This window comes from Balaenoptera physalus (genome assembly GCF_965194825.1).
Source record: "Balaenoptera physalus genome assembly, chromosome: 10".
NCBI classification, from domain to species: domain Eukaryota; kingdom Metazoa; phylum Chordata; class Mammalia; order Artiodactyla; family Balaenopteridae; genus Balaenoptera; species Balaenoptera physalus.
Genome location: NC_138889.1, coordinates 28,102,496 through 29,255,928, shown reverse-complemented (window position 1 = coordinate 29,255,928; position 1,153,433 = coordinate 28,102,496). Strand labels below are relative to the sequence as shown.

Sequence of the window (1,153,433 nt, the reverse complement as noted above, 5' to 3'; positions counted from 1 at the left end):
GCAGGGAATTGAAGGTGAGGCGAGGTTCCTGCACTCAGAAAAGCCCATTCACAACAGGGAAATCAGCGTGAGCAGGAAGGGACATTTGTGGGGTCAGAGGGAAATGCAACAAGTGGTCTGCGGAAGGCAGGACAAGTAAGAACTGTGTGCATGGTCTGTGCTGCTGCCCTGTGCACCCCAGCCTGAGTCGTGTGTCTCCTGGTGCAGAGGGGGGCTGGGTGCTGGGAAGTGGGCTTTGGAGAGCAGACCCAGGGAGGGGACAGCTGCTGGCTGTGAAGAGACAGCCTGAAGGAACAGGAGGAAGGAACTCCACAACCTGGAAAGTTTTCAGAAGAAGCCTGGGGCACTATAGAAACAAGGCACCATTGTTGATTGGTGTGCAAGGGATGGGGCCGCCATTGCAACCCCCTTCCCCACCCACTGGCCTCCTGCCTCCATGGGCACTGGGAGGGGCAGCCATCTGAGCAGGCCCACCCACCCCTCAAGTCAAGGCCTCCTCCACCCATGCAGGCTCTGGAGTCCTGAGTGCTATGCAGGCTCCAGGGTCCTGAGTGCTGCCACTGCCAAAGCCTCCTTTGACAGCATGCAGGAACCACATGCATTGTCCACGCCAAAGCCTCCTCTGGAATAAGCCCTGGGCACCCCAGCCTGAGACATGAAGCTGCCAATGCTGGCAGGGGCTGAGTGCTAAAGTGTGAGGTTAGGAGAGCGAATCCAGGGAGAGGACCACTGTTGGCTGCACAGAGACAACCTGAGGGGATGGGAATGAGGGGCTCCATGGCCATGAATGCCCCTAGAGGAAGTGTGGTCTGCCTTGGAAATGAGGCACCATTGTTGAGTGGTGCATAAGAGGTGGGGCCGCCATCCTGGACTCTCTCCTCACATGCCAGCCCCTGCCTCCACAGGCACTGGGAGGGACTCCCACCAGAGTGAGTACTCCCCAGTCTGTTACAACTTCCTGTTGGCCTCTGCCACTGCAGGCACTTCGCACCTGCCCCAGTTGTGGCTGCCTTATCCCTCCCTGGCCTGAGCAAGTAAGTGTGCCCCAATCAGCTACTGCTTTCGCCCACCTCTTGCTTGGGTGGGGAATAGATGTCTGAGGGTGACCCACATGCAGAGGTGGGGCCAGAACAAAAGCTGACCCCCAGAGGCTGTGTGACTAAGGAGGAGAAAAGGAAATCTCTCTGTGCAGTTGCACAAACCACAGATAAAATCCCCGTGATTGGCTTGGTAAACTCTGGGTCTGTGGAATATATGAACGGACAGCAAGTGCTCCCACAACTGAGACCAATCTAACTTTAGCAGCTGTGGTCTTTGGGGACAAGTACATGTGAGAATTGGGTGAGGTGAGAGTCTGAGCTGCCCCTACAGTGCCCACAGCAGGTTCAGAGACCTACCTAGAGGTGTAGGAGGGCCTCCTGGGGAGGCAGGGTTGGCTGTGGCTCACTTTGGGGGCAAGGACACTGACAGTGGAGGCCCCAGGAAAATATTATTATTTTTGTTTGTTTCATTTTGTTCTGCTGTTGTTTTATTTTTTATTTGTTCTTTTCTTTTTAAAAAATTTTTAATATGTTTTTTATTTTATTATTTTTTTGCTGTTTGGTGTTTTTGTCTTGTTTTTGTTTTTGTTCTTTGTTTTTATCTTTTTATTTTTTAGATTGTGTTTGTGTGTTTGTTTTATGTTTTCTTTGCTTTTTTTTGTTTGCTTTCTGTTTTGTTTTTGTTAGTTTCGTTTTTATTGTTTGTTTTTTAGTGCTTTGGTTCTCTTGTTTTTTGTTTTCTTTGTATTTTTTGTTTTAGTTTGGTTTTCCTTTTATCATTTATCTTGGGTTTTGTTTGTCTGCTTGTTTTCTTTTCCATTTTCTTGTTGTTGTTGCTGCTGTTTGTTTGTTTCATTTTTGTTACTTGCCTTGGGTTTTGTTTGATTGTTTTCTTTTCCTTTTTTTTTTTTTTGGCCACTCTGTGCAGCTTGTGGGATCTTGGTTCCCAGGCCAGGGATTGGGCCTTAGTCTCCAGGGTGGGAGTCCTAACCTGGCCCCAGGGAATATTAATCAGCTTGAGCTCCCCTGGAGGGCTCCCTCTCAACAACAAGACCTGGCTTCACCCAACTGCCTGCAGGCTCCAGTGCTGGACGCCTCATGCCAAACAATCAGCAACACAGGAACACAGCCCCACTCATCAGCAGACAGTCTGCCTAAATTCTTTCTAAGCTTACAGACACCCCAAAACACACTCCCTGATGAGGCCCTACCCATCAGAGAGACAAGACTCAGCTCCACCCACCAGTGGACAGGCACCAGTCCTTCCGTCCAGGAAGTATACACAAGCCCCTGGACCAGTATCATCCACCAGGGGGTAGACACCAAAAACAAGAGGAACTCTGACCTTGCAGCCTGTGAAAAGGACACCCCAAGCACAATAAGTTATACAAAATGGGATGACAGAGAAATATGTTGCAGATGAAGGAGCAAGGTAAAAACCCACAAGACCAAATAAATGAAGAGGAAATAGGCAATCTACCTGAAAAAGAATTCAGAGTAATGATAGTAGAGATGATACAAGATCTCAGAAATAGAATGGAGGCACAGATCAAGAAGGTACAAGAAATGATTAACAAGGACCTAGAAGAACTAAAGAACAAACGAACAGTGGTGAACGACACAATAAATGAAATTAAAAATACACTAGAAGGAATCAATAGCAGAATAACTGAGGCAGAAGAACGGATAAGTGAGCTGGAAGATAGAATGGTAGAAATCACTGCCATGGAGCAGAATAAAGAAAAAAGAATGAAAAGAAATAAGGACAGTCTCAGAGACATCTGGGACAACATTAAACACACCAACATCCAAATTATAGGGGTCCCAGAGGAAGAGAAAGAGAAAGTGTCTGAAAAAATAATGAAGAGTTTATAGTCAAAAACTTCCCTAAGATGGGAAAGGAAATAGTCACCTATGTCCAGGAAGCACAAAGGGTCCCATACAGGATAAACTCAAGGAGAAACACACCAAGATGCATATTAATCACAGTAACAAAAATTAAACACAAAGAAAAAATGTTAAAAGCAACAAGGGAAAAGCAATAATTAACATAGAAGGGAATCCCCATAAAGTTAACAGCTGATTTTTCAGCAGAAACTCTGCAGGTCATAAGGGAGTGGCAGGATATATTTAAAGTGATGAAAGGGAAAAGCCTACAACCAAGATTACTCTACACAGCAAGAATTTCATTCAGATTCGACAGAGAAATCAAAAGCTTTACAGACAAGAAAAATCTAAGAGAATTCAGCACCACCAAACCAGCTCTACAACAAATGCTAAAGAAACTTCTCTAGGCAAGAAACACAAGAGAAGGAAAACACCTACAATAACAAACCCCTGACAATTAAGAAAATGGTAATAGGAACAGGCATATCGATAATTATCTTAAGTGTAAACGGATTAAATGCTCCAACCAAAAGGCATAGACTGGCTGAATGAATACAAAAACAAGACCTGTATATATGCTGTCTACAAGAGACCCACTTCAGACCTAGGGACACATACAGACTGAAAGTGAGGGGATGGAAAAATATATTCCATGCAAATGGAAATCAAAAGAAAGCTGGAGTAGCAATAGTCATATCAGACAAAATAGACTTTAAAATAAAGACTGTTACAAGAGACAAAAAGGACACTACATAATGATCAAGGGATCAATCCAAGAAGAAGACATAGCAACTGTAAATAGACATGCACTCAACATAAGAGCACCTCAATAAACAGGGCAAATGCTAACAGCCATTAAAGGGGAAATCAACAGTAACACAACAATAGTGCAGACTTTAACACCCCACTTACACTAATGGGCAGGTCATCCAGACAGAAAATTAATAAAGAAGCACAAGTCTTAAATGACACATTAGACCAGATGGACTTAATTGATATTTATAGGACATTCCATCTGAAAGCAGCAGAATACTTTCTTCTCAATTGCACATGGAACATTCTCTAGGATACATCACATCTTGGGTCACAAATCAAGCCTCAGTAAACTTAAGAAAATTGAAATTGTATCAAGCATCTTTTCCAACCACAACACTATGAGATTAGAAATCAATTACAGGAAGAAAACTGTAAAAAAACACAAACACATGGCAGCTAAACAATATGTTACTAAATAACGAAGAGATCACTGAAGAAATCAAAGAGGAAATCAAAAAATACCTAGAAACAAATGACAATGAAAGCACAATGACCCAAAACCTATGGGATGCAGCAAAAGCATTTCCAACAGGGAAGTTTATAGCAATACAATCCTACCTCAAGAAATAAGAAAAATCTCAAATAAGCAACCTAATCTTACACCTAAAGCAACTAGAGAAAGAAGAGCAAACAAAACCCAAAGTTAGTAGAATGAAAGAAATCATAAATATCAGAGCAGAAAGAAATGAAATAGAAATGAAGAAAACAATAGCAAAGATCAATGAAATGAAAAGCTGGTTCTTTGAGAAGATAAAAAAAACTGATATACCTTTAGCCAGACTTGTCAAGATAAAAGGGAGAGGACTCAAATCAATAAAATTATAAATGAAAAAGAAGAAGTTACAACTGACACTGCAGAAATACAAAGGATCATAAGAGACTACTACAAGCAACTTATGCCAAAAAATGGACAACCTGGAAGAAATGGACAAATTCTTAGAAAGGCATAACCTTCCAAGGCTGAACCAGGAAGAAATAGAAAATATGAACAGACCAATCATAAGTAATGTGATTAAGAAATCTTCCAACATACAAGGTTTGTTTTTCTGCTATTAATGAAATTGTAATCTTGAAAACTAAACAAAGTCCAAGTATAAGAAAAGTAAGTTATATTCTTGCAAATCAGGGTCCATGATTATTTTTAAAAATGTATCTTCACACATGTCTGATGTTGGGTATCTAGTAAATGGGTTTTGGTTTTTCTTTTTCTGCAGGTGCTCAGAGGACTGTATGACACTAAATGAGAGAACTAGGTCAGGCTGCTTGTTCACAAGTGAATGCCAAGATTAAGGCAGAATTTGGCTTTTCTTTATCCTGAGGCTTTGGAATGAGATAGAGAAAACACTTTTATGCAATTTAGAAAACATGATGTAGGAAAAATTTTTCCCCCAGATATCAGTTGTATTTGCCTATCTTCAAGAAAACCTATTACACTAAAAACAAGACAAAATTTGATGATAATAGAAACAAAAAAAAGGAAGAGGTTCATTGTTTGAATTCTAAAATAATTTTAATTAGAAAGTCGTTCTTTTCTTTCCTTAATTTCTTGTTTATGGATCATTAACCACTTGACAAGAGAGATTGGGAGAAGATAAACTAAAACTAAAACATTACATACAGGGCTTCCCTGGTGGCTCAATGGTTAAGAATCTGCTGCCAATGAAGGGGACATGAGCTCAAGCCCTGATCTGGGAAGATCCCACATGCTGCAGAGCAACTAAACCCAGGCACAGCCACAACTACTGAGCCTGCACTCTAGGGGCCCACAATCCACAACTACTGAAGCCCACACGCCTAGAGCCCATGCTCCACAACAAGAGAAGCCACCACCATGAGGAGCCCACGCACCGCAATGAAGAGTAGCCCCCACTCACTGCAACTAGAGATAGCCCACGTACAGCAAAAATGACCCAACTCAGCTGAAAATAAATAAATAAATAAATTTTTTTAAAAAAACACTAAATACAAATAACTAATTGAAGTTCAATCATAAATGAGAGAGAGCCTCTTTCCTTTCTCTTCATTGAGAAAATATAATTCAGTTTACAAATTTATCCATTTAAATTCATCTGTTGGAAAATGGAAGGAAGGTGACATGTTAGTAATATCACACATTTCTTGTTTTGAGATTTCATCCAAAGGTGAAGGGCAATCTCTCTGCTATGATAGCTCAGGAATGTGGTACTGTTTCCCTAACTTGCCACATAACTATTGCTTTGTACCTATACCTCTGTTGGTATCAATATGGAAAGTATGTAGTTATACAGGGATCATCTTTTTTATAACCAAGGCTTTTTTTTTCATTGAATTTTAGTAATATTTCTACAGCCTGGAGCTTGTCAATGTCTTAAGTTTTACTTTTGTCTTCACCTCTGTGGTTCTTATCCCATGTCTTACATTGTTTTCTCTGTGCCAGCACTGTCCTGAGCAAGATGTAACTTGTGATAGAGTTCTGAGAACTCATTAAAATGTCATTCTGCCCTAAACAAAACATGACAGCTGCTATGCTCACTCACTCTTTCTTTTCCCTCTCCCACTGTCCCTCTACCCCAAACATTGGCTTTACTGAGCAGAAAGCACTTGAATCTGCACAGGGAACACAACTTCCTCTTCAAAGAGTTTAGTTAGAGACATAAGTGTGTATTGGAAGTGAGAGGAAAGAGCCTGAAGAAGGGAGAAGAAAGGATGGTATTGGTGGGAAAAAGACTCCAAGGAGATGAGGAAACAGGGAGAGGAATGATGAGGGAATGGGAGAACTGGTGTCTAAAGCACAGGTAAATAGGAGAAGGGGCAAATTTTCCTTCTGAGATGAGATAACCAGTTAAAAGTGTAGATGTTGATCTGGCCATTTTGAAATGGCCAGTTAGACATAGTGATATTTACAAACTTGGAAGACATTTTGAGAAATTCTCAAATATTGAAACTCATTTCTTGACAGGATGCTGAGTATTACCACCTACCTTTGAGTGAGAGCCTCCTCTGTGGTGGGCTCAGGATCACTGTACCTGCTGCTATTACTACACAACTGTTATTACTGCCATTTAAAGACAAGCAGAATGGAACTTGGAGCTTCTGCTTTGACATAATTATTGTACAGGTAACATCAAGCAAGTAAAATTATTTTAGCTCTTTTTTCTAGAGGTAAACATTGACGTTTACATGATTTTACTTCATGTGGAGAGTTAAGGAGTTTTAAGAAATTTTAAAGAGAGTTTGAAATCTCATTTGGCAAAGTGTAGCCAGTCAAATGTGACTCTTTTCAGTCCTAATTCTTCTTATTCAATGAAACGTCTCTGCAGAAGCTGAATAAGAAAATACATATGCTTCATTACATAGCTTGTCAGGCATGCAATGCTTATATGCACGTGGATTTGCACTGGAGAACTGTTGGAGCTGCCCACTGTTTTCAGGCTGGAAATGGAAGTAGGTCGCACTAGATTTACAAATCCAGCCACATAATAGATGTTGTGATTTCATCTGAGGCATGAAAAAATGTGTCTAGATTTTTTTCCTGGAGAAAAGCTGAAGCTACTGAATGGGAACTGCAAAAGCAGATAGATCCAAAAATCTAAACTGCTTGTCAAAGGCAAAACTCTGATGGCATTGAAGTTTATTTTGGGAAGTCTCTCACTTTGACTTTTTTGTTCTCCTTTTCCTTTTTGATCCCACCCCATTCCACCCCATCCTTACTTTACCTCTAGCATTTTTATACTGACAATTGCTGCTCCCTCATCTAATTTTTGCATTCTTAGAGACCATGACTGCAATAATTATATATTCTAGATAAAAGTTATATCACATAGTTTGACCAGAGATTTGCAAAAGTATTTATATGAAAGTCATATAAATTAGTTAATTATAAATACAGTTGTAAATAGATATAAATTCTGATTCAAAATTATATCTCTTCCTTATCCTTTCCCCACCCCTCCTGTCCTTCAGTCCACTAGTCTCACCTAAAATTGATTTGATAAAATAATATATTTTAAAGCAGTGGCCCCTAACCATTTTGGCACCAGGGACCAGTTTCGGGGAAGACAATTTTTCCACAGACGGGGGACAGGGGATTGTTCAGGTGGTAATGCGAGTGACGGGGAGCGATGGGGTAGCGGCAGATGAAGCTTTGCTCGCTCTCTGCCACTCACCTCCTGCTGTGCAGCCCGATTCCTAACAGGCGGGGGACTGGTACTGGTCCATGGCCTGTGGGTTGGGGACTCCTGCTTTAAAGTGTTGGTGGCTGATAATACCCATTGTGTATATTAGTGATTTTTGTGTGTGTGTCCAGGACCTCTTTCTTCTTTTGAGAATTTCACTTTCTTCCTTTTAGTTGAATCACTTTTCTACCTCATCTTCCACCCACAACTCATATGAGATAAATGAGACTTTTTATTTTTTAATGACTCCCCCTTCCTGACCACAGTGATTGGTTGAGGGATAAAAACCTAGTCTAAACTGGACAGTCAGGATCCTTCCCTAGGATTTTTTTTTTAAGTATCAGGGAGGTAACAGTCTCTTTCATCTCTGATTTTTGAGGGTAAAAGAATAGAAGCCTATAATTGCTAGTGTCCAGGTCTCCGATTGTAGAGATTTTGTTTAAGATAAGAAGCTGACACATTTTAGAGTTAGAGAAGATCCTATAGATGTCAAGTCTCTGCTTCCAGTTTTCTCCTGGGCCTAGCTCTACCCTTGCTTTTCCTGCACTTTACTCATGTTAGTGAAGAAATACCTACTTCTCTCCTCTGCTCTTTTCCTCCTCAGTTTTTTTCTTAAATAATAGTCATAGTTCTGACTAATATCATTCTATAATGAATTAATTCAATCTAGGAAATTTTTATTTTTCAAGAGGACATAATCACTAAAATTAATAAAGCACATTCGGTAACATTTCCGGCAGTATGGAAAATGGAGAGAAAGCAGTTTGAAGCAGAGGGTCCACTCTGATACCTCTCAACTTTCACCACACCAGTGCTAGTCTGTGCCACTCACCAAAAAAGGCTAGCTTTGCTAAGGATCTTTTAAGCACTTAGAGGTGGATAAACTGGTGACTCTATTTAGAATGAACAGCAATGTCCAGCTGCTTTCTGAGAAGACCTAGAAACTAGAAGGAGAGAAGGAAAGACTGCAGTAAGTTGCCCTGTGGGTCTGATCTCCCTAAAACTATGTCTAGGTTTTCATGCTGCAACTCCATGTGGCAGGAGCCTGGGGAAAATGTTTGTACTGTCATGGTGATATGACTGTGGGTCAGCTATGCCAGGGATTTCCTCAAAACCATGCAGCTTTTCAGTTGAGCAGTGCCTGGGTTAAATTTTCTTCTTTTTGCAAGAGGAACCTCAGCTGGTCTGTTGTACAGAAAGTTCTCAAGCTTGGGGCCAAGGTTTCTGAGAACCACAAAGCCACTTTTTGCCCTGAGTCTTTGAAGCTGACCTCTAGAAGAGGTTCTCAGTTTGGGTCCTTGAGTGAGTGGGAGACAGTTTATTGCTAACAGATCTACTTGGAGCTATGTTTAAAATTGTGAAGAGCGTTGGTGAGTATGCTCCTTGATCTTCCTGCCTGAAAGCACGAGTGTGGTTGGCTTTGAAATATCCTCATCGAAAGTCTATGTTAACAACAAGTGACAGCATAGAAATGACAGCAAGGCAAGTGACAGCATAGACAAATTCCCATTTGTCCATGGGAATGAGCGTGTGGAGCATAACAAAGAGTCACCAGGAAGCCCATGTGAAATTCTCTCTCCAAGAATGGTCATGGCCCTGGTGATGGTCTCTAGAAACAGTATAGTAAGCGATATATAAGGCATTCCGTGGGTGTAAAGTGATACAGTCCCAGTATCTAGCATGGTGTTCCTAAGAGAATAGTAATAGCAATGTAACTTTCATTGAGTACCTGTTATGTGCCAGGGGATCTTCTAACCATTTTACATGTATTACTTCATTTAATTCTCACGACAATCTTATCAAGTAGGCACTGTTATCACCTCCATTTTATGGATGGAGAAAATGAAGCACAGAGAATTGAACTGAATTGAAAAAGGTTAGCATGGTAGCTTATCTCCAAGGTGAATCTGCTAACGAACCATAACTTGTGTTGCCTCAAGTCTCTCCTGGCCACTTTGACTCACTTTAGACCAACAAAATATAGCACAAGTGATGTCACATGACTTCCAGGGCTAGTTAATATGTAGCTTTATAGATTCTACCCAGTTTTCTTGGAACACTTGCTGTTGGAATCTCTGTCTTGGAACAAAAGGATTCAATGGGAGGCCTACATGAATGTGCTCTGGTTAACAGCCCCAGCTGATCTACCAACCATAGGATCCCCTTTGGATGTTTAATCCAATTGAGCTTTCAGATGACTGTGGCCCCAGTCAACATCTGACTGCAAGGGCATTAGAGACCCTAAAAACCACCCAGCTAAATGCAGTCAACCCACAGAACCATGAAAGTTAATAATAAATTATTACTTTAAATCACAAAGTTTTAGCGTAGTTTATTAAACAATAGTAGATAACCGGAACATTCACACAGCAGGCAAATGGAAAACCTGGGACTGAAAACCAGGCAGCTTGTTTTTAGACTCCTTTTTCTCCACCAGTATTCTACACTGACCTTCCAATGCTTTTTGTTGTTAGGGTCCTGGTGATGATGATTACAGATGTGTTGTTCCCAAGCAGGCAAGCATGAAAAAGTATAAATATAGTGGATTTGTACAGTATATATATATATATATATATATATATATATATATATATATATATATATATATATATAAACACACACACACACAGTGGAGTGGATTATGCATGGGATTTTGAGTTAGGTGGACCTAGGTTTGAACCTTAGCTTTAGTTTTGTGACCTTGGACAAGTTACCATCAGGTGGGGACCAATGGTAGTGAAGGTCAAGTTCTCAAGTCAGTGCATTATAGTTGAAGTTACCTCTGAAATTTCTTCACATTCTTTCAGCACAAGCGCAAGTGTTTTTAAGTTTATACTCTTTATGTTTACATCTTTTCTCTTTGAGATACTATTAACATCTGAAGCAAATGATCATCGAGTGCGATGTCTGGAGCCATGGGCACTGTTAAAAATAAATATTTTGTTTTACATTTGACTGAACGTGTATGTATTTGATCATTTAATTTAAATGTTTAGAACAAGCCTCCATCCTACTTTTCTGTGCTTTGATTTCCTCATATAATATGGGAATTAAATTAAGTGCACAGGGTTTATGTGGTATTAAATTGCCTAATTCAGAGTATAGGATTCCTTGGATGCTCTCAAGACCTGCTTGGCTGCCCCACCACTTACTAGGCTCCTGTGGGGGCAAAATAGATTGGTGATACCGAAACAAATTTTTAAAAGGACTAAAGAGATCAATTTACTTTACTAAATCTTAAATCAAACTTTTCTTTTGTATCTCAGAGATTGAAATTTTTATTTTTGTCGTATTTCCCACTGTACAAAGGATGAATCAAGAACCTGGTATGATTATTGCATAATTTAAATCAACACTTATATACTAATCATATAGAAGTTATTGTATTTTCTGAGAGTCTGGTTGTAACAAGAGTGGTGGTGTTTTTCAGCTTTACACTTAGTGCTTCAATAATTAACCTGAAGAAAACTCTCTGATGGGAATCCCTGCAGATGCTCTCATGTGTGAACAAGCAGTGAAAAGAGGAGTTGGGAGAAGTATATCTATCTAGGGTCATGTTTCAAGATTGCTACATTTTTCAGAGGACTTGATTGCTAAATTCATCTCTATTATCTATGCTAATAACTTAAAATAACAATCATTCATTACCTCTCATGGCTTCTGTATCTCAGTAATTCAGATAAGGCACAAAGGGGATGACCTGCCTCTGCTTCACATGTCTGAGGACTTGGCTGGAATACTTGAAGGCAAAAGACTAGAATCTTCTGGAGTCTCAAGCATTCACAAGTCTGGCAGTAGATGCTGGACTGGGGTCCTAGCTAGAGCCGTGATTTTTGTCAGCAGGAATACCCACATGTGACCTTTCTATGTGGCTTCTGTTTCCTCAAAACATGGTGGCTGCATTCCAAGGGCAAGCAAGCATCAGAGAGAGAGAGAGAGAGAGAGAGAGAGAGAGGTGGAAGTCATATTGCTTTTTATAACCTAACCTTAGAAGTCAAGCAGCATCACTTCTGTCATGTTTGATTAGTCAAGGCAATTGCAAAGATTGGCCCAGATTCAACATGGGGTTGGGGGTGGTATAGACTCTACCTCTTAATGGAGGGGTATCAGTGTCACAATGTAAGAAGAGTATCTGGAATGGTGTGTGTGTGTATGTGTGTGTGTGTGTGTGTGTGTGTGTAGTTTTCTTTGGAAAATATAATCTCCCACCCCAAGTTTGAAGTAAGCATTTTTGCTAGGTCCCACAAAAGTACGCTCATGCCTCATTTGATTTCAGGATCTGTCCTGGAACACTGGGGCTGAATGGCTAAGAAGTTGTCTCCATGCACTGGTAAAACAAAAATCAGGGACAAATGGTGATCCGAGGACAGGAGCCAAGGTACTCAGAACTGCTGCTCAGCCTCGGGGTCCTGTGGTCCGACCAATGACACTAAAGTGATGGAAGCCACTGTGTCCCTCAAACGCTGAGATTTAGCAACAATAGGAATGTATGAAAGATAGTGTGCAACTCAAGGAAAGATAGTGCACAACTTCCTTGCACAAAGAAGAGAGCACTTCAGTGGCCAAGAAAGCTTTTTTTTTAAACATCTTTATTGGAGTATAATTGCTTTACAATGGTGTGTTATTTTCTGCTTTATAACAAAGTGAATCAAACACAATGCAGACTTAGAAGATGCCACCCTAGATCCCTCACAATACTTTCTATTTTACTTGATCTCCTACTATTTAAGGGACACAAGTGATACCCAAGAGGATCACAGCTTAAGAGAGGCTCTAAATTTGGCATATCTGAGAAGATAGGAATGAGACAAAGAACTCACTTACATGGAAGCCAAATGTGTGATAGAGCTGATACTCTGCTTCATTTTTACTTTCTGTTAGCAGTGCACATTCAGAAAATGTCTCACACTTTCTAACCACCCATGCGTGGAAACATTTTCTTAAAGTTTGTTATTAAACTCTTGTTTAAAAAGGAGAAAAGTCGTGACATTCATTTTTTTAATCACGTGGGATTTTCTATAAAGTTAGAGAAAAGGTAAAGTTGTTAGTTAGACAGACATGGGCTTGAATCCTAACTCTTTATATATTATCCGCATGATCTTGGGTAAATTTTTAAAACTCTCCACAAGATAAAGAACATGCAATAGCTGACTAATAGAAATGAAATAAGAATGGTGCCATAAATGGAGCACATAACTGAAAGCCAGCTGAATGTCGCGGAAGTCTCAAAGAAGATGCCAAAAATTATGGTGTGCATAAGCTATCCCCAATTGCCCTCCTCATGTTAATGCATCATCATGAGAAAGTCAAATGTAAACAAAGTATACCATAATCTGGGAAAGCAAAAGGTGGTGCAGGAAGCTCCTTCTAGGGGAAAGGAGGAGGGAGGAGTTTAGGAAGTGTTTGAATAGTAAACACCGTCACCAGTGTGCCACAATGAACGGTCAATAAAAGAAAAGTGTTGAGACTGAGCATTGTGCATTCCCATTGTGCTGGCTGGGGCTGAGCCAGTGTAAATATATTTAGTGTTTCACTGACCCATGTTGTCCTGCCTGCTCTAGATGTTGTATCAATTGGCTGGAGATTTTAGCAATTTTTAGCAGCCTGATCATCACCATTCACCATTCCTTGCTGCTGCCAGACAGGGTGTCCCCTGAGGTGGTGGGATGTTGAGAATACAACTGTTCTTGATGATGATGATAGTGTGAGCAGATTTGAATTTTGCTTCATAATTCCTGAGTGTGATGAATGTTACTTTATTTTCCTAAATTAAATTTATTCCTGCAAGCCATTAATTTCTTCATACATTTATGGTACTGAGAAAAATTACCCAAAATTTGGAAATGAGAAAGAAAAAAAATCAGCTCCTGACATTCATAAGGTAGCTTGTCATTCACAGCTTGACCATGTTCATCTTACAGAGTTTCAACTTCAGACAAGGTTACTCAGAGATAAATGAGATCAAGTTTACTCATAAAATGAGGCAAAACAAGGCCACTTTTTAAAAAACACAGACAAATACAAGGTCACTGAGCCATTCACAAAACACCAAATACTCTCTCCAGCTAATATGAATGTCTGCTGCTTCTTTACAAATCATAACTTTATTCTTGTTCTAGTTTCCCTCCCTGAAGATAAGACTTAATGAGATATCCAATCACTGCTTTCCGATAGCACCCAATCTATGGCAAACTCTGGCTTTCTTAGAACCCCTATCCCAAGTACTCAATCAAAACTTAAATCCTATAGTAGGTTCTTTCTCATATCCTTTTACTGATACACCCTCACAGTTCCCCATAGTGAGCATTCTTTCTTGTTGCAAGGAGTAAGAAGCCCAACTTGTTCAACTATAGGTGTATTCTTAATGGACTTTGGCTGAAGGGCTTTGATAGAATTGAGGCAAAAGATTATTATGTGAAGTTTTAATATCATGCAAAGAGCACTGTTAATGGGTCTTAAAAGATCCTTTGACTCTTCAATGGAATAAACTTTGTATAATTTATTAAATAATTCTATAAACTTAAGACAAGATAATTTTGATTTTTTTCCTTTTCTGTAGAGAAGATAACCAAAGGTCCTGGGTTTATTGCCCTGAAGGTTGTTAATCAGTTTTGTATTTTACACAGCATTCTAATTTCAGCATTCCTCTTTTTTTCTCCTACTGTATACATTTTAGTTTTTCAAATTCTCTTTGAATCAACTTTGTCATTCTTTTGGTACCCACATTAATGCTCATTGACTATTTGTATGAACATTATATTTTTAATATTTTGAGACTTATACTCTGATAGTTTAGACAATAAAATGGAATGCTGAAATATGGAATCTCAGGGGAAAAAATCCAAGATATTATTGTACCTTACTTATTAACATAGGCCTGTGGTGGAAGTGTGAAGTACAGCTGTGGAGTTGGGAAAGAAAAGGAAGTTGAGAGTGGTGATGAAGCAGAGGAGTTTAGTTTTGACTGGTTTAAGTTCTCCCTGATACAATTTAAACTCCCCCCTACCCCTGCCATGTCCCATATTCAGATTATGCCCAGCCCTTAGGTCCAGCACGAAGACTGGATGTCTTAGAGGCTATTACTAAATCATGCCTAGACTTTTCTTCTTTGCTCTGAATAATGTAGGAATTCATCAAATATGTATCCACATTTACACAACTGGGACAATGTGCTGAGGTTTTAAAAAATGATAACATAAATGATGTGACTCTCATAGTGATCTTTGACCAAAAGCAATAAAATCTCACCTGAGTTGAGAACAAGACAACTTGAAGCTTTATTCCCAAAGGATAGGGTACAATCCTGGTTTATTAGTATGTAGAAGAGCAGTGAATATAAAAGCACTGTGGTTTTCTAGCAGAAAGTATATGAGTACAAACACAGAAAGCAGAGCTATAAACAATGTAACTGCATTCTGAAAAGGTTTATTTAAGAAATGTTTTACACCTTAATATTGTATTGAAACTAGCAGTTCTATATCCAGACTAACAAATAGATAAAAGGCTTGTGGGAGATCAAATTTATGTTGACTGATTTTTCTTCCCCCTTACTTTCTTGTGAATGATTGTTTAAAGTGGGTATTCTTCCCCAGGGGTTTATCATCTTTGAATTTCAGAGCTGTACCTCTCATCCAGGAGCCTATATGGTACCTAGAACAAGGACCCAGGAGATTTAGCCCCTAGGTCTACCAAAACCAAGTTTTGTCTGTGAGAATTTTTTTCTTTCTTCTTTATTTTCTTCTGTTGAATGAAGAACTAAAACAGATGATCTCATTATAAATCAAGCTATCTTGCATCTTGTATAATTTGCCTGGGCCCTGGAGATAATACAAGCCAGCTGCAAATTGCACTGAGAGACATTATTATTTGCATTTTCATAGATTTAACAAATATTTTTGGACCTCACTAAGTGTTAGGCTTTGGTTTAGGTAATGGGAAAGCAATGATAACCAACACTGGCAATTTACTGCCCTCACAGAGATTAGTGGAGAAATTTTAAGAGGTAAATTCAATGAAGTGGTTCAGGGCATCAACTTGACTCTAGAGAGAGCTTCTCTAGGTTAATATACCAATTCGACCCCCTACTATTTTATGATCTGGGCAAATCTCTTCGTCTGTGAGTGTTTTAGTCCATTCAGGTCGTTATAACAGAATACCATAGACTAGATGACTTATAAACAGCAGAAATTTATTTCTTACTGTTCTGGAGGTTGGGAAGTCCAAGATCAAGGGACCAGAAGATTTGGTGTCTGGTGAGGACACTCTTCCTGGTTCATGAATGGTCATCTTCTTGCTGTGTCCTCAAGTGGTGGAAGGAAAAAGAGAGCTCTTTGAGGTTTCTTCTATAAGGGCATGAATCCCATTCATGAAGGTTTCACCCTCATGACCTGATCACCTCCCAAAGGCCTCACCTCCTAATACCATCACATTGGGGGCTAGGATTTCAACATATGAATTTTGGGGTGACACATATATTCAGTCCATAACAGTGTAAGTGAAGGGAGTGATCAGTGGATTGACTAGGGAGGGAGGGACAGGAATTGTGGGACATCTAACTCAGCCATGGAATTGGGGTTCAGGAGGGCTTTCTGTAAAAGGTGACAGCTAAGCTGAGACCTAAAATGACCAACAGGTAGCCAGGTTAAGTAGTAGGAAAGAGTGTGAACAGTCTGTATCAGACTCTGCTAGTTGTCTCTCAATATTTCTTTTCCCTTTCTTTTTCAATCATAGAAGTGTAGAATTTTAGCTAGGCACATGGCTAACCAAAACAGAAAACACGTTTCTCAGCCTCCCTTGTAGTTAGGTTTTGCATGCAATAATTTTCTGGCTAATGAAATATAAACACAAATGGTATGAGCTACTTCCAGGATGTATTCTTAAAGGAAAGGGATATGCACTTCTCATCCTAGTTTTCCTTTCCTTCTCAGTGCAATGCAGCTGTGATGACTGGCACTAGAGCTTACATGAGACCTTAGAGTAGACTTAGGCATGAAGGCCATGCATAGTAGAACAACAAATTTGATAGGACTCAGTATTGACACCTTGCAGCTGAGTTTCCACAACAGCCCTAGATGGGCTGAATATATGACCGAGAAATAAATTATCTTGTGTAAGTCATTGTCACTTGCAGCACAACCTAATTCTAACAAAATATAGGTAGAAAAGAAAAACATTTACAAAATCCGAAGGCGAACGAGAGCATGATGTCCTCCTAGAACTGAAAATATTTGAGAATGCCTGAAGTGTAAGGTGTAAGCAGTGCCAAAATGACTACAGATGTGATATAGGCAAGGTCCAGATTGAGAAGGCCTTGTCTGCCTTGATAAGGAGTTAAGACTTTATTCTGAGAATAAAAGGTATTATTGAAGAGTTTGAAGCAGGGAAATAACCTGACCATGGTTATAATTTTGAAGAATGACTTGACTACAGTATGGTAAATAGATGCAATTCAGAATGCCAAGAGAGCAGTTAGAAGGCTAATGCAATAATTCTAGGAAATGGTGCTGGTGGCCTGAGGTAGAGAATGGTGGAAGAGATGGAGAGAAATGACATGATTAGAGAACTAGAGCAGGGAAAGAATGGCCTTAATTCAGTTCCTCTCTCAACCTCTCGAGCTCTCTCCACCTCAAACAAGATACAACTTGCCCTTACTTATGGACCCCTAGTTCTATCTATCTCCTTCCAACTAGAGAGAGGTATTTATCTGCTTAAGGAAAATTTATGTCATTTTCCCCTCCCACCTCTTCTCTTCTGCCATGTAGAAGATTGGTTTAATTTGTTTATTCATTAATTTAACAGTCTGATTAGTTTCAGAGCAGTTTTCAGTTATTTAAAGATGGATCAAGATGGATTTTTAAGAGCAAGAACTAAAATTTGTCATAGTGTATTCCTTGGTTGTTTGTTCATTTGTTTATTTAACAAATAGTTGTGAGTATAACTAGTTTTATTTAAAGCACTTTGAACAGAACCAAATAAGGAGCAGGTCTAGGTAGCAATTGGCTGGCCATCAATTTATAAGGGATACTAAAATATCACTGCAAATGAAAGGTGATAAGGCACAGTATAAATGTTTATTCAGAACTTTTCTCAGGTGAGTATGGTATGTAGTTGGCAGTGATTCATTGTAAGCTACTTGGATGAAGTAGAATGAGACTTCTAAAAGTGCTCACTTGTGATAATTTTATGTGTCAACTTGACTGCTCCATTGGGTGCCCAGATATTTGGTCAAACATTATTCTGGGTGTTTCAGTGAGGTTGTTTTAGGATGAGATTAACCTTTTGATCAATAGACTGTTGCTTTGCAAACTGGCCTCCGTACATCCAGGGCAAGGAAAGACCAAAGAAAAAGGGAGACGACTCCAGGTTGGTAGGTAACAGTTTTAATAAGCAAGACAACTTCATATAATGCTTGTTTTTGGCAGATGCAAGATGAGTAGATTTGCACAATTGCCCACCAGAATCTTAAAACTTTATATAGAGGCCTTAATTCAGTTCAGTCACATATTCAGTGACTCAACAACGCTTTACTCTTTTGAGGCTCCATCCTTGGAACAGTTTCTGGTATGGGAAAAATGGATTGAACATACATTCCAAGGACAGGGGAGGGGATGAGGAGCCTTCTTTTGTCTGGGTCCCACTCACAGGTCAATGGCAGTCACACTCTGATGATCTCTTTCAACACTGGCTAAAGCAGATTGTCCTCCAAATCAGTTGAAGGCCTGTATAGAACAAACAGACTAACACTTCCCTGAATAAGAGTGAAATCTTTGTTGCTTGATTGCTTTCAAACTAGAACACTGGCCTTTTTTCCTGCCTTCAGACTCAAACTGAAGCATTGAGCCTTCCTGAATCTCAAGTCTGCTGGCCTTTGGATGGGAATTACGCCATTGGTTCTTCTGGTTCTCAGGCCTTTGGACTTGGATTGGAACTAAACCATCAGCTCTCCTGGGTCTCCAGGTTGCTGACTTACCTGCAGATCTTGGGACTTGCCTGCCTCCATAATCACACATATTAATTCCTTATAATAAACCCATATATCCATACTATATCCAAATAATATTTCTGTTACCTATATTTCTCTGTCTCTGAAGAAGTCTAATACAATGCTGAATTGGCCACAGATAATTGCTAAACTGTCTTCTAAGGATATAAGGAAGCAATTCTGTTTTGCTGGAATAGACCATGTAAGTTGGGGCCAGACTTGGATTGCTTGGTATAATAGAGGAGAATCTGAGCTTCTTTCTGCACTGGTATCAATGTGGATGCTTTAAACTTAAATTAGAGAAAGGCTTTCTCAAACTATCTTAAGCAATAAGGTAACTATGTCACATATCTAGAAGTCCAGAAGTAGGCTGAGGTTTAAGGTTGGTTGGTTTAGCAGCACAACTATGGCATCAAGAACCCAGGTTGTTTTCTGCTTCTTCAGCCTACCATCCATAGACCTGGGGTCATTGTGAGCACAGTTCCCATTGAAGTAATAATATGGTTCCAGTATTAAGAGTATAATAAAGCTGCATGCTTCCTTTTTCAGAGAGAGAGAGAGAGAGGAGGGAAACAAAGAATACCATAATGATGGAATGAGTCACTCCTTCCTTTGGACCAATTTAGATCATAAGCCTACCTCTGGACCGTTAATTTATGCTAGAGATATGCCATGAGCTGATTGCCTATGTCTGTGTTCTTGAAATAATCACTGACAAGGAGTTACCATGGTTGGCATAGAGCAGTAATTCTCATGGAAAAGACACTGTTCAGAGGAATTTGGAAATTTGTAGTGATATCTTTAGGTTGTTGTATGCTTGGGACATTTCGACATTTAGTGGGAAAATGGCAAAAGATAAATATTAAATACGTCCAGGGCAATTTCTCACAGTAAAAATTGTTTCATATCACAAGCAATTTCAAATGTCCTGAGACATTAAGTCTATTATAAATATAACTATTGGTAGTATTTTAATATGATGAATAATTTTTAGTAAAATTTATTGAAATAAGAAAGAATAGATTTTTATGGAGAGAAAAGATTAAATGAAGTAAATAACAGTTATGATGAAGTAACTTTTGGCAGACAAATACTTTTACTGAGAACAACCAAAACAGTCAAGGAAAATAAATAAAAATATGTGTTTGAAGGCATAAGAGAGTTGCTAAGGAAGTCAGAATTTAAAGACTTTATCCCAGAGATAAAGTGAGCTAATGTTCTCAATGCCACTTTTACACTTAAAGCATTTACTGATTCTTGGCTTGGGGACAAGAGGCTGGGAATTTGGGCAGAAATTGAAAGTCCCTTTTATCCCTGTTAAAAAGGATTTCTGGCTTTCCACTATGACCTTGGCTGGCGTTACTTGGGTTCATCATTTTCTTTCTTCAGTGATCAGCAATCCACCAATTCCATAGTGCTTAAAATTACCATATACCTGACATTCTAGAGAGATTGCACAAGCTAGTGTCGTATATCCCCTTCCATCTGAATCCCATCTCAATTCACTACAGATGACAGGCTCAGTAATTGTGATGCCATGGCATGATGGGCATCATCAAAACTCCACTTGTCAACAGCAGTAGAGTTCTGGTTGTCATCTGGCCTAAGTAATTCAATTCCTGAGGCTCTTTTTTGGAGCACGTATTACCATTTGTTTAAGATGTGGTTCCCTTATAAGTGGATCTTATTAAGCCATCCACCATTGTGAGTAGCTGGAGCTTAATCTCACAAAAAACTGTGAAAAAACGATACAACACACATTTCAGTATTATCTCACCAAAGGGAGAAGGGAGCTGGGGGTATTTGTACATCAGCTCCAAGTATTATTCATGGGGAGATGTTTCCGGAGGGTAATAATTTTCTATTGTTTCTGGACTGCCATCTATACACAGGCAGACCAGCCTTCTGCAGTTCCAGAAATGTCCCTTAGGCAGAGAGAGGTAGACTAGAGTGGTTAGAAATTGGCCAGACCACAGTAAAATTGCACATACAAGATGTGCAACACCTGGGGAGATCACAATTTAAAATTTGATCGAACAAAGTTCTATAGTTAAGACAGTCACTATTGTTTTCATACTAATTCCTCAGTGGTTAGGAATGCCAATACATTATCCTAATTAAGACATTTAACTATTTATTTATTCTTTCTTTTAAAATTGAAGTATAGTTAATATCCAATATTATATATGTTACAAGGGTACAATATAGTGATTCACAATTTTTAAAAGTTATACTCCATTTATAGTTATTATAAAATATTGGCTATATTCTCTGTGATGTACAATATATCCTTGTATCTTAACAAACACGACATTTAAAACAAATCAAGGAGAACAAGAAATGGGGACATCTGTAACTCCAAATCAGCAAAAAGGGTGAAAGGCAGAAGAAGGAATGGTAAGTAACTTGGAGCCAGGGAAGGAAGTCAAGTTCAGGCACACACAAGAGAGGATATTGAGAAACAGGCCAGTTCACTCAGCTGATCCCCAGAGTGTTTCAGTAATTGGACACAACAGGTGCCAAAAAAGTGAGAGACTAGAGGCAGAGGATTGAGTTAGGAGCCTGAAAAGATGGGGCTATTGGAAAGTTTGTATAAGGAGTTAGGATCATCACTCTGCACAGTAACTACCTTTTCTTGCCCCTTTAGCCAAGTTCTGGAACACCAGACTTGGAGCAGAACAGAGATGAAGTGTCCTCTGAAATTGAGATTTTGTAAAAGTCAGAAAAGGGAAATATGAGCCTCCAGCCTGTTTTCCCAGATAGTTCTGGAACATGAAAGATAAAGTCCAAAATAAACAATGGTAAAAAAACAGAGAATAGAGGAAACAAGAGAGAGGTTACAGCATCAGAGAAATGAGACTTTTAAAATATTAGTTAGAAAGATTTAGGGTGTTATAAGGTGGTCAAAAACAGTAAAGAACTCTTAGAAATTAAAAATATAACAAAAAGTAACATGTAAAATTTGAACAAATCTCCCAGAAACTAGATTAAGAAAGAGTCAAAGAATGAACAATAAGGAAGAAGAGTTAAGAAAGAGGATCAATTCAACATTAGACTAATAGGAATTACTTAAAGGAAAAAAGAGAGTAACACTAAAGAAGATATCAAACATGAGAAATTTCCCAGAAAATAAAATAAAAGGAATTAATAGAAGAGATGATAACAAAGCTAGAGGATTAGTCCAGGAGCTGTAGCATCAAAATGAAGGGTTCCAGGTCAGGATCAAGATGGTGGAGGATTAGGAAGCAGAGTTCACATCCCTCCACGGAAACATTGAAAATACATCTACAAGTGGAACAATTCAAAGAGAACAGCTATGGAGTGCTGACAGAAGATCTCAGATGTCTGAAAAGACACAAAAACCTCCACATAACTGGGTTGGACAAAAGGAAAAAAGAAAAAGAAGGAATCAGGATGGCACCTGCACCCCGGGGAGGGAGCTGTGAAGGAAGAAAGTTTCCTGCACATTGGGAAGGCTCCTCACCAGTGGAGAAATTAGACTCGACAGTGGAAGAGTTTGGAAGACTAAGAGGGGAGAGCAGCAACCTGTTTTTGGAAGTCAAAGCAGAGAGTAACCTGCACAGAGGGTCAGCACTGACACCCTGTGCTACCCAGACTGAGACACTCCTCTGTTGGTGAGGGTGGGTGTTGAGTGCTGAAGTTCAGACTCCGAAGCTCAGTCCCAGGAAGAGGACCAGGATTAGGTCAGAAACAGCCTGAAGAGGTCGGGCTGTGGCAACTGAGGTGTACTAGGACGAAGCCTGAGCCCGCCAGAGGCAAGCCACCATTATTGGGAGGCACACGAGGAGAAGGGTGGGACCATCATAAGAACTTATTTCCCTATGAGTGCTTCCAGGCAAGAGGACACCACAAACAGAAGCTCTGGGGGCAGGCGCAAGTCACTGCCATCATCTTGGGTTCCAGAAGTGGGCACTGGCTGCCTCTTCCAGACCCATGGGCACAGGCCAGGCCCCACCTCTGCTGGTCTAGAAGGGCGAGGACAGCTGATGACACTTAGAATTCTGCAAGCGGGTCACAGGACACATATCCACTGACCCATAAGGACACAGACAGCTCCAGTCACTAGTACGTCCACGAGTGGGTCGCAGGATCTGCCCCCACTGACCTGCAAGGGCACAGCTGCCCCCACTAGGAATTCTGCCAGCAGGCCACAGGACCCACCCCTGCTGATCTGGAAAGACACAGAGAGATCCAGTCACTAGGAATTCTGCCAGTGGGCCTCAGGACTGGCCCATGTTGTCCCAGGAGGGCACGGGTAGCTTCTATGACTGGGAAGTATGTCAGTGGGTACCAGAACCTGCCCTACTGCTCCCGGAGTGTGCAGATAGCTCTCGCTACTAGGAAATCTGCCAGTGAGTGCTAAAACCTGTTCCACTGTCCCAGGAGGGTGCGGGTAAGTAACTCACCTCACTAGGAAATCTATCAGCAGGTGCCAGGACTTGCCCCCACTGTCCTGGGAGTGCACAGAAACTTCTTGCTACTAGGAAATCTGCCAGTGGTGCCAGAATCCACTCCACTGTAATGGGAGGGCATGGATAGCTCTTCCCCCCTGGAAATCCACCCAAAGGAGGGGCTGAAACCACAGCTGAGCCCCAGGGGCTGTGTGACTAAGGAAGAAGAGCTGAAATCTCACCTCACAGCTGCACAAACTGCAGGGTTACACCTCCACTGACAGCTTCCTAAATTCAGTGCCTGTGAAATATCCAGAAGGACAACAAGGGCTCTTGTAGCTGGGACAGGTCTGGCTTTAGTAGTGGTGGGCTCTGTGGGCATGTACATGTGGGGGTTGGGCCAGGCCAGTATCTGAGCTGTCTTCATAGCTCCCACAGCAGATCCAGGTGCACAACTACTGCTCTCCTGGGACCTGAACTCAGTGGACTTTCACTGGTGGCTAGGTGATAAAAAAACCTGAGAGACACTAGGGTCAATTGCTGGCATACCCACAGTTAAGGTGGGACCAAGAGCAGGGCCCAAAAGAGTATACTTTGTGAGCCCACACAATGGGTAAAAGGGAGCACATTCACAGATGAACAGCTCCAAAGAAGGAATACTCAGTAGCTTCTTTCCCAGTGAGAATGCTCTAATCCTGCCTACCTTGCACCACAGATTAGACACAGATAAGAAACAGATATAGGGGCTTCTACTCCAACTACTAAGGAGCAGACCCTGCCTCTGACAAGGCAGTGACAAACACAGAGCAAAGGGGAGACCCTGTTCAATATCTAGGGCAGGCTCTGATCACCACAACACCTATCAAACCCTTTATCAAGGGGATAATGGAACAAGCCTCTGGACCAACCTCACTCACCAGTGGGCAGACACCAGAAACAAGAGGAACTATGATCCTGCAGCTGTGAAAAGGAAATCACAAACACAGTAAGTTTGACAAAATGAGATGACACAGGAAAATGTTGCAAATGAAGGAGCAAGACAAAAACCCACAAGAAAAACTAAATGAGGAGGAGACAGGCAATCTACCTGAAAAAGACTTCAGAATAATGATAGTAAAGATGACCCAAGATCTCAGATAAAGAACAGAGATACGGATTGAGAAGATACAAGAAAAGTTTAACAAAAGCCTAGAAGAACTAAAGAATAAATGGAGATAAACAAGATAAAAACTGAAATGAAAAATACTCTAGAGGGAATCAATAGCCAAATAACTGAGGCAAAAGAAAGGATTAGTGACCCAGAAGACAGAATGGTGGAAATCGCTGCCATAGAAGTGAATAAATAAAGAAGAATGAAATGAGGACAGTCTCAGAGACTTCTAAAACAACATTAAATGCACCAACATTCGAATTATAGGGGTCCCAGAAGAAGAAGAAAAGGAGAAAGGGCCTGAGAAAATATTTGAAGACATTATAGTCAAAAACTTCCCTAACATGGGAAAGGAAATAGTCAATCAAGTTCAGGAAGTGCAGAGAGTCCCATACAGGATAAACAGAAGGGGGAACATGCTGAGATACATATTAACCACACTAACAAAAATTAAATGCAAAGAAAAATATTAAAAGTAACAAGAGAAAAGCAACAAGTAACATACAAAGGAATCCCCATAAAGTTATCAGCTGATTTTTCAGCAGAAACTCTGCATGCCAGAAGGGAGTGGCAGGATATATTTAAAGTGATGAAAGGGAAAACCCTACAACCAAGACTACTGTACCCAGCAAGGCTCTCATTCAGATTCAACGGAGAAATCAAAAGATTTACAGATGAGCAAAAACTAAGAGAATTCAGCACCAACAAACCAGCTTTACAACAACTACAAGAACTTCTCTAGGCAAGAAACACAAGAGAAGAGAACAAAAGAGGAAGGGAAGAAAAAAGACGTACAAAAACAAACCCAAAACAATTAAGAAAATGGCAATAGGAATGTACATATCAATAATTACCTTAAATGTGAATGGACTAAATTCTCCAACCAAAAGACACAGACTGGCTGAATGGATACAAAAACAAGACCCAAATATATGCTGTCTACAAGAGACCCACTTCAGACCTAGGGACACATACAGACTGAAACTGTGGGGATGAAAAAAGATATTCCATGCAAATGGAAATCAAAAGAAAGCTAGAGTAGCAATACTCATATCAGACAAAATAGACTTTAAAATAAAGAGACAAGGAAGGACACTACATAATGATCAAGGGATCAATCCAAGAAGAAGTTATAACAATCGTAAATATTTATGCACCCAGCATAGGAGCACCGCAATACATAAGGCTCTGTTCTTTATCTGAGATCTTGGGTCATCTTTACTATCATTATTCTGAAGTCTTTTTCAGGTAGATTGCCTGTCTCCTCCTCATTTAGTTTTTCTTGTGGGTTTTTGTCTTGCTCCTTCATCTGCAACATTTTCCTTTGTCATCTCATTTTGTCAAACTTACTGTGTTTGTGATTTCCTTTTCACAGCTGCAGGATCATAGTTCCTCTTGTTTCTGGTGTCTGCCCACTGGTGAGTGAGGTTGGTCCAGAGGCTTGTTCCATTATCCCCTTGATAAAGGGTTTGATAGGTGTTGTGGTGATCAGAGCCTGCCCTAGATATTGAACAGGGTCTCCCCTTTGCTCTGTGTTTGTCACTGCCTTGTCAGAGGCAGGGTCTGCTCCTTAGTAGTTGGAGTAGAAGCCCCTATATCTGTTTCTTATCTGTGTCTAATCTGTGGTGCAAGGTAGGCAGGGTTAGAGCATTTCCACTGGGAAAGAAGCTACTGAGTATTCCTTCTTTGGAACTGTTCATCTGTGAATGTGCTCCCTTTTATCCATTGTGTGGGCTCACAACATCCATAAAAGGGAAAATCAACAGTAACACAAGAATAACAGGGGACAATAACACCCCAGTTACACCAATGAACAGATCATTCAAACAGAAAATCAATGTGGAAATCCAAGCTTTAAATGACACAATACACCAAATATATTTATAGGACATTCCATCCAAAAGCAGCAGAAAACATCTTTTGAATTGCACATCAAACATTTTCCATGATAAATCACATCTTGGGTCACAAACCAAGCCTCAGTAAATTTAAGAAAATTGAAATCATATCAAGCATCTTTTCTGACCACAACACTATGAGATTAGAAATCAATTACAGGAAAAATCTGTAAAAAACACAAGTACATGGAGGCTAAAATATATGTTACTAAATAACCACTGGATCACTGAAGACATCAAAGAGGAAATCCAAAAATACCTTAAAATATATGATAATGAAAACACAATGATCCAAAACCTGTGGGATGCAGCAAAAGCAGTTCTAACTGGGAAGTTTATAGCAATACAATCCAACCTCAAGAAATAAGAAAATGTCAAATAAACAACCAACTTTACACCTAAAGCAACTAGAGAAAGAAGAACAAACAAAACACAAATTTAGTAGAGGAAAAGAAATCATAAATATCAGAGCAGAAATAAATGAAAGAGATAAAAATAAGCAATAGCAAAGATCAATGAAACTAAAAGCTGGTTCTTTGAGAAGATAAAATTGATAAACCTTTAGCCAGACTCAAGAAAAAATTAGACATGAAAAAGTAGACATTGCAACTGTCACAGCAGAAAAACAAAGGATCATAAGACACTACTACAAGAAACTATATGCCAATAAAATGGACAACCTGGAAGAAATGGACAAATTCTTAGAAAGGTATAACCTTCCAAGAATAAACCAGGAAGAAATAGAAAATATGAACAGACGAATCACAAGTACTGAAATTGAAACTGTGATTAAAAATCTTCCAACAGAAAAAAGTCCAGGAGCAGATGGTTTCACAGGAGAATTCTATCAAATATTTAGAGAAGATCTAACACTTATCCTTCTCAAACTCTTCCAAAAATTTGCAGAGAAAGGAACACTCCCAAACTCATTCTACAAAGCCACCATCACCCTGAATACAAAAACGAAAGACACCACAAAAAAATAAATTTACAGGCCAATATCACTGATGAACATAGATGCAAAAATCCTCAACAAAATACCAGCAAACTGATCCAACAACACATTAAAAGGATCATGCACCATGATCAAGTGGGATTTATCCCAGGGATGTCAGGATTCTCCAACATATGCAAATCAATCCATGTGATACACCATATTAACAAATTGAAGTATAAAAGCCATATGATCATCTCAGTAGATGCAGAAAAACTTTTGACAAAATTCGACACTCATTTATGATAAAACTCTCCAGAAAGTGAGCATAGAGGGAACCTACCTCAACATAATAAAGGCCATATATGATAAACCCACAGCAAACGTCATTCTCAATTGTGAAAAACTGAAAGCATTTCCTCTAAGATCAGGAACAGGACAAGGATGTCCACTCTAGCCACTATTATCCAACATAGTTTTAGAAGTTCTAGCCACAGCAGTCAGAGAAGAAAAAGAAATAAAACGAATCCAAATTGGAAAAGAAGAAATAAAACTGTCACTCTTTGCAGATGACATGATACTATACATAGAAAATCCAAAAGATGCTCCCAGAAAACTACTAGAGTTCATTAATAAATTTGGTAAAGTTACAAAGGTAATACACAGAAATTTTCTTGCATTCCTAAACACTAACAATGAAAGATCAGAAAGAAGAAATTAAGGAAACAATCCACACAAGAAAACAATAAAATACCAAGGAATAAACTACCTGAGAAGGTAGTTTAAGCACAAAAGACCTGTGCTCAGAAAACTATAAGATACTGATGAAAGAAATCAGAGATGACACAAACAGATAGAGAGATATACCGTGCTCTTGGAATGGAAAAATTAATATTTTGAAAATGGCTATATCACACAAAGCAATCTACAGATTCAATGCAATTCCTATCAAATGGAAATGGCATTTATTCACAGAATTAGAACAAAAATTTTTCAATATTTATGGAAACACAAAAGACCTCAAATAGCCAAAGCAAACTTGAGAAAGAAAAATGGAGCTTGACGTATCAGGCTCCCTGATTTCAAACTATATTACAAAGCTACAGCAATCAAACAGTATTATACTGACATAAAAGCAGAAATATAGATCAATGGACCAGGTTAGAAAGCCCAGAGATAAACCCACACACCTAGGGTCACCTAAACTATGACAAAGGAGGCAAGAATATACAATGGAGAAAAGACAGGTCTCTTCAATAAGTGGTGCTTGGAAAACTGAACAGTTACATGTTAAAGAATGAAATTAGAACACTAATACCATACACAAAAAGAAAATCAAAGTGGATTAAAGACCTAAATGTAAGACTGGATACTATAAGACTCTTAGAGAAATACATAGGCAGAACACTCTTTGACATAAATTGCAGCAAGATCTTTTGTGATCCACCTCCTAGAGTAATGAAAATAAAAGCAAAAATAAACAAATGGGATCTAACTAAACATAAGAGCTCCTGCACAGCAACGGAAACCATAAACAAAAGTAAAAGACAACCCACAGAATGGAAGAAAATATTTGCAAATGATGCAATTGCCAAGGAATTAATCTCTAAAAGATACAAACAGCTCAAGTGGCTCAATATCAAAAAACAAAAAACAAATAACAAATAACCCAAACAAAAAATGAGCAGAAGATCTAAATAGGCATTTCTCCAAAGAGGACATACAGGTGGCCAAGCGGCACATGAAAAGATGCTCAACATCTCTAATAATTAGAAAAATGCAAATCAAAATTACCATGAGGTATCACCTCACACCAGTCAGAATGGCCATCATAAAAAAATCTACAAACAATAAATGCTGGAGAGGGTGTTGAGAAAAGGGAACCCTCTTGAACTGTTGGTGGGAATATAAATTGATACAGCCACTGTGGAGAACAGTATGGAGGCTCCTTAAAAAACTAAAAATAGAGCTACCATATAATCCAGCAATTCCACTCCTGGGCATGTATCTGGAGGAAAACATGGTTTGAAATGTTACATGCACCCCAATGTTCATTGCAGCACTGTTTATAATAGCTGAAGCATGGAAGCAACATAAATGTCCATTGACAGAAGAATGGATAAAGAAGACGTGGCACATATATACAATGGAATATTACTCAGCCATTAAAGAGCATGAAATAACACCATTTGCAGCAACATGGATGGACCTGGAGATTATCATACTAAGTGAAGTAAGTCAGACAGAGAAAAACAAATTTCATATGATATTGCTTATATGTGGAATCTAAAAATATGATACAAATGAACTTATTTACAAAACAGAAACAGACACACAGACTTACAGAATGAACTTACGGTTACCAGGGGGAAGGTTGGGGTGAAGGGATAGATTTGGAGTTTGGGATTGACATGTACACACTGCTGTATTTCAGAATGGCCATCATCAAAAAATCTACAAACAGTAAATGCTGGAGAGGATGTGGAGAAAAGGGAACCCTCATACACTGTTGGTGGGAATGTAAATTGATACACCCACTATGGAGAACAGTATGGAGACTCCTTAAAAAACTAAAAATAGAACTACCATATGACCCAGCAATCCCACTACTGGGCATATACCCTGAGAAAACCATAATTCAAAAAGAGTCATGTACCACAATGTTCATTGCAGCACTGTTTACAATAGCCAGGACATGGAAGCAACCTAAGTGTCCATCAACAGATGAATGGATAAAGAAGAAGTGACACATATACACAATAGAATATTACTCAGCCATAAAAATGAATGAAATTGAGTTATTTGTAGTGAGGTGGATGGACCTAGAGTCTGACATACAGAGTGAAGTAAGTCAGAAAGAGAAAAACAAATACTGTATGCTAACACATATATATGGAATCTAAAAAAAAAAAAAAAGGTTCTGATGAACCTAGGGGCAGGACAGGAATAAATATGCAGACGTAGAGAATGGACTTGAGGACATGGGGATGGAGGGAGGGTAAGCTGGGTCAAAGTAAGAGAGTAGCAATGACATATATACACTACCAAATGTAAAATAGCTAGGTAGTGGGAAACAGCCGCATAGCACAGGGAGATCAGCTCGGTGATTTGTGACCACCTAGAGGGGTGGGATAAGGATGGTGGGAGGGAGATGCAAGAGAGAGGGGATATGGGGATATATGTCTACATATAGCTGATTCACTTTGTTATACAGCAAAAACTAACACAACATTGTAAAAGAATTATACTCCCATAAAGATGTTAAAAATAAAATAAAATAAATAACCAAGAAGGACGTATTGTATAGCACAGGAAACTCTGCTCAATATTCTGTAACAACCTAAATTGGAAAATAATTTGAAAAAGGATAGATACATGTATAAGTGAATCACTTTGCTGTACACCTGAAACTAACATAACATTGTTAATCAAATGTACTCCAATATAAAATAAAAATTTTTTAAAAAGATAGAAAGACTAAGAATTAATAAAGATAGAATATCTAGAGATGATCTTCAGGAAACAATTTAAAAGGCTCTCAGATGTAGTCAATCAAGATGACAACACAGGAGTCTCCTGAAATTTTTTCCTCCCAAAGATACACTGATTGTGTATCTACACATGGAACAATTCCATCTGAAAGAAATCAAGAAGTTAGCTGAGAAAATCCTACAAATAGCAAGAATGAGAAAATAACCAGATCAAAACAAGTAGGCAAGACTGAATCATGAAGAAATAGAAAATCTGAATAGATCAATTAGTAGTAAGGAGATTGAATCAATTATCAAAAAGCTCCCAATTAACACAAATCCTGGACCAGATGGCTTCACTGGTGACTTCTACCTAACATTCATTGAAGAATTAATATGACTCCTTCTTAAACTCTTCCAAAAAATAGAAGAGAAAGTAATACTTTCAAACTCATTTTATGAGGCCAGCATTACCTTGATACTAAAGCCAGATAAGGCCACTACAAGAAAACAAAATTACAGATCAATATTCCTGATGAACATGGATGTAAAAATCCTTAAGAAAATATTAACAAACTGAATTCAACAATATATTAAAAGGATCAGACACCATGATTCAGTGGAATGATTGCCAGGGATGAAATGATGGCTCAGCACACGCAAATCAATCAATGTGATACACCACATTAACAAAAAGAGAAATAAACATCATATGATCATCTCAATAGATGCAGAAAAAGTATCGACAAAATTCAACATTCACTCATGATTAAAAAAAAAAAACTTCTTAAAAAAAGACTACATTCTCTTTAATTTAGCATGTGCTATATAAGAATTGTTTCAATTCTCTTCTTTGCTAAGGGGCATGTAAATACTTAAAAGAAAGCCATTTCCAATATGTTAGGATCTTGAGTTTCTGGCTAATGAACAAAGAACCAATAGCAGGAAACCATGATATTTTCTTGCCAGATTAAAAATAATTTTTTTCACAAATGGAAGCAAAATTTTTTGCCAAATATATTCTTCTTTTTTTTTTTTTTAAAGAATCTTATAGCAGAAAGAGCTGTCCCAGGTAGTACTGCCTAGCACATGGTAAGCACTCATAACAAGGTAGTTTTATTATTATCAATATTTTAAAATTCTAGTCCTGGGTGTCTTGCTGGACTAGCTAAGTGATCATAGAAAGCCTCTCAGTTCTTTGGACTTCAGACTGTTCACCTATAATGAGGATCTTATATAAAAATTGATCCTTAAGATCTCTTTAATGCTAAAATTTTGTGATTTAATAATGTTAAGACGCAGGGACTATGATTTCTACAGCATCAGTTTTCCAAAGATTATGTACTAATGGCATTAACTTGAACTTCTTGGTGTGATGAAAATAATATATTGCTTTTTCATCATCTGCAAGCAGAGAAAAAGAGCAGGTTATGAGTTAGAGTCAACTAGTCATAGTGGCAAAATACTCAGTTCTGCATTGTTTTTATAGTTTCTATGACCCTGGGTCCAGCTCTCTCTTCCAGTCATGGATAAGAAATACTGCCCATAAGTCCATGGATTCAAAGGATGGACCTTCTCTCCCTCAAGAGCAATTTATTTTGACACTAGTAAATGATAAGATCTTGTATTAAAATTTTGGTTTTAAGTTTCAAAGTACATATTTATTCCAGTGAATGCAAGAAGCCAAGTTTAATGACACTTTTCCTTTATTTATGAATTTAATAAACATTAATTAAACTTCTGCTCTGTTCTGGGTATTGCTGTGAATTCTCTGAAGAGACATAGTCTTATTCATCATCATCTCCACAGTACCTAGAATATATGGAATGCATGATAAGCAAGACATAGGAAAATCAAACACCTTTTTGAAGAATGTTCAAAAATATTTTATTAATTAATGTACATAGTATACCCCCAACTCAGCGTGTGTCTGGTTTACAAAAGCAAAAAGCCAATTTAAAAAGGAAGATATTCATTTGAGAATTTTAAATATGGCATTTCACACAACAGTGACAACTAGCATTCAATGAGCCCTTTCTCCATACCACTCCTGGCACTCTTTTTATTTTCAACACAGGTACTGTTATTGTTTCTACTTTATAAATTAGGGAACCAAAATATGTAAAGGTTAAGTTTGTCAAGACCACACAACTAGTTAGTGGTGGAGCCAGGACTTGAAGCTGGATCTGTTTTACTGCCTGCGACACCAGCTTGTGTCCTGTCTCCAAATTTCTCCTGGTCACAGTCCAATGCAGCTTAGCAGACTGTTCAGGTAAAACTGTTGAGGTCTTTAGTCCTCTGGTTCCACTCAGCATCTGGATGTTTATCCTCATAACACAATGACCTGCAAAGAGTGGCAGATCTTACAAGTGCCAACTATTACTAGAAACAAAGGGCAGCCTCTGGTACTCAAACATCTGTGTGTACAAAGATACGTGTCATCATCAGCCATGTCATCAGTTAATCAACAAATGTTGACTAGGTACTCATGCGCTGCTCACTATTTTGCTCTGTGCTGAGCTTCTGTAATCAGCAGAAACCCACTTCCTCTACAATGAATACTGCAAAAGTTTGTTTCCCCTTCACTTTGTAGTGGTAACCAGCACTGGCTAAAAGGATGCTCTCAGTTTTATGGAGACTTTTTCTAGCCCTCAGATCTATATGCACTTGATACAGAGAAAGGCAAAAGATTATACAGCAGAGCTACTTTGTCATTAAGGTTAATATCCAACGTATGCATACTCATATTTCTTTGCAATTCCCTGTCTATGTGATTTTTTCAAGACATTACTATTAAAAGCAACTTACCCACATACAAAAAACAAGACGTTCAAGCACTGCTCTTTTGTTGTATCCAGATGGTATCAGGTTTGCAAATGCAGTAAGCCAATAATAAATATTAGTGCTGAAATTTGTATAGTATTTTATGGTTTATAAAGTAAACCATGGAATCATTACAAACCCCCTATAAAGTATGGACCATCCCCATTTTTTAGAGATGAAGAAACAAAGGGTCAGAGGAGTTACATCATTAATTATTTATTCATTTACCAATATGTAGAATAGCACAGTGTCAGGATCACAGGATTTGTAATCAGATAGACCAAACTTTTAATTATATTTCTAGATATTTTACTAGCTATGTGATGCTGGCCAAGTTTCCAGGCCCTACTAAACGTCAGTTTTCTTATCTGTGCTTTGGGGTTAATCAAAGTATCTACTCATTGGGCTGTAGTGAGAATTAAATGAGATAATTCATGTAAAATATTAAGCACACTATTTGGAAAACAGCTGTTGCTCAATAAAATTGATGGCTGATATTGTTATATTACTATTATTGCTTTTTCACTTATGTGCTGGGCATTGTAATAGGTGCTGGTGGTATAATCGTACAAGGTGTAATCCAGTGCACTTGCATAAATATTCACAGCTAGTAGGTAGAAGAGACAACACATGTTTTCTGTTTCTTAATCCTTAAATCAATTTAATTTTAAATGCATTAATCTTTTTGTAATGAAGAAAAGTGAGAAATTCAAAGAAATATAAACAAAACTAGGTAAGAAAATGCTGGTGTCTCATGAGTTGTTCAAAGTGAGAATGTTATTCCTGGGTTCTGGACAGAATCCCTTTTCCTTAAAGTAGAGGTCATTCTAATTTCCAGCAAGCAAACCTGAGTGCAGTGGAGCTTGTTTTACTGTGGCCAGCTGATCCCTTTCTTGCAGAGTCATCACAGATTTAGAATTTTATTGGGCAGATGTTGAAAACCAGATTGAAAATTTTATAAATGATGTATGGCAAAGACTATTCACCTTGAATAAGAAATCTTGCTGCAAACTTTCTTGTTTAATAGGCTTATAGAGTAGTTATGGTTTCCATAGGAACAAGACTAAATCATTCCTTTAATACAATCCCGGAGGTCTCAGTAGACCTGCAAAGTATGCCATGAACTGTCAAAACATTGCTTCTCCTGACATACAGGGAGCAGCATTTGTTGTTCTGTCAAGCTGTCCTTGAGTGGCATGATGCATCGGAAGTTTCAGTTAAGATTCTTATTTTTACAAAGAAAATGGGTCTTCCTCAAATGTTTACTTCACTCTTTCACTGCAACGTTCACCAGGCTGATAACCCAGAGAGTTAAATTCAGACCTCTTTTGTACACTGTGCATGCAACTCCTAATAGAAGAGGTCAAATGCAAAATTTCCTGCTACAGTTTCTTCATCGTTGACTGTCATTTCATGGTAATTACACTTTGTTCTCAACCTACAAGCTAAGCTATGCAATTCAGTTTTCATTAGCTGGAAAGAGGCAGCAAACCCTGGGAATTTTAACCATCACACTGCCAGAAAGCACTTGGACTCAGGTAATTCATAATTATTTCATTGTAAACAAGGATAAGGCTATTGATTGATCCATGCTACAGGGAAGTGCTGACATATGTAGAGACATAATTTAAGGGATAAAAAAATTTTCAAACTTCAGTATTCTGTTTTTAAACCAAGGCAGAATGGATAATCCATTGGAAATGGTCAATTACTATGGACTGGCAATAATAAATTCTTAATGGTATGATTATAGTGGTAAGACCAGCTCTTAACAAAAGTGAATACATAAGACACGTAGAAAGATAATTATCTATAGAAAGCAGACATGTTAACAATATATAATTTTAGTATAATTTTCAAAAGTCTGTGTAGTAGCCAATGCTGGACTAGGTCAATGACCTGTGTGTGAATAATTATTACTGTTTATTACTATTTTTTTCTCTTTAACTTTGGCCACTTAGCTGCTCATTAGTGTCCAATTAAATCAGTGTGAAATTTTTTCCATTAAGAGAATTTTGGAAAAAAAAAAAACAGAGAGAATTTTGTAAAGACCAAACTAAATGGAAATCCAAAGGTGCAACGTCTGGTGAATACGGTGGATGAATCAGAACTTCCCAGACAAGCTGTAACAGTTTTTGCCTGCTCATCAAAGAAACATGAAGCCTTGCGTTATCCTGATGGACGATTACGCATTTTCTATTGACTAATTCTGGATGCTTTTTGTCGAGTGCTGCTTTCAGTTGGTCTAATTGGGAGCAGTACTTGTTGGAATTAATCGTTTGGTTTTCCGGCAGGAGCTCATAATAGAGGATTCCCTTCCAGTCCCACCATATACACAACATCACCTTCTTTGGATGAAGACTGGCATTTGGTATGGTTGGTGGTGGTTCATTTCACTTGCCCCCATGATCCCTTCCATTCCACATTATTGTATAGTATCCACTTTTCATCCATCACCATTTGTTTTAAAAATGGAATGTTTGCTGTGACTAAAACTTCCAAAACTATGTTGAATAATAGTGATGAGAGTGGGCAACCTTGTCTTGTTCCTGATCTTAGTGGAAATAGTTTCAGTTTTTCACCATTGAGGATGATCTTGGCTGTGTGTTTGTCATATATGGCCTTTATTATGTTGAGGTAAGTTCCCTCTATGCCTACTTTCTGGAGGGTTTTTATCATAAATGGGTGTTGAATTTGGTCGAAAGCTTTCTCTGTATCTATTGAGATGATCATATGGTTTTTCTCCTTCAAATTGTTAATATGGTGTATCAAATTGATTGATTTGCATATATTGAAGAATCCTTGCATTCCTGGGATAAATCCCATTTGATCATGGTGTATGATCCTTTTAATGTGCTGTTGGATTCTGTTTGCTATTATTTGGTTGAGGATTTTTGCATCTATGTTCATCAGTGATATTGGCCTGTAGTTTTCTTTCTTTGTGACATCTTTGTCTGGTTTCAGTATCAGAGTGATGGTGGCCTTTTAGAATGAGTTTGGGAGTGTTCCTCCCTCTGTTATATTTTGGAAGAGTTTGAGAAGGATAGGTGTTAGCTGTTCTGTAAATTTTTAATAGACTTCACCTGTGAAGCCATCTGGTCCTGGGCTTTTGTTTGTTGGAAGATTTTTAATCACTGTTTCAATTTCAGTGCTTGTGGTTGGTCTGTTCTTATTTTCTATTTCTTACTGGTTCAGTCTTGGAAGGCTGTGCATTTCTAAGAATGTGTCCATTTCTTCCAGGTTTTCCATTTTATTGGCATATAGTTGCTTGTAGTAATCTCTCATGATCCTTTGTATTTCTGCAGTGTCAGTTGTTACTTCCCCTGTTTCATTTCTAACTATTGATTTGAGTCTTCTCCCTTTTTTTCTTGATGAGTCTGGCTAATGATTTATCAATTTAGTCATAGCAATCAGAGAAGAAAAAGAAATAAAAGGAATCCAAATCAGAAAAGAAGTAAAGTTGTCACTGTTTGCAGATGACATGGTACTATACATAGAGAATGCACTAGATTTCTCAGCAGAAACTCTACAAGCCAGAAGGGAGTGGCATGATATACTTAAAGTGATGAAAGGGAAGAAACTACAACCAAGATTACTCTACACGGCAAGGATCTCATTCAGATTCGATGAAGAAATCAAAAGCTTTACAGACAAGCAAAAACTAAGAAAATCCAGCACCACCAAACCAGCTCTACAACAAATGCTAAAGGAACTTCTCTAAATGAGAAACACAAGAGAAGAAAAAGACCTACAAAAACAAACCCAAAACAATTTAGAAAATGGTCATAGGAACATACATATCAATAATTACCTTAAACGTGAATGGATTAAATGCTCCAACCAAAAGACAAAGGCTTGCTGAATGGATACAAAAACAAGACCCATTTATATGCTGTCTAAAAGAGACCCACTTCAGACCTAGGGACACATACAGACTGAAAGTGAAGGGATGGAAAAAGATATTCCATGCAAATGGAAATCAAAAGAAAGCTGGAGTAGCAATACTCATATCAGATAAAATAGACTTTAAAATAAAGAATGTTACAAGAGACAAGGAAGGACACTACATAATGATCAAGGGATCAATCCAGGAAGAAGATATAAAAATTATAAATATATATTCACCCAACATACGAACACCTCAATAAATAAGGCAACTGCTAACAGCTATAAAAGAGGAAATCAACAATAACACAATAATAGTGGGGGACTTTCACACCTCACTTACACCAATGGACAGATCATCCAAAATGAAAATAAATAAGGAAACAGAAGCTTTAAGTGACACAATAGACCAGATAGATTTAATTGATATTTATAGGACATTTGATCCAAAAACAGCAGATTACACTTTCTTCTCAAGTGCACACGGAACACTCTCCAGGATAGATCACATCTTGGGCCTCAAATCAAGCCACAGTAAATTTAAGAAGTTTAAAATCATATCAAGCATCTTTTCTGACCACAATGCTATGAGATTAGAAATGAATTACAGGGAAAAAAACACAAACACATGGAGGCTAAACAATACGTTATTAAAAAACCAAGAGATCACTGAAGAAATCAAAAAATACCTAGAGACAAATGACAATGAAAACATGATGATCCAAAACCTATGTGATGCAGCAAAAGCAGTTCTAAGAGGGAAGTTTATAGCAGTACAACCCTACCTCAACAAACAAGAAAAATCTCAAATAAACAATCTAACCTTCCACCTAAAGGAACTAGAGAAAGAAGAACAAACAAAACCCAAAGTTAGCAGAAGGAAAGAAGTCATAAAGATCAGAGCAGAAATAAATGAAATAGAAACAAAGAAAAGAATAGCAAAGATCAATAAAACTAAAAGCTGGTTCTTTGAGAAGATACACAAAATTGATAAACCATTAGCCAGCCTCATCAAGAAAAAGAGGGAGAGGACTCAAATCAATAAAATTAGAAATGAAAAAGGAGAAGTTACAACAGACACCACAGAAATACAAAGCATCCTAAGAGACTGCTACAAGCAACTATATGCCAATAAAATGGGCAACCTGGAAGAAATGGACACATTCTTAGAAAGGTATAACCTTCCAAAACTGAACCAGGAAGAAGTAGAAAATATGAACAGACCAATCACAAGTAATGAAATTGAAACTGTGATTAAATATCTTCCAACAAGCAGAAGTCCAGGACCAGATGGCTTCACAGGTGAATTCTATCAAACATTTAGAGAAGAGCTAACACCCATCCTTCTCAAACTCTTCCAAAAAATTGCAGAGGAAGAAAGACTCCCAAACTCATTCTATGAGGGCACCATCACCCTGATACCAAAACCAGACAAATATACTACATAAAAAGAAAATTACAGCGCAGTATCACCGATGAATATAGATGCAAATATCCTCAACAAAATACTAGCAAACAGAATCGAACAACACATTAAAAGGATCATACATCATCATCAAGTGGGGTTTATCCCAGGGATGCAAGGATTCTTCAATATACGTAAATGAATCAATGTGATACACCATATTAACAAATTGAAGAATAAAAACCATATGATCATCTCAAGAGATGCAGAAAAAGCTTTTGACAAAATTCAACACCCATTTATGATAAAAACTCTCCAGAAAGTGGGCATAGAGGGAACCTACCTCAAAATAATAAAGGCATTATATGACAAACCCACAGCCAACATCATTCTCAATGATGAAAAACTGAAAGCATTTCCTCTAAGATCAGAAACAAGACAAGGATGTCCACTCTCACCACTATTATTCAACAGAGTTTTGGAAGTCCTAGCCATGGCAATCAGAGAAGAAAAAGAAATAGAAGTAATACAAATTGGAAAAGAATAAATAAAAGTCTCACTGTTTGCAGATGACATGATACTATCCATAGGGAATCCTAAAGATACCACCAGAAAACTACTAGAGCTAATAAATGAATTTAGTAAAGTTGCAGGATACAAAATTAATACACAGAAATCTCTTGCATTACTATACACTAACAATGAAAGATCAGAAAGAGAAATTAAGGAAACAATCCCATTCACCATTGCAACAAAAGAATAAAATACCTAGGAATAAACCTTCCTAGGGAGACAAAAGACCTGTATGCAGAAAACTATAAGACACTGTTGAAAGATATTAAAGATGATACCAACAGATGGAGAGATATACCATGTTCTTGGATTGGAAGAATCAATATTGTGAAAATGACTATACTACCCAAAGCAATCTACAGATTCAATGCAATCCCTATCAAGTTACCAATGGTATTTTTTTATGGAACTAGAACAGAAATTGTTAAAATTTGTATGGAGACACAGAACACCCCGAATAGCCAATAGTCTTGAGGGAAAAAAACGGAGCTGGAGGAATCAGACTCCCTGACTTCAGACTCTACTACAAAGCTACAGTAATCAAGACAATATGGTACTGGCACAAAAACAGAAACATAGATCAATGGAACAAGATAGAAAGCCCCGAGGTAAACCCACACACCAATTGTCAACTAGTCTATGACAAAGGAGGCAAGGATATACAATGGAGAGAAGACAGTCTCTTCAACAAGTGGTGCTGGGAAAACTGGACAGCTACATGTAAAATAATAAAATTAGAACACTCCCTAACACCATACACAAAAATAAAGTCAAAATGGATTAGAGACCTAAATGTAAGATCAGACACTATAAAACTCTTAGAGGAAAACATAGGAAGGACACACTGTGACATAAATCACAGCAAGATCTTTTTTGATCCACCTCTTAGAGTAACGGAAATAAAACCAAAAATAAACAAATGAGACCTAATGAAACTTCAAAGCTTTTGCACAGCAAAGGAAACCATAAACAAGACCAAAAGACAACCCTCAGAATGGGAGAAAATATTTGCAAATGAATCAATGGAGAAGGGATTAATCTCCAAAATATATAAACAGCTCATGCAGCTCAATATTAAAAAAACAACAACCTAATCCAAAAATGGGCAGAAGACCTAAGTAGACTTTTCTCCAAAGAAGACATACAGATGGCCAAGAAGCATATGAAAAGCTGCTCAACATCACTAATTATTAGAGAAATGCAAATTAAAACTACAATGAGGTATCACCTCACACCAGTTAGAATGGGCATCATCAGAAAATGTACAAACAACAAATGCTGGAGAGGGTGTGGAGAAAAGGGAACCCTCTTGACCTGGTGGTGGGAATGTAAATTGATACAGCCACCATGGAGAACAGTATGAAGTTTCTTTAAAAAACTAAAAATGGAATTACCATATGATCCAGCAATTCCACTACTGGGCATATACCCAGAGAAAACCATAATTCAAAAAGACACATGTACCCCAATGTTCATTGCAGCACTATTTACAATAACCAGGTCATGGAAGCAACCTAAATGCCCATTGACAAACAGATGGATAAAGAAGATGTGGTACATATATACAATGGAATATTACTCAGCCATATAAAGGAAAGAAATTGGGTCATTTGTAGAGACGTGGATGGACCTAGAGGCTTTCATACAGAGTGAAGTAAGTCAGAAAGAGAAAAACAAATATAGTATATTAACACATATATGTGGAACCTAGGAAAATGGTACAGATGAACCTGTTTGCAAGGCAGAAATTGAGGCACAGATGTAGAGAACAAACGTTTGGACACCAAGAGGGGAAAGCAGCAGGGTGGTGGTGGTGGTGGTGTGATGAATTGGGTGATTGGGATTGACATGTATACACTGATGTGTATAAAATTGATGACTAATAAGGACCTGCTGTATCAGAAAATAAATAAAATTAAATTAAAAAAATTAAAAAAAAACTACAATGCGATATCATCTCACACCAGTCAGAATGGCCATCCTAAAAATATCTACAAAGAACAAATGCTGGAGAAGGTATGGAGAAAAGGGAACCCTCATACACTGTTGGTGGGAATGTAAATTGATACAGCCACTATGGAGAACAGTATGGAGGTTCCTTAGAAAACTAAAAATAGAACTACCCAATGACCCAGCAATCTCACTACTGGGCATATACCCTGAGAAAACCATAATTCAAGAAGAGTCATGTACCACAATGTTCATTGCAGCTCTATTTACAACAGCCAGGACATGGAAGCAACCTAAGTGTCCATCGACAGATGAATGGACAAAGAAGGTGTGGCACATATATACAATAGAATATTACTCAGCCAAAAAAAGAAACGAAATTGAGTTATTTGTAGTGAGGTGGATGGACCTAGAGTCTGACATACAGAGTGAAGTAAGTCAGAAAGAGAAAAACAAATACCGTATGCTAACACATATATATGGAATCTAAAAAAAAAAAGGTCATGAAGAACCTAGGGAAGTTCTTCAAGACGGGAATAACGACGCAGACCTACTAGAGAATGGAGTTGAGGACACGGGGCGGGGGAAGGGTAAGCTGGGACAAAGTGAGAGAGTGGTATTTTATATATGGATATATATATACACTACCAAATGTAAAATAGATAGCTAGTGGGAAGCAGTTGCATAGCACACAGGGAGATCAGCTCTGTGCTTTGTGACAAGCTAGAAGGGTGGGATAGGGAGGGTGGGAGGGAGGGAGACGCAAGAGGGAAGAGATATGGGGATATATGTATATGTATAACTGATTCACTTCGTTATAAAGCAGAAACTAACACACCATTGTAAAGCAATTGTACTCCAATAAAGATGTTTAAAAAATGGAATGTTTTTGTTACATTTAAGTAGAGAACTGCATGTGGAAACACAGTCAAGAAGGTTTTTTTCACTTAACTTATGTGGAACCCAAACATCAAGGTGATTAACATAACCACGCTGGTGCAAATGATTTTCAAAGCTTGATTTGGATATTTGAGTATGTTGGCTATCTCCCACGTGGTATACATTGATTGTTCTCAATTAATGTCCTCAATTTTATTGCTATCAACTTCAACCGGTCTACACGACTGTGGAGCACTGTTCAGCGAGAAATCTCAGCATGAAACTTCACAAACCACTTTTGACATGTTCGATCAGTCACAGCACCTTTTCCATACACTGCACAAATCTTTTCTTGCGTTTAAGTTGCATTTTTACCTTTCTTGAAATAATAAAGCATAATATGCCAAAAATGTTGCTTTCTTCTTCCATCTTCAATATTAAAATGGCTACACAAAAATTCATCAATTTTGATTTTTTTAAAAAATGCACACTGATATGACAGCTGTTACAATACAATCTAACAAAATTGTTTTAAATGAAGTTAAAGACAACTAAGCTCTACTAGAGCCATCTTATGGAAAACAACGAATGAACTTTTTGACAAACCCAATATATACATTGATGGCTAAATAATATTCCATTGATTGAATTATTTATTTAAGTAATTATTAAGTTCCTGTGCTAGTCCTGAGACATAGTGTTGAACACGGATAAAAGATCTCTAACTCATTTAACTATTCTCTTATCCATGGCTAATCAGATTGTTTCACCATCTTTAAACTGATTTTTGTTCCTGCCCAGAACACTGGATAACTGGCTGAGGAATTGGGAGGAGGATAACATTATTTTGGAAAACTCTTTTGATATTTAGGGTATTAATCAAAATCTCCAGAAAAGCCTTTGCTACCCTTCAGTACCTTAAAATAAAATCCGTTCTCTCTGCATCGATTTAACAATAATAATAACAATAGACACTTAATGAGTGCAGTCTAAATATGTTCCATATATATTTTTTAATCTTCACAGAAAACCTATGAAGTCCACAGAGTTATTGGTTGTATTATTATTTCCATTTTATAACTGAGGAAAATGAGGCACAGTGAGTTGCCTAAGATTACAAAGGAAATAAATAGAAAGACTAGAATTTGAGTCTGGCATCCTGACTTCAGAACCCTTACTCTAAACTACTTCTTGTTAACACTGAACTTAGTATATAACTGTATTCTTGAAACATTGTATGTGTTGTAATTATTTTTCATGTCTGACTCCTAAATATAAGTATGAGCTTCTGGAGGGCCTGGGCCATGTCATTAATTTTTATATGACTAGAAGAGTGACATGTTTGTAAGAGCTATTCAGTAAATTCTGAAGAATGAATAAATGAGTGCACGAATGAATGCTATCTTGGAAATGTAACATATCTCAAAAGGGGGTAAGGTTGTGCTGGGGAATAGGTATTAAGAAAATGCAGACTTATTTCCACAAGAGTAATACTTTTCTATGTGTATAAGGCATCACTATTCCAGGATCAGATGTGTGTTGACAGACATACATTTCCTCTCTGGTCTATAAAATGTGAAAAAAAATCTAGATGAAACTTCATTCAATCATCTGCACACTATGTGGATATCCATCATCTAGATATATGATTAGAGGCCTATATTTGGAAATATTCAAATGTTTGGTGTCATACAACCCAATTTTTACTGGATGAAGTTTTACTTTTCATCCTGAGATTTCCATTCACAATTAATACAATTTTTTAAACTTTTAGTCAGGGCTAATTGAGTGACAAGATCAATTTAGAAGTTAGAGCAAAAGCACCAGCTGTTGGATTGATATTGAATGTCTTTTCTTGTGGAATGGAGCCTCTATGCAAGTATGGCAGAGTGAATTTCTCAGTCTCAGCTGTTGTTACAGGCAGTTTTTTGCCGACCAGCTTGATCAGTGCTTCACAGTAGAGCTGGTAGAGGTTAAGATATTTGTGAGAGGATTTAGTTGTCATATAACTGGGGAGTACTATTGGCATTGCAGGGATCTGAGCCAGGGATGCTAGACAGGCTGCATTATATGAGGAGTTGGCAAAACAGAGATTTGCCCCATGTCCCATCTGATTTTTAAATATTAAAAAGATATTATTTTATTATAAATGGCTTTTCTTTTATTTACCTTTGAATGGTATTTGTAGATAGATTATCTTTGAATTTATGTTTAGAGAGTTAAGGGAGCTTTAGAGAATGTTTTAGAAGGGGAGCATTGGGTCTTAAAGAACCAAACCATACATCTTTAGAATAAAAGTGTTCTGGATTATCACAGGATTTCATTTTTCTTAGAAAGTGAAATTCCAGGTGAAATTTAGTAGGCTGAGATGTTTGGTAAATATCCAGAGAGAATTATTGAATTAATACTTGGGACATTTAGAGTCTAACACATTTCAAGTCTACACTTCCCCAAGTCTGTTGTTTTCTCTCCTCTTTCCCCAGTGAATATAAGATGTACCAGCATTTGCGGGTGGGGGTAGGTGGTGGTGGTGGTGGTGGATTTTTCTAAATGCAATTAGGAGGACACAGATTGTATAGCCTGGAAGTTTCCTTGCTTTATGTCTGACATTATCAGATCTTTTCTTGAGGAAGAAAAATCTGACAGAAGGATACTGGATAATTTCAGATAAGAAAAATTATACCTTCCAGACTGGGTCACTCTAGGTAAGTAAAGATAAATGAGATTTGTCATATTTCCTCATACTTACGGATCTTTTTTTCCCCCCTTCTGATCATACTTCCTGATTCTTAGGACTTTTTTCATCTCCTCTCCTGAAATCTTGGAGAAGAGGAATCTACACACAGGGATTATGTAGGTAAGAAAGTTGAAAATAACATTGATCTGGGACAACTCCCAGTCTTGGCCTCATCACCTTACTTTCTCAACTTGCCCTGGAGGGCAAATGCAAGCTTATTTCTTTGCTTTCTAGGCTAAACCCTCTTTGAAGCCTGAAAGTTTTATACTGTGTGAACATAAAATTTTATAGCCAGTGATTTCAGGATTCTAATTCTTATCCTATTGGAGTATTTTATTTAGAAACCATTTTCATTCTGAAAAAGTCAGCCTAAGCTTCAATTTACAGCCCCTCTACCTCTTTGCATTTCCCCAAAATCATCTCATATCTTTTGCGTGGAGGAAAACCTGGGTTGATAACTAGTTACATTCTAAGTTACTCCTCATTATGTAATAGTTTCAATAAGGTTGGTATATTTTAGAGTGTTATTATAACAAGAAGGCTGGGCATATCCTGCTTGCATCAGTGTTTAAATCCTGAACTACACTTCTACCTGCATGAGGACAGATTCTTAACTGATCTTGTTTTGATGTTTGGTTGATTCTTTTGTCCTCTCATGTTTACAAGAAGGTAAACATTGTAAAACAAACATGTTCCTGTGACTGTTTATAGTGGTGTTTGTTTCATTTTTGCAAATACAAAGGAAAAAGCAAAACAAAAATAAAATCAGCACTCTGGAGATGGGAGTGTGATGAGAATGAGTGGAAAGCCAGGCAGGAGAGGGCAGAGGGTTCTTGAAGAGGGTTGGGAATCTAGTGTTAAGTGAGGGTAAAGTTTCCAATGATCTTTTCTGTCATTTTTCTAAAGAATTCAAGGCCTCCCAATATTTCAAGATTTTAAACCTAGGTAATGGAGATTGATTTGAGCAGCCACATTCTTCTATCTCCTGATTTATCATTGGACTAAAATTCCATCAGAAGCAAAGATCTTGAATTTGTCTGTCGGGCCAAGGTGTTATTGACATGTAGTCTGGGAAATGAAACTCAATTATACATTAAAATCCATCAATTCTTTGAACAGATTAGCTGTCAACTAGCAAGACCTTGGGTAAAGAGTATTGGAAGAGGGAAAGAGGAAGAGCTCAGAAAAGGTCCATAGGTAAACTTTTCTGGGAAAAGCAGGTGGAACTTATAGACATTCCTGAGGACCCCCGGCTGTTGGAGGCAAGGGGTGGATTTGGAAAGCAGTAGGGGATGACTATCTAAAGGGTTGTGAAGGACTCAGTGGTGAGCTACTCCAACATGTGCACTGCCTGGCACAGTTTGTAGAGCATAGTAAGCTGACATCAGAGATTATTTTCTTTCCTTCTCTCACAGCTTCCTCTGAGATTTGGCCTCTCCTGCAGTCTCCGGAATAGCTTTCCAGGACTTGCACTGGCTGGAATAAGACGTCGTTTGTGTTCCTAACCCTGTATGTCTATACACCTTGAATGATCTCTTGTTTGTAAAATGTAATAGCCCCTTTCTAATGGAACAGCAAATCAGGAATACTCTGAGGGAGAAAGGAAGAAGGTGATTTCCTCACCAGTTTCTACTATACTTAAAAGTAATGTGCAGATAATTTAAAACTCCTGTGTGGAAGGGCTTATATGCCTTCTTTTGGAGACAGATAAGATTGCACATTTCATTTCATTTTGTGCAGGCATCCCAGTGGGGCTAGAGTTCCAATTACTAGTTAGTGAAATGATTCTATAGGGCCTGATGGAACCTGATTTTAGAGAAAGGAAATTGCTTCTCTTCTATTAACAGTTTTTAATAATCTAGCAATTGGGAAGACCTGAATTTCTCAAGTGCCTGACTGTTATACATTGAAGAAATGCCAGTCTTCTGTTCTTTTGATGTGGTGGTGATTCTACACAAAATGAGAGTCAGTGAGATAACTTGGAGCATGCTTATCAAAATAGAACAGAAAGTCATGTTTACCAGTAAAATAACAGAGAAGAAAAATTCCAGTTGGTTTGGTGCCATATTCAAGAAGAAAACTGGCATTCTCCCAACTCTCCCTGGATAACATTTTTTTTAACTTGTAAGAAATGGTATGAAAAAGTAACTTATCACACACAGAGAAATAGAAAAGGCAAGTAAAATACCACTTAACAAAACAACATACTACATCGGCTTATGTTAACTTAACCTGGTTCACGTTGGCAGGAGCCATCAGCTACACTTCTGCCACCTGTTATTGCTGTTTGACTTCAAACCCTGGCCAGTGGTAACATTATAAAACGAACAATAGCCAGACAATCTGGTCAGTTATATTTTTTTGAATACACAGAGAATTGCACAATCACTTGGGCTTGGAGAGGTGCTACTCATACTTGAAGGGCTCCTTTTTGCTGATCTAAGCTCCATAGGAGGCAAAACTTTTAACATTTTGGCTTCAGCCAGAGCAGCTCTCATTTTTTGTCTGTTTTATATATTAAGATCCTATAAAATATTTGGTTTGAAGGAAAAGTTTCTGCTCTTAAAACAAACATGTATCCCACTGATTTAGGAATGAACATATATTTTAAAATAACATGTAAGTTAATTTGTTTTCTGAAAATCAAACACTTAAATTCTGAAAGGAAGCTCATTATTTCAAGATAACTTCTTTATTTTATTCTTCTGAGAAGCAGAATACTTTTAAAACCTTATGATGATTGTTAATTGTTTTCCCTGAAAATCCAGGTCTTTCTTTATATGTTAAATTTGCCTAAAGGAGAATATGTCTGTAAAGATGCAAAAGAGTAATCATATCCAGCTTTCTTCCCTTTCCCCCTATCTCCACCTTTGTCTACAGCTTTATGCCTTTGCTTTGCTTCATGTTTTTCTGCTTTTTTGAAATGCTGACCTGACTCCTCTGTCTTTTCACACCCACCATTTCTGCAAGGTCCAGCTAGAAATCCACTTCTTAATTAATATCTGCCACAGATTGACAATTTGTTTTCTTCTTTTCTGTTATAGTATGTGTGCTTGAGCTCTTATTTGTGGCTTCTAGTATACTGTGTTGTTATTTATTACTCAACATCTACACCCACACAGAAAAGAGAGTGGAATTAGTTTCAGAGAGAAAGGAATTAGTCATCAGTGAGTACCTACTTAGCTCTCAGCAGTGTGTTTGATGCTTGCCTGTGTGTTATCTCATGGTGTAGTGGTTACATTCATGTACTCTGGAGTTAGAGGTTCTGAGTTTAAAACTAGCTCCTTGAAAACTATAATTCAAAAAGATACATGCACCCCAATGTTCATAGCAGCACTATTTACAATAACCAAGACATGGAAGCAACCTAAATGTCTATCGACAGATGAATGGATAAAGAAATGTAATATATATATATATTCCGTTTATGGAATACACACACACGCACACACACACACACAAACATACACACACACAATGGAATACTACTCAGCCATAAAAGGAATGAAATAATGCAATTTGCAGCAACATGGATGGATCTAGAGATCATCATACTCAGTGAAGTAAGTCATAAAGAGAAAGACATATATATCACTTATATGACAGAAATGAACTTATTTACAAAACAGAAACAGACTCACAGATATAGAAAACAAACTTATGGTTACCAAAGGGGAAAGAGGGTGGGAGAGGGATAAATTAGGAGTTCGGGATTAGCAAATACAAACTACTATGTATAAAATAGATTTTAAAAAAGGTCCTACTGTATAGCACAGGGAACTATATTCAATATCTTGTAATAAAACATAATAGAAAAGAATATGAAAATGAATATATATACAAATAACTGATTTGCTTTGCTGTACAGCAGAAACTAACACAACATTGTAAATCAACTGTACTTCAATAAAAAACTAGCTCATTTGCCTACCAGCTGTGTGGCTTTGGACAAGTTTCTCTATGTTTCAGTTATTATTTTATATGTAAATTGGAGCTAATAATAACCTTATTTTGTTGTTGTAAGGATTAAATTAGATTATACATGTAGAAGACTTAGAGTACCTGGCCTATTTCGAGTCCTCAATATATGTTAAATATTATTATTAGCCCAAAGAATCACCCTATGATGTAGACATTCTCTCTATCTTGCTGGTGAAAAAACCTGAGGCTGATAAGTTGCAGAGGCAAGGAATGTTGAATTATAAAGGGATAGTGGATCAGTGGTTTTCAAATATTTTTCTAATATTTTTAGTCATGTCCTTTTTTTGTCATATTAAAACTTTCCTATAAGTCCAATCAATAATAAAATAAGCCAAGGTGAAGTTTTTCTGGTTGGAGCTGGATGGAGGGATCACATTATCTCTGGGTTAGGTTACTTCCTTCATCCCTTGAGGCACCTCCTCAGGATCTTAGATGACTTCAAAATACAATCTTACTCTTTATTTTTTACTGTGAAGTAAATGGGGCTGAGAGAGGTGAAGTTATTTGTCCAAGATCATAGGTACAAACTCAAGAACTTTATTCTTTCCACTCTGCCATTCTGCTTCAAGGAGACATGTGGTCACCTCTTCTACTTTGCCTTGCCTAGATTCTTGTGACTATTTCTGACAATTGCCATAATGGAGAACAAAAGTTACCTCTCTCATATCCCAGTAAGAGAATACAAATGCAACCACACACATGTCAGAAGCTGAGTGCTTTGAATTGAGGCAGTGAATTACCAATGTAAAAGTTTTCAAAGGAGACAAAGTTTTGAAAGTCTTTCATTTGAATGATTATATGAAAAAAAAGAACAAAATGAATATTTGAATGAATTTTTTCCTTTTAAATGACATCATGCATTTCAAGAATTTTAAGCTTAAGCTGACAGAAATAATAAGGAAGGTGACTGAAGAATCTCAGCTCTTTAGTGGTCTAATGCTAAGGATTTTACTTCACATCAATTGGCTCTCCTTGGTGTCACTATTGTAGAAATTTGAGGGAGACAATATTTTTAAAAAATATATATTTATTTACTTGTTTGTGTCAGGCGGGCTCCTTAGTTGTGGTATGCATGTGGGATCTAGTTCCCTGAGCAGGGATCGAACCCAGGTCCCCTGCATCGGGAACCCAGAGTCTTCACCACTGTGCCACCAGGGAAGTCCCAGGAGACAATATTTTTAAGGGAAAATATAATATATGAAATAAAGCCCCAGGCTGTAAAACACTAGAAAGCAATTTAAGACAATTCAATAAATTGGGATTCATTCAATGAGATCAAGAAATGAAGATTTCATGTCCTACAAGGTCAGTATGGGAAGTCATATAAATGCGTAAAACCATAATGGCATATATTCAACAAACATATTAAAAAATCTACCAAGAGCCTAGCACTGTGGATTTAAAGATGAATAAAATAATGGTTCCTGTACCCAAAGAGCTCAGTCTCTGATAATACATGTGTTAATCCTCAACTTTTGTACACTGGATGTTAGGTGTAGATGTGTGGCTTGAGCTGACACTAAGGAGGCAGGTGCATGTTTTGAAGAGAGTGTGTTTGTGGACTTGCATGGTGTTGGTGGAGGAAAATGTGGAAATTTATGTGAGAAGAGCATAGGATCTTCAATCAGAGAACTGTGCTCCTCCCTTATTGATTGCCTGACTTTGGACAACATGCCTAGCACCTCTGAGCCTTAGTTTCCTTGCCTGTAAAATGGAACTAATGTTAATACCATTTTTATAAGTGACTGTGGATTCTAATTAGATTATGAATAAGAAAGTGCCTTATAAGCCATTTAAATCTAGACATCAGTTGAGACTTTTTCAACCTTGCTTCTCAATGGCTCTTCTAAGTGCTCCTCCAAGCAGTACTAATCACTCAGATCTGTAATGAAATGTCTTTGTGAATTTCTCCCCAAAGAATTTACTAGCATCAGCAATTTATATGGTCATGGGGAAGGGTCAGATCATGCCTTAATCAACCATTGTACTGTTTTTTTATCTCTGTCCTGGATTTCTTCCAGGACCTCCAACTCCTTTGCATTCTGTTATACAAATTAACTTTCCTCATTTTGGGAAGCATTGATGCCAAGCCAACACTAAGGTCCTGGAGGTTCAGCTTCCCTCCCAAGTGCTTTTCAGAATGTTTTTTCCAACAATATATCTTTCTTCCTCAGATAAAGTCAGCCTGTAACGCTATAAAGTATTAAAACACATTTTAGTGTTTTAGGCTACTACCATTTTTATTGTGGTAAAAAACACATAGCATGAAATTTACCATCTTTACCCCTTTCAACAGTACAGATTATAGTAATATTGAGTATATTCCCATTATTGTGAAACAGATCTCTAGAACTTTTCATCTTGTAGAACTGAAAATCTATATCCATTATGCTACAACTCTCCTTTTCCACAACCCTATTACAATGATTTAAAACAGAGGTCCCCAACCCCCAGGCCACAGACTGGTATTGGTCCGTGGCCTGTTAGGAACTGGGACACACAGCAGGAGGTGAGCAGTGGTCAAGCAAGGGAAGCTTCATCTGTATTTACAACCGCTCCCCATCGCTTGCATTACTGCCTGAGCTCCACCTCCTGTCAGATCAGTGGCAGCATTAGATTCTCATAGGTGAGCTAACCCTACTGTGAACTGCGCATGTGAGGGATCTAGATAACGCACTCCTTATGAGAATATAATGCCTGATGATCTGAGGTGGAGCTGAGGCGGTGACGTTAGCACTGGGGAGTGGCTGCAAATACAGATTATCATTAGCAGAGAGGTTTGACTGAACAGAGACCATAATAAATCAGTTCCTTGCAGACTCATATCGATACCCTATCAGTGAGTGGCAAGTGACAATTAAGCTGAATCTGGTGGCAGGCTTTATAGTGGCAAGTGAGTTGATATACTTCAGTTGTACAGCTGCTTCTGGTGGCAGGCTTTAAGTCAGAATCTGACACTTATTTTAGTCCACGTGTGGCCTGCCCATTATTTTATTTACCACTTCCATCCACACCTCTTTCCTGCACTTGTCTCAGTCACAATTTTGGTAAGCCCACAAGCTAACCCTGGCCAAAATGAGTGAAAAGACAAACGTCGCTGGAGAGCTTCTTTGAGAAGGGGAAGAGACCAAATGATGAGGCAGCAGGAGACTCTAAGACTGGCAACAAAAAGAAGCTGCATTTAAAAGAAAATACGAAGAGTCCTACTTAAATTACGGGTTCATTGCAACAGGTGATTCACATTCTCCAGGCCCGCTTGGTATTATATGTGGCAACCTGCTATCCAACAAAGCCATGAAACCTTCAAAAGTGCTTTGCCACATGGTGACAAAGCACCCTGCATTAAAAGACAAGGCTTTGGTGTTTTTCAAAATAAAAAAACGTGAACACGAAGAACAGAAGCAATTATTGAAGACCACCACTTCATTAAAAGTGTCTGCACTGAGAACATCATTCTTAGTGGCTAATCACATTGCTAAAGCTAAGAAGCCCTTTACTATTGGTGAAGAGTTGATCCTACCTGCTGCTAAGTACATTTGTCGTGAACTTTTAGGAAAGGCTACAGTTCAAAATGTGGCACGTGTTCCTCTTTTGGCTAGCACCATAGCTAGATGAATTGCTGAAATAGCAGAGGATACTGAGGCACAATTGTTAGAGAGGTTAATGAGTCACTGTGGTACACAACCAGGTTGATGAGTCTACTGATGTTGACAACAAGGCAACAATGCTTGTTTTTGTGTGATATATTTTTCAGGAAGATGTGCATGAGGATATGTTATGTGCACTTTTGTTGCCAACCAATGCCACATCTGCAGAACTATTCAAGTCTTTGAATGATTACATATCAGGAAAACTGAATTGGTCATTTTGTGTTGGTATATGCATGGATGGAGTGGCTACCATGATTGGACTGCTTTCTGGTTTCACTACTTGGGTCAAAGAAGTCTTTTCTGAATGTGAGTCTACGCACTGTGTCATCCATAGAGAAATGCTAGCTAGCCGAAAAATGTCACCTGAACTTAACAACGTTTTGCAGGATGTGATTAAAATTATCAACAACAATAGAGTACATGCCCTTAACTCACATCTGTTCACACAGCTCTGTGAGGAGACGGATGCAGAGCACACACGTCTTCTCTTATACACAGAAGTGAGATGGCCTTCTAAAGGTAGATCACTGGCCAGAGTTTTTGAGTTACTAGAGCTGCTCCAGATTTCTTTTAGAAAAACTGTCACCACTGGCAGCACATTTCAGTGACACAGAATAGGTCACAAAACTTGCTTACTTGTGTGACATAGTCAACCTGCTCAACGAACTCAATCTCTCACTTCAGGGGAGAACAACTGTGTCTCAGACAGCAGATAAGGTGGCTGCATTCAAAGTCAAACTGGAATATGGGGGCGATGAGTGAACATTGGGATTTTCAACATGTTTCAAACTTTAGCAGAGATTTTGAAAGAGATTGAGCCAGGGACTTTTTTCTCCCACCTGGTGCATGATCACTTATCTAAGCTTTCAAAAGAGTTTGAGCATTACTTCCCAACCACAAAAGACCCCGAACTGGGAAGGAATAGATCCAATACCTATTTGTGAATAAGCCAGCTGAATTGACTTTGTCTGTGCTAGAAGAGGATCAACTGCTTGAGATGGCAAATGACTGTGACCTTAAAAGTGTTTTTGAGACAACTTCAAATCTCCATACGTTGTGGATTAAAGTCAGGCGGAATATCCTGAGATTTCCGCAAAAGCACTGAAAAGCCTGCTTCCATTTCCAACATCCTATCTTTGTGAAGGAGGCTTTTCTGCAGTGACAGCAACCAAAACAAGATTACAGAGTAGATGGGACATAAGTAACACACTTCGGGTGTCACTCTCTCCCATCACCCCCACATAGGACCATCTAGTGCAGGAAAACAAGCTCATTATGGTGAGTTGTATAATTGTTTCATTATATATTACAATGTAATAATAATAGAAATAAAGTGCACAATAAAGGTAATATGCTTGAATCATCCTGAAACCATCATTTTAGAAGGTGATGATAATGATTTTATTATTACCTATAAATTTGAGATTTTTACTTCAAATATAAAGGGGCAAGTTTCTTTTTTTTTTCCATGATTTTATTTTTTCCATAATTTTATTAAAAAAAAATTTTAGGGGCTTCCCTGGTGGCGCAGTGGTTGAGAATCTGCCTGCCAATGCAGGGGACATGGGTTCGAGCCCTGGTCTGGCAAGATCCCACATGCCACGGAGCAACTAGGCCCGTGAGCCACAACTACTGAGCCTGCGCGTCTGGAGCCTGTGCTCCGCAACAAGAGAGGCCGCAATAGTGAGAGGCCCGCGCACCGCGATGAAGAGTGGCCCCCGCTTGCCACAACTAGAGAAAGCCCTCGCACAGAAACGAAGACCCAACCACAGCCAAAAATAAATTAATTAATTAAAAAAAATTTTTTTTTACTGGTGTATGCTTGATTTACAATGTTGTGTTAGTTTCTGCTGTACAGCAAAGTGAATCAGTTATACATATTTCCACTCTTTTTAAAATTCTTTCCCCATATAGATCATTTTTAAAAATTAATTTTTATTGTAGTATAGTTGATTTGCAATGTTGGGTTAGTTTCTACTGTAAAGCAAAGGGAATCAGTTACACATATACATATTTCCACTCTTTTTTAGATTCTTTTCCCATATAGGTCATTACAGTATTGACTAGAGTTCCTTGTGCTATACAGTAAGTCCTCATTAGTTACCTATATTATGTATTGTAGTGTGTATATACAATCAAAATCTTCCAATTTATCCCTCCCTCCCCTTTCCCACTGGTAACCATAGGTTTATTTTCTACATCTGTGACTCTATTTCTGTTTTGTAAATAACTTCATTTGTACGATTGTTTTTAGATTCCACATATAAGCAATATCATAGAAAATTTGTGTTTCTCCATCTGACTTACTTCACTCAGTATGACAATCTCTAGATCCATCCATGTTGCTGCAAATGGCATTATTTCATTCTTTGTATGGCTGAGTAATATACCATTTTATACATATACCACATCTTTTTTATCCACTACTCTGTCAATGGACATTTATGTTCCTTCCATTTCCTGGTTATTGTAAATAGTGCTGCTATGAACATTGGGGGTGCATGTATATTTTTGAATTATGGTTTTCTCTGGATATATGCCCAGCATTGGGATTGCTTGTTCATATGGTAGTTCTATTTTTAGTTTTCTAAGGAATCTCCATAGTGTTCTCCATAGTGGCTGTACCAATTTACATTCCTATCAACAGTGTAGGAGGGTTCCCTTTTCTCCACACCCTCTCCAACATTTATTATTTGTAGAATTTTTGATGGTGGCCATTCTGACTGGTGAGGTGATACGTCATTGTAGTTTTGATTTGCATTTCTCTAATAATTAGTGATGTTGAGCATCTTTTCATGTGCTTTTTGGCCATCTGTATGTCTTCTTTGGAGAAATGTCTACTTAGATCTTCTGCCCATTTTTTCATTGGGTTGTTTGTTCTTTTATATTGAGCTGCATGAGCTGTTTGTACGTTGTGGAGATGAATCCCTTGTTGGTCGCTTCATTTGCAAATATTTTCACCCATTCTGTGGTTGCCTTTTCATTTTGCTTATGGTTTCTTTTGCTGTGCAGAAGATTTTAAGTTTAATTAGGTTCCATTTGTTTATTTTTGTTTTTATTTCCATGACTTTAGGAAGTGGATCAAATAAGATTTTGCTGCTATTTATGTCAAAGCATGTTCTGCCCATGTTTTCCTCTAAGAGTTTTATAATATCTGACCTTATATTTAGGTCTTTAATCCTTTTTGATTTTCTTTTTGTGTATGGTGTTAGGGAGTGTTCTAATTTTGTTCTTTTACATGTAGCTGTCCAGTCTTCCCAGCATCACTTATTGAAGAGGCTGTCTTTTCTCCACTGTATATTCTTGCTTCCTTTGTCAAAGATAAGGTGACCATATGTGCATGGGTTTATCTCTGGACTTTCTATCCTTTTCCATTGATCTTTATTTCTATGTTTGTGCCAGTACCATACTGTTTTGATGATTGTAGCTTTGTAGTATAGTATGAAGTCAGAGAGCCTGATACCTCTAGCTCCATTATTTGGGGTCTTTTGTCTCTCTATACAACTTGTAAAATTTTTTGTTCTAATTATGTGAAAAATGCTATTGGTAATTTGATAGGGATTTCATTGAATGTGTAGATTACTTTGGGTAGTATAGTCATTTTGACAATATTGATTCCTCCACTCCAAGTGCATGGTATATCTCTCCATCTGTTTGTGTCACCTGATTATTTTCATCAGTATCTTATAGTTTTCTGAGTACAGGTCTTTTGCTTCCTTAGATAGCTGTATTCATATGTCTGTTATTATTTTTGTTGCAATGGTAAATGAGATTGTTTCCTTAATTTCTCTTTCCGATCTTTCATTGTTAGTGTGTAGGAATGCAAGAGATTTCTGTGTATTGATTTTGTATCCTGCAACTGTACCAAATTTACTAATGAGCTCTAGAAGTTTTCTGGTAGCATCTTAAGGATTTTCTATGTATTGTGTCATGTCATCTGCAAACTGTGACAGTTTTCCTTCTTCTTTTCCAATTTGGATTCGTTTTACTTCTTTTTCTTCTCTGATTGCTGTGGCTAGAACTTTCTAAACTTGTTGAACAAAAGTGGAGAGAGTGGACATCCTTGTCATGTTCCTGATCTTTGAGGAAATGTTTTGTTTTTCACTGTTGAGAATAATGTTTGCTGTGGTTTTGTCATATATGGCCTTTATTATGTTGAGTTAGGTTCCCTCTTTGCCCACTTTCTGGAGAGTTTTTATCAAAAATTAGTGTTGAGTTTTGTCAGACGGTTTTTCTGCATCTATTGAGATGATCATATGGCTTTTTATTCTTCAGTTGGTTAATGCAGTGTATCACATTGATTGATATGTGCATATTGAAGAATCCTTGCATCCCTGGGATAAATCACACTTGATCATGGTGTATGAGCCTTTTAATGTGTTGTTGGATTCTGTTTGCTAGTATTTTGTTGAGGATTTTTGTGTCTATGTTCATCAGTGATATTGGCCTGCAATTTCCTTTTTTGTGGTATCTTTGTCTGGTTTTGATATCAGGGTTATGATGGCCTCATAGAATGAGCTTGGGAGTGTTGCTTACCCTGCAATATTTTAGAAGAGTTTGAGAAGGACAGGTGCTAGATCTTCTCTAAATGTTTGATAGAATTTGCCTGTGAAGCCATCTGCTCCTGGACTTTTGTTTGTTGGAAGATTTTTAATTACAGTTTCAAGTTCAGTACTCGTGATTTGTCTGTTCATATTTTATATATCTTCCTGGTTCATTCTTGGAAGGTTTTACCTTTCTAAGAATTTGTCCACTTCTTCCAGGTTTTCCATTTTATTGGCATATAGTTGCTTTTAGTAGTCTCTTATGATCCTTTGTATTTCTGTTGTGTTAGTTGTAACATTTCCTTTTTCATTTCAAATTTTATTGAGTCCTCTTCTTTTTTTTTCTTGATGAGTCTGGCTAAAAGTTTATCAATTTTGTTTATCTTCTCAAAGAACCAGCCTTTAGTTTCATTGATCTTTGCTTTTGTTTTTGTTTCTTTGTTTGTTTGTTTGTTGCCTCTATTTTATATATTTCTGCTCTGATCTTTATGATTTCTTTCCTTCTAGTTAGTGTTGGTTTTGTTTTTTCTTCTTTCTTTAGTTGATTTAGATGTAACATTAGATTGTTTATTTGAGATTTTTCTTGTTTCTGAGGTAAGATTGTATTGTTATTAACTTCCCTCTTAGAACTGCTTTTGCTGTGTCCCATAGGTTTTGGATTGTTGTGCTTTCATTGTCATTTGTCTCTAGGTATTTTTTGATTTCCTCTTTGATTTCTTCAGTGATCCATTAGTTGTATAGTAACATATTGTTTAGCCTCCATATGTTTGTGCTTTTTTTACAATTTTTTTCTTGTAATTGATTTCTAATCCAAGCACAATGCTAGCATTGTCAGAATAGATGCTTGATATGATTTCAATTTTCTTAAATTTACCGAGGCTTGATTTGTGGCCCAAGATATGATCAATCCTGGAGAATGTTCCATGTGCTCTTGAGAAGAAAGTGTATTCTGCTACTTTTGCATGGAATGTACTATAAATGTCAAATAAGTCTATCTGGTCTAATGTGTCTTTTAAGGACTGTGCTATCTTATTGATATTCTTTCTGGATGATCTATCCGTTGGTGTAAGTGGGGTGTTAATGTCCTGACTATTGTTATGTTACTGTTGATTTCCCCTTTTATGGCTGTTAACATTTGCCCTGTATACTGAGATGTTCCTATGTTGGGTGCATGTAAATTTACAGTTGTCATATCTTCTTTTTGGATTGATCCCTTGATCATTATGTAGTGTCCTTCTTTGTCTTTTCTAACAGTCTTTATTTGTCTTATATGAGTATTGCTATTGCAGCTTTCTTTTGATTTTCATTTACATGGAATATCTTTTTCCATCCCCTCACTTTCATTCTGTATGTGGCCCCAGGTCTGAAGTGGGTCTCTTGTAGTCATCCTATATATGGGTCTTATTTTTCTATCCATTCAGCCAGTCTGTGTCTTTTGGTTGGAGCATTTAATCCATTTATATTTAAGGTAGTTATCGATATATCTGTTCCTATTGCCATTTTCTTAATTGTTTTGGGTTTGTTTTTGTAGTTGTTTTTTTCTTCTTTTCCTCATTTGTTTTCGTCTCTTGTGGTTTGATGACCATCTTTAGTGTTGTGTTTGGGTTGCTCTTTCTTTTTTTATGTGCATCTATCATAGTTTTTTGGTTTGCATTTCCATGAGGTTCTGGTATAGCAATCTATATCTGTACAATGTTGTTTTAAAGTGCTGGTTTCTTAATTTCAAATGCAAGTCTCATTTACTGCATTTGTGCTCTCCTCTTTTCACATTTGCTGGTTTTGATATTATATTTGTGTGTGAATGTTTTCCTACTTTTACTGTATGTTTGCCTTTACTGGTGAGCTTTCCAATTTATGATTTTCTTGTTTCTAGTTGTGGCCTCTTCCCACACACCCTCCCCCCTGCCCCCCACCTATTGAAGTTCCTTTAGGATTTGTTTCAAAGCTGGTTTGGTGGTGTTGAATTCTCTTAGCTTTTGCTTGTCTGTAAAGCCTTTGATATCTCTGTCTAATCTGAATGAGAGCCTTGCTTGGTAGAGTATTCTTGGTTGTAGGTTTTTCCCTTTCATCACTTTAAATATATTGTGCCACTCCCTTCTTTCCTGCAGAGTTTCTGCTGAAAAATTAGCTGATAACCTTATGGGGATTCCCTTGTATGTTATTTATTGCTGTTCCCTTTTAGTTTTTAATATATATTATTTGTATTTAATTATTGTTGGTTTGATTAATATGTGTCTTGTTGTATCCCACCTTGGGTTTGTCCTGCATTGGACTCTCTGTGCTTCTTGGACTTGATTAACTATTTCTTTTCCCATGTTAGGAAGTTTTCAACTATAATCTCATCAAATATTTCCTCAGGTGCTTTCTCTGTCTTTTCTTCTTCTGGGACCCCTATAATGTGCATGCCATGTTTAGTGCTGTCCCAGAAGTCTCTGAGACTGTCCTCATTTCTTTTCATTCTTTTTTCTTTATTCTGTCTGTGGCACTGATTTCCACAACTCTGTTTTCCAGCTCACTTATTTGTTCTTCTGCCTTAGTTATTGTGCTATTGATTCCTTCTAGTGTATTTTTCATTTCAGTTATTTTGTTTTTCATCTCTTTGTTTGTTCTTTAAATCTTCTATCTCTTTGTTAAACATTTCTTTTATCTTCTCGATCTGTGCCTCCATTCTTTTTCTGATATTTTGGATCATCTTTGCTCTCATTACTCTGAATTCTTTTCCATGTAGATTGCCTGCCTCCTCTTCATTTAGCTGGTCTTATAGGTTTTAATCTTGCTCCTTTGTCTGCAACATATTTTTTATCATCTTATTTTGTCAGACTTACTGTGTTTGCAGTTTCCTTTCCACAGGCTGCAGGATCATAGCTCCTCTTGTTTCTGGTGTCTGTCCCCTGGTGTGTGAGTTTGGCCCAGGGGCTTATGCAGGCTTCCTTGTGGGAGGGAACAGTGCCTGCCCTATGTTGGGTGGAGCTGAGTCTTGTCCCTCTGGGGGGCAGGTCCATGTCAAGGGGTGCATTTTGGGGTGGCTGTGAGCTTAGTAAGACTTTAGGCAGCCTGTCTGTTGATGGGTGTTGCTGTGTTCCTGTCTTGCTTCTTGTTTGGCCTGAGGAATTCAGGCACTGGAGCCTCAAGCTCTTGGAGGGGATGGGTCTTGTTGCCAAAATGGAGACATCCAGGAGAGCTCACACCAATTAATTTTCCCTGGGGTCTCTGCTACTTGTGTCCTTGCCCCCACATTTAGCTACAGCCAATCCCTGCCTCCCCAGGAGACACTCCAAGAACCTACATAGGTCCAGCCCAGGTTCCTATGGAAGTACTGCTTTGTGCTTTTGTCCCAGTGCATGTGAGACCTTGTGTGCAACCAGCAAGAGTGCAGTCTGTTTCCTTCAGCCCTGTGACTGAAGGAAACAGACTGCACTCTTGCTGGTTGCACACAAGATTGAACTCAAACCCACTAGCCTTCAAGGTTAAATGCCCTGGGGGTTCTTCCTCCTGATTCCAGACCCTCAGACTGCCTTGGGTGCTATTTTATGTGGGAATGCCCATTTGTAGCCTGCATGAGTTTAATATATATTATTTTTTGCTGCAATGGCTATTTTTAATATGGATGCTGCCACCTCTTTCCTCAGTGTATGTTGGCCATTATCTCCTTGATAGTGGGTTTGACTGGTGTTGTGGTGACAAGATCCTGCCCTGGATATTGAGCAGGGCCTCTCCTTTGCTCCATGGTTATCACTGCCCTGTCAGGGGCAGGGTCTGCTCCCTAGTTGTTGGAGTAGAGTTCCCCAGATCTATTTCTTAGCTGTGTTTCTGATCTTCCATGAGATGTAGGAGGTATTGGAGAACTTCCACTGGGAAAGAACCCACTGAGTATTCCTCCTCTGTAGCCGTTCACCTGTGAGTCTACTCTGTTGTGTCACCTATCCCCTGTTGTCTGAGTTCACAAAGTACACTGCTGTTGGCACTGCTCTCTGTCCCACCTGAACAGTGGGTATGCTAACAATTGGCCCTGCTGAGTCTTAGGAGTTGTTTTCACCAGGCCACCAGCACAGATCCACTGAAGTTAGGTCCCCAGACTGCAGAAGTCATGCACCTGGACTCACTGTGGAATGAGTGCTATGGATGCAGCCCAGACTCTGGTCTGACCCAGTCCCTGTGTGTATGTGCCCATGAAACCCACCGCTGCTAAACCCAGACCTGTTTTAGATGCAGGAGCACTCGTTGTCCATTTGGATGCTCCTCAGGCACTGAATTTATGAAACCATCAGCAGAAGTGTAAATCCGTGGTTCGTGCAGCCATGAGGAGAGATTTCAGCTCTTTTGCCTTACTCACATGCCCCTTGGGGCTCAGCTGTGATTTCTGCCCCACCTATGTGTGTGGGCCACCCACTGGCAGCTGCTCTTGAGGCTGCTGGAACATGTGAGCCCACCCAGGTAGGAGGCGGCCATGGAGGTGATCAGGCCAAGAAGCCCACCCAGGCAGGATGATGCTGGTGAGTCAATTGGGTTGTGCAAGCCCATCAGGTGGGAGGAGGTCAGGGTGGCGATCAGGGAGAGTGGGCTGCCCAGGAAGGTAGGGGGGTGAGGAGCCAGCGGTCAAGGGCATGTGAGCCTGCTCTGGTGGGAGCCCTCCCTACGCCCATGGAGGCAGGGGCCAGCACAAGTAGAGAAGCTGCAATGGTGGCCCCATCCTTTGCATGTCACTCAACAATGGCACTTCACTTTTATGGAGGTCTGGGCTTCCTCCATGAGCATTCCTGGTTGCAGAGCTCCTCACTCCCATCTCCTTAGGCTGTCTCCTCGCAGTTAATAGCATTCCCCTCCCTGGGTCTGCTTTCCAAAGCCCACATTCTAGCACCCAGCCCCCTTCCACAACAGTGGACAAACGTCTTGGGCTGGGGCACACAGGGCTGTGGAAAGAACCAACTGTGTAGTTCTCACTCTGTCCTGCCTGCCACAGACTGATTGCTGGGCTCTCCTCCAAGTCCCTGAAGCTCCCCTTCTGTCACAGCTGATCTCCCCACCAGTGAGTGGGCTTCCCGGATGTGGGAACCTCTCCTCTCCTTCAGCTCCCGCACATGGGCACAGGTCTCATCCCGTTTCCTCTTCTTTTCCTTTTCCCTTCTTCTTTGTTTCATTCTACCTGGTTATGTGGGGATTTTTCTTGTCCTTTTAGGTGTCTGAGGTCCTCTACTAGTGTTCAGCAGGTACTCTGTGAGAACTGTTCCATTTGTAGATGTATTCTTGATGTGTTTGGGGGAGAAATGAACTCCACATCCTCCTACCCCTCCACCAGCTTGACCTTGGCAATGTTTCTTTGAATTGGGACTCTCTGGTTTCATAGTGCCTATCTCAAAAGAGGTTTTAGTATGGCATATTATCACTTAAGTCATCTGCACTAATGAGAGAGATATTATAGATTTGTTTGTCGCTCTAGCCACATCCTGAAAAACTTTCTAAAATATCCCCTAAGTCCTCCCAACCAGGCCCAGGGTGACTTGAGGTCCAGTAATTGTTACCCCTCACACCTGCCCCAAATCCAGCTACTTGGACAGTGGGAGCTTCAGCAGATGTGTTAAATTGGCCCAGGTTAGGTTTTCACCTCTGTGCTTATTGATTGTGCTTTGTATTGTCAGGCCTGACTCTGATAACTAAATTCAGCTCTACAGTTCCTTCTGTTCCAGAGGGCCCATTAAAAATTCAAGATTGGTCACCTGAGGAACCAATTAATTAAATTTGGAGTTCCAAGTTTCTCAGGCTATTTACATGCAGTTTCATCTAAAGCAGAGTGGTTGTGAGCTTCTTCCAGCTGCCCGGATACAGACCTGGGAAAATAAGCTTTGGTAGAAAGGATGACAGGACATTGTGTATATTTGTAATGGTGAGTGGAAGAATATATTCATTGGGTATAATCAGGCACAATCACAAAGATAACATGTACAGAGATTTTCACTGAGACATTGCTTTTAACAGTCAAAGATTGGAAACAATTTAAATTTCCAATGATAGAGTATTGGTTACATAAATTATGGTAGTATTCATGCAACAAAATCATTAAAATACTTAAGTAAAAATTTAAAATGAAGGAGTAGATATATGTTTAAATACATATCAATATAAAATATATAATTGAGTTATTGATCATTCATTAACATAAATTGTTAATAAGAGGACATGTATAATACAACTTCATTTTTATAAAAATAAATGGGTTACAGAGACCTTCAAGATAGTGGAGGAGTAAGACGTGGAGATCACCTTACTCCACACAAATACATCAGAAATACATCTACATGTGGGACAACTCTTACAGAACACCTACTGAATGCTGGCAGAAGACCTCAGACTTCCCAAAAGGCAAGAAACTCCCCATGTACCTGGGTAGGGAAAAAGAAAAAAGAAAAAACAGAGACAAAAGAATAGAGAAGGGACCTGCACCATTGGGAGGGAGATGTGAAGGAGGAAAGGTTTCCACAGACTAGGAAGCCCCTTCACTGGTGGAGATGGGGGGTGGCGGGGGGGAAGATTTGGAGCCACAAAGGAGAGCACAGCAACAGGGGTGCAGAGGGCAAAGTGGAGAGATTCCTGCAGAGAGGATCAGTGCCAACCAGCACTCACCAGCCTGAGAGGCTTCTCTGCTAACCCACTGGGGCAGGCGGGGCTGGGAGCTGAGGATCCAGCTTCGGAGGTCAGCTGCCAGGGAGAGGACAGGGGTTGGCTGTGTGAACACAGCCTGAAGAGAGCTAGTGCACCACAGCTAGCTGGGAGGGAGTCCAGGAAAAAGTCTGGAACTGCCTAAGAGGCAAGAGACCATTGTTTTGGGGTGTGCAAGGAGAGGGGATTCAGAGCACCACCTAAACAAGTTCCAGAGATGGGCGTGAGCTGGGGCTATCAGCGCAGACCCTAGAGACGGGTGTGAAATGCTAAGGTTGCTGCTGCAGTCACCAAGAAGCCTGTGTGCAAGCACTATCCACACCTCCCTTCACGGGAACCTGTGCAGCCCGCCACTGCCTGGGTCCCGTGATCCAGGGACAACTTCCCTGGGAGAACACATGGTGTGCCTCAGGCTGTTGCAACATCACGCTAGCCTCTGCCGCTGCAGGCTGGCCCCACATTCCGTACCCCTCCCTCCCCCCAGCCTGAGTGAGCCAGAGCCCCCTAATCAGCTGCTACTTTAACCCTGTCCTGTCTGAGCGAAGAACAGACACCCTCAGGTGACCTACACGCAGAGCCGGGGCCGAATCCAAAGCTGAACCCCAGGACCTATGTGAACAAAGAAGAGAAAGGGAAATCTCACCCAGCAGCCTCAGGAGCAGCGTATTAAATCTCCACAATCAACTTGATGTATTCTGCATCTGAATAGACAATGAATCATCTCAAATGGAGGTAGTGGACTTTGGGAGCAAAGGTAGACTTGGGGTTTGCTTTCTGCATCTAATGTGTTTCTGGTTTTATGTTTATCTTAGTTTAGTATTTAGAGTCTATTATCACTGGTAGATTTGTTTATTGATTTGGTTGCTCCCTTCCTTTTTTTTAATATATAGATACATATATTTTTTTCCTTTTTCTCTTTTTGTGAGTGTGTATGTGTATGCTTCTTTGTGTGATTTTGTCTGTATAGCTTTGTTTTTACAATTTGTCCTGGGGTTCTCTGTGTCGTTATTTTTTTTTAGTATAGTTTTTAGCACTTGTTATCATTGGTGGATTTGCTTTTTGGTTTGATTGCTCTCTTCTTTCTTTCTCTTTTTTCCTTTTTCTTTTACTTTTTAATTTTTTAAAATTTATAAAAATTAAAAAAAATATTTTAATAACTTTATTTTATTTTATTTTTTCTATCTTTCCTTCTTTTTTTCTCCCATTTCTTCTGAGCCGTGTGGCTGACATGGTCTTGGTGCTCTGGCCAGGTGTCAGGCTTGTGCCTCTGAGGTGGGAGAGCGGAGTTCAGGACATTGGTCCACCAGAGACCTCCTGGCTTCACGTAATATCAAACAGCAAAACCTCTCCCAGAGATCTCCAGCTCCACTCAGCAACCAGCAAGCTACAGTGCTGGAAACCCTATGCCAAACAACTAGCAAGAGAGGAACACAAACCCACCCATTAGCAGAGAGGCTGCCTAAAATCATAATAATGTCACAGAAACCCCAAAACACACCACTGGATGTGGTTCTGTCCACCAGAAAGGCAAGATCCAGCCTCATTCACCAGAAAACAAACACCAGTTCCCTCCACCAGGAAGCCTACACAACCCACTGAACCAACATTAGCCTCTGGGGGCAGACACCGAAAACAATGGGAACTACGAACCTGCAGCCTGTGAAAAGGAGACCCCAAACACAGTAAGGTAAGCAAAGTGAGAAGACAGAAAAACACACAGATGAAGGAGCAAGGCAAAAACCCACCAGACCAAACAAATGAAGAGGAAATAGGCAGTCTACCTGAAAAAGGAGTCACAATAATGATAGTAAAAATGATCCAAAATCTCAAAAATAGAATGAAGAAAATACAAGAAAGGTTTAACAAGGACCTAGAAGACCTAAAGAGCAAACAAATAATGATGAACAACAGAATAAGTGAAATTAAAAAATCTCTAGAAGGAATCAATACCAGAATAACTGAGGCAAAAGAAGAGATAAGTGACCTGGAAGGTAAACTAGTGGAAATAACTACCACAGATTAGAATAAAGAAAAAGAATGAAAAGAGTTGAGAACAGTCTCAGAGACCTCTGAGACAACATTAAAGGCACCAACATTTGAATTACATGGGTATCAGAAGAAAAAGAGAAAAAGACAGGGACTGAGAAAATATTTGAAGAGATTATAGTTGAAAACTTCCTTAATATGGGAAAGGAAATAGTCAATCCAATCCAGGAAGCACAGAGAGTCCCATACATGTAAATCCAAGGAGAAACACACTAAGACACTTATTAATGAAACTATCAAAAATTAAATACAAAGAAAAAATATTAAAAGCAGCAAGGGAAAAACAACAAATAACATGCAAGGGAATCTCCATAAGGTTGACAGCTGACCTTTCAGCAGAAACTCTGCAAGCCAGAAGGGAGTGGCAGGGCATATTTAAAGTGATGAAAAGGAAGAACCTACAATCAAGATTACTCTACTCAGCAAGGATCTCATTCAGATTTGACAGAGAAATTAAAACCTTTACAGACAAGCAAAAGGTAAGAGAATTCAGCACCACCAAACCAGCTATACAACAAATGTTAAAGGAACTTCTCTAGGCAGGAAACACAAGAGAAGGAAAAGACCTAAATTAACAAACCAAAAACAATTAAGAAAATCGTAATTGGAACATACATATTGATAACTAACTTAAATGTAAATGGATTAAATGTTCCAACCAAAAGACATAGACTGGCTGAATGGATACAGAAGTAAGGCCCTTATATGATGTCTACAAGAGACCCACTTCAGACCTAGGGACACATACAGACTGAAAGTGAGGGGATGGAAAAGATATTCCATGAAAATGGAAGTCAAAAGAAAGCTGGAGTGACAATTCTCATATCAAAAAAAATAGACTTTAAAATAAAGACTATTACAAGAGACAAAGAAGGACACCACATAATGATCAAGGGATCAATCCAAGAAGAAGATATAACAATTGTAAATATTTATGCACCGAACACAGTAGCACATCAATACATAAGGCAAATGCTAACGGCCATAAAAGGGGAAATCAACAGTAACACAATCATAATAGGAGACTTTAACACCCTACTTTCACCAATGGACAGATCATCCAAAATGAAAATAAATAAGGAAACACAAACTTTAAATGATACATTAAACAAGATGGACTTAATTGATATATATAGTATATTCCATACAAAAACAACAGAATACACTTTCCTCTCAAGTGCTCATGGAATGTTCTCCAGGATAGATCATATCTTGGTTCACAAATCAAGCCTTGGTAAATCTCAGAAAATTTAAATCGTATCAAGTATCTTTTCTGACCACAACACTATGAAACTAGATATCAATTACAGGAAAAAAAAACTGTAAAAAATACAAACACATGGGGGCTAAACAATACACTGCTAAATAACCAAGAGATCACTGAGGAAATCAAAGAGGAAAGCAAAGAATACCTAGAAACAAATAACAATGGAAATACGACAACCCCAAACCTGTGGGATGCAGCAAAAGCAGTTTTAAGAGGGAAGTTTATAGCAATAAAATCCTACCTCAAGAAACAAGAAACATCTCAAATAAACAACCTAAACTTACAACTAAAGCAATTAGAAAAAGGAGAACAAAAAAACCCCCAAAGTTAGCAGAAGGAAAGAAATCATAAAGATCAGATCAAAAATAAATGAACAAGAAATGAAGGAAACAAAAGCAAAGATCAATAAAACTAAAAGCTGGTTCTTTGAGAAAATTAACAAAATTGATAAACCATTAGCCAGACTCATCAGCAAAGAAAGGGGAGAAAACCCAAATCAATAGAATTAGAAAAGAAAAACGAGCAGTAACAACTGACATTGCAGGAATACAAAGTATCATGGGATATTACTACAAGCAACTATATGCCAAAAAAATGGACAACCTGGAAGAAATGGACAAAGTCTTAGAAAGGCACACCCTTCCGAGAATGAACCAGGAAGAAATAGAAAATATAAACAGACCAATCACAAGCACTGAAATGGAGACTGTGATTAAAAATCTTCCAACAAACAAAAGCACAGGACCACGTGGCTTCACAGGCGAATTCTATCAAACATTTAGAGAAGAGCTAACACCTAGCCTTCTCAAACCTTCCCAAATATAGCAGAGGGAGGAATACTCCCAAACTCATTCTAAGAGGCCACCATCACCCTGATACCAAAACCAGACAAAGATGTCACAAAGAAAGAAAACTATAGGCCAATATCACTGATGAACATAGATGCAAAAATCCTCAACAAAACACTAGAAAACAGAATCCAACAGCACATTCAAAGGATCATACCTGATGATCAAGTGGGGTTTATCCCAGGAATGCAAGCTTTCTTCAATATACATAAATCACCATATTACAAATTGAAGGAGAAAAACCATATGATCATCTCAATAGATGAAGTAGAGAAAGCTTTTGACTAAATTCAACTCCCATTTATGATAATAGCCCTACAGAAAGTGGGCATAGAGCGAACTTACCTAAACATAATAAAGGACATATATGACAAACCCACAACCAACATCGTTCTCAAGGGTGAAAAACCGAAACCATTTCCGAAACCATTTCCTCTAAGATCAGGAATAAGACAAGGTTATCCATTCTCACCACTATTATTCAACATAGTTTTCGAAGTTTTAGCCACAGTAATCAGAGAAGAAAATGGAATGAAAGGAATCCAAATTGGAAAAGAAGAAGTAATGCTGTCACTGTTTGCAGATGACATGATACTATACATAGAGAATGTTAAAGATGCTACCAGTAAACTACTAGAACTAATCAATGAATTTGGTAAAGTAACAGGATACAAAATTTATGCACAAAAATCTCTTGGATTCCTATACATTAATGATGAAAAATCCGAAAGAGAAATGAAGGAAGCACTCCCATTTACCATTGCAACAAAAAGAATAAGATACCTAGGAATAAACCTACCTAAAGAGACAAAAGACCTGTATGCAGAAAACTATGACACTGATGAAAGGAATTAAAGATGATACAAGCAGATGGAGAGATATACCATGTTCTTGGATTGGAAGAATCAACATGGCGAAAATGACTATACTACCCAATGCAATCAACAGATTTAATGCAATCCCTATCAAACTACCAATGGAATTTTTCCAGAACTAGAACAAAAAATTTCACAATTTGTATGAAAACACAAAAGACCCTGAATAGCCAAAACAATCTTGAGAAAGAAAAACAGAGCTGGAGGAATCAGGCTCCCTGACTTCAGACTATAATACAAAGCTACAGTAATCAAGACAGTGTGATACTGGCACAAAAACAGAAATATAGATCAATGGAACAGGATAGAAAGCCCAGAGATAAACCCACACACATATGGTCACCTTATTTTTGATAAAGGAGGCAAGAATATACAATGGAGAAAAGACAGCCTCTTCAATAAGTGGTACTGTGAAAACTGGACAGCTACATGTAAAAGAACGAAATTAGAATACTCCCTAACACCATACACAAAAATAAACTCAAAATGGATTAAAGACCTAAATGTAAATCCAGACACTACAAAACAGAGGAAAACTTAGGCTGAACACTCTATGGCATAAATCACAGCAAGATCCTTTTTGACCCATCTCCTAGAGAAATGGAAATAAAAACAAAAATAAACAATGGGACCTAATGAAACTTAAAAGCTTTTGCACAGTAAAGGAAACCATAAACAAGACAAAAAGAGAACCCTCAGGATGGGAGAAAATATTTGCAAATGAAGCAACTGACACTGGATTAATCTTCAAAATTTACAAGCATCTCAATATCAAAATAACAAACAGCCCAATCCAAAAATGGACAGAAGATCTAAATAGACATTTCTCCAAAGAAGACATACAGATTGCCAACAAACACATGAAAGGATGCTCAACATCATTAATCATTAGAGAAATGCAAATGAAAACTACAATGAGGTATCACCTCACACCAGTAAGAATGGTCATCATCAAAAATCTACAAACATTAAATGCCGGAGAGGGTGTGGAGAAAAGGGAACACTCTTGCACTGTTGGTGGGAATGTAAATTGATACAGCAGCTATGGAATAGAGTATGGAGGTTTGTTAAAAACCTAAAAATAGAATTACCATTCGACCCATCAATCCCACTACTTGGCATATACCCTGAGAAAACCATAATTCAAAAAGAGTCATGTACCAAAATGTTCATTGCAGCTCTATTAACAATAGCCAGGACATGGAAGCAACCTAAGTGTCCATCATCGGATGAATGGACAAAGAAGATGTGGCACATATATACTATGGAATATTACTCAGCCATAAAAAGAAACGAAATGGAGTTATTTATAGTGAGGTGGATGGACCTAGAGTCTGTCATACAGAGTGAAGTAAGTCAGAAAGAGAAAAACAAATACCGTATGTTAACACATATATATGGAATCTAAAAAAAAAAAAAAAGTTTCTGTAGAACCTAGGGGCAGGACAGGAATAAAACTGCAGACATATAAAATGAACTTGAGGACACGGGGAGGGCGAAGGGTAAGCCGGGATGAAGTGAGAGTGGCATGGACATATATACAGTACCAAAAGTAAAATAGATAGCTAGTGGGAAGAAGCCACATAGTACAGGGAGATCAGCTCGGTTCTTTGTGACCACCTAGCAGGGTGGGATAGTGAGGTTGGGAGGTAGACGCAAGAGGGAGGATTTATGGGGATATAGGTATATGTATAGCTGATTCCCTTTTTATACAGCAGAAACTAACACACCATTGTAAAGCAATTATACTCCAATAAAGATGTTAAAAAATTTTAAATAAATAAATTGCTTTGTTTGCATAAGTTGTTAAAGGTAAGAGGTGAGAATTTTGTACTGCTGTGATCGTTTTATGGTCAGAGACGCAGGGATGCCAAGTTTCTGCCATGTTGATTAGATGTGTGTTTCTCAGGTATTGCCAACCAAGAAAGCGATACTCAAGCAACAATAGGAGATTTTATTGTTTGTTAACAACTGGATAAGCATCTAGTTCACCCTGGGAACTCTAGGTTAAAAGTTCATTGGAGAACATACTTAAATCCAGGGATCTTTAAGTGAGGCCTTCTGGATCAAAGATGACTAGGTCTGTAGTCCCTGTCCCAGCTTCTATTTAGTTATAGATACAAAGTAGATGGGACACACACACACACACACACAGACACAAGACATTTGCAGTCTTTGGTTTTCTTGTTACAGAGTCATAGAAAGAAGTGAATAGAGGGAGAGAGCTTGGGTCTTTAAGGCATAGTAATAAATTGGTCCATTGGTTAAATAGGGTTCTGTGGCCATTCTGAACTCTGGCTCATCAAATGACAAATTGTCCCTTCCTAGGAGATGTTTGAGTGGAGATATGTGTGGAGTTAGTAAGATGAAAAGAAGTGTAGATGTATTTTTATACCAGAACACTCATGTATAGAAGAAAGGCTGGAAGAATTTACACTAAAATGTCATAGTGCTTTTGTTCTGGGCAGAACAAAACTAATTAAGATTTTTATAAATTAATGATTGCTTTTACTTCCTGGATTACATAGATTTCTTGTGTAATAAAAAGTCATACATGAAACTTCTACTTTAATGTCATTTTAAATAAACACCCCTAGCTCTTCCAAACACTCATGTTCTAATCAGCAGGACATTTGGCTTCTAATCATCTAGGCATTTTGAAGAAATAAGCTCTTTTCTTTTTCAGCTTTAGGTTGTTCATTAGCTGGCCCATTTTTCAGATAAGGCATAAGTGAATTCTCACGAGATCTGATCAGAAACTTCACTGAATGTCCATAGCATTAGAAGACCTGAAAGTGCCTGAGATGTAAGCACATGCAAGAAAGATTAAAATTTGACTGGAAACTTCATGGAAGGACATTGGAGGTCTGAAAACCAATAATAATAAATGTGGTAATATAAATTACCACTGAAGTAGGGTTTGCTGTGTACCAGGGATTGCTAAAGCTTTACTTAACAAATTTGATCCCTACAACTTCATTAATTAGAAATTATTGTAATTTTCATTTTACAAATAAAGTCTCAAGGGGTCAAATGATTTGCCAAAGCTCACCCATATAATGACTGGCAGAGCTGGCATCTAAACCTAAGTAATCTAGCACCAGGGTCCAGATGTCAACCACTCTGCAGTATGTTTGTGGTTACAGGTGGCTTACCCTATTCCATGGCAAATTACTATTTGTTCGTCAGGCTAACTATGATCCCATTGATTCAGCTAGACATTTCCCAAATTTTATTCACCATGTCTGAAGCACTTGTCACACTAAATTCTAAAATTTTTTTTATAGTCTATTCCCGGTCTTAGACTGTGAGATCCTCAAAGATAGGGGTTATATCTTCTGGTTGTCTCCCTGTCAATTACTATATTGCCTGACTCATAGAAAGTGCTCAATTGATATTATGTGAATATTTAATTAGCTTGGTATGGTGGACACATCAGTTCCACAAATTGCAAAGTTCCATTTTCTCATAAGTAGGAGCTAAAAATATACCCAACAGATAGACTAGTTTCTTTCACTGTATAGGCAAAGTGTCCTCCTCAAGAACTGGCTCAGTAAGTTACCCATATGCATGGTCCTGAGCTTAGTTAGATGGAGAAATAATTAGGTATAACCTCTATTTTTAAAGGACTTATAGTCTAGGGAGCCAGATGTGAAAATTACCATCATATATTGTCTATAGAGGAAAGAACAGTTTTGTTCTGGGTTGAATATCATGCTTGGCATTTCTTGAGGACTAAAGAAAGAAATAAAAGAACATAGCTACAACGTTAAAAAAAATTAATTAAAAAATTATGCATCCATTGTTTTGCTTTTTTCTTTTAAGTTCACTGAATTTTACAAAAATAATTTTGTGATTACAACAATACTGATTATAGTTAGCATTTTTTGTCATTTTATTAATTTATTTTGTTCATTTTATTTAAGTGCATTATATATCTTTTTTTTTTTAAATCTGGTTTTTTTTTTTTTAATGCTATTCTTGTCTGCTTACATTCTTTTTATTTATGTATGTATGTATGTATGTATGTGTGGCTGTGTTGGGTCTTCGTTTCTGTGCGAGGGCTTTCTCTAGTTGTGGCAAGCGGGGGCCACTCTTCATCGCGGTGCGCGGGCCTCTCACTATCGCGGCCTCTCGTTGCCGAGCACAGGCTCCAGACGTGCAGGCTCAGTAATTGTGGCTCACGGGCCGAGTTGCTCCGCGGCATGTGGGATCTTCCCAGACCAGGGCTCGAACCCGCGTCCCCTGCACTGGCAGGCAGATTCTCAACCACTGCGCCACCAGGGAAGCCCGCATTATATATCTTGACTTTGTCTTCACAATAACACTCTGAAGCAGATATTATTATTATCCCCATGTTATAGATGTGACTCTAGATTTTTCCAAAGAACACAATTCAACTTATTTATTTTAATCATTTTAACTAACAAAATAATAAAATTTATTTCAGAATTTGGTGCAAAATATAGGATAAAATACCTCTGTTTCAAACACAACATAGTAACATACTACTACCAAGTAATTTACTCAATTTTGTTTTTTAGAGCCAAACAGTGTGATTTTGTTGCTAAGAACATGAGGAGTTCAGAAGGGGACATTTCTTGGAGTAGATGATTTCAGGTTAATCCTTGAAAGATTGAAAAAAAGACAAGTTTAATATTTCTTAAAAGACATTTGATTTTCAACTTTAAAAAGTCTATAATTTGTACTTATTTGTTTGTCATCACTGACTAGTTTGCAGATGGGCAGAGGATTCTGTGTAAAATGGCTGATTTCTGCATAAGCTGTAACATTTATTATTTCCCAGAGGTTGTCCTCCATCACTGAGAATCAGGATGTCAATTTCATATATAGGGGTCTCTCTCATGAATCTTCCCTAATTCTTGGTATTACATATCTAAACTTAAAGGCAAAACAGGTAGGAAATTTGTATGTAGTGACTGTCAGTAAGAGGAAGTTAAAAATGTGGAAACATATCAATGCTATTACAAGTGATTACTGGAAATTCTGAGGCAATGTGGTGGAATGCTCTCTTCTCAAGATTTCCCTTTAAAAATCCTTGAAGATATGCAAATATCTTTTGACAGCATTTGAAATGACTGATGAGTATTGTAGGCCAGCATTTGAGATAAGTTTCAACTAAATTAAAAATTTATCAGATTCAATTGAGAAGTTCTTCCCTAGATTATGCATGCTGACCCTTTTCATGAGAAGGTTTTCACTCATTTTCTCTAACTCAGGAACAAAAGGGGTATACACTAATCAGGCAGGTCATCCTCATATTGCACAGGAAATATTTTCTGAAACAGTAAAGGTCTTATACCATTGCCCCAGTATTCCACCTCCTACTCGAACCCAAACAAATAAATAATCACTTTCTACATCAATTTTATACTACAGCTTCCAGAACACAACATCAGGGGAGAGGAAGATGTGCATTAATTCCTTGCATCCTGGGATATATATTTTATTACTTAACACTGAGAGTTCAACAACAAAGGAGAATATTGCAGTAGAGCTGCAAGGGATAAACCCTTGTTATACACCGTAAATTGGATTAGGGATATACTTGTTATTATGTTTCTAAGTTTAGATCTGAGGTAAGTCACCTAAAGCCACAAATGCCCAATGAAAGGATGCTTGAGGACGTACAGTTTACTATGTCTGTCGGCAACATTAGAGTTGGACACACCCCAACTCAGTCAACTATGAGTATAAATAAATAAAGAAAAGCAAAATAATTAGGTCTACGAAATATTCTACAACACTAAGAAAAAGTGATGTTAACTTGAGGGCTCAAAGGGAGAGTACATCTCTAAAAATTATGATAAAAAAATAGAAGAACATCTAGATAATCTACTTAGTGTTCTCAATGAAAGTTTTGAAGGTATGACCTTTATGAAGCATGAGTAACTAACAATAGAAAGAAAATCGTCCAGGATATAGAACAACACGAAATGAAAGGTAGTTGTTATGAGGAAAAGAATGCAAGGATTTTCAATACATATGAGTAGAACCAAATTATCTGTTAGAAACAGAATTGACATTCTAGAAAATTTAATCACTGAGGTGAAGAAAAACTTTCAAACTTCATAGACTAAAGTAGAAAAAGAAATATAAAGAGATAGAAAACAAAGCAATAACAAAAGTTGATAAATGGAGAGTACACATTTTAAGTGATCCTAAATAAGATCAAGATATATAGATCACCAGTATTAATATACACTAAAATAGATATAGAGTTTCCAGTTGTCTATAAAGCATACGAGGTTACTGTTTTCTAGGTAATATTAATGGTAATACATCTATAACTAGCAATCATAGAAGATATTTTAAATTTCAAGAGCAATGAAAAAACTCCATGACTATCAAGGTGGAAAATAAAATCCAGTTTTTGTTCAAAAGAATATGAAGTAGGTTGACTTTATACTTTCAAAATACTACATGTCATTTAAAAAAATGAGGCAATGTAAACAAAGTGCCCAGTAGAGCTGCAATTCATGATCATATATTAAGGTAAGAGACAGATTTTTTTTTAATGCAGTCAAAGCTTTAGAAAATGCCAGTTCTGTAAAGTGCATGAAAAATAATTACTCAAAGGCATTCTTTGATTGAGAGGTTCTTTTAATTGAGAGATGAGCTATTTAAACCAAAAATTTTTTAAATCAAAAAGTGATTAGGTGAATCTGAAACAGTAAAATATAGAGGTCAGAATAAAAAATATTTTAAGTAGAGTGATGAAATAAAATCCAAATGTTTAAAAATTCTTAAGAAGAATAATTATAGGAATAAACAATATTATAATACTATCATGAAATTTGAACATCTGATTGCAGGCATTTTTGGTTCCAGTCACAATGAAGTGGCTGGTAGTAGATTTAACCTCCTGTACTAAGAACTATCAACTCGAAAATACATACGAAACATCATCTTCAGGCATTACACAGTAGACAGCATGGAGCTACAATCTTTGACAGAAAGGAAGTGATAAGGTAAGATCTACCTTTACTCGTGTTTTTTCTCAGGGAGTATTTTCCAAAATGTAGCAGTGAAGTAGAGCCCAAGCAAAGAACATTAGCCTCTCTGGGCAGAGGGATCAGACACTGGAGTCTGTGGTTTCTAAAGAAGGTTAATTCAAAGAACAGTGTACCAGAAAGGAAAAAGCTGCAAAAGAGACTATTCAGAAATTTTTGTAGGGGTTTATCTTGGGTTCTTGCCAAATGCTAAGTGGCTAATAGCCAAGACAAGACTATGCAGGGCTAGCAGAGAACAGCTGCTGGGGCAGAAGAGAACTCATACAGTGCTGAGGAGATATTGGTGATCTGATGCAGAGTATAGAGATCTTGGAGTACCTCCTGACCATATTTAAAAACTCAGAAGGGTCCTGCTTTAGGAGTAGATTTCACATTCTAGGAATAAGGGCTATTTTAGTTTTGAACTTAGTCCTAGATATCTAGGACTAAGTTCAAAAGTAAAATAGACCAACACTGACAAAACTTAAATATCTATAGTAATTTATAAATTTATATAAGTATCACCAGTAATTTATTGTCAGCCAGACAAGATATAGCCTTTATTGAAGGCAAATAACACACCCAAGAGTCTCTATAGTGTTTTATTTATAACGTCCATCATACAAATAAAAAATCACTAGATATGCAAAAAGAAGGAAACTGTGGCCCATAAACAAGTGAAAAATCAGACAGTATAAGAAAGTCCAGAGATGACTGAGATGTTGAAATTTGCAAACACTTTAAAATTACCATTATAGAAACATGATTTATATAAATATAATTTAGAAGAAATAATACATATAGTTGAAAAGATGTGGCATTTTAGCAGGGAAATGGAGACTCTAAAAATAATTAAATGGAAACTTTAGAACTAGAAAGTATAATATCTAGAGCAAGCACAAAACACAAAACAAAGTATCTGGGACATGTTTCACAATATCAAATGGTTTAATATATGTGTATTTAGAACCACATTAGGAGAGAAATGAGAGGATGTGGAAGAATAAGTGGATACAATTTTTCTGAAAGACCTCAACCCCCAAATGTATATTCAAAGCAGGATAAATACAAAGAAGGCCATACCCATCGTATTCTAGATAAACTGCTAAAAACCAAAGATAAAGAGAAATTATAAAAGCAGCCAGAAGAATAAAAGACACATTGTATTTAATAAGACAAGTAACTTCTCATTAAAAAACAAAAAGGAAGCTAGAAGAGCAACATGTGATTTTCATAATCTTAAGAGAAAAAAATATCACCTGGAATTCTACATTAAGTAAAAATGTCCATTAAAAGTGAAGACAAAATGCTTTAAAATTTCAGATAAACAAAAAACTGGGACAACTTGTTGCTATCAGAAACAAACCATAAGAAATAGGAAGGAAATTTTTTAGGCTGGAGAGAAATGATCCCAGAGGAAAGTAGAGCTCTAGGTATGGTAAATATGTGCCTTAAAATGTCCATTAAAAGATTATTGATTATTTAAAGTAGAAATAATGAAAATGTATGGTAAGATTTATACTATGTTTGGAGGTAAAATATGTATGGCAAAAGTGACACAAAGGGCAAGGAAAGCAAAAATGAATGTTATTATTAGAAGTTCTTATATTTTATGTGAAGTGGAATGACATTAATTCAATGTAGACTGTGATTGTGAAAGGTTAACAATTCATATTATAATCTTTAGAGCAATTATCAAGGAAATCACAAAGAAGTATAGATAAAAGGCCAATAAAATAGTAGCATACTAAAAGTACTCAATCAACCTACCAATAACAGTAATTACTTTAAATGTATCTGCACTAACACTCTAATTAAAAGACAGATATTGTCAGATTGTATATTAATAAAACAAATACAACTATATTCTGTTTATAAGAGATACCATCTTAAATAAAAGGACTCAGATAAAATGAACATGAAAAAATGAAAACTATGTATCATACAGATAATTTTAAGATAGGTAATGTGCCTTTATTATTTTCAGAAAAACAGATTTCAAGACAAAAATTATTATCAGACATAATGAGGGATTTTTCATAATAGTAATATATTGAGTTTTGTCTAAAATATATAAAATTTCAAACATCTGACTTTAAAAATGTAGCTTCAAAATTCATGAGGCATAAAATGACAAAACTAAAAGAATAGACAAATAAACAAAAATCATTGGATATTTAAAAACTCCTCTCCATAATTATCTGAACAAGCAGACAAAGGAAATTCTTAAGAACATAAATTTGGATACTATAAACCACCTTGACTTAATTGACCATTATGGAATATTATACAGTAGTCTCCCCTTATCTGCAATTTTGCTTTCTGTGGTTTCAGCTACATATGGTCAACCATGGTCTGAAAATATTAAATAGAAAATTTCAGAAGTAAACAATTTATAAGTTTTAGATTGCACACTGGTTTGAATAGTGTGATGAAATCTCAAGCCATCCCACCCTGTCCTGCCAAGGACGTGAATCCTCCCTTTGTCCAGTGTGTACTGCCCATTAGTCACTTAGTAGCCTTCCTGGTTATCAGATCGACTGTCACAGTGTCACCACAGTGCTTGTGTTCAAGACATTCTTGTTATTATTCTTAATAATTGTTCCAAAGCACAAGACGGGCTGGCAATTCAGATATGCTAAAGAGAAGCAATAAAGTACTTCTTTTAATGAGAAGGTAAAAGTTCTCGATTTAATAAGGAAATAACCAAAACTGTATGCCAAGTTGCTAAGATCTACAATAAGGACAAATCTTCTATCCATGAAATTGTGAAGAAGGAAAAAGAAATTCATGATAGTTTTGCTGTGACCTCTCAAAATACAAAAGTTACAGCCACAGTGCATGATAAGGGCTTAGTTAAGACGGAAAAGGCATTAAATATGTAGGTGGAAGACATGAACAGAAATTAGGGTTTGGTATTATCCAGTTTCAGGTATCCACTGGGGAGTCTTGGAATAGATACCCTTGAGCTGTATACCCAATAATTATACATTATACATTTTTTCCAGTACACATAGAATATTCACCAAAATATGGTTCATATGCTGGGGCATAAATAAACCTTAACAAGTGTCAAAGGATGAAAATTATACTGTGTAACAACAATGGTATTTTCTAGAAATCAATATTTTTTAAGGTGACTAGAAAACCTTCAAATATTTGGAAATTTAGCAACATACTTCTAAATGACCCATGAAAAATAGAAAATATTTTGACTGTAAACAATAATGTGGGTACATTTCTAATTTTGTGGGATGTAGCTAAATCTCTATCGGAAGGGAAATTTAGAGCTTTAATTGAACATATTACAAAGGAAAGAAAGATTTAAAATCAGTGGTGTAAGCTTTTACTTCAAGAAATTAGGAAAAAATAGCAATTAAATAGAAAGAGAAGAACGAATCAAAAGAAAGGGCAGAAATCAAACAATAGGGAAAGTTAACAAAGCCCAAAATTTCATTTTTAAAAAGACTTATAAAATTAAAAGAGAAAGAGAGGAAATACAAATCGGTAATGAAAACAAACATTGTTACAGATTCTACAGCCTTTATAAGGATACAAGTATTCTATGAACAACTTTCAAGCCAATAATTTCAACACTTTAAGAAATAGACACATTTCATAAAAGACACAGTTTTCCAAAAGTGGCACAACTACAAATATAAATTATGAACACTTATAAATCTGTTAAGGAAATTGAATTTCTAATTAAAAACCTTCTCTAATCCCAGATTACGTTAATGGTGAATTCTACCAAATATTTAATAAAAGTGTAATACCAATCACACAAAATCTTTCAAAGTAAAGAATGTGAATGAATGCTTCCCAATTCATTATATGGGATCAACACAATATTGCTTCAATAATCTGACAAGAAACCAAATTACAAAACCACTATCCTTTATGAATACAAATGCAAACACCTTTACAAAACGTATATATATGTACATTTATACTTATACTATTGATTCTCATTATGCATGATAATTATGTTCTATAAAGTCACTTCAAGCACTGAACTAGCTAAAATTCTGAGTTATTGCTCCCAGTGGACATACAGGTTTAGGTTGCTGTAGGTCACTGGTCACATTATTTTTATCAACCAATAAATACATAACTTTGTTTTATATGTTTTCTCATTAAAAACACACAAATAGTGTTTATATACACACAAATGGTGTTTTTAAAGAGAAGCACATGTATATCTGCACATAAATATATATACACAAATATATGTATATACATATACATATATTCATTAAAATTGAACTCAGAGCCAACAGCATTATAACTCATGCCTGAACAAAGCTTATCTAACAATTGTATTTCCTTTATAAGGCACATCACAGCCTTCTTAGCTATGGGTTTGTCATAAATGACCTTAATCATGTTGAGGCATGTTCCCTCTATACCCATTTTGTTGAGAGTTTTTACCATAAATGGATGTTGAATTTTTGTCAAAAGCTTTTTCTGCATCTATTGAGAATATTATATGATTTTTATTCTTCACTTTGTTAGTATGATGTATCATGTTAATTGATTTGTAGCTATTGAATCATCCTTGCATTCCTGGGATAAATCCCACTTGATCATGATGTATGATCCTTTTAATGTTTTGTTGGATTTGGTTTTCTTATATTTTGTTGAGGATTTTTGCATTTATGTTTATCAGGGATATTGGCCTGTAATTTGGTATCAGATTAATGTTGGCCTTATAGAATGAGTCTGGAAGCATTCCTTCTTCTTCAATATTTTGGAATAGTTTGAGATGGATAGTTGTTAACTCTCCTTTAAATGCTTGGTAGAATTCGCCTCTGAAACTGTCTGGTCTTGGACTTTTGTTTCTTTGGAGTTTTTTGATTACTAATTCAATTTTATTACTATTAATTGATCTGTTAAGATTTTCTGTTTCTTCCTGATTCAGTATTGGGAGATTGTACCTTTTTAGGGATTTATCCATTTCTTCTAGGTTTTCCAGTTTGTAGGTGTATAATTGTTCATAGTATTCTCTTATAATCCTTTCTATTCCTGTAGTGTCAGTTTCAACTTCTCCTTTTTCATTTCTAATTTTCTTGATTTGGGTTCTTTCCTTTTTTTTCTTGATGAATCTGGTTAAAGGTTGATCAATTTTGTTTATCTTTTCAAAGAACCAGCTCTTAGTTTCATTGATCTTTTCTATTTTTTTGGTCTGTATTTCATTTATTTCAACACTGATCTTTATTGTTTCCTTTTTCTACTAACTTTGGATTGTCTGTTCTCCTTTTTCTAGTTCTTTTAGGTGTAAAGTTAGATATTTATTTGAGATTTTTCTTGTTTCCTGAGGTAGGCCTGTATCATCTTAAACTTCCCTGTTAGAACTGCTTTTGCTGTCTCCTATAGATTTCAGAACATTTTGTTTCTATTTTCATTTGTCTTAAGGTATTTTTTATTTCCTATTGATTTCTTCAATAACCCATTTTTTGTTTAGTAGCATGTTGTTTAGAGTCTATCTGTGTTTTTCCCAGAATTTTTTGTAGTTGATTTCTAGTCTCATATTGTGGTCAGAAAGGATGCTTGATATGATTTCAAGCTTCTTAAATTTATTTAGACTCATGTGTGGCCTAACATGTGATCTACCCTAGAGAATGTTCCATATGTACTTGCAAAGAATGAAAAAGGATAGGTACATGTATATGTATAACTGAACCACTTTGCTGTACATCTGAAACTAAAAACATTGTTAATCAACTATACTCCAATATAAAATAAAAAGTTAAAAAAAATTTTAAATGTGGATGAAATGTTCTTTGTATATCTATTAAGTCTATCTAATCTAAGATGTAATTTAAGGCCATTGTTTCCCTATTGATTTTTTTTCTGGTTTATATATTTATTATTGTAAGTGGGATGTTAAAGTCTTCTACTATTATTGTATTACTGTCAGTTTCTCCCTTTATGTCTTTTACTATTTTCTACATGTATTTAGGTCCTTTTATGTTGGGTGCATATGTATTTACAATTGTTATATCTTCTTGTTGATTCGATCCCTTTATCATTATCTAATATAATGTTCATCTTTGTTTCTTGTTATAATTTTTGTTTTAAGGTCTAGTTTGTCTGATATAAGTATTGCTACCCTGTCTTTTTTCTGTTGTTTGTTTCCATTTGCATGAAATATCTCTTTCTATCCCCTAACTTTTAGGCTGTGTGTGTCTTTAACTCTGAAGTGAGTCTCTTATAGGCAGCATATAAATTGGTCTCTCTCTTTTTTTTTTTTTGAGCACTTAGTTCTTTTACATTTAATATAATTGTTGATAAGTATCTACTTATTGCCATTTTGTTAATTGTCTTCTGATTGCTTTTGTATTTCTTTGTTCCTTTCTTCTTCTCTTGCTCTCTTGTCTTCTGATTTTATTACTGTCTTCAGTGTAATGTTTGGATTCCTTTCCCTTTATTTTTTGTGTAATCTTTTATATAGTTTTTGATCTGTAGTTACTATGAAGTTCATATATAAAACATATATATATACACACACACATATATATATATATATATATATATATATATATATATATATATAAAGTTGGTAATCTCTTAAGGTAGAATGCATCCTAAAAGCCCTATATTTTTTACTTCTCCATCCCATATTTTATGTTTTTGACATCATATATTACATCTTTTTATTTTGTGTATCTCTTAACTGCTTACTGTACATATAGATGATTTTATCACTTTTGTCTTTTACTAGTTTTATAAGTGGTTGATCAAATACCTTTACTATAAGTTTGCCTTTACCAGTGAATTTTTAAAAATAATTTTAATATTTAGTTGTGGGCTTTTCTTTCCTACTTATGGAAGTTCCTGTAACATTTTTGTAAGGCTGGTTTAGTGCTGATGAACTCTTCATTTTGCTTGTCTGTAAATCTCTTTATCTCTTCTTCAATTCAGATGAGAACCTTGCTTGGTATTGTAATCTTGGTTGTGGGTTTTTTCAGCACTTTGAATATATTGTGCCACTCCCTTCTGACCTGCAAAGTTTCACTGAAAAGTCAGTTGATGGTCTTATGGGAATTCCCTTTACCTAACTAGGGGCTTTTCTCTTGCTGCTTTTAAGATTCACTCTTTATCATTAATTTTTGACATTTTAATTATATTATGTCCTGTTGTGAACTTCTTTGAGTTCATCTTGTTTGGATCTCTGTGCTTCCTGAACCTGATGTCTGTTTCTTCCCACAGGTTAGGGAAGTTTTCAGGTATTATTTCTTCAGATAAGTTCTCTGCCCCTTTCTCTGTCTCTTCTCCTTCTTGGACCCCTAGAATGCAAAAGTTAGTATGACTGATGTTGCTCCAGAAGTCCCATAAACTAACCTCATTTTAAAAAATCCTTTTTCTCCTTTTCCTTTCCAGCTTGGGTATTTTCCACTACTCTTTGTCTTTCAAGTTGCTGATCTGTTCTTCTGTATAATGTGATCTAACACAAATTCCTCCAGTATGTTTTTCATTTCGATTATTGTATTTTTCTGCTCTCTTTCATTCTTTTCTGTATTTTCTAACTCTTTGTTGAAGTTCTAACTGTGTTCATCCATTCTTCTTCAAAGTTCAGTGAGCATCTTTATGATCACTACCTTGAACTCTTTTGGGGGTGATTGCTTATCTCCATTTCATTTATTTCTTTTCCTGAGGTTTTGTCTTATTCCTTCATTTGGAGCATATTCCTCAGTTTCCTCATTTTGCTTAATTCTCTGTGTTTATTTCTATGTATTTTGTCAGTCCCTTATGTGACCTTATATAAGAGGTGTACTATAGGTCCAAGAGCATGCTCCCCTATAGCCACCAATGCTAGATGCTACAGAAGTGTCCACCTTTATGTTGTTGCAGGGACCACTATTATAGGTGTGCTGGTAGGTTGGGTTGGCCCCCACCCCAGCTGGGTGCAAGACAATGCCTTGTATGGAGCTGTGGGTTCTCTGATATGTGAGGCAGCCCCCTGGCATGGCTGTTTTCAAGACTATATAGTACATTTTAAAAGGATTGCCCCAAAATTACACAAACACAAAGAATAATATGTCACAGACAGCATGTGACCCAGAAAGTTTACAGTGTTTATTACTTTGTCTTTTATTTTTAAAAAGGGTACATCTTCCTGCTATAAACAATTGAAACCAACCAAAGCACGCTTTTAACAAAAGTCCCTTACTGAGGAAAGCACTCAGAAGTTAGAATCCAAACTGAGCTGAAGAACAATAGGAACAAAAACAAAAGAAGGCCTAGACAAGATTAAAGGAGGAAAACAGAGCCTGCAGGTCTTTGAAAATGTAAATACATATTTATTTTTCAACACTTTTGAAAAACAGCACAAGAGGAGAGATCTGGAACCAAGAATCTAATAAATTTATTCTGGACTACTCTCTCACATTAAGAATGTAGGAAATTTATCACACTTAAATATGAGATTAAGAAGTAGTACTTTTGTTACTATTTAAAAGCATAAAATTATTACAAGTAAAAAATGAAAGTGAGAAGCATAATAAAATTCTTAGAGACAGTGCTCATAAAAATAAATGAAAATTTGTTATTTAATGTTTCAAAATAAACTTCTTAAGAAACAATGAAAACTAAAAAGAGCAATAAGAACAAAATGATAATTAATAAAACTCAAGAATGAAATTGTTGGAGAAAGAAAAGATATGAAAATAGAGATGATACAACCAGAAAAGACCTAGAAATAAAAGTTTTTAAAAATTCCAAAATTAAGACTAATTAGAAGAAACAAAGGGTAAATATACACAATGCATAATGTCTAAAAAGCAATATAAGGTTAAAAAGGGGAATTTTTAAATAAATTAGAAATAAAGAAAGAGATTAAATGTGTTTGAGATGAAGTAATATATACAGAAGACAGGCAAAGATGATCCAAAACATAACTATAATCAAAACCCTCAGGCTTCCCTGGTGGTGCAGTGGTTGAGAATCTGCCTGCCAATGCAAGGGACATGGTTTCGAGCCCTGGTCTGGGAGGATCCCGCATGCCGCGGAGCAACTAGGCCCATGAGCCACAACTACTGAGCCTGTGTGACTGGAGCCTGTGCTCCCCAACAAGAGAGGTTGCGATAGTGAGAGGCCCACGCACCGTGATGAAGAGTGGCCCCCGCTTGCCTCAACTAGAGAAAGCCCTTGCACAGAAACAAAGACCCAACACAGCCAAAAATAAATAAATAAAAATTTTTTAAAAAGTAGATATGAAAGTTTATTTAAAAAAAAAAAAACAACCCAAGAAAACAGCCAAAGGAATGAAACAGAAAGAAAAATGTGTGTGTCCATGTATGTATGATTATAATAATAATTCAATAAAATTTTTCTTAAATAAAAGATTTTAAAAATTGGCAAAAGAAATAAGGGGAAAGCACACATACTCAAAATTAGAAATAGAACAAAATTAGAAACAAGAGTAAATTACAACCATTAGTAGGTGAAATTACAAAAACAATGAGACTATCTCATGTAAGTAAACTAAAAACAGAGAAATTGATACTTTTCTAAAAATATACAGCTGAACAAAATTAACCGTACTTAAGGTTAGTACATGAAATAAGCTAATTATCCTATAAGAAAATGATATAGTATTAACTTACTACACACACAAATATACCAGGCCAAATGTTTTCACAGAGAAATTCTAACAATCTTTAAAGAGCAAATAATCCCAATGCTTCATTAACTCTACCATAACATGGAAGATGAAGGAAATATTCCAAATTCATATACAAAGCAGGTATAATATTAATTCCAAAACCTGTCAGAGATTGTACCAAAAGACAACCAAGTACAGACCAATCTCACTTTTGAAAATCAATGCAAATATCTTGAATAAATATTAGCAAAGAGAATCAAAAGCATATTAAAAGATACTACACCATGGTCAAGTGGATTTTTCCAGGAATGCAAGGTTGATTCAATATTAAGAAATCCATTAATTATAATCCATAATATAAATGAAGCTCAGCAAAAAAGTCATAGATTATTGCTATAGATACAGAAAAGCCATCTAAGCAAAATAGGAAATGTTCCTTCCTTAACATGGTAAAATATATACCTTAACTCAAAAGCCTGAATTGCATTGGGGGAAATATTAGAGGGTTCCTTGATAAACTCAAAAGCAAGACAATAATATCCATTATCTACTACTTTACTTTTAACATTTTGTTGGAGTTATAATGCAAATAGATAAGAGAAAGTAATTAGAAATACAAGAACAGGAAAGAAGTGATAAAAATTATCTTCTTATACGTACACAATATGATATGTGATTGGACAGCTAAGAAGGATCAAAATAAAAATTACTCTAAACAATAGAAGACCCTTAAAAGCAGCAGGTTATACAATTAACATAGAAAAACCCATAGCTTTCATAAATATAGAGTTACTGAGGAAATATAAGGGAAGAGAAAACATCAAAGAAAATACAATACTTAGGCATAAACAAGATGGCCAAAATTTATTTGTGAGAACTATAAACACTACTGGAAGACAAGAAAAGCAGACTTGAACAAATTTAAAGACATACTATTTTCCTGGATAAAGCAATACAATGTCATAAAGTGGTCAACTCTCCCTAAATTTATTTAGAAATTTAATGTAATGTTTATAAAAATGATATCAGAGTTTTTAGTTTCTTACCTGGCAAATTGATTATGACATACACTTGGAAGAACAAACAAGTGAGAATATTCAGGAAATTAGTGAAAAAAAGAGGAGCAATTTGTGGACATAACTCTATTAAGTATTAATGCCTTCATAAATGAGACAGAATGTTATAGGTGTATTAATAGACAGGCTAATAGAACAGAATAGAAAAATCCAGAAATAGACTTAATTACATGCAAAACCATATGATAAAGCTGACACTTCAAATAATAGGGAATTATGGACATTGCAATGAATAGTGATATGATAACTGAATTGTCACATAGAGAAATATAAAATTTGATCTATTCCTCAGATTATAACCAGGATAACTTTTAAATTCCAGTGGATCAGGGATTTAAATGTAATACCTAAAACCATATAAGAATAACACGTGAATTATTCTATTAGCTAGAAGTAAGGAAAATATTCCTAAATAAGACATAAAATCCAGATACAATGTGAAAAAATTGATAAATTTGAAACCATAGAAGTAATTTTTAAATCCAAGCATGAAAAAAAAACACCATAAGCAAAATTTTTAACAGCCAATAAACTGGAGGATATATTTGCAAGTATGTAAAAACTAAGGATTAATATCCATAATGTATAAAAATGTCCTACAGATAGAGAAGAATATGGTGAACAGTCATATGGAAAATTGAGCTAGAATAAAGAACAAACAGTTCATAGAAGAAGAAATGCAAATGGTTCTTACTCATGAAAATATGATCAAATTGATCATAATAAGAAAAATGCAAACTAAGTTTCTCTGTGATTGCATTTCTCAACTATTAGATTGGAAAAATTCAGAAGTTTGACAACTTATTCTGATAGTGGGGCTTTGGGGAAATAGGTATTGTATAAATTGCAGGTGGTAATGTAAAACAGTAGAACCATTATGGAGTAAAGTTGATGATACATAGTAACATTATGTATGAATTTACCTTTGACCCAGCAATTCTACTTAAGATTCTATTCAAAGGGTCGTATACAAAGTTATATACAAAGGTATATAAACAAAGCTATCCATTGCAGGCGCTATTTATAATAGATAAAGTTTGGAAAGAACTGAAATATTTATCATAAGGTACAGTAAACTATAAAACATTCATATAATGGAACACTAAGCACCTAAAAAAGGGAAAGAGGAATTTCTTTATTTACTACTATGGAATGATATTTAGAATCATTTAAATAAAACAGAGGCTGAAAATATGTGTTGTGTCTGATTTAAGAAAGGTGACAAATACACACAAATACAGGGGCTTAAATTAAAAAATGGAAAGACAAACTGTAAAGTTTTAATAAATAGTTATGAATGAGAGAGGGCAGATTTGGGGGATGGAACCTAGATTTCTTTGATGAGAACATTTTTTAAGATCTTAGTTGAGGCCATGTAAGTGTTTTCTACAGTTAAAAAACAGTTAAATTTAAAAAGCAACTTTAATAATAAAAACAAAATGAAATAGAACTTAACTTTGTACTTCATTGGTGGCATAACGAAACAGAAAGGAGCTATCAAGTGTCTTTAGAACCCAGTAATTTGTACATTCTTAGAGGAATGTACTTCAACATAAAGAGAAATAAAAATGTCTAAATTTTTGTCAATAACTGTATTGATAACACAGGTTGTGTGTGGCTTGTATGACAAAGCAAATGTACAATTATGTTAGCATTGTGGTGAGCCAAGATTTTTGCTACTGTTGAAAATACATGCAGATTAATTGTTGATACAGTGAAGTAAAAACCTTGTTACTCTGTAATGAATTAGAAATGGAAGTGTAAATTTTGTATTATGATGTATTTTATCTTAAAAATATGTACCTTCTAGATTTTTCCAATATCAACAAGCTCACCAGCACCTGGGTTATTTTTTTTTAACATCTTTATTGGAGTATAATTGCTTTACAATGGTGTGTTAGTTTCTGCTTTATAACAAACTGAGTCAGTTATACATACACATATGATCTCATATCTCTTCCCTCTTGCATCTCCCTCCCTCCCACCCTCCCTATCCCACACCTCTAGGTGGTCACAAAGCACCGAGCTGATCTCCCTGTGCTATGCGGCTGCTTCCCACTAGCTATCTATTTTACGTTTCGTAGTGTATATTTGTCCATGACACTCTCTCACTTTGTCACAGCTTACCCTTCCCCCTCCCCATATCCTCAAGTCCATTCTCTAGTAGGTCTGTGTCTTTATTTCTGTCTTGCCACTAGGTTCTTCATGACCTTTTTTTTTTCCCATTAGATTCCATATATGTGTGTTAGCATACTGTATTTCTCTTTCTCTTTCTGACTTACTTCACTCTGTATGACACACTCTAACTCCATCCATCTCACAACAAATAACTCAATTTCGTTTCTTTTTATGGCGTGTAATATTCCATTGTATATATGTGCCACATCTTCTTTATCCATTCATCTGATGATGGACACTTAGGTTGCGTCCATGTCCTGGCTATTGTAAATAGAGCTGCAATGAACATTTTGGCACATGATTCTTTATGAATTATGGTTTTCTCAGGGTATATACCCAGTAGTGGGATTGCTGGGTCGTATGGTAGTTCTATTTTTAGTTTTTTAAGGAACCTCCATACTGTTCTCCATAGTGGCTGTATCAATTTACATTCCCACCAACAGTGCAAGAGGGTTCCCTTTTCTCCACACCATCTCCAGCATTTATTGTTTCTAGATTTTTTGATGATGGCCATTCTGATAGGTGTGAGATGATATCTCATTGTAGTTTTGACTTGCATTTCTCTAATGATTAATGATGTTGAGCATTCTTTCATGTGTTTGTTGGCAATCTATATATCTTCTTTGGAGAAATGTCTATTTAGGTCTTCTGCCCATTTTTGGATTGGGTTGTTCGTTTTATAGTTATTGAGCTGCATGAGCTGCTTGTAAATCTTGGAGATTAATCCTTTGTCAGTGGCTTCATTTGCAAATATTTTCTCCCATTCTGAGGGTTGTCTTTTGGTCTTGTTTATGGTTTCCTTTGCTGTGCAAAAGCTTTCAAGTTTCATTAGGTCCCATTTGTTTATTTTATTTATTTATTTATTTTTAATATGTTTTTTTTGTTGTTTTTGTTTTTATTTCCATTTCTCTAGGATCTGGGTCTAAAAGGATCTTGCTGTGATTTATGTCATAGCGTTCTGCCTATGTTTTCGTCTAAGAGTTTGATAGTGTCTGGCCTTACATTTAGGTCTTTAAACCATTTTGAGTTTATCTTTGTGTATGGTGTTAGGGAGTGTTCTAATTTCATACTTTTACATGTACCTGTCCAGTTTTCCCAGCACCACTTATTGAAGAGGCTGTCTTTTCTCCACTGTATATTCTTGCCTCCTTTATCAAAGATAAGGTGACCATATGTGCATGGGTTTATCTCTGGGCTTTCTATCCTGTTCCATTGATCTATATTTCTGTTTTTGTGCCAGTACCATACTGTGTTCATTACCGTAGCTTTGTAGTATAGTCTGAAGTCAGGGAGCCTGATTCCTCCAGCTCCATTTTTCATTCTCAAGATTGCTTTGGCTATTCGGGGTCTTTTGTGTTTCCATACAAATTGTGAAATTTTTTGTTCTACTTCTATGAAAAATGCCAGTGGTAATTTGATAGGCATTGTATTGAATCTGTAGATTGCTTTGGGTAGTAGAGTCATTTTCACAATGTTGATTCTTCCAATCCAAGAACATGGCATATCTCTCCAACTATTTGTATCATCTTTAATTTCTTTCATCAGTGTCTTATAATTTTCTGCATACAGGTCTTTTGTCTCCTTAGGTAGGTTTATTCCTAGATATTCTATTCTTTTGTTGCAATGGTAAATGGGAGTGTTTTCTTAATTTCACTTTCAGATTTTTCATCATTAGTGTATAGGAATGCAAGAGATTTCTGTGCATTAATTTTGTATCGTGCTACTTTACCAAATTCATTGATTAGCTCCAGTAGTTTTCTGGTAGCATCTTTAGGATTCTCTATGTATAGTAGCATGTCATCTGCAAACAGTGACAGCTTTACTTCTTCTTTTCTGATTTGGATTCTTTATTTCTTTTTCTTTTCTGATTGCTGTGGCTAAAAGTTCCAAAACTATGTTGAATGATAGTGGTGGGAATGGGCAACCTTGTCTTGTTCCTGATCTTAGTGGAAATGGTTTCAGTTTTTCACCATTGAGGACAATGTTGGCTGTGGGTTTGTCATATATGGCCTTTATTATGTTGAGGAAAGTTCCCTCTATGCCTACTTTCTGTAGGGCTTTTATCATAAATGGGTGTTGGATTTTGTCGAAAGCTTTCTCTGCATCTATTGAGATGATCATATGGTTTTTCTCCTTCAATTTGTTAATGTGGTGTATCACGTTGATTGATTTGTGTATATTGGAGAATCCTTGCATTCCTGGGATAAACCCCACTTGATCATCAGGTATGATCCTTTTAATGTGCTGTTGGATTCTGTTTGCTAGTATTCTGTTGAGGATTTTTGCATCTATGTTCATCAGTGTTATTGGCCTGTAGTTTTCTTTCTTTGTGACATCTTTGTCTGGTTTTGGTATCAGGGTGATGGTGGCCTCGTAGAATGAGTTTGGGAGTGTTCCTCCCTCTGCAATATTTTGGAAGAGTTTGAGAAGGATAGGTGTTAGCTCTTCTCTAAATGTTTGATAGGATTCACCTGTGAAGCCATCTGGTCCTGGGCTTTTTGTTGTTGGAAGATTTTTAATCACAGTTTCAATTTCAGTGCTTGTGATTGGTCTGTTCATATTTTCTATTTCTTCCTGATTCCGTCTTGGCAGGTTGTGCATTTCTAAGAATTTGTCCATTTCTTCCAGGTTGTCCATTTTATTGGCATAGAGTTGCTTGTAGTAATCTCTCACGATCATTTGTATTTCTGCAGTGTCAGTTGTTACTTCTCCTTTTTAATTTCTAATTCTATTGATTTGCGTCTTCTCCATTTTTTTCTTGATGAGTCTGGCTAATGGTTTATCAATTTTGTTTATCTTCTCAAAGAACTGGCTTTTAGTTTTATTGACCTTTCTTATCGTTTCCTTCATTTCTTTTTCATTTATTTCTGATCTGATCTTTATGATTTCTTTCCTTCTGCTAACTTTGGGGTTATTTTGTTCTTCTTTCTCTAATTGCTTTAGGTGCAAGGTTAGGTTGTTTATTTGAGATGTTTCCTGTTTCTTAAGGTAGAATTGTATTGCTATAAACTTCCCTCTTAGAACTGCTTTTGCTGCATCCCATAGGTTTTGGGTCGTAGTGTTTCCATTGTCATTTGTTTCTAGGTATTTTTTGATTTCCCCTTTGATTTCTCCAGTGATCTCTTGGTTATTAAGTAGTGTATTGTTTAGCCTCCATGTGTTTGTATTTTTTACAGATTTTTTCCTGTAATTGATATCTAGTCTCATAGGGTTGTTGTTGGAAAAGTTACTTGATATGATTTCAATTTTCTTAAATTTACCAAGGCTTGATTTGTGACCCAAGATATGATCTCTCCTGGAGAATGCTCCATGAGCACTTGAGAAGAATGTGTATTCTGTTGTTTTTGGATGGAATGTCCTATAAATAACAATTAAGGCCAACTTGTTTAATGTATCCTTTAAACCTTCTGTTTCCTTATTTATTTTCATTTTGGATGATCTGTCCATTGGTGAAAGTGGGATGTTAAAGTCCCCTACTATGATTCTGTTACTGTCGATTTCCCCTTTTAGGGCTGTTAGTATTTGCCTTATGTATTGAGGTGCTCCTATGTTGGGTGCATAAATATTTACAATTGTTATATCTTCTTCTTGGATCGATCCCTTGAGCATTATGTAGTGTCTTTCGTTGTCTCTTGTAATAATCTTTATTTTAAAGTCTATTTTGTCTGATATGAGAATTGCTACTACAGCTTTCTTTTGATTTCCACTTGCATGGAATATCTTTTTCCATCCCCTCACTTTCAGTCTGTATGTGTCACTAGGTCTGGAATGGGTCTCTTGTAGAGGGCATATATATGGGTCTTGTTTTTGTATCCATTCAGCCAGTCTATGGTTTTTGGTTGGAGCATTTAATCCATTTACTTTTACGGTAATTATCAATATGTATGTTCCTATTACTATTTTCTTAATTGTTTTGGGTTTGTTATTGTAGGTCTTTTCCTTTTCTTGTGTTTCTTGCCTAGAGAAGTTCCTTTAGCATTTGTTGTAAAGTTGGTTTGGTGGTGCTGAATTCTCTTACATTTTGCTTGTCTGTAAATATTTTAATTTCTCTATCAAATCTGAATGAGATCCTTGCTGGGTAGAGTAATCTTGGTTGTAGGTTTTTCTCCTTCATCACTTTAAATATGTCCTGCCACTGCCTTCTGGCTTGCAGATTTTCTGCTGAAAGATCAGCTGTTAACCTTATGGGGATTCCCTTGTGTGTTATTTGTTCTTTTTCCCTTGCTGCTTTTAATATGCTTCCTTTGTATTTAATTTTTGATAGTTTGATTAATATGTGTCTTGGTGTGTTTCTCCTTGGATTTATCCTGTACGGGACTCTCTGTGCTTCCTGGACATGATTAACTATTTCCTTTCCCATATTAGGGAAGTTTTCAACTATAATCTCTTCAAATATTTTCTCAGTCCCTTTCTTTTTCTCTTCTTCTTCTGGGACCCCTATAATTCGAATGTTGGTGTGTTTAATGTTGTCCCAGAGGTCTCTGAGACTGTCCTCAATTTTTTCCATTCTTTTTTCTTTATTCTGCTGTGCAGTAGTTATTTCCACTATTTTATCTTCCAGGTCACTTATCCGTTCTTCTGCCTCAGTTATTCTGCTATTGATCCCGTCTAGAGTATTTTTAATTTCATTTATTGTGTTGTTCATCATTGCTTGTCTACTCTTTATTTCTTCTAGGTTCTTGTTAAATGTTTCTTGCATTTTGTCTATTCTTTTTCCACGATTTTGGATCATCTTTACTATCATTATTCGGAACTCTTTTTCAGGTAGACTACCTATTTCCTCTTCATTTGTTAGGTCTGGTGTGTTTTGACCTTGCTCCTTCATCTGCTGTGTGTTTTTCTGTCTTCTCAGTTTGCTTATCTTACTGTGTTTGGGGTCTCCTTTTCGCAGGCTGCAGGTTCGTAGTTCCCGTTGTTTTTCGTGTCTGTCCCCAGTGGCTAAGGTTGGTTCAGTGGGTTGTGTAGGCTTCCTGGTGGAGGGGACTAGTGCCTGTGTTCTGGTGGATGAGGCTGGATCTTGTCTTTCTGGTGGGCAGGTCCACGTCTGGTGGTGTGTTTTGGGGTGTCTGTGGCCTTATTATGATTTTAGGCAGCCTCTCTGCTAATGGATGGGGCTGTGTTCCTGTCTTGCTAGTTGTTTGGCATAGGGTGTCCAGCACTGTAGCTTGCTGGTCTTTGAGTGAAGCTGGGTCTTGGTGTTGAGATGGAGATCTCTGGGAGATTTTCATCGTTTGGTATTACATGGAGCTGGGAGGTCTCTTGTGGACCAGTGTCCTGAAGTTGGCTCTCCCACATCAGAGGCACAGCACTGACTCCTGGCTGGAGCACCAATAGTCTTTCATCCACACGGAGCAGAATAAAAGGGAGAAAAAAATAGAAAGAAAGAAAGAAAGAAGATAAAATAAAATAAAGTAAAATAAATAAAGTTATTAAAATTAAAAAGTAAAAATAATTATTAAGAAAAAAAGTTTTTTAAGTGAAAAAAAAAACCCAAATATGGACAGGCAGAAACCCTAGGACAAATGGTAAAAGCAAAGCTATACAGACAGAATCACACACAGAAGCATACACATACACACTCATGAAGGGAGAAAAAGGGGGAAAAAATATATATCTTTGCTCCCAAAGTCCACCTCCTCAATTTGGGATGATTCGTTGTCTATTCAGGTATTCCACAGATGCAGGGTACATCAGGTTGATTGTGGAGATTTAATCCACTGCTCCTGAGGCTGCTGGGTGAAATTTCCCTTTCTCTTCTTTGTTCGCACAGCTCCTGGGGTTCAGCTTTGGATTTGGACCGGCCTCTGCACGTAGGTTGCCTGAAGCCATCTGTTTTTCTCTCAGACAGGACGGGGTTAAAGGAGCCGCTGATTCTGGGGCTGTAGCTCACTCAGGCCGGGGGGAGGGAGGGGTACGGATGCGGGGCAAGCGGCAGAGACCAGTGTGACATTGCAGCAGCCTGAGGAGTGCCGTGCGTTCTCCTGGGGAAGTTGTCCCTGGATCACGGGACCTTGGCAGTGGTGGGCTGCACAGGCTCCCGGGAGGGGAGGTATGGATAGTGACCTGTGCTTGCACACAGGCTTCTTGGTGGCTGCAGCAGCAGCCTCAGCATTTCACGCCCGTCTCTGGGATCCGCCCTGATAGCCGCAGCTCGCGCCCGTCTCTGGAGCTCCTTTAAGCGGCGCTCTTAATCCCCTCTCCTCACGCACCAGGAAACAAAGAGGGAAGAAAAAGTCTCTTGCCTCTTTGGCAGGTCCAGACTTTTTCCCGGACTCCCTCCCGGCTAGCTGTGGCGCACTAGCCCCATCAGGCTGTGTTCACGCAGCCAACCCCAGTCCTCTCCCTGCGATCCGACCAAAGCCCGAGCCTTAGTCCCCAGACCCCGCCCGCCCTGGCGGGCGAGCAGACAAGCCTCTCGGGCTGGTGAGTGCTGGTCAGCACTGTTCCTCTGTGCGGGAATCTCTCTGCTTTGCCCTCCGCACCCCCGTTGCTGCGCTCTCCTCTGTGGCTCCGAAGCTTCCCCCCTCCGCCACCCCCAGTCTCCGCCCATGAAGGGGCTTCCTAGTGTGTGGAAATCTTTCCTCCTTCACAGCTCCCTCCCACTGGTGCAGGTCCCATCCCTATTCTTTTGTCTCTGTTTTTTTCTTTTTTCTTTTGCCCTACCCAGGTACGTGGGGAGTTTCTTGCCTTTTGGGAGGTCTGAGGTCTTCTGCCAGCATTCAGTAGGTGTTCTGTAGGAGTTGTTCCACATATAGATGTATTTCTGATGTATTTGTGGGGAGGAAGGTGATCTCCGTGTCTTAGTCTTCTGCCATCTTGAAGCTTCTCTCCCTAAGGTAATTATTGATACATATGTATTTATTGCCACTTCAAACCTTGATTTCCAATTGATTCTTTGTTTCTTTCTTTTTCTTTTTCTTTTTGTGGTTTGATGATTTACTTTTATTTTAAGCTTTTATTCTCTTCTTTTAGCTTTTTGTGAATCTATTGTATGTTTTTGATTTGTGGTTGCCCTCTTTTTCAAATATGTTAGCCCTTCCTATATCTGCTTGCTTTAGAGTGATAGTCATATAAGGTCAAACACATTCTAAAAAAGAGAAAGCATCTGCATTTTCTTATGCTCCTTTCCAGCTTTTATTATTTTGATGTCCCTTTTTACATCTTCATGTTTATCCTTTTCTGTTCCTTGTGTTTATCATTGCTTTCACAAATAGTTTTGTTTTGTTCTGTTTTGTTTTGATCTGTATACTGGCTAATTTAAGTGATTTACTTTCCAATTATGATTTCCTCCTTCCTGTTTCTTCTTTCTTCTTTTCTATCTAAAGATGACCTTTCAATATTTCTTTTAGGATAGGTTTAGTATTACTGTATTCTTTTAGTTTTTGCTTGTCTGAGAAATCGTTTCTCCTATTCTAAATGATCATCTTTCTGGGTAGAGTATTCTAGGTTGCAGATTTTTCTCTTTCAAGACTTTGAATATATTTTGCCACTCTCTTCTTGCCTGCAGTGTTTCTGTATAGAAATCAGCTGATATCCTTATGGGGGCTCCCTTGTAAAGAGTTTTTTGGTTTATTCTTGCTGCCTTTAGGATTCTCTCTTTAACTTTTGCTACATTGATTATGTCTTGGTGTAGGTCTGTTTGGGTTCAACTTGTTTGGGACCCTCTGTGCTTCCTTTATCTGTATATCTGTTTCCTTCTTTATGTTTCAGAAATTTTCAGCCATAATTTCTTCAAATACATTTTCAATCCTCTTTTCCTTCTTCTTCTGGAATCCCTTTTATGCACAGATTGGCTCACTTTATGTTATCCCATAGGCCTCTTATATTGCTTTCATTTTTTTAAATTTGGCTTTCTGTCTGCTGTTCTGATTGGGTGATATACATTATTCTCTCTTCCAGATCACTTATTCATTATTCTGCATTATTCATTCTACTACTCATTGCCTTGAGCTCAGCTTTCATCTCAGCAAATGAATGTTCTAATTTTTCTTGGATCCTCCTTATAGTTTCTCTTTACAGTAATCTGTATTTCTGTCAATAGCCTTTCTTAATTCTTTCAGTTTTTTCTTTACTTCCTTTTTGAACTTGGTGTCTATTAGACTGAAGAGGTCTGTTTCATTGTTTGTTCCTTCAGGGGAATTTTCTTGGTGTTTTAACTGAAAACGGGTCCTCTGTTTCTTCATTTTGCTTGTATTTCTCTTAGTCTGTGAGTTTAGGAGATACAATTATCTACTATAATCTTGGAGAGTTATTTATATGTGGGAGGGTCCCTGTGTAGCTTATGTGGGTTTAATATTTTTTGGCATAAGGGCTGTTTTTGGTTTGGATGCTTGCCATCTCTTTCCTTAGCATGTGCTGGCAGTTATCCCCTTGATAGGGAGTGTGCAGTTGCACAGGTGCATGGCTTGCACAGACTCTCAGGAAGGTGGGGACAGCGGTTGGCTCCAGGCCTTGGTCCCTCTGCAGTGGCTGCAGCAGTTCATGCACCCATAGGGAGGTGGGGGCAGTGGTTGGCACGGGTTCACAGGGCCCTTGGCAGCAGCAGGGGGCTGAGCATGCTCCTGGGATAGTTGATCACAGGGCCCTCATTGGTGGTGGGCTATGTCAGAGGGTCCTGGAAAGGTGGGGGCAGGGACCTGCACCCACTCACAGGATCCTCAGTGGCAGCAGCGGTAGCAGTCAGCACCCACCTCTGGAGTCTAAGATGGCAGTCATGGAACATGCTGCCTCTGGAACTCTTGTAGGCAGTGCCCTGCCCCCTGTGAGCATCTGGAGGAAGATGCTCCTATGGCGGGCCCACCCCTCTCCTCATGTGAGCCCCAACAATGTTGCTTTGCCTCTCTGGTGTGCCCAGGTTTCTTTCTGGACTCCCTCAGTTGTGACACACTACACCCTAGCCCCCTCGAACTGTCTTCGTTCAGCCAACCCCAGTCCTCTCCCCAAGGTTTGACCTTGGAAGCCCTAGCCCTACTACTGAGCCCTGGCTTACCCCAGTGGGTGAGCAGACAAGTGTCTCAGGCTCAGGAGTGCCAGTCGGCACTGACCTTCTGTGCAGGTCTCTCTGTATTGCCCTCCACACACCTGTTGCTGTTATCCAAAACTCCCCCTCTGTCCCTGCCAGTGAGTAGAGTTTCCAGTGTGTGAAACATTTCCTCTTTCACAGCTCCCTCCCAGAGGTGCAGGTCCTGTCCCAATTCCTTTCTCTCTTTTTATTCTCTTTTCTTTTGCCCTACACCATTATGTGGAGATTTTCTTGCCCTTTTGGAAGTCTGAGATCTTCTGCAGCTTTCCGTAGATGTTCTGTGAGAGTTGTTCCACATGTAGATGTATTTTTGATGTATCTGTGGGGAGAAGATGAGCTCCACTTCCTACGCCTCTGCCATCTTGACCTGATCCCCTGTTTTTTTTCTTCTTTGATGTCTTCTGATTAAGAAGAATTTTCAGTTGGGCCCACCTGAACTCCTTTCTAGCTAACCTGCAATTGCCTTGACCTCTAGACTAGACGTTGCTTAACTGGATGGTATGTCATTTAAAATGTTTTGCTTACTGTCTTGCAAATTATTTGAAAATAAAACCAATTAAGCAAACAAACCTATGACCCCCTGCTATTGCTGTTAGAAAATACAACTGCTAAAGGAAGCACATGGATTCCCAGATATACCATTTGCACAGTTGCATTAAACAGTGTATTTCACTGCTGTAGCTGGGACAAGTCAGGCATGAGGAAGCTTGACTGTCAGGGATTCAGAGGTTATAGGCTGGCTGAGAAGCAGAAAAATGCTCCTCATATCAGGAGACTGTATGCAGCTGTAGTTAACACATGCCAGATAAGATATCACACTTTCAGAATCATTGGAGAGACATTTAACTCAGACCAAATTTCTGCTGTGTGAACTAGCTTTCCCCAATCTATGTGTCTGTGGTGAGAGCTGAATTTATAAAATGCCACAGTGGGGCTGGCAGGTTGAAAGCCATTGGGAATTGGAAAGAGAAGATGATATTGTCTGTGATAGTGAGAACTGAAACTTTCCTTCTCTTGAGTGTACAGGAAACCAGAACTTCAGTTGTTGGTATAGTCTGATTCCCATTCTAGCCTTTATATTAGAATTTGATGAATACTTTAGATACATTTTTTGTTAGACATCCAGATGACCAGTAGATATATGATGGTAATGTTTCACCACTATATATCATAAAACAGAAGTAGCTGGTAACCACAATAAAATTTTTAAAAAAGGAACAAGTGAGCCCAAGGGGATGGAAATTGTTATCAGTCAGTCCTGAGTTCTTCAGGTTTCACTCTTATTTTGAACTAGCCAGAGAGGGTAGAGTGCAGAGAACTGGCTCTGCTTTGAAAAGTCTGGCTGAGTACCTGTGGCAGGAAGAGATGTGATCCTCTCTGGGCCTATGGGCTTCTGTCGTGACAAAATATATGACGAGATCCCGTTTCTAGAGGCAAGAAGATATACAAGAGGCTCCAGGGTAGGTGGAGGGATGCTCATTCTTTTTGTCCATGTGGGTTGTGGTAGCAAGGTGGCAGATGATGGGAGGGAGTGGTAATGCTTGATCAGACTGTGCTTGTGTTGCTCTCTTAGTTCTCAGAATCAGATCACATCTCATTTTGTAAATTAAAACCATGATGACTGAATATGGAATGAGTCCAATCAACCAACTGGAATGTTCACAATCTCATTGAGAGTTAATTTTTTTCCCCTCAGCCAACTACTTTCAAATTATTAGGCTCCATTTCTGTACCTTGTTTTGCCTCCTATATTAGTTAAATTCCCAAAGACTTCTGGGACCATCTCTATTTCATTTGAAGCCTATATTATGATAAACATACTGTTTATTGAATGTTCAGCATATACTGAGTGTTGTGCTAGGTGTTTTCATTCATCCTCTAACTGAAGTCTTGTAAAGAACATATTGCCCTTCTAGAGATAAAGAAACTAAGGCTCAGAGAAGTTAAGAAAGTTGTCTGAAGGTCTACCCAGCCAATGAGGGGCAGAGCCAAGATTTTAACCCCAGATTCTCTGAATCCAAAGCCATTCTTTGACTTTTGCCATTTTCAGTATTGGAGGAGTTGTAATTGCTGGGGTCTTCCATGACCCCAATATGATTTAGACAAATATTTGCCAATGTTGAAAAGGATGAGAATAAATTTTATGAAAGATTATGTAACCCTCAAAGGATTCAGAGAGTAGGCAATGGCTTGAATTTTGCATCTTTGGCAGGGGAGACTCAGGGTAGCACTGGCTTAGTCCTCCTAGAAGTTTGGCCTCAGAGGACAATAGGGCAGTGACCATGGCCTACCTGGCGTACATTCTTTGACTTGAGTTCTGAAGCTATTTGGGGAAAGTTACTGCCAAACCTCCAACTCCTATATGCTCGGGAAGACATTTTATTCTCCTCCAAAACTTTTTTAAAACATGAGGTGAGTGGTCCTAAAGAGGGAGGTGCAACAATTATTTTTTTGAAAGGAATGAAGGTTTTAAACATCCACTGACAAAAATTTGCTCCACTAAGCAGCTGAAATAAATAAAACTCTCAGCTGATTTCTTTATAAATTGTCCAAGACAGTGCTGCCAACCTGTTCCTCCTCATCTAAAGGTCCAGACAAGCAGCTATGGTTCATTTCCTTAGCTCCCAGTCCTTCCTGGGAGAGATTATCAGACTTGGTCATGAAGGAGACAAGAGAAAGAGTCCTACTATCCCAAACCCTGTTTATAAAGTTCAGGTTTAGCCCTATACTCTCTGTCTTTTCTGCTACTTTGAGAATAAATTATCCTGCTGGCAATGTCTGATATGCTTTTTCCATTCATACAAATGGTCACAGGGCTTTGTTCCTGGTAAAGGTCCAGTTTCCTCCAATGATTAATCTCTCACACTTTTCTACTGCTATTTATCTAAATGCTTCCAAACACACTATTTCATTAAATCTTCACATTAACTCTATGGGTAGATATTATTATACTTAGATGATGAAATGAAGGCTCAAAGTCATAGAACTTGTAAGACACAGAGCTGGAATGCATACTCAGGGTGGTCTGACCCCAAAACCTATGCTTTTTTTAAAAAAAAATTTAAAATGTATTTTAGTATAGTTGAGTTACAATAGTATCTTAGTTTTAGGGGTACAACATAGTGATTCGATATTTTTATGGATTACACACCATAAAAGTTATAAAATATTGACTATATTCCATGTGCTGTATATTACATCCTGGGGCTTATTTTATTTAATAATTACTAGTGTGTACCTTTTAATCTCCTTTACCTATTGTACGTCTCCCTCCAACCCTCTTCCCTCTGGTAACCACTAGTTTGTTCTCTGTATCTATGAGTCTGTTTCTGTTTTGTTATATTTGTTCATTTGTTTTGTTTTATAGCTTCCACATAAAAATGAAAACATACAGTATTTGTCTTTCTCTAGCTAACTTAATACTATGTTTCTTAACCATTGCATGACACTGCCTTTACAGATATGGAAATGAGGGCTTGGAAAGGTGAGGCAGCCTGCTTGACACAGAACCAGTAATGGGACAAATATTTTATCATTACAACTCATTGCTTTTGGATCTTAAAAAAGTGGCATCATTTATTTATTTATTTATTTATTCATTCTTTTTAAAAATAAACTTTACGTCTTAGAAAAAAGTTTTAGATATACAGAAAAATGTTGGAGATGGTATGGAGTGTTCCCATATACTTCTTACGCAGTTTCCCCCATTATTAACATTTTACATTAGTAAGGCACATTTGTTATGATTGATGAACAAATATTGATGCATTATTAACTAATGTCTATGTTTTATTCAGATTTCCTTAGTTTTTATGTAATGTCCTTTTTTTCTAGTCTATGATTCCCATCCAAAATGCCACATTACCTTCAGTTGTCGTGTCTCTGTCTCTGTAGACTCTTCTTGGCTGTGGCAATTTCTCGGACTCTCCTTGGTTTTGATGACCTTGACAGTTTCAAGGAACCCTGGTGCCATTTTTATCATATCATATCATATCAAAGACACATACTATTAAAATAAATTACTGCTGTTGATATTGACTTTGATCACTTGGTTGAGGTAGTTTATGTCAGGTTTCTCCACAGTAAAGTAATTCTTTTTTCTCTCCTTTAATATTGTACTCTTTGGAAGGAAGTCACTGCTAAGCCCATGTTTAAGGAATGAGGAGTTAAGCTCTATTTCTTCAAGGGCAGAATATCTACATAAATAATTTCAATTTTTCTGCACAGGAGATTTTTCTCTTCTTCCCATTTATTTATTTATTCATTCATTTACTTATACAAGGATACATTTGTGGATATTTATTTATTTTTTACATTAAAGATTATTTAATCTACTACAGCAATAAGAAAGTAGGTTAGCAGTGCCCCATCTTGTTCTAGTTACGTAGTAACATTTTCTGTTTATTCTGAGGAGGTAGTGGTATATCTAAAGGGCATAGTCTCCCTGTGGGCTATTTATTGACTCATGTTGGTACTGGGAAATATCACTGTTCTCATTTACTATACTGATGAGGAAATATAGTGCAGCTATTATGACACCACTGGCCCAGTTCATTTCTCACTTGCTCCATCCCTCCTTATTGCCTGCACCTGGCCAAGTACCAAGGGAGCCCAGTAACTTCTCTATGACTTAGAGAACTGTGTCCATTCTTGACCTGAATAAGACAAACAGCTTACACCTCATGGTGCCCAACCTCAACTAGGTTGCTCTCATCCTTGCAACACAGTGAGTACCAGCAAGCCACACTCTTTCCTTTTAAGGCACAGAGGGAAGGGCCAAGTAATCTTTAATGCCCTGAAGCTCCTTCAAGAATGAGAAGGATATAGTATTTTTGTTTTTCCTTAAGCGCCTATTATGTTGTGTATGACCCATTTTGGCAAGAAGAGCCAAATATATCTGAGAAGGAAACTTCAGTGTCATTTGTGCAGATTTTCAAAGCGAAATGATTAAACCATAGGATTTGCAGTAGTCCAGCATGGGAGAAACCAATTAGTAAACCTTGGAAGCAAGAATGAAATCTTATCCACCATTATGTTGTCCATAATAATGATCTGTGTCACATACTGTCCTGAATGAAGTTCTCCTCAGCCTGCCATGACACTTGCCAGCGCAGGATGGAGTGTAACCTTACTTTCCCTCCTTTCCGTGGCTCTGGTAAAGAAAAATAGCTTACATGAAGAAACAGAGATCTGCTGCCTCTCATTTGGAAAAATTCTCATACACATCTAATTCTTATAAGGATAGTCTTGGCTTTCAAGTATTATCATTTGGGTAAGATCACCCTGCTGATTTGGAACCTCCCCAAGATTTCAAGGTTACCAACCATTTTTCCTTTCTTGTCTGGTGCTGCTCCAAGATTGAAATTGTTTTGTATCTCTATTTCAATGACGTAATCTACCTTTCTGAGACATATAAAGTGTAATCTAGTTTAGTGATACAGACAGTCTTGCAGATGCAGAAAGCTGCCAAATACTACTTGAGCTGTTGGTGAAAGGCTGACCTTCAAAGAGTGATATGGGGTTACCTCAGTCAACCTGCACATGGGAAGCAGAGGATTCTATCTGACAATACTGTCAGGCAATGTAGACTAATGGGGGGTGGAAACAATGACATAGAAATAAGAGAAATTTGAGGTGTAATCCTGCTCTATCCCTTATTAACCAAGTGACCTTGGGCAGTTACTTAACCTCTATGAATCTCTTTTTTGAAATACCAACTCTTATGTGATTTCTATAAGGATTAAATGAGACAAGATATATAAAGAGATTGGAGCTTAAGAGGGGATCCATAAAAATAGTGCTTATCATTCTCATCATCAAAATGTTGATGTTATATTCTTTATTATTACAACTCCAAGATTCTGAAATCCACATGGTACATACCAACTTCTCTCACTTTGGGCTTGGCTCCAATAAGAATTACTGCCCTTCACAAAGGAAAATGTTTCTTCTGACCCACCATCTCTACAGTATCACTTTGAGTTATTTTCCATTGTAGGTTAATTTGTTCAGAAGCACTATCTCTCTTTCTCTCCTGATTTTATGTTCAGGCCCTGGATGTGGTGTACTCTACGTACTCACAGTGGGTATCGTTACACAGAGATTGAAACCAGGATTGTGAACTCATAACTTTAAGCAGAGCTAAGTTATCAGAGCAGATCTTGGCACGTTCTGGCAGAATGTCTCTGAGTCTTCAGGTGGCTCACTTGCTCTCAATATTTTGGGGTGGTTCCTTTTCCTCTGTCACCCCATAGGCAAAAAATACACCCTTATTGATGTATAATCTCTGTTGGACAGAGATTAAAACTGCTTTCAGTTGTTACCTGATACATAACCACTGACACTCAAGGCTGGAGGAAACCTCACTAGTCTTTCAGTCTTCAAGGCTGGAGGAGACCTCACTAGTCTTTCAGTCTTAACAACCCTTATAAAAATTTGAGAACCACTTGTGGCACCTGGGGTATGTTTTTACTTTTCTGTTGGGTTGGACTAAAGGAATATAAGCGTCCACTTGCTGTTAAAATGTTTTTGACTTTCACCTAACACAGCATTTCTTAGCAACCTCTCCATGTTCCTGGCTGGGCTTTCATGTTATTACACTATTTATACCTTTTCTTTGACCTCCAGACTTCTCAAGAGAGTAGACACTCTGCTTGTTCACTCAATATTTCATTTACACTCTGCCTCTTGTCTCCACCACAATTCTGAAACTGCTCCTTGGAGGGCCACATTCTTGGTAGTCTCACAGTGGTCTATCAAATTACCTTTCCTCAATCCCATCTTCTTTCCTTCCTTCCTTCCTGTCTGACACTCTGCATCATCCATCACCCTTCTTTTTCTGCAACTGCTTCCGTGACTTTTAATATTTTATACTACTTGGATTCTCCTGCTACTTGTCAGATTATTCATCGATTAAGCTGATTTTTCTTTCTTCACCCACCTTAGAAATGTAGGCATTCCCGAATCCTATTCTTATCTGTATTCTTTCATCTTCCTGCCAACTCATTTTCTCACTCATCTCATCCATTCCATGGCTTCAAATACCACCTTCTTACCAATGGCTCCGAAATCTTTATCCAGATCTGTGGATTAGATCTCTCCCAATCTCTGTTCTCCCCATTCAGTTGCTTGCTGGACCTTTTCACCTGTGGATTTGTTGGTACATCAAAAACAATATATTTAAGTCTCAATTTATAATTCATCTCAAGTGTTTTCAAATTGTGGTTTCCAGATCCCTATGGCTCATGAAAAATCCTCAGATGCTAATTAGGGATGGGGTTAGTAGCTGTGAGAATGAGGGCCCCAGCCCTCCAATTCAGTTAACAGGAGCACCTTTGTTTTTGTTTTATATGTGGGACCTCCAAGTAAGATTTCATTTTTTCAATGATTGTGATGCTAAAAAAATATTTGGAATTTACTGAGTCACCCAAATTTGTTCAGAACTAGTGCCATCTACTCTTGACTTTTTAATTTCAGTTTTCATTATAGGAATTACAAATTCAAATACCTGCAGGGCCAAAATAGGAAATGTAAATCAGTGAAATTCCCTGAATCTAAGATAGAAGAGAGTAGTGGCAATTGTGGTATACTGACGATAACATACCACCTCTAACGGCCTTCAAATAAAAAAAGTTAACTCAGTATGTGAGTCATAAATCCATATCTGTAAGCTTAATCTTCTCAAGAGTTATAAATTTGCAATCTTTGGGTAGGAATATTATCCTAATTAACCAGGCTGGACACCTTGGAGTGATTTCTGTCCTTCCTTTTTCTTCTCTGATTAGTTTTCTTCCTTGTCATTTCAATCATGATTAAGTATAAGGCTTCTACCGTCTCATTTGTTCCCTCATGTCTCCTTTTTACCTGATTCTTATTGATCCTGGTTTAGACTCCTTGTCAGCTTGTTCATGGACTTTTTCTTTGCCCCTCCCTCTGAGCTCTTCTGCACACTTTATTCAAAATTTGTTCACATTGTCTATGATGAGAAAACAATGATCTCAGCTTGATTTTCAAGGCTATTCAACTTTCTGCCTTATTTTTGCATTTCCACAGAACCTAATTATAATCACCCTCTGATATTTACTACATTCTATATGTTCTACCTTCTGTATCTTCTATCTTATAGTTATTTGTATACGTCTCATTCATCCTACTAGACTGTGAACTTCTACTGTTTCATGTAATGTAGTTATGCATTTTTTAGTAACTATCATGTCAAACAAGTACTGTTTTAGGTGCTCTGGACATAATCTTTATCCTCAAATAGGTCACAGGTGGACCATGAAGACAGTCATTCAAACAAATAATCAAAACATTAAATAATGAAGACTTATACTAAAGATGTATACAAAATGCTATGGGAATACAGAAAGGGAAGTAATTAATTCTGAATAGGTTGGAGGGTGGATGAAGGATGAAGGAAGGTGACACATGCTGGACCTTGAAAGAGGTTCCCTTGGTATAGGATTTCACCAGGCTGTAACAAAAAGAAGGAAAAGTAATTGTAGGAATTCCAGATAGTTGAAATGGAATCTTAGAAATAATGTTTTATAGGCAAATGTGTAAGGTATTGGGGCTGTTTGTCTGAAGAACAGATAGTGTATTTGAAGAGGAAATGGATTCTTCCCTAGGTAATAATAGGACTAAAATATAGAATTTGCAGAGGGAAATTTTGGTTTCAGGATGTTAAAGATCTTTTTGCCTAACTAAAAACTCTGTTCTTGGGCATGGATTTGCCCAGTAGTGAACTCTCTTTCAGGAGGACACTGAATGAGCATCAGAAACTATAAACAGTGGATTTCAAAATGGAAAATTTAACCGTAAAATACTTTAAGCATAATTTTTAAGGGTGTTTCTCTATCAGCCACTGCAATTATTTTAGCCAAATTGATTAGAGCATTATTAGATTAATTAAATGTGTTGGTTTTATCTATACTGTTTAGCACAGAAAAGGTTCTCTGTAATTGTGGAATGGAATCCAAGTGGATGAATAAACTGTCTGTGATCATTAGACTGGTTTCTAAATAGAAGCTTTGTACAATATTTTCAATTACTTTGAAAAACTCTGCAGGGAATTGAGAAATGGGTACTTTTATCTCCTGCTGGTGGGAGTATAAATTGGTGCAACTTTTGTGAAGTGAGATTTGGCTTTATATAAAGCTTCAGCATACTTATATCTTTTGACTTTGTAATTCTATGTGCAGTAACTTCTCCTGAGGCAATTATTATAGACTGTCAAAATTTTATTTATAAAGATACTCATCACAGAAGTGCTAATATGAAAAATTGGAAACAATCTAAATGTCCATCAGTATGTAACTGACTAAATAAATTATGGTACATCTGTACAATGAAATATTTTTCAGTCACTAAAAATAACATTACACAGAACACTTAATGTGGGCAACATGTTCACAACCTATTGTTAACTTTGAAAAGCAAATTTCTCAAGTACTATAATTCTACTTTTATCCTATATATGCATTGATTTCTAAGTCATGTAATTAAGGAAGATTTAAATTTTTTCCTCTTACTTATTTGTGGTAAATGTTTGTCTACAATAAACATATAATACCTTGTAATAATTTTAAAGACTATTTTAAAAAACTTGTCTGCATTGCTGTTCCTGCTTCCTTGGAGTTAGAGCCACTACATCTACCATATGGAAGCTACAAAAGTGTGCAACCCAGAAACCAGGCTAAGCTGGAAGGGACAGAGAGGTCCTAAAGGTGAGTTCATATTCTTTGGTCAGGAGTACATCCTCTCTCTTTGGCAAAAGGGCTGTCTTCCTCTTTTGCACTCTATTGACCGTGGATTCATATTAGGAATTTTCCTTTCTTTTTAATTTCCCCCCAAATGACCTCTCATTTGCACTTCCTAAAGCCTTTCTGTGGTTTTCCTCTTCTACCTTCTCCCCTTCATTCAAGTTCTGATTCTCTCACTGCATCCAGCGAACTAGTGCTAGATGATACCTGTGGATGCACAGACCTTTAGGGTAGGTGCTTTCATGGAGTGAATGTAGAGAATAATTCATATACTTCCTTGGGTGGGGACTTGTACTTCTGCTGCTAAGTTCTTTTCTCCTTATTAGAAACAGCAGTCATACTCAATATAAACCACTCTATTTTAACATTAACTTAACACTATATTTAAGGAGAAGCATTTCTTTGTATTTGCCCTACCCAAAGACAGAAACTCTCAGTTGTGGGATCAAATCCATTTTATTTTATTTTTTTAAAATTTATTTTAAGTATGAACCACAAAATGGACAGTAGTACTATGCTGGGGCAGCAGCAAAGAACCTTGGAGCTTACAGGAAATGAGCTATATAGCAGAGCTATATGGCAACTTTTCCTATGTTTATTCAATAAAAACTTATGCAAGCACTTTTGGGCCATGGGCACAAGGAGATAGAGTAATAATGCATGTCCTTAATTAGAGCAAATAGACTTTTCCAGATAATTCAAGATCATTACCGTCTATGTTAAGTGCAATGGCAGAGGAATGCACATAGGTTGGAGGAGTGTAAGGAGGGACTCCTTGGGTTCTGGTGCTGGGAGTGAGGATATTGTCTGGGGATTAAGTAAAACCTAAACTGAGTCTTAAAGGATGAAACGTGGTAGGAAAAGACAAGGGAATGGGAGAGAAGATGTTCCAGACAAAAAGACAACATGAACAAAGGCATGAGGTATGAAAGTGCATGATATGTTCAGGAGATTAGAATGTGATGTCATACATGCTTAGGTAAGGAGATTAGGATGCAGAATTGGGCATAACCAGGCCTTGGAGGACCTTGTGTGTTTTATAAGCAAGTTTGGATTACCCTGTAGGCAGTGGGGAGCCATAATGGAGTTTTAAGCAGGAAAGCGATGTAAAGTCGTATTTGAGCTTGAGAAAGGTCATTAGGTTGAAATGGACTTGAATGGAAGGAAACTGGATTGAGGAGTCGGTTAAGAAGTAGTTGTTATAGCCAAAAGAAGGGATGCTAAATAAAAGCTTCAATGAAGACAAAGATGGTTAGCAGCTTGGAGAAATATTTAAGAGATAAAATTAACAGGATATATGTGTGTGAAAGCACTAAATTGGGAATCAAAGAAAAGATCCGGATTTCAGGGAATCTGAGTTGTGCATAACGAAAGTCATTTTTCTCTGGGTTCCAATTTTCTGTGAGCAGTCGTTCCATTGTCAAATTTGTGGGTTTGGTCTATTTGATTCAGCATTAGGATAGATTAATTGAAGGTGTTTTCTTATTAAAAGAATGCAAAGTAAACATTTTTCATTTGAATTTTTTTTCTTTTGTTTTTAAAAATGAGGGTTGGTGGAAATTTTTAAAAAGAAAAAGAATCTTTTTTATGAAAAGAGATATATTTCTCTTAATTGAATTAATGGCCTCTTTGGTATCAAAGCATTGGGGATTAATGAGCCAAATCAGTATTAACTTTGGATGTCAAGACTTAAATGTTGACAAGCAATCTGTCTGTTATTCACAGTGTAATTTGAATGCCTAAATAGGTAATACCAAGATAGTTAATTAGGCTAAGTGCTACCGGAAAAAGCTTTTCTTTGGAGTAATGCCAGGAAGGATGATTAGGATTTAGAAAAATTAATTTTGTATCCAGGAAAGGTGAAAGACATCCAACAATTCATTCAGTTGCTGTTAAAGACGTTTTGGCATCTGAGCTATAAAACAAAATGCTGTCTTTGTGTGACTTATGTTTTCCAAATGTTCCCTGGTGGATACTGCTAGACCCAGGGCTTGCCTGTCTTTCCACATGTTCTTTCAGTGGGAGGGAGGAGGGAATGTTGGGGAGAAGATTATGGATAAATGAGAAAAGACTGAGGAAGCTGTACTTATTTTAGAGACCTTTCAGAGGGGGGCACCCCTTAAATCGTAATGGTGCTCTACATCAGAGTATAATCATGTTCCTAAAATATATTCATCTTTCTCCTTTTTCCTTTTTCCTTTCTCTCGTCTCATCTCTCCTCTCTCTTCCTTCTTCTTAAACCTCTTTCCCCTCTCTTTTCATAAATCCAAATACTGTCTAATGAACTCAAGATGTCAAGCAGTGCAAAAATCAATTTATTGTACAATTATGCATAGTAAAGGGGCACAATCAACCATTTTTGGCTCAAGAGCCCAGTGTTCTTAGCTATGAGCCTTTCAGCAAGGTATTTATTTTTTTCCTTTTAATCCAGGAAATACTGACAACAGTCTTTCACTATTAAACCCAAATGTCTGTGTGATTATGTTTGTTATATATTAACTTTAAAAAGATATTGAAAAGTACACTAGGGAGTGTACTCACACATAGCTTCTCTTCTAACTGTGAAAGTAGACAACATTTACCTATTCATGTTCTCAGGATTTCAGATTCTCTAAGCAAATGCAATTAGAAAATGATACATCATTTTGTCAACAGGACCATATGTCTTTGACTTTAAAAAAAACCTGCAGCAGCATGATGGTGTCAGTGTTCAGTTTAAAAACATGTCTCCTATGGCTCTAAATGCCAATTAGTATGAGGTAGAAATAGGGGTCTAAATGTCAGCATCATTAATTGTCTCTAGCTGTTAATTAGAAAGTAGCTGCATCACAAGAAAAACTCAGAATGTCCTAAGTCTGTTAATGAATATTAAATAAACTTTCATGTCCCCATTTTGATTCAGCAATGGAACTGTCAGTAAAAAGACACAATAGTACCTATGAACAGATTTGATTATTATGTTCTCTTTGGATACAATTGGATATTTTTTTTCTGGATTCATTTTTATTCATTTATTTAAAATTTTTCTGCCTTTTTTTATTGAAGCATAGTTGATTTACATTATATTGGTTTCAGGTGTACAACATAGTGATTTAGTATTTTTATTTTTTTTATATTATTATATTCCATTTAAAGTTATTATAAAATAATAACTATATTTCCCTGTGTTGTACAATAGATCCTTGAAGTTTATTTATTTTATAGATAGTAGTTTGTAACTCTTAATAACCTATCCCTAATTTTCCCCTCCCCCCTTCCTTCTCCACTAGATTGTTCTCTGTATCTGTGGGTCTGTTTCTATTTTCTTATATTCACTTATATTCTTATATTCACTAGTTTGTTTTATATTTTAGGTTCCTCATATAAGTGGTAACATATAGTATTTGTCTTTCTCTGACTTATTTTACTAAGTGTAATATCCTCCAGGTCCCTCCATGTTGTTGCAAATGGCAGAATTTCATTCTTTTTGATGGCTGAATAATATTCCATTATATATCATATCTTCTTATCCATTTATCTGTTGACAGACACTACCATATTTTGGCTATTGCAGATAATGCTGCTGTGAACATTGTGGTGCATGTATCTTTTCAAATTAGTGTTTTCATTTTCTTTGGATATATACCCAGAAGTGGAATTGGGGATCATATCATAGTTCTATGTTTAGTTTTTTGAGGAACCTTCATACTGTTCTCAATAGTGGCTGCAAAATTTACATTCCCACCAACAGTGGAGGAGGGTTCTCTTTTTCCCATAACTTCAACAACATTTGTTATTTGAGAGCCATTCTGATGGGTGTGAAATAATATCTCAATGTGGTTTTGATTTGCATTTCTCTGATGATTAACGATGTTGAGCATCTTTTCATATGCTTGTTGGCCGTCTATATGTCTTTTTTGGAAAAATGTCTATTCAGGTCTTCTACCCATTTTTAATGGGTTGTTTGGTTTTTTGATATTGAGTTGTATAAGCTGTTTATATATGTTGGATATTAACCCATCATTGGTCATATAATTTGCAAATATTTTCTCACATTTTGTGGGTTTTATTTTGTGGATGGTTTCCTTTACTGTACAAATGCTTTTAGTTTAATTAGGTCCCATATTTTAATTTTTGCTTTTGTTTCCTTTGCCTTAGGAGACAGATACAAAACAATATGGCTATGATTTATGTCAAAAAGTGCTCTGCCTATGTTTTCTTCTAAGAATTTTATGGTTTCTGTTCTTACATTTGTGTCTTTAAACTATGTTGAGTTTATTTTTGTATATGGTGTGAAAAAATATTCTAATTTCATTATTTTACGTATATCTGTCCAATTTTTCTCAGCACCACTTTTTTTATGACAATTTTTTTTAATTTTATTTTTTATTGATGTATAGTTGAATTACAGTGTTGTGTTAATTACTGCTGTACAGGAAAGTGACTCAGTTATACATTTATATACTTTTTTTTCATATTCTTTTCCATTACGGCTTATCACAGGATATTGAATATAGTTCCCTGTGCTATACTGTAGGACCTTTTTGGTTTTTTTAAAATACATCCACTTTTTAAAAAATAAATGTATTTATTTATTTATTTATTTTTGGCTGCGTTGGGTTTTCTTTGCTGCACGTGGGCTTTCTCTAGTTGTGGTGAGCGGGGGCTGTTCTTTGTGGTGCGCAGGCTTCTCATTGTTGTGGCTTCTCTTGTTGCGGAGCACGGGCTCTAAGTGCATGGACTTCAGTAATTGTGGCATCGAGCTTAGTTGCTTTGTGGCATGTGGGTTCTTCCCGGACCAGAGCTCGAACCCGTGTCTCCTGAATTGGCAGGCATATTCTTAACCACTGCGCCACCAGGGAAGTCCCATGTAGGACCTTTTTTTTTTAACCATACTGTATATACACCAGTTTGCATCTGCTAATCCCAAACTCCCAATCCAACCCTCTCCCACCCTCTCCCCCTTGGCAACCACCAGTCTATGTCCCTGGTTCTGTTTATGTTCACAGATAGGCAGAACCCAGGCTCTTAATTAGTTTGTTATCCTGTTTCCTTGTTAAGAGAGGAAGGGTTTAAGGAAGGCACCGAGAGAGAAGCCAGTGAGCACTAGAAGTGCAAAAGAATGGGGCTATCAGAAAGCACACCTATCTCCTTCCCCCGTTGTGAGCCGAATTTTTAAACGACAGAGTATGTAAGAGTATGTGATGACACATCTCTGGATTAAATTATGTCTCCCTGGTAAAACATGCACAGATAAGTCTTTAGTTCAACCAGACTGAAAGGTGAGATCAGAGAAAAGCTGGAGTGTCAGATTTCTTCTAGAAGGTCCTTCCTGATTGTTACTAAGAGGGCTACTACAGTACTAGTTAGTTCATTAGTCATGGATTGAGTGTTAGAGGAGTGAAACAATGGGCAAGATGTAGCGTTGGCCCTTTAACAGTGGAGTGAGGGGGAAGACACACAGCAGATGTCTCATCCTGCACGTGACATGCTATGACGGGCATGTTCAGGGCGTTTAGTCAGTGTTTGTGGAAGAAGAGGGGGAGCTGTGGGGCAAAGAAGAGTCATCTAAAGAGGCAATCCCTAAGCTAAGTCTTAAAGGACTCGTGAAAAACTGGTGAGTCAGCTGGTGAAGGGCAATGATACTCAAGGCAGAGAGGACAGCGGAAGTCCAGAGCCATGAGTGTGAGAGGGGTGTGTTACAGAGCCACAGGCACAGGCTCTGGAGAATTAGTGCAGTGTCACCAGGCAGTGGCAAGTGCCCCTGAGGGAGGCAGAGAGGAGGAGGAAAGGAGGTCTTAACCATCCATGTGCGTGGAGCTGGTTTCCTCAGAAAATAGCTAAGAATGGAAAGGGCAAGTTCAGGTGGCATTTTAGACCACTGATGTCAGTATGGATGAAGAATTTTAAGAAGCCTGGAGATAATTATGCCCAACTCTTCTGAGGAACAGTGTTTTTTATTTTCAAGTGGGACTTTCACGCTGCCACCTCCTCTCCTGTCCCTACTGAAAGGATTATAGGCAGGCAGAAGGGAGAACCTGGCTTAAGTAAAGTTAATCGGGTTTCTTTACTGTACAGCTTCTCAGGGCTGCTGTAGGCTAATGTTCATTCTGGATTTTCACAGCAGGCATATGGTACACAGCCATCCTCAAATGTATTTGACTGGAGTCCTTTCTTAATAGAAGTGTCTAACAACTGGTTTGACCAAACAGCAATTTGGTAACTTCTAGACCAGCTAATAGCAAGAAGAAAGGGGTCTGAAATAAGGTATAGATGAAGGGAGGAAATAAGTTCTAATTTTATTTAGGAAATTACAAGCAAGACTTGATCTTGGGAAGTAAGGAAGAAGTAGGTGGCGGAGGCTGAACCCCCATCTGCGTGACTAAGATTGGTGGTGGTATCATTGAGTTTGGAAATAGGGGATAAAGAACTGAATTGGGGAAAAGACTTTAGTTCTGGACATGTTGAATTTTAAAGCACCTGTAGAATTCAGGAGACAAACTGGTAGATAACTGGACATGCATGTGAAGACATGGAAAGATAAAAATTAGAATGTCATCAACACATATCAGCAGCCATTAAAATCATGAAAATGGATGAGATTTCAGAGAATTGTGAGTACTGACAATGTTTAAGTAATAAGCAGAGAAAGAATTCTGGGAAGGAGAGAGGTGATAGAGTTTCAAGAAGGAGGAAGTAGATGACAGTGTCATCCTTCAGAGAATGTAAGTGTCCATTGGATTTGGGCAGTTAGGTCCCCAGTGACCTTTGAGCAGTTCAGTGAAGTGGTGGACTAGAAAGCCAGATTGCAGTAAATTGAGGGTCTAGGGCTGCCTGTGTGGGCCAGGAGGGGCTAGTGAAGACAGTGGGAATAGGCTACTCTGAAGGAGTTTGGATGAAAAGAGAAAATAATTAGTGAAAGAGAATTTTTTAGAGTGAGAAGGACTTATATTTTATATGTTGAAATAAAGGAACCTCTAAAGGAGATCCTGAAGATGTAGATAATAATTTAGAGAATTGGGGAAACATGGACATATGAATAAGTAAAAAATCCTTGCACAGTATATAAAAATCACTTGTATCCTCCGAGATAGATGGATACTGGTAAGTTTAGGAGGAAATAAATGTAAGAAGAGATAAAAGTTACATGAATTTATACTGATAGCCTCAGTTTTCTTTTTTTTTATTGCCTTTTTTGTTGTTGTTGTAAATGGATGACCACAACAAAAGCAACAATCATTGCAATTACCAAACACGAAACACACTCATACTATGTCATAATATTGACATTCAGTCCAGTAATCCTCCACTGCAACAGGTCCTTTACTTTGCAGTGAAAATTGATTAGTATATTTTTTGACTCTGAGTCCTTGTGGGATTTTTTTTTTATTCAAACAGAAAGTCAAAAAATTTTAATCATCCTCATCAGTTCACTCAGTCCCATGTAATTAACTTTTTTTATCTTGATCTTTTCTTAACACTTTTATGAATTCATCAGTTTTCCATTAGAATTCTGAAAACGCTTATTCATTCAGTTCAGCGGTATAGTCATTTACCAGAAACCTGTACTTGTCAGAGTCTTTTCCGTGAATTACTTGAAGATGAAATGCTTTTATAGGAACATTTTTGCAAAAGCATCAGAGTACACACAGAACTGTCTGTAAATGACAAAAGACTTAAAAATGACCACGTTTAAAGATTTGATGAAAGTTCATAATAATGCAATTGACAAGAAAATTTAGTTATTTCTGAGATATACATTTTAAAGTAATAAGAATTATGAAATAACATTATACCAGGACATATAAGATTTTTAGAAATTTCATGTAATGTCTGAAACATTTATATTAACATATTTCCATACAAATAACCCAAAGAAAGTTTAGTATTAGTTTTTTTTTTTTTATGCTGCAGGTTCTTATTAGTCATCAATTTTATACACATCAGTGTATACATGTCAATCCCAATCGCCCGTTTCAGCACACCACCATACCCACCCCACCGCAGTTTTCCCCCCTTGGGGTCCATACGTTTGTTCTCTACCTCTGTGTCTCAACTTCTGCCCTGCAAACCGGTTCATCTGTACCATTTTTCTAGGTTCCACATACATGTGTTAATATACGATATTTGTTTTTCTCTTTCTGACATACTTCACTCTGTATGACAGTCTCTAGGTCCATCCACATCTCAACAAATGAATAAATTTCACTCCTTTTTATGGCTGAGTAATATTCCATTGTATATATGTACCACTTCTTCTTTATCCATTTGTCTGTCGATGGACATTTAGGTTGTTTCCATGACGTGGCTATTGTAAATAGTGCTGCAATGAACATTGGGGTGCATGTGTCTTTTTGAATTATGGTTTTCTCTGGGTATATGCCCAGTAGTGGGATTGCTGGATCATATGGTAATTCCATTTTTAGTTTTTAAGGAACCTCCATACTGTTCTCCATAGTGGCTATATCAATTTACATTCCCACCAACAGTGCAAGAGGGTTCCCTTTTCTCCACACCCTCTCCAGCATTTGCTGTTTGTAGATTTTCTGATGATGCCCATTCTAGCTGGTGTGAGGTGATAGCTCATTGTAATTTTGACTTCCATTTCTCTAATAATTAGTGATGTTGAGCAGCTTTTCATGTGCTTCTTGGCCATCTGTATGTCTTCTTTGGAGAAATGTCTACTTAGGTCTTCTGCCCATTTTTGGATTGGGTTGTTTCTTTCTTTAATATTGAGCTGCATGAGGTGTTTATATATTTGGAGATTAATCCTTTGTCCATTGACTCGTTTGCAAATATTTTCTCCCATTCTGAGGGTTGTCTTTTCGTCTTGTTTATGGTTTCCCTTGCTGTACAAAAGCTTTGAAGTTTCATTAGGTCCCATTTGTTTATTTTTGTTTTTATTTCCATTACTCTAGGAGGTGGATCAAAAAAGATCTTGCTGTGATTTATGTCAAATAGTGTTCTTCCTATGTTTTCCTCTAAGAGTTTTATAGTGTCCGGTCTTACATTTAGGGATCTAATCCATTTTGAGTTTATTTTTGTGTATGGTGTTAGGGAGTATTCTAATTTTATTCTTTGACATGTAGCTGTCCAGTTTTCCCAGCACCACTTATTGAAGAGACTTTCATTTCTCCATTGTATATCTTTGCCTCCTTTGTCATAGATTAGTTGACCATCGGTGCGTGGGTTTACTTTGGGGCTTTCTATCTTGTTCCATTGGTCTATGTTTCTGTTTTTGTGCAAGTACCATATTGTCTTGATTATTGTAGCTTTGTAGTATAGTCTGAAGTCAGGGAGTCTGATTCCTCCAGCTCCCTTTTTTTCCCTCAAGACTGCTTTGGCTATTTGGGGTCTTTTGTGTCTCCATACAAATTTTAAGATGATTTGTTCTAGTTCCGTAAAAAATGCCATTGGTAACTTGATAGGGATTGCATTGAATCTGTAGATTGCTTTGGGTAGTAGAGTCATTTTCACAATGTTGATTCTTCCAATCCAAGAACATGGTATATCTCTCCATCTGTTGGTATCATCTTTAATTACTTTCATCAGTGTCTTACAGTTTTCTGCATACAGGTCTTTTGTCTCCCTAGGTAGGTTTATTCCTAGGTATTTTTTTCTTTTTGTCGCAATGGTAAATGGGAGTGTTTCCATAATTTCTCTTTCAGATATTTCATCATTATTTTATAGGAATGCAAGAGATTTCTGTGCATTACTTTTGTAGCCTGCTACTTTACCAAATTCACTGATTAGCTCTAGTAGTTTTCTGGTGGCAGTTTTAGGATTCTCTATGTATAGTATCATGTCATCTGCAAACAGTGACAGTTTTACTTCTTCTTTTCCAAATTGTATTCCTTTTATTTCTTTTTCTTCTCTGATTGCCATGGCTAGGACATCCAAAACTATGTTGAATAATAGTTGTGAGAGTGGGCATCCTGGTCTCGTTCCTGACCTTAGTGGAAATGGTTTCAGTTTTTCACCATTCAGGGTGATGTTTGCTGTGGGTTTGTCGTATATGGCCTTTATTATGTTGAGGTTGATTCCCTCTATGCCCACTTTCTGGAGAGTTTTTATCATAAATGGGTGCTGAATTTTCTCAAAAGCTTTTCCTGCATCTATTGAGATGATCATATGGTTTTTATTCTTCAATTTGTTAATATGGTGCATCACATTGATTGACAACAGTCTTTCAGTACTAAAACCAAATGTCTGTGTGATTATGTTTGGGAGCAAAGATATATTATTTTGTCCCTTTTTCTCTTTTTCTCAGTATGTGTATGCTTCTGTGTGTGATTTTGTCTGTATAGCTTTGCTTTCACTATTTGTCCTAGGGTTCTGTCCGTCCTTTTTTTTTAATTAAAAAAATATATTTTCCTTAATAATTATTTTTTAATTTTTACTTTAATAACTTTAATTTATTTTATTTTACTATTTATTTTATGCTCTTTCTTTCTTTCTATTTCTATTTTTTTCTCCCTTTTATTCTGAGCCATGTGGATGAAAGGCTCTTGGTGCTCCAGCCAGGAATCAGGGCTGTGCCTCTGAGGTGGGAGAGCCAACTTCAGGACACTGGTCCACAAGAGACCTCCCAGCTCCACGTAATACCAAACGATGAAAATCTCCCAGAGATCTCCATCTCAACACCAAGACCAAGCTTCACTCAACGACCAGCAAGCTACAGTGCTGGACACCTTATGCCAAACAACTAGCAAGACAGGAACACAGGCAAATCCATTAGCAGAGAGGCTGCCTAAAATCATAATAAGGTCACAGACACCCCAAAACACACCAACAGACGTGGACCTGCCCACCAGAAAGACAAGATCCAGCCTCATCCACCAGAACACAGGCACTAGTCCCCACCACTGGGAAGCCTACACAACCCACTGAACCAACCTTAGCCACGGGAGACAGACACCAAAAACAATGGGAACCATGAACCTGCAGTCTGTGAAAAGGAGACTCCAAAAAAAGAAAGTTAATCAAAACGAGAAGACAGAGAAACACACAGCAGATAAAGGAGCAAGGTAAAAACGCACCAGAACAAACAAATGAAGAGGAAATAGGCAGTCTACCTGAAAAATAATTCAGAATAATGATAGTAAAGATGATCCAAAATCTTGGAAATAGAATGCAGAAATTAACAGAAACGGTTAACATGGACCTAGAAGAACTAAGGAGCAAACAAACAATGATGAACAATACAATAAATAAAACCAAAAATTCTCTAGAAGGAATCAATAGCAGAATAACTGAGGCAGAAGAAGGGATAAGTGACCTGGAAGATAAAATAGTGAAAATAACTACTGCAGAGGAGAATAAAGAAAAAAGAATGAAAAGAATTGAGGACGGTCTCAGAGACCTCTGGGACAAAAATAAATGCACCAATATTCAAATTATAGCGGTCCGAGAAGAAGAAGAGAAAAAGAAAGGGACTGAGAAAATATTTGAAGAGATTATAGTTGAAAACTTCCCTAATATGGGAAAGGAAATAGTTAATCAAGTCCTGGAAGCACAGATAGTAACATACAGGATAAATCCAAGGAGAAACACGCCAAGACACATATTAATCAAACTATCGAAAATTAAATATAAAGAAAACATATTAAAAGCAGCAAGAGAAAAACAGCAAATAACACACAAGGGAATCCCCATAAAGTTAACAGCTGATCTTTCAGCAGAAAATCTACAAGCAAGAAGGGAGTGGCGGGACATATTTAAAGTGATGAAGGAGAAAAACCTACAACCAAGATTACTCTACCCAGCAAGGATCTCATTCAGATTTGATGGAGAAATTAAAACCCTTACAAACAAGCAAAAGGTAAGAGAATTCAGCACCACAAAACCAGCTTTACAACAAATGCTAAAGGAACTTCTCTAGGCAGGAAACGAAAGAGAAGGAAAAGACCTACAATAGCAAACCCAAAACAATTAAGAAAATGGGAATAGGAACATACATATCGATAATTATCTTAAATGTAAATGGAATGAATGCACCAACCGAAAGACATAGACTGGCTGAATGGATACAAAAACAAGACCCATACATATGCTGTTTACAAGAGACCCACTTCAGATCTAGGGACACATACAAACTGAAAGTGAGGAGATGGAAAAAGATATTCCATGCAAATGGAAATTAAAAGAAAGCTGGTGTAGCAATTCTTATATCAGAAAATATAGACTTTAAAACAAAGACTATTATAAGAGACAAAGAAGGACACTAAATAATGATCAAGGGATCAATCCAAGAAGACATAACAATTGTAAATATCTATGCACCCAACATAGGAGCACCTCAATACATAAGGCAAATGCTAACAGTCATAAAAGGGGATATCGACAATAACAAAATCATAGTAGGGGCATTTAACAATCCACTTTCGCCAATGGACAGATCCTCCAAAATAAAAATAAATAAGGAAACACAAGCTTTACATGATACATTAAACAAGGTGGTCTTAATTGATATTTATAAGACAATCCATCCAAAAACAACAGAATACACCTCCTTCTCAAGTTCTCATGGGACACTCTCTAGGATAAATCATATCTTGGGTCACAAATCAAACCATGGTAAATTTACGAAAATTGAAATTGTATCAAGTATCTTTTCCGACCACAACACTATGAGACTGGATACCAATTACAGGAAAAAAATCTGTAAAAAAAATACAAACACATGGAGGCTAAACAATACACTACTTAATAACCAAGAGTTCACTGAAGAAATCAAAGAGTAAATGAAAAAATTACCTAGAAACAAATGACAATAAAAACTTGATGACCCAAAACCTATGGGATGCAGCAAAGGCAGTGCTAAGAGAGAAGTTTATAGCAATACAAGCCTACATCAAGAAACAGGAAACATCTCGAATAAACAACCTAACCTTACACCTAAAGCAATTAGAGAAAGAAGAACACAAAACCCTAAAGTTAGCAGAAGGAAAGAAATCATAAAGATCAGATCAGAAATAAATGAAAAAGAAATGAAGGAAACGATAGCAAAGATCAAGAAAACTAAAAGCTGTTTCTTTGAGAAGATAAACAAAATTGATAAACCATTAGCCAGACTCATCAAGAAAAAAGGGAGAAGACTCAAATCAATAGAATTAGAAATGAAAAAGGAGAAGTAACAACTGACACTGCAGAAATACAAATGATCATGAGAGGTTACTACAAGCAACTCTATGCCAATAAAATAGACAACCTGGAAGAAATGGACACATTCTTAGAAATGCACAACCATCTGAGACTGAACCAGGAAGAAATAGAAAATACAAACAGACCAATCACAAACACTGAAACTGAAACTGTGATTAAAAATTTTCCAAGAGGGGCTTCCCTGGTGGCACAGCAGTTGAGAATCAGACTGCCAGTGCAGGGGACACGGGTTCGAGCCCTGGTCTGGGAAGATCCCACATGCCACGGAGCGGCTGTGCCCGTGAGCCACAACTACTGAGCCTGCACATCTGGAGCCTGTGCTCCGCAACAAGAGAGGCCGCAATGGTGAGAGGCCAGCGCACCGCGATGAAGAGTGGCCCCCGCTTGCTGCAACTAGAGAAAGCACTCACACAGAAACGAAGACCCAACACAGCCATAAATAAATAAAATAAATAAATAAATAAAATTAAAAAAAATTTTTCCAAGAAACAAAAGCCCTGGACCAGATGGCTTTACAGGCGAATTCTATCAAACATTTAGAGAAGAGATAACACCTATGCTTCTCAAACTCTTCCAAAATATTACAGAGGGAGGAACACTCCCCAACCCATTCTACGAGGCCACCAACACCCTGATACCAAAACCAGACAAAGATGTCACAAAGAAAGAAAACTACAGGTGAATATCACTGATGAACATAGATGCAAAAATCCTCAACAAAATACTAGCAAACAGAATCCACAGCACATTAAAAGGATCATACACCATGATCAAGTGGGGTTTATTCCAGGATTGCAAGGATTCTTCAATATACGCAAATCAATCAACGTGATACACCGTATTAACAAATTGAAGGAGAAAAACCATATGATCATCTCAATAGATGCAGAGAAAGCTTTCGGCAAAATTCAACACCGATTTATGATAAAAGCCCTGCAGAAAGCAGACAGAGAGGGAAGTTTCCTCAACAAAATAAAGGCCATATATGACAAACCCACAGCCAACATTGTCCTCAATGGTGAAAAACTGAAACCATTTCCACTAAGATCAGGAACAAGACAAGGTTGCCCACTCTCACCACTGTTATTCAACATAGTTTTGGAAGTTTTAGCCACAGCAATCAGAGAAGAAAAAGAAATAAAAGGAATCCAAATCGGAAAAGAAGAAGTAAATTTGTCACTATTTGCAGATGACATGATATGATACATAGAGAATCCTAAAGATGCTACCAGAAAACTACGAGAGCTAATCAATGAATTTGGTAAAGTAGCAGGATACAAAATTAATGCACAGAAATCTCTTGCATTCCTATACACTAATGATGAAAAATCTGAAAGTGAAATTAAGAAAACACTCCCGTTTACCATTGCAACAAAAAGAATAAAATATCTAGGAATAAACCTACCTAAGGATACAAAAGACCTGTATGCAGAAAATTATAAGACACTGATGAAAGAAAGTAAAGATGATACAAATAGATGGAGGGATATACCATGTTCTTGGATTGGAAGAATCAACATTGTGAAAATGACTCTACTACCCAAAGCAATCTACAGATTCAATGCAATCCCTATCAAGCTACCACTGGCATTTTTTCCCAGAACTAGAACAAAAAATTTCACAATTTGTATGGAGACACAAAAGACCCCGAACAGCCAAAACAATCTTGAGAATGAAAAATGGAGGTGGAGGAATCAGGCTCCTGGACTTCAGACTATACTACAAAGCTACAGTAATCAAGACAGTATGGTACTGGCACAAAAACAGAAACATAGATCAATGGAACAGGATAGAAAGCCCAGAGATAAAGCCATGCACATATGGTCACCTTATCTTTGATAAAGGAGGCAAGCATATACAGTGGAGAAAAGACAGCCTCTTCGATAAGTGGTGTTCGGAAAACTGGACAAGTACATGTAAAAGTATGAAATTAGAACACTCCCTAACACCATACACAAAGATAAACTCAAAATGGTTTAAAGACCTAAATGTAAGGCCAGACACTATCAAACTCTTAGAGGAAAACATAGGCAGAACACTGTATGACATAAATCACAGCAAGATCCTTTTTGACCCAGCTCCTAGAGAAATGGAAATAAAAACAAAAATAAACAAATGGGACCTAATGAAACTTGAAAGCTTTTGCACAGCAAAGGAAACCATAAACAAGACCAAAAGACAACCCTCAGAATGGGAGAAAATATTTGCAAATGAAGCCACTGACAAAGGATTAATCTCCAAAATTTACAAGCAGCTCATGCAGCTCAATAACTATAAAACGAACAACCCAATCCAAAAATGGGCAGAAGACCTAAATAGACATTTCTCCAAAGAAGATATATATATTGCCAACAAACACATGAAAGAATGCTCAACATCATTAATCATTAGAGAAATGCAAGTCAAAACTACAATGAGATATCATCTCACACCTATCAGAATGGCCATCATCAAAAAATCTAGAAACAATAAATGCTGGAGATGGTGTGGAGAAAAGGGAACCCTCTTGCACTGTTGGTGGGAATGTAAATTGATACAGCCACTATGGAGAACAGTATGGAGGTTCCTTAAAAAACTAAAAATAGAACTACCATACGACCCAGCAATCCCACTACTGGGCATATACCCTGAGAAAACCATAATTCAAAAAGAGTCATGTACCAAAATGTTCATTGCAGCTCTATTTACAATAGCCAGGACATGGACGCAACCTAAGTGTCCACCATTGGATGAATGGATAAAGAAGATGTGGCACATATATACTATGGAATATTACTCAGCCATAAAAAGAAACGAAATGGAGTTATTTTTAGTGAGGTGGATGGACCTAGAGTCTGTTATACAGAGTGAAGTAAGTCAGAAAGAGAAAAACAAATACAGTATGCTAACACATATATATGGAATCTAAGGGAAAAAAAAAAAGGTCATGAAGAACCTAGTGGCAAGACGGGAATAAAGACACAGACTTACTAGAGAATGGACTTGAGGATATGGGGAGGGGGAAGGGTAAGCTGTGACAAAGTGAGAGAGTGGCATGGACATATATACACTAGCAAATGTAAAATAGATAGCTAGTGGGAAGCAACCGCATAGCACAGGGAGATCAGCTCAGTGCTTTGTGACCACCTAGAGCGGTGAGATAGGGAGGGTGGGAGGGAGGGAGATGCAAGAGGGAAGAGATATGGGAACATATGTATATGTATAACTGATTCACTTTGTTATAAAGCAGAAACTAACACACCATTGTAAAGCAATTATACTCCAATAAAGATGTTAAAAAAATGAAATAATAGAAAATTAGAAATAATTTGGGCAACATTTTAGGTAGGAAAATGTAGGAAAACTTTTCCATGTTAATTCCTATGGTTCTAATCCGTATTATTCTAACAACATGGGTGTGTATATCTGTGTGTGATGGAGGATATGGCCTGTGGGTCGGTGGTATTTGTTAGGAACAGAATATACTTGTTACCATCCCTTATCCGAAATATCTCATAATACACTAATTAATATTTAAGAATTCATATGCTCCCCTGGGGGTAAAATTTTTTTAGTTATTCACAGCATACTTGCTTGGAGTGAGTAATTTGCCTAGCTGGAAGATGTGTGTGTTTGTGTGTGTGTGTGTGTGTGTTTGTGTTTGTGTGTGTGTTAGAACAGATATCGAAGCTTGTGTTCAGATCTTAAAACACTTCAGTGAGAGCAAATCTGGATGGAGCCCTAGGAAAGAGGTCTTGAAAATCATCATGAGATTAGCTGGTGGTGTTGGGGAATGCTGGTGAAGGGAGGTTCTAGCGTTTTGGATGTGGAGTAGAAGAAATGAAATTGAGATGTTTAATAAATATTTGTTGAAAATATAGTTTTTGTCAATAAATGAATGAGTACTTGGAGGTTCTCTGAGTCCAGAGGGTGATACTAAAAATTATCTGACACATTCTGCAGGATGTCTATGGGCACATATTTCAGAGACCACTGGTGATCAAAGTGTCTCTTTTGGGGAATAAGCAGAGCATTTTTAAAAGAAGCAGTTTTACCTCCTTTTTTACCCTCAGATCTACAGACACCATTTTACCTGTCCTCATGTCTTTTCCCTTAAGAGAATTTCTCTTTAATGTATTAAAACTTTTCTTCCTTTTTAACTTGTAAGTCAAAGAGATCAGAAGACCTAGACCTAGTAATTTTAATTTGACTTCCTTGCAGGCAGTAGAGAAGAAAGTAAGATGACTTTAAAACCACCTTTCTCCCGGTTTTGAAAAGTTGTTTCTTGTCTTCACTAAAGGCAATTTGGTGTTCTGAGGCTATAATACAGAAAAAAACTTTAATATTCATTCCTTTCTTGATGTGGAAATGAAAAAAAAGATACTTCTAATTAATATTTATCAACATAGACATTATTGTTGTTTTGTTCTCTTTCTCACCATGTATATATAATATTTTTATCCTTTGTTCTTACATTAGTTTAGGTTGAAGGGATAAATTCTTAGGGTTTATGCCTGAAGTAAGCAAAAGCTAGGGCTTAGTTAAACCTGAGGTTTATCTTAGAATATTGATGAGGTTGCATCTGGTTATGACACTTTATTTGAAATAATTTGCAGATTCTGCTATGGGTAAAAATGAAGTAGAAGACTTGAACTTGAATAGAACTCTGTAAAATTCTGAAAAGTCTACCATCGTTCTATTCAGAGCTGAATATTTATGCGTCCAGAATTTTATTGATTCCAGAATTGTGGCATTTTATTTCAGTCTTAGTAACTAACACAACTGCTTCTTAAATGAGGCAGGTTTCAGTTAAGTTTGAGGAAGTTTAAATGTGTTTTAAAAAGCATCTTGAAGAAACGGTGTGTTAGTTAGGGTTCTCCAGAGAAATAGGATGTGTATAGTATATTTACATATATAAAGAGATTTATTATAAGAATTAGCTCATGCAATTATGGAAACTGACATGTCCCAAATTCTGCAGTTGGCAAGCTGAAGGCTCAAGAGAGCTGAAGTGGGCAGGTTCAAGACACAGGAAGAGCTGATGTTTCATTTCAAGTCCAAAGTCGTGGAAAAACAGTTTCCCAGCTCAAAGACGGTCACGCAGGAGGAATTCCCTTTTATTTGGGAGATGGTCAGCCTTTTGTTCTATTCAGGCCTTCACGTGATTGGATGAGGCCCACATTAAGGAGGGCAATATGCTTTACTTAGTCCACCAATTTAAATGTTAAACTCATCCAAAAACATCCTCACAGAAATACTCAGAAGAATGTTTAACCAAATATCTAGGCACCCCATGGCCTCAGCCAAGTTGACACATAACATTAACCACCACAAGTCCACTCCTTGTCAACTTGTGACCCATACACATCTCCTTAAGCTATACTTAATCTCCAAATGAAGATGATAGCAAGGTCATGATTCTGCCTAACATGATACAACAATCCTGTGCCTGGGTGGAATGTTATGGACTGAATTCTTTGTCCCCCCCAAATTCATATGTTGAAGCCCTGATTCTCAGTGTGGCTGTATTTGGAGATGGGACTTCTAAGGAAGTAATTAAGGTTAAATGAGGTTGTAAGAGTGGGGCCCTGAACTGATAGGATTAGTGTCCCTATAAGAGACATTTGAGCATTATCTTGAGCTTTCTCTTGGCTTACATGAACCAAAAAAATGTCATGTGAGCACATAGTGAGAAGGCAGCCATCCACAAGCCAGGAATTGGCCCTCACCAGAAATTCAAGAGGCCAGAACATTGATTTTGGATTTCTGGCCTCCAGAACTATGAGAAAATAAATTTCCTTTGTTTAAGCCACTCAGTCTATGGTATTTTGTTCTGGCAGCCTAAGCAGACTAAGACAAAGGGAAACCAGTGGAAAGAGAAAATCTAATCTTCAGGCTTCTTGGTATCAAAAATATTTTTAAGAACACATTCATTGCAGGTTTCAAGACACATCATTAAATAATAATAGTCATTAAAGAATAGCAAAGAGGAATAGAGAAATCTTTTTTGAGCAAGTGTTCTTATCTGCACGTTGAACAAAATAGTAAATTATAAACATTCTTGTATAAATAAGTGAATCTTTTAAAATGAATATTGAGCATTTATAAAGAAAATAATTCACAGAAAAATTTTAAAAGTTGTATTCACATATATATTTCTCACATCAGTCAAAATAAGAATACAATGGAAACAACCTTGATTATCTATCAGAAAAGGGGAGTTATATAATTTATGCTTCATCTATCCATGGAACCTTATATGATAATCAGATATGATAGTTATGAATGCCAATTAGAAAAATGTTTATCATATATTTTATATGAAAAATATAAAATACATTCTGCTATAATTATACTCACATAAAATTGTACATGCATATCAAGACCACTCTATTTGTTTTGCAGTAATTTTATATTAGTAAGTGCTTTTACAATAATGCTTAAAAGAATTAATGTTTATTTAATAACAAAAGGTGCCTATATCTATCATGCTGTGCAGCCTAAACTTTATCATCTTCACATGGGTTATGGATTCCTTTGCCTTGATGAGCCAGATGGGATGCATACATCAGAGAGATCTAAGCTTGATATCTATTTGAGTCACATTAAATGTATGTTTGGTTAAATATTTTTCAACTTTCTGTAAATCATTCTTATTTAGTATTTTCTCTAAAGAGCACAGCTTTCATTTTTTCCTCTGCAGAAGCACAATTTATATAGAAGGGAAAGGAATGAGGATTAAAATGGTTAAAGTATCCAGGTGGGAGAAAACTTTGAAAACTTAAACTATATTTGGAATCATAAATCTTGTTGTTAAAGGGACAATAGTCAACTTCAGCATTAGATTCATGGCAAAAAATTCTCCCACACTATTTTTGCACACTCATGCACAGATTTTTAAGTGCTTCTAAATGGCTCAATATATTCTTGAAGTTTATAGAAGTTTATAATATTTAAATGGGCATTAAATTTCTTTTATGGCCATTCTAGTTTCTTCTTACATGCCATTTATGATTGCTTGGAGCCTGGCATAGGCATCAGGTCATCAGTGTCACAGAGATCTTTAAGATGAAGAATAGGGATATGTGTTCTGGTCTGACTGGACATGGTGCTTGGGTTGGAGGGTTATGGAGGACATGACTAGACAGGTAGTGCAAATCCAGATAGTGAATATGCAAAGTACACATTAACTTTACAGTCTTTACTATCTGTTTAGGTACCAAAAATATTCTGTATCTCTAAAAAGAAAGCCAGGAAGTCCCTGAAGGAAAAGGATGAGAATTTTTGTCCTTACTGCCAAGAATTTTCATATTCATACAACCTATTTTTCATTTTCATAGGTTTTTAACCTAACTATTTCTTTAGCAAAATTTCCTCTTCAGGTACATTTCTTTTTAGATATTCTGACTTTTTTCTATCAGAAATTAAGGGGTTAGGGAAGGAAACTCCTTGATATCGTGCCTCCTGGACTTTTCAGGCATCATTCTAGGCCTTTGGCACATCCATTCAATCGATCATTCAGAGCATTCAACAAAATCCTTTACTACCCAGTTGCTAGGCAGTAATCTAGGACTGGGGAGAATAGACAAAAATCCCCCTTTGTGGAGTGTACGTTTTCATGGATTATGTAGGTTATTTTATTTAATCCTCATAATAGGCCTATGAAGTCATTATTATTATTATTATCTACTTTTAATAAAGGGAAACCAAGGCTATGAGGGATTAAGTAGCTTCCAGCAAGGCCATGTAGTTGGAAAAGCCAGGATTCAATTCCCACTCTGCCTGATTCAGTGGTTAGAGGTCTTTTCTGCTCTTGGCTTGCACAAGTGTTTTCAGTGACTAAAAATGGTGAAGATCTGTATGGATGACTCCTCCAAAAGCAGGTTGTAGTGTAAAAAAAAATCAATGAGCTCATGCATTAATTCAACCAGTATTTAGTAAATTTCTATTATGTTTCAGACACTGTTCTAGAGCTGGGGACACAGTGCTGGGCATGACAGATAAGATCAGATTGAAGGGGGAATGCAAACAATAAACAAATAAACATATGTTTTGATATTGTATGACAAAATTATGTGATCTAATTTCAGGTACTGATGAAGGCTATAAAACTTAAGCAAGGTGTGGACAAAGGTTGTCACCTGCCGTATCAGTGAACAAAGGATGTTGTGGCCATTAAGCCATCAGTCAGTGCAGAAGTGCATTCTGAGGGGATTCAGGATGGAGAAAAGAGGATATTGGCCCTAGATAGTTAAGGTGCATATTAAAGGAATGATTTCAATGAGTCCAGACTCTTGCATCTTCCCATACATAGAAAAGTGCTAAATTCATTAACTTGAGATGTCTGTTTTTTCTTGAATTAACAATAATTTTTTGATGTTCTGACTACCTGGTTTTTGTTTATTTATTTGTTTTGTTTTGTTTGCAAAAACTCCTTTATATCCTGGCTCTTTCCTTACCTCTTTGGAAAAATCTCTCAGAGCTACCTGAGAGGATGTCTCTTGGGTTTGAGTTCTCATTATGTCTGCCAAATGAAAAATAACTCTCAACTTTAAAGTTGTGTTTTTTTTTTTTTTTTTTTTTTAGTCAACAAAGGTAAAGAGATGTTCACTGAGACAAGGATGGGGTTACTTTTATGTATAGCGAAGTCAGAAGGCTTCTCTACAAAGGACATATTTGGACGGAGACCTAGATGAATATGAAGTCAGGCTATAAAAATTCCTCAGGGAAAAGTGCACCAGGTAGAGGGATGAGGATCTGAGGTATAAACAAACTTTCAAATTTTAAGAACCAGCAAGGAGGTCAGAGTTGTTTGAGTGGAGTGAATGGGGATGCAGGGAGGACAGTAGAGGATAAAGTTAGAGAAGAAGGCAAGTAACACTTGTGTGACCTATGGATTAGGAGCTTGGGTTTATTCCAAGGGTAATGGGAAAACAAGATAGGGTTTTAAGCAGAAGAATTATGTTATTTTATTTATGGTTTTCAAAAGGAGTCTCTAACAAAGGAATTTTTCGTCATGAAACTCTGACCAGCCCTGACTGGATCCTTGCTAGATAATTGAAACTGCTGAACCCTTTCCCAAACTGCTTCCTAAAATAATTTGGGGGTATTAAATCTGAAAAGTTTTTTTGAGAGTTTAGAAGAAAGAAACAAGGCTAAAAGATTGAATAATAAGGCCTAAGAAGAAAGTTTAAAGACATAGATTTTTTTATCTAGCTTTACGGAGATATAATTGAGATATGACATTAGTGAGGTGGATGGAGTTAGAGTCTGTCATACAGAGTGAAGTAAGTCAGAAAGAGAAAAACAAATACAGTATGCTAACACATATATATGGAATCTAAGGAAAAAAAAAAAAAGGTCATGAAGAACCTAGTGGCAAGACGGGAATAAAGACACAGACCTACTAGAGAATGGACTTGAGGATATGGGGAGGAGGAAGGGTAAGATGTGACAAAGTGAGAGAGTGGCATGGACATATATACACTACCAAACGTAAAATAGATAGCCAGTGGGAAGCAGCCGCATAGCACAGGGAGATCAGCTTTGTGATTTGTGACCACCTGGTGGGGGGATAGGGATGGTGGGAGGGAGGGAGATGCAAGAGGGAAGAGATATGGGAACATATGTATATGTATAACTGATTCACTTTGTTATAAAGCAGAAACTAACACACCATTGTAAAGCAATTATACTCCAATAAAGATGTTAAAAATAAAAAAAGAGATATGACATTGTGTAAGTTTAAGGTGTACATATTGATTTGATACACTCACATATTGCAAAATTATTACCACCTTACTGTTTGCTAACACATTACATAATTACCTTTTTTGTGTGTGATGGGAACATTTAAAATCTACTCTCATAGCACCTTTCAAGTATGTGAGTATTGTTAAACTATAATCACCATACTGCATATTAGATCCCCAGGACTTATTCATCTTATAACTAGAAGTTTATACCCCTTGACAAACATCTCCTCATTTCCCCCACCTCCTAACATCTGTAACCACCATTCTACTCTGTTTCTCTGAGTTTGACTTTTAGATTCAATATATAAATGATAGTCATATAGAATTTGTTTTTCTCTGTCTGACTTATATCACTTAGTATAACACCCTCAAGTTTTATCCATGTTGTTGCAAATGGCAGAATCTCTTCTTTCTTGTGGCCGAATAATATTACAATGTGTGTGTATATATGTGTGTATATATATATGTATATATCACATCTTCTTTATACATTCATCCATTGATAGACACTTAGATTGTTTCCATAAATGTCCATGAATAATGCTGCAAAGACATTAGATTTTTATTTCCTAATAAAAATGGAAGGAGGTTTCTATAGGAGCATCTGGAGATAGGCATGGTAGGGCAGCCAGAGTGGAATCTATTTCTTTGCCTGCTATGCTTGGCCCCATGGTCAGACTTTGGTGATAAAACTCCATGCAGATGCTATAGAAGCTCGTTTAGCAAAGGAATCTGTGAAACATGGGGATATAAGCTGTACTTCAGCCATATGGGCAGTGTTAGTGCCTAGCTCTAGAGAACTTAATGAACACAGGTGTGAACACCTTGAGGGCGCTTTCCAGAGGGCTAAGGTATTGCCAGAGTCAGTAGCGGCAACAGATGCCAGAATTTTCAATAATAATTTATTGATGTGCTTTCATCTGAAGGCAGACAGGTGGCTGAGACCTGGAAACAATTAAGAATAAGTCAGATGTTTCCTCAATTCTACTTTGCTGTCAGCTGTAAGATGTGCCTCTTACTGAAAAACAACTCCTTTGCAGGGATGAGGGAGGGGCAAGGTAACACAGCTACAATAGATGTCCATATTAATTTTAAGAAACATCCTGATTCCAGAAACTTTAAAATGTTGGGGAAAATGTTTCTTAGAACCAAGGATATAAGGTATATAATATAGCATATATTATATGGTATACCAAATATAATGGTATATTTCACTAGTATCAACTCAACTGTATTACTTTTCAGAAAAAGCTTGGATGTCAAAGAGGCCTGGGTTTGTATTTTGGTTCTTTAACTGTTGTAAATTACTTAAAGCTTTATTTAGTTTACCTGCTCCTCACTTATTAAATGAGCATCATAAGAGATGATTTTTGTAAAGCACTTAGCATACTGAATGGCACAAGTAAGGGCTCTAAGATATTATGATTTATAATAAGAAATACGTATTTGTTTCTTTTTCTCATTTCTGGCATTGAGATCCTAAAGCCCTTAGAATTTCCTAAATGAAAAAATCAATAAAGGAAAATGGCTGAAGAGTAAGACATGGAGTTCAGCTTCCGCCCCACAAATAAATCAGAAATACATCTACATGTGGAACAACTCCTAAAGAACACCTACTGAAAGCTGGCAGAAGAACTCAGACCTCCCAAAAGCCATGTGGATGACACGGTCTTGGTGCTCCAGCAGGACATCAGGCCTGTGCCTCTGAGGTGGGAGAGCCAAGTTCAGGAGATTTGTCCACCAGACACCTCCCAGCTGCACATAATATCAAATGGGGAAAATCTCCCAGAGATCTCCATCTAAATCTCGAGACCCAGCTCCACTGAACTACCAGCAAGCTACAGTGCTGGACACCCTATGCCAACAACTAGCAAGACAGGAATACAACCCCATCCATTAGCAGAAAGGCTGCCTAAAATCATAATAAGGTCACAGACACCCCAAACACACCAACAGATGTGGACCTGCCCACCAGAAAGACAAGATCCAGCCTCATTCACCAGAACACAGGCATTAGTGCCCACCACCGGGAAGCCTACACAACCCACTGAACCAACCTTAGCCATGGGAGACAGACACCAAAAACAATGGGAACCATGAACCTGCAGTCTGTGAAAAGGAGACCCCAAAAAAAGAAAGTTAATCAAAACGAGAAGACAGAGAAACACACAGCAGATAAAGGAGCAAGGTAAAAACGCACCAGAACAAACAAATGAAGAGGAAATAGGCAGTCTACCTGAAAAATAATTCAGAATAATGATAGTAAAGATGATCCAAAATCTTGGAAATAGAATGCAGAAATTAACAGAAACGTTTAACATGGACCTAGAAGAACTAAGGAGCAAACAAACAATGATGAACAATACAATAAATAAAACCAAAAATTCTCTAGAAGGAATCAATAGCAGAATAACTGAGGCAGAAGAAGGGATAAGTGACCTGGAAGATAAAATAGTGAAAATAACTACTGCAGAGGAGAATAAAGAAAAAAGAATGAAAAGAATTGAGGACGGTCTCAGAGACCTCTGGGACAAAAATAAATGCACCAATATTCAAATTATAGCGGTCCGAGAAGAAGAAGAGAAAAAGAAAGGGACTGAGAAAATATTTGAAGAGATTATAGTTGAAAACTTCCCTAATATGGGAAAGGAAATAGTTAATCAAGTCCTGGAAGCACAGATAGTCCCATACAGGATAAATCCAAGGAGAAACACGCCAAGACACATATTAATCAAACTATCAAAAATTAAATATAAAGAAAACATATTAAAAGCAGCAAGAGAAAAACAGCAAATAACACACAAGGGAATCCCCATAAGGTTAACAGCTGATCTTTCAGCAGAAAATCTGCAAGCGAGAAGGGAGTGGCAGGACATATTTAAAGTGATGGAGAAAAACCTACAACCAAGATTACTCTACCCAGCAAGGATCTCATTCAGATTTGATGGAGAAATTAAAACCTTTACAGACAAGCAAAAGGTAAGAGAATTCAGCACCACCAAATCAGCTTTACAACAAATGCTAAAGGAACTTCTCTAGGCAGGAAACAAAAGAGAAGGAAAAGACCTACAATAGCAAACCCAAAACAATTAAGAAAATGGGAATAGGAACATACATATCGATAATTATCTTAAATGTAAATGGAATAAATGAACCAACCAAAAGGCATAGACAGGCTGAATGGATACAAAAACAAGACCCGTACATATCCTGTCTACAAGAGACCCACTTTAGACCTAGGGACACATACAAACTGAAAGTGAGGAGATGGAAAAAGATATTCCATGCAAATGAAAATTAAAAGAAAGCTGGTGTAGCAATTCTTATATCAGAAAATATAGAGAGAGGTAGGGGCAAGATGGCGGAAGAGTAAGACGCAGAGATCACCTTCCTTCCCACAGATACAGTAGAAATACATCTACACGTGGAACTGCTCCTACAGAACACCCACTGAACGCTGGCAGAAGATGTCAGACCTCCCAAAAGGCAAGAAAATCCCCAAGTACTTGGGTAGGGTAAAAGAAAAAAGAAATAACAGACAAAAGAATAGGGACGGGACCTGCGCCAGTGGGAGGGAGCCGTGAAGGAGGAAAGGTTTCCAGGCATTGGGAAGCCCCTTTGCGGTCAGAGACTGTGGGTGGCAGAGGGGCGAGCTTCGGAGCCACGTAGGAGAGCGCAGCCACAGGGGTGCGGAGGGCAAAGCGGAGAGATTCCCGCACGGAGGATCAGTGCTGAGTAGCACTCACCAGCCCGGGAGGCTTGTCTGCTCAGCCGCCGGGGCGGGGGGGCGGGCTGGGAGCTGAGGCTCGGGCTTTGGTGCTAGCCAGGAGGGAGTCCGGGAAAAAGTCTGCAGCTGCCGAAGAGGCAAGAGACTTCTTCTTGCCTCTTTGTTTCGTGGCGCGCAAAGAGAGGGGATTCAGAGCGCCGCCTAAACGAACTCCAGAGACGGGTGCGAGCCACAGTTATCAGCGCGGATCCCACAGCAACAGGGACGCAGAGGGAAAAACGGAGAGATTCCCGCACAGAGGCTCGACGCCGAGCAACACTCACCAGCCCGAGAGGCTTGTCTGCTCACCCGCCGGGGCGGGCGGGGGCTGGGAGCCGAGGTGCGGGCTTCGGTTGGATCGCAGGGAGAGGACTGGGGCTGGCGGCGTGAACACAGCCTGAAGGGGTTGGCGCACCGGCTAGCCGAGAGGGAGCCCGAGAGGAGGTCTGCAGCCGCCGAAGAGGCAAGAGACTTTTTCTTGCCTCTTTGTTTTGTGGCACACAAGGAGAGGGGATTCAGAGCGCCGCCTAGATGAACTCTAGAAACGGGCACGAGCCGCGGCTATCAGCGCAGACCCCAGAGGCGGGAGCGAGCCGCAGCTAACAGCGCGGACCCCAGAGACAGGCGCAAGCCACGGTTATCAGCGCGGACCCCGAAGACAGGCAGGAGACGCTAAGGCTGCTGCTGCCACCACCAAGAAGCCTCTGTGCGAGCACAGGTCACTCTCCACACCGCCCCTCCTGGGAGCCGGTGCAGATCGCCACTGCCAAGCTCCCATGATCCGGGGACAACTTCCCTGGGAGAACGCATGGTGTGCCTCAGGCTGCTGCAACGTCACGCCGGCCTCTGCCGCCGCAGGCAGGCTAGTCCCGCATCCGTACCCCTCCCGCCCCCCGGCCTGAGTGAGCCAGAGCCCCCAACGCAGCTGCTCCTTTAACTCCGTTCTGTCTGGGCAGGTAATGGAGGCCCTCAGGCGACCTACATGCAGAGGCGGGTCCAAATCCAAAGCTGAACCCTGGGAGCTGTACGAACAAAGAAGAGAAAGGGAAAACTCTCCCAGCAGCTTCAGAAGCAGCGGATTAAAGCTCCACAAACAACTTGATGTGCCTGCATCTGTTGAATACCTGAATAGACAACGAATCATCCCAAATTCAAGAGGTGGACTTTGGGAGCAGGATATATTAATTTTTCCCCTTTTCCTTTTTTTGTGAGTGTATATGTGTATGCTTCTGGGTGAGATTTTGTCTGTACAGCTTTGCTTTCACCATTATTCCTAGGGTTAGGTCCGTCCGTTTTTTTGTTTGTTTGTTTGCTTTTTATTTAAAAAATTTTTTTTCCTAATATATGTTTTCTTAATAATTTTTTCCTTATTTTCTATTTCTAGAAATTAAAAAAAATTTTAATAATTTTTTTCATATTTTTTATTTTAAAAAATTTAAAAAAATTTTTCTTAATAAATTTTTTCTTAATAATTTTTTCTTATTTTTTACTATAAAAAATTAATCTATTTTTTAAAATAAAAAAACTTTTTTCTGAATACATTTACTCAATAATTTTTTTCTTATTTTTTATAATAATAATTTTATTTTATTTTATTTTATCCTCTTTCTTTCTTTCTTTCTATTTTTTTCTCCCTTATATTCTGAGCTGTGTGGATGAAAGGCTCTTGGTGCTCCAGCCAGGCATCAGGGCTGTGCCTCTGAGGTGGGAGAGCCAACTTCAGGACACTGGTCCACAAGAGACCTCCCAGCTCCACGTAATACCAAATGGCGAAAATCCCTCAGAGATCTCCATCTCAACATCAAGACCCAGCTTCACTCAACGACCAGCAAGCTAAAGTGCTGGACACCCTATGCCAAACAACTAGCAAGGCAGGAACACAGCCCCATCCATTAGCAGAAAGGCTGCCTAAAATTATAAGGCCACAGACACCCCAAAATACACCACCAGAAGTGGACGTGCCCACCAGAAAGACAAGATCCAACCTTATCCACCAGAACACAGGCAATAGTCCCCTCCACCAGGAAGCCTACACAACCCACTGAACCAACCTTAGCCACTGGGGACAGATACCAAAAACAACGGGAACTACGAACCTGCAGCCTGTGAAAAGGAGACCCCAAACACAGTAAGATAAGCAAAATGAGAAGACAAAAAAACACACAGCAGGTAAAGGAGCAGGGTCAAAACACACCAGACCTAACAAATGAAGAGGAAATAGGCAGTCTACCTGAAAAAGAATTCAGAATAATGAGAGTAAGGATGATCCAAAATCTTGGAAATAGAATAGACAAAATGCAAGAAACATTTAACAAGGATGTAGAAGAACTAAAAAGAAACCAAGTAATGATGAAAAACACAATAAATGAAATTAAAAATACTCTAGACGGGATCAATAGCAGAATAACTGAGGCAGAAGAAAGGATAAGTGACCTGGAAGATAAAATAGTGGAAATAACTACTGCAGAGCAGAATAAAGAAAAAAGAATGAAAAGAACTGAGGACAGTCTCAGAGACATCTGGGACAACATTAAACACACCAACATTCAAATTATAGGGGTCCCAGAAGAAGAAGAGAAAAAGAAAGGGACTGAGAAAATATTTGAAGAGATTATAGTTGAAAACTTCCCTAATATGGCAAAGGAAATAGTTAATCAAGTCCTGGAAGCACAGAGAGTCCCATACTGGATAAACCCAAGGAGAAACATGCCAAGACACATATTAATCAAACTATCAAAAATTAAATATAAAGAAAACATATTAAAAGCAGCAACGGAAAAACAACAAATAACACACAAGGGAATCCCCATAAGGTTAACAGCTGATCTTTCAGCAGAAACTCTGCAAGCCAGAAGGGAGTGGCAGGATATACTTAAAGTCATGAAGGAGAAAAACCTACAACCAAGGTTACTCTACCCAACAAGGATCTCATTCCGATTTGATGGAGAAATTGAAACCTTTACAGACAAGCAAAAGCTGAGAGAGTTCAGCATCACCAAACCAGCTTTACAACGAATGCTAAAGGAACTTCTCTAGGCAAGAAACACAAGAGAAGGAAAACAACTACAATAACAAACTCAAAACATTTAAGAAAATGGGAATAGGAACATACATATCAATAATTACCTTAAATGTAAATGGATTAAATGCTCCCACCAAAAGACATAGACTGGCTGAATGGATACAAAAACAAGACCCATATATATGATGTCTACAAGAGACCCACTTCAGACCTAGAGACACATACAGACTGAAAGTGAGGGGATGGAAAAAGATATTCCATGCAAATGGAAATCAAAAGAAAGCTGGAGTAGCAATTCTCAAATCAGACAAAATAGACTTTAAAATAAAGACTATTACAAGAGACAAAGAAGGACACTATATAATGATCAACGGATCGATCCAAGAGGAAGGTATAACAATTGTAAATATTTATGCACCCAACATAGGAGCACCTCAATACATAAGGCAAATACTAACAGCCATAAAAGGGGAAATCGACAGCAACACAATCATAATAGGGGACTTTAACACCCCACTTTCACCAATGGACAGATCATCCAAAACGAAAATAAATAAGGAAACACAAGCTTTAAATGATACATTAAACAAGATGGACTTAATTGATATTTATAGGACATTCCACCCAAAAACAACAGAATACACATTTTCCTCAAGTGCTCATGGAACATTCTCCAGGATAGATCATATCTTGGGTCACAAATCAAGCCTTGGTAAATTTAAGAAAATTGATATCATATCAAGTATCTTTTCCGACCACAACGCTATGAGACTAGGTATCAATTACAGGAAAAGATCTGTAAAAAATACAAACACATGGAGGCTACACAATACACTACTTAATAACGAAGTGATCACTGAAGAAATCAAAGGGGAAATCAAAAAATACCTAGAAAAAATGACAATGGAGAAACGACGACCCAAAACCTATGGGATGCAGCAAAGGCAGTGCTAAGAGGGAAGTTTATAGCAATACAAGCCTACATCAAGAAACAGGAAACATCTCGAATAAACAACCTAACCTTACACCTAAAGCAATTAGAGAAAGAAGAGCAAGAAAACCCCAAAGTTAGCAGAAGGAAAGAAATCATAAAGATCAGATCAGAAATAAATGAAAAAGAAATGAAGGAAACAATAGCAAAAATCAATGAAACTAAAAGCTGGTTCTTAGAGAAGATAAACAAAATTGATAAACCATCAGCCAGACTCATCAAGAGAAAAAGGGAGAAGACTCAAATCAATAGAATTACAAATGAAAAAGGAGAAGTAACCACTGACACTGCAGAAATACAAACGATCATGAGAGATTAATACAAGCAACTCTATGCCAATAAAATGGACAACTTGGAAGAAATGGACAGATTCTTAGTAATGCACAACCTACTGAGCCTGAACCAGGAAGAAATAGAAAATATGAACAGACCAATCACAAGCACTGAAATTGAAACTGTGATTAAAAATATTCCAACAAACAAAATCCCAGGACCAGATGGCTTCACTGGCGAATTCTATCAAACATTTAGAGAAGAGCTAACACCTATCCTTCTCAAACTCTTCCAAAATATTGCAGAGGGAGGAACACTCCCAAACTCATTCTACGAGGCCGCCATCACCCTGATACCAAAACCAGACAAAGATGTCACAAAGAAAGAAAACTACAGGTGAATATCACTGATGAACATAGATGCAAAAATCCTCAACAAAATACTAGCAAACAGAATCCAACAGCACATTAAAAGGATCATACATCATGATCAAGTGGGGTTTATCCCAGGAATGCAAGGATTCTTCAATATACGCAAATCAATCAACGTGATACACCATATTAACAAATCGAAGGAGAAATACCATATGATCATCTCAATAAATGCAGAGAAAGCTTTCGACAAAATTCAACACCTATTTATGATAAAAGCCCTGCAGAAAGTAGGCATAGAGGGAACTTTCCTCAACATAATAAAGGCCATATATGACAAACCCACAGCCAACATTGTCCTCAATGGTGAAAACCTGAAACCATTTCCACTAAGATCAGGAACAAGACAAGGTTGCCCACTCTCACCACTATTATTCAACATAGTTTTGGAAGTGTTAGCCACAGCAATCAGAGAAGACAAAGAAATAAAAGGAATCCAAATCGGAAAAGAAGAAGTAAAGCTGTCACTGTTTGCAGATGACATGATACTATACATAGAGAATCCTAAAACGGCCACCAGAAAACTACTAGAGCTAATGAATGAATTTGGTAAAGTAGCAGGATACAAAATTAATGCACAGAAATCTCTTGCATTCCTATACACTAATGATGAAAAATCTGAAAGTGAAATTAAGAAAACACTCCCTTTTACCATTGCAACAAAAGAATAAAATACCTAGCAATAAACCTACCTGAGGAGACAAAAGACCTGTATGCAGAAAATTATAGGACACTGATGAAAGAAATTAAAGATGATACAAATAGATGGAGAGATATACCATGTTCTTGGATTGGAAGAATCAACATTGTGAAAATGACTCTACTACCCAAAGCAATCTACAGATTCAATGCAATCCCTATCAAACTACCACTGGCATTTTTCACAGAACTAGAACAAAAAATTTCACAATTTGTATGGAGACACAAAAGACCCCGAATAGCCAAAGCAATCTTGAGAACGAAAAATGGCGCTGGAGAAATCAGGCTCCCTGACTTCAGACTATATTACAAAGCTACAGTAATCAAGACAGTTTGGTACTGGCACAAAAACAGAAATATAGATCAATGGAACAGGATAGAAAGCCCAGAGATAAACCCACACACATATGGTCACCTTATCTTTGATAAAGGAGGGAAGCATACACAGTGGAGAAAAGACAGTCTCTTCAATAAGTGGTGCTGGGAAAATTGGACAGGTACATGTAAAAGTATGAAATTAGAACACTCCCTAACACCATACACAAAAATAAACTCAAAATGGATTAAAGACCTAAGTGTAAAGCCAGACACTATCAAACTCTTAGAGGAAAACATAGGCAGAACACTCTATGACATACATCATAGCAAGATCCTTTTTGACCCAGCTCCTAGAGAAATGGAAATAAAAACACAAATAAACAAATGGGACCTAATAAAACATAAAAGCTTTTGCGCAGCAAAGGAAACCATAAACAAGACCAGAAGACAACCCTCAGAATGGGAGAAAATATTTGCAAATGAAGCAACTGACAAAGGATTAATCTCCACGATTTACAAGCAGCTCATGCAACTCAATAACAAAAAAACAAACAACCCAATCCAAAAATGGGCAGAAGACCTAAATAAACATTTCTGCAAAGAAGATATACAGATGGCCAAGATACACATGAAAGAATGCTCAACATCCTTAATCATTAGAGAAATGCAAATCAAAACTACAATGAGGTATTATCTCACACCAGTCAAAATGGCCATCATCAAAAAATCTAGAAACAATAAATGCTGGAGAGGGTGTGGAGAATAGGGAACCCTCTTGCACTGTTGGTGGGAATGTAAATTGATACAACCACTATGGAGAACAGTATGGAGGTTCCTTAAAAAACTAAAAATAGAACTACCATACGACCCAGCAATCCCACTACTGGGCATATACCCTGAGAAAACCATAATTCAAAAAGAGTCATGTACCAAAATGTTCATTGCAGCTCTATTTACAATAGCCAGGACATGGAAGCAACCAAAGTGTCCATCATCAGATGAATGGATAAAGAAGATGTGGCACATATATACAATGGAATATTACTCAGCCATAAAAGGAAATGAAATGTAGGTATTTGTAATGAGGTGGATGGAGTTAGAGTCTGTCATACAGAGTGAAGTAAGTCAGAAAGAGAAAAACAAATACAGTATGCTAACACATATATATGGAATCTAAGGAAATAAAAAAAAAAAAAAGGTCATGAAGAACCTAGTGGCAAGATGGGAATAAAGACACAGACCTACTAAGGAATGGACTTGAGGATATGGGGAGGGGGAGGTGTGAGATGTGACAGGGTGAGAGAGTGTCATGGACATATATACACTACCAAATATAAAATAGATAGCTAGTGGGAAGCAGCCGCATAGCACAGGGAGATAAGCTCGGTGCTTTGTGACCACCTAGAGGGGTGGGATAGGGAGGGTGGGAGGGAGGGAGATGCAAGAGGGAAGAGCTATGGGAACATATGTATATGTATAACTGATTCACTTTGTTTTAAAGCAGAAACTAACACACCATTGTAAAGCAATTATACTTCAATAAAGATGTAAAAAAAAAAAAGAAAATATAGACTTTAAAACAAAGACTATTATAAGAGACAAAGAAGGACACTAAATAATGATCAAGGGATCAATCCAAGAAGATATAACAATTGTAAATATTTATGCACCCAACATAGGAGCACCTCAATACATAAGGCAAATGCTAACAGTCATAAAAGGGGATATCGACAATAACAAAATCATAGTAGGGGAATTTAACAACCCACTTTCACCAATGGACAGATCATCCAAAATAAAAATAAATAAGGAAACACAAGCTTTACATGATACATTAAACAAGGTGGTCTTAATTGATATTTATAAGACATTCCATCCAAAAACAACAGAATACACCTCCTTCTCAAGTGCTCGTGGAACATTCTCTAGGATAAATCATATCTTGGGTCACAAATCAAACCTTGGTAAATTTACGAAAATTAAAATTGTATCAAGTATCTTTTCCGAGCACAACACTATGAGACTGGATATCAATTACAGGACAATATCTGTAAAAAATACAAACACATGGAGGCTAAACAATACACTACTTAATAACCAAGAGTTCACTGAAGAAATCAAAGAGTAAATGAAAAAATTACCTAGAAACAAATGACAATAAAAACACGACGAACCAAAACCTATGGGATGGAGCAAAAGCAGTTCTAAGAGGGAAGTTTATAGCAATACAATCCTACCTTAAGAAAATAGAAACATCTCAAATAAACAATCTAACCTTACACCTAAAGCAATTAGAGAAAGAAGAACAACAAACCCAAAAGATACCTGAAAGAAAGAAATCATAAAGGTCAGATTAGAAATAAATGAAAAAGAAATGAAGGAAACAATATCAGAGATTAAAAAAACTAAAAGATGATTCTTTGAGAAGATAAACAAAATTGATAAACCGTTAGCCAGACTCATCAAGGAAAAAAGGGAAAAGACTCAAATCAATAGAATTAGAAGTGAAAAAGGAGAAGTAACAACTAACATTGCAGAAATACAACGGATCATTAGAGATTATTACAAGCAATTATATGCCAATAAAATGGGCAATCTGGAAGAAATGGACAAATTCTTAGAAATGCACAACCATCTGAGACTGAACCAGGAAGAAATAGAAAATAAAAACAGACCAATCATGAGCACTGAAATTGAAACTGTGATTAATAATCTTCCAACAGGATTTAACCCGGGAGTGCCGCTCGTGTGAGACGCAGGCGGGCGCCGGCGTGTGTGTAGCCCAGCAGCCTCCAACTGCCCAGTGGCCATGATAGGAATGGAAATGGCTTTTAAGAAGTAATGTAGGATTTTGAGGAGAAGATGGCGGAAGAGTAAGATGTGGAGATCACCTTCCTTCCCACAGATACAGTAGAAATACATCTACACGTGGAACTGCTCCTACAGAACACCCACTGAACGCTGGCAGAAAGCGTCAGACCTCCCAAAAGGCAAGAAACTCACCCCGTACTTGGGTAGGGCAAAAGAAAAAAGAAATAACAGAGACAAAAGAATAGGGGCTGCACCTGCACCAGTGGGAGGGAGCTGTGAAGGAGGAAAGATTTCCACACACTAGGAAGCCCCTTCGCGGGCAGAGACTGCGGGTGGCAGAGGGGCGAAGCTTTGGAGCTACGGAGGAGAGCGCAGCCACAGGGGTGCGGAGGGCAAAGCAGAGAGATTCCCGCATGGAGGATCAGTGCCAACCAGCACTCACCAGCCCGAGAGGCTTGTCTGCTCACCCGCCGGGGTGGGCGGGGCTGGGAGCTGAGGCTCGGGCTTCAGTCAGATCGCAGGGAGAGGACTGGGGTTGGCGGCGTGAACACAGCCTGAAGGGGTTAGCGCACCACAGCTGGCTGGGAGGGAGACCGGGAAAAAGTCTGCAGCTGCCGAAGAGGCAAGTGACTTTTTCTTGCCTCTTTGTTTCGCAGCGCGCAAGGAGAGGGGATTCAGAGCGCCGCCTAAACGAACTCCAGAGACTGGCGCGAGCCGCGGCTATCAGCGTGGACCCCAGAGACGGGCGTGAGATGCTGGGGCTGCTGCTGCCGCCACCAAAAATCCTGTGTGCGAGCACAGGTCACTCTCCACACCGCCCCTCCCGGGAGCCTGTGCAGCCCGCCACTGCCAGGGTTCCGTGATCCAGGGACAACTTCCCCGGGAGAACACACTGCGAGCCTCAGGCTGCTGCAACGTCACGCCGGCCTCTGACGCTGCAGGCTCGCCCCGCCTCCTCTGTACCCCTCCCTCCCCGTAGCCTGGGTGAGCCAGAGCCCCCGAAGCAGCTGCTCCTTTAACCCCGTCTTGTCTGGGCAGGGAACAGACGCCCTCAGGCGACCTACATGCAGAGGCGGGTCCAAATCCAAAGCTGATCTCCAGGAGCTGTGCGAACAGAGAAGAGAAGGGGAAATCTCTCCCAGCAGCCTCAGAAGCAGCGGATTAAAACTCCACAAACAACTTGATGTGCCTGCATCTGTTGAATACCTGAATAGACAACGAATCATCCCAAATTCAGGAGGTGGACTTTGGGAGCAGGATATATGAATTTTTCCCCTTTTCCTTTTTTTGTGAGTGTATATATATATGCTTCTGGGTGAGATTTTGTCTGTATAGCTTTGCTTTATAATAGCTTTATTTTACTTCAATATATTATAGCCTCTTTCTTTCTTTCTTTCTATTTTTTCTCCCTTTTACTCTGAGCCGTGTGGAAGAAAGGCTCTTGGTGCTCCAGCCAGGCATCAGGGCCGTACCTCTGAGGTGGGAGAGCCAACTTCAGGACACTGGTCCACAAGAGACCTCCCAGCTCCACGTAATACCAAACGTCAAAAATCTCTCAGAGATCTCCATCTCAACATCAAGACCCAGCATCACTCAATGACCAGCAAGCTACATTTCTGAACACCCTACGCCAAACAACTAGCAAGACAGGAACACAGCCCCATCCATTAGCAGAGAGGCTGCCTAAAATCATAATAAGGCCACAGACACCCCAAAATACACCACCAGATGTGGACGTGCCCACCAGAAAGACAAGATCCAGCCTCATCCACCAGAACTCAGGCACTAGTTCCCTCCACCAGGAAGCCTACACAACCCACTGAACCAACCTTAGCCACTGGGGACAGATACCAAAAACAACAGGAATTACGAACCTGCAGCCTGTGAAAAGGAAAACCCAAACACAGTAAGATAAGCAAAATGAGACGACAGAAAAACACACAGCAGATGAAGGAGCAGGGTCAAAACACACCAGACTTAACAAATGAAGAGGAAATAGGTAGTCTACCTGAAAAAGAATTCAGAATAATGATAGTAAGGATGATCCAAAATCTTGGAAATAGAATAGACAAAATGCAAGAAACATTTAACAAGGACGTAGAAGAACTAAAGAGGAACCAAGCAATGATGAAAACCACAATAAATGAAATTAAAAATACTCTAGATGGGATCAATAGAAGAATAACTGAGGCAGAAGAAAGGATAAGTGACCTGGAAGATAAAATGGTGGAAATAACTACTGCAGAGCAGGATAAAGAAAAAAGAATGAAAAGAACTGAGGACAGTCTCAGAGACATCTGGGACAACATTAAACGCACCAACATTCAAATTATGGGGTCCCAGAAGAAGAAGAGAAAAAGAAAGGGACTGAGAAAATATTTGAAGAGATTATAGTTGAAAACTTCCCTAATATGGCAAAGGAAATAGTTAATCAAGTCCTGGAAGCACAGAGAGTCCCATACTGGATAAACCCAAGGAGAAACATGCCAAGACACATATTAATCAAACTGTCAAAAATTAAATATAAGGAAAACATATTAAAGGCAGCAAGGGAAAAACAACAAATAACACACAAGGGAATCCCCATAAGGTTAATATCTGATCTTTCAGCAGAAACTCTGCAAGCCAGAAGGGAGTGGCAGGATATACTTAAAGTCATGAAGGAGAAAAACCTACAACCAAGGTTACTCTACCCAGCAAGGATCTCATTCCGATTTGATGGAGAAATTGAAACCTTTACAGACAAGCAAAAGCTGAGAGAGTTCAGCATCACCAAACCAGCTTTACAACGAATGCTAAAGGAACTTCTCTAGGCAAGAAACACAAGAGAAGGAAAACAACTACAATAACAAACCCAAAACATTTAAGAAAATGGGAATAGGAACATACATATCAATAATTACCTTAAATGTAAATGGATTAAATGCTCCCACCAAAAGACACAGACTGGCTGAATGGATACAAAAACAAGACCCATATATATGATGTCTACAAGAGACCCACTTCAGACCTAGAGACACATACAGACTGAAAGTGAGGGGATGGAAAAAGATATTCCATGCAAATGGAAATCAAAAGAAAGCTGGAGTAGCAATTCTCATATCAGACAAAATAGACTTTAAAATAAAGACTATTACAAGAGACAAAGAAGGACACTATATAATGATCAAGGGATCGATCCAAGAGGAAGGTATAACAATTGTAAATATTTATGCACCCAACATAGGAGCACCTCAATACATAAGGCAAATACTAACAGCCATAAAAGGGGAAATCGACAGCAACACAATCATAGTAGGGCACTTTAACACCCCACTTTCACCAATGGACAGATCATCCAAAACGAAAATAAATAAGGAAACACAAGCTTTAAATGATACATTAAACAAGATGGACTTAATTGATATTTATAGGACATTCCACCCAAAAACAACAGAATACACATTTTCCTCAAGTGCTCATGGAACATTCTCCAGGATAGATCATATCTTGGGTCACAAATCAAGCCTTGGTAAATTTAAGAAAATTGATATCATATCAAGTATCTTTTCTGACCACAACGCTATGAGACTAGGTATCAAGTACAGGAAAAGATCTGTAAAAAATACAAACACATGGAGGCTACACAATACACTACTTAATAACGAAGTGATCACTGAAGAAATCAAAGGGGAAATCAAAAAATACCTAGAAAAAATGACAATGCAGAAACGACGACCCAAAACCTATGGGATGCAGCAAAGGCAGTGCTAAGAGGGAAGTTTATAGCAATACAAGCCTACATCAAGAAACAGGAAACATCTCGAATAAACAACCTAACCTTACACCTAAAGCAATTAGAGAAAGAAGAGCAAGAAAACCCCAAAGTTAGCAGAAGGAAAGAAATCATAAAGATCAGATCAGAAATAAATGAAAAAGAAATGAAGGAAACAATAGCAAAAATCAATGAAACTAAAAGCTGGTTCTTAGAGAAGATAAACAAAATTGATAAACCATCAGCCAGACTCATCAAGAGAAAAAGGGAGAAGACTCAAATCAATAGAATTACAAATGAAAAAGGAGAAGTAACCACTGACACTGCAGAAATACAAACGATCATGAGAGATTAATACAAGCAACTCTATGCCAATAAAATGGACAACCTGGAAGAAATGGACAGATACTTAGAAATGCACAAACTGCCGAGACTGAACCAGGAAGAAATAGAAAATATGAACAGACCAATCACAAGCACTGAAATTGAAACTGTGATTAAAAACCTTCCAACAGGAGCTTCCCTGGTGGCGCAGTGGTTGCGAGTCTGCCTGTCAATGCAGGGGACACGGGTTCAAGCCCTTGTCTGGGAAGATCCCACATGCCACGGAGCGGCTGGGCCCATGAGCCACAATTACTGAGCCTGTGCATCTGGAGCCTGTGCTCCGCAACAAGAGAGGCTGCGATAATGAGAGCCCCACGCACTGCGATGAGGAGTGGCCCCCGCTTGCCGCAACTGGAGAAAGCCTTCGCACAGAATCGAAGACCCAACACAGCCAAAATCAATCAATTAATCAATAAATAAATACTTAAAAAAAAAAAAACCTTCCAACAAACAAAAGCCCAGGACCAGATGGCTTCAAAGGCGAATTCTATCAAACATTTAGAGAAGAGATAACACCTATCCTTCTCAAACTCTTCCAAAATATTGCAGAGGGAGGAACACTCCCAAACTCATTCTACGAGGTCACCATCACCCTGATACAAAAACCAGACAAAGATGTCACAAAGAAAGAAAACTACAGGTGAATATCACTGATGAACATAGATGCAAAAATCCTCAACAAAATACTAGCAAACAGAATCCAACAGCACATTAAAAGGATCATACACCATGATCAAGTGGGGTTTATCCCAGGAATGCAAGGATTCTTCAACATATGCAAATCAATCAACGTGATACACCATGTTAACAAATTGAAGGAGAAATACCATATGATCATCTCAATAGATGCAGAGAAAGCTTTCGACAAAATTCAACACCCATTTATGATAAAAGCCCTGCAGAAAGTAGGCATAGAGGGAACTTTCCTCAACATAATAAAGGCCATATATGACAAACCCACAGCCAACATTGTCCTCAATGGTGAAAAACTGAAACCATTTCCACTAAGATCAGGAACAAGACAAGGTTGCCCACTCTCACCACTATTATTCAACATAGTTTTGGAAGTGTTAGCCACAGCAATCAGAGAAGACAAAGAAATAAAAGGAATCCAAATCGGAAAAGAAGAAGTAAAGCTGTCACTGTTTGCAGATGACATGATACTATACATAGAGAATCCTAAAGATGCTACCAGAAAACTACGAGAGCTAATCAATGAATTTGGTAAAGTAGCAGGATACAAAATTAATGCACAGAAATCTCTTGCATTTCTATACACTAATGACGAAAAATCTGAAAGTGAAATTAAGAAAACACTCCCGTTTACCATTGCAGCAAAAAGAATAAAATATCTAGGAATAAACCTACCTAAGGAGACAAAAGACCTGTATGCAGAAAATTATAAGACACTGATGAAAGAAATTAAAGATGATACAAATAGATGGAGAGATATACCATGTTCTTGGATTGGAAGACTCAACATTGTGAAAATGACTCTACTACCCAAAGCAATCTACAGATTCAATGCAATCCCTATCAAACTACCACTGGCATTTTTCACAGAACTAGAACAAAAAATTTCACAATTTGTATGGAAACACAAAAGACCCCGAATAGCCAAAGCAATCTTGAGAACAAAAAATGGAGCTGGGGGAATCAGGCTCCCTGACTTCAGACTATATTACAAAGCTTCAGTAATCAAGACAGTTTCGTACTTGCACAAAAACAGAAATATAGATAAATGGAACAGGATAGAAAGCCCAGAGATAAACCCACACACATATGGTCACCTTATCTTTGATAAAGGAGGCAAGCATATACAGTGGAGAAAAGACAGCCTCTTCAATAAGTGGTGCTTGGAAAATTGGACAGATACGTGTAAAAGTATGAAATTAGAACACTCCCTGACACCATGCACAAAAATAAATCAAAATGGATTAAAGACCTAAGTGTAAGGGCAGACACTATCAAACTCTTAGAGGAAAACATAGGCAGAACACTTTATGACATACATCACAGCAAGATTCTTTTTGACCCAGCTCCCAGTGAAATGGAAATAAGAACACAAATAAACAAATGGGACCTAATGAAACTTAAAAGCTTTTGCACAGCAAAGGAAACCATAAACAAGACCAAAAGACAACCCTCAGAATGGGAGAAAATATTTGCAAATGAAGCAACTGACAAAGGATTAATCTCCAAGATTTACAAGCAGCTCATGCAGCTCAATAACAAAAAAAAGAACAACCCAATCCAAAAATGGGCAGAAGACCTAAATAGACATTTCTGCAAAGAAGATATACAGATGGCCTACAGACACATGAACGAATGCTCAACATCATTAATCATTAGAGAAATGCAAATCAAAACTACAATGAGATATCATCTCACACCGGTCAGAATGGCCATCATCAAAAAATCTAGAAACAATAAATGCTGGAGAGGGTGTGGAGGAAAGGGAACACTCTTGCACTGTTGGTGAGAATGTAAATTGATACAGCCACTATGGAGAACAGTATGGAGGTTCCTTAAAAAACTACAAATAGAACTACCATACGACCCAGCAATCCCACTACTGGGCATATACCCTGAGAAAACCATAGGTCAAAAAGAGTCATGTACCAAAATTTTCATTGCCGCTCTATTTACAATAGCCAGGACATGGAAGCAACCTAAATGTCCATCGACAGATGAATGGATAAAGAAGATGTGGCACATATATACAATGGAATATTACTCAGCCATAAAAAGAAATGAAATGGAGGTATTTGTAATGAGGTGGATGGAGTTAGAGTCTGTCATACAGAGTGAAGTAAGTCAGAAAGAGAAAAACAAATACAGTATGCTAACACATATATACGGAATCTAAGGGAAAAAAAAAAAAGGCCATGAATAACCTAGTGGCAAGACGGGAATAAAGACACAGACCTACTAGAGAATGGACTTGAGGATATGGGGAGGGGGTGGGGTGAGATGTGACAGGGTAAGAGAGTGTCATGGACATATATACACTACCAAATGTAAAATAAATAACTAGTGGGAAGCAGCCGCATAGCACAGGGAGATCAGCTCGGTGCTTTGTGACCACCTAGAGGGGTGAGATGGGGAGGGTGGGAGGGAGGGAGATGCAAGAGGGAAGAGAAATGGGAACATATTGTATATGTATAACTGATTCACTTTGTTATAAAGCAGAAGCTAACACACCATTGTAAGGCAATTATACTTCAATAAAGCTGTTTAAAAAAAAAAAAAAAGGAAAACAAATGTCTTACAACAAACAAAGGCCCAGGACCAGATGGCTTCACAGGCGAATTCTGTCAAACATTTAGAGAAAAGCTAACACCTATCCTTCTCAAACTCTTCCAAAATATAGCAGAGGGAGGAGCACTCCCAAACTCATTCTACGAGGCCACCATCACCCTGATACCAAAACCAGAGAAAGATGTCACAAAGAAGGAAAGCTACAGCCTAATATCACTGATGAACATAGATGCAAAAATCCTCAACAAATTTCTAACCAACAGAATCCAACAGCACATTAAAAGGATCATACACCATGATCAAGTGGGATTTATTTCAGGAATGCAAGGATTATTCAAAATACACAAATCAATAAATGTGACACACCATATTAACAAATTGAAGGAGAAAAACCATATGATCATCTCAATAGATGCAGAAAAAGCTTTTGACAAAATTCGACACCCATTTATGATAAAAACCCTCTAGAAAGTAGGCATAGAGGGAACTTTCCTCAACATAATAAAGGCCATATATGACAAACCCACAGCCAACATTGTCCTCAATGGTGAAAAACTGAAACCATTACCACGAAGATCAGGAACAAGACAAGGTTGCCCACTCTCACCACTATTTTTCATCATAGTTTTGGAAGTGTTAGTCACAGCAATCAGAGAAGAAAAAGAAATAAAAAGAATCCAAATCGGAAAAGAAGAAGTAAAGCTGTCACTGTTTGCAGATGACATGATACTACACCTAGGGAATCCTAAAGATGCTACCAGAATGCTATTAGAGCTAATCAATGAATTTGGTAAAGTAGCAGGATACAAAATTAATGCACAGAAATCTCTGCATTCCTATACACTAATGATGAAAAATCTGAAAGTGAAATTAAGAAAACACTCCCGTTTACCATTGCAACAAAAAGAATAAAGTACTTAGGAATAAACCTACCTAAGGAGACAAAGGCCTGTATGCAGAAAACTATAAGACACCAATGAAAGAAATTAAAGATGATGCAAACAGGTGGAGAGATATACAATGTTCTTGGATTGGAAGAATCAACATTGTGAAAATGATTATATTACACAAAGCAATCTACAGATTCAATGCAATCCCTATCAAACTATCACTGGCATTTTTCGCAGAACTATAACAAAAAATTTCACAATTTGTATGGAAACACAAAAGACCCTGAATAGCCAAAGCAATCTCGAGAAACAAAAATGGAACTGAAGGAATCAGACTCCCTGACTTCATACTAAACTACAAAGCTACCGTAATCAAGACAGTATGGTACTGGCACAAAAACAGAAATATAGATTAATGGAACAGGATAGAAAGCCCAGAGATAAACCGAAGCACATATGATCACCTTATTTTTGACAAAGGAGGCAAGAATTTATAGTGGAGAAAAGAAAGCCTCTTCAATAAGTGCTGCTGGGAAAACTGGACAGCTACATGTAAAAGAATGAAATTAGAACATGTCCTAACACCATACACAAAAATAAACTCAAAATGTATTAAAGACCTAAATGTAAGGCCAGACACTATCAAACTCTTAGAGGAAAACATAGGCAGAACACTGTATGACATAAATCACAGCAAGATCCTTTTTCACCCTCCGAGAGAACTGGAAATATGAACAAAAATATACAAATGGGACCTAATGAAACATAAAAGCTTTTGCACAGCAAAGGAAACCATAAACAAGATGAAAAGACAACCCTCAGAATGGGAGAAAATATTTGCCAATGAAGTAACTGAGAAAGGATTAATTTCCAAAATTTACAAGTCACTCATGCAGCTCAATCTCAAAAAAACAAACAACCCAATCCAAAAATGGGCAGAAACCTTAAACAGACATTTCTCCAAAGAAGATATACAGATTGCCAACAAACAAATTAAAGGATGCTCATCATCACTAATCATTAGAGAAATGCAACTCAAAACTACAAGGAGGTATCACCTCACACCATTCAGAATGGTCATCATCAAAAAGTCTGCAAACAATAAATGCTGGAGAGGGTGCAGAGAAAAGGAACACTCTTGCACTGTTGGTGGGAATGTAAATTGATACAGCCTCTATGGAGAATACTATGGAGATTCCTTAAAAAACTAAAAGTAGAACTAAGAACTACCATAAGACCCAGCAATCCCACTACTGGGCATATACCCTGAGAAAATGATAATTCAAAAGGAGACATGTACCACAATGTTCATTGCAGCTCTATTTACAATAGCCAAAACATGGAAGCAACCTAAGTGTCCATCGACAGATGAATGGATAAAGAAGATGTGGTACATATATACAATGGACTATTACTCAGCCATAAAAAGAAATGAAATGGATTTATTTGTAGTGAGGTGGGTGGACATAGAGTCTGTCATACAGAGTGAAGTTAGTCAGAAAGAGAAAAACAAATACCATATGCTAACACATATGTATGGAATCTTAAAAAAAAAAAACAAAGATTCTGAAGAACGTAGGAGCAGGACAGCAATAAAGATGAAGACCTAGAGAATGGACTTGAGGACATGGGGAGGGGGAAGGGTAAGCTGGGACGAAGTGAGAGAGTGGCATGGACTTGTAAATACTACCAAATGTAAAATAGATAGCTAGTGGGAAGCAGGCACATAGCACAGGGAGATCAGTTGGGTGCTTTTTGACCACCTAGAGGGGTTCGATAGGGAGTATGTGAGGGAGACGTAAGAGGGAGGAGATATGGGGATATATGTATATGTATAGCTGATTCACTTTGTTATAAAGCAGAAACTTACACACCATTGTAAAGCATTTATACTCCATAAAGATATTTAAAAAAATTAATTCATGTGGAACAATTCTTATATAAAACTAAATGGAGCAAACAAAAGCTGCAAGAAAGATTTTCACATAACCCAGTAGAATGGGAAACAAAAAGCATAGAATCAGGACCTCCACCCCTGCGAAGGATCTGAAAGGAAGAGAAGATCCACACAGTCTGACCCTTGCCCTGGGGAGTAAGCAGGTCAAGCCACAGTATAGTTGTCCTCATCCTATGTTCCTACGCAGAGGAGATAAGCCCCCTTGACTGCTGGGAGAAATGTTGGGACACATAGACGGGTTTAGTAGCCTAGACTCTACTCATGAAGAGTGCATAGGTACTGGCTTGCCAACAAAGAGTGGAAAGAGCTCTGCATTGGCAGCTGCCACTTTGCCATGCTCCCTGATAAAAGCAGGGCAAACACCTCAGCTCTGTTCATTACACACCACAGCTTGGTTCAGGATCTGGACCAGCAAGGCCCTGGGAAACGACTTGCTCTAGCTACACAAAGACAGTGTGGGTGCCTGGGTTGTGGTCCAGATGGGGCAGCAGTGGTCATTGTCAGTGTTTACTGAAGCCATGCCATTGGAACCACCCTGATCAGTGTGCCTTGTCCCAGCTCTCAGCGAACACTCAGGCCCCACCCACTCCACACCACAACTTGACACTTGATTTGGGGCAGACAGGTCCTGGAGGAAGACTCAATCTGGGGATGCAGAGGAGGCTTAGTGCCCTGGGGTGTGGTCCAGTTGGGGCAGTGGCAGTCAGTGTTAGTTATGGGGTATATGAATATGTAGAGCTGATTCACTTTGTTATAAAGCAGAAACTAACACACCATTGTAAAACAATTATACTCAATAAAGATGTTTTTAAAAAATCAATAAATGTGTCCTTTGTTATGTTAATGAGATGACTTTGGGGCCCCACGTAAGGAAGAGGGGTGGTTGCCAGGAGAACCAACTCTGTGATTAAAGGGCTGGAATTTTCAGTCCCACCCCTCTGACCTTGGGGGAGGGGAGAAGGGGTGGAGATTGAATCAACTGCCAATGGCCAATGATTTCATCAATCATACCTAAATAATGAGGTCTCCATAAAACCCCAAAAGGACAGGGTTTGGAAAGCCTCCAGGTTGGAGGTGCTGAGATGGTGAAATGCCTGGAAAGAGTATGGAAGCTCTGCACCCTTTCCCAATACCTTGCCCTGTGCATCTCTATCATCTGGCTGTTCCTGAATTATATCGTTTTGCAATAAACTGGTAATCTAGTAAGTAAAATATTGCTCTGAGTTCTGTGAGTTGCTCTAGCAAATTAATTGAACCCAAGGAAGGGGTCATTGGAACCTCTGATGTATAGCCAGTCAATCAGAAATATAGGTAACAACCTGAGCATGCGACTGGCATCTGAATTTAATCTTGTAGTGTTGAATCCCTGACCTCTGGAGTCTAATGCTAACTCTGGGTAGATAATGTCAGAATTGAGTTGAATTCTCAGGCACTCTGCTGATGTCCAAGAATTGTTTGTTGATGTGGTGAGAATTGGGTCCAGGAACCAAAAAGAGGGTCAAATTGATAGTTGTTATTATTATTTTGTTTTTGTGCAGTTGAAAATAAAATTTTACAAAATACCAAATCAAAATTTAAAAGGAGCATTAACAATTAGAAGAAAGATATCCAGGCTGAGGAAGGATCAGTTAACCAAATTGTACAATTAATTGCTGGAAAAATGGGAATAATTTACTGTGAACAAAGCAGGAAGCAGACTGGTAAAGAAAAAAAGCATACTTATTAGCTGGAAAGGTGAAGTTCTGTCATGTATATAAAATAGGGAATAGATTTATTGTGTGAAAACCTAGATTTTTAGAAGATAATCATTCTCATGCATTGGTGACCAGAAATTTTAAAATGTGCAAAACTTTCTACTTTCATACTCAGACCAAGCTCTGTTGACCTAGATCTGCTCACTATTTTGGGTTTTTGTTTGTTTGTTTGTTTTTTACCACGCATACTGCTTCTCATTGCTGTTGCTCATTTTCAACTTTGATCTCATGGACTTCCTTAGGTCAGTGCCTTAGAAATTTGAAACAGTCAAAATGTTAGTATGATTTGGTTCCTTGGTCATTTTAGTGGCTTTTTAAAAGCTTTTATTTTGTGTCTTTTATATAGTGATGGTATGGGAAGAGGCCGGGATGAAAAATTTGAACGGTGGCTGAGGCAGCCTTAGTTCTTATCCTGGTAATTACCATCAGCCTCTAGTACTACAAGCTCCTTATCTTAAGAAAGAAATGAATAAAGACAGTTGTTGTAACCTCACGTAAAAGGGCTGTTTTCATCTATGTTTTATAAGTTTGACTTCATGCTTGAATGGGTGACAGTGAAAGAACAAGGTCTAGAGCTCATAGTATGAGTATCTTGATGCCAAGATTACTGATGCATTTACTATGGCTCTCAAAGTAGTATTATCACTTGTGGTTGACTATGAACACCGAATCTTATTCTTCAAATGTAAACCATGGGCCTGGCAGAGCCTATAGATGCTCTATGCCAGAGTTCTTATTTAGTGTGTCTGCTTAATAAACCTGACCCAAATGTGACATTAATGAAGTGCTCCATGTGAACTGACAGAAGAGTACTTAGTTTCCTAATAGTCGTGTGTGATTGATTAACTAGTAAGTTGGTATGTAGGTGTTACATTCTTGGGAAGGGAACAGGTGCAAGTTTAAGGGTCTTCCAGAAAAAAAGGCAAGCACAAAAGCAAAGAAGATTTACCAACCTCATGCCTGGGACTGGGAAGCTTCATTGTAATCTGCTGCACTGCTCCTGTGTTTTCTGTCAAGTGAGTTTCATTGCTGTAGGCAAGTAGCCAGATCAATCTATTGGTGATGTTTGTTTCACTGTTGATCTGTCACATCTGCAAGAGTGTAAGGATGTATAATGTGGACAAGGAGCTGAGGGTAATTTTGTATGTGCCAGATGGGAGGGTGTGATATGGTCGCCCCTGACTTTGGCAGCAACTAGCTTAGAATGTTGTTCAGCTACAAAAGCATCTCTTCACTACTGTATACAATTAATTACATGACATCAGCTTACGGTTTGCTATAAATAGCCACTGATTTGTCTTCATTTACATTTTTGAGAACCTTTTTTTGGATATATACTCAGGAGTGGAATTGCTGGATCATAATGGTAGTTCTGTTTTTAGTTTTTTAAGGAACCTCTATACTGTTTTCCAAACTGCTCCACCAATTTACATTCCAACCAAAGTGTAGGAGTCTTCCCTTTTCTCCACACTTTCTCCAGCATTTATTATTTGTAGACTTTTTGATGATAGCCATTCTGGCTGGTGTGAGGTGCTATCTTGCTGTGGTTTTGATTGAATTTATCTGATGTAAGCAATGTAGAGCATTTTTTCATGTGCTGTTAGCCAACTATATGTCTTCTTCAGAAAAATATCTATTCAGGTCTTTTGCCCCTTTTTTGATTGGGTTGTTTGGTTACTTGGTATTGAGTTATATGAGTTATTTGGATATTTTGTATATTAACCCCTTGTCAGTTGCAGCATTTGTAAATATTTTCTCACATCTATAGGTTGTCTTTTTGTTTTGTCGATGTTTTCCTTGGCTGTGCAAAAGCTTTTAAATTTGAATAGGTCCCATTTGTTTATTTTTGCTTTTATTTATTTTGCCTTAGAAAACTGATCTAAAAAAATATTTCTACAATTTATGTCAAAGAGTGTTGTGCTTATGTTCTCTTCTAGGATATTTATGGTGTCACGTCTTAAATTTATATCTTTAAACCATTTTCAGTTTATTTTTGTATATGGTATGAGGAAATGTTCTGATTTTATTGTTTCACATGAAGCTGTCCAGCTTTCCCAGCACCACTTCTTGAAGGGACTGTCTTTTATCCATGATATATGCTTGCTTCCTTTGTTGTAGATTAATTGGCCATAGGTATGTGGGTTTATTTCTGGGCTCTGTATTCCATTCCATCGATTTATGTGTCTGTTTTTTGTGCTAATACCACCCTGTTTTGATTACTGTAGCTTGGTAGTATAGTCTGAAGTGCGGGAGGGTTGTTTCCAGCTTTGTTCTTTTTTCTCAGGATTGCTTTGGCAATTTGGGGTTTCATATAAATTTCAGGATTATTTGTTCTAGTTCTGTGAAAATTGTTCTGGGTATTTTGATAGGGATTGAATTAAATCTACAAATTGCTTTGTGTAGTTTGCCTATTTTAATAATATTGATTCTTCCAATCTAATCCAAGGGCATGGGATATCTTTCCATTTCTTTGAATCATCTTCAGTTTTCTTTATCAATGTTTTATAGTTTTCAGCATACAGGTCTTTCACCTCCTTGTTTAAGTTTATTCCTAGGTATTTTTTTTCTGTGTGTGATTTTAAATGGGATTTTTTTTTACTTTCCTTTCTGATATTTCATTATTAGTGTAGAAACACAACACATTTCTGTATATTAATCTTCTATCCTGTAACCTTGCTGAATTCATTTATTAGTTCTAATAGTTTGGGGGTGGAGATTTTAAGGTTCTCTATATAGCGTATTATGTCATCTGCAAAAAAGTGACAGTTTTACCTTTTCCCTTCCAGTTTGGATACCTTCTTTTTCTTGTGTGATTGCTGTGGCTAGGACTTTCAATACTACATTAAATAGAAGCAGTGAGAGTGGACATCCTTGTCTTGTTCCTAAATTTAGTGAGAAGGCTTTCAGCTTTTAAGTATTATGTTGGCTGTGGGTTTGTTGTAAATGGCCTTTACTATGGTGAGTTATGTTCTCTCTATACCAACTTTGATGAAAGTTTTTATCACGAATGGATGTTGAATTTTGTCAAATGCTTTTTTTGCATCTATTGAGATGATCATGTGTTTTTTGTCTTTCCTTTTGTTAATGTGGTGAATCATATTGATTGATTTGCATATGTTGAACCATCCTTGTGACTCTGGAATAAATTCAATTTGATCATGGTGTGTGATCTTTTTTATGCATTGTTGGATTCAGTTTGCTAGTATTTTGTTGATGATTTTTACATCTATACTCATCAAAGATATTGGCCTGTATTTTTCTTTTTTTGTAGTGTCTTTGTCTGATTTTAATATAAAGGTAATGGTGGCCTCATGGAGTGAATTTGGGAGTGTTACCTGCTTTTTGATTTTTTGGAATAGTTTGAGAAGGATGGGTATATATTCTTCTATATATGTTTGGAAGAATTCCTCTGTGAAGCTGTGTGGTCCTGAAATTTTGTCTGCAGGGAGTTTTTTAAATTACAGATTCAATTTCACTTTTAGTAATCAATCTGTTCAGATTGTCTGTTCCTCTTGACTCAGTCTTGGCAGACTGCATGTTTGTAGAAATTTTTCCATTTCTTATAAGTTGCCCAATTTGTTGGCATAGGACTGTTCATTGTATTCTCTTATAATTTTTTGTATATCTGTGGTATTAGTTGTTATTTCTCCTCTTTTGTTTCTATTTTGTTTGTTTGGGTCCTCTCTCATTTCTTCTTGGTGAGCCTGGCCAGATGTTTGTCAATTTTGCTTATCTTTTCAAAAAACCAACTCTTGGTTTCATTGATCTTTTCTATTTTTAAAAATCTCTACTTTATTTCCTCTCTGATATTTATTATTTCTTTCCTTCTGCTGACTTTGGGCTTTGTTTGTTCTTCAAATTCTTTTAGGTGGTAGGTTAGGTTGTTTGAGTTTTTCTTGTTTCTTGAGGAAGGCCTGTATTGCTATGAACTTCCCTCTTAGAACTCCTTTTTCTACATCCCATAGATTTTGTAAAGTAGTGTTTTCATTGATTTTTTTTTGAGATATTTTCTGATTTCCTCTGATTTCAACATTGGCCCAATGATTTTTTAGTAGCATGTTGTCTAATCTCCATGTGTTTGTTCTTTTCCCTTTTTTCTTTCTGTACAGTTTCATACAGTTGTGGTCAGGAGCAATGCTTGATATATTTTCTATCCTCTTAAATTGTTGAGGCTTGCTTTGTGAGCTAGTATATGGTCTATCCTGGAGAACATCCCATGCACACTTGAATAAAATGTGTATTCTGCTTTTTTTGGATGTAGTGTCTTTCAGATATCAAGTAAATCCAACTGGTCTATTGTGTCATTGGCTCTTGTGAATCTATTGTATGTTTTTGATTTGTGGTTACCATGTTGTTCATGCATGTTGGTCCATAATGATACTTGCTTTAAACTGATAGTCATTTAAATTCAAACACATTCTAAAAGATCTACTTTTTCTACTCCCCTCCCCCACCTTTTGCATTTTTGATGTCATATTTTACAACTTCGGGCTTATCCCTTTTCTGTTTAGTGTAATGATCTTTGCTTTTACAACTTTTTTTTTTAATCTATGTACTTGCTTATTTAAGTGATCTTCAATCTTTACTATATATTTGTCTTTCCTAGTGGGATTTTCCCTTTTCTATAGATTCTTATTTATTTTACATTTAGAGAAGACCTTTCAATATTTCTTTTAGGGTAAGGTTAGTATTGGTGAATTCTTTTAGTTTTTCTTGTCTGATAAATTCTCACCTTTTCTATTCTAAATGATAATATTGCTGGGTAGAGTATCCTAGGTTGTAGATTTTTCCCTTTCAGTACTTTGAATATATCATGCCACTTCCTTCTGGATTGCAAAGTTTCCACAGAGAAATCTTCTGATAGCCTTAGGGAGGATCTTAGTATATGACTCTTTGTTTTTCTCTTGCTGTCTTTAGAATTCTCTATCTTTAATTTTTGTTATTTTAATTATGATGTGTTTTGTTGTAGGTCTGTTTGGATTCATCTTATTTGAGACCTTCTGTTCTTCCTGTACCTAGATACAATAAGTCCCCTACATATGAACTTTCAAATTGTGAACTTTCAAAGAGGCCAACATGTGTTCCATCAATGTCAGGTGTAAGTGAAATTGCAGCTTGCCCTCCATTTTCTATTGCTGATGATCCTTCACCTCTACCATCTCCCACCTCCTCTCTCTCCTCCAATCAGTAACTCCTCTTGCCTGTTCACTTGATGCCAACCCCTGAATACCAGCTGTTGTACTGTACTAATGTACTTTTCAAGGTACTGTACTGTAAGATTAAAAATTTTTTTTTATTTTTTGTGTTTGTTTTTTATGTATTATTTGTGTGAAAACTATTGTAAACTTATTACAGTACAGTACTATATAGGCGATTGTGTTAGTTGGGTACCCAGGCTAACTTTGTTGGACTTATGAACAAGTTGGACTTACGAATGTGTTCTCAGAATGGAACTCGTTTGTATGTAGGGGGCTTATTGTATCTGTTTCTTTCTTTAGGTTTAGGAAGTTTTCTTCAAATACATTTTAGATCCCTCCTCTCTATTTTCTCATTCTGGAACACTTATTATGCCTAAGTTGGCACATTTTATATTATCCCATAGATCTCACATGTTGCCTTCATTTATTTTTTCATTTGTCTTTCTGGCTGCTGTTCTAATTGAGTGATTTCCATTATTCTATCTTCCAGATCACTTATTCCTTCTTCTGTCATTTAGTCTGCTATTTATTGGTTCTAGATTGGTTTATGTTTCAGCAATTGAATTGTCTATTTTTGGTCAGTTCATCTTTATAGTTTCTAGTTCATTGTTACAGTGATCTGCTTTTCTATCAATAACCTTTCTTGATTAAGTTAGTGTTTTTATTACCACCTTTTTGAACTCAGGGTCTGGTAGATTGGTGAGCTCTACTTCATTATTTGTTTTTTTAAGGGATATTTCTTGTTCTTTAAATTAGGAGTAGTCTCTCTGTCTTTTCATTTTACTTAATTTCTCTGTCTCTATGAATTTAGAAGAAACGGTTATCTTCTATGGTCTTAAAGGAGTGTTTTATGTCAGATCATCCCTGTGTAGACTCTGGGTGTCCAATGTCTTTGGTATGAGAATGGTTTTGATGTGATGGCCAGTCAAATCTTTCCTCAGGGTGTGCTGGGAGCTGTCACCTTGATAGGGGGTGTTGGAGGATCTAAACGTTGTGCAGGATGTGAGGCAGGACTTCTTTTCTGCTCAGTATCTGTTACCACACAATATCAGAAGCAGGATCTTCTCCCTAGTTGTTGCAGCAGAAGGCTTGAGGGTCAAGCTCAAGCAGGCTCTGTTCCTCTTGAGTGTGTGCCCTGCCCCAAAGTAGGAAAGTGCTGCAGAAAGTGAGGGGGTCTTATCTTCCCGCTTAAGGTGGGAAATGAGCTGCAGACTGGAGTGGTGAGCAGCCTTGCTGAGCGTCAGAAGAGTGACCTAATAGAGCCAATCTGCAAGGACTGGAAAGTGAATTACAACAGGAGAAAATCAGACTTCTATGCAGTGGATGCTTGATGCATTTTTAGAAGCTCAAGGCTTGGAAAAATACAATTATATATTCCACTAAAGATACCATTTGCAGAGGAGCTTCAAGATGTTGGAAGAGTAAGACATGAAGATCACCTTCCTTCCCACAAATACATCAGAAATACATCTACATGTGAAACAACTCCTACAGAACACCTACTGAACGCTGGCAGAAGAACTCAAACCTCCCAAAAAGCAAGAAACTCCACACGTACCTGGGTAGGGCAAAAGAAAAAAGAAAAAACAGAGACAAAAGAATAGGGATGGGACCTGTACCATTGGGAGGGAGCTGTGAAGGAGGACAGGTTTCCACACACTAGGAAGCCCCTTCGCAGATGGAGAATGCGGGTGGTGGAGGGGGAAACTTTGGAGCCATGGAGGAGAGCACAGCAACAGGGGTGTGGAGTGCAAAGTGGAGAGATTCCCACACAGAGTATCGGTGCCGACAAGCACTCACCAGCCCAAGAGGCTTGTCTGCTCACTTGCTGGGGTAGGCGGGGGCTGGGAGCTGAGGTTTGGGCTTCAGAGGTCAGACCCCAGGGAGAGGACTGGGGTTGGCTGTGTGAACACAGCCAGAAGGGGCTAGTGTGCCACAGCTAGCCGGGAGACAGTCCGAGAAAAAGTCTGGAGCTTTTACCAAATGTAAAATAGCTACTGGGAAGCAGCCGCATAGCACAGGGAGATCAGCTCGGTGCTTTGTGACACCCTAGAGGGGTGGGATAGGGAGGGTGGAGGGAGGGAGACTCAAGAGGGAGGAGATATGGGGACATATGTATATGTATAACTGATTCACTTTGTTATAAAGCAGAAACTAACACACCATTGTAAAGCAATTATACTCCAATAAAGATGTAAAAAGAAAAAAGAAAAAAAAATAAAGCAAGGCCCATGCACTCACAAAGGTCTGATGCACCACCTCTGTAGACGTCTGTGGCTCTGCTCAGATGCAGACCAAGGTTGCATCACCTTCTTTGCTGTGGTCCTCCCAGATCTAGTGCAAGGCTGTGGCATGTAGTGAGTGGAGCTGGAGTGCTTGCTAGACTGTGCAGGCATAGTGGCTGCAGGATCTAAAGTGGCCATGCTGCCACCAGAGATCTGGGCTGCCCCTGTGGCACTGATTAAGCTAGTGCTGACACTGGCTGTGACTGCCCCAACTGGACCACACCCCAGTCCACTAAGCCTCCTCTGCATCCTCAGGTTGAGTCTTCCTCCAGGACCTGTCTGCCCCAAATCAAGTGTGAAGTTGTGGTGTGGAGTGGGTGGGGCCTGAGTGTTTGCTGAGAGCTGGGACAAAGCACACTGATCAGGATAGTACCAATGGCATGGCTTCAGTAAACACTGACAATGGCCACTGCTGCCCCACCTGGACCACAACCCAGGCACCCACACTGTCTTTGTGTAGCTAGAGCAAGTCGTTTCCCAGGGCCTTGCTGGTCCAGATCCTGAACCAAGCTGTGGTGTGTAATGAACAGAGCTGAGGTGTTTGCCCTGCTTTTATCAGGGAGCATGGCAAAGTGGCAGCTGCCAATGCAGAGCTCTTTCCACTCTTTGTTGGCAAGCCAGTACCTATGCACTCTTCATGAGTAGAGTCTAGGCTACTAAACCCGTCTATGTGTCCCAACATTTCTCCCAGCAGTCAAGGGGGCTTATCTCCTCTGCGTAGGAACATAGGATGAGGACAACTATACTGTGGCTTGACCTGCTTACTCCCCAGGGCAAGGGTCAAACTGTGTGGATCTTCTCTTCCTTTCAGATCCTTCGCAGGGGTGGAGGTCCTGATTCTATGCTTTTTGTTTCCCATTCTACTGGGTTATGTGAAAATCTTTCTTGCAGCTTTTGTTTGCTCCATTTAGTTTTATATGAGAATTGTTCCACATGAATTTATTTTTTTAAACATCTTTATGGAGTATAATTGCTTTAAAATGGTGTGTAGTTACTGCTTTATAACATAGTGAATCAGCTATACATATACATATATCTCCATATCTCCTCCCTCTTGCGTCTCCCTCACATCCTCCCTATTCCACCCCTCTAGGTGGTCACAAAGCACCAAGGTGATCTCCCTGTGCTATGTGGCTGCTTCCCACTCGTTATCTGTTTTACATTTGGTTAGTGTATATATGTCCATGCCACTCTCTCACTTTGTCCTGGCTTACCCTTCCCCCTCCCCATGTCCTCAAGTCCCTTCGCTATGTCTGCGTCTTTATTCCTGTCCTGCCCATAGGTTTTTCAGAACCTTTTTTTTTTTTTTAGATTACATATATATGTGTTAGCATACAGTATTTGTTTTTCTCTTTCTCACTTACTTCACTCTGCATGACAGACTCAAGGTCGATCCACCTCACTACAAATAACTCAATTTCGTTTCTTTTTATGGCTGAGTAATATTCCATTGTATATATGTGCCACATCTTCTATATCCATTCATCTGTTGATGGACACTTCAGTTACTTCCATGTCTTGGCTAATGTAAATAGAGCTGCAATGAACATTGTGGTACATGACTCCTTTAGAATTATGGTTTTCTCAGGGTATATGCCCAGTAGTGGGATTGCTGTGTTGTATGGTAGTTCTATTTTTCAGATTTTTAAGGAACTTCCATACTGTTCTCCCTAGTGGCTGTATCAATTTACATTCCCACCAACAGTGTAAGAGGGTTCCCTCTTCTCCACACCCTCTCCAGCATTTACTGTTTGTAGATTTTTTGATGATGGCCATTCTGACTGGTGTGAGGTGATACCTCATTGTAGTTTTGAGTTGCATTTCTCTAATGACGAGTGATGATGAGCATCCTTTCATGTGTTCGTTGACAAGCTGTATATCTTCTTTGGAAAAATGTCTGTTTAGGTCTTCTGCTCATTTTTGAATTGGGTTGTTTTTTTTTTTGATATTGAGCTGCATGAACGGCTTGTAAATTTTGGAGATTAATCCTTTTTCAGTGGCTTCATTTGCAAATATTTTCTCCCATTCTGAGGGTTGTCTTTTTGTCTTGTTTATCTTTTCATTTTCTGTGCAAAAGCTTTTAAGTATCATGAGGTCACATTTGATTATTTTTGTTTTCTATTTCCATTTCTCTAGGAGATGGGTCAGAAAGGATCTTGCTCTTTTTTTTTAAATGAAAGCTTCTTTCTTTCTTTCTTTCTTTCTTTTTCTTTCTTTCTTTCTTTCTTTCTTTCTTTCTTTCTTTCTTTCTTTCTTTCTTTCTTTCTTTCTTTCTTTCTTTCTTTCTTTCTTTCTTTCTTTCTTTCTTTCTTTCTTTTTATGGCTATGTTGGGTCTTTGTTTCTGTGCGAGGGCTTTCTCTAGTTGCGGCAAGTGGGGGCTACTCCTCATCGTGGTGTGCGTGCCTCTCACTGTCGCGGCCTCTCCTGTTGTGGAGCACAGGCTCCAGACACGCAAGCTCAGTAACTGTGGCTCACGGGCTTAGTTGCTCCACGGCATGTGGGATCCTCCCAGACCAGGGCTCGAACCCATGTCCCCTGCATTCGCAGGCAGATTCTCAACCATTGCACTACCAGGGAAGCCCAGATCTTGCTCTTTTTGAATTATGGTTTCCTCAGAGTATATGCCCACTAGTGCGAATGCTGGGTTGTATGGTGATTCTATTTTTAGTTTTTTAAGGAACCTCCATACTGTTCTCCATAGTGGCTGTATCAATTTACATTCCCACCAACAGTGCAAGAGGGTTCCCTTTTCTCCACACCCTCTCCAGCATTTATTCTTTCTAGATTTTTTGATGATGAGCATTCTGACTGGTGTGAGATGATACCTCATTGTAGTTTTGATTTGCATTCCTCTAATGATTAATGATGTTGAGCATTCTTTCATGTGTTTGTTGGCAATCTGTATATCTTCTTCGGAGAAATGTCTATTTAGGTCTCCTGACCATTTTTGGATTGGGCTGTTTGTTTTTTTGTTATTGAGCTGCATGAGCTGCTTGTAAATTTTGGAGATTAACCCTTTGTCAGCTGCTTCATTTGCAAATATTTTCTACCATTCTGAGGGTTGTCATTTCGTCTTGTTTATGGTTTCCTTTGCTGTGTAAAAGCTTTGTAGTTTCATTAGGTCCCATTTGTTTATTTTTGTTTTTATTTCCATTTCTCTAGGAGCTGGGTCAAAAAGGATCTTGCTGTGATTTATGTCATAGAGTGTTCTGCCTATGTTTTCTTCTAAGAGTTTGATAGTGTCTGGTCATACTTTTAGGTCTTTAATCCATTTTGAGTTTATTTTTGTGTATGGTGTTAGGGAGTGTTCCAATTTCATACTTTTACATGTAACTCTCCACTTTTCCCAGCACCACTTATTGAAGAGGCTGTCTTTTCTCCACTGTATATTCTTGCCTCCTTTATCAAAGATAAAGTGACCATATGTGCGTGGGTTTATCTCTGGGCTTTCTATCCTGTTCCATTGATCTGTGTTTCTGTTTTTGTGCCAGTACCATACTGTCTTGATTACTGTAGCTTTGTAGTATAGTCTGAAGTCCAGGAGCCTGATTCCTCCAGCTCCATTTTTCGTTCTCAAGATTGCTTTGGCTATTCGGGGTCTTTTGTGCTTCCATACAAATTGTGAAATCTTTTGTTCTAGTTCTGTGAAAAATGCCAGTGGTAGTTTGATAGGGATTGCATTGAATCTGTAGATTGCTTTGGGTAGTAGAGTCATTTTCACAATGTTGATTCTTCCAATCCAAGAACATGGTATATCTCTCCATCTATTTGTATCATCTTTAATTTCTTTCATCAGTGTCTTATAATTTTCTGCATACAGGTCTTTTGTCTCCTTAGGTAGGTTTATTCCTAGATATTTTATTCTTTTTGTTGCAATGGTAAATGGGAGTGTTTTCTTAATTTCACTTTCAGATTTTCCATCATTAGTGTATAGGCATGCCAGAGATTTCAAAAAGTGTCATGTACCAAAATGTTCATTGCAACTCTATTTACAATAGCCAGGACATGGAAGCAACCTAAGTGTCCATCAACAGATGAATAGATAAAGAAGATGTGACACATATATACAATGGAATATTACTCAGCCCTAAAAAGAACCGAAATTGAGTTATTTGTAGTGAGGTGGATGGACCTAGAGTCTGTCATACAGAATGAAATAAGTCAGAAAGAGAAAAACAAATACCGTATGGTAACACATATAAATGGAATCTAAGAAAAAAAAAAAAAGGTCATGAAGAACCTAGGGGTAAGAAGGGTATAAAGACACAGACCTACTAGAGAATGGACTTGAGGATATGGGGAGGGGGAAGGGTAAGCTGTGACAAAGTGAGAGAGTGGCATGGACATATATACACTACCAAACGTAAAATAGATAGCTAGTGGGAAGCAGCCGCATAGCACAGGGAGATCAGCTCAGTGGTTTGTGACCACCTAGAGGGCTGGGATATGGAGTGTGGGTGGGAGGGAGACACAAGAGGGAAGAGATATGGGAATATATGTATATATATATATAGCTGATTCACTTTGTTATAAAGTAGAAACTAACACACCATTGTAAAGCAATTATACTCCAATAAAGATGTTAAAGTAATAAGAAAAGAAGAAGGATCTTGCTCTGATTTATGTCAAAGAGTGTTCTGCCTATGTTTTCCTCTAAGAGTTTGATAGTGTCTGGACTTATATTTAGCTCTATAATCCATTTTGAGTTTATTTTTGTGTATGGTGTTATGCAGTGTTCTAATTTCATTCTTTTACATGATGCTGTCCAGTTTTCCGAACACCACTTATTGAAGAGGCTGTCTTTTCTTCACTGTATATGCTTGCCTCCTTTATCAAACATACGGTGACCATATGTGCGTGGGTTTATCTCTGGGCTTTCTATCCTGTTCCATTTATCTATATTTCTGTTTTTGTGCCACTACCATACTGCCTTGATTACTGTAGCTTTGTAGTATAGTCTGAAGTCAGGGAGCCTGATTGCTCCAGCTCCTTTTTTCTTTCTCCATATTGCTTTGGCTATTCGAGGTATTTTGCGTTTCCATCCAAATTGTGAAATTTTTTGCTCCAACTCTGTGAAAAATGCCAGTGGTAGTTTGACAGGGATTGCATTGAATCTGTAGATTGCTTTGGGTAGTATAGTCAGTTTCACAGTGTCGATACTTCCAATCCAAGAACATGGTATATCTCTCCATCTATTTGTATCATCTTTAATTTCTTTCCTCAGTGTCTTATAATTTTCTGCATACAGGTCTTTTGTCTCTTTAGGTAGGTTTATTCCTAGATATTTTATTCTTTTTGTTGCAATGGTAAATGGGAGTGTCTTCTTAATTTCTATTTCAGATTTTTCATCATTAGTGTATAAGAATGCCAGATATTTCTGTGCATTAATTTTGTATCCTGCTACTTTACCAAATTCATTGATTAGCTCTAGTAGTTTTCTGGTGGCATCTTTAGGATTCTCTATGTATCGTATCATGTCATCTGCAAACAGTGACAGCTTTACTCCTTCTTTTCCGATTTGGATTCCTTTTCTTTCTTTTTCTTCTCTGATTGCTGTGGCTAAAACTTCCAAAACACTGTTGAATAAGAGTGGTGAGAGTGAACAACCTTGTCTTGTTCCTGATCATAGATGAAATAGTTTCAGTTTTTCAACATTGAGAACGAACTTGGCTGTGGGTTTGTCACATATAACCTTTATTATATTGAGGTAGGTTCCCTCTATGCCTACTTTCTGTAGGGTTCTTATCATGAGTGGGTGTTGAAGTTTGTCAAAAACTTTTTCTGCATACATTGAGGTGATCACATGGTTTTTCTTCTTCAATTTGTTAATATGGTTTATCACATTGATTGATTTGCATATATTGAAGAATCCTTGCATTCATGGGATAAACTCCACTTGATCATGGAGTATGATCCTTTTAATGTGCTGTTGGATTCTGTTTGCTAGTAGTCTGTTGAGGATTTTTGCATCTATGTTCATCAGTGATATTGGCCTGTAGCTTTCTTTCTTTGTGCCATCTTTGTCTGGTTTTGGTATCAGGGTGATGGTGGCCTCGTAGAATGAGTTTGCGACTGTTCCTCCCTCTGCTATATTTTGAAAGAGTTTGAGAAGGATAAGTGTTAGCTCTTCTCTCTATGTTTTTTATAGAATTCGCCTGTGAAGCCATTTGGTCCTGGGCTTTTGTTTTTTGGAAAATATTTAATCACGCTCTTAATTTCAGTACTTGTGATTGGTCTGTATATATTTTCTATTTCTTCATGCTTCAGTCTTGGAAGGTTGTGCTTTTCGAAGAATTTGTCCATTTCTTCCAGGTTGTCCATTATATCGGCATATAGTTGCTTGTTGTAATCTCTCATGATGCTTTGTGTTTCTGCAATGTCAGTTGTTACTTTTCCTTTTTCATTTCTAATTCTATTGATTTGAATCTTCTCCCCTTTTTTCTTGATGAGTGTGGCTCATGGTTTAACAAATTTTTTATCTTCCCAAAGAACCATCTTTTAGTTTTATTGATCTTTGTTATCATTTCCTTCATTTCTTTTTCATTTATTTCTGATCTGATCTTTATGATTTCTTGCCTTCAGCTAACTTTGGGGTTTTTTGTTCTTTTTTCTTTAATTGCTTTAGGTGTAAGATTAGGTTGTTTATTTGAGATGTTTCTTGTTTCTTGAGGTAGGATTTTATTGGTATAAAATTCCCTCTTAGAGCTGCTTTTTCTGCATCCCATAGGTGTTGGGTGGTCGTGTTTTCATTGTCATTTGTTTCTAGGTATTTTTTGATTTCCTCTTTTATTTCTTTAGTGATCCCTTGGTTATTTAGTAGTGTATTGTTTAACCTCCATATGTTTGTATTTTTTTCCTATAATTGATATCTAGTCTCATAGCATTGTGGTCGGAAAAGATACTTGATATGATTTCAATTTTCTTAAATTTTCAAAAACTTGATTTCTGACCCAAGATATGATCTATACTGGACAATGTTCCATGAGCACTTGAGAAGAAAGTGTATTCTGTTTTTTTGGATGGGATGTCCTATAAATGTCAATTAAGTCCATGTTATTTAATGTGCCATGTAAAGCTTGTGTTTCCTTATTTAATTTCATTTTGGATGATATGTCCATTGGTGATAGTGGGGTGTTAAAGTCCCCTACTATGATTGTGTTACTGTCAACTTCCCCTCTTACGGTTGTTAGCATTTGCCTTATGTATTGAGTTGATCCTATGTTGGGTGCATAAATATTTACAATTGTTATATCTTCTTCTTGGATTGATTCCTTGATCATTATGTAGTGTCCTTCTTTGTCTCTTGTAATAGTCTTTGTTTTAATGTCTATTTTTTCTGATATGAGAATTGTACTCCAGCTTTCCTTAGATTTCCATTTGCAAGGAACATCTTTTTCCAACCCCTCACTTTCAGTCTGTGTGTGTCCTTAGGTCTGAAGTGGGTGTCTTGTAGACATCATATATATGGGTCTTGTTTTGTATCCATTCAGCCAGTCTATGTATTTTCGTTGGACCATTTAATCCATTTACATTTAAGGTAGTTATCGATATGCATGTTCCTATTACCATTTTTTTAATTGTTTTGAGTTTGTTATTGTAGGTCTTTTCCTTCTCTTGTCTTTCCTGCTTAGAGAAGTTCCTTTAGCATTTGTTGTATAGCTGGTTTGGTGGTGTTGAATTCTTAGCTTTTCCTTGTCTGTAAGGGTTTTAATTTCTCCATCTAATTTGAATGAGATCCTTGCTGAGTAGAGTAATCTTGGTTGTAGGTTTTTCCCTTTCATCACTTTACATATGTCCTGCCACTCCCTTCTGGCTTGAAGAGTTTCTGCTGAAAGATCAGCTCTTAACCTTATGGGAATTCCCTTGTATGTTACTTGTTGTTTTTCCCTTGCTGTTTTTAATATTTTTTGTTTGTATTTAATTTTTGATAAGATTAATTTTATGTCTTCCTGTGTTTCTCTTTGTACTTTTCCTGTATGGGAGTCTATGTGCTTCTTGGACTTGATTGACTCTTTCCTTTCCCATATTAGGGAAGTTGTCAACTATAGTCTCTTCAAATATTTTCTCAGTCAGTTTCTTTTTCTTCTGGGACCCCTATAATTCGAATGTTGTTGCATTTAATGTTGTCCCAGAGGTCTCTGAGACTCTGCTCAATTGTTTTCATTCTTTTTTCTTTATTCTGCTCTTTGGAAGTTATTTCCACTATTTTATCTCCCATGACACTTATCCATTCTTCTGCCTCAGTTTTTCTGCTATTGATTCCTTCTAGAGAATTTTAAATTTCATTTACTGTGTTGTTCATCATTGTTTGTTCACTCTTTAGTTCTTCCAAGTCTTTGTTAAACGTTTATTGTATTTTTTCCATTCTATTTCCAAGATTTTGGATCGTCTTTACTACCATTACTCTGAATTCTTTTTCAAGTAGACTGCCTATTTCCTCTTCATTTGTTTGATCTGGTGGGTTTTTGCCTTGCTCCTTCATCTGCTGAGTATTTCTCTGCCTTCTCATTTTGCTTAATTCTCTGTGTTTTGGGTCTCCTTTTTGCAGGCTGCAGGTTCATAGTTCCTGTTGTTTTTGGTGTCTGCCCCCAGTGGCTAAGGTTGGTTTAGTGGGTTTGTAGGTTTCCTGGTGGAGGGGACTGGTGCCTGTTTTCTGGTGGATGAGGCTGGCTCTTGTCTTTCTGGTGGGCAGGATCGTGTCTGGTGCTGGGGTTTGGGTGTCTGTGACCTTATTATGATTTTAGGCAGCCTCTCTGCTAATGAGTGTTGTTGTGCTCCTGTCTTGCTAGTTGTTTGGCAAATGGTGTCCTGCACTGCAACTTGCTGGTTGTTGAGTGGAGCTGGGTCTTAGAGTTGAGATGGAGATGTCTCAGAGAGCCTTCACCATTTGATAGTACATAGAGCTGGGAGGTCTCTGATGGACCAACGTCCTGAACTCAGCTCTCCCACCTCTGAGGCACAGGCCTGACAACTGGCTGGAAGACGGAGACCCTGTCAGCCACACGGCTCAGAAGAAAAGGAAGGAAAAAGAAAGAAAGAAAGAAAAAAAATAAAATAATGTTATTAAATTAAAAATAAATTAAGGATAAAAAAAATTTTAATTAAAAAAAAAAAAGAAAGAAAGAAGAGAGCAACCAAATCAAAAAACAATTCCTCCAATGATAACAAGCACTAAAAACTATACAAGAAAAAAAAAACGGACACACAAAACCCTAGGACAAATGGTAAGAGCAAAGTTATACAGAGAAATTCACACAAAGAAGCATACACATAGACACTCACAAAAAGAGAAAAAGGAAAAAAATATATATCTATATATATAAAAAAAAGGAAGAGAGCAACGAAATCATTAAAGAAAACTACCAATGATAATAAACACTAAATACTAAACTAAGATAAACATAAGACCAGAAACAAATTAGATGCAGAAAGCAAACACCAAAGTCCACCACTTCAATTTTGGGATGATTTGTTGTCTATTCAGGTATCCCAGAGATGCAGGGTACAACAAGTTAATTGTTTAATCCACTGCTCCTAAGGCTGCTGGGAGAGATTTCCCTTTTTCTTCTTTGTTCCCACAGCTCCTGGGGTTCAGCTTTGGATTTAGCCCCGCTTCTGCATGTAGGTCCCCTGAAGGTGTCTGGTTTTCACTCAGACAGGACAGGGTTAAAGTAACAACTGATTAGGGTGCTCTGGCTCACACAGGCCGGGGGGAGGGAGGGGTATGGAATGCAGGGTGACCCTGCAGCGGCAGAGACCGGCATGAAGTTGCAACAGCGTGAGGCACAACGTGTGTTCTCTCGGGGAAGTTGTGCCTGGATCATGGTACACTGGCAGTGGTGGGCTGTACAGGCTCCCAGGAGGAGAGGTGTGGTAGTCACCTGTGCTTGCACACAGGGTTCCTGCTGGCTGCAGCAGCAACCTTAGCATTTCATGTCCATCTCAGGTGTCTGCGCTGATAGCCACAGCTCATGCCAGGCTCTGGAGCTCATTTAGGCGATGCTGTGAATCCCCTCTCCTCGTGCACCCCGAAACAATGCTCTCTTGCCTCTTAGGCAGTTCCAGACTTTCCCCCGGACTCCCTTCCGGCTAGCTGTGGTGCACTGGCCCCTTTCAGGCTGTGTTCACACAGCCAACCCCAGTCCTCTCCCTGGGATTCAACTTCCGAAGCCGGATCCTCAGCCCCCAGCCCCCACCTGCCCTGGCGAGTGAGCAGACAATCCTCTCAGGATGGTGAGGGCTGGTTGGCACAGATCTTCTGTGCGGGAATCTCTACTCTTTGCCCTCTGCACCCGTATTGCTGCGCTCTCCTCCATGGCTCCAAAGCTTCTCCCCCACCACACCCCTCTCTCTGCCAGTGAAGGGGCTTCCTAGCGTTTGGAAACTTTTCCTCCTTCACAGCTCCCTCCCACTGGTGCAGGTCCCGTCCCTATTCTTTGTCTGTGTTTTTTCTTTTGCCCTCCCCAGGTACGTGGGGAGTTCCTTGCCTTTTGGGAAGTCTGAGGTCTTCTGCCTGTGTTCAGTATGTGTTCTGTAAGAGCTGTTCCACGTGTACATGTATTTCTGATGTATTTGTGGGGAGGAAGGTGAGCTCCACGTCTTACTCCTCTGCCACCTTGAAGGTCTCTCCCGCATGTATTTTTAATGTGCTTTTGTGAGGAGGTGGGCGCCATATCCTCCTACTGCATCATCATGTTCTGATCTCTGGACACTTCTTAAAATATGGATATCTTAGTACATTTGTATGGGAACTTACTATCAGTTAGGAATAAAAATAAAATATCTGTGAAAATGTATGACTAAATATACTTTTATCTCAATGTGAAATTATTTCCCAACCTACAAAGGAATTGGATATGATATTTTAAGAGCTTCTTATATCACATCAAGGGAGCGTATGTCTCCTTCTCCCAAGTTTTTTCATTTATATTAGTTACATATCCTTCCTTTTAAAGTTAATTGGTAACATATGAAAGGGATTCTTGGACTGTTAGATATTATATCATCAATGCAGTAAATCAAGTACTGGGCAATATTACTTGAAGTGTGTTCATAATTCACATTTATCTTCAAAATTAAATTTGCAGGCCACCTGATAGAGTCCAAATAAAATTTTTTTGTGAATTACTAAGTATATAATTCAATCAAGTTCAGTTATGTGTCTAAGTAATTTTCATTTTGATAATTATATATGAGTAATCATTATATTCAGAATGATGCTATGGTTAACTATCTAAATTAGAAAGAAATTCTATTTTGGATTGCATAGAACAAGTTTCATTTAGCATTGAAAGATCAGGCTAAAGACACTTCTAAATGGCACTTCCAAAAACTACAGTGCTTTTATTGCCAAAGGACAGTAAAAATTTGCATTTTTCCACATAATTTTGAAGGTAAAAAATGGAAATCAAAGAAGTGAATTCCAACTTCATCTTTTAGCTGAATGTCACTGATCAGCATGAATCTTTGCTAAACGCATTCCATAATAGCTTTGTAAACTCTCATTTGTTCCAAAATTATAATGTTTGTAGAGCTGGTAGAACAACATCATTCTGTTCTTTTTGAAGGGCTTAACTTTCCCTATCTAGTTCCCCAAAATGCCTTTTGAGCTTCTTTGCTTTTGGTTTGCTGACCCAGAAGTTACATGAAGATTTCCTTTATTTAGCACAGGTCTTCTATGAAAACCGTATACTGACAGAAGTGGGTTTTTTTTCTTGGAATCTAAAGAAGTTCACAAACACCTTTGAGTGTCTTTATTGGTATAGCTAAGAAGTAGGAAACTGTTGACTCATTGGCCACATCTTTCCCTTAGCCCATTTTCCTTTGACCTAAACATTACTAGAGATAGTATCATTTATGCCTATAGTTTCAAAAACACAATAAGACGTTGAGAGACTTTGGACACAGTTTCCTAGACTACCACAAGATGGGGCTAAGTTATAGTAGACAGTTAACTTTGTGGCCTATCAGAGTAACTAGTTACCTAATTTTATTTTTGCTGTTGTTGCTGCTGTTATGAGAGGGGAAATGAGTTTGTAACAATGTAAAACTTACAGACTTTAACTAGCAACAGAAATATTTTTAAAACAACTGTTGGAGAAGTATTTTTATTCCCAAATAATCTTAATTTCAATGGATGTATATAATTTTTTCTTGCCAAATAGTGAGTCTGAGTTTTTGCATTTACTACATAGGTATTCTGAATTATTATACTGATTGATTATGTATCTGCATGTATAACATAAAATGATACTTTTAAAGAAACTTTCTATAGCATTTCTTAGGATAAAATACCTCTTCCTAGCCTTTGGTTTTTTCCCCATCCCTTCTCCTCCTTCTTCTCCTTCCCCCTCCTCCTCCTTCTTTTTCTGTCTCCTTTTCCATCTGTCACACATTTTCACCAGATGACTAACATGCTAAGTATGTTTTTACACTTCCTATACCTCCTCCCAACACTGTGAATGGTAAGGCTGGGATAGAATTGAGATAGAAACAATCTCAGATGGAACTGAAGGAATTTGCTGGGTTGGAAGGAGTGTATATCCAAATGATTTTGGATCTCATCTTATGTGCCAAATATTGATGAAAGTCAAATTATTTTGACAATGATTCATTAATCAACTATTCACTGAGCACTGACTATGATCTAGGTATTATACTCTATATTAAAATATTATCTATTAAGTATCATGTATAAATCAATTATAGGTATTAAGCATATATAAGTTAACAAGACAAACATGAGTTCTTTCCTAATCAAGTTTTTATAAATGCACAGATAATTTTTTAGTTTGACAAGTTCTGACAAATATAATTAAGTATGTACCTAATATCGAAGTCAAGATATAAGATATTTTAATCACCCCAGAGAGTCGCCTCTCACCCCTTTAGTCCAAGTCAATTTGCCTGAGCACCCCCTATCTCCATTCTGATTTCTATCACTATAGATTAGTTTTGCCTCTTCTTGAACATCATATAAATAGAATGTGCTTTCATGTATGTCTTGTTTCACTCAGCATAGCATTTTTGAAGTTTATCCATGTTGTTGAGTGTATCAATACTAAGATTTTTTATTGTGAGTAATATTTTATTGTATAAATATACCACAAATTACTCTTCCATTCTACGATTGATGATCACTTCAGTTGCTAACAGTATTTTATTATCATGAATAAAGATGTTATGAACATTCTTGTATACATTATTTGCAGACATAAGCCTTCGTTTCTTTTGGATATATACCTAAAAATAGAATTGTTGAATTCTAGTGAAGGTGTATTTTTAACTTTACAAGAAATTACCAAATAGTTTTCCAAAGTAGTTATACCATTTTATAATCTCAACGATAATATAGGAAGTTTCCAGTTGCTCCACATACTGGACAACATTTGGTATAGCCAGTCTTAATTTTAGCCATGCTAGTGGATATAAATGCTAGTACTTCATTGTGAAGATGTGCACCTAACTCAATTATTAACAACACTACCAATACCTTAGAGGGCATGGTGGGAAAATTTGGGAGGTCAAGAGTGAAAAGAGAAATCCTGGAGAGGAAAAACAAAGTACCATCTGCATGAGACTGTGTGGTGAGAGTGAGGGTGATCGGAGACTTTCATTTTGAGCAGTTAAGAAAGAGAGGTGCAAGTTATTAAAAATGTAGGTAGGAGCAAGGTGAGACCTCAGGTATGTGATGCATTTAGCTGTGTGAAGTCTAATTAATAGTTAGCTTAAACTTTACAAAATATTTACATGGTGGTGGAATGTTTGAACTATCATAGCCCAGAACCTCTTCTTGGCCTCATTCTTATGGTATCTTAAAATGATGATCATGCTCTGTTAGAGTAATCAAATCTATCTATAGAAGACATTTCAACCTGAAGTGTACCCTTATATTAAAAATACCCTTCATGCTTTGCCCTTACCCAGAATCACTTATAAATGAGATATTCCAGTTTGAAACCTCTTTTTAATTATAGCTGGATAAGGGGGCTTTCTCTAGATCTTCTCATAGTAGTATGAAAAAAATGCCTACTAAAAGGAGAACATAGATTTTATTGTTACCATAGATCATTAAAACATTTTAGTACACTTTTATTGGTCATAGATATGATGTATATTTAGATCTTGGCATTTAAAAAATCACTTATCGCTGTGGTTACATTTAATGATCTCAAATGTTAAATTCTGCATTTTAAAACTTGCCAACTAAGTTTTATTAAAAATGAACATTTTATTTTGGAATAATTTTAGATTTACAGAAAAGTTATGAAGATAATACAAAGATCCCATATACCCATCATCCAGATTCTCTTAAAGTTAACAAGTTAATTACCATGGTGTATTTGTTAAAACTAAGAAATTAACATTGGTATGTTACTACCAACTAAACTTCAGATTTTATTTGTATTTCACCAGTTTTTCCACTAATGTGTTTTTCTATTCCAGGAGCCAGTCCAGGATACCACACTGCATTTAGTTTTCATGTATCCTTAGTTTCCCGAGGTCTGTGTCAATTTCTTAGTCTTTTCTTGTTTTTCATGATCTTGATAGTATTGAAGATTCCTGGTCACATATTTTGTAGAACATCCCTCAATTTGGGTTGTCTGATGCTTTTCACATGATTAGACCGGGGTTATGGTTTTGGGGGACAGACACCACATAGGTAAAGTGCCCTTCTCTTCACATGATGTCAGAGATACATGATATCTACATGACATCACTGGTGATATTTGTATCTGTCAGATTTCTCCGTGTTGAGGTTACTATTTTTCCCTATTCATATTCCATTCTTTGGAACTGTGTCATTAAGTTCAGTCCATACTCAACACATGTGTGCCTGTGGTGGGGGTGGAGAAAGGATGGAAGTTAAAGATGGAGGGGGGAATATCTGCATACATTATTTGGAATTTTTTTGTAAGAAAGACATATCTTTTATTTATTTATTTATTTATTCAATAATTTATATCAGTATGAACTCATGAATATTTATTTTATACTTTGGGTTGTAGTTTAACAATACATTATTTATTCTTCAAATTCTTCCAGCTCTGACCATTGGAAACTCTTTTAGGTTGGCTCCAGTGTTCTTTTGACATACATACCCCTATTTGTTTATTTACTTTTCTTTTTAGTGCTTCTTTACTTCCTGGCACTAGAAGATCCTCTAAACTCATCTTGTATTTTCCCTGAACTAGCTCTAGAATTAACCATTTCTATAAGGATCTCTAGTTCCTTTATTGGAAACTTATATTTACAATATCAAGATCTGAGTACTGGGTGTGCTTATTGCTAGTGGGATGTCATTGCCTCTATGCTTTCTCTGAGGACAGAGCTAGGACATGTGTATTTACACTAAAAATATATAAACACTTATCTATCTATCTATCTATCTATCTATCTATCTATCTATCTATCTATCATCTCTCCTAAACATGAATTCATACAGATGTCTCTAAACAAGTACCACAGTGTTTACCCTAGACTTCTCCCTTGCTTATTTGTAATTAATTTCTCTGATAGTAAGAAACCTAGATCCAATTTACTTAGCATTTACTCTCTTATTTTTCAATCCTAGTAAACATATAAAGTAGCTTCAGAGTTGTTAACTGGTACTCCTATAAGAACTAAATTTACTAACTAGCATACTGTGCTTACGTACAATTTTTTGGGGGTTTTTTTTGTCTTTAGTCAAAGCACCATTTTCCTAAGTGACTTAAGGAAACTCCTTTTTTTCTCCTACCATTTTCAGTGAGGTTATGTCACACATTTATATTACAAATAAATTCATTATGCCAATCATCTTTTGTTTAAAAATACTTATTTTTTCTCTCTGTTGCTATGTGTTGTAAGTTGTAATGATATATTGGGACACTTTATATTTTCAAGAGATTTTCATAGCCAAAATACAGTTTTCATGGATAGAGAAGTGAGACATAAATTTGAGGACTGACTCATATTTTAAATTCTCTATGAAATTTAAGTTATATTATGGAACTTTTTTTCAAGGAGTAGAATGTTTTACAACGGCTTGGAAAATACCTTGGCATGAAATACAGAAGGAAATACTAACATTATGGAAGTCAAAAGATGTGATAGAAAATGTGCACCCTGTGCCAGATATTCCTCCCATAGTGCTTCTTCTGGTAGACATGGGTGCTAGGGGCTTGACAAATCATTGACAGAGCATCAGACTAATTTTTCAAGTGGCTGAATTATATATTGATGTTTATTTTTTCTAAACAAAATTCATTACTTTTAATCTCTCTTCCTCCTCCTTCAAGATTTTAATCTGAAAACTGTCTTTGTCACAGTTACTCTATTAGTATTTTTTCCACTAATTCTTCAGGCTATTCCTATGATTATTTGCTATCTCTTTTTTAAGCTTCCATATTTGACTATTTTTTCTTTGCTTAATAAATCCTGATACTCCCATCACTTAAAAAAACCCAGAGAATAAAGCTATAAACAAAATCTTACATATATATACCCAAAGCTATTTTCCACTTTCCTTCAACTATCAATCTAGCTAGTTAAACCAGACTATAGTCCCCTGATCTTGCTCCAGTACTTTTTGCTTTACTCCAGTGATGTTTACTAGTATTAATATTTTCAAGGCATTTATCTCTTTCCTCATTCTCTTTCATGGTTAAGTTTGGGTATCTGAAGGTGTTACTCTTTACCAAATTTTTGTTGTTGTTGCAGTTGTCTTAATGTCTCTTTCTATGCACCTGTCTATACTGTAGGGCTTTGTTATTTTTTTTTCCTCTTCTACAGATTCTTATTCTGCACATGTTCAAACTCTGCTGCTATTCTACAGTATTTGACTGGATACCCAGGAACTTTATTTTTTATTATCACAATTGATATTTATATTCTATATTTATATTATCTCCATATAAAATAGAGGTAAAATGTAAAATAATCAGTACTTGATATCTCCATTTCCTCCTTTTCATTTTGCTCAATTCATTGAAAACTAGTTTCTAAGTCTTTGCTGAAACTGCTCTAAGCTTTCCAAAGACTTCTTATTGCTAAATCCAGTGAATATTGTCCATTTAAAATAGTTTTTAGTAGACTATTCTGCCATGATTACCTATTTAGTCCTCCATTATTAAAATTCTTTGATATAAAAGTCTCCTACTTCTTCCTAGTCCTTGTCTGCCCTTTCTCTTTCTCCTCTGAGAGCTGTCCTTAGAATTTGGTGTCGCTCAAGTATTTTTGCCTGTTTTCATTTTCACTATATTTTCTCTGTGCATTGGTTTCCTATTACTGATATAACAAATTACCACAAACTTAGTGGCTTAAAACAACACAAATTTATTCTCTTACAGTTCTGGAGGTCAGAGTTCAAAATCAGTTTCACTGGAGTAAAGTCAAAGTGCCACAAGGGCTGGTTCCTTCTGGAGATTCTGAGAATACATTTCTTATCTTTTCCAGCTTCTAGTGGCAACCTGTATTCTTTGGCTTGTGGCCTCTTTATCCATCTTCAGAGTACATCACTCAAATCTATGATTCTGTTATCACTTCACCTCTTTCTCTAACTCTGGTTCCTCCTGCATTCTTCTTTTAAGGACCCTGTGATTACATTGGGTCTACCCAGATAATCCAAGATAATCTTCCCATCTCAAATTCCTTATCTTATTCACATCTACAAATTATTTTTTACCATATATGGTAACATATAAATTTCAGGGATTAAGGTGTAGAGATCTTTGATGGGGGGGTCATTGTTCAGCCTCATTATACTCTTGTTCTTCTCCTTTATTCTTACCGTTTTGATGAATACCTAAATGCTGATGATTTCCACATCTGCATCTCTTACCTAGCTTTCTCTCCTGTATTCAAGATCCATATATCTAACTTCTTGCTAGATATTTTCATCTGGATCTATTTCAATTTCAATTATAAGAAATAGACCTTATCATTTTCACCTGACCATTTCCTCTTCTTGTGTTCTCAGTGTCAGTTAGTCTCCAAAACTGAAACATGGGGCCATTCTTAAATCTCACTCCTCTCTCAGTTCCCATATTAAATCCATTACCAAGCCCTGCTAACTTAACTTGTATATACTTGTCTGAAGTGTCCCCTCTAATTAATCTTTATTCCAGCTATCAGTTTCCTCATTTGCAAAATGGGATGATATTGTATAATTCTTGTAAGCATTATTATGCCAGCTTTACAGATAAATAAATTGAAGCATAGGGAGATCAGGGCCTTGTGCAAAGTTACATGGAAGAGTTGGGATTTACACACAGCATCCAGCTGCTTCTACAGCTCTAGTTAAATCTCTCATACCTTTTTTTGGGTTACTCAAACAGCCTCCTAACTGTTTTCCTCTTTTAAGAGTTTTGACTCTTCAAGTTTGTTCTTTACATAGTCACGTGATCTTTCTAATATGCAAACATGACTCCTCCATGAAATATCTCTGTGATCTGGGACCTGTCTTGCTTTATTCTGCTGAGCCTTGCTTTAACTCCACACTTTAGGAATTCTGAACTCCTCGTGTTTCTTGGTGCATATCTGTTGTTTCTCAATTTTGTGCCTTTACTCTAGCTAATCCGCTGCCTAGAATACCTTGTCCTTAACTCCTCTGTCTTCAAAGTTCTATTTATTTTTAAAACTCAGCTTAGGCATCTTTACCTCCAGGAAGACATTTTAAAGCTTCCTTTTTTCTAAGTTTGTATTTGGTGTCTCTCTGTACCCCATGTGTATCTCTATTATTAAACTTACCATTTAAAAATCTATATCAGTTTGTGTGTTTGTTTCTCCCAAGGTATTTTTTTAAACTCTATTGCCGGTCCTTGAAGAAAAAGACTATGTTTTTTGCTCCTTTCTCTTCACAATACCTATTACTGTGCTTGCACAAAATACTACTGAATAAATGCTTTTTGGTTGAAGGAATGAATTAATGTATATATGTTTGTTCTATTATTTTTCTTAATAAAACTGGACATTCTTTTTGTTTTGGCATGAAGACATTATCTCTAAGTCTTTAAATAATAATCATAGCAGAGGTAATTACCATGTTGAAGAAAAGCAAACTAATTCCATCTGTGATATGGATTCTTGTTTTAATAAGCAATTGCTTTACACAAAATAACAAAAATAAAATAAATCATCAAATAACGTCTAATAGAAAGAAGAATGCTTTCATTACCCTTAAGAAAGCATTTTCTATTTTTTCCTCTTCAGTATAAATAAATGAAGGGATAAAGAAGAGAAAATGTAAAAAACCTTTATCTATACAATTTAAATTTCTCATAACTAATGATAGATGTGAAATCTTTCCTTGTTTGTATATGCATTCATTCAAGTTTGAAAGTACCAATAACTTGTTCCAAATTGTCAATTTACTCAACAGAAATATATCTATTTTGTATCTTAGGAACCAGGTACCAATAACTTGGGGGAAAAGATTTTTTTTTTTATTTGTGAAAAGAATGTATAGCTTTGTTTTAGAACATTGGAACTTGCCACAAGTTGATAGATTATCAATTTGGTATTGATTGCTGTATTCCAATGAATTTGAGTGACAGTCAAGTTTTGGCAATGTTCATGTTTACTTAATTCCCAAGTATATGAAAGATATCATAATCTATTTTATACATTTACCCTATTTTTTAGTGATTAATATTGGTCTTTAAAAAATCTAGTCAGATTGCCCAGAAATTATATTATGTCATTTGAATAATAGTAATAAGGTATTGGGTTTTTTGCTAATGGAAAACTGCCAACAAAAAGCAAACAGCAAAAAGCAGAGGTGTGCATTTTTGAAATAGGACATCAAAGAGAGCATGGAACAGCTGAGGAAAAAATTCTGTTAAAATAATTGGAAATCAAGAACACTGATAATCTATGACCTCATCAGCCTGCAGACAATTAATTTTATTATGGTTTGTTAAATAACCTCCTGAAAATACAAGCATCATGCAAACCAAGAGAAATGAAGGAGCAAACGAGAAGAACTATGGATTGAGAATAAGTTGAGTATTTTCCTTTGGTGACTTTAATGCTACTTTGATTTCAAAATAGTTTAGTTATCTTTTTAAAAAACATATTAGAACTATTTAATTGTTATATTTGAATGGGGCATTTGTATTTACATTCTTATCAAATTATTTGAAGTGTTTTTTGAGGTACTCTTAAAGTTGAAAATTGTGGCCACTACTTCATAAAAATGTACAGTGAGTATGGAAAATTTTGGAGATGATGATTTCAAAACCACTTTTCATTTGTTTTCTCATACACAATTAGTAAGCACTTTCAGTTGTGCTATCTCTAAACAAAGATCCCATTCGTTAAAATTTTCATTCTTCATGTTGTGTTCAGTTGGCAAACTTGTCTTGTATGCTTCAGTATCATTCCAACCTGTCCATTTCAAATACTGCATCCTCATTCCTGTTGAGCAGTCTTTGTTTTAGTATTGTATATATTTCTGACCACATGATATCTCCCCTGAATATCCTACAGCCATCTCTCTCTCTTTTTCTAATCTCCTCCTTGGCCTTAATATCTCCTGGACCTGGCTGACAATGTTTTCAAAGCGTATATTTGCTTTGGTCCACTAACTAACAAGAAGTTCCTGAAGGCCAATCTTCTCAATTTTCATGGATGAACTTTCTCTTTCAGTTGTTGGAAGTAAAGGTAGCAAATTAAAATATTTCTCTGGTAGAAAAAGGAAATGTATTAGATTGAATGTAAGAGCACAATATATTTGGTATGAGTCAGGGTGGGATGATTTTTCTTGACCAATCTGTTTTAGAATCTTCTTCACTGAGTCAACAAAGTGACTGTCTTAGGACACCAAATGAAGAATTTAGGGGTCTGTTTGTTAAGTACAAGACACACCACTGGTCCAAACACAGAGTGGCATTTATTGAATCTATTGGGAGTTCAATTTTAAAAAGTTTCTATAGAAGATATCTTTCTTCCTATCGGTTTAATGACTAATATGCTTTGAAAATTGGCCATTTTAGACAATAGGATGCTGAAATAGGGAGGTGATATATTTTACTGACTTGGATTATATTCTTGGAAAACATCATAAGCATATAATATATAGCAAGTGTGCCCCCAATTTGAATGATAGAGAAAATGGTTGTGTGTGTGTCTGTGTGTGTGTGTAGAGGAGGAAATCATGAAGAGGCCATACACCTTAGTGTTAATGGTATGGAACAGATTTCTTGGACAACTGAGGCAGTCTGTACTGCTGGTTTATGTTCTTGGGAATAATAGACTGTATTGATGAATTTTATCTAGGTAGATTTTCTTGACCTATATAACACTCTCTTCAAGTCACTTGCCAGGTCAAAAAGTTAAAATAATTTTTTTTCAATGCCTGCCAGAGAAAGTCCATTGTAAGGCCTTGTCCAATCTGGTCTTTATTTTCTTATTCTACGTCTCATGATTCCTCCGTATTTGTTCTCTGATCCAGTTTGTATGCCATAAACAGTATTTCCAAACACAAGTTACTCTCTCTCTCCTCCATGTCCAATTCATTCATATTCATCTATTCAAATTTTACCCATTCTTCAAAGGTCAATTCAAGTCCCATTCCCTTCATAAGAATTAGAGTTCACCTTTATTTTTCTTTTAAAATATTATAACTTGTTTTCCATATGGCATCTAATCTGTTTCTATATTGTATGGCCATTTAATTTTTGATGTTATTTAACTTTTCCTTAGGCTTATTAGAGTGTAAATTTTCCAAAAGTAGGAATAATACCTTTATAATATCTGCTGTGCTTGGTTTAATACTAAACTTTTAGTTACTCAAATATGTGTTGTAATGAATGGATATGGATGAATTAACTTAGCCATGGTGTTCATGTGTAATTGGATTAATGCAAATCTATTCTTACTACCCGAGAAAACAACTCAAATGATATTCTTTATGAATAATGAGCTAGACATTTTTTTTTCCCTCCCAAAGGATTGTCATTTTTAGGTACTGTCTTCTACAGTAGAACTATGGAATGAGATTTTGCCATGCTAGGAGCTCTACCTGTAATTAACTACGTGCCACTGGACCATGGACAGTTCCCTTAATCTTGGATGCCTTTGTTTCTCCATCAGCAAAATGCAATGAAGTGCCTTCTTTCCTTTGCTATACAGTAGAAGTTATAGGGAATAATGAACCTTACCTTTGTCTTTCCTGTTCTTTTCAAACAAAGAATAGTTATCAAGATTTCGGGGTCAGATTTTGTTTGTTTGGTTTTGGTTTTGGTTTTATTGGCCTCACCGTGCGGCTTGCGGGATCTTAGTTCCCCGAACAGAGATTGAACCTGTGGCCCCTGCAGTGGAAGCACCGAGTCCTAACCACTAGACCACCAGGGAATTCCCCAAGGTCAGTTTTTAAAAGAAACAAATATTTTAAAATCTTTAAAAATTTTGCATGAAATAATATTGATTTCTATACTCTCAGCAAATACAACTCTTGGTAAAAAGATTATATGTATAAGAAATATCAAAAGCAAATATTTTATGTGTCTTTTCAAATTATTTTGTTTCTTATTATGTATTCAAAGCTTAGTTGATAGATGATTAATGAGTTAAAACATTATACAGATTTAAATTATAGAATAACGTACTACACATAAATTACACTTTAGGTAGTATTCTGTACACAAATTTATTATAACAGAAAATGACATTAAAATGCATAATTTTCATTTTACATTTGCAAGCTCTTATTGTCTATTTACTCAGAGTCTGTAATAAAGATAAAAGACTTGAGAAATTTTCAATAGCTGAACAACCAAGTTGTAGTTTCCAAACTGTGCACTAAGACTGTGCCTGGGACAATGTAATGAATGCACAGGAGTGCAGAGGTATATTTTAAAATTTTGAGGGAAACAAAGCAAAATTTAACATCTTTTGAAAACTGAGAAAACTGTTAGCTTGAGGTAGTTTATGCTTTAACAGTTGATTGTGCTACATTGTTTCAGTCAATTCATACACTTGCAAAGCTAGGTTTATTGAAGTTCCTGTTCAGTGTGGAACAGGAAATGAGGTGGCAATGTTCAATCTCATCTCAAGGTTTGAGAAGCTGTATAGTGCCCAACTGCAAAATAATTAATTAAATAACTACAATTATTTAAGAATGAAATTTTAAAATTCACTTTATAGATAGATGTATTTTTAAATGCTACTAAGTTGTTAGGACATAAATCCTTATTAAATTGTTTGGGTACAACTACCTTATACACTGAATTGTTAAGTATTTCTTTTGGTTTAGGGTGCTGTTAAAAATTACTTAGAAAACCTAAAAACCAAGAAAATTTGGATATTCTCTGAGATAGAAGTGCCAAGACCTTATTGGATTGGGCAAAAATAGGTCCAGCTTATGTCTACATAACCTGGAGGGAAACATAGAATCACTTGTGGGGTCTTGGTGCAGAGGCTTTGGAATGACTGTCTACGCCGTTACATGCTGTTTATCTGGAAACAAGGATTCCTCTACTTAGGTGACCATAATAAGGCCCCACGTGAATTAGAAAAATGGAGCATTTTTATTTTAGTTCACTGTGGTGGTACAGATGCCTGTTCATTTTTGTATACCAAAAGAGGAATTAATGCTCATATTGTTCATTAAAAGGAGAACTGTCAGAAATGAGTAAACATGTTTTATTTTAAAATTTCATGTTTGGTGGAGAAATATTTTAGAATTATTTTAACACTAACTTTTTTTTAGGCTTGAACTAATCTATTAATTAGTGAGGTCAGTCATTTCAATATCCACTCTGAAATGCTTTCGAGAAATGATTGTCACATAAGTGAGTGTAAATTGTGATTTGTTTCTTAATCTTAAACAGAAAATTTTTTCCTATTAATTACTTTAAGGAATCTAAGTACATTGCCACTTAATCATTATCAGTAACATTTTACTAATGTTTATTTCATATCTAGTGACAAGGGCATAACATTTCATTCTTAATGCTAATGCTTTTAAGAATTCTAGTATTTATATTAAAATTGGATTAAAATAGATTCATTAATTTAAAATAATGATTACATAACAGATTGCATACTCATGACAAATTGAACATATTTAAGTAAATGTCTGTTAACATTAACCAGATTCTATAAAGATACTCATTGATAATTCATACTAATTATTGTTAGCTGTCAAGCTTAATAAGTTGCAGACAGGAAGATATGATTCCTTTCTATAATATAATAAAGCAGACAGAAGAATTAGGTTATGAAAAGACAGAGAGATGGTGAATATCTAACCAAATAAAATTGAGTTGAAATTTTTCTTTTTTATCCATTTAATTCTGTGGACCATGTTCATGGCAGTTTCATATAAGAAGAAGAATTTAGACAGTTAAAGAAGGTATTTGCAGAGCAATTGCATTCTCAGAAAGGATGTGATAGGGAGGGAAAAGAGGAACTGACCTTATAATATGTGAAGGGAAATTTTTCTAGGCACAAGACATATCTGGAAAGAAAATGAGTAACTCCACAAATAGAAAAAAAATTATAAAAACTTGGGGATTGATGATACTCTGAAGATTTTACTCAACCCTTTTAATTTAGAGATGAGGGGTCTGTAACCCAGAGTGGTTAAGCAACTTCCTTTTGGGTCATTTGGCTAGTTATTAGCAGGACAGCTACTAGAAAGTAGAGCTTCTGCACAGATCAGTGCTTTTCCATGACATTGTGTTCCAGGGAATAATTCCAATGTGTAATATTTATTTGTAATGCAATAAACCACTTACATTGTGATTTTAATTCATCAGATTTGTTTTTCTCTGTGTTTTTAGGACATTTGAGGTCAATTACAAGAGGAAGGCAGGAAACAGGGTTCAATGGAAATATATGGGCTTATGAGTCAGGACTGGAATTCTGACTAATATTTATCAGTTCCATGACCTTGAGGAAAATATTTAAACTCTGTGCAAAATTTTCATATTTGTAAAACTGGGAAAATACTTCTTATTGTGACATTGTAAAAATTAAATGAAGCAACAAGTAAAAAGACCCTGGTCCATAGTAGGTTCTCAACAAATGTTAATTCATCTTTACTTAAATAGATTTGGAAGGCAAAGGTTTGGAAATAATTTGAAAGGCAAAAGGTTTGGGTACAATGTGGAAAGAAGTATTTAGGAAAATTATTAAAAGGTACACAGAGGACCACAGTTGAAACACTTAGCACAAAATATTGCTCTTATTAGATATGTAAGGACAATTCTGTGATTTATAAAAATATGTAGAGAAAGACACAATAATCTTCCAATATAGTTTGCACTTAGTACCTGAAAAAGAATCCCAACTTAAATAAAGGATGTAGAGAGCTAATGATTCTGAAGACAAAATGGCTGGAGATTGTAGGAAACATTGACTTATAGGGTCTCTCCTCAGAGGAGGATAGATTTCTGCAGTGCATGATTGAGAGTGCAAAGCCATTTAAAGCCACTTAAGGAGGAGAGAGTTGTCTGTCTGAGGCACCAATAGACAATGATTACTTTCCCTTTTTCTTTCTTTCTTGGATATAGTGGCATCACAATGAGGCAGCCATCCCACTTATAACTCATAAGTATCTTTTTGGTACAAATCTACTAAGTGTTGCATTGACTTTATTTCCTCCCTTCCACCCTTCTTCTTGTTTTGAGCAAGAAGTACTTCTTGATGGTGTTATGATGAAATACAACCATAGGATGGTGGGTTGCACTGTCTTCCATGTATCTCTTTATATATGAACAAAGCAGATGGTTCTTCTCATTTTGATATTTTCCTTAATATTTAGTTTTACTTATAAAATTATGCAAGAATATGGCACATGATATCTCTGCCCTTATTTGTTCACAATCTTTCACTGAGAAAGTATGTTTCGACCTCTTATAAAAAAGAGATTATGAGAAAGTGGAAGAGGTAGACAGATCTCATTCAGGGAACATGTACATAGATAGGGTTAGCCTGCAGGTGTGGAGTGTATGTGTGTATGTAATTTTCTAAGTTAGGGATACAGAAAAATTGTCCTAGTTAAGAATTCACCAGCTACTATATTTCTTTGAAGAACTTGCTTTAATATTACATGTACAGTTCCTGTGAGTTACCAGATTTATGTAAAGATTGACTACAGGGAGTGAGTTCCTCTGTCTTCTGATATCAAGCAAGAACTCTGTTCCATGGAACACTTATGCAGATAGATGTTGCAGGTTTTCTTGCCCAAGACTTAGATGGATGAAAAGAAATTAGGAAAGCGTTTGAAGTTCTGAAGTGCAAAGAATTTGGGGAGTAAGGACTGATGGCAGTTCTTTTTTGAACTTGACAGAGGTGATTTTTCTTTACTTCTCTGGACAGAGTGAAAATCAAATTAAATGAGACAATGTAAGTGAAAGGAGTTTATAAAATAGCAAAGCTGTATATGAAGGTAAGATATACACAACAAATTTTTTATGATTAAAGGGGAAATAGTCACCATCTAAATTAAGATGAGGAATTTTCTTTCTTAAAGAGTCCTTCCCAATGCTTGATCAATCTGAAGGGAGTCCTCAAGTGCTCTCACTGACTTCACAAACAAAGGAAGTACATTCCTGCATTTTCCTTTTCCAATAGGAGACTGCACTTTAAGGAATTTATTGAAACACAATGTATCCAGCAGGACCAAATTTGTGGGCATGAGACTATGCAAGTTTTTTTTCCTAAAATCAGAGCACAAATCTTTCATTTTCAGTGGACTACTCTTTTCCTAGAGTATCTGGATTCCTTTTACTAGCTCTAAGGTTTTAAATTTTTTGTTTCATGGAGCATAGTTTATGCTCTCTTCTAAAGATGTTAATTCAAACATAGAACACAGCATTCTTTGTACTGAGAACTTTTGAACCTTGCTCCTGTACAGAAATACAAAGGAAACCCTTTAAAGTAATGCAGATGATATACTGTCTATATCTGGGCCTCCATTTACTTATAGTTTAAAAATCAGTGGGAAAATCATGATCAACTTATACAGAAAATTGTAAGACCACTTCATCTGGCTAGATCCTATAAAGAGTTTGATTCAAATCATTCACACAAAGCAAAAATGTCCCATAGGTTCAGAATTCTTTCTAGCAATAAACTGCCAGTGTAAACAGGAAGATCACTGGGCCTCTTGTAAATTTTGGAAACCAATGATACTCATTGCTTTGCACTCAGTCATTTTGATTTTGAGACAAGAGTTTGAATGATTAGTAAACATTTTGGTTTTAAGTTCAATGCAAAGGTTATTTGCCATTACCAAAAAAGAACTTTTGTGTTGAGTGTGTGCCGCAGTAGTTATTAAAAGGATGCGAAGGGCATAGGCTATTTAGTATCCTTAATAGAAGCTCTAAAATTGTATGACTCTAAAGAACTTGACAGTTATATCATTATTACTAAAGAAGAGAACTAAAAATTCCAATTTATTATGCTATGATTGATACTGCACAAAAAGAATACTAAACAGTTTTCCCAATGTTGGAATAATGTAATTTGCAAAAAAAAATTTTAGGAAAAAAAAAAAGGCCAGTGAAACCTTTTAGCAGAATTGATGACTATCCTTTCTGATAAAAAATATAATTTGTGTCTAATTTCCAGTGGAAACACATGTGTATAAAATTAAGTGAAGTAATGGGGAAATCAACAGTAGATACACCACAAAATCAAAATAATAACAACTACAAATATTAACTATTATTATTATTTTTAAAAAGAGGCCTGAATTTCCTCTGCTAAGAGGAGAAACTATGCAGTTAGCAATTTACGCAGCGGGCTGAGAAAGAATATATATGTGTATTTGAAGGGGTGTATGTGAGTGATAATATACACTTTTCATATCTTTAACACCTATTTCAAATCTGAGATTAAGGCATATCTCTGAAGCAATTTGAGTGCATTTTCCCAAAATGTAAATGGAATCTTCAAACAGCATTTATATTTATTTGGGTCCTCATAAACAATTGGGAAGATTTAGAGTTAAAAGCCAGTTGGGGTTGTGGTACAGCAAACGTTTTTTGCTTTGTCTGTTAAATTTAAAATAAATACAATCCAGAAACCTATCTCCCTTTACCTTTAAAAGAAAAACTGATTTTGCTTCTGTATCTCTGAGGAGCTAAAGCGCTGAACTTTTCTTTCCGGAGAAGGGGTGGGGAGCCTTCTCATCTGCTTTGCTGCAGGGGTATCACAGCCAGGGACCCTTATTTGCCTCCATCTCAGTGTCAGAACAAATCCGAGGCTTTCCTGGAGCTAAAGCAAGCGCGGTGGGGACAGGCGCTAAGAGCGGCTGTTGGTTTGCCAAGAGGCAAGCTTTGGAATGAAGCAGTTCCACCGCAAACTTGCGAGGCTGTTCTTGGGCTTTGAAAAGCCTTTCTTCCACTCCCGTTAGCTTTCCGAGCAGCGTTTGTAGCCTAGTGCAAACAGATCGTATATTTGGTGCAAAGAGCCGGGAGAATGAAGGACAGGGGATCACTCCCCGGGTCCTAGGTAGTGGAGTCTGCAGAGGAACTGTCTCTGGGTCTGCAACGCCTGCAAACGCGGCTGCAGGTGGCAAGCGGAGCTGTCCAGCACCAGTGCAGAGGCGGCGGGAGCCAGGACCCCGGCGCGCCCAGCCCGGCTTATGTTCAGCAACAGGGCTCTCCCCTGAAGAGACGCTGTCCTCATTCACTGCCTTCAGGCTCTGGGCTCGCTACGAGCCCACGCAGCCTCGACCGAGGCGGAGAACACTCGTCCTCACAAGCTGCTCCAGAAGGACGGGTTCCCACATGTTGACCCTTCCTTTCCCTTGTAAGCGACTCCTCCGGAATGGGCGGACTGGAATGCTCGGCCTTTCCCCTTGGCCTCAGAAATTCCTAAATAAACTCGGAGGGAAAGGTCAATTATGGACCCTAAACCCCCACTTCAACGCTCTGAGGCTTCCCCGAGGTGGCTCCAGAGGGAGGTCTTCCGTCCCCAGCCCCGCGCCCCTCTCCCTTCCAGCGCCCACCAGGGCCAGTCTGCGCCTCAGCTGCCTCTTCCGCGGACGAGGGGTGGGGCATTTGGGTCTGGGGCCCTTTGGTCTGATCCATGTCAACGTGCGCTCCTCGGAGGAGGAGGGGACGGTGGGAGCTGGGGTGGCGCTCAGAGGACGGCGACGAAGTGTCCTTGCTGCTCCTGAAACGTGGCGACAAGCCAGGCAGACTCCCAATGAGTATGATGGCGACACATGATGCTGGCAGAGAGAGAGACCACGGAGGAGGGGGTGCTTAAAGGGAGAAGGAAGTAGGCGGGCAGCAATGGGAGAGAGGCGGGAGGAGAACGGCGGGAGGAGCTAGGGGAAGGGGGGCGAGATAGGCGCGCAGGCGGCAGAAGCCTTTGCCTCCGCGACTGTGCGGGCCGCAGCCTCCCCGCCCTGCGGCCCCCGGTCACACACTCGCAGCCTCCCCGCGAGCGGCAGACCGGCCACAGCGATGCGCCGAGGCGGGCGCTGAGGTGGCGTCGCGCTAGCAGCAGCAGAGGCGACAGCCACCGCCAAACGCGGGCCCCAGGGTGCCGCGGCGCCCCAAGTTCCCGCCATGAGCAGTCGGCTCTGGAGGCTCCGCGGCTCCGGGGACTCACTCCCAGCCGAGCACGGCAGCAGCGCCCAGGGGCCCCAACGCTCCTAACGCCGCCGCCGCCGCCAGCCGCGTTCCCCCCGCCGCCGCTTCGGCCGCCGCAGAGCCGCCAGCAGCATGTCTCGAAGGAAGATTTCGTCGGAGTCCTTCAGCTCCCTGGGCTCCGACTACCTGGAGACCAGCCCCGAGGAGGAGGGGGAGTGCCCCTTGTCTAGGCTCTGCTGGAACGGCAGCCGGAGCCCGCCCGGGCCGCCCGAGCCCAGCGCGGCGGCCGCCGCCGCCCCGACCCCGGCAGCCGCCGGCGCCACTGCTGCCACGGCTGGGGCCAGGAGAGCGCAGCGCCGGAGGCGGGTCAACCTGGACTCTCTGGGCGAGAGCATCAGCCGCCTGACGGCGCCCTCGGTGAGCGGGGAGAGGAAGGAGGGCCGCTGCGCAGGAGAGAGGAAGGGGATCGGGCAAGTTGGCGCCACGCTAGCCCGGGTGTGTGCGAAGAGCCCCACCGCTGGGGGGCGGCCGGGCCTTGCTCCTCTCGGCCTACGGTTCCCAAAGGCCAGGGCAAGACCCGCACCTTGGGCTCTGGTGAAGGGGGCACTGGAGTACGGGAAAGGAGGAAGACTTCACTCCTCCGGGGTCTCCTGATTCAGAGGTCTGTCTGCCCACCTCCAGCCTTGAACCCTCCTTCGTCGCGGTCACCCTGACGGCCCTAGGTCCTCCTTCATGCCCACCTGTTTTCCTTCCCCCAAACTTTCCCAGGCACTGTGTTCCGCAGTTCCCATTTCCATGTTTTTCATCTCTGGTCTCCAGTGTCCCAAAGGAACTCCTACTCCCTTCCAGGAAACTCTTCCTCTCTTTTCCCACACTCTCTTGCTCTTAGCATGACCTTCTCTGACATCTTTGAATTCTGCAGGCTAACTGCATTCTATGTTGCATTCCTTTCTTCAGATCTTTGGGAACTGGTTGTCAGATACTTTTTTGAGTTGTCTTCTGATGAAGAAACCTCTTATCTCTTGTTTTCTCACTACCTCATATACTTTTTTTCTTAGTCACTAGGCATTTATTGGCTCAACCTTCTTCTGTGAGTAACCCTAGTGTCTGGTTTTCTAAATCTCTCTGATAGTTCTTGCACCCCTACCTCATCCTTCACTCTCTTTTCCCTGGATTCTTTAGTGCTTTCTCCCTCATTTTTTCATGGTTTCCTTTTATTAGGCCCTTCATAAATATCTGTTGAATGAATAAATGCCTTCCTAGCTCTCTCTAAACTTGTGCTCATTTAGGGGTGTCTGTTTCAGCAGTTCCAGGTGTACTCTAGACTCCCCCTGGTTCTAGGCATCTTTCCAGAGCACTTCTGCCTCATTCCTGCTCAGGCATTTCAGCTACTCTTGACTTTTACTCTTTGCAGTAATGCCAGACCTCTGTTTCTGTCTTTGACTGTATAAGCTCTGTTTTGAAGGAATTCACTCCATTGCACACAGAATCCTAGAGAGACTCAGTGTCAAACCACCATCCACCTTTTATTCTCACCTTGATTGGTTACAAAGACTTCAACTACTGACAGCACTTTTACCTATCCATCTCTGAGACTTTTACTTCTTTAAAGTTTCCAAAATGAATCGGAACATTGATCTTGTTTGCCTACTCTTGAGTCTCCCTTTTGAAAGTACTCTTATAGTTTATGGTAGGACGGACCTGAGAAAGAATGGGATCCAGAGAGACTGGGAACTTGTACCAGGCAATCCTACAAATATCCTGTGGCCATTGCATTAATAGAGTATGACCTTTTAGCAATGAAACTACTCTTCTGTCATCTTCCTTTTTTTGTGCATTTCCTCTTCAATTTACCTTTAGCCACTTCTTTCATTGATAACCTAGGAAACAAAACTCAGAATGGGTTAGCTACTGTTTGCTATTCTTAATGCAAATATTTACCAGGAAGCATAATCTTAGGAACTATTTGATGTTGCAAATTGTTGAACATAAGCCTTTATAAAAGGAGTCCAGTAATCCTGTGCATCTGTAGTTTTATGTCAGTACCCAAAGCAACGTTTGTGCAATATACTAATTCTTCAGTACAACAGATTCATATCTAATATGATGATTTTACTAAAGATAATTATTAGTTTTTTGTGGGAATTGTTTTTATAATCCTGGAGTTTTCTTTTTGCCTAAGAATCAGAATTTACAAATTTCTAAAAAGTTGTGGCACTGCCTCTAGCAATGCCACTTTAACATAAGACTATTCTCAGCAACTTATGTGAGAAGTAGATAAAATAAACTGAACTCAAGTATTTACTGCCAAAATAAGAGGTAGGAAATAGTTTCTGATTTTTACCTTTTATAAAGGTAAACTTTGAATGACTCTGACTCTTTGCTGGATAAAAAGCATGTAATCAGATAATGGTGTTCAGGATAAGAAGTTTGAAATTGAAAATAATTGCAATAATCAAAAATATGCAACAGCTGTATGTACTTTCCATGCTATAATTCTTTTCTATTTTGTTTCTTTTTTTAAATTTTATTTATTTATTTGGTTGCGCCAGGTCTTAGTTGCAGCAGGCAGCCTCCTTAGTTGCGGCTCCCCGGCTCCTTAGTTGTGGCATGCAAACTCTCAGTTGTGGCATGAATGTGGGATCTAGTTCCCTGACCAGGGATTGAACCCAGGCCCCCTACATTGGGAACACGGAGTCTCATCCACTGCACCACCAGGGAAATCCTCTTTTCTATTTTGAAAAAGGTCTTTCAGCTGTTATGCTGAAAACATACATGTGAATATAGTGTAAACAATTCCAACTTCATAAGGCATGTATAAACAAATTCTCATTGGCTAACCATCATGTCACCAATAGAATTGGTAACACAAAGAAAACAGAGAGTATGTTTCAAAGCAGCGGCTTATTTCTGTGTTCTCCACCCCCATTTTCTTTTGTTTGGCAAGCTAGAACACTGCTTCAAAAAGTTCCAGTAGATTCGTTCTGCTACATTGTCAGCATTCTAAACTTCTCTGAAACACTTATGTGCTATCTAATGTCCTTTCATTAGAGCTAAACAACTTAAAACAAACAAACAAAACCCCAAAAACCTCTGAGAACAGCCATTAACAGAGCATTCTTAGATGGAAATTTCTAGTTGTTTTGAGTGTTGCAAACCTACTTGCATTGCTGTGGAAGCTCCTGTGTTCTTAGTGCTCTCATCGTGGAATATTGTCTCAATCACTGGAGATTTATTTGTTTTTTATTCAGGATAAGTTGCAAGTAGGGAAATGGAAGTGAATTTAATAAATACTAGGATATTGCCAAGTAATTCAGCTAGTAATTTGATCAATGGAATATTCAAACTCCGTTTTTTGATATTTTAAGAGTTACTTTTAGGTGCATTGATGTTGGCTATAAAGATTATAATACTTTCATACTATTTTAATAATAAAAGTAAATTGAATTCATAAAATTGAAAAAATTCTGGAATTCAGGGTACCACGTTCTCATTCATTGTGCCTTGGACAACTAAATACTTGTATATCACTGCGCATATTACTTTTATTGTCTAAGATCCTACTCATCTGTAAGTTATTATTTTTAGGGTCCCTTCCTGTTCTGACAGTCTACGAAGACATATTGTATTGTCAAGCTTTCAATAAACTGTCACAATGGCATATGAAATAAAAAGCAAGGACATATTACTATGAGTTTTAAAACTGAGGAAAGTAAATTACTTTCTTAAGTAGGGGCATCAAAGTACTATTTATTCCACCTAGTTGTTAAAAAATATTTGAGGATCTGCAATGTGGCAAGTATTGTGCAAAGCACTGGTGATACAAATGCCAAACAAAACTTTCCCGTTTTTTGACCTCATGGAACTTCTTTAATTATAGACTTTATTCTAAGGAAACTGTATTGAGGTAAAATATAAGAACTCCAATTGTTGAAGAGATGTCTAGGGGAAGTTTTATTTATCATCCACTTTGGTTAGTTTTGTTCACTATGAATCTCTGAGGTGCAACCGTAAAAATAAAAATAACCCTAAAAACCTGGCTGAAGATGCATATATCACTTATTACATTGTTTATTTTGAAATAATTTACTTGGGAACACATATGGAAAAACAGTTGGAGATTTTACATCAAGGGTGAATTTAGGGTCTCATTTATTTCCATTTTATGTCTATAAATGAGAGTTGCTTAGACTCCTCTCATTTTGACATTGGTTTTGGGTTTGCTAATGTCAGCCTGTCAGTGGAGATATTCTAGGACACCAACCCAGGGGCAAGGCTTTCCTAGGTTTCTTGTCAGAGAACTACTAGCTGTTACAACATTACAGATGGCTTTGAAGACCTCAGAAGCTATAGAGAGCAGAATGGCAGGAAGAAAAGTAACAGAACTGGAAGGATGGCATATAAAGGAAGGAAAGCTACTTACATAGGGAATAGTCCAAGAAACAAAGAACAGTGAGGAAAGACAAAGGAAGGGAAGCTTGAATTCAAGTAGCAAAAATCCAAAAACTGTTTCATTATTTTTGGAAAAGAAATTATATTGATACATGCCTATGAAAAAGTGAAAGGACATAAAAAATACATATTTAGCCTCTCCTAGTATTAAATAAAATGAACTTTCTGATGTGTAAAACCTTAAATAAAACCTTAGAAATTGTGAGTGTAACTAACATGTAAATAATGAAAAATATATAAAATATAGTTTTGAGGTTAGATATTTGATAAATTTATGTGTTTTAATTGAAGTTTTAAAAATTTGGGGCTCAATATGGGTAATAAAGTTCTTAGCAATAGATTCATTAAAATTAGAAATCAAACAAAATGTATTCTAGTAGTTCAGTGTTTTCACTTTTGTAGAAATTAGATACTATAATCTGAAATCAGAATTTAATGGCCATCTATTGCTTTTTTCTAACTCATCCCTAGTCATCAGAAACAACACAGCAGAACTGAAAGAACAAAGATTTGAAGTTTGACAGAAAAATTGAATAACTCCCTGCTGAGCCCCTTGATATATGTAAGGCCCTGGGAAAGCCAACTCCTTCCTCCTCAGAGCCTTAGTTTTCTATTTTGTGAAGTAGGAATAATGACTACCTTATAATTTGTAGTGAAAGAGGAGCAATATTCCTTGTAAAATTTCTTGAACTCAGTAAATGATAGTTTCAAGTTGAGATCCATTAACTTCAATCAAATTTGAATGCCTTCAAATGATCTAAAATATTTCATTTTTTCTCAATAATTTACTTGCTAGTAACCTTATTAAAAGAGTTCATAGGTTAACTGATGTCATGTACCTAAAAAAAATTGATAAGGAGTTAATTTTGTTGGCATCATCCAGTCAATCCATTAAAAAAATTAAAACTGGACTCCCTTTTTGGCTCCCTGGCTATGCCTCATGTGTGTACACAAGTATACGTAATCATTGTAGATTCAAACATTTCTATCAAACTGCTATTATGTGGCAGTATGAGTACCACAACTATAAATTCTATAAAAATACTAGAACATATATATTTGGTAGAATATGGGTATTTCACAACAAATTACTTTTAAATTAGGAAAAAAATTAGGTGAAAGAGAAACTGCTTATTTCACTTGCCTGAGAATTTCAAGAGCTCCCCATCCATTGTGTTCAAACTAATCTGTACAAGTGTTCAAAGGTTTATGCTGTGAGATGCAAGAATTATCCAGCTAATGACTTCTGCATTTTGTGTATTGCACTCTATTCTTGCTTGGCTACAAGCTCAATTGTTAGCCCTTCATTTTAAAGATAAATTTTGACTATGGGAAATGACATCAGTGATTATTAGTCTGTAGGTAGAGGTGATGTGATTATATATTCCTTTTTAGTATATAATTTATCTACCTTGAAGTTTTCTGAGATGTGTGGGAAGAGTACCTGAGTGCTATTATGTGTTTTTCCCTTCTATATCATCATTGCTGTTTTCATTCACTTTTGTTTTATCTTGTTGCCTCTATCATAGGGAGCTGAAGGTAAAAGTTTACAAACTTACATGTTTTATTGAATATGATAGTAAAATAAGTGGGTGATCTCTAGATATAGACATTGGTAACTGTGAATTTCACACACATCTAGGAAGAAAAAAAATTAAGTGGCATAAGTAGGGAGAATGTTTACAAGGGCTGACTAGGTTTTCTTTTGCAGGCCCTTATTTGATGCATGAACCAGTGATTAGGTCAAAATTCAAAGTTCCTCTGTTTAATTTCTTACTCTAATCTTGATACTCTTATGTTTATCTTGTATTTAGCATGGTACCTGATACTCAGTGGATTTTCAATAAAATGCTCAGAATAAATGAATGGATGTTCTTATTTAATTATCCAATTATATTATTTCTTTTTTTGTTTGATTTTTTTTCTGTGTTATATTTGGTTCAAATAAAATATTTAGATTTCGTACCCAACCTGTAAGAGATACTTTCAAGTATGCAAACCTGTTTGAATTTTACTTACACCTGCCATCTGAAGCAAAACTTCAGAATGAAGTTGTGTTAAAAAGAGAGCAGATGGAAAAGTATTCTTCTACTGGAACTCCTTGAGTGGCCTATTTATATTTTAAGAGGTTAGGTAAATGTAACAACTCTCCTCCCATCTCCAGTATAAGTCTGCTTATATTTTCTGTCCAGTTCTCTCTCAGGTGAGAAATGTTTGTCTGCAAGTGGGCTACTGTCACCAAAAATGCACTGCTGGGAGATGGAATGAAAAAATCTTGCTCCTCAACTATCACTTCAGGACAGGATCTGAATATCTAGAATTATGAGCATCTCATAAAGTTGAAAATTCCAGCTTAGAGTAATTTAGGAAGTAGGGGAGCTGGAAGTCTCTTTGAAGGCTGGAGATTTGTTGCGGCTGTTGTGGGGAACTGAGAAAGAGTGAACATTCTTATAAATAGAACATTGAGAAATCACTTCCTGTACAGGCTTTATTTGAGGCATATTAAACAGTTCTTCATCTGAGCTAGTGGTTATCAAACTTCAGTGAACATAAGAAATACCTAAAGGAAATCATTAGAATGTAGGTTCCTAACATAGTTCACTGTGCTATACAGTAGGACCTTGTTATTTATCCATTCTATATATAGTAGTTTGCATCTGCTAACCCCAAACTCCCCCTCCATCCCTCCCTCTCCCTCCCTCCTCCTTGGTAACCACATGTCTGTTCTCTATGTCTGTGAGTCAGCTTCTGTTTTGTAGATAAGTTCCTTTGTGTCATATTTTAGATTCCACATATAAGTGATATCATATGGTATTTGTCTTTCTCTTTCTGACTTACTTCACTTAGTATGATAATCTCTAGGTCCATCCATGTTGCTGCAAATGACACTATTTCATTCCTTTTTATGGCTGAGTAGTATTTCATTGTATATATGTACCACATCTTCTTTATCTGTTCATCTGCTGATGGACAGTTAGATTGTTTCCATGTCCTGGCTATTGTGAATAGTGCTGCTGTGAACATAAGGGTGCATGTATCTTTTTGAATTATAGTTTTTTTTTTTTTTAATTATAGTTTTGTCTGGGTATATGCCTGGGAGTGGGAATGCTGGATCATATGGCAACTCTATTTTTAGTTTTTTGAAGAAACTCCATAGTGTTTTCCATAGTGGCTGCACCAACTTACATTCCTACCAACAGTGTAGGAAGGTTGCCTTTTCTCCACACCCTCTCCAGCATTTGTTATTTGTAGACATTTTTAATGATGGCCATTCTGACTGGTGTGAGGTGTTATCTCATTGGAGTTCTGATTTGCATTTCTCTAATAAATAGCGATGTTGAGCATCTTTTCATGTGCCTGTTGGTCATCTGTATGTCTTCTTTGGAGAAATGACTGTTTAGGTCTTCTGCCCATTTTTTGATTGGGTTATTTGTTTTTTTAGTTGTTGAGTTGTATGAGCTGTTATGCCTCCAGCTTTGTTTTTTTTTCCTCAGGATTGCTTTGACAATGCTGGGTCTTTTATGGTTCCATACAAATTTTAGGATTATTTGTTCTAGTTCTGTACAGAATGTCATGGGTAATTTGATAAGGATCACATTAAATCTGTAGATTGCTTTGGATAGTATGACCATTTTAATAATAGTAATTCTTCTAATCCAAGAGCATCCAAGAGCATATCTTTCCATTTCTTCGAATCATCTTCAGTTTCCTTTATTAATGTTTTATAGTTCTCAGCAAGTCTTTCACCTCCTTGATCAGGTTTATTCCTAAGTATATGATTTTTTGCATGCAAGTCTTAAAAAATATACATTTTTTTACATTCCTTTTCCAATATTTCATTGTTAGTGTAAAGGAATGCAGCCGATTTCTGTATGTTAATCTTGTATCCTGCTACCTTGCTGAATTCATTTGTCAGTTCTAGTAGTGTTTGTGTGGAGTCTTTATGGTTTTCTATATAGCGTATCATGTCATCTGCATATAATGACAATTTTACCTCTTCCCTTCAAATTTGGATACATTTTATTCCTTTTCCCTGTCTGATTGCTCTGTCTAGGACTTCCACTATGTTGAATAGAAGTGGTGAGAGTGTCATCCTTGTTTTGTTCCAGAATTTAGCAGGAAGGCTTCCAGCTTTTCAATGTTGAGTATTATTTTAGCTGTGGGTTTGTCATATGTGGTTTTATTATGCTGAGATATGTTCCCTCTGTACCCACTTTGGTGAGAGTTTTTATCATGAATAGATGTTGAATTTTATCAAATGCTTTTTCTGTATCTATTGAGATGGTCATGTGGTTTTTGTATTTTCTTTTGTTGATGTGGTATATCACATTAACTGATTTGTGTATGTTGAACCAACCTTGTGAACCTGGGATGAATCCAACTTGGTCGTGGTGTATGGTCGTTTATATGTCATTTGATTTGGGTTGCTAATATTTTTTGAGAATTTTTTCATCTATACTCATCAAAGATATTGGCCTGTAATTTTCTTTTTTGGTAGTGTCTTTGTCTGGTTTTGGTATCAGGGTGATGGTGGCTTCATAGAATGTCTTTGGGAGTGTTCCCTCCTCTTCAATGTTTTGGAAGAGTTTGAGAAGGATTGGTATAAGTTCTTCTTTGTGTGTTTCATAGAATTCACCTGTGAAGCCATCTGGTCCTGAACTTTTGTTTACAGGGAGTTTTTTAAATTATTATTATTACAGATTCTATTTCACGTCTAGTGATTGGTCTGTTCAAATTATCTATTTCTTCTTGATTCAATTTTGTTGGGCTGTATATTTCTAGAAACTTTTCCATTTCTTCTAGGTGTTCAAATTTGTTGGCATATAATTGTTCATAGTATTCTCTTATGGTTTTTTGTATTTCTGTGGTATTGTTTGTTATTTCTCCTTTTTCATTTCTTATTTTGTTTATTTGGGTCCTCTCTCTTTTCTTCTTGGTCAGTCTGGCCAGAGGTTTGTCATTTTTGTTTATACTTTCAAAGAACCAGGTCTTGGTTTTATTGATTTTTTCCTATTGTTTTTTTAATCTCCATTTTATTTATTTCCTCTCTGATCTTTATTATTTCCTTTCTTCTGCTGACTTTAGGCTTTGTTTGTTCTTTTTTTTTTGAATTCTTTAAGGTGGTAAGTTATGTTGTTTATTTGAGATTTTTCTTGTTTTTTGAGGAAGGACTGTATTGCTATGAACTTCCCTGTAAGAATTACTTTTGCTGCATCCCATAGATTTTTGTATGGTTGTGTTCAGAGGGTCTAGTTTAATAACTCTAGGAAGAGGCCTGGACTCTGTATTTTTTTTTTTTTTTTTTTTTAAATGTATACGGTATATGGAGGTCAACCATTCTATCTTGGTTTGTGTGTTTTTATTTATTTATTTATTTTTATTTTTTAATTAATTTATTTATTGCTGTGTTGGGTCTTCGTTTCTGTGCGAGGGCTTTCTCCAGTTGCGGCGTGCGGGGGCCACTCTTCATCGCGGTGCGCGGGCCTCTCACTATCGCGGCCTCTCTTGTGGCGGAGCACAGGCTCCAGACGCGCATGCTCAGTAGCTGTGGTTCACGGGCCTAGCCGCTCCGCAGCATGTGGGATCGTCCCGGACCGGGGCACGAACCCGTGTCCCCTGCATTGGCAGACGGATTCTCAACCACTGCGCCACCAGGGAAGCCCTGGACTCTGTATTTTAAACAAAAATCCAAGTGATTGCTAGGCCCACCAAAGTTGTGCTTAAAGGTTACTGAATTCCATACCTCCAGGATCATTGATCTAGGCTCAGTGAGCGCTGTAGACTCATTTTTTGGGTAGAATGATCCTGGAAGTGGCTCCTTTGGAATGATTGTATCCCAGGCAATTATTGTCTTAATAGGAACAGAATAGAGGAGGTGTCTTGGAGACACACTTTATTGCTGTATCCTTCGTGTTCAAAATAATTTTGTTAGCTCTGTGTTGGAAAATATTTGAGGTTTAACCATTTGTAGTTTTAATTATTTGTGGACTCTTCCCATTTTTCCTGAGGATTCTCCCCTAAGTTTATGTTTAGTAGGTCACAAGTCATTGCTGTATGTTTCCTGTGGCCTCTTTACTCAAAATAAAGAAACAGCTATTCAAAAATGTTGGGTCTGATAGAGAAGGGAGAAGAAGGGCTGTTGTGATGGTCAATCTGACATTATTATCCATATCTGTGTTTTTTAGAGCAAGATTGACATGACATTTCACAAATGTGCCGTCAAGTGGTTCATTTTGAAGCAATGACTTGTTCACGTGCCAATGAATTTTTTTTAAAAAGGTGAAGAGAGAAAGAAACATCTAGATGGAGAATTTTTTTGCCTAGAAAGGAAGCAATAGGAGGTTCAGATATCAGATTATAGAACCTCTTCTCAAACCCTACCAAAATATGACAAATATAACAATGGTTGCTAAACTCTACATCCTTAGCCAATTAGTCTTTCTCTCATTCAGTGGCTAAGGTGGGTAGGGGTCTAGTTGAAGTCTCCAAATAAATGGTGATCCAACATTAGAAGAAATTTGAATTTGCAGAGAACTCTAGAACCAACCTATTATGAGAGGAGGCTGTCTGTGTGGAAGTCCTGAGGTAGGTTACCTTAGTTGCAAGTCCTTGAATCCACTTGACTCCTTTTCCATTCACCGTACTATATTTGTGACGTGTGAGTCTGCTGTGCCCAGTGGAGAAACTTAAAATGTTCTAAAAAAATGCTTCCATTCCTTGCTGCTTTATACCTCTGCTTCTTCATGCATGGACCCTTCAACTTAATATTGGGAGAGCATGGCTTTTCTGATTAGTTTTGTGCACACACAAACACAGACACACACATATCCAGACACATCTGTCCTGTTTTCTGTTGCTGCATATCTTCTCTATAGAATACTAAGTTATTGCTCAGACCTGAATAATGGGACTTACTGTGTTGACAGGTGATTTTGGTTTATTCTGCCTCCTTAAGACAGAGATCTATGTATGCCCATGCCTAGCAGAAAGTCTGATTTATAAAGGCACTCAATAAATGTTTGTTAAGATAATGAATAAATGATTGCATAAATTCTTGTGTAGATTATGGTGTATCTGGTAATGCTCTGCAGGCTACAGTGATTTTGTGCTGTCATATTTTAGTTGATTATTGTAACTGTTTTGTTTGTAGATATTTTTCAGACACAAATAAGTATAAAGACAGTTAAAGCATTTGTTTTAGAATGCTTTAAGATTTTAAAAAAACTCCCTTATTGGGTATTTTATTGGAGCTTCACAATAATCGTTAGATTTTTTTCCAGTTATCTTTAACTTTGGTTATTATGATTATCAGATCATGCCCATAGAGATAGTATCTATTTGGGGGAGCATATGTGCTGCCACTTATAAATGTTTTTATACTATGCAGAGACAGTATCTCTACCATGCTTTTCTGTTCATTATTATTTCAGTGCATAAGAAACGTTGTGTTACCAAACATTGTATTAAAAATCTCTACAAACCAGCACATCCACATATCTATCCTTCAGATATCATTATAGACATAATGATGTTACTGGAGGGTTAGAGTCCTTGAGAAAAGTGGTAAAGTTAGAAATTATTGATTTAAGGAATGGGGGAGAACACTGAACAGGAACATGTTAATGTATCATTGGGTATTTTTTGAGGGTCCAGCTGAGGGTGACAATAATGAATTTGTAGTCTAAACTGAGAGGATTAGTATGACTTGGAACATATTACTGGCTGTTTTTTGAGGGCCCAGCTGAGGTTGGAGATGATGAATTTGTAGCCTAAACTGAGAGGATGAGTATGACTTGGAGAGGTATAAAATGGTGAAAGTATTTATTGTATATTAAAAGGCCTATATGTCAGATCGAGTTTGAGCTGTTAGGGGGCAATTTAATGGAGGAGGGTTAGGGTTATGTCTTGGGAAATAATGAGAGTGAATGTCAAATGGGGGCAGATTGTAATACTCAAAGGCATTTCTAGCCTTCCTGTATTGGACAGAGATCTGATGTTAAGCTTATTTAATATATATCTGCGTCCTGTTCTTTCACTATTCTTTCTCATAGAATAGATGATTGGTACCGCAGGTCCCCATCTACCAGACTGATGACTGGTAACTAGCTGGTCTTTGAGAAACTCAGATCTAGCTTCTTGATTACTATATACATTATGTTTTAAAAGTTAGAACTAATACTTGAAAAATAAGAACATTCAGTTACATCATTCAATGCATTATTTATGGGCCCTAGTTGTTACACAATAAAGTTTCCATGGCTCAGACTTGGTACATTGCTTCTTGAGTATGAGAGCCTATGGGATTTAGAGTAATGGGTGGCTACCAAAACATTTCCTAATGTATTGGAAAACATAGCAGATTGTTTTTTTTATCTGAAAAGGTAAAAATTAGTTCCAGTGAATCAGTCTAAATAAACAGTCTAAATAAAACATATGCAGTATCAATTTGTGAGTAGGTGAAGTTCAATAAAGTACCCTTAAGAGTTAAACAATTTTCATTTTGTTAATCAGTCTTTGATAGTCCCAAAGACTCTCCTGTGTGTTTCAGTGCCTCAATGTCATCATTATGAGTCAGTTATCACTGTGCTATAGATGTGTGGACATCCTGGTAACTGGAGTGATTGATTGATTGATTTTTTCATTATTTTTTCCTCCAGTTTTTTTGAGATATAATGGACATACAGCACTGTATAAGTTTAAGGTGTACAGCATAATGATTTAACTTATATACATCATGAAATTATTACCACAATAAGTTTAGTGAATATCCATCATCTCATATGGATACAAAATTAAAGAAATAGAAAAAAATAATTTTTCCTTGCGATGAGAACTCTTAGGATTTACTCTCTTAACAACTTTCATATGTAACACACAGCAGTGCTAATTATATTTATCACGTTGTACATTACATCCCTAGTACTTGTTTGTTTCATAGTGATTCGATATTTCTATACATTTCAAAATGATCATCATGATAAGGCTAGTTACCATGTAAGTGGAGTGTTTTAGATAATCAAATGCTTTACAATATGAAATTTCCTCTACATAGGAGCACTAAGGAACTAAATGGTCCTTGCAGTCTGAAAGAGTTAATATGCGTGCTCAGTTTCTCCTCTTCCACCAGGCAGTCTCAGGCAATGGGAGGCAAATTAGGCATGATTTGAAAAAAAAAGGTTTTTTTGTTTTTTTTTTTTAATACATTTGTTTATTTATTTATTTATTTTTGGCTGCGTTGGGTCTTCGTTTCTGTGCGAGGGCTTTCTCTAGTTGTGGCGAGCGGGGGCCACTCTTCATCGCGGTGCGCGGGCTTTTCACTATCCTGGCCCCTCCCGTTGCGGGGCACAGGCTCCAGACGCGCAGGCTCAGCAGTTGTGGCTCACGGGCCCAGTTGCTCCGCGGCATGTGGGATCTTCCCAGACCAAGGCTCGAACCCGTGTCCCCTGCATTGGCAGGCAGACTCTCAACCACTGCGCCACCAGGGAAGCCCTGTTTTGTTTTTTTTAACTTTTAGAGTTCTGTGTATAATTTGGTTAATGTGCTTGTCTTGTTTTTTCTTGAAAAATGCCTGTTAGTGTATGTGTGTGTGCAGGATGGGTGGGGAGAAGGGCACTGGTGGACAGAGGCTACAACGTAATTAATGCTGCCTTCTGTTTTTTGTTTTAATTTTACTTTGGGGAAATAACTTTTCTGGCTCTGTTTCCCATCTCTGAAATCATATGTAATAATACTAATTTCTCACCCAAGGGTAAATATGTAGTAAAATGTGAATAGTGAACTGAAGACAATGTGTCTGTTATTAATTGCTTCGTCATGCTGCTATGCTGATTGCTTGAGGACTAAGGCATTGGTTCAGATTCCTTCACTCTCTACATTCTGGGGAAAGAACAAGTTTTAGAGTCAGACACTAACCCTGGTCATTATATTGTGAATTCTTGGATAATTCTCTATAAGGCTCATTTTCTTATTTATAAAATGAAGGTAATAATTTATAGGATTATGAAGATTAAAAGTATAATGCGTACACAGTAATTGGAATACAGTAAATGATCAATTACTTTTGGTGGCTTTCATTAACTGCTTCTTATCAGCATCTTACTGACCTGCATATTGTAAATCACATCTCCTGGTAACTTGAGTTACCTCCAGCCACATCTTTTCTAAAACCTGTAGAAATTTCCTTCTTTATGGTTGTTGCTCAGCATTCTCCTGCTTTTTATGGGAAATATTTTTTAACTATCTTGGGTGCACATTTCAGAGTTATGAAATCTCCCAGAAATTCCCTCCCAGAAATCTTAAAAATAAATGTATTCTTACTGGTCACTTGTTTATTCACTCATTCCCTTACCCCTCACATTCATTCATTCAGACAGCATTTATTTAGCAAATGAGTACTTATTGATTCATTTAGAATGCACTCAATATGCATTAAACACACACAAGAAGTGGGGCATTCAGACAGAAATTTGATATGATCCATTTGGATTTAAAAAATGTAAAACTGGGCTTCCCTGGTGGCAGAGTGGTTGAGAGTCTGCCTGCCAATGCAGGGCACACGGGTTCGAGCCCTGGTCTGGGAAGATCCCACATGCCGCGGAGCGGCTAGGCCTGTGAGCCGCAATTACTGAGCCTGCGCATCTGGAGCCTGTGCTCCGCAGCAAGAGAGGCCGCGATAGTGAGAGGCCCGCGCACCGCGATGAAGAGTGGCCCCCACTTGCCGCAACTAGAGAAAGCCCTCGAACAGAAAGGAAGACACAACAAAGCCATAAATAAATAAATAAATAAATAAATAAATAAATAAAATTTAACAAAAAATGTAAAACTGCTCTTTAAAAATTACCAAATAATGTGCATGACAGCTATTTCTGCCCCTCTTTTTCATCCTATCCCAACCTTTCCTTATTTGGCATATGGACATATGGAGGACATATGGACAAAGGAAGGGTCTGTATGTAAAAGATCAGTTGAAACTGTAATGAAGATGATGATACTAGTAATAATAACTGATGATTCACCATGTGCTGGGCACTGTACTAAATGCTCTACACATTTTATTCTATTTTCATACTCACAACGGTAATGCAGGAGTGATGCCTTACTATGGTCTACAAATACCAAGAGACTACCTCTCTGACCTCACCTCATGAACTGTAATCTACACTTACGGTTCTATAGTACACTCCTTGAACATTCCAGGAAAGTATTATCTTGCCTCAGGACTTGTATTCTATACCCCTGTGTCAGAAATAACCCCTCAGTCCAGTTCTCCACATGATTGGCCTTTTCTTGGCTTTCAGATTTCAGCTCAGTGTCACCTCATCAGACAGTAGCTCTCCCCCACCAACCATTCTCTTTAACATCATTGTTTATTTTGACCAGCACTCACTATCAGAAGTTATCTTTTTATTTACTTACTCACTTATGTATTGTCTTCCCTCACTGTAATTTAAGCTGTGCAAGGGCAGGAACCTTGTCTGAGTTGTTCATAGTGGTCTTTGTAGTGCCTAGAATAGTCCTGGCTAAAGGCAGGTTCTCAGTACCTCTTTATTGACTGAATAAACGTCATTTTGATAGAAGTCTTAGTACCTAGAAAAGAAAGAGCATAGTTAAAAAAAAAACCTTACAGGGTAGAAGAAGAATTAACATGTGTTAGGCAACTACTGGGGATCCAGCATTAAGTGTTTTCATAATATGTATCGTTGAATTTTCAAAATAATCTTATGAGAGATTGAGAGAAGTTGAGTGACTTGCCTGTGATCACAGTTAATTACTTACTGATGGAGAATAAGAGTAGAATCTTGGTCTGTTTAGCTCCAAACTCTATTTCTTCCACCATATTTGTATATTTCACCCCTCTGAGTGTGGTGGACATTGTGATGTACTGCCTAGATGCCCCTACTTTAGTAATGATGGACTTACTTCCCTAGATGCTAGGAGTGCTGCTGACAGTGACCCTCAGCTGTCAGTCTCCTATATGTATTGCCTGGACTGAAAAGAGATGCTTTGCCCAATGTCATTCCCCATTCCAGTGACTAATCAGCATATGGATATGAAGACTTGCCCCTTTTGACCTAATTCAGCCAACTTTGAAGGTAGAACTCCACGTAGGGTCAGCGGTGGTCTCCACTGCGACAGCATCACAGTCCAACTTCTTCCTCTTTCATGGGTATTGATCCCCAGAGTACCCCTTAATAAGCTTTCTGCATTCTAATCTTCTCAGAGTCTGCTTCCCAGGGAACCCTGCCTACAATAGTGTGTTTGAGAATTGTGATGACAGTAATAAAAGTGCAAAAGTCAGCAATGGGAAGGTGATATTTGGAAGGAATATAATGATAACCCTGGATTTGGATTTTTTGAATTTAGGTGCAAATGGTTGGCTCTGGACTGTGAGTTCTTTGTGAGCTTGGTGTTATTGGATCACCAGCCTCAGCACAGTGCCTGTCACATTGAAGGCAGAAGACTCAATAAATAGACTATTAAAGATTTAGCATTGGAGTTTGGGTGAGAGTTCATGGAGGTAATAGCAAATATCTTGAAAATTGACAAGCTGTCTTATTGAAAGAGAGGAAAAATAAGAAGAGTAGAGAATTGAAAAGCAGTATAGAAAAGGGAAGCAGAAGAATGTAGGTGCTAGGATGCTTTTTTGTTTGTGTGGTGGGAGGTGACTGGAGAGCAGCTGGAAGCAAGTGTTGTAATGGTTGATATTTGAAAAATGATGTGAATTTAAGACTGGTACTTTCAAACCCAGTATGAATGAGGTTTCTGGTGGCCTTCAGAAGTGATGTCAGTCGTGCAACTGAGAAGGAAACCTGTTTAATGAGATTTAAAGAGAGAATATATGATGAGTAAACAAAGGATATCATGGGCATAAATTTGTCTTCCAAGACATTTGGCAATACAAGTAAAGAGAGGTAGTTGGCAGGACCTGTGAGGCCAAATCAAAGTTTATTAAAGAAATGGAAATTCATGTTTGAAGGTAACAGAGTAGTCAAAAAAGCTGTAGATGGATGAGATAAATAGGCTTTGGGAAAGGATAGCATTGATTTAGAGCCATTCTGTAGCTCCTTTGCCAAAAGTAAGGATACTTATTTCTCTGTACCTAAGGGGAATACAATATAGCATAGTAGGAGTACAGTGCAAAGACAGTTATCAGATTTTGGTTTTATTTATGCCTAATTTATCACAATCTTATCTTGATTTTATCACTATAACTCATTGGTCAGTAATTTTGTCAAATTTAAATTGCAGTTCTCTAGGTATACCTTAGCTGTGGCAGCTACACTGACCATGGGATGTCAAATGAGGTCTGAAATGTTAGTAATTCATTCTTCAGAAATTTTGTATTTAAACCATGAAGTGTACATTTTTGGGTATATTCCATTGTAAATCACTTTTTGAAAACTTCAGATTTACTCTTATTCTTCTAAAGATAAGACTTTGTAAATTGATTTATGCTTGTACTAGCTTGTTCTCTTTTAGTTTTAAAGGTAATTTGAGATACATATTTTATGTATAGAACCCATATTCTTACCATCTCTGTGTCTGATATGACTTTGTTTAGCATTGGACCTCTTTTTGACATTGATGAAAAAGTCACTAAAGGAAGGAATCTTGAGGTATTAGGAGCCAAATGAATAGGACTCTATTTTGTTATACTGAATATATTTTACACAGTTGAAAGGTGGTGTGGAAGGCAAAGTAAGGCCAAACAAGACATACGCAATCAAACGGCGCTTCTTGGCCCTCTCCCTTTTCTTTTCTGGGGGAATTTTACTCAATTTCAGCAAGCAAGGATTTTTTCTATTTTTATATACTTCCAAATCCCACGTCTACTAGTGCCTGGCATGTGGTAGCTGATTAGTAAGTATTTGTTAAATGATTAAATTTAGAGTGAATATAAAGATATTTATTCTAACTATACTATACAACTATACTAACTATACTACACAAATAAGAAAGAAGTAGGGTGATAAATACAAATGCATTTTAGAAAAATAAAATCAGTAACAGGAACAACAAAATAGACAAAACATATACAAATGTAAATAATTATTATATCCTATTATCCTTTATTCCTTCATCATATATTTACTATATACCCTCTATACATGCTTGACTTTATTGTGTCCTGAGCCAAAATATAAGATCTATGGAGCACAAAATGGCTCTAGTCATCTGCAGGGTTAAAAAATAAAAAGTATTTTATTGGATTTTTATCCAGTATTTTACTGGATTTTCCTTAAATACTCTTGTAATATGCTACACGAGTCAACTTACATTCTATATTAGGAAGTAGGAATAAATTTTTTCTACATGATCTAAATATATATATTTTTAAAAATTAACATTAGTTTATTAAACAGATATTTGTTGTTGGCCTTTTCTGTGCCAGGAATTTGAGATGTCTCAATTATAGAAAATACTTACAATCTGTGCTCCCCACTGCCCCCGTCTCCTCCCTTACCATTTTTTCTTGTCATTCTGTTGCAAACATTTCAGGGATAAAATTTAAGAAAGATTTTATCTTTCTTCCAACCTCTTTTTTGTATAAAGTTTTCCCAAGGGAAAGCAAGAACTTTTGGAAGAAAAATTCATATTACACCAACAGCAAATTTAGGGAGTACCTGTTGCTGCACTAGTGAGAAGCCTGTCATCTCAATTTAGTAAGTTTCTGTGGATCTCAACAAAAGAAAAATATATCTCTTTTAATGCCTGTTGACCAAATTCTCAGTGCAGGGTTACTCTGAGCTTGTCTTCCAATTTCATTTTTTCCTTGTGTGATTGGTTTAATTTGCATATGGGAGATAATTTGATTTTTGAATGTTGTCTTACAAATATTTGGTTTCTAACTTAAGGAATTTATTTGTTTTCAGAAAGGAAAGAATGCAGAGACCCTTACAAATTGTATTTTTATCATATATTTACAGATATAACCCTGAGTTTACTTTAATAGCATTTTTGAAATCTATATGTTTATCTGTCTATCGATCGATCGATCTGTCTATTATTGATTATATAGGTCAGAAAAGAAATGACTCTGTCTGATTCTGAATTTAAAAATTTAATTCAGTAGAAATCTGGAGTAGGTATACTTACTCTCTTTGTGTCTTTTTAAAAAAATTGCCACAGTAATGAAAATGTCTTTTGCCTCCTTAACAAAGAATCTGCCTCCAAAGGCATTTACTGTAAGCAGTGATAATGATGAGAAGATTATGTTGTAATGGAACAGACTGAGGGAAAGAATAAATTTTAGCTACATATTACTGTAATTCCATTTGAAACTTCAGGCAGATATGAGGAAGTTTCTAGTGTGGTTGCTGGTGAAGAATGATTTATTGTTTCCTCCTGATATAAAGATCAATAAACACTTTGTAGACATGACATCATTTGCAAGCTATAAAGCCTCCCTTTTTTTTCCCCTCTTATGTTAACTCATTGCCATTATAAACACATTTCAAAGAAAACCAATCTTTCCTTTTGTTCTGAATTAAGTTCTTTCTCCAAAAGCATGCTTGCAAAGTACAAACCTAACTTTCCTGCTGAAAGAGAATGGGTGAGATTCTTCCACAGCTTGCAAGGGGCTAACTGTGAGAATTGTGGTGTGTGAGGCTGCTGCCTGCTGGTTGTTTAATCACGTAAGCAGTTGTCTCCTTATTCAGCTGCATTCTTGGGATGGGAGTGGGGGAGGATGGAGGAAATAAAATACTACTTTAAGTTGTAAATGTAATTTTCCACCATTAACTTAGCATTCTTGACTACTGAGAAATATCTCAGTCTCAAATACATAGTTAACATAGATACCCAGTTATTTTGATTATAGCAATGGGATATATTAATCAATGGCATTAAGATGACTGTAATGAAATTAACAATTCCATTGGATATGTAGTTGGAAAAAGCATTTTACTACAAGTTACCCCAAGAGACATAATTTTTCAAAGAATACACTTTCATTTTTCAAAGAATACACTTGCAAATACAGGTCAATGAAAATGTTACAGTTATAAAACTATAAAATATGAATCTAAAAGTAAGATCAGAACAACAATTTTTAGCCATTAGATAAGGTATTCAGCCACTTTATGTGATCTATAAGTCAAATCAAGATATGCCTGTCTAGAAACATCTTAAAAACCTAAAGTAACAAAGTTTATTATTTTGCTCTTCCAGAGTAACTAGTAGAAACAAAAGCAAAGTCATATCAATGTCAAGCATATCACAGTTTCTGCCTTGGCATTTTATACTCGTGTAAACTCTGATATATTATGAATTAAGTTTGAGAAAAAATTGTAAATTATTTACTTTTGGTAGTCCTTATTCTCAATCTCTCTCTCCCCCCTCCCCATCTCTATCTCTATCTCTATCTCTTTCTCTATCTCTATCTCTATCTCTATCTCTCTTGATTCCTATAGCAAAACCCCTTGCCACAAAAATCTGCTATGAGTCTCTCCCACCAGACAAATTGGACTATGTGCATTTTACATACCTTATGTTAAATTATTAATTGAAAAGTACTTCTTTTTATTTTAAGCGCCTTTGCAGGAGTGAAAAGTAAGTTTTGGAGAGAGCCTTGAGGGGATGGATAGGATGGGGATAGCTCTCTTGGTGCTCCTAAAATCAAATTTGGTGTCTGGCTCCACAATGCTCTGACATATATTGACGACTATATGGAAATGTGTATGTCTGGGCACTTCTTACACAGCTGTATGAAGATCTCTGTAGACACAGTAAATTATTTAATATATTTGGTCTGTATGAATGATGTAGATATATTGGTGGACAAAAACAAAATAATAATATATAGCACCTTTGATTATGTGGCATTATACTTATTAATTTTATATCATAAACTATTTTCTGTTACTTTTAAGAACTATTACTGCTACTTCAGGGTTCATTTAAAAGAAGACCCATAGGACTAAATTGGGCTTATGTTGTCCTTATATTTTGTAATGCCTAGAGATTCCAGAGACTTGTTACTTAAATGAATAATTTATGGATTAATATGTATTATGCCAATTATTGATGCCCCTGCACTAAATTTGCCTTGGAAATTCCAATTAAGAGCCCTTATGCATGCAAGGAAATTAAAATGATTTTTTAAGACTGAAAAATAGTGAATGATATCTAATTAGTACCTTGTTCCTAAGCATCATATCATTAAAACTGTCTGTTGTTTGGTGTGAATATGTGTACATGATTTGTGTGGGTCAACATTTGATATTTGTATAGCTGAATGCCAGAGCAAGATATTTAAAACTCTTGTAGTATTCTAGAAAGAATTTGAGAAAAAAAATACTGTGCCAGAAACATTTCCCCTCTTCTGTAGGCAACTGTTCTTACATCATTTTACTCTCTGCCCCTTTTCCCCTAATCTTCTGTTAGGTAGTTAAGACAAACAAATGGCTAAGAAATACTACATAGATAAAAATTTGGTTCTAATGTGAGCAAGTTTAATGTTCTTTGCTGGAGGTCTTCTACAATGACCTCTATATCAATTCACATTATTATAACCAATTTTGTGATAAATGGCTTATTTTGATTAGTTAGTTTTTAGTGTGAGCAGATTTGAAGAGAATTTTGAAAAACCAGGAGCTTTCACCAGATATATTTTTTAACATCTAAAAACACGAAACATTAGTGACATCATTTTTTTCTTCTTGATTTTCCCCACTTCAGGACTATGAGAGAATGATGTGCTAACCTATACTTTCCATACAGAAAAACCACAAGAAATAAGTGATATCTATTTAAAGCTTACAAAGCATGTTTTATAATACTCATTTTGTCACCGTAATTCACTCAGGAAATGTATGAAGTAAGGAGGTCCAATTTAAAGATGGGGAAACCGAAGCTCAGAGGGGAACAGTAACTTGCCTAAAGTCAAGAAGCTTGTAACCACCTATTTTAGTGCCTGGTTTTCCTGTTTCAGGTCCTAAGCTCTTTTCACCATGATGTGACTTTCAACATGTCCATGAATTGTTCAATAAAGCAATTTAGCAATATACAATATTGTTCACATAGATTCCTTATTTCCTATTTTGCTTCCCATATGTTTCATACTTTGTGACTTGCAAATGGTGGCTGATAGCAATTTCCTGCTGGTTTTCTTGAACCTTACCTCCTGTCACCAACTGTTTAGTTCCTGACTGTGCTGTGAGTTCATATAATATAGACCTGTGTTAGAAATGACAAAGAGTTCTTTCTTCATCAGGGCTCTGTCTCTAGGCTGACCTAGTTTGCCTGTCCACTGTCATGTTTGTATGCTCCAGGCTCCCATGGGTGAGGCAGCTATGAACGGAGTGACAAAAGCTACCCTCACTGCCAACAGCTTAACTTATGCTGCAGAGTCTGGGGACAGCAAAGACATTACTAGTCATATGATTTCCGAATATGAAGGAAGTCATGATTATCATAGAAATAGTTATGTTCGTAAGGGTATACATTTCTCTTCACAGATCATATATAATTATGCTGTAATTAAATAATTTACTAGAAGGAATGAGGAAGCAATACAATAGATATTATACAATGGAGTGATACATAGGTTAAAAAATGTGCTCAGGTAGAGTTAAATGAAAAAAATAAGACTTTTGATGTCATGAAGAATTAGTATTCTTTGACTTGCATATTTTTTCTGGAAAGAAATGTGATTATTCTGTACCTCTAGCTTAGGAATGTAGTTCATCATAAACATTGATGACATGGCAGTCATTATTTGCCAAACATCTGCCTAGTAAGCAGATTTCATATCTGTTTGGATCATCAGGTTATAGTCAACACTAGATCTGATTATATTTAGACCCTTGTTGAGTTTTATCTTCCAGGAGAGGTTGAAGCAGTAGAGCTGAGCAGGACAATCCCTGGGTAGTATTTTGATGGTTTCGGCATATTTCAGCGTCTGAAACTTTTAAACTCCAAGGACTTGGGCTTCTCTGAGTCCTGAAATCAGACTCTTAGCCACTGACTGGCTAAACAAAATGTCCATGGCACTTTGGTTGGCGTCTGAATGACAGTTTACTTTTTTAAAGTGAGCAATAACTGTGAAATGAAGCTTAGTACTCAAAGTCTGCATGGTCAGCACTTTTCTTACCTATTCAGGCTACGTGAGGAGCCAAGTCATAACCAAAAGTTTGCTTTAATCCATGGAGAGCCAGAGCAAAATGAATTTCATGCCAAATTCTTTAATCCAGTTTAAGGGTCTATCTGGTTGTAGAGAAGGCCTTGACAATGAGACCTGATGATCCATATTCATTCATGAGACTCTCATTTTAGTTAAGATGGTTGAAGAATTTTCCTTACCTTAAGAATAATTTATCTCAATGTGATAGAGGACCAGTATGCCCTTGAACAGTATTAGAGGTAATGTTTCATAAACTATTCTCCTCCCTTCTCTTTCGTATGGGTTGCCCTCTCTAACTTCACCCACTTTCTATTGCTCAGTAGCCTACTTTGTCTGGAGCTATACCATGGCTGGTATTTGAAGGTAATTCCCATTCACCCATTTACAAACTATTGTTTAAGCTGGTGCATTTAGGGTTAACAAAACATTTCCCTGTTTTATGAGTTAGTTTTATAACTTAACTGTCAAACAGAAATATCACTTCCCTCATTTCCAGGCTCTTGTTGGGAAACACCTCACTGTAACTTCCAGGTACTGGAAACAATAGGGAATTCTTTGGAAATGCTCAAGTGGAGGCTGCAAAGATATTTTAAAAGGCTAGAAATTATTTCCTGACATGAAGGTCATTGCTAAACCTGACTTGAAATGGCACTAATTAGCTTGGCAGCATATAATTGGCATCTTTGGGCTATGAGGCATGCCTGGCAACAGTCCTAGGCATTAGACATAGTCAGTTTAGTTCAATTTAACAATTTTTTGACTAGTTCCTCATCAAGAGATTTTTGCATAGAATTAACATATAACACATATTTGTATACTACTTCATAGTTTTATTTCATTTGGTGCTTACACCAACCCTGAGAAACAGTTATGCTAGGAATTCCCCTATCTTATAATATAGGTAATAGAGGTTCAGAAAAATAAATGCTGTATCCAAAATTATACAGTCTAGGGCTTCCCTGGTGGCGCAGTGGTTAAGAATCTGCCTGCCAATGCAGGGGACACGGGTTCGAGCCCTGGTCTGGGAAGATCCCACATGCCACGGAGCAACTAAGCCCATGAGCCACAACTACTGAGCCTGCGCGTCTGGAGCCTGTGCTCCACAACGGGAGAGGCCGCGACAGTGAGAGGCCTGCGCACCGCGGTGAAGAGTGGCCCCCGCTCGCCGCAACTGGAGAAGGCCCTTGCACAGAAACGAAGACCCAACACAGCCAAAAATAAATAAATAAATAAATAACAAAATTATACAGTCTAGCTAAGACTTAATTATCCCTTTCAACTGTAACCTTTTCTGCCTTGGTAAATATAGAACATTGTATTTCAGTTTAGAGGAGCAGATTAAAAGCTTGGCTTTTGGAGGCAGTCAGATATAGATCAGACACTTAATAGACTTAGATACTTACTACCTAAGTGACTTCGGGCAAGTTTTTTTTTAACTTCTCTGGGTTCAATTTTCACATTTATAAAATTGGGGTAAGACTTCTTCCTCTCTTACAGGATTTTTGTGAGGATTAAATGAGTTGGGGCATGTAACGTGTTGGACCAATTGTTTGACACTTAGCACTCAACTTCTATTACAGTGTTGAATCCAGAAAGCTTGCTCTTATTTCACTTTGTAGACTGAGTCAGCCCTGTGCCATCTGTGAGGTCCTGTTTGGTTTAAGGGTTTAGGGCTGAAGTCATGTTTCTCCAAAGGTCTGCAATAAAGCAATATCAGTTTTCCTGAGATGTCTAGAAGCGGTACCATCTTGTCTCATAGTCAGGATTTTTATTCAGACAGCCAAGTTGGCCAAGATGGTGACCAGGAAAGCATGTTTCTCCTGAAGTTTCCCTATTAAGAAGTTAATGATCCTACCAGAACTATTTAAATAACAACATTTTCAAATTTGGGGAAACAATTTTCAACATCGTTTTCATATCTATTACAGAAAAAAATAAAAGGAAATAAGGGATTTCAGTTAGGTACATAGAATAACTTACTAATGGTCACCAAAGTGAGATAAATTACCAATGGAGGCAGCAGCCTTGTGGAAGAAATAGCATAGGAGACCTAAGTTCTTGTCTAGTTGATGTCTCTTTCCAGCATGTAGCTGAGGCAAAACACTTTAACCTCTCTGAATCTCAGCATTTTCATCTGTAAAATGTGGATAATTATATCTGAGACTTACAAGGTTGTTGTGAATATATAATGAGATGAAGGAAAGAAAGTAATTTGTAAACTGTGAAGTGTTATACAAACTGAAGGTGGTGTTATTATTTTCTGGTGTTCGTTGAAAACAGAAATTCTTAGATTACTTAAATGTGCTCTTGCCTGAGGTGGAGAAGAACTAATAAATATCCCTTTGAATCTGTTTCAGTTCAAAGAATATGTTTTCAGATTAAATCAGTATTGATGGTGTTAGGTCTTGTCAAATTGAAATTCAATGGCTCATTTGGAAGGGCATTAAAAAATAACAAAGGGGAAGATATTTGTAAAGCAAAGATATTTTGTATAGAAAGACTTCATTATCACATTGAGTATATGTTAAATATATTCAGTTTAAAATCAATAATTAAATGGTAATGAACACTGTGCTCTGCTAATTAGTACTTTTTTTTTTTTTTTTCACAGCAGACAACCGAGCATTGTTTTTGTGCACTTCTTTCTAATTGTATTTCAAGTTCTTTCCAAAACAAGGCCCTTAGATACCCCAGGCTCAATATGCCCCTGGGCCTGGTCCTCTGCTGTCTTGTATTCATGTGTGGGTACTCGTTTGTTCACCAACATTAAATCCCAGGATAGGTGTGATAAAACAGGACTCCCTCCTCCATGGCACAAGTCCTTTGCTGGTTTCAGAGGTGGATGGCGGTCTTTGCAGAAAACACACAGGAACTTTTTCTTGGAACTGAAGTGGGATGAAAAGTGCCTGCCCTGAACATCACCGTCTTTTCCCTGACCCTTCCCCTCCAGTTTCTGCAGATACAGCAGAAAATAATCTGGCTTGAAGATACTGGGTAACAATTCCATAAAACAAAAACACATGATTCCAATGCACTGTGCTTTCCGATATGCTGGGTTTAGTTCAGCTGCCGGATGAGCTGATTGATGCGTTCACCCCGATAGCCAGGTGAGCCCACTTCCTTGAGGAAGCCCACTCTATTCTTGGTAGCGTGATGGGCCACTGAGAGTTGGAAAGGGCGCAAGAACCCTGAGATCACCTGAAAATTCTTCCCCGGGAAGGCAATTTCGTGAATGAGGTCTTCCAAGCAAATGACACCAAACTTCCCCAGGTGCTCCTCAATCACTGTGTTGTCTGTCAAAGGGATGATTTTATTCTTGACCTTGGCTTGTCCACGTTTCAAGATGAGTTCCCGAACTGACTTCAAATTTGGAAATCCCCAGGTCACATAAGGTTCCACTATACGAAGCGTTTTTATGGTTTGAGGAGTTACTTGCATAAAGACACCACTGAAATCTTGTTCAGGCGAAGTCTTGCAATGGGTCCTCTGCACCAGTAAACTCACCCCATTAATCCTTTCGATGCATAAAACAAAGGCCAAGGAATGTTTATCCGGCACTTCCAAGCCGCGAGGTTTCACTTCTAGTCGTCTGAGTCGCACCCTGTCACGTAGCTGCCGCCAGGAATCATGTAGGAACCATTCTAGTCGCTTAAACTTGATCTCTTTTCCTTTCCTCTGCTCCTTCCTTTGCAAAAGCGCCTGCTTTGCCTGGGTGGCTTTCAGAGCTTGATAAGCCTTCCTCTTTTTCAGGAGATTTTCTGGAACCAAAGGGATCTTTTTTCTTGGCTCTTCCTGTGCCATCTTTCCAACTCTAGAATTTACTTCTAATAAGGCCAAGGTTATCAGTTTGAATCCCGTTGTGGGTCAATTAGCATAATGTCAGCCTTCACCCTAAGCTTTCATGAGGTCACTCAAATGTGTACCTATGTTCACAAGAAGAATAAAAGTGGAGATTGGACGAAATCGTGCAGATTTTCAACCAGTATGTATAGAACTATATATTATAATGTATCTCCAACTTTTTTTTTTTCTTTTCGCATACTTATCATTTTTGTTTTTTGTAGTTAATTGTCTGGACTACCAATTTTGTTTAGGAAATTACTGGTGTAGTTCATAGATGATATTCCAAGTTTCCTGAAAGGTGGTTTAATCTCTTGTACGTTCTAACCCTCTGTTTACAAGTGCTAACTTTGCAATGCTTTACTTCAAATGACCCTGAGAACTATGAACTTCTTATACGTGTTTTTTAGATGGGAAAATGGAGGCATTTTTTTCCCAAGGATTTTTACTCCCAGGTGAAGAGATTTTGGCTAATTTTATAAAAAGGTCAGTAGCACAGCTGGGCTTGAAATACAGAGGTCCTGACTCAAAGTTCTATATTTAATTTGCAGTGTTTTTTTTCCTTTTTGGCTTATATATAGTAAGTTTAGTCAAAGGCTGGGAAAATTCATATTATGCCTGGATCTTTAGCAAGACTGACAATTACTACAATTACATGTCTTTCAGAAGTACCTATGTTGGTTATTTGACGTGACTTAATTTGATCCATTGGTGTCTACAGGCCTACCCATAAAGATAAGGTATCTAACATTATAATTTTGATCACTTTAAGTGAAGAAATTTGGCATATCATATCCTTATAAGCAAAATGCTCTTATGTTACAAAGAAAGTAGAGATCTTTGGATTGTGATTTGGAGGATGATGAAAAGGTTCCTTGCTCCCTAATTTATCTCTCACTGACCCTCCTATTTACCAAAATACCACCTTTAGTGGTTCAGACCATCTTATATAAAGTAGGAAAGCCCAGTTATACCATCATTTACCTTAGTAAGGATTGAGGATCAAGTTTTTTAAGTAGGATTCCTCCTGAGTACCATCTGGGGTCAGGGTACTAAGAGGATTCCAAATTTTGATGAAGGAAGGAAAGAGAATATGCAATGATGATTTTTGGAGACCTATTCTGGGAGTTTAGATGATGGTGGTGGGGATTTGTCCTATCAGATGGAATGTAACTAAACTGGACTCTCAGAGGGTAGGGAAGAGGGTGAGGGAAAGCTAAGCATGGGAAAGTGAAAGTGTATCTAAGACAAGATATTCATGATTTTTACTTATGGTATTGTTTGTGTACATATGTTTAAAGAACATTAAGTGTGTTGTCAAGAACCAAACAATTAATTTGAATCCATGTGATTCTTCATTTTTATGCTGACATTAAAAAAATGCTTTCTTATTATGGAAGTTTCCTAGGGGAAAATACGCTCTTTTTGTAAAGGAGGGCTTCTAATCTCTCTAACTTTGATTCTTTTTTAGTCAAATGGTGATAATATCAATCTAACTATTTCATTGGATTGGTGCAAAGATCGATTGGGATAATATGCATTAAAAACATGAAATGTAAAGTGCTCAACCAAATACAGGGTGTTAAAATTTATGTGCAGTACAGGTTGGAGATTAAGTGCTTGGATTCTGGAACAGACTACCTGAGTTTCAACCCTGGCTTTGTCTCTTTTTACCTGTTTGACGTAGGACAACTTAAACTTTCTGTGTCTCAGTTTTCTAATCTGTAAAATAATAACCTACCTCATAATGTTAATGTGAAGATCAAAGGAGTTAATATACGTAATGGGCTTAAAGCAGTGCCTTGCATAGTTTAAATGCAACAATCGTATTAACTGTTGCATTGTTATGTATGTGTCAGTACAAAATTGAATACTGACATAAGTGCATGGGAGTGAACTACTTGGAAATGCTTCAAGAATATAGTTCTCTGTTTACCTAACAAATCATACTTAACTATGAGCTATTAGTGGAACTGTGTTGATTTAGCAGTTATGTGTGAACATCTTTCAGAAGCTTGCTTCTTTTGATATTTGAGTAAAGAAACTACTCTCATTAATGCTGACTTATTCAGGTAACTTTTATAGAGTATTGGTCTTGATCATCATGTTTATATCTTACATGAAAGGTTTTCAACCCTGACTAACATTAGAAGCAAATGGGTCCCCCAGTTGTATTGGAAAGTTTGGGGGTGGCACTCAGGCATTGGTATTTTTTTAAAAGCTCCCCAGGGGATTTTAATTTGTAGGTAGAGTTGAAAATCACTGGCCTAGAGCAATAGTAATTAAATATATATCCATATCATTTAGTTTCTGACATTGAAATATAATTTTTTCATACTTAAATAAATAAAATGACATGGCTATTTATGGATGTTTCTTTAAAGGCAGACCTATTGTTTCCATTAATTCTGTAGCTTATGGTTTTGTGTTATAAAGCAGAAATGAGAAGTTTATTTGTTTTTAAATTATCTGTGGATTTTTATTTGTTTGTTTTTGGCATGATGAAGGCTGTATACATTTGAAAAATATATAGGATCACAGAATAGTAAAGGTGAGAGGGACCCTCAAAGCATCTAGTAGAAAGATTGCACACTTTGAAGCCAGTCCTGGCTTGCAGTGACTGATTCACTTACGAGCTATATGATCTTGGGCTACTTACTTAATCAATCTGAGCCACGACTTCACCTCTGTAGAATTGAGATCTATGTGTACTTTGTACGATGACAACTGCATTTCATGTGATACACACACACACACACACACACACGCACGCACACATCTTGACTCCCTGACTCCTGCCTAAGCCCCATACCGTCTGGTGCAGATATCTAGAGCAGGGACTGTGTGGGAGCCTCTGCAGGGCTGTCTGAGCTTGAAGGGCAAGTTGCTGAGAACTGCTTCCTCCCACTACTCAGGGATCCTTTCTCTGGCTCTTTTTGGATTATTTCATGGCTGGCTGTTTGGATCCCATGACTTTTCATGAGTATAACATTTAGCCTGTGGGGGTCAGTCACTGCTAAGTAGAGTGAAGCTGTTAATGAGACTAGAGATGAAGATGGCTTCTTGTTGCCACATGATGGAAGCTTTGGGTACTGCCTCTTTGAGCCCTAGACAATACATGTTTGGGACACAGATGACTGCTTTCTCTTTCCAGCTGTCTTCCTGTCCATTGCTTCTTTGTGTTGAGTAGAGACAGTAGGAAGCCACTATCTCTTAGTTTCGGGGAAGGAGAGAAAAAATTAGACTTCTTTGATTTTCTTTTGTATGATAGGGACAGTGGATTTTGTCTCCTTCCCAACCCTTGTCTTTCAGATCCTGTAGCATATGGCTATAAACATATTAGATCATCCAGCTCTCCTGTTGCACATTCTTTATGTCATAAGAAGGAGGTTCATGGGTTGTTTCTAATTAGTTATAAAGCATAATGCCTGAAGTCTTCATCTTAGCTATGGTGCATCAATGTCCTTCCCATGTATAGGCCTGGATTTAGGTCTATTCTCAATCTTACTTCTGAGAATTCTGCTTTTGTCACCATCTCTCTGGACTGATCTGAAGGTTTCATTGGAAATATTTATAAATTCAGCTACCATTTTCCTATTTTTCCCTCAGCTGGAATAGGCACCATCTTCTCATTATTAGTATTAGTGGTAAGTCTATTGATTTTTTTAGCTGATGAGGATCTTGAAACATTACACTTGTGGGGTGGGTGTTCTAACATAAACTTTGTACTCCTCCACTAGATTTTGAGACTCTTGAGGGTAGGAACCCACTGAACATAGTCATAACTATCATTTATTATGCACCTACTATGTACTAGTGACTTCGATTTAATTATTTCAATTAATTCCCATAAAAATAATGTACACATAAGGAATCATTTCAGATAGCTTAAGTAAACTGCCCAAGGTCATCTAGTTCGTGAGTAAGAGTTGGATTTTGAACTCAGTTTGATCTTAAATTCTCCGTTCTAAATCATCTTTCCAAACTCCTTCTTAAAGAAAAGGATAGATACAGATAAGAGGAATGGGATTTTGGCCTGTTGAAGGTTGGATGGAACTGGTATGGAGTTGCATTCTTAAAGAAAAGGAGAGAAGATCTGCAGATCTTCAGAGCCCTTGCTTTTCCTACTACCCTACACTGACTTGCATCACTGGCATACATGGACATTTAGTAAACGGACCCTACAACCCTCAAGGCAGAAGTCACCCCTTCAGAAGGCTTTGGCCCACGTGCAGGTCTTCACTTTGTGCTTTTTATTCATGTCAGAGAGGCTCAGATTATGTGAAGATGTCTCAGAATCAGGCAAACTCTGAAGAAGATTGTAGTGAATCCGTGGTGATAGTCCATGGTGAGGAGTCAGGTCTGTATTGAAGTCAGCCTTGGCTTTCTGAAGATCAGGGGATACTCTGCAGTCAGCCTCTATGCTTACAGTTCAGACCACCAGAATGTGCCCACTGGATCTGGCAAGCAGTAGGAAGTATATAAACCTTTATGAAGTTGAAACTTTGTTGAATGTGCCCAGAGAACATTTTCCATTTAATGTATTTGGAAACTATAAATATCATTCCTGCTGGGGAGTAAAAGTAATTGCTTCAGAAAAGAAAAAAGTCAGTTCTTTAAATGGCTTAACTCCTTTCACAAACATTTGCTTTTTTTAATGACTGGGAAATTACTGGTACAGGAAAATAAAATGTCCTTTGGTACAAATGAGTTCATTCTGGTCTTAACTGACCCTATGCACTCTAGTTCCTGCTTTCTGTTCCATATTTTGTCACCAGAGGTTATTGGAAGGATAATCCCTCTGTGGATTTTCACTGCTTTTAGGGCATGTTGCCAAAGAGAAAGTTATCTTGGCTCAGAAACTGCCAAACCAGTTCAGAAGGCTCAGATCCCAGGGGTACTGAGCCAGTGACTGATAATGACTTGATTTAGGTTGGCCATGGGTTGGGTTTTTAAAGCACACTTTTCATGTGTGCTAGGTTTGCTGTGTCTGCTTCACCCTCTTCAGATTTTTCAACAGACTCATTGCTTCTTGGGTCAGGAATGATTTTCCTTTCCTAGGCATGCTATTCTACTTTGATTCTATTCTTATGAACAGAAACATCTATACCAGTTTGGGACCTCATGTTCATCTTTTTAACCTAGTATAAAGGAAAAACAGCTGTTGAAAGAAGTTGCCCTGTATCTCTTTCTTTGAACACTTGGAGGCTGATTTCTCCTAAAATTAATTTCTGAAATGGCTTTTTTAAAGTGAAGAATATATCTGAGCTCTTAGATTTGCTCAGTGAAGATGTTCTCCTAAATGGTAGTGTAGAATAGTTCTCAGTGGATGCCCTTGATTTAATTGAAGCTCAGTTTCCTCAAGCTTTAAAATAGCCATTTCCTACCAAGGAGGATGTTGAAACTATTAGGTAGGGAGATTTTTACATCTATCCTGGACATTTTTCATAGAGAGGTATACATGGAAGAGGTTCAAGTGAACCCTGACAACAATCTCTGTAGTCTCCTTTAAATTACATATCTTTAAGACAATCTTTTTGAAGGATTAGGGATGGGAAATAAACTGATATTTATTAACTGCTTCTTAGGTAGCAGCATTGTGCTAGATGCTTTCTGCAGATTACCTTTTTAGATTTATCTAGGTTTGTGTGGTTAATTAGTGGCAGCCCACAAGATTACCAAACTACCATGCTGCTCTCACATCTTGAAGGGTCTGTGTCAGAGTCATTATAACCCCCCAAAATTCATCCATGGCTATAATAGATCAATGTTTTGATACGCTTTTTTTTCCTGCTTGATTAGAAGTTGTTATTATTTAAAAAATTCACACCCTTGCCACTGAAAATTTGGTTCTTATTATAATTTGTTAATAAAATCTGTGTTTTAAGATCTTTGAGTCACTTTCATGCCTCCCTAGGTCTGAGACTCCAAGATGAGGCTCTGTTGCCTAAATAAGTCTAGAATAATTCTTGCTCTGGGATTAAGAAACTCTGTCTCTAGCTGTCATGGAGAGGAGAGGATTATAAAATTCAGTCATGAGCTGCTTAGGTATTTTCCGAAGATCCCATTTCTTTCCCCAAACACTGTGGCCCCTCTTGGACACTCTAGAACCCTTGCTTGAAATCTCTTGAGGAAGTCAGGCTTGACCTGGGCATTACTCATCTTATTTAGTACACCCCTCTCCACTGCCCCCAATGTCTAGGTTTATTGTAGGCAGCCAATGAGTATTTTGTTGAACTTAATAGCTAGTACAAAAGCATTGGGGAAAATATGGCTAGGAAATGCTATCATATTTGAAATTGGGAAATTCTGGGTAATTGCTGAGTGCCTCATATTATTAGTTCCTGTGGGGAAAATACATGGCAGAATTCATGATGGGTTTATATTGTAAAATGAAAACTCTTATGAGATGAATCAGAAGCTACATATCTGCTTATGATACTCAGAATGGGAATGACACTGATTTGCTGATAATGTATTATTATTATTATTATTATTATTATTATTATTATTATTATTATTATTATTATTATTCTGTAGCCCCAGATGATACAGCAAACTCTCAGGAGGACATTGCAGTATTATGAACACCAATTTACTGGGTAAGTAAAAATTGATTTTGGCTATTATTGGGGACAAATTAAAGATAATTACTACACAGAGAACAGACCTGTGGTTGCCAAGTGGCAGGGGATAGGGTTGGGGGAGGGATGGAGTGGGAGGTTGGGGTTAGCAGATGTAAGCTATTATATATAGAATGGATAAACAACAAGGTCCTACTGTATAGCACAGGGAACTATAGTCAATATCCTATGATAAACTATAATGGAAAAGAATATATATAAAAAGAATGTAGATATGTATAACTGAATCACTTTGCTGTACAGCAGAAATTAACACAACATTGTAAATCAACTATACTCCAATTTTAAAAAAGGAGTTACTCAAACATAGCTGTTGAACATGTGGGCAACCAAGTCAACCTTATTGCATAGTGATTATGATCTCAGTGTGAAGTGGGAGCTCATAGGAGCCCCATGGAGTGATTTCCTTTAGTTTATTTATGTTGAATCCTTTTAAGTAAAATCCCTTTTGCTAGTGCTTCCCTTTTTCTTCCTTCTTGTGCTCCCACCCTCTCATTCTCATCCACTGAATCTCATATTTTGCCTTAGTAATATCATAAGGTTTATTGGTACCAACCAAGAGGCTTTAAATGGGATTTTAGGATCCTTCAGTAAAGTTTAATCAAATTCACTACAAGCTTAACACAGTTCAGTGAGAAGTATTTGTTTAGTTAGAGTCACATGCTACATATTTCCTTTATTTATTCCCCATTTCCTGAAATGGTTGTGGTATGATGTAAAATAAGAAGATTTGAGGTCAAAAGACAGGCATTCAAGACCTCACCAGGACATAGCACTTTAAAGTAACTTTATCCCTTTTAAAGGGTGATGATGATGGTAACAACTAAATCAAGGATTATATGTCATTACTAAATGAGGTAATTTTAATGAAAGTATTTTGTAAACAGGAAGCTCCAAATAAGTGTAAGGTATATCCTTGATTGGCTACGGCAGAAAGCAGTTGGCAAATACAAAAGCCTAAATTCACTTTCTGATGCAGTCTAGCTATTTAAATTAAATGTACAATGTACTACAACTATTTATCTTTGTAGAAGTTTAAGAAGTTCTGAGGAGTCAAGTTTCAAACCCTGGTACCTCTTGAAATGTTATGGGGAATCATTTAACATTTATGGGTAATAGTCATTACCATGGAGATCAAGAACATATTTTTGGCTATTAGGATGTAGTGTGATTTTTTTTTTTTTTTTTTTATAAAACAAAAGGGAAGAAAACTTAGTGGAAAAATAATCTCAGTACCGAGTAGAATGCCATATACTTTAAGTGCTTGATGATTATGTTAACTGTCATTTCAAAAGGAATTGCTCTGAAACTTTGTCATATCAATCCTCAAGAGTACAGTACTAGAAAAAACATATTATTTAAACTCATGAGATGGTTTTTAATTTGAGGCTATTTGTAGTTTTAAATGGTTTATTTTAAGGGAGATAAATAATGTCAAGTTAATCTCTTCCCACATACTCTAAAATAAAACTTAATCACTCTCATTGGACTTGCTGCTTTCAAATATGGTGTTTGGATTAAACTAGTCAATGTATTTAGAACAATTCCTGGTATGTGGTAAGCACCACATGTTGTTTACTCATATTTATTATCATCATTATTTTTAAGATTTTAATGACAATACCAGTAATGAAATGCAAATTATTTCTGGAATTATGAATGCCCTCTCCGTTTTGAAATCAAATAATGACTGATGAAATAGTCTTATTTGTGAACTAAATTATGTCTTCATGGCAAGTCAGAGTGGGAATCTTATAAATATGATCAAAATAGATAACTAAACTGTATTACTATAATCAGCAGAAAATTATTTTTTCCATTAGTAGGATGGAGTTCACTTTCATCTAAATAACTGCCTCAACTCTCCTCTCAATCTCTGTAGACATAGCCTGTGGTATTTCTTTGTTCATTGCCTAAATGGTCTTTCCCTAGTTCTGTTTATTGCAGACACAGTATTTAAAAAACAGACAGGATATAGGACTTTCATATAAAGAGGTGTCTTCATGTCCTACTGGTTCTAAGACCTAGTAGCATATTTTTGCTTGGGTGTTGGCTACCTTCTGAGGACTTGAAGTACCTTTGCTCACTGTCTTTTTCTGTGCTCATGCTGATGAAGATAAAAAGGGCCATGGTTTCTCTGTCCAGTGTCCTCTTTGCCTTTTGGAGTCCATCTTTCTGCTTTCAATTTCTTTTTTCAATACTGAAAAAGGAGAGCATCTATGATCACTAACACTTGGATTAAAATGTATTCACTCATATGTGTTGTTCCTCTTAAGAAAACACAATTTTATCTCTAACTGTGAAAAGGAATGTGTTTCTTACAGTTAAAGGGATTTCAGACAATTGTGAGCAAGTGCTGGAAAGTTTATTTTACATGTTTCTGGGGAGGTGAGGGTGGGAAAGAGGTGCTTTTCCTAATCCCTGAAATTGACCTTTGCCTAAAGCTTGTCTTGAAGTAATTCAGCTTTTAGGTGTCTTGGGTTGGATGATGAATCAGAATGGGTAACAGAGAGTAGGAGCTAGCCTTTTTCTTTTTAATTTCATAATTCAGTCTCCAACAGCTAACCTTCCCATCTTCCCTTTCCTCTGTTTTGATACTCTGCCTTTGGATCTGCATTATTTATCAGAGCTCCAGGATTGTATAGTCTTGCTCCTTAATTAATTTTTATACCGGTAGCCCATAGAAACTCTCTGAGGCTTTTTTTAGTCTCCAAGACCTAGCCTTGAATGAAGTGAGCAGCTGTTCAAAGGATCAGACAGATGGAGGATTGGGAGGGAGTAGCCGATGGATCCTCTTGTTAGGAAGTAAGATAGCCTCTCTGTACTTCAGCAACTTTATCTTTAAACATTTATTCTGTTCCTTAACTTATCCATTCACTTGTTCATTTATTTATTCATAGAGATCATTCAAGTTGGGAAAATAAGTGCTTAAATAATTTATTCATGGGGTATGATAAATCTTCATCTCTTCATCTCCACTGTCACCATGATCTCTCAGATAGAGATTCCTATCTAGTTTTCTGGCTTCTACTCCTGTAGTTTCTGATCATGTATGTCTGGGTGAGGCTCAAGAATTGGCATTTCTAAGGAGTTCCCAGATACTGCTGATTCTACTGGGCCAGGGATCATGCTTTGAAATCCCTGTTTAAAACCATATAATAACTTACTGTGATAGAATAAAATCTGAGCTATTCCTGTGATCTGGCCTCTGCTTACCTCTCTGATTTCATCCTATTCCACTCCCCACTTTTCACTCCACTCCAGCCACTCCAGCCTTCTGTTGGTTTCTCAACTATACCAAAGCTTGCTTAGCCTCAAGGTTTTGCACATACTATTTCATATACCTGGAATGCTCTGTCCCCAGATGTTTGCATGGATTATTCTTTTATACAGTTAAGTCTTTGTTTAAATGTCATATCCTCAGGAAGGTATGACACCACCTAAAGTAATCCTCAGTCCCCTACCTTAATTTCCAACCGCAGTGATTTTCTACTACATTAGTCTCTATTATCTCTCTTCATAGTACTTATCATTAGCTTATATTATCTTGTTTATTTTCTTATCTGGTTATTTATCTTATTTACTCTTATATTATTGTGTCTTTGTAAATGCTTGGTACATAGGAGGAACTAACAGTTTTTTGTGGGGAGGGAGGAGTGTGAATAAATGAATACATTGTACCCTAGAGGTATGTACACAGAGGTATGTATATAGTGGATAAAAGAGTAAATTATGCCTCGGAAAGGGGTGTAAAATGAGTAATCTCTAGGGTCCATTATAGTTCTAAAATCTACAGTTCTAGTATCCAAAATCCTTCTTTTTATGGCATAAATTATACTCATTTATTTGCATAGTTTTCCATTTATGCTTAATATTCTGCTACAGTGTGTCAGATTGACTTTGTGGTAAATTTTGATTGCTGTGTAAACTCTGCATATGCAGTTTTCTTCCCTCAATCTAAAATGAGAAAAGAGGGCCCTGACTGTTCATCTTTAGGTTAGCCTTTCTTTAACTCAAGCTTCTAGGGAATGGGCTAGCGTTGGGGGCAGTGTGGGGTGGGAAGAATAGTGAGAAGCAAAAGTGGTAAGTAGGAGACAGGCAGTGTTTACCTTAGGAATCAAAAGGAACTCAGGATTGAGGAAAATCTGGTTTATGGTGACAATTTTTTCTGATGACATTCTTGTCATTATCTTGTGCCCTTCTCTCTGTGCAGCTTTACTGTGTAGTATAGAGCAAGGGACTGCGAAAATATGCTTTGGAAGTAGACATACCAGATTTACTAGATTTAAAGTCAGGTTGTGCCTTTGAATGATCATGGGCAGATTACTTAACCTCCCTGAGTCTCAATTTTCTCATTTTTAAACATGGGAATAATAGCACAGTACGGGTGATGTTTAAATGAAATATTAATGATAATAATGTGGTAAGTCATATAATCAGCTTGGTATACATAGGTAATAAGTATGTTTGTTGAATTATAATTACCACTATTGTATCTGACTCTTTTGCACCTTAATTTTTGTTGATTGTCTTTCCCTTTATCCTCTTGCTGTATCCTTTACCTGTCCTCCTTGAGCCTTTAAAACTCTGCAATCATTTGTTTAGCATCAGGAGTTAAATATGCCCAGCTCATGTTCTAGCTACAGCTTTCTTCTTACAGAGAATTTGGATTTTTTAAAATCTAAATTTCTTCCTCCAGAGTGCCTAGTCTAACTGCTCTCACTCATGTTTATACTACACCACTCCTACTGGTCTTTAGCTCACAAAAATGGATTGCTATGGTAGGGAAGATAAAGCAGAGATTTCTTTAAAACTATGATTGGAAAATAACATGATCATCTTTCTGAGATGTAATTTTAATTCATTATATATTTTAAACATCAAAGTATAGAAAAATAGGTATTCAGTATCATGCCATTCATTTTATACTTTTTGCCAGAATGAGCATCGTTGTGCTAATATCACAGGTAGGACTGCTGCCAACCTCATATTGGTCTGGGACACCATTTCCTATAGTCATCTAAAGGTATATTATTACTCCATTTATCACTGTGGGCTCTATGTTTGTTTTATACAGCCAACCTCTGTTCTCTTTTTATTTTGACAGTTGAATAAGGATTAAGCTAGAATAATTTCAATAGGACGTTAGAAGTGAAATTAGGAGTGGGTTAACCCTGCTTATTCTGGGAAACAAGCTTCAGTGATATTACTTATGTTGTCATGGTCAGATTTAGTGGCTGTAAATGATTTTATCTAAAAAATGATGTAGCTTTTTTTGGATATATTTACATATAATATCTATCTTACTGAATAAAAACAAGTTAGATAAAATCTAATATCTATTGATTGCTCTCTGTTTCTGAGGTAATATACTGGGTACTTCATATCTGTTATTTTATTTAATACTAACAATCTATTTCATAGGATCACTGTATTAAGCTCATTTTTACAGAAGAGGAGATTGAGACTGTGAGAAAAAATATTTTGTTTAGGGTCACTCTGATTAAAATGGTGGAGCTTGATTTAAAAATAAATATTTGTCTGTGTTTAATGACTGTGCTCACCATCCCACCTTTTATTGAGTGATTCCTGCATTCTAGAAATTGTAGTAAGCATTTTGCTTAACTGGTTTATTGGAGTCTAATCTTACAAACATGAAACCCTTTTACTTTTTTCTCCCCAGTCATTTCAAACATGCTAGGATGAGCCCTCTTTGATACTACATTGGGCAGATTGCACTGTTTTCCAAGTACTTTCAGGGAGTATAAAGTCCACTCCAGACCAATTCAAATCTTCAATCTCATATCCAATCTTATTCTCTGTCCCTCTCTGCCTGGGTTAGACCTTGGCCAGAGGAACTTGGAATGCAATGTAGAGGTGATATCATGTATTATTGACTCCTCTGCTTTAGGCCAATCCTTTCTGGTTCCTTTCTCTTCTGATGTGTTGTATCAGGCATGAATAAAATGAGAAATAGTAGAAGCCTCGTTTACTTCACTGGTGGTTGTAATAATCCTCTCTTGGCTGTGATGCCCGCAGCAAGGTGCATGTACAGGCTCTGCCTTTACTGCTTCAGATGCCTCAGCTCCTGGCTCTGTGAATTTCACTCCACAGTCTTGCTAGTGTAATCCCTGCTCCTGGCTGCAGCCTCTAGATCGGGAAAGCAATAGGATGGGACACCCCCAGCTCACCTTTCTTTAGTGATATCTCCATATCACTAAATATGAATTTTCCCAATGGAAACCCATAGTTTTTGCCTTGCCAAATGGTAGGACTGTAGGCCAGTTCCAATTTGGCTCTATTTATTTTCCCTGGAATCTTCTTCCATTCAGTTAGGTATAGAGGGATGATCAGGAATTCCACCAACTCAGCAGATATTCACTGAGGAATGAGATACCTAAACCTCAGTCTCTATCAGAGTAGATCCCTCTTTCACCAACTGGTCCTCTGTAGGGAATATTCCCTTTCTCTCATTTACTTGTGTTTGTGTGTGTGTGTGGATGGGGGGAGAGAACAACAGTACTCTCCTCCTAGGCCAATAACTCATTCTTCTGATTATTTTCTTTCATATTTTTCCTATTCCTTGGCTTATGTATGCTGGTGGTGATGTGACAGTGGCAGTGACTATTTAGTCACTTCTTAAGTTCTGAAGGTGATGTCTGGTCTTCTTGGCTACTCTTTTGAAACATGGGAGCGTTTGACCCCTATTTTCTGCAGCTTTGGTGCCTTAGCTCTAATTCAGAGGAAACTGGAAAAGTTTCAGTCAACACAGGCATTTTATCAACACAGGCATTTTATCTTTAAGTCCTTGTAAGAACTCTAGGAGGTATCTCCATTTCATGAGGGAGGAAAGTTAGACTAACAGAGATTAGATTACTTGCCCAAAGTCTCACAGACAGAAAAAGGTAAGACCATGATTCAAATTCTGTCAGACACCAATTGCTTTATTTGCTTATTTGTTATCCATGCTAATTTCTTGACTGTAATAGAAGTTAAGATGTTTTTACTTTCAACACAGTTAGTGCCAACGCACCAAATTAGCACTGTTAATTATTCTTTTTCTAGGTAAATTCATTATAGAAACAAATTACCGGTAGTTATGAAGCACTCAAATAAAGAAACATTAGCTATACAAACTGATGTATTTTCTGGTTCTCATCATTTATTTTTTTCACACATTGCTTTCTTGTTAATGATTGCTTCCAGTTCCAGGTCCACATTGCTTATTCTGATGTTAGTGATGGGTTATGCCAGAAATTATGTCTTAAAGCTTCAGTTGTTTGAAAATGTCATTATGCTAAGAGCATAAACACATGCTTTTGTGTATGTATATGAGTGCATTTGCAGAGTCTTTTAGAAATTTCTCCATATACTAATTTTGTTTTCTTCTTAGTTATAGGGATGTAGAAAAGAATTTCTACAATATTTCTAACAGATGCTCCTATGCAGACCATTCCAACAAAGAAGACATTGAAGATGTCTCAGGAATTCTTCAGTGTACTGCTAATGTACTCGGTATAGTAACTATATATTTATAAGGTTGAGAGAGAATGAGTAAGGGGAAGGGGGAAAAGTAAAAAAGAGTAAATGTTTCATTTTCTATGAAAGAGAGATTTGGAGACCATGGTGAATTGAGACCAAGACCTTGTCTTCAAGTGACTTAGTTTCAATACTTCTGATGATATTTAAATGGAAATTACATGCATGCCATTTACTTGGAGACTGGAAAACATTACATTCCAGGCAAACTTTTCTAAATATTCATATCTGAGTATTATTAGCTTCCTGTAATCCATATTTCTCTGGCTCTTACTGTCAGTTAAAATTAGGGATCTTCCTCTTTTCTCAAAGTCCATGCTTTATTATTATTATTATTATTATTATTTATTCTACTATTTCTGGAATGCCTGGTTGGGGCTGGAGGGTGGCTCACATGTACTCAGAGTGGACTCTACAACTCAAAGGCAGTGAGGTAGGTCATCTATGGAAGTCTCTGCGCCCTGTTTATAGGGGTCGTCTACCTTGAAAATACTAGTATTTCTGACAAAGGGCTGTTTTTAGATGTTCCCAATATGATAAGGGATACTGTTATAAACTGCACTGAATCATGCAGCTATAAAGTACCATAAATGAGATGTCCTATCTTATGATCTGAAGTTCTTGGTGTGTGAGAGGTACATTGTATTATACACAAAGTCGATACCATAGCAGGAATATTTTTTGCTCTAATGTCTTACATAGTTTTCTGGGAAAGATACCTCTTTCAATTTTTTTGGAATCTTCTTTTTGCCTTAGAACTCAGACAGAAATCCATGGAGTTCTGGGGAGTGGTGGGGGGGAAAAGAAAATCTTAGTGACTGACTCCATACAAAACTCAGAATCACCTCTCTCAGAATCAGATTTTGGAGACTAGGAAAAACTTGTTTCCCTTTCTTTCCCTTTAGGGTAAGTATTTTCCCCGGAGACATCTGAGTCCCTCCTACAAACAGATTCCAGGTGACCTCAATGCATGAGTTTACCAGATTTTTCTAAACATATCTGACTCCCAGAGGCAGACCTGGCTTTAACACTCAAGCTGGGACTCCAGCTAGACATTGACTACATTTTCTTCCTAGGTAACTTTTGTAAGCATAAAATATTATAATAAGAACATGGACCTTTTGTGAGGGGAGGCATATAGATGTAAGTGGTTTGTCCAAGACAATAATGGGCAGTGAAAAGATGTACTTACCTCAATCTCAGTACAACTCCATGGATGTCATACTACACAAGTCAACATTATTATTGGAGAAGATAAGGGGTGAGAGTAAAGGTGGGGTGGGGTTGGGCATTACCCAAGAACTGTTTATAGTTTTCTGATTTTGTATTTCTCAGGACTCTCTCATAAGTGATATCTATTTCTTTTGACACATTGTGATTTTTGAAAGGGTGAGGTGAGATGATGTTCCACTAAGAGGGATGTATCAGGATCTTGGCCAAGGGATTTTTAATATACTGAAAAACTTCTCTTTAATTACTAATTTTCTAAATGATTCCCTGCCCTTCCTTTCCTTTCCTTTCCTTATGCTGCCTACTTTGAGAATCGCTGAGTTAGAGGGAGTAAGAGGTGTACAAGATGATGAATATGTAAGAAGTACTAAAGACTTTTTCTGAACTGTGACTTGGAAATAAGTGTACACAATTCCTACAAGAAACTCTAGGTCAGACAATTTGATATAGTAAACACCAGGTGATACTGTTGGCCCAGCATAGCTTAGTTGATAGATTAAGTTAGTGAGTGAAAAGAACAGCAGGCAGTATGCTACCTGATGGTATTAGGGAAAGAGTAGTTTTTAAATAAGTACTTATAATTTAGAAGAGGACTGTATAACAGGGTTTAGATTTCCATAAATATTACATTTTTCTGGAAAACAGACATTAGGTCTAATTTTTTTCCCTGTAAGTAATGATGGGTTGTTCTCAAAATGTAAAAAGCACAATCTTGTAAATGACTGCCTCCTGTTCACAAGACGCTGGCATGTATCCAACAGGTGATTATGTGCCTAAGACGTAGCTGTTCTCTTAACTTATGTCCTATCATAATTCTTGAAATATAGACTGAGGACAAAGATGACAGCTTTACTAGTCATATTCAATGTAAGCTTTATTTTTATTTTTAACAAGTCACGGAAGTATGATTAATCTTGGTTTGCTTAGCTCTCACCTTTTACAAAGAATTACATTTAAAGTCTTCTGTGCAATCATTTATGCAAATGCAAAAATTGATTAACTCACTGAAAAGAAAAACACCATAAAGAAAGAGGACCTGTTCTGAGTTGGGGAGTTTAGCATGGAGAAATAGAGTTTCAACGAGTTTAAGAAAAATGTTGATGCCTGGAAGCCCTCTCTGTGGATGCCAGAGGGCAGTTTTCCAACTCTATGATTTATATTTACCAGCTTTGGGTGGTATGGTTAGAATACTAGTGGATTGGATTTGAGGGATACATATTTCTCTCACCTTCTTAACATATTACAAGGTTATAGTAAAGACTAGAATTGTGTTTGTTCACTCATCTGAATGTTATTTATATTTCACCTAGCATCAAAAAATATTTAAAGCCATAGGTCAGAAAATATGATCAGAGTAACAAATTTTTCTCCTTTCAAAATGACCATCTCTATCTACTTAGTAAAACTCTAGGTAGTTTGATCATTTACCAGCTCTTCAGGTTGAAGTTTGAGTTAAGTGGTTGGCATGGAATAAAAAGAGAAACCTGAAGAGAAGGAGAAAGCTTGTTGCAGAAGACCGGTCATGCTTCTGTCATGCATTTGTTCCATTGCCTCTTCCCTAGGACTCCCTGGAAACATGCACATTACAGAGTGGTTTATGCCCTCTGTAGTAATGGTAAAGAACTATTTCTAGACATCAAAATTTTTGTCATTGATTTTCTTTTGTTGGCTTAGAAACCAGTTGTTATATTGTCTCATTATTTACAAATTAGGGATATTAAGTACAGACTATTCCTTATTTTGGTGCTCTGGCATTCACTGTGATAATGCAGTACAGTACTCTAAGGAGGTTTTTAAACTCTGGAAAAAAGAATATACAAAGAGAGATAGTTGTGAACAATGCCCTCCCTGCTGGAGGCTTTTAGTGTTAAACGTACTGCTTTATTTAGTACATCTTTTGCATACCAAAATGATCTTCTAATTTTAGTTGTTTGAAAAATGTAAGCCTTTTCCAGGCATAATCTGCAAAGCTCACTTTTAGCTCCAATTAAGTAAAAAAATGTGTTTATAGTCTTATGAGGTACAGCATTGAGTATTTTCTTGGAAATTGTAACAGTTGATTGGTACAATGAAGCATCTATGCTAAAGCATTAAAGGGTGTATACTGTGTTTTCTGCTGAAGTGTTGCCACCTGATCCTATATCTTGGATTTAGGTAATGTTGGGGAAAGGAAGACAGAATTGAATAGGGAGACTTAAGGGAGAAGGATGATATATTGCTTAGCTCCCTTTGCGTAATACAATTTAAAATAAATGAGGATTATGAGGATTTCAGTTTTAACAGGTTTTGATACTGTTAAAGGGGTTGTGGGTGTTTCATCAAGAGCCATAAGGTATAGATGGTGTAGGATAAAGTCATTCCACAGTAGGACAGAAATCATATAGAAATGAGAGATCTAAGGTAATTCCTCTACTGATGAATTATAGCAAACAGAGGTTTACTATTTTAATAAGCGTCAGTTATTTACTAAGTATTAACAAAGCATAGTTTTACACTGCCTTGGCTAAAGTGCATTTTCTCTCAAAATAATTGGTGAAGGACATGAATTGTGAAAGAATATTCATTAAAGTTTTTTTCTGTTTTAAAGGTCTTCTGTTAAAGTGGGGCTTTATTGTCTCCAAAAAGTCAGCATGTAAAGTCAGTGTCAGAATAATGTTTTCATGAGATTATTTGTTGGGAAAGTGCTAGTGAGGAGAATGGAGTGGATGAACTTTGGTGCATATACCTCACAATAATTTTGTGGTAGACTCTGAAATACTGTGAAACCTGAGCTCCCTATAAAGTGCCACTGATTCCAGAATCATTAGCTGGTATGGAACTTTCTGTTGCCACTTGTTTTTATATAAGCAATAGTTTATTGCTTACATGTTGACTTGTATGTACTTTTCTGGTTTTATTGTGATTTTGAATGTGCACTTGACAACGTTTTAATTGGCCATAAAACTGTGAAGAGTTAGTTAGCCTTACTTTAGGGTTAATATTACATGAGGGTTTCTGTAGGATAACTCTAAAACGTGTAATTGTTTAGTGAATTAGAATATATTTAACATATTTAGAATATTGGAGAACTAGTTGGTGCAAAAATCACTTATCATTTTTATAGATGAATTAATATTGATAGCAATAAATAAATTCTGCCAATATAGTTCTTTTTTGGGGGGGACAAATGGTGTTTTATTTATTTTTTTATTGAAGTATAGTTGAGTTACAATGTTGTGTTCATTACTGCTGTGCAGCAAAGTGATTCAGTTATACATATACATATATTCTTTTTTTAATATTCTTTTCCATTATGGTTGTTTTTTTTTAAACACCTTTATTGGAGTATAATTGCTTTACAATGGTGTGTTAGTTTCTGCTTTATAACAAAGTGAATCAGTTATACATATGTTCCCATATCTCTTCCCTCTTGCATCTCCCTCCCTCCCACAATCCCTATCCCACCCCTCTAGGTGGTCACAAAGCACAGAGCTGATCTCCCTGTGCTATGTGATTGCTTCCCACTACCTATCTATTTTATGTTTTGTAGTGCATATTTGTCCATGACACTCTCTCACTTTGTCACATCTTACCCTTCCCCCTCCCCATATCCTAAAGTCCATTCTCTAGTAGGTCTGTGTCTTTATTCCCGTCTTGCCACTAGGTTTTTCATGACCTTTTTTTTTTCCCCCTTAGATTCCATATATATGTGTTAGCATACTGTATTTGTTTTTCTCTTTCTGACTTACTTCACTCTGTATGACAGACTCTAACTCCATCCTCCTCACTACAAATAACTCCATTTCACTTCTTTTTAAGGCTGAGTAATATTCCATTGTATATATGTGCCATATCTTCTTTATCCATTCATCCGATGATAGACATTTAGGTTGCTTCCATGTCCTGGCTATTGTAAATAGAGCTGCAATGAACATTTTGGTACATGACTCTTTTCGACCTATGGTTTTCTCAGGGTATATGCCCAGTAGTGGGATTGCTGGATCATATGGTAGTTCTATTTTTAGTTTTTTAAGGAACCTCCATACTATTCTCCATAGTGGCTGTATCAATTTACATTCCCACCAACAGTGGAAGAGTGTTCCCTTTTCTCCACACCCTCTCCAGCATTTATTGTTTCTAGATTTTTTGATGATGGCCATTCTGACCGGTGTGAGATGATATCTCATTGTAGTTTTGATTTGCATTTCTCTAATGATTAATGATGTTGAGCATTCTTTCATGTGTCTGTTGGCAATCTGTATATCTTCTTTGGAGAAATGTCTATTTAGGTCTTCTGACCATTTTTGGATTGGGTTTTTTGTTTTTTTGTTATTGAGCTGCATGAGCTGCTTGTAAATTTTGGAGATTAACCCTTTGTCAGCTGCTTCATTTGCAAATATTTTCTCCCATTTGGAGGGTTGTCATTTCGTCTTGTTTATGGTTTCCTTTGCTGTGTAAAAGCTTTGTAGTTTCATTAGGTCCCATTTGTTTATTTTTGTTTTTATTTCCATTTCTCTAGGAGCTGGGTCAAAAAGGATCTTGCTGTGATTTATGTCATAGAGTGTTCTGCCTATGTTTTCTTCTAAGAGTTTGATAGTGTCTGGTCGTACATTTAGGTCTTTAATCCATTTTGAGTTTATTTTTGTGTATGGTGTTAGGGAGTGTTCTAATTTCATACTTTTACATGTACCTGTCCAGTTTTCCCAGCACCACTTATTGAAGAGGCTGTCTTTTCTCCACTGTATACGCTTGCCTCCTTTATCAAAGATAAGGTGACCATATGTACGTGGGTTTATCTCTGGGCTTTCTATCTTGTTCCATTGATCTATGTTTCTGTTTTTGTGCCAGTACCATACTGTCTTGATTACTGTAGCTTTGTAGTATAGTCTGAAGTCAGGGAGCCTGATTCCTCTGCTTCATTTTTCGTTCTCAAGATTGCTTTGGCTATTCGGGGTCTTTTGTGTTTTCATACAAATTTTGAAATCTTTTGTTCTAGTTCTGTGAAAAATGCCAGTGGTAGTTTGATAGGGATTGCATTGAATCTGTAGATTGTTTTGGGTAGTAGAGTCATTTTCACAATGTTGATTCTTCCAATCCAAGAACATGGTATATCTCTCCATCTACTTGTATCATCTTTAATTTCTTTCATCAGTGTCTTATAATTTTCTGCATACAGGTCTTTTGTCTACTTAGGTAGGTTTATTCCTAGCTATTTTATTCTTTTTGTTGCAATGGTAAATAGGAGTGTTTTCTTAATTTCACTTTCAAATTTTTCATCATTAGTGTATAGAAATGCAAGAGATTTCTGTGCATTAATTTTGTATCCTGCTACTTTACCAAATTCATTGATTAGTTCTAGTAGTTTTCTGGTAGCATCTTTAGGATTCTCTGTGTATTGTATCATGTCATCTGCAAACAGTGACAGCTTTACTTCTTCTTTTCTGATTTGGATTCCTTTTATTTCTTTTTCTCCTCTGATTCCTGTGGCTAAAACTTCCAAAATTATGTTGAATAATAGTGGTGAGAATGGGCAACCTTGTCTTGTTCCTGATCTTAATGGAAATGGTTTCAGTTTTTCACAATTGAGGATGATGTTGGCTGTGGGTTTGTCATATATGGCCTTTATTATGTTGAGGAAAGATCGCTCTATGACTACTTTCTGCAGGGCTTTTATCATAAATCGGTTTTGAATTTTGTTGAAAGCTTTCTCTGCATCTATTGAGATGATCATATGGTTTTTCTCCTTCAATTTGTTAATATGGTGTATCACATTGATTGATTTGCGTATATTGAAGAATCCTTGCATTTCTGGAATAAACCCCACTTGATCATGGTGTATGATCCTTTTAATGTGCTGTTGGATTCTGTTTGCTAGTATTTTGTTGAGGATTTTTGCATCTATGTTCATCAGTGATATTGGCCTGTAGTTTTCTTTCTTTGTGACATCTTTGTCTGGTTTTGGTATCAGGGTGATGTTGGCCTCGTAGAATGAGTTTGGGAGTGTTCCTCCCTCTGCAATATTTTGGAAGAGTTTGAGAAGGATAGGTGTTAGCTCTTCTCTAAATGTTTGATAGAATTCACCTGTGAAGCCATCTGGTCCTGAGCTTTTGTTTATTGGAAGATTTTTAATCACAGTTTCAATTTCAGTGCTTGTGATTGGTGTATTCATATTTTCTATTTCTTCCTGGTTCAGTCTCGGCAGGTTGTGCATTTCTAAGAATGTGTCCATTTCTTCCAGGTTGTCCATTTTATTGGCATAGAGTTGCTTGTAGTAATCTCTCATGATCCTTTGTATTTCTGCAGTGTCAGTTGTTACTTCTCCTTTTTCATTTCTAATTCTATTGATTTGAGTCTTCTCCCTTTTTTTCTTGATAAGTCTGGCTAATGGTTTATCAATTTTGTTTATCTTCTCAAAGAACCAGCTTTTAGTTTTATTGATCTTTCCTATCATTTCCTTCATTTCTTTTTCATTTATTTCTGATCTGATCTTTATGATTTCTTTCCTTCTGCTAACTTTGGGGTTTTTTTTGTTCTTCTTTCTCTAATTGCTTTATGTGCAAGGTTAGGTTGTTTATTCGAGGTGTTTCCTGTTTCTTGAGGTAGGCTGTATTGCTATAAACTTCCCTCTTAGAACTGCTTTTGCTGCATCCCATTGGTTTTGGGTCGTCGTGTCTCCATTGTCATTTGTTTCTAGGTATTTTTTTATTTCCCCTTTGATTTCTTCAGTGATCACTTTGTTATTAAGTAGTGTATTGTGTAGCCTCCATGTGTTTGTAGTTTTTACAGATCTTTTCCTGTAATTGATATCTAGTCTCATAGCGTTGTGGTCGGAAAAGATACTTGATACGATTTCAATTTTCTTAAATTTACCAAGGCTTGATTTGTGACCCAAGATATGATCTATCCTGGAGCATGTTCCATGAGCACTTGAGAAAAATGTGTATTCTGTTGTTTTTGAATGGAATGTCCTATAAATATCGATTAAGTCCATCTTGTTTAATGTATCATTTAAAGCTTGTGTTTCCTTATTTATTTTCATTTTGGATGATCTGTCCATTGGTGAAAGTGGGGTATTAAAGTCCCCTACTATGAATATGTTACTGTCGATTTCCCCTTTTATGGCTGTTAGTATTTGCCGTATATATTGAGGTGCTCCTATGTTGGGTGCATAAATATTTACAGTTGTTATACCTTCCTCTTGGATCGATCCCTTGATCATTATATAGTGTCCTTCTTTGTCTCTTGTAATAGTCTTTATTTTAAAGTCTATTTTGTCTGATATGAGAATTGCTACTCTAGTGTTTTTTCATTTCCATTTGCATGGAATATCTTTTTTCCATACCCTCACTTTCAGTCTGTATGTGTCCCTAGGTCTGAAGTGGGTCTCTTGTAGACAGCATATATACGGGTCTTGTTTTGGTATCCATTCAGCCAGTCTGTGTCTTTTGGTGGGAGCATTTAATCCATTTACATTTAAGGTAATTATTGATATGTATGTTCCTATTCCCATTTTCTTAAATATTTTGGGTTTGTTATTGTAGATGTTTTCCTTCTCCTGAGTTTCTTGCCTAGAGAAGTTCCTTTAGCATTTGTTGTAGAGCTGGTTTGGTGGTGCTGAACTCTCTCAGCTTTTGCTTGTCTGTCAAGGTGTTAATTTCTCCATAAAATCTGAATGAGATCCTTGCTGGGTAGAGTAATCTTGGTTGTAGTTTTTTCTCCTTCATCACTTTAAATAGGTCCTGCCACTCCCTTCTGGCTTGCAGAGTTTCTCCTGAAAGATCAGCTGTTAACCTTATGGGGATTCCCTTGTGTGTTATTTGTTTTTTTTCCCTTGCTGCTTTTAATATATTTTCTTTGTATTTAATTTTTGATAGTTTGATTAATATGTGTCTTGGCGTGTTTCTCCTTGGATTTATATTGTATGGGACTCTTTGCTTCCAGGACTTGATTAACTATTTCCTTTGCCATATTAGGGAAGTTTTCAACTATAATCTCTTCAAATATTTTCTCAGTCCCTTTCTTTTTCTCTTCTTCTGGGACCCCTATAATTCGAATGTTGGTGCATTTAATGTTGTCCCAGAGGTCTCTGAGACTGTCCTCAGTTCTTTTCATTCTTTTTTCTTTATTCTGCTCTGCAGTAGTTATTTCCACTATTTTATCTTCCGGGTCACTTATCCGTTCTTCTGCCTCAGTTATTCTGCTATTGATCCCGTCTAGAGTATTTTTAATTTCATTCATTGTGTTTTTCATTGTTGCTTGGTTCCTCTTTTTAGTTCTTCTAGGTCCTTGTTAAATGTTTCTTGCATTTTGTGTATTGTCTTTCCAAGATTTTGTATCATCTTTACTATCATTATTCTGAATTCTTTTTCAGGTAGACTGCCTATCTTCTCTTCATTTGTTAGGTCTGGTGTGTTTTTACCTTGCTCCTTCATTTGCTGTGTGTTTTTCTATCTTCTCATTTTGCTTATCTTACTGTGTTTGGGGTCTCCTTTTCACAGGTTGCAGGTTCGTAAATCCCGTTGTTTTTGGTATCTGTCCCCAGTGGCCAAGGTTGGTTCAGTGGGTTGGGTAGACTTCCAAGTGGAGGGGACTAGTACCTATGTTCTGGTGGATGAGGCTGGATCTTGTCTTTCTGGTGGGCAGGTCCACATCTGGTGGTGTGTTTTGGGGTGTCTGTGGCCTTATTATGATTTTAAGCAGCCTCTCTGCTAATGGATGGGGCTGTGTTCCTGTCCTGCTAGTTGTTTGACATAGGGTGTCCAGCACTATAGTTTGTTGGTCATTGAGTGAAGCTGGGTCTTGGTGTTGAGATGGAGATCTCTGGGAGATTTTCATCGTTTGGTATTACATGTAGCTGGGAGGTCTCTTGTGGACCAGTGTCCTGAAGTTGGCTCTCCCACCTCAGAGGCACAGCCCTGATGCCTGTCTGGAGCACCAAGAGTCTTTCACCCACACGGCTCAGAATAAAAGGGAGAAAAAATAGCAAGAGGATAAAATAAAATAAAGTAAGATAAAATAAAATAAAGTTATTAAAATCAAAAATAATTATTAAGAAAAAAATGTTTAAAGTAAAGAAAAAAAAAAAAAACGGACGGACAGAACCCTAGGACAAATGGTGAAAGCCAAGTTATATAGACAAAATCTCACACAGAAGAATACACATACACACTCACAAAAAGAGGAAAAGGGCAATAAATAATATATCTTGCTCCCAAAGTCCACCTCCTCAATTTGGGATGATTTGTTGTCTATTCAGTTATTCCACAGATGCAGGTACATCAAGTTGTTTGTGGAGTTTTAATCCCCTGCTTCTGAGGCTGCTGGGAGAAATTTCCCTTTCTCTTCTTTGTTTGCACAGCTCCCGGTTTTAGCTTTGGATTTGGCCCCTCCTTTCCATGTAGGTTGCCTGAGGGCGTTTGTTCCTGCCCAGACAGGACAGGGTTAAAGTAGCAGCTGATTCGGGGGCTCTGGCTCACTCAGGCCTGGGGGGAGGGAGGAGTACAGAATGCGTGGTGAGCCTGTGGTGGTGGAGGCTGGCGTGACGTTGCACCAGCCTGAGGCACGCTGTGTGTCCTCCCGGGGAAGTTGTCCGTGCATCACGGGACCCTGGCAGTGGGGGGCTGCACATGCTTCCAGGAGGGGAGGTGTGGATAGTGACCTGTGCTTGCACACAATCTTCTTGGTGCCGGCAGCAGCAGCCTTAGCGTTTCATGCCCATCTCGGGTCTACGCTGATAGCCGCGGCTCACGCCAGTCTCTGGATCTTGTTTAGGCGGCGCTCTGAATCCCCTCTCCTCGAGCTCCAGGAAAGAAAGAGGCACGAAAAAGTCTCTTGCCTGCTGGGCAGCTCCAGACCTTTTCCTGGACTCCCTCCCACTCGCTGTGGTGCACTAACCCCTTCAGGCTGTGTTCACGCCACCAACCCCAGTCCTCTCCCTGCGATCCCACTGAAGCCGTAGCCTCAGCTCCCAGCGCCCTCCCACCCAGGCGTGTGAGCAGACAAGCCTCTTGGGCTGGTGAGTTCTGGTCGGCACTGATCCTCTGTGTGGGAATCTCTCCGCTTTGCCCTCCGCACCCCTGTTGCTGCGCTCTCCTCCGTGGCTCCGAAGCGTTCCCCCTCTGCCACCCACAGTCTCCGCCCACGAACGGGCTTCCTAGTGTATGGAAACCTTTCCTCCTTCACAGCTCCCTCCCACTGGTGCAGGTCCCATCCCTATTCTTTTGTCTCTGTTGTTTCTTTTTTTCTTTTGCCCTACCCATGTACGTGGGGGAGTTTCTTGCCTTTTGGGAGGTCTGACGTCTTCTGCCAGCGTTCAGTGGGTGTTCTATAGGGGCAGTTCCACGTGTAGATGTATTTCTGATGTATCTGTGGGGAGGAAGGTGATCTCCGTATCTTACTCTTCGGCCATCTTCTCCTCTCTCCTCCATTATGGTTTATCATAGAATATTGAACAGAGTTCAATATAGTTATTACTGTAACTTGGTAACTGATCAGTTTTCTCTTTCGTTAAAAGTAAATTAAAAGTAAATAAAAAGTAAAAAGTGTCAATATTTTAATGAGGTGAATTGGAGTTAGGGTGGCTGAAAGGGAACTGCTTTATTAACTGATTTAATAATGATATTATAATGTAGTAATTTAGAGCAAAGACTAGAGCCAGATTACTTAGTTATGAAAACATACTTACTCGCTGTATGAACTGGAATAAGTTACTTAATCTTTCCATACTAAATATTTCTCATTTGTAAAATGGGGATAATATAATTACATACCTCCTAGAGTTGTTAGGAAGATTAAATAAGTTAATTTATATACAGTACTTATAGCAGCCTGATAAATAACAAATGCTGAAGTGTTTGCTCGTATTATTGAATATTCACAAAATAATGTTTGCATCAGAACTGGGAGGTCAATATTCTCCCTTTTATAGTTGAGGAAACATATTTTGAGACATTAACTTGTTGCTAAGTTCCTTTGTCAGTGCTGACAAGCCACAAAAGCAGGATTTAAATCCAGGTCAGTCTGATTCCAAACCTTTCCCTGCTTCATGCTGCCTTCAAGGGTCATTGGACTAAGATTGACTTTACATCACACCTCCAATGCTAATTACACAAGTCTTTCTAGTTCTCTGAATTATGAAAGTTGTCATTGTATTGCATTTTACTTAGTTCATTACTACTTTAAAGTGTACTAGGGATACTTGTTTGCATAAGGATAGTATCAAAAAAGTTTGGTTATTTATCATTAGTATTAAGGAGAATGCAGTTTCCTTGTAATTTGAATCATTTACAGGTTAGATTTTTTTTTAGATTTCAGGTGTTGACAGTGCAAATTAAGGGTGACAGTGTTTGGCTCATGACACACACATGGTTTCATAGTGATGCTGTAGTAAACCCTATGCCAGTTCTGTTGGCCACAAGATTTCAAGCTGATTTGGTGACTTAATTTAATATGTTAGATGTCATTGGCCTAGCACAAACCTTGCAAAAGGCTGTATTTACAATGCCATTGATTTTTTTTTAATGGTTAAGCTTAGGAATATTGTCAGAGTATCTCATTTAAGAATTTAATAATTTAGGCATTATTAAATTTAGGAATTTAATAATTATAAAATTATTAAAATTATTAAATTTAGGAATTTAATAATTCCTAGTAGAGAATTGAGTAGTGATTCTATGTAAATTAAAAATAACTTCTGTTTTCTGCTCTTTGCTTGAATACTTTTTTCTGAAATGATTAGATGTAGTAGGTAGGCCTGAAAAGGAATGAGACCACTGAGTGTGAACACTGCCTCCAATATGTGTAAAATTATAAAACATTTAAATATAAGCTGATCCTTAAATTATGCAGACCAGTTTTAGAAGATACAAGTATATTGAGAAGAAATGTAGAGAGCTTTCTTTACTCCCCTAGATATTTTTTTCTCTTGGGAGCATTTTCTTCTGAATCTTATGACAAGCCTTTTCCCATTTATCCTGCTAAATTTCTCCGCACTAAGCTTCTCTTCTTTACTGAAAAAACATGACAGTCATTTTTCTTTCTTACTTTTTAGATCTTCTTTGTTTATATCTAATGTGTTATTGCCTTATCACTAGCAGCTTTCTGTCTTGGACCTCTTCCTTATGTGGGAGAGCAACCTCTCACATCCTAAATTCTTCAGATTGTCTGTTGTTCTCTTTTCTGAATTTTTTAGTAGGTAGGTTTTTACTTTTCTTTTCCCTTTAAGTTTTTAAGAAATAAACTTTTAATTTTAGTATAGTTTCAGATTTACAGAAAAGGTGTGAAGATAGTATAGAAGGTTCTCATACATTCCACACCTATTTCCCCTATTATTGACAGCTTACATTAATATGGTACTTTGGTCCCAATTAATGAACCAGTATTGTTACATTATTATTAAGTAAATTTCAAGCTTTATTTAGATATCTTTAGTTGTTACCTGTCCTTTTTCTGTTCCAGTATCCCACTCAGGATATATTACATTTAGTCGTTAGGTCTCCTTAGACTCCTCTTGGCTGTGACAGTTTTTCAGACTTTCCTTGTATTTGATGACCTTGATGGTTTTGAAGAGTACTAGTCAACTTGCTTTCAGTTGTCTGCTGTGTACTTTGACATATGTCCATCATTATTGTGTGTGTGTGTGTGTGTGTTTTGAGCACTTCCCTACTATCTTGTATTATAAGATGCTCCAGACCCATCTTGTATATTTTCTGCCTCTGTCATTTCTCAAAGTCATTTCTTAAAGGAGTCTCAAAGGAGTCCTGATTCCTTTTGTTGGAGAATGGTGTTGGAAACCAAAATCTGGGTACTTGGTGTACTTCTTGCTATTGGGGTGTTGCTGCTTCTAGGCTCTCTCAGTTGACAGAGCAAGGAAATATATATGTGTATATTAACTGCTATATATATATATGCCTGTCTATAAATATTTCTGTATTTCTATATTATGCTAAATATGAGTTCATACTGATGTCTTCAACTCTAACCCATTATCATGTGGATCATTCTAACCTTTCCCCCTTGCTTACTATAACCTCCTACTCCAGCAGTGAGAAACTTTGTTCTGTTTAGCCATTGATCTACATAATTGTTCAATTGCACTGTAGGAGTATAGTTGTTTCAGAATTGTTATTACATGCTCCTATGGGAAATGATTTTATCAACTAGAGTACAGTGTTTGTGTGCAATTTCAGAGTATGGATTTACGTATGAAGTTTTACAGACTCCACTCATTTCCAAGGTTATTTAGGTCAGCACCTTTCTACTCTACTACCTTCAGTGAAGTTTTTTTTTGCACTTGTAATAAAGTTTGTAATACAGTTATATTCTTTGTGTGACTTGATAGCTAATTCCTTTTTTCATTCCATTCTGGGATCTTACGTTCCACTTCTGGGATATACATATGTATATATATAAATATATTTATATACAAATATATATAAAAAATTTTTTTTTCTATATATATATTTAAAATTTGCATACTGTAAAGTTCACTTTTTGTGCTGTAAAACTCTATGGGCTTGATAAATGCATCGTGTCATGTATCCACCATTATAATATCCTATGAAATACTTTTACTGCCTTAAAATTCCTCTGTACTTCACCTTTTTAACCCTACCTGTTTCCCCCCAACAAATCCCTAGAAAATACTAATCTGTTTGCCACTCTATAGTTTTGCCTTTTCCAGAATGTTATATAAATGGAATTATAATAGCATGTAGCTTTTTCACATTTTTTCTGGGTTTTTTTGTTTGTTTGTTTTTTTGCTTAGCAGTGTGCATTTAGGTTTAGTACATATCTTTGTGCGGCTTGATAGCTCATTCCTTTTTTCTCTCTGAATAGTATTCCATCATAATAATGTACTACAGTTTGCTTATCCATTCACCTATTGAAAGACAGCTGGTTGCTTCTGTGTTTGGTGATTATGGATAAAACTGCTATAAACATACACCTGCAGGTTTTTATGTAGACATGTTTTTGAATCAGTTAGGTAAGTGCCTAGGAGTGTGATTGCTGCACTTTGTTTAGCTTTGTAAGAAACTACCAAAGTGTCTTGCAAAATGGCTGTTATCACTTATGCCTCATCCGCTCCAGAAACTGGTTTGTCAGATTGTTTTGATTTTAGCCATTCTAATAGATGTGCCTTTTCCCTTGAAGTTTTAATAAACAAAAACAGCACCTGCTATCTCCTTATAATTTCAACATATACAAACTACAGTTAAGAATTTTGTTTTTCTGTTTTGTCATTATGAGTGCTTTTCCAAGATTTTATGACTGATTTAGAAACTGTTTAAAAAATTATTTCTGGTATGATTAAAAATCATACCAGAAATTATCCATGGTGCTAACAGGCAGAATATTTCTCTTTGATTTGGTAAAAATAAGCCCCTGGAATGGAGTCAGCCACTGTTATATAGTAGAAAATGAAATATTTTATGTATTTAGGTGTAACTTCTAAGTGATATGACTTGTCATCCTATTTATTGAAGATGTTCAAAATATCAGTCTTTGCTAATATGCTTACGCTCCCCTCATCTTCAGGTTAATTTAGTTTGAATTCCTTTCAACACTATCAGTGGCTAGTGAGTCAAACTTGCTTAACAAAACCTTCTTTTTTTACTCAGTTCATTTTCATAAGCAGGTTTTGTAAGCCTCTTAAACAATCTCCCACTGCTCTTTTCTCAGGAAATAGTATAATTTCCACTTAATATCTGCAAAATTCCTAACATGGGAAAATTACCTGTGACTTAGAAGAAATGAAAGCACACTTAGGTCAGCCTTTTTGCATGGGCTTGTGGGGAAGGCAGGAAGACTATGAGGCTGTGATGTAAGAGTCTGCTGCAATACTTATTGACCTCTCTACTGCTTCTATTACAAAAGAGTAATTTTTAGTTTTTCTCTCAGTTAGCAAGAAGTTTATTCTTTCCTTACTATGGGAGAAAGATGATTGTGGGCGCATACCACTTCCTATGTGAAACTCATAGGTCATTTTTTTTACCATCTCTTGGAACAAATTCATAGTGATTTGGCATATGTACTTTTAAAATTTAAATACCATATGTTTGTGTTCACTCCTTTTGAATCTTTTAACTCAAATGAACACACCACCTTCTCTCCTCCCCTCTCTTTTCCCTTTTTATTTTATGCCTTTTATTCATTAATTTAATTATTTTTATCTTAGGTCTACTTTTTCTTTGTTTTTTGGCCCTTTATATTCTCTGATTTTATTGCTCTTTGCTACAAATCTCTAACTTTGACTGGGCTATAAATTTTAATAACTAGTTAATTATCTTGAAAATTAATGAAAATTTTAAGTAAGATTAGAGTTAAATTCAAATATCCTAGGTTCTATGCTAGATGAGTTTTCATTCTTATTAACCTTGAGTTTAGATGTTCAATCAATTTTAAATGTTTTGGCAGCATTTCTATCACCATTTATTTAAATTAATTTGATGAACGGAACTTTATGAGTCAGAATAAAGATGTTACTCAAATTAAGGCTTGTTATATGATGTATTCCCTTTATTATCTCACAGTCAATCTATTTTCAAAAACAAAAATATGAATCTTTTTATTTGCTTTTTATGAGCCTGTTCTGTTAAAGATTCTCATATGTTTTATTTTCCATTTGGGGAGCTATGATTATGTATTGTGGATGATTTTTATAGGTGTTTTGGAGTTCTCTTTCCCTATTTCTGTTACCCATAATGGTAGGTAGTTAAAGTGAGATAAGAGATTCATTTCAAATGTAGTATGATTGAGCCCAAACTTCCAATTCCTGGCCTATCCTGTTTTTCCACCAAGTCTGATCTTAACTTTACAATAAGAAATGGTAATTTTCCTTTGTGAAGAAAGGAGATGTAGGTTTGGAAATATTAGTCAGAATTTTTCCCTGTGATACATGTGAATTTTATTGTAGCATTTGTGGACAACTTCTATATTCTTATTCACCATTGTTGTGGTCCAGACTTGGTTGGAGTTGATTGTTGGGAGATAGAGAATGGTTGGAGAGATGAAGGATTGAGCTTCACTTCCCATGTAGAAAAGAGGAGTCAGAAGAACCAGCTGTGAGTCCCCACAGAAGAGATGAATCATTGATGGTATGAGGTAGAATGTTATTTGATGTAAGGGGAGTGTTGTTGATAGATGTGAAAAGAAACCAATGGAGCACATATAGCATCCAGTTGAAGAGAAAAACACGTGTGATATTCATAAGCAAGGATGCTGAAATAATTCCTGACTCGTACATACTGGTCAGGATTGAACATTTTCCAGAGCTAGATGAGGAAAAAAGGAAGAAAATCCAACTCTGAATATATGTATATTTATTTTAACATTTATGAATTTATGCTTTTGCCCTTCCTAGAGAGATATTTTTTGCATTATTACTTTGAATTCTAATCCCAGAAGTAATTGTCTCCACTCCAGACTCTAGAAGAGTAGATTCCACTAGTGATTGTACAGTAGGATCATCTGGAGAAATTTTTAAAAAGAGGCTTGTAGACACTATATTCAAATATTCTGATTCATCATATGTAGAATGGGGACTGAAAACTTGTATGTTAAAGATAATTTCCCCAGGGGGAATGACCGAGATCCTGAGCCCTCCTCCTTCCATGGGCATACCAAAATTACAACCACTTAATGAGCACTATTGATAAGAAAGACCAGAAGACTAGTAGAAAAGATCTTCTACAATTAAAGATGTAAAGAAGGAACCACAACATGATGGGCAGGAGGGGCTGAGATGCAGTATAGACAAGACCCATACCCCCTGGTGAGTGACCCACAAGTGGGAGGATAATTACAGTTGTAAAGTTTCTTCCCAAAGACTGAGGGGGTCCTGTACTGGGAAGACAAGTCCCAGAATGTTTGGCTTTGAAGACCAGCTGGGCTTACTTTCAGGAGACACACAAGGCTGTGGGAAATAGAGACTCCACTCTTAAATGGTGCACACAAAATCTCACATGCTCTGCGACCCAGGGCAGAAGCAGTTATTTGAAAGGAGCCTGGGTCAGACACACCTGCTGATCTTGGGGAGCCTCCTGAAGAGGTAAGAGGAAACTGGAGCTCACCCTGGGGACATATTGACGTCAGCCATTTTGGAGAGCTTATTCTACCATGAGGACACTGGTGCTGGCAAGTGCCATTTTGGAATCCTTCCTGTAGATTATTAGCACTGGGAACTAGCCTTGCCCACTAGCCTGTCAGTGCCAGTACTGGGACCCTCAAGTTAAGTAACTACCTTGACAGGAACTCAGCCCCAGACTCCCTGCACCCACAGCCACCCTGGGACCTGGCCCTGTCCACTAAAGGGCCCAAGACCTGCCCCTGCATACCAGTGCACTGACACTAACCCTAAAGTAATCAATCACCAGAGGGCGGACACCAGCTTTGGGCTCCATGGACCCTACAGTCAGCTGTGTCAGGAATCAGCCCCACCCATCAGCAGGCTGACACTATATCTTGGAAGACTGTCCCCATAACCACCCTTGCCAGATGTGGCTCAGCCCACCAATTGACCAGCACCAGCCCTGGGACCACCTGGGGCTCTGTGGCCAGTCACCTTATGACCCAGCCTCACCTGCCACTGGCCAGCAGCCTCTGTACAAGGCAGGGCCTGGAAAACAACCCAACTGGGGGCTAGCCATGCCTACCAGACTTGCCCATAGTAGTCAGCCTGCTACAACAGAAGGACCTATGCAGCCAACATAGGGGATACCCTAGAACCTATAGCTCTGGTGACCAGGAAGGAGTGCACTGCTGGAATGCGTAGGACTTCTCCTGCAAAAGGTCACTTCTTCAAGGTCAGGAAATGTAACAACCTACCAAATACACAGAAATAAGAACAGCAAGTTAGGCAAAATAAGGCAATAGAGGAGTATGTTCCAAATGAAAGAATAAGATAAAACCTCAGAAGAGGAACTAAGTGAAGTGAAGTAAGCAATCTACCTGATAAAGATTTCAAGGTAATGATTGTAAAGATGCTCAAAGAATTCTGGAGAAGATTGGATGAACAGAGTGAGAAGTTAGAAATTTATAACAAAGTTAGAAAATATAAAGAACCAAGCAGAGCTGCAGAATACAATAACTGAAATAAAAAATACACTAGAAGGAATCAAGAATAGATTAGATTAGATTAGATTAGATTAGATTAGATGATACAGAGGAACAGATCAGCAAGCTGGAAGACAGAGTAGTAGAAATCACTGAAGCTGAACAGAAAAAAGAAAAAAAGAATACAAAGAAATGAGGAAGTTTGAGAGATTTCTGGGACTACATCAGTAGTACTATTTGCATTATAGGGGTCCCATAAAGAGAAGAGAGAGGGAAAGGGTCAGATAACATATTTGAAGACACAATGGCTGAAAACTTCCCTAACCTGAGAAAGGAAAGATCCAGGCCCAGGAAGCACAGAGTGTCCCAAACTGGATCAACCCAAAAAGGGTTACAGCAAGTTAGGCAAAAAGAACATTTTAATTACAATGTGTCTTGGTGTATTCCAAAAAGGAACACACCAAGACACGTAATTAAAATGGCAAAAATTAAAGATAATGAGAGACTATTAAAAGCATCAAGGGAAAAGCAAAATGTTAGGTGTAAGGGAACTCTCATAAGGAAATCAACTGACTTTTCAACAGAAACTCTGCAGGCCAGAAAGGAGTAACTTGATATATTCAAAGGAATGAAAGAGAAACACCTCCAACCAAGAATACTCTACCTGTCAAGGCTTTCATTCAGATTTGATGGAGAGATCAAATGTTTTACAGATAAGCAAAAGCTAACATAATTCAGCACCATCAAATCAGCCTTACAAGAAATGTTAAAGGGACTTCTCTACAATAAAAAAGAAAAGGCCAGCTCTCCAGGCTGGGCTCTGGCTCTCATGTGCGCTCGGTGGCAGCCTCCCTCTCACTAGCCCGTGGGACCCAGCTGAGCGGAGCTGTGGGCGGCTCTGGCCTGAACATGAGCGCTGCTGTACAATGTGTCCCTGCCTCCGCTGCTACAGTTGATGTTGCTGCTGCCGCAGGCCTGGAGGAGTCAAGGTGCCAGGCGACCCCACCTGGGCCTCGCATTCTGTCACATGGGACAGTAAACACCTTAAGATCCTGAAGAAAAGGCACAAAATGTTCAAGAAATGTTTAGAAATAAATTGTGAGGGAAACCATGCCATCATCAGGACACTGGCTCTGGGATGTCAAACATCATCCTCTCCTGACTGAAAATGACAACTACGACTTTTCATCCTCCTCTAGTTCATCAGTGACAGCAGCGGCATGATATGCACCATCATGATGTGGCTTCTGATCATATATTTGGACTTCATGGTGATGTTAGTTTTGCTGCTGCCTTCCAGAGACTTCTGGTACTCTGTGGTCAATAGGGTCGTTTTTATCTGCCTGGTGATGCTTGCCCTGTCGTCTTACCTGAGGACCATGCTCACCAGCCCTGGGGCGTACCCAAAGGAAATGCTATTAAAGAATACATGGAGAGTTTGCAGCTGAAGCCTGCAAACTGAAGAGTTTGCAGAAGAAGTGATCTACGAGTACCCCAAGTGCTGCTGTATCAAGCCTGAGCACACCCACAACTGCAGTGTTTGCAAAAGATGTATTTGGAAAATGGATCTCCTTGCCATGGCTGAACAATTGTGTTGGAGAAAAGAATCAGATTTTTTTGTGCTCTTCACTATGTACTTCGTGCTGGCATTCATGCACACACTTGTCCTCTGAGGGCTGCAGTTCATCCCCTGCATCCAAGGCAGTGGACTGAATGCAGTGATTGTTCATCTCTAGTCACTGTAATTCTGTTGATCTTCCTGTGCCTTGAGGGTCTGCTGTTTTTCAGTTTCACTGCAGTGATGTTTGGCACTCAGATCCACTCCATATGCAATGATGAAACGGAGGTTGAGAGGCTGAAGAGTAAGAAGCCTGAGTGGAAGCAGAGGCTGCAGTGGGAAGAGATGAAGTCAGTCTTTGGGAGGCCCCCCCCTTGCTGATCTGGATGAACCCCTTCGTTGGCTTCCGATTCAGGCAACTGCAGATAATATCCAGAAAAAGGGGCCCAAGTTCTCTACATGAGGCCCTCTCATCATGCTGCAACTTGTTAATGGACTTTATTTATTTGGGGTCAGAAATGGTATCAACAGCTCATTTGTGACCAATAGGGCAAATGGAACCTACACAAACCAGGTGTTACAGCAAGCAGAATTTATATATTTATTGTCACAGATGGGGATTTCCCACACTAGTAACTGGGTGGCACTCTAACCAGTGTCACCGTCCAGTAACGAAGGGATGTGGCCATATGAAGAAGCCAAACGTTATTATCTTCCTGTACAGTTAGGAGTTTTGTTAACATACTTGGCATTTTCTAAGAAGTTGTGTGGGGTATTACAAGGGTTATTAAAATTCTGTGTGCCAAAAAAAAAACAACAAACAAACAAACAAACAAAAATTCTGTGTGCCAGAAAAAACAAACAGTCAAACAAACAAAAAAAAAGGAAAAGAAAAGGCCACAACTAGAAACATGAATATTACAAAAGGACAAATCTAATTGGTAAAGGCAAATATACATAAAAGTAGTAAATCAACCATGTATAAAGCTAGTAGGAAGCTTAAAAGACAAAAGGAGTAAAATAATCTATATCCACAATAAGTGGTTAAGGGATAAACAAAATGAAATGATGTAAAATATGCTGTCCAAAACAGTAAATGTGGTAGTGGAGAGTAAAAATGCAGGGTTGTTAAAATGGACTTAAGAGATCAACAAAATAGAATTATCTATCTATCTATCATCTATCTATCTATCTATCTATCTATCTATCTATCTATCTATCTATCTATCTATCATCTATCCCTATCTATCTATCTATCATCTATTTATCATCTATCATCTATCTATCTACCTATCATCTATCCCTATCTATCTGTCTTATCTGTCTATCTATCTACCTATCATCTATCCCTATCTATCTGTCTATCTGTCTGTCTATCTATCTATCTATCTATCTATCTATCTATCTATCTATCTATCTAATGTCTGTCTTTCTGTTTGTCTATCTATCTATCTCATGGTAACCACAAGCCAAAAATCTATAATAAATACACACAAAAAGGAGAAAGGAATCCAAACATAATATTAAAGATAGTCATCAAATCACAAGGGAAGTGAACAAAAGAAGAGGAAAGAAAGGAAAAATAACTATAAAAACAACCCCAAAACAATTAACCAAATGCAGTAACTACATACCTATCAATACTATTTCAAATGTAAATGGACTAAATGCTACAATTAAAAGAAAGAGTGGCTGAATGGATAAAAAACAAGACCCATCAATATGCTGCCTGTAAGAGACTCATTTCAGAGCTAAAGAACACACTGAATGCAAGGGTATAGCAAAATGTATTCCATGCAAATGAAAACAAATAATTAAAAATTTTGCATAGCAACACAAAAGACCCAGAATAGCCAAAACAAACTTGAGAAAGAAGAACAAAGCTACAGGTATCATACCCCCTGATTTCAAACTATACTACAAAGCTACAGTCATCAAAACAGTATGGTACTTGCACAAAACAGATACATAGATCAATGGAACATAATAGACAGCCCAGAAATGCACCCACACTTACATGAGCAATCAATTTATGACAAAGGAGGCAAAAATATACAATGAGAAAAAGACAGCCTCTTCAATAAATGGTGTTGGGAAAACTGGACAACTATGTTAAAAAAATCAAACTGGACTACTCTCTCATACTGTGCACAAAAGTCAACTCATAATGGAATAAAGACTAAAATTTAAGGCTTAAAAACATAAAACTTCTAGAAGAAAACATAGGCAGTATGTGCTTTGACATCAGTCTTAATATTTTTTTGGATATGTCTCCTCAGGCAAGGGAAACAAAAGCATAAATAAATAAATGGGGCTACATCAAACAAAAAGCATTTTCACAGCAAAGGAAACTGTCAACAAAACAAAAAAACCACGTACTGAATGGGAAAAGATCTTTGCAAATGATATATCTGATAAGGGGTTAAAATCCAAAATATGCAAGGAACTTATACAATTCAACATCAAACAAACAGACAAACTTATTAAAAATGGGCAGAGGATATATATAGGCATTTTTCCAAAGAAGACATATAAATGGTCAACTGGCACATGAAAAGAGGCTCAACGTCACTATCATCAGGGAAATGCAAATCCAAACAGCAATGAGATATCAGCTCACACCTGTCAAAATGGCTATTCTCAAATAGACAACAAATAACAATTGTTGGTGAGGATGTGGAGGAAAGGGAACCCTTGTTCTCTGTTGGTAGGAATGTAAACTCTTGTGGCCACTATGGAAAACAGTATGGAGAGTCCTCAAAAAATTAAAAACAGAACTACCGTATGATCCAGCAATTCTACTCCTGGGAATATATCCAAAGAAAAAAAAACAAACAGTACTTAAAAATATATATGCACCTCTATATTTATTGAAGTATTCTCCACGATAGCCAAGATATGGAAGCAACCTTAGTGTCCATCAATAGATGAATAAAGATGCAAGATACACACACACATACACACACACACACACACACACACACAAAAACACACAGTGGAATATTACTCAGCCATAAAGAAGAATGAAATCTTGCCATTTCCAATAACACGGATGGACCTAGGGGTATTATGCTAAGTGAAATGAGTCCGACAGAGAAAGATAAATAATGTATGATATCACTTATATGTGGAATCTGAAAAACAAAACAAACAAACATAAAATAAAAACAGAGTTATAGATACAGAGAATTAACAGATGGTTGCCAGAGATGGTGTGGGGAGGAAAGAAATAGATGAGGGAGATTGAGAGGTACAAATTTCTAGTTACAAAATAGATGTGTCATAGGTATGAAATATACAGTATGGGAAATATAGTTAATAACTATGTAATTCCTATGTATGGTGACATATCATAGCTAGATTTATTGCAATGATCATTTTGAAATGTATAGAAATATTGAATCACTATCTTGCATAACAGAAACTAACATAGTGTTGTAGGTCAATTATATTTCTAAATCAAACAAACTCATAGGAAAAAAAGATCAGATTTGTGGATCAGACCAGAGGCGGGGGTTTGTAGGAGAGTGAGTTGGATGAAGGTGGTAAAAAAGTACAAATTTCTAGTTATAAGATAAATAAGTACTAGGGATGTAATGTACAACATGATCATTGTAATTAACACTGCTATATGTTATACATGAAAGAATTCTCATCACAAGGAAAAATTTCTTTTCTCTGTATCTTTCCTTTTGTATCTATGTGAGATAATGGATGTTCACTAAACTTACTGTGATAATCATTTCATGATGTATGTAAGTCAAATTATTATGCTGTACACCTTAAGCTTATACAGTGCTGTGTGTCAATTATATCTCAATAAAACTGGAAGAAAAAAAAGCTCCCCTGATAGTTCTGAACAATTGTGTTGGAGAAAAGAATCAGATTTTTTTATGCTCTTCACTATGTACTTCTCTGCAGCCATTACTTGACACCTTAACTCCAAGGCTAACCCTGCTCTTCGGCAAGGATGCCTAGTAAGCTCTAGTTTAATTCTTAAAGAATTTAGTACCAAGTTATACTTTCTGGTACTAGAGGTTCTAGAATCTGGGTTTATCTCTCGGTCTTATTTCTGAGAGGGGGTTGCTTCCTTGTACACCACTCAGTTCTTTTCACTTATTCTGTTTCTTTTCAGGACTTTTAGTTCTGCTTCTGATCTCTAAACAGGAACTGGAGCCCTGCTTCCACTCATTGCCCTTTGCCTTCTGGCTGCAGGTTTAATGCCTCCTGCTAGATGCCATGTGCTCTAGTGATGCCTTCCCCCCCCCCCCCGCCCCCCATCTCTTTATCTCTTTGCCAAGTCTCCTTAATGCTGAGGACTGCTGGCTTAGACTGCCACAGTCTGTGCCACACATTTATGATATCATATTTTTTTCTGATTTTCTCCTGTCTTTGCATAAGTGGGCATACTAGTTCTGGGTCAGTCCCTCACTTTCTTCATCCTATGTCATTAACTTTGCACAGATGTATGGTAGGTTGTTCTTCAGCGAATGTCAGAAAGAGTGGGTCACACATAGTTTTAGTAAAATGCTGGCTTTAGTAACATTTTTCTCTCCACCACTACTTGTACCAGAAATCCCATTAATCACCAGAGGACAAATTTAGCCTAGGTGGGGAAATATAAATAGAGTGGGCCATAGAGTGAGTTTGCAGCTGCTCTGGGAAAGGGAAGTTTTTACTTGTCTGTGAGCTTTAATAAAACAAAGTCATTTTAGGGTCTTTCAAAGGAGAGATCAAGAGGGATTTCAGCCAGACATCAAGCATAGCGGTGACAAATGAGCCTAATTTTTGTGAGTTACTCCACTGAGTGATTAGTGCACAAAAAAATTTTAACTGAAAATGCCTCTGATTGCTATCTTTTTTTCTACTTTTTGTTCTGTTTTTCCTGATTCTTTGTACTTCCTACAACATTCTGACACCTCTTTCTCCTCTTCATTCACTTTTAGTATTTAGGACTGTTTTTCATTTACCTCTGTTCTTGTTTTCATACCCTTTCTTTTTCATTATTTGGATACTCAATCCTTCATATTAATAAAAAGGAAGATGCAAATCTGCCAAGCATTTAGAAGTTTGCTTCCTTTAATTTGTCATTAGTTTTCTACTTTTGTGCTATATTTAAGCTTAATTTTTTAGATGGCAAAATTAGCAATCAAGAGACTCTACCTTGTTGCAAATCTATAAACTTCCTTAGTTTGTTTTAAATGATCACCAGGGCTTTAGCTGAGCTAAAGTTTATTGTTGTACTAACTACAGGAAAAGGTTTATTAATCCAGTGATATGTGTATATAATAATATAGAAAATGTTTACCTCATTAAAGAAGCAATTTTCAAGTACTTTGTTCCATCAATACAAATATTTATTGAGTAGCTACTTTTTTCAGTTATTGTTCTAGGTGCTGGTGACTAGCAGGGAGAAAAACAGAAAGTGGAGAGGCAGACAACAACAAAAAAACCCCACAAATAACAAAAATGATAACTTCAGAGTGATGTGCTATGAAGAAAATTAAGGCAATGGAATGTAAAAGAGAGTGGGGAAGGGCTTAAATAATTAATACGTTAATGATAATCATTTTTAATTCATTTACACAATTCTAATAGGATTTATACATGACTGTAGTGTTTATGCTGATTCAGAGTTCCAGGAATGAACTTTTTCTTTTTAAACACCATTTATCCTAATATGGAGGAGGTTGATGTAAGTTCTGGTTTCCCTGCTGTTGTCTGAGTAGCAACTACCTCTAGAAGGAGCCAGTGATGCTGTGTCATAGTATTTTGGGCTGGAAAATGTCTCAGCTGGTGTTCACCATTCCACAAATATTTGTTGGGTACCCTCTGTGTACCCAGGACTGTGTTGGTTCTAGAGACTTGACAGTGAGTAAGGGAAAGGGATAATCCCAGGCATGATCTCTGCCCTCTTAACACTGTCAGTTTAGAAGCTCATGGAAAGGCCACGTGACAGGAAGAATAGAACTTCTGTACTTAGTGTACAGAATGGAATGCTGCTTGTATGTGGCCACTGGAAGACAGCCATCCCAAGAGAAGTGGGAGGCCCATGCTCAAACTGAGAAATTTGGGATTCAGTACTCTTCTAAGTGGTGAGAGGGAGGACCCTGTCAGGAAAAAAATTCAAATCAAATACATCTTTAAGCTTTCTCTCACTGTCATTCTCTCTCTGTCTGTTCTCACGTGCACGTACATACACACATCCACCTATATACATCACTACATCTGTAGACGCACATATATATGTGTACATGCATATATACATGTATATATATATATTACACAGTGCTTTACTTTTTATGAAAAATTTTCACATATGTTCTTTTGTTACTCGTTAAAGTCTATAGTTAACTATTGTTATCTGATTTTACAGATGAAGTAATTAAGGCCCAGATTTTAAGTGACTTTCCTAAGATCACTTAGCTAATAAATGATTGAGGTTAGATTTGAATGTAGCTTCTCCACCTTCAGAAAGGGAGCACAGTTCTTTTCACCATGTCCAATTTTTCTCTATTTCTGAAAATAAATGGAAATTGTAACACATCTTCCATTTAGAAGAAACATGCCTGTTTCTTAAAAAAAAGAAAAAACCACCCCCCTCCCCCACAAACCTCTGTGTGTGCATGTTTGTGTATGTATACGATTTTACTGCATACTGTTGTATAGTACTCTATATTACTTCAGATAACTCCTTGAATTAAAAGTTATTTTATAAATAACTTTTACCAATGATGATTCTGACTATAGAATTATTTTCCTGTTCCCAAATGGGAGATAGGAAAAAGATAAAGCAATGGTTTTGAGCTGATAAAAATGGGGAGACTCCAGCTTATACTTTCAAGATGTGCTTCCTATTGGTCTATATATCTTTCTCTTCGACTTGACTGTAGGTACCAAGTGGTTAGGTGCCGTGTTCAATCTTTTGTAACCACACCAACAAGGAAGAGTGGCTGGAAGGGTAGGTATCTGAGAAATATTGTTTGAAAGACAAAGAAAGACTGAGGAATTGTTCTAGAGGAGGGAAAACGAAAGACACAAGACAAACAAATGCAATATTTGTTGATCCTTTATTGGATCAACAAATATTGACCCTTTATTGGATCCTGGACTAGAAAAAAAAAGTAGCTGTAAAGAATATTATTGGGACAGTAAGGAAAACTTGCATTTGGACTGTGTTTTAGGTAATAGTATTGTACCAGTGTTAAATTTCCTCATCTTTATGATTTTACTGTGTTTTTGTAAGGGAGCATTCTTGTTCTAAGGAAATACACACTGAAGTATTTAGTAGTAAAGGGGCATGATGTCTGCTACTTACTCTTAAATGGTGTGTATGTGTGTGTGCCCATGAGAGAGAGAGAGCGCATAATAAAGCAAATGGGGTAAATTTTTAACAAATTGGTGAATCTTGGTAAAAGAATATGGAAGCTTTTGAACTAATCTTGCAACTTTCCTCTAAGTTTAAAATTATATCAAATTAAAACATTTCTAAAAACTATTGAATAAAATTATACTTAAAATAGATCATTGATCCAAAGGGACCTTCTATTTCTATTTGGTTTTAGCACCAATTTAAAAAAATCCAAAACTAAACTAAAATAACAAACATAAATGAGTTGAAGAGCTTTTGTAGTCTATTTTTATACTTAAGTATATTTTGCTGTTCCTAATATCATCAATGAAAACATCAAATTCTATGTAATCAGTGTCCAAATTGGAGCCCATCTATGGATATTATATTCCTCAAGTTTTGTGGCCTTATAACCTGACTTAGTGATAAAACTGCTGACTACTTCTACTGCTCAAGTTATCTATTTTATTTTTTGATACTACAGTGAGTGGCATCTATACTAGGACCTGTTCCTTTCTGCTTGTGATCCTCTTAATGTTATGACATTTTTGTCATAACAAAGATGTTATGACATCGTTGACATAATCTTTTCTATAGACTCTGATTTTCTTTTTTATTGCTTCCCTGACATTTTAAGTACCCAGAGTAAATTATTATTCACAGTCTGTCATCAGTCATTAGATAATATTGCAATGTGCTATAAAAGTGTTTCTATATTTAATAACAGTGCTTTCTGCATCTCTATATAACTGTTTGTACAATTAGTTAAATAGAATCTTCATCTGAAGCAAGATTTCACACCAAGTAGCTGTTTAGTTTTTTAAAGTGAGCTAATAGGAGTTTAAAGCAAACTATTTAGAAGATGATGGAAAACCCTGTGACTACAACTATATATGGTTAAAATTACTACCACGGCCCAGATTTTAAAATTAATAACAGGTCAGAGCATCCAGCACATACTAGATATTCACTTCCCCTCTTGTTGGAATAGGCAAAGTATTTTTTTAATGGTGTTCATTTTTGATACATATCTATTTGATTCTTTAAAACCTTAATTGTTATATAGAAATAATGGGATTTAAGTGCATTATACTCAAATTTCAAACTTATTGTGACCATAAGCAAACATATGAGGCACGTAGATGTCATCTCAGGTCTTACTTATGTCTAAGGTCTCCTTAACTTCCCTCCCCCCACCCCCTCAAGCCCTACACTCACTCACATACACACTTTCATGCTGTTATGAACCTCACAATCTTGATTTTGTGGTGACAAAATTTTTAATTAAATGATGGGATGAATCTAATTGCCAGTGGGAGGCAAACATCAAGTAACACTAGTATTCACAAACCAATGTCCCTGCTTTTACCTTAGTAGAAATGTTAGGCAAATCGGAGGGATTTGTGAGATAGAGCAAATCTTAGTATTGCCACATGGGAACTTGACTTCATGTGTCTTCATTCTTAGCTCATTTATATAAGTCCTTGGGTAGTTCTGATTTGTGAAACAGGGATATTAGTAGTAAGAGTTGCTGTAGTATAGGTTCTGCAGACAGTGGAGTTTAAATTTGGCTCACTGTTTAAAAAGAAGATTGCCTACATCATAATATTTGCACTTAGAGCAAGGTTAACATAGTCGCAAGGCTAAAAAAATCTCAAATGTGTATTTACCTTCTAGGTCACCAGGCCAACCATTTCACTGTTAGTTGGATAGACAAAACAAACTATGTTGACCTTTGACATTCTTCTGGAAGCTAGAAAGGAAATAGCAGCAATATTCTGGCAAGGCTTGGGAATGGCCTAAGAAGAGAAAAGTCAGCATGTTTTTTGACTTTTAATTTTGACTCTTTTCTGCAGTGTACTAAAGAAGTGCTTTGAAAAGAGTGTGGTGTTTATCACTGAGTGTGAATTCAAGATCTTACAACTTTGTAATATCTTTTTCCTGTCAAGTGCTGGATGTGGTTGACCTTTTGGATAATGTGTTTTTGTTTGCTTTCAGATGTTAAGAAAGATCTCCCATATAACCTTTGTTTTCTTTAGGACTTAAAGAGCGGTGGGGAAGTGATAAAAGTTTATGGGAAAAAGAAAAGCTCTAAATTCAGACATTTTTGTTTTATATCTCTTTTGGGTAAGTTAGACCCAGGCTTACCTATTAATATCTCTATAAAAATAAACTAAGCCTTTGGTGCAGTTTCCTTTCTCCTGCTTCTGTTTTTTAGTATTCTTTGCCTCTACTGTGATGTACTTTTTCCTCCCTCTCCTTCCTAAGAAGTGGATTCCTCTCCTCTTTGTCCCCTTGTCTTGCCTGTCCAGTGAGGGATGCTCTCTTTTGGGGATTCCGGGAGAGGCACTGTGAGTGACAGGACACATGTTGGAATGAGCAAGGTGTACTCACGAATAATTGAAGAGACAGCCTGATTTGAGAAATGATTCTTGTTGAGGCATTTTAAGAGACAAGAACTGGGGATAAATCTTATGATATGTCTATAGGATTGCCAGTGCATCTCACGAGATATACCATGCCCTCGTTCCTCATCTACCCCAAATTTAAAATGTGAATTTCCATTAATATCTTCCAGTCTCTGACACTTCTTTCCATGAATTTGTGGCATGTGTCCTGGTGCAATAACAAACTTTGCTTACTGTTTTCTGGTTGACTCTGAGTACCTTTACTAGTTATAACTGTATTTTATTCCTCCTTAACTCTTCCATCTTAGTCCCTCTGCTAGCTTCTGCATACCACATATGCTATTACTGTTACCAACACCATCACTTTTGCTTTGGAATGGGAACAATTTAAGAACTTAAAGCTAAGGGCTTCTCAGTATCCTGTCCATATTTTCTACATTACATACATTTTCTACATTTCTACATTAATGAGCTTTCTTGAATTTCAATTAAAACTTAAAGCAACCTGAATACTTATTTATTCATTCATACATACATGTATTCAACAAATATTTATTGTATACTGGGTGCTAGCATTGTGTAGATTCAGATTTACTCAGCCAAGTATGGTATAATTAGCTGCAGAAGTTAATTATAGACCATTCTGTTCTCTTTTTCTCTTTGGGCCTCTCAAGCATCCTATTCTGAGTCTTCGGTTAAAGAAACAATAATATATAAAATAATCTGTCCCAATTCCTTAGTATTCTGGTGTTATATTTTGCTATTGGACTTATGTTTGCAATGCTATGATCTATAAATCCTTAATATCGATAGACTGACAACCTTCATATCTTTATCTTAATAATAGCCCATACTTCAGATTTTTTTAAGAAATAGTTTAAAACAACAAGAAGAAACGTCAAAAATGGCTTGATCCCGTTCTCTGAATGCTCTTTATACTGACAAAATATTGGCAACAACCAATAGTCCAACTATAAGGAAATGGTCCATTAAAATGTGATAATCTGCTTACAAGAACCTTAAACAGCTGTTTCATTGAGAACTATGTGGAAAGATTATGCTACAGCATGGGAAAATGTTTATAATGTTATCATAGCTCTGTTTCCCCAGGAAACAGGCTCTGAGGTGGAGATCTGTTCTCAGGAATGCTACTGGATAGTGCTCTCAGGATCAATGACCCAACCAGGCAAACCACAGTAGGTTTCAAGGCCTGAGAATAGTCCTTTGTGGTTAATAGCTCCACTGTCTGAGTCATTCTTTTTCATGAAAAAAAGCCCGTGTTTGCAGCTTAGAAGTTTTATCAGACTATTGCCCTGTAAGGATGTGAAGAAAGTAGAATTAGAGAGAAGTTGAACTGCTATGCCTAGGTGCAGTCACAACAAATGTCTCAGCTGATCTCTCCAGAATTGCCCTCCACTGAGGCAAGGACGCCTTGCCTTTGTATTACAGCTCACCACCTCCCAAACTAACCTTTGGATTCAGGCTGCCCTGGGGCCTGAATCCTGCCATTGGGCCAGGCAGCTCTCTTCAGCTAAAAGCAGTTACCAGAGCAAGACTCATCCTAGAGCTGATAGCTTCACACACTCCCAGCATCCACTAGAGATGAAATATTACACAAAAAGAAAAAAATCACAAATGTTTTGTGTACATTATTATATTATGAATTCAACTGTAATATATGTGTCGGTATGTACAAAAATTGGGAAGGGACAGAAAAATGAACTGTATTACAAAATGCTGTATTAGAAAAGTGAAAGAGGCAGTCCAGTGGTTAGGACTCCGCACTTTCACTGTGGGGGGCATGGGTTCCATCCTGGTCGGGGAACTAAAATCCTGCATGCCATGCAGCGTGGCCAAAAAAAAAAGTGAAAGAATTCATAAGAACATAACTTTTTATCAAATAAGCCATGAAACCAAAAATATTGTAGTTTCCATTACAATATTGGAAGAACTCAGGTGTATGTTGTCTCCTCTCCCAATTTTAAAAGATTACCATTTTTGTTAATTATTGCATATCTCAGGCTTTCCCTTGTGTTCTATTTGTGAAATATCTTCAGGTGTGGTATGACAAGCATAGCTCAGTGTTCCTGTCAGATTCACTTTAAGATAGTAACACATGAACCGTTGCTCTGCTTCGGGTGCTAGCTTCAACCATTCCTAGGGTGACCTCACCTATGAGGCAAAAGAAGCAGTGGTTAGGGGTTCAGTCCCTATGTATGCCATTGATACTTTTTTTCACAGCTTTAAATTACTTTCTTACTCAGCCCAATATCTTATATGTGTGATCAAAAGGGAATTGGTTATGAAAAATGTGATTGGAGCGGGACAAATAAACCAGTTTGAAGTTGTAAAAAAATTCAGATTCCCATCAATTTTATTTATTTACAACAACACAACTTTTATTCCAAAAGTTAATCCTCTCTGTACAAATTGGATAGAGGCATAGCTTCCAAAACTGGGTTGGAGCGGTTGAGGAGGGTGGATCACAATTTAGTGATTGTAAAAAGCATAACAATTAAAGAGGCATTAGCAGTGATTAACAGCTCTGAGTAACCCTCTGAGGAGCCTTCCTTCTGGAAATTATGCTCTTCTTCTGCCACTTTTGTGGCCTCTGATTTAAACTGGGCCAGTTATCATCAGCAGAAACAGGAATCCATGCATTTGCATAGTAATTCTCTTCCTTAAATTCTTAACCAACATGTAAAAGACTGCTAAAAAGTGCAGGCATGAGAAATGATGAGAGTACATCTCTGTAGGGAGATTCCGAAGCCTGTGAGACAATGACACATTTTCACAATGTGGCAGATTGCATTTCAGAAGCAGGGGCCAAGTGTGGGTACAAGGCTGAGGCAGGTGCTCCTGCAGTTCCTCTTTTTAATTAGCTCATCTTTGTGTGTTCTTTGAATGTACCACACTGCTGTGGGGCTCTTGGCTTAGTGTCTTACACAGCAACATGTCAGGGTGCTGGGGAAGGAAGACTGGGAAATGGGATGAGCCCTTAGTCACCTGACAGGTGGGCAGCTTCTGATAGCAAGCATAGCACAGAGCCCTGATAGAACTGCCTGATTATACATGTGCTGCCCTGAGTCTATCCATTTCTTAGTTCTCACCTGTGGCTATTTGTTGGCAAAGGAACAAGAATTTGTCAAATAGTAAGCATTCACACCTATTAAATTAGCCTTTTAGCATAACTAGCCCACTTGTGTAAAAAGACCTGCCAGTGAATATTGAAGGGCATGAAAAACAGCAATGGAAAAACTATACATATGCACCCATACAAGCATCTATTGATATATCCAGTGTAAGTATTATATAATATATACATTGTATATGATATATATATATTATACAGACATGTGGTCAGTCATACACAGCCATATTTATTTGTTCATTCATTAATTGATTGATTCTTTTATCTATCCATTCAAAAAATTTACTACAAACAGGCACTGTGCCAGGGATTAGGATTACGATAGTGGTCTTCATTTAGTTTCTCAAAAGCTTCATTTTAGTTTCTCTTCCAGGACTTTCACATACATGTTCCTTTGGTCTGGAATGGCCTTTCTTTCCTCCTTCTTGGCTGCCTAGTTGACTTTTACTTATCTTTCATATGTAGATGAAAGATAAGTAAATAAGTAATAAAAAGTGATACATATCACTTTTTAAAGGAAGCTTTCTTTGACCCAGTAGATTACATTGGGTCCTTGTTATATGCTCTCATATCATTATACAATTTATCATTCTAGCACCTATCATCATATGGTTTCTATGTACAGTTGTTGGATTATGTGTACAACTACTGGATTAGACTATCTTTCACATAGCTCAATAAGGGTAAAACCCACATCTATTCTGATCACTATAGTTTCCCTAGTGCTCAGCACTGAGACTGATACAGAGCAGGTATTCTCATTTTTTAAAAATAATAATTGAATGAATGGTGAAGAGGATATAACCTTTGTTTTCAAAGAGATTAAGTCTGATTGAGGGGGTGGACAAGCCAGCAACTGTTGTGTGATAAATGCTAAGATGGGGGTATTCACAAAGTGCTTTGGAAACTGAAGAAGTAGAAGCATCCATCTTAGTCTTTGAGTGTCAAGGAAAGTATTCTGGAGGAATTTAGGTGTAAGGATCTGCAAGATGAGTGTAAGCAGATAACTACCTAAGTGGGGTAGGCAGGAGAACAGAATTCTATTAAAACACAAAACAGAACAAAACAAAGCACAAAAGTAGCATGGACAGAAACCTGTCAGAGAGACATTGTTGAGCATGTTCAGGAAACTTCAAGTGGGTCATAATGGCTTATACAGAGATGTGAAGTGAGGAAATTGGGAGAGATGAGGTTGGGTCTGTAAGTAAGGGCTGGATCAAGCCCTGTTGAGTTTGGACTTTATTCTGAGGGCAAAAGATAATCATTGGAGGGCTTTAAATAGAGAAATTATATGATAAGATTTATGATATTGAAAAGACGCATATAGAATGGATTGCAGAGAGATTAGAAACCAGAGTAATTAGGAAGCTGTTGAAATAATTCTAGGTGGTTGATAGTGGTGGTCTGAAACAAATTAGTTGTATTTAAGATAGAGAGGCTAGCAGAATGTCAGGGGAGACGCACCACACACACACTCACACACACACACACATGCACACACACATACTTATATTTTACTAAAATAAAATTGTATTCTATGTATTATTCTGACAGTTTTAGCTTAGCTTTTTATCATACAAAATCAAATATGTCTTTATGTCTTTTTGTATGTTTGTTTGCCAGTTTTGGTTAAGGCATACATATAGTCCCCTAGATTTTCTTCTAAAATATTTATTGTTTTGTCTCTTACATTTTAAACTTTTAATTGATCTTGAATTTGATTTGTGTGTGTGTGTGTTGTGAGATGGGATTTAATTTTATTGTTTTCCAGATGGCTAGTGCCATGTATTAAATAAACCATTCTTTCCCCATTGAATAAAAATACTATTTTGTGGTACATTAAAAATTATATACACAGATTTGATTCTGAATTCTCTATTCTGACCTAATAATCTCTTCGTTTGTCTCTATAGAAAACATTTTAATTACAGTGCATTTCATTTATTCCAATATCTGGTTCTTCCTCAGTAGTCTTCTTATTCATGAATTTTTGGGCTATTCTAAGAATTTATTCTTCCATATGAATCTTAAAATTACTGTATTAATAAGAAAACATGTTGAGACTATAATTAGAAATGCATTAAACTCATTAATTTGGGAAGAATTGATATTTTTATAATGTAAGGTCTTTGCATCTTGAAATTTGGAACATTTTTCCATTTGTTCAGTTTCTGTTTTCTGTGTTAAGATTTAATAGTTTTCTTAATATAAGTTCTATGCCTTTCTTATTAGTGTATTCCTATGATTTTATAATTTTCATTGCTACTTTGAATAGAATATTTCCCCATTTCTACTTCTTGATCCTTACTGCTAATATAGAGAAAAGATATTGATTCTTTCTATGTTTATTTTATATTCAGTTATTTACAATGTTTTCTTATTAATTCTAGTAGGTATTTTTTTTCTATAAAATAATGTTGTGTTTTGTGCACCAAAAAAAAAGCAAGAAAGAGCCTTGAAGTTAAAAGACTTTCTAGGTTTTCTAAGTGTACAATCTTCATTAGCAAAAAGAGATAATTTTATTGTTCCTTATATCTCATACCATCAGCTAGAACCTCCAAGATAATATTGAATAACAATGGTGATAACAAGCTTATTTGCCTAATTTCTGATTTTAGTTGAAATGTTCTTAGTATTTTACCATTTAGAATAAGCTTTGCTTCTGGTTTTTGAAAAGCAAAATTTATTATGTTTGAGCAGCTTCTCTATATCCCTGTTTTGCTGAAAATTTTTATTAAAACTGTTCAATTTCAGACTTTTCAGAATCTACTGATAAAACAATATTATTTTCTCATTTAATTTTGTAAACGTCATACTTTGATAGATTTTCAACTATTGAACTACTTTTTCTTTTCTGACATAAACAGTACTTGGTCATGAAGTATTACTCTTTTATAAATTGCTAGACTCCATTTGCTACTATTTTAGCAAATACTCATAAGAGAAAATGGTCTTAGTATATTGTATCAAGTTTTGGCATTAAAGTTATGTGGGCTTAATACGAAGAATTGAGTAGTTTTAATTGTTTTCTATGGCCTGGAAATATTTAAATCACTTTGGAATTATCAATTTTCTTAAAGGCTATCCAAAACCCATTTCTTCTTGGGTCAATTTTTGTCATTTATGTTTTGATGAAAAATTATCCATTTATATTACATTTACACATTTGTTGGCAGAACGTTGTATGGTCCTATTTTGATTCCTCTATTTCTCTTTAATATATACTATATCTTCTTTCTCACTCCTAATTTAGTTCTAATCTACTAATTTCAGCTTTTATAGTTTAATTTTAAACTTAATTTTCTTTATTGAAAGTTTTTATTTACTTATTTTTTTTGTTGCTGAAAGTATTTATGACATATATTTTTGTTTGAGTACAGTTTTTGTTGTGCCTCATAGGATTTTGAATGAATTAGTTTCCTTTTCATTGATTTCTGGAAGTTATAATTTCAATTTTTTCTTTTTAATACAAGGAAGGGTACTGTTTAACTTCCAAATAGATACAATTTTTGGTTACCTTTTTCTCACATATGTGTTTATTATTATTATTTTTTAACATCTTTATTGGAGTATAATTGCTTTACAATGATGTGTTAGTTTTTGCTTTATAAAAAAGTGAATCAGCTATACATATACATATAACCCCATATCTCCTCCCTCTTGTGTCTCCCTCCCAACCTCCCTATCCCACCCCTCTAGGTGGTCACAAAGCACTGAGCTGATCTCCCTGTGCTATGCAATTGCTTCCCACTAGCTATCGATTTTACATTTGGTAGTATATATAAGTCCATGCCACCCTCTCACTTCATCTCAGCTTACCCTTCTCCCTCCCCGTGTCCTCAAGTCCATTCTCTACGCCTGCGTCTTTATTCCTGTCCTGCCCCTAGGTTCTTCAGAACCTTTTTTTTTTAAGACTCCATATATATGTGTTAGCATATGGTATTTGTTTTTCTCTTTCTGACTTACTTCACTCTGTATGACAGACTCTAGGTTCATCCACCTCACTACAAATAACTCAATTTCGTTTATTTTTATGGCTAATATTCCATTGTACATATGTGCCACATCTTCTTTATCCATTCATCTGCCGATGGACATTTAGGTTGCTTCCATGTCCTGGCTATTGTAAATAGAGCTGCAGTGAACATTGTGGTACATGACTCTTTTTGAATTATGGTTTTCTCAGAGTATATGTCCAGGAGTGGGATTGCTGGGTCATATGGTATTTTTATTTTTAGCTTTTTAAGGAACTTCCATACTGTTCTCCATAGTGGCTGTATCAATTTACATTCCCACCAACAGTGCAAGAGGGTTCCCTTTTCTCCACACCCTCTCCAGCATTTATTGTTTGTAGATCTTTTGATGATGGCCATTCTGACTGGTGTGAGGAGATACCTAATTGTGGTTTTGATTTGCATTTCTCTAATGATTAGTGATGTTGAGCATCCTTTCATGTCTTTGTTGGATATCTGTATATCTTCTTTGGAGAAATGTCTATTTAGGTCTTCTGCCCATTTTTGGACTGGGTTGTTTTTTGATATTGAGCTGCATGAGCTGCTTGTAAATTTTGGAGACTAATCCTTTGTCAGTGGCTTCATTTGCAAATATTTTCTCCCATTCTGAGGGTTATCTTTTCGTCTTGTTTATGGTTTCCTTTTCTGTGCAAAACCTTTTAAGTTTCATTAGGTCCCATTTGTTTATTTTTGTTTTTATTTCCATTTCTCTAGGAGGTGGGTCAAAAAGGATCTTGCTGTGATTTATGTCATAGAGTGTTCTGCCTATGTTTTCCTCTAAGAGTTTTATTGTGTCTGGCTTTACATTTAGGTCTTTAATCCATTTTGAGTTTATTTTTGTGTATGGTGTTAGGGAGTGTTCTAATTTCATTCTTTTACATGTAGCTGTACTGTTATTATTATTATTATTTGTATTATTATTAGAAAATGTGATCTGCAAAATCTTTCCTTGAAAACATATTATGGGGCTTCCCTGGTGGTGCAGTGGTTGAGAATCTGCCTGCCAATGTAGGGGACACGGATTTGAGCCCTGTTCTGGGAAGATCCCACATGCCGCAGAGGAGCTAGGCCCGTGAGCCACAATTACTGAGCCTGTGCATCTGCAGCCTGTGCTCTGCAACAAGAGAGGCCGCGATAGTGAGAGGCCCGCGCACTGCGATGCAGAGCGGCCCCCACTTGCCGCAGCTAGAGAAAGCCCTCGCACGAAACGAAGACCCAACACAGCCATAAGTAAATAAATAAATAAATAAATAATTTGAAAAAAACCAAAAAAATGAAAAAAAAACATATTATGGAAATTTTGTGGCGAAGTACTTGAGCAATTTTTGTAATATCTTCATATACTATAAAGATGCATGCATGTGTATATACATACACACATGTGTACATTTATTGCTTTTGTTATTAAATTTTATTTAAATTTCATTTTTCTCTGAATTTTTTATTTTTATTGTTGTTGAGATTTATTTAATTTATGACTTTGCTTTTTTAATCTTTGATCTTTTGATTCTGAAAAAGGCACATTAAAATTTACTAATGACATTTTATTTTTATTACATTTTTCTTTTGTTGATTGTTTTGTTGTATTTATTTTTATTTAATTTCTCTATGACTTTGCTTTTTTTGTCTGTCAGATCCATCTGATTCTGAGAGAGATATATTAAAGTTTCTCACTATAATCCTACTATAGTTTCCTCTATAATTGTCTAGAGTTTTTTCATTAGAGTAAAATTAGATTTTTTATTAGCTTTTAAAATGTGTAACGGGTATATTGAAACATAATTCACATACCATACAATCACCCATTTAAAGTGCATACCTCAGTGTGTTTTTAGAATACTCGTAAAGTTGTGCAACTATCACTATGATCAATTTTAGAACATTTTTTATCACTCCATAAAGAAATCCCTTGCTCATTAGCCATCAATTTCTAATTACTAATACTTTGTATATTTAGTTACAATGTTGCAGTTTCATGTCTCTTAGGTCTTCTTTGTAAATTGTGATTTTTTTTGTATAATGTCTCTCTTTATCCTGATTAGCGCTTTTAACCTTAATTCCATCTTGTTTGATATTAATACTACTCCTTCCTTGCTCTTTTTCTTCTTGTAGTTTCCTGGAAATTTTTGCCTAACATTTATTTTCAAACTTTTTTAAAAAATCACCTTTTATAAGTTGTTTTATAGATATGCAATTCTTATATATGGGGTGAGAATTTCTGACATTTGATGGTATTTATTTGTTTACACTTAAGGAAATGCATAATTTACTGACTTTCTTTCTTCCATCTTGATTTATGATAATTATTCATTTTACATTGTTTTTTCTTTTTCTTATTTTTGCTATTTTGATCATGGTGAATATAAAATTTTTTTAACCTTTGTAGTTTGAAAGTTCTCTTCCGCTTTCCCATTTCATTATTGGTTAGCTTCCCTTTCTTGTTACTAAAATTATATCCATGTGTTTTTTCATTATTTTAAAACAAAATGTCACTTATTTCCTTACTAAGAATGTATTTTTTTCTCTAATTACCATATCCCATTTGGAAGAGACCTTTAGAGTGCTGTTAAAACATTTTCTCCTTTCCCCCTCCCCACTGTTTCTCCCTAGCCTCCTAACTCTTGGGTTTTGCTGAGATTGTTTAGTTCCAGATTTTCAATAAAATTTACCTTGCAGTTGTCAATAGTTTCCGTTTCTCTCTATTTCAGTAATTTTAATTTACATTTATATTACAAATTTGCAAAAGAAATCTGTCATTGACACATACACACACACACACACAACTGTGTGTGTGTGTGTTGCAAGGTTCATTTCTCCTTGATGTTTTTACTTTTCCCATTTTCTCTTACCAGGACTCCTCTGTTTCATTTGTTGTTTGGTTAAAGTGTTTTCTCAATTATTTTCCTCAGATGTTTCACTGAGTCATATTGTTTCTGAATCTGCCAGATATCTTGGCTGGGTAATGAATTCTTAGATTTAAATTCTCTCAGTATTCCACATATATTATTCCACCATCATCTAGCTTACAGAATTGCAAATAAGAAGAACATTTTTTTTTAAGTTGTTTGAAAATTATTTGTTCTTTCCTGCAACTTAAAAGATTTTATCTCTTGTATTTCAGGAATTTAACCAGATGTGCTTAGGTTTTTTTTCTTTTTTTAATTTTATTTATTTATTTATGGCTGTGTTGGGTCTTCGTTTCTATGCGAGGGCTTTCTCCAGTTGCAGCAAGCGGGGGCCACTCTTCATCGCGGTGCGCGGGCCTCTCACTATCGCGGCCTCTCTTGTTGCGGAGCACAGGCTCCAGACGCACAGGCTCAGTAATTGTGGCTCACAGGCCTAGTTGCTCTGCGGCATGTGGGATCCTCCCAGACCAGGGCTCGAACCCGTGTCCCCTACATTGGCAGGCAGATTCTCAACCACTGTGCCACCAGGGAAGCCCCTTAGGTTTTTGTATGTGTGTATGAGTGTGTGTTTTCTTACCAGTCTTGGCTGGAACTTGTGCCTTTTCTATCAGTTGATTCAAGATTTTCTACAGTTCAGGGAAATTTCTATTATTGTTTTAGTTATAGTCCTTCCTCCATTGGTTTCTTTTTCTCTTTCTAGATCACACTGTTTCTAGAGATCATACATTTCATGAGTTGTCCTACTAAATCTATTTATGGTCAACAGAAGGATCATAGACAAATATTTATAATACAAGGGGATATCTGGTATTTTATAAGAAAGGCACAAAGATGTGCTTTGCTATTTGAAATCAAGGAGTACCAACTGATACTGTTGGAGTGTACTTTTATGATGCTCTGCTTTTTAGATATAGTTTCTGGGTGAAAAAGTACTCCCAGTACTCAGGGTTTGGCATCATCTCCATTATGCCATGTTTCTAACTTAAAATTTTTGCCCTATGTTTACTTTATTATTTTATTTAATTTATTTTTTTGTCCTGTGTATATTTTAAAGCATACCTTAGCATAGTCTCAAAATTACAAACTGTAAACTTAACCATCACAAATATTTTTGTGCCTGAAGCACTTACTACACTTACAATAATAAATATTCCTTTGGGTATTCAAGAATTAATCTTAAATATGTTAGAGGGTTTCCTCTAATGCTATGCTTAGCAAATTCTTTGTTAGCTCAAAGATATTAAAACCCTGTTTTTAAAATCTGAATATGTGTCCTGCTATTTTTAATTATATAATAAAATTTTTAAAATATTAAGGAAAATTTAATTTAGTTCACCTACACTTAAACATAAATATATGACTTATGCTGTGTTCTTTTTTGGAGAGAGACAGGATGCCACAAATGCAATAAAAGGAGGAGAATTAAATGCCTCTAAAATGGTAGAAAATTGTAGTTTAACCCTTCATAGATTAAGAGCAAAATTGATAAGAATCTTTCTTTTTACTATTATCCCAACAGTTTTACATATTTAACTAAAGTACTCTAACGACAAACGTTTCATCTCACCTCACCAAGATTCAAATGAGACTGTATTGATAGCTCAGATTCAAAACAATTTCCCTTAAAATTACGATTTGGGCAGTGGGATTTCTTTTCAGCCTTTCTTCTTTGTTATTATTTAGACATATGTAATATTTACCCTTAAATCTCTGGAGGCAGAGACTAACTTTATTTATTTGTAGATTGGCATGACACTAGAATTATATTCTTATAAAAGTGTCATCTGGGTTTCAAACATAGTTGAGAAACATCTTATGGTCTTGCTAGATAAAATAATTTTTTCTTGACAAATACTGTATGCTGTCACTTATGTGTGGAATCTGAAACAGCCAAACTCATAGAGAGTAGAATGGTGGTTACCTGGGGCTGGGGGAAATAGGGAAATGTTCTAACTTCCAGTTAGAAGATGACTAAGTTCTGGAGATCTAATGCACTGCCTTGTGATTATAGTTAACAATTGTGCATTATACTTTGAAAGTTAAGAGCAGATTTTGAATGTTCTCACCACAAAAAAAGAAATGGTAATTATGTGAAGTGATGGAGGTGTAAACTAATGGTACGATGCTAATCATTTTGCAATATTTAAGTGTATCAAATTAACACATTGTGTACCTTAAACTTACACCATGTTATATCTCAATAAAGCTGGAAAAATAATTGTTTGTCTAAAAGGATAATTATTTACTTAAAATGTTGAAATCTTTTGAACTTGAGATACTGTTGTGATTGAGTTATATTACTTAGATATTAGGTTGATGAAACCTAAGTAATTAATCAAAAAATAATTATGGAGGTCCACAGTTCACAGAAGTGATAAGTTGGTAGGTATTCAGCTCCTTGGTTGAAGTTTAAGCAACTTGAAGAAATGCCTTCCGCTTTGATATTTTCCCATATTAGTGGAGACTGATACATTTGCTGGGTGATAAGGATGGCCTCTGGACCTTGGAAGACACAAATTTCCCTCTTTTATTAATAAATCTTCCCCCAGAGGATCCAGGACCCCAGTCAGTGCTATATCTTTCATGTCATACCTTTCTCTATTCACTCAGTTCCAATGAAGGCAACATTTCCCTTTCCAAGCATGGAGGCCAGATTTTTTTAAAAACAATTTTATAAAATAAGTAATTTTAGCCTTCCAATAATATTATTGATACAGCTGAAAATTAATATTCTGTTTCTTCATTTGTCCCACCCTCCTCAACCCATTATACTCAGTCTTTTGCCTCCACCTCCCCACTGAAATTGCTCTGTCAAAGGTCCCCAAAGTTCTGACCAATCCAATTTAAAGTTTTCTTCCTTGACCTCTGTGGCATTTGATAGCCATTGACTGCTCCTTGTAGCTCCTTTCTATTGACTTCAATTATGCATTAACTCACCCGACATCCAGCTATTATTTATTGAGCGCCCATAAATGTCAGTCAGAATGCTAGGCATTGATGATATTTCAATGGGCAAGACATGCATTCTTCACTCATGCAGATGTTTTACTCATTTAATACTGTGCACATTATCACACAGTATTTATTACACAAGATCTAGTTTTAGACAGACTTCACTTCGAGACCTGGCTCTGCTACCTACAATTGGGTGAACATGGGCAAATTTCTTAACATTCCTCACCTTTAAAATGGGTGCAATTAAAAATATCCACTTGATAGGAATTTTTAAAATGTTAAAGTAATATACGAAAATGTTTGACACACTGCTTGGCACTGATTTCTCCATTCTTACTGGAACTACCTAATTCAATCAGTATAACCTTATAGAGACACTGCAGCATCTCTTTGGCTGTTATCTTTGACTCTGGTCTTGTCACACTTAAGTCCAACTTCTACATTGCTGATTGATTAGCAGCTCATCCCACCACCCCTGCTCCACAGCCATTATACACTTACTACTTGCTCTTCCCTGACTCTGCTGGGCTCTTTCACCTCCCTGCTTTATTCATATTTCATTACTGTCCATCTGTTAGAGTGCTCCTTCCTTCCTTGTTGGCTTTTTGAATGCCTTCTTTTTCTTCAAATTATCTTTCAAACTTTATCTCCCTGAGGAGAAAGTCAGACATTCTTTTTCCCATACTGTCATAGCTCCTGTATGCCTCTGTTATAGCCCAATCATTTGTAATTTAATTATCTGTGGGGACCCATGAGAGAAAAGGATGTGTCTAGTTGTCTTGGTATCCTTTGATGTGACACAACTGTAGCTTTAAAAGCTTGATTCTAGATGAATGTTTAGTTTCTATGAATGAATACTTAGTCTCCATGTGCCAGGCATTATGCTAGTGATAGGTATGCAGACATATATGCCCTCAAGAGGTGCACAGTGTGAAGTTGGATAAGGGACAAAAGATTCATGTCATGAATGAACACACTATTTCATTTTCAGTTAAAGGATGAACTGAATGTCATGGATGTTAAAGGATGTCAGCTATTCATTTTTTTGAAGGGATGAATTAATAGTAATTTAAAATTCTTTTAATTTACCTGCTAATGAAAGCAGTTTTATTGTAAGTTTTGCCTCTTTAAGAAATGTATTTTTATATACCCAAATGTCAAGCTTCTTGTGATAAGAGCAGATGAGCATTGTTTCTATGTTTCAAGTGATTTACTGGAAGTAGGGGGTTTGCATCAATTATAAGTGGAACCTTGGGAGTGAGACTGAGCTAAACTACTTTCTCTGTGCTTTCTAAATTTTGAGATGTTTAAAGTGGAAGTCTTGGGTATTGATTCATAGCATATTTGCAAAAGTTGAAGTGATCATTCCCTAGTTCTAATTTTTCAAGCTCTAAGAATTTTTTTCTTTTCTTAGCTTGCACAGTTTAACAATTGTGAGACCAAAAATATTTATTAGTTAATTGAATACTGTGGTGTATATAGAATTGCCATGTATAGTATTTGCATATAATATTAAAAATAATTTAGTTTTTCTTTATTGATACAAGTCACTTTAGCACCCTGGTAGGCTTTAGCATTATCATTTGAGACTTAATAACCATTGTATCTTAGGTCCAGAAGTGCTTTTTAAAGCAGCAAGGATTTCTAGTTGATAGACTGCTGTACTCACAAGTAGTTTTAATTTTGTTGCCTCTGGTGAATTTACTTACTTGTTATTTTCTGGATGATTCTTTGGGATTATGACATTTGGAAATAGGACATAAGCTTACTGTATTATATCTGTGCTCTTAATAACTGTGAAGGCATTTTTAATGTTATGAAAAATGCGAGTTAGAAGAAATTCTCTTTTTCTCATCTATGCATAAAGACCCTAAGTCCCTTAAGACACAACTCTTCAAAGTATAGAAGCAATCCATGGAATATTTTCAGTGGCACGTGGAATTTTGTTGTTCAGCAAATATAGTCAGATTATAGGAATTTTTATTTATTCTGAATTTAGTTTTTAATAAGAATTTCATAATTAAAAATTAATAGCCACAAAGAATATTGCCATTGAAGGGGCATAAGTTTAATTTGTATGTATTAGAAATTTTTAGTTACAGTATAGTGATGGTGATGTAAGGATTTTGTATAGGAAGAACTTTTAGTGAAGGGCTTTTCAGACAGCTAGTAATTAAACCAGGAGAGAATCGTTTATAATCCAAGAGAATAGCAATTTAGGAGGAAGAGTTGATGAACACTATCAAACTAAAGGAAAAAGAAAACAAGTTAAGTAATAAAATGACAAAACAGGATATATTGGTTTAAATAATTACAAAAGCAGTTTTAATGGAGCAGTTGGAACAGGAGCCAAATTGCAGTGGATATCATCTATCTTGTTTTCTCTCTTTCACACCAGGGAACTAGTTAGAAAACTGCTATTATAATCAATTCTGGCTGGCATTATTGTTAGTGAATGCAACATATGTTGAAGTTCAATCTTGTAACATTACAATGTGAGATGAGTAGTGATGTTTTTATCCTAGTAGGTGACTTTCTCAGCTTCTCTTGAACATCAGATCTATGAAACTAAAATTAATGTGAAATGCTTCTTAATAACGGGACTGATTTTCACTTAAATTTTCTACTTCTCATTTCACATGGATTTTAAGAACTTCTTTGTCAAACTAACTTCTTAACTTGGCTTCCACAATATTTAGACTCTATGGTAAGCTCTCAAAAAATATTTGATGTGTTTGGACTCTATTTTAAAACAATATTATTGACTGTTTTATCCCCTCACTTCTGGATGGGGAGAACTCATAGGGAATAATAAAGTAGGAATAACAAACTAAGCCATAGGCAGCCTAGACTACTTTGCATTCTAACAGGACACTAACAAAGTGACCTGTCTTTTCCTGTCTGATTTTCAGGACCTCCTTATAAGATGAGATAGATAATGAAATAAAATGTGAATATGTAAACTACATGTACTGATTTCAGCCAAAGTCAAAGGAGAAGCACTAGGGTGACTCTACATAGAAGCTTTCTTTAGGATACAGACTCAACTCTTTTATCTGTGCTGTATTCTTCCTCAAGGGTGGATCTAACTAGATTACGTGTGATCCTGCTTCTAATTACTATATAATGCATTGTGTGTGTTTGTTTATTTATTTATTTATTATTATAACCATTATTATAAGGTAGATTTCCTTTTGCCATGGCATCTGGGAATAAGTATGAACCGAGAAAACTTAAAGACTTTTAACTCTGTCTGGTCAGATTCCTACTCTACTTTTGTCTGCTCTCATTTTTGTGAGTGAAAGAATGAATGCAAATCATTCCACAGTTTTAATTCCTTGTTTTGTCTCTCATTTTCTGGGGTCTAGCTTACCTGCATGATTTTCTCAGAGATTACTAATTTAAGCACTTCTGTTTATGCAAGATAACCTGATGCCTTTCTCTGCTCATGTACCATAGATTCCCTCTCTGGTTATATTTCCTACTTAACAAGTGAATTGTGATAAGTAAAATAGTAATATTGAATGGACATAATAAACAACTTTATAATAGCCTCTTAAAATTCTTTAACGATGAGGGAAATTGTTAAGGAAAATATATTATTCATGATAATTACAGCAAATGGAGTATAGTATTGAAAAGAAAACAGAACAGCTAGATTAGCAGCATTTAAAAACTTCATGCTCCAGGGTTTGAGGGGAGGGAGGAATGAATAGGTGGCACACAGAGGATTTTTAGGGCAGCAAAACTACTCTGTATGATACTATAATGGTGGGCACATGTTACTATACATTTGTCAAAACTCAAGTATATACAACACCAAGAGTGAACCCTAATGTAAACTATGAACTTTGGGTGATAATGTTATGTCGGTGTAGGTTCATTGATTGTAACAAATGTACCACTGTAGTGCACAATATCAGTAGTTGCCAGGGGGGAGGGGGTTGTGTGTGTGGGGGGGAAGGGGGTACTTGGAAAATATCTTTATATTCTGCTCAGTTTTGCTATGAATCTAAAATTGTACTAATAAAGTCTATTTAAAAACAACAACAAAAAATTTATGCTCATTAACATCTTAGAAGTACCCAGGAAATGAACTGAAATTTACTTTCTTTAACTCAAAATGAATGACTTAACCTATTTGGGAAATTTGTGTACCCAAGGGAAATACCTCTCTTGCTTCTCTCACTAGTTGCCTCTTCTGGTAAGCATTAAAAAAGCTGTGAATTCAATTATTTGTATTATACTTTATTAACATTTGCTTCCGTTTACCTCTAGGTTTGAAGTTTGAGGAAATTCAAGAAAGATTTGGTGAGGAGTTCTTTAATATATGCTTTGATGAGAATGAGAGAGTCCTTCGAGCTGTAGGTGGCACGTTGCAGGACTTTTTTAATGGCTTTGATGCTTTGTTGGAACACATTAGAACTTCTTTTGGAAAACAGGCCACTCTGGAGTCACCATCATTCCTATGCAAAGAGCTCCCTGAAGGTAATCTTATGCTCCACTACTTCCACCCTCACCACATCGTGGGGTTTGCAATGCTTGGAATGATTAAGGCTGCAGGAAAGAAAATCTATCAGCTGGATGTAGAAGTGGACCAGGTTGCAAATGAGAAACTGTGCTCTGATGGTTCAAACCCAGGCAATTGTAGTGGTCTTACTTTCCTTATCAAACAATGTGAAAATACTAATATCATGAAGAACCTTCCACAGGGAACCTCCCAGGTTCCTGCGGACCTCAGAATTAGCATCAACACCTTCTGCAGAGCCTTCCCTTTCCATTTGATGTTTGACCCCCACATGACAGTCCTTCAGCTGGGAGAAGGCCTAAGGAAGCAGCTCCGATGTGACACTCACAAAGTGCTCAGGTTTGAGGACTGCTTCGAGATTGTTTCTCCAAAGGTTAATGCCACCTTCGAAAGGGTTCTGCTGCGACTGTCCACGCCATTTGTGATTAGGACCAAGCCTGAGGCTTCTGGCACTGAGAATAAAGACAAGGTAAGTGGTTATGGACTTGATATGGGTGATGGAAACTAGGAGATTACATAATTATTTTAGTAAATTACATGATGGCAGTACTTGTCATTATTTAGGCAAGAGAGCCTAGAGTGTCATTTAGAAAATTACTGGTCCCTGGATATATGTAAAAAGATTTGGCCTTATTCCCAGCTATTTTGCATAGTGTCTGCCTCTTTCGTGAATTTATTTCATCATATAAAAAGAAGACATTTATTAATACTAGCTATAGTAATTACAAAACTGGTAAGACTCACTAAAAACCAGATACTGTAAACCCATGACTATTTCCACTGTTTGAAGTCAAACTATGAAAGAAATAGTAAGACTGATTTCAACATTGTGGGGATTGCTTGCCTTATTCTTAAATATTGCATAAATATAGGTAAAAAGCTAGCTACATTTTGAATATGTTATGTTCTAAATTTCATAATCTAGGAACATCTGGTCTACATCTTATTATTTTCTTAATATGCAGAATAATGTATCAAGTGACTATCTCAAGACTTCTCTTCTAATTAAATTTTAGTGTTGAAAAAGAGACATTTCTTTAGAACATGTTCACTTCTTGAGAGAAGACACTGGAATTAGTCTATCTTTTAAATTTAGGGAATATTAAAGCTATTGGTTTTGATTAATAGAAGTACAATGTTTGGCTAGGAGTGTTTGAAGCATTTTTGGCCTTAGAATTGAAGTTAATATTATTGAAAATGTGGCTGAAGTAGAATGTATTATTACCAATGTTGATTGCTTTATATATTTTGTAGATTTGACAACAATTAATTCAATTTAAAGTTACTGCTTCAGATTTTTCCCCCTATATTTCCTCTTGTATGTCTATTTAATTTGTATACCACAGTAAGAAATAGACATAGTGAAATGATGACTCAGATGTCAAGGCCCCCTGCCAGTTCCAATAATAAGGAACTGTGCTCATTGAGAAGATGCAGTAATAATTTAAACATGTTAGTGGCAGTTTAAAAATAAAACAATAGGCAGAATTTTCAGTTAGAATAGGGATGACAATCCTCTCATTCTCTGTGCATTTCTGCTTATTCACCTGGGTTTGCCAGAATGGGACATTTGGGAGGCTACAGTTAGCCCAAATAAAGTTATAGTCAATAAAGTTATGGCATGGAATCTTAACCAGATGAGTAATATTTTTGAATTATTATGTTCCAAATTCCAAATTTATTGTTTCCTAAAACATGGAAAGAAGAAAATCAGGGTTAAAAATTATGATCCTGTTGATAAATTTGGCCTTGATATTCATTATTTTTCCCATAATTGCTGGTCTTATTAATAACTCCATGTGTTATCTGAAGTTTCTAATTTTGTATTGGGCTTTGATAAGAAAGTTCTAATTTTCAATAATGTAAGATATTTATTCTTTAGTCTACAGTGAAGGCTTTCATCATAATTTAACTATTTTAGCTCTGCACTTAATACCAATGGACTACCACCCCTGCCATCAAAAAGAAAAACAACAAAAACAAGAGCTAATCATACAGCTGAATGATGGTAAATCATTTTCAGAGTGAACTGTAATGCTTTTGCTAAACCATGATCTTTGTCATTTTCTGTTGTCAGTTAGTGTTAATTATATAACTAGAGGTAGAACACTCTTGTAAGCAATTTGGTGAGGTAGCCATCATCCTAGTTTCAAAGAATTTACATCTCGATTCTGCAGTAATGACTTATAAAGACATAAGGGTTTCTTACCAGAAGCAAAAATATCAGTGAGAGGCATCTGATGCATTTTCAAAGAGAGGCAAAGGGGATCTGATTTTTCAACCATGAAAAGCTCATCCTATTATCAAGACTAAGTTAGAATAATTCTCTGACAAATTAGGCTGCCTACCTCGGAAAGTTATTTGTGAAGATAAAATGACACAATCCATGTAAAATTCTTATTATATCTTTGGCTTCAGTGTTAAGTGTTGAATAAATGTTCGTTATTGTTACTTCTACCACTATTATTATTATTATTGTTCCTTTCCCCTTGTAACATTCCTCCTATCCATTCTCTTCTCTTCTTGCCTTATGGAAGTTAGTACTGGAAATCAGTAGGTTGAATAATTTTAGAGAAATATCAACTCTACCTAACATCTTCACAAAATACGACTTGGGTTTGTCTTCTTAATAATGACTAGAAGACCATTTGTCACAAATCCTGTAGGGGTTTTGTTTGAATCTGCTTTTTTATTTATAGGCTATCATTGTTTTAAAACCCCTAGTCTCCTTTTCAGATTCACTAAAGTTTGGAATCAAGTTTTTATTACCTGTGCCTATTAATATATTTTATGTTCACTTGTTACAGCACTTTGTTGTGTCAGTGGCTTCCAAAATAAAATGGACTGGTTAGCTTAGGCAAAACCTGAAACAGCAATGGATTTGAGAATCAATAAATAATATGAATTCCTTTAACATTTTTTTTTCCTTAGTAACAATGCTTCAAAGAACATTGTGGAAGGAGTCCAGCATTTGAAATACATCATCCCTACGATACAGCAATGACATGCTATTCATCTTCGCTTTTGTTCTCAAGGTTAGAATTTAGGAAAGGCATAATAACAACAACACATTTCTTTTTCAATCCCCAGAAATATCATCACATTTGCCTTATTAATTAGAAGCTGCAAAACAAATATCAGGAGGTAATTTTAAAAGACTAAAGGAAGAATTAACCTCTGATTTTCTGTGGTCAAATCAGTTTCCAAAATGCTCCTTTATCTTTTCTAGACACGTGCCCATCATTTTTCTGACATGGTGATTGAAAAGTTTAAAATATATTTATTAATCTTACCAATCCATGATGACACTGTTGAGAGAAATTTCATCCAGTTGTTAAGAATACATTATTTGACTTCAACTTAAAATTAATTTGGGAAAATATGAGCATTCCTTCTCTGTTCAGATCATAATATTCTATTAGAGAATTTCAAATATTGAACAATATTTTAGTGATGGACAAAATGACACTAGGACTTTTTCTATAAATGAGCACTATAGAACATAGATGTACAATAACTTCGATCAAAATTATCTGGAGTTTTCTTTGCTCTTATAATTATAAATGAGATATTTAATTTTAATTTTTATGTTTATTTTTCTCTAGAATTTCTCCCTGACCATAAACTACCTTTTAAAGTAGGTTAGACAAATTGAGATTTTTTTTTTTTAATGGAAGTATAGTTGATTTACAGTATTATATTGGTTTTAGGTGTACAGCATCGTGATTCAGTATTTTTACGATTATATGCCATTAAAAGTTATTACAAGATAATGGCTATAATTCCCTGTGCTATAAAATATATCCTTGGTGCTTATCTATTTTTTACATAGTAGTTTTTATCTCTTAATCCTGTACCCCTAATTTGCCCCTCCCCTTTCCCTCTCCCATTTGGTAACCACTAGTTTCTTTTCCTTCTGTGTGAGTCTATTTTCATTTGCATATACATTTGTTTGTAGTATATTTAAGACTCCACATATAAGAGATATATAGTATTTGTCTTTCTTTGTCTGACTTATTTCACTAAGCATAATATTCTCTAGGTCCATCCACATTGCTGCAAATGGCAGAATTTTATTTTATTTTTAAATGGCTGAGTAATATTCCACTGTATATATCTTCTTTATCCATTCTTCTATTCATGGGCACTTGAGCTGCTTCCATATCTTAGCTATTGTAAATTGTGCTGCTATGGACATTGGGGTGCATGTATCTGTTCAAATTAGTGTTTTCATTTTTATATACCCAGGAGTGGAATTGTGGATCATATGATAATTCTATTTTTAGTTTTTTGAGCAACCTCCAGACTGTTTTCCATAGTGGTTGCACCAATTTACATTACCACCAATGGTTTACAATGGTTCCTTTTTCTCCACATCCTCTCCAAAATTTGTTATTTGTAGACTTTTTGATGATAGCCATTCTGATAGGTGTGAGGTGATATCTTGCTGTCGTTTTAATTTGCATTTCTCTAATAAGTAGTGACGTTGAGAATCTTTTCATGTCCCGTTGGCCATCTGTATGTCTTCTCAGAAAACATGTCTTTTCAGGTTTTCTGCCTATTTTTTCATTGGGCTGCTTGTTTTTTAGATACTGAGATGTATGAGCTGTCTATATATTTTAGATATTAACCCCTTGTTGGTCATATAATTTACAAATATTTCCTCTAATTCCGTAGGTCGTATTTTCATTTTGTTGATGGTTTCCTTTGCTGTGCAAAAAATTTTAAGTTTTATTAGGTCCCATTTGTTTATTTTTGCTTTTATTTCTTTGGTCTTAGGGAACAGATCCAGAAAAATATTGCTCGATTTATGTCAGTGTTCTGCCTATGTTTTCTTCTAGGAGTTTTATCGTTTCCAGTCTCACATTTAGGTCTTTAATTCATTTTTGGAGTTTATTTTTGTATATGGTATGAGGAAATGTTCTAATGTCATTGTTTTACATGTTTTTTCAACACCAACTTGTTGAAGAGTCTGTCTTTTCTCCATTGTATATTCTTACCTCCTTTGTCATGGATTAATTGACTGTCATAGTGTGGGTTTATTTCTGGGCTCTCTATTCTATTCAGTTGATCTATGTGTCTGTTTTTGTGCTAGTAGTATGCTGTTTTGACTACTGTAGCTTTGTAGTATAATCTGAAGTCTGGGAGGGTGATATCTCCAGGTCTGTTCTTTATTTCTCAAGATTGCCTTGGCAATTTGGGGTCTTTTTTGGTTCCACATGAATTTTAGAATCATTTGTTCTAATTCTGTGAAAATATCATAGGTATTTTGATAGGGATTATGTTAAATCTGTAGATTGCTTTGGGTAGTATGGCCATTTTAACAATATTAATTCTTCTAATCCAAGAGCATGGGATATCGTTGCACTTCTTTGTATCATCTTTAGTTTCCTTCATTAATGTTTTATAGTTTTCAGACTATAAGTTGTTCAGCTCCTTGGTTAAGTTTATTCCTAGCTATTTTATTCTTTTTGCTGCAATTTTAAGTGGGATTTTTTTTTTTTTTTTTTTTTTTTTTTTTTACTTTCTCTTTCTGATCTTTCCTTGTTAGTGTATATAATGCAACAGGTTTCGGTATGTTGCTCTTGTATCCTGTAACTTTTCTGAGTTTATTAGTTCTAATTGTTTTTAGGTGGAGTCTTAAGGGTGTTCTATGTAAAGAATCATATCATATGCACATAGGGACAGTTTTAATTTTTTACCTTCTAATTTGCATTCCTTTTATTTCTTTTCCTTGTCTGATTGTGTCACTAGGACTTCTGATACTGTGTTAAATAGAAGTGGTCAGAGTGAGCCTCCTTGTCTTTTTCCTGAATTGTTCCCATAGGTTTTGAAGTGTTGTGTTTCCATTGTCCTTTGTCTTGAGCTATCTTTTTACTTCCCCTTAGATTTCTTCATTGACCTAGTAGCTTTTTAGTTACATGTTGTTTAATCTCTACATGTTTGTGTTTTTCCCATGTTTCTTCCTGTAGTTGATTTCTAGTTTCATACCTTTATGGTCAGAAAAAATTACTTGATATAATTTCTATTCTTAAATTTGTTGAGACTGGTTTTGTGGCCTAGCTTGTGATCTATCCTGGAGAACATTCCATGTTCACTTGAAAAGAGTGTGTATTCTGCTGTTTTTGGATGTTATGTCCTGTAGTTATCAAGTCCAAATGGTCTAGTGTGTCATTTAAGAACACTTTTTCCTTATTGATTTTCCGTCTGGATGATCTGTCTATTGATATCAGTGGGGTGTTAAAGTCCCCTACTCTTATTGTATTATTGTCAATTTCTCCTTTTTATGCCTGTCAGTATTTGCTTTCTATATTTAGGTGTTCCTGTATTGGGTGCATATATGTTAATGAGTGTAATATCCTCTTTTTGCATCAATCCCATTATCATTATATAATGCACTTCTTTGTCTTTTATTATAGCCCTTGCTTTAAGTCTATTTTGTCTGCTATGAGTATTGCCATCCCTGCTGCCTTGTTATTTCCATTTACATGAAATAACTTTTTCCATCCTTTCACTTTCAGTTCAGTGTGTGTCTTTCACCCTGAAGTGTCTATTGTAGGCAGTATATTGAAGGGTCTTGTTTTCAATCCAGTCAGCCACCCTGTGTCTTTTGAATGGAGGTTTTAGTCCATTGATACATAAAGTAATTATTGATAGTATGTAATTATGGCTATTTTATTACTTGTTTTTTGGTTGTTTTTCTTCCTTGTTCATTTCTTCTGTTTGTTTCTTCCCTTGTGGTTTGATGATTTTTTTTAGCAACATGCTTGTGTTTCTTTTTGATTTTGGTGTATGTAACTGTAGGTTTTTAATTTGTTGTTATCATGGGATTCACATATATTGACCAATAATTATATTTACTTGTTTTAAACTGGTAGTCATTTAAGCTCAAACACATTTTTAAAAATCTACATTTTTTTATTCCCTTCCCCCAATTTTGTGTTTTTGATGTCACATTTTACACCTTCATGCTTATCCCTTAACTGCTTATTGTAGTTATAGTTGCTTTCACAATTTTTTGTCTTTTAATCTAAATACTGGCTTATTTAAGTGGTTGATCTTCAATTTGTACAGTATATTTGTCTTTCCTAGTGGGATTTTCCCTTTCCTATAGATTCTTTCTTTTCCATTTAGGGAATACCCTTCAACTTTTTTTTAGGGTAAGTTTAGTATTGATGAATTCTTTTAGTTTTTGCTTTTATATGAAGTTTTTTTTGTTTTTTTGTTGTTTTCAATTTCTCCTATTCTAAATGATAATCTTGATGGGTAGAGTATCCCAGGTTGCAGATTTTTCCCTTTCAGGACTTCGAATATATCCTGCTACACCTTATGGTCTGTAAAATTTCTGCAGAGAAATTAGCTGATACTTATGAGGGTTTCATTGTATATAATTCTTTGCTTTTCTCTTGCTGTCTTTGGAATTCTCTATCTTTAACTTTTGCTATTTTAATTATGATATGTCTTGGTGTAGGTCTCTTTGGGTTGAGCATGTTTGGAACTCTCTGTGATTCCTGTATCTGGATATCTGTTTCCTTCTTTAGATTTGGGAAGTTTTCAGCCATAATTTCTTCAAATACATTTTCAATCCCCTTCTCCCTCTTTTCCTTTTCTGGACACCTGTAATGTAAATTTTGGAATGCTTAGTGTTATTTTAAAGATCTCTTAAATTGATTTTTTTCCTTTTTGATTAGTTTTTCTCTCTGCTGTTCTCATTGGGTGATTTCTATTATTCTATTTTTCAGATCACTTATGTGTTCTTCTGTATCAATTAGTCTGCTATTCATTCTTGCAGTGTGTTTTTTATTTCAGCTATTGAATTATTCATTTCTGATTGGGTCTTTTTATATTTCCTAGTTCCTTGTTTAGAAAATTTCTTCTCCTTAATACAGTTAACATTTTTATTACCAATGTTTTGAATTTTTTATCGGTGAATTGTTTATTTCTGTTTCATTATTTATTTTTTCAATGGTTTTCTCTTGCTCTTTCAATTGAGAGTAGTTCTTCTGCCTTTTCATTTTAGTTAACTTTCTCTACTGCTATGAATTTAGTTGAAACAGTTACCTATTTCAGTCTTGAAGGGATTTTCTTATGTGGAATCATCTCTATGCAGACTATGTGTGCCCAAGGCCTTTGATGGGAGGGCTGGACTTGACATGGACAACAATTATGTCTTTCCTCAGTGTGTGCTGGTGGCTATCACTTTGACAGTGGATGGCGATCCAGGTAGAGGGGCTAGAGCCAGCACTGGGCATGAGGTGGGACTTCTTCTCTGTTCAGTGGCCATCACTGCCCTGTCAGAGGTGGGGGTCTGATCTCAAGTTCCTGGAGCAGAAGTCCTGAGGGTTGACCTTGAGCTGGCTCTGTTCCTTTTAAGTGTGTATTTTTTCCTTCTCTCTGCCCAGGGACTTTTGCCTCAGAGGAGCTGAAGTAGTAGGGTCCGGGGCCAGAGGTCTGATGCGCAGCATGTGTAGGTGTCTACAGCAGTACTGAGATGCAGCCTCTGCTGCAAGCCCCCTTTGTCACTCACAGGTGGTCATTGTCCTCTGCTTCCACCACCCCCATCCTGTGTGAAGCTTCTCTCCTGGGCTGATGGGTTCCTGGGTAGATTCCTGGTGTGTGTTGGAAGGTTAGCTGTGGTTGAGTGGAGGCCATCAGATACCTGGCCTGCTTCTGAGGTGCTGCTTGAGTAAGTGCCAAAATGGCCACCTCTGCCCCACCTGAGCTCCCCCTGGGACTGGGTTGCCTATATGTCCCATGGTCAAGTCTTCTCTGGTCCTTCCCACCCTAGATGCAGTGCCATGCCATGGCATGGAGTAAGCGGGGCTGGGTGTTCACTTGACTCATGCTGCGGCATGCTGAGAGGCAGTTGCAGGATCCCCAGCAGCTGCCAGAGCAGACCTGTCTATGACCTGCCTCTGGGGCTAGCCAGCATATGTTCACTTTTCAGGAGCAGAGTCCAGTCTTTTCCCTACCCTTCTATTTATTACAGTGGACCTCCAACTATACAAGGGGGTGTGTCTTCTCCACATAGGCCCCAGGACTGGAACGCCCAGTCTGTGGCTCTGCCTGCTCACTCCCCAGGGTACTCACCTGAGTGTCTGTTCAAGTAACTGCATTTTCCTCTGAGTCCCCTCTCAAGGGCACAGGTCCCAACCCAATTGCTATTCTTCCCTTCCTACCCAATTACATGTTTCTTGCTTACAGTCTTGGTTGAACAGGAGTCTTTCTGCTAGTTTCCAGTTAGTTTTCAGTGAGAATTGGTCCACATATATATTTACTTTTGATGTGTTTGTGGGGAGAAATGAACTCCACATCCTCTTACTCTGTCATCTTGATCTCACTGCTTCCAAATTGAGATTCTGATGCAGATATTACTGAGGTTCATGCTGGCTCTCTTTCTTGATTTTTTTAATGCCTGTAATATTAAAATTACTGTAGAGTAGTGTTATGTTACTATACAGTTACTGTATTCTGTACATTTAAAGGACAGGGTAGATGATTACATGGTCAATAATATATTCCTTACAGTAATCCTCATGTTTAAAGTGTACATTTTGCCATGTTTTTATTTTTGTTAGCAGGAAAGACTGCACCTCTGAACTTACAAAAGAAAGTGACCCTACTGTAGATCAGACATTATTTAGTTCTAGTGTAGGTTCTGATGAGTGGGAAATTAGCCCCTTTCGTTAAAACTTGTTCAGAATCTTTCTTTAATTGTTCCTTTTGTATTTAACTTAGAATCATTTTGTTTTAGCTGGTAGCTTTCAGATTCAGTAAATTAAAATCTGAAGAGCTATTTTGAGTGTGTTGTCTACCTCCCAATTTTTAATGGTGCTCTCTTTATTTATATTAACATTTTTATAAGTAAACAGTGCAATTATTTTTAGTAAATGTATATAATTGTGCAACTATCAAAACAATTCAGTTTTAGAACACTTTATCACCCCAAAGTATCCTGTGCCCATTTGCAGTCAATCCCTGCTCTAACTCCCAACCCCAGGCAACCACTGGTCTACTTTCATCTCTATAAGATATCATTTGGAATAAATGTAGTCATACAAATATGTAGTCTTTTTTTGGCTGGCATAATGTTTTTGAGGTTTATTCATGTCGTAGCATGTATGAGCAATTTGTTCCTCTTTGGTAATGAACAGTGTTCCATTGCATAGATATACAACACTTTGTTTACCCTCTTATTAGTTGACGGACACTGGATTGTTTTCACATTTTGGCTATTATGAACACTGTTGCAATGCATGCAAAAGTTTTTGTTCCATACATTTACATTCTCTTGGGACAATTCCTAGGAGAGTAATTACTATGTCATATGATAAGTATATGTTTAACTTTTTAAAGAAATTGCTACACTGTTTAACAAAGAGGCTGTGCCATTTCACATTTGAACAGCAATGTGTGGGGGTTTAAGTTTCTTCAAATCCTCACCAACTCTTCATATTGTCACTCTTTTTGATCATACCCATCCTAGGGGGTGCTGAGTGATGGGCGTTTAATGTACATTTCCCCAATGACTAATGATGTTAAGCATCTTTTCTTGTGCTTATTAGCTAGTGGTATTTTTTGTTGTTGTTGTATGTCTAGTCAAATATTTTGTTCATTTTTAATTGTGGTTTTTGTCTCCCTATTATTGAATTGTATTTTTTTTTGAGAGTGTACAATTTTATTTTATTTTATTTATTTTTTTGACATCTTTATTGGAGTATAACTGCGTTACATTGTTGTGTTGGTTGCTGCTGTATAACAAAATGAACCAGCTATACATATACATATATACCCATATCCCCTCCCTCTGACATCTCCCTCCCAGCCTCCCTATCCCACCCCCTAGGTGGTCACAAAGCACTGAGCTGATCTCCCTGTGCTATGCGGCTGCTTCCCACTAGCTATCTATTTTATATTTGGTAGTGTATATATGTCAATGCCACACTCTCACTTCATCTCAGCTTACCCTTCCCCCTCGCCATGTCCTCAAGTCCATTCTCTACATCTGCATCTTTATTCCTGTCCTGCCCCTAGGTTCATCAGAACCTGTTTTTTTTTTTTTTAGATTCCATATATATGTGTTAGCATATGTATTTATTTTTCACTTTCTGACTTACTTCACTCTGTATGACAGACTCTAGGTCCATCCCTCACTACAAATAACTCAATTTCATTTCTTTTTATGGCTAAGTAACATTCCATTGTATATATGTCTTCTTTATCTATTCATCTGTCGATGAACACTTAGGTTGCTTCCATGACCTAACTATTGTAAATTGTGCTACAATGAACATTGTGGTACATGACTCTTTTTGAATTATGGTTTTCTCAGGTTATATGCCCAGTAATGGGATTACTGGGTTGTGTGGTAGTTCTATTTTTCGTTGTTTAAGGAACCTCCATAGTGTTCTCCATAGTGGCTGTATCAATTTACATTCCCACTAACAGTGCAAGAGGGTTCCATTTTCTCCACACCCTCTCCAGCATTTATTGTTTGTAGATTTTTTGATGATGGCCGTTCTGACTGGTGTGAGGTGATACCTCATTGTAGTTTGATTTGCATTTCTCTGATGATTAGTGATGTTGAACTTCCTTTAATGTGTCTGTTGGCAATCTGTATATCTTCTTTGGAGAAATCTCTATTTAGGTCTTCTGCCCATTTTTGTATTGGCTTTTTTTTTTTTTGATATTGAGCTTCATGAGTTGCTTGTAAATTTTGGAGATGAATCCTTTGTCAGTTGCTTCATTTGCAAATATTTTCTCCCATTCTGAGGGTTGTCTTTTCATCTTGTCTATGGTTTCCTTTGCTGTGCAAAAGTTTTGGGTTTCATTAGGTCTCATTCATTTATTTTTGTTTTTATTTCCATTTCTCTAGGAGGTGGGTCAAAAAGGATCTTGCGGTGATTTATGTGAAACAGTGTTCTGCCTATGTTTTCCTCTAAGAGTCTGATAGTGTCTAGCCTTACATTTAGGTCTATAATCCATTTTGAGTTTATTTTTGTGTATGGTGTTAGGGAGTGTCCCAATTTCATTCTTTTGCATGTAGCCATACAGTTTTCACTGCACCACTTATTGAAGAGGCTGTCTTTTCTCCACTGTATATGCTTGCCTCCTTTATCAAAGATAAGGTGACCATATGTGCATGTGTTTAACTCTGGGCTTTCTATCCTGTTCAATTGATCTGTATTTTCTGTTTTTGTGCCAGTACCATACTGTCTTCATTATTGTAGCTTTGTAGTATAGTCTGACGTCAGGGAGCCTGATTCCTCCAACTCCATTTTTCTTTCTCAACATTGCTTTGACTATTCAGGGTCTTTTGTGTTTCCATACAAATTATGAAATTTTTTATTCTAGTTCTGTGAATAATACCATTGGTAGTTTGATAGGGATTGCATTGAATCTGTAGATTGCTTTGGGTAGTATAATCATTTTCACAATGTTGATTTTTGCAATCCAAGAACATGGTATATCTCTCTGTCTGTATCATCTTTAATTTTTTTCGTCAGTGTTTTATAGTTTTCTGCATACAGGTCTTTTGTCTCTTTAGGTAGTTTTATCCCTGGGTATTATATTATTTTTGTTGCAATGGTAAATGGAAGTGTTTCCTTATTTTTTCTTTCAGATTTTTCATCATTAAAGTATAAAAATGCAAGAGATTTCTGTGCATTAATTTTGTATGCTGCTACTTTTCCAAGTTCATTGATTAGCTCTAGTAGTTTTCTGGTAGCCTCTTTAGGAATCTGTATTGAAAGTGTCATGTTATCTGCAAAGAGTGACAGTTATACTTCTTCTTTTCTGATTTGGATTCCTTTTTTTTTCTGTTTATTCTCTGATTGCCATGGCTAAAACGTCCAAAACTATGTTGAATAATAGTGGTGAGAGTGGGCAATCTTGTCTTGTTCCTGATCTTAGTGGAAATGTTTTCAGTTTTTTACCATTGAGAACCATGTTGGCTGTGGGTTTGTCATATATGGCCTTTATAATGTTGAGGTACGTTCCCTCTATGCCTACTTTCTGGAGGGTTTTTATCGTGAATGGGTGTTTAATTTTGGCAAAAGCTTTTTCTTCATCTATTGAGCTTATAGTATGTTTTTTATCCTTCAATTTGTTAATATGGTGTATCCCATTGATTGATTTGCATATATTGAAGAATCCTTGCATTCCTGGGATAAACCCCACTTGATCATTGTGTATGATCCTTTTAATGTGCTGTTGGATTCTGTTTGCTAGTATTCTGTTGAGGATTTTTGCCTCTAGGTTCATCAGTGATATTGCCCTGTAGTTTTCTCTTTTTTGTGACATCTTTATCTGGTTTTGGTATCAGGGTGACGGTGGCCTCATAGGATAAGTTTGGGAGTGTTCCTCCTTGTGCTATATTTTGGAAGAGTTTGAGAAGGATAGGTGTTCAATCTTCTCTAAATGTTGATAGAATTCGCCTGTGAAGCCATCTGGTCCTGGGTTTTTGTTTGTTGGAAGATTTTTAATCACAGTCTCAATTTCAGTGCTTGTGATTGGTCTGTTTATATTTTCTACTTCTTCCTGATTCACTCTCGGAAGGTTGTGCTTTTCTAAGAATTTGTCCATTTCTTCCAGGTTGTCAATTTTATTGGCAAATAGTTGCTTGCAGTAATCTCTCACAACCCTTTGTATTTCTGCAGTGTAAGTTGTTACTTCTCCCTTTTCATTTCTACTACTGTTGATTTGAGTCTTTTCCCTTTTTTTCTTGATGAGTCTGGCAAATGGTTTATGAATTTTGTTTACCTTCTCAAAGAACCAGCTTTTAGTTTTATTGATCTTCGCTATTGTTTCCTTCATTTCTTTTTCATTTATTTCTGACCTGATCTTTATGATTTCTTTCCTTCTTCTAACTTTGGGATTTTTTGTTGTTCTTTCTCTAATGGCTTTACGTGTAAGGTTAGGTTGTTTATTTGAGATGTTTTCTGTTTCTAAAGGTAGGATTGTATTGCCATAAACTTCCGTCTTAGAACTGCTTTTGCTCCATCCCATAGGTTTTAGGTTGTCGTGTTTTCACTGTCATTTCTTTCTAGGTATTTTTTCATTTAGTCTTTGATTTCTTCAGTGATCTCTTGGTTATTTCATAGCATATTGTTTAGGCTCCATGTGTTTGTATTTTTTACAGATTTTTTTTCCTGTAATTGATATATAGTGTCATAGCGTTGTGGTCGGAAAAGATACTTGATACGATTTCAAGTTTCTTAAATTTACCAGGACATGATTTGTGATCCAAGATATGATTTATCCTGGATAATGTTACATGAGCACTTTAGAAGAAAGTGTATTCTGTTGTTTTTGGTTGGAATATCCTGTAAATATCAATTAAGTCCATTTTGTTTAATGTGTCATTTAAAGGTTGTGTTTTTGTATTTAGTTTCATTTTGGATGATCTGTCCATTGCTGAAAGTGGGTTGTTAAAGTCTCCTACTATGATTGTGTTACTGTCGATTTCCCCTTTATGGTTGTTAGCATTTGTCTTACGTATTGAGGGGCTCCTATGTTGGGTGCATAAGTATTTACAATTGTTATATCTTCTTCCTGCATTGATCCCTTGATCATTATGTACTGTCTTTCTTTGTCTCTTTTAATAGTCATTATTTTAAAGTCTATTTTGTCTGATATGAGAAATACTACTCCAGCTTTCTTTTGACTTCCATTTGCATGGACTATCTTTTTCCATCCCCTCACTTTCAATCTGTATGTGTCCCTAGGTCTGAATTGGGTCTCTTGTAGAAAGCATATATATGGGTCTTGTTTTTGTATCCATTCAGCCAGTCTATGTTTTTTGGTTGGAGCATTTAACCATTTACATTAAGGTAATTATCAATATGTATGTTCCTATTACCATTTTCTTAATTGTTCTGAGTTTTTTATTGTAGGTCTTTTCCTTCTCTTGTGTTTCCGGTGTAGAGAAGTTCCTTTAGTATTTGTTTTAAAGCTGGTTTGGTGGTGCTGAATTCCCTTAGCTTTTGCTTGTCTGTAAAGGTTTTAATTTCTCCGTCGAATCTGAATGAGATCCTTGCTGGGTAGAGTAATCTTGGTTGTAAGTTTTTCCCTTTCTTCACTTTAACTATGTCCTGCCACTCCCTTCTGGCTTGCAGAGTTTCTGCTGAAAGATCAGCTGTTAACCTTATGGGGATTCCCTTGTATGTTATTTGTTGCTTTTCCCTTGCTGCTTTTAATATTTTTTCTTTGTACTTAATTTTTGATTGTTTGATTAATATGTGTCTTGGCGTGTGTCTCCTTGGATCTGTCCCATCTGGGACTCTCTGTGTTTCCTGGACTTGACTATTTCCTTTCCCATATTAGGGACGTTTTCAACTGTAATCTCTTCAAATATTTTCTCAGCCCCTTTCTTTTTCTCTTCTTCTTCTGGGACCCCTATAATTAGAATGTTGGTGCATTTAATGTTGTCCCAGATGTCTCTGAGATTGTCCTCATTTCTTTTCATTCTTTTTTCTTTATTCTGCTCTGTGGTAGTTATTTCCACTATTTTATCTTCCAGATCATTTATCCGTTCTTCTTCCTCAGTTTTCTGCCATTGATTCCTTCTAGAAAATTTTAAATTTCGTATATTGTGTTGTTTGTCATTGTTTGTTTACTCTTTAGTTCTTCTCGGTCGTTGTTAAACATTTCTTGTATTTTCTTCATTCTATTTTTGAGATTTTGGATCATCTTTACTATCATTACTGTGAATTCTTTTTCAGGTAGACTGCCTATTTCCTCTTCATTTGTTTGGTCTCATGGGTTTTTACTTTGCTCCTTCATCTGCTGTGTATTTCTCTGTCTTCTCATTTTGCTTAACTTACTGTGTTTGGGGTCTCCTTTTCACAGGCTGCAGGTTTGCATTTTCCATTGTTTTTGGTGTCTGCCCCCAGTGGGTATGGTTGGTTCAGTGGGTTGTGTGGGCTTCCTGGGGGAGGAGAGTGGTGCCTGTGTTCTGGTGGATGAGGCTGCATCTTGTCTTTGTGTCTGGCAGGACCATGTCCAGTGGTGTGTTTTGGGGTGTCTGTGAACTTATTATGATTTTTAGGCAGCCTCTCTGCTAATGGGTGTGGTTGTGTTCCTGTCTTGCTAGTTGTTTGGCATGGGATGTCCAACACTGGAGCTTGTTTGTCCTTGAGTGAAGATGGGTCTTAATGTTGAGATGGAGATCTCTGGGAGAGCTCTCACCAATTGATGTTATGTGGGGCAGGTAGGTCCCTGGTGGTCCAAGGTGCTGAACTCGGCTCTCCCACCTCAGATGCTCTGGCCTGACACTGGCCAGAGCACCAAGACCATGTCAGCCACACGGCTTACATGTAAATGAGTTAAATTCTGCAATCCAAAGGCACAGGGTGGCCAGCCTTCTGCACTCTGCTCAGTCCTCCTGTCCTGGTTGATATGGAGAGACTGCTTTGGATCCAGGTCCAGCTGCATTTCCTAGCATCTAGAAGTAGCAGCTGTTGCCCCCATCCTCCCCTTTCCTGCTGCAACTCGTCAGGATCCTGGAGTGTCCGAGATTCCGCACCTCATGCTGCTCGCAGTGCTGATCCTGTCTGTATTGATTTTTATCATAAGAATTCACCGTAATTTATTTAATCATTCTCTTATTGATGGAGTGGAAGATATTTCCATTTTTATTATTTTTTTGGTGAATAACTTTTATACATGGATCCGTACCTACCTTTCTGTTTATTATCTTAGTAAACTTGGTGACTCAAGGGTATGGATATATTTAAGGTTCTTAATACATATTATTAATTTTATTTCAAAGAAGTCTTACCAATATACCTTCCCAATATCAGTAATAATTGTGCCAGAGGACCCAGCATTTGCACTCTTGAATATTATCCCAGAGAAACAAAGAATTATCCTCATACAAACACATATACAGGAATTTTAATAGAAAATTTATTCATCGTAGCTAAAAACTGGAAATAAGCTAGGTGTCCTTTAATGGGCAAAAGTTTAAACAACCTGTGGTCTATCCATATCATGGAATAAAAAGGATGACACTGTTTATAAGTGCAAAACTTGGATGAATCGTCAAAGAATTATGCTGAGTGAAAATGACAACCCCAAAAGATAAAATGCTGCATGATTCCATTTATATGAATTTTTGAAGTGAGACAAAAAAATGAATAGGTTAGTAGTTGCCTTGGTTTAAGGATAAGGGAGGGGCAAGCAGGGCCAAATATGGTTATAAAGGGGCCACACAAGGAATCCTTGTGAGGATGGAACTATTCTGCATCTTGACTGGTGGTGGATACACAAACCTATACATGTGATAAAATTGCATAGAACTAAATACACACATTGAATGCAAGTGTGGAGATCTTTAGTGCAAGATTGGTGGTGGATTGTATCAATGTCAGTATTTATTTTGTGATATTGTACTGTAATTTTGCAAGACGTTATCACTGGGGAAACTGTGTAAAGGACATTTGAGATCTCTATTATTTTTTAAAACTGAATATTAATCTACAATCATCTCAAAATAAAAAGTTTTATTAAAAATAATAATGTATGAAATTTATCATGTAGCTTTAGTACTTTCTATATAATAAAAGTTCTGTTCTTTGATGACTTTTCTGTAATGTAATTAGGAAATTGTCCCTTTCTTTCTACTATTACTAGCCAATAGTTATTCATTCAGTATACAGCTGAAACATTTCTTTGTTTCCCTGCCCCCGTATTCTTCTTTTATGTTTTAGTAATTTTTGCAGTGTAATATGTATAGCAATTACAAAAATATTTCTTTATCCTCTAGCCATTTTGTTTGGACATGATCAGACATCTTTCACTGATGTATCTCTACGGTACCTCTGACCTAAGCCTGATTTTTAAATTTTTGTTTTTGTTTTCTTCAAATATAGTGTAATTACCAAAGGACTTCTAGTTTGGTACTGGTTGTCTTAGTGCATAATGAACTGATTTATATGCTGGAGGTCAATAAGAAGTGCTGTTAAAAGTGTTCTCTTATCAAAAAAGATACTGATTTTACTTTTTTTAAAATTATGGGTGATTTTAATTTTCATCTTTATTGGCATTTATTTATTTTTTAACATCTTTATTGGAGTATAATTGCTTTACAATGGTGTGTTACTTTCTGCTTTATAACAAAGTTAATCAGCTATACATATAAATATATACCCATATCTATTCCCTCTTGTGCCTCCCTCCCTCCCACCCTCCCTATCCCACCCCTCTAGGTGGTCACAAAGCACTGAGCTGATCTCCCTGTGCTATGCAGCTACTTCCCACTAGCTATCTATTTTACAACTGGTAGTACATATAAGTCCATGCCACTCTCTCAGTTCTTCCCAGTTTACCCTTCCCCCTCCCCGTGTCCACAAGTCCATTCTCTAGTAGGTCTGCATCTTTATTCCCATCCTGCCCCTAGGTTCTTCATAAGCTTTTTCTTTTTTTTGTTTTTTGTTTTTTTTGATTCCATATATATGTGTTAGCATACTTTATTTGTTTTTCCCTTTCGGACTTACTTCACTCTGCATGACAGACTCTAGGTCCATCCACCTCACTACAAATAACTCAATTTCATTTCTTTTTATGGCTAATATTCCATTGCATATATGTGCCACACCTTCTTTGGAGAAATGTCTGTTTAGGTCTTCTGCCCATTTTTGGATTGGGTTGTTTGTTTTTTTGATATTGAGCTGTATGAGCTGCTTGTAAATTTTGGAGATTAATCCTTTGTCAGTTGCTTAATTTGCAAATATTTTCTCCCATTCTGAGGGTTGTCTTTTCGTCTTGTTTATGGTTTCCTTTGCTGTGCAAAACCTTTTAAGTTTCATTAGGTCCCATTTGTTTATTTTTGTTTTTATTTCCATTTCTCTAGGAGCTGGATCAAAAAGGATCTTGCTGTGATTTATGCCATAGAGTGTTCTGCCTATGTTTTCCTCTAAGGGTTTGATAGTGTCTGGCCTTACATTTAGGTCTTTAATCCATTTTGACTTTATTTTTATGTATGGTATTAGGGAGTGTTCTAATTTCATTCTTTTACATGTAGGTGTCCCGTATTCCCAGCACCACTTATTGAAGAGGCTGTCTTTTCTGCATTGTATATTCTTGCCTCCTTTATCAAAAATAAGGGGACCATATGTGCATGGGTTTCTCTCAGGGCTTTCTATCCTGTTCCATTGATCTATATTTCTTTTTCTGTGCCAGTACCATACTGTCTTGATTACTGTAGCCTTGTAATATAGTCTGAAGTCAGGAAGCCTGATTTCTCCAGCTTCATTTTTCTTTCTCAAGATTGCTTTGGCTATTCAGGGTCTTTTGTGTTTCCATACAAATTTTGAAATTTTTTGTTCTAGTTCTGTGAAAAATGCCAGTAGTAGTTTCATAGGGATTTTATTCAATCTTTAGATTGCTTTAGGTAGTACAGTCTTTTTCACAGTGTTGATTCTTCCAATCCAAGAACATGGTATATCTGTCCATCTGTTTGTATCATCTTTAATTTCTTTCATCAGTGTCTTACAGTTTTCTGCATACAGGTCTTTTGTCTCCTTAGGTAGGTTTATTCCTAGGTATTTTATACTTTTTCTTGCAAGGGTAAATGGGAGTTTTTCCTTAACTTCTCTTTCAGATTTTTCATCATTAGTGTATAGGAATGCAAGAGATTTCTGTGCATTAATTTTACATCCTGCTACATTACCATATTCATTGATTACCTCTAGTATTTTTCTTGTACCATGTTTAGGATTCTCTATGTATAATATCATGTCATCTGCAAACAGTGACAGCTTTACTTCTTCTTTTCTGATTTGGATTCCTTTTATTTCCTTTTCTTCTCTGATTGCTGTGGCTAAAACTTCCAAAACAATGTTAAATAATAGTGGTGAGAGTGGGCAACCTTGCCTTCTTCCTCATCTTAGTGGAAATGGTTTCAGTTTTTCCCCATTGAGAATGATGTTGGCTGTGGGTTTGCCATATATGGCCTTTATTATGTTGATGTAAGTTCCCTCTATGCCTACTTCTGGAGGGTTTTTATCATGAATTGGTGTTGAATTTCGTTGAAAGCTTTTTCTGCATGTATTGAGATGATCATATGGTGTTTTGTTTTGGTTTTTTTTTTTGAGTTTTATTTTATTTATTTTTTTATACAGCAGGTTCTTATTAGTCATCAATTTTTTACACATCAGTGTATACATGTCAATCCCAATTGCCCAACTCATCACACCCCCATCCCCACCCCCCCGCCACTTTCCCCCCTTGGTGTCCATATGTTTGTTCTCTACATCTGTGTCTCAATTTCTGCCCTGCACACTGGTTCATCTGTACGAGTTTTCTAGGTTCCACATGTATGCATTAATATACGATATTTGTTTTTCTTTTTCTGACTTACTTCACTCTGTTTGACAGACTCTAGATCCATTCACGTCTCAACAAATGACCCAATTTCATTCCTTTTTATGGCTTAGTAATATTCCATTGTATAGATCATATGGTTTTTATTCTTCAATTTGTTAATATGGTGTATCACATTGATTGGTTTGCATATTTTGAAGGATCCTTGCATTCCTGGCATAAACCCCACTTGATTGTGGTTTATGATCCTTAATGTGCTGTTGGACTCTGTTTGCTAGTATTTTGTTGACGATTTTTGCATCTATGTTCATCAGTGATATTGGCCTGTAGTTTTCTTTTTTTGTGACAACTTTGTCTGGTTTTGGTGTCAGGGTGATGGTGGCCTCGTAGAATGAGTTTGGGAGTGTTCCTTCCTCTGCTATATTTTGGAAGAGTTTGAGAAGGCTAGGTGTTACCTCTTCTCTAAATATTTGATAGAATTTGCCTGTGGAGCCATCTGGTCCTGGGCTTTTGTTTGTTGGAAAGTTATAATCACAGTTTCAATTTCAGTGCTCTTGACTGGTCTGTTTATATTTTCTATTTCTTCCTGGTTCAGTCTCAGAAGGTTGTGCTTTTCTATGAATTTGTCCATTTCTTCCAGTTTGTCCATTTTATGGCATATAGTTTCTTGTAGCAATGTCTCATGATGCCTTGTATGTCAGCAGTGTCAGTTGTTACTTCTCCTTTTTCATTTCTAATTGTATTGATTTGAGTCTTCTCCCTTTTTTTCTTGATGAGTCTGGCTAATGGTTTATCAATTTTGTTTATCTTCTCAAGGAAACAGCTTTTAGTTTTATTGATCTTTGCTATTGTTTCCTTCATTTCTTTTTCATTTATTTCTGATCTGATCTTTATGATTTCTTTCCTTCTGCTAACTTTGGGTTTTTTTATGTTCTTTTTTCTCTAATGCTTTAGGTGTAAGATAAGGTTGTTTATTTGAGATTTTTCTTGCTTCTTGAGGTAGGATTTTATTGCTATAAACTTCCCTCTTTGAACGTCTTTTGCTGCATCTCATAGGTTTTGGGTCATCATTTTTTTTTGTTTTTTTTTTAACATCTTTATTGGAGTATAATTGCTTTACAATGGTGTGTTAGTTTCTGCTTTATAACAAAGTGAATCAGTTATACATATATATATGTTCCCATATCTCTTCCCTCTTGCATCTCCCTCCCTCCCATCATCCCTATTCCACCCCTCTAGGTGGTCACAAAACACAGAGCTGATCTCCCTGTGCTATGCGGTTGCTTCACACTAGCTATCTATTTTACGTTTGGTAGTGTATATATATGTCCATGCCACTCTCTCACTTTGTCACATCTTACCCTTCCCCCTCCCCATATCCTCAAGTCCATTCTCTAGTAGGTCTGTGTTTATTCCCGTCTTACCATTATGTTCTTCATCACCATTTTTTTTCCCCTTAGATTCCATATATATGTGTTAGCATACTGTATTTGTTTTTCTCTTTCTGACTTACTTCACTCTGTATGACAGACTCTAACTCCGTCCACCTCACTACAAATAACTCCATTTCGTTTCTTTTTATGGCTGAGTAATAGTCCATTGTATATATGTGCCACATCTTCTTTATCCATTCATCTGATGAGGAACACTTAGGTTGCTTCCATGTCCTGGCTATTATAAATAGAGCTGCAATGAACATTTTGGTACATGACTCTTTTTGAATTATGGTTTCTTCAGGGTATATGCCCAGTAGTGGGATTGCTGGGTCGTATGGTAGTTCTATTTGTAGTTTTTTAAGGAACCTCCATACTGTTCTCCATAGTGGCTGTATCAATTTACATTCCCACCAACAGTGCAAGAGGGTTCCATTTTCTCCACACCCTCTCCAGCATTTATTCTTTCTAGAGTTTTTGATGATGGCCATTCTGACCGGTGTGAGATGATATCTCATTGTAGTTTTGATTTACATTTCTCTAATGATTAATGATGTTGAGCATTCTTTCATGTGTTTGTTGGCAATCTGTATATCTTCTTTGGAGAAATGTCTATTTTGGTCTTCTGCCCATTCTTGTATTGGGTTGTTTGTTTTTTTGATATTGATCTGCATGAGCTGCTTGTAAATTTTGGAGATGAATCCTTTGTCAGTGGCTTCATTTGCAAATATTTTCTCCCATTCTGAGGGTTGTCTTTTCGTCTTGTTTATGGTTTCCTTTGCTGTGCAAAACCTTTTAAGTTTCATTAGGTCCCATTTGTTTATTTTTGTTTTTATTTCCATTTCTCTAGGTGCTGGGTCAAAAAGGATCTTGCTGTGATTGATGTCATAGAGTGTTCTGCCTATGTTTTCCTCTAAGAGCTCAATAATGTCTGGCCTTACATTTAGGTCTTTAATCCATTTTGAGTTTACTTTTGTGTATGGTGTCAGGGAGTGTTTTAATTTCATACTTTTACATGTAGCTGTCCAGTTTTCCCAGCACCACTTATTGAAGAGGCTGTCTTTTCTCCACTGTATATGCTTGCCTCCTTTATCAAAGATAAGGTGACCATATGTACGTGGGTTTATCTCTGGGCTTTCTATCCTGTTCCATTGATCTATATTTCTGTTTTTGTGCCAGTACCATACTGTCTTGATTACTGTAGCTTTGTAGTATAGTCTGAAGTCAGGGAGCCTGATTCCTCCAGCTCCATTTTTCGTTCTCAAGATTGCTTTGGCTATTCGGGGTCTTTTCCTTTTGTGGTTTTAACTGAGCATTTTATATGGGATTCCATTATTCTTTCTTAGTGTATCATTTATATTTATTTTAAAACTTTTTTAGTGGTTGCTCTAGCGTCTACAATATCCTTTTACAACAAACCTAAGTCCACTTTCAAATAACACTATATTGCTTCAAGGTAGTATGAATACCTTATAATAACAAAGTATTCCTAATTCCTAATATTTTCTTCTCATCCCTTGTGTCATTACTATTATTTATTTCACCTATACATAAGTATACAAAATTGGATACATTTTTGCTGTTATTATTTTGAACAAAGTATTGTCTGATAGAGCAATTAAGAATAAGAAACTTAAAGTTTCTATTTTACCTTTACTTATTCCTTCTCCAAAGTTTGTGACCTATATTATTTGCCTTCTCTCTAAAGGATTTCTTTTAACGCTTCTTATAGGGCAGATCTACTAGCTACAAGTTCCCTTAGTTTTTGTCTGAGAGAAAGTCTCTATTTTTCCTTCACTTTTGAAGGATAATTTTGCAGGGCACGGAATCCTAGCTTAGTGGATTTTTTTCCTCTCAATGTTTTAAATATTTTTTTCTACTTTCTTCTTCCTTGCATGGTTTCTGAGAGAAGTCAGATATAATTTTTATCTTTGCTTCTTTATAGGTAAAAAGTTTTTGCTCCACTGGCCTCTTTCAGGATTTTTTCTTTAATCTTTGTTTTTCTATAGTTTGAATATGATGTGGCTAGGTGGTTTTTTTTTTTTTTTTTTTTTGGCATTTATCCTTTTGGTGTTTTCTAAGCTTACTGCATCTGTGGCTTGATATAAATTCTCAGTCATTATTGTTTCAATATTTCTTCTGTTCCTTTCTCTCTTTCTTCGCCTTCTGGTATTCCAATTTCATGTATTTTACATTGTTTGTAGTTCCCCCTCAGATCTTGGATAAAGCTGGACAAAGCTATTAATAAGGCCATCAAAGGCATTCTTCATTTATGTCACAGTGTTGTTGATCTAACACTTCTTTTTCATTCTTCCTTGGAATTTCTATCTCTTCTTACATTGACCATCTGGTCTTGCATGACATCTACTTTATCCATTAGCACTCTTAGCTTATTTATCATAGTTTTCTAAAATTCTTTGCTTGATGATTCCAAAATCCCTGCCATATCTGAATCTGGTTCTAATTCTTGCTTTGCATCTTCATACCATGCTTTTTGCCTTTTAGTATACCTTGTAATTTTTTCTTGAAAGCCAGACATGATATACTGGGTAAAAGGAACCACTGTAAATAGACCTTTAGTAATGTGATGGCAAGGTATATGAGAGAGGAAGCATTCTATCTTCTTATGATTATGTCTGTCTTTTAGTGAGCCTGTGCCTCTGGATTGTAAACTTCACAAGTCTCAGTTTCTGTCTCCCACACGTTCCCCTTAGTGGGGACAGGATAGTTCAAGTGCACCGGAATTGAATATTCTCTTTTTCCACCTTGAAGGATAGAGCTGTCTCAAGTTGGGTATTTTTCTTCCTCTCAGGTCACTTAGGCTGTGATAAAACCTCAGCTGGCTAGGCTAACGTAAAACAGTTTCTCCTGTGGGTCAGCCTTGTTAAGAAGAACAGAATGTTCTTGTGTATTTCAGAATGGTTCCTTTTCATCTTCCCAACTGAAAGCACCAGGGAATTTTCCCTTGATATTCACTGTGAGAACCTAGTAGAGCTTCAGGAGGTAAAACTCACAAAGGTGTGCCCCCTGCCCATGACTGGATCAGCCCTCCCCCCCCGCCATAGTTCTTAATCTCTCAGACTTGAATGCATTGAGTCTCTAGCAATTTGTCAAGTACAGTTCAGATTTTCCTACCCTGGCACTGGTTATTGTGGAGGTTTCTATCTATGAGTTTCTGCTCTGGTTTGTTGTCATTCTGTTGTATTTAGCTGTCTCTGGAATTTTGGTAACAGCAATTTGGCCCTGTGATGTCATGTCTCTTATGGATCTAAGAAGAGTTGTTGATTTTTCATTTTGTTCAGCATTTTGCTTGTTGTCAGGGAAGAGTGGCAACTTCCAAGTACCTTATATTCTGCACCAGAAACCTTAAGTCACCACCATATATTTTTAAAGTATATATCTCATGTTGTAATTTACAATTTTGTATTTCAGTATAGATGTCACTTACATTTGGCTTAGAGCTTAGGGATATTATGTGATACAAATAATAAAACAAAGAGAATTTGTTGGAATCTTTCTTCCCCCAGATATTGAAGAAGGTTTGTGTTTTTTTTTAAACACCAAACACTTTGTTTTTTATTCTGTGAGACTTTGTAAATTTTGAGTTCAGCCAAAAGGCTTTTAGCCAACATACGTATGTCATATGTGTGATGCTAGTTCCCTGGCTCTACAGAGAACATCAGCAATGATCTTTAAAGATTATGTATTTGGTTTTGGTTTGTATACTTGAGATGCCAAAAAGAGAAAAATCACCTTAAAGGTCCCCTTAAATATTTTTCCTGGTATTTTCTGGAAAGAAGCATTTGATAAGTGAGTATGCTTGGGAAAGCCCAATTCAAAAAAATTAAAAAAGAAAACAAGATTCTGTAATTTCAGTATTTAGTTGGCAATTCTGAAAGCAAGAAATGATTATAAAAGTTTAATTTAATGTAGCTAGGATGCTGACTGCAAATATATTAACAGCCCAGAGAGATAGAATTAGTATTGGGAAAATATCCCTAAATTTTTAGTTGTTATTTATTGTGTCACCATGGACAAGTCTATATGTTACCAGCAAACCATTGAAAAGTGAAAATAAATAACAATAAATAAGTAGGTGCCAGTCTCCTCAAATTGATCTATAGGTTCAATGCATCCCAATCAAAATCCAGCAACTTTTTGTAGAAGATGGTTCTAAAATTTTGTGAAAATGCAGAATGCCTGGAATAGCCAAGAGTGAAGAAAAAGAGCAAAGTTGGAGAACATGCCAGACTCAAGACATTATAAAGTGGCAGTAGTTTGTACAATCTGGCAAAGGCATTATAGATAAATAGATAAATAGATCAATGAAACAGAATTTAGAGTTCAGAAATAGCCCCAAAAATATATTGGATTCCTGATAAAGACACCAGAGCAATTTAATAAGTAGAAGAACTTTAAATAAAATGGTATTGCAGTGACTGGATATTTATGTGGGAAAAAAATGAATCTTGACATTCATCTCATATATAAACAAAAATTCAAGGTGGATCATAAACATAAATATAAAAGCTAAAATTGTAAAACTTCTAGAACACATCACAAAACATCTTTATAATGTTAAGGAAGGTAAAATTTTCTTAAATAGGGAACAGTAAGCACTAACAATAACAAAAATCAATTTAAATTGAATTCCATTAAAATTAAAATCTTTTCTCATCAAAGGGCAGAAAGTAAAAAGGACATCCATAGACAGGGAATAAATACATCTGACAAAGAACTTATATATAAAGAATTCATGTATCTCAGTAAAAAAAACAACTCAAAATATGGACAGGAGTCCTGCTGAAACATTTTTGCAAATGGACAAAAAGTATAGGAAAAAATACTTAGCATTGTCATCAGGGAAATGTAAATTAAAACCACAATGGCATACCAAGAATGAATCTTATTAGAAAGACTAACAATACTGAATGTCAGCAAGGATGAGGAGCAAACAGAACTGTCATACCTTGCTGGTGGAAATGTATTTGGTACAACAACTTTGCAAAATTGTTTGGTGATCACTAATAACGTTAAACGTACCTCTATCATATGACCTAACAATTTCATTACTGGGAATATACCCAAAGGAAATGAGTGCAAAGTTCATAAAAACATTTGCACAGGAATGTTTCTAGTAGCTTTGTTAGTAACTGCCCAAGCCTGGAAACCACCCAAATGTTCTTTAATTATAACATTCTCTTTTTATATTTTGTCCAACACTGCTATATGATGGAACTTCAGTGGTTTCTCTAGGCTTAAACTTAAATAACCATCTTGATCAGAAGTCCAGTGTTCTTCAAATGGTGTTTTATACAATGTTTATGCAGTACATAGAACTGTGAAGACTGCAGTTAACTGTTAGGTGGTGTTGCAGGTGACGTAGCTAGATAAAATGTTGTGTAAAAACTGATTGGATAGCATAGTATCCAAGTGGTGCTATTCTGTGCCCAGCAAGAAATAAAGTGCAGAATTGTGGGAGGTTAAGATCATGAACATCACTTATGGAGGAAATTAGAATCTTGAACTTCCTAAAGAGTGAGTAGTGGAGCCTTTTAAAGAACAGAAACTTTAGATGGAAAGAGTGAAGAAGAGTTAGCCAAAGAGCCAAAACCAGCATTCTTAAGAGCATCAGCAGAACCAGAAAAATTTGTATTACCAGTGTCCTCTTGGTATTGTTATTAAATAGAAAGATTGAGAAGCATGATAAAGGAGAAGTTATTGGGTTTAGCTAGGATAGGTTGCTAGCTATGCAGTCACAAATTCATTTAAGACTAGAGAAACATTTAGTGGGAAGTTGAGTTGTAATGCAGTAGATTTGGGGGGCATAGATGATGAATTCATAGATTTTGTCCATAAAGACAGGAAAAATACACAGTGGTAGATTTAATGGCAATGGAGGTCAGGTGACAATTTATTATTACTTAATCGGGATGATTACAAATAGAAGAGGCAGTCTGGGGCAGGTGAAATTAATGAATTAGGTGACAATGTGTAGAGTATACTATGCAATGGAAACAATAGTGGCACACAATTGGAGATGTATCCAATAGCAGTGAGGGTCTAAGAGATTAAGAGATTTTTATTTATGTAAGATATGCTTTTAGTATGAAAGTTTCTGCAAGCTTGTATTTTCTGGTAACTGCTTTTCTACTGGAAATTTTAAAATCTTCATTAAAGAACCTCTGAAGATAATAAATTGCATAATGGCAAAAATTAATATTCTTTGTCACACTGAAGAAACTTTCGTTGTAATACAGCCTTCTGTTTCTTTTGATGCTTTTCAGCAAATATGTAAAATCACATGTACAAGATGTCATTTACTGATACTGTGAAGTGACTGGAATTTTATTGGACAGCAGGAGCCAAGAAGTAACGATAGGTTTGCAGACATGTGAAGAGATTACAATTTTTTTTAAAATATTAGCACTTGCGTAAAATAAAATCATATGTTTCATCTTTGGTCTAAAATTTCTTCAGGTTTCAAAGGTCCTGTAATAAATGTGTTAGTACTGGATTTTTCCTTGTTGCAGAAGTGGGCTGTGAGACAGTAGAAATAGATTTTGAAATGCTTGAGACTTGAGAAGTTGGAGTTTGCCATATGGGTTGGATTTAGGCAGATCCAAGACTAGGAAGCCAAGATTCTATCTATACCTCTTTAGAAGTTTATGAGCATCTGTTATAACTAAGTAATTTATTTTCTGTCATTTGACTTTCTGACTGACTTGTCCTTCTTTTGGGGCCTTTTCATCTCTCTGGGTCTTTTTGAACACATGGAAACTCATCCTGGAGAAAACAAAAAATAAAGATACTAAAAATACTGTGTCTAACTGTCCATGAAATGTATAATGTAATTACCTTCTGAGAGGCAGGAGTTAAATTACATTTTATCCTGGGAATATTGTTAAATGACTTTAAATTATCGAAAAGAATGAGACAGAAAATGCAAACCCAGAAGTATGGCAATAAAAAGACATTCATGAAATACAGTTTTCATTTAATTTATATGTATTATGTGAAGAAGAGATACAGTGCATTGCACATAATTTCTTTTTATCTGATGGAAAGTTTTGGAGATTGTTTTAAAAATAGAGTACTGGATTAAAGTATAACCTTATAACTTGTACCTTTGAAGACAGCTTTTCTTACTGTTTTGAATAGCCATTTTGTACTATCTATAGCTTACCCTGTCCTTGATAAATCTTAAAGAATTGGTTGTTCTAAAGTAGGGAATGGGCCAGAGTTGGAGGATATATCATGATGCCAAATTGGAAAGGAAATCAATTGCTTTTCCAATGATCAATGAGAATATAACACCAAGGAAATGAACTTTCCTAACTATTCTTATGGAACAAGCAAGCAATTGCTGTAACCATTCTATCCAGCAACCAGAAATGATTAGATAATTACTAAATCATTATACTGATTGTGCTAAAAACACCCGTTGGCTATAGAAAAAGGTACAGCCCTTAAAAGAAATCAAAAGGCAAAGGAAATAAAAACAATTGTGCTACTTTGCTGACAGCATGTGATGATGAATTTCTCATTGAAAGCCTGTGAAAGAAAATAGGTTGCTCATTCAGAATCAGTTTTAGTTCTCAGCATCTTTAAAAGACTTTTTCAGACAACTTATGCTCAGGACACACTAGCTAGGGACAGGTGATTATTTATTTATTCATTTATCCCTTCAAAGAGAGGTCTTCTCAGGCAACTTTTAAAGTGATTTATCCAGAATCACTGTGGTAATAATCTTCAGAGACTGATAAAGAACTAGGTAGGACTCTGGCCCTACTGGACAAAGATAAAGATGACATTATGAATTGCAGCAGTTGACAATCTTTAGTGGAATAATGGTAATATAAGGCTGGAATTACTCCTGACTTGAGAGATCTAATTCTATGACTTTTACTCAATGTAGCTATCTTAGAATATCTTAGAGAGGAGAAATGTCCTACTTTAGTTTTGATACTTGCTACTTAACCTAAAAGTCCATATCTCTGTCACAGGCTACCTTTTCTTCTCCCCGTAACACCCAGCATTGTAAACAGATACTTAATTTGAACCAGGTGTAGTGGTTGGGTAGATGTGACACAACATATAGATGAGAATAATGAGGGAATTAATAGTGCAAATGAGAGTAATTGAAAAGATTGTCATGAGGTCCAAGCTGGATAAGAAAGGAAGAGAAGCAGGTGGGAAGTTGGTGGCTGGAGAAAAGCATGAAGTCAAGGGACTGGACACTTAAGTGTAGGTTTAGTGGTTGAGAGTCACTTGGTGAAATTTTATGGATAAGTAAGACAGCTTTCAGATTTTGAGATTTAAAATATCTTTGTCTCTGGATGATACTGTCTAAATTGATACCATGTAAGTGGAGAGAGGAAGGTCAATGAAATAAATGAAGTCAAGGAACTATGACAACAGGGTGCTCGATGAGTCATCTAGTTGAACTGTAGGTAATGCAGACTCCCAATAATTAATTGGTTAATCAATTACTGAATATCTGTACAGTGCATTAAGGATGAAAGAAATTAGAAAATATACTATCTATGTTCTCTAGGACTGTGGGTAACAGATTTTTAAACATTACAATATACTTGATGGTTATAATAGAGATATATGGTGCCTGCTCCTCAGTAGATACTTAGTTTTTGTTGAAAGAATAAATGCATGCACCAAGTCCTAAGGGAGCATAAAGGAACTAACTCAGCAAGAGCAACAGGAGAATGAATGTGGAAGAGTGTCAAGGAAGGACACCCAAAAGATATAAGATATAAGCTTACTTTGGAGGATAGTTAGCCATCAGCAGAGTACATTTGAGGGGCTGGGGTGAGGCATTTCAAGTAGAAGAGAAAGATCCTTATCTGTGCAAAGGTAGAGAGACAAGGTGAGGCTGGAGTACAGGATACATGTGGGAGAGGACTAAAGGAACTCTCTTAGGAAGGACCTGTATGTCTGGCTGTTATTTGGGTTTTGTCTTGAAGGAAATAGCCATCGGAGGATTTTAAGATGGGATGTCATAAGATCAGATTTAGAACTAGAATTTCTAATGACTATTTTATTGGCAATGTAGAGATTATATTGGAGAGGGTAATACTGTAGGCCTTTTGGGACATTCCACGTTTGAAGTGTCTGTTCTACTAAAACGTTAAATAGTCACAGTCTTTTGTTTTTGTTTTACATCAAATTAAGTGTGTATAAATGTATGTGTACATATATGTATAAATATTTGTATATATACATATGTGTGTTTATAAGTAGTTGTACATATAAATATAGATAACATCCCACACCATATATATATGTGTGTGTATAGATAGATAGATAGATAGATAGTCTGCAGATAAGATGAAGTTTGTCTTTGAGTAACGGAAGACTAAAAATAACAAAAGTTTATTTCTCCTTCATGTGAAATAAAGAGGTAGGCAGTCCAGAGTTGGCATTTGTGTGTGAGGAATTCAGACACCTTTTTTTTTTTTGTTTCATCTCCCCCAGCATCTAGGCTCTTCTTCATGGCCCAGGATTCTGCTTGAGTCCCAGCATCATATACACATTCCAACTAACAGGAAGGAGGAAAGGGGTGGAAGAAATAGATATCCTTTACTTTAAGAACGCTTTTACTCTAAGGATACATTCAACATGATATTTCAACTTACATCCCATTGACCACTATTTAGCTTAAGAGCCACACTTGGTTGTAGGAGAGGCTATAAAATATCTCTTCTGAATGGCATTATGCCCAGTTAACAAGAATGGCTTTTTCTTATGAGGGAGAAAGGGAAGAAGGATTACAGCATGAGAACTAGCAGGCCCTGCCACATAAAAGTGGTTAGTATTTTTCCCCCTCTAGTAATTCTGTCTAGAGAATAGGTGAGTGTGTGTATATGAAGTTGACATGCTCTTAGAAGTTCTTCTATTTGAAGAAACATACAATCAGCACACAATATGTGGGCAATAATATTTTATAAGTATTACCATTTTTCAAAATGTGTTTATGTAGTTGGCTCAGTGTATACTACATGTGATGATTGTAATAAGTTGCATTTGTATAGAGATTTACAATTTTTTACAAAGTACCTCCACTTTATATAATCTACATAGCATTTCTAATGTAAATAGGATGATGGTACTTCCCCATTTTGTTACTGGAAAAATGGAATTATGTGGTTTGATGTTGAAACGGGGACTAGTGTTTATTGACTCCTACTGTAGAGCTATTGATAGAAGGTAATAATGGCATGGATTTCTGAGAACAGAGGATAATTTGAAAATAATTGAAATTTTAGTTTAAATGAGTGTATAGTATTGGAAATGATAGTTCTGCCACTTGAAAACTTAGTATTCAAGAATCAACTTTTTCCTTTCACTTACCTAAACAGTAATATCATGGCCATGGTCAGAGCATCCCATTTTCCCATAGGTGTGACTGTTTCCATCTCCCAACAGAACACATCAATTATTTGGTGTTGCTTAGTTAGCAAAGTATGATAGATAAATTTACTTATTCCTCTGCAACTGCAGAATACAAACTTTGCCTACACATTAATTGCTTTCTGACATGTTCACTGTATAAAAAAGTCAGAGAATTCAGCTATCTTTGTTTTATTACAATATTACTTTGTAAAAAACAGTACCCTTGTAAATATTATCACCATAATTGCAAAATGAAGTAAACATTTTGAACAACTGACTCAAATAATGGTGTTTTGAGCTGATGCCATATATTGCTCAGAAGGACATAGTTTAATTTCTTCTCCAGGGGTCCTTCCAATTAATACAAAGTATTTTAATCTATTACCTGTGGCGTAACCTTTCTGAAGATATCTTTGTCTTAAAAATAACAAAGGAAAAAGAAAGCAGTTGAGTCACTGACTGAGCCAGGATTTGAGTCACCTCTTTTGAAAATACTGAATTTCTAGTTAAAAACCCGACGACATTGTTTAAATTTTAAACCCTCATTTGGTAAGAACCAATTGAGTACTAATCAAGGGCTAAGACAATATAATCTGTCATGAATTTATTTATTTCTTTTTAATAAGGTTATATATAGTTGTAACTAGCACTATAATTTTTCACCAACACTAATAATCTCCATGGACATTTTTCAGTCTTCGTCACACTTCTCTGTTTGGTAACATTAACTATTAAAAACTCTCTGTGCCTTGAGACATTTTCTTCCTTTGGTTTTTGTTACTATCTTGTCTTCTCTTTCCAGAGATGTTCCTGCTCCTTCTTAGTTTGCTTTGCATGCTTATCTCTGTCCACCTAGACATTGGATGTGACTTGTTCCTAGCATTTCCTCCCCTCCCCAACTCCCTTTCTTTTTCTCTTCTGTTTATCAGAGCAATTGTATATGCTATTCTCTCTGCTTGAAATATTCTTTCAAATCTTCACCTGGTTAGCTCCCATTAGTCTTTTAGTTCTAAATTTAATAATCATGTGTTCAGGAAAGACTTCCTTGAACTTTGATTAGTAAAATTGCCTATTATAGCTGTCATAGTATCATTAAGCTCTTCTAAGCACATAACAGTAAAATGTCCATGGAGACAGAACTCATGTTGTTTTACTCACAACTTAATCCCCAGGGTCTAGTACAATCTTTGTGATATACTAGGTGCACAATAAATACTTGTGAATGAATGAATAAGTGCATTTTCATGGATATACATAACACATTATGAAAATATCCTTAGTATAAATTATACATGTGGAAGTAAATGAAGTTGCCTTACTTGTTGGCTGAGTTGAGACTGAAAGATAGTCAAAAAGTGAAAGGTGAGAGAGATTGGCTAAGATGGCAGAGTAAAAAAACCCTGAGCTCACCTCTGCTCACAGGCACACCAAAATCAGAATTATTTGCAGAACAACCATAAGTGAAAAAGACTGGAACCCACCAGAAAAGATTTTCTACAACTAAAGATATACAGAAGGAACCACAACAAGATGGGTAGGTGGGGCAGAGTTGATATATAGTCAAGTCCCATACCCTCGGGCGGCAACCCACAAACTGGAGAATAATTTCAATTCAGAGGTTCTCCCACAAGAGTGAGAGGTCCAAGCCCCACATCAGACTCCCCAGCCTGGGGGTCCTGCCCTGGGAAGATGAGCCCCCAGAGCATTTGGCTTTGAAGGCCAGCAGGTCTTACTTTCAGGAGTCCCAGAAGGCTGTAGGGAATAGAGACTTCACTCCTAAAAGGTGCACAGAAAATCTCACATGCTCTGGGACCCGAGGCAGAAACAGTAATTTGAAAGGATTCTGGGTCAGACCTAACTGCTGATCTTGGAGAGTCTCCTGGAGAGACAAGAGGCAACTGCAGCTCACCCTGGGAACATAGACACTGGTGGCAGCCAATTTTTGGGAGCTTGTTCTACTACATGGACACTGGTGCTAGCAAGCACCATTTTGGAATCCTCCCTCTAGCATATTAGCCCTGTAACTAGCCCTGCCTTGGCTCAACAGCCTGTAGGCATCAGTGCTAGGACGCTTCATGCCAAGCAACTAACTGGGCATGGACACAGCTCCACCAACCAGCAGATAGGCTGCCTTAGGACCCCTGATCCCACAGCCACCCCTGGACACAGCCTTGCCCACCAGAAGGCCCAGGACCTGGCCCCAAACACCAGTGCACAAGCACTAGACCCAGGACCCCAAGGGCTCTCCAGACAGAAACCCAGGGACTCAGCTTCACCCATGAGTTGGCACGCACCAGCCCCAGAATCCTCTGGGCTCTGGCCCTGCCCGCAGGGAGCCTGTTCTAGCCTCAGGACTAGCCTACCCACCAGGGGGCAGACACCAGTGATAAGAACACACCCCTGCAGCCTGTGGACCCAGCCCACCTACTAGCAAACCAGATCCTGCCCTTGGACCAGCTGGGCCCAGGCCCCTCCCCCTAGCAGGTCGACACAAGCTTGAGAACATCCCAAACCCCACAACCAGCTGTGTCCAGAATCAGACACCAGCTCTGCAAGCAGACCCCAGGACCTGGGTCTGGCCACCAGTAGGCTGGCACTCACTCCAGAACCTGGTTTCAACTACCAGTGGGTGGGCAGCAGCCCTGGTGTCTCCTGGACGCTGACTGCCCACCAGTGAGCCAGCACTAGCTCTGAGGTTCCCCAGGGTTCAATAGTAAGTTGTCTTGTGACTCAGTCCTGCCAACCAAATTTCCAAGTTGGAAAGGAAGAAGTAGAACTGTCATTGCTTGTAGATGTTATGATACTATGCATAGAAAATCCTAAAGACGGCTCCAAAATCACTTGTAGAGCTCATTGATGAATTTGGTAAAGTTGCAGGGTACAAAATTAATACACAGAAATCTGTTGCATTTATATACACTAACAATGAACTATCAGAAAAAGTAAAAAAAAAAAAAAATCCCATTTACAATTGCATTAAAAAGAATAAAATACCTGAAAATAAACCTACCTAAGGAGGTAAAAGACCTGTACTCTGAAAACTATAAGACACTGATGAAAGAAATAGAAGACACAACAGATGGAAAGATATTCCATGTTCATGGACTGGAAGAATTAATATTGTTAAAATGACCATACTATCCAAGGCAATCTACAGATTCAGTGCAATTCCTATCAAAACACCAATGGCATTTTCACAAAATTAGAACAAATAATTTTAAAATTTGTATGGAAACACAGGAGACCCTGAATAGCCAAAACAATCTTGGGAAAAAAGAACAGAGCTGGAAGAAACATGCTTCCTGACCACACTGTACTGCAAAGCTACAGTAATCAAAATAGTATGGTACTGGCACAGAAACAGACACATAGACCAATGGAACAGAATAGAGAGCCTGGAAATAAACCCACATACTTATGGTCAATTAATCTAAAATAAGGAAGACAAGAATATACAATGGATAAAAGACAATCTCTTCAATAAGTAGTACTGGGAAAACTGGACAGCCACATGTAAAAGAATGAAATTAAAATATTTTCTAATACCATATACAAAAATAAACTCAGAATGTACTGAAGACCTAAATGTAAGAAAGCATAAAACCTCTAGATGAAAACATAGTCAGGGCACTCTTTGACATAAATTGTAGCAATATTTTTTTGGATCCGTCTCCTAAAGCAAAGAAAACAAATGGGACCTAATTAAACTTAAAATCTTTTGCACAGGAAAGAAAACCATTGACAAAATGAAAAGACAACCCACTGATTTGGAGAAAATATTTGCAAATGATATGATTGATAAGGGGTTAATATCCAAAATATATAAGCAACCCATACAGCTCAACAACAAAAAGACAAAAAGCCTGATTAAAAAATGGGCAGAATAACTGAATAGACATTTTTTCCAAAGAAGACATAAAGATGGCCAACACACACATGGAAAGATGCTCAACACTGCTTATCATCAGAGAAATGCAAATCAAAACTACAATGACATATGCCCTCACACCTGCCAGAATGGCTAGTATCAAAAAGAACACAAATAACAGATGTTGACAAGGATGTGGAGAAAAGGGAACCCTTATACACAGTTGGTGGAAGGTAAATTGGTGCAGCCTCTGTGGAAAACACTATGAAGGTTGCTCAAAAAACTAAAAATAGAACTACAATATGACCCAGCAATTCCATTCCTGGGTGTATAGCTGAAAAAAAAAAAAAAAGGAAACACTAATTCAAAAAGATTCATGTACCCAATGTTCATAGCAGCATTTTTTACAATTGCCAAGATACAGAAGCAACCTAAGTGTTTATCACCAGGTGAATGTATAAAGATGATGGGGTATATATAGACAATGGTATATTAATCAGCTATAAAAAAGAATGAATTTTGCCATTTGCAACAAAATATATGGACTTGGAGGGTATTATGCTAAGTGAAATAAATCAGGCAGAGAAAGACAAATACTGTATGATATCACTTATGTGTGGAATTAAAAAAAAAATAACACAAACTAGTGAATATAGCAAAAAAGAAACACACTCACAGGTACACAGAACAAACTAGTGGTTACCAGTGGGGAGAGGGAAGGAGGAGGGACAAATAAGGATAGGGGATTAAGAGGTACAAACTACTATGTATAAAATAAATAAGCTACAAGGACATACTATCAACAAGGTAATATAGCCAATTTTTTACAATAACTATAAGTGGAGTATAACTTTTAAAAATTGTGAATTACTATGTTGTACGCCTGAAACATACAGTATTTTACATCAACTTACCTGAGTTTAAAAAACGAATGATGAGTGTCAAATCATCAGGTTTCCAGGATGAAATGCGGGCTTTGTTCTAAGTGTTGTGGGACTTAAAAGATGTTATCACTGGCACAGAACAGAACAAATATAAATGGTTAGATACTGTCACTTTAATCCATTTCAGTAATAATATGCTTTCTCTGGGTAACAAAAATATTTAATATCAAAGGCAAATATCATTTTTCTTTATCCAAACAGGCTTGTATACACAGAAAAGATGACGTAGAGATATTGAAAAGTCTGCCACTTAACTAAATGATGACCCTCAAATATTCAGAATTCATATGTTTCTCTGATGAGAATCTGAATAACAATGCTGAACTGTGGGACTTATAGCACGGGTCAGTTTTATAGCTTGGGAGTCAGAAATGATAAAATCTTAGTGCCGCATCACTAGTCATCATGTAAGTCGATTGCATTCTTATGTTTTTTCAAAAAACGATCATATGGCGTTTTTTTCTCTACAGACAAAATTCATTCCTTTGGAGGTAAATTACAATGCATATTTTTGACACGTATAATTTTCTGTGAAATAATAGTGGGAAAATTGCAGATACTGTTAAATGAGAGTGAACATCCATGCTCAGCCCTACGTCCAGATAGTTTCCTTTGTAGATTAGATTTATAAAGTCCTGGGGGAATACTTTGTGTCTGTTTTGACTAGTTATTTTAAATCTTATAACACGTATTTTATTTTAACCTAGACATTGGGAAACAGTAATTTAGTGATTGTTCAAACACTTTTTTTTCTTTCTCCCCCCACCCCCAACTTAATTTGTTTTAAGTTTCTTGTTATAAATCATGTCTTTGTTAAATTCTTACAAGAGCATTTTGGAAACTAGAGCTATTAGGGAAAAGTCAAGTCACAGCTGGCAATCATCTGACAATTTATTCATGTAAAATTCCATTTTAAACAATGCAAGTTCTATCTCACTCACTATGTCTTCCTTTTTGCATCTCCACAAATTATGTAATAACCTTGAATAAATGCTTTGGCTACTTAGATTATGGTAATGCATCTGTAAACGTCCCACCTCCAGGTATTATGTACTGAAATGGAGTGTGAAAAGCTGAGTTAATTTTTATTTTCTTTTAGCCAAAGGAAAAAAAAAAAGAAAAATGATGAAATAAGAATGAAAGAAAGGAAGCAAGACAGGAAGAGAGGGAAGGAAGGAGGAAAGGAGGGGAAAAGAGTCAGAGAGAGAGAGAGACTGGCAAATTGTGCCTGGCAAAAATTTCCAGAAGGGAGAAAGTGACTTGTGCTAGAGGCCTTGCCATTGATAGATCTATGCAAAGTCTGGGATGTTATGCAGGAGCTTCTGACAGATGCCCTTCTAGTATGTTGTGATGATGTTTGTATCATTCCTTACTCATTTCCACATAAATTATATAACAATATATAACACACCCCCTTATTAGTGATTAGCATTTCAGAAATCCTGTAAAACAAAACATGTGTTTATGTAGAGAATATTTAAATCAATAGAATTGATATGTTTGAAATTATTCTGGAAAATTCTGTAGAATTGGTTGCAATTGCATTTACTTTAGAGCTTTCCTTGTTTATTTCTTTGTCTTATTTACTGTTGAAAAGTACTGTGGATTACCCCTGAGAAAAAGAAGAAGAATGTAGTCTGAGAGAGGAGACCTAAGGGGCTTCAGCCATATTGGCAACATTTTATTTCTTTAGATGAGAGATGGATTAAATGGGTATATGTAGTCTTATTCCTCTTTAGATGTAATGCATTTTAATAAGAATACTACATTATAAGGCAGACTGAATAGTCCTTAGTTTTGTGAATTTGAGCAACAAATTATATATTCATTCTGGATCTTAATGGACTTTAAGTGAAAAAACAAAAACAGTAAGTATTGTAATTTGTGAAATCAGAAACTGACTAAGGTATGGCCATCTTTTGTGGACTCCTCCAGTTTTATGACCAAATAATTAGATCATTTGTAATTCACTTATCCTTTGAATGTTTATGAAGTGTGTAATGCTTACATGCAGTTAACCCCATATGTAACTGTGCCTTACATGTATGTAAAGTTATTATGAGACTTCCAACATTTAAACAGGAGGTGCTTTTTATAGGATCAAGTGTAATTGGAAGTGAAAAGTATTAGTTGTCCATTGTCTGAACACGATACAAACCACTGTACAACTAGATTTATTTAAGGCAAATAGAATCATAGAAGCTTAAAGCTGGAAGAAACCTCAGAGGTGATCTAATTTGCCCCTTCAGTTATAAATGGGGAAATGATTACAGTCCACATAATCTTTAGTCACACAGCTGCTTAATGGAAGAGCTAGTACTAAAACTAAGATTTCAAAGCTTCCCTTACTATTTCCTTTCCACTGTATTGGCATTTCCCAAACTGTCATTTCCAGAATTGTTCATATGAGTTTAATCAAAACATACAAAACTAACAAACTAACAAACAACAATAATAAAACCAGGATCTTGTGGTAAAGCAACTTTTTGAAATTTTGCATGCTTATAATCCCCATGTGAATGCACTTTAGTGTAGCAAAGGCTCTGGGAGGTCCTACAGTAAAGGAATTTATAATTGTTTTATCTACTCTTTCCAAAATTTTTTGACAATTAAACCCCTATTGTATGAAACATTTAGTACATTTTGAGGAAGAATGTTTGAATAATGCTACACAATTTGTCTAATCTCTTTTAATCACCATACAGTCTAATTGAATACTAGATCAATTTTATTTTTTTATTTATTTTTTGTTTTGTTTTGTTTTGTTTGTTTGTTTTTTTATACTGCAGTTTCTTATTAGGCATCAATTTTACACACATCAGTGTATACATGTCAATCCCAATCGCCCAATTCAGCACACCACCATACCCACCCCACCGCAGTTTTCCCCCCTTGGTGTCCATATGTCCATTCTCTACATCTGTGTCTCAACTTCTGCCCTGCAAACCAGCTCATCTGTACCATTTTTCTAGGTTCCACATACATGTGTTAATATACGATATTTGTTTTTCTCTTTCTGACTTACTTCACTCTGTATGACAGTCTCTAGATCCATCCACGTCTCAACAAATGACTCAATTTCGTTCCTTTTATGGCTGAGTAATATTCCATTGTATATATGTACCACTTCTTCTTTATCCATTCGTCTGTTGATGGGCATTTAGGTTGCTTCCATGACCTGGCTATTGTAAATAGTGCTGCAATGAACATTTGGGTGCATGTGTCTTTTTGAATTACGGTTTTCTCTGGGTATATGCCCAGTAGTGGGATTGCTGGGTCATATGGTAAGTCTATTTTTAGTTTCTTAAGGAACCTCCATATTGTTCTCCATAGTGGCTGTATCAATTTACATTCCCACCAACAGTGCAAGAGGGTCCCCTTTTCTCCACACCCTCTCCAGCATTTGTTGTTTGTAGATTTTCTGATGATGCCCATTCTAACTGGTGTGAGGTGATACCTCATTGTAGTTTTGATTTGCATTTCTCTAATAATTAGTGATGTTGAGCACCTTTTCATGTGCTTCGTGGCCGTCTGTATGTCTTCTTGGGAGAAATGTCTATTTAGGTCTTCTGCCCATTTTTGGATTGGGGTGTTTGTTTCTTTTATATTGAGCTGAATGAGCTGTTTATATATTTTGGAGATTAATCCTTTGTCTGTTGATTCGTTTGCAAATATTTTCTCCCATTCTGAGGGTTGTCTTTTTGTCTTGTTTATGGTTTCCTTTGCTGTGCAAAAGCTTTGAAGTTTCGTTAGGTCCCATTTGTTTATTTTTGTTTTTATTTCCATTACTCTAGGAGGTGGATCAAAAAAGATCTTGCTGTGATTTATGTCAAAGAGTGTTCTTCCTATGTTTTCCTCTAAGAGTTTTATAGTGTTGAGTCTTACATTTAGGTCTCTAATCCATTTTGAGTTTATTTTTGTGTCTGGTGTTAGGGAGTATTCTAATTTCATTCTTTTACATGTAGCTGTCCAGTTTTCCCAGCACCACTTATTGAAGAGACTGTCTTTTCTCCATTGTATATCTTTGCCTCCTTTGTCATAGATTAGTTGGCCATAGGTGCGTGGGTTTATCTCTGGGCTTTCTATCCTGTTCCATTGATCTATATTTCTGTTTTTGTGCCAGTACCATATTGTCTTGATTACTGTAGCTTTGTAGTATAGTCTGAAGTCAGGGAGTCTGATTCCTCCAGCTCCGTTTTTTCCCCTCAAGACTGCTTTGGCTATTCGGGGTCTTTTGTGTCTCCATACAAATTTTAAGATGATTTGTTCTAGCTCCGTAAAAAATGCCATTGGTAATTTGATAGGGATTGCATTGAATCTGTAGATTGCTTTGGGTAGTATAGTCATTTTCACAATGTTGATTCTTCCAATCCAAGAACATGGTATATATCTCCATCTGTTGGTATCATCTTTAATAACTTTCATCAGTGTCTTATAGTTTTCTGCATACAGGTCTTTTGTCTCCCTAGGTAGGTTTATTCCTAGGTATTTTATTCTTTTTGTTGCAATGGTAAATGGGAGTGTTTCCATAATTTCTCTTTCAGATTTTTCATCATTAGTGTATAGGAATGCAAGAGATTTCTGTGCATTAATTTTGTGTCTTGCAACTTTACCATATTCATTAATTAGCTCTAGCAGTTTTCTGGTGGCAGTTTTAGGATTCTCTATGTATAGTATCATGTCATCCGCAAACAGTGACAGTTTTACTTCTTCTTTTCCAATTTGTATTCCTTATATTTCTTTTTCTTCTCTGATTGCCGTGGCTAGGACTTCCAGAACTATGTTGAATAATAGTGGTGAGAGTGGACATCCTTGTCTTGTTCCTGATCTTACAGGAAATGCTTTCAGTTTTTCACCATTGAGAATGATGTTTGCTGTGGGTTTGTCATATATGGCCTTTATTATGTTGAGGTAGGTTCCCTCTATGCCCACTTTCTGGAGAGTTTTTATCATAAATAGGTGTTGAATTTTGTCAAAAGCTTTTTCTGCATCTATTGAGATGATCACGTGGTTTTTCTTCTTCAATTTGTTAATATGGTGTATCACATTGATTGATTTGCGTATATTGAAGAATCCTTGCATCCCTGGGATAAATCCCACTTGATCGTGGTGTATGATCCTTTTAATGTGTTGTTGGATTCTGTTTGCTAGTATTTTGTTGAGGATTTTTGCATCTATATTCATCAGTGATATTGGTCTGTAATTTTCTTTTTTTGTAGTGTCTTTGTCTGGTTTTGGTATCAGGGTGATGGTGGCCCCATAGAATGAGTTTGGGAGTATTCCTTCCTCTGCAATTTTTTGGAGGAGTTTGAGAAGGATGGGTGTTGGCTCTTCCCTAAATGTTTCGTAGAATTCACCTGTGAAGCCATTGGCTCCTGGCCTTTTGTTTGTTGGAAGATTTTTAATCACAGTTTCAATTTCATTACTTGTGATTGGTCTGTTCATATTTTCTATTTCTTCCTGGTTCAGTCTTGGAAGGTTATACCTTTCTAAGAATTTGTCCATTCCTTCCAGGTTGTCCATTTTGTTGGCATAAAGTTGCTTGTAGTAGTCTCTTAGGATGCTTTGTATTTCTGTGGTGTCTGTTGTAACTTCTCCTTTTTCATTTCTGATTTTATTGATTTGAATCCTCTCCCTCTTTTTCTGGATGAGTCTGGCTAATGGCTTATCAATTTTGTTTATCTTCTCAAAGAACCAGCTTTTAGTTTTATTGATCTTTGCTATTGTTTTCTTTGTTTCTATTTCATTTATTTCTGCTCTGATCTTTATGCTTTCTTTCCTTCTACTAACTTTGGGTTTTGTTTGTTCTTCTTTCTCTAGTTTCTTTAGGTGTAAGGTTAGATTGTTTACTTGAGATTTTTCTTGTTTGTTGAGGTAGGCTTGTATAGCTATAAACTTCCCTCTTAGAACTGCTTTTGCTGCATCCCATAGGTTTTGGGTCGTCGTGTTTTCATTGTCATTTGTCTCTAGGTATTTTTTTTATTTCCTCTTTGATTTCTTCAGTGATCTCTTGGTTATTTAGTAATGTATTGTTTAGCCTCCATGTGTTTGTCTTTTTTACGTTTTTTTCCCTGTAATTGATTTCTAATCTCATAGTGTTGTGGTCAGAAAAGATGCTTGATATGATTTCAGTTTTCTTAAATTTACTGAGGCTTGACTTGTGACCCAAGATGTGATCTATCCTGGAGAATGTTCCGTGTGCACTTGAGAAGAACGTGTAATCTGTTGTTTTTGGATGGAATGTCCTATAAATATCAATTAAATCTATCTGGTCTATTGTGTCATTTAAAGCTTCTGTTTCTGTATTTATTTTCATTTTGGATGATCTGTCCATTGGTGTAAGTGAGGTGTTAAAGTCCCCCACTATTATTGTGTTACTGTCAATTTCCTCTTATATAGCTGTTAGCAGTTGCCTTATGTATTGAGGTGCTCCTATGTTGGGTGCATATATATTTATAATTGTTATATCTTCTTCTTGGATTGACCCCTTGATCATTATGTAGTGTCCTTCCTTGTCTCTTGTAACATTCTTTATTTTAAAGTCTATTTTATCTGATATGAGTATAGCTACTCCAGCTTTCTTTTGATTTCCATTTGCATGGAATATCTTTTTCCATCCCCTCACTTTCAGTCTGTATGTGTCCCTAGGTCTAAAGTGGGTCTCTTGTAGACAGCATATATATGGGTCTTGTTTTTGTATCCATTCAGCAAGCCTGTGTCTTTTGGTTGGAGCATTTAATCCATTCACGTTTAAGGTAATTATCGATATGTATGTTCCTATGACCATTTTCTTAATTGTTTTGTGTTTGTTTTTGTAGGTCCTTTTCTTCTCTTGTGTTTCCCACTTAGAGAAGTTCCTTTGGCATTTGTTGTAGAGCTGGTTTGGTGGTGCTGAATTTTCTTAGCTTTTGCTTGTCTGTACAGCTTTTGATTTCTCCATCAAATCTAAATGAGATCCTTGCCGGGTAGAGTAATCTTGGTTGTCGGTTCTGCCCTTTCATCACTTTAAGTATATCATGCCACTCCCTTCTGGCTTGTAGAGTTTCTGCTGAGAAATCAGCTGTTAACCTTATGGGAGTTCCCTTGTATGTTATTTGTTATTTTTCCCTTGCTGCTTTCAATAATTTTTCTTTTTCTTTAATTTTTGCCACTTTGATTACTATGTGTCTTGGCGTGTTTCTCCTTGGGTTTATCCTGTATGGGACTCTCTGCGCTTCCTGGAATTGGGTGGCTATTTCCTTTCCCATGTTAGGGAAGTGTTCGACTATAATCTCTTCAAATATTTTCTCTGGTCCTTTCTCTCTCTCTTCTTCTTCTGGGACCCCTATAATGCGAATGTTGTTGCGTTTAATGTTGTCCCAGAGGTCTCTTAGGCTGTCTTCATTTCTTTTCATTCTTTTTTCTTTAGTCTGTTCCGCAGCAGTGAATTCCACCATTCTGTCTTCCAGGTCACTTATCCGTTCTTCTGCCTTAGTTATTCTGCTATTGATTCCTTCTAGTGTAGTTTTCATTTCAGTTATTGTATTGGTCATCTCTGTTTGTTTGTTCTTTAATTCTTCTAGGTCTTTGTTAATCATTTCTTGCATCTCCTGGATCTTTGCCTCCATTCTTATTCTGAGGTCCTGGATCATCTTCACTATCATTATTCTGAATTCTTTTTCTGGAAGGTTGCCTATCTCCACTTCATTTAGTTGTTTTTCTGGGGTTTTTTCTTGTTCCTTCCTCTGGTATATAGCCCTCTGCCTTTTCATCTTGTCTATCTTTCTGTAACTGGTTTTTGGTCCACAGGCTGCAGGATTGTAGTTTTTCTTGCTTCTGCTGTCTGCCCTCTGGTGGTTGAGGCTATCTAAGGGGCTTAATGGGAGGCTCTGGTAGTGGGTAGAGCTGACTGTTGCTGTGGTGGTCAGAGCTCTGTAAAACTTTAATCCACTTGACTGTTGATGGGTGGGGCTGGGTTCCCTCCCTGTTGGTTGTTTTGCCTGAGGCAACCCAACACTGGAGCCTACCTGGGCTCTTTGGTGGGGTTAATGGCAGACTCTGGGAGGGCTCATGCCAAGAAGTACTTCCCAGAACCTCCGCTGCCAGTGTCCTTGTCCCCACGGTGAAACAGAGCCACCCCCTGCCTCTGCAGGAGACCCCCCAACACCAGCAGGTAGGTCTGGTTCAGTCTCCCCCAGGGTCACTTCTCCTTCCCTTGGGTCCCGATGCTCACACTACTTTGTGTGTGCCCTCCAAGAGTGGGGTCTTTGTTTCCCCCAGTCCTGTAGAAGTCCTGCAATCAATTCCCACTAGGCTTCAAAGTCTGATTCTGTAGGAATTCCTCCTCCCGTTGCCGGACCCCCAGGTTGGGAAGCCTGACGTGGGGCTCAGAACCTTCACTCCAGTGGGTGGACTTCTGTGGTATAAGTGTTTGCCAGTCTGTGAGTCTCCCACCCAGCAGTTATGGGATTTGATTTTACTCTGATTGCGCCCCTCCTACCATCTCACTGTGGCTTCTCCTCTGTCCTTGGACGTGGGGTATCCTCCTTGGTGAAGTCCAGTGTCTTCCTGTCGATGATTGTCCAGCAGCCAGTTGTGATTCTGGTGCTCTCGCAAGAGGGAGTGAGAGCACGTCCTTCTACTCCGCCATCTTGGTTAATCCCAGCTCTAGATCAATTTTAAAAATTAGGTTAATTGATATGGCAGCATACAGATCCACCTTAAAGACACAGTATCTTAATAAGGAGGTCAGTATTCCATGAGTGCTTTTAAAACTTTTCATTCATCAGTATCTTACAGTTTTCTGAGCACAAGTCTTTTGCCTCCTTAGGTAGGTTTATTCCTAAGTATTTTATTCTTTTTGATGTGACAATAAATGAGATTATCTCCTTAATTCCTCTTCCTAACTTTTTGTTGTTAGTTTATAGGAATGCAAGAGATTTCTGTATATTAACTTTGTATCCTGCAACTTTACCAAATTCATTGATGAGCTCTAGTAGTCTTCTGGTAGCATCTTTAGGATTTTCTATGTATAATATCATGTCATCTGCAAATACTGACAGTTGGAAGCAACCCAAATGTCCATCAATAGAGGAATGGATAAAGAAGATGTGGTACATATATACAATGGAATATTATTCAGCCATAAAAAAGAACAAAGTAATGCTATTTGCAGCAACATGGATGGACTTAGAGACTGTCATACTAAGTGAAGTAAGTCAGACAGAGAAAGACAAATATCATATGATATCACTTTTGTGTGGAATCTAAAAAAAATTGTACAATTGAACTTATTTACACAACAGAAACAGAGTAACAGATGTAGAAAACAAACTTATGGTTACTAAAGGGGAAATGTGTGGAGGGAGGAATAAGTTAGGAGGTTGGAATTAACATATACCCACTACTATATATATAAAATAGTTAATCAACAAAAACCTACTGTATAGCTCAGAGAATTCTCAATACTCTGTAATGAGCTATGTGGGAAAAGAATCTAAAAAAGAGAGGACATATGTATATGTATAACTGATACACTTTGCTGTACAGCAGAAACTAGTGCAACGTTGTAAATCAACTATACTCTAATAAAAATTTTAAAAATAAAAATAGTGTAATTTTGAAATAAAATTAAACTTTTCATTCATGGCTCAGTGAAGGGACTGAGGTGAGGGAATAATATTATCTCTAATAAAACAAACAAGGGAACAAGCTAATGAGAATGGTAGTTAGTAATGTTAATGTAAATATAGGCGTTAGGCTGTGGCAATGGAAAGAGAGAGAATAAAAAGAGAGAGAGAAGACGAATCAGAGCCATTTCAGAGTAACAGGTTGTGTAGCCCTATCTTTTTCTCTCTGGGGCAATACTCAAACCAAATAAAAGTACCAAAAAGTGTCATAAGGAAGATGATTTTTGTAAGGGAAGTAGAGGGAAGGAAGGACATTAAACATAGGCATGCTAAAGATAAGCGGGGCAGTATATCTCCATGAAAGTATTTTTGAATCCCCCGACAAAATTAAATCTTCCATGTCTAAATTCCTAAAACTTTTCATTCTCAACTCTGTAATTTTACTTAGCTTGCTCTGGATTTTCCTTTAGTTAGCCAAGTATATGTTTTACCACTCCCAAGATGTTGTTCTAGAGGAAAAGGACGGTGGTTATTCTTCTAAATTCCACAGGTACTGACAGATTACTTTGTATGAATCATACTCTCAGTGAATGTTTCCTGAATAAATACAAATATGACAAAACCATCAAGCATGCATTATACTCATTACTGCAGTTGAGTATGTGGAGCATTAGCTCTGATAGTCCCTTCTCTTAAGAGGTTTAGAGTTTATTCAAGATAACACACTAAAAAAGAAATGATACGCTTATATTAAACCCTTGATATAGGACATATCCATAACAAGGAAAGGTCAGAGAAGGCTTTGTAGAGAAAATAATATTGAAAATTATTATTTATTGAAGGTGGTATTGGAAGGTATATTGTTTCTGACTGCTATTTGTAACAAATTATCACAAACAGTGTCTTAAAACAACACAAAGTATTATCTTACATTTCTGGAGGTCATACGTCTGAAATGAGTCTTACAGAGCTAAAATTAAGGTATTGGCCTGGCTGCATTCCCTCTGTAGGGTTCAGGATAGAATCTGTTTTCTTGACTTTTCTAGCTCCTAGAGATTGCTTGTATTCCTTGGCTTGTGTCCTTTTACTGAATCTTCAATGTGTATCCCTACAACCTCTGCTTCCACCTTGGAACACTCCTGACTGCTTCATATAAGGAGTCTTCAATTATATTGGACCCAATTGGATAATCCAGATAACCTCCCCATTTTAAGATCCTTACCTTAATTATATCTGCAAAGTCCCTTTTGCCATGTAAGGTAACATGTTGAGAGGTTCTGGGGATTGGGACATGAAAAACTTTGTGGAGCCATTATTCTTTCTACTGTAGTGGGAAACCAGCATGAGCAAAGTTCTGGAAGAACCATAGATATAAGCATGGAGTGTATGGCTGAACAATAAAAAGATGAAAACAAAATGCAGAGTACATGTTAAGGAGTGTGGTGAATCAAATGGCTGGTAGGCAAGTATAAGTTACAAAGGGCATTAAAATTTAAGAGAGGAGATTTAGGATTTTTAAAAAAATTTTATTTAATATTGGAATATAGTTGATTTACAATGTAGTGTTAGTTTCAGGTGTACAATGAAGTGATTTAGTTATACATATACATATATCTATTCTTCTTCAGATTCTTTTCCCATATAGGTTATTACAGAGTATTGAGTAGAGTTGCCTGTGCTATACAGTAGGTCCTTGCTGATTAACTATTTTATATACAGTAGTGTGTATATGTTAACTCCAACCTTCTAATTTATTCCTCCCTCCCCACTTTACCCTTTGATAACCATAGGTTTGTTTTCTATCTCTGAGTCTGTTTCTGTTTTGTAAATAAGTCCCTTTGTGTCGTATTTTAGATTCCACATATAAGTGATATCATATGGTATTTGTCTTTCTCTTTCTGACTTACTTCACTTAGTTTGAGAATCTCTAGGTCCATCCACGTTGCTGCAGATGGCATTATTTCATTATTTTTTATGGCTGAGTAGGATTCCATTGTATATATCTACAGCATCTTCTTTATCCATGCCTCTGTCGATGAACATTTAGGTTGCTTCCATGTCTTGGCTGTTGTAAATAATGCTGCAATGAACATAGGGTGGTTTTCTCTGGATATATGCACAGGAGTGGGATTGCTGGATCATATGTTAGCTCTATTTTTAGTTTTTTAAGGAACCTCCATACTGTTCTCCATAGTGGCTGTATCAATTTACATTCCCACCAACAGTGTATGAGGTTTCCATTTCTCCACACCCTCTCCAGCATTTATTGTTTGTAGACTTTTTGAAGATGGCCATTCTGACTAGTGTGAGGTGATACCTCATTGTATTTTTGCTTTGCATTCTCTAATAATTAGCAATGTTGAGCATCTTTTCATGTGCTTTTTGGCCATCTGTATGTCTTCTTTGAAGAAATGTCTATGTAGATCTTTTGCTCATTTTTGATTGGGTTGTTTGTTTTTTTGATATTGAGTTGCATGAGCTGTTTGTATATTTTGGAGAATAATCCTTGTCAGTCACATTGCTGGCAAATTTTTTCTCCTATTCTGTAGGTTGACTGCTCATTTTGTTTATGGTTTCCTTTGCAGTGCAAAAGCTTTTAAATTTAATTAGGTTCCATTTGTTTTTGTTTTTGTGGTTTTTTTGCTTTTGTTTTTGGTTGTTTTTAGGCTTCAGGACCCAACGTGGCTTTTTAAAAAATTAATTATTATTGGAGTATAGTTGCTTTACTATGTTGTGTTAGTTTCTACTGTACAGCAAAATGAATCAGCCATGCATATATATGTATCCCCTCCCTTTTGGACTTCCAGGTCACCACAGTGCATTTATATTCATTACTGTAGGAGGTGGATCAAAAAAGATCTTGCTGCAATTTTTGTCAAAGGGTGTTCTGCCTATGATTTCCACTAGAAGTTTTATAGTATCCAGTCTTACATTTACCTTTAATCCATTTTGAGCTTGTTTTTGTGTATGGTGTTAGAAAATGTTCTAATTTCATTCTTTTACATGTGGCTGTCCAGTTTTCCCAGCACTGTTTATTGAAGAGACAGTCTTTTCTCCATTAATTTACCATAGGTGTATGGGTTTATTTCTGGGCTTTCTATCCTGTTCCATTCATCAGAAGTCTGTCTTTGTGCCAGTGTCATACTGTTTTGATTACTGTAGCTTTATAGTATAGTCTGAAATCAGGAAGAATGTTTTCTCCAGCTTTGTTTTACTTTCTCAACATTACTTGGGCTATTTGGTGTCTTTGTGTTTCTACACAAACTTTAGAATTTTTTTTGTTGTTGTTCTAGATCTGCAAAAAATGCCATTGGTAATTTGATAGCGATTACATTGAATTTGTAGATTACCTTGGGTAGTATAGTCATTTTGACAATATTGATTCTTCCAATCCAAGAACATGATATGTCTTTCCATTTGTTTGTGTCATCTTTGATTTCTTTCATCAGCATGTGGTAGTTTTCAGAGTACAGGTCTTTTGCCTCCTTACGTAGGTTTATTCCTAGGTATTTTCCTTTTGATGTGATGGTAAATGGGATTGTTTCCTTAACTTCTTTTTCTGCTCTTTCATTGTTAGTGTATAGGAATGCAACAGATTTATGTATATTAACTTTGTATCCTGTAACTTTACTGAATTCATTGTTGAGCTCTAGTAGTTTTCTGGTAACACTTTTAGGGTTTTCTATGTATAGTATCATGTTATTTGCAAACAGTGGCAGTTTTACTTCTTCTTTTCCAATTTGCATTCCTTTTATTTCTTTTTCTTCTGTGATTGTTGCGGGTAGGACTTCCAAAACTATGTTGAATAAAAGTGGCAAGAGTGGACATACCTGTCTTGTTCTTGATCTTAGAGGAAATGCTTTCAGCTTTTCACCATTGAATATGTTGTTAGTTGTTGGTTTTTCATATATAGCCTTTATTATGTTGAGGTATGTTCCCTCTCTGCACACTTTCTGGAGAGTTTTTATCATAAATTGGTGTTGGATTTTGTCAAAAGCTTTTTCTGCATCTATTGAGGTGATCATATGATTTTTATTCTTCAGTTTGTTGATGTGGTGTCTCACCATGATTGATTTGCTGATATTGAAAAAGGCTTGCATTCTTGGGATAATTCCTACTTGATTATGGTGTATGATCCGTTTTATGTATTGTTTGATTTGGCTTGCTAGTATTTTGTTGAGAATTTTTTGTCTATATTCATCAGTGATATTAGCCTATACTTTTCTTGTGGTATCTTTGTCTGGTTTTGGTATCAGGGTGATGGTGGCTTCATAGAATGAGTTTGAGAGTGTTGCTTCCTCTACAAGTTTTTGGAAAAGCTTCAGAAGGATAGGTGTTAATGCTTATCTAAATGTTTGAAGAACTCACCTGTGAAGCCATCTGGTCCTGGACTTTTGTTTTTGGGGAGTTTTTAAATCACAGTTTCAATTTCAGTGCTTGTGATTGGTCTGTTCATATTTTCTATTTCTTCCTATTTCAGTTTTAAGAAACTGTACCTTTCTAAGAATTTGTCCATTTCTTCCAGATTGTTCATTTTATTGGCATATAGTTGCTTGTAGTAGTTTTTTTTTTTATTATCCTTTGTATTTCTGTGGTGTCAGTTGTAACTTCTTTTTTATTTCTAATTTTATTGATTTAAGCCGTCTCCATTTTTTTCTTGTTGAGTCTGGCTAAGGTTTATCAATTTCGTTTATCTTTTCAGAGAACCAGCTTTTAATTTCATTGATCTTCTCTATTGTTTTCTTCATCTCTATTTCATTTATTTCTGCTCTGATCTTTATGATTTCTTTCCTTCTACTAAGTTTAGGTTTTGTTTGTTCTTTCTCTAGTTGCTCTAGGTGTAAGGTTAGATTGTTTATTTGTGATTTTTCTTGTTTCCTGAGATAAGATTGTTTTGCTATAAACTTCCCTCTTAGAACTGCTTTTGCTGTGTACCAGAGGTTTTGGATCACCGTACTTTCTTTTCATTTTCCTCTAGCTATTTTTTGATTTCTTCAGTGATCCATTGGTTGCTTAGTAGCATATTTAGCCTCCACATGTTTTTGCTTTTACATTTTTTTGTAGTTGATTTCCAGTCTCATAGCACTGTGGTTGGAAAAGATACTTCATATGATTTCAGTTTTCTTAAATTTACCAAGGCTTGCATTGTGGCCCAGCATGTGATCAATCCTGGAGAATGTTCCATGTGCACTACAGAAGGATGTGTATTTCTGCTGCTTTTGGATGGAATGCTCTATAAATATACATTAAGTTCATCTGGTCTAATGTGTCATTTAAGGCCTGTGTTTCCTGGTTGATTTTCTGTCTGGATGATCTGTTCATTGACAAAAGTGGTGTGTTAAAACCCCCTACTGTTATTGTGTTACTGTCAATTTCTCCTTGTATGGCTGTTAGTATTTGCCTTATATATTGAGATGCTCCTATGTTCGGTGCATATATATTTACAATTATTACATCTTCTTCTTTGATTGATCCCTTGATCATTATTTAGTGTCCTTCCAGTCTCTTGTAACTGTCTTCATTTTAAAGTCTATTTTGTCTGATATGTTTATTGCTGCTCTAGCTTTCTTTTGATTTCCATTTTCCATCCCCTTACTTTCAGTCTGTATGTGTCTCTAGATCTGAAGTGGTTTCTTGTAGATAGCATATATACAGGTGTTGTTTTTGTATCCAGTCAGCCAATCTATGTCTTTTGGTTGGAGCATTTAATCTGTTTATGTTTAAGGTAATTATTGATATGTTTCTTTTACTGCCATCTTTTTAATTGTTTTGTTTTGGTTTTTCTGTAGGTCTTTTTTCTTCCCTTCCCCTTTTGTTCTCTTCTCTTGCAATTTGACAACTAACTTTAGTCTTGTGTTTGCATTCCTTTTCCTTTTTTATGTATCTATTATAGATTTTCAGTTTTTGGTTACCATGAGGTTTTGATATAGCAGTCTGTATAGAAACACGATTGTTTTATGTTGCTGGTCTTAATTTACAATGCGTTTCCAATATCCTGAATTTGTACTCTCCTCTTCTCATGATTGCTAGGTTTGATATCATATTTGTATGCATATGATTTCCTACCTTTACTGTATCTTTGCCTTTACTAGTGAGCTTTCCCATTCATAATTTTCTTGTTTCTAGTTGTGGCCTTTTCTTTTCGTCCTAGAGAAATTCCTTTAGTATTTGTTGGAAAGCTGGTCTGGTGGAGCTGAATTCTTTTAGTTTTTGCTTGTCTGTAAAGCTTTTGATTTCTCTATCAAATCTGAATGAGAGCCTTGCTGGGTACAGTATTCTTGTAGGTTCTTCCCTTTCATCACTTTAAATATATCATGGCACTCCCTTCTGGCCTACAGATTTTGGGCTGAAAACTCCACTGATTATCTTATGTGGATTCCCTTATATCTTATTTGTTGCCTTTTCTTGTTGCTTTTAATATTTTTTTTGGCTTTAATTTTTGTCAGTTTGATTAATGTGTGTCTTGGCATGTTTCTCCTTGGGTTTATCCTGTATGGGACTCTTTGCATTTCCTGGACTTGGGTGACTGTTTCCTTTTCCATGTTAGGGAAATTTTCAGCTATCTCTCTTCAAATATTCTCTTCAAATATTTTCTCAGGCCCTTTCTCTCTCATGTCTCCTTCTGGGACCCCTATAATGTGAATGTTGGTGTGTTTAGTGTAGTCCCAGAAGTCTCTTAAACGTTCCTCATTTGTTTTCATTCTTTTTTCTCTATTCTGTTCCACAGCTTTGATTTCCACCATTCTGTCTTCCAGCTCTCTTATCCGTTCTTCTGTTTCATTTATTTTGCTCTTGACTCCTTCTAGTGAATTTTTCATTTCAATTACCATATTGTTCAACTCTGTCTGTTCTTTATATCATCTTGCTCTTTGTTAAACATTTCTTATATCCTCTTGGTCTATACCTCCATTCTTTTTCTGAGATCTTGGATCATCTTTACCTTCATTACTCTGAATTCCTTTTCAGGTCGATTGCCTATCTCCACTTCACTTAGTCGTTCTTCTGGGGTTTTATCTTGTTCCTTCGTCTGGAACATATTCATCTGCCATCTCATTTGTCTAACTTTTTGCGTTTGTGGTCCCACTCTCTGCCAGATTGTAGTTTCTTTTGCTTCTGGAGTCTGCCCCATGGTGGGTGAGGCTGGTCTAAGAGGCTTATGTAGGCTTCCTGATAGCAGGGACTGGTGTCTGCCCACTGGTGTGTGGAGCTGGGTTATGTCTCTTTTGTGGGCAGGGCCATGTCAAGGAGTATGTTTATAGGTGGTTGTGAGCTCAGGAAGACTTTAAGCAGCCTGTCTCCTGATGGGTGGATCCGTGTTCCCTCCCTCTTGGTTGTTTGGCCTGAGACACCCCAGCATGGGAGCCTACAGGCTATTTTGTTGGACCAAGTCTTGGTGTCAAAATGGTGGCCTCTAGGACAGTTTATGCCAATGAGTACTCCCCAGTACCTCCACCACCATGTCCTTGTCCCCACAGTGAACCACAGCCACCCCCTGCCTCCCCAGGAGACCCTCCAAGACAAGCGGGTAGGTCTGGCCCAGGCTTCTATGAAGTCAATGCTTTTCCTCCTGCGTCCCGGTGCACAAGAGACCTTGTGTGCACCCTTCAAGAGTGGAGTTTCTGTTTTCTGCAGTCCTGTGGAGTTCCTGCAATCAAACCCCACTGACCTTCAAAGCCAAGTACTCTGGGGGCTCCTCCTCACAATGTCAGGCCCCCAGACTGGGGAGACTGACTTGGGGCTCAGAACTCCACCAGGAGATTTAGGTTTAATGCAGTTAATGTCAGAAAACCATAACAAGTTATTGAGAAATGGGTAGTGTTGTGAAAATGGTATTTATAAGAAATAAGTTGGGTAGGGTTTGTAGGAGAGCCTGGTGGAGAGAATATTTGAGAGCACTGAGACTGGCAAATGCATGATTCAATTTGTTACATTGCATAGTTCTTTACATATATAGACACTTATACTTCCAAGATTATTTGTTTGATTAAAACCTTGAATTAGAGTGGCAATTATTAAATTTTTCACAAATCGGTAATTTTACATCTTATTTATATTTGACCATAGTCATGTTTATCTTTCATGGATTGTGGTAGTCTCTGAAGCAAGGCTTTAACTCAGTTGTCAGTACATGTTTTTTCCTTGCTTGCTCATCATCTTTCAATCTGTATTAAACTTATATTCCAGTGGCTGTTCTGAAGGGGCTCTACTTTTTCTCCATTGGAGAAATTTTCCTTTTTCCTGTGAAAATAACTTTATCTAAGGAATGATAAACTACCTTTTTGACATTGTTATAAATATTCCCTGTTAATTCTTATCTTTGTGATATTAATGAATTCTTCCTAGGTGGAAGGTACTCACTCATATCAGACTGACTATTGACTTTAAATGCATGTTAACTGGAGTTTTTTATTACTTTTACCTGGAAAGGGTCAATAGTTAATTGGATAAGAAAGAGTCACATTTCTATTTGTAATAGAATGTCTTCTGTGATTCTTTTTATTTTTTTGGATTGTCACAAGGCCATAGAGCCCTATTTTATTTATTTATTTATTTATTTATTTATTTATTTATTTATTTATAATTGAAGTATAGTTGTGTTACAATGTTTCAGGTGTACAGCAAAGTGATTCAGTTATAGATATATTAGTTGGATCTTCCCTCCCTTTGCCTATCCCTATGCAGTATATGACTATTCAAAACTACCCTGCTGTGAGGTTTTTGACAATAATAGGGATAGACAAAGGGAGGGAAGATCCAAATATTTTATTTTTGCATAGATAGTTAGACTACTATTTAATTAATGTCAGGCCTCTGTATGTTTGCTGATTTTATTTATTATTTATTTATTTATTTTTAATTTTTTTATTTTTGGCTGAGTTTGGTCTTCATTGCTGCTCACGGGCTTTCTCTAGTTGTGGAAAGTGGGGACTTCTCTTGCTGTGGAGCACGGGTTCTAAGTGCACGGGTTTCAGTAGTTGTGGCTCGTGGGTTCTAGAGCGCAGGCTCAGTAGTTCTGGCACACAGGCTTAGTCGCTCCGCGGCATGTGGGATCTTCCCAGACCAGGGGTCGAACCCATGTCCCCTGCATTGGCAGGCGGATTCTTAACCACTGTGCCACCAGGGAAGCCCCTGTTTGCTGATTTTATTCCTCAACACTTACACATACTATGTCTGTAGTAATTATTCCTGGACTACTCGGTTTCTGTATTCAATCGTATTTTATTTACAAAAACTACATTCTATTGGATTTAAAAAATCCCTTAAAGATTTTCCAACACAGCATTCTACTCAGTAGGGGAAAGTACTCTACAAAATTTATTCAGCAAATATTTTTTATTACCTGTTAATTAGCAGACATTGTGCTGGACATCATGGATAGGTAAGATCAAGACATCCCTTCCCTGTCCCTGGAAGCCCACAATCTAATGGGAGGGAAAGAAAAGTGAAGTGAACAGACTACTACAGTACCCTGTAATAAAGGATAAAATAGGTGTATACGTTCAAGATATAAGAACCCTAGAGTAGGATACTTAACACGTAGTGGAAGTTGGAAAAGTCATTTTGAGAAATAAAATTTGAGCCATGCTTTGAACATGAACAGTGAAGAGCATGCCAAGTAGAGGAGGCAATATGCAAAGACACAGACATGGAGAGATCACAGACAATTTAGAGAATTACGAATAGTTTGACATGATATGAAATTTCACCATCAGTAAAGACTGTACCAAGAAAGGCTTTTTTTATGTGTGTGTGCCATTCTGAGGAGTTGAGACTTAAACTGGTCATTCAGACAGCATGATCACATCCAGAGTTCACACAGCAGCCATTACACTTTTGAATAGTACTTATTGTCAGATATTTTTACCTATATATTTTGTTGAGATCTGCCTCTGATTTTTATACACTGGTCATTTTTTCAACTGCATTACTTTAAATTTAGTCTTATTACTCTTTTATATGACCATCTTTCAGATATTTAAAGGTGTCACCTCCTTACCTAAGCTTTATTCTCTAAACTTAAAATTCCAGTCATTTCACCTATTCATCATATTCTCCTTGGAACACTTCAGCCTCAAAATGTGGCTAATGCAATTAATAAGTAGCCTAACCTGTGTGTAGCTATGTTCTTACCTTTTTCTGGATTCTGTAAATAGGTCCATTAGTGCCACTTATGATTGTATTAGTATTTCTGAATTTTTGCCACTGTTAATTACATTACATTACTGGTATATATAAGCTTTAAAACCCATAGATTTACTACTGTTTTGAGTCTGCCCTATCTTGTGATTATGCAAGTGACTTTTTGAACCTATGAAGAAGATTTTACATATACCCTTGTTCAATCCAATTAATTTAAATTTAATTTTGTCTAGCATAATCATCTGTAGAGGTGCTTAAATCTTCATTCTTATTTTCTACATTATGAACCCCTTATGTTTTTGAATCTTGTGCAAGTTAGATAAATACACTTTTATATAAAGTTTTGATAAGAATATAGAATTTCAGAGCATGTATTACAGCATTCTGCAGGAAAGCACTGTAGATCACCCCATCAAAGTTGATAATATACAAAATTGTTGGGATTTATTTGGCTAATCAGTTCTGAATTCACCTAAACCAACTAATATCTCCCTATCTATTTGTTTAATTCATAATTACTATGTTAAATGCCTTTTAAAATCAGAGTATATTATGTCTTTGACGTTATCCGGACTGAAGCAAATGGAAATACTGTTAGTTTGCCATCCCTTTTTCTTAATGAACATTTGTTGAGTCCCAGAAATTTCAGTTTCATTTTCCATGTGAACATGACCTTATTTAGAAATAGGGTCTTTGCAGATGTAATCAAGTTAAAATGAGGTCATTAGGATGAGCCCCAGTCCAATATGACTGGTATCCTTATAAGAAGAGAAGAGGAGGGAAGGGCAAGATGGTGGCCCAGAAAGACCCTGAGTTCACCTCATCCCATGGACACACTGAATCTACACCTACATGTAGAGCAGTTCCACCTGAAAGATAACCCAGGACTGATTGAATAGCTACAGCACATAGAAGGACCACATAGAAACAAGTAGAAAAGATGGAGACATGCTATCCATGGGAATCACCCCCCTGCTCCGGTGCTGTGACCTGCAGTAGGCAGGGATATAACTGAGGGCCCCAAGCACAGACCCACCCAACCTGGGACACAGAAGAAAAAACAGCAGTTTACAGGGTACATAGACTGTATGGAAAAAAATTCATTTACTAACCCTAGAGTTTCTGCCAAATGAGCCGAAAAGTGCTGGAGCACTCTCTGGGGTCAGAGGTGCCAGCAAGCCTCTTTATTTGAGTCCTTCCAGGCCTCCTCCCAGACCATGCTGCTCCAGCTCCAGCCCCAGGCATCCTTCCAAGGCAGGTTTGAGTGCAACACTCACCAGGGACTGCCCTGAGCCTGGCCTGATCCAGCTTCAGCCACCCTGCCAAGACTGCCTTGAGCACAGTGCTCCCCAGGGACTCCCTTGGCCTGGAATGCTCCAGCTTCATCCCTCCAAGGAGGTCTCAGGCACATTTCTCCCAGGAACTTTCCCCAGCCCATGCCCGATTCAACCCCAACTTCCCTCCAAGGCAGCCTCAGGTGAGCACTCCCCAGGGACTGCCCCAGTCCTGGACCGAATTCAGTTTTAGTTACTCCACCAAGGCAGCCTCAGGCACAGTGCTCCCCAGGGACCATCCCTTGCCCAGACCAATCCAGCTTCAGCTGGCCTGCCGAAGCCAACAGGCATAAGCATTCTACACAGGGAATTTTTCCACAGAAGGCCACTCCTTTAGACCAGGAGAGGTGGCTGTTTCACCCAAGTCATAGAATCAAAAACCTAAAGTCGAGGAAAATGAGGAAAAGGGGGAATATGTTCAAAATGAAAGAACAAATTAAAACCCCAGAAAAAAATCATAATGAAAGAGAGGAAAGTAATTTACCTGATGAAGAGTTCAAAGAAATGGTCATAAAGATGCTCACCAAACTCGGGAAGTACACACCATGGACTGTGTATTTTAATTGACTAATTTGGCTCTTCACCTTACAAATGACAAAGACTAGGAGCTAGATGGGTGCTTAGGCTTTAGCAAACAAAGAGAGAAATTTCATTATTTCCACACGCCAAATAAAAGAAAAGGTACAGATGTGGTAACTCAACATAGCAAGACCAACTTGCAGAATAACATTGGGAATTGGTAATTTTCAGTAGTTCATCCACATTCTCTTGCACCTAACTAGGCATAGAAAATTTAATTCTTTCTCTAAATCCTTTTAAATTTATCAAAATTTATCTTTAGAAATTAAACAGTAACGGTGACTTCCACATTCTCTGAATCCCTGTATTGAAGTCATTAAATGACAAATGCACTTCCTTGGGAATTTTCTGTGATTGATTGAATTTTCTCTGATAGAAGCACCCATTCTCCCTTCCCTTCCTTCCTTCTTTCCTTCCTTCCTTCCTTCCTTCTTTCCTTCCTTCCTTCCTTCCTCCTTCCCTCCCTCCCTCCTTCCTCTGTCTCTCCTTCTCTCTTTCATTTTAGAGCTTGAGGTTGAATTAGGGATAATCCAATTCAACTTTTTAATTTGAGACAATTAAGGCCCAGATAGGTTTAACAGTGCCAGAGCCAGAACTAGATTTTCCTGATCCAGGTCTTTTTGCACCACACATATTACTTCCTTATAATATAATAAACAAATATTATAAGCCTTAACACATATGTACTGAGCATTTACTGTGTGTAAGGTACTTTAATCAATATTGTGGAGGAAACCAAGGTGAATGAGACAAAGGTTATTTCCTCAAGTATTTTGCATTCTACCAAGGGAAATAAGTTACATATATGTGATAATCGACTTAAGAGCTTAAAAAAAAATCCTGGGTAAAAAGGATTTAAGTCTAAGGTCATCTTTCACTTCCCCCCTGCTTTCATCTTATTACAGATCTCTTTAATTACAATTTTATCTTTGAGGCCCAGGCAGGGAGAGACTTTATCTTTGGATATAGTCAGGGTCAGACACATTCCCCTCAGTACCTGATTAGATGATCCACAAATGCCTCAAATTGGAAAATCCCTCTTCTCCTTAGTTTACAAAGTATAGCATTTTTCAAAAGAAGTCTTCTATAGGAATCTAAATAAAAGAGAGAAAATATAAAAGCATGAAAACAAAGAAATATTTATCCTGCCCAGTTTTCTTGTCCTGATATATCTTAAAGTTCAGCCAGAGATCTGTTTTATCAGGACAGTTTACAGAGCCCCTTCCATGCCTCCCTCCTCTTAAATCCAAACGCTCAGAAAAGAACCCAGAGAATTTCCTACCTTAATTCCCTCCTTATGGCCAAGGAAAGAATTGAAACCGAGTCTCTAGTCACTCTAGCAAAACTGTATAATAAAACATTAACTGTGTAAGGGAAGAAGCAATTATCTTTCTCTGTGTATTCTCTAAAATGCAAACAAAAGTCTTAAGACATTTCTTCACTCTTTGAGTAAGGTACTGCTTCCTTCAGTTTTCACAATAGGGAAAACTATTTTTTCATAGAGTTACACAAAATTCAAGAGCTTTTCAAAAGAAAGTGAGATGCTTCTGGCTAGGATGAAGAGGATGGCTAAATAAGGATAATAATTACAATAACAGTAATTACAATAATAATAATATCAGCTACCATTTAATGTCCTTGCTTGTACCAGAAACGAATCTATTGTCTTTATTTCCTATATTTTATTTAATCCTCATAACAATTACATGAAAGTAGTAGTATTTTACAGATGAGATGCTAATTAACTCGTCTGAGGTCAGTAAGTAATAGGTCTTTGATTTAAACACAGATCTTCTCTGACCTCAAAGCCCATACATACATACTCTTTCTACTGTTAACGATACCTCCCTTGAAAAAAGGCAGCATTCTAAATCTGTTAATGGGATGGATGGTGCAACTGATGCTCTGCTTGCTTTTTCAGTGCACTTAACAGCTCTCTGTGTACATTATTACAATAATTCATTTCCTTTTAGGAGGAAGAAAGGGGCCAACTACGTAATTTCTCACTTTTGGTATTGTGTTTTTAAGATAATCTTTTCTACAGTGCTTAATGAAGAGGGAAACCAAAAAACATACGAACACTTGTTTTTAGAAATTTTCCTCTTTTCACTATTAGTTTGTCAGAATTTTATTTTACAGAAAATTTGATATTAAAAATGCTTTACACTACAAATGATGATTTTTACTATATGCAAATTATACTTCAATTTTTAAAAGTGGAATAAAAGCTAATTTTTGATAATGATAAGCATTGTTATGGGAATAAAACAGGTGAATGAGACAGAGCAAAGAAAACTTTCTTTTTAACTTGAGTGAGTTCCCCATATTTGATTTTGAACATTTCATTTTTAAATAACTTTTTTTCAAGAAACAATTTTCAATTACCATATTTTAAGTGTGAACATACAATATATGAAAGAAAATCCCAATTTTATTTATTTATTTATTTATATTTATTTACTTTTTTAGATTTTTTTTAAAAATATAAATTTATTTATTTATTTATTTTTATTTTTGGCTGTGTTGGGTCTTCATTTCTGTGCGAGGGCTTTCTCTAATTGCGGCGAGCGGGGCCACTTTTCATCACGGTGTGCGGGCCTCTCACTATCGCGGCCTCTCTTGTCACGGAGCACAGGCTCCAGACGCGCAGGCTCAGTAGTTGTGGCTCACGGGCCCAGTTGCTCCGCGGCATGTGGGATCTTCCCAGACCAGGGCTCTAACCCATGTCCCCTGCATTGGCAGGCAGATTCTCAACCACTGCACCACCAGGGAAGCCCCGGAAATCCCAATTTTAAATGCTGTTCTTTCACGCACATCTCTGTCTTCAGAATTAGGTATGTGTTATCTTAAAACTGTGCTTACAACTTGCTGTGACAACTGGATGACGTAGCCCAAACTTGTTTCTGAAGTTTGGTGCTTTTGGCAGGGTAAATGTTTCAGGATTGAGAGCTGATGGGGATGGGGATATGGCTGACAAATGGCAAGTGTATGGGTAAGCAGGAAGTCCTACCAACAAAGAGAAACCTATCCACATCAATATGAAGGGGGGAGGGGAAGGTCACTAATTTATTATTGTATAAATACAACGGAGTACATGGATACAGTAATCCACAAAAACCAGGAAGTCATGGTAACATTTCACACAAGTTAAACAGGAAAGTAGAAAAAATACAATAATAGATAGGCTTCTAGATTAATTCTGGAGGTATATGTTTATGATTCAAGGAGTGATGAAGCCTGCAACCTTGGTGACATCTTTGCATAGTAAAACCAGAGACAGGGCTTGTCTAGTTCCTGGAGAGATCCATTTTCATTCCAATATGTTAGAGCAAATTCTTATTCTTCATTCTCCTTCTTTTCCTCCTTTCACCCTCTTCTTTCTCCTCTCCCTCCTACCCTTCTACTTTCCCTTCCTCCTACCCCTATACTTCTTCTTCCCTTCATCACCCCCCTTATTCTCCTCTTCCTCTTTCTCCTCCTATTTCTAAGTTTGTGTTTACAGTAGTAATGGCGGAGCCTTCCCTTTTTTATCTGTGACTCATTCCTTAGACTAGAGTCAAGCTGAAATAAGGATTAGCACGGGCATTTTAAAGCCGTTTTTGATGGAATTGTGCATCCAGTGTCATCCTTTTAATTTCGGGAGTTAATTCAACCATTATAACAGTAAGTGAAAGTATAGATATTAACACCTTCTTAAATGGAGTTGCAATATTTAACAAGCTCGAGTTTTCTGAATTCAGCTAAGTATGACAGAGGGCAAAAAGCTCTGAGAAGCCAAAATATAGGCCACGAAATGCACTTTATAGAGTCCATCAAGCTCTCTTTATACAGTCTCTTTATACATAATTCAATATATTTGGTTGTCTGGTTTCTCAATCCACAACAGATTAGATATAATATGCTAAAATGTACTATGGTGGGGAGAGCTGTTTCTAATAATAACTGTGACAGTAGAAAGCCTGAGGTGAAAGGAGCTATAAAGAGAAAAAAAAAAACGTTACAATTTGAAAGACAGGAACCCTAATGGTATGGACATAACATACGTATTTTATTTAGATAAAGTATTTCATGTATAAAGTGTTAGGTAAATAGTAGATACTTAATTCATGTTAGTTCTTTTCTTTTTTTTCACTGAAACAATCACTGTATTGCATTTTAGCACAAAATTCAGTGTTCATAATATTACCCTGAGTTTTGAGAAAAGTTTTATGATCAAGGCAGTCTGTATAAAATAGCAGAACAGTCTATGTGTAAATAATAAGCTCATTTTAACCCAAAATGTTAAAATTGAAATATATTTTGGTATTTAAAGATATAAACTTAAATAATTCATAGAATTCAGACATGTTGAATAGTAATAATAGCTACTTTTATTAAAAGATATTTACAGCCCTTTGCATGTATTACCACATGTTATTTAGTTATTTATGCTGAATCAGATGAAACTCTTATTTTCTCATCAGAGCTGGATTATATCACTCTCTACCTATTTTTATTATTAATATCATTATTTTTCATGATATTTTTCATGATATTTCATATCAATCTTATTTCACTTTTCAAAATGCAGGTCATTGAGGACAGGAATCTGATTAATAGCTGAATTTTTTTGATCATGTCTCTTGTAAAATAAATGCTTAGTAAACTTTATGGAATTAATAACTCATTAAATCCATTCTAAAATTTTACTGGCACTATGTCCTTTCTTGTAATTTATTTCTTAACAGGTTAGGGATAATATATGTATGAGATTCAGTAAAACAGATACATAAATTAAGCATGATGGCCAGCTCAAGTTAAATGTGAGACGATATCTATTATTATCTGTTGGTTATAAATTACTATTCTTTAGGGAAGTTTAAAAATTCATTCCCCCAAAAAGCCTTAAAATAAGACAATTCAGATTTTAAGCTATCAATTCAGAATAACTTTGGTTCACAATTAGGTGTATGACAATCTAATTTTAGATGTAAGCACATTCACAATTACTGCATTCTTACCTTTCATTTTAATATGAATTTGGTTAAATTTACATAATTTCAGTATTAGATCAAGTTATAATAACAGTAAACTACATTCCCTAAAAAATGGTGATGAGGCCACAGTTCATTTTACTTTAGATTTTTTAGATTTTATAACTTACTAATGTTTATATGTTGTCCAGGAATCCTCAACTATTAAGTAGTTGTTGTTCTAATAGATCATTTTTAAAATCAGCTTTATAGGGGGCTTCTCTGGTGGTGCAGTGGTTAGGAATCCGCCTGCCAATGCAGGGGACACGGGTTCGAGCCCTGGTCCATGAAAATCCCACATGCCGCAGAGCAACTAAGCCCATGAACCACAACTACTGAGCCTGCCCTCTACAGCCCATAAGCCACAACTAGTGAGCCCACGTGCCACAGCTGCTGAAGCCCGCATGCCTAAAGCCCATGCTCTGCAACGAGAGAGGCCACTACAATAATCCCACGCACCGCAACGAAGAGTAGTCCCCGCTCACCGCAGCCAGCATGCAGCAACGAAGACCCAACGCAGCCCAAAAATATATAAATAAAATAAATAAATAAATATTAAAATCAGCTTTTTGCAATTTCGATAGCAATTGCCTACTCAGATGACATGATAACTTGTTAAGTCCCTAAGTTACTTTAAAAAGCCTATTATCCACATAAGTTGGGCTGGGATTGTACCTATCTAAAAACTTGACCTCAAGAAATATGTGTGGGGGGTAGGGGCAGCATAATGATTTTGCTAGCTGTTTGATGCCAATGAAGCTTGTGTGAGGAATGGTACCATCTATCTGCATTTCATCTTTATCTATCTTATAAGTCCTAGTACTTTTGGTCTTTAGCGTTTAGGTGACCAGTCATCCTAGAAGTTTAGAACTCTGATTCTGAGTTCAGAAAGACCTCAGTTTAAATCCTGACTCTACCTCTTGTTGATATGCCCTTAGACAAGTTTCTTTATCTCCCTTAGTCTCAATTTTCTCATGTATAAAATAAAGATAACAGTGACAACTGTTTCATAGGATTGCCAAGAGGATTAAATGGAATAACTCACTTGGAAATATGCCTAGAACATACTAAATATGTGATAATTGTTACTATTATGGTACCCTAAGTCCTTTGCTATTGTATCCTGCCAAATCTTTTCAACTCTACAAATTGCTTCTCATTCAAAATGAGCTTTATCTACTTTTTGTTTCTTGCCAAATAAAATTATTCATTTCTTTAATATAAATGATAGAATTCAAGTAGCTCTTGGAAGGAAAGAAATTTAACTGTATTAAATTTTACTGAGGTGTGAGTCACTGGTAGCCATAACCCTTCAGTAATTTGTATTTTAAGAAGAGTTTTCTTATTTTCCTCAATCTAATTTCTAATGGTTGATGATGTAGACAAGGAGACACATTGAAGTAAAGGCTATAGACAATATAGGGAAAATGTGCTTTTGTGGCACAGTGCCATTCAGGTTGATTGGCATTGCTTATCTTGGCTTCAGCAACCAGAAGTTTAGCCTTTCTGTCATAGATTTTTTTCTTTCTTCTTCTTCTTAAAGCATGCATTCTCCAGAAACTATGAACTCTTTGGAAGAGACAATGAGACCTAAAATAGACGAAGGGCTAGGGAAAGGATGAGGTGGGTTGGAGGTTAGGAGAGTAGGATATGAGAAGAAGTGGTGGCTGATTTTATGTAGTTATGTGTAAATAGGGAACTAACTTTATTCTTAATGTTAGAGAAATCAATACATTAGTTCAGTTACTGCTAGGTTTAGACATATAGGTAGATATGTAAGACAGATAGGTAGCTAATTTAAGTAATTCTCTAGGTGGAAAATAGTCTATTTCAGGAGAAACACACCAGTTATTTGGAGATTGACTTTGTTTTCTTAACAGTGAAAGGGACTATGGGAATTAGTCTTCCCCATTCAGTTTAAGTGAAAAGAACGTTGAAGAGACAGATGATTTTCTCATGAAGATAATCCAGTTGGCAAGTAGGGATATTGGCAGAGCTCTGACTTCTACTTTTGGCAGTATATAGTTTAGAAGAAAGAATAATAGGAAATAAAAGGAGCTGGTAACACATTGCCACAGGTACTAATTTCAGGACAGTGTACACTGCATATGCCATGATACTTGCCCCAGGCACATAGATTAAAGTGACAGGCTTGCTTCTCAGACAATTAATGGAAATTTTATCTGTCTGCAGATAGAATTTTCCATAGTAGAGGCAAAAAATAATAAACATAGTAATATATAGTGGAATGGCATCTTCTGGCTACAGAAAGTTTTTACACCCATCATTTCACTTAATCTTCAAAATAATCCTTACAAATAGATAGAACAGATGGTTTTACCTCTAAATTACAGACTTGGAGAATGAGAATTTCAAAAGTCATATAGCTTCTTAATAGTAGAATCAAGAAAAAATGATGTCATTTCTGTGGTTCTTTCTATCATCATATTAGTTTTATAAAAAGACAGTAAAACAAAGCAATGCCCAGACTGCACTGAAGAATTCTATCAAACATTTAAAGAAAAATTAATACAAAACCTCACAAGCTATTCTGAAAAAAATGGAAGAGGGGAGGAAATTTCTGAAATGTTCTATGTTGTTATTGCCTTGATACCAAAACCAGACAAAGACAACACAAGAAAATAAAACCATAGACCAATATTCCTAATGAATATAGAGGCAGAATCCTTAACAAAATACTAGTAAATGGAATGTATCAGCATATAAAAATGGATATACACCATGACCAAGTAAAATTCATCTCAGGAATGCAAGGTTTGTTTAACATTTGAAACTCAGTCAATGTAATACATCTTATTAATGGAGTAAAAGACAAAAACCTCATGATCATTTTTATAAATGCAGAAAAAGCACTTGACAAGCCAACATCCATTCATGATAAAAATATTCAGTAAACTAGCAAGAGAAAGGCGACTTCTTCAACCTGCTAAAAGAAATCTTGCAACAACCCACAGCTAACATTATAACTAATGGTGAAAGATTGACATGCTTTCCCCCTAATTTCAGGAACAAGACAAACATGTCTGCTCTAGCTTTAGTTCAACATTGTACTGGAAGTACAGGACAATTATCTAAAAGAAAGATTCAAAAGGCATTTATATTAGAAAAGAAGAATCACTGCAGCACTATTTACAATAGCCAGGTCATGGAAGCAACCTAAATGCCCATCGACAGATGAATAGATAAAGAAGATGTGGTACATATATACAATGGAATATTACTCAGCCATAAAAAGGAATGAAATTGGGTCATTTATGTAGCCATGGATAGACCTAGAGACTGTCATACAGAGTGAAGTAAGTCAGAAAGAGAAGACCAAATATCATATATTAATGCATATATGTGGAACCTAGAAAAATGGTACAGATGAACCAGTTTGCAGGCCAGAAATAGAGACACAGATGTAGAGAACAAATGTATGGACACCAAGGGGGGAAAGTGGTGGGGGGGTGGTTAAGTGGTGGTGGGATGAATTGGGAGATTGGGATTGACATATATATACTAATATGTATAAAATAGATAACTAATAAGAACCTGCTGTATACAAAATAAATAAAACAAAATTCAAAAAAGGAAAAAAGAAAAGAAGAAGTATAACTACCTCTATCCTTGGATGATATGATTTTCTCTATAGAAAAATTCTAAGGGATCCACAAAATTATTTTATCTAATAAACAACTTTATCGAGGTTGCAAGATATAATATTACCATACAAAAATCAATTCCATTTCTATACATTATCAATGAACAATCAAAAAACGAAATTCGGAAAATAATTCCACTTACAATAGCATCAAAATAAGTAAAATACTTAGGAAAAAATATAACCAAAGAAGTGGAAGATTTGCACACAGAAAACTATAAAACATTGTTGACAGAAATTAAAGACTTAAATAATGAAAAGATGCCCACCTTCATAGATTGCAACACTTAATATTGTCAGATGGCAATACTATCCAAAATAATCTACAAATTCAAGACAATCCCTATCAAGATTTCAGCTGCTTTTTTTTTTTTGAAGAAATAGACAAGTTGATCTTAAAACTCATATGAAAATGCAAGGGATCCAAAGGGCCAAAACACTCTTGAAACGTGAAGGATTCACACTTCCTGATTTCAAAACTTATTACAAAGCTACAATAATCAGGACAGTATGCTTCTGGCATAAGGATAGACATATAGACCAATGAAATAAAATTGAGTCCAGAAATAATGCCTATATTTATCATCAATTGATTTTTTTCAAAGATACCAAGATAATTCAAGGGAAAGAATAGTCTTCAACATATAGTCCAAATATTATTGGAACAGCTGGACAACTGCATACAAGAGATTGAGTTTGGACCCCCATCTCACACCATGTATACAAATTAACTCAAAATGGATCTTGGACCTAAATGTAAGAGCCAAAACAATAAAACTCTTGAAGAAAACATGGTATTTTATTCCATGTATATGAAATATCCAGAAGAGGCAAATCTATGGAGACAAGAAGTCATTGCTGAGGGTTGAGGAGGAAGAGGGAGAGAGGGATAGGGGTTGACTGCTAATGAGTACAAGGGTTTTCTGAAGGATAATGAAATGTTCTAAAATTAGTTTGTGTTGATGATTTATACAACTTTTTGAAATCCATTGTAAAATTGAATGAATTGTACACTTTACATGGGTGAATATCTCATAAAACTGTTAAAAATAAAGACAATGGAGATGACCAAGATAGCTGAGTAGAAAGACCTTGAGCTCACCTCCTACCATAGGCATACCAAAATTGCAACTATTTACAAAACACCTATCTATGAGAATGACCTGTAGACTAGCAGAAAAGATTTTCCCCAACTAAATGATACAAAGAAGGAACCACAATGACAGGTAGGAGGGACAGAGATGTACCCTCCCCAGTGAAGTGGCCCACAAAAGGGAGGATAATAACAATTGCAGAGGAGCAAATGGTCTGAGCCCCACATCAGTCTCCCAAGCCTGGTGTCCTCTACCAGGAACACAAGCCCCAGAACAGCTTGCTTTGAAGGCCAGCGAGGCTTATGGACAGGAGAGCTGGAGGACTGTAGGAGACAGACTCTGCTCTTAAAGGGTGCATGAAAAATCTCACATGCTCTAAGACCCAATGCAGAGGCATTACTTTGAAAGGAGCCTGTGCCAGAACATTAGGTTATCTTGGAGAGGCAACTGGGACATAGACACTGGTGTCAGATATTTTAGGGAGCTCTTTTTACCACAAGGACACTGGTGCTGGAAAGTGACATTTTGGAGTCTTCACTCCAGCCTATTATCTCCAGGACCTGGCCACCCCCATTATTCCCGAGTAAACAGTCCCATAGGGCCAAGTAGCCAGTCCTGTGAGACATAGCCCCAACCACTCACAGGCCAGCACCAGCCCTGGGACTCTCTTGACTATGGAGCCAGCCACGGCAGGATCCGTCTATGCCCTCCAGGGGCCAGAAGCCTCCATACGAGGCAGGACCTGGCAGCCACCTGAGCCAGGGACCAGCCCTATGTACCAGCATACCCACAGTCAGCAGCCCCACCACAACAGAAGAGCCCACTCAGCCCACATAAGGGGCACTCTTAGATCATATAGCTCTGGTGACTAGAGGGGAGTGTGCTTCTGGGCTCCATAGGATGTCTCCTACATAGGGCAACTCTGCTAAAATCTAAACATAATCAAGCAACCTAATATATACAAATAAGCAGAGAGAATTAGGCAAAACGAGGTGATAAAGGGATATATTCTAAATGAAGGAACAAGATAAAACCCAGAAAAAGAACTAACTGAAGTGGAGATAAGCAATCTGCCTGATAAAGAGTTCAGGGTAATGATCATAAATATGCTCAATGAACTCAGCAGAAAAATGGGTGAAAACTGTGAAAAGTTTAGTAAAGATTTAGAAAATATAAAGAAGAACCAGAGTTGCAAAATACAATACCTGAAATAAAAAAATACGCTAGACGGAATCAAAGATAGATTAGATTATACAGAGAAACAGATAAGCAAACTGGAAGACAGAGTAGTAGAAATCGCCCAAGCTGAAAGAAAAAATATGAATTTTAAAACATTAAGACAGCTTGAGACCTCTGGGAAAACATAAAGTGTATAATATTTGCATTATAAGTGTTCCAGAGGGAAAAGAGAAAATGACAGAACACATATCCTGAAAAAGAAAACAGAAATCCAAGTGCAGAAGTCAAAGAGAGTCCCAAATAAAATCATGCAAAAGAGATCCACACCAAGAGACATTGTAAGTAAAATGGCAAATATTAAAGATAAAGACAGAATATTAAAAGCAGCAAGGAAAAAGCTACAAATTATGTACAAGAGAACTCTCATAAGAAACTTTGCAGACCAGAAGGAAATGGAATGATATATTTATAGGGATGAAAGCAAAATACCTACAGTCAAGCATACTCTACTTAGTAAGGCTATCATTCAGATTTGAAGGAGAGATAAAGAGTTTTACAGACAAGCAAAAGCTAAAAGTGCTCAGCAACACTAAGCTGGCTTTACAAGAAATGTTAAAGGGACTTCTCTAAGTAGAAAAGAAAAGACAATAACTTAAAGTATGAAAATTACAAAAGGAAAAGTCTCATTGGAAAAGGCAAATGTATACTAAAAGTAGCAAATCAACTACAAATCAAGCTAGTAGGAAGGTTAAAAGCCAAAAGTAGTAAAATCATTTCTATCCAAGATAAGTAGTTAAGGGATACACAAAACAAAAAGAAGTAAAATATGATGTCCAAAACAGTAAATTTAGGGGTGAGGGGAGTAAATATGCAGGGCTGGTAAAATGTGTTAGAACTCAAGAGATCAGTAAGGGTGGGGGGGACTTTCCAGAGGTCTCTCTTTCTCTCTATATAGCTATTTATAAGCCTCATGGTAGCCACAAACCAAAAATCTATGATAGAACCACTCACAGAATATAAAAGGAATACAAACATAAAACTAAAGGTAGTTATCAAATCACAAGGGAGGAGAGCAAATGAAAAAGGAAGGAACATAAAAGAACTACAAAAACAAGCCATAAACAATAAAAAGTGGCAATAAGTTTATACCTGTTAATAATTACCTTAAATGTAAATGGACTAAGTGCTACAATCAAAAGACACAGAGTGGTTCAATGTATAAAGAAAACAACACTTATCTATATGCTGCCAAGAGGAGACTCACTTCAGATTTAAAGACACACAGAGCCTGAAAGTGAGGGTATGAAGAAAGATATTCCATGCAAATGGAAATGAAAAGAATGCCAAGTTAGCAATACCTATATCAGAAAAAAAAAAGACTTTAAACAAGAGACAAGAAGGAAATTTCATAATCATCAAGGATCAATCCAAGAAGACATAAACATTATAAATATATATGTGGACCCAACATAGCAGTACTTAAATACATAAAGCAAGTATTAATAGACATAAAGAAACTGATAGTAACATAAAAGTAAAAGGGAACTTTAATAAGCCAAATACATCAATGGACAGATCATCCAGAAAGAAAATCAACAAGGAAACACCGGCCTTAAATTACATTTTAGGTCAGATGAACTTAACAGACATATATGGAACATTCCATCAAAAGCAACAGAATATACATTCTTTTTAAATGCACATGGAACATACTCCAGGGTACATCACATGCTAGGCCACAAAACAAGCCTCAACGAATTTATGGAGATTGAAATCAGACCAAGATTCTTTTCCAAATATAATGTTGTGAGATTGGAAGTCAACACAAGAAAAAAACCACAAACATGTGGAAGGTAAGCAATATACTGCTGAACAACTTATTAATCACTGAAGAAATCAGAAGAAATCAATACCTTGAGACAAATGAAAATGGAAACACAGTGTTTTGAAATGTTCAGGACCCAGCAAAAGTAGTTCTCAGAAGAGGTTTATAACAATACAAACCTACCTTATGAAACAAAACAAAAAATTGTGAAATGAACTATCCAACTTTATGTTTAAAGGATCTAGAAAAGAACAAACAAAACTAAAAGTTAGTAGTAGGAAAAAAATTATGAAAATCACAGGTGTAATAAATGAAATAGAGTCTGAAAACCAGTAAAACATACCAATAAAACTAAGACCTGGATTTTTGAAAAGATAAAAATTTTAAACTTTTAGCCAGACTCATCAAATAAAAAGGAGAGAGAAAGGGCCAAAATAAGTAAAATTATAAATGAAAGAGAAGAAGTTACAACCGACACCACAGAAATACAAAGTATCATAACAGATTACTACAAACTATATGCTAATAAAATGAACAACCTAGAAGAAATGGACAAATTCTTAGAAAAGTACAATCTCCCAAGACTGAAACAGTAAGAAATAGATAATATGAAAAGGCCAATTACAAGTAATGAAATTTAATCAAACCTTAAAAAAAAAAATCTCCCAACAAACAAAAGTTCAGGACCAGATGGCTTCACAGGTAAATTCTATAAAATATTTAAAGAAGAATCAAAAATTATCAAAGAATTCAAAAACTGAAGAATAAGGAACACATCTGAACTCATTCTATGAGGCAAATATCACCCTGATACCAAAACCAGAGAAAGACACCACAAAAAATAGAAAATTACAGACCAATATCGCAGCTGAAAATTGATGCAAAAATTGTCAACAAAATATCAGCAAGTCAAATGAAACAGAATATTAAAATGATCATACACCGTGAACAAGTGAGATACAAGGGTGGTTCAGAATCCAAAAATCAACCAATGTAATATACCACATTAACACAACAAAGGAGAAAAATTACATGGTCATCTCAATAGTTGTAGAAAAAGCTTTTGACAAAATTCAACATCAAAACTCTCAACAAAGTTGTATGGATGGAACATATCTCAACATAGTAAAGGCCATATATGACATACCTACACCCAATGTCATACTGAAGGGTAAAATGTTGAAAACATTTTCTCTAAGATCAGGAAGAAGACAAGGATGAATGCTCTCACCACTTTTATTCAACTCTGTATTGGCAGTTTAGCCACAGCAATCAGACAAGGAAAATAAAAGAAATTCAAATTTGAAAGCAAAATGTAAAACTGTCACTGTTTGCAGATATGATACTGTATATACAAAATCTTGACGATGTCACCAAGAAGCTATTAGACCAATAAATGAATTCAGTCAAGTTGCAGGATACAAAATTAATATGCAGAACTCGGTTGCATTTCTAAACACTAACAATATCAAAAGGGATAAAATACCTACGAATAAATCTAGCCAAGGAGGTAAAAGACTTGTACTCAGAAAACTATAAGACATTGATGAAAGAAACTGAGGAACACACAAACAAATGGAAATATATACCATGCTCAGCACTGGAAAAATCAATATTTTTAAAATAACCATACTACCCAAAACAATCTACAGATTCAATACAATCTCTATCAAAATTCCAATGACATTTTTCATAGAAGTACAACTAATAATTTTAAAATTTGTTTGAACCCACAGAAGACCCCAATTAATCAAAACACATTCTTGAGAAAGAATAACAAACCTAGAGGTGTCAAGCTCCCTGATTTCAAACAATACTACAAGGCTATAGTCATCAAAACAATATGGTACTGCCACAGAAACAAGTGCATAGGTTAGTGGGACAGAATAGATTAATGCCCAGACATAAACCCACACTTATATGATCAATTAATCTATAACAAACAAGGGAAGAATATACAATGGGGAAAACCAGCCTCTTCAATAAATAGTGTTGGGAATTTGGACAACTACATGCAAAAAAATCAAACTGAACTACTCTCGCACACAATATACAAAAATAAACTAAAAATGGATTAAAGACTCAAATGTTGAAACTGGCAACATCAAACTCCTATAAGAAAACATAGGAAGTGCACTGTTTGTCATCAGTCTTAGCAAAAAATTTTTTTGGATCTGTCTCCTAGGGCAAGAGAAACAAGCAAAAGTAAACAAATGGGACTACATCAAACCTTTTTTTTTTATTCAAACAGAAAGTCACAAAAATTATAATCATCTGCATCAGTTCACTCAGTCCCATGTAATTAATTTTTCTTCATCTTGATCTTTTGTTAGCACTTTTATGAATTCATCAGTTTTCCATTAGAGTTCTGAAAATGCTTATTCATTCAGTTCAGCAGTATAGTCAGTTACCAGAAACCTGTATTTGTCAGAGTCTTTTCCATGAATTCCTTGAAGATGAAACCCTTTTATAGGAACAGTTTTGTAAAAGCATCAGAGTACACCCAGAACTGTCTGTAAATGACAAAAGACTTAAAAATGACCACGGTTAAAGACTTTACATCAAACCTTTTTAATTTTTAGTTTTGCACAGCAAAGGAAACTATCCACAAAACAAAAGACAGTTCACTGAATAGGGCAAGAATAGTGGCAAACCATATCTCTGATAAGGAGTTAAGATCCAAAATATGTAAGAACTCATGTAATTTAATATTTAAAAAAGTGATTAAAAAATGGGAGGAAGACCTGAATATATATTTTTCCAGGAAGACATACAGATAGCCAACAGGCACATGAAAAGATGTTCAACATTAATACTCATAAAGGAAGTGTGAATCAAAATGACAATGAGATATTACCTCATACCTGTTAGAATGGCAGGGATGTGGAGAAAAAGGAAACTTCATGCCTTGTTGGTGGGAATGCCAGTTGTCATAGCTGCTATGGAAAGCAGAATGGGGTTCTTCAAAAATTAAAAACAGACTAACCATACAATCCAGCAATTCCAATTTTGGATATTTTCCAAGGTAAACAAAAACAGTAATTCAAAAATATATATGCACCTCTACATTCATTGCAGCATTCTTTATGACAACCAACATACAGAAGCAACCTAAGTGTTCATCAACAGATGAATGAATAAAGATCTGGTATATCTATATATCTCTATTTATCTATCTATTATCTATCTATCTATCTATCTATCTATCTAAATTACCCAGCCATAAAAAAGAATGAAATCTTGCCATTTATAACAACATGGGTTGACCTAGAGGGTATCATGCTAAGTGAAATAAATCAGAAAGAGGAGGACAAACACTGAATGATTTCACTCATATGTGGAGTCTAAAAAACAAAATGAATGAACAAACATAACAAAACAGAAACAGACCCATGGATACAGAGACCAAACTGTTGCCTTGGAGATAGGGTGGGAGGACAGACAAAATGAGCAAAGGGGATTAAGAGGTACAAACTTCCAGTTACAAAATGAATGAGTTATAGGGATGTAATGTGCAACATAGGAAGCTTAGTCAATAATATTATAATAATTTTGTATGCTAACAGATAATAACAAGACTTATTGTAGTGATTATTATTTAGTCTATAAAAATATTGAATAACTATGTTGTACAACTGAAACTATTATAATACTGTAAGTCAATTATACTTCTATAAAAATAAAAATAAAATAAAAACTATAGTCTCCTCATCTGTATACCAAGTCTTCCTGCTTATGACTTTTTCCTAAATTTTCTCCAATATTATGGCTACTTTAAGTTGATTACTAGTTCTGCTTTTACTGACATTGTCTATAGATTTGGTTTACATCAGGTTTCTCCAATGAGAGTCATTAATTGGGGGCACCTTTTCCTTTAATAAAAAAGAAAAAGTTATTCTAAACATAGCTGTACACATTTGATCAAAGATTTAAACTGGGAGGAGATTAATTCAAGATGGCAGAGTAGAAGGATGTGAGCTCACCCCTTCTTATGTAAATATCAAAATCACAACAACTGCTGAAAAAAATCAACAAAAAAAGCTGGAACCGACCAAAAAAGATACCCTACATCCAAAGGAAAATAGGAAGCCACAAAGAGATAGTAGGAGGAGGGCAATTGCGATAAAATCAAATCCCATATCCACCAGGTGGGAGACACACAAACTGGAAACAAATTATATCACAGAAGTTCTGCCACAGGAGGGAAATTCCTGAGACCCATGTTATACTTCCAGGCCTGGGGATCTGGAACTGGGAGAAGGAGCCCCCAGAGAATCTGAAAGTCAGCGGGGTTTGATTGCAGGAATTCTACAGAACTGGGGGAAGCAGAAACTCCAATCCTGGAGAGTGCACACAATGTCACAAGTGCACCAGGGGGGACCCAGGGGACAAAAAGCATGGACCTCATAAAAGACTGGGACAGATATACCTACTAGTATTAGAAGATCTCCTACAGAGGCAGGGGGAGGCTGTGTCTCATGGTGGTGAAAAAGCCACTGGAAGCAGCAGATTTGGGGAGTACTCATTAACATCACCCCGCCCAGAGGCCACAATTAACCCCACCCTACAGCCTGTAGGTTCCAGTGCTGGGATGCCTCAGACCAAGCAACCAACAGCATGGGAACACAGCCCCACCCATCAGCAGACAAGCTGCAAAAAGTCTTCCTGAGCACAGCCTTGCCCATCAGAGGAACAAGAACCAGCTCCACCCATCAGTAGTCTGGAACCAGCCCCTCCCATCAGAAGACCTGTACAAGCCTCTAAGACAGCCTTATCCACCAGAAGGCAGACAGCAGAAACAAGAAGAACTATAATCTTGCAGCCTGTGGAACAGAAACCACAATCACAGAAATTTACACAAAATGAGATGACAGAGGAATATGTCTCAGATGAAGGAAAAAGATAAAACCCCAGAAAACAACTAAGTGAAGTGGAGATAGTCAACCTATTGGAAAAAGAATTCAGAATAATGTTAGTGAAGATGATCCAAGATCTCAGTTAAAGAATGGAGGCAAGGATCTAGAAGATGCAAGAAATGTTTAACAAAGACCTAGAAGAACTAAAGAACAAACAAACAGAGATGAACAACAAAATAACTGAAATGAAAAATACATAAGGAGAAATTGATAGCAGAATAACTGAGGCAGAAGAACAGATAAGTGACCTGAAAGACAGAATGGTGGAAATCACTGCCATGGAACAGAATAAAAAAATATACTGAAACCAAATCAAGACAGTCTAATAGACCTCTGGGACAACATTAAACACATCAACATTCACAATGTAGGGGTCCCAGAAGGAAAAGAGAGGAGAAAAGACCTGAGAAAATATTTGAAGTGATAATATATGAAAACTTCCCTAACATGTGAAAGGAAACAGTCACCCAAGTCCAGGAAGCATAGAGAATCCCATGCAGGATAAATCCAATTAGAACATGCCAAGACACATATTAATCAAACTGGAAAAATTAAAGACAAAGAAAAAATACGAAAAGCAACAAGTAACATACAAAGGAACTCCCATAAGGTTATCAACTGGTTTCTCAGCAGGAACTCTGCAGGCCTAAAGGGAGTGGCACAATGTATTTAAAGTGATGAAAGGGAAGAACCTACATCCAAGACTATTCTAGCCAGCAAGGCACTCATTCAGATTTGATGGAGAAATCAAAGGCTTTACAGACAAGCAAAAGCTAAGAGATTTCAGCACCACCAGAACAGCTTTGTAACAAATGTTAAAGGAACTTCTCTGAGTGGAAAAGAAAAGGCCACAACTAGAAACAGGAAAATTACAAATGGAAAAGCTCACTGGTAAAGGAAAACATACAGTAAAGGTAGGAAACCATCCACACACAAATATGATATCAAAACCAGCAACTGTAAGAAGAGACCACAAATGCAGGATATTGGAAATGCATTGGAAATTAAAAAACCAGCAACTAAAAACATTCCTGTTTATATATACAGACTGCTATATCAAAACCTCATGGTAACTGCAAACTGAAAATCAACAATAGATACACACACAAAACAGAAAAAGGAATCCAAACACAACACTAACGTTAGTGACCAACTCACAGGAGAAGAGAACAAAAGAGGACAGGAAAAAAAACCCAACAAAAACAAATCTAAAACAATTAACCAAATGGCAATGAAAACATACATATCGATAATTGCCTTAAATGTCAATGGATTAATGCTCCAACCAAAAGACATAGACTGCCTGAATGGACACAAAAATAAGACCTGTGTATATAGTGTCTACAAGAGACACACTTCAGATCTACGGACACATACAGACTGAAAGTGAGGGGATGGAAAAAGCTATTCCATGCAAATGGAACTCAAAAGAAAGCTAGAATAGCAATATTCATGTCAGAAAAAAATAGACTTTAATATAAAGACTACTATAAGAAACAAGGAAGGACACAAGGGATCAATCCAAGAAGATAATATAACAATTGTAAATATATATATGCACCCAACATAGGAGCACCCCAATATATAAGGCAAATACTAACAGCCATACAAGGAGAAGTCGACAGTAACACAGTAATAGTGGGGAAAGTTAACACGCCACTTTCATCAGTGGACAGATCATCCAGACAGAAGATGAACAAGGAAACACAGGCCTTAAATGACACATTAGACCAGATGGACTTAATTAATATTTATAGGGCATTCCATCCAAAAGCAGCAGAATACAGATTCTTCTGAAGTGCACATGAAATATTCTCCAGGATTGACCACATGCTGGGCCACAAAATGAGCCTCAGTAAATTTAAGAAAATTGAAATCATATCAAGCATCTTTTCCTATCACAACACTATGAGATTAGAAATCAACTACAAGAAAAAACTAAAAAACACAAACACATGGAGGCTAAACAGTATGCTACTAAACAAACAATGTATCACAGAGAGACAAATGAAAATGAAAGCATGATGATCCAAAACCTATGGGACTCAGCAAAAGCAGTTCTAAGAGGGAATTTTATAGCAATACAATCTTACCTCAGGAAACAAGAAAAATCACAAATTAACAACCTAACCTTACACCTAAAGCAACTAGAGAAAGAATAAACAAAACCCGAAGTTAGCAGAAGGAAAGAAATAATAAAATCACAGCAGAAATAAATGAAGTAGATATGAAGAAAATAATAGAAAAGATCAATGAAACTAAAACCTGGTTCTTTGAAGAGGTAAACAAAATGGGCAAACCTTTAGCCAGACTCAACAAGAAAAAAAAGGAGAGGGTTCAAATCAATAAAATTAGAAATGAAAAAGGAGAAGTTACAATGGACACCACAGAAATACAAAGGCTCATATGAGACTACTACAAGCAACTATATGCTAAGAAAAAATGGAAACCCTGGAAGAAATGGACAAATTCTTAGAAAGGTACAATCTCTCAAAACTGAACCAGGAGGAAATAGAAAATATGAACAGACCAATAACAAGTACTGAAATTGAAACTGTGATTTTAAAACTTCCAGCAAACAAAAGTCCAGGACCAGATGGCTTCACATGAGAATTCTATCAAACATTCAGAGAAGAGTTACCACCTGTCCTTCTCAAACTATGCCAAAAACTTGCAGAAGAAGGAATACTCCCAAACTCATTCTTTGAGGCCACCATCACCCTGATATCAAAACCAGATAAAGATACCACAGGAAAAGTATAGGCTAATATCACTGATGAACATAGACAGAAAAATCCTCCACAAGATACTAGCAATCTGAATCCAACAATACATTAAAAGGATCATACACCATGATCAAGTGGTATTTATCCCAGGGATGAAAGGATTTCACAATATCTGCAAATTAATCAGTTTGATACATCAAATCAACAAATTGAAGATTAAAAACCATATGATCATTTCAATAGGTGAAGAAAAAAGCTTTTGACAAAATTCAACTCCCATTTATGATAAAAACTCTCCAGAAAGTGGGCATAGAGGGAACCTACCTCAACACAATAAAGGCCATATATGACAAACCCACAGCCAACATCATTCTCGATGGTGAAAAACTGAAAGCATTTCCTCTAAGATCAAGAAGACAGGTATGTCCACTCTCACCACTTTTATTCAACTTGGTCTTGGAAGTCCTAGCCACTACAATCATAGAAGAAAAAGAAATAAAAGGAATCCAAATTGGAAAAGAAGTATAACTGTCATTGTTTGCAGATAACATGACACTATACATAGAAAATCCTAAAGATGCTACCAGAAAACTAGTAGAGTTCATCAATGAATTTGATAAAGTTGTAGGATACAAAGATAATACACAGAAATCTATTGCATTTATATACACTAACAATGAAAGATGAGAAACAGAAATTTAAGAAACAATCCCATTAACATCACATCAACAATTATAAAATACCTAGGAATGTAGCTACCTAAGGAGATAAAAGACCTGTACTCTGAAAACTATAAGATGCTAATGAAAGAAATCGAAGATGACAGAAAGAATTGGAAAGATATACCATGTTCTTGAATTGAATCAATATTGTCAAAATGACTATATTATCCAAGGCAATCTACAGATTAAATGCAATCCCTATCAAATTACTAATGACATTTTTCATAGAACTAGAAGAAAAAAATCTTAAAACTTGTATGGAGACACAAAATACCCCAATTAGCCAAAGCAATCTTGAGAAAGAAAAATAGAGTGGGAGGATTCAGGCTCCCTGTCTTCCAATTATACTACAAAGCTACAGTCATCAAAGCAGTATGGTACGGGCACAAAAACAGAAATAGAGATCAATGGAACAGAATAGAAAGCCCAGAAATAAACCCACGCATCTATGGTCAATTAATCTACAACAAACGAGGCAAGACTTTAAAATGGAGGAAAAACAGCCTCTTCAATAAATGGTGCTGGGAAAACTGGACAGCTTCATTAAAAAAAAATGAAATTAGAACATTCCTTAACACTGCACACAAAAATAAACTCAAAATGGATTAAAGACCTAAATGTAAGACCAGATACTATAAAACTCTTAGAGGAAAATATAGGCAGAATACTCTCTGACATAAATTGAGGCAATATCTTTTTTGATCCATCTCCCAGAATAATGGAAGTAAAAACTAAAATAAACAAATGAGACCTAATTAAATTCAAATGCACAACAAAGGAAACCATAAACAAAATGAAAAGACAATGCACAGAATGAGAGAAAATATTTGCAAATGATGTGACCAACAACAGATTAGTTTCCAAAATTTTCAAGTTGTTCATGTTGCTCGATATCAAAAAAAAACAACAACAGAGTCAAAAAAAAGTGGGCAGAAGACCTAAAGAGACATTTTTCTAAAGAAGACCTGCAGATGCCCAAGAGGCATATGAAAAAATGCTCAGCATTGTTAATTATTAGAGAAATACAAATCAAAACGATGAGATACCACCTCACAGCAGTCAGAATGGCCATCATCAAAAAATCTGCAAACAATAAATACTGGAGAGAGAAAAGGGAACCCTCCTACACTGTTTGTGGGAATGTAAATTGGTACAGACACTATGGAGAACATTATGGAGGTTCCTTAAGAAAACTAAAAATAGAGCTATCATATGTTCCAGTAATCCCAATCCTGAACATATATTCAGGGAAAACCATAATTCAAAAGGATACATGCACCCCAATGTTCATTGCAGCACTATTTACAATAGCCAAGACATGGAAGCAACCTAAACGTCCATCAACAGATGAATGGATAAAGAAGATGGGGCACATATATACAATGGAATATTAGCCATTAAAAAGAATGAAATAATGTCATTTGCAGCAACATGGATGGACCTGGAGATATCATACTAAGTGAAGTAAGTCAGACAGGGAAAGAGAAATGTTGTATGATATCACTCACATGTGGAATCTAAAAAAAGAAAAAAGATACACATGAACTTATTTACAAAACAGAAACAGTCTCAGAGACAGAGAACGAACTTATGGTTACCAGGGGGAAGTGTGGGGGGGGGCGGAATAGATTGGGAGTTTGAGGTTTACATTCACACACTGCTATATTTAAAATAAAATGCCTTTCCATGAAAATAAGAAAAAGCTTTGAACTGCACTTTTGGAGCTGGGGAGAGGTATTACTTACATTCTGTGACCCATGTTTTTCTACTTTATTCCTCAGAATACACCCAGTTTAATTACCATAATAGCTATTTACTAACTTGCAAATGCAACAACTAAAACTATGAACCATTAATTGCTAACTCCTCTGAAACTCTGTAAAGGTCCTTTTTCTAGAGTTTATTTTTCAGTTAGCATATGTTGGTTTGTATAGACTGAACTATACATTTGTATATTTACATATTATATATATAATATATATTTAATGTATATATGTACATATATATCCTTTATATTCAACTAAATTTGTAAGTTACAAGTCTCTACAAAAGGGAACTTTTTAAAGTTTCTTGAAGGCTTAACACAATACCCTACATATATGATCTAATTAAAAAGTGTTTTAGCTGGATAGTTTATGTGCCAGCCTCTATGCCTGGAAAGAGGAGGCCTTGTGAGTGGCCTTTATTTATAATTCAGAAAATTATAGAAAGTTTTAACATTAGGGATTCTCTGTACCTTCTTATAAGTCTCATCTTTTAGTAGCATGTTTTTGTCCAGGAAATGGTAGTTCTTTGTAAAATACAATTGGCCTAGAAGACTTTGACTTCTTGGAATTCTAACTAGCTCAAAATATAATTTTCCTTCCATAAAATTTTATACTTTTTCCTTCCATATAAACAAATGTAATAGATAATTTATATTGTACATGTGTCCCATTTAAGCAGGGTGTATTATAGCAATAAGGTAGGATTTTCAATAAATGACCAAACATTCAAATAAGCATATTTTCATAGGAGTTCCTTGGTAGACAACACACTTTTTTTCCTCTAATGGTGATATGAAGGCATTTCCTAGGTTAGGGAAGTTTTCAGCTATTATGTCTTCAAATATGTTTTCTGCCCCTTTCTCTCTTCTCCTTCTGGGACCCCTATAATGTGAATTTTAGTACATTTGGTATTGTCTTAGAGGTTTCTTAAACTGTCCTCATTTTTAAAAATTCTTTTTTTCATTTTTCTATTTAACTTCAGTTATTTCTGTTACTCTTTTCTAGCTTACTGATCTGTTCCTCAGTATCATCTAATCTACTGTTGTTTTCTTCTAGTTTTTCTTTCTTTTTTTTTTAATTTCAATTATTGTATTCTTCATCTTTGGTTTTTCCTTACATTTTCTAACTTTTTGTTAAAAGTTTTCTCACTCAGTTATTCAGTCTTCTCCTGAGTTCTTTGAAAATCTTTATGTTTATTACCTTAAACTCTTTATAGGATAAGTCACTTATCTGTACTTCAGTTAGTTCTTCTGGGGTTTTATCTTGTTCCCTCATTTGGAACATATTTATCTGTTACCTCATTTTGACTAATTTGCTGTTTCATATCTATGTATTTGATAAGGTGGTTACATTTCCCAATCTTGGAGAAGTGGCCTTTTGTATATTTTCTATGCATTCTAGCAGCACAGTCTCCTCTAGTCACCAGGGCTATATGCTTTAGGAGTTCCCCTCTGTAGGCTACATGGGTCCTTCTGTTGTGGCAGGCTGACTACTGTGGGTGGTCTTGTAGGTGTTGCTGGCCTCTGCTCTGGTTGGTTGCCAGCTCCTGCCTTGTGCGGAGGGTGCCAGACACTGGTAGGAGGGGCCAGGTTACAAGGTGGCTGGCTGCATATCCCTGAGTGGTCCTGGGGACTGGGCTGGCCAGTGGTGGCTGAACCCAATTCTGAGGTGGGTGGTTGTGGGGCCTGGGGTCCCAAATCTATTATCAGACTGCTGGTGGGCATTTTGGTTCCTGACACAGGTTGCTGCAGGTTCTAGGTTGTCCCAAAGCTCATTGGTGAGTGGGGCTGAATCTTGAAGCCACTAGCTGAAACGTCCAAGGTGTCTCAGATCTGGTGTTGGCCTGCTGGCGGACTAGGCCATGGCCTGGAATGGGAGATGTATTCTAGAGCTGTTGTTGGCCTGCTTGTCAACAGGGCTAAGACCCAAGTGGTCCTGGGTGTAGTGCCAACTCACTAGTTTGTGGATCCATGTTTCTTGCTTTCTGGCTACAGGGCCCTGGGAGTGGCAGAGCTGGTGTCAGCTCACTTGTGGGTGGGGCTGGTTCATGATACAGCTGGCTGCTGGTTCTGTGGTTTCCTGAAGCTTGTGTCAGCCCACTGGTGTGTGAGGCTAGATCCCTGGGTGGCTGCCTGAGCTTTTCAAGATGTCCCAGACTTGGTATTGGTCTGCTAGTTGGTGGGGTCATGGCCCAAGTGTTCTCATGGCTGGTGCTAGTCTGCTGGTGGGTGGGCTGGAGCTCAGGGGATACTGGGCTGGTGCCAGCCCACTAGTGGATGAGGCCATGTTCTTAGGCTAGTGCTGGCTCCCTGGTGGAGGTAACTAGTCCTGCGGGTCTCTGGCTGCAGGGTCCTGTGTATCCTGGAGTTGGTGTGTTGGCCTGCTGTTGGGTAGGACCAGGGCCCTCAGGGTTCTTGGGCTGGTGCCTACCCACTGGTGTGTGGGCTCTCTGTCTGCAGGGCCCTGGTGTCCCAGACGTATTCCCAGTGCACTGGTGTACAGGGGCTGTGTCCTGGGTCCTCTGGTGGACAGGGCTGTGTCTCGAGAAAACTGTGGGCTCAGGGGGTCTTAACATAACTGGCCTGCTGTTCAGTGGTGTTGTTTCTCCATCAGCTAGTTGCTTGGCCTGAGGTGTCCCAGTACTGCAGCAGACATGCTGATGGGCAGCTGGGCTCCAGGGACAATAAGCTAGAGGTTTGATTCCAAAATGGTGCTTGCCAGCACCAGAGACTTTATGGTAAACAATGTCCCAAAACTGGCTTCTGCCAGTGTCTGTGTGCCCAGGGTGAGCTCCAGTTGCCTCCTGACTCTCTGGGACACTCTCTAACCCTCAGCAAGTGGATCTGATCCAGGCTTCTGTAAAATTACTGCTTCTACCCTAGGTCCCAGTGTGTGTGAGATTTTGTGTGTGCCCTTTAAGAGTGGAGCTTCTATTTCCCATGGTCCTCTGGCTCTCCTGAAAGTAGGTGCCACTCACCTTCAAAGCCAAACTTTCTGGGGACTTATCTTCCCAGTGTGAGACTCCTGGCCTGGGGAGCCCATTGTGGGACTCAGAAACCTTGCTCCTTAGGTAGAACCTAAGCATTTGTAATTATCCTCACATTTGTGGGTTGCCTACCTCCCATTTGTGGGTCAGGAAGAAGACAAAGAGGCCCACTCTTGCCACTTCTATTTAACATAGTATTGGGATTTCTAGCCACAGCAATCACACACGCACAAGAAATATAAGGTATCCAAATTGAAAGGGAAGAGGTAAAACTGTCACTATTTCAGATGATACGATACTTTATATAAAAGGCCTAAAGTCTCTGCCCCAAAATTGTTAGAACTAATAAATAAATTCCACAAAGTTGGAGGATACAAGATTAATGTACAGAAATCTGTTGATTTCTATACACTAATAATAATGATGTTAGAAAGAGAAAGTAAAAAAAATAATAATCCTATTTAAAATCACATAAAAAGACTTAGAAATAAACTTAACTAAGGAGGTGAAAAACCTACACTCTGAGAACTATGAACTATGATGAAAGAAACTGAAGATGGTACCCCAAACTGGAAAATGGGGTGTTAAAGTCCCCTACTATTATTGTGTTAGTGTCAATTTCTCCTTTTAGTCTATTAATGTTTGCCTTATATATTTATGTGCGGCATTTGGGTGCATTTATATTTACAATTGTTATATCTTCTTCTTGTATTGGTTCCCTTTTTTTTTTAAATACATCTTTATTGGAGTATAACTGCTTTACAATGTTATTATAGTTTCTGCTGTACAACAAAATGAATCAGCTATATGTATACATATATCCCCTCCAGCTTGAACCTCCCTCCCACCCTCCATATCCCACCCCTCTAGGTCATCACAAATCACTGAGCTGATCTCCCTGTTCTATGCAGCAGCTTCCCACTAGCTATCTATTTTACATTTGGTAGCGTATATATGTCAATGCTACTCAAACTACGTCCCAGCCTCGCCTTCCCCACCCCCGTGTCCTCAAGTCTGTTCTCTATGTCTGCATCTTTATACTTGCCCTACCACTAGGTTCATCAGTACTATTTTTCTAGATTCCACATATATGCATTAGCATACAATATTTGTTTTTCTTTTTCTGACTTACTTCACTCTGTATGACAGACTCTAGATCCATCCACCTCACTACAAAAAACTCAATTTCATTCCTTTTTAAGGCTGAGTAATATTCCATTGTATATATGTGCCACATCTTCTTTATTCATTCATCTGTCAATGGACATTTAGGTTGCTTCCATGTCCTGGTTATTATAAATAGTGCTGCAATGAACACTGTGGTACATGTGTCTTTTTGAATTGTGGTTTTCTCTGGGTATATGCCCAGTATTGGGATTGCTGGGTCATATGATAGTTCTATTTTTAGTTTCTTAAGGAATCTACATACTGTTCTCCACAGTGGTTGTATCAATTTACATTCCCACCAACAGTGCAGGAGGATTCCCTTTACTCCACACCCTCTCCAGCATTTATTATTCCTAGATTTTTTGAAGATAGCCATTCTGACCAAGTGTGAGGTGATACCTCATTGTGGTTTTGATTTGCATTTCTCTAATGATTAGTGATGTTGAGCATTGTTTCATGTGTTTGTTGGAAATCTGTATGTCTTCTTTGGAGAAATGTCTATTTCGGTCTTCTGACTATTTTTGGATTGGGTTGTTTGTTTTTTGATATTGAGCTGCATGAGCAGCTTGTATATTTTGGAGATTAATCCTTTGTCAGTTGCTTCATTTGCAAATATTGTCTCCCATTCTGAGGATCGTCTTTTCATCTTGTTTATGGTTTCCTTTGCTTTGCAAAAGCTTTTAAGTTTTATTAGGTCCCATTTGTTTATTTTTGTTTTTATTTCCATTCCTCTAGGAGGTGGGTCGAAAAGGATCTTGCTGTGATTTATGTCAAAGAGTGTTCTGCCTATGTTTTCCTCTAAGAGTTTTATAGCGCCTGGCTTTACATTTAAGTTTTTAATCCATTTCAATTTTATTTTTGTGTATGGTGTAAGATAGTATTCTAATTTCATTCTTTTACATGTAGCTGTCCATTTTTCCCAGCACCATTTATTGAAGAGACTGTTTTTTCTCCATTGTATATTCTTGAATCCTTTGTCATAAATTAGGTGACCATAAGTGCATGGGTTTACCTCTAGGCTTTCTATTCTGTCCCACTGATCTATATTTCTGTGTTTGTGCCAGTACCATACTGTCTTAATTACTGCAGGTTTGTAGTATAGTCTGAAGTCAGGGAGCCTGATTCCTTCAGCTCCTTTTTTCTTTCTCAAGATTGCTTTGGCTATTCGGGGTCTTTTGTGTTTCCATACAAATTTTAAATTTTTTGCCCTAATTCTGTGAAAAATGCCATTGGTAATTTGATAGGGATTGCATTGATTCTGTAGATTGCTTTGGGTAGTATAGTCATTTTCAAAATGTTGATTATTCCAATCCAAGAACATGGTATATCTCTCCATCTGTTTGTATTGTCTTTGCTTTCTTTCATCAGTGTCTTATACTTTTCTGCATACAGTTCTTTTTTTAGGTAGGTTTATTCCTAGGTATTTTATTCTTTATGTTGCAATGGTAAATGAGAATGTTTCCTTTATTTCTCTTTCTGATTTTTGTTGTTAGTGTATAGGAATGCAAGAGATTTCTGTGCATTAATTTTTTATCCTACCACTTTACCAAATTCATTGATGAGCTCTAGTAGTTTTCTGGTGGCATCTTTAGGATTTTCTATGTATAGTATCATGTCATCTGCAAAAAGTGACAGTATTACTTCTTTTCCAATTTGGATTCTTTTTATTTCTTTTTCTTCTCTGTTTGCCGTGGCTAAAACTTCGAAGACTATATTGAGTAACAGTGGTGAGAGTGGGCACCCTTGTCTTTTTCCTGATCTTAGAGAAAATGGTTTTAGTTTTTCACCATTGAGAATGATGTTGGCTGTGGGTTTGTCATATATGGCCTTTATTGTGTTGAGGTATATTCCCCCTTTGCCCACTTTCTGGAGAGTGTTTATCATAAATGTGTGTTGAATTTTGTCAAAAGCTTGTTCTGCATCTATTGAGATTATCATATGGTTTTTATCCTTCAATTTGTTAAAATGGTGTATCACATTGATTGATTTGCGTGTATTGAAGAATCCTTGCATTCCTAGGATAAACCTCACTTGATCATGGTGTATGATCCTTTTAATGTGCCATTGGATTCTGTTTGCTAGTATTTTATTGAGGGCTTTTGCATCTATGTTCATCAGTGATATTGGCCTGTATTTTTCTTTTTTTATTACATCATTGTCTGGTTTTGGTTTCAGGGTGATGGTGGCCTCGTAGAATGAGTTTGGGAGTGTTCCTCCCTCTGCTATATTTTTGAAGAGTTTGAGAAGAATAGGTGTTAGCTCTTCTCTAAATATTTCATAGAATTTGCCTGTGAAGCCATCTGGTCCTGGGCTTTTGTTTGTTGGAAGGTTTTAATCACAGTTTCAATTTCAGTGCTCTTGACTGGTCTGTTTATATTTTCTATTTCTTCCTGGTTCAATCTCAGAAGGTTGTGCTTTTCTAAGAATCTGTCCATTTCTTCCAGGTTGTCCATTTTATTGGCATATGGTTGCTTGTAGTAATGTCTCATGATCCTTTGTATTTCTGCAGTTTCAGTTGTTACTTCTCCTTTTTCATTTCCAATTCTGTTGATTTTAGTCTTCTCCCTTTTTTTCCTGATGAGTCTGGCTAATGGTTTATCCATTTGTTTATCTTCTCAAAAAACCAGCTTTTTCTTTTATTGATCTTTACTATTGTTTCCTTCATTTCTGTTTCATTTATTTCTGATCTGATCTTTATGATTTCTTCCCTTCTGCTGACTTTGGGCTTTTTTGTTCTTCTTTCTTTAATTGCTTTAGGTGTAAGGTTAGGTTGTTTATTTGAGATTTTTCTTGTTTCTTGAGGTAGGATTGTATTGCTATTAACTTCCCTTTTAGAATTACTTTTGCTGAATCCCATAGGTTTTGGGTCGTCATGTTTTCATTGTCATTCGTTTCTAGGTATTTTTTGATTTCCTCTTTAATTTCTTCAGTGATCTCTTGGTTATTTAGTAGTGTATTGTTTAACCTCCATGTGTTTGTATTTTTTACAGTTTTTTTCCCTGTAATTGATATCTAATCTCATACCGTTGTGGTCGGAAAGGAAGCTTGATACAATTTCAGTTTTCTGAATTTTACCAAAGCTTGATTTGTGATCCAAGATGTGATCTATCCTGGAGAATGTTCCTTGAGCACTTGAGAAAAAAAGTGTATTCTGTTGTTTTAGGATGGAATGTCCTATAAATATCAATTAAGTCCATCTGGTCTAATGTATCACTTAAAGCTTGTGTTCCCTTATTTATTTTCTGTTTGGATGATTTGTCCATTGGTGTAAGTAGGGTGTTAAAGTTGCCTAATATTATTGTGTTACTGTCAATTTCCCCTTTTATGGCTGTTAGCATTAGCCTTATGTATTGAGGTGCTCCTAAGTTGGGTGAATAAATATTTACAAATGTTATACTTTTTTTGGATGATCCCTTGATTATTATATAGTGTCCTTCATTGTCTTTTGTAATAGTCTTTATTTTAAAGTTTTTTTTGTCTGATATACGTGTTGCTACTTTGGCTTTCATTGGTTTCAATTTGCATGGAATGCCTTTTTCCACCCTCTCCCTTTCAGTCTGTATGTGTCCCTAGATCTGAAGTGACTCCCTTCTAGGCAGCATATATGCAGGTCTTTTTTTTTTTTTTTGTATCCATTCAGCCATTCTCTGTCTTTTGGTTGGAGCATTTAGTTGACTTACATTTAAGTTAACTATCAATATGTATGTTTTTATTGTCATTTTATTCATAGTTTTGGATTTGTTTTTGTAGGGGTTTTTTTTTTTCCCTTCTTTTGTTATATCCTCTTCTGATTTGATGACTGCCTTTACTGTCAAGTTTGGGTTCCTTTTTCTTTTTTGTGTGTATATGTATTCTACATTTTTTGTTTGCAGTTACAACGAGGTCTTTGTATAGCAGTCTATATATAAACATGATTGTTTTAATTTGCTTTCTCTCAACTTCAAATGCACTTTAAAAACCTTGCATTTTTACTGTCCTCCCCTCACAATTACTGTTTTTGATGACTTTGATGATTTAGGTGATTTTGAATTAGACTTTACAGATAATTGTTTTCTGTATCCCTTAACTACTTATTGTGGATATAAATGATTTTACTACTTTTTTCTTTTGCCCTTTCTACTAGTTTTATGTGGGGTGATTTCCTGTCTTTACTGTATATTTGCCTTTACCAGTGAGCTTTTTTCATCTCATCATTTTCTTCCTTCTATTTGTGGACTTTTCTTTTTCGCCTAGAAAATTTTGTTTTTCATTTGTTGTAAATGTGGTTTGCTGGTGCTGAACTCTTTCAATTTTTACTTGTCTGTAAAGTTATTGATTTCTCATCAAATCTGAATGAGAGCCTAGCTTGATAAAGTCTTCCTGGTTGTCGGTTTTTCCCTTTCCTCAGTTTAAATATATTATGTCACTCCCTTCTGGCCTGCCAAGTTTCTGCTGAAAAATCAGCTGATGGCATTATGGGAGTACCTTTTTATATTACTTATTTCTTTTACCTTGCTGATTTTAATATTCTCTTTCTTTATTTTTTATTATTTTAATTACAATTCGTGTTGGTGTCTTATTTGGATTCATCCTCTGTGAGACTCTTTGCACTTCCTGGACTTGGGTGACTGTTTCCTTTCCCAGGTTTTGGAAGTTTTCAGCTATTGTTTCTCAAATATGTTCTCAGTCCCTTTCTCTCTCTCTCCTCCTTCTGGGAGCCCTATAATGCCATGTTAGTGTGCTTGATGTTGTCCTAGAGGTCTTTTAAACTGTTCTCATTTCTTTTCATACTTTTTTTGTTTTTCTGGTCAGTGGCAGTGATTTTCACTACTTTTTCTTCCAGCTCACTGTTCTCTTCCTCTGTGTCATTTAGCCTAATTTTGATTCCTTCTAGTGTATTTTTCATTTCAGTTATCGTAATCTTCACCTTTGTTTGGGTCTTCTTTATATTTTCTAACTCTTTGTTAAAATCTTCTAACTTCTCACTCTGTGCATCGATTCTTCTCCCAAGTTCTTTGATCATCTTATGATCATTACTCTGAACTCTTTCTCAGGTAGATTGCCTATCTCCATTTTACTTAGTTGTTCTTCTGGGGTTTTATCTTGTTCCTTCATCTGAAACATGCTCCTCTGCTGCCTCACTTTTTTTCTAAGTTACTATTTGTATTTTTATGTATGTGATAGGTTAGTTGCCTTTCCCAACCTTTTAAACATGGCCTTCTGTAGGAGATGTCTTATATGTCCCAACAGTGCACTCTCCTGTTTTCACTAAGCTATATGCTCTAGGGATTTCCCTTAAGAGGGCTTTGTGGGTCTTTCTGTTGTGGTGGGCTATGTGGGGGGTCTGGTACTTTTTGTTGGCCCTCTAGCCTGGTGTTTGCCAGGTCCTGGATTGTGTGTATGCTGTTGGGTGCTGTTTAATGGGGTCTGGTCATGAGGTGGCTCACTGCAGAACCGTATGGGGTCCTAGGGCTGGTGCTAACTTCCTGGTGGGCTGAGTCAGGGTCCTGAAGATTCTGTGGTTGTTGCTTGCCCACTAGTAGGTGAAGCCAAGTCCTGGGGCTAGTGTCAGATTACTGGCAGGCAGAGCCAGTTCCTGGAGTCAGGAATCACAGAGCTCATTTTAGATCACTGGTGCTGGTGGGTGATGGTTCCTGACATAGTTTAGTATTGGGTCCAGGGTGTCCCAAAACTTACATTGGCCTATTAGTGCACTGGTCCCAGGGGAGTGTCTGGTCTGCTATGAGTGGGCTGGTTTCACAGGCTGTGGGATCATAGTTTTCTTGCAGCTGGTGTCTGCCCCCTGGTGGGTGAGACTGGTCTAGTGGCTAGTACAAGCTTCCTGGAAGGAAGTGCCAGTGCTTGCCCACTAGTGCGTGGAGATGTGTCTTGATCCTCTGGTGGGCAGCACCATATCTAGGGGCATGTCTAGAGGCAGCTATGGGCTCAGGAAATCTTTAGGAGCCTTTCTGCTGATGAGTGGGGCTGTGTCCCTGCCCAGTTAGTTGTTTGGGCTGAGGTGTCCCAGCAGTGTTGCCAACAGGGTTTTGGGTGGGGCCAGGTCTTGGCGTTAATGAGCCACATGGCACCCACCAGCAGTAGTGTTCATGTGGTAAAATGTTCCCAAATATGGCTGCCACAGTGTCTATGTCCCTCAGGTGAGCCACAGCCTCCCCCCAACTTCTCTGGGAGACTTGCCAAGACTAGAAGGTATATGTGGCCCAGGCTCTGATTAAATTATTGCTTTTGCCCAGAGTTCTGGTGTGCATGAGATTTTGATTGTTCCCTTTGAGAGTGAAGTCTCTATTTCCTTTGGGGCTCTCGAAATTAAGCCCCATTGGAATTCAAAGCCAAATGCTCTGGGGGCTCATCTTCCTGGTGCAAGACCCCTTGTCTGGGGGGCCTGTTGTGGGGCTCAGAACTCTCACTCCTGTGGGAGCACCTGTACAATATAATCATTCTCCAAGTTGTGGGTCGCCCACCTTGGGGTATAGGATTTGATTATATTTCAAGTTGACCCCTCCTACTCATCTCATTATGGTTCCTCCTTTATGTCTTTAGTTGTAGAAGATCTTTTCTGGCAGGTTGCAGTCTTTTTAATCGATGGTCATTCTGCAGATAGTAGTAATTTTGGTGTGCTCGTGAGAGGAGGTGTGCTCAGGGTCTTTCTACTCCACCATCTCAGACGCCTTCTGACTGGTGTCCTTATAAAGTTTGAAAATTTGGACACAGAGACTGACATGTACACAGGGAGAACACCATGTGAATATTATGCTGCCACAAGCCAGAAGCTAGGAGAGAGGTATCCATGGCCCCACCAAAACTTTGATCTTGGGCTTCTAGTTTCCAGAACTAAGGCAATAAATTTCTGTTGTTCGAAGCACTCATTCTGCATTAATTTATTACAATAGCCCTAGAAAACTAATACAGCCTGTAATTCATTGTAATTAAAGCTTAATTGTCTGTAGGGCAATAGTAGATGATAAGCTAAAGAGTTCTAAAACTACTTATAGCAACCACAAGCCAAGCAGTTTTGTTTAACATATACATGTTTATTATTTACCATTGACTATTCTGAGTACTTTGCAAATATTAATCAATAGGTATCCAAATAGCAATACTATTAGTAGGTTTATTTATTATTTCCATTTTAAAGGTGTAGAGTCACAGTTTGGTCATGCCATCTAATTCCCAAGAGTAGGAAAACATTCAAGCAAACATTACATGACAGTGCAGAGATTCTTGGGCCTGATATATAAGAATTTCCTAAGGGTTTCCCATAACACATGTACATATGTGCAGTTTTTAGAAGTCCCTTTTTGGTAAGAGTGAAAGATGTAGGAAAAGGACATACCTAAGGTGAGACCACCCATGTTCTAGTCCCATCTCTATGTTTCCTTAGCCATAGACCTGGGACATATCACTTAACTTTTTTCAGTCTCCATTCTTACACTTGCTCAAACTAACTGGGTTACTGTAAAATTAAATCAGAGGATATATTTAAAATTGAAAATAAACATCAAAAAAGGAATGAAGTCTTAATGCATAATTTGCCCTGAAGACTTTCAGTTTTTGAAGGAATATTCCCTCAATAACCCCAAATAAGTGTATTAATTTCTATACTGTTTGTGAACATTAACATATAAGAAACCATTTAAGTTATTTACAGTATACTTAAAAGGCTTTGACAACATCTTACTGGAATACAAGATACACATGCAATCTAGTTTCAGTAGGATAAAAAATTGATGTGAAGTTCTAATTCATGATGATTCATGTTAGATAAGCATAAAACCAACCAGTTCTTTAAGCAAAACGTTAGATTCACACTTATAGATTAAACTCTGTATTAATCTCAGGACTCTTCTTTAATTCACTGATAGCATAGAACTTTAAATGGGAATGATATTAATTAGAATGATAGTGAATATAATCGGGTTGGATAAGAAAGAATCATGGTTGATTCTTTTCACCTAAGTCCTAGCGTGAAGTAGGTGTAAGCCTAGAGCACATCTCAAGTGTGTGAAAAGAGATGGCTGAAAGTGATCTTTTACAGGATCTGGTATATTAGTCAAGGTTAATAATGCTAGCTGCTATAATAATCTTCAAATCCCAGTCCATTAACTATGTAAAAATTTATTTCTTGCTCACATCATAGATCTGGGGCAGGTTAGGTGTCTTTTGAGCAGCCCTGTTGCAAAAGAGACTTTGGAACCCAGGCTCCTTCTGATTTCATCATCTTTGACACGTGGCCTTCATGGTAGTAGACGAAAGAGTAGAGAGAGGACTGGAGAATCACAAGGGCTAGGTTCACATTCCAATGATCATAACTCAGTTGTGTGGCCTTGACCTGACTAGACCCTGGTCATTCCCCTTTCGTTCTCTGTTGTAATCATACTGGACCTTCTTAAGTGCCCCAAATGTGTCATGCCCTTCTTTCTCTCTGGGGCTTTAAGCTTTTCCTTCACTCATCTTGGAATACTTCCCTTGCCATATTCCAAGAACTATTACATTTTTCACTATAATAGACAGCCTGCAGGACATGTTGCTTCAGCTGAATGCTATTATCTTGACAAGGAATTCCTACACATTGTTCATTTCATGAGGAAGTTTACAAAGACAAATTCTGATAATGTGTGTCTGAGACATTTTGCCAATTCAAAGTCAACCTTCACTGTGATATTTTAATTATTGTAGCATTTTGTATGGTTTGTGAAACTTTTTTCTTAACTGACAGAACATACATCATTTAAGTAAATCTATTTGTAGACATGAAACTATAGATATGTTTATAGTGTTTCACTGTCACTGAAAATAATCCATAATCTATGCCTATGTAATATAACTTCTAAAACGTAATTTTTATTAATTTTCATTGGAGTATAGTTGCTTTACAAGTTGTGTTATTTTCTACTGTACAGCAAAGTGAATCAGCTATATATGTATATATCCCCTCTTTTTTCGATTTCCTTCCCATTTAGGTCACCACAGAGCATTGAGCATACAATGTATTATAATTTCTTCAACATAATTATATTATCATTTCCTATTTGTAATATCTCTCTAGCACCAGCCAAATCATCATTATCTTTTTTTTTCTTTTTTTTTTTTTTTCAGAAGACACCCATTCTTGGTCTCTCAGTGTTTTGTTTTGTTTGTTTGGTTGTTTGGTTGTTTTTTAAATTTATTTTTATTTATTTACTTTTGGCTGTATTGGGTCTTCGTTTCTGTGTGAGGGCTTTCTCTAGTTGCGGCAAGCGGGTGCCACTCTTCATCGCGGTGCAAGGGCCTCTCACTGTCGTGGCCTCTCTTGTTGTGGAGCACAGGCTCCAGACGCGCAGGCTCAGTAGTTGTGGCTCACGGGCCCAGTTGCTCCGTGGCATGTGGGGTCTTCCCAGACCGGGGCTCGAACCCGTGTCGCCTGCATTAGCAGGCAGATTCTCAACCACTGTGCCACCAGTGAAGCCCCCAATCATCATTATCTTATTTCATAGTGATTAATAACAACAGTAACAATAATAATAGAGAGAAATTATTGAATGAATGCATATGTGAGTATTAGGCTAGACTTTTTATATGTATTATCTCATTTAAACTTTGTCCTAATGCTATTCTATTAAAATTGTTGTTATTCCAATATTACGGAGGATGTTGCTAGAGCCCTGAGAGTACATGTGACCTGCCTATGGTGACTCAGCCAACAAGTGGTGAAACTAGGCTTTAAACTCAGATCATTTTTAGTTTCAAAACTAAACTGTGCAACTAAACTAGCAACTCACTCAACCCTCCCTGGTCTTAGCTTTCTCAATTACAGTAACTTTGATTGTGTGCATCTTACAATGTCAAGAAGACAAAATGCAGCAATGTGTGTGGAAACATTTTGAAAATTCTACATGATGTATAAACTAAGTGATAATTAAGAGATATTATTGAGTCACAAAGAGGATTTTTCAAGAAGACCTTTGGCAAACATTTCTGGGATATACCCAGAAACTCAAATACTCAAATTGGATAACAAAATAAACATAATTCCTCTCATAAAATGCAGTACTGTGCCAATGAAAATATGTAAGGGACCCCTTTATATCTTTAATGTTTCCACAGGTATGAAGGAAAGTCATTTATAAAGTTGTTAAAACTGTCTATAGCATTTGTTGAAACAGTTTTGTGATTCACCTTTGATTAATATATTTATAGGCAACTTGGTGGTCTTGTTCATGTCTTAGCTTTAAGTCATCACTGAACTTCACATTTCACTCTTTTTTTTTTTATTCAGAATATACTTTCTGACAGTGAACCATCTAAAATGTGGCTGTATATATCAAGAGGTCTGTTTCAAGACCTTGCCCTTTACCAACTTGTCTTGTGTTTCCATGCAATTTGTCTTTCCTTTCCATCCCTCATTTTCTTTACTTACACTTCATTTACACTTAGATTGTACAAGATGATATTTGAGACAATAATTCCTAAGTCTAGTGAATTTTCAGAATCACATGTAGTCCTTGTAAAAAAAAAACAATTTCTGAGCCCAGCAACAAGGGGTTCTGATTTAGGAGATTTTAGGTAGTTTCAGAATCCACAGTGAAGTCAACTAACAGTTATTGAAGGCTAATTTGTGCCAGATATTGTACTCAACATGGTATACAGACCTGTATGTATTTATTTCATTACAAGTGTTTGAGGTAAATACTATTATCATTTACATTATGATCTATTCTTAGTTTTTAACTGCCTGCTCCTTCCTTATAGTCTCTTGGTGCTTGTCTTTCTCTATAATTATATCCTTACTTGTAAATATGTAGCTGCTCTATATTCTGAACCTGACAATCCTATTACTCAGAGTTTTCTGTCATCTAAATCTTGTGTTCATTGTTTGTTTGCTTTTGTCCATTGCTCAAGCTTAATTGTATTGAGAGTCTTGTGAGCCTACGATGAGGAAGTTTTAGATGTCAGTTGACTGAGGACCAATCTAGTCTTCTCTGAGGATGGAGCTTCAGGTCAAGAATCTGACTAGGCTCCCTAATCTTACAAATGTCCCAAGTCTCATAATCCCAATAGCAGTGTGCTCTCCACATGGCTCTCAGTACAGCCTGGCTTCTCTCTGCCCCTCCCAGGGGTCCAGATCAAGGTTTCACTTTTTATTTGTTTGCTTTGTTTTGATTTGGTTGTTCCTTTTTCTAGTGTGCGTATGTGGGGGTGTACTTGGAAACCTCTCCTACCTCTTAAGAGATGGCTCATAAGTATGTTTTTTTTAAAAATCAGGATCTATTTGTTCTGCAGCCATTGGGTACCTCAGCCCTCCATAACCATATCATTTCTTTTTTAATATATATATATCATCTCCTCTGTTGGAATATAAGCTCCATGGAGACAGAGACCATAACTGTCTTAAGCTCAACTCTATCTTTAGTGCTGAATAAAGTTCCTACACATAATATTTTCTTAAACCTTCTATGTAACACTGTTAAAAGAAAAAACATCTGTGTGACCCAAATATTAAGTTGTTTCTTACCCCTAACAACTTAGAGATAATACCTTGACCAAGTGATGGATTGAATATGGGACCCACAACTTTTACTTCAGAGCTATGCTGTCCAGTAGATTAGCTGGTAGCCATGTGTGGTGATATACATTTTAATTTAAATTAATGAAAATCAAATCAGCCCACTAACCATATTTTCCATCATTACAGAAAGATCTATTGGAAATAATCCTCTATATAAAAATTTCAATCCTCTATATAAAAACTAGATTCTGCAGCTCTTCATATTCCTTTAACCATGGTATGTGCCCTAGACTAAACAAATATCCTATTATTCCATTAGAAAGTTCCTTCTGTACTCTAATATCCTTAATTCTGCTTATCCAACAGCCAGGATTCTCAGTATTGAACAGGGTTTTGTCAACTTGGGTCTAAGCACAAACTCGTTATTTCTTTTAAATATTTAACACAATCCAGTCAAAATGCAAAAACCTTATTTTTGTTACTAAACAATATATCAAATATCCACTCCTGATCTCCCATCATCCCCCTGATTATGTATGGGAGAACAGTTATTTTAATATAAGTGCACACACAACACATACATATAAATGGATAATTATATAACACATATATAATTGGATAATTGAAAGTTAGGTTTTTTTTCTTCTTTAAGACCTTATCAGAATATTCTCATGTTAAATTGGCTGGGCCAGAAAGGCCAATATTTTTTACACATCTAACTGGCTCTCTATTATAATACTATGAGGAGGCTTCACTAATCCTCATGTAATAATGTGTTAGTACTTTGTGCAAAATCATTTTTGTAATATTTCTTTAAAGAGAAAGTACAATTTCCTGTTTTTGCAGAATATTTTAGTGGTAGTTCAAAAATTTATTATAGCTTTTTGAAGTGTATTTTTATAAACTGGATATATAGAAATATAGCCAAAATCTTCCATGTGATGTGTGAGTGGCAGTGTGGTGACAAGGCACCCCAGAGTCTATTCCTTTAATGTGTGTGATTTACTGATTGTGTGAATGTGATTTAAAAAATGAAACCATTTGCACCCTTTGGGAAAAAAGACAGTCTATGTAGGTAAGTTATTAAAAACTTCATATCAATTTAATATTCCCCACATAGTGTGAAATTTAGTGCTTGTTAAATACGAAAAGAATGAGGACTCTAAAAGCAAAACATAAGAATTTCTCAACAGAATGACAAAAAATTTGCAGATATAACTTCTTTCAACTACAAAGCATAACCTATATCCTTTCAATATTATATGAATCCTGCCATGATTTAAAAAGAAAAATGACATCTAATCTTGGAATATTAAACCAACTTTGTCATGTGCTTTACTGGCTTATCTATCAAAACAGAGTTCAAATCCATTTTTAGAATGAATTTCTAAGTTGTAAAGAATAACAATGAAACTAAATACAAATGCATGGGAAATAAAATGATCACAGAAAGATTAAAATGTCTGAATGGTTATTTTTATTTATATATTTATTTTTGCAAAGAAAAACACCAGCAATGTTTTCATCAATAAACAGTATGACTTTTATTGTATCTCATCTCAACAAAGGAAACATTTCAATCTATAAATAATTAGCCTCAGATGTTAATATCCCTCCAGATACATACACACTTTACTATTGAATTTACTGTTCAATTTAGTAAAAAAGCAAAGATGCTCAGCCTAACTTATTGCATATTTAAAGAGCTTAGCACAGTACTGGTAGGTCATGGATATTAAATAAATATTTGTGAAATAGGTGAATAAATAAATAAATGTTTTAAATTTCTTTTTAACTATATTTAGTGTACTTGACTTAAGAATTTTAAAATTGTTTCTCTAAATAAGAATATTTAATGAAGGATTCATGTCAAAGAAAATAAATCATTTCAAAACTTTTTAAAGGTTGTAGCTACTATAAATACAGATTTTTTAGGTTGAAATTTTTAAAAATCAGCAGCCCTCTGGGTGAAATTGCTTTTGTTACTAAACACCTTATTTCTTTGATAAATATATTCTAAAAATCAAAACACAAACAACAATTGAATGATAAAAATAAATAAGCAAACAAGGAAAACAAAAACTCTTCTACTTTAGTAACTGAGCAATTTTTCTTTTTTTCTGTTAATTGCCTCCTTTCTTTTATTTATTTATTTATTTATTATTTATTTACTTTTTTTATTTTCTGCAATATATTTATTCCAATTTTTCTTTTTTACACTACAGTTTTCTGTTTTTTCATTTTTTTTTCACACACACACACTGTATTTTATTTTTACAAGAGATAAATAAACTGACACCAAGCATTGTAAATGGATGACCACAACAAAAGCAACAATGATTGCAATTACCAAGCACGAAACACACTCATACTATGTCATAATATTGACATTCAGTCCTCCACTGTAACAGCTCCTTTACTTTGCAGTGAAAATTGATTTGTATATTTTTTGCCTCTGAGTCCTTGTGGGATTTTTTTTTTTATTCAAACAGAAAGTCACGAAAACTATAATCATCCTCATCAGTTCACTCAGTCCCATGTAATTAATTTTTTTTATCTTGATCTTTTGTTAGCACTTTTATGAATTCATCAGTTTTCCATCTGAGTTCTGAAAATGCTTATTCATTCAGTTCAGTAGTATAGTCAGTTACCAGAAACCTGTACTTGTCAGAGTCTTTTCCATGAATTCCTTGAAGATGAAATGCTTTTATAGGAACATTTTTGCAAAAGCATCAAAGTACACCCAGAACTGTCTGTAAATGACAAAAGACTTAAAAATGACCACGGTTAAAGATTTAATGAAAGTTCATAACAATGCAATTGACAAGGAAGTTTAGTTATTTCTGAGATATACATTTTAAAGTAATAACTAGAATTATGACTTATAACATTATACCAGAACATATAAGATTTTCAGAAATTTCATGTTACGTCTGAAACATTTATATTAACATATTTCCATACAAATAACCCAAAGAAAGTTTTAGTTGTTTTTTTTGTTTGTTTGATTCTTTTTTTTTCTGCAGGTTCTTATTAGTCATCAATTTTAGATACATCAGTGTATACATGTCAATCCCAATCGCCCAATTCACCACACCACCATCCCCACCCCACCGTGGCTTTCCTCCCTCGGTGTCCATAAGTTTGTTCTCTACATCTGTGTCTCAACTTCTGCCCTGCAAACCGGTTCATCTATACCATTTTTCTAGGTTCCACATACGTGCGTTGATATACGATATTTGTTTTCCTCTTTCTGACCGACTTCACTCTGTATGACAGTCTCTAAGTCCATCCACGTCTCAACAAATGACTCAATTTCGTTCCTTTTTATGGCTAAGGAATGTTCCATTGTATATATGTACCACATCTTCTTTATCCATTCATCTGTCAATGGACATTTAGGTTGCTTCCATGACCTGGCTATTGTAAATAGTGCTGCAATGAACATTGGGGTGCATGTGTCTTTTTGAATTATTGTTTTCTCAGGGTATATGCCCAGTAGTGGGATTGCGGGATGATATGGTAATTCTATTTTTAGTTATTTAAGGAACCTCCATACTGTTTTCCATAGTGGCTGTATCAATTTACATTACCACCAACAGTGCAAGAGGGTTCCCTTTTCTCCACACCCTCTCCAGCATTTGTTGTTTGTAGATTTTCTGATGATGCCCATTCTAATTGGTGTGAGGTGATACCTCATAGTAGTTTTGATTTGCATTTCTCTAAAAATTAGTGATGTTGAGCAGGTTTTCAGGTGCTTCTTGGCCATCTATATGTCTTCTTTGGAGAAATGTCTAGATCTTCTGCCCATTTTTGGATTGGGTTGTTTGTTTCTTTAATATTGAGCTGCATGAGCTGTTTATATATTTTGGAGATTAATCCTTTGTCCGTTGATTCGTTTGCAAATATTTTCCCCCATTCTTAGGGTTTTCTTTCCGTCTTGTTGATGGTTTCCTTTGCTGTGCAAAAGCTTTTAAGTTTCATTAGGTCCCATTTGTTTATTTTTGTTTTTATTTCCATTACTCTAGGAGGTGGATCAAAAAAGATCTTGCTGTGATTTATGTCAAAGAGTGTTCTTCCTATGTTTTCCTCTAAGAGTTTTATAGTGTCCGGTCTTACATTTAGGTCTCAAAACCATTTTGAATTTATTTTTGTGTATTGTGCTAGGGAGTGTTCTAATTTCATTCTTTTACATGTAGCTGTCCAATTTTCCCAGCACCACTTATTGAAGAGACTGTCTATTTTTCATTGTATATCTTTGCCTCCTTTGTCATAGATTAGTTGACCATAGGTGCATGGGTTTATTTCTGTGCTATCTATCTTGTTCCATTGATCTATGTTTCAGTTTTTGTGCCAGTATGATATTGTCTTGATTACTGTAGCTCTGTAGTATAGTCTGAAGTCAGGAAGTCTGATTCCTCCAGCTCTGTTTTTTTTCCCACAAGACTGCTTTGGCTATTTGGGGCCTTTTGCGTCTCCATACAAATTTTAAGATGATTTGTTCTACTTCCATAAAAAATGCTATTGGTAATTTGATAGGGATTGCATTGAATCTGTAGATTGCTTTGGGTAGTATGGTAATTTTCACAGTATTGATACTTCCAATCCAAGAACATGGTATATCTCTCCACCTGCTGGTATCATCTTTAATTTCTTTCATCAGTGTCTTATAGTTTTCTGCATACAGGTCTTTTATCTCCCTAGGTAGGTTTATTCCTAGGTATTTTATTCTTTTTGTTGCAGTGGTAAATGGGAGTGTTTCCATAATTTCTCTTTCAGATTTTTCATCATTATTGTATAGGAATGCAAGAGATTTCTGTACATTAATTTTGTATCCTGCAACTTAACAAATTCATTGATTAGCTCTAGTAATTTTCTGGTGGCATCTTTAGGATTCTCTATGTATAGTATCATGTCATCTGAAAATGGTGACAGCTTTACTTCTTCTTTTCCGATTTGGATTCCTTTTATTTCTTTTTCTTCTCTGATTGCCGTGGCTAGGACTTCCAAAACTATGTTGAATAATAGTGGGAAGAGTGGACATCCTTGTCTCATTCCTGATCCTAGAGGAAATGCTTTCAGTTTTTCACCATTGAGAATGATGTTTGCTGTGGGTTTGTCATATATGGCCTTTATTATGTTGAGGTAGATTCCCTCTACGCCCACTTTCTGGAGAGTTTTTATCATAAATGGGTGTTGAATTTTGTCAAAAGCTTTTTCTGCATCTATTGAGATGATCATATGGTTTTTATTGTTCAATTTGTTAATATGGTATATCACATTGATTGATTTGCATATATAGAAGAATCCTTGCATCCCTGGGATAAATCCCATTTGATCATGGTGTATGGTCCTTTTAATGTGTTGTAGGATTCTGTTTGCTAGTATTTGGTTGAGGGTTTTTGCATCTATATTCATCAGTGGTATTGGTCTGTAATTTTCTTTTTTTGTAGTATCTTTGTCTGGTTTTGGTATCAGGGTGATGGTGGCCTCATAGAATGAGTTTGGGAGAGTTCCTTCCTCTGTAATTTTTTGGAAGAGTTTGAGAAGGATGGGTGTTAGCTCTTCTCTAAATGTTTGGTACAATTCACCTGTGAAGCCATCTGGTCCTGGACTTTTATTTGTTGGAAAATTTTTAATCACAGTTTCAATTTCATTACTTGTGATTGGTCTGTTCATATTTTCTGTTTCTTCCTGGTTCAGTCTTGAAACGTTATACCTTTCTAAGAATTTGCCCATTTCTTCCAGATTGTCCATTTTATTGGCATAGAGTTGCTTGTAGTAGTCTCTTAGGATGCTTTGTATTTCTGTGGTGTCTGTTGTAACTTCTCCTTTTTCATTTCTAATTTTATGGATTTGAGCCTCTCCCTCTTTTTCTTGATGGGTCTGGCTAATGGTTTATCAATTTTGTTTATCTTCTCAAAGAACCAGCTTTTAGTTTTATTGATCTCTGCTATTGTTTTCTTTGTTTCTATTTCATTTATTTATGCTCTGATCTTTATGATTTTTTTCCCTCTGCTACCTTTGGGTTTTGTTTGTTCTTCTTTTTCTAGTTCCTTTAGGTGTAAGGTTAGATTGTTTAGTTGAGATTTTTCTTGTTTCTTGAGGTAGGCTTTTATAGCTATAAACTTCGCTCTTGGAACTGCTTTTGCTGCATTCCATAGGTTTTCGATCATCGTGTTTTCATTGTCGTTTTTCTCTAGGTATTTTTTGATTTCCTCCTTGATTTCTTCAGTGATCTCTTGGTTTTTTAGTAACGTATTGTTTAGCCTCCATGTGTTTTTGTTTTTTACGGTTTTTTTTTCCCTGTAATTCATTTCTAATCTCATAGCGTTGTGGTCAGAAAAGATGCTTGATATGATTTCAATTATCTTAAATTTACTGAGGCTTGATTTGTGACCCAAGATGTGATCTATCCTGCAGAATGTTCCATGCGCACTTGAGAAGAAAATGTAATCTACTGTTTTTGGATGGAATGTCCTATAAATTTCAATTAAATCTATCTGGTCTATTGTGTCATTAAAAGCTTCTGTTTCCTTATTTATTTTCATTTTGGATGATCTGTCCATTGGTGTAAGTGAGGTGTTAAAGTCCCCCACTCTTACTGTGTTACTGTCGATTTCCTCTGTTATAGATGTTAGCAGTTGCCTTATGTATTGAGATGCTCCTATGTTGGTTGCATAAATATTTATAATTGTTATATCTTCTTCTTGGATTGATCCCTTGATCATTATGTAGTGTCATTCCTTGTCTCTTGTAACATTCTTTATTTTAAAGTCTATTATATCTGATATGAGTATAGCTACTCCAGCTTTCTTTTGATTTCCCTTTGCATGGAATATCTTTTTCCATCCCCTCACTTTCAGTCTGTATGTTTCCCTAGGTCTGAAGTGGGTCTCTTGTAGACAGCATATATACGGGTCTTTTTTTTCTTTTGTATCCATTCAGCGAGCTAGTGTTTTCGCTTGGAGCATTTAATCCATTCACGTTTAAGGTAATTATTTATATGTATGTTCCTATGACCATTTTCTTAATTGTTTTGGGTTTGTTTTTGTAGAACCTTTTCTTCTCTTGTGTTTCACAGTTAGAAAAGTTCCTTTAGCATTTGTTGTAGAGCTGGTTTGGTGGTGCTGAATTCTCTTAGCCTTTGCTTAGCTGTAAAGCTTTTGCTTTCTCCATTGAATCTGAATGAGATCCTTGCCGTGTAGCATAATCTTGGTTGTAGGTTCTTCCCTTTCATCACTTTAAGTATATCATGCCACTCCCTTGTGGCTTGTAGTGTTTCTGCTGAGAAATCAGCTGTTAACCTTATGGGAGTTCCCTTGTGTGTTATTTTTCGTTTTTCCCTTGCTGCTTTCAATAATTTTTCTTTTTCTTTACTTTTTGCCAATTTGATTACTATGTGTCTCGACGTGTTTCTCCTTGGGTTTATCCTGTATGGGACTCGCTGCGCTTCCTGGACTTGGGTGGCTATTTCCTTTCTCATGTTAGGAAAGTTTTCAACTATAATCTCTTCAAATATTTTCTCTGGTCCTTTCTCTCTCTCTTCTCCTTCTGGGACCCCTATAATGCAAATGTTGCATTTAATGTTGTCCCAGAAGTCTCTTAGGCTGTCTTCATTTCTTTTCATTCTTTTTTCTTTATTCTGTTCCACAGCAGTGAATTCCACCATTCTGTCTTCCAGGTCACTTATCCGTTCTTCTGCCTCAGTTATTCTGCTATTGATTCCTTCTAGTGTAGTTTTCATTTCTGTTATTGCATTGTTCATCTCTGTTTGTTTGTTGTTTAATTCTTCTAGGTCTTTGTTAAACATTTCTTGCATCTTCTTGATCTTTTCCTCCATTCTTATTCTGAGGTCCTGGATCATCTTCACTCTCATTATTCTGAATTCTTTTTCTGGAAGGTTGCCTATCTCCACTTCATTTAGTTGTTTTTCTGGGGTTTTATCTTGTTCCTTCACCTGGTATGTAGCCCTCTGCCTTTTCATCTTGTCTATCTTTCTGTGAATGTGGTTTTTGTTCCACATGCTGCAGGATTGTAGTTCTTCTTGCTTCTGCTATGTGCCCTCTGGTGGATGAGGCTATCTAAGAGGCTTGTGTAAGTTTCCTGATGGGAGGGACTGGTGGTGGGTAGAGTTGACTGTTGCTCTGGTGGGCAGAGCTCAGTAAAACTTTAATCCACTTGACTGTTGATGGGTGGGGCTGGGTTCCCTCACTGTTGGTTGTTTTGCCTGAGGCAACCCAACACAGGAGCTTACCTGCCTCTTTGGTGAGGCTAATGACAGACTCTGGGAGGGCTCATGCCAAGGAGTACTTCCCAGAGCTTCTGTTGCCAGTGTCCGTGTCCCCACGGTGAGCCATAGCCACCCCCCACCTCTGCAGGAGACCCTCCAGCACTAGCAGGTATGTCTGGTTCAGTATCCCCTGCAGTCACTGCTCCTTCCCCTGGGTCCCTCTGCACACACTACTTTGTGTGTGCCCTCCAAGAGTGGAGTCTCTGTTTCCCCCAGTCCTGTGGAAGTCCTGCAATCAATTCCCACTAGGCTTCAAAGTCTGATTCTCTAGGAATTCCTCCTCCCATTGCTGGACCCCCAGGTTGGGAAGCCTGACGTGGGGCTCAGAACCTTCACTCCAGTGGGTGGACTTCTGTGGTACAAGTGTTTTCCAGTCTGTGCGTCACCCACCCAGCAGTTATGGGATTTGATTTTTCTGTGATTGTGCCCCTCCTAGCATCTCATTGTGGCTTCTCCTTTGTCTCTGGATGTGGGGTATCTTTTTGGGTGAGTTCCAGTGTCTTCCTGTCGATGATTGTCCAGCAGCTAGTTTTGATTCTGGTGTTCTCGCAAGAGGGTGTGAGATCACGTCTTTCTGCTCCGCCATCTTGGTTCCTCCCCCAGCAATTTTTCATTTAGCATAATTCCCTATAAGTTTATCTATTATTTTGCCTATATCAATGTACAATTTCTTTATATTGCTGAATAGTAACTCATGTTTGGTTTAATCATTCACCCACTGAAATACGCTTGGATTGTTTCCAATATTTGGCTATTATGAATATGTCTTTATTTCTAGTTTTATTCCTTGTGGTCAGAGAACATATTCCATATAATTTGAATTTCAAAAATTTGTTGTGGTGTTTTTTTTCATGGCCTACAATATGGTCAGTCTTAGTGTATGTTACACAGGTTCTTTGAAAAATATGTATTCTTCTGCTGTTGGGTGGATCACCCTACATCTGTCAATTAGATCTTATTTGTTGATTTTGTTGTTCTGATCTGTATCAGTTTCCTGTGGCTACTGTAACAAATAACCACAAATTGGGTAGTGTAAAACAACAGAAATTTATTCTTTCACAGCCCTAGCAGTCAGAATCTAAAATCAAAGTGTGGATAGCTCCTTGCTCTTTCCACATGATCTGGAGGAGAATAGGTTTCTTGACCCTTCTAGCTTCTGGTGGCTACTGGCATGCCTTGGTATTTCTTGGTTTGTGATTGCGTCACTCCAGTCTTTGTTTCTGTTTTCACACTGTCTTCGTGTGTGTGTGTCATCTCCCTCTGCTTTTCTCTTATAAGTAGGACACTTGTAATGAGAATCGTTAGTGTTATAATTTTTGTTGCAATCATCACATGTGATTTAGACAGCTTATGAGAAGGATAATCTATTGTAATTACCAGTATTTTTAGTCTTTCCATTCTTGTTTCCCTTCCTGATGCTCCTTAGAACATTATTTCTCTTATTTCATTCAATTTTAAGATCTTTCTTTAGCTGTTCTGTTAGGACAAAGACTTTTAGCTTTCCTTCATTTGCAGATGTCTTTATTCCTCCTTCATTCTTGAAGAGTAGTTTCCCCACACATAGAATTCGCAATTGACACTTCTTTTCTTTCAATATCTAAAAAAATGCACACTTTCTTCTGACCTCCATAGTTTCAGATGAGAAATCAACTGCCATTCAAATTAGTGTTCCCTATAAGTAATGCATCTTTTCTCTGTGACTGTTTTCAAGATATTTTCTTTGAATTTAGTTTTCAAAATGTATAATGTGTCTTGAAATGGATTTCTTTGGTTTTATCCTACTAGAGATTCACATAGCTTGTTGATTCTGAGTGTTTATATCTTCGATCAGATTTGTGACACTTTCAGCCATTATTACTTCAAGTGCTTCTAGGACTCCCATGATATGAATGTTGGATTTTTTGTTATTGTGCTACAGGTCCCTGAAGCTCTGTTTATTTTTTTCAGTCTATTTTCCTTGTTCAGATTGAGTACATTCTATGGAACTATCCTCACTGATCCTATCCTCTGTCAGCTCCATTCTATTTTTTAGCCCATTCCCCTCTATTATGCTTACCAATTTATGAAATCTGATAGATTTAAAGACATTTTATTTTCATTCTGCCTTATGCTATTTTATTAAAACTTTAATATAATTTAGACTGCAATAAAACCTTAAGGGGATGTTTTAATTTAATGTAGTTTTCCACAAATTTGTCTCCTCTACATAAAAATACGTAGTTCCTATAATAGTTGTGCATATTGCTAAATCAATAAATGCAATCATGGTGAATATCTGAATTTATAATTATAATAAAGCAAAAACAATTCAAGAAAAATAATTTATATTATTTTCCAATTAGGCTAAACCTGCATTTATGACAGAGACACAAATGCTCCAGTGATATTTGCCCAATTATAAATAAGGAAAAAATTCACTGATGAAAAATATTCTAAAATTAAGTTATTTACTGTGTATATTGTGGTTTCTCTTTCATGAATTTTTTTTTCTGTAATGTAAGAAGTAAGCAATTATTTTATTCTCTCAGGCTCTGCTGATTCAGAGACTTCAAAAAATGAACTAATGCCATATATAAATCAAGAATATATTTATGTTTTGTTTTTTTGAGGTGGAGTATAACATATTGCATCCAGATTCTTTGTAAGTTAAAGAAAAACACTCTTTTTTATTACACATAGCAAATAATGTATAATATTGTTTATGCCTGTATACATATACTGATTTCATATTTAAAATAAAAAAAGGAGGTGAAAGTAAAGGTGGAGAAGAAAAAAGTCGATTTGTGATGGTAAATGTGGAGATTAATACATAGGGAAGAAAGAGAAAGAAAAAGAAAAAGGAAGTACCAGTGAGGAAGATGAAGGAAACCAGTGATGAGAAAGAAAGCCAGGCAAGCAGGAGAGATAAAGACTGAATGAAGATAGCATATTGGAAAAAAAAAAAAAGAGTAAGTCCAAAGAACAAAGAGGAGAAGGGAGAAGAAAGTAAGATGTAGAAGAAAAAGAAAATAATTAAAAAGAAATCTGAGAAAAAAAAGAGAAAGACCAGAGGGAGGTCTAAATCTATGAATATCAGAGGTTTGCTTTTACCTTAAATCATAAGAAAAAAAATTAAAGTACTAATTTTTAAACTATGAGGTTGTACATTATGTGTATCTTCTTTATTACACCTTTAATATTCTAACAAGTATATATCATTAACAAACCCCTCCCCCCAAAAAGCATATCAGGCATATATGTAATAATCTGGAAATAGTTTTCAGGACAATTACTTTCTTTGTATTCAAACTGTAGCCTGCCATCTTTTGAGAGCCCACCTTAAATTGGGAATTGAAGGGCCTTCTTCATTCTATTCTATGGGCTATATAGATTTGGCTCTCCCTTCCATACTGTGATAACTTTGAAAAGAGGAACCTTGTTTTATCTTTTTATGCTTATCATCCAGAGCTGTACTAGTAAATAGCAAACACTCAATAACACTTCAATGAATAAATGAGAGTATTATGTAAAAAATGCTGAAATACTGAACACTAGCAGAATCTTTATATAAAAAAGTGAACATTTCATTTCATTAAAAATATGACATGAAACAAGGATTCAATTTTATTTCCTTATGTAGACTAGATCTTGGTAAATGGTGCAGGGGGAACAAAGTAAAACATTTGCAGGCTTACAAATCCAAATCTCTTTAGTTTTACCCCATATTTGTTCTATGCCTCCAATTTCATCAACTAGCCTAACTACTTCATGCTATGAAGAACAAAAGAAAATAAATGTATTGAACACATTCCATGTAGTTGGGGAAAGTAACATAGATAAAACTGATACACAGTCTCAGGTGGTCTACTTATAGGCTGTTCTCTCCAGGTAATTACAGCTAGCTTCCTCTCCAGATGTGCTGAAATATCTTATCCTTACCCAAATAACTATATTTGCATAACCACATCCTAAGTCTTCCTTCCTTCCCTACTGATGCTTATCCCCTCTGAGTGTTCCTTGGGGAACCAAGCTAAAATAGCATAAACCAGTGTTCATGAAGTTTTTCATTATACATCAGTTCTCAAATTCTCCAGTCAAATAGTACAGAAAGGAGGGATAGATTTAAATTACTACATCTTCAGATTCTTTATCTTATTAACTGAATTCCTTCAATACTGTCCCAATCTGGAGGGCTATTTTTAGCTTATATTGAACATGCTAGTTGATTGTTATTTTCTGGTAATACTGGCTTAATGACATCTAGTTTAATTTTTTTATTTTTAAGAACAAATGAATTGTCAACTAATCTAGTCAGTGCAAAATCTAATATATTTTCATAGGACTATAGCTGGTGAAAAATGACTTACATAAGGCTAAACAATTATTTGTATTCATTTAGTCTCCTGGACTTATTTTCTGAGTATTATTTTAATGACAGTTAAAGGCAGCTATATTGACAGATGGATTTATCCTAATTCTACTATTACTAAGCAGGTTGAAAGTTTTTGAACTGGCTCATGAACCAGTTTCATGAGGTACCTGGGTGCAATTTCATTTTGAATGAAAATGTTTTCCTGTTTCGTTTCTCATTGATCTTCCTTCCTTTCCATTTGATCATTGTGTTAAGAAAGTGACCAAGTGGGAAACAATAACAAATGCTTCTATTTAGAATCATAACTTATATTGGCCATAAATCACATTTAAATTTGCCTATATGAATGCAGAAATTCAATAGAGCTTATTTCTTGTTCTTCCTCTCCATCAGACAATAAATTAATTTTTGTGAACCTACTATGTGAATAGTGCTGATCAAAATTCTGTGTTAATTTTGCAGGTGATGGAAGTTAAAGGACAAATGATCCATGTCTCAGAATCAAATTCTATTTTATTCTTGGGTTCTCCATGTGTGGACAAGTTGGATGAACTCATGGGACGAGGGCTGCATCTCTCGGACATCCCTATCCATGATGCTACCCGAGATGTAATTTTGGTTGGTGAGCAGGCAAAGGCCCAAGATGGCTTGAAGAAGAGGATGGATAAATTAAAAGCAACTTTAGAAAGAACTCACCAGGCCCTGGAAGAAGAGAAAAAAAAAACAGTGGATCTTCTATATTCTATTTTCCCTGGTGATGTAGCCCAGCAATTGTGGCAAGGGCAGCAAGTGCAAGCCAGAAAGTTTGATGATGTCACCATGCTCTTTTCAGACATTGTTGGCTTCACAGCCATATGTGCCCAGTGTACCCCCATGCAAGTAATCAGCATGCTGAATGAACTGTACACAAGATTTGACCACCAATGTGGATTTTTGGATATTTATAAGGTAAAGGGGTTTAGTTACTTATATATAAATACTTTTTAGTAGTAAATTGTCATCTTAATTAAATTACAAGCATACAATCTATTTCTCTTTTTAAACTTGATAGTAAATGGTGGATAATTTTAATTTAGAAATATCAATATTTATACAGAATACAAGCATTTCTGCTCTATGAGTAAACTTTCATTATGAGTTGATTTATACTATTGACATAGCTAACTGTGAATCATGATATTGCTCAGTAAGGAAAAATTCTATAGAACTAGTACTCTAAATTCATTATTATCAAAAATAAATAAATAAAGTTGCTGAAATCTAGGCAACTTTTAACCATACAATTAGTTTTTCCTAAAGAGTAGGATTACGATATAAAGTAAAAGTTTTATATTGACAGTTAAAAGGAAACAGCAATTTATGTTAAAACATGCATTGCATTGTGAGTTAGATCATGGTTAATTGGTAGTTTGCTCTTCACAGTCAATTAATTGAGGTCCCTGTAATTCTGAAAGAATACATGTAAATATTCTAGCTATTGTCCAAATAACCAATGGTTTTTAGTGTAAGCACCTTAATTTTCCAAGCTACTTAATGGAAGAGTTTTGAAAATGTATACAAGTCACCATTTGTTAGTCTAATTTGGCAAACCCCTTATTAATTTCTTATTAAAATTATAGCAATATTTTGAGTGATTCAGCTTCATTTCTACGTAATGAATAACTGTAACTTTACATAAAATTTCGCATGGATTGCAAAATGTCAGGGTGCATGGCTTTTTTTTTTAATATGGAGGACAGCAATTACTTTTAGTACAAACAAACTAGTGAATTTTAGATTTTTTTTTTCTTCTTTACTAATCATCTAGACTTCTACTTCTTTCGTAGTATGATCTGCACATAAGCAGATTCAGAAAGAATCTGTTTCACATTTTAGTTTCATATTATGATCCAGAGGGTGTGTTCATTAAGGTGTCTCTCCTTTATGGAAAGATATTCACTAGTTCCATTATGTATGATATACAACCAATGTTAAATATTTTAGAAAGCCTCTTCTGAGTGGTAAACACTCAGTGTGACATATGTATGAGGGATTTGCTTTGTTATACAAAATAAGAGTTTTTATAAATTATATTTAACTTCCTTATAGTTTATTTTTATGTAATTTATGGCAGAGGCAGCCAAATGTCTGATCCTAAACCAGAGACATGATGAGTCTATCACTGTCAATTCCAGAAGAGAGAGCAGATTGTCCTGAATTTCCAGCACTCTTTTTCCTTCAGATTTTGGGCACTATTTTTTTTTGGCCACCCTGCTTGCGGGATCATAGTTCCCTGACCAGGGATTGAACATGCATGACAGTGATAGCATGGTGTCTTAACCACTGGACCACCAGGGAATTCTCCAGACTTTGGGCACTATTGCACCAAGCTCTGCAACCACAATTGCTTCCTTCTAAATCATTGATTTGCAGTGTTAATTTCCTTCAGCTAAAGTAGTCATATGTTTTTGTGGCTCTAACGCTGTGCAACTAAATGAGCATGAAAAATAGATTCTTTTCTGGTAAAACATGGAAATCCCTGATTTAAATACAAGTATCAGTTTGGTATTGAGAAAAGAAGAAATGTGATATCTTCTGAGGGTACAAAAACAATTTCAAGTTTTAAAAATACAGTTCATTTCACAGACATCAAGTCTTCCTTTCCTGGAGATAAGCTAGGACACCTCACAGAAAAAGAAAATCTGTGGGAATATGCTGAATGACTTCAAATTTTCCTATATTTTATTAAACTGGTAAGGTTCATATAATTATAAATAATTATCAGCAAGTTTTAAATTACAGAATGGATCTACTCATTCTCAGGTACTCAAGACTCTGCTTTCCATCTTTCATATATATATTGAAAAGTAAACAAAACTGTTTGGTTCACAGATTCTCTTAAACTGAACTTTCTTACGAAATTTTAGCAATAAATTATAAGGTAAAATGATACCAGAGCCAGGTGTTTTTTTTTTAATTTGTTTTTTTAATTGAATGTATGATTCTTTAAATCCTATAGTGCTTTACAGTTTTCAAAAGTTTCATACATATGATTTTATACAGTACCACAGTAACCCCTTTTTTATCCCACCCCTATTTTGCCCCTTGTCCATTCACTCTCCCCATTGGTAACCACTAGTTTGTTCTCTATATCTATGGTGTCTGCTTCTTTTTTGTTTTATTCACTAGTTTGTTGTATTTTTTAGATTCCATATGTAAGTGATATCATACAGTATTTGTCTTTCTCTGTCTGACTTATTTCACTTAGCATAATGCTCTCTAAGTCCATCCATGTTGCTACAAATGGCAAAATTTCATTCTTTTTATGGCTGAGTAGTATCTATTGTCTACATATAACACATCTTTATCCATTCGTCTGTTGATGGACGCTTAGGTTGCTTCCATTCCTTGGCAATTGTAAATAATGTTGCTAGCAACTTTGGGGTGCAAGAATCTTTTTGAATTACTCTTTTTGTTTCTTTCTGATATACACCCAAGAGTGGAATTGCTGGATCATTTGGTAGTTCTGTATTTTGTTTTTTGAGCAACCTCAAAATTGGTTACTGCTGCACCAATTTACCTGCACAGTGGCTGCACCAATTTACCTTCCCATCAACAGTGTAAGAGGGTTCCCTTTTCTCCACATCCTTGCTAACATTTGTTATTTGTTTTCTTTTTGATGATAGCCATTCTGACCTGTGTGAGGTGATATCTTGTTGTGGTTTTGATTTGCATTTCTCTTATGATTAACAATATTGAGCATCTCTTCATGTGCCTGTTGGTCATCTGCATTTCCTCTTTGGAAAAATGTCTATTCAGTTCTTCTGCCCATTTTTAATCAGGTTGTTTGTGTTTTTGATGTTGAGTTTTATAAGCTGTTTATATGTGTTGGATTTTAACCCCTTATTGGTCATATCATTTGCAAATATCTTCTGTGTTCAGTAGATTGGCATGGAGGGAACATACCTTAACATGAAAAAGGCCATATATGAAAACCCAACAACTAACATCATACATCATACATCATACTCAATGGTGAAAAGATGAAAGCATTTCCTCTAAGATCAGGAGCAATACAAAGATGTCCACTCTCACCACTTTTATTCAACAAAGTTTTGGAAGTCCTAGCCATGACAATCATAAGAAGAAAAGAAAATAAAAGGAATCCAAATTGGAAAAGAAGAAGTAAAACTGTCACTGTTTGCAGATGTCATGATACTATAAATAAAAAACCTAAAGATGTCACCAGAAAACTACTAGAGCTCATCAATGAATTTGGTAAAGTTACAGAATACAAAGTTAATATACAGAAATCTGTAGAGAAATTAAAGAAACAGTTCCATTTACCATCACATCAAAAAGAATAAAATACTTAGGAATAAACCGACCTAAGGAGGTAAAAGGCCTGTACTCGGAAAACTATAAGACATGGATGAAAGAAATTGAAGATGACACAAACAGATGGAAAGATATACTGTGTTCTTGGATTGGAAGAATCAATATTGTTAAAAGGACCATACTACATCAGGCAATCTATAGATTTAATGCAATCCCTATCAAAACACCAATGACATTTTTTACAGAACTAGGACAAATAATTTTAAAATTTATGTGGAAACACAAAAGACCCCAAATAGCCAAAACAATCTTGAGAAAGAAAAATGGAGCTGGAGGAAACAACTCCATAGCTGACTTCAGACTATACTACAAAGCTACAGTCATCAGAACTATATGGTACTGGCACAAAAACAGACACATAGATCAGTGGAACATAATAGAGGGCCCCGAAGTAAATTCACACAGTTTTAGTCAATTAATCTGTGACAGAGGAAGCAAGGATATACAATGGAGAAAATACATTCTCTTCAATAAGTGGTGCTGGGAAAAATGGACAACTACTTGTAAAAGAATGAAATTAGAACATTCTCTAACACCATATACAAAAATTAACTCAAAATGGATTAAGGACCTAAATGTAATGCTGGATACTATAAAACTTCTAGAGGAAAACATAGGCAGAACATTCTTTGACAGAAATTTCAGCAATATTTTTGGGGATCTATCTCCTAGAGTAATTTTAACAAAAGCAAAAAATAAACAAATGGGATCTGATTAAACTTAAAATATTTTACACAGCAAAGGAAACCATCAACAGAGCCAGGTATTTTTAATGCATCTCCAATACTAGTGTGTATATGTATCTGGTATGATAGGTGTATACGGTGGCTTTGATGTTTACTCAGGCTTATGGAGGTTGAATCTGGGGGATCCAGACCAGGAAACACAATATGTGCTGAAGCCAGAGTAATGATATGGCCAGAGAGAGGGAAGGACAAATAAAGAGAATATTACCCTTGTTTAGGATAAAATGAAGTATCAATACATTATGAGAACTACATTAGGAGGTACATAATTTAGAAATTCTCAATCTGACCGGCCTAATTTAAGGTTTTTAATTATTGTAATCTTTCCAGATTATTTTCTAGAACATTTACACAGTGCTATTTTATACCAAGAACTATTTGCTAAAATTTTAATTGCTATTGAAAAAAATCCCAAAGGTGACAGAATTTTTTTAAGGATTATAAATCTGCTGATTTTATAAAATTTAAAAGTATTTTGTTGGATTTAAAGTATGTGTAGAATTTTTGGTGGAATAATTATACCACAGAGATAAATAAGGTATGGCTCACTTTTGTTTTATGTTAGAAAAGTGAAGGGAAACCAAGTAAAGCTGAATGTTAAGAAAAAAGAACTAGAGAACTAGAGAGAGTGCCTCACAGGAGGCATTCAAAGTCTGTTACATGCAGTAAGACTCCAGTCTCTAAATTTATTCGTTGCCCCTCTCTTGATCATCTTATTATCTTATTATGTTTTCCTATCATAAGGGAGATGATGCAGTGATGAATTATAATGCCAGAATTTAACTAAATTAGGCCATAATAAGAAGGTTCTGCTAAAATAATCAAGCTTCCTATAAAGTAGGAGGTTAAGGAAGATGGTGTATATTTTACTGTGCATATTGCAAGCATTGAGAAAATTAGTCTTTAAAAATGCTTGACTGCCAAGATGTTACAGGAATGCTAAATAAGAACAAAGTAAATTGAAGGAAGCATGGATTATAATTTTGATCTCATAATTAGAAAAGCAAATATTCAGCGAATAGTCAACATAATATATTATATAATATTTTGCTCCTCAGGTTTTATAGGGGGTAGAGAATAAACAAAATAAAGAACAAGTAACTCTAACTTTTTAAGCCAATTGTATATAGATAATAATAAATAATAACTAAATGTAGTGATAATAGTACTGGATGTTGAAGCAACATAATGTGAGTTTTGCCTCATTTTATATTTTTGTCTTTGCCAAGACCTCTAGTTTGAAATAAAGGAGAAGTAAAGAAGAGGATGAATCTTTCTCCATGCTCCTCTTATTGCACTCAGCCAAGGTTGCAGTTTCCCAGTGCTATCTTAAATACACTCCTTACAGCTCTCACCTTTTCACCTTTAACACTTTCTTAACTTCCCTTCCGTTTTATAAACTGTAAAGGTAAGATTAGCACCTGGTGTATAGTAGTAAATGGATGTGTTAGTTGTCATTATTATTTCTCAGATAGGTACATTTGGACATATGGGAGTGGGTATGTATTATGTGATTATTTTGTATGCTTTTGTATGTACATAACTAAAGTGTACTCAGTGCTTATTAGAAAAGAATAAAATATGATCTCATTTAATACCCCATGACTAACATGTGGACTTGTTACATTATCTCCATTTTCAGGTAAATAAACTAAATTTCAGAGAAGTTAAATAATCCAGATAATATTGCTATTGAATCAGAATTTGAACCGACACTTGTCTGATTCTAAAACCTACAATTTTCCCACAAGTTTAGGCTGTGGAAAAAGATCTAGACAAAGATCAAATAATTGCAAAAGTGAAAACTGTTTCAAAACTATTTTATGTGATCAGTAACTATAGTTGTACTGTCAAATGATAAGGAAAACACTATGACAACATAACCCAATTCCACTCCCATCTCTTGAGTCACAAATAGTTCAGAGTTCTGAGAAGCTGCATCTTTAAAAGTTAGGGACTCTCCCATTTGCCATACTCCCTTTTTGTCAGAAACTAGCTAGCATCTTCTCCCTTAATTTCTCTTATGGAGAAGTAGTATACCAAGGAAACAGTGGGATCAGTGATCCCAAGTGCAGGCAATAAGGGGTATAATTTTAAAAGAATGAAACTCAATAAAAGTTGATATGTTTTAAAATCACCTTGGCCAGGCAACTCTAAAGCATGTTAGTAATAAAATACTTTCCTCTCTTGGGGTGGGAGTAGAGAGGCATTCCCATCACAAACTCCAAACCTGGTTTACAAATGTTTGTAGAGTTAAACGCTGAGTATCAGTGTCAGGCTTGGGTTGGGAAGAAAGAGTAGAAAGACAGGCTGGGGCAACCAGGACATGCCTGGACCAGAATTTTGTTAGATCAGGGAATCTGACGTTGAGATCTAAAAACCAACAACACAAAGTTCACATTGGCAAGGGAATACAAGTATTGTAAATCCAGGTGGAAGAGCTGAGTCCAGCAAAGTAGGAAGGAACAGAAATCCAGGCTCACTCTTAGGGAATGCAAGACCTTGGGACTGGACACAAAGATTATGGGAACTGGATACCAGGTAACAAGTATGAAGATAGGCATCAGGACAAACTTTGATGGGAACTAACATCTTTTCCCTGGGCAGGAAAGACTTGGAGCCAGAGGATGCATACAACCTCCACTATAGAGTCAAAGGGAAACCAAATATGGCAACCTCAAAGGAATATAGAGATGTCTACTGAGCTTTTAAATTCTAAAACAGAAATTAAACCTACAGAGCAGCCAGAGTTATCAGGTTCATTCTATCCACTCTTGAAAATAAATTGACTGTATTTGGGGGCACTCTTGGCATGAATAAAATTTGAAAATTGTTGAACACCTTGAGTTCTGAAAATCTCAAAGACCAATGGAAGCACTTTGCTGACTTTATAAGCTCAAAACGTCCATAAATACAATATCAATAAAAGGCTAGAAAAGCCATTAAGATCATGTATCCACTTAATTTATATAAGTAGATGGTAAATATCCATGATGGAAAGGTTTATGTATAAGGTAATCAGAGTTCAGTTTTGAGTGAACTTGTTAATATCACAGGGAAATTGAGAATCAGACAAACTCTTTGGATTCAGACATCTTGGTGAAGACCACTTGGGCTTTGCACAACTGATATGCTAGCATTTTGTAAATTTGATAAGGACCTCTTTCAGACTTGAATCTCCATCTTTAACCTCCCTGACAAGAGCTGAAAGCAGATGTTTCTCATATAAAGTTACAAGGCTACAGAACACTATGCCTCAAGAAGTTTGATTTGTCTTGACATTTGATTAGTATGGAGTTACTAAAACCACTGTTCCTTGGACTTCAGCCAGGCTTCAGAAAACGAAGTAGAATGTCAAGAATATCCTTTCAGTGTGAATTGGGGATTTTGCAGAAAAAACCAAAATGAAATGCTTCCTTTCCCCCTCATTTTGCCTTATGATAAAATAGCACTTTAAAGTACTTAGGTATTTAGGTTATTCTTAGAATTTTATAAATATGTATATATTTCGCTCCATTTTCCAGCAATAAATACCAGTTCCACTTAGTAAAGAGTGACTGGTTCATTTTCCCCTAAGATTTACATATTTTCTGTTTCATTGATCAGTGCACACTTTTGAAATTGAAAACTACTAAAGATTTATACTAGTTCTTTTCAGTGGCTTCCATCAACGTCAATGCCATTTACTTTTGCAGCTATATTATTGGAAATAAGGTAACAGTGTCTTCTAGTAAGTCTAGAAAAGAGGAACTTCTGAAGTAAGATAATCAATTCATTTATTCACTCATTAAATAAACATTTTTGACTCACTCATTTGACAACAGGGCATGACTCTCATAGAAGCCTACAGAATGTTTTGGAATTAGTAATATATATATATTATGCAATATATATTATATCAGTAATATATATATAGGGGTATAGTTGCTTTACACTGTTGTGTTAGTTTCTGCTGTACAACAAAGTGAATCAGCTATATGTATACATATATCCCCTCCCTCTTGGACCTCCCTCCCACCGCATGCCCATCCCACCCATCTAGGTCCCCACAGAGCACCAAGCTGAGCTCCCTGTTTTATACAGCAGGTTCCCACTAGCTATCTATTTTACATGTAATAGTGCATATATGTCAATCCCGATCTCCCAATTCATCCCACCCCCCTCCCCCCCGTGTCCACACGTCCATTCTCTAAGTCTGCATCTCTATTCCTGCCTTGCAAATAGGTTCCTTAAAAAACTAAAAATAGAACTACCATATGACCCAGAAATCCCACTACTGGGCATATACCCTGAGAAAACCATAATTCAAAAATTTACATGCACCCCAATGTTCATTGCAGCATTATTTACAATAGCCAGGGCATGGAAGCAACCTAAATGTCCATCAACAGAGGAATGGATAAAGAAAATGTGGTACATGTATACAATGGAATATTACTCAGCCATTAAAAGGAAAAAAATTGGGTCATTTGTAGAAACGTGGATGGAAGTAACAAGTATCATACATTAATGCAAGAGAAAAACAAATATTGTATATTAATGCATAAATGTGGAATCTAGAAAAATGGTACAGATGAACCTATTTGCAGAGCAGGAATTGTATTTTTTTAGCACAATTTTAATGACTAGAAAACTAATTTATATTCTTTAGAAGGAAGGTGAAAGCCAAAGATAAGTGTTTTGTTCTGATAACTTTTCTACTGGCGGGATTATATTGTCAGTTTCAAAATACATAATGCCCTAAAAATAACTGACAATGGTTTTGTCTCATTTGTAGTTTTTCTTTTGTCAAGTGCTTAGGCTGGAGATAAGAGAGAAAAAGAGAGGAGACTGTATTCTTCTCCGCATCACTCTCATTCCATTTAGTTAAAATTGTGGAATCCCAGTGCTATCTTAAGTACACTATTTGGAGTTCTCATCTTTCTACCTTTAACCACTTATTTTATCTCTGTGCTTCAGTTGCACCACCTGTAAATAAAGAAAAAAATATCTATGTTCATAGTATTTTTTTAAAGTTTTTAAATTAAATGTATGTAAAAATGCTTATGACAGTGTCTAGTCCATTGTAGTAAATATAAATGTTAATTACTCTTTCTCAAATAGCTGATCTGAGCATATATGGTGAGTGGTTGTGTATTTCATATGTATATGCTTATATGTCCATGTATTTGTATGTACATAAATATGGTATTGCCAGTGCTTATTAGAAATAGATAAAATGCTTATTTCCTTAGGTTCATTTTTCCAGGTTATTAGAATTACATCTTATGCCAGAGAAATCTGTGAAGGCAGAGTAGGGAGAAAGGTAAAAAGAGGAGGCAAAAAAGATAGCTCCCTGAAATGCATTATTTATGTCATCTTCACTGGGTCCTCATGGAGCCTCATTCTTGAAGATGGATCCATATTTTGCCTTCATAGATCATTTTAATCTGAATAACCTGAGTTACAATATACAATTTATGAAGATAACAGTGTTTCTTAAAGTAATATTGGATTGTGCAAGATCTATGACCAACACTGTGAAGCTAAAGTTAAAATGTTTATTTTTTTACACTCTAATATGACATCCTTCTGTATTCAGAGAACATTTTCTTTTAGTGTTGTGGCAAATTCTGAAGACAGTTAGAAGGCTAAAGCAATTTGGATTGCCAAGCAGAAATCAAAATTGATGAATTTCTTGCTGAATTTAACAAAGTGTTTTGGGATGTTGTTTTTCATCTATATTGATTTTCAATTTTCTTTCTTTTATTTATAGGGCTTCTATTAAATATTTTACATAGTGGTTAATAATACCCAGTGTTTCAATTTAGAAATGAAGCTTGGTATAAAGTTTTTTAACCTTAACATTTCTGCATCATTTTATATTATTTTCTTTATAAATTTTTTTTTTTACTTTTTTCTTTTTTTTTAAGTTGAGGTATAGTTAATTTACAATATTATATAAGTTTCAAGTGTGTAACAGTGACATAATTTTTAAAGGTTATGCTCCATTTATAGTTATTCTAAAATATATTCCCTGTGCTGTACAATATATCCTTGTAGCTTATTTATTTTAAACATAGCAGTTTGTACCTCTCAATCCCCTATCCCTATCTTGTCCCTCCATCATTTCCTCTCCCCACTGGCAACCACTAGTTTGTTCTCTATATCTGTGAGTCTGCTTCTTTTTTTGTGATATTCAATAGTTTTTTGAACTTTTTAGATTCCACCTATAAGTAATTTCATACAGCATTTGCCTTTCTCTGACTGACTTATTTCACTAAGCATAATACCCTCCAAGTTTATCCATGTTGTTGCAAGTGGCAAAGTTTCATTCTTTTTTGTCCCTGAGTAGTAAGTAGTCCATTGTGAGATATACATATATATAAAACACGTATATATAATATATATAATCAATATCCATTCATTATCAATATCCATTCATCTGATTGTACACACTTAGGTTGCTTCTATGTATTGGTTATTGTAAATAGTGGTGCCATGAACATTAGGGTGCATATATATTTTCAAATTAATTTTTTTTTGCTTTCTTTGGCTATATACCTAGGAGTGGAATTACTGGATTTTGTGGTAGTTCTACTTTTAGTTTTTTGAGGAACTTCCATACTGTTTTCCACAGTGGCTGCAGCAATTTACATTCTTGCCAACAGTGTACCAGGTTTCCCTTTTCTCCAAAACCTCACTGACATTTGTTATTTGTGGTCTTTTTGATGATAGCCATTCTGGCAGGTGTGAGGTGATAACCTCATCGTGGTTTTTATTTGCCTTTCTTTGATGATTAGCAACGTTGAGCATCTTTTCATGTCCCTGTTGACGATTTGTATGTCTCCTTTGGAAAAATGTCTATTTGGGTCTTCTGACCATTTTTTAGTCGTTTTTTGTTTGTTTGTTTGTTTTGTCTTATTTTCTGCTGTTGAGTTGTATGAGCTGTTTATATATTTTGGATATTAACCCCTTATCATTATTTGCAGATATTTTCTCCCATTCCATAGGTTGTCTTTTCATTTTGTCAGTGGTTTCCTTTGCTGTGCAAAAGCTTTTTTTTCCTTTTTTTTTTTTTGCATGGGTTTACTCCTTTATTTTCTGAATATGAAGAATTACATTGATTGATTTTTGTAGTAGCTTTTTAAAGATATAATTCATGTACCACACAGTTCACCCATTAAAGTGTAGAATTCAAGGGCTATTAGGGTATCCACAGATGTCCAAAAAACAGCACAATCAATTTTAGAATATTTTCATCTCCCCAAGAAACGCACCCCTTAGGTATTGCCTCCCAATGCCCATCTGCCCCCCTGACCCAGGCAAACACTAATATACTTTCTGGATGAAAAATCTATGGATTTGCCAATTCTGGACATTTCATATAAATGGAATCACAGAATATGTGGTCCTTTGTATTTGGATTCTCTCATTTACCATAAAGCTTTTTTTTAGTTGTAGTAACATACACATAACATAAAATTTATCATTTTTACAATTTATAATGCACTTAGTGCATTGATATTGTTGTACAATCATTACCATTATCTTTAGAACTTTTTCATCATCTCAGACAGAAGCTCTGTACCCATTAAACAATAGTTCCCCATTACTCCCTCAAGCCCATGGTAACCACTATTCTACTTTCTCTCTATGAATTTACCTATTCTAGGTACATCATATAAGTAGAATCGTATAATTGTTGTCCTTCTGTCTGGCTTATTTCAATTACCATAATGTTTTCAAAGTTTATCTATGTTGTAGCATGTATCAGAATTTCTTTTTAAGACTGAGTAATATTCCATTGTATGTATATGCCAATTTTGTTTATCCATTCATTGGTTGATGGACACTTGGGTTGCTTCCACCTTTCAGTTATTGTGAATAATGCCACTATGAACATGGGTGTACAAATACCTGTTTAAGTCCCTGCTTTCAATTGTTTTGAGTATATATCTAGGAATGGAACTGCTGAATCATAAGTGATTCTATAAGTTTTGGGGGAACTGCCATAACGTTTTGCATAGCAGCTGCACCATTTTACACTCCCACAAGCAATGCACAAGCATTCCAGTTTCTCCACATTCTTGCCAACATTTGTTATTTTCTGTTTCATTGATAACAACCATCCTAATGGGTATGAAATGATATCTCATTGTAGTTTTGGTTTGAATTTCCCTAATGATAAATGATGTTGAGCATCTTTTCATATGCTTATACAAACCATTTCTTTGTTAGATACATATTTTGCAAATATTTTCACCAATCTATGGCTTGCCTTTTCATTTTTGAATTATGTCTTTTTTTGAGAAGTAGTTTTAAGTCTGTATTTTGTCTTTCAGTCTTGTCTATGGTTTTTATTTTATATTTTTTAATAGATATTTATTGGAGTATAATTGTGTCACAATACTGTGTTAGTTTCTGTTGTAAAACAAAGTGAATCAGCCATATGCATATATATGTCCCCATTCCCCTCCCTCCCTTCCTCCCTATCCCACCCCTCTAGGTCATCGCGAAGCACTGAGCTGATCTCCCTGTGCTACACTGCTGCTCCCCACTAGCTAACTGTTTTACATTTGGTAGTGTATAAATGTTGATGCTACTCTCACTTCGCCCCAGTTTCCCCCTCCCACCCTGTGTCCTCAAGTCCATTCTCTATGTCTACATCTTTATTCCTACCCTGCAACTAGGTTCATCAGTACCTTTTTTTTTTTTTTACATTCCACATATATACATTAGCATATGGTATTTGTTTTTCTCTTTCTGACTTATTTCACTCAGTATGACAGACTCTAGGTCCATCCACCTCAATACAAACAACTCAATTTCGTTTCTTTTTGTGGCTGAGTAATATTCCATTGTATATATGCGCCACATCTTCTTTATCCATTCACCTGTCGATGGACATTTAGGTTGGTTCCATGTCCTGGCTATTGTAAATAGTGCTGCAATGAACACTGTGGTGCACGTCTCTTTTTGAATTATGGTTTTCTAAGTGTATATGCCCAGTAGTGGGACTGCTGGGTCATATGGTAGTTCTATTTTTAGTTTTTTAAGAAACCTCCATAGCGGTTGTATCAATTTACATTCCCACCCACAGTGCAGGAGTGTTCCTTTTTCACTACACCCTTTCCAGCATTTATTGTTTCTAGATTTTTTTGATAATGGTCATTCTGACCTGTGTGAGGAGATACCTCACTGTGGTTTTGATTTGCATTTCTCTAATGATTAGTGATGTTGAGCATCTTTTCATGTGCCTCTTGGCCATCTGTGTGTCTTCTTTGGTGAAATGGCTACTTAGGCCTTCTGTCCATTTTTTACTGGATAGTTTGTTTTTTTGATATTGTGCTCCATGAGCTGTTTGTATATTTTGGAGATTAATTCTTTGTCTGTTGTTTCATTGGAAAATATTTTCTCCCATTCTGAGGGTTGTCTTTTTGTCTTGTTTATGGTTTCCTTTGCTGTGCAAAAGCTTTTAAGTTTAATTAAGTCCCATTTGTTTTTATTTCCATTACTCTAGGGAGTGGATCAAAAAAGATCTTGCTTGTTTTATGTCAAAGAGTGTTTTTCCTATGTTTTCCTCTAAGGGTTTTATAGTGTCTGGTCTTATATTTAAGTCTTTAATCCATTTGGAGTTTATTTTTGTGTATGGTGTTAGGGAGTGTTCTAATTTCATTCTTTAACATGTAGCTGTCCAGTTTTCCCAGCACCATGTATTGAAGAGGCTGTCTTTTCTCCATTGTATGTTCTTGCCTCCTTTGTCATAAATTAGATGCCCATATGTGTGTGGGGTTTTCTCTGTGCTTTCTATCCTGTACCATTGATATATATTCCTGTTTTTGTGCCAGTGCCATATTGTCTTGATTGCTGTAGCTTTGTGGTATAGTTTCATGTCAGGGAGCCTGATTCCTTCCAACTCCCTTTTTCTTTATCAAGATTGCTTTGGCTATTTGGGGTTTTTTTGTGTTTCCATACAAACTGTGAAATTTTTTGTTCTAGCTCTGTGAAAAATACCATTGGTCATTTGATACGGATTGCATTGAATCTGTAGATTGCTTTGGGTAGTATAGTCATTTTCACAATATTGATTCTTCCAATCCAAGAACATGGTATATTTTTCCATCTGTTTATGTCATCTTTATTTTCTTTCATCAGTGTTTTATAGTTTTCTGAGTACAAGTCTTTCACCTCCTTTGGCAGGTTTATTCTTAGGTATTTTATTCTTTATGTTGCTATGGTAAATGGAAGTGTTTCCTTAATTTCCCTTTCTGATTTTTCATTGTTGGTGTATAGGAATGCCAGAGATTTCTGTGCATTAATTTTGTATCCTGCAACCTTACCAAATTCTTTGATTAGTTCAAGCAGTTTTCCGGTGGCATCTTTAAGATTTTCTATGTATAGTACCATGTCATCTGCAAACAGTGAGTGTTTTACTTCTACTTCTCCAATTTGGATTCCTTTTATTTCTTTTTCTTCTCTGAATGCCATGGCTAGGGCATCCAAAACTATGTTGAATATGAGTGGTGGGAGTGGACATCCTTGTCTTGTTCCTGATTTTAGTGGAAATGCTTTCAATTTTTCACCATTGAGTATGATGCTTGCTTTGGGTTTGTCGTATATGGCCTTTATTATGAGTTAGGCTCCCTCTATGCCCATTTTCTGGAGAGTTTTTATCATAAATGGATGTTGAATTTTGTCAAAAGGTTTTTCTGCATCTATTGAGATGATCATATGGTTTTTATTCCTTAATTTGTTAATGTGGTGTATCACATTGATTGGTTTGTGTATACTGAAGAATCCTTGCATCCCTGGGATAAATTCCACTTGTTCATGGTGTATGATCCTTTTAATGTGTTGTTGGATTCTGTTTGCCAGTATTTTGTTCAGGATTTTTGCATCTATGTTCATCAGTGATATTGGTCTATAATTTTCTTTTCTTCTGATTTCTTTTTCTGGTTTTGGTATCAAGGTGATCATGGCTTTGTGGAATGAATTTGGGAGTGTTTCTTACTCTGCAATTTTTGGAGGAGTTTGAGAAGGATCAGTGTTAGCTCTGCTCTAAATGTTTGATAGAATTCTTCTGTGAAGCCATCTGGTCCTGGACTCTTTTTCGTTGGAATATTTTTGATTACAGTTTCAATTTCATTACTTGTGATAGGTCTGTTTATGTTTTCTAATTCTTCCTTGTTCAGTCTTGGAAATTTTTACCTTTCCAAGAATTTGTCCATTTCTTCCAGGTTGTCCATTTTATTGGCATATAGTTGTTTGTAGTAGTCTCTTAAATCCTTTGTATTTCTGTGGTGGCAGTTGTGATTTCTCCTTTTTCATGTCTAATTTTATTGAATTGTGTCCTCTCCCTTTTTTTCTTGATGAGTCTGGCTAATGGTTTATCAATTTTGTTTATGTTCTCAAAGAACCAGCTTTTAGTTTTATTGATCTTTGCTATTATTTTCTTCATTTCTATTTCTGCTCTGATCTTTATTTCTTTCTTTCTTTCTACTGACTTTGGGTTTTCTTTGTTCTTCTTTCTCTAGTTGTTTTAAGTGTAGGGTTAGATTGTTTATTTGAGATTTTTCTTGCTTCTTGAGGTGCGATTGAATTGCTACAAACTTCCCTCTTAGAACTTCTTTTGCTGTGTCCCATAGGTTTAGGGTCATAGTGTTTTCGTTGTCATTTGTCTATGTATTTTTTAATTTCTTCTTTTATTTCTTCAGGGGTCTCTTGGTTATTTAATAGCGCACTGTTTAGCCTCCATGTATTTGTGTTTTTTTCAGTTTTTTTCCCCTGTAATTGATTTCCAATATCATAGTGTTTTGGTCAGAAATGATGCTAGATACTATTTCAATTCTCTTAAATTTTCTGAGGCTTGATCTGTGACCCAAGATGTGATCTATCCTGGAGAATGTTCCACGTACACTTGAGAAGAAAGTATATTCTGCCACTTTTGGGTGGAATGTTCTATAAATATCAATTAAATCTATCTGGTCTATTGTGTCATATAAAGCTTGTGTTTCCTAATTTATTTTCTGTTTGGATGATCTGTCCATTGGTGAAAGTGGGGTGTTAATGTCCCCTACTATTATTGTGTTACTGTCAATTTCTCCTTTCATGGTTGTTAGCATTTGCCTTATGTATTGAGGTGCTCCTGTGTTGGGTGCATAAACATTTATAATTGTTATATCTTCTTCTTGGATTGATCCTTTGATCATTATGTAGTGTACCTCCTTATCTCTAGTAACAGTCTTTATTTTAAAGTCTATTTTATCTAATATGAGTATTGCTACTTCAGCTTTCTTTTTATTTCCATTTGCATGGAATTTCTTTTTCCATCCCTTCACTTTCAGTTTGCATGTGTCCCTAGGTCTGAAGTGGGTCTCTTGTAGACAGCATATATATGGGTCTTGTTTTTGTGTCCATTCAGCCATTCTGTGTCTTTTGGTTGAGGCATTTAATACATTTATGTTCAAGGTTATTATTGAGATGTATGTTTCTATTACTATTTTCTTAATTGTTTGGCTTTGTTTTTGTGGGTTTTTTCTTCTCTTGTGTTTCCCTCCTAGAGAAGTTTCTTTAGCATTTGTTGTAAAGCTGGTTTGGTGGTGCTGAATTCTCTTAGCTTTTGCTGGTCTGAAAAGCTTTTGATTTCTCCATCAAAGCTGAATGAGATCCTTGCTGGGTAGAGTAATCTTGGTTGTAGATTTTCCTCTTTCATCACTTTAAGTATATCCTGCCACTCTCTTCTGGCCTGCAGGGTTTCTGCTGAAAAATCAGTTGATAACCTTAATGGGGATTCCCTTGTATGCTATTTTTTGTTTTTCCCTTGTTGCTTTTAATATTTTTTCTTTAAATTTAATTTTTGTTAGTTTGATTAATATATGTCTTGGTATGTTTTTCCTAGGGTTTATCCTGTATGGGACTCCCTTTATTTCCTGTACTTGGGTGACTATTTCCTTTCCCACGTTAGTGAAGTTTTCGACTATAATGTCTTCAAATATTTTCTCAGACTCTTTCTTTTTCTCTTCTTCTTCTGGGACCCGTATAATTCAAATGTTGGTGCATTTTGTGTTGTCCCAGAGGTCTCTGAGATTGTCTTCAATTCTTTTCATTCTTTTTTCTTTATTCTGATCCTCGGCAGTTATTTCCACCATTTTGTCTCCAGCTCACTTATTCTTTCTTCTGTCTCAGTTATTCTGCTATTGATTCCTTCTAGTGTATTTTTCATTTCATTTATTGTGTTGTTCACCTCTGTTTGTTTGTTCTTTAGTTCTTCTAGATCTTTGTTAAACATGTCTTGTATTTTCTCAGTCTGTGCCTGCATTCTATTTCCGAGATTCTGGATCATCTTTACTATCATGACTCTAAATTCATTTTCAGGTAGATTGCTTATTTCCTCTTCATCTATTTGGTCTTGTAGGTTTTCACCTTGCTTCTTCACCTGTGACATATTTTTTTGTCATCTCATTTTTTTTTTTAAGAGTGGGATTTTGTTCCTGTCTTACTGGTTGTTTGGCCAGAGGCTTCCAACATTTTAGTTTGTTGGCTGTTGGGTAGAGCTGAGTCTTGGTGCTGAGATGAGGACCTCCATGAGACCTCATTTCAATGAATATTCCCTGGGGTCTGAGGTTCTCTGTTAGTCCAGTGGTTCGGATTCAGAGCTCCCACCACAGGAGCTTCAGCCCAACCCCTGGCTCATGAACCAAGATCCCGCAAGCCACATGGGGTGACAAAAAAGGAAAAAAAAATGAACAATAACGAAGTAAAAAATAAAAATATACTAGGAAACTAACAGATATTGTAGAAAGAATATAAAAATAAAAATATAGATTAATCAACAACTGGAAGGTACATCAGTACTTTTTTACCATAATAAAAAGGAGGAGATGGGAAAAGAAAAAAAAAGAAAGAAAGAAAGGAAAAGGGAGGAAAAGGCCTTGGCTGTGGAGGGTGGGGCCTAAACAAGGGCGAGGTTTGGGCAGTGGTGGGGCCTGTGCTTAGGACCCACAGACTGGAAAATGCCCTGGGGGCTGTGGGAGGTGTGGCCTAGACTCAAGGAACAGAAGGGGCCCAGATGTGCCCCCCACCTCTGGTCTCAGAGGGCAGGGTACCTTACCTGGGAGCCCAGCAGGCTTCCTGGCTCAAATGGGTGGGGCAAACGCCCTCCTCTCCTCTCCTGCTCCTCCTGTCCCCGAGGGCACCTCCTGATCTCCCACCCTCCCTCCTATGCCCCCAGGACCAATGCAGTGGAGCTTGTGTATGGTTGTTAAATAAAAGGTTTTTAATTTGGAAGAATCTTATTTCTTGGTATTTTATTTTATGATCTTTTTATTCTTAAGAACTCCTTCATATCACAAGGCTATAATCAGAGTCTCTTACATTTTGTTCGAAAACATTCATAACTTTGTTTTTAATATCTGGTATCTCAAATCCTTCTAGAATCTGTTTTTTGTGATGGTTTGTGGTGAGAATGTAAACATTTTCCCCCATGCACAGAGCCAATGATCTCAACCATCATCCCTCTATATTCTCCATTCTTATTTTCCCCCTTCTATGAATTCATCCCTAGTTTGTTTCCATAGTTCCAGTGACCAACAATCATTGATGAGTCATATATTTTATCCTAGACTTAAACTTTTCAATAATTACAGAGTGGCATGAATTCTTTTTTCCATTGTTCTTCCAAGCCCAAGGACCTGGATGCCAAGCCTATCTTCTCTGGGTGAAGTGTGAATGTGGTAGAATGCCTGGCCTATGTCTAATATAAAGAAAAAGATACAAAAGAGATATTCAAACATTTTTTAAAACACTAGAATTGTAAAGTGTGCTTTGCACACAGCAGGGATGATCTGGCTTACAGTGACATCAGATGTTGAGGAGAAGCATGGTGGGAAGAAGCAAGGGTCAGTCACCCTGTCTTTCCCTCCAGGACTTCAGAAATAAGCACATGAAGTCATGAAATGTAGCTACTTACGTATCCTATTTGCTGGGTCCCAGAAAACTTTGAAAAGTTAACTCTGGCTCCACCTGTTGCCACTTATACAAGTCAGTCCTTCCACAGATTAGTCAAAGAAGGAAGACATGTGGGCACTGATGAATTGATATGAAGAAAGCTTTATATATTTAATCTTTAAGAGGAGTGAGAGTCCCTCCAGTTCTCAGAGCCTCTGGGCATCATTCTCAAAGCTGTTTAGTTTAACTAGGTCCCATTTATTTATTTTTGCTTTTGTTTCCTTTGCCTTAGGAGACATATCCAAAAAAATATTGCTATGATTTACTTCAAAGAGTGTTATGCCAATGTTTTCTTCTAGTTTTATGGTTTCAGGTCTCACATTCAGGTCTTTAGTGAATTTTGAGTTTATTTTGTATATCATATACAATTAGAAACTATTCTAATTTCATTGTTTTATGTGTACTTGTCCAATTTTCCCAGCAGAACTTTTTGAAGAGGCTGTCTTTTCTCCATTGTATATTCTTGTCTCTTTTGTCATGGATTAGTTGACCATAAGTGCATGGGCTTATTTCTGGACTCTTTCTTGAGCTTTTTCTTATTTCTTGAGGTAAGCTTGTATCACTATAAACTTCCATCTTACAACTGCTTTTGCTGCATCCCATAAATTTTGGATCATTGTGTTTTCGTTTTCATTTACCTCCAGGTATTTTTTATTTCCTCTTTGATTTCTTCAGTGATCCATTGGTTGTTCAGTAGTATATTGTTTAGCCTCCATGTGTTTGTGTTTTTTGCTTTTTTTTATTGTAGTTGATTTCTAATCTCATAGTGTTGTGGTTAGAAATGAGGCTTAATATGAGTTCACTTTTCTTAAATTTACCAAGGCTTGTTTTATGTCCTAGCATGTGTTCTATCCTGGAGAATGTTCCATGTGCACTTTAAAAGAACGTGTATTCTACTGCTTTTGGATGGAACGTTCTATATATATTTATTAAAGCCATCTGCTCTAGTGTGTCATTTTAGGTCAGTGTTTCCTTACTGATTTTCTGTCTGGATGATTTGTCCATTGACATAAGTGGGATGTTGAAGTCCCCTACATTTATTGTGTAACTGTCTATTTCTTTCTTTATCTCTGTTAATATTTGCTTTATGTATTTGGGTGCTTTTATGTTGGGTGCATATATATTTACAATTGTTATATCTTCTTCTTGGATTGATCCTTTGATCACTATATAATGTTCTTCTTTATCTCTTGTAACAGTCTTTGTTTTAAAGTCTATTTTGTTTGACATAAGTATTGCTATTCTGGCTTTCATTTCATTCCATTTGCAAAAAATATCTTTTTCCATCTCCTCACTTTTAGTCTGTGTGTGTCAGATCAGAATTGAGTCCCTTGTAGGCAGCATATATACAAGTCTTGTTTTTATATCCATTCAGCCAGTTTCTGTCTTCTGATTGGAGCATTTAAATCATTTACATTTAAAGTAATTATTTATACATATATTCTTATTGCCATTTTGTTAATTGTTTTGAAGTTGTTTTGTAGTTCTTTTTTGTTCCTTCTTCTTTTGTAATTTCCTCTGGCGATTTAATGACTATCTTTAGTGTTGTGTTTGGATTTTTTTTCTTTCTTGTGTATATATCTTTTATAGATTTTTAGTTTGTGGTTACCATGCAGTATATATGTATATTTATGATTGTTTTAAGTTGCTGATCTCTTAATTTCAAGTGTCTTATGGCAACCTTGCAATTGTACTCTCCTCCCCTCATGATTACTGTTTTTGACATCATATTTTACACCTGACTATTTTCTGTATTTGTTAACTGCCTATTGTGGGTATAGATGATTTTACTAGTTTTGTCTATTAGCTTTCCTACAAGCTTTGTGCTCAGACGATTTACTACGTTTACTGTGTGTTTGCCTTTACCAATGAGATTTCTCCTTTCACTGTTTTTATTTTTCTAGTGTGGCCTTTTCTTTTTTGCTTAGAGAAGTCCCTTTAACATTTCTTGTAAAGATGGCTTAAAGGTGCTGAACTTTTTTAGCTTTTGCTAGTCTATACAACTTTTTGATCTCTCCATCATATCTGAACAAGAGCCTTACCAGAGCGAGTGTTCTTGGTTGTAGATTTTCCCCTTTCATCACTTTAAATATAACATTACTTTAAATATATAACAATACATATATATAACATCCCTTCTGACCTGCAGAGTTTCTGCTGAAAAGTCAGCTTATAGCTTTATGGGAGTTCCCTTGTATGTAACTTGTTGCTTTTCTATTGCTGCTTTTTTGTTAAAATAAATTTATTTATTTTATTTATTTTTTTGGCTGTGTTGGGTCTTCATTGCTGCACTCGGGCTTTCTCTAGTTGCATCGAGTGGGAGCTACTCTTTGTTGTGGTGTGCAGGCTTCTCATTGTGGTGGCTTCTCTTGTTGTGGATCACAGGCTCTAGGCATGCAGGCTTCAGTAGTTGTGGTGCACGGGCTTAGTTGCTCTGTGGCATGTGGGATCTTCCCGGACCAGGGTACAAACCCGTGTCCCCTGCATTGGCAGGCGGATTCTTAACCACTGCACCACCAGGGAAACCCCTCCATTACTGCTTTTAATATTCCTGTTTGGAACTCTCTGTGCTTCCTGGACTTAGATGTCTGTTTTCCTTCCAAGGTTAAGGAAGTTTTCAAGTGCTTATTTCTTCAAATATGTTCTCAGCATCTTTCTTGGTCTCTTCTCCTTCTGGGACATCTATAATGCAAATATTAGGGTTTGTGATGTTGTCCCAGAGGTCTCTTAAATGGTCCTTATTTCTTTTCATGATTTTTTTCTTTTTTCTGTTCAGTGTCAGCGATTTCCACTACTCTGTCTTCCAGCTCACTGATCCATTCCTCTGTATCATTTAGTCTACTTTTGATTCCTTCTAGTGTATATTTGTTTTAGTTATTGTGTTCTTCATCTCTGTTTGGTTCTTCTTTATATTTTCTGACTCTTTGTTTAAAACTTCTAACTTCTCACTCTGTGCCTCCATTCTTCTCAAGTGTTCTTTGATCATCTTTAAAATCATTACAGTGAAGTCTTTCTTGGATAGATTGCCTATCTCCACTTCAATTAGTTCTTCTTCTGGGGTTTTATCTTGTTCCATCTTTTGGAAATATTCCTCTGCTTCCTCATTTTGCCTAAATTGCTGCTTTTATTTCTTTCTATCTGGTAGGTTGGTTATGTTTCCCAACCTTGGAGAAATGGCCTTTTGTAGAAGATGTCCTGGCAGTGCCCTCCCCTCTCATCACTAGGGCTACATGCTCTAGGGTTGTCCACTAGGATGGTTTTCTGTGGTGGTGTGCTGACTACTATGTGGGGTCTTGTAGACTTGGTTGACCCCCCATGGGGTTGGTTGCCCAGCCCTGCCTTGTGAGGGCCTTCTGGTTGCTGTTTGATGAGGCTGTGTCATGAGGCAGCTGGCTGCAGAACCCTGGGGCCCCTGGGGCTAGAACTGGCTCACTGATGATGGGAGTTGGGGTCCAGGAGTCCCCAGGGCTGATGTATGCCCACTGGTGGGTAAAGCCAGGTTCTGGGGCTAGTGCCAGCCAACTGGTGGGCAGAGCTGGGTCCTGAGGTCTGGCTATAAGCCCCAGAGGTCCCAGATCTGGAGTTGGACTGATAGTGAGTGGTGCCAGTTCCTGATACAGCTGACTTTGTGATCTGGAGTGTTGGGGTGTCCTGAAGCTTGTGTTGGCCTGCTAGTGTGCAGGGCCAGTGCCCAGCTAGTCCCAGGGCAGGTGCTGTTCTGCTGGTGTGGGGGCTGGGTCCACCAGCTGTGAGGCCATGGTTGTCCTGTGGCTGGTGTCTGCCTGCTGGTGAGTGAGGCTGGTTGCCTAGGCTGAAGCTGGGTAGCTAGTGGGTGGGGCTGGGATTTTGGGGCTGGTCCTTCCAAGTGGTGGGTGGAGCTGTGTCCTGGGTTCTCTGGCTAGAGGACACTGGGGGTGTCAAATCTCATACCTGTCCCCCGAGTCTAGGTCCTGGGACTTCTGGGGGGAAAGGCTGTGTCAAGGGTTGGCTGTGGGTTCAGGGTAAGGCAGCCTGTCTGCTAGTGGGTGGGGCTCTCTCCCTGCCCAGTAGTTGCTTGGCCTAAGGCATCCTAGTATTGGTGCATACAGGCCATAGGGTGGAGTTGAAGCTGGGGTTATGAGGCTAATAAGAGAGGGGAGGATTCCAAAATGGCAATTGCCAGCACCAGCATCCATGTGGTAGAACAAGATCCCCAAAATGACTGCTGCCAGTGTTTATATTCCCAGGGTAAGCTACATTTACCTTCTGCCTCTCCAGGAGATTCTCCAGATCAACAGGTAGGTCTTATCCAGACTCCTTTAAAGTTACTGCCTCTGCCCTGGTTCCTGGAGTGCAGTAGATATTGCGAGCATCCTTTAAGAGTGAAGTCTCTATTTCCCACAGCCCCCTTGGGACTCCCCAAAGTAAGCTCCTGGCCTTCAAAGCCAAATGTTCTGGGGTTTGTCTTCCTGGTTCAGGACCCCTAGGCTGGAGAGCCCAACATGGGTTTCAGACTCCTCACTCCTTTGAGAGAACCTCTGAATAGAAAGTTTTCTCCTGTTTCTAGTTCACCCATCCAGCAGTATGAGACTTGCTTATATCGTGACTCTGCCCCTTCTACATATCTCATTGTGGTTCTTTCTTTATAACTTTAGTTGTAGAAAATATTTTATGTTGGTTCTGATCTTTTTCATCAATGGTTGTTCTGTTGTAAATTTAGTGGGCTTGTGAGATGAGGTCTTTCAGGGTCTTTCTACTCTGCCATCTTAGCCCCTGTCCTGATTTCAATTTTCTAAAGAGTGATGGCAACTGCTAAGAGATTGATGTTTTTGATTTTTATAGTAACTAATTTTACGGACTGAGTGTGTTCTCTCAAAATTCATTTTTGAAGCCCTAACCCCCAGTACAATGGTATTTGGAGGTGAGGTCTTTGGAAGGGTAATTATATTTAAATAAGATTATGAGGAAGGAACCCCATGGTGAGATCCGTGTCCATATAAAAGGAGAAAGTGACCAGAATTTGCTCTCTTTCTGCCATGTGAGAACACAGGGATAAGGTGGTCATATGCGAGCCAGGAAGGGAACCTTCACCAGTGAACCAAATTAGCCAGCACTTTGATCTTGGGTTTCCCAGCCTTCACAATTGTGAGAAAGAAATTTCTGTTTTTTAAGTCACCCAGTCTATGGTATTTTGTTACAGCAGGCTGAATGGAATAAGACACCAAGGAATGTATATCAATTCTAAAAAGAGTCTGGAAATTTATAAGTCTCTTGCAAGTTTTCTTTGGCCCATGTTGCTAGAGTTTCTTATATTTATAAAGATAAATGTTACTTCATGATTCAAGTGAAAATTTTTTCACTGGCTTTATGGAGTGTGTGTCGTTACACACTGTCTCTCTTTTACATATCTGTTGATACGTAAAATAATTATTTTAAATAAACGATTTGGAATTCTTATCTTTCTACTTTTAACCACTTATTTTACCTCTGCTTCAGTTTCACCATCTGTAAACAAATAAAGTAATTTTATCTACCTCATAGTTATATTTTTTGAGCCTTTAAATGAAATATATGTAAAAATGCTTATTACAATGTCTTGTCCATAGTAGTAAGTGTAAATGTTAACCATTATTTCTCAAATAGTTGTTACTGGGCATATAGTAAATTAAGTTCTTAGTTCAGACTGCATGTTTGTGCTTATTGTCTCTAAGACCTTTAACAGAACAGTACAAGAAACTAGTTTTTCATTTGGGTACATTGTGCAATTTTAGGTTTTACTATCTCGTTAATTAGTTACTCCAATATGTTCATTTTTTTAAAAACCATTTACGAATATAACTTTCTTTATAAAGAATTATTGTCATTAGATAGTCACTTCTGTTACCCTGAGGTCATTTACCAGAGGATTTCTGGCAAACTCTAGAATGTGAATATGTCAGTTATGTTTCCATCAAGGTTTATAATACTTGGGTTTTCAATGAGTTTACTAAAATGGAAATCGATCTTCTAAACAGGACAGTTACCTCTCACTTAACAGATGGGATAGTCTCAATGCAATCTGCGAATTGGATTATTTCTATTACCTTTTCCACCAAACCTTTAATTAATGCTGTTATTTAGCAGAAATCCTATACATAATTATCCCAGTAGTCACCACTTAACAACAGTGATTTTAAAAGTACAAATTTCTTAAAGCAAAATAGAACTGAAGGAACTGAATTCACATTTACTAAATACAAACTGTTTTCCAAACACAGTGCTGGATACCTTAATTGTGACATCTTATTTATTTTCCAGAACAAATTTGTGGGATAGGTGTTATTATGTCCCTTATGAATATGAGTTTATAAGTGACAGAGATGTTATTTGAATTTACTTCTGATTCAACTAAAAGCTCATAATGTAGAAAACAATCGCTGAAATCATTCATGTATCAGATAGCTAGTATTCCTAACTAATTAGATGCAGATCTATGACCAAAGATTGCTCTAGTATTTATATATATATATATATATATATATATTTCATAAATCAGTATTCTGTATTCAATAACTTTGACAATCACCAGGAAAATTTCTACAAAATGAGAGTAATGGTATATCACAATTCTGTTCAGAGGATGTAAAGAGCTAGTAGCCAAAGACCTTTATTATGAACATGAGGTCCTTGATATAATAGTTCGAGGATCAGTTTGAATTTTTAAGTTGCAATTTGAATTTTAGCCTAGAGTTAAGAATATAACTATCATTACTTTTACAAAGCATTCGAAAGGTCTGCACTATTTTTTAATTTGTGTTAAACTTCATAAAGTCTTGTCCTTTTTGGCTCCAGGAGGGTAAAGAGGATCTGTATGCAGAAGTTAAAAAAAATAATTTTAGCACAGCAGAAGATCCTTATGAAAGTCAGTGTTTCCAACAATAAAATAGATTGTCTGAAGCCATATGCTCCGGTCACTGGAGTAATTCAAACACAAGCTACAATCTTTTGATAGGACAGGTAAAATAAATTCTCAAAGTTCACTTCATTCTAAGTTTACAGGATTCTAATATTCTAAATACTCAATTTTGGAATTATATGTAGTTGGCTAGGAAAATGTTCCCAAAGTGCAAACCAGCTCTAATGACACCCTATTAGTAGGTTATTCATATATGATGAGTTTAAAATAATGTGGGTTTATTTATATTTGTAAACATATTTAATGTGGGAAAATGAAAATTTAACTTTGTTTTCTTAAATTCAAGTATTTGATTGTAACTGTGTGTACAGTTTGATTCATTTTTCAAGTTTTAAAATAGTTAATGTGGCTTTGAATAAGCTGGAAAACTGCAGGAAATTAGCTGAAACAAAATTCTTATTAAACTGTTGATCCAGCAGTGTGTGTGTGTGTGTGTGTGTATGTGTGTGTGTGTGTGTATGTGTATGTGTGTGTGTGTGTGTGTGTGTGTGCGCCTGTATTGTAGTATATGAAAGCCGCCTGTTAAGATAATGTTGTTCTTAAGATAGTTCAAAGCAATATGTTTTAATTTCATATTTTCCTTTGATATTGTATAGATTTTTTTCTGCTGTCATCAAAGGAAAATATTGTGTCTCTCCTTTTCCACTTATCAAATTCCATTACTAGTGTCACTGCCTCATAAACAATAGGGAATATTTCAGCTCTCTGATAAAGGAGGTCCTTTGACCATAAGGGAGAGGCCAGAGAGAGCTGTTGAAGTCCTTGTGCATGAAACTGCAGTGATAGCTAAGTGTAGGGGAAAGAATATTGGATATCAAGCTTGAAAATCGTATTTTCTGTCCTCATCACTAAAGTCACAAAACCTATCTGAGCCCTCTTCTGCTTCTATAAAATGGGAACAATGGCATTGGTCTTATATTTTTGTTACAGTTACACATAAAATGTGCTTAGCAAATTATTGTTGGGAAATTTTGCTATTCATAATTCAAAATAATAACAATATCTGTGGGAAATAGCAGTGAATTAAGGAACAGTACAAGCAGTTGGCTCCATCTAGATTCATTCATATGAAAGAAGACAAAGGACAGAGAGTGTCTTGGGAATTTGCTGTGAGAGGAAGGAAGATGAGTGTCTTAGTCCATTCAGTCTCCTATAATAAAAATACCATAGACTAGGTGGCTTATAAATAACAAAAACTTATTTCTCACAGTTCTGGAAGCCTGGGAAATCCAACATCAATGCATAAGCAGATTTAGCATCTGGTGAAGGACCACTTCCTGGTTCATAGATGGATGTCTTTTTGCTGTGTCCTCACATGGTAGAAGGGGCAAGGGAACTCTCTGGGGTCTCCTTTATAAGGACACTAATCTATTCATGAAGGCTCTGTTCTCATCATTTAATCATCTCCCGAAGGTCCCACATCCAAATACCATCACACTGGGGATTAAGTTTCTACATATAAATTTTAGGAAGGGGGGCACAAAAATTGAGCTTATATTAGGGACTGATATTTGTTGAATGTAAAATATGTGTGAGTGTAATGCTAAATTCTATGTATATATTTATTGATTTATCTTCAACAAATAATTATTTGTCACCTACTGTGTTCTAAGTACTAGGCTAGGCATTGGGGCATAATGATAAATAAGAGTATCTGGGAGAAAGAAATATTCCTCTACCCTTGTAGGTCCTTCTGGCTGGTTTAAAATTAAACTGGCATGAGACAGATTAACAAGAAAAAAATCAAACAAAAGTTTAATAACATGTATACATGGGAGAGACCCTGGAAAACTGAGTAACGTGCCAAAATGGCTGAAATCTTTAAATACAATTTCAGCTAAAGAAAAAAAAAGGATTTGGGGGCAGTCGTTTGAGACTTCAAGGGGGAGGAAGGCAATTGACATGGAGATGGAAAAGAAAATGTTTGGTAAACAAATGTTTGCCAGGCCATGCAGAGACAATGGGACACAGAGAGGTGTCCCTTTGCTAGGTTCCTCCATTTCTACCACACCTAGCTCATACTATAGTTATCTATAGTGATAACTGCCTTCTTGGAACAGATTCTCTATCTAGTTTCTTTAGGCAGTTAGAGGGAAGGTGAAACTTTCTTCCTGAGCCTTTTGGGCCTTGATTGTTCACAGCTCAAAACAATCCAAATGCCAAAAAGACATTTTGGGGTGACACATTTTGCTCTCCTACAGTTCTGCTTTTGAAACCTCCTTTAAGAAGTTTCAGAATTCAGAAATTGAGTTGATAGACTGCTTTATAACTCACTGAGCCAATCTCTTGGTCCTGACAATAGGTCAGTTCAGTTGCTCATTTCAGGAGACAGTGATTCACATGGGGTCTCAAAGTTTGGCCGATACAGTGCAAGCAGTCAGGTATTTAATAAAGACCATTTCTATGGATACAAAAGAAAAACAAAGGATAATAGTTCGAGAAAATTATTAACCCAGTGTCTGAGTCCTGAGAGCTACCAGTGGAGAAGATTTTTAGATGTAAGGCTCAAAGTATCTTTTACAGTTTAAAATGTCCCTGATGATGTCATCCAGCGTTCAGTTTTTCTGAGTGGCTTATACGATAACAAAGAGATTGTCTAAACATGGGCTATTGTGGTGATCTCTCTTAAGTTTATACCAAGTTGTTCAGCTTCAGTTTGCCGGGCTTCAGGAAGAGGGCAGTTTTAGCTTGCAATGATTTCAAGTCAAAAATGAGAGAAAAACTGGAAACATTAGATTGAATAGTTGTAGCCAAATATTTGAGGAAACTAGAAGAATTCAGGATCCACTTCAGTTTATATTTGGAAAAACAAAACCTCAAAGACAATTAACAGAACTATAATCTAATATTCATAACTGTGTATTATAGTTTCTGCTGAAACACAATTTTTTCTCTCTAAAATCACCCACATTTCTACCAAAGAAAACTAAATTAAGACTAATTTGTTTTCAAAATAAGTTTAGTTTCATTAAAATTGGTCTATTTACATAAGTCCAAAAAGAATATAAATGAATCATATAAGTTCAGTTAAATCTGCTTTGCTGGAACTTTTCATAAGGAATCTCCAGATTGAACGTTTCAATGCCTCTTGAATCCAAGAAGCCATGCCCAGGACTTGTCATCACATTCACCTGTAATACCTGTAGATTTGGGTGAATTCTTCTCTTCTTGAAGTCCCCCAAATACCCAGAGGTTTTTGCACGCACCAGGAAGTGACCTTCCTTATTCACCTGGTAAAGCTGCTAGGAGCCCTGTAAGAAAGGTACCAAGCTGTTTTTCCTCGGGACTTTATGGCTCCATGAAGTCAATCTATCTTAGTTCCTTAAAGAACTAAGATTGGTCTGGTCATGTCTGAGTCTATGCATGTCTCTCTCAAATATGACATTCCAGTCAAAGCCTTGGTAATATAACCAAAGTTTCCAATTGTGTTCTGTTACAAGGGGAACAGATTCTTAGTGAACTTATGTAAATAACTATATTGCCATAAAAATAAAAAGAGTTCCCAAATTTGGAGGGATCAGGTAGGGAGAAAAAAGATAAATGTTTCAATTCTCTTTACAAAGGTATAATTTACCAAATTGCTGTAAGTCATAGCATAAGAGGAAATGTTTCTTTATATCTGAAAACCAAATATTAAAAAGCCAGTAATATTTCATAGAAAATGTCATAAAATTATAATCATAAACATCACTTCATTCAGTCTATAAATAATTCTTATTGATTTTGATTTTTGTTAGCAGTTTTATGAAGGCATCAGGTTTTTCATTAGAACTCTGTACATTCTAATGCAGTTCACTGGTATATGAAAATTATCAGAAACTCATATTTGTCAAAAAGTCTTTTTAATGAATTTTTTTTTAATTTTTTTGTTTTCTTTCTTTTTTCTTGAAATATAGTTGACATACAATACTGTGTTAATTTCAGATGTACAGCAAAGTGATTCATTTATACATTTATACATACACATATATATATTATTTTTCAGATTCTTTTCTATTATAGGTTATTACAAGATATTTAATGTAGTTCCCTGTGCTATACAGTAAGCCCTTATTGTTATCTATTTTACATATAGTAGTGTATATATGTTAATCCCATACTCCTAATTTATCTCACTCCCCCTTTCCTCTTTGGTAACCATAAGTTTGTTTTCTATGTCTGTGAGTCAATTTCTGTTTTGTAAATAATTTCATTTCTATTATTATTTTAGATTCCACATATAAGTGATATCATATAGCATTTGTCTTTCTCTATCTGACTTACTTCTCTCAGTAAGACAATATCTAGGTCCATCCATGTTGTTGCAGATGGTAGTATTTCATTCTTTTTTATGGCTGATTAATATTCCATTGTGTATATATACCACATTTTCTTTACCCATTCATCTGTTGATGGGCACTTAGGTAGCTTGCATGTCTTGGCTATTGGGGTGCATGTGTCTTTTCGAATTAGAGTTTTTATCTTTTCTGGGCATATGTCCATGAGTGGGATTGCTTGATCATATGATAACTCTATTTTTAGTTATTGAAGGAAACTCCAGACTTTTTGCATAGTGACTGCACTAATTTCCACTCTCACCAACAGTGTAAGAGGGTTCTCTTTTTCCACACCCTATCCAGCATTTATTATTTGTAGACTTTTTGATGAGATGCATTCTACCTGGTGTGAGGTGATAACATCATTGTAGTTTTGATTTGCATTTCTCTAATAAGTAGCGATGTTGAGGCCATCTGTATGTCTTCTTTGGAGAAAAGTCTATTTAGGTCTTCTGTCTATTGTTTGATAGGGTTGTTTGTTTTTTTGATATTTAGCTATATGAGCTATATATGTATTTGGAAATTAAGCCCTAGTCAGTCACATCATTTGCAAATATTTTCTCCCAGTCTGTAAGCTATATTTTTGTTTTGTTTATGGTTTCCTTTGCTGTGCAAAAGCTTATAAATTTGATTAGGTTCCATTTGTTAATTTTTTGCTTCTATTTCTTTTGTCTTGGAAGACTGATCTAAGAAAATATGGCTATGATTTATGTCAGAGAATGTTTTCCCTATGTTCTCTCCTAGAAGTTTTATGGTGTCATGTCTTATATTTAAGTTTTTAAGCTATTTTGAGTTTATTTTTGTGTATGGTATGAGGGAATGTTTTAATTTCATTGATTTACATGCAGCTGTCCAGCTTTTCCAACACCACATGTTGAAGAGACTGTTTTCTCCATTGTATTTTCTTGACTCTGTAAAAGATTAATTGAGTGGGTTTATTTCTGGGCTCTCTATTCTGTTCCATTGATCCATATGTCTGTTTTTGGATACCAATACCACACTGTTTTGGACTGTAGCTTTGTAGTATTGTCCGAAGTCTGGGAGGGTTATGCATCCAGCTTTGTTCTTTTTCCTCAGAATTGTTTTGGCAATACTGGTTCTTTTGTGGTTCCATATAAATTTTAGGATTATTTGTTCTAGTTCTGTGAAAAATCTCATGGGTAATTTGGTAAGGATCACACTAAATCTGTAGATTTCTTTGGGTAGGATGGCCATTTTAAAAATATTAATTCTTCCAATCCAAGATCATAGGATATATTTCCACTTCTTTGAATCATCTTCAGTTTCCTTTATCAGTGTTTTATAGTTCTCAGTATATCAGTCTCTCACCTCCTTGGTCAGGTTTATTCCTAGGTATTTTATTTTATTTTTCTGACCTTATTTTAAACAGGATTTCTTTTTTTCTTTTTTTTTACTTTCTCTTTCTGATATTTCATTGTAGTGTAAACAAATGCAACAACTTTCTGTATGTTAACCTTGTATCCTGCTACCTGGATGAATTCATTTATCAGTTCTAATAATCTTTGTGTGGAGTCTTTAGTGTTTTCTCTGTAGAGGGTCATGTCATCTGCATATAAGGACAATTTTACCTCTTCCCTTCCAATTTGGATACATTTTATTTCTTTTCCCTCTCTGATTTCACTGGCTAGGACTTCCACTACTATGTTGAATGGAAGTGGTGAGAGTGTCATCCTTTTTTTGTTCCAGAATTTAGCAGGAAGGCTTCCTGCTTTTCAATGTTGAGTATTATTTTGGCTGTGGGTTTGTCATATGTGGCTTTTATTATGCTGAGATATGTTCCCTTTATACACACTTTGGTGAGAGATTTTATCATGAACTGTTGTTGAATTTTATCAAATGCTTTTTCTGCATCTATTGAGATGATCATGTGGTTTTTGTCTTTTCTTGATGTGGTGTATCACATTGATTGATTTGCATATTTTTAGCCACCTTTGTGATTCTGCAATGAATCCACTTGATTATGGTATATAATCCTTTTTATATGTTACTATCTTTGGTTTGCTAATATTTTGTTGAGGACTTTTTCATCTATATTCATCAAATATATTGGCCTGTAATTTTATTTTTTAGTACTGTCTTTGTCTGATTTTGGTATAAGGGAGATGGTTGCTTCATAGAATGACTTTGGGTCATTTTTTATTCCATTTTCTCTTTCATCTGCTTCTAGGATCCCTATTATGTGTAGATTGGCAAGCTTTGTATTACCTATAGGTCTTGTATGTTGCTTTCATTTTTTTCACTTGTCTTTCTGTCTGCTGTTCTGATTGGGTGATTTCTGTTATTCTATCTTCCAGATCACTTTTCTGTTTGTTTGTTTTAGATTTTCTTTATTTTATTTTAATTTTTATTGGAGTATAGTTGCTTTACAATGTTGTGTTAGTTTCTGCTGTACAGCAAAGTGAATCAGTTATACATATACATATATCCACTTTTTTTAGGTTTCCTTCCCATTTAGGTCACCACAGAGCACTGAGTAGAGTTCCCTGTGCTACACAGTAGGTTATTAGTTATCTATTTTATACATAGTAGTGTATATATTTCAATCCCAATCTCCCAATTCATCCCATCCCTCCCTTCCCCTCTTGGTATCCATAAGTTTGTCATCTACATCTGTGTCTATATTTCTGCTTTGCAAATAAGTACATCTGTACCATTTTTCTAGATTCCACATATATGCAATATTATACTATATTTGCTTTTTCTGACTTACTTCACTCTGAATAACAGTCTCTAAGTCCATTCACGTCTGTGCAAATGGCACTATTTCATTCCCTTTTATGGCTGAGTAATATTCCATTGTATATATGTACCACATCTTCTTTATCCATTCCTCTGTTGATGGACATTTAGGTTGCTTCCATGTCCTGGCTATTGTAAATAGTGCAGCAATGAACATTGGGGTGTATATATCTTTTTGAATTATGGTTTTCTCTGGTTATATGCCAAGGAATGGGATTGCTGAATCATATGGTAGCTCTATTTTAAGTTTTCTGAGGAACCTCCATACTGGCTGTACCAATTTACGCTCCCACCAACAGTGCAAGAGGGTTCCCTTTTCTCCACAGTCTTCCCAGCATTTATTGTTTGTAGATTTTTTGATGGTGGCCATTCTGAGCTGTGTGAGGTGATACCTGATTGCAGTTTTGATTTGCATTCTCTAATAATTAGTGATGTTGAGCATCTTTTCACGTGTTTGTTAGCCATCTGTATGTCTTCTTTGGAGAAATGTCTATTTAGGTCTTCCACCCATTTTTTGATTGGGTTGTTTGTTTTTTTGATATTGAGCTGTATGAGCTGTTTGTATATTTTGGAGATTAATCCCTTGTCAGTGGCTTCATTTGCAAATATTTTCTCCCATTCTGAGTGTTGCCTTTTCATTTTGTTTATGGTTTCCTTTGCTGTGCAAAAGCTTTTAAGTTTAATTAGGTCCCATTTGATTATTTTTGTTTTTATTTTCATTACTCTAGGAGGTGGGTCAAAAAAGATCTTGCAGCAATTTATGTCAAAGAGCATTCTTCCAATGTTTTCCTCTAAGAGTTTTATAGTGTCTGGCCTTACATTTAGGTCTTTAACCCATTTTTGAGTTCATTTTTGTGTATTTCTGTTATTCTATATTCCAGATCCCTTTTTAATTGATTTTTTCTGTTTTATCTCTATTTTATTTATTTCCTCACTGGACTTTATTATTTCCTTCCTTCTGCTGAATTTACATGTTGTTTGTTCTTCTCATAATCCTTTAGGTGGTAGGTCAGGTTGTTTTTTGAGGAAGTTCTGTATTGCTATGAACTTCCCTCTTAGGATTGATTTGATGTATTACATAGATTTTGTATGGTTGTGTTTTCATTGTCATTTGTCTTGAGGCAGTTTCTGATCTCCTCTTTGATCTCATTGTTGACCCACTGATATATTAGTAGCATGTTGTTTAGTCTCCATATGTATTCCACTGTGTATTCCTCCCTAGGAGCTGTCCACTGGTACAGTAAGTACCCTACACATGAACCTTCAAGTTGAGAACTTTCAAAGATGCGAACACGCATTCGCAGGTCCAATCACTTAAGTTAGTTCACGTGTCTGGCATACGTTGTCATGTGTATGCATCCTCTACACACGGTTGTACTTTTGTGTACTTTACTGTACAGTACTGTATAGAGTACAGTAGTACAGTATCTTTATTTCAAACCCAGGATGTCCAGAAGCAAGCATAAAAGCAGTGGTGATGTAGCTGGTACTGCTAAGAAGCACCAAGTTATAACGATGGAAATAATTGAGAGAGTGGAGCGAGGCAAAAAGACAGTAGATGTCGCTCATTCTTATAACATGAATCATTGAACCATTGGCATGATTCAAAAGAACAAGGACAAGATCATGGGACATGTGAAGTCTGCTGTGCCAATGATGTTGACAATTATATTGAAGAAGTGTGGAAAAGTAATGGATGAGATGGAGAAACTTCTCAGTGTGTGCATGCAGGATCAGTATTAGTGTCAAGTCCCACTCAGCTTAATGCTGATTCAAGAGAAAGCAGAAAGGCTTTATGAAAACTTGAAGAAGAAACACGAAGAAGAATCAGGGGGTGCATCTTTTAATGCCAGCCATGGCTGATTTCATCATTCAAGACTAGAGCCAATCTTCACAATGTAAAAGTAAGTGGTGAGACAGTGACTACAGATACAGTAACTGCCCGGGAAATTTCCTGAAAGATTTCGGGAAATTATTGATGAAGGCACATATTTACCCGAGCACATTTTAAATATGGATAAGACAGGACTGTACTGGAAAAGGATGCCAGACTGAAGTTACATCAGTAAGGAGGAAAAGTTAATGCCAGCAAAGCATACGTTAACTCTTGTTTGGTGGCAATGCTTGCAGCAATATGAAGCTGAAGCCTCTTTTAGTTTATCATTTAGAGAACCCAAAAGCCCATAAAAACATAGCCAAAGGCTCTCTTCCTGTTGTGTGGACGAGTAACCCTAAAGCCTGGGTTACACAGGTTACATTTTCCAGGACCGCCTTTTCCACCACTTTATCCCGGAGGTAGAGAAATATTGCTTAGAGAAGGATGTCCCGTTCAACATTTTTTTGCCACTCGACAATGCTCTGGGCCACCCTGCATTCATGGACGACTTTCATCCCAATGTCAGTGTAGTGCATCTGCCACCGAACACTGCATTGCTCATCCAACTTCTGGACCAGGGAGTTATAGCGACTTTCAAGAAATATTATTTACATCACTCTTTTCGTCAGGCAATAAAGGCAAGTGATGAATCAGAAACAATCTTGTGACAGTTTTGGAAGGACTAACATCTACAAAGCCATAAAAAACATGGAGTTTGCTTAGCATGAGGTTACTGCCGTCACCATGAATGGAACTTGGAAGAACCTATGCCCCAGTTTGTTCACGATTTTCATAGATTTGAGAAGGTGTATGAGGACTCCAAAGAGGTCTTCAGCAACTTAGTGACCCTCATCAAGAAGCTGGAGCTAGAGCTGCAAGAGGACGACTTCATTGAACTCCTTGCTGTGCAACACAAGGAGCTTACTAATGAAGACCTGATGGAATTGGAGGCCCAGAGAAAGGATGAAGATGGACAAGAGGAAAATGAAGTAACTGAAGAACCGAAGAGATTCACGAAGCAGGAAGTGGCAAGGGGATTTTCTTTATTTGAGGAGACACAGTTAGTTTTTGAGGCACAGAACCCAAATGTAGAATGGCACATGAAGATTGCAGCAGCTGTTCAGAATGCAATCCAGCGCTGTGTCATCTATGATGAGAAAAAAAGAGCTACTACCCAGACATCAGTGTATCATTTTTTCAAGTGAGTAGATAGAATTGAATCCAGCAAGGAACCAGAACCTGTGCCAGGCATGAGTGAATTGCACCTTGCCCTCCATCTCCTATTGCTGACGATCCTCCAGCTCTACCATTTCCCACCACCTTTCCCTCCTCCAGTCAGTAACTCTTCTCGCCTGTTCATTCAATGCCAGCCCCTGAATGCCAGCTGTTGTACAGTACTACTGTGCTTTTCAAGGTACTGTACTGTAAGATTTAAAATGTTTTCTTTATTTCTTGTGTTTGTTTTTTATGTATTATTTGTGTGAAAGTATTATGAACTTATTACAGTACAGTACTATACAGCCAGTTGTGTTAGTTGGGTACCTAGGCTACCTTTGTTGAACTTACAAACAAATTGGACTTAGGGATGCACTCTCAGGATGTAACTCATTCATACATAGGTGACTTACTATACATGCTACTCTCTGATGCCACCTGCCACCTGGTGTGCACACCCACAAAGTACACAAAGTACACATTTGTTGGCACTGCCCTCGACCCACCTTCACTGTGGGAGCACCAGTAATCAACTCAGATGTCCCCCAGGCACTAGTCTGACAAAGCTGCTGGTGGGAAAACCTGTCAAACACGCACCCCCACATCTGCTGTAGGAGCACTGGTAAATTGTCTCAGACTTGAGCCCCGAATCCATGTGTGTGCAACCCACAGGTGCTTGCAGGCTCCCAAAGCTCACAGTGGCTGGATGCTGCAAGCATGCTAGCAATGAGAATGCTATGGTGTGCCAATGCCCCTCCTTTCATGCAATGATAAAGGGGCTCTTATGGCAGATCTCCATCCTGTAGACCAGGGGTCCCAAATCCCCAGGCCACGGACTGGTACCGGTCCGCGGCCTGTTAAGAACCGGGCTGCACAGCAGGAGGTGAGTGGCGGGCAAGTGAGCAAAGCTTCATCTGCCACTCCCCATCACTCCCCATCGCTTGCATTACTGCCTGAACCATCGCTCACATTACCGGCTGAACCACCCCCGCCTCCTCGTCCCTGGAAAGATTGTCTTCCACGAAACCAGTCCCTGGTGCCAAAAAGTTTGGGGACCACTGCTGTAGGCAATCCCAGTTGTAACCCAGACCATACTTCAGGCCCTTCATGCTGTGTCTATGCAGCCAAACTGAGTCCTCTCCTTGAGTCTCTCTGCTGAAGCCTGTTCCAGCACCAAGCCTCTGTGCACACCAGCAGGCACACATCTTGGGCTAGGAAGTGAAGCAACAAGGACCATCTGTGCCAGTCTCTCTCTACCCTGACTGCCACAAGCCAGCTCCTGCACTCTCCTCTTGAGCCTCTGAAGCTCCCTATCTGTCCTGGCACACCTCCCAGCTGGTGAAGGAAGTTTCCATGGTGAGGAAATTTTTCCTCTTTACCAGCTCTCTCCCAGGGGCACAGGTCCTGTCCCGATTCCTTCTTTTTTTTTTCTTTCATTCTATCCTGCTATGTGGGGATCTTTCTTGTAGCTTTGGTTGTATGCGATCTTTTGCCAACTTTCAGTAGGTATTCTGTGAGAATTGTTCCACATGTAGATATATTTTTGATGCATTTGTGGGAGGAAGTGAACTCCACATCCTTCTACTCCACCGTCTTGATCTTTTCCTAAGAATCTTCTTGATGTTGAAGGATTTTAATAAAAATATCAGAGTAAAACAATAATTGTCTATAAATAAAAAAGACTTAAAATAGCATTGTTAAAGACCTGATTACAGTGCAATTGACAAAAAATTTGGTTATTTTTGTGACATACAATATTTTAAGAATTTCATCAAATTTTTAGAACATGTACAATAATAACATTTACCCATACAATATAACCTAAGAAGGTTTGTCATCACTCATTTGACAATGCTTCCCATATAATTTAACATATCAAATAAGTCTAATTAGTTTACTATCTCTCTCTGAGATATTTCAAAGGCCCTCTTAAATAAAGTTAGCTAGAGTTCAAAAGGACTTCATTTAGAATTTTATTTGGGGAAATTTGTCACAGATACAAAAAGGTTATTAAAACTTGGTCAAATAAGATCGTAGGAAACTATACCTTTTTACTTAACTAGCGTGGCAATCAAAGCTTTCAAAGGCAAATAGCAAAATTTACAACAGATTACTTAAAAGGTAAAGAAACTTTATAATCTGTTATCAAAATCAGGTCAATATTCCAAGAAAATTTTGTCCTCTTAGTGAGAAAACTAAATTCTAGTTTTGTACAAGCTTATTTTTAATATTAAAATTAATTTACTCAATTAAATTTGTTCTAATCTGAACCAGTCCTAACAACACACAAAACTCTTTTATTAGCGTTCCTTTTCCACAAAGGTTCTACAACTTCTTTTATTACATTTAGATTTTTGTCCTAGCCCCCCACCACTCCTTTTTAAACCTCTCTTTATGACAAAATTATTTTCTTTTTTACTTATCAAAATATATTTCCATTCCTTATATCTCTTTTTAAAATTTCCTTGCATACAACGATGTTTTTCTTATTAATTTTAGTAGTTTTAATTACATATATTAATTAGGGGTTTTTTTAACCCTTAGAAACTTTAATTTCTAGTGAAAGCTAAGGAATAAGCAATTGTGAACTGTTTGGTATCCAGTCTTTCTTGACTGGCAAACTTATGAATACATTTTATAATTTCTAGAAGCATACATTCATTTCCTTATAGCGTAATTCCTTTTTTTTTAAATGTGGTACAAGACATGTTTGTAATAAACCCAAACATATTTAGTTTTCTGTAATAAGACAAAAGTAGGTAAACAGACTTGTTTAATAATTAATGTTTTATTATTTTACTTTCTTGGGAAATGACTTAGACATTCAATGAATTCCCAACATTTAACTTAGCACAACTTGAATGTTTCAAGTTAACAAAAATATTTGGAGAAACAATATTAATTAGACATACCATAAAACATAATCATTTTCAAAAACTTCACTACCATATGATCCAGCAATCCCAATCCCAGGCATATATCCAGAGAAAACCATAATTTGAAAAGATATTTGCACCCCAGTGTTCATTGCAGCACTATTTACAATAACCAGGACATGGAAGCAACCTAAATGTCCATCAACAGAGGAATGGATAGGGAAGATGTGGTATATATATAACATGGAATATTACTCAACCATTAAAAAGAATGAAATAATGCCATTTGCAGCAACATGTATGGACCTAGAGATTGTCATACTGAGTGATGTAAGTCAGACAGAGAAAGACACACATCATATGATATTGCTTATATGTGGAATATAAGAAAAGGGTATAAATGAACTTATCTACAAAACAGAAATAGAGTTACATATGTAGAAAACAAACTTATTGTTACCAGGGGTAAGGGAGGGGGAGGAATAAATTGGGAGATTGGGATCAACATATACACACTACTATATATAAAATAGATAACTAATAAGGACCTACAGTATAACACAGGGAACTCTACTCAATACTCTGTAACGGCCTATATGGGAAAAGAACCTAAAAAAGAGTGGATATATGTATAAATATAAAATTGATTCACGTTGCTGTACACCTGAAACTAACACAACATTGTAAATCAACTATACACCAATGAAAATTTAAAACAAAAGAGTTCATCTAAAAAGTCTTACCCCATTTATATCTATCTAAATCACTTGTTCCCAAAAATTTTGTTTAGATTACCCATGGAAACTTCATGATACATTAGACAAAGTCAGCCTTCATCTCAAGCTATTTTTCTTGCTGACGAATTTTGTAACAGAGATAACATGAACTTATTTGACTTATAGTAGCCTAAGTGGAAGAAAAGTTTTAAATTTAATGCTGATAACTGTAAAGATATGCCTATTTTAATTAAAACAATAACTTTAAATTTGCTTTTAATGCTAGATCACGCGAATTTGAAAAACATTAGGGTTAGTTTATATTATACTTTTAAGATTTAGAAATATTTAATTCATAAGTGCTTACTTTTAAGCCAATTTAAATAGAACTCTTTTATGAATTAATTTTGGTAATAATATCCAAAAGTAGAAAATACCATATTTTTTGTGTATGTACTTATATACAGATAGATATAACTAGAGATTTCATAGCTTTCATTTTAAAACTTTAATTATGAATCAGGTATAACAATATAAACCTCACTAGTTTATAAGTAACAGTTGGAATAAGTTAAGTGTATTAGCTCAGATGGCTAAGGCTTTTTACTATTTGTGGAAAAGACTTAAGATTTGTATTTGTCCTTGACAAATAATCTTAATTATGTCAGAGTATGAATTAGATTTTGGGTGAGGGAGCTTTTCCAGCAGTTTGTACTTTTAAAAAGGTCTCTTTCCCTCTTCTTCGCCCCACCCCCCTTTTCTTTTGTGGGGTTGGGAATGACAGAGGTCCTATTATGCAAATTACCACACATTGCTGATCAGGAAGTTTAAGATTGTTCACATTCCTGGGAGAGATTGAAACTGCAATTAATTCTTGGTTTGCTGTTATGGGGGCAAATGACTCCATTGGGGGCTTGTTATTTCTTTTAAACAAGTTAAAGAGCTTGTTTAAGGTCACAAAGCTAATAAATAGGTGGTAAATTTAGCATTGTTCAGGGTTTTCCATTCCAGAAGGCTGCTCTGGATGGTGTCAAGACTGCATGATCTTAAGGAAGTCCACACTTGACCAACCACTTTCACCTATTTCTATTTTTAAAAAATGTTTCCTGAGCACTTACCATATGTCAGGCACCACACCAAGTTGTGAGCAAAGTACAAATGACACCTGCATTCATGGAGTTTATAGTCTAATGAGGAAGACAGTGATTGATTAATGAACACTCACAAAATCTGTAATTATAAACTGCAATAAGAATGACTATAAAAATTTACATGGTGTTATGAGAGCATATAATAGAGACACCTGGTATAGTTTAGGAGTTGGAAGGCACCCCAAGGAGATGATTTTAAATTGATACCTAAATATGAGTTAACCAGGTAGAAAGAATAATGAGAGGAGAGGATTCTAAGCAGTAGAGTTAGGATATGTAAAGGCTCTGAGTCAGAAAGGAATATGATGAAATTTGAACAACTAAAATGAAGATCAGTTTGGTGAAACTTAAGGAATGGAGAAGAGTAAGACAAGCTAAATGTACAGACGTAGGTAGGAGGTAGAATCTATAAGTGGTTTAGCTATTTCAGTGATTTTGTTCTTAATCATAAAAGCAAGGTGAAGACATTGAAAAATTTTGAATACAAGAGAGACACAGGTAGATTTGTTTTATAAAAATCACATCAAGAGTAGTGTTGGGTTTAGATTTGGGAGGGGTGGGTGGAAAAAAGTAGAACATAAGGATATTAATGCCATAATTCTGTTGAGGAATGGTGGTAGCATTACCTGGGCTGGCAAGACATGTACAGGAGTCAATGTTGGCACCCTGAAGTAAGTGGTCAATTTTGTCAACTTAATAATGGAAGTATTTCTATTTCATCATCCATGCAAATCACCTGGTCACCTGAATATGTTCTTATTCTGGAATTATGTAGGCTTGAACTGAATTGATTGAATGTTTTGGAGGCCTGTAACAATGACTATGATCTGGAAAGTTAATGCACACATTGTTTATATTGACCTAACTCTTCCTAGAGATGTTTATAATACAACTTGACTCAGTCATAATTCTCTATATGTCTACTGTGCTAGCAAGGCGCTAGCACCTGCTGTATTTAAAACGATAACTAAGGCATTGTTCTTGCCTTCAAAGTTAAATGACTTAACAATCTAGACAGGATGATATTAGAGAAAGTATGAACATGAATGACAACGGTATAAGAGATGTGGAAAACAAGCTTTAATGGGGTCCTAAAAAAGGCAAAGTTGACATCCTACTGAAGGATTGGGGACACTTTCAGAAAAGATATGGCATGAAGATGGACTTGGAAGCATGTGACAAGTTTGACTCATGGAAGAGGGGTTGGGGGAAATCTGTTTTCTAAAACCATACTTAATCTGGGGAGACAAAAGCTAGTATTTACATAGATAATCTGAGGCAGTAGGATTTATAGAGGTTAGGTTATCTTTAAAAAACAAATTCTTAATGACGTATTTCCATTTGATTTGCTAATTGGACCACACTATTCACTTAAAAAAGAAAAAAGACTTTAATTTTTAGTTTTAACTTTACAATAAAATTGAGAGGAATGTACAGAGATTTCCCATATACCACTGCCCTACACATGCATAAACTTCTACATTATCAGCACCACTCACTAGAATGATGAGTGACCAAGGATGAACCTACATTGACATATAATCAGCAAGTCCATAGTTTACCTTAGATTCACTTTTGGTATTGTACATTATATGGATTTGGGCAAATGTATAATGACATATATCCATCATTATAGTATCATACAGAATATTTTCACTGCCCTAATAATCCTCTGTGCTCCACCTATTCATCTCACCCAACTCCCAGCAACTGCTGATATTTTTATTTTCTCCATAGTTTTGCCTTTTCCAGAATGTCATCTATTTAGATCATATAGTATGTAGCCTTTTCAGATTGGCTCGTTTCACTTAGTAACATGTATCTAAGAGTCCTCCATGTCTTGTCATGGCTTGATAAGTCATTTCTTTAATAATATTCCATTGTCTGAATATACCCATCAGTTTATTCATTCACTTACTGAAGGACATCTCGCTTGCTTCCATGTGTAAATTTTTGCATGGATATAAGTTTTCAACTCCTTTGGGTAACTACCAAGCAAGTGTGATTGCTGAATAGGTTGTACTGTACGAGTTTGTTTAGTTGTGTAAGAAACAGCCAAACTGTCTTCCAAGGAGGGTGTACCATTTTTATTTCCACCAGCAATGACTGAGAGCTGCTGTTGCTCCACATCCTCACCAGCAACACAGTCAGTGTTCTGGATTTTCACCATTCTAATTGGATTGTAGTGGTACCTCACTGTGTTTTAATTTGCATTTCCCTGATGACATATAATGTGGACCATCTTTTCATATGTTTATTTTCAATCTGTATATCTTCTTTGTGAGGTATATATTAAGGTCTTATGCTAATTTTTAAATTGGATTGTTAGTTTCCTTATTGTTGAGTTACTTAAATATTGTAGATAATGGTCCTTTATCAGATATATTTTTGCAAGTATTTTCTCCCAGCCTGTGACTTGTCTTCTACTTCTCTTGACAATATCTTTCTCAGAACAGAAATTTTTAATTTTAATAAAGTCCAGTTTATCAGTTGTTTCTTTCATAGATTGTGTCTTTGGTGGTGTTATAAAAAAAAAAAAAAAAAGCATCACCATACCCAAGTTCATCTAGGTTTCCTCTTATGTTATCTTTCAGGAGTTTCATAGTTTTCTATTTTACATTTAGGTATACACTCCATTTTGAGTTAATTTTTGTGACAGGTATAAGAGCTGTATCTAGATTCATTTTTTTGGATGTGGATGTTCAAACACAATTTGTTAAAAAGACTATTTTTGCTCCATTGTATTGCCTTTGCCCCTTTGTCAAAGATCAGTCGACTATATTTATGGGGTCTATTTCTGGGTGATTTATTCTGTTTAGCTGATTTATTTGTCTATTCTTTTACTGATACCACACTGTCCTGATTACTGTAGCTTTATAGTAAGTCTTGAAGCTATTCACTTTTGTGACATCAACTAACATGATTCAGCACTTATTATGTGTGTACTGAAAATACAGCAGACATTCACCATTCTCTGGGGACATATTTAAAGTTCTGGTAAATCAGGAATCTCTGGAAAACTTTTCTTAAAAAAATAGAATCTTAATAATTATTTCATAAACAGTGAATGGTTGGATTCCAGATAGAGAAATAACTTTGAGTATAAATAAGATGGTGGCAGGTACAGAAAGTATGCAAAGAACATTGAGTTATTCATTTTGATTGAAGCATGGAATAAATTAGGATGATAGTGGTGGATAAAGGTAGGATATTAGAATCATATTACTGAAGTTCTTACAGGACAGTCTACTGTGTAGCAGAAAGAAATTTTCAGTTGCCACATCTACCCTGAGGATTTACAGCAAAATTGTGACCAGAAAAAATATATATATATTTATGCACATATATATTATTTGCTAACATATCTTAATATTTAGTGACCCTTCTGATAAACAACCTAAGGGCTGGCAATATTGTTTTCCACATGACTGAGATCTTGAGCAGTAACTGGAATTTGCATTAATAGATCTACTGAGAGTTTTATCAGAAGAAGAGCTTTCTTTATTAGGCAGTCATTTGGAATCTATTTCCCCTCATTTGGGAGTAGTTCCCAAGCTAAATAACTGTGCTATTTATATCCATGACCTCTTTTCAATGTGCCTTATCAGCTGAGCACTGTAGAGACATCCTTGAAAGATGTATTATTATTATTTGGGTCAGAAATATCAATCAAAATGAGTGTAATTAGATTTTTTTAAAAGAATGAGAGATTTTTTGAAGTAGCTTTATCAGTAAGTCCTTAGTTAAACTTGTTTCCATTTGAATTGCTAAGCCATTATGCACAATAATACAATTGGATGTATTTTCTTTGTTTAATGTAAAACTTTATTTTTATTTTCTTTTATTTAATATCTTTATTGGAGTATAATTAATTTACTGTGTTGTGTTAGTTTCTGCTGTATAACAAAGAGAATCAACTATATGTATACATATATCAACATATCTCTGCCCTCTTGCATCTCCCTCCCACCCTCCCAATCCCACCCCTCTAGGTTGTCACAAAGCACCGAGATAATCTCCCTGTGCTATGCAGCTTCTTCCCACTAGCTATCTATTTTACATTTGGTAGTGTATATATGTCAATGCATACTATCTCACTTTTTCCCAGCTTTCCCTTCCTCCTGCCCATGTCCTCAAGTCCATTCTCTACATCTGTGTCTTTATTCCTGTTCTGTCCCTAGGTTCATCAGAACCTTTTTTTTTTTTTTTTTTTTAGAGTCTATATATATGTGTTAGCATATGGTATTTGTTTTTCTCTTTCTGACTTACTTCACTCCATATGACAGACTAGGTCCATCCACCTCATTACAAATAATTCAATTTCATATACTTTTATGGCTGAGTAATATTCCACTGTATATATGTGCCACATCTTCTTTATCCATTCATCTGTGGATGAACACTTTGGTTGCTTCCATGTCCTGGCTATCATAAATAGTACTGAAATAATTCATTTTGAATTATGGTTTTCTCAGTGTTTATGCCCAGGAGTGGGTTTGCTGGGTCATATGGTAGTTCTATTTTTAGTTTCCTAAGGAACCTCCATACTGTTCTCCATAGAGGCTGTATCAATTTCCATTCCCACCAACAGTGCAAGAGGGTTCCCTTTTCTCCACACCCTCTCCAGCATTTATTGTTTGTAGATTTTTTGATGATGGCCATTCTGACGGGTGTGAGATGATACCTCATTGCAGTTTTCATTTGCATTTCTCTAATGATTAGTGATGTTGAGCATCCTTTCATATATTCGTTGGCAATCTGTATATCTTCTTTGGAGAAATGTCTGTTTAGGTCTTCTGCCCATTTTTTGATTGGGTTGTTTGTTTTTTGACATTGAGCTGCTTGTAAATTTTGGAGATTAATCCTTTGTCAGTTGCTTCATTTGTAAATATTTTCTCCCATTCTGAGGGTTGTCTTTTGGTCTTGTTTATGGTTTCATTTGCCGTGCAAAAGCTTTTAAGTGTCATTAGGTCCCATTTGTTTGTGTTTTTATTTCCATTTCTCTAGGAGTTGGGTCAAAAAGGATCTTGCTGTGATTTATGTCAAAGAGTGTTCTTCAGATGTTATCCTCTAAGAGTTTTATAGTGTCTGGCCTTGCATTTAGGTCTTTAATCTGTTTTGAGTTAGGTGTTAGGAAGTGTTCTAATTTCATTGTTTACATGTAGATGTCCAGTTTTCCCAGCACCACTTATTGAAGAGGCTGTCTTTTCTCCATTGTACATTCTTGCCTCCTTTATCAAAGATAAGGTGACCATATGTGCATGGGTTTATCTCTGGGCTTTCTATCCTGTTCCATTGATCTATATTTCTATTTCTGTGCCAGTACCATACTGTCTTGATTACTGTAGCTTTGTAGTATAGTCTGAAGTGACAGCGCCTGGTTCGTCCATTTTTCTTTCTCAAGATTGCTTTGGCTATTCAGGGTCTTTTGTGTTTCCATACAAATTGCGAAATTTTTTGTTCTAGTTCTGTGAAAAATGCCATTGGTAGTTTGATAGAGATTGTATTAATCTGTAGATTGCTTTGGGTAGTATAGTCATTTTCACAATGTTAATTCTTCGAATCCAAGAACATGGTATATCTCTCCATCTCTTTGTATTGTCTTTGATTTCTTTCATCAGTGTCTTATAGCTTTCTGCATTCAATACTTTTGTCTCCTTAGGTAGGTTTATTCCTAGGTATTTTATTCTTTTTGTTGCAATGGTAGATGGGAGTGTTTCCTTAATTCCTCTTTCAGATTTTTCCTCATTACTGTATAGGAAGGCAAGAGATCCCTTTGCATGAATTTTGTATCCTGCTACATTACCAAATGCATTGATTAGCTCTAGTAGTTTTCTGGTAGCATCTTTAGGATTCTCTATATGTAGTATCATGTCATCAGCAAACACTGGCAGTTTTACTTCTTCTTTTCCGATTTGGATTCCTTTTATTTCTTTTTCTTCTCTGATGGCTGTGGCTAAAACTTCCAACACTATGTTGAATATTAGTTGTGAGAGTGGGCAACCTTGTCTTGTTCCTGATCTTAGAGGAAATGCATTCAGTTTTTCACCATTGAGAATGATGTTGGCTGTGGGATTGTCATATATGACCCTTATTATGTTGAGGTAAGTTCCCTCTATGCCTACTTTCTGGAGAGTTTTTATCATAAACAGTGCTGAATTTTATCAAAAGTTTTTTCTGCATCTCTTGAGATTATTATATGGTTTTTCTTCTTCAATTTGTTAATATAGCGTACCACATTGATTGATTTGTGTATATTGAAGAATCCCTGCATTCCTGGGGTAAACCCCACTTGATCATGGTGTATGATCCTTTTAATGTGCTGTTGGATTCTGTTTGCTAGTATTTTGTTGAGAGTTTTTGCATCTATGTTCATCAGTGATATTGGCCTCTAGTTTTCTTTTTTTGTGACATCTTTGTCTGGTTTTGGTATCAGGGTGATGGTGGCCTCGTAGAATGAGATTGGGAGTGTTCCTCCCTCTGCTATATTTTGGAAGCATTTGAGAATGATAGGTGTAAGCTCTTCTCTAAATGTTTGATAGAATTTGCCTGTGAAGCCATCTGGTCCTGGGGTTTTGTTTGTGGGAAGATTTTAAATCACCGTGTCAATTTCACTGTTTGCAATTGTTCTGTTTATTTTTTCTATTTCTTATTGCTACAGTCTCAGAAGGATTTACTTTTCTAAAAATTTGTCCATTTCTTTCAGGTTTTCCATTTTATTGGCATATAGTTGCTTGTAGTAATCTCTCATGATCCTTTGTATTTCTGCAGTTTCAGTTCTTACCTCTTTTTCATTTCTAATTCTGTTGATTTGAGTCTTCCTCCTTTTTTTCTTGATAAGTCTCGCTAATGGCTTATCAATTTTGTTAATCTTCTCAAAGAACCATCTTTTAGTTTTATTGATCTTTGTTATTGTTTCCTTCATTTCTTTTTCATTTATTTCTGATCTGTTCATTATGAATTCTTTCTTTCTGCTAACTTTGGGTTTCTTTTGTTCTTCCTTTTCTAATTGCTTTAGGTGTAAGATTAGGTTGTTTATTCGAGATTTTTCTTGTTTCTTGAGGTAGGATTGTATTCCTATAAACTTCCCTCTCAGAACTGCTTTGGCTTCATCCCCTATGTCTTGGGTCATCGTGTTTACATTGTCATTTATTTCTAGGTATTTTTTGATTTCCTCTTTGATTTCTTCAGTGATCTCTTGGTTATTTAGTAATGTATTGTTTAGCCTCCATGTATATGAATTTTTTACAGTTTTTTCCTGTAATTCATATCTAGTCTCATAGCATTGTGGTCGGAAAAGATACTTGAGGCATATTCAGTTTTCTTAATTTTACTGAGGCTTGATTTGTGACCCAAGATATGATCTATCCTGTAGAATGTTCCATAAGCACTTGAGAAGAAAGTGTATTCTGTTGTTTTTGGATAGAATGTCCTATAAATATCAATTACTTCCATCTTGCTTAATGTGTCATTTTAAGCTTCTGTTTCCTTATTTATTTTCATTTGGGATGACCTGTCCATTGGAGAAAGTCCCATACTATGATTGTGTTACTGTTGATTTCCCCTTCTATGGCTGTTGGCAGTTGCTTATGTATTGAGGTGCTCCTATGTTGGGTGCATAAGTATTTACAATTGTTATATCTTCTTGGATTGATCCCTTGATCATTATGTAGTGTCCTTCTTTGTCTCTTGTAATAGTCTTTGTTTTAAAGTCTATTTTGTCTGATATGAGAATTGCTACTCCAGCTTTCTTTTGATTTCCATTTGCATGGAATATTTTTTCCATCCCCTCACTTTCAGTTTACATGTGTCCCTAGGTCTGAAGTGGGTCTCTTGTAGACAGCATATATACGGGTCTTGTTTTTGTATCCATTCAGCCAGTCTATGTATTTTGGTTGGAGCATTTAATCCATTTACATTTAAGATAATTATTGATATGTATGTTCCTATTCCCATTTTCTTAATTGTTTTGGGTTTGTTTTTGTAGGTCTTTTCCTTCTCTATGTTTCCTGCCTAGAGAAGTTCCTTTAGCATTTGTTGTGAAGCTGGTTTGATGATGCTGAATTCTCTTAACTTTTACTTGTCTGTAAAGGTTTTAATTTCTCCATCAAATCTGAATGAGAGCCTCGCTGAGTAGAGTAATCTTGCTTGTAGGTTTTTTCCTTTCATCCCTTTAAATATGTCCTGCCACTCCCTTCTGGCTTGTGAGTTTCTGCTGAATGATCAGCTGTTAACCTTCTGAGGATTCCCCTGTATGTTATTTGTTGCTTTTCCCTTGTTGCTTTTAGAATTTTTTGTGTGTGTTTAATTTTTTATAGTTTGATTAATATGTATCTTGGCGTGTTTCTCCTTGGATTTATCCTGTATGAGACTCTCTGCACTTCCTGGACTTGACTATTTCTTTTCCCACGTTAGTGAAGTTTTCAACTATAATCTCTTCAAATAATTTCTCAGTCCCTTTCTTTTTCTCTTCTTCTTCTGGGGCCCCTATAAATCGAATGTTGGTGCATTTAATGTTGTCCCAGAGGTCTCTGAGACTGTCCTCAATTCTTTTCATTCTTTTTTCTTTACTCTTCTCTGCGGTAGTTATTTCCACTATTTTATCTTCTAGTTCACTTATTCATTCTTCTGCCTCAGTTATTCTGCTATTGATTCTTTCTAGAGAATTTTTAACTTCATTTATTGTGTTGTTCATCATTGTTTGCTCTTTAGTTCTTCTAGGTCCTTGTTAAATATTTCTTGTATTTTCTCCATTCCATTTTCCAAGATTTTGTATCATCTTTACTATCATTACTCTGAATTCTTTTTCCGGTAGACTGAGTATTTCCTCTTCATTTGTTTGGTTTGGTGGGTTTTTACCTTGCTCCTTCATCTGCTGTATATTTCTCTGTCTTCTCATTTTGCTTAACTTATTGTGTTTGGGCTCCTTTTCTCAGGCTGCAGGTTCATAGTTCCCATTGTTTTGGTATCTTCCCCCAGTGGGTAAGATTGGCTCAGTGGCTTGTGTAGGCTTCTTGGTGGAGGGGACTGGCGCCTGTGTTCTGATGGATGGGGCTGGATCTTGTCTTTCTTATCAGCAGGACCACGTCAAGTGGTGTGTTTTGGGGTGTCTGTGAACTTACTATGATTTGGGGCAGCCTCTTTGCTAATGGGTGGGGTTGTGTTCCTGTCTTGCTAGTTGTTTGCCATTGGGCATCCAGCACTGGAGCTTGCTGACCCTTGGGTGGAGCTCGGTCTTACTGTTGAGACAAAGATCTCTGGGTGAGCTCTTGCCAATTGATGTTACTTGGGGCCAGGAGGTCTCAGGTGGTCCAATGTCCTGAACTCGGCTCTTCCACCTCAGAGGCTCAGGCCTGACACCAGGACAGGGAACCAAGACACTGTCAGCCACACAGCTCAGAAAAAAATGGAGAAAATAAATTAATTAATTAATTAATATAAAATTATTAAAAGAAAAAAGTTGTTAAAATAAAGAAGTAATAATAATTTTAAAAAGAGAGCAATGACACCAATAAAGAAATCCACCAATGATAACAAGCGCTAAAAACTATACTATGATAAACGTAAAAATCAGTAAAAAGTCAGTCACACACAGCAAACCCCAAGTCTACAGTTCCTCCCAAAGTACACCACCTCAATTTTGGCTTGATTATTTGTATATTCAGGTATTCCACAGATGCAGGGTATGTCAAGTTGATTGTGGGGATTTAATCTGCTGCTCCTGAGACTTGGAGAAATTTCCTTTTCTCTTCTTTGTTCACACAGCTCTTGCTGTTCAGGTTTCATTTTGGCCCCACCTCTGTTTGTAGGTCACCCTCAGACGTCTGTTCACCGCCCAGACAGGAGGGGGTTAAATCAGCAGCTGATTAGGGGGCTCTGGCTTACTCATGCCGGGGGGAGGGAAGGGTACAGTAGTCATAATTAGAATGTGGGGTGAGCCTGCAGTCCAGAGCCCCATGTGAAGTTGCAACAGCCTGAGGTGCACGGTGTGTTCTCCCAGAGAAGTTGTCCCTGGATTACAGGACCCTGGCAGTGGTGGGCTGCACAGGCTTCTGGGGCAGGGTTGTGGATAGTTACCTGTGCTTGCACACAGGATTCTTGGTGGCTGCAGCAGCAGCATTAGCATTTCACGTCCATCTCTGGAGACTGAGCTGATAGCCACGGCTTGCTCCCATCTCTGGAGCTCGTTTAGCCGGTGCTCTGCCTTCTGTGGGTTGACAGAGAAGGAATCCCCTCTCCTCGCACACCCCAAAATCATGTTCTCTTGCCTCTTATGCAGGTTCAGACTTTTTCCCAGACTCTCTCCAGGTTAACTGTGGTGCCCTAGCCCCCTTCAGGCTGTGTTCACGCTGCCAACCCCAGTCCTCTCCCTGGGATCTGACCTCTGAAGCCTGAGCCTCAGCTCCCAGCAACCCCCCCATGGCAGGTGAGCAGACAAGCCTCTCAGGCTGGTGAGTGCTGGTCAGCACCAATCCTCTGTGTGGGAATCTCTCCACTTTGCCCTCTGCACCACTGTTGCTGCGCTCTCCTCCGTGGCTCCAAAGCTTTCCCCCCACCCACCCCTGTCTCCGCCAGTGAAGGAGCTTCCTAGTGTGTGAAAACTTTCCCTCCTTCACAGCTCCCTCCCAGAGGTGCAGGTCCTGTCCCTATTCTTTTGTCTCTGTTTTTTCTTTTTTCTTTTGCCCTACCCAGGTATGTGTGGATTTTCTTGCCTTTTGGGAAATCTAAGGTCTTCTGCCAGCATTCAGTAGGTGTTCTGTAGGAGGTGTTCCACATGTAGATGCATTTTTGATGTATTTGTAGGGAAGAAGGTGATCTCCACATCTTACTCCTCCACCATCTTGAAGGTCCCCCCACTTGGATGTATTTAATTGTACTCAACAAACTTTGGATCATTGAATACCTCTTGTGTCATATGATTCTCAGCATTTGGTGGGTGTGTTCAGGGATGGAGAGACAGTGACTGACTGGAAGTTTTAATATAAAGTTCTGATAATTATGGATATGTCCGGAGAAGTTTATTGCTCCCACAATTAAGGCAAAAGTCAGACAAAAATTTACATGGCAATGGCTGGAGCTCAGGGTAGTGCTGCTTTTCTCCATTCTGAAGGCTTATTAGCACTTTAAAAAAAATGTGAATATCTGGGTGGATTTTGTATATTTTTAATTCACATCATACACCAGAAGTCTTCAAACTTTGAGAATCATAAAATTTACCTGGAAGCATGTGAGAATGCAGATAGCTTGGTCTTATACTTAGATTTTCTTTTAATAGATCTAGGTGGGGCCTAGAGATCTAATTTTTAATAAGTACTGTCTAGGTGATTCTTATGCGGGTGGTCCTGAATTTTGCATTCCAAAAGCTTGCTTAGCAGACAATTCCCACTCCAATGTAGAAACTGGACAAATTTAAAGCCTTTAATAAAACTCTATTGGGCATTCTGATACTGTGCTAGGATTCAGGGATATAAAGTTAAATATAGCTAGTAGAGGGAGAGTATAAACACATACATGCACAAATGCACACACACCCCATACATACTGTAATATAGAATTATGTTCATCAAATATGTGTGTAAGAAAGTCACAGACCCAGAAGTAGGGAAAGTAAACTTGAAAAAACGTGAGGGCTAAGTCTTGAGATAAACTTTGCCTGGTTTTCAGTTTTGTCTGACATGTGCACTGAAGGAGCTGTGTACTCAGTGAGGTGGGAAAAGTTTTTCTTCTTCTATTTTTGAGACTTCTTTCAAAATAATGAGTGCATCCATGAGGTCTTCAGGGACTTTAAAAGTAACAAATAAACCTAGTTTCAATCCATTCTCTGAACTAGGGTCTCTGAGAATGAGCCAGCTGTGAATTTAAAGCTACATTGGGGAAAGTAGCTAACCACATGTAAAGATAAGCATGGGCTTTAGGGGCAAATGACCTTTTGTTTTCAGAGGCTCTTCTCTCTGAATTTTCAGTCTAGGTTAATGACAGTGCCAATCAAGGACTTTCAGTTCTTTGAATGGTGAGGGGTAACACCCATAGAAAGTTATAAATATTATGAGGTTATTTTATGACTCATCACAACTTAGTTCTTATTACTCATAACTTCACAAGAAGGACAAATACAGAGCTCGATCTTTTGCAAAATTAATCTTAATATTTTTAAATTATTTCCAGAATATCAACCTTTAGCATCATGAAATAGGACTCTATAATGGAGACGCTATTATAATATTGAATGACTGCAGGATTATTTACAAAGCCTAAAAAGAACAGGTTAATAATAATTTTGCTTTTAATAATAACATTTTATAGGTGGGGAATAAAAATGTTAAGGCAAATTCCCGATATAGTGTCTGACAAAAATGAATATTCATATGCCAGCTTCAAAGGCATTAGAGGTTGCTTCTTGTTCCCCTGTGGAAGGTAGAGCCTCTTCTTGCTCAGTTTTGGTTACTGTTCAGTCTAGTCTCAGCAAATGAGACTAGGGATGCAAGTTTATTTGTAGTTGGGGTGGAAAGGATGTAGTAATATCCAGGCTGCCCCATCCTCCCAGCCATCGTCTGTGATGCCTCAATTTTCTCTGGCACTTTTGGTACCAGTGAGCAACCTCTTTCAGGAAGGAGGCCTCCCACCACACACTATTCATGTTGGCAGGAATACCCTATAGAGTTCTGGCTCACCGTGGGGTAGAAGTCTCACAAAATACACTGGTGTGGGGGGTTGGCTAAAATGGTGGCAACTGAAGAGGGTGCCATATTCTCAATGACAGCAGAAGAGATGAGGAAAGTAAAGAAATTCATGGATGAAAAGCAGGTAGAGAGATGAGAATATTGGAGAAGGAAAAAGTGAAGGAAGTAGAGGAGGAGATGAAGTATCCATGGAGAGAGGAGAGAAGGTGGTGAAGGAAAATTAAGTGGTAGAGATGAAGGAGGGGACAAGAGCCTGGCCCCTGAATGTGATATCTTCAGAGACTTTCTTGAGTCTGGATTTAGGGACAGTGAATGTTCAGGCTGACAGCGTCTTCCTTCAATTGGAGCCCAAGTTTGGGCAAATGCAGTGGTACGTGGGTGAGGGTACAAGATTCATCAACCAAAAATATGGATGTGGACATTTGGAACAATCCACATCCAATAGTCATGCTTAAGGGCCACAATGTAGATTTGCTGAGGTTCATATTAATTAGGAATAAAGGAGTTCAGATAACCCAGGACAATCTACAACTTCAAGGTAATCTTTTGAGCAAACTCCTACTGCAGAAACAAGGTGATTATTAAAGAATATGAGATCAGAGCTTCTGGACAAGTGACATTTTTTTCCATTCCAAACATATGGTCAGGAGTCCTTCATCTGCAGGAGCAGGGCATCACCTGTAACTTTTTCACCTGGTTCTCAGACCATAGCCTCTCAGGATCTGACAAGATTGTTCTTATTAAAGGAAAAATGTGGCCCAACTCCTACAATACCACCTGCTATGTGAAGGGAAATCAGATTACTTTCAGAGGACAGCCCAGGGACACACTCAAGGCTATTTGGGTACTAGTGTGGTTAACTCCTACTTCTGGAAATTATCCCTGCTCCAGGGTATTTTTATTACCTTCCACTTATTGTTACACCTGTGCTTGGCCAACAGTGATGTTTACATGCTGGCATTTCTGCACCTTGGCTCCTCTGGACTGCCAGTGCTCTCAGCTTCAATAATGTAGCTTTTATGGCCATAGCCATCACTTTGTTTAAGCCAAGAAAATGATGCTAAAGACTGCACTGCTTTCATCTACATTGCTTGAGCATTTGTTTTTGTCAGGGCCTTCCTACTTGCTTTTGATATATGTACTCATGAGTCATATTTGAAGAGAGCAAGTTTATCTTCAAGAAACACAACCTCAACAACAATAAAAACCTGGGTTCATGCTTGCTGTCTGCGGCAAACTGTTCATCTTCAAGTAGGTCCAGTGGATGTTCCATAGCCCTATCATCTCTGCTTGGCCACTGCCATCTGGATTTTCATATTTGACCAGGAGCCTATTTCACCGACCCAGCTGCCGAGTACCTGGAAAAACAGGAATATAAACAGCAGAGATCTGCTGAGTATGTATGAAATAAAGGGGGAAATGTAAAAGGTCTCTAAATTTACCCAAGTATACAGTTTTTCCTGGTCTTCTGCTACTTACAAGTTTTCATGAAGGCCTGTGCCATGCTCTACCTTTTTCTGGCCAGCCTTTTGGATAATCTATGTCCATACCACCAACAATCCTCTTGTCTGGTTTCTAGTCATCAAGTACCTCCAGAACTGTTTTGTGGACTCAGGGTGCCTGGCAATCATTAGAAAACTCCTCTACTGTACCCCTCTCCTTGTCACTCAGGAATTGAACCTAATATAAGACAGGTGATTGGTCTGGCAGGTGTGACCCAATCCTCACAACAAGCACAAATATGGTATCCTTTCTGAAAATCAAGTGTTCTTATCCACAATGACCTCATCATGCCCAGGTGACCAGGTGTTCTGTGAAATGCTAGAAGGGTAAAAGAAGACATTTTTCATTTTTAGGCTTACATCATATTCCAACACCTCTCTTCTCTCTCCTTCCCACCTCCATTTCTTTTTTAAAGACTCTAGAGGCCAAAACCAGAAAGCAGAACAAGTAGAAAAGCAGACTTTTTTTTTTGATAAATCAATGCATTTAATATAAAATGGGCTCATAAAAATATAAAAGATGAGTAAATGTAAAGCATAATTTAGGAATTATTTATAAGTATGGTATGAAAATCCAGAATCCATAAAGGAAAAAAGTGGTACATTTGTCAGTAAAAATTCTAAAATATGTGTGTAACAAAAGTATCATTACAAAGTCAAAAGACCAACAAAACAAGACAAAAAAAAATGCAAATCTCATGACAGAAAAAAGCCTTAGTATACAAATAATTCTTACAAATCTCTTAGAAAAATGCCAATCAAAAAATTTGGAAAGTTGGTTCAAAACTAGAATTATAAATGAACAACAAAAAAGGAAGACTCTCAAACTCAAAACTAAGAAAATTAAAATGGGAAACCATTTTTAGCTGATCCATTTGGCAAAGATTTGTTTTTTTGTTTGTTTTTGTATTCTTGAATTTTATTTTATTTATTTATTTTTTATACAGCAGGTTCTTATTAGTTATCTATTTTATACTTATTAGTGTATATATGTCAATCTCAATCTCCCAATTCGTCCCACCACCACCTCCACCACCCCTGCTTTCCTCCCTTGGTGTCCATATGCTTCTTCTCTGCATCTGTGTCTCTATTTCTACCTTGCAAACCAGTTCGTGTGTACCATTTTTCTAGATTCCACATAAATGTGTTAATATACGATATTTGTTTTTCTCTTTCTGACTTACTTCACTCTGTATGACAGTCTCTAGGTCCATCCATGTCTCTGCAAATGACCCAATTTCGTTCTTTTTATGGCTGAATAATATTCCGTTGTATATATGTACCACATCTTCTTTATTCATTCATTTGTCAATGGGCATTTAGGTTGCGTCCATGACCTAGCTATTGTAAATAGTGCTGCAAAGAACATTGGGATGCATGTGTCCTTTTGAATTATGGTTTTCTCTGGGTACATGCACAGTAGTGGGATTGCTGGGTCATATGGTAATTCTATTTTTAGTTTTTTAAGGAACCTTCATATTGTTCTCCATAGTGGCTGTATCAGTTTACATTCCCACCAACAGTGCAAGAGTGTTCCCTTTTCTCCACACCCTCTCCAGCATTTCTTGTTTGTAGATTTTTTGACGATGTCCATTCTAACTGGTTGGATGTGATACCTCATTGTAGTTTTGATTTGCCTTTCTCTAGTAATTAGCCTTGTTGATCACCTTTTCACGTGCCTGTTGGCCATCTGTATGTCTTCTTTGGAGAAACGTCTACTTAGGTCTTCTGCCCATTTTTTGATTGGGTTGTTTGTTTTTTGATATTGAGCTGCATGAGCTGCTTGTATATTTTGGAGATTAATCCTTTGTCAGTTGCTTCATTTGCAAATATTTTCTCCCTTTCTGAAGGTTGTCTTTTTGTCTTGTTTATGGTTTCCTTTGCTGTGCAAAGGTCTTAAGTTTCATTAGTTCCCATTTGTTTATTTTTGTTTATATTTTCATTATTCTAGGAGGAGGATCAAAAAAGATCTTGCTGTGATTTATGTCATACAGTGTTCTTCCTATGTTTTCCTCTAAGGGTTTTGTAGTGTCCAGTTTTACATTTAGGTCTTTAATCCATTTTGAGTTTGTTTTTGTGTATGGTGTTAGGGAATGTTCAGATTTCATTCTTTTACATGTAGCTGTACAGTTTTCCTAACACCAATTATTGAAGAGACTGTCTTTTCTCCATTGTATATTTTTGCATCCTTTGTCATAGACTAGTTGACCATATGTGTGTGGGTTTATCTCTGGGCTTTCTATCCTTTTCCATTGATCTATATTTCTGTTTTTGTGACAGTACCATATTGTCTTGATTTGTAGCTAGTATAAAGGTACTATACTAGCTTTGTAGTATAATCTAAAGTCAGGGATTCCTCCAGCTCCGTTTTATTCCCTCAAGATTGCTTTGGCTATTCGGGGTCTTTTATGTATCCATACAAATTAAAAATTTTTTATTTCTAGTTCCGTAAACAATGCCATTGGTTATTTGATAGAGATTGCGTTGAATCTGTAGATTGCTTTGGGTAGTATGGTCATTTTCACAATATTCATTCTTCCAGTCCAAGAACATGGTATGTCGCTTCATTTGTTGGTATCATCTTTGATTTCTTTCGTCAGTGTCTTATAGTTTTCTGCATACAGGTCTTTTACCTCCTTAGATAGATTTATTACTACGTATTTTATTCTTTTTGTTGCAATGGTAAATGGGAGTGTTTCCTTAATTTCTCTTTCAGATTTTTCATCATTAGTGTATAGGAATGCAAGAGATTTCTGTGCATTAATTTTCTATCCTGCAACTTTACCAAATTCATTGATTAGCTCTAGTAGTTTTCTGGTGGCATCTTTAGGATTTTCTACGTATAGTATCGTCATCTGCAAACAGTGACAGTTTTACTTCTTCTTTTCCAATTTGTGTTCCTTTTATTTCTTTTTCTTCTCTGATTGCCATAGCTAGGACTTCCAAAACTTTGTTGAATGATAGTGGTGAGAGTGGACATCCTTGTCTTGTTCCTGATCCTAGAGGAAATGTTTTCAGTTTTTCACCATTGAGAACAATGTTGGCTGTGGATTTGTCATATAATGCCTTTATTATATTGAGGTAGGTTCCCTCTATACCCACTTTCTGGAGAGTTTTTATCATAAATAGGTGATGAATTTTGTCAAAAGCTTTTTAGGCACCTATTGAGATGATCATATGGTTTTTATTCTTCAATTTGTTAAAATGGTGTATCACATTGATTGGTTTGCATATATTGAACAACCCTTGCATCCCTGAGATAAATCCCACTTGATCATGGTGTATGATCCTTTTAATGTGTTGTTGGATTTTGTTTGCTACTAGTTTTTTGAGGATTTTTGCATCTATATTCATCAGTGATATTGGTCTGTAATTTTCTTTTTTTGTAGTATCTTTTTCTCGTTTTGGTATCAGGGTGTTGGTGGCCTCATACAATGAGTTTGGGAGTGTTCCTTCCTCTGAAATTTTTGGAAGAGTTTGAGAAGGATGGGTGTTAACTCTTCTCTGAATGTTTGATAGAATTCGCCTGTGAAGCCATCTGGTCCTGGACTTTTGTTTGTTGGAAGATTTTAAATCACAGTTTCAATTTCAGTGCTTGCAATTGTTCTGCTCATATTTTCTATTTCTTCCTGGTTCAATCTTGGAAGGTTATGCTTTTCTAAGATCTTTTCCTTTTCTTCCAGGTTGTCCATTTTATTTGCATATAGTTTCTTGTAGTAGTCTCTCATGATCCTTTTCATTTCTGCAGTGTCAGTTGTTACTTATCCTTTTTCATTTCTAATTCTGTTGATTTGAGTCTTCTCCCTTGTTTTCCTCATGAGTCTGGCTAATGGTTTTTCGATTCCGTTTATCTTCTCAACGAAACTTCTTTTAGTTTTATTGATATTTCCTATTGTTTCCTTTATTTCTTTTTCATTTATTTCTGATCTGATCTTTATGATTTCTTTCCTTCTGCTTACTTTGTGTATTTTTTTTCTTCTTTCTCTAACTGCTTTAGGTGTAAGGTTAAGTTGTGTGTATTTGAGATTTTTCTTGTTTCTTGAGGTAGGATTGTATTGCTATAAACTTTCCTCTTGGAAATACTTTTGCTGCATCCCATAGGTTTTGGATTGTCATGTTTTTGTTGTCATTTGTCTCTAGGTATTTTTGGATTTCCTCTTTGATTTCTTCAGTGATCTCTTGGTTATTTAGTAATGTATTGTTTAGCCTCCATGTGTTTGTGTTTTTTACGTTTTTTTCATTGTAATTTATTTCTAATCTCATAGCATTGTGGTCAGAAAAAATGCTTGATATGATTTCAGTTTTCTTAAATTTACTGAGTCTTGATTTGTGACCCAAGATGTGATCTATCCTGGAGAATGTTTTGTGTGCACTTGAGAAGAAAGAGTAATCTGCTCTTTTCAGGTGGAATGTTCTATAAATATCAATTAAGTCCTTCTGGTATAACATGTTATTTAAAGCTTGTGTTTCCTTATTTATTTTCATTTTGGATGATCTGTCCATTGGTATAAGTGAGGTGTTAAAGTCCCCCACGATTATTGTATTACTATTGATTTCCTCTTTTATAGCTGTTAGCATTTGCCTTATGTATTGAGGTGCTCCTATGCTGGGTGCATATATATTTATAACTGTTATATATTCTTCTTGGATTGACCCCTTGATCATGTAGTGTCCTTCCTTGTCTCTTGGAACATACTTTATTTTATAGTCTATTTCATCTGATATGAGTATTGCTACTCCAGCTTTCTTTTGATTGCCATTTGCATGGAATATCTTTTTCCATCCCCTCACTTTTGGTCTCTTTGTGTTCCTAGGTCTGAAGGGGGTCTCTTGTAGACAGCATATACACGTCTTTTTTTTTGTATCCATTCAGCGAGCTAGTGTTTTTTGGTTGGAGCATTTAATCCATTTACATTTAAGGTAATTATCAATATGTATGTTCCTATTACCATTTTCTTAATTGTTTTGGGTTTGTTTTTGTAGGTCCTTTTCTTCTCTTGTGTTTCCCACTTAGAGAAGTTCCTTTAGCATTTGCTGTAGAACTGGTTTTGTGGTTCTGAATCTTCTTAGTTTTTGCTTGTCTGTAAAGCTTTTGATTTCTCCATCGAATCTGAATGAGATCCTTGCTGGGTAGAGTAATCTTGGTTTTCTGTTCTCCCTTTCATCACTTTAAATATATTGTGCCACACCCTTCTGGTTTGTAGAGTTTCTGCTGAGAAATCAGCTGTTAACCTTATGGGAGTTCCCTTGTATGTTATTTATCAGTTTTACCTTGCTGCTTTTAATAATTTTCCTTTGTCTTTAATTTTTGTCAATTTGATTACTATGTGTCTTGGCATGGTTCTCCTTGGGTTTATCCTGCCTGAGACTCTCTGTGCTTCCTGGCCTTGGGTGGCTATTTCCTTTCCCATGTTATGGAATTTTTCCACTATAGTCTCTTCAAATATTTTCTCAGGTCCTTTCTCTCTCTCTTCTCCTTCTGGGACCCCTATAATGCGAATGTGGTGTGTTTAATATTGTTCCAGAGGTCTTTTAGTCTGTCTTCATTTCTTTTCATTCTTTTTTATTTATTGTGTTCCACAGCAGTGATTTTCACCATTCTGTGTTCCAGGTCACTTTTCTGGTCTTCTGCCTCAGTTATTCTGCTATTGAGTCCTTTTAGTGTATTTTTCATTTCAGTTATTGTACTGTTCATCTCTGTTTGTTTGTTCTTTGATTCTTCTAGGTCTTTGTTAAACATTCCTTGCATCTTCTTGATCTTTGCTTCCATTCTTTTTCTGAGGTCCTACATCATCTTCACTATCATTACTCTGAATATTTTTTCTGGAAAGTTGCCTATCTCCACTTCATTTAGTCGTTTTTCTGGGGTTTTATCTTGTTCCTTCATTTGGTACCTAGTCCTCTGCCTTTTCATTTTGTCTATCTTTCTTTGAATGTGGTTTTCATTCCACAGGCTGCTGGATTGTTGTTCTTCTTGCTCCTGTTGTCTGCCCTCTGCTGGATGAGGCTATCTAAGAGGCTAGTGCAAGCCTCCTGATGGTAGGAACTGGTGGGAGGTATAGCTTGGTGTTTCTGTGGTGGATAGAACTCAGTAAAACTTTAATCCACTTGTCTGCTGATGGATTGGACTGAGTTTCCTTCCTGCTGGTTGTTTGGCCTGAGGCAACCCAGTACTGGAGGCTACAGGATCTTTGGTGGGGCTAATGGTGGACTACAGGTGGTCTCATGCCAAGGAGTACTTCCCAGAACTTCTGCTGCCTGTGTCCTTGTCCCTGTGGTGAGCCACAGCTGCTCCTCACCTCTGCAGGAGACCCTCCTACACTAGCAGGTAGGTTTGGTTCAGTCTCCTATGGCATCACTGCTCCTTCCCCCTGGATCCTGATGTGCACACTACTTTGTGTGTGCCCTCCAAGAATGGAGTGTCTGTTTCCTGCAGTCCTCTTGAAGTCCTGCAATAAAATCCCGCTAGCCTTCAGAGTTTGATTCTCTGGGAATTCCTCCTCCCATTGCCCAACGCCCAGGTTGGGAAGCCTGATGTGGGGCTCAGATCCTTCACTCCAGTGGGTGGACTTCTGTGGTATAATTGTTCTCCAGTTTGTGAGTCACCCACGCAGCGGTTATGGGATTTGATTTTGTTTTGATTGCACCCCTCCTACCATCTCATTGTGTCTTCTCCTTTGTCTTTCAACGTGGGGTACCTTTTTTGGTGAGTTCCAGTGTCTTACTGTCAATGATTGTTGAGCACTTAGTAGTGATTCCAGTGTTCTCGCAAGAAGGCATGAGCACAAGTTCTTCTACTCTACCATCTTGAACCAATCTAGAAAAGCAGACTTTCTAATTTGTTTCTCCTCTTGATTGTGTCCAGATGAAGAGAGGGAGGCTGTCCAGTAAGGTAGACTGTCAGAGTTCTCTGACTCTTTACTATTATGCCCTCTCCCCAAACTCCCTTTCACAAGTTCTACAAAGTTCAAAGGAAGATAATCCCAGGACTATGGGATGGAAGGACTGAGGTGGTCATGAGTTTCATGGGGCAGAGATTATTTATTGCCCAGTTGTGTGCAGTGTTCTTGTAGGGTAATCCTAGCCCCAGTACCACCCTCACCCTTATTTACAACACACACATTCTTTCTTCCCCACTGTGCCCAAATTTCCAAGAAATTTCCCAGATAATTCTTGAACATTAATCTGGAGGGGAGGGAGAAGAAAACATGAGGATGAGCTTCTATTAGAAAGTATAAATAAATTATTTTAAATAATTAATCTAAAGCTAAAGTAAAGTAAATAAAAAGGGTGAATGCATAACTCTAAGAAGTTTATTTATACCACCTTTATTTCTTGAATAATGTAGGGAGTTTGATTATAAAGTGTTGAGAAGATATACTGAGATAGATGAATTATTTAAAGTTTGATAAAAGCAGGTATAATAATATGTGGGACAACAGTTGTTACATAATATTTTTAGTATTTAATCCTCCTCTTTTATGTTCAGAGAAGGATGTAAGGTTTTTCTGACATTTGCATAAGCTCTATCTTCTCCATCTCCAAGTTTAGTTTAGTCATCTTTATTTTTATCTAATGTCATTTAAGAACAGGTTGGAGATACTGAAAATAAATGAGATGCACTATTTTAGATGGTGTCTATTAAAAAAACACTGAGACAATTATAAAGGAATTCAGATCATAGTCAACTTTTTGGACAGTTTTTTGGTAATATGTTTATAATGTCTACTTGTTTAACTTTGTTTTAACTCAAGGAAACAGCCTCAAAAGAAATTTAACTGATATATAATGCTTTCACATTCCCTGCTCCTTTTGAAGCAAAGTTGACATAATTTTGAAGGGAATCCAGTAAAATTTCCACATGTATTCAATTCTGCTAAATTCGTATAGACCTGATTTAGATGAAGGGAGAGGAGAAAAGAATAGAACTTTAATGGAAAGCTGCATTACTAAGGTGTTTCATCCAAGATTTTCAGGTTAAGATACTGAATATATCTACAAAGAAAGAAAAACATCTCAAGGATGTATTACTTGCACTTTACAGACATCTAGTTATTTGAAAATTTCTAAGCGATCACATATTCATTCATGTTCTCATTTGTACTATTCACCAGATATTTCTGACCCTTCTCTGAGCACAAGGTTGGTTGCATTTTCCCATCTCCTTTATGTCAAACATGGTCACGTGACTTGCTTTGACGAATGAATCATGAGAAAAAGCCATATACGTCACTTCTGGGAGGAAGCTTTAAGAGAGCTCTTAAGCTCGTGTATAATCAGAACCTCTTTTCTTCTGACATGGCAACGAGCTTCAGATGAGGAGATTCTATTAGCATTGTCCCTGGAGTGAAGAGATGTGGCACAATGTTTCTCTCCTCTACCCCAATCCCCTAACCCCCATGAATATGCAACATGAATCAGAAAAAAACCTTTGTTATTTTAGAGCATTACGATTTGCAGGTTGTATTGTTACTGCAGCATAATCTAGCCTACCATGATGACAACAACATCTTTTAGAATTTTTTTTTTTTATGTTGGGTGTTTAAGAATAATTGTGAAAATTCCACATCTTAATCTATGGGTTTTTTGCTGTCTATTTCTTACCTAGCTCTTGATCCTATTATTTCTGATAGCTAGTCTGGATTTAAATATTTGGAAACTAAATGTTATGTAATCTTACATGAATGGATTTTAATGTGAATTTCTTATATTTATGTTGTGTACTTAATTTGATTTTTTTTTTTGGTCATTTGTTAACATATTGGTCCATCTTCTCCATACTATTACATTATATATACCTAAGGAGAAAGTACAACATATAACTAACTAATCTTTATATATGCCTATGGTACAAATTCTAGAAATACACATTTAGTGGTATTCAATAAATTTTTACTGAAATGATAGTGGAGATAATACTGATGAGAAGTTTGATGATGATAGAGACTCCAAGAAAAGATCATGCTCCAGGAACATGCATGTTCAGAGTGACTGGAGAGCAGTTCAATTTATACAAATAATTTACTGCTTATGTGTTCTAATATTTGAAAATCAGAAGTTAGTTTCAAATTATATAACTAACAGCATTCTAGATGTTTTAATTGTATAGAAATACAAAAGTATGAGATAAATCTGAGGTTTAGCAAAAGACATTGTGTTTTTAGGGGGAAATGGTAAATGACCACATTTCAGACGTTTGCTATTTGCTGGTTTTCTTCCTCAATGAGAGTTTTTGGTGGAAGTATATTTTAGTATTTAGAATAAAACTTTTGCTGACTCACATTGCATCATCTTTCTGTTCTTACCATACAATTTTAATTTCCATTTTCTGGCCTCAGAAAACAGATCCTGAAGTGAAGATGTGGAACTTCATGATAGGTCTGAGTGTATTTGAATCATTTTTGATGCATATTTCCTGATAAGATTCAGATAATCATTGATAATTTTGGCATCTCTAGTTTCATGAGATTCATAAGCGCTGTCATCACATTCCCTAGTTTGTGCTCACAGAATTTAATGCAGAGAAGCTTTTTAATATTAAAGTATTAGGATTCATTCACATGAAATGTAATTATTGTTGTTAAATCTTAACTAATAGAATATTTTGTAATTCTTGTTATATTTATGATAGAAGTATCTCCAGTAATTTAGAGGCAATTTTTTCCTACCCAGATCTACATGGCACACAGGTCTACATGGTGCTCATAAAATAAATGGGGCAAATGAGCAACTGATTAGAATAACTGTTATTGTAATCATAGTTAAATATGGTTGATTATTTATTCATTTGATAGTTATTTATTAAATAGCTATATTTAAGACACTATCGTGAGCACTATGAGTACAGACATTAAAAGGACATGATTCCATTCTTAAAGAGCTCACTTTGTAGCTGTGGATACATATTGATTATATATTGATACGTATTGATTATAACCTATGATGAAAGCTATAATATAGAGGTGTGCTGTTGAAACAGAGTAGAAGAAAGGATTAGTTTTGCTACTAAGAACTAATGGAAGGACCATGGAGTGATTCACAGAAAAAGTGATATTGGAATTGGACATTTAATGCAATATTTCATCACTTTTCTCTAATTAAAATATTAGAGCTGTTGAACATAATCACCATATCTACCTTGGATAATTAGAAAACTTTCCTCTAGAAATGAGTTGTGCCTAACTTTTATACCATGTTCTATGCTTTGGAATTTTGGAAGTTTTAACCCTGGGTAAATATTGAAAATATTTAACAATCACAATAGCCATTCAAAATGGTTGCTGACATGGTCTGGAAAGACTCTTGACAGTGCCTGTTAACTCTTTAATTGTAAGATTATGGATGGGTTTCTGTGCATGAATTTCTCATCTCTCAAATATAACCAATACTAGTTTCTTCCATTTAGGATATTTGTGAGGATTTAATGAGATAATGCATGTAAAGCAGTTGATGCAATTAATGGTCGAGAGTATGAATTCAAGAAGTGTTATGTGTTATAATTATTAAGAGTAAATAAAAATAGACTAGACAACAAATTACAGATATATCAAAAAGTGTGACACCTGAAACTAACACAACATTGTAAATCAGCTATACTTCAATTAAAAAAAATAAAAATAAACACTAAAAAGTGTGAAGTAATTGGGAAAAACTGCAAAAAACTTACTTTCCAGTGAAGGTCTACTTGAAGGTTTGAAGGAGATGAGAGAGTGTCTTTGTAAAAAGTCATTATTTGGAAAATATCCAGGCAAAACAGTGACAATTCTATTTTTGTGAGGGATAATTATTTTATATTCTAGTTGTTTCTGATTTCAATGATCATCTATGGTGTTAATGTTGATGAACAAACAGCTCTGGAGTGACATGTTAGTATTTGACTCTGGCTGTTTGCAAACTCTTTTATGATTATACTCTGTTGTCTAATTGCTTGATTTATTGGTGTTTTGATGATATGTTTTCCAGCAACATTTGTGATTGCAGATAACTATTTCTACTTTGGCTCATTACCATACATTTGCATTTGATTTGTCTGGCTGCTGCAGGTGGAAACAATAGGTGATGCATACTGTGTTGCTGCAGGGCTCCACAGAAAAAGCCTCTGCCATGCTAAACCCATTGCTCTGATGGCTCTGAAGATGATGGAACTTTCTGAAGAGGTGCTGACACCTGATGGAAGACCAATTCAGGTAAGCTTCTCAACAGTTTTGTTTGAGTAGTAATGCACCTTTAACTGAAGAAGGCAAGAAATTCCCTTCTGAATTCTACATACTATAATTTACAGATCTAGATAAGCCAGTTGTTCAAGAAGGAGGGAATACTAGAGATAACTCATAAACCCAGGAAATGAACAAATGGAATATGACCCAAAATAGGAAAAGTTTTGTGGAAGACAAATTACTATGGGGACAAAAAAAAAAGAGCTAAAGGATTAAACCAAGGAAGGAACCGCTGTCAGTGACCAATTCACCAACACCAAGCAACAGTGATGGTGAGAGTCAGTTCTGAGAGATAATCCAAAGAGCAAGAAATAAGAAGCAAGAAATTGGAGGACCTGAACAACTTCCTGTGGATAGTGTACAGGTATTCTTATGAAGCCTTAGGCCTCAGGGTTACTTCTGAAATATTTTTTTATGTGTCAGAGCTTGAAGGTTGGAGCCCAAGACTGAGGAAACATCAGAAACTGTGGAAAATGTAGCTTCTCGTGTATTGTACTCTTTTTGGTACTGATAGCTGTCTGAAATCTAGGATCTACCTCTGAGAATGGATGAGGTCACCTAGCTATATTTCTGCAAGCACCTGATAGATCCCAGAAATGTTTTTACTATGAATCCTTATAAGCCAAAAATCTTGTATTTGGCAAAGTAACCTTGAATTCAAGGCAGGCTTTTTATAACAGTTCATCAACCATGGGTTAAAAAATACAGAAAAAAGCCTCAAAATGTGAATATATTCCTAGTTTGGCACTATGGCAAAGTAGATACTCTGAGTGACCCTTCTGATTAAAATGTAGTGTTAAATAGTTTACAAATAGTAGCTTTTTGAAAGTTACTAAGCATATCACTGAACTCAGGAAAGAGAGAAATGTGTCAATCACATTATATATATAGATAGAACAAAATTTAAGTGGTGAATTTAAGTGCTCTGTCATTAACAGTGATAATAGGAAACACTATCCTTCCATAAAGAAAGTCAACTTCAATTCCCTCTTCAAAGAATTTCCACAAAGTTCTCTGAAAAATGACTGCCTAATACTAAAAACAAAACAAAATAAAACAAAGGGAAAAAATCACATGCTTACACAGGAAAACAAAGTACTATGGGTTAAGAACCAGTAGAAACAGGAGATGAGAAAAACAGATCTGGAGTTGTCAAATATCAAAATTATTGGACACAGAATCAAAATGACAATGCTTAAAATAATTAAAGAAATAAAAGAGAAGCTTCACTACCATGTGTAAAATAGACATCTAGTGGGAACCTGCTGTATAGCACAGGGAGCTCAGCTTGGTGTGTTGTGATGACCTAGATGGGTGGGATGGGGCGGGTGGGGGGGTGGGAGGGAGGTCCAAGAGGGAGGGGATATATGTATAAATATAGCTGATTCACTTTGTTGTACAGCAGAAACTAACACAACATTGTAAAGCAATTATACCCTAATTAAAAAAAAAAAAAAAAACAAGGCTGGAACAACTAGGTTTGAAAATGAACCAGAGAATTTCTAAGCAATCAACAGAATACCAAAAGAAACAAACAAACAAACAAAAACCAAAAATCGAGCAAACTAAAACAAAAAATCTCTCAGTGGATGAGTTTAGAAGCAAATTAGATACAGCTGAAGAAAGTTCCCATAAGTAAGTCCAGAGAATTAAAAATGGGGAAATATGAATAAAAGAATGTAAAATATGTAGGAGACATTATACATTCAGTTGGAATTATCTCCACATGAAGATAATAGAGGGAATGCAAAAAAAAGCATTTTTTTTCTGGAATTATTAAAAGACACTAATCAGTTCTCAGACACAGTAATCCTAAAGAATTCTACAAAAGAGAAATCATAAGAATCCAAAAGTATCTCTTTTTTTTTACATTAAGTACATTAAAGTCTTTTTTATTTTTTAAATAATTCCATTTTAATTTATTTTTTGTGTTTCACTTCATTTGTATTTAATTCCATAATACACCTGTGATTTATATAATGGTACATATATATATATATGTGAGGTATAGTTGATTTACAATATTATATTAGTTTCAAGTGTATGACATGGTAATTCAAAATTTTTATAGATTATACTCAATTTATAGTTATTATAAGATATTGGCTATATCTCCTGTGCTGTAAAATATATCCTTATAGCTTATTTATTTTATACATAGTAATTTGTACTTCTTAATCCCCTACCCCTATCTTGCCCCTCCCTTCTTCCTTCTCCCCACTGGTAACCAGTAGTTTGTTTTCTATATCTGTGAGTCTGTTTCTTTTTTGTTATATTCCTTAGTTTGTTTTATTTTTTTGGATTCCACATATAAGTGATAACATACAGTATTTGTCTTTGTCTGACTAATATCACTAAGTATAATACCCTCCAGGTCCATCCATGTTGTAGCAAATGGCAAAATTTCATTCATTTTTATGTCTGAGTAGTATTCTGTAGTATATATATATATCACATCTTCTTTATCCATTCATCTGTTGATGGACACTTAGAATGCTTCCATATCTTGGCAATTGTAAGTAATGCTGCCATGAACATTGGGATGCACGTATCTTTTCAAATAAGGGTTTTTGTTTTCTTCAGCTATATACCCAGGAGTGGAATTGCTGGATCATGTGTTAGCTCTATTTTTAGTTTTTTGAGGACGCTCCAAACTGTTTTGCACTGTAACTACACAAATTCACATTTCCGTCAACACTGTACAAGAGCTCCCTTTTCTCCACATCCTCTCCAACATTTGTTATTGTGGTCTTTTTGATGATAGCCATTCTGGCAGGTGTGAAGTAATATCTCATTGCAGTTTTAACTTGCATTTTTCTCATGTCTAGGGATGTTGGGCATCTTTTCATGTGCCTGTTGGTCATCTGTATATCTTCTTTGGAAAAATATCTGTTCAGGTCTTTTGCACATTTTTTAATTAGGTTGCTTATTTTTTTGACATTGAGTTGTATGAGCTGTTTATATATTTTGTTTATATATTTTATATATTAACTGCTTATCAATCATATTACTTGCAAATATTTTCTCCCATTCAGTGGTTGTCTTTTCATTTTGTCCATGGTTTCCTTTGCTGTGCAAAAGTTTTTAACAAAACTAAACATATCTTAATGAGACTGCAGTACTTGAGAGAAAAAGAGAACTTGATAAATGACAGAGGTGACATTCATCAATGGGGAAATAATGGGCTATTCAATAAATGTTTGAGGGCCAATTGGTTATCCATGTAAAGAAAATATATAACTGCACTTCATGTGTCTGCACATAAGTCAGTTCCACGTGGGTAAATATTATAGGCTACAGAATATAATTATAAATTTATAATTAGGAATTTTAAAAAACACCTCACTGTTCTTTATTTATTGATTTTTTTGAAATATAATTGACATACAATATGTTAGTTTCAGGTGTACTACATAATGATTTGACATTTGCATGCAATATGATATAATTAGAAATTTGACTTAGAGTAGGGAAGAATTATTTGGAGACTAGGCAGGTCAAAAACTTTCAAACCAAAAAGGAAAATGTGGATAACTTTTACTACATTAAAATTAAAACTTTTCTGTTGTCAAAGAACACCTAAAGAGAATAAAAAGTCAACCACAAACTAGGAGAATATTTTGCAATACATATAACCAATAAAAATATCGTTGGTTAACCTCATCAGTATTCAGATTAGATATATTAATAACACTATGATAAAGTTTTCCCACCTACTAGTTTGGCACAACTTTGAAAGTCTGACAGTGACACTGTTGCTGAGGAGTTAGAGTAGCAAGAAATCTCACACAGAGTTGGTGGGAGTATAAATGGTACAATTTACTTGGCATTAACTAGTAAAATTTAACTTGTGCCTTTCTTACAACCCAGTAAGCCCTCTCCTAAATGTTTGCTTCAGGGAAGTAGTTGTGCATATGTAGCAGAAGTCACACACAAGATTATTCACAGAAATACTTTCATAATAGCCTCAAACTGGAGATAACTTAAATATCCATTTAATAATAGAATGTATAAACTGTGATACATTTATACCTCAGTATACCATACAGCTGGGAAAATGAATGACTTCAGGAACTGAACATCAAATGGATGGATGTCAAAAACAATATAGTACAAAAGAAGCAAGTCATGGAGCAATTCTATAGAATTATTCCATTTAATTAAATTTCAAAACTAGAAAAATTGAAAAAATAATGCTATTTTGAAATACCTACCTTGAAGGAGAAAGTGGAAAGTAAGGAATGATTAATACAAAATTCAAGATGTTGCTTTCTGTAAGAGAAAGTAAAACAATGATGGGATGAGGGAGCATGCAATAGGGATTATAGTGAAAAATTATTAATTTTATTACTCTTCTTTAATGTGCACATATATGTATACATTTGAAAATTTAAAAACATGGAGAGAGAGTTTTCAAGCCAATCCCACCAGTGGTGAAAACATGAAAGCAAGGAACAGTAAAAATTTTTAAAAATCTAAGTTTAAAAGTTCCCTAGGACATAATTATTGAATTACTCAAGTGTGTGAATGACACTCCTACAACTGCCAGGGAAAACAAACAAAAGGAATGCTGTCTCAAATCTGAAGCAAACTGCAAAAATACACATTCCAGATGGAATTCATATCACTTCTTAAATTTTCAAGGCTACCAGCTGAGCAGACTTATCATTTGGGATTGTTTTTCTATGTTGGATTTTCTTTTATAGGAGATATAATGTTTACATTGAGTCAGCATTGTCAAAGCAAACTTAAAATACCATAAAACCAAACCAGGGAATTGTTGTTTTACAATGTGCTCATCCATATTGTCATTTGTGGAATATAACGTTAGCTCTGTCTTATTAATTAGTTTTTATCATATCAGAAGAGGAAGTGTCAATAAAGATTTAATAAGAATGCAGAAAGAGAATTCAAAATAATAAAATCACCTTAATAATTTTAGCTTCATTACTAATTTATATTATTTGTAAAGTTTGGAATTTTTTTTTAGCATCTTAATTTGGTTTTCAATTGGCTTCTAACTTGTTACCATGGGAATGTTTCTAAACTTATTGAAAGAATCTTTCATTAAACATGCTTGGTTGTTACAGTAGAGTTGATATGTGATCAGTTGATTGTTTACGTCAAACTAAGTTTTTAGGCTTTTTAATATTTAACTTATTTGACTTGCAATAATTTCTGAAAACAAAGGAAAACTCCCCCAAACCTCTGAAATTTTGAAAAATAAATTACTAATTTTATATGGTTTTATAAACCTATGAGGCACCTCTCATGATGGGAAATAGGAACCTGAATTATCAATTATACTTCCTTGCAAATGGTCGATAATGTCCTTGAATCATTAACTGTAAAATTGACGAGGTTAAATTTTTTAATTTTAAAAATTACTAGAGTACTTCACTGGTGGCACAATGGTTATGAATCTACCTGCCAGAACTTACCTGGTGGCACAGTGGTTGGGAATCTGCTTGCCAATGCAGGGGACATGTGTTCAAGCCCTGGTCCGGGAAGATCCCACATGCCGTGGAGCAACTAAGCCCATGCACCACAACTACTGAGCCTGTGCTCTAGAGCCCGCGAGCCACAACTACTGAGCCCACGTGCCACAGCTACTGAAGCCCGCACACCTAGAGCCGGTGCTCCACAACAAGAGAAGCCACTGCAATGAGAAGCCTGTGCACTGCAGTGAAGAGTAGCCCCCGCTCTCCGCAACTAGAGAAAGCCCACGCACAACAACGAAGACCCAACGTAGCCAAAAATGAATAAATAAAAAATAAATTTATTAAAAAAAGAAAGAATCTGCCTGCCAATGCAGGGGACATGGGTTTGATTGCTGGTCCAGGAAGATCCCACATGCCGTGGAGCAAATAAGCCCGTGTGCCACAACTACTGAGCCTGTGCTCTAGAGCCTGTGAGCCACAACTACTAAGCCCACGTGCTACAGCTACTGACACCTGTGCTTCTAGGGCCTGTGCTCCACAACAAGAGAAGCCACCGCAATGAGAAGCCTGCACACTGCAACAAATAGTAGCCCCCACTCGCCGCAACTAGAGAAAGCCTGCGCTCAACAACGAAGACCCAACACAGCCAAAATAAATAAATATACAAACAAATAAATAAATAAAATTAATAATAAAATAAATAAAAATTACCAGAGAATATAGCATTTTACTTATTCAGTTTAAAATACTCAAGCAAATTATTTTTCTATAAGTACTCTAATAAAACTCAGAGGCTAGTTCTAGACTGGTTCTATCTAAAAAGTTCTATCTAACTAGTTCGATTAAAAAGCATACAGAAATATGGTCTATTTATACAATAAATTTTGAAAAATCAGCCCAAAGAGGCTTTAATTAAGACTGTTTTTAAAAATAGTGACTAGATTTTAAATATTTTATCAATACAATGTTGATTCTACTGGCTGAGCATATGGAAATGCCAAGATGCCTATTTTTTCCCCTCCCTATAGGATACCTGATTTTCATATACCTTAAACAATTGACAATTCAAGAAAAGTAATATCAGATTTATATTATCTCCTTTTTGTTTGAGGTACTTATATTGTGATTTCACTAGAAAATTGTGTAATTTTCTGCTGTTCTTTAATTTTGTGAACCTAATCTTACCAAAGTATTTTGAATAGAGTTTTTAGTGCTGAAAGCCTTAACTTTTAATAATAGTTTAAATACTCTTTGAGTAAAATAACAAAATGTTTATTACTGCCTGTGCTTTATGCTTTAAAAAGTAGTGTTGCTAAGGAAAGAGAAGCTGGGTTGAGGACTGACTAGAGAATGTGATTAAACATATATTAGAAAGACAAGTAGCATTTTCATGATTTAAGGGTTTTGAAGATGTTTGAGTTAATGTGTCCAAATATCTAAGTTTTACTTTTGGACCTCAGTTAAAAAAAAATATTTTGTTGAGTATCATTAATAGGCATACAAATTCAAATTCCCTTTATTTGTTCAAAGAATAGTGCATTTTATATAAAGAGGCAATTATAGAGTGATTGTAAAATAGAGTTAAAAACAATGTATAATCATGTTTTAATACTAATGTGGTTAGCAATCTCAATTGCAAATCAGGGAAATGCTATGAATTTCTTCTAACTGCCTAGCCCAAAGGCAGGAATATTAATTTACAATTTATGTGTACTGTAATACATTAAATTCTAGCTTCTCAAGCTTCAATTTAGCCTTCCAATGAGCTTATAGGTTTTTTTGAGGTGATGAAATAATTATTCCGCAATTAATTTTTAAATAGTTGTTATTTACAAAGAAAACCTGATATTGTTATTTTAATATTTGGAAGGATTTGCTCTTTGCAAATATTGCAATAGTTAACCCCATGAGATTACAGCCCAAGATTGTATTTAGAAAAAAGAAAATCTAATTATTTGATAACCTGATTAATTCTCTATGATTCTCTGATAGTTGTTTGTTTATACAATTATAATTAGTACTTTTCATCTTGAAGTGTGTATACTCATTTGAAATGTTCTACCTCTAGAATTTATATCTAAGGAGAAAAACCTATGGGGTCAGAAAGAACTACATAGGCATTATATGAGCTCACAATTAAGATACTGAACTCAGTTACCCTCATTTCTCATGTTTATCCAATAGACACATTTGAATTTACTTTTCATATCCTAGATAATGCATATAGTGGCAGTTTTAGTAAACCATTGTTTTATTGTAGCAATAATATGCAAAAATACTCCACAATACTACTGGTAAAATTTATGGCCAAATATGTTTTTAATAGATCTATACTGTATAGTGAATTTATTTGGTAATAGAAATGTGTTTGTGTTTTTAAAAAAGAATGTGTTTAAAGTATTTTTTCACTAAGAGTTTACCAGTAGATAAGATTATAATGGATTCTCTTCTGTAGTTTGCCTCTGTTTAATTATCAGAACTTGAGTCTTATATACTCTCTTCAGATCTATCTTCTAACTCACTAATACCTCAGCTGGTTATGAAAATCATTTGTTAAACCCATCCACTTAATACTTAATGTTGATTATAGCAGTTTATAGCTTTTTTAAAATATAAATTTATTTATTTATTTATTTTTAGCTGTGTTGGGTCTTCATTGCTGCACGTGGGCTTTCTCTAGTTGCACTGAGTGGGGACTACTCTTTGTTGCAGTGCGCGGGCTTCTCATTGCGGTGGTGTCTCTTGTTGTGGACCACAGGCTCTAGACACGTGGGCTTCAGTAGTTGTGGTACATGGGCTCTGTAGTTGTGGCTCATGGGCTCTAGAGCACAGGCTCAGTAGTTGTGGCACATGGGCTCAGTTGCTCCACAGCATGTGGGATCTTCCCAGACTAGGGCTCAAACCCATGTCCTCTGCCCTGGCAGACAGACTCCTAACCACTGTGCCACCAGGGAAGTCTTATAGCTTTTTTTAAAATTTCCATTTATCTGACAAAATTTTTATATTGTTTTTATTTATATTCTTGAATATATCAGCCATAATTAATTTAAACTATTTGCTTGATAAATTCATTCTCTAGAGCTTCTGTGGTCTATTACACTGTCTGTTCTTTCAGTTAATATTTAGTGATGTTACTTGTCTCCTGTGTGTCTATTTATTATTATTTTTTTATTTGGGTTCTGGAGATTGTATATAAAAAATTATAGAAATAACTTTAGAACTAGAATGATGTTACCCTCCTGTAGGGAAATTTTATGTGTGCTTCTGGTGGGAATGATTGCTAGGAGCTCTAGCAATCAGGAATCAGATGATTTAACACTGAGTTTAAGTCTCTCTGAGGGCCAATTTACTTCTGATTCACCTGATGTTTTTGGAATTACTTATACCTGTAGTGTTGCTGGTCACAGTCTCGTCTCAAAGTATAGAGGTTTTTATTAAGGCCTTCCCCTTGGCAATCCTTGGACTCTAATTTTTTTCCCCATTGTCAAAAGCACTGCTCAGTTTCTCAACCTCTCAGTCACTTCTGAGGTCAGAAGATGCCATAATGGAAAAGCACTATCAAATTTACTGCTCACCTCCCCTCAGGTTCATCTCCCCCAATCTTTTTTTTATTGTCTTGTGAGCTGACCTACAGAGGGCTTTGTTCAAATTATACAATATTCTCTTACTAAAACCAAGCAGAGCCCTATGTAACAAAGCAGGACCCTATGAGGCCTTCTGGGGACAGACCCCTCCCCCATATCTTCTGCTTTAGCTCCTCTCTGAAGTACCTAGATAACAATATCTTATGCACATCTCCTGAGTTGTTTTACAGATGATAAAATCCCCACTAGATGGCAGATATTAACTATTTGGTGACCAGGAGTACATAGCCCCCAGGCTTACTGGAGCTTAAGGATTGATAATTTAAACCCTGTAGAACTGCCCTGTTACCTCACAATCAATCAGAGAATTGTGTGTGAGCTGATCACATACCCTGTGACTCCTCTCCTTCACCTGCCCTTTAAAAGTGTTTCCCTGAAACCCATCTGCGAGTTCAGGTGTTGTGAGAACTAGCTGCTCTGGACTACATGCTTGGTGCCCTGCAATAAAGCTGCACTTTCCTTCACCACAACCCGGTGTCAGTAGATTGACTTTACTGCATGCAGGCAAGGGGACCCAAGTTTGGTTTGGCAACACCTGCAGGACCTTCCCAGGGACAGACCTCCACACACACACCCTGCCTCTTGCTTATAGAAAAGCTTTAGTCTCCTAGGCTTTCCCTGAATTCTAAAGAGCAAATATAGTCAGAGAAGTGAAAAAATGCAGAAACAAAGGAAAACAATCAGGCAAGACAAAATAATAATAGTTTAGCCATCAAATAAAGTCAAGGACCTTTAGTTCCTCCTCAAGGGCTATTGATAATATCTTGAGACATATTCTTGAGTTGTTTTGCAGATACTAAAACCCCCACCTGGTGTAAGAAGTTAAGTGCACGCATACCACCAGTATGTAGACCCCAGACCTGTTAAAGCCAGAAAACTGATAATTGAGATTCCTGAAATATCACCCTATTACCTCAACATCAACCAATCAGAGAATTGTGCACAAGCTGATCACATACCCCAGGACCCTCACAATGTCTTTTAAAACCCTGCCCCAGAAGTCATTGAGGAGTTTGTGTCTTTTGAACATTAGCTGCATGCTCTCCTTGCTTGGCACCTTACAATAAAAGCTATACTTTCCTTCACCACAACCTAGTGTCGATAGATTGGCTTTGCTGCACATTGGGCAAATGGACCCAAGTTTGGTTTGGTAACATTACTAGAAATGCAATTTCAAAGTGATGTATATTTTTTATGAGTTTTATCTTACTAAGTAGATTCATTCTCACTAATCTACATTTATGCCTATTTTCAACCCAAGTCACAGATGAAATTATCTTTAAACAGAAAAGACAAAAACATCTTAACTGCATTGAAACTAGCTACTGCAGAATATTGATTGATAACATCAAATGAAGCACTTAACCATATGCCAGGCAGTCACTGTACCAAGTGCTTTCCATGTAATAACTCTTTTAAATTTCACAATAATTCTATGAAGGAAGTATTGCTATTATTTTCATTTTAACAAGTGAAGAAAAGAAGAATTAAAACCAAACCTGAGAGTTCCTAATAAGTACACTCTATATAGACTTATTAAATAAATACAGGTTAAATCTTATATTATCAAATTTTTCCTATTGCTTTGAATATTCCATTATTTAATAAGTTAGACTTCTCATGGCTTTAGTCTTCAAGAAAATTTAAATTTATATTAGATGTCCTCTTTAAGAGAATGGAAGTAAGTAATCTATTTTAAAAATATTCCATTCAAAATGATTAATTTTTTAAATTAGAAAGACAGAGAGATATATTCAATTATGTGTGTGTCGGAGGGGAATGAATGTTATTCCATCGTTACTTTGAAAATTGCAATCACCAGCTAGACTGAGTGGGAGCATATATTAGCCATCTTACCCCATTGTTTTTTCTCCCTATTTTAAAATGTCATATTTACATTTTGTCATAGGATAGTCTTTGAATTTAAAGATTGTGTCTTATATTCTAACTAATTATTTTTAGGTATTGAACAATACATGCTTTAATAGGCAGAGCACCCTTAATGCCTTTCCACCACTCTCTAAGATATAGGTATAATGATTTAATACACAATGTTACATATGCAATGTGTATGTCAATGAATTTAATTGCTAGTTTATTTTATCTTTATCATGACTGTTTCCAATACAGTCACTTATATTACCACTTATATAATATGTAAGTCTAAATTTAGACTTTTAATCATATTTTTAGTCTATGAAAAAATAGTTTACAGACACACATTTCTAAAAGTCTTGCTGAAGAGTTTTTTATGATATTTGCCAAACAGATTTTCCAAGCAGATCTTTTGTAAAGGTATTTGCATATTTTTGCTACATGAAAAAATAAGTAATAATAAGAAAGTGAAAGAAAAACAGACCAAGCAATGGGGAAAAAAAGATAAACTGATTTGCAAGAAACTGTGTATGTAAAATACAAAATTGCTCAGTTTGATTTTATGCAGCAGTCCTCTCACTTCCACATTTTCAGAAGAGAAATGCATTCTTTAGTGGGGACATGTTTAAATATTTTATAAAGTTATTCCATTAAATAATATCACCATGGTGTAAATACTCCTAAAGATGTTATAATCTATTTCATTTATTTTAATCTGTCTCCAGGAGGGTCCCTCCCAAGAATACTGGTGCAACATCCTAAGAAGAGGCTAAAAAATTATATTAGTAAAGACATTAATTTTTGTTTGACTTTTGTGTGATGAACTGAAAAAAAAAAAGCACGACCTAAAAGTTGAAAAGTATGTTTTATTTGGTAGATTTCCTGGGGACTCAAGCCTGGGAGGCAGCCTCTTAGATAGCTCTGAGGGAATGCTTTGAAGAGGTAAGGGAGGGGCCAGGATATATAGGAGTTTTGCAACAAAACCAGGTAGTAGGAACATCAAAAGATCATGGTTAAAGAAAATCAGACTTCTCAAATTAATTAACTTAGCACTTTTCTATGTATGGGAAGATGCAAGAGTCTGGGCTTATTGAAGTCATTCCTTTGATATGTATCTTAACTGTCTAGGACCAGTATGAGGTTCTTTCTCATCCTGAGTCCCCTCGGGGTGCACTGTTGGGCACCGCTGCAGTGGCTGAGAGCTTGGTGGTGGGTAGCCTGTTTCCATCCTGACTTCCATCAGGGCTCCCCATGGGGCGGGGATGGAGGAGGGGGGAGTAAGACGGGCAGCTCTGGCTTGATGGTCACAACATCCTCTGTTTTCTGATATGGCAGGTAGCATTCTTGGTCCACATGAGCTTGCAGAAATGTGAAGCCTCCAAGCAGTTAAGTAGCTCAGGTTTTTATTATCTGAGTTTTATGTAAAGAATAAGAATCTTTGTCTGCCAATTCTTGCTCCTAAAAAGATATTAAGATGTTATTTCACCAACTGATTTTGGGAGGTAATTTAGCCCATTATCTTTTATCTTTTGTAGTATCTGTGTCTGACATTATTGAACAAGAAAACTTTTATTTTTTACTGCCAGCTTAACTTAATCTCTTTTAAGGCTAAATGCGCATATGCCAACATTAGCAGCCTTAATCTTGCAATACCTAAAAAGATATGAAAATAGCAAGATAGAATAATAGGTAAGACAGTAATGTGCTATCTATATGCTAACTATACCGCTAGGTTTTATGTCTTTGGTTTGTTATTCTGTCTCAAAATTTCATATCTAACTCCAAACAAAAGTTTAAAAATTATTTCGAAGTAACTTTCTTAGTTTTCTGAAATTACAAAAAATAAAATGACCACTGAAAACTAGCACACAGTAGATAGTCAGAACCATCTATAATTTATCAACAAACCACAACCATGTTTTACATTACGTTGTATATTCTTAAAGGCTTTTTTTTTTCTATACAAACAGAAATAGAATATACAGACTTGAAAAGCAGATTCTTTTAAAAATTGAATGAATATTCAGTTAAGTGAAGTTATGAGACACTGTGTACCAAAGATGTACATGCATCCTAAACATGCAGGAGAGACTTGATAAGCCCTAGGAAGAATTTTTCTTTGTTATTACCTCACTTTGTATTTTCTTATTCCTAAAATTAAATATATGAGTCATTGTAAGGCAACTCTTTAATAACCTGAGTTGCAAATGTGGCAGAAACAATTCAGTATCACAAGCACTTTTAAAAATCTGTTAAGCTTTGTATTGATGTCAAGTCAGGCATATTGTAATTCTCTGGGCCACCAGTATAATATTCCTTATTTGGAATGAGGTTTCAGCCTTATCCTAATGGCTGAATTGATTTCTGCACATTTGTAGTGCTTCCTACTTCATCAGAAATTGTCACTTTGTGTGCAAATGTTAGAAGATCAAATTTACATGTGGATTCAATTCTAACAGTCATTCTGCTTTATCATGTGCCTTTAATTTGTTCGCTCAAAGGTTAAACCAATCATTAAAAATTTAGTAAAACCTCATTAATTCAGACCTCACTCTTCAGGGAAACATGGTAATTTTGACAACAATGTCTGAAATACATGCAAATAATTCCTAGTGGGAGACCTGTTGATGTTGAAGAAACATCAGGTTGATAGAAACATAGGCCCTGACTGTGCACTGAATGTCCCAGAGGACAAAAGACTTTTTACTTTGGAGGTGGTTTGCTGTTTCAACTCGGATGAAGCCTGATTCTGCACAATCCTAGCTGGAAACTTGCTAGGAGTGACTTTTATTCATTTGTTCAACAAATGATTTTTGAATATTTACTTTTTTCTGAACAAATAATTAAGTACTGGGAATGTAATGGCAAGTAAACAGAATATAGCCCTGACTCTCCCAGAAATTACATTCTATGGAAGCAACACCTATAAATAAATGACTGACTTGGTTAGCAGATAGAAGTAGATACTTGGATTTCCCTCAAAACTGTCTTAATATTAAAAGATTTTTGTTAGTTTTTGTAAAGATTTGGCAAAGACTTTAAATTCTTCTTAGAATATTCAGGATACTTTGGTTGTACATTCAGACCTACATTATTTTGGTATCTTCATAGATTTTGTATATATCTAGGAAAGTGGAGTTGAAAAATACTGAAAACCAACTATGTGCTAGTGGTTGGCTTGATAGCTTATATATCATCTCATTTAATCAACACAACAATCCCATGAAGGGCACATGTGCAGATTTTAAATATTTTAAAGATCAAGAGGTAAGAAATCTAAGAGTTAAAGAACATGTATGAGATCTTGAAAAAATAATATATAGAACACCTTCTATATGTCAGACTTGTGCCTGGTATTTTATACACTTAATCTCTTTTAATCCTCCCATCCCCCAAAACCCTGCATAGTAAGTTTCATTAATCTTATTTTACATTTAAATAATTTGAGACTCAGAAGTTTACATAATTTGACCAAGATTATGCAGGTAGTCAATTGAAGAACTAAACTTCAACATAAATATATCTGCTTGAAAAAAAGGCTTTAGTATTTTCTTATACCAAACTGGCCAATAACTCACCAGAATGGCCAGAGTAGAATTCTGTTACCTGAATACTTGATAAGAGTTGCCTTTAACCAAGTGATTACTATGGGCCAGGCATTATGCTAAGCACAATGCTAATATATGCTAAATTATGCTAATATATATAAAATATAGATCTATATGTAAATATATACACACCCATATGCACACATATATGTGTATAGTTAATCTATTTACATTTATATATGTGTGTTTTAAGCACATTTTCATGTTTGTGAAATACATACGTATTGCATATTATTATGCAAGTCTTACAACATTATGGACCATGACTCAAATGTTATTATCCTATTTACTAATGAGAAAACCAAGACTCAGAGAGGTTAAGGGGCATATTGTCAAATAAGAGTAAATAAGTAAATAAGACTAATTAAGAATAGATTCAGAATTGGAATTCAAATGTTTGACTTCAAAGTCCTTGCTCCTAACCATTACCCGACACTGCCTCCCACAATATAATTATGATTTCTAATCTTATGACTAAGCTAATAATTTTAATCTTCCCTGAAAAAGTTATTACTCTTCTCTCTCCCTTAAGAAAGAAATGTCCAACAAATGGCCAACAGATACATGAAAAGACGCTCAACATCACTAATCATCAGGGAAAGATACAAATCAATACCACCTCACATCTGAGAGAAAGGCTATCATCAAAAAGACAACAAATAAGGAGTGTTAAATAAGAAGTGTGGAGAAAGGGGAACCCTTGTGCACTGTTGGTGGGATTGTAAGTCCATGTAGCCACTATGGAAAACAGTATGGAAGTTCCTCAAAAAATTAAAACTAGAACTACCATATGGTCTAGCAATTTCACTTCTGGGTATTTACCCAAAGCAAACAAAAACACTAATTTGAAAAGATACGTGCACACCAATGTTCATTGCAGCATTATTTACAATAGTCAAAATATGGAAGCAACCTGTGTCCTTTGATAGATGAATCAATAGAGAATATGTGTGTATGTGTATACACACAGACACACACACACACACAATGGAACACCACTCAGCCATACACAAAGTGATATCTTGCCATTTGTGACAACATAGATGGATCTAGAAGGTATTATGCTAAGTGAAATAAGTAAGACAGAGAAAGACAAATACTGTATGATCTCTCTTTTATGTGGAATCTAAAAATCTAAATAAACAAACAAAGCAAAATGAAAACAGACTCATAGACACAGAGAACAAATGCGTTGTTGCCAGAGGGAGGAGGGGGGCAAAGTAGGTGAAGGGGATTAATGGGTGAAAACCTCCAGTTATAAAATAAATAAGCTATGGGGATGTAATATACAGCATAGGGAATATGTAATAACTTTGTATGGGGACACATGGTTACTAGACTTATTGTGGTGATCATTTCATAATATATGCAAATATCAAATCACTATGTAGTATACCTGAAACTAACACAATACATCTCAACTATACATCATTTAAAACAAATATGAAAGAAGGTAATGTTCAGATGTAATAGCAGTGCAATGACTTGAAGGCATTCTCATTTGAGGCAAACTGTATTGACCATTAACTATACATGGAGATGTTGAAATAATGAGGATAACTATGTCTGCATTTAATATTAGAAACCAAAATTGTTAGTCCTATAAAATTTTAAAATATCTGAAGAAAAAGTTAAGTTGGGAATAATATTGAAATATAAACTTTTGTAATATGAACTTCTTTTTAAGAAACAGATGATATGATCTGCTTTTTGGGGCAATATAATAATCTAAAACTAGGAAAACAGAGATTTAAAACCATAACAAATAATCCAAAAGATATACTGCTCTTTAGAACATATTATTTTCCAGATGCTATCAGTTGATCCTTTTGTATATTAACTTATCCATAATCTTTTGTATATTTACAATAACCAAAGCACTGATTGGAAGTGAAAATGTAGTAAAATGATTTGATCACTCAGCCAGCAAGAATTTATTGAATTTTGAATTTCTCTCATGTGCAAAACTACATAATTAAGTTGCAGACTGAACTGCAGGAGTGCCAAACATTAATCTGCTTTTTTTTTTTTTTTTTTTGGTCTGTCATTGAGTAAAAATACTGAAACATCTGGTCACTTTAACCCATTCAGTCAGAAATTCAATCGGCCACCCAGATTTTCAGACTCCAGGATGCCATTCAACTTGTTTGCTTTAATTGTTAGTTTATTTGAAAACTATGTCAAGTAGTCAGTAGCCTGTGTTTAGTTATTTTAATATGCTTAGCAGGTATCTTCCCTAAGAAAACGTAGAGACACGGAAAAGCAAAAACATGAGGCTCATTACTCAGGAGGCTTCAGTCAAGTATTTCCACAGACCTATGTTGTTCTCTGCCTCCTATTCTGCTTGCCTTCCTTTCTGAGTTGGTTTCCCCCATCTCTGCCCCTCCCCACCTCCCGCAGGCCTCCTCAGGCTTCTTTTTCTCTCAGTCTCATAAAAGTGCTTGTCATTTTTCCATGGGCTACCTAAGAATTACACAAAATAATATTGGTATGAATTAATGCACATAAAACTGTTGATAATGGTTAATTTAGGAGAAGGGACTTTTTCTGCTTTTAATCTTGAAGTTTTACGTTTGTTTAAATTTTCCAAATATGTGCATGAATTACTTTATGTATTCGTTTTTAGGATCAATAGGAATTATGCAGGTGGTGTCATCATGGACTGTTTTTCTTCCTTCTATCTATAATTTTAAAAACGTATGTAGTTTAAAAATGAGGGAAACACAAGCTTTCACCTATGTATTCAATTCATAAGGAATAATCAACAAACAAAACCTCAAACTGGACAGGATAAACGTTTTATTGGCTAAAAATTGATGGGAGCATCAAATCTTTTTGACACAATTGTGCTGTAAAGCATTTGGCCAGGACAATTAGGATTGGTAGAAACAATGGTCATAAAAGAAAAACTATACTGGCAGAAATTAATATGAGCAAATATCTGATTAATGAATCACAAATCCTGACTGTAAAATTTAAATAGGAAAGAATTGATGCCAATTGAAATATTTTCAGAGGAACACAACTGGAAAAGTAAAATATTAGAATTAGTTTATCTGCATTATGTAGAAAATAGATCAAGGAATTTAGTTTACTTAAATTCTGGCATTTAGTTCAGAAAAATAATATCTTCATGATAATTCTTCAGCATTGGTAAATTTCTGCATTCAAGTCCAAATGTCTCAAACTGTAACTGTTTTATTCGTCAGAGGAATTATTTGATGTTCTAGACGTGCATTCACAGTAAACCGAATTAAATTTTACCAAATGGTAGAAGAAAGTAGATAATTTTGTTTGCTATGTCATTGATATCTACTATATCTTTGTTTGCATGTATATAATTTCTTCTCTGTGATCCTTTGCTGTACAAGTCAATATTCTTATATTTGCAAATTTTTTTGCCATGTCATCTACCTGGTATACAAGTAGGTACATTGACTTCTGGTGTTTGTATAAATTTATAGTAGTCACCATTCCTTTTCACTTATTTTATTTTCTCATGTTCTTTTTTCCCCAAATTTGCATATTTTGAATCATGTCCTTTTGGAAAATACTGAACGTATCCCATGCTCCTGTTTCAACTTTACCACTCAAGATAGAAATGAGTAATTTTGCTACCAAAATGCAATGAAATAAAGAGGACCTGCTTCATTATTCCAGTATTGAGACTATATATTATAAGGTTATGATATAGTGTGATGTCTTACTCTATGCAAGAGAGCATCCTGTGCTATATTGAAATCATTTTCTACTATTTAGCTATGTTATTATAGCAAGCTATACCCAAACATTATTGTCTATAATTTTTATTTCCTTTTTTGTCAATTCTAATTTGTGAAAATGCTCATGATTAAAAAGACATGCCCAGGGAAGCAAGAGTCATACCATATTTTTTAAAATATACACTCTATCAGAAGTCTAAGCATACTATTATATCAGTCATAAACAATCATGGCAAAGCTTCCCTTTTAAGGTTGGTGCTTCAAGGGTTGTTTATGTCTTCAAATATTTGCTCCAAAATGACTAATCCTTATTTTAAGTTGGAAACGTTATTAGTGTGTTCAAGTAGATTAGTATTTTGATTTGAAAAATTATATTAGACAAGCATGCTTCTATCCAGTTTTATGACACAGTTTGGACGGCCAATTAATGCCAGATTCTAAAGCCAACTGTATTTGTCTTAAGATTCTAGATGTTTTCTGATTTGCTGCTGCTGTCTGGTAAAGCAATACAGCTATGACGATAAATTGATTTTATTGGCTTTATTGAACAGGGGCTAAAATATTCTTTTTTTTTCTTATAGTCTAGTTTAGCCAGAACTTACCGGAGATAATTTACAAAAGGATAATTGTATGGGAGCTTAGGAAATTCAGTTGTGAATAGCAATTGGTAATTGGAAGATTTTAAGTTAAAAAATTTGGAGGACAACTCTGTTATTCTACATGCCATAAAACAAGTATAAAAATTATCTAACTATGTAATTAACAATGGAATTTCAACATTTGAAATTTACTAAGGAAGCTAATGAAGCAGTTAAGGCCAACTAGAAAACAGAAAGAATTTTGAAGTTTTTCGTTTTTCCAGCAACTGTTCATTGTGATAGAAGAATATCATTTAGAAAGGGTGCTTTTCAAGTTATTCTATAAAACAAGTAGAAAACTTTGCACAAATCTGTGGCAGAAGGTCCAATTATTTTGATCTCTTGAGTGTCGTGTCTCTACTAACAGAGTAATTCCATTTTTACTATTTCATTTTACTTCTTTTAAAAACTCTTAATTATTTTCTCCTTGTCCTGAGTCTTCCTTCGCTAGTGTCTCTCATTATGACTTGGGAGTATCTTATAGAATTTGGTCAAAGTTAACAAGTAGATTTCTTCTTTTAACCTTCAACATTGTCTATGATTATGCTGGATCAGTTGTTAGCTTATAAAAGGGAAAACACAAATAAATGGGTACTCTTTTGAATCTCCATGCCTCTTTCATCTCATCTCTAACAACATATTTTTTTTGAAAATAGTAGAGTGTAGTGATGTGTCTTCAGATATGAACAATTTTTCAATATTTTTTATATTTGCTTCCTCTTCAAATATGTCAAAGAAATTAGAGTAAGATTATTTTTATATTCTTTGCCCCAATACCAAGTTATAAATACTGTTAACTTATTAAGAAGCTATTCTAAGGAAAAATTATGACCATTATAAAAATTGATGCTCACATAAATGATAGTTCTATGTTGTTAGCATGTTATTACAACCCACTTCAGAAATTCACACAGAGTTATGCCTCAGAACTCATCATAGCTTAGAACTGTTCCAACTCTGGGATCTCAACTCTAAATATCCTTCCTTAATCCACAACCTCTTGTTCTTCTGTCATTTCCTATTCTATCATTCCCTCTGATCACTGTGACCTCCAAGTTTACCTATTTTTAGGTTTTCAGTCCATTATTTATTTTTTGACTATGTTTGCCTTCTGTATTAGTATGCCACCGTAGCAAACTACCACAAACTGGGTGGCTTAAGACAGCAGAAATTTGTCTCACAGTTCTGGAAGCTAGAAATATGAGATCAAGGCATTGGAAAGGCCATGAAGTCCCTCTAAAGGCACTAGGGAAGGATCTCTTCCAGATCCCTCTCCTAACTTCTGGTAGTTCCTTGACTTGTAGCAGCACAACTCCAACCCTCACATGGTATTCTCACTGTGTGCATGCTATCTCTGCTTCCAAAGTTCTCCTTTTATTAGGATACCCTACTCCAGTATGACCTCATCTTAACTTAATGAATTTCATTTGCAATGACCGCATTTCCAAATGAGGTTACATTCTGGGGTACTGGAGATTAGGATTTCAACATCTAAATTTGCGGGTGGGGGTGGGGGGGACACAATCTAATCCATAACATCTTATCTAGCCTGGATCCCATTGTCTCTGTCTCACTCATTGCTCCTAATAGCCCTCTAGTTTTACTCTTCTTTATTTCCATCATACTGGACTACCGAAGTAGAAAATTATTGGTCTGAGATTAATGAGCATTACTGGAGAAGATGGCATAATTATAGGAATTAGATATTTATTGAAAGTGCATATCTTTTAAACTCAACTGGTCCCTAAAATCTTCAGGGATGTCATTTTACTATCCCTCACTGTGACTATTGCAAATATTTTTCACTGTCTTTAAATTTGTCTCTTAACCTTGCTTTTATTTTCAATAGACATTTACTTTCCTAATTAAATGAAATGATAGAAGACATCAATATGAAAGATCTCAACTTTTCTTCAACGCCCCTCTTCGACATGGTTCTTTCTTCAAATGTTTTCTCCTTTGCTTCCTGTTTTCATATGAGTAGTATTAAAATTTTTTGAAACCTATCATTTTAAAGAACATGAATAAGTTGACTATGTTTAATGGAAACATTTAAATTCCCTTAGGCAAGATTAACTCAAGGTGTAAATGAACTAAATGAATGCCTATAATATGCTGACTGAGGGATATAAGCAGTATTTCCTCAGGAAGTTAACTCCTCAATCAGTGGCCAAGGCACCATTCTCTTTCCACTTACTTTAAAGTCTCACCATCAGTACTTGTTTTTTCAGTTTTATTGAGATATAATTGGCATATTGTGTAAGTTTAAGGTGTACAACATATTGATCTGATACAGTTATAAAGTGCAAAATTATTACCACCATAGTATTAGCTACCACCTCCATCCCATCACATAGATACCATTTCCTCTTTTGTGATAAGAACATTTAAGATCTACAAGTCACCCTTGGTACCCATGGATTCAACCAACCATGGATGAAAAATATTTGAAAAAACAATCCAGAAAGTTTCAAAAAGCAAAACTTGAATTTGCTGTACACCAGCAAAAATTAAATAGCATTTGTAATGTATTTACAATTATGTACATAACATTTACATTGTATTATGTAATGTAAGTAATCTAGGGATGATTTAATGTATATGGGAGGATGTGCAGAGTGTATATGCAGACAGTACACCATTTTAATAAGGGACTTGAGCATTTGTGGATTTTGTATTCAAAGAGGGTCCTGGAACCAATCCCCTGCAGATACCGAGGGATGACTGTACTCTCTTAGCAACATTCAACTATATGATATAGCATTACCTATGTAATGCTATATCCATTATTAGACACAAAATTGTCATTTTCTTCCAAAGCTTTCCCCTAGAACTATGCCATATTCTGCTTTTCTGTTTATGACAAAAACAACAACAAAACCATTCTGTTGGCTCTCCATTGTCTATAAAATAAGGACTAAATCCTAATCAGCACCTTAACTCTTTCCCCAAGATACCTTTTCAAACCTATATCCAATTAAATGAATAACATTCCACCACAATATTATGGCATTAAGCATACCAGAATAATGGCTATTCTGTACATTGCTTCCTCCTTAGCCATGCTGTTATTGTTTTGTTTTGTTTGTTACATTTGTTTTGTCTGTTATATTTGTTTTGTCTATTATATTTGTCTTGCATTTGTGTGTTTTCCTATATTATCCATCCTTCTTGGCCCAGCTCAACCCCTATGAAGTCAATCCCAATACTCACATTCTCTTTAATAAAAATTATTTGCTTCTTCCTTAGGAAATTTATAACTTTGGTCACACTTAACTGTTGATATTTAACATATGACATCTTTCAAATAAATAGTTTATGTATATTCCTGTGTATTTTGAACTAGACTGTAAGAACAGTCATGTCTGGGTCCATGGTTTGTTCATCTTTGTACACTATAGTACAAGCAATTTATTAATATTTTTGAATTAAATTATAACTGATACACTAATGCAGGATATTCATTCTGACGAATAGGGAAAATTATATCCTAATGTATACTTATTCATTTCTTATTCACTTTTTCATACATTGCTTTTCCATATAAAATGTTTATCAAGGCACTACTATGTGCCTGATACCAGATACCCAATAGATGTGGAAAACTGCAACTTATTGTATAATTTTATTCTATAAATAAGCCCATTATGATAGCATTTGGGGAACATAATATTGACTTTATATTTTAAATTAAAAAGAAAGAAGTTTGGTTTTTAAAATAAATCAGAAAATTATCGTGGTTGTCTGCATTAATAACCATAGCTCAGGATCCTGGGTTGTAACATAGTACTATTCATGTCAGTAGCCAGACAGATTGGAAACCAGGTCCTGTGTCAAATCCCAGGAAGGGAATCCCTAAGGGAATAGAAAAGTGATTTAATCGAATGACTAGGTGAATGAGACTAACCAAAGGAGAATAAAACCTCAGAAAAAAATCTTTATAAACTGGGTTTAATTAAAGTGAACATGTCCAGTTCTACTGTACATTCTTTAATGCCTAAGCTGACAAGGCTCTAGAAAGGGAGCAGATTTTTCTTTTTGATATGTGTACATTTAAATATCTTGAACCTAGAAACTACTTCCAAAACTCGCTGGAGTTACCAAAGATTGAATAATTAGCCCTTTCTGTCATTAACTATTTTTAGAATTATCACTGTCAACCTTTTTCAGTGAAAGTATAAAATGTACCAATAGCTAGTCCATTCAAATATTTCACATAGCAATGTTATCCTATCTTTAAGATAGTATCCTTAAAGAGGAAACATTAATTAACATGCAATGGCACATAAACAAAATTAACCAAGCGTCATAGTTTAATTTTAAGAAACAGTCATTTGTTCAAATTTCAGAGCTAAATTTATCCTTACAAGTTAAATTTTAGCAGAATAACTTATTTTATTTTATAGCTGTTAACTTGATTGACAAGTAGGACGACCCATCAAGTATGTTTCTGTTCTTGTAATTCACCAACACCTTGAAAATATTTCCCAAGAGAAAAGAAAGAAATACATGGAGGAAAAAAAAAACGAAACTGCCTTTCTGATTGAGTATTTTTAAGATAAAATATAGAAATTTTTCTCCATCCACTGTTCGACTGGAAAATGCCTTGGTTTTGGAGTGATTGGCATAAATCAAATATTTCATTAATGTTTAACAACCATTTATAGTGTTGCATGATTCATTTCATTTCTAGTAGTGTCATTCTATATTTGTATGCAATTTGAATTGGTACTATATTTTCTAATTGCAACAAGGTCTTATCTTTCCCATATAGGAATTTAAAATTTTATCTTTTTAATAACATTGAAGTATTCAATATTTTATTATATTGTTATTACTGGGACATTTATTGCTAGATGTTTACACGTGGCTACGCTATATTGGATATCATCTGAGTCATGTGAGTGAACGTGGTTTTCATCACCCACTTTCACAGTAAGACTGACATACAGACAGAACTGCATATTTGGGGTCTGTGTTCCATGGAGTATCTTACAGTTTCACATCCTTCTGTTATGGTATAAGAAAGACTGGAACTTTGCTACCATATTTTTAAAAGTGATATTGAATTAACATACCATAAAATTCACCTTTTTAAAGTGTACAATACAGTGGTTTTTAAGATAATTAATTAGTATATTCAAAGCTGCTTAACTTTCACTACTATCTAATCCCAGAACATTTTTATCACTTCAAAAAAAAAAAAAAAACACTGTACTCATTAACAGTCACTTCCCATTCCCTTTCTCTCCTTAGTCTCTTACAACTATAATATTTCTCTCTCAGTGGATTTGTCTCCTCTGGACATTTCATATAAATGGAATGAATATAGTATGTGGCCTTTTGTGACTGGCTTCTTTCACTTAGCCTAATGTTTTCGAGGTTCATTCATGTTATAGTATGTACCAGTACTCCATTCATTTTTATAGCTAATAATCCATTTTGTTTATTCATTCAATTTATTGACTTCTCGCTTTCCATTTTTTTGGCTACTATAAATACTGCTGCTAGGTACATTCACATACAAGCTTTTGTGTGAATACATATTTTCAGTTCTCTTGGGTACACACCTAGGAATACAATTGCTGGCTCATATGGTAACTCTATGTTTAACTTTTTGAAGAACTGCTAAATGTTTTCCAAAGCAGCTGCACTGTTTTACCTTCTGACCAGCAATGTTTGAGGCTTCCAATATTTATACATCTTCACCAACACTTGTTATTATTGTCTATCTTAAATACCATATTTTTAAGTAAATATTTCATTTATGGTTTGCATGACTTTTTTGCATACGGATTTTGAGGAGTTCCTAACTTTATGTAGCATAAATATCTTTTAGAGAATTCATTTGACTGGTAGGTATTTTGTCAATCCTTTTGGAATACAATGTCACTTAAAAACAATGTGATGATATTGTCTATAAAAATTTTTGAAGAAAGGCATATTGTGTATTATTTAAGATCAATATCTTGAAGGTTCTATTGAGTTACAGGTGAAATTGATGAGTACATTTCACTACATCACAGATATTAGACTTTTCCCACCTGCTGTGTTAAAATGGGCAATCAGCTCTATAACTTCAATGTCCTTATCTTTACTCTTCTGAAGTTATAAAAATGTGTTGAAGGAAACACATCATTTGCAAACAGACAAAATAGAAATCTTCAGGCCTCCTTTATTTTTTTCTTAGTCCTACTTACTATTGGCAGTTAGAGGTAAAGTTTCCTAGAATATTCCCACAAAAATTAAGCTACATGATAAATACTTAATGAATACTGTACATGGTCCTTTCAGAATTTTTAGAAATATTTATTGCTAAATATCAGTACAACTGTTAGAAGTATGTATATTAATTGGAAATACAGTTATTCCAAAGGTAAATAGAAGACTCATTGTCAGAAAAGTTAATGAAAGTTGGATGATAGGAACAGATGACTTCTAAGGAATCTCCAAAACTTAATATCTGATAATTCTAAGTCTAAATGTAAATATTATGGCATGAGTTCCTTGAAAGAAAAGTCTGAGATGAGGTCTTGGGTATAGGTAGTTTCTTTGAAAGTGATACCAGGGGTCAGGAGTGAGAATGGAGAGTGAGACAAAGAGGAAAGGACAATGTAAAGTTACATTTTCAAGGTCACATCCTGTGAGCAATGCGGACTTGATGCTGCTGGGATTTCTCATAGGAGACATAAAGAATGCCTCTTAACGTCTTTGTCCAGGAGAAGGCAGGCAAGAATATTTATCCACTTGTTCTGACCTAAAGTGTTGAATATTGCCCTAAGGTCATTAACTCCCTCTCACTAACTCACCCCAGTGGACTCCACAGGATTAGAAAAACTCCAGGGTAAAAAAGTGAAAACAACAACAACAAAAACATTAATGTGCTTGAGGCAAAAACTTATCAATACAGAGTGAGTCTAAGAGCTTCTAGAACTGTCCACCACAACTATGGCTGAACTCACAGGCTCAGGAGCTGCAAAGTGGAACAGCCAAAGGATTTGACAGGCATGGGACATTTAACATGATTGATTTCACAGCACAAATGAAAACTTGACACCCAAATATCACCTAAAACATTAGACTTCAAATATTTTTTCTTATGAACAATAGTAAGAAAAAATTATATCATGATTCTACTAGGCATACAGAGACAAAAATTTATGAAACAATATTTACCCTTGCTGTGTACAAAGCAATCTGATATTTTCTATTCTATACTATGCTGTGTTATTCTGCTTTGTTCTTTTTAATTAAAAAAATTATGTTCATAACTCCCTAAATTAATTTCAAAACTCATGGCTTGGAACACTGGCTGAAAAGATAAACTAATTTACTGAGAAGTTAAAATATAGCATATTAATATAATTAAAATCACATGACCTGCAGCCATATACAGTGAAATTTTTAAAAATAAAGGTTATAATATCAAGGTCAATTAAAAGAGAGTAGACGGAATTGTTTAAAAAATTAGAAAATAGGGTTACTTGGGTTCATGTTCCATGGTTCTGAATTTCATCTGTCAGTGTTTCAGAATCTATAAATGGGTAAAGAACATCTAGCTCCCTAAGAGATCAAGCAGGGTGGAGACACAGAAGGGCTGAATAATGAGGTGCTGTGTCTCCTCTTTTTCCCTCAGCTTCTTTGTTTCCTGCTGTCCCAATTCATGTATGTACAGTCAGGAGACTTAGTGTATACATTCTGCATATGTACATGCATATATACACAGCCAGCTCTGTATTGCTCTATAGAGCTGACTAGTGTTATTATCTCAGGATCCTTTTGCATTTTATGTTTGTTTCAGGTTTATTGTTTTGACAGTTGTCATTTTTAGGTATATTTTCTCCTTTCATAGGAAAAGGGCTTTAGTCTGCTAATAGCAGAGCTCTATTATCATAATTACCTTTTAAAAAAGAGAAAGTTGCCTCCAATTTTTATACTCTGAAGTTTTAACATAATAATTTAACCACCCACCTTACCATCAAAATCAAAAAAAAAATTAACTACTTTAATATTTTTTATTTCTTCATTTTCTTTGGAGGAAATGAGAGTTTAAGAATCTGGGAAATTCTACCAAGCCTCTCTAAGCTTTGGTTGACTCTCCTACCATCAGCTATTGTCACTGCCACAAGAATCCACAGCGCTGTTGTTTTAATTCTAATATTCTAATAAGAGAATATTAGAATATTAACATTCTAATAAAAGGGTACTGTTAAAGTTTAAGGGTAAGTGAACAAGTAAGGGGATGCTGGTGTATGCAGCCCTTCCTGGGAACCACCACCCTAACCCTAGCACTTTTGTAAACTTTACTCATGGGAAAGATAACACACGTACACACACACACACACACACCACTAAATCTACAGGTCACCTATCAGTATTAAGATCTCACAAAATCCCAGTTCTAATTTATTATTTTCCGATTGCTGGAGGAAAAAAACAAAACCAATCAAACAAACAAACACAAACAAACAAACCAAAAAAGGGTTTGGTAGCAGGGGTGTTACGAAACTCAAGTCCTGCTGCTTGCCACTGGAAAATCAACACCCGAGAAATGTAAATGTTGATAGAGGAAAGTTGCTTTTAATCAGAATGCCAAAATCTGGGGTGATGGTGGATTCAGTGTCCCCCAAAACCATCTCTGAAGATTCTGCTTGGCCATGAAAGTTTTTAAAGGGAAAAAGGGGAGTAATCTCCATTAATCACTGAGATAGGGGGTCATAGTTGTCACCATCCCCCACTGCGTGCAGGCTTCTGGATTTATAGTCATCTTTATTTAGATGCTATCTTGTTCACACAGTTTGTTCACACAGTTTTTTCATGAGAGTACTGAAGGGGAAGCTAGGGAAGAGATCTGGTCATTTGTTATGTACTTATTCTTCATTTCTACTTCTTTGATCTACAGAAAAAAACAAACATGTTAAGCAAGATATTGTGTGATCAAAAGATCTGAAAGGTGTGCTAAGGCCAGAGATCAGTAGAGCATGGGGGTACCGGATTTAAAAGTTAGTTATGTCGACTGAAAACAAATGCGCAATATGGGATTTGTGAGTTAAGCTTTATTTGGGGCAAAATGAGGATTACAGCCCAGGAGACAGCATTTCAGATAGCTCTGAGAAACTGCTCCGTAGACGTAGGGGGGAAGGTCAGTATATATGTGATTTTGGTAAAGGGGGAGTACATGCAATCAAGCACACATTTTTTGCAGAAGGTTGCTGCTAGGCTCGTGGAGGTTACTGCTATTCACAAAGAGAAGACGTCACCATGAAAGATTTTAGTGCTTTTCTAGAGAGGAGATACAAGAATTGGGCTCATAAAGTCTTCTCCTGAAAATATCTAACTATCTGAAGGCCTATTCTGCCAGTTTCCCCAGAGCACAGAGTACCTCATTCCTGATCTCTACCCTGAACTCCTTTCAGGGGGTGTTGAAGGTCAGCAGTTGCAACAGTTCATAATGTAATCCTTGTAGAGGTAGATGGCAAGTGCAAATTTGTAGTTGGCAGTTACAATGTAGCTTTGCTTAAACTGACAAGAAAAGGAATTTCCTGCTGAGTGTGGTTCCCTGCAAAGAGCTACTTACAGGGGGAAAAAAACAAAACAAAAACGAAGTCATAGCCTTTCCTTTTGCCATATATTGCTGTATGTCTTCTACAACTGGATTCACAGCTGTTTCTAATAAGCACCTTTAGTGTTAATCCTTTGGTAGCTGTTGGCTTCTCCACATTACAATGGATCTTGTAGGATAGCAGTCTTAAAACTTATCTCATGTGATGTTACATGGGTGTCATATGAAATGAAATTTTGGTGATAAAGTAACTTTGGGAAGTGCCTACTACATGAGGATTTGCAAAACACTTTAAAGATTCTGAAAAGTTTCAAGGTTAAGAAATTCATTCAACTTTTTAACCCACTATTTCCCAGTATATTATATCATAAAACTTTTTTTGGTATTTGAAAGACAGTGATTATTTATTTGCACAACTCAGTTTGAAAAGAGGTTTCTAACTAGAGTGCCATTTAGTTACTTCCTAGGTGCCCAAACATTCTTTCTTTCTATGATGCTTTCTTTTCCTTCTAAGTTCCCTTGGAAAACTCTCTCATCTCTTCAGACAACAAACCTTCCTTTTCTGGATAATTTTGTAATAGGGAATAACAAATCTGGCTTTGATGTGTTTCTTTTACTTTATCCTTTGTATTCTATTGCTTCTGCTACAAGTTAATCACTAAAGGGATGTTGCCTATAGCTTAAAGTATACATAATGGCCTATCTCCTGGAACCCTGCCCCCCATGCCTGACTGTTAAACTAAAACCTTTGTTTAGTCACAGGAAACATCCTGACCCAGCCCACCTGGCTGCAGGAAAGAGGAAATTAACACATCCCCTCCCAGAGTCTGGCTGAAACCAGGAAATATTTGCAACAAGTTATGGCCTTTTTACTTTACCTCCTCACCTCTTTTTTCTGTAAAAGAAACTAGCATTCAGAGCCTGGCAAGATGGTTCTCTGGGACATCAGTCTGCCATCTTCTTGGACTCTCTGCTCTCCGAATAAAGTTGTTATCCCTTGTCTCCCAATTCATTGGCCTGTTTTGAGGTAAGAAGTATGAACTTGGACTCAGTAACAATTTCTTTATTCCACCACCAACCTTAATTTCAGTGATGTTAGCTATAAACCACATAATAATGGTTGTTTGTATATGCAAATATTAAAATGTCACAGTATTGATTCTTGAGTCTTGTCTTTTATTTACTTTGACGTGTCTATTCAAGTTCCAGAGAGGTGAACTTCCTCTCTTCTTTCTGTTACCGAAATATCGGTTTCCCTGTGCACTGATGCCAAGCAGAAATACGGAGACAGAGATTTTGGAGGAAGAGAGAGATGGGTTTATTTTTCTGCCAGGCAGAAGGGAAGACACAGCAAGCTAGTGCCTCAAGAACTGTGCCCCTCTCCTTCGGGAATAGGAGAAGATTTTATATGTGGGGCTCGCAGTCCCAGGGTATATGATAAGGATCAAAGTAGTGAAGGTCTTTCTTCTTCCTGAATTATTTCAAGACAGTCATATTGGCCTGTGACCTTTTTTCTGAAATGCAAATGCTACAAAGGGTGATTTGCTACAAGGGAGGGCAGGATGTAATTCACATAGTGTTAAAGAGTAATCAGTTAGCTTTGTGAAGTACAAATCTAGTTACAGACACTACAGATTAGTAACAGTTAAAAAAAAAAAAAAACTAGGAGTGATTAACTCTTTCAGGCCAGGTTATGTTTCTTCTCTAGCCTGTTAACTGTTCCCTTTATTCTCCTTGTTCTCAGGAGAGGGAAAACTTCACTCTTATTTTTGCTGCAAAAAATTCCCCACTGCTAGTTCATTCCCTCCATATCAATGGAGGAAGGGAAACGGGAGTCATTCTTGTCTGGCTGAGGACAAAACCTCAGTTTTGCTCCACTTGACAGACACCAGCTGTCCGGCCCAGTGGCCCATCGATCTCCTATTTCATTTCCCACCTCCATCCAGCAGTGTTTGGATAGGTGTTACAGCCGAATGGAGTTGGGTACTGGAAGAGTGAGGAGTTTCACTTAGAAGGAGAAAATATAGAGATACATTTTGGTTATTACCTTACTTCCCTGATAATAAGCTTCATTCATTCATTAAAACATCATCATCATCACTTTATTAGTAAGAGTGCTAGCCGTTTGTTGAGTGTCTACTCCATTCCAAGCATTATGTTAGAGCATATGTCAATGTTAACTATTTTAGTTCTCACAGCAACCCCCCAAAATATGCCTTGCTTTCCTCACTTTATAAATAAAATAGGCTCAGTTAAAGGAAGTGATTTGCCCCAGTCACAGGGTAATATATGATAAAGCCAGAAATCGAACCTAGGTCATTTTAGCACAAAGCTTTTTCCCCCCCATTATGACCTGCTGCTCTCAATACTGATCATCTTTGAGGAGCAAGGTGCTCCCAGATTTCAGTGTCTTTCACTCATGGCTTCTACTTTATCAGTTCTGTGCCTGAACCTTTAGCCAGAGAGAAATTACTTTTATTCATGAACCTTAATACTGTGGCTATAGATGGAAACTCACCATGTGTTTCTCTAACAGATATTGATAATGACTGTCAAAATAATTGAAAATATACAATCTTGAAGACAAAGTCCTAATAAAAATGGTATAAATTGAAGTTACATTAGATAGTAAACATATTTGCTGGCCCCAAAATATACCCTTATGGCTGTAATTAGTGCAGAACCACGGTAGGATTTAAGGAATGCTTGAAGAATTTATTGGCAAGAGACAGAATGTGTTATCCAGGTGCAAGATGTCACAATGGCCATGAAGGGCCATAGTTGCAAATATAGTTTATTCTGAGAACAGCTGTGTTGCATATTAGGACAGTAATTACGTATGGTTAGTAATTATTTATTGGGTATCTATTGTGTACAGATGGATGAGTAGTTAAGAAGGAAGTATCCATTAGCTTTTGTTGCTATGGAATAAACACTGATTAATGTTCATGCCATATCATAAAAATAATTTTAATATTAAAATCTCAATGCACTGAAATAGTGATATGTAGCAACAAATGCTAATTACAATAAATATTTGATAGGATTTTATTGTTTAAAAATGAGATGCAATATAATGAGGGATATACTACAGTGTATTAAAATGGCTAATAAATTACTGTTTTTTAGAAGGTGAAAAGCAATTATACAAAACACTTCTCACTTCTTTTTAAGAGAGGGAAAGAGCATATTTGTGTGTGTGTGTGTGTGTATGTGTGTGTGTGTGTGTGTGTGTGTGTGTGTGTGTGTATACATTTCCCAAGAATTGTTGTGGTGTTTAGTAAGAGTCTTTTAAGTACAGGTGTCATTAAATAAAAATACAAGAGCTAAATAATTTTCAATATGAATATTGTATTCTAGTAACTTCTGGTCACACTTACTGTGAGCTATTTAAAAGGGGTAAAGCTATGCCATATAATTCAATCCTTCCTTCCTTTTTTAATATATTCTATTAACTCAGGGTGAACTTGACTCGTTTTTCTCTCTCCTAAATCTAGTAATTTTTTATTCTTTTCCTTAATTTTTAACAGTGTTTTATTAGCATTTTAAATAATTTCATGCAAAGCAATTTACATTCAGGAGCTTAAAAAAAAAACAAAATTTAGACAACATTTTTGGAAATGTTAAAGTGGAAGCATGATTTAAAATATAGCAGTTTAAGGACAAAGAGAAGTCATTCATTATCCACTTTTGACAATATAAGTGCCTATTGAAATATGGTTTTTGATGAAGTATATAATTAGCTGCTTTTCCATGGACATAAAATGAGTTCTGCCCCTATGCCCCACCTCATCATTCTGTGATGGCAAATTACAATTTTCAAATGTTAGGGAAGTCCTAGTAGCCTCTCTTTTCACTCATTCATATGGGTTCTCAGTTTCTCTTCAAACATCTCGTAAAACAAGCTCATTGTATGACATGACAAAGAAATCTTCCTGCTCATTACCTTTCATAAGCATGTCTTTCAAAAAAGCCTAAGAAAATGTAAGATCAAAGGCTAAGTATGGGGAAAGTGTACAAGATAAGGTTAAATTGTTCAAGTCAACAGTTCTGATAATTTAAAAAAAAAAAAACACATTTATTTTCATGAGCACACAGGAACATATTTGTTAAATGGAAATTTCCAAGGGGTCTCACACACTCCTCAACTTCCTTGTTTCCAGTTCCCTTTTCAATTCTGAGTGATAGCAAACTGTATTTCTTTCACTTAATGCAGTAATGGATGGAAGATAGATATACTCATAATTTAATAATGATGTATATTGTACATCCATGGTTTTCTTGTTAGTTTATTTCTAACCTAGTTTCTAAATTAGAACATGATTGGGGTGGATTCTTAAACTAGAGACTTACAAACTAGGTAAGATTTTATTTTCAGAATGGTATGTTAAACTCTGGATTTTTGTATCTGACTCTGCTCACGTTCATAAATTTGATTCATTTCGACAAACCTTTGCAGAATGCCTAGAATAGTGAAGTACACTCTTCTAGGAATTAGGTTCTCCATTCAAGATTCTGGCATATGCTATATTATGTGAAGAACTAAAGATTAAAAATATAATAGTAATGACTATCCCTGACCTCAATGGCTCACAAACTAGTGGGAGAAACAGACATACAAACACATGATTATATGTAAGTGTTGACTGAAAAAAAATGCACAACCTAAAAGTTGAGAATTGTGTTTTACTTGGCAGACTTTCTGAGGACTTCAAGTCCAGGAGGCAGCCTCTCAGAATATTTCTGAGGGACTGCTCCAAAGAGACAAGGGAAGAGCCAGGATATATCAGAGTTTTTGCATCAAAGACCAGGTAGTTGGAATATCAAAAGATGTTTTAAATTTTTAAAAATCTCAAGTTAAGAAATTTAGCATTTTTCTGTGTATGGGAAGATGCAAGGGTCTGGGCTCATTGAAATCATTCCTTTGATATGCACCTTAGCACCCTACATGGGCCAGTATCCTGTTCCGTCCTGCTCTGAGTCCCCTCAGGGTGCATCATTGAGGGTAGCTGCAGTGGCTGAGGACTGGGCAGCTGGCAGCCCATTTGTCTCCATCCTCCATCTCCATTCCGTCAGGGCTCACCATCAGGGTGGGTGTGGTGGCTTGATACCTACAACATGCTTTGTTTACTGATATGGCAGTCCACATTTTTCATTCACATAAGTGAAAAATAAGTATATTGAGAACATATGAAAGATTGAGGAGGACCCAACACAACAAGTAATCATGAAAAACACCAGCTTATTATTAATACAGAGTAAATGGAGGGTAATTAAGGACACAAAGTGAGACAGAAACCACATCGGAACACTTTGTGGTCAGGTTAAAGGATATGACTTTTTTCAACCAGGGAAAGGACTACTCTGGTAGATTTGTGGCTTATGAATTTGAAGGGACAAGCTCAGGAACAGAAAGATCAATTTGGAGGTTATTGTGGGGAGTCCTGTAAGAGATGATGCTAGCCTGAACTAAGGGAGCAGTATTAGGGGAGTTGGAGAAGGGTTCAAAAATACATATGAATCTGAATTGACAGAAATTATTATTTGATTAGATGAGGTACACGAAGGAACAAAAGACTACTTCCAGGATCCTAGCTTGGGTGGGTGCTCCTAGAGAGCAGTGTGATACTGTGACATTAACATGAACCTTTCAAAGATCAAAAGAACATATGTGTACTTTTATTTACTTTTTCTTATTATTAAAACCTAAGGAAAACTGTTAGGTTAACAGACAAATAGCAAACAAAACCAAAATTGGATCTTCATGAAAAGAGCACTCTGAAGTTCAGACTAGCTTAAATATCTCTTTACCTATTAAGAATTCATCCATTTGAAATTCTGTATGCCTGTTTTTTTCTGCATTTATTATTTGATTTTGTTGAATGTATTTCAGTAACAATATGAACTGTGATGAAGTAACACAAATGACACTCAGTGAAAGACAGTAATTGCTAAGTAAGTAATACTAAGTAGATATAGTAGAGTCATTCCTTTTTATCAAATAATAAATCTATTAGTCTGAGAGAAGAAAAATGAGCAGCCTTGTTACACATTCAAGTGTCATAATTTTATTCACACTTGTTGACTTAGCCATATGCACTATGTACAAATGAATACTATTCAAATTCATGAAACAGTTGTCTAGATTATGACCTAAAAGGATTCAGTGCACTTGATTGTGACATTTTATTTAATGGTAAAATCTATCATGTTTGTGGTAATTGCTTGTGTCTGTAAAATGAGGAGAGGTTACATGTATGTGTTGTCATTATCACCATCGTAAATTTTTTTTCTAAATATCTATATGTAGGTGGTGCTAGAAGTACCACTGTTTTGTTAAAAGCACTATATTTCTTTCCTTCCGAGTAATTTGACAAGGGTACAAAACTGATCACCTTTAATTTTGGTTCCTCAAATCCTCCTATTTCCAATACTTTCTCTGTTTTTACTAACAGAACACCATATCTGAGTCTTTGAAGCTCAATTTCTATAAATATTTTCTATTTTTCTTTTCTTCTCCCACTATAAACAATGCCTTGCCAATCTTTTTATTGCACTGCCTTTTCATTCAAAAAAATTATGAGTTCTCCCCCCTCATGTTCAAGCTCCTGAGCTGCACTGTTCTATATGGTAGCACCAGGCCACATGTTGCGAATGAGCACTTTAGATATGGCTATTCCAAACTGAGATGTGCTGTAAATGAAAAATACACACCAGATTTCAAAACACTTTCTATAAAATAAGACATATTAAAATCTCAATAGACAATTTTGCTGAACCAAGATGGTGGAGTAGAAGGACATGTTCTCACTGCCTCTTGTGAGAACACCAGAATCACAAGTAGCTGCTGGACAATCATCAACAGGAAGACACTGGAACTCACCAAAAAAGATACCCCACATCCAAAGACAAAGGAGAAGCCACAATGAGACAGGAGGAGGGGCACAATCACAGCAAAATCTAATCCCATAACTTCTGGTTGGGTGACACACAGACTGGAGAACACTTATACTACAGAAGTTCACCCACTGCAGTGAAAGTTCTGAGCCCCACGTCAGGCTTCCCAACCTGGGGGTCTGGCAATGGGAGGAGGAATTCCTAGAGAATCAGACTTTGAAGGCTAGTAGGAATTGATTGCAGGTCTTCGACAGGACTGGGGGAAACAGAGACTCCACTCTTGGAGGGCACACACAAAGTAGTGTGTGCAGTGGGACCCAGGGGAAGGAGCAGTGACCCCAGGGGAGACTGAACCAGACCTACCTGCTAGTGTTGGAGGGTCTCCTGCAGAGGCAGGGGGTGGCTGTGGCTCACCATGGGGACAAGGTCACTGGCAGCAGAAGTCCTGGGAAGTACTCCTTGGTGTGATCCCTCCCAGAGTCTGCCATTAGCACCAACAAAGAGCCCAGGTAGGCTCCAGTGTTGGGTTGCCTCAGGCCAAGCAACCAACAGGGAGGGAACCCAGCCCCACTCATCAGCAGTCAAGCAGATTAAAGTTTTACTGAGCTCTGCCCACCAGAGCAACAGTCAGCTCTACCCACCACCAGTCCCTCCTATCAGGAAAGCAGCACAAGCCTCTTAGATAGCCTCATCCACCAGAAGGCAGACAGCAGAAGCAAGAAGAACTACAATCCTGCAGCCTGTTGAAAAAAAAGCAGATTCACAGAAAGATAGGCAAGATGAAAAGGCAGAGGGCTATGTACCAGATGAAGGAACAAGATAAAACCCCAGAAAAACAACTCAATGAAGTGGAGATCAGCAACCTTCCAGAAAAAGAATTTAGAATAATGATAGTGAAGATAATCCAGGACCCTGAAAAAAGAATGGAGGCAAAGATCTAGAAGATGCAAGAAATGTTTAACAAAGAACTAGAAGAATTAAAGAAAAAACAAGCAAAGATGAACAATACAATAAGTGAAATGAAAACTACACTAGAAGGAATCAATAGCAGAATAACTGAGGCAGAAGAACGGATAAGTGACCTGGAAGACAGAATGGTGGAATTCACTGCTGTGGAACAGAAAAAAAAAAAAAAGAATGAAAAAAAATGAAGACAGCCTAAGAGACCTCGGGGACAACATTAAATGCAACAACATTCACATTATAGGGGTCCCAGAAGGAGAAGAGAGAGAGAAAGGACCAGAGAAAATATTTGCAGAGATTATAGTTGAAAACTTTCCTAACATGGGAAAGGAAATAGCCACCCAAGTCCAGGACGCGCAGCAAGTTCCATACAGGAGAAACCCAAGGAGAAACACACCGAGACACATAGTAATCAAATTGGCAAAAATTAAAGACACAGAAAAATTATTGAAAGCAGCAAGTGAAGAACGAAAAATAACATACAAGGGAACTCCCATAAGGTTAACAGCTAATTTCTCAGCAGAAACTCTATAAGACAGAAGGGAGTGGCATGATATACTTAAAGTAATGAAAGGGAAGAACCTACCACCGAGATTACTCTACCCGGCTAGGATCTCATTCAGATTCGATGGAATAAATAAAAGCTTTACAGACAAGCAAAAGCTAAGAGAATTCAGCACCACGAAACCAGCTCTACAACAAATGCTAAAGGAACTTCTTTAAGTGGTAAACACAAGAAAAGAAAAGGACCTACAAAAACAAACCCAAAACAATTAAAAATGGTCATAGGAACATACATATTGATAATTTCCTTAAACATGAATGCATTAAATGCTCCAACCAAAAGACACAGGCTTGCTGAATAGATACAAAAACAAGACACACAAATATGCTGTCTACAAGAGACCCACTTCATACCTAGGGAAACATACAGACTGAAAGTGAGGGGATGGAAAAAGATATTCCATGCAAATGGAAATCAAAAGAAAGCTGGAGTAGCTATACTCATATCAGATAAAATAGACTTTAACATAAAACATGTTACAAGAGACAAGGAAGGACACTATATAATGATCAAGGGATCAATCCAAGAAGAAGATATACCAATTATACGTATATATGCACCCAACATAGGAGCACCTCAATACATAAGGCAACTGCTAACAGCTATAAAAGAGGAAATCGACAGTAACACAATAATAGTGGGGGACTTGAACACCTCACTTACACCAATGGACAGATCATCCAAACAGAAAATTAATAAGGAAACAGAAGCTTTAAATGACACAATAGACCAGATAGATTTAATTGATATTTATAGGACATTCCATCTAGAGGCAGCAGATTACACTTTCTTCTCAAGTGCGAATGGAATATTCTCCAGGATAGATCACATCTTGGGTCACAAATCAAGACTCAGTAAATTTAAGAAAATTAAAATCATATCAAGCATCTTTTCTGACCACAATGCTATGAGATTAGAAATCAATTACATGGGAAAAACAAAAATACATGGAGGGTAAACAAGACATTACTAAATAATGAAGAGCTCACTGAAGAAATCAAAGAGGAAATCAAAAAATACCTAGAGACCAATGACAATGAACACACGACGATCCAAAACCTATGCGATGCAGCAAAAGCAGTTCTAAGAGGGAAGTTTATAGCTATACAAGCCTACCTCAAGAAACAAGAAAAATCTCAAATAAACAATCTAACCTTACACCAAAATGAACTAGAGAGAGAAGAATAAACAAAACCCAAAGGTAGCAGAAGGAAAAAAATTATAGCGATCAGAGTGGAAATAAATGAAATAGAAACAAAGAAAACAGTAGCAGAGATCAATAAAACTAAAAGCTGGTTCTTTGAGAAGATAAACAAAATTGATAAACCATTAGCAAGACTTATCTAGAAAAAGAGGCAGAGGACTCAAATCAATTAAATTAGAAATGAAAAAGGAGAAGTTACAACAGACACAGCAGAAATACAAAACATCCTAAGAGACTACTACAAGCAACTCTATGCCAATAAAATGGACAACCTGGAAGAAATGGACAAATTCTTAGAAAGGTATAACCTTTCAAGACTGAACCAGGAAGAAATAGAACATATGAACAGACCAATCACAAGTAATGAAATTGAAACTGAGATTAAAAATCTTCGAACAAACAAATATCCAGGACCTGATGGCTTCACAGGTGAATTCTATCAAACATTTAGAGAAGAGCTCACACCCATTCTTCTCAAACTCTTCCAAAAATTTTCAGAGGAAGGGACACTTCCAAACTCATTCTATGAGGCCACCTTCACCCTGATACCAAAACCAGACAAAGATACCACAAAAAAAGAAAATTTCAGACCTATATCACTGATGAACATAGATGCAAAAATCCTCAACAAAATACTAGCAAACAGAATCCAACAACATATTAAAAGGATCATACACCATGATAAAATGGGATTTATCCCAGGGATGCAAGGATTCTTCAATATATGCAAATCAATCAATGTGATACACTATGTTAGCAAACTGAAGGATAAAAACCATATGATTATCTCAATAGATGCAAGAAAAGCTTTCAACAAAATTCAACACCCATTTATGAAAAAAACTCTCCAAAAAGGGGGCATAGAGGGAACCTACCTCAACATAATAAAGGCCATATATGACAAACCCACAGCAAACATCATTCTCAATGGTGAAAACCTGAAAATATTTCCTCTAAGATCAGGAACGATACAAGGATGTCCACTCTCCCCACAATTATTCAACATAGTTGTGGAATTCCTAGCCACGGCAATCAGAGAAGAAGAAGAAATAAAAGAAATACAAATTGGAAAAGAAGAAGTAAAACTGTCACTCTTTGCAGATGACATGATACTATACATAACAGAATCCTAAAGATGCCACCAGAAAGGTACTAGAGCTAATCAATGAATTTGGTAAAGTTGCAGGATACAAAAGTAATGCACAGAAATCTCTTGCGTTCCTATACACTAATGATGAAAAATCTGAAAGAGAAATTAAGGAAACACTCTCATTTACCATGGAAACAGAAAGAATAAAATACCTAGGAATAAACCTTCCTAGGGAGACAAAAGACATGTATGCAGAAAACTATAAGACACTAATGAAAGAAATTAAAGATGGTACCAACAGATGGAGAGATATACCATGTTCTTGGATTGGAAGAATCAATATTGTGAAAACGACTATACTACCTAAAGCAATCTACAGATTCAATGCAATCCCTATCAAATTTCCAATGGCATTTTTTACCGAACTAGAACAAAAAATCTTAAAATTTGTATGGAGACACAAAAGACACCAAATAGCCAAAGCAGTCTTGAGGGGAAAAAATGGAGCTGGAGGAATCAGACTCCCTGACTTCAGACTATACTACAAAGCTATAGTAATCAAGACAATATGGTACTGGCACAAAAACAGAAACATAGATCAATGGAACAAGATAGAAAGCCCAGAGGTAAACCCACGCACCAATGGTCAACTAATCTATGACAAAGGAGGCAAGGATTTACAAGAGAGAAAAGGCAGTCTCTCCAATAAATGGTGCTGGGAAAACTGCACAGCTACATGTAAAAGAATGAAGTTAGAACACTCCCTAACACCATACACAAAAATAAACTCAAAATGGATTAGAGACTAAATGTAAGACTGGACACTAAAAGACTCTTAGAGGAAAACATAGGAAGAACACTCTTTGACATAAATTACAGCAAGATCTTTTTGATCCACCTCCTAGAGTAATGGAAATAAAAACAAAAATAAACAAATGGGACCTAATGAAACTTAAAAGCTTTTGCACAGCAAAGGAAACCATAAACAAGACGAAAAGACAACCCTCAGAATGAGAGAAAATATTTGCAAATGAATCAACAGACAAGGGATTAATCTCCAAAATATATAAATGGCTCATGCAGCTCAATATTAAAAAAAACAAACAACCCAATCCAAAAATGGGCAGAAGACCTAAATAGACATTTCTCCAAAGAAGACATACAGATGGCCAAGAAGCACATGAAAAGATGCTCAACATCACTAATTATTAGAGAAATGCAAATCAAAACTACAATGAGATATCACCTTACACTAGTTAGAATGGGCTTCATCAGAAAATCTACAAACAACAAATGCTGGAGAGGGTGTGGAGAAAAGGGAACCCTCTTGCACTGTTGGTTGTAATGTATACTGATACAGCCACTATGGAGAACAGTACGGAGGTTCCTTAAAAAACTAAAAATAGAATTACCATATGATCCAGCAATCCCACTACTGGGCATATACCCAGAGAAAACCACAATTCAAAAAGACACATACACACCAATGTTCATTACAGCACTATTTACAATAGCTAGGCCATGGAAGCAACCTAAATGCCCATCGATAGACAAATGGATAAAGAAGATGTGGTACATATATACAATGGAATATTACTCAACCATAAAAAGGAATGAAACTGGGTCATTTGTTGAGACGTGGATGGATCTAGAGACTGTCATACAGAGTGAAGTAAGTCAGAAAGAGAAAAACAAATGTCATATATTAAGGCATATATGTGGAACCTAGAAAAATGGTACAGAAGAACCAGTTTGCAGGGCAGAAATTGAGACACAGATGTAGAGAACAAACGTATGGACACCAAGGGGGGAAAGCCGTGGGGGTGGTGGGGGTGATGGTGTGATGAATTGGGAAATTACGATTGACATGTATACACTGATGTGTATAAAACTGATGACTAGTAAGAACCTGCTGTATAAAAAAATAAATAAAATAAAATTTAAAAATTTAAAAAATTATCAATAATTTTACGTTAGATTACTGCTTGAGATAACAATATTTTGGATATAGTAGATTAAATATAATATATAATTAAATTATTTTCACCTTTTTCTTCTTATTTTTAATATGGCTACTAGAAATTTTTAAATTTTACATGTGGCTCACATTTGTGGCTATATAATATGTCTGTTAGACAGCACTTCAATAAAGGACCCTAGAGTTAAAGAAGACATGCTTTCTTCTCTAAGGATATCCAACTAGACAGGAAGATAACTATAATATCATAATATGATGATAAAATCCACTGAAGGGTTTAAAGAGAACACTGAGTTATCGTTTTTGACAGAGCATCTGAGTAAGGATCCATGAAAGAAGTGAATTTGGACTATAACAGGAGGACGGGAATATTAACATTTGAAGTAGAGAAAACAACATAAGTAAAGGCCTGGAAACAAGAAAGCGTATCACTTCCCTGTGGCTAATCTAAAATCTATCAAGAAAATATTTCATCCCCTCACCAATTCTCCTTAACAGCATCTGTTTCTACTTCCATGCCTACTTTCAGCAAGGAAAGCCCCTCTCAGTGAGGATGTAGACATAATGCTGCTTTATGACAGCTGGAGAGATTGCTACTGCAGTTATGCTGATAAGGAACTCTGAGGAGCTAGCCTTTGGTGTCACTAATGAAATGGAAAGGTAAGATGTAAATCACCTGACACCTGGGGTAACTCCAAAAGGGAAATGGACAACGAAGAATAGAATTCCTAATAATTTTTCTCCTGAGAATTAGAATATCTTATTGTTCGCCATAAAGTATTTGATGAGTGAGGAAAACTGAACAAAATAAAAAGAGGGAGAAAGAAATGAAGGAATTTGGGGGAGGGGAAGGAGGATCAGTTTCCAAAAGAAATATTGTATAGATAGAAAATAGCACATAAGGAAATTAAGAGAGAAGTGAGGGCTATAGATGAAACAGTGAAATGTCTTGCAGGGGTTTGAATTAAGGCTCTGGCATGTGCTGCCTTTTGGTTGTGGACAAATTTCTTAATCTCTCTGAGTTTCAGTTTCCTGATCTATAAAATGTATAACAAAATCTTTCATGCAAAGTTATAAGAATTAGAAATAATATTAAACATAGTGTCTGACACCTTGAAGTGTTTAATAAATGTCAGCTATTATATTTGACCACTCTGGTTAACTAATTTTGAATAATTATCTTATCTTGGCTGATTCTCTGGAAGGAATTGCGCTAACTGGTTAAGCCAATCCAAATCTCTCACCTATTATTTTTAAAGGGAAAGTAAAAAGACAATACAAGGAGAATATTTTATTTAATCAATTCTAAAACATGCATTTTACACTCCTATTTAACATTAGTGAACCTAGATTATGTCTTACAGTTAATGGTGTTATACAAGTCAGTCAGGCTGAGGGAGTTGTTATTGTCTGTGCATATGTAAAGTTGTTATTATTTCTGGTGGCATGCATATACAAATGCAACCTTAGATGTTTAATCTACAAATAATTTAAGGATTATTTAAATAAAAACTATGAGTCCTAGTGATTGCAAACATTCTTTTGCTCATCTTCTGGTAAAATCCAGAAGTTTCAACATCAAAGCTTGTTGAAGTGAAACCCCTTAAGAAGTCACAGAGGATAACATAGGTGGGAACATATGGACAACAATAACTCCAATTTGAAAAGTGACTCAGAAGGCTTAGAGTCTGAAAATTAGGAAATTTTAGAATAAATTCAAATTATTTTGCTCATATTTCTCTTTTTATTGGTGCACATAGTAAATATGATAAAAATATGTATCTAAATAAGCCTAAAAGAAATATTTTAGTAATTGTTAAAGGAAATTCTAAGAGATATGAAAGCATTATATTATGGTTCAAGTGCTTATGGTTTTTTCCCTTCTTAATGGTACATAAAATGAACCATGCATTTTATAACTTATGGAGTCTTAGAGTCTATGAAATACAGTAGTTTTCAACCAATTGTGAAAGAGAATGAATAAATGGCCAAAAATATTCTTAGGTTTATAGTATATTCTTAGTATGTTCTAAAGTCATAGCAGGCCAAGGGCAGAGCCATGAGGTAAGCAAAATGTATCTTTAATTTTGGATCCTTTTGTTCTCTCTCAAATGGAAAAGCAGGTAAGTGTAATCAAAGGGTAAAGGATTTGGAGTACAAAGACTCTGATTTTAGTTCTTGCCCAAATAATTGCTAGGTTTGTGAACTTGTGTGGGTCATAACACCTCTGAGTTTTCTCTGGGGGTAATAATATACCTGCTTTATGTTATTCAGAAGATGGTTAATTAAAAAGCACATTAGAAAAGCACTATACAATATTGGTTACTATTAACTGATATTGGTCCTTTTTTGTTGTTGTTTTACAGATAAAAAGGGAACTCAGATTTATTTTTCTAGGGAACATAAGGTGAAGGGAGATTAATATATTGTTATCTATTCATGCACATAATGATTCACTGTGGCTGAACAGTTATAGTCTACAGGCTACTTGTAACCAAACATTTCAGTCTCCGGGAGTTAGAGGAATACTCCTCTAGGAGAAGTTGGTGAATGCATTCTCCGGAGAGGACTGATGATATTTCTAAGAGATATTCCCTTATTTCCTCCAGTATTCAAGTTTGGGCATCACATTGCCAAGATTCTTCCTTCTCCTGGCCCAACATCTTTACTCCTTCTTTCTGGCTGTTAGGGACCAGGTTCCCTGTCCAAGCTCCTCCTCCTTTCCCAATTAGTGCCCATTGCTCTTCCCCCCATCATTCAACTACTTGGCTCCCTCATTAGGGAGACATGGTATGTATGCTCTGTATCTCTTATTCACTCAAAGCCAGTCTTTCTGTGGTTCAGTTTACTAAATAGTTAATATCATAAACTGGACTTAAAATTCATCTTATTTTAATAAAAAAAATTACTTTAAAATGATCCTGAAGCCAACTTTTTATAGTCTTAAAGAAGCATTAATGGAAATTGGGAGATATTGCACAAAGGGTAGAGACTTCCAGTTATAAAATTAACGTTTGGGGATCTAATGTATAGCATGGTGGATTTAGCTAATAATACTATATTATATACTTAAATGTTCCTAAGAGAGTACAGTCATTCCTGGGTACCTGCAGTGGAGTGGTTCCTGGACCCACTTTGAATACAAAATCCGTGGATATGCACGTCTTCTAATATACTTTAAATCATCTCTAGATTATTTATATTACCTAATACAATGTATATGCTATTTAAATTTTGGCTGGCACACAGCAAATTCAAGTTTCACTTTTTGAAACTTTTTGAAAATTTTTTTCCAAATATTTTTCATCCATGGTTGTTGATTGATCCGTGAATATCAAGGGCAAATTGCAGATCTTAAATGTTCTTATCACAATAAAAGAAATTGTAACTATGTGGTGGGATGGAGGTGGTAGCTAATATTATGGTGGTAATAATTTTGCATTTATAAATGTATCAAATCAACACATTGTACACCTTAAACTTACACAATGTGTCAATCATATCTCAATAAAACTGAAAAAAAAGTACTAATGGTGAGACTTTAAGGTAAGGTGGAAAGAGAATGGTGCCTTGGCAACTGTTCAAGGAGTTAACTTCCTGAGAAAATATTGCTTATATCCCTCAGTCAACGTTATAGGCATTCATTTAGTTCATTTATACCTTGAGTTAATCTTGCCCAAGGGCATTGAAACGTTTCCAATAAACATAGTCAACTTACTCATGTTCCCTAACATGATAGCTTTCAATTTTTTTTAACAACTCATTTATGCATTTGACACAGAGCACACATTTATGTTTATTTGTATATGTAATGTACACAAAATTAAAACAAAAGATTAATAAAGCAATGCTAAATCTTACAACTCACTGAAAGATTATGACCAGCAGTTTAAAAAACACTGATTTAGAAAATAAGTCCTTTTGACAAGCTTGATCACAAATATGTTTGGTAGCCTATAAATTACTTTGCTGGAAGATATGTATTTCAGACAGCATTACAATGTTAAAAGAAAGTGTAGCACATAATCTTAGACTGTAATTGTCCGTGATTACTTCCAAATCTGAATTTTCCATTTCTATGTTATTTTTCTCTCAGGGATCAAATTTCTACACATGATTTTGTAGCAGAGTCAGAGAAAGTAAGGATAATATTATTAAAACATCTAGTCCATATTTTCTTCCAGTCTTTTTTCCACTATCTTTTTATCAAATCTCAGACTTCCTTATCACTTAGGTTTGGTTAAATATTGTTTCTCTATCCAGTTGCCTTGTTCACAAATAAGCCAATTGTCTCTCGTTTCTTACTTTCTCTAGTGAGACAAGTTGTTAATCCTAAATACAGAGCTTAAAGAATTTCCTGCTCCCAATATTGTTTTTTCACTAAGTCTATTCCCATTAAGTATTTCATTGTTACAGATAACATATTTTGGTTTTCCTTCAAGGAAATGCTTCATCATCATTATTATCATCATCATCATTGCCTAAGTATATTGTTGGCAGTATGGAAAGGTAATTAGAATATTTGATATTTAAATATCTTATAATAGATTAAACATTTACTAAACATTCTGTTTCATCATAGTGAACAAGTTCAATAAAGATGGATAAGGGCCTCATGAAGCTAATTTTTTCTACATAAAATTGAAGAATGTGAATATAAAAATATATAATCTTAATTAAAAAAAGTTGTTTAGCCATTTAAGAAGTGACTTTTTAAAACAAAATCATTTTACAATCTGAAAGAGAAATTAAGGAAACACTCCCATGTACCATTGCAACAAAAAGAATAAAGTATCTAGGAATAAACCTACCTAGGGAGACAAAAGACCTGTATGCAGAAAGCTATAAGATACTATTGAAAGAAATTAAAGATGATACGAACAGATGGAGAGATATACCATGTTCTTGGATTGGAAGAATCAATATTGTGAAAATGACTATACTACCCAAAGCAATCTACAGATCCAATGCAATCCCTATCAAATTACCAAAGGCATTTTTACGGAACTAGAACAAAAAATCTTAAAATTTGTATGGAGACAAAAAAGACCCCGAATAGCCAAAGCAATCTTGAGGGAAAAAAACGGAGCTGGAGGAATTAGACTCCCTGACTTCAGACTATACTACAAAGCTACAGTAATCAAGACAATATGGTACTGGCACAAAAACAGAAACATAGATCAATGGAACAAGATAGAAATCCCAGAGTTAAACCCATGCACCAATGGTCAACTAATCTATGAAAAAGGAGGCAAGGATATACAATGGAGAAAAGACAGTCTCTTCAATAAGTGGTGCTGGGAAAACTGGACAGCTACATGTAAAAGAATGAAATTAGAACACTCCCTAACACCATACACAAAAATAAACTCAAAATGTATTCGAGACCTAAATGTAAGACTGGACACTAAAAAACTCTTAGAGGAAAACATAGGAAGAACACTCTTTGACATAAATCACAGCAAGTTCTTTTTTGACCCACCTCCTAGAGTAATGGAAATAAAAACAGAAATAAACAAATGGGACCTAATGAAACTTAAAAGCTTTTGCACAGCAAATGAAACCATAAACAAGATGAAAAGACAACCATCAGAATGGGAGAAAATATTGCAAACAAATCAGTGGACAGAGGATTAATCTCCCAAATATATAAACAGCACATGCAAGTCAATATTGAAAAAACAGACAACTCAATCCAAAAATGGGCAGAAGACTTAAATAGACATTTCTCCAAAGAAGACATACAAATGGCCAAGAAGCACATGAAAAGATGCTCAACATCACAAATTATTAGAGAAATGCAAGTCAAAACTACAATGAGATATCACCTCACACCGGTTAGAATGGGCATCATCAGAAAATCTACAAACAACAAATGCTGGAGAGGGTGTGGAGAAAAGAGAACCCTCTTGCACTGTTGGTGGGAATGTAAATTGTTACAGCCACTATGGAGAACAGTATGGAGGTTCCTTAAAAAACTACAAATAGAAATACCATACAATCCAGCAATCCCACTACTGGGTGTATACCCAGAGGAATCCATAATTCAAAAAGACACATGCACCCCAATGTTCATTGCAGCACTATTTACAATAGCCAGGTCATGGAAGCAATCTAAATGCCCATCAACAGACGAATGGCTAAAGAAGATGTGGTACACATATACAATGGAATATTACTTAGCCGTAAAAAGGAACGAAATTGGATCATTTGTTGAGACGTGGATAGATCTAGAGACTGTCATACAGAGTGAAGTAAGTCAGAAAAAGAAAAACAAATATCGTATATTAACGCATATATGTGGAACCTAGAAAAATGGTACAGAAGAACCAGGTTGCAGGACAGAAATTGAGACACAGATGTAGAGAACAAACGTATGGACACCAAGGGGGGAAAGCCACGGGGGGAGGGTGAGTGTGGTGGTGTGATGAATTGGGAGATTGGGATTGACATGTATACAGTGATGTGTATAAAATTGATGACTGATTAAAAAAAAAAATAGGTTCCCTAAGCTAGATCTTGAAGGACATGTAAAGAGGAAATTATTCAGAAGGAGAGAATAGTTGTGAGAAACTATCAAGATATTTTCAATCTTCCTAGCATGCCATAATTAATTGTGACACCTCTAGCAGGTATGACATTTTCTAAATTTATAAAAAGAGATATTTTGTCATTGAAGGAGTCATTTTTTCCCTACTGATTTTACAGTAGTAGGCTGACTTGTGTCATTGCAAAAAATGGTCTCTGATTAAATTTTACTGACTTCTACAGAGTAGTTTTCACTATATTGCTATATATCTTTTCCCTTCAGTTTTCTCAGCTAAGATGTGGTTTCTATTACAAAAGTAAGACCTTTTAAAATATACCTCTCAGTTTCCTGGCAAAGTTGATCATTTAAAAAGTTACACCTCCAGTCCACAGAAATGAAAAATTATTTTAGTTATTCATTTGGCAATGCCTTTTATACAAATAGGTTAGGAAAACTACAAGGATTTGAAAAATCTTCAAAATCTGAAATTACAAAGCTCAAATTTTGTATTGTGTAGTGGCAACAATAAAGGTCAGGACACACCAGTTCTTCCTTGCTGACTTCAGCCCCCATATCTAAATCATTCCCAGGTTTAAAAAAGAACAAAGAGGCATTTAAAAAAATATAAGTATGTGGTAGTATGGGATTTTTATTTTTTTGCTTATTGTGTGTCTCCATAAGAATGAAAACACCATAAAAGCAGAGTACTCATCTATCGTATATATTCCTGTATCCTCAAAACATAGAACAATGTGTAGCATATATTAAAAAATCAACAAATATTTGGTGACTGAATGAATAAACAAATAAAATATTTCAATATTGAATGAAGTAAATCTTTTTCTCTAGCATTCATACATTTTTAAAATAGGAAGATGTTACACTTTCATTCTTCTCAAAAGCAGGGGAAAAAGGGAATGAACAGTTTTTGATTGTTTAGACATTGCAATTGAATTTCAGGTATATGGTTCATTCATTTAACTTTATTGAAAATCTACTATTTCTCACAGAAAAATAAATAGACATAGTCCCTCCCGGCATGCAATGTAGATTTAGATGAGGTGGGAAATACATAAACAAGGAAGTGCTATAATATTGGTCCTTGGTATTCATAAAACTTGCACTCACAGTCTCAACTATTCACAAGTGAGCTCAGAGTTGTTATACAGAGTAAAATATGTTTTCACCAAGAGATGCATTTAAATCACCCATGCTGCAATGTAGGGAGCTAGTCAGTGAGCTTAGATTGCTGTTTACCATCTACACATCCACATAGGCTGAATTCTGTCCCATTCTTAGATAAACATTTTTGGGACAAATTTTCTGATGCTTTGGTATAGTGAATTTAGGGGTTTCCAAAGATTTGTTTGGATTTCCAAAGATATATCCTTTTCATCTCTCCAGTAGAATTTCAGGAGTCTATTATTACATGCTAAAATAAAGAAATATACAGGATACCAAGATAGCAGAGAAGATTGGGATGATAAACTGTGGCTGGTGAAGTGTGGGAGGCAGAAGGGCAAGACGTCAGGGAAATCCTTATTAAGAGGGAATATGAAGTGAATATTGAAGATTAATAGATTGAGTAGGAATTTGTCAAGTATTTAAGGTAAGGAGGACAGTACAAACAGAAGAAATAACGTATGCAAAAGCCCAGAAGTGTGAAATTATTCAGTGAATTTAGAAAACAACAGGCATCTGGTATTTTAAGAGCAAAAGATTATAAAGGGTGGAGGAGTGTCAGATGAAGTGGGATATTGGCAAAGAGACAGACTATTAGGAATTATGAATTTTTTACAAAGAGACCTGGGTATTATTCAGTAGGAAGTTAAGAGTCATTGAGAGATTCTAATTGGGGAAAACCTTATTGAGGTGAATATCTTAAAATGTGTTAAAAAGTACCATCTGGCAGCTACGTATTGCAAGATTGAAGAAGAACTAGGCTAGAGACACATAGACAAGTTAGGAAATTAGTGTGATAGTCCAAGTAATAGAGTGAGATCCCCAGCTAAGGTTGGAACAGTAGGAATGGAGAAGAGAAGCCAATTAGAAGGAGATTCAGGAGGTGGAATTGATGGGTTATTTCCTAAGAGATTGCAGTGTTCAAAGTCCAGTCTCTGAACATAACTTGTTTTATTTTATGGATTTTTTTTCCTTGTGTTGAATTCTGTTGAAATGAATTGGGCAAAGGGGCAATACAAAAATGTGACCTTAATACTGTGTTTAGTAGATTGAAAATTCTGCAGAGGCTTAAGACATTAAGAATGTCTGTGGTTTCCTTCCAAGTTCAAGAAACTAAGGTCATCTAACTTAGTTTAGATAGCCATGCCATCCATTGCATGTTCTCATCTTGCTGATGTGGAAAAATATCAGTGGCTAGATTATGTTTGCCAGACTTGGTGAGCCTGATTCAGGGCACCCTGAGCAGAGAAACTCTCAAGATGGCTGCTTTCCCACCACCAGAGCCTCCCATCAAGCCTATTAGATAGCCTCAACCACCAGAGGGCAGACAGCAGAAGCAAGAAAAACTATAATCCTGCAGCCTGTGGAACAAAAACCACATTCACAGAAAGATAGACAAGATGAAAAGGTAGAGGGCTATATACCAGATGAAGGAACAAGATGAAACCCCAGAAAAACAACTAAATGAAGTGGAGATAGGCAACCTTCCAGAAAAATAATTCAGAATAATGATAGTGAAGATGATCCAGGACCTCAGAATAAGAATGGAGGCAAAGATCGAGAATATGCAAGAAATGTTTAACAAAGACCTAGAAGAATTAAAGAACAAACAAACAGAGATGAACAATACAATAACTGAAATGAAAACTACAGTAGAAGGAATCAATAGCAGAATAACTGAGGCAGAAGAATGGATAAGTGACCTGGAAGACAGGATGGCGGAATTCACTGCTGCGGAACAGACTAAAGAAAAAAGAATGAAAAGAAATGAAGACAGCCTAAGAGACCTCTGGGACAACATTAAATGCAACAACATTCTCATTATAGGGGTCCCAGAGGAGAAGAGAGAGAGAAAGGACCAGAGAAAATACTTGAAGAGATTATAATCGAAAACTTACCTATCATGAGAAAGGAAATAGCCACCCAAGTCCAGGAAGCGCAGCGAGTCCCATACAGGATAAACCCAAGGAGAAACACGCCGAGACACATAATAATCAAATTGGCAAAAATTAAAGACACAGAAAAATTATTGAAAGCAGCAAGGGAAAAACGACAAATAACATACAAGGGAACTCCCATAAGGTTAACAGCTAATTTCTCAGCAGAAACTCTATAAGACAGAAGGGAGTGGCATGATATACTTAAAGTGATGAAAGGGAAGAACCTACAACCAAGATTACTCTACCTGGCAAGGATCTCATTCAGATTGGATGGAGAAATCAAAAGCTTTACAGGCAAGCAAAAGCTAAGAGAATTCAGCACCACCAAACCAGCTCTACAACAAATGCTAAAGGAACTTCTCTAAGTGGGAAACACAAGAGAAGAAAAGGACCTACAAAAACAAACCCAAAACAATTAAGAAAATGGTCATAGGAACATACATATCGATAATTACCTTAAACGTGAACAGATTAAATGCTCCAACCAAAAGACACAGGCTTGCTGAATGGATACAAAGACAAGACCCATATATATGCTGTCTACAAGAGACCCACTTCAGACCTAGGGAAACATACAGACTGAACGTGAGGGGATGGAAAAAGATATTCCATGCAAATGGAAATCAAAAGAAAGCTGGAGTAGCTATACTCATATCAGATAAAATAGACTTTAAAATAAAGAATGTTACAAGAGACAAGGAAGGACACTACATAATGATCAAGGGATCAATCCAAGAAGAAGATATAACAATTATACACATATATGCACCCAACATAGTAGCACCACAATACATAAGGCAACTGCTAACAGCTATAAAAGAGGAAATCGACAGTAACACAATAATAGTGGGGGACTTGAACACCTCACTTACACCAATGGACGGATCATCCAAACAGAAAATTAATAAGGAAACACAAGCTTTAAATGACACAATAGACCAGATAGATTTAATTGATATTTATAGGACATTCCATCTAGAGGCAGCAGATTACACTTTCTTCTCAAGTGCGAACGGAATATTCTCCAGGATGGATCACATCTTGGGTCACAAATCAAGCCTCAGTAAATTTAAGAAAATCAAAATCATATCAAGCATCTTTTCTGACCACAATGCTATGAGATTAGAAATCAATTACATGGGAAAAACAAAAATACATGGAGGGTAAACAGTACATTACTAAATAACGAAGAGATCACTGAAGAAATCAAAGAGGAAATCAAAAACTACCTAGAGACCAATGACAATGAACACACGACAATCCAAAACCTATGTGATGCAGCAAAAGCAGTTCTAAGAGGGAAGTTTATAGCTATACAAGCCTACCTCAAGAAACAAGAAAAATCTCAAGTAAACAATCTAACCTTACACCTAAAGGAACTAGAGAAAGAAGAACAAACAAAACCCAAAGTTAGCAGAAGGAAAGAAATCATAAAGATCAGAGTGGAAATAAATGAAATAGAAACAAAGAAAACAATAACAAAGATCAATAAAACTAAAAGCTGGTTCTTTGAGAAGATAAACAAAATTGATAAGCCATTAGCAAGACTCATCAAGAAAAAGAGGAAGAGGACTCAAATCAATTAAATTAGAAATGAAAAAGGAGAAGTTACAACAAACACCACAGAAATACAAAACATCCTAAGAGACTACTACAAGCAACTCTATGCCAATAAAATGGACAACCTGGAAGAAATGGACAAATTCTTAGAAAGGTATAAACTTTCAAGACTGAACCAGGAAGAAACAGAAAATATGAACAGACCAATCACAAGTAATGAAATTGAAACTGTGATTAAAAATATTCCAACAAACAAAAGTCCAGGACCAGATGGCTTCACAGGTGAATTCTACCAAACATTTAGAGAAGAGCTAACACCCATTCTTCTCAAACTCTTCCAAAAAATTGCAGAGGAAGGAACACTCCCAAACTCATTCTATGAGGCCACCATCACCCTGATACCAAAACCAGACAAAGATACTACAAAAAAAGAAAATTTCAGACCAATATCACTGATGAATATAGATGCAAAAATCCTCAACAAAATACTGGCAAACAGAATCCAACAACACATAAAAAGGATCATACACCACGATCAGGTGGGATTTATCCCAGGGATGCAAGGATTCTTCAATATACGCAAATCAATCAATGTGATATACCATATTAACAAATTGAACAATAAAAACCATATGATCATCTCAATAGATGCAGAAAGAGCTTTTGACAAAATTCAACACCCATTTATGATAAAAACTTTCCAGAAAGTGGGCATAGAGGGAACTTTCCTCAACATAATAAAGGCCATATACAACAAACCCACAGCAAACATCATTCTCAATGGTGAAAAACTGGAAGCATTTACTCTAAGATCAGGAATGAAACAAGGATGTCCACTCTCACCACTATTATTCAACATAGTTTTGGAAGTCCTAGCCACGGCAATCAGAGAAGAAAAAGAAATAAAAGGAATACAAATCGGAAAAGAAGTAAAACTGTCACTGTTTGCAGATGACATGATACTATACATAGAGAATCCTAAAAATGCCACCAGAAAACTACTAGAGCTAATCAATGAATTTGGTAAAGTTGCAGGATACAAAATTAATTCACAGAAATCTCTTGTATTCCTACACCAATGATGAAAAATCTGAAAGAGCAATTATGGAAACACTCCCATTTACCATTGCAACAAAAAGAATAAAATATCTAGGTATAAACCTACCTAAGGCGACAAAAGACTTGTATGCAGAAAACTATAAGACACTGATGAAAGAAATTAAAGATGATACCAGCAGGTGGAGAGATATACTATGTTCTTGGATTGGAAGAATCAATATTGTGAAAATTACTATGCTACCCAAAGCAATCTACAGATTCAATTCAATCCCTATCAAATTACCAATGGCATTTTTTACGGAACTAGAACAAATCATCTTAAAACTTGTATGGAGACACAAAAGACCCCGAATAGCCAAAGCAGTCTTGAGGGAAAAAAACGGAGCTGGAGGAATCAGACTCCCTGACTTCAGAGTATACTACAAAGCTAGAGTAATCAAGACAATATTGTACTGGCACACAAACAGAAACATAGATCAATGGAACAGGATAGAAAGCCCAGAGATAAACCCACGCACCTATGGTCAACTAATCTATGACAAAGGAGGCAAAGATATACAATGGAGAAAAGACAGTCTGTTCAATAAGTGGTGTTTGGAAAACTGGACAGCTACATGTAAAAGAATGAAATTAGAACACTCCCTAACACCATACACAAAAATAAACTCAAAATGGATTAGAGACCTAAATGTAAGACTGGACATTATAAAACTCTTAGTGGAAAACATAGGAAGAACACTCTATGACATACATCACAGCAAGTTCTTTTTTGATCCATCTCCTAGAGTAATGGAAATAAAAACAAAATTAAACAAATGGGACCTAAGGAAACTTAAAAGCTTTTGCACAGCAAAGGAAACCATAAACAAGACGAAAAGACAACCCTCAGAATGGGAGAAAATATTTGCAAATGAAGCAACTGACAAAGGATTAATCTCCAAGATTTACAAGCAGCTCATGCAGCTCAATAACAAAAAAACGAACAACCCAATCCAAAAATGGGCAGAAGACCTAAATAGACATTTCTCCAAAGAAGATATACAGATTGCCAACAGACACATGAAAGAATGCTCAACATCATTAATCATTAGAGAAATGCAAATCAAAACTACAATGAGATATCATCTCACACCAGTTAGAATGGGCATCATCAGAAAATCTAAAAACAACAAATGCTGGAGAGGGTGTGGAGAAAAGGGAACACTCTTGCACTGTTGGTGGGAATGTAAATTGATACAGCCACTATGGAGAACAGTATGGAGGTTCCTTAAAAAACTACAAATAGAACTACCATATGACCCAGCAATCCCACCACTGGGCATATACCCTGAGAAAACCATAGTTCAAAAAGAGTCATGTACCAAAATGTTCATTGCAGCCCTATTTACAATAGCCAGGACATGGAAGCAACCTAAATGTCCATCGACAGATGAATGGATAAAGAGGATGTGGCACATATATACAATGGAATATTACTCAGCCATAAAAAGAAATGAAATGGAGGTATTTGTAATGAGGTGGATGGAGTTAGAGTCAGTCATACAGAGTGAAGTAAGTCAGAAAGAGAAAAACAAATACAGTATGCTAACACATATATACAGAATCTAAGGAAAAAAAAAAAAACCATGAAGAACCTAGTGTCAAGACGGGAATAAAGACATAGACCTACTAGAGAATGGACTTGAGGATATGGGGAGGGGGTGGGGTGAGATGTGACAGGGTAAGAGAGTGTCATGGACATATATACACTACCAAATGTAAAATAGATAGCTAGTGGGAAGCAGCCATATAGCACAGGGAGATCAGCTTGGTGCTTTGTGACCACCTAGAGGGGTGGGATGGGGAGGGTGGGAGGGAGGGAGATGCAAGAGGGAAGAGATATGGGAACATATTGTATGTGTATAACTGATTCACTTTGTTATAAAGCAGAAGCTAACACACCATTGTAAGGCAATTATACTTCAATAAAGATGTTTAAAAACAAATAAATAAATAAATAAATATACAACATAAAGGAAAAAAAAAAGAAGTTGTGGTACATATATACAATGGAATATTACTCAGCCCTAAAAAGGAACGAAATTGAGTCATTTGCTGAGACATGGATAGATCTAGAGACTGTCATACAGAGTGAAGTAAGTCAGAAAGAGAAAAACATATATCGTATATTAACACATGTATGTGGAACCTAGAAAAATGGTACAGATGAGCCGTTTTGCAGGGCAGAAGTTGAGACATAGATGTAGAGAACAGACATATGGACACCAAGGGGGGAAAACTGTGGTGGGGTGGGGATGGTGGTGTGCTGAATTGGGTGATTGGGATTGACATGTATACACTGATGTGTATAAAATTGATGACTAACAAGAACCTGCAGTATAAAAACAAACAAACAAACAAAACAACTAATACTAAACTTTCATTGGGTTATTTGTATGGAAATATGTTAATATAAATGTTTCAGATATTACATGAAATTTCTAAAAATCTTATATGTTCTGGTATAATGTTATAAGTCATAATTCTAGTTATTACTTTAAAATGTATATGTCAGAAATTAAAATAAAAAAGATGGGCTGCTTCTTTCAGGACATCTCTTGAATTTGTTCTCCCATTGTTAGGAGAGGCCCCTGACTTTGCTCACCACAACATGCACATCCTTCTACCTGCTTTCTTCTTTCTCCAGATCCTTAAGTTCTGCTAAGGGACTGACTGTTGTCCTAACAGGTTTGCTTTACTATTAAGGTCTCATTTGTTGTCTCAAACTTCCTAACTTGACTTCTTATGCACCTCCTATTTGGTCCCTCTATTTTGCTCTCACCTACAACACCTACCTGTCTGCTCTAAAATTTCGGACTCTTGACCTGGCTTCAGATCCTTGGTTTTACTTTGATTGTGAATCTTTTAAATATTCATATTATTCAAAATTATTCACCCAGCTATTTTTCTCCCCATGTTACACACTCTGATAAGTCTGACACAGCTATGGTTTCTAGAACCACTTCAAAGCTGATATCTCCCAACTCAAATTTAACTCACTTTTAACTGTCCCATCCAAAATTAACTCACAATATCCTACCATCTTAGTCCCAACCAAAAGGACTTTCTCCTTTAGCCCTTATTTCAATCCATAACACTCAACACATTAATCCAGGGTTTGGGGCTTCCTCCTTTATAAATCTCTATTTCTTTTAATTTGTTACATCCAGTCAGTCACCAAGTCCTATCAATTTGCCACCTACATTTCTAACAAGTCTCCTCCTTTCCATCAACATTACCACTCAAATTCAACCAAGAAGCTGTTTAGTCTATAGTCTTTCTCACTCAGTCATAACTCTAAAGTCATTCTTCACCCTGTAGCCCATATTAATATTCTAACTCAGAAATATAATATGCCAATGTACTACTTAAGTTTTGCTACTTTATCTAACACATGTATATTTATTGATCACCTATTTCCATTCCAGGCACTGTGAAAAGATACAGGGTTATCACAAAAAACAAAATAGACGTGATCAAGTCTCATACTCTTGATAGCTTTCAGAATCACATCCAAAGTCCTTATAATTCTAGAAATCCATAGTCTGCCTTTGCCTACCTATTGAAAAAATGGGAATCTTACTGGGTAAGATTTGCTTTTATTTGGGTTTTCCTCCTGAGAGTACTCCACACTCCATGCATGACTCTGTAAAAGGTGGACTGAAATGATCTGGTGTAAGAAGTTAGGGTCCACTGCTGCCATCATAATAGTCACTGGAGGGTCAGGCACTTAGTTAAACATGCAAATGTCTGTCTCCAACTATCTTTTAATCTCATAAAATAAATTAATATCTTACCACTTTCAATATTTGGTTGAAAATACTCAAATATTTCTAACTCCTTTCAATGAGAACATACTCTTTATTAATATTGTGGCAGAAAGTAATTGCATATTGAAATGTTTTACTTTATACTAAAAAAATGATATTCTACCATGGCTTGATTTTTATTTTAATAATACACTTACCTAACTGAAGTAACTTTTAAAATTGAAGTATTTGGTATAATTTTGGTAATTTTAGGTTATGCATGTCCTCCTACATACCTAGTCACATAGATATCATAATATTTTAATGGATAGTGTCGGTAAGAAGGTAGCTATTGACCACATTTTGCTGTGTCCTGGCTCCTGGTACACAGCTCTCCCAGGCAACACTTAGATGTTCCCACAGGGCAGGTGCAGTTGCTCAGACATACTCATTTAACCTGACTTAGCTTGTTTTGTTTGTTTATGTGGTTGTTTTTAATGTGACAGAAAAAGTAGTGTGAAAGGGAAAGGAAGAATACCTTAGGCAAGTTTCTGGCAAATTATCATTTGCTTAAATTTATTTTTTAGGATATCCCTTTTATGGAAAGGAACAGTTAAAGAAAATGAAGTACACTTCAAACATCTAATTCAAAAGCCATATTAATTTATATTCTGAGGTTTTAAAAGAAGTGGTTAAATTTATTTTTTACTTCAATATTTACTGAGACACTGCTACATGTAGGAAGATTCTGGTAGGTGCTGGGGATATAACAGTAAGACATGGATCCTTGTTCTCCCAGAGTTTCGCATCATGCAACAGAGACAGATAATGGAAAAATAAAATAAAATAAAGCATAGTAGCTATTGGGAAAGGGTAAATGCAGTGAATAAAATTCATACCAGGGATACCTAACTTCCTGATGGAAGGCTTCCTGATGAAGTGACTTCTAAACTGTGGTCTGAAATGTGAAAAGCCATCCAGATGGTCAGGAATTGAAGAAAACGCCTACACTGTTGGTGGGAATGTCAATTGTTGTAGCCACGATGGAAAACAGAATGGAGGTTTCTTAAAAAACTAAAAATAGAGCTACCATATGATCTAGCAATTCCACTCATGAGCATATATCCAGAAAACACAGAAACTCTCATTCAAAAAGATACATACACCTCAATTTTCATAGCAGCACTATTTACAACAGTCAAGACATGGAAACAACCCAAGTGCCCATCAACAGACAATTGGCTTAAGAAGATGTGATCTATCTATCTATCTATCTATCTATCTATCATCTATCTATAAATATTACTCAGCCATAAAAAAGAATGAAATCTTGCCATTTGCAGCAACATGGATGGGCCTAAAGAATATTACGCTTAGTTAAGTAAGTAAGACAGACAAAGATAAATGATATCACTTATATGTGGAATCTGAGAAATAATACAAATGAATCTATATACAAAACAGACATAGAAAACAAACTTATGGTTACCAAAGGGGAAAGGGAAGTGGGGAGGTAAATTAGGAGTATGGGATTAACAGATACAAACTACTCTACATAAAATAGATAAGCAACAAGGATTTACTGTATATCACAGGGAACTATATCCAGTATCTTGTAATAACCTATAATGGAAAATAATCTGAAAAAAATATATCTATATAACTGAATCACTTTGCTGTACACCTGAAACTAACATAGTACTATAAATCAACTATACTTCAATTTTATTTTTTATTTTTTTTGACTTTATTCAGTCAAGCTTCAGTTTTCAAATATAATCTGAAATATATAATGTATAAAAGGTGGTTCTTTGAAACTTCAGAGAAAAAACAAATTCTGATGGCAGTTGTTACCATCCTTGCCTCAATCACCATCTCATTGGCCCAGAGAAGAGAGTAAAAACATGGCATTCAGGTTAATCTAAAATGGTCAGCATTATTATACACATCATGATCTTTCATGAGCTTCCTCCACATTTGGGGCCCAGAGCCACACTCTTCAGGGAAATGTCATATAAATGGGTACCCTAATTCTAAGCTAGAAATTACTGCTCACCCAGATGATACCCCAGCAATGCTACAAGGTAACTATGTGATATTAGACAAATCACCCTATATTCCAGGTCACTCTTTATGCAGCCATGAAATGAAGATCCTTAATATTCCTGGATTCTAAACAAATCTTTTCCAATGGAATTAGGAAAATTAGTCAAAATTTTTTTTAACATAACATAGTTTTTATAATCAACTTGATCAATATCTGAATATCCAGGTTTTAGAATACTAATGGCCTTTGTTGCTGGTATTATTTCTAGTTTTTTAAATAATTGTATATTTTCCTGACATTAAGGGAAAAGGGGTTAAAATATGAAACACACCTTTCCACTCTTAATAACAGAACTCCTAAAATGTTTAGTATGGGGGAAATTTGAAGCTAAATACACTAAAATGAGGTTTGGGGATTTAGTATTCCACTTATCCTTATCTTTACCTTGTATATCTGAGGATCTTTCAAATTTAAAAAAAATTATTATTTAATTTTACTGCATTATAGTTGATTTACAGTATTAGTTTCAGGTGTACAACATAGTGATCCAAAGTTTTTATAGATTATACTCTATTTAAACTTGTTATAAAATATTGACTCTATTCCCTGTGCTATACAGCATATCCTTATAGCTTTTTTTTTAAGTATAGTTGATTTACAATGTTGTATTAGTTTCAGATATACAGCAAAGTTAGTCAGTTATACATATATCTATACATTTTTTTCAGATTCTTTGCCCATATAGGTTATTATAAAATACTGAGTATAGTTCTTTGTGCTACATAGTAGGTCCTGGTTTGTTGTCTATTTTATATATGGTAGTGTGTATAGGCTAAACCAAAACTCCTAACATATCCCTCCCCTTGCTCTCACCCTTTTGGTAACCATAAGTTTGTTTTCTATGTCTGTGGGTCTAATTCTGTATTATATCAATAAATTGGTACAACTACTATGGAGAACAGTATGGAGGTTCCTTAAAAAACTGAAAATAGAGCTACCATATGATCCAGCAATCCCACTCCTAGGCATATATCTGGAGAAAACCATAACTTGAAAAAATACATGCACCCCAATGTTCATTGAAGCACTATTTACAATAGCCAAAACATGGAAGCAACCTAAATGCCCACTGACAGATGAATGGATAAAGAGGATGTGGTATACTTATACAATGAAACATTACTCAACCATAAAAAAGAATAAAATAATAATTTGCAGCAACATGGATGGACCTAGAGATTATCATACTAAATGAAGTAAGCCAGAGAAATACAAATATCATATACTATAGCTTATATGTGGAATATAAAAAATTATATAAATGAACTTATATATTTACATTCCCACCAACAGTGTAGGAGGGTTCCCTTGTGTTTGTAGACTTTTTGATGATGGCCATTCTGACCAGTGTGAGGTAATACCTCATTATAGTTTTGATTTCCATTTCTCTAATAATTAGCAATGTTGAGAATCTTTTCATGTGCTTTTTGGCCATCTGTATATCTTCTTTGCAGAAATGTGTGTTTAGAAGTTTTGCCCATTTTTGGATTGGGTGGTTCTGGTAAGTGAAATAGAGACTAAGAAAACAATAGAAAAGATCAATGAAACAAAGAACTGGTTCTTTGAAAAGATCAAGTTGATAAACCTTTAGCCAGACTCATCAAGAAAAAGAGGGATAGGACTCAAATCAATAAAATTAGAAATGAAAAATGAGACATTACAGCCAACACTACAGAAATACAAAGGACCAAAGAGACTACTACAAGCAACTATATGCCAAAAAGTGGACAAACTTGAAGAAATGAACAAATTCTTAGAAAGGTACAATCTCCCAAAACTGAAACAGGAAGAAATAGAAACTATGAACAGACAAATTACAAGTATAGAAATTGAACCTGTGATTAACAAACTTCAAACAAATAAAAGTCTAGGACCAGATGGCTTCACAGGTGAATTCTACCAAACATTTAGAAAAGATTTAACACCTATTCTTCTGAAACTGTTCCACAAAATTGCAGATGAAGCAACACTTCCAACTCATTCTATGAGGCCAGCATTACCCAGATACCAAAACCAGACACATTTACCACAAAAAATGAAAATTACAAGGCAATATTACTGATGAACATAGATGCAAAAATCCTCAACAAAATACTAGCAAACCAATCCAAAACTACATTAAAAGGATCATACACCATGATCAAGTGAGATACATCCCAGGGCTGCAAGGATTTTTCAGTATATGCAAATCAATCATTGTGACATTAACAAGTTGAAGAATAAATATCATATGATCATCTCAGTAGGTGCATCAAAAGCTTTTGACAAAATTCAACACCCATTTATGATAAAAACTCTCCAGAAAATGGGCATAGAGGGACCATACCTCAACCTAATAAAAGTCTTATATGACAAAGCCACAGCTAACATCTTACTCAATGGTTAAAAGCTGAAAGCATTTCCTCTAAGATCAGGAACAAGACAAAGATGTTCACTCTCATCCATTTTATTCAACATAGTTTGGAAGTCCTAGCCACAACACTGAGAGAAGAAAAAGAAATAAAAGGAATCTGAATTGGAAAAGAAGAAGTAAAACTGTCACTGTTTGCAGATGTCATGATACTATACGTAGAAAATCCTAAAGATGCTGCCAAAAACTATTAGAGTTCATCAATGAATTTGGTAAAGTCACAGGATACAAAATTAATACACAGAAATCTGTTGCATACACTAACAACAAAAGATCATAAAGAGAAATTAAAGAAACAGTCCCATTTACTGTCTCATCAAGAAGAATAAGATTTCTAGGAATAAATATAACTAAGGGGCAAAAGACCTGTATCCCAAAAACTATAAAATGCTGAAACAAGCAGATAGAAAAATACACCATGTTCTTGGATTGGAAGAATCAATGTTGTCAAAATAACCATGCTACACAAGGAAATCTACAGATTCTATGCAAGTCCTATCAAATTACCAATGGCATTTTTCACAGAACTATAACAAATTTTATTTTCAATTTGTATGGAAATGCAAAAATCCCTGAATAGCCAAAGCAATCTTGAGAAAGAAAAACAGAGTAGGAGGAATCAGGCTCCTTTACTACAGACTATACTATAAAGCTACAATAATTAAAGCAGTATGGTACTGGCACAAAAACAGAAATACAGATCAATGGAACAGGATAGAAATCCCAGAAATGAACCCATTTCTGGTCATTAATGACTATTAATGAATGGTCAATTAATCTATAACAAAGGAGGCAAGAATATACAATGGAGAAAAGACAGTGTCTTCAAAAAGTGGTGCTGGGAAAACTGGACAGCTACATGTAAAAGGATGAAATTAGAACATTCTTTAACACCATATACTAAAATAAACTCAAAATTGATTAAAGACCTAAATATAAGACCAGAGACTATAAAACTCTTAGCAGAAAACATAGGCAGAACACTCTTTGACATAAATCACAGCAATATTGTTTTGGATCCATCTTCTAGAGTAATGGAAATAAAAACAGAAATAAACAAATGCGACCTAAATAAACTTAAAAGCTTTTGCATACAAAGGAAACCATAATCAAAATGAAAATACAACTTACAGAATGGGAGAAAATATTTGCAAATTATGCAGCCAACAAGGGATTAATCTCCAAAATATACAAAGAGCTCATACAGCTCAATATCAAAAAACAAGCAACCCAAACAATAAATAATGGGCAGAAGATATACTTCAATTTATTGATAAAAAAAAATTGAAGAAAGCAGAGGGAAGAATTTATACACAGGCATGGAGCAGAGATGATGGCTAGGCTGTGAAGAAACGGGAAACCATTTCTATGGAAATAGAAAATAGAAAAAATTTCTATTAAGAAAATGGAAATTACCCCAGAGAAATGGTACCAGGCAGTCTAAGCAGATAAGCAGCAACAATAAAGGCCCAGGGGAGTAAAGGAGCTTGATGTGTTTAGGAATCTGTGGGTGACTTTGTACCATAATAAAATATATCAAAACAACTGCATATCTTGTAAAGTCATATGTTAATAAAAACAAAGTAATAATCAGAAATTCATTTTTTATTAAAGAGATTGGTTTGATTAAACTAAAGGTTTCTTATTCTGAATTTCATGTGTCAGAGGGAATGGGGTCAAAACAAAAATAGTACACACTTAACTCTTCTAGGAGTTAATGTGTGAAGAGATTCCTTAAAACTGACTTTGTGTGCACACGCCACATACACAGAATTTGTCTTTGATGACTACTTTGTGTAGGTTCTTCATTTACCAAGTTCAATTTTGAAAATAAAAGTTTCCTACTCTTTCTTTTGTTTGCTTGGATGAGATCAATTGCATACTAATTACAAATAAGTAATACAAAGCTTTTTATTTCAAAGTTTAGAGCTTTTTTCTCAAAGTCCAGGTTAAAAGTAGAGCTAATTCAGGGGACTTATTCTAGTCCATGAACTCACTGATTAGTGAGAATCTATTATTCTTTTATTTTGTACTAAAGGCTGCCATCAAAACAAAAAGTGACAGCTGGATTAAAGCAGCAAAACAAAAAGTGACAGCTGTATTAAAGCAGCACTAAAAGAACAGTTTTGAGGTTTGAGTGATTTTAGCCTCATTTGCTAAGCTTTTTATATTCTTTTTGCAGCCATTAACTAGTTTCTTCTCATTTTTAGCCAGATTTCAGAGGATCTAAAGATACAATTTCATAAGTTTTGGGATGACATTACTTTATCAATTATTGGACTAATGTGACAAACAGAAGTAGAATTGGGTATAAAACATTAATTCAAGGTCCCTTGTTTAAAAGTTGCTTTTCAATCTTAGTGTACAAATATTGATGATGGATACAAAGATGAATGAGTATCCAAAGATGACTTGAATATCAAAGATGACTCGAGGGATAAAAATATAGTGCTGCAAGTATTTAGAGGAAGGAAAATGTGACATTTGTGCCCAACATAGAATTTTCTTTCTTTTATCCTGCTGATCAATTTACTTGCTCCTTCATTCAACAAAATTTTTAAGGTTCTGCACTAAATGCAAAATTTAGTGGTAGGTGTTAAAGATACAGAAATAATTTGAAAGTGAAAAAGACATTAAATTAATGATTCTCTAATACTGGGGAATCCACGGACTCTTTTAAAAGCTGATAAACACTACAGATGCAACATACATGCACAACTTCAGGAGATCTATGGATGCCTTGAAGTCTACCATTGGACCCTTTGGGATTTATGAATCTTGCTTAATGATTTCTTAATTTTCAGTTTTGTTCATTGTTTGAATTTTTCACCCAACCCAACGTATATTTAAACCTTATTATGGGGTTAACTTTGATTTCACAATTTACCCCTAAAATTAATATTGGGCCAGATCTTCCAGACATATCTCCAGTTGAAAGAACTATTGCTGATATTAAGGAGCCAACCTGCTCAGGAAAATGAACATGAGTACCATGGAATGCCAAAATGGAATACATGTTGGTGACAAAAGTAATGTACATCAGGATTAGGGTATGTATAAAGGATTTAGGGTTGTTATTGCCTTTTGGTTGGTTAGTTGGTTGATTGATTGATTTCTTCTAAGATTTGTAAATGATTATTTTTCACATTGCATTACATTTTACATCTTTTTACATTATTGCATTCAATACTTTTATTCTATATCCTTGAGTTAGCTGTTACTGTCTGAATTTTAAAATAAACATTTTTAAAGATAAACATTTGAGAACGTGTTTTCTTATTGGTGGAGGAATATGATTTACATTTTTAAAAGAAACTTTTTATTTTATAACAGTTTTATATTTTCAGAATAATTGTGAAGTTAGTACAGAGAGTCCCAGAATACCCCATTTTCAGTTCTCCCCAAATAAGAGTATGGTACTATTGTTATAATTAATGAACCAATATAGGTACATTATTATTAACTAAAGTCTATATTCAGATTCCCTCAATTTTCCCCTGATTTCCTTTTTCTGTTCCGATAGCCTACCTAGGATACCATATTACATTTAGTAGTCATGTCTCTTTAGGTTTGGCTAAGACAGTTTGATTTACATTTGATGCTGTGTGTATTTGAATTTTATTGTAGCTTTCTGTTATTTTTCAAAATCTTTTTAAAAATTTTTCAGAAAACACTTTCCCTTGTTCTGGTCATTTGGGTAATGCTATATAACCATTTAAACAGATTTTATGGAGGTTTGCATAAACATAAATTATCATCATGAATCTTTCATCTTCAATAATGAAAAAAGGGGATTAAAAAAGAAAACTGCCAAGATGTTATCACAGATGAATTCAGTAGAAGCCATAAGAATAATGTCTCCATTTAGACTTTAGTCCTCACTGGTTGTGTTCGGTAGCAGGCCATTTATTCTTTGTCTTTCAGTTTCCACATCTGTGGAATAAGGTGTATGAACTAGAAAAGTGTCTAGTGCTTATACTATAAGAAGATAAATAAAATTGACCACTATTTTTCCAGTTAAAGTTAATAATCATAATGTTTTCTATTGGATATGAGTAAATGCTTATTATGTACTAGCCTAAGCTGGTACACATTATTATTCTCTCTGCATTATAGATTATGAGTTTTAGAGAAGTAATTTGCCCAGGATCATACAACAGATAATTGATAGGTCATATTCCAAAGCATATGACCCATTTTAGCATTCATAAGCCTAAAATGCCTTTCATCCCAACTGCCACATTTTTGCCAGGGCTAATCTATAGACGAACATTTAAAGATGAAGAAGTTTCTCTATGTATTCCCAGTGCCCCTAGTCATGTGAGACTATATAAAATGCTATAAATGAGACTGGGTTTCTACTCACCCCAAAACAGATGTGCTGAAGTCTCAAGGAGGAGTATTCACAATTCTATCACATTTGCTAATATTATAATTATACATATCTTTTTTTTTTTAAAGTCTTCAAGAGATATTTAGGAATATTGTGTCTTCTGGGAGCAGGGTGGAATATTGTGTTTCCTTTCCCAAGTTGAAAGGCAATATATGTCTCTGTATACATTGTGGAAGAATTTACACAATGCTGGCTAAAACCATTTGCTAGGAAAGAGTACAGCTATGTAAACTACTTGGCTCCTGTAGTTTTAGTAATTTGTAAATACATCTGTGAAACTTAAACAATGTTCTAAACTTGTGGTTCTCAACTTTGGATGCACATTAGAAACCCTGGAGAGAGTTAAAAATCCCAATGCCCCAACCTCATTCCAGACTTGTTAAATAAAAATCTCTGGAAGGGAGACCAAAACAGTAATTTTAAAGTTCTCCAGTTCATTGGAACATGTAGCCAAGAGTTCTACATTATAACTCCGGAGTTTAATTTTGTTAATGTACTATTATTCTAGAGGGTAAAGTTGTCTATGCTATTTAGTCTTATAATATGAACAAAAAAGTTATGGCTTACAAAAGAGGATAATAATTATTAATGCTTAATAATCAAACTCATTTTTTTTTTGGAGTATAATTGCTTTACAATGTTGTGTTAGTTTCTGCGGTACAATGAAGTGAATCAGCTATATGTATACATATGTCCCCTCCCTCTTGGACCTCCCTCCTCCGCCCCAACCCCATCCATCTAGGTCATCACAGAGCACCGAGCTAAGTTCCCTGTGCTATACAGCAGGTTCCCACTAGCTATCTATTTTACACATGGTAGTGTATGTATGTCAAACCTAATCTCCCAATTCATCCCACCCTCCCTTTCTCCCCCTGTGTCCACACGCCCATTCTCTACATCTGCGTTCCTATTCCTACCCTGCAAATAGGTTCATCTGTACCATTTTTCTAGATTCCACATATATGTGTTAATATACTATGTTTGTTTTTTCTCTTTCTGACTTACTTCACTCTGTATGAGACTCTAGGTCCATTCACATCTCTACAAATGACCCAGTTTCATTTCTTTTTATGGCTGAGTAATCTTCCATTATATACATGTACCACATCTTCTTTATCCATTCATCTGTTGATGGACATTTAGGTTGTTTTCAAGTCCTGGCAATTGTAAATAAAACTGCCATGAACATTGGGGTATATGTGTCTTTTTGAACTATTGTTTTCTCGGGGTATATGTCCAGTAATAGGATGGCTGGATAATATAGGAGTTCTATTTTGAGTTTTTTAAGGAACCTCCATACTGTTCTACACAGTGACTGTATCAATTTACATTCCCACCAACAGTGCAAGAGGGTTCCCTTTTCTCCGCACCTTCTCTGGCATTTGTTTGTAGATTTTTTGATGATGACCACTCTGACCAGTGTGAAGTGATACGTCACAGTAGTTTTGACTTGCATTGTTCTATTAATTAGTGATGTTGAGCAGCTTTTCACATGTCTCTTGGCCATCTGTATGTCTTCTTTGGTGAAATATCTATTTAGGTCTTCCACCTATTTTTTAATTGGGTTTTTTTTTATATTGAGCTGTATGAGCTGTTTGTATATTTTGGAGATTAATCCCTTGTATGTTGCTTCATTTGCAAATATTTTCTCCCATTGTGAGGGTTGTCTTTTTGCCTTGTTTATTGTTTCCTTTGCTGTGCAAAAGCTTTTACGTTTAACTAGGTCCCATTTGTTTATTTTTGTTTTTATTTTCATTACTCTAGGAGGTGGGTCAAAAAAGATCTTGCTGTGTTTTATGTCAGAGTGTTCTTTCTATGTTTTCCTCTAAGAGTTTTATAGTATCCAGTCTTACATTTAAGTCTTTAATCCATTTTGAGTTGATTTTTGTGTATGGTGTTAGGTAGTGTTCTAATTTCATTCTTTTACATGTAGCTGTCCAGTTTTTCCACCACCACTTATTGAAGAGGCTGCTTTTCTCCAGTGTATGTTCTTGCCTCCTTTGTCATAAATTAGGTGAACATATTTGTGTGCTTTTATCTCTGAGCTGTCTATCCTGTACCATTGATCTATAGTTCTGTTTTTGTGCCAGTACCCTACTGTCTTGATTACTGTAGGTTTGTAGTATAGTTTGAAGTGGGGGACCCTGATTCCTCCAGCTCCATTTTTCTTTCTCAACATCGCTTTGGCTATTCAGGGTCTTTTGTGTTTCCATACAAATTATAAATTTTTTTCTTCTAATTCTGTGACGAATGCCATTGGTAATTTGATAGGCATTGCATTTAACCTGTAGATTGCTTTGGATGTTGTAGTCATTTTCCCAATATTGATTCTTCCAATCCAAGAACATGGTATATCTCTCCATCTGCTTGTGTTATCTTTGATTTCTTTCATCCGTGTTTTATAGTTTTCTAAGTACAGGTCTTTTGCCTCCTTAGGTAGGTTGATTCCTAGGCATTTATTCTTTTTGTTGTGATGGATTGTTTCCTTAATTTCTGTTTCTGATTTTTCAGTGTTAGTGTATAAGAATGCAAGAGATTTCTGTGCATTAACTTTGTATCCTACAACCTTACCAAATTCACTGATTAGTTCTAGTAGTTTTCTGGTGGCATCTTTAGGATTTTCTATGTATAATATCATGTCACCTGCAAACAGTGAGTTTTACTTCTTCTTTTCCAATTTGCATTCCTTTTATTTCTTTTTCTTCTCTGATTGCCGTGGCTAGGACTTCCAAAACTATGTTGCATAAAAGTGGTGAGAGTGGACATCTTTTTCTTGTTCCTGATCTTAGTGGAAATGCTTTCAATTTTTCACCATTGAGAATGATGTTTGCTGTGGGTTTGTCATATATGGCCTTTATTATTTTGAGGTAGGTTCCCTCTATGCCTATTTTCTGGAGAGTTTTTGTCATAAATGGGTATTGAATTTTGACAAAAGCTTTTTCTGCACCTGTTGAGATGATCAAACAGCTTTTATTCCATAATTTGTTAATGTGGTGTATCATTTTGATTAATTTGCATATATTGAAAAATCCTTGCATCCCTGAGGTAAATCCCACTTGTTCATGGTGTATGATCCTTTTAATGTGTTGTTGGATTCTGTTTGCTAGTACTTTGTTGAGAATTTGTCTATATTCATCAGTGATATTGGTCTGTAACTCTCCTTTTTTGTAGTATGTTTTTCTGGTTTTGGTATCAGGATGATGGTGGCCTCGCAGAATGTATATGGGAGTGTTCTTTCCTTTGAAGTTTCTTGGAAGAGTTTGATAAGTTTAGGTGTTAGCTTTTCACTAAATGTGTGATAGAATTTGCCTGTGAAGCCATCTGGTCCTGGACTTTTCTTTGTTGGAAGATTTTAAATTACAGTTTCAATTTCATTACTTGTAATAGGTCTGTTTATATTTTCTAATTCTTCCTGGTTCAGTCTTGGAAAATTGTACCTTTCTAAGAATTTGTCTATTTCTTCAGGTTGTCCATTTTATTGGCATATAGTTTTCTGTAGTAGTCTCTTATGATCCTTTGTATTTCTGTGGTGTCAGTTGTGATTTCTCCTTTTTCATTTCTAATTTTATTGATTTGCATCATCTCCCTTTTCTTCTTGATGAGTCTGGCTAAAGATTTATCAATTTTGCTTATGTCCTCAAAGAACCAAGTTATAGTTTTATTGATCTTGGCTTTGGTTTTCTTTATTTGTATTTCATTTATTTCTGCTCTGATATTTTTCATTTCTTTCCTTCTACTGACTTTGGGTTGTCTTTGTTCTTCTTTCTATAGTTGCCTTAGGTGTAACGTTAGATTGTTGCTTTAGGTGTAACTTTAGATTGTTTATTTGTGCTTTTTCTTTTTTTTTTTTTTTTGAGGTGAGATTTAATTGCTATAAACTTCCCTCTTAGAACTGCTTTTGCTGCATCTCATAGGTTTTGGGTCATCGTGTTTTCATTGTCATCTGTTTCTAAGTATTTTTTAATTTCCACTTTGATTTCTTCAGTTATCTCTTCTTTAATTAGTAGCACACTGATTAGGCTACATGTATTTGTGTTTTTTACAGCTTTTTTAACCTGTAATTGATTTTTAATCTCATAGCATTTTGGTCGAAAAAGATGCTTAATATAATTTCAATTTTATTAAATTTTCCAAGGCTTCTTTGTGATCCAAGATATGATCCATCCTGGAGAATGTTCTGTGTGCACTTGAGAATAAAGTGTATTCTGCCACTTTCTCATGGAATGTCCTATAAATATCAATTAAATTTATCTGGTCTATGATGTCCTTTAAAGTTGTGTCTCATTATTTATTTTCTGTTTGGATGATCTGTCCATTGGTGTAAGTGGGGTGTTAAAGTCCCCTACTATTATTGTGTTATTGTTTATTTCCTCTTTTAAGGTTGTTAGCATTTGCCTTATGTATTGACGTGTTCCTATGTTGGGTGCATAAATATTTATAATTGTTATATCTTCTTCTTTGATTGATCCCTTGATCATTTTTTAGTGCCCTTCCTTGTCTGTTGTAACATTCTTTATTTTAAAATCTATTTTATCTGATATGAGTATTGCTACTCCAGCTTTCTTTTGATTTCCATTTGCATGGAATATCTTTTTCCATCCCTTCACTTTCAGTCTGTATGTGTCCCTAGGTCTGAACTGGGTCTCTTCTAGACAGCATATATATGGATCTCGTTTTTGTATCCATTCAGCCAGTCTGTGTCTTTTGTTTGGAGCATTTAATCCATTTACATTCAAGGTAATTATCAATATGTATGTTCCTCTTACCATTTTTAAAATTGTTTTGGGTTTGTTTTTCTGGGTCTTTTTCTTCTCTTGTGTTTCCCACCTAGAGAAGCTCTTTTAGAATTTGTTGTAAAGCTGGTTTGGTGATGCTGAATTCTCTTAGCTTTTGCTTGTCTGTAAAGCTTTTGATTTCTCTGTTGAGTGTGAATGAGATCCTTGCTGGGTAGAGTAATCTTCATTGTAGGTTTTTCCATTTCATCTCTTTAAGTATATCCAGCCACTCCTTTCTGGCCTGCAGAGTTCCTGTTGAAAAATCAGCTGATTACCTTATGGGGATTCCCTTGTATGTTATTTTTTGCTTTTCCCTTGTTGCTTTTGTTTTTTCTTTGAATTTACTTTTTGTTAGTTAGATTAATATGTGTATTGGTGTGTTCCTCCTAGGGTGTGTTGTGCATTGGGCTCTGTGTGCTTCCTGGATTTGGGTGACTATTTCCTTTCCCACGTTAGGGAAGTTTTTGACTATAATCTCTTCAAATATTTTCTCAGACCCTTTCTTTTTCCCTTCTTTTGGGACCCTTATAATTTGAATATTGGTGCAATTAATGTTGTCTCAGAGGTCTCTGAGACTGTCCTCAGTTCTTTTCATTCTTTTTCCTTTATTCTGCTCATTGGCAGTTATTTCCACCATTCTATCTTCCAGCTCACTTATTCATTCTTCTGCCTCAGTTATTCTACTTTTGATTCCTTCTAGTATATTTTTCATTTCAATTTTTGTTGTTCATCAATGTTTGTTTGCTCTTTAGTTGTTCTAGGTCTTTGTTAAACATTTCTTGTATTTTCTCAATCCGTGCCTCCATTCTATTTCAGAGATTTTGGGTCTTTAAATTCTTTTTCAGATACGTTGCCTCTTTCCTCCTCTTTTATTTCATGTTTTAGGGTTTTACCTTGCTCCTTCATCTGTACCATATTTTTTTGTCATCTCACTTTTTTTATTTTGATGTGTGAGGCTGTATTCCTGTCTTACTGGTTGTTTGGCCTGAGGTGCCCAGCACTGGAGTTATAATCAGTTGTGTAGAGTCGGGTCTCGGTGCTGAGATGAGGACCTCCGGAAGATTTCACTCCAATTAATATTCCCTGAGGTCTGACGTACTCTGTAGTCCAGCAGTTAGGACTCAGAGCTCCCAACACAGGAACTCAGGCCCAACCCTCAGCCTGGGAACCAAGATCTTGCAAGCTGTGTGGCACGGCAAAGAAAAGAAAAAAAAAAAAAAAAAGAAGCAGTACAATAACAAAAAATTTAAAAAGTTAGAAAAATTAAAAATATCTTAGGAAAAATAAAAATATAAGTGCAACAACTGCAACTGGGTAAAACAGAACCATAAAAGAAAAAGGAAAAAAAGGGGGTGGGGACACAGCAAAAGGAGCAGAACAATAAGAAACTCTAAAGAATAAAATAAAATTAGAAGAATAAAAAAATTATTAGAAAAAATAAAAATGTAAATGAATCAACAACAATGAGGTAAAACAGAACCACAACCTAAAACAAAAAAGGCCAGAAAAGGCCTTGCTGTAGGTGGCGGAGCTTAGGCATGTGTGGTGTTTAAAGCAGGGTGGGGCCTAAGCTCAGGACCCACTCAGCTGCGAAAGGTCTGGGAGGGGAGGCTCAGAGTGTGGAGTTTGGAGGAAAGACCCTAGTTGGGGGTGTTCAAGTGGGGTTTAGGCCCAGCACGGTTGGAGGGGGTCAGAGAGGGTTTTGGAGTGTGGTGTGTAGAGGTAAGGCCCTGGGTGGGGGTGTGGGCTTAGGCTCAGCATGGCTGGAGGGAGCCTTGGAATGTGGAGGATTAGGCCCAGGATCTCAGCAGGCTCCCCGGAGCCCAAGTGGGCAGGAGAAAGGCTGACCATTGTCCCTTCTGATCCTCCACTCTCCTGAGGTTCTCCCCAATCCCTGTTGATCCCCTAATTGTGGGTGGGCCCCTCCAGGTGTGGGAGTCCCTCCCCTCCCCCAGCCGCCCCTCAGGGGTGCTGGTCCTGTCAGGCTGGCTTTTACCTTCTCCCCCTCCCTCCCACTCCCTCAGGACCCACACAGCTGGAGGGTGCCTTGGTGGGCAGAGGATCAGTCCTGGGACCTCAGCAGGCTCCCCAGGGCCCAAATGGGCAGGGTAAACACTAACCATGTTTCCTTCTGATCCTCAGCTCTCCCAAGGGTCTCCTCCATCCTTGTTGATCACCTAACCATGGGTGGGTCCCTCTAGGTGTGGGAGCCCCTCCCTTCTCCCAGCCGCCCCTCAGGGGTGCCCGTCCTGGTCCCACTTCCACTTCTCCTCCTCCCTACCACCCCCCCGCCATGTCCTACCTGGTTGCTCGGGAGTTCCTCCCATCCCCTCAGGTGTCCATGTTCCCCCACCAGTGCCTGGTAGGTGCCCTAGTTGTGCAGAGACACGAACTCCACATCTCCCTAGTCCGCTATCTTGACTCCCATTGTCTCAAACTTATTTTTAAAATCTTTTTTTCTTATACTTCTATCAATTGCATTGTTTTCTCTCTGAGATAAATTTCAGATTTAGTGTATAGGTCTTAACATTAATACTCTTACAAGTTGGGTCAAATTTAAAACTCTTATCACGTATCAAAAGTACTTAAATAATCACATACACATTAAATAGTGCCTTGTAAGGAGGTAGTGGTGAAGTTGATACATATTGCTGTGTCTCCCAGCAGTCTCTAATATTGTTTTCAGTGCCATCCACCATAGAATTCCAGGCATGCTCTCCTAATCATCTTCTGTAGGATAATATCCTCCTCATTAAAAAAAAAATCTGAAATTGTATGTTGCCATACCAGTGATAAGAACCATTTTTTGTCAAATATTTTCTATAAAGTGAAATTTATCTATGACTGGTACCTTGGTAATAATCAAAATAAACACAGTAAGACATTTTTCCCTAACCGCTATTTGTCCAGGCATATTACTTGAGAACGTGATGTTTTGATACCATTAGACTGGAGGCTGAGACGCCTGATAAAATAAAAAATGTCACATATCCACAGAGTTTCCCCATTTTCTTGAACATCAGAGAAACAAGAAAAAATTGTAAAAGCTATAGATTATGTGAGTTGATCTTATTCTTCCTAAGAATCCTGAGCTCTTGAAATTAGAACTTAAAACATTAATCAATTGTTTCTTGTCAGGGAAATATTAGTTATGAATAAAAGGACAAGACAAAACAATGTAAAAAGAAATTTTATTAATCTGATTTTATTGGTGAAAGGAGAATTTTATGATAAAACCTTATATAAATATTAATTAATACTGGTATAAGGATGAAGTATTTGTTTTCCTCAACCTTGCCTAACAATGTGAATAATCATTTTAATCTCCCTACTATTATAACCATTAAAGACTTTTCAATAGCTTGAAATCCACCCCCCAAGTTTATTTAGACATAGTTGACATACAACACTGATAAGTTTAAGGGGTACAGAACAAAGATTTGACTTACATACCTCATGAAATGAGTCCCACAATAAGTTTAGTGAACATCTCATATACACAAAATTGTAAAAATAGAAAAATAGATTTCCTTGTGATGGGAACAGTTAGGACTTATTCTCTTAACAACTTTCATAACATACAGCAGCGTTAATTATATTGATCATGCTGTACATTACACCTCTAGTACTTACTTGTCTTATAACTAGAAGTTTGTACTCTTTGACCCCCTTCATCCAATTTTCCCTACCCCAACTCCCACCTCTGGTAAACACAAAAAATGATCTAAGTTTCTGAGGGTTTTTTTTTTTTTATTAAGTATAATTGATCTACAACACTATTCAAATTCCTGTTACACAACATAGTGATTTGATATTTCTATACATTTCAAAATGACTACCACAGTACTTCTAATAATGAATGATTACCACAATAATGCTATCTTTGTATGTCACCATTCAAAGATATTACATAGTTACTATATTCCCCACAGTGTGTCTGTGTATATATATATATATATATATATATATATATACATGTATTTTAACATCTTTATTGGAGTATAATTGCTTTATAATTGTGTGTTAGTTTCTGCTGTAAAACAAAGTGAATCAGCTCTATGCATACATATACCCCCATATCCCCTCCCTCTTGTATCTCCCTTCCACCCTCTCTATCCCACACCTCTAGGTGGTCTCAAAACACCGAGCTGATCTCCCTGTGCTAGGCAGCTGCTTCCCACTAGCTATCTATTTTACATTTGGTAATGTATATATGTCAATGCTACTCTCGCACTTCATTCCAGCTTCCCCCTCCCCATGTCTTCAAGTCCATTCTCTACATCTGTTAATTTATTCCTGTCCTGTCCCTAGGTTCATCAGAAACTTTTTTTTTTTTTTTTTAGATTCCAAATATATGGGTTAGCATACGGTATTTATTTTTCTCTTTCTGACTTACTTCACTCTGAATGACAGTCTCTAGGTCTATCCACATCTCTGCAAATGGCACTATTTCATTCCCTTTTATGGTTGAGTAATATTCCATTGTATATATGTACCACACCTTCTTTATCCATTCGTCTGTTAATGGACATTTAGTTTGCTTCCATGACCTGGCTATTGGAAATAGTGCTGCAATGAACATTGGGGTGCATATATCTTTTTGAATGATGGTTTTCTCTGGGTATATGCCCAGGAGTGGGATTGCTGTGTCATATGGCAGTTCTATTTTAAGTTTTTTGAGGATCCTCCATACTGTTCTCCATATTGGCTGTACCAATTTACATTCCCACCAACAGTGCAAGAGGGTTCTTTTTTCTCCACACCCTCTCCAGCATTTATTGTTTGTAGATTTTTTGATGATGGCCATTCTGACCAATGTGGGGTGTTACCTCATTGTAGTTTTGATTTGCATTTCTCTAATGATTAGTGATATTGAGCATCCTTTCATGTGTTTGTTGGCAATCTGTATATCTTCTTTGGAAAAATCTCTATTTAGGTCTTCTGCCCATTTTTGGTTTAGGTTGTTTGTTTTTTTGATATTGAGCTGCATGGGTTGCTTGTAGTTTTGGAGATTAATCCTTTGTCAGTTGCTTAATTTGCAAATATTTTCTCCCATTCTGAGGGTTGTCTTTTCGTCTTGTTTATGGTTTCCTTTGTTGTGCAAAAGCTTTTAAGTTTCATTAGGTCCCATTTGTTTATTTTTGTTTTTATTTCCATTACTCTAGGAGGTGGTTCAAAAAGGATCTTGCTGTGATTTATGTCATAGAGTGTTCTGCCTATGTTTTCTTCTAAGAGTTTGATAGTGTCTGGCCTTACATTTAGGTCTTTAATACATTTGTAGTTTATTTTTGTGTATGGTGTTAGGAAGTGTTCTAATTTCATTCTTTTACATGTAGCTGTCCAGTTTTCCCAACACCACTTATTGAAGAGGCTGATTTTACTCCATAGTGTAGTGTTGCCTCCTTTATCAAAGATAAGGTGACCATATGTGCATGGATTTATCTCTGGGCTTTCTATTCTGTTCCATTGATCTAAGTTTCTGGTTTTTTGCCAGTACCATACTGTCTTGATTACTATAGCTTTAGCCACAGCAATCAGAGAAGAAAAAGAAATAGAAGGAATTCAAATTGGAATACAAGAAGTAAAATTGTCACTCTTTGCAGATGACATGATACTATACATAGAGAATCCTAAAGATGCTACCAGAAAACTACCAGAGCCAATCAATGAATTTGGTAGAGTAGCAGGATACAAATTTAATGCACAGAAATCTCTTGCATCCCTATACACTAATGATGAAATATCTGAAAGAGAAATTAAGGAAAAAAATCTCATTTATCCTTGCAACAAAAAGAATAAAATACTTAGGAATATACCTACCAAAGGAGGCAAAAGACCTGTGTGCAGAAAACTATGAGACACTGATGAAAGAAATTAAAGATGATACAAACAGATGGAGAGATATACCATGCTCTTGGAGTGGAAGAATCAGCATTGTGAAAATGACTATACTACCCAAAGCAATCTACAGATTCAATGCAATCCCTATGAAACTATGAATGGCGTTTTTCACAGAACTAGAACAAAAAATTGCACAATTTGTATGGAAACAACAGACCCCAAATAGCCAAAGCAATCTTGAGAAAGAAAAATGGAGCTGGAGCAATCAGGCCCACACTGTATATTTATACTGTTACTCGTTTGTATTGCAACTGGAAGTTTATACCTCTTAACCCCCCCCACCTATTTCTTACCTCTCCCCACAACACTCCTCTCTGTATCTATAACTTTTTTTCTGTTTTCTGTTTGTTCATATATTTTGTTCTTTAGATTCCACATATAGTGAAATCATACAGTGTTTGTCTTTCTCAGTTGGTCTTATTTCACTTAGCATAATACCCTCTAGGTCCATCCATGTTGTCACACATGGTGAAATTTCATTCTTTTTTATGGCTGAGTAATATTCCATATTATTTATTATATATTTATTTTATTTATATATAAATATATAATATTGTATAATATATAATATATATAATATAAATACATATAAATATATATGTGTGTTTATATTATAAGTAAATACATAATATACTCATTATATATTTATTTTATATATATGTGTGTGTATTTATATATATATCTCATAGCTTCTTTATCTATCATCTGGTGATTAATGCTTAGGTTGCTCCATATCTTAGCTATTGTAAATAATGTTGCAATTAATATTTGGGATACATATATCTTTTCTAATTTATGTTTTAATTTTCTTTAGATAAATAGTCAGGAGTGGAATTTCTGAATCATGTGATAGTTCTATTTTAAAATTTTTGTGAAATCTCCATACTGTTTTCTGTAGTGACTGCACCATTTTACATTCTCACCAACAGTGCACAAGTGTTCCCTTTTCTCCACATTCATTCCAACAATTGTTACTTGCTGTCTTTTTGATAAAAGCCATTTGGGCAGGTATGAGGTGATATATTATTGTGGTTTTTATTTGCACTTCCCTGATGATTAGCATCTTTTTCGTGTGCCTGTTGGCCATCTGTGTGTCTTCCTTGGAAAATATCTATTCAGATCCTCTGCCTATTTTTTTAATTGGGTTGTTGTTTTGATGTTGAGTTTTATGAGTTCTTTGTGTATTTTGGATATTAACTCCTTACTAGATATATCACTTGCAAATAGCTTCTCCCATTGAGTACGTGTTCTTTTCCTTTTGTTGATCTTTTCCTTCTCTGTGCAAATCTTTTTCGTTTGATGTAGTACTGTTTGTCTATTCGTGCTTTTGCTTCCCTTGCCTGAGGAGACATATTCAAAAACTAATTACTAAGACTGATGTCAAAGAACCTACTGCCTATGTTTTCTTCTAGAAATTTTTTGGCTTTAGTTCTTAAATTCAGTCTTCAATCCATTTTGAGTTGATTTTTCTACATGGTTGAGAGAGTTGTCCAGTCTGATTCTTTTTCATGTAGCACCATTTATTGTAGAGGCTGTCTTTTCATCATTGCATATTCTTGCATGAAAATAAGAGTGGGTTTCTGGGCTCCCTACTCTGTTCCATTGATCTATGTGTCTCTTTTCTGCCAGTATTGTACTGTTTTGACTACTGTTCAAATCATTTCAAAATCAGGAATATGATACCCTCAGCTTTGTTCTTCTTTCTCAAGATTATTTTGGATATTCAGAGTCTTTGGTGTTTCCACAAATGCCATTGATATTTTGATAGGAATTCCATTGATCTGTAGATTGCCTTGAGTAGTATGATCATTTTAACAATATTTAATCTTCCAATCCATGAAAATGGTATATCTTTCCACCTGTTTGTGTCTTCCTCAATTTCTTTTATCAGAGTCTTTTAGTTTTCTGAGTATGGGTCTTTTACCTCCTTGGTTAGATTTATGCCTAGGTATTTTATTCTTTTTAATGCAATTATAAATGGGAGTGTTTTCTTAATTTCTCTGATACTTTGTTGTTAGAGTATAGAAATGCAACAAATTTCTGTACTTTAATTTTGTCTCCTGCAAGTTGACTGAATCCATTGATGAGTTATATATATAGGTTTTGGTGGCATCTTTAGGATTTTCTATGTATAGTATCATGTCATCTGCAAACAGTGACAGTTTCACTTCTTCCTTTCCAATTTGGAATCCTTTATTTCTTTTTCTTGTATGATTGCTGTGGCTAGGGCTTCTAATAGTATGTTGAATAAAAGTGTCACAAGTAGGCATCCTTGTCTTGTTCCTAATCTTAGAGGAAATACTTTCAGCTTTTCACTGTTGAGTGTAATGTTGGCCATGGGTTTGTCACATATGGCCCTTATTATGTTGGAGTATGTTTGCTCAATAACCACTCTGTTGAAAGTTTTTTTTATCAAAAATGTTTGTTGAATTTTGTCAAAAACTTTTTCTGCATCTCCTGAGATGATCATATGATTTTTTTTGAATTTTATTTTATTTTTTTATACAGCAGGTTCTTATTAGTTATCCATTTTATACATATTAGTGTATGTATGTCAGTCCCAATCTCCCAATTCATCACACCACTTCTTGTTTGTTAATATGGTGTATCACATTGATTGGTTCTCAGATATTGAGCCATCTTTGCAGGCCTGTGGTAAATCCCACTTGATCATTGTGTATCATTTTTTTGAATTCTGTTTGCTAATATTTTGTTGATTGTTTTTTGCATCCATGTTCATCAGTGATATTGGTTAGTAATTTTCTTTTTTTATCAGGTAGATTGCTTACCTCAACTTCTCTTAGTTCTTCTGGGGTTTTATCTTGTGCCTTTCTTTGGATCATAATCTTCTACTGCCTCATTTTGCCTAATTTGCTGTTTTTATTTCTATGTATTTAGTAGGTTGGTTACATTTCCCCACCTTGGAGAAGTAGCCTTGTGTAGGAGATTTTCTATGTTCCTAGCAGTGCACTCTGCTCTGGTCACCAGATCTCTATGTTCTAGGGGTGCCCCCAATGTGGGCTATGTAAGTCATTGTATTGTGGCTGGCTGACTGCTGTATGTGATCTGGTAGGCATGACAGGTCTTGGTCTTGTCAGTTTACAGGCTACCAGCCACTGGCAGGCAGGGTAAAGTCACAAAGTGGCTAGCTGCAGGGCTCTGGGGGTCCCCAGGGCTACTGCCAGCCCACTGGAGGGTGGAGCTTGATTCCAAGATTGGTAGTTGTGGAATTGGGGGTTCCAGATCTAGTGTCAGCCTGCTGATGGGCAGGGCTGATTCCTGACACAGTTGGTTGCAGCTGAGGTGTCCCAAAGCTTGTGTCAGTCTGCTAGTGGGTGGGGCTGGTTCCTGGGGGTTGTGGGGCCCAAGATTGTCCCAGAGCTGGTTTTGCCCTGCTGGTGGGTGAGGCTGGGACCCAAGGGGTCCTTGAGTTGGTGCAGCCTGCTGGTGGGTGGGCTGGGTCCTGACGAGCAAGCTGTGAGACTGTGGTAGTCCTGATGCTGGTGTCTGTTCACTGGTAGGCAGAGGTAAGGCCTGGTCCCAGGAGAATTTTGAAGCTGAGGTTAGCCTACTGGTGGGCAGAGCTCAGTCTAGGGTGGTCTCTGGCTGCAGGGCCCTGGTGGTCTTGGAATAGTTGTCTGCCAGTTGGAGGCAGGACTGGGTCCCAGGGTGTCTGTGGGCACAGGTGGTCTTAAGGCAGCTGGACTGCTGGTGGGTAGGCCTGTGTCCCTGCCCAGCTAGCTGCTTGGCCTGAGGTGTCCTACTCTTGGTGCAGACAGGCTAGTGGGCAGGGCTGGGTCCTATTGCTAATAAGCTAGATGGAGGATTCCAAAATGCTGCTTGCCAGCACCATCATCCTTCTCATACAAAGAGTTCCCCAAAAGTGCTGCCACCAGTGTTTATGTCCCCAGGGTAAGCTCCAGTTGCCTCCTGCCTCTCTGGATGGTCTCCAAAATCAGTAGGTGGATCTGACCCAGGCTCCTTTCAAATTACTGCTTCTGCTCTGGGTCCCAGAGTGTGAGATTTTGTGTGTGCCCTGTAAGAGTGGAGACTATATTTTCTTTAGCCCTCTGGCTTTCCCAAAAGTAAGCCTTAGTCTGATGGGCCTTGCAGAAACAAACTGAGGACCTTTTTAATTTGGGTGTCTTTTTTAGTTTACTGAACCCAGAGCCAACTGACCTATGGCCTACAGCTGGCCCAAACACTAATTTGCTCTTTTCATTGTGCTCCTCTTGACTTCAGTTTATTTGTAAAATGAGGGAGCTGGACTAAACTAAATCAGACGAGTTTTGACTAGCTGAGGTTGAACTATATAAGCCTTCTATTTTTAAGAGCTGCAGGAGGCATGTTATCTAGAAAGGCAGTTGTTTATGTGCCTTGGCAAATAAATAATCAGTAGAGTATTATGAGAATAACTGAACCCTTTGATTACTGGGGATTTTGATATGTCCCAGAGTTTTGCATTATTTCATACATTTCATATAGGTATGGGAGATTGAGTAATAGATATCCTAACCTCAAGATAAATCCTAAAGTTATTGTGTTTTTCAATAAATTCCTAGGACAAACACAATTTTTTCATGAACTTTCTCTAAAAAGTGAAGTCTAATGTTATTTACCAAAGCACTGATCTTATTAAAGCATTTATTTTTGTGTGTGTGTGTGTGTGTGTGTGTGTGTGTGTGTGTGTGTGTGTGTGTGTTGCTCTGCTAAGTGTTTATAAGTTGCCAGAGGTCTGTTTAATGCAGGTTTCTCAACCTCAGCACTATTGATATTTTGAACTGGAAAATTCTTTCACGTGGGGAAGGTGTCCTAGGAATCTCTAGCTCTACTGAATAGATGCCAATAATAGTTCTCCATCCCAGTTGTAAAAATAAAAAATGTCTCAAGACATTGTCAAATGTCCACTGAGGGGCACAGATGGCCCCAGCTGACAACCACTGGTTTAGTGCAAAGCAATCCTCTTTAGCTAGAGTATACTGACCAGATGGATGCAAACGTTACTACTTGGTTAACCAATTAAATAAATTTTAATCTTACCAAAATGAATCTAAATCTCTCATTGACAGTTAAAAGTAGCTCTCTAAAGATGTGGCACAGGGCTTCCCTGGTGGCACAGTGGTTGAGAATCTGCCTGCCAATGCAGGGGACATGGGTTCGAGCCCTGGTCTGGGAAGATCCCACATGCCGCAGAGCAACTAAGCCCGTGAGCCACAACTACTGAACCTGTGCATCTGGAGCCTGTGCTCTGCATCAAGAGAGGCCGCGACAGTGAGAGGCCCACGCACCGCAATGAAGAGTGGCCCCTGCTCGCGGCAACTAGAGAAAACCCTCGCACAGAAATGAAGACCCAACACACCCAAAAAAAAAAAAAAAAACAAAGATGTGGCACATATATACAATGGAATATTGGCCATAAAAAGAAACAAATTTGAGTTATTTGTAGTGAGGTGGATGGACCTAGTGTCTGTCATACAGAGTGAAGTAAGTCAGAGAGAGAAAAACAAATACCGTATGCTAAAACATATATATGGAATCTAAAAAAAAAAAAGGTTCTGAAGAACCTAGGGGCAGGACAGGAATAAAGATGCAGACTTAGAGAACGAACTTGAGGACACGGGGAGCGGGAAGGGTAAGCTGGGACGAAGTGAGAGAGTGGCATGGACATATATCCACTACCAAATGTAAAATAGATAGCTAGTGGAGAGCAGCTGCATAGCACAGGGAGATCAACTCGGTGCTTTGTGACCACCTAGAGAGGTGGGGTAGGGAGGGTGGGAGGGAGACACAAGAGGGAGGAGATATGGGGATATATGTATATGTATAGCTGATTCACTTTGTTATAAAGCAGAAACTAACACACCATTGTAAAACAATTATACTCCAATAAGGATGTTAAAAAAAAAGAAAAAAAAAGTAGCTCTCTACTTTGTCTAACTGCTAGATGCAAGAGGCAGATTCTGAATGTGGCAATCAGTGACTTCCTTATAAGGTAACAACTCCTGGGAAATCTCAAGAAGTTGTTGAAAGAAATGTAAAAGAAAACAGAGTCTGATGATTCAGCTTGTAAGTTCTCAATGGTATCTCCTTATATCCAAAAGTAAATACTTTTTCTGAGTCCTGTTCCATTGTAGTGACAGTAACAGCGAATCTGTGCTATTTTTGTGTTTGTTGATATTCTTGTGTATGTTTTAAGGTAGTCTTCTAAGAGACAAGGGTTTTTTAAATAACCATTTCTCCATCCGCCTTCTCAAGAATACCAGGGTTTTTATCTTCAGGCTTTTTAGGTTATAATAATTCTTATTATGACAATTTAGTTTAAAAAAAAGAAAAGAACAGTCTCAGGTCTTTTGAAAAGAGGCAGGGGTGGAACCATATAAGCCTTCAGTTGGTGGGGTATGGAGTAGTCTTCTCAGACTAAAAGCACAGAATATAGTGGCTGTAAAATGTGTCGGTTTGATACTCATTTCTGCTCTTTTACTGCTTAAAAAGATCACAGGTCTAACATGACAATCTTAGTATTTAAGGTCTGGGTGTTTTTAGACAATCTTATATTGCACAAGGTAATTTAATATAAATAGACCTTCTGAAAGCAAAGAAATATAATAAAATTTTTCAAAATGCTTTGCTAATTTTAGAGAAAAGTGCGTTATGTTTGTTTATAAGGAATACTACCATTCATTATGTAACTGAGCAGGACCCTATGGGGCCTTCCTGAAACAGGCCTTCCCCATATCCTCTGCCATAGCTCCTCTCTGAAGTACCTAGATAACAGTATTTGATGCACATTCCCTTAGTTGTTTTACAGATGTGAAAACTCCCCACCAAATGGAAGAAGTTAACTACTTCATGACCATGAGCACATAGCCCCAGGCCTCTTGGAGACTAAGGACTGATAATGTTAACCCTTGTGACACCTCCCTGTTACCTCACAATCATCCAATCAGAGAATTCTGCATGAGCTGATCACATACCCTGCAAACCCCCTCCCTCACCTGGCTTTTAAAAATGCTCTGCCAAAACCCTTCAGGAACCTCAGGGTTTTCTTAGAGCATGAGCCACCTGTATCCTTGCATCACTCTGCAATAAACCTTTCTCTACCCCCAACTCCAATGTTTTGGTTCTTTTGGCCTCACTGTGCATCAGGCATAGGAACTTGCAATAACAATTACATTTTTTTTTGTCTTTAAATCCAAACAGACAATCTCTCATCAGAAATAGGCCTAAATTTTTAAGATAGTTTGTGTTCTTTAAAAAAAGTACATCTCATTTCTTCTCCCAGCCAATATGAAAGAACAGGCTGGGTTTACACTCCCAGGCTCAACAATTAAAAATCTGGACAAAATGTACAAAAGGACAGTTTCGGGCTTCCCTGGTGGCGCAGTGGTTGGGAGTCTGCCTGCCAATGCAGGGGACACGGATTCGAGCCCTGGTCTGGGAAGATCCCATGTGCCGCGGAGCAGCTGGGCCCGTGAGCCACTACTACTGAGCCTGCGCGTCTGGAGCCTGTGCTCTGCAACAACAGAGGCCGCGACAGTGAGAGGCCCGCGCACCGCGATGAAGAGTGGCCCCCGCTTGCCACAACTAGAGAAAGCCCTCGCACAGAAACGAAGACCCAACACAGCCATAAATAAATAAATAAATACTTTAAAAAAAAAAAAAAAAAAAGGACAGTTTCATGACATTTGACATTAGGCAATGGAAGACAGTGATGCCTGAGAGACAGGGAACAAAATGAAACATATGATTTCCCTGGCGTATTTCTTTGGGGTACATTCAAGCTGCAGTGCAGGGAAGGACAAATCAGGAGGAACCCAACAAACTCCCCAAGTTGAAGAGATGAAGCTGAGAGTCTATGGAGAGCAAGAAAACTAGAATTCACAGACAGAGTACCACTAAGGAGAGAGGTGCAAAAAGACCACCAGAGATCTTCCAAGGAGCCTCCTATATGTTCCTTAACTTACTGATTGTTGTATATATGTGAGAAAACTACCTGAGCCCAACAGGGAAAAATACCTGAAAGGATTAGAGAAAAAGTTCCTTGAACTCACACAAGACTTAGAAAAATGCCAGAACCCATCAGGAGAACTGGAAAACCTCATAAATCATAGGCATTGGGTATAGTACTCAGAGGGTTCTTGCCTCACTAGTGGGGAATAATTAGCCCTACATGAAACACAGCTCAAGACTTGCCTAACAAATTTTAAAAAGCAAGACTTGAAAGGAAAAAAGAAAAAACTTTCCAAGTACCTTGACTGCCTCCCAGGACAAAGCTCAAGAATATTTATAAGAATATAAAACATATCCAGCACTCAACAAAGTCAATTCATGATACCTAACATCCAACCAAAATTTACTAGGCATTCAGAAAAGCTGAAAAATATGACCCATAATAATGAGAAAAATCAGTCAATCAAAATTGATACAGAACTGGAGCATATGTTAGAATTAGCAGACAAAAATATTAAAACAGTTATTTTAATTGTATTCCATATATTCAAAAGTTAATTTAATACCTGAAAGATTGAAAAAAAAAAGTTCGAATTGAACTTTGAGAAAGGAAAATCACAATATCTAAGAAGAAAAATACACTGGATGTGATTAGCAAAAGATAAGGCATTACAAAAGAAAAGATTAGTAAATGTGGAAATAGAAGTGATCTGAAATAAACAGAGAGAAAACTATTTTAAATGAACAGATAAACAGAAATATAAATATTTAATTTACAATTGTGTTTAATGCTATGAAGGAAAAAATAGGGTTTTATGTTAGAATAACTGGAGGGAGAATAATACATTTTCCATTTATTAGAGCATACTAGATACAAATAAAACCTGATTTAAATTGTAACACAACTGGATTTATTGTGTTACAATAGAAAATTAAATGTAGTTTTTTTTCTTATAATTAATCCATTTGTTCATTTATTCCACACCATCCATGTTCATTGATACTACTGATATAATAGTCCAGATATTTGGCTCACAAAAATGACCAAGACCCCAGTCCCTATCTTTGAGGAGCTAGGAGTTTAATGGTTCAGCAGTACCTCTTATTAAAATAATAGCATACCAAATGAAAACATAAATATATCCTTTTCCTTTTCTTTTTTAGATGAGAATAGGCATTCACTCAGGCTCTGTGCTGGCTGGAGTTGTTGGGGTAAGAATGCCACGATATTGCCTGTTTGGAAATAATGTCACTCTGGCAAGCAAATTCGAATCGGGAAGTCACCCTCGACGCATCAATGTCAGCCCAACCACTTACCAGTAAGTGTTCTTTGGCCTTCTACCCCTGTCTTTGGCATTGCGTTATACTAATAGCCTGTCACTTGTGAGACTCTATTTTTTTCTTGATCCTGTTATTGTCTAATATGAGTAGATCCATCCAGTCTGAAAGATAGCAATTATGACACAAAATGTAATTTGTACCCTAAGAAAGTACACGGAAAACCTGATTTGACTGAGAGGTAAATGCAGGTTTATCATTTCCCACAGTCTCTGTCCTCCTTAGGTATTCCTGTTTAAAATACAGGAGAGCAGTGTTTTCCCTGGTGGCACAGTGGTTAAGAATCCACCTGCCAGTGCAGGGGACATGGGTTCGAGCCCTGGTCCAGGAAGATCCCACATGCCGTGGAGCAACTAAGCCCATGTGCCACAACTACTGAGCCCACGTGCCACAACTACTGAAGCCCGCACGCCTAGAGTGCATGCTGTGCAACAAGAGAAGCCACCACAATGAGAAGCCTGTACACTTGAATGAAGAGTAACCCCCGCTCGCCACAACTAGAGAAAGCCTGTGCACAGCAACAAAGACCCAATGCAGCCAAAAATCAAAAAAAAAGAAAAAAATACAGGAGAGTAAATGTTAAGGGTCTGCAACACACTAGAAATCCTAACATTTTCAAAATGTTTCTCAATGTTTATAAAAATCAAAGGAATAAGATAGAAAAGATAATTGTCTGTTTTTATTCTTCTAAATAATGAATATAAATAGGGACTCTCTAAAGTTAAATATATACTGGGTACAGAGTAAAACTTCAAACTCTATTTATCTTTTTTTTTTTTTTTTTTGTAAAATTTTTTATTTATTATTTTATTTTATTTTATTTTTGGCTGTGTTGGGTCTTCATTTCTGTGCGTGGGCTTCCCCCAGTTGCGGCAAGTGGGGGCCACTCCTCATCGCGGTGCACAGGCCTCTCACTATCGCAGCCTCTCCTGTTGTGGAGCACAGGCTCCAGACGTGCAGGCTCAGTAGTTGTGGTTCACGGGCCCAGTTGCCCCGCGGCATGTGGGATCTTCCCAGACCAGGGCTCGAACCCATGTCCCCTGCATTGGCAGGCAGATTCTCAACCACTGCACCACCAGGGAAGCCCCTCTATTTATCTTAAAGGTCATATTTGACAACTCTACACATTTTGACAGTTGAAGTCATCTTTGTTTTGTGCCTGGTAGATGTCAAGCTCCAGGCACTAGCTATTAAGTGCCATATGGGCAGAGACCAGGTCTTCTTGGCTCATCATTATACCTCCAAAACTTACAAGAAAATGTTTAGCACATAATAAGCACTCTATAAATACTTATCAAATTAATGAATAAATGTACTGATAAGATAAATATCTCTATACTAAGAAAATAGTATGAATATCTCCTACTTGGTAGACTTTGGCCTAATGCTAAGCTTTGGTGTACAAGCTATTTCATTAGTTCCATGATTTAAATGACTTAGAAATCACATTGTAAAACAGTAAAGTAGAAATGGCGACCATGGGTATTTTTATTAGCATGACTACCATGTTAACCCAGGCTAACAGAAAAACCCCAGAAGCAGAAACTTTAAATACATAGATAATAAATGTTGATTTATAATAACAAACAAAATGGTGACACTTTGAAGCTTTGGATACCACATCTTTACAGAGGGAAGTTAAGGTTTCTTAGATAAAAGATAAGTATTTCCAGATTCCTGAGGAGCACATGAGAAAGGGGAAGAAATTACAAATATAAAATCAAGATAAAGTTGCTTAAGAACTACATGTCATTTTTAGGGTATTTATATAAGGGTTTTGCTTCTTTTAAATTTCTCCCAATTTTTCTAACACAATTCTGGGCATAATACATATGATCTGACAATGATTTCCATATTAAATGGAATTAAGAAGCTTCTCTAGATCAGTGCTCTAGATCACTGCACTTTGTTCTCTAGACCATGGGGTAAGGAAAAGTTCCTGAAGATCAACCACCTCACCTATATACTCCTACCATGGTTATGATTTTTCCCATCATGGAGCTAATACATATGTTTCCTGTTTGTATAAGTTAGGGTAGATTTATAGAAACTCCATTTTAAAAAAATGATGTGTAAAGAATGGATCAACCATGTGAGGAGTTATACCCTGAGCTTAAATATCATTGCTATAGCTGGCTTTGTTTACATGTGACCAATAAAGGAAACCCCACAAGCCACACAGACTCTGTGCATTTGGGTGTTGTCTTTGAGTTTTAATAATCTTTTTCACATTGGTGGGAGTTTGTAATTATCCTTGGTGATCAATAAAGTCTGAAGAATTGAATCATTTAAAACATGGTGAGCATTGAAATATTTTGTTCTGTTATGATCTTTCCCCCCTCCTCTCCCCCACCAAAATACAAATGGAGACATAGATGAACAAATTGAGCTGCCGTCTGGGTAGATTATAAAAGATACTTTCTCTGACTGGTCTCAAATCTTATAATTTCTAATAATACTTTATAAAAATATTTTTATGTTTGGTCTATCCTCAAAATTAACACTTTTCCTCCATCTGTTTCTGTGTTCCTCCCTCCTTCCCTTCTTTCAACAAATACTTGTAGAGTACCTACTATATTCCAAGCACTATGATAGTCACTAATGTTACAACAATAAACAGCATAAATATGATCTTTGCCTTCATGGAGGAGACTACAGACCAGATGGTAGATGTATACAAATAAACAGTTTATTACAATAGACTAGTACTGAGGTCAAAAGGACCTGATGAGAGTATTAGAGCAACAGGAGGAGTGGGCGAAAATGAGGATGAAGAGATAGACTGAAGTCAGAACAACTGAAGCTGTAATTCATGTTAAGGGATTTCAACTTAACCCTAAGAGCAAAGAAAGACATTGAAGAGTTTTAAGCAGAGGAGTGACTTGACCAGATTTGTACTTTAAAAAGATCTCCAAGGTTGTAGAGAGAACAGATTAGGAGTTGAGAAGGGCAGCAATCCAGTGCTTGAAATCAGGTAATTTTATTCCCATTTCCTTGATGGAAATGTAGCTAATTACTGAGACCCTGGAATCCAAACCATTTGCTGTTTCAACTTGTCTTCCATGCTTCAGAAGAGTGATTGGACTGAATGACCTTTGACATCCATTTTTATCTGGGATACCATTAAAAACAATGTACTTTGGTTCCTGGTAAGTTTCTAGAAAACTAAATTTAGGTATATGATCTCAGTGTGACTTGGTTTTCAGATTCTGGATGTGTTTCTGCCCAAGTGCTTTCTGTTGGTTTTATATATACCAATCTATACACTTCAGCTATGTATAATTGTTCTATTCCACATAGCACAAGTGATTTATGAATCCACAAGTGTAGAGTATACTTCCCTTTCCCAGGATACTCAAAGTGAAATGCCAGGTGGATGTTTCATGGACATTCTCTAAGAGGAGATAAAATTGAACTTTCTTAGAGCAAATAGGAATTTGTGAAGTTAAACTGAGTATTAAGATCATAAGAGCTTGAAATTTCCAATTTTCTTTCCTGAATTAAATGCTGAAAAATGTTCTATATTGTCTGGTTATTTTGAAATCTTCAGACAGGTTTCTAAAAATTTTTTTTTAATATTTTAATTTCTTTGGAGTATAGTTGATTTACAATGTTGTGTTATTTCAGTTGTACAGCAAAGTGATTCAGCTATACATATAAATATAATCATTCTTTTTTAGATTCTTTTCTCATATAGGTTATCACAGAATATTGAATACAGTTTCCTGTGCTATACAGTAGGTCTTTTTTGGTTATCCATCTTATATATAGCAGTGTGCAGGTATTCATCCCAAGCTCCTGATTTATCCCACCGGTGCCACGTCTCCCCTTTGTTAACCATAAGTTTGTTTTCAATATCTATAAGTCTGCTTCTGTTTTGTAAATGAGTTCACTTTTATCTTTTTTTTTCACATCTTTATTGGAGTATACTTGCTTTGCAATGTTGTATTAGTTTCTGCTGTATAACAAAGTGAATCAGCTATATGTATATGTATATCCCCATATCCACTCCCTCTGGCCTCTCCCTCCCACCCTCCCTATCCCACTCCTCTAGGTGGTCACAAAGCACCAAGCTGATCTCCCTGTGCTATGCAGCTGTATCTTTTTTAAAATTAGGTTCCACATACAAGTGATACCATATAATATTTTTCTTTCTCTGTCTGACTTACTTCACCTAGTATGAGAATCTCTAGGTCCATCCATGTTGCTGCAAATGGCATTATTTCATTCTTTTTCATGGCTGAATAATATTCCATTGTATATCTATACCACATCATCTTTATCCATTCCTCTGTCAATGGACATTTAGCTTGCTTCCATGACTTGGCAATTGTAAATATGCTGCAATGACCATTAGGGTGCTTGTATCCTTTTGGATTATGGTTTTCTCTGGATATATGCCCAGGAGTGAGATTGCTGGGTCATATGGTAGTTCTATTTTAAGTTTTTTAAGGAATCCCCATGCTGTTCTCCATAGTAGTTGTACCAATTTACATTCCCACCAACAGTGTAGGAGGGTTCCCTTTTCTCCACACCCACTCCAACATTTATTGTTTGTAGACTTTTTGATGATGGCCATTCGACTGCTGGGAGATGATACTTCATTGTAGTTTCGATTTGCATTTCTCTGATAATTAATGATGTTGAGCATCTTTTCATATGCTCCTTGGCCATCTGTATGTCTTCTTTGGAGAGCTATCTGTTTAGATATTCTGCCCACTTTCTGATTGGGTTGCTTGTTTTTTTTGACCTAGAGCTGCATGAGCTGTTTGCATATTTTGGAGACTAATCCCTTCTCGATCACATCATTTGCAAATATTTTCTCCCTCTGTGGGTTGTCTTTTTGTATTGTTGATGGTTTCCTTTACTGTGCAGAAGCATTTAAGTTTCCTTAGGTCTCATTTGTTTATTTTTGTTTTTATTTCCCTTACTCTAGGAGATGGGTAAAAAAAGATCTTGCTGTGATTCATGCCAAAGAGTGTTATGCCTATGTTTTCCTCTAAGAGTTTTATAGTATTCAGCCTTATATTTAAGTTTTTAATCCATTTTGAGTTTATTTTTGTATTTGGTGTTAGGGAGTGTCCTAATTTAATTCTTTTATATGTAGCTTTCCAGCTTTCCCAGTGCCACTTATTGAAGAGACTGTCTTTTTCTCCATTGTATATTCTAGCCTCCCTTGTTGTAGATTAATTGACAATAGGCGTGTGAGTTTATTTCTGAGTTTTCTATCCTATTCCATTCATTGATATTTCTGTTTTTGTGCCAGTACCTTATTGTTTTGATTACTGTTGCTTTGTAGTATAGTATGAAGTCAGGGGGTCTGATTCCTACAGCTCTGCTTTTCTTTCTCAAGATTGATTTGACTATTCAGGGTCTTTTGTGTTTCAATACAAATTTAAAAAATTTTTTGCTCTCCTTCTATGAAAAATGCCATTGGTAATTTGATAGGAATTGCATTGAATCTGTAGATTGCCTTGAGTACTAAGTCCTTTTGACAGTATTGATTCTTCCAATCCAAGAACATCTGTTTGTGTCATCTCTGATTTCTTTCATCAGCATCTTATACTTTTCAGAGTAGAGGTCTTTTGTCTCCTTAGATGGCTTTATTCCTAGGTATTTTATTCTTTTTTATGGAATGATAAATGGGATTGTTTCTTTAATTTCTCTTTCTGATCTTTTGTTGTTAGTGTATAGGAATGCAAGTGATTTCTGTGCATTAATTTTGTATTCTGCAACTTTACCAAATGCATTGATCAGCTCTAGTAGTTTTCTGATAAAATATTTAGGATTTTCTATATATAATATCATGTCATCTGCAAACAATGACAGTTTTACATCTTCTTTTCCAATTTGGTTTTCTTTTATTTCTTTTTCTTCTCTGATTGCTGTAGCTAGGACTTCCAAAATATGTTGAATAAAAGTGGTGACACTGGGCATCCTTGCCTTGTTCTTAATCTAAGAGGAAATGTTTTCAGCTTTTCACTGATGAGAATGATGTTGGCTGTGGGTTTGTCTTGCATGGCCTTTATTCATTGAGGTAAGTTCCCTCTATTCCCACTTTCTGGGGAACTTTTATCATAAGTCAGTGTTGAATTTTGTCAAAACCTTTTTCTGCATCCATTGAGATGATCATATGGTTTTTATTCTTCAGTTTGTTAATGTGGTGTATCACACTGATTGATTTGTGCATACTGAAGAATCCTTGCATCACTGGAATAAATCCCACTTGATCATTGTATATGATCCTTTTAATGTACAATTGGATTCAGCTTGCTAGTATTTTGTTGAGAATTTTTGCGCCTATGTTCATCAGTGATACTGACCTGTAATTTTTTTTTTTTTTGTGGTATCTTTGTCTGGTTTTGGTTATCAGGGTTATGGTGACCTACTAGAATGAGCTTGGGAGTGTTCTTCCCTCTGCAGTTTTTTGGAAGAGTTTCAGACGGATAGATGTTAACTGGTCTCTAAATGTTTGATAGAATTCACCTGTGAAGCCATCTGGTCCTGGACTTTTGTTTGTTGGAAGATTTTTAATCATAGTTTCAATTTTAGTACTTGTGATTGGTATGTTCATTTTTTCTATTTCTTCCTGGTTCAGTCTTGGAAGGTTGTATTTTCTAAAAATTTGTCCATTTCTTCTAGGTTGTCCATTTTATTGGCATATAGTTGCTTTTAGTAGTCTCTTATGATCCTTTGTATTTCTGTGGTGTCAGTTGTAACTTCTCCTTTTTCATTACTAATTTTATTGATTTGAGTCCTCTCCCTCTTTTCCTTGATGAGTCTGGCTAAAGGTTTATCAATTTTGTTTATCTTCTCAAAGAACCAGCTTTTAGTTTCGTTGATCTTTGCTATTGTTTTCTTCATCTCTATTCATTTATTTCTGCTGTGATCTTTATGACTTCTTTCCTTCTACTAACTTTGGGTTTTGTCTGTCTTCTTTCTACAGTTGCTTTAGATGTTAGGTTAGGTTGTTTATTTAAGAATTCTTTTGTTTCTTGAGGTAAGATTTTATTGCTATAAACTTACCTCTTAGAACTGCTTTTGCTGCATCTCTTATGTTTTGGATCATCATGTTTTCGTTTTCATTTATCTCTAGGTATATTTTAATTTCTTCTTCTTTAGTGATCCATTGGTTATTTAGTAGCATATTGTTTAGCCTCCATGTGTTTGTGTTTTTTAGTGTTTTTTCTGTGCAATTAATTTCTAATCCCATAGCATTATGGTCAGAAAAGATGCTTGGTACGACTTCAGTTTTCTTAAACTTTCCAAGCCTTGACTTGTGGTCCAAGATGTGATCTATCCTAGAGAATACTCCATGTGCACTTGAGAAGAAAGTGTATTCAGCTACTTTCAGATTGAATGTTCTGTAAATATCAATTAAGTCCATCTGGTCTAATGTCTCATTTAAATCCTGTGTTTCCTTATTCATTTTCTATCTGGATGACCTGTCCATTGATAAGACTGTGGTATTAATGTCCCCCACTACTGTCATATTACTGTCCATTCCTCCTTTATGGTTGTTAATGTTTGCCTTATATTTTGAAGTGCTCCTATGTTGGGTGCATATGTATTTATAATTGCTATATCTTCTTCTTAGTTTGATCCCTTGATCTTTATGTAGTGTCCTTCTTTGTCTATTGTAACATTCTTTATTTCAAAGTCTGTTTTTTTCTGATATGAGTATTGCTACTCCAGCTTTCTTTTGATTTCCATTTGCATAGAATACCTTTCTCCATCCCCTCAATTTCAGTCTGTATGTGTCCCTAAGATCTGAAGTGAGTCTCTTGTAGACAGCATATATACGGGTCTTGTTTTTTATCCATTCAGCCAGTCTATGTCTTTTGGTAGCAGCACTTAATCCATTTACATTTAAGATAATTATCAGTATGAATGTTCTTATTGCCATTTTGTTAATTGTTTTGGATTCTTTTTTGAAGGTCTTTTTTCTTCCCTTCATCTTTTGTTCTCTCCTCTTGTGATTTGATGTCTATCATTCGTGATGTGTTTGGATTGCTTTTTCTTTTTTGCGTGTGTTTATCTATTGTAGATTTTTAGTTGGTAGTTCCCATGAGGTTTTGATATAGTAATCTGTATATATACCAGATTGTTTTAGGTTGCTGGTCTCTTAGTTTCCATTGCATTTCCAATATCCTGCATTTGTACTCTCCTATTCTCATAATTGCTGGTTTTGTTATCATATTTGTGTGGGGATGAATTCCTACCTTTACTTCATGCTTGTCTCTACTGGTAAGTTTCCCCATTTGTAATTTTCTTGACTCTATATGTGCCCTTTTCTTTTCTGCCTAGAGAAGTTTCTTTAGGATTTGTTGTAATGCTGGTTTTGTGTGTGGGGGGTGGTGCTGAATTCTCTTAGCTTTTGCTTGTCTGTAAAAGTTTTGATTTCTCCTTTGAATCTGAACAAGAGCCTTGCTGGTTAGAGTATTCTTGATTGTAGGTTTTTCTCTTTTATCACCTTAAATATATCGTGCCACTCTCTTCTGGCCTGCCGAGTTTCTGCTGAAAAATCAGCAGATAACCTTATGGGGCTCCCCTTGTATGTTATTTGTTGCTTTTCCTTGTTGCTTTTACTATTTTTTCTCTGTCTTTAATTTTTGTCAGTTTGATTAATATGTCTCTGCATTTTCCTCCTTGGATTTATCTTGTATGGGACTCTTTGCACTTCCTGGTCTTGAGTGAGTGTTCCCTTTCCCATGTCAGGGAAGTTTTTGGTTATAATCTCTTCAAATATTTTCTCCAGTTCTTTCTCTCTCTTTTCTTCTTCTGAGGCCCTTATAATACGAATGTTGGTGTGTTTAATGTTGTCCCAGAGGTCTCTGAGACTGTCCTCATTTCTTTTCATGCTTTTTTCTTTACTCTGTTCCATGGCAGTGATTTCCTCCATTCTGTCTCCCAGCTGACTTATTCATTCTTCTGCCTCAGTTATTCTGCTATTGATTCCTTCTAGTGTATTTTTCATTCCAGTTATTGAGTTGTTCATCTGTTTGTTTGTTCTTTAAATCTCCTATCTCTTTGTTAAACATCTCTTGTAACTTCTCAGTCTGTGCCTACATTCGTTTTCCAAGATCTTGGATCATTTTTACTATCGTTAGTCCAAATTCTTTTCTGGTAGATGCCTATTTCCACTTCACTTAGTTGTTCTTGTGGTTTTTTATCTTGTTCTTTCATCTGAAAAATATTTCACTGCCATTTCATTTTCTCTAACTTTCTGTGTTTGTCATCTCCTTTCTGCTAGCTGGCAGGTCATAGTTTCTCCTGCTTCTTGTGTCTGCCCTCTGGTGGGTGAGTTTGGTTCTGAGGCTTGTGCAGGCTTCCTGTTGAGAGGGGCTGGTGCCTGCCCTCAGGTTGGTGGATCTGGGTCTTCTCCCTCTGGTGGGCAGGACTGTGTCAAGGAAGCCTGTTTACAGGTGGCTGTGAGCTCAGTATGGCTTCAGGCATCCTGTCTGCTGATGGGTGGGTCTGTGTTCCTATCCTGCTGGTTGTTTGGCCCTGGAGTCTGTAGGTTGTTGGGTAGGGCTGAGTCTTGATGCCAGAGTGGCAACCTCCTGGGGAGCTCACGATGACCACTATTCTCTGGGGTTTCTGTCCCCGGTGTCCTTGCCCCCCAAATTACACACAGCCAACCCCCATCTCTCCAGAAGACCCTCCAAGACTCATAGGTAGATTCAGCCCTGGATCCTATGAAGTTACTGTTTTGTGCTGGATTCCAGTGTACGTGAAAACTTTTGTTCACCCTCCAATAGTGGAGTCTCTGTTTCCCCCAGTCCTGTGGTGCTCCTGTACTCCACCCCCACTGGTCTTCAAAGCCAAATGCTTTGGGGATTCCTCCTCCTACTCCCACACCCTCATGCTGGGGAACTTGATGTGGGGCTCAGGACTCTCATTTTGTGGGAGAACCTCTGTGATATGATTTTTTTCCAGTTCATGGGTCTCCCACCCAGTGGGTATGGGATTTGATTATGTTGTGAAAGTGCTCCTCCTGCCATCTCGTTGTGGCTTCTTCTTTGTCTTTGAATGTAAAATATCTTTTTTGGTTGGTTCCAGTTATTTTCATTGATGGTTATTCAGCAGTTAGTTTTGATTTTGGTGTTTCCATGAGTGGAGATGAGCTTAGGTCCTTCTACTCCACCCTCTTTTCCAGAATCGAGGGGCTGCTCCTAGTTTGGTTGTTTGCTGCCTTTTTCCTCAGCATGTGGTGGCTGTTATTCCCTTGATATGGAATGTGTAGGTACAGCAGCCCTTGCCTGCTTTGGACAGTGGGGGCAGGTCCTGGCGCCTGCTCATGAGTTTCCTAGGGGAAGATGCTATCCACTTGCTCCTGGGACAGCAGGGGCAGGTCCTGGCTCCTGCTCATAGATTTCTTAGTGGCGGGAGCTATCCATACTCTTCTGCGACAGCTGGGACAGATCCTGGTGACTGCAGGTATATTTTCTAGTGGCAGAAGCTATATGCACCCTCCTGGGGCAACAGGGGCAGGGCCTGGCATCAGCTCACGGGTCTGGTAGAGGTGGCTAGTGCCTGCCTCTGGAGCCCAAGATGGTGGCAGTGACTCACACCTGCCCCTGGAGCTCCTGTAGGTGGTGTCCTATTGCTTGGGAGTGCTCACAGGGAAAGAAGCTCTTATGGTGGTCCTACCCCTCTCTTCGTGTGACTCCTAATAATGGCGACTTGCCTCTCTGGCAGGCCCAGCCTTCTTCAGAGTAAACCCTCAGTTGCCACAGCCTGGCCTCTTCAAGCTGTTTCTGCACATCTCACCCTGGTCCTCTCGCTGGATCTGACCTCTGGATCCTGAGCTTCAGCATTTAACCCCCACCTGCACTGACAGAGGAGTGTCTCAGTTTGGGGAGTGCAGGGCACTCCATTTTGCCTTCCACAAACTTGTTGCTGCTCTCTCCTCTTAGGCTCTGAAACTCCCCTTCCATCCAGGCTGATATCCCCACCAGTAGAGAGATTTTCCAGGGTGCAGGAACCTTTCCTCCTTCACAGCTCCCTCCCTGGGGCACAGACCCTGTCCCCATTCTTTCTTTTTCTTTTTCCTTTTGTCCTACCCAATTACATGGAGGTTTTCTTGTCTTTTTGGATGCCTGAGGTCTTCTGTCAGCATTCAGTAGCTGTTCTCTGTAAATCTGTTCCACTTGTAGATGTATTTTCAATGTTTTTGTGGGAGAATGTGAATTCCACGTCCTACTCCTCTGCCATCTTGATCCCCCTGCCTTCTTCAGAGAAGTTTATATTCAATTTATTTTTAGCAAGACTATATAATTATCATAAACTGTAAGAGAGTGGATTATTTGGATATAATGAGAAATTGAAATAATTTTCTGAATAATTCATTCCAAATACATTTTGCCTGAAATATTTAAATAGTTGATTGAAAAAACAACACTTTTATAAATACTTTGAAGTACGAAAGTTTAAAAGGAATAATATAATACCCGTGATCCCACCACTTGTTTAAGACTTTATATGTGCTTCAGATCTTGTTTAATAAAAATAAATAAGACTTTTCCTTTGGAATTTTTCCTTCCTTTCATTGTGACAAATACCCTAATGAATTTGTTGTGTTTCAAAGTCTAGTGTTTTATACATTAACTTTACCATGTGTATCCATAAACAATAGAATTTCATTTATTTTAATTTGCATAAGTGATCTTTCACTGTATAAACATTTCTCTAACTTTTAAAACATTTTATGTTTTAATATCTATCCTTGTTGAGACATAGATAGCTCTAGCCCATCATTTTAATTACTATTCAACATTTCAGCATATGACTATACTATATTTTAATGTTCACTCATCTATTCCTCTATTGGTGAACACAGGTTTTGTTTTTCTAATTTTTAATTATTACAAAGTATGTTCCTATGAACATGACATTACATAAATTAAGCTACTTTACATTTCATACGATATAAATAATTGAGTTTCCTAAAGGTTACTAGAATTGGAATGATCAGATGTTGTTTACCTCAATATTCATTTGGACATAATGAATAAAGATTTCTAAACCAAGTCCATAACTTTTATATAATAGTATTTATTTTTTTAGACTTATTGTGAGTCATCTTGTTGCATGCAGTAATGCCCAAGGACCATTTCCTCTTCACCTAGGGCACTTTATTACTAGTTTCATTTCTGGAAAAAAAGAAATGTTTATTGAGTTTTGAATTTTTCATGTTTGACGTTTTCATTTTTCTCTGAATAAATGTTATGTTTACAATCATCATTGTTCCCACTCATCCAAATTTTAAAATAATGCACATTACAAACAATGGTCTCTTAACATCATTCTGCTGATCTGTGGAACTGAAATAATTGCTTATACTGAGGACATTTTCAGCAAATTTTGAAATGGCATGAATAGTCAAATTATTTGCCTGAGCAGAGTCAATCGTATTTCCGTGCTAAGTGAAAACTAAAAATGTAGAAAAACTCTTTAACTACTTTGATATAAAATTTTCCTTAACCTTTAAGCATTTTTTTTTCTCATTTTACAATTGATCTACTTCTAGACTTTTCAGAATGCCTATTTTTCATTCACTGTGAGAGGCTCCTTCTTCAGTTCAAACCAAGTTACCTTCTAACCAATGCTGTATAAACAGCTCATTATAACAGAGGTTGTACAATGGATCAGGATATGGTAGTGGTCAAGTGAACCAGAATCAGAGTGCTTAGGTTGAAATCCAGAGTCTGAAACTTATTGTCTGAAATTTAGGAACTCAATTTCTTTGGGCCCATTGTCCTCATATTTAAATTGGTATCTATTTCAGATTATTGTTAGGATTAAATATGATATTTATAAAGCTCTTATACTTGGAACACAGTAGACATTCATTTATTATTTCAACCTGTTTTTTCCATGAAGGCATAGACTATCTTATTCTGCACTTGATTCTCATATTTTATGTTTAGCCATGTTGAGTGATGTGTGATAGTTGGATTACAGACCTCATCTGGCAGTTCCAAAGAAACAGTGGGTTTGGTAATGTGACCAAAGGCATTTTGAGCTATGACTCAGAACTGAGCTAGTAATCAGCTTATTCCTACAAGTTTTTATTAGCAAAGGCATTTTGCTGATGACTAAGTCTTAGTCATGTGATAAACACTGACTCTTTTTATGGCAAATCGCCTAATTTAAGCAGAGGTACTGTTAGGGATAGAGACATTTTCCTCTATCCTTCTAGGTTCTTCTGGTTGCTCTAAGAATTAAATTGAAATGAGGCAGATTAACAGGAGAAAATCAGACAAAAGTTTAATAACATGGGAGAAACCCAGGAAAAATAAGTAACTCTCCAAATGATCCAAACCCTCATCTTAAATATTATCTTCAGCTAAAGACAAAAAAGGATATTGGGGGTAGTGGTTTGAGAACTCAGAGGGGAGGAGGACGATTCACATGGAGACAGAAAAGCAAATGTTTGGTAAAGAAATGTTTGCTAGGCCATACAGAGACAATGGGACACGGAAAGGGATTTTAAGGAATAGATTTTGCTAGGTTCCTCCTTGTCTACCACACCTAGTTCATACTATAGTTATCTATGGTGATAGCTCCTTTCCTGGAATAGTCCTTCTATTCTTTTAGGAAGTTAGAGGGAAGCTAAAAGTTTCTTCCTGAGTCTTTGAGGCCTTGATTGTTTCCAGCTAAAAATTATCTACACACCAAGGAGACATTTTGGGGTGGTGAATTTTGCTCCCATACAGTATGTAATAACATATATATTAATTAAATTACAACAAAGTTTGTGGCTTAAATGACACAGATTTATTATCTAACAGTTCTATAGAATAGAAGTCTGTTATGGGTCTCCCTGATCTAAAATCAAGGTACCATCAGAGCTGCATTCTTCTCTGGAAGGTCTAGGAGATAACCTGTTTTCTTGTGTTTTCCAGCTTCTAGAGTCCACCTGCATTCCTTGGTTTGTGGCTTCCTTCCTCCATCATATAGTCAGTAATATTGCATCTCTCTGACACTGTTTCCACTGTCACATCTCTTTTTCTGACTCTTTTCTTCTTCCTTCCTCTTCTACTTTTAAGGACCCTTGTGACTACATTGAGTCCATTGGATAATCCAGGATAATTTCCCTATTTTAATGTCAGGTGATTAGCAACCTTAATTCCATCTGCAATCTTAATTCACTTTTGCCCCATAACCTAACATATTCACAGGTTCTAGGGATTAGGACATGGACTTTTTTTTTTTTTTAAAGAACCCTACTTCCTGTCCTCCTTTTGGACAGGAGGTAGGGTTGTTATTCTGCCTAAAACAAGGGGAAAAAATCTAAAGGCTAAAATCTGCCTAGAACTGTAGCCTCAATTCTATTTACACGTCCTTGTCTTTGAGAACTTTTTAAAAAACATATCAATTATGTAAAAAAAAATCTAGGAAAGAAAAGGACTTTGCAAGATAAGTTATTTAACTTTTAAAGAATTTCTACTAGAAATATAGAAATATATTTCTCATGCTGTAGAGGCTGGAAGTCAGAAATCATGGTACCAGCATGGTCAGGTTCTTGTGAGGGCTCTCTTGTAGCTTGCAGATGGCTGACTTCTCTTTTTATCCTCACATAATGGCAAGAGAGAGAGGAAGCAAGCTCTCATGACACTTATAAGGGCACTAATCCTATTCCATTCCATGAGCTCCACCTTCATGACTTCATCTAATTTTAACTAATTCCCAAAAGGCCCCACCTCCTATCATCACATTCAGGTGTAGGGTTTCAACAAATTAATTTTGGGAGGACACAAGCATTACATCCACAACAAGGACTGAATTTTATTTCTATATTTAAGAAGCAGTAGGATGTTTGACTTGAGGAGGAAATTAAGGAGTAGTACATGGAATTTTTATAAGATGACTGCAGTATCCTTACTTCACAATCTGCCCACAGATTTAGCTAGCCCTATATAATCTCTAAAAAAGCTGGGTACTCAGAAAGTTGTAATACTTAACTTATGGGTATCTTTAGACCACTAGCATCATGTTTAAAACTCCATAAACTACATTTTTTAGACTAGAGTTTGGTACAATAGATTTCTAGCCTAGGAATCTGGAGAACTGAAGTCTCATCTTGGTTAAGATATTAACTTTTGTGTAATATTTGGCCAACCTGATAATGTTTCTGGGCTTGGTCCCTTCATCTCTACAATGAAGGAGATTACCTAGATGATTACTAAAATAACTTTTAGCTCTAAAATAACTTTTAGCTCTAAAATGTTATGATAGCGGTAACAAAGTTACATTGAATTACTTTTTCTCTGTAAGCATTTTTATTCACATTACCCCATTTAATATTCATAGCAAGCCTGTGAGTTAAGCACTGTTATTATCTTTATTTTTCAGATGAAAAGAAATTACGTCTTTGAAAGGTTAAATAAATCACCAAGAACACACAGCTAAAAACACACAATGTAGGAGTCAGAATTCAAATTCATAGCTGCCTTATCCTAGAGCCTGAGTTCTTATCCATGGGCAAACTATCTCTGTGGGTCAATAACTGTTGATAAGGAGCAATAATTTCTGAAGATGACTTGCCTTGATGGGAGGATTTCCTCTGCAAAAGAGTGATAAAAGCATCAATAGGGAGCAAGCTGTAATCAGAGCAAGGGAGATTCTGTTCCTTTCTTATTTCTGCACATATGAATATATCCAGGTTACACTTTTGCTATCCCAGAGTTCTTTTCATACTCAAGGTAATAAAAAAGAAGAATGTTTGTCCTAAAATATTTGCTTAACATCTCCGTATTTCTCACCATATCTGTATCTCTAACTCTGGATCTGAACATCAGCTGTGGCAAAAAGAGGCCTCTGGGTTAAACAGAAAACCATCTTCTGCGTCTGTTATGCTAAAACATTTTGTGTCTAACGCATATAATAAAAATCACAGTGAATATAGGCATATTATTCAGAATTTTACTTTATAGACAATTTAGAGGAATGCATCTTTCTAGTATATTGAGATATGCATGGAATAATTGAAGAAAGATTAACTTACTTGGGTATATTTTTCTTTGCATGTAAAAGTTAATAGTTACTAACTTAGTTAAAACACTAGGTAGAAAATCTGCTTCTATTTCTTTGTCAATATTATTATTATACAAGAGTGAGATATACTGTAAATATTTACTCTTCTTACTATAGATACTTAAAATGGGGAAAGACATCCAAAGAAATCCTGTCTAGTAGCTGACCTATAACTTCCTGCTTTTAAAAAATCAAAATGCTTATCTGCACTAGTGACTATATTTTTAAAAAATATTTGGACTGGTATTTTCCTGTCCTGTCAGTCTTTTAAGTGACTTTATTGATCATCCTATTCTTTATAGAAGCACCAAAAATAGTAAACACTATATTTTACAAAATAAAAAAAAATAATAATAAAGACAAATGACTTAATAGTGTTTCCAAAAGGATAAATTAAGTTGTGCCTCAAGAATTATATTTCTATTTTTTAATTACAAAGAATAACATCCATGTTATCCTTTTAATAGTGTCAACAAAAGTCACATATAGCAAAATTGAATGAGATACTCTACTTAGACATTTTTATTTAACTCTTTCTTCCTTTGTCTCTCTGCGGTACCAAATAGCATTTTCCCCAGAAAATATAATTCTGAGGATTGGAAATCATAAGCTTTCCTAATTTTTAAAAATAAATCTGGTCTATTTTTTTGACTTTAGAATATTCCACCTCAATCATTCCATATATTTACCAGCATTATGAGGTCATAATAGTGAAGTCTTTGAGGATCAGAATATAATGTTGCAGTTATTTTTATAGTAAAAGTCATATATATATTTACCTAATAGCTTACTTTTATAAGTTTAATTGCTTATAGTTGTCAGAATCAATACATAAATATATAAATAAGTACTGTGTAATAATGGTTAGTTATTATTTCATTGTTATGAAATGAAAAAGTGGGTCTGGCAATTTTGACGTTTTTGGTAGTTTGACTACTTGGCATAGGTTTGGTCTATATATTAAGGCTCTAGATTGAATGTAGAAATATTGCTGGTCCTATATTAGGGCACATTCTTTACTCTAGATGAAGGGTGTTTCTCTTTTCCCATGACAGTAATGATAAAATGTTAATTACCTAGCTTAGGGTGCAGAATTTAAAGACATGAATCTGGTTCATGTCAATAGTTCTAATATGGCAGACATCTATTAATTTCATACAAAAGAGGAATTTCTATGAAGTACAAAAAACAGCTATTTTATTGGCCATAAATAATATCTTTACAAATAACACCAAGTTTAACTAAATTCTTTACATTATCTAGATCACTATAAAGTGAAAATTAGTTACTAAGATATTTGAGCATAATCTAAAGCAAGAGGGAAATCCAATGCACATCCTCCATTTTCTTTCTCCACTAAAAATGGCACCAATGCAAGTGACTGGGTTGTCAATGTTTATTTTGCAATTAATAATGGATAAAGGATACTTTCTGAATATTTTTAGATGTTCACATTTTAGCTAAAAGGGCCAAGTAGAAAAGTAATTTTTAAACATTTGTTGGCTATAAAACCAATTTAAGTAAACTCTGATTTAAAAATCCAAACTAGAACATAGTTAAATGTAGTGTTGTTAAGGTATTGGGAGATAGTATAGCATTTAAGGAAATCTTAAGTTTGGTGTGTTTATGAGTTTCCTGACATATTTTCAATGCATACTCACGTGTGTACCTTTCTGGAAAGATGTTTTTTCTAATACAGTAGATTTCCAAAGTGACCCATAGTTTGGAAAATTTTTTAAATTGCTTCTGGCTGATTAAATAAATGAATGACCCAATAAAACATATCAGGAGACCCAAGTTCACATTAATGTTCTGACACTAATTAGTTTATGACCCTAGATAACTCACATGAGTAATCATATCTTCTGTTTCCTCATGAATTAGAAAAAAACAATTAGGTCTGTATCATTTCCAAAAATTTTACACTAAATCCTGGAAAAGAAAAAAGACATTAGTGGAAAAGTAGTGAAATCTAAATAAAGTCTTTAGTTTAGTTAATAACATACTATTATTAATCTCTTAGTTATGACAAATGTACCAGGGTTATGTAGAATGTTAACATTAGGGGAAACTGAGTAAAGAGTATAGAGGAACTCGTACTATCTTTGCAACATTTCTGTAAATGAGAATGTAAGAACTACAAACAAAATTTCTATTAAATTAAGTTTTGTGTCTAAAAAAAAATTAAATTATTCTAAAATAAAATATTTATTTAAAAAAAGTATCATAGTTTTAACATCTAGTGAGGCTGAGAATTTATTTTCAACTTAGAAAATAGTGGATCTTATATGTTATTAGAGACCCATTGTATGTTTTTGAGCCTGTAAACCACATGATCAAAGGAAAATTTATTTGGAGGTAATGTTCCACATGGAGGGAATAAGGAAAACTAGAAGAAATATGAGTATTGAAAGGCAACATTATTGTTCTAAACTTGAGCTAGGACTGAGGTTGTGAGAATGGAAGGAAAGCAATATGAAAGTATAAAGGTATAAATATCTTTAAAGAAATAATTAACAGGGCTGACTAGGCAAAATCACATAGCCATTATATGTACTGTGTGGTCAACACTGGGCCTTGGAAGTGGAAAGTCATGTTTACTGACTTTTAAAAATAATAATGCCTTATGAACTTATCTTTTTATTTCAAAATTCAAGATTTAGCATATAATCAAACTTTTTCTAAATAAATCAATTTCTCTTTATCCCTTTTTCTCATTTATAAGCATTTTTCTTTAAAGGAACTGGAAAATTTTATATTTTATTACATTGGATTGTTATATTAAGTAAATAGGTATGTTTCAATTCCACTCAAAGCAAAGAAGTCTACCTCCAAAAAATGATCATGATTTGTACTATGAGAACACATTTTAAAAGATAATAAAATAGGGCTTCCCTGATGGCGCAGTGGTTAAGAATCTGCCTGCCAATGCAGGGAACATGGGTTCGAGCCCTGCTCTGGGAAGATCCCACATGCCACGGAGCAACTAGGCCCGTGAGCCACAACTACTGAGCCTGCACGTCTGGAGCCTGTGCTCCGCAACAAGAGAGGCCGTGATAGTGAGAGGCCCGTGCACCACGATGAAGAGTGGCCCCCACTTGCCGCAACTAGAGAAAGCCCTCGCACAGAAATGAAGACCCAACACAGCCAAAAATAAATAAATTAATTAATTAATTAAAAAGAAAAGAAAAGGTAATAAAAGAGAATATGTTGGGAAAGTCATTTTTTTTTAAAGATTTATTTTATTGATTGTTTTGATTGATTGATTGCTATGTTGGGTCTTTCGTTTCTGTGCTAGGGCTTTCCCTAGCTGCGGCAAGTGGGGGCCACTCTTCATCGCGGTGCACGGGCCTCTCATTATCGCGGCCTCTCTTGTTGCGGAGCACAGGCTCCAGACGCGCAGGCTCAGCAGTTGTGGTTCACGGGCCCAGTTGCTCCACGGCATGTGGGATCCTCCCAGATCAGGGCTCGAACCCGTGTCCCCTGCATTAGCAGGCAGATTCTCAACCACTGCGCCACCAGGGAAGCCCGGGAAAGTCATTTTTAAACTAGAAAATTGCAATTGGTCTTAATTGGGACTTAGTCTTTTAGCAGTTAGTTCCTTTCACTGTTCTTTTGTGTGTAACACTTTGTGCACTCTGAGAAATCTCTGATCTAAATGCTATGCTCAAGAATTACTTTCATGGCTCTGATTAAACTGCAAAAATTCTCATACTTTAGTCACCCATTATTAAATCAAAATTGCTCTGTGATCAGTTTTTTTGATGTTGGCCAACACAACAGTGTTTTCTCTGGAGATCTTACTTGAGACGTTTTCAGAATTGCAAGTCTAAAACTAACATGTTTGAACATGTTGTTTCACATGACCCTCTATAATTGGAGTAGTATATAAATTGTCAACCACCATTAGATGTTTGAGTCAGAAATAATCTTTGGAATAAATTAGATCAAAATCTTTCCTTTTCCACAAGGAAATTGCGAACCAGAGAATTATTTTTTTTCTGGAATTTTATTTTATTTTATTTTTTCACATCTTTATTGGAGTATAATTGCTTTACAGTGTTGTGTTAGTTTCTGCTGTACAACAAAGTACAAGCTATATATATACATATAACCCCATATCCCCTCCCTCTTGAGCCTCCCTCCCACCCTCCCTATCCCATCCCTCTAAGTCGTCACACAGCATCGAGTTGATCTTCTTGTGCTATGCAACAGCTTCCTATTAGCCATCCATTTTACATTTGGTAGTGTATATATGTCAGTGCTACTCTCTCACTTCATCCCAGCTTCCCCTTCCTCCTCTGTGTCCTCAAGTCCATTCTTTACATCTGGGTCTTTTTTCCTGCCCTGCAACTAGGTTCATCAGTACCACTTTTTCAGATTCCATATATATGCATTAGCATATGGTATTTGTTTTTCTCTTTCTGACTTACTTCAGTCTGTATGACAGATTCTAGGTCCATCCACCTCATTACAAATAACTCAATTTCATTCCTTTTTATGGCTGAATAATATTCCATTCTATATATATGTCACATCTTTATCCATTCATCTGTTGATGGGCATTAGGTTGCTTCCATGTCCTGGCTACTGTAAATAGTGCTAAAATGAACATTGTGGTACATGTCTCTTTTTGAATTATAGCTTTCTCAGGATACATGCCAAGAAGTGGGTTTGCTGGGTCATATGGTAGTTCTATTTTTAGTATTTTAAGGAACCGCCATACTGTTCTCCTTAGTGGTTGTATCAATTTACATTCCCACTAACAGTGCATGAGGGTTCCCTTTTCTTCACACCCTCTCCAGAATTTATTGTTTCTAGACTTTTTGATGATGGCCATTCTGACTGGTGTAGATGATACCTCATTTTGGTTTTGATTTTCATTTCTCTAATGATTAGTGACGTTGAGCATCTTTTCATGTATTTGTTGGCTATCTGTATGTCTTCTTTGGAGAAATGTCTATTTAGGTCTTCTGCCCATTTTTGGATTGGATTTTTTTTTTTTAATATTGAGCTGCATGAGCTGCTTGTATATTTGGAGATTAATCCTTTGTTGCTTCACTGGCAAATATTTTCTCCCATTCTGAGAGTTGTCTTTTTGTCTTGTTTATGGTTTCCTTTGCTGTGCAAAAGCTTTTAAGTTTCATTAGGTCCCATTTGTTTATTTTTGTTTTTATTTCAATTTCTCTAGGAGGTAGGTCAAAAAGGATCTCGCTGTGATTTATGTCATAGAGTGTTCTGCCTATGTTTTCCTCTAAGAGTTTTATAGTGTCTGGTCTTACATTTAGGTCTTTAATATATTTTGAGTTTATTTTTGTGTATGGTGTTAGGGAGTGTTCTAATTTCATTCTTTTACATGTAGCTGTCCAGTTTTCCCAGCACCACTTATTGAAGAGGCTGTCTTTTCTCCACTGTATATTCTTGCCTCTTTTATCAAAGATAAGGTGACCATATGTGCATGGGTTTATCTTGGGGATTTCCATCCTGTTCTATTGATCTATATTTCTTTTTTTGTGCCAGTACCATACTGTCTTGATTACTGTAGCTTAGTAGTATAGTTTGAAGTCAGGGAGCCTGCTTCCTCCAGCTCCATTTTTCTTTCTTAAGATTGCTTTTGCTATTCAGGGTCTTTTGTGTTTCCATACAAATTGTAAAAGTTCTTGTTCTAGTTCTGTGAAAAATGCCATTGGTAATTTGAGTGGGATTGTGTTGAACCTGTAGATTGCTTTGGGTAGTATAGTCATTTTCACAATATTGATTCTTCCAGTCCAGGAGTATGGTATATCTCTCCATCTGTTTATGTCATCTTTGATTTCTTTCATCAGTGTTTTATAGTTTTCTGAGTACAGGTCTTTTGCCTCCATAGGTCGGTTTATTCCTAGGTAGTTTACTCTTTTTCTTGCAGTGGTAAATGGGATTGTTTCCTTAATTTCTATTTCTGATCTTTCATTGTTAGAGTATAGGAATGCAAGAGATTTCTTTTTGTATCCCACATTAATTAATTTTGTATCCCACAACATCACCAAATTCATTGATTAGTTCTAGTAGTTTTCTGATAGCATCTTTAAGATTTCTATGTATAGTATCATGTCATTGTCAAACAGTGACAGTTTTCCTTCTTCTTTTCCAATTTGGAGCCCTTTTATTTCTTTTTCTTCTCTCAGTTCTGTGGCTAGGACTTCCAATACAATGTTCAATAATAGTGGGGAGAGTGGACATCCTTCTGTTGTTCCTGATCTTACAGGAGATGCTTTCAGATTTTCACCATGGATAATCATGTTTGCTGTGGATTTGTCAAATATGACTCGTGTTTAGGTAGGTTCCCTCTATGCCCACTTTCTGGAGAGTTTTTATCATAAATCAGTGTTGAATTTTGTCAGAAGCTTTTTCTGCATTTATCAAGATGATCATATGATTTTTATTCTTTAATTTGTTAATATGGTGTATCACATGGATTGTTTTGCATATATTGAAGAATCCTTGCATTTCTGGGATAAATTCCACTTGAACATGGTGTATGATCTTTTTAAATGCGCTGTTGGATTCTGCGTGCTAGTATTTTGTTGAGGATTTTTGTGTGTATGTTCATCAGTGATATTGGTCTATAATTTTCTTTTTTTGTGACATCTGTGTCTGGTTTTGGTATCAGGGTAATGGTGGCTTCATAGAACGAGTTTGGGAGTGTTCCTCCCTGTGCAATTTCTTGGAAGAGTTTGAGAAGGATAGGTGTTAACTCTTCTCTAAATGTTTGATAGAATTCACCTGTGAAGCCCTTTGGTCCTGGACTTTTGTTTGTTGGAAGATGTTTAATTACAGTTTCAATTTCATTACCTGTGATTGGTCTGTTTATATTTTCTAATTCTTCCTGGTTCAATCTTGGAAAGTTGTACCTTTCCAAGAATTTGTCCATTTCTTCCAGGTTGTCCATTTTATTGGCATATAATTGCGTGTAGTAGTCTCTTAATGATCTTTTGTATTTCTACAGTGTCTGTTGTAACTTCTCCTTTTTCATTTCTAAATTTATTGATTTGAGTCCGCTCCCTTTTTTTCTTGATGAGTCTGGCTAAAGGCTTATCAATTTTGTTTATCCTCTTAAAAAACCAGCTTTTAGTTTCATTGATCTTTGCTATTGATTTGTTTGTTTCTATTTCATTTATTTCTGCTCTGATCTTTATGATTTCCTTCCATCAACTAAATTTGGGTTTTCTTTATTCTTCTTTTTCTATTTGCTTTAGGCGTAAGGTTAGATTGTTTATTTCAGATTTTTCTTGTTTCTTGAGATGAGCTTGAATTGCTATAAATTTCCCTCTTAGAACTGCTTTTGCTGTATCCCATAGGTTTTTTTTTTTCAGAGATTGTTTTATTCCTTGAAACAGTTCAAATAAACATTCCTATTGAGGAGACACTGATTTTCACCTCCAGAAATGAATTGAAATTCAGAGATGTTTGATTGGATTTTAAAAATAAATTTCTATATACCATGCATTATAAGCACAAATTCTTTTAAATTTTCAATATGATAATGTGTATTAACTTGGCATTATCCTGCCTCAAGTGCCACAGTTTCTGATTTGAAATTCTAAACTTCTAAGAACTTATTTGCTATCTGCATCTAATCTTACCTGAAGTGATGAGATTCTTTGTTTTTTGTGTTGGATTTTTCTTCGTTTGTTTTTATTTTTTACATCTTTTGAGAGTATAATTGCTTTACAATGCTGAGTTAGTTTCTGCTTTATAACAAATTGAATCAGTTATACATATACATAAGTCCCCATATCTCTTCCCTCTTGCATCTCCCTCCCTCTCGCCCTCACTATCCTGCCCCTCCAGGTGGTCACAAAGCACCGAGCTGATCTCCCTGTGCTATGTGGCTGTTTCCCACTAGCTATCTATTCTACGTTTGGAAGTGTATATATGTACATGCCAATCTCTGACTTTGTCCCAGCTTACACTGCCCCCTCTGCGTATCCTCAAGTCCATTCTCTAGTAGGTCTGCGTATTTCTTCCCGTTTTGTCCCTAGGTTCTTCATGATCTTTTTTTTTTGTTTAGATTCTATATATATATATATGTTAGCATATAGTATTTATTTACTTTTCTGTTTCTGACTTACTTCACTCTGTGTAACAGACTCTAGGTCCATCCACCTCACTACAAATAACTCAATTTCAATTCTTTTTATGGCTGAGTAATATTCCACTGTATATATGTGCCACATCTTCTTTACCATTCATCTGTTGATGGACACTTAGGTTGTTTCCGTGTCCTGACTATTGTAAATAGAACTGCAATGAATATTTTGGTACATGACTCTTTATGAATTATGGCTTTCTCAGCATACATGCCCAGTAGTGGCATTGCTGGGTCGTATAGTAGTTCTATTTTCTGTTTTTAAAGGAACCTCCATAGTGTTCTCCATAGTGGTTGTATCAATTTACATTCCCACCAACAGTGCAAGAGGGTTCTCTTTTCTCCACACCCTCTCCAGCATTTATTGTTTGTAGATTTTTTGATGATGGCCATTCTGACTGGTGTGAAGTGATACCTCATTGTAGTTTTGATTTGCATTTCTCTAAAAATTAGCTCTCTTGAGCATCTTTTCATGTGCTTTTTGGCCATCTGTATGTCTTCTTTGGAGAAATGTCTATTTAGATCTTTTGCCCATTTTTGGATTGGGTTGTTTGTTTACTTGATATTGAGCTGCATGGGCTGCTTGTAAATTTTGGAGATTAATCCTTTGTCAGTTGCTTCATTTGCAAATATTTTCTCCCATTCTGAGGGTTGTCTTTTGGTCTTATGGTTTCCTTTGCTGTGCAAAAGCATTTAAGCTTCATTAGGTCCCATTTGTTTATTTTTGTTTTTATTTCAGTTTCTCTAGGAGGTGGCTCAAAAAGGATCTTGCTGAGATTTATGTCATAGAGTGTTCTGCCTATGTTTTCTTCTAAGAGTTTTATAGTGTCTGGACTTACATTTAGGTATTTAATACATTTGGAGTTTATTTTTGTGTATAGTGTTAGGGAGTGTTCTAAATTCATTCTTTTTCATGTAGCTGTCTAGTTTTTCCAGCACCACTTATTGAAGAGGCTGTCTATTCTCCACTGTATGTTCTTGCCTCTTTTATCAAAGATAAGGTAATCATATTTGCGTGGGTTTATCTCTGGGCATTCTATCCTGTTCCATTGATCTATATATCTGTTTTTGTGCCAGTACCATAATGTCTTGTTTACTGTAGCTTTGTAGTATAGTCTAAAGTCAGGGAGCCTGATTCCTCCAGCTCCATTTTTCTTTCTCAAGATTGCTTTGGCTATTCGGGGTCTTTTGTGTTTCCATACAAATTGTGAAATTTTTTCTTCTAGTTCTGTGAAAAATGCCAGTGGTAGTTTGATAGGGATTGCATTGAATCTGTAGATTGCTTTGGGTAGTAGAGTCATTTTCACAATGTTGATTCTTCCAATCCAGGAACATGGTATATCTCTCCCTCTACTTGTATCATCTTTATTTTCTTTCATCACGTCTTTTAATGTTCTGTATACAGGTCTTTTGTCTCCTTAGGTAGGTCTTTCCTAGATATTTTTTTCTTTTTGTTCCAGTGGTAAATGGGAGTGTTTTCTTAATTTCACTTTCAGATTTTTCATCTTTAGTGTATAGGAATGCAAGAGATCTCTGTGTATTAATTTTGTATCCTGTTACTTTACCAAATTCATTGATTAGCTCTAGTAGTTTTCTGGTGGCATCTTTAGGAATCTCTGTATAGTATCATGTCATCTGCAAACAGTGACAGCTTTACTTCATCTTTTCAGATTTGGATTCCTTTTATTTCTTTTTCTTCTCTGATTGCTGTGGCTAAAACTTCCAAAACTATGTTGAATAATAGTGGGAAGAGTGGACAACCTTGTCTTGTTCTTGATCTTAGTGGAAATGGTTTGATTTTTTCACCATTGAGGATGATGTTGGCTGTGGGTTTGTCATATATGGCCTTTATTATGTTGAAGAAAGTTCCCTCTATGCCTACTTTCTACAGGGTTTTTATCATAAATGGGTGTTGAATTCTGTTGAAAGCTTTCTCTGCATCTATTGAGATGATCATATGGTTTTTCTCCTTCAATTTGTTAATGTGTTGTATCATATTGATTGATTTGCATGTATTGAAGAATCCTTGCATTCCTGGGAAAAACCCCACTTGATTATGGTGTATGATCCTTTTAATGTGCTGTTGGATTCTGTTTGCTAGTATTTTGTTGAGGATTTTTGCATCTATGTTCATCAGTGATATTGGCCTGTAGTTTTGTTTGTTTGTCACATCTTTGTCTGGTTTTGGTATCAGGGTGATGGTGGCCTCGTAGAATGAGCCTGGGAGTTTTCCTCCCTCTGCTATATTTTAGAAGAGTTTGAGAAGGATCGGTGTTAGCTCTTCTATAAATGTTTGATAGAAGTTGACTGTGAAGCCATCTGGTCCTTGATTTTGTTTGTTGGAAGATTTTAATCACAGTTTCAATTTCAGTGCTTGTGATTGGTCTGTTCATATTTTCAATTTCTTCCTTTTTCAGGCTCGGCAGGTTGTGCATTTCTAAGAATCTGTCCATTTCTTCCAGGTTGTCCATTTAATTGGCATATAGTTGCTTGTAGTAATCTCCCATGATCCTTTGTATTTCTGCAGTGTCAGTTTTTACTTCTCCTTTTTCATTTCTAATTCTATTGATTTGAGTCTTCTCCCTTTTTTTCTTAATGAGTCTGGCTAATGGTTTATCAATTTTGTTTATCTTCTCAAAGAACCAGCTTTTAGTTTTATTGATCTTTGCTATCATTTCCTTCATTTCCCTTTCATTTATTTCTGATCTCATCTTTATGATTTCTTTCCTTCTGTTAACTTTTCGGTTTTTTTTTCTTCTTTCTATAATAGCTTAAGGTGTAAATTTAGGTTGTTTATCTGAGATGTTTCTTGTTTCTTAAGGTAGGAATGTATTGCTATAAACGTCTCTCTTAGAACTGCTTTTGCTGCATCTCATAGGTTTTGGGTCGTCGTGTTTTCACGGTCATTTTTTTCTAGGTATTTTTTGATTTCCTCTTTGATTTCTTCAGTGATCCCTTGGTTACTAAGTAGTGTATTGTTTAGCCTCCATGTGTTTGTATTTCTTACAGATTTTTTCCTGTAATTGATATCTAGTCTCATAGCATTGTGGTTGGAAAAGATACTTATATGATTTCAATTTTCTTAAATTTACCAAGGCTTGATTTATGATCCAAGATATGATCTATCCTGGAGAACGTTCCATGAGCACTTGAGAAGAATGTATATTCTGTTGTTTTTGGATGGAATGCCATATAAATATCAATTAGGCCCATCTTGTTTAAAGTATCATTTAAAGCTTGTGTTTCCTTATTTATTTTCATTTTGGATGAACTGTCCATTGGTGAAAGTAGGGTGTTAAAATCCCCTACTATGATTGTGTTACTCTGGATTTCCCCTTTTATGGCTCTTAGTATTTGCCTTACGTACTGAGGTGCTCCTATGTTGGGTGCATAAATATTTACAATTGTTACATCTTCTTCTTGGATTGATCCCCTGATCATTATGTAGTGTCCTCTTTTGTCTCTTGTAATAGTCTTTCTTTTAAAGCCTATGTTGTCTGGTAGGAGAATTGCTACTCCGGGTTTGTTTTGATTTCCATTTGCATGGAATATCTTTTTCCATCCCCTCACTTTCAGTCTGTATGTGTCCCTAGGTCTGAAGTGGGTCTCCTGTAGACAGCATATATACAGTCTTGTTTTTGTATCCATTCAACCAGTCTATCTTTTGGTTGGAGCATTTAATCCATTTACATTTAAGGTAATTATCAATATCTGTGTTCCTATTACCATTTTGTTAATTGTTTTGGGTTTGTTATTTTAGGTCTTTTCCTTCTCTTGTGTTTCCTGCCTAGAGAAGTTCCTTTAGCATTTGTTGTAAAACTGGTTTGGTGGTACTGAATTCTCTTAGCTTTTGCTTGTCTGTAAAGGTTTTAATTTCTCCATCAAATCTGAACGAGATCCTTGCTTGGTAGAGTAATCTTGGTTGTAGGTTTTTCCCTTTCATTAATTTAAATATGTCCTGCCACTGCCTTCTGGCTTGCAGCGTTTCTGCTGCAAGATCAGCTGTTAACCTTATGGTGATTCCCTTTTATGTTATTTGTTGTTTTCCCTTGCTGCTTTTAATATTTTTTCTTTTTATTGAATTTTTGATAATTTGATTTTTATGTGTCTTGTCATGTTTCTCCTTGGATTTATCCTGTATGGGACTCTCTGTGCTTCCAGGACTTGATTAACTATTTCCTTTCCCATATTAGGGAAGTTTTCAACTATAATCTCTTCAAATATTTTCTCAGTCCCGTTTTTTTCTCTTTTTCTTCTGGGACCCCTATAATTCGAATGTTGGTGTGTTTAATGTTGTCCCAGAGGTCTCTGAGACTGTCCTCAATTCTTTTCATTCTTTTTTCTTCATTCTGCTCTGCAGTAATTATTTCCACTATTTTATGTTCCAGGTCGCTTATCTGTTCTTCTGCCTCAGTTATTCTGCTATTGATCCCTTCTAGAGAATTTTTAATTTCCTTTATTGTGTTCATTCACTGTTTGTTTGCTGCTTAGTTCTTCTGGTCCTTGTTAAACGTTTCTTGTATTTTCTCCATTCTATTTCCAAGATTTTAGATCATCTTTACTATCATTATTCTGAATTCTTTTTCAGGTAGACTGCCTATTTCCTCTTCATTTGTTAGGTCTGGTGGGTTTTTGCCTTGCTCCTTCATCTGCTGTGTGTTTCTCTGTCTTCTCATTTTGCTTAACTTACTGTGTTTGAGGTCTCCTTTTCACAGCCTGCATGTTCTTAGTTCCCATTGTTTTTGGTGTCTGTCCCCAGTGGCTAAGGTTGGTTCAGTGGGTTGTGTAGGCTTCCTGGTGGAGGGGACTAGTGCCTGTGTTCTGGTGGATGAGGCTGGATCTTGTCTTTCTGGTGGGCAGGTCCAAGTCTGGTGGTGTGTTTTGGGGTTTCTGTGCCCTTATTATGATTTTAGGTGGCCTCTCTGCTAATGGACGGGGTTGTGTTTCTGTCTTGCTAGTTGTGTGGCATAGGGTTTCCAGCACTGTATCTTGCTGGTCATTGAGCGGAGCTGGGTCTTGGCGTTGAGATGGAAATCTCTGGGAGATTTTCACTGTTTGATATTACGTGGAACTGGGAGGTCTCTTGTGGACCAGTGTCCTGAACTTGGCTTTCCCACCTCAGAGGAACAGCCCTGACGTCTGGCTGGAGCACCAAGAGCCTGTAATCCACACAGCTCAGAATAAAAGGAGAAAAAAATAAAGAAAGAAAGAAGATAAAAGAAAAGAAAAGAAAGTAAAATAAAATAAAATAAATTTATTAAAATAAAAAATAATTATTTAAAAAAATTAAAATTAAAAAGAAAGAAAGATAGAAGAGAGCAGCCAAACCAAAATAACAAATCCACCAATGATAACAAGTGCTAAAAACTATACTAAAAATAAAAATTTAAAAAAAAGAGGACAGATAGAACCCTAGGATAAATGGTAAAAGCAAAGCTATACAGACAAAATCACACACAGAAGTATACACATACACACTTACAAAAAGAGAAAAAGGGGAAAAAATATATATATCATTGCTCCCAAAGTCCACCTACTCAATTTGGGATAATTTGCTGTCTATTCAGGTATTCCACAGATGCAGGGTACATCAAGTTGATTGTGTAGATTTAATTCACTGCTCCTCAGCCTGCTGGGAGAAATTTCCCTTTCTCTTCTTTGTTCGCACAGCTCCTGGAGTTCAGCTTTGGATTTGGCCCTGCCTCTGCTTGTAGGTCGCCTGAGGGCGTCTCTTCTTTGCTCAGACAGGATGGGGTTAAAGGAGCAGCTGATTTGGGGGCTCTGGCTCATTCAGGCCGGGGGGAAGGAGGGATACAGAATGCAGGAAGAGCCTGTGGTGGCAAAGGCCAGTGTGACATTGAACCAGCATGAGGCACACCGTGTGTTCTCCCGGGGAAGTTGTCCCTGGATCACGGGACCCTGCAGTGGCAGGCTGCACAGGCTCCCAGGAGGGGCGGTGTGGATAGTTACCTGTGCTTGCACACAGGCTTCTTGGTGGCTGCAGCTGCCGCCTTAGTGTCTCATGCCCATCTCTGGGGTCCATGCTGATAGCCGTGGCTCACGCCCATCTCTGGAGCTCCTTTAAGTGTCGCTCTTAATCCCCTCTCCTCGTTTACCAGGAAACAAAGAGGCAAAAAAAGTCTCTTTCCTCTTTGGCAGCTCCAGACTTTTTCTTGGACTCCCTCCCGGCTGGCTGTGGTGCACTAGCCCCTTCAGGCTGTGTTCACACAGCCAACCCCAGTCCTCTCCCTGCATCCCATAGGCTTAGGATCATCGTGTTTTCATTGTATTTTGTTTCTATGTATTTGTTTATTTCTTCTTTGATGTCTTCAGTGATCTCTTGGTTATTTAGCAGCACACTGTTCAGCCTCCATGTATTTGTGGTTTTTACAGTTTTTTCCTGTAATTGATTGCTAATCTCATAGCATTGTGGTTGGAAAAGATGATTGATAAGATTTCAATTTTCTTAAATTTTCCAAGGCTTGATTTGTGATCCAAAATGTGATCTCTTCTGGAGAACAGAACCAGAGAATTTAAGTGACTTAAAGAAGTCCTGTAGTTCTCAAAAGAGTCTTCAATCACTGTCTACCTACACAGATGTTTCTCTTTCTTCATTTGATGAAGATCATGGATGTAAATTTATTTGAATAGCCAGAGGGGCACCATTTGTCCCCATTGGAATGGCAGGTTTTGTAGCAATCATTGTGTATGAATTATATAAATTGAAGAGAAGGGAAAATACTAAAATGTCCATTCATCTGATTCACATGTGCCTGGCAACCCAAGGCTTTGTTGCAGGAGCAATGACTCCTGGTATGGACTATTCTATGTATCAGGAATTCTGGCCAAAAGCTAAACCTTAGAAGAGATGCTGTCTTGGTCTGGTTGATAGTGCTTGCTTTAGTCAGACATCTCATATTGAGGTTTTTTTTTTTTGTTTTTTTTTTTAAAGAGACTAAGAGAGAACTAAAGTATTTCATACAAAACGACAGTATGTAAACTAAATGTATGCACTAATGAGGTTATATATTTATGTTGAAAATAAATTGTTGAGTGGGTGAGACAATAACATGTTAATTTGAAACTGGTTTCTTTTTTTGCAGGTTTCATTTGCCTGGTCACGAAATTATTGGTGACTAGCTCATTAACTATGTCATTCAGAGGAGTCAAATTAGCACAAAAGAAACATGTCACTTTTACATGCACATGATAATGGTAAAATGTCCACCTTCTTAAGCTCTCCTCATGAAATTAGTTCTAAAGAAGAGAACAAGCCAATCGTAAAATACTCCTAGCTGTTACAAAATATCACAGGCTTTTGATGTTACATAGGAATCCTATTTGCTTTATGGTCTTCAGTTTTTAGGACTGGTTGGCTCTTGAAGAACCCTTTCAGAACAATGCATAGAATATAATATTATAATATAAGCCTCCCCACACTGACAAGTTGTGTGCGTTTAAACCAAACATGAAAAGCTGATAACAGAGCTGCTTAGAAGTAGTATTTATTTCAGGATCATACTTGTAAATATGAGAATAACTTAATTATGGATCCTAGTTTTGCTCTTTTGTTATTGAAGAATTTTATTTGCTGCTGCTATTTTAGAATAATTTTTAAATGTCATCTTCAAGCAGAAATATGTATTTTAAGTGCTAATGAAAAGGTAAATGGAAAACACTTTTTAAAGTGTGTATAGTATGTTTATTTTCTAAGAATTTTAAATGTTAAACTAAATAAATTATCTATAATTGAAGTGATTAATGATTTTTGAGCAAGCTGATTTGGTCAGACATTTTATACAAACTTTGGTATACTACAGAATATGTTATTGCATTTGTGAAGTTCTCTCATCTAACCTGAATTTATATTCTGTGGTGATAACATGGGGAATGTAATGTTACTAAAATGTGAACACTTTAAAAGAAAAAAATGGAAGAATGAGGAGGAGAAGGGTTAAACTCTTGAAGAAAAGAAAAAAGTTCACTTTTTATTTTCTAGCTCCTAAATATTTTCTTCAGGCTGATTTGCCTTCTTTGGGACTGAAGTCATTACAACTTTCTATGTTCTCCTTACAATGATGTAGGCTGATTCTACTTATGATTGGTTCAGGAATACATCAAATAGAGAACACAGAATTCTTTAAAATTGTTTCACATCTAATTTTTTTTTTTCTTTTTTTTTTTTTTTTTTTTTTTCACTGTGCAACCCGCTTCAGTGCCTGCAGCCTACGGGCAGAGGCCAGGCAATGGTTCAGGGCCAGTTTGCTCTGGCATGGGACACTATGAGAGGCCCAGCACATCTAATATTTTAATAATGAAGTCAATGAAGTATTGTTCATTTTAAAAATGTGCATATTTTTTTTCCTTCCACTCCACACTTTGTCTTTTATACAGAAAAACTAGTGTGATATTGCACTTATTTTTTAAAAATAATTTTGATCAAAGGAATAAAAAATGTGAAGAAATTATTTAATTAATAAGAACTGATTACAGTTATCTTTTCTAATCTCTCATTTGCCACCTCTTTTTGAAATTTTGCCTGTAGACATGTAACTCTTCTTAGTGTTTTTAATTTTAACTCTCTTTGGTTTTTAGTCTGTTAAATGGAGGTTTTAGGCTATTAAAGCTGAAAATTGACAATGTCCACAGAAACCAATGTAGCAGAATTACCTTTAGCTATTCAGTATCCTAAAATTAAGAATTTTTTTTATGTTTTTTTTTTAACATCTTTATTGAAGTATAATTGCCTTACAATGGTGTGTTAGCTTCTGCTTTATAACAAAGTGAATCAGTTATACATATACTATATGTTCCCATATCTCTTCCCTCTTGCATCTCCCTCCCTCCCACCCTCCCCATCCCACCCCTCTAGGTGGTCACAAAGCACCGAGCTGATCTCCCTGTGCTATGCGGCTGCTTCCCACTAGCTATCTATTTTACATTTGGTAGTGTATATATGTCCATGATACTCTCTCACCCTGTCACATCTCACCCCACCCCCTCCCCATATCCTCAAGCCCATTCTCTAGTAGGTCTGTGTCTTTATTCCTGTCTAGCCACTAGGTTCTTCATGGCCTTTTTTTTTTTCCCTTAGATTCCGTATATATGTGTTAGCATACTGTATTTGTTTTTCTCTTTCTGACTTACTTCACTCTGTATGACAGACTCTAACTCCGTCCACCTCATTACAAATACCTCCATTACATTTCTTTTTATGGCTGAGTAATATTCCATTGTATATATGTGCCACATCCTCTTTATCCATTCATCTGTCGATGGACATTTAGGTTGCTTCCATGTCCTGGCTATTGTAAATAGAGCTGCAATGAACATTTTGGTACATGACTCTTTTTGAACTATGATTTTCTCAGGGTATATGCCCAGTAGTGGGATTGCTGGGTCGTATGGTAGTTCTATAAAATTAAGAATTTAAGAAGCGTTTGTTTTGCCATCCAAATAAGAAACACATACCAGAATGTGCACTCCCTAGCAAGCACCAGGCACACAGACTGTGGAATTTATAGTAAGCATACTTTGCTATCAATACTTAACACAAGGTGGTTGCAAAAAGAAATGAGCCAGGGTGTCACAGAGAGCCTCTATGGCTCTCTGCCTTATACTTCTCAGGGACATATAGGGAAACTGTCCCTTTTTGAAAACTTGTCCATTAACTTGAATTTTAAAACCCACAAACATGATTCTATAAAATTGCTACAAAATCTGTAACTTAAAATGTTTGTAACCTTAAAATGCATACAGATTTGGTGAGCTCCTTCTGTTTATTTCATAGTAAGCCAGATTCTTATTTTCCTTATTTGGACAGGTGTGTTATTTCCAAAGAATGAATCATTGAATTTCAAGGGATTTTAGGCTGTCTGACTCAATAACTATAGTTTTATTGGGCCTATCTTCAAACTGTATCAGATTTTGGAGCAGTGAAGCATAAAGCAGAAATACAGAGCAGAACTTATTTTATTCCACTCAGATGGAAAGAAGAAGGTGAATAGGAAAAATTGAGAACTACAGAACACTTAGAAAACCACAAAGAATTTTTATCTTTTTTTCATTTTCTTTTCTCAGAACTGTTATCCTTCTCCATCACTCAAAGACATAGTGTCTAATGCCATCATAACAGAGTCCAAATGCATTCCTTAGCAAAAAGATATTCAGGTAATTAGCAACAGTAGAAAATTCTAATTTAACGTTGCAGATTGAACACCTGGGTTTTCATTAATCTTTTCTGAAATAGTAGGAAAATGATAATAAAAATATAAAACAAGTATAATCCTCTCTCAACATATACATACAAAGAAGGGAAAAGGAGTTAAAAATGGAAGAGAGCAAGATGAAAAGTGTATACTTTAGTGGTATTTGGCTTAGTACAGAGGGGAACAATGACGTCTCAAGTCTTACAGAGGAAGGTACAGATAAGAAACAAGCTTATATACTCTAACTCTAAATATCAGCCTATTCAGAAAAAGAGAGAAACTAATTAGAGGATTAATTTACAAAAAGTCCAACACATAACTGAGAGAAATTTCAGAAAAAGTACAAGAAGTAGAAACAACCCCAGGTATTTTAAGACGGAAAAGATTTAATACAGTGAATGATATGCTTACAGAACCATGAAAGGGGGAAAAAGAGCAGATTCTAAACTGGGTATCTTGAAATGATGCCAGCAAATATAAAACTGGCTAGTTAAGCCTCTGATGTCACTACTGGAGTTATAATGTTCTAGGTCTGGCGCCATGGCCACAGCCATACTAAGCTTTGAATCTCAGGAAGCTGAAAAGTGGTTGCCTAAATGTTCATTCCAGCGATTAGGAGGTTGGGTGAAAAAGTCACCACTACTGGGCCATTTTCCTGATACTCAGGAAACTAGAAACTGGAGCCTTCTTCTGCAAAATTCTAATCTGATAGCCAGGGTTAATAGTCAGTTGCCAAAAGAAAATGGAATCAACTTAACTTCTGACATTCAAATCTTGAACGAGTGACTCTAATTGTAGGAACCTAATAATCACTCAGAAACTTAGTTGTGAGGAATTTGAAAAATGTAGTTTCTAGCTGGGTAGCCATGTGCTCATCTAAAACTCTATTATTTAGTAAGAATAAATTTGGAAGGGACAAATAACTCTAGAAGTATACAATAGTTTATTTTCCTTGAGATATTGAATGAAAACGGCTCTAAATTTGATCAGGTGAAACAGGGGGACTAAGTAACAGTCTATATACTGAACAGTGAGATTCCCAGCTCATTTCCTCCATTTAACTTCCAGAATGCTGGAAGCCAGGTTTAATGCCACAGGCATGATTGGAACATTGTTACTTGGACAAATTAGCCCAAGGGAAGAATGCTAAATGTATTGATATTTGGGAGCCCTAATGAAATGCCCAAAAGAAACCCACAATTTTATAAAATCTTGCCACACATAAAGCTTCCAATCAGATTGTACTGTATCACAGTTAAGTAAAAGGGACTTCCAATGATATTAGTCATTTTTGAATGCCTTTAATATGAAAGAGAAAGACCAAAATAAGCATGCAAACAACAACAACCAAAAAAAAAAAAAATCCCAACAACAAGTAGTCAATAAGCATTTGGAGGAAATGGAGGCAATATAGAGAACAGAAGAAAATCAAAAAGGATGATTAATATTGTCATAGATTTAAGATTGTAAGTAAGAACAAAACACTTAAAAAAATGAAACAATCATATAATAAATACGAGCTCTTGGAAATTAAAAATATGATATCTGAAGTTTTAAAATTGTTTTAAAATCCTTGTGAGGATTACAAGATAATATTAGAGGAAATCATGCAGAAAGTAGAATAGAAAAATGAGCAAGTAAATCACAGAGAAAAGAAAACAAACTGGAGGATCAATTTACCAAGTCCAATATATAACTAAGCAGAAATCCAGAAAGAAAAATACAGAATAAATGTAAAAAATTATCAATGAAATACCAAAAAATTCTCAGAACTGAAAGATATAACTTTGTATATCAAAAGCTTCCACTAATGGTCATTTTAATGAATAAAAAATGCATTGAGACACCATTATCATTAACTTGTATAAAACCAGAGACAGAAGGATGATGATGATGATAAAAGAGAGAGAGAAAGAGAGAGAGACTGACAGAAAGTTTATACCCACCGGAATAGGAAATGGAATGACACCTGACTTTTTAGCAGCAAAATATTGAGGAGAAAATAATTTCCAATCAAGAATTTAATGATGCATCAAACTAATCAAGTTGAGAAGAGAATGAAATAAAGACATTTCAGATATTCAGTCTTCAAAAAGTCACTATCCTCATATGCTTTCTTGGCCTCAGCTCTGCAAAATGCCTCATATATTATTGTCTCTTGCCTTGGTCTTAATGAATTCTTCGGTGAGCAGTAGCATGGAAATGAATAGGCAAGTTTGTGATTACTTTGGTAGACAGCATTCTGAGTTGTTGCTCTCTTATAACTTTGCATATTACACAGGTCTTTTTAGTTGTTGAAACAAAGAAAAGATTTTCCAATCTTGCATGATGATTTCAAACATGCAGATGTTAGAGGACTGCACATCTAGTTGGTCACTATTAGAGACTGGAAATACATCTATTAATTTCAGCAAGGTTTGTTTTGTCTAGGGAGTTACCCCTGACATCAACTCAGCTAAAACAAACAAACAAATAAACAAAAAACACTTTATGAAAAGACATTTTCAGCAAAAATAAAAGTTCCTTCTTTCCATCTCAGTCCTCTCCTGCCCCATAACTATTACAATCAAAACTAGCAATGCATTTGTTCAGCACCTAGCTCTTAGAAGGCATTTAGGAACTAACTGTTGACCAGCTAACTGCTGAACTCATTGACCAGAAGACTGCGTGAAGGTAAAGCCTGGTTTAAGAATTGTATTACTGGTTATCTTTCCTAATTCTACAGTCTTGGAGTAGTATGAGAAATGCACATAGCAACCAGCCCTGAAGGCCTCCCTAATTAAAAATCAAATCAAAGTATAGATTTGGAGAAAATGGAATAGAGTAATAAAAGATCAAATTCTAACCTAAGCCATTAGTTTAGAATAATAAGCCATTAGTTTAGAATAATATATAACCATCAACCTGTATATATGACAATTATACATATGTCATATATATGTATATATAACAACCTGTATATATGACAATGAAGTATGATCTGAAGAAGACAATAAATCCTAGAATAGGATGCCTGAAATGTCATGGTTACAACTTGATTACTTTTTCAAAACTCTGGATCTTGTGTTAAAATGAAAATTACATTTAGGTCATTTGTACCTCAGTGTGATTTAGTTTCAGGTCCTTTTCCAAGACAGAATACAGGAGAGCACAATGCTTAGTGAAAACAAGGGGGAATGGGCATTCAGACAAGAGCTGAAGGAATCAGAGAACAGCTTCATTGCACAGCAGTGAGGGAGCAGCTTCATGGACCTCCATGGAGGTCCGTGGCATGCTTGAGGGCCATCCGATGATCTGTAGAAGCAGTTAATTTTCATCTTGAAAATCAATTTGTAGAAAAAACTCTGTTGAGAAGAGGAAAGGTGACAGGCAGGTAAACTAGGATTTGTGTGGCTTCTGAACACTTGTTAAACATGTTGAAATTCCCAAGTTGTATATCAACCACTTAGGGATTAGAGCTGGAGATTAATTTAGATTTATGTAGAATTTAAGCTTCCATATCAGTCCTGAGTTGCTGAAGAAATGGACTGCTAGGCAAAGCTTTAGAGCCAGCCCAGGGACTTGGACTTAATAAAGCATATCAGAAGGGTCAGAAGTTCTGAGGTGATCAGTGTATAAATTCTTAATCCCTGTATACACATTTGATCATTTATTTATCACCATGACTCATCATGACCAGGTGTGCTGTGTGAAATGTTTCCCCCGACCTCCTGCACAGACCCGCCAGTAATTCATTCAGATTTTCCTATTGGAAATCATCTGAATATTGCACTTCAGTATTTATATATACAAAACTTGCTAAATACTGGGTATCATAGGAGCTTGGATCAATTTATCCTTATGTGCTCTCATTTTTATAATTAAAATTTAAAACTGTATTTAGTTTATTAATACCAAAACATATACTTATAAAAGAATAAAACTCCATAAAAGTTGATGCATTTGTATTTTAGCACAGTATATATGAGATGAATTTAAAATGTCAAGAAATTAATTCATTATTAAAAGTTTCCTCCCAGACAAAGTCCAGTGAATTATTTAAGTTGTGGCATCCAAAGCCACTACTACACCCTCTTTCAGTCATTTACAAGGGCTTTCATAGAAGTTTTCCCAATTTTATTATTCATTGTCATAAAAATCTCAATTATAGCAAAATACAAAGACCTTGGTAAGGCAAACAAACTGTAAAGATAGCAAAATTAGGGGGCTTAACATGTAGGAATAGAGAAATGTAGTTTATCTAGAATCCTGTTTGTTGATAATGGGCCTTTAAGGAAACTTGTTGGAAAGATTGAGCTTATGGCTCTATTTTATAATTGGTGGAAGTGAACTTTATTGCTCTGGTTCTAGAATTTTGTACTAAGATCCACAGTAATCATTTCTCCCTTTACCCTACAGAATTTCCTCCTTTGGATTTTATCATATGTTGTACCATATGCTGGCTTGTATTCTTAATTTGTATATCATCAGTATTTCTTGCCCTTTAAATTTTATATTAACATATTCTATGCATGTCCACTTACTGTCTTCCATTCAGAGGACTATTTCATCATGTCACAAGCACTCAACAAGTGTCTATTGATTGATTGGCATCATTGATACCCACATGTTGCACATTGATGACTGTTCTGAGCTAAGAAAAATTATTCTGGAATTCAATGCTAAATTAAACTACTGTTTAGGGAATTTTACATTTTTTTCTTCTGAAGTAACTGATTGTATATTATATGTAAAGACAATCAACATCTATAAAAACAAAAAGAAAGCAAACAGGACTAAAATGACTTCCATTCTGATTGTCATTAAGGCTTATCTACATCTCAGTTTAGTTATTTTGTGATGTAAAGCTATCTTAAAGAGAAGTGACCAAGATGGTAGAGTAAGAAGACCCTGAGCTCACCTCCTTCTATGGGCACACCAAAATTACAACTATTTACAGAGCAAGTATTGATGAGAACAACATGAAGACTAGCAGAGAATATTTTATACAATTAAAGCTATGAAAAATGAACCACAATGATATGGATAGAAGGGACAGAGATGCACTGTAATCAAGACCCATACCCCTAGGTAGGTGACCCAGAAAAGGGAGGATATTTACAATTGCAGAGTTTCTCCCCAAGGAGCAAGGGATCCAAGCCCAACATTGGGCTCCCAAACTCCATATGGGCTTCTCAGTCCAGGGGTCCTACACTTGGAAGACAAACCCCCAGAATGTTTGGCTTTGAAGAGCAATGGGGCTTACTTTTGGGAGAGACAGAGGGCTGTAGAAATAGAGACACCATATTTAGGGGGTTCATGCAAAATCACATGCTCTGGGACCCAGGGCAAAAGCAGTAATTTGAAAGGACCCATTTGCTCTTCTTGGAGAGCTTCCAAGAGAAGTAGGAGACACCTGGGACTCTATCTACTACGAGGACACTGGTGGTTCTGACCAGTACCATTTTGGAATATTCCCTCTAGCTTTTAACCACTGGGACTCAGCCAGTCAGCACCAGTTCTGGGAAGCCAAAGGCCAAACAGCTATCTGTGTGGGGATAAAATCTCACTCATCATCAAGTCGGCTGCTCTGAGCTCCAGCTGCCCTGGGACATGGTTCCACCCAACAGTAGGATGACACCAGCCTCAGGTCACCCTGGGCCCTGGCCCACCCAACAACAGGCAGATGCAAGCCCTGGACCACTGCAGCCTTACAACCACCTGTTTCAACCTGACCCACCCACCAGCAGGTTGGCACCAGCACAAGACTCAAGATCTGCTGAACACTGTCCTGCCCATCAGTGGGTCAAAATTAGTTTCTGGACACTTTGGTGCCCTCAGCCAACTACCCTAGGATCTGGCCTCTCCCAGCAGCAGGTTGACACCAGCTATGGGGCCTTTAACCCTCCAGCCAGCCACCACAGGACATTGTCTCACCCACCAGTGGGCCAGCACTAGCCCCAGGAATACCCAGGGTTCTGTATCCAGCTGGTTCATAACCCAGCCCTGCCACCAGCAGACCAGTACTAGGAATGGAAGTTCCCAGTTGGTGCAGCCAGTCATGCCAGGACCCAGCCCTATCTACCAGTGGCCTACAGCTTTTACCCTAGTCAGAATCTGGCAACCAACTGGACCTGGGGCCAGGCATGTCTACCAGTACACCCACAGTGGTCAGTCCACCACAACAGAAGGGCCCATGTAGCCCACATAGAGAGCACCCCTAGAGCATATAGCTCTGGTAACCAAAGGGAAGTGTGCTGCTGGGCCCCATATGTCATCTCCTACATAAGACCACTTCTCCAAGATTGAGAAACATAACCAATCTACCAAATACGTAAAAATAAAAATGGAGAAATAGGCAAAACTAGGCAAAAGAGGAATATGTTCCAGAGGAAAGAGAAATATAAAAACCCAGAGGAACTAAATGAAGTTCAAGATAAGGAATCTACCTGAAAAAGAGTTCAAGGTAATGATCATAAAGATGTTCAAAGAACAGGAGAGAAAAATGTACGAAAAAAGTAAGAAGTTAGAAGTTTTCAACAAAGAGTTAGGAAATGTGAAGAAGAATGAAACAAACCTGAAGAATACAGTAACTGAAATAAAAATACACAAGTAGAAATCAAGAGTAGATTAGATGATACAGACAAATGAGTCAGTGGACTGGAAGACAGAGTAGTGGAAATCACTCATGATGAACAGAAAAAGAATTTTTTAAAAAGAAGAGAGCTTAAGAGACCTCAGTGACAACATCAAGCATATTATTAACATTATAGGGGTCCAAGTAGAAGAAGAGAGAGAGAAACAGGCAGAGAATACATATGAAGAACTAATAACTGAAAACTTCCTTAACCTAGGAAAGTCAACAGACATCCAGGTCCAAGAAACACAGAAAGTCACAAACAAGATCAACACAAAGAGGACCAGACCAAGACACACTGTAATTAAAATAGCAAAAATTAAAGATAAAGAACATTAAAGCAGCAAGGGAAAAGCAACGTGTTATGTACAAGGGAATTCCCATAAGACTATCAGCTGACTCTGCAGGCCAGAAGGGAGTGGCATGATATATTTAAAGTGATGAAAGGAAAAAGCCTGCAACCAAGAATACTCTACCTGGCAAGCTCTTTTCAGATTTGATGGAGAAATCAAAAGGTTTACAGACAATAAAAAGCTAAAAAAGTTCAACACCAAAAACCAGTTTTACAAGAAATGCTAAAGGACTTTCTCTAAGCAGAAGAGAAGAGGTCAAAACTAGAAACATGAAAATTACAAAGAGAAAAATCTCATTGGAAAAGGCAAATATACCATAAAGGTAGTAAATCAACTATGTATAAAACAAGAAGGTTAAAAGACAAAAGTAGTAAAACCAAACTGTATGCATAATAATAAGTAGTTAAGGGATACACAAAAAAAATTGATGTAAAATATGTTTGAAACAGTGAATGTGGGGGAGAAAAATTCAGGGTTGGTAAGATGTGTTTGAACTTAGAGATCAATAATGTAATAAAATCATGTATGTATATTTTGCTATATATAAACCTCATGGTAATCACAAACCAAAGATCTATATAGATACATAAACACAAAAAAGAGAAAGGAATCCAAACATTAAAGATAATCATCAAATCACAAGGGAAGAAAGCAAAGAAGAAAAATGGAACAAAAAAGAACTACAAAAACTACCCCAAACCAATTAATGTAATGGTAATAAGTACAAACCTATCAATAATTACTACACATGTAAATGGACTATGTGCTCCAAAGAAAAGACATACAGTGGCTGAATGGATACGTATATGTTGCCTTCAGGATACTCACTTCACATCTGAAGATACACACAGACCAAAAGTGAGGGGGTGGGAAAAGATATTCCATGCAAATTGAAATGAAAAAAAATAAGCCAGGGTAGCAATACTTATATCAGACAAAATGACTTTAAAACAGAGACTTTAACAGGAGACAAATTAATATATCACTTAATGATCAAGAAGAAGATCTAAAGATTGTAAATATATATACCCAATGTAAGAGCATTTAAATATACATAAAGCAAATATTAACACACATAAAGGGAGAAATTGACAGGAACACAATAATAGTAGGGGACTTCAACACCTCACTTACATCAATGGGCTGATTATCCAGACAGAAAATCAATACGGAAACACTGGCCTTAAATGACACATTATGCTTGATAGGCTTAATGGATGTATATTGAACATTTCATCCGAAAGCAGCATAATACATATTCTTTTCAAGTGCACATGGAACATTCTCCAGGATAGATCACACGGGCTAGGCCACAAAACAAGTCTCAGTAAATTTAAGGAAAATGAAATCAGATTAAGGATGTTTTTTGTTTTGGTATAAGAAGGGAAGTCAACTATAAGAATAAAAACTGCAAAGATCACAAACATGTGGAAGGTAAGCAATATGCTACTAAACAACTGATGGGTCACTCAAGATATCAATAAGAAAATCAAAAAATACCTTGAGACAAATGAAAATGGAAACATAACAGTTCAAAATCTATGGGATGGGGCAAAAAGCAGTTCTTAAAGAGAATTTTATAGCAATACAAGCCTACCACAGGGAACAAGAAATATCTCAAATAAATAATCTAATCTCACACCTGAAGGAACTAGAAAAAGAAGTACAAATAAAACCCAAAATTAGTAGAAGGAAGGAAATCATATAGATCAGAGCAGAAATAAAGGAAATAGAGAATTTTTAAAAAACCAATAGATCAGTGAAAATGAGATATGAACTTTTGATAAGATAAACAACATTGATAAACATTTAGCCAAACTAAAAAAGATAGCCCAAATCAATGAAATCTGAAATGTAAAAGAGTAAGTTACAACCAACACCACAGAATTACAAAGGTTCATAAGATATTACTGCAAACAATTATACATCAATTAAATGGACAACCTAGAAAAAATGGAAAAATTCCTTGAAATGTATAATTTTCCAAGACTGAACCAAGAAGAAATAGAAAATATGAACAGAACAATTACCAGGAATGAAGTTGAATCAGTAATTTTAAAACTCCCGTCAAATAAAAGTGCAGAATCAGATAGACTCAGAGTTAAATTCTACCAAATATTTAAAGAAGCATCAACACCTAATCTTCCCAAACTATTACCAAAAAGTTGAAGAGCAAGGAATACTTCTGAACTCATTCTATGAGGCCAGCATCAGCCTGTTACCAAAACCAAACAAAGACATCACAAAAAAGAGAAAATTATAGGCCAGTATCAATGATGAACATGGATGTAAAAACCCTCAACAAAACATTAGCAAACTGAAGTCAACAATACCTTAAAAGGATCATATACCATGATCAAGTGGGATATATCTCAGGGAATCAGGAATGGTTCAATATTTGCAAATCAAACTATGTGATAAACCACATTAACAAACTGAAGAATAAAAATTATATGATCTTTTCAGTAAATGCAGAAAAAGCTTCTGGCAAAATTCAACATAGATTTGTGATAAAAGTTCTGAACAAAGTAGGTATAGAGGGGACATAGCTCAACATAATAAAGGTCTTATATGACAAATCCAAGCCAACATCATATTCAATAATGAAAAGCTGAAAGCATTTCTTCCTGAACAAGACAAGTATGCCTACTCTCACCACTATTATACAGTACAGTATTTGAAGTCCTAGCCACAGAAATCAGACACACACAAAAAATTTTTTTTAAAGAATCCAAGCTGGAAAAAAAGAAGAAAAATTGTCACCTTTGCAAATGACATGATACTATACTTAGAAAATCCTAAAGATGCCACAAAAGAAAACTACTAGAACTTATCAATGAATTTGTTAATGTTGCAAGACACAAAATTAATATACAGAAATCAGTTGCATTTCTATACATTAAAAACAAACTGTCAGAAAGAGAAATTAATAAAACAAACCCATTTACAGTTGTATCAAAAAGAATAAAATAGTTAAGAATAAATCTAACTAAGGAGGAAAAAGACCCATACTCAGAAAACTATAAGACACTGAGAATAGAAATTGAAGATGACACAGGTGGAAAGATATATAATGCTTATGGGTTGGAAGAACTGATACTGTTAAATGACAATAGTACTCAGGCAGTCTGCAGATTCAATGTAATTTCTATCAAAATACCAATGGCATTTTTCACAGAACTAGAACAAATAATTCTAAAATTTGTATGGAAATACAAAAGACCCAGAATAGCCAAAATAACTTTGAGAAAAAAGAACAAAGCTGGAGGTATCATGCTCCCTGATTTTAAACCATACTACAAAGCTACAGTAATTCAAAACAGTATGGTACTGGCAGAAAACAGACACAAAGGTCAATGGAACAGAATAAAGAGCCCAGAATTAAGCCCACAGTCATATGGTCAATTAATCTACAAAAAGAAGAATGAAAATACAATGTGGAAAAGATAAATGGTGTTGGGTAAACTGGACAGAAGAATCAAATTGGACTAATTTTTCACACCATATAAAAAGTAAAATCAAAATGGATTAAAGACTTAAATATAAGACGTGAAATTGTAAAACTTTTAGAAGAAGACTTAGCTAATATGCTTTTTGTCATTGGTTTTAGCAATACTTTTTTGGACATGTCTCCTTAGACAAGGGAAACAAAAGCAAAAATAAACAAATGGGACTACATCAAACTAAAAAGTTTTGCACAACAAAGGAAACTATCAACAAAATTAAAAAGCTCTCTACTGAATGGGAGAAGATATTTGCAAACCACCTATCCAAAAAGGAGTTAATATCCAAAATATACAAAAACTCTTACAACGCAACATCAACAAAACAAAAACACAATTTAAAATCTGGGAGAGAACCTAGGTAGACATTTTTAAAGAAGACATACATATGGCCACCAGGCAAAGGAAAAGATGCTAATCATCAGGGAAATGCAAATAAAAATCACAATGAGATATCACCTCACACCTGTCAGAATGGCTATTATCTAAATATCAACAAATAACAAGTGCTTCCAAGAATGTGGAGAAAATGGAACCCTAAATCACTGTTGGAGGGAATGTAAATTGGTGCAGCCATTATGGAAAACAGTATGGAAATTCCTTAAAAAATTAAAAATAGAACTATCAAATGACCCAGAAATTCCACTCCTGGATGTTTATCTGAAGAAAACAAAAACACTAATAAGAAAAGATTCATGCACCTCTATATTCACTGCAGTTTTATTACAATAGCCAAAATATGGCAACCTCAGTGCCCATCAATAAATGAATGGATAAAGAAGATATGGCATATGCATACAATGGAATATTACTCAGCCATAAAAAAGAATGAAATCTGCCATTTGGGACAGCATGGATGGACCTAGAAGGTATCATGCTATATGAAATGTCAGAGAGAGAAAGACAAATACTGTATGATTTCACTTTTATGTGCAAGCTAAAAAGCAGAACAAATGACTGAATATAACAAAACAAGACCAGCATTATGTATACTGTGAACAAACAGGTGGTTGCCAGAGAGGAGATTGTTGGGGGAAGGAGAAATAGTTGAAGGAGATTAAGATGCACAAACTTCTAGTTACAGAATAAATGAGTTATGGTTATGAAATGTACAGTGTGGGCAATATTGTCAATAATTATGTAATATCTTTGTATGATGACATATGGTAACTAGGCTTATCATGGTGATTATTTTGAAATGTATAGCAATATCAAATCACTACTGGGTATGACAGGAACTAACATAGTGTTTTAGGTCAACTATACTTCAAAAGTGAACAAACACAGAAAAAGAGAGCAGATTTGTGGTTACCAGAGGGGAGTGGGGGGAGCAGGAATTGGATGTAGTCAGAAGGTACAAACTAACAGTTATAAGGTAAATACGTACTGGGGATGTAATGTACAGCATGAAAAATGTAATTAGCACTGCTGTATGTTATATATGAAAGTTGTTAAGAGAATAAACCCTAAGAGTTCTCATCACAAGGAAAAAAAATTTTGTTTTGTTAATTTTGTATTTATATGAGATGTTCACTAAACTTATTGTGGTAATTATTTCATGGTGTAAATCCAACCACTATATTGTTCACCTTAAACTTATACAGTGCTGTATGTCAATTACATCTCAATAACACTGGAAGAAAAAAAAACTATCTTAGTATAGCTTTATTATTTATCATAGTGCTAGGCTTGACTAGGAGTTAACAGGTCTGGACTCTACTTTCAGAGCCAACACTGTCTTACTGCTCCCATTATCAAAGCACTCTATCTTACTCTGGACTCACTTTTACCGTCCATAAATTTGTCAGAGAAGAGCATGTTTAGACTTTGCATGGAGTTACATTATGTGGATAAGTGAGATAAGTTAATTGAAAGAATTTTGAAATGTTAGAATGAGACTCATTTACCTATATCCCAAGTTAATATAATCACTGTGTAATATTTTTAAAGGAATGGTCAATTGGAAGTTTTTAAAAAGGAAAAATTGCAATGAGATATCACCTCACACCTGTCATAATGGCTATTATCCAAATGTCAACAAATAACAAGTGCTTGCAATAATGTGGAGAAAATGGAACCCTCAGTCACTGTTGGTGGGAATGTGAATTGGTACAACCACTGTGGAGAACAGTATGGAGGTTCCTTAAATGACTAAAAATAGAACTACCATATAATCCAGCAATCCCACTCCTGGGCATATATCTGGAGAAAACCTTAGTTCAAAAAGATACATGCACCCTAATGTTCACTGAAGCATTATTTACAATAGTCAAGACGTGGAAGCAACCTAATGTCCATCAACAGAGGAATGGATAAAGAAGATGTGGAGATGTGGTACATATATAAAATGGAATAACCATAAAAAAAGAATGAAATAATGCCATATGCAGCAACATGGATGGACTTAGAGATTATCATACTAAGTGAAGTCAGTCAGATACAGAAAGACAAACATCATATGATATCACTTACATGTGGACTCTAAAAAGATGATACAAATGAACTTATCTACAAAACAGAAACAGACTCACAGACTTCTAAAACAAACTTCTGGTTACCAAAGGAGAAAGATGGGGCAAGGGGATAAATTAGGAGTTTGAGATTAACATATATACACTACTATATATAAAATAGATAATCAGTGAGGACCTACTGTATAGCACAAGGAACTACTCAATATTCTATAATAACCAGTATGGGGAAAAGAATCTGAAAAAGAATGGATATATGTATATGTACAACTGAACTACTTTGCTGTACACCTGAAACTAACACAACATTGTAAATCAACTATACCCCAATATAAAATAAAAATTAAATTAAATAAATAAACTGAACAAGTAAGAATAAAATCTTTAAAAAATCTTTTACAAGGCAAAATACTACAACAGTCATTCATAAGGGTAAATATAGATTGCTCACATTATAAGAATTCTTAGTACTACCAACTGTTATTTTCAGATAATATTTTTATCCATTAAGAACTTTTGACAAGGAATGATTCTTTTTTTCTCTTTAGTGTAAAGATGATTATCATTGCTTGTGCAATGATCTTACATTTTTCAAACACTGTTTATTCTCCTTGCACTCACTGACTTTTTCACTTTGCCTTTTCTCTGTCATAATGGTTCCTTTCACCTCCAACCCATCTCTTATCCTGAATAACTTGGACCTGCTATTAACATTTACCTGTCTTAGGAAAATGAGTTGTTTTTAGGAAAAAAGTGATAGGTTTGGCTCCACTGTGCCTTCCAAATAAAGTCTAAACTTTTAGTTTTGGACTTCAAAAGTTTGTCTTAACCTACAGCTTCAGCCTTAACTCTCACTCTTACCTCATTCTATAATGGTATCCAATAGTTGGAAACATGTTGATCCTGATCATAATTCTCTTGTATCTAAACCTTTGATTATGTTGTTCTCCACATTCACTTATTGAAATTCTGCCCATCTTTAGTACCATCTCATCCATGAAGGTTTAGTGGTCATCCCACTGTAAACTTTTTCCCTCTCTGGACTTCAACACCTTTTTGGATTCACCTTTCTTATGGCATCTAGCCTATTGTTTTATATTACTTTTATATTACTGTGGCTTTTGTTTGCTTAATCAGTTTTTATTTTCTGTTTCTTTTATTCTCTGTGTCTATCTCTTTTGACAAAACTTTAAGCTTCTTAGCTTGTTGTGTTCTACTTATTATATTCACAACAGAATCTAGGAGATTTTTCTAGGGCAATAAGAAGCAGCCCATAAAAGTTGTTGAGTTAAATTGAACTTCTGGACCACTTTTTTAGGTACGACTATCAAATTGAACATTTCATGGAACTGGACAAGAATAAATCTCCAGTATTAGTGTACTAGAAAATTGTCTTTAACTATGACTGGATGGGAAGAGTCAAGCTGTTTGACAAATAAATGCTAGTGAGTTTAGAAAATATGTATTGCTAGAAATCAGTAACCAGATATCACAGAAACATGGAATTATGACTGTTGTTCTACAAAGCTAAAAACTTGATTTATGTGTATGACACATAGGATTTAAATCTTATTGAGAGTCTACAAAACATTAAAGGAGTGCTCCAGAATTAGGCAGATTTTTAAAACAGAAAGAGTAAATCCTGCATGTTTGAATTAAAACTTGTATTATGCAGTTTCTTTAGCCTTTTGTTTAGGAAAAAAATCAACTTTGAACAAATATTTTCCAGTAGCACCAAGAACAACTTTGCTTTTTTAAAATTATTATTATAGCGTGAAGGTATTTTCTCCTGAGAAATAATATTTCCTAGTATTTGGAATGTAATGAAGGCCACATCTCTACAAAGAATGAAGGCATTTAATGTGAGCTCAGTCATTGATAGGCTTCCCGAGTCTTTAAAATTTGTGTCCATTTTTTCTCATCTCCCCTGCCCATATGATTCACATTATATATTTTCTTCTTAGATTATTAAAACGAGAAGAAAGTTTCACATTCATTCCTCGGTCCCGTGAAGAGCTTCCAGACAACTTTCCAAAGGAAATCTCTGGGGTCTGCTATTTCCTGGAGGTAAGAACTGGTCCTAAGCAGCCAAAGCCTTCTCTTTCTTCATCGAGAATAAAAAAGGTTTCCTACAACATTGGCACAATGTTCCTCCGGGAGACAAGCCTCTGAGACCTGCTACAGATCAAAGACTCCTCCAAAAAGCACAAGCCCAGAACATGGGTCATGAATGGAAAGATTGTTCATCTTTCACTGCTCTGTGGAGGACAAACAGTGGAATTTCTGTTATGTCAGGCAATAATCCTAGAAAAAGGAGGGTGATGACTATCAACAAAAAACTGGAGGGCAAAGTGGAAATAAGATGTATCCATTCTTATGAGTGTTTTTGGTCATATATATATCATGTATAATATATATATGTATTTTAATTAATGACAAGTGTGAGGCCCCTTTCAAAACTAACCAATAAATAGATTCCATGTTTTCTTGTTTGTCACACATACAGGTATCTTTCTCTATATATTTGTATCACTTTTGAGAGCCAGTTTTGATTATATATCCCTACATTTAGTGAGTGGGTATGAGAGGAATATTTTCTAATTTTGTTTTTCTGAACAGACATTTCATACATATATCATGGCAGTGTGGTAAACTTCCCAGCAGGAAAAACTGTAACTTGGCAAAATATTTTAGGGATATTACCTATTTTTATACATATCTCTTCTAGATAATTTCACACAGCATTATTAGATTTTCACAATCTGCTACTGTATAGTTGGTATATTATGTAATTCCAACATATTAATAGAATATAGTTTCACTTATTTAGAGAGATAAGTGCTGAGATTGAAAATACATATAACCTAGGATTTCAGATGCTGAGAAAGCATAGTATATCTGCTTAGTAAATATAGCTTTTAGATTTGATTAATGCAGCATAGAATCCAGAGGAAATGGCATTTCCTAATAGCAAATGTATGTTTCTGTAACCAAGATTAAAGAAAGGTCTTTTTGCTATCTTCTAAGAAATATCAGTGAAAATAAAATGATTTGCTACATTGGACCCTTTCAACTTAGCACTTCTAAATATAGGTAGTTTTTACAATGTGCTAAATTCTAATAAACAGCATCCTACTAAATGACATGTAAGTCCACCCCCCTGCCCCTGTCACCTTCTTCAAAGGATGCTTCCTAAGGACTAACTAACCCTCATGGGAACAAATCGCTAGATACTGGTATTAGTGAGAAAGAGGTGTAGGATATTTTGCCAAGAAGGTTGTTTATTCTTTCATAATAAAAACAAGGAAAAAAACTGTATTTTATGGATTTGAGATTTTTTTTAATGTTCTTCTGCAGTTTATTTGATGTGGCTTTTAAATTCAGTGAATCACCTTAATTAATACTGAAGTATGTCTAACCTTCAGACCTAGTAATCACCAAAGTTACAGATAGGTTTCCATTGCTTGTTCTGCTAAATGAAAACCTGTTCCCATTAATTAACAGTGCATGAAAATATTATTACAGACTCACCCTGAAATTAGGAACACAGTGTGTCCAGAGTTTCTTATGTTGGATCAGATATAGAATCTAACTTTCTCTTGAGGTTAATGAGTTGGAAACATTTGTTTCCTTGAAACCTTGTGGTGGCCATTTTCTTACTCTGATAGGTATACTCATTGGTAGCTTATGTCTACTGAATACAATATATTTTTTCTGGTTAGAGATTTTGGCTGCATTAGAATTTAGTTACGAAATAACTCAGTTAAGGAACAGATTAACTAGTGTCCAATGTAGTCTGTGAGGATTAATTAGTGTTTTTAAGTTCTCTAAGTATACAGCTAGAAAATATTTTTAGATATGCAGATTATTTGTTATAATGGTGATCATTTTTATAATTGTTGAACTCTGTTCTCTCGCTGGGGCTTAAGAGGACACTAATGCGACACTTTGCATGTGGAAACAGGACCTAGACCTGAATCCTTGCCTGTCCCTCCCTTCCTCGGGTCTACGTTTCTGTTTTTACCCACATGTGGGCAAGAAGGCCAGGGTCTTTATAGGAGGCTGTGGAGGCTGAGGACAAGGTTCTCTCATGGGAATAATTACTCACAAAAGAATTTCTTTAGGGGGCTGAGAGATTAACTCACTTCTTTCACAGGGAATAGAGGGCAGGCTTACAGTCAGTGTGGAAAGAACAGGCTCTGGGAGCACTTCAATCCTCTTGCTGAGAATAGGAAATACCTCAGCTATGCTGATGGGCTTCTTATAGCACAGGAGCATGGGGAGAGAACCAAACTCACTGAACTCATTTATGCTTATTCTGCACAGTAACTTAAAGCTTATTGTGATATAGTAAATCATAAGTGTTTTAATCATAAACAATGTGTTTTGTAACCATAAGGCTGAAAGGGACTTCCAGGAATCATCCAATTAATTCTCTACTTTTTGTAAAGATTTGTCTAAGCAACTATTCTAAACATATGGTTATTCTCTCCATACTTAAAAATACCTGTGGGAAGCATATTTTAAAAGCATCCTTGACAATCCACTTCATTATCTAGTACTTGGTGATAGGGTTTAGGATAAGAATTGTATATACATTCAATTTGTCAGAAAAATAACAAGCTCTTTCTTAGTTTATATGATTTTACTTGGAGAAGAATAGCTATTTACATTGTCACAAATGTCACAATGAAGAATATGCCAGAGATCTATTAAATATCACAAACAGGATGTAAACTACATTTTTCATAGCATATAATCTAAATTTATCTTTGAAGGTATAGTCTGAGGCAATGGTCTGATCTATTACCATTTTGCCAACCTAGTACAGTTGACTTATTATAGCTACACTATTCCTATATGTATTTGCAAAATACAGTATAAAACGGCATTTCATTCTAGCTGCAGTCATAGAATTTAGAGGCTGTGAAAAAGCATTGCATTTTTATATGTCCTATAGAGTACAATACATGTATCCTCCATTAGGAATTGTGATTGTAATAATGGGTGGCTGTTGGTATTTCATTTGAATAATATCTATACGGTATTCTCATGTACAAACTATTAACATACATCATGCATTTTAGCATGGCAGATTAAATGGAATTTAAATGGATGTCCCTTTAGAAATCAAGCATTATTTAATTGGGGAAATGGCTCTAACCCACTCTAAAATGGATACTTTAAGATCCAATTTGGCACATATAGACCCTCTGTTTCAGTATTCTTTCCAGCAACTGATTTGAAGAAGTTACTTTATGACTAGCCATCAGTACCAAAGCTTCATGTTGGCATCAGTATCATTTTGATGGAATGTCATTGTTTACAAATAAATGAGTTATATAACGAAGTCAGAAACCCCCATATGTACCCAAAATATATTGCACAGTATGTGCTTTGTGAACCTTGATAAATAGGTAACAGCCATAATAAAAAGAATAATACTCAATGCCTGAAGAGCACATAGAGTTGGGGCTCTTGGCTGTGTAGTGTTGGGTGGAGAAGAGAAAGAAGAAACAGCTTCTAGTTAACAGTTTGGTCCAACTGTCTAAAATCTGCCTTGATATTCATCTCTTCTTTTATATTTCAAATAGTTTTGATTTCCCTTTTAATACTTGATTATGTGTGGAATCCAGTGAACTGTGTATGACCTATTGTGACTCTGAGACAGGCACTGATGCCTGAGACTTGAGAGTGAGTTTGTGGATTCAGTGCTTCAAATATGAACTCTTGGGGTTTCACACTGTTCTTATCCAGTGACAATAGTAACAGAAACATAGTGTTTTATTGTGAAAGTGCAAAATTGTGTGCCTTTCCAGGAAAAACAGAACAAAATAGGAGAACAAATAAAGCAAAATCTCATTCACAAGCGCAGGAACTCTTAATTTGGTGAATTCCTCCAAAGAGTTACAGCAATAAAGCAAAATTAAATTGATAGATACAAAAGGCAAAGTCACAGAGAATTTGGAAAACTGCCAGGCTGTGTTTTTCCTACAGAATCATATTGATACCAGTTGAAATGGTATATTTGAGGTTGTGAGGTATGAAGAGGGAGCTCAAGATTATCACCATTATTAAATATATTTTTTGAAGGCTCCTTGGGTTCCTGACTTGCTGAGGGCAAGTTTGTGGATCATCAGAGCAGACAGTAAAACTTCTACATGTAAGTTTCTGTCTTGTCATGCATTTTAAGCACAACTTAACCAATGCCCAGACCCTCTCCTACTCTATACTGTCACTGGAAACCATCTCACCAAGTCAAGTTTGGCTCCATCAAACACCATTCCCTTTGTATCACTGAACCTAACATGGCCATAGAAAGAGTTGTTGATGCCTGTTTCAGGCAGATTGCAAGATCCACACAACTCTAGGCCCAAGTAACAAAGCACTGCTGAAGTGAACTAACCATTCTCAGTTGTGCTAGGGCATTGCTTCCACCTGTAGCTTCTCTCTGCTTCCTTCAAAATACTATCTGACTCCAAGCATTTGGTACAACTTCCATAAATGTTCCTTCGGAATGAGTTACACATGGCTCTGAATAGGCTCTGGGGGGCACCAGATGTCTTTCAGCCAACAGTACCTAGAAACTCAAGTCCAAGAACCAAGCCCCATATTGTAGCCTGGGTATTTCTATTATTAAACTATAGATCTTCAGCTACAAAAATTATGTCATTTCAGAGGCTTCTATAAGCATATCTTATTAGATATAACCTGAAAAACATGATGCACCAGAGGCTTAATTATTAAAGTTTAACATATTACAGTCTGAATGATGATTCTTTAAGCATAGCTCTTGATATGAATACACTTAATTTACAACCAGCTGATTGAACATACACATAAATTGTGTTAACATGATTGAAAGAATTTTATTGTTAAATGGATAAACTGACCCCAGCTGTGGACTCAATTTAAGGCTCCTCACAGTGGTGAATGAAGAACAGACACTGATATTATACACAGATTAACATAAATTTTGTCAGAGCATTTTGAGATAGTGTGAAAAATTCCTTCCTCACACTTGATTCAAACAGTTGAAGCCTAAGTATTATTTTCCTGTCATCTTTCTGTTTCCTTCCTTCCTTTGTTCCTTCTTTCCTTCCTTTTTCCTTTCATAAAAGTCATTGTTCCTTCTTTCCTTCCTTCTTCCTTTCATTAAAAAAAGTCATTGATACATTTATAAACAGGAAGAATCACAGCTAATCTTATGTTGTAGAATAGTTTTAGTTTTATAAAGTAATAAATATTCTGTGTGTGTGTGTGTGTTGAATGTAGATATTACATGATTAAAAGGAGTGACATTTTGGAAGGACTTGGGATGTAGAAAAGTAAAGTTTGTGTCTTTATTTATTTATTTTTCTTTTTTTTAATTTTGGCTGCACTAGGTCTTCGTTGTGGCACACGGGCTTCTCTTGTTGTGGTGTGCAGGCTCCAGAGTGCTCGGGCTCAGTAGTTTCAGTGCACAGCCTTCTCTCTAGTTGTGGCACATGGGCTTGGTTGTCCCGCAGCATGTGGGACCTTAGTTCCCTGACCAGGGATTGAACCCACATCCCCTGCATTGAAAGGTGGATTCTTAACCACTGGACCACCAGGGAAGTCCCTGTGTCTTTATTTCTATTGTGTTGTGACCAGACCATAGCTTCAGCCATGTGCCTCATTGCCAATTCCATCCTTATTAAGAAATGATCCTGTTCAATGGTTCAACTCATCAGCTTGGCAGTACCTGACTACTTTAGGAAGCTTGGCAGTATCTGACTACTTTAGGGACACAAATTACTGGACTTTACCTTCAGAGACTTGGATTTAGTAGGTCTCAGGTGGAGGCCTAGGAATTTGTATTTAGAAAATCACTCTAGGTAATGCTAATATATAGCCAGACTTGGGAATCAATGAAGAATATTCAAATAATCCCAATTACTAGGAATAAATGCAAGTTGACTAAGATAGAAATATATTATTTCATTCATACTTATTTTGAAAAGCTAAATACTCCAGGCTTAATAGCATTATTTCTTTCACAAGTTTTTAATTTTAGCTTTGATTTCAAATTTATAGTCTGCTTTTTGAGCATAAGTCTTCAAGCTTCAAATCAACACTGATAAGCATGAGGGATGAATATTGTTCACTATAGGGCTATTAGACATACTAGGTACAGTATAACTTTCTTAGTTACTGCCAGAGCTATGCAGTACATCACAATATTTGTTGATCCTTACCAACAAAATATGAACTATGAACGTTTGGACAGAGAAGCAAATGTCAAAGTGACAGCCTTATTCCCAAATACTTTGATTTTTATGTTTGAAACATCACCAACTTGATATTTAGTCTCACTCTGTACTTTTCTCATTGAATTGTACATTCATCTAAAACTTATTTCCTAGCAATATCTTATAACAACCTTTCAAGCAATAATCTAAGCCATGATGATGATGCCATATGAAACTTGCACTTCTGTGCACTTCATAGAACCCTTAGGGAAACAGAGACATGTTTTATATAAGCAATAATATAGGTAGTGTGGACTTTTAAAAGATATTCACCATTCTACTACAGTAAAATGAGCAGCAAGTGATAGATAAAAATTATCTGAGCAGATAACATACTTAATTTCTCTCACAAGTCCTTCATTTGCACACATGCTATGAAGTAGTTAATATATTTTGATCAGATTGTTTCTGATGTATAATTATTGATACCTATCATAATATGATTTCTATTCCTCTCAAAAGATTGTATATGTATTGTTGCCCAGATTTTCAGATCTTTGTAGTATATAGTAAATAGGAGTATTTAAGGATAGATAAATGAGCAAAAGTATAGTATGGGTTGGATAAGCTGATCGAGAGTAGGCTTGGCAAAAATACAGATGCATCTTAGGACAAGTTAATTAATTCTACTGTTGGTTTGATAAGGTCTGAGATGATGAAAGATTAAAGATAAAAATAATTATTATCACTGTTCTCTGCGATGGCAAATGTTTAGTAAGTACAATACTATTTTGGCTTTCAGAATGTGATTGGTTGAAATTCATCTGTAGTACAATTTTAAAATGTCTGAAAATCATTATGTAGTCATATTTAAAATAACCTGTCCTTCTCAGCCATTTTGATGATACCACTAAAGCTTGCAGGTTTTGAAATGAATAATTCATATTTTTACTTTCCTTAAAATATAACTTTAATCAAATGTGGCACAGTCAATAATAGTCCTTTAGTAGTTAAATTACTCCTCCATCATTTAGAATCATGAATTAGGATTACAGTTAAAACTAACTAGTAAATTTATGATACACTGAGGTACTTCTAATCATCTGATTATTATTTAGCAAAATCATAAAGCTTAGAGTCCATTCCTAATCCTCTAAATAAGATTACAGTTCCTATTATTGCCTAGATGGTTAAACTCTCTTCTAATCTTGAATCTGAACACAATTGGAGTCGTGGGTGGGTTTGCTAACATTTTACCTTCCTATTACCAACAGCAAAACTTAACATCTTCCTACCCACGATTTATAAAATTCTCCTATAAAAATCAAACAGGGCTGTTGAGTCACTGAGAAAGTGTTTTTTTCCCACTGAGAAAGCATTTGACAGTCATCTTTTTGTATATCATTGGATGCTTAACCCTTAATAAGCATGCTTTTGATAATAAATAATAAAAAATACTTAATTTGAATCCATTAAATTATAGTGAATCTATTTTCTCAGTTAATTCATCTAGTTGTTGATCAGACCACTCTTAATATTAGACTTAAGTACTATTGCTTATTATTTGAAAGCAGAAGAGACAAGAAAAACTAAATGGCAAGCCTAAGTAGTAGTTTGTTTCTAATTCTTTTGATACATATTTTTACAAATAAAGGAATTGGTTTATATTTAATCTTCCTCTGTGGCCTTTTGGCTAGTTGGAGATAAAGAAGGGATTCTACTAAATGAATTTTTACTGTAGGCTATTAAGTATAATTAAATATAAGTAGGACAGTAATGTATTAGTTGGGGTAAAATCAAAATTGTGCAAAATTTCTTCTTCACACCCCCGCACTCTTTAAAGACAATTCTTCCCATTTTGCTGCCTGGCAGTTACATGTCAGACTCAGAACATAGGGACAGATGGAGGGGGTGGGATGAGCAGGAACTTTAGATGAGACTGAGCAAAGAGATTTAACTTTTTTCTTTGTGAAAGTATATATACTCCTAAAGGGAAGCAGTTTTCATAATAGACACATGTAGTTTAGTGAAAGCCAAATGACTTATTTGCTCATTTTTATTTAACAAAGAAAAGAGAAAAAAATCCCTCATGAGCTATTTTCAGTTTTCTTAGGAGGTAGCAGCAACCTCTCAGCAGGGGCACACATCAGTGAAACTGGGATTAGAAACTCACAAAGCTATATATAGAAACTCTCTGAAGGTGGCAGATAGAACTAGTCTTGGTTACGGTGATGAAGGTAAATGAAAGTGTGAGAACATCTGGGCTTAAGGAACAAAGAAGGCCAAATACCAGCCCCTCTGTATGTCACAGAAAAGCCTGCTAAAATTAGCACAAAAGAACAGACTATAGGTGTTCAAGTGATATTAAAGCAAAACTTTTTTTTTCCCTTTTATAGCATGCTGGCTGAGCTAACATTCCGTGAGAAGAATACAATTTCATTTTATACATCATTTTTTTTGTTCTGACATTATAGAAATTATACCATTCCCTAGTTGGAAAATTTAGTCACAAAGAATGAGAAATATTCTGTATACTAACATCTGTAAAATGGCTTTGGGGGGCTATACTCTATTCCATATTCTTCTTCACATTGTTCTCAAATTGGGCTTCAGCTGCAAGCAAAACAAGTGCTCAACTTTAGAGTAGATAAAAGCCTTTATGACTCCAGACCTAACCATCTTATTCTGGGATGTTCCAGAGAAATGGAGCTGGGAAGAGAGTTACCCCACAGCATTTGATGGTATTCTGTGGGAGAGATGAAGATGTACTCCAGGTCTTTTAAAATTAAGTGGTTAAGTAGTCTCTAATCATCATTCAAAGATGTTTCACTTATATGTAGCTAGTTAATTCTAGCAGAGTTTGTTTAGAATAAAATTTTAAAAGGAAGAAACAAACCTGAACAATTTTTAATCAGAATTATCAGTTAAGAAACTAATTTGGGACGAAGATTTGCTGTCTTGAAAATCAACTTACTTATATCCGAAATTCAGAATGCTAAAGACTTTTGAAAATTTTCTAAAGGTATCAAGTGCTTCAGCACTGAAAAGGAATAATAATTTTGTTGATGGATTCCTTAAGGCTTTACGTCCTGGAGATAACAAAGAATTATAAATTACATTTCAGTTATTTTTTCTCTATGTTTTCCAGTTGCTGCAGGAAAGATGTAGAAGATGTCATAAATAATACAAAGTTACAAATTTTGGCATTGAGCCATGGTTTACAAATTTGGCAACATTCTTTTACTTAAAATAATAAAACTGTTTTTAGTAATATAAGGGTTAAGGATAAAAGACAAGTATACTGTGTTCACATTTGGCTATGAAAGGATCTAGAGCAAGAATCTCAACTTCTCAGAATAAAATCTAAGTGAAAACTTACCTTCATATCCTTTGAACAATAAATATAAGTATTCCTACATATTTTCTGACTAAAAAGAAGCTATGCATTTCCATACTTAATGAAACCTCAATTCCTAGAACAATTCTACTTTTATTGACTCCCAAGAAACATGCCTTTATGGTCAATATCACTAACTTTCAAGGTTGGCAAGAGAGTATGGCTTTCTTCTGAGACTGGGATGATCTGTATAAATATATCTGTGTATAACCACTTAAAATTCCCCTGCCACTTATAAGCTTTTTTTTAAAAAGTTCAATTCTCCATAGTTAAAGTGAAGCAAACTTCATGTTGGAGTGGCCAGATAGTTTATCAACAACAGGAAATCTCCCCTCCAAATTTTATTGGTATAAATTACCAGGTTAAAATCAGAGCCTAACCTTGGCTTGAAGCTTCAGATAAATTGCTTTTCTATTATTTGACTAGAAAGTATTATCAAGAAGAAGAAATTAATTCTTATGTTAGATCTCATTCTAGCCAAGCAGGTCTAGATAAACTAGATAACTTTATAATTATCTACAGTAATTCAGGAATTTTTAGAAAATTCTTTTTGTTCTTGTTGTACAAAGATAATTATTAGTGAATGGTAGCCAAAATTATTATTCTTATCTCTTAAATTAGTTTCAGGTATGTTACCAGGCAATTATATAATCCATCCCTTTCATTTGTCATGTAACTCAATGACCTGAGATAGTGAGTACTCATTGCTTTTTCTTCTAATCCTTAAAAACACTTTTTTTTTCTGTCTAAAGAAAAATTCTCCTACTAAAATGCAAATGAATACCTGACTGTAGGAAGTATCCCATTTTATAAGCATATATGAAATACTTCAGCTGGATTCAGCTGGACTGTAACCAAAAAAAAAAAAAAAAAAAAAGACACCAAAAAAGATGACAAGAGACAGAAAAATCACACTTTGCCAACCCTGTTAACCTAGAAGAAAGCTGAAAATAGATGGTAAGGTTAACTGATTATAGATTTTTATAGCACAGTATTCATACATAATAGAATGTCATAAAATTCAGCATGTAAAAACTTTGTTAAAACAAACAAGAAACTTAAGAAATATGCTAATCAGAATAAAAAGATTTAAAGGGGCAAAAAATCTTGCATTATATATGCCCATCAGTGCAGAATTTGTTTTCTTTTGGGAAACTTTGGTACTATGTCTTTAATCAATATTTGCTTTATGATCTAATTTAGTATTAGCATAGTATAGGCCTTATGTGCAGTAAACTAATTAGTTCCTTAAGTTTGTTAGCATCCTCAGCTTCTCTTTTCCATCTCTCCCTCCCTCTTTTCCTCCCTTCTATCCTCCCTTCCTTCCTTCCCCCTTATTTCCTCCCTCCCTCCCTCCCTCCCTCCCTTCCTTCCTTCCCTCCCTCCTTCCTTCCTTCCTTCCTTCCTTCCTTCCTTCCTTCCTTCCTTCCTTCCTTCCTTCCTTCCTTCCTTCCTTCCTTCCTTCCTTTTTTTCCTTTCTTTTTCTTATGAAGTATGTGAAAAATAGTATATTAGTATTATTGTGGCTTCATGATTGAAGAGTTTGTGGATTCATGAGGTAAGGAAAAGAAGGTGACTATTTAGATATAGATAATTTGGGTATAGAAAAGACTGAGAAAATTGAGACCTTGGCTTCTATAGAGGTTTCATCAGTTAAGAGAACCATAAGTTTTAAAAAATAACATGTTGTTCTTTTTTACTGAATTTAAACATGTTTTCAAGAAGTATCAGGGTCACCCTTTTTGGACAATCTCCTAATTTTTGCCCCTACAAACATCTTAATTTGGAAAAATCCTCTTATTTTCACATAGTAATTTTTTCCTTGGGTACCACACTGCTAAAGATTGAAATAGAAAAGAAGCTTCTTCTATCTGTAGAGAAATTGTTTTCTAGAAGCTACTTCCCAATAAGGCAAATACACCAACTACTACTTGATTTTACTGGCTCTTTACCTATAGATGACCAATGCACTGTCTTGCATCCTGCATACCCTTCTGTAACTCAGTTTGGCATAGCATGGTGTTTTGGGTTCTTTTTTGAGGGTTTGAAAATGTTTCCTATCAATTTTATGTCTACTGTATTGAAAAAGCAATATACAGTGTATTCCAAATTTCTTAGCTCTATGCCTTTAGATTTTAACATATATTCAGATTGCTGTTTATAACCACAGTTTTGATTTTTTCACTAGAATTAACAAATTACCATGTTCCTAAGTACAAAAACACAGGTTGGATCATTTTATGGTAGCTATATTGAGGGATCAACCATTTACAAATCCCAATCCAAAACCTTTTTTTTTTTTTCAGGGAAAATTCAATCATTTCTAGCAGAGTATATGATTCGTAATGGAAAATAAGTGAAATATCTTATTTAAAGGTGTAATAGTGAGGAAGACGGAAGAGTATGTTTTTCATTTTAGATACCCCTGGCACTACAATAATTTGAACAAGTCTTGAACAAGATTTAAACAATCTTTAATCTCTAAAACTGAAAATTTTATTCTTTTCTTTTTTATGTTAGTGTATTAATATTACATTCAAACTATTTAATAAGTTGTCTACATGACATACATTGGTTTGCATTCATTAACAGAAAATTATGTAGAAATAATACAGCTTTCTTTTTTCTCTCTGTAAAGATTTGCTTCAGTAAGTCAAATACATTTGAATTTTGGTTCTTATTTCTCATTTGGACTTCTTTGTTATACATCTTAGGGATCTTCTACTATAACAAATCAGGTAGTCAGTCAAAGGAAGGGATATGAAAAATTCAGAAAAATTAAAACTTCAAAAGGGAAGACTTTCTATGTTGATCAACTTTTATTTATTCCACACTGACATTTATTTTGAAATTGTGAAAAAGTAGGCAGTTTCCATATAAATTGACACCTATGAAAATACAAATTACTTTCTTCCTGTGATTTTCAGTGTTAAGAAAACCTTTGCCTTGAAATGATAGAGAATCTTAATACTTGTTCATGAAGAAATATGACCTTCAATACCTTTACCATTTTTATTTGTTGAGGGAAATGTTTCCAATAATGAACGTAAAAATGGAAGAGATATGGTTGAGGAAAACAGAAGAAATTAAGAAGAATTAAGATAACATTTGAACAGCTGTGAGCCACAGTCCCATTTTCTCCCTCTATTTTGTTGCCTCTTACTAAACTGATATCTAAGGCTCAGATTGGCAAAAATAAAATCATTGTCTCCTTTAAGTATTTGGAGATAAGCAAAAATTATTCCAACTGTGTGGAAATTGAGTCACATAATAATGGCAGTTTATTACTACTAAGGAAGTCAGGTTAGGTTCAAATGGAAAAATTGTCCATGGACAAAAAGGCTTTCTGATTTTCTTAGAGTTGAATTAACAGCTTTAAGAAAAAAAAAAATTCCCTGAAAAATTTGCCTTGGAAAAACTATAAAATTTTATAACAGCTACTTGTAACTACATTATGACTTTGATAATCAAGTGACAAAGCTGTCTCGTTATGCTTTTAAAATGTACCAATTAAATGCATTCCAGAAATAATACATATCATTCCTCATTTCAAAATCAACCTACCAGAATTCTGACACTTCAGCTGTGAGTAGCCATTTTACAAAACCAAAGGTTCTCATTTCCCTAACAGTACTTTAGATTAAAACAAATACAAACAAAAACTTGCCTCCTGATTTCAATGTATAAGGTAAATAGCCAAAGCATTTCCATCAAACATTCCACTACCATGTAATAGTAAATAGGTTTCCCAACCCAATTAATAAAAACACATGGTTATATCGTGCTAGGCCTTCATTCACTTCCTCTACATGGGGTAGGTTTTATTTAACCAGACACCTGAATTATTTTAATGTTTTGTCCAGTTCATTTGCTGTAATCTCATGGGTCTAAATTTTTGGTTTGGCTTGCAATGTAAACAATATTGGGCATTTGCTATTTTATTATCAGATTATGCTTTGTAAATCATTACTTTTAAAAATCTAGTTATTGCAAACTTAAATTACAATGTTATCAAATAACATCATGATATATAATAATATATCCATAAAGCATGGTTAAATTGCATATATTTTGAAATGTCAAGCTATTTTTTGTTTTTCAAAGATAACTGCATCTATTAAACCTGTACCATTAATTATAAAATTTTAATTCAGTGTTTCATATTATATTTTAAGATATTTTTCTTTACTCAATAGTATAAGTTTAGAGAACATTTTTGTGATTGAAAAGATAAAATATGCCTCATTTCACTAGAATTTTAAGAATACTAGTATGTGTAAAAGTATGTAAGCACTTATAGAATTATAAACATCCACTGTATGTACTTTACTTTTAATGTAACACCACTTTTAATTCATTGGATTGTGCTTATTTATAATTGTTCTAAATTACGCATGATGTATGTAAATAGCATGTTTCATTATGTAAAATGTTTTTGTATTTACAGACTGAAGAACAAGGAAAATTTGTATATGAGAAATGAGTGATTAACAACCTAGGATTCTTATAAAACAAAGTGGAATAACAGTTGTGTGTTATATTTACATAATTCATTACAAAACTCTCTGTTTAAGCCACAGATTTATTTACCTTATAAGTGGAAACTGTCACTTATAAAATATTTAAATCAATAAATGATACCAAAAAGGAGAAGTCTATATATTCTTATTCTTTTTTAACATTTTTATTGGAGTATAATTGCTTTACAATGTTGTGTTAGCTTCTGCTGTATAACAAAGTGAATCAGCTATATGTATACGTATATCCCCATATCCACTCCATCTTGCATCTCCCTCCCACCCTCCCTATCCTACCCCTCTAGGTGGTCACAAAGCACCGAGCTGATCTCCCTGTGCTATGTGGCTGCTTCCCACTAGCTATCTATTTTACATTTGGTAGTATATATGCCCATGCCACTCTCTCACTTCGTCCCAGCTTACCATTCCCCCTCCCAGTGTCCTCAAGTCCATTCTCTACATCTGCGTCTTTATTCCTGTTTTGCCCCTAGGTTCTTCAGAACCTTTTTTTTTTTTTGATTCCACATATATGTGTTAGCATACGGTATTTGTTTTTCTCTTTCTGACTTACTTCACTCTGTATGACAGACTCTAGGTCCATCCACCTCACTACAAATACCTCCATTTCATTTCTTTTTATGGCTGAGTAATATTCCATTGTATATATGTGCCACACCTTCTTTACCCATTCATCTGTCGATGGACACTTAGGTTGCTTCCATGTCCTAGCAATTGTAAATAGTGCTGCAATGAACATTGTGGTACATGTCTCTTTTTGATTTATGGTTTTCTCAGTGTATATGCCCAGTGGTGGGATTGCTGGGTCAAATGGTAGTTCTTTCTTTTTTTTTTAACATCTTTATTGGAGTACAATTGCTTTACAATGGTGTGTTAGTTTCTGCTTTATAACAAAGTGAATCAGTTATACATATACGTATGTTCCCGTATCTCTTCCCTCTTGCATCTCCCTCCCTCCCACCCTCCCTATCCCACCCCTCTAGGTGGTCACAAACCACTGAGCTGATCTTCCTGTGCTATGCAACTGCTTCCCACTAGCTATCTATTTTACGTTTGGTAGTGTATATATGTCCATGCCACTCTCTCACTTTGTCATAGCTTACCCTTCCCCATTCCCATGTCCTCAAGTCCATTCTCTAGTAGGTCTGTGTCTTTATTCCCGTCTTACCCCTAGGTTCTTCATGACCTTTTTTTTTTTTTCCTTAGACTCCATGTATATGTGTTAGCATACGGTATTTGTTTTTCTCTTTCTGATTTACTTCACTCTGTATGACAGACACTATGTCCATCCACCTCACTACAAATAACTCAGTTTCATTTCTTTTTATGGCTGAGTAATATTCCACTGTATATATCTGCCATATCTTCTTTATCCATTCATCTGTTGATGGACACTTAGGTTGCTTCCATGTCCTGGTTATTGTAAATAGAGCTGCAAGGAACATTTTGGTACATGATTCTTTTTGAATTATGGTTTTCTCAGGGTATATGTCCAGGAGTGGGATTGCTGGGTCGTATGGTAGTTCTATTTTTAGTTTCTAAAGGAATCTCCATACTGTTCTCCATAGTGGCTGTATCAGTTTACATTCACACCAAGAGTGCAAGAGGGTTCCCTTTTCCCAAACCCTCTCCAGCATGTATTGTTTGTAGATTTTTTGATGATGGACATTCTGACAGGTGTGAGGTGATACCTCATTGTAGTTTTGATTTGCATTTCTCTAATGATTAGTGATGTTGAGTATCCTTTCATATGTTTGTTGGCACTGTATATCTTATTTGGAGAAATGTCTATTTAGGTCTTCTGCCCATTTTTGGATTGAGTTGTTTGTTTTTTGATATTGAGCTGCATGAGCTGCTTGTAAACTCTGGAGATTAATCCTTGGTCAGTTGCTTTGTATGCAAATATTTTCTCCCATTCTGAGGATTGCCTTTTCATCTTCTTTACATTTTCCTTTGCTGTGCAAAAGCTTTTAAGTTTCATTAGTTCCATTTGTTTATTTTTGTTTTTATTTCCATTTCTCTAGGAGATGGGTCAAAAAGGATCTTGCTGTGATTTATGTCATAGAGTGTTCAGCCTATGTTTTCCTCTAAGAGTTTTATAGTGTCTGGCCGTACATTTAGGTCTTTAATCCATTTGGAGTTTATTTTTGTGTGTGGTGTTAGAGAGTGTTCTAATTTCATTCTTTTCCATGTAGCAGTCCAGTTTTCCCAGCACCACTTATTGAAGAGGGTGTCTTTTCTCCATTGTATATTCTTGCCTCCTTCATCAAAAATAAGGTGACCATATGTGCCTGGATTAATCTCTGAGCTTTTGATCCTGTTCGATTGATCTACATTTCTGTTTTTGAGCCAGTACCATACTGTCTTGTTTACTGTAGCTTTGTAGCATAGTGAAGTCAGGGAGCCTGATTCCTCCAGCTGCATTTTTTTTCTCAAGATTTCTTTGGCTATTCAGAGTCTTTTGTATTTCCATAAAAGTTGTGAATTTTTTTGTTCTAGCTCTGTGAAATATATCACTGGTAGTTTGATAGGCATTGTATTGAATCTGTAGATTCCTTTGGGTAGTATAGTCATTTTCACAATGTTGATTCTTCCAATCCAAGAACGTGGTATATCTCTCCATCTTTTTCTATCATCTTTAATTTCTTTCATCAGTGTCTCATAATTTTCTGCATACAGGTCTTTTGTCTCCTTAGGTAGGTTTATTCCTGGGTATTTTATTCTTTTTGTTGCAATGGTAAATGAGAGTGTTTCCTTAATTTCTCTTCCAGATTTTTCATCATTAGTGTATTGGAATCCAGGAGATTTCTGTGCATTAAATTTGTATCCTGCTACTTTACCAAATTCATTCATTAGCTCTGGTAGTTTTCTGGTAGCATCTTTAGGATTCTCTATGTATAGTATCATGTCATCTGCAAACAGTGACAGCTTTACTTCGTGTTTCCTCATTTGGATTCTTTTCTTTTTCTTCTCTGATTGTTCTGGCTAAAACTTCTAAAACTATGTTGAATAATAGTGGTGAGAGTGGACAAACTTGTCTTGTTCCTGATGTTAGAGGAAGTGGTTTCAGTTTTTCACAACTGAGAATGATGTTTGCTGTGTGTTTTTCATATATGGCCTTTATTGTTTCAAGGTAAGTTCATTCTAGGCCTACTTTCTGGAGGGTTTTTATAATAAAAGGGTATTGAATTTTGTTGAACGCTTTGTCTGCATCTATTGAGATGATCATTTGGTTTTCTCCTTCAATTTGCTTTTATGGTTTACCACATTGATTGATTGGCATATATTGAAGAATCCTTGCATTCATGGGATAAACCCCACTTGATCATGGTGTATGATCCTTTTAATGTGCTGTTGGATTCTGTTTGCTAGTATTTTGTTGAGGATTTTTGCATCTATGTCCATCAGTGATATTGGCCTGTAGTTTCTCTCTTTGTGACATATTTGTCTGGTTTTGGTATCAGGGTGATGGTGGCCTCGTAGAATGAGTTGGGGAGTGTTCCTCCCTCAGCAATATTTTGGAAGAGTTTGAGAAGGATAGGTGTTAGCTCTTCTCTAAATGTTTGATAGATTTCGCCTGTGAAGCCATCTGGTCCTGGGCTTTTGTTTGTTGGAAGATTTTTAATCACAGTTTCAATTTCAGTGCTTGTGATTGGTCTGTTCATATTTTCTATTTCTTCCTGGTTCAGTCTCAGCAGGTTGTGCATTTCTAAGAGTTTGTCCATTTCTTCCAGGTTGTCTATTTTATTGGCATAGAGTTGCTTGTAATAATCTCTCATGATCCTTTGTATTTCTGCAGTGTCAGTTTTTACTTCCCTTTTTTCATTTCAAACTCTATTGATTTGAGTCTTCTCCCTTTTTTTCTTGATGAGTCTGGATATTGGTTTATCAATTTCGTTTATCTTCTCAAAGAAACATCTTTTAGTTTTATTGATCTTTGCTATCGTCTCCTTCATTTCTTTTCCATTTATTTCTGATCTGATCTTTATGATTTCTTTCCTTCTGCTAACTTTGAGGTCTTTTTGTTCTTCTTTCTCTAATTGCTTTAAGTGTAAGGTTAGGTTGTTTATTTGAGATGTTCCTTGTTTCTGGAAGTAGGATTGTATTGCTATAAACTTCCCTCTTAGAACTGCTTTTGCTGCATGCCATAGGTTTTGGGTCATCATGTTCTCATTGTCATTTGTTTCTAGGTATTTTTTAATTTCCTCTTTGATTTCTTCAGTGATCTCTTGGTTATTTAGTAGTGTATGGTTTAGCCTCTGTGTGCTTGTATTTTTTTTACAGATTTTTTTCCTGTGATTGATATCTAGTTCATAGCGTTGTGGTTGGAAAAGATATTTGATAGGATTTCATTTTTCTTGAACTTACCAAGGCTTGATTTGTGACCCAAGATATGCTCTATGCTGGAGTTTGTTCCATGAGCACTTGAGAAGAAAGTGTATTCTGTTGTTTTTGGATGGAATGTCCTATAAATATCAATTAAGTCCATCTTGTTTAATGTGTCATTTTAAGCTTGTGTTTCCTTATTTATTTTCATTTTGGATGATCTGTCCATTGGTGAACGTGGGGTGTTAAAGTCCCCTACTATTATTTTGTTATGTCAATTTCCCCTTTTATGGCTGTTAGCATTTGCCTTATGAATTGAGGTGCTCCTATGTTGGGTGTATAAATATTTACAATTGTTATACCTTCTTGGATTGATCCCTTGATCATTATGTAGTGTGCATCTTTGTCTCTTTTAATAATCTTTATTTTCAAATCTATTTTGTCTGCTATGAGAATTGCTACTCCAGCTTTCTTTTGATTTCCATTTGCATGGAATATCTTTTTCCATCCTCTCACTTTCAGTCTGTATGTGTTCCTAGGTCTGAATATGGGTCTTGTTTTTGTATCCATTCAGCCAGCCTGTGTCTTTTGGTGGGAGCATTTAATCCATTTACATTTAAGGTAATTATCGATATGTGTGTTCCTATTCCCATTTTCTTAAATGTTTTGGGTTTGTTTTTATAGGTGTTTTCCTTCTCTTGTGTTTCTTGACTAGAGAATTTCCTTTAGCATTTGTTGTAAAGCTGGTTTGGTGGTGCTGAACTCTCTCAGCTTTTGCTTGTCTGAAAAGGTTTTAATTTCTCCATGAAATCTGAACAATATCCTTGCTGGGTAGAGTAATCTTGGTTGTAGGTTTTTCTCCTTCATCACTTTAAATATGTCCTGCCACTGCCTTCTGGCTTGCAGAGTTTCTGCTGAAAGATCAGATGTTAACCTAATGGGGATCCCCTTGTGTGTTATTTGCTGTTTTTCCCTTGCTGCTTTTAATATGTTTTCTTTATATTTAATTTTTGATAGTTTGATTAATATGTATCTTGGCGTGTTTCTCCTTGGATTTATCCTGTATGAGACTCTCTGTGCTTCCAGGACTTGACTAACAATTTCCTTTGCCATATTAGGGAAGTTTTCAACTATAATCTCTTCAAATATTTTCTCAGTCCCTTTCTTTTTCTCTTCTTCTTCTGGGACCCCTATAATTCGAATGTTGGTGCATTTAATGTTGTCCCAGAGGTCTCTGAGACTGTCCTCAGTTCTTTTCATTCTTTTTTCTTTATTCTGCTCTACAGTAGTTATTTCCACCGTTTTATCTTCCAGGTCACTTATCCGTTCTTCTGCCTCAGTTATTCTGCTATAGATCCCTTCTAGAGTATTTTTAATTTCATTTATTGTGGTTTTCATCATTGCTTGGTTCCTCTTTAGTTCTTCTAGGTCCTTGTTAAATGTTTCTTGCATTTTGTCTATTCTATTTCCAAGATTTTGGATCATGTTTACTATGATTATTCTGAATTCTTTTTCAGGTAGACTGCCTATTTCCTCTTCATTTGTTAAGTCTGGTGTGTTTTGACCCTGCTCCTTCATCTGCTGTGTGTTTTTCTGTCTTCTCATTTTGCTTATCTTACTGTGTTTGGGGTCTCCTTTTCACAGGCTGCAGGTTCATTGTTCCTGTTGTTTTTGGTATCTGTCTCCAGTGGCTAAGGTTCGTTCAGTGGGTTGTGTAGGCTTCCTGGTGGAGGGGACTAGTGCCTGTGTTCTGGTGGATGAGGCTGGATCTTGTCTTTCTGGTAGGCAGGTCCATGTCTGGTGGTATGTTTTGGGGTGTCTGTGGCCTTATTATGATTTTAGGCAGCCTCTCTGCTAATGGATGGGGCTGTGTTCCTGCCTTGCTAGTTGTTTGGCATAGGGTGTCCAGCACTGTATCTTGCTGGTCGTTGAGTGAAGCTTGGTGTTGGTGCTGAGACAGAGATCTCTGGGAGATTTTCGCCATTTGGTATTACATGGAGCTGGGAGGTCTCTTGTGGACCAGTGTCCTGAAGTTGTCTCTCCCACCTCAGAGGCACAGCTCTGATGCCTGGCTGGAGCACCAAGAGCCTTTCATCCACACGGCTCAGAATACAAGGGAGAAAAAATAGAAAGATATAAGAAAGAGGATAAAATAAAATAAAATAAAGTTATTAAAATAAAAATTAAAAAATTATTAATGAAGAAACAATTTTTTTAAGAAAAAAAAACAAGAAACGGACAGAGAGAACCCTAGGACAAATGGTGAAAGCAAAGCTATACAGACAAAATCTCACACAGAAGCATACCCATACACACTCACAAAAAGAGGAGAAGGGGAAAAAATAATATATCTTGCTCCCCAAGTCCACCTCCTCAATTTGGGATGATTCGTTGTCTATTCAGGTATTCCACAGATGCAGGGTACATCAAGTTGTTTGTGGAGCTTTAATCCGCTGCTTCTGAAGCTGCTGGGAGAAATTTCCCTTTCTCTTCTTTGTTCACACAGCTCCTGGGGTTCAGCTTTGGATTTGGACACGCCTCTGCGTGTAGGTCACCTGAGGGCGTCTGTTCTTTGCTCAGACAGGATGGGGTTAAAGGAGCAGCTGATTCGGGGGCTCTGGCTCACTCAGGCCGTGGGGAGGGAGGGTTACGGAGACGGGGTGAGCCTGCGGTGGCAGAACCCAGCATGACGTTGCAGCAGCCTGAGGCACACTGTGTGTTCTCCTGGAGAAGTTGTCCCTGGATCACGGGACGCTGGCAGTGGCGGGCTGCACAGGCTCCCGGGAGGGGCGGTGTGGATAGTGACCTGTGCTCGCACATAGGCTTCTTGGTGGAGGCAGCAGCAGCAGCCTTAGCGTCTCATGCCCGTCTCTGGGGTCTGCGCTGATAGCCGCGCCCCACACCCGTCTCTGGAGCTTGTTTAGGCGGCGCTCTGAATCCCCTCTCCTCGCACACCAGGAAACAAAGAGGCAAGAAGAAGTCTCTTTCCTGTTCGGCAGCTCCAGACCTTTTCCCAGACTCCCTCCCGGCTAGCTGTGGTGCGCTAACCCCTTCAGGCTGTGCTCACGCAGCCAACCCCAGTCCTCTCCCTGCGATCCGACCGAAGCCCGAGACTCAGCTCCCAGCCCCCGCCCGCCCCGGCGGGTGAGCAGACAAGCCTCTTGGGCTGGTGAGTGCTGGTCGGCACCGATCCTCTGTGTGGGAATCTCTCCGCTTTGCCCTCTGCACCCCTGTGGCTGCACTCTCCTCCGTGGCTCCAAAGCTTCCCCCCTCCGCCACTTGCAGTGTCCGCCCAGGAAGGGGCTTCCTAGTGTGTGGAAACCTTTCCTCCTTCACAGCTCCCTCCCACTGGTGCAGGTCCCATCCCTATTCTTTTGTCTCTGTTATTTCTTTGTTCTTTTGCCCTACCCGGGTACGTGGGTAGTTTCTTGCCTTTTGGGAGGTCTGACTGCCAGTGTTCAGTGGGTGTTCTATAGGGGCAGTTCCACGTGTGGATGTATTTCTGATGTATTTGTGGGGAGGAAGGTGATCTCCACATCTTACTCTTCCGCCATCTTCCGGGAGAGCCTCTGTAGCTCTTTTTAAGCTCAGCTAATAAATAAATTCTTGGGTATATTGATATTCTCTCCATTTTGCCTTCTGAAATAACTACAAAATCCCAGTCCTTGGATTGGGAGCAACGTCTCAAGTAATTAATGGAATGTGGCACTCCAGAACTGTGATCTATCAAACTAATCTAATTACTATCTGTTCTATTTATTGTTAAGAAGATGTGTGAGATACAAAACAGTGATGAAAGCCAAAGCCTAATGCTGATCTGATCAGCAGCCAGAGCAGATAACCAACAGATAACCTCACCTCAATTATTTTATAATCCACAATTCTAACATCAATTCATTTTTTAGATTAAACCATAACAATTTTAGCCATGAAAAATTTAAATATCAGTAAGTGAAAAGAAGTTATTCTCAGTAATCTTCACCTCTGTATTAGTTTTCAAAATATTTCTTCCAGTGTTTGTTCTAAGGAGATTATTGTCCTACCTCATTGCTGACATGAGACAGCTTAAATTTTGTATATGCACACACATATATTTGTATTTATATTTTATTGAACCTATTCCATAGTCTTTAAATAGCATTAACATTTATCCTAAGTGGTTTATTGCAAGTATAGATATAATGGTTAAATTTTGCAAAAACTTGACTGGGTCACAGGGTGCCCATATGTTTGTTTAAACACTATTCTTCTTGGCGTGTCTGTGAGAGTGTTTTTGGGTGAGATTAACCTCTGAATCAGTAGCTTGAGTAAATAGATTGCCCTTACCAATATATGTAGCACTCATCCAATCTGTTGAAGGCCTGAATAGAACAAAAGGCTAACAAGAAAGAATTTACTCTGTCTGCCTGATAGTCATGAGCTAGGACGTAGATGTCCTCCTGTCTTCAGACCCAACCTCAAACGGATGATGTCAGTTCTCCTGATTCTCAGGTCTTAGTACTGTTGATCTTGGGACCTCTCAGCCACCATAGTCATGTGAGTAAATTGCATATAATATAAAATAATTTAATATAATATAATATAAATCTTTCTTCCTTTCTCTCCATAGATCGATCTATCTATCTATCCTTAACTCTATCTACCTATCTGTTACGGATCAACCTACATTATTGGTTCTGCTTTTCTGGAGAACCTTAATACAGTAGACAAACCTCAGGTCTTTATAAAACCCAGAAGTGCTGGCTGCACTTCTTGTTTGTACATGTGATTGGGCATGGGGAAGAGGGTATAGAGTCGACCACAGAAACTTAAAAAACTTTGAGCTCTTAAACATTCTTTTGATTAATATCTGTGACATTAAAGAAGACAATAGACTCAGAGTGAGATATTAATTTATATCACAACCATAGAATGTTGTGTTGTGTGTTTTTTTTTAACATCTTTATTGAAGTATAATTGCCTTACAATGGTGTGTTAGCTTCTGCTTTATAACAAAGTGAATCAGTTATACACATACAATATGTTCCTGTATCTCTTCCCTCTTGCATCTCCCTCCCTCCTACCCTCCCCATCCCACCCCTCTAGGTGGTCACAAAGCACCAAGGTGATCTCCCTGTGCTATGTGGCTGCTTCCCACTAGCTATCTATTTTACATTTGGTAGTGTATATATGTCCATGACACTCTCTTACCCTGTCACATCTCACCCCACCCCCTCCCCATATCCTCAAGTCCATTCTCTAGTAGGTCTGTGTCTTTATTCCCGTCTTGCCACTAGGTTCTTCATGGCTTTTTTTTTTTTTCCTTAGATTCCGTATATATGTGTTAGCATACTGTATTTGTTTTTCTCTTTCTGACTTACTTCACTCTGTATGACTGACTCTAACTCCATCCACCTCATTACAAATACCTCCATTACATTTCTTTTTATGGCTGAGTAATATTCCATTGTATATATGTGCCACATCTTCTTTATCCATTCATCTGTCGATGGACATTTAGATTGCTTCCATGTCCTGGCTATTGTAAATAGAGCTGCAATGAACATTTTGGTACATGACTCTTTTTGAACTATGGTTTTCTCAGGGTATATGCCCAGTAGTGAGATTGCTGGGTCGCATGGTAGTTCTATTTGTAGTTTTTTAAGGAACCTCCATACTGTTCTCCATAGTGGCTGTATCAATTTACATTCCCACCAACAGTGCAAGAGTGTTCCCTTTCCTCCACACCCTCTCCAGCATTTATTGTTTCTAGATTTTTTGATGATGGCCATTCTGACCGGTGTGAAATGATATCTCATTGCAGTTTTGATTTGCATTTCTCTAATGATTAATGATGTTGAGCATTCTTTCATGTGTCTGTAGGCCATCTGTATATCTTCTTTGGAGAAATGTCTATTTAGGTCTTCTGCCCATTTTTGGATTGGGTTGTTCGTTTTTTTGTTATTGAGCTGCATGAGCTGCTTGTAAATCTTGGAGATTAATCCTTTGTCAGTGGCTTCATTTGCAAATATTTTCTCCCATTCTGAGGGTTGTCTTTTGGTCTTGTTTATGGTTTCCTTTGCTGTGCAAAAGATTTTAAGTTTCATTAGGTCCCATTTGTTTATTTGTGTTCTTATTTCCATTTCTCTGGGAGCTGGGTCAAAAAGAATCTTGCTGTGATGTATGTCATAGAGTGTTCTGCCTATGTTTTCCTCTAAGAGTTTGATAGTGTCTGGCCTTACATTTAGGTCTTTAATCCATTTTGAGTTTATTTTTGTGCATGGTGTCAGGGAGTGTTCTAATTTCATACTTTTACATGTATCTGTCCAATTTTCCCAGCACCACTTATTGAAGAGGCTGTCTTTTCTCCACTGTATATTCTTGCCTCCTTTATCAAAGATAAGGTGACCATATGTGTGTGGGTTTATCTCTGGGCTTTCTATCCTGTTCCATTGATCTATATTTCTGTTTTTGTGCCAGTACCAAACTGTCTTGATTACTGTAGCTTTGTAATATAGTCTGAAGTCAGGGAGCATGATTCCCCCAGCTCCATTTTTCGTTCTCAAGATTGCTTTGGCTATTCGGCGTCTTTTGTGTTTCCATACAAATTGTGAAATTTTTTGTTCTAGTTCTGTGAAAAATGCCAGTGGTAGTTTGATAGGGATTGCATTGAATCTGTAGATTGCTTTGGGTAGTAGAGTCATTTTCACAATGTTGATTCTTCCAATCCAGGAACATGGTATATCTCTCCATCTATTTGTATCATCTTTAATTTCATTCATCAGTGTCTTATAATTTTCTGCATACAGGTCTTTTGTCTCCTTAGGTAGGTTTATTCCTAGATATTTTATTCTTTTTGTTGCAATGGTAAACGGGAGTGTTTTCTTAATTTCATTTTCAGATTTTTCGTCATTAGTGTATAGAAATGCAAGAGATTTCTGTGCATTAATTTTGTATCCTGCTACTTTACCAAATTCATTGATTAGCTCTAGGAGTTTTCTGGTAGCATCTTTAGGATTCTCTATGTATAGTATCATGTCATCTGCAAACAGTGACAGCTTTACTTCTTCTTTTCTGATTTGGATTCCTTTTATTTCTTTGTCTTCTCTGATTGCTGTGGCTAACACTTCCAAAACTATGTTGAATAAGAGTGGTGAGAGTGGGCAACCTTGTCTTGTTCCTGATCTTAGTGGAAATGGTTTCAGTTTTTCACCATTGAGGACAATGTTGGCTGTGGGTTTGTCATATATGGCCTTTATTATGTTGAGGAAAGTTCCCTCTATGCCTACTTTCTGCAGGGCTTTTATCATAAATGGGTGTTGAATTTTGTCGAAAGCTTTCTCTGCATCTATTGAGATGATCATATGGTTTTTCTCCTTCAATTTGTTAATATGGTGTATCACGTTGATTGATTTGCGTATATTGAAGAATCCTTGCATTCCTGGGATAAAACCCACTTGATCATGGTGTATGATCCTTTTAATGTGCTATTGGATTCTGTTTCCTAGTATTTTGTTGAGGATTTTTGCATCTATGTTCATCAGTGATATTGGCCTGTAGTTTTCTTTCTTTGTGACATCTTTGTCTGGTTTTGGTATCAGGGTGATGGTGGCCTCGTAGAATGAGTTTGGGAGTGTTCCTCCCTCTGCAATATTTTGGAACAGTTTGAGAAGGATAGGTGTTAGCTCTTCTCTAAATGTTTGATAGAATTCACCTGTGAAGCCATCTGGTCCTGGGCTTTTGTTTGTTGGAAGGTTTTTAATCACAGTTTCAATTTCAGTGCTTGGATTGGTCTGTTCATATTTTCTATTTCTTCCTGGTTCAGTCTTGGCAGTTTGTGCATTTCTAAGAATCTGTCCATTTCTTCCAGGTTGTCCATTTTATTGGCATAGAGTTGCTTGTAGTAATCTCTCATGATCTTTTGTATTTCTGCAGTGTCAGTTGTTACTTCTCCTTTTTCATTTCTAATTCTATTGATTTGAGTCTTTTCCCTTTTTCTCTTGCTGAGTCTGGCTAATGGTTTATCAATTTTGTTTATCTTCTCAAAGAACCAGCTTTTAGTTTCATTGATTTTTGCTATTGTTTCCTTCATTTCTTTTACATTTATTTCTGACCTAATCTTTATAATTTCTTTCCTTCTGCTACCTTTGGGGTTTTTTTGTTCTTCTTTCTCTAATTGCTTTAGGTGCAAGGTTAGGTTGTTTATTCGAGATGTTTCCTGTTTCTTGAGGTAGGCTTGTATTGCTATAAACTTCCCTCTTAGCACTGCTTTTGCTGCGTCCCATAGGTTTTGGGTCGTCGTATCTCCATTGTCATTTGTTTCTAGGTATTTTTTGATTTCCCCTTTGATTTCTTCAGTGATCACTTCGTTATTAAGCAGTGTATTGTGTAGCCTCCATGTGTTTGTATTTTTTACAGATATTTTCCTGTAATTGATATCTAGTCTCATAGCGTTGTGGTCGGAAAAGATACTTGATATGATTTCAATTTTCTTAAATTTACCAAGGCTTGATTTGTGACCCAAGATATGATCTATCCTGGAGAATGTTCCATGAGCACTTGAGAAAAATGTGTATTCTGTTGTTTTTGGGTGGAATGTCCTATAAATATCAATTAAGTCCATCTTGTTTAATGTATCATTTAAAGCTTGTGTTTCCTTATTTATTTTCGTTTTGGATGATCTGTCCATTGGTGAGAGTGGGGTGTTAAAGTCCCCTACTATGACTGTGTTGCTGTCGATTTCCCCTTTTATGTCTGTTAGTATTTGCCTTATGTATTGAGGGGCTCCTATGTTGGGTGCATAAATATTTACAATTGTTATACCTTCCTCTTGGATCGATCCCTTGATCATTATATAGTGTCCTTCTTTGTCTCTTGTAATAGTCTTTATTTTAAAGTCTATTTTGTCTGATATGAGAATTGCTACCCCAGCTTTCTTTTGATTTCCATTTGCATGGAATATCTTTTTCCATCCCCTCACTTTCAGTCTAAATGTGTCTCTAGGTCTGAAGTGGGTCTCTTGTAGACAGCATATATATGGGTCTTGTTTTTGTATCCATTCAGCCAGCCTGTGTCTTTTGGTGGGAGCATTTAATCCATTTACATTCAAGGTAATTATCGATATGTATGTTCCTATTCCCATTTTCTTAAATGTTTTGGGTTTGTTATTGTAGATGTTTTCCTTCTCTTGTGTTTCTTGCCTAGAGAAGTTCCCTTAGCATTTGTTGTAAAGCTGGTTTGGTGGTGCTGAACTCTCTCAGCTTTTGCTTGTCTGTAAAGGTTTTAATTTCTCCATCACATCTGAATGAGATCCTTGCTGGGTAGAGTAATCTTGGTTGTAGGTTCTTCTCCTTCATCACTTTAAGTATATCCTGCCACTCCCTTCTGGCTTGCAGAGTTTCTGCTGCAAGATCAGCTGTTAACCTTATGGGGATTCCCTTGTTTGTTATTTGCTGTTTTTCCCTTGCTTCCTTTAATATGTTTTCCTTATATTTAATTTTTGACAGTTTGATTAATATGTGTCTTGGCGTGTTTCCCCTTGGGTTTATTCTGTATGGGACTCTCTGTGCTTCCAGGAGTTGATTAACTATTTCCTTTCCCATATTAGGGAAGTTTTCAACTATAATCTCTTCAAATATTTTCTCAGTCCCTTTCTTTTTCTCTTCTTCTTCTGGGACCCCTATAATTCGAATGTTGGCGCATTTAATGTTGTCCCAGAGGTCTCTGAGACTGTCCTCAGTTCTTTTCATTCTTTTTTCTTTATCCTGCTCTGCAGTAGTTATTTCCACCATTTTATCTTCCAGGTCACTTATCCTTTCTTCTGCCTCAGTTATTCTGCTATTGATCCCATCTAGAGTATTTTTAATTTCATTTATTGTGTTTTTCATCATTGCTTGGTTCCTCTTTAGTTCTTCTACGTCCTTGTTAAATGTTTCTTGCATTTTGTCTATTCTATTTCCAAGATTTTGGATCATCCTTCCTATCATTATTCTGAATTCTTTTTCAGGTAGACTACCTATTTCCTCTTCATTTGTTAAATCTGGAGTGTTTTGACCCTGCTCCTTCATCTGCTGTGTGTTTTTCTGTCGTCTCATTTTGCTTATCTTACTGTGTTTGGGGTCTCCTTTTCACAGGCTGCAGGTTCGTAGTTCCTGTTGTTTTTGGTATCTGTCCCCAGTGGCTAAGGTTGGTTCTGTGCGTTGTGTAGGCTTCCTGGTGGAGGGAACTAGTGCCTGAGTTCTGGTGGATGAGGCTGGATCTTGTCTTTCTGGTGGGCACGTCCACGTCTGGTGGTGTATTTTGGGGTGTCTGTGGCCTTATTATGATTTTAGGCAGCCTCTCTGCTAATGGATGGGGCTATGTTCCTGTCTTGCTAGTTGTTTGGCATAGGGTGTCCAGCACTGTAGCTTGCTGGTCGTTGAGTGAAGCTGGGTCTTGATGTTGAGATGGAGATCTCTGAGAGATTTTCGCCGTTTGGTATTACGTGGAGCTGGGAGGTCTCTTGTGGACCAGTGTCCTGAAGTTGGCTCTCCCACCTCAGAGGCACGGCCCTGATGCCTGGCTGGAGCACCAAGAGCCTTTCGTCCACACGGCTCAGAGTAAAAGGGAGAAAAAATAGAAAGAAAGAAAGAAGGAGGCTATAATATAGTGAAGTAAAATAAAACTATTATAAAGCAGAGCTATGCAGACAAAATCTCACCCAGAAGCATATACATATACACTCACAAAAAAAAGGAAAAGGGGAAAAATTAATATATTCTGCTCTGAAAGTCCACCTCCTGAATTTGGGATGATTCTTTGTCTATTCAGGTATTCAACAGATGCAGGCACATCAAGTTGTTTGTGGAGTGTTAATCCGCTGCTTCTGAGGCTGCTGGGAGAGATTTCCCCTTCTCTTCTCTGTTTGCACACCTCCTGGGGATCAGCTTTGGATTTGCACCCGCCTCTGCGTGTAGGTCACCTGAGGGCGTCTGTTCCCCACCCAGACAGGACGGGGTTAAAGGAGCAGCTGCTTCGGGGGCTCTGGCTCACCCAGGCCGCGGGGAGGGAGGGGTACAGAGGAGGCGGGGCGAGCCTGCGGCGTCAGAGGCCGGCGTGACGTTGCACCAGCCTGAGGTGCGCCGTGTGTTCTCCCCGGGAACTTGTCCCCGGATCACGGGAGCCTGGCGGTGGCGGGCTGTACCAGCTCTCGGGAGGGGCCGTGTGGAGAGTGACCTGTGCTCACACACAGGCTTTTTGGAGGCGGCAGCAACAGCCCCAGCGTCTCACGCCCATCTCTGCGGCCCACGCTGATCGCTGCGGTTCGCGCCAGTCTGTGGAGCTTGTTTAGGCGGCGCTCTGAATCCCCTCTCCCTGCGCGCCATGAAACAAAGAGGCAAGAAAAAGCCTCTTGCCTCTTCGGCAGCTGCAGACTTTTTCCCGGACTCCCTACCAGCCAGCTGTGGTGCGCTAACCCCTTCAGGCTGTGTTCACGCCGCCAGCCCCAGTCCTCTCCCTGCGACCCGACCGAAGCTGAGCCTCAGCTTCCAGCCCTGCCCGCCCCGGCGGGGGAGCAGACAAGCCTCTCTTGGGCTGCTGAGTGCTGCTTGGCGCCGAGCCTCTGTGCAGGAATATCTCCCCTTTTTCCTCTGCGCCCCTGTTGCTGTGGGATCCGCGCTGTTAGCCGCAGCTCGCGCCCATCTCTGGAGCTCGTTTAGGCGGTGCTCTGAATCCCCTCTCCTCGTGCACCAGGAAACAAAGAGGGAAGAAAAAGTTTCTTGCCTCTTAGGCAGCTGCGGACTTTTTCCCGGACTCCCTCTCGGCTAGCTGTGGTGCACTAACCCCTTCAGGCTGTGTTCACGCCGACAACCCCAGTCCTCTCCCTGTGATCCGACCGAAGCCCAAGCCTCAGTTCCCAGCCCCTCCCGCCCCGGCGGGCGAGCAGACAAGCCTCTCGGGCTGGAGAGTGCTGCTCGTTGCCGAGCCTCTGTGCGGGAATCTCTCCGCTTTGCCCTCCGCACCCCTGTGGCTGCGCTCTCTTCCGTGGCTCCGAAGCTTCCCCCCTCTGCCACCCGCAGTCTCTGCCCGCGAAGGGGCTTCCTAGTGTGTGGAAATCTTTCCTCCTTCACAGCTCCCTCCCACTGGTGCAGGTGCCGTCCCTATTCTTTTGTCTCTGTTATTTCTTTTTTCTTTTGCCCTACCCAAGTACGGGGGGCGTTTCTTGCCTGTTTAGAGGTCGGACGTTTTCTGTCAGCGCTCAGTGGGTGTTCTGTAGGAGCAGTTCCACGTGTAGATGTATTTCTACTATATCTGTGGGAAGGAAGGTGATCTCCGCGTCTTACTCTTCTGCCATTTTCTCTCCTCCCTGTGTTGTGTTTTAAAATGAATTAAAATTGGTATTGAGGCACGCAAATCCAAATGTAGCCACAGGTAGCATAAGGGATTTGGGCATGCTGTGTACCTGATATATTCCAGAGAACATGGAACATAAGGGAAACATGGGAGAATAAGGGAAATGATTGCTAGCAATAGCTGGCACATCACCTAAATATTATCTGGATATTTCCAGTGGACAGCAATTAGAGGCTAATGACCTAGAAAAGTTTGTTCCAGTGCCTAAGGGCAGGCGTAGATCTGAGAATCTGGGAGGGTTCAAGTATCTTCACCCTGGGAAGAGGGAATGTGGGAATAACAAAAATATTTGTGTCCTTGTGAAAAATAATCATATGGTTTTTACATGCTAGTATGTTGTAAATAGAAGGCAGACTTATTTAGATGAATGTTCTGGATTCTACCTGAGGAACCAGTCAGCATGTAGAAAGTTTTGGAACTTCCACTGGAAACAATGACAGACTTCAAAGGAGCTGTTTAATCATATATATATCTCATTTTACACTAGGGTTTCTCAATCTCAACCTAGGCACTCTTAACATTTGGGACTGAATGATTCTTCATTATGGAAGGGTTGTCCAGTGCATTGTAAGATGTTTAGTAGCATCCTTGGCCTCCACTCACTAGACACCAGTAGCACCCTGACCCCCAGCTGTGACAACAACAAAAATTTCTGTAGATATTGCTAAATATTCACTATGGGAGAAAAATTTTCCCAATTGTGAATCACTGTTCTACACAGGAAAGATTTCTTCCCCTGAATAAGTGAAATTTTTAAGATTTTTTTTCTGAATTGTCTTTTGATGAGAATTTTTTTGCATGTTGATGGCCTAAGACTTTTCATATTTTTTCTAAAAAAGAGTTATATTTTTTTAAAATTGTTTTAAATTTTACATGTTTTTTAAAAGTTAGTTTGACAACGGATAAAACAAGTGTTAGCAAATTTTTTCTCTAAAAAGCCAGAATGAAATATTTTAAGCTTTCATGCAGTCTCTCTCACAACTATTCAACTCTGCTGTTGTAACATAAAAGTAGCCATATTTGAGATAATATGTAAAAGAGTGGACATGGTTGTATTCCAATAAGATTTTATTTACAAAATAAGATGAGCCCTGTCAACTAGAGAAAATAAAACTTTTGAAGCATCATATTTGGTGGGTTAGTTTCTGTTACCACATTCACAATAGAGAACAAAGAGCAGAAGAGATTTAAATTAGACACAAAGTAGTGCTTTCTAATTGTGAAATACAGTATAGGAAGAAAGGGATTATTCATTGTCACTACTTCATGACATGCACTAATTGAATATTTTCACACAGATCTTCAGGTGTGTGTGGGTATCATTATCTTCAAATTATATATAAAGCTATAGGCTCAGAGAATTTAAGCCACTTAAATAAAGTCGCACAACTAATACTTGACAGAACCCTGACTCAAACCCAGCTGTTCTGACCTAATTTTAGTGCCCTTTTCTCCCATTCTTCATTCTGTTTTTTCTGAGAGACAATGGCAGTATGAAATCAAAGATGATAAAAAAAAATGCTGAAAATAATCTCCTCAGCCTGGATTATTGTGAGCCAGTAGTAGTGTCATAAGGAGAGAGTTTTATAGCAGATGTCAACAGTATTTATTATAAAATTTTATAGTCATTTCCTTAAAGTTATGTAAGGACACTGTGGGAGAGGGTACAACTTCCCATTCTATCCCTCTTGAGTTCTTGTGACTGGACTAATAATAAAATTGACACAAGACAGATTAACAGAAGAAAAAGAAAAATTTTAATAGTGAGCACAGAGGTCTCATAGAAATGGGACCTAAGAAGTGGCCAAAGCAGGTGGCTTTTATACTTTTTAGACAAAGAAAAAATAAATTTGTGAGGGATAACAGAACAAAGAAAGAAACAAGTGTTGGGTACTCAATTAGTGAAAACTCTAAACAGAGTTTGGGCTTGGGTTAGTAAATTAAAGAAGTAACAATGTTTGCTTATACAGTTTTCTTGGCCCAAATTTCTTGTCTCTGGCGATAAGGGTGTCCTTCTACTTCTAGAGGCAGGGAGTGCACCTTTCACATCAGAGATTTATTTCCTGTTTTCAGGGAGACAGAAGGGAGGCTCAGAGTGTCCCTCTTGAACTGGCCATTTCTTAAGTAACTTTAATTCAAAATAATCAATATGCCATTGAGACACATCTTGGGGTGGTCTACCATGGGCTTCAACAACAGTGAGAAGTTTTAATGTAGGAGTTAAGGTAAGTATGTGAAACTTCCAGTTTACAATGGCTGACTGCACCTTTAATCAATATTTCTCTCAACAAATATTTATTAAGAATGTGCAATATGCATTGCTTTGTTCTAAGTATTGAGGGCATTGTGATGAAGAAACAGATGAGATCCCTGTTCTCACAGTTTTACATTTCAGAGCAAGAGACAGTCAAACAAATAAGCATATAAAATAAACAAAACCAAAGAACTAAACAAACCTAAGGATCATTTAAAATAGTAATCAATTCTAATAAGACTGTAATGGTGAGAGATAGTGTATATGTGGGGTTGGTAAAATTAAGTATTTTTGTCAGGAAAGTGATGGCTAAATATAGGACATTTTAAAGACCAGAAGAAACTAGGAGCAACAAGAACAAAGGTGTTGGGAAGAGTGGTCAAGATGGCAGAATAGGAGGACCTGAGGTTCACTTCTCCCCACATGTACATCAAGAATGCATCTACAAGTGGAACAATTCTCACAGAGCACCTGCTAAGCACTAGCAGAGGACCTTGGGCACCTAGAAGGACAAGAAGGGATCCTTGCATAACTGGGTAGGATAAACAAGAGAAAGGGAAGAAAAAGAAAAGAGGAAACAGGATGGGACCTGCACCCCTGGGGGGGCAGCTGAAGGAGAGGAGAGGTTACCACACCCAGGGAGGCCCCCTCACTGGCAGTGAAATACAACAAAATAGAGGTTGGAGGGCTTCAGGGGCTCTCAGAAGAAAGTAGAGTGGCCAGCCTTTGGTAGGCAGGACAGAGCAGGACTTGCATGGATGGGTTGTACCACAACCCTGTGTGCCCCAGCATGAGATGGGTGTCTGCCAATGTGGGCAGGGGCTAAGGCTGGCTGCTGAAGCATGGGGTTAGGAGAGCAGACCCAGGGAGAGGACTGCTATTGGCTGTGTGGAGATGGCCTGAAGGGATGGGAGTGAGGAGCTCCACAGACAGGAATGCTCCTGGAGGAAGCGTGGACTGCTTTGGAAGTGAGAGCCATTGTTGAGTGGTGCACAAGGGGCAGGGCCACCATTGCAGCCTCTCTCCCTGAATGCCAGCCCCTGCCTCCACAGGCACTGGGAGGGATTCCCAAAAGACCAAGAGTGCACATCCCAGTCATTACTGCCTTGTCTCCCTCATGTCTGAGTAAGCACGTGCATCCCAATTGGTCACAACCTGTGGCCCCTTGCTCCTAAGCAAGCAAGCATGCCCCACTCAGTTGTTGCCTTTGCTCTTCTTGCCTGGGCAGGGAGCAGATGCCTGAGGGTGGCTCACATGCAGAGGTGAGGCCAAAATCAAAGCTGACACCCAGGGGCCATGCAACTAAGGAGGAGGAACTGAAATATCTCTGTGCAGCTGCTCAAGCCTTGGATTAAAAACCCACTATGGGCCTGGTATATCCAATGCCTGTGGAACATCTGAATGGATGACTGCTCCCACAATTGAGACCAGTGTAGCTTTAACAGCTGTGGAATTTGGGGGCAAGTACACATGGAAATTGGGCCAGCTCAGAGTCTGAGCTGTAACCAGACGGCCCATACCAGATCCAGAGACCTACATAGAGGTCTTGGAGGGCCTCCTGGGGAGGTGAGGTTGGCTGTGGTTCATTGTGGGGGAAAGGACTCTAATAGTGAGGGCCCCAGGGAATTTTTTTGTTTTCTTTTGTTTTGTTGTTTTAATTTATTTTATTTTATTCTTATTTTTTTAATTTTTAAAAATTTAAAATATTTTTTTAGTTATCTATTTTTATTTTATTTTGTTTCTTTTTATTGTCTTGTTTTGTTTTGTTCTGATTTTGCTTTTTGTGATTTTTGGTTTAAGGGTTTTTTTTCTTTTTTTTGTTTTCTTTTGTTGTCATTTTTTAGTGTTTATTTTTTGTTTTGCTTGCTTTTTTGGTTTGTTTTTTCTTTTTTGTTTATGTTATTTTGGTTTTTATTGTTTACTTTTGTTTGGGGATATTTTTGTTTGGTTGTTTCTTCTTTTTTGTTTTCTTTATGTTTTCTGGGTTTTTTTCCTCTTATTTATTTTTACCTTTGTTTGTCTTGGTTTTTGTCTGTCTGTTTTCTTCCCTTTTTTTTTTTTTTTTTGGCTACAACATGTGGCTTGCAGGGTTGTGGTTCCCTGGCTGGGGATCAAATCTGAGCCCCCATGGTGGGAGCACCAAGTCCTGGCCACTGGACTGCAAGAAAATTCCTGGTGCCTGGGAATATTAATTGGCATGAGCTCACCTGGAGGTCCCCATCTCAACACCAAGACCCAGCTCCACCCAATAGCCTGCAAGCTCCAGAGCTGGACACCTCAGAACAAACAACCAGCAACACAGGAATACAGTCCCACCCATCAGCAGACAGGCTGCCTAAAATCGTACTGAGCTCACAGATACCCCAAAACATACCCCTTGACACAGCCCTACCCAGATTGACCACCAGAGCTCATGCACTAGTCCCTTCCACCAGGAAGCCTACACAAGCCACCAAGACCAACCTCACCGATCAGGGGGCAGACACCAGAAGCAAGAGGAATTATGACCCTGCAGCCTGCAGAAAGAAGACCACAAACAGAGTAAGTTAGACAAAATGAGACAACAGAGGAATATGTTGAAGATGAAAGAGCAAGGTAAAAACCTAGAAGACCAGCTAAATGAAGAGGAGATAAGCAATCTACCTGAAATGAATTCAGTGTAATGATAGTAATGATGATCCAAAAAAATAGAATGGAGGCATGGATCAAGAAGATATAAGAAATGTTTAACAAGGATGTAGAAGAACTAAAGAACAAATAATCAGTGATAAACAACACAATAACTGATATGAAAAATACACTAGAGGAATCAATAGCAGAATAACTGAGGCAGAAGAATGGGTAAGTGAGCTGGAAGATAGAATGGTGGAAATAACTGCCATGGAGCAGAATAAAGGAAAAGAATGAAAACTAATGTGAACAGTCTCAGAGACCCCGGGGACAACATCAAATACACTGACTATCAAATTATAGGGGTCTGAGAAGAAGAAGAGAAAAAGAAAGGGTCTGAGAAAATGTTTGAAGAGATTATAGTAGAAAACTTCCCTAACATGGGAAAGGAAATAGTCAATCAATGCCAGGAAGCACAGAGAGTCTCATACAGGTAAACAGAAGGAGAAACACACCAAGACACATATTAATCAAACTAACAAAAATTAAATACAAAACAAAAACATTAAAAGCAGCAAGGGAAAAGCAACAAATAACATCCAAGGGAATCCCTGTAAGTTTATCAGCTGATTTTTCAGCAGAAACTTTGCAGGCCAGAAGGGAGTAGCAGGATATATTTTAACTGCTTAAAGGGAAAAACCTACAACCAAGATTACTCAACCCAGCAAGGATCTCATTCAGATTTGACAGAGAAATCAAAAACATTACAGACAAGCAAAAGCTAAGAGAATACAGCACCACCAAACCACCTTTATAACAAATGATAAAGGAACTTCTCTAGGCGGGAAACACAGTAGAAGAAAAAGATCTACAAAAACAAACCCAAAACAATTAAGAAAATGGCAATAGGAGCATACATATTGATAATTATCTTACATGTAAATGGATTAAATGCTCCAACCAAAAGAAACAGACTGGCTGAATGGATACAAAAGCAAGACCCATATATCTGCTGTCTACAAGAGACCCACTTAAAATCTAGGGACACATACAGGCTGAAAGTGAGGGGATGCAAAAAGCTATTCCATGCAAATGGAAATCAAAAGAAAGCTGGAGTAGCAATACTCATATCAGACAAAATAGACTTTAAAATAAAGACTGTTACAAAAGACAAAGAAGGACACTACATAATGATCTAAGGATCAATCCATGAAGAAGACAGAACAATTGTAAATATATATGCACCAAATGTAGGAGCACCTCAATATATAAGGCAAATGCTAACAGCCATAAAATGAGAAATCAAGAGTAACACAATAATAGTGGGGGACTTTAACACCCCACTTACACAAATGAATAGATGATTCAGACAGAAAATTAATAAGGAAATACAAGCCTGAAATGACACTTTGATGAGATAGACTTAATGGATATTTATAGGACATTCCATTCAAAAGCAGCAGAATACACTTTCTTCTCAAGCACATATGGAATATTCTCTAGGATAGATCACGTCTTGGGTCACATATCAAGCCTTGGTAAATTTAAGAAAACTGAAATCATAGGGGACATCTTTTCCGACCACAACACTATGAGATTAGAAATCAATTACAGGGAAAAAAAAAATGTAAAAACACAAACACATGGAGGCTAAACAATATGTTGCTAACTAATCAATGGATTACTGAAGAAATCAAAGGGGAAATCAAAAAATACCTAGAGCAAATGACAATCAAAACACAGCAATCCAAAACACAGCAAAAACAGTTTGAAGAAGGAAGTTTATAGCAATAAAATCTTACCTCAAGAAACAAAAAAAAACTTAAATAAATAACTTACCCTTACACTTAAAGCAACTAGAGAAAAAAGAACAAACAAAACCAAAGTTAGTAGAAGGAAAGAAATCATGAATACTAGACGAGAAATAAATGAAATAGAGACAAAGAAAACAATAGCAAAGATCAATAAAACTAAAACCTGGTTCTTTGGGAAGATAAACAAAATTGATAAACCTTTAGACAGACTCATCAAGAATAAAAGGGAGAGTATTCTAATTAATAAAATGAAAAATGAAAAAGGAGAAGTTGCAATAGACGCCACAGAAATACAAAGGATCATAAGTGATTACCACAAGCAACTATATGCCAATAAAATGGACAACCTGGAAGAAATAGACAAATTCTTACAAAGGTACAGTCTTCCAAAAATGAACCAGGAAGAAACAGTAAACATGAACAGACCAATGACAAGTACTGAAATTCAAACTGTGATTAAAAATCTTGCAACAAAAAAAGCCCAGAGCCAGATGGCTTCACAGGTGAATTTTATCAAACATTTAGAAAGAATTAACACCTATCCTTCTGAAACTCTTCCAAAAAATTGCTGAGGAAGGAGCACTCCCAAACTCATTCTATGAGGCCACCATCACCCTGATACCAAAACCAGACAAAGATCACACAATAAAAGAAAATTACAGGCCAACATCACTGATGAACATAGATGCAAAAATCCTCAACAAAATACTAGCAAATTGAATCCAACAACACATTAAAAGGATTTTACACCCTGATCACGTGGGATTTAGCCCAGGGATGCAAGGATTCTTCAGTATACACAAATCAATCAATGTGATAAACCACATTACCAAATTGAAGAATAAAAACCATATGATCATCTCAATAGATGCAGAAAAATCTTTTGAGAAAATTCAACACATATTTATGATAAAAACTCTCCAGATAGTGGGCCTAGAGGGAACCTACCTCAATATAATAAAGGCCATATACTACAAACCTACAGCTAACATCATTCTAAATGGTGAAAAGCTGAAAGCATTTCCTCTAAGATCAGGAACAAAACAGGGGTGTTCACTCTCACCACTTTTATTCAACATAGTTTTGGAAGACCTAGCCATGGCTATCACTGAAGAAAAAAATAAATAAAAGGAATCCAAACTGGTAAGGAAGAGGTAAAACTGTCACTGATTGCAGATGATATGATACTATACATAGAGAATCCTCAAGATGCTACCAGAAAACGAATAGAGCTCATCAATGAATTTGATAAAGTTGCAGGATACAAAATTAATACACATAAATCTCTTTCATTTCTATACAATATCAATGAAAATCAGAAAGAGAGATTAAACAATCCGATTCACCATTACATCAAAAAGAATAAAATACTTAGGAATAAACCTACCTAAGGAGGTAAAATACATGTCCTCAGAAAACTATAAGATACTGATGAAAGAAATCAAAGATGACACAAACAGATAGAGAGATATATCATGTACTTGGACTGGAAGAATCAACATTTTGAAAATGACTATAATCCCCAAAGCAATCTACAGATTGAATGCAATCCCTATCAAACTACCAATGGTGGGGCTTCCCTGGTGGCGCAGTGGTTGAGAGTCCGCCTGCCAATGCAGGGGACACGGGTTCGAGCCCTGGTTTGGGAGGATCCCACGTGCCGTGGAGTGGCTGGGCCCATGAGCCACAACTGCTGAGCCTGCGCATCTGGAACCTGTGCTCCGCAGCAGGAGGGGCCACGATAGTGAGAGGCCCGCACACCGCGATGAAGAGTGGCCCCTGCTTGCCGCAATTAGAGAAAGCCCTCGCGCAGAAACGAAAAACCCAACACAGTCAAAAATAAATAAATAAATAAAATAATTAAAAAAAAAAAACTACCAATGGCATTTTTCACAGAATTAAAACAGAAAATTTTACAATTTGTTTGGAAACATAAATGACCACAAATAGCCAAAGAATCCTGAGAATGAAAAACAGAGTTGGAGGAATCAGGATCCCTGACTTCAGACTATACTAGAAAGCTACAGTCATCAAAACAGTATGGTAATGGCACAAAAACAGAAATATAGATTAATGGAACAGGATAGAAAATCCAAAGATAATCCCATGCACTTATAGTCACCTAAGACAAAGGAGGTAAGAATATACAATGGAGAAAAGACAATCTCTTAAATAAGTGGTGCTGGGAAAAGTGGACAGCTACATGTAAGAGACTGAAATTAGAATACACCATAGCACCACAGACGAAATAAATTCAAAATGGATTAAAGACCTAAATATGAGGCTGAATACTATCTTTTAGAGTGAAACATTTGGAGAATACTCTGACATAAATCACAGCAAGATCCTTTTTTATCCTCCTCCTAGAATAATGAAAATATAAACAAAAATAAACAAATGGGACCTAATTAAACTTAAAATGTTTTGCACAGCAAAGGTAACCATAAACAAAATGAAAAGAACACCCGCAGATTGGGAGAAAATATTTGCAAATGAACCAAGAAGAGATTAATCTCCAAAATATAAAAACAGCACATGCAGCTCAATATCAAAAAAACAAACAACCCAATCAAAAAATGGACAGAAGATCTAAATAGCTATTTCTCCAAAGACATACAGATGGTTAAAAAGCACATGAAGAGATGCTCGACATTACTAATTATTAGAGAAATGCAAATCAAATCTACAATGAGGTATCACCTCACACTGGTCAGAATGGCCATCATCAAAAAGTCTACAAGCAATAAATGCTGGAGATAGTGTGGAGAAAGGGAATCCTCCTACACTGTTGGTGAGAATGCAAACTCGTACAGGCAGTATGGAGAACAGTATGGAGGTTCCTCTAAAAATTGAAAATAGAACTACCATATGATCCAGTAATCCCACTCCTGGGCATATATCTGGAGAAGACCATAATTCAAAAAGACACATGCACCCCAATGTTCATTGCAGAACTATTCACAATAGCCTGGACATGGAAGCAAACTAAATGTCCATCAACAGAGGAATGAATAAAGAAGATGTGGTGCATATATACAGTGGAATATTACTTAGTCATAAAAGAACAAAATAATGCCATTTTCAGCAACATGGATGGACCTAAAGATTGTCATACTGAGTGAAGTAAGCTACACACAGAAAGACAAATATCATATGAAATCACTTATATGTGGAATCTAAAAAAAGGCTACAAATGAACTTATCTACAAAACTGAAATAGATTTACAGATGGAGAATATAAACTTATGGTTACTGGGGTATAAGGAGGGGGAGGGATAAACTGGAAGATTGGAATTGAGACATACACACTTCTATATAAAAAATAGATAACTAATAAGGACCTATGGTATAGCACAGGAAACTCTACTCAATACTCTGTAAAGGCCTATATGGGAAGAGAATTTTAAAAAGAGTGGATAGATTTCTTTGTATAACAGGTTCACTTTTCTGTATACCTGAAGTTAACACAACATGGCAAATCAATTATACCTCAATAAAATTTTTTTAAAAAGAGCAAAATTTTTGAGGTAGAAACAACTTTTGATCTTAACATGAAGTCTTGCTGGTTGACAAGCTCCATCTATATTTCCAGTCAGCCGTTTCTTTGTCTAATCCTTAAATATAAATGGACAACTTAACATCAGATGTTATTTGTGGAAGGATTGCAACATGAAGGGAAAATAACACACACACAGAAAAAAAAATGACCACGAGTAAAATAAGAGTAAATTCAGGGTAGGGGAGGAGAACATCACTTTAAATAAGAGTAACTCAAATTAGTATTTTTAGACAGACTAAAGAAGACATTTCATCTATAAACCAAGAACAGGATGCTAGGTAAAGGAATAATCAGAGAAAGAGTTCCTTAAAATTAGCACACAAGAGTGTGTATGTCAGAAAGCACTTACCAGAAATCCATCTTTGGAGTTTAGCTACCAGTCTGCCATATGACTCCTAATAAGTTATGTCACTCTCACATGTAAAATATAACACCCCTGTGTCACACCTCCAAAATCTCATTCTAATATATCATGCGGTTAAGGATCAAATTCTAGAAGTTCGTCTTCTAATTTGGGGTCGGGTGTGGATAAAACTCTTTGAATTATGAATCCTCTCAATCCAAAGACATGTGAAATAAAGAGACATTATCTGCTTCCTTTCCCAATCACCACCCAACATACAGTGAAGAGACAGGGACAAGAGGGCCATAATAGCCACTTTCATTCAAAAGGAGGAAGAAAAAACAGGAGGCACACAGCACTCACTCGTTCCTAACAAATCTGAACAGCAGTCAGGCACGTGTTGCTAGTTCTTGATAAAGGCCGATTCCTATTCCCTGAAAATCCTTCTCCATGCCCCTTGGTTCAACCCTCAAAGCATTTGGCTCCAGCCTCATTTTCCATAAGAAATACCCATTTCATAGCTTTCTCAGCCTGCTTCCTGTCCACAAGTATATAGGGGCCCAAAGCCTTTTTTCATTTTGAATGGCCTCTCACCTTTTCAGTCAAAAATAGTATAATTTCTTTTAAAACATTGTTAACTTTCTTGTGATCCAAATTATACTTTGCTGTATTAGACAAAAGCCATACCCACATATCTCTTCAAGACTGGTCCTTCTCTATATTGGATTGAGCATCAGAGTGCTATAAAACTACATTTCAAGAAATTTAAAAGCCCTTAAATCTAGCTAAAAATGTCTACAAGAAAACACCTTAGTTCTTTCTGAGATCTTAACAATGAATCTTGAGATCTTTCCCTTAAAATCACATTTTAATGAAAAACTGTGGATTTTATATTTTCACTATGGTGATTTGTTACTTTGAGAGTCTTCTTCCAGGGACCCAGAAGGCCTACATTTGAAAATGTTCCTCTATCTGCTTGAAAATGTAACATTTCCTACTTTACTTTTTCCATATCCATGTCTTATGAAGTGCAGCTAAAGGAAAACAGTTGGCCTTCCCAACATTATGCCTGGAAACCTCCTTAGCCCATTCCACAAATTTTATTAGGTATATTTTACATGTTACTTCAGATGACAGTGCTGATAAACTATCTGCCTTCATATTACATGGGTCACCATTAGTGCAGCCTCCCTTGAAAATGTCTTCCCTGAATTTATAGTTTCTTTTGACAGTGAAGTTGAGGCCTTCTGGCCTCAGTATGCTGCCCAGTCTTGAAGCCAATAACACGTTTAACTTTTTGGTATACCAGTACTGCCTCCAATTGTAAAAAGAGAGGTTTGGGAGCTGAGCAACTAGAAAGATGCAGTTGTCATCAACGGAGATGGAGAAGATTGCAAGTAGAGCAGTTTTGGGGTCCAGGGGAGATCAGGAGATCAGTTTGGTACACTTTAAACTGAAATCTGTTAGAAATCCAAATAAAGATATTGGATAGGCAATGGATCTATAAGCCTAGTATTCAGAAAAAAAATATGTGATATATAAACTTGGGGAGCACTGTTACATAAATGTTATTTAAAGGCATAAGACTAGATGAAATCTCCATGGAAATAAGCATGGGTAGTGTAGAAAGGAGAGCCAAAGGTCTGAGTTTGTGCTCCAGATCTAATATTTACTAGCTCTCTGATCTTGGGGCTGTTATTTAACCTCTTTATGTCTCATTATCAGTAAAATGAGGCATTAGGGTGTGGTCAAGATTAAATGAGTCAATACACCTAAGTATATTTTAAAAATTAGGACATGAGTAGCACAGAATAGGTACTGTATAAATATTACTTATTACCAGTAGAATGCAAATCCCATGGTACAAGGGATATTTCTTACTACTTCTTTTATTGCTGTATTCCCAGCACCTAGCATAGTCCATACCTGGCACTTAAGTATTTGTTAAATGAATCTTCAGGCCTGGATTATATTGATGAAATCCAAACAACTGGTGATATAAGGTAATGAGGAAAAAATAATTTCTAAATGTATTATTATGATTTTAAAAGTAATATCATTTGTTCCTTTTTCATTTTTAAAAAAATGAATTATAGTTGATTTATAATGTGTTAATTTCTGCTGCAGAGCAAAGCGATTCATCTAACTATCTCTATTTATCTATCTATCTACATACATTCTTTTCTTAATATTCTTAAACATTATGGTTTATCATAAGGTAGTGAATATAGTTCTCTGTGCTATACAGTAAGACCTTGTGGTTTATCCATTCTATATAGAATAGCTTACATCTGCTAACCCCAACCTCCCATTCCTTCCTTCCTCCAACCCCCTCCATCTTGGCAACCATAGGTCTGTTCTCTATATCCATTAATCTGTTTCTGTTTCATAGATAGGTTCATTTGTGTCATATTTTAGATTCCACTTACAAGTGATAGCATATGTATTTTTCTTTCTCTTTCTGACTTACTTCACTTAGTATGATAATCTCTAGTTGCATCCATGTTGCTGCAAATGACATTATTTTGTTCTTTTTTATGGCACAGTAGTATTCCATTGTATATATGTACCACATCTTCTTTATCCGTTCCTCTGTCAATGGGCATTTAGGTTGTTTCCATGCTTTGGCTATTGTGAACAGTGCTGCTATGAACATAGGGATGCATGTGTCTTTTTGAATTATGGTTTTCTCTGGGTATATGTCCAGGAGTGGGATTGCTGGGTCATATGGTAGTTCTATTTTTAGTTTTTAAGGAACCTCCATACTGTTCTCCATAGTGGTTGTACCAATTTACCAGCAGGGCAAGAGGGTTTCCTTTTCTCCACACTCTCTCCAGCATTTATTGTTTGTGAATTTTTTGATGATGGCCATTGTGACTGGTGTGAGGTGATACCTCATGGTAGTTTTGATTTGCATTTCTCTAATAATTAAAGATGTTGAGCATATTTTCATGTGCTTCTCAGCCATCTGTATGTCTTCTTTGGAGAAATGTCTATTTAGGTCTCTGCCCATTTATTGGTTGTGTTGTTTTGTTTCATTTTGTTTATGGATATTGAGCTGCATGAGCTGTTTGTATATTTTGGAGATTACTCCTTTGTCAGTTGCTTTGATAGGAAATATTCTCTTCCATTCTGAGGGTTGTCTTTTCATCTAGTTTATGGTTTCCTTTGCTGTGCAAAAGCCTTTAAGTTTCATTAGGTCCCATTTTTGTATTTTTGTTTTTATTTTCATTACTCTAGGAGATGGGTCAAAAAAGATCTTGCTGTGATATATGTCAAAGAGTGTTCTGCCTATGTTTCCCTCTAAGAATTCTATAGTGTCTGGCCTTACATTTAGGGCTTTAACCCATTTTGAGATTTTTTTTGTGAATATTCTTTTTTTGTAAATATTCTTTTAGCTGTCCAGTTCTCCCAGCCCCACTTAATGAAGAGGCTGTCTTTTCTGTATTGTATATTCTTGCCTCCTTTATCATAGATCAGATGACCATAGGAGTGTGGGTTTATTTCTGGGCTTTCTATCCTGTTCCATTGATCTATATTTCTGTTTTTGTGCCAGTACCAAGCTGTCTCGATTACTGTAGATTTGTAATATAGTCTGAAGTCAGGGAGCCTGATTCCTCCAGCTCCGTTCTTCTTTCTCAAGATTACTTTTGCTATTCAGGGTCTTTTGCATTTCTATACAAATTGCAAAATTTTTGTTCTAGTTCTGTGAAAAATGCCATTGGTAATTTGGTAGGGATTGCATTGAATCTGTAGATTGCTTTGGGTAGTATAGTCATGTTCACAATATTGATTCTTCCTACCCAAGAACATGGTATATATCTCCATCTGTTTGTGTCATCTTTCTTTGATTTCTTTCATCAGTGTCTTATAATTTTTGGAGTACACTTCATTTACTTCCTTTGGTGGGTTTATTCCTAGGTATTTTATTCTTTTTGTTGCAATGGTGAATGGAATTGTTTCCTTCATTTCAATTTCTAATCTTTCATTATTAGTGTATAGGAATGCAAGATATTTCTGTGTATTAATTTTGTATCCTGTGACTTTACTAAATTCATTGATTAGCTCTATTATTTTTCTGGTGACATTTTTAGGATTTTCTATGTGAAGTATCATGTCATCTGCAAATAGTTTTACTTCTTCTTTTCCAATTAGGATTTCATTTATTTCTTTTTCTTCTGTGATAGCCGTGGCTAGGACTTCCAAAACTATGTCAAATAATAGTGGTGAGAGTGGGCATCCTTGTCTTGTTCCTGATCTTGGATGAAAGGTTTTCAATTTTTCACCATTGAGAATAATGTTTGCTGTGGGTTTGTCATATATGACCTTTATTATGTTGAGGTAGGTTCCTTCTAGTCACACTAACTGGAGAGTTTTTATCATAAATGGGTGTTGAATTTGGTTGAAAGATTTTTCTGTATCTATTCAGACTATCATATGGTTTTTATCCTTCAATTTGTTAATATGGTTTATCACATTGATTGATTTCCATATATTGAAGAAACCTTCCATCCCTGGGATAAATCCCACTTGATCATGGTGTATGATCTTTTTAATGTGTTGTTGGATTAAGTTTGCTAGTATTTTGTTGAGGATTTTTGCATATATGTTCACCAATGATGTTGGTCTGTAATTTTCTTTTTTTGTGATATATTTGGTTTTGGTATCAGGGTGATGGTGACCACTTAGAATGATATTCGGAGTGTTCCTCCCTTTGAAATTTTTTTGGAAGTGTTTGAGAAGGATAAGTGTTAACTCTTCTCAAAATGTTTGATAGAATTTGCCTGTGAAGCCATCTTATTCTGGGCTTTTGTTTGTTAGAAGATTTTTAATCCCAGTTTCAATTTAGGCACGTGTGATTGGTCTGTTCATATTTCCTATTTCTTCCTGATGCAGGCTTGGGAAATTGGTCTGTTCATATTTCCTATTTCTTCCTGATGCAGGCTTGGGAAATTGACTCTTTCTAAGAAGGTGTCCATTTCTTCCAAGTTGTCCATTTTATTAGCATATGGTTACTTGTAGTAGTCTCTTATGATCCTTTGTATTTCTGTGGTGTCATTTGTAAATTTTCCATTTTTGTTTCTAACTTCATTGATTTGAGTCCTCTCCCTTTTTTTCTTTATGAGTCTGGCTAAAGGTTTATCAATTTTATTTATCTTCACAAAGAACCAGCTTTTACTTTTATTGATCTTTGCTCTTGTTTTCTTCATTTCTATTCCATTTCTTTCTGCTCTGATCCTTCTGCTTTCTTTCCTTCTACTAACTTTGGGTTTGTTTGTTCTTCTTTCTCTCTAGTTCCTTTAGGTGTAAGATTAGGTTGTTTATTTGAGACTTTTCTTGTTTCTTGAGGTAAGATTGTATTGCTATAAACTTCCTTCTTAGAAGTGCTTTTGCTGCATCCCATAGGTTTTGGGTTGTTGTGTTTTCTGTGTCATTTGTTTATAAGTATTTGTTTATTTCCTATTTGATTTCTTGGTTATTTAGTAACATATTGTTTAGCCTCCATATGTTTGTGTTTTTTATAGATTTTTTGTTTCTGTAATTGACTTCTAATCTCATAGTGTGGTGGTTGGAAAAGAAGTTTGCTACTATTTCAATTTTCTTAAATTTACCGAGTCTTGATTTGTGACCCAAGATGTGATCTATGCTGGAGAAAGCTCTGTGTGCACTTGAGAAGAAAGTATATTCTGCTGCTTTCAGATGGAATGTCCAATAAATATCTGTTAAGTTTATATGTTCTAATGTGTCATTTAAGACTTGAATTTCCATATTAATTTTCTGTCTGCATGGTCTATCCATTGGTGTAAGTGGAGTGTTAAAGTCCACCACTATTATTGTGTTACTGTCGATTTCCCCTTTTATGGTTGTTAGCATTTGCCTTATGTATTGATGTGCCCTTATGTTAGGTGCATAAATATTTACTATTTATATTCTTCTTCGATTGATCCCTTGATCATTATGTACCTTCCTTGTCTCTTGTAATAGTCTTTATTTTAAAGTCTATTTTTTCTGTTATGAGTATTGCTACTCCAGTTTTCTTGTGATTTCCATTTGCATGAAATATCTTTTTCCATCCTCTCACTTTCAGCCTGTATGTGTCCCTAGGTTTTAAGTGGGTCTCTTGTAGACAACATATATATGGGTCTTGCTTTTGTATCCATTCAGCAAGTCTGTTTCTTTTGGTTGGAACATTTAATTCATTTACATTTAAGGTAAGTATTGGTATGTATGTCCCTATTACCATTTTCTTAATTGTTTTGGGTTTGTTTCTCTAGGTGTTTTTCTTCTCTAGTGTTTACTTGCTAGAGAATTTCCTTTAACATTTGTTATAAAGCTGGTTTGGTAGGGCTGAGTTCTCTTAGCTTTTGCTTGTCTGTAAAGTTTTTAGTTTCCCCATCAAATCTGAATGAGATCCTTGCTGGGTAGAGTGATCTTGGTTGTAGTTTTTTCTCTTTCATCACTTTAAATATATCCTGCCACTCCCTTCTGGCCTGCAGAGTTCCTGCTGAAAAATCAGCTGATAACATTATGGGGATTCCCTTGTATGTTACTTGTTGCTTTTCCCTTGTTTTTAAAATATTTTTTCTTTGTGTTAAATTTTTGTTTGTTTGAGTAATATGTGTGTTGGCATGTTTCTCCTTGGGTTTATCCTGTGTGGGACTCTCTGTGCTTCCTCAACCTCATTGACTATTTCCTTTCTCATGTTAAGGAACTTTTTGACTCTAATCTCTTCAAATATTTTCTCAGACACTTTCTCTTTCTCTTCTTTTGGGACCCCTACAATTTGAATGTCAGTGCATTTAATGTTTCCTAGAGGTCTCTGAGAGTGTCCTTATTTCTTTACATCCTTTTTCTTTATTCTGCTCTATGGCAGTTATTTCCACCATTCTATCTTGCAGCTCATTTATCCATTCTTCTTCCTCAGTTATTCTGCTATTGATTCCTCATAGTCTATTTTTAATTTCAGTTATTGTGTTGTTCATCATAATTTGTTGCTTCTTTAGTTCTTCTATATCCTTATTAAACATTTCTTTTCTTGATCTATGCCTCTATTCTATTCCGAGGTTTTGTATCCTCTTTATTGTCATTACTCTGAATTCTTTTTCAGGTAGATTGCCTATTTCCTCTTTATTTATTTGTTCTTGTAGGTTTTACCTTGCTCCTTTGTCTACAACATATTTCTGTCTTATCATTTTGTCTAATATTTTTGCAGGCTGCAGGGTCATAGTTCCTCTTGCTTCTGTTGTCTGTTTCCAGTGGGTTAAGTTGGTCCAGTGGCTTGTGTAGGCTTCCTGGTGTGAGAGACTCGTGCCTGAGCTCTGGTGGGTGGAGCTGGATCTTGTCTCTCTAATGGGCAGGAACATGTTAGGTGGTGTGTTTTGTGGTGTCTGTGAGCTTAGTATGACTTTAGGAAGCCTGTCTGCTGATAGGTAGGTTTGTGTTTCTGTCTTGCTTATGTTTGTTGAGAGGCATCCAACACTGGAACCTGCAGGCAGTTGAGTGGAGCCGGTCTTGGATTCGAGATGGAGACCTCTGGGAATATTCTCTGGGGCTGGGAATTCTCTTGTGGTCCACCATCCTGGACTCAGCACTTCCACCACAGAGGCCCAGGCTCGACTCCAAGCCAGGGAATCAAGACCCTGCAAGCTGCACTTCATGGCAATAAAAGGAAAAAACTGGGGGGAAAAAAACAAATGAAAACAAGCAGAGAAACAAAACCCAAGACAAATAGCAAGACAGAAACAGAGAGCAAAAAGAGTAATGATTAAAAAAAACCAACCAAACAAAAAACAGACAACGAAAACCCCAGGCAAATGGTAAAAGCAAAACCAAACAAACAAAAACAAACAAAGAAACACACACACGAAAGAAACAAACAAAAAAACCACTCAAACCAAGAGAACAACCAGACAATCAAAAGAACCCCAAAACGAAATCAAGCAATTAACAACAAAACTAACAAATACAAAAAACAAAACCAAAGCAGTATGCAAACTGAAAAATAAAGCAAGTTTGTTTTCTTTTAAACAAACTCACAAAATAAAGTTTGTTTTCTTTAAACAAGCTCACAAAAACTATTTTTAAAAAGGTAAAAACAAAGCAGAACAAAGAGAAAAAAAGATAAAAACAAAATTGAACAAAGAAAAATGGAAATAACACAGAACAACAAAAAAGCAAAGTAAAATAGAAATATAAAAAAAACTAAAAATAGAAAAAAGAAACAAAAAGAAAAACCAAAAAAACCACCAAACATAAATAAAAATAAAGAATAATAATAAAAAAAACAAAACCAACAACAGAACAAATCAAAACATAATAAAAATAATAGTAATAATAATATTTTCCTGGGGTCTCAGCTTTCAGTGTCCTTGCCCCAGCCTGAGCCACAGCCCACCTCTGCCTCTCCAGGAGGCTGTCCAATTCCTATAGGTTGGTCTCTGGACCTGCTCTGAGCACTGTGGGGACAGCTCAGACTCTGATCTGGTCCAACTGCCCCATGTGCTTGCCCCCAAAGTCTACAGCTTCCAGAGCTATTCTGGTTTCTTTTGTAGGAAATCTTGTTGTCCATTCAGATATCCCATAGATGCAGGGTCTACCAATCCAATTGCAGGGATTTAATCTGTGACTGTGCAGCTGAGAGAAAGATTTTCATTCCTCTGCCTAATCACCCCACCACTGGGACTCAGCTGTGGTTTAGCCTCACCTCTTCATGTGGGCCACCCACAGGAGCCTGCCCCTGAGTTTGCCTTGGAACACTTGGGTCTGTCCTGGTGAGGACAGGGCATGGAGGTGGCACAGCTGCCTGGGTCGTGGGAGCCAAGGTGGCAAAAGGTGCACAAGGAATCCAGCAACCATGGGCATGAGAGATTCATCCCTAGAGGGAGTATTTTCTAGGTCCTGGAGACAGGCACACGAGGGCCAGCCCTGGCAGGATCTTCCTCTAGTACCTGGTGGCAGGCACATGAAGGCCAGCCCTGGTGGGAGCTTCTTATAGTGCCCAGTGGTAGGTGCGCAAGGGCCATTCCTGGTGGGGCCCTTTCCTAGCATCTCAGGGGGCAGGGGCTGGTGCATGGGGAGAGAGAAGTTGCAATGGTGGCTCCACCCTCCATACATCACTCAATAGTGATGCCTTGCTTCCATGGCAGCCCGGGTTTCCTCCACAGGCATTCCCAGTTGCAATTTCCTCTCTCCCATCCCCTCAAGCCCTCTCCTCACAGCCAACAGCAGTCCTCCCCATGGGTTTGCTCTCCAATCCCCACTCTCCAGCTCCCAACCCCCATGCACACTGGTGTACACACATCCCAGTCTGGGGCACACAGTGTTGTGACACAGACTGTCTGTGTAGTTCTCACACTGTCCTGTCTGCCACAGATTGGCAGTTTCACCCTCCTCTGACAGCCTTATATGCTTCCCTTCTGTCCCAACCAATTTCTCCATCAGTGAGAGAGTTTCCCTGGATGCTGGAACATCTCCTTTGCTCCAGCTCCCCCAGTGGGGCACAGGTCCCATCCCGCTTCCTCTTCTCTTCCTTCTCCCTTCTTTCTTTCACCCTACCTGGTTATGTGGGGATTTTTATTGTCCTTTCTGGTGTCCAAGGTCTTCTGCTAGTGTTCAACCAGTGTTCTGTGAGAATTGTTGCATCTGTAGATGTATTCTGATGCATTTGTGGAGAGAGATGAGCTCCACATCCTCCTACTCCTCTGCCAACTTGAACAGGTCTCATGGCAGTTTTATTACTATTAATCAACTTAGGGAAATGGCTCAGGTGTCCTTCAATAGATTAAATGAACTGTGGTATGTTTACTCATACAGAGGAATATTAGTGTGCAATAAAAAGGTGTGTGCTAATGATACACACAACAGCATGTATGAACCTCCAAAATATTATGCTGAGTGGAACAAACTTTACACAAAATAGTATATATTGTATAATTTTATTTATATGAAATTTTAGAACAGCCAAAGCAAATTTACAGTCAAAAGAAAATCATAACAGTGTTTGCCTCTGGGAGTAGGCATAGAAATTGACTGGGAAGTGGTATGAGATAATTTTTCTGGAGTGAGAGTAATGTTTTATGTCTTGAAAGAGGTTAAATAAATACAGGCATTTGTCAAAGTTCAGCAAATGTACATTTAAAATTTGTGCATTTTATTATAAATAAATGTTACCTCAAAAGGTAAAAGTATCAAAAGTATCAAATATTGAACTTTGGTGAATGCTATGCATGCTGATATATGTAATGAGAGGGCAAATGATATTTGAAATTTACTTTGAAATAAATCAAAAAATAAAATGGATTGATGGTTGAATAGAGAATAGATGGATTTATGAATGGATGGACATATAACAAAGCAAGGTTAATAAAATGTTAATGGTAATGTCTAGCTGGTGGATATATGAATAATCAATTTAAAATTCTTTCAAATTTTCTGTTTGAAATTTTTCATAATAAAATGTTAGAAAAATTATTAGCCACCAATAGTTAAGGGCTCTTTTATCATTCATTTTGACTTCTACATGAGGCTTTCAGCTGATATAGATATCTGTGCCACTGGCATTTACATTCTGTAATCTATGTTTATATTGGTGCCAGAAATTTCTAACTAAAAATAAAATATAATCATAACATTAATTTTATCTTGACATAAAAATTTCTTCAAAATCTAACTCCTTTCTAACTCCTAGGTTTATCTATCTTTACTCTACCCCACATACATTGTGCACCAGCCATGTTGAACTTCAGCAGTTTCAGAGCACATCAAGATGTTAAGGACAATCTAAGAAAGCTCCCTACTGATTCTTCCAAGCCCAGATCAGAAGTTACCTTTTATATGAAACTTGCTTAACTTTCCTAGTAAACATCTAATTTCTGTTTCTATATCATGTACTCAACACCATTTTTAAAGCATTGATTACATTGTGTTGTAATCTGTATATGTTTTGATCACACATATTAGCTCAATCGTCCTCAAATAGCATGCATCAAAATCACCTGGAGGACTTGTTAAAACACAAATTGTTGGGCTTCATCCTCAAGAGTTTCTAATTCAGTAGATCTTGGATGAGGCCCAAGAATCTGCATTTCTATCAAGTTTCCAGGTGATGCTTAGGAGTCCAGGGACCACACTTTTAAAACCACTATGTTGAACAATGACTTCCTTGAAAGTAGATACTATGATTTATTTTTGTAACCCTGGAATATATGGCAATGCCTGGAAGAGAGCCAATGTTTAATAAATCCATGTTATAAAGAATTTAAAAAGTTAATACCATATACAAAATGTGGGGTAAACTTTTGGGACAAGTATATTCTTTCCTTAGGGCTGTGAGTGTTGAGTGTGTAACACAAGCACTTTGGCTGTGCCTCGCAAAGAAAATCTGCAATCATTTATGGATAGTTAATTTTACTTATCTGTCTACAGAAGACATTCATTTTTCGAGTAGTCAGACCCAACATTTTCCAGGTTTGCAGACTAGAATAGAAATAAATCAAACCCCCTATAAATGTGTCAAAGATGAATAAAACTCACACATAGAAATTGTTGATTCATCTTTACAGGTTAAGCTATTAGGTTAGAGTTCTCACAGATAGTTGTTTTGTTGTGAGATCACAACAAACTAGGCAGCCTGCCCAGAATGAATGGAGTTGGGAAAACACAAGTGAAATGCTCCCACCTTCCTCTTCATCAACAACCATAGCATAGATTAGTTATGGGTGTAAGCCAATTAGGCCAAGGCAAAATGTTGATAGATTTACAGTACCATTGTGTGACAGGCTCTATAATAGCCCCCTCCCCCAAGAAGTCTACATCCTAATTACTGGAATTTATTAATATGTTACTTTCCATGACAAAAAGGACTTTGTAATTAAGTTAGGATCTTGAGATGGGAAGATTATCCTGAATTATACAAATGGACGTAATGCAATCTTGAAGGTCCTTATAAGAAGAAGGCAGAAGGCTTAGAGTAAGAAAAAAAATAAAAACAGAAGCATAGATCTGAGTGATGCAGGGCCATGAACCAAGGAATGGGGCAGACCCTAGAAGACTGAAAAGGCAAGGAAATGGTTTCTCCCCCATATCGTCCAAAAATAATGCAGCTCTGTTGATTTTAGCCCAGTGAGACTGCTTTTGGCCTTCTGATCTCTAGAATTTCATGATAATAAATTTGTTTCATTTTAAATCACTATATTTGTGATCACTTGTTAAAACAGCAACAAGGAACTAGTACACCTTGTCTGATAAAGGTGTTCATGATGAATTTTCTTCTTATTAAGAGATTTAGGGGCACTCACTGGCTTGTATTTTAGCAGGTTTTATAATTAACTTCAGGCTTGGGACACAGTATCAGGAATTCAAGCTTAAAACACTGGAATTCCCAATATTTGTCATGCAAAATATAATACATTTCCATGTAAACTGAATCATTGTGGTGTCATGGTAAGAGCTTGGAATGAGATTCAAGTGAAATAGAATCTCATCTATAGTTCAAATATTTCTGTATTGGGGCAAATCATTTATGTTTCTAGACCTCATTGGAAAATATGTGGGTTAGAGTAGAAGTAAATTATTTTTAATGCACATCTAGTACATTTATACATCAAAAATAAGACAGATTATTTGCCCACATGTGTGTCAACTGATTGGGAGAATAATAAATAAAGCATTCTAAATAACTCGCAGCTCTTTAGCTCACTGGAAAATAAATAGTACAGATTTCAAAGTTCATGAGGAGTGGTATGAAATTTAGTATGTTTCTCATTATCAATTTGTAGCAAAACTAAGCTTTCAAAGTCTCAAAGATGAAAAAATTATTTCAACACTACTACCAATATAATAAAATTATCTTAGCTGAGAAAAGAAAAAAAACAGACATTTCCTTGCAATAGAATATCAATGCCTATCTTCCTACATTATATAAATTATATACTTATTCTAATACTGTTTAAATTATTCCATCTGTGTTATACTTTAGTTTAATTTTTTAAGTAATATCAAGTGTAATATTAATTTCATTTTAGTTTACCAAGCAAAGGAAGAATGACTCTTGCAGTTAATATAGCAAGCACAGAAATCTGACGTCAGTGTTGATAAAAAATTGTTTCTCTATTTAGTCTCATGCTTCTTCTTCATTGATTTCATAAATGTTCTCCAGCTGTTCCAAGTGACATCTACTTCCTGAGGCAGCTATTGTTTTTGGTTACAGGACTGAATTCTTAGGTTCCAAACTATTTCTCATTGATACATCACTGGTTTCCATAGATATTCTAATTTACTCCCTCAATTCTAAACCTTCAGCATTTTTCTCTTATTTTCTACCATATTGAAAATGAAGTACTTAAAATATCATGGCTAGGTTTACCACACATAGTGTTCCATATTCTAACAACCAAAATTTTAGAAAAAATTAAATGAATAAACTGAATATGTTCCAACTCTTAGCACTCAAAATTTCCTATATTTAAATGATTATTTACACTGCATATTCCTGTTAGAATTATCGTTCCTAAGAACTAGGACCATCATAATTCAGGTAAAGGATGTATCTGTGTCTCCATCCTGCAGATTAAGTGCCTCTATTCTCTCTTACCTTTTCTTTTTCTAAATGTGCTTCTAACATGCTATTGGAGAAAATTGGAGAAATTGATTCTCAGAGAAATCAATAGGTGACACAATTATTAGGGCCTCTCTTTAGATCTTATATATAATGTTTTGGATCACCACAGTCTAGGCACCATAGCATATCAGTACTATATTCACAAAGGAAGGAGGAAAAAGGGAAGGTGTGGGAACAAATATTGGGCAAGCAACCACAATGTACTAATGTTTCTTAATATGTTATCATTCAATAACCAGTGTAATCCCAGAAGGTAAATATTATTTCCTCATTTATTCAAAATTATTTATTGACCATATGCAATATATCAGGCATTGTTCTGTGTACTAGGGATAGAGCAATAAACAAGACAGTTTAGATTTCAGCTCTTACATTTCTTATATTCTGGTGGGTGGAAACGTACTATAAGAAAGAAAATAAAGGGATAGTGTTATGAGAAAGCAAATTTTCAGCTCAGATTCAAATGACAAGGAGGGCCTGGTCATGAGATGATCTGTGGACTGGATATCCTAGGTAAAGGGCAAAGATCCTAAGCTTCTTGCATTCCAGGACTGAAAGAGTACCTGGAATATAATAAATGAGAGTTTTAGTGGGTGAAGTCAGAGACTCATACGGAGGTCAGGAAGACTTTACAGGCCAGTGCTTTCAAACTTTAATGTACATATAAATTATCTAGAGATAAAAAACCCAAAACCCAGAAAACAAATGAAAAACAAAAAACAGAAGACAGAAAACAAGTAGCTGCTTCAGAATGTCTGCAGTATGGCCTCTGATTCTTCTCCTGGGTGTTGCAGGTCTTGATAAGGTATTAATACAAAATTCTAAGTGTCATTGAAACCACAGAATAGTGTTAAGTGAGCAATGAAGTGATAGGATCTACTTTTCAAGAAATGTTCTCTGGGTGATGGCTTTTACTAGGGTAAGAGTAAAACTTGAGACCAGATAGAGATTGAAGAAACCTATGCTTAGAGAAGTACAATAATTTGTCAAGATCTTCCTGTAAATTCATAATGTATATCCAGTACTATTGGACCCAGAGTCTGTGGTTCTTTATCCCTGGGTCATTGCCTAGATATGAAAAATCTTTCCTTAAAATATGCATGAGAAGGAAGAAATTTTCTTCTAACTACCTAGGTTATTCTGGCTGGTCTGAGAATTAAATTGACATGAGACATATTAATAGGAGAAAATCAAACAAAATCTAGTAACATGTATTCATGGGAGAGACCCAGAAAAAAAATGAGTAACTTACCAACATGGCCAAAACCCTCACCCTAAATACCATCCTCAGCTAAAGATAAAAGATGATGTTCGGGGTAGTGGTTTGAACATTTAAAGGGGAGAAATGTATTCACATGGAGAGCATGTTTGATAAATAAATATTTGCTGGGCCATGCAGAGACAATGGGACACAGAGTGGACTCTTATCTCTAAGAGTTTTCCCACCACACCTAGCCCATATTCTTTGCAGATATCTCTGGGGATAGCTCTATTCTTGTAGTAACCCCCTTAATTAAATTTTTGGTCAGTTAGCAGGAAGGTCAAAGTTTCTTCCTGAGTCTTTTGGGCCTTGTTTTCAGCTCAAAATAACCCACATACCAGAAGCATTCTGGAGTGGCAAAATTTGTTCCCCCACAGTGCTGCCTTTGAAATTTCTATTAGAATTTCACAGTCCAGAAGTTGAGCTGATAAATTTTACAGAAACTTCTTCTCAAGGATTCTTTTCCACAAACTTTTATAACTTCTTTTTTTTAACCCTTTGATTTAACTTATGCTTTCCTTTTCTTTTCTCTCTCTTTCTTTTTAAAACTCTCTGTAGGAGAAAATTACTTTCTTTTCTCTTAATGCAATGCATTTCCATTCCTTACACCTTTTTCCCTTGCATACAAAATGATTTTGTTATTAATTTTAGTAGTTTTTATTACATATATTAATTAAAATTCTTAACCCTTAGAAACTTTAATTTCTAGTGAAAGCTAAGAAGTATGTAATTGTGAACTATTTGTTATAGCAGTATGTTTTTTTAATTGGAATGCTTATGAATTAATTTTATAATTTCTAAAAACATACATTTTCTCATAGCATTATAATTTTATTTCAATGTGGTACATGACATGTTTACTAATAAACCTAAAAATCCTTAGTTTTTCTGTAATAACAGAACAAACTCAGGTAAAATTGTTGTGGAATGCAAGTTCGAGTGCCTGATGTAGTGAGACCAAGCAAACCAAAACATCAGAGTTTGGAGCAGCGAAAGGTTTACTGCAAAGGCCATACAAAAAGAATGGGTAGCTTGTGCTCAAAAGAACTGAACTCCCTGATGGTTTTCGGGGAAGAGTTTTTATAGGCAAAATTTGGGGTAAGGGCTATAGTGTGTGTGACTTTCTTCTGATTGATTGGTGATGAGGTAGCAGTGTGGTGTTCCGGAGATATTGTACTCAGCCTTAAGTTATCACCCTCCACCTGGGTGGGGGTCATAGTTCCTGCAGAAGAACTCAAAGATATATTGTTATGTAATACATCCCTTGAGGAGGAACCAGGACTCTGTTTTATTGCTGCACTATTGTTTCTTGACTGCTCCTCTTTTTTTTCTGCATTCCCTCCGTTCCCTAATTAGTAACGGTTTGAATCTGCCCTTTGGAACTCAGGTAAGGTGTAGGACACTGAAGTCTTTTTCCTACAAGCAAAAAAGAGGGGACATGGAAAGGTTTTGTACCCAGTAGGACCCAAAAGTTTCCTGCTCAGTTTCAGGGACTTGTTTAACAATTAATGTTGTAACAAGGAAGAGCAAAATCTGACTCCATGTTAGATCTGTTTCTTTTACTTTAACCTTTGCTTTTCATTGCTTTTGTTATTATAATCATACATAATGGCCTGCCTCAGGGAACCCTGTCCCTCTGCCTGAATGTTAAAGTGCCTTTGTTCAGCTCACAGGGAGACAATCTGACCCTGTCCGCCTGTGAATGGCTGCAGAACAGAAGAAATTAACACATCCCCTCCTCAATGCTGGCCAAGCCAGGAGATATTTTGCAAAACTATTGGCTTTTTTACTTTACTTCCTCACCTCTTCTCCCTCTCTGTTCTACAGAAGAGAGTGGTATCCAGAACCCAATAAGATGGCTTTTGGGAACACTAGTCCACCATCTTCTTGGTCTGCTGGCTTTCTGAATAAAGTTGCTATTCCTTGCCTCAACACCTCATCTCCTGATTTATTTGCCTGACGGGTAGCAAGCAGAGAGAGCTTGGACAGGTAACAATGTGTCAGTATTTTATCTTATTTGGAAATGATATGGACAGTCAATGAATTCCCATTATTTAACTTAATAAAACTCTAAAGTGTTAAAGTACCAAAAGATTTTGTAAGCTATATTTAAGTAGACATATCATAAAACATAATTATTCTTAAAGAGTTCACCTAAAAACTCTTATACATTAACATTTATTTAATTACTTGTAAAAATTTTATCATACCAAGTTATTTTTATTGCTGACAAATTTTGTAACAGAGATAAGATAACCTTATTTGACTTTTGATAAACCTAGGTAGAATAAAAGTTTCCCATTTAATGCTCATAACTCTCAAGACAGAACTATTTAATTAAATCAACAAACACTTGATTTTATTTACTAAAGATTTATCTTAAATCACATGAACTTGAAAAAAACTTTAGTTTCGTTTCTACTAAATTTAGAAATATTTAATTCACAAGCACTTTTATGTCAACTAAATGAGTTCTTTCACATATCAGTTTTGATAATCTTACTGGGAGATGGAGAAATATCATTTCTATAATGTACACATATAGACAGGCACAACCAGAGGTCTCATCTCCTTCATCTTAAAATTTAGTCATAAATCAGGTATGATATAAACCTGACTAGTTAATAATAACAGCAGAAATAAGTCAAGTTTATCATCTCAGATAGTTTAGGCTTTTTACTATTTGTGATAAAGTCTTAAGATTTGTGCTAGTACTTGACAAATTGATAAGGAGGCTGTGAATTAGATTTTGGATGGGGAACCCTTTCCGGCATTTTGTACTTCTAAAAATGTCTCATTTCCTTTTTTTTTTCCTCTTTTGATTTCAAGTTCTACCTGACTGAGTCAACTAGGCTCAGTCTCATGCCATTGTGGGCTGTATTTGCATTTCTAATTTTGTAGAGATTTGTAAGACAAAGACAGTTGCTTTAAATTCCCCCAAAGGTCTGGGTTGTTGCCTAAATAATATCAAAATGCTGATCTGCTCAACCAATTACATTTTCTTCATTTGCTTCTTTATATGAGGGAGGAAATTTCTGACTAAAATAAAAATCAAAAGATTTATATGTTCTAGAACTTCAGGGCTCAATGTATCATACCTCCGAAAGTCTGTACTAAGCATTGAATAAAAGCCCTATATCTGAGCCCACAATTCAACCCCAAATCAATTCACCCTAGAGGTAAAAATCCTCCACTATATTTCTTCTATTAACCTTTGAGTGTTAGCCCCCAGTTTCCATCTCACATTGTGTGGGCTTAGACAACCCTATAGGCTTCCATTAGCATGTTCAATTAACATTGCCTGAAGATGGATTTACATGCTCTGTCTTACAATACAAGCAAGGGAAGCATCCCCCAGAGAAACACAATATCCATCACCACAATACAATCGGGCAAAAGAGACACAACCGTTTTACATAAAGCCCATTCAAATACACCAGTTGTCTTGTCAATTTTCATCTCAGTTTCATCAACTCATACCTTTAATTAGAATCTCTACTAAGATCCCATCAGGTCTTGATTTTACAAGGAATCCCATAAACTTTTCCTTTTTATCCCCTAACTGACCACTTAATCCAGTCCTGTATACGGTCCCAGTGAGTGGTTGAGTCAAGGGACCCAGGCCCTTCTGTCAACTTTTAAATTATTTAAATGACCTGTTGCCCCAAGCAATTGCTGATTAGGTTTCTCAGTGTAAATTTTGCCTCCTAACTTTAAAAATTTCTTCAAACTGTGGTAAATAGAGCAGACTTGTTTTAGGCCCTTTAATGTTGGGGGTCCATTAGGTGGTCACTTTTGTTTACCAATATTAGGTAGTGCTGTATTAAAACCTTTACTTTAATCCCATCAAAGTCCATTTTATTCCCCCCATTTCTTAACCATTTAAAGATTTCCATCCTGCTGGGATGTCTTGTGACTTCTTTTTCTGATTCCTCTTTATTCCACCATTTTCAATATTTGTATTATTTATCTTACTTCTTAATAACCCTTTTAAAATTTCCTACCTAATTGTGAAGAGTCTCTTGACTTTCCCCTTGCCTTCTTTCCATTATTTTGCTAATTAACTTAATGCTTTTATTAGCGTCTGTAAGACCCCCTGAGGGGAAGCTGAGACACCAAACTCAGTAAGGCTTGCCATGCCATTTTTTCCTTATTAATGGAGTTCTTAAGATTAGCTGTTATGTTTCTTTATATATAATTTTAATTTTGTCTTTCCATAGGTACTAATAAAACAGCTATTTAGGATGAGAACACTCTAAAAATTTACCAAAATAGAAGTTTTTCCAAGGCAAAAGATCCATCATCTGGCCATTGATGGGCAGAATATTAATAGTAACTCAAACCAATAAGATACAAGAGATGTCCCAACAGGAGAGTGCAAAGGATGCGGCCCTCACAAGATCCAGAAAGTTCACTGACAAAAATAGTCTAAGAAAGTAAAGACCTTTGTTGCATCATTAATAAAGCAATGAAAGTTGAGAAGACAAAGGCTCCTTATGGACTGGGCCTGGAACTGAGCAGGACCCTGTGGGACCCTCCCTGCTGACCAGAAATTTATGACTCAGGTAATGTTCCAACGACAAGTGAGACCTGATGGCTACTTGGAACTGTGTGATCAAGACAACCATCTCTGAAAATAGAAGATTATTCCCTCCCCAACACATATCCACTTCCTCTTTTGACCCTAGAGCCTAGTTATACTTTAAAATCTAACCTTTACACTAGCTAAATTCCCAGACCCTTAGGCTTCTGCATACTTTCCAAGGCCTTTGTTCTGCTTTGCTTAACATGTTCATTCTGTCAACCAAAAAAAATTGCACAACGTGAGAGTTGTGAGTCAAGTTTTATTTGGGGCAAAATGAGGACTATAGCCCAGGAGACAGCATTTCAGAAAGCTCTGAGAAACTGCTCCAAAGAGATAGGGAGGAAGGTCAGTATATATGTGATTTTGGTGAGGGGGGAGTACATACAGTCAAGCATGTATTTTTTTCAGCAGAACGTTTCTGCTAGTGACGAGGAGCAGTCGTCACCATGAAGGATTTTAGTGCTTTTCTAGATATGAGGAGATACAGGAATTGGGCACATAAATTAGTCTCCTGAAAATATCTAACTACCTAAAGACCTGTTCTGCAATTTTTCCCAGAGCACGGAGTGTCTCATTTCTGCTTTCCACCCTGAACTCCTTTCAGGGGGTGTTGAAAATCAGCAGCTGCAGCAGCACATGATTTAATCCTTGTAGAGGTAGTTGGCAAGTGCCAATTGCCAGTTTGTTGTTGACAATTCTTTTCTTAGATTAAGGGAAGGGAAAATGGTGAGTTTGATTAAAGGATTACTAAACCTTCCCTCTAGCAGTCTTGTGGCTCTATGATCAAGATAAGATCAGAAAAGGAGAACAATGAGGCTGGCCAGTTTGCACATAATGGAAGATAACAAAGACCATGACCCCCCACCTCAAATGATTAACTGTGATTAGTTTCCCCTTTCTCCTTTGAAAACTTTCATAGTTCAAGCAGAATCTTCAGAGTTGGTTCTTTTTCCCAAGTTGCTGGCCTCTGGAATAGAGCAGGCTTTCCTTTCCAATCAAAACTTGTCTCTCGAGGAGCTGATTTTATGAGCCCAAATCTTGTTTCTCCTCATATCTTGGCTTTTGAGAAGTGAGCAGCCAAACCTGAGTTCAGTAACAGGCCCCTTATGACAAATGCCCCTGAGAGCCAGCATGACCTGACAAAGAGACTGCTTGGAACCACAGTCTATTTGATTGGCTGCTAAATACACAGATATATGTGCACCTTCCAAATGACAGAGACCAGAGGGAGTTTTCTTTTTTTTTTTTAATTTTAGGAAGAGTAGAGAATGAGACAGAGATTCTTTTTTTTTTAAATGACTACATTTATTTATTTATTTTTTGCCTGTGTTGGGTCTTCGTTTCTGTGCGAGGGCTTTCTCTAGTTGTGGCGAGTGGGGGCCACTCTTCATCACGGTGCGCGCGCGGGCCTCTCACTATCGCGGCCTCTCTTTGTTGCGTAGCACAGGCTCCAGACGTGCAGGCTCAGTAGCTGTGTGGCTCACGGGCCCAGTTTCTCCACAGCATGTGGGATCTTCCCAGACCAGGGCTCGAACCCGTGTCCCCTGAATTGGCAGGCAGATTCTCAACCACTGTGCCACCAGGGAAGCCCCTGAAAGTTTTCTCATTGGTTAACACACTAAGCTCTCAAGACATAGAACAAGAGAAAAGGAAAACATAATATGACCAATGGTTTTCCTCTTTATGACAAATTGAAACTGAGAAGGACCCTGTGGGGCTCATGGGCGTGGAAGCATTTCTGTGTCTCCCATTTCTTATTTGTAGGGAATAGGCTTCAGCCTCCATGACCTTCCCTGAGTTCCAAAGGGCAGGCTCAAACAGTTGCTAATCAGGGAAGGGGGGATGCAGAGACATGGGAGGAGCAGTCAAGAAACAATAGTGCAGCCTCAGAACAGGATCCTGTTTCTGTCTCAAGGGATACACATAATATCTTTGAGCTCTTCTACAGAACTAAAACCCTGACAAGTGGAAAATGTTAACTACTTGACGAAGCATTCTTCATTCCAGAGAAGGTCACAATTTGAGAACCAAGGAAGCTCATCAGGAGACCACCTGAGGCCAGATTAAAAGAGTGCAGGCCCTGCACACACCCTGATCTTTATCAGCAACCCCACCCTTGAACCATTGCTATAAAACTCCTCATGAAATCCCCCTGTGTCGAGAAACAGAGGTTTTGAGGACAGGAACAAACTGTGTCCCCCTTTGCCTGGCAAAGCAATACAGCTATTCTTTTCTACTTCACCAAAAACTCAGTCTCTGAGATTCAATTTGGCACCTGTGCACAGAGGCTGAGTTTTTGGCATCAAAATGACACAAAAGAGAGACACAAAGAAAAACAGTGACCATCTCTGGGAGGAAAAGGATCAACAAACCAAGAATACTCAACCAAATTTCAAACCAATAGACTTTGAGTCCAAGGAGCTAGTCCTACAAATATTTTTTTCCCGCTAATTTAATTTTTTAAAAAAGAAAGAAAAAAAACCTCCTACCACTTTTACTTTCAACAGAGCCTTCAGAGAGAGCTCTGAGAGACTGACTGACATTGTAAGAATTCTTACTATCTGCTAGCACTTTTCAATTGTCCTAGGATATCTTAAATGCAGCAGCTTTGGGGTAACTAATGTCCAGCCAGAATATTTGCACCCCATTCTTGTTGCCAACTGTTGGAGAAGAAGAAATATTCCTCTACCTTTCTAGGTTCTTCTGGCTGGTCTATGAATTAAATTGACATAAGACAGATTAATGGGAGAAAATCAAACAAAGTTTTGTAATATGTATACATGGGAGACACCCAGGAAAACTGAGTAACTTGGCAAAATGCCTGAAATCAGCACCTTAAATACTGTCTTCTGCTAAAGACAAAACAAGACATGAAGAGGATGTTGCAGGTAGTGATTTGGGACTTCAAAGGGGGGGAAGGAAATTCACATGGAGATGGAAAAGTAAATGTTTGATAAATAAATGTTTGCTAGGCCATGGGACACAGAGTGGACTCTGATCTCCAGGTCCTACTGAGTTTTGCCCACCACACCTAGCTCATGTTCTTTGTAGATGTCTCTGATGATAGCTCTATTCCGGGAACAAGCCCCTTATCTAAAATTTTTAGGCAGTTAGGGGGAAGGTCAAAGGTTCTTCCTGAGTCTTCTGGGACTTGATTGTTTTCAGCTTGAAATAATCAACATGACAAAGAAATGTTTTGGGGTGGTAAGTTTTGTTCCCTACAATAATTCCTTTTTATTCTTCTTTTTTTTTTTTTTTTTTTATTCTTCTTTTAAACTTTCTAGATGATAGTTTCCAGTACCTCAAATAAATCAGCATAGGTGAAATAATATAATTTTTTAAATTTTCCTTTTGAATTTTTCAAAATGGTTTCCCACCTGGTATGATGAGTAATAGTTAACATTTATGTTGCAATCTTTATGTGCCAAAAATATTATCTACAAATATTATATTATTTAAATTTTATAAGAGCCCATAAAAGGAGGATCTATTTCTGTCTATTCTGTAGCTGAGAAAACTGAGATTTCAATAGAGTTCAGTGAACTGCCCAAGTTCTCACAGGTGGTGAGTGAAAGGATGGAGATTTTAACCTAAATCTGATATTGTCCCCAACCCACTTTTTACCACTAGATCAATGCTTTCCAAGTGTGGTTCCTAGATCTGCAGTATCAACATCAATTTAGGAACCTGTTAGGAAAGCAAATTCTCAAGTTCTATGCCAGACGTTCTGAATCAGAAACCCTGGGGGTGGCACTCTGATTTTGAAAACCTTCCAGATAATTCTGATGCATGTTAAAATTTAACAACCACTGATCCAAACCAAAGGCCTGCAATCTGAGGCTAAGACAAATATAGCCCAGGATCTCTTTTTGTAGGAGAGATCCTACAAAATGGTTTATATGTTTTAAAAGATGGTCAAAAACAAAACAAAGAAGAACATGTGACAGAGAATGTATGAGGCTAGCAAAGCTTAAAATATTTACCATCTGGAGTTTTTTAAAAAGTTTGCTGATCCCTGACCTAGACTATGCTTTTCAGGCAATTGTGATATCTGGACTTGCTCCTATTGTTTATTCTCCTACTAACTGATAGCAAGTAATTATTACTTTCCCACACTGCTCTCTCAGTGTTTTATCTCTCTACTTTAATATTTTTTTACTCAATAGTTTGAGCAAAGTGCCAGCACTCTATTTTATACATTATTATCCCTTTATATTGACATATCTTTACAGATGTGAGTTTGCAGGAAGTGTTCTAGAATTTGTTCACTTCCTCTGGGGCACTTTGCTTTCAGGTACTCAACTCCCTGGTGACTCACAGTACTTTTTTATGATCTTCTTTTTAGTACATCCAAGCTCCAGACTACTTATTAATATACTTATGGGATGTATGTATCTTTCTTATGTGAATATATACTTTTGTAAAGTAAGCAAATACTTTTTATTGATTCTAAGACACACTATTTTTGGTACATTAAAAAAATCTCTGAAATAAGGGTATATCTTAAAAGCTGTGGTGTTTACAGTTGTTTTTGACCAGGCAGGAGTCATGCCATAGTTTTCATTTCCTACAAGTGTTACAAGTATTACTTGAAAACTGGGTTCACTTCTTGGTGGGGGTTGAGCCAAAAGACACAACCAAGCCATAGATTGGGAAAAGGAAGGATTTATTACTTGCAGCAAGTAAGGGTAACATGGGGGATATTTCCCAAAGCAGTGTTTCCCTGAACAGCAAAATTGGGCAAGTTTTAAGCTAAGGGGACCTGCATATCCATGAAGGGGTTTGGGTGGTGTATGCATATTCATGTGTTAACTGAAAAAAATGCACTAAAAGTTGAGAGTTATGTTTTATTTAGTTATGGACAAAACTGAGGACTTAAGCCCAGGATACAGCATAGCAGATAACTCTGAGAGACTGCTCCAAGGAGGCAAGGAGGGGAGCCAGAATACATAGGAGTTTTTGCAACGAAGACCAGTTAATCAGAACATCAAAAGATCGCTGTTAATTAAAAAAAAAAAAAAACAGATATCTCAAGTTAAGGAATTTAGCACTTTTCTACGTATGGGAAGACGTAGAGTCTGGGCTCACTGAAATCATTCCTTTGATATGCACCTTATGCTATCTGGGGTCAGTAGCCTGTCTTTCCCATCCTGAGTTTCCTCAGGGTGCACCATCAGGGGGGTGGCTGCAGTGTCTAATGATTTGATAATGGACATTATGTTTCTATCCTGAGTTCCCTCAGGGCTCACCACTGGGGGCGGCTGTAATGTGATGACTTGATGGCTATAACATCTTTTTTTAAATTGATATGGCAGGCAATACTTTTCATTCACACGTGAAAGGGCTTGAGCAGAGGAGAATTCAGCATAGAATTTGGACAAAGGTTGACAGAGTCCAAGCTTCCGTTGTGTTGGTTGAAGTACTAATGGTCAGAAAAGTCAACATCATCATTCCTTAGGTTCCATTTGATATGGTGGCTGAGCACATGAGGGGAGTATGAATTCTTTAAAGCAGCTCAAGAATGTGATTCAGACTAATCTTTACCATTGAAACAACTGGGGGTCTTTACAACAGATTTATTATTTTGCTATTGTTACTTTTCTTGCCTGATAACAGTCACATATTCTTTTGTTCCTTTAACATCATTATTATTGAGACCTGTTGAAGAGCAAACATCGTGGCCAGGCTTAGATCACAAAGTGGCTTAGGCTTAAAAAGGTATATCTGGATCTTTTCCTCTGGGGACCCCCCCTACTCTATCTGCTTATACAAGGATGAACTAGTTCATAACTATTCATATTACTAAGGTCATGAACATAGTCAATGCTACAGTGGTTGAGTTTAATTGCTATTTAAAATGTATTAAAAGATTACATGATATTTCAGTATGTGAAAAAAACTTTATTCAAAATAACACAGGGAAAAAAGAGAATGAAGCAAATATTCATTGTTGGGAGAATTACCAAAATGTCATGTTTTCCTGCAAAACAACAAACAAGAGCTATATAGGGTCAGAGGAAGGAAGATACTTGTGAGTATATGAAACTGTGCTACATTCTGTTTGTGAGAAATGTGGGGAAGAATTGCCTGGCGCATGTTAGGCAACACAATGAAAGTCAGGAGAAACTACCAAGAACCTCAGAATAGATGAAAGTAACTTCCAAGCATTAAGAGGATTGTGTGAACTTTTCATGCATCATACAAAATTTTCTTTAATGCATTGTGTCACATTTTACTTGGCAGAGATTTTGTCTTCCTTAGTGGCTCATAAAATAATAATGGGTTTGCAACTGATAGTGTCTTAAGTATTATAAAACAAAGCATTAAAAATTGTATTAATGAGTTTTGCTAAATAGTATGCTATCACATGTTAAATAAAGCAACCCTAATTTAGTAAAGTCTATTTTTTAAATGCCTATGTTTATTGCTACAAACACACACACACACACACACCCCCACAGATATCAAGATTGCTCACAAATATCATCTAGGGCTGCTTAATTAACTGGTCTTATCATAGTTTAATTAGAAACGTTTTTCTAATAACTTAAATCTATTAAACCAAACTCAATATATGCCTGAGGTTAAAAAGGTCAGGATGTTCTTTATTAAGTCTGTGACAAACTCTTGCAAACTGCTTCTTGCTTTTATTTTATTTTGTTTTACATGTTTTTTTCAAGAAAGACTTAACCACCTATCCACAATCCATCTGAAGAAAGATTTAGATTACTTTTCCAGAGTAACCATTTTCAACTCCAGCTTCATCAGAGGAAGAAGATAAAAAGAAAAAGAAAAACCATTCATATTGTCAACTGAAGAAAAACGACACAACCGAAAAGTTGTGAGTTAAGTTTTATTTGGAGATCTTACTGAGGACTATAGCTCAAGAGACAGCCATTCAGATAGCTCTGAAGAAATGCTCCAAAGAGATAAGGGAGAATCAAGATATATAAGAGTTTTTCTGCTGGACAGAAAACATGCAGATGAATATCAAAAGATTGCTGCTAATCATAAGGAACAAGCATGTCAAGTTAATGATTTTATTTCTTTTCTATGTATGGAAAGATGCAAGAGTCTGGTTTCATTGAAATTAATCCTTATATATGCATCTTAACTACCTAGGGCTAGTATTCAAAGCACAAAATGCTTCCTGTTTTTTTCCTTCCTGAATTTCCCTCAGGGAGTGGGGTAAACTGCAGTGGCTTCCCATTATAATCCATCTTGAATTTCCCTCAGGGAGTGTTGGGGGTGGGGAGAAGGTGCAGTGACTATTGGCTTGATCCTTGTAGGACAGGGATGATGAGCAACATTATTTACTGGAATTGCAGCCAACGTTCCCTGTCCACACCATCATGAAAATACTGGCTTTTATACAAGCCCATGATTGTATGTTCCAAATAAATTATAAAGGAAGTGGTTTCTATTCTCACTGTTAGCCTGTCTTTACTGAGAAGATGTCACTGCTTTATCCTTCCATTTGACAATTGTCCCCTTGCTGATCATAACTTTATAATCTGTGAAAAATGCTAACTTAGTATTAGGAAAAACCAAAAACAAAATTAACCAAATCAATAATAAAAAACCCCCAACAATTTAGTTATACTAAATGGAGCATGTGTTTAAAAATTTAAATACATATTGGTCTTTGTAAAAAGAAAAGTAACATTTGAACCTACTTTATGCCCTCTGCTGGAATCAAGAGAAATCCAAAATTTATTTCCTACTTTACCCTGCAAATCACTGTAGGGTAAATTACACAGTAAACATGGATCAGTGATAATTTAAAATTTAAATACTGTCCTGCCTGATAATTGTTAGTACTATGTGAGTGCTTCTAGGTGAGGCAAGATGTGTCCCTACACATGCAATTACAAAGACAAGCAGCACTTGAAATTTGAGAGTAGAAGATTGGCATTTGCAAACCAATGGCATCTTATGTTTAGCTCATTTCCCTTGAGTTTCATTTAAGAGAGTACTTTGAAATAAAAGCTGTCCTAATGAAATCACAACCTTCAATACTAGTGATGCAGAAAGAAGTAGATGGACACTGCATGAAGCAGAGTCTAAATAGAGAAAACTATAGAATTTCGATGTTAGCATCTCCAGTATGAAAAGAATAGAAAAATAGCAGCATTTCCCTGATTCATGTACCTCTTTACAATCTAAAAAAGCTCTGTGAAGGGGGCCATTTTCTCTGTTTAGTTTTTCTAACAAAAATCATAAAATTTGAAGAAAATTGTGACTCTTTGAAGATATGTCTCTTTTTAAAAGAATTTATTTAGTTAGTTATTTGGTTGCACTGGCTCTTAGTTATGGCAGGTGGGCTCCCTAGTTGCAGCACACGGGCTCCTTACTTGTGGTATGTGAACTCTTAGTTGAGACATGCATGTGGGATCTGGTTCCCTGACCAGGGATCGAACCTGGGCCCCCTGCATTGGGCGCATAGAGTCTTATCCACTGTGCCACCAGGGAAGTCATGATATGCTGCTTTTTGAAATATGGGCACAAATTACTTTAGAGCAGAGAAAAAAGTCTTGACATACTCTTTCTTTTCTTCACTGTATGAAAGCAATAAACCAAAGATTTGTCCAGCACTTTAAAAATATTATTTTAAGATTTCCTTGATTAATTTTTACTGAGTAAACTAAATGGTCGTTTTGTCAGTTGGATTAAGAGCTCCTTGATCATTTCTTTGTGTCTACATAGCACCTGGTATAACACATAAGAAATGCTGATAGGAAGATAAAAAGGCAGAAAGGATAACAAGGAAGAGAGAAGAGAAAAGAGAAAAAAAGATAAATGGAAAATAAGGAAGGAAATGAGAAAAAGGGGGAAGGAAGGAAGATAGAAAAGAAGTGTAACAGGGAAGAACAAAATCTGACTCCATGTTGGATCTGTTTCTTTTACCTTAACCATTGCTTTCTGTTGCTTTCATTACTACAATCACTAAGAGGATGCCGTCTATAGCTATAAGCATACATAAAGGCCTGCCTCAGGGAACCCTGCTCCTCTGCCTGAATGTTAAACCAAAGTGCTTTTTTTCAGCTCACAGGGAAACACCTGATTCTGCCCACCTGTGAGTGGTTGCAGGAAAGAAGAAATTAACACATTCCTTCCCCTAGGCTGGCCAAACCAGGAGATATTTTGCAAGACTTAAGGCCTTTTCACTTTACTTCCTCACCTCCTCCCCCTCTCCATTCTATAAAAGAAACTAACATCCAGACCCTGATAAAATGGTACTCTAGGATTCTAGTGCACCATCTTCTCGGACTCCAGCTTTCCAAATAAAGTCTCTATTTGCCTCAACACCTCGTCTCTTGACTTATTGGCCTGTCATACATCAAGCAGACTGAGCTTGGACTCAGTAACAGAAGGGAAAGAGAGAAGGAGGGGAGAAATGCTAAATGGTTTAGGACATGTTGCAAAAGTACTTAGCATTTTGGCAGATTTTCTAATATATATATATATATATATATATATATATATATATATATATATATATTAACAGAATCAAAATTTGAATTAAAAAGACCTTATTTTGGTTATTTCAATTATTAATTATAGATTAGAAATAGGCTTGCAGTGGTGATTTCTGGCAGAGATGGAGGACTACAAAATAAAGCACACTATGAAAAGGCAAATACACCTATACTTTTGTAGGGTAAAATAGTCCTTTGGTATAACATTAATTAGGTGTTCTAATTTTGTATTTGTTGAGGAGGAAGAAATTTTCCTCCTTCTTTTTAGATACTTCTGGTTGTCAAAGCATTAAATTGGCATGAAAGATTAGCAAGAGAAAATCAAAGAAATTTAATAACAGGTACGCATGGAAAAGACTCAGGAGAACCGAGTAGCTCAGCAAAATGACTGAAATCCTCACCTTAAATTCATCTTCAACCAAAGACAAAAGAGGATGTTAGAGGTAGTGGTTTGGTACTTCAAAGGGGAAGAAGGCAATTCACATGAAGTTGAAAAATCAAATGTTTGGTAAATAAATGTTTGCTGGGTCATGCAGAGACAATGGGACACAGAGACGGACTTTAACAGACTTTGTTAGGTTCCTCCCTACTCACCACACTTAATTCATACTATGGTTATCTATGGTAATAACTCCCTTCATGGAACAGGTCCTCTATAGATATACATTATTTAGACAGTGTTGGCACCCAGGGTAGACCACTCCAAAATGTTCCTCAATCACATATTTGTTATTTTGAATTAAAGTTACTTAAGAAATGACCAATGCAAAAGGGACACTCCTTTCTGTCTCCCTGAAAGCAGGAAATAATCTCTCATGTTAAAGGTGCATTCCCTGCATCTGGAGGTAGAAGGACACCCTTATCACCAAAGATTCAGGGCCAAGAAGCTTACATAAACAAACCTGTTACTTCCTTAATTTACCACACCAATCCCAAACTCTGCTTAGATTCTTCACAAATTGGGCACAGTGAACCTGAGTTTCTCCTCAAGAATTTATGTTTTCTTTGTCTTAAAATTATAAAAGCTGCCTGCTTTTGTCACTTTTTGGGTCCTGTTTCTGTGGGACCTCCAGGCACACAAATTCAAATTGGTTTCTTTTTCTTCTGTTAATCTGTTTTATGTCAATTTTATTTTTAGTCCAGCCATAAGAACTCAAGAGTGGTAGAAGGGGAAATTTCACCATCCCCAACAGCAGTTAGGGGGAAGGTCAATGTTCTTTCTGATACTTTTGAGCCTTAATTGTTTTCAGCTTAACATAATCTGCATGCCAAAGAGAAAATTTGGGATGGCAAATTTTGCTCCCTTACAGATTCAAAATTGGAAGGCTTAGTATTGGCATGTGAAGCTGATGCCAAAAGCTTCTGTGCACTGATGCTGAATTGAATCTTGGAGACAGAGTTTTGGGTGAAGCAGAAAAGAATAGCTTTATTGCTTTGCCAGGCAAAGGGAGACACTACTGGCTCCTGCACTCAAAACTGTGTGTACCAACCTGGGAGGATTTGATAAGGAGTTTTATAGCAACAGCTCAAGGGTGGAGTTTTTGATAAGATTAGGGTGTGTGCAGGGAGTGCACTCTTTTAATCTGGTCTCAGGTAATCTTCTTTTTTTTTTTTTTTTGTTTCATGTAATGTCTGAAACATTTTTATTAACATATTTCCATACAAATAACCCAATGAAAGTTTAGTATTAGTTGTTTTGTTTGTTTTTTTATACTGCAGGTTCTTATTAGGCATCAATTTTATACACATCAGTGTATACATGTCAATCCCAATCGCCCAATTCAGCACACCACCATCCCCACCCCACCGCAGTTTTCCCCCCTTGGTGTCCATATGTCCATTCTCTACATCTGTGTCTCAACTTCTGCCCTGCAAACTGGCTCATCTGTACCATTTTTCTAGGTTCCACATACATGCATTAATATACGATACTTGTTTTTCTCTTTCTGACTTACTTCACTCTGTATGACAGTCTCTAGATCCATCCACGTCTCAACAAAAGACTCAATTTCGTTCCTTTTTATGGCTGAGTAATATTCCATTGTATATATGTACCACATCTTCTTTATCCATTCGTCTGTTGATGGGCATTTAGGTTGCTTCCATGACCTGGCTATTGTAAATAGTGCTGCAATGAACATTCGGGTGCATGTGTCTTTTTGAATTACGGTTTTCTCTGGGTATATGCCCAGTAGTGGGATTGCTGGGTCATATGGTAATTCTATTTTTAGTTTTTTAAGGAACCTCCATATTGTTCTCCATGGTGGCTGTATCAATTTACATTCCCACCAACAGTGCAAGAGGTTTCCCTTTTCTCCACACCCTCTCCAGCATTTGTTATTTGTAGATTTTCTGATGATGCCCATTCTAACAGGAGTGAGGTGATACCTCACTGTAGTTTTGATTTGCATTTCTCTAATAATTAGTGATGTTGAGCATCTTTTCATGTGCTTCGTGGCCGTCTGTATGTCTTCTTTGAAGAAATGTCTATTTAGGTCTTCTGCCCATTTTTGGATTGGGGTGTTTGTTTCTTTAATATTGAGCTGAATGAGCTGTTTATATATTTTGGAGATTAATCCTTTGTCCGTTGATTCATTTGCAAATATTTTCTCCCATTCTGAGGGTTGTCTTTTCGTCTTGTTTATGGTTTCCTTTGCTGTGCAAAAGCTTTGAAGTTTCATTAGGTCCCACTTGTTTATTTTTGTTTTTATTTCCATTACTCTAGGAGGCGGATCAAAAAGGATCTTGCTGTGATTTATGTCAAAGAGTGTTCTTCCTATGTTTTCCTCTAAGAGTTTTACAGTGTCCAGTCTTATATTTAGGTCTCTAATCCATTTTGAGTTTATTTTTGTGTATGGTGTTAGGGAGTATTCTAATTTCATTCTTTTACATGTAGCTGTCCAGTTTTCCCAGCACCACTTATTGAAGAGACTGTCTTTTCTCCATTGTATATCTTTGCCTCCTTTGTCATAGATTAGTTGACCATAGGTGCGTGGGTTAATCTCTGGGCTTTCTATCTTGTTCAGGTAATCTTCTTGATGAGGTTCTCTGTTCATTAATGTAGCTTCAGTTGGTCTTTGGTATAAAGAATGCTGACATCTTAAAGAACTTAAAGATATTGTTATGTGTATCCCTTGAGGTGGAACCAGGACCCTGTCCCAAGGTTGCACTATTGTTTCTTGGCTACCCCTCCCTTGTCTTTGCATCCCTTCTTTTCCTGGATTAGCAACTGTTTGAATCTGCCCTTTGGAACTCAGGGAAGGTCATGGAGGCTGGAGTCAAGAAACGGGGAACAGAAAGGCTTCCATGCCCAGGAACCTGCTTGGTTTCAAAGCCAGTGCCCAGAAGAACCGGGAGAAGCACTCATGAGGTAGACAAACCCATCAACGTCCTGCACCTCTGCACCTCTCTGTTATTTTGGATGATTTAACATTGATTAAACCTGAGGACTCTATAGGGTTTGGGGGATGGTTCATTAATCATCAAAATTCTTTGAACTATTTTGGTGTAAAGTACATCAATTTAGTTATTTCTTTTCTATTTCTGAAATCAAACAAACACAGCAATGCTAATAGTTATTTCTGTGGGGGAGTGGAAATTTCCCCTCTTTCCCTTTTGGTTCTTTTGGCTGGCAATTAAAATAACATAAGGCAGATTAACAGGAGAAAATCAAATTTATTATATGCACTGGGGAAATCCACATGAGTATGAAGAATTCCAAAGACAGCAAGGCGAGATTTTATAGATATATTCTGGACTAAGAAGGAGGTAGGGGCCTGGGGAAGTAAGGTAATTCACAGGAAGAGAAAAAGAGTTAATGTTTGGAAAATAAATGTTTGCTGGGCCATCCAAAGACAAAAGAGCACAAAGAGAACTTTAATCAAATGGGCTTTGCTAGGTTCCTCCCTATCTACCACACCTAATAAATTACTATAGTTATCTATGGTTGATAGTTCTTTCCTAGGACAGGCCTCTGCCAACTAAAGAATGTCACTCTAGCTCTACAAGGAGTGAGTCATTAGCCACTGCTGTAGCTGACCTTCAATACACCCTGAAAGGAATTCATGGCAGAGATCAGGACTGAGACACTCTGTGCTCTGAAAAATTGTCAGAACAGGCCTTCAGAGAGTTAGATATTTTCAGGAGAAAATTTTATGAACCCAATTTCTTGCATCTTCCCATGCTTAGAAAAGCATTAAAATAATTAACTAAGATATCTGCACCTCATGACTAGCAGTAATCTACAAAGATGTGTGCTTGATTGCATGTACCCCTTCTCCAAAATTGTATATATGCTGAGCTCCTTCCTTATCTCTTTGGAAAGGTTTCTCAGAGCTATTGAGAGCCTGTACGCTGGACTATAGTTCTCAATAAGACACTGAATAAACTCCACTCGCACCTCTTACACTGTGCTTTTTTTGTTTTTTTTTCAAGTTGACACCTCCTACCTTAAAAATTTTTAGGCTGTAAGGGGGAAGTTCAAAGTTTCTTGTTCAGTCTTTTGGACCTTGATAGTTTTCACCTCACAATAATCCACATGCCAAAGTGGCACATTTTGGGACTGCCTGTTCTTAGCCCCATTACTTGACATTCCAAATATGTATGTCAAATTATATTGCATTTGACATAATTTGATGTATTTGAAAATGTTATCAATTTTTTTGCTTTCATGTAAAGTGATCATAGAGTCCATCCAAAATAGAAAAGGTAAAGGTAAAGAGAAAAACATGAAGAATAAAATGTACAGTATGAGGGAAGGTTATGTAGGGAGTACTGAGTACTTTGTAAGGAAGGAGAATTTGTCACCCCAAAATAGGTGTCATTGACATATTAATTGTTTTAAGTTGATTATTTTCTAAGCAACAGCTGACATGGGAAAAACTCTGAAAACCAAGTTGGAGTTACTTTTTAGTAACTATTTAGTAAAGAAATATTTACATTTTTTAAGGGAAATATCCGCTTGTAAGGAGGTGTCCCTCACTGTACCAGGAAGAGGAGGTTGACCAGATCTCTATAAAATTATTAATGGAAAAGGCACTAACTTAAATCTTCAAAACAACCTTACCCTTATTTACTGTGTTTTTGCTGATAATCTCCCATAACTGACTCCCCGCCCTCAGTATGCTTTTTTGATTTTAGCTGATGATTGTATTTAAGGAGAGGGGTTGACCATTTTGGCAAGTCACAGTTTTTCTGGGTCTCTCCCCTGTATACATATTATTAAACTTTTGTTTAATTTTCACCTGTTAATCTGTCTCATGTCAATTTGATTCTTAGACCAGCCTGTCTTATAACAAAAATAGAAATGAGATTTTCCTCTCCTGATAACAAGGAAAATAAAGGGAACAACGAACAGGCTAGAGAAGCAGCATAAATTGGCCTGAAAGAGTTAATCAATCCTAGTTTTAACTGTTACTAATCTGTAGTGTCTGTAACTAGATTTGTCCTTCACAAAGCTAACCTCTAACACTCTCTGACTCTGTGTAAGTTACATCTTGCACCTGACATTTACACCCCCTACACTCCCTTGTAGCAAATCACCCCTTGTAGCATTCTGCATTTCAGAAAGAAGGTCGCAGGCCGGTAACCCAGAGACAAACAGACCTAATTTTTTTCATTTGAAATTAAATTAAAAATCGTTAACATTTACAGAGTTCATGTGAAATGGCATACATTATCACCAGTCTTCATAACAACTCTATAAAGTAAGTTTCCTTAGCCTCATTTTACCGACAGTACATAGTTTGGATAAAGAGTGTTGGGTTTGTTAGTCTCATAGACTTGTGTTCAAATTTTAGCTCTTCTCCCTACCTGTGATGTGGGCAAATGATATAATGCCTCCATCACCTTCCTTATTTATAAAATGGAATTATTTGTACTTATTTCAGGAGTGTATTATAAGAATAAAGTTAGAAATGTACTGGCATATAGTAAATGCTCAATATATTTTACCTCGTATTACTTTAAATTTTCTTGAATAAGGCCATAGAATTGGTAAGTATCAGTTTTGGTAATCAGATAAGGACCGATTTAATCTCAAAATGAAAATCACATTTTATCTTATACCACACCACTGACAAATCATCGTAAATAGATATTTCAAATACATTTAAAGGGTACAATAAGAAATACATAAATTCACTACATTTTGAGTATAAGATCACAGAAAATAGATTTTCTGTATACAGTTGGTGCTTTGTTATTAGATTTTTTTTAAAAATAATATAATATGTCTTATGGCCAAAAGTATTTCAGATGGTTTATTTATCTGAAATGGTAATGTTTATCAAATCCTGGCATTACCTTTAACAGGGCACCTGAAAAAAAATTATGTTGAGTTCATTTGAGAGCAAAACTTGTCAGATAAAATAATAATAATAAAATAAAGCTTTTTTTTTCTAAGGTTCTTACTCTCTGTGTGACATTATGCTAAAGTGTTTAAATACACCAGTTCAATTGAACCTTCAAACAAAACTCAAGACATAGTTCACATGCTCTTTCCAATTTGTGGCAGAACAGGCTTAAAGTAGTCCAGTAAACTAGCTAAGTGGCAAAGCCAGGATTTGAGCTCTAGTGAACCTGATGTCTAACAGCAGTTCTTTTTAAAAAAAATTCCATACAATTTTTATTTTGATAACATATTTCAATATTTATCACAATGTCCCTTTTACAAGTTTAGCTAAGGAATTGCTTTGTAGGTTGTTAAGTCATGGTAAGAAACAATCAAAGCCTAGTTCTTAACCTTTAAAGCAAAAGTAAATTAAACGGAAATTTTGAATTAAAGCACAAGGAGCCATTTATGGAGAACAATAGGCTGAAAAGAACAAGAATATGTTTAGATGTCCATTCCTAGAAATCTCCTCAGAAGAAAGAAGTTATAAATTACCTGTAAAACTCTCTGAAGAGAACTATTTTATTCCAGGGCCATTTTATCTGAGCTGTTTATGTCTCTCAACCATATGTATCTTCTCCCCAATTTGCTCCAAACCTCTTTGGTTACACATCATAAATCTGTAAAAGGCCCAGCCACCATGGGTTGCAGAGGTTCCAACAGAAGGTCAATCTCCTTCCTTGTAACTTCCTGTAGAGAGTTTACATTACTGGCTGAGAATGATGACTAAGCAAATTCCCGTCTACATGTGGGACAAAGGCAATCAAATTATCTCACCTTGTGTCTCAAGCTACCTGAGACATGAGCTCCTAAGGTAATCAACAGCCTTAGAGTCCTGTCATTTACTACCATTGGCCAAAATGTCTGTCATTCTTCCATTCACTAAACACTTAATAGAGGTAACCAAAGACCTCATAGTAGTAAAGCAAATAACTCTTTCCAGGCTTGTTATGGCTAATCTTTTATGTACTATTTGATACTGTTGCCCACTCAACATTTCCTGAAATTTTGTCTAAATTTCCTCACTACCCTCTGTAAGGGCAAGCATTTAACACTCAACATGGTTCATTAAATTTTAGATATGCTTATTATTACCTCCTCATTAATTTTATCCATGGCCATTTTTTCCTGCTTTGACTTCATATACTCAGCTAACTGGAGTGGGTATAGAGGACCATTTGCAGATTTTCAAACATCCCATGACATTTCATACTTTTAGTTCTCTCTCCTTGATATTTGGCTTCTCTGCTCATTCTTTTTTATTTTTTAATCTCCCAGTTTTCAAAACCTAGCTCATGTACCACTTCCCCTTAAAAATTCATTTCTGAAAATTCCATATAAAATTGAACATTCCCTCTTTACATCTTTGCTCAACCCTATGCATATTTCTACTTTAGCACGTAGAAAGCTTAGTTGCATGTATTCTTACTCATCTCTTCTGTAAATAGATTGTGAATTAATTAACTTCTCATGGACCAATTATAAACTATACTTAGTGAAATTAAATCTCTTTCTCCTCCCGATCTCTAGCCCTAATTCAACTCTCCAGATGTAATCAGTAACAGATTCATGTGTATTCTACCACAAATTTTTTATTCATCTGCATTTATATTTATAATATTTAGATTTCTATAAATATTTACATACTTGAAGCAGTATACAAATTCAACTGAAGCTTACTTTTTAGTATGTTTAAAACCATCATTGACATTTTCCCATATTGATACTTAGTTTTAAATAACTCTATGATATTCTATTATATGCATTCACCTTAACATATTTTAACAGAGCATGTATGTCTTACTCATTTGAGTCCCTTCCCCTTAGTATGGTATACAGAGCACACATAAGGAACTATTAGATGCTATTATGTAAACAGAAACACATTCCTTTTTCACTTCCAAAAGGAATGGCCTTTCTCTTGAACAAAGTCACTGAAATTTACCACTAGTTCTTTCTATTTTCTTCCTTCCAGTTCTTGACTTTTCTGGAACATAGTTTTGGACCGAATAGCTGTATTTTATCCTTAGACTATCTAATTAAGCCTGGCTTTTTTTTTTTTTTCCCTTTAAGAACACCATCTGGACAAAAACAGAATGCCTGATTGAGAAACTGATCTTCAAGGTGTCTTGATTCCAATCCTAGGACCATTTCAGTGTTATCCCAGTGAATTAGGATATGACATGCTGTAGCCAGCAACATTGCCCTGATCCACATTTGTTCTACTCAATTTGTATCTCTAGTCAAGGAAATGAAGATTTAATTTATTAATTGTTTTAATCAACTCAGATAGTCATAACAAAATACCATAGACGGGGTGGCTTAAACAATGGGCATTTATTTTCTCACAGTTCCGGAGGCCAGGAGTCCCACATCAAGGTGTCCACGGAGTTGGTTTCTGGTAAGGTCTCTCTTCTTGACTTGTACACAAATGACTTTTTACAGTGTATTCACAAGACCTTTTCTCTGTGTGTACATAGGAGAGAAAGAGAGAGATATCATTTATCTTCTTATTATAAGAACACAAGTCCTATCTTATCAGGACCCCACCTCATTTAACCTTACCTCCTTAAAGGGTCTTCCTTCAAATGCAGCCACTTTGGAGGGTTAGGGCTTCAATGAATAAATTTGCGTGGGGGGGGACAAATTGAGCCTATAACAATGATAACACATCTAGTGTAATTGCATAATTGCATGTCCTGGTTGAATGAGACAGTTCCCCATTATTATTATTATTTGGTGTCCATTTCATTTCAGACATACTTGCACTCTCAATAAATATGGTCACCCTAAGCATCCTCTCTCTTGTGTTCTCTGTCCTTGAATGTACTAGTCATAAACTGAACCACAGCAAAAGCATTATTGTGAGCCCTACCCAGTTGCCTCTTTGATATGAAGTGTAACATTCAAATCTATAAAAATGGCTTTTAAAGTAGATTTGATGCTGCTCTCTATGCATGGCCTGTTTTCTCTATTTATTTCAAACTGCCAATCAATTGTAATCCTTTATGCCCTTTGAAGTTGAGACCTTATGTAACTTTCCATTCTCTTTGTCAAAACTTTCTCAGGAAGAAGTCTTAGGTGTAACAATGTGTACCAGAGTGTTTTGTGAGCCAAGAGAGGGATGATAAGTCTGCCTACTTTCCAGATTATTTCAGCACATAATCCCCATCATCTCTTTAAAACTTGTTTCTGGTTTGTACTACTCATCTACTGAAATTGTCTCTCCTGAAAATTTTTCTATTTCCTCCTATCTTTCTTTCCTCTCCTCCCCTCCCCCACACCACTTCCCCATTTCCTCCCTCTTCTCCTTTACCTCCTCCTCTTCCTCTTTTTCTTCACCCCCTTCATTCTTCTTTTCCTTCTTTTGCTTCTTTGGTGGCTTATTTTGTAATTTTGGGTGCTGTTTCCTCATCCCCGAAACCAACTGTCCCTCTCTCAGCCCTTTTTTTCTCTTCTCTGAATTTTGGACTGACCCCTAGGCCTTCTCTCATCACTGCTCTTCTTAGAGTTTTGCTTTATATGAATTGCACTGAAGTTTTTTTCTATTTCCACCATTGAAACTGAGCCTAACTATAAGGCAGTGTCAGAGAGGAAGAAATCTTCCTTCACCGTTCTAGTTTCTTCTGGTTGATCTACAAATTAAGTTGACATGGGACAGATTAACAAGAGACAATAAAACAAAAGTTTAATAACATGTATACATAGCAGAGACACAGAAAAACTAAGTAACTCCCCCAAATAGCTGAAACCCTCACCTTAAATACCATCGTTAGCTAAAAACAAAAGAAGATGTTGGGAGTAGTGGTTTGGAATTTCAAAGGGGAGAAAGACAATTGACATGGAGATAAAAAAACAAATGTTTGTTTGGTAAACAAATGTTTACTGGGTCATACAGAGACAATGGGACACAGAGAGAAATATTACCAAATAGACTTTTATTGGTTTCTCCCGGCCTACCACACTTACTTCATATTATGGTTATCCATGGTGATAGCTCCCTTCCTGAAAGAGATCCTCTATATACCTTCTATTAGACAGGTAGGGGGATGGTCAAATTTTCTTCCTGAGACTTTTGGGCCTTAATTGTTTTCAGCTTGAAATAATCCATATGCCAAAAAGATATTTTGGGTGGCAAATTTTGCTCCCATACAGCAAAAATACAATTGCTGCTCTCAAATGATAGTATGGAACACCTACAAGGAGACCCCTCAGAATGTTTCTTTATCTAGATTACAAACTGATTCAGCTGTTAAAAATAGAATTTTCCTAAAGTTGATAAAATTCAATGGAAAATGAAAAATTCAACTAAATGCCAGTCTCACCACTGAATACAGATAAGACCATCCTAAATTGAGTACTATCAGATAAATACAATATGTACCATAGGAACCATTTGTTTTGAGCAAGTGTCATGTCAATATTATAATATTTCAACATTAATTTGTGCTTTTATTCACATATGTAAACGTATCTATTGAGTAACTACTATAGTGTGCTAGACACTGTTCTAGATGCTGGGGATCTGTTAATAAAGACACATTGTGCCTTAAAGGAACTTGAAATGAGTCAAGGAGAGTCTAAATTAAATCCATTATTAAGAGTATAGGGACTTCCCTGGTGGCACAGTGGATAAGAATCTGCTTGCAAATGCAGGGGACACGGGTTCAATCCCTGGTCCAGGAAGATTCCACATGCTGTGGAGGAACTAAGCTCATGTGCCACAACTACTGAGACCACGTGCCACAACTACTGAAGCCTGCACACCTAGAGCCTGTGCTCCACAACAAAAGAAACCACCCCAAGGAGAAGCCCGTGCACTGCAATGAAGAGTAGCCCCCGCTCGCCACAACTAGAGAAAGCCTGTGCGCAGCAACAAAGACCCAACGCAGCCAAAAATAAAATTAAAATAAATCTTAAAAAAAAGAAGAGTATAATGAGGTAAATATTTTAAAATGTATAAGCACTGATCACCAAAAAGGGGCACTTAATCCAACATGGGGGCATTAAATATGGTTTAGTCTTGAGTAAATCTACATCCCTTATAGTTCCCCATGGTTTAGAAATTAGGAAGACAATCAACTACTGGGGTGGGAATGCTTGTGCTGTCCTATATAGTAGTCACCAGTCACATGCGCACTTGGAATGTGATTACTACACTTGAGGGACTGAATTTTAATTATATTTAATTTTAATATATTTCAATTTAAATTTAAAAACTGAAGCAGTATAAAATATTTTTCAGTTAAACATAACTTGGTTTTGATAGGACTCTACCTAAACTGTGTATTTACAAGTATTAAGCATTTGCATTGAGATGTGCTGTAAGTGTCAAATACACACCAGATTTCCAAATTTGGTGTGAAAAACAATATTAATAATACAATATATTAACAATTTTATACTTTTTACATGTTGAGATGAAAATTTTTGACACACTTAATTAAACAAAATATATTATAAAGTTAATTTCATACTTTTAAACTTTTAAAAATGTGGCTATACCACTATACACCCATTGGACTGGCAAACAAAAAAAACTGACTATATCAAATGTTAGCGAAACAGAACAGGACCATATGGGACCTTCCTGGGAGGGACTGACCCCTCCCCCATATCCTCTGCTTTAACACCTCTCTGAAGTACCAAGATAACAGTATCTAATGCATATTTCCTGAATTCCTTGACAGATGCTAAAACCCCCACCAAATGGAAGACTTTAACTATTTGATGACCATAAACACATAGCCCCCAGGCCTACTGGGACCTAAGGTTTGATAATGATAACCCCTGTGCTACCACCCTGTATGTTGCCATCAACCAATCCAAGAACTGTGCAAGAGCTGATCACATACCCTGAAACTCCCCTTCATCACCTTGCCTTTTAAAAATGCTTTCCTGAAACCCAATGGGGGGAGTTTGGGTGTTTTGAGCACCAGTTGCCCTGGACTCCTTGCTTGGCACCCTGCAACAAATGCTGCACTTTTTTTTCACCTCAACCCAGTGTCAGTTGATTGGCTTTACTGTGCATGGGTGAACAGACCCAAGTTTGGCTCAGTAACACTAGCAACAATGCAGAACAACCAAGACTCTCATATAGTCCTACTGAGAATGTAGTATGGAGCAACCATTTCGGGAAAATAAGAAGCTTAACAATTTCTTGTTATGTTAAATATAACACTTTTCTTATGATTCACCAATCCTACCCCTAGATATTTACCTAAGTGAAATTAAAACTTAAGTTTACATCAAAGCCTATATGAGAATCTCTACAGCAACTTTATTCATAATCACCTGTTGGGGAGGAAGAAATTTTTCTCTACCCTTCTAGGTTCTTCTGGCTGGTCTAAGAATGAAATTGACATGAGACATATTAACAGGGGAAAATTAAACAAAAGCATAATAACCTGTATACATGGGAGAGACCCAGGAAAACTGAATAACTCATCAAAATGACTAAAACCTTCATCTTAAATATGATTTTCAGCTAAAAACAAAGAGGATGTTAGGAATAGTGCTTTGGGACTTCGAAGGGGAGAAAGGCAATTGACATGGCAATGGTAAAGCAAATGTTTGGTAAATAAATGTTTGCTAAGCCATGCAGAGACAAAGAGACAGAATGAAAGCTAATCTTTAAGTATTTCCTAGAGTTTCCTCCACTACACCTAGCTTATATTCTTTGCAGATATCTCTAGTGATAGCTCTATTTCAGGAACAGAACTACTATCTAAAAGTTTTAGGCAGTTGAGGGAAGGTAAAATTTCTTCCTGATTCTTTTGGGCCTTGATTGTTTTCAGCTCAAAATAATTCACAGGCCAAAGAGAAATTTTGGAGTGGCAAGTTTTGCACCCCTACACTGAAAATAGTGGTGAGTTTTGCTTACCCAAACTGAAAACAACTCAAATGTTTATCAACAGATAGATAAATAACTAAGTGTGATATATTCATACAATGGAATAAAAAGGAATAAACTACTGACACTCATAATACTCATGAATCTTAAATACATTCTGCAAAATGAAAGTGGACATATTCAAAAGGCTACATACTGTGATTGACAGCAAAAGAGAATGTCCAGAATAAGCACATGGAGACAGAAAGTCAATTTCTAATGGCCTAGGGCTCGGGTGAGAGACTGGGAGTAAAGGGGGAGTGACTGACTGCTAATTGGTATGAAGTTTCTTTTGGAGATGATGAAAATGTTCTAAAACTGATTGTGGGAATTGTTGCACAACTCTGTGTATATACTAAAATTCATTGAATTGTACACTTTAAATGGATTAATTGTATAAGTCAATTATGCATCAATAAACCTGATAAAAGCAAATTAATACAAAAGTGAATAATTCTTTGTCAGTTGCTTCATGTGCAAATATTTTCTCCCATTCTGAGAGTTGTCTTTTCCTCTTGTTTATGTTTTCCTTTGCTGTGCAAAAGCTTTTGAGTTTCATTAGGTCCCATTTGTTTATTTTTGTTTTTATTTCCATTTCTCTAGGAGGTGGATCAAAAAGGATCTTGCTGTGATTTATGTCATAGAGTGTTCTGCCTATGTTTTCCTCTAAGAGTTTTATAGTGTCTGGTCTTACATTTAGGTTTTTAATACATTTTGAGTTTATTTTTGTGTATGGTGTTAGGGAGTGTTCGAACCCATAGAGGGGTGGGATAGGGGTGGTGGGAGGGAGATGCAAGAGGGAGAAGATATTGGGATATATGTATATGTATAGCTGATTCACTTTGTTATAAAGCAGAAACTAACTCACCATTGTAAAGCAATTATACTCCAATAAAGATGTTAAAAATAAATAAATAAATTTAAAAGTGAATAAAAATGAATTATTAAGATAAATATAACTAGTAGAAAAACGTTAATTACATTTGTAGAAATAAATTTATAATATATTTACATATGTGGCTTGCATTATTTTTCTATTGGACTTAGATTACCCTAACATTTAACTGGCACTGAAGTGAAGTACTCATTAGGAGTAGAGAGCAGAGGTAGTGGTATAATTTGACATTTGTTTCTGACTTTCTGGGAGGCCTTGATCACATCACTTACTCTTCTTTCATCAGTGCTCCTCCTTATACTTCAAATAATGTGATTCCACTAGAGACCAGAAATGCCACAAGGGTTAAGTCATTGAATGACCAATGAGCCATTTATGAAGATTTTTTTCTCCTATTGAAACTGCACTCCTTGGATGGGACTCTAACCCAGATGAAACTGCACTCCTCAGATGGGATTTCAACCTAGCCACACTTCAGATTGGACTCAAAACTCATCATCCCTACCTTAGGAGGGGACTCAAACCCACAGTTTCTGATTGAAACTGCACACCTGGTCTGAAACCACAGAACTTATCTCAGGACTTAATGAATCTCAGGTTCTTTTGTCTCAGTGCAGAAAGAATTCAGCAAGGGGCAAAGCAACAGGCAAGAAATAATTTATTAGTACAGGACACTTGTGAGAGATACAAGTGAGCAGGCAAGGGAGTGCTGCCCCAAGAACTTAGTGGGCTACATTTTTATAATCAAAGGAAAAGTGGGGAGAGGGAGAAGACCAGTTTCTTCCTTTCTACTCTGTTCTTCTTTCTTTGAGTTTTTCATCATTAACTCCTTCTATATATTGGGTGGAGTAGTTTTTGACCCTATATGGCTCAACCAGGACTGTCATGGCACTATGGAAATGAGGAAAAAGTGGTAACATATACTAAAATATGGTAAAACATCTTAGGTTTTAGTATAATGACACTTCTCCCCTATATTTCTGCTCTTAGTACACACAGAAAAAGCCCCTTCTCAAGGATCATTAAATTGCTGATTTCAATGGGCACAATGTAGGTTTCATTCCACCATTGTTTTATTGTCTTGGGGCATGTCTTGTGCTTCTATTGCATCGTTTTCCTTGCTAAGCAAGCCCACTTGGTTTTGTGGTTAAGAAAGCCTGCTTTCTTGAGTGATAATTAACTTACAGGGGTCACCCATACTTTTTTCTCTACTTATGATTCTCTAGTGGGATTAACTATTTAATTACCTGCTTTGTCCCTTTACTCTGTCCTTATCACTAGTTGCAAAAAAAAAGAGTTAAATCACAAAACAATCCTAAGAGCAGACTACCATTTTAAATAGTGTTATAAACTGCCTAAAAGTATTAATTTCTAAAATGAAATGAGACAGATTTCAATCACCTTTTTTATTATTTATACTTCAGCAAACTTAATAACACAATCATAAAACTGAGAAAAAACTGAAACTAGATAATTTATTTAGATCACTATTGGATATAATAATTGTAGCCACATTTAATTCAAACCTTTCTCTGTTCTAGGTAAATATTATAGAAAGTATTTCATTTAGTACTCACAGCAACATTTACAGGGAAATATCCTAGACTTGGAGAGTTAACAATGGCCAAGGATTCATAGCTATTAAGTGGTATCATCACACCCACATCTCTCATTCCACAGGACTTGAGCCTTTAACCCCATTGTGGGTGTAGCCCATAGGCAGCCTGGATGAACTGATGATGGAAAATCAGAGGAGGTGGCCAAAGGTAATCCAAATACCAGGTAATGGAACATGAGCCAGGAAATCAAGTTGTCATCATGGACGTCTAGAAGAATGAAGAAATAATTCACTGAAGGTGGGCCAAAATTCATGTAAAGAAATTCTGGTAGCAGAAAGTAGGCAGAGGACAAGAGATGCCTGCTCCAAGGGTGTGGGAGTAAGTCACAAAGACCCAACCAAAGTAACCAGGATTCAGGGGTACAAACCTATTTTATGAAAGGACTGTGGTGAGGATATAAAAGGATTCCATTTTCAAAGAAATAGAAGTGTAGACAACTCTTGTCATAGTAATGAAGTGCATTCTTGAAAATCTAACCCCAAAATAAACACGTCAAAGGTAATTTTTTATAAGAAATGATAGTGGAAGATTTTATTATATAATTTCTAGGACACTAGGTATAGAGGCATGCTCATTACTTAAGGAGCAAATAATGTGACTCATCCTAGACCTGATCCACCCCAGGGGAGTCATTAACTCACATTAGATTCAATCACCCTCCTATTACTGTGCTTCCTGTCACAGTCAAATATCACACACACACACACACACAAACACACACAGTCTATGAAAGATGCCTCCACTTTTTTACTTTTGATTCACTCAAATATCGATTCTACCACACTATTACACCAAAACTGTTTTCCCAGTAGTCACCAATGACTCTCATATTGCCAAATGGAAGCTTCTTTATCTTCTTCTTATTTAATCTTTCAGCAATATTCAGTATAATTGACTTGTACTTTCCTGCTTCAATACTGTCTTCTCTTGGCTTCCCTAATATCACAAAGTCCTGACGACAAATCTCTCACTCTTTCTCAATGCATTTAGCTAGGTACTCTTCTTGCACCAAATTCTATATGTAGGAAGTACTAAGAATTTTGTTCTTGCTCTTTTCTCATGTGTATACTTGTTTTAGACAACCTCATTTGTAGCTGTTTTTTCAAATATCTTTTAAATGTTAATGATGTCTAGATTTTGATCTGTGGCTTAGACCTCACTCTGAGCTTTACCCCATTATTAATATTGGTAATTATCCCACATCCATCTCAATATACAAGTAACCTCCAAAATCCTTATATCTTAGTCAGCTTGGTGTGCCATAACAAAATATCACAGGCTGGGTGGTTTACATAACAGAAATGTATTTCTCACATCTCTAGAGGTTTGAAGTCCAAGATCAAGTTTCAGCCAATTCACTTTCTGATGAGAATGCTCTTCCCAGCTTGCAGAAGGCCACCTACTCTCTGTGTCCTCATGTAGTGGAGAAGGAGAGAACTTTGGTTCCTCCTTATCTTCCTATATATTAGGGTTCCCCTTTATGACCTCATTTAACTTTTATCACATCCTCATGTCAGGGAGGAAGAAATTTTCCTCTACTCTTCTAGGTTCTTCTGGCTGGGCAAAGAAATAAATGGACATGAGACAGATTAACAGGAGAAAAATCAAACAAAAGTTTAATTACATGTATACATGGGGGAGACCCAGGAAAACTGAGTGATTCACCAATATGGCCAAAACTCTCACTGTAAATATCATCTTCAGCTAAAGACAAAAAATGTTGGGGATAGTGGTTTGGGATTTCAAAGGGAATGAAAGCAACTCACAAGTAGTTGGAAAAGCAAATCGTTCATAAATAAAAGTTTGCTGGGCCAGGCAGAGGAAATGGACACAGAGTGGACTCTGCTCTCTAGGTCCTGCTGAGTTTCTCCCAATACAACTAGCCCATATTCTTTGCAGATATCTCTGATAACACGTCCACTATCTAAATTTTAGGCAGTTAGCAGGAAGGTCAAAGTTTCCTCCTGAGTTCCTTGGGCCTAGATATTTTCAGCTTAAAATAAAATGCATGCCAAAGAGACATTTTGGGGTGGCAAACTTTTCTCCCCAACACTCACAAAGCCCCATCCACAAATACACTCACTTTGGAGGGTATAAATAAATACATATTAATTTGGGGGGCACGGTCCAGTCCATAGTACCTTCTTTCTTCAATCTACCCCATTTCAGCAAATCACAGTATAGTGACACACAACTGCTTAAACTCAAATCATGGGGTTTGCTCCTGTTACCTCAATACTTATAAACAATAGAATTTGCTGATATATTGGACATGTCTCCTCCAGTTTTCTTAAATCTATACATTTTGTTCATTTCCACTGCCTCCACTCAAGTTTAAACTCACTATACTGCACTTTCACTTTTGACCCTCGCCATTCCATTCCAGCCAGTGTAATTTTTAAAATAAATGAGAGAGAAGGAGACAAGGTGGTGGAGTAGAAGGACATGAGCTCACCTCTTCTTACAGAAACACCAAAATCACAACTAACTAACTACTGAAAAACTATCAGCCAAAAAAAAAAAAATGCTAGAACCTACCAAAAAAGATACCCTACATCCAAAGACAAAGAAGAAGCCACAACGATATGGTAGGAGTGGCACAATAGTGATAAAATCAAACCCTATACATGACAGGTGGGTGACCCACAAACTGGAAAATAATTATACCACAGAAGGTCTCCATAGGCATGAAAGTTCTGAGCCTCACATCAGGCTCCCCAGTCTGGGGGTCTGGCAATGGGAGGAGGAGCTCCAGAGAATCTGGCTTTGAAGGTGAGTGGGGTTTGATTGCAGGAATTCCACAAAACTTGGGGAAACAGAAACTCAATTCTTGAAGGGTGCACACAGTGTCTTGTGTACACCAAGACATAGGGAAAAAAGCAGTGACCTCATAAGCAACTGGGTCAGATTTACCTGCTGGTGTTGGAGGGTCTTCTTTGGAGGCGGGGGGCGGGGGGCAGCTGTGGCTCACTGTGTGGATGAGAATGCTGGTGGCAGTGGTTCTAAAGAGTGCTCATGAGGATGGGCCTCCTTGGAGACCACCATTTTCTCACCAGGACCTCACCCCACCCAACAGCCTGTAGGCATCAGTGCTGGGAAGCCTCAGGCAAAATAGCCAAGAGGGTAGGAAGACAGCCACACCCATCAGCTGACAGGCTGCTTCAAGTGTTCCTGAGAACACAGTTGTCCACTAACCACACCCACTGACACAGCCCTGCCACAAGACACAGCTACAAACACCAGTGGACAGGAGCCAGTCTTTCCTACCAGGAAACCTGGGCAAGCCTCTTAGACAGCCTCAACCATGAGGAGGCAGACAGCAGAAACAAGAAGAACTACAATCCTGCAGACTGCAGAACAGAAACTGCAATCGCAGAAAGTTAGACAAAATGAGACAGTAGAGGAATATGTCCCAGTTGAAGGAACAAGATAAAACTCCAGAACAACAGCTAAGTGAAGTGGAGATAAGCAATCTCCCTGAAAAAGAATTCAGAGTAATGATGATAAAGATGATCCAAAATCTCAAAAAAAGAATGGAGACACAGATTGAGAAGATAAAAGAAATGTTGAACAAAGATGTAGAAGAACTACAGAAAAGAAAAACAGAGATGAATAATACAATAACTGAAATGAAAAATACACTAGAAGGAATCAATAGCAGAAAAACCGAGGCAGAAGAAAGGATAAGTGAGCTGGAAGGCAGAATGGTGGAAATCAGTGCCAAGGAATGAAATAAAGAAAAAAGAATGAAAAAAACTGAGGACAGTCTAAGAGACTTCTCAGACAACATTAAATGCACCAACATTCGAATTATAGGGGTTCCAGAAGAAGAGAGAGAGAAAGGACCTGAGAAAATATTTGAAGAGATAAGAGCTGAAAAATTCCCTAACATGGGAAAGGAAACAGTCACCCAAGTCCAGGAAGTGCAGAGAGTCCCAAGCAGGATAAACTCAAGGAGGAACACACCAAGACACATAGGAATCAAATTCACAAAAATTAAAGACAAAGAAAAAATATTAAACACAACAAAGGAAAGGCAACAAATAACATACAAGGGAACTCCTGTAAGGTTATCAGTGGATTTCTCAGCAGAAACTCTGCAGGCCAGAAGGGAGTGGCAAGATATATTTAAAGGGATGAAAGGAAAGAACCTACAACCAAGAATACTTTACTCAACAAGGCTCTCATTCAGGTTTGGTGGAGAAATCAAAAGCTTTACAGACAAGCAAAGCTAAGAGAATTCAGCACCACCAGATCACCTTTGCAACAAATGCTAAGGGAACTTCTCTAGGTGAAAATGAAAAGGCCATATCTGAAAACAAGAAAATTACGAATGGAAAAGCTCGCCAGCAAAGGCAAACATACAGTAAAGATAGGAAATCATCTGCACACAAATATGTTATCAAAGCCAGCAATTATGAGAAGAGGAGAGCACAAATGTAGGATATTGAAAATACATTTGAAATGAAAAGACCAGCAACTTAAAACAACCTTGTTTATATACAGACTGCTATATCAAAACATCATGGTAATCGCAAACCAAAAATCTACCACAGATACACACACAAAAAAAGAAAAAGGAGTTCAAACACGACACTAAACTTAATCATCAAATCACAGGAGAAAGGAAAAAAAGAGTAATAGAAGAAAAAAACATTACAAAACAAATACAAAACAGTTAACAAAATGACGATAAGAACATATATATCAATAATTACCTTAAATGTAAATGGATTAAGTGCCCCAACCAAAAGATTTAGACTGGATGAATGGACACAAAAACAAGACTCATATATATGCTGTCTACAAGAGACCCACTTCAGATCTAGGGACACATACAGACTAAAATTGAGGGGATAGAAGAAGTTATTCCATGCAAATGGAAACCAAAAGAAAGCTGGAGTAGCAATACTCATATCAGACAAAATAAACTTTAAATAAGGACTGTTACAAGAGACAAGGAAGGACACAAGGGATCAATCCAAGAAGAAGATATAACAGTTGTAAATATAAATATATGCACCCAACATAGGAGCACCTCAGTATATAAGGCAAATACTAACAGCCATAAATGGAGAAATAAACAGTAACACAATAATAGTGAGGGACTTTAGCACCCCACTTTCATCACTGGACAGATCATCCAGACAGAAAATAAATAAGGAAACACAGGCCTTAAATGACCCATTAGACCAGATGGACTTAATTGATATTTATAGAGCATTCCATCCAAAAGCAGCAGAATATGCATTATTCTCAAGTGCATATGGAACATTCTCCAGGATTGATCACATGCTGGGCCACCATGTAAGCCTCAGTAAATTTAAGAAAATTGAAATCATATCAAACGTCTTTTCTGACCCCAACACTATGGATTAGAAATCAAATACAAGAAAAAAAATTAATGAAAACAAACACATGGAGGCTAACTGATATGCTACTAAACAACCAGTGAATCATTGAAGAAATCAAAGAGGAAATAAAAAAATACCTAGAGACAAATGACAATGAAACCACAATGATCTAAAACCTATGGGACATGGCAAATGCAGATCTAAGAGGGAAGTTTATAGCAATACAATCTTACCTCAGGAAACAAGAAAAATTCCCAATAAACAGCCTAACCTTACACCTAAAGCAACTAGAGAAAGAACAAATAAAACCTGGTTAATAGCAGGAAAGAAATGATAAAGATCAGTGCAGAAATGAATGAAATAGAGATGAAGAAAACAATAGAAAAGATCAAAGACACTAAAAGTTGGTTCTTTGAAAAGATAAAAAAAAATCAATAAACCTTTAGCCAGAATCATCAAGAAAAAGGGAGAGGGCTCAAATCAATAAAATTAGAAACGAAAACATAGAAGTTACAACAGACACCACAGAAATGCAAAGGATCATGAGACTACTACAAGGAACTATATGTCAATAAAATGGACAACTTTGAAGAAATGGACAAATTCTTAGAAATGTACAATCTCCCAAGACTGAACCAGGAAGAAATAATGAACAGACAATCAGAAGTACTGAAATCGAAACTGTGATTTAAAAACACCCAACAAACAAAAGTTCAGGACCAGATGGCTTCACAGGTGAATTCTATCCAACATTTAGAGAAGAGTTAACACCAATCCTACTGAAACTCTTCCAAAAAATTGCAGAGGAAAGAACACTCCCAAACTCTTTCTATGATGCCACCATCTCCTTGATACCAAAACCAGACACAGATACCACAGGAAAAGGAAATTACAGGCCAATATCACTGATGAATATAGAGGCAAAAATCCTCAACAAAATACTACCAAGCAAATCCAATAATACTTTAACATGTTCATACACCATGATCAAGTGAGATTTATCCCAGGGATGCAAGGATTTTTTAATATCCACAAATCATTCAGTGTGATGCACTACATCAAAAAATTGAAGAATAAAACCATATGATCATTGCAATAGATGCACAAAAAGCTTTTGGCAAAATTTAACACCTATTTATGATAAAAACTCTCCAGAAAGTGGGCATAGAGGGAAACTACCACAGCATAATAAAGACCATATATGACAAACCTACAGCTAACATTATACTCAATGGTGAAAAGCTGAAAGCATTTCCTCTAAGATCAGGAATGTGACAAGGATGTCTACTCTCACCACTTTTATTCAACATAGTTTTGGAAGTCATAGCCACAGCTATCACATAAGAAAAACAAAGGGCATCCAAATTGGAAAACAACTAAAACTGTCACTGTTTGCAGATGATATGATACAATACATAGAAAATCCTAAAGATGCTACCAGAAAACTACTAGAGCTGATCAATGTATTTGGTAAATTTGCAGGATACAAAATTACTATACAGAAATCTGTTACATTTCTATACACTAACAAAGAAAGATAAGAAAGAGAAATTAAAGAAACAACCACATTTACCATCACATCAAAAAGAATAAAATACCTAGGAATAAACCTACTTAAGGAGGCAAAATTCTCTATTGCAGAGACTATAAGACACTGATGAAAGAAGTCAAAGATGACCCAAACAGTTGGAAAGATATACTATGTTTTGAATTGAAAGAATCAGTATTGTCAAAATGACTATACCACCCAAGGCAATCTAAAGATTCAATGACATCCTTATCAAATTACCAGTGACATTTTTCCCAGAATTAGAACAAAAAATCTTAAAGTTTGTATGGAGACACAAAAGACCCCAAATAGCCAAAGCAATCTTGAGAAAGAAAAATGAAACTGGAAGAATCAGGCTCTTTGACTTCAGACTACATTACAAATCTACTGTCATCAAAATTGTATGGTACTGACACAAAAATTGAAATATAGCTCAATGGAACAGGATAGGAATCCCAGAAATGAACCCACACACCTATGGTCAATTCATCTATAACAAAGGAGGCAAGACTATATAATTGAGAAAAGACAGTCTCTTCAATAAACGGTGCTGGGAAAACTGGACAGTTACATATAAAAAATAAAAGTAGATAATTTTTTTACACCACACACAAAAGTAAACTCAAAATGGATTAAAGACCTAAATGTAAGACCAGATACTATTATACTTTTAGAGGAAAACATCAGCAGAACACACTTTTATATAAATTGCAGCAATATCTTTTTTGATCTGTGGAAATAAAAACAAAAATAAACAAATGGAACCTAAATAAACTCAAAAGCTTTCATACAGCAAAGGAAACCATAAACAATATGAAAGGACAACCCACACACTTGGAGAAAATATTTGCAAATGATGCAACCGACAATGCATTAATGTCCAAAATATACAGTTCATACAGTTCAGTATAAAAAAAACCAAATAATCAAAAAATGGGCAGAAGACCTAAATAGACATTTCCCCAAAGAAGACATACAGATGGCTAAAGCACACATGAAAAGATGCTCATCATTAGAGAAATGCAAATCAAAAGTACCATTAGAAATTACCTCATGCCAGTCAGAATGGCTGTCATCAAAAACTCTGCAAACAATAAATGCTGGAGAGGGTGTGGAGAAAATGACACTCTTCTATATTGCTGGTGGGAATGTAAATTGGTACAGGCACTATGGATAACAGTATGGAGTTTCCTTAAAAAATCTAAAATTATTGCTACCATATGATCCAGCAATCCCACTCCTGGGCATATATCCAGAGAAAAACATCGTTCAAAAGGATGCATGCACCCCAATATTCATGCTGTGCTGTTTGCAATAGTCAAGGCACGGAAGCAATCTAAAGGTGCACTGACAGAAGAATGGATAAAGAAGATGTGGTACATATATACAATGGAATAGTACTCACCATTAAAAAGAATGAAATAATGTGATTTGTAGCAAAATGGATGGACCTGGAGATTATTATACTAAGTGAAGTAAGTCAGACAGAAACAGACAAATATCATATGATATAGCTTATATGCAGAATCTAAAATAATGATACAAATGAACTTACCAAACAGAAACAGATTCAGACTAGAGAACAAACTTATGGCTACTCAGGGGAAGGGGGGGGGCGCAGTGGGGTAGATTGGTAGTGTGGGGTTGAACTGTACACATTGCTATATTTAAAATAGATAAACAACAAGGACCTACTATATAGCACAGGGAACTTTGCTCAATACTCTGTAATTACCTAAATGGGAAATTTTTTTGAAAAATCATAAATACATGTATATGTAAAACTGAACCACTTTGCTGTGCAGCTGAACCTAACACAACATTGTTAATCTACTATACTCCAATATAAAATAAAAAATAAAATAAGATTAAAATAAAATAAAAGTTCATGTCATCCATGGCTCAGAACATGTGAATTGTTTTCCACGGAACTTAGGGTCAAGCCCCAAACTGTTAAACTAGATTATGAGTACAGTTACTGTGGCCCGTATCTAGAGCTCCAGTCTCATTTTGAGCCACTTTACCCATTGTTTTCTTTGGTCCAGGTACTCTCACTTTTCAGTTCCCCAAATATAAATTTTTCTTTCCCACCTCATAAGTATCCTGTCTAACTCCTACTTAACCCCTCATTATTTGCCTAAAAGTTATTTCCACATAAAGGCATACTTTGATCCCCAATCTCAATTATGCTTTCCTCCTTACTCTCTCAGTTCCATATAACCCTTCATAGGAAAATGATCTTTGTGATAGTTTACCCCACTGAGCTTAACTAGAAATATTATCATTTTTATAGACTTTTGTATCCCCAATCCAAGCAGTGTGCTTGGTACATAGTAGGGGTGCAATAAACACTTGCTAAATGTTTATTTAATATTTGTTAAATAAGCATTCATTGCTTAATTTAGTGAATGTTTGAATAAATGTAATGAGTAACGCTACATCTATCAACCTGTGCTCAATTTAAATAAACAAACAAAAAAGCCAGTCTTTAAAAGTTAACATCTCCTTTGGTGTTAACTGTCACATATACTCAAGTGGGAGTGTATTACATAGCTGGGAGACACTCAGTGGGTGCATTGTCACTACGAGACCAAATAATTTCCATGCCCAGATTTGAGTTATCAAATTGTCCACAGGTAACTTTTCCTTTCTTGATATTAAGCAACTGAAAGATCTTGCCACCATTCTCATCTCATTTCAGATCATGAGCTTTTGAGGAGCTAGTCAAGTTGGTTTAAAATACATAAATAAAGACATACATACATAAAATTTCATTGCACTTCTAAACAGTAACAAATTCAACCTTGAAAAGACTAAAATTTTTAAAATGGGAATTATGTATATTAAGAAAATGTAAGCTTAACCGGCACCCTTGCCAAACAGCCCTGCACTCTCTAACTAACTGTGCACTCTTCAGGCCAGCTCTACTTTTTTCAGCTTCTCAAATGTGTTAGTACTTTCTTACCTCCAGAGCCTTCACCCACGATGTCATTTTCCCCAGGGAGCTTTTCCTGTTTGTTTTTCCCCTGAAGTCTGGTTTATGTACCCTTCTATTGTGTTTCGTGATAGGCTATACAGCCTCATGTGAGGTCTTCCCAAAGCATGATGCAGTCTTGATAAAAGGGGGACATTTATTGAATGTTGAACAAATAAATAAAGGAATGGATAAATGAAAAAAAAAAAAGAAAATGTAAGATGTTAAGAAATTAAGATTAAAAAGCACCACAAAATTTCAACTACTGAATATTAAAGCCAATAAAATATGTCATATGAAAAAAAGGTAATCTAATTCTTTCATTTTATTGTTGACTTTTCTTTATCTTCCTTGAATTCATTAAGAAAAGTGGTTTGTTCTTCCTGGAAATGAATCAGATATGCCCTTTGTAAATCTGTAGCAGTAAAGACAGGTCAGAATATATTTTCTGCAAAAACTAACTTTGAAGTGATCAAAAAATATACCTTAATACTTGTTTTTCTCTCAAATATAAGAAAATAAACTGAATATTCTAACTCTGGAGAAAAAAATGGCTGAGAGATGAGATCAAAGCTATAGAAAATCAGGCAACATTGATTAAGATTTCCATTATTCCACTGACTCTTAAAAATATATTCTGAAAGACTCAGTTGGACATAAATGTATCATGTTTGAAATTTTTGGCATTTTCTTTCAAAATCCAAATGCATTCTTGTTTTTATTTATCTATTTTATTTAATTATTTTTGGCTGTGTTGGGTTTTCGTTGCTGTGTGCAGGCTTTCCCTAGTTGTGGTGAGCGGGGTCTACACTTTGTTGCAGTACGTGGGCTTCTCATTGCAGTGGCCTCCTGCCATGGAGCACGGGCTCCAGGTGCGTGGGCTTTGGTAGTTGTGGATCACAGGTTCTGGAACGCAGGCTCAGTAGTTGTGGTGCATGGGCCCAGCTGCTCCATAGCATGTGAGACCCTCCCAGACCAGGGCTCGAACCCATGTCCCCTTCATTGGCAGGTGGATTCCCAACCACTGCACCACCAGGGAAGCCCACGTTATTGTTTTCAATGTAATACACAAGCAACTCTTCACTTTAGATTTGGGTGGACGAGTGTCAAACAGAAACGTTTTATAAATGTATAAACCTCCATTAGGGGAATGGGAGCAATCCAACCACAGAGGCCTTCTGAGTAAAGAAAAGCATACATGTTGGAGACATTATTCCATTTTTGTTAATAATTTCCATTGCAGGAGATTGAAAACTCCTCTTGTGGCTTCAACATTGTCATTTGAAAATTGGTTATATATTTCCTGAATTTCATATTGATCTGGAAGACAAGGAAAGAAGAGCCAGTACTTTTTGATATCTATACATGGTCCATCCAGGATAAAATAATTTTAAATAATTTACATAAATCCTTATAGTAGAAATTTGGGGAGCACCTATCCAGTCCTTTTCTAGAATGTACACTATTCACAACCCCCTTTGTAGGAAGTAATTCCTCACCACTAGCTGACTTAGCTAGGGTTGAATGCTAACACAAGAAGAACTGGTGCATAGAGTGAGTTGAACTAATTAGATTCTTTCTCTTGAGAAGTTGTACTTGAAGATACAGGGGCTATTATTTAGCTGACAGTGGATAATTGAGTTGAAACGTCAGGGCAAGTAGAGGAATGTGGAACTACATGAAGCCAAATAAAAGAAAAAAGAATCAGAGATAAGAGGGAATCTTTGCTCTAAAAACAGAGAATGATTATGTAACTAATTTTTCTGTTTTAGTGTCTGTCCCAGGTAGTTTGGCTCTATTTCATTTCTTATCCTTAAATGTCTGTGAGGTTGCCTCGTTTAGCCTAAAAATAAATTTCTCTTAACTTAAGCTGGCTTAAATGGGCGTTTGTTCCTTTCAGCCAGTGATCCTAGGCTGATATATTATTTTATATAAAGCTCTATGGCTGTAGTTAACTAGTTCCCCCTCCTCAGATTAGTCTGTATGTGCAGACACAGCTTGAATGTATATAGGTAGACTCGACTCCTTAGTCAGAAACATAATTTCTATTGATCAGTTATTACACTTTTAAATCAACAATGGCCACACAAGAGAAGCTTCTAGGGTCATGCAAGCTCTCTTCCTATTTCTTAATTGCAGATACAAAATTCAAGCAGCATCCTTCAGAAACAGCCAGGAAGGAGCCATTGCATCTGAGGGTTTGGGTTCTCAGAATTTGTTGGGCTGCCAACATCCTAGCAGTGTTAGGTAAGGCCTTTGAAGCTCCATCCTAAAGTGGAAGTGCTCTAAATAAAACAGTTGAAATCTATTAAGACTGTCTGCAAAAGAAAGCTGCTGACATCAATGGAAGTTTATCCTGAGGGCCTAAGAATTAGTCAAGTATTAATAAATGTTCCTGAGTTATTTCAACCTGATCTGAAAGCTTTAGCTTTTTCTTTCCTGAGAGTGGGTTGGAGAAGAGGAGGATGTGACTATGTGGGAACACTTTGATGTTTCCAGTGTTTTACTTGAAGATTTTACTTTGGAAGTTCAAGTTAGAAGAAACTTAGTACAGATATTTATTCCTTTCTGTGCTTTGACTCTCATCTCCCTGCCTAACCCCCTTTTAGTCATCTTGCACTTATCTTGCATGATTTAAATTTTCATTGATTATCAGAGAAACTTCTGAAAATGACATTTAGATTTAAAAACAGATGGTATAGCAGATGTTGAATAGTTAAGCACTAAGTTTTGGGGTCTTGGCATACTTGGCCTTTTTTACATTGTTTTTCTTAAGAAATCAGGTTTTTGTTTTTGTTTTTTTTTGAGGGGGGCAGGGTGGGTGTAAGCACTCAAAGTGGTTAATTTCAGTGGAACCATTAAAGTAGGCAAAACCTATTTGTTGTGGAGAGAGAAAAAAGAAATGCTATGGCTTTGGGAATGCATGTATTTTCAAAATCATATACATATGAAAAAGCCATTCTGCATTTACTGAGTTGGAATTTCTTATTGCATAGATTAAAATTGATCTTTAGAAGACAAATTTTCCTGTTTCAGCTGTCTAAAGAATGCTAAAAACAGACATATACTCATAATTTATTTTCCAAATGAAAAGGTATTGTTAATAATTAATTACACTGGATATCCAGGCTGGGTGGGTCCCTGGGGGCATAGGATGGAGGTTGGGGAGATCAGGAGAGGCAGGCAGGAGGAGCCATCCAGGAGGAGTAAGAGAGGACTAGAGGGCATTTGTCCCACCCACTCAGGCCTGGGAAACCTGCTGAGTTCCCAGTCCATTCCCCTGTCCTCCAAGGCCCCCTCCAGGCTGCCTGGGTCCTTGGCGACACAGGGGAGGAGTCAGGGAGACCAGGAGAGGCAAGGGGGAGGGTCCCTCCAGGACCAAACGAGCAGGAGAGGAGAAGAGGGTGTTTGCACAATCCACTTGAGCCCAGGAAGCCTGCTGGGCTCCCAGATGAGGTCCCCACCCTCTGAGACCAGGGGTGGGGGCATGTCTGGACCCCTTCTGTTCCTTGAAACTAAGCCCCATCCCACACAACACCCAGGGCCTTTTCCAGCCCTGTGGGTCCTAATCATAGGCCACACCCACCACCCAAACCTCGCCTTTGTTTAGGGCCCACCCTCCACAGCCAAGTCCTTCCCCCACCTTTGTTTTTTCTTTTCTCTCCTCCTCTTTTTAACTATTGTGGTACTGATGTACCGCCCAGTTGTTGATTCATCTATTATTATTTTTATGTTCTTTATAACATATCTTTTAGTTTCCTAGTCTAATTTTATTTTTTACTTTGTTATTCTTCTCTCTCTCTCTTTTTACTTTTTTGCCACCCCAGGCAGCTTGGGGGATCTTGGTTCAGAAGCTGGGGGTCGGGTGAAGCTCCTGCAGTGGGAGCTCCAAGTCCAAACCACTGGACTAACGGAGAACCTCAGACCCCAGGGAATATTCATTGGAGTGAAGTCTCATGGAGGTCCTCATCTCAGCACCAAGATCCAGCTCTACCAAACAGCCTACAAACTCTAGTGTTGGAAGCCTCAGACCAAACAACCAGTAAGACAGGAACACAATCTCACTCTTAAAAAAAATTTAAAAAGAGACAGCAAAAAGATATGTCACAGATGAAGGAGTAAGGTAGAAACCTACAAGACCAAATAAATGAGGAGGAAATAGACAATCTACCTGAAAAGGAATTCAGAGTAATGATAGTAAAAATGATCCAGAATCTCAGAAATACAATGGGGGCACTGATAGAGAAAATAAAAGAAATGTTTAACAAAGATCTAGAAGAACTAAAGAACAAACAAACAGAGATGAACAAGACAATAAATGAAATGAAAAGTACACTAGAAGGAATCAATAACAGAATAACTGAGACAGAAGAATGAATAAGTGAGCTGGAAGACAAAAGAGTGGAAATAACTGCCAAGGAGCAGAATAAAGAAAAAAGAATGAAAATAATTGAAGACAACATCAGAAACCTCTGGGACAACACTAAACGTACCAACATTCGAATTATAGGGGTCCCAGAAGAAGAAGAGAAAAACAAAGGGTCTGAGAAAATATTTGAAGAAATTATAGTCAAAAACTTCCTTAACATGGGAAAGGAAATAGTCACCCAAGTCCAGGAAGAATAGAGAGTCCCATACAGGATAAACCTTAGGAAAAACACACCAAGACACATATTAATCAAACTAACAAAAATTAAACTCAAAGAAAATATATTAAAGCAACAAGGGAAAAACAAAAAATAACATACAAAGGAATCCCCATAAGGTAATCAGCTGATTTTTCAGCAGAACTTCTGCAGGGTAGAAGAGAGTGACAAGATATATTTAAAGTGATGAAAGAGAAAAACCTGCAATCAAGATTACTCTACCCAGCAAGGATCTCATTCAGATTTGACAGAGAAATCACAAGCTTTTCAGACAAGCAAAAGCTAAGAGAATTCAGCACCACCAAACCAGCTTTACAACAAATGCTAAAGAAACTTCTCTAGGTGGGAAACACAAGAGAAGAAAAAACCCACAAAAACAAACCCAAAACAATTAAGAAAATGGTAATAGGAACATACATATTGATAATAGCCTTGACTGTAAATGGATTAAATGTCCCATACAAAAGACACAGACTGGCTGAATGGATACAAAAACAAGTCCCATATATATGCTGTCTACAAGAGACCCACTTCAGACCTAGGGACACATACAGACTGAAAGTGAAGGGATGGAAAAAGCTATTTCATGCAAATGGAAATCAAAAGAAAGCTGGAGTGACAATACACTTATAAGATAAAATAGACTGTAAAATAAAGACTGTTACAAGAGATAAGGAGTGACACTACATAGTGATTAAAGGATCAATCCAAGAAGAAGATATAACAATTATAAATGTTTATGTACCCAACATAGGAGCACCTTAATACATAAGGCAAATGCTAACAACCATGAAAGGAGAAATCGACAGTAACACAATAATAGTAGGAGAATTTAATACCCCACTTACACCAATAGAGAGATCATCCAAACAGAAAATAAATAAGGAAACAAAAGCTTCAAGTGACTCATTAGACCAGATGGACTTAAATGATATTTATAGAATATTCCACCCCAAAGTGGCAGAATACATATACTTCTCAGGTGCACATGGAATATTCTCCAGGATAGACAAATCTTGGGTCACAAATCAAGCCTCGGAAAATTTAAGAAAATTGAAATGGTATCAAGCATCTTTTCTGACAACAACACTATGAGATTGAAAATCAATTACAGGAAAAAAAAATGTAAAAAACACAAATACATGGAGGCTAAACAGTGAGCTACTGAATAACCAAGAGACCACTGAAGAAATCAAAGAAGAAATCAAAAAATACATAGAAACAAATGACAAAGAAAAAACAATGACCCAAAACCTATGGGATGCAGCAAAAGCAGGTCTAAGAGGGAAGTTTATAGCAATTCAATCTCACCTTAAGAAACAAGAAAAATCTCAAATAAAGAATCTAACCTTACAATTAAAACAACTAGAGAAAGAAGAACAAAGAAAACCCAAAGTCAGTATAAGGAAAGAAATCATAAGGATCAGAGCAGAAATAAATGATAGAAAAATGAAGAAAACAATAACAAAGATCAATAAAACTAAAAGCTGGTTCTTTGAGAAGATAAACAAAATTGATAAACCCTTAGCCAGACTCATCAAGAAAAAAAAGGGAGAAGACACAAGTCAATTAATTTAGAAATGAAAATGGAGAAATCACAACTGACACTTCAGAAATACAAAGGATTATAAGAGACTACTACAAACAACTGTATGCCAATAAAATGGACAGTCATGAAGAAATGGACAAATTCTTGGAAAAGTACAATTTTCCAAGACTGAACCAGGAAGAATTAGAAAATATAAACAGACCTATTACAAGAAATGGATTTGAAACCATAATTTAAAATATTCCAACAAAAATAATCCAGGACCAGATGGCTTCACAGTTGAATTCTATCAAACATTTAGAGAAGAGCTAACACTGATCCTTCTCAAACTCTTCAACAAAATTGCAGAGAGAGAAACACTCTCAAATTCATTGTATGAAACCACCATCACCCTGATACCAAAACCAGAAAAAGAAATCAGAAAAAAGGAAAATTATAGACCAATATCACTGATGAACATAGATGCAAAAATCCTGAACAAAATACTAGCAAACAGAATCCAACAACACATTAAAAGGGTCATACACCATGATCAAGTGAGATTCATCCCAGGCATGAAAGGATTCTTCAATATAAGCAAATCAATCAAAGTGATACATGACATTAACAAATTAAGGAATAAAAACCATATGATCACCTCCCTAGATGCAGAAAAATCTTTTGACAAAATTCAACACCTATTTATGATAAAAACTCTCCACAAAATGGGCATAGAGGGGACCTACCTCAACATAATAAAGGCCATATATGATAAACCCACAGCAAACATCTTATTCAGTGGTGAAAAACTGAAAGCATTTCCACTAAAATCAGGAACAAGACAAGGATGTCCACACTCACCACTCTTATTCAACATAGTATTGGAAGTCCTAGCCATGGCAATCAGAAAAGAAAAAGAAAAAAAAGGAACAGACTGGAAAAGAAGAAGTAAAACTGTCATCCTTTGCAGATGACATGATACTATACATAGAAAATCCTAAAGATGCCATCAGAAAACTAATAAAACTAATCAATGAATTTGATAAGGTTGTGGGATACAAAATTAATGCACAGAAATCTCTGGCATTCTTATACATCAACAAAGAAAAATCAGAAAGAGAAATTAAGGAAACACTCCAATTTACCATTGCAACAAAAAGAATAAAATACCTAGGAATAAACCTGCCTAAAGAGGTGAAAGACTTGCACTCAGATAACTATAAAACACTAATGAAAGAAATAAAAGATGACATAAACAGATGGAGAAATATACCATGTTCTTGGATTGGAAGAATCGTATTGTGAAAACGACTATACTACCTAAAGCAATCTACAGATTCAATGCAATCCCTATCAAACTACCAATGGCATTCTTCATAGAATTAGAACAAAAAATTTTACAATTCGTATGGAAACACAAAAGACCCTGAATAGCCAAAGCAATCTTGGGAAAGAAAAACGGAGTTGGAGTAATCAGGCTCCCCAACTTCAAACTATACCATAATTTACAGTAATCAAGACAGTATGGTGCTGGCATAAAAACAGAAATACAGATCAATGGGACAGGATAGAATGCCCAGAGATAAACCCACCCTCATATGGGCACCTAACTTATGACAAAGGAGGCAAGAACATAAAATGGAGAAAAGACAGCCTCTTCAATAAGTGGTGCTGGGAAAACTGAACAGCTACATGTAAAAGAATGAAATTAGAACACTCCCTAACACTATACACAAAAATAAACTCAAAATGGATTAAAGACTAAAATATAGGACCAGACACTATAAAACTCTTAGAGGAAAACAGAGGAAAAACACACTTTGACATAAACCACAGCAAGATCTTTTTTGACCCAACTCCTAGAGTAAAGGAAATAAAAACAAAAATAAACAAAAGTGACTTAATTAAACTTAAATGCTTTTGCACAGCAAAGGAAACTATAAACAAGACAAAAAGCCAACCCTCAGAATGGGGGAAAACATTTGCAAATGAAACAAGAGGCAAAGGATTAATCTCCAAAATATACAAACAGCTCATGCAGCTCATTATCAAAAAAATAAACAATCCAGTTAAAAAATGGGCAGAAGACCTAAATAGACATTTCTCCAAAGAAGACATACAGATGGCCAAGAGGCACAGGAAAATATGCTCAACATCACTAATTATTAGAGAAATGCAAAACAAAACTACAATGAGGTATCACCTCACACCAGTCAGAATGGCCATTATCAAAAAATCTAGAAACAATAAATGCTGGAAAGGGTGTGGTGAAAAGAGAACCCTCCTACACTGTTGGTGGGAACGTAAATTGATACAACCACTATGGAAAACAGTGTGGAAGTTCCTTAAAAAACTAAAAATAGAACTACCATATGACCCAGCAACCTCACTACAAGGCATATACCCTGAGAAACCATAATTCAAAAAGAGACATGTACCACAGTGTTCATTGCAGCACTATTCACAATAGCCAGGACATGGAACCAACCTAAATGTCCATCGACATGTGAATGGATAAAGAAGATGTGGCACATATATACAATGGAATATTACTCAGCCATAAAAAGAAACGAAATTGAGTTATTTGTAGTGAGGTGGATGGACATAGAGTCTCTCATACAGAGTGAAGTAAGTCAGAAAGAGAAAATCAAATACCATATGTGAATGCATATATATGGAATCTAAAAAAAAAAAAAATGGTGCTGATGAACCTAGTTGTAAGGCAAGAATAAAGATGTAGACATAGAGAATGGACTTGAAGACATGGAGTGGGAGGGGGAAGCTGGGGCAAAGTGAAAGTAACATCGACATACATACACTACCGAATGTAAAAATGTTAGCTAGTGGGAAGTAGCAGCATAGCACAGGGAGATCAGCTCGGTGCTTTGCGATGACCTAGTGGGGTGGGTTAGGGAAGATGGGAGGGAGGCTCAAGAGAGAGGGGATATGGGTATATATGTATGCATATGGCTGATTCACTTTGTTGTACAACAAAAACTAACAGAGCATTGTGAAGAAATTATACTCCAGTAAAGATCTATTAAAAAAATAATAATTACACTAGGACAATAGGCATAAACTAGAATATCTCACAAAAAAGGCCCTGGTTGTCACCATTTTCTCCTAAAATTTCAAAATCATTAAAAATAGGTTTCTTCCAATTTTCTACACAATATAATTGAAATGTTCTCTACTTAGTTCACAGAACTGACTTCAAACAAAATTTTCCTGCTATAGACAACTTGAGATTCATCTCGTTTCAGCTTTGAAGTTAGTGTATACTCTACATAATTATTTTCTACTAGTTACTTGGCCTTCCTAATTTTATTATTTGATTATTTTTTATTATGAAATGTTATAGACATATAGAAAAGTACATAAAGCAGAAGTATATTAAAATTATTATAAAGAAAGTAGCTATTTAACAATCTCCCAGCTAAAGAGATGGAAAACTGCCATTATCCTGAAAACCCTGACAAGGCACTTCCTGATAAAATACTTTGTCACCCTCAAAGGAAACCACTATCCATACTAAGGCAATAATTTACTTGATTTTTTTAAACAATTTTAATCCTGAAGTATGAATTCCTAAACAGTAGTTTTTTGGTCTTGTCCACTTTATTTAAAATGTATATAATGAAATTATATTATGTGTGTTATGTGTGTGCATGAGTCTGGCTTCTTCTTTTCAATATTATGTTTTAAAGAATCATCCATATTGTTGTATATAGAAGTGCTTGTTCATCATTATTTCTGTATGTTATGTTATTCTCTGAACATACCACAAATTATTTTTTCATTCTGTTGCTGGTAGATATTTGGGTTGTTTCTAGTTTTCAGTCATTGAAAATAATAATGCTATGAAAATATTTTATACATATATTCTGGTGCATAAAAATATGAATTTCTGTAGGGGACATACTGAGGAAGGAACTGATGGGTAGGGTATGCATAACTTTACCTTTAGTAGTTAATACTAAACAGTTTTCCAAAGTGATCCTATATACATTCTCATACTTGTATTATCAGCACAACCAGGGGACTTGTAGAAATACAAATTCTCAGGTCCCTCTCCAGATCAGCTGAATCAGAAATTCTGAGTGGAGTCCAGCAATCTTTGTTTTAACTAGTCCTCTAGGTTATTCAGATATAAACTCAAGTGTAGTAGTTCTTAAATTTCACTGCACATTGGAATTACTTTGTGATCTTAAAAAATACCAACATATATTCCTTTGTTCCAGGTATTCTAATTCACTTGGTATGGGATATTATCTGCATATCAGGACTGAGAAAGTGGTTCTAAGTCTCAGTTTTCAAATTAAAATCACCAGGGTGTCTTATTGATAAAAAGAAAAATAAAACAACGACAAAAAAATTACTTTCCACAAGATTATAATTATATGATTATATTATAAATGCCCTTAGGGTATGAAAAGCTTAGGCATTGACCTTTGTTTCTTTGTTTTTGTTTTGTTTCATTTTAAAATAGTTTCCTTGGTAATTTTAATATGCATCCAGGAATTGGCTGCATTAGTGTGGTGAATGATAACCTTATAAATGCCCCAGTCTTTTCCAATTATCTCTCATCTTTCCACTCCCCTCACATCACCCACTATCACTTTCTTCAATACAATTCAGCTCAGGAAAAAAAGAAGGAAAGAAATTTGATTCAACTAAATCATACAAATATGGGAACAATGAATAGCCTGAGTCCCAAAATTATTTCTTACTTCATACTGAATTATCTATAATGAATCTGAATTCTGAATGGCAGAATTTCATGTAGAATAAAAAACTGAAATAAAGAATAATTTGGAACAGAATGAGCTGTTTAGCAGTTTTTAAATCATGTAAAGCATAATCCATTTGAGAATGTGATAACCTTCTTTTTTCCTTTAAAGTGTGCACTTCTAATTTGTTTTGTAAACTCTTAGAGACGATTTTACCTATCATTCATCTATTTCCCATTGCAAGATGTCCCTATTCCTTTCAAAATGGCATGAGATGGAACACTTTAATAATGTTGTAATGTACTTTAGGCATCTTATTGGAAAAAAAAAACATGTAAATTAAATCTATTTCAAGAGGATACCTGAATGTCACTCTTCTACCATTTAAATCTTACGTAATTATATTTAAAAAAATTAGAAATAAAACCAACTAGGCCAGATTTTCAGAAAAGGCAAAATTTGTTTAGTATTTAACCTGTTATTGCAGGTAGCTACTAAATTTAAAATAATTTATCCTATTCCTGACCACTCCATGATCCATCTAATACCTCAAGATAAAGATATAGATTTCTGTTTTCAGCATGTTTTTCCCAGCAACTTTGGGAGTTCTATGTTACCTCATAGCAATTTAACAGCGTAGCAAATAAAAGGCTTTTTTACAGGCCCACTAATTTAATCAACACATATATACAGGATAAAGCACCCAAGATTCTCAACCAAAATTATGTTTTTCATAGCTCTGGGGTGATGTGTTATTGAGGACTTGTCTGCAGAGGCAGGAGCACATTCTTCTCTATGATTCCTACTTCAAATCTCTAGCACGGGCCCAGATTCCTTCCCTTTGGTAACGTAAAATGCAGGAACACAACAAAATATTAGCAAATTGAATACAACAATGTATAGAAAGAATTATACACCATGACCAAGTGGGATTTACTCCAGGTATGAAAGGCTGGTCCAACATTTGAAAATCAATTAATGTAATTCCAACACCTTAACAGACTAAAACACACACACACAAAATTATATCAATAGATGCAAAAAAAGCATTTGACAAAATCTAAGTCATTCATGATAAAAACGCTCAGTAAACTGGAATTGAGAAACTTCCCCATCTTGATTTTAAAAAATCTCCAAAATATCTAAATATATCATACTTAGTAGTGAAAAAGTCAAATATTTCCCACTAAGATCAGGTAGAAGGCAGGGATGTCCCCTCTCACCAATCCTCTTCAACATTATACTGAAAGTTCTAGCTAATGCAGTGAGACAAGAAAAGTGTTACTGAATTAGACCCCAAGCCCACCTCTTGGGGCTCTAGCTGAACTGAACCTCACAGCTCAGTTAGGGAATTCTTTTCCACTCAGGTTCGTGCTGCCAATAATTAAACTGAGTTTGGTGCAAGCAAGACAGGCTTTTATTCAATGGCCAGAGAATAGAGAAGGGAAGCTCATGCTCTAAAGACACCTCCTCTCCAAATGGAGGAAAGTGGGGAACTTTTAAGGGGTAATGAGCAGATTCAACACCAGAAACTGGGGAAAAGGGAGGTGATTTCCAGAAAGAGCCAGTACATGCGCAGTCCCTCAGGCTCCCTTGAACATTGCACAAATTGTGTGTAGCAGAGTACAAATCCCCCCTTTAGGCAGAGATTTTAGCAGGGTAACAGATCAAAGGCAACTCTTGGACACCACCAGGTTTCATCTGTGCAGGTGGGTTCCTGTGGTCAAGTTAGAGCTGGTTCAGTCTGGTTTTGTCACTGGCCTTTGTAGCATCCTGTTGACAAAACACTTCTAGACTGCTTGTTTTGTTAAAAATGTTTTTGCACCCGGGGCCTGGGCTGCATAGTATGGGCAACAAAAGGAAATAAAAGCTATACATATTGGAAAGGAAGAATAAACTGTCTCTGTTCACAGAGAACATGATCATCTATGTAGAAAATCTGAAACAATGAAAAAACTGAAAATAACAAGCAATTATGGCAAGTTTGCAGGATACAATGTTAATATACAAAAGTCAATCACTTTCCTATATGCCAGCAATGAACAAGTGGAACTTGAAATTAAAAACACAATATCATTTACATTAGTACCCTAAAAAATAATGAAATACCTAGGTATAAATCTAACAAAATAGGGGAAAAAATTATATGATGAGGAGAACTACAAAACTTTGAGGAAAGAGATTAAAGAGGAACTAAATAAAAGGGATATATGCCATGGTCATGGAGAGGAAAACTCAGTATTGTCAAGATGTCAGTTCTTCCCAACATTATCTGTAGATTCAATGCAATCTCGATCAAAATCCCAGCAAGTAATTTTGTGGATCTTGACAAACTGATTCTAAAGTTTATGTAGAGGGACAAAAGATCTGTAATATACAACATTATATTGAAGGAGAAGAAAAATGTTGGAGGACTGATTCTACCCAATTTCAAGACTTACAATAAAGCTACAGTAATCAAGATTAGTTAGTTACTGTTGAAATAATAGACACATCAATGGAATAGAATAGATAGCTCAGAAGCAGACCCACATAAATATAGTTAATGAACTTTGACAAAGGAGCAAAGACAATGCAATGGAGCAAATACAGTTTCTTCAACATATGGTAAGGGAACAACTGGACATCCACATGCAAAACAAATGATCTAGACGCAGATGTTACACCTTTCACCACAAAAAATAAAATGGATCACAGACCTAAATGTAAAGTGCAAAACTATAAAACTCCTAGAATATAATATAGCAGAAAACCTAGATGATCTTTGGAATAGTGATGACTTTTTAGATACAGTACAAAAGACAGGATCCACAAAAGAATTGTTGAGTTGCACTTTATTATAATTAAAAAATTCTGTTCTACAAAAACAATGTCAAGAAAATGAGAAGATAAGCCACAGACTTGGAGAAAATATTTGCAAAAGACACATCTGATAAAGGGCTGTTATACAAAATATACAAAGAACTCTTAAAACTCAATAAGAAAATAATCAATCAGATTTTTAAAAAGAGCCAAAGACCTTAACAGACACCTCACCAAAGAAGATATACAGATGGCAAATAAAACATATAAAAATATGTTCTGTACCATATGCCATCAGGGAAATACAAATTAAAACAATGAGATGCTACTACACACCTATTTGAATGGCCAAAATCTGGAACACTGACAGCACCTAATGCTGGAGAGGTTGTGGAGCAAGAGGAACTCTCATTCATTGCTGGTGGGAATGCAAAAGGGTATTCCCACCTTGTAAGTTACTGCCAATGCAAAGTGGCCCCAGCATACATCTCAAAGTGGAATGATGGGAATATCATGGATAAATGTCTTGTCTTCTATTGTTGGCCATGGCAAAAATGTTGTAAATTTATCACAAATCCTTGTACTCTACAAGGGGATGAACAGAAGAAACACAACCAGCAAGATATTTTTTAAAAGACAGTTAAAATAGCAGTTTCAATTTCACAGCAAAATTAGAAGGAAGGTATAGAGATATCCCATATTCTTCCCTGCCCCATACTACGACATTTGATTTATTTTTTATTGTGGTAAAATATATGTAATATAAAATTTACTATTTTTAAGTGTACAATTAATTCAGTGACATTAAGTATATACTCATTGTTGTACAATTATCAACACTATCAATTTCCCAAACTGCCTTTTTCCTGGCTTAGAGGAAAAGCTTTCAGTCTTTCACCATTGAGTATGATGTAAGAAAAAGAGCATCAGAAAATATAAGACACACAAATCAATTTAACAAAATATATGTTAGACCTCTACATGGAAAGATACAAAACAGTGCTGACAGAAAAGAAGAAGTCCTAAATAAATATGGAGCTATAGCATGGTCATGGATTGAAAGACATTTAAAATCTTTGCATTTCAGGTTTACATCAAAAGAAAATCTAGGGCTTCCCTGGTGGCTCAGTGGTTGAGAATCTGCCTGCCAATGCAGAGGACACGGGTTCGAGCCCTGGTCTGGGAAGATCCCACATGCCACAGAGCAACTAGGCCCGTGAGCCACAACTACTGAGCCTGTGCGTCTGGAGCCTGTGCTATGCAACAAGAGAGGCCGCGATAGTGAGAGACCTGTGCACTGCAATGAAGAGTGGCCCCCACTTGCCACAACTAGAGAAAACCCTCACACAGAAATGAAGACCCAACACAGCCAAAAATAAATATAAAAATAAATTAAAAACAAAAAGAAAACCTAAACAATTATTGAGCTCTAGTTAATGGTATACATACTGAAGCATTTAGGAGTTGTATAGTAATGTCTAAAATTTGCTTTGAAATGCAATAAAAATAGGATGGATAGATAAAATAATGGATACATGGTTAGATAAATGATAAAACAAGTACTGTTAAATGGTAATGGTAGAAACTATGTGGTGGATATATGGGTGTTTACTGTAAAATTCATTCAATATTGTTATATATTTGAAAATTTTTATAATAAAATATTATGTATGCATACTTATATAAATGAATTTATTCTTGCATATGCATAAAACACCTTTAGAAGGATATCCAAGAAGCCAGTAATTGTAGTTGCCTCCTAGAGGTATACTGCATGACAGAGGGTGACAGAGAGAGGCTTCCTATACTTCTGAATAAATATGACATGCATGTTTGATATATATAAGATGGACGAAAGGACATCTTTAATTAGGACTTCCCCACACTAACTCATGCTCAATAAATCTCTATTATCTTACCTTACTTTATGATGCATGAAATTATACTATACATATATTTATTTGTCAATATGTTTACTGTCTGGTTTTCACAATAAAATGTAAATTCCATGATGGCAGGAACTTTATCTGGCTCACCATTGTCTCTAGCACAGGGAATGATGTTCTTAATTAAAGCAAACAAACAAATGAAACAAAAAAATCTTGACCACTTAGTATTCTCAAGAGAGCAGGCAGGGGGAAGTATACAGTTACTCAGTGTCCAGTCCTGGGCAGGGAAGCAAAAGGACATTGGCCATCTTGTTGACTATTGAAATTGGAGAGAGAGTTGTGGAGAAGGAATGTGAGAAGAAACCAAGAGAGATGGCTTTACTGTCTCTAAATTTGGAACTCAATTTTATTTCCTTTTGACATTGATGTGTCCACATTAGGGCACATTTTGGGCATAGTCTGGGATTCCAAATATCCTCCTGAGGGCTTTGGAGTTTTTTTCTCCCTCTGTACTCAGACCACTGTAGATGCTCATTATTAATGCTAACTCTTTAGGCTGCTGCCAAAGCTACATTTCAAATGTGAACAGTGGAGGTTATTCCTTTAGGAGGCCTATCTTGGTCCTCATTTGAAATAGTCAAATCACTTCTCTCCTTCTCAATATGGTGCATTTCCTGAAGGCCACTTTCCAGTTAAATAAAATTCAAACCCTAAATTCGTTTCGCCTCTTATTTTCAGCCTTTTCAGTCTCATATTTCCCTCAGGTTCTGGGATTACTTTAAGCAGCTGCAAAGCCCAAGGTGGGAAGACTCCTGCTCTCTCACTGGCTAAGCTTGAGGGCAAAGTTTTGATTTCTTTGACAACCTGAGTTTATTTTTAGAGATATTAGTATGACTCACCTCTCTTGACATTTGTTTCTATAAAAACTATCTTTAAAATGTCACATTTCCAACTCTGTACAAAGAGTGAGAGAAAAGCTGCAAAAGCATTTGAACCCAAAGAAAACTCCACTTGAGAGTTCCTTTCATCCTCCCTCACTTTAGCTTCCTGAGATTGACATGCTTTTTCTGAACACCCCTTATAGAGCCACATCCTGCAGGTGTTTGCGTGTGTGAGTGACCTGACAACAGACATCTGAGGGCAGGAGGCCAGTTACACAAGCCAATATAAAATAAACTAGTGTTTGCATCGCTGTTTCTTCACATGAATTACTGACTACAATATTAGTTACAGCTGAAGTATACATATGGTTCATTAAATACTAAATAAATATTAAAAATAATTGTTTGAAGGAAATACAACACAGAAAAATGTTCCTGATAAAATATTTAGTAAACTGCACCTCCCTTTTCTTTTACTTAATCCTCTCAAGGGAAGTTAACAAACTCAAAACAAAGAGGATAACAAAGAATGGGAGGCAACTGGTAAGTATGTCATGATGGGTTTCAGTATGAAGTGAAAAAAGAAAAAAAGCAGGCTCCAAAATGAATAGATAAAAAGGGTAGATAGAAATGTAAAAAAAAAAAAGCAAACATATTTCCAAATGCGAAGTTTATAGTGAAGCTGTGATTATAAGGATTTTCTTTTCTCTGTCAAAAACTTCTAATTTTAAAATGAAAACAAGGCATAATATACTTGAAAAAATGCTATTTTTTCAGTGTTCTGTAAATGAATATGTAAGTGTATATTTTAAATATATTTACTTTTACTTTTAAAGTTTGCAAATTCCTAGATTGGTTACATTAAAGGATTCAAGGCAGCCAGTAACCAAATGGTATAAATAGAAATGCACAGTGACTTAATGTGCCAAAGGGATATTATAGAAGCCAGTTGGGTTCTGGATGGCAAACATGAATCAATAAAAGTCTGAAACTGCCGAGAAAGGTCTTCTCATATATCCACTTAACCAGAAAATAAGAGAAATAGCTCAACTAGAGTTCTAATCTGGGGATAATGACCCTACTAACCAGGCAATAGAGTTGAAGTATTTTTTTTTTTTTTTCATTTATACTTTAAAAAAATTTTTATTTTTATTTTTTTATTTTTTTTTAACATCTTTATTGAAGTATAATTGCCTTACAATGGTGTGTTAGCTTCTGCTTTATAACAAAGTGAATCAGTTATACATATACATATGTTCCCATAGCTCTTCCCTCTTGCATCTCCCTCCCTCCCACCCTCCCCATCCCATCCCTCTAGGTGGTCACAAAGCACCAAGCTGATCTCCCTGTGCTATGCGGCTGCTTCCCACTAGTTATCTATTTTACATTTGGTAGTGTATATATGTCCATGACACTCTCTTACCCTGTCACATCTCACCCCACCCCCTCCCCATATCCTCAAGTCCATTCTCTAGTAGGTCTGTGTCTTTATTCCCGTCTTGCCACTAGGTTCTTCATGGCCTTTTTTTTTTTTTTTTCCCTTAGATTCCGTATATATGTGTTAGCATACTGTATTTGTTTTTCTCTTTCTGACTTACTTCACTCTGTATGACAGACTCTAACTCCATCCACCTCATTACAAATACCTCCATTTCATTTCTTTTTATGGCTGAGTAATATTCCATTGTATATATGTGCCACATCTTCTTTATCCATTCATCTGTCGATGGACATTTAGATTGCTTCCATGTCCTGGCTATTGTAAATAGAGCTGCAATGAACATTTTGGTACATGACTCTTTTTGACCTATGGTTTTCTCAGGGTATATGCCCAGTAGTGGGATTGCTGGGTCGTATGGTAGTTCTATTTGTAGTTTTTTAAGGAACCTCCATACTGTTCTCCATAGTGGCTGTATCAATTTACATTCCCACCAACAGTGCAAGAGTGTTCCCTTTCCTCCACACCCTCTCCAGCATTTATTGTTTCTAGATTTTTTGATGATGGCCATTCTGACCGGTGTGAGATGATATCTCATTGTAGTTTTGATTTGCATTTCTCTAATGATTAATGATGTTGAGCATTCTTTCATGTGTCTGTAGGCCATCTGTATATCTTCTTTGGAGAAATGTCTATTTAGGTCTTCTGCCCATTTTTGGATTGGGTTGTTCGTTTTTTTGTTATTGAGCTGCATGAGCTGCTTGTAAATCTTGGAGATTAATCCTTTGTCAGTTGCTTCATTTGCAAATATTTTCTCCCATTCTGATGGTTGTCTTTTGGTCTTGTTTATGGTTTCCTTTGCTGTGCAAAAGCTTTTAAGTTTCATTAGGTCCCATTTGTTTATTTGTGTTCTTATTTCCATTTCTCTGGGAGCTGGGTCAAAAAGAATCTTGCTGTGATGTATGTCATAGAATGTTCTGCCTATGTTTTCCTCTAAGAGTTTGATAGTGTCTGCCCTTACACTTAGGTCTTTAATCCATTTTGAGTTTATTTTTGTGCATGGTGTCAGGGAGTGTTCTAATTTCATACTTTTACATGTACCTGTCCAATTTTCCCAGCACCACTTATTGAAGAGGCTGTCTTTTCTCCACTGTATATGCTTGCCTCCTTTATCAAAAATAAGGTGCCCATATGTGTGTGGGTTTATCTCTGGGCTTTCTATCCTGTTCCATTGATCTATATTTCTGTTTTTGTGCCAGTACCAAACTGTCTTGATTACTGAAGCTTTGTAATATAGTCTGAAGGCAGGGAGCCTGATTCCCCCAGCTCCATTTTTCAGTCTCAAGATTGCTTTGGCTATTCGGGGTCTTTTGTGTTTCCATACAAATTGTGAAATTTTTTGTTCTAGTTCTGTGAAAAATGCCAGTGGTAGTTTGATAGGGATTGCATTGAATCTGTAGATTCCTTTGGGTAGTAGAGTCATTTTCACAATGTTGATTCTTCCAATCCAGGAACATGGTATATCTCTCCATCTATTTGTATCATCTTTAATTTCTTATCAGTGTCCTATAATTTTCTGCATACAGGTCTTTTGTCTCCTTAGGTAGGTTTATTCCTAGATATTTTATTCTTTTTGTTGCAATGGTAAATGGGAGTGTTTTCTTAATTTCACTTTCAGATTTTTCGTCATTAGTGTATAGAAATGCAAGAGATTTCTGTGCATTAATTTTGTATCCTGCTACTTTACCAAATTCATTGATTAGCTCTAGGAGTTTTCTGGTAGCATCTTTAGGATTCTCTATGTATAGTATCATGTCATCTGCAAATAGTGACAGCTTTACTTCTTCTTTTCTGATTTGGATTCCTTTTATTTCTTTGTCTTCTCTGATTGCTGTGGCTAACACTTCCAAAACTATGTTGAATAATAGTGGTGAGAGTGGGCAACCTTGTCTTGTTCCTGATCTTAGTGGAAATGGTTTCAGTTTTTCACCATTGAGGACAATGTTGGCTGTGGGTTTGTCATATATGGCCTTTATTATGTTGAGGAAAGTTCCCTCTATGCCTACTTTCTGCAGGGCTTTTATCATAAATGGGTGTTAAATTTTGTCGAAAGCTTTCTCTGCATCTATTGAGATGATCATATGGATTTTCTCCTTCAGTTTGTTAATATGATGTATCACATTGATTGATTTGCGTATATTGAAGAATCCTTGCATTCCTGGGATAAACCCCACTTGATCATGGTGTATGATCCTTTTAATGTGCTGTTGGATTCTGTTTGCTAGTATTTTGTTGAGGATTTTTGCATCTATGTTCATCAGTGATATTGGCCTGTAGTTTTCTTTCTTTGTGACATCTTTGTCTGGTTTTGGTATCAGGGTGATGGTGGCCTCGTAGAATGAGTTTGGGAGTGTTCCTCCCTCTGCAATATTTTGGAAGAGTTTGAGAAGGATAGGTGTTAGCTCTTCTCTAAATGTTTGATAGAATTCACCTGTGAAGCCATCTGGTCCTGGGCTTTTGTTTGTTGGAAGGTTTTTAATCACAGTTTCAATTTCAGTGCTTGTGATTGGTCTGTTCATATTTTCTATTTCTTCCTGGTTCAGTCTCGGCAGTTTGTGCATTTCTAAGAATCTGTCCATTTCTTCCAGGTTGTCCATTTTATTGGCATAGAGTTGCTTGTAGTAATCTCTCATGATCTTTTGTATTTCTGCAGTGTCAGTGGTTACTTCTCCTTTTTCATTTCTAATTCTATTGATCTGAGTCTTCTCCCTTTTTCTCTTGATGAGTCTGGCTAATGGTTTATCAATTTTGTTTATCTTCTCAAAGAACCAGCTTTTAGTTTCATTGATTTTTGCTATTGTTTCCTTCATTTCTTTTTCATTTATTTCTGACCTGATCTTTATAATTTCTTTCCTTCTGCTGGCTTTGGGGTTTTTTTGTTCTTCTTTCTCTAATTGCTTTAGGTGCAAGGTTAGGTTGTTTATTCGAGATGTTTCCTGTTTCTTGATGTAGGCTTGTATTGCTATAAACTTCCCTCTTAGCACTGCTTTTGCTGCGTCCCATAGGTTTTGGGTCGTCGTATCTCCATTGTCATTTGTTTCTAGGTATTTTTTGATTTCCCCTTTGATTTCTTCAGTGATCACTTCGTTATTAAGTAATGTATTGTGTAGCCTCCATGTGTTTGTATTTTTTACAGATCTTTTCCTGTAATTGATATCTAGTCTCATAGCGTTGTGGTCGGAAAAGATACTTGATATGATTTCAATTTTCTTAAATTTACCAAGGCTTGATTTGTGACCCAAGATATGATCTATCCTGGAGAATGTTCCATGAGCACTTGAGAAAAATGTGTATTCTGTTGTTTTTGGATGGAATGTCCTATAAATATCAATTAAGTCCATCTTGTTTAATGTATCATTTAAAGCTTGTGTTTCCTTATTTATTTTCATTTTGGATGATCTGTCCATTGGTGAGAGTGGGGTGTTAAAGTCCCCTACTATGATTGTGTTGCTGTCGATTTCCCCTTTTATGGCTGTTAGTATTTGCCTTATGTATTGAGGTGCTCCTATGTTGGGTGCATAAATATTTACAATTGTTATACCTTCCTCTTGTATCGATCCCTTGATCATTATATAGTGTCCTTCTTTGTCTCTTGTAATAGTCTTTATTTTAAAGTCTATTTTGTCTGATATGAGAATTGCTACTCCAGCTTTCTTTTGATTTCCATTTGCATGGAATATCTTTTTCCATCCCCTCACTTTCAGTCTATATGTGTCTCTAGGTCTGAAGTGGGTCTCTTGTAGACAGCATATATATGGGTCTTGTTTTTGTATCCATTCAGCCAGCCTGTGTCTTTTGGTGGGAGCATTTAATCCATTTACATTCAAGGTAATTATCGATATGTATGTTCCTATTCCCATTTTCTTAAATGTTTTGGGTTTGTTATTGTAGGTGTTTTCCTTCTCTTGTGTTTCTTGCCTCGAGAAGTTCCTTTAGCATTTGTTGTAAAGCTGGTTTGGTGGTGCTGAACTCTCTCAGCTTTTGCTTGTCTGTAAAGGTTTTAATTTCTCCATTGAATCTGAATGAGATCCTTGCTGGGTAGTGTAATCTTGGTTGCAGGTTTTTCTCCTTCATCACTTTAAGTATATCCTGCCACTCCCTTCTGGCTTGTAGAGTTTCTGCTGAAAGATCAGATGTTAACCTTATGGGGATTCCCTTGTGTGTTATTTGTTTTTTTTCCCTTGCTGCCTTTAATATGTTTTCCTTATATTTAATTTTTGACAGTTTGATTAATATGTGTCTTGGTGTGTTTCTCCTTGGGTTTATCCTGTATGGGACTCTCTGTGCTTCCAGGACTTGATTAACTATTTCCTTTCCCATATTAGGGAAGTTTTCAACTATAATCTCTTCAAATATCTTCTCAGTCCCTTTCTTTTTCTCTTCTTCTTCTGGGACCCCTATAATTCGAATGTTGGCGCATTTAATGTTGTCCCAGAGGTCTCTGAGACTGTCCTCAGTTCTTTTCATTCTTTTTTCTTTATCCTGCTCTGCAGTAGTTATTTCCACCATTTTATCTTCCAGGTCACTTATCCTTTCTTCTGCCTCAGTTATTCTGCTATTGATCCCATCTAGAGTATTTTTAATTTCATTTATTGTGGTTTTCATCATTGCTTGGTTCCTCTTTAGTTCTTCTACATCCTTGTTAAATGTTTCTTGCATTTTGTCTATTCTATTTCCAAGATTTTGGATCATCCTTACTATCATTATTCTGAATTCTTTTTCAGGTAGACTACCTATTTCCTCTTCATTTGTTAAGTCTGGTATGTTCTGACCCTGCTCCTTCATCTGCTGTGTGTTTTTCTGTCGTCTCATTTTGCTTATCTTACTGTGTTTGGGGTCTCCTTTTCACAGGCTGCAGGTTCGTAGTTCCTGTTGTTTTTGGTATCTGTCCCCAGTGGCTAAGGTTGGTTCAGTGGGTTGTGTAGGCTTCCTGGTGGAAGGAACTAGTGCCTGAGCTCTGGTGGATGAGGTTGGATCTTGTCTTTCTGGTGGGCACGTCCACGTCTGGTGGTGTATTTTGGGGTGTCTGTGGCCTTATTATGATTTTAGGCAGCCTCTCTGCTAATGGATGGGGCTGTGTTCCTGTCTTGCTAGTTGTTTGGCATAGGGTGTCCAGCACTGTAGCTTGCTGGTCGTTGAGTGAAGCTGGGTCTTGATGTTGAGATGGAGATCTCTGAGAGATTTTTGCCATTTGGTATTACGTGAAGCTGGGAGGTCTCTTGTGGACCAGTGTCCTGAAGTTGGCTCTCCCACCTCAGAGGCACGGCCCTGATGCCTGGCTGGAGCACCAAGAGCCTTTCGTCCACACGGCTCAGAGTAAAAGGGAGAAAAAATAGAAAGAAAGAAAGAAAGAAAGAAAGAAAGAGGCTATAATATAGTGAAGTAAAATAAAGCTATTGTAAAGCAAAGCTATACAGACAAAATCGCACCCAGAAGCATATACATATACACTCACAAATAAAGGAAAAGGGGAAAAATTAATATATCCTGCTCCCAAAGTCCACCTCCTGAATTTGGGATGATTCGTTGTCTATTCAGGTATTCACCAGATGCAGGCACATCAAGTTGGTTGTGGAGTTTTAATCCGCTGCTTCTAAGGCTGCTGGGAGAGATTTCCCCTTATCTTCCCTGTTCGCACAGTTCCTGGGGTTCAGCTTTGGATTTGGACCCGCCTCTGCGTGTAGGCCACCTGAGGGCGTCTATTCCCCGCACAGACAGGACGGGGTTAAAGGAGCAGCTGCTTCGGGGGCTCTGGCTCACTCAGGCCGCGGGGAGGGAGGTGTACAGAGGAGGCGGGGTGAGCCTGCGGCGGCCGAGGCCTGCGTGACGTTGCACCAGCCTGAGGTGGGCAGTGCGTTCTCCCGGGGAACTTGTCCCCGGATCACGGGACCCTGGCAGTGGCGGGCTGCACAGGCTCCCGGGAGGGGCGATGTGGAGAGTGACCTGTGTTCACACACAGGCTTTTTGGAGGCGGCAGCAGCAGCCCCAGCGTCTCACGCCCGTCTCTGGGGTCCGTGCTGATCGCCGCGGCTCGCGCCTTTCTCTGGAGTTCGTTTAGGCGGCACTCTGAATCCCCTCTCCTTGCGCGCCGCGAAACAAAGAGGCAAGAAAAAGTCTCTTGCCTCTTCGGCAGCTGCAGACTTTTTCCTGGACTCCCTACCAGCCAGCTGTTGTGCGCTAACCCCTTCAGGCTGTGTTCACGCCGCCAGCCCCAGTCCTCTCCCTGCGATCCAACCGAAACCGAAACCCGAGCCTCAGCTCCCAGCCCCGCCCGCCGAGTAGCCAAGCCTCTCGGGCTGGTGAGTGCTGCTCGGCGCCAAGCCTCTGTGCGGGAGTCTCTCCGTTTTTTTCCTCTGTGCCCCTGTTGCTGTGGGGTCTGCGGTGATCGCCGCGGCTCGCGCCCTTCTCTGGAGTTTGTTTAGGCGGCGCTCTGAATCCCTTCTCCTTGCGCGCCGCGAAACAAAGAGGCAAGAAAAAGTCTCTTGCCTCTTCGGCAGCTGCAGACTTTTTCCCGGTCTCCCTCCCAGCCAGCTGTTGTGCGCTAATCCCTTCAGGCTGTGTTCACGCTGCCAGCCTCAGTCCTCTCCCTGCGATCCGACCGAAGCCCGAGCCTCAGCTCCCAGCCCCACCCGCCCCGGCGGGGGAGCAGACAAGCCTCTCGGGCTGGAGAGTGCTGCTCGGCGCCGAGCCTCTGTGCGGGAATCTCTCCGTTTTTCCCTCTGCGCCCCTGTTGCTGTGGGATCCGCGCTGGTAGCTGCGGCTCGCGCCCGTCTCTGAAGTTCGTTTAGGCAGCGCTCTGAATCCCCTCTCCTCGCGCACCAGGAAACAAAGAGGGAAGAAAAAATCTCTTGCCTCTTCGGCAGCTGCAGACTTTTTCCCGGACCTCCTCTCGGCTAGCTGTGGTGCACTAACCCCTTCAGGCTGTTTTCACGCCGCCAACCCCAGTCCTCTCCCTGCGATCGACCGAAGCCCGAGCCTCAGCTCCCAGCCCCGCCCGCCCCGGCGGGTGAGCAGACAAGCCTCTCGGGCTGGAGAGTGCTGGTCGGCACCGCTCCTCCGTGCGGGAACCTCTCCGCTTTGCCCTCCGCACCCCTGTGGCTGCGCTCTCCTCCGTGGCTCCGAAGCTTCCCCCCTCTGCCACCCGCAGTCTCCGCCCGCGAAGGGGCTTCCCAGTGCGTGGAAATCTTTCCTCCTTCACGGCTCCCTCCCACTGGTGCAGGTGCCGTCCCTATTCTTTTGTCTCTGTTATTTCTTTTTTCTTTTGCCCAACCCAAGTATGGGGGGAGTTTCTTGCCTTTTTGGAGGTTGGACGTTTTCTGCCAGCGTTCAGTGGGTGTTCTGTAGGAGCAGTTCCACGTGTAGATGTATTTCTACTGTATCTGTGGGAAGGAAGGTGATCTCCGCGTCTTACTCTTCCGCCATCTTCCCAAGGCCCCCAGAGTTGAAGTATTTACCAAGCACTTATCGTGCACTAAGGGCACTGAGCTAAGTCCATAGAAGAAATACTACAGATATAATAAAGTGTGTTAGTTCTTAAGGAGTATACAATCTGGAAATAATACAGAAAGCCATTCTTCAAGGCTTAAATCATGTGAGGCAATTGTACATGCAAAGGGAACTCAGATAAGGGAAAACCAGGGAGAATTTGAAAAACCTTACATAACAGAAAAACTTTGGTTGAATATTGAGTGATGAGTGAGAGAAGAAGGAAGAGTATTAGAAGTGGGAAAACCAGTCTGCCTTATTACAGATGGATAGCCAGAAGCTCTGAAACAAGGTGCATTTCAGTGTATTTTAATGTTTCCAAAGATAGTCATAGATTCTCAATAAAGACTGTGTTATAAATGAATGAATGAATAAGTGGCTGAGTGAATGAGTGAACAGTAAGTACATTTTGAAGTGAATTGTGTGCATTTTAAAATTATGATGAGGGTTGGAAACTTGTGTGCTCTCTGCTTCTGACACTATTCACTCCCAGCAGGGTCATGTCATGAGGGCTAACTGGAAATTTCTCATGTCCTTGTCCTCCAGAATCTGATTCAAAAGGTCTTTTGTTCAGCTCTCTTTGTTCTTTATTTTAATTGCCTCCCTACCTTTCTGTTCTTTGCCTGTGCCTGCTTAGTTTGCTGACTTTTTCATTTTGTGCCCAGCTTGGAACTCCCTCTGGACATTGCTTTCAGTGACACTACCATTGTCTTCCATGCTGTAAAAATTCGGTGGGAACAATGTTATCACTGTTCTACACCCAGCCCTCAGGGGTGTATCTAAATCCTGAATTGGGTTAGGAGTCCACTCCACTGATGCTGTGGTGAGTCTGCTATGACAGAAGCCTGGATTCTATTTAAGTTGACCTCATTAATTAACTCTAGGTTCTTTAATTCAGTGGTGAACAAGACAGATATAGTCTCTGCCCTCACGGAACTTACATTCCAATGAAGGAGAAGATGTGGGACATGATAATAAATTTGGAGTTAAATGAAAAAAGTCATTAAAGGGTGTTAGGTTAAACGGGGATATAAACCCTTTTATGTGTTAAAAGATTACTCTTGCTACTATGTGTAGGAGATGACATAAGGGAGGTAAGAGCAAACAGTAGATGGTCAGCTGGTGACATTAAAATAGACCAAAGGAGAAAAGGTGATAGTTGAGACAGATAGACAGAGCAAAGATGGAAAGAAATGGATGTATTCAATATATATTTGGAAGGTAGATTTGACAGGATTTGTTATTACAATGGATTTGAGTGAAAGAAGGCAAGGATGATGATTCATTCTGGAGAATCTTGGGAATCAATGGAATCCAGTGCTCTATTAGATTTGTATTGAGCTTGACTCACAGTAGAGAGGCAAGAGCGACCTGAATATTAATATTGCAACAAGTCAGCCTCAACCCAGCAAGTTTTTCAGTGTAAGTCATTGCCCTAATATAAGTAAGCCAGATCTCATGTCCCTATAGTTTGGTAGTACTAGAATTTTGTCCAAAGCTGTGAACATAGAGTGCCCAGATTCAAGACCATCTGTTGGGTGGGATACAGCTCATTATAGACAATAAGATTTTACCTGATTGAAAGCTGACTTCCTGAGATTTCATGCTTTTCTGAGAAAACCATGCCATCATGCCATAGAGGTCTCTATCACACAGATGGTTTATACTTAAACAGAACAACTTGGATTTGTTGTCCCTACTTATTTGTTTAGTGTATAGCAATTTGATAAATATATTTCTCCTCTCTCTCTAGCATACAAAAGCTCAGTCTTGTCACTATAGCATTATCTGCAGTTTTTTTGTTATCATATCTTACTAGATTAAAGAGATTTTCCACTCTGGACTTATTCAAATGAAAATCATTGTTAAAACATAACTGTTACCTTAAAAAAAAGAAAAAGAAAAAGAAAAAATGCAATAGGTAGCTTTAAATTTATTGTTTCAAATTAGCTTTAATAAAGGAAAGAGCATGGACAAGAACCTAGGAGTAGTCTATGGTTGGGAAGGGGAGTTGGAATGAGTGGAAGAGCAGGTTATCCAGAATTTGGTATGAAGGCACTGGAGGGAAGAAAGAGAGTGATAGAGAGGAAGAGAGGAAGAGAGGGGGAAATGAGGACAGGAGAGGAGGAGAAGAGAAGAGAAGAGAAGAGAAGAGGACAGCCACCCAGGATGGAGGTGAAAGATGTGACTGCCCCACAAGTTTCATGTAAACAGCCTAGTGTACAAGTACACTGCAATTTGATTCTTAAACTCATTTGAGTTTAGATATTCTTTTAAGGACGGATGTTACATGACCAACCAAGGTGTTTTTTAAAGGGTAGGTTTCTTTTAAAATAATTATCTCTGAAAATATACTTCAGTGGACACTAATCCATGGGGCTCTAGGTTAAATATATATTTATTCCTTTGAAATTTTATTAATCATTCTTGAGAATGGATGCTGCCTTTGCAGGGCAATCAGCAAGGGAGCCATGTTAGGTTTGTACACCAAGCAAAAAGGAGGAGAAATAATCATTAAGGTTTCCAGATTTATCTCAGTCTGGATGATCCAGTTTCCAGGAATGAAGAATGTAACATTTTCCTCCAATGATCTATGACATATGAAGATAATAGTCATATGAGAGGTATTCCTATTGAAGGTAGTGTTTCCTGTCTTGTGGCTTTTGTATTCTACTAGGGAAAATGTGATATTTCTTAAAATTGCTGAAGCCTTGAAGACCTACCTGTGTTGTTGTGGTTTTCTAGGCTCACAGAAATGTTACTTATAATTAACTCTTTGTTCGAGCAGGGCCAAGAGTTTCCTTTAACAAATATTTATCAACTGTCACCAAATGCCAAGTGAACGACTCAGTGCTACGACTAAAACAATCCATTAGGCATAATCCCTGTCTTTGAGGAGCTTAGTTAATTGTACCTGGTACTTAAGGTTTTCCTCATATCCAAAAATTGTGAAAGTTTTGTTGTTAATTTATATTTTCAGTATTGCAGTAGTAGCCTAAGTAAATTGATTATTTTCACTTGGATACTTCACTTGTAGTTGACCTATGACCACTGGGTCAATGGCAGTACCATAACTATTTTGGTAGGTGGACTGAATAATAAAGTCTGAGCCCTTGCCTGCTATTCACCAGTGCCAGCCCTCAGCAATGGTCCTGAATCCAGTCTCTTCTAGCTTACAGATCTCTGAATTAGTGTCTTTTAAATACATTTGTGAGCATTCAGTGAATAGGAGCAGGAACCTAGTCATTTCTGTCCATCTCACTATATCAATCAAGATATAAGAATATAACTATGCTTTATTGATAAAAGATTGAAATGAAGAGATATGCTTTATAAGTTATGTGATTTTCACATATGATTCTTCAAGCTGCCATTTTTTCATGAGGTTTATAATAATAAAATAAATTAGTAATACAAGAAAAAATTAAGTGATACAAGCAAAATTATACCACCCCACATTCATATTGGAAGACTCTAGTACATTTTTCTCAGTAATAAATAGACCACGAAGACAAAAAATGTCACCAACAATGTAGAACACTTGAACACCATATTTACAAACTTGACCTAACTATATATAACACTGTATATGAAGTTCTAGAACACTCATTCGTTTTAAGTGCACATGGGACATTTAGTGAAGTATGAAAGGTCATAAAGCAGTCTTAACAGATTTAGCATTCAAATCATATCAGATATGTCTACTGACCATATTGGAATGCAGTGATGTTAGAAATAATAGATACCTAGAAAATTATCTTATATTTAGAAACTAAGAAATATAATTTTAAATGCTTCAATAAAGAAATCACCATGAAGAATAGAAAATATTTATTTTGAACTGAATCTTTTTTTTTTTAATTTTTATTTATTTATTTATTTATTTATGGCTGTTTTGGGTCTTCGTTTCTGTGCAAGGGCTTTCTCTAGTTGTGGCAAGCTGGGGCCACTCTTCATCGTGGCGCATGGGTCTCTCACTATCGCGGCCTCTCTTGTTGCGGAGCACAGGCTCCAGACGTGCAAGCTCAGTAATTGTGGCTCACAGGCCCAGCTGTTCTGTGGCATGTGGGATCTTCCCAGACCAGGGCTCGAACCCGTGTCCTCTGCATTGGCAGACAGATTCTCAACCACTGCACCACCAGGGAAGCCCTTTTGAACTGAATCTTAATGAACGTAACACATCTGAAAACTTATGATATAGTGAAGTCCATGCCTGGAGAGAAATGTATAGACTTAAATATGTATATTATATATTACAATCAATTATCTAAGCATTCGTATCAAGAATTTAGGGGGGGAAAAAACAGAAAATTAACCCAAAAATAGAAGGAAGAAAATAATGAAGTGAAGAAATATAGGAATTAAAAACAATACTATAAAGATAAAGTGAAAACTTCAATGGCTATACATGGATGGAAGGGACAAAATTCTAGAAGAACACAACTTATCAAATCAGCCCACAAAAGAAAGAGAAAATCAGATTAGTCTTATATCTATGAAATAAATTATATTCATTATTCAAAACCTTCCCTGAAAGAAAATTCCATACCAGATATTTTATACCAAATATTTGGTCATTTCTAACAGTTAAAGAAATGATGACATCAACCACCCAAAAATTTTTCTAGAGAGTAAATAGAAATGAATACTTACCAAGATGTTTTATGAGATCTTTGTAATCTTGATACCTAAACCTAACATGTACAGTATTAAAAAGGACAACATAATAGATTCAATGTGATCTCTTTCAAAAATCCTAGGTGTGGGGACTTCCCTGGTGGTGCAGTGGTTAAGATTCAGCCTGCCAATGCAGGGGACATGGGTTAGATCCCTGGTCTGGGAAGATCCCACAAGCTGTGGAGCTATGAACTGTGTCATATATCAAGACATTATGAACTATGTTAAATCATATGCTATTTGCATAAGGATAGGAAAATAGATCAATGATTTAGAATAAAGATTTTAGAAACAGATCCATACATATATGGAAATTTGAATCATGAAAACACATATACTTTAGGGTTATAGGGAAAGATTACCTATTCAAACAATAGCAAATTAAATATCTATGGTGAAGGAGGGTGGTGGAAATCTGACTTCTAGCTCATATTTAGACATAAATTCTAGATGAAATTAGATCTAAACATTAATGGTAAAACATAAAATAGAGTTTTTATATTTTTTAATTTTTAAACTTGACATACAAATCATTAATTTGACTATATTAGAATTAAAATATTTACATTAACAAAAAGATCCCATTAAGAGAGTAAAAAGACAAATCCACTAATTAGAATACGTTCCCAATACTTACATCAGACTAAGGGCACATTTCCAAAACATGTGAAGAACTTCTATAAATCAACAGAGAAAACAGTCAAATCAGATGAAAAATTGGCAAAAAAAGCCCCCAAAAACCTTGAAGAGGAACTTCAAAAATGAACACATACAAATGACCAATGACCACTGGAAAGATGCTTAACCTCCTTGCTCATCAGAGAAATGCAAATTAGAACCGCAATGCAAATCTACCACATATGAACCAGAATGAATAAAATTAAAAAGGCTGGCCATGTCAAATGTTTAAGAGAATGTGGAGTAACTCAACACTCATACTTTGCTGATGGGAATTCAGTTGCTACAGCACTTTGGAAAACTCTTTAGCAGTATTTGCTAAAGTTGAAGGTACACATATTCTTTGACCCAGACATTTCTGTCCTAGCTATATCCAACAGAAATACATATAAACGGGCAGTTGTAATAGCCCCAAACAGCATACAATTCCAATGTCCATTGATGTAGATTGAAAAATAGATTATTGTATATTCTAGAGTATATTATACGCAAGGAAAATGAGTAAACTCTAGTTTAATGTAACAATATGGATGTCTCAATAGCATAACATTGTAACAATATGGCTAAGTCTCAATAGCATAACATTGAACAGAGGTAAAATGAATCCATTTATAAAATTTTTAGAAATATTTTATTCCATAATTAATCCATGGAGTTACAAGAATTAAGAGGTCTATTGTAATATCTTATCCAGGAAAACTATAAAGGTCTCTCTTAGAATCATAGCAGCTGGAAAAGTAAGAGGGCTGGTAATGAAAGCAAAACAAAACATAGAAACAACAACAAAAAAGCAAATCTCATGAAAATGAAACAATTTTAGTAATTGTTTTTCTGCTGTGCATTTTGTATTGGTATTAACCAACACTCTCATCAAACGATGTGTTGATAAACCAGCTCTTAAAATAAGCTTCCTAATTTGTAAATTTTACTGATTTCTATAGTGTAAATACTCCCAGCATGCCAATTTCAAGCTATCCAATAGGATGTCACTGAATCTAGGGTTGAGAAACAACCACAATTGTCTCTCCTGTGTCTGTAGGAACTAGCTCCAACATACCACTGAATGTAACCCATAATTAATAACATGTTTAAGACCTCACAAGTGGTATCACTTAATTTTGAACTAATAGTGTTTTTGGTGCAACCAGGTTAAAAGCAATTTTGTGCTTTTTGTGACAAAAGTGTTCATTGAGGAAATAAAGAATATTGAAGGAATGTAGTGGTAGTATGGTGCAGTGGAAAAGGAAAAGCATTGTGAGTTAAAACCCTAAGGCAAGTGTTGCTTGTGATGGTAACCTTCTCCATGATAACATTCCCCATGCACCTGCAAGTTTTTGCCATGCATTGGCAGGTAATTTTGCAGGCACGACACTTTACAATAACTATGTGTTCTTTTAATAACTTATTTCCTTTTCAGTTTTAATTCCTGTTATGCAATGTTTGATCTACCCTTTCCTGTTAGTATATTGTTCTTAATGTCAGAGAAGAGAAAGTAAAATAAGGATTGTGTCACTATGCTTAGTCTGACATTTGTTAAAATTATAGCTTTACGCAAGATGATGGATCTAACCTATCTCATTGATCTGAATGTACTTATGTGCATATGTTACATTTACATTTTTACATGTAAGCTTATTTCAGTGTTTGGTGCAGAGGCCCACACTTAGGATGCATTTAATAAAACAAAATATTTGTCAAAATAAATACATGAGAAGAAATAAAGAATACATAAATAAGTGGATTCCAGGTTTAAGTACTCATACTATATTCTTACAATTTTGTGTCACTTTGCTGTACTTTTTCTTAGACAACTCCAATCCATCCTTTGTACATGGTCTATTAAAATTTGAGCACATTTTACTGCTCACTACTCAGAAAACAAGGATTCTTTTATTTACTTCTCTTTTCCAAAAAGATTATTAATATACAACTGTTTATACAAATATTGATTTTAGACAACTAAATTTGAATCTATATTTGAAACCTTGCTTATGGAAGCACATACAATCTAATGTTTTTATTGGTTTAAAGTCTGCTTTTCTAAAGGGCAGACAAGTGGCTTATCAATTTAGGGTTAGATGTAAATCACTGTGTCACTAAATACTCCCTTACATCAGTAAATCCCAGTCCTGGCATTTTATCAAATAGGATGTTATTGTAGGTGCTGTAACTGCAGAGTAAATTGCTATCTAAAATTTACGTATAAGAGTATTTATGGGGCTTCCCTGGTGGTCCAGTGGTTAAGAATCCACCTTCCAATGCAGGGGAAGTGGGTTCCATCCCTGGCTGGGGAACTAAGATCCCACATGCCGTAGGGTAACTAAGCCCATGTTCCGCAACTACTGAGCCCACACACTCTGGAGCCTGCGTACCTCAACTAGAGAGAAGCCTGCCTGGAAGTCTTAACCACTGGACCACCAGGGAAGTCCCAGGACTTTGAACTTTGACCGGAGCCTGATACAGCATTATAATGAATGACTGCTCCTCCTTAGGACCCCTTCCAGGCACCATCTGCTGATCTCCAGAAAAACATTCTCTGTCCCAACCCTGACCCTGTTTTTTTCTAGCTTTGTTACTCCTCCCTATACAAGAAAAGTCCTTTCTTATCTGAGACTTGAGACACTTGCAGATCTTATAATCAGAGTGTTCTACCTAATGCAGTAGTCTTTTCAAATAAAGTCTCTCCTTATAGAAGTTTGGAATTGTTTTTATTTCACAGTAGTTTCCCTCTCTTTAAGAACACCTCTCCAATCTATTCCCCATGCTTCCACAAGCTGGGCTGCCTGGTTATGAAACCAAGCAGGACTCTGTGGGGCCCTCCAGGGCACAAAAGACTTTCTGTGTCCCCTGTTTCTTGTTTGCAGGAAAAAGCTTCATTCAGCCTCCGTGACCTTGCCTGAGTTTTATAGGGAAGATTCAAACAGTTTCTAATCAGGGAAGGAAGGGAATGAAAAAACAAGAGAGGAGCAGTCAAGAAACAATAATGTAGCCTTGGGGCAGCATCCTGGCTCCTCCTTAAGAAATATAAATAACAATATCTTTGAGTTCTTCTACAGGAATTAAGACCCCCACCCACATGGAGGATGGTAACTTCAGGCTGAGCACAAAATTTCTGGAGCACCACCCTGTTATCTCACCACCAACCAATCAGAAAAAAGCCACACACCCTGCAGCCCTCACCCCAAATTTTGCCAATAAATTTATGCCTCTGTGTATGTTTATCAAAAGATATGCATTAGAATGTTAATAGCAGTACAATAGCCCTAAACTGAAAATACTTAAATGTCCAGTAATGGTAGATTAGATAAAGAATTGTTAAATACAGTAATGAGAATACCCAGTTTACAACTTCAACCAACAACATGGATGTATCTATCTCACAAATTTAAGATTGAACAAAAAAAGTCTGACACCAAAATAGTGAGCAATTTGATTCCACTTATATAAAGTAAAAATTAGGCAAAGGTTATCAGGAGGAAGCCTGGATAATGGTTGTTCTCAACAACAGTTGGTGAGTAGAAGGGAACATAAAGGAGAATCCTTAGTACTTGAAATATTTTGTTTTTAGATCTGGACAATGTTTACTTTGGTGTATTCAACTTGTGGAAATTGATTGAGCTGCACCTTTATAATTTTTGCCTTTACTTAAATTTATATATATATATTTCCTTTATTTAAGATTTATTTAAATTTTACTTCAATAATAATTTTTAAAATACATAAGGGATTTTCGACACAGGTTGCTGGTTATACTTTGCAATAGGTAATTTAAAGGCAATTTAAATAACTGAATTTGAAAATCTCTCAAACTTTTCAAAAGGATGAAATTAAAAATCTGCCTCACAGTCCCAAAGGCTGACAAGGATTTTCTGTCAGTGCCTACTGAAGAACAGGAGAAATAATTTGGCATGTGTCATCAATTCATTAAAAATTTCCACCTTTTTATCCCCTTGTTGAATGCTTAGCTTAGAGAAATCTGTATTGGATTGAGCTAATTTCACATTTTTATTTTTACAAGTTCAGTATATAGTATAGAGTGGTGTTTTCCTGTGTTTGTGTATGTATTTAGTGCTTTTGTCCCATAGCATACATTCTTTCTTCCAGAAAAAACACCTTTCATCTTTCAGAGATAAAATTCTCCCCTTCATCAGAATGGTCAAAGAAAAAAAGACTGACAATATCAAGTGTTAGTGAGGATGTAATCAATTGGAAATCTCATACACTGTGGTCTGAATGAGAAGCTGAAGAGAGTCTGACTGTCCTGGGAAGAGTCAAGGAAAATTTCGTAGAGAAAACATCTGAGTCACCTTGGAGCTTATATTTTAGGAGAAGAGACAGATTAAAAAAATAAGAAAAATATAGAGTGTGTCAGATGGTAATAAATACTGTTAAAACAGCATGGAAGAGTTGTAACAAATGCATCACTTTTGTGGGAGATGTTGATAATGAGGGAGGCTATGCATGTGTGAGAATAGGGAGCATATGGGAAATCTCTGTACCTTCTCAATTTTGCTGTGAATCTAAAACTGCTCTTTAAAAAGTAGTCTTCAAGAAAAAGCATGGAAGAGGAGAGGGAATGTTGGGGCTGTGGATGTGACCAAGAAGGCTTTCCTGAGGTGACTGTACAGAAAGAAAAGGAAATGAGAGAATATATTGGAAAACAGTGCTCTAGCAGAAAAGAGAATAAAGATAAATGCTCTGAGGTAGGACAATTCCTGTTGTCTTCAAGGACTAACAAAGAGGTCAATGTTGCTAAATAGAATGAAGGTGAGTGTTCTCTAAGATAAGGTTTCAGAGGTAAAGAGAGCTAAATTTATAGAATCTGTAGTATTGTGACGACTTTGGCTTTTACCATAAATGAGATGAGAAGCCATTGGAGAATTCTGAGTAAAGAGGTGATATAATCTGCAAGGTATGTTTTAAAAGTCTGGCTGTTTTGTTGAGAATATACTGTGTTGGAATAAGGGCAGAACAAGGGAGCCCAATTAGAATGCTAATGTGGAAATCCAGTTGAAAGAGTAATAGCTGGCTTGGTGCAGGAGGCCAGCAAAATTATAGCAAAAAAGGTAATGTTAGATGGACAAATAATTGATATTTGGGGCCAAATTATTTTTATACTCATCCACATATTTACCACATCTAGCAATCTTAATTCCTTTGTATATTTACAAAATTCTATCTGGTAAAATTTTCTTTCTGATGAAAGAACTTCCTTTATTCTTGCTTGTAGTGAGAGTCTACTAGAGATGAATTCTCTCACCACCTGTTTGGAAAGTATTTCACGTTCTTTCTTAAAAGATTTTTTTTTTTTTTTTTTTGCATAGTAGAAAAATCTAAGTTGACTTTATTTTTCTCCTTTGATATTTAAAGATCTCTTCATTGTCTTCTGGCTTACTTGGGTTCTAATAGTAATTCCCCAGTAATTTTTAAACTTTGTTCTTGTATGTATATTCTGTCCTTTTTTCCTGGCTTCTTTATGATTTTATCTTTATCATTGGTTTTCAGCAATTCGATTATGAAGTGCCTTGGTGTGGTTTTCTTTATGATACTAGAGATTTGCTGAGATTCTTAGGTCTTGGATTTATAGTTTTCATTAAATTTAGAAAAATTTGTTCATTATTTTCTCAATTCTTTTCTGTTCTTCTACATTTCTTGGACTCAAATTACACATATTTTAGACATCACAGGTCAATTCTGCTCTGGTAATTGTTTTTCATGTTTTTCCTCTTCTCTTTGTGCTTTATTTTGGATAGTATACAAGTACATCTTTGAGTTCACTGAACTTTTCTTCTGCAGTCTCTAACTGTCATAAATTCCTTATCTTCAGATCCTGTAATATGACCTAATAAATTTCCTTATTGTGATTTCTATTATTTAGAACCAAAATTATCCTAAGTATCTTACTGTTTTTAAATATATCTTCTGCTTAGCTGCCAGAATAATCACCTTAAAATGCATGTCTGGTCACAAGGCCCTTTAAGATCTTGCCTCACATTCCTTCTCTGATCTTATCACCTTCTCCACTCCATCTCACTCTTTCTACCCTGTCCTTATAGTTCTCCTGGATTTCCCTGGCTTACTAGACATTCTCTTGTCTCAGGCTGTTTATGGTAGCTGGAGAAAACCTATTCCTGGAGTGTCCTTCCACCAGGTATTACCCAGGTTTACTCCCTCATCTCCTCATCTTTGCTCAAACATCTTTTTAGTGAGGCCTACACCAACCACCCTGTTAAAACTGCAAGCTACTCCTCACCACTCCTAATTCCCCTTACTCAACTTAATTACTTTTCCACACCACATATTACTTCTAATAAACAAGACATTTGCTTATATTACTTTATTATCAGTCTGTTGCAATAAAATGTAAATTCCATAAGAGATTTTTAAAAAAATATTTCATTCACCAATACATTCACAGCAGAAAGAATAATATCTGGAACATAGTTGTTTCTCAGATATTTGTTGTGGGAACGAATGAATTAATTCCTGTGTGGAAAATCCTTTAGTGATTCTTTGTAAACTATGAAACATTAATGTTCGAGATTGTTAGCAGGTATTATAAAGTCTTTCTTGAACAAATCCCTACGGATCTCTTACCCTTCATCCTCTGCCACCCCTCTTTAAAATTATATCATGCTATACTCAACACTTTCAGCATGGACAATGCTGTCTCATGCTTCCATGTTATAGCTGGTGGATTACTTCATGTTTCATTGTTGGCATAGTCCCATTATCCTTCAATACTCAATTCATCCTCAAAGCTCTTTATAATTGGATTTCAATCGTGATTTTACTTATTATAATTATGTTGTAAAACTGAACTCTGATAATTTTTGTCTCTGATTTGTTTTTTCCATTGTTACAACAAATGTTTATCAAACATAAATTTTGTATAATTCTCTCAGCCAGGTACTGTTGATACAGGAATAAATAAACCAAATCTTATAGTTCAAGGAGGTGCTTTAAAGCATTCAAATATCTCTAATCCTTCCTTATCCTTTTAGAATAAAGTCCAAATCTTTGGCCCAACATTAAAAGCATTTCATATTCTCACCCTGAACTCTATACTTTTCAAGTTCATTAGTGTAAACAAGGTGCCCATTCTGCTCCAGTGATTATAAGCTACTGTCTCTTATTCTCTTAGTGTTGGTCCACTTCAAAACATTTTTATTAAAATAAATCTAATAACATTTAAGCTCCAGTTAAAGTTTTATATATATGGTGGTAGTGGGGAGAAGGGTAATAGTATAAGATGTTGAGAAGTACAGCCAGGCTTAATAAGAAACAGAAATCTTCCTTCAAGAATTATAGCTGTTGCTGTCTTAGTGTCTCATTCCCCAGAAGCTTCTTTCTGCTTCTCTTTTCTTCCACTGACAGTTTTCTCTGCTTACTCATGGTTTCTGATCCTACAGTATGTTGGCTCACATATAATGTTGGTTTGCTTCCTTCTCTCCAGTCTACTTCAGCCTCAGCATAAAGTGACCTACCAGAGCAGCAAACCATCAGTACATGTACACTATCATGAGTATAGTCTTTTTGTTCACATTCTTAAGAGACAATCTCATAAAATCTGCCTGTTGATAGGTTTGCTGTGGGTCAGATCAGTTATAGACAGCAGTAGAGAGATACTCAGATGTTTCAGGAGCTATAGGCATGGAAGGTTAAATGTGAAAGAAAAGTCTAGCATACCTGGCAAAATGTGAGTACATTGCACCCTCATTGTTCAAACCTGTTCTTTCTCTTTGGCTTGTTGGAAGAAACATGGCTATGCGGAGTCTGATGTAGACCCAGATCTCAGTTCTGATACTTATTTCCATGGTAACCTTGACGAATGTATCTGAGCTTCTGTTTTCTCACATATAAAATGGGGATAATGTATCATGTAGGCTTATTGTAAGGAATAAATAAGAAAAAGATCTTAAGGTGCCTTGCATAGGGCTTGGCTCATGGTGGATAGCCCTAAAATAGTAAATTTCTTTTTTGTTTTATCCATTTTATCCATTCCTCTTTTCCTTTTATCCTTTTTTCATAGTATCATTTGATCTTGTAAACCTTCTGGAACTACTTCCCAACACCACACAGAATTGTAAGTCACTCCTTTCTGTGTGCCATTATAACAATTTTTATTATGAATCTTAATGTATTAAATTATTATAATTTCTGTTGTTTTCTCTTCTATCACAGTAAAAGCAATTTGAGGTCAGAGATCTTTTCTTGTTTATACTTTTATCCCCACTAACACATTGCTTAGCATATAGTAGGAATTCAGTAAATGCTTTTTAAATAAATAGATGAATGGATGCTGAATGGATGGATATGAATGAATAAATGAGTGACAGTGGAATAGAACCAACCACTGTATAAAGTAATGTCATAGGTCACAAATGAGGTTAACAATCCCGTTCCACCCACTCTTAAATAAAGCAACTCAAAAACCAGGCCAAAGTCCCAGTTCACAGAACAAAATGGTTTTTGTGTCCCATTAGCATCATATTCCATTTGAAATAGTTTTCTTCCAAATTGAAACCCAGGAGAAAAGAGTTTAAGTAAAAAGCTCCTTAGTCTATGAAGAAAAAATGGAAACTTGGAGTCATGGAAGCCCCATTTCAACTTTAGATAAACTAGCTAGCTAAACTTTTTGTACTCATGAGAAAGGGAATTTCAAAAATTTGGAGGCTCTAAAACTGTGACCATCATTTTTTTATATTTTAAAAATCTTTTAATTCTCCAAGGTTTTAGTGGGTTTTGTTAAGTATTTGCTGTAATTCTATTCTATCTATATTTGCCAGGGTCCTACTTCAGACTAAAAATATATAAATCACTACACTTCCATTGCTAAAAATCTTAAAGTGAAGAACACCATCACCCTAGACCAAGGGTTTCTCAAAAGTATTATAGATATTTGGGACTGAATAGTTATTTGTTGTGGGGGTTTGTCCTATGCATTGCAGGATGTTTGGCATTATTCATGCCCTCTAACCACTAGATGCCAGTAGTACACTCCTCCTCATAGTTGTGATAAAAAGCATATCTCCAGACATTGTCAAATGTATCCTGGGGGGAAAAATAACCCTCAGTTGAGAACCACTGCATTAAATATTAAATAGACAATTATTTGAGACATAATCTTTTTCTCAGTTTACGAAGTCTTATTTTTTGTGACAAAAAAGTCTTGAGGAAGGAGCTTCAGGATGGTGGAAGAGTAAGACGGGGAGATCACCTTCCTCACCACAGATACATCAGAAATACATCTACATGTGTAACAACTCCTACAGAACACCTACTGAACACTGGCAGAAGGCCTCAGACCTCCCAAAAGGCAAGAAACTCCCCAAGTATCTGGGTAGGATAACAGAAAAAAGAAAAAACAGAGAAAAAGAATAGAGACGGGACCTGCACCAGTGGGAGAGAGCTATGAAGGAGGAAAGGTTTCCACACACTAGGAAGCCCCTTCGTGGACGGAGACTGCGGGTGGCAGAGGGGGGAACCTTCAGAGCCATGGAGGAAAGAGCAGCAACAGGGATGCGGAGGGCAAAGCGGAGAGATTCCCACAAGGAGGATCGGTGCCAACCAGCACTCACCAGCCCGAGAGGCTTGACTGCTCACCCTCCGGGGAGGGCGGGAGCTGGGAGCTGAGGCTCCGGCTTCGGTCGGATCGCTGGGAGAGGACTGGGGTTGGCGGTGTGAACACAGCCTGAAGGGGACTAGTGCACCACAGCTAGCCAGGAGGGAGTCCAGGGAAAAGTCTGGAGATGCCGAAGAGACAGGAGACTTTTTCTTGCCTCTTTGTTTCTTGGTGCGCGAGGAGAGGGGACTAAGAGCGCTGCTTAAAGGAGCTCCAGAGACGGGCGCAAGCCATGGCTATCAGCGCGGACACCAGAGACGGGCATGAGACGCTAAGGCTGCAGCTGACACCACCAAAAAACCTGTGTGCAAGCACAGGTCACTCTCCACACCTCTGCTCCCGGGAGCCTGTGCAGCCCGCCACTGCCAGGGTCCCGGACAACTTCCCCAGGGGAACAAACAACATGCCTCAGCCTGGTGCAATGTCATGCCGGCCTCTGCCACTGCAGGCTCACCCTGCATCCGTACTACTCCCTCCCCCCGGCCTGAGTGAGCCAGAGCCCCCCAATCAGCTGCTCCTTTAACCCCGTCCTGTCTGAGCGAAGAACAGAAGCCCTCAGGTGATCTACACGCAGAGGCGGGTCCTAATCCAAAACTGAACCCAGGGAGCTGTGTGAACAAAGAAGAGAAAGGGAAATTTCTCCCAGCAGCCTCAGGAGCAGTGGATTAAATCTCCACAATCAACTTGATGTACACTGCATCTGTAGAATACCTGAATAGACAACGAATCATCCCAAACTGAGTAGGTGGACTTTGGAGCAACGATATATATATATTTTCCCCTTTTTCTCTTTTTGTGAGTGTGTATGTGTATGCTTCTGTGTGATTTTGTCTGTATAGCTTTGCTTTTACCATTTGTACTAGGGTTCTGTCTGGACATTTTTCTTTTTTTATTACCTATAAAATTTATTTTTCTTAATAATTATTTTTTATTTTAATAACTTTATTTTATTTTACTTTACTTTATTTTATTTTATTTTATTTTATCTTCTTCTGTCTTTCTTTCTTTTCTTTCTCCCTTTTATTCTAAACCGTGTGGAGGACAGTCTCTTTGTGCTCCAGCCAGGCGTCAGGGCTGTGTCACTGAGGTAGGAGAGCCAAGTTTAGGAAACTGGTCCACAAGAGACCTCCCAGCTCCACGTAATATCAAACGGTGAAAATCCCCCAGAGATCTCCATCTCAACACCAAAACCCAGCTCCACTCAATGACCAGCAAGCTACAGTGCTGGACACCCTTTGCCAAACAAATAGCAAGACAGGAACACAACCCCATCCATTAGCACAGAGGCTGCCTAAAACCATAATAAGGCCACAGACACTCCAAAACACACCACCAGATGTGGACCTGCCTACCAGAAAGACAAGATCCAGCCTCATCCACCAGAACACAGGCACTAGTCCCCTCCACCAGGAAGCCTACACAACCCACTGTACCAAACTTAGCCACTAGGGACAGACACAAAAAACAACAGAAACTACAAGCCTGCAACCTGCGAAAAGGAGACCCAAAAACAGTAAGTTAAGCAAAATGAAAAGACAGAGAAACACACAGCAGATGAAGGAGCAAGGCAAAAAACCACCAGAACTAACAAATGAAGAGGAAATAGGCAGTCTACCTGAAAAAGAAATCGGAATAATGAGAGTAAAGATGATCCAAAATTTTGGAAATAGAATGGAGAAAATATAAGAAACTTTTAACAAGGACTTAGAAGAATTAAGAGCAAACAAACTGAGATGAACAAAAAAATAAATGAAATTAAAAATTCTCTAGAATAGATCAATAGCAGAATAACTGAGGCAGAAGAACGGATAAGTGACCTGGAAGATAAAATAGAGGAAATAACTACTGCAGAGCAGAATAAAGAAAAAAGAATGAAAAGAATTGAGGACAGTCTCAGAGACCACTGGGACAACATTAAACGCACCAACATTCAAATTATAGGGGTCCCAGAAGAAGAGAAAAAGAAAGGGACTGAGAAAATATTTGAAGAGATTATACTTGAAAACTTCCCTAATATGGGAAAGGAAATAGTTAATCAAGTCCAGGAAGAACAGAGAGTGCCATACAGGATAAATCCAAGGAGAAACACGCCAAGAAATACATTAATCACACTACCATAAATTAAACACAAAGAACAAATATTAAAAGCAGCAAGGGAAAAAAAACAAATAACACATAAGGGAATCCCCATAAGGTTAACAGCTGATCTTTTAGCAGAAACTCTGCAAGCCAGAAGGGAGGGCAGGACATATTTAAAGGGATGAAAGAGAAAAACCTACAACCAAGATTACTCTACCAAGCAAGGAACTCATTCAGATTTGATGGAGAAATTAAAAGCTTTACGGACAAGCAAAACATAAGAGAATTCAGCACCACCAAACCAGCTTTACAACAAATGCTAAAGGAACTTCTCTAGGCAGGAAACACAAGAGAAGGGAAAGACCTACAATAATAAACCCAAAACAATTAAGAAAATGGGAAGAGGAACATACATATCGATAATTACCTTAAATGTAAATGGATTAAAGGCTCCAACCAAAAGACATAGACTGGCTGAATGGATACAAAAACAAGACCCATATATATGCTGTCTACAAGAGACCCACTTCAGACCTAGGGACACATACAGACTGAAAGTGAGAGGATGGAGAAAGATATTCCATGCAAATGGAAATCAAAAGAAAGCTGGAGTAGCAATTCACATATCAGAAAAAATAGACTTTAAAACAAAGACTATAACAAGAGACAAAAAAGGACACTACATAATGATCAAGGGATCAATCCAAGAAGAAGATATAACAATTGTAAATATTTATGCACCCAACATAGGAGCACCTCAATACATAAGGGAAATAATAACAGCCATAAAAGGGGAAATCAACAGTAACACAATTATAGTAGGGGACATTAACACCCCACTTTCACCAATGGACAGATCATCTAAAATGAAAATAATTAAGGAAACACAAGCTTTAAATGATACATTAAACAAGATGGACTTAATTGATATCTATAGGACATTCCATCCAAAAACAACAGAATACACATTCTTCTCAAGTGCTCATGGAACATTCTCCAGGATAGATCATATCTTGGGTTACAAATCAAGCCTTCTAAACTTAAGAAAATTGAAATCATGTCAAGTATCTTTTCTAACCACAATGCTATGAGACTAGATATCAATTACAGGAAAAATCTGTAGGAAATACAAACACATGGAGGCTAAACAATACACTACTTAATAATCAAGATATCACTGAAGAAATCAAAGAGGAAATCAAAAAATACCTAGAAACAAATGACAATGAAAACAAAACAACACAAAACCTATGTGATGCAGCAAAAGCAGTTCTAAAAGAGAAGTTTATAGCTATACAAGCCTACCTTAAGAAACAAGAAACCTCTCAAATAAGCAACCTAACTTTACACCTAAAGCAATTAGAGAAGGAAGAACAAAAGAACCCCAAAGTTAGCAGAAGGAAAGAAATTATAAAGATCAGATCAGAAATAAATGAAAAAGAAATGAAGGAAATGATAGCAAAGATCAATAAAACTAAAAGCTGGTTCTTTGAGAAGATAAACAAAATTGATAAATCATTAGCCAGACTCATCAAGAAAAAAAGGGAGAAGATTCAAATCAATAGAATTAGAAATGAAAACGGAGAAGTAACAACTAACATTACAGAAATACAAAAGATCATGAGAGATTACTACAAGCAACTCTATGTCAATAAAATGGACAGCTGGAAAAAATGGGCAAATTCTTAGAAATGCACAACCTGCCAACACTGAACCAGGAAGAAATAGAAAATATGAACAGACCAATCACAAGCACTGAAATTGGAACTGTGATTAAAAATCTTCCAACAAACAAAAGCCCAGGACCAAATGGCTTCACAGGCGAATTCTATCAAGCATTTAGAGAAGAGCTAACACCTATCCTTCTCAAACCCTTCCAAAATATTTCAGAGGAAGGAACACTCCCAAATTCATTCTATGAGGCCACCATCACCCTGATACTAAAACCAGACAAAGATGTCACAAAGAAAGAAAACTACAGGCCTATAATACTGAGGAACATAGGTGCAAAAATCCTCAACAAAATACTAGCAAACAGAATTCAACAGCATATTAAAAGGATCATACACCATGATCAAGTGGGGTTTATCCCAGGAATGCAAGGATTCTTCAATATACGCAAATCAATCAATGTGATACACCATATTAACAAATTCAAGGAGAAAAACCATATGATCATCTCAATAGATGCAGAGAAAACTTTCGACAAAATTCAACACTGATTTATGATAAAAACCCTCCAGAAAGTAGGCATAGAGGGAACCATCCTCAATATAATAAAGGCCATATATGACAAACCCACAGCCAACATCATCCTCAATGGTGAAAAACTGAAACCATTTCCACTAAGATCAGGAACAAGACAAGGTTGCCCACTCTCGCCACTATTATTCAAGATAGTTTTGTAAGTTTTAGCCACAGCAATTAGAGAAGAAAAAGAAATAAAAGGAATCCAAATCAGAAAAGAAAAAGTAAAGCTGTCACTGTTTGCAGATTACACGATACTATACATAGAGAATCCTAAAGATGCTACCAGAAAACTACTAGAGCTAATCAATGAATTTGGTAAAGTAGCAGGATACAAAGTTGATGCACAGAAATCTCTAGCATTTCTATACACTAATGATGAAAAATCTGAAAGTGAAATTAAGAAAACACTCCCATTTACCATTGCAACAAAAAGAATAAAATATCTAGGAATAAACTTACCTAAGGAGACAAAAGACCTGTATGCAGAAAATTATAAGATACTGATGAAAGAAATTAAACATGATACAATTAGGTGGAGAGATATATGATGTTCTTGGATTGGAAGAATCAACATTGTGAAAATGGCTCTACTACCTAAAGCAATCTACAGATTCAATGCAATCCCTATCAAACTACCACTGGCATTTTTCACAGAACTAGAACAAAAAAACTCACAATTTGTATGGTAACGCAAAAGACCCCGAATAGCCACAGCAATCTTGAGAAAGAAAAACGGAGCTGGAGGAATCAGGCTCCCTGACTTAAAACTATACTACAAAGCCACAGTAATCAAGACAGCATGGTACTGGCACAAAAACAGAAATATAGATCAATGGAACAGGATAGAAAGCCCAGAGATAAACCCACGCACATATGGTCACCTTATGTTTGATAAAGGAGGCAAGAATATACAGTGGAGAAAAGACAGCGTCTTCAATAAATGGTGCTGGGAAAACTGGACAGCTAAATTTAAAAGAATGAAATTAGAACATTCCCTAACACCATACATAAAAATAAACTCCAAATGGATTCAAGACCTAAATGTAAGGCCATACACCATCAAACTCATAGAGGAAAATATAGGCAGAACACTCTATGACATAAATCACAGCAAGATCGTTTTTGACCCACCTCCTAGAGAAATGGAAATAAAAACAAAAATAAACAAATGGGACCTAATGAAACTTAAAAGCTTTTGCACAGCAAAGGAAACCATAAACAAGACGAAAAGACAACCCTCAGAATGGGAGAAAATATTTGCAAATGAAGCAACTGACAAAGGACTAATCTCCAATACATACAAGCAACTCATGCAGCTCAATATCAAAAAAACAAACAACCCAATCCAAAAATGGCTGAAGACCTAAATAGACATTTCTCCAAAGAAGATATACAGAATGCCAACAAACACATGAAAGAATGCTCAACATCATTAATCATTAGAGAAATGCAAATCAAAACTACAATGAGATATCATCTCACACTGGTCAGAATGGCCATCATCAAAAAATCTACAAACAATAAATGCTGTAGAGGGTGTGGAGAAAAGGGGACCCTCTTGCACTGTTGGTGGGAATGTAAATTGATATAGCCACTATGGAGAACAGTATGGAGGTTCCTTAAATAACTAAAAATAGAACTACCATATGACCCAGCAATCCCACTACTGGGCATATACCCTGAGAAAACCATAATTCAAAAAGAGTCATGTACCAAAATGTTCATTGCAGCTCTATTTACAATAGCCAGGACAGTCCATCAACAGATGAATGGATAAAGAAGATGTGGTCCATATATACAATGGAATATTACTCAGCCATAAAAAGGAACGAAACTTAATTATTTGTAGTGAGGTAGATGAACCTAGAGACTGTCATACAGAGTGAAGTAAGGCAGAAAGAGAAAAACAAATATCATATGCTAACACATATATATGGAATGTAAAAACAAATAAATGAAAAAACAAATGATCGAAGATCCTAGGAGCAAGACGGGAATAAATATGCAGACTTACTAGAGAATGGACTTGAGTATACAGGGAGTGGGAAGGATAAGCTGGGACAAAGTGAGAGAGTAGCATGGACATATATACTCTACCAAACGTAAAATAGATAGCTAGTGGGAAGCAGCCGCATAGCACAGGGAGATCAGCTCTGTGCTTTGTGAACACCTAGAGGGGTGGAATAGGGAGGGTGGGAGGGAGTGACATGCAAGAGGGAAGAGTTATGGGGACATATGTATATGTATAACTGATTCACTTTGTTATAAAGCAGAAACTAACACACCATTGCAAAGCAATTATACTCCAATAAAGATGTTAAAAAAAAAAAAGTCTTGACATGGCATCTAATTCCTCATCTGACATTCCAGGCAGATTACACCTCTACCATCTCAGACCAATGGCATTTAATATAATCCTGGTCATGATATTGAAGGATATTTGAGTCACCAAGAACTTTGATAGTAGTGTTTGAGAATGTGATGGGGAGGGTGTACATAGCTAAAACCTTCAAGGAATAAAAGGAAGTTATATAAGGCCAGTAGATCACTAAAACAAGGATGGTTTTGTGTTTGGCTTTGTTTAATGAAATGAGTTTCAAAACTGGTGTGTTTCAAGAAAAAAGGCTGAAAAATTATATGGAAGAGGCAGTGAGGAAAACCCACCTCCAGGTCCAGAGGAAAGAGGTTTGGGAGAGAAAATATCTACCATTTAAAGAGAACAAAGCAATCCTCAGAAGAGAGGCAGGTTTATGTTAGGAAAAGAAAATGAAGAAGATGTCTGGTTTATGGGAAATTTTGTTGATGAGTGATCCTGAGATCCAGAGAGTATAGTGAAAGGGATTCAGAATTTAGGTAAACGTAGAAGATGGTGTCAGAGAAAGCAATGCACAGACTCATATGGGAATTACAGTACGGAAGATGGTGGATGATTAGGGAGTCCTGGACTTCTTGTGGTGACATATGTAAACAGGTAAAAAAGGCATGATAAGTCTTGATTGGTAACAAGGCAGACAGATATAAGGGTCTGGCCAGGAACACACTAAGTTTTAGAAATCCCTTATAACTACAGCTGATGGAAGCATGGAGGCTGGGGAAAAGGCAGCTTATGGAATCTCTACTGATATCTGCTGACATCATTCATGTTAATTTCAGTCTCTTGACCACTTCTCTTCCAGTAATATTGTCCTCCACCCCACTTCCTCCCATAGACACATCCTATTACTATACATAATTATCGATAATTGAAACCTCTCTATGGGCTCAATTTAAAGCACCATACTTTTAAACCACCACTTTCCTCTAGTCCTTCAATTCCAACATTTTTTCAACACAGCAAGGAAGCTAAAATCCATTTATCTTATGAACGTTTCACTATTCCTTATACCCTCAGGTCCCCTTTTCCCTATATACTTTGCTAAAATGCCATGGTTGGTCAATATAATCACTCTTTATTTACATCCTCCACTTCCTTTGTCTTGCTCTCACTTCATGGCATCCACTTTTTTTTTTTTTTAATTAATTAATTAATTAATTAATTTATGGCTGTGTTGGGTCTTCATTTCTGTGCGAGAGCTTTCTCTAGTTGTGACAAGCGGGGGCCACTCTTCATCGCGGTGCACGGGCCTCTCCCTATCGCGGCCTCTCTTGTTGCGGAGCACAGGCTCCAGATGTGCAGGCTCAGTAATTGTGGCTCACGGGCCCAGTTGCTCTGCGGCATGTGGGATCTTCCCAGACCAGGGCTCGAACCCGTGTCCCCTGCATTGACAGGCAGATTCTCAACCACTGCGCCACCAGGGAAGCCCCCATGGCATCCACTTTTGTAAACTGAAACAAAGGTTGAATTCAAATAACACCCTATTTGCTTAATGTCTACTATATTGGTCTAGTCCATTTTTTCTCCCACTCTCTTAGATGACTACCTTATTTTCTCTAAAATTCCAACACCTCTTCCCCACTGTCATACTCAGCTGATGACCTTCCTTCCAATTTCACTGTGAAAATAGTAGAAATAATCAGGAGAAATTTTCACACATTTACACCAGCAATTTTTGCCCTACCTATATTGGTGTCCATAATCCTAGTAAACACTACACCCTACACTTCAGCACTAGATCACACCCCATTTGCTCCACTCAAGAATGTTGTCCCAGCAAATCTTCTTTTTTAGACATCATTAGTTTTGTTTGTCCCTATTGGGTCTCTCTAGTCAGCCAACAAACATGCTTTTATTACTTACATCTTTAAAAAAAATCCTCCTTGACTTCACTTCCCCTTTCAGCAACTGCTGCATTTCTTCCTTGAAAAACTTTTCTGCACTTGCTGTTTCCAATTTTCCTACACTTATTCTATCTTAAATTCATTCTAATCTGCCTTTCTCTTATAATACTCCATTGAAACTTCATTTATCATAGTCACTAATGACCTCTACAGTGTTAAATCCAAGAATAAATTCTCCATAATCGTACTTGACCTAGCTGTAGCATTTGACCTGGTTGATTATTGCCTGCTCCCTATTCCTGAAACAACTGCTTCACTGGTCTGCCAAAACCCTCATTGTTTTTTGTTTTTTGTTTTTTTCCTACCTTTTAAACTACTCTTTCTTAATCTCTTTTACTGGTTCCTGTAAAACACCAACTTGTTAACGTGTGCATGTTCCAGGGCATAGCACTTGGACTTTTCTTCTCAATTTATACCCATTTCCTTGGTGACCTCAATCAGAATCATGGCTTTAGATACAATCCATATGCTGATGCTTCTCAAATCATTTCTCTAGTCTTTGTTACATCCCTGAACTCCAGATTCATGGATCCGTCTCTCTACTCAACATCAACCACTAGATGTCTCAAACCTAATATGACCAAAATTGATTTATTGATTCATATTACTATCTCAGCAAAAGGGACAACTTCATTCTTTCAGTTATTCAGGAGTCATCATTGAATAATCCCTTTCTCTCATGCCTATATCAAATGCAGCAGTATCTTCAGAAGTCTACTAATTTCTCATCATCATAACCTTTCATTAAATATTGCAATAGCACCCTAACTGGTTTCCTTTATTCTATTCTTAACCACCTGTTGTTTATTCTCAATATAAAATTCAGTGATAATGTTCAAACCTGCCTTAGTCAATTCAGGCTAATATAACTTCCAATTTTGCAGATGGCCACCTTCTAGTTAAGTTCTCACATGGCTAATAACAGAGAGAGGAAACAAGCACTCATATCTCTTCCTATAAGAGCACTAATCCCATCATGAAGTGTTCACTGTCATAACCTAATTACCTCCCAAATCTCCCATCTCCAAATACAGTAATATTAGGGCTTAAGGTTTCAATATGTGAATTTGGGGGGAACCCAAACCTTTAGACCATAGCAAATCTACATCAGACAAAGTCACTCTTCTGCTGAACTCCTCCTAACCCCATTAGATTTCAAACTGAAAGAAAAAGCCTGAATTCTTTTTTCTTTTGAAAAAAAAATCTATTTTACTTAATTTTTGGACAATTTTTATTAAAGTGTAGTTAATTTACAATGTTGTGTTAGTTTCAAATGAACAGCAAAGTGATTCAGTTTGCTGTACATTTGAAATTTTTTCAAATTTTTCCCTTTATAGGTTATTACAAGAGACTGAGGATAGTCTCCTCTGCTATAGACTAGGTCCTTGTTTTTTAACTATTTTATATATAGTTGTGTATATATGTTAATTCCAAATTTCTAATTTATCCCTCTCCCAACCACTGTAGCTATCCCCTTTGGTAACCATAAGTTTTTCTATGTCTCTGAGTCTCTTTCTCTTTTGGAAATAAGTTCATGTGTATCATTTTTTTTTAAGATTCCACATATAAGTGATATCATATGATATTTGTCTTTGATTTACTTCACTTACTATGATAATCTCTATTTCATTCTTTTTATGGCTGAGTAATATTCCATTATATGTATATATAATATATATGTAAATTGTATACTATATGTATAATATATATTATATATAATTTTATTTATAATATATATTACACACATATATATTATAATATATATAATATTCCTTTATATATATATATATATATATATATATATATACACACATATATATATATCACATCTTCTTCATCCATTCATCTTTTGATGGACATTTAGGTTGCTTCTATGTGTTGGCTATTCCAAATAGTGTTGCTATGAATACATGTATCTTTTCAAATTATAGTTTTGTCCAGACATATGCCCAGGATTGGGGTTGCAGAATCATATGGTAACACTATTTTTAATTTTTTAAGAAACCTCCATACTGTGCTCCATCGTGGCTACATCAATTTACATTCCCACCACATTCTTGCCAACATTTGTTGTGTTCTTTTTGATGATAGCCATTCTGACAGGTGTGAAGTAATATCTCATTGTGGTTTTCATTTGCATTTTCTTGATGATTAGCAATGTTGAGCATCTCTTCATGTGCTTGTTGGCCACCTTCATTTCCTCTTTGAAAAAATGTCTATTCAGTTCTTCTGCCCACTTGTAATTTTTTTTTTTTTTGATGTTGAGTTGTATGAGCTGCTTATATATTTTGGAAATTAATCCCTTGTTGGTAGTATTGTTTGCAAATATTTTCTCCCAGTCCGTATGTTGTATTTCCATTTTATTTATGGTTTCCTTTGCTGTGCAAAATCTTTTAAGTTTAATTAGGTCACATTTATTTATTTTTGTTTTTATTTACACTGCTCTAGGAGACAGATCCAAGAAGATATTGCTGTGATTTATGTTAAAGAATGTTCTGCTTATGTTCTCCTGTAGAAGTTTTATAGTATCCAGTCTTACATTTAAGTCTTTAATCCATTTTGAGCTTATTTTTGTATATGGTGTTAGAGAATGTTCTAATTTCATTCTTTTACATGTATCTGTGCAGTTTTTCTCAGCACCACTTATTGAACAGACTATCTATTCCTCCATTGTATATTCTTGCCTCCTTTGTCATAAATTAATTGACCATAAGTATGTGGGTTTATTTCTGGGCTCTCTATTCTGTTCCATTGATCTCTATGTCTGTTTTTGTGTCAGTACAATACTCTTTTGATTACTGTAGATTTGTAGTATAATCTGAAGTCAGGGGGCATGATTACTCCACCTCTTTTCTTCTTTCTCAAGATTGTTTTGGCTATTTGTGGTCTTTTGTGTTTCCACACAAATTTGAAAAACGTTTTGTTCTAGTTCTGTGTAAAATGCCATTGGTAATTTGATAGGAATTACATTGAATCTGTAGGTTTCCTTGTGTAACATGGTCATTTTAACAGTATTGATTCTTCCAATCCAAGAACATTGTGTATCTTTGAATCTGTTTGTGTCATCTTCAATTTCTTTCAGGAAAAAGCCTGAATTCTTACTAAGATCTGAAAGACATATACGGTCTGCTCCCCTTCCCTTAACTTATTTTTTTTCTTTGCTCTCCTTTTCTACTACTATCTAAAGAATTCTTCTCCAACTACATACTTCTTGCTGTGCTTCAAACATGCCAAGCAATGTTGGACTTACTCTTCCATCTGATTGTTCATTGTTTCTCCAGATAGCTTATCAGACTTAACTCCCTCACCTTCTTTAGGCTATTTATTTCACCTAAGGCCATCTCTGACCACACTAACTCAAACTGCCCCTCCTAAAAACAATCCTTGTTTGCTTTTTCTACTTTAATTTTCTCTTTATCATAATATAAGATTCTATAAGTTCATTTATTTGACTAGTTTTACTATTTGTTTTCCCTGCTAGAAATCTAAATGAATAACACTGGTCTTTAATGCACATTTTATTTAAGTTTTGTTTGAGTTAATATTTTCATCAGTAATAGAAAGTTACTTTACTAAAAGGGGAAGCTATCATTGATGGCAAAACTAAGAAAAAAACCGCTCACTCATGTTTCTAAGATTTTAAGTTTGTCATCAGTGATCAGAGTCACAGGTTCTACTTTAAAATACCATTGTGCATGTCATCATTTGTAGGATTATTTCATAAGAGATTCTCACTGTCACTTTTCTATCAGTATGGAAAAGTTAAATGCAGGAAGAAATCATAAAGGAAGAGAGAAATTTGGGAATTAAAATGATGGTAATTAAAAAGATGATTTTTTCAGCTAAAGTTTTAAGTAAAGCAAAGTAGAAGTAGGAAGAAACAAAAAAGAGGGAAAGAAATATGTTTTATGTGAACCTTTTAAAAAAACAAATAGATTTTGAAAAACTATAGAGGCTGTGGGGTCTGGAAGAAGTTTGGTCTGGTTCAAATCATAGCCTTAATTACTTAAATACAATCAGTAGAAAATAACTGATAGCTAAGCACAAACATCTAGTAGGAAGAATTAATAGTTCAGCAGTAGACTCTCTTTATATGTATAAATGTATAAAATGTATACATATAATCCTATATAACTAATATAGGGGAAAGCCAAAAAATTTGATATGTCTTCCTGTGCTTTATATTGTACCATGGATGCTATAAAAGAGATAGTAGAAGAGATCAGACAAATGTGCTAGGCTTAAGATATATATTGGGAGTCACAGCAAAACATTTATAATAAAGTAGATCATCAAGAAAATGAGTGTAGAAAGAGCAGTTATTCAAAGACCATGTCTTCTTTGAGCCTTGAGGTTGAGCCTAACAGGTTGGGGAGTGAGGAGAAACTGGTAATGCAAACTGAAAAAGATCACCCAGAAAGATAAGAAGATGCTTCTAAAGTTGTGTTTTAGTGGGTAAAGAGGGTTTTTTTTTTTTTTTTCCGTTGAGGAAATCAATGATCAACCATTCTGAAATATTGTTGTTAGTTCATGGATGATAAGGACTGAGAACTTATCCTTGTAGTTAGCAAAATGAAGATATTTTTGTGGCTTTGAAGCAATTTTGGTAAAGCTATAGAAGTTGAAAGCCAGATTAGAGTGGGACTCAAGAGAGTACCAGGGAAAGATATTGGAGAAAGCAAGGAAGTTGACTGCATGAGGAAGGAGAGAAATGGAGTTGTAGATAAAAATGTTATTGTCAAGAGGTATTTTTCAATGGGATTATTAAAAGCTGGAGAATAAGATAGAAATGAAAAATTCTTGCTGCAGAAAATTAAAAGGAGAATTTCTCAGACAATAGAAAAAAATGTGATATAATGCATAAATAAGAGAGTTTATAGTTTTCTTAGATTACTAATGGATTATTCATAAGAAGAGAAAAGAAGGCAGAATATCTGGGTAGAGAAACAGGCAGGTTAGTAGATGTAATGATGGAAATATGTAGAAGTCTTCTTAATGGTTTTCTTAATTCTCATCTAAGAGAATAAGATTTTTTAATATCAATAAACTAATTAGTATGACTTCTATATGGGCCTTTACATGTGCTTTTGTATTTTTTATACTATTATGGAAGTACATTGAACATGGGAATAATGTTTAATTGATCCTTTTCTCTCTCTTTTTAATTACTAGAATCATAGAACTTAAAACACAGAATGTGATCTTTTGAATTAAATTGAATGTGTGATTCCATTGCAGAATATAAGTAATATTCACAACTTTCTAAATCTCTGATATATAATAAATGTGGACCCTTTTCTTGGGGGGGGTGTCACCCTAAAAAAGAACTCTGTTTAAGGGGATAAAATAATCAAATTTCAAAAGTAGTAACTTTGCTTCTGGCCAAGATAGAGTAACCAGGACTGAATTTACCCTTCCACCTGAAACAACAAAATGAACTGAATAAACTATGTGAAACAGTAGTTTACAAGACATTGGATATCAGGCAACAAAGGCAGTTATCCTTGAGAGAGGAGAAGCAAATGAGAAAAATCCTACAATTGACCCAGCTTAATGTCTTAAAGATTTTAGTCTTGATTGCAGGGGAGTTAGGAGGAGGACAAAGGTATATCTGTGCAGACTGCCATAGTTGAGGAGAGAGAGCTAGAAATCTGAAGAAGCCAAAGCATCTAGCTCACAAGGCAGAGTACTGTAAATGAGGAAGGAACACAGGGAGAACATTCCAGAGATATATGGTCCTCCTAATAAACTCAGTTGAGAATTTATAACTACAACCTTGTGAGGAAACTTAAGTCCAGGGGAAGAACTATCTGGTGGAATTAGTAGAAAAGGACATTTAAACATTCAATATGCTCAAGAAGCTAGAGGAAAGATTGAGTATGAATAGAGACAGGATTTTGTTTTAAGATACAAATCAAGCTTTTAGAAATTAAAAACTATACTATCTAAGATGGCAAATACACTGGATGAAATTAATGGCAGATTGGAGATTGTAGAATAAACAATTAGTGAACTTGAAAACAGAAACAGAAAAATATCCAAAATAAAACATGTAGAGAAAAAAAAAGACTGAAGAGAAATAAAAAGAGAATTAATGAGTTGTAGGACAACGTCAAGCAACTTATATATATATATACAGGCATACACTGACAATATTTCAAGTTCAGTTCCAGACTACTGCAATAAAGTAAATATCACAACAAAGTGAGTAACATGAATTTTTTTTTGTTTCCCAATATATATGAAAGTTATGATTGCACTATACTGTAATCTATTAAATGTGTAATAACATTATGTCTAAAAAACGTATATACCTTACTTTAAAAATACTTTATCATTAAAAATTCTTAACATTATGTGAGCTTTCAGTCGTAAGAATAACATCAAAGATTACTGATTACAGATCATCATAACAAATAGAGTAATAATGAAAAAGTTTGAAATATTGCAGGAATCAAGTGACATAGAGACATGAAGTAAGCAAATATTGCTGGAAAGATGGTGCCAATAGACTTGCTTAATGCAGGGTTGCCATAAAACTTCTATTTATTAAAAAAAAATACAATATCTGCAAAGTGTGATAAAGCAAAGCACAATAAAATGAGGTATGGCTATAATTGAAATTCTCAAAGGGGAAAGGGAGAGACGTAAAATTATTTGAAGTATTAAAATAAGACTAAAAATTTTCCAAATTTGTGAAAATTTGAAACCCACAGATCTATGAAGTGCAAGCTCCAACCTCAAGAAACATAAAGAAAAGTACAAGACAACCTATAGTCAAATTGCTCAAAACCAGTGATAGAGAATCTTAAAAGCTACCAGAATAAATAAGACATATTATATATAGAGGAACAAATAAGAATGACAGCAGATTTCTTAATAAAAAAAAAAAAATTCAAGCTACAAGTTGGTGGACACACATTATTTAGGTGAAAAAAAATTTTTTTAATTTTATTGAGGTATAGTTAATCCATAATGCTGTGTTAGTTTCAGGGGTACAGCAAAGTGAATTAGTTATACATGAATCCATTCTTTTTTTAGATTATTTTCTCATATAGGCCATTATAAAGTATTGAGTAGAGTTCTCTGTGATATACAGTAGGTTCTTATTAGTTATCTGTTTTATATATAGTAGTGTGTATATGTCCATCCCAATCTCCCCATTTATCCCTCCCTCCCTTTATTGCCTGGTAACCGTAAGTACGTTTTCTACATCTGTGACTATACTTCTGCCTTGTAACTAAGTTCATTTGTACCCTTTCTTAGATTCCATATATAAGTTATATCATGTGATATTTGTCTTTCTGTGTCTGACTTATTTCACGAAGTATGACAATCTCTAGGTCCATGCATGTTACTGCAAATGTCATTATTTTGTTCTTTTTTATGCCTGAGTAATATTCCATTGTAAATATGTACCACATCTTCTTTATCCATTACTCTGTTGATGGACACTTAGGTTGCTTCCATGTCCTGGCTATTGTAAATAGTGCTGCAATGAACATTGGGGTGCATGTATCTTTTAGAATGATGGTTTTCTCTGGGTATACGCCTAGGAGTTATATTGCTGGGTCATATTGTAGTTCCATTTTTAGTTCTTTAAGGAAACTCCATACTGTTCTCCATAATGTCTGTATCAATTTACATTCCCAAAAATGGTGTAGGAGGGTTTCATTTTCTCCACACCCTATCCAGGATTTATTTTTTGTAGATTTTTTGATGATGGCCATTCTAATTTGTGTGAGGTGATACCTCACTGTAGTTTTGACTTACATTTTTCTAATAATTAGTGATGTTGAGCATCTTTTCATGTTCTTTTTGGCCATCTTTATGTCTCCTTGGAGAAATGTCTATTTAGATCTTCCACCCATTTATGGATTGGATTTTTTTTTTTTTATATTGAGCTGCATTAGCTGTTGTATATTTTGGAGATTAATCCTTTGTCAGTTGCTTCATTTGCAAATATTATCTCCCATTCTGAGGGTTGTATTTTTATTTTGTTTATGGTTTCCCTTGCTGTGCAAAAGTTTTAAGTTTAATTAGATCTGATTTGTTTATTTTTGTTTTTATTTTCATTATTCTAGGAGGTGGATCAAAAAAGATCTTGCTGTGATTTATGTCAAAGAGTGTTCTGTCTATATTTTCCTCTAAGAGTTTTATAGTATCTAAGCTTACATTTAGGTCTTTAATCCATTTTGAGTTTATTTTTGTTGTATGGTGTTAGGGTGTGTTCTAATTTCATTCTTTTACATGTAGCTGTCCAGTTTTCCCAACCCCACTTATTGAAGAGACTGTCTTTTCTCCACTGTATATTCTTGCCTCCTTTGTCAGAGATTAGGTGACCATAGGTGTGTGGGTTTATCTCTGGACTTTCTATCCTGTTCCATTGATCTATATTTCTGTTTTTATGTCAGTACCATACTCTCTTGATTACCGTAGCTTTGTAATATAGTCTGAAGTCAGGGAGTCTGATTCCTCCAGCTCCATTTTTCTTTCCCAAGATTGTGTTGGCTATTCGGGGTCTTTTGTGTTTCCATACAAATTGTAAAATTTTTGTACTAGTTTTGTGAAAAATGCTATTGGTCTTTTGATAGGGATTGCACTGAATCTGTAGATTGTTTGGGGTAGTACAGTAACTTTCATAATATTGTTCTTCCAATCTAAAAACATGGTATAGTTCTCCATCTGTTTGTGTCAACTTTTATTTCTTTAATCAGTATCTTAGTTTTTTGAGTACAGGTCTTTTACCTCCTTAGGTAGGTTTATTCCTAGATATTTTATTATTTTGTTGTGATGGTAAATGGGATTGTTTCCTTAATCTTTCTGATCTTTCATTGTTAGTGTAGAGTAATTCAGGAGATTTCTTTGTATTAATTTTGTATCCTGCTACTTTACCAAATTCACTGATGAGCTCTAGTAGTTTTCTGGTAACCTCTTTAGGATTTTCTGTGTAGAGTATCATGTCATCTGCCAACACTGACAGGTTTACTTCTTTTCCAATTTGAATTCCTTTTATTTCTTTTTCTTCTCAGATTGTCATGGTTAAGACTTTGTTGAATAAAAGTGGTGGGAGTGGACATCATTGTCATGTTCCTGATCTTAGAGGAAATGCTTTCAGTTTTTCAACATTGAGGATGATGTTTGCTGTGGGTTTGTCTTATAAGGCCTTTATTATGTTCAGGTAGGTTCCCAGTATGCCCACTTTCTGGAGAGTTTTTATCATAAATTGATGTTGAATTTTGTCAAAAGCTTTCTCTACATCTATTGAGATGATCATGAGGTTTTTATTCTTCAATTTGTTAATATGGTATATCACATTGATTGATTTGCATATATTGAAGAATCCTTGCATCCCTGGAATAAATCCCACTTGATCATGATATATGAGCCTTTTAATGTGTTGTTGGATTCTGTTTGCTAGTATTTTGTTGAGGATATTTATGTCTGTGTTCATTAGTGATATTGGCCTGCAAATTTCTTTTTTTGTGATATCTTTGTCTGGTTTTGGTATCAGGGTGATTGTGGCCTCCTAGAATGAGCTTGGGAGTGTTCCTTCCTCTGTGAATTTTTGGAACAGTTTGAGAAGGATAGATTTAACTGTTCTCTAAATGTTTGATAGAATTCAACTGTGAAACCATCTGGTCCTGAACTTTTGTTTGTTGGAAGATTTTTAATCACAGTTACAATTTCAGTACTTGTAATTTGTCTGCTCATATTTTCTATTTCTTCTTGATTCAGATGTGGAGGTTGTATATTTCTAAGAATTTTCACATTTCTTCCAGGTTGTCCATTTTATTGGCATATAGTTGCTTGTAGTATTCTCTTAATGATTCTTTGTATTTCTGTGGTGTCCGTTGTAACTTCTTTTTCATTTGTAATTTTATTGATTTGAGTCATTTCCCTATTTTTCTTGAGGTGTCTTGTTAAAGGTTTATCAATTTAGTTTATCTTCTCAAAGAACTAGTATTTAGTTTCATTGATATTTGCTGCTGTTTTCTTGATCTCTATTTCATTTATTTCTGCTCTGATCTTCATGATTTCTTTCCTTCTACTAACTTTGTGTTTTGTTTGTTCTTCTTTCTCTAGATCCTTTAGGCATAAATTTAGGTTGTTCATTTGAGATTTTTCTTGTTTATTGCGGTAAGATTGTATTGCTATAAACTTTCCTCTTAGAACTGAATTTGCTGTATTACATAGGTTTTGGATTGTCCTGTTTTCATTGCCATTTGTCTCTAGGTATCTTTTGGTTTCCTCTTTGATTTCTTCAGTGATCCATTAGTTTAGTATAATTTGTTTAGCCTCCATGTGTTTGTGTTCTTTACAGTTGTTGTTTTTTTTTTCCTGTAATTGATTTCTAATCTCAGTGTTGTGGTTGGAAAAGAGGCTTGATATGATTTCAATTTTCTTAAATTTACCCAGGCTTGATTTTTGACCCCAGATATGATGTATCCTGAAGAATGTTCCATGTGCACCTGAGAAGAAAGTACATTCTGCTGCTTTTGGATGGAACGTCCTATAAATATCCATTGTCTATGTCATCTAATGTGTCATTTAATGCTTGCTTTTCTTATTAATTTTCTGTCTGAATGATCTATCTATTAGTGTAAGTGGGGTGTTAAAGTCCCCCACTATTATTGTGTTACTGTTGATTTCCCTTTTTATGGCTGTTAGCATTTGCCTTAAATTTTGAAGTTCTCCTATGTTGGGTGCATATATATTTACAATTATTATGTATTATTATTGGATTTATCCCTTGATCATTATGTAGTATCCTTCCTTGTCTTTTGTAACAGTCATTATTTTAAAGTCTATTTTGTCTGATATGAGTACTGTTACTCCAGCTTTCTTTTGATTTCCATTTGCATGGAATATCTTTTTCCATCCCCTCACTTTCAGTCTGTGTGTATCCCTAGGTCTGAAGTGGGTCTCTTGTAGACAGCATATATATGGGTCTTGTTTTTGTACCCAGTCTATGTCTTTTGTTTAGAACATTTAATCCATTCACATTTAAGGTAATCATCGATATGTATGTTCTTACTGCCATTTTCTTAATTGTTTTAGGTTTGGTTTTGTAGATCTTTTTTCTTCCCTTCCTCTTTTTTTCTCTTCTCCTGTGTTTCCAGCCTAGATAAGTTCCTAGGGCATTTGTTGTTAACTTGGTTTGGTGGTGCTGAATTCTCTTTGCTTTTGCTTGTCTGTAAAGCTTTTGATTTCTCTGTCAACTCTGAATGTGTGCCTTGCTGGGTAGAGTATTCTTGGTTGTAGGATTTTTCTTGTTATCACTTTAAATATATTATACCACTCCCTTCTGGCCTGTAGAGTTTCTGTTGAAAAATCAGCTAATAACCTTATGGGCATTAACCCATATGCCCTTATGGGCATTAGCCATATGTTATTTGTGGCTTTTCCCTTGTTGCTTTTAATATTTTTTCTTTGTATTTAAATTTTGTCAATTTGATTATTATGTGTCTCAGCACGTTTGTCCTTGGGTTTATCCTGTATGGGACTCTCTGCGCTTCCTGGATTTGTGTGACTCTTTCCATTCCCATTTTAGGGAAGTGTTCAACTATAATCTCCTCAAATATTTTCTCAGGCCCTTTCTCTCTTTCTTTCTCTTCTGGGACCCCTATAATTCGAATGTTTGTGTGTTTAATGTTGCCCAGAGGTTTCTGAGACTGTTCTCATTTCTTTTCATTCTTTTTTCTTCATTCTGTTCTGCAGCAGAGATTTCCACCATTCTGTCTTCCACATCACTTCTTCTACCTCAGGTATTCTGCTATTGATTCCTTCTAGTGTATTTTTCATTTCAGTTTTTGTGTTGTTCATCTCTGTTGGTTTGTTCTTTAGTTCTTCTACATCTTTGTTAAACATTTCTTGTATCACTTGATTTGTGCCTTCATTATTTTTTCTGAGATTTTGGATCATCTTTACTATCATTACTCTGACTTATTTTTCAGGTAGTTGCTTGTCTCCTCTTCATTTAGTTGTTCTTGTAGGTTTTTATCTTCCTCCTTCATCTGCAACATATTTCTTTGTTATCTCATTTTGTCAGACTTACTGTGTTTGTGGTCTCCTTTCTTCAGGCTGAAGGATCATAGTTCTTCTTGCTTCTGGAGTCTGCCCCTTGGTCTAGAGCCTTGTGCCATGATCCCTTTGTAGGGGTTTGATTGGTTTTGTGATGACAAGAGCCTGCCTTGGATATTTAGCAGGGCCTCCCCTTAGCTCTATGGTTCTCACTGCCTTGTCAGGGGCAGGACAGCGCCCTAGTTTTTTTAGTAGAGGTCCGCATATCTGTTTCTTAGCTGTGATTCTGATATGTCTGTGCCCTTCTGGGTCAGTTGGGGGTGGGTCCTGGGTCCTGTGGGCAGAATTCCTAGTGGCTGGAATTGCCCACACCCTTCTGGGTCAGAAGTAGCAGGGCCTGGTGTCTGCCTGTGGGTCTGGAGGAGGCAGTCATGCCCACCTCTGGAGCCCAAGATGGTAGAGGCAACTCACACCTACCCCTAGAGCTTCAACAGGTGGCATCTTATTGCCTAGGAGGGCTCACAGGGAAAGGAGCTCTTATGGTGGACTCATCTCTCTCCTCATGTGCCTCTCAACAATGGTACCTTGTCACTCTGGTTTCCTCCTAGTTTATCCTCAGTTGCTACAGCCTGATCTCTTCAGGCTGTTTCCACACCCAACCCTGGTCTTCTCCCTGAGACTGAGCTCCAGGGTTTGAGCTTCTGTACCTGATCCCCTCTCTAACCTACAGAGGAGTTTCTTAGATTGGAGTACACAGAGTGGTGGTTCTGAACCTCTTACAGGATCCTCTCCACTCCACCTTCCACAAACCAGTTGATGCTCTCTCCTCTTAGACTCTGAAGGTCCCCCTCCATCCAGGCTGATCTCCCACTGGTGAGGAGATTTCCCAAAATGCAAGAACCTTTCCTCCTTTACAGCTCCCTCCTTGGGGCACAGGCCCCGTTCTGAGTCCTTCTTTTTCTTTTTCCTTTTGTTCTATCCAGTTATGTGGAGGTTTTCTTGTCTTTTCAGATGTCTGAGGTCTTATGTCAGCACTCAGTAGCTGTTCTGTGTGAATCGTTCCACTAGTAAATGTATTGTCAATGTTTCTGTAGAAGGAGGTGAACTCTGCTTCCTAGCCCTCTGCCATTTTGATCATGAGCTAGGTGAAAAAATTTTAAATGTCAAGTTAGAATTTTCTACTAAGGGAAAATTTATTTCAAAAAAAGGTGTAATAATTTTTCACACATTGAAAAGCTAAATAAATTAATCACCAGCAGAGCTACACTATACAAAATGTTAAAGGAAGTCCTTGAAGAAAAGAAAAATACTAAATAAAACCTGGGTCTATGCAAAGGAATAAAAAACACAAGAATGACATGGATAAATGTAATGAAAAACTTTATATTTGACAAGTTAAATGAAAATGATGAAGTCCTTGAAAGAAACCAAAGTAGGAAAGTTTACTCAAGAAGAAATATCTTTTATGCTGTGAATGACTGTTGGTTGGGACAGAAAATAAAATTGATACTTAGTTTCTTTACAGGCTATGCTGTAGCAGGGGTAGAATTTGAAGTCCCAAGAATCAGTTGCCACCATCAACTTGAAAATCTAGGCTTCAAATTTGTTGTAGAAGCATAGCCCCCTTGTGCTGAGTATCAGAAGAGCCATTCTTACCAATGTGATAGCCAAGAAATGGATTTGGCAAGCCTTTTCCTAGGACAGACACTTTTAGTGTCCTTAATTCATGAGTTTTCTAATATTGTCCCTTTACTCAAAAGGAGCTTTTGTACTTTCAAATATAGTCCAGGCTTTACTTCAAAAAAACTCAAGACTTAACTGGTCAGTTTTACCAGACATTTAATGATGAAATAATACCAATTCTACACTCACTCTTCCAGTAAATTGAAGGTGAAGAAATACTTTCCAACCTGACTCTAAAGTTCCTAAGTAAATACAAAAGACCTAGAATAGCCAAAATAGCTTTGAAAAGAACAACGTTGGAGATGTTACACTATGTTATGCAATAATTTATAATAAAGCAACAGTAATTAATCAAGTAAGGTGCTAGCATCAAGACAGACAAATTGATCAATGGAACAGAATAAGAAGCTTTAAAATAGATGTATATATATAAATAATTGATATTTTATGTAAGTGCAAAGCAATTTAGTGTATATTTATTCATATGAAACAAAATGAAATGTTATCTATATCTTGCATCATATATAATAACTTAACTCAATGGTTCATAGTCTTAAACATAATGCCAAAATACTTCTGTAAGAACATACAAGAAAAAATCCTTGTGAAAAAATCAATTAAGTTTCTTTAATAAATATAGGAAGGTTTAGATTATCTATGTCTTCTTGAGTCAGTGTTACTAGTTTATGTTGTTGGGGAGGAAGAAATTTTCCTCTATCCTTCTTGGCTCCTCTGGCTGGTCTAAGAATTAAATTGACATGAGACAGTATAAGAGGAGAAAATTAAACAAAATTTAATAACATGTATACATGGAAGAGACCCAGGGATACTAAGTTACTCACCCAAATGACTAAAACCTCCACCTTAAATACTATCTTCAGCTAAAGACAAAGGAGGATGTTGGGGGTAATGTTTTGAGAGTTCAAAGGGGAGGAAGGCAATTAAGATGGAGATGGAAAAGCAAATGTTTGGTAAACAAATGTTTGCTGGAACATGCGGAGAAAATGGGACACATTGATCTTTAGGCCCTGCCTAGAATTTCCTCCATCACACCTAGTCTGTATTCTTTGTAGATGTTTCTGGTGTTAGCTCTATTCCTAGGATGGACCCTCTATCTAAATTCTTTTAGGCAGTTAGGGGCAAGGTCAAAGTTTCTTCCTGAGTCTTTTGGGCTTTGACTGTTTTCAGCTTGAAATAATTTGTATACTAAAGAGAAACTTTGGGGTGGCAAATTTTGCTCCCCTACAGTGTCTTTCAAAAAAATTGTCCATTTCATCCATTATGTCCTTTTCTGGATGTAATGTTTTTCATTAATATCTTATTCAGCTTGAAATAATTTGTATACTAAAGAGACACTTTGGGGTGGCAAATTTTGCTCCTCTACAGTGTCTTTCAAAAAAATTGTCCATTTCAATGTCCTTTTCTGGATGTAATGTTTTTCATTAATATCTTATTCAGCTTGAAATAATTTGTATACTAAAGAGACACTTTGGGGTGGCAAATTTTGCTCCTCTACAGTGTCTTTCAAAAAAATTGTCCATTTCAATGTCCTTTTCTGGATGTAATGTTTTTCATTAATATCTTATTGTTACTATCCCTTTAATGTCTGTAGAATCTATAGTGGTTGTCTCTCTCTCCTTTCTAATACTGTTAATATGTGTATACTTTTTTTGTGTCATCAGTCTAGATGAGCTTTATTAATATTATTAATCTTCTGAAAGAACTAGCTTTTGGTTTATTCATGTGATTGATTCTTCCCTCAGGTTCATGTGGGTTTTTTTTTTTTTTTTTTTTACATGTATGTGCTGATCTGTTATTTCCTGAAAACTCTAGGAGGACCCTCTCCAGATTTTAGAATTTCTGTTTCTCTTTCTCGGCAGCAATCTCTTCTCCTGTACTTAGAAATTCGTCATGCTACAATTGCAGTTTCCTGTCTCTCAGACATCACTGTCTTTCATTGCTTGATAGGCAATGTTTAAAAAGCTGTTGTTTATCAATTTTAGTTGTTCCAAGTGGAAGGTAAATCTGATCCTTATTATTCCATCTTAGCTAGAAACTGATGTCTTGATGGTTTTAAGAATGAGAGTGATATGATAAAATACACATTTGAATTTTTAAATTCTTACCACTATGTGCAAATTGGTTGGAAATGGGGTGGGTGGTGGTGGTGGTTCTACTTAGGAGATTATTGAAACAGTCCAGGCAACAGTGGTTTGGACTAGGATGACATCAGTGAGTTTGAACACAATTTGAGAGATATTTAAGCATTATGATTGTTTTTGATAACTGATAGTTCAAAAGGGGGCAATTTCTGGCTTTGAGTTATTGGATGGATGGTGATGCCATTATCTCAAACATCAGAAAAGAAACAAGTTTGGGGATACTCAAGATGGGTGAGGGAAAGGATTTATTAAATATTAGATTTGTTGATTTTGATGTAATTATACAGAAGCAAATGGAGGCATCCAGAAACAGTTGACAATCTGTGAAGCTCAAGAGAAAGGAAGGAAGGCAAACTAATTGGAGATAAAATTGTAAATGGTTTATTCAGACTTTAGAGTTGATGAAATCAAATGGGGAGAGTTGTATGGGCAGAAGAGAAGAGGAATTGAGAATATTAACATATAAGAGCTAGTGGAGGAAGAGCCAGAAACATGGCTGTGATGAAGCAGAGTTAGAAAGGTAAAGAGAGTGTGTGATATATCAGAAGCCAAGGGCTCTCCAGAATTTAATCAATGGAAGTAGAAGAAATGACTCAGGGAAATAACTGATACAGTGATACTAATGTAAAGATTATATGTTCCCCCTTTTCATTCAAACAACTGTAAATGGAATAAAATTAAAAAATAAAAAACCTTAAACCTCATTAATAACCAAACAGAGGTATTTGTAAACAACAATATTTTTTATTAAATTAGCAAATATTTTTAAAAGATAGAAATAAAAAGAAAATATGCAATGTTAGAAATAACCAATGCAAGCTTTTTGAAATGTTGACTGGTACATCTTAATGGGAAGTAATTTGATAATGCAATTTAACCCATTTGTATGTATCTTAGATAAATAGTGGTCTTCACAGTTTATATATATATACATATATGTATGTATGTATATATATGTTGATTAGAGTGCCATTCATTTAAACAAAAACTTAGAAATAATTGAAAGTTTCACAGAAAAAGGAAATCACTAAATAAGTAAAGTTATCTACACATAAAAACATTATGTGATTTTTAAATATTTGTTAATAAAGTTTTTAATAATCTGGGGACATAATTTTGGGATAAGGTTAAATACTAACTTTAAATACAGCATGTTTTCAAATATCTAAAAATGCATTGAAGAAAATACTTCAGCTGTGGATGCTTCAAGTAATTAATTGGTTTATTAGGTTATTCTTAATAAAATATTAACAATAAGTGAATTTGGTGAATTCACCATGTTAGGGAGTTATTTTCTTCCTAAAATAGGCATAAAATAGTTAGACAGTTCATCCAACTGAGTTAAAGGAGATTTTGTATGTGTCCCAATGACTCCACAGAAGATATTTTGCTGCAAAACTCTACTGCAAATATTAACTTATACATTATTTCCAACAATAGCAAAAAATAGCTAGAGCCTGGGGAAGGGGGAAATACTGATAGCTCTATTCCCCTGGCTCTTAGATAAATTTTAGACTTTAAATGTCACTGAAAATATTAACAAGGAGCTAAGAAATATATACTGAAAATAAGTAAATAAAAAAAGAGCCCTAGAGTATCTCTAAAATATGCAAAGTTTCTGAAAATTTAATTTTTTCACTAGGCTAAAATATGATGCATCAAAGAGTTAAAATTAGATATTTAATAGCTGTAATATAGACTCATATCAACTTTAAAGGTCAAATTACTTCCTCTAACATTTATGACATATAATGTAGACTGTGTTTTAACATTGTTTCTGCTTTACGCCAGCAAAATGTGCACTATGGGCAAAGGTAAGAATTATATGTTACAAAATGAAACACAGAAATAAAATTCTGAACTTTATTTCTAAAATAAGTTTATCTGTAATTTTATAATCAACAATCTTTTATTATGCATGTACTGTGTGCCAAGAACTGTCCTAGTCTCTAAGGATGTCAAAGGGAAAATCAAAGAGCCTAAGTCTAAGAGACAAATATATATACAATTTAATGGCAGAATCTACCACAAATATGGGATCATAGAAGAATATAAGAGGGACATTTAATCAAAGCTAGAAGTCAGAAAAGAAGTTAGAAAAATGATTTCCAGAGTTTAAGATATCTGAACTGAGTTTATAAGGAATAAGAAGATTTATGCAGATAAAGAATTAAGGTCAGCTCGGTGCTTTGTGACCACGTACAGGGGTGGGATAGGGAGGGTGGGAGGGAGATGCAAGAGGGAGGAGATAGGAGGATACATGTATATGTATAGCTGATTCACTTTGTTATACAGCAGAAACTAACACACCATTGTAATGCAATTATACTCCAATAAAGATGTTAAAAAAAAAAAAAAGAAAAAGAAGAAGTAAGAAGGCCAGCAAGCAGAGGAAACTGTTTGAGCAAAGAAACTCAAAAAAAAAAAAAAACAAAAAACAACAAAAAACGAAGGCATGGAACATTGAAAATACTGTGAAGTCATGGAAGAAAGGTCTTTATTAGTGGTAGCAATAGTACTATTATCAATTTTGTTTATTAATGACTGGGACAAGGGCTAGCTCATGAGCATGCAATCTATGCAGTCAAATAAATCTCATCTTTAAAGTACCTTATGTTTTGTTTAATGGTCTTCTGTCATCATCTTAAAATTGTTAATAATATTTGAATAAGGCACCTGTATTTTTATTTTACATTGGGCCCCACAAATTATGTCATCAGTCCTGGCTAGAACATAAGTTAGCATGAACATGAGTGAGAAGGACAAGCTCATAACACAGTCTCAATGGAATGCTTTAGAGGTTAAGTTTTCCTAATTGTAGTCATTAAAGAGAAAAAATTTAGCTGGGGGTGGACACAATCAGCTGTGAATTTTGCAATTATAACATTGATTGAAACAGAGAAGTAATTGAATGGAGGCAAGGCTAGAGATAGTTGAGATATTGAATAGACTACTGTAGGAATTCAGAAAAGAATTAGTAACAGATGAAATCAAGAAATGACAGTGGAAATGAGAAGAGGTAAACATTTCCAAAAACATTTAGGAGGTATTATTAATAATTAATTAATTAATTAATTAATTAATTTTTGGCTGCGTTGGGTCTTCATTGCTGCGTGTGGGCTTTCTCTAGTCGTGGTGAACAGGGGCTACTCTTCATTGTGGTGCACGGGCTTCTCATTGCAGTGGCTTCTCTTGTTGTGGAGCACGGGCTCTAGGTGCCTGGGCTTCAGTTGCTGTGGCACGCAGGCTACAATAGTTGTGGCTCACAGGCTCAGTAGTTGTGGCACACAGGCTTAGTTGTTCTGCGGCATGTGGGCTCTTCCCAGACCAGGGATCAAACCCGTGTCCCCTGAATTGGCAGGTGGATTCTTAACCACTGTGCCACCAGGGAAGTCCCTAGGAGGTGTTATTAATGGACTTTTGGTGACCAAAATTAAAATGAGAGAGAAGAGTTAGGGATTACTCTAGACTATGCCATTTACCAAAGCCAATGTTCAAAAAGTGGCAGGCTTTGGGGGAAGACAATTTCTTTATCTTGCTGCATTCCAGCTGCACAGAGTGAGGCAGTTCTGCCTAGATGATGTAATCCTAGAGGTTCTAAATGTTCCTCCTCCTCCAACCTACCCTCAAAGAGGTGGGTAATTGAAAATGCAATTAATTACTGTTAATCACTAAGCTTTGGTTAAGACATTGGGGGGAAAAAGCCTCTGGCAAATTGCAGATATGTTATCTGGTAGTAATAATCATCAGCCTCAAATTACTTGTGTAGAGAGGGGTCTTGATATGGGGAGGAGTAACAAGCACAATTGTGCTCTCTGATGCTCTGAGTAGCTGGAGTTGGAGAGGGGCTCTAAAAGAAAAGCAGGGCTTCCCTGGTGGCACAGTGATTAGCCTGCCAATGCAGGGGACACTGGTTCGAGCCCTGGTCCAGGAAGATCCCACATGCCACAGAGCAACTAAGCCTGTGTGCCACAACTACTGAGCCTGCACTCTAGAGCCCAGGAGCCACAACTGGAGAAAGCCCGTGTGCAGCAATGGGGACCCAATGCAGCCAAAAATAAAATAAATTAAAAAAAAATAAATTTAAAAAAAAGAAAAGCAAATCAAAAACCTCCCTATTTCTGAAAAAAGGTAGTCCTTAATAAAATGAGTTTTTGGAGAACATGATGCAAAAGGCCATTTAAATTTTTTAAAATAAGTTATTCAGTAGATAATTCATGTTACATAATATGCAATACAGCCAAGAACTACAATAGCTTGAGCCTTCCTTTTAGAAGTGTGTACCTTTGGTTTTAATTCTAACATAAAATCCTTAAGTATTTGGCTATTCTGGGCAGTACAATAAGATGGAGCACCTACTAACCTTCTTTACTGAAGATTGAATTGAATTATGAATGATTTGAGGATTTAAGGAACTTAGGCATTTCACTGGAAAAAAATATTTACAATCTTTGTATTATGAGTCTTAGACACACAAACACACACACGTTCATCACAAACACTTTCCTTTGAAAAACTGTCATTGAGAAATCCCTGAGAAAGTAGAACTATTACCAAAAAAAGACAACAAGGTAGAAAAGAGGGAAAAAAATAGAAAAATATAAGATGAATCCTACAGATTCTAAAACTGAACGTAATAGTTTCAGAAAGATAGAACAGAACTATCTAAAGGAAGTAAATTATTAAAATAATAAGAAAATTCTAGAACTGAAGGGCAAAAGAATTCAGGTTGAAATTGTCCATAAAGTGTCTGGTAAAATGGATGAGAAAAGACACACAGCAACACACATTATGAAGAAAGGTGAGAACACTGTGAACTGTTCAGAAACACAGTTTCTAAAATCTGAAACAGTTACAAATATACATGAGAGATGGTAAAAGAAGGAGAAAGAGAAGAAGAAGAAGGAGGGGAAAAAAGAGGAGGAGGAAGTGTCTAGACACTTCGAACATAATATCTCTCTCTCTCTCCTTACCTCTCTCTCTCTCTGCCCTTCCTCCTCCTCCTCTTAATCTTCTTCTTCCTCCTCCTCTTTTTTCCCCTCCTCCTTCTTCTTCTCTTTCTCCTTCTTTTACCATCTCTCATGTATATTTGTAACTGTTTCAGATTTTAGAAACAGTGTTTCTGAACAGTTCACAGTGACTAATAATACCATTTGCCATCCACTTTTTTCCTCTGGTAATATTGCCCCTTCTATAGGAAAACCACATTTATGACTATTATTTTGACATTTAAATTTCTATCACTTAGTTTAAAAGTGTAACTTAAATAACAAATTGCCCCTTTCCTGTCCTCTGTCTCATTTATGCCCCCCAGAGACAACTACTTTCAGTTTTTGTTGGCTGCTACTTTTCATATTTATATCCACATTTCCAAATAAAATATGCTCCCATTTTGCTTTTTATATTTTTCAGTTTCACACATACCTACTGATCTCCCACTATAGGGTCTTCTATCCAATTACACTTTCCCTCCCTTCTCCATGCTTCCAGATAGCTTATATATTTATGAATTTTGGTTTTATAACTCCTCAGTGTGTACATTATTTTAACAATGTAAATATTACTTACAATTAAACCATGAATAAACCACTTTTACTTTCGGTGTAATCTTTTATTTTCCCTGGAGTTAATAATTGATTCATTCTCAGTTGCTTTATTTTATAGATACTTATCACTAACTTGTCCACTATTTCTCTACCATAAGTATAAATCTCCCTGAAATGTATAGACATATTGAATAATTTATCCTTTTTATTTATTTATTTTTTTGAAACATTCCTTCTGGAAACTTTCTTTCTCCTAGTACAATCTGGATAGAAGGTTTCCTAGATCTGTGGCAACCTTGTTATCCTTGAACATCTCCTTACTGCCTTCTTGAGTATTCTCTTTCCCTCTCTCTAGTATTAGATCCCATATCTTCCTCTCTCTTGGTTTGCTCCAGTAGCTACCTAAGAAAGCATGGATGGTAAAATGGCAGAAAATGTCTTTATTTTACCCTCAAACATGATTATTTGAGCTATATGTAGACTCTTGTTTAGAAAAATTTTTTTCTAAGAAGTTGGTAGTCATTGCACCATATTATTTTACATTACAACATTACCATTATAAATTTCATGGCAGTATTCTTCTCACTGTCTGGAATTCTCTTTCCTTTCTATAAACTCTACCTTTCTTCCAAAGTCAAGCTCAAATCCCATTTATATAATTACCTCTCTGGTTCCCTGAGATCAAATGTAGTTTATTCACTTCTAACTCTTACAAATGTATGGATCTTACTTCCGTCTTAAAAATTGCATTAACTTTTAAAATATTTCTTATTTTGTTGGTTTTAAAAGTAGCTTATGTGTTCTTTTCATATTTGAGTTTTTATATGATCAGGCTTATTTTATATCTGTATAACATAACTTTAAGCTCCCTTCATGTTACTGAGTCTTAAATGGAGGACCTAGCCCAATGTCTATTATCAAGTTACTAGTGTTGATTCAGAATCCACTGCTATGAAAGGTGACACAACTATGTATTATATTCCATTCTAATTCCACTTCTTTTTTCAGTGTGATTTCCCAGCCCACTAAGAAAAGTTCTCAGATGACAGAAAATGTGCCTGAATCTGTGATGCTGTGGGACATGGCTCAATGTCAGGTTTTGCTACTCAGGTATTCAGTTATAAGCAAATGGCTTGAATTTGTTTCCATGGCTTTCAATGCAAAGATAATCCATACTCTATAGAGACTCTGCCTTATTCTCCAAAGTAACCGAAGTAGTACTTGTCCTCATTTTGGCAACTTTGGTGTTACTTTCCCTGAAATAATTTTTACAATTCAAATCTCAGACTTTACTTGAAGGCTGACTTTAAAAGTTTTCAGTTCAATTTAACTCAATTTGATTAAAACTAATATAACTGGAAGGCTGGAACGGATTTCCACACATTCACACCAGACTGGAGGAAAGGACAGCATCTGGTCTGGGGACATAATTAGTTCTTTACAAATGACAATTTTAAAACTGTGACAAGAATTATTTATAGCTAAGGGATATGTAATTAAAGGTTATGTGGCTCATGGATCAGTCTTTTTATTATATTTCAAGTGTGTCTAACAATAATATGTTGGACCAAGATGCTGCTGAACATACGGAACTACCACCACTTTTCATAATAATATAAAGGACCAACTTAAGAAGTGTAGAAGCTGAGTCATGGTTATGAAGCAGATATATGTTTCTTTTTCTCAGTAGACTATGAAACAGTGAAGTATTAATGATAATCTTTGAGAGGTGTGTGTGTGTGCTTGTGTGTGTGTGTGTGTTTGTGTATCTCTACCTAAACCTGTGTGAGATCCAACAGTTTTATTTTTAAAAAATTTTCTGTAACAACTACTTTAAAATTTTTTTTAATTTTAATTTTTAAATTAATTTTTATTGGAGTATAGTTGCTTTACAATGTGTTAGTTTCTAATGTACAGCAAACTGAATCAGCTATACATATACATATATCCCACTTTTTTGTATTTCCTTCCCATTTAGGCCACCACAGAGCACTGAGTAGAGTTCCCTGTGCTTTACAGTAGGGTCTCATTTGTTATCTATTTTATATATACTATCAATAGTGTATATATGTCAATCCAAATCTCCCAATTCATCCCAGCCCTCCCTTTCCCCCTTGGTATCCATACATTTGTTCTCTACATCTGTGTCTCTATTTCTACTTTGCAAATAAGAACATCCATACCATTTTTTAAAGTACACATATATGCATTAATATACAATATTTGTTTTTCTCTTTCTGACTTACTTCACTCGGTATGACAGTCTCTAGGTTCATCCACATCTCTACAAATGAACAGATTTCATTCCTTTTAATGGCTGAGTAATATTCAATTGTATATATGTACCACATCTTCTTCATGAATTCCTCTGTTAATGGACATTCAGGTTGCTTCCATGTCCTGGCTATTGTAACTAGTGCTGCAATGATCATTGTGGTACATGTATCTTTTTGAATTATGGTTTTCTCAGAGTATATGCCCAGAAGTGGGATTGCTGGGTCATATGGTATTTCTATTTTTAGTTTTTTAAGGAATCTCCATGCTGTTCTCCATAATGGCTGAATCAATTTACATTCCTACCAACAGTGCAAAAGTGTTCCCTTTCCTTCACACCCTCTCCAACATTTATTGTTTGCAGATTTTTTGATGATGGCCATGCTGACCAGTTTGAGATGATACCTCATTGTAGTTTTGATGTGCATTTCTCTAATAATTAGTGATGCTGAGCATCTTTTCATGTGTTTGTTGGCCATCTGTATGTCTTCTTTGGAGGAATGTCTACTTAAGTCTTCTGTCCATTTATGGATTGGGTTGTTTGGTTTTATTATTATTATTATTTTTGATATTGAGCTGCATGAGCTGTTTGTATATTTTGGAGATTAATCCTTTGTTAGTTGCTTCATTTGCAAATATTTTCTCTCATTCTGAGGGTTGTCTTTTTGTCTTGTTTATGGTATACTTGCTGTGCAAAAGCTTTTAAGTTTAATTAAGTCCCATTTGTTTATTTTTGTTTTAATTTTCATTGCTCTAGGAAGTGGGTTAAAAAAGATCTTGCTGAGATTTATGTCAACGAGTGTTCCGCCTATGTTTTCCTCTAGAGTTTTATAGTGTCTTGTCTTACATTTAGGTCTTTAATCCGTTTTGAGTTTATATTTGTGTATGGTGTTAGGGAGTGTTCTAATTTCATTCTTTTACATGTAGCTGTCCAGTTTTCCTGGCACAAATTATTGAAAAGGCTGTCTTTTCTCCATTGTATACTCTTTCCTCCTTTGTCATAGATTAGGTGACCATAGGTGCATGGGTTTTTCTCTCGGCTTTCTATTCTGTTGCATTGATCTATATTTCTGTTTTTGTGTCAGTACCATAATGTCTTGATTACCGTAGCTTTGTAGTAGAGTCTGAAGTCAGAAAGCATGATTCCTCCAGCCCCATTTTTCTCTGTCAAGATTGTTTGGTTATTCAGGGTCGTTTATGTTTCCATGCAAATTGTGGAAACTTTTTGTTCTAGTTATGTGAAAAATGTCATTGGTAATTTTAGAGGGATTGCATTGAATCTGTTGATTGCTTTGTGTAGTACAGTCATTTTCACAATATTGATTCCTCCAATCCATGAACATGGTATATATCTCATTCTGTGTCATCCTTGCTTTCTTTATTCAGTATCTTATAGTTTTCTGAGTACAGGTCTTTTACCTCCTTAGGTAGGTTTATTCCTAGGTATTTTAATCTTTTTGTTGCAATGGTAAATGAGACTGTTTCCTTAATTTCTCTTTCTGATCTTTCGTTGTTAGTGTATAAGAATACAAGTGATATCTGTGCATTAATTTTGTATCACGTGACTTTACTAAATTCATTGATTAGCTCTAGCAGTTTTCTGGTGGCATCTTTAGGATCTTCTATGTAAAGTAACGTGTCATCTACAAACAGTGCCACTTTTACTTCTGCTTGTCCAATTTGGGTTTCTTTTATTTCTTCTTCTCTGATTGATGTAGCTGTGACTTCCAAAAGTATGTTGAATAATATTGGTGAGAGTGGACACCTTTGTCTTGCTCCTGATCTTAGAGACAATGCTTTCAGTTTTTCACCATTGAGAAAAATGTTTGCTGTGGGTTTGTCATATATAGCCTTTATTATGTTGAGATAGGTTCCCTCTATGCACACCTTCTGGAGAGTTTATATCATAAATGGGTGTTGAATTTTGTTGAAAGCTTTTTCTGCATCTATTGAGATGACCATATGGTTTTTATTTTTCAATTTGTTAATATGGTGTATCCCATTGGTTGATTTGCATATATTGAAGCATCCTTGCATCCCTGGGATGAATCTCATTGATCATGATGTATGATCCTTTTAATGTGCTGTTGGATTCAGTTTGCAAGTATTTTGTTGAGGATTTTTGCATCTATGCTCATCAGTGATATTGGCCTGTAATTTCCTTTTTTGTGATCCTTTGTCTGGTTTTGGTTACAGGGTGATGGTTGCCTTGTAGGATGAGTTTGGCGTTGTTTCTCTTTCTGCAACTTTATGGAAGAGTTTGGGAAGGATAGATGTTAGCTCTTCTCTTAATGTTTGTTGGAATTTGCCTGTGAAGCCACATGGTCTTGGACTTTTGTTTGTTGGAAGGTTTTAAATCACAGTTTTAATTTCAGTACTTGTGATTGGTCTGTTCATATTTTCTATTTCATCCTGGTTCAGTCTTGGAAGGTTGTATTTTCCCAAGAATTTGTCCATTTTATTGGCATGTAGTTGCTTGTAGTAGTCTCTTATGATCCTGTGAATTTCCATGGTATCAGTTGTAATTTCTCCTTTTTCACTTGTAATTTTATTGATTTGAGTCCTCTGCCTTCTTTCTTGATGAGTATGGCTAAATGTTTATCAATTTTGTTTATCTTCTTGAGGAACCAATTTTTAGTTTTATTGATCTTTGATCTTGTTTTCTTTGTTTCTATTTCATTTATTTCTGCTCTGATCTTTATGATTTCTTTCCTTCCACTAACTTTGGTTTTTCTTTGTTCTTTTTTCTCTAGTTGCTTTAGGTGTAAGATTAGGTTGTTTGTTTGAGATTTTTCTCTTTTCTTGAGGTAGGATTATATTGCTATAATCTTCCCTCTTAGAACTGCTTCTGCTGCATCCCATAGGTTTTGGGTCATTGTGTTCTCATTGTCATGTATTTCTAAATATGTTTTGATTTCTTCTTTGATTTCTTCAGTGATCTCTTGGTTATTTAGAAGCATATTGTTTAGCCTCCCTGTTTTTTATTTTTCCTGTAACAGATTGTTAATCTCATAGTGCTGTGGTTGGAAAGGATGCTTGATACAATTTCAGTTTTCTATAATTTACTGTGGCTTGATTTGTGACCCAAGATGTAACCTATCCTGGAGAATGTGCCATGTGTACTTGAGAAGAAAGTATATTCTGCTGCTTTTGGATGGAATGTCCTTTAAATATCAATTAAGTTTATCTGATCTAATTGTGTTTCCTTGTTCATTTTCTGTTGGGATGATCTATCCATTGATGTAAGTGGAGTGTTAAAGCCCCCCACTATTATTGTGTTACTGTCTGTCAATTTCCCCTTTTATGGATGCTAGCATTTGCCTTACGTATTGAGTTGCTCCTATGTTGGGTGCATAAATATTTACAATTGTTATGTCTTCTTCTTGGGTTGATCCCTTGATGAGAATGTAGTATCCTTCCTTGTCTCTTGTAATAATCTTTATTTTAAAGTCTATATTATCTGATACAAGTACTGCTACTCCAGCTTTCTTTTGATTTCCATTTGTATGGAATATCTTTTATCCATCCCTTCTCTTTCAGTCTGTATGTTTCCCTAGGTCTGAAGTGGGTCTCTTGTAGACAGCATGCATATGGGTCTTGTTTTTGTATACATTCAGCCAGTCTGTGTCTTTTGGTTGGAGCATTTAATCCATTTATATTTAAGGTAATTATCGATATGTATGTTCCTATTACCATTTTGTTAATTGGTTTGGGTTTGTTTTTGTAGGTCATTTTCTTCTCTTGTGTTTCTTGCCTAGAGAATTTTCTTTACCATTTGTTGTAAAGCTTGTTTGGTGGTGCAGTATTCTCTTAGTTTTTGGTTGTCTGTAAAGCTTTTGATTTCTCCGTCAAATCTGAATGAGATCCTTGCTGGGTAGAGAAATCTTGGTTGTAGGTTCTTCCTTTTCCTCACTTTAAATATGTCCTTCCACTCCCTTCTGCCCTGTAGAGTTTCTGCTGAAAAATCAGCTGATAACATTATGGGGATTCCCTTGTATGTTATTTGTTGCTTTTATCTTGCTGCTTTTAATATTTTTTCTTTGTGTTTAATTTTTTTTAGTTTGATTAATATGTGTCTCAGCGTGTTTCTCTTTCTGTTTATCCTCTATGAGATTCTCTGCACTTCCTGGACTTGATTGACTATTTCCTTTCCCATGTTAGGGAAGTTTTTGACTCTAATCTCTTCAAATATTTTCTCAGGCCCTTTCCCTTTCCCTTCTTCTTCTGGGATCCCGATAATTCTAATGGTGGTGTGTTTAATGTTGTCCCAGAGGTCTCTGAGACTGTCCTCATTTCTTTTCATTCTTTTTTCTTTATTCTGCCTTGCAGCTGCTAATTCCACCATTCTATCTTCCAGCTTAATTATCCGTTCTTCTGCCTCAAGTTATTCTGCTATTGATTCCTTCTAGTGCATTTTTAAATTTCAGTTATTGTGTTGTTCCTCACTGATTGTTTGTTCTTTAGTTCTTGTAAGTCCTTATTAAACATTTCTTGTATCTTCTTGATCCATGCCTCCCTTCTATTTCCTAGATCTTGGATCATCTTTACTATCATTACTCCGAATTCTTTTTCATGCAGATTGCCTATTTTCTCTTTATTTACTTGGTCTTGTGGGTTTTTACCTTGCTGCTTTGTCTGCAACATATTTGTCTGTCATCTCATTTCATCTAATTTTCTGTGTTTGTGGTCTCCTTTCTGCAGGCTACAGGGTTGTAGTTCCTCTTGCTTCTGTTGTCTGTCCCCTGTTGCATGGGGTTGGTTCAGAGGCTTGTGTAGGCTGCCTAGTTCAGAACCAGAGGACTGGTTCCTGCACTCTGGTGGGTGGAGTTGAGTCTTTTCCCTCTGATGGGCAAGTCCTTGTCATGTGGTGTGTTTTGGGGGTGACTGTGAGTTTAGTACAACTTTAAGCATCATGTATGTTGATGGCTGGGGCTGTGTTCCCGTCTTGCTGGTTGTTTGGCATGAAGTGTCTAGCACTGGAACCTGCAGGCATTTGGGTGGAGATGGTTCTTGGGGTTGAGATGTATATCTCTGGGATAGTGCACTCCAATTAATATTCGTGGGGCTCAAGAATTCTCTGGTGGTCCAGCGTCCTGTACTCAGCACTCCCACCCTGGAGGCATGGGCCCAACCATTGGCTGGGGAACCAAGAGCTCACAAGCTGCACTGCCTGACCAGAGAAAAAGAAAGAAAAGGAAAAGAGAAAAAAAAGGAAAAGAAAAGAAAACAAACAGACAAATCCCAAGACAAATACAAAAACAAAAACAAACACTAACAACAATGACACAACACACACACAGAAGAAAGAAAACAAACAGACACACCAGATCCAAGACAAATGATAACAACACCACCAAACTAACAGAAACAAACAAAGGATCAGACAGGAAAGGAGAAAGAAAAGAAGGGAACAAGGAAACAAACCAACGTATTTAAAAATGACAGCAATCAATAAGGACTAAACTAACAAAAACAAAAAAATGAAAAAAAAAACAAAACCAGAAAGCAAACAAAAGAAGCAAACATAAAATAAACATATAGAAACAATTTTAAAAAGAAAAAAATAAAATAAAATAAAAAACAAAGAATGAAAACAAGAAAAAATACACAAAACAACAAAAATGTAAAGTGAAAATAGAAAATTTAAAATATATATATTAAAAAATAAAAAACAAAAATAATAAAAACAACACCACCATCAACTGAGAAAAATGAAACAAACAAAAAAAGAATAATAGTAATAAGAATATTTTCCTGGGGCCTCTTCTGTCATTGTCTTTGCTCCCACAGTGAGGTACAGCCAATCCCCACCTCCCCAGGAGATCCTCCAATAACACTAGGTAGGTCTGTGGACCTGCTGTGGGCACTGTGGGGCCAGCTCAGACTCTGACCTAGCTCAACTCCCATGTGTACTTGCCTCCAAAGTCCACCTCTGCTAAGGCTAGACCAGTAAGAGTTGTGGGAACACTCGTTGTCTATTCAGATATTCCACAGATGAAGGATTTACAAAGCCAATCACAGGGATTTAATTTGCAGCTTGTGCAGCTGCACAGAAAGATTTCTGTTCCTCTTCCTTAGTCTCACCACCCTATGGGGCTCAGCTTTGCTTTTGGCCACACCTCTGCATGTGCACCACCCTCAGGCATCTGTTCCCTTCCCAGGTGAGAGGGAAAGAAAGCCGTGGCCAACTGTGGCACACTTACTCTGTCAGGCCAGGAAGGGGTATGCCAATCACAACTGGGGTGTGGGCAAATTGCCTGCAGTGGCAGAGACCAGCAGACAGTTGCAACAGTTTGGGGTGCACCCGATGTGGTGGGAGTCCCTCCCAGTGTCTTCAGAGGCCGAAGAATCTGGTGGGTGGAGAAAGGGGTTGTAATGGTGGCCCTGCCCCTTGCACACCACTCAACAATGATGCCTTGCTTGTACAGTGTCCTGGGCTTCTCCTGCAAACTTTCCTGGTTGTGGAACTCCCTACTCCTGTCCCTTCAGGCTGTCTTTTCACCACCAACAGCTGTTTTCTCCCTGGGTCTGTGCTCCAAATCCCACTTTCCAGTACCCAGCATCCCTCCACAACAGATGACTCAGACTGGGATGTGCAGAGCTGTGGCGCGGACCATGCGTGCAGTTCTTACTTTGTCTTGTCTTCAATAAGCCATCCACTGTGTTCTCCTTTGATTGCCTCAAGGTCTCTTTCCATCCCAGTTGATTTTTCCATTGTGAGGGAGTTTTTCTGAGTGTGGGGACCTCTGTTTGCCTTCATCTTCCCACTAGGTTTGCTGGTCCCTTTTTTGATTCTTCTTTTCTCTTTTTCCTTTCTTTCATCCTACTTGGTTGTGAGGGTATTTTTTTGTCCTTTTAGGTGTCCAAAGTCTTCTGCTAGTGTTCAGGAGTCACTCTCAGGGAATTGTTCCATTTGTAAATGTATTCTTGACGTACTTGTGAGGAGTGACAAATTCTGTATCCTCCTATTCCACCCCATCTTGACTCCTCTCCCTGTGCCAGATACTTTTGTGATCCAAAAGTTTTAATCAGACTTGGAGAAATGTACTATTATGAAGGTATAATTTACCACCAACTTTCCAAAAGATAGATGGAATTTAAAAAATGGATGTTAGAACAAATGTTAGAGAGGCATTATCTCCTTTTTTTATCATTACATTTAGTTTCTCCTCCCTTTACCTGCTTTATATGTTCGACATAACGGCACAATTATGTGTGGTAGTAGATTGAGAAAAGAGATGAGTGAGTCAAAAAATATTTAAGCATTGCTCATATTAACTACTAGTCCACAGCCAGTAGCAAAAGGACAATAGTGTCCCATGGTATAGTGCAGAGGATTGGAAATTGGAGGAAAATATTGTTGAGAACATACCAAACCCTTATGCTCATGCCTATCTTCAACAATCATTAATCTTTTGCCAAAATTATCTACCCCATTCTTTGGGGATGGAGTAATTTAAAAGAATTTCCAGACATTACACATTTACATCTAACAAACTCAGTACATTTCCAAAAATGGAGAGGAAGGATTTCTTATATCACTATGATTCACTGATATATACATATAGCGGTCCAGTTTTCCCAGTACCACTTATTGAAGAGACCATCTTTTCTCCATTAGGTATTCTTCCTCTTTTGTTGTAGATCAACTGACCATAAGTGAGTGTGTTTATTTCTGGTCTCTCTATTCTATTTCACTTATCTATGTGTCTGGTTTGTGCCAGTACCATTACTGTTTTGATTACTGTAGCTATGTAGTACACTCTAAAGTCACAAAGCAAGATTCCTCCAGTCTGGGTTTTTTTTGGGTTTTTTTTTCAAGATTGTTGTGCCTATTTAGGGTCTTTTGTGTTTCCATACAAGTTTTAAAATTATTTTCTCTAGTTCTGAGAAAAATGTCATTGGTAGTTTGATAGGGATACCATCAAAGCTGTAGATTGCTTTGGATAATATGATCACTTTAACAATACTGATTCTTCCAATACAAGAACATGGTATATTTTTCCATCTTTTTATGTCTTCTTCAATTTCTTTCACCAGTGTCTTATAGTTTTCCAAACAGGTGTTTTACCTCCCTTAGGTAAGTATCAACCTAGATATTTTATTTTATTTTTTGATGTGATTGTAAATGGGATTATTTCCTTAATTTCTCTTTCTGATACTTCATGATTAGAGTATAGAATGTAACAAAATTCTTTATATTAATTTTGTCTCCTGCAAATTTACCAAATTCATTCATGAGGTCTAGTAGTTTTTTGGTGCCATCTTTAGGGTTTTCTACGTATAGTATATAATCTGCAAACAGTGACAGTTTTACTTCTTTCTTTCCAATTCGGATCAGATCCCTTTTATTTCTTTTTCTTGTCTAATTACTGTAACTAGGACTTCCAATACTATGTTGAGTAAAAGTGGCAGGAGTGAGCATCTTTGTCTTGTTCTTGATGTTAGAGGAAATGTTTTCACCTTTTCACTGTTGACTATGATGTTAGCTGTGGGTTTTTTATATGTGACCTTTATTATGTTGAGGTATGTTCCCTCTATGCCCACTTTCTGGAAAGTTTTTTTTTTTTTATCATAAATGGATGTTGAATTTTATCAAAAGTTTTTCCTGCATCTATTGAGATGATCATATGGCTTTTATTCTTCAATTTTTAATATGGTATATTACACTGGTTGATTTGCAGATATTGAAAAATCCTTGCATCCCTGAGATGAATCCCACTTGATCATGGTGTATGACCCTTTTAAGGTATTGTTGGATTCATTTTGCTAATATTTTTGAGGATTTTTGTATCTGTTCTTATTAGTTATATAGGCCCATAATTTTCTTTTTTGATATAACATTTGGTTTTGGTATCAGGTTGGTGCTGGCCTCATAGAATGATTTTGCAAGTGTTCCTTCCTCTGCAATTTTTTGTAATAGTTTCAGAAGGATAGGTGTTAATGTTTGCTAGAATTCACCTGTGAAGCCATCTTGTCCTAGACTTTTGTTTGTTGTAAGTTTTTAAATTACTCATTAAAGTTTATTACTGGCAATTGTTCTGTTCATATTTTCTATTTCTTTCTGGTTCAGTCTTGGGAGATTGTACATTTGTGGGAATTTGACAATTTCTTCTAGGTTCTCCATTTAATTGGCATATAGTTGGTCATAGTAGTCTCTCATGATCCTTTGTGTTTCTGGAGTCAGTTGTAACTTCTACTTTTTCCTTTCTGATTTTATTGATTTGGGACCTCTCTCTTTTTTTGCTTCATCAGTCTGGCTAAAGGTTTATCAATTTGTTTGTCATTTCAAAGAATTAATTCTTAGTTTCATTCATCTTTCTTATTGGTGTTTTAGTCTCTCTTTCATTTATTTCTTCTCTGATCCTTATGATTTCATTCCTTCTATTTACTTTGGGATTTATCTGTTCTTCCTTTTCCAGATCGTTTAGGTGTAGGTTTAGGTTGTTATTTGAGATTTTTCTTATTACCTGAGGTAAGCTTGTATCACTATAAACTTCACGCTTGCACTGCTTTTGCTGAGTCTCATAGATTTTGGATCATTGTGTTTTCATGTTCATTTGTCTCCAGGTATTTTTTTAAATTTCTTCTTTGATTTCTTCAGTGATCCATTGATGTTTAGTAGCATACTGTTTAGTCTCTTAGTGCTTGTGTTATTTGCAGTTATTTTCTTGTAGTTCACGTCTAGTCTCATAGTACCGGGGTTAGAAAAGATGCTTGGAATGATTTCAGTTTTTAAAAAAAATTCCCACGTCTTATTTTGTGGCCTAGCCTGTGATCTATCTTGGAGTATGTTTCATGAGCACTTGGAAAGAATGTATATTCTGCTGTTTTTCGATGGAATGTTCTATATATATATATATCTATTAAGTTCATCTGGTCTAATGTGTCCTTTAAGGCCTGTGTTTACGTATTGATTTTCTGTCTCTGTGACTTGTCCATTGATGTAAGTGGGATATCAAATTCCCCTACTATTATCGTTACTGTCTACTTCTTCCTTTATGTTTGTTAATATTTGATTTATGTACTTAGATGCTTCTATGTTGGGTGTATACATATTTACAATTGTTCTATCTTCTTCTTGGATTGATCATTATGTAGTGTCTTTCTTTGTCTCTTGCAACCATCTTTATTTCAAAGGTTTTTTCTTCTGATATAAGAATTGTTACCCTGGTTTACTTTTGATATCATTTGTATGTTTTATGTTTTTCCATCCCCTCACTTTTAGTCTGTGTGTTTCTTTTCATCTGAAGTGAGTATCTTGTAGGGAGCATACATACAGTTCTTGCTTTTGTATCTATTCAGCCACTCTGTCTTTGGATTAGAATATTTAGTCAATTACATTTTAAGTAACTACTGATATGTAAGTTTTTTTTTTTTTAATTGGGGTATAGTTGCTTTACAATGTTGTGTTAGTTTCTACTGGACAGTGAAGTGAAGTAAAAAAAATGATATGTATGTTCTTATTGCCATTTTTAATTTGTTTTTGAATTTTTGTGTAGGTCTTTTTTGTTCTTTTCTTCTTTTGTTCTCTTCTCTTGTGATTTGATGACTATCTTTAGAATTATGTTTGGATTTCTTTTCTTTATTTTGGTTGTGTATCTACTGTAGATTTTTGGTTTGAGGTTACCATGAGCTTTAAGTATAGCAATCTATATAGAGAAGTTCCTTAAACATTTCTTGTAAGGCTGGTTTGGTGGGTCTGAACTCTTTTAGGCTTTGCTTGTCTATAAAGCTTTTAATTTCTCCAAAAATCTGAATGAGCACCTTGTTGGGTAGAGTATTCTTGGTTGTAGGTTTTTCTCTTACATCACTTTAAATATATCATGCCATTCCCTTATGGCCTGTAGAGTTTCTGCTGAAAAGTCAGCTGATAGGTTTATGGGAGTTCCTTTGTATGTAATGTGTTGCTTTTCACTTTCTGCTTTTAATATTTAATCTTATATGTGACTCTGTGTGCTTCCTGCACTTGGATGTCTATTTCTTTTTCCAGGTTAGGGACGTTTTCATCTATTATGTCTTCAATGATGCTCTTAGCCCATTTCTCTCTCTTCTCATTCCTGCAACCCTATAAGGGGAATATTAGTGCATTTGGTGTTGTCCTAGAGGTCTTTTAAACTGTCTGTATTTCTTTTCATTTTTTTTTTCTGTTCAGCATCAGTGATTTCCCCTACTCTGTCTTCCAGCTTGCTGATCCATTCCTCTGTATCATTTAGTCTACTGTTGATTCCTTCTAGTGTATTGTAAAATTTTAGTTATTGTATTCTTCATCTCTATCAGTTGTTTTTTGTATTTTCTCTTTGTTAAAAACTTCTAACTTCTCACTCTGTACATCGATTTTTCTCTCAAGTTTTTTGATCTTTATCATCATACCCTGAATGCTTTCTCAGGTAGATTGCCTACCTTCACTTCACTTAGTTCTTCTTCTGCAGTTTATATCTTGTCCTTTCATTTGGAACATGTTCTTCTGTAGCCTAATTTTGCCTAAATTGTTCTTTTATTTTTATATATCTTGTAGGTTGTTTACATTTCCAGGTCTTGGAGAATTAGTCTTTTGTAGGAGACATTCTATGCATCCCAGTAGTGCACTCCCATCTCATCAACAGAGTATATGCTCTAGGCATTCCTCCTATGAGGACTGTATGGGTCTTTCTCTTTTGGCAAGCAGACAGTGTGGAAGGTCTGATAGTCTTTGGTGGCTCCTGGTACGCTTGGTTGCCAGCTTCTGCCTTGTTCAGAGGCTACTGGCCCTTGGTTGACAGTACTGGTTCATGAGGTGACTGATTATAGAACCCCAGGGGTTGCCTGGTGAATGAAGCCAGATCCTGGAGCCATTGCCAGCCTACTTGTGGTCAGAGCCAAGTCCTGTGGTCTTGTTTCAGGCTCCAAGGTCCCAGGGAAGGTGTTGGATTGTTGGTGGGTGGGGATAGTTTCTACCACAATTGGTTGCATTGCCCAGGGTGTTTTGAAGCTTGTGTTGGCCTGCTAGTGGGAGGGGCCAGGGCTGGTCCCAGGGCAGGGTCTGGCCTGCTGGTGGGTGGGCTGCATCTGCAGACTACAAGACTATGATTTTTCTTCTGGCTGGTGTCTGCCTGCTGGGAGGTAGAGCTGGGCCCAAGGCTAGAGCAGCCTCACTGGTGAGTGGGACTGGGGCCCTGAGAATTCTGGGGTTCATGTCTGCCAACTGGTGGGTCCTGTGTGTCCTGGGACCTCTGGCGTGAGGAACCTGTGGGTCTTGGGTTTGTGTCTTCACACTGTTACTAGTGGCTGGGTCCCAGGCCCTTTTGTGGGCAAAGCTGTGTCCAGAGGTGGCTGTTGGCACATGGGGTCTTAAGGCAGCCTGTCTCCTGTTAGGTGGGTCTGTGTCCATGCCTAGTTCATTGCTTGTTCTGTGGCATCCCAGCACTGGTGCCTATAGAACATTGGACCAGGGCAGAGCTCGGTCCAATAAACTAGAGGGAAGATTCGAAAATGGTGCTTGCCAGCACCACTGTCCACATGGTAGAATGAGCTCCCAAAATGGCTGCTGCCAGTATCTATGTCCCCAAGATGAGCTGCAGTTGTCTCTTACCTCTCTGGGAGAAATTCCAAGATCAGCATATAGGTCTGACCTCAGCTTTTATCAAATTACTACTTCTGCCTTGGGTCCTGGACGTGTGAGGTGTTGTCTTCACCCCTTAAGAGTGAAGTCTCTATTTCTCTAGCTCTCTGGGACTCCCCAAAGTAAGCCCCACTGGCATCAAAGCAAATGCTCTGGTGGCTTGCCTTCCCACTGCAGGACCTCCAGGTTGGGGAGCTTGTTGTGAGGCTCTGTCCTCACACTCCTTTGGGACAACCTCTGCAGGTGTAATTATTCTCCCATTTGTGGATTGCCCACCTTGGGGTATGGGATTTGACTATATAGCTACTCTGCACTTCCTATGCATATCATGTGGCTTTTTCTTCATATCTTTCATTGTAGAATATATTTTCTGGTCTCTTCCACTCTTTTTCACAATGATAGCTCTGTAAATAGTTGTGATTTTGGTGTACCTGTGAGTAGAGGTGAGCTCAGGGTCTTTCTACTCTGTCATCTTGTGCCTGACTACTCTGCTTTTAGTCTGCTAAAATTGATCAGTGAATTCAGTGATAGCTTGTTCGTGTCATTGTCAGGTTTCTTAGTATAGGGTGACGTGACATACCTCTGCTTAGAATTGTACCCGTTTGTACCAGTTTATGTCTGTTGTTCTTATATAATTAATAACAATGTATTTTCAGCCACAAAATGTCTGTTTAGATAATGAATTACCCATGAACCTCACATCTGATAATTTTATCATCTACTGATGACAATTATCTAAGTCAGTTATTCCATTAAGAATTGCATAATGATTTTCTAATTCTATCATTCTTTCTTCATTTATTAACTGGTATATTTCTATATAAAACACTTTCCTTCATCCATAGGACTTATGAGATGCCCTGGAGTACAATTGACTTTAGAATGACAAGGTAAATGCTCAGTTCTTTCACTTCAGTTGCCAATTTTCATAATATAGAATTGGTGCCCAGGCACTCTCTAATGGATGTCCAATATCCAGTGAGTTTTGGTTTGTTTCTCTCTTTTTAAAATATCATTGTGAATGCATGGATTTTTGCATATTAAAGTGTTTTGATAAATCATAGTTATTATTCTTTTTGTTGCTTAAATTGTTCCATCTTTGGATAGCAGAAGTCCATTCAAGCTGACATATGTGTCATTTTGACAATACCTCACTTTCATCTCATGACTTTCTTATTTTATGGCACATGATGTTCCAGGCTTATCTTCTATATTACTTCTCTTAGATCTGAAATCACATATTTCAAGTACAGGAAGAGTGATTAAGAAGATAACCAAGAAGGGAGCTTCATGCAACTTCTCCCCTACTGTCCCAAAATATTTGCAGAAAATAGTGCTTAAGGAAAAAGAAAAAGCTGACCCTTGATTTATATCAGGACATGCTAGTGACTACATAGAAAGTTATAGCAACAACAGAGCTACAAACAGAATAAAGATGGTCTGTGACTTCAAGAAGTTTATAAATTAGAAGGAAAATCAGACTACGTCCAGTAATTGTAGGTGGATTTATTGTGTTATAGCTATCCAGCATTGCAAAATTAGAAAATTCTTGCTTAATTCAATTGAATATAAATAGAATACATCAATGTTTTGATCCTCTACTAATTGACTTGATAATGATTTTTCCCTAAACATATGGTTTTGATATTTCCCCTGGTGAATAACTTATTAGGAGATTTACAGTTGTAACTTCAGAATCAGCCCAAACTGACTCTATCCTATTTCTAACAGAATATTGAGTTGTTTCTTTTACCAAATCAACTTTGCTTGCCCAAAACCCAAAAAGACAAATACTGAGAGGCTGAAGTTCACAGCAAATAAATGGTTTATTCATGAGACAGCTATGTGAGGAGATGGGAGAAAATTTCCCCAAAGGTAAAAGCATTGGGATATTTATGGGATAAAGAAGCAGGATGATCTGAGGTGTGGGTCAAGACAATTGGAGGAAAGAAAAATTTGAAGTAATAAGTGTTCTGAGGAGGCTTCTCTGAGTTACACACTTCTTCAAGGGATGCATATTCAGAAAACAGTGACATTAATATGATCTGAAGGAGGAGTTTTTGGCCCTCTGGCATCAAATTGTTATCCATGTGACACTTGCACATAATCAGTTAAATGGTAGTGATCTCAACTGGTTTGAACTGGGTAAGGCTAACTCCAAGCACCATAAGAACAACTTAAGTAAATTTTACTATAAGGACACATACATCAGAGGTATTATACATAGGGGGTAGTTAAAGGAGTCTTGTGATGTAAGTCTAAGCTATGTGAAGCTTGGATGCTATGCAGTCTGAAAGAACAATTACAGAAATAATAGTCAGTGAAGACAGGTTATACAATATTATTTATCAAGCAAGTTATAGTCTAAGGAAGATAACAAATGACTGCACTCAGTTTCATTTTTCAGAGACAGCAGAAAACAACTGCAAGTCATACAGCTGAAGCATGGGCAGAGGAGAAATTTTTGACCTCCGCTAGCACCCAGAAGCAAACTCCTTCTATGAATTAACCTCACTGTGGTCTTCTGACTCTGAAGATCAGAGACACTGTTCCCTCTGTTTTTTTGGGACATTCCAGATGACTGGGGAGTTTATGGAGGTGTCAGTGCATCTGTCCCTGATGTGTAATGACCTTATAGGGACCACCTTTTAAAAAACACATCTTTTGGGGGCTTTCTTGTTCATGAGGAAGCAGTTGGCTCTGGCAGCTCATCCAAGACATACTTCCCTAACTTTGTTGGCATCGGTGAGAGACAGTTTCTGCAAACACCACATAGTCAGAACTTAACCTTAGAGAGACTTCCTTTGCTGTGGCCACCTGGAGGGACACCATAAATGGGAAATGTAAATGGTATACCAAACAACAACCCATTGGAATGCATTTTCCAAATTGGGATTCTTGTAGTTATGAGCCTATGAATAAGAAAAGATGATATTCTTTTGTAACACTGCTTGACCCCAGTATCAGATGGAGTCAGGGGAAGAGTGGCCTGAGAAAGTGTCCTTAAATTATAATATTATTTTAGAATTACACCAGTTTTGTAAGACAGAGAAAAAATGGGATGAAATCCTATATGTATAATCACTTATGTCTTTGTATCAATACTTATGAAACTTCCTATATTTGCAAGTCCTTACTTAATTGGGAACTGATGAAAATCTCATCTGAACAAAGGCCAAGATGGCCAGGTCTCTCAGGAACTTTTATCTTACTTTTGTCTAGACCATCTCCAATTCATGAGAATGAGGAAAAAAAGGGAGAAATGAGGCCTTTTTAAACTCAAGGGAGTAAACTTAACTTATATCAACTGTTATTTATAAACTACTGAGTTTTATATTGTAATAATTCATGACTAAGTTTTAAAATGAAGCCATAAGATTTCTGGTTGTGTCTGTTTATATGTCTGTGTGTGTAATATAGATATGAAATATCTCTACCTCCAGATAGTATTACCAAAATTAATTTGTAAACAAGCTCTGTTTAATTGGCTTAAAGGAAAATAAGAACGGATATAAATTCTCAGATATATAAAAGAAATTAACCCAAATGAATTTCAGGTTCATGTGATCTGGGAAATATTCAGTATTAAATTAATATTTGCTACTAAACTTAGTTTAATTTTATTGGTTAATTAATACAGACATGTCTTTAGACTCATTGATGTTAATAATAACACTTTTATTGTACCTAAGTTTACTAGAAGTCAAATAAGTTCTTATTATTTCAGTTGCAAAATTTGTCAACAAGAAAATTGGGGACTTCCCTGGTGGCGCAGTGGTTAAGAATCAGCCTGCCAATGCAGGGAACACGGGTTTGAGCCCTGGTCCAGGAAAATCCCACATGCCATGGAGCAACTAAGCCTGTGCACCACAACTACTGAGCCTGCATGCCACAACTACTGAAGCCCATGAACCTAGAGCCTGTGCTCCACAACAAGAGAAGCCACCGCAATGAGAAGTCCATGCACTGCAATGAAGAGTAGTCCCCACTAGCCACAACTAGAGAAAGGCTGCAAGCAGCAACAAAGACCCAATGCAGCCATAAATAAGTAAATAAATAAATAAATAAATAAAATTTATTTTAAAAAAAGGAAAATTAACTTGGTGTGATGATATTTTCATAAGTAATTAAATAAATGTAATTGGGATAGAAGTTTTTAGGTGAACTCTCTAGGAATAACTGTTTCAGAAATGTCTACTTAAAAATAGTTTCTCCAGATGTTTGGTAACTTGAAATTTTAGAGGTTTGCTAAATTAAGGTAAATGATGAATTCATTGAATATTTAGTTCATTTCCAAATAAGATAAAATACTGGAACATTAATTGCTAAACAAGTTTATATACTTTTGTAGTCTTACTAGAGGTAAAATAAAGATGCTTGGGTTTATTGGACATATGTCTTGTATCACATTAAAGAAAAATATTATGCTGTGAAGAGATTGTATGTTTCTAGGAATTATATAATATGTTCATAAGTTTACCAGTCAGGAAATCCTGGTATGACAAACAGTTCACAATTGCTTGCTTCTTGATTTTCACTAGAGTTTAAGGCTTTTAAGGGTTAAAAATTATAATATATATGTAATTAAAGCTACTAAAAATAAAAAGGGAAATATTTCTGCAAGGAAACTATGATATGTGTTTTCAGTAAAAAAAAAATATGAGGGGTGGAAGTGCGTTTTGTTAAGGGAAAAAAGTAATTTTTCGTAAAACGTTATGTCTAAGTGAGAAAAAAATAAAGGACAAACTAATATGGATACAGCAAGTTCTGGAAGGTTTGTGGTAAAGGGACCTTGCGAAAGGAGTTTACATGGTTAGGACCAGCTAAGATTAGATTGAATTTAGTTAAGTAAGTAAATTTTGTTATTAAACTAAGCTGGTGCAAACCTAGAATTTGGTTTTCTCTCCCCATGAAGAGGACAGAGTTTCCTTGGAATATTGATCTGATTTTGATAAAAGGTCGTAAAAGTTTCTTTATCTTTTAAGTAATCTATTGTAACTTTCTGAATTTTCCTTTGAAATCTTTTATTGTCACTTGATTAAGTGAATAAGTATTTTTTCACAGTGACCTATTATTTTATTTGGCCAGGGTTTTAAAACTTTTTGATATTTTTGACAAACTTCCCCTAATCAAATTCTAAATAGATTGTTATTGATCTGGAAATAACTTTGAGGTTTCCCAGAGGGCCCTTGGAACACCGCTAGAGATTTGTTTTCTCTCCTTGTCAAAGAAAGATATTAAATTAATTAGGCTTATTTGGTATGATGAGTTACATGGGAAGCATTGTCAAATGAGTGATGATAAACCTTTTTAGGTTATATTGTATAGGTAAATGTCATTAGTATAAAAGTTCTTGACGGACTTCCCTAGTGATGCAGTGATTAAGAATCCACCTGCCAAGGCAGGGGACACGGGTTTGAGCCCTGGTCTGGGAAGATCCCACATACTGCAGAGCAGCTAGGCCTGTGTGCCACAACTACTGAGCCTGTGCTCCAGAGCTCATGAACCACAACTGCTGAGCCCATGTGCCACAACTACTGGGGCCTGCATGCCTAGAGTCCATGCTCTGCAACAGGAGAGGCCACTGCAATGAAGAGTAGTACCTGCTTGCCCCAACTAGAGAAAGCTCGCATGCAGCAACCAAGACCCAATGCAGCCAAAAATAAATAAATAAATAAATTTATTTTTTAAAAAGTTCTTGAAATTTCTAAAATTTGAATAGGTCCTAGTATAATGTTACTTTATTTTAATATTTTATGTCACAAAAATAATCACATTTCTTTGTCAATTGCATTGTAATAAGGTCTTTAACCATGTTTTTAAAGTCTTTTGTCGTTTATAGACAGTTATTGTTGTCTTCTGATGCTATTGCAAAAAAATGTTTCATCTTAAGGAAGATTCCCAGAAAGAACTTTTTGACAAGTATAGATTTTTGATAACTTTCATATCATACTGCTGAAACCTTTCCCTTTAAGCTAATTTTGACTTACACCAACTTGTTTTTATTTTATTTTTTTGAGTTTATATTGGAGTACAGTTGATTAACAATGTTGTGTTAGTTCAGGTGTACAGCAAAGTGATTCAGTTATACGTGTGTGTGTGTGTGTGTGTGTGTGTATATATTCTCTCTATTTTTTTCCTGATTATTTTCCATATAGGTTATTATAGAGTATTGAGTTCTCTGTGCTATAAAGTAGATCCTTGTTGATTATCTATTTTATATATAGTACTGTATATATCTTAATCACAGCCTCCTAATTTATCCCTTCTCTCCACCTTTCCCCATTGGTAACCATAAGTTTGTTTTCTATGTTTATGAGTCTGTTTATGTTTTGTAAATAAGTTCATTTGTATCTTTTTTTAATAGTCCATGTATAAGTGATATTATATAATATTTGTCTTTCTCTGTCTGACTTACTTCACTTAGTATGATAATCTCTAGGTCCAACCATGTTGCTTATAGCAACTTGTAAAAGTGTAGAGAAAGACAAGACTTGTTGCGAGTAGAATTGAAACATTTATCTTTTCTCTCTACTTGATCCCTCCAGAAACTGGAAAATCTTAGGTTCCCAATAGCCTTATCAGGTGAATAAGGAAGGACACCTCTTGACAGGTGCAGGAATCTCAAGACATTTTGGGAACTTGAGAAGAGAATAATTTACCCAAATCTATAGATATTGCAGGTGGAATCTGATAGCAAACACTTGTTATGGCTTTCCTGGTCTTGAGAGCCATTTTAAAAGCTCAATTTGAGATCTCTTTTGAAAAGTTCCAGCAAAGCCAAAATTAAAAGAGCCTACATAATCACTTATGTAAATAAACAGACTAAAGTTATTAAAACCAGACATATTTTTCAAACAAATTAGTCTTAATTTGGCTATATTTGGTAAAGGAATAATTTGAAAGAGAAAAATATCAAGTTTTAATAATATACCTTTGTGGATATTAAGTTCTAATATTGTTAATTGTCTTTGAGGTTTGGTTTTTACTGCTTAAAATTCACTTCCAATATGACTCCTTGTTGCTATGTTGCATTATTGTAGAGGTCAATTAAATTATTAAAAGGATATTCTGAGTTTGTCTCTGAAGCTTACCACAGTAATCTACCTTTGGATAAAGATCAGATAACCCATAACCAGCAACCAGGAAATGATGCATCCTGGAAAAGACATCAGTCAAAGGACTCTCTCTCTCTCCATCCTAGATGGAAAGACCTTTATCAGGTATTCTTAACTAAGTCATGCACATAGAAACTAAAGGGAATTTACTCTTGAATTCATATTTCCCACTTAAAAAAGGTCTCTGCACTGGACTGGTATATAGAAATGACTGTTGACTTCAAACTCACATTAAAACCATACACAAACATGGGAGAAATGACACCCACACCAGGACAAGAAGAAGATGACAGCAGTGGTAGACTGCTGACCCAAGAATCTGGACCAGGCCTGTTAGCTCTCCTACTAATTATACTGTTTACCAAATCTTTGTCTCCCTATCAAAATTGAATATTATTGTTTTACTTCTAACTATACTTTTGACCCAATGTTCAGGAGGAAAAGAAATTCTCTAGTGAAATTGTCACAGAGTAAAAATATACTCATGACATGTTTTACTGCTTGTTTTAAGTCTATTGCTGAAAGAACACATAGAATTTTTGTGTGACAATTTGATGTAATTAATGTAAAACCTAAAAACTGTTTTCCTATCAGCATACCTCTTTGCTTGTTCATTATGTCTGATTAGTTTTCTCCCAGTGGATAACTAGGCAAATCTATCTATCGTCTATCTATCTACCTATCTATCTAACAAAAAAAGTGGCTTAGCACCCAGGGACATGATGGACACAGGGCATTCAGTAACCACTCTGGTATTGAGGGGCAAATACTTTGTTTATCAGTGCATTCTATCAAAAGGTTTGCAGTCAAAAGGAGGAAAGGATGGGGTAAATCTTCATGTATTGAGGTATAGTGAAGCCATTCTGGCTTATTCAGGATTTAACGTATATTTTAAGATGTTTTGTGGCCTGTCAAACATACATTGTGCATCTGCTTTAACCATTAAAGAAATAAATGCACTTAAAAATCAAAATAGGAAAGTTTCACTGAACTCTGCCCACCAGAGAAACAGCCACCTCTACCCACCACCAGTCCCTCCCATCAGGAAACTTGCACAAGCCTCTTGATAGCCTCATCCACCAGAGGGCAGACAGCAGAAGCAAGAACTACAACCCTGCAGCCTGTGGAACAAAAACCACATTCACAGAAAGGTAGACAAGATGAAAAGCCATAGGTCTATGTACCAGATGAAGGAACAAGACAAAACCCCAGAAAAACAACTAAATGAAGTGGAGATAGGCAACCTTCCAGAAAAAGAATTCAGAATAATGATAGTGAAGATGATCCAGGACCTCAGAAAAAGAATGGAGGCAAAGATCAAGAAGATGCAAGAAATGTTTAACAAAGACCTAGAAGAATTAAAGAACAAACAAACAGAGATGAACAATAAAATAACTGAAATGAAAACTACACTAGAAGGAATCAATAGCAGAATAACCAAGGCAGAAGAACGGGTAAGTGACCTGTAATGCAGAATTGTGGAATTCACTGCTGCAGAATAGAATAAAGAAAAAATAATGTAAAGAAATGAAGACAGCCTAAGAGACTGCTGGGACAACATTAAATACAATAACATTCACATTATAGGGGTCCCAGAAGGAGAAGAGAGAGAGAAAGAACCCAAGAAAATATTTGAAGAGATTATAGTCGAAAACTTCAATAACATGGGAAAGGAAATAGCCACCCAAGTCCAGGAAGCACAGAGAGTCCCATACAGGATAAACCCAAGGGGAAACATGCCGAGACACATAGTAATAAAACTGGCAAAAATTAAACACAAAGAAAAATTATTGAAAGCAGCAAGGGAAAAATGACAAATAACAGGCAAGGGAACTCCCATAAGGTTAACAGCTAATTTCTCAACAGAAACTGTACAAGCCAGAAGGGAGTGGCATGATATACTTAAAGTGATGAAAGGGAAGAAACTACAACCAAGATTACTCTACCAGAAAGGATCTCATTCAGATTCAATGGAGAAATCAAAAGCTTTACAGACAAGCAAAAGCTAAGAGAATTCAGCACCACCAAAACAGCTCTACAACAAATGCTAAAGGAACTTCTCTAAGTGGGAAACACAAGAGAAGAAAAGGACTTACAAAAACAAACCCAAAACAATTAAGAAAACGGTCATAGGAACATACCTATCGATAATTGCCTTAAACGTGAATGGATTAAATGCTTGAACCAAAAGTCACAGGCTTGCTGAATGGATACAAAAACAAGACCCATATATATGCTGTCTACAGGAGACCCACTTCAAACCTAGGGACACATACAGACTGAAAGTGAGGGGATGGAAAAATATATTCCATGCAAATGGAAATCAAAAAGAAGCTGGAGTAGCTATACTCGTATCAGATAAAATAGACTTTAAAATAAAGAATGTAACAAGAGACAAGGAAGAACACTACATAATGATCAAGGGATCAATCCAAGAAGATATAAAAATCATAAATATATATGCACCCAACATAGGAGCACCTCAATACATAAGGCAACTGCTAACAGCTATAAAAGAGGAAATCGACAGTAACATAATAATAGTGGGGGACTTTAACACCTCACTTACACCAATGGACAGATCATCCAAACAGAAAATTAATAAGGAAACACAAGCTTTAAATGACACAATAGACCAGATAGATTTAATTGATATTTATAGGGCATTCCATCCAGAGGCAGCAGATTACACTTTCTTCTCAAGTGCGAACGGAATATTCTCCAGGATACATCACATCTTGGGTCACAAATCAAGCCTCAGTAAAATTAAGAAAATCAAAATCATATCAAGCATCTTTTCTGACCACAATGCTATGAGATTAGAAATCAATTACATGGGAAAAAACAAAAATACATGGAGGGTAAACAATACATTACTAAATAACAAAGAGATCACTGAAGAAATCAAAGAGGAAATTAAAAAATACCTAGAGACAAATGACAATGAAAACACGACGACCCAAAACCTATGGGATGCAGCAAAAGCAGTTCTAAGAGGGAAGTGTATAGCTATACAAGCCTACCTAAAGAAACAAGAAAAATCTCAAATAAACAATCTAACCTTACACCTAAAGGAACTAGAAAAAGAAGAACAAACAAAACCCAAAGTTAGCAGAAGGAAAGAAATCATGAAGATCAGAGCAGAAATAAATGAAATAGAAACAAAGAAAACAATAGCAAAGATCAATAAAACTAAAAGTTGGTTCTTTGAGAAGATAAACAAAATTGATAAGCCATTAGCCAGACTCATCAAGAAAAAGAGGGAGAGGACTCAAATCAATAAAATCAGAAATGAAAAAGGAGAAGTTACAACAGACACCGCAGAAATACAAAACATCCTAAGAGACTACTACAAGCAACTTTATGCCAATAAAATGGACAACCTGGAAGAAATGGACAAATTCTTAGAAAGATATAACCTTACAAAACTGAACTAGGAAGAAACAGAAAATATGAACAGACCAATCACAAGTAATGAAATTGAAACTGTGATTAAAAATCTTCCAACAAACAAAAGTCCAGGACCAGATGGCTTCACAGGTGAATTCTATCAAACATTTAGAGAAGAGCTAACACCCATCCTTCTCAAACTCTTCCAAAAAATTGAAGAGGAAGGAACACTCCCAAACTCATTCTATGAGGCCACCATCACCGTGATACCAAAACCAGACAAAGACACTACAAAAAAAGAAAATTACAGACCAATATCACTGATGAATATACATGCAAAAATCCTCAACAAAATACTAGCAAACAGAATCCAACAACACATTAAAAGGATCATACACCACGATCAGGTGGGATTTATCCCAGGGATGCAAGGATTCTTCAATATACGCAAATCAATCAATGTGATAAACCATATGATCATCTCGATAGATGCAGAAAAAGCTTTTGACAAAATTCAATACCCATTTATGATAAAAACTCTCCAGAAAGTGGGCATAGAGGGAACCTACCTCAACATAATAAAGGCCATATATGACAAACCCACAGCAAACATCATTCTCAATGGTGAAAAACTGAAAGCATTTCCTCTAAGATCAGGAATGAGACAAGGATGTCCACGCTCACCACTATTATTCAACATAGTTCTGGAAGTCCTAGCCACGGCAATCAGAGAAGAAAAAGAAATAAAAGGAATACAAATTGGAAAAGAAGAAGTAAAACTGTCACTGTTTGCGGATGACATGATACTATACATAGAGAATCCTAAAACTGCCACTAGAAAACTGCTAGACCTAATTAATGAATATGGTAAAGTTGCAGGATACAAAATTAATGCACAGAAATCTCTTGCATTCCTATACACTAATGATGAAAAATCTGAAAGAGAAATTATGGAAACACTCCCATTTACCATTGCAACAAAAAGAATAAAATACCTAGGAATAAACCTACCTAGGGAGACAAAAGACCTGTATGCAGAAAACTATAAGACACTGATGAAAGAAACTAAAGATGATACCAACAGATGGAGAGATATACCATGTTCTTGGATTGGAAGAATCAACATTGTGAAAATGAGTATACTACCCAAAGCTATCTACAGATTCAATGCAATCCCTATCAAATTACCAACGGCATTTTTTATGGAGCTAGAACAAATCATCTTAAAATTTGTATGGAGACACAAAAGACCCCGAATAGCCAAAGCAGTCTTGAGGGAAAAAAATCGAGCTGGAGGAATCAGACTCCCTGACTTCAGACTATACTACAAAGCTACATTAATCAAGACAATATGGTACTGGCACAAAAACAAAAACATAGATCAATGGAGCAAGATAGAAAACCTAGAGATTAACCCACGCACCTATGGTCAACTAATCTATGACAAAGGAGGTAAAGATAAACAATGGAGAAAAGACAGTCTCTTCAATAAGTGGTGCTGGGAAAACTGGACAGCTACATGTAAAAGAATGAAATTAGAATACTCCCTAACACCATACACAAAAATAAACTCAAAATGGATTAGAGACCTAAATATAAGACTGGACACTATAAAACTCTTAGAGGAAAACATAGGAAGAACACTCTTTGACATAAATCACAGCAAGATCCTTTTTGATCCACCTCCTAGAGTAATGGAAATAAAAACAAAAATAAACAAGTGGGACCTAATGAAACTTCAAAGCTTTTGCACAACAAAGGAAACCATAAACAAGACGAAAAGACAACCCTCAGAATGGGAGAAAATATTTGCAAATGAATCAACGGACAAAGGATTAATCTCCAAAATATATAAACAGCTCATTCAGCTCAATATTAAAGAAACAAACACCACAATCCAAAAATGGGCAGAAGACCTAAATAGACATTTCTCCAAAGAAGATATACAGACGGCCACGAGGCACATGAAAAGCTGCTCAACATCACTAATTATTAGAGAAATGCAAATCAAAACTACAGTGAGGTATCACCTCACTCCTGTTAGAATGGGCATCATCAGAAAATCTACAAATAACAAATGCTGGAGAGGGTGTGGAGAAAAGGGAAACCTCTTGCACTGTTGGTGGGAATGTAAATTGATACAGCCACCATGGAGAACAATATGGAGGTTCCTTAAAAAACTAAAAATAGAATTACCATATGACCCAGCAATCCCACTACTGGGCATATACCCAGAGAAAACCGTAATTCAAAAAGACACATGCACCCGAATGTTCATTGCAGCACTATTTACAATAGCCCGGTCATGGAAGCAACCTAAATGCCCATCAACAGACGAATGGAAAAAAAAAAAAAAAAAAAAGCAAGTTGGTATTTGATTATGTTATATGATTATATTTTAAAATCTCTGTAAGATAGAAAAACTTTACCAGAGTTAAAAGACAGGCAACAAGATAGCAGAAAATTATTTATTTGCAAAAGAATATATTAGGCAAATAAGAAAAACATGAACAACCCAACAAAAAGGGGAAAACAATATGAAGACATAATTTACAAAGGTGGACAATATCTCAATATCTATTATGTAGAAATACGTAGTAATTTTCTAGAATGAAACAAATGCAAACTGAAACAAAAGTTATTTTTTAACTTTCAGATAAAAAATTAAAAGTGACAAAATCACTATTGACAGGAAGTGAGGAAAAAGATATTGCTATCTATTTCTTGTAGACATGTAATTTGGTACAGTTTGTGGAATATATTTATACCCCATTAATAATGCAATCATTATGCCCCATTAATCATGCCAATCATTTTTTGGAACCTACCCTAGAAACGCATGTATACAACAGTGAACATTAAATAGTGTTTGTAGTAGCAAAACAAAAAGGAAAATTATTTCAAAGTACATCAATGAGTGATTTGTTGAATAAAATATGATTCACCATTCTCATAGATAATTTGTAATAGTTTCAAAAAAGGAGGTAAATTTGTATGTACTAACATGAAGATATCTCAAACACGTACTTTTAATATAGAATTAAGTGGCAGGAATATATGAAACAATTTATAAAAAATTACATACATGTGCATATGTGTGTTTATATGTATTCACACATTTCATATATACTTATATGTTTATGTATCTGTGTATGTGTGTGCACACATGAACGTATACATAGATCAATATGTGATAAAACTTTTTCTTTAAATTTCTCAATTTTTTTCTTCCTACTCCCCCAAAGAACACATAAATCCTCAGCTTTGTATCTATTCTACAACTTTCTCTGTATGTGTACAATAATGTACCATAGATAATGATATAAGCTTCTAAAATTTTTAATTAAAATTGAATAATACTATATAAATTTTATACAATAAATCTTTGTCATTTAAAAATGACCAAGGGGGGCTTCCCTGGTGGCACAGTGGTTGAGAGTCTGCCTGCCGATGCGCAGGATGTGGGTTCGGGCCCTGGTCTGGGAGGATCTCACATGCCACAGAGCAACTAGCCCCGTGAGCCACAACTGCTGAGCCTGCACGTCTGGAGCCTGTGCTCTGCAGCAGGAGAGGCCGCGATGGTGGGAGGCCCGCACACCGCGATGAAGAGTGGCCCTGCTTGCCGCAACTGGAGAGAGCCCTCACACAGAGGTGGAGACCCAGCGCAGCCAAGGATGGATAAATAAATAAATAATAATTTAAAAAAATGACCAAGGGAATTTTTGTTAATATTTTATTGAAATATACCATACATACAAATAAGTGCACAAAAGCACACACTTGACCAAAGGAAAATATATAATATTGCTAGTCCAATGACTTGAAAAAAAATAGCTGGTGAGAAGAGCCAAGAATCAAACATAAAATTTCAAATACCAACTTTATTCTCTTCCAGGTTACTTGGTAGTTTAATAAAAGAACAATTGATAAGAACCTAGGATCAAGATGACAAGCATAATTGCAAACAAAGGAACCACTTTACCAAAATCTTTCTCTCATTGTTTGAACATAGTGAAAATACCTACTTATTGATATCTTTACTCTATGTAATGATTTCAAATTTTGCTGCCTTCATTATGATCAAACTGAGATTAAAATAATCAGTCAAAATAAGGGGGTTAGTAGAAAGAGAAAATAACCTTCTCCGTTTTATCTCCTTTCCCTTTTGCAACATATATTTCTTGGTTTGGAGATTTGAAATTTCATGGTCTGTTTAACTCAGTGTTGCTATTTGTGATTCCACAGTACTCAGTAAAATCACTACATTCCCAACACACCTACATGACCTAGTTAATGAATGTCCTGAATGCTCTGAGTAGAGTTATGATGATGATATGCTGTGGTCAGGCCAGAGCACAGGATGAGACCCAAAAAGGGTTCATTTTCTCTCTTGGCTACTGATTTGCTATGTAAAATTGAATATTATACTTAGTTTCTAAATCTTAACTTCTCCCATGAAATACAAGGCTAATAATAGTGCATTTGATTGTGAAGTACTTTGGCAACCTTGTCAGAAAATCATAGTGAGTGTACATATGCATTATTTATGAGGTCTAAGAGATATGTAATGGTAATTGTTTGTTTTTCTACAAAAATTATTTCCATAGAAATGGATTAACCAATACTGAACTTGTTGGAAATTATAGAAAATCAAATAAAAAAATAGTAAGTCTCAACTTAATGATTACATGAGTGACCTATCTAGTATCCATCCAGATGATTGTTCAATTTTAATTAATACTGAGCATAAGGTAAAAAAAAAACCACAAAATATTAATTGCATTAAACTATCTTAACAACAAATGCAACAAATTCCTGTACATTTAACTGCTAATATTAATTGATTAATTTAATCATTCAGAAATCAATCTACTGCTGGAACTCAACAGACCATCTTTTATATCAGGCCATAGCCAAAGTTATGTCCTCCTGTCTAAACAGATTACCATACTAAAAAACAACAGATATTCCATGAATGTACTTCTCTCTTAGTTGTCTCAGTACACATTTACTAGGTAAAATTAAGCAATGTTAGCTTTATTCAATAAAAGTTGAGCAAAATTTAGTTAATTTGTACTTTACTCTAGAGAATTAGAGATATGAGTGGAAAATCTACAGAGCCTATCATGGAGATGTTCATTACTGTGGCCTGAGTTGTAAAAGGAAGTCCCCTCTTCCTCTTCACACATATAGGATGGTAGATAAAATAAATTTTATTTTATGAAATACATGAGTGAGATTAAAATTAAGTACCAGAATTTGAGGTAACACATAAAAATGAGAAGTTAAAGTTTTGTGATCTAGAAACCAGATATATGGAATTTGGGTTAGTGATTCTATTGACCACATGGAATAGATAAGCATTGGGCTACAGTTATTATGCTTAGAAGAGGGCTAGGAGCTATCAATATAGGAGCAAGGAATAGTTATCCCATCCATGAATTGGAGTTTAGAAACTTCAGCTCTTCAGTTCAAGGATATGGCACAAAGGTGAGCTGCTTGACTATGGCTCTGGTGGTAACAGAAACAGTAGTTTAACCCGAATGCAAGTTTTGAGCCATAAGTCTTGCATGCAATGTGGGAAATCCTGGAACCTAAAGTAAATATATTAATAACAAGGGAGACCTTCAAGATGGCAGAGGAGTAAGACGTGAAGATCACCTTCCTCCCCACAAATACATCAAAAATACATTTACATGTGGAACAACACCTACAGAACACCTACTGAATGCTGACAGAAAACCTCAGACTTCCCAAAAGGCAAGAAACTCCCCACATACCTGGGTGGGGAAAAAGAAAAAAGAAAAAACAGAGACAAAAGAATAGGGATGAGACCTGCACCTCTGGGAGGGAGCTGTGAAGGAGGAAAAGTTTTCACACACTAGGAAGCTCCTTCACTGGAGGAAACGGAGGGTGGGTGGTGGGGGGAGATTTGGAGCCACGGAGGAGAGTCCAGCAACAGGGGGACAGATGGCAAAGTGGAGAGACTCCCATACAGAGGATCAGTGCTGACCAGCACTCACCATCCTGAGAGGCTTGTCTGCTCACCCACTGGAGCAGGTGGGGCCTGGGAGGAGCTGAGGCTTGGGCTTCAGATGTCAGATCCCAGGGAGAGGACTGGGGTTGGCTGCATGAACACAGCCTGAAGGGAGCTAGTGCACCACAGCTAGTTGGGAGGGGGTCTGGGAAAAATTCTAGACGTTCCTAAGAGGCAAGAGACCATTGTTTCGGGACAAGAGGGGATTCCTTACTCGTCTGCCCAGAGAAGGCAGAGCACCTCCTAAACAAGCTCCAGAGACAGGTGTGAGCCATGGCTCTCAGCTCAGACAACAGAGACTGGCATGAAATGCTAGCATGGCTGCCGCTGCCACCAAGAATCCTGTGTGCAAGTGCAGGTCACTATCCACAACCCACCCCAGGAGGCTGTGCAGCACACCACTGCCAGGGCCCCGTGATCCAGAAACAACTTCCCCAGGAGAACACATGGTGCACCTCAGGCTGTTACAACATCAAGTCGGCCTCTGCCATCACAGGCTTGCTCCACATTCCAATTACAACTGCTGTACACCTCCCTCTCCGCAGTCTGAGTTAGCCAGAGCCCCTTAATCAGCTGCTGTTTTAACCCCATCCTGCCTGGCTGGGAACAGATGCCTGAGAGCTACCTACATTCAGAGGTGGGGTTACAACCAAAGCTGAACCCCAGGAGCTGTGTGAACAAAGAAGAGAAAGGGAAGTTTCTCCATACAGCATCAGGAGCAGTGGATTAAACCCCCATGATCAACTTGATGTACCCTGCATCTGTGGAATACCTGAATAGACAATGAATCATCCCAAAATTGAGGCTGTGGACTTTGGAAGAAATTGTAGACTTGGGGTTTACTGCCTGCAGCTGACTTATTTATGATTTTTATGTTTATCTTAGTATAGTATTTAGTGCCTGTTATCATTGGTGGCTTTGTTTATTGCTTTGTTTGCTCTCTTCTTTTTTTATTAGTATTAGTTTAAAATTTTTTATTTTAATAATCTTTAAAATTTTTAAATTTTAACAAATAACTTTTTTTTTAAATTTCTTTGTTTCTCCCTTTTCTTCTGAGCTGTGTGGCTGAGAGGGCCTTGGTGCTCTGGCCTGGTGTCAGGCCTGAGTCTCTGATGTAGGAGAGCCGAGTTCAGGACATTGAAACACCAGAGACCTCCTGGCCCCATGTAATATCAATTGGTGAGAGCTCTCCCAGAGATCTCCAACTCAACGTTAAGACCCAACTCCACCCAACGGCTAGCAAGCTCGAGTGCTGGATGCCCCATGCTAAACAATTAGCAAGACAGGAACACAACCCCACTCATTAGCAGAGAGGCTGCTTAAAATCATACTAAGCTCACAGACACCCCAAAACACACCATAAGAAGCAGCTCTGCCCACCAGAAAGACAAGAGCCAGCCCCATCAGCAAAACACAGTCACCATTACCCTCCACCAGGAAGCCTACACAAGCCACTGAACCAAACTTACCACTGAGAGCAGACACCAAAAACAATGGGAACTACAAACATGCGGCCTGCAAAAGGGAGACCCCAAACACAATAAGTCAAAAAAAAAAAAAATGAGAAGACAGAGAAATATGCAGCAGATGAAGGAGCAAAGTAAAAAACCCACTGGACCAAACAAATGAAGAGGCAATAGTCTACCTGAAAAAGAATTCAGAGCAATGATAGTAAAGATGATCCAAAATCTTGGAAATAGAATGGAGAAAATAGAAGAAATGTTTAACAAGGCCCTAGAAGAACTAAAGAGCAAACAAACAATGATGAACAACACAATAAATGAAATTTAAAATTCTCTAGAAGGAATCAATAGCAGAATAACTGAGGCAGAAGAACGGATAAGTGACCTGGAAGATAAAATAGTGGAAACAACTAAGGCAGAGCAGAATAAAGAAAAAAGAATGAAAAGAATTGAGGACAGTCTCAGAGACCTCTGGGACAACATTAAACACACCAACACTTGAATTATAGGGGTCCCAGAAGAAGAAGAGAAAAAGAAAGGGACTGAGAAAGTATTTGAAGAGATTATAGTTGAAAACGTCCCTAACATGGGAAAAGAAATAGTCAATCAAGTCCCGGAAGTGCAAAGAGTCACATACAGGATCAATCCAAGGAGAAATATGCCAAAACACATATTAAGCAAACTATCAAAATTAAAAACAAATGCAGAGCAGAAAAAAGAAAAAAGAATGAAAAGAATTGAGGAGAGTCTCAAGGACCTCTGGGACAATATTAAATGCATGAACATTTGAAATATAGGGGTCCCAGAAGAAGAACAGAAAAAGAAAGGGACTGAGAAAATATTTGAAGAGATTGTAGTTGAAAACTTCCTTAATATGGGATAGGAAATAGTTAATCAAGTCCAGGAGAAACAGAGAGTCCTATACAGGATAAATCCAAGGAGAAACACGCCAAGACATATATTAATCAAACTATCAAAAATTAACTATGAAGAAAATATATTAAAAGCAGCAAGGGAAAGACAACAAATAACACACAAGGGAATCCCCATAAGGTTAACAGCTGATATTTCAGCAGAAACTCTGCAAAGCAGAAGGGAGTGGCAGGACATATTTAAAGTGATGAAAGGGAAAAACCTACAGCCAAGAATACTATAACCATCAAGGATTTCATTCAGATTTGACAGAGAAATTAAAAACTTTACAGACAAGCAAAAGCTAGGAGAATTCAGCACCACCAAACAAGCTTTACAACAAATGCTAAAGGAACTTCTCTAGGCAAGAAATACAAGAGAAGGAAATCACCTACGATAACAAACCCAAAACATTTAAGAAAATGGGAATAGGAACATAAATATCGATAATTACCTTAAATGTAAATGGATTAAATGCTCCCACCAAAAGACATCGACTGGCTGAATGGATACAAAAACAAGACCCGTATATATGCTGTTTACAAGAGACCCACTTCAGACCTAGGGACACATACAGATTGAAAGTGAGGGGATGGAAAAAGATATTCCATGCAATTGGAAATCAAAAGAAAGCTGGAGTAGCAATCCTCATATCAGACAAAACAGACTTTAAAATAAAGACTATTACAAGAGACAAAGAAGGAAACTACATAATGATCAAGGGACAAATCCAGGAAGATATAACAATTGTAAATATTTATGCACCCAACATAGGAGCACCTCAATACATAAGGCAAATACTAACAGCCATAAAAGGGGAAATTGACAGTAACACAATCATAGTAGGGGACTTTAACACCACACTTTCACCAATGGACAAATCATCCAAAATGAAAATAAATAAGGAAACAAAAGCTTTAAATGACACATTAAAAAGGATAGACTTAATTGATATTTATAGGATGTTCCATCTCAGAACAACAGAATACACTTTCTTCCGAAGTGCTCATGGAACATTCTTCAGGATAGATCATATCTTGTGTCACAAATCAAGCCTTGGTAAGTTCCAGAAAATTGAAATCCTATCAAGTATCTTTTCTGACCAGAACATTATGAGACTGGATATCAATTACAGGAAAAAAACTGCAAAAAGTACAAACACATGGAGGTTAACAATACACTACTAAATAGCCAAAGATCACTGAGGAAATCAAAGAGGAAATAAAAAAGTACCCAGAAACAAATGACAAGGAAAACATAATGATGCAAAACCTATGGGATACAGCAAAAGAAGTTTTAAGAGGGAAGTTCATACCAATACCATCCTACTGCAAGAAACAAAAAAAAATCTCAAATAAACAATCTAAACTTACACCTAAAGCAATTAGAGAAAGAAGAACAACAACAAAAAAACACCCAAAGTTAGCAGAAGGAAAGAAATCAAAAAGATGAGATCAGAAATAAATAAAAAAGAAATGGAGCAAACAATAGCAAACATCAAAAAAAGTAAAAGTTGGTTCTTTGAGAAGGTAAACAAATTGAAAAACCCTTAGCCAGACTCATCAAGAAAAAAAGGGAGAAGACTCAAATCAATAGAATTAGAAATGAAAAACGAGAACTAACAACTAACACTGCAGAAATACATGAGAGATACATGAGAGTTATACATGAGAGTTACATGAGAGTTACTACAAGCAACTCTATGCCAATAAAATGGACAACCTGGAAGAAATGAACAAATTCTTAGAAAGGTATAACCTTCCAAGACTGAATCAGGAAGAAATAGAAAAGCTGAACAGACAAATCACAAGCACTGAAATTGAAACTGTGATGAAAAATCGTCCAACAAACAAAAGACCACGACCAGATGGCTTCACAGGCCAATTCTATCAAACATTTAGAGAAGAGCTAACACGTAGCCTTCTCAAAATCTACCAAAATATAGCAAAGGGGCAACACACCGAAACTCATTCTATGAGGCCACCATCACCATGATACCAAAACCAGACAAAGAGGTCACAAAGAAAACTACAAGCCAATATCACTGATGAACATAGATGGAAAAATCCTCAAAAAACCACTAGCAACCAGAATCCAACAGCACATTAAAAGGATCATAAACCATGATCAAGTGGGGTTTAACCCAGGAATGCACAGATTCTTCAATATACAGATATCTATCAATATGATACACTCTATTAACAAATTGCAGAATGAAAACCATGTGATCATCTCAATAGAGGCAGAAAAAGCTTTTGACAAAATTCAACACCCATTTTTGATAAAAACCCTACAGAAAGTAGGCATAGAGGGAACTTACCTCATCATAATAAAGGCCATATATGACAAAACCACAGCCAACATCGTTCTCAATGGTGAAAAACTGAAACCATTTCCACTAAGATAAGGAAAAAGACAAGGTTGCCCACACTCACCACTATTATTCAACATAGTTTTGGAAGCTATAGCCACAGCAATCAGGGAAGAAAAAGAAATAAAAGGAATTCAAATTGAAAAAGAAAAAGTAAAGCTGTCACTGTTTGCAGATGACATGATACTATACATAGAGAATCCAAAATGTGCCACCAGAAAACTACTAGAGCTAATCAATGAATCTGGTAAAGTTGCAGGATACAAAATTAATGCACAGAAATCTCTTAAATTCCTATACACTAATGATGAAAAATCTGAAAGTGAAATTAAGAAAACACTCCCATATACCATTGCAACAAAAAGAATAAAATACCTAGGAATAAACTTACCTAAGGAGACAAAAGACCTGTATGCAAAAAGCTATAAGACACTGATGAAAGAAATTAAAGATGATACAAATAGATGGAGAGATATACCATGTTCTTGGTTTGGAAGAATAAACATTGTCAAAATGACTATACTACTCAAAGCAATCTACAGATTAATGCAATCCCTATCAAACTACCACTGGCATTTTTCACAGAACTAGAACAGAAAATTTCACAATTTGTATGGAAACACAAAAGACCCCAAAGAGCCAAAGCAATCTTGAGAACGAAAAATGGAGCTGGAGGAATCAGGCTCCCTTGACTTCAGACTATACTACAAAGCTATAGTAATCAAGACAGTATGGTACTGGCACAAAAACAGAAATATAGATCAATGGAAGAGGATAGAAAGCCCAGAGATAAACCCATGCACATATGGTCACCTTATCTTTGATAAGGGAGGGGAGAATAAACAGTGGAGAAAAGACAGCCTCTTCAATAAGTGGTGCTGGGAAAAATGGACAGTTACATGTAAAAGAATGAAATTAGATCACTCCCTAACACCATACACAAAAATAAAGTCAAACTGGATTACAGACATAAATATAAGGCCAGACACTATAAAACTCTTAGAGGAAAGCCTGGGCAGAACACTCTATGACATAAATCACAGCAAGATCCTTTTTGACCCACCTCCTAAAGAAATGGAAATAAAAACAAAAATAAACAAATGGGACCTAATGAAACATAAATTTTTTTGCACAACAAAGGAAACCATAAACAAGATGAAAAGACAACCCTCACAATGGGAGAAAATATTTGCAAATGAAGCAACTGACAAAAGATAAATGTCCAGAATATACAAGCAGCTCACGTAGCTCAATATCAAAAAAACAAACAACCCAATCTAAAAATGGACAGAAGACCTAAATAGACATTTCTCCAAAGAAAGCGTACAGATGAAAAGCAGGAGACAAAAAGCACATGAAAAGGTGTTCAACATCACTGATTATTAGAGAAATGCAAATCAAAACTACAATGAGCTATCACCTCACACCATTCAGAATGTCCATTAACAAAAAACCTTCGAACAATAAATGCTAGAGAGGATGAGGAGGAAAGGGAACCCTCTCGCACTGTTGGTGGGAATGTAAATTGGTACAACTACTCTGGGGAACAATGTGAAGTTTCATTAACAAACTAGAAATAGAACTTCCATATGACTCAGCAATCCCACTTCTGGGCATATACCCAGAGAAAACCATAATTCAAAAGGATACATGCAGGCCAATGGTCATTGTGGCACTATTTACAATAGCCAGGGCATGGAAGCAACCTAAATGTCCATCAACAGAGGAATGGAGGGTTTCCCTGGTGCCACAGTGGTTGAGAATCTGCCTGCCAATGCAGGGGACACGGGTTCGAGCCCTGGTCTGGGAAGGTCCCACATGCCGCGGAGCGACTAGGCCCGTGAGCCACAATTGCTGAGCCTGCGCGTCTGGAGCCTGTGCTCCGCAACAAGAGAGGCCGCAATAATGAGAGGCCCACGCACTGCAATGAGGAGTGGCCCCCACTTGCCGCAACTGGAGAAAGCCCTCGCACAGAAACGAAGACCCAACACAGCCATGAAGAAATAAATAAATAAATAAATAAATAAATAAATAAATAAATAAATAAAATCCAAAGTTAAAAAAAAAAACAGAGGAATGGATAAAAAATGTGGTACATTTATGCAATGGACTATTACTTAGAAATTAAAAAGAGAACAAAATAATGCCTTTTGCAGCAACATGGATGGACCTAGATACTGTCATACTGAGTGAAGACACAGAAAGAAAAAATATCACATGATATCGCTTATATGTGGAATCTAAAAAAAGGGGGGGGTACAAATAAACCTATTTACAAAACAGAAGTAGATTCATGGATGTAGAAAACAAACTTATGGTTACCAGGGGATGGGGGGGGACAAATTGGTAGATTGGACTGACATATACACACTATCATATATAAAATAGATGACTTATAAGAACCTGCTGTATAGCACAGGAACTCTACTCAATACTCTGTAATGGCCTATATGGGAAAAGAATCTAAAAAAAAAAAGAGTGGATATATATGTATGTATAATTGACTCTCTTTGCTGTACATCTAAAATTAACACAACATTATAAATCAACTATACTCCAATAAAAATTTTTTAAAAAATGAACCAAAAACAATGACCCTCAAAGAATCCTAGTCTAATCCCCCATGAAACCATACCATGGAATACTTCCACAATCCATGGCTCACAAAAGGCCCCTAAAACAGATAATTTCCAATAAAGGTGAGTCCATAGAGAAAAGTTACAAAGTATGCAGTGAAATCTATTGCCATGAGATATAGACAGCTGATATAAGAGTCAAACCAAAGGAACCAGAGGAAAATAGAGCTATTAGAAAGAGACTTTGAGATAAGTACTTCAGAATGTTCAAAACGATCATAAAGTAGAATTAATGAAGTAATAATGGCAAATTTAAAGCATAATGAAATGGAAGCCTAGAAATGAAAAATGTAAAAATTAAAATTTAAGAAAATAATACTTTGGTTCATTACAGAGTAGAGTTGATACAACTGAAGACAGAATTATTGAATTGAAAAATAGATCTGTGAACGGCACTCAGAAGCCAGCACAGAGAGATATTTTGGTCATCTTTTAAAAATATGAAAGAGTATAAAGCATGGAAAATAGAGTATCTCCAAGATACATCTAATAATATTTCAGAAGAAAAAGCCATATTTAAAAATTAACTGTGGAGAAATTTGATGAAAGATTAAATCCTTGGAGGAAGATGCCAAAATGTAAGGAGAAAAAAAATTGTCACATGCAACAGTTCCCTAACTTAAAAGTAACAAAACAGCAGACAATCTTTAAAAACTGCCAGAGTAAAGAGGACAAATGGAGGACTATCAGAAGGATGGCATGTTTCTTATGCAAAAGAGTGAATGACAGAAAATGACATTGTAAAATCTTAAACATGCTCAAAAATTATAATTCTGTACTCAAATAAATTATTATTGATAAGTGGATGTGAATCGGAAAACAAAATTTTTTCAAGCAAATAATAATGGGTCTATTGCAAATAGACTATCACAGAAGAAGTCCTCAAGAATACACAACAGCAAGAAGGAAAGTCAACTCAAAGGAGAAATAGATTTCAAGAGGCAACTAATAAGAGGCTATAATTACATATATTTTTCCCCTAAAAATACTATCAATTCATCTATTTTTAGTGATAAAGTATTAAAAGTTTTTAAATTCTTTACATTTATAATTTTTACTATAAGCATATTATTTTCTAATAAGTAAAACAGTAAAAATGTCTTTTAAAACTTGAAAGAGAGACTAACATTGGTAATTTTCAGCCTCTGCTCACAGGCCTATCGCCTTGGAAATTCTATTAGTTCTCTGAGAAGGGTTTATCTAGTACCACTGGTACTGCTTAGGTTATAAATCAAAATTGACATACGGATGAATTTCAAATTTATCTATCATGAAAGTAAAAAAAGAATCACAATCACAGAGAAGTTATCCTAGTATCAAAGGATAGAGGTAGCTCTACAATAAAATATAAAATACTTGGATAAAATATTACCCTTGAGATACTTCACAGGAGATAGAATAAATACATAAGAAAACGCCTTGCTTATAGCCTGGGATGTTACCATGCTAAGGGTTCATGATTGGTGAGGAAATATTTCATAGAATTGTGGTTGTACTAAGCAATCCCTATCATGAACCCTGAATCACAGCCTATCATGAAGTCAACCAGGACTTTTAATACTAGAAAAAGAGTGCTAAATTGTAATACTTTCTGTGGTTTTTTGTGGAGGTGAAAATCCATGCAGACAACTTTGCACCTCCTTGAGTCATGGTTTCAGGTTATCAGTCAGAAAAAATGAAAGAAACTAAAACCTCAAAAAAATAAATAAATAAAAAAGAATGAAAGTCTGTCATCTGCAGCAATTTGGATGAACCTAGAGCATAATATGCTTAGTGAAATAAGTCAGACAGAGAAAGACAAATGCTGTATAATATCACTTATATATGGAATCTAAAAATAATACACATTAATGTATATGCAAAATAGAAATGGATTCACAGATATAGAAAAGTAACTTGTGGCTATAAAAAAGGAGAGGGGTGGGGAGAAGGAAAAATTAGGGGTATGAGAGTAACAGATATAAACTACTATGTATAAAATAGGTAATTGACAAGGATATATTGCATAGCACAGGGAATTATAGCCATTATCTTGTAATAACTTATAATGGAGTATAATCTAAAAAAATACTGAATCACTATGCTTTAAAACTGAAAAATAATATTGTAAAGCAATTATACTTCAATTAAAAATCCTATTAAAATTTTTAAAAATACATGCAAAGTGCTGGGAGGAGGCATTCAATTTTGAAAATGTTCTTACTTGTTATATACACAAGTATTCATGGGTAAAATGATACTATTTGTTATTTGATTTGAAATATTCCAGTGCTTCCTCACCCCCAAAAGATTTCATCTGGGGAGACAGATGAAACAAGAAATGTAGAATGCTGATACTTTTCAGAGCTAAGATTATGTTTACACAGGAATTCCCTGTATTATTCTCTTGTCTCTTGAATGTTTTAAAAATCCGTAATAAAAAAGTTTTTAAATATACAAAAAAAAAAAAAAAAGCACTGTATAGAAGCACATTTGGGGCCCCTATTATATCTGCTTTGTGACTATCAAGAGTTAGGTTTCTTTTGTCTTGGCTTTAGTTAAGAGTCAGACCCATTCACAGAAGTGACCTTTATTAAATACGGAATATTAGAATGAACATTTATATGTATGCCCTGATCTCTTTAAACTTTTGGAAGATAATAATAGAAACCATACGGTATCTTAAGCAAAAAGTGTGAGATGTATTATGAGGATTGTCATAAAAACAAGGCCAAATTCATAGAGAAGAACATACCAAGCTTGAAGCAGCAGTATTAAATGAGGAAAGCTCTTGAACACAGAAGCAGTAGCCACTGAGACAATTCCCTCTTGCTCATAACATTCTAAGTCAGTACTGAAATATAGGGCAAACTCAAATGACAGTCTGCAGAGGAGGCACTTCAAACCTTTGGCTGTGTTTTCTTATCCTGCCAACTCAATACTCATGCTGGGTGAACAATGGCCTCTCTCTAGTATGACCACAGACTGGATAGGTCCCTTTGGTTGCAGCCATATAATATGGCAATTTAGCAGCTCGGTTTGCACAACAGTGTGGATTGGAAAATACCAGCCCCTCTCCTGGTGTGATCAGGAGCTAGGTCCAAGTTTTTCTTTTGACTAGAATTAATTACTTCAAGCACTAGTCCATAATGGGTTTCCATGGATGTCTGCATGAAGCCAACTCCTTTTATGAATCCAGCCTGCAAGAAATCAGTCTTGGACAAATTAACCATTAGCTCTCAGAGATAGAATATATATTTCACAGAGACTATGATTAGAGAGAGTAGCCAGGCACAGCAGTTGTCCAAAGCCAGGAAAAGAAAATCTGCCATAAACCAAGCCAGGTTTTCTTGTTCTCTCTCTCTCACCATCATCTTTCTTCTGCTTCACTATACATATTCATCTCTTATCACTCTGAGAACCAACTTCCTTTGTTTCTCCCTGCATATGATAGATGATATCACCCCCTGCATTTGAATTTGTATGTTCCCAGTTTCAGCAACAAGTACAGTCCAAGTCCAAATTTCTTAGAGAAAGAATACCACTGGCTCTGTTTTAGTCAAATATTAATCCCTGTTCAATATACTATGGCTCAGGGAGACAGGGCAACATACTATAAGCATACCTTCCATTAGTGGGAATGGTAGTAGTATTCAGAGACAGAGAAAAGCAGCAACTGGAGAGAGATTGCTCTATCCTAAAGCCTGCCCCCACCTGTATGTATTATCTCAGTGAATTTTAATCAGTTTCAACTCAGGCCAGTTTCATGGGTATCATTTCTACTACTCTTTATCCTCATCTTCACTATATAATCAATAACTCATTCCTGTCAATTTTATATATTTGATATTTTTAAACTTCTTATAGTGTAAGAAAAATAAAAATAAAATTGTGTGAATCAATTATAGAAAAAAACCTTGCTTAAGTGGGGCATTCTCAGTGAGGCCTTCTCACCCTCCTCTACAGGCCATAACTCCTCACAATATAATCACTGAGGAGGTAAAACTGTTATAACTGAGTAAACTGTGGGGAAGTTTTTGAGGTTGTTTTTGTAAAAATTGTTTTTTGGTTTAGCCACAGAACTCCCTGTTCTAGAATTTTGTGGCCCTCCATCAAATGATGCTCAGAAATATGATATAATAAATATGACTAGATAAAAAATTAGTCTTAACTTTAAGAATTTTCTTTGTGACCTAGGAAATTCACATATACTCTCTGGACCAGCTTCTTCACTCAAATCCAATCTCTTATCTACTATTCAAAAAAACAATCTTTGAAAATATTACCTCTCTCTTAAATGATTCCTACCTATAACTAGGGTATGACTTCAGTTGAAAAGTGACAGAAATCCAACCAAATCAGCTATAGAATTTTGGAAGGGTTAAACAACAAAACACCTTCCGGGTTTCATATCATATAGCTTCCACCACAGAGAGGACTGACTATTCCAATTCAAAAGATCTTGGGGTCAAGACCCCCTCTGAGCCAACAGAAAAAAATGTAGCTGGAGAAAGTCCTGTAAAAGCTTAGTAGGTTCAAAAATACATATACAGACACTGGGATCATTCCAGAGAGACGTGGAATGCATGTTAGGGCCGACATCTTATAGAGAGGCTCCTATAGACTATATTGACTTCTTAAATAACCATGTGATTATTCTAGGTTACAAGTCATAAAGTCCATAATGATAGGAATTACATCTACTTAACTCACAAATCAAGCCTGAAGAAACGGAAATAGAACTACAATTTATTGCTTATGTGCTGTATATTTATACATGTTTTAAAAATTTCATATTTGATATTAACACTACTATGAAGAAAATAAAATCATTTCCTCTCTCTCTTTAAATGAGGAAACTGAAAATTATAGAATAAAAATATAATCATATAGCTTAGAGTTTGGATCCAATTTGGTCTCATTCCAAAGCCCATTTTCTTTATGATATTATACTTCCCCTTATCAGGTTCCAGGATTTCCTGGACACTCAAATGTTGGTGGAAATGAAATTGATATTTTAATCATTTTCATTCCTAGGGTATAAAATGAAAAATAATTTACATAAGCAGTGGCAGTTGAGTCATGCAGACAGTCACATGTGGTAGTGAGCAACTCCAATAGACAGCTTGAGCAGACATTTATGCCTATGGGGATGAAGTCTTTAGAGGCCCATGTTGCAGAATTTACAGAGAAGAAACTCGGTAAATATATGTTGAATGACTATTGAATAACCTATTACCAGCTAGCATTGTCTGTTCCTCAGTTATGTATACAACACTTCACTGACAGTTCCAAGTATAGCAAAGGGGCACTCTTTGAGCTAAGAAGACCCTAATGCAATACTCCACTTTATCAGTGTTAATTTTTTTTATACTAAGGCACTATGATAAAATAAAATAACTCCTAGTGATGATAAATAACTCATGAAAACTACAGTGGAACTAAAAATATTCTTGGGTTTAAAAAGCTATCTATGGGCTTCCCTGGTGGCGCAGTGGTTGAGAATCTGCCTGCCAATGCAGGGGACACGGGTTCGAGCCCTGGTCTGGGAGGATCCCACATGCCGTGGAGCGACTAGGCCCGTGAGCCACAATTGCTGAGCCTGCGCGTCTGAGCCTGTGCTCCGCAACAAGAGAGGCTGCTACAGTGAGAGGCCCACGCACCGCGATGAAGAGTGGCCCCCACTTGCCGCACCTGGAGAAAGCCTTCGCACAGAAACGAAGACCCAACACAGCCATAAATGAATGAATAAATAAATAAATGAATAAATAAAAATTAAAAAAAAAGCTATCTATGATACTACTTTAAAAAACTGGTATATTTATTTTTGTACTTATAACTTACTTCTGACACATGTAATTTTAAAAACAGAAATTAATACAGATGTTCCAATCAATAAAAATGTGAACAATGAGTAGAAATTCATAATTTATAATCATAATGCTGTCACAAATTGTTTTACTTTGAAAATGATTCCCCCTCTGTAAAATATTTTTCCAGTAGTCATCTGCATATTCAGTTTAACCATTGCTGGGGAGGGGAAAATTCTCCCCTTCACCCCACTTGAGTTCTGTGTCTTGACACAAGACTGTTCAACAGGAGAAAAAGAAAGTTAAATTAGTGTGCACAGAGGTCTCATAAAAATGAGACCTAAGAAGTGACCAAAGCTTTTGTACTTTTAAGACAAAGAAACCATCAATTTGTGAGGAAATGACAGGACAAAGAATATGTTTTGGGTGCTTAGTTAGTGAAGAATCTAAACATATTTTGGGCTTAGAGTACTAAATTAAAGAAGTAAAAATGTTTATATAGGCTTCTCAGCTCGATTTCACTATCTCAGGCAATAAGGGCTTCTTTCTATCTCCAGACGCAGGGGGTGCACCTTTCACAGGACAGACTTATTTCCTACTCTCAGAGAGACAGATAAGAGGGTTAGAGAGATGTTCTTGCTTATAAGATGCTGCTCTGAGAAGAAAATATTGAGAACTGTGTCTCAATCAACAACTTCATTCAAGTTACTGAGTTACTGAGTGATTTTTAAGGAACTGTATACTGCAGGTTACAAATACAATGCTTCAACTCTGTGATTTCATGTATCTTTAAAATTCTGTAAAATCAAATTTTCTATAATACTGAGACTATTAAATCTTATTTTAATTGATGTTTAATATTCAATCATTTTTAAGTGTATAATTATATAGTTTTGATAATCACATACAGATCCATAAGAACTACCACCATAATAAAGACACTAAAACACTTCCCTTGAATAAAGATACTTTAATATCCCTATCCCAGCCCCTGGAAACCACTCATCAATTTTTTTCTTTCTATAAATATAAATGCAATCACACGGTGTGTAAAGTTTTCAGTCAGACTAATCTGAAATGGCATTAAGCTTTTAAGATTAATCCACAATGTGTGTATCAGTAATTCATTCCTTTTGTTGCTGACTAGTCGTCTATTGTACTATTATTTCCTTATCTATTCATTAGTTATAAACATTTGTATTGTTTGCAGGTTTGGGCATTATTATTATTATTTTTTTTTTTATTAGAGCCTTTTTAGTCTTGCTTCTTAGCGTTCCACATTGCTTTTTTTTTTTTTTTTTTTTAATTTTACAACCTTATTATTTGGTTTTTTTTTTTTTCACACACACACACTGTATTTTATTTTTACAAGAGATAAATAGACTGACACCAAGCATTGTACATGGATGACCACAACAAAAGCAACAATGATTGCAATTACCAAACATGAAACACACTCATACTATGTCATAATATTGACATTCATTCCAGTAATCCTCCACTGTAACAGCTCCTTTACTTTGCAGTGAAAATTGATTTGTATATTCTTTGCCTCTGAGTCCTTGTGGGATTTTTTTTTTTTTTTTTAATTCAGACCGAAAGTCACAAAAATTATACTCATCCTCATCAGTTCACTCAGTCCCATGTAATTAATTGTTTTTTTTTCATCTTGATCTTTTGTTAGCACTTTTATGAGTTCATCAGTTTTTCATCAGAGTTCCGAAAATGCTTATTCATTCAGTTCAGCAGTAGAGTCAGTTACCAGAAACCTGTACTTGTCAGAGTCTTTTCCATGAATTTCTTGAAGATGAAACCCTTTTATAGGAACATATTTGCAAAATCATCAGAGTACACCCAGAACTGTCTGTAAATGACAAAAGACTTAAAAATGACCACGGTAAAAGATTTGATGAAAGTTCATAATAATGCAGTTGACAAGAAAATTAGTTATTTCTGAGATATACATTTTAAAGTAATAACTAGGATTATTACTTATAACATTATACCAGAACATATAAGATTTTTAGAAATTTCATGTAATGTCTGAAACATTTATATTAACATATTTCCATACATATTTCCATACAAATACAAATATAAGATTTTTAGAAATTTCATGTAATGTCTGAAACATTTATATTAACATATTTCCATACATATTTCCATACAAATACAAATATAAGATTTTTAGGAATTTCATGTAATGTCTGAAACATTTATATTAACATATTTCCATACAAATAACCCAATGAAAGTTTAGTATTAGTTGTTTTGTTTGTTTTTTTATACTGCAGGTTCTTATTAGGCATCAATTTTATACATATCAGTGTATACATGTCAATCCCAATCGCCCAATTCAGCACACCACCATCCCCACCTCACCGCAGTTTTCCCCCCTTGGTGTCCATATGTCCATTCTCTACGTCTGTGTCTCAACTTCTGCCCTGCAAACTGGCTCATCTGTACCATTTTTCTAGGTTCCACATACATGCATTAATATATGATATTTGTTTTTCTCTTTCTGACTTACTTCACTCTGTATGACAGTCTCTAGATCCATCCACGTCTCAACAAATGATTCAATTTCATTCCTTTTTATGGCTGAGTAATATTCCATTGTATATATGTACCACAACTTCTTTATCCATTCGTCTGTTGATGGGCATTTAGGTTGCTTCCATGACCTGGCTATTGTAAATAGTGCTGCAATGAACATTCGGGTGCATGTGTCTTTTTGAATTACGGTTTTCTCTGGGTATATGCCCAGTAGTGGGATTGCTGGGTCATATGGTAATTCTATTTTTAGTTTTTTAAGGAACCTCCATATTGTTCTCCATAGTGGCTGTATCAAGTTACATTCCCACCAACAGTGCAAGAGGTTTCCCTTTTCTCCACACCCTCTCCAGCATTTGTTGTTTGTAGATTTTCTGATGATGCCCATCCTAACAGGAGTGAGGTGATACCTCATTGTAGTTTTGATTTGCATTTCTCTAATAATTAGTCATGTTGAACAGCTTTTCATGTGCTTCGTGGCCGTCTGTATGTCTTCTTTGGAGAAATGTCTATTTAGGTCTTCTGCCCATTTTTGGATTGGGGTGTTTGTTTCTTTCATATTGAGCTGAATGAGCTGTTTATATATTTTGGAGATTAATCCTTTGTCCGTTGATTCATTTGCAAATATTTTCTCCCATTCTGAGGGTTGTCTTTTTGTCTTGTTTATGGTTTCCTTTGCTGTGCAAAAGCTTTGAAGTTTCATTAGGTCCCACTTGTTTATTTTTGTTTTTATTTCCATTACTCTAGGAGGTGGATCAAAAAAGATCTTGCTATGATTTATGTCAAAGAGTGTTCTTCCTATGTTTTCCTCTAAGAGTTTTATAGTGTCCAGTCTTATATTTAGGTCTCTAATCCATTTTGAGTTTATTTTTGTGTATGGTGTTAGGGAGTATTCTAATTTCATTCTTTTACATGTAGCTGTCCAGTTTTCCCAGCACCACTTATTGAAGAGACTGTCTTTTCTCCATTGTATATCTTTGCCTCCTTTGTCATAGATTAGTTGACCATAGGTGCATGGGTTAATCTCTGGGCTTTCTATCTTGTTCCATTGATCTATGTTTCTGTTTTTGTGCCAGTACCATATTGTCTTGATTACTGTAGCTTTGTAGTATAGTCTGAAGTCAGGGAGTCTGATTCCTCCAGCTCCATTTTTTTGCCTCAAGACTGCTTTGGCTATTCGGGGTCTTTTGTGTCTCCATACAAATTTTAAGATGATTTGTTCTAGCTCTGTAAAAAATGCCATTGGTAATTTGATAGGGATTGCATTGAATCTGTAGATTGCTTTGGGTAGTATACTCATTTTCACAATGTTGATTATTCCAATCCAAGAACATGGTATATCTCTCCATCTGTTGGTATCATCTTTAATAACTTTCATCAGTGTCTTATAGTTTTCTGCATACAGGTCTTTTGTCTCCCTAGGTAGGTTTATTCCTAGGTATTTTTTTTGTTTGTTTGTTTTTTTGTTTTTTTTTTGTTTTTTTTTTTGAGGACACTTGTTATATTTATTGGTAAAAGAGAATTGAGTAAATTAGCAAGTATTTTAGCTAACTTGATTAAAATTCAAAAGGTTGTTAAGTAGAAGAAATACATAATTTAAAAATGTCAGAGTTAGAAATTCAGATATGAAAACTGAATATTATTATCTTTATGGTGTTGTAGAAATTCAAATCTTAATGTCAGATTTCTTTAAATCCATTTAATCCATTCAGGAGGAATGGATTTTTATTGCCCACATGTGGAATGATTTCTCTTTGCATGTGGGCATGCTGCCAGCCTAGTCTTTTCATCTAGGGCAGTGTCCCTCAAACTGGAGTGAGTCATGGACCCTTCCGTGGACTGAGGCGCGGTGGGGAAGAGGAGGAAAGCAGATATATTCTTCCTCTTGATGCATTCTTCAGGAGATCTTTGAGGAATTTCAATTTTAATTCCAATGATAGTAAAACCTTAACATAAACGTATTCAGGATCATGTGGCATTACTGGATTTGCCATTTCTGATTTTTACTATCTTGTAGTATATCCATCCGTGACTTGTATTAATTTATAATTCTTCTGAGGCATAGCTCTTGAGGCCGGTGTGGTTCCCTTAGCTAGTAGCTGAGCCTTGAAAACTCAACATTCACCTCTCGGCTTGGCTTTGTTGTCTGTACAAGTACATTTTATGAGGGAAATTCCGCCTCTGGTGATATTCCAAATTTAGGTCAGTCTCCAGAATGGGAAGGGGTTACTGTATCTTATCTTTTTCCTTTAGACAGTGCTAAAGACCCGCTGAAAAGTTCTTTGCTCTCCAACTCTTCCTGTTTATCAGAGATACTGTTCACCACCTCACTTATTCATCCAGCAAATATTTTTTTTGTTTGTTTGTTTTTTTTTGTTTTTTTTTGTTTTTTTTTAACATCTTTATTGAAGTATAATTGCCTTACAATGGTGTGTTAGCTTCTGCTTTATAACAAAGTGAATCAGTTATACATATACAATATGTTCCCATTTCTCTTCCCTCTTGCATCTCCCTCCCTCCCACCCTCCCCATCCCATCCCTCTAGGTGGTCACAAAGCACCGAGCTGATCTCCCTGTGCTATGCGGCTGCTTCCCACTAGTTATCTATTTTACATTTGGTAGTGTATATATGTCCATGACACTCTCTTACCCTGTCACATCTCACCCCACCCCCTCCCCATATCCTCAAGTCCATTCTCTAGTAGGTCTGTGTCTTTATTCCCGTCTTGCCACTAGGTTCTTCATGGCCTTTTTTTTTTTTTTTTCCCTTAGATTCTGTATATATGTGTTAGCATACTGTATTTGTTTTTCTCTTTCTGACTTACTTCACTCTGTATGACAGACTCTAACTCCATCCACCTCATTACAAATACCTCCATTTCATTTCTTTTTATGGCTGAGTAATATTCCATTGTATATATGTGCCACATCTTCTTTATCCATTCATCTGTCGATGGACATTTAGATTGCTTCCATGTCCTGGCTATTGTAAATAGAGCTGCAATGAACATTTTGGTACATGACTCTTTTTGACCTATGGTTTTCTCAGGGTATATGCCCAGTAGTGGGATTGCTGGGTCGTATGGTAGTTCTATTTGTAGTTTTTTAAGGAACCTCCATACTGTTCTCCATAGTGGCTGTATCAATTTACATTCCCACCAACAGTGCAAGAGTGTTCCCTTTCCTCCACACCCTCTCCAGCATTTATTGTTTCTAGATTTTTTGATGATGGCCATTCTGACCGGTGTGAGATGATATCTCATTGTAGTTTTGATTTGCATTTCTCTAATGATTAATGATGTTGAGCATTCGTTCATGTGTCTGTAAGCCATCTGTATATCTTCTTTGGAGAAATGTCTATTTAGGTCTTCGGCCCATTTTTGGATTGGGTTGTTCGTTTTTTTGTTATTGAGCTGCATGAGCTGCTTGTAAATCTTGGAGATTAATCCTTTGTCAGTTGCTTCATTTGCAAATATTTTCTCCCATTCTGATGGTTGTCTTTTGATCTTGTTTATGGTTTCCTTTGCTGTGCAAAAGCTTTTAAGTTTCATTAGGTCCCATTTGTTTATTTGTGTTCTTATTTCCATTTCTCTGGGAGCTGGGTCAAAAAGAATCTTGCTGTGATGTATGTCATAGAGTGTTCTGCCTATGTTTTCCTCTAAGAGTTTGATAGTGTCTGCCCTTACACTTAGGTCTTTAATCCATTTTGAGTTTATTTTTGTGCATGGTGTCAGGGAGTGTTCTATTTTCATACTTTTACATGTACCTGTCCAATTTTCCCAGCACCACTTATTGAAGAGGCTGTCTTTTCTCCACTGTATACGCTTGCCTCCTTTATCAAAAATAAGGTGTCCATATGTGTGTGGGTTTATCTCTGGGCTTTCTATCCTGTTCCATTGATCTATATTTCTGTTTTTGTGCCAGTACCAAACTGTCTTGATTACTGAAGCTTTGTAATATAGTCTGAAGTCAGGGAACCTGATTCCCCCAGCTCCATTTTTCGTTCTCAAGATTGCTTTGGCTATTCGGGGTCTTTTGTGTTTCCATACAAATTGTGAAATTTTTTGTTCCAGTTCTGTGAAAAATGCCAGTGGTAGTTTGATAGGGATTGCATTGAATCTGTATATTGCTTTGGGTAGTAGAGTCATTTTCACAATGTTGATTCTTCCAATCCAGGAACATGGTATATCTCTCCATCTATTTGTATCATCTTTAATTTCATTCATCAGTGTCTTATAATTTTCTGCATACAGGTCTTTTGTCTCCTTAGGTAGGTTTATTCCTAGATATTTTATTCTTTTTGTTGCAGTGGTAAATGGGAGTGTTTTCTTAATTTCACTTTCAGATTTTTCGTCATTAGTGTATAGAAATGCAAGAGATTTCTGTGCATTAATTTTGTATCCTGCTACTTTACCAAATTCATTGATTAGCTCTAGGAGTTTTCTGGTAGCATCTTTAGGATTCTCTATGTATAGTATCATGTCATCTGCAAATAGTGACAGCTTTACTTCTTCTTTTCCGATTTGGATTCCTTTTATTTCTTTGTCTTCTCTGATTGCTGTGGCTAACACTTCCAAAACTATGTTGAATAATAGTGGTGAGAGTGGGCAACCTTGTCTTGTTCCTGATCTTAGTGGAAATGGTTTCAGTTTTTCACCATTGAGGACAATGTTGGCTGTGGGTTTGTCATATATGCCCTTTATTATGTTGAGGAAAGTTCCCTCTATGCCTACTTTCTGCAGGGCTTTTATCATAAATGGGTGTTAAATTTTGTCGAAAGCTTTCTCTGCATCTATTGAGATGATCATATGGTTTTTCTCCTTCAGTTTGTTAATATGATGTATCACATTGATTGATTTGCGTATATTGAAGAATCCTTGCATTCCTGGGATAAACCCCACTTGATCATGGTGTATGATCCTTTTAATGTGCTGTTGGATTCTGTTTGCTAGTATTTTGTTGAGGATTTTTGCATCTATGTTCATCAGTGATATTGGCCTGTAGTTTTCTTTCTTTGTGACATCTTTGTCTGGTTTTGGTATCAGGGTGATGGTGGCCTCGTAGAATGAGTTTGGGAGTGTTCCTCCCTCTGCAATATTTTGGAAGAGTTTGAGAAGGATAGGTGTTAGCTCTTCTCTAAATGTTTGATAGAATTCACCTGTGAAGCCATCTGGTCCTGGGCTTTTGTTTGTTGGAAGGTTTTTAATCACAGTTTCAATTTCAGTGCTTGTGATTGGTCTGTTCATATTTTCTATTTCTTCCTGGTTCAGTCTCGGCAGTTTGTGCATTTCTAAGAATCTGTCCATTTCTTCCAGGTTGTCCATTTTATTGGCATAGAGTTGCTTGTAGTAATCTCTCATGATCTTTTGTATTTCTGCAGTGTCAGTGGTTACTTCTCCTTTTTCATTTCTAATTCTATTGATCTGAGTCTTCTCCCTTTTTCTCTTGATGAGTCTGGCTAATGGTTTATCAATTTTGTTTATCTTCTCAAAGAACCAGCTTTTAGTTTCATTGATTTTTGCTATTGTTTCCTTCATTTCTTTTTCATTTATTTCTGACCTGATCTTTATAATTTCTTTCCTTCTGCTGGCTTTGGGGTTTTTTTGTTCTTCTTTCTCTAATTGCTTTAGGTGCAAGGTTAGGTTGTTTATTCGAGATGTTTCCTGTTTCTTGAGGTAGGCTTGTATTGCTATAAACTTCCCTCTTAGCACTGCTTTTGCTGCGTCCCATAGGTTTTGGGTCGTCGTATCTCCATTGTCATTTGTTTCTAGGTATTTTTTGATTTCCCCTTTGATTTCTTCAGTGATCACTTCGTTATTAAGTAATGTATTGTGTAGCCTCCATGTGTTTGTATTTTTTACAGATCTTTTCCTGTAATTGATATCTAGTCTCATAGCGTTGTGGTCGGAAAAGATACTTGATATGATTTCAATTTTCTTAAATTTACCAAGGCTTGATTTGTGACCCAAGATATGATCTATCCTGGAGAATGTTCCATGAGCACTTGAGAAAAATGTGTATTCTGTTGTTTTTGGATGGAATGTCCTATAAATATCAATTAAGTCCATCTTGTTTAATGTATCATTTAAAGCTTGTGTTTCCTTATTTATTTTCATTTTGGATGATCTGTCCATTGGTGAGAGTGGGGTGTTAAAGTCCCCTACTATGATTGTGTTGCTGTCGATTTCCCCTTTTATGGCTGTTAGTATTTGCCTTATGTATTGAGGTGCTCCTATGTTGGGTGCATAAATATTTACAATTGTTATACCTTCCTCTTGTATCGATCCCTTGATCATTATATAGTGTCCTTCTTTGTCTCTTGTAATAGTCTTTATTTTAAAGTCTATTTTGTCTGATATGAGAATTGCTACTCCAGCTTTCTTTTGATTTCCATTTGCATGGAATATCTTTTTCCATCCCCTCACTTTCAGTCTATATGTGTCTCTAGGTCTGAAGTGGGTCTCTTGTAGACAGCATATATATGGGTCTTGTTTTTGTATCCATTCAGCCAGCCTGTGTCTTTTGGTGGGAGCATTTAATCCATTTACATTCAAGGTAATTATCGATATGTATGTTCCTATTCCCATTTTCTTAAATGTTTTGGGTTTGTTATTGTAGGTGTTTTCCTTCTCTTGTGTTTCTTGCCTCGAGAAGTTCCTTTAGCATTTGTTGTAAAGCTGGTTTGGTGGTGCTGAACTCTCTCAGCTTTTGCTTGTCTGTAAAGGTTTTAATTTCTCCATTGAATCTGAATGAGATCCTTGCTGGGTAGTGTAATCTTGGTTGCAGGTTTTTCTCCTTCATCACTTTAAGTATATCCTGCCACTCCCTTCTGGCTTGTAGAGTTTCTGCTGAAAGATCAGATGTTAACCTTATGGGGATTCCCTTGTGTGTTATTTGTTTTTTTTCCCTTGCTGCCTTTAATATGTTTTCCTTATATTTAATTTTTGACAGTTTGATTAATATGTGTCTTGGTGTGTTTCTCCTTGGGTTTATCCTGTATGGGACTCTCTGTGCTTCCAGGACTTGATTAACTATTTCCTTTCCCATATTAGGGAAGTTTTCAACTATAATCTCTTCAAATATCTTCTCAGTCCCTTTCTTTTTCTCTTCTTCTTCTGGGACCCCTATAATTCGAATGTTGGCGCATTTAATGTTGTCCCAGAGGTCTCTGAGACTGTCCTCAGTTCTTTTCATTCTTTTTTCTTTATCCTGCTCTGCAGTAGTTATTTCCACCATTTTATCTTCCAGGTCACTTATCCTTTCTTCTGCCTCAGTTATTCTGCTATTGATCCCATCTAGAGTATTTTTAATTTCATTTATTGTGGTTTTCATCATTGCTTGGTTCCTCTTTAGTTCTTCTACATCCTTGTTAAATGTTTCTTGCATTTTGTCTATTCTATTTCCAAGATTTTGGATCATCCTTACTATCATTATTCTGAATTCTTTTTCAGGTAGACTACCTATTTCCTCTTCATTTGTTAAGTCTGGTATGTTCTGACCCTGCTCCTTCATCTGCTGTGTGTTTTTCTGTCGTCTCATTTTGCTTATCTTACTGTGTTTGGGGTCTCCTTTTCACAGGCTGCAGGTTCGTAGTTCCTGTTGTTTTTGGTATCTGTCCCCAGTGGCTAAGGTTGGTTCAGTGGGTTGTGTAGGCTTCCTGGTGGAAGGAACTAGTGCCTGAGCTCTGGTGGATGAGGTTGGATCTTGTCTTTCTGGTGGGCACGTCCACGTCTGGTGGTGTATTTTGGGGTGTCTGTGGCCTTATTATGATTTTAGGCAGCCTCTCTGCTAATGGATGGGGCTGTGTTCCTGTCTTGCTAGTTGTTTGGCATAGGGTGTCCAGCACTGTAGCTTGCTGGTCGTTGAGTGAAGCTGGGTCTTGATGTTGAGATGGAGATCTCTGAGAGATTTTTGCCATTTGGTATTACGTGAAGCTGGGAGGTCTCTTGTGGACCAGTGTCCTGAAGTTGGCTCTCCCACCTCAGAGGCACGGCCCTGATGCCTGGCTGGAGCACCAAGAGCCTTTCGTCCACACGGCTCAGAGTAAAAGGGAGAAAAAATAGAAAGAAAGAAAGAAGGAAAGAAAGAAAGAGGCTATAATATAGTGAAGTAAAATAAAGCTATTGTAAAGCAAAGCTATACAGACAAAATCGCACCCAGAAGCATATACATATACACTCACAAATAAAGGAAAAGGGGAAAAATTAATATATCCTGCTCCCAAAGTCCACCTCCTGAATTTGGGATGATTCGTTGTCTATTCAGGTATTCACCAGATGCAGGCACATCAAGTTGGTTGTGGAGTTTTAATCCGCTGCTTCTAAGGCTGCTGGGAGAGATTTCCCCTTATCTTCCCTGTTCGCACAGTTCCTGGGGTTCAGCTTTGGATTTGGACCCGCCTCTGCGTGTAGGCCACCTGAGGGCGTCTATTCCCCGCACAGACAGGACGGGGTTAAAGGAGCAGCTGCTTCGGGGGCTCTGGCTCACTCAGGCCGCGGGGAGGGAGGTGTACAGAGGAGGCGGGGTGAGCCTGCGGCGGCCGAGGCCTGCGTGACGTTGCACCAGCCTGAGGTGGGCAGTGCGTTCTCCCGGGGAACTTGTCCCCGGATCACGGGACCCTGGCAGTGGCGGGCTGCACAGGCTCCCGGGAGGGGCGATGTGGAGAGTGACCTGTGTTCACACACAGGCTTTTTGGAGGCGGCAGCAGCAGCCCCAGCGTCTCACGCCCGTCTCTGGGGTCCGTGCTGATCGCCGCGGCTCGCGCCTTTCTCTGGAGTTCGTTTAGGCGGCACTCTGAATCCCCTCTCCTTGCGCGCCGCGAAACAAAGAGGCAAGAAAAAGTCTCTTGCCTCTTCGGCAGCTGCAGACTTTTTCCTGGACTCCCTACCAGCCAGCTGTTGTGCGCTAACCCCTTCAGGCTGTGTTCACGCCGCCAGCCCCAGTCCTCTCCCTGCGATCCAACCGAAACCGAAACCCGAGCCTCAGCTCCCAGCCCCGCCTGCCGAGTAGCCAAGCCTCTCGGGCTGGTGAGTGCTGCTCGGCGCCAAGCCTCTGTGCGGGAGTCTCTCCGTTTTTTTCCTCTGTGCCCCTGTTGCTGTGGGGTCTGCGGTGATCGCCGCGGCTCGCGCCCTTCTCTGGAGTTTGTTTAGGCGGCACTCTGAATCCCTTCTCCTTGCGCGCCGCGAAACAAAGAGGCAAGAAAAAGTCTCTTGCCTCTTCGGCAGCTGCAGACTTTTTCCCGGTCTCCCTCCCAGCCAGCTGTTGTGCGCTAATCCCTTCAGGCTGTGTTCACGCTGCCAGCCTCAGTCCTCTCCCTGCGATCCGACCGAAGCCCGAGCCTCAGCTCCCAGCCCCACCCGCCCCGGCGGGGGAGCAGACAAGCCTCTCGGGCTGGAGAGTGCTGCTCGGCGCCGAGCCTCTGTGCGGGAATCTCTCCGTTTTTCCCTCTGCGCCCCTGTTGCTGTGGGATCCGCGCTGGTAGCTGCGGCTCGCGCCCGTCTCTGAAGTTCGTTTAGGCAGCGCTCTGAATCCCCTCTCCTCGCGCACCAGGAAACAAAGAGGGAAGAAAAAGTCTCTTGCCTCTTCGGCAGCTGCAGACTTTTTCCCGGATTCCCTCTCAGCCAGCTGTGGTGCACTAACCCCTTCAGGCTGTGTTCACGCCGCCAACCCCAGTCCTCTCCCTGCGATCGACCGAAGCCCGAGCCTCAGCTCCCAGCCCCGCCCGCCCCGGCGGGTGAGCAGACAAGCCTCTCGGGCTGGAGAGTGCTGGTCGGCACCGCTCCTCCGTGCGGGAACCTCTCCGCTTTGCTCTCCGCACCCCTGTGGCTGCGCTCTCCTCCGTGGCTCCGAAGCTTCCCCCCTCTGCCACCCGCAGTCTCCGCCCGCGAAGGGGCTTCCTAGTGCGTGGAAATCTTTCCTCCTTCACGGCTCCCTCCCACTAGTGCAGGTGCCGTCCCTATTCTTTTGTCTCTGTTATTTCTTTTTTCTTTTGCCCTACCCAAGTACGGGGGGAGTTTCTTGCCTTTTTGGAGGTCGGACGTTTTCTGCCAGCGTTCAGTGGGTGTTCTGTAGGAGCAGTTCCACGTGTAGATGTATTTCTACTGTATCTGTGGGAAGGAAGGTGATCTCCGCGTCTTACTCTTCCGCCATCTTCCCGAGGACCTCCTATTCCTAGGTATTTTATTCTTTTTGTTGCAATGGTAAATGGGAGTGTTTCCATAATTTCTCTTTCAGATTTTTCATCATTAGTGTATAGGAATGAAAGAGATTTCTGTGCATTAATTTTGTATCCTGCAACTTTACCATATTCATTAATTAGGTCTAGCAGTTTTCTGGTGGCAGTTTTAGGATTCTCTATGTATAGTATCATGTCATCCGCAAACAGTGACAGTTTTACTTCCTCTTTTCCAATTTGTATTCCTTTTATTTCTTTTTCTTCTCTGATTGCCGTGGCTAGGACTTCCAGAACTATGTTGAATAATAGTGGTGAGAGTGGACATCCTTGTCTCGTTCCTGATCTTAGAGGAAATGCTTTCAGTTTTTCACCATTGAGAATGATGTTTGCTGTGGGTTTGTCATATATGGCCTTTATTATGTTGAGGTAGGTTCCCTCTATGCCCACTTTCTGGAGAGTTTTTATCATAAATGGGTGTTGAATTTTGTCAAAAGCTTTTTCTGCATCTATTGAGATGATCATATGGTTTTTATTCTTCAGTTTGTTAATATGGTGTATCACATTGTTTGATTTGCGTATATTGAAGCATCCTTGCATCCCTGGGATAAATCCCACTTGATCGTGGTGTATGATCCTTTTAATGTGTTGTTGGATTCTGTTTGCTAGTATTTTGTTGAGGATTTTTGCATCTCTATTCATCAGTGATATTGGTCTGTAATTTTCTTTTTTTGTAGTATCTTTGTCTGGTTTTGGTATCAGGGTGATGGTGGCCTCATAGAATGAGTTTGGGAGTGTTCCTTCCTCTGCAATTTTTTGGAAGATTTTGAGAAGGATGGGTGTTAGCTCTTCTCTAAATGTTTGATAGAATTCACATGTGAAGCCATCTGGTCCTGGACTTTTGTTTGTTGGAAGATTTTTAATCACAGTTTCAATTTCATTACTTGTGATTGGTCTGTTCATATTTTCTGTTTCTTCCTGATTCAGTCTTGGAAGGTTATACCTTTCTAAGAATTTGTCCATTCCTTCCAGGTTGTCCATTTTGTTGGCATAAAGTTGCTTATAGTAGTCTCTTAGGATGTTTTGTATTTCTGCAGTGTCTGTTGTAACTTCTCCTTTTTCATTTCTGATTTTATTGATTTGAGTCCTCTCCCTCTTTTTCTTGATGAGTCTGGCTAATGGCTTATCAATTTTGTTTATCTTCTCAAAGAACCAACTTTTAGTTTTATTGATCTTTGCTATTGTTTTCTTTGTTTCTATCTCATTTATTTCTGCTCTGATCTTTATGATTTCTTTCCTTCTGCTAACTTTGGGTTTTGTTTGTTCTTCTTTCTCTAGTTTCTTTAGGTGTAAGGTTAGATTGTTTACTTGAGATTTTTCTTGTTTCTTTAGGTAGGCTTGTATAGCTACAAACTTCCCTCTTAGAACCGCTTTTGCTGCATCCCATAGGTTTTGGGTCGTCGTGTTTTCATTGTCATTTGTCTCTAGGTATTTTTTAATTTCCTCTTTGATTTCTTCAGTAATCTCTTGGTTTTTTAGTAATGTATTGTTTAGCCTCCATGTGTTTGTCTTTTTTACGTTTTTTTCCCTGTAATTCATTTCTAATCTCATAGCGTTGTGGTCAGAAAAGATGCTTGGTATGATTTCAATTTTCTTAAATTTACTGAGGCTTGATTTGTGACCCAAGATGTGATCTATCCTGGAGAATGTTCCGTGCGCACTTGAGAAGAACGTGTAATCTGCTGTTTTTGGATGGAATGTCCTATATATATCAATTAAATCTCTCTGGTCTCTTGTGTCATTTAAAGCTTCTGTTTCCTTATTTATTTTCATTTTGGATGATCTGTCCATTGGTGTAAGTGAAGTGTTAAAGTCCCCCACTATTATTGTGTTACTGTCGATTTCCTCTTTTATAGCTGTTAGCAGTTGCCTTATGTATTGAGGTGCTCCTATGTTGGGTGCATATATATTTATAATTGTTATATCTTCTTCTTGGATTGATCCCTGGATCATTATGTAGTGTCCTTCCTTGTCTCTTGTAACATTCTTTATTTTAAAGTCTATTTTATCTGATATGAGTATAGCTACTCCAGCTTTGTTTTGATTTCCATTTGCATGGAATATCTTTTTCCATCCCCTAACTTTCAGTCTGTATGTGTCCCTAGGTCTAAAGTGGGTCTCTTGTAGACAGCATATATATGGGTCCTGTTTTTGTATCCATTCAGCCAGTCTATGTCTTTTGGGTGGGGCGTTTAATCCATTCACGTTTAAGGTAATTATCGATATGTATGTTCCTATGACCATTTTCTTAATTGTTTTGGGTTTGTTTTTGTAGGTCCTTTTCTTCTCTTGTGTTTCCACTTAGAGAAGTTCCTTTAGCATTTGTTGTAGAGCTGGTTTGGTGGTGCTGAATTCTCTTAGCTTTTGCTTGTCTGTAAAGCTTTTCATTTCTCCATCAAATCTAAATGAGATCCTTGCCGGGTAGAGTAATCTTGGTTGTAGGTTATTCCCTTTCATCACTTTAAGTATATCATGCCACTCCCTTCTGGCTTGCAGAGTTTGTGCTGAGAAATCAGCTGTTAACCTTATGGGAGTTCCCTTGTATGTTATTTGTCGTTTTTCCCTTGCTGCTTTCAATAATTTTTCTTTGTCTTTAATTTTTGCCACTTTGATTACTATGTGTCTTGGCGTGTTTCTCCTTGGGTTTATTCTGTATGGGACTCTCTGCGCTTCCTGGACTTGGGTGGCTATTTCCTTTCCCATGTTAGGGAAGTTTTCGACTATAATCTCTTCAAATATTTTCTCTGGTCCTTTCTCTCTCTCTTCTCCTTCTGGGACCCCTATAATGCTAATGTTGTTGCGTTTAATGTTGTCCCAGAGGTCTCTTAGGCTGTCATCATTTCTTTTCATTCTTTTTTCTTTAGTCTGTTCCGCAGCAGTGAATTCCACCATTCTGTCTTCCAGGTCACTTATCCGTTCTTCTGCCTCAGTTATTCTGCTATTGATTCCTTCTAGTGTAGTTTTCATTTCAGTTATTGTATTGGTCATCTCTGTTTGTTTGTTCTTTAATTCTTCTAGGTCTTTGTTAATCATTTCTTGCATCTTCTCAATCTTTGCCTCCATTCTTATTCCGAGGTCCTGGATCATCTTCACTATCATTATTCTGAATTCTTTCTCTGGAAGGTTGCCTATCTCCACTTCATTTAGTTGTTTTTCTGGGGTTTTTTCTTGTTCCTTCATCTGGTACATAGCCCTCTGCCTTTTCATCTTGTCTATCTTTCTGTAACTGTGGTTTTTGGTCCACAGGCTGCAGGATTGTAGTTTTTCTTGCTTCTGCTCTCTGCCCTCTGGTGGTTGAGGCTATCTAGGAGGCTTGATGGTAGGCTCTGGTGGTGGGTAGAGCTGACCGGTTTGGGCATTATTATGAATAAACTTCTATGAACATTTATGCCCAAGTTTTAGTATGAACATATGTTTTCATTTCACTTGAGTAATTACCCAGAGATGAGATTGCGGGGACATACCTAAATATATATTTAACTTTATAAGAAACTATCACACTGATTTACTTTTTTTTTTTTAATAAATTTATTTATTCATTTATTCATTTTTGGCTGCGTTGTGTCTTCGTTCCTGCATGTGGGCTTTCTCTGGTTGCAGCGAGTGGGAGCTACTCTTTGTTGCGGTGCATGGGCTTCTCACTGTGGTGGCTTCTCTCATTGCTTAGCATGGGCTCTAGGCGTGTGGGCTTCAGTAGTTGCATCACACGGGCTCAGTAGTTGTGGCCCACGGGCTTAGTTGCTCCATGGCATGTGGGATCTTCCCAGACCAGTGATCGAACCTGTGTCCCCTGCATTGTCAGGCAGATTCTTAACCACTGCACCAGCTGGGAAGTCCATGTCACATTGATTTTCAAAGTTGCTGTACAATTTTGCATTTCCAAATCAATGTATGTGAGTTCAAGTTGCTCTGTAACTTTATCAGTTTTTTTCTTTATTGAAGTATAGTTGGTGTACAATATTATAAAAATTAAAGGTATACAATATAACAATTCCCAAATTTTGATGGTTATGCTCCATTTATAGTTATTATAAAATATTGGCTATATTATCTGTGCTGCACAGTATATTCTTGTACCTTATTTTATACAAAATATTTTGTACCTCTTAATCTCATACCCTTATATTTCCCCTCCACCCATCCCTCTCCCCACTGGTAACCACTAGTTTGTTCTCTACATCTGTGAGTCTGTTTTTTTAAATTGAAATATAGTTTATTTACAATGATGTGATAGTTTCAGGTGTACAGCAAAGTGATTCAGTTATACTGAAATGTAAATACACATATTCTTATATTCTCTGCCATTATAGGTTAATACATGATATTGAGTATATTTCCCTGTGCTATAAAGTAGATCTTTGTTAGTTATTTTATATATAGGAGTGTGTATGTTTTAATCCCAAATTTCTGATTTATCCCTCTCCCCACTCTCTCCCCTTTGGTAGCCATATGTTTGTTTTCTATGTCTGTGAGTCTCTTTCTGTTTCAGAAATAAGTTAATTGCATGATTTTTTTAGATTCCACATATAAGCAATATATGATATTTGTATTTTTCTGTCTGGCTGACTTCACTTAGTATAATAATCTCTAGCTCTGTCCATGTTGATGCAAATGGGATTATTTCTTTTTTATAGTTGAATAATATTCCATTGTGTATATATACCACATCTTCTTTATCCATTCAACTGTTGATGGACACTTAGGTTGTGTCCATGTCTTGGTTATGTAAGTAATGCTGCTATGTATATTGGGGGGCATATATCTTTTCAATTTATAGTTTTCTTTGGATATATGTCCAATAGTGGGATTGCAGGATCATATGATAGCTCTATATTTAGTTTTTTAAGGAACTGCAGACTGTTCTCCATAGTGGCTGTATCAATTTACATTCTCAACAACAATGTAGGAGGGCTCCCTTTTCTCCACACCCTCTCCAGCAGTTATTATTCACAGATTTTTAGTGATGGCCATTGTGACCAATATGGAGTGATACCTCACTGTAGTTTTGATTTGCATTTCTCTAATGATTAGTGATGTTGAGCATCTTTTCATGTACCTTTTGGCCATCTGTATGTCTTCTTTGGAGAAATGTCTATTTAGATCTGCCCATTTTTTTGATTGGGTTGTTTGTTTTTTTGATATTCAGCTGCATGAGCTGTATGCATATTTTGGAGATTAATGCCTTGTTGGTCTCATTGTTTGCAAATATTTTGTCCCATTCTGTAGGTTGTCTTTTTGTTTTGTTTATGGTTTCCTTTGCTATGCAATTGCTTTTAAGTATAATTAGGTCCCATTTATAAAACTGTCACTTTTTGCAGATTACATGATACTATACATAGAAAATTCTAAATACACTACCAGAAAATTACTAGAGCTCATCAATGAATTCAGTAAATTTGCAGGACACAAAATTAATACACAGAAATCTGTCACATTTCTATACACTAACAACAAAAGATCAAAAAGAGAAATTAAGGAAACAATCCCTTTTACCATTGCATCAAAAAGAATAAAATACCTAGGAATAAACCTACCTAGAAAAGCAAAATCCTCATACTCAAAATTATAAGACGTTGATGAAAGAAATCAAAGGCGACACAAACACATGAAAAGATATACTGTGTTCTTGGACTGGAACAATCAATATTGTCAAAATGACTATACTACCCAAGGCAATCTACAGATTCAGTGAAATTTCTATCAAATTACCAATGGCATTTTTCACAGAACTAGAACAAAAAACATTTTAATTTGTATAGAAACACAGAAGACCCCGAATAGCCAAAGCAATCTTAAGAAAGAAAAATGGAGCAAGAGGAATGAGGCTCCTTGCCTACAGACTACACTATAAGCTACAGTAATCAAAGCAGTATGGTACTGGCACAAAAACAGAAATATAGATCAATGGAAGAGGATAGAAAGCCCAGAAGTGAAACCACACACCTAGGTCAATTAAACTATGACAAAGGATGCAAGAACATACAATGGAGAAAAGACAGTGTCTTAAAGAAGTGGTGATGGGAAAACTGGCCAGCTACATATAAAAGAATGAAATTAGAACACTCCCTAGCACCATACACAAAAATAAACTCAAAATGGATCAAAGACCTAAATTTAAGGCCAGACATTTAAAAACTCTTAGAGAAAAACATAGGCACAACACTCTTTGACGTAAATCACAGCAATATCTTTTTGAATCTGTCTCCTAGAGTAATTTTTGTTGTTGCTGTTTTTATATTAACTAGTTTGTTGTATTTTTTAGATTCCACATATAAGTGATATCACACAGTATTTGTCTTTCTCCCTCTGACTTATTTCACTTAGCATAATACCCTCCAAGTCCAAAGATGTTTTTGCAAATGGCAAAATTTCAGTTTTTATGGCTAAGTAGTATTCCTGTCTATATAGTTACCACATCTTCTTTAATCATTCATCTGTTGATAGACACTTAGTTTGCTTCCATGTCTTGGTTATTGTAAATAATGTTGCTATGAACATTGGATGCATATTTCCTTTTGAATTAGTGTTTTGTTTTTTGGTTTTTTTCTTTCAGATATATACCCAAGAGTGAAACTACTGGGTCATATGGTAGTTCTATTTTTTGTTATTTGAGAAATCTCCATAAGCTTTTCCACAGTAGCTGCACCCATTTGCATTCCCACCAATGGCGCGTACAAGTGTTCCATTTTTTCGACATCCTCACCAACATTTGTTATTTGTGTTCTTTTTGATGATAACAATCCTGATATGTGTGAGGTAATAAGTCAATATGGTGTTGATTTGCATTTTCATGATTATTAGTGATTGGCACATCTTGTCATGTGCCATGTGCCTATCCTCTTTGAAAATCGTGTCTATTCAGGTCTTCTGCCCATTTTGTAACGGTTGTTGTTGTTTTGTTTTTTGTTTCCTGTTTTTTGGGTTTTTTGTTTGTTTTTTGATGTTGACTAGGGTGAGCTGTTTATATATTTTGGATATTAACCCCTTATTGTTCATATCAGTTGCAAATACCTTCTCCCATTCAGTAGTTTGCCTTTGGCTCTGGTGATTTCCTTTGCTGTGCAAAAGCTTTTAAGTTTAACCAGGTTCCATTTGTTTATTTTTGCTTTTATTTCTTTTGCATAAGGAGACAGATCAAAAAATTATCATGATTTATGTCAAAGAGTGTTCTACTTATGTATTCTTCTTGGAGTTTTATGGTTTCCAGTCTTACATTTAGGTCTTTAATCCATTTTGAGTTTTTTGTTTTTTACATGGTCTTAGAGAATGTTCCAATTCTTTTCTTTTACATATAGCTGTCCACTTTTCCCAGCACCTCTTATAGAAGCGGCTTTCTTTTCTATATTGTATATTCTTATCTCTTTTGTGGTAGTTTAACTGACCATAAGTGCATGGGTTTATTTCTGGGCTTTCTATTCTGTTCCACTGATCTATTTGTCTTTATTTGTACCAGTACCATACTGTAGTTTTGTAGTATAGTCTGAAGTCAGGGAACTTGATTCCTCCAGCCCTTTTCTTTCTCAAGATTGTTTTGGCTATTCAGGATCTTTTGTGTTTCCATACAAATTTTAAAGTTATTTGTTCTATTTCTGTGAAAAATGTCATTTGTATATTTATAAGCATTGCATTGAATATGTAGATTGCCTTTCATAATATGATCTTTTGAAAAATGTTAATTCTTTCAATCCAAGAACATTGTATGTCTTTGTATCTGTTTGTGTTGACTTCAGTTTTTTCATCAATATCTTAGTTTTCCAAGTACAGGTCTCTTACCTCCTTAGGTAGTTATCATCCTAGATATTTTATCCTTTTTGATGCAATGGTAAGTGGTATTTTTCCTTAATTTCTCTTTCTGATAATTTGTTTTTAGTGTATAGAAAGGTAACAGATTTCTGGGTATTAATTATGTATGCTGCAAATTTACAAAATTCGTTTATGAGCTTGGATAGTTTTCCGGTGGCATCTTTAGGATATTTTTATGAATAATTTCATGTCATCTGCAAACAGTGACAGTTTTACTTCTTCCTTTCAACTTGATTCTTTTTTCTTGTCTGATTGCTGTAGCTATGACTTCCAATATTATACAAGTAAAAGAGGCAAGAGTGAACATGCTTTTCTTGTTTCTGATCTTAGAGAAAATGCTTTCAGCTTTTCACTGTTAAATATAATGTTAACAGTGGGTTTGTCATATATGGCCTTTATTAAGTTGAGGTATGTTCCCTTTATACTTACTTTGTTGAGAGTTTCTTTTAAATTATAAATGGTTGTTTGAATTTTGTCAATAGATTTTTATGTGTCTATTGAGAGGATAATATGATATTTATTTTTTGTTTTTTTAATGTGGTATGTAACACATAGATTTACAGACTCTGAGCCATCCTTACAACCCTGGTATGAATCCTACTTGATCATGGTGTATGATCCTTTTAATGTATTGTTGGATTTGGTTTGCTAATATTTTGTTGAGGATTTTTGTATCTATGTTCATCAGTGTTATTGGCCTGTAATTTTTGTTTTCTTTCCTTTTTTTGTAATATCCTTGTCTGGTTTTGGTATCAGGATGATACTCTCCTCATAGACTGAGTTTGGAAGTGTTCCTTTGCCATTTTTTGGAATAGTTCGAGAAGAATAGGTGTTAATTCTTCTCCAAATATTTGGTAGAATTCACCTATGAAGCCATCTGCTCCTGGACTTTGGTTTGTCGGAAGTTTTTAAATTACCAAATCAATTTCCTTACTGGTAATTGGTCTGTTTATATTTTCTATTTCTTCCTGGTTCAGTCTTGGGAGATTGTACATTTCTAAGAATTTGTCCATTTCTTCTTGGTTGCCCATTTTGTTAGCATATAATTGTTTGCTGTAATCTCTTATGATCCTCTGTATTTCTGTGGTGCCAGTTGTAAGTTCTCTTTCTTTATGTCTGATTTTATTGATTTAAACTCTCTCCCTTTTTCACTTGCTGAGCCTGGCTAAAAGTTTATCAATTTTGTTTATCTTTTCAAAGAACCAGTTGTAGTAACTAACTTTGTGTTTTGTTTGTTCTTCTTTCTGTTCCTCTAAGTGTAAGGTTAGGTTGTTTATATAAGTATCTTGTAGGCAGCAAATATATGGGCCTTTTTATTATTTTTTATCCATTCAACCACTCTTGTCTTTTGCTTAGAGCATTTAGTTCATTTAAATTTGAGGTAATTATTGATACGTATGTTCTTGTTGTCATTTTGCTAATTCTTTAGGGGTTGTTTATTTAGGTCTTTTTTTCCCCCTTTCTTCTTCTTATGTTCTCTTGTGATTTGATAACTTTCTTTAATGTTATGTTTGGATTACTTTTGTGTGTGTGTATGTCTATCACAGAGTTTTGGTCTGTGGTTACCATGAGTTTTTTATATAGCAATCTATAGCTATATCTATCTGTCTGTCTGTCTATCTATCTATCTACCTATCTATCTATCTATCTATCTATCTATCTATCTAGATATATGTGATTATTTTAAGTTGCTGATTCCTTAGTTTCAAATCTATTTTAATAACCCTGCATTTGTACTCCCCTTCCCTCATGATTACTGTTTTTAATATCATATTTTATATCTTTCTCTTTCGTGTATCCCTTAACTGCTAATTGTATTTATAGATTATTTTACTGTTTTCATCTTTTAATCTTTCTACTAGCTTTGTGTGTGGATGATTTCCTACCTTTACTGTATGTTTGTCTTTACTGATGAGTTTTTCTTATGGTAATTTTCATGGTTTGCATTTCTTAATCTAATGACACTGAGATTGTTTTCATATGGCTTTTCATCAACTTTATATATTCTTTGATAAAGTGCCTATTCAAATACTTTATTTTTTATGGGTGTTTTGATTTTTAGTTATTGAGCTTTTAGAGTTCTTTATTTTTAATATAAGACCTTTACTAGCTATGTGTTTTGCAAATGTCTTTTCTCAGTCTGTTATTTGGCTTTCATTCTCTTGTGTGTTTTGAGAAGAAAACGTTTATAATTTTGAAAAAGTCTAAATTTTATTAATTTTTATTGTGCATTTTTTGTTTTACCTGGATATCTTTGCTTAATCCAAGATAAAATTTTTTCCTTCTATATTACCTTTAATAAGTTTTATAGTTTTAGATTTTTGCATTTAGGTGTAGGATACATTCTGAATTGATTTTTTTTTTTTTTAGTTTGAACTTTCTTTCTTATTGCACTAGAGTTGATTCACAATATTATATTCATTTCAGATGTACAGCACAGTGATTCACAATTTTTAAAATTTACCACTCATGCATTTTTAAACTTATTTTCATTCTGGAGCTTCTGCTGTGTGTCCAGGCGCTGTCCAGGGCACAGGGACTAGAACAGATGTCACCCTGCCCATGTGAACTTCAGGAAACAAGACGAATCAGTAAAATGTTTTCAGATGCTTTACTGTGCTAAGTGCTCAAGAGAAAACTGGAGCAGGGGAGTGGGGGCAGGCGGGCGGGGCTGCCCATCCTTCCATCTGGGGAGGAGGCTCAGACACCCAGGGGTGGGGCAGGAGGGACGGGGCCATGGCTTGTGAGGTCTCCAGGCCAGGGTGGCTGCAGTGTTGGGGCCAGGGTTCAAGGACAGGAGCAGGAGGCAGGAGGGCGCCGGATGAGCAGGGTCCGGGCCCTGGGGGAGCCGCCCCTCATCCCTGCCCCTGGGGAGTGAGGACCTGGACTGTCACTGCCCGGCCATCCCTGTGGGTAGGGGGCTCTGCAGGGGGAGGGCCGTGGGCGCAGAACCGGCCAAGGCCACAGTCATTCCCAGTTCTCTCCTGTTTCCTGTCCTCTGGGGCTCCACCTGACACCCTGACTGCAGGACAGAAGCTGACAGCGAGCAGTGAGTTCAGCCACCCTGATGCCTGGGCCTGTTCAGGGGTGCCTGGCGCGGAGGTTCCACCCAGTCCCACGGGCTTGGGCTCCAGCCCTTCCTGTCATGAGGGTGGAAGGCACGAGTGAGGGATGGGAAAGTCTGCTGCTTCTGCCCTTCTGGGCAGTCCTGCAGCCTGTGCCCCCACCCCTCAATCTGTACCCCCAGCCACCCCTAGACAGAGAGGGGGAGCAAATCTGGGGGACACCCATCTGCTCCAGCCCCTCTGGGTGCAGAGGAGGAGCGGGACGTCCCCCCACCACAGGCACACACAGGCCTCCTTGGGAGCCAGAGCTGGAGGGGGACACCTGTGCCAGGTGACGTTGGTGGAACCAGGCTGACAGCACACGGAAGCTGGTATGGTGCCCATGCAGGACCTGATTCACGTTGCTCTGCTTTAGTAGGGTCTTCATTCTGAGAAGTTACAGAGACCCCTGAACACCCTCCTCGCAGGAACTTGACCATGTGCCCAGCCTGCCGACCCCTCCCCACAGCCAGGGGGAAGTCAGAGACCACACAGGGTGCCACGCCCTGAGGACGTGCACGACCTGAGTCGACAACATGGAGGAGTCGCAAGATGTCCTGCCAGCTGTTTCGGGGCTTAGAGGAGCTGATTCGAAAGTTCACATGCAGAGTAACTAAGCAAGAACAGCTCTAAGCCACAAATCCTCACTGAGAGACTCTGCAAAAGCACTTGCACCCAAGTCACCAATAAGCGTGTTGCAGTTCAGAGTGATGCGCCTCAAACCAGCCATACAGTCAAGATCAGGTCTCGTGTAACGAAGACTCTCAGCCCAGGTTTCTTCATGCCTTCTGATAGTCTGATACTTTAAGATCTTAGCCATGTGATCTGCTCCCTGCCATGTCAAATTACACCCAGTGAAGTTTACTGTCTTAAGAGTGATAGAGTTCTTTATACCTTGAAAAATAATTTCTAAACCTCCATCTCCAATTGGACAATTCGCAAGACACAGGTGCACCAAAGTGGTCGATTTATTCAATCCCTTTGTTAACATAGTTAAGTCTCTCTCTCTCAGAACTAGCCCATTTAGCTCCAGGTTCCTTAGCTCACCCGACGCACTTACACAGCATTTAAGAGCTTTACACAACTGGAAGGTCACATCCTTATTTCTTATCGCAGGAACACAACTGCTGTAAACTTTATTTCTGTCAGAACCCGTCTCGCCAAGCCTTGGCTGGAAGAAACTCTGGATACAGATAAGGGGCAGAGGGTGCTCAGGAGCGGCGCCCATTCCACCCCGCGGAGGCGGTCAGCGTTGAAGTCCAGCAGGCCTTCCCGCAGGGAGGCGCGCATGGCGGGCAGAGGCACCAAATCCTGCAACACGCACAGGTCCTCACAGCGCCAGAAGAAGTCGGCCGCGCTGTCGCGGCGCAGCTTCACTGAGTGATCATGGCCCGAACGCGGCCTCGGGGATGCTGGCTGTGGATACGATGCCCACACCCGTCTGGGGGCCCCGGCTGGCCTCGCGGCCCCTCGGGCGCCCACCACCCCTCGGCTGCAGCCCCGCAGCGTGCTCAGGAACGGCGTCGCAGCCAGAAGACGCAGGGCCACAGGCCTCAGCTAGGCTGACCCCTCGATGCCGCGCTCCCGCGCGGCCTGCCACGCAGCCCTCCGCCCACAGCGTGGGCCATTGGCGCCGGCCTCTTGAATTGATTTTTGTATGTGATGTGAGATATGGATTGAGGTTAACTTTTTTATATACATATTCCAGCATTAGTTGTGAAAAAGATTATTCTTTCTGCATTAATTTGCATGTAAACTTATATGAAAATCAACTGTTCATATATGAGTGCATCTATTTCTAGGCTTTTTATTATTTCCCATATATGTATGTATCTTTCCTTTTGCCAACTCTGTCTTGATTATCATAGCTTTATCTCAAGGCTTGAAATCAATAGTGTAAATTCCTCAACTTTGGTTTTTTTCTAAATTTATTTGGATATTCTATATTTTTTTAAATATAATTCTTAGAAAGGTCTTGCTTCATTTTTATTAAAAATTTTGCTGGTATTTTGAATGGGGTTGCTTTGAATCTATAGATTTGTTTGGAGAGAATTGATCTTAGCAAAATTAAGTCTTCTAATCTGTGAACACTGTATAATTCTCCATTTACTCAGATCTTAGGTTTTTCATTCATCTTTTGTAGTTGTTAATCTAAGTGCACAGATCTTGTACTTATAAATACTTGTGTTTAGATTTCCATTTCTAAGAAGGTGGATAGATGTACTTTTTCCTGTTCATCTCATAAAGCACAACTAAAATCTTTGGGCATTATGAATAAAATAAACATAAGAAAACTCTGAAATGTGGAGAGAAGAATGTGGATAAGCTATGGAACATGGGATCCAACGAACAACATGGTGACGAGATCCTCAGATTTATTTTTTGCCTTGTATATCCTCAACTTGGGGCTGAAAATTCTGGCAAACCAAAAACACTAATGGACTCAGAAAAAAAACACAAATAAAGTCTGATATCTAAAGGACCAGGAAAGAGATAGCATGATAAGATACAAAACTTTTAGATAATAACTGCTATGCTTCAGCCAAACAACACAGGGTATAATGGGAAACTGTGATCCTAATTCCAGCCATGCCAACAAAGGTCAAGTGGAAAGCTTAGACTTCCATACTCACCATGCTGTAAAGAGACACCCCCAAATCTCCTGCCAAAGTAATGTCAGAGAAGAGCAAGCCAGGAATTTTATTCTGTGAGGTAACAAATTCCCCTACTCCTCATAGTGTCAGTTAAGATAAATATAAGGAGAATGACTTTCATTCCCCATCTGACAGAATAAGATGACCCTCTGCCTCCTTCTCATGTGGTGTCAGAAGATATATATTAAAGAGTTGAGGTTATAACCACCAACCAGCAATAATGAGTCCATCAACTCACCTCTGGTGTCAGGAGAGGCTCAGTGGGGACCCTGGATATCTATCCCCACCTGGCAGTAATAAGGCTGTGTCTCATCTCAATGGAATGGCATCAGATGAAATCATCTAAAACAGAGATTTAAATAAGATTCAGAGTCTTATAACATGATAACTAAAATGGGAAAGTTTCAATCAATATCATGTATCATACCAAAAGACAGGAAGATCTGAAACAGAATGCAAAAATGTAACCAATAAATATCAGCGTCAAAATGATAGAGATGTTAGAATTATCTGAAAAAGATTTTAAAGTAGTCATAATAAAAATGTTTTAATTATAAATTATAAACATACTTGAAACAGATAAAAAATCCAAATGGCAGAACTAAATGGAAATTTTAGAACCAAAAAACAATACCATAATTGAAATTCAAAAACTCAGTGGAGGGGTTAAACAGAAAAATGGAGGAAACAAAGGAAAAAATTAGTAAGTAAACTGGAAGATGGAACAAAAGAAATCATCCAATCTGAATAATAGAAGGACTGCAAAAAAACGAACAGTCTCAGAAACCTGTAGAACTATTCTTTTTTTTTTTTTGGCTGTGTTGGGTCTTCGTTTCTGTGCGAGGGATTTCTCCAGTTGCGGTGAGCGGGGGCCACTCTTCATTGAGGTGCGCGGGCCTCTCACTGTCGCGGCCTCTCCCGTTGCGGAGCACAGGCTCCAGACGCGCAGGCTCAGCAGTTGTGGCTCACGGGTCCAGTTGCTCCGCGGCATGTGGGATCCTCCCAGACCAGGGCTCAAACCCGTGTCCCCCCACACTGGCAGGCAGACTCTCAACCACTGCGTCTCCAGGGAAGCCCTATTCTTTTTTTTTAATTGGAGTGTAGTCGCTTTACAATGTTGTGCTGGTTTCTACTGTACAACAAAGTGTATCAGCTATACATATACATATATCCCCTCTGTTTTTGGATTTCCTTCCCATTTAGGTCACCACAGAGCATTGAATAGAGTTCCTGATGCTATACAGTAGGTTCTCATTTGTTATCTATTTTATACATAGTATCAATAGGGTATATATGTCAATCTCCATCGCCCAATTCATCCCACGCCCCTTCCCCCTTGGGGGAATATATGAACAAATCCATACGTTTGTTCTCTACATCTGTGTCTCTTATTTCTGCTCTGTGAATTAGATCATCTATACCATTTTTTAAGATTCTACATGTATTCGTTAGTATACAATATTTGTTTTTCTCTTTCTGACTTGCTTCACTCTGTTTAACAGTCTCTAGGTTGATCCACATCTCTACAAAATACTCAGTTTTGTTCCTTTTAGTGGCTAATATTCCACTGTATATATGTACCACATCTTTATCCATCCTCTGTTGATGGACATTTAAGTTGCTTCCATGTCCTGGCTGTTGTAAATAGTGTTGCAGTGAACATTGGGGTGTATGTATCATTTTGAATTTTGGTTTCTCTGGGGTGTATGCCCAGGAGTGGGCTTGCTGGGTCATATGGTAGTTCTATTTTTAGTTTTTTAAGGAACCTCCATACTGTTCTCCATAGTGGTTGTATCAACTTACATTCCCACCAACAGTACAAGAGGGTTCCCTTTTCTCCACACCCTCTCCAACATTTCTTGTTTATGGATTTTTTGATGATGGCCATTGTGACTGGTGTGAGTCACAATGTAGTTTAGATTTTCATTTCTCTAATAATTAATGATGTTGAGCATCTTTTCATGTGCTTTTTGGCCATCTGTATGTCTTCTTTGGATAAATGTCTATTTAGGTATTCCACCCATTTTTTGATTGGGTTGTTTGTTTTTTTTGATACTGAGCTGCATGAACTGTTTGTATATTTTGGAGATTAATCCTTTGTCAGTTGCTTTGTTTGCAAATAGTAAAACTATTTAAAACAGAAATATAACATTATGTCTTCAGAGTCCCAGAAAGAGAAAAGAAAGAAATTAATGTTAGAAAAGTACCTCAAGAAATAATGACTGAAAACTTCCTAAATTTGGAAAAATACATTACTTCCAGATTCAAGAAGTTGAGTAAATCCCAAACAGGATAATCCCTAGAAAATTCACATCAAGACAAATCATAGTAAAACCTCAGGAAACTAAAAACAAACAAACTCTTAAAAACCACAAGAGAGAAACAACTCTTTACCTATGGGGGGAAAATCCAAATGACTGGATTTCTCATCAGCAAACATAAATGGAAGCCAGAAGATAGCGGCACAAAGTTTCTTAAGTGCTGAAAGAAAATAACTGTAAAACAAGAATTCTATATATGATGAAAGTATCCTTCAGGAGCAAATAGAAATCAAGATTCTCAAATGAATAAAAATGAAAGAATTTTTTTTTGCCAGCAGATCTACTCTAAAAGAATGTTCTCTACACAGAGAGTTCTCTACTCAAAACTCTACACAGAAAGTTCTATACACATTAGGAAAGAAGAAAAAAAAATAAATACAGTAAAAATATGGGTATGTGTCATACATTTTCCTTCTCTTTTTGAGTTTTTCAAATTATGGTTGATGGTTGAAGCAAAAATTATAACATATAACATATATCTGATATAGTCTTAAATGTATGTAGAGGAAAAATTTAGGATGATTATTTTATAAATAGTGGAGAGTAAAGAGATTTAAGGAGGTACAATCTCTACATTTTACTTGAACCAGTAAATGTTGACACAATTAGTGTGCAATAAATTATGTATCAACAATGCAATACCTAGAGTAATCACTAAAAAGCTATACATAAGAGATACAAATTCATTATAGATAAATTAAAATGGAATTCTAAATAAATGTTTAAATAACTCATAGGAAGTCAAGGAAAAAACAAAGAAAAACTAAACTGAAAGACTAGAGTGGCTATGATAATATTGAAACTGCATTCCTTCAGATGGTACTCAAACCCACCTGCACCTCAGATTGGGACTTGAACCAACAAAACCTGACTTAGGAGGGGACTAGTATCCACTGTCTTTTAATTAAAACTGCTCACCCAGTGTCAGGATTTACTGAAACTCAAGTTCTTTTGTCTCAGCACAGAAAGAATTCAGCGAGAGGCAAAGCAGCAGGCAAAGATTGAGTTTATTAGCATAGGATGCTTGTGAGAGATACAAGTGAGCAGCTGAGAGGGCTCTGCCCTGGGGATTGAGAGGGCTTTATTTTTATAAACAAAAGAAAAGTGGGGAGGGAGAGAAGACCATCTTCTTCCTCATTCTTGCACAGACAACAAGACTTACATCATTAGTTCCTCCTTTGACCCTACTTGGCTTAACCAAACTGTGATGGTACTATTTAAATCATATGTATATTAGCAAAAAGGTGGTAACAATATACTAAAAACCGGTAATTCCTCTCAGGTTTTGATATATGTCCCCTTTCACTTAGTTTCTTTCCCCCTTCACCTATATTTCTGTCTTGGCTACATGCAGAATTGCAAGGACCCTGACTTTATGTAACAAGATTCAGACCCTGTATCTATTGTCTTGTGTTTTAACTATCAGAATTTGTGGCCTGAGTGTGCCTGGCACTTGAATGCACCTCATCTTCCTTCAAGGTAACGTAGATTATTGCTAGGTTACTGGCTTCTTAGGTGGTCATTAGCTTACAGCAGTCTCCAAAGCTCCCTTAAAATTTCCTCTCTGTATTTAATCCCCTAGTGGGATTTTTAAACTATTATTTAATTGTTGTACTCTATCCATATCAATATCAGGTAAAGTAGACTTTAGAACAAAGAAAATTACCAGAGACAGAGAGAGGGACATTTTATAATGATGAAAGAGTCAATCCACTAAGAAGAAAAAGCCATACTAAATGTGTTCATACTAAATGAACACATTTAATTTGTATTTGTATTTTGTTCATACTAAATGAACAAAACAGTAGAGCTGCAAAATACTTGAAGCAAAAACTGATAAAATTGAATGGGGAAATAGAAAAATCCACAGTTATAAGTGAAGACTTCAACACTCCATAGCAACAATTTATGTAACAATAGACATAGAATCAGCAAGTATATATAATGCAACATCATTATTAACAAGTGGGGTCTAATTATTATTTATAGAACTCTCTACACAACAACAGAGGAAGACATATTCTTTTCAAGTATTACAGACAAATACCAAGATAGGCAATATCCTGGGTCACAAAACAAACTTCAATAAATACAAAATAATTAAAATCATGGAATGTGTTCTCCAATCTCAATGGAATCAAACTAGATATTAATAATAGGAAGATAAAAAGAAAATTATGAAACAGTTGGGACATAGTGAACACAATTCCAAATATTCCATGGGTCAAAGAGGAAGTTTCAAGAGAAATAAAAAATACATTTAATTAAATAAAAATTAAGAAAACAACATATTAAAATTTGTGGGCCAATTAAAGCAATGTTAAGAAAGGAATTAACAGCACTTAATTTTGACACTAGAAAAGAGGAAAGTCTCAGCTCAAGCTATAGAAAAATAAAAGCAAGATAATGTAAAGAAGAAAGTAAACAATAAAGTTAAAAGCAAAAATAAATTAAAATAATAGAGAAAAATCAAAGTATCAAAAAGTCTTCTTCTTTGAAAAGATCAATAAAATTGGCAAAACTCTTGCAAGACTGACAAGGAAAAAAAAAAGACACATATTACCAATATCAGGAATAAGACAGAGGATATCAATACAGACCTTGCAGACATCTAAATGATATTAAGGAAATACCACAAAAAACTCCACATATACAAATTTGACAATCTAGATTAAATGGACATATTTTTTTAAAAGGACAATATACATAATATGAACATTTATTTTGAATGACGCTATAACTATTAAGGACATTGAATTCATAATTTAAAAACTTGAAATCTCCAAATGACATCTCCAGGCTGATGTGGTTTCACTGGAGAATTCTACCAAACATTTAAAGAAGAATTAACATCAATTCTATGAAATCTCCTCAAGAAAATGCAAGAAGAGAGAACAATTCCCAGTTCATTTTATGAAGCGAGAATAACCCTGGTACTAAAAAACAGACAAGCATAGTACACACACACAAAAAAACTATAAACCAATAACCCTCACCGATTTAGATGTAAAGATTCTTAACAAAATATTAACAAATGGAATTTTGCAATATATAAAAAGAATTAACAGGCAATAACAAATTGAATTCATTCCAGAGATGCAAGTGGGGTTCAATATTTGAAAATAAACCAATTCAGTCTTTCTAAAGAAAAAAAATCACCTGATCATAACTGATACAAACACCCCCCCACACACACAAAGCATTGAAAAAAAATCAATATATTTTCATGATAAAATCTCTCAGAAGACGAGGAATAGAAGAGAATGTCTTCAACTTGATTTAAAAAAAAAAAAACCCTTATAGCTAACATCCATCATACTTAAAGGTGTGGAGATTGAAAGGTTTTCCCCTAAGATCAAAACCAAAAAGGATGTCCCTCTTACTACTACTTTTCACATAGTACTGGAAGTTCTAGCTAGAACAATGAGGTAGAAGAAGGAAATAAATAGTATACAGATTGGAAAAGAAGAAATAAAATAATTCCTATGCACAGATGACATGATTGTGTAGACATTAAAAATAATGTTTGCAAAAAGATTTTAAACTTTTTTGGAAGGATTTAATAATCTAACATTAAGTGAAATGGGAAGAATGAAACATTTTCTTATGTGTGTATGAATATACAGACTTTACCTTTGTTAAAATATATTAAAATGGTAAAAAATACATATGCCAAAATAAACATGTTGTAATTGCCTTGTACTGAAGGGATCATTGGTAAATATTTTTCCTACTCCTTGACATTTTCTGGGACTTCCTATTAGGAAACTAGGAAAAATATTATTAAAACGTATAAATATTTTAGTTGTTGCTTTCTGGGTTTTTTTCCTAATTTTGTTTTCTTTTGTGTCCTCATCAAATAATATATATCTTTAATCAGAGTGTTGCTAAGCACTAGAAGGATGAGGCCAATTAGAAACAGTAACTAGTCACCTAGAAGTACTTAATACCACAAACATATTCTGGATATGAGTCATTTTAATATGTCTGGGGGAAATAAAAATTAATCAGATATAGAAACTGCTCTGAAGGAATTCTTTGTATATTAGAGAAATAAATTCTCTGCAACAAGCCAGACTGCAATTTAGTTTTAGAATAATAAAGGTTTAAATGAAGTGCTAAGGAAAGTTGACGTGAGAGACACAAATTCTAACTGCAAAGATTAGAGAGTTCAAATAGGAGAAGCTGCAAAAGCTATATTCTTATACATAAATTGTATTTGATTGGTGAAGATCTGATGATAATGATGATAATATTTAACAATAAGTGCTGATTGTGATCCAGACACTGTTTATTTGTTTGTTTTAAACATACATTATCGAATTTAGAGTTCACCATAGCTTTATGGAGTGAAGACTTTGATTTCAATTTTACATATGAGGATACCAAGATTTAGAAACACCAAGCAAGCTGTCCTAAGTCATATAACTTGTACATACTTGGGTAGAGATTCAGATAAACTCTAATTGATTCTTAATCATTATATAATTGGCATGGGTACAAATGCATAGAAAAATACTCAGAGAAATCACTACTTACGTATGGATCAATTAGGTCCAAAAATTAAACATAAGTAAAGGAGAACCCTTTATAAAAACCCATAAAAATCAAAGATGTGGTCATTCACTTGCTAAATCTTGTCTTCTCCACCAAAACACTTGAAGTACAGGAGATATGAGGTATACCATACAACAGGGTTTTTTTTTTTAAGTTCACTAACATTGTAAAGAGTTCTACTATGTGTGTTCACAAATTCAACTTACTCCCTCCACCAAATAAAGACTCTCCACTAAAATAAAACCTGTTCCAAGATTTCGAGGATCTTCAGAAATCAGCTCAAGCATTTACTAGTTGAAGCTAACTCAGATTGCCTAGTTCTGTGTTTTCTCCAAATCGAGTGATCAATCAATACTGAAAGATATTGACTGGTTGATAATTTGCTCATAACTGAACTGATAATTAGATACCAAGTTCAAGGGCTTTATCTCCAGGTTGCTAAATGTTTACTCAAACGGGTATTAATTTGATATGCTCCATTTTTTAGACCATAAATTCTCGGATCTTCATGATATGCTCTGTCAGTCATATGAAGGGGTCAATTTTATAGAGAAATGCTAGATCAGAAGTCTACTGAGGTAAGCCACTCATAAGACAGGTTCCTCATTTAATTCCCTTTGTTGTCAGTGTATCTCCCATGCTGATACATGAAATTCTTGAGGAAACAAGGCTCTGTTATGCCTTGTGCACTTGCTGCCTATAGGAAAATTGGGCTCTTCATTCAGTTTCAATTTCTACATATTCTTACTCTTGCTTCTCTCTGTTGTCTATAGTGGGGGCCCTGGAAGACTTATTCTAGTTTACTTTCATTTGATTTTCAAGAAAAGAAATGATCCAGTAACTTTCTGAACTTCTAGTTGAGTAGGAAATGATTCTCTTTTCCATCAATCCTCATTATGTAAATTATGCCTTTCCTGCTGGAGGACGATGATGACTTGCCAATACCAGACATGGCTATTTCCAATTGCAGTGTTGTTACAAGTAGGCTAGTGGCTATGTTAAGTCAGAAAGATTTTTAAAAATATTTGTCAAAAAAGAGTTTGTCAAAATATTTGGCACAACAGAAGCAAGCAAAACTTAGAAAATGTAAAATGAAAGTAAAACATAAAAGGCCTTTCTTTTCACTTCAACAGAGTGCTTTGTCTTGCTACTGGGGTGGGTTTTATAGTAAACCATGTTTCTCTGCTCCGATATGAATCACCCACTCATTTATTCCATAGTTAGGGCAGGAGAACAGGATCTAGCACTAACCAGCTGTGTTGTTAACCCAGTGATTCTCAACCTACTTTGAGATTCCTAGGAGCCTTTAAAAACTCAGGCATCCATTTTGGGCCTCTTGGGGCCTCCATTCTAAAGCTGTAATAAAATAAGAAGATTGGACAGGTATCAGATTTGAAGGACCAGGAAGTTCATGTAAATAAGTAGAATTTTTCAAAGCCTCCAAGAAGTATATTTTCTATCATTTTTCTTTAAGCGTGCAGCCCTCTTGGGTTACCATTTAGTATTTTAACTTTAGAGAAATATGAATACATAAATCTTTTAAATTCTATCTTAAGCAAAGTTATAAGGCAAGTATTCATCACCACTGGCAACTGACACTGGCTTCAGTGATAGAAAGGCGATAGGAAATAGTGAGAATTATGATAAACTGCAGAGTACAAAGTATAAACTTTATATACACTTTATACTATAGTGTGCTATGCTATGCTGTACTGTACTGTACCATACTCTACTATGAACTCCAACTGATTGCTTTTCTGCAAGAAGCTTAGGTCAGATCTCACAATTTTCTAAAAGCAGCTAGAAATTCAAGAATGTGTGTCAAGTAACATGATTTTAAAATGATGGCAATTAATTGACAAAATTAAGCCATTGTGTGGGCCCACATTAAGCCAGCAAAACAAGAGCTCAGGTCTTAGGAGGCCAGATTAAAAACTCAAGGAAACTACTATCTATGACAGACCATCAAGGTATATTGGATTCAAACCACAGCTCCATCATTTACTGGTCAATGCCTGAAAAGTAGTAAATATTCAAAAATGTATTATTATTATTCTGTTATGTAATTGTTTTATTATCATTATTATATTTCTTCTCTAATAATCTAAGTCCTAATCTTGATTTTTTCACTTTAGGATTTTCTTAATATTTACCTGGAATCTAAGCAACCAGAAAGTGCAAAGAACCAGATGTCTTTATATATATTTCACATATTTTAATGAAAAAATATGAGCAGTAGCAAGGATTTATTCAAACAAGCTTCTTGCAGAGTGGGTATTATTGCTAATACAGATCTCTCATTCCAACATTTCATTCCTTTGACATCCACAATCTTAAGTAAAATGTAATGTTTATGTAATGACTATTACCTCTGTACGTCCTAATATATTTTAGGCCATCAATTCAGAAAAGTAAATAATGTGAATTATTTTTGCAGTAAGTGTATTTATCATGTTCTAATGATTTGAACAACTAAAATTTCCTATTGCTAAATATTTGGTTAAATAAGCACATAGCCCCCAAAACTTATGGATAAATAGAAACTTACACATTTCACTTCTAATAAAAAAGTGCAGTTTTCCTATATACGTTTCGCTGAAGAGGAAGCCACAGTACAAAATTTCTTATGCATCAGGTTTCTTTCCTTCTTAAGCCAAAAGGGATATTTAAGGATAGATACAAGAAAAATAGTCAAAACATTCTGAAGCTTTCTTCTACTTCCTAGCTGTGCAGATTTCCTGCATTCTATATTAAGTCAAAGGAATACTAGTATCTCAAACTTTATCTTTAAAGGTGCAATACTCAAGTTCACAAGACACCATTATCTGAATTTATTCAAATATATTCTATTTTTAAATAATGAGAAAATAGGAGACAATCAGAAGCTACAAGTCTCAGTGTTGTACTTGGTTACAAAAATATACCATTTCAAATCACTGATTCCTGAAAAGACTTATTTTGGTTAGTTTCATTATTTATATACTGGAACCTTCTGACTAGGAAGGCCATTCTAACAGTTGTGTATCCCAACTTTTAGGAGAGTCAGTGATCCGTCACCCTCCTACTGATTTTAATCATATTCACTTCAGGGAACAAGTTGCCCTGCAACTCTTCAGTTTGTTGTGGTGCTATAATTTATCATATGAGGGAAAGTGTCCATTTATACACTGCCAGAAAATCCTCCAGGAAAAAAAAAAAGGAGCTAAATATCATATTGTTTCCAAACCTAAATCAACTATTTTATCATGTAAACATGCCAAGTCCCTGTAATATACAAGACAGGAATAAAGGGGGGGGGGAAGAGATATAACAAAACCTTAGATATAATACATACATTTGAAAGTGTATATAAAATATTACAGAAAACACAAGTTTGTTTACTTATTCCTTACAACAGTCTTACAAAGTAGGTATTGTTATCGCCGTCTTAGAGGAAGAGAAACAGGTTACAGGAGACCCAAGTATAGTACCAAGATTATACTCTGAGAAAAAGCACGTACTTGTTCTCATTACTCTGAATAGCTTATAATGCAAATAGATAAGAAAATGCAAAAAGTTACAAAACAAACATAAAAATAATATATAAGTGTAGAAATAATATTGATAAGAGGAAGGAAGATATTCATAGAATCTCCATTTGCTTTTCCCTATCCCAGAGTGAGAAACTTTGATAGAGCTGTGGTCCTCTGGGAAACCCAGACTATTAATAGGTCCATAGGGAAGTCCCTTGGTAAATTTTATTCTCAGGACTGGTAATATTTTTTTTTCCCCCCAGAAGATATCTGTCTACTGGAGACCTTGTCTTTTGGTAGGCATAGTGTCCTTACAGGGCACTTTATTTATCTAATTCTATCCAGCATCCAGGTTAATAGTGTAAAAGTGTAACCAAAAAGGACCCTATGGGGCCATCCTGGGACAGACCCTTCCCCTGCCAATGTCCTCCACCTGCCTCTTGTCTGTAGAAAAACTTTAGCCTCCCAGGTCTCCCTGAGTCACAAAAGACTGGCTCAAGAGTTGATTGGAAGAAAGTGAACATGTAGTAACAAAAGATAGTAGTTGAGCTACAAGAAATTATAACAATGTAAACAATAGATCAGACATAGTAGAGTCACAGAATAATATCAACAGTTCCTCCCTGAAGGACATAGATAACAGTGTCCGATACACATTCCTAAATTGTTTTGCAAATACAAAAACCCCCATCAGATGGAAGAAACTAACTGCACGATGACCATGAGTAAGTAACCCCCAGACTACTTACTGAGCCTGAGTATTGATGGATGTTAACTCCTATTAAACCAGCATGATACCTCACCATCATCCAATCTGAGAATTGAGGCTATTAAGCTCCAAATGGTTTTTGTCCAGGGGTATGAACAGCTTGGGTTACAGCCAGGTGACAATCAGACATATATTAAAGTAGTTAAAGAATTATTCTGCTCCTTTAATAGGCCCCATGTCAGTGCCTAGACTCAGCTTGAAGAAGCTACAGAAGATGGATCTTCCTTCCTCAGCACCTCTCAAGAATGAGGAGCAGGATGTAAAGAGAGGGGGGAATTGTCACCCATGCTATGCATCCCAGGCCCCAGGCACAGAAACTGTTTTTAACCATACAGGTTTGTTGTGTTTTATCAACAGGATGCCACAAAGGCCTGAGATAAAGCCAGAAAGAACAGGCTAGATCCAAGAAAGTGAGCAAAGTAGGCTAACAGTCACCACTTTCCTTGTTTTGATTTATCTTTGTGTTTTCATACCAACCCCTGAGAACTGAAGGACACTTGCCTTGATTTACCTCTGAATTTGTTTCAAAATTACCTGGTGTTTGGCAGAGATTATTTACTTTGAGACATATATGCTTTGAGAGATATACAGTGGTCAACTGCCCCAAACTGGCTCTGACTTGACCACAGGGATGCACCTGTGCAGATGAAACCTGGAGATGTCTGAAAGCTACTTTCACTTCATTACCATGCTAAGATCTCCACCCAAAGAGGGGATTCATTCTCTGCTAGGCACAGTTTGTGCCATGTGCAAAGGAGTGTGGAAAACTGCACGTGTGCTAGTGTCACTGAACACAAGTTTGTGTGCCTGACACAGAGTGAGGCCAAACAGACCAAAATATTGCAGTTTGGAGCAGAGAAAGATTTATCGCAGGGCCATGCAAGGAGATGAGTGGCTTATGCCCCCCAAACCCCTGAACTCCCCAAAAGGTTTCTGCAAAGCATTTTTAAAGGCAAGGTGAAGGAGGGTTTTCACAGGGTATGTGATCAGCTCATGCACAATTCTCTGATTGGTTGATAGTGAGGTAACAGTGTGGTGTCACAGGGGTTAATATTATCAATCCTTAGGCTCCAGGAGGCCTGGGAGCTATATGCTCATGGTCATCAAATAGTTAACATCTTCCATTTGGTGGGGGTTGTTCACATCTGTAAAACAACTCAGGAAATATGCATCAGATACTGTTATCTAAGTACTTCAGAGAGGAGCTAAAGCAGAGAATATCGGGAAAGGGCCTGACATGGGAAGGCCCCATAGGGTTCTGCCTGGTTACAATTTCCCCCCTTTCTTTGACACGTCTCAATCTTGAGGAGAACAGGTGTTGGACAAGAAAAAGAATAAAGTTTCAGATAAGGAGGTTATTCATAAACTTGACAGAGGAACCCGCAGTGTCCTGCTCGGTTTCACCAGCAGACACTGCTTTGAGAATGGCTGGTGGTGTCTGAGTCTGACACAGCTCAGAAAGTTCAAGTTCTTGGCAATACTTGACATGTCTGAAACCACATCTATAATGGCCACCCAGTTTTGCCTTTGATGTCTGAACCATAACTATTCCATTTTGACTTTCAAATGCATTTCTCTCCTTAATAGCCAAAGCAGCTATCACTGTTAGTGATTTTTTAGATATGAGGAGATACAAGAATATAGGCTCATAAAATCTTGTCCTGAAAATATCTAAATATCTGAAGACCTGTTCTTCCAGCTTTTTGCAGAGCACTGAGTGCCTCATTCCTGATCTCCACCCTGAACTCCTTTCAGGGGGTGTTAAAGGTCAGCAACCACAGTGGCTTGTGACTTAATCCTTGTAGAGGAACACGGCAAGTGCCAATTTTTAGTTGGCAGGGCTCCTTCATGGTCATAAATTTGACCATGGTTTGGGAGGTATTTCATGACCATTTCATTCCACAGTGCTAGGAATGTTCATTCCTAGGTCAGGTGAGGATTTCATTGATGGGTCACTCAATATGTTATTACTGGACTAGACCTTATTAACAGTAGTCAAAAGTCTCTGGACCACTTGTCTTACTAGTCTCTTATGGTCCAGGAAAATATCCCCACTTGTTGTTTCTTCCCATATCTAGAGCAACACTATTACAATCATTGATCTTATATAGAACTATATATATGGTCAACTGTTTCAAGTCACCTATTTTAATTGGATGGTCAGTCACACATTTGGTAATACAAGGAACAACGATTTTGTAAAACAGGCAATGTGCAAATAATATAGTTAGCAGTATTAGTAAAGTCATAAGTAAGAATTTAAGTCAAGAACTTCCTTTAGATGGAGCCAGAATATCCCCAGATCATCTGACTTAGTCTGTTCTGTACCAATCCTTATCTTTAAGGGAAATGATATATTGGCATTGTCCATAAGGCACCCAGCCCAATTTTGTAGTGTTACTAGGCTGCTTATCCTTAGTATGGTTTCATTGTCCCCAACTTAAGGGAATCTTTAAACTTAAATGACCATAGCCTGGTGTTAGCCACATAAATCTATCCCATAATTGTGGGAGGTAATATTATCTGGCTGAAATTTTTCTTATTGCTCTGACTGAGCTTGAGTAACTTTAGAAGAAAATTAATGTTTATGGCCAGGGTAAGAGCAGGTATTATTAATTGGCCAGGTAAAAGGATCCCACCTAGTAATATCAAAAGTGGCCTGAACAGAACTATAATTTCTTTCTTCTAGCATAAATTTCCTAAGGGTCATCCAATTAGAGTGGAGAAATCCACAAAGGTAACCCAGAAGAACTTGATATATGTAATTGACCATAAACCTAACAATTGGATTAAATTTAACTCTGCATAGGACTATGAAATACATTTGGTCAAAAGCAAAGGTGTGAGCAATTATCAAAGTAATTCATTTACAGGTCTGGTCCAGCATCTTGTGTCAGCTGTCTAATTCAGATGTCATCTTTTTCTCATCCTGGTCTGATAGTTTCTCCACTGCTTGAGAATTGTTTTAAGGTGATTTTGAGGTCAGCAGTCCTCTCTATAAACTAATCGTGTTCAGGAGGCCCATTCTAAGTGGAAGTAATAATCCAAGGTCAATTCCCTTCAGTTTTGCTGTGCATGAGCTAGTTAAGAGTACCTGATAAGGGTCCTTTCATCTAGGTTGGAGATTATCTTTTAAATTACATCTTTTCCAGTATGCATACTCCCCTGATCACAGTTCATGGGGCATCTGATCTTCATCCAAAGAGAGATTACTGAGATAAGCTTCAGGACCAAACTTAGGGTATCCTTTTAATAATTCAATTAAACTTTACCATAATATAACCTAACAGCAAGCAGCTGTCTGAGAAGTGAGTTTTAGGCAGTAAATACAGATATCAATTAACAGAATAAGAATTTGATATCCACTGAAACATCTCTTTCTCTCTAAAATCACCCTAATTTTTATCAAAGATAGCCAAATCAAGATTAATTTGTCCACAAATTAAATCTGACTAATTGATAATATTTTCTTGTTTAAATTGGTTATGCCAGAACTTTTCATAAAGAGTCTCAGACAGAAATTTTAAAAGGTCTCTCAGGGTCAGGAAAGACATGCCAAGGACTTGTCACAGATTTTGTCTTACAGGTTTGGGTGAATTCCTCCCTTTTTGAGGTCCCCAAAATACCTTGAGGGTTTTGCATCTATTAGGAGGTGGTCTTCCTAATTTACCTGATAAAGCTGTTGGGAACCTAAGAAGTTTCCAATCTCTGGTAGAAGGAAGAGATAAATGTTTCAGTTCTGCTTACAAAGGTATAATTTACCAAATTGCTGTAAGTCATAACCAACTTAAGGGGAAATGTTTCCTTATACCTATAAATACACAGATTAAAAGTCAGTAATATTTCAGACAAAACCAAAAATTATAAGCATATTCATCACTTTACTCAGTCCTATGTAACTAATCCTGTTTTATTAAGAATTTTATGAAGTCAGAGTTCCCATTAGACTTTAAAATCTCTTAACTAGTTTAGCAGTATGATTTAAAAGTCATCAAAAACATGTACTTGTCAAAAAGTCCTCTCTATGAATCTTCTTGAAGATGAAGCAGTTTTGCAAAGCATAAGTTTAATTGTCTATGAATGATAAAAAGATTTAAAAAGTTTAAAGATCTGATTACAATGTTTCTGACAAAGAAGTTTAACCAGGTTGCTGTGATATAAAACATTTTAAGATAACAATTAAAATTATAGCATTATACCAGGACATATCTAAATTTCAGAAACTTTATATAATTTCTAGAATGTCTATATTAATAACATTTATCTATACTGTATAATCTGAGGAAACTTATCACTCATTTGGCAATACTTCCCGTGTAATTTAACATACCAACCAATCCTAGTTAGTTTAATATTTTTTTCCCTGAGATGCCTCAGGGACCCTCTGAAGCATCCCAAAGTTAGCTGAAGTCAAAAGAACTTTAATTAGAATTTGATAGAAAGTTTGTCACAAAGTTTTAAAAACATTTGGTCAGATAGCATCATAGGTCACTGTGAATATTTAAAAACAAATACAGATTACTTAAAGGCAAGGAAGTTCACACAATCTATTATCAAAAGCAGCATTCTAAATAAACTTTTTCTCTTAGCAGAGAGGAACCAAATCTAGTCCTGCACCAGCCTACTTTTAACAATGAAATCCTTTTACCTAATTAAGTTTAATCTAATTTCAGCCTGACCATGCATAAAACTCCTTTATTATTTTAATAGCTTTAATTACATACTTAAATTAGAATCCTCAACTCTTAAAAACCTTAATTTCAAGTGAAAACCAAGAAGTAAGCAATAATAAACTGTCTTTTACATCAGCAATCTGTGGATTGAAAAGCATAAATATCAAAATAATTTCTAAAAACATGAACTTTTTATAGAAAATATCTCATGTGGCACCAAATATTTTTTTTAACATCTTTATTGGAGTAAAATTGCTTTAAAATGGTGTGTTAGTTTCTGCTTTATAACAAAGTGAATCAGTTATACATATACATATGTTCCCATATCTCTTCCCTCTTGCGTCTCCCTCCTTCCCACCCTCCCTATCCCACCCCTCTAGGTGGTCACAAAACACAGAGCTGATCTCCCTGTGCTATGCGGCTGCTTCCCACTAGCTATCTATTTTAGGTTTGGTAGTGTATATATGTCCATGCCACTCTCTCACTTTGTCACAGCTTACTCTTCCCCCTCCCCATATCCTCAAGTCCATTCTCTAGTAGGTCTGTGTCTTTATTCCCGTCTTGCCCCTAGGTTCTTCATGACCATTTTTTTATTCTTAGATTCCATATATAAGTGTTAGCATGTGGTATTTGTTTTTCTCTTTCTGACTTACTTCACACTGTATGACAGACTCTAGGTCCATCCACCTCACTACAAATAACTCAATTTCATTTCTTTTTATGGCTGAGTAATAATTCCATTGTATATATGTGCCACATCTTCTTTATCCATTCATCTGTTGATGGACACTTAGGTTGCTTCCATGTCCTGGCTATTGTAAATAGAGCTGCAATGAACATTTTGGTACATGACTCTTTTTGAATTATGGTTTTCTCAGGATATATGCCCAGTAGTGGGATTGCTGGGTCGTATGGTAGTTCTATTTTTAGTTTTTAAGGGAACCTCCATATTGTTCTCCATAGTGGCTGTATCAATTTACATTCCCACAAACAGTGCAAAAGTGTTCCCTTTTCTCCACACCCTCTCCAGCATTTATTGTTTCTAGACTTTTTGATGATGGCCATTTTGACTGGTGTGAGATGATATCTCATTGTAGTTTTGATTTGCATTTCTCTAATGATGAATGATGTTGAGCATTCTTTCATGTGTTTGTTTGCAATCTGTATATCTTCTTTGGAGAAATGTCTATTTAGGTCTTCTGCTCATTTTTGGATTGGGTTGTTTGCTTTTTTGATATTGAGCTGCATGAGCTGCTTGTAAATCTTGGAGATTAATCCTTTGTCAGTTGCTTCATTTGCAAATATTTTCTCCCATTCTGAGGGTTGTCTTTTGGTCTTGTTTATGGTTTCCTTTGTTGTGCAAAAACTTTTAAGTTTCATTAGGTCCCATTTGTTTATTTTTGTTTTTATTTCCATTTCTCTAGGAGCTGGGTCAAAAAGGATCGTGCTGTGATTTATGTCATAGAGTGTTCTGCCTATGTTTTCTTCTAAGAGTTTGATAGTGTCTGGTCGTACATTTAGGTCTTTAATCCATTTTGAGTTTATTTTTGTGTATGGTGTTAGGGAGTGTTCTAATTTCATACTTTTACATGTAACTCTCCACTTTTCCCAGCACCACTTATTGAAGAGGCTGTCTTTTCTCCACTGTATATTCTTGCCTCCTTTATCAAAGATAAGGTGACCATATGTGCGTGGGTTTATCTCTGGGCTTTCTATCCTGTTCCATTGATCTATATTTCTGTTTTTGTCCCAATACCATACTGTCTTGATTACTGTAGCTTTGTAGTATAGTCTGAAGTCAGGGAGCCTGATTCCTCCAGCTCCATTTTTCGTTCTCAAGATTGCTTTGGCTATTTGGGTTCTTTTGCGTTTCAATACAAATTGTGAAATTTTTTGGTCTAGTTCTGTGAAAAATGCCAGTGGTAGTTTGATAGGGATTGCATTGAATCTGTAGATTGCTTTTGGTAGTAGAGTCATTTTCACAATGTTGATTCTTCCAATCCAAGAACATGGTATATCTCTCCATCTATTTGTATCATCTTTAATTTCTTTCATCAGTGTCTTATAATTTTCTGCATACAGATCTTTTGTCTCCTTAGGTAGGTTTATTCCTAGATATTTTATTCTTTTTGTTGCAATGGTAAATGGGAGTGTTTTCTTAATTTCACTTTCAGATTTTTCATCATTAATGCATAGGAATGACAGACATTTCTGTGCATTAATTTTGTATCCTGCTACTTTACCAATTTCATTGATTAGCTCTAGTACTTTTCTGGTAACATCTTTAGGGTTCTCTATGTATAGTATCATGTCATCTGCAAACAGTGTCAGCTTTACTTCTATCTTCCCGGTTTGGATTCCTTTTATTTCTTTTTCTTCTCTGATTGCTGTGGCTAAAACTTCCAAAACTATGTTGAATAATAGTGGTGAGAGTCGGCAACCTTGTCTTGTTCCTGATCTTAGTGGAAATGGTTTCAGTTTTTCACAACTGAGGATGATGTTGGCTGAGGGTTTGTCATATATGGCCTTTATTATGTTGAGGAAAGTTCCCTCTATGCCTACTTTCTGTAGGGCTATATCATAAATGGGTGTTGAATTTTGTCGAAAGCTTTCTCTGCATCTATTGAGATGATCACATGGTTTTTCTCCTTCAATTTGTTAATATGGTGTATCACGTTGATTGATTTGCATATACTGAAGAATCCTTGCATTCCTGGAATAAACCCCACTTGATCATGGTATATGATCCTTTTCATGTGCTGTTGGATTCTATTTGCTAGTATTTGTTGAGGATATTTGCATCTATGTTCATCAGTGATATTGGCCTGTAGTTTCTTTCTTTGTGACATCTTTGTCTGGTTTTGGTATCAGGGTGATGGTGAGTTTGGGAGTGTTCCTCTCTCTGCTATATTTTGGAATAGTTTGAGAAGGATAGGTGTTAGCTCTTCTGTAAATGTTTGATAGAATTCGCCTGTGAAACCATTTGGTCCTGGGCTTTTGTTTGTTGGAAGATTTTTAATCACAGTTTCAATTTCAGTGCTTGTGATTGGTCATTGCTCATATTTTCTATTTCTTCCTGGTTCAGTCTCAGCACGTTGTGCATTTCTAAGAATTTTTCCATTTCCTCCAGGTTGTCCATTTTATTGGCATAGAGTTGCTTGTAGTAATCTCTCATGATCCTTTGTATTTCTGCAGTGTCAGTTGTTACTTCTCCTTTTTCATTTCTAATCCTACTGATTTGAGTCCTCTCCTTTTTTTTCTTGATGAGTCTGGCTAATGGTTTATCAATTTTGTTTATCTTCTCGAATAACCAGCTTTTAGTTTTATTGATGTTTGCTATCATTTCCTTCATTTCTTTTTCATTTATTTCTGATCTGATCTTTATGATTTCTTTCCTTCTGCTAACTTTGGGGTTTTTTTTGTTCTTCTTTCTGTAATTGCTTTAGGTTCAAGATCAGGTTGTTTATTTGAGATTTTTCCTGTTTCTTAAGGTAGGATTGTATTGCTGTAAACTTCCCTCTTAGAACTGCTTTTGCTGCATCCCATAGGTTTGGGTTGTTATGTTTTCATTGTCATTTGTTTCTAGGTATTTTTTGATTTCCTCTTTGATTTCTTCACTGATCTCTTCATTATTAAGTAGTGTATTGTTTAGACTCCATGTGTTTGTATCTTTAACAGATCTTTTCCTGTAATTGATATCTAGTCTCATAGCATTGTGGTCGGAAAAGATACTTGATATGATTTCAATTTTCTTAAATTTACCAAGGCTTGATTTGTGACCCAAGATATGATCTACCCTGGAGAATGTTCCATGAGCACTTGAGAAGAATGTGTATTTTGTTGTTTTTGGATGGAATGTCCTGTAAATATCAATTAAGTCCTTCTTGTTTAATGTATCATTTAAAGCTTGTGTTTCCTTATTTATTTTAATTTTGGATGATTTGTACATTGGTGAAAGTAGGGTGTTAAAATCCCCTACTCTGATTTTGCTACTGTTGATTTCCCTTTTTATGGCTGTTAGTATTTGCCTTATGGATTGAGGTGTTCCTATGTTGGGTGCATAAATACTTACAATTTTTATATCTTCTTCTTGGATCGATCCCTTTATCATTATATAGTGTCCTTCTTTGTCTCTTGTAATAGTCTTTATTTTAAAGTCTATTTTAATAGTCTTTATTTTAAAGTCTATTTTGTTTGATATGAGAATTACTACTCCAGTTTTCTTTTGATTTCCATTTGCATGGAATATCTTTTTCCATCCCCTCACTTTCAGTCTGTATGTGTCCCTAGATCTGAAGTCGGTCTCTTGTAGACAACATATATACGGGTCTTATTTTTGTATCCATTCAGCCAGTCTGTGTCTTTTGGTGAGAGCATTTAATCCATTTACATTTAAGGTAATTATCGATATGTATGTTCCTATTCCCATTTTCTTAATTGTTTTGGGTTTATTATTGTAGATCTTTTCCTTCTCTTGTGTTTCTTACCTAGAGAAATTCCTTTAGCATTTGTTATAATGCTGGTTCGGTGGTGCTGAACTCTCTCAGCTTTTGCTTGTCTGTAAAAGTTTTAATTTCTCCATTAAATCTGAATGAGATCCTTGCTTGGTAGAGTAGTCTTGGTTGTAGGTTTTTCTCCTTCATCACTTTAAATATGTCCTGCCACTCCTTTCTGGCTTGCAGAGTTTCTGCTGAAAGATCAGCTGTTAACCTTATGGGGATTCCCTTGTGTGTTATTTGTTGTATTTCCCTTGCTGCTTTTAAGATGTTTTATTTGTATTTAATTTTTGATAGTTTGATTAATATGTATCTTGGCGTGTTCCTCCTTGGAATTATCCTGTATGGGACTCTCTGTGCTTCCAGGACTTGATTAACTATTTCCTTTCCCATATTAGGGAAGTTTTCATCTATAATCTCTTCAAATATTTTCTCAGTCCCTTTCTTTTTCTCTTCTTCTTCTGGGACCCCTATAATTCGAATGTTGGTGTGTTTAATGTTGTCCCAGAGGTCTCTGAGACTGTCCTCAGTTCTTTTCATTCTTTTTTCTTTATTCTGCTCTGCAGTAGTTATTTCCACTATTTTATTTTCCAGGTCACTTATCCGTTTTTCTGCCTCAGTTTTTCTGCTATTGATCCCTTCTAGAGTATTTTTAATTTCATTTATTGTGTTTTTCATCATTGCTTGTTTCCTCTTTAGTTCTTCTAGGTCCTTGTTAAATCTTTCTTGCATTTTGTCTATTGTATTTCCAAGATTTTGTATCATGTTTACTATCATTATTCTGAATTTTTTTTCAGGTAGACTACCTATTTCCTCTTCATGTGTTAGGTCTGGTGGGTTTTTACCTTGCTCCTTCATGTGCTGTGTGTTTTTCTGTCTTCTCATTTTGCTTATCTTACTGTGTTTGGGGTCTCCTTTTTGCAGGCTGCAAGTTCGTTGTTCCCGTTGTTTTTGGTGTCTGTCCCCAGTGGCTAAGGTTGGTTCAGTGGGTTGTGTAGGCTTCCTGGTGGAGGGGACTAGTGCCTGTGTTCTGGTGGATGAGGCTGGATCTTGTCTTTCTGGTGGGCAGGTCACATCTGGTGGTGTGTTTTGGGGTGTCTGTGGCCTTTTTATGATTTTAGGCAGCCTCTCTGCTAATGGATGGGCTGTGTTCCTGTCTTGCTAGTTGTTTGGCATAGGGTGTCCAGCACTGTAGCCAGCTGGTCGTTGAGTGAAGCTGGGTCTTGGTGTTGAGATGGAGATCTCTCGGTGATTTTCACCATTTGATATTACATGGAGCTGGGAGGTCTCTTGTGGGCCAGTGTCCTGAAGTTGGCTCTCCCACCTCAGAGGCACAGCACTGACTCCTGGCTGGAGCACCAAGGGCCTTTCATTCACCCAGCTCAGAATAAAAGAGAGAAAAAATAGAAACAAAGAGGATAAAATAAAATAAAATAAAATAACGATAAAATAAAATAAAGTTATTAAAATAAAAAATAATTATTATGAAAAATATTTTTAAAAGTAAAAAAAAAAAAAGAAAAGAAATGAACGGACAGACAGAATCCTAGGACAAATGGTGAAAGCAAAGCTATACAGACAAAATCTCACACAGAAGCATATACATACACACTCACAAAAAGAGGAAAAGGGGAAAAAATAATATATCTTGCTCCCAAAGTCCACCTCTTCAATTTGGAATGATTCGTTGTCTATTCAGGTATTCCACAGATGCAGGGTACATCAAGTTGAGTGTGGAGCTTTAATCCACTGCTTCTGAGGCTGCTGAGAGAGATTTCCCTTTCTCTTCTTTGTTTGCACAGCTCCTGGGGTTCAGCTTTGGATTTGGCCCTGCCTCTGTGTTTAGGTCACCTGAGGGCGTCTGTTCTTTGCTCAGACAGGACGGGGTTAAAGGAGCAGCTGATTCAGGGGCTCTGGCTCACTCAGGCCAGGGAAGGGAGGGGTACGGATGCGCTGCGAGCCTGCAGCGGCAGAGGCCGGCATGACGTTGCAGCAGCCTGATGCATGCTGTGCGTTCTCCCGGGGAAGTTGTCCCTGGATCATGGGACCCTGGCAGTGGCGGGCTGCACAGGCTCCCAGGAGGGTAGGTGTGGATAGTGACCTGTGCTCGCACACAGGCTTCTTGGTGGCTGCAGTAGCAGCCTTAGTGTCTCATGCCCGTCTCTTGGTTCCATGCTGATAGTCGCGGCTCGCGCCCATCTCTGGAGCTCCTTTAAGCAGCGCTCTTAATCCCCTCTCCTCCTGCACCAGGAAACAAAGTGGGAAGAAAAAGTCTCTTGCCTCCTCGGCAGGTCCAGACTTTTTCCCAGACTCCCTCCTGGCTAGCTGTGGCGCACTAGCCCCCTTCAGGCTGTGTTCACGCTGCCAACCCCAGTCCTCTCCCTGCGTTCCAACTGAAGCCCGAGCCTCAGCTCCCAGCTCCCGCCCACCCCAGCGGGTGAGCCAACAAGCCTCTCGGGCTGGTGAGTGCTGGTCAGCACTGGTCCTCTGTGCGGGAATCTTTGCCCTCCGCACCCCTGTTGCTGCACTCTCCTCTGCAGCTCCGAAGCTCCCCCCTCTGCCACCCACAGCCTCCACCTGCAAAGGGACTTCCTAGTTTGTGGAAACCTTTCCTCCTTCACGGCTCCCTCCCACTGGTGCAGGTCCCATCCCTATTCTTTTGTCTCTGTTTTTTCTATTTTCTTTTGCCCTACCCAGGTACGTGGGGAGTTTCTTGCCTTTTGGAAAGTCTGAGGTCTTCTGCCAGCATTCATTAAGTGTTCTATAGGAGCAGTTCCACGTGTAGATGTATTTCTGATGTATCTGTGGGGAGGAAGGTGATCTCCGTGTCTTACTCTTCCGCCATCTTCTCCTCCTACCTCCTCAAACATACTTAATAACAGTCCTAAACACCTTTAGTTTCTCTGAAAAAGGGACGTCGATGTTCAGTAATTCATGTTTCAATATCTTCCTTTATGTGGGAATGACCTAGTAATTTAATAAACATCCATTATTTAACTTAATTTAGCACAACTGTAAATTTTCAAGTCACCAAACATCTGGAGAGATCATTTACATCTCAAAGGCACAGGAAAAGAAATGCAAATTCCTCCTCTAACTACTTATACATAACCATCTTGGCTATTTTCAGGGAATTTTTATTTCACTTCCCAAATATTCACTTCAGTTTAAAGAAATAACAGTAATAGACATTTTATATATATATATATATATATAAATCATATATATATATATATATATATCATTAACTCACATTCATATGCCTCACTTTCAGCAAAACCAGGAAGAGAGAACAGAATTTGACTCAGGCACTGAGACACACACACACACACGCACACGCACACACACACACACACACAAGTTAAAAGCCAAATCAAATGCAAAAGGCCCACTTTGATATAATAGCAGAGCCATTAGGGGCCATTGTTTTCCAGACCTCTGGGAGTATTGAGGTCATACAGTGTTACAATAAAAATATCATTTTCTTTCATTTGTGAGAGTGCAGCATAGCTGAAGATCTCCCAGTTTTGCAAAAATACCCCCTAGGGGACTATAAGATGGAACAGAGCTCTGATCATCCATATTTAATTATTCACAGCTGGTGTTATCAAATGTCAAGCAAACAACAATTCAAACTGATCTCTGAGGGTCACAGTTCCCTAGCCCCAAAAAGGGAGGTTCCCAACCAATGCCCAGTTAGTCCAAAAGGGGAGAACCCCAACCAATGCCCCATCAGAGATGAAGCTGAATGAATGACCAAGGCTAGTGCAAAAGGGAAAATCTCAACCAATGCTCTACAGGCGAAGCCCAATGCAATAGGGAAGGATACTCTGGCATTGTCACATGTGAGCCCCATTATTCATGTCTCAACTGGCCAATGCCAAGTACAAATACACATACATACAAACATCAAACATACAGTACAAACATACAGTACACACAAAACAACAAAAAACAAATAAGCTACTGTCACACAGACAGAAAATCAGGGGAGGTGTAGTCAATATTCCACTTCCACTCCCAAACCAAGGATTCCAAACAGATTGGCCCAGCTCTTGAAAGGGACCGCAGCCCAAATGGAGTGGAGAGAATTCCCAGCTTGCACAAGCTGGAGCAACTCACCTCCAAGTGCCACCAAATGTGGACAACTGTTGTTCAACAATGGATTGAACAAAAAAGCTAATTATGAACAAGAAAATGGAAAATTTAAAGTACACTATAAACCAACTAGATCTAACTGACAAATATAGAACACACCACTCAGCAGCAACAGAATACACATTCTTCTCAATTGTAAATGAGACATTCTTAAGAAACATTCTCCAGGGTAGATCATATACTAGAAGAAGAAAAAACTATAATAAATTTTAAAGGACTAAAATCATATAAAGTATGTTCTCTGACCACAATGAAATTAAATTAGAAATCAACAACAGAAGAAAACTTGGAAATTCACAAATATGTGAGAAATAACACATTTCTAAATAACCAAAGGGTCAATCACAAGGGAAGCTAGAAAATACTTTGAGACAAATTAAAACAAAAGCAAAACATACCAAAACTTATGGGATGAAACTAAGCAGTTTGTGTAGGAAAATTTATAATTGTAAATGTCAATATTAAAAAAAAATCCAAATCAATAACCTAATATTTCACCCTAGGAAACGTTTCTCAGCCTCAAACAGCCTTGTGTCATGGGGCAGGTGGCACCTGTTAGGGACAGTTCTTTCGAGATCTGCAGAGCAAAATGAGCTCCAGCAGCTGCTGGGGACTCAGGGAAGAAGCTACCACTGATCAAGGTTAAGCTGCCATGGGCACAGACTCCTGGCTTGCTTGCCAAAATTGTCACCAAACCAAGTTCATGTGCTGGACACACAGTGAGGACAAACAAAGCAAAACGATATAGTTTGGAGCACAGAAAGTTTTATTGCAGGGCTATTCAAGGAGATGGCTCATGCCCCCCAAACCCCAAACTCTCCAAAGGGGAGAGTTAAAAAAAATTTTTATTTTGTTTTGGCCGCACACCACGGCATGTGTGATCTTAGTTCCCTGACTAGGGATTGAATCTGCATCCCCTGCATTGGGAATGCAGAGTCTTAACCACTGGACCACCAGGAAAGTCTCTTAGCAAAACATTTTTAAAGGAAAGGTGAGGGAAGAGGGTCACAGGGTATGTGATCAGCTCATGCACAATTCTCTGATTGGTTGATGGTGAGGTAACAGGGTGGTGTTATCAATCCTTAGGCTCCAAGAGGCCTGGGGGCTATGTGGTCATGGTTATCAAGTAGTTAAACTCTTCCACTTTATGGGGGTGTTCACATCTGTAAAACAACTCAGGAAATGTGCATCAGATTCTGTTATGTAACTACTTCAGAGAGGAGTTAAAGCAGAGGATATTGGGGAAGGATCTGTCCTGGGAAGACCCCATAGGATCCTGCTCGTTTACACCAGCTGCTCCCAGCTAACCCTGATAATCTCTGCCTCTTTTCTAGGTCCCTGATGAACTGTCTGACTCCTAACCCTTAAAATTCCTTAACTCTCCCTCCTTCAGGGAGAAGGTTCCTTTAAAATATGAGCTCCCTTTCTCCATTCTCTGGCCATTGAATAAAAGCATGTCATGCTTGTACCAAACTCAGTTTCATTATTGGCAGCATGAACTTGAGTGGGAAAGAACTCCCTGACAGAGCTGGGGTTGGGGGGGTGGTGGTTAATCTAGTGCCCCAAGAGGTTGGCCTCATGTCTAATTTGGTAACAAAAGAACAACGATTTCATTATTTCTCATGGGTCTTTGGGTTGACTAGCCTGAGCCAGATGGTTCTTCTCCTCCATGTGAATTTGGCAATGGCATAGTCCTCTGGGGCTTATTTAGCTGGAATGTCAAGTGGGCTGGCAGTAGATGTTGACTGGGTCATTTGGGAGTTCATCTGGTGATGTCAACTGGAGTAACATGGCTTATGCATGCAGCTTGGCCTTCTCACATCATGGAAGATGGTTTCTAAGAGGGAGCATCCTGATAGCAAGTATTTCAAAAGGAAGCCACCAGCCCTCTAATGCCCAGGTTTAGTCCCAATGTGACACTTCCCCTGCTTTCTGTTGGCTAGTCCAGATGTAGGGAGAAAAAAAATAAGTTCTACATCTTGATGTGACCATCAGCATGAACATACAGAGAAAAAAAATTGTGGAAGACAATGTTTGGATTCAAGTTCCCAAGAAAGGTTACATCTTTGGTAGGCAGAGAAGCTATAGATATGACCATTTAAGAATGCCCCCAAAATCTTCCCATTAGGGGACACTTGTTAAATATTATATGCACTCAATGTAACAAGTGCCCTGTTCATATAAAGCCAAAAGTTATTAGAAACAGGTAAAACATATAGAGGACATTTTGGAGGAGGAGAGGTTTCAAACCTAATCTGACTGAGATGGTATATACACAGATTAAACCACCTTAGTGAGATAATACTCAGCTTATGTTTATGCAATACAAGCAAACCAGACTATAATACATAATAGTGATACTTGCCCAAGTTGATGTTTTGAGCATAGAAAAAGCAGCATATCTCTGTATCTGAGTTTTATTGTAGACAAGCTGTAGCAAATCAGACAGACTCTATTTTAAGCTTCTATGGTTGATTCTTATAAAGCCCTATGAATCAATCTGGATCAACGTTTTAATGGTAACCAAATAATGTATTTGTGACAGATGGTGGACCAGATAACTGAAAATGCATTGCATTGGGTCCTTGCCAAATAACTTTTAAATACACAGACTGTCTAATGACTGAAAATGACTCATGGATTTATAAACTACATTATAGTCACAATAAAATAAAACAGCTCTATATTTGTCAAAAGAGTATCTTCTATGGGGAAAATTTTTGCACAATACATTATAGCACATATCCTTGTAGCAATTCCATATGGTTACTTAAAATTCATGGTCTGAGGCTGCAGTAAGTCCAGCTTTAGCATTTTGATAAGATAGGACAGAGCTGGAATACCAAGCAGGCATGCAAGCATGAGACTTGGAAACAACCAGATATGAGGGAGACAAGCAAGCATGGTCTTGGAACAAACCAGATATGAGGGCAAAGAAAAGAGAGGGAGGAAAAACAAAGAAATGAATAAAATTACCCATGGTGGATACTTTTGAGCAGATTCAGTCTCAAATCTCATTTAAGAACCAGATGCTCTACACACAGAAAGTGTATGAAATTCCTAATTATTTATTTATTGCAGTAAATTAACTTTTTAAAAAACAGCTATAAAAAAGTCCAGCAAAATAGAGATTCTTGGTAGAATTGTTACTATTTTGTTAAATATTAGGTAGGATTAGAGAGTGACAAATGGTATGTGGTGGGAGGAGCACCTGACTAGTTTTATGGCTTTCAATGCAATGCAGTTGATTACACATTCATTCAGACATTACATACCAGAGAGAGGAGGTGGGGGTCAGTAATTTATCTACAGTGAACTCCTACACAAGACAGATCCTTCCAGACCTCTCTGGTGAGGTCTATCTGCCTCCTCTAGAACATAAGACCACCAAATGACAACACTCCTATCATACCTTCTCCACTCCAATCCCTATCCATATATTCTATCCTCCTCCAAGGTGCTGTGCAAGCTGAGAACAATCTGTCTATGTGGCTAAGACACTCACTGGTTTGGCTACAGAGAGCCTGTGACTGGGACAGTTGTAGAGAACATCCTCATTTTAGTACTGCAGGTTTGCCAGGAGTGCTGTGTCTCTTCCCCAACATGTTAGATGCTCTTTAAATGTTATATGAGTCTCAAGGTAAATGAGGGATCAAGCCTGCATTTGGCAATATCATCAACTCACTGCCCACTCAGCTCACAGCTCTATGTGAACTCCCAGTCTATTCAGTGGGCATAAACTACTGTTTCATCAGCTCTCTCTTTGCAGAACTTCAGGCCCATTATAGTGATAAAGACAGAGAGAAATGTTTGTGAGTTTGTTAAGATATAGACATCTAGGGTGCTGCCACATACACACTCTGGACAATAGCCCAAATCAAGGCCATCTCACTTCTTGACTTTAGCAGTTAGAATTTATTTATGACCACATGGCTTTTGAATTTGCTATTTGTGGGAAAGTGAGGAAGGGGGGAATCCAGGATTAACATTAGAAAAACTAAAAACAAAAACAAAACCTTACAAATGTTAGTGTGAAAAATGGCTTGCTTTCTACTTCTCCTGCTGGGAAAGCTCAGCAGGGCAAACTGCATCACATCTCCTCCTTCCACCCCAAGCACTGTGCATAGTCTTCCAGTAAGGGAAGCTGACAGCTAGTTCTAACATCTGAGTCCTCTGTGAAGGATTCCTCAATACTGAATTCCCCAGCTTTCCACTGGAGGAAACAGGACAGAAAGAGAAGCATTCAATGAGAATAGGAGAGAGATAGGAGGAAAGGGAAGTGATCGCAAATGCAGTACAAGGTTCAGTGCTCACCACACAGGGTTAAAATTTTAGTTCTGATATTAATTGGAGACTTGGTGAACTGGAGATTCAAGAACTTGCACTCAGGCCAGCAGCCCCATTTGGATGGGCCTCCAAAAGCTGACTGACCAGTTAACTTCTCCCAAGGAATGCAAAATGGAAGGGTAGAACTTGCAGCAAAAAAGCCAACGTTCCAGTCACTCTGTTCCCACAAGAACCTTAGTCCCTGAACCACAAGAATGATACCACTTTTCAGTAATCTCCTCTCAGAGGTACATTAGATTATTATTCCCATTTGGCAGCTTGAGGAGGCCATGAAAGAGTGAGAGGTAACAAGACTTGTTACTCAGACAGTCAAGATCAGACCTCAGTCCATCTCCTCAGAGAGGTTCTACCTTACTCTTCAATCTAAAATAACCCCTTCCCTAGACACTATCTAATTAATTTTCTTCATTCACTTGTCATTATCTAATATGTTCTTATTTGTTTGTTTGTTATTTCCTTCCACTACATGTAAATATCAAGAGAACTGTGCACTTGTCTGTATTTTTCACTGCTTTCTCTGAATTTTTAGAACAGGACAAAGAACAAAGCAAGCATTCAGTAATTTTTTGTGTGTTTCTCTTCCATTTTTTCCTCTGCATATGTGTTTTTATATATATTTGCAATTGTCAAATATATATAATTTTTATATTTTTTCTACTAAGTATTGTAAGCACTTATAAAGTCAAAAAACCTTTAGAATGATATATTTAAATGACTGCTTAGTATTCTTTTCAGTTGAGAGCCATGAGGGTACTGCTATGTCTGGATATCTAATTGATTTCCCATTTGTTTATTATTATACTGAAAATTATAATAAGCATATAATTTAGCATCTTTTTGCATATGATTTTTTTTCTTTTTCTGAACTATTTCCTTAGAGTAAATGAGATGACTAAATCAATGGATTGAAATATTTTTAAGATCTTTGATTCATAGCAAAAAATTCCTTTCAGAAAGAGTTATAATAATTTAACTGACAATTTAACTGAAGATGTGATGCAGTCTTTTTGCTCATAGCGTTCATAACTCATTAGATACTTTTCTTTCTTCAGTGTTCATGTATTCTCAATTATCTCCAGCAATGAGGGTAGAGGAACATCTATTTTCATTCCTCCACATGGTAGGTGATAATCGTGTTAAGAAATAGGTAGGTGCTATCAGGTGTTGAGAAAATCATAAGATATGGCCTTATTTACTTAACTACCTTCAGGCCTGCATGTGACTGCAAGAAGATTTAGAGCTTGTAAGAGACAGTAGAGAAAGACAATGTGGGGTCACATTTTTGCAAACATAGAATGGTAACCAGATGATAGGAGGAGATGATAGGAGACAGTAACAAAAATAACTTCCTACCTTTAGCTGCCCATATGGCTACATAACTTGGAGAAAATTTTCAAGCCTTGCAAAAGATTTTCTAAGATTTTTATGATAAATCTTTTCATGTTTCTGCTCCTAAAGTCCATGACATTTCTCAATCCTGAACACTATTCCCATAGAACACCTTACCAGGACTCCCAGTTGACAAAACATAGTGTGTTTCCATTTACCCTGGACTTAGGACTGAAAGTTATGCTGTGAATTTATATTACCTTACCCTGAGGACCATGAAGAGCTTCTAATATATTGATTAGTTTGTCCTTGGTGTGATTGGGGGTGGAAAGACATAAATATCTCCATTTTTAATGTTTACTGGAGTGAACTTAGAGATCCCAAAACACTAGCTAGTATTTAGATTCTTCTATTCTCTTTTTTTTAACTTATTTATTTATTTAATTTTTGCATTTAATTTAATTTATTTTTTTATACAGCAGGTTCTTATTAGTCATCAATTTTATACACATCAGTGTATACATGTCAATCCCAATCACCCAATTCATCACACCACCACCACCATCCCCCCACGGCTTTCCCACCTTGGTGTCCATACGTTTGTTCTCTACATCTGTGTCTCAATTTCTGCCCTGCAAACAGGTTCATCTCTACAATTTTTCTAGGTTCCACATATATGTGTTAATATACGATATTTGTTTTTCTCTTTCTGACTTACTTCACTCTGTATGATAGTCTCTAGATCCATCCACGTCTCAACAAATGACCCAATTTCGTTCCTTTTTATGGCTGAGTAATATTCCATTGTATATATATATACCACATCTTCTTTATCCATTCATCTGTCGATGGGCACTTATGTTGCTTCCATGACCTGGCTATTGTAAATAGTGCTGCAATGAACATTGGGGTGCATGTGTCTTTTTGAATTATGGTTTTCTCTGGGTATATGCCCAGTAGTGGGATTACTGGATCATATGGTAATTCTATTTTTAGTTTTTTAAGGAACCTCCATGCTGTTCTCCATAGTGGCTGTATCAATTTACATTCCCACCAACAGTGCAAGAAGGTTCCCTTTTCTCCACACCCTCTCCAGCATTTGTTGTTTGTAGATTTTCTGATGATGCTCATTCTAACTGGTGTGAGGTGATACCTCATTGTAGTTTTGATTTGCATTTCTCTAATAATCAGTGATGTTGAGCAGCTTTTCATGTGCTTCTTGACCATCTGTTTGTCTTCTTTGGAGGAATGTCTATTTACGTCTTCTGCCCATTTTTGGATTGGGTTGTTTGCTTTCTTAATATTGAGCTGCATGTGTTGTTTATATATTTTGGAGATTAATCCTTTGTCCATTGATTCGTTTGCAAATATTTTCTCCCAGTCTGAGGGTTGTATTTTCGTATTGTTTATTGTTTCCTTTGCTGTGCAAAAGCTTTGAAGCTTCATTAGGTCCCATTTGTATATTTTTGTTTTTATTTCCATTACTCTAGGTGTATCAAAAAAGATCTTGCTGTGATTTATGTCAAAGAGTGTTCTTCCTATGTTTTCATCTAAGACTTTTATAGTGTCCAGTCTTACATTTAGGTCTCTAATCCATTTTGAGTTTATTTTTGTGTCTGGTGTTAGGGAGTGTTCTAATTTCATTCTTTTACATGTAGCTGTCCAATTTTCCCAGCACCACTTATTGAAGAGACTGTCTTTTCTCCATTGTATATCCTTACCTCCGTTGTCAGAGATTAGTTGATCATAGGTGCGTGGGTTTATCTCTGGGCTTTCTATCCTGTTCCATTGATCTATATTTCTGTTTTTGTACCAGTACCATATTGTCTTGATTACTGTAGCTTTGTAGTATAGTCTGAAGTCAGGGAGTCTGATTCTTCCAGCTCCGTTTTTTTCCATCAAGACTGCTTTGGCTATTCCGGTCTTTTGTGTCTCCATACAAATTGTAAGATTTTTTGTTCTAGTTCCATAAAAAATGCCATTCGTAATTTGATAGGGATTGCTTGAATTTGTAGATTGCTTTGGGTAGTATAGTCACTTTCACAATATTGGTTCTTCCAATCCAAGAACATGGTATATCTCTCCATCTGTTGGTATCATCTTTAATTTTTCTCTTCAGTATCTTATAGTTTTCTATATACAGGTCTTTTGTCTCCCTAGGTAGGTTTATTCCTAGGTATTTTATTCTTTTTATTGCAGTGGTAAATTGAAATGTTCCCTTAATTTCTCTTTCAGATTTTTCATCATTAGTGTATAGGATTGCAAGAGATTTCTGTGCATTAATTTTGTATCCTGCAACTTTACCAAATTCATTGATGAGCTCTAGTAGTTTTCTGGTGACCTCTTTAGGATTCTCTATGTATAGCATCATGTCATCTGCAAACAGTGACAGTTTTACATCTTCTTTTCCAATTTGTATTCCTTTTATTTCTTTTTATTCTCTGATTCCCGTAGCTGGGACTTCTGAAACTATGTTGAATAATAGTGGTGAGAGTGGGCATCCTTGTCTTGTTCCTGATCTTAGAGGAAATGCTTTCAGTTTTTCACCATTGAGAATGATGTTTGCTGTGGATTTGTTGCATATGGCCTTTATTATGTTGAGGTAGGTTCCCTCTATGCCCACATTCTGGAGAGTTTTTATCATAAATTGGTGTCAAATTTTGTTAAAAGCTTTTTCTGCATCTATTGAGATGATCATATGGTTTTTCTCCTTCAATTTGTTAATATAGTGTATCACATTGTTTGATTTACATATGTTGAAGAATCCTTGCATCCCTGGGATAAATCCCACTTGATCATGGTGTATGATCCTTTTAATGTGTTGTTGGACTCTGTTTGCTACTATTTTGTTGAAGATTTTTGCATCTATATTCATCAGTGATATTGGTCTGTAATTTTCTTTTTTTATAGTATCTTTGTCTGGTTTTGGTATCAGGGTGATGGTGGCCTCATAGAATGAGTTTTGGAGTGTTACTTCCTCCACAATATTTTGGAAGAGTTTGAGAAGGATGGGTGTTAGCTCTTCTCTAAATGTTTTATGGAATTCACTTGTAAAGCCACCTGGTCCTGGACTTTTGTTTGTTGGAAGATTTTTAAACGCAGTTTCAATTTGATTACTTGCGATTGGTCTGTTCATATTTTCTATTTCTTCCTGATTCAGTCTTGGAAGGTTAGACCTTTCTAAGAGTTTGTCCATTTCTTCCAGGTTGTCCATTTTATTGGCATAGAGTTGCTTGTAGTAGTCTCTTAGGATGCTTTGTATTTCTGCAGTGTCTGTTGTAACTTCTTTTTCATTTCTAATTTTATTGTTTTGAGTCCTCTCCCTCTTTTTCTTGATGAGTCTGGCTAATGGTTTATCAATTTTGTTTACCTTCTCAAAGAACCAGCTTTTAGTTTTATTGATCTTTGCTATTGTTTTCTTTGTTTCTATTTCATTTATTTCTTCTGTGATCTTTATGATTTCTTTCCTTCTGCTAACTTTGGGGGTTTTTGGTTCTTCTTTCTCTAATTGCTTTAGGTGTAAGGTTGGGTTGTTTATTTGAGATGTTTCTTGTTTCTTAAGGTAAGATGTATTGCTATAAACTTCCCTCTTAGAACTGCTTTTGATGCATCCCATAGGTTTTGGGTCGTCGTGTTTTCATTGTCATTTGTTTCTAGGTATTTTTTGATTTCCTCTTTGATTTCTTCAGTGATCTCTTGGTTATTTAGCAACGTATTGTTTAGCCTCCATGTGTTTGTGTTTTTTATGTTTTTTTCCCTGTAATTCATTTCTAATCTCATAGCACTGTGGTCAGAAAAGATGCTTGATATGATTTCAGTTTTCTTAAGTTTACTGAGGCTTGATTTGTGACCCAAGATGTGATCTATCCTGGAGAATGTTCTGTGTGCACTTGAGAAGAAAGTGTAAACTGGTGCTTTGGATGGAATGTCCTATAAATATCAGTTAAATCTATATGGTCTATTGTGTCATTTAAAGCTTCTGTTTCCTTATTTATTTTCATTTACGATGATCTGTCCACTGGTGTAAGTGAGGTGTTAAAGTCCCCCACTATTATGGTGTTACTGTCGATTTCCTCTTTTATAGCTGTTAGCAGTTGCCTTATGTATTGAGGTGCCCCTATGTTGGGTTCATATATATTTACAATTGTTATATCTTCTTTTTGGATTGATCCCTTGATCATGATGTAGTGTCCTTCCTTGTCTCTTGTGACATTCTTTATTTTAAAGTCTATGTTATCTGATATGAGTATTGCTACTCCAACTTTCTTTTGATTTCCATTTGCATGGAGTATCTTTTTCCATCCCCTCACTTTAAGTCTGTATGTGTCCCTAGGTCTGAAGTGGGTCTCTTGTAGACAGCAGATACATGTGTCTTGTTTTTGTATCCATCAGCAAACCTGTGTCTTTTGTTTGGAGCATTTAATCCATTCACGTTTAAGGTAATTATCGATATGTATGTTCCTATGACAATTTTCTTACTTGTTTTGGGTTTGTTTGTGTAGGTCCTTTTCTTCTCTTGTGTTTCCCACTTAGAGAAGTTCCTTTAGCGTTTGTTGTAGAGCTGGTTTGGTGGTGCTGAATTCTCTTAGCTTTTGCTTGTCTGTACAGCTTTTGATTTCTCCATCGAATCTGAATGAGATCCTTGCTGGTAGAGTAATCTTGGTTGTAGGTTCTTCTCTTTCATCACTTTAAATATGTCATGCCACTCCCTTCTGGCTTGCAATGTTTCTGCTGAGAAATCAGCTGTTAACCTTTTGGGAGTTCCCTTGTCTGTTATTTGTCATTTTTCCCTTGCTGCTTTCAATAATTTGTCTTTGTCTTTAATTTTTGCCAATTTTATTACTATGTGTCTCGGCGTGTTTCTCCTTGGGTTTATCCTGTATGGGACTCGCTGCACTTCGTGGACTTGGGTGGCTATTTCCTTTCCCATGTTAGGGAAATTTTCGACTATCATCTCTTCAAATGTTTTCTCTGGTGCTTTCTCTCTCTCTTCTCCTTCTGGGACCCCTATAGTGCAAGTGCTGTTGCATTTAATGTTGTCCCAGAGGTCTCTTAGGCTGTCTTCATTTCTTTACATTCTTTTTTCTTTAGTCTGTTCCGCAGCAGTGAATTCCACTATTCTGTCTTCCATGTCACTTATCCGTTCTTCTGCCTCCGTTATTCTGCTATTGATTCATTCTAGTGTAGTTTTCATTTCATTTATTATATTGTTCATCTCTGTTTGTTTGTTCTTTAATTCTTCTAGGTCTTTGTTAAACATTTCTTGCATCTTCTCGATCTTTGCCTCCATTCTTTTTCTGAGGTCCTGGATCATCTTCACTATCATTATTCTGAATTCTTTTTCTGGAAGCTTGCCTATCTCCACTTCATTTAGTTGTTTTTCTGGGGTTTTATCTTGTTTCTTCATCTTGTACATAGCCCTCTGCCTTTTCATCTTGTCTATCTATCTGTGAACATGGTTTTTGTTCCACAAGCTGCAGGATTGTAGTCCTTCTTGCTTCTGCTGTCTGCCCTCTGGTGGATGAGGCTATCTAAGAGGCTTGTGCAAGTTTCCTGATGGGAGGGAATGGTGGTGGGTAGAGCTGACTGTTGCTCTGGTGGGCTGAGCTCAGTAAAACTTTAATCCTCTTGACTGCTGATGGGTGTGACTGGGTTCCCTCCCTGTTGGTTGTTTGGCTTGAGGCAATGCAACATTGGAGCCTACCTGGGCTCTTTGGTGGGGCTAATGGCAGAATCTGGGAAGGCTCACACCAAGGAGTACTACCCAGAACTTCTGTTGCCAGTGTCCTTGTCCCCACGATGAGCCACAACCACCCCCTGCCTCTGCAGGAGACCCTCCAACACTAACAGTTAGGTCTGGTTCAGTCTCCCCTGGGATCACTGTTCCTCCCCTGGGTCCCGATGCACACACTACTTTGTGCGTGCCCTCCAAGAGTGGAGTCTCTCTTTCCCCCAGTGCTTTCAAAGTTCTGCAATCAAATCCCACTAGCCTTCAAAGTTTGATTCTCTATGAATTCCTCCTCCTGTTGCCAGACCCCCAGTTTGGGACGCCTGACCTGGGGCTCAGAACCTTCACTCCAGTGGGTGGACTTCTGTGTATAAGTGTTCTCCAGTCTGTCTGAGTCACCCACCCAGCAGTTATGGAATTTGATTTTACTGTGATTGTGCCCCTCCTACCGTCTCATTGTGGCTTCTCCTTTGTCTTTGAATGTGAGGTATCTTTTTTGGTGAGTTCCAGTATCTTCCTGTCTATGATTGTCCAGCAGCTAGTTGTGATTCTGGTGTTCTCACAAGAGGGAGTGAGAGCACGTCCTTCTATTCCGCCATCTTGGTTCAGGCTCTCTACTACTGTCTAGATCCTTCTATTCTTGAGTTCCAGTCCAGGATGTATTTTATTCCACTTCACTTATTAATTTTATTATATAATCATTGGTCCTCAAAATGTTCTATTTCTAAACTTCATCACTCTTGTTTAATTGTCTTCTTTTGGAGCAAAACAGAGACTACAACAGTAATTTTTAATGCTTGGCATTTTCAACAATGCTGAATATTGAATAAACTACAAGTTTATTCAATTCATATAAAATAATTACTTTATTTAATTGACATGTGGCTAAATTTTCAGCATAAAAATACAGTTTTGCTTGAATTTCACACATTTACATTCTTGGTATCTTGTATTGATTTTCTTTTGTTGTCTAAAAATGTACGTCTAATTTTCTAATTTAATGTTGATTAAAGGTTAATCAATGTAAAAATACATCTCCAATCTACTGAAAGCTAAAGGCTAAATATTTCCTCATTTTCCCCCATGAAGTGTAAATTATTTATCAGTCCCTCTTATAAGCCATGTGGTAACTATTTAGATAGGATTCAGTATCAGACTTCAGAGAATTAAAAAAACCTAGAAGTCTTATTTTCTATACTTAGTTGCTGTTAAAATTACAAACTGATTATCAAACGGAAATATCATATTTAACTTCTGCTCTCTTTTGCTTGCTTATTTTCTCAATAGATAGGTGTCAGATATTTATGTTGATAAAGGATACTAGTGCTCTAAAAAATGAGAAAAATATTGGCTTTTTACAGCTTAAGCGTCTCCTGATAACTTAAGTTGCATATCAATAAAAAATTCTTTTTTTAACTGAAATATAGTTGATGTAAAATAGTATGTTAGTTTCAGGTGAACTGCATAGTGATACAACATTTACATACATTATGAAATGATCACCACAATAACTCTAGTAACCATCTGTCCCTATGCAGTTTTTAAAATATTGTTGAACATATTGCTTATGCTGCATACTTTGTGGCTCATTTATTTTATAACTGGAAGTTTGTACCTCGTAAACTCCTTCACTTATTTGTCCAACCCACCACCCTCTTCCTCTCTGGTGATCACCCATTTGTTCTATGAAACTATCAGTCTGTTTTTGTTTTGTTTTGTATTTGTCTGTTTTTTAAATTCCACATATAAGTGAGATTATATGGTATTTGTCTTTGTCTGACTCATTTTACTTAACAAGATACCATCCATGTTGTCACAAAGGGCAAGATTTCATTTGTTTTTAAGGTTGAATAATATTCCATTATATATATAATATATTATATATAACATATTCCATTACATATTATACACACACACACACACACACACACACACACACACACACACACACAATCTTCTCTATTCATCTATAAATGAATACTTAGGTTGCTACCATATTTTGGCTACTGTAAATAATACTTACTGCAAGGAACATAGGGGTGCATATATCTTTTCAAATCAGTGTTTTTATTTACTTCAGGCAAATTCTGATTGCTGTGGCTAGGACCTCCAATACTATGTTGAATAAAAGTGGCAAGAGTTGGCATCCTTGTCTTGTTCCTGATTTTAGAGGAAATGCTTGCAGCCTTTCACCATGGAGTATGATATTGGCTGTGGGTTTGTCATATGTGACCTTTATTATGTTGAGGTATGTTTATACCTACCTTGTTGAGAGTTTTTGTCATAAATGGATATTGAATTTTGAAGCTTTTTCTGCATCTACTGAGATGATCATATGATTTTACAATTGTTAATATGGTGTATCACATTGACTGATTTCCAGATATTGAATCATTCTTGTATTCTCAGGATAAATCTCACTTGATCATGGTCTATGATTTTTTTAGTGTATTGTTATATTTGGTTTGCTAATATTTTGTTGATTTTTTTGCATCTATGTTCATCAGTGATATTGGACTGTAATTTTCTTTTTTTAGTGGTGTCTTTGGTTTTGGTATTAGTGTAATGATGATCTCATAGAATGAGTTTGGAAGCATTCCTCTCTCTTCAATTTTTTTGAATAGTTTGAGAAGAATATGTATTAACTCTTCTTTAAATGTTTGGTAGAATTTACCCGTGGAGCTGTCTCGTCTTAGACTTTTGTTTGTTGGGAGTTTTTAAATTACTGAATTAATTTCTTTACTGGTTATCAGCCTGTTAATATTTTCTATTTATTCCTGATTCAGTCTTGGGAAATTGTACATTACTGGGAATTTATCCATCTCTTCTAGGTTGTCCATTTTATTGGTATTCATAGTAATCTCATATGATGCTTTGTATTTCTGTTGTCTCCGTTATAACTTCTCTTTCATTTCTGATTTTGTTTATTTGGGCACTCTCCTTTTATATCTTGATGAGTCTGACTACAGTTTTACCAATTTTGTTTATCATTTCAAAAAACCAGCTGTTAGTTTAACTGATTTTTTTTTTTAGTCTCTGTTTCATTTATTTCCACTCTGATTGTTTTTATTCCCTTCCTTCTAGTAGCTTTGGGTTTTGTTTGTTCTTTTTCTAGTTTCATTACATGTAAAGTTATATTAGTTTATTTGTATTTTTTCTTGTTTACTAAAAGAAAAGGCCTGTATTGCTATAAACTTCCCTCCTAAGAATTGCTTTTCCTAAAAGAAAAAAAAAAGCACTGCCTTTCCTATGTCTCATAGATTTTGAATTGCTGTGTTTCCATTTTCATTTGTTTCTGTGATTTTTCTCTTTGATTTAAGTGACACATTGATTATTTAGTAGCATATTGTTTAGACTCTAAATGTTTATGTTTTTGCAGCATTTTTCTTGTAGTTGATTTATTGTCTCATAGCACTGTGATCAGAAAATATGTTTGATATGACTGAGTCTTCTTAAATTTATTGAGACTTGATTTTTGGTCTAGAATGTGATCTATCCTAGAGAATGTTCTATGTGCCCTTGAAAAGAACTTATATTCTGCTGTTTTTGGATTGAATGTTTTGTATATATCTATTAAGTCATTCTGGCATATTGTGTCATTTAAGGCCCATGTTTCCTTATTGATTTTCTGTCTGGATAATCTGTCCATTGATGTAAGTGGGATGTTAAAGACCCCAATTATTGTATTACTGTCAATTTTCCCTTTATGTTTGTTAATATTTACTTTATGTATTTAGGTGTTCCTATGTCGAGTGCATGTATATTTACAATTATTACATTTTCTTGTTGGAGTGATTCTTTTATCATTTTGTAATTTCCTTCTTTGTCTCTTGTTGCAGTCTGTTTTAAAGTCTATTTGTGTGATATGACAGATTCAGACTATCCGATTATTTTCCATTATAGGTTGTTATAACCTATTGAGTTCCCTGTGCTATACAGTAGGTCCTTGTTGTTTACTTATTTTATACAGCAGTGTATATATCTTAATCGCAAACTCTTAATTTATCTCCTGACTGCCCCACTATTCCCTCTGGTACCCATAAGTTTGTTTGCTATGTCTGTGAGTTTTTTTTATGTTTTGTTAATAAGTTCTCTTGTATTATGTTTTTAGATTCCACATGTAAGTGGTATCATATGCTGTATTTCTCTTTCACTTAATATAATCTCTAGGCTCATCCATCTTGCTGCAAATGGCATTATTTCATTCATTTTTACAGCTGAGTAATATTCCATTGTATATATGCCACGTCTCCTTTATCCATTCATCTGTCGACAGACATTTAGGTTGCTTTCATGTCTTGGCTATTGTAAATAGTGCTGCATGGGGGTGCATGTATCTATTTTGACTTAGAGTTTTCTCCAGATATATGCCCAGAGCTGTGATTGCTGGATCATACTTTAGTTCTACTTTTAGTTTTTTGAGGAAATTCCATCCTGTTCTCCATAAGGGCTGGCTGCACCAATTTTACATTCCAACAGTGTAGGAGGGTTCCTTTTTCTCCACACCCTCTGCAGGATTTACTATTTTTAGACATTTTAATGATGGCCATTCTGACTGGTGTGAGATGGTACCTCATTGTAGATCTGATTTGCATTTCTCTTATAATGAGCGATATTGAGCACCTTTACATGTGCCTGTTGGCCATTTGTATGTCTTCTTTGGAGCACTCTATGTCTTTTGATTAAAGCATTTAGTCCATTTACATTTAAAGTATATATATTTTCATCATTCTGTGCAGCTTGTGGGATATTAGTTCCCCCACCAGGGATTGAACCTGGGCCCTCAGCAGTGAGAGCACAAAGTCCTAACCACTGGACTGCCAGGGAATTCCCTACATTTAAAGTAATTATTGATAAGTATGTATTTATTGCCATTTTGTTAATTGTTCTCTGGTTGTTTTTGTAGTTCATTTTTTGTTCCTTTCTTCTTTTGCTCCCTTCTTTTGGCATTTAATGACTGTCTTTAGTGTTATGTTTGGATACCTTTCCTTTTCTCTCTCTGTGTGTGTGCATATCCATTACTGATTTTTGGCTTGTGTTACCATGATATTGTCACCATGAGGAATATACATATATATATATACACACATAAATACAACTTGTATTTATTGGTGACGATTTTAAGCTAACGATCTCTTTTTTTAAACTTTTTATTTTACATTGGAGTATAGTTGATTAACAATGTTGTGATAGTTTCAGGTGCTCAGCAAAGTGATTGAGTTATGCATATACATGTATCTATTCTTTTTCAAATTCTTTTCCCATTTAAGTTGTTACATAATATTGAGCAGAGTTCCCTGTGTTATATACTAGGTCCTGTTTTGTTATCCACTTTAAATATAGCAGTGTGTACATGTCAATGCCAAACTCCCTAAGTATCCCTTCCCCCCACCCATCGCCCCTGGTAGCCATAAGTTTGTTCCCTAACTCTATGAGTCTGTTTCTGTTTTGTAAATAAGATCATCTGTATCATTTCTTTTTAGATTCCACATATAAGTGATATCATATGATATTTCTCTTTCTCTGTCTGACTTACTTTACTCAGTATGACAGTCTCTAGGTCCATCCGTGTTGCTGCAAATGTATTATTTTATTCTTTTTGATGGCTGAATAATATTCCATTGTATATATGTGCCACATCTTCTTTATCCATTCCTCTGTTGATGGACATTTAGGTTGCTTCCATGTCTTGGCTGTTGTAAAGTGTGCTGTAAGGAACACTGGGGTGCATGTATCCTTTCGGACCATGTTTTTCTCTAGATATATGCTCAGGAGTGGGATTGCAGAATCATATGGTAGCTCTATTTTTAGTTTTTTAGGGAACCTCCACACTGTTCTCCATAGTGGCTGTACCAATTTACATTCCCATCAACAGTGTAGGAGGGTTCCTTTCTCTCTACACCTTCTCCGGCATTTGTTGTGTGTGGATTTTTTGATGATAGTCATTTTGACTGGTACAAGGTGGTATCTCATTGTAATTCTGATTTTCATTTCTCTAATCCTTAGTGATGTTGACCATTTTCACATATGCTTCATGGTCATTTGTACATCTTCTTTGGAGAAATGTCTATTTAGGTCTTCTGTCCACCATTTGATTGGGTTGTTTGTTTAGATGATATTAAGCCGCATGAGCTGTTGGTAAATTTTGGAGACTAATCCCTTGTTGGTCACATCATTTGTAAATATTTTCTCCCATTCTGTGTGTGCCTTTTTGTTTTGTTTATGGTTTCCTTTACTGTTCAAAAGCTTTTGAGTTTAATTAAGTCCCATTTGCTTATTTTTGTTTATTTCCATTATTCTGGAAGACAGATCAGAAAAGATATTACTGTGATTTATACCAGAGAGTGTTCTGTCTATGTTCTCCTCTAAGAGTTTTATAGTGTCCTGTCTCACATTTAGGTTTTTAATCCAGTTTGAGCTTATTTTTGTGTATGGTGTTAAAGAATGTTCTAATTTCATTTCTTTTACATATAGTTGTCCAGTTTTCCCAGCACAATCTGTTGAAGAGACTGTTTTTCCTTCATTGTATATTCTTGTCTCTTTGCCATAGATTAATTAACCATAAGAATCTGGGTTTATTTCTGAACTTTCTATCCTGTTCCATTGATCTATATTTTTATTTTTGTGCCAGTACCATAATGTTTTGATGACTATAGCTTTGTAGTATAATCTGATGTCAAGGGGCCTGATTCCTCCAGCTTTACTTTTCTTTCTCAAGATTGCTTTGGCTATTGTGGGTCTTTTGTGTCTCCATACAAATTTTAAGATTTTTGGTTCTGGTTCTGTGAAAAATGCCACTTGTAATTTGATAGAGATCATTGAACCTGTAGATTGTCTTGGGTAGGAAAGTTATTTTGACAATATTGATTCTTCCAATCCAAGAACATGGTATATGTTTTCATCCATTTGTGTCATCCTTATTTACTTTCAACAGCACCTTATAGTTTTCAGAGTAAAGGTCTTTTGTCTCTTTAGGTAGGTTTATTTCTATGTATTTTATTATTTTTGATTTGATGGTAAATGGGATTGTTTCCTGAATTTGTCATTTTGAACTTTCATTGTTAGTGTATAGAAATGCAACAGATTTCTGTGTATTAATTTTGTAACCTGCAAATTTACCAAATTCATTGATGAGCTCTAGTAGTTTTTTAGTAGCATCTTTAGGATTTTCTGTGTATAGTATCATGTCGTCTGCAAACAGTGACAGTTTAACTTCTTCTTTTCCTAACTGAATTCCTTTTATTTCTTTTTCTTCTCTTATTCACATGGCTAGGACTTCCAAAACTAAATTGAATAAAGGTAACAAGGGTGGACATCCTTGTCATGTTTCTGATCTTAGAGGAAATGCTTTTAGTTTTTCACCACTGAATATGATGTTAGCTATAGGTTTGTCATATATGGCCTTTATTATGTTGAGGTTTGTTCCCTCTATGCCCACTTTCTAGAGACTTTTTTCATAAATGGTGTTGAATCTTGACAAAAGCTTTTTCTGCATCTATTGAGATGATCATATCATTTTTATTCTTCAGTTTGTTGATGTGGTGTATCACACTGATTAATTTGTGGATATTGAAAAATCCTTGCATCCCTGGGATAAATCCCACTTGATCATGGTGTATGATCTTTTTAATGTATTGTTGGTTTCATTTTGCTAGTATTTTTTTGAGGATTTTTACATCTATGTTCATCAGTGATATTGGCCTGTAACTTATTTTTTTGTGATATCTTTAGTTTTGGTATCAGGGTGATGGTGGCCTCATAGAATAAATTTGGGACTTTTCCTTCCTCTGCAATTTTTTGGAACAGTTTCAGAAGGATAGGTGTTAGCTCTCCTCTATATGTTTGATAGAATTCGCCTGTGAAGCCATCAAATTCTGGACTTTTGTGTGTTGGGAGTTTTTTAAATCATAGTTTCAATTTCAGTGCTTGTGATTTGTCTATTCATATTTTCTATTTCTTTCTGGTTCAGTCTTGGGAGATTGTACCTTTCTAAGAATTTGTCCATTTCTTCCAGGTTGTCCATTTTATTAACACATTGTTGCTTATAGTAGTCTCTTAGGATCTTTTGTATTTCTGTGGTGTCCTTTGTAACTTCTTCTTTTTCATTTCTAATTTAATTGATTTGAGTCCTCTCCCTCTTTTTCTAGATAAGTCTTGCTAATGGTTTATCAATTTTGTTTATCTTCTCAAAGAACCAGCTTTTAGTTTTATTGATCTTTGCTATTGTTTTCTTTGTCTCTATTTCATTTATCTGCTCTGATTTTTATGACTTCTTTCCTTCTACTAACTTTCGGTTTTGGTTGTTCTTCCTTCCCTACTTGTTTTAGGTGTAAGGTTAGGTTGTTTATTTGAGATTTTTCTTGTTTCCTGAGGTAAGAGTATATTGCTATAAAATTTCCTCTTAGAATTGCTTTTGCTGTATCCCACAGGGTTTGGATCAGTGTGCTTTCATTTTCATTTGTCTCTAGGTATTTTTGCATTTCCTCTTTGATTTCTTCAGTGATCCATTGGTTGTTTAGTAGCATATCATTTAGCCTCCACATGTTTGTGTTTTTTACAGTTTTTTTCTTGTAGTTTATTTCCAATCTCATAGTGATGTGGTAGGAAAAGATGCTTGATATGATTTCAATTTTCTTACATTTGAGGCTCTCTTTGTGGCCCAACATGTGGCTCAAACCTGGAGAATGTTCACTGTAAACTTGAGAAGAATGTGTATTCTGCTGCTTTTGGATGGCCTGTGTTTCCTTGTTGATTCTCTGTATGAATTATTTGTCCACTGATGAAAGTTGGGTGTTAGAACCCCCTATTATTATTGTGTTACTGTTGATTTCTCCTTTTATGGCTGTTAGTATTTGCCTTATATATTGAGGTGCTCCTATGTTGGATGCGTATATATTTACAGTTATTATGTCTTATTCTTGGATTGATCCCTTGATCATTATGTAGTGTCCTTCTTTGTCTCTTTTAAGTCTTTATTTTAAAGTCTATTTTGTCTGATACGAATATTGCTACTCCACCGTTTTTTGGTTTCCATTTGCATGGAATACCTTCTTTTAACACTTCACTTTCAGTGTCTATGTGTCCCTAGGTCTGAAGTGGGTCCTTATAGAAAGCATATATACAGGTCTTGTTATTGTATCCATTCAGCCAGCTTATGTATTTTGGTTGGAGCATTTAATCCATCTACATTTAAGTTAATTGTTGATATGCATGTTTCTAATGCCATTTTCTTAATTGGTTTGGGTTTCTTTTTATAGGTCTTGTTTCTTCCCTTCTTCTTTCTTCTCTTCTCTTGTGGCTTGATGACCATTTTTAGTGTTGTGTTTGGGTTGCTTTTTCTTTTTTGAGTGTGTATTTATTGTAATTTTGGGGGTTGCTGTTCCCATGAGGTTTTGACATAGCAGTCTATATATATACAATGTTGTTTTAGGTTGCTGGTCTCTTTCCCACCTAGAGGAGATCTTTCAGCATTTGTTGCAAAGCAGGTCTGTTGGTGCTGAATTCTCTTAGGTTTTTCTGTCTGTAAAGCTATTGATTTCTCCATCACATTGGAATTAGTGCCTTGCTGGATAGAGAATTCTTGGTTGTAGGTTCTTCCTTATCGTCACTTTAAATATATCCTGCCACTCTCTTCTTACCTGAAGAGTTTCTGCTGAGAAATCAGCTGATAACCTTACGGGAATTCCTTTGTATGTTATTTGTTGTTTTTTCCTTGTTGCTTTTAATATTTTTTCTTTGCCTTTAATTTTTGCCAATTTGATTCCTGTGTCTTGGCATGTTCCTCCATGGGTTTATCCTGCCTGGGACTCTCTGCACTTCCTGGACTTGGGTTTCCTTTCCCATGTTAGGGAGGTTTTCAACTCTTATCTCTTCAAATATTTTCTCTGGTTCTTTTCTCTCTCTTCTCCTTCTGCGACCCCTATCATTTGAATATTGGTGTGTTTAATGTTGTCCCAGAGGTCTCTTAGGCTGTCTTCATTTCTTTTCATTCTTTTTTCTCTATTCTGTTCCACAGCAGTGAATTCCACCATTCTGTCTTCCAGGTCACTTATCCGTTCTTCTGCCTCAGTTATTCTGCTATTGATTCCTTCTAGTGTATTTTTCATTTCATTTATTGTGTTGTTCACCTCCGTTTGTTTGTTCTTTAGTTCTTCTAAGTCTTTCTTAATCATTTCTTGCATCTTCTCAATCCTTGCCTTCATTCTATTTCCGAGATCCTGGATCATCTTCCTTATCATTGTTCTGAGTTTTTTTCCCAGAAAGTTGCCTATCTTAGGTTCAGTTTTTTGTTTTTCTGGGGTGTTTTTCTTTTTCCTTCATCTGGGCCATAATCCTCTGCTGTTTCATTTCATCTAATTTTCTCTGATTGTGGTTTTCATTCTGCAAACAATAAGACTGTAGTTCTTCTTGCTTCCACTGTCTGCCTTCTAGTGGATGAAGCTAAGAGGTTTGTGCAAGCTTCCTGATGGGAGGGACTGGCAGTGGGTAGAGCTGTGTCTTTTCCCTCTGGTGGACAGGGCCATGCTCAGTAAAAATTTAATCCACTTGTCTGCTGATGGGTGAGGCTGTGTTCCTTCCCTGTTTGTTGTTTCGCCTGAATCGACCCATTACTGGAGCTTACAGGCTGTTTGGTGGGGCTAATGGTGACCTCCAGGGGGGCTCATGCCTATGAGTACTTCCCAAAACTTCTGTTGCCAGAGTGTTTGTCCCTGCAGTGAGCCACAGCATACCCCCACCTCTGTAGGAAATGCTCCAACACAAGCAGAAAGGTCTGACCCAGTCTCCTATGGGGTCACTGCTCTTTCTTCCAGGGTTCTGGTGTGCACAAGACCCTGTGTGTGTCCTCCAAGAGTAGAGTTTCTTTTTCCCCCAGTTCTGCAATCAAATTCTGCTGGCTTTCAAAGCCAGACTCTCTGGGGACTCCTCCTCCTGTTGCTGGAGCCCCCAGGCTGTGAAGCCTGATGTGGGGCTCAGATCTTTCACTCTAGTGGGGGAAATTCTGTGGTACAATTGTTCTCCATTCTCTGGGTCACCAACCTGGGGGGTATGGGACTTGATTCTATCACAATTGTGTCCCTCATAGCATCTGGCCATGGCTTCCCCTTTGTCCTTAGATGTAGGGTTTCTTTTTTGGTAGGTTCCAGTGTTTCTTTGTCGATGGTTGTTCAGCTGTTAGTTGTGATTCTACTGTTCTCGTAAGAAGTGGTGAGCACATGTCCTTCTACTTCTCCATCTTGAGCTAATCCCCTGCTCATGATCTCTTAAGTTTGAATTTATTCTAACCTTACATTTTTACTCCCTATGCCCACCTTTTATGTTTTTGACATTCAATTTTACAAATTTTATTTTGTGTATCACTTAACTCTTTAGTGTAGATATAAATGACTTTACTAATTTTTTCTTTTAACCTTCTTACTAGTTTTATAAGTGGTTTATCCACTACCTTTACTGTATGTTTGACTTTACCAATGATATTTTTTTCCTTTCATTATTTTCTTACTACTTGTTGTAGCACTGTAATAACAAATTTTAATAAAATTTATTTCACAGATGCCACAGCGCTATAAAAGTATTTCTGCTGCTGTACAGTAACTATGATTATCTTGCTAGAGCTTAGTTTGGCACAGTAAAGTCAGCTAATTAAATGCTTTTGCTTATAGAAGTTTTATTGATTTTTGAAATCTTTATTTCTCTTCCTTTCTTTCTTACTCTCTCCCATCTTTACTTCCCTTACACCATTTTAGAGCTTCCTGCATTTACTAGCTGAATTTATAGTCATTAAATGACTTTCTACTCATAAGCTGAGTAGGAAAGTACTCATTATTTCCACATAAAAGATATTAATTTAGTTTTCAAAAAGTCTAAATTAACTTTCAACTCTGAGGAAACAGCTCACTTTTCCTGAACCATACACTTGAGTCAGGGACAAACGCTGCACAACCCCCATAAAACCAACAGCTCAATGAGGAGGAACAGATCTGAGAACAATAAATGGAGTCTGGAAAGGGCTGAGAGCAGTTGGATTTTTCATTCTACTCCTGATTTCTCTTCTGACGAAGGTGCTCTGACAGATCTTAAGGATGGCATTGGGTGCCTAGAAGACAAAAAAGAAAGAGAAAAATTTTAATTACTCCTCCTCTTGGTTTAATGTGAGCTTGATGGCAGCATAAATAGTAGTGAATAAGCAATTTGTAAGACCACTGAGCTAGAATATTCTATTTCTTCAGGTAGATACAAAATAAGTTCTATAAAATAATAAACCCAAAGCTAAATGTAGTGAAAGGATATATTTCTAACACAAATGTGTGATTATTCTTTTTAAACTTTCATCCTTATTTTTTGTCATTTCATCTTACCTCTTCAAACGCATCTGGGAAATAATTCTAGATTTGGTGTTAGTTAGAACCAGCTGTTTTGTATTTAGAGAACCATTTACTTCTCCTTCATGGTATTCATCAACATTGCATTCCTATGATTATTTGATGACTCACTGCATCTCTAAATTCTAAGATATTTGGTCAGATGAACCATGTTTTGTCATATTCATTGTTGTATCTTCAGTTCTGAGCACGAGTACATCAGTAATAAATATGTTTGATGAATGAATAGAAGATTAACTAAATTAATAAATATATAGTTGAAAGGTCAGTCCAAGTTTGAAAGATTTCTATAGGACTCATGAATGCACTGCAATTGTTCTGTCACACAAATAAGGATTAAGAGACATCCATTTAAAAAAAACTGTCATCCTCCCTTGTAGCCCATTTTATACATAATAGTTTTTACCTCTTTATCCCCTACGCTTATATTGACCCTGTCCCCTTTCCTCTCCTAGTGGTAACCACTAGTTTGTTTTCTAAATATATCTGTGTGTCTGCTTCATTTTTGTTATTAAAAAAAAAAATCTGTCATCTTCAAGCTCACTTTTATTGTGTTTGGTGATTAAGTTTCAACAAATGTCTTATCTTTAGTGAAAACAAATATTTGTTCTTATAAGCTTCTTTCCCCGTATGTGTGTGCTTGTGTTTTAACACAGGTGCATCTAGAAGACCCTTTCATATACAATTTCCCAATTCTGTAACAATTTATTTAGACATTTAAACATGAGGGCACCTGAATGAATTTTAGATAAGGGCCCTTGCTTTTCTTCTCCTTTTTGTTTTCCCATAATATCATAGAACTCATGCTTTTTAATTGAAAAAAATCGTCAAACAGACTTTGATCTATATTGGTCCTGATTCATACGTTTACTTAGTCTGAAAAATTAAAAACCATTTCTACACTGCTGATTGCAATAAAAATTAAGCATCAGCTGGGCTTGTGAGGCAGTAGTTAAGGATTACTGCAGGCTTATATCACGCTTTGTGGTTGCCATGAGGCTACTTGTCCACAATTCCCTGTCATTCCTTTTCCATCTACTGTATAACTGTATGCAATATCTTCAGAACCTTGGACCAGTGTACTAGTCTGTTACAGTTGTCATAACAAAGTACCACAGAGTGGGTGACTTCAACAACAGAAATTTATTTTCTCACAGTTCTGTAGTCTAGAAGTACAATATCAAGTTGTTGATGGGTTGGTTTCTATTAAGGATCCTCTCCTTGGTTCATAGTTGACTGTCTTCTTCCAGTGTCTTCACAGGGTCTTCCTTCTAAACATGTCTGTGTCAAAACCTCCTCTTATTTTGAGGATACCATTCATATACGATTAGGGTTCACCCTAAAGTCTTCTTTTTAAATTAATTACCTCTTTAAAACCTTATCTCCCAATATGGTTCCTTTCTGAGGTACTGGGGATTAAGACTTCAACATATGAATTTGGGGGAACACAATTCAGTCCATAACAAGTTCTGAATTTAGTTCATCTATTAGTCCTTTGTCTCTGTTTCAAGTCAGCCTTGGTAAGCATTGAATTCTTTCACTGTTATTCATCTCTTGCAAGGGGACTGGGATGAGGTGGTAAGCTCAATCACTAAGGGGAACACAGAGACCCAACCCTGCTAAGGATCATTTCTTTCCTATACGCACATTTCAATAACTTAGAGCTAAGCATGGAGGAAAAATAAATAAAGAAATTAAGTCCACTTTACCCCAACCAATAGAAGCCAAATTTCTGCCTCAAATCACCCACGCTTTCAGAGTCAGCTTTTTTCCAAACAAGTTTTCAGGGTCCAAGAACCAGGTCTCAGTGTGTCAGTGTCAGAGCCTACCAGGAATTTCACATTTCCCTAATCCCTCTGAGGGCAAGCCCACCAGTGCCCAGTAAATGACAAATCTGGAAACAGCCTAAGCATCCACTGATGATGAGTGGCTAAAGAAATTGTACATAATGGAATATTATTCAACCATGAAAAAGAATGAAATCTTGCCATTTGCAACAATATGGATGGCTCTTGAGGACATTATGCTAACAGAAAGAAGTCAGACAGAGAAAGACAAACACTGTATGATCTGTCTTATATGTAGAATCTAAATTTTTTTTAATTAAAAAAATCCACTAAGATCATAGATACAGAAAACAGATTGGCGGTCGCCAGTGGTGGTAGGTGGGGGTGGGGTTGGGGGGAGAAATTGTAGAACTATTTTTGTTATTTAGGTTTTTTTTAGTATAAATAAATTGAATTAAAGAAAAATGACAAATCCAACTAATCACATGCTGATGTCAAGAACTTGTCCCCTAGCTCTGAGTGTTTGCCTCTGATATTCAGCTGAGCCTAACTGAGGTCATTTTCCCACAACCGTTCCTTCTCTTCCTCAAATGTGCTCTTGGCATCAGCCATGTCTTAATACTTCTACCACATCCTTGTTGTTGCTTTGAGGGTTCTTGGTCTGAACCACTGGGCTGCTGGGTTGCTGTTCCTCACTCCCATCAATAAGGTACTAAAATGCTTAGCAAGTTTTCTTGTTGTGTTCATGAGGGTGAATCCAGGCTTCTGCTTTTAGTTGTTCCCATGATCCTTACCTGTACACTACAGGTTGGATTTATTTTCTCTTTTTTTTTTTTTCTTTTCTTGGCTTTACTTTTGTCTCTCTTTCCCTTTTTGTTGTTACTTTAGTACTGTTGGTAATAATTGAGAAGCAAAATTCTTTATCCTCAGGAATGGAATTGTAGAGACAGAGACAATGGGTCTACAACACCTTGACTTCATACTCTCTGGAAAATCTGTTGCAAATTTTCAATGACCAATATGGAGCAATGGACATGCACTCTGGGGACAGTTTCATCCACTCATCCAATTATGGATCTCTCCAAGGAGAAATAAGAAACAGCACTGATCAATTGTAGGATAACAGCTGTGAAATAGCTCCCTGCTTATTAAAATTGATGAGTAGCCAGGAATGTAAATCTCATGAGCCAAATGAAACCATTAGTGGATAAAACAGTTTACACACTAGCTATAATTCTTAGTGACTGCTTGCGTAATTTAAAGTTCTCCTATATCTGTGGGCAGCAGAGCTTCCTAGAGGTACCAAAGAGGGTTATTTTTTGTATAGTATAATCTCCACCTGTTTGCAGATACAGTGGATCTCCTTGACAACCAAGATAGGAAAGAATACACAGAATAGCTAAAAACATGTTTGGTAAAACAAAAACATCATGACCATTTTAAAAAACAACTTTTTAATTATAAAATTAATGTATTTAAAATTAATGTATTTTAAATATTTGTGAGAATATTTAAGAAAATTTGGAAATTTATGGAAAACTATTTTAAAAATACAGATATACAAGAAGAAAAACAATGTGTATAAATGTATAAGCCCTCATTCTTTTATAGGCATCTACCAACATGTTTGTTTTATGATTGCATAATGTTCCTTTGTATGGAAGTAACATAATTTAATTAACCAAACTTCTATTGATAGATATTCAATTATAATTATTCTCCATTATAATCAATGCTGCAATAACTACTGTTTCAATGAACTGCCTTTAGCTGCATCATTGCACAATTATGAGTATTTTTATGCTACCTTTCTAAAAATGAAGTTTCTGGGTCAAAAATGTACTTATTGAATGGCTCTTGGATAATTACTGCCAAATTTCTCTGCAGAAGTGGTACTTATTTTCCCTCTTACCAGCACAGTCTATGAGAATCCACATGTCCTGGGGACATGTTCTAAATAAAACCACCGTTAGTTTCATTTTATTTCTTATTTCTTATGTGCAAACACATACCAACTCTTGCTCATTTTTCCCTTGCTTGTTCTCTTATCCTACCCCCTCTCAGACTGCTAGTTGAAATTCTTCCCACCTAATTCTCTGTGTGTGGTCTAATGGAGCTGGACCTTTGCCCTGCAGACACTTTATTCTTTATTAGAGATGAATGCAATGCTTCATCTGACTCTGACTTGACAGCTCTGGGGTTTGGCAATAAAATCCCCTTATCTTGTTTTTCAGATCTGAAGGTCAGAGGTAAGGCTGTAAATCCAAGTGCTATTTTTTATACTTGAAGACAAACATTCCCTGTTCATATGAAACATCACAAACACTCATTGTTTTCTCTTACTTTAAGAATTTCTGGGAACCCTTGATTTATTATATCCTTTAGGTCTTGTATAATGGCTGCTACTATGTGATAAGGAAAAGACTGATTTTGCTTTCCTCTTGTAAGAGAAAACACAACTTTCCTATTTGAAAAAGCATCTACTCTGAGAGCTGTGAACTGCAGTACCTCCCAGCACCAGCCCTCTTTGACCCTGGCATCAATTACCAGGGTCATTTGTCTCCTGTCTTCCACTTCAGCGATAAACACCCAACTATAGACAACATAAATCTAGACCTGCACTGTCCAATGGTCATATGTGGCTATTTAAGCTCAAATTAATTAATATTAAATAAAATTGAAAATTCACTTCTTCGGTTGCATTAGCTACATTGAAAGTGATCAGTAGGTAAATATAGCTAGTCCTTACTGTACTGAAATGTGCAGACTAAAGAATATTTTCATCATCAAAGAAAATTCTATTGCACAATTTTCATCTAGAGATTTATTTTTGGTAATCTTTGGAAAAGGGTTGAAGGTAAATTTAAGAACAGAATTTGCAACTTACTTCTTTACTCAGATGCAGGTCATTTTTTACCTATATTTTGTTCCTTCTTCCTCCAAACCCAAGTGTTTCTTCTTTCAGTGCATACTATCTTCTTATTTCCAACATCAAATCTCTAGTTCATGCACTGGCAGAGAAGGAATATTTGGAGATAGCTCGTAGTGAAAAAATTTTGATTATAACAACATATAGGAATAAAATGCATGAGACAAATTGACCTCATCAGCGGAATATTTATCCTAGACCAGTTTTCCCAACTCTGGATCCTATCTCTCTTACTTTCCTCATACTTACACTGAGTCAGTAGTCCTAGAGGAAGCCTCTGATTAGGGTTACCTCTTGGCCTCAGTTAAGTCTCTCGTTACACACATATTAACTGAGCACTTACTATGTGTCCAGCACTCTCTTCAGCACTGAGAATACAGTAGTGTCTTCAACAAACAAAGGTATCTTTCTTTAGAGGCCATATATTTCAGTAAACTAGTGAGAACTATGATCCATGATTTTATGGTTTTCTTAAATAGAGCAAGCCTCTTTTAAGGTTCTACTGTGTATATATTTTTTCACTTTAGATTCCAAACTATCCTCCATTTCACATTCACTCAGCTTGGATAACCTTACATCTTCTATTAATAAAAATCCCTATAATCTCATTTCATACTTTCCTCAACATGCTACTTTCAACAGAGAAGTATCTTTAGCTAGGTTAAGAGAATCAGAATTATCACTCCCAGGCAACAAGGAAGAAATTGTCCTTTCTATATGATCTACATTAAATGAAATATGGATTTATTTCAAGATAAATTCATAAGATACCAGAGTATCTTTGTACAGTTCATCTTGTTAGAGATGTGATGTATATGTACCAAATGCTTCAAAGGCAACCTTCTGAAGAAACCTTCAATAGTTTATGTGCTCTCTCAAAATGTTTAAACATTACTTATTCAATAAACATTAATTAACCAGAGTAGATGGAAACATGATATCATGGGAAAGTGGATTTTATATGATATTTTAACATTTACTCATAGAAAATCCTTATGGCCACAACATTTTTTTTCTGTAGTTGGGTGTAAGTGGACTTATTTTAGTTGCTACTATGATTCTGGATCTGGTTGGTTCGTGGGTCAGAAGAAAAAGGTTTGTGCTGTTTCTTTTCCCTAACAGGGGACATTCAATTTGAATGTGGGGATCTGTTCAAAAATAATAATGTTAAATCATTCTGAAGACATTAAAGGGAAAGTTCCAAGTGCCACTGAAATATTTAATAAAGCAAAATCATTCTAAATTACTTGAAGTATCCTGATTCCAGATTAATTGAAATTGGTGACTACTTGCCAGTTCCCTGACAGGAAATAATATGATTCTTTCTTGGACAGCACAAGAGAAAAATGTTAAGGCAAATATAGTTCCTGATGTTAAGGTTTTGAAAAGCAATGTTTATGTCTGCCCATATATATATTATACATTCTGATTAAATTTTTCACTTAATCCTATATTAAAATATTAATATTTAAAACGTTGTAACCAATGCTTCAGGTGAAAGCTCTTTCACAGATCTACATATTGGGAAAATAGTATTTGTGAGAAATTTTATTTATTTAGAGATTTGAGATGACTTTTTTTGCTGATATGTATGGACATTTGCAGATCACTGATGAAGATATATGTGTTACTCTTTATTCAGGCATTGATTCAATATTTTCATTCTGCTGAAGCTTTTAAATTTGTGCATTATATTTTTATTCAGAAAACATTTATTGAGAACCAACTTTTAATCCAGACATGGATACTCTGTTTGCCTTTTTAAGAAATATAGGTAGTGCTGACACGATTCATAATAAAAAAAAATCATTGAATGCTTATTCATCTGTACTTGATGCTTTACTAGACATCAAGTTGAGTGAATTTTCAATGGTCTTTACTGTCTCAGAGTTTATCAAATGGATACAGCAAGGGTTTACCTTGATCTATAGGCAAAGCATAATTCACCCTCAATAGAGTGATGAATGCAAAAAGGGTCATATATAATATGGTTAATTTTTTAATAGATTTTTTGAAATTGTGTATTTTTTTAGGTTTTTGTATTTTATAAATGTTATTTTCCACTGTCATGAAAGAAAAAATATATTAGTTTAAGATCAGATAGTCAATGATCCCTTACTTGAGAATGATATCCACATAATTTCCAAGGATAAAGTGAAAATCTCTCATTGCTCAGATTCCCTCTCTTGTTTCCTAACCCAATAGAATTTGTCCATCCTAAAAATTGACTCATATTGACTCCAGATAAAGTTACTCTGACCTACTCTTGACAGTGGAAACGGTTTAGACGGTATAAAGGAGAAAGCTGGGGTTGCTCTTTGCTTCATGGCATGGAAGCCTTTATTCATTTTACTTCAAATATAATTTGTAGTACTTAGGGTAAACACAGTTGTGTGTGTGTTTGTCAAAGATTATTCATAAAATACAGCTCATCCCTAATCTAACAGAATAAAATATTAGAGCATGTCATAATGATAGAACTTTAAGCACACACACAAACCTTCCTAAAAAATGACAAGAAAATCTACCATAAATTATTATATTCATGACTACAAAACTTTCATTGAAAATGAGGAACTACTCCTGAGGTACACCAAAGACAAGAAGAATATAGTATTCATGACTGTAATATTCACTGGTGAGTTCTGCTGAGTCTGGCTCTTCAAGATACATAGGTGAGCTTAGAGGACCCACATCCATGCATGAATAATCATTAATGAGGAACTGCTTTATGCTCCTTATAAATGAGATTCCTGACTTCAGACAGTTCAACATCCCTTCTCCTTTATCGTGATTACTTTTTTCATATGGGGATAAATCAATATCAAAATTGAAGCATGGGTTTTAAAACAATTAAAATGATTACTTGAATAACTTTATGAACTGATTTCATGTATGCTAACTCTTTATCTTTAGTGTGACTTAATGAGCTAATTGATGTTAATAATTATATTTCCCTCAGAAGGGAAATCTGAGGCTTAGAGAGAGACCATATATTGTATAATCCCATGTATATGAAATGTCCAGAAAAGGCAAATCCATAGAGAACAGAAAATAGATTAGTGGTTTCCTATGGCTGGGGAGAACAGGAGAAATTATGAGTGATCGTTAAAGGTCACAGTGTTTCTTTTTGGGGTGATGAAAATATTTTGAAAGTAGATAGTGAAGATAGTTACAGAATTCTGTGAATATACTAAAAGAACACAGATTTGCATACTTCAAAAAAGTGTGAACCTTTGGTATATTAATTATATCTCAATAAAGCTGTTATTAAAATATTTTAATTAAAAAAAGACTGCATACTCAGTTAATGACAATATTAGTATTTCAGTACATATCCTTGGGCTCCGAGGAGCCCTTTAGCAGCTATTTGGTTAGGTACATTATTTTGTCAATAGAACTTTGTATAAAAAAAAAAAGCATCAGTTATCTAAATATAAGCTTAGTTATAAATACTACTGAATCACAGTCAACTCAAGCACAGTTTCCCTTAGGTTCTCCCAAGATAGTAGGACACAGGTGGGCATACGGAGTTTCCTTGGGTGCCAGCCTTCTTCTATCTTAACCATAGAACATAGAAAATCATGTCACTGTTGCCTTGGCAACAGGATGTGAGGAAGCCTGCCTGGATATTCTATTGACAAGACAAACAGGATGTGAGTGGAGTGTGTACAACTCAAAGTCAGCCACATCTGAGAGTTTACTATTAAAGCAAGAGAAAGTATGGAAGAATAACTTCACTAATTTTCACCCCGCATTCCACAAACCCAGTCATTCTGAGTTCAAGGTCATTGTATTGTAAAAATAGCCAAGTTAACCCAGTGTCATTACTGATTGTCCAATTAATTGGGCCATAAAAAGTTAGTCAAATGTTTTACAATGTTCAAAAGCTGATACCAAAATTACAGAATAAATAAAATGTAATGTTCTGGAAGCTGACAAGATCTAAGGTTTTCATAATCTAGAAAAATAAAAATAACGAAATACTTCCTCTTGCTTTATAAACTATAGCTAAGATTGACCTTGGAGTCAGAAAAACATGGATTGAAATTCAACCTTTGCCACTTAACTAGCTCTGTGACATTGGTAAAGTATATAAGTAGCTCTCTAGACCACTGTAGAATAGAAATAATAATAATGACCCAGCAGAATTTTGGCAAGGATTAAATCAAATAATGTAATCAGTAGTTCTGGATCAAGTGTGACAATTAATTGAAAGCAATCAAGGTAATTTGATAATATTGATATATAGTATAGTCACATTAAATTATTTGTTGAATATTTACTGTAAGCATATATTGTATATAAGGAAAATACAAAGTATTATTTAGTCCCTGACATCATAATTATATTGGAAAATACTAAATTATAAAATAAGAGTTTAGTAGTAGTTCAGTGGAAAAATATATGATTAAGAAACAAGAAGTTGTGATCAATTTCCAGAATGGCAGTTACCTCAGTGAACTTTCTCTCTAAAACAATGAAAATGTGAAACACACACACACACACACACACACACACATACAAACACAAAACCCCAAAAAACAAAAAAAACAAATACAAAAACCAAAAAACCTAGAAATAAACCATTTTAGAATGTGGGCAATTAACCAAAACCCCAAAACAAACTGAGAATCATCTATCCAAGAGAACTGCTGAACCTCAATAACATAGTACATTCTATAACATTTTACCTTAGGGACGTTTCTATCTCCCTTCCTTCCCCAGCACAGGAACTCACTGGTCAAAAGCCAGCAGAATTACAGAGGACAGAGAGAGCTGATTGCTTTTTTGAGCTCTGTGAAAAGCATCCTAGAGCAAAATTAAACTTTTGTCTAGTATGGATGGCTATTTGATTTGACTCAGAGCTCAACTCAGCAGGGGAACCGGGCAAAGTGGGAAACTTTGTAAAGCTCCTACATATCCCTGGGAATGAAAAAGACTGAGCCTGGGCAAGGCTCTGTGCATACCTAGGAAAGACCTGAGAAAGGAAGTCATTAATCACTCATTTCTTCCTGACTTTAAGGCCATGATCAAGCAAGAAACAAAAGCTAAACCCTTAGCAAAAAAAAAAAAAAAGACATATAGGAAAGGCATTTAAAGAAATCTTCTGATCATCGACTGATGACTAAATTATACTGATCAAGGAGTCACTTCAGACTTAAAAGTAAAGACAAAGACATTTATCAAAAGACAAAGAGAAAAGCTTGAAAATAGCAGTAGAAAAAACATATGAAGCATAAGAGATTCTCAATAAAAGTAACACATTACTTCCTCATCAGAAACCATGGAACCCAGAAAACAATAAAATGGTATTTTTAAAGTGGTGAAAGACTGTCAGCCAACAATGTTATATACAGATAAACCCTTCTTTAAAAGTGAAGGAAAATTAAGCCATTACCAGATAAATAAAAAATAAGAGACTTTACTGCTAGCAGACGTGTTTTTATAGAAATACTAAAAGGAGAACTTCAGAATGAAATAAAAGGACAGGATGTTAACTTGGATACACATGAAGCCATAAGAGCATTAGTAAGTTAAATATATAGGTATTATAAACGACAATATAAAAGTATTTTGTTTGTAACTCTTTTCTTGTCCTATTTTAAAAGACAACTGCATAAAGCAAAAATTACAAATTTGTATTGATGGGTTTACATAAGATACAGTTTGTATGATAATATTAGTACAAAAGAGGAGTGAGGGAATGAAGTTATATTAGAGCAAAGTGTTTTTTTGTATATAATTGAAACTAAATAATATTCTAAATTAAATTTTTTAAATGAAGATGCTAATTGCAACTCCCAGGGCAACTGAGAAATAACTCAAAAAATACATTAAAGAAAATAAAGAGGGAATTAAAAAGATACACTAGATAATAAGTATTTAACATTTGAACGGCACAAATTGAAGAACAGAGGAACAAAAAAGACATAGTAATCCTACCTTATTACATTAAATGTAATTATATTAAATGTAAGTGGATTAAACACCCCAATCAAAAAGCAGAATTGGAAGAATGTATTCTAAAATATGTTCCAACTCTATGTTGTCTACAAGAGACACACTTTAGATTCAAAGTCAGAAATCAGTTAAATGTAAAAGAATGGAAAAAGATATATTATGCACACAATAACCAAAAGATAGATGTGGTAGCAATGCTAATATCATACAAAATAGATTTTAAGATAAAAATTGTTGCTAGAGACAAATGACATTTTATAATAATAGGAGGGTCAATTCATCAGGATGATATAAGGATTATAAACATATATATATATAACTAACAACAGTATACCAAAGTGCATGAAACAAATCCTGACAGAATTGAAGAGAACAATAGACAATTTAACAAAAATAATCAGAGATTTCAGTATTCCACTTTCAACCATGGATTGAATGACAAAGCTGATTATGAACAAGAAAGTGGAAAATTTAAAGTACACTATAAATCAACTAGATATAGAACTCACCACTCAGCAGAAACAGAATACACATTCTTCTCAATTATAAATGAAACATTTTTCAGAAATATTCTCCAGGATAGATAATATACTAGAAAAAAAACTATAATAAATTTTAAAGGACTAAAGTCATGTAAAGTATGTTCTCTGACCACAGTAAAATAAAATTAGAAATCAACAACAGAAGAAAACTTGGGAAATTCACAAATATATGAGAAATAACACATTCCTAAATAACCAAAGGTTTATCACAGGGGAAGTTAGAAAATACTTTGAGATGAATTAAAACAAAAGCAAAACATACCAAAACTTATGGGATGAACTAAGCAGTCTTTGTAGGAAAATTTATAATTGTACATGCCAATAGTAAAAAAAAATCCAAATCAATTACTTAACATTTTACCCAGGAAACTAGAAAAAACAATGAGCAAATTAAACCCAAAGCAACCTGAAGGAAGGAAATTAGAGTGGAAATAAGTGAAAGAATTAAAAACCATAATAAATTTTAAAAAATCAAATGGACATACTTTCAACTAGATTAACCAAGAAAGAAAAAACAAAGGGACTCAGGAGAAGACTCAAATTACTAGAATCAGGAAATAAAGACTGGACATTACTACTGACCTTACATAAATAAAAAAGGATTATGAATAACTGTATGACAAAAAATAGTGTAAGTTAGATAAAGTGGAAAAAATCCTAGAAAGTTACAAACTCCTGAGAGTGGCTCAAAAGGGATAGAAAATTTAAATACATGTATAACAAAGAGATTGAATTCGTAATTTTAAAACTTCCAACAAAGGAAAGCACAGGACAGATGGTTTCACTAATGAATTCTATCCATTCCAAGCATTTAATAAAGAATTAATACTAATTCTTCACAAACTCTTCCAAAAATAGGAGAGAGAACACTTTCCAGTTCATTCTTAGCCCAGTATTATACTGTTACCAGAATCAGAGAAAGATACCACAAGAAAAGAAAATGACAGACCAATATCCCTATAAATATATATGCAAAAATTCACAGTAAAATACTAGTACATTAAATCCCACAACATACAAAAGGATCATACACCATGACTATGTGAGATTTATCAGGGGAATGCAATGTTGGTTTAATATATGAAAATCAATCAACAGATGCAGAGAAAGAATTTGATAAAATTCAATACATTTTCATTATAAAAGAACTGACAAACTAATAGAAGATTGAGTTTCCTCAATCTTCTATTAGCTTGTCATCAATCATCTATCAGTTTATCCTCAAACCTGATAAAGTACATCTATGAAAAACCCATAGTTAACATCATACATAATAAAGAAAAATTGAGCATGTTGCCACTATGGTCAGTAACAAGACAAGAAAGTCCACTCACTACTTCTATTCAACATTGTACTGGATGTTCTTTCCAGGATGATTGTTCAAGAAAAAGAAATAAAGGCATAGAGATTGGAAGGAAGTAAAACTCTATTTGCAGATGTCATGATCAAAATACTAAGGAATTTACTAAGAACCTATTAGAACTAATAAATGAGTTCAGCAGTATGGTAGGATATGAGAGTAAGGTACAAAAATCAATGGTATTTCTATACACTACAAATGAACAATCTGAAAATGAAATTATGAAAACTATCCCATTTATAATTGAAGCAAAAGACTAAAGTAACAGGAATTAAATTTAACAAAGGAGCAAAATGTGTACACTGAAAACTATAAACATTATTGAAAGAAATTAATGATCTAAATAAGTGAGAAAATATCCCATATTCATGGACCAGAAGACTTAACATTGTTAAGGTTATAATATTCCCCAAATTGATCTACAGATTCAATGCAATCTCTATCAAAATCCCAGCTTTTTTTTTTCAGAAATTGACAAGATGATCCTAGTTTATATGAAAATGAAGGTGACCCAGAATAGACAAAACAATCTTAAAAAGGAAGAACAAAGTTGGAGGGTTCACAAGTCCCAACTTCAAAATTACTATAAATCTATAGTAATTAGGAGAGTGTGGTACTGGCATAAAGATAGACATATAAGATCAATGGAATTGATTGGGAGTCTAAAAACAAATACCCATGTTTATGGGCAATTAATTTTTTACAATAAGTCAAGAAATTAAATGGGAAAATAATCTTTTGTACAAATGGTTCCCAGACAACTGAATATTCACATGGAAATTAATAAATTTGGGTCCTTACATCATACCATATGAAAACATTAACTCAAATGGATATAGATCTAAATGTAAGACTGAAAACTATGAAACTCCTAGAAGAAAATAAAGGAATAATCTTCATGACCTTGGTTTAGGCAATGGTTTCCTAGAAATGACACCAAAAGCACAAAAAAGAAGAAATACATACATTTGATTTCATTTAAATTAAAAACTTATACATCAAAAGACATCATCAAGAAAGATGAAAGACAACCTACAGAAAGGAAGAGAATATTTGAAAATTGTACATCTATCACGGGACCTGTATCCAGTGTGTATAAAGAACTCTTTAACTTTAACAATAAAAAGATAAATAGCCTAATGTATTAAACAGGTAAAGGATTTGAATAAGCATATCTTTAAAGATGATATAGACATGGCCAAGGAACAAATGAGAATATGTTCTACATCATTAGTCATTAGGGAAATGTAAATCAAAACCAAAATGAGATACTACTTCACAACCACCAGAATGTCTAAAATAAAGAAGACAGACAAGAACAATTGTTGCTTAGGAGACAAATTGGAATCTTCATACATACATTGCCAGTGATAATGTAAAATGGTATAGCCACTTTGGAAAAGAGTTTGACAGTTCCTCAAAAAGCGAAAAACAGAGTTACCATATGACTCAGTAAGTCCATTTCTTGGTAATAACCAAGAGAAATGAAAACACATGTCTACACAAAAACTTGTACATGAACATTTATAGAAACATTATTTATAATAGCAAAATGCAGAAACAACTTAAATTTCTATCAACTGATTAATTGATTTAAAAAAGTGGTATTTTCATACAGTGGAATGTTGTTCGGCAATAAAATGAATGAAGTGCTTATACATGCTGCATGTGGATGAACTTTGGAAACATTATAAGTGAAAGAAGACAGTCACAAAAGATCACTTGTATGATTCTATGTATGTGAAGTGTCCACAATAGGCAAATCCAGAGACAGAAAGTAGATTAGTAGTTTCCAGAGCCTAAGGGTGTTGAAGGATGGGGTATGACTGTTAATATGTATAGGGTTTCTTTTTAGGGTCCTGAAGATATTCTAAAATTAGTGGTGATGGCTACACAGCAACAAATATATTAAAAAGCACTGAACTGTACACTTTAAATGGATGAGTTTTGTGGTATGTGAAATATATTTCATAAAATTGTAATAAAGACTAACGTGGAAAATTATAAAGATTTAAGAACCAAAGAAACTAGGAAAAACTAAGTGATAGAAGTATAACATATATGAGGTCTTGAAATATGTATGTGGTGAAGAGAAGGCCTTGAAATATGTGTATGGTGTGTGCCATCATGCATCTGAGCATCTCTGACTTACTCACATCCATCTACCTGTTGGAATGCCTGCCATTTCTCTTTCTTACTCCTGGACCTTGAAAACAACCAGCTGAACTGTTTGCTCCTTCACATTTCACTAATAAACTATTAGTGTGGAAAACATATCAGAAGGGAGAGTATCAATCAAATAGGCTAGATTCTTAGTAATCAATCAAATAGGCTAGATTCTTAGTAAGACAAATACCAAGCTGAGGAATCACAAATATAAACTCAGCTAGAGTAGAAACAGAGATCTCTGATTTTCCCAATGCATGCAATTGGGAGAATTAAAAGCAAGACTCCAAAGCACCATTCATTTATTATTTCATTCTTTCTTTCAGTGCTGCCTATATCAAACTCTAGACAGAAGAAGAATAAAGACATGAGTCAGACATCAAACTTTTATTTATTTTTAATTTAATTTCCTTTTTTTAACATCTTTATTGGAGTATAATTGCTTTACAGTGGTGTGTTAGTTTCTGCTTTATAACAAAGTGAATCAGTTATACATATACATATGTTCCCATATCTCTTCCCTCTTGTGTCTCCCTCCCTCCCACCCTCCCTATCCCACTCCTCTAGGTGGTCACAAAGCACAGAGCTGATCTCCCTGTGCTATGCGGTTGCTTCCCACTAGCTATCTATTTTACGTTTGGTAGTGTATATATGTCCATGCCCCTCTCACATTGTCCCAGCTTACCCTTCCCCCTCCCCATATCCTCAAGTCCATTCTCTAGTAGGTCTGTGTCTTTATTCCCATCTTGCCCCTAGGTTTTCCATGACCTTTTTTGTTTCTTCATATATTCCATATATATGTGTTAGCATACGGTATTTGTTTTTCTCTATCTGACTTACTTCACTCTGTATGACACACTCTAGGTCTATCCACCTCACTACAAATAACTCAATTTCGTTTCTTTTTATGGCTGAGTAATAATTCCATTGTATATATGTGCCACATCTTCTTTATCCATTCATCTGTTGATGGACACTTAGGTTGCTTCCATGTCCTGGCTATTGTAAATAGAGCTGCAATAAATATTTTGGTACATGACTCTTTTCGAATTATGGTTTTCTCAGGGTATATGCCCAGTAGCGAGATTGCTGGGTAGTATGGTAGTTCTATTTTTAGTTTTATAAGGAACCTCCATATTGTTCTCCATAGTGGCTGTATCAATTTATATTCCCACCAACAGTGAAAGAGGGTTCCCTTTCTCCACACCCTCTCCAGCATTTATTGTTTCTAGATTTTTTGATGATGGCCATCTGACCGGTGTGAGATGATATCTCATTGTAGTTTTGATTTGCATTTCTCTAATGATTAATGATGTTGAGCATTCTTTCATGTGTTTGTTTGCAATCTGTATACCTTCCTTGGAGAAATGTCTGTTTAGGTCTTCTGCCCATTTTTGGATTGGGTTGTTTGTTATTTTGGTATTGAGCTGCATGAGCAGTTGTAAATTTTGGAGAGTAATCCTTTGTCAGTTGCTTCATTTGCAAATATTTTCGCCCATTCTGAGGATTGTCTTTTGATCTTGTTTATGGTTTCCTTAGCTGTGCAAAAGCTTTTAAGTTTCATTAGGTCCCATTTGTTTATTTTTGTTTTTATTTCCATTTCTCTAGGAGCTGGGTCAAAAAGGATCTTGCTGTGATTTATGTCATAGAGTGTTCTGCGTATGTTTTCCTCTAAGAGTTTGATAGTGTCTGGCCTTACATTTAGGTCTTTAATCCATTTTGAGTTTATTTTTGTGTATGGTATTAGGGAGTGTTCTAATTTCATTCTTTTACATGTAGCTGTCCAGTTTTCCCAACACCACTTATTAAAGAGGCTGTCTTTTCTCCACTGTATATGCTTGCCTCCTTTATCAAAGAAAACGTGACCATATGTGTGTGGGTTTTTCTCTGGGCTTTCTATCCCGTTCCACTGACCTATATTTCTGTTTTTGTGTCACTACCATACTGTCTTGATTACTGTAGCTTTGTAGTATAGTCTGAAGTCAGGGAGCCTGATTCCTCCAGCTTCTTTTTTCTTTCTCAAGATTGCTTTGGCTATTTGGGGTCTTTTGCGTTTCAATACAAATTGTGAAATTTTTTTGTTTTAGTTCTGTGAAAACTGCCAGTGGTAGTTTGAAAGGGATTTCATTGAATCTGTAGATTGCCTTGGGTAGTGGAGTCAATTTCACAATTTTGATTCTTCCAACCCAAGAACATGGTATATCTCTCCATCTATTTGTATCATCTTTAATTTCTTTCAACATTGTCTTATAATTTTCTGCATACAGGTCTTTTGTCTCCTTAGGTAGGTTTATTCTTAGATATTTTGTTCTTTTTGTTGCAATGGTAAATGGGAAGTGTTTTCTTAATTTCAGTTTCATATTTTTCATCATTAGTGTATAGGAATGCAAGAGATTTCTGTGCATTAATTTTCTATCCTGCTACTTTACCAAATTCATTGATTAGCTCTAGTAGTTTTCTAGTGGCAGTTTTAGGATTCTCTATGTATAGTACCAGGTATCTGCAAACAGTGACAGCTTTACTTCTTCTTTTCCGATTTGGATTACTTTTATTTCTTTTTTTTCTCTGATTGCTGTGGCTAACACTTACAAAACTATGTTGAATAAGAGTGGTGAGAGTGGGCAACCTTGTCTTGTTCCTGATCTTAGTGGAAATGGTTTCACTTTTTCACCATTAAGAATGATGTTGGCTGTGGGTTTGTTATATATGGCCTTTATTATGTTGAGGAAAGTTCCCTCTATGCCTACTTTCTGCAGGGTTTTTATCATAAATCAGTGTTGTATTTTGTGAAAAGCTTTCTCTGCATCGATTGAGATGATGATATGGTTTTTATCTTTCAATTTGTTAATATGGTGTATCACATTGATTGATTTGCATATATTGAAGAATACTTGCATTCCTGGGATAAACCCCACTTGATCATGGTTTATGATCCTTTTAATGTGCTGTGGATTCTGTTTGCTAGTATTATGTTGAGGATTTTTGCATCTATGTTCATCAGTGATATTGGCCTGTAGTTTTCTTTCTTTGTGACATCTTTGTCTGGTTTTGGTATCAGGGTGATGGTGGCCTCGTAGAATGAGTTTGGGAGTGTTCCTCCCTTTGCTATATTTTGGAATAGTTTGAGAAGGATAGGTGTTAGCTCTTCTCTAAATGTTTGATAGAATTCACCTGTGAAGCCATCTGGTCTTGGGCTTTTGTTTGTTTGAAGATTTTTAATCACAGTTTCAATTTCAGTACTTGTGATTGGTCTGTTCATATTTTCTATTACTTCCTGATTCAGTCTCGGAAGGGTGTTCATTTCTAAGAATTTGTCCATTTCTTCCAGGTTGTCCATTTTATTGGCATAGTGTTGCGTGTAGTAATCTCTCATTATCCTTTGTATTTCTGCAGTGTCAGTTGTTACTTCTCCTTTTTCATTTCTAATTCTATTGATTTGAGCCTTCTCCCTTTTTTCTTGATAAGTCTGGCTAATGGTTTATCAATTTTGTTTATCTTCTCAAAGAACAAGCTTTTAGTTTTATTGATCTTTGCTATCGTGTCCTTCATTTATTTTTCATATATTTCTGATCTGATTTTTATGATTTATTTCCTTCTGCTAAGTCTGGGGGTTTTTGGTTCTTCTTTCTCTATTTGCTTTAGTTGTAAGGTTAGGTTGTTTATTTGAGATGTTTCTTGTTTCTTAAGGTAGGATGTATTGCTATAAACTTCCCTCTTAGAACTGCTTTTGCTCTATCCCATAGGTTTTGGGTCATCGTGTTGTCATTGCCATTTGTTTCTAGGTATTTTTTCTTTTCCTCTTTTATTTCTTCAGTGATTTTTGGTTATTAAGTAATGTATTGTTTAGCCGCCATGTGCTTATATTTTTTACCGATTTGTTCCTGTAATTGATATCTAGTCTCATAGTGTAGTGATCAGAAAAGATGTTTGGTATGATTTCAATTTTCTTAAATTTACCAAGGCTTGATTTGTGACCCAAGATGTGATCTATCCTATAGACTGTTCTATTAGCACTTGAGAAGAATGTGTATCCTGTTGTTTTTGGATAGAATGTCCTATAAATATCAATGAAGTCCATCTTGTTTAATGTATCATTTAAAGCTTGTGTTTCCTTATTTATTTTCATTTTGGATGATCTGTCCATTGGTGAAAGTGGGGTCTTAAAGTCCCCTACTATGATTGTGTTACTGTCGATCTCCCCTTTTATGGCTGTTAGCATTTGCCTTATGTATTGAGGTGCTCCTATGTTGGGTGCATAAATATTTACATTGTTAAATCTTCTTCTTGGATTGATCACTTGATCATTATGTAGTATCCTTCTTTGTCTCTTGTAATAGTCTTTATTTTAAAGTCTATTGTGCCTGATATGAGAATTGCTACTCCAGCTTTCTTTTGATTTCCATTAGCATGGAATATCTTTTTCCATCCACTCACTTTCAGTCTGTATGTGTCCCTAGGTCTGAAGTGGGTCTCTTGCAGACAGCATATATGGGTCTTGTTTTTGTTTCCATTCAGCCAGTCTATGTCTTTTGGTTGGAACATTTAATACATTTACATTTAAGGTAATTATCTATATGTATGTACCTATTATCATTTTCTTAATTGTTTTGGGTTTGTTATTGTAGTTCATTTACTTCTCTTGTGTTTCCTGCCTGGAGAAGTTCCTTTAGCATTTATTGTAAAGCTGGTTTGGTGGTGCTGAATTCTCTCAGCTTTTGCTTGTCTGTAAAGCTTTTAATTTCTCCATCAAATCTGAATGTGATCCTCGCTGGGTAGAGTTATCTTGGTTGTAGATTTTTCTCCTTCATCACTTTAAATATGTCCTGCCACTCCCTTCTCACTTCTGGCTTGCAGAGTTTCTGCTGAAAGATCAGCTGTTAACCTTATGTGGATTGCCTTGTGTGTTATTTCTTGTTTTTCCCTTGCTCCTTTCAATATTTTTACTTTGTATTTAATTTTTGATAATTTGATTAATATGTGTCTTGGCTTGTTTCTCCTTGGATTTTCTGTATGGGACTCTCCGTGCTTCCTGGACTTGATTAATTATTTCCTTTCCCATATTAGGGAAGTTTTCAACTATAATCTTTTCAAATATTTTCTCAGTCACTTTCTTTTTCTCTTCTTCTTCTGGGACCCCTATAATTCGAATGTTGGTGCATTTAATGTTGTCCAGAAGTCTCTGAGACTGTCCTCATCTCTTTTCATTCTTTTTTCTTTATTCTGCTGTGCAGTAGTTATTTCCACTATTTTATCTTCCAGGTCACTTATCCGTTCTTCTGCCTCAGTTATTCTGCTATTGTTCCCTTCCATAGAATTTTTAATTTCACTTATTGTGCTGTTCATGATTGTTTGTTTGCTCTTTAGTTCTTGTAGGTCCTTGTTAAATATTTCTTGTACTTTCTCCATTCTATTTCCAAGATTTTGGATCATCTTTACTATCATTACTCTGAATTATTTTTCAGGTAGACTGCCTATTTCCTCTTCATTTGTTTGCTCTGGTGGGATTTTACCTTGCTCCTTCATCTGCTGTGTATTTCTCTGTCTTCTCATTTTGCTTAACTTACTGTTTTTGGGGTCTCCTTTTCACAGGCTGCAGGTTCGTAGTTCCCGTTGTTTTTGGTGTCTGTCCCCAGTGGCTAAGGTTGGTTCAGTGGGTTGTGTATGCTTCCGGATGTAGGGGATTAGTGCCTGTGTTCTGGTAGATGAGACTGGATCTTGTCTTTCTGGTGGGCAGGTCCACGTCTGGTGGTGTGTTTTGGGGTGTCTGTGGCCTTATTATGATTTTAGGCAGCCTCTCTGCTAATGGATGGGCTGTGTTCCTGTCCTGCTAGTTGTTTGGCCTAGGGTGTCTAGCACTGTAGCTTGCTGGTCGTTGAGTGAAGCTGGGTCTTGGCATTGAGATGGCGATATCTGGGAAATTTTCCCCATTTGATATTACATGGAGCTGGGAAGTCTCTTGTGGATCAGTGCCCTGAAGTTGGCTCGCCCACCTCAGTGGCACAGCCCTGATGCCTGGCTGGAGAACCAAGAGCTTTTCATCCACACAGTTCAGAATAAAAGGGAGAAAAAATAGAAAGAAAGAAAGAAAGAAGATAAAATAAAATAAAGTAAAATAAAATAAAATAAAGTTACTAAAATAAAAAATAATTATTAAGAAAAAAATTTTCAAAAGTAAAAAAAAAACGGTTGGACAGAACCCTCGGACAAATGGTAAAAGCAAAGCTATACAGACAAAATCACACACAGAAGCATACACATACACAGTCACAAAAAGAGAAAAAGGGAAAAATATATATTATCTTTGCTCCCAAAGTCCACCTCCTCAGTTTGGGATAATTCATTGTCTACTCAGGTATTCCACAGATGCAGGGTACATCAAGTTGATTGTGGAGATTTAATCCGCTGCTCCTGGGGCTGCTCGAGAAATTTCCCTTTCTCTTCTTTGTTCACACAGCTCCCGGGGTTCAGCTTTGTATTTAGACCAGCCTCTGCGTGTAGGTTGCCTGAGGGCATCTGTTCTTCGCTCAGACAGGACAGGGTTAAAGGAGCAACTGATTCTGGGTCTCTGACTCACTCAGGCTGGAGAGAGGGAGTGGTACGGATGTCGGGTGAGCCTGCAGTGGCAGAGGCCAGCATGACGTTGCAACAGTGTGAGGCGTGCTGTGTATTCTCCTGGGGAAGTTGTCCCTGGATCATGGGACCCTGGCAGTGGCGGGCTGCACAGGCTTCTGGGAGGGGAGGTGTGGATAGTGACCTGTGCTTGCACACAGGCTTCTTGGTGGTGGCAGCAGCAGCCTTAGCATCCCATGCCCCGCTCTGGGGTCCACGCTGATAGCTGCGGCTCGTGGTCATCTCTGGGGCTCCTTTAAGCAGTGCTCTTAATCCTCTCTCCTCGCGCACAAGGAAACCAAGAGGGAAGAAAAAGTCTCTTGCCTCTTCAGCAGGTCCAGACATTTTCCCGGACTCCCTCTCGGCTAGCACTAGTCCCTTCAGGCTGTGTTCACGCAGCCAACCCCAGTCCTCTCCCTGGGATCCGACTGAAGCCCGAGCCTCAGCTCCCAGCCCCTGTCTGCCCTAGAGGGTGAGCAGACAAGCCTCTCAGGCTGGTGAGTGCTGGTCGGCACCGATCCTCTGTGTGGGAATCTCTCTGCTTCACCCTGCACACTCTTGTTGCTGCGCTCTCCTCCATGGCTCCAAAGCTCCCCCCCTCCACTACCCGCAGTCTCCCCCCATGAAGGGGCTTCCTAGTGTGTGGAAACCTTTCCTCCTTCACAGCTCCCTCCCACTGGTGCAGGTCCCGTCCCTATTCTTTTGTTTCTGTTACTTCTTTTTTCTTTTGCCCTACCGAGGTACGTGGGGAGTTTCTTGCCTTTTGGGAGGTCTGAGGTCTTCTGCCAGCGTTCAGTAGGTGTTCTATAGGAGCTGTTCCACATGTAGATGTATTTCTCATGTATTTGTGGCGAGGAAGGTGATCTCCACATCTTACTCTTCCGCCATCTTGAAGCTCCTCTCCCAGACATCAATCTTGATCTTAAGACACTTACAAGTCTGTAGGAGTTTATTAACCATGATTCTTGATAAAACTAAAAACCTTCAGACTTTTTGACTTTAAAGGTCTTAAGGGAAAAAAAAACAAACGTATGATTCAGGGACTGGGAAACCCAAGATAACTGAACCAGACAGGCCTCCTTCAAAAGCTCAGTGTTGGAGGATGAGGCAAGATGGCAGAAGAGTAAGATGCGGAGATCACCTTCCTTCCCACAGATACAGTAGAAATACATCTACACGTGGAACTGCTCCTACAGAACACCCACTGAATGCTGGCAGAAGACGTCAGACCTCCCAAAAGGCAAGAAAATCCCCACGTAGTTGGGTAGGGCAAAAGAAAAAAGAAATAACAGAGACAAAAGAATAGGGACGGCACCTGCACCAGTGGGAGGGAGCTGTGAAGGAGGAAAGGTTTCCACACACTAGGAAGCCCCTTCATGGGCAGAGACTGTGGGTGGCAGAGGGGGGAAGCTTCAGAGCCATGGAAGAGAGCACAGCCACAGGGGTGCGGAGGGCAAAGCAGAGAGATTCCCGCACGGAGGATCGGTGCCGAGTTGCACTCACCAGCCTGAGAGGCTTGACTGCTCAGCCACCGGGGCGGGCGGGGCCGGGAGCTGAGGCTCGGGCTTCGGTGCTATCTGGGAGGGAGTCTGGGAAAAAGTCTGCAGCTGCTGAAGAGGCAAGAGACTTTTTCTTGCCTCTTTGTTTCACGGCGAGCAAGGAGAGGGGATTCAGAGCGCCACCTAAACGAGCTCCAGAGACCGGCGCGAGCCGTGGCTATCAGCGCGGATCCCACAGCAACAGGGGCGCAGAGGGAAAAACGGAGAGATTCCCGCATGGAGGCTCGGCACTGAGCAGCACTCACCAGCCCGAGAGGCTTGTCTGCCCAGCCGCCGGGGTGGGCGGGGGCTGGGAGCTGAGGCTCTGGCTTCTGTGCTAGCTGGAAGGGAGTCCGGGAAAAAGTCTGCAGCTGCCGAAGAGGCAAGAGACTTTTTCTTGCCTCTTTGTTTCGCGGCACACAAGAAGAGGGAATTCAGAGCGCCGCCTAAACGAACTCCAGAGATGGGCGTGAGCCGCGGCTATCAGCGTGGACCCCAGAAGCAGGCAGGAGACGCTAGGGCTGCTGCTGCTGCCACCAGGAAGCCTGTGTGCGAGCACAGGTCACTCTCCACACCGCCCCTCCCAGTAGCCGGTGCAGCCCACCGCTGCCAGGCTCCAGTGATCCGGGGACAACTTCCCCGGGAGAACGCATGGCGCGCCTCAGGCTGCTGCAACATCATGCCGGCCTCTGCCACCACAGTCTCGCCCCACATCCGTACCCCTCCCTCCTACCGTCCTGAATGAGCCAGAGCCCCCGAAGCAGCTGCTCCCTTAACCCCGTTCTGTCTGGGCTGGGAACAGACGCCCTCAGGAGACCTACACGCAGAGGCGGGTCCAAATCCAAAGCTGAACCCCGGGAGCTGTACGAACAAAGAAGAGAAAGGGAAATCCCTCCCAGCAGCCTCAGAAGCAGTGGATTAAAGCTGCACAAACAACTTGATGTGCCTGCATCTGTTGAATACCTGAATAGACAACGAATCATCCCAAATTCAGGAGGTGGACTTTGGGAGCAGGATATATTAATTTTTCCCCTTTTCCTTTTTTTGTGAGTGTATATGTGTATGCTTCTGGGTGAGATTTTGTCTGTATAGCTTTGCTTTCACCAGTAGTCCTAGGGTTAGGTCTGTCCAGTTTTTTTTTTTTTTTTTTTTTTACTTAAAACATTTTTTTCCTAATAAATGTTTTCTTAATAATTTTTTCCTTATTTCCTATTTTTAGAAATTAAAACAAAATTTTTAAATAAGTTTTTTCATATTTTTATTTTTAAAAATTAAAATTTTTTTCTTAATAAATTTTTTCTTAATTTTTTCTTATTTTTGTTATGAAAAATTAATAAATCTATTTTTAAAAATTAAAAAAAATTTTCTTAATAAATTTATTCCTAATTTTTTTCTTCTTATTTTTTATTATAATAGTTTTATTTTATTTTATTTTATCCTCTTTCTTTCTTTCTTTCTATTCGTTTCTCCCTTTTATTCTGAGCCATGTGGATGAAAGGCTCTTGGTGCTCCAGCCAGGAATCAGGGCTGTGCCTCTGAGGTGGGAGAGCCAACTTCAGGACATTGGTCAACAAGAGACCTTCTAGCTCCACGTAATACCAAACGGCGAAAATCTCTCAGAGATCTCCATCTCAATATCAAGACCCAGCTTCATTCAACGACCAGCAAGCTACAGTGCTGGACACCCTATGCCAAACAACTAGCAAGACAGGAACACATTCCCATCCATTAGCAGAGAGGCTGCCTAAAATCATAATAAGGCCACAGACACCCCAAAACACACCACCAGACGTGGACCTGCCCACCAGAAAGCAAGATCCAACCTCATCCACCAGAACACAGGCACTAGTCCCCTCCACCAGGAAGCCTACACAACCCACTGAACCAACCTTAGCCACTGGGGACAGATACCAAAAACAACGGAAACTACGAACCTGCAGCCTGTGAAAAGGAGACCCCAAACACAGTAAGATAAGCAAAATAAGAAGACAAACATCACACAGCAGGTGAAGGAGCAGGGTCAAAACACACCAGACCTAACAAATGAAGAGGAAATAGGCAGTCTACCTGAAAAAGAATTCAGAATAATCATAGTAAAGATGATCCAAAATCTTGGAAATATAATAGACAAAATGCAAGAAACATTTAACAAGGATGGAGAAGAACTAAAGCGGAACCAAGCAATGATGAAAAACACAATAAATGAAATTAAAAATACTCTAAACGGGATCAATAGCAGAGTAACTGAGGCAGAAGAACGGATAAGTGACCTGGAAGATAAAATAGTGGAAATAACTACTGCAGAGCAGGATAAAGAAAAAAGAATGAAAAGAACTGAGGACAGTCTCAGAGACCTCTGGGACAACATTAAACGCACCAACATTCGAATTATAGGGGTCCCAGAAGAAGAAGAGAAAAAGAAAGGGACTGAGAAAATATTTGAAGAGATTATAGTTGAAAACTTCCCTAATATGGGAAAGGAAATAGTTAATCAAGTCCTGGAAGCACAGAGAGTCCCATATAGGATAAATCCAAGGAGAAACACGCCAAGACACATATTAATCAAACTATCAAAAATTAAATATAAAGAAAACATCTTAAAAGCAGTAAGGGAAAAACAACAAATAACACACAAGGGAATCCCCATAAGGTTAACAGCTGATCTTTCAGCAGAAACTCTGCAAGCCAGAAGGGAGTGGCAGGATATACTTAAAGTCATGAAGGAGAAAAACCTGCAACCAAGGTTACTCTACCCAGCAAGGATCTCATTCAAATTTGATGGAGAAATTAAAACCTTTACAGACAAGCAAAACCTGAGAGAGTTCAGCACCACCAAACCAGCTTTACAACAAATGCTAAAGGAACTTCTCCAGGCAAGAAACACAAAAGAAGGAAAACACCTACAATAACAAACCCAAAATATTTAAGAAAATGGGAATAGGAACATACATATCAATAATTACCTTAAATGTAAATGGATTAAATGCTCCCACCAAAAGACACAGACTGGCTGAATGGATACAAAAACAAGACCCATATATATGCTGTCTGCAAGAGACCCACTTCAGACCTAGAGACACATACAGACTGAAAGTGAGGGGATGGAAAAAGATATTCCATGCAAATGGAAATCAAAAGAAAGCTGGAGTAGCAATTCTCATATCAGACAAAATAGCCTTTAAAATAAAGACTATTACAAGAAGCAAAGAAGGACACTATATAATGATCAAGGGATCAATCCAAGAGGAAGGTATAACAATTGTAAATATTTATGCACCCAACATAGGAGCACCTCGATACATAAGGCAAATGCTAACAACCATAAAAGGGGAAATCGACAGCAACACAATCATAGTAGGGCACTTTAACACCCCACTCTCACCAATGGACAGATCATCCAAAATGAAAATAAATAAGGAAACACAAGCTTTAAATGATACATTAAACAAGATGGACTTAATTGATATTTATAGGATATTCCACCCAAAAACAACAGAATACACAATTTTCTCAAGTGCTCATGGAACATTCTCCAGGATAATCATATCTTGGTTCACAAATCAAGCCTTGGTAAATTTAAGAAAATTGAAATCGTATCAAGTATCTTTTCTGACCACAAGGCTATGAGACTAGATATCAATTACAGGAGAAGATCTGTAAAAAATACAAACACATGGAAGCTACACAATACACTACTTAATAACGAAGTGACCACTGAAGAAATCAAAGGGGACATCAAAAAATACCTAGAAACAAATGACAATGGAGACACGACGACCCAAAACCTATGGGATGCAGCAAAAGCAGTTCTAAGAGGGAAATTTATAGCAATACAAGCCTACATCAAGAAACAGGAAACATCTCGAATAAACAACCTAACCTTGCACCTAAAGCAATTAGAGAAAGAAGAGCAAAAATACCCCAAAGCTAGCAGAAGGAAAGAAATCATAAAGATCAGATCAAAAATAAATGAAAAAGAAATGAAGGAAACAATAGCAAAAATCAATGAAACTAAAAGCTGGTTATTTGAGAAGATAAACAAAATTGATAAACCATTAGCCAGACTCATCAAGAGAAAAAGGGAGAAGACTCAAATCAATAGAATTAGAAATGAAAAAGGAGAAGTAACCAATGACACTGCAGAAATACAAACGATCATGAGAGATTACTACAAGCAACTCTATGCCAATAAAATGGACAACCTGGAAGAAATGGACAGATTCTTAGAAATGCACAACCTGCCGAGACTGAATCACGAAGAAATAGAAAATATGAACAGACCAATCACAAGCACTGAAATTGAAACTGTGATTAAAAATCTTCCAACAAACAAAAGCCCAGGACCAGATGGCTTCACAGGCGAATTCTATCAAACATTTAGAGAAGAGCTAACACCTATACTTCTCAAACTCTTCCAAAATATTGCAGAGGGAGGAACACTCCCCAACTCATTCTACGAGGTCACCATCACCCTGATACCAAAACCAGACAAAGATGTCACAAAGAAAGAAAACTACAGGCCAATATCACTGATGAACATAGATGCAAAAATCCTCAATAAAACACTAACAAAAAGAATCCAACAGCATATTAAAAGGATTATACACCATGATCAAGTGGGGTTTATTCCAGGAATGCAAGGATTCTTCAATATATGCAAATCAAACAACGTGATACATCATATTAACAAACAACAAACATTCATCACAGCAAGATCCTTTTTGACCCAGCCCCTAGAGAAATGGAAATAAAAACACAAATAAACAAATGGAACCTAATGAAACTTCAAAGCTTTTGCACAGCAAAGGAACCATAAACAAGACCAAAAGAGAACCCTCAGAATGGGAGAAAATATTTGCAAATGAAGCAACTGACAAAGGATTAATCTCCAAGATTTACAAGTAGCTCATGCAGCTCAATAACAAAAAAACAAACAACCCAATCCAAAAATGGGCAGAAAGCCTAAATAGACATTTCTCCAAAGAAGATATACAGATGGCCAACAGACACATGAAAGAATGCTCAACATCATTAATCTTTAGAGAAATGCAAATCCAACCTACAATGAGGTATCATCTCACACCGGTCAGAATGGCCATCATCAAAAAATCTAGAAACAATAAATGCTGGAGAGGGTGTGGAGAAAAGGGAACTCTCTTGCACTGTTGGTGGGAATGTAAATTGATACAGCCACTATGGAGAACAGTATGGAGGTTCCTTAAAAAACTAAAAATAGAACTGCCATATGACCCAGCAATCCCACTACTGGGCATATACCCTGAGAAAACCATAATTCAAAAAGAGTCATGTACCAAAATGTTCATTGCAGCTCTATTTACAATAGCCAGGACATGGAAGCAACCAAATTGTCCATCATCAGATGAATGGATAAAGAAGATGTGGCACATATATACAATGGAATATTACTCAGCCATAAAAAGAAATGAAACGGAGGTATTTGTAATGAGGTGGATGGACCTAGAGTCTGTCATACAGAGTGAAGTAAGTCAGAAAGAGAAAAACAAATACAGTATGCTAACACATATATATGGAATCTAAGGAAAAAAAAAAAAAGGCCATGAAGAACCTAGTGGCAAGACGGGAATAAAGACATAGACCTACTAGAGAATGGACTTGAGGATATGGGGAGGGGGAGGGGTGAGATGTGACAGGGTGAGAGAGTGTCATGGACATATATACACTATCAAATGTAAAATAGATAGTTAGTGGGAAGCAACCGCATAGCACAGGGAGATCAGCTCGGTGCTTTGTGACCACCTAGAGGGGTGGGATAGGGAGGGTGTGAGGGAGGGAGATGCAAGAGGGAAGAGATATGGGAACATATGTATATGTATAACTGATTCACTTTGTTATAAAGCAGAAACTAACACACCATTGTAAAGCAATTATACTCCAGTAAAGATGTTTAAAAAAAAAAAAAAAAGCTCAGTTTTGTCCGGGCTCTGTCTCCCTTTTCTCTCTTTTGGTTTATGGCACTTCAGTTGCTGCTAACAGCTCCATACTCATGTATTTTCAGGTATTTCTCCTCTCTTGAAAAGTTAATAAGTTGATTCCAGTATAGTTTCCAGTGAGCCTGAGTCATGTGCTCATCCTCTTTGTGAAGTTGGTAGTGGCAAGCATGTGAATGGGGAAAGGTAGAGAGGGTCAAGACACCGTGATTGGCAGGCAGTTCCAGCATATTGGACAAGAAAAAACCATATATTACCACTTCAACTTCAAAGACAGCTGTGTAAGTTATGCAAATTAATGTAAAAGGAAGAATTTGTTAACTGCTGCACAAACGGTATAAAGAAATATTAGTGGCATTCATAGGAGCAGATAATCTCTTTTGACTGTAAATATCAGTAAAACTTGATAAAGAGGTAAGATTTTATTTTGGAATTGAAATGAAATCCAATATAAACTTTAAGCTGGTGTGAGGGGAGAAGTAAATTCTACACAGAGAAATTCTATTAATGTGGTATTTCACAGGGACCTGACAGACTTCATGTAGTCAGGATATCTAGTGTAATCAAAATGGAGATGGGGATTGTTGAGGAGGCAAAAAAGGAAAGACAGAGAACCATTCCCATTGCTGAGCTCCTGGGAACTTACTTCTTTTTTTATAATAAGGAATATATGTGAGTTTCAGGTGTGGACAGTGATTCTCCTCTCCATTGTATGATTTGATAAGAGAACCTCTTCTTTTGAGGGGAAGAGTGAGTGGAGTGGGAATAAGGTTTGAGGATCTCAGTTACTTCTGAGAAAGAAGCATCTCTTCATGTGACAAGAATACACACTGCAAAATATGTGGTAAGGAAGAAAAAATCAGTTGTTAAGAATTCTTACTACCAGGCTCCCTGAGGGACCAGACAGTGGAATAGAAGGATCTTGAGCTCACCTACTCTCACCAGCACACCAAAATCACAGCTAAATGCTGAACAACCATTGATAAAAAAAAAAAGAGTGGAACCTACCCAAAAAGATAACCTACATCCAAAGACATAAAGAAGACACCAAACTAGATGGTAAGAGGGGTACACTCATGATATAATCAAATCTCATACCCCCTGGGTGGGTGACCCACAAACTGGAGAACAATTATATCACAGAAGTTCTCCCAGAGGAGTGAGTGTTCTGAGCCCCACATCAGTCTGGGTGTCTGGCATTGGGAGAAGGAGCCCCCAGAATATTTGGCTTTGAAGGTCAGTAGGGCTTGAGTGCAGGAGTTCCACAGGACTGGGGGAAACAGAGACTCCACTCTTGGAGGGTGCACACAAATTCTTGTGTGCACCAGGACCCAAGGAAAAAGCAGTGACTTCATAGGATCCTGGGGCAGACCTACCTGCTGGTCTTGTAGGCTCTCCTGGGGAGGCGGGAGGCAGATGTAGCTCACTGTGCAGACAAGGACACTGGTGGTGGATGTATCAGTGAATATTCTTCAGCGTGAGCTCTCCTGGAAGCCACCATTTTGGCACCAAGACCTGACCCCTCTTAACAGCCTATAGGCTCCAGTTCTGGGATGCCTCAGGCCAAACAACCAACAGGGTCAGAATACAGCCCCACCCATCAGGAGGCAGGCTGCCTAAATGCTTCCTGAGCCCACATCAACACCTAAACCCACTGCTTGACAGAGCCCTGCCCATCAGAGGGCCAAGATCCAGCTCCACTCACCAGTGGGCAAGCATTGGACCCTCCCACCAGAAAACCTGCACAAGCCTCTAGACCAGCATTAACCATCAAAGGGCAGACACCAGAAACAAGAAAATTTTGATCCAGCTCACTGTGGAATTGATTCTACAAATGCAGATCAGAACCTATCCTGGGACAAGGTGGTCCCTGGACCCTAAATGATACATTAGATCAGGTGAACTTCATTGATACTTACAGAGCATTCCATCTTAAAGCAGGAGGATACACATTCTTTTCAAGTGCACAAGGAACATTCTCCAGAATAGATCACATGCTGGGCTACAAAGCAAACCTCTGTAAATTTAAGAAAATTGAAATCATATCCAGCCTCTGTTCTGACCACAATGCTATGAGAGTAGAAATCAACTACAACAACAAAAAAAACTGCAAACACACAAACATGTGGGGGCTAAAAAAAATACTACTAAACAACCAATAGATTAATGAAGAAATCAAAGAGGAAATAAAAAAAATACCTAGAGACAAAGGAAATTGAAAACAGGATGATCAAAAACCTATAGGATGCAGCAAAAGCAGTTCTAAGAGGGAAGTTTATAGCAATAAAATCTTACCTCAGGAAACAAAAAAATCTCAAATAAACAAACTAACCTTACACCTAAATCAACTAGACAAAGAAGAACAAAAAAAAAAAGCCAAAGTTAGTAGAAGGAAAGAAATCAAGAAGTTCAAGAACTGAAGTAAATAAAATAGAGACTAAGAAAAAAATAGAAAATGTGAATAAAGCTAAAATCCGGTTCTTTGAAAAGATAAACAGAATTGGTAAACATTTAGCCAGACTCATCAAGAATAAAAAGGGAGAGGGTTCAAATCAATAAGATTAGAAATAAAAAAGGAGAAGTTATAACTGACACCACAGAAATACAAAGGACCATGAGAGACTACTATAAGCAACTATACTCCAGTAAACTGGACAACCTCAAAGAAATGGGCAAATTCTTAGAACGGTACAATCTCCCAAGAATGAACCAGGAAGAAATAAAAAATATGAACAGACCAATTACAAGTACTAAAATCGAATCTATGATTAAAAAACTCCCAAGAAACAAAAGTCCAGGACCATATGGCTTCACAGGTGAATTCTATCAAACATTTAGAGAAGAGTTAACAACTACCCTTCTGAAACTATTCCAAAAAATTGTAGAAGAACTTCCAAACTCATTCTGCAAGGCCACCAACACCCTGATGCCAAAACCAGACAAAGATATCGCAGAAAAACAGTTTTACAGGCCAATAATCACTGATGAACATGGACCCAAAAATTCTCAACAAAATACTAGCAAAATGAAAGCAACAGTACCTTAAAAGGATCATACACCATGATGAAGTGGGATTTATCCCAGGGATGTGAGAATTTTTCAGTATCCACAAATCAATCAATGTGATATACCACATTAACAAACTGAACAATAAAAACTGTATGATTATCTCAATAGGTGCAGAAAAAGCTTTTGTGACCACCTAGAGGGGTGGGATAGGGAGGGTGGGAGGAAGGGAGACACAAGAGGGAAGAGATATGGGGATATATGTATATGTATAGCTGATTCACTTTGTTATAAAGCAGAAACTAACACACCATTGTAAAGCAATTATACTCCAATAAAAATGTTAAAAAAATCAATCAATCAAATCAAATCAAATAAAAAAAAAATTCAACACCGATTTATAGCAAAAACTCTTCAGAGTGGACATAGAGGGAACCTACCTTAACATAATAAATGCCATATGTGACAAACCCTCAGCTAACATCCTACATCATACTCAATGGTGAAAAGCTGAAAGCATTTCCTGTAAGATCAGGAAAAAGACAAGGATGTCCACTCTTGCCATTTTTATTCAGCATAGTTTTGGAAGTTCTAGCCACAGCAATCAGAGAAGGGAAAGAAATAAAAGGGATCCAAATTGGAAAAGAAGAACTAAAACTGTCACTGTTGCAGATGACATGATCCTAAAGATGTTACCAGAAAACTACTAGAACTCATCCTGTAAAGCCACAGGATACAAAATTAATACACAGAGACTGTTGCATTTCTATACACTAACAACAAAAGTTCAGAAAGAGAAATTAAGGAAACAATCCCATTTACCATTAATTCCAAAAGGATAAAATACATAGGAATAAACCTTACTAAAGAGGCAAAAGACCTGTACTCTGAAAACTATAAGATGCTGATGAAGGAAATCGAAGATGACACAAACAGATGGAAAGATATAGCATGTTCTTGGATTGGAACGATCAAAATTGTCAAAATGATTGTACTACCCAAGGCAATTTACAGATTCAATGCAATTCCTATCATTTTACCGATGGCATTTTTCACAGAACTAGAATTAAAAATTTTACAATTTGTATGGAAACACAAAAGACTCTGAATAGCCAAAGCAATCTTGAGAAAGAAAAATGGAGCTGGAGGAATCAGGCTCCCTGATTTCAGGCAATACTACAAAGCTACAGTAATCAAGACAGTATGGTAATGGCACAAAAACAGACATATAGATCAATGGAACTGGATAGAAAGCCCAGAAATATATCAATGCACCCGTAATCAATTAATCTTTGACAAAGGAGGCAAGAATATACAATGGAGAAAAGACAGTGTCTTCAGTTAGTGGTGTTGGGAAAACTGGACAGCTACATGTAAAAGAATGAAATTAGAACATTCTCTAACACTACACACACAAAAAAACTCAAACTGGATTAAAGACCTAAATATAATACCAGATATTATAAAACTGCTAGAGGAAAATATGGGCAGAACACTTTTTGACTTAGATCACAGCAATATCCAATTTGAATTCATCTTCTAAAGTAATGGGAATAAAAGCAAATGTAAACAATTGGGACCTAATTTAACTTAAAAGCTTTTGCACAGCAAAGGAAACCATAAACAAAACAAAAAGACAACCTACAGAATGGGAGAAAATATGTGCAACAATGCTACTGACAAGGAATTAATCTCCAAAATATACAAACAGCTCATACAGCTCAATATCAAAAAAATAAACAACCCAATCAAAAAATTGGCAGAGATCAAAATAGACATTTCTTCAAAGAAAACATACAGATGGCCAAAAGGCACATGAAAATGTGCTCAGCATCAATAATGATTAGAGAAATGCAAATCAAAACTACAATGCAGTATCACGTCACACCAGTCAGAGTGGCCATCATCAAAAAGTCTACAAGTAATAAAGGCTGGAGAGGGTGTAGAGAAAACGATCCCTCCCACACTGTTGGTGGGAATGCAAACTGGTACATCCACTATAGAGAACAGTATGGGGCTTCCTTAAAAAATTAAAAATAGAGCATCCATATGATTCTGCAATCCCACTCCTGGGCACATATCCAGAGAAAACCATAATTCAAAAGAAACATAATTTATCAATTTTGTTTATCCTCTCAAAGAACCAGCTTTTAGTTTTATTGATCTTTGCTATTGTTTCCTTCATTTCTTTTTCATTTATTTCTAATCTGATGTTTGTGATTTCTTTCCTTCTGCTAACTTTGGGGGTTTTTGTTCTTCCTTCTCTAATTGCTTTAGGTGTAAGGTTAGGTTGTTTATTTGAGATGTTTCTGGTTTCTTGAGGTAGGATTGTATTGCTATAAACTTCCCTCTTAGAACTGCTTTTCTGCATCTCATAGGTTTTGCGTCATTGTGTTTTCATTGTCATTTGTTTCTAGGTATTTTTTGATTTCCTCTTTGACTTCTTCAGTGATCTCTTGGTTATTAAGTAGTCTATTGTTTAGCCTCCATGTGTTTGTATTTTTTACAGGTTTTTTCCTGTAATTGATATGGTGGCATGGACTTATATATACTACAAAATGTAAAATAGATAGCTAGTGGGAAGCAGCAGCATAGCACAGGGAGATCAGCTTGGTGCTTTGTGACCACCTAGAGGAGTGGGATAGGGAGGGTGGGAGGGAGACACAAGAGAGAGGAGATATGGGAATATATGTTTATGTATAGCTGATTCACACTGTTATAAAGCAGAAACTAACACACCATTTTAAAACAATTATACTCCAATAATGATGTTAAACAAACAAACAAACAAACAAAATGCACCTCAATGTTCATTGCAGCACTATTTACAATAGCCAGGACATGGAAACAACCCAATGTCCTTTGACAGATGAATGGATTAAGAAGATGTGGTACATATATACAATGGAATATTACTCAACCATAAAAAGAATGAAGTAATGCCATTTGAGGTAACATGGATGGACTTAGAGATTACCATACTAAGTGAAGTAAGCCAGACAGAGACAAATATCATATGATATCACTTATATATGGAATCTAAAAAAATGATGTAAATATACTTTTATGCAAAACAGACATAGACTCACAGACATAGAAAACAAACTTATGGTTACCAAAGGTGAAAAGCGGGGAGAGATAAATTAGGAGTTTGGGATTACCATATACACACATATATGAAATAGATAATCAACCAGGACCTACTGTATAGCACAGAAAAATGTACTCCATATTTTGTAATGACCCATAAGGGAAAAGAATCTGAAAAGAAAAGAGATATATATGTACGTATAACTCAATCACTTTTCTGTACCCCTGAAACTGACACAACATTGTAAATCAACTGTAATTCAATTTAAAAAGAGAAATATATGAGTTATAATTTTTTATTTTACTCTTTTCTCCCAATCTGGCCCTCTCTCTCTTTCTAATTAGCTAAACGTAAGCAAAATAATAATCAATACCTGAGTGGACAAACCAATGGAATTTTTGCAGAAAAATAGTAATATGCAACTGCTATTTGGAGCAGTTGAGCATTCTCCCTGTGTGTGAAGCATACACCTAATCCAAATAGGCAATCTCTGTTCCACAGCAAGTAATCAAAATTGTTCAGGGTTATTGAACACCAGGTAATTGTCATAGGACATTAAAGTTATTAAACACTCATTATTTTTTTACTGACTTTTTTTACAGGGAGAAATTAACATTAGTAGACCTCTGAATCTTCTGCCTGTGATGTAAATGACTTGTTCATTTTAAGGACAATGTCAAAGCTATGTTCTTGCTACTCTGGAAGATTCATCCTCCCTATCTCATGCACATGTATCTCTCTGTTGAAAAAGGCTTTTATCTTTAACCATCCCATACTAGTTCACATTTTTCATTCCTTTTTCACTTTAACAAGGAAAAGAAGAATTTCTGGATTTAAATCCTAGCTCTGTCATTTAACAGTTCTGGTCTTGGGCAAATTACTTAATATTTTCACTTCTCTGTTTCCTTTTATTAAAATGAAGCTAATATTAGTGTCTGTCTCATAGGGTTGTTATGTACACTGAAGGGGTTATTACTTGTAAAGTCTTTAAAATAAGGCTGATAATTAGCACAGCTTAATTAAACCTATTATTTAGCATAACCTTATTTTGATCCCCGCTGAGTGTCTCCCTAAGACCGTGGTGGCTTACAGGAACTCAAACTGGACAAGCATGAGATGATTCCTCAATGAGAGGCCTGAGCCAATGGCTCAGTTTTCCCCAACCAACCTATCCTGTGATGATATTCGTGTAAGAGTTGCCAACCATAATTCGAGGAGAGTCAAATAACCATGAGATTTTTAGTAGCGAAAAGGTTAAGTTGCATATTTTATTGAGGCCTTCTGCACTGCCTTTACATGTTCTTTCCCCCGATGAATTTTCCATTTTTGAATGTACCTGTTCTGGACCTTCATGGCTTTGCTCAAAACTTTCATTGCTGGATGACTCAATAAGAAGGCTGAGCACATGCTTAGCACACCAGCAGAGCTGCAGCACCAATAAAGAAAAGAGAAAATCAGAAAATCTGCAGAAAGGCCTACTTGAGTCTCATCAAATATTATAAGCTTTATATCATTTCAAGACAAATTTGTTTTACAAAATTGATTTCCACACCCCCCCCCCCACAATTAAACAGAGTGGTGTGAGAGAGGTAAACCATAAATTTTTCAGCACTAGTGCCTTTAAAGGCTTCAATCCTTTCCCTCTCAACATATGACTCTAGTCCATTTTACTGGAGAGAAGCAAAGAAGAATGTCAGGCACAAACTCACTATTTCCCAGAACCCTAATCCTCACACAAATCTGTACTCACATACCCACTTGTGTTCTTTATGCTAGTTTCAGAATAAAGGACTTTCTGCCCTGCCCTGGGTTTTATCTAATGTTACCTCTACAACTATTCTCATTCTCTTTTATTCCTCCTTATCAGTGGATTCTCAGCTTATAATATAGACTCAGGTTTCTTCTATCTTTGAAAATAAGCCACATCCCTCTCAAGGTTTCACCCTGTCTCCTTCCTCCAATTTGCAGCAATTTGAAGCAATTGTTTATTAATATATTGTACCTTCTCTTGCTTACACTCCTTCCTTTGTTCATCAACTATGAGAAGCTGGTTGTGCTTTCAGCATTCCACTGAAACTGCTCTCTGAAAGTCAGCAGCAGCCACCTAGTCTGTAACTTGGAGCTTCCGCGGTTCTCACTTACTGACCTCTCTGAGGCATCTGACACCCTCCACCACTGCTTTGTCTCTTGACATTCCATTGCTCCCTTGGCTTTTATAACAACACTCATGCTATTTATATTTTTTATACCTAAACCTACTTGTATTTATCCTCTTCTTTGCACACTCTCCTCCTTGCTGCCTCTGATGTTTTCCAACATATTTTCCTGAGTCTTCTATTCTTCTCACTCTTACTTTCCCTGGGTATTGTTGTTCACTCTTGTGGTTTCAGTTAACAACAATAATAAGCTGATCATTTCTGAGTTTTATGCCCAGGCTGGATCTCTTCTCTGAGTTCAAGACCTAGATCGATAATGCCTGCTGAAGGCTTCCTGAATGGCTCTAAACAAATTTACACTTTAAACTCACTATGACTGGAAGATAACTCATCTTCTGCAAACCTCATCTTTCTTTTACATTCCCTTTTTCTGGTAAAGACAGATCTTATTCCCTTTTTCTATTCAATTTTACCCTTCTCTTTCAACAATACCTCTAGTAGCTTATCTGTGCCATTGACATTTGGTCCTGGAACTAAAACAAAAAATAAAGTTAAGGATGTATTAATAAAAATTTTCCAAACTAACTTAGTATACAAGAGATGTAAATAAACTGTCAAAAGATGTTTGTAAGTTTGTAGTGTTTTTTAAAACATAAATCTACACTAAAAGTTTTGGGATATACATATATAAATATTTCTGCTCTCCATTCTGACATACAGCAGCTTCAACAAAGTATTACCTGGAGAATTAAAATGACCTTCTATTTCAGTGTGTGACTGTCAACCATTAACAGTAAAATTTCCTGAAAATGCTTATTCAAGGCCCTATCCTAGTTCTGCTAAATCAGAAATATTTGGGGATAGGGTTAGACAATTTATATTTTTACACAAAGTCTTCAAATAATTCTTATGGTCTGTAAAGTTTGACAACTACTCTTTCTACTGGTCATGTTGTCAGGCTTTCCTCCCCCTATACCTTCTCAATATTGATGCCAGAATGATAGCTAATAAATAAACCAGATCATAACCTTATGCTATTAAAATCCTTAGTCATTGTCCATCACTTAAGAGAGTTCAAATCCTTTAACATAACATAAAAGGCCTATCAAAACTTAGTACTTGCCTATGCTTCTACCACTCCTGTAACAAGTTCATTGGCTTCTTTTTCTTTTTTTAAATTCATTGGCATATATTTGCTTTACAATGTTGTGATAGTTTCTGCTGTACAGCAAAGTGAATCAGTTATACATACACACACACACACACACAAATATATATATATATATATATATACACATATATATATATGTGTATATATATATATATGTGTGTATATATATATATATACATATATCCCCTCTTTTATAGATGTCCTTCCCATTTAGGTCACCACAGAGCATTGAGTAGAGTTCTTCCCCCCATGGTATCCATAAGTTTGTTCTCTAAATCTGGGTCTCTATTTCTGCTTTGCAAATAAGTTCATCTGTACCATTTTTCTAGATTCCACATATAATCAATATTACATGACATTTGTTTTTCTCTTTTTGACTTACTTCACTCTGTATGACAGTCTCTAGGTCTATACACATCTCTGCAAATGGCACTATTTTGTTCCATTTTAAAGCTGAGAAATATTCCATTGTAGGTATGTACCACATCTTTATCCATTCCTCTGTTGATGGACATTTAGGTTGCTTCCATGTCCTGGCTAGTATAAATAGTGCTGCAATGAATATTGGGGTGCATCAATTTTTTAAATTATGGTTTTCTCCTGGTATATGCCTATGAGTGGGATTGATGGGTCATATGGTAGTTCTATTTTTAGTTTTTTGAGGAACTGCCAATACTGTTCTCCATAGTGGCTGTACGAAATTATATTCAAACCAACAGTGTAGGAGGGTTCCCTTTTCTCCACACCCTCTCCAGCATTTATTGTTTGTAGATTTTTTGATGATGGCCGTTCTGACTGGTGTGAGGTGATACCTCATTGTAGTTTTGATTTGCATTTCTCTAATAATTAGTGATGTTGAGCATCTTTTCATGTGTTTGTTGGCCATCTGTATGTCTTCCTTAGAGAAATGTCTATTTAGGTCTTCTGCCCATTTTTTGATTGGGTTGTTTGTTTTTTGACATTGAGCTGCATGCGCTGTTTGTATATTTTAGAAATTAATCCCTTGTTAGTTACTTCATTTGCAATTATTTCTCCCATTGGGGGAAAATATTTCGGGAGGGTTGTCTTTTCATGTTGTTTATGGTTTCCTTTGCTGTGCAAAAACTTTTAAGTTTAATTATGTCCCAGTCCTTTATTTTTAGTTTTTATTTCTTTATTTTTGTTTCTATTTTCATTACTCTAGGAAGTGGGTCAAAAAAGATCTTGCTGCGATTGATGTCAAAGAGTGTTCTGCCTAAGTTTTCCTCTAAGAGTTTTATGGAGTTCAGCCTTACATTTAGGTCTTTAATCCATTTTGAGTTTACTTTTGTGTATGGTGTTACAGAGTGTTCTAATTTCATTCTTTTATATTTAGCTGTTCAGTGTTCCCAGCAAAAATTATTGAAGACACTGTCTTTTATCCAATATACATTCTTGCCTCCTTTGTCAAAGATTAGGTGACCATACGTGTGTGGGTTTATCCCTGGGCTTTCTATCCTGTTCCATTGATCTATATTTCTGTTTTTATGCCACTACCATACTGTCTTGATTACTGTAGCTTTGTAGTAGTCTAAAATCAGAGAGCCTGATTCCTCCAGCTAGGTATTTCTTTCTCAAAATTGTTTTGGGTATTTGGGGTTGTTTATGTTTCCATACAAGTTGTAAATCTTTTTGTTCTAATTCTGTGAAAAATGTCATTGGTAATTCCATAGGGATTGCATTGAATCTGGATTGCTTTGGGTAGTATAGTCATTTTGACAATAATGATTATTCAAATCCAAAAACATGGTATATCTCTTTTCTTCTGTCATCTTTGATTTCTTTCATCAGTATCCTATAGTATCATAGTATCCTATAGGTCTTTTGCCTCTTTAGGTTGGTTTATTTCTAGGTATTTTATTCTTTTTGTTGCAATGGTAAATGGGATTGTTTACTTAGTCTCTCTTTCCGATCTTTTGTTGCCAGTGTATAGGAATGCAAGAGATTTCTGTGCATTAATATTGTACCAGGCAACTTTACCAAATTCATTGTTTAGCTCTAGTAGTTTCCTGGTGGCTTCTTTAGGATTTTCTATGTATAGTATCATGTTATCTGCAAACAGTGACAGTTTTACTTCTTCTTTTCCAATTTGTATTTCTTTTACTTCTCTGATTGCCATTGCTAGGACTTCCAAAACTATGTTGAATAATAATGGCAAGAGTGGAAGTCCTTCTCTTTTTCCTGATCATAGAGGAAATGCTTTCAGTTTTTCACCATTGAGAATGATATTTGCTGTGGGTTCGTCATATATGACCTTTATTATGTTGAGGTAGGTTCCCTCTATTCCTATTTCTGGAGAGTTTTTATCATAAATAGGTGTTGAATATTAACAAAACTTTTGCTGCATCTATTGAGATGATCATATGGTTTTTATTCTTCAACTTGTTAATATGGTGTATCACATTGATTGATTTGCATATATTGAAGAATCCTTTCATCCCTGAGAAAAATCCCACTTGATCATGGTGTATAATCCTTTTAATGTGTTGCTGGATTCTATTTGCTATTATTTTGTTGTGGATTTTTATACCTATGTTCACCAGTGATATTGGCCTGTAATTTTCTTTCTTTGTGATATATTTGTCTGGTTTTAGTATCAGGGTTATTGTGGCCTCATAGAATGAGCTTGGGAGTGTTCCTCCCTCACAGTTTTTTGGAAAAGTTTGAGAAGGATGGGTGTTAACTCTTGTCTAAATATTTGATAGAATTCGTCTATGAAGCCATCTGGCTCTGGACTTTTGTTTGTTTGAAGATTTTTAATCACAATTTCAATTTCAATTTCATTACATGTGATTGGTCTCTTTATATTTCCTATTTCTTTCTGGTTCAGTCTTGGAAGGTTGTACTTTTCTAAGAATTTGTGCATTTCTTCCAGGTTGTCCATTTTATTGGCATATAGTTGATTTTAGTAGTCTCAGGATCCTTTGTATTTCTGTGGTGTCAGTTGTACTTTCTCCTTTTTCATTTCTAATTTTATTGATTTGAGTCCTCTCATCTTTTTCTTGATGAGTCTGGCTAAAGGTTTATCAATTTTGTTTATCTTCTTAAAGAACCAACTTTTAGTTTTACTGATTTTTGTTATTGTTTTCTTTGCTTCTATTTCATTTATTTCTGCTCTGATCTTTATGATTTCTTTCCATCTACTAACTTTGGGTTTTGTTTGTCCTTCTTTCTCTAGTTGCTTTAGGTTCTTAGGTTGCTTATTTGAGATTTTTCTTGTTTCTTGAGGTAAGATTGTACTGCTATAAATTTCCCTCTTAGAACTGCTTCTACTGCATTCCATAGGTTTTGGGTCATCATGTTTTCATTGCCGTTTTTTTCTAGGTAATTTTTCATCTCCTCTTTGATTTCTTCAGTGATCTTTTGGTCACTTAGTAGCATACTGTTTAGCCTCCATGTGTTTGTGTTTTTTACAGGTTTTTTTTTTTTTTTCCTGTAATTGATTTCTTATCTCATAGTGTTTTGGTCAGAAAAGATGCTTAACATGATTTCAATTTTCTTAAATTTACCGAGGCTTGATTTGTGACCCAAGATGTGATCTATCCTGGAGAATGTTCCATGTGCACTTGAGAAGGAAGTGTATTCTGCTGCCTTCAAATATAATGTCCTATAAATATTAATTAAATCTATCTGGGCTATTGTGTCATTTAATGGTTGTGTTTCCTTATTAATTTTCTCTCTGGATCATCTAACCATTGATGTAAGTGAGGTGTTAAAGTACCCCACTATTATTGTATTACTGTCAATTTCCCCTTTTTTAGGTGTTAGCATTTTCCTATATACCCAGGTGTTCCTATGTTGGGTGCATATTTATTTATAATTGTTATATCTTCCTCTTGGAATGATCCCTTGGATCATTATGTAATGTCCTTCCTTGTCTCTTGTAACAATACTTATTTTAAAGTCTATTTTATCTGATATGAGCAATGCTACTCCAACTTTCTTTTGATTTCCACTTGCATGGAATAGGTTTTACCATCCCCTCACTTTCAGTCTTTATTTTCTGTAGGTCTGAATTGGGACTCTTTTAGACAGCATATATATGGGTCTTTTTTTTTTTTTTTTTGTATCTGTTCAGCCAGTCTATGTCTTTTGGTTGGAGCATTTAATCCATTCACTGTTAAGGTAATTATCAACATGTATGTTCCTATTACCATTTTCTTAATTGTTTTGGGTTTGTTTTTGTAGGTATTTTTCCTTCTCTTTTGTTTCCTGCTTAGAGAAGTTCCTCTAGCATTTGTTGTAGAACTGGTTTGGTGGTGCTGAATTCTCACAGCTTTCTCTTGTCATAGAGCTTTTGATTCCTCCATCGAATCTGAATGAGATCCTTGTTGGGTAGAGTAATCTTGGTTGTAGTTTTTTCCCTTTCATCACTTTAAATATATTCTGTCACTCCTTCTGGCCTGCAGAGTTTCTGCTGAAAAATCAGTTCATAACCTTATGGGGATTCCCTTGTACATTATTTGTTGTTTTTCCCTTGCTGCTTTTAATATTTTTTCTTTGTATTTAATTTTTGATAGTGTGAATAATATGTGTCTTGGCATTTTTCTCCTTGGTTTTATCCTGTGTGGGACTCTCTGCACCTACTGAACTTTTTTTTTTTTTTGGCTTTTTAAAAAAAATTTTAGATTAAAACAAACTTTGTATACAATTTTTAAAGGTTACTTTCCATTTACAGTTGTTACAAAATATTAACTATATTCCTTGTGTTGTACAATACAACCTTGAGACCATCTTACAACCAGTAGTTTGCACCTGCTGCTCCCGCATCCCTCTATTTCTCCTCCCCCCTTCCTTCTCCCCACTGGTAACCACTAGCTTGTTCTCCATATCTGTGAGTCTACTTCTTTTTTGTTATATTCAGTAGCTTACTGTACTTCTTAGATTACACATATAAGTGATAACATACATTATTTTTCTTTCTCTGTCTGACTTATTTCCCTGAGCATAATGCTCTCCAAGGCCATCCATGTTGCTGCAAATGGCAAAATTTCATTCTATTTTATGGCTGGGTAGTATTCCATTGTACATATACATACATTTTCTTTATCCATTCATCTGTTGATGGACACTTATGTTGTTTCCACATCTTGGCAATTGTAAATAATGGTGCTATGAACATTGGGGTGCATGTATCTTTTCAAATTAGTGGTTTTGTTTTTCTTGTATGTATACCCGGGAGTGGAATTGCAGAGTCATGTGGCAGTATTATTTTTCGTTTTTTTGAGAAACCTCCATACTGTTTTCCACAGTGGATGCACCAATTTATATTCCCACCAACAGTACACAAGAATTCCCTTTTCTCCACATACTCAAAAACATTTGTTATCTATGTTCTTGTTGACAATAGACATTCTGACACATGTGAGGTGATATCTCATTGTAGTTTTGATTTACATTTCTCTAATAATTAGTGATGTTGAGCAGTTTTCATGTGCTTCTTGGCGATCTGTATGCTCTCTTTGGAAAAATGTCTATTTAGGTCTTCTGCCCATTTTTTAATTGGGTTGTTTCTTTTTTTAATATTGAGCTGCATGAGCTGTTTATATATTTTGGAGATTAATCCTTTGTCCATTGATTCATTTGCAAATATTTTCTCCCATTCTGAGGGTTGTCTTTTCATCATGTTTGTAGTTTCCTCTGCTTTGCAAAAGCTTTTAAGTTTCATTAGATTCCATTTGTTTATTTTTGTTTTTATTTCCATTACTCTAGGAGGTGGATCAAAAAAAGATCTTGCTGTGATTTATGTCAAAGAGTGTTCTTCCTATGTTTTCCTCTAAGAGTTTTATAGTGTCCGGTCTTACATTTAAGTCTCTAATCTATTTTGAGTTTATTTTTGTGTATGGTGTTAGGGAGTGTTCTAACTTCATCCTTTTACATGTAGCTGTCCAGTTTTCCCTGCACCACTTATTGAAGAGACTGTCTTTTCTCCATTGTATATCCTTGTCTCCTTTGTCATAGATTAGTTGACCTTAGGTGTGCGGGTTTATCTCTGGGCTCTCTATCTTGTTCCATTGATCTATATTTCTGTTTTTGTGCCAGTACCATATTGGCTTGATTACTGTAGCTTTGTAGTATAGTCTGAAGTCAGGGAGTCTGATTCCTCCAGCTCCGTTTCATTCCCTCAAGGCTGATTTTGCTATTTGGAGTCTTTTGTGTCCCCATACAAATTTTAAGATTTTTTTGTTCTAGTTTTGTAAAAAATGTCATTGGTAGTTTGATAGGGATTGCATTGAATCTGTAGATTGTTTTGGGTGGTATAGTCATTTTCACAATATTGATTCTTCCAACCAAAGAACATGGTATATCTCTCCATCTGTTGGTATCATCTTTAATTTCTTTCAACAGTGTCTTATGGATTTCTGCATACAGGTCTTTTGTCTCCCTAGGTAGGTTTATTCCTAGGTATTTTATTCTTTTTGCTGCAATGGTAAATGGGAGTGTTTCCTTAATTTCTCTTTCAGATTTTTCATCATTAGTGTATAGGAATGCAAGAAATTTTGTGCATTGATTTTGTATCCTGCAACTTTACCAAATTCATTGTTTAGCTCTAGTAGTTTGCTGGTGGCATATTTAGGATTTTCTATGTATAGTATCATGTCATCTGGAAACAGTGACAGCTTTACTTCTTCTTTTCCAATTTGGATTTCTTTTCTTTCTTTTTCTTCTCTGATTGCCATGGCTAGGACTCCCAGAAGTATGTTGAATAACAGTGGCGAGAGTGGACATCCTTGTCGTCTTCCTGATCCTTGAGGAAATGCCTTCAGTTTTTCCCCATTGAGAATGATGTTTCCTGTGGGTTTGTCATATATGGCCTTTATTATGTTGAGGTAGGTTCCCTCTATGCCCACATTCTGGAGAGTTTTTTTATCAAAAATGAGTGTTGAATTTGGTCAAAAGCTTTTTCTGCATCTATTCAGATGATCATAAGGGTTTTCTCCTTCAATTTGTTAATATGGTGTATCACATTGATTGATTTGTGTATGTTGAAGAATCCTTGCATCCCTGGGATAAATCCCACATAATCATGGTGTGTGATCCTTTTAATGTGCTGTTGGATGCTGTTAGCTAGTATTTTGTTGAGGATCTTTGCATCTATATTCATCAGTGATATTGGTCTGTAATTTTCTTTTTTTGTAGTATCTTTGCTTTTGGTATCAAGGTGATAGTGGCCTCATAGAATGAGTTTGGGAGTGTTCCTTCCTCTGAAATTTTTTGGAAGAGTTTGAGAAGGATGGGTGTTAGCTCTTCTCTAAATGTTTGATGGAATTCACCTGTGAAGCCATCTGGTCCTGGACTTCTGTTTGTTGGAAGATTTTTAATCACAGTTTCAATTTCATTACTTGTGATTGGTCTGTTCATATTTTCTATTTCTTCCTGGTTCAGTCTTTGAAGGTTATACCTTTCTAAGAATTTGTCCATTTCTTCCAGGCTGTCCATTTTATTGGCATAGAGTTGCTTGTAGTAGTCTCTTAGGATGCTTTGTATTTCTGTGGTGTCTGTTGTAACTTCTCCTTTTTCATTTTTAATTTTATTGATTTGAGTCCTTTCCCTCTTTTTCTTGATGAGTTTGGCTAATGGTTTATCAATTTTGTTTATCTTCTCAAAGAACCAACTTTTAGTTTTATTGATCTTTGCTATTGTTTTCTTTGTTTCTATTTCATTTATTTCTGCTCTGATCTTTATGATTTCTCTCCTTCTGCTAACTTTGCGTTTTGTTTGTTCTTCTTTCTCTAGTTCCTTTAGGTGTAAGCTTAGATTGTTTACTTGATATTTTTCTTGTTTCTTGAGGTAGGCTTATATAGCTGTAAACTTCCTTCTTAGAACTGTTTTTTCCGCATCCCATAGGTTTTGGATCATCGTGTTTTCATTATCATTTGTCTCTAGGTATTTTTTGATTTCCTCTTTGATTTCTTCAGTGATCTCTTGGTTATTTAATAACGTATTTTTTAGCCTCCATGTGATTGTGTTTTTTACGTTTTATTCCCTGTAATTCATTTCTAATCTCATAGCGTTGTTGTCAGAAAAGATGTTTGGTATGATTTCAATTTTCTTAAATTTACTGAGGCTTGATTTGTGATCCAAGACGTGATCTATCCTGGACAATGTTCCATGCGCACTTGAGAAGAAAGTGTAATCTGCTGCCTCTGGATAGAATGTCCTATAAATACCGATTAAATATATCTGGTCTATTGTGTCATTTAAAGCTTGTGTTTCCTTATTAATTTTCTGTTTGGATGATCTGTCCATTGGTGTAAGTGAGGTGTTAAATTCCCCCACTATTATTGTGTTACTGTCAATTTCCTCTTTTATACCTGTTAGCAGTTGCCTTATGTATTGATGCATCCCTATGTTGGGTGCATATATATTTGTAATTGTTATATCTTCTTCTTGGATTGATCCCTTGATCATTATATAGTGTCCTTCCTTGTCTCTTGTAACATTCTTTATTTTAAAGTCTATTTTATCTGATATGAGTATTGCTATTCCAGCTTTCTTTTGATTTCCGTTTGCATGGAATATCTTTTTCCATCCCCTCAATATCAGTCTGAATGTGTCCCTGTGTATGAAGTGGCTCTCTTGTAGACAGTGTATATATGGGTCTTGCTTTTGTATCCATTCAGCAAGCCTGTGACTTTTGGCTCAAGCATTTAATCCATTCACGTTTAAGGTAATTATCAATATGTATGTTCCTGTGACCATTTTCTTTATTGTTTTGGGTTTGTTTTTGTAGGTCCTTTTCTTCTTTTATGTTTCCCACTTAGAGAAGTTCCTTTAGCATTTGTTGTAGAGCCGTTTTGGTGGTGCTGAATTCTCTTAGTTTTTGCTTGTCTGCAAAGCTTTTGATTTCTGCATTGAATCTGAATGAGATACTTGCCATGTAGAGTAATCTTGTTTGTAGGTTCTTCCCTTTCATCACTTTAAGTATACCATGCCACTCCCTTCTGGCTTGTAGAGTTTCTGCTGAGAAATCAGCTGTTAACCTTATGGGAGTTCCCTTGTATGTTATTTGTCATTTTTCCCTTGCTGCCTTCAATAATTTTTCTTTGTCTCTATTTTTTGCCAATTTGATTACTATGTGTCTTGTCCTGTTTCTCCTTGGGTTTATCCTGTATGTGACTTGCTGTGCTTCATGGACTTGGGTGGCTATTTCATTTCCCATGTTAGGGAAATTTTTGACTATAATCTCTGCAAATATTTTCTTGGGTCCTTTCTCTCTTCTCCTTCTGGGACCCTTCTAATGCGAATTTTTTTGCGTTTAATGTTGTCCCAGGGGTCTCTTAGGGTGTCTTCATTTCTTTTCATTCTTTTTTCTTTATTCTGTTCTGCAGCAGTGAATTCCACCATTCTGTCTTCCAGGTCACTTATCCGTTCTTCTGCCTCAGTTATCCTGCTATTGATTCCTTCTAGTGTATTTTTCATTTCAGTTATTGTGTTGTTCATCTCTGCTTGTTTGTTCTTTAATTCTTCTAGGTCTATGTTAAACATTTCTTGCATCTTCTCAATCTTTGCCTCCATTCTTTTTCCGAGGTCCTGGATCATCTTCACTATCATTATTTTGAATTCTTTTTCTGGAAGGTTGCCTATCTCCACTTCATTTAGTTGTTTTTCTATGGTTTTATCTTGTTCCTTCATCTTGTACATAACTCTCTGCCTTTTCATTTTGTCTATCTATCTGTGAATCTGGTTTTTGTTCCACAGGCTGCAGGATTGTAGTTCTTCTTTCTTCTGCTGTCTGCCCTCTGGTGGATGAGGCTATCTAAGTGGTTTGTGCAAGTTTCCTGATATGAGGGACTGGTGTTGGGTAGAGATGGCTCTTGCTCTGGCGGGCAGAGCTCAGTAAAACTTTAATCTGCTTGTCTGCTGATGGGTGAGGCTGGGTTCCCTCTTTGTTGGTTGTTTGACCTGAGGTGACCCAACACTGGGGCCCATCTGGGATCTTCGTTTGGGCTAATGGCAGACTCTGGGAGGGCTCACGCCAAGGAGTACTTCCCACAACTTCTGCAGCCAGTGTCCTTTTCCTCACAGTGAGACACAGCCACCCCCTGCCTCTGCAGGAGGCCTTTCAACACTAACAGGTAGGCCTGGTTCAGTCTCCTATGGGTTCACTGCTCCTTCCCCTGGGTCTGATTTACAACCTGTTTTGTGTGTGCCCTCCAAGAGTGGAGTCTCTGTTTTCCCCAGTCCTGTTGAAGTCCTGCAATCAAATCCCGCTAGCCTTCAAAGTCTGATTCTCTAGGAATTTCTTCTCCTGTTGCCAGACCCCCAGATTGGGAAGCCTGACGTGGGGCTCAGAACCTTCACTCCAGTGGGTTGACTTCGGTCGTATAAGTGTTCTCCAGTTTTTGAGTCACCCACCCAGCAGTTATGGGATTTGATTTTATTGTGATTGTGCCCCTTCTACCATCTCATTGTAGCTTCTCCTTTGTCTTTGAATGTGGGGTATCTTTTTTGGTGAGTTCCAGTGTCTTCCTGTCAATGATTGTTCAGCAGTTAATTGTGATTCTAGTGTTCTCGCAAGAGGGAGTCTGCACTTACTGGACTTGATGGACTATTTCCTTTCCCATGTTAGGGAAGTTTTCAAACATAATGTCTTCAAATATTTTGTCAGGTCCTTTCTCTTTCTTTTCTTCTTCTGGGACTCCTATAATTCAAATGTTGGTGTGTTTAATGTTGTCCCAGAGGTCTCTGAGACTGTCCTCAATTCTTTGCATTCTTTTTTCTTTATTCTGTTCCATGGCAGTTATTTCCAGTTCACTTATCCATTCTTCAGCCTCAGTTTTTCCGCTATTTATTCCTTCTAGAGTATTTTAAATTTCAGTTATTGTTTTGTTCATCACTGTTTGCTTGTTCTTTAGTTCTTCTAAATCCTTTTCAAATGGTTCTTCTATTTTCTCCATTCTATTTCCGAGATTTTGGATCATCTGTACTATCATTACTCTGAATTCTTTTTCAGGTAGATTTCCTATTTCCTCTTCAATTGTCTGGTCTTGTGGGTTTTTACCTTGATCCTTCATCTGCAGCATATTTCTCTGTCTTCTCATTTTGCTTAACTCACTTTTTGGGGGGTCTCCTTTCCGCAGGCTGCAGGGTTGTATTTCCTTTTACTTCTGGTGTCTTTCCCAGTCAGTGAGGTTTGTCCAGTGACTTGTGTAGGTTTCCTTGTTGGGGGCCTGGTGTCTGTGTTCTGCTGGGTGGAGCTGGATCTTGTCCCTCTGATAGACAGGGCCATATCATGTGGTGTGTTTTTGGGTATCTGTGAGCTTAGTATGACTTTAGGCAACATTTCTGCTAGTGGGTGGGGTTGTGTTCCTGTCTTGTTAGTTGTTTAGTGTGAGGCATTCAGAAATAGAACCTGTACGCATTTGCATGGAGCTGGGTCTTGGCTTTGAGATGAGACCTCTGGGAGAGCTCTCGCCTATTAATATTCCCTGGGACTGGGAGTTCTCTGGTGGTCCAGTGTCCTGGACTCGACTCTCCCACCTGAGTCTCAGGCCTGATCCCTGCCTGGAGCAACAAGACCCTGCAAGCTGTATGGTGAGGAAGAAAAAAAAAAGAAAGAAAACGAACAGACAAAGTCCAAGAGAAATGGTAAAAACAAAACCAAACACAAAAACCCACAGAGGGACACACACACAGAAACAGAAAAAAAAGAGAAAACAAAAGAGAAAAAAGCAACCAAACAAATAAATGAACCCAATAGTGAAAACAAACAATAAAAGCTAAAGTAACAAAAATTTTAAAAAAATCAAAAGCAGAAAGCAAAGTAAAAAAAGACAAACAAAACATAAAACAAACACACAAATATGATTAAAAAAAGGATAAAAACAATACAAAAGAAAGAAGAAAACAAAAGGAAAAAAGACAAAACAACAAAAAGTAAAGTAAAAATTGAAAAATATAAAATACATTAAAATATAAAAACAAGACAAAACAAATGAAAAACAAAAACGAGGAAAAAACAATATAACAAAAATGTAAAGTAAAAATTGAAAAAATATTAAAAATTATGTTAAGAATAAAAGCATAAAAAAGAAAGAACAGAAAAAATAAAAATTAAAAGAATAATAAAAAGAGAACAACAACAGAACAAAACAAAACCATAAAATAATAGTAATAATAATTATATTTTCCTGGGACCTCAGCTGTCAGTTTCCTTGCCCCCACAGTGAGTCATAGCCAATCCCTGCCTCCCCTGGAAGTTCTCCAATTACCTGTAAGTAGTTCTCTGGACCTGCTGTGGGCAGTGTGGGGCCAACTCAGACTCTGACCTGGCCCAACTCCCACGTGTACTTGCCCCCAAAGTCCACAGTTTCCCCCAAGTCCACAGCCTGATTTGTGGGAACACTCTATTGTCTATTCAGATATTCCACAGATACAGGTTTATCAATCCAATTTCAGGTATTTAATCTGCTTGTCATGAGGCTACACGGAGAGATATCTGTACCTCTTCTTTGGTTGCACTGCCTCTGGAGCTTAACTTTGCTTTTGGCCCCACCTCTGCATGTGGGCCACACTCAGGCATCTGTTCCCTGCCTAGGCAAGAGGGGTTGAAAGCAGCAGCTGATTAGGGTATACTTACTAACTCAGGCTGGGGAGAGAGATGGATATGGCAGCCACAATTAGAATGTGCAGGGAATGCCTGTGGCAGCAGAGGCTGGCAAGAATTTGCAATAATCTGGGGTGCACCATGTGTTTTCCTGGGGAAGTTGGCCCCAGATTGTAGGACCCTAAGCAGTGGTGGGCTGCACAGGCCCTGGGAAGGTGTGGGCAGTGACCTGTGTTGCTCACAGGACCTTTGGTGGCAGCGGCGGCAGTGGTAGCTCACCTCTAGGGTCCAAGATAGCAGCCGTGGCTCACACCCACACCTAGAGTTCGTGTAGGTAGTGCCCTGTTGTCTGTGAGAGCATGGAGAAGGAAGCTCCTATGGCGGGCCTGCCCCTCTCCTCATGCAACCCCCAACAATGGTCCCTTGCCTCTCTGGTAGGCCCAGGCTTCTTCCCGGACTTTCTCAGCCATGGTGCACTAGCCCACTCAGGCTGTCTTCATGCAGCCAACTGCAGTCTTCCCTGGGGTCTGACCTCTGAAGCCCGAGCCTCAGTACCCAGTCCTCACCTGCCCTGGCAGGCAAGCAGACAAGTGTCCCAGGCTGGGCATTGCCAATCAACACTGACTCTCTGTGTGGGACTCTCTCTCTTCACTTTGCCTTCTGCAGCCTTGTTGCTGCATTCTCCTCCATGGCTCCAAAGCTCCCCTACCCCATCCCTGCCAGTAAGGGGGCTTCCTAGTGTGTGGAAACTTTTCCTCCTTCACAACTCCCTCTCAGAGGTGTAGGTCCTGTCCTGATTCCTTTGTCTCTTTCTTTTTTCTTTTGCCTTACCCAGTTATATGGACATTTTCTTGTCTTTTTGGAAGTCTGAAATCTTCTGCCAGCATTCAGTAGATGTTCTGTGGTAGTCGTTCCACATGTAGATGTATTTTTGATGTATCTGTGAAGAGAAGGTGAGCTCCACATCTTACTCCTCCACCATCTTGAAGGATCTCTAGGATAAATTCTTAATTGTAAAATTTCTGGGTCAAAAAATAGACCCAAATTTGAAATGTGCTACCAAATTGTGATGCAGGAAGATTGTTCTTTGATGAAAGTTCTATTATTTATTTTTCAAATATGTCAGGTGTCAGTTTTGATCATCTTATTTTTTGCATATTCTTTCTTGTAAATCTTTTATACCCCAAAGTATTTTATACGGAATTATTTTGTATTATTTATTTGAAAATTCTAGAGTCTAAATTCTTTTGGCTATCTACATTTATTTATTTATTTATTTATTTATTTATTTATTTATTTCCTGCTGAGTGTCATTCATGGTAGTTTATTTTCTGTGTATGGTGCATGTGACTTGGGGGACATAGATATTAATCTGTGGATAACCTGGAGGACTAAAGTAATGATGCTTTCTTCCAGTGGAGATTTACTTTTGTTTCCTTTGAAGGCTAGTTTTGCTACAGACTGGGACTATTTTATTATCTTTTTGAGTCCATTCCAGGAGGCTCAAGTTCAGTTCGCCTGCTTTGTAGCTAATTCAATGCTAGTCACTTGATTACAGTTCTATCAGTATTTACCTTTAAGAAAAAACCTGATTTAGACCTTACTGCTCAAGAATCAACCTCTTGTTTTGTTTATTAGCCCCTTTACAATCTCCTTTACATTTGGAGCCCAGCATAACAATAAAACATATTTTATGCTAAATGTGGGTGTTTTGTACCAGGTGCCTTCTTGGCAAATTCAGTCTGTCCTTCTGCCCCACCTCCTATTTTTATAATTCTTCCAATTCTTATTACCACTGGTAAAAGTCAGAAAGATATAAATTTAGAAAAGCTTTAGCTACATCCTAATGAACACTGTTCCAGAGGGTTGTAAAAGAAATTGATAGAAGCATCATGCTTTCATATGTAAAATTTAAATTCATATGAACATCTTAAATCTTTGATTTGTGACTTTGAGCAAATTACTTATAGTCCCCAAGTTACAATTTTCTCACTTATAAGTAGAAATAGAAATAAAGGTTATCTCATGTTATGATGATTTGAGAATATACACTCTTTCTCTATATACATATGTGTATAATTATACATGTATATGTATAATCTGGCCTATAGATGGTAAATGGTAGACATCTTTACTAATAGTAATTATTTTTCTCTGCATGCTGTATAGAATTGGGTTGTTTAGTTGTAGTATCTAACATTAATCTGTGGACTATAATTAGTTGGAATACGGTTAGAGTAAATTAGAATATAGTATGCAAAAAGATTGAGTGTTTTTCTTTAGCTGCTGTATTGAATGAGAGAGAAAAAGAGATCAATTTTCCACTCTAATTCACATATCTGTATACTCCCTAAATCTGGGTCTTATATATCAGTTTAAAATAATATTAATATGGAAATATTAAAATCCCAATAATAATCCCTTAGATGCCTACTATGTTAGTCTTCCTTGTAGATTTTTTCTTCCATAATAACTTGAGTAACAGATAAATAATTAGGTGATCACATTATTATTCAGTAACAATTTTCCTCTCCCTGGTAAATAAAAGAATGAATATAATCTAGTTGTGAACTGAAGGTATCATTCACATTGCAGTCATGTTTTCTGTTGTATGTTTAATCAAAATTCAAAATGACAATTTTGACAGAATAATCCATAGAATAGGCTTATGCTGTAAATATAGAGATAACTCTGACCTCAAAGAATTGTGATTGAGATTATTTACCAAATTAGCTATCTTCCTCAAAAGAAAGACTTTAAATTCAGGTAACAGAGAAGCTTTGCAAAAAGGTAGTGGCCAATTTCTTTTCTATGTCCTTTGACTTTGCATGTCCAGTGAGCTAGGGAGCAAATGATTTCTGCTGGCTGTGCAAGGGGCATAAAAGTCACATGAAAATAAAAACAAGCTAAACTCTTTATAAGCTTTTTGGCTAAATGCCTCTGCTATAACCATGATTCCCATGTGTGCCAGATTTTCCAAGTCATTTGTATTGATTAATAGTAAGATCAGTGATTAAAAAAAATAGTTGACATGAATTATTTACCTGCATTCTTTCATTCGATTTTCACAATACATATAAAGTGGCTACTATCAAAATCTCCAGTCTATGGATGAGGAAACAGGGACAAATAATGTTTGTGATAAGAATGGCAAGTGGTAAGAAAGGAAAGAAGAAAAGAACTAAGAACATTTTTCTAACCAGCCTCCCCATTGTACTGTACACATATTGGTTATATCTCCAGTTCCTAGTCCTTTGCCCCAGAATCCTGGTAATTTTATTAGATAATCTGAATGCATGTATAAATAGAATTCTTATCAAATAACTCAGAGCTGAGTAGGGTAGTGAGTTTATTGCATAACAAAATAAAGATTATCAAAAACTTTAGCAGGCTAAAGTAATAGACTAAATCTAATATGATAAAACTTAAAGGGGGAAATAAAAGACAAAAAACTTTGGTTTACAGAAAGAATTATCAAAACAAAAAATGATAGATATGTGGTTTAGCAGCAACACACCTAACTTAAGGATTTTATTTTACCTTAAGTTTAAGATAGATGGCAATAATCGATGATAAACAAAGACATAGGTAGAGGAATTCCCTGGATAGAAAGAATTCCTTTTCCTATAAAAAGCAAGGAAAGGAAAGCATGATTGAAATTTTTGAAAAACTTTAAAAAAAACTTAGTAAAGGAGGAGAAGGTACAAACCTGGGATTATATGTGGAATGAACTCAGGGACTGTAGGAAAGGAAGACTAATCTGAGAGAAGTCTTTACAATTCAAATGACTCTGAAGATAGACACTTAGTCTGCCATTAAAATCATCTTAATGCATTAACTTTATAATTGTGATTATGAAACTAGGAGAAAAATGATAGATTACAAAGACAGGGTAAAACAGTAGATTGGCTTGGCAAATGACTGAATATGTGAGGTGAACAAATTATTAAATATGACATCAGTACTCTGGCCTGGATAATCCTGGGGTCCCAAGTGTCCTATCATTCAAGAATTATCCTTTCATTTAATAACAAAATAAAATACCTGAAGAATCCATGATGCCTAACTGCAGAAAATCCCATCCTCTAACTTGTCATATCTGTATCAGGACTGCTGCTTAGACCAGCTCTATTGACTCCTGCCTTATCATCAGAAGTGGTATTGCAAAGTGATCATGCATATGGTCTGGGGGATCAGATCAACTAATTTCAGTATTGTAGCTGCCACCTCCTAACTAAACACTCCTGGGAAAATTATTTAATCTCTCTATGTCTTGGAACTTCCCTGGTTTTCCAGTGGTTAAGACTTTGCCTTCCAATACAGGGGATGTGTGTTCAACCCCTGGTCAGGGAGCTAAGATCCCACATGTTTTGCAACCAAAAATAACCCCCCAAAAACATAAGACAGAAGCAACATTGTAACAAATTCAATAAAGACTTTAAAAATGGTTCACATCAAAAAAATAATTTAAAAAAATCTCTATTCCTCACTTTCCTCAACTATAAAATGGTGATAAATAATTGTACCTACCTTACTGGGCTGTTCATTAATTCACTCCACAAATATTTAATGATCACCTACAGAGTGCTCACTGTATCAAATTCCCAAATACTTTGTCTCTTGGAAAAGAATTATTAAAGTCATAACAGTATTTCCACCTAAAGAAGACAACCTCTTACTTTAATGTGTAGAGAAATTTCGGTCTTCTTAGTCTCAGTTTGAGACTTATGCTGGCAAAACCAGAAAACACATTTCAATGTTTTCTCAGAAAAAAAGCAGACTCTTCTCCACTCTCGTACACACAACACATATACCCACACATTTGTCACAATTTCTAGACTTACTTGTCGGCTTTCTTAATAGAATATTGTCCACCACTACACTATTAATCTGAGAATCAGCAGAATGGAATGAATGTGTGTGTAAATGTTTTCTAGATATGTAAAAATTATGAATAGCTGGGACATGTTGAGTTTCAAAGGCCAGAAGTGTTGTTTTACAAAATTGTTCAGAAGGCTTTTACGTTGGAAATATGTGTTCTTTTTGTTTTTTAAGTAGCCCCATAAACTATACAAGACATTGATTCTGAGACACTAAGAACATAATAAGTGAATGACAAATGCTAGTCTAGTGGTTTAAAATTAAGAGTTCTGTGTTTCAAATGACTGAGCATTACTGGGGAAAGCAAACATTACTAGAAAAAGTTAATCCAAGAGGATTCAGTTCACTCCTCAGGCCAGAAGTCATAAATTGTTCCCAGCTGTCTATTAAAATCTCTGAATTCAGAGCCTGACATTCAAGGCTTTCAATGATCTAGCATTCCTTTCCTTGTCTAACATTTTCTTCCTTAAATATTCTAAAGTCCAGCTGATTTGAAAATCCCATACCTCTATCTCCATGTTTCTGTTCAAGTTCTTTCCCAAATCTAGAAAGACTGACCTTTCCCCAACTCCAAACAAGCAATTCCTTTCCATCCACCAAGGCCATGTTTTCCACAAAGATTTTCTTGCTGATTCAAAATAAACTGGCTTATCAATTCCTCCTCTGAACTATCATAGAATTTGTACCTAAATATGATACAATCCTGTCTTTCAGTGGTGATGTAATCTGTCATGATAACAAATAGCTTGTACACCCTTCAAGAAGAAATAATTTCTGATTCCCTCATAACATATTCATTAAATGTTTGTTCAATGACCGGAAATTTGCCTGTTGTTCAGACCAAATAAAATTAGTGAGTTTAAAACTGATTTCTTAAACTCACTTCTAGATTTATCAGAATTATCATTAATTATTAGTTATTATTATTTTATACTAATAATGCCTATACCATGACATTATTCAGTAAAAAAACATTAGACTCCATTTTATTCAGAACTAATCTTGTACAGTACTAACTTTTTTAATGCCTCAAGCATTTCTCAAGGTAGAGGTAGCTGTGACTAAGGCACTGAAGTCAGTCAAGAGGAAAACAAGAATAAGAACTTCAAGCCAGCATAAACCTTACAGGAGTCTCTAACAGACCATATTTTTTTAGATAACCAATATTGGAATATACAATGCCATACCATTTTTTAGTTAAATATTTTCAGTCTCAAATGTCTACAAGCTTTAATAGAAGTCCTCCAAAAGGAACAATATCGAGTCTGTGGTTTTCAGTGGGTGTACCAAATGCTGTGATAAGCTGCCTAGATCCCCCCTTCAAGACAAAGGAGTATTGACTTCTGGACATTTTCAGCTGTATCTCTCCTTAGGAGTTGCCATCAACCAAATGGAGCTACCTAGCCCATGATCACACCCAATCCCAAGGGAAGTCTACATCCAATGAATGGTGAAAATGGAGGTACCAAGGGCCAATTGGGAAAACTCTGAAAATCCATCCCAGTTCCAGAGCTCCTTGTGTGACTAGTGTCTATTATCATCGTACCAGAATTCAATTTCTCCTTATACCCTTTCAGGCTTCCCTCAGTTCTTCATAGGTTTTGCTCTTAAAACACATCCTAATATACAATTTTCATGCACACGCCCCTCTCAAGTCTATTTCCAAGTAACCCAGCCTAAGGGAGAAAAACATGACTGAGTAAACAATATGTACATGTTCTTTAGATAATCAAAGTTTTAAAATTGTTTCTCCATTTACAATAAAAATTCAATTACTTTTAAGCTAAGTATCAGAATGAGATCACTCTGTAATTGTTCACTAAGGGGATTCCCATGCATAATATTTTAATTTCCAATTCATGACTCATATTACAAAACAAAAGCTTCGTGAGTGTCCATCTGTCAAATACATACACAAAACCATCAAATGAATAGGGAGTGAGTGACATCTAGTCAAAATATGAAAAACTGAAATAGTGATACTGAATTTTACTTCAAGATATTCCAACATGAATAAAGATGCTAGCAGTTTCTTCTCATACAAAAAAATCAAGGAAATGCAAACAAAATAATTTTTTACTGAAAGCAAAGTTATCATGAAAATATGATGGGAATTTAAATAATGAGTTATTTTCTTATTTTTTTCACATTCTCTCTTTTACCGCTCCAGGCTGTTTTCTGCTCAGTAACACTCACTAGTGTTCTTCTCATTGTTAAACTCTATTTGCCTTTTCTGTGCTATTCTCCTCAATTCTGTTTTATTTAATGTTTTTTAAATGGTAGCAATATGCACCAGATTATTCGCAATTTACATATTTTGGAAAACAATAAACAATGAAGAGATTTTATGAAATGATATACAAACTAAAGAATAACTGACATCACCATTGTGCCAAAAAGGGGGTAATTTTTAGTATCTCTAAGGCATTTAGATATATATATATATATATATATATATATATATAATAATTACAGTGTTATATATTTAATAAGCATAAGTTTAGCAATAAAAGAATTAGCACAAGATGTTAGAAAAACAAAATGTATTATCCCAGTGTAATATTGCTGCAAACTGTCCTAATTGTAGCAGGTGGGTTATTATGATGCAGAAGATTAGCCATTGTGACAGATCAGAGGGAAGCTCACATGAGGAGACATGATTTGTGAAAAAGAACCTTGCACTCTATGCAAATGCATTTAAATGTTGCTTGATAGCTCCTGTGTCATGTATGACATTGTATGTCAAGCTCAGAGACACAGCTAGAAAGAATGATCATATATATTTCAGCACATTACCCATTCTACATCCCCCACTTAATACATATTTAATTAATATTTGATTAAATTTAGTTAATATATATATAATATACATTCCCCATTTAATATAACATTAAAATGTATGAAAAATCCAAAAGAGAAAACTAGCAGAGAAGAAAGGATATATGTCATCTTGGATTTAACTTTTAAAATGACAATCCATTGATAAAAACAATAGTGAAGTCTTAAGAACATGTAATTATCTTCCTATTATACCCTGTTCTGAGTATGAACCACTTGTTCTTGCTCAATCAGAAATTAATCTAGGTGTATGAAATATGGGCTGGTGGAATTCAAAGCATCTTTCCACTACAAACAGTACACTAGTAGCACTGCTAAATACACACACAAACACACACCAGTGCCCCACAACAAAAACTGAATTAAGAGCTACACCATCCACAATGGCAGGTTGTGACTTAGGAAATCCTCAGCAGAGAATGTTTAGCAAATGTTAGAGACTTGGGTGGCATATGGTATTACATTAATTCCCACTAAATAATACCTTTTTGAAGTTTTGAGTTGGGAAAGTTAGGATAAGAGACGTTAAATTCTCCAAGGAGATTATAAACCTCCAACAGTGTAAAAAAGATAGAATTGACCAAAATAATGCTGTAAAAAAAAGTCACAGCTGTATGGCTGTGAGCTGTTCAGTTACTTAAGAATGACACTATAGAAGACTCTAGATCTGGTGTTTTGTGTTCTCTACCAGTCAGTTCTAGGAACTTCCACAGTTCTTCTATAAATTTGGATCTCCTAGCTTGACAATTTTTAGAGAAAAACATTGATAAATCTGTGCTGATTTCTACTCCTTGTGATTTAATACTTTGGCACTTGGCCAAAAAATTCACTAGCAGATAAATGTGATCTGTGTATTAGTAAGCATTGAGTTAGGGCCATGATCTAAAGCGAGACAACTTTAAAAGTCTAAGATTCACCCTGTTCTCTCCATTCTCATCCTCTTTCATGACTTTACGTCTTGACTGGTTTGTCAGCCTGCTGGCTGGTCTCCTTGCCTTCATTCTCTCCACCCTGTTTTCCAAATCATCCAGTATATTTTTATAGCCCAAATTGCTTTGTACCAGAATTCTTGTTTGTACATGAACACGTGCTCCACCATAGGTTTTCACTGATTTGGAATGAGGTTCCCTGAGCCTTACACCTTAGAGCCTAGTATAAAGAGGATATTAAAAGAAATTTTTAAGTCAATGAATGAGCAGAGAAGTCATTTACCAATAGAAATGTTCCTATTATATAGATGATACAGTGTCTATTTTCTGAAATGATTGGACAACAGATATGTTGGTTCCAATAGTAAAGGGAGCAGAGTTGTATTTCTTCCTTTCCTTGGAGGCCATTCCATCTTAGACACCAGTGGCTCAGTGTCTTCAAACAGTCCCCTTGGTGTGTAAGGCCCTACCAGCCTCTAATCCTTTCTAAGTCTACATGGAAACATATCTATCCTATTTGTCAATCTTTTAACAGAAGTTAAGATGTTTGCTGATTTGATGCAAAGTGTAAGTGAATTGTAATTAATTCATGTTTATTTCTCCCGCCAAACATTTTCATTTTAGAAGGGATTTTAGTGCCTTAATCATGACATGGGCCATGCCAACTTGGTGTTCAACCTCATTTTTGCCACACCTCCATACACCCACACCCCAACCAATCCTGAACTAAGTGAAATTCCCAGAGTGTGTCTTGTCTCATTTTTGAGTCTAGAACATCTTCCTCTGCTTAGTTAATTTTTCTCAGCTCAAACACTGTATCACCCCCTAAGGTAATCATTACCTGTGACTGACTACATGGGCTTCAGAAGACATTCCTCTCTGTATTACCACACCTGGTATTATATGTTTATTGTAGTACTTTTCATACTGTACTATGCTTACCATTTGCTTGTCTTTCACCCCTACTAGAATGTAAGACCTTTTTTTTCCAAAATGGTAATATATTTAATTTGTTTTCTTCCTACAATACATAAATTAGTAAATTTTAGAAATATTCTCCAGTATATATGGACTTGTTTTATTTTGTCTTTATTTATATAGTTGCATATTTCAGCTTTCTCATCTTTGTTAGTCAGTTGGAATTTTTCAGCTGCTTTCCATTTTCTGAAATTTTGTTGTTCTCATCTATTACTGTCTTTGTGGTTTATTACTTGTATATACTTAAAATTTTTTTTATTTATTATTATCTTTTTATTGGAGTATTGTTGCTTTACAATGTTGTGTTAGTTTCCGCTGTACAGCAAAATGAATCAGCCACACATATACATATACCCCCTCTTGGATTTCCTTCCCATTTAGGTCACCACAGAGCATTGAGTAAAGATCCCTGTGCTATTCAACAGGTTCTCATTAGTTATCTATTTTATACATAGTACTGTATGTATGTCTATCCAAATCTCCCAATCCATCCCATCCCCCCTTCCCACCTTGGTATCCATAAGATTGTCCTCTCCTTCTGTGTCTCTATTTCTGCTTTGCAAATAGTTCATCTATACAATTTTTCTAGATTCCACACATGTGCATTAATATACAGTATTTGATTTTCTCTTTCTGACTTACTTCACTCTGTATGACAGACTCTAGGTTTATCCACGTCTGTACAAATGATCCAATTTTGTTTCTTTTTATGGCTGAGTAATATTCCATTGTATATATGTACCACATATTCTTTATCCATTCCTCTGTTGATGGACATTTAGGTTGCTTCTATGTCCTGGCTATAGTAAATAGTGCTGCAATGAATATTGGGGTGCATGTATCATTTTGAATTATGGTTTTCTCCACGTATATGCCCAGGAGTGGGATTGTTTGGTCATATGGTAATTCTATTTTTAATTTTTTAAGGAACAACAAGTACTGTTCTCCATAGTAGCTTTATCAGTTTACATTCCCACCAACAGTGTAACAGGGTTCCCTTTTCTCCACACCCTCTCCAGCATTTATTTTTTGTAGATTTTTTGATGATGGCCATTTTGACATGTGTGAGGTGATACCTCAATGTAGCTTTGATTTTCTTTCTCTAATAATGAAGTTGAGAATCTTTTCATGTGTTTGTTGGTCATCTGTATGTCTTCTTTGGAGAACTGTCTATTTGACTCTTCTGCCCATTTTTTTATTGGGTTGTTTGTTTTTTTGTTATTGAGCTCCATGAGCTGTTTGAATATTTTGGAGATTAATCCCTTGTCTATTGTTTCGTTTTCAAATATTTTCTCCAATTCTGAGGGTTGTCTGTTCATCTTGCTTATGGTTTCCTTTGCTGTGCAAAAACTTTAAGTTTCATTAGGTCCCATTTGTTAATTTTTTTTCTTATTTTCATTACTCAAGGAGGTGGGTCAAAAAAGATCTTGCTGTGATTTTTGTCAAAGAGTGTTCTGCCTATGTTTTCTTCTAAGAGTTTTTATAGTGTCTGGTCTTACATTTAGCTCTTAAATCCATTTTGAGTTTATTTTTGTGCATGGTGTTAGGGAATGTTCTAATTTCATTCTTTTACATGTAGCTGTCCAGTTTTCCCAGCACCACTTATTGAAGAGGCTGTCTTTTCTCCATTGTATATTCTTGCCTCCTTTGTCAAAGATTAGGTGACCATAGGTGTCTGGGATTATCTCTGGGCTTTCTATCCTGTTCCATTGATCTATATTTCTGTTTTTGTTCCAGTTACCATACTGTCTTGGTTACTGTAGCTTTGTAGTATAGTCTGAAGTCAGGGAGCCTGATTCCTCCAGCTCTGTTTTTCTTTCTCAAGATTGCTTTGGCTATTCGGGGTTTTTTGTGTTTCCATACAAATTGTAAATTTTTAAATTCTAATTGTGTGAAAAATGCCATTGATAATTTGATAGGGATTGCACTGAATCTGTAGATTGCTATGGGTAGTAAGGCCATTTTGACAATATTGATTCTTCCAAAGAACATGGTATATCTCTCCATCTGTTTGTGTCATCTTTGATTTCTTTCATCAGTACCTTATAGTTTTCTGAGTACAGGTCTTGTGATTCTTTAGATAGGTTTATTTCTAGGTATTTTATTCTTTTTATTGCAGTGGTAAATGGGATGGTTTCCTTAGTCTCTCTTTCTGATTTTTCGTTTTTAGTGTCAAGAATGAAAGAAATTTCTGTGCATTAATTTTATATCTTGCAACTTTACCAAGTTCATTGATTAGCTCTAGTAGTTTTCTGGTAGTTTCTTTAGGATTTTCTATGTATAGTATCAGGTCATCTGCAAACAGTGACAGTTTTACTTCTTCTTTTCCAATTTGTATTTTTTTTATTTCTTTTTCTTCTCTGATTGCCATTGCTAGAACTTCCAAAACCATGTTGAATAATAATGGTGAGAGTGGACATCCTTCTCTTGTTCTTGATCATAGAGGAAATGCTTCCAGTTTTTCACAATTGAGAATGATGTTTGCTGTGGGTTTATCATATATGGTCTTTATTATGTTGAGGTATGTTCCCTCTATGCCCTCTATACTTTCTGGAGAGATTTTATCATAAATGGGTGTTGAATGTTGTCAAAAGCTTTTTCTGCATCTATTGAGATGATCATATGGTTTTTATTTTTCAATTTGTTAATATGGTGTATCACATTGATTCATTTGCATATATTGAAGAATCCGTGTATCCCTGGGATAAATCCCACTTGATCGTGGTGTATGAACCTTTTAATGTGTTGCTGGATTCTATTTGCTATTATTTTGCTGTGGATTTTTATGTCTATGTTCATCAGTGATATTGGTCTGTAATTTTCTTTCTTTGTGATATATTTGTCTGGTTTTGGTATCAGGGTTATGTTGCCCTCATAGATTGAGATTGAGAGTGCTTTTCCTTCTGCAAGTTTTTGGAAGAGTGTGAGAAGGATAGGTGTTAGCTCTTCTCTAAATGTTTGATAGAATTTACCTGTGATGCCATCTGGTCCTGGGCTTTTATTTGTTGGAAGATGTTTAATCATAGTTCCAATTTCATTACTTGTGATTGGTCTGTTCATATTTCTTCCTGGTTCAGTTCTGGAAGACTGTACCTTTCTAAATGTTTGTCCATTTCTTCCAGGTTGTCCATTTTATTGGCATATAGTTGCTTGTAGTAGTGCCTTATGTTCCTTTGTATTTCTGTGGTGTCCATTGTAACTTCTCCTTTTTCATTTATTAATTTATTGATTTGAGTCCTCTCCCTTTTTTTCTTGATGGATCTGGCTAAAGGTTTACCAATTTGTTTATCTTCTTAAAGAACCAGCTTTTAGTTTTATTGATCTTTTCTATTGTTTCCTTTGTTTCTATTTCATTTATTTGTGTTCTGATCTGTATGATTTTTTTCCTTCTACTAACTTTGGGTTTTGTTTCTTTCTCTATTGCTTAAATGTAAGGTTAGGTTGTTTGCTTTTGAGATTTTTCTTGTTTCTTGAGGTAAGATTGTATTGCTATAAACTTCCCTTTTACATCTGCTTTTGCTGCATCACATAGGTTTTTGGGTCATCGTGTTTCATTGCCATTTGTTTCTAGGTATTTTTTAATTTCCTCTTTGATTTCTTCAGTGATCTCTTAGTTATTTAGTAGCATATTGTTTAGCCTCCATGTGTTTGTGTTTTTTACAGTTTTTTTTCTCCTGTAATTGATTTCTAATCTCAAAGCATTGTGGTCAGAAAAGGTGCTTGATATGATTTCAATTTTCTTAAATTTACCAAGGCTTGATTTGTGACCCAAGATGTGATCTATCCTGAAGAATGTTCCATGTGCAGTTGAGAAGAAAGTGTATTCTGCTGCTTTTCTGTGGAATGTCCTATATATATCAATTAAGTCTATCTGGTATAGTGTGTCATTTAAGGCTTGTGTTTCCTTATTAATTTTCTGTCTGGATGATCTGCCCATTGGTGTTAAGTGGGGTGTTAAATATCCCATTATTGTTTTACTGTTGATTTCCCCTTTCACGGCTGTTAGCATTTGCCTTAGGTATTGAGGTACTCCTCTGTTGGGTGCATAACTATTTACATTTGTTAGCTCTCTTGGATTGATCTCTTGATCATTATGTAGACTTTTTCCTTGTCTCTTGTAACAGTCTTTATTTTAAAGTCTATTTTGTCTGATATGAGATACGAGTATAGCTATTCCAGCTTTATTTTGATTTCTACTTTCATGGAGTATCTTTTTCCATCCCCTTGCTTTCAGTCTGTATGTATTCCTAGTTCTGAAGTGGGTCTCTAGAATGTAAGATCCTTGATGCTAAATACTGTGTTTATTATTCTGGTATTTTCAGTACTTGGCAGTGTTCAGAGTGCACTAAACAAACAATTATTAGATTAATGGTTAAATGAATGGTTCAAAGTAGTAATTAAGGTAAACATTTTAAGTGAACTTGGGAGGTAGTGGTGTCAGGTAACACGAAATGTATCTTTGTTGCCCATTCCTTCCATCAACATCTAAAGATAGACCTCACGTCTCAATCAAAATAAAAACAAAACGAAAAAATCACATTGCTCCCTTTTACCTGTGGACCCCACCTGGCTCAGATTCAGTGTGCTAAACAGTGAAATAATACATAGCTGACCTTTTTTTTTTTTTTTTTCAGTTTCTGTTATGGGTTTCTCACCAACCAGTAAAAGAGGTTCCTTTTAAAGGCCTAAGTGATATTACACAACAACTCACTGAAGCTGTTTTGTTTTCTTTAATTTTTATCTTAAGGTGGGCAAGGCTTACTTTGTCCTATAACAAGATAAATATTATGTTTTATGTTAGTCTTAGCATATTTAATAAACTCCAAATTCCAGATTGCCAGGCTGCTTCTGAGAGCACACCCTGAATGATGCAGACAACTGGAAATGAATTTTTAAATTTATCTGTGCAATAGAGGTGAAATGAAAGTTAAGATGCAAATTTAAATGTCTTTAATATGATAGAGGTTATTAAATTTTAAGTTTGAATTAAACTGATATTGGGCTGGCCAAAAAGTTCCTTTAGTTTTTAAGTAAAAATAAAGGCACATTTTTCATTTTCACCAGTTATTTTGTTGAACAACATATTCACTGTTTTGTTCCACTACCTTCTGCCATTTTTCAGGCAACTTCATAATTCCATCTTCCCAAAACTTTTATCTTTTTGAGCAAAGAACTGTTCCAGGTGCCTTTTAAAGTCTTCCAGGGAATTGAATTTTTTTCCATTAACAGAATTTTGTAAAAACTGTAGTAAATTGAAATCCGAAGGTGCAACGTCTGGTGAATATGGTGGATGAATCAAAACTTCCCAGACAAGCTGTAACAGTTTTTGCCTGGTCATCAAAAAACATGCGGTTTTGCATTATCCTGATGGAAGATTATGTGTTTTCTGTTGACTCATTCTGGATGCTTTTTGTTGAGTGCTGCTTTCTGTTGGTATAATTGGGAGCAGTACTTGTTGGAATTAATTGTTTGGTTTTCCAGAAGGAGCTCATAATAGAGGACTCCCTTTCAATCCCACCATATACATAACATCACCTTCTTTGGATGAGACCAGCCTTTGTTGTGGTTGGTGGTGGTTCATTTTGCTTGCCTCATGATCTCTTCCATTCCACATTATTGTACAGTATCCAGTTTTCATCTCCTGTCAAAATTTGTTTTAAAAATGGAACATTTTCATCACGTTTCAGTAGAGAATCGCATGAGAAATATGGTCAAGAAGTTTTTTTTCACTTAACTTATGTGGAACCCAAAGTGGTTAACATAACCAAGCTGGTGCAAATGATTTTCAGTGCTTGTTTTGGATATTTTGAGTATGTTGGCTATCTTCCGTGTGATATAACATTGGTTGTTCTTAATTAATGTCTCAATTTGGTCACTATCAACTTCAACTTTTCTACCTGACGGTGAGCATCATCCAGTGAGAAATCTCCAGCATGAAACATCACAAATCACTTTTGACATGTTCGATCAGTAACAGCAGCTTCTCCATACACTGCACAAATCTTTTTTTTGCATTTCAGTCGTGTTTTTCTTGAAATATTAAAGCATAATATGCCAAAAATGTTTCTTTTTTTTTTCCATCTTCAGTATTAATATGGCAACACAATTTGGAAATGCATGCTGATATGACTGCTGTCACAATGCAATCTAACAAAATTGTTTGGAATGAAGTTAAAGACTTCTAGAGCCATCTTACAGAAAAAAACAAACGAACTTTTTGCCCAACCCATTATTGTGTAGTGATAATTAGGCTGCTGAAACCAGGGAAATGAGGCCTGATCTCTCTTTCACGCTCAATTCTGTCTCTGGCTTAACTGCTTGGAAGATCAGAGACCAACCAGGGATTTTAAAGTATGTCCCAATTCTGCAGACAAATATTTTCATCTATAAATTAGATATAAGGATTTTGAGACTTTACCATGTGGCTAACTCTTCTGTCTATATACTAGAAATAAAGGGTTGGAATCTTTAAGACCTGAGTCAAAGCAACTAATGTGTAAGAAACATATAGTGATGTTTTCCAGGAATGAGGAAATTTTGAAAAAGAACAGGTTCTCTTCTACCACCCATACTCAAAGCCATGGTGTCCTTTGACCAGAAGCTGATCTAAACTGTATGCCTACTGTCAGAGGGCTGCTTCCCACTACACTGTGCTTTTCAAATCTTAGCACTTTGGCTTCTGTCCTTTCCGTTTTGTGGAATGCTCTTCTAGAATATTCTTTCCTCCTTTATTTCTCTAAATAATTCCCACTGAGCCTTCAAGACTTAGTTAAGTTGTTAAGTCTTCCCAGAATCTTTCTCTGTTCCCTCTTCCAGGCTTTTATAATAACCAAAATAAACGACTGGCTAAATGTATAGCAGTAGGAGTGTGACATTATCTATTTTTGTAAGTTTTTCTCTGCTCTTTCTAAGTCACAGGTTCTTTTCATCACCCAGCACAGTGTAAGTGTTCAATAAAAGCTGCACTGGACAATAGAAAATTTCCCATTTACCTTTTTTTCTTTTTAACATCTTTATTGGAGTATAGTTGCTTACAATGTTGTGTTAGTTTATGCTGTATAAAAAAGTGAATTTGCTATATGTATACATATATCCCCATAAACCCTCCCTCTTGCATCTCCCTCCCACCCTCCCTATACCACTCCTCTAGGTGGTCACAAACCACCGAGTTGATCTCCCTGTGCTATGCAGCTGCTTCCCACTAGCTATCTACTTTACATTTGGTAGTGTATATATGTCAATGCTACTCTCTCACTTCGTCCCAGCTTACCCTTCCCCCTCTCCATGGCCTTAAGTCCATTCTCTAGATCTGTGTCTTTATTCCTGTCCTGTCCCTAGGTTCATCAGAACAAATATTTTCTTTTTCTGGATTCCATATATATATGTTAGCATATGGTATTGTTTTTCTCTTTCTAACTTACTTCACTCTGTATGACAGACACATGATGCATCCACCTCACTACAAATAACTCAATTTCGTTTCATTTTATGGCTGAGTAATATTCCATTGTATATATGTGCCACATCCTCTTTATCAATTCATCTGTCAATGGACATTTAGGTTGCTTCCATGTCCTGGTTATTCTAAATAGTGCTGCAATGAACACTGTGGTACATGACTTTTTGAATTATGGTTGTCTCAGGGTATATGCCCAGGAGTGGGATTGCTGGGTCATATGGTAGTTCTATTTTTAGTTTTTTAAGGAACCTCCATACTGTTCTCCATAGTGGCTGTATCAGTTTACATTCCTACCAACAGTGCAATGGGGTTCACTTTTCTACACACCCTCTCTAGCGTTTATTGTTTCTAGATTTTTTAATGATGGTCATACTGACTGGTGTGAGCTGATACCTCACTGTAGTTTTGCTTTGCATTTCTCTAATGATTAGCAATGTTGAGCAGTCTTTCATGTGTTTGTTGGCAATCTGTATATCTTCTTTGGAGAAATGTCTGTTTAGGTCTTCTGCCCAGTTTTGGATTGGGTTGCTTGTTTTTTTGACACTGAGTTGCATGACCTGCTTGTACATTTTAGAGATTAACCCTTTATCAGTTGCTTCATTTGCAAATATTTTCTCCCATTCTGAGGGTTGTCTTTTCGTCTTATTAATAGCTTCCTTTGCTGTGAAAAAGCTTTTAAGTATCATTAGATCCCATTTCTTTATTTTTCCTTTTATTTCCATTTCTCTAGGAGGTGGGTGAAAAAGGATCTTGCTTTAATTTATGTCATAGAGTGTTCTGCTTATGTGTTCCTATAAGAGTTTTATAGTGTCTGGCTTTACATTTAGGTCTTTAATCCATTTTGAGTTTATTTTTGTGTATGATATTAGGAAGTGTTCTAATTTAATTCTTTTACATGTAGCTGTCCAGTTTTCCCAGCACCACTTATTGAAGATGCTGTCTTTTCTCCATTGTATATTCTTGCCTCCTTTGTCACAGATAAGGTGACCATATGTGTGTGGGTTTATCTCTGGGCTTTCTATCCTGTTCCATTGATCTATATTTCTGTTTTTGTGTCAGTACCATACTGTCTTGATTACTGTAGCTTTGTATTATAGTCTGAAGTCAGGGAGCCTGATTCCTCCAGCTCCGTTTTTCTTTCTCAAGATTGCTTTGACTATTCAGGGTCTTTCGTGTTTCCATACGAATTGTGAAACTTTTTGTTCTAGCTCTGTGAAAAATTCCATTGGTAGTTTGATAGAGATTGCATTGAACCTGTAGATTGCTTTAGGTAGTATAATCATTTTCACAATGTTGATTCTTCCAATCCAAGAGCATGGTATATCTCTCCATCTGTTTGTATCTTCTTTAATTTCTTTCATCAGTGCCTGATAGTTTTCTGCATACAGGTCTTTTGTCTCCTTAGGTAGGTTTATCCCTAGGTATTTTATTCTTTTTGTGGTAAAGGTAAATGGGAGTGTTTCCTTAATTCCTCTTTCAGATTTTGTCATTAGTGTATAGGAATAAAAGAGATGTCTGTACATTAATTTTATGTCCTGCTACTTTACCAAATTCATTGATTAGCACTAATAGTCTTCTGGTAGCATCTTTAGGATTCTATATGTATAGTATCATCACAAACAGTAACAGTTTTACTTCTTCTTTTCCAATTTGGATTCCTTTTATTTCTTTTTCTTCTCTATTGCTGTGGCTAAAACTTCCAAATCTATGTTGAGTAATAGCAGTGAGAGTGGGCAATCTTGTCTTGTTCCTGATCCTAGAGAATATGGTTTTTGTTTTTCACCATTGAGAATGATGTTTGCTGTGGGTTTTTCATATATGACCTTTATTATGTTGAGGTATGTTCACTCTATGCTTATTTTCCAGAGGGGTTTTATCATAAATGAGTGTTGAATTTTGTCAAAATCTTTTTCTGCATCTATTGAGTTATCATATGGTTTTTATCCTTCAATTTGTTAATATGGTGTATCATATTGATTTATTTGCATATACTGAAGAATCCTTGTATTCCTGGGATAAACCCCACTTGCTCATGGTGTATGATCCTTTTAATGTTCTGTTGGATTCTGTTTGCTAGTATTTTGTTGAGGATTTTTGCATCTATGTTCATCAGTGATATTGGCCTGTAGTTTTCTTTTTTTGTGACATCTTTGTCTGGTTTAGGTATCAGGGTGATGTTGGCCTCATAGAATGAGTTTGGGAGTGTTCCTCCATCTTCTATATTTTGGAAGAGTGTGAGAAGGATAGGTGTTAGCTCTTCTCTAAATGCTTGATAGAATTCACTTGTGAAGTCATTTGGTCCTGGGCTTTAGTTTGTTTGAAGATTTTTAATCACAGGCTCAATTTCAGTGCTTGAGATTGGTCTGATTATATTTTCTATTTCTTCCTGGTTCAGACTCAGGAGGTTGTGCTTTTCTAAGAATTTGTCCATTTCTTCTAGGTTGTCCATTTTACTGGCTTATAGTTGCTTGTAGTAATCTCTCATGATCATTTGTATTTCTGCAGTGTCAGTTGTTACTTCTCCTTTTTCATTTCTAATTCTATCGATTTGAGTCTTCTCCCTTTTTTTCTTGATGAGTTGGGCTAATGGTTTATCAATTTTGTTTATCTTCTCAAAGAACCAGCTTTTAGTTTCATTGATCTTACTTTTGCTTTCTTCATTTCTTTTTCATTTATTTCTGCTCTGAATTTTATGGTTTCTTTCCTTCTGCTAACTTTGGGTTTTTATTTTTGTTCTTCTTTCTCTAATTGCTTTAGGTGTAAAGTTAGGTTGTTTATTGGAGATTTTTGTTGTTTCTTCATGTAAGATTTTATTTTTATAAACTTCACTGTTAGAACTGCTTTTGCTGTATCCCGTAGGTTTTAGGTCTTCCTGTTTTCATTGTCATTTGTTTCTAGGTATTTTTTGATTTCCTCTTTGATTTCTTCAGTGATCTCTTGGTTATTTACTAACGAATTGTTTAGCATCCATGTGTTTGTACTTTTTACTGTTTTTTTTTTTTTCTTCCTGTAAGTGATATCTAATCTCATAGTGTTGTGGTCAGAAAACATGCTTGATATGATTTCAATTTTCTTAAGTTTACCAAGGCTTGCTTTGTGACCCAAGATATGATCTATCCTGGATGATGTTCCATGAGCACTTGAGAAGAATGTGTATTCTGTTGTTTTTGGATGGAATGTCCTATAAATATCAATTAAGTCCATCTTGTTTAATGTGTCATTTAAAGCTTTTGTTTCCTTTTTTATTTTCATTTTGGATGATCTGTCCATTGGTTAAAGTGGTGTGTTAAAGTCCTGTACTATTTTTTGTTACTGTTGATTTCTCCTTTTATGGCTGTTAGCATTTGCCTTATGTATTGAGGTCCTCCTATGTTGGGTGTATAAATATTTACAATTATATCTTTTTCTTGGATTGATCCCTTGATCATTATGAAGTGTCCTTCTTTGTCTCTTGTAATGGTCTTTTTTAAAAGTCTATTTTGACTGATATGAGAATTGCTACTCCATCTGTCTTTTAATTTCCATTTACATGGAGTATCTTTTTCATCCCCTTACTTTCAGTCTGTATGTGTCCCTAGGTGTGGAGTGGGTCTCTTGTAGACAGCATATATATGGATCTTGTTTTTATATCCATTCAGGCAGTCTATGTCTTTTGGTTGGAGCATTTAAAGTGATGAAAGGGAAAAACCTACTGCCAGGATGTCTCTACCCAGCAAGGATCTCATTCTATTTTGATGGAGAAATTAAAACCCTTTACAGACAAGCAAAAGTTAAGAAAATTCAGCATCACCAAACCAGCTTTACAACAAATGCTAAGGGAACTTCTCTAGGCAGGAAACACAAGAGAAGGAAAAGAACCTACAACAACAAACCAAAAACAATTAAGAAAATGGTAATAGGAACATACATGTCAATTATTTCCTTGTATGTAAATGGATTAAATTCTCCCATTTACCTTTAATGACTTTTCTTCCCCATTACTTTTCTTATTAGAATTCCTGTCTTTAGGGTCAGGTAATTGGTTGTGGCTACTGATTGCCAGGGGATTCACCAAGACTCACTGCACATCTTGCCATGCCAATGACCCCATTCTTGGTTCATCTTCTTATGCACATTCTCATTACTTAGATGGTTAAGAAAATTAATACTTTCCTTGTTCATGGCCTGATTTTGCAAATGACCCAGAGAGGTGGGCACTCACTCAAGGTCGCCTAGACAGTTATTGGCTCTACTGAACATAGAGCCCAGTCCCACTGTTTTCAATTACAATCTCTTCACACTCTCCACATCAATTTTTGTGTGTGTGTGTCCCTTTTGCTGCCTGGATTACTTAACATGTAATATCCTAGACCATGCAATGAGCCAGACTACTCCAAAAGAAATAACACTTCTCTGATGGCAGAAATACCAAAAAAGATATCAAGAGATAATGACGCCCTCAAATCTCATTAAAGAGGCAAATTCCTATTTAATACCTAACATCATTCTGTGTTAATGAGATCTTGATTAATGTGGATTCCAAAGACATTCTGTGTTTCACTGGGGAGGTTAAGATTGGAAAAAATATATTTTTAATTGAGGAGAAGTGACTTGTAAACATATCCTAAAGTGTTAAAGGAGATCTTCCATCAAAAAGACCTGAGAACAACTTTTGAAGAGTTTGGTGTTTAGTCTCAACAATTTGAAGGCAATGAGATGCCAGAAATGCTGACCAAGCCTAGGAATGATAAAGGAGAAGAATTTCAACAAGTTAGAAAACTGGTTCTTTTGTCCTATGAGCACCAACGATATAATGCCTGAAGCTGAAAGTGCTAACATTATATTTTTAAATGTATCTTGGTCTGGTTTACAAAGAATACAGCCAAGAGTTTTTCTTTAATAAAGTTCACTAAGGAAAAACAAATTCTTCCAAGAGTTCTTTTTCTGACAGAATATTGATTCTGGATTCATTATTTCATTAACAGTATGGCTATCATCCTGAGAATGTCATTGGAGGAATGGAATCCACACTATGCTCCAAAAGTATGTCTGCTTCATCTTCATAATCTGTTGAGGTGCAAAGCTATTACACTGGGAAGACTTATGCCAATTATGCAGGAGTTATGTTCCAATATTTTCAGAAATATTTACTAGCCTGTGGAAAAAACTTTATGATAACCAACTTGAATATATATGTAAATTATCCACAAAAAGAGAATGATTTCCCCTGGTCTTGAGCATCTGTGTTAAAGGGCATAAATTATGGTTACTGTTGTAGATTGCAAAATTGGCCTAAATTCCCTATAGCCCCTTCAACCAATAAGTGAAGTCTCTTTTCCCACTTCTAAAATGTAGGTGGCCTTGTGACTTTCTTTGACCAATAAAATGCATCACAAGCAACATAGTATGGCTTCCAAGCCTGGGTCTCAAGAAATTTTGCTGCTTCTTCTCTTATGCTGGTAACTCTTTTATAGTATGTGAACAAACCCAAACTAGCCTGCTAGTTGATGAAAGACCATATGGAAAGAGGTCCCAGCCGTTCCAGCCATTTCATTCATCTCTGCTGGAAGGTTTCAGGAGCATAATGCATAAAAATTACTTGTTTTAAGCCACCAAGTTTTGAGGTGGTTTGTTATCAGCAAAAGCTTTATGATACAGATGCCTTACTTTGAACTTATTGCTTGGTTTCTGGATGAGGTCTAACATCTAGCCAGATGTATATGTATGCCTTCTTTTTAGTGGGTATTTTTATTTATTTGTTTGGGATTTTCTGGGACGTATAACAAGGAGAAAATCTCAACCAGTTGCCAGGCCACATAAAGCACTCCCAGCAACAATTGGCCTCCTAACATGTACTGTAGAAGTAAGAATGGAATGTCAGCTAATCCCCTTTACTATCAAATTACGTTCCTCCTAGAGGACCAAGACATTAGCTTTCAAATCACCAGAGTTTTCAAGCAAACAAAGAAGTTTTTTGATGAAATGTATCCATAAGCTTAAATTCCCTGGTGAGAAGCTGGATCCATTTTAGGTCAAATTCCAAATTTATTCTGGTTCAAGGCAATATCTCCTAGAGATCATACTCATCCCAACCTAATTTTGTACAAAATGTTTAAATTAAGATGACTGAACACTTCAGTGTTCATCCAAATATAGTTTTTAAGAAGTCTCTAGAAACTAAGTTAGATACTGCCCATCATTTGGTGTTGTTTTCAGTGCTTATTCTAGTTGAGACCGGATGGAACAGAGTGAATCAAGTGATAGCACTCACAGTGATGACCAGCTGGTCACCTAGGATTGATGAGTGGCAATCAATGGAGAAATATCTGTAGTCTAGATAAAAGGTTATGGATTTAGTGATCTATGAAGGAATGGTTTAAATAAGAACAAGTGGGCAACTTGGAGTATGACTAGGGAAATGGGAGAAAACACTAAACTCCATTTTCTCATTTTTTGAATTATTATTAGAAAACTTAAATAATTTCAAGCATACATTACATATGCTTAGCAGATGTAAACAAAATTTACTCACTTACCTTGTGTAGCAGTATACCCTTTCATACAGTACAGGATCTGGATTAACCAGTTTTTATTTATTTATTTTTCTGCTATTCTACCACAATCACTCTGGGCCATAGTTTTTTTCATTTCTTAAAATAGGCATTTGAATGAACTCCCTTTATGCTCTCAGAATCTCGAATTTATTCTTGAATGATAGCTTCCTATTTCATTTATTCATAAAAATGTTCTGAGAAAATTGCTGGTTGGGCCAGGTATTTAAATCTCTTGGGAACAGTATCCATAATTATCAGGGCTCTTCTTAGTGTCCTCTTGATTAGGACTGTGCTTCACTAGGCATTTTCTCCATAATAAACCTAAGAGCTCTGTGAGAAGGTAAAAGAGAATACACAATTAGAGGGAAGAATGGTTGTAGATTAAAGACTGCTATTTGTCAGACACTGTTTTTAGATATCTAACATATATTACCTTATTTAACTGTCACCATATCTCTGTGAGGGAGACACAGTATTATATCCTATGTTATACCTGAGGAATTAGAGACTCAGAGAAAGTAGGTAATTTTCCCAATGTCTGACGTCTTATAAAGTGTGAAGTTAGGATTTACCATCTCCACTGCAAAACCCCACCTCATTAAAACCATCATCATCTCTCAACTGAACTATTTTGATGAACCCTGCTTCCATACTAACCCTGAAAGTTCATTTTCTACATAGTAAACAGAGTGCTCTTCTCAAAGTACTAAACATATCATATCAGATCCTGCATAAAACCTTTCAGTGGTTTACCACAAGTGTAGAATAAAGCCCAAAGTCATCCCTCATCACCTTTGGGTTACTCCATCACCTCTCCTCACTGCATCTTCTACTGCAGTTGTCTTCATGACACTGGCCTCTATTAAAGCCCTCACACATCTTAATCTTGTAGCCTGCCTGGGCTATTTCCACTTGATGTTTTCAGTGCCTGAAACACCTTTCCTAGATCTTCACATGGCTGCCTTCATCGATTTACTTTTATCTCCCTCCCCACAGTCTTAACCATATTGTCCTAAACAGCTTAATATATAAATAACATAATTTATTTGGTACATATCTTTCTTACCCTACTGAAATGTAAGCTTCAACTCTTTCTCTAGCACTTAGAATAATACCTAGCACAAAAAGGGTGCTAAACAGAATTGATTTATAAAGAAATTAACTCACCTAGTTATGCATAAAGTGAGTGGAAGACAATTCATGCATCCAGGTCTTTTCCTATCCAGTCACTTCACTTAAAGGTTAAAAAAATTATATATATATATATAGATAGATAGATATATAGATAGATAGATAGATAGATAGATAGATAGATAGATGATAGATAGATAGATAGATAGATAGAGAGAGAGAGTCCATTAAAAACATTTCTCCTCACAAAACAAAACAAAAAAACACAGAGTACACAAGAGAAAACCTTTCTCATAAAATATTTTCTCCATGAAAAAAATAATGTAGAAAATGTGAGTTTAAAATGTAGAGATAACCTAGCTCTGTAGTTAAAAACAGTAGGTTCTGGAGTCAGACCACCTGGGTATGATGCCTAACTCTCACTCACAAGGTATGACATTGGAAACAATATGTAAACTCTTGCTGGCTCGATTTCCTCACCTAAAAATGTGGATCCTAAGAGTATGGACCTCACAGGATTACTGTAAAAAATAAATTAATGTATGGTGCAATATCAGTACTATACTACTGATAAAGCAGCTTTGTAGAAAACAAGCAAATGAATAAACAAACAAAAATCCTGATTTGTTGGGTTTGCCAGTTTCCATGGCAAATACTCCCACCATCGCTAATTTTAAGCTACCCATTGTTTAAGCTGGCTCTAAACAATCCTTAATATTTAACAAATGCCTCACATGAACATCTATGAGCCAGCTCCAATCCACCACTGATGATGTTTAACTACTAAACAAGAGGACATATTCTATTAAAAAGGCAAACTAATAAAAGTAATGAAATCAACACAATACTAGATATTAAACAGTTAACAGTGTCCATCTCAATCTCAGCTTAACACACATATAGAGCCTGCACTTGCCATCCTAGAAGCCAAGAATATGAAGACTATGATTTTTGGAATCATACCAAACCCTCTACAAGTGTTCCTAACCTGCCTTACTTCTTAAGTTTCCTGATTTTGCCTCCATTTCCCATTTTTCACTATCCTGATTTTGAGAGTTGGTTTTTTTTGTTTTGTTTTGTTTTCTGTTTGTTTGGTGTTCTTTTTTTAACATCTTTATTGGAGTATAATTGCTTTACAATGGTGTGTTAGTTTCTGCTTTTTTTTAAACATCTTTATTGGAGTATAATTGCTTTACAATGGTGTGCTATTTTCTACTTTATAACAACGTGAATCAGTTATACATATACATATGTTCTCATATCTCTTCCCTCTTGCATCTCCCTCCCTCACACCCTCCCTATCCCACCCTTCTAGGTGGTCACAAACCACCAAGCTGATCTCCCTGTGCTATGCGGCTGCTTCCCACTAGCTAGTTATTTTACGTTTGGTAGTGTATATATGTCCATGCCACTCTCTCACTTTGTCACAGCTTACCCTTCCCCCTCCCCATATCCTCAAGTCCATTCTCTAGTAGGTCTGTGTCTTTATTCCCGTCTTACACCTAGGTTCTTCATGACTTTTTTTTTTCTTAGATTCCATATATATGTGTTAGTATATGGTATTTGTTTTTCTCTTTCTGACTTACTTCACTCTGTATGACAGACTCTAGGTCCATCCACCTCACTGCAAATAACTCAATTTCATTTCTTTTTATGGCTGAGTAATATTCCATTGTATATATGTGCCACATCTTCTTTATCCATTCATCTGTTGATGGACACTTAGGTTGCTTCCTTGTCCTGGCTATTGTAAATAGAGCTGCAATAGTAGAACACTCCCTAACACCATACACAAAAATAAACTCAGAATGGATTGAAGACCTAAATGTAAGGCCAGACACTATAAAACTCTTAGAGGAAAACATAGGCAGAACACTCTATGACATCAATCACAGCAAGATCCTTTTTGACCCAGCCCCTAGGGAAATGGAAATAAAAACACAAACAAACAAATGGGACCTAATGAAACTTAAAAGCTTTTGCACAACAAAGGAAACCATAAACAAGACCAAAAGACAACCCTCAGAATGGGAGAAAATATTTGCAAATGAAGCAACTGACAAAGGATTAATCTCCAAGATTTACAAGCAGCTCATGCAGCTCAATACCAAAAAAACAAACAACCCAATCCAAAAACGGGCAGAAGACATAAATAGACATTTCTCCAAAGAAGATATACAGATTGCCAACAAACACATGAAAGAATGCTCAACATTATTAATCATTAGAGAAATGCAAATCCAAACTACAATGAGGTATCATCTCACACTGGTCAGAATGGCCATCACTAAAAATCTAGAAACAATAAATGCTGGAGAGGGTGTGGAGGAAAGGGAACACTCTTGCACTGTTGGTGGGAATGTAAATTGATAGAGCCACTATGGAGAACAGTATGGAGGTTCCTTAAAAAACTAAAAATAGAACTACCATACTACCCAGCAATCCCGCTACTGGGCATATACCCTGAGAAAACCATAATTCAAAAAGAGTCATGTACCAAAATGTTCATTTCAGCTTCCTGCCTTTTGAGGCTCATCTTCTTTTAAAGACTCTTGTTTATTATAAGTATTCTGCTCTTCTTTGTGTCAGACGTACTCCTCCAATGTGCTTTGATTCATGCACGCTGAATCCAACTCTTAACTCACGTTTAGCAATCAGCACCTAAAGCCAGGCATTCCTAGGTTATTTTAAGAAGAGAAGTGACACATACTAGAAGCTGTAAAACCCAGGCTTGACGTTCACACTCTTTCTGAGGTTTAGCTGCAGTGGTCTACTTGTACTAGGTTCCTTGACTCTAGGTGTCATGATTTCTCTCTCCTCTTCATCTTTGACTTGCTTAGCACCCTCTTCCCACCTCTCACTGACTAACTACACCTTATCCTTTAGGTTTTGTCTTGGATGCTACTATTTCCTTCATTACCTAAAGACTCATTTAAGAGTCTCACCTGGCTGATCTCCTGGTACCTTGTATTTTTATGCTACAATATAATTTCTTGGTTTCTTACCTATGTAGTTTACTACACTTAAGATCCTTGGGGCAGAAACTCTGCCATATTTGTTTTGTTTCCAGTGCCTAATATAGTACCTGGCACATAAAAGCTCAGCAATATTTTATTTAATTACTAGGCTAGCTCTTCTGCACAGAAAGAGAAGAGTCTCTGAATTGTTTTTTTTTTTTTTTTCTTTGCCTCATAGCCCTGGGTTCTGGCTCTAAAATCCCTGTAGACCCACTTTTCTTAAGTAAACAGAGTAATACTGCACAGGTTAAAACAACAAATCAGGAGAGTGGCTCTGGTGAATGGTGATTGACTAGCTCTCTGCTCTTGTCAGCCTACCACCGTGCTCTCCTTATCCTGAGCATCACCTGAGACACTCAGCACAGACTGCAGCTGTATGAGTTTCTACTATCTTTGAGAACAGGACACCAAGAGCTGATTATGTTAAACTCTAGCTCTCTATGTAGGGAGAACTGGTCCTATTATTTTCAATCAAAAATAATCGACAATCACATTTTTCATATTTAGAAAGTAAGAATAACTTTGCCAAAATTGTGTTTTTCTAAGTCCAATGGGACCCAATTAAAAGTTTAAGAAACGGTTTAATTTTAAAATTTGAAAACACCTGTGGACACTCCTAGTCCCATCTAGTTCAGGCATAATTGTGAAATGATTTAATTATCAAGGGCAACATATGACAAAGAGCCTAGTGGAGAATAGCCTGAATTACAAAATAATACAATTGAGGGATGAATTTAAATATCAGCTCCCCTTCCAAAAAGATGTGCAAATCAAAAGATCAAGGGCTTTCTGGATAGCACAATGGGCAAGTATGATCCTACCTAAGAAGGAAAGTTCTTGCTCTTTTACACAATGTGTGAAGGAAATAACAGTTTACTGTCTTTGTTGTATCTGGAATTATGATTATTTTTTTAGTTCATGAAAACATCACTCTCTTAAAACTTTTTCTACTAAAGATGGGCCTTTGGGTTCTCCAACTCACTGAACTACTTTCCTTCATCCTACGCTTGCTGAAATACTGCTGTGGATTCCTATTTATTCAGAATAGAAGTTGCACTTCAGTAACACAATTATTTCTTTCCAGAATATACCCTTTTTTCCAAAAGCCTAGTCCTAATTTCAGTAGTTTACATATCTCCCTGAGGTCATTTTATATAATTATGCTTCTCTGTTGTTCTTTATCTTTGCAGACTCCTTGGTGGTTTTCTTTCCCAAATTTATCTGATTAGGATCATGCTATTCTTTTGAGAATCTGCTTTCACCAGGATCTCAGTTTATCTTTCTTTTTCTAGTCCTGAATCACATTGCTCTTCCTTTCACCAAATAAGATGCTTTTCTCTCCTCTCTGGTTAAAGGTTACTTCTGTCTTTTCTTGAGCTACTGACCCACTTTCAGGCAGGCAAAGAGAAGCTTCATACTGCCTTGCCATGATTTGTTTGCATATCTTCCTCCCACAGTAGGTATTAAGCTCTTTAAGAAAATTCCTGGGCTTCTTTGTCTTTGTGTCCCCATCCTAGCCCCTCACATGGCACGTAGGAACTCAATGACCTTGATTGAAATGGGTTATTCTGTGATACGGAAGTAATAGTCTAACCAAATGCTGGTGGCCAAGGGCCCCTGTGTATTACAAGATTATGCAGTCAAATTCAACAATACCTCATCCAGCAACAGTAATTTTAAATGAGGATGAAGTTGTTTGTGGTGCTTTATTCTTTTGTTTAGCTGTAAATACTCAGAATAATGTTAAACACTATAAGAAAAGGAGTGTATCTGACAAGTGACAAGTGTTTACAAAATAAAACACAATTAACCCTAAACTAGTGGAAATTCTTCAAGGTTTCAATTCAGATTCCATTTACATATATATCTTGAGTAAACCTCCCAATTAAGAAAATGTATTACTTCACCAAAAATTATGTCTATTTCATAAAGTTAGTCTCATGTAAGATGATTTAATCTATACAGATAAAAGATGGGGAGAGTAATATGGTTTTGCAATGTTTCTATGTGCTTATTATTTTTAAGAAAATGCAGACAGGTTATTTGAAAGAAAATAGTAATTAAAAACTGACAGCAATATTTCAGATGACATTGATCTCTGGAGCATTACATGATCTGTAGCAAGTTTATACTGGGTATCATTCTAATGCTACTTTTCATTAATGATTTTATTTATTTTTTCTTCATTCCTATAGTTCTTCAGACTGAGAGGAAAAACACAATGTACCCAAGGAATGGTAGCTGAGGAAGAGATAAACACATCACAATCACGAATGATATTCCTTGTTCACCCTGGGTGTGTTCCATAATGGAGAGACCAAAGATGATCAAACATTGCCCCTGTGCTTTAAGTGTTCATATTTTAGTGATAACAAGATAATAAAATGTTAAAAATGATTGATACTTAAATAAAATATTTTTAAATTGCTATAGAAATATGAAAAGAGGAAAAAGCATTTAAGCCATTAACTATGGATGGGCAATAGGGAGAGCTTCTATGGAGCAATGGCATTTGACCAGGGAAATTTTCTTGGAAAATGGGATAACAAGAGACAACATATAGAGACATGAAGGAACAAGGTGCATTCAAGGAAAGGGAACAATTTAGTGTGGATGGAAGGTGAGATGTATGGGGGTAGAAGGAGGAATGAAGCTAAAATGGTGGTGACAGTGGTGGTGGTGATGGTGAGAAAAATTGTAAAAGACCTTATAATAATTGTTCTGCCAGTAAACATTAATCAGAAGAAAGAGTTTTGCGATGTGGGGATGTAGGAGCAGACCATTTTTCTCCTACTCCAGATGAGAAACGATGAAAGAAGGGAGTGATTGTGGGAAGAGAAAGAAAGGAATGGATCCAAGAAAGACTTTAGAAATAAAGATAGTCCTCCCTGTTACCTGTAGGAATATATTTGTTATTAAGAGACCAGGCATGGAAGAAGGCAAGCAGAATGGTGGAGAAGGCAGCAGCCTGAGTAGTGCTGAGGGATTTGGGTGGGAGGAACCTCGGTCATGGACCATATCACGGTGCCCAAGCCGTGTGGCTGAAAGGGTCTTCATGCTATGGCCAGGGGTCAGGCCAGTGCCTCTGAGGTGGGAGAGCTGAGTTCAGGACATTGGTCCACCAGAGACCTCTTGACTGTATGTAATAACAAATAGCAAAAGCTGTCCAAGAGATCTCCAACTCAACAGGAAGACCCAGCTCCAATCAATGACTGGCGAGCTACAGTGATGGACACCCTATGCCAAACAACTAGCAAGACAGGAAAACAACACAACCCATAAGCAGGGAGGCTACCTAAAATCATAATAAAGTCACAGACACCCCAAAACACACCACCAGAGGCAGTCCTACCCAACAGAAAGACAAGATCCAACCTCATCCACCAGAACACAGGCACCAATCCCCTCCAACAGGAGGTTTACACACCCCACAGAACCAACCTTATGCACTGGGGGCAGACACCAAAAACAATGGGAACTACGAACCTGCAACCTGAGAAAAGGACACCCTAAACACAGTAAGTTAAGCAAAATGAGAGGACAGATAAACACACAGCAGATGAAGGAGCAAGGTAAAAACCCACCAGACCAAACAAATGAAGAGGAAATAGGCAGTCTACCTAAAAAGGAATTCAGAGTAATGATAGTAAAGATGATCCAAAATCTTGGAAATAGAATGGAGAAAATACAAGAAACGTTTAAGAAAGACCTAGAAGAACTAAAGAGCAAACAAACAAGGATGAACAACACAATAAATGAAATTAAAAATTCTCTACAGAGAATCAATAGCAGAATAACTGAGACAGAAGAACGGATAAGTGACCAGGAAGATAAAATAGTGGAAATAACTACCACAGAGCAGAATAAAGAAAAAAGAATGAAAATAATTGAAGGCAGACTCAGAGACTTCTGGGACAATATTAAACCCACCAATGTTCGAATCATAAGGGTCCCAGAAGAAGAAGAGAAAAAGAAAGGGACTGAGAAAATATTTGAAGAGGTTATAGTTGAAAACTTCCCTAATATGGGAAAGTAAAGAGTCAGTCAAGTCCAGGAAGTGCAGAGAGTCCCAAACAGGATAAGTCCGAGGAGAAAGAGGCCAAGGCACATACTAATCAAACTGTCAAAAATTAAATACAAAGACAAAATATTAAAAGCAGCAAGGGAAAAACAACAAATAACATAAAAGGGGATTCCCATAAGGTTAACATCTGATCTTTCACCAGAAACTCTGCAAGTCAGAAGGGAGTGGCAGGACATATTTAAAGTGATGAAAGGGAAAAAACTACAACCAAGATTACTCTACTCAGCAAGGATCTCATTCATATTAGATAGAGAAATTAAGACCTTTACAGACAAACAAAAGTTAAGAGAATACAGCACCACCAAACCAGCTTTACAACAACTGCTAAAAGAACTTCTCTAGACAGGAAACACAAAAGAAGGAAAAGAACTACATTAAGAAACCCAAAACAATTAAGAAAATGGTAATACGAACATACATATCAATAACTACCTTAAATGTAAATGGATTAAATTCTCCAACCAAAAGACACAGAGTGGCTGAATGGATACAAAAACAAGACCTGTATATATGCTGTCTACAAGAGACCCACTTCAGACCTAGGGACACATACAGACTGAAAGTGAGGGGATGGAAAAAGATATTCCATGCAAATGGAAATCAAAAGGAAGCTGGAGTAGCAAGTCTCATATCAGAAAAAATAGACTTTAAAATAAAGATTATTACTAGAGACAGAGAAGGACACTCCATAATGATCAAGGGATCAATCTAAGAAGAAGATATAACATGGTAAATATTTATGCACCCAACATAGGAGCAATTCAATACATAAGGCAAATGCTAACAGCCATAAAAGGGGAAATTGACAGTAACACAATCAGAGAAGGGGACTTTAACACCCCACTTTCACCAAAGGGCAGATCATCCAAAATGAAAATAAATAAGGAAACACATACTTTAAATGGCATAAAACAAGATGGACTTAATTGATATTTATAGGATGTTCCATTCAAACACAACAGAATACACTTCTTCTCAAGTGCTCATGGAACATTCTCCAAGATAGATCATATCTTGGGTCACGAATCAAGCCTTGGTAAATTTAAGAAAATTGAAATCATATCAAGTATTTTTCCGACCACAACACTATGAGATGAGATATCAACTACAGGAAAAACTTTGTAAAAAATACAAACACATGGAGGCTCAACAAAACACTACTAAACAACAAAGAGATCACTGAAGAAATCAAAAAGGAAATAAAAAAATATCTAGAAAAAATGACAATGACAATACGATGAACCAAAACCTATGGGATGCAGCAAAAGCAGTTCTAGGAGGGAAGATTATAGCAATAAAATCCTACCTCAAGAAATAAGAAACATACATCTCAAATAAACAACCTAAACTTACACCTAAAGCAATTAGAGAAGGAAGAACAAAAATACCCCAAAGTTAGCAGAAGGAAAGAAATCATAAAGGTCAGATCAGAAATAAGTGAAAAAGAAATGAAGAAAATTATAGAAAGATCAATAATGCTAAAAGCTGGTTCTTTGAGAAGATAAAAAAAAAATTGATAAACTATTAGCCAGACTCATGAAGAAAAAAAGGGAGAAGATTCAAATCAACAGAATTAGAACTGAAAAAGAAGTAACAACTGACACTGAAGAAATACAAAGGATCATGGGAGTTTACTACAAGCAACTGTATGCCAATAAAATAGACGACCTGGAAGAAATGGACAAATTCTTAGAAAAGCACAACCTTCCGAGACCGAACCAGGAAGAAATAGAAAGTATAAACAGCCCAATCAAAAGCATGAAAATTGAGACTGAGATTAAAAATCTTCCAACAAACAAAAGCCCGGGACCAGATGGCTTCACAGGTGAATTCTTTCAAACATTTAAAGAAGAGCTAACACCTACCGTTCTCAAAATCTTCCAAAATATAGCAGAGGAAGGAACACTCCCAAACTCATTCTATGAGGTCACCATTACCCTGATACAAAAAGCAGACAAAGATGTCACAAAGAAAGAAAACTACAGGCCAATAACACTTATGAATATAGATGCAAAAATCCTCAACAAAATGCTAGCAAACAGAATCCAACAGCATATTAAAAAGATCATACACCATGATCAAGTGGGGTTTATCCCAGGAATGCAAGGATTCTTCAATATACGCAAATCAATCAATGTGAAAAACCATATTAACAAATTGAGGGGGAAAAACCATATGATCAACTCAATAGATGCAGAAAAAGCTTTTGACAAAATTCAACACCAATTTTGATAAAAACACTCCACAAAGTAGGCATAGAGGGAACTTACCTCAACATAATAAAGGCCATATATGACAAACCCACAGCCAACATCATTCTCCATGGTGAAATACTGAAACCATTTCCTCTAAGATCAAGAACAAGTCAATGTTGTCCACTCTCAGCAGTATTATTCAACATAGCTTTGGAAGTTTTAGCCACAGTAATCAGAGAAGAAAAAGAAATAAAAGGAATCCAAATTGGAAAAGAAGAAGTAAAACTGTCACTGTTTGCAGATGACATGATAGTATACATAGAGAATCCTAAAGATGCTACCAGAAAACTTCTAGAGCTAATCAATGAATTTGGTAAAGTAGCAGGATACAAAATTAATGCACAGAAATCTCTAGCATTCCTATACACTAATGATGAAAAATCTGAAACTGAAATTAAGAAAACACTCCCATTTACCATTGCAACAAAAAGAATAAAATATCTAGGAATAAACGTACCTAAGGAGACAAAAGACCTGTATGCAGAAAATTATAAAACACTGTTGAAAGAAATTAAAGATTATACAAATAATTGGAGAGAATACCATGTTCATGGATTGGATGAATCAACATTGTGAAAATGACTATACTACGCAAAGCAATCTACAGATTCAATGCAATCCCTATCAAATTACCAATGACATTTTTCACAGAACGAGAACTACAAATTTCACAATTTTGTGGAAACACAAAAGACCCCGAATAGCCAAAGCAATCTTGAGAAAGAAAAATGGTGCTGGAGGAATCAGGCTCCCTGACTTCAGACTATACTACAAAGCTACAGTAATCAAGAGAGTATGGTACTGGCACAAAAACAGATTTATAGATCAATGGAACAGGATAGAAAGCCCAGAGATAAAGCCATGCACATATGGTCAAATTATCTTTGATAAAGGAGGCAAGGATATACAATGGAGAAAAGACAGCCTCTTCAATAAGTGGTGCTGGGAAAACTGGACAGCTACATGTAAAAGAATGAAATTAGAAAATTCCCTAACACCATACACAAAAATGAACTCCAAATGGATTAAAGACCTAAATGTAAGGCCAGACCCTATAAAACTCTTGGAGGAAAACATAGGCAGAACACTCTATGACATAAATCACAGCAAGATCCTTTCTGACCCACCTCCTAGAGAAATGGAAATAAAAACAAAAATAAATGGGACCTAATGAAACTAAAAGCTTTTCCACAGTAAAGGAAACCACATCATGAAAAAAAGACAACCCTCAGAATGAGAGAAAATATCTGCAAATGAAGCAACTGACAAAGGATTAATGTCTGAAATTTACAAGCAGCTAATGTAGCTCAATATAAAAAAAAAACCCAAACAATCCAATCCAATATTGGGCAGAAGTAGTAAATGGACATTTCTCCAAAGAAGATATACACATTTCCAACGAACACATTAAAAGATGCTCAGCATCAATCATTAGAGAAATGCAAATCAAAACTACAATGAGGTTCACCTCACACCAGTCAGAATAGCCATCATCAAAAAATCTGCAAACAATAAATTCTGGAGAGGGTGTGGAGAAAAGGGAACCCTCTTGCACTTTTAGTGGGAATGTAAATTGATACAGCCACTATGGAGAACAGTATGGAGGTTCCTTACAAAAACTAAAAATAGAAGTACCATGTGACCCAGGAATCTCACTACTAGGCATATACCCTGAGAAAACCATAATTCAAACAGTGTCATGTACCACAGTGTTCATTGCAGCACTATTTACAATAGCCAAGACATGTAAGCAACCTAAGTGTCCTTCAACAGATGAATGGATAAAGAAGATGTGGCACATATATACAATGGGATATTAGTCATAAAAAGAAACAAAATTGAGTTATTTGTAGTGAGGTAGGTGGACTTAGAATCTGTCATACAGAGTAAAGTAAGTCAGAAAGTGAAAAACAAATACCATACGCTAACACATATATATGGCATCTAAAAACAAAACAGGTTCTGAAGAACCTTGGGTCAGGACAGGAATAAAAACGCAGACATAGAGGATGGACTTGAGGACACGGGGAGGGGGAAAGTTAAGCTGGGACGAAGTGAGAGAGTGGCATGGACATATGTACACTACCAAATGTAAAATAGATAGCTAGTGGGGAGCAGCCACATAGCACAGGAAGATTAACTCAGTGCTTTGTGACCACCTAGAGGTGTAGGATAAGGAAGATGGGAGGGAGATGCAAGAGGCAGGAGATATGGGGATATATGTATATGTACAGCTGATTCATTTTGTTATATAGTAGAAACTAACACACCATTTTAAAGCAATTATACTTCAAAAACGTTGTTTAAAAAAAAAGAGATCAGATCTGTAGAGAACAGTTATTTAAGACTTGGAACTACTTGGCATATGGTTAGTGATGTTCATTTCAATTAAAAAAGATATTCTGTAAGGTTCCAAGTAGAGATCTCGAGATTAAGAAAATCTCTTCCTAAAAAAGAACATGTAACCCAGGGCTTCCCTGGTGGCGCAGTGGTTGAGAATCTGCCTGCCAATGCAGGGGACACGGGTTCGAGCCCTGGTCTGGGAAGATCCCACATGCCACGGAGCAACTAGGCCCGTGGGCCACAACTACTGAGCCTGCGTGTCTGGAGCCTGTGCTCCACAACAAGAGAAGCCGCGATAGTGAGAGGCCCGCGCACCACGATGAAGAGTGGCCCCCACTTGCCACAACTAGAGAAAGCCCTCGCACAGAAACGAAGACCCAACACAGCCAAAAATAAAGTCAGAAAACATCTTAAAAAAAAAACCCCCCAAAAAAAAAAAAAAGAACATGTAACCCAGAACAGGAGAAAATACAAGTGTATGAATATGACTGACTGAATATGATATATTGTCAAATAAGTAAGTAAATAAATAAGTAAATAAATAAATAACAAATGCACTTCAAAAGAAGTGTGACCACATTTGATCAGGAAATAGAAAATATATTGAAAGAATTTGAGTTCTATTTGAATCTCAGCTCTGTCACTATCTGCCTTCTCAAGTGTTGTAGTTGTCTTAATAAATGCAGTGTATCAGTGGTAACTTTGGATAAATAAACTTTTCTGAATCTTAGTTTCTTTTCTGCAGAACAATACCTAGTATATAGTGTGACCACGTGTCCAAGTTTGTTGGGAACCTTGGGCTTTCCTGAGATGCTGTTGGTCACCCTATTAGCATATAACAGGCTTTCAAAAATGTGTCATGGAAATGTCATTTAGTCTCTCCCAAACTTGTCAGAAAATTGTATGTCAGAAATGTGGGTCTTTTGTGGCTCCATAAAACTTTTAGAATTATTTGTTTTAGTTCTGTGAAAAATGTCATGGGTATTTTGATAGAGATTGCATTAAATTTGTAGATTGCTTTGGGTAGTATGGACATTTTAACAACATTAATCCTTCCAATCCAAGAACACTGGGTATCTTTCCATTTCTTTGTATCATTTTCAAATTGACAAGTATGTTTTTTTGGTTTCAACAATTTTTTTTTTGAACGTGCCACTTGGCTTTTGAGATCTTAGTTCCCCAACCAGGGATCAGACCTGGGACCCCTGCAGTGGAAACATGGAGTCCTAACCACCGAATCACCAGAGAATTCTCCCAAAATTTTTGAAATTAGATATTTTGCAGGATTATGATAAGAATTAAGTATAATTTTTCATTGAAGCTTCACAGTAAATAAATTGTTATCATTAATAATATTAAATATTTTTTAATCTGTTGACTCGTCTGTTTAGTCACAGAATTGAAATGATAGAAGACAAAGACTTGTGACTCCAGAATTTGCACAGTGTTTAACACATAACACTAACACTCCAATTTATTTATTGAATTAACTATTATATTAACTATAACTAAGGTTATGAAAGTGTGGTAGAAGTTAAGAATGGAAAGTTCATTACAGGTTATAATATAAATTTCATGCTAATGAGTTTGAAGTCTTCCTACAGTATAATGGAGAACTATTGAAAGTTTAAGAGTAAGAGATTTTATTGTGGCCAAGATCCTGATTACTAAATCTTTGTCTAGTCATGTATCCTGATTTCACTTAGGTAACTTCCCTGCAGAATTTTAAGGGTATTAAAAAAATATGATCATAATATGCATGCTATAAACTATAAAATACCAATGAAAGAAAATTTTTAAAAGAATCTAAATGAAGAGATATACTTTGTTCATGGATTGAAAGATTCAGTATAGTCAAGATGCCAGTTCTTACTAATTTGTATTGTATTGACTGTAGAGTAAAATTCTCAAGAAGGATTTGTAGGTATTGAGAAGCTGATCCTAAAATTTATGCAGCAAGGCAAAGGAGTATAATGACCAAAAAATTCTGAAAAAGGAGAACAAAATTGGAGAAGTTACACTGCCAAATTCTAAGACTTATTTTAAAGCTACTTTAATCAAACAGTGTGATACTAATATATAGAAATATATATAAATGGTATAAAACAGACAACCCAGAAATAGACCCATGTAAACATAGTCAACTGATTTTTGACAAAGGCACAAGGCAACACAATGGAGAAAGAACAATCATTTCAACAAATGGTGTTGGAATAATTGGACATCCTCATACAAAGATAAATAAATGTCTTGACACATATCTCACATCTCATACAAAGAATTAACTCAAAATGAATTATCGACCTAAATGTAAAAGCTAAATTTAAACATTTGTGGGAAAAAACAAAACAAAATCTCTGTGGCCTTAAGTTTGGCAGTTAAGTTGTTAGATATGTCACCAAAAGCAAGAATGATTCACAAAAGTAAAAAAATCATTAATTGGACTGCTTTAAAATCAATTTTTTTTTTTTTTTTTTTTTACAAAATGCACTGTTAAGAAAATGAAAAGACAAGCCACAGATTGGGAGAAACCATTTGCAAATCAAACATCTGAGTAAGGATTTGTATGCAGAATATATTAAGAACACTTATAGCTCAACAATAAGAAAACAAACAATACAATTAAAATGGGGGCAAAAGACATAAACACATAATTCACTAAAGATCGTGTGGAAATGAAAATAAACCTATGAAGGAACACTCATGATCAGTTATCATTAGGGAAATGCAGATTAAAATCAGCATGAGACACTGTTATATACCTATTAAATTTGTTAAGTAATTTTAAAAACTGACAATACCAAATGCTGTCAAGGACGTGAAGCCAAAAAAAACAAAAGGCTTAGTAATTGGGAATGTAAAATGGTACAGACACTTTGGAAGACAGGTTAGAAGTTTTTATAAAGTTAAATGTACACTTACTATATGAACCAGCAAAAATGCATCTAGGCATTTATCCAAATGAATTGAAAACTTACGTTCACAGAAAATAAAATAAAATAATAAAATAAAATAAAATAATCTTACATTCAATGTTCATGGCTGCTTTTTTTTCATAATCACACCAAACTGGAAACAATCTAGAAATCCTTCTATAGGTGAATGGATAGACAAACCATAATGAATCACGTGATGGAGTATTACTCAGCAGTAAAAAGGAAAAAGCTATTGCTTCACACCACAAGATGTTACTGAACTCGGGTTCAGCTGTTCACAGCTCAAAAGCCAATACTGGAGAGACAAGTGTTAGTTGGAAAGGAAAAGTTGCTTTATTCAGGAGGCCAGCAACCTGAGAAGAAGATGGATTCATGTCCAAGAACCAACTCTGAAGATTCTGCTTGACCATGAGAATTTTTAAAGAGAGAAAGGGGAAGCTAGTTGCAACTAATCATTTGGGGAGGAGGTCACAGTCTTTGTCATCTTTCACTGTGTGCTGACTCCTTGTAATCTTTCTTTAGATGTTATCTTTTTCACTCAGTTGGAAGCTAGGGGATAGATCTAGTCATCTGTTAACTACTTATTCTTCATTCCTACTTCTTTAATCTTAGAAAATCATCAACATTTTAGGCAAGGCATTGTGTAATCAAAAGATTTGAAAGGTATTATTCTAGGGCTAGAGGTTAGTGAAGCATGGGTGCTCCAGGCATAAAGGTTAAGTTAAAATATAGCTTATTGAAGTCTATTATCTGTTAGCTTTTATAGGCTGCTTACAAATCTCCACTGTCAGACATCATTCCATTTCTATGGGATCAGGGGCAAATGTCCATATTCTGTAACTGCTTCAGTCTGAGAAATTGTGTTGAGGTCTTTGGGAGAAAAATGTCAACATGCATCTGTAGCATCTCTTTGCTGACAACATCTGTTACTCCCTTACATATATGGGCAAAATAAACCACAACTATTTTGATGCCCACAAAGATTCAGATTATTATGAGCAATAGTGTTAATCCCATTCTCTTGAGACCAGTTCTTGGAATTGTGCTAGCCATAGATTCAGTACTGCCCAGGATGGAGCAGCTTATGTCATGGCTACAGTCTGTCACCATGCAGTTAGCTTTTTCACTCTGGTGGCAGTTATAGTATCTGTAAAATAAGTCAGGAAAGTGCATTAGACTCTGTTATCTATGTCCTTTAGGGAGGAACTAAAGATTCTATGACTCTATTGTCCTAATCATTAACTGCTTGAGCCTGTTCTTTTGTGACTCAGGGAAGGCTTAGGAGACTTCAGCTTTTCTGCAAGCAAGAGGCAGGGTACATGGAGGAGCCTTTATACTTGGGAGGACCCCACAGGGTTCTGCTCAGTTTCAGATGGAAAAATCTTAAATGCACTTTAATAAGAGAAAGATGCTAGACCCAAAAGCTATATTTTATATGATTCTATTTATACATTATTGAAAGGCAAGCTATAGTGATGGAAAATTAATTAGTGGTTGTCAGGGGTTGGAGGAGAGAAGGTGTGATGGACTACTATAGGGGAATTTTTACAGTGATGCAACAGCTCTGTATGGTACTGAGTCGATGGATATATAACTTTATTAAAACCCATAGATTTATGTATTAAAATGAGTGAACATTTTTAATTTCATAGCACTGTGGTTGGAAATAATGCTTGATATGATTTTTTTAAATTAATTAATTAATTTATTTATTTTTGGCTGTGTTGGGTCTTCGTTTCTGTGCGAGGGCTTTCTCCAGTTGCGGCGAGCGGGGGCCACTCTTCATCGCGGTGCGCGGGCCTCTCACTGTCGCGGCCTCTCGTTGCAGAGCACAGGCTCCAGACGCGCAGGCTCAGTAATTGTGGCTCACGGGCCCAGTTGCTCCGCGGCATGTGGGATCTTCCCAGACCAGGGCTCGAACCCGTGTGCCCTGCATTAGCAGGCAGATTCTCAACCACTGCGCCACCAGGGAAGCCCCCTGCTTGATATGATTTTAAAAGCTAAAAATAGAGTTACAAGTCTCCAAGCTCCCAATGCAGGGGGCACAGGTTCATTCTGATCAGGGAAATAAGATCCTGCATGCCGTGTGGTGTGGCCTAAAAATATAAAAATAAAAATAGAGCTACAATATGACATAGTAATCCCACTTCTAGGCATATATCCAGAGAAAATGATAATTCGAAAAGATGCAGGCACCCCGATGTTCATTGCAACACTATTTACAATAGCCAGGATGTGGAAGCAACCCAAATGTCCATCAACAGAGGAATAGATAAAGAAGATGTGGTACATATATATAATGGACTATTAGCCATAAGAAGGAACAAAATAATGCCATTTGCAGAGATGTGGATGGACCTAAAGACGGTCATACAGAGTGAAGTAAGTCAGAAAGAGAAAAACAAATATCATATGATATTACTTATATGTGGAATCTAGAAAGGTGGTACAGATGAACTTATTGGCAAAGTAGAAATAGAGTCACAGATGTAGAGAACAAACTTATGGTTACCAAAGGGGAAAGGGGGACGAAATGGGAGATTGTGATTGACATATATACACTACTATGTACAAAATAGATAACTAATAGAACCTACTGTTTAGCACAGGCAACTCTACTCAATGATCTGAGGTGACCTAAATTGGAAGGAAATCTAAAAAAGAGTAGATATATATTGTATATGAATAACTGATTCACTTTACTGTGCAGCAGAAACTAACACAACATTATAGATCAACTATACTCCAATACAAATTAAAAAAAAAAAAACTAATGCATCACTCTTGTATAGGATAATGAAAGTGGGGGATGCTGAGTATGTGTGGGGGGTGGTGGGTATATGGGAACTCTGTACTTTCTGTTCAGTTTTGGTGTGAACCTAAAATGGATCTAAAATATAAAATCTATTTTTTAAAAAGTGAACATTGTTGTATGCAACTTTTAAAATATCAGCTGCAAAGTTAGTGTATCCCAGGGTGGGATGCAAACAGTAAGAAATGAATTTAACTGTATTACAAAAGCATGCATGATACAATCTCATGGAAAATGTTGAGGAAGAAAGATCTGATCTAAGAAACGTTGGATATGATATTTTGACTAGGAACTGTATGGCTAAAGACCAAAGAAGTGTATATAAACACTACTTTATCTAATAAATTTGTTTCCCATAGAGGTCTGGGTTAGCAATTCTAAAACTACTTTATATGTATACTAGGACTAAAGAAATAAGTAAATAAATTGTAGATAATGGGAACCAGATTTCTCACTGTCCAAGAAAGAAGTTACAAATAAGCAAAGGGAGAAGTCTAGAACAAGGCATGCAGTGCTAGATTAGAGTTGAAGAAATAAATATGAATGCATGCTTATTTTAATATATGTACAGATAGCCAGATGCAGAAATACTTATAGATGAGTGTGTACACATGGGGTACTATACATACATATATATACCAGATTTGCCCACTGAGGGCTTAGAAGCAGTTATACCCCAGTAGCTATAAGCACACCCAGTTTCCAGATATTGGTTTCTAAATACCATTCTCCAATAAAGAAAATCAAGACAGCTTGGAGAAGTGGCTGATTCTAAGGCTGGCATAGGGAAAAAACAAGACACACACCTAGTACATCTTGTCATGGTTAAAAGAAAGGAATTACTTCTACAAAAAGAATTGGGATATGTCCAAAGAACACAGGAGCTAACCTAAGAAAGCCAAAGCTGGAGCAATTTAAGCAACAAAATAAATGATGTAGTAGATAATAACCCTGAGAGAGGCAATAAAATGTATATGTTACATTACATAGCAAATTGAATTAATATTTCAGACAGGTTTAAGGTTGTTAATCAGCTAACCTTGAGATGAAGAAGTTATTGTGGATTTTGTGGGTAGGCCCAATGTAATCACAAAAGTCCTTATTAGTGGAAAAAGGAAGAAGGAGTCTCAGTGTCTGAGTACTGCAGTATAAAAAAGGCTCACTGGATTTTGTTACCTTAAAGATGGAAGTGGACTAGGAGCAAAGAAATGCGGATGGCCTCTAGAAGCTACAAAAGGCAAGAAAATGGATTCTCTGCTAGAGTTTCCAGAAAGAATTAACCCTGCCAAGACTTTGATTTGAGCCCAATGAGACCCATCTCAGACTTCTGACATCCATAACTATAAGACAATCACTTTGTGTTGTTTTAAGCTACTAAGTTTGTGGTAACTTTTTACAGCACCAACTGGAAATTAATATAAACCTAAAGAATAAAATAAATACAATGAGTGCATACTGATACAAATTATTAAATAAATGAACGGGTGAAAGGGGGCAAATATTCCTTGTTGGTGAATTCTAAGTAATATGTGTATATGATCCCCCCCTCAAGGAGGTGAAGCTTAATTCTTCTACCCTTGAGTTAGACTTAGTGACTTGATTTCAAACAATAGAGTATGGAAAGGGGAAAATAGTAACTTTTCAGTGGAGAAATCTGGCAGACACCAAGTGATCAAGATTAACAACTCCAATATGTCATGTTGATATCGTATGATCCCTGATGTGATACTGTTAAAAGAGCACTTTGCCTCTCTGGCATTTTTCACAAAACTCAGAACCATAGTCTGATCATGAGAAAACATCAGACAATGTCCCCTATTTGAGAGACATTACATTAAGTACCTGGCCAGTACTATTCAAAACTGTCAAAATTATGAAAGAAAAGAAGGACTGATAAACTGTCATAGATTGAAGGAGACTAGGAAGACATGATTACTAAATGCAATGTGGTACCCTGGATTGGATCCTAGAAAAGAAAAAGGATGTCAGTGGAAAATTGGTGAAATTTGAATAAAGTCTATAGTCTAGTTAATCGTACTATATAATGTTAATTTCTTAGTTTTAATGAAGTACCATGTTTATGTAAGATGTTAGCCTTAAGGAAAGATGGGGTAAGTCTGCATAAGAACACTTGTACTATCATAACTTTTCTGCAAATCTAAAATTATTCCAAAATAAATGTTTAGAATTATTTTTAAAATATGTTCACATAAAGACTGTACATAACAGATTTAGCCATATTAGCCAAAACCTGGTAAAAATCCAAATATACATTAACACATGAATAGATAAACAAAATGTGGAATATTCAAAACAACTGAATACCATTCAGCAATTAAAATAAACCACTGATATATGCAACAGTGTGAATAAATCTCAAAAACCCATGTTGAGCAAAGGAAGCCAGACACAAATGAATGCATATTATTTGTAGATTTGTATGAAATGTAAGCAAATGTTTATAAAATACTAAGCAAATTTATGATGAAAGAGAGTAGAGCAGTGGCTTCCTGGTGCTGGGAGTGGGAGGAGATTGACTGCAAAGGGCTAAACTGGAACTTTGTGGGTGATGGTTACACAGATTATACATTTTTTGACATTAATTGAACTGTACTTTAAAAATGGACACATTTTTTGTATGTAAATTATGCCTCAAAGCTCATTTTAAAAGAATAAATAAAACAAATAAAACATTTAAACTATTTCTATAGCTTCTCTCAACTGTTTTATTACATTAAAAAAAAATACTTCAGCCGATAACTCAATTATACAGTTTAGTTTTATCCATTTATTTGTACATTTAAAAAAATTTACTGTTTAGTAAAGTATACAGCATTTGTACAACGTAAGTTTAGTCATACTCATAATATACTTTCCTGAATATTCATTTAGAGTCTTGTGATAAATATCTTTTGGAAACCCAACCACTAGAGTGGGCAGATTGTCTACACACAGCTAATTATAGAGGGACCTGGTAATGCCTATTCTAGTTTGGTAATTACATAACATTTGATATAACCAACCTGCTTCCAGCAGTGTCCCTTCAAGTAAAGGGCTTGAAATGCTCAATCTGATGTCTATCTGACACTACCACCTTCAAAAATGCAGGTGTGAGGTAATCTGATCTAATACTCCAAATGACAGGGCATGAACTCCAAATGATGACATTCATTTGTATGAACATTTTCTGAGGTTGGTGGCTTCTCCATTCTTATGATTTTGTAATAATGGACCAATAGAATAATTTGGAATCTACCATTCCTTCTGTGAAAAATAGCAATCTTTAGTAAACTGTACTCAGACTGATTTTCTGTATTGAAATGTATTTTTCCTCTAAAAAGGATATGGGATGTGAGAGTAGAAGATGTGCCTCCACTCAGAAGGTCTAGGTTTAGTCAGGGCTCAACAACTTCTTGTTTGTGCTTAAATAACCAGGCAACCTTTACCCAGCGCCTCAGAGGAACTCCCTACACCTTCCTTTTCCCAATAAAATACTTCCCTGATTTGTAATCCCTAGGCCCAAGGAGTAGAAGTGGTAGAGGGGCTAGTTCAAGAGCTAGCAGATCAAAATGCAACCAGGTCAGTTTCCTCATGAAGCAGATTCTGAGACAGAGGTGAGTACCCAATTGAGAAAATCCCTAGAGGGAATTGGCTGTGAGATGTCAGCTCCCAACTCTCCCAACAACAGGAGGATTGAGTGTGAGTGGGCAAAGCATCACTACTCATTGTTAACTAATTTCCAGCCCAGCCCAGCTCCAGGCATGGGCTGGGGCTGCTGGTGTTTTTTTTTTGTTTTTTGTTTTTGTCATAGTGGCAGTGGGCACTGTTCTGCCCAGGGCAATGCGGGAAAGGAAAAAGGTAAGAACAAGAAGGCTTTCCCCAGACTATTGACATTCATGGGGCTCTGCTTTCTTCCTATCTGGGCTGGTGTTTTGATTCTACTTAGAATCCTCACCATTTTCTTTTTTACAGATTTTACAGATTTATCAGAATTTTTACATTAAGTTCTGTGATCCATCAACTTCTCTCTTATTTCTATAGCCTTTCCTGAGCTGGCTGCAACAAGAAGTCAAGTGTTAAATTGCTACTTTTTCAGGAATCATAAGATTCTAACAAAACAAGAATAAACATTTTCAAATCAAATGTGAATATAGGAAGGGCACCACCTTCTAGGGTTCAGGAGGAGGAGCAAAGAGAACCTCAAAGATAAGCAGAGTGAAGGGTGGTGCTTGGCTTTTTGAAAGAATTTAATGAAAATCCTGTGACCTTCAGAATTTGAAAAAAATAGAAGAAAAAGAAAATACATACGGTGATAAAATATTGAATAAAAGATTCAAAATCAGTAAAATGAATATATTATGACCCCATATGAGATTATAAATGTAAAATTATAAAATAATAACATTAAAATAAAATAAAACATTAAAATATAATATATCAGAAATTTCAATGAAATTTATTAAACTCATATTGAATATTAATTTTTAAAATTTATTTAATTTTTAAAATTTATTTTTGGCTGTGTTGGGTCTTTGTTGCTACACATGGGCTTTCTCTAGTTGCTGCGAGCGGGGGCTACTCTTCGTTGTGGTGTGCAGGTTTCTCATTGCCGTGGCTTCTCTTGTTGTAGAGCACAGGCTCTAGGCACATGGGCTTCAGTAGTTGTGGCTCATGGGCTCCAGAGAACAGACTCAATAGTTGTGGTGCACGGGTTTAGTTGCTCCACAGCATGTGGTATCTTCCCAGACCAGGGCTTGAACCCATGTCCTCTGCATTGGCAGACAGATTCTTAACCACTGCACCACCAGGGAAGCACTTGAATATTAATTTTAAGATAAATAAATGTTGATTGTGTCATCTTTAAAGGAAAAAGTAATTTCGTGTATTCCAAAGGTTCAGCATGACTAATTTTTGTCAAGGAAGGATGGGCATATAACATGGACCAGGTAGGGTAGACTTCTTCACAGTGGTAGGATTGAAATATCATTTCAGTGAATTTTTACCAGATTATTTTTAGTAATTTTTTCTATCTTGAGGCATTCATGATTCACATACTGCTGCAGAATGGAAATGTAGTTTATGCATCACAATTAACATAAAGGGTTATATAATTTTGGTGGGGCATTGGGTTTGCTTTTAAACCTTCCCCTGTTCATTCCAGTGTGCAGCCAGAGTTGAAAATCACTATGCACTAAATGCTTTATATATGTGATTTATTTAAACTTTAGAAAAACCCACTGAGGCTAGCATTGTTTTCCTCACTTTATGTATGAGGATACTGATTCAGAGAGGTTAAATAACTTGACTAAGGGGCCAAGCTGGGCATTTGAACTTCATCTTAATGACTTGACAGCCTGTTGCCATAATCAGTGCACCATTCTTCTATTCAGGAGTGATACCATTTGTGGAATTCAATTAAGGGCCCTCCCTGACTGGGACTACATTTCTAGTGTCCCACTGCCACTCACCTACTGATAAACGCCTTACTGCAGGCTTTCCTCTCCAGTGGACTTATTTAAAAGCTTATGCCATTACAGATGATTTGGGCTTTACCGGCTCAAAAGTTAAATTAGGCCGTCTTTCCAGAGAGCAGCCAAGCTCCCGTCTTGAGCAAAGCAAAACTAGCCCCAGGGGAAGGCTGCGTTATATCTATTTAAGTATATCTTTTTGATGTGAATAGTGTGCCTCATGCTCAGAGTAAATTAGTTTAGTCAGGTCCAAGTCAGAGACCCAAGGGGAGACATTTGGATTCAGGCAGCTGGCCAGAATGCAGATGCCCCAAAGTATTTCCATCAACCATCACACTAATAATATTACACCCAGAGGTCTTTTTGGAGCTCAGCCTTTGGTTTTACAATTTCACTCTGAAGTAATTTTTGCAGTGAAAAAACAGCACTTTACATTTAACTCTCCTTGGGTTACTGTGGACTTAACCCAAGACACCTCTTCTCTGGGAGATAGAGAGAGAGATGAGAAGACCCTCAGTCTTTGGACTTGGCTTTATACTCTTTACATTTGATTTATACTCACAAAAGTCATTTCGTACACATGGCCTCATGAGCTCATAGGTTACTATAAGAAGCTAAATTTCTATGCTATATATTTTAAATGAAGCTTATAAACCTCCCAATAAAGAAAGAAAGGAAGGGAGGGAGGGAAGGAGGGAAATACTTTATCCACTAACCCTCAGTGACAGTACAAAATAAATATAATAAAAGACTGGTTCCATTTCTTTCCATTCTAGTTTCTTTAATTCTTCTCTTTTGATGGTTCTCTTTGTGTTCTCTACTGGTGGCCTTCTCTAGAGGGAGCACTGTGTCTGCTATGCACTCCTCCTTTCAGAGCAGCTCCACAAGATGGAGCTTTGTGTAAATTTTATTAGTCTTTTCTTGCTGCAAGAAAATGCTCTCACCCTCTCCTTCATTGACTACTGAGTTTCTGCCTTAAGTAATCTTGTTGTTGTCACAGAATCTGTACTATTATTTTCTCAGATTTCAAATTCGTGTAGATCTTTCAGAGATCTTCAACAAATGGAGTTGGTTTGTTTTCTCCTCTTTGCCTTCTCCTTCCCATTGCTTTCCTTGTCATTCTTCCTCTATAGACTCCTGGGAAGTTCCTCTGCTCTTCATACTGCCCTCAGCAGGAGTATTCAATGTCCTACACTTTTTGACATAAACATCTTTCTCATGTGACATGGTTTCCATTTCCTTCATTCTCTCCCCATGCCCTGAAATCTTCCTAGTCTGCCCCCACCTCCATCCCATTTTATTCTTCTTTTCTGAATTACTCATGTATACAGCAAATATTTATTGAGCAGTGACATGCCAGGCACTGAAGGAAAAGACAGAGTTATAAATCTCTCCCCTCGTGCAGCTCCAGTTTGGCTTTTCCAAATGAGCTCAAACAGATGTTGCTAGTTCCAAACCTTCATTTTTCTTTCTTTCTGAAACTTCTCAGTGGACTCAGTTTTTCTTACCTCCAGGCTATCCTGTTGACAGCAATCAATCAGTGCTTGAACCATGGCAGTTACAATAAAAACAAAAGGCACCTGTACCTTTTAACTGGTACTTTGGAGAAAGCCTCAGTACCATCCCATGGAAGCAATAATAAGAGCAGCAGATGAATCTTCTTGCAAAAGGAAAATACAACAAATGGTTTCAAAGTTGAGTTTAAGATGCAATGATGTGGTATTAGACAGGCCCCAGAATTCCCCTGTGTCAATGCCTGGGAAGACCCTGGACAAGCCTAGCCACTTCCCGCTCATTAGGTTGACACAAGTTGTTGTCCTTTCTCAGAAGACCCTAACCATTCCACTGAAGGAATCTGTGACTCCATTCATCTTGGTGTGGCCTCAGATCTCCCTTAAGAGGGAAATAAATACCAAAACCTATAGTCCACTTGACTCTATAATTAATCCTAGAGCTTCTCTTTTTCTCCTTCTTTCCTTAGAGTTAAATTTTGTCAAAAGCTGGCAGGCAATTCCTCCTCTCTTAGCTCTCTTGGTCAAAAGAGAGAGGATGCTACAGAATTATGACAAAATAACATTTTAGGAGTGCCATGTGCCAGAGCATTCTAAATACATATTTCATTTAAACTTCTTAACAATCATATGTGGTACTGTTACTACACACATTTTGCAGATGAGGAAACTGAGGCACAGTTTATATACATTATAGAAGTATGTTGTGGAACCAGAATTTGACACTCCCAGTAGCACTCTGGTACCCAAACGTTTAGCCACACACTCTATGGTCTCCCATAGTGACTCTAGTTCCTTCCAGCATCCTGGGCTGGGGTAGGGAACACCTGAAGCTTTTGTCACCCAAATCCACAGTGGCTGCATCCTTAAGAGATCTCTCAGTGCCCTTCAAAATACTAGAGCTGCAGTAGTTGGAGACATTGTGTCCACCTTGCCTTCAAAAGTATTCTGTCACTAAATATTTATAAGAATTTTTACTTATTAAAGTTAAGAATAAAATTCCTCTCATAGACATGACAAAATTTTATAAGGTGTTTAAACTTGTTGAAAAGAAAATAAATGCAGAGATGATTAGTTCACCATCATTTTTCTACCTCACCTTTGATTTCTAGGCCCTGCTATGCCCTTTTGGACACCAAATTAATGTAGGGAGAAGGAGGGAGAGAGACTAGGGAAGGGAAAATAAAGGAAGGGGTGGAAAGTAAGGGCAAGAAACTTGTCTAAGGAAAATGCCATCTTACAAGGGAAGGTATTTTTCAGTGATTCACAGTGTGTACTTAGATTTCATCTACAATCATGAAATTCTCAGAGTTTTTGTTTTGTTTTTTTTTTAAATTTTTTTTTTAAATCCATATCACTCTTCCCCAGAGGGCTGCTAACCAATAACAACTGGTTCTGGCTCTGCACTTAAGATCTTCCTGGGCCTTTTGCTCCTGAGAGCAGGCACTGCTCATTGAGTATGGTTTATACTCTGTGAGTGTTATGGGCCTTGGTTTATGCACATGTGACTCTGTCTTGCTCAGTGCAAGGTTTCAGAAAGGCTAGGAACCCATGTCCCTGCTCCTTGAGACGTTAACATGCAAGGAAGAGAATGCAAGTTTTTATAAAAAGAAAAAAAGATGTAGTGGATTCCTATGGTAAAACCATCAAAACACATTTATTTTACACCCTCCTTCCCACGACCCCACTTTCCTTCTAAACCTTTATAAGAATGGTTATCCTTCCCCTGTATTTTAGATGGAAAGTTGGGCTGTCCAAAGACTTCTCCACACTTGATCTTAGCCAAAAGGCCAAGAAGCGATTGTCCAATGACTTTTCTGGTCACTCTTATGTCAGTTAAGTCACTATCAACACTTTATCAGAGAATTCACTTTTAATTTAGAAATTAAGACTTCAATCTGACACAATCCAAATTTCAACCTTCATTCAAAGGTAAGACCTCTCCAGGCCTCCCCACCATAACTTCAGAGGAGCCTTCTGAGAGGAGCAAGGCAGCTTCATCTCTAAGTTTCATTTCTGGCTCTGACTGTCACATGGATGCATCTCAAAATTCTTAGATTCTGGACCCTCCTCTGATGTAGCAGGTGCCTCTCAGTCATCTGGTCATTCCTCCACCCACTCAACATTGAAAATGCCCCTAGTTTCTGAGAACACCTAACCCCAGCAGCCACACTCATAAAATATGACCATTTAAGCAGACGTCAGTCTTTTTTTTTTTTTTTAACATCTTTATTGGAGTATAATTGCTTTACAATACTGTGTTAGCTTCTGATTTATAACAAAGTGAATCAGCTATACATATACATATATCGCATATCTCCTTCTTGCGTCTCCCTCCCATCCTCCCTATCCCACGTGTCTAGGTGGTCACAAAGCACTGAGCTGATCTCCCTGTGCTATGTGGCTGCTTCCCACTAGCTATCGGCTTTACATTTGGTAGTGTATATATGTCCATACAACTCTCTCTCTTGGTCCCAGCTTACCATTCCCCCTCCCTGTGTCCTCAAGTTCATTCTCTATGTCTGCATGTCTATTCTTGTCCTGCCTCTAGGTTCTTCAGAACCCCTCCCTTTTTTTTTAGATTCCATATATATGTGTTAGCATAAGGTATTTCTTTTTCTCTTTCTAACTTACTTCACTCTGTATGACAGATTCTAGTCCATCCACCTCACTAAAAATAACTCAGTTCTGTATCTTTTTATGGCTGAGTAATATTCCATTGTATATATGTGCCACATCTTCTTTACCATTCATCTGTCGATGGACACTTAGGTTGGTTCCATGTCCTGGTTATTGTAAATAGAGCTGCAATGAACACTGTGGTACATGACTCTTTTTGAATTATGGTTTTCTCAGGGTATATGCCCAGTAGTGGGATTCCTGGGTCATACAGTAGTTCTATTTTTAGTTTTTTAAGGAACCTTCATACTGTTCTCCATAGTAGCTGTACCCATTTACATACCCACCAACAGTGCAAGAGTGTTCCCTTTTCTCCACACCCTCTCCAGCATTTTTTGTTTGTAGAATTTTTGATGATGGTTTTTCTGACTGGTGTGAGGTGATAGCTGTTTGTAGTTATGAATTGCATTTCTCTAATGATTAGTGATGTTGAGCATTCTTTCATGTGTTTGCTGGCAATCTGTATAATTTCTTTGGAGAAAGGTCTATTTAAGTCTTCTGCCCATTTTAGGATTGGGTTGTATGGGTTTTTTTTATATTGAGCTGCATGAGCTGCTTGTAAATTTGGAGATTAATCCTGTGTCAGTTGCTTCATTGGCAAATGTTTTCTCCCATTTTGAGGGTTGTCTTTTCATCTGGTTTATGGTTTCCTTTGCTGTGCAAAAGCTTTGAAGTTTCATGAGGCCCAATTTTTTTATTTTTGTTTTTATTTCCATTTCTCTAGGAGGTGGGTCAAAAAGGATCTTGCTGTGATTTATGTCATGGAGTGTTCTGCCTATGCTTTCCTCTAAGAATTTGATAGTGTCTGGGCTTACATTTAGGTCTTTAATCCATTTTGAGTTTATTTTTGTGTATGGTGTTAGGGAGTGTTCTAATTTCATTCTTTTAAGTGTAGCTGTCCAGTTTTCCCAGCACCACTTATTGAAAAGGCTGTCTTTTCTCCATTGTATACTCTTTCCTCCTTTGTCAAAAATAAGGTGACCATATGTGTGTGGGCTTATCTCTGGGCTTTGTATCCTGTTCTATTGATCTATATTTTGGTTTTTGTGTTACTACCATACTGCCTTGATTACTGTAGCTTTGTAGTATACTCTGAAGTGAGGGAGCCTGATTCCTCCAGCTCCATTTTTCTTCTCAAGATTGCTTTGTCTATTCAGGGTCTTTTGTGTCTCTTGCCAATTTGGAAATTTTTTATTCTATTTCTGTTAAAAATGCCATTGGTAGTTTGATACAGATTGCATTTAATCTGTAGATTGCATTGGGTAATATAGTCATTTTCAAATGTTGATTCTTCCAACCCAAGAACATGGTATATCTCTCCATCTGTTTGTATCATCTTAAATTTCTTTCATCAGTGTCTTACAGTTTTCTGCATACAGGTCTTTTGTCTCCTTAGTTAGGTTTATTCCTAGGTATTTTATTCTTTTTATTGCAATGGTAAATAAGAGGGTTTCCTTAATTTCTCTTTCAGATTTTTCATCATTAGTGTATAGGAGTGCAAGAGATTTCTGTGTATTAATTTTGTATCCTGCTACTTTACCAAATTCATTGATTAGCTCTAGTAATTTTCTGGTGGCATCTTTAAGATTCTGTATGTATAGTATCATGTCATCTGCAAACAATGACAGTTTTACTTTTTCTTTTCGAATTTGGATTCCTTTTATTTCTTTTTCTTCTCTGATTACTGTGCCTAAATCTTCCAAAACTGTGTTGAATAACAGTGGTGAGAGTGGACAACCTTGTCTTGTTCCTGATCTTAGAGGAAATAATTACAGTTTTTCACCATAGAGAATGATGTTGACTGTGGGTTTGTCATATATGGCCTTTATTATGTTGAGGTAAGTTCCCTCTATGCCTACTTTCTGTAGGGTTTTTATCATAATGTGTTTTCACCACATTAACTGATTTGAGCATATTGAAGAATCCTCGTATATCTGGGATAAACCCCACTTCATCATAGTGTATGATGCTTTAATATGCTGTTGGATTCTGTTTGCTAGTATTTTGTTGAGGATTTTTACATCTATGTTCAATACTGATATTGGCCTGTAGTTTTCTTTCTTTGTGACAATTTTGTCTGATTTTGGTAGCAGGGTGCTCGTTGCCTCATAGAATGAGTTTGAGAGTGTTCCTTCCTCTGCTATATTTTGGAAGAGTTTGAGAGGATAGGTCTTAGCTCTTCTCTAAGTGTTTGATAGAATTCGCCTGTGAAGCAATCAGGTCCTGGGCTTTTGTTTGTTTGAAGATTTTTAATCACAGTCTCAATTTCAGTGCTTGTGATTGGTATGTTTATATTTTCTATTTCTTCCTGGTTCTGTCTTGGAAGTTTGTGCTTTTCTAAGAATTTGTCCACTTCTTCCAGGCTGTCCACTTTATTGGCTTATAGTTGCTTCTAGTAATCTCTCATATACTTTGTGTTTCTGCAGTGTCAGTTGTTACTTCTCCTTTTTCATTTCTAATCCTATTGATTTGAGTCTTCTCCCTTTTTTTCTTGATGAGTCTGGCTAATGGTTTATCAATTTTGTTTATCTTCTCAAATAACCAGCTTTTAGTTTTATTGATCTTTGTTATTGTTTCCTTCTTTTCTTTTTCATTTATTTCTGATTTGATCTTTATTATTTCTTTCCTTCTGCTAACTTTAGGGTTTTTTGTTCTTCCTTCTCTAGTTGCTTTAGGTGTAAGGTTAGGTTGTTTATTTGAGATGTTTCTTGTTTCTTGACATAGGATTGTATTGTTATAAACTTCACTCTTATAACTGCTTTTGCTGCATCTCATAGGTTTGGGGTCATTGTGTTTTCATTGTCATTTGTTTCTAGGTATTTTTTTTATTTCCTCTTTGATTTTTTCAGTGATCTCTTGGCTATTGAGTACTTTATTGTTTAGCCCCCAAGTGTTTATATTTTTTCAGATTTTATCCTGTAATTGATATCTAGTCTCATAACATTGTGGTCGGAAAAGTTACTGGATATGATTTCAATTTTCTTGAATTTACCAAGGCTTGATTTGTGACCCAAGATATGATCTATCCTGGAGAATGTTCCATGAGCACTTGAGAAGAAAGCGTATCCTGTTGTTTTTGAATGGAACATCCTATAAATATCAATTAAGTCCATCTTGTTTAATGTATCATTTAAAACTTGTGCTTCCTTATTTATTTTCATTTTGGATGATCTGTCCTTTGGTGGAAGTGTGGTGTTAAAGTCCACTACTATGATTTTGTTACTGTCGATTTCTCCTTTTATGGCTGTTAGCATTTGCCTTATGTATTGAGGTGCTCCTATGTTGGGTGCATAAATATTTACAATTGTTATATCTTCTTCTTGGACTGATCCTTTGATCACTATGGATTGTCCTTCTTTGTCCCTTGTAATAATCTTTATTTTACAGTTTATTTTGTCTGTTATGAGAATTGCTACTCCAGCTTTCTTTTGATTTCCATTTGCATGGAATATCTTTTTCCATCCCCTCACTTTCAGTCTGTATGTGTCCCTAGGTCTGAAGTGGGTCTCTTGTAGATCGCATATATACAGGTTTTGATTTTGTATCCATTCAGCCAGTCTATGTCTTTTGGTTGGAGCATTTAATCCATTTACATTTAAGATTATTATTGATATGTATGTTCCTATTACCATTTTCTTACTTGCTTTGGGTTTGTTATTGTAGGTCTTTTCCTTCTCTTGTGTTTCCTGCCTAGAGACGTTCCTTTAGCATTTGTTGTAAAGCTGGTTTAGTGGTGCTGTATTCTCTTAGCTTTTGCTTGTCTGTAAGGTTTTTAATTTCTTCACCAAATCTGAATGAGACCCTTGCTGGGTAGAGTAATTTTGGTTGTAGGTTTTTCCCTTTCATCATATTAAATATGTCCTGCCACTCCCTTCTGGCTTGCAGAGTTTCTGCTGAAAGATCAGCTGTTATCCTGATGGGGATTCCCTTGTATATTATTTGTTGTTTTTCTCTTGTTGCTTTTAATATTTTTTCTTTGTATACAATTTTTGATAGTTTGATTAATATGTGCCTTGTCGTGTATCTCCTTGGATTTGTCCTCTATGGGACTCTCTGTGCTTCCTGGAACTTGATTAACTATTTCCTTTCCCTTATTAGGGAAGTTTTCTACTATAATCTCTTCAAATATTTTCTCAGTCCCTTTTTTTTCTCTTCTTCTTCTTGGCCACCTATAATTTGAATGTTGGTGTGTTTAATTTGTCTCAGATGTCTCTAAGACTGTCCTCAATTCTTTTCATTCTTTTTTCTTTATTCTGCTCTGCATAGTTATTTCCACTATTTTATCTTCCAGATCACTTATCCTTTCTTCTGCCTCAGTTGTTCTACTATTGATTCCTTCTGGAGAATTTTTATTTCATATATTACGTTGTTCATCATTGTTTGCTCTTTAGTTCTTCTAGGTCCTTGTTAAACTTTTCTTGTAGTTTCTCCATTCTATGTGCAAGATTTTGGATCATCTTTACTATAATTACTCTAAATTCTGTTTCAAGTAGACTGCTATTTCCTCTTCATTTGTTTGGTCTGGTGGTTTTTTACCTTGCTCCTTCATCTGCTGTGTGTTTCTCTGTGCTCTCATTTTGCTTAACTTACTGTTTTTGGGGTCTCCTTTTTGCAGACTGCAGGTTTGTACTTCCCATTGTTTTTGGTGTCTGCTCGTCGTGGCTAAGGTTGGTTTAGTGGGTTGTGTAGGCTTCCTGGTGGAGGGGACTAGTGCCTGTGTTCTGGTGGATGAGGCTGGATCTTGTCTTTCTGGTGGGTATGACTGCATCCGGTGGCATGTTTTGGGTTGTCTGTGACCTTTTTATGATTTTAGGTAGCCTCTCTGCTAATGGGGTTTTGTTCCAGTCTTGCTAGTTGTTTGGCACAGGGTGTCCAGCACTGTAGTTTGCTGGTCCTTGAGTGGACCTTGATTTTAGCATGTGATGGAGATCTCTGGGAGAGTTTTTGCTGTTTGATATTACAAGGAGCTGGGAGGTCTCTGGTCAACCAATGTCCTGAACTTGGCTCTCCCACCTCGGAGGCACAGGCCTGACACCTGGCCAGAGGAGCAAGACCCTGTCAGCCACACAGCTCAGAAGAAAAGGGAGAAAAACAGACAGAAAGAAAGAAAGAAAGAGTAAAATAAAGGTTTTAATATAAAGAATAAGCATAATTATTAAAAATAAAAAAATTAAAAATTAATAAAAAAAGAAAAAACAAAGAAGAGAACAACCAACCAAAAAACAAACTCACCAATGATAACAAGCACTAAAAACTATACTAAATAAATAAATAAATAAATAAATATCAGACAGACAGAACCCTAGGACAAATAGTAAAATCAAAGATATACAGAGAAAATTACACAAAGAAGCATACACATACACAATCACAAATAAAGGGGAAAAAATGTCTATATATTTAAAAAAAGGAGGAAGAGAGCAACGAAATCAATATACAAATCTACCAATGATAAGAAAATCTAAATACTAAACTAAGATACACATATAACTAGAAACAATTTAGATGCAAAAAGCAATCCCCAAGTCTACAGTTGCTCCCAAAGTCCACTGTATCAATTTTGGGATGATTTGTTGTCTATTCAGTTATTCCAGAGATGCAGGTACATCAGTTGATTGTGGAGATTTAATCCACTGTTCCTGAGGCTGCTGGGAGGAATTTCCCTTTTTCTTCTTTGTTGGCACAACTGCTGGGGTTCAGCTTTGGATCTGGCCCTGCCTCTGTATGTAGGTCGCCTGATGGTGTCTATTCTTCACTCAGACAGGACGGGGTTAAAGTAACAACTGACTAGGTGGCTCTGGCTCACTCAGGCTGGGGGAGGGAGGGTTGTTGAATGCGGGGCGAGCCTGTGGTGACAGAGGCCAACATGATGTTGCAGCAGCCTGAGGCGCTCCATGTGTTCTCCCGCTGAAGTTGTCCCTGGATCACAGGACCCTGGCAGTGGCAAGCTGCACAGGCTCCTGGGCAGGGAGGTGTGGATATTGGCCTGTGCTTGCACACAGGTTTCTTGTTGGCTGCAGCAGCAGCCTTAGCATTTCATGCCTGTCTCTGGTGTCCGCGTTGGTAGCCGTGGCTCGCTCCCATCTCTGGAGCTCATTTAAGCAGTGCTATACATCCCCTCTTCTCACGCAACCCAAAACAATGGTCTCTTGACTGTTAGCAGGTCGAGACATTTCCCTGGACTCCCTTCTGGCTAGTTGTGGTACACTAGCCCCCTTCAGGCTGTGTTCACGCAGGCAAACCCAGTCCTCTCACTGGGATCTGACCTCTGAAGCTGAAGCCAGAGCCTCAACTCCCAGCCCCCACTCGCCCCAGCAGGTGAGCAGACAAGCCCCTCAGGCTGGTGAGTGCTAGTCGGCTCCAATCCTCTGTGCAGGAATCTCTCCTCTTTGCCCTCTGCACCCCTGTTGCTGTGTTCTCCTCCATGGCTCTGAAGCTTTCCCCCCTCCCACCCCTAGTCTCCACCACTGAAGGGACTTCCTAGTGTGTGGAAACTTTTCCTCCTTCACAGCTCCCTCTCAGAGGGGCAGATCCCATACCTATTCTTTTATCTCTATTTTTTCTTTTTCTTTTGCCCTACCCAGGTACGTGGGGAGTTTCTTGCATTTTGGGAAGTCTGAAGTCTTCTTCCAGTGTTCAGTAGGTGTTCTGTAGGAGTTGTTCCACAGGTAGATGTATTTCTGATGTATTTGTGGGGAGGAAGGTGATCTCCACTTCTTACTCCTCTACCATTTTGAAGGTCTTCTCCCCAGACTTCAGTCTTAAACTTCCCATTGCTATCTCCATATCTGCTCTCTGGAACATACATGGTTTTGACCCACAGTCACAGGAGAATTCAGTTAACTTTGCAGTAAGACCATCTCCAGCACATCCTTTCCTCAGTCACTGTAGGCAGGCATGAGACGAGCACCAATACCCTGTATCTGCCAACTGCAGGGAACACTTTTCAAGTGTTTCAATGAGCATTTTCAAATGACATGCTTATCACATCACCAGGCTTGAACTAAGTGGCCTTGCTCCTTCTACTCTCCACAGCTACCTCACCTAATAAATCACCTTCCAAGATACTCTTCTTTTTCATTTTTTTTAATTGAGGTATAGTCAATTTACAATATTATATGTTTCAGGTGTACAATATAGTGATTAACAATTTTTAAAGATAATACTCATTTTATAGGTATTATTAAAAAATGGCTATATTCCTTGTACTATACAATATCCTTTTAGCTTATTTATTTTATACATAATAGTTTGTACCTCTTAACCCCATTAACCCTTTTTTGCCCCTCCCCCTTCCCTCTCCCCAGTGGTAAGCACTAGTTTGTTCTCTATATCTGTGAGTCTGTTTCTTTTTTATATATTCACTAGTTTGTTGTATTTTTTTAGATTTTACATATGTGATACCATACAGTATTTATCTTTCTCTGTCTAACTTATTTCACTAAGCATAATACCCTCCAAGTCCTTTCATGTTGTTGCATATGGCAAAATTTCATTCTTTTTTATGACTGAGTAGTATTCTGTAGTATATATATTACCACATCTGCTTTATCCATTGATCTGTTGATGGGCACTTAGGTTGTTTCCATATATTGGCAGTTGTAAATAATGCTGCTATGAACATTGGGGTGCATGTATCTTTTTGAACTAGTATTTTTATTTTCTTTGGATATATATCCAGGAGTGGAATTGCTGGATCATATGGTAGTTTTTTTGAGGAACTGCCACACTGACACTACCCAAGGCAATCTACAGATTCAATGCAATCCCTATCAAAATACAAATGGCATTTTTCACTAAACTAGAACAAATAATTTAAAAATTTGTATGAAATCACAAAAGGTCCCAAATACCCCAAACAATCTTGAGAAAGAAGAACAGAACTAGAGGTATAACCCTCCCTGACTTCAAAGTATACTACAAAGCTACAGTAATCAAAAACAGTATGGTACTGGCACAAAAGCAGAGACAGATCAGTGCAATAGAATAGAGAGGCCAGAAATAAACCCACACAATTATGGTCTATGACAAAGGAAGCAAGAATATGCGATGGAGAAAAGACAGTCTCTTCAATAAGTGGTGCTGGGAAAACTGAACACTTAATATAAAAGGGTGAAATTAGAAAAATTTCTCACATCATATACAAAAATAAACTGATTTAAAGACCTAAATATAAGACTGGAAACCATAAAATTCCTAGAAGAACACATAGGCAGAACATTCTTTGACATAAACTGTAGCAATATTTTTTGGATCTTGCTCCTAAGGCAAAGGAAACAAAGGCAAAAAAAAAAAAAAAAAGGACCTAATTAAACCTAAAAGCTTTTGCACAGCAAAGGAAACCATCAACAAATGAAAAGACAACCTACTGAATGTGAGAAAATATTTGTAAAGGATAGAGCTAAAAAGTGGTTAATATCCAAAATATACAAACAGTTCATATAACACAATATCAAAAAAACCCCAAACAACCCAGTCAAAAAATGGGCAGGATACCTAAATAGATAGTTTTCCAAAGAAGGTATACAGATAGCCAATAGGCACAAGAAAAGATGCTCAACATTACTAACCATCAGAAAACACAAATCAAAACCATAATGAGATATCACCTGACATGTGTCAAAATGGCTATTATCAAAAAGACCAGAAAATGTTGGTGAGGATGTGGAGAAAAGAGAGCCCTCGTACACTGTTGATGGGAATGCAAATTGGTGTAGCCAAGATGCTCTTTTAATCTCCACTTTCTACACCTTTTATCTCTCTCTTGTGAATGAGAAATTTCTAGAGATGTAAAACAAATTCTCATATATTTCTTTGAAAATCTGCATCCTGGCCTGGCACCACATGTTGTAATTTCATATCCTTATACCTGGATGCTTCAGTTGAAACTTCCTATTTACTATTCTGTTACAGAATGAAGAATGAATGTGTCTGTCTATCTCTCAAATCATGGAACTAGTCACACACACAGGAAATGATTGTCTTTATTCTAACCAGGCGCTAGGGATTCACCAGCAGGAATCTGAGGGAATCCTTATCAGTGGCTGCGCAGATAAGTAAAAGAGATCAGTTTCCCATCCAGGCAGGATGTATTTGCAATGTGCATATGTCTCCCTCCACAAAACAATAGTATCTTATTCACTCCACCTCTGGTACAGAGCAACTCAAAAGCAGCCTGCAATAAATACAATAAATACAGCAATAAATACTTCAGAGCCCTCAGGAGCGAATTTGGAGCAGCACACATGCCTGCAGCTTTTCATAGGCAAGAAGCAGACTCTATTTTTTAGGAGAGATGCTCATTTAAGAGAATTAAAATGGCAAGAAAATCCTGGAAGTCTAGAACACACATGCAATAAGGACATCTCAGAAGGAGAGCATGGGAAGGCTGAAATGACAATGGGGGTCACAACAGTAGCTTTGAATTTTTTACCTTATAATGTGTGTCAAGACCTGAAATCTCTTTCAAGATATTTTACCATACTTCATGCAACACTCTTTAAAGAAAAAAACAATCAATTTTAAGGTGGGAAAATACATCTTATTTATCTAGTTTTAGAAAGTACAACTATAAGATGGAAAAAGTTGACTATGTGGCAGAGCCTTCAAAACCTTCTGAACAAATATGGAAATACTTTTGGAAGCAGAATATTAAAATTAAGTATATTGTAAAAATTCTTCTAAAATAGATATTGTAATAGGCAATTTTATTGTGAAAATTGTCTGAAAATATGAGGTTAACATAGAAACATGACAACTATTAGTAAAACCTGATTAACTTTTAACCTTGTGAGGTTTTCTTTTTCCTTTTCTTATTTTTGTTCATTTAAGCCTTTTCATTCTTTTACATTTTACATTTTTACATTTTAATATTTATGTGGAGAAACTGATTTGGAAATTAACCTGAGGTTTATGCTTAAAATAAAATTTTATGAGAAAATCCAACCTGAATTATATTCAGCATCAGAATGGGGTATTGGAATACTTTCCTTTTTAACTGTTAGAGGGAAACATAATGGAAGCAGGGTAGAGATAATCCGTCAGGATCCAAATAAGCATGAATATCTTCCCAACCAGAACAGGAGATCAGAAACAACACCTGCTTTATAAGCCCCTCTTGTTTTTCCATCCCTGATCAAATAGGAATCATGAAGATCCTGCAGGATGATCTGAATAACATGAAAATGGATTACTATTTGACTTTATTGTATTCAGTATATTTTCCTGTTTCATTGTTAGAATATTCTTTATAATTTTCCACTCATCAGGGTGAATAAAAACAGTGATCTTTTTTTTCTTCAAGTTCTGTCCTGATTCAAGATACCAGTACTTTTCTTCAGAGTCATGTATATATGTCTTTTCAACTAACTTTACATTTCCATCTTTATTGACTCATTTTAGGAAGAAATGTAAACACCAATGCAAAGTGAATAAAAGGAAGAGGGTCACTTAGGAAAAAGCGAAAGTTGGCAAGTTATTCTACAGTTTTTTAAGACAGCAGTGTTAGGTCCTCATTAAAAAACATTAATAGTCATAATGTCTTTAATAATAATAAAAACACTGGTTAGAAAGTAAACTTCTGCATAGAAAACTGGAACCCTTGCATGCTGTCACTAAGGGCTTATATGTTCATGTGATCTTTTTCTCTGTGGAGATGACTTTTTCTTGATCTTTTACTCCTTGGTCTCCCACTGTCCCTGTATATGAATCATGTAACAAGCTCAGAACACAGTAACTCCAGTGACTAGGTCACACCAGAATCTTGGCTTTCCTACCTTTGACCACACATTTCACATCCACACAAAGTAAATACCCAGTACTTCATTACCCAGAGAGAATTGAGTTTATGTATATACTTCTTTTCAACAGACCACATGTTTCCAGGAACACAGAAACATTTGTTGACTTAAAAAAAAAAAAGTAAATGCTGTGAGTCAAGCTTATTCAGTGTTTTACTGAGGACTATAGCCTGGGAGACAGCCTTTGAGACAGCTCTGAGAAACTGTTCCAAAGAGGTAATGGGGGAGATCAGTATACAAGTGATTTTGGTAAAGGTGGTATCTGCAACCAAACACACATCTTGTAGAAGGTTGCTACAGCCATGAGGAACAGATATCTTAGTTAATTGTTTCAGTGTTTTTCTAAGTTTGGGAAGATGCAAAAATCTAGTTCATAAAAAAATTTCTCCTGAAAATATCTAACTATCTGAAGACATGTTCTGCCAGTTTTCTCAGAGCAGAGAGAGCCTTATTCTTGTTCCCTGCCTTGAGCTCCTTACAGAGTTTGTTAAAGGTCAGTGACTGCAGTGGTTAATGATTCAATCCTTGTACAGTGGGATGGTGAGTGACATTTTTAGTTGGCACAGTGAAAGCTTGAATAATAGTTGCAAAAGCTAACACTCTTTACTTATCTAACCCTAAATCTTTTAAACTTTCCTCATAAAAATGACCATTTTGCAGTGTGTAACTATGTGTTGATCCAAGAATGTAGGGTGTTTTGCCACCTCTATGGGCTATGTATACGTTGTTCCCGCTATCATATATTCTAAATCTACATGCCAAATTATCACCATTTATCCTCCTTCAAGTCTCAGGTTAAGAATTACATTGTCTTCAAACACTTTCCTGATGTCCTTAAGCATAATGGGGTATTGAACCTGTTCTACCGTTGCACCTTATACATGTTGCCATAATGTCAAGTATTAATATATATTATAATTATTTTCAGGGCTACATTAGGAGCAAAAATCCTATTCATTAATTTTGACCTTAGTCTTTAATACAGTGGCTGCACTATAGTGGTATCCAATAGTCAATAAATGAGTGAAGAAAGGAAGTATATGACTTTGAGCCCCCACCCACACTGCTGGTGGGGAAGGCCATAGGCTGTCAGTCAAGGTCATAGGTATTTGATTTCAGAACCTCACCTAGAATGGTTATTGGGACCTCAATCTCTGGGTGTCCCTTCTTGCCCTACAGTGTTTTTTTATGGCTCACATATTTCTCTCAGTGCCATTGAAATTGCCCCTGATGCTATGGCTGTTGCCCCTCTCACCTCTATTATGTGGTAATCTCAGTCAGCACTGACCACTATGGCTGCCACCACTGATAACACTTCCCCAAGGATGCTGGCTTTGCCACAGACTGTTTACAGCAGTGTTTCTCAGTAGAGTGCCAACTTTGCCCCCTACGAGACAGATGCCAATTTCTGGAAGCATTTTTGGCCGACACAAATACAGATGTTATTGGCATCTAGTGAGTAGGCCAGTGATGCTGCTAAACATCGTACCATGCACAGCTCAGCCCCCACAAAAGTTACCTGGCAAAAAATGTCACAAGAGCTAAGGGTGAGAAACCACCTTTAAGATGAAAGACAGTGTCATTCCTATAAACACTGTATCACTTTTATTTGGTTTCCCAAAGATAGTCTGACTCTGTAAGTTTCCTCATAGCATTTTATTTCCCACACAATTTAGGAAAAATCTCCCAGGCCTGAGTTATAGAATATTAATTTTATATCACCAAGTGTCTAACTACATAGAACCTCTTTTATTGTCCCAAACAATTGACCAAGACAGAGATCAATGTTTATTAAACATTGAGATAAATTCCCTGCCTACCCAATACATTAAAAACAGTCTTTATTTTTACCATTGGCTCATGATTGATCTTTATGTATGATTTTATTTTTTTCTTTTTAATTTTTATTGGAGTATTGTTGACATACAATATTATATTATATTACTTTTCAGGTGCACAACACAGTGATTAGACATTTATATACATTACAAATTGATCACTGTGGTAAGTCTAGTAACCTCTTTATGTATGATTTTAAACCCAAGTGTTCAAGGGCTCAGCCTATAGTCCTAAATGCTGCTTCAGTATTTCTTCTAGCCAACATTTAGGATTCTTAAAAAAATAGAACACCTGGCTTCCTATTGTAATGTTGCAGATTTGCTGAAATGGAAATACCAATTAGGATCTCCTGAGTCACATGTCATATTAGTACTGTCCATTAAGTATGGCTCTGCAATCATTCTCAAGAAACATAAAAAATGATGTATGTGTATGGAATGAGATTGCTGGATCATATGGTAATTCTATTGGGTGGCCAAAATGTTCATTCAGGTTTTCCGTAAGATGGCTCTAGTAGCACTTAGTTGTCTTTAACTTCATTTGAAACAATTTTGTTAGATTGTATGTGATAGCCGTCATATCAGCGTGCATTTAAAAAAAGACAAAATTGGTGAATTTTTGTGTAACTACTTTAATATTGAAGATTGAAGAAAAAGGCAACATCTTCAGCATATTATGTGTTATTATTTCAAGAAAGGTAAAAACTCAACTGAAACAAACAAACAAAAAGATTTGTGTAGTGTATGGAGAAGGTGTTGTGACTGATCGAACGTTGTCAAAAGAGGTTTGCAAAGTTTCGTGCTAGAGATTTCTTACTGGATGGTGATATACGGTGGGGTAGACCAGTTGAAGTTGATAGCGATCAAATTAAGACACTGAGAACAATCAACATTATACTACGTGGGAGATAGCTGACTTACTCAAAATATCCAAATCAAGTGCTGAAAATCATTTGCACCAGCTTGGTTATGTTAACCGCTTTGATATTTGGGTTCCACATAAGTTAAGCAAAAGAAAAACCTTCTTGACTATATTTCCACACGTGATTCTCTACTGAAACATAATGAAAATGTTTCATTTTTAAAACAAATTGTAATGGGCTATGAAAAGTTGATACTGTATAACAATGTGAAATGGAAGAGATCATGGGGCAAATGAAATGAACCACCACCAACCACACCAAAGGTCGGTCTTCATCCAAAGAACGTGATGTTTTTTATACGGTGGGATTGGAAGGGAGTCCTCTATTATGAGCTCCTTCCGGAAAACCAAATGATTAATTCCAACGAGTATTGCTCCCAATTAGACCAACTGAAAGCAGCACCTGATGAAAAGCATCCAGAAGTAGTCAACAGAAAACATGTAACCTTCCATCAGGATAACACAAGACTGCATGTTTCTTTGATGACCAGGCAAAAACTGTTCAGCTTGTCTGGTAAGTTCTGATTCTTCCACCATATTCACCAGACATTACACCTTCAGATTTGCATTTATTTCTGTCTTTACAAAGTTCTCTTAATGGAAAAATTTCAATTCCCTGGAAGACTGTAAAACACCTGGAACATTTCTTTGCTCAAAAAGATAAAAAGTTTTGGGAAGATGAAGTTAGTTGTCTGAAAAATGGCAGAAGGTAGTGGAACAAAAGGGTGAATACATTGTTCAATAAAGTTCTTCGTGAAAATGAAAAATGTGTCTTTTATTTTTACTTTAAAAACTGAAGGCACTTTTTGGTCCACCCAATATTTTTAGTTTTCTGAGGAACCTCCATACAGTTTTCCACAGTGGCTGCACCAACTTACATTCCCACCAACAGGGTAGGTGTGTTCCCTTTTATCTACACCCTCACTAGCATTTATTATTTATAGACTTTCTAATGATGGCCATTCTGACAGGTGTGAGGTAGTACCTCATTGTAGTTTTGATTTGCATTTCTCTAATTAGTGATGTTATGCATCTTTTCATGTGCCTATTGGCTATCTGTATTTCTTCTTTGGAGAAATGTCTATTTAGGTACTTTGCCCATTTTTTTGATTGGATTATTGTTTTTTGCTCTTGAGTTGTATGAACCGATTGTATATTTTGGAAATTAAGCCCTTATTGTTTGCAAATATTTTCTCCCATTCTGTAAGTTGTCTTTTCATTTTTTTTATGTTTCCTTTGCTGTGTAAAAACTTGAAAGTTTGATTATGTCCCATTTGTTTTTTCTTGTTTTTATTTCTATTGTCTTGGGAGAGTGACCTAAGAAAACATTGATATAATTTATGTCAGAGAATATTTTGCTTATGCTTTCTTCTAGGGTTTTATGGTGTCATGTTTTATGTTTAAGTCTTTAAGACATTTTGAGTTTGTTTTTGTGTATGATGAGAGGGTGTTTTCTAATTTCATTGATTTACATTTGGTTGTCCAACTTTCCCAACACTATGCCTGGGCAATTATCCAGACAAAACTATAATTCAAAAAGATACATGCACCCCTATGTTCATAGTAGCACTATTCACAATAACCAAAACATGGAAAAAACCTAAATGTCCATCAACATATGAATGAATAAAGAAGATGTGGTGAATATATACAATGGAAAACTACCCAGACATAAAAAAGAATGAAATAATGCCATTTGCAGCAACATAGATGAAACTAGATATTATCATACTAAATGAAGTAAGTCAGAAAAAGAGACAAATATCATATTATATCACTTATATGTGGAATCTAAAATATGACACAAATGAATTTATCTATGAAATATAACCAGAATAATAGACATAGAGAACAGACTGGTGGTTGCCATGGGGGAGGAGGTTGGGGGGAGAGATGAAGTGCGAGGTTGTGGTTAGCAGATGTAAGCTTTTATGTATAGAATGGATAAAAAACAGGGTCTTACTGTATAGCACAGAGAACTGTATTCAGTATCCTGTGATAAACCATAATGGAAAACAATATTAAAAAAAAAAGTATATATATGTATAACTGAATCATCTTGTTGTACAGCAGACATTAACACAACATTGTAAATGTACTATACTTCAATAAAAAAAATTGAAAAAATATTATGTGTACAGAGCACCAAAAAGTAAAAAGTCTCTGAAAACCCTAGGCCCTTCCTAGCCACCATGTAGGCTGAAGAAAAACAATGTTTGCACACCCATAAGCCATTTGTTTCAAGGTTGATGACTGTACCATGGACCATTGGTTGTTAAACTCTGACTTAGAGAGAGAAGTCATAGAATTGAAGGGTAGAGATGGTCTCACAGAAATTGGTAGTCCTAAAGTGATAGGCATGGACCAAAGGGGGAAGGCCATACTTCCCATGTCCAGCTTCCCTTTATTTGAATCAGTGAGGGAAGGAGAGGGGGATAAAAGTAGAGCAAGCCGGTTGTCATGCTTTTCTCACTGGAGTTTCTGTGATGAAAGAAAAGGCCAAAAATGGATTTTGCTTTTACAGTGACACAGAAGCCTGCACGTGGCTCTAAGTGATGAAGGTTTAAAATGCTATATTATAATTATTTTATGAAGGAAAGCAATCCTTGGACAAAAACTTAAAGAACTCAGAATGGGAGTACATTCTAGGATATCAAATGTGGGAGTTAACAATATAAAAAACTTGAAATTCTATCTTAAATAATACCACATGGATACAGATATTGATATCTCAGAAAATCTGGGGATGAAGATAGAGATGAAATAAGGGTAAAGAGGAAAAATAGTAGGTGAGTTACAGTTAAGTGATGTGAGGGGAAACTATGCTCTCCTACTCGGGAAGAGAAAGATTGAGAAAGTTCTCAAGTACACAAGAAGTCTGCTGACCCATCAGTGCTTAGACAGAACAAAGGCAGTTTCCAGAATGGACAGAGCTTCTTCTCCTCAGAAGATTCTAGTATCTGGCTCTACTGGGCTTAATCAATTTCCCAGTTCTCACCCCATGATCCGTTCTTCCTACTTAAAAAACAAAAACAAAAACTAAAAACAAACAATACAAGCTCTCTAATGCCTGTGATTCCTTTAAGCAAAGGGTTATTTAATTTCTTAACTGGTGATTAAAAAAAAAAGAAATGCTTGTTTTTTGAAGCATATAAGTATAAATAATCTTTAGTTTGAATGAAATTAGTCAATCAACTAGAATAAATATCTTGTTACAATAACACTTTCCAGTTGTAGTGTCGTGTACTTTACAAAACACTACCTATTCATTATCTCATATTCATTGCCTCATTCAATTCTCTCAGTATCCCTGTGAGAAAGTCAATTATTTCCTTACCGTATGGATTAGTAAACTGAGACTCACAGTGGTTAGGTAATTAAAAACTAAATCTAGCTGAGCCAGAATAAAAGTACCCTCACTGTGAAATACATAAACGTTGATTAACCAAATCTTTAGAAATCTATATTGAACTATTAGAATTTTCAACATAATATTTATACATATTTTTGTCTATTGTGTGCCAAACACAGGAGAAACAACATGCCTTTATAGAATTTAGAGTTTAGTGGTGGATACAGACACATGAGCTTCAATTTTCATAAGTGCAATAAGTGCACTTATATGGGCTATCCAGGGTATTTTTGGATTGCATAGGAGAGGCATCTATTCCAGACGTGGTGGGGAGAAAGTGGTTTCAGAAAAGCTTCCTGCAGGAAATAATATATAAGTCTAGACCTAATGAATTAATGGGAGGTAATCAGACAAATAGAGAGAGGCATTCCAGCCTGAGGGACCAGTATGTGCAAGCCCAGAAGAAAAAGTCAGGTGCTGAAGTTGTACTACAGAGAGTTCAACAGGGATGGAGCAAAAGCATAGAACTATGGAGTAGAGTTGAGTCTGAGAAAGAAGCCTGATTAGATGGTGCAGTAGCTTGTAAACTATTCTTAAGGGATTTGAAATTTACCATGGGGTCCTTAGGAAACTTTTTAAAAGTTTGAAGTAGTAAGGAGAAATAATTAGATTTACATTTAAGACAGATAATATGGTATGCTTTATAGTAAATAGATTTAATTCACAGAAGTCTCTGGAAATAAAACATGTTGGAATAAACTGCATCTGAACTCTATGTAAATTGGCAGAATTGACAGAACACTGATTTTAGCTCAGTCTTCCAGGACAGATCTGCAGATTGACCCAGGACCTGGGGACTGATACAAGAGGACATGATTCCTGTGCTGCCCATAATTTGATTATCTATGGACAGACTGTGTTGCTCAGGCTACAATCAGGAGAATTCCTTATCTCTCTGCAGAGACAAGTGAGAACTGAAGCTCTGTTACAATGGTTTGAAAAAGGATTGGGAGGAGACTATCCTTTCCCCATTGAGTATTCTTGGCTCCCTTGTGAAATATTAGTTGACTGTATATGTGGGAGTTTATTTCTGGACTCTCTATTCTGTTCCATTTGTCTATGTATTTATTTTTATACCAATACCATACTGTTTTGATTACTATGGCTTTGCAGTATAGTTTGAAATCAGGACGTGTGATGCCTTCTTCCTCAGGATTCCTTTGGTGATAAGGCTTTTTTTTGTAATTCCATACTAATTTTAGGATTGTTATTCTATTTCTGTGGAAAATGCCATTGGAATTTTGACAGGCATTAAACCTATAGATGGCTTTGGATAGTATAAATATTTTAACAATATTAATTTTTCTGATCTATGGACACAGGATATCTTTCCATTTGTTTGTGTCTTCTTCAAATTCTTTTCATAAAAGTCTTATAGTTTCAGTGTAAAGGTCTTTCACTTCCTTGGTTAAATTTATTCTTAGTATTTTATTGTTTTGATGCTATTGTGAATGGGATTATTTTAATAATTTCTTTTTCAGATATTTCATTTTTTGTGTGTATAGAAATGCAACTGATTTCTGTATGTTAATTTTATAACCTGCAACTTTACTGAATTCATTGATTAGTTCCAGTAGTTTTTTTGGATGAGTATTTAGGATTTTCCATATATAAGATCATATCATGTACACATAAAGACAATTTTACTTCTTCCTTTCTGATTCAGATGCCTTTTATTTCTTTATCTTACTTGATTACTCTGGCTGGAACTTCCAATACTATGTTGAACAAGAGTGGTGAGAGTGGTGCACCCTTGAGTCTTTACAGTAAACGGTATTGGGAAAACTAGATAACCACATACAGAAAAATGAAATTGGATCTATCCCTACCTTAAAACACTCACAAAAATTAACTTGAAATGGATTGCAGACTTAAATATAAGACCTGAAACTGTAAAACTCCTGGAGGAAAACATAGGAGGAAAGCTCCTTGACATTGGTCTCAGCAACAGTTTTTTTTTTGGGGTATTACACCAAAAGCACAAGAAACAAAGGTAAAAATAAATAAATGGGATGACATCAAACTAAAACGCTTCTGCACAGCAAAAGAAACACTCAACAAAATTAAAAGACAACTTACATAATGGGAGAGATCAAATCATATATCTGATTAAGGCTATAATCCCAAATATATAAGAAACTCATACAACTCAATAATAAAAAAGCAAACAATCAAATTTAAAAATAGGCAGAGGAGCAGAATAGACATTTTTCCAAAGAAGACATATAAATAGCCAACAGGTACATGAAAAGGTGTTAAGTGTCACTAATCATCAGGGGAATGCAAATCAATACCACAGTGATATATCAACTCACACCTGTTAGAATGCCTATTATTAAAGACAAAATATAACAGGTGTTGGTGAGGGTGTACAGTAAAAGGAATATTTGTGCAGTGTTGGTGGAAATGTATATTGGTGCAGCCACTATGGAAAATAGTATAGATATTCCCCCGAAAAATTGAAATAGAACTACTATATGGTCCATGCAATCACTCTTATGGGTATATATCCAAAGTAAGTGAAAACAGGATATAGAAAAGACATCTGAACTCCTGTGTTTGTTGCAGCATTATTCACAAAAACCAGGATATGGAAAAAAACTAAGTGTCTGTCAACAGATTAATGGATAAAGATGTTATATATATAATATATATTATATATACTATATATATACATATATTCAGCCATGAGAAAGAAGGAAATTCTGTCACTTGGGCAACATGAATGAAACTCAAGGGCATTATGCGAAGTGGAAAAACTTAGAGAAAGACAAATACTGTATGATCTCACTAATATATGGAATCTAAAAAAGCCAAATTCATAGAAACAGAGTATATTTTTGGTTTCCTGAGGCTAGGGGGTAGTGGAAATGAGGAGATATCAGACAAAGGGTACAAACTTCCAGTTAGAAGATGAATAAATTCTGGGAATTTAATGCATAGCATTATGATTATAATTGACAGTACCATTTTGAAAATTTTTAAGAGAGTATATCTTAAATGTTCCTAGCACAAAAAAGAAATGGTAATTATGTGATATGATGGAGGTGTTAGATAAAGTTATGGTGATAATTATATTGCAATATGTAAGTGTATCAAATAACACATCATACATCTTAAACTCACAAAATGTTATATGGCAATTATGTTTCAATAACTCTGGATAAAGGAAAGAAAGGAACAATAAACAGACCAAGTTGTAGACTACAAAGAGAAAACCAACAACCTTCTAGTTTTTAGACCCAAAGTCTTCTACATTTACAGTTTTAGGAGAGTGATAAGGATTAATAAGAGGACTCTGAAGAAGTTCATCATTTAGGTTTAAAGGGAATCCTGGGATTCAGGAAGGAATAATGGTAAGAGTTAGTAGGGGAAACAGAGAATGAGAGGAGGCAAAATGTAATGAGGATTGAAGAAAAGGGTATCAGGAGTTGTGCTTTTCAGTGGTACCAAGGATTGAAGGCACAGACAGGAATAACTGCCCTGAGAATTCTGAATGGCAAGTGAATGGTTAGTTATATTGGAGGGGGTGTGCTTCAGTACATTGTCACTGAGATAGTAATAGAGAATTGCTTAGATCTCAGATGTGTCAAGAACTAGATAGCTACTGAGGAATTGCTAAAAGAAAGAAGGGAGATGTAATACATAATATCGGGGAAGATTATTTGCACAACCCAGGCACTTCACACAACTGTTTTGCAGGAGTTTGAAATGATGCCTTTAATTTCTTGAGATATGTGTTTCCAAAAGAAGCAGAGTCATTTAAAAACAGAAACAAAAACAAAAAAAATAACAACAAAAGATAAAGTAAAAGTTTGGATCAAAATCTGAAAAGATTTTAAATATCTAATATCATGCACTCCATAAACTCTGCTCTTTATAAAAGTGATGTATACATTAAAAAGAAAAAGATTTAAAACATTGACAATTTGGAAATTTCAAAACACAACCAAATGACTCAAAGGCCAAGAAGAAACTATAAAATAAATTACAAAACACTTAGAACTGAAAGATAAAAAACTCCTTCCCTAAACTTCATTTCCTTATATCTGAGAAAGATAATAGTATCTACGTTGTAGTAGACTGAATAATAACATTGTCCCCAAATATCCACATTCTACTCTCCAGAACCTGTGAATGTCACCTTAAATGGCAGAAGGGACTTTGCCAATGGGATGAAAGTAAGGGTTTTGAGATGGGGAGATTCTCCTCGACTGCCTGCACGGGCCAACTATAACCACTGGTGTTCTACTAAGAGAGAGGCAGAGGGAATTTTTACTCCAAAGGGAACGTGATGATGAAGTTGTGGTTGGATTGATGTGGCCAGACAAAAATCAAAGAATGCTGGCAAGTAAACAGATTCTTCCTTACATTCTCTAGAAGGATGATGACGGCCCTGTCAACTCCTGGTTTCAGCCCAGTGAAACTGGTTTTGGACCTCTGTCTTCCAGAAGCCCATTTGTAGTAATTTGTTACAGCAAGCATAGGGAACTAATGCGTACCTCATAGGAACTATTTCCTAAATTAAATGTGTGACTGGAAACACACTTAGTGGCATGTCTGACACACAGTAGTTATGCTACCATAGGTCGTTCTTGGAAACTGAAGCCTTCGTTTTGAGAGATCATGAAAACCAGTACAATGTTTGCCATGTTTCTCCTTGTTCATCCTGGTGACAAACCTGGTAAAGAGAGCTCCATCTTTTTGCACAGGAACCCACCCCTAGTTCTTACGGAAGTGGTTAGGTCTCACGTAAGGCACAGAATTATTTTCCTTTCAACATTTTTGTTCATTAAACTTCATCCAACGGGCCTTTCTAAATTTTACAGAAAACCCAACAATTTCCCAATGGATTCAGATACTACCCCAAGTTAATATTCCATCCAAGTTCTTGTTCGTGTGGGTCACATCACCAGAAATTTATGAGCCTAAATCTTATCTACTTTCTAGGATCACTCATTTTCTAATTTCTCCCTCCTCCTTTTAATTCAGAGCCTTGTCCATTTAGTCCTTTCTCTAACCAGAACTTATAATAAGGTGACAAAACAAAGTGGTGAAAGTCTAGATGGCCTGATTTTAATCCTTGGTTTTAGCCACCTACTTACATACTGTGTGGCATTTGGCAAGTTATACAACTTCTCCAGGCCTCAGTTTCCCACAAAACAGGTAAATATTATGAATATTTCCTACCTATAAGGTAGCCATTATGAGTAATAAGTGAGTTAATATTTGCTAAGCACTAGAATAGTTCTTGATATAGTCTAAGCACTACAGTTGGGCTTGTTAATAATAATAAATGAAATTCCAAGCGTATAACTTATTCAACTTTCTGTCATAACGTTGAAGTGTGGGCCTATCTGTTGGCCGGCGTTGCAGATAAATGAGTCAAGGCATGGGCTGAGGCATTGCTACCACTAGGTGGTGTGTTGCAAGAAATTGGAACAGCGGTGTGAAATGGGTAGTTGTTCTACGTGGAGACGAGGCAGACTGGAAAATAACAGCCTGCGAAGGAGGTGTGGTGTCCATAGGTTCGGGGTTAGAGGTGCTGCCTGCTGAAGCACCGATGGCCACCAAAGCCGAAAATGGGGTGCTGGGGAAAATAGGAGCAGAATGGAAAATGACAGCCTGGAAGGAGGGGTGGTGTCCGTAGTTTCCGTATCAGAGCTGCTGCCTGCCTCATCTGAGAGCAGAGATTAATGGTGGAAGAGCTTCTGCCTCGCTTCTAACTCCTCTCGAGGTCTCGCACGCACTGGACCCTGGACGGCTCAGCCTGGCTCTGTGACATGTCAATTGTACCTGTCAGAGAGAAAGGGTGGGAGGGGCAGGGTTTTGGGTGGTGGGCACATGCAAATACACAGAATCTCTTGTCTTTAGTAAGCTCTCTGCTACCATGACAAAGCTGGGGTACAGAGTAGCAGTGGTGCTAAAACAGCTAGAGGAAGTTCAGGATCTGAACGGCCCCTGCTCCACAAATTCCTACTTCTCTGCTGTAGGGATTGGCTTAACTACACCTACCTTTAGTGAAACTTTTCTCACCTGCACAATTGGAGATAATTTTAGTCTCCTCATGACTCTCCCGCGGTTATCTCTGCTGTGACACTTGACTATTTGGTGGCGTGTTTTATTTTATTTTAAAAAGCCTTCCGTTACTCCGTGCACATCAAATAGTAAATGCTTCCTATTAGTAAACGTGCATAACGATTTTCTGAAGTCTTCTGCTCCGGGCAAGATTCATAAGTACACCAGGCAAACATAGTGAAAGGGGAGACAGTACTTGTGTTGTATTCAATTGGGTCTTGATACCTAAGTGTCACTCTTAACCGAGGATTATGCAGTAGTTAAGGACACAGATTAAAGTTGTTTAGAGTGTGTCCTAAAGTCTCACTGATAGAATTTAAATCTCTACTCTGGAAATTGTAGACCTGACACAAACTCCTTCCCTAAACTTCATTTGCTACATCTGAGAAAGATGATAGTATCTAATTTGTAGCAGACTGAAAGATACCGTTGCCCCCAAATATCCAATTTCTAATCTCCGAAACCTGTGAATGTCACCTTAAATGGCAGAAGGGACTTTCCCAATGAGATGAAAGTAAGGGTTTTGAGATGGGGAGATTCTCTTCGACTTCCTGGACTGGCTCAACTATAACCACTGGTGTTTTACTAAGAGGGAGGCAGAGGGAATTTTTACTCCAAACGGAATGTGATGATGAAGTTGGGGTTGGACTGATGTGGCCAGAAGTCAAGGAATGCTGGCAAGGAAACAGATTCTCCCTTACATCCTCTAGAAGGATGATGATGGTCCTGTCAACTCCTGGTTTCAGCCCAGGGAAACTGGTTTTGGAGCTCTGTCTTCCAGAACCATAAGAAAATATGTGTGTTTGTTTTAAGCAAGCCCATTTGTAGTAATTTGTTACAGCAAGCATAGGGAACTAATGCGTACCTCATAGGAACTATTTCCTCAATTAAATGTGTGACTGGAAACACACTTAGTGGCATGTCTGACACACAGTAATTATGCTACCGTAGGTCGTTCTTGGAAAGTGAAGCCTTGGTTTTGAGGGATCATCCAAACCAGTACAATGGTTGCCATGTTTCTCCTTGTTCATCCTGGTGACAAACCTGGTAGAGAGAGCTCCACTTTTCCCACAGAACCCCACCCCTAGTTCTTAGGCGGAAGTGGTTAAGTCTCACGTAAGGCACAGTATTCTTTTCCTTTCTACTCTTTTGTCCATTAATCTTCACCCAACTGGCCTTTCAAAATTTTACAGAAAACCAAAGCATTTCCCAATGGATTCAGATACTACCCCAAGTTAATATTCCAACCAAGTTCTTGTTCATCTGGCTCTCATCACCAGAAATTTCTGAGCCTAAATCTTACCTACTTTCTAGGATCACTCATTTTCTCATTTCTCCCTTCTCCTTTAAGTTCAGAGTCTTATCCATTTAATCCCATCCCTAACCACAACTTATAATAAAGTGACACGACACAACAAAGTGATGAAAGTCTACACGGTCTGATTTTAATCCTTGGATTTTGCCAGCTACTTACATACTATGTGGCATTTGGCAAGCTATTTAACTTCTCCGGGCCTCAGTTTCCCCCAAAACAGGTGAATATTATGAATATTTCCTACCTATAAGGTTGCCATTATGAGGAATAAGTGAGTTAATATTTGCTAAGCACTTAGAATAGTACTTGTGATAGTCTAAGCATTACAGTTGTGCTTGTTAATAATAATAAATGAAATTCCAAGAGTATAACTTACTCAACTTTTTGACCTAACTTTGAAGTGTGGGTCTATCTGTTGGCCGGCGTTGCAGGTAAATGAGTCAAGGCATGGGCTGAGGCATTGCTACCGCTAGGTGGTGTGTTGCCAGAAATTGGAACAGCGGTGTGAAATGGGTAGTGGGTCTACTTGGAGACAAGGCAGACTGTAAAATAACAGCCTGCTAAGGAGGTGTGGTGTCCATAGTTTCGGGGTTAGAGGTGCTGCCTGCTGAAGCACCGATGGCCACCAAAGCCGAAAATGGGGTGCTGGGGAAAATAGGAGCAGAATGGAAAATGACAGCCTGAAAGGAGGGGTGGTGTCCGTACTTTCCGTATCAGAGCTGCTGCCTGCCTCATCTGAGAGCAGAGATTAATGGTGGAAGAGCTTCTGCCTAGCTTCTAACTCCTCTCGAGGTCTAGCACGCACTGGACCCTGGACGGCTCAGCCTGGCTCTGTGACATGTCAATTGTACCTGTCAGAGAGAAAGGGTGGGAGGGGCAGGGTTTTGGGTGGTGGGCACATGCAAATACACAGAATCTCTTGTCTTTAGTAAGCTCTCTGCTACCATGACAAAGCTGGGGTACAGAGTAGCAGTGGTGCTAAAACACCTAGAGGAAGTTTAGGATCTGAACGGCCCCTGCTCCACAAATTCCTACTTCTTTGTTGTAGGGCTTGGCTTAACTACATCTACCTTTAGTGAAACTTTTCTCACCCGCACAGTTGGAGATAATTTTAGTCTCCTCATGACTCTCCCGCGGTTATCTCTGTTGTGACACTTGACTATTTGGTGGCGTGTTTTATTTTATTTTAAAAAGCCTTCCGTTACTCCGTGCACATCAAATAGTAAATGCTTTCTATTAGTAAACGTGCATAACGATTTTCTGAAGTCTTCTGCTCCGGGCAAGATTCATAAGAACACCAGGCAAACATAGTGAAAGGGGAGACAGTACTTGTGTTGTATTCAATTGGGTCTTGATACCTAAGTGTCACTCTTAACCGAGGATTATGCAGTAGTTAAGGACACAGATTAAAGTTGTTTAGAGTGTGTCCTAAAGTCTCACTGGTAGAATTTAAAACTCTACTCTGGAAATTGTAGATCGGAGACAAACTCCTTCCCTAAACTTCATTTCCTACACCTGAGAAAGATAAAAGTATCTACCTTGTAGTAGACTGAATAATACCATTTTCCCCAAATGTCCACATTCTATTCTCCAGAACCTGTGAATTTCACCTTAAATGGTAGAAGGTTCTTTGCCAATGGGACGAAAGTAAGGGTTTTGAGATGGGGAGATTCTCCTCAACTCCCTGGATGGGCACATCTATCACCACTTGTGTTCTCTTAAGAGAGAGGCAGAAGGAACTTTTACTCCAAAGGGAATGTGATGAAGAAGTTGGGGTTGGATTGATGTGGCCAGAAGTCAAGGAATGCTGGCAAGGAAACAGGTTCTCCCTTACATCCTCTAGAAGGAGGATGATGGCCCTGTCAACTCCTGGTTTCAGCCCAGGGAAATTGGTTTTGGAACTCTGTCTTCCAGAACCTTAAGAAAATATGTTTGTTTGTTTTAAGCAAGTACATTTGTAGTAATTTCTTACAGTAAGCATAGGGAACTAATGCGTACATCATAGAAATTATTTGCTCAATTAAATGTGTGACTGGAAACACACTTAGTGGCATGTCTGGCACACAGTAGTTATGCTACCATAGGTCGTTCTTGGAAACTGAAGCCTTGGTTTTCAGGGATCATCCAAGCCAGTACAATGGTTGCCATGTTTCTCCTTGTTCATTCTGGTGACAAACATGGTAGAGAGAGCTCCATCCTTTCCCACAGGACCCCACCCCTAGTTCTTAGGCGGAAGTGGTTATGTCTCACGTAAGGCACAGTATTCTTTTCCTTTCTACTTTTTTGTTCATTAATCTTCATGCAACTGGCCTTTCAAAATTTTACAGAAAACCCAACCATTTCCCAATGGATTCAGATACTACCCCAAGTTAATATTCCAACCAAGTTCTTGTTCATCTGGGTCTCATCACCAGAAATTTCTGAGCCTAAGTCTTATCTACATTCTAGGGTCACTCATTTTCTCATTTCTCCCTTCTCCTTTTAATTCAGTCTTGTCCATTTAGTCCCTTCGTTAACCACATCTTATAATAAGATGACACAATAAAGTGATGAAAGTCTAGACGGTCTGATATTAATCCTTGGTTTTTGCCAGCTACTTACATACTGTGTGGCATTAGGCAAGCTATTCAACTTCTCCGGGCCTCAGTTTCCCCTAAAACAGGTGAATATTATGAACAATTCCTACCTATAAGGTTGCCATTATGAGGAATAAGTGAGGTAATATTTGATAAGCACTTAGAATAGGACTTGTGATAGTCTAAACACTACAGTTGTGCCTGTTAATAATAATAAATGAAATTCCAAGCGTATAACTTACTCAACTTTCTGTCCTAACTTTGAAGTGTGGGTCTCTCTGTTGGCCGGCATTGCAGATAAATGAGTCAAGGCATGGGCTGAGGCATTGCTACCACTAGGTGGTGTGTTGCCAGAACTTGGAACAGCGGTGTGAAATGGGTAGTGGTTCTACTTGGAGACTAGGCAGACTGGAAGATAACAGTTTGTGAAGGAGGTGTGGTGTCTATAGGTTCGGGGTCAGGATGCTGCCTGCTGAAGCATCGATGCCCGCCAAGGCCGTAAATAGGGTGCTGGGGAAAACAGGAGAAGAATGGAAAATGACAGCCTGGGAAGAAGGTGTGGTGTCCATAGCTTCCGTGTCAGAGCTCCTGCCTGCCTGATCTGAGAGCAGAGCGTGAAAGTGGGAGAGCTTCTCCGTAGCTTCTAACTCCTCTCGAGGTCTAGCCTGCACTGGACACTGGGCGGCTCAGCCTGGCTCTGTGACATGTCCATTGTACCTGTCACAGAGAAAGGGTGGGCGGGGCGGGGGGATGGGGCAGGGGTCACATGCAAACACACAGAATCTCTTGTCTTTAGTAAGCCCAATGTTACCATGCCAAAGTGGGGGAGGGAGTAGCAGTGGTGCTAAAACAGCCAGAGGAAGTTCAGGACCTTCAAGGCCCTTGCTCGACCAATTGCTACTTCTGTGCTGTAGGGCTTGGCTGAACTACACCTGCCTTTAGTGAAACTTTTCTCAAATGCACAATTGGAGATAATTTTAGTCTCCTCATGACTCCCACGGGGTTACCTCTGTTGTGACACTTGACTATTTGGTGGCATATTTTAGTTTATTTTAAAAAGCCTTCCCTTACTCCCTGCACATCAAACAGTAAATGCTTTCTCTCAGTAAACGTGCATATCGATTTTCTGAAGTCTTCCACTCTGCGCAAGATTCATAAATACACCAGGCAAACATAGTGAAAGAGGAGACAGTACTTGTGTTGTATTCAATTGGGTCTTGATACCTAAGTGTCACTCTTAACTGAGGATTATGCAGTAGTTAAGGACACAGATTAAAGTTGTTTAGAGTGTGTCTTAAAGTCTCACTGATAGAATTTAAATCTCTACTCTGGAAATTGTAGACCTGACACAAACTCATTCCCTAAACTTCATTTGCTACATCTGAGAAAGATGATAGTATCTAATTTGTAGTAGACTGAAAGATACCATTGCCCCCAAATATCCGATTTCTACTCTCCGAAACCTGTGAATGTCACCTTAAATGGCAGAAGGGACTTTGCCAATGGAATGAAAGTAAGGGTTTTGAGATGGGAGATTCTCTTCGACTTCCTGGACTGGCCCAACTATAACCACTGGTGTTCTACTAAGAGGGTGGCAGAGGGAATTTTTACTCCAAACGGAATGTGATGAAGAAGTTGGGGTTGGACTGATGTGGCCAGAAGTCAAGGAATGCTGGCAAGGAAACAGATTGTCCCTTACATCCTCTAGAAGGATGATGATGGTCCTGTCAACTCCTAGTTTCAGCCCAGGGAAACTGGCTTTGGACCTCTGTCTTCCAGAACCATAAGAAAATATGTGTGTTGTTTTAAGCAAGCCCATTTGTAGTAATTTGTTACAGCAAGCATAGGGAACTAATGCGTACCTCATAGGAACTATTTCCTCAATTAAATGTGTGACTGGAAACACACTTAGTGGCATGTCTGACACACAGTAATTATGCTACCGTAGGTCGTTCTTGGAAAGTGAAGCCTTGGTTTTGAGGGATCATCCAAACCAGTACAATGGTTGCCATGTTTCTCCTTGTTCATCTTGTTGACAAACCTGGTAGAGAGAGCTCCAGTTTTCCCACAGGACCCCACCCCTAGTTCTTAGGCGGAAGTGGTTAGGTCTCACGTAAGGCACAGTATTCTTTTCCTTTCTACTTTTTTGTCCATTAATCTTCACCCAACTGGCCTTTCAAAATTTTACAGAAAACCAAAGCATTTCCCAATGGATTCAGATACTACCCCAAGTTAATATTCCAACCAAGTTCTTGTTCATCTGGCTCTCATCACCAGAAATTTCTGAGCCTAAATCTTACCTACTTTCTAGGATCACTCATTTTCTCATTTCTCCCTTCTCCTTTAAGTTCAGAGTCTTGTCCATTTAATCCCATCCCTAACCACAACTTATAATAAGGTGACACGACACAACAAAGTGATGAAAGTATAGAAGGTCTGATTTTAATTCTTGGATTTTGCCACCTACTTACATACTGTGTGGCATTTGGCAAGCTATTTAACTTCTCCGGGCCTCAGTTTCCCCCAAAACAGGTGAATATTATGAATATTTCCTACCTATAAGGTTGCCATTATGAGGAATAAGTGAGTTAATATTTGCTAAGCACTTAGAATAGTACTTGTGATAGTCTAAGCACTACAGTTGTGCTTGTTAATAATAATAAATGAAATTCCTAGAGTATAACTTACTCAACTTTTTGACCTAACTTTGAAGTGTGGGTCTCTCTGTTGGCTGGCGTTGCAGGTAAATGAGTCAAGGCATGGGCTGAGGCATTGCTACCACTAGGTGGTGTGTTGCCAGAAATTGGAACAGCGGTGTGAAATGGGTAGTGGTTCTACTTGGAGATGAGGCAGACTGGAAAATAACAGCCTGCTAAGGAGGTGTGGTGTCCATAGTTTCGGGGTTAGAGGTGCTGCCTGCTGAAGCACCGATGGCCACCAAAGCCGAAAACGGGGTGCTGGGGAAAATAGGAGCAGAATGGAAAATGACAGCCTGGAAGGAGGTGTGGTGTCCGTAGTTTCCGTATCAGAGCTGCGGCCTGCCTCATCTGAGAGCAGAGATTAATGGTGGAAGAGCTTCTGCCTAGCTTCTAACTTTTCTCGAGGTCTAGCACGCACTGGACCCTGGACGGCTCAGCCTGGCTCTGTGACATGTCAATTGTACCCGTCAGAGAGAAAGGGTGGGAGGGGCAGGGTTTTGGGTGGTGGGCACATGCAAATACACAGAATCTCTTGTCTTTAGTAAGCTCTCTGCTACCATGACAAAGCTGGGGTACAGAGTAGTAGTGGTGCTAAAACACCTAGAGGAAGTTCAGGATCTGCAGGGCCCCTGCTCCACAAATTCCTACTTCTTTGTTGTAGGGCTTGGCTTAACTCCATCTACCTTTAGTGAAACTTTTCTCACCTGTACAATTGGAGATAATTTTAGTCTCCTCATGACTCTCCCGCGGTTATCTCTGTTGTGACACTTGACTATTTGTGGCGTATTTTATTTTATTTTAAAAAGCCTTCCGTTACTCCGTGCACATCAAATAGTAAATGCTTTCTATTAGTAAACGTGCATAACGATTTTCTGAAGTCTTCTGCTCCGGGCAAGATTCATAAGTACACCAGGCAAACATAGTGAAAGGGGAGACAGTACTTGTATTGTATTCAATTGGGTCTTGATACCTAAGTGTCACTCTTAACCGAGGATTATGCAGTAGTTAAGGACACAGATTAAAGTTGTTTAGAGTGTGTCCTAAAGTCTCACTGGTAGAATTTAAAACTCTACTCTGGAAATCGTAGACCGGAGACAAACTCCTTCCCTAAACTTCATTTCCTACACCTGAGAAAGATAATAGTATCTACCTTGTAGTAGACTGAATAATACCATTGTCCCCAAATGTCCACATTCTACTCTCCGGAATCTGTGAATGTCACCTTAAATGGTAGAAGGGATATTGCCAACGGGACGAAAGTAAGGGATGTGAAATGGGGAGATTCTCCTCGACTACCTGGATGGGCACAACTATAACAACTTGTGTTCTCTTAAGAGAGAGGCAGAAGGAACTTTTACTTCAAAGGGAATGTGATGAAGAAGTTGGGGTTGGATTGATGTGGCCAGAAGTCAAGGAATGCTGGCAAGGAAACAGATTCTCCCTTACATCCTCTAGAAGGATGATGATGGTCCTGTCAACTCCTGGTTTCAGCCCAGGAAAACTGGTTTTGGAGCTCTGTCTTCCAGAACCATAAGAAAATATGTGTGTTTGTTTTAAGCAAACCCATTTGTAGTAATTTGTTACAGCAAGCATAGGGAACTAATGCGTACCTCATAGGAACTATTTCCTCAATTAAATGTGTGACTGGAAACAAACTTAGTGGCATGTCTGACACACAATAGTTATGCTACCGTAGGTCGTTCTTGGAAAGTGAAGCCTTGGTTTTGAGGGATCATCCAAACCAGTACAATGGTTGCCATGTTTCTCCTTGTTCATCCTGGTGACAAACCTGGTAGAGAGAGCTCCATCTTTTCCCACAGGACCCCACCCCTAGTTTTAGGCGGAAGTGGTTATGTCTCACGTAAGACACAGTATTCTTTTCCTTTCTACTTTATTGTTCATTAATCTTTATGCAAGTGGCCTTTCAAAATTTTACAGAAAACCCAACCATTTCCCAATGGATTCAGATACTACCCCAAGTTAATATTCCAACCAAGTTCTTGTTCATCTGGGTCTCATCACCAGAAATTTCTGAGCCTAAATCTTATCTACATTCTAGGGTCACTCATTTTCTCATTTCTCACTTCTCCTTTTAATTCAGTCTTGTCCATTTAGTCCCTTCGTTAACCACATCTTATAATAAGATGACACAACAAAGTGATGAAAGTCTAGACGGTCTGATTTTAATCCTTGGTTTTTGCCAGCTACTTACATATTGTGTGGCATTAGGCAAGCTATTCAACTTCTCCGGGCCTCAGTTTCCCCCAAAACAGGTGAATATTATGAATATTTCCTACCTATAAGGTTGCCATTATGAGGAATAAGTGAATTAATATTTGATAAGCACTTAGAATAGTACTTGTGATAGTCTAAGCACTACAGTTGTGCTTGTTAATAATAATAAATGAAATTCCAAGCTTATGTATAACTTACTCAACTTTCTGTCCTAACTTTGAAGTGTGGGTCTCTCTGTTGGCCGGCGTTGCAGGTAAATGAATCAAGGCATGGGCTGAGGCATTGCTACCACTAGGTGGTGTGTTGCCAGAACTTGGAACAGCGGTGTGAAATGGGTAGTGGTTCTACTTGGAGACTAGGCAGACTGGAAGATAACAGTGTGTGAAGGAGGTGTGGTGTCTATAGGTTCGGGGTCAGGATGCTGCCTGCTGAAGCATCGATGCCCGCCAAGGCCGTAAATAGGGTGCTGGGGAAAACAGGAGAAGAATGGAAAATGACAGCCTGGGAAGAAGGTGTGGTGTCCATAGCTTCCGTGTCAGAGACCCTGCCTGCCTGATCTGAGAGCAGAGTGTGAAAGTGGGAGAGCTTCTCCGTAGCTTCTAACTCCTCTCGAGGTCTAGCCCGCACTGGACACTGGGCGGCTCAGCCTGGCTCTGTGACATGTCCATTGTACCTGTCACAGAGAAAGGGTGGGCGGGGCGGGGGGTGGGGCGGGGGTCACATGCAAACACACAGAATCTCTTGTCTTTAGTAAGCCCAATGCTACCATGCCAAGGTGGGGGAGGGAGTAGCAGTGGTGCTAAAACTGTCAGAGGAAGTTCAGGATCTTCAAGGCCCTTGCTCGACCAATTGCTACTTCTGTGCTATAGGGCTTGGCTGAACTACACCTGCCGTTAGTGAAACTTTTCTCACCTGCACAATTGGATATAATTTTAGTCTCCTCATTACTCCGCCGCGGTTATCTCTGTTGTAACACTTGACTATTTGGTGGCGTATTTTATTTTATTTTAAAAAGCCTTCCGTTACTCCGTGCACATCAAATAGTAAATGCTTTCTATTAGTAAACGTGCATAACGATTTTCTGAAGTCTTCTGCTCCGGGCAAGATTCATAAGTACACGAGGCAAACATAGTGAAAGGGGAGACAGTACTTGTGTTGTATTCAATTGGGTCTTGATACCTAAGTGTCACTCTTAACCGAGGATTATGCAGTAGTTAAGGACACAGATTAAAGTTGTTTAGAGTGTGTCCTAAAGTCTCACTGATAGAATTTAAAACTCTACTCTGGAAATTGTACACCGGAGACAAATTCCTTCCCTAAACTTCATTTCCTACACCTGAGATAGATAATAGTATCTACCTTGTAGTAGACTGAATGATACCGTTTTCCCCAAATGTCCACATTCTACTCTCCGGAACCTGTGAATGTCACCGTAAATGGTAGAAGGTTTTTTGCCAATGGGACGAAAGTAAGGGTTTTTAGATGGGGAGATTCTCCTCAACTCCCTGGATGGGCACAACTATCACCACTTGTGTTCTCTTAAGAGAGAGGCAGAAGGAACTTTTACTCCAAAGGGAATGTGATGATGATGTTGGGGTTGGACTGATGTGGTCAGAAGTCAAGGAATGCTGGCAAGGAAACAGATTCTCCCTTACATCCTCTAGAAGGATTATGATGGCCCTGTCAACCCCTGGTTTCAGACCAGTGAAACTGGTTTTGGACCTCTGTCTTCCAGAACCATAAGAAAATGTGTCTTTGTTTTAAGCAAGCACATTTGTAGTAATTGGTTACAGTTAGCATAGGGAAGAAATGCGTACATCATAGAAACTATTTGCTCAATTAAATGTGTGACTGTAAACACACTTAGTGGCATGTCTGACACACAATAGTTATGCTACCGTGGGTCGTTCTTGGCAACTGAAGCCATGGTTTTCAGCGATCATCAAAACCAGTATAATGGTTGCCATGTTTCTCCTTGTTCATCCTGGTGACAAACATGGTAGAGAGAGCTCCATCCTTTCACAAAGGACCACACCCCTAGATCTTAGGCGGAAGTGGTTATGTCTCACGTAAGGCACAATATTCTTTTCCTTTCTACTTTTTTGTTCATTAATCTTCATGCAACTGGCCTTTCAAAATTTTACAGAAAACCCAACCATTTCCCAATGGATTCAGATACTACCCCAAGTTAATATTCCAACCAAGTTCTTGTTCATCTGGGTCACATCACCAGAAATTTCTGAGCCTAAGTCTTATCTACATTCTAGGGTCACTCATTTTCTCATTTCTCCCTTCTCCTTTTAATTCAGTCTTGTCCATTTAGTCCCTTCGTTAACCACATCTTATAATAAGATGACACAACAAAGTGATGAAAGTCTAGACGGTCTGATTTTAATCCTTGGTTTTTGCCAGCTACTTACATACTGTATGGCATTAGGCAAGCTATTCAACTTCTCCGGGCCTCAGTTTCCCCCAAAACAGGTGATTATTATGAATATTTCTTACCTATAAGCTAGCCATTATGAGGAATAAGTGAGTTATTATTTGATAAACACCTAGAATATTACCTGTGATAGTCTAAGCACTACAGTTGTGCTTGTTAAGAATAATAAATGAAATTCCAAGCATATAACTTACTCAACTTTCTGTCCTAACTTTGAAGTGTGGGTCTATCGGTTGGCCGGCGTTGCAGGTAAATAAGTCAAGGCATGGGCTGAGGCATTGCTACCACTAGGTGGTGTGTTGTCAGAACTTGGAACAGCGGTGTGAAATGGATAGTGGTTCTACTTGGAGACTAGGCAGACTGGAAGATACCAGCATGTGAAGGATGTGTGGTTTCCATAGTTTCGGGGTCAGTGCTGCTGCCTGCTGAAGCATCGATGCCCGCCAAAGCCGTAAATGGGGTGCTGGGGAAAACAGGAGAAGAATGAAAAATGACAGCCTGGGAAGGAGGTGTGGTGTCCATAGCTTCCGTGTCAGAGACCCTGCCTGCCTGATCTGAGAGCAGAGAATGAAAGTGGGAGAGCTTCTCCGTAGCTTCTAACTCCTCTCGAGGTCTAGCCCGCACTGGACACTGGGCGGCTCAGCCTGGCTCTGTGATATGTCCATTGTACCTGTCACAGAGAAAGGGTGGGCGGGGCGGGGGGTGGGGCGGGGGTCACATGCAAACACACAGAATCTCTTGTCTTTAGTAAGCCCAATGCTACCATGCCAAAGTGGGGGAGGGAGTAGCAGTGGTGCTAAAACAGCCAGAGGAAGTTCAGGATCTTCAAGGCCCTTGCTCCACAAATTGCTACTTCTGTGCTGTAGGGCTTGGCTGAACTACACCTGCCTTTAGTGAAACTTTTCTCAAATGCACAATTGGAGATAATTTTAGTCTCCTCATGACTCCCACGGGGTTACCTCTGTTGTGACACTTGACTATTTGGTGGCATATTTTAGTTTATTTTAAAAAGCCTTCCCTTACTCCCTGCACATCAAACAGTAAATGCTTTGTCTTAGTAAACGTGCATAACGATTTTCTGAAATCTTCTGCTCTGCGCAAGATTCATAAATACACCAGGCAAACATAGTGAAAGAGGAGACAGTACTTGTGTTGTATTCAATTGGGTCTTGATACCTAAGTGTCACTCTTAACCGAGGATTATGCAGTAGTTAAGGACACAGATTAAAGTTGTTTAGAGTGTGTCCTAAAGTCTCACTGATAGAATGTAAATCTCTACTCTGGAAATTGTAGACCTGACACAAACTCCTTCCCTAAAGTTCATTGGCAACGTCTGCGAAAGATGATAGTATCTAATTTGTAGTAGACTGAATGATACCATTGCCCCCAAATGTCCACATTCTACTCTCCAAAAGCTGTGAATGTCACCTTAAATGGCAGAAGGGACCTTGCCAATGGAATGAAAGTAAGGGTTTTGAGATGGGGAGATTCTCTTCGACTTCCTGGACTGGCCCAACTATAACCACTGGTGTTCTACTAAGAGGGAGGCAGAGGGAATTTTTACTCCAAACGGAATGTGATGTTGAAGTTGGTGTTGGACTGATGTGGTCAGAAGTCAAGGAATGCTGGCAAGGAAACAGATTCTCCCTTACATCCTCTAGAAGGATGATGATGGTCCTGTCAACTCCTGGTTTCAGCCCAGGGAAACCGGTTTTGGATCTCTGTCTTCCAGAACCTTAAGAGAATATGTGTGTTTGTTTTAAGCTAGCCCATTTGTAGTAATTTGTTACAGCAAGCATAGGGAACTAATGCGTACCTCATAGGAACTATTTCCTCAATTAATGTGTGACTGGAGACACACTTAGTGGCATGTCTGGCACACAGTAGTTATGCTACCGTAGGTCGTTCTTGGAAACTGAAGCCTTGATTTTCAGGGATCATCCAAACCAGTACAATGGTTGCCATGTTTCTCCTTGTTCATCCTGGTGACAAACCTGGTAGAGAGAGCTCCATCCTTTCCCACAGGACCCCATCCCTAGTTCTTAGACGGAAGTGGTTATGTTTCACGTAAGGCACAGTGTTCTTTTCCTTTCTCCTTTTTTGTTCATTAATCTTCATCCAACTGGCCTTTCAAAGTTTTACAGAAAACCAAACATTTCCCAATGGATTCAGATACTACCCCAAGTTAATATTCCAACCAAGTTCTTGTTCATCTGGGTCTCATCACCAGAAATTTCTGTGCCTAAATCGTATCTACTTTCTAGGATCACTCATTTTCTCATTTCTCCCTCCTCCTTTTAGTTCAGAGTCTTGTCCATTTAATCCCTTCCCTAACCACAACTTATATTAAGGTGACACGACACAACAAAGTGATGAAAGTCTAGACGGTCTGATTTTAATTCTTAGATTTTGCCACCTACTTACATACTGTGTGGCATTTGGCAAGCTATTCAACTTCCCTGGGCCTCAGTTTCTCCTAGAACAGGTGAATATTATGAATATTTCCTACCTATAAAGTTGCCGTTATGAGGAATAAGTGAGTTAATATTTGCTAAGCACTTAGCATAGTTATTGTTATAGTCTAACCACTACAGTTGTGCTTGTTTATAATAATAAATAAAATTCCAAGCATATAAGTTACTCAACTTTTTGACCTAACTTTGAAGTGTGGGTCTATCTGTTGGCCGGCGTTGCAGGTAAATGAGTCAAGGCATGGGCTGAGACGTTGCTACCACTAGGTGGTGTGTTGCCAGAACTTGGAACAGCGGTGTGAAATGGGTAGTGGTTCTACTTAGAGACGAGGCAGACTTTAAAATAACAGCCTGCTAAGGAGGTGTGGTGTCCATAGGTTCGGGGTTAGAGGTGCTGCATGCTGAAGCACCTATGCCCGCCAAAGCCGTAAATGAGGTGCTGGGGAAAACAGGAGCAGAATGGAAAATGACCGGCTGGGAAGGAGGTGTGATGTCCATAGTTTCGGGATCAGAGGTGCTGCATGCTGAAGCACCTATGCCTGCCAAAGCCGTAAATGAGGTGCTGGGGAAAACAGGAGCAGAATGGAAATGACAACCTGGGAAGAAAGTGTTGTGTCCATAGCTTCCGTATCAGAGCTGCTGCCTGCGTGATCTGAGAGCAGAGAGTGAAAGTGGGAGAGCTTCTCCCTAGCTTCTAACTCTTCTCGAGGTCTAGCACAGAATGGACACTGGGCGTCTCAGCCTGGCTCTGTGACAAGTCCATTGTACCTGTCACAGAGAAAGGTTGGCGGGGCACGGGGTGGGGAGAGGGTAGATGCAAACACACAGAATCTCTTGTCTTTAGTAAGCCCTCTGTTACCATGCCAAAGTGGGGGATGGAGTAGCAGTGGTTCTAAAACAGCCAGAATAAATTCAGGATCTGCAAGGCCCTTGTGCCACAAATTCCTGCTTCTGTGCTGTAGGGCTTGGCTGAACTACACCTGCCTTTAGTGAAACTGTTCTCAAATGCACAATTGGAGATAATTTTAGTCTCCTCATGACTCCCACGGCGTTACCTCTGTTGTGACACTTGACTATTTGGTGGCATATTTTAGTTTATTTTAAAAAGTCTTTCCTTACTCCCTGCACATCAAACAGTAACTGCTTTCTCTTAGTAAACGTGCATAATGATTTTCTGAACTCTTCTGCTCTGGGTAAGTTTCATAAATACACCAGGCTGACATAGTGAATGGGGAGACAGTACTTGTGTTGTATTCAATTGGGTCTTGATACCTAAGTGTCACTCTTAACCGAGGATTATGCAGTAGTTAAGGACACAGATTAAAGTTGTTTAGAGTGTGTCCTAAAGTCTCACTGATAGAATGTAAATCTCTATTCTGGAAATTGTAGACCTGAGAAAAACTCCTTCCCTAAACTTCATTTGCTACATCTGAGAAAGATAATAGTATCTACCTTGTAGTAGACTGAATAATACCATCGCTCCGAAATGTCCACATTCTACTCTCCAGAACCTGTGAATGTCACCTTAAATGGCAGAATGGATTTTGCCATGCGATGAAAGTAGGGGTTTTGAGATGGGGAGATTCTCCTCGACTCCATGGACGGGCCCAACTATAACCACTGGTGTTCTACTAAGAGGGAGGCAGAGGGAGCTTTTATTCCAAAGGGAATGTGATGATGAAATTGGGATTGGACTGATGTTGCCAGAAGTCAAGGAATGCTGGCAAGGGAACAGATTCTCCCTTAGATCCTCTAGAAGGATGATGATGGTTCTGTCAACTCCTGGTTTCAGCCCAGGGAACCTGGCTTTGGACCTCTGTCTTCCAGAACCATAAGAAAATAAGTGTGTTTCTTTTAAGCAAACACATTTGTAGTAATCTTTTACAGCCACCATAGGGAACTAATGCTTACGTCATAGGAACTATTTCTCCAATTAAAATGTGTGACTGGAAACGCACTTAGTGGCATGTCTGACAGACAGTATTTATGCTACCGTAGGTCGTATTTGGAAACTGAACACTTGGTTTTGAGGGATTATCAAAACCAGTACAATGGTTGCCACGTTCCGCCTTGTTCATCCTGGTGACAAACCTGATAGAGAGAGCTCCATCCTTTCCCACAGGACCCCACCCCTCTTTTTTAGAGGGAAGTGGTTATGTCTCACTTAAGGCACCGTCTTCTTTTCCTTTCTACTCTTTTGTTCATTAATCTACATCCAACTGGCCTTTCTAAATTTTACAGAAAAAAAAAAACCCTTTCCCAGTGGATTCAGATACTACCCCAACATAATATTCCAACCAAGTGCTTTTTCTTCCGGGTCTCATCACCAGAAATTTCTAAGCCTAAATCTTATCTGCATTCTAGGGTCACCCATTTTCTCATTTCTCCCTTCTCCTTTTAATTGAGTCTTGTCCTTTTAGTCCCTTCCTTAACCACATCTTATAATAAGATGACACAACAAAGTGAAGAAAGTCCAGACGGTCTGATTTTAATCCTTGTTTTTTGCCACCTACTTACATACTGTGTGACATTAGGCAAGCTATTCAACTTCTCTGGGCCTCAGTTTCCCCCAAAACAGGTGAATATTGCGAATATTTCCTACCTATAAGGTTGCCATAATGAGGAATAAGTGAGTTAATATTTGATAAGCACTTAGAAAAGTACTTGTGATAGTCTAAGCACTACAGTTGTGCTTGTTAATAATAATAAATGAAATTCCAAGCATATAACTTATTCAACTTTCTGTCCTAACTTTGAAGTGTGGGTCTCTCTGTTGGCCAGCATTGCAGATAAATGAGTCCAGGCATAGGCTGAGGCATTGCTACCACTAGGTGGTGTGTTGCCAGAACTTGGAACAGCGGTGTGAAATGGGTAGTGGTTCTACTTGGAGATGGGGCAGACTGGAAAATGACCGCCTGGTAAGGAGTTGTGGTGTCCATATCTTTGGTGTCAGAGGTGCTGCATGCTGAAGCACCGATGCCCCTCAAAGCCGTAAATGGGTTGCTGAGGAAAAAAGGAGCAGAAAGGAAAATGACAGCCTGGGAAGGAGGTGTGGTGTCTATAGGTTCGGGGTAAGAGATGCTGCCTGCTGAAGCAATGATGTGCGCTAAAGCCGTAAATGTGGTGCTGGGGAAAACAGGGGCAGAATGGAAAATGACAGTCTGAGAAGATGTGGTTTCCATAACTTGCATATCACAGATGCTGCCTGCCTGATCTGAGAGCAGAGATTGACATTTGGAGAGCTTTTCCCTAGCTTCTAACTCCTCTCGAGGTCTAGCACGCACTGGACCCTGGACAGCTCAGCGTGGATCTGTGACATGTATATTGTACCAGTCAGAGAGAAAGGGATTGTGGGGCAGGGGGTGGGGCGGGGAACACATGCAAACACACAGAATCTGTTGTCTTTAGTATGCCCTCTGCTCCCATGCCAAAGTGGGGGAGGGAGTAGCAGTGGTGGTAGAACAGCCAGAGGAAGTTCAGCATCTGCACGGCCCCTGCTCCACAAATTCCTACTTCTGGGCTGTAGGGCTTGGCTGAATCACACCAACCTTTAGTGAAACTTTTCTCACCTGCATAATTGGAAATAATTTTAGTCTTCTCATGATTCACACGGGGTAACCTCTGTTGTGACACTTGACTATTTGGTGGCATATTTTATTTTATTTTAAAAAGCCTTCCATTACTCCGTGCACATCAAACAATAAATGCTTTCTCTTCGTAAACATGCATAACAATTTTCTGAACTCTTCTGCTCTGGGCAAGATTCATAAATACACCAGGCAAACATAGGGAAAGAAGAGACAGTACTTGTGGTGGTGTATTCAATTGGGTCTTGATACCTAAGTGTGACTCTTAACCAAGGATTATGTAGTAGTTAAGGACACAGATTAAAGTTGTTAGAGTGTGTCCTAAAGTCTCACTCTCAGAATTTCAATCTCTACTCTGGAAATTGTAGACCTGAGACAAACTACTTCCCTAAACTTCATTTCCTACATCTGAGAAAGATAATAGTAACTACTTTGTAGTAGACTGAATAATACCATTGCCCCCAAATGTCCACATTCTACTCTCCAGAACCTCTGAATGTCACCTTATTTGGCAGAAGGGACTTTGCCAATGGGATGAAAGTAAGGGTTTTGAGATGGGGACATTCTCCTGGACTACCTGGATGGGCACAATTATAGCCACTAGTGTTCTCGTAAGAGAGAGGCAGAGGGAATTTTTACTCCAAAGAGAATGTGATGATGAGGTTGTGGTTGGATTGATGTGGCCAGAAGTCAAGGAATGCTGGCAAGGAAACAGATTCTCCCCTAGACCCTCTAGAAGGAGGATGGATGTCCCTGTCAACTCCTGGTTTCAGCCAGGGAAACTGGTTTTGGACCTCTGTCTTCCAGAACCATAAGAAAATAAATGTGTTTGTTTTAAGCAAGCACTTTTGTACTAATTTGTAACAGCAACCATAGGGAACTAATGCGTACCTCATAGGAACTATTTCTCCAATTAAAATGTGTGACTGGAGGGAGGAGCAAGATGGCGGAAGAGTAAGACGTGGAGACATCTTCCTTCCCACAGGTACAGTAGAAACACATCTACACGTGGAACTGCTCCTACAGAACACCTACTGAACGCTGGCAGAAGACGTCAGACCTCCCAAAAGGCAAGAAAATCCCCACGTAGTTCAGTAGGGCAAAAGAAAAAAGAAATAACAGAGACAAAAGAATAGGGACAGGACCTGTGCCAGTAAGAGGGAGCCGTGAAGGAGGAAAGGTTTCCACACACTAGGAAGCCCCTTCGTGGGCAGAGACTGTGGGTGGCAGAGGGGGGAAGCTTCAGAGCCACGGAGGAGAGTGCAGCCACAGTGGTGCGGAGGGCAAAGCGGAGAGATTCCCACACGGAGGATCGGTCCTGAGTAGCACTCACCAGCCCGAGAGGCTTGTCTGCTCATCCGCCGGGTCAGGCAGGGCTGGGAGCTGAGGCTCGGGCTTTGGTGCTAGCTGGGAGGGAGTCCGGGAAAAAGTCTGCAGCTGCCGAAGAGGCAAGAGACTTTTTCTTCCCTCTTTTTTTCGTGGTGCGCAAGGAGAGGGGATTCAGAGCGCCGCCTTAACGAACTCCAGAGACGGGCGCGAGCCGCAGCTATCAGCGCGGACCCCAGAGGCAGGCGCGAGCCATGGCTATCAGCACGGATCCCTCAGCATCAGGGGCGCAGAGGGAAAAACGGAGAGATTCCCGCACAGAGGAGCGGTGACGACCTGCACTCACCAGCCCGAGAGGCTTCTCTGCTCCCCCGCTGGGGCGGGCGGGGGCTGGGAGCTGAGGCTCGGGCTTCGGTCAGATCGCAGGGAGAGGACTGGGGCTGGCGGCATGACACAGCCTGAGGGGGGCTAGTGCGCCACAGCTAGCTGGGAGGGAGCCCGAGAAAAAGCCTGCAGCCGCCGAAGAGGCAAGAGACTTTTTCTTGCCTCTTTGTTTCGCGGCGCGCAAGGAGAGGGGATTCAGAGCGCCACCTAAACGAGCTCCAGAGATGGGCATGAACCGTGGCTATCAGCGTGGATCCCAGAGGCGGGTGCGAGCCGTGGTTATCAGCGTGGACCCCAGAAACGGGCAGGAGATGCTAGAGCTGCTGCTGCCACCACCAAGAAGCCTGTGTGTGAGCGCAGGTCACTCTCCACACCGCCCCTCCCGGGAGCCGGTGCAGCTCGCCGCTGCCGGGCTCCCGTGGTCCGGGGACAACTTCCCCGGGAGAACGCATGGCACACCTCAGGCTGCTGCAACATCACGCCGGCCTCTGCCGCCACAGGCTCACCCCACATCCGTACCGTTCCCTCCCCCTGGCCTGAGTGAGCCAGAGCCCCAGAAGCAGTTGCTCCTTTAACCCCGTTCTATCTGGGCGGGGAACAGACGCCCTCAGGCGACCTACATGCAGAGGCGGGTCCAAATCCAAAGCTGAACCCCGGGAGCTGTAAGAACAAAGAAGAGAAAGGGAAATCTCTCCCAGCAGCCTCAGAAGCAGTGGATTAAAGCTCCACAAACAACTTGATGTGCCTGCATCTGTTGAATACCTGAATAGACAACGAATCATCCCAAATTCAAGAGGTGGACTTTGGGAGCAGGATATATTAATTTTTCCCCTTTTCCTTTTTTTGTGAGTGGATATGTGTATGCTTCTGGGTGAGATTTTGTCTGTATAGCTTTGCTTTCACCATTAGTCGTAGGGTTAGGTCGGTCCTTTTTTTTTTTTTTTTTTTTTACTTAAAAGAAACTTTTTTCCTAAAAAATGTTTTCTTAATATTTTTTTCCTTATTTTTAGAAATTAGAAAAAATTTTTAATAAGTTTTTTCATATTTTTTATTTTAAAAAATTAAAAAAATTGTTAATAAATTTTTTTCTTAATAATTTTTTTCTTATTTTTATTATCAAAAATTAATAAATCTATCTTTAAAAATTAAAAAAAAATTTTTTCTGAATACATTTACTCTTAATAACTTTTTTCTTATTTTTTATTATAATAGCTTTATTTTATTTTATTTTATTCTCTTTCTTTCTTTCTTATTTTTTTCTCCCTTATACTCTGAGCTGTGTGGATGAAAGGCTCTTGGTGCTCCAGCCAGGCATCAGAGCTGTGCCTCTGAGGTGGGAGAGCCAACTTCAGGACACTGGTCCACAAGAGACCTTCCAGCTCCACGTAATACCAAACGGTGAAAATCTCTCAGAGATCTCCATCTCAACATCAAGACCCAGCTTCACTCAAAGACCAGCAAGCTACAGTGCTGGACACCCTATGCAAACAACTAGGAAGACAGGAACATAGCCCCATCCATTAGCAGAGAGGCTGCCTAAAATCATAATAAGGCCACAGACACCCCAAAACACACCACCAGACCTGGACGTGCCCACCAGAAAGACAAGATCCAACCTCATCCACCAGAACACAGGCACTAGTCCCCTCCACCAGGAAGCCTACACAACCCACTGAACCAACCTTAGCTACTGGGGACAGATACCAAAAACAACGGGAACTATGAACCTGCAGCCTGTGACAAGGAGACCCCAAACACAGTAAGATAAGTAAAATGAGAAGACAAAAAAACACACAGCAGATGAAGGAGCAGGGTCAAAACACACCAGGCCTAACAAATGAAGAGGAAATAGGCAATCTACCTGAAAAAGAATTCAGAATAATGATAGTAAAGATGATCCAAAATCTTGGAAACAGAATAGACAAAATGCGAGAAACATTTAACAAGGATGTAGAAGAACTAAAGAGGAACCAAGCAATGATGAAAAACACAATAAATGAAATTAAAAATACTCTAGATGGGATCAATAGCAGAGTAACTGAGGCAGAAGAACGGATAAGTGACCTGGAAGATAAAATAGTGGAAATAACTACTGCAGAGCAGAATAAAGAAAAAAGAATGAAAAGAACTGAGGACAGTCTCAGAGACCTCTGGGACAACATTAAACGCACCAACATTCGAATTATAGGGATCCCAGAAGAAGAAGAGAAAAAGAAAGGGACTGAGAAAACATTTGAAGAGATTATAGTTGAAAACTTCCCTAATATGGGAAAGGAAATAGTTAATCAAGTCCTGGAAGCACAGAGAGTCCCATATAGGATAAATCCAAGGAGAAACACACCAAGACGCATGTTAATCAAACTATCAAAAATTAAATATAAAGAAAACATATTAAAAGCAGCAAGGGAAAAACAACAAATAACACACAAGGGAATCCCCATAAGGTTAACAGCTGACCTTTCAGCGGAAACTCTGCAAGCCAGAAGGGAGTGGCAGGATATACTTAAAGTGATGAAGGAGAAAAACCTACAACCAAGGTTACTCTACCCAGCAAGGATCTCATTCAGATTTGATGGAGAAATTAAAACCTTTACAGACAAGCAAAAGCTGAGAGAGTTCAGCACCACCAAACCAGCTTTGCAACAAATATTAAAGGAACTTCTCGAGGCAAGAAACACAAGAGAAGGAAAACACCTACAACAACAAACCCGAAACATTTAAGAAAATGGGAATAGTAACATACATATCAATAATTACTTTAAATGTAAATGGATTAAATGCTCCCACCAAAAGACACAGACTGGCTGATTGGATACAAAAACAAGACCCGTATATATGCTGTCTACAAGAGACCCACTTCAGACCTAGAGACACACACAGACTGAAAGTGAGGGGATGGAAAAAGATATTCCATGCAAATGGAAATCAAAAGAAAGCTGGAGTAACAATTCTCATATCAGACAAAATAGACTTTAAAATAAAGACTATTACAAGAGACAAAGAAGGACACTGTATAATGATCAAGGGATCAATCCAAGAGGAAGGTATAACAATTGTAAATATTTATGCACCCAACATAGGAGCACCTCAATACATAAGGCAAATACTAACAGCCTTAAAAGGGGAAATCGACAGTAACACAATCATACTAGGGGACTTTAACACCCCACTTTCACCAATGGACAGATCATCCAAAATGAAAATAAATAAGGAAACACAAGCTTTAAATGATACATTAAACAAGATGGACTTAATAGATATTTATAGGACATTCCACCCAAAAACAACAGAATACACATTTTTCTCAAGTGCTCATGGAACATTCTCCAGGATAGATCATATCTTGGGTCACAAATCAAGCCTTGGTAAATTTAAGAAAATTGAAATCATATCAAGTATCTTTTCTGACCACAATGCTATGAGACTAGATATCAATTACAGGAAAAGATCTGTAAAAAATACAAACACATGGAGGCTACACAATACACTACTTAATAACGAAGTGATCATTGAAGAAATCAAAGGGGAAATCAAAAAATACCTAGAAACAAATGACAATGGAGACACGACGACCCAAAACCTATGGGATGCAGCAAAAGCAGTTCTAAGAGGGAAGCTTATAGCAATACAAGCCTACATCAAGAAACAGGAAACATCTCGAATAAACAACCTAACCTTGCACCTAAAGCAATTAGAGAAAGAAGAGCAAAAAAAACCCCAAAGGTAGCAGAAGGAAAGAAATCATAAGGATCAGATCAGAAATAAATGAAAAAGAAATGAAGGAAACAATCGCAAAAATCAATGAAACTAAAAGCTGGTTCTTCGAGAAGATAAACAAAATTGACAAACCATTAGCCAGACTCATCAAGAGAAAAAGGGAGAAGACTCAAATCAATAGAATTAGAAATGAAAAAGGAGAAGTAACCACTGACACTGCAGAAATACAAACGATCATGAGAGATTACTACAAGCAACTCTTTGCCAATAAAATGGACAACTTGGAAGAAATGGACAGATTCTTAGAAATGCACAACCTACCGAGACTGAACCAGGAAGAAAGAGAAAATATGAACAGACCAATCACAAGCACTGAAATTGAAACTGTGATTTAAAATCTTCCAACAAACAAAAGCCCAGGACCAGATGGCTTCACAGGCGAATTCTATCAAACATTTAGAGAAGAGCTAACACCTATCCTTCTCAAACTCTTCCAAAATATTGCAGAGGGAGGATCATTTCCCAACTCATTCTATGAGGCCACCATCACCCTGATACCAAAACCAGACAAAGATGTCACAAAGAAAGAAAACTACAGGCCAATATCACTGATGAACATAGATGCAAAAATCCTCAACAAAATACTAGCAAACAGAATCCAACAGCATATTAAAAGGATTATACACCATGATCAAGTGGGGTTTATTCCAGGAATGCAAGGATTCTTCAATATATGCAAATCAAACAACGTGATACATCATATTAACAAACTGAAGGAGAAAAACCATATGATCCTCTCAATAGAGGCAGAGAAAGCTTTCGACAAAATTCAACACCCATTTATGATAAAAGCCCTGCAGAAAGTAGGCATAGAGGGAACTTTCCTCAACATAATAAAGGCCATATATGACAAACCCACAGCCAACATTGTCCTCAATGGTGAAAAACTGAAACCATTTTCACTAAGATCAGGAACAAGACAAGGTTGCCCACTCTCACCACTATTATTCAACATAGTTTTGGAAGTGTTAGCCACAGCAATCAGAGAAGAAAAAGAAATAAAAGGAATCCAAATCAGAAAAGAAGAAGTAAAGCTATCATTGTTTGCAGATGACATGATACTATACATAGAGAATCCTAAAACTGCCACTAGAAAAGTACTAGAGCTAATCAATGAATTTGGTAAAGTAGCAGGATACAAAATTAATGCACAGAAGTCTCTTGCATTCCTACATACTAATGATGAAAAATCTGAAAGTGAAATTTAGAAAACACTCCCGTTTACCATTGCAACAAAAAGAATAAAATATCTAGGAATAAACCTACCTAAGGAGACAAAAGACCTGTATGCAGAAAATTATAGGACACTGATGAAAGAAATTAAAGATGATACAAATAGATGGAGAGATATACCATGTTCTTGGATTGGAAGAATCAACATTGTGAAAATGACTCTACTACCCAAAGCAATATACAGATTCAATGCAATCCCTATCAAACTACCACAGGCATTTTTCACAGAACTAGAACAAAAAATTTCACAATTTGTATGGAGACACAAAAGACCCCGAATAGCCAAAGCAATCTTGAGAACGAAAAATGGAGCTGGAGGAATCAGGCTCCCTGACTTCAGACTATATTACAAAGCTACAGTAATCAAGACAGCTTGGTACCGGCACAAAAACAGAAATATAGATCAATGGAACAGGATAGAAAGCCCAGAGATAAACCCACGCGCATATGGTCACCTTATCTTTGATAAAGGAGGCAAGCATATACAGTGGAGAAAAGACAGCCTCTTCAATAAGTGGTGCTGGGAAAATTGGACAGGTACATGTAAAGGTATGAAACTAGAACACTCCCTGACACCATACACAAAAATAAACTCAAAATGGATTAAAGACCTAAATGCTAAGCCAGACACTATCAAACTCTTAGAGGAAAACATAGGCAGAACACTCTATGACATAAATTGCAGCAAGATCCTTTTTGACCCAGATCCTAGAGCAATGGAAATAAGAACACAAATAAACAAATGGGACCTAATGAAACTTAAAAGCTTTTGCACAGCAAAGGAAATCATAAACAAGACCAAAAGACAACCCTCAGAATGGGAGAAACCATTTGCAAATGAAGCAACTGACAAAGGATTAATCTCCAAGATTTATAAGCAGCTCATGCAGCTCAATAACAAAAAAACAAACAACCCAATCCAAAAATGGGCAGAAGACCTAAACAGACATTTCTCCAAAGAAGATATACAGATGGTCAACAGACAGATGAAAGAATGCTCGACATCATTAATCATTAGAGAAATGCAAATCAAAACTACAATGAGGTATCATCTCACACCGGTCAGAATGGCCATCATCAAAAAATCTAGAAACAATAAATGCTGGAGAGGGTGTGGAGAAAAGGGAACCCTCTTGCACTGTTGGTGGGAATGTAAATTGATACAGCCACTATGGAGAACAGTATGGAGGTTCCTTAAAAAACTAAAAATAGAACTACCATACGACCCAGCAATCCCACTACTGGGCATATACCCTGAGAAAACCATAGTTCAAAAAGAGTCATGTACCAAAATGTTCATTGCAGCTCTATTTACAATAGCCAGGACATGGAAGCAACCAAAGTGTCCATCATCGGATGAATGGATAAAGAAGATGTGGCACATATATACAATGGAATATTACTCAGCCATAAAAAGAAATGAAATGGAGGTATTTGTAATGAGGTGGATGGAGTCAGAGTCTTTCATACAGAGTGAAGTAAGTCAGAAAGAGAAAAACAAATACAGTATGCTAACACATATATATGGAATCTAAGGGAAAAAATAAAAAGGCCATGAAGAACCTAGTGGCAAGATTGGAATAAAGACACAGACCTACTAAAGAATGGACTTGAGGATATGGGGAGGGGGAGGGGTGAGATGTGACAGGGTGAGAGAGTGTCATGGACATATATATACTACCAAATGTAAAATAGATAGCTAGTGGGAAGCAGCCGCATAGCACAGGGAGATCAGCTCGGTGCTTTGTGACCACCTAGAGGGGTGGAATAGGGAGGGTGGGAGGGAGGGAGATGCAAGAGGGAAGAGATATGGGAACATATGTATATGTATAACTGATTCACTTTGTTTTAAAGCAGAAACTAACACACTATTGTAAAGCAATTATACTTCAATAAAGATGTTAAAAAAAAAATGTGTGACTGGAAACACACTTAGTGGCATGTCTGACACATAGTAGTTATGCTACCATAGGTCGTTCTTGGAAACAGAAGCCTTGATTTTGAGGGATCATAAAAACCAATACAATGGTTGCCATGTTTCTCCTTGTTCATCCTGGGGACAAACCTGTTAGAGAGAGATCTATCCTTACTCACACTACCCCACACCTAGTACTTAGAAAGAAGCGGTATGTCTCACTTAAGGCACCTTATTCTTTTCTTTCTACTTTTTCGTTCATTAATCTTCATCCAACTGGCCTTCCTAAATTTTACAGAAAACAAAACCATTTCTCTATGGATTCTGATACTACCCCAAGTTAATATTCCAACAAAGTTCTTCTTCTTCCGGGTCTCATCATCAGAAATTTCTGAGCCTAAATCTTCTCTAGTTTCTAGGATAACGCATTTTCTCATTTATCCCTTCTCCTTTAAGTTCAGAGTCTTGTAATTTAGTGCCTTCCCTAACCACAACTTATATTATGGTAACACAGCAAAGGGATGAAAGTCTGAGTGATCTGCGATTAATCCTGCGTTTTTGCAACCTACTTACTCTGTGGCATTAGGCTAGCTATCCATCCTCTCTGGGCCTCAGTTTCCCCCCAAAAAGTTGAATCTTATGAATATTACATAGCTATAGGGTTGCCATTATGAGGAAGAAGGGAGTTAATATTTGCTAAGCACTTAGAATCGTACTTGTTATACTCTAAGGTCTACAGTTGTGCTTGTTAATAATAATAAATGAAATTCCAACCGTACAACTTACTCAAATTTCTGTCATAACTTTGAAGTCTTGGTCTATCTGTTTACTGGCATTGCAGGTAAATGAGTCGAGGCATGGGCTGAGGCATTGCTACTACTGGGTGGTGTGTTCCCAGAACTTGGAACAACACTGTGAAATGGGAAGTGGTTCTCCTTAGAGATGGGACAGACTGGAAAATGACAGCCTGGGAAGGAGGTGTGGTGTCCATAGGTTCGGGGTCAGAGGTGCTGCCTGTTGAAGTACCGATGCCCGCCAAAGCCGTAAATGGGGTGCTGGGGGAAACAGGAGAAGAATGGTAAATGACTGCCTGAGAAGGAGGTGTGATGTCCATAGCTTCCATATCAGAGCTGCTGTCTGCCTGATCTGAGAGCAAAGAGTGAAAGTGGGAGAGTTTCTCCCTCACATCTAACTCCTCTCGAGTTCTAGCACACACTGGACAATGGAAGGCTTAGCCTGGCTCTGTGACATGTCCATTCTACCTGTCACAGAGAAAAGGCAGGCAGGGCAATGTGTGGGTCGAGGGGCACATGCAAACACACAGAATCTCTTGTCTTTAGCAAGCCCTCTGCTACCATGCCAAAGGGGGGAAGGGAGTAGCAGTGGTGCTAAAACCGCCAGAGGAAGTTCAGGATCTGCACAGCTCGTGCTCCAGAAATTCCTACTTTTGTGCTGTAGGGCTTGGTGGAACTACACCTGCCTTTAGTGAAACTTTTCTCAAATGCACAATTGGAGATAATTTTAGTCTCCTCATGACTCCCACGGGGTTACCTCTGCTGTGACACTTGACTATTTGGTGGCATATTTTATTTTATTTTGAAAAGCCTTCCATTCCTCCGTGCACATCAAATAGTGAATGCTTTCTCTTAGTAAACGTGCATAACAATTTTCTGAACTCTTCTGCTCTGGGCAAGATTCATAAATACACCAGGAAAACATAGTGAAAGAGGAGACATTACTTGTATTGTATTCAATTGGGTCTTGCTACCTAAGTGTGACTCTTTACCAAGCATTATGCAGTAGTTAAAGACACAGATTAAAGTTGTTTAGAGTGTGTCCTAAAGTCTCACTGGTAGAATTTAAATCTTTACTCTGGAAATTGTAGACCTGAGACAAACTACTTCCCTAAACTTCATTTCCTACATCTGAGAAAGATAATTGTATCTACCTTATAGTAGACTGAATAATACCATTGCCCCCAAATGTCCACATTCTACTCTCCTGAACCTGTTAAGGTCACCTTATTTGGCAGAAGGGACTTTGCCAATGGGATGAAAGTAAGCGTTTTGAGATGGGGAGATTCTCCTGGAGTACCTGGACGGGCCCAACTATAACAACTACTGTTCTCATAAGAGAGAGGCAGAGGGAATTTTTACTCCAAAGAGAATGTGATGATGAAGTTGTGGTTGGATTGATGTGGCCAGAAGTCAAGGAATGTTGGCAAGGAAACAGATTCTCCCTTATAGCCTCTAGAAGGAGGATGGTTGGCCCTGTCAACTCCTGGTTTCAGCCCAGGGAAACTGGTTTTGGACCTCTGTCTTCCAGAACCATAAGAAAATTAGTATGTTTTTTTTAGGCAAGCACATTTGTAGTAATTTGTTACAGCAACCATAGGGAACTAATGCGTACCTCATAGGAACTATTTTTCCAATTAAAATGGGTGACTCAAACACACTTAGTGGCATGTCTGACACACAGTAGTTATGCTACCTTAGGTCGTTTTTGGAAACTGCAGCCTTGGTTTTGAGGGCTCATCAAAACCAGTAAAATGGTTGCCATGTTTCTCCTTGTTCATCCAGGAGACAAACCTGGTAGAGAGATATCCATCCTTTCCCACAGGATCCCACCCCTAGTATTTAGAGGGAAGTGGTTGTGTCTAACTTAAGGAACCTTATTCTTTTCTTTCTACTTTTTCGTTCATTAATCTTCATCCAACTGGCCTTTCTAAATTTTACAGAAAATAAAGCCATTTCTCACTGGATTCAGATACTAACACAAGTTGATATTCCAACCATGTGTTGTTCTTCCGGGTCTCATCATCAGAAATTTCTGAACCTAAATATTCTCTAGTTTCTAGGATCACTCATTTTCTCTTTTGTCCATTCTCCTTTTAGTTCAGAGTTTTGTCAATTTGTCCCTTCCTTAACCACAACTTATAATACGGTGTCCCTGCAAAGTGATGAAACTCTACACGGTTTGGTTTTAATCCTGGGTTTTTGCCATCTACTTACTGTGTGGCATTAGGCAAGCTATCCAAGCTTTCTGGGTCTCAGTTTCCCCCATAAAAGGTGAATATTATGAATATTACCTACCTATAGTGTTGCGATTATGAGGAATAATGTTAGTATTTCCTAAGCACTTAGAATAGTACTTGTTATAGTCTAAGCACTACAGTTGTGCTTGTTAATAATAATAAATGAAATTCCAAGCGTATAACTTACTCAACATTCTGTCATAACTTTGAAGTGTTGGTCTATCTCTTAGCCGGCTTTGCAGGTAAATGAATCATGGCATGGGCAAAGGCATTGCTACCACTAGGTGGTGTGTTCCCAGAGCTTGGAACAGCGGTGTGAAATGGGTAGCGGTTCTACTTGGAGATGGGGCAGACTGGAAAATGACAGCCTGGGAAGGAGGTGTGGTGTCCATAGGTTCGGGGTCAGAGATGCTGCCTGCTGAAGAACCGATGCCCGCCAAAGCCGTAAATGGGGTGCTGCGGAAAACAGGAGCAGAATGGAAAATGACAGCTTGTGTAGGAGGTGTGGTGTCCATATCTTCCATATCAGAGCTGCTGCCTGCCTGATCTGAGAGCAGAGAATGAAAGTGGGAGAGCTTCTCCCTAGCTTCTAACTCTTCTCGAGGTCTAACACGCAGTGGACAGTGGACGGGTCAGCCTGGCTCTGTGACATGTCCATTGTACCTGTCACAGAGAAAGGGCGGGCGGGGCAGGGGGGTGAGGCGAGGGGCACGTGCAAGCCTAGTCCGTGGAGATACCCTGGCCCAAGAGCAAAGGGCCGGACCCCTTCTGGACTTTCTAGTGGCTGCGTCTTCTCGCTGTAGGTGGCAGGTGTTTGGCACCGGATGGGCCGCCATGCGAAGACTGTTGGGGACTGTGGAAGCCTTCTCCTCCAGAGCTCACCCTGTCTGGGCACCCGCTCTGCAGGCCCCTCAGCCCTGCTTATGTATCGGCCAGCCCTTCCCCACCACGGGACCCAGAGGCCAGAGCCTGCTCAGAGCTGAGTGCAGGAGGCACCCAGGGCTTGCCAGGGTGTGGGCCACCTCCTCCGGGGGCCTCCTCAGCTTCTCTGCGAGGCCTGGAGACAGGATCGCCTTCTCCAGGGCTGCTCAGCTGCCAGCATCACCATGAGCTAGGTGGCGAAGGTTTCTGTGCAGGAGATGCAGAGCCCTGATCCGACTGGATTCTGAACCCCACGATGTCCCTTCCTGGCAGATCGTTTCTTTCTTCACTTCTTTTTTGAAATTTGGTGAAACAACATTTAAACCTTCGACTGTTCTTCAGGGTATACAGATGGTAGTGGCTTAGCCGGGATTCGAACCAAGCCTGTGTGATTCCAGTGCTCGTGCTCTGGACTGTGGTGCCTCCTTATCATATATGCTTCATGTGTTACTTTGTTTTCTTTTTTTCTTGTAGTCCTTATGGTACTTAGCCCTAAGTGCCATACCTGTAACGAACAGATACACTGCCGTGTAGGAGGTCTTCTTTTGTTCAACGCATGAATTGGTCATCCACCACACTGGGTTCTAATCTCAGAAGATACAGGTTAGGGACCACCAGTTGTCATCATAGCACCATCCCTACATTTCTAAGTGAGACTTGCAGCCCAGATTTTCCCTTTGTCTAGTTTGAAGGATCCAGATATGTAAAGATTATATTATAGATAAATCATGGGCTATCCGGAAAGAAATTCACCAGTGAATTATTCCGTATGGATTAGAAGCCAGTTTCTCTGGCTTTCCTGGAGTATATCCAGTAAGGCATCTCCTTCATGTCTAGAAAGCAAATATATCATTTATTGCAACTTCATTGTGGAGCAATGTCTTGGTTTAAAGTACGATCAACACAATTTGGTCATTGTGAGTATGCCAGCTGGGTCCACACTTTACTACACATATGTAACTCTAGAGGTTCTTATGCCCAAGAGAGGAGACGTACTCTTGTGTGTCTAAGACAAGGGAAACGTGTTGTTATTCAGGAGCATGACAGGAATGAATTGAACAATCCTGCTCTACACATCATTTTACCTTTTTTGAATCTTGTTTCTTTGGCTTGTTTCATTGGAGTGTTTTCTCTCTCCTGGGGCTGACATTGTGTGTTATGTATCACTCATGTGACATGTAGAAATTTCAGAACCCAGAATCATATAGATCAGTAAAAATGTGTTTATATATTTTTGTTTAGATCTATTGAAAATAACACTGGGCATAATTCATATATTCCAAAATTAGTTTGACCCTCTACTCATGAGATTCTTTTTATGGTATGTCACAGCAAATTTTGACTTCCATCCCCAATAAACTTTGGGGTTGGAGGACACAAAAGGTTTTGCTCAGACCTAAATTCTGTCTGAAAAAAAAAAGGGTAAATATTATAAGCCCTTTCTAACCTCTCCAAGAGCAGAAATGATTTACAGCTGTGGCATTGAACCATAACTCCTTGATCTCATTTGCGAAGAGTTCAGTAAGAAACAATGTCTTGATTTTTGTTTGTTTTGTTTGTTCCCTGTTTTCTTGTCTTGCTTACCAACAATCCATTGTAATTCATGAGTTAGTATGGCAGCAGGCTGAGTGTTCCCTGGAGCTCATTAAATGAACTTTTTTTTCCTAAAATGATTTTTATCTCCTTGTTTTCAGCCCCTCTTCTTTCCTCTGCCTTTTACTATAACCAGAGCTCAGCAAAAGCTGACTGACTTTGTGCAGACCTTACTTAGGGTAGTCTTTTCTTAAGTATTTTATTCATGGCTCCTCCATTTCATTGTTTGCCTTCTCGAAATGTGTTGAAATCTTTCTGTGGTTGATGACTTCCACAATGTCTTGGTTTTTATTGGTTGATTAATTTTGGTATTTCTACAGTTTTATTTAAATATGCTTTCAGGAGGAACAGAAAGTAAATATGTTTCCTAGTCTGCCATCTTGAGCTGAAAATACCTGTTGATTTTAGCATCCAGTGTTCCCATCGGAAAAAAACCTAACCTTGACATTAATAGATGTAACACTCAAGATTTCAGCTTTTTTTGAGCAATCACTGAGGATTTAATATGTGGTCATTTCTAATGGGAAAATAATAACTATCTCATGGAGTTGATTTGAGGATTAAATTAGATAATGAACATGAAAATGCTTTGTAAGGTTTAAAAATCTATAAAAATGTTTTTTGTTATTATTTGATTTGTTGCTATTTCAACTTTACTTGACAGTTGTTTATGACCTTGCTTATGTGAGAAAATGCCTTCTGGTTTATTGTTTTGAAAGCCAGAATATATTTTTCAATAGCTCAATGGAAATGGCATCATTTGTGAAGGTTAAGGGTGAAGGCGTAAATGTTTCTTGACACCTATCACTTTACAACGTTTTCAGGAACTAATTGACTCATGTATTCCTCTTCCAATTTTGTTGAGCACCTCCTACCAGCCACATGCTTTACATCAGGTGTTGGAAAACATTTTCTGGATTTTAAATATCTTAGGCTTTGTGGGACATATACAGTTTCTGGGGCTTCTCCTCCTCTTTCTTCTTCAACAAGCTTTCTAAACTTGAGAACCATTATTAGCTCACAGTCACACAGATCCAGGCTGAGAGCCTGATTTGATATGTGACCATTATTTGCCGATTTCTGCTCTGCGTCCTCACTGAGGAGGGGGACCATGTTTGAGTAATCACTTCTTTGAATCAACTATTGGTCTTCTGGGGCTTGTGCTTATTCTCCTACAGTCTCTAATCAACATGGCATCCAGACAGATCCTGTTAAAACATGTCAGATCATGTCACTCAAATCTCTTCAATGGCTTCTTCACAGAAAAAGCAAAGTCCTCAAAGTTCCTCCACAGCCCTAGAAATCTGGGGCTCTGTTTCCTCTCTGACTGTTTCATTCTCCTCTCCACTTTGCTCGCTCTGTTTTCCACACACTGACATCCTTTCTGCTCCTTGGATACTCCAAGCCTACTCTTGCCTCGTTGGCTTTCCATCTGACTGTTCCCTCTGCTTGTACTATTCACTTCCCAGATATGCACCTTGCTCCCTCTTAAATTTTATCTTCCCCAGAAAGCCCTCATTGCTCACTTAGTTTCAGATTGCAGCCTCCTCCTACCAGCTAACAATCTCCATCTCCCTTCCTTGCTTGCTGTTTTTCTCCAGCACTTCCCTGATATACTAGTTATGCTATCCATTTATTTAATTTCTATTTACATATTTATACTTATGATTTTATATTTGCTTCTTTACTTTTGTCTCCCCCCTCAGCTCGAGAGAGGGTATATTCATCTGTGTTAATCACTGTTGTGTTTCCTGAACATGCCTATGAAACATACTGAAGAATGGTGCCTGAAATTTGGTAAGGGATCAATAAATTTTCTTGACTGAATGAAGAAATATGTTCATAAATTAATGAACAAATCTCAGGGATTTCTGAATAGAGGACTAATGGGAAGAGGAAGGCAAAGTGTTGGGACAGGGTACTGCAAGAAGTAGTATTTGGAGTACTCTGATAGCTATCCTAATAGATACGATTTTGTTCATTTAAGTAGTTTTAATGAGAGAGCTGGGAACTAGGGACACACAGCATCAAGAATTTTATAATGCATTCCGTAGAGTTCTTTTTAAGTGTGTACAAATATCATTGAAAATATATGCACGCATATACACCTCTGTTACTTTATTTAGTGCTTTACAAGAGCCCCTCAGTGAAGGGGTAGTAGCAACTATCAGTATCCTTCCTTTATGATGAGCTTAATTTATTCAAAGTTACATTATAATTTATTTGTAACTGTGAAACTAGACTTAGTTATTGAGTAGACCCTCCCTAGAAACCTATGACATTAATAAAAGCAACAAAAATTTGTTCAGTTTCCAATGATACACACACTACAGACTCAATTATGGGCCATCCATTTTAATGAAGGGTAGAAGTGATTTAACAAATACAGAGCAAACAGAATACTAAGTTTTGTCCTCCATTAATATTAGTAATGGATAAAGTGGGCTCCAACGCCTTCAAGGTAGCTTGAGACCATTATCTCTGTGTCACGGGCAGGGGGATGTTCAGCCAGGATGTCTTTCTCTGTCACTGAGAAAAATTTCCATAATATATAATGATACTTACTGAAACAGATATGGGGCATTTGGGTAATTAGGAATCCATTAGCATATTTTTCCGGAAGCCTTGACTACAAAATGAAGACAGTGGATTTGGACACTTTCGGCTCTGAAGAAGTTGTTTGGATATTCATCTTTATGTTGAATGAAATATGCTTATTTCATCTCTGCAGCTTCCCATATACCATTTTCCAACATCTGTTTTGTGTTTGGAAAGACTTTTAGAAATGAAAAATGAAGTTAAAAAGTAAGTGACACCTTAAATGATATATGGAATATTTTGCTGATTTACAAGAGCATGCAGAATTAAATATGACCCAGTTGAAATGTTAATTTTATTTTAATGTGTATGTTGGGGTGGAGTCTTCAAGGTGTCAGAAAACAAGAATTCACCCATCCTGTTTGGAACTGCAGCACACACACACCTTCAGTTACCAGTTCTGTTCATGCCACAGAATCATCTTCAGAAAACATGCTGTTTTCTATGTACCTGGTGTATATCTCAATTAGTTTGAAGAATTTCCCAGATACCTCTGAATATGTAGTGCTCCAATTCCAATCTTGCCAAGTCCTGTACCAGTGACACAGCACATAGGAGTTTTATTTCTCTTTATTTCTCTGGGTTGTTCAGAACCCAATGAAAGAACAATGGAATGGGATCAAAGAGATCAGGGTCCTTGTCTCAGATTTACCATAAAATAATTGTGTCCTCTTGGGAAAATTATAGTTATTCTAGGCCCCTTTCCTTTTCTTTACTTTGACAGAGCTGCACTAGATGACCCCAAATAACATTGCACTCTTTCAGTCGTAGCTTAGATGTTATTGGTATTCTGAAACAAATGAAGACAATGACACATGAAACTGTGCAACATCTCTGTAACTATGTTTTCTTAGAGTTGCCTCCATTTTACAGATGATAAGATGACTGAGCACAGAAGTAGATGTCTGGAACCAGAGGTTCCAAAGTAAATGGAGCTAAACCACAAGTTTCCTTCTTTTCTGAAGCTCACTTAGCCAAAACATAGGCTGCTGAATATTAAACTGTAAAGCATATTATCAGTACATTTTAAAAGAAGCTATTCTTCTAGGATTTCCAATTAATAGCAAGAGGTTTTGAAATTCTTCAAAGATCATCTAATTTTGTGAGATTTACAGCTCTATTTTCCTGTCAAGCAAGTTGTATTAGTGCCAGATAATCATGTGAGCTTCTGGATGCTTCTCTGAACCTCTTGAAGTTTTCTTCTTGCTATCTGAAATTCATGCCAGATAAGCCTTTTTCTAGAGTGTATGTACAGACTTGTGTATTTTTATATAGGTAAGCGATGCAGTGAGTCAGGACGGGGGTTAAGCCCTCATTCTCAGACTGGCATTGAGCGCCTGTTGAAATACAATCATCATTTCCTCAGAATCGAAAAGCAGTTATCTCTAGTTTTTAATCCCATTAACTATTTATACATTTACGTATGATACATGTACTTATTGTACCTACTAGGTGTGTTCTCTTTGGGACGTACAAAGCTCTTTGAGACATAGGTTGTTCATTTTTTTGTTTTCCCACAAATATTGTGACCTTTTGAGCAGGAAGGTCTATATTTTACTAACATCTAGAACCAGCAGTTAACATGGTGTCTAAGATGTAGTCAATAAATATGAAATAGATAAATGAACACATTTTTAAGGAAGGGCCAGGACATGAACAAACAGAAAGTTTTCATTTTCAGTCACAAAGCAACCAGAGACATAAAAATGGTACAGACAACAAGTGCTACGGTCATTCAAAGAAGGCATAGAATAGATACAACAAGGATCTCCTCTATGGCACAGGGAACTATACTCAATATTTTGTAATAACTTATAAGGGAAAAAAATGTGGAAAAGGAATCACTGTGTGCTGTACACCTGAAAGTAACACAACATTGTAAATCAACTATACGTCAATTAAAAAACAAACAAACAGACAACAACAACAACAAAAAACCAAAGAGGTCATAGAAGTTCTTATGAGATTCCAGAAGAGAAACCAAATGAGGACGGGAGAGACGGTTTTTGAATCAATTCAAAGGAAAAGTCACAGAGAAACTTGTCTTTGACCTGAACTTGAGTTTCCATTAAGATTGCAACGCAGGAATATTACAGATAAAGGTAATCACATAAACTTACTATACTGAAACTTGCAGAGGTTATGAGTGTTGTTCAAGATCCCAAAGCAAGTGCATTGTGGAATCAGAATTTTAAGTGAGGCCTAATGAACTAAAAACAAACAAACAAAAAAACAAGCGTTTTCTGTGATACCACGTTGCCTTTGAAGTCGTTTTTTTGGTGAGTTGGTAGAAACTGGTTTCAGTGTTTCTGGCAGGAATGACTAGTTCTGTCCCCCCGCGGCCCCCCACCCACGAGTTGATCCGCAAAGTTTCCTTTAGAATGGACTTGCTAAAATGCAGACACCGAAGTATTCATGACGCCTGTGTCCAATCATTTCTCCTGCCATTGCCTACTTCAATTCTGGGTTATATGAACAATTCACTGTCTTCATTTATGCTTTTCCCTCCCCCAAGAATTCCTTTCTCCCTATGGGGCACCTGTGAAACCCACTTCATTTTTCAAAACTCAATTTACATATTATGTCTTTTGTGCAGTCTTCTTTTTAGTGTTGTGATCACACGCTCCTTTTTGCTACCCTTGCACTTCTGCATGTCTTACTGTTGCACTCGCTACACTGTATTGTAATTGTATTTTTTACATATCTCTGTCTTCTCCTGGGCAACATTCCTTGGGGCCAGGGACTACCCTTTTTCATCTATTGATGTTGCCTTAGCATGTTACTTGTTGTGAAGTAGTTAGTTATAAAAATGAGATTTGATTAAATTGAAAATTGTTATGTACATATTAGTTATTATCATTTACAGATATAACAGGAAAAAATATTAATGTTGGTGCTGAAAGTTCACTTCTAGTAAATGGTGGTGGTACTTGACTTCACTTATATTATTTTCCCCACTATTTTATATCTTTCTACCTGATATCTCTTCTTTATTTCCATCTATGTTTCTTTATTACTAAACCAAGAAAAACAGGTATGAGGGTAGGGCTAGGCTATATTTGGCTGGAATAGTAAAGAAATTGTGTGGGGTTTTGGTGAGAAAATCCTGAAGCACACAGGTCTGCATTTTCCCTTTGAGGCATGTGGAAGGGTCTGCTTCTAAAGAGTTTTATTAGCAACTAATCAACATGCTTTTGCACAAGGCTCCTGATTAGCTGTTGGTATACTAAGAGTAAATCAGAGTTAGCATAGTTTCTGATTTCCTTTACATTGTCAATGAGGATGATCATTTTTTACTGCTGGGGGTGGTGGTGGTGGGGAGTGAGGGAATGTCCCTTTCCTGCTCCTGATGCTTCAGTCCCGTCAAGAGAGCTCTTAGAGTCATTTCAGCCCTGCTTCTTTACTGACTCTGCCCCAGGGTAATCAAGTGACTTATTTAGAAAGCTTGAAAAGAATTAAGTGAGCATGCTTGCCTTGACTAATTCTGTTCTCTCCATTGAGAGTGTGAGTGAGTGTCTTCTGTTTCTCTCATTCTGTGTATTACTAGTTAGTAAATCTGCCCAATTCTGGGGTTTCGTTATGTGATCATTTCATTCAAACTGGATTCTCAAGCCAGGGTTATCAACAGTAACAGGAATATTAGGCCCTCCCTCTTTTCTCTTTTATCTTATTTCCTAATTTATTCCAAACCAAATGGAATTAAGGCATTGTACTTGCTGGAAGCTAATTAGAAGACCCTAACATTTGGTGCATTACCTGGGAACACTGAGAAATAAAAAGAAAGGAGCAGACATTTTGGAGAGGAAAATGTCCATGTGGAAAATATTTTGGTACTGCCAAGGAAGGTAGTCTAGTGCCTTGGTCTTTAATGTATGGTGGGATGTTGAGACCTTTGACTGTTTGAAAATATTTAGGTTTGTGCAGTAAACTGCTGAAGCCTAGGAAAGATTTAATGCATGCTGTATAAGTGTCCCGTGCTTGCTGGGAGACTAATCAACTTGGAGGCTTAACACAATAGAAATTTACTATCTCACAGTTGTAGAGGCCAGAAGTGTGATATCAAGGTGTCAGCAAGGCTGCTCTCCCTACAGATGCTCTAGGGGAGATTCTATCCCTGCCTCTTTCAGCTTCTGGTGGTTGCCAGCTTCCTTGGCTTGAGACCACATCACTCAGTTTTTGTCTCTGTCTTCACAACACCCCCTTTCTGTGTCTGTATCTTCTCTTTTGTCTGTCTCAAATGTCCCTCTGCCCTTCTTGTATAATAAGGACAATTGTCATTCTATTTAGCACCCATCCAGATAATATAGGATGGAAATCCCATCTCAAGATCCTTAATGACATTTGCAAAACCTTTTTTTTCAAATGAGGTAAAGGTCAAGGATTAGGACATGGATATATCCTTTTGGGGGCCACCATTCAACCCAGTACACCAGCCGTATGATACTTTGATTTTGGCTGATGGCTGCAGCTTATGGCATGGGAGAGTGGCTGTTTCTTTAGAGCCACTTAAGTAAAGGTCTGACATAAAGAAAAGGGGCCTTAGGGAGTTGCAGGTGACTGAGCAATACCTGGAGTAGAATGATAAGGCACCTGGAGCGTCTTTAGTATACAGAGACCTTTACCTGGCACTTGACTTGAGAGTGTGCGGGAGTTTACAGGGCAGGAAAGTCTCAGGCAGCTGTCCACCTTGCCTTACTCTCCAGGTACAGTTTTTCTCAAGCAGGCTTGTCTGAGACAAAGACTCAATTATAAGGAAAACATGTTTTGTAGGACTTGTCGGCATTGACACATATGGTCTACCGTAGGCTCAAGTGACTCCCTTTACATGTGGACCCAAGCTGACAATGGATTTGTCAATTATGTTGGAGAAATAAATGTTCTCTTAAAGGCAGCCGCCTTTGGTCTATGCAGTTCCATTTCAGGAGGCAGTGAAAATGGCCATGGCGGCATAGGACTGTCAAATCTATGCATCAGAACTGGAGGTGTAATGTCACTCGACAGAACCCATAATCAGTTCAGTACTGTAGTGTGAACCACAAGGTCATCAAAGAGGAAGGATAACTCAAGAGTCCATGTGTGACAGATGCTCAGGGCTGTGCACTGCACATGGCAAATTCATAGTGACAAATCAACGTCAGGTTAAAAGATTCCTCCTGGTTCGAAGTTCGCATGTCAGAAATTTCAGTTAAATGCCATAGACTAATGGACATCCTAGTTAGGCTAAAACCAAAGAGACTTTATCTTTGTCTCAAATGCCATTGAGGTTCTGCTATGTTCTTTGGTCAAATTCTGTACTGGATTCTGGGAACAAAAGTGTGCCTAGTTTCACTCTTCTAGGAGTGGGGGATTGGCTTGTTTTTGAGATTGTCTTTAAATTTTTGGGATAGTGCTGTAAATTCAAATTGTATCTTAGTAACTCTAGACTCTTTAAAAGCATGGTTCATGAGAGACTTGATAAACTGATAAAACAGCCAAGGCCCTGAGAGATCCACACCTGTGTCAGTGACAGAAGTCCAAGCTACAGATATTGAAGGAGCCCTCACTGCCATTCAGGCAATGAAAGCCCTGTCACTGAGAATGAACCAAATGTACATTTGGGAGGATGGTTTATGGACATTTAAAACTTTGGAATTTTAACCCACAGTAACAAGGACACTTGATTTCAAATTTGGGCTTTAATACTTCAGGACCTTATTTCATAAGAGCGTTTAATCTGTGCCCTTTTAATTTCTGTCTGAAGAATTTGATACTGGCAAAGATGTACTTTCAAATTTGCAACATTTCTATGATTTCTGAATTGTATTACTGGATGCTTTTATGTATTTAATGTTAGTTTGTCATTTAACCCCATCAAATTTCTATGGTTAGCTGTGCTGTGGATGGCTGGTAGAACAAAAAGTTGTTTCGGATCATTGGATATGAGTAGCCTTGGAGTTAATTTAAATTAATGCAATTTCTCACCCATATCAGAGACTTCTGGGATGAAACTCTAAGTCGTCCAGCAGCAGTTCCAGAAGACCACTCAAATGAGTAGCCCCATAAAAGTATGAGCAGGACTGTCCTGGTAAAGGTCTATTTTTCCTGAAGGGAGAGCCATATTCCATTAATTATAGGCTTAAAGGCATAGTTGAATGGGTTAAGAGATGATTGATTGAAAAAAACAGGGGAGCATTAGTGACAATTTCCCTTCTCCTTCATAATGGTACTAGCATGTGAAGGGAATTTGATTAGTATAACTTTTAACCTCCCTGCTCTTATATTCACTGACACTGGCTAGGTGAGGTGACCTACTTGACTGGCAAAGTTAGGAAGAATAACTGGCCATGCTTCGCTAAGCTCTTCTTTTCTTCATCTTGGGAGTGAGTCTGGTGATATAGAGACCAAAGTTCTCTGCTCCACTGTGGACGTGCCCCTTTCACATAGGTTTGCCTGGAACCAACTTGTTGCAACAAAAAGTGGGTAAGTCTGGATAATTCTAGAATTCAGTTGTCAGACTCACTTGGCTATGTCATGAAGCCCCATTTTCCAACATGGGCTCTAACAGTAAAAAGTGACATAATGTGTGGGCTCCAGTGCAAAATGAAAATATAGTGCCTCTTATTGAAACTGCAAAGAAAAAGTGTTGTTGAAAGTATTTGCACTGGGGTGCATAGTGTCCTTCCCAAATTCATGTTCACCCGGAACCTGTGAATGTGCCCAAGTAAATTCTTTTTTCAGATAGACTCGAGATAAGATGACATCATACTAGATTAGGTTGAGCCCTAAATGGGTTCTGTGGGTTGTTCTCTCTTCTCTTTTTCATATATGTCATCTTTTTCAGCAAAAGGGTTTGGCTAATATTGGGAAGTAACACGAGTAAGAAAGGATATGATGAGATTCCTTGGACATTCTTGTTTCTTAAAAGACAACTGCTTTCTTTCTGTGTTAGAAGTAAGTTCAGATTCAAATGGAAAGCATGGTCTCCCGGAGCTGTTAACACCTTAATTTAGTCTTGGATGTGACCAGTAGCACAGAATTCTGGTGGAACTCAGTAAGACTCCAAATGGGTACCAAATAAGCATGTCATGGAAAGCACACCATAAGCAGGGTGAAAACTATATGTGAATGGGGCAGCAGGAATGGTGGCAGACACACATATTGCACATGTCTCCTCTGCTCATGCGTATATTTTATTGTCCCATAAACTTTACTTACAAAACGTAAGCTCAAAGATAAAATCATTAAGAATTTCAAGACAGCAATATCAGAGCATGAGACCAAGCAAGCATGGGGCCCTTCTGAGCATGGTTCATGCAGGACTTGATAAACTGGTAAAACAGCCAAGGCTCTGAGATACCCACACCATGTCAGTGACAGGAGTCCAAGCTACAGGTATTGAAGGAGCTCTCAATGCCACTCAGACACTGAAAGCTCTGTCACCGAGAATGAACCAAAATATAAATTTAGGAGGATAATTTATGGACACTTAGGACTTTGGACTTTTAACCCACAATAATAAGAAAACTTCATTTCAAAAGAAAGTGTGAGGTCTTTAAGTTTGCTTTGGTTATTGAGGGTCCTTTGTAGTTACATATCAATTTTGGAGTCGTTTCTTCTATTTCTGCAAAAATAGGGGATTTTGATAGGCATTGCATTAAATCTGTAGATAGCTTTGTGTAACATGGACATTTTAACAATAGTTCATGAACATGGGATGTCTTTCCATTTATGTCTTCCTTAATTTCTTTTAATAATGCTGTAGTTTTCAGTGTATAAGTCTTTCATGTCTTTGGTTAAGCTTATTCCTAAGTATTTTATTCTTTTTGATGGTATTGTAAATGGAATTGTTCTCCTAATTTCTTTTTCAGATTGTTCATTGTTAATGTACAGAAATGCAAGTGATGAATGTATGTTGATTTCATATTCTGCAAACAAACTTTGCTAAGTTGGTTTATTCTAATAGATTTTTTGTTCTAATAAATTTTTTGTGACATATTTAGCATTTTCTACATCTTTTTCAATAGTTTCACTTTCAGCCTAAGTGTATCCTTAAATCTAGGGGACATTTTGACCTCCATCTTAGGCTTTCATCTTATTTCTCAACTTATTCAGAGTCTTAGTTAGTTAGTGTTCTCCTTATTGTTTGACACTTTGGAGAATCCAACAAAATGTTCTACTCAAGGTGAGACCTCTTTTCTCTTCCACCTCTGAACCTGAATATCACTTATTATTTACTTCATTCTCTTAGAACTTAGCATTCGAAGTTTAAATGGTGATCTTTCTTAAAGGAGGTCAATATGCTCACCGAATTCAAGAATTCTGGTGAGTTGTGTCAAGTGTGTAGGAATCATATTAACTTGTTGGCTGTTAGCACCCCTGGAAACATTTCTAAAGTGGCGTTTGAGCTTGATATTCAGGTTTATTGGACACTGCATTAAAGAGTTTAACAGAATAAGAGTAGGCTGGTCTTTCCTAAAGCAGAGTTTATTCAAGGGTGACCTTGTAGCCACCTGTATCAGGCTTATCCTCGTTGAGTCATTGAGTGCCCTCTACCCCCCTAAACTGTAAACTCCTTATAGACAAGAATTATGTTTTATAACTCTTGTTCCCCTTCCCTATACCTAAACATGCCTGGAATAGAAGGTGCCTCTATGAAAAGGTGTTGCTTTATTTTAAACTACATTAAGTACATGTATATGTTCATTTCCCTCTGGGAAAGGAGGCTACATTCCACAGGATTCAAATATCAAGCCTGTAAACTTCCTTGAACACATAGATATATAAATAGTTGCATAACTCTCCTCCCTCTCTACAACTCTAAGATGATCATATCAAAGTATGGTCATTAATTGTTTTTCATTGCAAACAGATAATAAGCAAAGTGAAAGGAACTTCTTCCACCAAAGTAAAGGCCAAAGTTCAAAAAGTCAAATTAATATGGGATTTGTTACTATTCTAAATAGTAAAGAACACTGACAAGGAATATCACAGTGCTGGTTGCTATTATCATCTTTTCATTTTCCATTACAGTTGTTTATATTATTTTGACGGAATTTCACTGAAGTTATCAAGGTTTTTTAATAGTCAAATTAAAAAACAAAATCCCTTGAAATGCCAATACAAAGAAAAATGAGTCAGAACATGAAAAAATGTTTTAGACAAGTTGACAACATATATTCTTTGCTCATTTCTCTTTTTGAGAAAAGTTCCATCTTATTCACACTCACATGTACAATACACTGACTAAAATACAACCCCATCACTCGATGGTGATAAAAAAAGGAAAGACAAGCTGGTTCCAGAAAATTCCTCTATTTATTCCTAGTATCTTGTTGCATCTGGCAAAAAAGAGCATTTTGAAATATTCTCTAAAGTTTTGTATTTTATTTTATAATAATTTGCTTATTTATCTCAATGTAAATATTAAAAACGCATGAGAAATATTTTAACATTTGGCATTTGACTATTCCTATCTATTTCCTTAATGTTTCCTTTGCCTCATATGATGATCTTTTGGGATAGACAGCACATAACACTCTCATACTCCCCAGACTCTACAGCCCCATACACATGCAAACTAGCTTGTGGGGATGTGTTAACATACACTTGGTTGAGGCAGGAAGGCTGTAGAATACACAGTTTTTACACCTCAACATTTTAGTGTTTTTGGAAAGTAACCCTAGTTTGAGTGCAAGTTCCATCGATTTATCAAATTCATTTCAGGTATACCTAGGTATGTCCAGTAAAATGGTAAGGCTATATTACTGGGAGACTATTTACATGAGCAAGTGAAAAGAAATCAGTGAAAGAATATATTATAACCAAGAGTCAGATATAATAGGTCAATGAAATAGAATGTAGATCCCTGAAACATATCCACACATATAAGGACAATTGATTTTTCAACAGAGGTGCAAAGCCAATTTTGAGGAGAAAGGATAGTCTTCTTGAAAAATGGTGCTGGAAGCATGTAGTACATGGATATTGTGCCTAGATAGCCATATGCAAAAGTATGAACTTTGATCCCTACTTCACACTATATAAAGAATTAGCTAAATGTACATCAAAACATAAATCTCTAAAACTTGGACAAAATCTTTTTGACCTTGGGTTAAGCAAAGATTTCCTAGAGATGACACCAAAAACAAGATCAATAAAAGAAAAAAAGTGATAAATTGGGTTTCATCTTTGGAAGCCATTATTAATAAAAGAAAAGCCACAGGTTGGAAGAAAATATTTACAAATTATATACCTGAAAAGACTTGTGTCTCTAACACGTATAGAACTCTCAAAACTCAGTAATTAGAATTTTTTTTAAATTAACAATATGGGTAACAATATTTAAAAAGAGATCCTTCCAAGGAGGTGTACGGATGCAAATAAACACATAAAGTTGCTCAGTGTAATCAATTATTAGCTAAATGAAGATGAAAGCCCCAGGAGATACCACTACACACCTATTGAATGGCTAAAATTAGAAAAGTCCAAACACACCAAGTATTGGTGAGGCAGTGTAGGAACTGGAAGCCTTTTACACTGCTAGTGGGAAGGAAAATGGTACAGTCACTTCAGTCAACAGTTTGGCTGTTTCTTTATAAGTTGAACATACACCTACCGTATGATCCAGCCTTTCTGCACCTAGATATTTATGCAAGAAAAATGAAAGCATATGTTCATACAAAGACTTGTACATGGATCATCATAGCATCTTTATTTTTAATGGACAGAACTGTAACAACCTCGAGCACCCATCAACAGGCGAATGAATAAACATACTGTGGTATACTCATACAGTGAAACACTACTCAGCAAAACAAAGTGATAAGCTATTGATACCCACGAAAATATGAATTACTCTCAAAATAATTACATTGAGTGAAAGAAGCCAGATAAAAGAGTCCTCACTGTGTGAAACCCTTTATATAAATTTCTAGAAAAATGCAAACACATCTATAACGATAGAAAGCATATCAGTGGTCACTTGGGGATGTGGAGGGGTGGAATGTGAGGGACAAAAAGGGGCTTTATGAATGAGGCATAAAAACACTTGCAAGTGATGGATATGTTCCTTTTCTTGATTGTGTTGGCAGTTCCATGGGTATATGCATATTTCAGAACTTAAATTGTGTTCTTTAATTATGTGCAGTGTACTGTGTGTCCGTTCTATTTAACAGAGCCATTAAAAAAAGGCTAAGAACAGACGTTTGTCTCAACAAATAAATGTAGCAAAGAACAGAAAAGTCAAGTACAGTATGATCTCTGTCAGTTGAATTTTCCTATAGTTTATTTCCCTCAAAAAATATATCCCAGTTCTTAAAAGAGATGGGACTCTTAATAAAAGGTTATAAAAACCCGGCAAAGCCATCACCAGGGTGAGCTCCAGCTACTTTTCCATTGTGAGACACTAGGTGCACGGTGCAGACACGCTAGGATGTTTGTTCTTCCTGCCCAGTATTTTAGAGAGGATATTAAACATCCCTGTTAAATGCCTGCAAGTTGATGGCCAGAGTGGAGTTTGGAGAATGATGGCTGTGATCTTTAATATGGTTGTGCCTTTGTAAAGAGTCTCACTCAGAATTTCCAGGGTAATTTTGGAGTCAACCTTTTTTTGTTTTTTAGATGATATATATGTCTAACTCACCTCAAGAATATATCCACGTAGACTTGAAGTTAGGGACCAGCTGGTGTAAATTTGTGTGGTTATCTCCTGACCTAACCTTTTAGCCTCTTTTTGTTCCTTGATTATAGTTAAGCTTCATCTTGCCTCAGGGCCTTTGTATTTGCTGTTCCCATGTTTTGGAAATATTATTTCCAGAAAAATTTTGTCCATAAATGATTCCTTTCTATTCTTTGGCACTCATCTCTTAAAGATATGTTTTCCTTTATTGTTCTACTAGCCTAACTCAGTCCCAATTGATCAGATTACCTTACTTCTTTCACAGAATAATAATCAAAACAAATATTATCTTTGGTGTCTCTTTGTATTTAGATGAACTTCTTCCCAAAGAACTCAAGCCCCACAGTGACAGAGGTTGTTACCTTTCTTATCCCTTATTCTGTGTCTTAGAACTGTGTCTGGCATGTAGTAATCACTCGAGGCCTGTTGACTGTGTAAAGAATATGTGAGTAGATGAACAGATTTGGAGTTATTTGAGGTCGCTCTTAATGATGGCTGGTGTTGGTGATTAAATTAAAATTGTATGTTTTAGAGTTGGAACTGATCTTGCTGAGTCTCACAGCTACGGCGAAACTCTCCCTACTGTAGCATCCTTGAGAGATGATCAAGTCTGAGCTTGAATAACTGTATATGAAAGACCTTAACCAGGGCAACCTCCTAGCTTTCTTCAAGCAGATCACAACCTTCCATGAGAGTTTGCTCCCTATTATTCAGCTGTAATTAGGAGAAAACGGTTTGATTTACCCAGAATCATCTTCTCTCAGTCTCCTTGTTCTAGTTCCTAGAGAATAGACGGGACAGAGTTTCGTCTAAATTACATCCTTTGGGTTTGCATTCCTGCTTGTAACAAAATAAGCACCATGCTATGGCAAAATTCCCCTTGATTGTCTGCCACTTATTGCTACATTCCTTGTTAGTGTTTAGAAATAATTTGTCTTAGTGTTCCACATTATAATTGATGGAGTACAGAAATAAAAGAGATCTCGGGGTTATGTCAGAAGCAATCAGACAGATATTTTGACTTACCCTTTTAATGTATTTAATGCTGACACTGTGAGGAATTGAGCAGTATAGTCACCGCGTTATTGCCATTGCTGAAAAGATGTATTTATGGTGAAATTTATGGTAACTTTGAAAGCATTAGCTGATGGGGCAATTGTCAGCTACATCTTAGAGCTCTGAGCATTTCTCAAAAAGTTGTGATACAAAACACCTCTGCCTTTTCTTGTATTTCTGTTATGTTCAACTACTTCACAAAAAGCATTCTTCATATTCCTGAAATAATGATGGGCTTAGCTGAGATTCTTTTGGGTCCTAAGGGACCAACATGTGTGCATAATAGTGTCGAGTTACACAGAGCCTGGATGTTTGGCTCCAGACTGAAAGACCCATGGAGTCGTTTTTTCACATCTGTTCACCAATGTGTATGAATGGGAGAAAACAAAAGTTCTGGTTTGTTCGATCAAGGGGAGCCACACTCCTTTTACTTTTGCTGTGACAAACAAGTAAAGAGGTGTAAAATATCTGAAAACAGCCTCTTAGGGTTTGGTAGAACGCTTAAGTGGGATGTAGAGAATATACAACAAAAAGAAAAGCAAGTGAGTACTGCTGGCAAACTTTTTCAAGGACAGCTAAAGAAATAATAATAGTAGTAACAACAATAATAAGATTGATTTTAAAGACTTAAGAGTGGCATGGATTCCTAACCACTCTACATGTATTAACTCCACGCCACGGCTCTGTAAAATGGGTGAGGTTATTAAGCCCTTGTTTTTCAAAGAGGAAGTGAAACACAAAGAAGTAACACTCCTGAAGTCCCACCACTAATAAGTGGTGGAGCTGGGGAAAAAAGATCCAGGCAAATTAATTTCAGAGTTAGTGCTCTTAACCAGTAGGTTATGTCCCACAGGTAATATTTGCACATTTTGAAATCACTTTACAAATACTATTTTTACCCCTAAAGTACACAGGGAATACCCAGGGGAATTGGCATTATAATTATTTTTATTTCTTTGCCAATAGTCTGTTAACTTTTGGCAGTTCAGTATCCTTCCCCAACTTCTTAAAAATTCAGCCTACAATCCAAAAAAATAATGGCTAGTGAAAATAAATGTCTTGTAAATCCAGTTCAAGAGAGCGACTGAAAACTAAGGCCCTCAAGGATGTAAAAGAGAAAGCAAAAGAAAAGAAGAGACAAGAAGCCCAAACCCTATGATTAAGCTCCACGTTGTTAGGTAAAGGGGCATTTAATTAATGCTTCTTTAATACCTTGTGCACAGAGGCATGGCTCTACAGAAGCCAAGGAGTCTCCCTTTCATCACTGATTCATGGTATGCTTCTGGCAGGGTCACTTCCTTCTTTGAGCCTCAAAGCTATTCATCAATACAGTGAGGGAAATGGAACAAGGTTAGCTCTCACAAGCCAGCTCTCATGTTCTCTCATGTTACCTGTGAGTCTAGGTAAGTGCCGAATGTCTTTAACATGACTGATTATATTTTTTCTTAACCATTTCTCTTCTCCTGATTTTTATGTAATTTCTAATACATAGTAGAATGGTAGAAAAGAAAACATACCACACTGAAAAGTAATTGATACACTAACTTTCCATTCTCATTTCACTGCCAATTCAGCCAAAAGCCTTCTCTAGAATTCTGATGCAGACCATGAAAACACACTGTAAGTGTTCCAAAGTCTTTTCCATATTTGGTAGTCCTATGATTTCCATTGGCAGAACTATCTTGGACTGTCATCTGAAAATCTATCAAAAAGAAATTAAGTAATAGGAATTCATGTCAATGGTATTGGAGAAAGAAATCCTTGAACTTATCTTACTGTGTGAACCTTCATCCATGTAAAAAATCAACAAGAAAGGTTCAACTTTAAAGGCAACATATTCCAATGAATAGAAGGGAGAACATAACACAAATAATATACAATGCTAACATTATGTACATACACATATACACAAGTGGTCTTGAAATATATTCCCAGGTATTAATTGGATTAAAGTTTGCGGCAATAAAGCATTTTTTCTCATAGAGAACATTATTCTTTAAGACACATACAGACACACATATCTGCCCTGCTGGCCTCTCACAGTTTCAGTTGATTCCAGTCATGTCCCCAGTTCATTTCCCCATATATTTATTCTCGGATTAGTGATATTTGAACAGGTGTTCATCTCTTTAGAAATACCTGTGCCATGACCGCAGAGTACTCAGATTTCTTTTTGGCATTTGGTGGCATATGATGGGGAAAGTGACAAGTTGTATGACAGGAGAAGTGAAAGGTGAACCTTAGAGTAAGTAAGACTTTATGCATAGTTCTTAATCCCAAAAGGAAAAGAGAAGGATAGCAGCGAAAGTCATTGGAATAAAGGACCTCTCAGATGAATCAGCATTAGGATAATTCATCGGTTACTGGCTGTCCAGTCGTTTTAGGTTATAAAGCATTCCTGAGTAACTGCATCACTTTATGAAAGGATCTACCTAACTATAGCTTTCTTTTGCTGGAATTAGTTTAGATGGCAATAATATGCATAGAGAATGGCAATTGTGAATTCATGTCTTCCCCAAATTGAAGACACTTGTTAAGGTACAAGTTTACCCAAGACTGCAAATGATTTATCCATACTATACTAACTGAGACTGTGTCTTAGCATTCTTGTTTGTAAAAGGAGATAACAAGGCTAACTTTGAGTAGACTAATAGCAGGCTACTTAGAAAATACTTTCAGGTTAAGTTTTTTAAACAAAGTTCAGTGTTCACCCACCAAAAGCAAATCAGCTCATTTAGGAAATGCCTTCATACTTTTTCATTGCCGCTAAAGGAATTTAAAACACCTGTTGGATATATCCCCTCCTAGAATGCCATTTGTACACTTATTCCTAATAGGACCTGTTATTTTAAATGCAAACTCATATTAGAAGGCTCAGAATTGACACTCAGTATTTTTAGTGATCACATGGTTTAGGGTTCTCAGATTTGGGCTCAGACTTACATTTCAAGCATTGTAATCTGGGCTTGTTAAATGATTTCCTTGCAACCAGGAAAAATTGTTTATCTGAATCTAAAGTCCAATTAAAGAAATGTGATAGTGGTGATAGTGGTTGATGAAGCTGACTAGCATAGCAGCTAGGGCGATTATGGACAAGTTACACTTAACCTCTCTGTGCCTCAGTGTCTTCCTTGGAAATTGAGTTTCTTCATCAATGGTGATAAATACTGGTACCAATCTGACAGAGTTATTGTAAGAAATGAAGGCGTTCACAAATTTCCTAAAGGCTTAATGTTTGGCTTGTCATTACTAAATACTGGTAATTATTAGTAAAATAATATCCCTCTATTATTTATTATATCAAAATAATAATGATAAGGGCCTGTTATTTTAGTATTTCTATTTTCTGGTCATATAGTTTAGACTAACTCATATTGTTTTAATGTGAAACCAAGAAGAAAAAGAGTTTTGTTTTGTTTCTTTAACCTGGTCAAGGAACCCAAATCACCTAATTCAGAAATGTTTCTAACTTGGCATCTGCTTTGAATCTGTCACAGCCAGAGAAAGTTTATTGTCTTAGAAAGTGACAGCCTTGTATTTGTGTAGCATAGAAAAGAAGATACAGGCTAGATAAGATACATACCCCTTATCATAGTCATGCCACATATAGTGCAAAACTATTCCTGCTGGGTTCAAACATTGTGATCCAGAGCCTGCCATTGCCTATTATCAGGAGCAGAAAAGCATAAGAACCGTATGTGTTTGCCCTTGAGTTAGTCTACAACACAAATACTGTCAATCAGCCTCTGATAGTACCCTCCCCATGGACAACCTTCTGTGCTCTTTTGAGCGTGCTCAGATGAAGTCTACCATCAGTGTGGTGGGAGTTCACTTGGCTTCAAGTGTGTCCAAGCTGAAGGGTGAAATTAACAAATACTAACCAAATTTGTGGCTGTCCAAACTAGGAAAATATTTAAAGAATCAGGACATGAGGAATCAGGCAAATACTCATTTGGCGTCAATCCAATAAAAAAGCTTCTTGGTGAGAAAAAAGTTGCCAAAGATGAAAGCCCAGAATAGTGCTACTTTAGCCTAACCACAGTGTCAAAGCAAATAACACACATACACACAAACGCAGAAGGAAGCCCTCTTCACACTAATGCCCCAAAGTCCTTTATGGGTCTTCAAATTGAGCAGATTAGGTAGGTTGATGGTTGTCCTTTACGGACTGGGTCCACCTAACAGGACTGGTAACTACCAGAATTATCACTGTTTTGTCATTTAATAGACATCCCAAACTTAATATACCTTGCAATCAAATACACAGTCACTCATGCTTTTCCTGTAGACTTTCCAAAACAGAAAAGGGCAGCTCCATTCTTCCTGGTGCTCAGTTACAAAATGTGATTCATCTTTGACTTTTTTCTTCTCTCTCCTTTCACATCCAATACAGAAGCAAAATGTGTCAGCCGTATCTTTGAGATAGAACCAGAATTTGACAATTTCTCGATTTTTCCACTATTACCACTCAGGATTAAGATTTCGTTGTCTGTCATCTTAATTATTATCCCTCTGAAATGTGTCCTTAACACAGTGGCCGGAGAACCCTCTGAGAATCTAAGTCAGAAGAATTATGTGACTTCAGTGTCTTCCCCTTCATCATAGTTGAAGCTGAAGTTCCTAAAATGCTGGAAAGTTGCTACATGATTACCCTCCACATTATATATTTGATCTCATCTCCTCCACCTCTACTCCTTGCTCACTCTTTTCCAAACACCTTATACTCTTTAGTCCTTGATGTTCAACAAGTATAGTAGCAGACATTTTCACTTGCTGCTCCCTTTACCTGAATTGCTGTTCTCTTTAGTATCTACAATACTCATCCACTCACTTTTTTAGGTCTTTTCTCAAATATCACCGTCTCTATTATGAGGCCTTGTTTGGATTCCGTGTAATAACCTGCAGCCCCACTAATACACCCTACCTCCTTAGAAGCTTCCCTTCTGCTGTAGAATCTGTTGAATGAATGAATGAAGTGAGCTATGTCTAATTTCCAAAAAAATAAACATCAACCGTAAACACTTGTTGAGAGACGGGTTCAGGGTATAAAGAATAAAAGAAGTGTAAATTCAGGCCTTACCATTCACCATCTATTCCCTCAGGGTTCTGCTGTGGTGTATCTTTGAATAAAAAGCAGAATTTGATAAGACTAATTAATACCTTAAATTCGTTAGAATCCCAAACCTTTTATAGTAGAAATGTGATAAAAATTGTGTCAGAGATTCTCAACAAAATGTTAGCAAATTGAAGCCAAAAAAGTATAAAAATAATTATATACCATGACCAAATGGGATTTGTGTCACGTGTGTAAGGCTGGTTCAACATTTGAAAATTAATTAATATCCATCCAAGACAAAAAAGGGGAAAAAAAAACCATATAAATACATGCAGAAGAAGCATTTGACAAAATCCAGCATGTACTCATGAGAAAAACTCTCAGTAAACTAGGAATAGAGAGGGACTTTCTTAACGTGATAAATACGATCTACAAAAAACCAATAGCTAACATCATACTTACTGGAGAAAAACTCAATGCTTTCCCACTAAGATTAAGCAAAAAGCAAGGATGTCCTCCTTTATTATAACTTTTCAATATTGTGCTGCAAGTCCTTGCTAATGCAATAAGGCAAGAAAAGGAAATAAAGGTTGTACAGATTGAGAAGGAAGACATAAAGCTGTCTTTGTTCACAGATGACATGATCATCTATGTAGAAAATCTTAAAGAGTTGACCCAAAACTTCTGTAACTAATAAGTGATTATAGCAAGGTTGCAGGATCCAAGGTTAATATACAAAAGGCAATTGCTTTCCTATATACCAATAATGAACAAGTGGAATAGGTTAAGAAAAACCCCACACTATTTACATTAGCACTGTCAAAAATGTAATACTTCAGTATAAATCTATTAAAATAAGTGCAACCTCTATAGGAGGAAAACTACAAAACCGTGATGAATGAAGTCAAAGAATAACTAAATAAATGGAGAGATATTGCATGTTCGTGAATAGGAAGACTCCGTATTATCAAAATGTCAGTTCTTTCTGACTTAATATCTAGAAATTCAGTGCAATCCCAATCAAAATCCCAGCAAGTTATTTTATGGATATTGGCAAACTGATTCTAAAGTCCATATGAAGAGGCAAGAGACCCAGAATAGCTGTCACCTCACTGAAGAAGGACAAAGTTGAAGGAATGACACTACCCAACTTGAAGACTTATTATGAAGGTGCAGTATTCAAGACAGGGTGTTATTGGTGAAAGAACAAAGAGATCAATGGAACAGAATAAAGAGCCCCAAAATACACCCACATAAATACAGTCAACTGATCTTTGGCAAAAGAACAAAGGCAATACAATGGAGCAAAGATAGTCTTTTCATCAAATAGTGCTGAAACAACTGGATGTCCATAGTAAGAAAAAGAAAAAAAAAAAATCTAACACAGACTTTATATCCTTCATAAAAATTAACTCAAAATGAACCACAGACCTAAATGTAAAACACAAAACTGTAGAACTCCCAGAAGATAACATAGGAGAAAACCTAGATGACCTTGGGTATGGCAATGACTTTTAAAATATAACACCAAAGGCACAATCCATGAAAGAAAGAATTGATAAGCTAGACTTCACTAAAATAGAAAATTTCTGCTCTGTGAAAATCACTATCAAGATAATGAAAAGAAAAGCCACAGAGTGGGAGAAAACATTTGTAAAAGACACATCTTGTTAGGATAAAGTGGCAACTTGCAAGCTTCTTACATGTGCAACTGGTGTAATTTATTTTGGTATGTAGTGTGAGGTACAGACTTTAGTTTTCAATGGGTGTGTAGTTTTCTAGGCATCGGTTTTAGAGATTATACCTTGACTTTATCACAATCAAACTTCCCAGACATACTTAGAAGTATTTGTGGATATTCTTTTCTGTTTAATTTGTATATGTGTTCATTCATGAAGTAATGCTACAATGTTTGAATTGTAGTGGCTTTATAGTTAAGTTATATAGCTGCCTGTTAATTAACACTCAACTTCTAATAAAATTTATGACTTGTACCTGAATGCCTCCAGATTATGTTCTTCATTCAGACTCTTTACTATTCACTCAATATAAATTCAGAGCTGATATACATTAAAAACTGAACTAAGGTGGCTAACATGTTTTAGTTTTCATCTATATGCCTAGATTTAAAATATGAGAAAGTAATAGAATGCAACATTTTTAAAAACCTCTAATGACTCACATTTTCTATCTCTAATTAAAACAGAATACCCTGTGGAATATCTTTGCATCATTTACCCGGTTTCATTAATTCTGTCTGCTGAAGCTAATTTAAATTCACTCTGGTAAAATGAGAGCTCAGTATAAGCTTTTAGCATACTCAGTGAGACTTACAAATAGTCATCTTCTAGGTGGTAAACAGTAAACAGTCTTGTTTATTGCAAATAATCTTAGCCAATAAATGTTATTTATGCTCCATTTAAGAATAAAGATGTTAATCTGAGATCACAAAACGATTTTTTTTGTTAAAGCTAAAAGCAATTCTGCTTTGATTAGTTGCAAATGCAAATATTACCCAACTTCTTTCTCTTTCTTTGATAATTGTATAGAAATAAAACTAAATATAAGAATGTAAGCCAAACCCACTACAAATGAAACTGCATTACAGGTCCAGTATCTTCAGTGATTTCTAGATGATTTCTATGCTCAAACCTTCATTTTATCCTCTCTTCCTAAAAAGAATTGTTTGGTTTGGTTTGGTTTTCGTTTTGAGTAACTTTTATTACGCAAGGGATTCATATTCTTTATAGAGAAATCATGTAATCAAATAATCCAAAAATAGATTAAAAAGCAGCCATAATTTCACCTCTCAGATATATTATCACTGTATCTATTTTATAGTATAGCTTTCATATATACATTTTTAACATCTTTATTGGAGTATAATTGCTTTACAATGTTGTGCTAGTCTCTGCTGTATAACAGTGCATCAGCTATACATATATATATATCCCCATATCCCCTCCTTTTTACGTCTCCCTTCCACCCTCCCTATCCCACCCCTCTAGGTGGTCACAAAGCCCCGAGCTGATCTTCCTGTGCTATTTGGCTGCTTCCCACTAGCTATCTATTTTACATTTGGTAGTGTATATATGTCCATGCCACTCTCTCACTTCGTCCCAGCTTACCCTTCCCCCTCCCCATGTCCCTAAACAGAATTTTAAGAAGTTAGCCAAGATAAAATGAGAAACTGATTTAGACTTAGGTTCCAAATTTACACCTTCAATGATTTAGGAAAATTCCTTGACAGCTATACTGAGCCTCAGTTTTCACATGTGTAAAAGGGTGAGGATTAAAAAAAACTGATACTTCTGGAAATGCCTGTCATTCTGATTGGATATTTTTTAAATGTTAACTGAAATTTACATGTATAAATTATAAAAAGAAGATGACAAAAAGGTCTATTATCATTTTATTACCCAGAAAAACCCTGGTGGTCCACTGATAGGAGAATGGTCTTCTCTAAGCAGTTTTCTTCATCCTGATTTCTGGACACTCCCTTCTTTAATTTGCTTTTGGAGGCAGTGGATGACATTTAGGCAAGTTTTATTCAAATTCTTTATGCCTTGATTTTAGGAAAGAAGAATAGTAGCTGTGCTGAGCTCTGCCAGGTCAGATAAAATTTTGGAGTATTCTCTTTCTCTCTCTTGTAGATAGCCACTATCATTTGGTAAGCCATAAGCCTTCCTTTGCTTTGACTGTGGTTAGTGTGTTTGCTGGATTTCTAAAATGTATTTTTAGTGTTTACTTGTTTAGATTGAAAAGATTGGGGTATATTTTTAAAAGTTTATCCCTTCATTTTGGAAGGCCTTTTAAGTTGTGATATTGCCTGCAAGAGAGCTAACGGAATTCTGGACTCCATATTTTCGTTTTTACCTTTTTTTTTTTTTTTTTCTCAGACTTTGAACCAACAATGGCTATGAATGAAAGGAATTCAGACCCAAATATTTTTTCCCTTGTAAAGCACAGAGAATATGGGAAAAAATGAAATTGGGAAATTGTTTTGCTCTCTTCCTCCTCCTTTTTGGTCAGTTACCTCAGTCGTCCACCTCACTTTGTGTTTCTAGCCTGGCTTCAGAAAGACCTGAATTTGATGAACTACACACTGTTGGAGTAGTAGATTGCTAGAAGGAACCAAGATCCAGACAACCTTAAATGGCTGCTTCATGGAATTATATTCAAGAAGGAAGGTCCAGCCAATTTCCTCACTTCCATTGTGAAAGGAGTTCCCTATTCCTAAGAAAATGGACCTATGTCTGACTGACACAGAAGATGGAGATTTATCCCAGTGCATTTATATATGTATAGATATTAAAATTATGTATATATATATATTTATATATATATAATGCCTAATGGAAATATATCAGATGGTCTATTTTGTGTTTTTTCTTTAATTTTACTTATAAAATTGTGACCATTTTTTAACTCAAAAGAGGAGAACCTTAAAGATTAATTAAAAAGACATTCTCAGTAGTCTAAGGTTCAGAGTGACTTGGCAGAGAAAATTGCTGAATGGTTAGATAACAGCGCTGGTATGCTTGGCTATTGTAACACTTTACATTTGAGTTTTTCTTCCTTGAAATTATAGGAACTATATGACTCAAGAGAAAGATTGATAATTAGGAATATTCTGCTTGCTTTTTATATAGCCTATTGAAGAACATTTTGATTAATTATTTGGAGGTCATAGGAAGGAACCTTCATGATCTAACTTTTGAACAAGTAGTGTTGCAACACAAAGCTATGACAAAATTAAAAAGGAAATTTGAAATGACCTATTTCTTTTGACATCTCAATCCAGATATCTGTCAGTAAAATGAGTCACTTTTCAGTCAAATGGGTGGTCAGCAGTATAATTTTTTATTGGGAAGCTGAAAGACACCATTGCCAAACAGAGCATCTACAGTGTTAACATCTATATTTGAGCATCTTTCGTTTTCCCAAGGGGTGCAGATGAGAAGAAGGAAGGCAGAGAAATGCCCTTGAATAAAGCTTTTCAAGATGGATAGAACAGAGAGCATTCTCAGAGGCAGGTCAAGATCAACCCAAGAACAACTCTCTCAGTGCTTTCACAACTAGTTAAAATACAAGACCAGTAGTAACTCAGCTCTCAAATCAGTGCTGAAATCAAGCAGAAGGTTGTTAATATTGATACAGTTAACATACATCAAATAGGATTACTGAATTTTCTGAATCCAAAAGTTCTCCACAGTGTTGACATTTCCTTACTGAACTCCCAGGATTGTTTGGTTTCAAAGGCTGTTGGGCTCAAGATGCATTTTGTTTTAAATAATCCTTCATAAAAAGTTCAGCTTTCAGTCTAATATGATTGAAACCCAGCTTGAGTGTGTTTTATAATGCACTGAACTGGAAAGACTATGGGCATTGAAATATTCAAATCATGGTAGGTGAAGGAGTGATATGTGGGGAGGAGGTGATCAAAGAAATCATTGAGATTTGATATGTCTTGTTATCTCATTTTATTTACCTTTTAGAACTCTTCCAAATATTAGAGGAAAGAAATCAATATCAATTTTCACCTGTCACGTTCCACACTTCAATTATTAATGAATGTCAAATCTGACCACAGTTTTCTGTACCAACTGCTCTGCAATAACATTTCTGAGCCTTTATTAAAAATGTAAAAGTGTCATTGAATTTCCAAATATGATTCTGCAGTGGCTAATTCAGCTTGTTTTATTAATAAGCAAGTTCTGATGAGTAATACTAATTTAATACGCCTGTATGTAAGGTTTAAGTGTAAATTATTCCCGCTGAAGGTGATGAGACATGACTGCGATGTGGTGGTAAGGCACTCACCTTCCTGAACGAACACTGCGAGCACACAGTTCTTGGGAGAAACCAGTACTTCATATAGTAGCAAATCTGACATTATTTTGCATGTCTCCTGTAGCAGTGGAATGCACATACACACACACACAAACATGATCATGGGTGAAAAAACACACATGCACACCTTAGATGCTTACAGTAATTTCTGAATATAGTTCTCCGGAAAGAAAAAGCTTTACTGATGATTTGTATTTTTATAGTTTATTATTTTATCCATACTAAAACACTTCATGAAGCCACTTACTGTTTTGTTGTCCATGGAATCCTTTCAATTTTGAGATGTTAAATATAAATCGAAATAATGAGTATAGTCCTTGGCCATGAAAGACTAAGTTACAGAGAACCCGGTGACTGGAGGTCAGAGCTGCCACGGAATTATTCTCTGCTCCAGAGACCATTAGAATATCACTGTGTACCCACTTAAGGATAGAATGCTGCTATTGAGAAACTAGCTCTTTTTTATTTCTACTAAAAGGAGAGAACAGTAGGGGACCTTGGCTGCGTGAGTGTATGAGACTGTCTCTGTTTTGTACAATAAGCCAAAAACATACATGAAATAGCCTCGGGTCTTTTGTCTTTTGTACCCAGCTCTTTCCTCTATTGCTCCTGATCAATTACACTTAAATCAACGAGAGTTGCTTGAATATTTTGACAGTTATGTTCCCCATACCCTGAAGCATTTTTAAAGGGTTACTGGGATAAAGTTATTTCAAAAAATACTCCCTCCAAATTTTTTCAGGGTGGCCTCAATGAAAGTAACTTAGACGAAAAAAACTTCACCTTGAGTTCCTGGCCTACCACTCTAAGGCCAGGCAAGCATAAACCTTCATAGCAAAACCTAAGTTTGCTCCCAGTTGAGAACTTGGTTTCCATGGTCTTATATAAAAAGTATATGGAGACTTTAATTCCCTATAAGCCCTTTCCAAAGAGTAAGTACAGTTCATCATTTGTAAGAGATGATGAAAATTACAATTTTGTTGAATAGGTGGAACATATATATAATATATATATTTATTTTATATATATATATATATATATAATATATAAAGTTACTATTCAGAGTCCTAAAACATGGATTTTTCTTACTTACCAAGAATGAGCAGTAACTTGATCTCTAAACACAATAAAGCACCTGGTTATAGCAGAATCATAACAAATATTTGATATCAGAATGAATTCACTGTTCAGGTGTAAAGAGGGAATACCTTCAGTTTTCCTCTTTCTTGTACCCCATTATTGCATCCTGGACAGAGGGGATTTTCTTGATTTTAATCTAAAGGAGAAATGTTCACTTTTTTTAAGATGGAAATTGACAACCTCAGTAGGCAGAGGCACTGTTTTTATTTGGCTGAATTCATGTTTCTAGAGATAATTCAAGGTATAATAGGGTTTTCTCTGCCACTCCAAAATCTGAAAATGATAAGCATCTCACCAGAGTTTCAGGACGGCCCATTACCAATTCTGTGGAAAGGATATTCAAAATACCATGCTTCATCAATGTCTTCTTTGACTTATTAATCAATGGACAACTACTGAGTTAAGACAGTGTCTTATCCTTGCTTCAAAAAAAAAAAAAAAAACCACAAACACAAAAAAACTGTTAACGATGAAAACTTATTGTTCCAGGCCTTAGTATGGCCTGACTTGGAAATTTAGTTTCAGAGGCTTTTGTGAATATACCAAGGAACGAGGACCTAGGTGTATCTTATTCCCACAGGCCGTCAATAAATATTTGCTTAATGGAGAAAAAATTAATATATAGTATAGGAGAGAACCTGACAGATGCTTAACATTATTGAGTGATAGCAATGCCCAAACTCATCTGTGATGAAACATTATGAAGTATCCTCCTAAGGATAAACTTATTATAAATAAGAAGTGAAAATTCAATTATGGAGATACTTTCAGTTTCAGCTCTGATATGCAAAAAGCTTGAAAGTTGTCACTGTATCTTGTACTTACAAGATAATGCTGTACAAAATGAAAATCAATGACTTTTCTCAGACGTGATTAATAAAACATGTAACTATGAAAGAATTTTAAAACTGTAATTATGTATGTGTATATATGTGTCTCTGAAAAATCTGTGTCAAAGAAAACTGCGGCTATCAGTATAAACTCATTTAACTTCTATATCCTTACCTTTATTTCCTCCCAAACTTACCAGTATCCATCCAACTCGAAGGATACTAGTGATTTTTATATACTGTGCAAGGTTTTTTTCTTATTCATATGCCCATGTTTCCCCAATTCTCTAAATTATTATCTACATCTACAGGATCTCCTTTATCGGTTTCTTCATTTCAACATACAAAATATAAGTCCTTCTCATTCTAAAAAATTCTTTTTTGCTAATTATTTTCTCTTTTCATCCAAACTCCTTCAGAGCAGCCTATTCCCACTGTCTTCACTAGCCCCGCCTGGCCCCGACAGGCAGCCCTATGCCCTCAATTTATTGCAACCTGGCTTTCTTGTCCACCACTTCACTGAACTGCTCTAAGGTCACTGCAGACCCAACTGCCCAAATCCAAAGGACACTTACATTCTCTGAAGGATGACGCTGTCATCTACTTCCTCCTTCTTGAAACTCTATCACCTCTCTCCTTCCCAGAATTCTTTCTCTGCTATTACTTAAACGTTGTCAGTACTCAGAATTCTCTGAAATCTCATCCATTTTCATGATTTTAATGACTGCTAAGTGCTGATGACATTCAAATTTTTATCTTTCCATGTCTTCACGTGCATGTCCAGTTATCTACCAGTTTGTCTCCTGAATTCTACAGGTGCTTTAAAATTCTACATGTGCAGAACTAAAGTCTTTTCCCCAATTCAGTTCTTTATCCCCTATTTCCAAACTCAATGATACCACCACCCAACCTTAGTCACACAGATGGGGGTTCAGCCTCCGCCTCCTACTTCTTCCTTACTTCCCAAGATCAAGTCTTGCTTGTAATTTCCTAAATAAAATTAGAACTTATTTCCTCCCTTCATTTATACCTTATTTCAGACCCTTTTCTTCTTGCTATTACCTGGTCTAGAAGTTACCAAATTGCTGTTTGGTGGAACCAGTTGTTAGACACTTCTATTAAAAAAGGACTCTAGAGTCAAATAGCTTTGAGGATGGCTGTGTACCATACGCCTGCTGTGACGATCCAGAATGAACATTAGCCTACAGCAGCCCCGAGAAGCTGTACAGTAAAGAAACCTGATTAACTTTACTTAAGCCAGGTTCTCCCTTCTGCCGGCCTATAAACATTTCGGTAGGGACAGGAGAGGAGGTGGCAGCGTGAAAGTCCCACTCGAAAATAAAAAACACTGTTCCTCAGAAGAGTGGGGCATAATTGTCTCCAAGCTTCTTCAAATTCCTCATCCATACTGACGTCAGTGGTCTAAAATGCCACCTGAACTTGTCCTTTCCATCCTTAGCTATTTTCTGAGGAAACCAGCTCCACGCACATGGATGGCTAAGACCGCTCTCCTCCTTCTCGCTGCCTCCTTTAGGGGCACTTGCCACTGCCTGGTGACACTGCACTGATGCTCCAGAGCCTGTGCCTGTGGCTCCGTAACACACCCCTCGCACACTCACGGCTCTGGACTTCCGCTGTCCTCTCTGCCTTGAGTGTCCTTGCCCTTCACCGGCTGACTCACCAGTTTTTCACGAGTCCTTTAAGACTTAGATTAGGGACTGCCTCTTTAGATGACTTTTTTTGCCTCACAGCTCCCCCTCTTCTTCCACAAACACTGACTAAACGCCCTGAATATGCCCGTCACAGCATGTCACGTGCAGGATGAGACATCTGCTGTGCGTCTTCCCCTCTCACTCCACTGCTAAAGGGCCAACGCTACATCTTGCTCATTGTTCCACTCCTCTAACATTCAATCCATGACTAATGAACTAACTCCATGTTATTTTACAGATGAGGGAAACAGAGGCAGAGAAGTAGAGTAAGTAGAGCAGCACAGCCAAGGTCACACCACTAAGTAGAAGAGCCACACTGTAGACTCAAGAAGCTGGGTGCCATTACTGTTCACGGAGGTGGTAGTCTTCCCATTCACCAAGGTCAAAAAAATAAAATGAACACTGATAAACTCTCTTAGGAGTTTTAGGAACTAAGACACTTCGGTCCTTGAAGTGGGGACACTGCTTGCAATAGGCAGAATTCTAACACAGCCCCTAAGTCTCCTACTTACTGAAGTACACAAACCTTCCACTTATCCAATCAAACCCTAAATCTGGGTGCTGTAGTGAAGGGATTTTGCAGACGGAATTAAGGTCAAAATCAGTTGAATTTTTAAGATAGGGAGATTATTCTATGTGGATGTGACCTACTCCGGCACCCCATGAAAAGGACCTGAACTCTTTCTGAATTGAAGTACAAAAGGGACAAGAGAGAGACTCTCCATTGCTGGCTCTGAAGAAGTCCAATGCTGTGGCAGGGAAGGCAAGCGAGAGGCCTCTAGGAGCTGAGACTGTCCCCCAACTGACAGCCAGCAAGGAAATTGAGACCTCTGTCCTGCAACTGCAGAATCTGAATTATGCCAACAAGCCGAAGAAGCTTGGAGACATTCTTTCCCAGAGCCTCTGGATGCTAACACAGCCAGACTGACATCTTGACTTCAGCTCTGTGACCCACACAAACTATGGTGAACATCCAACTTTTGGGGCTCAATGTGTTACACTTAAATTTCACGTGCTTTAACACTCTCAGGAGGGAAACCACATGTTCCCGTTTGTATCTGAGCAGGAAACCCAGTCACGCTGTGCCTGGACTTCTGACCTGCAGAACTGTGAGCTAGTCTAATAGGTATTGTTTTCAATCAGTAAGAGTGTAGTAAAAGAATTAATATTCTACTCAACCTCCATGTTTGTGAACAAAATAAATGACTGTCATTGTTTTAGGCCACTGTTTCGGGGTGGTTTCTTATGCAGCGATAAACAATCAGAATACCTATACTTATGAAAACAGTAAGGTATATTTATACAATTTAACTGCTTTGAACAATCACTTAAAGAATGAGGAACTCTATTATATGCCATCATTGGGAGAGGAACTGGTATCACTTTCTGGAGAGTAGCTTTTGGTACCTAACAACAATCCTACATCAGGAGTTTACCCTAAGAAAATCAAAGATGTGGGCAAAGATTTATCTACCAACATGATGACATAAGATTGTTTATAACCAAACCCTAGAAGAAAGCTAAGAGCCTCCAAATTGGGATTGGTTTCAATAAAAACAGCTCACCGTCTGAAGGAATGCGCTATGAAGCCACTAAGAAAAGAATGACAAGAGGTCTCCACCAGAGTTAATGAATGGGATTCAGGAGTTCTACATTCAAAATATATCTGTGCGTTTTTCCTGGGAGATGATACATAAGCTTAATCAAATTCTCTGATGTAGAAGAATATTTAGGGATATGGCAAAATATTTTTGATACTTTTTTAAGACAAAAGAGCAGATTAGGTGTGTGTACATGCAGAGGTGGCTTTTATTTCCTTCAATAAGTTGTTCATTGTTTTCAAACATTTGCTCAATGAACATCTATTTTTATATTCAGAACATGTTTTAAAAATTGAGAGTCTAAGAACTTCAAATTCTTTAATGTTTCATTACTAAAGCCAGGCAAGTTTTCAATTGGGAAAAAGGGAAAAAAATTACAAACTTCCTCTACTTTTAATATAATGGTTTAATCAATCTTCTAAAACTGACTTCAAAGAAATTCTAAACAAATAAGCAAACAAACAAAAAACCCTCCCCACAGTCAGAGCAAAGTAGACTAAAATTCCTGACTGGTTCTAAATAGCACATCAAAGTGCAATTACATGAAATAGTTTCTCCCTCTAATGGAGGGAATTAGAACACAGTGTTAAATTTCTGTGAAAAAGTGTACCCTCTTCCTACAAAGTATTCATAATTCATGTCCCTTACATGGAAATATGGAACCAAAAAAGTTAGAAAGTAAAATTGCTTGATATTCTATTACTTAAATAAGACTAATGATAAGGCTTTGGAATAATTTTCCTTCCTGTCATCTGCTCTCCTTCCTCCCTTCTCGACACTGGCTAGCGTGATTTTTCTGGGACAAAGCTCCCATCATATTGGATATCAAATTTTATGTTCAACTTTTCTCCATTTGACATTGAAATCAATCATTTCTCATATAATCAAGAGATTCATAACCTTGATTTTTTTTGTGGGCTACAAAATATTCCACTGAGTGGGTTTACTGGTTAACCATTTTACACATTTAAATTCTTTCCAACTTTTCAACATTATCAGACAAAATAACCGTTTTTATGCATGAAGGCTTTTTTCCATATTGAGAATAACGTTCTTGCAATAAGTCCATAAAAATGAGTTTGAGATCAAAGCAAGTGAACATTTTTAAGGCTCTGAGGTACCTATCTCCAAACTTCTTTCCAAAAGATTTCTGAGATTTTAAACTGCCATCAGCGATGTATCATTTAGTATATAACCTCTACTATAACTGTTGGCTTACTTCCTCACTTAGAGTGCAAGTTATTTGAAGATAGGGGGTGTATTTTATTGTGTTTATCCCCAGCACCTGTGCCTAGCACAACGTAGACGGTCAATAAATAATTGCTTACTAAAGAAAATCCCTGCCAATACAAGATGTACGTGTGTGAAACACAGTGTTTTTCTCTAACTGGATAGATGAAAACTTGTCATCTTCTTTAATGTGCAATTTTTTTGCTTATAATTAGTAATTAAATTTCTCTTTTAGATTATATTGTAAAAATTCAGATTCTCTGAGGCAAATGGGCCTGGCACTACCCATTAGCTATATAACCTTGGACAAGTTCTATAACTCTAGACCTCAACTTCCTCATCTATAAAATGGAGATAAGCTCCCATATCACAGAGCTTTTGTGAGGAGATAAGCTCCCATATCACAGAGCTCTTGTGAGGATTACGAGTTAAAACACATATAAAATTAGAAGAGTGTTTGGTACACAGCATATGTTCAATTAATGCTGAATGAATGAACATGTGAATGCAAGCAGTAGTGAAGGGCTTAAAATGAAATAGTCTCATCCCACTCCCACATCCAGCATTCAAGAAGCGACCGATTCTTTACTCAGGTTTTTAATTGTAAAATACGATATGCGTACTGAGAAGTGCACAGAACAAAACTGTCAATGTGACAAATAAAAAGAGAATACTTACATAACCACTACTCAAATCTGAAAGTATTGATATTTGTCAGTATCTCAAAACCCCCCCATATCCTTTTCTCATCACAAGCTCCTTCCCTCTTCCCGGTTAAACACCATCCTCACTTCTTGACAATCATTTCCTTTAACCTGCATGCATCCCTAACAAAAGAGTTTAGTTTTCTCAACATCTAACTTTATGTAGAGGATCATAGTGTATGAAGTCTTGTCTATCTTATTTCTTTCACTCAACATTGGTTTAAAAAATTCATCCACATTGCTGCCTGTAGATCTCGTTCATTCAATTTTATTGCTTTATAGTTTTCCCACTGTACGAATACACATTATTTAATTTTTGACTCTTAATGGACATTTGGTTTGTTTTCAGTTTGTGCTAATGCAAATCATGGACAGGAATCCTGCTGTACCGGTTATTCTGGTGCATTTACACAGGGCGGGGGTGAGGGCTGCTGGGTCACAGGCTATTTATATACCTTCAGTTGATGGAGAGTGCTAAATGCTTTCCAAAGTAGTTGCGTCGATTTATACTCCAGTATAAGCAGGGTAGAAGATTCCCATAGTACTCCAGGTCTACAATACCTGATACTACTAGATTTTATGTATCTGTCAATCTGATTGGCATGTAGTTTCATTGGTTTTGACTCACTTTTCTCTTATTACTTAATGAAGTTGTACACTTCTCTGTGTTTACTGGCTGTTTGGATTTCCTTTTTTATGAGGTTTACGTCAACTATTGTTATTTTTTATTCTTTTTTTATTATTATTTATTTATTTTTGACTGTGTTGGGTCTTTGTTGCTGCGTGCAGGCTTTCTCTAGTTGTGGTGAGTGGGGGCTACTCTTCATTGCAGTGGCTTCTCTTGTTGTGGAGCACAGGATCTAGGTGCGCAGGCTTCAGTAGTTGTGGCACGTGGGCTCAGTAGTTGTGGCTCGCAGGCTCTAGACCACAGGCTCCGTAGTTGTGGCGCACGGGCTTCATTGCTCCATGGCATGTGGGATCTTCCCAGACCAGGGCTCGAACCTGTGTCCCCTGCCTTGGCAGGCAGATTCTTAACCACTGAACCACCAGGGAGGCCCAACTATTGTTATTTTGAATTCTTCTCCATTTCCAAGTAATACTCTTACATGACTATTTTCTCACTAAATTGGAGGCATTATCTGTTCACTTTCTAACTTACTAAGTAAGAGTTTAGTTCCTTTACACTCTTTCCTATGTCCACACTGCTCAGTAAAGTTATGTCATCATTAGTTATTCCACTGCTCATGATCTCTTTGACTTGTAGTGATATACTTAAAAACCGACATTGTTGATCAACTATAAACTCTCTCAACGTCACGCTTTGTAAAATGAGGACATTCATACTATCTTCCCTTTTTTCTACCTCCTGTCTACCTTCGAAACCTAGCTTTTACGTTGTCAAAGTTGAAATTTATATTCTGTTCTATGTGCAGTTAAGTCTTCTGTTATTTGAGAGTCAGTACGGAGTAAGGTTTAAGAGAACAGGCAGAGAGCCTAAACTCAAAGCCTCGATCCAACCCTAAATTAGGTACAGCCTGGGCAAGTTCCTTCCCTGTCTCTTAGCTTCCTTTTCTCAAAAGTGGGAATGATATTAGCACCAACCTCATAAGGCTATTCAGAGGATTAAATGAGTTAATATATGCAAAAACACTTAGAGCCTAATATATACTAATTACGTACTAGTACACAATACATTTCAGTACATACCAAGTTAATACTAATACATACTAAGTATAGTTTAGGTTAGTTATTTGTTATTACATGCAAGTTGACAATAAAAGCTGCAAACCAAGACAGTATTGCCATTATTACAATTAAATTAATATTGCCCACTGCAGACGTACTGTGTCTCTGTGTATAGACTACACCTCGTTCCATACTGTGTCAGTGTCACTGCCCTTGTGCAGGGTGACCACATACCCCAAGCCGCCTTGGGCTGTTCCAGTTTATACCTGTTGTCCTGATGTTACAGCATTAGATCGTCTCCTTACGCTATTGAAGTGTAAGGAATTTGGACAAGTTCTGGTTTGGACAACAAATTACATAGGTGGTCATTACCCCTCTGTGTCACTGAAAAAGGGGACATCTATAGTGTCAAGTTTAAGTGGATTCTTCTCTTCCTCACCATTAGTAGGTTAAAAATCAACCATAGTTTAGTTTGCTTCATGTTTATGTCAGTATAGCCTTTTCTCCTCTGGAGTTCAAGTTCCTTCTCCTCTTCCTCTTCCTCCTCCTTTCCAACAGTGTCTAATACCTAGTAAGTACAATATGCCTCAAGGTGTTTCTAAGCTCTCAATCACACAATCAATAGAAGCCTCTCCAATCTAGACTAGCTGCTCTCGGCACTGAATCCCCTATTACCTTCCTTCTTGGTTTACTGCCCCATTTTGCTGGATTATTTCTATAAATAGCTTAAGGTGTAGCACAGGAGGTAAAATTTTCAAATTTCTTTGTGTGCAAAATATCTTATTCAGCCTCCACTTATGACTAATAGTTTGGCTGGATACAAACCCCTAGGGTGAAAATTATGTGCCTGAAAAACTTTGGAGGTATCTTTTCTAATGCCTTACAGGATCCATGGTGCTGATGACAAGTATGATAAAGTCAGATTCTAACTTTTTTTTTAGGTGACCAGTATTTTTCTCTCTGGAATGGATGTGTCCTCTCAGTATTTTATTCTATTTTAATTTATTTTTTCAGTATTTTAAAGTTTCACAATGAAGGGTGCTAGGTATGAGTCTATTCTTGTTCATCTTGCTCAAAACTTGAGTAACTATTTTCAATCTAAGGCCTGATATCTACTTTCAGCTATGGGGAATTTTGTTGCCCTTTGACAGCTTCCCTCCATTTTTTTTCTGGGTCGAGTTTCTAACAGTAACATGTTGGATCTCCCAGATGCAGGCTTTCTAACATATTTCTATCACATTTTGCATTGTGTCTTTCTTTTTTATATACTGAGAAATTTTTTTAATTCCTACTGAATTTATTTCAGCAACCATATTTTTATTTCCAAGACCCCTCTCTTGCTTTCTGACCATTCTCTTTTTAATTAACACCCTAGTCTTATTTTATAGTTGCTAGCTCTTTTTAAACCTCTCTCAGGATACTAATCAGGGTTTTTTCTTAAATTATTTTGTTCCCTAAATTGTCCCTGGTCCTACTAGGATATGTTTTCACTCTTTTTCCCCCCTCTCTCATGTTGTAAACTTTACTCAACTATCAGGCAAATGACAGTTATTTTCTATTTAAGAATGAGTGCAGAAAGCTCCCTGAAGTCAACGATTGATTGGTTTCGTATGCAGGAAGAAGCAGGGAGTAACTGTAATAGGATCCTTCCCAAACACAATTTTCTAGGGTGTAAAAACTCATACTAGCTGCCCTAGTTCTCGCCAGTTTCACTGTTTTCAAAATGAAATCATCTCATTTCAGGAGCGTGAGGGCGGGGCTGGGAGTTCACTCCTCCAAACCCAAACCTTCAATGAGCTCCCCTATTTCTGTCACACTTTTAACTAACTCAACCTTCTCCCCTACATGCGCATCTGAGCATGGGGCTACTTCTGCAGGTGGCGTCAGAATCCTCCTCAGTTGCAGGTGGTCTCTGTGCATATTCTAGGTGAAGCTTTTCATCTGTTCTACTGCTTCAGTTTCACACTCTTCCACTTGTCTTCCGTCTTTCAAAACTATGTTGAAATCTCTTGATTTTTGTGGGCTTATATACTTAAACACTCTGATACCATCATTGTAGTGTCTTGTGAAAATGGAGGAGAGCTGCAAGCGTTCTCAGTGCATTCTGAATCTGCTATTCTGTGGTCCCAGTGTTTAAACTTCTTGGTCTTCCCCAGTGTCTATCATTGCTTTTAGAAATACAATCTCCTGGTCTTCTCGTGAAGGAAATGAATACATCACATCTAAAATGACAAGGAATGTGGGTTAGATGCTCTAGGGTCTTGTCGTACTCTGCCATTCACTAATAAACCACTTACATGTTACAAATTGTAGGTGCTCATTTATAAAATGAAAGGGGGTAACTCTACATGAAGTATAGATTTCTCCTACTCTAACATTTCATAATTTTCTAAGTTTTTTTCTTAAAATGTCTCTACATTATCATTAATTTTAATTTAAAAAATAAAAATCTAACTTTCTCTTTTGAAAAATCAAAGAGTAATTACCATAATCCTACAACAATGGGATAATTAGTTCTGAAACCTGTCAAGTTTCATGTTTCATACGAAAAGAAAATCATATTAAATAATTTTTAAAAATTAAACATGGACTTTGTAGCACAAAGACAAGGTCCCCCCAAATAGTGTTCCTTTATTTACTAGAAATGTTCAGCTCTGCATTAAGTTCAAATAAAATAAATATATTATTTTTGAGGTGCAAAAATTTCTTATGAAAATCAATTTTTCTTTTCTGTCCATACAAACAAAAGTATGGAATGACATTAGAGGTCAGGTTTATTTGGTAATATAATGTAGCTTCTTGATATTTTTTATTTTAGGGAAGGAGAATATCAACATCAAAACTTTTTTCAACTTTACTTTTGTTTAAAATGAGGCCATATTTTCCTCTTATAAAAAGAGAGTTCAACTAGAACTGTCAAGTTTCTCATCTGTAAAACAAGAGCACTGAATCAGCTGACTATATTCATTCAGAACTCAATTTCTTTATCATATGATCACTAAGGTTCTCCCTAAATCTAATATCCTAAGGTTCTAAGGAAAGGAAAATATATTACTAATGACATGTTTTGATTTTTATTTCTTAGAGTTCAAATGTCCACCATTCACCTTGGTCTAAGCTTAAGGAACCATTCAAGGGGATACAACGCAGATCGGAGGGAAAAACAGAACCCTCACACAAGCTGTGCCATGTTGCAATCAGGCTTCCATTTGAAAAATAATCTTCTCTATAGCTTTAAAGTGATAACTTTGTACCGGCAATGCTTCTTGTTTCAGACTGATTTTCTCTGGCTCTTCCTGAACACTTTCTGAGGAATCATTGACCTCTTCGATTTCTGAGGAGGAAGGACTCTCTACTCTCACAGTCACAGGAAATTCTGATGGACCTGAGTGTCACAAGAAGAAGATAGGAAACCACAGAGTTGTTAAACTAAAGTGCAAAGAAAGAAGACAAGATTGTAAAAAAGATAACACAAGTCAGGTACCAAATATCCAAATATTAGAGGACATTTAACAAAAGTGATCTGAGGTATCATTATTTATAAATGTCTCTCACTGCTCCTTAGTCTAAAACAGGCAATGACTAAGTAAAATTACAGTAACTTTTTTTTGCTATGTTACTGTACAGACCTCTGTTGTACATGGTTAGGATTAGTAATGGGAATTGCCCATATTATTTTATTAAGGTTCTTTCACAGAAGCCAAGTGAAGAGCCAAGGTAAACATTTTCTCTCAGATCAACTTTATACTGCAAATAAAAAATTATTCTTCACTATCAGACAAAAACAGTCTGGAAGAAAATGTAGTTTTTCAGAGGAAAATACATCAGTAAAGGGACTGAAAGAATTAGAAGAATAATCAGAAAGTCAACATATCTAAGCTGTGTATGATAGATGTTAGAATTTTTAAAAAATAAATTACATACACATACACAACTAAAACTGACCCATCAAAAATTTCACCTTCTCATCACCCTTAAGCCAAAACTAGGGTAACAGTAATACAATTCTCCTGTCAAGCTTCATTGCCACTGCAATGTTGTTCAACTGGACATTTCCAAATATTTAAAACCTGACCTGGCCACAACCCCATAAATTCTACAGATCATAAGGAAGTGTGCTGGCATTATGTAACTACGCAGAAGACAAGTCACTAGGACATCATTTTGACAACAAGCAGCAAACCTGCAGCATAGGAAAATCCCAACAGGAGAACGAGGTGCACACTCCTCTCTCTGGGCATGTAAGGGCAGGATTGACACCCAAGATGCTCCTCTCTCAACCTCAGCAGTGGTGCCTTTCACAGAGCAACTATGCAGTCTCCCAGAACCACTGGGAAGGAGAATCTGATACAGACAGTATTAGCTTGCCATGAGGCCATAAGCGAGGGAATGTGTGTGGCCTTGGTGAGAGAGCAGAGGTGAGGGAGATGTTGCTTTATATTGGCTTTCAGATCAGGAATTTGTACATATAGCCTGCAAACAATGTTTCTTGCAAACATATGAACATTCTTGAGTATGACAGCTCCATGTGAGGGGTCAGAAATGGCAGTCAAGTTCGTTTCACTGGGTAACAGCTGATTTGCGGACTGGAGAACAGGCTTCCTTGTTTACAGACAACCACCAGGCTGCCAGTTGTGTGCCAAATCCACACAACTACACAGTTGCATTGGGAGAGTGACCAAACATGTTTTACATGGATTTATTTCAGAGAGGGAAATGCTTCTTGTAAGGCTCTGTCAGTTTAAAAAGCAAGAAGAATGACCATCCACCTTTCCCAACTCAAGCCCTATATATCATAAATATGATAGCTACACACCAGCAACTGATTACATACATCACGAGCTTTGATGAATGCAAAGCCCCTAAAAAGATATCAACAAAATGAGGTTAGATCTTGATGTAAATACATCACCAGTTAAACTCAGTTAATACAACTATTTAGTATTATGTACAGTATCCATACAGAATTGGGTATAAAAATAAATAAGCTCAAAAGAAGGACCTGGAGGGCTCTGCTACAGAGAAAACTGAACAGAATTCAGCCGACTGGCTTGGTGATAACTCTCTGAACTGCTGAGAGGCCCCTTCAGTTCCTATGTTCAGGATGGTTGAGATTTCAGTCTCCCTTCTTTAAATGGTGATATTAATCATTCTCTAATCTACCACTCTGTGTGACGAGGATGGACCTGATATTAAGTGTCTCAAGAAGAAGATAGGAAACCACAGAGTTGTTAAACTCAAGTGCAAAGACTGGGGATTCAACACTATAGTTTATGCAACAGCAATTCACATTACCATTTGCAAAAAAGTAGTCGGTTGTCCAATGGGGATTATAAACATCAATTTAACATGAGCAACTGAACAGATATTTTACACAGTAACTACTTCAAGTACTATTTAAAATCAATTCTCTTTGTTTTCTTAAGCAATTGTTAATCCCCAATTTCGTGAATACTACCAAGTAAGTCACTTGAAAATCATCTAGAGCAATCTATTTCACTTAGCAAGCCTAAAGCTATAGTTCAACAATTTTATTTACTGTTCTATGACAAAAATTACTATGAACAGCTATCCCCTGGATAAGTAATCAGGTAAAGCTAGTTTGACTCACTAAATCTGATTTACTGAGTTAATAAGCCAGTTGATTTAGAATAGGTCTAATGCATATTTCTCATCCATTCTGCATTAAACTATTTCCCATGCCTAAAATGTCTTTTTTCCCATTCGTACATATCCGAATTCCTACTTCTGTGCTGTAGGGCTTGGCTCAACTACACCTTCCTTTAGTGAAACTTTTCTCACCTGCACAATTGGAGATAATTTTAGTCTCCTCAAAACTCCCACGGGGTTACCTCTGCTGTGACACTTGAGAAACAACTTGAAACTCCCAATTACTTTTTGTTTTTCTTCCTTAGAGGGATCATTAGGCAGAAGCCATGTGTGAGTTATGTTTTTGCCTCTATGGAAAGCACCAGAGACCTCCCACATAATAGAAGTTCCAAAATAAAGAATTCTGAACGACTGAAAAAGACAGGGAATGCAAACACGTTACCTGTTGCTTTTTGCACGTTCTGCAGTATGCCACGGCAGGAAACCAGACACACCAAGTGGTAGAGGTTCAGGACCATAACATTCTTTACCAGCAGAGTGTTTACTTACAGGTTTCTTTGCGGCCAAGCCTATGTTTGACAAAGCATGAAAAGAAGGAATCAAGATGCACCAAAGGTCTACAGAGCAACTGTCACATGTGTACACTTTGAAAGGAATCAAACAGGCACTTGACAATGATGCCAAGCCCATTAAAAAGAGGAGCGTTTTGTACAAAGGTTTTACATAAGCCAGCATTTTTTAAAAGTATAAGTTCTCTACCGTAACAAGTTATTTTAACTAAAACAAAAGTATAGAGATGTGCAGAAATGCAAAAATAAATTTTTAAAATAATCCCAAAGTATGATACATTTCATGTATCATGCAGAAAGACTCAAGTTTACTGAATCTTGGAACACCTTTGGCATTTCTGAATCTCAAGGACACAGAAACACAAATACACCCATGACTTCTGCCAAACAGAATCTGCAGAATTAGACCAAAATTTCAATTTAAGATGAATTTTTCTATGTAAAAACAATAAAAGTTATAAGGCTGCAAGTTGCTGGGTGGTAGGTGAGTCAATGTTACTCTCCTACAAGCCTGTCAACCTTCACTGCTCCTTTGATTTCATAGAGAAAATACACAAAAAAACAAATGAAACCCACTGGATAAAAGAGTGAAATGTGGAGACTTATCCTATATTTCAGTAGTAAAGAGGCAAGTATCTTTATATGAAATATTTGGTTGCAAAAACTAGACTTATGTGTTAATATTTTATTTAGAACAAGCCATATATTAAAATTCACATTTAAATATTTAATTTGAATTTACTGAAAACAAATATCATAGGTTAAAATTGTTATATTTATCCTTCAAATCTACTATATTTTATGTTATTTGATTTATTTTAATAGATCTTTATTGGCGTATAATTGCTTCACAATTCTGTTAGTTTCTGTTACACAACAAAGCCAATCAGCCATATTCATACACATGTCCCCATATCCCCTCCCTCTTGAGCCTCCCTCTCACCCTCCCTATCCCACCCCTCTAGGTCATCGCAAAGCACCAAGCTGATCTCCCTGTGCTATGCTGCTGCTTTCTGCTATATTTTAGCAGCATTAGGATGCAGGGTAAATTAGAGTGTATGTGGTAATATAGGACAAATATTTCATAGAGTGTAGCTTACTGATAATCACCACACAATCCTGTGTGATTTACATGCCTCTTAAAAATATATAGGAGCTCAGTTCATTTTGTGCTATTTTATTGTGTTTTTTAACTTAATTACCGTCAAAAAAAATGTTTGTATGCACGTGGTTTGTATGTGTATACCCTTCCTTTACTTTCAGAAACTAATGCAAATACATTTGTATTAAAATTTTTTTTAATTACACTTTTCTTGTTAGGGGATAAAAAATATTTCTAATAAAAGTTCCCATCTTTTTTTAGGCATACATAATTACAATATAAATGTGTCACAATTCACACCATTATTTCACGCCTATACTCACCTGGATCTAGGTATATACCCAGATACTGATTTGGATTACCTCTATGTCTCCAAATAACTGAGGCAAATACAAAATAAAGCCCAAGAAATAAAATTGCTCTTCAAATAGCTCAATGAGCTTGTATACTTCAGTTACATTTCCACTTTGTTTAATCATGCTAAATTAAAAAAAAAGTTTAATTGTTTTCTTCTCATTCCATGATACCCTATTATATACCATCAGGTACTAATTTTACAGAATTCCTAATATGTTTTACATATACATGTTTTATTTATATATATTTCCATTTCTAATATCATAGCAAAAGTCAACTTAGCTATTTTAAGAACACTTTACATATGATATAAATTTTTAATAATATTATCTAATTAGTGTGATATCACAAATCTTAACTTCTTAGTTGTACTATTTGATTATTAAAATATCACTCTCTTGAAATAACAATTGGCAGACGATCATAAGCTTTTTTTTGACTTCATAAACACTCTTAACAACTTCTATTTAATACACTATTGTCCAAGCAAGTTGATTAATAGAGAATCAAAAACATACATCTTTAAGTAGAAAAAAAAAAGCTGTATTTATGAAGATGTTTACAATAGTTGATTTTAGGTTATTTCCAATTTTTCACCAATTTAAAAAATTGACCATCTCAATGAAACCTTGTGAATACAATGTTAAAAAGTATAACTATGAATCATAAAATTTAAATTTAGTATGAAAAGATAAACATGGCAAATTATATTGAAGCTATGTGGAATTATGTTTATAGACAGCAGGAAGAGAAAATAAAAATGTATATATTGCTTGATAGGATAATGGGATTAGAGGTGGTCTTTAAAATTTTTCATTGTTATGCTAATACAATACCTTTATAAAACCCAAAAATCTTCAAACAACACATTTTAAAAAATTGTGGGGCTTCCCTGGTGGCGCAGTTGTTGAGAATCTGCCTGCCAATGCAGGGGACACGGGTTCGAGCCCTGGTCTAGGAAGATCCCACATGCCGCGGAGCAACTAAGCCCGTGTGCCACAACTACTGAGCCTGCGTGTCTGGAGCCTGTGCTCCGCAACAAAAGAGGCCGCGATAGTGAGAGGCCCGCGCACCGCGATGAAGAGTGGCCCCTGCTTGCCGCAACTAGAGAAAGCCCTCGCACAGTAAACGAAGACCCAACACAGCCAAAAATAAATAAATTAATTAATTAATTTTTTTTTAAAGTGAAATTCTTAAAAAAAAAATTGTGGTAAAATACATAAAACAGAAAATTTATTATTTTAACCATTTTAAAGTGTACCGTTCAGTGGTATTAAGTCAACAAATTTTTAAAACTTTCAGAGGGCACCGGAATAAAAGATGTGTTGTCCATTGGTGATTTTAATGTATCTGGTATATAACTAAAGTCACCACAGAACTTTTTTTGGGAAATTGGCAGATCACAAACATAAAAAAATTATTTTGCTTTATATTAAACCTTATTGCTTTACTGTTTCAAAATTCAAACTTACTCACAAGAGTCAGTTTCATATTAGATTTGGTTTAACAAATGCTGCTCCTACTATTCATTCTCATCACCAAAAAAAAAAAAGACTATTTGTGACTAACGATAATATGTTCCAGAAAATAAAAAGTTAAGGTCCCTTAGAAACAATACAAACATTATCAGTAGAAGTAAATTATAGCAAATTTCTATATTCAGGAGAATGTGAAACTTACACCACTGATTGTTAAAGGGTTTTAAAAGCTTTTTATTACATTTGGTAACAAAATAATAGGCTTAGTTGTAAAATCCTGGGTTAACTACCATTTGGAAAATTAAATATACATTACAGTAAACATTGTTTTTCTAAAATGTTCCATCTAGGTCAATGAACTTGTCTGTAGAAGTCTTTTGTAAGGATAATACATATTTCAAGTTTTTTTTATCATTGAGAGAAACAAGATATTACCTGATTCAAAAATTTAAGTAAGCATTTCTAAGAAAGAAGCAGGAAACAATGGGAAGGTTGGAACTGGGAAGAAATTTTGTTTCTAATAGCACACAAGGTAATTCTGCATTAAAAAAAAATCATTCCTCAAAAGCACCACTACTAAAATTATCATCAAAGTGCACCCCAAATTTCAATTGCAAAGTATTAGAAGTAATTATCAACCAGGAAATATTTTCAAAATAACGAAATTTTTATGAGATCCAAACAATAATGTTGGTTAATATTAACATTTCTTTAAATTCATTTATTATATCTATATTCTATAAATTCTCATAAGTATCAAAATAATCATAGGTCTCCTAATATGCATGTGGTTCATATTGGCTGTTTTAATTTTAGCACACCGGAAAACATAAGGGGTATAAGTTCTAGTAACATTAAAAACAAGAAAGAGTTACCAATTCTAATAGTAGCTTTTCCTTTTTGATCACTTCCCAAAATTATAGTTCTCTTTTTCTGTCTAGCAGCTTTGGATGGTTCCTTCACGATGGAGAAGTTATCCACTGGTACTGAAACAGAAATGATAAATATGCCATTTAAGTTACAGGTAATTTATGACGGTTTGATCTTAATTGGAAATTAAGATACTTTTAAGTTAATCAAAGGTTTTCAATCTGCATTTCTGGGAACCTAAATTAAAGCATCACACAACATTTTCAAAAACAGAAAAGCCATTTGATTTGACGAAAAACTTAGTTTTAAGATGGCAGAATTGATAATTTTCTTTTAAGAAAGAAAGAAAAACAAGCCATTAAAGAGAAATTCTTCCGAGAAAACTAAAACATGTTATATACCTCTGACTTGGCACTCCTTCCATCTGGAGAACATTGTTTATAACTGCTTTCATCACAGAATGATCTAAAGTAAAATAAATTGAAATTAGAGTAATTATTTCCCAGTGAGTGGCTATTTCCATTTAAAACCAAAAGCCAACTAATTATTGCTTTTCCCATAAAATTAAATATGAAATCTACATTATATAATTATACACTTATTTCCCCCTTGTGTATTCTAATTTCTTCCTCAAACACCTAAGATGCCATCTTGCAGACTGCCTCCAGTGGCTACTACTTTGGCAGCAGCAAAGGTCAACTTTCAACATTTTGCATCTAAAGTGGCTTTGGATACCTCTGGATAGAAAGTACAGTCTGAGCACTGTCCAGACACTTAGATACCTAAAGGGCATCTAAGATAACAAACCAAAGTCCTAATATTCCCTCAAAAGCTGCTCCTCCCATCAGCCCCCTTTTTCTAAGTGATACCACCCAGTTGCACACATAATCGTCAACGACTTGTCTCCTTGTTACTATTTCCTTCATACCCCACATCTAATCTATCGGCAAGCCTTGTTAGCTACACCCTCAAAATACAACCTGAATTCAACCACTTTTCACTTGCTCCAAACTTCCAGCCTAAGCTAAGCCATAAACATCTCTTATTTGGACCACTGTGATAGTCTCCTAACTGGTCTCCCTGTTTCTCTTCTTTATGCTCTCAAATCCATTCTCTATACCAGGTCACCGTATTCAGATACTATTTGGATCATGCCTTTTTCCAGTTCAAAACCCTCTACTCATTTAGAAAAATCCAAATCTTTACTCTGGCCTTCAAGACTTTACAAGATCAGACCCCTGGCTAGCTCCTTGACCTCATGTCATACCACACTCTTCTTCACTCAGTACTCTGGTCATGTTGGCCTCCTTGCTTTTCCTTAAATACTCCACCCACCTACATGCCTGCATACTCATTGCCTCCTTGTCCTGGAATGTGCTTACCCCAGATCTTCCATGGCTTGCTCCTCTCTTCATTCAGGTCTCCGTTCAAATGCCATTTCTCCAGTGAAGCTGTCCCCTAACAAACTTATACAATGGAGTCCTACCTGCCCCCACTCACTCTCCTTACATTAAGATATTTTTGCACTTCCTACTATCTAAAATTATATTACTTATCTGTTTACTCATTTCTATCTGAACTCCTTCACTAGAATGTAAGCTCCATGAGGGCAAGACTTTTGTCTGTCTGGTTCACTGCTTTATCCATAGTGCCTAAACCCGTATCTGGCACACAGTAGGTATTAAAAAAATTACTTGTGAAACTGACAAATGAATAAAGTACTCCTTGCAAGAATTCAGAGTTTGCACAAGAAGGAAATAATGCTCTTGGTGGAAGCAGACTTAGTATCTAGGTTCACCTCTATTCTGAGTAGAGATAAGAACAATTTACAAGTATAACTCACTTTAATTAGTAAATTATCTGCTAAAAACCTAAGGGACGTACAACATTAGAAAAGTACCATTTTCTAGGATACAAATAATAACAAATTCAAACAATGTGTGAATAGAGAATACATACTAAAAACCTATCATGAAAGTATGATGGTCAAGGATTCTCGCAGTAAAAGGTCAGACAAAAACCAGAACAAATGATCATGAATTCTAGTAGTTCTGGGGCTGAACAACCTACTCATTTAAACAAAAGGGATCATCACAAAAGCACAGGTATTAAAAAATATTACATTAAAGGAAACTATCATGAGTCATTTATTTAAGTGTTGCGTGGACCATCACATTAAAATAACTAGAGTCTTTCAACACCCCATTACACACAGAAATAGCAAGTCAGACATACGGATCTGACAGGATATGATACAACCCTTACAAACTCTCACTACAGAAGAATGGACACAGGGTGTAATTAACCAACTAGCCAAATTAATGCAAACAGCCAGTAAACCTCACCAGTAAATCAAATGAATACAAAATAAAACAAAATGTGGTTATTCTCCTATCAGATTAAGCCAAGATTCTGTAAGAAAAGTCTTTAAAATGTCTATACTCTTTTGACCCAACAACTCTCTTTCTACGAATTTAACCAAAAGAAATAGTCACAGATATAGGTAAGGATATATATCAGAGTACTATTTGTAACTGAAAAACTGGACATACATTTTATACAAGATTGGATAAGCTATGTGTACTGTGGCATATTCATATAATGGAACACTGAACAGTCACAAAAAAATGATGCAGTAGATGCAAATTTACTGACTTGCTAAGATGGTCATACTAAATTAACTGAAAAAAGTTATAAAATTTGGAGTAATCCCACTTGCATAAAAAAGGGAGAGGTACTCATTTTTGTAGTCTTACAGTTTTTTAAAAGTGCTACCAGCCAGTGTTTGTGAGAGGCAGGTTTTACATCCACTCTTGGGGTGGACTACAAATTGGCATAGCCTTTCTGGGTGGTAATTTGGCAATGTGTATCAAAAGTCTTAAAAATATGTCACACTTAGTCATTCCACTTCTAGTACCTTATTCTACAGAAGTAATCCCGATGGACACAGAGATGTATATACAACGTATTCACATTGTTTGTGACAGGGAAAAGCAAACTGTCTAAATCTAATTGCAAAGAATTGATTAAACTATGGGACATCAATATGATGGAATACTACATGATACCTCATTAAGTGAAAAAAGCAGGAATATGAAATAGCAAGTATACTACAATTCTATTTTAGTAATCCCTAAGTGTACACATATATTTATAGAAAAAAAAAAGACTGAAAATATATACACCAAAATGAACAGTGATTATGTCTGGGTATTAAGTTTATAGGTAATTGTTCTCTTGTTACTCTGCATTTTCTGTAAAGACTATATGCAACTCTTAGAGAAAGTTTAAAAGCAACATAAAAGCTATTAGAAAAATGAGGCTTTAAAAAAATCCTATCACAACAGTATCATGCCAAAAGCTAAGCATATATTATATTAAAAATTCAATATTTTCAATTTTAGAATTTACCTCCAAGCCATAATCCCTCACTAAGAGATTCTGCAAAAGCACGAGCACCCAGATCACCAATGAGCTTGTTACAGTTCAGGATGATACGCCTCAAACCAGGCATACAGTCAAAATCAAGTATCCTGGAATGAAGACTCTCAGCCCAAGTTTCTTCATGCCTTCTGATAGTCTGATACTTCAAAGATTTAATGGGATGAAATTAAGATGCTTCAAGAAGGAAACAGGGTGTGCCTACTGAGTATGGCTTATATGTCAGAGATTTACACACACACATATCAAGCATATATGCCAGGAGAATCAACCTGAGAAATTAAACAGTCAGTTCAGCTTTAAGAGCCTAGTGACCCAGATTCTAGTCGGTCAGTGATTAGATTCCAGCCACTGGATGACCTGTTTCTGAACAGTTATGTAAAGTTGGACAACTCAATTACAATCTAAGAATTATTTTCCTTATCTTCTAAGTCAGGGGATTGGTTCTAAATTCTATCATTGCTGAGGCTCTAAATGTCATCATTCTGTCCTCCAATGGTCTCCAACCACCTGACTGGGCAACCCATAAGAAAACTTTTTAATATGCATCTTATTTTTTAACAAATTATATACACGAAGTTCTATACATATAATTTATGTACATTATAAACTACACAGATATTTTTTAAATGATACAAAGCTAAATAGGTTCTAATATTTTCTTTTCCTAACTTCTAAGGCATTATTTTATTTTATTTATTTAAAAAAAATATTTATTTATTTGTTTGTTTGCTTGTTTGGCTATGCCGGGTCTTTAGTTGCGGCCTGCCGGATCTTTTACTTATTGCATGTGGGATCTAGTTCCTTGAGCAGGGATCGAACCGAAGCCCCCTGCATTGGGAGCACAGAGTGTTAACTGCTGGACCGCCAGGGAAATCCCAGGCATTATTTTAAAAACTATATTTACAAAATGGATCTCACATGCCACCTAGGGTATGCACACAAACTTTAGAGGCCTGGACTATGCAGAGCCAGTTTAATGTGCCTTGGGAAAATAATGGCTTGACATTTAACCACAAGTCTTGTCTTAAAGACATTCAATTCTTTACATTCATAAAATAAATTCTGGTAACAGGGAACACTGACTTTAAATGAAAAAAGTCTTGTTACAGTCTTGAAAAAATAAAAGACTCAAAGTGCCTTTGACACTCTAAAAGGAAAATCATTAGTGTCATTTTCCTATTAACAATAGCTTATAAAAGCTCCAAGCAAAAATAACAGCAATCACTTACACAGTGTTTAGTATGCACCAGGCACTATTTATACAAATTAGTTCATTTAAACCTCATAATGAGGCATAGACGTTAAGTGATTTGCCCATGGTCAAATGCTATGAAAAGGGAGAAAGGGAATTTGAACCTAGGCCATTTGGTTTCGGCACCCAAGTTCTTGACTTTTTTCTCCCCCAGGGGTCAATGGACTTGCCCTGTATAGGCTCAAAGAATTCTTCAATTTTTAAAATCTAAATTTAAACATTTCCAGCTTTGTGGGCTATACAGTTTCAGTTGCAACTACTCAACCCCACTGGTGTAGGCTGAAAGTAGCCATAGCTACCATGTAAACAATGGGTGCGACTATGTTCCATAAAAACTTTCTTTACAAAATCAGGTGGCGGGCTGGATCTGGCCCACAAGTCATAGTTTACCTATCCCTGATCTGCACCATCAAACTACTAAAAAGGCTTCATGCCAAATTATTAAATAATTTAGGCCTAAATACAGTAATTATAACCACTGTAAAGTTGTTAAGGCATTAGTTTAAAAACAGTATTTACAAGTTGCTGATGTAGTAATTTTTATTAGTTTATAAACTACAGCAGCTAATAGACACTTAATTCATTTAAATCTTGAAGACTATAATGGCATAGTTTCTTCACAGCATCACAATAAATGTTTTCAGTAACTAAAAATACATAAAAGTATTATTATGTATTATATATTAAATCTCTTATTTCTAAAATTAAGTGGACTATCTTTACTAAATGGTAGGATCCCAAACTGAAAACTGGTCATATTCTTTCAACAACGTGAAGATGCACTCACAGGTATCAAAAGACAAAAATTAATGGCCATCTGTGTCAATGTAGTAATGTGCTTCAATCACATATGTTTTCATGAAAGTTTAAACATAAAATCGCCTTTAAGATCTTGGCCATGTAATCTGCTCCCTGCCATGTCAGATTACAGCCCGTGAAGTTTACTGTCTTAAGAGTGATAGAGTTCTTTATACCTTGACAAATAACTAAAAGGAAAAAAAAAACACACACACACAATAAGATGAAGAGCCTATACATTTGTCAATCTTGACTTATTTGCTTTTCTTGAGTCAATTGAAGGTTTATAGCCACATTCTTAAAATCATTAACTACAATCTTCCCAAACAGGTAACTGATGAACTGATGCATTCTAAAACTTGTCAGTAACAAAGTGTTATTCCAGTTTACAGCAACAGTTTAATTCTATTTAAGTACTAAAACTGAATACACTGAATACTGCAAACTTTATTGCCAACCACTCAGTAAAGTACTACATACTTTTGAGAAAAAGGAAAAAAAAGAAAAACCTAAAAAGCATAAGACTCTTCCGATTTTCATTTCCAATGATACATGCCAATCTTGATGATCAATCAGCGATTTAAATGTCAACTATAAACCCAGTATTTTATTAGCTGCTATGCAGTATACTAGAGCAATAGAAGAGAGAGGACCTCAAACCCTCTGTTCCCTCAAATTGAAAGGCAGGCTTCCTTACCCCCTCAGACCACTACTGGACATAGGGAACGCACACTAATGTTTCAGGACCCCAATGAAGAGTCACCTGCTTTGTGATTACTTCCATGGCACACCCTCACCAACACCACTGAATTTGCTGCTCCTACGGGACGTTACATATATTTCCTATTTTAACACATACCACAGTGCATTATAATTATGATTGTAGATAGATGTTCTAACAATTTAAAGAGAATGATGACTTTTTTGCTCTTTATGTTTTGCTATTTCCCTTCCCATAATATTTTTTGAAGAGAAACCTTAGAAATATAAACAAACACAAAAAACAGAAAATATACAAAACGTGTGGTTTGTGGCTTAACACAAACTTAAGTAAGATTAATTCTGACAGTATCCAGCATGACAAACTTCCATGGTACAAATGAGAATGGACCAAGGTTTGAGCAGGTACAGGCGACAATCCAGGCATGAACAACACCAAGGAAAGGTAGACAGGAAAATGTAGACAGACATGGTGTGTAGGAAATCACGAGACCAGTCTGATGGGAAGAGACTTAAACAAGACTGAAATTCACTTTCTAAACCTCCATCACCAACTGGACGATTCTCAAGACACAGGTGCACCAAAGAAGTCAATTATTCAATCCCTTTAATGGGGAGGAACAGTTTAAAATTTTATTTTTTTAGTTTACCCCAAAAGCAAGTATCAAATGTTGGCAGGACACAATGAAGGCTTACCTTTGTTAACATAGTTAAGTCTCTCTCAGAACTAGCCCATTTAGCTTCAGGTTCCTTAGTGCACCCGACGCACTTACACAGCATTCATGAGCTTTACACAACTGGAAGGTCACATCTTTATTTCTTATCGCAGGAACACGACTTCTGTAAACTTTATTTCTGTCACAACCTAAAGCAAAATTATTGTAAAATGAGTGATTTAAACCGTACATTTTATCATCATTAAAAAGTATCTAAATAAATAAAAAAGCATCTGCTCTGTGCTAAAGATTAGAAACGACTCCTGCCTTTAAAGCCTTCATTAAGAAGGAAGATATATAAACTCAAAATTTCAATCACATGAGATAAGTAAACATAACCTTTATGCACAGAGGTTCCTATGGAGGCAAAAAATTATATCTAAGTGACAGCTTCATGATAACCCTGAAGTAGAATCTAGAAAGATGAGAGTATGCAGAGTTGGAGTAGGAGGTACATTAACTGCAGAGGGTACATCTGTGAAGAGACACTCAAGCCTGATTCCTGCTGGGCACAGTAAATACTGCAGGTGGGGATGACTAAAGGCCAGGGGTCCAAGTGCGAGAAGAGACAGAAAGGAAAATAGAGATGCTGGCCAAAGCAAGCCTGGGAGAGAGCATGGCTTGTATCCCACAGGTGATGAGGCCTGGGACTACCACTGGCTGAGTAAGGGTGCTTCCGCTGATTAGAAAAAGGCGTCCCGCTGCTGAAGGACCGATTAGATAAAGGGAGTGATCACAAAAAGCTCCCCATCCTCAGGGCCAAAGAGCCCCATGAGGGTTGGCCGAGCACAGTTCAGACTACACGCCTCTGGACAGGGCACACGCTGGGGAGCTAGTATGCACTAACTCTGTGTGGGCAAGCCATTAGCAGCATTATTTTAAGCGTATCTTTTTATGTTAGAAGATCACTTAACCCGAGTAGGCAGATGAACTTAGAGGAACTGAGCCCAGGGGCCGTGAAACCACCCAGGAGTTTCTGCCATAGTCTGGGCAAAATGTAATATGGATGAAGAAGCAAATTTAAGAGGAGGCCAAAATTTACAAGCTAGATCCACTGTATGCAAGACATTAAGAAAGTTCAGTGAAGGAACTCTGAAGAGAATGGGCTCTACAATAAATTTTTCTTATATTCAATGTAAAATATTAGGCAAAATTAAGTACAGTGGCCTTTAAGGTCCCTTCCAGCTCTAATTTCTTTTGATTTCTAACTTATTACTCTGGTTAAGTAAAGTCCCTTCAGAGGTACAGAACAGTTCTTACACCTGAATGGGATGCAAAGAATAATCTGACTTCTCTTCACCAGGGGATGAGTTGAACGGTCCTTGCAGGAGAGATAACAGATGGTGTGAACCCCAGATCCTAGAAAAGGGCCAGGCACACGATAAGTATTCAGCTTTTTGAAAACAAATGAACAATCATTTCCTCTCCTAGATCTTCACACCCTTCCTCTGCTGGCTACTTTCTCTCAGCTTATAAACATCCTCAAATATACCCACTTAAAAAACTCTCAAACCTATGATTCTTTGGATCTTCTTGTGGATAACCTAAGTCTCTCCCATGCCTTCAAACACCTGTCCTCCCAAAAAGCCCAGGTCTGTATCTTGGGCCCAGACCCATCTACCAGGACCCTCTAAAGCACTGAAGAGGAAGTAAGATCCTCTCGCCACCCCCAATCCCTTTCTACTGTGCTCTGTATCTCCCAAAAAGATGCAGCTGTAAACTGTCACCCACGTTTGCTGTCCTCCCTTTTCTAACTGGTCACCAGGCTTCACCCATTCTCTCTCAGATCTCCAAAATCCAGTCCAACTTTTTATAACTTAAGTGGGACCCTTAGATTACAATTCACCCTGCACCCAATCAACTGCATTCCACATGGAGGTCCCAGTGAGCCTCTAAACCAGAATTCCATTTCACTGTTCTTTGGTGTTTCCCACAGCCTTCAGGATAAACATCCAAACTTCTGACAGGACAAACAAGGCCCCTTTCTGTTGGGCCTAACTAGGTTTCCAGTATCAACTCTCATTTCTTTCCCAAACCCTGAGTTCCAGTCCTGTACATTAGTTTTGCCATATTTTCTTATATTTCTCAATCTTTAACACACACTGCTCCGTCCTGCCACCCCAGGAGCTTCTACATATCCTTAGAAAGAATGGCACCTCCTCCAAGAAGTCTACCCTGAACTTTCCCTTCCAAGATTCTGTGCTCTGCAAAGGTGAAAGATGGGGAGGAGGGATAAATTAGGAGTTTGGGATTAACATATACACACGACTATATATAAAATAGATAATCAACAAGGACCTACTGCATAGCACAGGGAACTCTACTCCATATCTTGTAACAGACTGTATGGGAAAAGAATCTGAAAACGAATGGATATATGTATAATTGAATCACTTTGCTGTACACCTGAAACTAACACAATATTGTAAATCAAGTATACTCCAATATAAAATAAAAATTAAATTAAAGAAAAAAGAGATTCTGTGCTCTGTAGCACCAGAACTCACTTCCTCCAGAGCACTGACTACTGTGCTTATGTTTACCTGCCACCCAGTAGAAGGGGAGCTTACCTAGGGCAGAAGCATAGTCTCCAGCAGCCCGTGGTTCTGACAACTCATTCAAGTGCCAGGATACTTTACACACATAACCTGCTTAATTAATTCTAAGAACCCACAGAAAGAGTGGTTTTTAATGTCATTTTACAAGTGTGGGGATTGTAGTGCAAAAGAAACCTGCCCAGGCCACAGAGAGCATAAGCCCTGGAATTCAAACCCTAAGCTGCCTTCACACTGGTGCTCTTTCCACTATATGATATGACTATTGACAAAAATTTTTTTTTTCCTGAGCCCTGTTTTAATGGAAAGGAAATGAAGCTGGGATATATCAATTTCCTAATCGCTTTGGTGTGTACAAGGCAAAGTCATTCAACAGACCAGGTAACATCTGTGCAACAATTAACGATGCTCCAAACTGTGCTAAGTGCTCTACATTGTAGAGTCTACAAGCATTAACAGAGTGAGACCTTGTAACCTCCACAGAGAGTGGGTCCTATTAAGCCCATGCTAAAGATGAGAACACTGAGACCTAGAAGCCTTAAAGCACTCAGCCGAGGTCACCAAGCTGGCAGGGGTCCTCAGCCACACGCCCTATCTAGTGCACGCACACCCGGGCACTGGGCACCGGTTCTAGTGCCCACCCTCCACCTTGCACCATCTAAAACCCCGCTTCGCAGCGCCCACACGAGGGCCCCTGGAAGCGGGAACTACAAACCTGTCTCGCCAAGCCGTGGCTGGAAGAAGCTCTGGATACAGATCAGGGGCAGAGGGTGCTAAAGAGCGGCGTCCAGTCCACCCCAAGGTGGCGGTCAGCGTTGAAGTCCAGCAGGCCCTTCTGCAGGGAAGCGCACATGGCCGGCAGAGGCAGCGAGTCCTGCAGCGCACACAGGCCCTCACAGGGCCAGAAGTCGGCCACGCTGTCGCGGCGCAGCTTCACCGAGTGATCACGGCCAGAGCGTGGCCTCGGGGACGCTGGCTGCGGACACGATGCCCACACCCGCCTGGGGGTCCCGGCTCACCACCCAGCCCTTCGGGCGCCCACCGCCCGGCAGCTGCAGCGCCGCAGCGTGTGCAGGACCCGCGTCGCAGCCAGAAGACGCAGGGCCACGGGCCCCAGCTAGGCAGGCCCCTCCATGCCGCGCTCCCGCGCCCCCCCATCGACGGCTGTCGCCGCCAGCCTCAACGCCTTCCGCGCCGCAGGGCTGAGGTTTAAGCCTGCGTGCGGCCCCGTGGGGGTGGGGCTCAAGGACGTCAGTGCACTCGCCCTGCGTCCGCACGCAGCCGCGCCTCCCATGGGGACCTGGCCTGAGGAGCAGGGACAGGAGCTTCGAGACTACGGCAGCGCGAAAGGTAGGAGGTGTGGAGAATTTGGGGTTTCCAAAAAGCGTTTGCTGACTGATCCAAACAGAAGTGAGACATGGTTGTATCAACACATTTTAAAAGTAATTGAACTCCCGATAAGTGTCTGTGCTCGCCCCGCCCAGGAGAGAGCGTGCACTCCGTGAGGGACACATGAAAGGCTGAGTGAACGTCTAACTGTGGTCTGTTACCTGGTGCACGGGTGTGTGAATTTCTGCGGAGAGCTCTCAATTTCTGTAGTTTCTGCTGACTTGACACAGTGGTTGGCAAATGGTGACGTGTTCCATGTATTCAGGACATGATCGTGGTTACTAATAATCACTTTGTTTTGTACTGACACCTCCACAGAGAATTTACTACAGAATATCCACTTTACAGAAGAGAAACTGAGGCGTAGGAAGAGAAGTGACTGAGTAAGAGGAAGGACTCAGACCCTTGATGTTAGTAAATTAACCCTGCAAGGAGGCCGTTAGCCTGCGGTGGTTCTAGTGATGCGGCCGCCTACATAAACCAATCAAAATCTAAGCCTGTCAGCGCCTCAGGGTGACGAACACCGCTGAGGACGACCAGTCACAAACCACCAATTAGGCTTTAAAGCTATAGCAAATCAGTCATTTCCTTGCTTTCCTTCTGCCCTTTTAAAATAAAAATCTCTGCAGCTCCTGTGGCTGGAGTGCTCCTCACCACTTCTTCTTTGTGGTGCCTGAATTGAATCTATTTTTGCTCACATAAAGTGTTAAAATTTTAAATATGCCTCAGTTTGTCTTTTAACATTGGCCATAGAAGTTGGATTTGTGTCCAGTTTCTAGAACAGTGGTCCTCCTCTGGTCAGGCCTTAGGCGTTACGTGTACAACGTTCCTCTTCTACCACCACATTCTGGATGCCTCCACCCACTACCAGCTCCCGCACATCAGATCCCCTAGATGTGGTCAGCAATGGCTTTTACATGCAGCGTGGTCACATTATAACATCGCAGACACTCCTCCATCCTCCAGCCAGCGTGTGAAGTGAACCATTACCATTCCTGCTGAAGAGTCTGGTGTGACCACTTTCCCAAACACAGCCACTCCCCAGCTGACCCTGGGTAACCATTCTTCTGAACTTGGTCTCCATCACTGCCATGGATGTCTTTATATTTAGGCTACATTTTTAAGTATTCTTAAACAGCATATAGTATTCTACTACGTTTTCTCTTGTTACTTGCTTTATTTAGTGTTATCTTTGCTAGGTTCATCCATGCTGACATGTAAAGATGTGTCTAGTTCACGTACTTTCCTCGCTATGTAGGATTCCCATGTAGGGAAATACAATAATTTATATGTGCATTTTCCTGTTGATGGACATTTAAATTGTTTCCAATTTTCGGTATGATTTCTTTTTTAAAAAAATTTTATATACTTTTTAAAGGTTACTTTACATTTACATTTATTACAAAATATTGACTCTATTCCCTGTGTTGTACAATACATCCTTGAGCCTATCATACACCCAGTAGTTTATATCTCTCACTTCCCCACCCCTGTATTGCCCCCTCTTCCCCCTCCACGCTGGCAATCAGTAGTTTGTTCTCTATATCTGTGACTTTCCTTCTTTTTTGTTATATTCGGTAGTTTGTTGTATTTTTTAGATTCCATATATAGGTAATATCCTACAGTATTTATTTTTGTTTGACTTATTTCACTTACCACAATGCCCTCCAAGTCCATCTATGTTGCTGCAAATCACAAAATTTTGTTCTTTTTTAAGGCTGAGTAGTATGCCATTGGTTATATGTACCACATCTTCTTTATCCATTCATCTCTTGATGACACATAGGTTGTTTCCATATCTTGGTAATTGTAAATAATGATGCTGCGAACATTGGGGTGCATGTATCTCTTCCAATACATGTTTTTGAAAACACATGTTTTTGTTTTTTTCGGATTTATACCCAGGAGTGGAGTTGTGAGGTCATATGATAGTTCTATTTTTAGTTTTTTGAGAACCCTCCATACTGTTTTCCACAGTGGCTGCACCAGTTTACATTCCTACCAACAGTGTACCAGGGTTCCCTTTTCTTTAAAAATTGTAAATTTTCTTCCTAGTGGTAATTGAGATGATAGTTCACTAATAACATAAGATCAGGTGAAGTCTAAAGAAATTTTAGAAAACCTGGATAAAGTAAGAAAACATCTGTTCCTTGGCATCTGAATGTTAGAGAGACATCAAGACATGTGGGCCAAGTTCTGGAGAGAAGGGAAACACAGACGTAAGCTTGACATTTATTGCAGCTTTTCTTCTTGGGGCATTTGCTGATTCAAATCTTACAGCCTAGGAGCTGAAAAGCCAAAGAGTTCAAAAGACTCTAGCCACAGAAGCCAAACAGCAAGAGCCATTTTACATTGATAAAAAGCATTTTAACTATGTAGAAGCAGAAAATGAAAAGAAAGAACTTTGCATTACATTTAATAAAAGTTTAGGGAGATCTTTGTGGTATATTAGTAAACTTATTTGTGGAAATTTAGCCATGTACATTGTGTTGGAGAGGCGCCAATAGTTCAAGAATTCTCACAATTTGAGTACACAATTGCCTTAATGTAGGCATGGTGGCAGCCATTTACATAACAATGATTTGGAGGATGCTGTGTTAGTCAGCTCTTGCTGTGATAATGCTTTGGAACAAATCGCCCCAAAACTCAGTTACATAGACAAGAATTTACTTTTCTTGGACCTATGGGCTAGCTGCAGTGGCTCTCTTTTAGAACTCTAGATGGCTGGCTTTGCTCCATGTTTTGTGTCAGTTTGAGGTCTGTCTCACACATCTTCCTCTGGAACTCTGCCGTGAGGCCGCAGCTCCCAGGCCCTGTCTTTTCACAAAGTTCACTGAAACATAAGAGGTGAGCCCAACTGCACAAGCCCATTTAAGGCCTCTGCTGCTCATTTAAGGCCATCATGTCTGCTCACACTTCATTGACCAAAACATGTCACAGATCTAAGTTGTATTTAGAATATGTGTATTTGTTTGAAGTTGGGTGCTCTCACAGAAGAATATTGCATTTTGGACAGTGTTACCTTAGCATTTTCATTGGCATTTGCAAACGTGATAAACGTCATGTGCACTTTTTCACCTTTGAGAAGTTTCTGAAATTGTGGGACCATTTCTATGGGAAAAGAGGAAGGTACACTTTAGAACTCAACTCTAGTTCTGGCATTGTTGGGAGAAGAATTAATGAGATAAGGTCAATACAAATGAAAGTTTTGGGATTCGTATATTCATCATTAACATCAGCATTCTACAGAACATTCCTGGAGAATTGTGATGCTTGCCTTAGGTGATTTCTATCATAAATCATTATAATTTGACCAAGCCACTTCAGTAAAACATACATCATACAGTACATCGCATTTTAGTTTTTCCTACCACTCCACAACTTATCATCAATACTGTACCATAACCCAGAAACAGAAAGAGAAACTGAGTGAATTCATTGTTAGCAGACGGGCTTCACAAGAAATACTAGTGGAAGTTCTTCAAATGATAGCAGACAGTAACTCAAGCCATAAGAACAAAACAAAGAATGCTGACTAGAGCAGCTGTGTAGGGAATTATAAAAGATAATGTAATTTCAAATTTCTTCTCCTTTCTTCTCTTAACTAATTTAAAAAGTAAGTGCATAAACAATATGACTATATTTGGATTGTTCTGTATATAACATAAAGAAATATCATATATTTGATGATATGGCACAAAGAAGGCAGTGAGAACAAAGCTGTATTAGAATAAAAATGACAGTAGATCATAAGCTGAATCCACAGGAAGAAAGGAAGAGAACCAGAAATGGTAAATAGATTAACCCAACAAACTCAAAAATATTTATTTGCTCTACTTTCTTCTCTAAGCTCCTTTAAAAGATAAGCTTGTGGGAAGTAATAATTATAATAATATGTTGTTAAGTATGTAACATATAGAAATGTAACAAAAACAAAAAAGAGGGGAAGGAATATAGCTCTATAAAAGTACAGTTTCTGTTTCTCACTGGAATGAAGCTAGTATACATCTGAAGAGATTCTGACAAGATGTATTACATAAGCCCTAGAGCAGCCATTACTCAAAAAATATGGTTAAAAATCATTAAAGGAATTAAATGTTACAGTAGAAAATATCCACTTAATATAAAAGGAAAATGGAGGAACAACAACAATAACAAAAAAAAAAAACATAAAACATGTAGAAAACCAAAGGTAAAATGATAGACAGAAATAAATCCTACCATATCAATAATAAAAACTAAATGTAAATGAATTAAACAGTACAATCAAAAGGCAGATATTGTCAAACTGGGTTTAAAAAAATGTTTTCTATAGGAGACACTCCTTGGATTCAAAAGTCTAATGTGTACAAAGTAAAAGGATGAAAAAAATACATCATGCAAATAACAACCATAAGCATGCTGAAGTGGCTATACTAATACCAGAAAATATAGCCTTTAAAACAAACAAAAAAGTTACTAGATATGAAAAGGGACATTTTATGATAAAAAAAGGGAAGATACAAAAATTTTTAACATATTTGCCCTGAATAAGATAAAACCAAAATACATGAAGAAGAAAATACCAAAATCCATGAAGAATTGAAGGAAGAAATAGATAATTGCACAACATTAGGTAGAGGCTTCAGTACTCCACGGTCAATAATGGATAGAACAATTAGGCAGAAGATCAACAACGATATAGAAGACTTGGACAAGACTATGAATTAACAAGACCTGATAAATGTCTACAGAACACTCAACCGAACAGTAAAATACTCATCTTGCTCAACTACATGTGAAACATTTTCCAGCATAGACGACATGCTAGGCTATAAGACAAGAGATTGAAACCCACATACATTGCTAGTGGGAATGTAAAATGGTGCAGCCATTTTACAAAACAGCTTGAGAGTTCCTGCAGGTGTTAAACATCGAGTTACCCTATGACCCAGCAGTTTCACTACTAAATATATACCTAAGAGAAATAAAAACTTATGTCTGCACAAAAGCTTGTACGTGAATGTTCAGAGAAGCATATTTCTAAAAACAAAAGGTGGAAAAAATTCAAATGTCAATCTGATAAATGAATAAACAAAATGTGGAATATCCGTACAATAGAATAGCATTCAGCTATAAAAAAGAATGAAATATTGATCCATGTTACAACATGGATGAACAATGAAAGCATTATGTAAAGTAAAAGCAGCCACTCACAAAAGATCACATATTGTATGGTCAAATTTATATGAAATGCCCAGAATAGCAAATCTGTAGAGACAGGAAGTAGATTAGTGGTTGCCTAGGGCTGAGATGGTTGAGGAGAATGAAAAAAACATTGTTAATGTGTAATGGGTTTTTTGTGGGGGGACAAAAATCTAAAATGGGATGGTTGTGATTGTTACACAAGTCTTTTAGTGGTTACATTAAGAACCACTGAATTGTATACACTAAAGGGTTGAAATTATGGTACGTAAATTACATCCCAACAAAGCTGTTAAAATTATGATAATTTTATATTTATAAATTTGAAAATTCATCCAAAATTACACATTCTTAAAAAATGCAACCTAACAAGACTAACCCAAGAAAGAAAAAAATATCTAAAAAACCTGTATCTACTCCAAAATTTGTGTGTATAATTAAGTACTTTTACAGAAAATGATTTCCAGGGATAAATGGCTTTCCAAGTAAATTCTTCCAAATATTTAGGGAAGAAATATTGGTAATCTTACATAAAAATCTTCCAGGAAACAGAAAAGTATATATTGCTCAAAATCTTTATAAGGCCAACATAAGCTTCAGATCAAAAGTAAAAAGAATATTACAAGAATACAATCACAGGCCAGTTTCTCTTTTGAACATGCATGCAAAATGTGTAAACAGAAGCACAAACTGTATCCATGGTATGTAAAACAATCATATATCACAATCAAAGTAGCTTTATTCTAGTAATGCAAGGTTGCTTTAATGTTTAAACATGAAACTGATCCCAGGAATGAATTAGAGTGGGAAAAAAAGTCATTTAAAACAGAAGTCTTGGGAATTCCCCGGTGGTCCAGTGGTTAGAACTTGGCGCTTTCACTGCTGGGGCCCTGGGGTCCAATCCCAGGTCAGAGAACTAAGATCCTGCAAGCCATGAGGCAAGGCCCCGAAAAAAATAAAGAAAAAAAAAGAAGTCTTAACCAGGAGAAGCACAAGATCGAATAAACCTAACAGATAACACCTTATGAAAAGTAGGTGAAGATTATGGAATATTCTAAAATTTAAAACAAAAAGAAACTTTTAAAGATTCAAGAGGATGTGACAAATATTGTACATAGGCAAAAAATAAAATGAAATAAAATATGCAAATGATGTGAGCCCAAAAATCCAGATGTCCAAGTCCTGTCTCTGAATATTCTCATTCAGTGGGTTCTGGATTTCCTCTATGTTTAAAAACCTACAGATGATTCTGATACGATACACAGACACAGTGTAAAGCTTCTGCTTTACAGGAAATAATACCAGATTATTTTGTTATTTTATAGTTATATTAACAGGTTGTACTATTGACGGATAAATCTGATGTCAAAATACACTCCCCACTTGGGATAAAAAAGGAACTAGTAGTCTCTACTGCTACTTGGTAGCAGCATGCATGTATTGCAAGGGCAATTATTGTAGGGATCCAAATTAGGGGAACATTTTAGAATTGGAAGACTACATACAGATCATCTAGTCAAGCTTCCAACTATTATGGTTGTGAAAAGTAAGGCCCATATAAATGAAATCATTTATCTCCAAAGAGCGTTAGTGGAAGAGTATGAAATAAAAAATATCTCAACTTTTAATTTAGTGCTGTTTTTATTAATCTCAAGTATTAGCTTAAACTTCAGTGTGACAGATTTGGGATTGAATTCTTGCTCAAATTTACTGATTGCGTGCCTTTTAGTAAGTTACTAAAACTTTTTTTTTAAAATAGATTTATTTATTTGTTTATTTATTTTTGGCTGCGTTGGCTCTTCGTTGCTGTGCGCAGGCTTTCTCTAGTTGCGGAGAGCGGGGGCTACTCTTTGTTGCAGTGCGAGGGCTTCTCATTGTGGTGGCTTCTCTTTGTTGCTGAGCATGGGGTCTAGGTGCGTGGGTTTCAGTAGTTGTGGCTCATGGGCTCTAGAGCGCAGGCTCAGTAGTTGTGGCGCACGGTCTTAGTTGCTCCATGGCATGTGGGATCTTCCCGGACCAGGGCTCAAACCCGTGTCCCCTGCACTGGCAGGCGTATTCTTAACCACTGTGCCACCACGGAAGCCCTACTAAAACACTTTTAACTTTGCTTTTCACATATGTAAAATGGTGAGCCTTGACTGATACAGAATATGAGATAACTTAGCACTGTTCTTAACACATACATGTAGTTAAAATTTTTTGGCTCACATCCCTCTTAAACAGCCTCTATCCTCTTAACAATGAATGTGTCTTTCAGCTAACAAAGCACCCCAGAGTTGACCACATTCTGGCAAGAGATATAAGATTCTTTTTCTTACTGGGGGTTCTTTATAGCTGATATTTGAACTGCATTTAAACATGAACATCTCTTGTTTATACTGTATTAATGGATTTGATAGATGAATTTTAAAAAGTGGTACGCAGGAATTGAGCTGCCTTACTCTCAAGAAATATAATTCGATAGTGGTGGCTAGAACGATAAACAGTGTTTGAACAGGGAGTCCATATTGGATGTGAACTACCTGTACTCCCATTTGTCTATTAAGAATAAATAGAATCCTTTCAAAATCTGTTTTAAAGGGCAGTTATTTCCCTCTGCCTCATTTAAGTTACCTGCAAGAAAAAGACAATCTCCTGAATCCTTGTTTAAAAGGCTTTTAATATAAAGCAGACAATTTTTTGCAACATTTCCCAAACTTTTCATTATCAAATTGGCTGAGGCTTCTCAACGATTATCATTTCACAACAATATCTCCATTTTCACCTTCTTTAAATGAATTGGCCTAATAGATGTGCCATTAAAACAGAGCTTCACCCTCAACATATTTTAAAGTTTGTATTCAAACAGTATGAAGAAAACAGGATCATGGAATTCAGCCATAAAAGTGAATGGATTACTGATACATGCTACATCATGGATGCAACTAAGTGAAAGAAATCAGGCACGAAAGGCCACATATTGTATGGTTCCATTTATACGAAATGTCCAGCAGTGGCAAATCCATACACATGGAAATATTATACATTAGTGGTTGCCAGGGGTTTGGAAGAGAGGGAAATAGGGAATGACTGCTTAAAATGGGTGTAGGTTTCCTTTTGGGGTGATGAAAATGTTTTGCAACTAGGCAGTGGTGATAGTTGCACAACATTGTGACAGTAAAATTCCACTGAATGGTACAGTGAATTGTAAAATGATAAAATGGTGAATTTTGTGTTATGTTCATTTTCCTACAATAAAAAGGAGAAAGAATTAGGGAAAGACTTAGAGTTTGGGAAAGTAAAGTGAACTGGTCAAGAAAAAGACAGCTCTACTGTTCAGTTTTCTCTCAGCTCTCCCAGTGCATTAATCCTCAGCAAAACGTAGCCTGAACTTGTAGATGATAGTCATTCAACACAGTCCAGGGAAAAGTAAATAAAATAAAACCTAACTCTTCTTCTTTAGCGCATCTATGAAAGGTTAACTTGCTGCTCAGCCACACGGACATTCATGAAGACGTTTCACTTTAGGTCTCTTCTACTTCAGTACTTTACTCACAGCTCATTCACACATGTAGGCAACAGCATTCCTTAATTCGATGGAATCTGCAGTGCTGGTTGTGATCAGTCTCATGAATAGAAAAGGAAAGGTGGTGCAGAAGCCAAGAGAAGAGATTTTCAAGACAGAGACGTTAAGATATAACTCGGCTTGGCGGTCACATAGATAAAGATTGAGAAGTAGTCCCATGGACTTGTCAATTTAGAAATCATTGGGGACTTCAAGGAGATCAGTTTCATGAGAGTAGTGGGGCAGAAACCAGATTGCAGTGTAGATGGGAGGGGAGCAATGGGGAGCAAGTCAAGAAATTGATGGCAAAGGGAAAGAAGGGAGGGGTGGATAGAAGGACAGGAGAATAGAGTGGGGAGGGCATTTCCTTGTGGCTCTTTAACTCTGGCTGGGAGGGGCCAACAGAGAAGGAGAGCGTGAAGATGTAGGAAGAGAGGATGGCATTCCGAGCCCAAGGAGGACTGGCCCCTGTCTTCAGCTCCCACCAGCTGGATGTTCCCTTTCTCTAGCTTTCCACGTAGGCTGTGGAAGTTGCCCCATGCCTCCTTGGATCAGCTGCCCTTGATTCGTTCATCCTTTTCTTATTTCTCAGCACATCTGGGTCATACGTTATGTGAAGACAAACAAATCACTACTGATGGTTAATTTTCTTGAAAAATCCCCCAGGCATGTACCATTTTGGAGAACTACATATTGTTCCTCAAAAAGCCAAAGTAGCCCATTTTTCCTCTCTCATTGGGAGAGATTGCTGTTTCTTGGAGAACCCGAGGAAGATGGTGACTCGCACTTAGGAATAACGTTGCTTGAAAAGTGCAAAAGGTGAGGTAGTTTGTCTGTGAGGGGCCTCTGAGTCCTGAGACTTCCTGAGAGATGGCAGACGCACAGCTCCCATTTCCCTCTTACCCTGGGCTATGAGCTCATCAAATGAGATGGTAAATAAAGTCGCTGACATGGTTTAAAGGATAATTTTGTTCTCTCTTTTTCATTCAGAGCAAATTTAATGGAATTTGTATACAACATATGGATGAAATATCCATAAGATGGGGCTTGACTATATCCTCATGATTCCCCTTCCCTTTTCTACATCTGGCCCCTTTAGCTCTGCAGACTTAACCCCACACCATCAATCCACCCAGTCCCCAGTCGGTCCACTGAGCGTCTCTTCCTCCTTCGCATCTGGTCATTGTCGTCACCTTGCTCTCCACTACCGCCTCCTGCAGTAGCTGTTAGGTCCAAGGAGGTTGGTTCACTGTGAGCAAGTAACTGTCAACTCCATGGACAGGTGGAAGTGACTTGGTAGCCGGAACGAGCCCACCCTGAGTTAATTATACCAATGAGGGTCAAGGAGAATGGGGATGCAGCTGGTCTGCAGAGCCCCAGCAGTTCTGAGACACATGCTCCTGGATCCACACGTTGCTCCATATCCAGCCTTGCCTTTCTTTGTTCTCTCTCTTGACTCCATCCAGTTTTCTGCTCTCCTTGTCCCTTTGGGGAGGCAGGTCAGTACCAGCCCAGGTGTAGTCCCCAAATGCTTCCTACTTCCAGGCCCTACGTAGGCTTGTATATCCACTTGCTTGGGTTGCCCTGGCATTTGTGATAACAAGTTGAGTGGTTTCTGCCCTAGGCTATCTTTTCTGGCATCCTTCCTTGCTGAAATGTCAGAGGAGGCCATTGAGAGGGCATAACCGCCAGTTGACCCAAGAGCTGGACCCGGGCAGTCAGAGACTCCTCACCCCCTCCCCTGACCTTGGAATATACATTCTGCCCACCATTCCCACAGTGGGAACCATTTTCAAGAACTCAGCCTTGAGAGAGTAATGTGTTCTTGAGACCATGTGGACAGTATACGTGACTGAACCCTGTTAAGGTCTCTGTGTAAACTCAAGATCCTGGCGGGTGGGTGCTGAGATCTATTTGTCTTTCAGCTGACCAAGGCAAGCCTTGTAAGCAGGTTCCCTTGCTTGTTAAAACTGCCACTGGCTAGTCTGGAGCAGGCTGCCTCTTTCTTCAGTCTCTCGTTGCCCCCTGTGTATAGGGGCCAGTTTTCACACCAGCAGATAATCTTAATGCTTTGTTTTCTTCCAAGTATGTACAAATCAAATAATCCTTTTGTGATGAAAATTATACAGCATTATACAGAGAACCAAACATACACTTTCCATTACATCTTTGATGTACTAGTTGGTGATAAATTGACATATTTCTTCACCCGTGTTCTTTGGACTGTTGTTTTCATTTGTGTCTGTTTTTCTTCAGATGATTTTCTAGTAATTTATACAAATATGTGAATCTGAATAAACTAATATATTTTAGTCTCAATTTCAGTTTGCATCCTTTGCTCTCCAACAATCATTGGAGTGCTGTTTTCAATATGTCCACACAGGGATTCAAAATAATAAAAATGCTTTTGAAACATAATGTCGTAGCTTGACAGAGTGGTTTATAAATTATAGCATACGCTTATGTTCTTAATTCTTCCTCACAGCCCTGCTTATCATGGCTGGAATTGCTGCTACACCTGTGGGGTCAGCTGGGGGCTGGCTGTAGCCAGGCTGGGGGCCTGACTGGGCCATATGCCTCTTATGCCCCAGCTAGTAACTGGGGCTTGTGCTCATGGGGGTAGCAGGGCTCCGAGAGGGAGAGTAGAAGCATTATGGGACCTAGCTCTGAACTGGCACACCATCGTTTCTGCTGCCTTCTATTGGCCATGGCAAGTCACCTAACTTCAAGGGTGGGGAAATCAACTCTGCCTCTTGATGGGAGAAGTTGGAATGTCACGTTGCAAAGAGTGAGGACACAAGGAGTCAACCTGGAGCCAGTTTTGCAATTTGGGATGATGCTTTGTGCCTTCCTCAAGGAGGTCGTCCAAAACCATTTTTCAAACATCCCAGGTTCCTATAAATCTCCATCTCTGGTTTGGCGGCCCCTAAAAATTCCCAGTCAGTTTTGGTGAGGGGACACTTGGTGACAGTGTTGTCTTTCAAAATGAGTAGTTCCGTTATCGACATTACATTTCTCCCCATACATTATTTATAAGGTTTCCCTGTTTGTATGTGCAAAATATTTCTGTGTATATTTTGAGAAATAAATTGTACAGGCCTGTTTCATTCTTTTACACACCCTAGAGATGTTCTAGAGGCAGTCAAAGTGTCCAGATTTTTGAGAAATTGGAACAGTCAAGAGTTACCTGTATGGAATGCTGTTAACGATGGAAATTCCCGTTACAGTACCTTTCATCTGAGACACTTCGGGTCTGTTAACCGATTAAAAGTATTATCTTGGCCAACGTCAAGACAGAGCAAGAGGCATCTTTCCCAGCCAATCAGAGATTTCCTTGGGCATGAGTAGGGATGCCTTTGGACCTTGACGGCAACTTAGAGCTAGAACTTGCTCAGACGAGAAGGGAAACTGGAGAAGAATGGCTTTCTGGACTGCCAGCATCTCCAGCTAGCCCTATTTATCAGAGTCTGGAGCAGAACTGCTTATTCTAACAAGACTGTGGATGGAGCCACAGGAAGCTTCAGAAGTGCCCCTGTTGTCTGGAACAGTGCCACTCACTTTGTTAGGTTCTCTGATGATTGGCTCACTGGAAGATGCTGGGACATGTCTGATAGTCAGACTGTGGGTTGTCAAGGACAAAATGTCTGGGACTGGTTTTGCTATCCCCAATACAAGTTTACATGGAGCAAAGAGTAAACTCGCTTAGAAAATCAACAATTCATTTTTCTCACAAGTGTTATTGTGGACTGAGATATTTACCAAACATACATTCATCCATCACAGCGGTTGCCCACACCCAGTGTGGGTTAGAATCACCTGGGGGCTCAGAAACATTGCAGATTCAGACAGTGCCGGTTTTGCTACTCTCCACGTGTGGTCAGGAACCAGAGGTATCATCCTGGGCTCATGTCAGAGATGCAGATTCTCAGGCTAGTCCAGCCCTATTCCAGTCCAGAATCAGAATCTGCATTTTAAGAAGACCCCAGGTAATTAAATGCACATTCAAGTTTGAGAAGCCATAGTTGAGGCAGTGCTTCTCAATAGAAATAGAACATGAGTCACAGGTGTAATTCTAAAGTTTCTTGTAAACTTATTCAAAAACGACTTCAAAAAGATATGTATTAAGCTCAATATATCCAAAATATTATCATTTCTCTATGGCACTACCCCTGTTTTGAGTGCTTAATGGCAACCAGTGCCTACCCTATTGAACAACACAGATCAAGGCATGACCTAAATACTATATCCTCTTAAAAATCTCCAGGTGGTTCTAATTCATATTCAGGGTGAGAAACACCATTGTTTAGGGGATAAAAATTTAGGCGCCAGGATTCAAATAATGCCCATATTTAATGGAGACCTTAGCAGAGCTGCTTCTTCCTGGGTCCTCCGTGGAGAGGAGTAGTTAGGACAGATGCCTCCCCTTGGAGCTTCAGCGTCCTTGGGTTAAACTGTGGAACATTACTCAGGTGGGGCTCCATGTCCTTGATCTTGGACACCAGCTTCGTCAACTGACCATTTGTCTTGGTCTCATTCTTATCAGTGGCCACAGAGCAGAACGGGCACAATGAACGCTTCCATGGGACTCCCTCTGTGTTGAATTGATGCACCAGAGGCAGCACACATATCCGCATTTCAGGTACGTAAGTTTTTCAAGATAACCTAGGCAGATGAGACTTCTACTTGCTTCTTTAAAATGTTTAGCCATAGTCACTTTCTGTGGAAAAATGAGCAAGATGTTTCCATGAGTTGAATGACCATTAGTGCTTGGGCTCTATCCTTTTCACTTGTATAGATATATCAGGTACCTAATATGTGCCATCCATCGTGCTAGGTAATGACATAAAATGTAAATATAAATATAAGTATAAATATAAATATAACTGACTTTTGCCCCAGAACTTCTGATATTTGGAATGCTAGTTAGAATGAAGACTCAATCCAGGGACTTCCCTGGTGCCACAGTGGTGAAGAATCCACCTGCCAATGCAGGGGATGTGGGTTCGAGCCCTGGTCAGGGAAGGTCCCACATGCCCCAGAGCAACTAAGCCCGTACGCCACTACTGAGCCTGCGCTCTAGATCCTGTGAGCCACCACTACTGAGCCAGCATGCCACAACTATTGAAGCCCGTGCGCCTAGAGCCAGTGCTCCGCAATGAGAGAAGCCACTGAAATGAGAGGCCCACGCACTACAACCAAGAGTAGCCCCCACTCTCCGCAACTAGAGAAAGCCTGTGCACAGCAATGAAGACCCAACGCAGCCAACATAAATAAATAAATAAATAAATTTATTAAAAAAAAAAAGTTAAGTGCATTGATGGAGAGATGCATTACATATAAAAAAAAAAAAAAGAAAAGAAAAGGAAAGAAAGACTCAATCCATCATTTAGCTTCAACTTGAGTTGGTGAATGGACTAGACGTGGGTTGTCCAGTACTGTAACCACCAACCACAGGTGGCAACTGTCCATCTGAAATGTGGCTTATTTGAACAGAGATGTGCTCTGAGTGTAAAAATGTACAATGGATTCTGAAGACAGAATAAGAAAAAGCAAATTTAAACTATCTCATTGAGATCTTTTAAACAATGTTTGTATCGTCAGTGTAAATACCTGTTGAAGTGATAACATTTTGTTGATTAAAATTATTTTGAATTGTTTCTTTTTACTTCATTTAATGTGGCTACTAGAAAATTTATAATTAGATATGTGGGTTACATTCTACTGGACATCCTGGTCTAGACTCAGAGATCCTCCAAATTCCGCCAGCTGGTCCGACTCGGCTGTGGCTCAGATTCCCAGCAGCAGCTGAGAGATTGAATCAGTCAATGGGGGAAACTCGATTCACCATGTGGTAGAGGACTCCAACCAGGATCTGATTAAGGAAAAAGAGCATCATCTCTCCAGCCTGGGTGTTGAAACCTAGTCCTGCCTACAGCTCCTGGAGCAGAGGACCCAAGGGTCCCTAAGTGTACACACTAGGTCTGGGATTGAGCTGGCCTCGGCAACACTTACTGTATTAATAAATTACTCCAGGGACTTCCCTGGCTGTCCAGTGGTTAGGACTCCACACTTTCACTGCCAAGGGCTGAGGTTCAATCCCTGTTTGGGGAACTAAGATCCACGAGCCACACAGTGCGGCCAAAAAAAAAAAAAAAAAAAAATTACTCCATTCCCCAAACTTTGGCTGTCATATTTGCCTTTTGTAGAAAACTGAGAGGTAAAAAAGAAATTACGTAAGATTAGACTCACCTCTCCTCTACTAGATTCTCCTTCTTAAAGTGACTCAGTTCTGGAGTGAGAGTCACCTACAAGGGGTTTTTTTATATTGAAGCATCCTCTTCCCACCCTATTCACATTCACAACAGGCCTCACCTCTTTAATCTGATCATATTTTGATTTAATTTTAGCAGAAATATGATTTGCTAATGACTAAGAGGTCACCACAAATGTTTTTATTCAACATTGAACCAAAATTTCAAAATGAATTGCATTTTCAGAAATTTTGTATTTGAGCACTTATAAATCTCAAGAACATTGTCTATGGCCAACAATTATAATTTTTTCTTGGCTTTTAGATAAAATCAGACCTTTACATTTAATTTCATTAATATTACTCTGTGTATATATATGTGCGTATGTATGTATATTTGTAAAAACTTCATGCTTAATCTCTAAACTACTCAATGGTAGGTAAAACTCTCATTTTAATTTCACTAATATTTTCTTAAGACCTAAAACCCTCAGCTTTACTGATTAATATTCACCCTTCACTAATACCTGATATAAATTCTCACTGGCTTGACCTCAACTATTTAGAATATGTGGGTCCAGGTTGATGGACACACAACCTATTTACTAAGGAATCATGTAGTAAGAAGGGAAGGTGAGATGGGATTTGGCCGTGCTTAATTCCCATCCTATGAGATAGACTAGTCACTTTCATTTTATTGCCAATGAATAACTAGAAAGAAGAAATCTATTATTACTGTCATCGTGTTTTACCGCACAGTGAAATTTTTAAATGTAGGTGGATCAAAAATCATGACTCATTTTCAGTGTTTTTGAGATTCAAAATATGGGAAGGTCATAAATCGTACGTTTAAAAACTATCCGTGCTACCAAACCCTCAACGAAATCTGAGAGTTTGTTGTTGTTGTTAAACATTTTCCCACAGGAACTTCCCTGGTGGTCCAATGGGTCAGACTCCATGCTCCCAATTCAGGGGACCCAGGTTTGACCCCTGGTGGAAGAACTAGATCCCGCGTGCAGGTGGCAACTAAGACGCCCTGGTGCCTCAGCTGAAGATCCCACGTGCAGCAACTAACACCCGGTGCAGCAAAAATGAATAAATAAATATAAAAAATTTTTTTTCCCACATATCTTGGCTTTTTTCCTTCAAATATAAAAAGCCTGGAGTAGCTTTAGTTCTTGAGTGACAGTGGCAGACATATTTAACATTTGATTAATGAAGTAATCATAAAAGGCTCCAGCCATCTCACAGCTACCCGCTAGGCGGCGCTATGTCAAAGTCTATGAAAGGATTTGGCTCTTCCTTGTTCTGATCCAGGTTTCCTGCCTCCTAGATTCTACTTTCTGAAATGCTCACCAGAAAGCAAGAACCCGTCTGATCCTGTGACGGCTCAGTTTTGTAGACATGTCTGTCTCTTGATAAATAGGATATCCTGACTATCTGCTCCTCACAAGATTATTAAAAATTACAGCAGTTTAAATTCAAGATTATTAAAAATTACAGCAGTTTAAATTCATAGATTATTAAAAATTACAGCAGTTTAAATTCATAGGTAAATGTTCAGCCTTCCTTCTTCCCGGAGACATTTCACCCTGAGTGACATGGCAAAACTCCGCTGCACCCAATGCCTGGATCAGCTGCTCCTTCTTCTAGGAACCATTCCTTTTGTCCCAAGACAAAACATTGTTTTATGTTGCTCTCCCAGGACAATTTATAAACATTTCTAATAGAATCTGTTACCATTTTTATTTGGATTGGTGTGGTCTTAAAAATTCCTTAATGAGACAAACTTAGTAGAAAGCTGAGTCTGTGGCCTTGATTTTGGATATGAAATACAAAGATATCCAGCAAAAAGTAGACAACAAACAATTACCGTTGGATTGATAGACAATTGTATGTAATAATTTGAAATCAATCTGACTTCCTTTATATTTTCTCCTGATTTCCATCCTCCCCACACTCTCCTGGTCCTCTAAGTGTCATCTAAAACAATAAAAGAACTCAGCTGGCCTCATACCTCCAGACCCTGAGTAAGGAACCCAGGTTAGCCAGAACAGACTTCTGACTTACAGAACTGTGTGATAATAAATGGCTATTGTGAAAGAGAAAAACAAATATCGTATATTAACGCATATATGTGGCATCTAGAAAAATGGTTCAGATGAACCGGTTTGCAAGGCAGAAATAGAGACACAGATGTAGAGAACAAACGTATGGACACCAAGGGGGAAGCGGGGGAGGGGGGGGATGGTGGTGGTGGAGGTAGGATGAAATGGGAGACTGGGATTGACATATATACACTAATATGTATAAAATAGGTAACTAATAAGAACCTGCTGTATAAAAGATAAATAAATAAATAATCTCCTATAAAAAATGGCTATTGTTTTAAGCTGAAAAAAAAATTGTGAATTAATAATGTAATTTTATTCATTGATTAAGTGGGTGGTATTTATCCACTCATATTTATTTTATAACCCAGACAAACGTACTGTATGTTACTTTGTCCATTGTTTAATTCATCAAAGACTCCTAGAGAAGACAAGCCTTGTTTTCAAAGCTTGACCATGGTGTAAAAAATTAATAAAGGGAAACCTCAATTAAATAGAGTTGGGAGACCAGAGGGGGAGCTCTCGTGCCCTGTGACCATAGCAGAGCCCAACAGGAAGAAGAAAGACTTCTCTTCTTTCCTGGCAAGACTCAGCCAGTGAAAAGCCGTGAACTCTTGACTAGAGCCCTCCCAACTTCTTTGTCCCCTCTATAAAAGCATTCTCCTTCCCTTGCCGCTTGGGGACTTACACAAAGCTCACCATGGTGGCCGACCCTGAACTGCAATTCTCTGCTGATCCCGAATAAACCTGTCTTTGCTGAAGAAATATCTAGTAGTCTATTTGTTTCAAGTCAACACTTTCAGAATATATAAATGCCAAGGTTTTCTGATTTAGAAAGTACCCATTTTGGCCAATTAGTTTCTATTTATTGTCTCCTCTGATGCTCATTTTAAAAAATCTGATTTTTTTTTCTAAAGACGAGTTTATCTTTCAAACACATGTGGGGTTTTTTTGTACCTAGAGATTTTACCATGGGATGGACTTTTAAAAACTGCAATAATAAACAAGTGCAGAGTTTTAAAAAATCATGAAACTGTAGCAAGCAAACTTGACTGTACATCATACAAAGAATAAAACAAAGGAAACTGATATGAGTTGTGGTACAACAATGAGAAGGGGAAATATTAAGATTGTATATGAATTATTTGTGATTTCCTGAGAAGTAAAGACCACACTTATCATTATTCTTGTGTATTTTCAAACATTTCCAAACTTGAAATGAACAAAAGAAAGCAAGTACAAAACACATAAAATGCCAACATTGAGAAACAGTGGTTACATTTGACTTTTAGGTTCATTCTACCATATATATTTCCCAGTCTCTGTGGGAGAGTAGAAGCCTAACTTTGATGGGTACTAAATACCACACAGAGATGTCCTAATCACAGAGAAAAACCATTGCAAACTCAGGAATAACTCAATGCTCTGGAAGCACCCCATAGATCAACCCCACCTCAGCACTGAGAAACTCTCCTGCCTTTTGTTTCAGTGAAGCTGAGCCCAGACTGAGTCCTGGCCTTTCCCCCTTATTACAGTAGTCTTCAATATCATCTTCCTTCCCTATTTAACTCTTTTGGGTGCAATTTTTAATTTTTATTTATTTATTTATTTATTTATTTATTTATTTATTTATTTTTGGCTGCACTGGGTCTTCGTTGCTGTGCCTGGGCTTTGTCTAGTTGTGGAGAGCAGGGGCTACTCTTCCTTGCGGTGCGCAGGCTTCTCATTGCGGTGGCTTCTCTCCTTGTGGAGCACAGGCTTCTAGGCACGCGGGCTTCAGCAGTTGGGGCACGTGGGTTCAGTAGTCATGGCGCATGGGCTTAGTTGCTCCACGTCATGTGGGATCTTCCTGGACCAGGGCTTGAACCCGTGTACCCTGCATTGGCAGGCGGATTCTTAACCACTGTGCCACCAGGGAAGTCCCTGGGTGCAATTTTTGCTTTGACGAAAGTAAAATGTATTACAGAAGTCTTACAGCAATATAGATTTTCTTACCCTTTGTTCTTTATGTTATAGTTGTCATATGTAATACCTCAGCATGAATTGACCTTCTGAGATGGTGGTATAATTTTTTCCTTCAAAAGTCATACTTATAGTAAAAGAATTTAAGAGGAGAAAACTAAGCTATCTCATTTATCCAGATGCTACCCCTTCTGTGGCTCTGTCTTTCTTCCTGAAGTTCCAACTTTAGGAACTCTTGTGTCATTTCACTTCAGCCTGAAGAGGTTCCTTTCCCATGATTTTATATCTAGCCACCTGATAATTAACTATTTTGTCTTCTTTCATCTTCATCAGCCTTTGTTTTATTTTCATTTTTGTTTTGCCTTCAATCTTTAAGGATATCTTGGCTACATCAGTATCCTGAGGTGATAGTTCTTTTCTTTCAGTAGTTTAAAGATATTATTCCGATCTCTTCTAGCCTCTGTTTTCAGATGAGAAATCACGTCTTGAAACTGGTATTCTTTTACGTTTAACTGACTGCATTCAAGATTTTTCTTCCTCTTTGATTTTTAGCAGGTTGATAAAGATGTGTCAGGTTGAAGGTTTTCTGATTTTATTTGAAATGAATGCCAACCTCGGACACTCCTCAGGTTGTCAGAAATCACGAGTTGTCATTGGATGTATCTACACGTGAGGTCATAGCCACTGGAGAGAGAAAATAATTTAGCAGGTAGACCGAATCCTTGGCCCAATCAGAGAAGGCACCCACATATCCCATTTGCATTTAAGTTGGTTTATTTCTGCTCTTTCCACAGTCAATAAAACCTTACCCCAGAAATCCTTCTTGAACTCCTAACGTAGGACCTAGGAACAGGGCCTAGATGAGATTTTTCAATACCCAACCTGAAGAAGTGGATTATTTCCTTATTTTCATAAATGAAAGTATAGCCTGGGGTATATATCTTGAACAGACTGTCCAATATATATTTCTGTGATGGAAATGATGTATATCTGCGCTGCCCAATATGGAGGCAATGAGCTCCATGTGGCTCTTGAGCCCTTGAAATATGACCACATTTCTCCTGCCATATGTAGAAATTCTAACATTTTGCAGATACTGAATTAAAAATCTATTATTTACGTTGACTTCACCATTTTCATTTTCCTGGTGTGTTCATTAGAAAATTCAAAATTACATATGTGCCTGGCATTATGTATTTTTTGGTGAGCAGTGATCTAGAGGATGGAAATGTATGCCTCCTTTGACTCCTTAAGCTTAACCCCACTCTGGGGCAATGTCCCAGCGTGGCAGAAACTGCAGGTGGAGCTGGAGACCTTGAAAAGTTTGGCTATACTCCCAGCTCAGCCCAAAGCCCAAGGATGATTCTAGACTTCCATTCTGACTCGTGCATTTCAGATCTTTCTGGGTTTGGGCCTGGTATATATGTCCCTCCCAGCCCGCCCTGGCTGCCCCTTCAGTTGTCACCCCAGCAGGACCTGGGTGGCTTAGGCGCTTCTGGGGTTTTTGGGGGTTTTTTTTGCACTTCTGTTCTTAGTAGCTCTTCCCTCCAATGTCACCAGGCGGGAGGGCAGGCGGACGCACAGGCGCTGATGCCAAAGCTGCCACCTCGGGCGGCGGCTGCTGAGCCAGGTACCCTGCTCTTCAGCTTTCCCGCTCTGGTGGCCGGGGACCCATCCTGTACGGTTAGAGCCAGCCAGGGGAGAAGGGGCAGCTGCCTTGCCAAGAAGCTCATCACCCTCAAGGCAAACACCTGCAACCCACAGACCCTGGGAGATCTGGAAGCACCTATGCAGCCCCAGGTCCTCACGCGTCCTCCACGCACGCGCCATCCCTCTGGAACCTTTGCGCGCGCCTGTTCCTCGTGGGCCCGGGGCACGCGCGCCTATTCTTCGCTCACAGGTTCCAGAGCTGCATCCCAGCAACAGGCCAAACAGTGCGCACTTCGCCTTTGGCCGAGTTGGAATCTGAAGGAGAGCGCTCGGAGCCCAGCTCTCTGTCCAAGGACCGACCTCACCCAAGTTCTCTAGGGGCAGTTACCTAGGCAGGCCCTGCCCCTCACTCCCGCCCAGGGCACTGGGGGACCAGCACCTGCCAGGAGGGCTCGGCCGCCCCCAGCCCGCTCCCCGCTCCCACCGACTTCCCGTGGCCGGCCCGGGTCACCCAGCTGTCCATGGCCCGCTATCCACTCTCAGGCCAGCCCACAAGTGTCTGTCCAGTGATTCTGCATCTGCGCTTTGCCACAGAGTCTCTGAGACCACATTGTAGCATCCCGCAGACCCTGTGCTCCTTTCTGGGGCTCCTTATCTCCATCTGCAGGCGAGGCCATCGGAAGAAGGCGGTGATGGGTGCTCACACCTCCACGATGTCCCGCAGCTCAGTGTCGGCAGTGGACACAGTCACTGTCAGTGTGGCGCGGGGGCAGCCAGTGCCGCCCACGACACCCAGGTGTGTCACGAACGTAGTTGGTGCACAGAGAAGACGGTGTTGAGGGCCCTGGGAGAGAGCCGGAAAGGGATGGCCAAGCAGGAGGAAGTCCCCACAGTCACAGGGAGGAACAACGACCAGAGAAGCGGCCCCGATGGCACTGGGGGGTGCACGATCTGCATTTAGGCCCCTGGGGGTCTCTTTCTTCGTGCCCAGGCCTGGACCTCTGCAGAGAAACCTCCACACCAAGAGCGCAGAAGACAGATAAAAAAGGAAACTCCAGACCTCTTATATGAGCTCCTGCCCCCAAAGAAATGCCATCATGAGCTCATATAGCTCCACCCGAGGTTTCCCGCCAGTGCAAAGAAGGAGGGGTCCTGCTATACCGCAAGGGCTGCCCCAGAAGTCCTCAAAGAAAGGGAGCGAGGAGGGCCCTCCATCGCCCTCTGCAGCTCCAGTGGTTTCCCAGAGCAAAAGCGAGCCTGACAAGGATGCAGAGGCAGCAAGAGGGCAGAAACGGACCAGGACGAACTGCTCACCCACATCTGACAGTCCCAGGCCCCGAAAACGCAGGATTCCTCTGCTGCCGCACAGGCGAGGGGAGCCTCTGAGGCTACCCTCACCCCCTGAGCTGGGTTTCCGGGTGACCACTGAAGATGTAGACTCAGAGAAAGAAGCAGTGCTCCGGCGCATCAACAGTGCGCTGCGGGGTGAGACCCAGGCCATCGGGGGCCTCGGCGTCACGCAGCCTTCCTGTCCTTTCCCCCTCTGTGGCATCAAGCACAACTCTGTGCTTGTCCTGGAACAAGGGGATGCCCCCTGTTGCCTGTAGCTGACTCCTCCCCCTCCCTGTTTTCCTTCCAGAACCCTTGTGTTGTGTTCATAACTTATAATAAAGCTTTGTTCTTGTTTTTTTCATAATCCTCACCTGTCTGTGATCTGTAGATCAAGTGTGGAAAAGCACTGGCTTCTATGAGTGGTGACATGGAAAGCCAGACCTGTTTACCGTTTCCTGTGACCCTGCTCATGGGTTGTGAAGAGTAGCACAACAAGATGGCTACAAGGGCCCTATATCAAAAGTGTGTTTTGAATTTAAACGATGCAGCCCAGAATAAAATGGGCCCCGGGGGAGGGGTAAACAGGGAGGATCATCCTTGTCTGTTGTAGTTGCTGCTTCTCACCCACTTCTCTGACCTGGAAGGGGCTGGATCATCCCGAGCATACATCAGCCGCCCATACTCTACACGTTTAGTCTTTTCTAATGTAACAGTTTCTTTGACTTTTTTTGTTTTGCTTTAATAAGTCTTAGGCAAATCACCTACATACACGTCTCACTCAGAGAGTATATGTCCATACAACCTAAAGCAATCTATAGATCTAGTGCAATCCCTATCAAAATTCCAATGACTTTTTTTACATAAATAGAAAAAACAATCCTAATATTTGTATGGAACTGCACTAGACTTCAAAAGCCACAGCAATCCTGAGAAAGAAGAACAAAGCTGGAGGCAACACTTTTCCTGATTTCACATTATACTACAAAGCTATAGTAATCAAAATGGTATGGTACTCACATGGAAACAGACACATACACCAATGGAACAGAATCAAGAGCCCAGAAATAAACCCACACACATACAGGCAACTAATTGACGGGGATCCAAGGGTACTCAACAGGGAAAAGATAGTCTCTTCAGTAAATGGTGTTGGGAAAACTGGATACCCACATGCAAAACAATGAAACTGGACCCTTATCTTACACCATTTGTAAAAATTAACTTGAAATGGATTAAAGACTTAAATGTAAGACCTGAAACTTTAAAACTCCTAGAAGAGACCATAAAGAGAAAGCTCCTTAACATTGGTCTTGGTGATGATTTTTTGGGTATGACAACAAAACCACAAGGAACAAAAACAAAAAGGAACCAATGTGACTACACCAAACTAAAAAGCTTCTGGAGAGCAAAAGAAGTAATCAACAAAATGAAAAGGCAACCTAGGAATGGGAAAAAATATTTGCAAACCACATATATGATAAGAGGTTAATATCCCAAATCTATAAGGAATTCACACAACTCCATAGCAAAAAAACCCCAAATAATCTGATTCTAAAATAGGCAAGGCAGAGGACTTCCCTGGTGGTCCAGTGGTTAAGACTCCACGCTTCCACTGCAGGGGGCACGGGTTTGATCCCTGGTCAGGGAACTAAGGTCCCGCATGCCATGCAGTGTGGATAAAAAAATAAAATAAAATAGGCAAAGCAAGACTAGGAAACAACTCAGTGTCCATTAACAGGTGAATGGATAAAGAAAATGTGAGAGAGAGATATATAATGGAATTTTATTCAGCCACATAAAAAGAAGGAAATCTGCCATTTGTGACAACACAGATAGACCTTGAGGGCATTATGCTAAGTGCATTAAGTCAGACGGCGAAACACAAATACTTATGAGATCACTTATATGTGGAATCTTTAAAAAAAAGAAAAAAAACTCACAGATACATAGAACAGACTGGTGGTTGTCAGAGGCGGGAGGTGGATGAAATAGCTGAAATTGGTCAAAAGGTACAAACTTCAAGTTATAAGATAAATAAGGTTGTGTTTGGTTGGCATCTCTTGGGAATTGAGCACTAGCATTCTGGGGTTGGGTTTTGGGGTTGACTTACAATGCAGGCTATCTGGTTGGACACTACTCCCTCACAGACACTTGAACCTGCAGAGTCCTTCGTGTGTGATCCCGGTGCTGGGTGAGAAGCAGACATTCTCCCTCTGCACGTTCAGGTCTTGTGGCAGCACCTTCATGTCCTGTCCTCAGGTTTACTCCTGGTTTAAGGGCGTTGCCAGGGGTGGGGAAGTTAGAGGGGGCATCAGGGACCCAAGTTCTCACCTCCACCCTAAACTCCGTGCTTTCTCTTCCCAAGGCCACTCCATCACCATCACTGCCCTGGTACCTGCAGAATCCTGTGTTACAGATTCTGAGGATTAGGATACAGACACCAGCAATTGGCACGTAATTTATTTCCTACTTATGTCTCTCTTTTTATTCTGTTTATTTCATATCTGTAGACTCCTCTCTGTAGCTCTTCCCTGTTCCCTCTTTTTATGATTCTCATCCTGAAGGGCCTGGTCTCATCCAGGCACCTGAGGTCCTGGGAACTTCAATGTCTATAAAATCTCTCTCCAGCCCTCCTTCCCCACTCTCTCAGTGTCATCCTGTCTCCTGACACCCTGTCTGCACCCTTGAGCCATGTTGAGCAACCCTGAGTGGCCCAGGCATAGAGGTGGGTTGGGTGTCAGAAGAGCTGTGTACCCCTTCTACGGGGGTTCTTCTGCACTGGATGGCTCTGGACATGCACAATTGTTTTCTGCCTTTCAGCTATCAAGATTACACAATTTTTTGAAAAAGGATTATCCCATCAAGAATCTGATTCCAGAAATCCTCTCATCCTGGATTCAAGAGAATGAATCAAGAAAGTAAAAGGAGATGAAAAAGAACAAGAAGAGGAAATGTGAGTGTAGAGGGGGCATGAGGAAGCACAGAGGGCAAATAAGGGCACTTGAGGAAAACCAAAAAACCGGAGGAGCGCTCTGGGGTGGCCACTACTGCATGTGACCATGCAGAGGAGATAAATGATGGTTAATATCAGTGCCAGCGAGTGAAGGATGAACTGAGTATGTATCCCAGGGAATGGATAACCAGTCCTTACAAGGCCCTAAAGAGAGCACTCTAGGTGCTGTAGGGCTGCCATATGCATGACTTCGGGAGGTGCAGGTTGCGTTGTGTTTTTTGTGCAAAGTGTCCCTGGATTGGTTCAACATCCTAGTCCCACAGGACCCAATCCTGCCCTCCCAAGCCTCTCAAGGTGAACAGGGAGCACCTCAGCTGATCAGTGTGGTGAGACAGTGTGGGATGCCCTTGACCTCCCCTGTTTTAGGCCTCCTGGGTAAAGGGTGAGGAGGACAGAGGCACCGGGGCTTCTTCTCATGCAAGCAGACAGCTCACCTGGCCCAGTGCTGCTGCATCCCTGTAGGCATGCGGTAGCCCTGGCATCAAGTAGGGGACACTGCAGGATCCAAGCCCAGCTGGGAGTCTCTCATTGCCCTGCGGACCCCTCAGCCTCTGTGGAGCCCCGTGGAGGGCCTGGCTTAGCTCATGGCACCGTTTCTCAGGCTGAGGTTCTGTCGATTTTTCATAAACAAATAAAAATCAAGCAAAACACAAAAATTTGAAGGAAATTCAGTGCAATGCTACCTTGGGGGTATGTTAAGGAGTTAGGATTCTAAGTTACTTACATTTCTTTTATTTTCCAATTTTGTAAATAAAGAAAACAAATATAATTTGTGTTCTATTTTCAAAGGCAATATCTTCTGTGACCTTACTCAGTCTATTCCAGTAAGAATATGATTTTATTATTAAACATATTATGGTTTTATTATTTATGGTTTTATTATTAAACATTTATGGTTTTATTATTAAAGCATATTAATTTTCTTTTAATTGAGAGGCAAAGTTTGGCTGGGGTGTTAGAAAGAACAATGATTTTTAGGGGAAAATGTGCATTCCAGGTCTCTGCCCATTTCTACTGTGCAGGTCTCATGATGGGTCGTGTTGAGTGTGTTCTGGGAGGACCAGGGTCACCACTCCCACCTGTATCATCAGACCTCCTGCTCCTCACAGGGTCCAGGTGGGTGGGATTCGACCCTTTGATCCTGGAGTTACTTACAATATTTTTTGGAGATTTGCACCGAGAGGAGCTTGCCCGCCTTCCCCTGGGTCAGTGGTAAAGCTTTCCTTGCCCGCTCTCATTGACAGTTGTGGACTTTAAAGGTCTCCTATGTTTGATTGGACCCCGTGTTTCAAGATCTCACTCAGCAGGGGTCAAATTCCCACCTCCTGTCCCTGAACATGTGTCCTGAAACCCAAGATTGAGGCGTGGAGCTGATCTGCTCCGACACACAGGCTTCGCTCAAGGTCATGCCAACAGCACTTGATAATTAATGCTCCACATTTAGCTTTTGGCACCTAACTGGGTCCTCGTATCTCCCTGACTTGACCGAAAGTGCATCTTTAAATAATTTAGCGATAGATCTCCAGTATTCTTATGTGAACGGGAAATACGGGCTCCTCAGGGTCTCTGGAAACAGGAATCTCAAATCTCTTCTTAAATAATAGCTGAGTTTTGCATTTGAAAGTTCTTAGTTATAATTTTTGCATTTGAAAGTTCTTAGAGTTCTGAAACTCTAAAGAATATCTGCAGATCTGAAGGAAAATTTTGAGTTCACTTTATCTGTGGTGGAAGGTCATAATTTGGGAAATGAGTATCAAAAAATGACCCCCAAAAGTCTTACCTTTCAATTGACCAGTGGTGCAGTAAGGAAATTATAGGAGGGCACAGCAATGGGGAAGCCAACAGCAGAAAGTTAGAGGGCAAAGGAATGATGATTATATCCAACTTGACAACAGTAGCCTTTATTTATTTATTTTATTTATTTATTTTTTGGCCACACTGTGTGGCTTGTGGGATCTTAGTTCCCCGACCAGGGATCGAACCCGGGCCCTCAGCAGTGAGAGTGCAGAGTCTTAACCACTGGACCACCAGGAAATTTCCAACAGTAGCCTTTAGACCACAGCATTCAATGTCTGCAGCACCTAAGGGTCACTGTTAACCTTGAGACACTCAGGTGTAGTGAAACATTAGAAAAAAACTCCATGACTTCATAATGGTGAAAATGTTTATTTAAGAATATAAATTATAGGGACTTCCCTGGAGGTTCAGTGGTTAAGACTCCACGTTTCTACTGCAGGGGGCACGGGTTCAATCCCTGGTCTGGGAAATAAGATCCCCGCATGCCGTGTGGTGCGACCAAAAAAAGAAAAAAGAATATCAATTGTAATCTATTTATTCATTTCTCAGTTTTATAGTATATAAATTTTATTTACTGGTTTATAAGAGGGCCTATTATTGGGTTGGCCAAAAAGTTCGTTCGGGTTTCTCATATCTTACAGAAAAACCCGAACGAACATTTTGGCCAACCTAATATTACTATCATTTTAATAAATCATGACGTACTTAGAGCTTATAAAATATTTTCTTTGAGTTAAAAAAATCTCTGTAATACATTAGATAGTCCTTAGAACAAAATACAAGTTCTTGATCTGAATGTTCAAGAGATACAAATTATTAAATTATTAAAATCTAGGTTGATGATTCATAAAAGGTTCCATACATTTTTGTCCTCTGACATGTTTAATTTGTAAAACTAGCAGAATACTTCTGTATCACGTACATATTTTTCCCCCCAAGTATTCTGTTTGTGTTTGTGGTTAAGAGTTTCACTGGTCTTCCCTAGCATGCACTGGAGGGATTACTGAACCTGGATGCAACACTGGATAGATCCTCAGGGCACCCTGATCACTATTACGTACTTGGATTTGAAGGTGAAAAGAATGAGCACAGAGTCTCTGCAGCAGAAATTTTGGTGAATGAGAAAATATGGGCTCCATCGCTAATGTCAAAAAAGGAAATATTTCCAATTTTCATATTTTGAAAAATGCCCAGTCGTGTACCCCAGGGGTCACCCAGAGGACAGTCCGAGGTGCTGTGTTGGCCTCAAAGTAGCTTCCCTTTCTCAAGCTCAGTGTCCAGAATCCAAGTTCTGAGGACAGTTGGACTCTCCTTGTCGGTGAACAGATTCTCTGCAAACTCCCAGGCCCCCATTCTCTGCTTGTTTTCACATCCGTCTCCCAGTAACAGCGGCCGGAGGTGAATCAAGAGGAGCCCAGGATACAAACCAAGTAGCTGAATCTCTCAGGAAGCTCTTTCCCATTCTTTGATATACCTCTATTTGAGGCTCTTCAGGCCATCAAAAGTGAGGAGGGGGGTCTTGACTGAATCAGCATACACTGTGGAGAGAAAAATAACTAGCATAGCAATTTTTAAATATGCAGTATGGTATTATTAACTATAGTCACATCCCCAGGACTTATTTATTTTATAACTGGCAGTTTGTACATATTGACCATCTTTACCTATTTCACCCACCCTCCACCGCCTGCCTCTGGTAACCACCAGTCTATGTATCTATGAGGTTTTTAAAAAATTCCATATAAAGTGAGATCATACAGGATTTTTCTTTCTCTGTCTGACATATTTCACCTAGCATAAGGCCCTCACGGTCCATTCATGCTGTCACAAATGGCAGGATTTTCTTCTTTCTCATGGCTGAATTATATATATATATATATATATATATAATTATATATATAATTATATAAATAAATAATTTGGCATATTATGCCAAATGTCCTTTATCCATTTATCCATCAATGAACACAGGGGTTTCCAAGTCTTGGCTATTGTAAATAATGCTGCAGTGAATACGGGGGTACAGATTTCATTTTGAATTAGAGTTTCTGTTTCCTTCATACAAATACCAAGTAGTGGAATTGCTGGATCATATGATAGTTCTATTTTTAATTTTTTGAGGACCTCCATACTGTTTTCCATAGTGGCTGCGCCAATTTACATTCCTACCAACAGTGCACAAGGCTTCCCTTTTCTCCACACTCTTGCCAACACTTGTTAGTTCCTGTCTTTTTGATATTAGCCATTCTAACCTGGATGAGGTGATATCTCTTTGTGGTTTGATTTGCATTTCTCTGCTGATTAGTGATTTTAGGTGCCTTTTTAATTACCTGCTGGCCATCTCTGTATCTTCTTGTAAAAATGTCTATTCAGATCCTCTGCCCATTTTTTAGTTGGATTTTTAAAAATTTTATTTATTTATTTATGGTTGTGTTGGGTCTTCGTTTCTGTGTGAGGGCTTTCTCTAGTTGTGGCAAGTGGGGGCCACTCTTCATCGCGGTGTGTGGGCCTCTCACTATCGCAGCCTCTCTTGTTGCGGAGCACAGGCTCCAGACGCGCAGGCTCAGCAATTGTGGCTCACGGGCCTAGTCGCTCCGTGACATGTGGGATCTTCCCAGACCAGGGCTTGAACCCGTGTCCCCTGCATTGGGAGGCAGATTCTCAACCACTGCGCCACCATGGATGCCCTAGTTGGATTTATTTTCTAGTTTTTTGGTATGAGTTCTTCATATAATTTGAATACTAACCCCTTATAAGATATATGATTTGTAAAAATTTTCTCCTATTCAGTACGTTGCCTTTTCATTTTGTTGGTAGTTTCCTTTGTTGTGCTTTTTAGTTGGATGTAGCCCCACTTGCTTATTTTTGGTTTTGTTGCCTTTACTCGGATCAACGTCTTTGCATAAGTTCTGGAAACAAGTCTTTCATAGTTTCCATGGATCGTTTTTAGGGGAGAGGGTGAGTGAGATGAACTACTAGTGAAAGGAGGGTCAGTGTGTTGAACTATAGCCTCTGTTACTGTAGGTGGCCTCAAGGCCACAACTGGTAGTCATTGTCTCCCTCCTGTGCCATCCATTCTCAATTCCCCTCATCCTTGGATAATATCTCTGCTAAAATGGATGGCTTACTTGGTGGGGTGACCCTCACCCTCGTCCCTGAGTGAGTGTTCTGAGCCCTGGTCATCATTTCTTTCTCAAACCATGGCTGCTGTACTTGACCATTTACTGTGTACTTGACCATTTACTGTGAAAATTGGGAAAGGCAGTACCAAGAAATACCCCACAGACTTTAGTTTTTAATCAATCATTTTCCAATTAAAAAAATTTTACTTCCCACAGACATTTTTATCACCCCAAAAGGAAACTCTGTACCCATTGAGAAGATACTACTTCTCTCTCTCTATCAGGCCCTGGAGACCACCAATCTGCTTTCTTTCTCTATGGATTTACTTATTCTGGATATTTCAGATAAATGTAATCGTACAATGTGTGACCTTTGTGTCTGGCATCTTTCACTTAGCATGATGTTTGTGAGAGTCATCCACACTGTAATATGTATTAGTATTTTATTCCTTAAAAAAATGCTTTTGGGGCTTCCCTGGTGGCGCAGCGGTTGAGAATGCCTGCCAATGCAGGGGACACGGGTTCGAGCCCTGGTCTGGGAAGATCCCATATGCCGTGGAGCAACTAGGACCGTGAGCCACAATTACTGAGCCTGCGCGTCTGGAGCCTCTGCTTCGCAACAGGAGAGGCCGCGACAGTGAGAGGCCCGCGCACCGCGATGAAGAGTGCCCCCCACTTGCTGCAACTAGAGAAAGCCCTCGCACAGAAACGAAGACCCAACACAGCCAAAAATAAATATAAATAAATAAAAATTAAAAAAAAAATGCTTTTGGACGTGTAATTGTTTGATATTTAATTGCTCCATTCCTTTTTATGACTGAATTACTATTCCACTGTAGGTATATACCACAATTTGTTTATTCATTCATCCATTGATGGACATTTGTGTTATTTCCATGATTTTTCTACTGTGAATAGTGCTGCTATAAACATGTGTGTATGTAGGTTTGTTTGAGTGTTTGTTTTCAATGATTTAGGAGCGGAATTGCTGAGTCATATGGTAATTCTATGTTTATACCCAAAAAAACACCCCAGGAAACTTCCTGAAAGTCTGTCCTTGTCTCAGAATCAGCTTTTCAGGGAACATGACCTGCAACGGTATGGACAGTGTCCCATGAGAGCTTATTTGTGATGCCTGGGAGTCTGGAGTTGGGAAGGGCTTCCCTTAGGAAGTGGCAGCTAAACTGAGGGCAAATTCAATGTTTTTTCCTTCCTTCCTTTCTTCCCTCCTTCTTTCCTTCAGAGGGATGACATAGATGTTTTACACAGTATATCCTTTTAAAACTTTTGCATTTGAACCCTGAACTTATTCATAAGACAAATAAATGATTATTTTAAGCAGGGTATTAGGGCTCAAATTATTAATATCATAGAACCATTATAGTGACAACTTGCATTGGAAACAATTTATTAAGAAAAAATATGGAAGGTTTTTTCTTTCTTTTAATTTATTTTTGGCTGTGTTGGGTCTTCGTTTCCGTGCAAGGGCTTTCTATAGTTGCGGCGAGTAGGGGTCACTCTTCATCGCAGTGCGCGGGCCTCTCACCATCGCGGCCTCTCTTGTTGCGGAGCACAAGCTCCAGATGCGCAGGCTCAGTAGTTGTGGCTCACGGGCCCAGTTGCTCCGTGGCATGTGGGATCTTCCCAGACCAGGGCTCGAACCCGTGTCCCCTGCATTGGCAGGCAGATTCTCAACCACTGCGTCACCAGGGAAGCCCTGGAAGCTTTTTTTAATAACAATTTTGATAAATAAAAAAGTTGAGTAATCAGAGTGTATAGACAGAATATTGGTTATTTGGGAAATTGTATCATAAAATGGATGGGCTCCACAAATTCTTCCATTTAGTTGAAGAAAAGAGCGCTAAGTCAGTTTGGGCTGCTGTCACAAAGTACCACAAACGGGGCGGGGTGGGTGTTTGTAAACAACAAAAATGTATTCTCAGTCCTGGAGGCTGGAAGTCTGAGATCTAGGTGCCAGGATCATCGCCTTCTGGTGAGGACTCTCTACCGGGTTGCAGACTGTCCACTTCTCATTGTGTCCTCACAGGGCAGAGAGCAGAGAGAAAAAGCCAGCTCTCTCATGACTCTCACAATGGTAAGAATCTCATCGTGAGGGTTCCATCCCGATGACCTCATCAAATCCTAATCACCTCCCAAAGGACCCACCTTCTAATACCATCACATTGGAGGTAGGGTGTCAACATGTGAATGCTGAGGAGACCCAAATATTCAGTCTATAACAAGTACTAATGGGGAAATGAGAGCTTCTATTGAGGATGTTAAGGGCTGCTACAAAGATCAACGGTACATGTGTTTCCAGAGAGAACTACAATATAGAATAAGTTCTGTAAGGCGTTCACAGAATAGATTCGTCTTTCTTTCCCAAAACAGTCCTTGGTATCCAGGGACCCATTCCTGGAAATTAACTCTTGCTGAAGGAAATCCATCCTCTCATTAAAAAAACATCTTACGGGACTTCCCTGGTGGCTCAGTGGTTGAGAATCTGCCTGCTAATGCAGGGGACATGGCTTCGAGCCCTGGTCTGGGAAGATCCCACATGCCACAGAGAAGCTGGGCACGTGAGCCATAATTACTGAGCCTGCGCGTCTGGAGCCTGTGTTCCACAACAAGAGAGGCCGCGATAGTGAGAGGCCCGCACACCGCGATGAAGAGTGGCCCCCGCTTGCCACAACTAGAGAAAGCCCTCGCACAGAAACGAAGACCCAACACAGCCATAAATAAATAAATAAAATTAATTAATTAAAAAAAAAATCTTACGAAGCTACATGAATGACACAAAGGACTTTTCCCAGCTCTAAGATTCTGTGTGTAAAACTGTTAGTCTAATTTTATTTCCAAAAGATAGACCCTCCGTGGGGTCTTCTTCTGCGGGGAAGGTGGGACTCCTGCTTGTGCCCCGGCCTCCAGGTGTGGCTTCCTCAAGTTTGAGGTGAAGCCCCCATCCCCCTTGGGCTCTGCAGCGCTGCGGTAGGCTCAGGGAAGGAGCACGGTCTCTGGGGTTTCTCAGCAGGAGATGCCGGGGCTGCCACGTAGGAACCCAGCGGCCCTGGGTGGGGCGCAGACTCCCCAGGCCTGGGTGTCCCTGCTGTGCACAGCTGCTGAGAACAGGGTCCGCGATGAAGCTCTGCCTGGCAAATGGGGACTGTGGGCGACTCCATCCTCCCCTTCCATCGGCACAGCCCCATCGCAGCCCTCCTTTCCGACAGGCAAAGCCTGTGCCCTGCGGCCGGACGGCTCCACACCCTCAGGCCCTGGCGCTCGCCCCACGCCGGGAACAGGCACAACCCCTGGGCCAGCCTCTCCGGACGGCTCGAGCGGGATGGCTTCTTCGGCGCGCCCGTCGCCCACCCCGAGCCCAGGGGCCAGCAGGGAGGTCTGAGGGCCGCTCGGGCCTGGGCGGGGCGGAGGCACGGGATTCGCGGCTGGGTCGGCCCTCCCCGCCGCCTCCTGCCTCTGCGCCCCGGCCCGGGGTGGGCTTCCCGTGGCCCCGTCTCGTTCCCACCCCCGTCGCGCCTCTTGCCCACCCCGGCCGGCCGCGGGCTCCACCCGGAGCAGCATCGCGTCGTGAGGGTGCGGGAGGGCGTCCGCCCTCGTGGCTTCCCCGACACCTACTGGCTGTTCGACCGGCCACATCCCGGACGGGCACCGGCAGGTCAGTGGAGCAGAGTCGGCCCGGGTCTCCTCCCCCCTGAGGAGGGGCTGACCGGCACCACGCACGAAGCGGCCCTGGCGGGAGGGAGACCAGGGGGGAGGGTGTCGGTGGGGAGCTTGACTCGCAGTCATTCCGAGGGGACGCTGAGCCCCCAGAGCTGGGGGCTGACTGGCCTCAGCACTCCCACGAGGGGGTGGTCAGGAAGGAAGGACCCTGTACCTGGAGCCCAGGGTGCTCCCGGGTCAGGCGGAGTCGCCAAGTGTGTCAGGTGCCGTGGACAGCTGAGGCACGTTTAGCCCAAAGGAAAGTTCCAGCGCATTGCAGAGAGCAGACGAAATACCCGGTGGTGAAAATTCACTGTTGCTAAGGGTTGAAACGAACCAAGAATTCCTCCTGTTTCTCAGCGTGTTCCGTTTGGCTGTTAATGAAATGTATTTCCAAGGAATGCAGGCATGTGGCTGAAAAGGCCAGCGGTGCCTGGGGGTCACAGCGAGACCCTCCTGTCTCGCCCCCCTCAGCCATCCTGTGCTCTGGGAGCAGAGCTCTCAGCTACAAGTGAAACATAGTAGCTTCCATATCCGGATTCTAAGATTTTCTAAAGCCCTTTAAAGGCCCCCTTCTCTGAGTGGTGCTTGACCTGCTGGTGTTTGGGGCGGGAGGGTGGGCTGGGTGGAGGGTCTGAGCGCCATCCTGAGGGAAGGGCTTTGGAGGCCTGTGTGCGCCTGAGACCGGGGGCCCAGTGCCCGTGTCCGAGGGGAGGCTAGCACTGACTCCAGCCGTGCCGAGCCAGACGTCGCCCTCCTTCCCGACAAGCCAGCAAAGCCTGTCGCTCACCTTCCTGGCTGTGCTGCTTACACGTGCCCTCTGGGAAGGCCAGCCTGGCAGAGCTCTGTTCCTGCCCTTTGGGCTGCTGGTAACTGACTACCTAGCCTGGGTGCTGGAGGGGAGGATCCATAGATGGTGGAGGCCCAGCGCCTGCCCAGGGTGCTGCCCCTCTGCTGAGGGACGCTCGCCCAGCTGGTTAGCCCTGTTCGCACCCAGCTGCCCAGAGTCAGCGCCCAGGCCAGGAACAGCAGCCTCCCCATTTCCTCGGTGTCTTCTAGTTTTGTTCCTTTCTTCTTTTCGCTGCCTTCCTCCCCAAAGAGGCAAGATACTAATCTTCAAGAACCAAATCAGGCCATGATTTTCCAGCTAAACTCATGACAGTTCTGCACTTCTGAATGACTAAGTACAAACATTTGCAAGGATGAGCTCTTGGGTGAGGTGCCAGCCAACTTTTCTAGCTTCATCTCTCTTGCTTGTGTGTGGGCACCCCCTGCTGCCCCAGATGCCTTGACTCCTCCATTTTCGTATATTCCTCCTCAGAATGCTGCCACCACCCCATCCTGGCCTTTGGGAAAGTTAGCTGGCTGTTCCCCACAGCATACTGTCACCCTGGTCCACTCTTTCTAACCTCTGTATGCCCTTCTATGAAATCTTGTCAGGTCCAACTGGAGGAAGACCACCTATAGGTCAATTAGCTTGGGAAGGAACCCAACTGTGTGACCTGCTTCCCCTTTCCCTGTGTCTTTAAAATAACGTTAAAAAAAAAAAAAGAAAAAATGTTGGTCTAGAGCTCCTATACCATCTCTTACCACATCAGAAAACCACCCCTCAAAAGGGGGACCTCATTCATATTGAAAATAACTTCTTAACGTGTAGGCATTACCTTAGGGCATTCTAGACACTGGGGGAGGGAAAAGCCATTGTATTTTTTTCTAACATTCATGTTAAACTTCTTTCCAAACTTCTTTAAACTGTGGTATTCTTACAGGTAGACAATGTTGCTGAACAAGTATTTGTTTCTTCCCTTTTTCTTCCCCCAGGCTCAAAGATTTGGAAAGAGATAGTTTAACAGAAAAGGTAAGGTAATCTCCACCTTAACAACATGTATGATCAAATGTGACCGTTTGACAGACACTATGTAGTTCCTAAAAACAAATTTAAGTGGAATTGGCTGCCTTTTCCCTGAAGTTGAGGATAACGTGGATGTTTTTGTCTAATGTGCTGGACTAACAGGCTATTATTGGTTAGCTTTTGGTAACTCATCGAGTTTCCCAGTCTGGGCTCCTTTCCATCAAGTCTGGATTATAATTTGTCCTGGTCACATTGTTTTTCAAAATCAGGTTTGTTCTAGTATGCTATTATGTGTCTGTTTCACCTCTAATCTTTCCTTTTTCACTACTCTGGAGATGGTGTGGTATGATGTTAACGAAGACAACAGGAACATGTCTTGTGAATATTTAGTTTTCTTTTTGGCCTACTCAGCATTGCCTGCCATTCAGTCATTGTTATGTGACCAGGCAGTGTAACTATTTGTGTATTAGTCTATTGGTTCATAGCTTGGGAATGTGGAGACTTCTAAACCTATATCCTTCCCTTAGGAATGCGTGAAGGAGAAATGGAATCTCTTGCCTGAATTTCTGCAGAAAGAAATAAAGAATCAGTTATGTGACTTGGAAACCAAATTACATAAAGAAGAATTATCAGAAGTAAGTCGTCAGCATCCCGGCGGCTAGAAGACGTTTCCTGCCATGTAACTTGTCTGTGACCAGGTAGGCAGGATAATCCCACCTCTCCCTGTTACCTGATAGTTATAAAGGAAGCGCATGTGTTTCCTTATTCTCTCATGGCCACTTGTTTACATTCACTGCTACTTAAATTATCCTTTCCTGCTGTAGCAGGGCTACCTGGCACAAGTCAAATCCCTTTTAAATACAGATTTGTCCTTGGAGAACAGAGCTCATGCTTTCAGTTGGAAAGTGAATGGATGTCTAGAAAATGGGAGCCAGACAAGTAGTGAGGAGTGCAGAGTGGAAATAGCAGAGAAAAAGATGTTCCGCAAACCTGTTTCCAAACTTTGCATGCCCAGGAGAAGCAAGTCCGATGGAGAAACAAAATGTAAGAGCACTTGACTCGTTTGACCTCGTTGGAGTCTGGTACCGCCTAAGGGGAGGACAGACTTGGTGCCATAGGGTCTGTCTTTTCCCCCCACACACAAACCCTCCACCGACAGTACTTGTTTTTTGGGTATCTTTTTTTTTTTTTTTTTTGGAAGGGTGGGGAGTGGCTGTGTTGCTCGGCTTGTACGATCTTAGTTCTCCAACCAGGGATCGAACCTGGGCCCTCGGCAGTGAGAGTGCCGAGTCTTAACCACTGGACCGCCGTGGAATTCCCTCTTGTGTATACTTCTAACTACCTTAGATATATACTTAAAATTTTTGTCTTCGACCAAGTTATAGAGCATTAGATCCCCAAATGTGGTTGAATTTATGAGGTATAAAAAAACAGGAGCTGCTGTTATTTATGACTTGTAAGTTACATGCCTGTTGAAACTAAACATTTATTCTTAGTCTCCTTCCCCGCTTGTAGTCAGAGTAACTCTTCTGGAATTTTTAAAAATAAGAGCCTGGGACTTGAGCTCAGATCAGGTGCTTGGCCACTTCATCGTCTGATGAAATAAGCAGAGGCTCTGTTTCCTTGTCCGTCTCAGGGTTGGGCCCTTCATACAAGAGCTTGTGTTAAAATGGCCTAGCAAACTGGCAGGTGCTAATTTGCTGACTTTATCAAGATGGTGGTTGCTTAGAATAAGAGAAGGATACTTAATCCTCAGAACCTGGTCTCTGCGCCAGCTTGCTAATGCTGAAGAACTGTACCTTGGCTGTGAACTATTTATTCATAGTGTCTTTTTTGTTTCTTTTCTGTAAGCAGCTGAAGTCTCATGTAACCCCAGGATTACAAGGCCAGCTACCAGGCAGACCACCATCACATCTCATTTCACAAGGGGGTCAGTATATAATGAATGGGCAGCCCCCATTTTAGGGGCCAACTGTTTTTTGTAAAACACATATAGAATTAGTAGAATGTAACTTAGTAATTCTGACTTCCACATTGCTTAGGTCTTCCTTTTGATATTCTGTTTTTAGACATTGATGAACAGCATTTCTGAAGACCTCTTCCATTTTCACTATTAGCATAGGAAACTTCAAATGTACATACACAAAATACCAAGGATAGTAAAATGAACCCCTGTGTATCTATCACCCAGTATGAACAGTTAACAGCTCCTGGCTGTTGTTTCATCTATACCCCCATATGCTCCAAGTGAAAATTATTCCAAATGGATTACAACTCCATACACACCCATGTCCCCCCAGTTGGATTACTTTGAAACAAATCGGACATGTCATCTTATCCACAAATACGATATTTCTAGATGACAAGGTCTCTTTCTCTGACAAGTTTTTTATTCATATTTTGCTATAATTGCTAACATCTAGCAAACAGTCTTTTGAAGAAGACAAAACATGCCTTATGAAGTGTAAGAGTTCCTTATTAACAAATATATAGCAGTGTTCATACCTCCCCTTGTGTAACAGAGTTTGGTTGATTTGTTCCTTAAGCCTTTCAAGTGATAGATTCCTTATTTTCTTGCCATTTATTTAAAGAAAATAGGTCTTTTGTCTAATAGCTTCTAGGTCTGGCTGACTGCATCGTTTTGGTGGTTAACGTGTTCCCTTGTCTCCAGTTTTCTGTCAACTGGTAGTTAAGTCTAGAGTCCTGATCAGATTCCAGCTTTATTTTGTGCGACTTCATTGACGGTATGGGGCTGTCCTTCAGAGGCATGTAATGTCTCTTCGGTGATTCTAGCAGCCGTTGATCAGAGTCTAGATCCATTATTTCTTAGGGTTTGCAAAACGGTGGTATTCTAAACCTGCCATCCAAAGAAACTGTAAGCTCGAAGCTTGTTTTAATGTCCTGGCAAAAGGGGCTTCTCCTTGGAGGGAAGAGGGTGTCCATGCTCTGAATCTTTCCAAACAGAGGGTACTCTTGGTAGGGAGGAATATAAGTTGTTTTGTGCCCACTGCAAGTCTAGGGTCTGGCTGAGCTACCAGTTGGCCTTACTGTGTGTGACAGCCCTGCCAAACAGAAACCTGAGGAAGACCCTGAAAAAGCAAAATCAGGTGATTCTGTTGATGAAGAAGAAAAAGACCAGGTGGGGCTCGCGTTTAAGTTTCTTAACTCTGCCTTATTTTGGTACACTTGCTGGTAATTGTGAATTTACACTTGGTCGGTCTATGGAACGTAGGTGACTGAGAGGGTGTTAGAACATATCCCTGGACCCAGGGCAGTACGAAGTTTGTTATGGTTAGACCCGAGGACTCAGCAGGTCCGTAACTTTTGTGTGTTCTCTCCTGTTTACCTTCCTACCTCTCCAGCTGTCAAGATTTGACAGTCAAACCAGCAGATGTGATGCGTTTAAAGCATTTGCTTCTGATGTCGGATAAGCTCCTTTCCCACATCTAATTTCTCTATAAAAGCAGAGTTGTCGTGTTCTTATGTGTATTGTAATAATGCTGCTTAGACTTTTTAGGTTAGAAAACTGGTGGCTTGCCAAAGGCCTCCAATATAGAAAATGTCAGTCTCTAGCAATGTCCCGTGTGACTTGAGGGGCAAACCTAGATAATACCAGATGGTCACACGCTGTCTATTTCATTCCTTCCACAAGATTAGCTGTGTAATTCGGGAAGTCTGTAGGTTTACAGGTGGGTAGTAAATGCCCTGTTACCTGCTAAAGATGAGTATCCGTGGTTTGCTCTAAGGCAGGGTTTCTCAACCAAGGCATTGACTTTTGGGGCCAGATAAACCTTTGCTGTGGGTGTGAGTCCTGTGCATCGTAGAGTGTTTAGCAAGGTCCTGACCTCTACTCAATAGATGTCAATAACATTCCCTCTCTCTCCTCCCAGTTGTGACAACCGAAATCACCTTCAGACTTTCCCAGATGTCCCCTGGGGTGTACAATTGCACTGAGTGAGAAGCACTGGACTCAAGGCTAGCAATATCATCGAGGTAGACTTGACGTCCTGTTGTAAAAGACATACTCATTCTCCTGTTTTGACTTTGGAAATTAGATGCCACTGTTCATGATCCTTATTCAGATGTCTGTAATTAAGTTGAGTCAGACTACCCACTCACAGGTGGGACACTGAGACAGACGGAAACAGCTTGTCCAAGTCACATGGTCCCATCCCTTGCCTCCTAAAACGTGTCACAAGGGAAAGCAAGCTGGCTCTTGTCATATTGACAAGTGTTATTTTTTAAACAAATGTGCCAGTTTTAGAGTTGTTCTTTGCCCTCTAACCTTTTGGAGGGCTTACATGGACTTCAAACTTCTAAAGAAACGAACTGGGGCACTCTTTCCCAAGCAGGAAGCAGTTTCACTAGCAGTGTGTGAGAGGCCTTGGGGACTTGGAGGATGAACACTTGTCGCAACAGGGTTTATACCGATATGCTAGAGTAAGGCTCAGTGCACCACATCGGTGTTATCAGGTAGTGTTTGTTGGTCAAATAAGTAGTACTACAGAGAGAATTTCACTTTAGTCAATTTAAAGTTTTGAGATCTCACTATGTTTTTTAAAACAGGTATTAAATACGTGCATTTGGTAAAATAGTACAAAAGGCTGTTTGGTACATAGCAGCCAAAGAAAAACAATGTGGCTATTCCGTGCTGAGCTATGCTGTGAGCGTTATCAAATAGATACTGGATTCTGAGGCCTTTGTTCACGAACAAAAAAGAATATAAAATATCTGATTACCACAACTAAGGAGCCAGCCTGTGGCAACTAAGACCCGGCACAATTAACTAACTAACTGACTAACTATTTTTTAAAATCTCATTAATATGTTTTTAATATGATTTTTTAAATTTTATTTATTTATTTATTTATTTATTTATTTTATTTTTGGCTGCGTTGGCTCTTCCTTGCTGCGTGCCTGCTTTCTCCAGTAGCGGCGAACGGGGGCTACTCTTGGTTGCGGTGCATGGGCTTCTCATTGTTTGCGGTGCGTGGGCTTCTCACTGTGGTGGCTTCTCTTGTTGTGAAGCACGGGCTCTAGGCACGCGGGCATCCATAGTTGTGGCTCGCGTGCTCTAGAGTGCAGGCTCAGTAGTTGTGGTGCACGGGCTTCGTTACTCCGCAGCGTGTGAGAACTTCCCAGACCAGGGCTTGAACCCTTGTCCCCTGCATTGGGAGGCAGATTCTTAACCACTGCACCAACAGGGAAGCCCGAGCTCTAACCTTTTAAAAAATGTGTTCCTTCCACCTTCATGGAGCAGGCGTAGGGGATGGGGAGGAGTGAGAACCCTTTTGGCAGGGGTCCGGTCGCTACCCCGGACGAGGATGGGGGAGGATCTAAGAGGTGTCACCGGGCCACAGTCGACCCCCAGTGACAGGTAACAGCTGAACTGCTGCCCCTTGCTGCCCCAGGACTTGAGCTCAGGTCCCGGGGCGGCTGGAGAAACGCACTGTTTTTGGTGAGATGGTCTTACTTACTGTGTGGAGCTGCTCCGGCTGCTCCGGCTGCCCCGGCGCCCGCACCCCTGCAGGGCCCTGTGCCCGTCCTCCCTGCCCCTTGCCCAGGGCTCGGGGAACAGCAGTATCTGTGGGGCAACCTGCTTCCAAGTCCTTCAGTGACAACGGAGGAGTGGGAAAGGGCTGGGCTGTCGGGGAACCTAGGCATGCAACACCTGAGGTCAGCTCTGGGGGCTCACGTGAGGGCAGGGACTGGGGGAGTACAGCCGGTGAGCTGAGGGGCCTCCAGCCGGCGTCAGTCTGGGCCCTGGACCCAGGGAAAGGTCTCACCCTCTCAGTCCTGACCTGCCGCTCGGGAACCCTGTGGCCCACCAGCCCAGGACCTGTGGCGCCCGCCACGGACTGCCCGGCACACGGCTGGGGTGCCAACGCCACACCTGGATTTTGCACGGGGACCATCAGGGGTCTCGGTGCACGGGAAGACGAGCAGCCCCCAGGCCCTGACACGCCTCTTCCATGTCCATTGAGAAGCGCCGGATGGAAGGCCGGCTGTGGTCCTTTTCGAGCCCCAGGGAATTCGCAGGAACAGCCCTCCCTGCCATGGGGTGCCTGCCCACCAGCTCTGGGCCTGCGACCAGCCCAGAATACACAAGGCACAGAAGTGGGTGCAGGGAGCTGAGCCAGGTCTGCAGAAGAGCAGACACCACAGCCTTGTCCACAGCCGACTGGCCCAGGGCGGATGAGAAGGGGCGGGCAGTCTGAGGGGAGGACAGAACGTGGCACAGCCTGCCTGCCTGGGCCCCGGGGAGAAGGTCGGGGTGCTGCCTGCGCCCTCGCTCCGTTGCCTGGCGGCCTTTGTGGGGTCGAAGGGCTGGAGGCAGGGCTCCCGAGGAGTTCAAAGGCCAGGGAAGGACACACGGGATGGTCCAGACCCACCCTTCCGCTCCAGTGGGGCAGCACCCTCTCTGAATTCCTACTGCCACCAAAACACATTCCTAAGGCCTTTGGGCAGAATTGCCAGGACCCAGGAAGGCGGCCCCTTGCTGTGGTCCAGACTTCACCAGCTGCCGATGAGCGGAGGGAGCCAGCCAGCCGGCCGTGAGCAGGAGGACAGGGCACGGGGACAGGGAGAGCCACAGCCGGGCTTCCCGCAGCTGTGCCCACCGCCAGAACCAGCTGCAGCCAATCACAGCCCCCAACATGCCAAACACTGCCTGGCGAGAGGCCAGCAGGAACCTGACACCTCCTCACTGGAGAGCTGGCCCGGCCGGGGTTGGGGGAGCCATCCCAGTCTGAACTCATCCCACAGCTCAGCCATCTCCCAGTGACCCAGACGCTACACCAGCAGAGAGCAGCCTGCAATGGCCGGCCACAGGGCTGATCCCCGACCAAGGTCAGAACTCCCCCCAGTGTGACAGCCCCCATGCCGCTCCTGTGGTGGAAGGGACCGCAGGCAGAGACCAGGAGTGGAGTGTTTTTATTAATGGCTGCGTTTTCAAAGAACCGTTTTGTAAGCAGGAAAGCTCCCCAGGAAGGGATTGCATTAGTGCAACCAGGGGGAGCCTTGACGCCAGGCTTTCCATACATGTCCAGGTGGAGACTTTTGGCCGCCAGGGACTCAGGGGCTGGGAGGACACGCGGCCCCTCCCCCATCCCGGCGGGGCGCTAAGGCACCCGGCCCGCCTGGGTGGGTAGAACCCCGTGCCGTCAGCAGGCCGGCGGCTTGCAGCCCTCAACCTGCAGCCCTTTGCTCAGGAGGAATGCGTCCTGCGTGGGGTCGCAACCCAGGAAGAACTTCACCATACCCTTGGCATCCTCGGAACCACCTGGCCTCAAGATAGAGCTTCTGTAGTCCATGGCAGCCTGGCGAGAGGGGGCAGGGCTGCAGGAGGGTGGAGCTCCACCTTCACTGAGGGTGTGGGTGTGGCCACCTCTGCTGTGACTGAACAAAGGGCAGGGGAGCAGGAGGTCCAGGGCAGGGCCCTCAAGAGCCTGGCAGGCCCAGGCGGGCGGCACAAGCATCTAGGCCAAGGCCAAGGACCTCCGTGTTGGTCTGCGTGGCAGGACGGCCTCTCACCTTGCCACTCAGGACGCCCTCCTGCTTGAAGCGTGTGTGGAACGTGTCCACGGAGTACACCTCGCTGCACAGGTAGCCATAGGACTGGGCGTGTATCTTCCTGCCAGGCAGCCGAAGGTCGCAGGCAGGTGGGTCCCTTGGACAAATGCGGAGAGGCTCCTGCCCAGCCCCCTGGCTGCTCAGTGCCCCTTCCCCAGAGCGGGGGCCTCCAAACAACCCTGTCTGTCCCCTGCCACTAGAGGGAGTATTGGCCCAACACTTGTAGAAAACGGAGACCTTGTGGGCAACTCAGTGGAGGGACACAAATCAATCTTTGCCGACTTTCTGCTGAAGCTCACGAGGGTTCACCCCTAAGCCTCTTACAAGGTCAGCTGCCGAGGCTCTGAGGGATGAGTCAGAGCTCGCCCTCCAGCACGGGGAGAGCGTGGGTTAAAGTGCTCACCAGGGAGTGAACCGCGTGTCCGCACCGACACGCACGGGCAAACCTCGTCGACGTGTTCCGTCCGGGATATGGAGCCCTCTCCTGCCTCTTCTAGGCTCTCCATAAAGCACGTGCAGATGCGCCCACCCCACCCTCAGACTCCGTGGGCCACAGCTGGAGGAACCAGCCAAGGAACCGAGGCAGGAAGAGGCCAGAGGTCACCGGGCCTCGGCCAGAGCCTGTCAGTCGGTCCCCTTTCACACACCACCAGATGATCCTCTTGACCTGGGCCGTAGCCACCAATCGACCGCTAAGGTGGGCCCGGCTCGCGCTTGGCTACCTGGCATGACTGGGCCCCTGAGGATCTCCTGGCAGAGGCGGGCATTCTTCTGGGCCGGGTCTGTGGGCGTCTGCATGTGCAGGGCCTGGTCCACCTTGGCCAGGACGATCTGGAACAGGTTGAATAAGCCTGGGGGGGGTTGGAAGGAGACGGGGGGATGGCACTGTGTCCAGGCCGCGCTTTCCAGGCGGGCGGTCCGGGCGCCCCCTTCCCTTCCCTCGGCCTGGGCGCACCTGGGTTGGCCTGCTGGGACTTGATGAGCTTGTCCCGCAGCCCCTGGGGGATGGTGCTGCCCGTGCCCCACCGAGACTGGCATCAGCACCAAGGCCTCACAGGATGTGGTGCCCCCGGCCCCAGAGCCTTCCCTCTGGTTCTCATCACCGGCTGTCACCAGACTCGCAGGCAACGTGCCTTTCTTTTTTTTTTCTTTTTTCCGGCCCTCAGCCATGCAAAGGGGTGAAGCCCTGCCACTTGCTGACATGTGGATGGACCCTGAGAACACGATGCTCAGCGAGAGAAGTCAGACACAGAAGGACACACAGGGTGTGACCCTACTGAGGGGAAACGTCCAGAACAGGTAGATCCACAGAGTCAGAGAGTGGGTTCCTGGTTGTCAGGGGCTGGGGAGGGGAGGGAGTGATAACTAAGGAAGTGAGGGACATTTTTGGGCTGATGGAAATGTTCCAAAACAGGACAGTAGTGATGGCTGCACAGCTCAGGAAACTGTCCCCACGCGCTCCGGTGCAGCCTGTGAAAACATCGCTCTCAGGACGAAGGGCTGACCGCAGGAAGACTGAACGAGCAGTGGGCCCTGGGCCCAGACGCTCAGCTGGGCCACCCCCCGAGTGGGGAAGTCACTGGGACTTGCTGGGCCTCCACCGAGACTGGCAGCAGCCCCAGGGCATCACAGGGCACGGCGGTTCTGGTCCCAGAGCCTTCCCTCTGGTTCTCATAACCGCCTGTCACCAGACTTGCATGCAATGTACCTTTCTTTTCTTTTGTCTTTTTTAAAGGCAACTCTTGAGTACATGTACTTAACATGCAAGGAACCAGTCCTGACTCCTTGATCTGGGGCTTCCAGCCTCCAGAGTCTTGAGGACATGCATTTCTGTTGTTTATGCGCCCAGTGCGTGGGTTTTGATGATGGAAGCTGACACCGAGGCCGTCGCCACGTGCGTGGTGACATCAGTGGAAGAATCCCGTGGCGAGGACCTGCCAGAGGACCACGCGCTCCCGGGCCCTCCCCGGCCCCTGCCCGGAGCCCCGCGCCCGCACCCACCTGGGAGCGGAGCTGGTGCATGGCTTGCCAGAACTCGTGGGAGTAGGTCTCCAGCTCATCGTGCTGCAGCAGGGAGGGCGGGTCGGGCGTGGGCTTGGTGAAGTTGGTCACCATGGCCATGATGGTGACCTGGCGGTTCCCATCCTGTTGCAGGCAGCCCAGCTGCAGGCCGAAGCAGGCCGCGTGCCCGGACTTCCCTTCCCTGGGGAGGGACGCGGGGTGAGGCCCAGCTTCCGCAGAGGAGCTCCGGCCCATGGCAACAGGTTCCCGCACACACGCACCGAGGGTAGAGGTCCAGGTAGAACTTGCCGATGGATGACCTTGCCCGAGGCCGCGTCCCAGACTGTGTAGAGCCTCACGTCTTCGTGACAGACGTTGGCGCCCTCCTCCAGGTTGAAGGTCAGCCGCAGCAGCTCCTGGGAGATGCCCAGCAGCCCGCGCGTGACCACCTGCATGGGAAAGGACTCATTGAGCAGGTACTGGTTCTCGTGGTAGTGTGTCTCCTCTCCCTGGTTCATGTAGTAGCGCAGGTCCAAGGTGTTGATGGGCCTGTCAAAGTGCAGGCCCCGCCTCTGGCACTCAGCCTTCTTTAGCTCCAGGATCACGGCCGCTCCTGCTCTCCGAGGGGCTTCAGCTTCTGGGCCAGCTCATCTGCGGGTGGAGGGAAGAGGCTCGGCTACGACCCTGTGGCACCCCCCAGTCGCCCCCCACCCTGCACCCCTCGAGGAAGAATGAAGGGTCTGGGAAGGCGACCCCCAAGGGCTGACACAGTGGGGTCTCAGGCAGCACCACGTCCAGTTAAGGTCCGCCTGACGCCCTCCCCACTGGGACTCAGGTGGAGGCGGGTTTACCTAGGAAAGTGGCCACCACCTGGCTGGTCTTGGCCATGTTCATCTCCAGCACGGAGTCGGCATGCGTGCTGAATCCCAGCAGGCAGGACTTCTGGGCCTGCAACCTCACCAGCTCCCCGAGGATCGTGCAGTTCTCTTGGAACCCAGAGACGGCCGGCGCTGGGGACCGTGGGCCATGCCCTCCCCGTGGGGCCCCGGACCATGTCTCTGTGGGTGGGCACGGCTCTCAGGTCACTGGCGGGCACAGCCAATCCCCCTCCCACCTCCTCCTGGCCCGGATTTCTAGACACTTTTGTGCTGTCCTAACACGTGGTCTTTATTAACACAGGTCCTTTTGGAACCAGAAATGGCGTGAACCGTGATGGGCTCTAAGGCCAAGGGCAGGAAGAAATGCGGCCAGGCTCTCCAGGAGCCACCCAGGGGCCTCCCTGAGCTCAACAATACAAACTCGGCTGCTGTGCAGAGAGCAGCTCATCCCCACGGCGCCCAAACACCAAGCCCCTGGACGGCAAGACGCCTGTTGCTACAGGTGGCCCGTGGCTCGCTGTTGAGGCCCGGCCCTAGGCGTACGCCACCTTCTCTGGAGCCACCTCTCCAGTTCTGCGGTGGGGTTCTCCTGGAAGCCCCCAGTCACCACAGGACAAACGTGGCCTGTCTGCAGCCCAAGAAGGTGGGGACACAGGACTGTCCCCCGTGCCCCCTGCCTCACCCATGAGGCCCAGCAAGCACCAGAGGTGTCTGCGGGGAAGATGAAGGGCTTGCACACAGCCCCCATCTACTGAAGATGCTAAACGGCAGAAGCACAGACTGCAGCCACATGCGGTATGGACCAAACACAAGTGTCCTTGCAGGAACCGATGTCTGAATGTCAAGGCCGTGCCCGGGCCACAGTGAGAAGGCCCAGACCCCACGCAAGGCACAGAGAGGGGATGGGGGGAACACCTTCGAATCTGAGCTCATCAGGCATCACCCCAGAGGGAGAGGGAGAGGGAGAGGTAGAGAGGCAGAAGGAGATACGGAGGGAGAGAGAGGGAGGGAGAGACTTCTTTCCCTTCCCTGGGAGTTCTTTAGTGTAGCCAAGGCTGAAAACCACTGCATTTCGGGAGATGGGTCCCCGTATAAAAGTGAAATTGTAGCTCATGTCATTATCGACACATATTAAAAAGGCCCAAAATTTTGGGAAGTCAGGGAGGGGAGCAGGAGGCTGCCTTGTAAACGAGGAGAGATTGGGCGTCAGAGAAGGGGCCTGTGCAGCCCGCTGCCCAGGGCCCCGTAGACTTCATCTCCCATCTGTGGTCCAGGGCTGGAAGTCAGCGGGGAGGTCAGGCCATCCAAGCATCAATGTTGACTTCAGGGCTGATCTAAAAGGTGCCTGGTGTATGTTGAAGCAGAAAAAAGAGAAAGCAGTGGGGAGAATATGGGAGGGGGAGGGAGTCCCCCTCCTCAGCCCTTCCCCCTCTCTTCCTCCCTCCCTCTCCCTCCCTGCCTCTCACTCTCCCTCTGCCTCCATCTCTCCCTCTGCCTCTCTCTGTCCCTTCCTCTCCCTCTCTCCTTCCCTCTCTCCCTGTCCCTCTTTCCCTGTCCCTCTCTCCCTCTCCCTCTCCCTCTCTCCCTCTCCTCCCTCTCCCTCTCCCTCTCCCTCCGTCTCTCCATCTCCTCACTCCCTCCCAGAGAGGGAGAGACAGAGGGAGAGGCAGAGACGAGGGAGAAGGTGACAGGGAGAGGGAGAGGGAGGGGGCAGAGAGGGAGAGGGAGAGGGGAGAGAGGGAGAGGGAGAGAGGGAGGAAAACAGGGAGAGAGAGGGAAGGAGACTTCTCTCCTTCCCTCTCTCTCCCTGTTTTCCTCCCTCTCTCCCTCTCCCTCCCTCCCTCTCTCTCCCCCCTCTCCCTCTCCCTCCGTCTCTCCCTCTAGAGACGGAGGGAGAGGGAGAGGGGGGAGAGAGAGGGAGGGAGGGAGAGGGAGGTAGGGAGGGGAAGAAGGGGGGAGGGTGATGGACGGAGGGAGAGGGAGAGAGGGTGAGGGAGAGAGGGAGAGAAGGAGGAGAGAGGTAGAATGAGAGAGGAAGAGACCTCCCTCGCTCTCCCTCTCTCCCTCTCCCTCGCTCCCTCTCGCTTTCCCTCTCCCTCTTTCCTCTCCCTCTTCCCTCTCCCTCTTTCCTCTCCCTCTTCCCTCTCCCTCTCTCCCTCTCCCTCCCTCCCTCTCCCTCCCTCTCCCTCTGAGTCTCCCTCCCTCACACTCTGTCTATCCTCTCTCAGGAAGGAGTGGGAGCAGGAGGGAAGGAGAGTCAGAGAGGGAGAGGGAGAGAGAGACAGACAGACAGACAGAGACAGAGAGAGAGGAGAGGAAGCAGGGAGAAAACAGAGAAAGAACACACCATCTACATTTCTGTCAAATGACACCAGGGATCCTTACATAACCAGGAGAAAATTACACAGCGAGGCTCTTTCTCAGCTGGAACTGGAACTGCAGACGGGGCCAAACACCACCAGGCTGGCCACACATGTCCAGACGCTGCCCCAGTCCTGTGAGTCCGGTCAACAGGGCTCTGAGTGTCTGCTCCAAGGAGCTGGGGTTCACCCTCTCACCCGGGAGGCCGGGCCAAGCCAGTAGGGCCCCGGGCTGGACACATAGGGGAAAAAACATCCCCACAGGACAGCTTGTGCGAGCAGATTCAGCTGCCAGATGCTAGAGGTCTGGGATTCACCCTGTGGCCCGTGAAACCCAGGAGCCACGAGGGTCTTGCATCGTGATTCCTGTCCATTGGACTGTCAAGTTTATGTAGGGAATCTTGGAAACAGTGGTAACAAGACTGAATTGGAACGAGCTTTAGGCTATTATGGACCTCTCTGAAGTGTGTGGGTTGCTAAAAACCCTCCCGGCTTCGTTCTTGTTGAACGTGAAGATCCCCGAGATGCAGCCGATGCTGTCCTAGAACTAGATGGGAGAACACTATGTGGCTGCCGAGTAAGAGTGGACCTGTCGAATGGGGAAAAGAGAAGTCAAAATCGTGACCGCCTCCTTCTTGGGGTCGTCGCCCTCGAGATGATTATCGGAGGAGGAGTCCTCCACCTCGCCACACATCTCCAAGATGGAGAAGCTTCTCCCTCAGCCAGAGCAGGTCCCTTTGTAGATATGGGAGAAGAGAGAGATCACTGTCTCCGGAGAGAAATCACAAGCCCTCCCAATCTTTCTCTAGGTCTCCTAGCCGATCTAGGTCAAATGAAAGGAAATAGAAGACCACTTTGCAAGAGGAGTGGTGTACAGGAAATAACTTCATTTGACAGGAGTATGTACAGAAAATTCAAGTTTTGTTTGAGACTTCCGAAGCTTGGTGCACTTTTTAAATGTTTTAGCTGTTCACATTTGTTTGTCTCTTGGGACAGTGACACATAAAGGTGTCATTCTCTATGGTTTGAAATGGGTCCTATGAGGCATGTAATATGAAGAATTGTTCCCTTACAATGTTCCCTTAAGCAAAATTGAATTTGCTTTGAACTTTTGTTCTTGCCTACACTGATAATAAAACTCTGACTCTTGCCCAGCTAAAGTGTGATGTTTACTATTATGGAAACAACACTGGCAAACATTGAAAAGGCTTTCTGTAGCTGGGATATGGTATGCAGCTGTAGTTAAGCAAGCAGTCTTTAAAGGGTGCTGTGAACACAAGCGAGCAGGTAAAAATGAAAGCTGCACCCTTACCCTAGATTAGAGGTTTAAAAATTCCACTAGTCTTCACACCGGACAAGAGGTTGTCCAGTGACTTTAGAATCGAAGAAGTTTCAAGAAAGTTAGTTTACCTTTGATTTAGGTCATAAGTCCCCTGTGTGATTGCTGTACATGAATACATAGCTCTTTGTAATATTACTTGGGAATTTGAGAGTATTCAAGACACCAATGTCCTGCCAGATTAAGAGTATATTGTAGAGCTGAACTTTGAGTTACTGGGCAATTTTTTTTTCAGGCTGTCATTTGTAATACGTTTTGTGACAATCCTTGGGATTAAAATTTTGATTCCAAAAGAAAAAAAAAAGAATCCGCCTGCCAATGCAGGGGACGCGGGTTCGAGCCCTGGTCCGGGAAGATCCCACGTGCCGCAGATCAACTAAGCCTGTGGACCACAACTACTGAGCCTGCGCTCTAGATCGTGGGAGCCACAACTACTGATCCCCCGTGCCACAACTACAGAACCCGGCACGTCTAGAGCCCATGCTCCGAAACGAAAGAAGGCACCGTAATGAGAGGCATGTGCCCACAATGAAGAGGAGCCCCCGCTCGCCGCAACTAGAGAAAGCCCGCGTGCAGCAACAAAGACCCAACGCAGCCAAAAATTAATTAATTAATTAATTTTTAAAAGAAGACCGCCATTGGGACGGCTGGGGGACAGCTCCACGCTCTGCTTCCCGAGGGGGGCCTGCACCCGGGGACTCAGGAGGTGCCCTTGCTCCTGGCAATGCATCCAGAGGCCCCAGCGCAGGAAAAGCACACATGGCATCCACGTAGGGAGGCCGGGCCCGGGGAGCACACTGGGTCTCCCTGGTACTATTCTTGCCACTTCCCTACAGGTGTGAAGTTTTCAAAATAAAACATTTGGGGAAGAGGGCAGAAGCTGAAAAAGCCGCCCAGGCCCCAGCCCTTCAAGACCCCAAGCCGGGTCAGGTGCGGGAGGACCCTGTGAGATTAAAGAAACTACACAGAGAGTAGGGGCGGGGCGGGGTCTCGAGGGACAACCTCCTTCGGGGCAGAATCTCGGTAGACAGACCGCCACCTTCCCCTAAGAAGGATCCAGAACCTTGGGACCCAAACACTCTGAGCACCTCAGGAAAAGAAGGCCCTCCAGGGGACAGGGCACACGGACGCCTCTCGACGACCCCGCGGGGCCCGCATGCACCCAGCTCCTCGCCCGTGAATGTCAGGAAGGTCACGTTCCCGTTCAGGTTCTTGTTGAAGTCGATGCACAGGAGACTCAGCCTCTTTTGTTTATTTTTTAAAAATTAAAAAATTAATTTATTAATTAATTTATTTTTGGCTGCATCGGGTCTTTGTTGCTGCACACGGGCTCTCTCTAGTTGTGGCGAGCGGGGGACACTCTTCGTTGCGGTGAGCAGGTTTCTCAGTGTAGTGGCTTCTCTTGTTGCGGAGCATGGGCTCTAGGTGCACGGGCTTCAGCAGTTGTGGCAAACAGGCTCAGTAATTGTGGCTCATGGGCTCTAGAGCACTGGATCAATAGTTGTGGTGCACGGGCGTAGCTGTTCCGTGGCATGTGGGATCTTCCCGGACCAGGGCTCAAACCCATCTCTCCAGCATTGGCAGGTGGATTCTTAACCACTGCGCTAACAGGGAAGTCCTCAGCTTCTTCTTCTTTTTTTTTTTTTAAACATCTTTATTGAAGTATAATTGCTTTACAATGGTGTGTTAGTTTCTGCTTTATAACAAAGTGAATCAGTTATACATATACATATGTTCCCATATCTCTTCCCTCTTGCATCTCCCTCCCGCCCACCCTCCCTATCCCACCCCTCTAGGTGGTCACAAAGCCCTGAGCTGATCTCCCTGTGCTATTCGGCTGCTTCCCACTAGCTATCTATTTTACATTTGGTAGTGTATATATGTCCATGACACTCTCTCACCCTGTCACATCTCACCCCTCCCCTTCCCAATATCCTCAAGTCCATTCTCTAGTAGGTCTGTGTCTTTATTCCCGTCTTGCTACTAGGTTCTTCATGACCTTTTTTTTTCCCCTTAGATTCCATATATATGTGTTAGCATACTGTATTTGTTTTTCTCTTTTTGACTTACTTCACTCTGTATGACAGACTCTAACTCCATCCACCTCACTACGAATACCTCCATTTCAGTTCTTTTTATGGCTGAGTAATATTCCATTGTATATATGTGCTCAGCTTCTTCTTGATGCTCTTGATTTTCTGAAGGAAGAAGACGGCCGTAAAATCGGGGGGCAGGGGCACGGACGGAGGTTCAAGGAAAAGAGGCGGATGAGGTGGACAAGAGGAGGGAGATGGGAAAGAAAGGGCCTCGGGTCCTAACTGTTAAGACCCTCCTCAGGAGTTACCCCAAGGGGACAGCCTAAGCTTCAGCCATTTCAAAGGAGCTAAGTTTCTGTCCCTTCAGGGTCTATCTGGTTTGCAGAAACAGGTAGAAATGGACCAGCCTGGTGGAGGGAGCGACGTGGGGCGCAGAGGAAAGGGCCGGTTCCCCGGGGCACCTGCCGGGCCAGCAGCAGGCGGGGCGCCTCGAGGACCTGCCCAGGCTGCGCCCTCTGCCCAGCCCAGGACTCAGTGCGCCTGGCCCCGCTCCCGGGCTGAGCAGACGTGCCTGTCCGAGGACAGGAGGGGCGCTGGGGAGCATGCCCACTGGCTCTGCCAGGAGCAGGGGCTCATCGGGCACGCCTGGCTCAGAAACAGCCCGAGGGACGCCGGGCCTCTGCGGGCAGCAGGTGCTGTGCCGGGCACTGGCCTCCCTGCATCCTCACGGCCCCACCGGCCACGACTGGGCAGGAGCACAGGGCGCCCTGGGAGGGCGGGGCGGCACTCAGGACCCCGCCCTGCGCCAGCAGGCCGCCTCTCCTAGGCGCCCCCCTCCACGGGCGTCCCCGTTGTCCCTCGGGCCAGTGGTTCTCAAGTGTCAAGGCAGTCTGCGCAGCCCCACTGTCCACACCCTCACCTCCCCCAGCCTCGAAGCTCCATGTGCCTGCCGCTCCGGAGGACTTCGGGGCCCACGTGCCCAGGCCCCACCCTGGATGCCGGAGTCCCACAGTCCTCTGAGTCCCGGTTTCCTCCACCGCAAGGCACAGCACCGGCCGAAGCGGGACAGCGTTTGTGTCGAGGAACAAGAACTGTCGCTGAGCCCTGGGTCGGGTCTGGTACCCGCGTTCACCACGTCTGTCACTTTCTGACGCAAACCAGCCAGCGCAGGGCTGCACCCCAGCCCCTTCTGTACGGGGCTCCCACACTCGGGGCCACCTTCCCCCTGCCCTCATCACCCCGGAGAGGCCCGGAGCCCTGGGGTCATTCTAGCCAATCCTGAGCCTGCTCCATCCCCAGCACCCACACATCAGGCTCCAGTCCCCAGCCACCCCTTCCCTCATTCCTGCCAAACTCTCGTGCTCCGGGGAGGCCCTAGGTGATGAGGCGTGCCCCTGCCCAGAACCATGAGTGACAAGCTCTTTCCTCATCTGCTGGCCTCACTGTTCTCTGTCCTCCACACAAACCAACTCGGTCAGCCCTCACGACCACCTGTGAGGGGGTCCTCAGGTCACGCACGTTGCAGATGGTGAACAGGCACAATGGGGTCCAGTGACCGGCCTCTGCGGACCCAGCCAGTTGGTGGTAGACCTGGGTCTGATCCCAGCCATCAAGATGTGTGTAGCCGCAGCGTCCCCCGCCACGCACCGAGGTGATGCGCTCGAACATGGGTGGCTCGCAGTGCCCGCCCCCCTCCCCACCCCATGGGGCTGCCTCCCGGGAGGGTCCGGGCTGCCCATCGCCCGCCTGTCCAGGGTGCCGCAGGGACCCCATCCTGCTGGATCAGGAGTGGGAAGAGCTGAGGGCTCTGGGGTCCACGCTGGGGGCAGAGGGGTGTCAGGCAGTTGGAAGGACCTGAAGGGACAGGCCCCCAGGGGGGTGCCCACTGGGAACCCGCGTGGCCGCAGGGCTCAGCCAAGAGAAGAGGGAGGGGGTGAAGGCAGACGCCATGCTCTTCAGCCTCCCGTCGTCCCCAAGCGTCCATGCCCAGCAGGAGCCGCGCTGTGCAGTATGGGAGAAAGGGGTCGGGTCTTGGCTCCCAGTCCTGTCACACAGCTCCTAAATCTAAAGCCACAGGCCGGGTTGCATCTTACAGCCTCCCTGCCTGCCCACCTCCTGGGAGGGGAGAGGGCCAGGGGTTGCAATATGAATCCGTTGCCCATGGCCCCCACTATAATCGTGCTCGTGGAACAAAATCTTGGTAAACACGGGGTTCAGAGAGCTGCGGGGTGGTTGCCTGCAGGGGGCCTGGAAGCCCCGCACCCTGCCCCATGTCTCCCCACCTCCTCCTTCCACCTGGCTGTTTCCTTTATAATAGCCCGGTGCTCTAGTCCGTGAACTGGGTGCCTGTGTTCTGGGGTCCCGCGCTAGCCAACGAATGGAACTCGGGCTGGGGGCGTCGGAACTCCTGACACAGCCTGTCGGCCACAAGCGCAGAGGACGACCTGGACCTGTGGCTGGCGTGGGCCGAGCCCTGACCTGTAGGCTCTGACTCCGGGTAGATGGAGTCAGAACTGAACTGCAGAAACCCGGCAGTCCCAGCGCTGCTGCTGCGGGAGCCCCACGGGCCTGGCGTTGGGACGGAAGCTCTGTGGGAAAGGGGGCTGAGGGTGGAGTAGGCTCGGAGGAGGGGGTCCTTCCTTGAGACGCTCCCACCAAAGCCACGGGGGACGGGGGGCCCGGATGAGGCGGGGGTGGGGCGGGACGCAGCGAGAGGCCCACGCCGCCCGTGCTCTGGGGGAACCCTGTGATCCTGAGGACCGAGTGCACAGCAGGTGCAGAGGGAGCGCTGGTCCACGTGGACCTTCCCTCCTGGGGTTGAGGCGGCAGAGAAATGGGCAGAGGCCGGCACGTGGGGCTCAGGCCAGTCGCTCCCCTACTGTGCAACTTCCTAAAAAAGCAGCCATCGCAGGACTCGGCAACCGCAGTCATGGGCACTTACCCGGGGAAATGGAGACTGAAGTCCACACAGAAGCTGTACACAAACGCTCGCCTGACTGGGAAGAGCCCCAGACCGAAAGCCGCCGGGGGCCTTCCCAGGGCAACGGATGACAGGGGCAGTCATGTCAACGTCAGGATCCTGCTGGGACGCGGACTTGACTTTCACAATAGATGACATTGGGGAAAAGTGGGCAATGTAGTTTCGCTTTCTAGGAAGCTGGCCAACTCCTTTCCAGAGTGGCTGCACTGTCTTCCGCTCCCTCCAGCGACGACTCCCCTGTTCTGTGCTGCCTCGCCAGCACTGGGCACCATCTCCATGTTCTGCTGTGAGCAGAACTTAGGTTTTCTGGGTCTAGGAGAAGCTCCAGAGTAACTCGCTAAGGCCATTAGCGAGTAATTGTTTCCCAATGTGTGGCTATTTCCAGTTAAAACCAAAAGCCACCTAATTATTGCTTTTCCCATAAAAGTAAATACGAAATCTACATTATGTAATTGTACACTTATTTCCCCCTTTGTGTATTCTAATTTCTTCCTGAGAAACCTAAGATGCCATCTTGCAGACTGCCCACAGTGGCTACGATTTGGGCAGCAGCAAAGGTCAACTTTAAACATTTTGCATGTAAAGTGGCTTTGGATACCTTTGGATAGAAAGTACAGTCTGAGCCATTTTACAAAATGTGCGGCCATTTTACAAAACAGCTTGACAGTTCCTGCAAGTGTTAAACAGAGAGTTACCCTATGACCCAGCAGTTCCAGTACTAAATATATACCTAAGAGAAATAGAAACTTATGTCTGCACAAAAGCTTTTACGTGAATGTTCATAGAAGCATATTTCTAAAAACAAAAGGTGGAAAAAATTCAAATGTCAGTCTGACAAATGAATAAACAAAATGTGGAATATCCGTACGATAGAATAGCATTCAGCTATAAAAAGGAATGAAATGTTCCAACATGGATGAACCATGAAAGCATTCTGTAAAGAAGAGCAGCCACTCTCAAAAGATCACATATTGTATGGTCCCATTTATATGAAATGCCCAGAATAGCAAATCTGTAGAGACAGAAAGGAGATTAGTGGTTGCCTAGAGCTGAGAGGGTTGAGAGAATGAAAAAACATTGTTATTGTGTAATGGGTTTCTTTGTGGGGGGACAGAAATCTAAAATTGGATGGTTGTGATGGTTACACACGTCTTTTAGTAGTTACACTAAGAACCACTGAATTGTATACATTAAAGGGTTAAATTATGGTATGTAAATTACATCCCAATAAAGCTGTTAAAATTATAATTTTATATTTATAGATTTGAAAATTCATCCAAAATTACAAATTCTTAAAACATGCAACCTAACAAGACTAACCCAAGAAAAGAAATATCTAAAAAATTTATATCTACTCAAAAAGTTGTTTGTATAATTAAGTGCCTTTACAGAAAATGATTTCCAGGAATAAATGGCTTTCCAAGTAAATTCTTCCAAATATTTAGGGAAGAAAGATTGGTAATCTTACATAAAACCCTTCCAGGAAACAGAAAATAATATATTGCTCAAAATTTTTATAAGCCCAACATAAGCCTCAGATCAAAAGTGAAAAGAATATTACAAGAATAGAATCATAGGCCAGTTTCTCTTTTGAACATGCATGCAAAATTTGTAAATAAAAGCTCAAACTGTATCCATGGTATGTAAAACAGTAATATATCACAATCAAAGTGGCTTTATTCTAGTAATGCAACGTTGGTTTAATGTTCCCACATGAAACTAATCCCAGGAATGAATCAGAGTGGGGGAAAATAGTCATTTAAAAAAGAAGTCTTGGTAATTCCCTGGTGGTCCAGTGGTTAGGACTTGGCGCTTTCACTGCTGGGGGCCTGGGGTTCAATCCCTGGTCAGGGAACAAAGATCCTGCAAGCCATGAGGCAGGGCCCCGAAAAAAATAAATAAAAAAAAGAAGTCTTAACCAGGAGAAGCACAAGAGTGAATAAACATAACAGATAATACCTTATGAAAAGTAGCTGAAGATTATGGAATATTCTAAACTTTTAAAACAAACAGAAATTGCTAAAGATTCAAGAGGATGTGACAAATGTTGTACATAGGCAAAAAATAAAATAAAATAAAATACACAAATGATGGGAACCCAAAAATCCAGATGCCCATGTCCCATCTCTGAAAATCCTCATTCAATGGGTTCTGGATTTCCTCTGTGTTTAAAAACCTACCGGTGATTCTGATACGATTCATAGACACAATGTAAAGCTTCTGCTTTACAGGAAATAATACCAGATTATTTTGTTATTTTATAGTTATATTAACAGGCTGTACTATTGACGGATAAGTCTGATGTCAAAATGCACTCCCCACTAGGGTTAAAAAAGGAACTAGTACTCTCTACTGCTACTTGGTGGCAGCACGCATATATTGCAATGGCAATTATTGTAGGAAGCCAAATTAATGGAGCATTTTAGAATTGGAAGACTACATAGAGGTCACCTAGTCAAACTTCCAACTATTATAGTGTGAAAACTAAGGCCCATATAAATGAAATGATTTATCTCCAAAGAGGGTTAGTGAAAGAGTACGAAATAAAAAATATCTCTGAACTTTTAATTTAGTGCTATTTTTATTAATCTCAATATTAGCTCAAACTTCAGTGTGACAGATTTGGGATTGAATTCTTGCTTGAATTTAGTGGTTGCGTGCCTTTTAGTAAGTTACTACAACACTTTTAACTTCGCTTTTCAGATATGTAAAATGGTGAGCCTTGACTGATACAGTGTATGAGATAGCCTAGCACTGTTCTAAACACATACAAGTATTTAAAATATTTTGGCTCTCATCCCTCTTAAACAATCTCTATCCTCTGAACAATAAAAGTGTCTTTCAGCTAGCAAAGCACCCCAGAGCGGACCACATTCTGGCAAGAGATATAGGATTCCTCTTCTTACTGGAGGTTTCTTTATACCTGATATTTGAACTGCACTGAAACATGAACTTCTCTTTTTTATACTGTATTAATGGATTTGATAGATGAATTTTAAAAAATAATATGCAGGAATTAAGCTGCATTACTCTCAATAAATATAATTCGATAGGGGCGGCTGAATGATAAACAATGTTTGGACAGGGAGTCCATATTGGATATGAACAACCTGTACTCCCATTCGTCTATTAAGAATAAATAGAATCCTTTCAAAATGTGTTTTAAAGGGCAGTTATTTTCTTCTGACTCATTTACTTTACCTGCAAGAAAAAGACAACCTCCTGAATCCTGGTTTAAAAGGCTTTTAATATAAAGCAGATAATTTTTTGCAACATTTCCCAAACTTTCCATTATCAAATTGGCTGAGGCTTCTCAACGACTATCATTTCACAACAATATCTCCATTTTCACCTTCTTTAAAGAATTGGCCTAATAGATGTGCCATTAAAACAGAGCTTCACTCTAAACATATTTTAAAGTTTGTATTCAAACAGAATGAAGAAAACAGGATCAGGGAATTCAGCCATAAAAGTGAATGGATTACTGATACATGCTACATCATGGATGCAACTAAGTGAAAGAAATCAGGCACGAAAGGCCACATGTTGTATGGTTCCATTTCTACGAAATGTCCAGCAGTGGCAAATCCATACACATGGAAATATTATACATTAGTGGTTGCCAGGGGTTTGGAAGAGAGGGAAATAGGGAATGACTGCTTAAAATGGGTGTAGGTTTCCTTTTGGGGTGATGAAAATGTTTTGCAACTGGGCAGTGGTGATAGTTGCACAGCATTGTGACAGTACTAAATTCCACTGAATGGTACAGTGAGTTGTAAAATGATCAAAATGGTGAATTTTGTATTATGTTCATTTTACTACAATAAAAAGGAGAAAGAGTTAGGGAAAGACTTAGAGTTTGGGAAAGTAAGGTGAACTGGTCAAGAAAAAGACAGCTCTACTGTTCAGTTTTCTCTCAGCTCTCCCAGTGCATTAATCCTCAGCAAAACGTAGCCTGAACTTGTAGATGATAGTCATTCAACACAGTCCAGGGAAAAGTAAATAAAATAAAACCCAACTCTTCTTCTTTAACACATCTATGACAGGTTACCTTCCTGCTCAGCCACATGGACATTCATGAGGACGTTTCCATTTAGGTCTCCTCTACTTCAGTATTTTACTCACAGCTCATTCACACGTGTAGGCAACAGCATTCCTTAATTCCATGGACACTGCAGTGCTGGTTGTGATCAGTCTCATGAAAAGAAAAGGAAAGGAGGAAAAAGCCTCCACATTGGCTTGGTGGTCTTGAGATGAAATGGATGCAGAAGACAGCTTGATTGTCAAACTGGAAACTTTTCTTTTCCTTTTCCTTTTCTTTTTATCTCTCCTATCAGGTCTTCTGCCCACTTCCCACCCCCTTCTTTCAAACAGGAAAGACACTAATTAGCTGCTGGTTTTGTTTTGTTTTGTTTTGTTTTTGGTAAAACAACTATTGTTTTAGATTTCTTGTTGTTCGGTTAATGTTATTGTTTTTACTGCCAAATGAGCTTCGGTGTTTGATGTAGGGGGTCTCTTGGGAACTTAACTTTTTCAAGTTTAAGTGGAAAAGCTTTTTTGTTTGAATTGGCTTTTACTGGGTGCTTCAAGATTTGCTCTTGGTTCTTTGACGGGGGACGTTTTATTCCCCCATACAATTCCATGAATACTTTTACACTGGCCCTTAGTTTAATGGCATTTTCTATTTATAAATGTCTTTGAAACACATACTGTCAATTATTTGAGGGTAATGACCATGGCCATTGTTGGCACATCTTAAATGTGCATCGTGTTAATTTTTGAGTGTCATCTGGTCTACCATCAGTGCTTCCCTCTTTCTTTCACCCAGTTTTCTCCTTCATTTCCTTCTCCAAATTTGTCTCATTTTTCTACTTTCCCTTTTGCTTCTCTATTCTTGCTTTCTCTTTCCCATTGCGTCTGTCATTCTTCTTCTTCTTCTTCTCCTCTGACTTCATTATTATGGCCAACCGAAACCTTTTCTAGTATGTTCTCTATCTTCCTTGTCACTTTATTGCCATCCACAAACCCTTACAGAATATTCTTGGTTGACTCCCTTACTTCCTAGCATACCCATGTACTTCATGATCATTTTAGAACATTGAAAAGGGTTGGAATTTTTAAAAATAGGTAATTATAATCAGTCTTCTTTCACCTCTGGCATAAGACTCTTTTTCCTCAATCTGACCATTCTTAAATCTAGAAGCACTCCAGCTCATTGGTCCTCCTTACCCCCATGTCTAGGCCAAAGAACTTGTGAAACCTTAGCCCTGTTTAATACTTGAATTTATCAAAACATAAGAGAGCTAATTCTGCCTAAGGGCACTAAAGAAGAATAAAGTTGCCACAGGTAAACATTTAGTCCAGTTTTATCATGGACTCTAAGTGCCTAGTTGAGTGCTAACCATTAACTCACTTGAACAACAGGGAGCTCATGACACAAACTAACATGTTAATTGTATAGACCCTTCACTTCACCATTACTCAATGTAGCTGATAAACTGCATCCACTTAGCTTAAATAACATGAATGATGGATCTCCTTGTGTATATAAATTGGGAGTTTCTAAAGGTTTCTTTTTCCCCTTGTACAACCACTGACTACCACCTTGCTTGGTCACTGCAATAGAAAATGATGACTAAGAAACACATTATCTCAATATCAGTGGACATAATGTCCTAGTGTTCTACAAAAATCTCAAAATTCTTAA

At 37.3% G+C, this 1,153,433-nt stretch overlaps 2 protein-coding genes, 2 long non-coding RNA genes and 4 pseudogenes across 12 annotated transcripts; 5 read left to right on the top strand and 3 right to left on the bottom strand.

The window, feature by feature from the left end:
- The first annotated feature begins 190,886 nt into the window (after positions 1–190,886).
- Positions 190,887–604,591, top strand: GUCY1A2 (guanylate cyclase 1 soluble subunit alpha 2). Of its 3 annotated transcripts, XM_082409921.1 has the most exons (8): positions 191,856–192,145; positions 225,684–225,745; positions 233,181–233,302; positions 281,207–281,925; positions 391,746–392,231; positions 458,463–458,606; positions 544,582–544,736; positions 594,040–604,591. In XM_082409921.1, the coding sequence occupies exons 1-8, from the start codon at positions 191,861–191,863 to the stop codon at positions 594,245–594,247; spliced, it is 2,181 nt and encodes a 726-aa protein (XP_082266047.1). In that variant the 5' UTR covers positions 191,856–191,860; the 3' UTR covers positions 594,248–604,591. The 3 variants fall into 3 exon arrangements, with proteins under 3 accessions (XP_082266048.1, XP_082266047.1, XP_082266049.1); XM_082409922.1 differs by lacking the exons at positions 544,582–544,736; positions 594,040–604,591 and adding an exon at positions 487,883–490,345 and having other exon boundaries at positions 190,887–192,145; XM_082409923.1 differs by lacking the exons at positions 544,582–544,736; positions 594,040–604,591 and adding an exon at positions 458,702–459,942.
- LOC309636668 (large ribosomal subunit protein uL30 pseudogene) lies at positions 207,038–219,143 on the bottom strand (annotated as a pseudogene). The gene has a single exon. The product of its transcript is annotated as a large ribosomal subunit protein uL30 pseudogene (transcript).
- LOC309636655 (palmitoyltransferase ZDHHC7 pseudogene) lies at positions 252,682–255,407 on the top strand (annotated as a pseudogene). Its single transcript has one exon. The product of its transcript is annotated as a palmitoyltransferase ZDHHC7 pseudogene (transcript).
- LOC309636679 (centrosomal protein of 78 kDa-like) lies at positions 563,664–1,092,340 on the bottom strand. Of its 3 annotated transcripts, XM_082410086.1 has the most exons (5): positions 1,089,063–1,092,340; positions 1,082,554–1,082,617; positions 1,082,158–1,082,268; positions 1,078,219–1,078,345; positions 1,036,509–1,039,820 (listed from the first exon to the last, which is right to left on the bottom strand). In XM_082410086.1, exons 2-5 carry the CDS (start codon positions 1,082,585–1,082,587, stop codon positions 1,039,739–1,039,741), a joined length of 354 nt encoding a protein of 117 aa, XP_082266212.1. In that variant the 5' UTR covers positions 1,082,588–1,082,617; positions 1,089,063–1,092,340; the 3' UTR covers positions 1,036,509–1,039,738. The 3 variants fall into 3 exon arrangements, 1 of the variants encoding a protein (XP_082266212.1); XR_014250144.1 differs by lacking the exons at positions 1,036,509–1,039,820; positions 1,078,219–1,078,345; positions 1,082,158–1,082,268; positions 1,082,554–1,082,617 and adding an exon at positions 563,664–564,306; XR_014250145.1 differs by lacking the exon at positions 1,036,509–1,039,820 and adding an exon at positions 1,070,358–1,075,551 and having other exon boundaries at positions 1,078,219–1,092,340.
- Positions 574,743–577,085, top strand: LOC309636407 (HIG1 domain family member 1A, mitochondrial pseudogene; annotated as a pseudogene). The gene is made up of 2 exons: positions 574,743–574,803; positions 575,405–577,085. The product of its transcript is annotated as an HIG1 domain family member 1A, mitochondrial pseudogene (transcript).
- Positions 624,776–853,361, top strand: LOC309636732. Its single transcript, XR_014250186.1, has 2 exons — positions 624,776–624,872; positions 852,103–853,361. It is a non-coding gene; the product is annotated as an uncharacterized lncRNA (long non-coding RNA).
- A 430-nt stretch (positions 1,092,341–1,092,770) lies between the features above and the next one.
- LOC309636685 lies at positions 1,092,771–1,107,127 on the top strand. Its single transcript, XR_014250146.1, has 2 exons — positions 1,092,771–1,092,987; positions 1,106,298–1,107,127. It is a non-coding gene; the product is annotated as an uncharacterized lncRNA (long non-coding RNA).
- A 30,739-nt stretch (positions 1,107,128–1,137,866) lies between these two features.
- On the bottom strand, positions 1,137,867–1,142,065 carry LOC309636406 (thimet oligopeptidase-like; annotated as a pseudogene). Its single transcript, XR_014268516.1, has 4 exons — positions 1,141,961–1,142,065; positions 1,138,985–1,139,207; positions 1,138,415–1,138,784; positions 1,137,867–1,138,335 (listed from the first exon to the last, which is right to left on the bottom strand). The product of XR_014268516.1 is annotated as a thimet oligopeptidase-like (transcript).
- Positions 1,142,066–1,153,433: the final 11,368 nt, after the last annotated feature.

What these genes read in the sequence shown, in the direction of transcription:
- GUCY1A2 (XM_082409921.1), top strand. Translation starts at nt 191,861, where the DNA reads ATGTCTCGAAGGAAGATTTCGTCGGAGTCCTTCAGCTCCCTGGGCTCC. An exon ending in GTGTACTGCTAATGTACTCG is followed by an intron (nt 233,303 to 281,206) that starts GTATAGTAACTA and finishes GTTTACCTCTAG; the next exon opens with GTTTGAAGTTTGAGGAAATT. An exon ending in CTGATGGAAGACCAATTCAG is followed by an intron (nt 458,607 to 544,581) that starts GTAAGCTTCTCA and finishes TTTCTTTTTTAG; the next exon opens with ATGAGAATAGGCATTCACTC.
- LOC309636679 (XM_082410086.1), bottom strand. Translation starts at nt 1,082,587, where the DNA reads ATGTTCTCCAGATGGAAGGAGTGCCAAGTCAGAG. An exon ending in AAAAGCTACTATTAGAATTG is followed by an intron (nt 1,078,346 to 1,082,157) that starts GTAACTCTTTCT and finishes TGTCAAACATAG; the next exon opens with GCTTGGCCGCAAAGAAACCT. An exon ending in GAACGTGCAAAAAGCAACAG is followed by an intron (nt 1,039,821 to 1,078,218) that starts GTAACGTGTTTG and finishes CATTTCTAAAAG; the next exon opens with TCTTTCCAAACACAAAACAG.